The sequence below is a fragment of the Rhinopithecus roxellana genome, chromosome 6 (assembly GCF_007565055.1).
Source record: "Rhinopithecus roxellana isolate Shanxi Qingling chromosome 6, ASM756505v1, whole genome shotgun sequence".
NCBI lineage: Eukaryota > Metazoa > Chordata > Mammalia > Primates > Cercopithecidae > Rhinopithecus > Rhinopithecus roxellana.
Window position 1 is genome coordinate 141785419 of NC_044554.1, and position 1153433 is coordinate 142938851.

At 37.4% G+C, this 1153433-nt stretch overlaps 8 protein-coding genes, 3 long non-coding RNA genes and 5 pseudogenes across 19 annotated transcripts; 8 read left to right on the top strand and 8 right to left on the bottom strand.

Moving 5' to 3' along the window:
- Positions 1 to 156322: 156322 nt before the first annotated feature.
- On the bottom strand, positions 156323 to 170719 carry LOC115898211. Its single transcript, XR_004057891.1, has 3 exons — positions 170428 to 170719; positions 168321 to 168389; positions 156323 to 156717 (listed from the first exon to the last, which is right to left on the bottom strand). It is a non-coding gene; the product is annotated as an uncharacterized LOC115898211 (long non-coding RNA).
- A 5704-nt stretch (positions 170720 to 176423) lies between these two features.
- Positions 176424 to 524722, bottom strand: CRPPA (CDP-L-ribitol pyrophosphorylase A). Its single transcript, XM_030933230.1, has 10 exons — positions 524343 to 524722; positions 508865 to 509141; positions 485548 to 485697; positions 409592 to 409696; positions 402592 to 402637; positions 380401 to 380498; positions 356107 to 356199; positions 355578 to 355670; positions 314257 to 314388; positions 176424 to 177584 (listed from the first exon to the last, which is right to left on the bottom strand). Exons 1-10 carry the CDS (start codon positions 524597 to 524599, stop codon positions 177480 to 177482), a joined length of 1356 nt encoding a protein of 451 aa, XP_030789090.1. The 5' UTR covers positions 524600 to 524722; the 3' UTR covers positions 176424 to 177479.
- On the top strand, positions 328186 to 366738 carry LOC104657802. The gene is made up of 4 exons (XR_004058109.1): positions 328186 to 328274; positions 329603 to 329646; positions 362424 to 362508; positions 365006 to 366738. It is a non-coding gene; the product is annotated as an uncharacterized LOC104657802 (long non-coding RNA).
- LOC115898369 lies at positions 524091 to 633836 on the top strand. Of its 4 annotated transcripts, none has more exons than XR_004058106.1 (3): positions 524091 to 524252; positions 526260 to 526318; positions 633733 to 633836. It is a non-coding gene; the product is annotated as an uncharacterized LOC115898369 (long non-coding RNA). The 4 variants fall into 4 exon arrangements; XR_004058107.1 differs by lacking the exon at positions 633733 to 633836 and adding an exon at positions 535486 to 535912; XR_004058108.1 differs by lacking the exon at positions 633733 to 633836 and adding an exon at positions 535503 to 535912.
- LOC104657801 lies at positions 559734 to 560330 on the top strand (annotated as a pseudogene).
- On the bottom strand, positions 566894 to 571232 carry SOSTDC1 (sclerostin domain containing 1). The gene is made up of 2 exons (XM_010357673.2): positions 570847 to 571232; positions 566894 to 568323 (listed from the first exon to the last, which is right to left on the bottom strand). Exons 1-2 carry the CDS (start codon positions 571049 to 571051, stop codon positions 567908 to 567910), a joined length of 621 nt encoding a protein of 206 aa, XP_010355975.1. The 5' UTR covers positions 571052 to 571232; the 3' UTR covers positions 566894 to 567907.
- Positions 633837 to 653704: 19868 nt separating the features above from the next.
- On the top strand, positions 653705 to 704325 carry LRRC72 (leucine rich repeat containing 72). Its single transcript, XM_010357672.2, has 9 exons — positions 653705 to 653923; positions 659319 to 659392; positions 664609 to 664678; positions 684928 to 685009; positions 686456 to 686566; positions 694260 to 694349; positions 695338 to 695490; positions 702838 to 702865; positions 704084 to 704325. The coding sequence occupies exons 1-9, from the start codon at positions 653834 to 653836 to the stop codon at positions 704247 to 704249; spliced, it is 864 nt and encodes a 287-aa protein (XP_010355974.1). The 5' UTR covers positions 653705 to 653833; the 3' UTR covers positions 704250 to 704325.
- Positions 704326 to 706440: 2115 nt separating this feature from the next.
- LOC104657803 lies at positions 706441 to 721641 on the bottom strand (annotated as a pseudogene).
- A 1172-nt stretch (positions 721642 to 722813) lies between these two features.
- On the bottom strand, positions 722814 to 772733 carry ANKMY2 (ankyrin repeat and MYND domain containing 2). The gene is made up of 10 exons (XM_010357670.2): positions 772422 to 772733; positions 762968 to 763032; positions 753734 to 753872; positions 751348 to 751446; positions 742163 to 742323; positions 736941 to 737155; positions 736024 to 736159; positions 727740 to 727868; positions 725403 to 725532; positions 722814 to 723979 (listed from the first exon to the last, which is right to left on the bottom strand). The coding sequence occupies exons 1-10, from the start codon at positions 772486 to 772488 to the stop codon at positions 723795 to 723797; spliced, it is 1326 nt and encodes a 441-aa protein (XP_010355972.1). The 5' UTR covers positions 772489 to 772733; the 3' UTR covers positions 722814 to 723794.
- A 319-nt stretch (positions 772734 to 773052) lies between these two features.
- Positions 773053 to 833430, top strand: BZW2 (basic leucine zipper and W2 domains 2). Of its 3 annotated transcripts, none has more exons than XM_010357665.1 (12): positions 773053 to 773198; positions 792087 to 792151; positions 800526 to 800702; positions 808196 to 808299; positions 809596 to 809661; positions 812803 to 812938; positions 816698 to 816807; positions 821671 to 821841; positions 823760 to 823906; positions 824926 to 825064; positions 831347 to 831469; positions 832969 to 833430. In XM_010357665.1, the coding sequence occupies exons 2-12, from the start codon at positions 792094 to 792096 to the stop codon at positions 832995 to 832997; spliced, it is 1260 nt and encodes a 419-aa protein (XP_010355967.1). In that variant the 5' UTR covers positions 773053 to 773198; positions 792087 to 792093; the 3' UTR covers positions 832998 to 833430. The 3 variants fall into 3 exon arrangements, with proteins under 3 accessions (XP_010355967.1, XP_010355968.1, XP_010355970.1); XM_010357666.1 differs by having other exon boundaries at positions 773054 to 773214; XM_010357668.2 differs by lacking the exon at positions 773053 to 773198 and adding an exon at positions 788796 to 788912.
- Positions 833431 to 854461: 21031 nt separating this feature from the next.
- On the top strand, positions 854462 to 855744 carry LOC115898210 (annotated as a pseudogene). Its single transcript, XR_004057890.1, has one exon. The product of XR_004057890.1 is annotated as a glyceraldehyde-3-phosphate dehydrogenase pseudogene (transcript).
- A 32489-nt stretch (positions 855745 to 888233) lies between these two features.
- Positions 888234 to 920350, top strand: TSPAN13 (tetraspanin 13). The gene is made up of 6 exons (XM_010357664.2): positions 888234 to 888558; positions 911714 to 911881; positions 912857 to 912937; positions 913610 to 913723; positions 914839 to 914952; positions 919235 to 920350. The coding sequence occupies exons 1-6, from the start codon at positions 888496 to 888498 to the stop codon at positions 919307 to 919309; spliced, it is 615 nt and encodes a 204-aa protein (XP_010355966.1). The 5' UTR covers positions 888234 to 888495; the 3' UTR covers positions 919310 to 920350.
- Positions 920351 to 926427: 6077 nt separating this feature from the next.
- AGR2 (anterior gradient 2, protein disulphide isomerase family member) lies at positions 926428 to 938902 on the bottom strand. Of its 2 annotated transcripts, none has more exons than XM_010357661.1 (8): positions 938723 to 938902; positions 935456 to 935601; positions 935118 to 935181; positions 934945 to 934997; positions 933521 to 933594; positions 931411 to 931474; positions 928707 to 928790; positions 926428 to 926743 (listed from the first exon to the last, which is right to left on the bottom strand). In XM_010357661.1, exons 2-8 carry the CDS (start codon positions 935592 to 935594, stop codon positions 926694 to 926696), a joined length of 528 nt encoding a protein of 175 aa, XP_010355963.1. In that variant the 5' UTR covers positions 935595 to 935601; positions 938723 to 938902; the 3' UTR covers positions 926428 to 926693. The 2 variants fall into 2 exon arrangements, with proteins under 2 accessions (XP_010355963.1, XP_010355965.1); XM_010357663.2 differs by having other exon boundaries at positions 938741 to 938894.
- Positions 938903 to 994922: 56020 nt separating this feature from the next.
- AGR3 (anterior gradient 3, protein disulphide isomerase family member) lies at positions 994923 to 1016657 on the bottom strand. 2 transcript variants are annotated; one of them, XM_010357659.2, is made up of 8 exons: positions 1016618 to 1016657; positions 1013846 to 1013981; positions 1009434 to 1009497; positions 998150 to 998202; positions 997520 to 997596; positions 996904 to 996967; positions 996041 to 996124; positions 994923 to 995148 (listed from the first exon to the last, which is right to left on the bottom strand). In XM_010357659.2, exons 2-8 carry the CDS (start codon positions 1013952 to 1013954, stop codon positions 995099 to 995101), a joined length of 501 nt encoding a protein of 166 aa, XP_010355961.1. In that variant the 5' UTR covers positions 1013955 to 1013981; positions 1016618 to 1016657; the 3' UTR covers positions 994923 to 995098. The 2 variants fall into 2 exon arrangements, with proteins under 2 accessions (XP_010355961.1, XP_010355962.1); XM_010357660.2 differs by lacking the exon at positions 1016618 to 1016657 and adding an exon at positions 1015405 to 1015435 and having other exon boundaries at positions 994924 to 995148.
- LOC104657793 lies at positions 999873 to 1001913 on the bottom strand (annotated as a pseudogene).
- Positions 1016658 to 1023466: 6809 nt separating the features above from the next.
- Positions 1023467 to 1023737, top strand: LOC104657792 (annotated as a pseudogene).
- Positions 1023738 to 1153433: the final 129696 nt, after the last annotated feature.

The window sequence follows — 1153433 nt, forward strand, 5'->3', positions numbered from 1 at the left end:
ATTTCCCCTTTTAAACACACATTTTTTACTCAGGGCCACAGTTTGCCCTTACATACACCCAATGCATTTCAGATTTCTCTGTAATTTAAAGAAAAAGCATTGCTGAGGTGAGCCAAATTTATATATGAGCTCTTTGTGTAAGCTATTTCAGAGCTGCAAAGGCTATGTCCCCACGCTTATATACAGTTTGTTTCCTCAAAATGGCTTTCTGCCATCAACTGGAATACCTTTCTTACAGTACCCCAGATCCCAATATGAAAAGCATTGACTAATTTTTTTATTATTTTTTTTTAAAGAAAGAGTTCTTATGTATGTTTCTAAAACAGGAGGGCTGGTTTGCATTTTTGAGATCCTCAATCTGAACATAATAAAAAAGTTGATACATTGGGGGGAAAATAGTGACTTGTAATGCCAGTGGAAAGAATGGGCTAATTTTCTTGCTTTGGAAGCAAGGTAGGAGGGCATATATAATTTTTATTTTATGGTATGGAAACTGAAGACAAAAAGTATTATTACATGTCTCTATGAAGCAAAGCAAATGTAACAAAACATACATTTGGAATATTATTTATAAAAGAATTCACCTCTGTTATATGCATTTCTTCCTTATGCATACCATATATATAGTATATACTATATATATATAGTTTTATAAAACTTTGAAATCTTCACTATGATTACCAATTAGGTTATCATTTATAAATTCTGTTCAGTATTGATAATGTCTTTTCAAAGCGACAATTGTTCATCTACAAGCATTTTTGTTTTATTTACATTTCAGACTGACTTTAATATTTTTTTCATCACAGGTTTTCAATGTAGAACTATGTTTCTTAATTTCAACTGCTTCTTCTAATTGTATTTGATTTGAGAACGTTTGGGACTTGATTTTTGGAAGTGGGTTTCTTTGTGCATTGTTTTTACATTTTTCTAAAACAGCCAACAGTTTATAGATGTATTGGGAAGTCACCAGGTTTTACTGCGTTTCTTACTTTTATCCATACTTTCTATTAAAATACCAATTTAAAATAACTCAAAATGCTGTCTGTGGTTTTGGAGACATTAAACTTAAGTGCATCTTGTGAATCAAATACATGTCTCTGCAGAGACAATCAAAAAGAAAAAGCAATTGAAAACTCAAGTACAATGTTGTTATGTTTTATTATAAAGAGTATTTAAAAAGCCAGATATTGTGGTGCCAGATACATTACTTTAATGGTTAACTTCTTGGCATCTCGTCAAAAGGTAGAATTTGTATCTGGAAAAGCTTGATGAAAAAAAAAAATGTCATAGCTTTAATTTTACTGCCTCAGACTACACAAAATTGTCTGTTCAAGTTTTACCTGCATAACTCTGTGAACAGTCCTGTGTTCAGCACCATCCATGGAGGTTTGTGAAGGAAGTTATCCAGGAACACAAAAAACAGTCATTTTGGTCTTTCCTTAGATTGTTTGCATAAGTTCAAAATTAAAAATGACTTTTGACTACCTTAACATGAATTAAATTCAAACCTAGACTTAACTGACCTATTCTCCAAAGGAGAAGTCTGAAATTCCATGAATTCTCAGGATTTTTGCAGGCTTTGTATGAGTAAATCAAAAGACTCAGGAATTTCTTTTATAGTATACATTCCTTTAATCACATTTATTCTTCTCTATTGTAATTAAGATATTCATATCTGACTTCCCAGTAGGCAGAGGGACAATCAGAAGAACAGGGACAGTATCTTTGTATCTTTAGCATCAAAATCAATGCAACTTGTAAATGTGAAGAATTCAAATGTGAAGACTTATCTGTAAAACAGGTCAATGCCACATAGCAGTAGGGACGTGTCATAAGTGAAAACATTTATGTCTGGCATTCAATGGATGCCCCTTCTCTTTCTTTCCCTGAGTAGTTAGTGGTCTATTCTCTGTAAATTACTCAAATGTATTTTTCTTCCTGTGTAATTTGCCTTAGTTGATCCTTCATACAGCAATGTAAAAAAGATTTTACCCAAGGAATGAGGAGAAAGAGAAGAGGTAGCTACTAAATGTTGAGCATTTACTTTCTCTTTGAGATAAACAATAGTGCCTCACTTGGGTTGATGCTTCCAGTTGTTTCTAGTCCCATAGTTTTTCTTTGGAAGAGAGTGTAGTCAAATGACTAAATGCTTTGACCCTGGAAGCATGTTGAAAGTGTTCAAATGCCAGGGTTTTAAAGTCCTGTGCACTTGGGAAAATGATGAGTCCTCTCTAAGCTTTAATTTTCCCTGGAAAACTTGAATAAATGTTAACCTACATCATCAGGTAGTAGAGAGGATCAAATAAGATTGAAGCAAGTAAAATGTTTATCTTAGACTCTGGCACATGGTAAGATTTGTTAAATTATTCCCCAAGTGTTAAAGATGAGGCTGAAGGTAAGGAGCAGAGGGAAAATCATTGATTAAAGGCATCCTAACACCGTTTGCTAACTTTCTGGTAACAGGAAGATGTTGATAACATTTAATATGGGTCCATCCTTATCTTCCAACTTCTCTTTGCAAGCCAACTGTCTCAGTCACCAGCTCTGCTAAACTCAGAGCAAAGTGGGCATTCTGAGCTGCCAGAGAGGGTGGCAAGCTACAGAAGGGTAAATGTCTGTTAGTGCAATGGCTTCTTATGCTATTAAAACTGCAACGTAAGGATTGGGTGGATGAGCATGTGGCTTACAGTGTTCCAAGTGAGACCATATCTGTTACACCAGTTGCTCTTCATCACAATTAAGGATGGAGAAGGGTCGAGCACGGTGGCTCATGCCTGTAATGCCAGCACTTTGGGAGGCCAAGACGGGAGGATCACCTGAGTTGGGAGTTCAAGACCAGCCACGACCAACATGGAGAAACCCCGTCTCTACTAAAAATACAAAATAATAATAATAATAATAATAATAACAATAATAAGCCGGGCATGATGGCACATTCCTGTAATCCCAGCTACTCAGGAGGCTGAGGCAAGAGAATCACTTGAACCTGGGAGGCAGAAGTTGTGGTGAGCCAAGATCATGCCACTGCGCTCCAGCCTGGGCAACAGAGCAAGACTCAGTCAAAAAACAAAAAGAAAATAAAGATAAAAAAGCAAAAAAAATAAGGATGGAGAAAATTGAAATGTGGAAAATGTGAGCAGCTCACATGAATTCACAAAATGTTTAAGAAGAAGAAGTAAATCTTGCCCGTGTTTTCTATAAAAGGTAAATACAACAGCTGTTAATTCCTTGCTCATTATTTTAGAGGTATTGCCAAAGAAAGATAAGTAGCTGCATGTATACTTACTGAGTTGTTTTCTTCAAAAAAGAATGTGTAATTCAAAAGACTGATGTCGGTATAATATAAAAGTGACTGCTAATGTAAAAAAAAAAATTCACAATATTTTCTTGAGCGATTGGCATAACATATCACTTCCATGTGAGTGAAGTGAAGATTGAGAGGGAACGTATCAGTGTCATATCCCTGGTTCAAAGTGACAGGTCTATGCACAGGTTTATTCCGGCCTGTGTCTCTTGTTTTTGTGTCAATCTTTGTTCTCCACCTACATTTTAATTTTAAATATAGGGGTCATGATTTATCCTTCTGCTAAGAACAGTTATTACCAAATAAAGTATACTTGAACAGACAATGTTTAGTAAGCCATAACTATGTCTCGAGAAGAATTAGAAGCTTGGCAAATTGGTCCAAGTGGAAGCATGAATTCATGAATACTTAGTTGCAGTCAGGATTAGAGAATCTTACTGGTTCATAGGAAGCTAGAGGCAGAGTACAAAGGCTGATAACTTCAAAATCGAAGTCCTGAGGAGATGGTCAGGCAGTCCACCCTAGGATGTTGTCAACCCAAAGGGACTAGATCGTTGAGAGAGAGAGAGTCTAAAGCAGTGAGTGGTAAACAAATTAGTAAGAAAAAAACAATCAATCCCCTCAAAAAGTGGGCTAAGGACATGAATAGACAATTCTCAAAAGAAGATATACAAATGGCAAACAAACATATGGAAAAATGCTTAACATCACTAATGATCAGGGAAATGCAAATCAAAACTATAATGCAATACCACCTTACTCCTGGAAGGACAGCCATCATGAAAGAATCAAAACACAGTAGATGTTGGCATGAATGCAGCAATCAGGAAACATTTCTACACAGCTGGTGGGAATGTAAACTAGTACAGCCACTATGGAAAACAGTGTGGAGATTCCTTAAAGAAATAAAAGTAGAACTAAGATTCGATCCAGCAATCCCACTACTGGGTATCTACCCAGAGGGAGAAAGGTCATTATTCGAAAAAGATACTTGCACATGTATGTTTATAGCAATTCACAATTGCAAAATAGTGGAACCAACCCAAATGCCCATCAATCAATGAGTAGATAAAGAAACTCCAGTATATGTATATATACCACAGTATATATACATATATACATATATATGTACATATATTATATACATACATATACACATATAAAATATATACACATATATACACATATATTGAAAATATGTTTATATATTTTATATGTGTATATGTGTGTATATATAATATACATGTGTGTATATATGTGTGTATAAGTGTGTGTGTATGTATATATATGATGAAATACTACTCAGTCATAAAAAGGAACAAATTAACAGCATTAACAATGACCTGAATGAGATTATAGACTATTATTCTAAGTGAAGTAACTCAGGAATGGAAAACCAAACATCATATGTTCTCAATGATACGTGCAAGCTGAGCTATGAGGACGCAAAGGCATAAGAATGATACAGTGGACTTTGGGGACTTGGGGGGAAGAGTGGGAGGGGAGCCAGGGATAAAAGACAATAAATGTGGTGCAGTATATACTGCTAGGGTGATGGGTGCACCAGGTTCTCACAAATCTCCACTAAAGAAGGTACTCATATAACCAAATACCACCTTTACCCCAATAACTTATGGAAAAATAAAAAAAAAAAACATAAATAAATAAAGCAGTGAGTGGGAAAATAATCTGAAGTAAGTAGATGAACTAAAGAGAGTTAACTGTAGCAATCTTTTTTCCAGGGAAAGGGCAAGGCAGGGAGTGGTGGTGGTGGTTTTAACCCGGGACAAGCAGAGGAAAGCAGTCATTAAAGAGACCAAGTCTCTGTGGGTCACTATGGCTATTTATTGTGAAGACACATTCTCTTAACTTCTCAGTCGCCATCAAGCAGTCATGCTAAGTGATAAATGAGTCAATCGGGTAATATATTATAAATATTAATTTTTATTAATATGGAAAAAAGATCAAAAAGAATATGATTAATTAAAGAAGGATATGGTATGATCTATCAGAGACCGATTTGTGTGTGTGCATATATGTGCAATGTATACTTGAAAGAAGAATTGAGAGTTTACACACTGAATTATTGGCAGAATTTACTGATAGGTGCTGGTAATATGGTTGTTTACTCTTTCCTTTTTGGTGTGTAACTTTTCTACAATTTTTGTTTTGTAAATGTGTTTTACTTTTGTAATGAGAAAATATACATTTATACGTGAAGAATAACTCTATAAAGTAAATAGCTACTTGGTCATATTATAACCACCATAAGAATAGGTTATAATGGAGCAAAAATATGCATGAGAATCATATAGTCCTTCATTGGACAGTACACCAAGGCATACTACACTTTTCTGATTTCTTACACAGATATATCACTGATTGTCCAAAGTCCCTTAGAATATTTTACTTCTTGTCTGACCATCACATTTCTTAGCTTTGGCTAAGTTTCTTTGCCTTTTTCCCAGCCAATGTTTCTAAAACTAATACAGAATGAGAACATAATGACATTGGTTCTATAAAGAAATTGTTCTCCTGCCTGGTCAACATGGTGAAACCCTGTGTCTACTAAAATTACAAAATTTAGCCAGACATGGAAGTGGGTTCTTGTAATCCCAGCTACTTGGGAGGCTGAGGCAGGAGAATTGCTTGAACCCAAGAGGCGGAGGTTGAGGTTGAAGTGAGCCGAGATTGCGCCATTGCACTCTGGCCTGGGCGACAGAGCAAGACTCCGTCTCTAGAAAAAAAAAAAAAAATGTTCTTCACCTGCAGAGATGCTACAGAGGCATTGACAGTAACACATGCACTTAGAGTTATGTGTTTGCAAATGTAGATGATGGTGTTGAGTCACCCATACTCTGTCTCTTGATCCCCTTTTGATCAGCAGCAAACATTTGCAAGGCAGCTGGCTGGAATCATAGTTGCATGCTGCATGAGCATAACACTAGCTTTGGTCATATGTAGGAAACTAAAGGGATAAATATCATACCCTTGGCATTATTAACACTGTATTCTCCACAACTGCTAAACTGCAAGCCTTTGAACTGGGAGCAAATTCACTGTGACATCTTAGACTAACTTTAGATTCACTATTGTTGAGAAACACAAATCAGAATTTTTATAAGTATCATGTGCCTAGTGGGTGGGTGGACTAGAACAACAGTGGTTTAGAAGAAAGAGACCCGACTTCCAGACTTAAATAAATCATCCTTTAGATAAATAATTTTCATTGGCCTTAATTTTGGTATCTGCAAAACAAGGGATTTGAGTAGTTCATTGTTTCCAAACTTATTCAGTATTAATAAGTTCACAAAGTACCATCTTATGTGACATTTCCCTGTTTGCTGTACATTGCTATTTAACAGGAATGGAGCCTATGAACTATGATTTTAGCAAATACTCCAAGTAACTGATATGATAAGAAACATTGGATAACACTGGATGAAGTGTTGTTTGACCTCCCCACCCTTACCGTAAAAAGCCCGTGGTATGCGAGGTGGCCATCATCACATTATTGTTAACACATTCCTGTATGATTGGCTACGGTGAGAGATTTGCCTATTGCAACAACAACAAACAAATCTAAGAGATCATTTCCTTTAAGGACACATTGTTTTGCTTTTACAGTATAACTGGCCAAATAGAGATTCACTCATACATACTGTGCATTGAAACCAACGGAGCGAACATGAGTCCTTAGAATAAATGCCTGTTGACATCAAACATTCAGCTGTTAATCAGAGGGAAATCAGTTGTACTTTTCTACATTGTAGTCTTATCTGTAGTTACAGAATTCCTTTGCAACATTTACCTTGTAAGATGTAGAACATGGCGAAATGTTGTAGAAATCATGGAAATGTAGGCTTGAGATGATGCCAGCTTTGAAGATTATAAGTGTGGACCCTATTAGCACATCAACATGGCACATGTATACATATGTAACAAACCTGCACGTTGTGCACATGTACCCTAGAACATAAAGTATAATAAAGCAATGAATCAAACAGAATATAGTACACACACACAGAGACACACACTTGTGCTCATACTCAAACATTCACACACAGAAACATACTTATGCTCCCCAAAATAAGAACACATGCACCCCTTTTCCGAACACATGCTGTGCCAAACTTTCAACTCTGGATTGAGTTTTTCGTTGATTAAACACATGAAACTGAAACTATCCAAATAAACTCTTTTGGCAGTTATTGAAAGTCTTTTGAAGTAAACCAGAATGCCTCTACAGTCAATGTTTCCATACTGAATCAGTCCCTGTCACAGTGATATTATGTTTATTTTTATGCTGGAATGTAGATTTCTTCTTTCTTTGCACCAGCTCTGCAAAGATAAAAATAAGAGGTAATGAAGCAGAATGCTATGGGTTTGAGGACCTCTTCCCTGGAGAGTGTGTAGGCTCTAATTCTTTTTACAGTCTCTTTATAATAAGATTGGCCTGCTACTTCATAGCGGTAATTGTAGCCTTCTTCTATTCCTCAGAAAAAGAAACTATTTTCTTGCTTCTGTGAATCAGTAATCCGTCTTTTTTTTTTTTTTTTGAGACGGAATCTCGCTCTGTTCCCCAGGCTGGAGTACAGTGGCGCCATCTCAGCTCACTGCAAGCTCCGCCTCCCGGGTTCACGCCATTGTCCTGCCTCAGCCTCCGGAGTAGCCGGGACTACAGGCACCTGCCACCTCGCCCGACTAGTTTTTTGTATTTTTTTAGTAGAGACAGGGTTTCACCGGGTTAGCCAGGATGGTCTCAATCTCCTGACCTCGTGATCCGCCCATCTCGGCCTCCCAAAGTGCTGGGATTACAGGCTTGAGCCACCATGCCCGGCCCAGTAATCCGTCTTAATACTTAGTGATTCCTTCAGTCCTCTTATGTTTCCAAAGCCATGTGGTGTCTTGGAGCTTGTCATCTGTGACAGAAATTGACTGGGAGCAACCCATGTGGGAAATTCTAAAGGTACTTTTGAAGATTTCCCCAAATGCTTGCTTGTTTATTTCAGCACCCTTTACTGATCAGAAGAAAAAAAAAATTGATAAACCAAACTTAAAACTTGAGTACAAGTATGACAAAATTAAACATATCCAAAAGTGAACTCATTATTTTCTGCACTCCCCATAAAACTACTTCCTTCCTCTAAAAATCCCCGTTTTTGGAAAATGGCATTGAGCTAAGTGTTAAAGCCATAAACCAGAGTCACCCTTCTCTGCTAGACAAATCCAGTTATTCATCATACGCTGGCTATTCTAAATTCAAAATATCTCTTATTTCTCATCTGTCTGTTCACTCCCCACTCATGAGGCCTCAAAGTAGGATCTCATTGATTCTAGCCTGTTCATCTCCCCTCCATTAGTCTTTGCTTACCTAAAGTCCTGATTCCACTGCCAACAGCCCTATTTCTAAAGTAGAAATCTGATTTTGTCTTTAATAAATTCTTGAATAAGATGATAAACAAATGTTTTTTATGATTGTTAGCTCCTTTATAACCCAACCTCAGTCTGATATCTCAGACCCATTAGTTATTATTTCCTTTAGCCTTTATTGACTTTCTTTTAGCCGCACTGACTTTCTTACCTCCTTCCTAATCATGCTTCCTTGTTATTTGTCCATCTTTGCATGGACTATCTCCCAAAAGATGGAATTCCATTACCTCTTACACCACAACACTCCTACTCTAGTCTAAAAAACTCCATTCAACCTTTAATCTTCTCATGTCACCTTCCCTGTGATGCATCCTCCATTTCCTCACAGAGCACTGCATTCCTAGTCTATTAATAAAGTGCAAATCATATTATGGATGGTGCAGTGGGTTGAATGGTGGCTTCCCTAAAAGGTACATCACATCATAACTCCCTGAATCTCTGAATGTGACCTTATTTGGGAAAAGGCTCTTTGCAGATATAATTAAGAATCTGAGGATGAGATCATCCTGGATTATATGTGTGGGCTTTAAATCCATTACAAGTGAACCATTAAGAAACACAAAGAGCAGAGCCACACAGGGAAAATGGGAGACCATGTAAAGACGGAGGCAGAGATTGGATTGACCAAAACCCAAGAAACTCTGGAGCCACATGGAAGAGGAAAGGCAGGATTGCCCCATTAGAGCCTTTGGGAAGAATGAGCCCTGTAGACACCTTGACTTCAGACTGCTGGCCTCCAAACTGTGAAATGTTAACCTTCCATTACTTAAATCCATCAAGTTTGTGGGAAGTTGCTATAGCAGCCCTAGGAAACTAATGTAGGTAGCTATTTATACATTCACTCCTAACTATATCTTAAAATTCTGCAGGGCAGATGTCACAGATTGTTTTTGAATTGATAGACTTTATTTGTTGAGCAGTTTTAGCTTTATAGAAAAATTGAGCTCCAAGTACAGAGCATTCTCATATACCCCTTCCCATTTCCCTTATAATTAACAGTCTGCATTAGTGATGTACAGTTGTTACAGTTAATGAGCCAACAGTGATATGTTATTCTTGACTGAAGTTCATAGTTTACATTAAGGTTCACTCTTTGTATTGTATACTCTATGGGTCTAGGCAAATGTTAATGACATGGATCCATGAATACAGTATCATACTGAATAGTTTCACTGCCCTAAAAATCCTGTGTTCCACCTATTTATTCTTCCCTTCTCCCAAACCCTGGAAACTGCTGATCTTTTTTACTGTCTCCCCCACCTTTTCCAGAAAGCCACATAGTTGGAATCATACAGTATGTAGCACGTTCAGATTGACTTCTGTTACCTTATCAGCATTTAAGTTTTCTTCATGTCCCTTGTTCGTTTGATAGCTCATTTTTTAAAAATCACTGAATTATCTTCCATTTTATAAGAGGCCATAGATTTGTATTTCACCCTTGTAGCCTTACTACATCACTCAGAGTAATACACACATGGCCGGGCGCGGTGGCTCAAGCCTGTAATCCCAGCACTTTGGGAGGCCGAGACGGGCGGATCACGAGGTCAGGAGATCGAGACCATCCTGGCTAACACGGTGAAACCCCGTCTCTACTAAAAAAATACAAAAAACTAGCCGGGCGAGGTGGTGGGTGCCTGTAGTCCCAGCTACTCGGGAGGCTGAGGCAGGAGAATGGCGTGAACCCGGGAGGCGGAGCTTGCAGTGAGCTGAGATCTGGCCACTGCACTCCAGCCTGGGCGGCAGAGCGAGACTCCGTCTCAAAAAAAAAAAAAAAAAAAAAAAAAAAAAAAAAACTACACACATGTTCATTAAATTAATAGACACAGAAGTAGATACATATACATGGATGATTGAATAAACAGTGAATGAGTTTTAATGACTTATTGAATATAAAGTGAAAGCATGAAATCCTGTAAAATGACTAAAGTGACTGTATTTATTTATTTATTTTTTGCTGTCACTGAAAGCACCCAATGGATGTCACTCAGGAGTTCTAGGCTCATTCTGGGTTCTGGCTTGCATTGAACTGGTTTGTGTTAGATCCTAAGGCCAAAGGAATAAACTGAACTGAAAAAGTCAGTATACCTAAACGACTCCTGGCCACATAAGAAATAGCCTTAAACTGCTAGGAAATGTATAATTCATCTTCACAGATTGAGTGTACTTTCAGTTTCATTATTATTGAGTTTTGTTATTGATTTTAAAAACAGTTAAAAGGTAAAAAATACGTAATACTTATGAAGCTTCTTCAGGGCACAGTTTCAGGCTGAATAATATCATTTCTCTGTCCTATAGCTGAATGGCTGAGATCAGAGGTGTTTGCTTCAGTTACCCTTTTATCTCACCCTCTTTTTTGTTGAAAAGATTAACTTTCAGTAACATTTAATATTTATGAATGAAATCATACGAAATAGAGAATTCAAAATAATTTTGGAAGGTCTTATGGTAAAAGGAAAAAGATTGGTCCTGAGAAGATAATTGTTGAAGCTGAGTAACAGAGATAAGAGGGTTTGTTTTATTATATTCTCTACATTTGTATATGTTTGAATTTTTCCATAGTTAAGAAAACTCATTTTATAAAATAATGATGAAAAGAATGTCAACATATTTTGTTGTTATTGTTATTGTTATTGTCGTCATTGTTGAGACTGAGTCTCACTCAATCACTCAGGCTGGCGTGCAGTGGTCCAATCTCGGCTCACCGCAACCTCTGCCTCCCGAGTTCAAGCAATTCTCATGCCTCAGCCCCCCAAATAGCTGGAATTACAGGCGCCACACTACCTTGCCCGGCTAATTTTTGTATTTTTAGTAGAGACAAAGTTTCACCATGTTAGTGAGGCTGGTCCTGGCTGCAAGTGATCCACCCATCTTGGCCTCCCAAAGTGCTGGGTTTGCAGGTGTGAGCCACCACGCCCAGCCCACATATTTTTTAAATATGTTTTAAATATAAACTGAAAGTCGTTTTAATCTCATGTCAAATCAGAATTTTTGATACCCCTAAAAGACCTAATACCCTAAAAATCTGTGTGAATTAAGTAACTTCAGATCTTTACATTGCCTAAGTTGCTTCTCTCTCTCTCACTCTGCCTCCATATATATAATTATGTAATTATATTATACATATCTCTCTTCATATATTTATCTCCATATATAAAATATTACTATAAAAAGTTCATATATTACTATTAAAAAGTTAGTATAAAATATACACTGTAAGAAAGTTGCAAGAGAAAACATTTGAATAGTCTCTTAAAGCTGTCAGCATATAATATAATTTCGGGTGCATTTTTTCGTGGTGACTTCAGAGAAGATACAGGAAACATTGTCTGATATGCAACCTCATAGCAAATAATTTCGTTTATTCTCAAATTATCGGTACACCACAAATAGGAAGGATTCCCCTTCCCCCATTGTTGGCAATCCTTAAATAAACTGCAAATTCATGTCACCATCTGGCTGGCAATGGACACAGGCAGATTAATCATTTCCTTTTTGAATAATGAAAAAAGTTCCCTTCAAAATGCCCCCAGAATACTGGATAGGAAAGAAAAACATGGAAGTTTTATTTACAATTTCAAATGGTTTGCAACACATGAAACGCTGCAACAGAAACTTGCTTTGCTCAAGCTTTACATACTTTGCTTTACATCAAACTATGTAACTGGCATTACACAGCTTGATTTCTTATTAATAAACATATTTATTATGTCTATAAGAAATGTCATTTAATAAAAGAATGATATAAAAAATTGAACTTTCAGTTTTCAGAAAGCACAGATTGCTCAAACACAGCATCTTAGTTCCCCAGGAAGCTCCACTCAGTGCCTCCCAACACCTCTCACACTTCAGTCTCCTGCCTTTTCATTCTTCTCTTCCCCATTGTTTATAAGAAAAATTTTTAACACATTTATCATCGTTGGTAAAGTAAATCATTGAAACCTGAGTTGCCACTACCTTGCTGTTAAACATGGAAAAGAGCCGAAATCCCTCTGAAATAACCTGTATCACTTGATATTTTTTCCTGCCCGTAGCAATGTTGCTTTGGTTTTGTTGTTTTGAAGCTTTCTATTTTGCTACACACTTTGATGTTTGACTAATAGAAAAATATTTCCTTATTTTCTTAGTCATTATTATGCCAAGTGATTCATTTCTTCTCTTTTTTTTTTTTTTGTAGCCTCAGGCATTCTTAGTGTTGCCACTAAATTTATCCTGCAGATGTTAAAAAAGAATCCCCACTAGAATCCTAGTATGTAGACTTTTACAGTGTTATGAAACATGCCTATTTTTAAATATTTAATTAATATTTTAATGTGGTATAAATAACAGCATCTCTGAAGCCATTGCCATTCCCAGGAGTCAGGGCAGGCTACATAGAAGACTGTCCTGTTACAATAATGTTCTAATGATTTGGATTATAGTCCTTGCTTCCTTTTTCTGGTGCCATAATAATTTGACCCTTGACCCATACCAACTTCCTAGTCATCTATTCAGTTTTTATTTATTTATTCAATAAATATCTCTTGATCACTACTTTTTTGCCATACACTGAGTTAAACATTATTAACTATTAGTTTAATACATTGTTAATACATTCAAGTAGCTCACACATCCTGAGGCCTTTCTTTGTTCAAAAGGTGTTTATAGACAAGAAAAATGGGAGTAACGATGTCCTTCTGTGACATAAGCATAATTGAAAAAAAAGTAAAAGTATAAAAGAGAGAGTTTTGGAAAGAAGAGAAGGTTCTGAAACATTTTAGATTGGGAGAAAATATTTCGATTTGAACACCAGGCTTTCTAGCTTTTGACAAAATTCAAAACCCTTTTACATTAAAAACCCTCAACAAACTAGGTAGAGAAGGACTTTACTTCAACACAAAAAAGGTCATATATTAAAAAATATATATATATACACATACACACACACACATATCCCACAGCTGATATCATACTCAATGGTGAAAAACTGAAAGATTTTCCCATAAGTTGAGAAATGAGGCATGAATGCCCCATTCTCCACCACTTCTATTGGACAGAGTACTGGAAGTCCTCAAGATAACAATTAGGCAAAAAAGAAATAAAAGTCATCCAAATTGTAAAGGAAAAAGAAAAATTATCTCTGTTTGCAGATGACATGACCTTGTATGTTGAAAATGTCAAAGACTCCACCAAAAAAAAAAAAACTGTTAGAATTAAGAAATGCAGCAAAGTTGTTGATTCAAAATCAACATACAAATATCAGTTGCATTTCTGCACACTATCAAAGAATTGTTCAAAAAAGAGATTAGGAAAGCAATCCTATTTACAATATCTCAAAAAGAATACAAATTTAGGAACAAACTTAACAAAGGAAGTGAAAGTCCTTGTACACTTGAAACTAGAAAACATTGATGAAAGAAATTAAAACACAAATAAATGGAAAGATGGTCGGGTGCGGTGGCTCACACCTGTAATGCCAGCACTTTGGGAGGCCGAGGCAGGTAGATCACCTGAGGTCAGGAGTTTGAGACCAACCTGGCCAACATGGTCAAACCCCATCTCTATTAAAAAGAATACAAAAAAATTAGCTGCGTGTGGTGGTGGGTGCCTGTAATCCCAGCTACTTGGGAGGCTGAGACAGGAGAATCACTTGAACCTGGGAGTTGGAGGTTGCAGTGAGCGAAGATCACGCCATATCACTATAGCCTGGGCAACAGAGAAAGACTCTGTCTCAAAATAAATAAATAAATAAATACATAAATAAATAAAATAAAAATAAATGGAAAGACATCCCATGTTCATGAATTGGAAGAATAAATATTGTTAAAAGTGCTCATACCATCCAAAGCAATCTACACATTTAATGCAGTCTCCATCAAAATCCCATAGACATTTTTTACAGAAAAAGAAAAAACAATCCTAAAATCCATATGAAACCACAAAAGACTCCAAATAGCCAAAGCAATCTTGAGAAAGAACAAAGCTGGGGGCATCACATATCCTGATTTCAAAATATGTTACAAAGCAACTGTAATCAAAATAGTGCGGTAGGTATAAAGAAAAATATATAGACCAATGGAACAGAATAAAGAGTTTGAAAATAAACACACAATATGGCCAACTGATCTTCAACAAAGGTACCAAGAATACACAATGAGAAAAGGGTAGTTTCTTCAACAAATGTTGTTGGGAGTGGTGATGGAGCAAGATAGCAGAATAGAAATCTCCACTCATTATCCTTTCTGCAGGGACACCAATTTAACAACTCTCTACACCAAAAAAGCACCTTCATAAAAAACAAAAACCAGATGAACACTCTATCTAGTTTAATTTCATATCCCTGAAAGAGTCACTAAAAAGAGAGGAAAAGCAGTCTTGAATTGCCAACACCACCCCTCCTCTATCCCTTAGCAGTGGTGGCATGGTGTGGAAAGGGAATCTGAGTGCTTGAAAGAGGGAGAGTACAGCAATTGTGAGACTTGCATTGAACTCAGAGCTTCCCTGTTAATAGCAGAAAGCAAAATCAGAATGAACTCAGTTGATACCCGCCCGTGGAGGAAGCTTTTAAACCAGCCCTAGTAGGAGGGGAACTACCCATCCCAGCAGTTGGATCTTAAGTACCTGCAAGCCCCACCACCATGGGCTAAAGGGCACCGTGGCCCTAAATGAGCTTGAAGGGTAGTCTAGGCCACAGGACCACAACTCCTAGGCAAGTCCTAGTGCTGAACTGGACTCAGAGACAGGGAACTGGACAGGTGCACCACTTACTAAGACAAAAATGCTGGCACCACACTTCCCCTAGCCCCAGCCTGCAAAGCTCATGGCTCCAAAAGTGAACCCTTCATTCACACAAGGAGAGGAGACAGAAGAGTGAAAAGGACTTTGTCCTGCCTCTTGGGTACCATCTCTGCTACAGGAGGATATAACACCATAGTTGCAAGGTCTCCTTTCTAGGCCCTAGCTCCTAGATGACATTTCTAGACACACCTGGGGCAAGAAGGAAACCCACTGCCTTAAAGGGAAGGACCCAATCCTGGCAGGATTCATCACCTGCTACCTGATGGCCCTTGAGCCCTGAATAACAAGCAGCAATATCCAGGAAGTATGCTGTGAGCCCTTAGGTGAGGATCTGAGACTTTCTGGCTTCAGATGAGACTCAGCACATTCACATCTGTGATGGAGAGTGGGCAAGACTCATTTTGCTTGAGAAAAGCAGAGACAAAAGTAAAGGGAAATTTATCTTGCACCTTAGGTACCAGCTTGACCACAATGGGGTAGAACACAAAGTAGTCCCTTGGGATCCCCAGTTCTAGCCCTTGGCTCTTGGATGACATTTCTGTACTGGCCCTGGGTCATAAAGGAGACCAACGCTTTGAAGGGTAAGTCCAAGGCCAGATAGCAATTACCATAAACTGACTGAAAAGCCCATGAGCCTTAAGAGAACATCAGCAGTAGCCTCCCCGTGGGCCTGTGGTGCCAGTGGCCACAGAGTGAGGTTCCTCTGCCTTTGGAGAGGGGGAGGGAAAAGTGGGAAGGACTACATTTCATAGTTTGAATGCCAGCTCAGCCACAGTACAAGAGAACACCAGGTAGACTTCTAAGGTTTTTGACTCTAGACTCCTAGATAATACCTGTGGACCCACCCAGGGCCTGGAGGAACTCACTACTCTGAAGAAAAGGACACAGACTTAGCTGGATTTTCCACCTGATGATTATAGAACCCCAGGGCCTTAACTGAACATAGATAGTAGCCAGGGAGTGGTTAGAGCAGACCTTGGGAAAGACCCAACACTGTGCTGGTTTCAGGTCTGACCCAGCACAGTCATAGTGGTGGTGGCCACGTGGGGTGCTTGTGTCATTCCACTCCCATCTCCATGTGACTCAGAACAGAGAGACAGAGAATGAGAGAGAGAAAGAGAGAGAGAGAGAGAGAAGAGAGAGACCTGTGTAAGGGAAGAGAATAAGAGCTTCTGCATGGTGACCCAGAGAATTCTTCCAGATCTTATCTAAGATCAGCAAGGTGGTACCCCTGCAAGTCTGCAAGAACCAGAACCACAGCATTACTGGGCTTGTTGTACCCCAGTGCAGATACAGCTAGATCACAACACCCAAGTCCTTTCAGTTATCTGGAAAGCCTTCCCAAAAGGTCAGGTACACACAAGTCCAGACTGCAAAGACTACAAAAAATATCTAGCTCCTCAAGGCCCAGGCACAGACAAATATCCACAAGTATCAAGATAATCCAGGAAAACATGACCTCACCAAATGAACTAAATAAGGGACCAGGGACTGATCTTAGAGAAACAGAGATATGTGTCTTTCAGATAGTGAATTCAAAATAACTGTTTAGAGGAACCTCAAAGAAATTCAAGATAACACCAAGAAGGAATTCAAAATTCTTTTAGATAAACTTAATGAAGAGATTGAAGTAACTAAAATGCATCAAGCAGAAATTCTGGAGCAAAAAATGCAACTGATATACTGAAAAATGCATCAGTCTTAGTAGCAGAATGAATCAAGTAGAAGAAAGAATTAGTGAGCTTGAAGACAGGCTATTTGAAAATATGCAGAGGAGATAAAAGAAAAAAGAATAAAAAGCAATGAAGCACATCTACAGGATCTAAGAAATACTCTCCAAAGGACAAGTCTAAGAGTTATTGGCTTTGAAGAGGAGCTAGAGAGAAAGATGGAGGTAGAACTTTTTTTTTCAAAAGGATAATTACAGAGAACTTCCCAAAGCTAGAGAAAGATTTCAATATCCATGTATAAGAAGGTTATAAAATACCAAGCAGATTTAATCCAAAGAAGACGACATCAAGACATCTAATAATCAAACTCCCAAAGGTCAAGGATAAATAAATATTCCTAAAACCATCAAGAGAAAAGAAAAAATAACATACAATAGAGCTCCAATATGTCTGGCAGCAGACTTTTTCAGTGGTAATGTTATGGGTCAGGAGATAGTGACATGACATATTCAAGTGCTGAAGGCAAAAAAAAAAAAAAAAAAAAAAAAAAAAAAAAAAAAAAACTTTTACTGTAGAATAGTATTTCTGGCAAAAATATCTTTCATACATGAGGGAAAAATAAAGACTTTTCCAGACAAACAAAAGCTGGGAGATTTCATCAACACCAGACCTGTCCTACAAGAAATGTTATAGGGAGTACCTCAGCAGTAAAGAAAAGGACATTAATGAGCAATAAGAAATCATTTGAAGGTCCAAAATTCACTGGTAATAGTAAGTACACAGAAAAACACAGAATATTATATAATTGTAACTGTGGTTTGTAAACTACTTTTATCTTAAGTATTAAGGTTAAATGATGAACCCATTAAAAACAATAACTACAACAACTTTTCAATACATACGGATTACAATAAGATATAAATAGAAAAAAGTAAGAAGTTTAAAAGTTGAGGTAAAAAGTTAAGGCATAGAGTTTCTATTAGTGTCTGTGTTTATGCAAACACTGTTAAGTTGTTGTCAGTTTAAAATAATGGGTTATAAGATAGTATTTGCAAGCCTCATGGTAATCTCAAATCAAAAAACATACAATAGATTTATAACAAATAAAAAGGAAGAAGCTTACTCATATTTCCAGAGAAAATCACCTTAACTAAAAGAAGACAGGAAGGAAAGAAAGAAGGAAAAGACCACCAAACAACCAGAAAACATGTAACAATATCACAGGAGTAAGTCCTTACTTGTCAACAATAACACTAAATATAAATAGAATAAACTCTCCAACAAAAGACATAGAGTGACTGAATGAATAAAAAAATAAGACCCAAGGATCTGTTGTCTAAAATACACACATTAATCAATGTGATGCATCGTATCAACAGAAAGAAGAACAAAAACCTTCTGATCATTTCGGTTCATGATGAAAAAAGCATTTGATTAAATTCACCATCCTTTCAAAAGAAAAACCCTAAAAAGACTGGGTATAGAATGAAAATGACACAGTGAAAGTTATATACAACAGACCCACAGCTAGTATCATACTAAATGGAGAAAAACAGTTTTTTCTCTAAGATTGGAAACATGACAAGTATACCCATTTTCACCACTGTTATTCAACAAAGCACTGGAAGTCATAGCTAGAGCAATCAGACGACAAAGAAATAGGGCATCCAAATTGGAAAGGAAAAAGTAAAATTATTTTTTGAATATTATGTAAACTTATATTTGGAAAATCCTAAAGATTCCACACACACAAAAAATCCTAGTAGAACTGATAAACCATTTCAGTAAAGTTACAGAACACAAAATCAACATACAAAAATACAAAAACCAGGAGCTTTTTGTTTTGTTTTTTTGAGACGGAGTCTCCCTTTGTTGCCCAGACTGGAGTGCAGTGGCATTATCTCGGCTCACTGCAAGCTCCACCTCCCGGGTTCACGCCATTCTCCTGCCTCAGCCTCCCGAGTAGCTGGGACTACAGGTGCCCACCACCACACTCAGCTAATTATTATTATTATTATTATTTGTATTTTTAGTAGAGACGGGGTTTCAGCTTGTTAGCCAGAATGGTCACAATGGCCAGGAGCTGTTTTATATACCTACAGCAACAATCTCAAAAATAAATTAAGAAAGTAATCCCATTTACATTAGCTACAAATAAAAGACCTAGGAATGAACCAAAGCAGTGGAAGAGCTCTACAATAAAAACTATAAAACACTGATGCAAGAAATTGAAAAGAACATCAACAAATGGAAAGATATTCCATGTTCATGGATTGGAAGAATCTATATTGTTAAAATGTCAATAATACTCAAAGCATTCTATAGATTTAATGCAATCCCTATTAAAATACCAATTATATTCTTCATAGAAACAGAGAAAATTTCTAAAATTTACATGAAAATACAAAAGACTTGAATAGCCAACGTAGAAAGAAGAAAACTGGAGGAATCACATTACCTAACTTCAAACTATACTACAGAGCTAAAGTAACCAAAATATCATGAAACTGGCATAAAAACAGCCCGGACGCGGTGGCTCATGCCTGTAATCTCAGCACTTTGGGAGGCTGAGGCGGGCGGATCATCAGGTCAGGAGTTCAAGACCAGCCTGACCAACATGGTGAAACCCCGTCTCTACTAAACATGCAAAAAAAAAAAAAAAAGGTAGCCAGGCATGGTGGCACGTGCCCATAAACCCAGCTAATCGGGAGGCTGAGGCAGAATGACTTGAACCCAGGAGGCAGAAGTTGCAGTGAGCTGAGATTGGGCCACTGTACTCCATCCTGGGTGACAGAGCGAGACTCTGTCTCCAAAAAAAAAAAAAAAAAAAAAAAAAAAGACACATAGTTCAGTGGAACAGAATAGAGAACCGAGAAATAAATCCATACATCTACAGTGAACTTATGTTAGACAAAGGTGCCAAGAACATAAATTGGGGAAAGGACAGTCTTTTCAATAAATGGTTGTGGGAAAACTGTATATCCATATGCAGAAGAATGAAACTAGACCCCTATCTCTTCTATATATACAACGATCAAGGATATGGATTACCGGACTTAATAGATTAAAGACTGAATCCATTGTATTAAAGACTTAAGCGGATTAAAGACTTAAATCTAAGACATCAAACTATAAAACTTCTACAAGAAAATATTAGGAAAACTCTCCAGGACATTGGAGTGGGCAAAGACTTATTGAGCAATACCCACAGGCACTGGCAACCAAAGCAAAAATGGATAATTGAGATCACATCAAGTTCAAAGGTTCTGCATAGCAAAGGAAATAATCAAAAAAGTGAAGTGACAACCCACAGAATGGGAGAAAATATTTGCAAACTGCCCATCTGACAAGGAACGAATAATCAAAATATATAAGGAGCTCAAACAAATACATATGTCCATAAATAATCTACTATCAAGTCTCTGTAATCACTAACAGGGGTCACAGGTTGTATTCTGGTTGCTTTCTAAGTCCAAGTCATTCCCAGTTCTGTTCCCAGAAAAACATTTTTTTAAAATAGGAGTTCATGATGTTACTTTGACTTTTTTAACTTTTTAACTCAGGATTCTTCAAAGCTTCTCATTATGTTACATTAAAATTCAAAATCCCTAACAGGAACTGAAGGAACTACCTGATCTGACTCTTCCTATGTCTCCAAATATATCTTGAGCCCCTCTTTTCCTTGTTTGGTCCACTTCACAGTGGACATCTTTATGTTCATTTGAAGAACATATTCATTTTCTAAATTCAGAACCTTCACACATGGTCTTCCTTCTGCCTGAAATGCTATTCTCCAACTCTTTTCTTTTCTATTGCCTTTTTATCGTTTAATCTATATGTTTCATCCACAAAATAAAAAGACTTATCTTAAGTCCTCTCATAACACAGACTTCATCCTCTATCCTCATCCTTTTTAAGTTGTAATATAAACTGCTAGAAATATTGGCTATTGACTACCCACAGTTTTATCTTTCACTGGAAATGGTCATTTGCTAGAGCCTATACCATCTCTGAGATAGGGACAAAAATGCCTGGCACTATTCACAACAGCAAAGTCATGGAACCAAGTTAAGTGTCCATGAATGTTTGACTGGGCAAAGAAAACGTGGTACATACACACCATGAAATACTACGTAGCATGTGGTACATATACACCATGAAATACTACACAGCCATAAAAAGTATGAAATCATGTCCTTTGTAGCAGCATGGATGTAGCTGGAGGCCATTATCTTAAGTGGAAATGGATTTCATTATCTTAAGTGAAATGTTTCCTAACTCAGAAACAGAAAACCAAATAGTGCAGGTTCTTGGTTATGAGTGAGAGCTAAATAATGGGTACACAAGGTCATAAAGATGAAAATAAAAGACACCAGGGACTCCAAAGGAAGGAGGCGAGGGGTAAGGGAAAGGGTTGAAAAAGAAGGTTTCTTCTAGTGTTTCTATAGTTTCAGGTCTTACATTTAACTTGTTAATCCAGCTTGAGTTAATTTTTGTATATGGTAAGAGATAGGGGTCTCATGTCCTTTGCAGCTGAGCTTCTTAAAGAGTTGTTACGTTTACTATTTCTGCTTCTTTTCTTCCCAGTTCTCTCCTCAGTCAGCTTCAACCAGCTTTGTTGAATCCATTATTCTTCTAAAATTATCCACACCTAGATTGCCAATCTGATTGTTGATAAATTCAACAGAATATTTTCAAACATCAGATTGCAAAGCCTATCTTAAGGTTATATAACAGTTGTCCTGTCTCCTGAAATGACTTCTTTCTTGGCTAGCACACACCTGCTAGCTTTGTATTCCTCCCATCATTGTTCAAAATTGTTCTCAGCCAACTTTGTCAACAGTGCTCTGCAACTCCCAAAATTATTGGAGTTTTTCTGGAGTTCTTGGCTCTCTTTTTTCAAGGTGTTATAATAATCGGAAGGTAATACCATTCAGTTTTTTGATCTTATTTATTCCATCCGTAACTCTAATGCAAATCTCTATTTTCAGTGTCAGATCCTGCTCCACCCCTTACTCTACACAGTGCAACCCCACATTTCTAACCGTGAGTTCATTATCTTCCTCCCTCCTCTCTACTGTTCCATTCATCCACCAACACAAACCAGGAACTTGAGACGGATATTTATCTCATCTCTCCCGTCTCTAACTCACCACACAACTAGGAGATGAAACTTTCTAAAACTGTACCCAGTTATGTCAGCCCCTTGCTTAAATTAAATCCCCTCAATGATCTTTATTGTCCTCAAGATAAAGCCCCATTTTGTTTGCAAACCTCACTAAAACTTTCATGAACTAAACTTCTCTCTCATCAGAGATATTCTATTTTAGTTATTCTTCTCTGTCTTGTCTAGAAAGGCAGTATAATTCAGAAGAGTCTTGCTGCCTAAATTTGAGTCACATGGTTTGCTATCCATGTGATGTTTATTTGTATGGAGCTAGAGACTGAATTTGCCCAGGTCTCATTTTTCCCTTCATGTTAAAATAATAATAGTATTCATTTGGGTATGTATGAGACTTGACATCAGACCTGTAAAATCCTGTGATGGTGCCTGGCAAGTAGAAATCACCCAACAAATTGTAGCTGTATTCATTATTATTAACAGTAGTATTTCATTTTAGACATTAAGTTTCTCCAGAGCAGGTGCTATGCTAGGTATACAGTACATATTAACTAAATAATTGTTACTTGGATATAAAATAGTAGCACTCTACTTTATAAAGCAAACTTATTATACCACCTAATATTTCACTTCTTTAAACTCTGAAATAATTGTGCAAATTAAGCACACTTGAACGAATTGAAGTAAGTATACTTCTGGGAGGTTACAGTAGAAATAACATATTCTAATACATATAAAATAAGAAGAGACAGTAAGACTAACCCAGGAAACCCAATTACTTCACATATAGAGGCTTGATAAATATTTTCTGAAATATCTAAAAAACAAAACAAAAGTTTTCTGTTAATCTGTTGTGCCTATGCCATTGGAGAAAGTAAACTTTGTAAAAGAAAACTCAAAGGATGTATTTCAAGCTTTTTTATTCAAACCTTCTGGCAGAGACTGAAAACTCAGCCACTTTACTTATCAAAGACTGCAATCAATATAGCAAAGCTTAAGAAAGATAGGAATGAATAAGCTGCTCCACAGACTCTGAAGATTATTAGAGTTTGATAGAGTCAGAGCCAGCCACACCATATGGTTGCTGAAAAAATCACTCATTAAGGAGAGTCATAAAATTGCAGTACATTTCTAAAGACATAAACCCCCTACCTGTTAAGATTCAAAAATAACCAGGGACAGAGAATTTGCCAGGAAGGAAAGTAAAGCAGGATGAGAAATCTTCAAAAACACCATTCCAGGATTTGTACTATATACAACTGCATAGCAGACAGAGAAACATATGAATTGTCTTTAGACAATACTGCCTCAATGCTTACCCACTACTGACATATGCACATCCATTGGGCGTTTCACCAGTGTGTGTCCTGATTCAATTACTGCCATGAATTTTCTTCTCTTCCACGAACTTTTCAGAATGAAGCAAGCACTATTTTTTTTTAAATAAAACCACAACATTTAGATATAAAAGCATATATATTTCCAAATCAAAGTAAGTCCAACTCTGAGTCACTAGTGAGAAATTCTCTCTCTCGTATTGCAAAGCCCTAGGTCCCACGGATTTTATATAATTCAGAACAATTGAAAAGGACCTCCAGTTTTTTTTAATTTCATTTTCCATTATTCGTGGATCAAGTGGGAATGGTCTTCTGAGGGTAGGAGTCACCACTTGTCTCTCAGCAGGCTTGAGAGAGGAAATTTTGCCCAGACTGGCAGCCTCAGTGTGCTGGATCTAGCCTTTCTAGGATCACCCTGAAGTTATGACCGTCCAAAGTTCTTCTACTTCCTCAGAGATTTGCAAAGAAGCTGGAAGTGAGTCTTCCAAAATAGCATAAATCATGAATTGTAACTAATCAAAATGTGACTTTATTTTTGTTTCCCACAGACCTTTTAGGTTTATTCAATGGGTAATTTTTCTTCATTCTTGGATGAAAACTTAAGCCCTGTGATTCTCTACACATTCGTACTGGATTGGTTGCTGTAAGTCACAATCATTGTCTTATTTCAATAATTAGCATGTCCAGAACAAGATTTTAATTAGAACTTTGAATTTGTTTAAATATAAATCTCTCTTCTACTTTAGACCAGTTTTATTCTGGAGCCTGCAAAAGGCATCAGGGGAGTGGGAATCAGATATTTTAAGTCAGCTGTACTCACTGCTCTTGGTACATGATTAAACTTGACTCTTGTGAGGCACTTGTATAGGCTTTTCAGAGGTGCTCAGCTCTAGAAACTTCTATTCTGAAGTCCCATGGCCATCTGATGTTCTAAGCAGATACTCTGATTTTTCTTTCAGAATCTAGTGATAAATCCTAACTAGCCTGTCTTTGATGGGATCTTTGCAGGCCTCTATTCACCCTCTTTGGCATGATCTTAGATTACCTCAAGCCAACTCTCTATTCCACGTGACCCACCACTGACCTGCCAATCATACTCTCACATCCTTTGCTCTGACAAACTCTAGGAGTGCAGGATGTTTGCAATGATGCAATGCTCTGTGGGCTCTGTCACCAGGCAATTGGCTTGTGGGTCTTCTGCCCACTACTGCTGTCAATGTGACCCCAAACTGCAGAGACACACATGGCTTTCCCACTTATCGTGTGAAAGCCTTCCTTAGCAGGCTTAAGGAAGTGCCACAGACCCAGGTACATTGTGTGGAAGGTGCCAAATTGGTCATAGAGCTCACAATACCATTTTCCCAAAGACATTGTCCTCAGAAATCTGCTGTCTCCACATTTCAAACTTTTGTATATTCTTCATCTGCTAAGAGTTCTCAGATTGGTGAAGATGGAACTCAAGATATTTTATATAAATATATACTGCATGTAAAGATGTGCCTCATATCCACTCTGGCATCCCAGTCTCTCTTATGGTAGCATATTTGAAATGGAGTCAACATGAGTCTCCTAACACCCTGCCATAGCAGCATCACCTGCCAACACCATAGCATTTCCAGTTTGGGGCAGGGTCCCAGACTTTCCTATAATATTGCTACTTCTTTCTCTTTTGTTGATCTCCAGAAAAACACACAATTTCTCCTCAATTTAAATTGGCTTTTAAATCCTCCATTCTTGGACTGGAATGGGTAAATAAGATGCTCAGACCAATTTTATTTTTTCTTATGAATTGATCCTACTATATGAATAACAAAATGAAAGAACTGCAAGGGTGTCTCATGATCTACAGAGATCAGTTACTGCTGGAAAATTATATATATTTTATATATTGATATACATTATATGTAATTTCCCCAGAGTAAAAAAATAATATATAAATATGCACATGTATATATGTGGTTTTAAATTTTACCATCCAAATATTTAATGCATTTGTAAGCTCTGACAGCATTTGTGATGAATGATAAATCTCTAATTGCTACTGAAACACTCCTTAGACATGCCAAGTACATTCAAAAAAAACTTTCACTGAGGGTGAAAGTATCAAAATCAATAATCCTAACAAACAACTTGTTGGTGTTCCCAGAATATTCTGACAGATGAGAGAGAAGATTGTTCATCTCTAGATTTTTCCCTCTCTTTTTTCTTTTGATATCAAGTGAGCATATATGTCTTATTTGTGTGCAGAAGTAAAAATAATGCAATAAAGGATTACAAAAGAGGATCTTCATCACAACTGATGAGCCATTTTTTTAATTAACAGAAGAAAAAGATAAGGACCATACTGAAACAATTGTCTGAGGTCCCAGAGGTAAACATTAACACCTACATTTTAACAGGTGTTTGAAATTGAACCAAGTATTGGAATAGAGGAGGATATTAAAAAATGACTATATTGTCAATTATTTCACACTTCAGAAAAATACACATTTGAAATTTCGCAAGCATGAAAAAGGTCAAATGGAAAAGAACTCTGCTACAGATGAAGGTATTGCTTTGCTGTCTTACACATAAACTATTGAATAAGATTATAGTATTTACAAGGAAAGAAATATTTCAACTGTCTAATGACTAACAATGCCACGTATCTCCCTCCAAATAGGATGAACTTTGAACATTTTTCTAGGTCTATTCAAAATTATTTTCTCATTCCTCATTGTATTAAGTTGTGATAAGAATTTTTCTCTGTGTATATATGTGTATGTGTACACACACATATACACACCTACACACACGTACACATATATACACATACACTTATGGAGAGAGTTTATTCAGTTGACGAATCAAGAGTGGTAACATAGGAGAAAGAATGGTTCATTATAATTGTTGCAGGACATATGGTATTTTCTGGCCACAGGTAATATAAATAAGGAGGCGATAATGTCCCTATATTTACAATAATTAAAATGTGTGTGGGACATGCTTAGTGACATATTTTAAAGAGTATTTTAAGCACACGGAATAAACAATAACTCATTAAAGTTGTGGAACAAACTTTACACCAATTCTTACGTTTCAAATGACAGGAAGAACTAGGAAAGTTTTCTCTGGAGAACAAAGCATTTCGTTGAACAGGTACACTGAGAAACATGAGAACTATCTTCACATGTTTAAAACAGCTATGTGGAACAGGAGATAAATGTTTCTTTAGATGCCAGAGAGGAATGAGAAAAAGAGGAATGAGAAAAATATGATCTATATTTGGATCATAGATAGAATGGGATATCTCAGAAGGAAGCAAGTTCTCTATAATCTGAGGTGGTCAGATAGGTGATTTGAATCATGTCTAGGATGGAATTTGACTTGGCTCATTGATAAACAGTATTCATACTGTTTCATCAGCTAATATCACATTAAAGTCATATGGGACATATTCAAATGGGTTAAAGAGGTACAGTAGAGAGATGCCAGTTGATCCCTGCCGCAAGTAGGGCCCCAGATTGACTCCTACTTTTGGGCCTTGGGCAGAACAGAGCAAGTAATTCGGAGTCACAAAATACTTTTGTGTTTCAGCCCTTTCAAAATGGTCAGCTTCCTCTAACAAGCTCTAAATCTACTCTTTAAAATCCTCTATTTTGTTGTTCAATTAATTTATACCCTCCGTTTTTTGTTTTCAACCATAAAACTATTCTTTATGGATTTCATAACTTAAAAATTCATATGCTACATTGACAGCCCAAAAAAAGAAAAGCACTTTCCTTTTTCAACATCTGTACTATTGTGATTTATGACCTCTTTTTATTTGGTTCTCTGTCTTACATTTTTGAGTAGGTGGGGGAATAGGAATCCATTCTTTGAACAGAAACATATATAAATATCTGAACTGAAATACAATAACGGGTCTGTCGTGATCACACAGTAGAACCAGAAAGATAAATAATGTAGCTGCATAAAAATATCTTATTATGCTCATTATAAACACCTTTGATTTTACCTAAACACAGCCAAGTACACAGTATTCATACTACGCTAGTGTTTTCCAAAGAAACCATGAAACATATAAACTTGTATGTGTGTTTATTTTCAGGAATCTCTAATCATTCAATGGAGTTTAGTATTAGTTCATCTTTAAATTTAAACGATTATTCTGTACACATGGAGCTATAACATTTTTTTCCACATGGTGTCATATTTATTTCCACAAAGGAAAAGTGATGACAGAAACATTTTTTTAAAAAAGGGGGTTCCAAAAAATATGTATTAAAACAACAGTAGATTTCCCATTAAGCAAAGAATTCAGTACCTCATTTTTCAGCCAGTTGAAGGAGCGCCGAGAATGTACTGGCTTTGGAAAAGATACCTCTTTCCAGCCAAAACTCTTCAGAGAAGTTCAATAGGAATAATTTCCATTCAGGAATTCCATCTTTCATATGCCAGGTGTCAGGACTGTCAAACCTTTGGACTGTTTAGTCTTATCAAACCTAATAAAACAATCGTACATAACCACAAGGAAACCTTTTGTTGCTCTTTTCCTCACAGCATCACTTTTAAGTTCAACTAAATTTACAAAAAAACAGTTTTGCATTTTTGAACATCTTGTTCAGATTTCTAAGGAAGATTTTTCTTGAAAGCACATCAATATAATGAGTTATTAAAATATACACATAAAACAAGAATGATATTCAAGTGGTTATATACTAAATGTAAACCCTGAGACATGAAGTTTAAATGGTATTCTTTCTGGAGAAAAAAAAAATCTGTGGTTGAAATATTTTAGCCTTATCTTACACAGGGAGTCAGATAATGCTGGCTGGCTGCTGCTTTGTGCCAAACATTTGAAATTCAGTATAGAAAAGGGGCTTGTGAATTGTCTTCTTGACCCATGACTCAGTTTTGTGAGACGATGGTTTCCTATGCAGAGTTTCAAGTTGAAGATACCCTTGTTTTCTTTATTTCTCACAGTTTATAGTTCTACAAAAGGAATGCAGTGGGAAGAATTTCTCAAACTAAATATTTTAAGGGTCACCTACAATTGATATTGTTTAAATCAATTCCTTAACACCATTAAAATCTGTTTTAGTTTCTCCATCAATATATTAGTGATAAGAAAGCAATTCATTTTCATAGACCACTGTATTGCTCTAGCATAGGAAAAAGCATAATAGAGATTGCATTTTAAAAATCCTCCCTAGATTACATTTCTCCTGATTTAGAAGATAATAATATAAATTATTTCTTTACTGACCTATCCTGAAGTGTTTTTGAATGATCTCAGTGATTCCTAGATTTAAGAATTCCTAGCATTTAGGAAGGAGGTAAATATTTATTTTGCCCAAATGCCAGACTATGGGCTGGGTGTATATTGCCTCACCTAAGGGTCTCGAGTGTCCCCTGAGGTCCTCAATCAGTCCTGCCCTTAGTTAAGGGGAGGTCTAAGCCATGACTCATTTTCAAATCACTGGGTCCATGAGGCCCTTTCTGATCATAAATTGTAGTTCTAAATTCAGGGATTCAGTATTAGGTTTAAGAGCAAGTCCTCGAGCTCTACATTAGTTTTAGCAGGTGGGTTCATAGTTTATTCTGCCATGCCTGAGTCCTTCTCTCAATAACTGATGTAGTATTTCAGTTCCTCCCAGAATGTTTAGTCCTGTTTGCTTTAGCTACATTTCTACAGTGACTGGAGTCTAGTTCTATTACTTGCTACTGGTTCTGTATCTTTTATTGCTGACTTCCAGCATATCCAGTCATTAATCTATTCCAGCCTCCTATGATAAAAACCATCCCTTTTGAATTACAACTAATAACTAGTGGAACGGAAATATTTATAAACCTGTATATTCTCATAGCAATGCAATACTTTGTAACATAAGCTGTTATATTTACCATGTTAAAAAAAAAAGGAGAAAATCATTAATTTTAAAGATTACTGAAGTAATGTGGAAGTTGAATTTTTTATTTTGTCCCTGAGTGTGAAAAATCCTCAAAGCCAAAGAGCCACATTCATCATTGTATCCCTTGTCACCAAAATGGGACCTGGCCCAAAGGCCTCTGTCCCACCAGCAGGTCTAATTCTCAGGTTCTAATTCTTTCCAGTCTGATGCCAGAGCTTGATTCTGGCATCTGATAGCTTCATTTTAGAGCTTTCATGGCGTTGAATAAAATGTCAAAGATTTCAAGATAAGATTAGCAGCTGCAAAAGTTTCTGACAGAGCAGAGCAAACAGTTAATAAATTGAGGCAAAAGGGATAAGGAGAGAGTAGGCCTCCTTTTACATCTTAAAACATCAAATAAGGTGAATCAAGGTGACTTATTGCTTGTTCCACAGAGCCACACTTGACAAAGGAAAATTTTAGCTTAAAAAAAATCAATGTGTTAGGCTAAAAGTATGTAACCTGCATCTTCTTGTTCAAGATTATCCTAATTTACTTAAATTACAGATTGTTTTTTCCATATCAGTTTCCCTAGCAATTAATGTTCCCATGCATGGACATATCCAGGGTCAGGCATCAAAAATCTACAATTTTGTTTCCTGTAGTCAGTAAAGCATGGAAATGTGAACAACATAATACATATTACCTTGATTCTTCAATCACTATTAAAAGTAAAATTTGTACATTTATACATTTATAAAAATGCACAAATATACTCTATTTCATACATCTAGTCACATTATTAATAATCATGAGATACAATATGTAGTATTAATCGAATGTGAACATTAATCTCTGTTCTGTTAACCAATTAAAATTTAAACACAAAAATATGGCTTACCAATGAGAACAAATCATTTAAGTACTACAATAGATAATAATTTTTTGGACAAGGGAAACCTTTCATATTTTTCAATGACAGTATTTAGTCCATTTTAGTAACAAACAGTATATCCTCTCAGCCGTCTAACAAAGTGACCATATAGCAGGTACAACAGGAAATGCTTTTGGAAAATGCCAAGCATTCAGAAATTGACATCTACAAGGTCCATAAAAGAATGTCTAAAGGACAAGTTTTATATGGTTGTGTACAAAAATTCAGGTAGCCTATAGAACTTGATAGTATATTAGCCTTCTTAAAGAAATATTTGTGAATCCTAAAAACATACACACATACACACACAGAGAGAGAGAGAGAGAGAGAGAGAGAGAGAGAGAGAGAGAGAGAGAGAGAGAGAAAGGGAAGTTAAGAAAGACAAAAGTATTTTTTAAAAATGTACATTAGACTGGGCACGGTGGCTCATACCTGTAATTCCAGCACTTTGGGAGGCCAAGTTGGGCAGATCATGAGGTCAAGAGATCAAGACCATCTTGGCCAACATGGTGAAATCCCGTCTTTACTAAAAATACATAAATTAGCTGGACATGGTGGCATGCACCTGCAGTCCCAGCTACTCAGGAGGCTGAGGCAGGAAAATCGCTTGAACCTGGGAGGCGCAGAGGTTGCAGTGAGCCAAGATCGTACCACTGCACTCCAGTCTGGGAAACAACAGCAAAACTCCATCAAAAAAAAAAAAAAAAAAAAAAAAAAAAAAAAAAAAAAAGGAGAGAGGGAGGGAGAGGGAGGGAAGGGGAGAGAGTGGGGGAGGGAGGGAGGGAGAGAGGGAAGGGGAGAGAGTGGGGGGGAGGGGGAGGGAGGAAGGAAAGGAGGGAAGGGGAGAGAGTGGGGGAGAAAGGGAAGGGGAGGGAGGAAGGGAGAAAAAGAAAGAGAGAGAAAAATGTACATTAAAATGTACATTATTAATATGTTTTGAATGGGTTCATCCAGAACATAATGGGAAGACACCCATACATTTCCTAGAAACAATTGTTTTCTTAAAATCTCAGGCATTGCATACCCTCATCTCTTGCCTAAAATCATCACCTTTTAGTAAATGATTTTAGTTGATGTTTCCATGAAGATCAAAAAGTGCCTATGTGAGAATGTATATGCGAAGTTCCTTCTAAACTGCATACCATTAAAATGATTCCTGTTAAAATGATGTGTTTTTTTTTTGTTTTTGTTTTTAATTCACACCTCTACTTATCTATCTTGTTTTTTATATTATGGTTCTTCAAACTATGACTCAAATGTCCCCTGCTAGTTCTATTTCCTGAGACTTCCAAATATAAAACCCTCTCACTCATTAAATACAGTAGGGATCATAGTTTCTTGTCATGAGAAGATGTGCTATGAGATTCAATATAGTGCCACCAGAATAACTTATTTCTCAACCCTCATGATGGTCAGAGATCAAGATGGCATACAATAGTCACACATATTATAGTAAAACACAAAAGATAACTATCAATGTTTAAATGTATATGAAAATAACGGTTTTGCCTAAAATAGATTTGGATTAAAAAAAAAGTAATGGCTGATGTCTTTGAACATACACGAACAAACAGTTGTTAGTGGTGTAATGAGAATGATCGAGTCCTCTACCTTTTTTATCTAATGTTTATCCAGTCTATTTTATATGTGCAATTTTAAAATATCTTTATGCTTTAAAATATAATCTTAAAGAAAATCTTATAAATGCAATTCATGAAAACTTACAAAAGTAACGAGGAAATATTTTCACCAAGTTGGAAACTACATTTTATTAATAATTTAAAAAGGTAGCAGTTGGTAATTTTCTCAAAATTAATGTTGAAGTATTTTAGTGTTTGAAATTATTTTTCTCTTTTATTTCTGATTTCTCATGTCATCTATATAGACTATGGAATCATGTTAAATATTTTAAAACGTTTCAAAAACACATTGTACATATATTACATAAATATATGTGTAATATGCATATATATGTATATATGTGTATTCACACACACACACTTTGGAGAATATTTATCTATGTATTTGTTTTACCTTGAGTTTTGATTCAAAACCTATGTTTTTCAATAAGATTGTAAGTTTCATGAGCTTTAAATCTAATTCAATACTGTTCATTTTCAGCATGTATTATCATTCCTTAAGGATAATGCTCATTTTTTGTAGCTAGCTTTTTGTAGCTTCTATAAATTGTCATTCCAGATGGCACTCCATTGTTTCAAAGTTGATGCCACTCACCTTCTTTTAGGAAAAGATTGTATTTAATAGGAAGCCTGGGCAGTGTTTTTCTACAAAAAGAGAAGGTGTAGATTGAGGAATTATATTAGGTTTTGCAATTGAATTGTTCTATGAATTACTTCCTAAAAACTGATGTAAGCAAATAACTCTTCCAAGTCTCCAAGAACAGCTTTACCACAGGAAGTATCCCAACAATTTGCTGAAAATATTTGCATCTGTTCACCCAGAAAGTGAAAATCAAAAGGGATTATTATCTTTTTCTCCTTAAAGAAACCATCATAGGTTCCCCGTATCATCCAACACACACCCTAGCTATGGGTGTATGCTGTGTTGAGAAATGCTAATAATACACTCTTGAAAAGAAATGTATCTCTATATTTCCACTGCAGCATATATTTTTTAATGAATTAAACATAAAGGTCGCTGGCAGCAAGAAAATACTTTTATTATTATAGTCAACTCAGTGCCCAGGTTAGTCTGACACAGACTAGATGCTTGATAAATATTTACCAGATGAATGAATGAATACACATTGTTTATAATCTCAACTGCTGAATAGGCTAATATACTGCCGCCTCTCTCTGTATATTTTCTCATCTCCAGAGATTAAAGAGACCTAACAGATGTATCAATATCATTTTACCATTCCAAGTGATAAGGCTTAAGAATTGCTTACATTGTGTCTGGTAAAGACCAAATATGGAAACAAATGGTATATGAAAAATTGGCAGGAAAAAAGATCACACAAGACTGAGAGCCAGGCAAGGGATGTTTTCTTGTAGTCCAGATTATCCCTAGCTTGCTGTATGTTCCTAAGCAAATGACTTTATATTTCTGGGGATCTTGACACATCTGCTACATGAAGAAGATGCTCTAGCTGCCAAAGTCTCTCACAGATTCCATGTTCTCGAATGAAAACAACTAGCAATAGTGAAGAGTGGTTAGCTTGCTGAGCAATGAGGAACACCCATACATTGCTGGTGGAATTTTAGAAAATGCCACAACTGCTCTGGAAAACAGTTTGGCAGTTTCTTATAAAGTTCAATATGTATCTACCCATAAAATCCAGGAAGTCCACTCCTAGGTATCTACTCAGAAGAAATGAAACATTATATTTACACAAAAACCTATTCACAAGTATTTACATCAGCTTTGTTTATAATTCTTAACAATTAGAAACAACGCAGATGTCCTTCAACCAGTAAAGATGTAAACAAGCTGTGGCACATAGCTCAAATGCAGAATTAGCAATAAACAGAGCAAACTAATGGTTCAAATGACAACATGGATGACTCTTAAATACATTTTGCTGGGTGAAAGAACATGCTCTAGTTTGTGACTTTGTTTCTTTCAGGGATATGGATCAGGAAATCTAAAACAATTACATTTTTATATTAGGATTAAACAAATAAATAAATGTATTATACATAACAAAAGCCAGGTATCCTGCTATCAGAGAGAGAAGTTGTAAAAAGTGAGGGGGAAGATTAGAATGGCTCCTATGGTGCTGGATTCTAGTAAATGGGATCAATATTACCTTATTTTTAAGTATGCATATGTATACACACACACACATATATATGGACATGTAAACATAAACAAAAATAGCTATGAAAATTAGTGTAAGCATGAATTAGTATGCTACATATATTTCTTACTTTTATCCCTGAATGGGGCTAGAATCACTAAGACCCCTGTAACAAAATAGCACACCTAGCACTCACACATTGGTTTCTAAATACCACTCTCCAATAAATGGAACCAGGACTCCTGTGAGACATGATTGATTCCAGAATTGAGACAGGAAAGTTTAAAGTAAGCCTGAAGTAACTTCATAATGCCAGAAAATAAGAAACTGAGGTAAAGTGAGAAATAAAGAAAACAAAGGATGGAGGAATATTGAATAATCACAAGAGCCAAATTGAAAAATCTCCCAATGGCTAAAGCTGGAATAGCATGAACAAAAATAAGTAATTGGTATTTGAGATAAACTCCTAAAAATAAAAATTTGAGTTCATAATAACATAAATAAATGGAGTGATATGGTTTGGCTGTGTCTCCACCCAAATCTCATCTTGAATTACAACTCCCGTAAATCTCAGGTGTTGTGGGAAGGACACAGTGGGAGATAATGGAATCATGGGGGTTGTTTCCCCCATACTGTTCCCATGGTAGTGAATAAGTCTCATGAGGTCTGATGTTTTTTTATGAGGTTTCCCTTTTCACTTGGCTCTCATTCTGTCTTGTCTGCCGCCATGTCTGATGTGCCTTTCACCTTCCGCCATAACTGTGAGGTCTCCTCAGCTATGTGGAACTGTGAGTCCATTAAACCTCTTTTTCTTTATAAATTACGCAGTCTCAGGTATGTCTTTATCAGCAGCATGAAAATGGACTTATACAGTGGGGCATGGGTAATGGTTCTTCTTTGTATATATAAATATATCAATGGAAAATCAAAATTAGAATATCACAGTAAAAATTGCCACAGGCATGATCCAGAGATGGATGCTAAAATGAATGGGTAAAAGTTTAAGCTAAAACAAGGTATTTGCAACAAGGAAAACAGAAATTTAGAGTGGAAACTCTTCACAGACACTACTATAGTCAAATGATTAAGGTTAACATTACCTGTCATGCAAATGGTGTCATCTTCAGTACTCTGACGTGTTGCCCAGAGACAAGCACATTATCTGTGACATTCATCTCATAAATGCATAATCTCAATCTAATCATGAAAAAACACTAGAAAAGCTTAGGTTGAAAGTTTAAGTATATATAAATATGTGATGCTTCCACTGACCAGTTCTCTAATCCATCCTCTTCAAATGTCAAGGTCAAGACTGATGATTGTCACAGACTGAGGAAGAGCACAGAGCTTTGACAATTAAAAGCAATGTGGGATTTGAGATTAGATGTAAAATACAAAAAGGACATTAATGGAAGAATTGGGGAAATCTGAATAAATCTTGTGATTTGGTTAATACTACTGTATGAAGGGTAATTTATTTTGATAAATATTTTTTAGTTATATAATATATAAACATAAGGGCAAAATGGATTAAGGGTAGATTGAACTCTGTGCTATTTTTGGATTTTGTAACTGTAAAATTATTTCAATATTAAAGAGTTACATTCCTTGATCATTCAACCAGTAGGTATTCATTACATGATGCCAATTTGAGATCTTTTTTAAATTTAGGATAATCTCTAATTTCCTCCTGTATGTTTCCTATGATCATAGGGAAACATCAACATATCTAGGCACTCCTTAGTCTTAAGAAATTTCTTTATATATAGCACACATCACTTTAGCCTGAGACGACACTTTAAACTGAGGCATTTGGCCACATCTAACTGTAAGGAAGTCTGGAAATGGTATCAGCTACAATTCTAGTGCTGTAGAAGAAGGTAAGAAAGATTTTTGGTGGTTGGCTATCAGCCTGTGATGCAAGAATAAGGAACATTATAGGAGATTCTCAACCTAACATTTATTTACAATGTTGATGCACTTCATACCAAAAAAACACTCTTAAAGAAATATGAGTACTGTCATAAATATTACTTGTCATAGCTAACATTTTAGGTTTTATTTTACAAAGGAACTTTCTGTGAAATACTGCTTTTAAATCTATGAAGTAAATATAACAATCCCAATTTATATATGAAAAAATCAAAGCAGAGAGAAATTACATATCTAGTGACACAGCTGGGATAGAGCGATATTACATATCTAGTAACGTAGCTGGGATATAATTCTAGATTTTCTGACCCAACATGGACATTTTTCTGTATAAATTGTTTATAGATACTATCAGTTTAATTGTTAAGAATGTTTTAAAAATTGAAAAAAATCTCCCCCAATATTAAAATCACATTATCAGAAAACTGTCTATCTTTTGTCTTCAGAGAATTAGGAGTTTAAGAATGAGTCAAATTCTCCTTTTGAACTTGACTTATCCATATTTGTGAAGTTCATAACGACTGAATGTTTCATATGGGTCAAAGATCCACCAATTCCAGGCTCTGGGCATAAGCCAGACCTCGAAGTCTCCTATTATTCCAAGAGTACATTTCCAAATATTTTATTTTCTTAATTTGTCTCGTGCTCTGGTTTTGTCCCAGTCAGGTCTCGTTCAAGTCCAAGTTCAAACAAGAGCCTTTTAGTCTCACAGTCTCTCATCTCTGCCCCAATTTGTTTTGGCTGATCGCCTCCCTCTGTGGCCACACTATTTCTCTCACTCAAACAGTTGATCCCATATGTCAATGCTGTTTGCAAAGGAGCACTTGAAAGGGCAGGGTTATTCATAGGTAGCATTGCTGACGGACAGAAAGCCAGGAGAAACTCCTCAGTCTATAACATTCCCTTATCTACTAACTTACTGTGGAGTGATAAAATAAACCCCTATGTATCACAAGATTCAAAATCAGTATCTAGTCCTTCTTTCCTACTCATATAAAATTGGCATATCAACATTGCAACAAGACTGTCAAGAATGCTAGTCTGATTTGCATCAATGAGTGGGTAAATGTTCTGAATACAGAGCTGATATATATGTCCTTGCTCTGTGATAGTCAAAGTATACTGGAGGCTTTGAGCAAAAGTCATAGCCTCATTCTTTAAAAGACCTACAGAACTTATGCCTGTAGAACTGTATGAAGGGTAAAGGGACTCAAAGACATTCCACAGAAGAATAACAAGGGAATATATGAAGACTACAGAAGAGAAAACTGCAATTGAAAGAGTTTTCTCCAACTATCTTAAGAGCAGCCCTGAAGAAGTCTTTAGTGAGGCATCATTTGGACTAACTAAAAGGGAAAGCCAGACGTCCTAAATGGTAATTCTTAGGAATAACATATTAGCTCAACATAAAGAAAGATAAGTGTAAGTATAAGAAGTATCAAAAAAAAAAAAAAAGAATGGATATCTCAGCAGAGAGCTAGTTTCTCATCTCTTGGAAGGCTTCAGGCAGGAGATCAAAAGTAAAAGACTCTGAATATGTAGCTACATCGCAACTGACAAAGTTTATTTAACTATTTTAAAAGTCAATTTAGATTTATTACTGGATTTACTTTTTAGCTGTCCATAAATCTGTTAAGGTAGGTGAAATGGAACTAGTGCAAGTCAAAAAAGTTAGCAAAAGAAAAACAGTATCAAAAACGGAAGGCATGCAAATGAATTCCTCTCTAGATAAACATATATACACACATATAGATATAAATATATATATGACGTAAAAATTACCAATAATTTGAAGATAAATAAATAGGCTTCTTGTAAAGAATTAATGTTGCCAAGGTTCCCATTTATCTCCAAAGCTATGGTTCTGGATGCCATGTTGAGATGTTAACTTATTTTCTCCTCTCCCCTTCAAGGAGGTATTTAGCTCTATATTCAATCATTTCAAGAAAGACATGGCAGGACAAAAAAGAGGAATTGGTCACAAGTCTTTTAAGATCTTAGGAAAACCTGGAAGATTTTATGATGAAGCCAAGATTCTTTGGTTTCATGGGCATAAGCTTCTGAATGCAGAGGGAGAAGAATTATCTCTAGACTGGAAAAATATGCCTGCAGTATATAAAGAGGGACATATAGAAGGAGGCTATAGATTAGAGACAGGGAGAACTACATCTGGTTTTCTAGCAGTTCCTCTAGAGAGCTAACAAGATGGCAGACAAAAAATGGCTTGACTGTGTTGTGCAGCTCAGTACACAGGATTCCTGAGTCCTACGTTGGTCAGGGTTTTCCAGAGAAACTAAACTAATAGGGTCTCTCTCTCTCTCTTTCTCTCTCTCTCTCTCACTCTCTCTCTCTCTATATATATATGTATATATATACACACACACATATACATACACACACACACACACAATATGTATATGTGTGTGTATATATATACACACACACATACACAATATGTATATGTGTGTGTATATATATACACACACACATATATATAAATTTCTGTGTGTGTGTGTGTGTGTGTGTGTGTGTGTGTGTGTGTAATTATGGAGGCTAAGAAGTCCCATGATCTGCAAGAACCAGGGAAGCTGCTTGTTCAAATCAGTCTGAGTCTGATAGCCTGAGAACCAGAGAGCCAAAGGTATAACTCTCCAACTGAGGTTAAAAGCCTGAGAAACGGGGAGACTACTGGTATAAGTCTGGAAGTCTGAAGGCCTAAGACCTGCAGTTCTTATATACAAAAAAAAAAAAGAGAGAAGAATGATAAGAATGATGTCCCACCTTCAGAAGAAAGAGCGAATTTGCCTTTTTTCAGCCTTTTTGTTCTATCTGGACTTTCAGCCAATTGGATGTTGCCCTCTCACATTGGGTAAGGACAGATCTTCCTTACTCAGTTCACTGATTCAAATGCCAATCGTTTCCAGAAACACCCTAACAGACACACCCAGAAACAATGCTTTCCCCTCTATCTGGGTGTCCCTTAACTCAGTCAAGTTCATAACTAAAATTAGCAAGCCCTCTAGACCAAGCATGTCAGGGAAGCAGCAGGGAGCAACTGAACTTGAAGAGTCTAGAAGGGATCCTCAATGGACATCATGAAGGCAGATCACAGGAACCAATCACAATGGTCTACATCTTGAGTGACCAATGATCTTGGTAGCCCAGGACTTTCTAGGTGTTAGCACTGAGAGATGCATATCTAGGAAAATCCTTCAGTTCCATGCAAACCAACATTTATCATTTCCCCATCCCATTCTGTGTTTGCCACACTAGTCCAAGAAGGATGGATATTTCAAGAACTGAAGTTAAACCTTCTACCTTTTTCCTAAGTACTAGAGATTCGGGTCAGAATTTAAAAAAGAATGACTGAGAATAAAGTTTTATTTTCTGACACAACGGAGTTTGTGAATCAAGAGTAATGCCTACCATAACTGAATACCATAAAAAAGGAAAGAATGAAACTTTTTCAGAGGAAAATTGCTAGCCTCCAATTCTATACTGAGCCAAAATACTCTATAGAACCACCAAATAGCCCCATCATTGCAAAAGTTAGAAAACATCATAAATATGTATTTTAATGAAAGTACAAAATAAAAAAATACAAAGAAAAGGGCAAAGAGCAGAATGCATTACACAATTACTCAAGTAGGATTCGTCATACTGCTTGTGATAATAAATATTAAGGAGTTAAACTCCCTCTTAAGTAACAAAACTCTCCATTTGTATTTTAAAAAAAATAATTCATTCATATGCTGTAATAAGAGCAATGCCTAAAATCAAACATGGCTCTGGCCATCCAATATTCAGGCTCTCTCCTGAACTATAACATGAATAAATATGTTATTTTAAAAGACACAAAGTGAAAAATGGAAGAAAATGAAAGTAGAGACACATCAACAGAACCCTGAAGCCTGGAAAGCATATGAATAAGTGTCTTTATTCTGATTTACACTGCCAAATCTTCCAAAGGCTCAGAAATTGATGTCCAAAGAGACTGTAGTGGGGCTGGTGTTGAGAAAGGAGGTTGGTTGAGAGCTGCTTGAGGAGTGTTGTCTGCCTAGCTCTCTCCCACTCTGTACCCTTAGTGGTTCCTCCCTAACCTAGCATAATAGATGTCTAAAAAATTATTCTCTGGAAACTTGAAAGAGAGGGTCTCTGGAAAGAGGGACACCAGGAAAAGTTGAGAGCACATGTGCTGCAACAAAATAAACAAACAACAATAAAAGGAAAATCAAGAGAACATCTGCAAACTGAATGATGAGACTTTCTACTCAGTTATCCCTGCCTTGTACCAGAATGCTACAGCCAGGACTTAACTTCTAGGCAAGAGGCTAGAGGGATTTTTCCTAGGAAACACAACCAGCCCAAGAGGAGAGGACTTAAGAGACTCACATTGAGGAAGCCCCAACAAATGTCTCAGATAATCTTACTGTGCCTTACTGTGAATCCCAAGACCAATGAGTCCCATTCTCATGCACAGTTTAAAGTTAGATTTTCAGACCTTTCACTCTTAGACACACTAAAGGACCCAAAGCTACCAGGTGTTTTAGGAAAATCTCTCGGATAAAAGATAACAGGCCAAAGCACACAGAAAAAGAAGACCATCTGGAGGAAAGGAAAATAATTTAAAAAGAAGGAAAAAAATATCATTAATAACCTAAGAGAGATACTGAATCTATGATTAAAGTATATATGGAATATTTTTTAAAAAGAAATAACTATTTAGATAATTTTTTAAGCCTTGGAATTAATAACACCATGAAAGCCAAGAAAAAATGATATAAGTTTTGATAACAAAAAAGTTAATAAAAAGATGTAAAATAACTAGTAAGAGTAAGAAAAATAGAAATCTATGCAAGAGATTTAACATCTGAATAAATGGATTTAAGGAAAGAGAGAATTGAGACAAGATTAAACAATGATGTAATTTAAGAACATTTTCCAGAATTAAAGGACTTAGATTTCTAAATGTAAAAGACCTATCTAGTGCCCAAGACAATGGGGTAAAAAAGTTGTCCTCCAAGGTATATCACTATGAAATTTCCAAATAATAGAAAAAAGAAATTCTGTAAGCTTACAGAAAGGAGAGAATAGGAAGGCTCATAAAAAAAGCAACGGCAGCAAAAGCCAAAATTGACAGATGGGATCTAATTAAACTAAAGAGCTTCCGCACAGCAAAAGAAACTACCATCAGAGTGAACAGGCAACCTACAGAATGGGAGAAAATTTTTGCAATCTACTCATCTGACAAAGGGCTAATATCCAGAATCTACAAAGAACTCAAACAAATATACAAGAAAAAAAACAAACAACCCCATCAAAAAGTGGGGAAAGGATATGAACAGACATTTCTCAAAAGAAGACATTCATACAGCCAACAGACACATGAAAAAATGCTCATCATCACTCGCCATCAGAGAAATGCAAATCAAAACCACAATGAGATACCATCTCACACCAGTTAGAACGGCAATCATTAAAAAATCAGGAAACAACAGGTGTTGGAGAGGATGTGGAGAAATAGGAACACGTTTACACTGTTGGTGGGATTGTAAACTAGTTCAACCATTATGGAAAACAGTATGGCAATTCCTCAAGGATCTAGAACTAGATGTACCATATAACCCAGCCATCCCACTACTGGGTATATACCCAAAGGATTATAAATTATTCTACTACAAAGACACATGCACACGTGTGTTTATTGCAGCACTATTCACAATAGCAAAGACTTGGAATCAACCCAAATGTCCATCTGTGACAGACTGGATTAAGAAAATGTGGCACATATACACCATGGAATACTATGCAGCCATAAAAAAGGATGAGTTTGCGTCCTTTGTAGGGACATGGATGCAGCTGGAAACCATCATTCTTAGTAAACTATCACAAGAAGAGAAAACCAAACACCGCATGTTCTCACTCATAGGTGGGAACTGAACAATGAGATCACTTGGACTCAGGAAGGGGAACATCACACACTGGGGCCTATCATGGGGGGGGTGGGAGGGATTGCATTGGGGAGTTATACATGATATAAATGATGAATTGATGGGTGCTGACGAGTTGATGGGTGCAGCACGCCAACATGGCACAAGTATACATATGTAACAAACCTGCATGTTTAGCACACGTACCCTAGAACTTAAAGTATAATAAAAATAAATAAATAAACAAAAATAAGAATGTCTTCCTTCTACACAGCAACACAAATAACCAATATGAAATCATGCCTTCAAAATTCTAAAAAGAAATAATGATTAACCAAACAGAATTTTATTGCAGCCAAAATATCAACAAAGCGTTAAGATAAATTCAAGATATCTTCTGACAACCAATGTCTCAAAATATTCACATGTCATTTCAAAAAATATGTTGTAGAATATGACACACCGAAATCAATGAGAAAAATAGAAGATATGAGAATATAGAAAACATAAAAATCTAACAACGGAGAAAGGGAATCTCTATGAGGATGATGACAGGAAATTTCACGGTGACAGTTGAATTCTGAATGGACAAAATATCTAGTGAAGCTGGCCCAGATTCTTATTCATTATTGTGTTGATTTAACCACGTACTGAGAAAAGTTTTATTCTCTCCTTCATGCCATATAATATTTTTTCCTTGGTGGACTTGTAGGAGCTAGAGGTAAACCATAGTAATTTGAGAGGCAGAACATGCAAAGAAGCCCCAAACTCCCTTCCATGCCCCTATGGGATACCTGGTACCTGTCCCAGACCACAGCTCTGCCAGACAACTGGACAGCGGTGACCCTTGTGATCCTTGTGTTTTGACACCTACTCTAGGCCACATGCTCTGGCTTTCTCAGAAGACAACCTTGAAATCATGCTGTAAAATCTTGGTTCAACTCATCTTCTTCAGAAAACATTTGTCTAATAATACAACTATTGCCCTTTTCTTGAGCTTGTGGAGTGCTAATTATGAATATGTCATATTCATTTGGATTAACAGTGGTTGATATAATTTTTTAAAAATCCTTGAAAAAAATGAAATAAGAGGAAGGGCAAAAGCTTACCAAAATATGCCAAACCAATGATAACAACAAAAAATCTAAAAAAAAAAAAAATCAAATGAGGAATATTAATTACAGATAAAGTATATTTTAAGGCCATGAAAAGCAGAATCATTCTGTGTTGATAAAGTGTACAACCCACAATGAAAATATAATAGTCTTCAATATGCTACATGTGTTGTGATATGTTAATACATACTGATAACTCACATCAGAATTCATGAAACAAATGCTGTCTGGAAACTGATGTATATAAAACTATCATGGGAAACTTGAACTTGACAAAATACACAGAAAATATGACAAAAAAAATTAATATTAAGAACTATTTATGACAAACCCATAGGCAATATCATGCTGAATGGGCAAAAGCTGGAAGCATTCCCTTTGCAAAATGGCACAAAAAAGAATGCCTCTCTCACCACTCCTATTCAACATAGTATTGGAAGTTCCAGCTAGGACAATCAGACAAGAGAAAGAAATAAAGCATATTCAAATAGGAAAAGAGGAAGTCAAATTGTCTCTGTTTGAAGATGACATGATTCTATATTTAGAAAACCCCATCATCTTAGCCCAAAAACTTCTTAAGCTGATAAGCAATTTCAGCAAAGTCTCAAGATAAAAAAATCAATGTGCAAAAATCAAAAGCATTCCTATATACCAACAATAGACAAGCAGAGAGCCAAATCATGAGTGAACTCCCATTCACAATTACCACAAAGAGAATAAAACACTTAGGAATACAACTTAAAAGGGACGTGAAGGACAGCTTCAAAAAGAACTACAAACCACTGCTCAAGGAAATAAAAGAAGACACAAACAAATGAAAACACATACCATGCTCATGGATAGGAAGAATCAATATCGTGAAAATGGCCCTACTGCCCAAAGTAATTTATAGATTGAATGCTATTTTCAACAAGTTAACAGTGACTTTCTTTGCAGAATTAGAAAAAACTACTTTAAATTTCATATGGAATCAAAAAAGAGCCTGTATAGCCAAGACAATCCTAAGCAAAAAGAAGAAAGCTGGAGGTGTCATGCTACCTGACTTCAAACTATAATACAAGGCTACAGTAACCAAAACAGCATGGTACTGGTACCAAAACAGACATATAGACCAATGGAACAGAACAGAGTCCTCAGAAGCAACACCACACATCTACAGCCATCTGATCTTCAATAAACCTGACAAAAAGAAGCAATGGAGAAAGGATTCCTTATTTAATACATGGTGCTGGGAAAACTGGCTAGCTATATGCAGAAAACAGAAACTGAACCCCTTCTTTACACCTTATACAAATATTAACTCAAGATGGATTAAAGACTTAAATGTAAAACCCCAAACCATAAGAACCCTAGGCAAATACCTAGGCAATATCATTCAGGACATAGGCATGGGCAAAGACTTCATGACTAAAACACCAAAAGTATTTACAACAAGAGCCAAAATTTACAAATGAGATCTAATCAAACTAAAGCGCTTCTGCACAGAAAAAGAAACTATCATCAGAGTGAACAGGCAACCTACAGAATGGGAGAAAATTTTTGCAAGCTAGCCATCTGATAAACGTACAATATTCAGAATCTATAAGGAACTTAAACAAATTTACAAGAAAAAAAACAACCCCATCAAACACTGGACAAAGGAGGTAAACAAACACTTCTTAAAAGACATTTACACAGCCAACAAACATATGAAAAAGAAAAGTTCATTATCACTGGTCATTAGAGAAATGTAAATCAAAACCACAATGAAGTACCATCTCATGCCAATTAGAATGGTAAACATTAAAAAGTCAGGAGACAACAGATGCTGGAGAGGATGTGAAGAAATAGGAATGCTTTTACACTGTTGGTGGGAGTGTAATTAGTTCAACCATTACAGAAGATAGTGTGGCGATTCCTCAAGGATCTAGAACCCTAAATACCATTTGACCCAGCAATCCCATTACTGGGTATATACCCAAAGGACTATAAATCATTCGACTATAAAGACACATGCACATGTATGTTTACTGCAGCACTATTAACAATAGCAAAGACTTGGAGCCAACCCTAATGCCCATCAATAATAGACTGGATAAAGAAAATGTGGCACATATACACCATGGAATACTATGCAGCCATAAAAAATGAGTTCCTGTCCTTTGCAGGGACATGGACGAAGCTAGAAACCATCACTCCCAGCAAACTAACACAGGAACAGAAAACCAAACACCACATGTTCTCACTCATAAGTGGGAGTTGAACAATGAGAACATATGAACATCACTCACTGGAGCCTGTCAGGGAATGGGGGGCAAGGGGAAGGAGAGCATTAGGAGAAATACCGAATGCATGGGGGGCTTAAAACCTAGATGATGGGTTGATAGGTGCAGCAAACTACCATGGCACATGTATACCTATGTAACAAACCTACATGTTCTGCACATGTATCCCAGAACTTAAAGTAACATAAAAATAATGAATTTGTATGCTACATTTATCTAGATAAGATTCACATTTTAAGGAAAAGATATTACTAGAATTGAACCAATAGGAAGAAAAATCTCAATAATTACTTCCCCAAAAAGACGCTGGAGTCAAATGGTTATGATGGTAAATTTTCTCAATTTTCAAGGAAGAATATGAGAATATTTATATAGTCTCATTCTGAGGATTATGCTTCTACATATGCAAGTGAAGGCAGACTCAAAAAGCAGAATATAAATAGTACCTAAATGCTTTAAGTAAAAAAAAAATGAAATGTAAAAGGAAATGACAATCTTAGAAGAGGAGAAGAAAATTGTGAATATATATGACAGAAATTTAATATCCTTAATATGTAGGAGTTCTTAGAAGTAAATTAAAATTATAGAGGGCACAAAGGGCAAAAATATTGAGGTTTGCTCAGGTTTGTGTGATGGGCACACAGACTGGTTGCTCAGAAAGAATTACAAATGACCAAAAAGCTATGAAAAAATTATTTGATGACTATTATTTAGAGAAATGCAAATTACATCCACAATGACACCTAATTTTAATCTGTTTCATGAAGGTTAAATACAGTAATTATTATAATGTATTGCTATGAAAGGTGGGAAGTGGGAATTGCCAAAACCATCTAGGAAAGAAATATGAAATAATAAAGGAAGAGATATTAAAGCTGACATAATATTTTTGCCCAAAAAACCCAGTTCTAGAAAATGATCTTAGGAAAATAATTATACATGCACAAATTGATATATAAGAACAATATGGATGTTTTCATGATAAAGTGAAAATAAGGTGAGTTTCATTAAAAAGTGAGAAACATTCCATATGTGTATCAAAATTGAATGGTTTGCATATGAGGTGATTTATCTACTTAAGAAGTTGTTTTAACCATGAGAAATCATAGCAACAATTAAAAATTTTGGAAATTTCTGTAATGTTGTGTAAATTAAATAACTCAATAGAAAATTACATATGTGGTACAATATAAACATGTTTGAGCATGGATGCATGTGTCTTATGTGTTTACAATTATACACAAATGTGAAGAAGAAAAGGCTAACAATTCTACAAAAATTTAACTGTGCTTATTTCTGAGTGATGGAATTAAGAGTGAGATTGCTTTTCTATTTTTTCTATTCATGTTCTACTTAATACTTTTATTCAGAAATAGTAAACATTCCAAACAGCAAGCTGCAACCCTCTTCAATGGAATTGGAAAGTGACAAATATGAAATGAATGGTTCTCCAAGGCATTTGATTGCTATTAGAATAGGCTTAGTCTTCCTACTGGCAGAAAAATATCCAAAATAACCAATAAAACTTGTTCACACAACTGTGCTGACAATGATATTAATGCCTAGAACAACACAGCAGTTAACTAAGGGAAAACCATGCTGGGTTTGACTCAATGAGAACCAGAGGAGGGTAAAAGCAAATGGAAAAAGATGAAATTGACAGGAAAAGCAAATGGTAATTTCAAGCTCCCGGCCTGGGTGGGCAGTTTGGGTGGGAAACTAACCTCTCCAGAGTTTGGGTTCACTGACCACAAGCGAAATAAGGATTGGCAGAGCAGGCCAGATCGAGGCAAATAGCTATAAAAGTGTTCTGCCCTGTAAGTACCACCCTGAAATATAATTAACCACCAGAACAAAAGAAAACAGTGCCCAGGGTTTCTCCATTCAGGAAACAAATCTAAAGAGCAGGAACTGGAGCCATGTGCCAATACTTCCCCAAGATCAGAGGCCAAGAAAATAGCATAATATCTGAAAAATAAATTTGGTTAGATTCTCACAGGACTTTCTAACTCACCTCTTTGGAATTGTACTGTTTAGTTCTAAGGACCACTTATGAAAGAAGACTGGGTATTAATTTTATCCTAAAACCATAACAATTATGAAGTTATGTTTACATGGTATATTTACTTTGATAAACTATATGAGTTATTTCTGACATATTGGAAGAGCTAATCTACCTGGATTATGAAAATATTTATTCTACTTTAAATATAAACACACACACATACACATACTCATATACTTATAAGTATGTATATGTAGATTTAGTAGCTTCAATTCTTTTTTTTTTCCTTTAATCCATTTACACATTCAACCATTCAACAAATGTTCTCTAAATACAGGACATTTACTATGCCCTAGGCATTAAGAAGTATATAAAGTTATACAAGACACATGCATTCTTTTTAAAATCTAGTGAGAGGGAATAAAATATTAATACGTAAATATAAATAAAAGGCTCTTACTTTCAAGAATAGGCTAGGCTACACTATAGTAAATAACAAAAACAACCTGGTACATCAGTGGCTTCCCATAATAAAGGTTTATTTATCATTCCACAAAGTCTTAAGGAGGTAAATTGGTTCTCCAGAGCGATGTTTCATCACATGACGACCCAAGAACACAAGATGCTTCTAAAACATGGCCTCCAAAGTTGCTGTCAAAGGAGAAAACAGATGGACGAGGCACACTGGCTCTTAATTATCTCAGAGCAAAAATGATGCGTCATTTCATTTACTATTTGTCAGAACTCAGTAATACCAGCCTTTGGTTGGTTACTCTGTGAAACAGACTCAGCCAATGATGTACATCCAATTGGTTTATTTCACGAGTAATCCCAGGAGAAATCAATAATGAACGAGAAACACAACAAATGAAACCTAAGCAAGGAGGCAATTTCAGTCATTATCTATGGATATGCCATTGGATTTGGTGAAATGAACACAGATATAAAACTCAGGAGTTTCCACATCTTAAAGATGAGGCACCTGGAGGAAACATCTAAAGGTGAATATACCAATCATTAGCAACAAGCTGGCTGATGGGCACACAGACTGGTTACAGGGGATCTGAGGGTCTGAGCAGGGCAACAATAGTGTCTGCTCCAAGTTGTAACAAAAATTCAAGAGAAGCTGAAAAGTAAGAACTGTCCTCATGAAGAGGAAATTTTGTAGTAAACATGTGGTGTTGAGTCTGCCATGTTCAAGGCTATGTCATGTAAGTAGAGAAGAACACTGCAATAGCTTGGTTATAAGACTGAAGTTTGACAGCTCTGTTCATCCTTCCAGTGATTTGAAAGATGAACAGAACAATGAACAATATCAATAGTAATTCTTTATTGATCAAAGGATGAGTGTGTGTTTTATATATCAGATAAGCATTACACTATTATGTCTAATAAAAGAATATGGACTAAAATTCAGATTTCAACAGTAGTTTCAAAAAGCATAGGAAATCAATGTAAAGAGGGCTATTTTCTTCTTTTAGTAGAAAAGGCTTTTGATGTATTAGCCTTAGAGAAAAATGTTAGCCACTTATTTAAAATTATATATTTATTAATGTAAATGAAGGAAGCTATTTAGCACAATGCCTGCACCAAACAAGTTCTTAATAGATATTTATTTTGACATTACCTAAAACCAAAATAAGAAAGTGACTCCTTAGCAAGCACAAAATAATGTTCATGTATGACAATGTTAAGCTCTTAAGAATTTCTTTATAATAACAAAATTTGTTTTGAAAGAACCGTAAGAGATAAATGATCTGATTGTGATCCAGACATGTAAGAGAAACCTAAACTCGGCCTTCAAGGCCAAATCGACCACATTTCTAATTCAAGTGAAGAACACAAAGCATTTTTTAAAATTCAACATCATTACAGACGTAATAAGTGATCCTTTTCAAAGATTGTCCTACTATAACTTTGTAGAAATTTCTTAACAGATTTTCTTTCGATCTTGATTATGTTTTATTCCACGTCTTCCTCTTTTTTGTTAATTTGTTCCATTTTCATGTAATTATGCTACTCATATGGTGATTTTCACATTAATGCATACAGAACTACTATGCTATGTGATTATAACAAAGATGGTTCATGGCCCAATTTTTCCATTGCACTGTCACTAACCACAAACACAAGAATGGTATCAACCTTAAAATATACCATATCTGGGTTTAAACAATCATCTCAGTTACAGCATTATCATTATTGAAGGTAAAACCAAAATACTGCACTAATGCTATGCAGCCATAAGAAAAGATGAGTTCATGTCCTTTGCAGGGACATGGATGAAGCTGGAAACCATCATTCTCAGCAAACTAACACAGGAACAGAAAAGCAAACACCATGAGTTCTCATTCATAAGTGAGAGTTGAACAATGAGAACACATGGACACAGGGAGGGGAACATCACACACCAGGACCTGTCGGGGGTGTGGGGGTCTAGGGGAGGGATAGCATTAGGAGAAATACCTAATGTAGATGACGGGTTGATGGGTGTAGCAAACCTCCATGGCACGTGTATACCTATGTAACAAACCTTCACATTCTGCACACGTATCCCAGAACTTAAAGTATATTAAAAAAAAAAAAAAAATCTTGACTGCCAAAAAAAAAAATACAAAAACTGAACCAACACATTGAAAACATTTCATCCATAACACTATGTCCTGAAGATTGTTCCTCACTGATTCTAATGACTTGACCCATCCAAACAAAGAAAAATTCCCAAAAAGAGCAAGTACTTCTAAAGACAGATAGCAGTACTGTCCAAAGTCCTGCTAAAAAAAAAAAAAAAAATAAAAAATAAAAAATAAAAAAAAAAAAAAATCCTAAAACATTTTTCTTATGCAGTTATTCTTAGAGTAGCAAGAACACAGCTCTCAGTTGGCGTTAGCTGCCAAAATGCCAAAATAAAACCCAAAGAGTTGTAAAACTCCCACAAATTTAGTTCAACTGTTTAAAACATATTTTTGAACCCCCTACTATGTGCTGAGCCCTACTGGCTTTTGTAAGTACAAAAATGTGTAAGACATTTTCATGCTGATACTGGAGTACACACATTTAATCAAAATCTGATATCAAGTCTAGATAAATGATGGCTATCTAAAGAATATTCCCAAAGAGATCCATTAGCATTATGATTCAGTCAAAACTGGTGCTTAAATAATAATTAACAATCATTTGTTAAGCTCCCATAGCACTCTAGACTCTGAAATCAACCAAAATATATGAAACTTTCACTCGTTCCCATGGTGATGTTGGGAATAATGGCCCTATTGTTTGAAGGTCTCTCATCTCTAATAACTTATCTGCAAAAAAAAAAAAACACCATGTACATTGAGATGCTTTGTTTCATTACATTTAATAGAAAGTTTACACATGGAGACTGCCCGGTACTTTGTACATATGCTACACTATTTGTCCTTAAGTCTAGGGATTTCCTTTACTTGGCATGAATTATAGGAGAAGTGCCTAACACCCAGACTGAGTGAGTTATTCTAGCTTATGGTGGTGTTGGAGAGAAAAGTGCATAAACCAGAGGATGTCATTAGACCAGTGACAATGGAGGAGAAAATATCCAGTGCTGACAGCCCTGCTCACTTGCAAGCTGATGGGTGTCAACGTGCAGAGCAGTACAGACAGAATGGCTTAGGAAGGGGTTTGCCGCATCTGGCAAGAAAGGAAGTGTAACAGCAAAAAGAGAACGAAATATTGTATGTCTGTGTTTGCTCCACCTAGGAAAAGCAGACACAATGAATCTACAGTATGTATAGAGAAGGAACTAACCACATGTATTAATACCGTCTTTGTGCCTCAGCTGTAAAACAGATTCTGGGCTTGTAGTTAAAGTGGCTGCACAGATGGGGACTGTTCCCCTTTCTTTGCAATATTCCATATTCTAATTATGATTTGCACTGCTTCTGGCATGAAAGCAAGCCCACTGATGTGGCCCTAAGAGTAGGCATGATAAAAAGCCAGGCTCATGAACTCATGCGGCTGCTCTTTTCCACTTCCCTCCTCCTCCCTCCGCTAATTCACTATGAAAATTTTCTTTTTTTGGACAGCATTTGGAATTCTTCAGTCTGTCTCTGGTTCCTTTTCACTCCCTGAAAGAAAGAAGATTCAACCTTCTAAAGGAACTCAAGAATTACTGGCAGGAAAGGAAGCACAGACTGATTAATAATGTGGTACAAAACTCTGTAAGTATATAAAGTGCTAATAGCCGATTATGGTAAAATAACTTTTAAGAACTAACTAAATTATCTTGGAGTCTACATAAAATCCAAGTGCAAAATCTGTATTATAGGGCACAAGTCTCCCAGCTCATATGGTACTTCATTTTGGCTCTATATGTGAAGTTAGTTCATTGTAATCCTTACAGGAATAACACCAAAAGTTAATGAAAATCTCTAAATATGATGTTCTAAGTCATCTTATTTTATTTCTATTATTGCCAGTAGAGCCTTACAAATTTTCTGTCCCATAAAATTGATGTTTAACTAATGAACTTCACCTTAATATTCTGTCAAACTCTTATGGGAACAAATGTTCTTAATAATAATTTATCATGTAAGCTGTATAGTTGTAAATACAGGAAAGAATTCTACATAATTTGTACATATGTTTTAGCTCTTTAATATTCTAACACAACTACCAGGTATGCCCTTCTATTTCAGTGTCATCTTTTTAAACACTCAAAGGGAATTTTTCTTCTTTTTTGTCTGCTGCAGTCATTTTTTCCCTCAGAATCTCAATAATAGCTTTTGCCATTAGGTAATCAGAAGCATTGCTATACTTACTCATCAACTCACTCAGTTTTTCATTCAGCAAATATGTACTGAATGCCAACTATGCTCCAGGCATTATTCTAGGAAGTACAGCAGTTCATAAAACAGAATGGAGCAAAAACTCTACCCAATAGAGGTAGATAATAGGTAAAATAAACAAGTAAAGTGTATAATAAACTAGATATATATTAATAGGTGTCACGGAAAAAAATAAATGAATATGTAAACAAACAGAATGGAATATCAACTATTGTGACCAAGAAATGTTTCACTGAGAAGGACAGTTAAGTGCATCTGTAAAGACAGAAATACAGTTAGATGGATTTATGATAGAAAGTTGCTCTGTAAAGGAAACAAGTACAACAGTTTTGAAGATAGATTATGAGAGAAGTATGCAAGGAAGAGCAAGGTGGTGAATGTGGCCAAAATAGATTAACCAGTAGATGATGATCACAGAGCTCTGAACAGACCATATTATGAAGAACAATGTAAGCTCATTCCTGCTCTGTTAAGATGAGAAGACATTGGACAGTTTGTGTAGAAGAGTGACATGTATGAATTTACACTTTATAAATCTCTTATATTGATGATAAACTGTTGGGATAACAAAGTCAGAAATAAAGATACTAGTTAGAAGGTTGTTGCAATTACTTAGACAAAAATTGATAATGATCTGGAATGAACTAAGAGCCGTGAAGAGAGTAGAGATTGGTTGGATTATAGATGTATTTTAAAGGTATAGTGAGCAGCACTTGGTGACAGATTGGACACAGGTTATGAAAGGAGAAAGGTCACATATGATTCCCAGGATTTAGGTTTGAGAAAAGGAAAATGTGGAGTTCCCATTTATGGAAATGGGAAGACTCTTTGAGAGCAGGTTTGGAGAGAAAGATGGAGTGTAACTTTGGACTTACTAAATTTCAGATGCTTATTGAATATCTAAGAAAACAGGGCTGAAGTTGAGGAGAGAGACCTAAGCTGGACACATTCATTCAAATAATTTTTAAAATAATGAAAAAGATGAGGTTGTCAAAATAGTGAGAATAGGGAGAAAAGAGCAGAGTCTAAGGACTGAGCCTTGTGGTACTTTGGCAATTTGTGTTCTGAGAGGTTAAGAGAAATCCTCAAAGGAGACCCAGAAGTAGCAGTCAGTGAAATAGAAAAAAACTGGAGAGTATAGTATCCTGGAAGCCACATAAGGCAACTTCTAGGGAGGAGGGAGTGATCAACTGTATCAAAATCTGGTAAAAATTTAAGTAAGATGGTGAATAAATAAGAACCTACCATTGGATTTAGTGATATGGAGGTCGCTGGTACTTTTGATAAGAAAATTTTATTAGAGTAGTGGGTTCAAAAGCTTATTTGGAGAAGGTTTAAGAAAGAAGGTAGGAGAAGAATTGGGGAGTGAATTTAGACAATGTTTTGAAAGGTTTTTCTGTAAAAGGAAATGAGGAAAATCAATGGTAGCTGTGTGGGAGGATGAAGGCAGTAATATCCTCTTTTCAGAGGGGAGGAATAAGAGCATGTTTATAGGTTGACATAAACAATTCAGTAGAAAGTAGGGGGAAATGATACAGGAAGGAGAAGAATGTCTTGAAGCAGGAGAGAAAGCAAGCAGTCTCCTGGGAGTTGAGTGTGGCACCAGTGGGAGATAACTGCTGGCACAATTATAGAGATTGTCATTGGATGGGAACATCCTTAAGTCATCCACTGTCCAAGAAACACATGGAAGTATGTGGTTTGTTACGATGGCAGGAGCTTATGGAAACTCTCTTTTAAGTGTTTCTATTTTCTCTGGAAACAAGGTCATCAGCTAGGAGTTAGGGTTTAGGAGAAAGTGTTGGAAGTTAGAGGAGAGAATAAAAAGTATGACGTATTTTTCAGGGAGAGTGGGAGAATGAATGATGTGAAGAAATATGATTGTCAGGTGGCATTAAGGACCCACTTGAGATTAGATGTCATAAAGTTGAAAGAAGACAATCATTAGGGTTATGTTTTTCTACAACCATGTCTAGCAGTATAAAAGCAGATGTGGAGAAGGTAGAGAGATGGATTTAATCACAGGTTAGCCAGGGATGAAAATGTCAACACAGATACACCGTAAGGAGAGAAGATTATTATAATGATAGAACATGGAATGTAAGGTGAGTAAATAAAAGGAGCAAAAGTTGTGCTAATGGACAAGAAAAAAGTGGTATGAACAGTTGATTTCAGCCCCAGTGGGATATAGTGGGAGTGAACTGGAAAGACAAGTGGTGATCCTAGAGAGAAATGCCTGAAATTGACATCTTTAAAAGTTAACAATTGTTGGTAAAAACAAGAAACCATACTGTGTAGCCATAGTACCAACTGTCTTACATAGATGGAAGGTGATAATTTAAGAGGAAAGGATATCAAAGAACTGAGAAACTGATTGAAAATAGGTTTTGAAATCACAAAGAATTAAATCAGGAATAGTTTGGAGAAGAGCAACTTTTACCTAAAAACTAAACTGCTGAAGGAAAAAGAGAGAGTGACCCGGAGGTCAGTAAATGAGCGCAACAAGGATGGAAGGGTAATGTATAGTCTCCCAGCATGAGCTTTAAAGCTGCAAAGATGTGCAAGTGAAAGAGAACAGATTACCTAGAAGTGGCAATGAGCAACAAGTGCATCTGCCCCATCTCCAGGCGAGGTTTTAAAAATACTTTTAAAAAGCATTTTTCATTTTTACTTTTTAAAGTTCTTGGACAAGGCTGCCATATGATTCAACCTAATTTTTCAGACAATTAAATTGTACGATTGCTATTATTTACATCCTCTATTATATGGCTAGAAAAGTGTTGAAAGTCATGCACATAAAGTTTACATGATTCCAGATGAATTAATCAAATGTGAATGGACAGAAAACAAACTCACTTAAATATTCTTTTGGTTTTTAAGTTGGAACTCTCAAACAATAATAAAGGTAAATCCTCCTGGGACCGGGCGTGGTGGCTCACGCCTATAATCCTACCACTTTGGGAGGTCAAGGCAGGCAAATCACGAGGTCAGGAGATTGAGACCATCTTGGCTAAACAGTGAAACCCCATCTCTACTAAAAATACAAAAAATTAGTCAGGTGTGGTGGTGCAGGCCTGTAAACGCAGCTACTCGGGAGGCTGAGGCAGGAGAATCGCTTGAACCTGGGAGGCAGAGGTAGAAGTGAGCCGAGATTGTGATACCGCACTCCAGCCTGGGCAAAAGAGCGAGACTACATCTAAAAAAAAAGATAAATCCTCCTTTATGTGTTGCTTTGAAGCCTGGGAGTCGAGTGTGGCACCAGTGGGAGATGACTGCTGGCACAATTATAGACAAGCCAGCCTGCCATGTGGCACTAAACACCCATGCTGCAGCCATGATCTCAATCTTTCAGGCACTCTACCCAAAGTGATCTAGAAACTGGTGTTAGTCTACCATATTAATAAGAAATATTACATTTGTTTCTTTTCTGTAAGTTGTGTGGTATATAGTTAATTGTACAAACAGGGCCAGATAAAAAGTCAAGTGCTTAATTATAAAAGATTAAAGACCCAATTCAAAACTATTTTTTGAGGTTATTTTATCATCTGTTATTTTTGCATTTATTCTCTCAAACAACATGCTTCGAGTGCCTCATATATGCAAGGCACTTTGCTGGCCAGTGGAGTAGCGAATGGAACCTTAACTTGTGAGAGTTTACAATCTTCTTGCTCTTATGAAAAATAAGAGTTATTCACCGCCAAAAAGGCAAGATATATATGCACCCACAAAAATATATGGGGGTGAGAATAATTTTCATTTGAATATGTTCTCCTATGTATTTCCTTAAAACTCTTGTGAAAACTGAATATATGTAGGAGGTCTTACAAAACTTGGAATGAAGAATCAAATCAAAAATTCAGAGAAAACCAGCTTCTAGGTAAATCTCCTGTGACTCTGAAAGTCAGAAATAAATGTTTCTGTCACCCCTGATGTGGGGACTAGGTGATTAAAATCAACTTATATATCTTCTTTAAAAAAAAAAGTATGAATACTAAAAACATAGATAAGATTAAATAAAAGCAAGAGAGACCTGAGGGTTTAAAAAAAATGCATTTGGCCATGATTCCTCTTAGGAGCAGCTAAGACAAAATAGAGTAGTGTTGCAGAAAGAAATGAAAATCCCCAAGGCAACCTAGCAAAGGAAGAAGAGTTTCTCTTAAAGTACAAATGGGTCTTTGTTGAATTTTAACAAGCCCTCAATGCACAGATTCCTGGAGATGTCTGAAGTTCTTCATTTAATGTAAAAATACTTTACACTTTTCCTTAAACAAAAAACAAAACAAAAAAAAAAAACCACCCCACTGGCAAGGACCCAAAGCTTGCACATTTTTTGAGTCACCACAGGAAAAGAGAAAGATGAGAGAGGCCAAGCACTTCCACATTCACACTGGAGGAAGAATGTGCCCCACTTCCCCGAGTTCTAATCAGTGGCAGTTCTGGATCCTGATTAATGAGCCCTTCCATGCTCTTGGCCTTTCTACCCCCCAACTACTGCTCTATAGTTTCAATTTTCACTCCAAATCTGGAAATGCCTCCTCAGCGAAGAAAGCCCTGAGATGATGTGGAGGGAATAAACGGGAAACACAGATATTAGTGCTACCTGGCCAGCAGGAAATTTGAACTGTATCAACTGAGATGGCCCAAAGAGCTGTTGAAATGTAAGATGAAGTTCAGAATGGGACTACTACGTCAAGAATACGAATTTGAATTTCTTTTTGGAGGAGAGAGAAGGGGATCAAAGTTTGAATTAAAAGTTTATGAGTCAATGGGACACGCCATCACTTTTTTGTTGTGTCCTGCTCTGGACTGAGACTTCTCTGAGTCACAGCTGCAGGGAGCCTTTTTAGTACTTAACCTTCCAAAAAGGACTTTCTGCACCATTTGGGTGGCTGAGCTGGACTAGCTTATCAATGGGCTATGACTTATTTAAATATATAAATATGATATTGACAGACATATGTAATAATAATAAAACACCTGTATTTGCATATGATTTGCTGGGCACTGTTTGGGTTTTATAAATATTAACTCATTTAACCTCAACAGCATGGCTATATGGTATGAAAACTGAAACACAGGAAATGCAAGTAATTCATCCATGGTCCCATAGCTAGGAAATGGTAGTCCTGGGAATCGATGATGATTCCAGAGTTGGTGCTCACAAGTAATAAACCATCTGCTTCACTTTTCCAATAAAATCTCTGATATGAACACTAGTGATAATTTTCAAACATGTATAGATGCACAAGAGGAACTAATACTTTAGTAAAGTAGAAAAGGAAGGAGTATATAGGAAGGCAACAGAACAGTGGTTAAGAATTGAAATTGAATTTGAGTTCTGCCTTCTGCCTGTTTCCAAGCAGACTTGGACAAGTAGAAACTTCTTTAAGACTGTTTTCTCATCTGTAGTGTGGGAGTAATAACATTACTGTAAAGTTAAATGAGATGATACATATTAGGTAACATACAAGTAACATAATAACATTATAGTAAATTTTAGCAATTACTTTAATGTCTTTTATATACGTTGCCCCCAAGCAACCTATTAGTGAATTTACACCAATAAAATCTAAATTTTCCATTTATTTTACTCTCAAAATATATATTAAAAGATTATTTTCTGTAGACCACCAAGAATTTGAGGATGGCAGGGGTTTTCTTGGTTTTAAGGGATATGAACATTATTTTTAGTACATCCAAATTTTTGACAAGCTGACCATATGAATGAAGAAATAATTAAATTTAGAAGACACTGAGAAGTGGCTTAGACACATCAGAACAAATAATGCCTCCTTAAGGAGGAAACTAAGAGTTTACACCCCAATATATCCCTCACTCTTAGGTTTCTTCTAGACCTTCTAGTGTATAGTTAATGTGTCCCTGGAGCAGCAGTTACTTATAGTCAGCATTGTGGCTTATGGTGCAAAAAGCAGCTTTGTGACCAGATCACCCTAAGTCACTCTGATGTTTCAAGCTGCCAAAGACTTCGTGGTAAGAAGAATGGTAGAAGGCTTCTATAATTTAAGACCAGAGGGGTTTTTTTTTTCCACTGGAGTGATTCAGTGTGCCTGGTGTGTGCACATGTGTTCCAGTACAGATGGAGACTCAAATGACTATCAGACCCTTTGGTGTGAGTTCAAATTTCCTGAAGGTGTTGGAATGTCTGTAAAACATCAGATGCCCTTTTGCCTGCATTTAAAAAAATAAATATAATTTAATTATACACTGATTTGATGTTTTACTTTATTTTGGGTAAGACTTCACAGTGTCTTTGAAAAATTGTTCACAAAAAACGTTTCTGAGTTTCTGGCAGGTAGGTGACTTTCCTTAAGGAGTTATATCTGATCTGTCTATAACAAAAGACCAGTCTTTGTTTGTGTGTGTTCCCTCCCAAAAAATCTTAAATCTTTATTCTTGTTCCAATACTATTAGTCATATTTTACAGAATTATTGGTGAGCTGCTGTCATCACTCGTACAATGCATTTTTCCTACTTAAGCTTCAGAAATTTTTTTCAGGGAGCCTTAGGCAACGTTATCAATACAAGTGCTGGGCTTTTTTTTTTTCCCCCTAAGCTTTTTGGTAATTGCAAAGTAGGTTTCTCTGATTTCTTAATTTTACATAAATCACAGTTGTTATAGTGAGAGGAAAGAAGCCTTCTGATAATGTTGTGCTTTAAAGCAAGTGAATTCTGTAGTCAATGTCTCCCATCAGCTACTCATATATTTTAGGTAATATCTGAGAATCAAAATGCTAAGAAACTGTGTGAGAGGAGGAGACTGGAGATGGATATGACCTTAACTAGGTACCCGTATTTTCATTTTTAACCAGGAACTCAAAACACAAAAGTATTGATCGGTTAAACTACTATCAGCAATTAACCTTGTAAGTAGACTGAACTGTAGCTTCTTATATTACATGCTTTAAGGAGCACATAGCAATTCTATTTGCCCCAATTATTCTTCAGCATAGCAATTCTTGCTCTCTTTATCATGGCAGAAATTTTACCATCAGTCCCTCTGATTCCATACCAAAGATTAAATCAATGCCCTTAGAATGCCACTGTGACTATCTAATGCATGCTACTATAACTGTCAGCATAGGCTAGCTTATACTATTCTAACAAACAACCTTCAAGTCACAATAACAATACAACAAAGGTTGTTCTTTTTTCTGGTTCAGATTACATCGCTATTAGTGCAACAGAGGGCTTCTGTTGAGCACAGTCACCCAGGGACTTTCCTTATCATCACTCTAAAGGAAAAAAGGATTCCTCAGTCTTGCAGTCACAACTGGGTGTTCAGTCCTCCAGAGTGACACCTATCACTTCTTCCTACAACTCATTGGCCAGTCCTAATCACATCGTGCCCTACAACTGCAAATGGGCCATGAACTGCATATAATGTGTCTGAATTTGGGGAATATAAAAGCATTTGCCAAGAGCCCTCATGACTACCAACAGTTACATCAAAGAAGGACTTCTGATTTTGAAAATAGCATTTTCCTTTTTACCTGCAAATTGTAAAGTAAGTGCTGCGTGAACACAGGGAAAGTAGAACAAGCATCATTGAATTGAGAGGCTTCATGGGATGGAAGTCAGAAGGAGAGGACCCTGTTTATTTGGAAGCAAAAACAGGTGTTAGCAATGCAAAAATGAAAGAGGGAGACCAATTTACTATGCAACTTTGTTCATATCCATTTTGCTTAAAATTACATTGTTTTATTTAGAGTCCATTATTTTAATGCAGATATACTTTAAAATCACATAAAATAATCAAGATTGTTCATGAGAAGATTGTCACCAAAAATACTGCATACATTTACATTTGTGGGGTACTACAATGAAGAAAACCAGGTTAATTAACCTGAATTAAAAATAGTTGAAATTTGAAATGTACATACACTAAGGTTTATGTATACAAGTTTCTATGCATGTTTAGGTAAGTGTATTATAAGTATTCCTGGATTCACTAATATGGATAGTTACTTGCCAGATAATCAATTTTACTTTGAAGACTCTATGCCAGGAGCTACAATTCAGTTTGTCTATTTCATTCTGAGATGTCAATGACATTATAATTAATTGCACTTTTATTTGTAGTCAATCTCTCTAAGCGTTAAGTTACCCATGAATGCCAGATTACTCACTGGTTCTTAATTGTGTCTCAATAACTAATTCCTTCTTATTTCTGCATGGCATCATATTGTATGGATATACTGCAATTCCTCTGTTGATGGACATTTAGGTTGTTAACAGTTTGGGGCTACTATAAATAGAGATGCTTTGAACATATAGGTGCAAGTCTTTGTATGGACATGTTTTCATTTCTCTTGGATATATACCTAGAAGTGGAATGATTAGGTAATAGGAAAGTGTATTTTTCTTTTTACTTTTTAAGAAATTCCTGGCTGGGCGCGGTGGCTCAAGCCTGTAATCCCAGCACTTTGGGAGGCGGAGACGGGTGGATCACGAGGTCAGGAGATCAAGACCATCCTGGCTAACACGGTGAAACCCCGTCTCTACTAAAAAATACAAAAAAAAAAACTAGCCGGGGGAGGTGGCGGGCGCCTGTAGTCCCAGCTACTTGGGAGGCTGAGGCAGGAGAATGGTGTGAACCCAGGAGGCGGAGCTTGCAGTGAGCTGAGATCCGGCCACTGCACTCCAGCCTGGGCAACAGAGCGAGACTCCGTCTCAAAAAAAAAAAAAAAAAAGAAATTTCTAAGCTGTTTTCCAAAGTAATTCTACCATTTTAAATTCCTTTGAGCATCCTATGAGTTCCAGTTGCTCCATATTTTCACAAACATAATACAGTCTCTTTAATTTTAGCCATTCTAATAGGTGTGTAGTGGTATCACATTGTGGATTTAATTTTTTTTTTTTTTTTTTTTTTTGAGACGGAGTCTCGCTCTGTCGCCCAGGCTGGAGTGCAGTGGCCAGATCTCAGCTCACTACAAGCTCCGCCTCCCGGGTTTACGCCATTCTCCTGCCTCAGCCTCCCGAGTAGCTGGGACTATAGGCGCCCGCCACCTCGCCTGGCTAGTTTTTTGTATTTTTTTAGTAGAGACGGGGTTTCACCGTGTTAGCCAGGATGGTCTTGATTTCCTGACCTCGTGATCCGCCCGTCTTGGCCTCCCAAAGTGCTGGGATTACAGGCTTGAGCCACCGCGCCCGGCCCTGTGGATTTAATTTTAGCTTCTCTAATAATGAGCCTATTTTCATATGCTTATTCACCATTTGTAATCTTTCGCGAGGTGACTGTTCAAATACTTTGTTTACTCTTTGATTGATTTGTCTCTTTTGTAAGAGACTTGTAAGAACTCTATACACTATTGATAAAAATCTTTTGTCTAATAAATACACTGTGAAGTTTCCACTAGGTTATGACTTGCCTTTTCATATCCTAACTGTGGTTTTAGAAGTGTAAAGTACTTTTTTTAAAAAGGCAATTTAATCTCAGATTAGATATTAGTTTTCTTAATCAAGGAACTGTCCTCAAAGTTGCATCCTATTCCTTCTGACTGAGATATTGGGAATCATTAAAATGAGAACAGTTCAAACCTAGACATCCTCGTAACAGCCACCAACATACATTTCCTGAGTACCTAGATTCTATCAAGCAATGCGGTTGGTTATTCAGATAGGAAGTGACTAAGACAGAGGCATTCTGAAAATTATACTTTTATCTCTGCCAAACCCAGCACATTTCTGGTAATATTTTGTCAGTATTCTGACAACTTAAAAAGCAGTAAATTAAACACACACACACCACACACACATTTGCAAACATCTGCTTCTGGCTCTTTTGTAAACATCTAGCTCTTTTAAATACTGCAATACTGAGACAGAAAAGAAAAATCATGCAGGTGATCTCAATATGCAGGATCAAATCTCTTTCCATTCATCCCAGCTTTTAGGAATTGATTGAGCCAATGATATAGCATTACATAAAATAACTAATTAGAGGGTTTGTTTATTTTTTATTAGTGGGCACTTTACACATAGTTTTTAAATATTAAAGCAAATAGTGTATTAAAGTACACTGTGAGGAAAAAATGTGTGAATTTTTAAGGTAAGAAATAAAGTTTCTAGAAAATTTTATTGTTATAATGACTTCTGTCAGTTCTACTCTCATGGCCTAGGGTTCTTTACTCATTGGTGTGTGTCATTTGACTCAATAATAACTGAGTTTTAAGCCAGAGAGAGTTTGATGTTTAAGTCTTGAATGGAGGTAAAAAGTAACACATGCAAAGAGTAAGCTCTGGCTTCAATATAATCCAATTTTTCAAGTTAATGGGCTCATATTAAATAAAAAAATTCAAACTAAAATAAGGGATAAAGTAAAGCAAAGATATGGATGTAAAATGTGAAAAATATTGTAAGCACATAGTAAAATGTAGGGTAAACACAAGCATGTCAGTAATTTCAGTAAAATTCAATCCAATAATATTTAATGAATTAAATACCCTATTAAAGTCAAAGATTTTCAGACTGAATTTATCAACAGCAATAAATTTATGCTTATTACAAGAGAACATCTAAAAATAAAGCTAAGAAAATAGTTAAAAGTAACAAATAGGAAAATATAAATAGCTGAAACCAAACTAAAAAATAAAGCAGCTACTATAATGATGTCGATATCAAAGTTTTATAAAGTGGAGATATGAGTCTAGATAAAAAGGAAAATTTTATAGTGATAAAGGGTGTGATTGACCAGAAAAATTTGATACTTCTAAATGCTTAATTACATGGCTTTAATTTTATGATACAAAATTAACAGAAAAAGAAGGAAAATAGAAAAATAAATATGGAATATTTTATAAATTTTGACCACACCCTGGGCTAGAAAGCAAGGATTAAAAAATCACAAAAATCACAATGTGAAAATTCTAAAGAAAAGATGTACAAACAGAATCTAACAAAATATAACAGTAAAGTGTTCCAGTAAGGATGAGATCATTCCAGTAATGGCAGGTCTGTTCAGTGTGTTTAATTACCTTAATAGAATTTCAAAATTCAAGAGATTTTGTTTTTATGTACAGAAAAAGAATTAGCCAAACATCAACATGTATTACTTATAAACACTTTAATAAAACTGAATTTTAAAAATCTTCCTTCGGTAATAAAGTATATCTACAAAAATCCATGGCGGAATACAGAATTATAAAATATTAAAAGCTTTCCACCTGAATATCTTATTATCAATTCTGCTATTCAACATTCTACGGGATTCCCAACCCATTTTTTTTCTTTTTTGAGACAGAATCTTGCTCTGTCGCTCATGTCAGAGTGCAGTGGCACAATCTGAGCTCACTGCAACCTCCGCCTAGCTGGGACTACAGGTGAGCACCACCACGCCCAGCTAATTTTTGTATTTTTAGTAGAGATGTGGTTTCACCATATTGGCCAGGATGGTCTCGAACTCCTGACCTCATGATCCGCCTGCCTTGGCCTCCCAATGTGCTGGGATTACAGGCGTGAGCCACAGCGCCTGGCCCCAAGGCAGTATTTTTTAAGCGAGTTTATTTAATATGCATCATAAACTGCTGTCTTTCAGTGAATGGAAGAGTTTGACAGAGAAACATCTTTGTAAGCAAACATTGAAAATATGTTGTTAGAACATATTTCTTTCTAATGGTTTGTATTATGAGTTTACATATGCAGCTATAAAATGTAAGCATGCTTTTTTGTCTCTCTCTTTTTTCTAATATAGTTTTATTTGTGCAGGTTTTCCCTAGCCATTACAAAAAGACAAGAAAGGAAATAAAATATGTAAGGAATGGAAATAAATAAATAAAATGCTTATTCTTCATAGTCAGAAAACCCAAAATAAGCTACATATGAATTATTATAATTAATAAGTGGGTACAAGATGCTTGCTGGATACAAGATTGTATTAGTAAGGTTTCTTCAGAGTAAGAGAGTCAAGAGGGATTGATTTAAATAAAATGGCTCACACAGTTTTGGGGGCTGGCAAGTCTGAAATACGTAAGGTCGGCCAGTAGGCTGGAAATTCAGGTTAGAGTTGATATTGCATTTCTGAGTTTGAAATATACAGGGGAAGCCAACAGGCAGGGTTTCTATACTGCAATCTTTTTTTTTTCTTTTTTTGAGATGGAGTCTCACTCTGTCACCCAGGCTGGAGTGCAGTGGCCAGATCTCAGCTCACTGCAAGCTCCGCCTCGCGAGTTCACGCCATTCTCCTGCCTCAGCCTCCCAAGTGGCTGGGACTACAGGCGCCCACCACCTCACCCGGCTATTTTTTTTTTTTTTTTTGTATTTTTTAGTAGAGACGGGGTTTCACCGTGTTAGCCAGGATGGTCTCGATCTCCTGACCTTGTGATCCGCCCGTCTCGGCCTCCCAAAGTGCTGGGATTACATTTGTGATTGAATGCAGCTTACACTATGTAAGGTAATCTGCTTTACTCAACTGTTAATCACTTTTTAAAATACCTTCACAACATCATCTTGACTAGTGTTTGGCCAAACAACTGGGCACTATAGCTTAGCCAACTTGAAACATAAAATTAACCATCACAGTTCACTCCATGTCAACTTGAAACCCATAGGCATCTCCTTAAACAGTAATTAAATCTAAAGACAATCACAGAGTCATACTTCTGCCTAACATGAGACAATGTATCCTGTGTACAACCAAAAATACACTAACCTTTTTACCAGAAGAGGATGCAAATTCCTTGGGTGATAAACACTCATGTTCTTGATAGTCTGTAACTTAAATACAATGATGTAAAGTTAACAAAAATACTATGATGTGAAGTTAGTACATCTTAGGTTTCATGATAAGGAGTAGAGAGGAAAGAAATCAAAATATTATACACACACATAAATATATTCATGACAAAATAAGGAATAAACCCTCATAGCAATTACAGTTCTAATTTCTGCAACTAGTCACATGGTCATAGCTGATATTTATAACTACCTTTTCTCTTTGTTCTGTGACCTCTGAAAGCACCCCACTGGTCAGTTGGTGGTGTTGAGGTCAGTCAGCATCTCAGTTGGTGGAGTGACCCAAACCTTCATTCATTCCTTAAGGATCTGGGTCATTAGTAGTTTTGCCTAGGTTGAGTTGTAGTTTTCCAGTGGCTTTAACCAAAGCATGGTAGTACTAACAGATGCCCTACGGGATCTCCTGCACTCTTCCTTATCTCCATCATATAATAGGCACTCAATTTCTTCTGGGTAGTCAGGATTAATCACCCCAACCAGTATAGTAACTCCTTTCCTTCCCAATTGATTCAGAGACATGAGGATCCCAAAGTGGCCTGGATGGCAGTTTTAACTTCCTTTTCCATGGAATCGTGGATGTCTCTTGGTGAAAACATCCTTTTCTTTGGAACTATAACCTTTTTATCAGCATAGATAAGGTCATGAGAACAGGAAGTAAAAATGTTGCTAGTGAATCACTATGGTTAATAGCGAGTGGTGCCACTTCATTTCTATCCCTTGATTCTTTAAATCCATGAATCCTGGCTATGAGAGGAAGAGTACCATATGCTGAACACTCATATAGGACATATATAGCCTGCTGGAAAACTTTGTTTCAGCCCTGCAAAGTTTCACTACCTATCTGGCAATGTAATTGAATCTTCAAAAGGCCATTCCCCCATTCTGTCAAGCCTGTTTCTTTAGGGTGGTAGTGCATAAGGGTAGGTAGAACATAAGACGAGTTAATCTCAAGAGCATGGGCCCATTGCCATACTTCGTTTGCTGTTAAGTGAGTTCTTTTTTCAGAAGTAATATTGCCTGGAATACCCTGATGGTGAAAAAGGCATTCTATAAGTCCTTGATGATAGTTTGGGCAAAAGCATCTTGTGCAGGGAAGGCAAATCCCTATCTAGAGTGTCTATTTCAGTAAAAACCAAAGCATTGCCCCTTTAGTAATGGAAGTAGTCCAATCTACTCAATCTGCCACCAGGTAACTAGCTGGTCACCCCGGGGAAATGATGGCATGGCAGGTGCTCACTGTTGACCTCTGCTGATGACAGACTGGGCACTCAGCAGGGTCTGCAGGCAGATCAACTTTGATGAGTGGAAGTCCATGTTTCTGAGCCCATGCATGACCTCCATCCCTGCCACTATGGGCTACTATGTTCATGACCCACTGGACAATGACAGAAATCATAATCTTTTCAATAAATTTCATTCAGTCAGTTATATATTAATAATAAAAACAACAGGAAAACAAGAAAGGAAAGTAGTTTCTCTTTTTTACCATACTCAAAAATTAATTAAATTCCATGTAGATTTTCAGTCTAAACGTAAAAGATACAACATTACAGTTTTTAAGAATTATATAGGGAAATACTGTTACGACCTTAGTTTAGGAGCTTTCAAGAGAACACACACACACATCCCCCCCATTAATGTCAAGAGTAAAAGATTGAAAATGTGGACTGCATTAAAATTAAGAACTTTGTTCATCAAAATACTATTCAGAGAAGTAAAATAGCAAATAATTTAAGAACATATGCCACTCCTAAATGTGACAAAGAGCTACATCAAATATATAAAGAATACCTGCAATTCAATGAAAAAGACAGGCCACCACACCAAATAGGCAAATGGATAGAAAACAGGAACAAGATTTTTCACAATATTTTAGAAAACAAACTACTAGAAATATATCAAATGCCCATCACAGTAGAATGAATAAATAAAATGTAGTATATGAATATAATGGAATCCAACAGCAGCAAAACAAACTATGGCTACATAGAACAACATAGGTCAACTGCACAAAACAATATTAACTGCAACATCTTTATTCAGTTAGTAAACATATCAAAAATAGGCAAAATGATTATTTAATATTAACATAAGGATATTTTGGGGAAGGGGTGTGAAATGGACTTTTGGGAGAAAATATTTGCAGTTCGCATAGTTGACAAAGTATTGTTACTTAGAATATAGAGATAACTTCTAAAATTAAGTTTTTCACACACAAAAAATAATCCAATAGAAAATGAACAAAGAATATAAACAATACATTCTTTAAAAATGTAAATAACTAAAAATCATATGAAAATGTGCTTACTACATATCTAATTAGGTAGACATGTAGTAAATTTTTAAATGAAATACCATGTTATGCCTACCTCTTAGAATAGCAAAGTTTTTCATTTTTTTATACTATGTGTTGGCAAAGATGGGAGGAAATAAAACTTAGAAGGGTAATTTGATACTTTAAACATTTAGTAAAGTTGATGATGCATAAAACCCTTTGGACCAAGATTTCTATTCCTAACTTAGGGAAGAATACTGTAGGAAAATTCTTATCTATGTGCATAAAGAGGTGGAAACAACGTAAATGTCTTTCAGATAGGAGAAAGAATAGATAATGGTATGTTCTTACAACAGATTATTAAGAACTTTAAAGTACATGTATATTATTCACATAGTCATAGCTCATTCTTTAACTTGTACTTTACTCTTACTATTTTTTAGATTCTCTGATATTTATATATCAGAGAGATATAGAGAATTTTGTTCATCAAAATACTATTCAGAGAAGTAAAATGGCAAATAATTTAAGAACATATGCCACTCCTAAGTGTGACAAGAGCTACATAGAATATATAAAGAATACCTGCAATTCAATGAAAAAGGACACCAAATAGGCAAATGGGTAGAAAACAGGAACATTTTTCACAATATTTTAGAAAACAAACTACTACAATTATATCAAATGCACTACAAATATATAAAACAAATACTACAAATATAAAAAACAAACCACTACAAATATATATCTATACACACATATTTATCTATCTCAGGGTATCTTGAGTGTAGTAGTAAAACACAAAGAATGAACTATGCATTTATTGTACCATTTTATGTAACATATAAAAGCACACATCACAATATTAAATATTGTTTATAGACACATAAATAGTAAGATATTAAGCAACACTGAAAGGCTACACAAAAATGCAAGGAAAGTGTTATTTTTAGATAGGCAAGATAATCGAAATATAAAGGAGCCTTCGATTTTTAACTTTTTATTTAAAAAAAATAAAAATAAATCTGAAGCAAATATGGCAAAATACTATACTTGTCAAACAAAGCACCTGAGTCAAAGCTATGAACTGAATTGTGTCCCCCCCAAAAATTCATATGTTGAAGCCCTAACCCCCAATGTGATAGTAATTGGAGCTGGAACTTTGGAAGGTAATTATATTACCATGAAGTCCAGTAGCGTGGGGCTCTCACGACTCAAGGTTGCTGTCTCTCTAGCTGTCTCTCTACCATTAGAGGACAAGGGAGAAGGTGACTGTCTCCATCTGCAAACCAAGAAGGGAGCCCTCGCCAGAATCTGACCTGGCTGGCACCCTGATCTCAGACGTCCAGCATCTAGAACTCTGTTGTTGAAGGCACCTAGCCTATGATATTTTGTTATGGCAGCCCAAGCTGACTAAGGCATTCATCATTATATTATTCTTAATTCCTTATATTTGAAAAATCACTCACACTTTTCAAAAATGTATAACCATAAATACCTAGGTTATATTGGCCTAAGATTATACCAAGAAACAGAATATTATTACAATTAAAAGTAAACAAAGGTATTCTTCAAACAAATCGATGTGCTGTAAAATCTTTGTAAGCTAGAACTGCAAAAGTATCCTGAGAGCCGTGTGCAGTATCTGCTACACACCGGTGCTTAATGTTTGTTGCAAGTGAAGCATACACAAGTTAAACAAAAATTATAATGCTACCTGGGAAATAAACTCCACAAATCAAAGTTTTTCTGAAATCCCCAGTAAAGAAACAAAGCTACAAAATACTTGTTTTCAAACATTTAATGTCTAGAAACAAGCTTTTCAACTTTTAATATTAGTTTAAGTACCACAGACTTCTTAGTCTGATAAAGCCAGTTTCCTAATATCCTCTTTACACAACTTTCTAATTCTGGTCTCAAAAACTGTGATGAAGCCCTTTCCCTTACTCTCTTTACAATCTGCCTTCCCCAGTCATCCTTTTGTAGTCCAAATCTTGGATCCTTGCAGACTAAACTGGGACATATAATTCCTTCTTTTCCTCCTTTTGAGCTCATAGTCTGGAGTCAGTATTACTTTGGATCAGTCTTAAGAGGTGTACTTCAACTTTGTCAAAAAAAAAGTGATCATATTTTGTTTGTAATCCTTCATCACATAAGGCTCAGAAGATGTTTTAAATTGATATACTGATAAACTGTCATTGTAGGGAACTGCATCCAGATTATGGGCGTGGGTAGAAGTTCTAGAGATGGAGCTATCAGGAAAAATCTGAAATGTGTGGCTCCAAGAAAGAATTATATGTATGGTCCTCTCCATTTTTTTAACATCATATGTGTTTATACTTTCACTAACTTTTCAAGTGTTAATTCAAATTGGTCTCCTAAGTATTCCCTCCTGTTGGTAGGATTTGGCTGTATCGTCAAATGAGCAGCTGCCTCTAAGCATTTGCTAATGCTTCCTTCCTCAAAGGAAGACTAATACAAATTTGTGTTAATTTCCACCTGAGGCATGATGGCCTCTGTTGGTTTTTGGCAAGTTCAGATAATTGTTACGAAATATTTTTTTTCTTATTTCCACAATATAGGGCTGTAGCAACAATATTTTCACTGTAGTATTAACCTGTTTTATAGTAAATGTTGTTTATTTATGGTATTGTACATGTGGTATCTATTAAGTAACATCTCAAAGAATAAAAGCCACTTACTTGTTAAACGGAAAGCAAAATGTCAAAAACAATTTGGAGGAAAATCAAAGTAGATGGCAAATGCTGACAGTCATGAGGCTTACTGAAGTTATCAAAAATGCAGATTACTTAGCCATTAATGAAAAGAAATAATAATAGTTTTTCAAGCTTGACCAGGACCACTTATGGCAAGATTTCAACATCACTTCACACAACTTGACATATGCAAATTTTTCCAGTGCAGTTTCAATTATAATGCCATACAAATTTTATTAGTCACTTGGTAATACTGTAGATAATTGGAAAAGTCAGTGAATGATTTATAAAACAGAGATTGATTCCATGAGGCCTTCTTGACTTCAAGAAGAGAGAAAATTAACATTTTTTATATAAAGGAAAAATATCATATACTATTTTTGTTATTGAATTTATAGTTTATATTTCAATTGTCATTACAAAGGATTTGAGATGGCTAGCCTAAGCACAACGCAAAACACATTAATTAATTTTTAATGTAAATAATCAAGGCTCATTTAGAAGAGGAGAATCTCGAGTACTTTGGCCTTAGTATAAAAGTGATATTTTGTCAACTGTTTTTTGCTCAAAAAGAGAACTGCCATTGCCTGAAACCTCATGTGATATCAGATCTAATACCAAAATATTCAACTATTCTTTCCTAAGACTGTGCTACACAGAACCTGAGCAAGAAATGCCTGTGGGCAATTGTTCTGCATAATTTAACTACCGCGTTCATAGTGTGGGAGAATGATGGAGACTGACAGAACATCCAAAATGTTGGAACCACTGATCAGTAAATACTTGTGAGCTATGTCCCTACTTGGCCCTTGATGTAGCAGAGTATTGTAACACAAATTCCAAGACTGAAAGAAATTGGGAGATGCCTACTATATCTGACTATGGAGAGGTAGAAAAAATAACTAAAAAATAAAAATGCTACAATTTTGGATCATTAATTCAGCTTGCCAATTTTCATTGATAAATGATAATAAATCCTAATACAAAAAAATACTGCATTTTCTTTTTATTTAATCAAACTCATTTTAAATATGAGTTCCCAACCTATAAGCCTGATGGAAGATTCAACCTTATTCTTGGGGCTCCCCTGATACAGTGGTATGAAGCTGCAAGTGTTAAGAAAAGGGAATTCTCTTTGGTTGAATAGCTACAGTTGATACTGGCTGCTGAGGGAGGCCTGATATTTCATTGCTCTCAGAAACTCTGGTGCTGCTCCCTTTTAGGCATCTCTGAAAAAGCTGGGATTCTGGAGCCTTCTCCACGAATTTCCAGAGGCTTGTGTGACTTATGGATTTCTCTCCCTTGGGTCACAGAAAAAACCTCCAAATTTTCTGCTTCTCCAAAGCACACCTCTTTGTCCTGCCCTCGCCAGACTCTAACACAGTGCCTTCAGTGATTTTAGGAGGTGTCTACGTTATACAGCTTCTATTTTCTGCTGCAAAGTAACCCTAAGGAAAGAAATGACAAAGATTAACTACCAGCTTAGAATAAAAGGATAGGGAAATATGTAGGGAGCATAAAAGCTATTTAATGTGAAAATAAAATGCTGCCACAAGAGTGAATAAAGAATAGTGAAAAGTTTGTCACCGGACTTTAATTTTAATATAACCTGAGCCTAAATCCACAAGATACTTTGTCTTGTCCCATCAACGCAACCATTCTAAGAAATCTTCAAACACATGATATGATTTTTTCCCGTCACTTTTGTTCATTTTCCTTTGAACTCAAATTAGAATTGACTTCATTATTCACTAGATTTCCCTCTCCAACTTCCTTCCATCCAATCATTTCTCCTCTCTCATCTTCTGTGAATTGGCAATTGCACTGCCAAGGTAATTCCTCAGAAGTGGTACATCTTGTACTTACTGACTCTCAATGTTTCAGGAACATTTATTGATGTAAGCTGGGTTCTGTCATAGACGCATTCCTTCACAAGTCAACCAGTGATATTTTGCCCACTAGAAACTCAGTTACCAGGTCCTCTTGATTCTACTGTTGTCCACTAATTTCTTTGAAGTGGCATTTATGGTGTTTTGGTTGTCTCATAGCACTTTATCCAGAACCTTGTCTTGAAAAATCTGCCTGTCTACATGCAGATTTCCACACATTCCATCTGCACATCACGAGTCTCTCGACAATGCTGGTTTTGCTTGCTGTGGTGCTGCCCAAAAGTATTAACTCTCTCTGTTGTCAATAAGATTAAGTTCATGCAATTCAGCTTGGTAATTTCCAATCTTCTAGCATCTAAATCCAACATTGTTTTCCCATCTCTTTTAAAACAAAAAACAAAACCCCAATGAATCTAGCCAAACACTCAAGTTGCCCTCCATGCAACCTATAGATCTCCCCATCTCCCTATTTTTATGAAAATTATTTCTCTAGGATATAGATTCTCTTTCTAAATCTGGGGAAATCCCTAATATTCTCTAAGTTCAGGTCAGGGTCTGCCTTCTCCAAAATGTGCTTTACAACTTTCTTTCTAGAGGCAGTGGCTTCTCTTGTCTAAAAACTTCCAGCTTTGCTTTACTGTAACCATTCATTGTTTCTTTGAAATATATACTTGATTTAGACTTCTTGGTATTGTCTGACATTTTTAAATCATTCACATTATTAAGTTTTACCTCTGTGTCTATAGCCTCCCCAACTAGGCTATAGACTTTGAGTATGAGGCTATGATTCTCTATCTGCCCCCACTCAGAGCTTGGCACAGCCTGTGAAACTCTTTTCCTCCCATTAAGAGATCTGAAATGAATGAACAGCCACACATTATACCATAGTCTGGTGACTACAGCAGAGAGTTTAGAGATGAAAATGTCTCCAGTGTTAACATAACAGAAGTTGTACTCTTATGTCTAAATACAGCCATTGATTCTTTTATAATTTTCACATAATACTATTTTTAAATGTGTTCTATTAATATGTACCTAGGTGTTTTTATACATATACCTATTAAAGTGCCTATTATAAGTACAATGGCTAAGCGCACATCCTAATTTTTCAGAGTTAGAGAAAGGGATCCCACATTTCCCTGAAACAAAGTAGTAATTTAACTGGTAGAGGTAATGTCTGTCCTCCAAGAGAAGGGAAAAACAATCCCTCCAACAACTGAAATTAAATTTAATTTTTAAAAATAGTTCATATGCATGTAAATATATTTGAATTATCCATTTGTCAAAGCGTAAAACTCAAAAAACTCATTTCTTCTCTCCAGAATGGCACCATTGCACATTTCTACTCCAGAGCAATTCTGGTGGATGTATCTGGCAGCCAAACATGAAAGTGTGGGTGCTGTGGTGCTGGCAGCCAGCCCAGCATTTAACCCTGCTGTTTTAGAATGTCATAAAATAAGCACAATTTAATCTTTTCAAATCATTTGGTCAGTGGCTGTGATTTCCGCAGAAAATAACTTCAAAGAAGACAGGCACCTTTGTTGATGTGTGTTTAAGTGCCTTGAGTGCCAATGCATTTAAGAATAGGAAGCGAAAACCTCAAAGCCTGGAACACATTCCTGGGATTAGATACCAAGAGGATGTGTAGACTGGCCTATTAAATTTCTCTGGTGGTAAGGATGTGCTCCAGTTGATGTAATTAAGAGAGAGAGAGTCATCCAAAAAAAAAAAAATAGTAATCACAAGTGACTAGACACTGCTTATTGTAATGTATCTAAGCAGAGACGTTGATATAGGGCACAGAAATCAACATATAAAATACTAATGTTTACTTCTGACGTGGGCTGGGGGAAGCACTTTTCTTTATGACATGGGTCTGAAATGCATCTAGCATCATTTTTTTTTTTAAGTTGTGGGATACACATGCAGAATGTGCAGGTTTATTACACAGGTAGACATGTGCCATGATGGTTTGCTGAACCTATCAATCTGTCATCTGGGTTTTAAACCCCACATGCATTCAGTATTTCTCCTAATGCTCTCCCTCCCCTTGCCCCCCCACCCCCCAACAGGCCTTGGTATGTGAGTTTCCCTTCCCTGTGTCCATATGTTCTCATTGTTCAACTCCCACTTATGAGGGAGAACATGTGGTGTTTGGTTTACTGTTTTATTAGTTTGCTGAGAATCACAGCTTCCAGCTTCATCCATGTGCCTGCAAAGGACATAATATCATTCTTTTTATGGTTGCATAGTATTCCATGGTGTATATGTGCCACATTTTCTTTATCCAGTCTATCACTGATGGGCATTTGGGTTGGTCACAAGTCTTTGCCATTATAAATAGTGCTGCAATAAACATACATGTGCATGTGTCTTTATAGTAGAATGATTTATAATCCTTTGGGTATATACTCAGTAATGGAATTGCTAGGTCAAATGGTATTTCTGGTTCTAGATCCTTGAGAAATCACCAAACGGTCTTCCACAATGGTTGAACTAACTTACGCTTTCACCAACAGTGTATAAGCATTCCTATTTCTCAACAGCCTCGCCAGCATCTATTGTTTGCTGACTTTTTAATAATGACCATTCTGACTGACACAAGATTGTATCTGATTGTGGTTTTGATTTGCATTTCTCTAACACTCAGTGATGTTGAGTTTTTTTTTCATATGCCCATTTTTTGATTAGGTTTTGCTTTTTCTTGTAATTTTTAAGTTCCTTGTAGATTCTGGATGTTAAACTTTTGTCAGATGGGTAGATTGCAAAAATTTTTTCCCATTATGTAGGTTGCCTGTAAACTCTGATGATGATGATGTTTGTTTTCTGAGCAGAAGCTCTTTAGTTTAATTAAATCCCATTTGTCAGCACTGGCTTTTGTTGCCATTGCTTTTGGTGTTTTAGTATGAAGTCTTTGTCCATGCCTATGTCCTGATGGTATTGCCTAAGTTTTCTTCTAGGGTTTTTATGGTTTGGGGTTTTACATTTAAGTCTTTAATTCATCTTGAGTTAATTTTTGTATAAAGTGTAAGGAAGGGGTCCAGTTTCAGTTTTCTGCATATGGCTAGCCAGTTTTCCCAGCACCTTTAATTAAATAGAGAATCCTTTCTCCATTGCTTGTTTTTGTCAGGTTTGTCAAAGATCAGATGGTTGTAGATGTGTGGTGTGATTTCTGAGTTCTCTGTTCTGTTTCATTGGTCTATTTGTCTGTTTTGGTACCAGTACCATGCTGTTTTGGTTACTGTAGCCTTGTAGTACAGTTTGAAGTCAGGTAGCAAGGTATCTCCAACTTTGTTCTTTTTTCTTAGGATTGTCTTGGTTATACAGGCTCTCTTTTCATTCCATATGAAATTTTAAGTAGTTTTTTTCTAATTCTGCAGAGAAAGTCAATGGTAGCTTGATGGAGATAGCACTGAATCTATAAATTACTTTGGGCAGTATGGCCATTTTCATAATGTTGATTCTTCCTATTCATGAGCATGGAATGTTTTTTCATTTGTGTTTTCTTATTTCTTTGAGCAGTGGTTTGTAGTTCTTTTTGAAGAGGTCCTTCACATCCCTTGTAAGTTGTATTCCTAGGTATTTTATTCTCTTTGTAGCAATTGTGAATGGGAGTTCATTCATGATTGGGGTCTCTGCTTGTCTATTGTTGGTGTATAGGAATGCTTGTGATTTTTGCACATTGATTTTTGTAACATGAGACTTTGCTGAAGTTGCTTATCAGCTTAAGGAGTATTTGGGCTGAGACAATAGGGTTTTCTAAATATAGAATCATGTAATCTGCAAAAAGAGACAATTTGACTTTCTCTCTTCTTGTTTGAATATCCTTTATTTCTTTCTCTTGTCTGATTGCCCTGGCCACAACTTCCAATACTATGTTAAAATAGGAGTAGTGAGAGAGGGCATCCTTGTCTTGTGCTGGTTTTCAAAGGGAATGCTTCCAGCTTTTGCCCATTCAGTATGACATTGGCTATGACATTGTTGGTTTGTTATAAATAATTCTCATTATTTTCAGATATGCGCCATCAATGCCTAGTTTATTGAGAGTTTGTAGCATGAAGAGATGTTGAATTTTATCAAGACCTTTTCTTCATCTATTGAGATGATCCTGTGGTTTTTGCAATTGATTCTGTTTGTGTGATGGATTACGTTTATTGATTTGTATATGTCAAACCAGCCTTGCATCCCAGGGAAGAAGCCAACTTGACTGTGGTGGATAAGCTTTTTGACATGCTGCTGGATTCAGTTCACCAGTATTTTATTAAGGATTTTCGCATCAAGATGTCATCAGGGATATTGACCTGATGTTTTCTTTTTTTGTTGTGTCTCTTCCAGGTTTTGATATCAGGATGATGCTCATCTCATAAAATGAGTTAGGGAGGAGTCTTTCTTTTCCAATTGTTTAGAAAAATTTCAGAAGGTATGGTACCAGCACCTCTTTGTACCTCTGGTAGAATTCTGCTGTGAATCCGTCTGGTCCTGGGCTTTTTTTGGTTGGTAGGTTATTAATCACTGCCTCAATTTCAGAACTTGTTATTGGTCTATTCAGGGGTTCAAATTCTTCCTGGTTTAGTCTTGGGAGGGTGCATGTGTCCAGGAATTTATCCATTTCTTCTGGATTTTCTAGTTTATTTGCATAGAGGTGTTTACAGCATTCTCTGATGGTAGTTTGTATTTCTGTGGGATCAGTGGTGATATCTCCTTTATCATTTTTTATGGTGTCGATTTGATTCTTCTCTTTTTTCTTCTTTATTAGTCTAGCTAGCAGTCTATCTATTTTGTTACAATTTTTTCAATAACCAGCTCCTAGATTAATTGATTTTTTGAAGGGTTTGTTGTGTCTCTATCTCCTTCACTTCTGCTCTGCTCTCAGTTATTTCTTGTCTTCTGCTAGCTTTTGAATTTGTGCTTGCTTCTCTAGTTCTTTCAATTGTGATGTTAGGGAGTCGATTTTAGGTGTTCCTCGCTTTCTGATGTGGGCATTTAGTGCTATAAATTTCCCTATTAACACTGCTTTAGCTGTGTCCCAGAGATTCTGGTACATTGTCTCTTTGTTCTCATTGATTTCAAAGAAATTCTCAATTTCTGCTTTAATTGCATTATTCACTCAGGAGTTATGCAGGAGCAGGTTGCTCAATTTCCATGTAGTTGTATGGTTTTGAGTGAATTTCTTAATCTTGAGTTCTAATTTGATTGCACTGTGGTCTAAGAGACTGTTATGGTTTCCATACTTTTGTATTTGCTGAGGAGTATTTTATTTACAATTATGTGGTCAGTTTTAGAATAAGTGCCATGTGGCACTGAGAAGAATGTACATTCTGTTGATTTGGGGTGGAGAGTTCTATAGATGTCTATTAGGTCCACTTTATCCATAGCTGAGTTCAAGTACTGAATATCCTTGTTAATTTTCTATCTCATTGATCGGTCTAATATTGATAGTGGGGTGTTAAAGTCTCCCACTATTATTGTGTGGGAGTGTAAGTGTCTTTGTAGGTCTCTAAAAACTTGCTTTATAAATCTGGGTGCTCCTGTATTGAGTGCACCTATATTTAGGAAAGTTAGCTCTTCTTGTTGCATTGATCCCTTTACCATTGTGTAATGCCCTTCTTTGTCTTCTTTGATCTTTGCTGGTTTAAAGTCTTTTTTATCAGAGACTAGGATTGCAACCCACGCTATTTTTTGCTTTCCATTTGTTTGGTAAATATTCTTCAATCCCTTTATTTTGAATTTATGTATGTCTTTGCATGTGACATGGGTCTCCCGAATACAGCACACTGGTGGATCTTGACTTTTTATACAGTTTGCGAGTCTGTCTTTTAATTGGGACATATAGCCCATTTACATTTTAATATTGTTATGTATGGATTTGATCCTGTCATCATGATGCTAGTTGGCTATTCTGCACATTAGTTGATGCAGTTTCTTCATAATCTCATTGGTCTTTATATTTTGGTGTGTTCTGCAGTAGCAGTTTTTCCTTTCCATATTTAGTGCTTCCTTTAGGAGCTCTTGCAAGACAGGCCTCGTGGCAACAAAATCCCTCAGCATTTGCTTGTCTGGAAAGGATTTTACTCCTCCTTTGCTTATGAAGCTTAGTTTGGCTGCATTTGAAATTCTGGGTTGAAAATTCTTTAAGAATGTTGAATACTGGCCCCCACGTTCTTGTGGCTTATAGGGTTTCTGTGGAGTGATCTGCTGTTAGTCTGATTGGCTTCCCCTTGTAGGTGACTTGATTCTTCTGACAGTGCTTAACATTTTTTCCTTCATTTAAACCTTGGAGAATCTGAAGATTAGGTGTCTTCGGGTTGATCTTCTACTGGAGTATCTTAGTGTTCTCCGTATTTCCTGAATTTGAATGTTGGCCTGTCTTGCTAGGTTGGCGAAGTTCTCCTGGATAATATCCTGAAGTGTGTTTTCCAACTTGGTTCCATTCTCCCCGTCATTTTCACATACACCAATCAATCATAGGTTTGTTCTTTTCACATAGTCCCATATTTCTTGGAGGCTTTGTTTGTTCCTTTTCATTCTTTAATCTTGTCTGCATGCCTTTTTTCAGCAAGGTGGTTTTCAATCTGTGATATTCTTTCTTCCTCTTGATCTATTTGGCTACTGATACTTGTGTATGCTTCATGAAGTTCTTGTGCTGTGTTTTTCATCTCCATCAGGTCATTTATGTTACTCTCTAAACTGGTTATTCTAGTCAGCAGTTTCTGTAACTTTTTATCAAGGTTCTTAGCTTCCTTGCATTGGCATAGAACATACTTCTTTAGCCCAGAGGAGTTTGTTATTACCCACCTTCTGAAGCCTACTTCTGTTGATTTGTCAGCCTCATTCTCTGTACAGTTTTGTTCCCTTGCTGAAGAGGAGTTACAATCAAATGCTGGAGAATAGGCATTCTGGCTTTTGGAATTTTCAGCATTTTTGTGCTGGTTTTTCCTCATCTTCATGGATTTATCTACCTTTGATCTTTGAGGCTGATGACCTTTGGATGGGGTTTTTGTTGGGGGGGGGGTCTTTTTTGTTGATGATGTTGTTGCTTTTTGTTTGTTTTTCTTCTAACAGTCAGGTCCCTCTTCTGTAGATCTGCTGCAGTTCGTTGGAGGTCCACTCCAGACCCTGTTCACCTGGGTATCACCAGTGGAGGCTGCAGACCAGCAAAGATTGCTGCCTGCTCCTTCCTCTGTAAGCTTCATCTCAGAGGGGCACTGGCCTGATGCCAGCAGGAGCTCTCCTGTGTGAGGCAGTTCTCCCGTCTTGCTGGTGTTCCAGGTGCCACTGGTGTATGAAGAATGTCATCGGTATTTTAATAGGGATTGCATTGAATCTGTAGCTTTGGGTAGTATGGGCATTTTAACAATATTGATTCTTTCCATCAATAAACATGGAATAGCTTTCCATTTTATGTGTCCCCTTCAATTTCCTTCATCAGTGTTTTATCAATTTCATTGTAGAGATCTTTCACTTTTTTTATTAAATTTATTCTAGGTGCTTTATTTTATCTATAACTATAGTAAATGAGATTACTTTCTTGATTTCTTTTTCAGATCATTCACTGCTGGCATATAGAAATGCCAGTAATTTATGTATGACCATTTCAATTGATGGTGGAAAAGCATTCAATAAAATTTAGCACCTCTTCATAAAAACTCTCAAAAAAACTGGGCATACAAGGAACATACTCAACATGATAAAAGCCATATATATGACAGACCAACACCTAATATACTGGGTGAGAAAAAACTGAAAGACTTTTCCCTAAAATCTGGAAGAAGATGATGACTTTCACTACTGTAATTAACACAGTACTAGAATTGCTAGCCAGAGCACTTCAACAAGAGGAAGAAATAGAGCACCCAATGGGAATGAAAGAAGTCAAATTATCCTCATTTGCTGACTATATGGTCTTAGATCTAGAAAAACCTAAAGATTCCCCTTAAAATAAACTATTAGAATTGATAAATTCAGAAAAGTTGTATAGGATAAAAAATATATGTGCTTTTATATATCTAGTCACTTCATATTCATTATAGAAAATTTGTTCTATAAGTATTTTCAGTTTAGCAATAATTGCTGCAAATAAATGTTATTTAAATAAAGATTATTAGGTTATTAAATGTTACCCTTTCTAAGCCTTTTCTATTTGCATGGCAATAGAAAATTGTTTTCCAAGAACAAATCTATTGAAATTTTCTCTTGCAGGCAATAGAACTAATGCCTCTATATTTCTGTTTCAGGGGAGAAGCAGTCTTTTAGCTGAGCAACAATATATCCACCTAAATTTGGCTTTGTTTGCAGGATATGAGAATAAATTTGAATGGACCTTTGAAATAAAACCTAAGGAAAAATGAAGTGACAATTTAATAAAACAAAAGCCAAATTAATTATTCAGAAATAAGAAAAACAATGGAACACACAAAAAAAACTCTGGTTCTTTTGTGGGGGCATAATACAATGGATTAAATATTAACTAGAAATATCAAGAAAAATAAGAACATCTATTGAGAAGGAATAAAAATATTTATAAATAGAAGAAATATTTAAAATTCTAACAGAAAATTCAGTGTAACATAAAAATGATTTTGAAACCATGGATCAATTGATTATTTTATGAAACGTGTAACTTACCAAATTGATTAAAGATATAAAGAATTGAATAAGACAATATCTATGAAAGAAGTTAAAAAGTTTATTCAAGAACAAGGTCACATCAGGACAAATAGCTAATTCGTGCGGGGCTTCAAACCTAGATGGCGAGTAGACAGGTGCAGCAAACCACCCTGGCACATATGGAACTATGTAACAGATCTGCACGTTTTGCACATGTATCCCAGAACTTAAAGTTAAAAAAAAAAAAAAAAAAAAAGAACTAGCTTACAAGGAGCCTAAGTACAAATTGTAGAAACCCTTAGGAACAACAGCAAAAATCACCTGTCATGTGACTATCTCAAAGCATAAACAAAGCCTATATCATACAAAAAGGAAATTAAATTCCAGTATGACTTGGTTTATCCAAGCTAATAAAATAACATATACTAAAAAATATTACAATCTAATTTGTGATATATTAAAATGCATATAAAATCCAATAATATATTTAGATAACTTCAGAATTTCTTTCATAAAGAGTAAGGATATTTGGTATTGGGAAACTTATTAATAAGATTCACTACATTAATATATTAAATAATAAAAATGGCACATGCACCTTAATATAAATGGATAATCATCTGATAAGATTCAATACCCATCTAAATCAGAAATATGTCAGAGGTCTTTAACAAGTCAAAATAACTCTCCTATCACAAACCAATAAGAATATACTTTCAGGTAAAATTTTAATTTTAAAGAGTACTAAAGTTAGAATTAGCATAAGGGTATCAGTTATTACTATTATTTTATTTTTCCATAAGAAGTCAACAAATCAGTAAATGCATAAAAAACCAACAAAGAAAGGATGAAATAGAACCTTAATTATTTATAGATGGTATAATCATATCTATAGCAAAGTATAATTACTATACAGATTATTAAAATTTATAGTTCATTTCAATACGGTAGCCACTAGCAAAATATTCTTCTCTACCAACAGTAACTAAATATAAAATATTTATTTTTCTATAATTTTTCATCTATAAAATTGGTAACAATACAATATACTTATAAGTAAACTTTTTATAAAATAGCTAATACCCATATGAATATGATTATAAAAACTCTACTGAAGAACAATTCAGAGATCATGAATGGAGATACATATTGCATCTCAAATAGTAATATTACATTTTTTACAAGATTTCAAAACATCAGTTATTCCCAAGTTAATGTGAAAACTCAATGTATTCCTAATGAAAGCAGACATTTGTCTCTAGTCTTAAACATGAATAAAGCTAAGAAAATATTTGAAATAAAAGCAATGAGTGTGACAAATCTTATATAACATTAAATTTTACTACAAAGTTACAGTGATTGGAAACATTTGGTATGATACAGAAAGAAACATATCAATAGCATACAATAGAGAATCTAAAAATAGATGCAAGCACACGTGGGAAATTCATATACATGAAAGTTGACATTTCTAAGTAGTCTAGATCATTCATCAAATGACAGTGGGCCAACCAGCTTGCAATTGGAAAAAAATAAAACAAACTTGGAAAATAAATCTGAACACCTACTTGCACCAAAATAAATCTCAAATTGACTTCAAAGTGTTATGCATCTAAAAAACAACAAACATACTATAAAAAATCACTTGTAAATATCTTTAATCTTTGAGGTAAGGAAGCTTTTTTAAGCATATTACAAAAATCCAAAAACCACAAAGAAAAAAACAATTTTAAAATATAAATTATACAAGCAAAACAAAATTTTAAAGAATTTAAAATTTGAAAGAAAATTTGAAAGAAATTTGAAAATTTGAAAGAAAAAATATGATAGCCAAATGGTCAAAAATTACAATAGAGAAAAAATGTTACATGAGTCATAAAGTAAGCAAAGAACAACACACAAAAAAAATTAGCAAATTTCCTGAAGTGGCATTTTAGAGTCAAAAACTTTTGATGACCTAAAAACATTTATTTATTTCAACAATATAACAATATTATGAGTACAAACGATAAAATATTGGGGCACTGTGGCTGGAAAATGTTTTCAAATAATTAGAAAACTTGGCAGAATTCATCAAAACTTCAATTGTGCATATTTTGACCCCCTATTTCCAATTCTAAATATTCTTTGCAAATACACAGGTGGCAAAGATTTCTATATGTACTTCATATGTACCGATTTTATAATAGCTAGTGATCTTATACTGTTGGTAGAGAAGAATAAAATAGTTATAAAACCTAAAAGTAACCCAAACATTGTTCAATAAGGAAAGAACTAAATAAATTAACATATGTACTACATAATACACAGACATTAAAAGTAACATGAAGATATACATGATACATTTTCAAGTGAAGAAAACAATGTTGAAGAATAAAATACAGAATAAGATTGTATTCATGACTAATTAGTAGTATTTATATTAAGGAAACATGCTCAAACAGAAATGCTTGGAAATCCACAGCATGCATAGTGGAGAGGAGAGTGAGATCAGTGTATGAGTGTGGGGCATGGGGGAGCAAAGAGAAGGATGGTGAAAATGGCCTTGTAATCTTATTTTACATAGTTCTGGGTTGCTACAAGTTTTTTGTATGAATATGTACTATTTGCATTATTTTAAAAAGAAAAGAAGAAAAATGAGAGGGGTTGCTTTAATACCTATGTTTGTATAACAGTAAAAAAAAACAGGTATCCTCTGACAATTTTATGACAATGTAAGTTGTTACAATTTTTTGGAAAGCATTTGGTAGTATCCATGAATTGAGTAATGTTCATACACATTGAGCCAATCATGATATATTCAAAAATTACACAATAGCTATATATGCCCAAGTGAACAAAACTGTTTGAGAGAATGTTCATTAAATAATTGTTTCTAATATTCAAAATTTAGAAATAATCTAAATATTTGACCAGTAAAGAATTGGTTAAACAAATTATAGTAAGTTTATTTATTAAAAGGATACACAGCAATATTTAAAGTATTGAAGCATATTTCTGTGTATTAGCAGAAGTAGCCCATGAATTATTAAGGAAAAGTAAGAAATTGGAGGACCTGACTTAAAATTTCATAATTTCTGTACATTGATAATAGTAACATTATTTGCGTAAAAACGAGAACCATTGGTCTCTACCTTGTTAGTGTATAATAAAAAATCAGCAATAGTATATACTAATCTATTTATGTATATATAAACCTTTGTTATATTTCAAGGGTAACATTAAAGGGGTTCCCTGAATTTCTGCTGTCATATTGATGAATTCTAATGAGCATTTATTACTCTTAAAATCACAAAAATTAAACTGTATTACAAATGATAATTTAAAAACCCCTCTTTTTAGTTTGGATGTCTATACAAATACATCATTAACATGAATGGTAACTTGACTGGTGAAATTAAGCATTGTGTCTTTGCCATAAAGCAAATCAAAGTTAATCTAATATATGTGAATACCTATCAATATGATGTAATTTCTGTTCAATATCCACGAGCTTAAATAGTCTATTTACACATATTACAGCAATAACTCAGGTGACACTTATAAGTAGATACGCCTGAAATTATTTTCAGAGCAATTAGTTTATTTCTCTGTAGATCTGTGCAATATTACTGTAAACAATTTCATTGATGCCCAGATCCTAAAGTTGGTATTGTTTTCTCACTCAGTAACATAAAAACAGAATAACAAGGTTTTTTATCCTCACCTCCCTTGGCTATGGTTGAGAATTTTTCTTTTCACAGAACTTCAAATGTGAAAATTAATGAGCTACAATAGTGTCAACCAACCCATATTTCTCACCATATGCATTATTGGCACTCTCTTAAAAATTAATTGCTCAGATTTTCTTGGAAGAAACGTTCTGAATATCAAATCTTCTCTGCTAGTTATCTGAAATGTTTCCAAAGCAAAGAAATGGTACATATTTGAGGTGATGAATATCTTAATTATCCTGATTTGATTTTTACACACTGTATGCACATATCAAAATATCACATGTAACCCATAAATATGTACAGTTATGTACCAATTAAAAATGTTAAAAAAGAAACCTTGTTCTCATATGATTTTGACATTTAATCTGAAATTCTTGAGGATAATATTAAAAAAGAAAATTTTATATTTATCTCAAACTTTGGCCATAATGAAAATATCTAATCATTTTCACTTTGAGTTAAAGAAAAAAATAATATAAAATTTTTAGGTTGGTAAGGTACATTTTAAATATAAGAAATTAAAGTAAAACTATGAACTAAATCTAATATAATTGAGGTTGAGAAATACATCATTTAAATCAAAGTGTTAAATAGCTAATGTTAAATATTTAATTTATATTTAATTTAAAATCGGCTATAAATGCATATTTAACATGATCTCCTTGAATACATGTTTAGTGAAAAGACTACCTTAATAATATTTATTTTTTATTGTTTAATTTGGAGTTAGTTCTAGAGATTTTAGGTTTCCTAGACATATAGTAATTATGCACCTTAAAAACCCAATTAATTTTTATTTTACACAAAGTCACACAGGAAGACAAAAACTCTAAAAATTCAAAAATTCTAAAATCCAAGCTGATAATACAAATAACACCAGGAATCTGGGTGCAGTAGCTAATCCCAGCACTTTGGGAGGCCAAGGTTGTTGGACCACCTGAGATCAGGATTTCAGAACAACTTGACCAACATGGTAAAAATCCGTCTCTACTAAACACACAAAAATTAGCTGGGTGTGGTGGCGCATGCCTGTAATGCAGCTACGTGGGAGGCTGAGGCGGGGGAATCGCCTGAACCCGGGAGGTGGAAGTTGCAAGTGAGCCGAGACCGCGCCATTGCACTCCAGCCTGAGCAACAAGAGGGAAACTCTGTCTCAAAAAAAAAAAAAGTAGGTGGTAATGTATATTACACACATCACAGCAATAACTCAGGTGATGTTCATAAGGAGGGATGCCTGCCTCAAATTATTTTCCTGGGCAACAAGAGGAAAACTTTTGGAGGTTTTATGTTACAAAAGTCAAAAGTTGCAAAATAAGATATATGGATTACCATTCCTTTTGTACAAATTATTTAATCATATATATAATTTCACATATGCATGTATACAAACATATACACACGTACTGCATTTTATATATGTTTACATATATATAACGTGTATGTCTACATATATATAGCATGCACACATATACACATACATGCCTAATCATGCACCTCCTGGACTCTAGAATCAAATCGCCATCTCTCAAGTACAATCACACTCACTTAACAGTTTAAAGAGTAGGGTATGCCATCTTTAATAAGGCTGTTTTTAAATTTTGAATAATTTCCTCTAGATTTCCATGGCAAAATACATTTTTTAATATTTATATTTTTAAAATACTGAATGGCCTTATTAGCTGCAAGCTATAAATGCCACAAAACAGATTTGGAAATTGGAACACACCCAACATAAATGGTTACCAACAGCAAATGGGAAGGCATAAGAAACAGGGCAGTAAAGCCACCACACAATATGAGGAAAATCATTAAACGATCTGGAAAGGCATCAAGATGGCTGGCCTCTTTGTCGTTCCAGCACAAAGACTGAGCCTTATTTCTAAATATTTTCCCTGGTGGGGAATAATAACTTGAAAATAATCCCAGATGTATTCATTTGTGTAACTATTTGCTTCTTGCAGCATATAGGCATGGAAAAATTATTGAAGGTTTCAATTTTGGACTTGTATTTTTTAAATGTCAGGCTTTTGAAAAATAGCACCATTTTTCTTTAAAACCATTCATTTACCTGGAATGTTGGCCAGCAGGCCTATAATATGGACTTGGTTTTGTTAAGATTGAAAAAATGCCCAATGGCAAGAGAGGAATGGGCAATTTTAGTGGATAAAACTAAATTTGAACCCAAACTCAGCTGAGCAAATGTCCAAGCAGAGTATAAAACAGTGTTTTTACAATTCTCTAAGCTGGCCAAGGACTTCTAGATCCCGTTAAAGAAACATAAATTTAGAGAAAGAAAGTAATCTAGAAAGTTTTCTTTAAAGATACCGAAAAGAAAACAGCATATTTAAAATAAAGTTTAAGGCAGAAGTCAACTTTACACTCAGGTACTTTTTTTCTTAAAAGCATTCTCTCATTTGAGATGATTCTAGGTAGTGAGACAAGAGCTCCCAAAACTAAAATTCACTTTTATAAAACCATTTTTAACACAAATATAGATTAAATGGATTTATAGTTCTCTATCCATTGTTGACAAATTTATTTAAACTCAACTTTTTGGAGTCCTAAACATTTATGCAATCTTAAAATTAAAACAATTTCTCTTAAATATGTGTATAACATGGCCTCACTTCTGCAAATGGTCTGTTAAGTATCAGTTCTGTTTTCTACATTTGAGAATACATTATTTTCTTAAAGCAGGGTCTCTTGTAAGTGTGGGGTGTGTGTGTGTGTGTGTGTGTGTGTGTGTGTATGGAGAGAAAGATTATTATCAGCGTCTTTTTTCCTTCACTTATTTTTTTTTTTTAATTTTAAAGGATACCAGGAATTTAAACAATTGAGTGAAATTAGCAAAATTTCTAGTAAGCATTCCAGTGCTAAAATAAATGTTGTTGGTGGTTGTTTTATAATTACATTCTTATTTAGAATGTGAAGGTGTGTGTTTGAATCCACCATCCATTTTACAAATATTTAATGAGCAGTATGGTATGGCAGGCAGTCTAGCAACTAGGATTTTAACCATGGTAATGTAAACACGGTACATTGGTCCCCCAAAATGCTTCTTCAGAAACAGCTAGAATCATATTCCTGATTATCTTAGGAAGACAATCTGAAACAAGAGACAAATGGAAGAGTACTGTTTCACTTACAGATCTCTACATCTTTTATAAACATTACATCAATCCCCACATAATTTATGTAGATGATTTATCACCTGAGCATGTGAAACTGCCATCCTCTGCTTTAGAAGAAAAAGATCTCTTTGACTCAAGTGATCTCTTGCTTTGAGACATACTATTAGCCATATGACGATGACACCAGGAGGAATGGATTGGATTAATTTCAAACAAAAATAAGGAACTCAATCTAAACTATGTAAAACTCACCTCTTTCTGATTTATCGCTTTTTTCAGACCATAGAAGCTGCAAATAAAATTTATGAGGGAAGAACAATAAATTAGGATTGGATAAAGGCATAATTTTAGGCCTCAAGTTGCTTGTATGGTTAGATTTTAACACATAAAATTGGGAGCATAATACTAACAAGTTAATAAAATCAGCTGAGTGCTGACATGTAAAAACATTTCTTTAAACAATTGGTGGGTTCAATCAGTTAGCCTTGTTGACAACTTGAAATTTTAAAAACCTACATTACTTATATTCAATGAAATTAAAAATGTAGAAAAGTTCATAAATGCGTGCATCAGAAATTCATTGGTCTTGGAATATATTTGGTGGGGCGGGGCGGGGGGAGGGGGAAGTTACCTTTAAAGTTAAAACTGTAAAATTACCACATAATAAAAACCTGTGCTTTGAACACTAATTGCCCATGCATTAAGTAAGAAAAAGCTCTCTTCCTACTATTGTGAAGGTTTGATGGAAGAACTTTCTTTGGTTTTACTGAGCTATGTTTTATGTATTTTTAGTTCTACTGCTCTTTTTAGTTTATTCTCGATGTTAATTTTACTAATATGCAGTAGTATCAATAAAGCATTAGGTCTATGAAGATTCCTACAGCGTTTTAATTGAGAGTAAATTGCCTACAATAAAAGGGGCCTCCTACCAGCCTAGAAGGCTGGCCCACCCTAGTGGCTGGGCACAATTGCTTGTTTGAAGAGTTAAACCGAGGCACGATAGCCCACTTTGTCAGCTGCCTAGAGGGAAGTTGTCAAGTCTGGGACCCTGCTGCTTTATTCCTATAACTGTGTTTTAGAAACACCTCACAAGTGGAATTGTGGTTGCCTCATCCAGAAAATGTGGAAAGGATTAATGTGGCATGTAAAACAAATCACTCCTGAGCTCAGCTGAGAAAGTGGGTATTAAAAGCACTCCAGTCAAAAGAGCTTTAGTGAGAGGGTCACGGTGATATACAGTCAGCATATGTTGGGCTGGTAATGCTGCAGGGTGTTTGGAAATGGTAATGGTCCATGAGTGTAAAGTCTTTCAAGACCTCTTAAAGGCACATGTGTTTCTTGAGCGTGTTCTCCAAACAAGGACCTGTTATGGGTTAGATTCACTGAAGCTTTTAAACTTTATTGATTGGTTTGTGAGATTCCAGGTTCACTTACTGCTTAAAAAAAAAAAAAAAAAAACTGTTGATAAACACAGGCAAGAATCCCACTTTAATCTTAACCTTATGAATCAATAAACAATGTGGGATGTTGCCTCCTCATCGATTACAGTACACGCTATTTATTTTTATTATGAAAGTGTTTGCTAGTTTTCAGAGTTAATGGGCAATATATCCATGTTGTTCTTCTAAATCCAGGTGCTTTGTAGATTTATTCTGAGGCGGAAGAAAAGGGAGAGACCTGAAGATTTCTTGCTATTTGAAATATGAACCATAGCCTTAATAAAAACTTGTGGGTTTCAAGTTGAGAGAGAACAAATAAACCTAAGTGTAATTTCATAAACTGAAATGATTTTCCTTGGTATTTCCACTTTTGGAAAGAATTCATTCAGACCCCACATTATAATACAAATATATAATTGTAGCCAAAGATGCATGAACTTGTAAAGAAAAGAAATGTAATACAACAGTTTCGTACACACACACAAAAAAGAAACTCTGTTGTCTCTTCTCTTTTGTTTGGTTTACATTTGCACTTCTTTTATGAGACACTCATGCTTTTTCCTGCAAAGTTATACCTCGTCGATTCATTCATTTTTCTAAATAACCTATACCAAAGGATCACACAAAGTCTTTGAAAGATGAAAGCACAGGCAAAGGTTGCAATAAATAAGGAGTGCTGCATCTAAGTAGTTGTTAGCACATGTACACAAAACAAGGCTGGGTTTTTAGGTAGGACTTGGTAAAATATCGAGATAGGCTAGAAGTAGTACTAGTTACCTAACCTAAAAATCTCATCAGTAAAACTAAACAAATAAAAACATGATGTGCAACTGAAAAAAGTCAGGGTGCTTTTGGGTTTAGGTTCAGTGCTTCCAAGTTTCGTCCCAACTTACAACCATGACTGCAAATATTTTTTCACTAACTTCAAGCATGACATTATTTGTTACCTTTGCTTTACAGCAGGCCTAGTAAAAGTCAAGATCAATAATTTCTCAGGAACAGCTCCACTCTACACTGAAATTACAACCAGCCTGAGGGACATGGCAGATATAAAATTTCTTGCCATCACTGTAAAACTCATAAAGCATCACCATTGCCTTGTTTTTAAACTGAACTTCCTGTCTTAGTCTCATTCATGTCATTGCTCTTTGCTTCACACATTTGGCACAGAGAAAGAAGATGGTAAGTGCTCATGGTGTTGAATATGAAATGGGTATGTATAGCAAGGAGATAAAAATGTAACAATAAAATAACAAGATGGTAAGGACAAATGAAGCTGCCATTATCATATCTTCCAACTTAGCTTATATTTCCAGCTCCTCTTCCAGAACTCCTATGTCAAGAAAGTATTTCTGCATTATATGTAAATGGGTGCAACTTTTATGCTCTCTGTTAGAAGTCATCACTTTCAAACATAAAATGATTCAAAATTGTCTATTCTAGGTTTAAAATTTTTCAAATGATTTCCTGATTATGTTAAATATCCAGAAGGTAAAAGTACAATGTTTGTCTGCCCTGTATTATTGACAAAGGTATTTTGTTTTGGTCAGTAATACTGTAATGATGACGGGAAATGGATGATCCTGAAAACATTCTTGATTTTGTTAAGTATGTGTGAGTCTGTAACATTTTTGCCACTTTAAATTGAAAAGGATTCTGAGCCTGAATGATGGATTCTGCAGCATCTAACAGTAACCAGGTTTGGATTCTGGTAACAAGGAAATCACTGAAAGCTTGTTCCCTGTGCTCAGTGGTACCAACTTTGAATGCTTCCTCAAACACTAATTGGGGACCTGGATTATGTTGAATTTTGCAGGTTTCCACATCTTCCAGACAAACTGCACATGAGGGCAGACTAACCCACATCAAGATGTGCTGCACACCTGTACAACAGATGACCAATTTTACTGTGCAAAGAAAAACCTCCACAAAATAATATGATGTTACTTCACATGGTGTACATACAACTCAGACAGCTAAGGGGCTGAATCATGCCATTTAGCTGTAAGTTTTCATTGCTGAAGACATTTTATAGGGCTTAAATTTTATATAGTCCGGTATCAAGTAGTACCCCTAATTGCATGACTTCAAAGCAGACATACGAGCCCCACTTTCATATTATTTTAGTGGCAAGCAATCACTGCCCTTCCAATTGTTCCTATGAGATCTTATATTAATATTATTATTGGGAATTTTATTTAAGTTCAATTTTAGTGAAAACTGTGCCTCCTTCTTTGAATGAGATTTTGAACATTGAGATTAAATTGATAGAGAAAATCAAGTCTGAATAATTTTATAGCCAGGAGGTACATTGTGAATCCCATAAAGCATTGTTTCAGGAACCTGGTTAGTGTTCTGTACACCTGCTTAATGTTTTTTTCATCATCACAAATGTCAAAGTGCTCAGTAAGTCACCGGGGTTTGAATGACAGCCATGCGCTAAGCAAGCAGTTATGTTTTTTCACTACCAAATTGGACTATAAATGATGAAAAAGAGGTCAAAAAGGAAGTATGGAACCATACAAATTTGAAAGGGGAAACTGCTAATAGCCATAAACCCTGTGCAATCAAAGGCTTGGCAAGTCATTGCAAATTACCTGCTCTGTGAATTACTGATCGCACTGTGTTATGATATAGAACTTTCTAACTCCTTTCATCTGTAGTAACAGTGCGTCTAATAGCTCACAGATCAAAAGCAAAACTCTGCTAGTGGAATTCTGATACAAACATGCCAAGGTTGCATAGGCATAATGCATGTGAACAAAATGTTAATATACAACCAATGTTGCTTTTGATCAGCTGATTATTTAATATAGTGTATGTGTTTTACGATCCAACTTGCCAATAGAATCATTATAGGAAGCGAAGATTGGTAAGGCATGCACGACTAATTTAAAAGGAAGAGTGAAATATTGCATGATACTTTCATTAGGGATTAACGTAGGTTGGTATGCTTTAAGCAAGATCTTGGCAATCTTTCAGATGCAAGATGCCAAATTCCTAAATCCTTTACTTTTAACTCAAGACTAAGACATGTGGGAATCAGGAGTACTCAAAAATACCCATCCAAATATTTTTCCTATTAGGGAAAATATCTGTATCAATAAGTTTCTCTTTTAAATGTGACATGCCTATGAAGAGTGAGGTTTAATCAGATTGCTTTTGTCCTTCCCCTTTGCTGGAAAGTATGGGTACTGATTAAATGGATATTTTTATTCTAAGTGGAGAAGAAGAAAAACTATTGGGCCATGAGATATTTTATAGCAAAGATTTGGTTGAAGTGTTACCAAGCTAGATTTTCCCTAATACAAAAATAGCTCCAGTGCCTGGGAGGTAGACGAGAGGAAGAATTAGATGAGGTAAATAGTTGCCAAAGAGAGATTTTCAGTTATCTTGCTACTTTTACTTGATAACAACTCATATGCTTACAATGGAAAATCATTTTCTCATTGGTTTTTAGATCTATATTAGAACCATTATTCGTTTTTTTGTAAGAATTATTCATCAATTAGTGCTACTCATTGCTGTAATGCTGCAAATATAACAACGAAATAAGAGATAGCATTCCCGTTTTTATGGGAAAATGCACATAAATGCACACATTTATATAAATAAACACAGAATATTATAGTGCAATAAAGAACAGAAATAGGAGGCTGAGAGGGTTTTTGCATAGGGGTGCTATTGCGGGTAGGATGGTCAGGTGACATTTGAGCTGGCATATGGTCAATATGAAAAAGCTAGCCTTGTATAGATCAAGGTAGGTGGAAAAGATCTGACACAGATGATAAGAATAGCCAGTGCAAAGGTCCTAAGTCTGCATAGATCTAAGAGTGGTTGAGAAAGAGAAAGAAGCACAATGTGGCTGAACCACAGTAAGCAGGGACAAGAATAGAAGATGATCAGGACTGATGACATAAGACTGTGTATCACATTAAGGAGAAGAACAGCATGTTGTAACTGGCTATTCTGTGAAAAATAGGCAATACATCGAAAAGAACAGAAGCAAGAAGACAGGCTAGGTCAATATTGCAGTTGTCCTACATGATGTGGTTTGGACTAGAGTGATGGCAGAAATGAAAGTAATCTGTCTACATTCATCAAGCTCCCAAAGACATTTTGAAAGGCTCTCTTAGTCCTCCAGTCCTTGTTGATACAGTGGCCCAACCTTCTGGTTGAAGTGTTCCAGTAAATGAAACTCTAGCCTCAACTCTCCAATCAGAAAATTTGTTTCTCTTAACATTACACTCCTTAAATTGGTGAAGTATAGTTTTAAAAAACCTGTTTAATTGAGCTAAGTACAGAACTAGTTAAAAAAAAAAAAAAAAACATGAATTCTTCATGAGAAGTTTATTTTAAAGTTGTTTCAAATATTTTCTGCACCTGTGGGGTTATATATCCATTGTTGAATAAATTGCAGTTGATGAAACCTGAGCAGCTAAGATAAAGTTTTATCATCATCAGAAATAAAGGTTGGGGAAAATTACCTGGGCAATGGGTATGACACTGGGGAGAGTTTTAGAACTGTAAGTTCTCTTGTACATATTCTTGCTTACTATGATTTTCACAAACAGCATGCATTCCTGGACTCTGTATAAACTAAGCAAGTTTCTCTATATTAAAGTTCTTTCAAGCATTTGAAAAAGAGACTCTGGAGACTCTCTGCAATAAATACCGGACTGAAAAGAGAAGACATAAGCATGTGGCAGAAGAGCAGACAAGAGAAACGAGAGATAGGCAAAGGAGTGACTGTCTATCAAACGGAAATGCTAAAGTCTAGTATCCCAGCGTTCCTAGGGCCAGGGTTATGGGAGGAGCAGTTAATAGATAATACTAGATACTTATTCCTATATCTTACTTATAATTGCTTTTGGTACTTACTGGCTCCTTTGTTATTTTATAATTTCTCATGGGAGAAAGCAGTTTTAATTCATTAGTAAATGAAGTGAGATGAGCAATATTGGTCTGTCAGTTATCAGTAGCTGATACTATAGATGTAAGGCAAGTAATAAACATGCCTTGCTTCAGGGCTTCCCCATGCTTTTCTAGTCATAGCATACAGAGAAAATGACAATATCTGCATGGCTCACTAGAAACCAGAGGGATTTAAGAGTGTCTATAAAACTCCTTTTGGAAAAAAAAAAGCATAATATTCTCTTAACATTATATAGTTATAATAATACAAAGCATAAGGAAAAATATTTAATGTTAAATTTGTATCATACTTCCAAATGAATTATTTTCAAATTTCCAGTGAAACACTTGAGTTAAACTTTACACTAACTTTTCAGCTTGAAGAACTCATTCTTGTCTTTCATTGATAAATGTATTGTTGGCATTTCTATATGCAAAACATTTTTAATCCAATTGAGCTTTTTTATATAAAATATTTCAAACTAGGACTCAGAATGAGTATGCATTACTAAAGCAGTCAACATACAAGAATCTCACTATGGTTTGAAAGTGTCCTCAAAGTTCGTATGTTGGAAACTTAATCCCCAATGCAACAGTGTTAAGAGGTGGGAACTTTGAGAGTTGATTAGGTCGTAAGGGCAGAAGGATTAATGTCATTACTGAGGGGATGCATTAGTTATTTGAAGATTGTGTTTGTTATAAAAACAAACTCTTGCTCTCTTGCTCTCTCTCACCATGTGATGCCTTTCACCATGTTATGATGCAGCAAAAAGGCTCTCACCAGATTCGTCACCTCAACCTTGGACTTCCCAGCCTCCAGAATCATGAGCCAAATAAATTTATTTTCTTTATAAATTACCCAGCCCTGCTATTCTGTTACTGTAGCACAAAATGGACAAAGATGAAGCTTAAACATTATTAGAAGAATATACATATCAAAAATAGATATAAGTATCCATATATATGAAGACAGGGATTGAGGCTGCTAGTCACAGCTAGGTCTACTAAGAGTTCTTGCAAAAATATCCTCCCACTAAAGGCTGTGTGCCATGATTTTGGGTGTTGGAGACCTGATCTGCTTTTCTAGTACAACTAGCACAATCTGAACCTAAGTCCTGAATAGATGACCATGTGTAGAACACTTTCTTACCCAGGAAGAAAGACTATTCAGATTGTCTGATGGCTGCTGGCATTATTAGGCCTTCCCTCATATTTGGGTGCTTTCAGGCCATCCATACATGGATCATCTGAATATTGCTTATAACAAGAGGTTACTGAACCAGGATGTCAGCCACCCTAGGCCCTTCCTGGACTCCTGGGGACTGCAAATCTGCAACTCATTGCTGAGGTCACTTGTTGGAAAGTTCTGCTTTACAGGACACTGTGGAACCAGGGCATATGCCTTCTTCAGAATGCATAATTTATATGCACAAAACATTTGATCACAGGTTTATAAATCTAAGCTGTAATAAAATGTAAGAGCAGATTTCTACTTTAGCAACCAATTGCTCTTAAAGGAAGACTTGGAGAGTTAGACCAAAGGAGGTAAGTAGAGCATTCTGTTTCCTATGTGCACAGTATAAAGGAATGACTCCAAGCCCCGAATGTTGAGTGTGAGTTTTAAAGATTTGTCTAATACAAGAATAAAAATTGGGGCAGGAGAGGACTACCATTCTTACTAATTAGGTAAAAAGAGAAATTACTACACTGTATTCTAAGGCAATACTATCTGACAGCAGTATATTAGCCACATACATAATTTAAAATTAAAAAAAATTTTTAGTACCCACATTTTAAAAACTGAAAAAGGTGAAATAAATTTCATAATATACTTTATTTTTAACCCAATATATCTAAAATGTTAACATTTCAAAATATATTCAATGTTTTTTAAAATTATTAAAGAAATATTTTATATCCATTCTTTCATACAGAGTCTTCAGAAGCCAAATCATCTATAGCACATCTCAAATGAAACTAGCCATCCTTGGTTTTTTTTATTTCAATAGTTTCGGGGGTACAGGTTGCTTTTGTTATATGGATAAGTTGTTTAGTAGCGATTTCTAAGATTTTAGTGCACCTGTCACTCAAGCAGTGTATATACGACCCAATATGTAGCCTTTTATCCCTCACCCTCCTCCTAACCCTCCTCCACAGGTCCCCAAAGTCCATTATATCATCATGCCTTTGTATCTTCATAGCTTAGCTCCCACTTGTAAGTGAGAACATATAATATTTGATTTTCCATTTCTAAATTACTTTACTTAGAATAATGGCCCCCAGCTCCATCCAAGTTGCTGGAAAATATATTGTTTCTTTTTATGGCTGAGTAGTATTCTATGGTTATATATATATATATATATAACATTTTATTTATCCACTTGTTGGCCAATGGGCACTTACGTTGATTCCATATATTTGTGATTGTGAATTGTGCTGCTCCAAACATGTATGTGCATGTGTCTTTTTCAAATAATGACTTCTTTTCCTTTGGGTAGATACCAAGTAATGGGACTGCTGGATCAAATGATAGTTCTATTTTTCTTTTCTTTCTTTTCTTTTTTTTTTTTTTTCTTTCTAGAGAGAATCTCACTCTGTTGCCCAGGCTGGAGTGCAGGGGCACGATCTTGTCTCACTGCAACCTCTGCCTCCTGGGTTCAAGTGATTCTCCTGCCTTAACCTCCCGTGCAGCTGGGACTACAGCCTACTTTTATTTAAGGAATCGCCATGCTGTTTTCCCTAGAGACTGCACTCGTTTACATTACCACCAGCAACGTAAAAGCATTGCTTCTTCACCACATCCATGCCAACCTCTATCACATTTTTACTTTTTAATTATGGTCATTCTTACAGGAGTAAGGTGGTATCTCACTGTGGTTTTAATTTGCATTTCCCTGATGATTAGTGATGTTGAGCATTTTTTTCCACATTTGTTGGCTGTTTGTCTACCTTCTTTTGAGAAATATCTATTCATGTCCTTTGCCCACTTTTTGTTGGAACTCTGTTTTTTTATTGCTGACGGTTTGAATTCCTTGTAAATTCTAGATACTAGTTTTTTCTTGGTTGCCTAATTTGTCAATGTTTTCTCTCACTCTGTGGCATGTCTGTTTACCCTGCTGATTATTTCTTTTGCTGCGCAGAAGCTTTTTAGTTTGAGATTTTTTTGTTGTATTTTCTTTGGGGTCTTAGTCATGAATTCTTTCCCTAAGCCAATGTCCAGAAGAGTTTTTCCAATGTTATCATCCAGAATTTTTATGGTTTTGGGTCTTAAATTTAAGTCTTTGATCTATCTTGGCTTGATTTTTGTATCATAAAAATGAGAGATAGGGATGAAGTTTCATTCTTCTACATGTGGCTTGCCAGTTTGCCAGCACTATTTATTGAATAGGGTGTCCTTTTCCCAATTTATATTTTTGTATGCTTTGTTGAAAATCAGTTGGCTATAAGTATTTCACTTTATTTCTGTCTTCTCTATTCTGTCCCATTGGCCTACATGCCTATTTTTATACCAGGTACCATGCTGTTTTGGTAACTATAGCCTTGTAGCATAATTTGAAATCAGATAATATGATGCCTCCAGGATTTTTGTTTGTTTGTTTTTTTGTTTGCTTAGAATTGCTTTGGCTATTCGGGCTCTTTTTTTCATATGAATTTCAGGAATTTTTTTTTTTTTTTAGTTCTGTGAAGAATGATGATGGTATTTTTTATGGGAATTACATTGAAACTGTAGATTGCTTTGGGCAGTACGGTCATTTTCACAATATTGATTCTTCCCATCCATGACCATGGGATATGTTTCCATTTATTTGTGTCATCTATGATTTCTTTTAGCACCCTTCAATTTTCAGTAGCCACTTGTGGCTAGTGGCCACTGTATTGGATGGCACAGCTCTCAGGAATAACACAAGCAAAAGTCTACCTCAACTACTGACTTCCTGTTGAAGATAGTTCCCTGATACACTCATGGCTAGCAGGCCAGAGGGAGAGGGAAAAGAAGTGGAAGCGAGGAGAAAAGCTAAGTGACTGGTTCCCCTTAAGGAATGCTGCATTTTTTCTTCCTTAGGCTATATAGCTGGCTAATCTTTACAATATTTCACAGGCTGGCCTCTTTCTTGGTAATACAGAAATATTCCAAATTCTTTTTCCTACCTCATGAAAATGAAAAAACAAATTCAGGCAGCACAGTATCATTGCCTGCATTAGGTGATGGTAGAAAAGTTACATTGATGGAGAGGCAGGCACATAAATTAAAAAGGTAAAGGAAGAAAAATTATTTCTCAATTATGGTCAAAATACCCAAAGTGTTTTTCTTTGAAACAGGAATAGGTGGTATCTCCAGATAATCCATTTGCATGTTTAATAATAGTACTGCAACCATTTTATCATGGTGTACCTTATCCAGCATTGAATTTCAACTTCAAACCCTCTGATCTTCTGTACTTAAGTTTTGTTTGCCACATGTGCACATTGCTAAACTTCCTTTTCTGTATTCTGCATTTTATTTATATGTTTCTTTTTACATGGGGCCAATGCATACGCAGAGCATTAAAAAAAGTAATATATAAAAACCAAAAGTGTTTTTGTATTTATACATGTAGTGCACTATTTTTGAGTGACAATTTTTTTTAGTATTTTTCCACAATATGTATTTTCCTCTGAAAAAAAAAAAATTTGAAAATAATTGCCAAATGTGTCTTGGAACTTCCACTTTAAATTTAAAACAGATCTCAAATGTCTACTGGGATATATCTCTAGTATGACAAAGAATGTGCACCTGTGATTACCTAAACCAGCCAAAGAATGGCACCATTGCTTCACATAAATGTAGTCACAGATATTTTTTATTTGGTTATAGAATTGTATCATAAATCCCATGGCTCAGTGTAAAATTCTATCTGTCCTACAGGTCCACTTTTTGCCTTTAGATAACATTTTACAGCAAAGGCTTAATGTATTGCTTCTGTCACCCTTTGACCACTAAAGGAACTTAGTACAGCACAATGGGTGAATAATAAGGAGACAAAGGGAAATCTCTGCCCTTCTGGCTCAGTCCATGCATATGGTCATAATTTTCCAACTTTATGATAATAAGGGGAATGCATTTATCTTTCCTCTGCTCCTTCTCAAGTTGATCCTCTACTGTTAAGTTCAGCAGTTGGCCACTGATATTATAGAATTGTTAAATAATGTTCAGGGTAATGAATGAGAATGCCAGTTGAGTTTTACAAGGAAATAATGAATGAGGCAGAAAGAGTGGCAGATTTGAAGGACAGTTTCAGAGAAGCATTAACCAAATCAGATGGTTATCTTAAGATTTCCAAGAGTTAAAATAAAACTCAAAAATAGGCTGACAGATGCCAGACTAATTTGTCCTGTCATGCTCTGCTCCAGATAGGACAGCTCTACATTAGCCCTGGAGTAATTGCAATTAAAATCATATTTTTTTCATCAATTGTAGACCAATACCTGATAGCCCTTAACCTGCTTTATCTACAATCACTAGCACATTTGGATGGTTTTATAAGACTGAGTTTTTCAGGCAACTAATTAAATATCAGTGATTTCACCTGAATTCAATATTGCTCAGTTTTCAGTATCAGGCAAGAAAAAACAAGCAAATTTTTTAAATTGGGCAAAAATATTGAACAGTTTACAACTGTTTGATTAAAAGCTATTGAAATGGCCAATTTGCACATGAAAAATTATTCAGTGTCATTAATCATCAGAGAAATTAAAATTAAAACCAAAATGAGACACCACTAGGTATACTCCAGAAAATCTAAACTTTAAAAGACAGAAAATATCAAATGTTGGCAATCTTATGGAGTCATCAGAATGTTCATACACTGTTGGTGAGAATGTAAAATTATGCAAACCCTTTGGGTAAAGGTCTACCAGTTTCTTTATGAAACTAGGCAAATGCCTACCTCATGATCCATCAATTCTACTCTTAGATATTTACCTAAGAGAAGTGAAAACATGTGTAAATTAAAAAGCTTTGTGCAAAAATAACCATAGCAACTTTATTGGTAAAACCCTAAGCTGAAAACTAGCTGAAGTTTTCATCAGCAGAAGAATGGATAAACAAACTGTGATATGTTCATACAATGGAATATTACTCAGAAATAAAAAGGAACAAATCACGACAACTTGGCTATATCCCAAAAACATTATGCTAAGTAGAAGAAGTCTTACAACAAATGAGTTGGAGATTATCTGATTCCTTTGAATGACAATGAAGTCTAAAATGGGTAAAACTAACGTATGACCTAAAAACTGAAACTGAGTGTCTTGGTTTTGGTGAGCAGAGGCCCAAGAGGTGAGGATTAAGTTGTGAATTTGGAGTAGTAACATTCTGCACCTTGAAAGTAGTTTTAGTTATACAAGTATATATACACATATACTTTTATATAGGTATATATACTTACGTATTTATATACTTATGTTCTTATATACTTAAGTATGTACTTACATACTTTAATATACATATACATAAGTATATATGTACTTATATATGTATATGTATATATAAGTATACGTATGTTTATATGTTATATACGTATACTTATATATACATATATATAAGTACATATATACTTATACATATTCACCAAAAAACCATCATATGATACACAAGACTTGTGCATTTTGCCTTATATAAAATTTATCCAAACAAAAACGTTAATAAATATTAAACTCTAGTTGATGACATGCATACTAAGTGTTTAGGGGTAATGAGTACCGTTATCTGCAGTTAACTTGAATTGCATTGGAAACATAAGATCAATTGATTTAATGGTGTAATAAATCCCATGGCTCAATGTAGAATTTTTCTTTCTTTTTTTTTTTTTTTTTTTTTTTTTTTTTGAGATGGAGTCTCGCACTGTCACCCAGGCTGGAGTGCAGTGGCGCGATCTCGGCTCACTGCAAGCTCCGCCTCTCGGCTTCACGCCATTCTCCTACCTCAGCCTCCTGAGTAGCTGGGACTACAGGCGCCCGCCACCATGCCTGGCTAATTTTGTTTTGGTATTTTTAGTAGAGATGTGTTTTGACCGTGTTAGCTAGGATGGTCTCGATCTCCTGACCTCATGATCTACCCACCTCGGCCTCCCAAAGTGCTGGGATTACAGGCGTGAGCCACTGCGCCCGGCTGGCTCAGTGTAGAATTCTATCTGTCCTACAGGTCCACTTTATGAGAGACAGATTGATGAATGGATAAATGAAATGTAAAGCCACCAAAATTATAGATGCTGGGAGCTGAGTATATGAATGTTCACTTTGTAAGCCTTTCCAATTTTCTATGTGTTTGGAAATTGCCATGATAAAATAGTAGGAAACAGATCATGCAGATGAACTTTTTTAGGATTGCTCCTGAAAACTAAAAGTTGAAATGAAAACAGCAAGAGAAATATTGAATATGGCTGTCTAAATACAAGTCTTTCATGTTCTGCTTGCTATTCTGTTTAAATCAACATCGTGCAATTTAACAAAGGAATCTTGTATTTAACATACAAAGAAATGATTTTCTTACCTAAAAGGACACCATTCTCAAAATGAAGGGCATGGAAACCAATGTAGAAGTGTGTTGGCCAGGGAATGAACAAGCCTGGTGCATGGCTGCCTCCTCACAGACCTACATCGTGACAATGAGCAAATGGCACAAGCTCTTCCTCTATACATGCGGGGCAAAAGTCATGGTGTTTTAATCTTGAGGTCTTGAAGTCAGGAGCATCTAAGTTTGAATTGAGCTCACCCCCTCATTAGCTTTGTTTCCCTGTAAAAGTTATTGAAACTTTCTGAGTCTTGGTTTCATCATTTACCAAATGAGCAAATTATTGGCATGTACCCTTAAGAGTCCTTCTGAGGAATAACAAAGTAATGTGGGTATTAACAACTATTATCACACAAACGCACACACACCTACACACACACACACACACATACACATGCACACACACAAACTGAAGAAGAAAACAGAAAAGAAAATTAATTTGATGGGATTTAATGAAAAGTAAATTTGAGGCAGAGTTGTAATGATAAAATAAGGAGCTGGAAAGAAAAGTATCAAACTACAGAACTTCTAATAAACTGCAATTATTCTGTTGCATTTTTTCTCTTTTTTGCACTACTCGGGTTGCAGAAGTCCCTCCCCCGCCATACCCTGCCTCCTTACCCCCCGTAGAGGTAACAGCAATGATTACTCTTAAGCACAAGTTTGAATGAAAAGCCACATTATGGAATTTTTTTTCACTTTCCCTGTAAATCTTCTCTCAATCTTGTCATAAATAAATGGAGCTAGGATCAAGGAAACTGGGCTAAATCCCTCTCTTACTACTTGGACTTTTCCCAAATCATTCATCATGGATACAGGCAGATGGGAGCTTCTTTCTGGCATATATCTTCCCCTCCCCACAACCCCCTGAGACAGAGTCTTGCTCTGTCACCCAGGCTGGAGTGCAGTGGCGTGATCTCAGCTCACTGTAACCCCTGCCTCCTGAGTTCAAGCAATTCTCCTGCCTCAGCCTCCCGAGCAGCTGGCATTACAGGTGCATGCCACCATGCCCAGCTAATTTTTGTATTTTTCATAGAGATGGGGTTTCACCATGTTGGCCAGGCTGGTCTTGAACTCCTGACCTCATTATTCGTCTGCCTTGGCCTCCCAAAGTGCTAGGATTACAGGCATCAGCCACCGAGCCCGGCCTCTGGTATGTATCTTAGATCTGGCTGGGCTAAGGATAAGAGACAAAGGAGATTATGGTCAAATATTCAGGGTATTTTTTGCCAATCTACTGCTTTAAAAAAAAAAAAAAAAAACATGAAACAGCATACTTAAGTCAATAAATCCTCTCTTTGCTTAAATTAGCGGTAATGAAAATTGTTCAGGTAGCTCAGAAATCATTTCTAGAACTTTCAGCAGAACAGTGCTCTGACAAGTGAAGATGGGAATGTCTTTCTCTTACTTCTAAGGTCAATGACCTCTAAGAATTCCTAGTGGTTTTCACTGGACTAGAATTCACAGACTCTTTCAATTTGAGTGCTATCTATTTCAATTATGCCATTATTCCTGGGCAAGGAGGATGATCATGTGCAGGGGCACTGGACCAGGGTAGGAATAAAAATATCCTGATCCCAGGGAAATTATGGATGCTGTACATGTTATGGTCCCAGGGAAATATATGTATGGTAAGAGCCACAAAACCCACAAGAGATTGCTCTAACAATGGATCGTAACTCTGCCTGAAGTTCTGTGTTCTATTTTAAATCTTTGGAATAAAATTTCATGCCATACAGTTCTCAATGAGAGGAAAAGTTAAAGGGGAAAAAAAATGAAGAGTAAAGCTGAAGCAAAACAACTTTCACAATACAAGTGGCTGTTATTTTCCTTTAACTCAGAGAAACATTTTTAAAACTGTGCTTTCAATTTTTTTAAATGCTTTTTTTTTTTTTTTTTTTGCTTTATTTGGGGGGAATAAAATTATTTATGGTGCTTGGGAGTAGAAGACCACCATGCCTTATCTTTGTTGGGCTCCTATGCTTGAAAGATTTTGCCTAATTGTGGTTGGGCAAGAAAACTTCAAGTGAAAAGTGCATTTTATATTTTATCTAATTAAATATGATCAAAGGTGCCCTCCGAGCATTTGAATGAGCATTTTCCAAGTTATGTGGCACAGTCTGTATAAGAACATAGCCATTGGCTCGATGTCCTTGTTATTGATTCAATAGTTCCTTCTGCTATGGACGACCAAAATTTTCCATTCTTTGAAACCTCATGCTTTGCCACACAGATGAAACACACCTGTTTCTGATATACAACCACTTTCAATTCTTGTTAACTGTGAAAAATTCATGAAATGTAAAAAAAATCTGCATTTCCCATTCTGGAGTTAAATATAATTTGGAACTTCACATTGTCAATTAAAAGAAAAAAAATAGTGGACACCTACTCCATGCAAGGCAGCCTCTATGAAGTCCAAAAAAATCTGAAAATGTTTACTGAACAGCCCCTTTGGGTCAGGCCCTCTTGCAGGCTATAAAAGGTGAGCTATAAAAACAGAGGAACAAACAGGGAAGGAAGACAGAGTGCTAGAGGCAGGTTGACTTTTAAATAGGATGATCAGGAACATGCTATTTGGGAAAATACAATGATAGTAGGGAAATTCTAAGAAACATTGAAGGAAGTAAGGGCGTGAACAACGCAGGTCTTTTGGAGAAGACTGCCCCCCGCAGAGGGAGCCATGAAGGCCTTCAGGTGGGAAGTTCTGGACACTTTCGAAAATACAGAAGGCTAGTGATGCTGTATGTGAATGCCTGGCGTGGGAAGTGGTAACAGACAAGTTTGTGGAAGTAACAGGGCAAATTATACATGGCCCATAAGCCATTAGAAAAACTTTGTTTTTTTTTTTACTGTGGTGAAATGGGAGCTTTTGGAGAGGTTGACTAAGGGGAGACAGTAACTAATTTCTGTTTTATTAATAACATAATAATGCCAAAAACAATATGGTTGCTTTGTTGCTTATATACAGTAGAGTGTTAGTATACAAACAGAGAAACCACTTAACAAGCCATTGAGTACCCCAGGTAAGAGATTATTATGACTGCTGGAACCAGGTGATGAAATGGAGAAAAGTGGTCTGCTTCTGGGTATACTTTGAAGGTAGAACCAGCAGAACTCGTTGAAAGATTGGATGTACCATATGAGAGAAAAATGAATCAATGATGATTCTAATATACGGGTTGCCATTTACTAAAGATAAATAAAAAGGTACCTCCATTGACTATGGAAGTAAAATAAATTTTGTAGTAGGGGTGGGGGGGTTGGAATCAGGATTTCCATTTTTGACACATTTCAATTGAGGTGCCATGTAAAGATACAAGCAAAGATGATGTGGCATGCAGATAGACATAACCATCTGGAGTTCAGTGGTGAGGTTCAGGATAGAGATATATATTTGGTAGTCATCAGTATATAGATGGTATCTAAAGTCATAAAATTCATTGAGATCACTTAGGGAGGGAGTGGATATTGATCAAGTCCAAAAATCGAGCCTTACCACATGGTTAAGAGTCCAGATTAAGGAGCCAAAACCAAAGCAGGGGGGAAAAAAAGACAAAAAACAGAGGCAGAGGACTAGAGATGAGAGACCAAGAAGAAATTACCATGTGGGGGCCTAGGGGAGACAGACGGGGGGTAGAAGTTAGGAAAGTATCATGTCCTGGGAGCCAAGAGAAAATGGTGAAATAAAATGAGGACTATACTTTGTAGTTATGCAGAAACAAGTAAAGAAAATAAGATAATATAAAACAATATTTAAAATGTGGTACAGTAAGTGGTAAGTGCAATGAAAAACCCTTAGAAGAAGTGCTCCAGTTGTACAAGGAACTTCATGCCACTCACTTCAGGACAGGGCTGCTTGAAGTAGGTAGTATTTAAGCCCAATGTTGAGAGATGGATGGAAAAGTGAAAGGCAGAAGGAAAGGAAAGAAGGACAGTTAATTAAGAGGTAACATTTTATAAGAATAGAGCAGGGAAAACGCAAGATATATTCTGGGAACAGTGAGGAGATCAAGCTAGCCTGAGTATACAGGAGTTAGAGCCTAAGCCTACTTTCTGCACACCTCTAAGGCAGGAGTCCTGGGGCCAGAAGGTGTTACTCTTTGTTACAGAAGGTGTTAGACTTTGTTACTCTTGTAGTATTTTCTGAAACCAAATCTTTAGCAGCAATGGGTATAAGAATTAACACAATATTGAAATGCTTTTTTTCAATCCTTTTTCCCCTAATTTAACTCTTACTTACCAAAGATTGTATTTTCATCTGCAAGTGTAGCAAGAACTATACAGAACATCTATCTCTATCCATTAGCATCTATTGAGTTCTTGTTCTGTGTAAATTCTGTTAGGAAGAAAAAAGGACTTACATAAATATGCAAAAACATTCACTATGGTGCAAGTCCCTATTGTGTTCCTATTCTGGAGGTTGGGGAAGGAGGCAGAAACAGGGAAAATATTAATAAGATAAGGCTCACCCTTTGGACAGCTGTTCAAATTTATTAGTTAGGACAGTCTGCCTTAACAATTAGAAAATAGAAACTCCATGCTAAAGTTTGGAATTTGGCACAGCATAATCTGACCTATGCTCCAGCCCCATGGAGACAGGGAAAGCTGTCTTGCATATAAACGTACACACAAAATTCCTTAGGAATAACAGTTATCATCTCTGAAGTCTGATCAACTCATGGCATTGAAGAGAGGAAGGAGATAAAAAGAGAAGCAAGGAATCACAAGAGTTTGTGGGTTTTTTTCCTAGTAATAGGAAATATCTTAATAGATTCCATTCCTCAAAATACGAACATGGTAAATTTTCTTACAGATTTTTTAATGTGACTTAATTTTAGGGCCAATTTTATCGGTTATTTTCCCCATCGTTGAGTTTCCAATGGCATAGTGAAGTAAACTGAGTCACAAGACCTGTTTCCAGTCCAAACACAGACATCAATTTAACTTCTTTGTACTGCATGGCTCTCATATGCAAAATTAGGAAGATATAAGCATGGAACAGAGTGGAAAAGATTCAACATTTTAGAGTCATACAGACTTAGTCATTATATGACATTGGGCAAGCTACTGAATCCCTGTGAATTTCAGTTGTTGAACTGCAAATTAGAGAGAATAACAGCTCTCACACAGTGTTGCTATAAGGATTGAAAGAAAACATTTATGGAAAATTTCTGGCACATAGTAGACCCTCAATAAATGTTAATTTCCTTCCTTCTTTTAACTTGGGTATTTCAGTTCCAATATCACATCAAGCCTTTGGCTCCTTAATTTGGGTAAAAACCACTTAAGAAAGAAATTATCCAGTTTTACCACTATTGGCCGTTTTGTAACTTGTTTTTTTTCTTTTTAATTGGGATCAAGTCTGTTTTAGAGCATAAGACAACCTGTATCTTCTTTAGGGTAAAAATAAAAACTGGAAGAGTGTTTTTACCTTATGAGCAGTGACGAGAAAACTGATATTTCCCTTGAGTAAAAATTTAAGATTATTTGGGAGACAAAAAAAGGAAGGACAGGAGGAAGGAAGTTAGCTAAACAGTTAAAAGGTCTGTAAATTTAAAAGGAACAAAGTAGGAGAAGGTATTTGCTGTGTTGCCCTCCTGGTAAGATGGGTTAGGTATTGCGCATAGAATGACAGTCATCTTTCTCTCTCCCAAAATGTAAAAAATATATATATTTTTCTATGAGACCGAATGAGTTTATGGCAGGAACGTCAGTTCAATGAATGATTCTGTGCTCTTTGTAAGAGGAAATGTATACTTTACAACTTTGACCTTTCTATATTTTTCATATTTTGCCTGGCTATGTATTACAACCATTCCTTTCAGTTAGCAATTAAAACCTAATTTGCAGATGCCTTTATAAAACCCTCCCACAAATGAAAATTGTAAAGTCCTCTTGTTTGATCTCATATGATTGATATAACTCAGTGTCATACAATTCAGTATTTGAAACACATAAAATGCCCCAAATATGAAGAAAATGGAATAAAAAGTCACTGGCCATTGGCACCATTGTTTTAATTTGTCACACGGTATAAAACATAAATGAAGAAAACGGAAAGGAAGATGTAGTAGTAATTTACACCTGTCTAGAAAGTTTGGCACTGCATCCCCAAGTATAGGGAACCATTTACAGGGTAAAAAATGTAACCAGAGACGATGTAAGTATAGAAGATGAGATCATCTACCAACAGCAATCTTTCAAATTCATAGACACTTCTGGATTCATGAGCTGAGAATGAGCTGTGCAGAGGACTGTAAAATTCATTTGTAGTGTTTGAATTTGTTAACACACATTATCAAGCTGTCTTTGTTATGAGATAGAGCTCATATTGTAAGTGAAAAAATAATCAGTATAGAAAACACCTCTGTTAATCAAAATCATGACAGTGTTAAGCATCAGAAAGACAAAAAGGAGCTCTGAAGTGCTATTTGAAGTGGAAAAGTAAGTCAATTTAGCAGAAACTTACAATCATATTTTCCCCAAAATATTTACCTGCTGTTCTTTTTAAAGACTCATTTGAATGAATGAATTAATTTCAATTCATTTTAATGCATTTGTCTTCTATTGGGCATAATTACATTTTTCTTTTTTTTCTAAAGTTCAAGACAGAATTAAATTTATCAAGAATTTAATAAAGACAAAAGAAAAATAATTTATAGACTTGTGAAACTATCCATACCTCTCTTCTTCCTTTCCTCCTATAAAACCCAACATAGATATTATTTCAGCTTCCAGATCAGGAGAGGAAAGTGAAAAAATCTCTCTTAGTAGTTTTTCTAGAAACAGGCAACTTAAAGTCAAAATCTATGATTCAGATGATGAAAGGAGTAAGCTGTTTCAGAGTGAGACAGGGAAGAGTAACTGCTATAGATATTGCCTATTTGGAGCCTAGTATGTATTAGAAAACATTAAAATAATGTTAATAAGTAAAGTATTGCTTATACTTTAAGACCTGTATAGCCATTATTGGGTTAAAGAAAATATACAGGAAAAATGATAGACATTATTACATTAGGGGGAAGGTCAGAAAAACCTGAAAGGATACCTAAGGACCTCAGCTGTATAGACCAGGGTTTTCAAACTTTAAAATGCACACAAATCACCTAAGATCTCATTAAAATACACATTCCCAGTCAGTAGGTGTGGGATAGCACCCCAGATTCTATACTTCTAACTCCCCAAGCAATGCTGATGCTGCTGGCCTGCAAACCACATTTTAAGAAGCAAAGCCCCAGGTCATGACAAAGGAGACAAGATTTATCCTAGAAGTTGCATCTAGGGAAGTCTGAATAGCAAATGATCTTTCTCACCAATTATTTTCCTTTCAATAGAACTCACTCTAAAAAACATTTTAAAAAACTCTAAAAAACTCCTTCTGCCTCTCCCATTCTTTTCCTTTCAAAGCAACTCACTCTAAAACACATAAAAGTAGCTAACATTTTAAAACAATCACAGTATGACATTTTACTAAGGTGAACAAATTATTTAATCTAACTCTCAAACAGCCTGTGAAGTAAATACTTTTATTATCCCCACTTGACAGAAAGAGGAACTTCAGCTTAGAGAATTTAGTTAATGGTGTCAAGGCCACATATACAGGATTTAGAAGCAGAATTCTGAATCAGACAATCTGACCCCAGAACCTAAATGTCTTAGTCAATGTGACAACAATTATCAAGGCGTTCTTGAATGAGTTCTTTGCTTGGTTGCAAACAAAGAACTAGATACAAAAGGTACTATAAGGGATATAGTTATGTAAGAACTTTAGAGGACACCACTATCATTGCTAGCTTCTAAAATGGGAGTCCCCCAGGAATTAGAAATTGTAAATGCATGATGAATAAGAACCTCAATGCAGTAAACAATCAATTGCAAGAACCATAATGAATAAAAGATGTGGATAAAGCACTTGCTGGATTCACCTACTTAGACTAAAGAAAGCACATATAGACTCTAGATAAGGATATACTAGAGGCTCCGCAGACTTGAACATATGGGATAGCCCTTAAAGCTTCACATCAGAAAAAAAATAGCTCTTAAACTTTAGAATCCCTAAAGGACTTTTACTATTGAAGGGTACACTGTTAAATCTTTTATGCATTCTGTTATTTTTAAAAGGTGTAATCCCTCCTAAGGAGTGTTGGCCTTAGGGTCTTTGAACCAGTCTAGACCAGAATTAAGTAGGAGTCATCATGTTCATTATAAACCTGTTATAATTATGTTTGCTTATTTCACACTGTTTAATATACTCCCTCCTGTGAAACTATATCACAATGCCTTCAGCACCTGTTGCTTATTTCTGCCAGGCTGAAAATCTTCCTTTCTCTTTATTATTCATGTGTAAGGATAAGATGAACTTGCCAAGAGTTGTCATTCTTGAATGCACCTGCCAAGTGTCAGACTTTAATAGTTGAAATGCTTATAGCATATGCTGTGGTTGCTGCAGCTACCAGCTTCCAGTGTCCAGTATTTCTTGAGGGATTGAATATATTTATGGTGACAGATTAACCTCTTGATGTATACACATGTGAAGATATGCCCATGGGTATATACCATTTTGTTTACATAACACATCCCCAGATTTCCTTTGGCTAAAAATATATCTTACAGAAATTTACTACCTTACACCTTCAACTTTTTCAAATCAAGAATAAAGCTCTTGGACTATAATTATAGATTTGTTGGTAGTTGCTCACATTAATGATGGCATTAAACCATGTACTAAAAAATAAATAAAAATTAGGTTTATGGCTACAAGTTTGAACTTTACTTCCTGTTTTGGTAAGTTCTTTAGTTTTCATTTCTAAAGATGCCTAATACTTTTTCCACTCTTTTTAAAGGTCTTCCATCCGGATAGGAGTACTTCTAAGCTACATTATTCAGAAGTGAGCTCAGCTTAAACAAATAGACAGGGTGAAACTATTTAACTGCTGGGACCTGGCCAGTTGACCCTGGGAACACTAGTCCATTATGTAAAAGACAGTAGCCAACATCCTACAGTTAGGCTTTTCCTTAGACATAGATGAGGAACAGGACCTAACAAAGAGTTGTTCATTCTTGAATCCTATGTAAACTACCCACTATGGTAAAGATGGGAAGGGAAGCCATCTCTTTTCCATGATTTATTCAAGTTTATCCTGTCAATATTTTTTAGATCTTATCACTGAAGTGGAATGCAGAGAAAGAAGAGTAGAGAAGGCTTTGTAGATCCTGACATATGGCTGATGCTAAGAAAGACAAGAATGGAGATGCACTATTGCTTTACCACATTCCCAAGGACAGGTGAAGACCTCACAGTTTTGTTCAGTTCCTGGGCAGTCCACATGCTTCAGTATACCTTCCTTCCCTGCCCACATGAGTATGTGTCATTGGCAGCACGTGAACCTCCCTTTCTTCACAGATATAGAAAAAATGCACCTATCTTGTTCTTGGAACTCACAGTGAAATGGATCTTGGCAGCAGCCCTATTTCAAGAGCACCCTGCCTGAAGCAATCTCAGAACCAAGGACAGTTTTCCCTTCTGGAACAGAATAGCAAAATATTCCTAGGTCTTTCCCTCTGCTGCTCCCTTTTGTTCATGTGTACACACACCACTCAGAGCCCAAACTGCTTCATAATTAAAGACTGAATTACATATCTTAAGGCTTTTCCTATTAGGATACACATGACTTTAGTCTGTTAACGGCAAGCTTTTATGAATCTAATGCTCAAGAACCTAGGCTGGGTGTGGTGGCTCACGCCTGTAATCCCAACAGTTTGGGAAGTCCAGGCAGGCAGATCACTTGAGGTCAGGAGTTCAAGACCAGCCTGGCCAACATGGTGAAACTCTGTCTCTACTAAAAATACAAAAATTAGCCTGGTGTGGTGGCACACGCCTATAATCCCATGCACTCCAGCCTGGGTGACAGAGTGAGAGTCTTTCTCAAAAAAAAAAAAAAAAGAAAAAAAGAAAAAAAAGAAAAAAAAAGAAAAAGAAAGAAAGAAAAATAAGAACCTTCATAGTATAGCACCAGGATGAGATCAGGGACTTTTCTCAGAGGAAGACTCTCCAATGACATTGTTTTTCAGAAGTAACTTGGCTAAGCTCTACGTGGACAATTCATTGCAGTTCCTGGAACGAGAGCTCTTTCTGCAGAGCCACAGTCAAGCTGGATTTTCCTCATCCTTGGTTATTTGTGGTGCCTCAGTAACAAAACCTCCTTGGATAAGGATATGGTTCAGTCACAAGTAGGATTTTCTCAAAGCTCTTTGGCATACTTAATTTCTAACTGATGCCACTGATGACATAAAACAAGGACAGAGATAAACTTGAAACCACAAAGCATTTTCTGGTATATTAAGCTCATTTTACCCAGCGAAGAAACAGAGCATCTGCATGTAAGTCCTCTTTGTTCCCATGGGCTGCAAGTCTATTACCTAGCTGGTAGCATGATTGGATAATTACCTAGAAAAACAACACAAGAAGAGGGCTGCTGGCCTTCAGCGTACTCAGAAAAATACAAAGGAGACAGAGTTGGACCTCTTTCCATTAGGGCCCAGGCCACTAATCAGAGAATTCCAAAGAGAGTTCTGTGCACAGACACCACTAAAATTTAAAAGGAGATTAGAGACCTATTTCCATCCAGAATAATTTGAAAGGCCTGACATGTACCATTAGATTGTTTGATGAACATTTCCAGAAGAAGGAGATGTCTGTTTTGACTTTTGCAGTGTGAGTAACACATGTCGAAAAAGCAGGACAGGAGGCTTATTTTTCTTCAGATAGCAGAAAACTTTTCTACTTGTTAAGAAAGTATGGCAGCCTGCTTTTGTCTTTCTTTTTCCTTTGTAATTTGAAAGTCCTCCCAGATAAACCTTTGTGGTATACAACTTGGTTTTGACATCCTGGCTTTATGCCTCTGACTGTTTACAAGTCATGCAAGGAAGTCATCTATCTTGACCAATCTGACTCAGACATATTTTCCATGTTAATTACACATGTTTGGACTGACATTGTAGTGATACTATTTCATTTGTTTAAAACAACAGAAGGACTGGCTCTTTAACTCAACAAATGTAGGTAAAAATTCTTCCCAGGGTAAGTGTAACAAGTCTGGAAATTATAAAGTCACAGGCACTGGTGGCTGAAACCCCAGAGACTAAGAGGCTGATATTCTGCAAGGATCCCTTATTTAGATTAAAAGCATGTTGGAAAAGTACAATATCATTATCAAAAAAATTATAATTATAATAATATATGTATTAGGTACTCCAACAAGATTGGCATCCTAAAAATAATCACCAGTTTAAAAGGAAGCAGAGGCATTTTTCACTTTGACCCAATGGAAATGTTCACATTTTGGCTGCGTTTTTGAGCAGGACCTCAACATTTTTTTCCACTTACCAGAACACCAGTAGTTAACCCCGTAATGGCCAACTGCTAGTTATTATTCTACATTTGGTCCACAGCTGCATGGTTGTACTCACTTTATTGTCGTTTCAGCCCTCAACCCATTAGCTGCCTGGTGACCGCTTGCATGCAGAGGGGCCTTTGGTTAACTAAATCCCCATCAGGATCACAGCTGTTGTAAAATATGTGGTGACAAAAATATCCATGTGCAATGCATTGTAGATAAATCTGTAAGCCAATTTAAGCAAAACTTGAAAAGCAAATGAGGGGACTAGTTGGATTCCCTGGCTTCTGAACAGTACTAACTACATTTCCTTTATTTTTAGGAATACCCATCATGAAATTCCAGCGTTCCCTGTTTTATGCATTGGATGATGAGGGCTAAATTTCAAAGTTATAGGGACAATTCAGCAAAAATACTCTTTTCTAACTTCTTTCACTCAGCAATAAGAAGATGAATGTCATACTAGATAATTCAAACAAATTCCTCATTTTGGCACATCTCTAAAGTCAACATTAGTATTTATTCAACTGTATGTCTCAAACCCCAAATGCTTGTCTCAGTTTCTCCAGCCAAGAGGCTTAGCTCTGTGCTTCTATATGTACGAATGTATCACACCATAATTACTTAAAGGCGCCAAAGCTGCCACATCTGACGCACCTACCAGACCGCCCTAGAAGTCCTATAGGTAATTATGGTTGGAGTTAGAATGGCCACCCCATGTCTGGTTATGATATTGGGAGATTTTGCTTCTCACAATTTGAAAACATTTAAGAATGGGAAGCACACAAAGAATTAAATGACCTATACCAAAAAGGATGGAGAAATCCATTTTCTCTATTTTATCATTGAATGCCACTCTTTTATCACCTTTTCAAGACCCCAAATCAAGTGACAGAGGTGATCTGAAACTTTCTTAGCTCTTAACAAAATTTCAACCCACCAAGGGGAAGTTGTTTCTGGTTCTAATGTAAAATTTAGTTTTTATTTGCTGGTGCTTATTGATTGCAATCCCCACCCCAGATTCTGTTCTTTCCATTTAATCCTTAAGAATGATTCTTAAAAGTCAGTGACCTAGAGTTTTCTTTTTAATTAATTTAAACATGCATTAAGCACCTACTATGTGCCAGATACTAGAGATAAAATATTGAGTCACAGTCCCTGAATGCAAGGAACCTAAGGTTCAGAGGCATGTAATCTCCCAAGTGTAAAAGAATGAAGATTTTTTCCCCTTCCATTTGTCCTCCTTATATAGTACTAAAAATGATGCAAATGAGAGGGAAAAGTGCCATTAGCTCCTTGTAGCTGTTTACCCAACTTGGTAAGGTAAAAGACAATTGCTAAGGTATGTATATTTGCTATGCATTAATGACTTATTAACTCATATCTCAGTAATGTTCACTGAGGAGAAAAATATTAATTATCAGGTAAATATCTGGAGCATAACTAGTGTATTTTTATGTGTGTGGCATCTAAAAATAATACAAGACACAAGTTTTTTCTTCAAGGAATTTACAGTTAAGTTGGAGAAAACAAAATTTTAACAAATATTTTAAAGATAGAATAGATTGCATTGCACTTTTGTGTGTGCATGTGTAATAATTGATTTTAAAAATAAGAAATGTTTGTTTTATAGATAGGAGAGAACTGCCCAGCAAATCTTTGTTAGATTCTCATTATCTCACATTGTGTTGCTCTATCCCAATTAAGAAAGAGTAGGTATATGTCAAATAGGTGAAGGGTGGGGATCAATCAGAGGAAAGTGCGCCCAAGAGGAAGACAAGTTCTCAATCCAGTCCAAAGATTTAACTCGCAGCATGGCTTTCAGGCTTTAAACTGTCTTCAACTTGGAACAATGATTAAACTTCCACTGATTTCTCATCAGAAACAATATACTTTATTATATTATATAATATATAAGTATATTAAAATATACTTTAATATATAATATATAAATTTTTTAATACATAATTATAATATATAATTATATTAATAATTTTTATAATTTATAAAATATAAAATATAATTTATAAATTATATTTATAAACATATAATTTATAAATTATAATATATAATTATATAATACAGTATTAAATTATACTTTATTATATAATATATAAGTATATTAAAATATACTTTATTAAGTAAAAAAAGCTTTTATATTACTAAATTTCATAAGCTAGATATAAAAATAATGAAAAATATACATTTTATGTATCTCTTAAGCACTACTGTTTTATTATAATTATTTTAAAAGTGACTATATAACTTTATTAACCAGGAAGTATAATTAATTAAAAATTTTTGTTTTCAGTAATGCTGAATAATGGAAAGAAGCTGAATATGTTTCCTTCATTTTTAATCAAGTTCTGCCTTTCTAAGGTGTAACATATACAGTACTAACTGAATGTACTAACAGTTACATTCATCAAGACCACATAACTGGAAAGGAAATGACATACTCCAGAGAATGCCTTAAAGAAATTAGGAGGCCTATGTCATTAGTTGGTCTTTGTTTTCAATTTTGGATTATATCAAACTTACAAAAACTTATATTTATAATTCATTAAAGCAAAAGCAAAGTTTAGAAAGAGAACATTAATCAGTTCAATTTCAATAAGTACACAGATTACATAGGCCAATAAATCATACAAGCAGCTGTTTCATTTTTTAAAAGCATTGGTAAATAATCAGTTGGACTGAAATTAATTGCATCCGTTCTACACACCCCTACACTCAGCAGCGTGAAAGTATCTGCACACAAAAAATAAATATAAGATTGTCATAAATAACAATATAGTATCACAAAATTATTTAGCATGCATAACAAGTAATACATAATAGAATCATAGAATCATTGAGTTAATATGTCTACAGTCAAATAGAGTATTAAGAAATTAGAATGCAAATTTTCCCAAAGAACATAAACATTTTTCAATGTATGAAAATTTATATATATATATACATATATGGATTTTATTCCTTTTGTGGCATTTCCATAAACAATTGTTTTATTTACTCAATTATGTTTCTTAAACTCATCAATTTAATCCAATTATTTCTGATTATAACCCTTTGTGTGAAATAACAATATATAGGTTGTAGATAACATCTCATGGTACTCTATGAAATTGGGATAATGATTGTGAACAAACTTTGTTAATTCTGAAGAGTTCTATGAAGGTGAAGGGGGAAGTAGAGGAGGGCTGCCTCTGTGTAGTTCCTTCCCAAGCACACCTGCCATCTTGAGCACCAAGAATAAAACTGAATTGTGTTGCTCACAAGGAGCTCACAGCAGACAGCTTCAAGCTTTGAGCTGCCACAGAGGACAGGTGCCCTGAGGCCTCTACTTCATCACTTTGCATATCAGCCAGGAAAAAAAAAATTCCACACCCAGAAACTTCCTAAAGTATCTTTCCTCTCTCGAAGGTAGAAATCAGAGAAGGCTGAGACTGTACGTTATGGATTCAAAACTATCCCTGGAACTGATTATTCGTTTCCCTCTAGAGACCTAATCAGGACTAATCCTATCAGGACTCAAATTTCTGTTTATTTTGGTCAACCCTAATTTTAAATCTCCCAAACTATTTTTATCTCTAAAACTGCTGAGAGGCCACGTAGCCTGGACACAGATTCTAGAACCCAATTGCTACTATGACCCTGGATCAGTTGCTTAAATTTCCAGCATTTCAGGTTTTTTCTCTATAAAATGGGAAAATAGTATCATAAGGATGTTAGGAGGATTAAATTGTAACATTTGTTAATCATTTAGAACAATGGCTGACACAAAGTTTTTCCATGTAAATATTTGTTAACTAAATAAATAGAGTATATCCTCTAATGTGACTCAAGTCTGCCCTCGCTCTCAAATCTTTTTGTCCTAGGTCTATGAAATTCCAGAATATGTAAGGCCAGCTTCACGGGTATGTGATCTGTACAGTCACACACAGGATCTCACACTTAGAAGGGTCCACACTTGGTATAATGGTTGGAATTCTTCATCTTAAATATGATATCCTGCATTTTCATTTTTTACTGGGCCTCAGAGATTATGTAGCAGATCCTAAACAACATGTCATCAAGAGATATCCTTATAACTTCAAGCTCACTCTTCTCTGGATATTCTCATTAGCTTCTTAATTTGAGTCCTGATGACATTATTCTCCCTACAACAAACAGTATAAAATGGAGGATTTTTTTTTATACCCTATATATCATAGTATCAACAAGCCAGGAAGTTGAGATACTTTCTGCTTCCAATTTTCTTTATCAACCCCACCCATTTGAAGCTTGAACTACTAAACTACACATCGTACCTCCTTCCTACTCTCATATACTGACCCATTCATTCTCAAATTTGCTGGATTCATTTCCTTCTTCTTTATCTTCATCTCTTATTTCTTTGACATATTTTGAAATGGCTGCAGCAGGAGTTACCTAAAAAAAAAAAAAAAAAAAAAAAGACCCTGGGTTTGTTCTCCTGGTGAATAACAAATGACTCTCCAAGAGAAAGCTGGTTTTGATCAAATAGGAGTTTTATTACTTGGCACAAGTAAGGAGAACACTAGGTGTATTCTCCAAAGCAGTGTTCCCCGGACAGAAGGTGACAGGAGGGTTTTATGGGGTGATGGAGAGGGGAGAGGGTGCATCATCTCACGTAGAGGAGGAGTCCCAGTTGTGCAGACATAGTGAGTCATTATGCCAGCTCATAGGTTGCATGTTATGGTAAAGAAGATACAGCTCTTTCCAGGGTAATGAGGAAAATTCACTAGGGTTCATCTACAAATTGTTGGGGTCTGTCAGGAGCTGGTTCTAACCAACTAGGTGACTGCAATCCACACAGTTTAGGAAGAAACAGGCTACAGAGCAAGAGGCCTTAAAACAGGCTGATTACTCAAATTGATTAAATTCCTGTAATCCCCGAAGACTCTTCCAGTTGGCTGACACTAGCCGACTAAAATAACCCTGAAAAACTGTCTTTTGTGGGGGAAATTTGCATCTACAGAGAATCTCCATTAATCCAGGCCTTTCCTAAATCTAGAAGAGATTGAGAATCTGACACCTTTAAAGGTCTGAAAAGCAACATTTGCCATCTATTCTCTCTGAAGACTGTTACCTATGAGGATTCAACTACATAACAAGGAAACTTTGCTAGCCAGGCCTCTTCCTTTCTCCCTCCCATAACCTGTCTTGCCACTAAAACCTGGTCTACCACCATAACTTTTTTTTGGCCATGCTCTGAGCCCTCATTCTTTTTATAACCTCAAGACGGCATATAAGCTTCTGTATCTTATTGGCAGTTAAGTCTTCATTCTGAGGGCTCCCATGTACACATGTTAAATACATTTGTATGCCTTTAGTCTTACTAATATGCCTTTGCAAGCTGATTTTTCAGCGAACCTTCGGAGGGCCAAGAGGAAAGCTTTCCTGCATCATCATTCTTGATAACTTCAGAATTCATAGGGATGAACCATTCAAACCCTGCCTGTCAGACTTTCCTTCCTCACTGCCAATCACCTTTTCCTCCACCAATCCCCAGCCAGTGGTCAAACCCTTGACATTGCATCACCACTAACTCACCATACCTCAAAAGCTTAAAATCAACCCGTCTCCTCTGGCTGCCACTTGCTATTCTTTGTTTGCATTCTCAAATACTCATTTTGAAATAATTCTTCAAACTTAAATGAAACCTCTAAAGCATTGACTTTGCTTTTCATTATCTTCCTATGTGCTTGTTTCCTCTTCCCCCTTTACCTGGCTTTTAATCCATGTTTCACTAATTGAAGTAATTATCTTTTAATTATTTTAACTTGCTTGTCTTCCCTAGTATCCTCCCTTGGAAACCCAAACACTGATTAAAAATCATTCAAAAACTGTTTTTCATGCCAATGCCTGAGAAGCTGAGTATAAATGTAGAAAGTCACACACTAGGAAGAATAAAATCACATTAAATTTATGCTAAAACATCCATATACATACTTAACACTGCCTGACAAGCCTATTCTCCCCAGTAGAATTGAGACAGCCAGGTGGGAGGGGGTCTCTGGAGAAACTCCAAACAGCCTGTCCACTGGCGTGGAGCCTCAGGAAGTTCACTGTTTGCAGAGGGGAGGAGCCTGGCCCCTCCTCTTCCTGTGTGGAAACTGGGATTCCAATGGCCCGGCTGTAAGCACTCTAGGAGGGACTCTGGCCTAGCTGGAGTCCCTGTTTCCTCCTCCTTTTCCTTTTCACCCAATAACAGCCTGTATTGGCAGGGCACGGTGGCTCACACCTGTAATCCCAGCACTTTGGGAGTCTGAGGTGGGCTGATCACGAGATCAAGACATCAAGACCACCCTGGCTAACACGGTGAAATCCCATCTTCACTAAAAATAAAAAAATTAGCTGGCCATGGTGGCGCACACCTGCAGTCCCTCTGTTGGGAGGCTGAGGCAGGAGAATCGCTTGAACCTGGGAGGTGGAGATTGCAGTGAGCAGAGATTGTGCCACTGCACTCCAGCCTGGAGACAGAGTGAGACTACGTCTCCAAAAAAAAAAAAAACCCTGCCTTACTCACCAAATTGTCTGCGAGCCTGAATTTTTGTGGCCGTGGGACAACGAACCCTGCCTTTAACTGAACTAAGGAAAAGTCCTGCAACAGAATCACACACAATGAAACCCTTTTGTATTTTCTCTTCTCTTCAACTACTGCCCATCACTCTGCTCCCCTTTCAACGCAAAGATACTGTGATTTTTTCACACTCACTGATCTTTCTTCCTACTCTTCACTCTTCAACATACTACACTGTAGCTTCTTTCTTCATCACTCCTCAAAATCTTGTCTTCTTTAGGCAATTTGTGACCACCATCTTGTCAAATCTGCTGTTCGATTCTCCTCTTCCTTGACATTCCCTGGCATCCTATGGTTGGCATTCTCTCTTTCTTGAAACCATCTTTTCCTTTGGTTTCTGAAAAATCTGACACTTTCCTTTTTCCTACATCACTGGCTATAATTTCTAGGTTTCTCTTGCTTCTAAATAGTTCCCTGACTCAATCCTTTTGTGTGATCTTCTTGGTTGCTCTTATACATATCATTTATCTAGAGTATCCAACTGTCCTGGTTTGCCAAGGACTGAGAAGTTTCCCAGGACTTGGGACTTTCGTGCTAAAGCGGGAGTGTCCTGAGCAACCCAGGAAATTTGATCACCCTAGATCTACATGCTGCTAACTCCCAAGATTATGTTCCCAATCCAGACATCTCTGATGAGTTTTAGATCTGCTTGGATTTGTAATATTCATTTCAGACTTAAATTTTTTCAAGACAGAACTTAATTTTTGCCTTCAAACTCTTTTCTCCTTATGTTCTATCTCCACAGATGTCATCAGTAATTATGGCAAAATAAAATAAAGCAAAGAAAACTAGAAATCTTTTATGGCTCCTTGTTACTCTTCCCTTTTCCTCACCCCTCCCCAGCAGCTGCTACCTTGCCCAAGCCACCAGCAGCTCCTCCCTGGACCACAACAATAGCCTCCTAATACCTTCCTTAATTTAACTCCTGTACCTTTGTAATCCATTCTGCACAAGATAATCTAGGGTAACTCTGGCTTTAAACTAGAGTTCTTTTGGAAAACATATGTAAAAATTCACTTCTTTATAAAATATTTTGGTGGGTTTCTTTGCTCTATGAATAGCAACCAAGTATCTCTCCAGGACTTAACAACAGTGTTTCTCTACCTATCTGTAAAGAGATGAGTTTGTTTTACTTTTGTTTTTCTATTCCACTGTGGCTCTATTTGCACATGGTTAGGAGCAGTTAGCAATGAGATATACCATGCAAGTTTGAAACACCTGAACTGTTCTATGTCCTGAAATGAGTCCAGTGATCAAGTGCTGGAGTCTCAGCAATGTGAAAGGTTACAGTAAAGGTATTTAACTTTCACGACCAGAAGCGGTCCACAATTTTCCTCTGATCTTCATTTATACAACCCATTCTTTTGCCCCTGAACACAGAGGGCACTCTGGCTTCTTTGTCATTCAAAAGAGCTATCTGGTCCATGGACGCAGCTTAGAGTGTTTTTTGCCCAGCTCTCCACAATAAAGCTTGTTATCCTTCAGGTCTCAGCTCAAATACCTTCTTGAGAGGGGCAATCCCAAACCACCCTTTCTAAATTAGCTGAATTCAATTATTTTCTGACTCATCATACAGCTTATTCCCTTTATAACATATTCTAGGATATTAACGTCTATATTTGTCCAGCTTTATTGAGGTATAATTGATACATAAAAATTGTGTATTTAAGGTGTACAAAGTGATATTTTGATACACATACTTTTTGTACGTCATTTTTATGTTTTAACATAAAACTTTTATTATAATTATTTTCTTTTTAGAGATGGGGGTCTCCCTATGTTTTCTAAGCTGGTCTCTAACTCCTGAGCTCAAGCAATCCTCCTGCCTTGGCCTCCCAAAGTATTGGGATTACAAGTTTGAGCCACGATGCCCACCCTGTATACACTTCAACTTTTTTATGTCAAACAAATCTCTGTTTTTTGTGGGTATCTAGTTAAGAGGTTTCCCTCAACCCTTATATTGTTTATGTCACTTTGATGATTTTGTTCTAAGTGTTTTATATTTAAATTTGTAATCAATTGAGAACTATTGTATATAAGATATAATGTACTATATAATAAAAATATATTTTATATTTATGTATATACATTTATGTTCATATTGACATATACATAATTATACATAAATATAGCTAAATATTATATAGAGAGGGAATGAGACAGAGAGCATTCTATCCAATTGAATCTTTTGCAATGATTGAATAAGATTTAAAAAGTGTGCTCCTCAGTGACATGTAGCTTTTGAGCACTTTAAAATATGGCTAATGTCACTGAGGAGCACACTTTTTAAATCTTATTCAATTTTAATCAATTTACATTTAAATGTAAATAGTGCTTCTTGCTAGTGGCTACTATATTGGATAGCACAGACATAGCAAGAGTGGGTCCAGCTTTTTTTCTCTCTGGATAAATAGCCAATTGTCAGTCTTGAGTATTAAGTAAGTCATTCTTTTCCCACTGAATAGAAATATGAATGTTGCCATATATAAAGTTTTCATATACAGACATCTATTTTCCAGATTGTTTGTTTTTTCATGGATCATATGGCTAAAAACCATATTGATTTGATTATGGTTGACTTTATAGTCTGACAAATAATGTGTAAAGCAAGTTTCCCAGCTTCTCATTCTCCTATATCAAACTTTTCTTGGCTGTTCTCAGACATATATTTTTCCAAGTGAACTTTAATATCATTGTATCCAATTCTAAAATCAACACTTGAAGTTCTATTTGGAAGTGTCTTGAATTTATAGAACAATTTGTTTAAGAATTGGCATTTTTACTGTATTAATTCTTCTTATCCAAGATCACAGTATGCCTTTTCATAGTTCAGATGTTATATTATGTTCTTCAATAAGATTTCTCAGACATTTTTCCTTAGATCCTGTTTCCTTTTTTAAATTATCTATAAGGATATTATGCTGTTTATTGTAAACAGAATGTTTGTCAATTTTCATTGCCATTTGTTTACAGATAATATAGACAAAAACGGTTATCTGTACTTATTTATCATGTTTCTATTCTAACAAATTCACTTCTTCAAGGTTTTATTCATTGGTATTGATTTTAACAAGAAAGTTTAGACATACAGTGTTGTTATAAGAAAAAATCTAATTTTCCAATGTTTACACTGACTTTAATTTTCTTAGTTCACCATATCAAAGTAATGGTGGTAGTAGAAATTCTAACCTATTTTTCATATTAATTAAAATGAGAGTTCTGTAATTTAGAACCATAACTAGATTTGATTTGAGGTAAATTATTTTGTCGGATTCTGTAGTGTATTTTTATTCCTAGAGTTTTTATTTAAAATGCTTATTAAATATTATATAATCTTTTCAGGATTAGTTGATATCATATGGTTTTGATTTTTACAGATCGATACAAACAATTTTACTGATAATTTCTGACTATTTGGAAATCTCTCTTATTTTACAACTATTTTTGCATTTGTACTTATATGTGAAGTTAAGCTATACTTGTGGGTGTTTTCTAACTTTATAAGGCTTTATATTAAACTTTTTCTGAATAGTCTGTAATAGCTTAAGTAACATCAAAATTATCTAGTTTTTAAAGTTGATAGAACTCAGCTGTGAAAATCCATAGTCCTAGTTACTTTTGTTAGTGACAGATTTTTAAATTTCTCAATCACTTTTAAGATTTTTTTTTTTTCTTTCTTTGGGATCATTTTGGAAATGTACATTATATTAGAAAAACATTTTATCTAGGTTTTCAAATTTGTTGCCATAGAATCTTCTTTAATTGCATTTCTCTGAGAGGTGAAGCCAGCTGGACTTCCTGGGTCGAGTGGGGACTTGGAGAACTTTTCTGTCTAGCTAGAAGATTGTAAATGCACCAATAAGCACTCTGTTTCTAGCTAAAGGATTGTAAACGCACCAATCAGCACTCTGTAAAAATGCACCAATCAGCACTGTGTCTAGCTAAAGGATTGTAAACTCACCAATCAGCACTCTGTAAAATGGACCAATCAGCATTGTGTAAAATGGACCAATCAGCAGGATGTTGCTGGGTCCAAATAAGGGAATAAAAGCTGGCCACCCGAGCCAGCAGCAGCAACCCGCTGGGGTGCCCCCTTCCATGCTCTGGAAGCTTTGTTCTTTAGCTCTTCACAATAAATCTTGCTGCTGCTCACTCTTTGGGTCTGCACTACCTTTATGAGCTGTAATCCTCACCGCAATGGTCTACGGCTTCACTCCTGAAATCAGCAAGACCACAAACCCACCAGGAGGAACAAACAACTTTGGACACGCCACCTGTAAGAGCTGTAACACTCACTGCGAAGGTCTGCGGCTTCACTCCTGAAGTCAGCAAGACCATGAACCCACCAGAAGGAAGAAACTCCAGACACATCTGAACATCTGAAGGAACAAAGTCCGGACACACTATCTTCAAGAACTGTAACACTCACCGCAAGAGTCCGCAGCTTCATTCTTGAAGTCAGCGAGACCAAGAACCCACTGGAAGGAACCAATTCTGGGCACAATAACTCACATCTCATTCCCTCTCTTGTACGTTCTTTTAATCAGATTTATTTTTCATGCTTCTCAAATTGCATATCCCTTGAGATTACATTTCCCCTTTGGGGAGTCCTGAGACTGACAGGAGCTGAGATGATTCCATGCAGCCTTTACCTCATGCATGGCACTTATCCTGTATGTGGACTCAAGCAGTGTGCCCTTTGCTTTGAGAACCTCTGAAGACGAGAGCCAATCCCAGGCTCCCTCTCCCTGATTCATCTATCAGCTGCAGCTAGTCACTCAATTGTGACCCTTAGATTTAACAGATTGCATCCAGAAGCCAGTCTATTGTGTCTCCCCTAATCTGCCATGGATTCCCATCAAGCTCTCAGTGTTCTCTCTAAAACTCTTCCTTTAGATCTGAAGAGAAGAATAAAGCACATTCCCACCCTCTGCTTTTATATCTTGTACTCACAGCACAGCTATTTCCAAATAATTTCACTCTCTTTAAATTATAATAGCAGTTCAGTCTCAGAAAACTGAAATGACTCTATTAGTTTTAAGTAGAAAAAGGATCAATCTATTTAATTACTGCTTACCAAATTTTGGCAAGGTGGTATGATATAGTTTGGATTTATGTCCCTGCTCAAATCTCATGTTGACTTGTAATCCTCAGTGTTGGAGGAGGGGCCTGGTGGGAGGTGATTGGATCATGGCAGCAGATTTCCCTCTTGCTGTTCTCGTGATAGTGAGTGAGTTCTCAGGAGATCTGGTTTTTAAAAGCATGTAGCACCTCCCCCTTCACCCTCTTTCTCCCGCTCCAGCCATATAAGATCTGTCTGCTTCCACTTCATCCTCCACCATGATTGTAAGTTTCCTAGGCCTCCTAGCCATTTTCCTGTACAGCCTGTGGAACCATGAGCCAATTAAATCTCTTTTCTTTATAAATTACCCAGTCTCGGGTCGTTCTTCATAGCAATGTGAGAAAGAACTAATACATGGTGAAACAGCCACTGAGTTGGCCTGAGGATTGACTCCCAGACAACTGGAGAAATGACCTATCAGAAATTGGCCACTTGTGCTACAACAAGGAAACAACCAAAACTATATACCAGGTTCTACTGTAGTTCCTGAGGATGCAATAAAACAAACAAGTTTCTGTAGTAACAAAACTTTACTTTTAGGAGTAGAGTGGAGATGAGAGTCAGGGATAGAGAAAGGCAAATATGTAAAATATGTATTATGTTTGAGGCTGATGATTGCTATCAAGACACAAAGCAAAGGAGGTTTGCAATATCAAATAGATTAAAGGAGGGAAGGAAGCAAGATATGTTAATAGAGAGGGGAAGAAAGTCCCAGAAGGAGGAAGAATACCTAGCATGTTAAAGAGATAAGGAGACCAATGGGGTTAAAGCAGAGTGAGCAGAGTTAAGTCATAATAAAGTGTGGTCACAAGGTGATGAAAGTAGGGGGTCATAAAAACCAAGAACCCTTATTGGGGCTGCAAAGTAGGTTCACCAATTACCAATCCTAAAGGAAGACACCCACTCAGTGTAGGATGACGAAGATCATCACTACGGAATCACCAGGAATAGGAATCCAAACACCTCTGCCCACTGAATTTTGGGATACAGTTTTACTAAATGCCTGAGTCCAGTGGGACAGATCTCACTCACATGCAACAAGTTATGTGAAGCAGGTTTATTACTTACAGACAGGCAGTAAAGGGAAAGAAGTTTCAGATCCATTGTGAGCCAGTCACTCAAGCCTCAAGAAAGCTGCCTGGGATGGACAGAGTCTCTAGTGGACTTGCTTTGCTAGTATCATAGCTGAGGGACCTTAAAGACAGCCTGCCCAGGTTATATACCTCAGGGACTACATTAGTGGTCCCCAAACGTTTTGGCACCAGGGACCAGTTTCATGGAAGACAATTTTTCCATGAACCAGTGGGCTGTGAGGAAGGGATGGTTTCAGGATGAAACTGCAACTGTTCTACCTCAGAGCATCAGGCATTAGATTCTCATAAGGAATGCACAACCTAGACCCCTCACATGCTCAGTTCACAATAGGGTTCGTGCTTCTATGGAGTCTAATGCAGCAGCTGATCTGATAGGAGGCAGAACTCAGGTGGTCATGCTTGCTTGCCTGCTGCTCACCTCCTGCTGTGTGGTCTGGCTCTCAACAGGTCACGGATCAGTACCAGTCTGCCGCCCAGGGGTTGGAGACCTCTGGGCTACATGACCCACTGGGAAAAGCTTTGAAGGACATTTTGTTTCCAGGGGAGAAAGGAACAAAGCCCTGAGCAGCTCCTTCCTAACTCAAGCTATTACATTCCCTAGGAGGGACAGAAACAAGGCCCAAGCCATTTCAGGCAATTCCTTCCTATCTCAATATATTGTATTCCCATCACATTCTATGGTTATTCTGAAAGCTGTATGCAGGAAGTAGGGGGAGCACTGGGTCAGTGCAAGACCACTCAGAGAACTGTCCTGCAGGGACATGATATGCAGGATCACCAGCTGATCCTGAGGTGGGAGAATCTCCTAAGGCCAGCAATTCAAGACCAGCCTGAGCAACATAGCAAAACCTGTGGCTCAGACAAAAAATTAAATAGAGAGAAAATCTTCCATTGTCTCATTCGTTACCCTGGACTTCTACCATGGCATCCATACTGAGGACTGAAAACATGCATTTGCTCTTTCTTGTATTTAAAATAAAAAATTCACACCTGTAATCCCAGCACTTTGGGAGGCTGAGGCGAGTGGATCATGAGGTCATGAGATCGAGACCATCCTGGCTAACACGGTGAAACCCCATCTCTACTAAAAATACAAAAAATTAGGTGGGCGTGGTGGTGGGCACCCATAGTCCCAGCTACTAGGGAGGCTGAGGCAGGAGAATGGCATGAGCTTGGGAGGCGGAGCTTGCAGTGAGCTGAGATCACGCCACTGCACTCCAGCCTGGGCAACAGAGCAAGACTCCGTCTTACCAAAAAAAAAAAAAAAAAAAAAAAAAAAAAACAACTCTCAGAATGGTCCAGACCCACACTTTATCTGCTCAAAATTTTATTCCTTTTTGGGAGAGAGGGAAACAGAGGTTCCAAACCTCCATGGGACATCTTAAAGAGAGAAAAGGAAGAAATGTAAGCTAGCATTGATTTAGCACCTAGAATGTGTCATGCATCAGGCTAGGAACTTCCATCTTATCTAATCCTTGTAACTATTCCACAAGGTAGATCATATTAATTTCATGTATATATGAAGAACCCTGATTCAGAAAGAAGATAAGAAATTTATCAGGATCAGTGTCAATGCAAGTCTGTCTGAACCCAAGCCCCAAGATTTTGCCATTTAACTCTTTTTACCCTTGAAATATCATTACTTATCTCAACAAACTGACATATATAAGTATGAAGGAACATGCTTTAATTAGATTTTTTTAAATATTTTCTGCATGTACTATCTTTTTTTTTTTTTAAGACAGAGTCTTGCTCTGTTGCCCAGGCTAGAGGGCAGTGGCATGATCTCGGCTCACTGCAACCTCTGCCTCTCAGGTTCAAACAATTCTACTACCTCAATTCTCAGCCTCCCAAGTAGCTGGGATTACTGGCGCTCGCCACCACCCCCAGCTAATTTTGTTTTGTTTTGTTTTGTTTCAGTAGGGACAGGTTTTTGCCATGTTGGCCAGGCTGATCTCAAACTCCTGACCTCAGGTGATCCACCTGCCTCAGCCTCCCAAAGTGCTGAGATTACAGACATGAGCCACCATGCCCGGCCTGCATGAACTATCTTTTGGGATAATCTTCCACATGTCTCAGCCAGTTTCTCTGACGATAAATGGTAGAGTGGACCTTGGAACCCACTAGTGGCTATCTCCAAAGCATATGTTGTTTTCACTATAATATACCATTTTCTGTAGCGAAATACAAATGATTTTAGATTAAATTCCCCTTTATCTCTCTCTCTATATATATACACACTATATATATATATATATATACACACACTATATATATATAATTAAGGGTTGATATTATCAACTCAACTCAGTTCTCCTTTATCTATCTATATATTCATATCTATCATAGCTATCTAATTAAGGGTTGGTATTATTTAGCAAATTTATAGGACTTAATTTTTTTTTTTTTTTTTTTTTTTTGAGACGAAGTCTCACTCTGTCACCCAGGCTGGAGTGCAGTGGCGGGATCTCGGCTCACTGCAAGCTCCGCCTCCCAGGTTCACACCATTCTCCTGCCTCAGCCTCCCCAGTAGCTGGGATTACAGGCACCCACCACCACGCCCGGTTAATTTTTTGCATTTTTAGTAGTGACAGGGTTTCATCGTATTAGCCAGGATGGTCTCGATCTCCTGACCTCATGATGCGCCTGCCTCGGCCTCCCAAAGTGCTGGGATTACAGGCGTGAGCCACCACATCTGGCCCAGGACTTGAATTTATCAAAGAAAATTTCTCTCTCTTCATTGCCATAAAGCAATGCCTGGAAAGTTCTGATCCCTTGCCTTGAGGCAGCCCAGTTATTGTTCAATCTGACAACATGGTGCCTTGAGTTTGGGCCTTGGAAGATGCCAACAATGTTGGCAGCACAGAATTGCTGAGGTGTGTTTGGCATGAACTACTTAATCCTCCCAGAACTACTCTAGTCCTTCTACTTTATTATACTGATATGCTCAGGAGTAATCATCACTCAGTAGTTTGGACCTTGTCCAGGCCCAGATTCCTGGACTTCTCTGAAGCTCTTATAATGGCCCCATAACCAAACTCTATTAACTGCTGAAGACCACCCAAGAATAGCCTTTAAACAGGATGTGGCCATATCAAATTTCCCAGGGCTTCCCCAAGCTAAACTGGGTCACCTAGGACCACCCAGAGGCAGAAATGCAGATCAAGTGGAGTTTTGGTTTGGACTCAACTTCCAAAGAATGTGTGTTGTCTTCTCCAGCATTGAGAAACCAGGCTAGAAAGGCCAGAGCCTACTCACTCATGAAAACAGCTTGGATGGAATATATCATCCCACCACTTGGCTTCAGTAATATGTATAGCATCAGCTGTCCTCATCTAAGGATCACAGGCTGTGAATCCTAAACTGTGAACTTTCCAAGAATGCTGCAAAAGCCATCTTTCTCAGCTACCCTATCCAATAAATTGAGGGAAAAAATGAACTTTGTCTCCTCCAGTCATCTGATTCTTGAGAAGTTGAGAATATTTTACTCTGGATTTTACATACATTATTAACTGGCTGATCATATAGTACACTGCAATTTTTGGATGAAATTTGTTATATACATAAGAGATATCAACATTGTTTGTCATTCAGCTAATTTCTTTGCATGAGTTTTGAAAATAAACATCTATATCATAAGGATTATATCAGGATGAATCCTGTGAATTAACAGTGGTTGGGATTTCGTACTTTGCTTTTAAGTCTGATTGTGCAGGTGCTACAGTTCAACTTGCATGTAGTTGTATGTCTTTGTTTAATATAAGCAAAAGTAGAAAGTGATGAATGAGCATACTGAACCATTCTCTAGCTGAGAAATTTTGACCTTCTGAATGTGTATTACCATGGCCATATTCCAAGTTGTTCTATTAAATCCCTTGAGCAATTCCAAACTGATATTATTTAACAAAATTTTTTTCTTGTGTACAGATGTAAAGACATACTAGTATAGTTACACCGCAAGTCACCATATAATCTGACTTCAGCATAGACATGTCTCTGAAAAACCTAGGATGCTGCTTTTCCTTCAGCCATCCGTCAACTCAATGACAAAATGTAAGAAAATTCTATTATTTTCCACCTTCCACCAAAAAACAAGAATTAGAGGTTTCACCAGTTTATGAAATATTTAAAATTTCATCAAAGATAGATAAATTGATGCCCAACTGATAGTTTTGTGAGAAAAGAGAAAATCCTGGTAGATTTATCTATTTCTTGAATAGGAAGAGAGGTTAACCCAAGAGTCATTTGTCACCTACCATGTGGAATCAATTATGTCAGACTGAGCCATCAATTAAATTGGAAGGCATTGCACTTATGCTTTCTAGATTATAGAAAAAATCTTATACAAATGAGAAAGAGAAAGCAGCAAGATTGTACCTGGTTGATTCAAACCCCTGCTTTCCTGCAATTCTATTACCAAAGATTGTCTTTCATCACATCCAGGATTTTCACCTACAACTGCACCGCAATACCAGCATCCAGTTACACATCCACACTACTGCTTAGCAGACAGACAAAGAAATCTCTCCAGTTTAGTCATTTATGTGTCAGCAAGCAGGGAGCCCCACTTCCTTCATTGCCAGAAAACTTACTTCTGCAACACTGGAGTGATGGCTAGACATTTACAAGCCATTTTCTTTGGCTGACAATTTTGTTTTCAAGCCCTTCGTGAAGCATCTGCAACTACTGTTTTATTGAACTAATTTCAAATGCAGTTGTGTTTCCAGTAATCTATGACAGTTTTAAAAGTTTGAAGAGACCAGGACTTGGAGACAACAGTAGAGCAGATGTGTTTCATTGGGACTTGTTAGCATCTTGCTAAACTATGTTATAGACATTTTTCGGGAGGCAAACATCAGGTCAAGCAACAACAAATCCTCTCTAACCATACATAATTTCATGTCAAGAGATAAAATGGGAATGCACAAGCCACAAAAATTTTAGCTCATCATACAAGGATTACACATGTATATAAAATATAACATGAATGATTTTTTAAATCTTGAAAATATCACAACAGATTATTAATTGTAAAGAAAATACGTTTGTTAAAAACGGGCACCTATGATATGCCAGACACTGCTCTAGATCTGTGGAATTCATCAAAGTCTAAGGGGCTTGATTTCAAGGAGTTTCTGTCCAAAAAGAGTTGGGGGGCAGGAAGGGTGGCAGGGAGCAGACAGAAACAAAGAAAATAACAAGCAAATTATAAAGCTTATGGGAAGATGGTAAGTACAATGAAAAGATGAACAGATGGAGTAGGGAAAGGGAGGTTCCAAGTGCAGGGATTGGAGAAGGAGGGCAGGTCAGAGAATCTGAATTATCTATATATTCTTCGATAAGGTGACATTTGAACCAACACTTGAAGGAAGTGAGGGCATTAGCAAGTATTTTTAAATATACTTGCTATATTATACTTGCTGTATTTTAAATATACTTGTTATATTTCAGTTCTGTTTATCAGATCGGTGTGTAATTCTCAAAACCATAGAATTACACACCGATCTGATAAACAGAACTGAAGACTAATCATTAAAATTTTAGAGAGACCAATGGTAAAAATACACTTTCATCTCACTTGGATTGCTTCTCCCAAAGGCTTCTTTTCCATACCTCTTTCTTCGTTCTCATTTCTTGCTTTATTCTTCTATTTTTCCTGCCAAATTCATGTGATTTCTCTGTTTCTATATAAGCACTTTTAAAATTAAGTGAATAATGAGAAGTGTTTCCAGTATTACTATCTTCTCAGGAAACCAACATGCCCACTTACCTTATCCTTGCTATGAACACCTTTCTTTACTGAGGTGACCATAGGAATCAAAGTAAAGTCTATGTCTCATTTAATGATTTTAAGTGTGTTCCTGAAACCCTTGTCCTAAAATGAAAAGCCACAGATTGAAAAACCAAAACAAAAAAAGCACCTCCACTAATTTCAGAAGGAAATTAACATTCATATTATCCCAATCCAAAATTCCCAATTTTTATAGATTTGAACATACATGAATTGAAGAGCGAAAACAAGTTTGTATAAATAATAAATATGAGAAAGATCTAGTTCAAATATAAGATGTAATGTAATGAAGTTTCTTATGCTCACCAAGGAAGGCAGCGGTTGAATTGGGGTGGCAGTTGGTGCACATCATCAGGCAGGCATTTGATATCAAAGTTGGATATGCTGGATGTATTAATTTCTTTGGGCTGACAACAAATTATCACAAATTTGGTAGCTTTAAAAGGCAGAAATTTATTCTCTCATAGTTATGAAGGCTGAATCCAAAATCAGAGTTTCAGCAAACTGTCTGGAGGTGGTAAGGGAGAAGCTGTCCCATGCCTCTTAGCATTTAGTGATTGCTGGCAATCTTTGTAGTTCCTTGGCTTACAGACAGATCACTCAGCTTCTATCTCTGTCTTCACACAGCATTCTTACCTGTGTCTCCGTGGCCAGATTTTCCTTTCCTCATATGGACACCAGTCATTGGAGGATCCACCCTCCATTGTGACCCCATCATAACTTGATTACATCTGCCAATATTATTTTCAACTAGGGTCATATTGAGGTACCAGAGGTTAGGACTTGAACTTAACTTTTTATTGAACACAGTTCAGCCCACTGGATAAAAAATGTCTTTTTCTTGGACTACAAGAAATTAAAGGCTCAACCTGAGAGCAGTTCAAAACATAGAAAACACATGTGTAAAATAAACTGAAGATTCAGAAGATGCTTCCTCTTCATTCTTCCCACCTGGCATACCAACAAAACAAAAGTGACTTTTTAATCCAAACACGATGCTCACTTTTAATTTTTTCCATGTGATACTCTTTGACTAGATATTATTATGTGAAGTGGATAAATGGGTCTTTTCTAAAATATTATTAATTTAGTATATTGTCTTCAAGGTGTTTGGGGATTTAAAAAACTATTATTTCCACCCCAAAAAAATGTTACTTTGAGAAAAGTGAACTGCGTGGTAAAAGTGTTTAACTGAATAGTCATAACATGAAATAAATATACATCTTCAGATTCACAAACAATCCCGCTGTGATCCAGATAATTTCATAAGGACTGAAAGCAGTATTTTCAATGTATGCCATTAAATAGGCCCTTAAAAATTCTCAAATACCTCTATAGTCTAAAATTTCCTCCAATGAAAAGGAAATGATTGTTGCAATGTGGAGGCTTCAGGGTCAGGTAAGGGATCCTCCAGGTTCATTTTTTAACAAATGAATTTGCATACCAGGTATTATGAGATTGAATTATGTCCCCCTAAAAAAGGTATGTTTAAATCCTAACTCTCAGTATCTCAGAATGTGATCTCATTTGGAAATAGGGTCTTTGTAGATGTAGTCAAGATGAGGTCATTAGAGTGGGCCCTAATCCAATAGGACTGGTATCCTCATAAAAAGGGGAAATTCAAACAGAGACAGACACTATGTGGAGATAAAGGCAAAATGACATGTAGAGATGAAAGCTGAGATTGAAGTGATACATCCACAAGCCAAAGAACACAAAAGATTGCCAACAACCCACCAGAAGCTAGGAGAGAGCCATGGATCAGATTCCCTTTCATACCCCTCAGAAGAAACCAATCCTGCCATCACCTTGATCTCAGACCTCTAGTCTTCAGAGCTGTCAGACAGTAAGATTCTGTTGTTCCACTTGGTGAGACCTTGCTATGGCAGTCCTAGCAAACTGATACACCAGCCTTGGTTGTAAAAGTGACTTGACAGAAAAAGTTAAAGTTATTGTATGCCATAGACTTTAAAGGTTGGCCTTGATCAATGGAAACCTCAAATGTTGAATGTCAGAAGTCTGCCCTATGCTGTAGCTTTCCTAGACAATCTCATCCACACCTTTTCGAGTGTGTTCTCATTGCTGCTCCATTAACAATGAGAGATGAAACTTAGCTTCCCATTCCAAGGGTCATTGTGGATGAAGTTCTGTTTCTTCTCTTTCACTTTGGTTGCTTAACTCCAAACAGAAGTCTGAGATGGCACTGAAATGCTACATGTATGTGACAGTAACTCTTCACTCCCAGTACTATCTACATTCTTTATTTCTTCCTTTGTAAGAGAGAATAGGGGAAGACCATGTACGCAGCTATAAACGCATTTCTCAGCCTCACTTGCTCAAAGAATGGTCTATAAGATATACATATATATAATTTTATTTTTGAGACAGAGTCTTGCTCACTGCACGATCTCGGCTCACTGCAAGCACCGCCTCCTGGGTTCATGCCATTCTCCTGCCTCAGCCTCCCAAGTAGCTGGGACTACAGGCGCCTGCCACCACGCCTGGCTAATTTTTATTTGTATTTTTTGTAGAAACGGGGTTTCACCGTGTTAGCCAGGATGGTCTCGATTTCCTGACCTCATGATCTGCCTGCCTTGGCCTCCCAAAGTGCTGGGATTACAGACATGAGCCACAACGCCCGGCCTATAAGATATATCTTATAAACAAGATGTTGAGTGACACTTTTGGAAAAGTTTGTTCAGCTAACGGATCCCTCTTTACCCTTCTCATTTTTTTTCTTTTGCAAAACATGGTGGTAATATCTTGAGGTCCAACAGCCTTTCAAAGATCATGAGTAAAAGGCTAAGAGATCCATCCCTGAGTTCCTGACACTCTTATGCTATTCAACAGATACCAACAACTACCATCTCTATACTTTTTATTGATTGACAGAAATAATAGCAATATAAAAATAACATAATTGACACCATTAGCCAATTACAACTTTTCACATATAAAAACCTATCCATGCAGAAATCATCTAAGCTTGTCATACTTTACAACCCAGACTCATATATTAACATTCTTCATTTTTGTCTTTAAGAAACAGTTTTGTCATTGTTTGACCAAGAGAATGTTATTTCACAACTCAAATAGCATAATGCTAATCAAAATAAATATTATTCTTCTGAGGTTTATTCTCATTACATTAGGCAGCTACCTCAGAAATACAGAAAACAAAAAAAAAAACAAGATCTTTGACCTACTTAAAAATTTTTAATTCATCAGAGCAAGTGATCATCTTTCAATGGCCACAGAATGGGCAAAGTCTAATTGTTCGATATGGGTTTGAGAAAGTTTTAAATTTTGTGGGCTACTAAAACATAGGAAGGTGGTCAACATTTATTCACTATTCACTGAGACCTCTCCAAACAGCTTCACTAGCAGAGGAGTAGACAAGTAGGAATTTTAAAAAGGAAGACTTGAGGATTCTTGATTCTTTGGGTATATTAGCCACTCTTTTGAAACTCAAGGAAATGGCTAGGGCATAGTTCTAAGAAAAGGATAGGTGGTTGTCAATACAAAAATCACTTCAAAAGTTATACCACTGAACCTGAGGACCTATCAGTCTGGAGTTTTTGGTTTTGTTTCTACTTTTAAACCATAGCCTTATATATAAGAGAATAAATGAAAGCTACCCTTTGCTTTTAGTAATTCTTATTTCCTTTCTCCATGCAAAGAAAAAGGAAAGGAAATAGAAAAGGAGGCTATCATCTGATTTATTCTCAATGAGGCTACATCATTTCTTAAGATAAGGTATACATAATCTTTAACATCATAAAGTTAAAAGCATATTGTCAAAATGCCTCTTTAAAACAAAGAGTGAATTTTTAAGAGATTTTCCCTATGTTTTCTTAGTTAACAGAACTTATTAAAAACCTATACTTTTTTCAGCAATTTCTCCCTGCCAATTCCATTATTTCATTTCAGAAGCCTTAGTTCAATTCAATTGCTGAACTGTCAGGCATTATTTCTTTGAGGGAGTTACTTCCCATGTGAGAAAACAAGTTGCCATGATGAGCAAAAACCTGAGATGTTTCATGTGATTTGGTTTTCCATCTAAACCACTCCTTGGCTCAGAAAAATCATGTCATTCAAAGGCACAAGGAAAAATATTTTTGATTAATCACCATCCCAGAAAATTCAGCCAACAAACCATTTTAGGATAGATCTTCCTGAGGCTACATGTCTCTCACTGGCAATCTTAAACAACAACAGTTTAAGAAATATGCCATAGTTCTTGGCCATAGGAACAAAAGTCTTAGGTGTTTCTTGCATTCCAATCTTTTTATCTTCCCAGAGGCAGATTTTCGGGTTAGGACTTCTAAATCTGCTATCTTAAGGTAGAGTTCCACCTTGCAACCACCCTTCTGTTTTCCTTTTTATTTTCATATCTATTAACCTTTCAAATCTCATTTCTAGATGACAGCATTCTTCAGTTTTTTGACACTAATATGGATCTATAAGTGTAATATCTTAAATGTGTATGGCATCCTAGAGTATAATGAGATTTCATGTTTCTTATCTTGTTTTTGACGAGGTAGGTCAGGTAGGGAGCGTTACAAATATAAATTTGGAGACTGAGGATAAGTTCAGCTATTTATATAACTCAGGTTCATTTACAGTAAGGGAAGGAGCCAAGCCTGGAATCCAGGATTCAGCTTCCTAGTCCAGTTCTTCACCCACTCTCCTATACTTTCCTTCTATTGTAACTCGGGAAATGGGTACTTTTGCCCCATCAACTAAGAATGAAGTGACCCATAAAAAAGAGTTATCTCCCACTGAATGGAGACATTCAATAAATGTCTCCAAATTGAATTATTATTGGTGAAAGCTTAAGAAGGTACTAGGGTATAGAAAAATGTCCTTTTGAAATAAGCAAATTACATCACGTTACTGTCAACAATTAGGCCATTTACCAAAACTATAATATTCAATGTCATTCATTGCAAATTTAATACAAAGACATTTTTAAAAGCTGAACAACTGACAAATATTTCCAGAGGTATCCTGTGCCTGAATTGTGTGTTTACCTTAGGAAATGTTACAAAGCCAGGTACAGGATGTCATAACAAGCTCTGCTTGGATCAGAAGATCGTTGCTCCAAAATTTAGAGGACAATTGGCTTGTATTCTTTGTTGCCCTGTCTCATAAGCTATTTTTAAGGAAACTTACATTAGCACGGTATTGGAAAATAGTCCGTAAGGTTAGCAAAGGCTGAAAATTGGTGGCAAAAAAATTTGGTTTCTCTCTTCTGTTCTTCCATTTCCTACTCAATTTTAGCTCTATCTGTAGCTATGATAATCAACTTAGCACAACTACAAATTAAGGTTGAATAAGCACACTCACAGCCTAAATAAATAAAAACAAAATTGCAGGTGAGGGTGTAAGTAGATACGGCTTAAAAATCATGTATCCTTGTATTTTTCCTTCATTTTTTTTTCTATTTGTTTTTCTTGGACATCTTTGTGGGAGAGGAGTATTCTGAGTTTTTATACATTAGAGCAAAAAAGTTAAACCTTCTCTCAAACCAAGAAGTAATTTGCTCATTCAGTTATCCATTCAATAAATATGTATTTTGAGAGTTTGTTCCAAGAAAGACACTGTAATAAACAGTGGGATATGATATATGGTATGTACCTTCATGAAGCTTATAATCTCTTGAGAGACAAACAAAAATTAAAATTAAAGTCAAACATAATCAATGCTACAATATTGAGAATATAGGATTCTGTAAAAGAATTTAGAAAAAAACGTTTCCATGGGCATACTAAGATCAAGTACAATTCACTGAATATTTTGTTTAAATCAACTTGAACTTTCTCTCGTCAGAAAGCTTTTAAGAGTAAAAATAAGGGTGACAGTGCTCCAAGGATATCCTTGAGCCTGCTATAATGCATAGAAAAATTAAGACCATTCTTAAACTTGAATTCATTAAGTTTTTGGAGTACATTAATTGCAATGTGGTATATTGCAACACTATAATTGTGATTATTTTGAACATGGGTTTGGAGTAAAATGAAAGGATCTACTTTTTTATGCTAATAAAATTCTTTTAACAGTGGAACTCTGCCTTCCTTGGTTCATGTCTTAAATTGGATGCGCTTAAGGGTGTAACTCCATGAGGAAATAAAGCCAACTTCAGTCCATTAAAAAGGTGAAAAAAAAAAAGAAAAAAAGGCAGCTAATGTGTATCTGCATTAAAAGTGATGAGGAAATACATTATTCCATAATGTAGTCAGTGCTTTAGCATAGTAATACCACAAACATAACATTTTCATATTGTTTACCTAAATCACTGTTGAACTGTGAGTTGTAACCTGGTACTGATTCTAATAGTCAAAAAATAATAAGGAAATGGAGCAAAGTACAAATTTGTCTTCTATGTCCTACTAAATATACAAAGTATTTCTATGAGACATAACCAATAAACTCTTGACAAGACTCCATATTCATTGAACAATGCCAGCATAATAACTTTTGGTTGTGGTAGAATCCTCAAACCTCAACTACAAAAATCTCAGCTTTGTGTTGATAATTTGAAAATAGCACTCAAATAGAAGAGACATGAACATTTATTTCTGTTTATGGGTTTGTACTACTATCCACTGGTTTATAAAAACTTTCCAAAGGAACTTTATTCCAGTAATTAAGATAACCCACAACTGGGATAGATAATAATACATATCCAGAGATTAGCCAGTTTGATTTTCAAGGTCTTTCATAATTTGAAATGCCTTTTAATTTCAACAGTAAGAATCAAGTCTACTGAAATTTAGTTTTGAGTTATATCAGAGTTATTGTGGTATTAATTTAACAAAGGAATATCTTGTTGAAGACATTTTTTCCTTGTCTTTCTAACACAATCCATGTCCTCTTAACAGTGATGCAAGTTTAAATACAAAGATCCATGGAACTGACATGGATCAGTTTTCTGTGGAACTGACACAGCTCAGGCTCCCCCAGTCTTAGAATCTCAGAAAAAGTTTGCCAAACTCAGATTTACATCAATCCAAAAGAAATACCTTCTAATTTCTCCATCTAGTCTTATCTACTGAAGGTTACCAACCCTGGCAGCTGCTACACTAAACAGCCCCAGCTAAGTCCATTCTAGAGCAGACAGTGCCAAAGAAAAATTTTTTTGATGTTCACAATCCCCAAGAGAGTAGTTGTCAGCTGGCCAGGGAATGAGTCTGTGTGGGCCAAACCACAGAAATATTCTTATCTAATGTATATTTATTTTACTATTTGGCATATCATAAATTTGATCCAAATTTCCCTTTCTTTATGAAATGTTAATATATGTGTTCTGATCAGAGGCCGGAAATCTCTGCCATACCAGCTTTTAAAAGAATAGAAAAAAAAAAAAAAAAAAGGTTTTATATTATATCCAGATATTTTGACTTAACACATTTGTAAAATCTACATTTATATAACTAGCCTCAAATAATATTTAAAATATGCACAATATTCAAAAATAGAAGAATATTCTTATTTCTTTAGCACAACTCTAAGGAAAATATCCTAATTTTTTCTGTGAACATTTTTACTGGGCATACAGCATACAGTACATGCTCAAAAAGATTGAATTTATTGCAAGAGCAAATTAGACATATAACTGTATATAATATCTTATCATATTAACATGTTAATTGTGATTGTCTAAATTTTATATATCCAGTTCAGTATAAAATCTTTTTTCACTAATCTACTACCAGTCTTTCAAAATAAAAAATAAATATCAGATATTTATTTTTAACTTCCTGCTGTCTTCTATTTTGAAAATTAGCATTTTAAAGGAAGTAATTTAGAAGACTTTTCATAATTTATAACTTGAATTTGACTATATTTGTCTTCCTTTCCTATGGCAGTTCACATAAAATGACAGTAACAATAAAATTAAAGAATACACTCATTATCGTAGAAGAAACAGAAGAATGAGTAGCATACTAGAGAACTTAAGAACAATAACAACAACAAAAAATAGATGAGGAGAATTCTTTTTCTGGCAGCGTGGCAGCCTAACATAATCTGCCCTGAAAATAACTAAAATTGCTGGATACAACATACATAGCATCAGTTTAAATTTGTGAATGTGCTATAAAAAGGTAAGAGTTATTTGAAGGCAAAAAGTAAATGACAAGAACTAAGCAATAAAACTGTTTTCACCTTCAGGATATTTTCCAAACCTAGGTAACCTTGACTGCCTGTCAAGGATTCACAGGTCACAAGAAATATGAGATAAGCCCTATAACTAATCCAACCCTACCGATAATTTTTCTGCATAAACTGAAGAGGATGTGGTTAACATATTCTTGGTTGGAATACAGGTAAAACTCTGTTCCCTATAATCTCCTACTTCCCCATTCTCATCCCGCCCCTACCCACACCTCTGCTGCTAATGATAAAAAGAATAAATTGCTCATCTTGAAACTTAGTGCTGGTAGAGGGGGAAAAAAAGTAACTCTCCTAAGCATTTGTAAATACATGTGCGTTCTCGATGAGTTTTGCAAACCAATGCTATACTACCTGGAATGTCTGAAAATGTTAAGCCATAAATTTATTTTGAAGTGGTCCCAGATTAGTAGTAACTCTAGGCTCTGACAGAAAAAAACTTAATATCCTTGTTGGGGACACCAGTGCTAAACCAAGACCTTAAGGAAATAACAGACAAGTTTCCAAGAAATATGAACTCATCAACAAAATTACAAAACATGTAGGAAGTCAACCACCATGAAGGTGTACAAAAAAATAAACACAGTAGAGCCAGATTCTCTGTGTGTCAAATAACTCGTTAAAAATATATTTTTTCTAGCCAATATATTTATATTGGCCTGGATAAATCAAAATTCAAAGAAAGAATTGGATATGTGAGTACAGAGCAAAAAGCTCTAAAATAACTCAGATTGGAAAATAATCAAATTTAACTTTTTTGGAGTGGTGGCTCATGCCTGTAATCCCAGCACTTTGGGAGGCAGAGGCGGCGGATCACGAGGTCAGGAGATTGAGACCATCCTGGCTAACACAGTGAAACCTCGTTTCTACAAAACATCCAAAAAAAAAAAACACAAAAAAATTAGCCCAGCGTGGTGGCGGGCGCCTGTAGTCCAGCTACTCCAGAGGCTGAGGCAGGAGAATGGCGTGAACCCGGGAGGCAGAGCTTGCAGTGAGCCGAGATGGCGCCATTGCACTCCAGCCTGGGTGACAGAGCGAGACTCCATCTCAAAAAAAAAAAAAAAAAAAAAATTAAATTAACTTTTTTAGTAATAAAAAAATGAATAACTCAGTGGCTAACTTTTGCTTCTGGTCAAATTAAAATATCAGGAATCAGCTTTATCTTTCTGCCTTAAAGAAACAGAAAATTGACAAAATATGTGAAATTATAGTTTTCAGATATTATACACCAGAATTTTGATCCTACAGAGAAGGAGAAGTAATGCGGAGAGTTCTGATTGTCAACCCAGGCAGGGGAACCACGCAGAGCCCAGTGGTGTGAACGAGTTGAATACAGAGAGACTGAAATTTGGAGAGGTTAAAACAGCTAGCATTTGTTGTACGGCTACTAAAAGGAGGGAGCTGCATATAGAAAAGGCTCCAGAGAGCAAGTATTTGTTGGAATACTGATCTGCACATATGTGAGATAAAATTGCCTAAGATAGTAGAAATAAAAATCAGGAAACCTTTAGGCTAAACAATCTCTGGAGTTCACACAAAAATGAGAATAGTGCTTAATATAGTTCAAAAAAAAACTCCTAATACATGGGGTATAGAGAACAACTTTCAAAGATTTATATATAAAGGTTTTATATATATATATATATGTATTTTTTACATTATATAAAACCAAAAAGATTATGTTAATTGATAATTTCATCACTAATTGATGATGCAAAGTATCTGATAAATGTAACAATAATTCATGGCAAAAAAAAAAACAAACTCTCAACTAACTTAGAGGGAAACCTCATTGTCCTGATAAAAAGCATATATGTCTAACCTACATGCAAAAATCAATCAAAAATCATACTTAATTCAACCAAAATCATACTTAATGAAAGACTAATACCTACCCATTATAATTGAAAAAAAGACAAGGATATTCTCTCAAACAAATTTTATTTAACATTGTACTGGAAGCTCCAGCCAGTACAATAACACATAAATGTATATAGACATATATGCATTAAAAATGTATACACATTGAAAAGGAGAAAGTAAATCTGTCTGTATTTGCCCATCATCTGGGCATCTACATAGAAAATCCTATGGAATCTTCTCTCCCACCGCAAAAAAACAACTACCACAACTACTAAGTAAAATAGGAAGACTACACTACATAAGGTCGATATACACAAATCTATGGTGTTTCTATATGTGAATGACAAATAATTAGATTAAAAGTTTTTAAAATAATACCATTTACTATATGACCAATAAAGTGGAATACTTAGAGATAAATATTTAAAATTATGTTTAAGACCTCTACATTGAAAATTACAGAATGCATAAGAAATAAAGCACTAAATACATGAAAAGATACACTATTGCATGAGTCAGAAGACTCAGTCTTGTTAAAATGTCAGTTCTGTCAGTTTGATTTTTAAATTCAACTCAACTTGAATTTTGAAGGGCTTTTTAAAGTAAAAATTAATAAGCTGATTTTGAGATTTATATGCAAATAGAGTAATAAACCTTTGAAAATGAAGAACAAGTTTGAATGACTTATACTACATGATTTCTAGACTTGTTTTAATGCTACAATAACCAAGACAACACACTATTGGTATAAGATCAATGGAAGAGAAGAGTCTAGAAATGGACCCCTACACATGTGGTTAATTTTTAACAAATATACCAAGATAATGCAATACTAAAAGGTGAAGGATTTATATGTGCTGAAGAGAAACCAGAGAATCCAAGATAATGCAATAGGAAAAGGGTAGTATTAAAAGAAAAACTTTTGACAAATTAAATTTAACAGAATCTGAGAAAAAAAAAAAATGATTTGCAAACCAGGCAGCTCTCAGAACCAGAAGATGCTTAGAGAAACTGGGGCTGCTGCATGGTTGGATAATATTTCTGAGCAGAAAAAGGAAAGCGACATACAGAAAATGGAAGTGAGATACAGAAACTGCTGATTCGGTTACAGCTCAGCAGTTGCTTTATTTGAACAGTTTGAACAGTTGGTTGTCTGTGATTGGCTGAAGCACAGCTGCTGTGATTGACTGAGCCTCACCTATTTTTACAGACACATACTCCTAAGTTGGGTTTTCAATTTATTTATGTGCTAAGTTAGGTTGCAATTCATGAAAAGTGAACTATGCAAGTAAGAAGGCTTTCTCAGGTCAAATTTAGTTTAACAATAGTTGTATTAGTACATTTTCATGCTGCGATAAAGAACTGCCTGAGTAATTTATAAAGGGTCATTTGTAAAGGAAAAAGGTTTAATTAACTCATAGTTCAGCATGGCTAGGGAGGCCTCAGGAAACTTACAGTGATGGTGGAAGGTGAAGGGGAAGCAAGGCACCTTCTTCACAAGGTGGCAGAAGTGCTGTGCAAAGGGGAAACAGCCCCTTATAAAACCATTAGATGTTGTGAGCACTCACTCACTATCACAAGAACATCAAGGGGGGAAACTGCAGCCATGATTCAATTCCCTCCACCTGATCTCTCCCTTGACACATGGGGAATATGGGGATTACAATTCAAGATGAGATTTGGGGGGGAACACAAAGCTTAACCATATCAGTAGTCTCTCTAACAAAGTATGTTGAACAATTGAATATAAAAGGGAAAAATTCACCGCAACCCTTATCCTATGCCATATACAAAATTTATTTTGAAAAACATTATCAAAATAAAAGTTAAATATAAAACTTCTAAAGAAAATATAGGGAAAGACCTCCACAAGCTGTGGGCAGGGAAAGATTCCTTAGGGCAGAAAATGTAGAAACAGTAAAAGAAAAATTAATTGATAATTGAATTTTAAAATATTTATTTGTCACTAGACATTGTCAAAAAAAAAAAAAAGGCAAGCCATAGACTTGGAAAGAAATTTTTGTAAAACATATAATTAGTAAAATACTTGTATGCAGAATATATACAGAATATAGGCAACATGATAGAAAATAAGAAAAACTATCTGGACGTGTTACACACACACACACACACACACACAATGAGATATCACTATCACCCTCCAGAATAGCTAAAATTATAAAGATTGAACATACAAAAATATTAATGAGGATGTAAAGCAGCTGGGACTCTCATACATTTCTAATGGAAATGTGACATGGTACAACCACTTTGGAAAACATTCTGGTACTTTCTGATAAAGTTAAACAAATCACCCAGAAATCTCACTTCATATTTACCCAAGAAAAATGAAAACATACATCCCCACCAAAGATTCGTAAGCCAATGTTTATAGAAGCTTTACTTACAGGAGCCAAAAATGGGAAACAACCCAAATGTCCACTCTTCATTTAATGTGTAATAAATTATGTTTTATCTATATAGTGGAATGCTATATAGCAACAAGATGGAATGAACTACTAATATGAACAGCAATGTGGTTGAATCTCAAAAGCATTATAAGTGAAACAAGCAGGCATAGAAGGCTACATACCTCACGATACCATTTACATAAAATTTTAGAAAAGATAAAAGTGTAGTGACAGAAGAAGATCAGCGTTTTCCCCACGGTTGGATTGGAGAAAGGGTTGATGACAAAGCAGCATGAGAGAATGGAATTGTTGGAGATGGAAATTACCTATATCTTGATGCAGTGGTGATTATATGACTATACACATTTTCAAACTCATTAATTTATGCTTTTAATCTTGGTGACTATACTCCATGCACTTATACTTCAACAAAACCAGTATTTTTAAACCAGTGGCAAAAAAAAATCAGGTGAAAGCAAGTCAACCCCTTAATGTGATTGCATTTTGAGCCAATTTAAAGGAAAATAAATGAAGAAATCATTGAATACCAAGCATTGGAGAATATGTGGCTAAATGCAATATTTTGTGCATTACTAATGGAAGTATCTTCTGGTTGCAACACATTATAAAACATTTTTGTATTAACTTTTGAAATTGGATAACCATATACTCCATAGCCAATAATTTTACCATATGAGCATATTCAAGTTAACTCTTACATATATGAATCATAAAACATGTTTAACAATATTCATTTTAGCACTCTTTGTAATATAAAATAATGAAACTATTAAATGTATATCACCAGGATGACAAGTTATAGTATATTCTCTCAAGGGAGAATTATACTATAGTAAAAATCAGTTAATCAAAGCCACATGTGACAGCACTGAATGAATGTTAGAAACATAAGAAAAATAGTCTCAAAAGATTACAAACTGTGTGATACCCTTTTTATAAAACTCAAACAAAACTGATATTAGTTTTCTAATCCTTGGTTATTGTTGTGAGAATTCATTATAATAATAATATATTAATGTATGGATCAGTGATGGCAATGTCATAAACAAATAATTATAATTATTTTAATTCTGTATTCCTAGAAGTTATTTTAAAATAAACATATAAATATGCAACTAGAAAGAAAATGAATAAACAGATGAAAGAAAGAAAATAATAGAGCAAAAATATATATTTTGTCTCTCGACAGGAGATAGAAATGTAAATAGGAAATAGAAACTGGAAATGTTTCAGAAAAAAATTACAAAAACATAATGAACTAAAAAAATGAAGCATTGAGTTAGATAGCATTGAGAAAGAAAATCCATTTGAGACTGTTCTAAAATTCTTTTTTCTTACAAGTATCACATAGGTTATGACATTTGACCCTTTTAGAATTAAGTGAGAGAATATATTTCCAGCACAATTTTTGGTTTTGTATAATTTTTATAATAATCATAATTTTAAAAAATTTAAGATTATACTATTGAGTAATATAGGAGACAAAATTTAAAGCCTTCTGTGCTTAAGATTCTAGCACAGCATGTAAATCTTATCAATTTTGAAAATGCAAAAGTAAAGGTACAAATGAACAAAGTTAGGAGATGGAGGAAAGAGGGACAGAAGTGAGTAGCATGAATATTCTCATTTATAATTGGGAATTACAAGAAACCGGTATTTGAGGAAATTAGAAAGAATTGTCTAAGTGCTTTAACTCAATAAACCAATAAAATAAAGAAATAGTATTATAATTGTTGAAATTTGAAAACAGGGACATTTTGTCCCTGCTACTGTGGATAAACTATACCACCATTTGTCAGATTGGAAAATCCATAGTTAATATTTCATAAAACCAAAACATTGTTATAATGATATTAATAGGAGAGACCTCCTCTGTTAGGTAATCTTTCTATTTGAATGAATCACTTTTAATCTAAATAAATGAGTAAATAATGAATAAGTGATAAATAACACAACACCAAAATAAAATGACTTGTGCAGAACTTTTATCATTGAACTACTGTTAACTAGTAGATGACACAGCCTTATCTGACATCCTCCACGCAAGACTATTTTTACTGCTGTGTCCATGCACTAGCCCATATCATGATACCTATCTCCCTTTGCATGAAGAGAACCTAAATAAATTCTAGAGGTGAATTGCAGGAAGTTTTGTCAATAGCTTGTAAAATATTTTATCATCATCCTGATAAGTGAGCTGAATTGTCAGTGTCAGTCATGGGAGAGGAACAGAAAGAAGCAATCAAAGAGTTCCTGAAATCATTCAAGGTAACCTATAGCCAGAGCACAACTGGAATTTAGAGATCCCACAGGGTTGCACAGATGGTTGTTCAGCCCTCTGAACAGCACTGCCCCTTAATCCAAACACACCTAAACAGATGCAATGATGCTCTCGGTCTGAGGATCACTCAATTAACCTTACAGTGACATAGGACCAGCCAGCAGAGATGTGGCTCCTCTGATGAGTTGGTCCCATTCTGTCTCTAGTTACCCCTGCACAAAGTGTACTTGGTTTGCCTTTTTTTTTTCAAGCTTTAAAACTGAAGAAAATATTGGAGTCAAAATATTCTCTTTTTGCTTTCTTCTCATAGAAACAGGATTTACAAATTGCAAATTCGTCCCCTAGTGTGGTAGGTGGCTGATGCTCGCTCAGTTCATTGGGTTGTTTGCTGTTAGCTACCTATGCTATCAACACAGCTCCCTAGATGCTGTCAAAGAGAATGAAGGATCTTATCAAGGAGCCAAAGTGTATTCTCTTCATCTTGCAATTAAAAGAGGAAAGAAGGAGAGTTCCAATCTTTGTCTTCTTATTGCTAGTTTTATTTTTCCTTGTTTTTTTTTCTTATTTTGGCGGGGTTGGGGGCAGGGGGTAGCACAGGGGGACAGAGTTTCACTCTTGTTACCCAGGCTGGAGTGCAATGGCGCAATCTTGGCTCATTGCAACCTCTGCCTCCCAGGTTCAAGTGATTCTCCTGCCTCAGCCTCCCAAGTAGCTGGGATTACAGGCATGCACCACCATGACTGGCTAATCTTTTCTATTTAGTAGAGATGGGGTTTCACCAGGTTGGTCAGGCTGGTCTCAAACTCCTGATCTCAGGTGATCCACCCACCTCGGCCTCCCAAAGTGCTGGGATTACAGGTGTGAGCCACTGCATCTGGCCTTATTGCTAGTTTTAATTCATTCTTTCTTCTTCCTTTTCAAGAGATTACTCCCCAGCATACTGCAACCCAGGAACATAGAAACCACAAATCACATCTTCCTAAAATTATCCCATGTTGGTGGACAAGTGTTCAGTGTGATGGAGAATTGCATGAAACGAATAATTAATATCCCACTTTTGAGTTTCCTATATCTTGTTTGCTGACTCACCATGTATTCCTATGTCCTGTCCTATTTATTCTCTGCAGTTTTACTTCATCAGAACTGAATGAATCTTGTGTTTGTATCATTTACAAAGCTATGCAAAGAGAGACGAGGAAATAACTTCTCAGGCTAGGCTTCCCAAAAAGAAAGGATTAGTAAGGAATCACTGCCAATCTTATGATAAAATCTGTTTATAGCTTTGGAGTATTTAATATACAGTTAAACATTAACACAATATAATCACTGTAATGATCAAATAACTACAAACACACCAGTATGTTCTCTAACCTGACAGTTGCTGACTTAGGGCGGTGACTTGAGAATCATCTTTCAGCTCCCTAGGTTTGCTGAACTTTCCATTCTAATGCAAAGAGCAGATTTTCCAAAGTTCAGCTAAACCTAAATTATGAATAGTATCCCTTCGCATTCAGTGAGAAAAACTGTGTTATTGAAGAAGTATTTGCTCTAAATCTCTCTGGCATTTTGAAGCACCTACATGTATGAAGGAGAGAGGTGTGTCTGCACATGTGTGTATGTGATGTGTACTTATGCTGGCCGGCACAGTACTGTGGTATACATATGCTGGCCAGCATAGTACATATGGTGTGCTGTTTCTCCAACACACCACATGTCCCCTGAGCTCAGGCCTCTTTGTTTACTTTTCGCTGCCTGCAATGGTCTCCTGAAGGTGACTATATGGTTTGTTCCTTTCACAGCTTTATGCATTGCTCAACTGTCACCTTAGTGAGGTGTCACTGGACCACCAAATTTTAAATTACAACCCCACCATCCCAGCACTCCATACCCTTCTTCTGTCACATTTTTTCCATAGCACTCAATGTCTTCTACTGTATGACTTAGTTTTTATTTTATATATTTATATTAAATATAAATTTTTCTGTTCTCTAACACCAATACACCTGGTACATCTAGATGCATGAAAAAACATTTTTTGAATGAATTAATACATTTAAAGATTATGCAAATGGTGTCAGCTGTCTATCTAGACATGGCTATTAATGTGTCATCTTTCCACTATAAACATGCATTTTCTTTTACATTTTATGTTTTTTCTAATACCCAAATGCTGTGGGTTTTTTTTCCCTCAAGAGACTCCTCAGCTTCCTCCATTTCCAGTTGCTAACATCTCACTGGCTATCTAGTCTGTCCTCAACCAGTGTTTGACATTTCCTAGTTTACTGAGAACTACCTCAACAAAGAGGGGTTTTCCAAGACAAAGAAAAGGATCCCACAGAGAAAAAAGAATTGGCCCCACTACAAGGGTGAAGAGAACTTGCTGCAAGAGGTCACATAAGCAAATTGGAAGATACCAGAGATATAGGCTACATCCACTCAGGAGGAGAAGGAAACTGGACTGCCCACGGGATCCCCTGGTCTCCTTCTCCTTCCTCAGATGAGATGTCTCTGGCATAGGTTCCATCTACTCCTGTTCAAAGGCAATAATTCACTAGTGGAGCCATTTGGACACATGACTACTTTCCAATCACTTGAGAAGTTCTCCAGCAAATGAGTCCCATGAAGATGTCTACAGTGTAGGTATGATTTCAGAAGATGGATCTGTCTGAATGATTTCTTGTCTGGACTTGGCCAGGACTCTCTTCCATGTAGTCTAATTTTTTCAGTCTAGATTTTTATGAGTATCAAATAATAAGAGCATTTTAGATGTCTCTAGTAGCTGAGATCAAGTCTTAGACAAAAGACCTCTAAGACTGAAATATAAATAGAGAAGAGTTCAGGATGACATCATGCTGTATGCACACCAGAAGTGACCACAAATAACCTACAATAACCTTTAAAATTAGTTTTTTCCTGACTTCATAAAACAATATTTTATTTGGCAGGCATCTATTGGCAAGGTTTTTCAAAAGCTCTATTTGTTTTCTGTATCCAGGAAGACACAACCACTGTTTTCACATAGGTTTCCTCCTATGCTGTGGTTTTGCCATTTTCTGCTTCTTTATGAGAGGCTGCTGCAGAATATTTTTCTTTGGGACATTTATTAAGAGCAATAAGGATATGAATGAAAAACCATCCTTGTAACAATACAGGGTGGGTTTCTCCTTCCATATGTAATGCTTGCTGACCAAATCCAAAGTCAGAAGTGGAATATATCAACAGTTATATTATTGCTTTATTCTAAAGCAATTCTATAATACTATACAGCTGGATAAAAATACTCTATAATACATTAAATCAATCCATGTGCCCTTTGATGCATTAATTAAATCCAAAGTTAGAAAGATAATGTGACATCGTAACATACCTTTAGAAAAAGGTATAAAATCATACAAGCCAAATTGAGGTGTAACAGAGAGCAGGAAAACATAACTTCAAAGTTCTCTCATAGGTTAGCCAATTGCTCTAGCTTTTAAAACATGTTCCCATTTAAAGTAAAAGTGATATATTTTTTCTAAATGTGTTAACATACTCTAAAACTTGTTCTGAATCTAATTTCACATCAAAATCTTCTTCCACTATTTCCTAGAAGACAAAGTTGAGTATGTGTAAAATCTTTGAAAGTATAACAAAAACAAATACTTCCCAAATAAATAGCACTTCTAGAATAAGTCACTATATTACATTTTCTATTTCATGTTAATACTGTACTCTCACAGAGGCAAAAAGAGAAAGGTTCCAATAATTAACCTTGTGCTATTGACCTAACCAAAATTAACTGGCTATGCAACAATTTAGTTGTCCATATAAAAACAGGAAGAGAGATTTCCCCAAGTAACCCTTATTCACCATGAGAAAAACAGCTGGTGCTCTCTCCTTCCATGTAAGCCTGTGGGGCACGGATGAAAGGATGTATATTTCTGATATCCTCTCTTGTAAATGGGTGGTTTTTTCAGTGGAAGTGTGCCAACAGTCAGTTCCTGAGAGGCAGGGGCCCAAGAAAATCTGGTCAAAATATTTAGAATTATTTCAATATAACATGAAGTCTGTGAAAATGAACAAACTTTCCTTACCAGTGTTACATGAGTAATCACTGCAAAATAATAATGGAAACCTATACCTTTTCCGCCTAAGAAAGGAGGGAAAGATTAATAAAAAACATTGCCCTTCCAACAACAAAAATCAAAGTTTTAGTACCAGACTTTTTTGTGTCCCTGTTTTCCAGTAGTTCTGCTACATTTCCCACAGTACACTGCTGGGATTTTTTATTTTTTATTTTCGCTACGCATGCTCACACATCTGTTGCACATGTGTGATCAACCGACTAGATTTTCAAGTTAAATGGACAGAGTGGGCAGAGTATTCCTTTGAGAGTTAGGCTCTGCCTCTGGTGGATTGCCGCCAAATGCAATGGTGTAATAAAGAAAAGAAATCTGCTCATTTGAATTGCATTGAAATGAACTGTGTCGTCTCCTAAAATACCATATGGTAATGATCCCTGGAGGTATGGTGCATAACACCTAGGTCTGGCAGACACCACTGGAAGGCTGTAAACGTCCCTGTGTAGTTAGACTGTGAAAGGTAAGATAGTTGACAAGAAGCATGCAGGGTGAAACAAGAATCCTATCTGATGTCCCTCAATCAACTCGAAATGAAAGGAAATAGATTGAACAAAGAAATCCTAGCAAGTCGTCTTGGCGAAATCCTTCTTTCCCCATTAAAAAGCATTCTTGAATCTCACCTCCAGTAAAGTGAAACCTTATGGAAAGAAAGCTGTTTCACCTGAGCAGTAGCCAGAGTTTCGTTGCAGCAAATTATCTCAATAAGACTCAAGTGTATGTCTGTAAGGCAAAATACAGTCTTCATAGTCAAACCTCCACCAGAGCAGAGCGCAGATGGACCAAGTAACCGGAGACGCTAAGAGTCATGCCTCTACTTTGGCTAGCACTCTTGGTGAACCTGATCTTCCTGCAGGTAGTAGCAGCTAGTGACCTGCACGTCATTCTGTGAAGTCTCTCAAGGGAGACACACCACACATCCACACACCATACCACACACACACACACACACACACAGTTTTTAGTGAGGAGAAATAATTCAGGTGATATTGGAGAATTGGCAGTGAGATATTTGAAATGTCTGTATGCCAGACAAGAGAAAAGGATAAGTTACAGCTATAGAAGCTTACAGTATGCGCTTTACAACAAAAGCCCAATAATCATTAGTAGTTAGAAAATTTTCGTTTTTATCAATAGTACAATTTTGATCTTTTGTCTTCCTTGAAAAGGAGTAAATTCCCCACTAAGCCTAAAATCCTGATACATTATATAGAAATAACATGGGAAGTTACCTCAAGACAAGAGGTTATCCTTGCTTGTATTTTTTCATTTCTAATAATTTGATCATAATGGTGTATGTTAATGAGGTGCAAGAATTCCTAAAATTCTGGCTTCTTCTCAGCCTTCACTTTTCTTTCTCTAGAAGTGTACAGAAAATTCTATCCATATACCTAAATATCAATTTTAAATTTATTTGACTGTGGTTCTTAACTTTCCTGAAAATTAGTTTCATTTTTAATGTCAAATGTGACTTTGCATTTTGATTTCTACAATTCCTTTGTGACAATTTGGAGGAAACTTGCTTATCATTACTTATAAAAACAAAGATGCTGTGTAATAAAGTAGCAGTTAGTATACATTGGTAGTTTCATCTTGTATCAGTTAATAGTAACTCATTTAATCTTAACCATAACCAAAAAAGATAGGTGTTATTATCCTGGTATTTTACAGATGAAGAAACTGAGATTTATCAGGATTTTGTAATTTGTCCAAGGTCAAAAGTAAGCAATACACCGGAGATGCAACCCCACCTTGCTTTTCCAGAAGCAGCATTCTGAAATGTCTATCATACCATCGTGATAAAGGGTTTTGGGTTTCGTTTGGTCTGGTTCTTGAAATTCAGACTCGAGAACTGTCATTTTAAACACGTCTTCTTTATATTTTAAGACAATAAAAAGGGAAAATTCTATTTACCTCAACAATTTCATAGCACTTTTAAAAACCATTATGTAACTATTTTTCCTTTCTTCAGATCTGATTTCCCATGACTAAAGCATTAATCCATTGTCTCTGATTTCTGCCACTAATAATATTATCTAAAAAGCTTAACTTCTTCCTCAACCTTTTTTCCTCCCACAGAAAAAAGTTTTAAAATCTCACCACAGAAGTCATTATTCCCCTGCATTCTAAACCAATGAACTTTGCCAAAAGTAGAGATCTGTGAGTAAATAATATGTAAGTAAATATGTGAAAAATATATTTTAAATGAAGTAAATATGCTTTCAATCAGAGTCCTCCTATCTGTAAGGTCTCTTTCTTTTTATGAGTCATTTTTAGTTGAGGACCTCTGAATATTAAGATCACAAAAATGACTCTTGGAAATTACGTAGTAGGCAGCTGACATTTCCAGGGATATTCATATTTCAGAATAATTCTTATAATATCAACAGAGATGTTTCTTTTTTCATTAACTGTAATATCTTCAAATTTGGTGATACTGAAACACCAAATAAATTTCAGTCACTCTTTGTTGATAAAGAGAACATTGGATTCTGAAGCCATGCTGAAATTCATGTATTACAACGCTGCTTATTGTTTCAACAGAGGAGCTCTGAGTGCAAAATATGTGGGAAGAATACTTTTCTTCTTACAGATCAGAAAGCTGATGTATAGGGATTAAATTATATTTATGAAGTCAACAAAATATTAACAGAACTGTGATGAGCCAAATCTGCATTCCATGAAAAGTCTAAAATTAACTTGAGTTTCCAAATGACATGTAACTAGTATTTGAAAACATCTCATAAAATTAATGTATTCCTGTATCTATGCTTTTCACTTCAGCTCTAATTTGGACTGTCAACATTTTATCATATTCGCAGGGAATTCCTAGGAGTTTGTCAGTCGATCTCAGAGCATAAAGTCTGAAGAAGTCACATACATACACATATGCCTTTTTTAAATTTAAAGAATATATATCTCTAAAATGCACAATATCATCTGTACTAGGTCAACCTAACAGTACTGAGCTTGCTTTTCGATGAGGGAAAAAAAAAAAACTGCAGAAATGCAAATTCTCACTCAGCTTGGCACTAACAGGTATTTTCTGGCCATTTTAAGGATGCTACTAATTGACCTGGATGGAAGATATGAGTGTAGCTGTCTCTTTTTTCTTAATTATTCAAATCTTGATTCCAGTAGAGACTTGATTTGTTCTTTGGGCATCCATATGAACAATTCCTATACTGTGCTGAATTTTAGTAAAATTGTTAGATGTGTTTTAGTGAAAGTGAGTAGCCATCTCTGTCCATTCGCATTTCCAACATTTTAAGAAATAAGCTTCTCATCAGAGATGGTCTGATAATATTCTCAAAAATTCTTTTCAGATTTGAATTACAGTTAAGACACTAACATATGTAGCATCTCTCTCTCTGCTATGTGTGGGTGAGACAGAGTGAGCAAATAAGCCAAAAATAAGGATTTTGCAGACAAGCCTCAGATGAATGCCTCAGAGACTTTTTAGTCCAGTTGCATTCTCTCCGGTTAGCATACAATGTACCCTGTGTGCAAACACTCACAAGTAAACAGGAATCTGAGCTCAGCAACACTCCTGCTTACTTTCTCTTCCTCTCCCCTCCCCTCCACATGTCTTTTTATTTCCTAATCTGCCAAATCAAATGCTAAATCAGGAGCAATAGCCTACAATTAGCTTTTTCAATTAAAATGTAGAGTTCAAAGTTGACTCCAGAGTGAGTAATTGCTTTTGAAAACCACAACCAGCAGGCAGCTGCCAGATTATTACAACAGTTTATTTAACCTCAAAACATCTGATCAATTTTATTATTTGGGCAGAAGGCAGATATCCTGGAGAGCAGGATTTAAAATATACTATACATCCTAGTTGTCTGAGAGAAAATTAAAATTCTTCAACACCACAAATATCCTTTTGCCATCACCTTGCTGAGAAAACAAACTCAAACCACACTTTCTTCATTCGAAAGTCAAAGGAAAGGAAGAACATTGTGACATTCAGCTGGGGTGGGAGGGTGGGGAAGGGGCCAGGAACAGACAATTTACAAAATTACAAGGTTTAAAAACATTCAAACATCCGGCTCATGATGTTTGGGGTTTTTATTCATCCAGAAAGGAGAAGCAGAGAGGGCTGCCAACCTCACCAAAACAAAGAGTATCACGTTTCGAGAATCCTGATTTGGCTGCTTTCACACTGGTGACCTTATTATTCCGAAATCCACTCTATGGCTCTAGTAATGCCCTGGATTGAAACCGTGGTAATATATAAATTGACTGGAGGGCTCTCAGAGCTCCTCCCTCCACAGAGTGGCACCTTGAGGAATTTCTCCCCACCCCCCGCCTTTTTTTTTTTTTACCGTACTACCCACAGACTAACAGCCTTTCCTGCAGATCCCTTGGATTTAATTCCACAATGTCTCTGCAAGTCCATTAGAACATAGGACATTAAGCAGGTTGTATTATTTCAGCCCCTCCTCAATCTTCTTCAGAGGCAATATTGGATAAGAACATAGACACTAGCAATCTCTCTGAATTTTGATCCCAGTTCAACCATTTACTATTAAATAATAGGATGATCTTCAGCAAGTAAGTTTTCCATTGCTCATTTTCCTCATTCATAACCCCATACCTTTGTTGTGAAGACTGAACGATTATGTGTAAAGTGCTTACAACTGTGACAGGTACATAATAAGTGCTATGAAAGTTTTAGCTGTTGGTCTTTATCACTCACTCAGGATGCAGGCTTTAGTTCCCCCTGGCTCTAAGCCTTGCCTGTTGGACAGTTTTACCCAGTCTCAGGCCCAGCTCCCAGCTCTTGGAACATCTCTTTAGATAGTCTGGATGAGGGTTCAGACAGCTAGCTACCTGGGCTATCCTTGTGCCCTTACTTGGAGGTCACGTTGTAAGAAAGCTGTAATACAATCATGTACCTCTCACATTTCCAAAAGTTTAAACACCTTGAACAATGCCCCAGATGGATGCAGAACACAAGTAACTCTCAACCGTAATTGTCTCCAAAATACACCATCATTTGCTGCCACAAGAGTGTTGCTGGATACTACTTCCCATCTCTGCATTGGAGGAACATTTGCATTGCATCTTTTCTGCCCTATTCCAACAAATGTCAACTTGACAGAGAAAAAAATTCTCATCACAAGACAATTTAGAAAGTGTTCATTGCAAATGAACCATTTATTTCTAGAAAACAGTACTTCAGTGTCCCCGAAAACACAAGAACACCATCTTTGTGCTTTATTTTTTGTAAAAGATCTTTAATGCCTATTCCCCAATCCCCATTTGCTTTCCCATCTAGAACCATACTAACGTATTTGGTATCATTGAATTTCTATGAATTCTTATAGAATATGTAGCATTTTGTATTTTATTGTCAAGTGCACTGATTTATAACCTAATAATCAATGAAGTTTATTGAGTCACAGATTGTTATTGTCACTTTTAAGTTCTCAACAGTGTTCTTATAATATATGCGTGTTATTTTGTCTACCTGTCATTTGTTGCTTTTAATTACTCCAGAATACTCCAGAGTATGTGCCTACTGCATTTTTACCTAACCACTCAATGCTTGCCATATACAAAAATATTAACATCCAATAGTTAACCTCATATTCCATTAGCCTCATCTAAAGTCACAGCGATTCTGGTTAATTCAGCAAGGAAACTTTTTCCCTCCAATCTTTTATGTAAGAGTTTTCCACCTGAATTATCGAGACAAATAATTCTTTCACTTTCTAGTAAAGATGCACCTAGAGAAATCAGCATTTTTTTGTTTTGAAATCTGATTGTTGGCAACCAACATGTTTTCTTGATAAAAGTAAATATCTTTCAGAGACACTGAACAACATAAAACACAGACATCTTAAAAGCTTTGTGGAGGTAGTCAGGCCATGAATAAAATCCAAATAATAACAAGCCAGCTGTGTTTTCAGTATCTGTCGGATTTTATTTAGAAAAATGTAGAAAATGCACAAGATCCAAAGGTGTTTATTCAAGTTTCTCCACTGCAGCACTATTTGGTATAACGAAATACTGGAAACAATTTAAATATATATTAATAGAAGTCTGGAGTCTAAATAAAATATAGGATTTTATGCAACCATAAAAAATGAAGTACTTCTGTAAGTACTGACACAGAAACATCTTAAAAATACATTACTAGCAAAAAAGTCAAGCCACTGAAGAATATTTTTCATATGACCCAATTTTTGTTAAAAAAAATTAAGGAAATATGCATATATAATAACCTGTCTATATACGGGATTGCATGTGCTAGAAAATATCTGAAGAGATTTCAGACTTCACAGAGGAATAGCAAGGTCTAAGGGAAGGAGAAAAAAATATTTGTTTAACTTTTAATCGTTACCCTTCAGTACAATTGACATATTTTTATTTATCTACAACCAATATGTGCTAATTTCATACTGAACTTTTCTAAACATAAGAAAAATAAAATGTGATGGGTAAGCCTGGCTTTTGAGGTAGGTTGGAGGTATGGTTTTACTTACAAATGGGAGTAACGAAGGAGCCGACCTAGTCCTAGAGTCATTCAGGAGAGGAGAGGAGAGGAGAGGCAGCTGTTAAAAAAAAAAAAAAAAAAAAAAAAAAAAAAAAAAAAAAGGATGTGAAGAGCAGGTCAAGGAATCAGCCCTATCCCAAGTCGCTTATAAAACGGCAACGTACAATCAAAATAACTTCATCGTTTCCCTGTTGACACATCACTTGCAAAGGTGTGTGTGTGTGTTTTATTGCAATGGAAAAGAGAACAAAAATGTTTTCATTTAAAAAGAAGCCGGAATATTCAGTAACTGGAGGAGTTGTGGCCACTGATATTAACAATAGGTAACTAAAAAAAGAAATCAGTTAGAAATGGTTTTCAAATAGCTAAGATCATAAGAAATTAAGTCTTTTTCATTAAAAATAAATCTGAAATAACCATGCATGTGCTTTTTTCCTTGCCGAAAATTATGTAAATTCAAATTTAAAATGTACTTTAATATATAAGGAGCTAATAGCATCTCGATTTTTCATAAAGATTTTCCTTTTGAACTTTGAAAATGCTGTTTCATTGCTCAATGTTTCAAAATGAGTTATAGAAATTATTTTTAGTTTATTTCCAAATGATCAAACATAAAAAGTGCAATCCAAAAATCGAACTTGGAGTCTTATGTTAGAATTTGACCATATTTCAATTTATGGAAACCAGGAAAAACATATAAAATTTTTAATGAAAATACGAAAAAGTTAAAATACAGGCCACTCATTCTACCAGAAGTGCTTTTACTCTTAAGAAATACTAATTGTTATTTTTCCTAATGCAGGTAGCAGATTGTTGCTTTGAACTTGAGAATTAAACATTTGATTTTGCTACTGTGTAACCAAAACAGTTGCCCAGTAAAAAAAATTTATCTTAAATATCTGGGAACACTATAACAGAAAATGACAGACTAACAGGTAAATATATTGATCATATCCATGGCATATAAAAACAATAACAACAACCCCCCCCAAAATGTGATGATGTGTTCTCCTACTCCAAGATGTTTTACATTGTTAGATGCAAACAATCTATATTTCATTTTGAGACAATGATTTTAAATTCTGAACTTTTCACATATAAAAATATTAATGTTACATATTATATACTAATTTTTCTTGTTTTTCTTTGCTCATCAGAATATTTCATAAAATGTAAATAAGAAAAAAATATAATATAGAAGATATTCTAGATATTTGCACTCAATCTTGCTTTCCTGCCAGCTTTTACCAGAAGTAAGGCAGCAAGCAAAAGGAAATATTTATGATGTTATACTCCCTCTAGTGGGCACTTTTTAAACGGAAAGTTCAGCAACTTCCCTGCAGGCACCAGTGCATTTTGAGTTTCAGGATTCTCACCATCCTGAATGGGAAGGGTCTTTGCAGTTTGTCTTGTGTTGGAGCAATTCTAGAGTAAGTCAGCTTATGATTTACCTAAGTGTCGTTCCCTCAGGAAAGGTACTGTTTCTATATTATAACTATTGTTAGGAAATTACGTTTATAACAAATCCAAATTCCACTCTTTGTACCATGTAATTCGTGGGCCTCATGAAGAACTGGGAAGAGTATACTCTCTTTCCCATTCTGCCAATCCTCATGGTATATTTCTAAAATATCTCAGAATGAGAGAAAATACTAAAAATGTGAAAATCAGTAACAATAAGAAGCCATTTTAAACTAGATTGTTTCAGGCAGGGGTAACAAAATAAGAATGCATTAATAACCCATGAAATTAGAAACATCAAATGGTTATATTCTTTGCCATTATATATGCCATTGCCCATCACAACCAAAACTAAGGGTTGAATCCAATAGACAATAGTTTGAGCATAGAAAATATGCCCCAACAATGTTTAATTCAAATTTTAAAATGTTTTTCTCTTTGTATGAAACTATATAATTAATTTCTATTTCATGGAAGATCTAGAGCAACTTATTATTTTTGCTAGCCCACAGCAGAAGAGCCCCGTGTGAAGCCTAAAAGGTCTCAGAAGACTCACTGCCCAAAGGGTGAAGCAAAATTACATGTAAAAAATAGCAGGATTTAGTCAAAGTGACTCAAGGTATGTCTATCTTACCAGATGGTCGAATTCATCTTCCCAGTTTAAAAGGGTTCATACTACCAGGCATATTGGCTCATGCCTGTAATCCTAGCACTTTGGGAGGCCAAGATGGGCGGATCTTCTTGAGGCCAGGAGTTCAAGACCAGCCTGGCTAACACAGAGAAACCCCATCTCTACCAAAAATACAAAAATTAGCCAGGTGTGGTGGTGCACGCCTGTATTCCCAGCTACTTGGTGGAGGTACTTAGGCATGAGAACCGCTTGAACCCTGGAGGCTGAGGTTGCAGTGAGCCCAGATTGCACCACTGCACTCAGCCTGCACAATAGAGCAAGACTCTGTCTCAAAATAAATAAATAAATAAAAGGGTTCATACTGGAGGTTCCTCAAATAATTAAAAATAGAACTATCATATAATCTAGCAACCCCACTCTGGATATGTATCCAAAGGCAATAAAATCTCCACCTTGAAGTATCATATGTACTCCCATGTTCATTACAGTGTTATTTACAATAGCCAAGATATATAAATAACAGGTATCCATCAATGAATGAATGAAGACAATATGGTATGTGTACACAATGGAATATTATTCATCATTCAAAAAGAAGGAAATCCTGCCATTTGTGACAATGTGGATGGACCTGGAGGACATTATACTAAGTGAAAATAAGCCAGAAATGGAAAGAAAAATACTGCATGATCTTACTTATATATGGAATTTTTTTTTAAAAAGTTTAACTCATAAAAACAGAGTAGATGAGTGGTTACCAGTGGTCAGGCAGGGGTGGGGGACAAGGATACATTAGTCAAAAGTCACAAACTTGCCATTATGAGTATTTCTGGAGGCCTAATGTACACTGTACTGACTGTAGTTAATAATATTGTTACTAATATTACTTTTGCATCAACCTAATATATACTTAATATTTGCTAAGTGAGTAGATCTTAAGTCTTCTTTCCATATACACAAAAGGTAAATTTCTGAAGTGATACAGATGTTAATTAATTTGATTGCAGTAATCATTTCACAATGTATCTCACAACATCACATTGTACACTTTCAACATATACAACTTTTGTCATTTATACCTCAAAAAAGCTGAAAAATAGGATAAAGTCTTTTTCTTCCCTCAAATTCCTACTATTACATACCCTTTGAGCAGAAAAATCTTCCTGTCTCTGAGTTGGCACAGAACCTACAACTAAGTTGATACTTAAGCCATGCTTATTGTTGATGAAGATGAAGCCCCAGATTGAATGCTTGGGCTTGCCAACATTTATTAATTCCCATTTGCACCATATGACAATTATTGCCTTTTGGATTATCTGCTGCTGAAAGAAGTGTTTTTGTGGGAAGAGGGAGTCAGGAAAGGTATGGAGATCCATGTGATCGTGGACAAGCCTTGTGGTGTGTGACAGTGGGGAAATCTTAGCAGGCAGAACATTATCAACATAAGATGAGACAGTATTTGAGAAAGAGTGGTAGAGATACCAAAGATACAAACCTATCAAGGGCCAGGTCAGATCTACTATGCCACAGAAAAGAAAGCTTAACCTTTTTTGAAAGCATAGTGCTACCTATGCCAGAGAATTACAGGACTTTCTGGCAGTAATTCTATCTGCCCTAGGTCTCCTCAGAAGCATGACTTTGTAAAATCATTGCACAATTATTAAGGGGTGGAGTCGTGAGGCAGGGGAGAGGTATCAGGACAGTGACCACTACATGGCAGCAAATATACTTGTAGATGGGGTTGCTTAGGCAACTATTGAAGATTGTACAACTAAACAACAACGTAAGTGCACCAAGCAATCTAAGGCAACATTTCTCACAGTGTGGCCTTGGATCAAAACTTTAACATTGACCTGCAATTTTTATAAATACTTTTAGCCCAAAGGCTACTCAATCTGTATTCCTACGGGGGCCACCTGATAAGCAACATATTTAACAAACTTATCAGCTGATTTTCTGTATAGAGAAGTATTAATATATAAATTATAGTACCAAGAACATTTTCCATGTGGTGGGAGGGAATGGTGGTATAGGAAACTTCAGGCTTTAAAATATCAGCCATCATGAGGGAAATCATGTATAAATCTTTACAAATCTCTTAAAAATTGACATCTGAAGACTAATATTCCATTCCTCAATTTTATTTTCCTTCTGTGTGGAAAAAGAATTTTTCTTCTTTGAGCACTAGATTACATAAATCGGCTAACATTTAGAGGCCATATTGAAAAAATATTTATCTTTAAATTCTAGAACCATCTTGAGCTTAGGGAAATTACACTCTGAGAAGCCCAGGGCAAAACTGAGACCAGCTAAAGTGGCAGCAGCTTTAGATCCTTTTGGTTAAGTGAGAATATGTGCCAATAAATGGAAAAGATGGATGTATCCATGCATTACTTCATCCACCCATATATTGAGCAACTACTATGTTTAATGACATGAATACCAAGATAAATGGTGACATTAGCATTTGTTGTGCTTCCAAAAAAATAACATGGTGAAAAATTAAAAACGTAATGTGAGAACTTTCCATCCTAGATTTTACTGTCAGGTTGATATATTAAAACACATTAAGTATTCTAGTTAAGTGAAAAAAAAAAAATCCATAAGGACAACCATTAGAGGTTTAGAGATAGGTTTCAATTATTCATGGGTTAACAGAAAGAAAACAGCCAAAAACTAGTGGCTCACACTTGTAATCCCAGCGCTTTGGGAAGCCAAGGCAAGAGGATCACTTGAGGCCAGGAGTTAGAGACCAGCCTGGGACCATAGCATGACCCAGCCTCTACAAAAAGTTTAAAAATTATTCAAGCATGATAGCACGTGCCTGTAGCTAGGAGCTGCTCAGGTGGCTGAGGGGGCAGGATCACTTGTGCCTAGGAGTTCGTAGTTACAGTGAGCTATGATAGCACCTCTGCACTCCAGCCTAGGAGATAGAATAAAACTGTCTCAAAAATAAACCTTTTTTTTCTATAGAAAAGATGTATTTAAATGTTCATTTTAGAGTATCAGTTTATTGACCTGTTCAGCTGATGGTATTTAAATGCAGTCATAGTTAGTATCCCTGGACTTCTCTGTGCAAATCCAGCATATTCTCAGGAGTAGCCAACTGTGAGATCTATTTCCATGAATTTCTGCATCTGGGGGCTTGACTGTGAATATGTGTTACCTACATCATACCCCCTACACCACCACATACCTGACAGTCAGTATGCTTATCAGTGATACTACAGAGACTGCAAACCGGGTCTTACAGTGCCATAATCTCATGGAAACAATTTTTTTTTTTTTTTTTTTTTTTTTTGAGACGGAGTCTCGCTCTGTCGCCCAGGCTGGAGTGCAGTGGCCACATCTCAGCTCACTGCAAGTTCCGCCTCCCAGGTTTACGCCATTCTCCTGCCTCAGCCTCCCGAGTAGCTGGGACTACAGGCGCCTGTCACCTCGCCCGGCTAGTTTTCTTGTATTTTTTAGTAGAGACGGGGTTTCACCGTGTTAGCCAGGATGATCTCAATCTCCTGACCTAGTGATCCGCCCGTCTCGGCCTCCCAAAGTGCTGGGATTACAGGCTTGAGCCACTGTGCCCAGCCTCATGGAAACATTTTAAAGTATCATTCTCTTAGCAGGTTGCAAGGTGGTTCAGTAGTTTTCTGTCATTGAAAAGCAACAGAAAGTTCTTCCTAACAAATATCATGCACCTCAGAGAATAAACAGCAATAACGTGAACAACGTGATAAATAAAATGTACTCTCTATTCTTAAGGTCGTCATCTGCAAGGGCCTGAAAAGGTTACACAAACTTATGCTTTTATTTTCTAAATATTATATTCATAATAAAGCTGGAAGAGTATTGACTCAGACTTTTTTTTGGCTATAAAAGGAGCATTTCCAAATTGGAAAGATCATTCTGCAATATATCTACATATAAATATCTGATGTACATTTAAATCCAGTTCTATTTAGAAATTCTCAGTATCTTGACATCTAAACTCTCTCCCACTTCCCCACTACAGATCAATTAACTATGCTTCCTACTCAATCCCTTCAACCTACTTTATCCTCAGAAATCTACATACTATGAGTCTGAACCTGGATGTCTTTACATCTGTAACACCAGTGGCTATGGCCTTTCTATCTCACTAGAAAAACTATGAGCAAAATCACCTCTACTACTTTGAGAACATATCCATATGCCATTTTAAACACCTGCATAATCTACCCAGAGACTATGGCAATCTTCAGGAAAAAGAAAGTTTATCTTTTGAAACCTCTTCCCTATTATTAACTCTTACCACAGTTCTATTTGCCATGGCCTGCCCTCCTTGCCATGCTATAGAAGTACAGTTCTTTAACCATGACCTTCTTTCCCTGCTATACAGGGGTAGGGAGGGATTTGAAAAGTAATTCTCAAGGGAATAAGGAGCACAAGGAAGGGAATGGCAGGCAGTTTGCATGCTTAGTACTATAATTTAATATATTGAAAAAATATTCTCATAAGAACTTCAGAAAGCAAACTTCAAAACTTCTTTGTTGGTGTATTAGTTTTTTTTATTATTGCCCTAACAAATTACCACAAACCTGGTGGCTTAAAACAACACAAATTTAATTAAATATCTATCATACTATTTGAAGTATACCTACTGCACCACTAAGCCATTGTGAAAAACTATAGAGAAAGCAATTGAATACCATTTGGGTGGGTTTCGTTCATATTTTTGATGGTTGTTAACTCGTTTCATTTTCTCCTTGTGCTAAACTAAAAATTTCTCAGAGAGACATTACAAATAAAATTCAGTGGTCATAAATGTGAATGACTACAGAAATCAGGCAATACTGAGTGAAGAAGGCAGTGTGTGTTACCTCAAGTGGTAAAGGGGCCTGAGAAAAGTAAGTGTGCCTGTATTAGTCCATTCTCACACCGCGATAAGAACTGCCTGAGACTGGGTAATTTATAAAGGAAAGAGGTTTAATTGACTCACAGTCAGCATGGCTGGGAAGGTCCCAGGAAAGTTACAATCATGGCGGAGAACAAAGCTGGGCACCTTCTTCACAAGGCGGCAAGAAGGAGACGTGCTGAGTAAAGCAGGGAAGAACCCCTTATAAAACCGTCAGTCTCGTGAGAACTCACTATCATGAGAACAGACTGGGGGGAAACCACACCTGTGACTCAATTGCCTCCACCTGGTCTGTGATTCAATTACCTCCACCTGGTCTGTGATTCAATTACCTCCACCTGGTCTGTGATTCAATTACCTCCACCTGGTCTCTCCCTTGACATGTGGGGATTATGGGGATTACAATTCAAGATGAGATTTGGATGGGGACAAAAAACCTGACCATATCAGTGCCCCTTCTTAAAAGGCTAGCTACTCTTCAGGTTAAGGTCACTTGCCTTGAAGGAAAAAGATCCTTTGGCTGGGCGCAGTGGCTCACACCTGTAATCCCAGCACTTTGAGAGGCAAAGGTGGAAGGATTGCTGGATATCAGGAGTCTGAGACCAGCCTGGCAACATGGCAAAACCTCGTCTCTATAAAAAATACAAAAATTAGCCAGGTGTAATGACAGGCTCCTGTAGTCCTAGACACTTGGGAGCCCGAGATGGAAGGATCATTTGAGCTCCAGGAGGTTGAGGCTTCAGTGAGCTGAGTTCACACCACTGCACTCTAGCCTGGGTGACAGAGCAGACCGTGTTTCAATAAAAGAAAAAAGCCCTTCATTGCTAGATGGCTGCATTTTTAAAATGAAATGCCCCAATTTGCAAATGTAACCACCTATTTTGTATTTTTAATACAGATCTAACAACAGATCTGTGGGCTAAATCCAGCTGGAGGGCTTCTAATTCTTATAAAGCTAAATGTTACAAACTTCTGTCACTTAACATAATAATGCTCTTACATGAGAGAGAGAAAAGACATAGTCATGTATTAAGAGTTGGACTAACCAGCACTATTACTTGAGTTAATATTTTCAAGTATTTCTCCATTTTTTTATTTTATATTAGTCATAAACTACTATTACTATCAAAGCATAAGTCAAATTCTTTCAAAAACAATCTTGATATGAAACAGAGGAAAGATTTTATCACAATAAGATCATTCTGGTCACTGCTGGGAGCCTGAACATCAAGAAACATTAATAAGCAAATGCTGAATGCGTTGCTTTAAATGCCAATAAAGCACAAGAGTAAGCATAATTCACAACTTCTGTGACAGAACACCTGAAAACACACACACATATAACACATCAATGTATGCATATGTTTAGATATATACAGATTTTGTTTCCCTGCTGAATACATCTCAGTGGACATGCTGAAGTCCAAAGACAAAAACCCATTCTACCACCAGGTGGAGCTTAGTTTCCATTAAAGCAGGAGATATACAAAGAGGATTTCCAGTGCTTGTTTGAATTCTTTGTGTCCCTCAGGAAAGACCTGAAGAAAAAAGGTGAACTTCAAAGGAGAGTGTGTGTTTTAAAAGCCTGTCACAAGTGCCAGTTACCACAGACCTTTAAGTATTTTTCATCAGTACTCATTTGATCAGGTGCTAGGGGACCACTCATGAATGGCTTGACAACTGACTTCCTTCCTTTCTGTTCTTTTCCCTTTCTTTGTATGAGAATGTTAAATTCCTATACATTTAAGTGCCTGACTTTAAATAAAAATTACGGATTATCACAATAACAGAGCCTAAGAAGTAAAATTACCAAAACAAATCGCCTATATTATGTAAACATTGACTCTAATTCACACAGCAGAACATGTATTTGCCATTAGATGAAACGAAATACAGTACAGAAAGCATCTAGGTGCAGCGCCTGAAATAAGAGTCAGCTGGTAGCAAAAGTGTCTTCCACTATATTCTCAAAGAAGATAACCATAATGATTCAGTCCTACCAAATCAACATTTGCATATACATGAATGTCATTGTGTGTTCAAATATGGCAGGGCCTTGCAGAAGAGCCTGTTGTAAACCAAAATATGTTGCTTATTCTTAAATTGAGGAGAAATGATGCTACATTTAATTAGTATATCCCAAGTCAGCATTTAATTAGTATATCCCAAGTCAGTATATCCCATACAGTATGGATTTGTGAGTTTACAGCCTTTAAATATCAAAATAATGGAAAGGTCCGAGAAGGTATGCTAGTTGAGCAGCAACAGGAATAAATACTGTAGGAAGCATGGGAAATGAATAAACAGAGGGTAGGTGATGTGTTCCCAGTAAGAGCAAGGCCATCAAAGTGCAACAGCAAGAAGGGGATGCGTGGGTATATGGTCAGGAAGGCAACTGGTCTGATACCACTGAAGGTGCAGGACTAATGTTGGCCTAATAGGTAGGACTAGAATGCAAATAGAGAGGTGGACTACAATGATGAAATATACAGTAAAGGAAAAATGATGGATTTACTTGCTAGAGAAATAAGTAGAGAGTTACTGAAGGTCGTGGAATAGGAATGTAGAGTGAGAAGAACATTATTTGTGGAGCTTAGGAAGGGAAAATAATGGGGGAGGCTCATTTAGTACTGATTCTGCATTTCTAACTTCTTTTATACCTGTCGCCAACATTTATTCTTCTAGATTCAAAGAAAATAAAGAACATCTGTATGCCATCGATATGCCCTCTTAAGTTGTCTAGTGTTAAAATACTCTAAGTTCTATAATAAAATATGACATAAGTCTAAAGAAGAAACAAATGTGTGTAAAAAGATAACAGCAGGCCACATCAGACAGCAACAGCATATTCAAGGACATAAGGCAAAAAAGACAGTGCTGATCAGGAAATGGAGAGTGGTTTGCTGGGGTGTGAAACACGTAGGGCGTGAGTGGCTTGTGATGAGTGTGTAGATGGAAGTGATGGAAGGAGAAGTGAAGAAGCCAACTTAGATTTGAGGGATAGCTCAAAGAGAACTAGGTGGTTGGATAGGGAAGAAGGAAAATAGAAAAGGGTCCGAAACTCCAAAAGCAGGAGTGCAAGAGTGAGCACCAGTAACATCAACAAAGACAAGAATGTGGAGAACAAGTCAAGCTTGGGGGAGAAAACATAGTCTGTTTCTAACTGAAAAGATGCACAGATATAAACATGTTTTTCAGTAGACAAAGATACAGGATTGGAGGTCATGCAATAGTCATTGGGAGGCAGCATGGGTCTGGGAGGGAAGAGAAAACTGCACTGAAAAGAGAGGCATTCATAATCTGTACCTCTCATTTACTACTCAATATACAGAAGGCAGGACCACTTTGATTATTCATTTATTTTGTCCTGTTCTTTTTCCTCCCAATTCTACTGAAAAGCTTGTAGCCTGGTTTTACAGTTCTTTGCTTCAGAGATTTCAGAAGGAAGGTGATATGGTTTGGCTGTGTCCCCACCCAAATCTCATCTTGAATTGTAGCTCCCAGAATTCCCATGTGTCATGGGAGGGACCCAGTGGGAAGTAATTAAATCATGGGGGCAGGTCTTTCCCCTGCCACTCTCATGATTGTGAATAAGTCTCACAGATCTGATGGTTTTATAAAAGGGAAGTTCCAGAACAAGCTCTCTTACCTACCATGATGCTCCTCCTTAGCCTTCTACCATGATTGTGAGGCCCCCCCAGCCATGTGGAAGTGTCAGTCCATTACACCTCTTTTTTTCTTTTTCTTTTTTTTTTTTTTAAATAAATCCCTGTCTTGGGGATGTCTTTATTAGCATCGTGAGAACTGACTAATATAGAAGGAGAGAAGGAAGAGCCTAAATTTATAGGTGCTACTGGTTGTGGTGTAAAAGACAAAATCCATTAGATTATACAAATGATCCTTGGGTAAGCGAAATGAGGCAAGTTAATTTTAATGAAAGCTGGCATTAACCACATAGGTACAACTTAATGATTAGCCTGAAGGAGATTACATCTTAAAAGTGAACAGAGATACATAAAGAGAGCAATCTGGAATGTAGTCAGCAAAGCGAAGGTGTCCACTGGTGCTATGTGACTATCAAGAGGATATGTTGCCCTCTAGGAAAGTTTAGGGAAGGAATTTTGTAGGAGCCTAAACCACACCTTGAATACTAAGGCCATAAAGAGATAGAGTACTCTCTGCACATCAGATCCTGGAAAGTTCTCTCCTCTGAGCTTCTATGACTACGTAACAATACCATTTACTTCACTCTTAGCATATACCACTTTCCATTGTCATAAATTGTGTCTTTCTCACTTTTCCAGAAAACATATCAAGGAGAATAGGAATTCTGACTTATTTCTTCTTAGAATTTCCATGTAACCTAGAGGTCTTGATCATAAGAGATGCTCAATAAATAATTAGGAACCAGGATTTGGTCTGCTGCACAGTTCTCATCTTAATGACCAAGAGGCACACATCTGTTGCTAATGACACTGCCAACTGGCCTGAAGCCCATAGAAGCATGAGAATCAAAATTTAAAAAAACTGGAACACAATTGAATATGTAGACTCTAAATATATATTTTGTCACCAGATTATTTTCTTATTTTTTAGGATCACTTTTATATCCTAATTGATATGAAGCAGTGTAGGGAGAACACAAAAAATAGGGGCTTTGGGTACTGGCCATGCAACTTACTAGCGGTGTAATTTCAGGATCTTCACTTGGCTTCCATGAGGCTCAGGCTCTTCTGTAATATGTGGGTAACTGTAAGTTCTCAAGAAAGTTACATCAGATAATGAGAAAATTATTTGGTAAAAAGTAAGACACAACTTACTGGTAATTATCATTAAATAACTCATTTGTCTCCAAGATCCTTTTTTACCGTAATAAAGATCACAGAGGTTTTATAAAGAAAAAAGCAGAGTCTGTCTTTTACATACATTGCCCATGCTTGTGTTCCTTGGTGAAATCATATGAATTTATTCAAGTCACAAAATATTTCCCCCAGTTAAATATACTTTTGAAAAAAATCATTTTTTTTAGTTACAATGTTACAGTTGACTGTGGCTACTCCAGACTTAGGGAAATGTATCAATACCCACACTATTTTGTGTTTAACTTGTTGGACACATGAGCATTTTTCTTGAAGAGAATGGATGATATTGGTATCACCCATTCTAGGAGTATCTAATCTTCATATAACCAATAAGGCACATCCTTTGGATGGGGGTAGCTATTGCTTGCCCTCTGGTTTAGGAGTAGTTGGGGTCAAACATCCAGTGATCTGAAGTGCTTCTGATAGGCAGATGGAGACAGGCCTGATATGAGTGGCAAAGCCACCTTTGCTTCTGATTGTAGTACATGTTTCTGTTGTCCAGAAAGATTATTGAAGTTTCAGGGAAAGTCTAGCCTCTACCTCCTTCAATTGCATGCATCTGAGATCAAGCTGGAAGAGCATTCCAAACTGATACCTTCGATGCAAGGAAAGGATAGTTAAGACTGGAGGCAGCAGTGCCAGGCAGAGTGGCTTTCTCATGAGGATCATCAGCATCAGGGGTAACAGCATGGTGACAAGATGAAAAATTAAAGGTATAAGAAATCGAGGGGCTTATTCTAGAGCATGCATAAAATTGTAAGAATAACTTGAGTCAGGTTAATATCTAGCAGTAATAATGTGGGCTGATGTTACAATAATTTGGGTTAAAAAAATAAAAGTGTAATCTCATTTTTATGTCACAGGCTTTTTATGTTGTCAGGCTGCCAACATAAAAGATATGCCATTGCTTTAAAAATGTATTTAACCTGCATTGCCAATGCGCATTATTAATTGTGCATGTATCATTATTAGGTATAAACATGTATTTTTTATGTATACATATGCACCAGATATATTCATTTACTCTGTTTTCCTGCTTTGCCAAATCAGTGACACCCAGTCTCTAGAAGTTATTGTATATGCATGCAAACCACAAACTCACAATGAAATTGTTTTCCAACTCTTTCCAGAAAGTGTTCACAAAAAATACACTTTTCCTTCTCTACACTCACACAAAAATTAATGGACATGTCATACTGGTAAAATAAAACTTTTGTATTATCTTTCTTAAGAGGGAGTTTTACATTTAAGTTGTAGCCCTGGGTCAAAGGTAATAAAACGACCAGAGAACACCACATTACTTTGCATCTCTTCGAACACAGTTTTTAGTTCACAGGCTGAGACTGATAGTTTCAAGAAGAGAGTATATTAAAAAAGCTCTTGGAGGAAAATCTCCAGTCTTTCAAACTATACCTTACTGTATTCATTGATTTATGCAAATATATAGATTAATAATAAAAATAACTAATTTGCATATTTTAAATATGCAGTAGGGTTTGAGAATATAAATATATTCTAAGTTGAATAGTTGTTTGATATTAAGCAACAATTAAAAGTTAGGAAAATGAAAATAAAATTCTCTTTAGGCAACATATATAGGCTTGGGAAGGAGTGACATTATGCATAACGTCATGATTAACCCAAATCTTTTAATATTCTTAAGATTCCCAAACCAGAGCCAAGAATAGTTGGTCTATAGTTGCTTCTCCTGGCTATCTTATTATAACATACTGCATTTATCTTCATTTATCTTAAATTCCTGTATTATAGCAGAACTTATAGATATTCCCACTGGGATCCTCAAACTCTTAATTTGTTTACATATTTTGGCTTCTTTCCAGATTTATGTGAATAGTAACTGATCCAAGAAACAAACAGGCGGAAATGTCTTTGAATAACATTCTTTTGCCATTGGGTCATACATACCTCCATTCAGTAAAACAGGCAACTGGATTCCTGAACTGGGCAGTTCAATAATACATTTTTGAAATTCAGGTGGGATTAAAGAGAATGATCTTCTATTCAAACAAGAAAAGAAAAAAGAACTATGAACTTAACAAGGTCTTAAAAACACACACAGGATGGAAAAAAATTCTCCAAACTATTGAAGAAAATTAGTAACACAGATTTTATCATCTATTTCCTCATCCTCAAAGGGATGTTTTGTTATCCACTTAGACTGAAGAGCTTGCTTTCAACCAAATTAAGAGCTCAGATGTTAAGAATAGAAAAGGAAAAAAAAAAAATAGAAATAAAAACCTGACATACCAATAAACCAACCAATTTCAATAGCCCACTTTATAATGAGGTAGAACAAAGAACATAATGGATAGCGCCAAATGGCAAAGCTCCAGAAAACTCATTCAGTTAATCTTACTAGATGCTTTGCCAAACCTTATCCAAATAACACAATTATTACAGTCTGCAGACTAGTGGAAATTCTTACAAAATTGGCCTCTATCTAGAATCTCAAATCATGTCTCCAACTCGAGTCAAAACCATCTCTACGATTGTGTTATTGAAGCTTTTGCCTCTGGGCTTAACTGCAATTTTGTAAAATGGAAAATAAGTGAATGCATCCAGGTAAAATTCTGGATATAGATTTAAATCGAGTTTTTTAATCCTTAAGAACAGTCCTTCCTATATGTGATACAATTCCCTAAAAAATTATCCAGAGTAGATGGACTATTATTGGTCCAAAATTATCCTACATTAGAAATTCTGGAATTACAGTTTGACTTCCAGTGTGCCCAGCGATCACAAGTTCTTAATCTCTGCATCTGCCTTTTTGCAACTGTCATATCAAGAGGTTGATACAGACCTACCTCGTAGAGATCTTGCAAGGACTAATTAAGGTTAAATTGAAAGAAAAAAAATGCATTTGACAAGCCAGGCTTCATCAATGCAGCTAAACAGATTCAGATGTTTTAACAACTGTTCAGATTATTTGGTAGCATCCTAACTAGAGAATTAATTTGCATAATACATCTCAGCTGTGAAGACATTGTTACAAGCATCCAATGTTTCAGATAAGGGAAAAACCACCTGGCTCCACTCTGGCCTCTCATCAAACTAGGCACCATTCACCCCAAAATTTTCCTGTTGAGCAAACATTGGTGAACATATGTGATTAGGAGAATCCCAAGACAAAGAAAGACTTTATACTTTCTCATTCCTAGGCACTTCTCTGAACCTTTCTTTCTCTTGTAAGGATAAATAGAATTCAACTCTTTCATGTCTTGCTGTGTTGCTGAGGCACAAATGGCTACCTGCATCTCTTGTCCATCAAGAAAGTGCTTGCTTGTTTTCATCTTCCACTTTCAATATCCAAGTGTATCTCATCATTCATTGCCTGAGGAAATCCCAACAACTTTAGAGCTCAAAGAGATAACACTGATAATAATCTTATGTACATCAACAGTCTTCATTGGTTTCACCAGCACATACAGATCCAAGGATGTTCTAAAATATGTCTTTTGGGCATGGAGATGGGGAAAGGAAGAGTACTGAAACACTGAAAAGTAATGGGCTTTACCCATTTTATTTCTCTTGTTATTAAATTAAAAAAAGGTCTCATTTTTGAGAGTCATTTGTTTAAGGGATCTTAAAATAGTATGTTTTTAAATATTGCATAGCATACTGCTCACAAATACAGGTTCTGGGGCTCAATAACCAAATTTGAATCTCATTCCTCCCACTTGCTGCTTGGCTGACTCTGAATATCTGAATAAGTTATTCAAAATGTATGCGCCTTGGTTTCCACAACTTTTTTTTTTTTTTTTTTTTTTTTGAGACAGTCTTGCTCTGTTGCCCAGGTTGGAGTGCAGTTGTGCGATCTCGGCTCACTGCAACCTCTGCCTCCCAGGTTCAAGCAATTCTCCTGCCTCAGCCTCCTAAGTAGATGGGACTACAGGCGTGCACCACTATACCCAGCTAATTTTTGTATTTTTAGTAGAGACGGGGTTTCACCACATTGGTCAGGCTGGTCTCAAACTCCTGACTTCATGATCTGCCTGCCTCGGCCTCCCGAAGTGCTGGAGTTACAGGCGTGAGCCACTGTGTCCAGCCGGTTTTGACATCTTTTAAATGGTTATAGGTGTACTACCTAGCACATAAAGTAACTATGAAGAATACAGAAGTTACGCACAAGTAAAATACTAAGAACAGTTTTGGGAACATAGTGATCATTCAGCAAGTTTGCTATTTTTATTATTTATTATTTTAAATGCCCATATATTTAATTCAATATAATTTCATGTCTAAGAAAGTTTCACCTCTTTCGAAAACTTTTCACAAACACTCAGGTCTATCTTTCTCCTTTAAAAACTATTGAGTAGGAAATGAGTGATCCTCAGAACCTTCTAGTACTTTGGGATCATTGCTCTAACAACTCTCCTATAAGCATTCTGCTTTAGCAAAATGTGTGTCTCTAGGTATGTCCTAGATTTGTTAAGGCAAGTATACCTCACATTGCCAAAGATTTTCGTTTGTTACCAATTGGTGTGCACTAAAACTACTCAAAACTCAGTATTAGCAAAATCTATGAGCATTCATTTGGCTCACATATCTGCTGGCGGTCAACCTAACGGGACTAGGTGGCTCTGCTGATCTTAGCTAGGCCCTTCGTCTGTTTATGGGTTAGCTGGAGGTCAGCTGATGTGGGCTCTTGACTTCCTTCTGGAGGCAGCAGGCTAGGCTGGGTATGTTCTTCTCATGGTGGTAGTGGAAGCAGGAGAGAGAGTAGAAACACAAAAGGTCTCTGCAGGTCTAGTCTTAGTGGCACACTGACATTTCTGACCCACTGTACTGGCCAAGGCAGGTCATATGATGAATACCAAAGTCCTGAACAAATATTTCTCCAGAAGGCAATGGGAAGAAAAGATGATTTCTAAGCAATAATTCACCTGATTACAGAGATTAAGTCATCATCATACTTTTCTCCACTGTGCCCAAGTATAGGTTTTATATCATTAGCAGCCACTATAATTGCTAAAAACTAGGAGAAGAAGAGGAAATCTAATTAAGACTTCTGCTTTTATAATCATATATATATGTTTATACATGTATATTTAAATATATATTTAGAGAATATAGATCCGGACTTCAAATTCTATCTTTCTATAATATAAACCATCACAATGTTATATTTTGAGAATGTTACATTTAGTTATTCAATTGTGACTGAGTTTGAAAAAACATGTATAAACTAAAAAAAAAAGAAAATGCCATTAGATTTTAAATCAATTTATTTACGTATATTTTGTTTTGTAAAAACAACATATTTAGAATCTTTATAGTACTTTTTCAATGTCACCTTAAAAATATGCATATGCTTTTTACAATTGTGAAACTGAAATAAGAACATATGTAAATGCAACTATAATGCCAACCACCACCTACACAGCTACTTCTAGTCCACTGATTTTAAGCCATATTAACAAATCCTATATCAATTAAAATGCTCCATTATTCTATTTTCAAATTAAACTTCCTAAATAACTTCTATCTTTCTTCTTGCATATGGCTGACATTTTAATTAAGATGTTATGATTTATGCCTCTGTGAATTTGTAGTGTCAACATTAAAACAATGTGAAATGTATAGATTTTAAGACATTTTTCAATTTGATTTTTATAAGATGATCTCTGTATTTACATAAAGTTGATACTTATAAGTTAGTGAAGAAAAAATTTCTGTCAAATTAATGCAAAATGCTTAAAATAATAACCATAACAATGACTCTGATAGAATATAGGGAGCTGACGCTTACCTGTAAATGAGTATACTTGCAACAAGTCATCTCAAATTGAGCACTTCTATGAAAAAAAATAGGACCTCCACTAAAATGTCATTAATCAACCCACTGCTTACGCTGTAATGAACTCCTAACACGACTAACTTTAATTTGCATTTAACTAACTAGCATAAGTTTAGAAAGAAAATAATCATTTTTCAACACAACTTGTCACAAGTAGAAGCATTTTCAGAAACCTTGAAGCATAATCACTATTATTTTTTACGAGACTTTGGAAAATAAAGTGAGAGTCGACAGCTTTTACTAAAGTAAATTTACAGAAGCAGTGATAAAAATGTAACTGTAAAGTTGCCTCTGGATCTCTTTTTCTTTTTTTGAGACGGATTCTCCCTCTCTCCCTCAGGCTGGAGTGCAGTGGTGCAATTTCCGCTCACTGCAAGCTCCGCCTCCCGGGTTCACGCCATTCTCCTGCCTCCGACTCACTGGCGCCCGCCACCTCGCCGGTTAATTTTTTGTATTTTTAGTAAAGACAGGGTTTCACCGTGTTAGCCAGGATGGTCTCGATCTCCTGACCTTGTCATCCACCTGCCTCAGCCTCCCAAAGTGCTGGGATTACAGGCGTGAGCCACCATGCCCAGCCAGATCTCTTAAACAACAAAATAATTTCTCTTTTGGCCAATACTTCTCTTCATTCCCTTAACTTTAGCTATAATTTCTTTATGTTGGGAAGGCGACAGGAAAGCCGAAAGCTCCAGGACTTTCATCTAGTCCTTGGACATATGTGTCCCACCCTTCTTGTCCATTTCGCCAATGTTCATTTAGTGCCTCTGGCTTATATATAACATCTTTCAGGTATCTTTGCCAGGGGTCATCGTTAGACAGGAATATAAGCTTAACACTTATTATCAGTCTTCCTGAGTTTAAGTCCAACCTTTTGTTACTATTCAGTCACATGATTTCGGAAAGGTATCTAAGATCCCTGAGCTCTAATTTCCTCAAGAAAACAGTGAGGGACATACACACACACACAAAATATATAAATATAAATATATATATATAAATACATAAATATAAATATATATAAATATATAGACATATAAATATATAGAAATATATAAATATAAATATATAGAAATATATAAATATATAGAAATATATAAATATATAGAAATATATATATACATATATATATATTTCAATGTTGTGAATTGCTTTGTCTGCTACGAAGGACTAAATGCTACTTTTTTCAGGCACAATTTAATATTTTATTAACTAAATTATACTAAATGTTACCAGTTGCCCAGGGTACTGTTATAATAAGTGCTCTGGGATAAATTCTTGTCTGCTATAGGATTCCTTAAGCTGAATTCTATGTTAACTCAGCCAGCGCTCCAGAGATCAGGGTGATTTTGCTGTGCCACAGATATGCCCAGTTTCCTTCTTTCTTCTTAAAGGCACTTACCCTGTCTTTAAAGCCTCGATAACATTTCCCCTTCTTCCTTCATGAGCACTTTCAAAGTCTTAAACATTTTCACCTGATGACTTCAACAGGTGCATGTTGTGGACTTGGCAGTTGTGGTTTTCGCCACACACACGGCCAACACCTGAACAAGGGCACAGACATTCTAACCACAATCCACACGTTGCTTACCTATTTCCACCCTCAAAAACTTAAGTTAATGGGTTTTAAATTTCTTAATATTCTTAGAGAGAGAAAAAGTGGCAGGCCCAGGAATTTAGATACAAGCCTACATTCAAATAACACATTTCAATTAGGAGACTGTAAAATATAAACTCTCCTACTATATAGATACTTGAACACTAGAGGGAAAAATCACCCAACATGTTAAATAAAAATTCCACAAGGTAGATATTGTATAGTGTATTTTAACTGAAAATATTTCATGCAACTTTTATAGTTTCCATGTGCAGCCTAAGCCCTAATCTGTTTCAATAAATAAATGTATGTTGGCTGGGTATGGTGGCTCACACCTACAATCCCAGCATTTTGGGAGGCCGAGGCAGGCAGATCACTTGAGATCAGGAGTTCAAGACCAGCCTGGCCTACATGGCAAAAACCCTTCTCTACTAAAAACACAAGAAAAAAAAAATTAGCCAGGTGTGGTGGCAGGTTCCTGTAATCCCAGCTACTTGGGAGGCTGAGGGAAGAGAATTGCTTAAACCCAGGAGGCAGAGGTTGTAGTGAGCTGAGATTGTACCACCGCACTCCAATCTGAGTGACAGAGGGAGACTTCATCTCAAAAAAATAAAAAATGAAGTAAATAAAGTAAGTGTATGTACAGATTAAAAGGCATCTCTAATGAATTAAAGGACACCCATAATTATAAAATATAAGGGAAAATATTAATATTTAAGATGGATATACCAATGGAAAATAGAAATAAGAACTTGATTTTAAAAGGTAGCAGCATCTGAATCAAAATAACTAATTTAACTCTATGATGTACAATAGATTCTCTACCTGGAAGACAACTAACCAGGAACTGACCAAAATCACTTACAAAACTTTCCAGACACTTTTAAGTTCATTCAGAAAACTAGAGACCCTTTAAAATAATGTAAGTCATAATTATAGTTCACAAACCAAGAATAACATACAATTTAAAAACAAAAGAAGGAGATGACATCTCTTTTAGAGATCTTGAGCAATATGTGGCAAATGGGGAAACACTAGAAACAAACCGTTCCATTCCCTGGTATCCCCCTCACCGTTTTTTACTAAGGTGTAGAACTTTTTAACAGAAGACAAAAAGACAAAATATCACCTGGTGACAGGACAATTAGAGAAGTGAGAACAATTCTGAAGTTTATCCATTAGCTTCATAATAGTGTGAATTATTAATTAGCAGTTAGGATAATACCTGAAGTTTTCTAAATTCTCATTCCTTGAAAGAATAGCTCACCCATCATTATTTCTATTTGACCTTTCATGTCTCTGTGGAAAGATTCATTTGAAGGCTATTATTTTCCACTTATATACTATTTTTTTCTGGTTCAGGCAATTAATATTTGTCATACACAAAAGTATTCTTTATTTCATAGATATAAACGTTAATCTGCTTTATAATCTAAGCATCACATCCTACATAGAGAAGATATAAAAGACAACTGAAACATTCTACCACACACAGTAGCGGGGGCATAAAGCACAATAAAGATACTCAAGTAGATGTTCTAGAAAGGAGGTAATTTTCTGTATTCTTCATGCTATCAGAAGCTGACCAATGAGTCCAGAATTTCTTTCCTTGACTAATGAAGCAATAATGATAGCACCTTGCCTTAAACTCTCCTGTAGCTTCTGTTCATCCTGAAAAGAAAGGATAAAACAATAATATTTTAGGAAAAAAAATATGCCATGTGTGAAATTTGAAAAAAAGCCACTTTTCAAAATCTGCTGCTGTCCGGATTTGGCATTTTAGAAACTCAGACTCTAGCCACTGTCATGGACACAGTTCCCAAATAAAGAGGAAATACTTTCACACTTTTCATTATAGACCAAAAAATATTTGCTTAAGATACAAGGAAAAACACGACACGATTTCAAATGCTAACAGAAAGAAAAGATTATTTTCCCTTAATCCAATTTCTGACAACCTTTGGCTCTTCACTGAAGTGTGAATATTTCATCAATGATGCAATCCTTTTCTTCATCTGGTTTCTGAGTGTTCTCCAACTTTGTTATGAACTGTTTGTGAGTACTGGTATGGGGGGAAAACCCTGCTTGCTGTTTGTAAAGTAAGAATAGGGAAAATTCAAGAAATGAGTTATTTCACAAGTTGCTAAAAAGTGGTTTTGCCTTTGAAATCATATTGCCTGTAAGAATCCATTTATTCTAATTATTTATGATGAGGAGATTATAATGTGAAGGGAAAATAGAAACAGAGCTAATATCTTTCAGGTCTCTGTGTTGTGAATTGTGCTATCTTTTAAAACAGGATGTGGTAACCAGTCTCTGAACTCCAGAATCATCCTTAATGCCTTAACCCAATATCCAATATATCACTAGGATCTACTGTAGCTCCTTTCTATTGTTTCTTGCATCTATATACATTGGGATAAGGCATTAAGGATAAGGTTGCTCAAACTGCCACTGCCAGCATAGCACCTTCTGTCCTCAATAACTGGAATATTCACACAGATAGTCCCTCTAAAGTCTTGCCCTCTGATACTCCATTTCCCACAGGGAAGTCAAAATACTTATTTTAAAATATAGATCTGATCACATCAGTATCCTGACTAAAATCCTTTGAAGATCACTTTTAAACCTTAGGATAAAGTCTGATCTCTTTACCTGATAATAAAATGTCTCTTATCTTCTTGGCCTCTTCTTGATATTCCCCTAAAATTGCTCAATTCTCCAAGCCACATAGAACTGCTTAAGATTGTGCAAACAAGTTATTTTTCTGAGCTTGAATCTCTTTGGGCCAGCTAATTCCTTTGCCTGAAAAGGTTTCCCACACCCTTTCTAGCTTATCTGACCCTAATTACTCTTCACGGTTCAACCTAGGTATCAAGAGATTCTTGAAATCTACCCTGACTCCTATCCTCCAGTCCAGTTTGGGTGAAGTGACTATATGTTTCCACAGCTGTGAATTCCTCTAGCACACTAAATTTTAATAGTCTTTTTTTAGTTGACCATCTACTTTACCAGATGATGCGTTTTTTGATGTAAAGAATTTTTCATTTTATCTTTGAATATGGAACACTTTTCTCAATGCCTAACACATGGTAGCACTCCATAAATTATAACAAATTCAAAGCAAAAGAGGTTCTGACTATGATAGACTTATCACCCTTTTAGTTGAGCTCAGTTGTTAACACTGACTGCAATTGCTTACTTTGTTTTCTCCTATTTGCATATTTAGCCTAAAGCCTGGCAATAGTACAAAATAAATATATTATTGAAGGCTCACCACAACTACTACATGCTCCCACCACCCTGCGTCTGGGTTCCTCAGCTATGAGGATGATGGTAAGAGGCCATCTCTGCTTAAAGTGCTCTTTTCTATCAATTTCCCTGATTGTGTTCCAAGGGGTAGAGCTGGAGAAGATCTGCAAGATGCTGAATGTCAGCTGCTTTGCTTCTTGAAAGCGAGTTTTATATGACATTTTAAAATTGGATTCAAATGCCATTTTGGTTTCCAGAATATCACAATACCTAAACCACATCTAAACAAATCATAAAACTATGTATGTTTGGGCTTAAAATACAATTGATTTATATGAGAGTAGATTTCATCTGTGTCACATCATTCATAAACATATAAATATTCTAAAATGGGCAAATACAAGCCAACTATTGATTTGTCATTCTTAATGATCAATTAATTACAGTGCTGCAGGGTCTATAATACACATCTATTCCTAAGTCTCATTTATTAAATTGAGACATAACACAGATGATAATTAAGGTTCCTCTTTCAAAAATAAACAGAACAAGTCTGTCTCTATCGCCCTGTTGAAACTAGTTTATACTTGTTATAATGAAGGCAGCACAGTAACAAATGAAGAAATTAAGGAATCGCCCTGTTGAAACTAGTTTATACTTGTTATAATGAAGGCAGCACAGTAACAAATGAAGAAATTAAGGAGAAACTGTTTAAGATCCCAGGGCTAGAAAAATCGCATTTCTATATCTTACAATAAATCATCTATGTTCATTTTGATATCTCCATAATGTACATATTTTCAGTAAAGAATTTAAGATGTCCTTTTAAAGATTAATTTACTTCTTCAATTTTTTACAGGCTTCATTTTGAAAGATTAGAATTGAAGGACAAGAAACTATGTCATTCTACTGAACATTTGTTTTCCCTCTCTGCCTGAACTCATTTGATCATTCTACCCTTAAGAAACATGGAAATTTAAAAACTGATTAAGATGGTTAGACACACATGTATTCAGGAAACTCTAGTATGTGGAAAGATTAGATAGTCACATAATTCCTGGATTTCAAACTAATCTCAAAATTTCATATCTCTAGAACAGTATTAACACAGAAAAAAAAATGCAAACCCAATATATCTTATAAAAGCACTTCTTGCCTCCAGCAAATATACAAAAAAATGGCTTTAATCCTTGGGGACAGTGGGAAGCAGAGGTGCAATACAGGAGATCATTTTATTATTCACTTCCTCTCAAAAACCTGTACCTCCAGGCTAATCATGAGAAAGACATCAGAAAAGTTCCTATTGGAGGGACATTCTACAATATGTTATATTGTATTCTACAATATGTTATATTGTATTCTACAATATGTTATATTGTATTATGTTATATGATATTGATGTTGATACAATATCAACATCCTGACAAATGCTCCTCAAAACCGTACAGGTCATCAAAAAACAAGGAAAGTGTGAGAAACTGTCATAGCCAAGAGATACCTGAAGAGAACTAAAAGTAACATGGGGTACTGGAACAGAAAAACAAATTAGGTAGAACTATGGAAATCTGACTAAACTATGGACTTTGTTAATAACAATACATAAATGTTGGTACATAAATTGTAACAAACATATCATACTAATAATGGGAGAAGCTGGATGTGAGTGTATGGGAACTTTCTGCAGGATCCTATGAATTTTTCTGTATATCTATAAACTGAAGCATATTCCCTTCAAAAAGGTATTTTTTAATTGATGACCATTTACAAATGTTATGTGCTGGATTACAAAACCTGAGTTACAAAGGTAATTTATTTTTGCACATTGGCCCATTTGTATATTCCTTGAAAAATGTACAATATTCCTTTAATAAACTATGCAGTTGGGAAGTCAGATTGCTGCTATTTATATACAGCTTTGACAACTTAAGTGATCTTTGAGCAAACTGCTGAAGTTGTATAGCTCTCCACTTTTTCATCTAAAAATGGGATAACTTTTTTGTGGGAATTTAGATAAGACATGTAAAACACTGGTACCTAGTAAACATTCAATAACAATCGCAGTTAGAATTATTACCTTTATGAAGTAAACTAATTTCAGCTATGACAGAATAGTACATATCTCCCTCTCACCATATATAGCCATTAAGTCTGGAAAAGTTATGTGAGAATATTTTTTGCAGGTCTTGGACAGTAACATATGCATGTCTATAATCCTTGAAAGAAGAGCCTCCTAACATTCTCCCCAGCTGTCATGCTGAGAGCATTTATGCAATCTACACAGAAGAAAAACAGAACCCAAGGAGAGCACAGCAATCTCTCTGGGTAGAAAAGACATACATAACAATTTAAAGCTGTCAAAGTGGCTTGTATTTCTGCAGGCAGCGTCCCTGACAGGAAGGAATTGCTGAGAACGCCTAAAAATCTGCTAAAAATTCCTTCAGTCCTTGGCCAGCTCCTAACTGTGCATGCCCAGGGAAAAACTCAACGAGGCCTAGCAGAGAATAACTGCTGGAAAGTTGGAGAGCTGAGGAGAGATTTTTGAGGCCCCACTGTGCCAAGGAACAGGAGGTTACATTTGAGTCCAGCTAGAATGAAGAGGCCTTGGTGAACACCCATGGCTTTCACTGGGATGTCTGAAAAGCCATGACTACAGCCTGGGTATAAGGCAAGACTGAACCCAACCTGCCCTAAAAAAAGCGTCAACAACATCCACAGGATCAAATTGATTCAGCAATACAACCGCTTGCTAGAACAAATTTCATATTCCTTAGAGGACATTAAAATAATCTAGAGCTTTTATAACGTTTGTACTCAAAGCGTGGCATCAAATATCACTAGATAAGCAAAGACGTAGAAAGCAAAGATGCAGGAAAAAAAAAAAAAACCTATTATCAAGAGAAAAAATAATTTAAGCAGACCCAGAAATGAGATAAACATTGGAATCAGTATGCAAGGATTTCAAAATAGCCATGCCTAACACATTAAAAAATAGAACTAAAGATAAAAATGTTGATGAAAAATGGAAATTTTCAACAAAGAATCTATAATAAAGAGAATTTTATAGTTATAAAATCCTTGAAATTAAGAATTAATTAGACTGGTTTTATAATGAATAGGCAGTGCAGAACACAGTATAAGCGATCTTGAAGACAGTAAAAAAACATTTGGCCTGTAGCACAGAGAGAAGAAAATGACAAATTAGTATTATAGTCATTTTAATACTTCATGATCATATTACTATTCTATTTTCCTACTCCTACCTTATCTATTGGTAACCCCCTTAACATTAGGAAACCTGTTTGGAACATTTAGAAAACCACATGTGGGCTATCCTAGCAGCCAAGTCATTTGGGAATATTTGCTTTCATGAAACAAACAAGATAAAGGAAACATCAACCCCATTCCTAGAAAAGCAATGCGATGTAATAAACACAAATAAGTATAAAGTGAGAAGGTAGACAATATCACCATTGCTGGGCATAAAAAGATGAGGGAATTCAGAGCATGATAACATTAAATAATGCTGAGATGATTCGTAAAAGAAGTGTAATCAAAGGATGAGAGAAAGAGGTGGCAAAAACAGATGAGTCCAGAATGGACAAGAAATCTTTGGGAACAAAAGATATGACTTATTTTTTTGTGGCATATCAATGTGATAAGATAGGTCTTACAAAGGTGTTGCAAGAAAAGTAGGTACCCCAATCTCCAGATTAAAAAGTAAAGAAGGAAAACTACTGAAATTACATTCAGCAGCAGTTTATTTACTATCTATAACTAGCAAAAAAAAAAAAAAAAAAAAAAAAAGCTGGGACTGGTTTACTTTGATTCCAGCTCAACAGCCATAAAGAGCATAAGATACAAAACTGCATAACAATGTTTACATATCCACACATAAAAATAAAAAGCATGCACTTGTGCAACTTAAAAACAGAACTATTGAATCCTATATAATGTGTTGAAGTCTGAATTTTCTATGAAATCTAAATTATTGTCATAGCCGGTGTGCTTGTTTTATCATCTTGTTCACTTCATAACAGTGTCAATTTTTTTAAGAAAATTTTGTTGTCCAGGTTAGAGTGCAGTGGCACAATCACAGCTTACCACAGCCTCGAATTCCTGGGCTCAAGTGATCCTCCTGCCTCAGGCTCCTGAGTAGCTGGTACTACAGGCATGTGCCACCATGTCTAATATTTAATTTTTTGGAGACAAGGTCTCACTACATTGTCCAGGTTGATCTCAAACTCCTACTCTCAAGCAATCCTTCTGCCTCATCCTCCCAAAGTACCAGGCTTATAGGTGTGAGCTATTACATCCAGCTTCACTCTTTTTCTTGGTTACAACTATATTATAGCAAAAATAGAGATCAGCTAAAAAGGAGAAAAATAGTATACTCTTCAGTAGTCGGCTTTCTTAAAATACTGGGAGTGAAAATATAAACATGTTGACAGAAGTTATTTTTGGATGATGGCTTTATGACAATATTATTTCTTCTTTCTGCTTTGCTATATTTTCAAAACCTCCACAATGAACACATTTTATTCACAGAGGAAAAACAAATTACTTTAAAATTTAGTTTTAAGACTGTTAAATTCACGGAGCTAAATTTGATTTGTTGTCATAGAAAATCAATAGTACTGAACATTGTCCAAATTCCGGGAGAATGTTTCTCTCCATAAATCTTTTCAAAATCTAAACAAAGAAAATCTTTTTTGCTTGAAAATTCAAGGCTTCAGTAAAAGGCCCCTAAAGGAATCATATTAATAATTCACAAAGTCTTAGCTTTCTTCTTAGATATAAAGAAAACTATCTAAAATTCCAGCTAAAAGTAATAACAAAAAAAAATGTGTACTTAATTTTATCCAGCACGTAACAATTGTTCACACAGATCTTAAAGAGTTTCATAATAGCTGTATTTTAAGACTATTAGAAGACAAAAAAATAGCAATACAAAAATAGGTATTTTTAATTTTCTAAGTCATCAAACTGAATTATTTAGGATTAAAATTCACCATGAGTTTTACCTAGAAACTTATATTTAGCTACTTCTCTATCACCTATAATTTCAAGTTTAGGATGAAATACACCATGTTTGGGTGAAAGATGCACAAAAGAAGAGATCTAATTACCATTATCTTTTAAACATATAAGGTAATTCTAAATTTAGTCCATAGTAATGAAGTCTTGTCAATAAAATCCCACATGCCAATCTTGGTGTGTGTTTGTCTCTTTTTGTTGTTGAGTTGGTTCTTTTATGATGACTATATCCAGCATCTTTAGCAGAGTAGTGAAGTCTTGATGAAACTTTGAAGGGACCCCTAAGCCTTTGGCAAACTTGTGGGAAATCAGGAGATTTATTTTCACAGAAGATTGGCAATGACAGTGGCACCTCCCCTAACTCATAGCGGCTCTTCTTTTACATCCTTCTCCCCTTCCCACTTCAAAATTTGAGCAAGGAAAGCCTGCAGTGAAGTAAATTACTAATACATAGCATTTTGCAAGTGTATAAGTGGTCAGTTTTATATGATGCCCATGTCCTCACAAATCCTTACTTACTAACAGTCCCTTTCAATTTTCTCAAAGGATAATTTTGGGAGAAACTATTCCCAGAGTACTTAAAATTGACAAACCTTTTCTAAAAGTATATTTTAAAATATTAAATCCCGTAATTGAACTACACAAATATCAGCATTTGAATTTAAAAAGTGTAAACAAATTTATAGTAGGCTGTTTGAATCAAATTTATGTGGATTTGGTGGAATACCATCTCAAAGAATAGCAGGAAAAGCTATGACGTAATTGTCCTCTAAATCTTTATGGACAAGCTGAAAGGAAATCTCTTAGAGATATCTATCTTCTATACACATCGCTTCTAAAGAACACAATGCACTCTGCTAAAAGGAAAACTATAAAGTTAAAATGTATGCATATGTATTTAAGCTTTAGATGTCTCAAGAGATTACACAATGTTTCTTTAAGGGTAAACATTACCTTGTCTCAGCAAATTCCATACCTAAAAATTGAATTACAATTTCCATGAGTTGCAAAATCTCCTGAAAATCAGGTTGCTTATAGTTTGATATTAATACTCTTCTTCCATCCCTGTTTTGGTGAACTTATGCAAAAAGTATTATTTAAATGTCACAAAATTTCAAACACTAAACAAGTGTACTAGCTGTATTTACATCTAGTCATAAGTATACACATCTCTATCTCTGTACCATATATAACATACAAAAACCACAAGTGTTAGACTTACTAAACCTTCAAGAAGCTTGTTATAAGACTATTAATATCAAATCAAAATAATTTGAAGCTAAATTTTCTTTTTGTATACATGGTGCCAATATGGAAGAAAAAACGGTGATACACTGTCCCCTAGTGGAGATGAAAATAACTTTTCAGTGTATGTCAATTGCCAAAACTGCAGGAAAAAGCGATCACCTATTGATAGGGTGTGAGAAAAACAAAACAGCCTTCTCTGAATGAGAAACATTTTCCTCTTGCTCCTGTGAGTGAAAACAAATGTCTTTCAAAAACTTAGATAATACTAATGAAAATGCACTTGGGTTTACTGATTAACATAATCATCACAACATAATCATCACACAACAGTTTTAGTCTTTTTTATTTTCTGTGTCTAGAAACAGGGCCTTACAATACAGTAGGAATTCAATAACCATTTCGGAAAGAGATAATTAAGAAAAAAGGATCAGGAAGCCAGGTGCCATGGCTTAAGCCTTGTAGTTCCAGCTACTGAGGTGGTTGAGTGGGGAGGATCCCTTGAACCCAGGAGTTCAAGGCTGCAGTGAGCAATGATTGTGCTACTGTACTCCAGCTTAGGTGACAGAGCAAGACCCTATCTCTTTAAAAAGACAAGAGGGAGAGGAGAGAGAGGGAGAGGGACAGAAAAAAAGGAAAGAAAAAAAGGAAAAGAAAGGAAAAAATGAAGGGACAGGAAGGGGAGGGAAAGGAAGAATAGGGGAAGGGAGAGAGAAGGGAAGGGAAGGGAAAAAGGGATGGAAAAGGGCAAGAAAAACAGAAGGAGAAGGGAAGAGGGAAGGGAAGGGAAAAGGGAAGGAAAAAGGGAAAGAGAAGGGAGGGAAAGGTTGGTCAATAAAATTCAGTAAAACCCTGCAAGGCAGCACCGATAGTTTTCTGAGTAGGAACAGAGAGTTGGAAAGACCCAAACTTTACTGAGTAGGAACAGAGAGTTGGAAAGACCCAAACTACAAGTGCTCAGAGCCAGACGGCAATGAGGAAAAATGTAGACAGCCAAAAGGCATCAGACATCTGGCCTGAAGAACAAAGAGTTCATTACTGCATCCAATATTTCTAGATCTGGGACTTGTGACACTGTTACACTTTATTTTTTGAAATTAATCATAATGTAAATTCCACAACTTAATAAAGTTGAAAAAGCAGTGTCATATACAATGTCCCTTTTAATTAGCAAAAAATGTTTTGATCCTACACAACTCTCCCAGCAGTTACCAACACCTGCTAGTTTTCTACTGTCATGCTTCAACCACTGCAAGCTAGCTTAACACCATCCTATGCCTGGACTCCTCCAGGATGCTCTAACTGGCACTTCTGTTTTTGGCTACTGCTCCAACCTCCCTAAAATAGTTACCTTCACTCTATCAAACCCAAATTTTCAGCTACTCCTCTTAGCTTTCAAGGTCATCCACGATCAACCTAATAAACCCTTCAGAGAATTGCATTCTTCTGAACAGTAAAGAATGCAATTCTCATTCTTTACTGTTCAGAATCCGCTTCTGTTGCCATCCCAGTATAATCATTATTATTTCAGCCCCCAGAAAAATGGTTTCCCAGTAACTGTCTTGCTAATTCACATATTTTTTAAAGACCCAGCAATAATGACTACCTCTTAAGATGTCATCTATTTTTTATTGCATGTCAGTAATTTACATTATCATAGTTTTTCTCAAAATCCTAATGTTTTTATTTGGTTTGCAATCTACAGGACTTAATTTCTCAGCTAAATCGTAAGATACTAAAAGAGAACTCTTCCAAATTCTAAGCTCAAACATAGTACTATGTCCATAGTAGGCACTTGGTAAATATTTATTAGTTAGAATAATTGGCTAATTAACTTTATAAAGCAGTGACTTTTTAGCTGACCTTAAGATATCTTTGAAATATCAAACGTTTTAGGCTGAGACAATGGGGTTTTCTAAATATACAATCATGTAATCTGCAAACAGAGACAATTTGACTTTCTCTCTTCCTATTTGAATATGCTTTATTTCTTTCTCTTGCCTGATTGCCCTGGTCAGACTTCCAACACTGTTGAATAGGAGTGGTGAGAGAGGGTATCCTCATCTTGTGCCAGTTTTCAAGGGGAATGCTTCCAGCTTTTGCCCATTCAGTATGATATTGGCTGTGGGACTGTCATACATAGCTCTTATTATTTTGAGATATGTTCCATAAACACCTAATTTATTGAGTGTTTTTAGCATGAAACAGTGTTGAATATTATCGAAGGCTTTTTCAGAATCTATTGTGATATGTTCCATAAACATCTAATTTATTGAGTGTTTTTAGCAGGAAGGGGTGTTGAATATTATCAAAGGCCTTTTTGGCATCTATTGAGATAATCATGTCGTTTTTGTCATTGGTTCCATTTATGTGATGGATTAGGTTTATTGATTTGTATATATTGAAACAGCCTTGTATCCCAGGAATGAAGCCAGTTTGATCATGGTGGAAAAGCTTTTTCATGTGCTCCTAGAATCAGCTTGCCAGTATTTTATTGAGGATTTTTGCATCAATGTTCATCAGGGATACTGGCCTGAGACACAACTTTTTTTGTTGTGTCTCTGCCAGGTGCTGGTATCAGGATGATGCTGGCCTCATAAAATCAGTTAGGGAGGAATCCCTCTTTTTCTATTGTTTAGAAGAGTTTCAGATTAATGGCACCAGTTCCTCTTTGTACCTCTGGTAGAATTCGGCTGTGAATCTGTCTGGTCCCAGGGTTTTTTTGGTTGGTAGGCTAATAATCATTGCCTCAATTTCAGAACTTGCTATTCAGTGATTCAACTTCTTCCTGGGAGAGTGTATGTGTCCAGGAATTTTTCCATTTCTTCTAGATTTTCTAATTTGTGTAGGTGTGTTTATAGTATTCTCTGATGGTAGTTTATATTTCTGTGGGATCAGGGGTGATATCCCCTTTAACATTTTTATTGCATCTGTATGATTCTTCTCACTTTTCTTCTTTATTAGTCTGGCTAGTGGTCTATCTATTTTGTTAATCTTTTCAATAAAACAGCTCCTGGATTGAGCAAAGTCTCAGGAAACAAGACCAACATGCAAAAATTACTAGCATTCCTATACACCAATAATAGGCAAACAGAGAGCCAAATCATGAGTGAACTCCCATTCACAATTGCTACAAAGAGAATAAAATACCTAGGAATGCAACTCACAAGGGATGTGAAGGACCTCTTCAAGGAGAACTACAATCCACTACTCAAGGAAATAAGAGAGGACACAAACAAATGAAAAAACATTCCATGCTCATAGATAGGAAGAATCAATATCGTGAAAATGGCCCTACTGTCCAAAGTAATTTATAGATTCAATGCTATTCCCCTAAAGCTACCATTGAATATCCTCACAGAATTAGAAAAAAACTACCTTAAATTTCATATGGAACCAAAAAAGAGCCCATATAGCCAAAACAATCCTAAGCAAAAAGAACAAAGCTGGAGGCATCATGCTACCTGACTTCAAACTATACTACAAGGCTACAGCAACCAAAACAACATGGCACTGGTACCAAAACAGATATATAGACCAATGGAACAGAACAGAAACCTCAGAAATAACACCACACATCTACAGCCATCTGATCTTTGACTGACCTGACAAAAACAAGCAATGGGGAAAGGATTCCCTATTTAATAAATTCCCTATTTAATAAATGGTGTTAGGAAAACTGGCTATTCATATACAGAAAACTGAAACTGGATCCCTTCCTTACACCATATACAAAAATTAACTCAAGATGGATTAAAGACTTCAATGTAAGACCTTAAACCATAAAAATCCTAGAAGAAAACCGAGGCAATACCATTCAGGACACAGGCACGGGCAAAGTCTTCATGACTAAAACACCAAAAGCAATGGCAACAAAAGACAAAATTGACAAATGAGATCTAATTAAAGCACTTCTGCACAGCAACAGAAATGATCATCAAAATATACAGGCAACCTACAGAATGGAAGAAAATTTTTGCCATCTATCCATCTGACAAAGGGCTAATATCCAGAATCTACAAGGAACTTAAACAAATTTACAAGAAAAAAACAAACAAACACATCAAAAAGTGGACAAAGGATATGAACAGATACTTCTCAACAGAAGACATTTATGAGACCAACAAACACATGAAAAAAAAGCTCATCACTGGTCATTAGAGAAATGCAAATCAAAACTACAATGAGATGCCATCTCACGCCAGTTAGAAAGGCGACCACTAAAAAGTCAGGAAACAACAGATGCTGGAGAGGGTGTGGAGAAATATGAATGCTTTTACACTGTTGACAGGTGTGTAAATTAGTTCTGCCATTGTGGAAGACAGTGGCGATTCCTCAAGGATCTAGAACTAGAAATACCATTTGATCCAGCAATCCCATTACTGGGTATATACCCAAAGGATTATAAATCATTCTACCATAAAGACAGATGCACACATACATTTATTGCAGCACTGTTCACAATAGCAAAGACGTGCAACCAACTCAAATGCCCATCAATGATAGACTGGATAAAGAAAATGAGGCATATATACACCACGGAATACTATGTAGCCATAAAAAGAATGATATTATGTCCTTTGCAGGGATATGGATGAAGCCAGAAACCATCATTCTCAACAAACTAACACAGGAAGAGAAAACCAAATACTGCATGTTCTCACTCATAAGTGGGAGTTGAACAATGAGGACACATGGACACAGGAAGGGGAACATCTCACATCAGGGCCTGCCCAGGGGTGGGTGGCTAGGGGAGGGATAGCATTAGGAGAAATACCTAATGTAGATGATGGGTTGATGGGTGCAGCAAACCACCATGACACGTTTATACCTCTGTAACAAATCTGAACATTCTGCACATGTATCCCAGAACTTAAAGTATAATTTTAAGAAAAGAAATATCAAAGGTTTTAGATGAAGGCTACGTTGTCATGAAAATAACACCATAAAAATAAAAACCTTATATTTGTACTTGGGAACTGGAAATGGTGTCAAAATCTAGGAATTTGTACTCCAGGATTCTTCCTCCTATGAAAAAACATCCAGTCTAAGAAGTTAGTATAAGGGACACTGACAAATCTACACTAACACACCCAAGTCTGGGGGATAAGGGCAGACAATGAGGCAGGCATTCTCTTAAATGGGGTGGATGCATAAATAGAAAGCTATACACAATCTGTTGTTAGGCAACTGATACAATTTCCAGAACACATGTTAACTTATAGGAGGGATAGAAAGCTTAACTTCTCTAGTTAATGGTCCAGGTGTCAGTAGAATAATATTGATAATTTCTTATGAAGCAGAAAGACTGGTTAGATTTGTTCGCATAAAATTTAGTTTCAAAATTTTAAATTATAAACTTAACACCAAAGAAACAAAGAATAAAATGGACCAATTCAAACATATCTTCTTGGCAGAAACATGGGGCAAAGAAAAGGATCATTTAAAGGATATTTTTACTAGTGAAAAAGACCCCTGGTTAATAACTATTAGGCTTTTGAATATTGGTTAGTGGGTGGATAGTTAGTATCCAAAGTGTTAATCTCAAAATTTCACAGTTGTTTACCATTATATTAGAAATTTTTTCCTTCCAAGAAGGTGGCCATGAATTACAACCTGCAAAAATACTTCTGTTCTGAACAGAGTAGTGCCAATTTTTATCAGCCTTAGTTAGCAAAATCCTAGCCTGGCAAAGCTCCCCCCTAGAATGAAGAGCAGAAGCAATCCTTTCTCGAGGTCACAGAGGGTAGAATTATTGCCTATAGAGATTCTTCCCAATAGGGAGGTAGAAAAAAATCAGCATATAGATGAAGTAATTCTCCAGGTGGAAAGAACTTCTAAGAATCATTATAATTAAATGTCTCTCTGAAACGATGCTTTTGAGTAAAATTGGAAAACATGTTACATATTTTCTGATTTTCTGTCTCAGGAAGACTAAAGAAGATGTTTCAACTATAGAGGTGGGCACAAAGTAGGAATAATCTGTGTCAGAAGAGTTCATGTGAATATTTAATGTATTTTGAATTAAAAGTCTCATTAGAGGCTGGGCGCGGTTGCTCACACCTGTAATCCCAGCACTCTGGGAGGCTGAGGTGGGCAGATCACGAGGTCGGGAGATCAAGACCATCCTGGCCAACGTGACGAAATCCCGTCTCTACTAAAAACACAAAACAATTAGCCAGGCATGGTGGCATGCACCTGTAGTCCCAGCCACTCAGGGGGCTGAGGCAGAAGAATTGCTTGAACCCAGGAGGCAGAGGCTGCAGTGAGGCGAGATCACACCACTGCACTGCAGCCTGGGCAACACAGCGAGATTCCATCTAAAAAAAAAAAAAAAAGAAAAAAAGAAAAAAAAAATCTCATTAGAGGTAGTGTACAACTTACTTTATCACCAAAACTGTATGATATACATAGAAGACATACTTGAAATGTCTAGAACTCAGAAGAGAACAGTGAAAACAGTGACAGTAAAATCAAGGCATTAATTTAAAATCTAAGGGAATCCTGGAGATAAAACACAACAGATATTGTGGAAGTCATTACACAGGTGTAGAATGGGTGAGGTCAGCAAGATGGCAAAATGGGAAGTCTTCTCCTCCACTGCTCTCCAGAGAAAGTTCAACTAGCAACTATCCACAGACTAGAAGAATATCTTTTTTAAAACCCCAACACTTGGAAACAAGACTAAGACACCAATGTGGTCCATAGAAATGAATGAAATTACAATGAGAAAGGTAAAACGAATGGTCTCACTCTAACTATGACATCCCTCATTCTCCTTTAAGTTGGCACAATGCCAAATGAAAAGAATTTCCTTGGGCCCCCACAGTTTCTATGAGTTGAGGGCAGGGGTGTGAAATAGAGGCAGTCATACCCATCCCTACCATTCTGGGATTCTTCCTAGACAGCCCACTTTGGTTTTATTATTTCATAGAAAACAGTAGTGGAAATGTCATAGCTAGACCACTTGGGATCAGGTAGAAACAAAGAAAGGAGGCAGAGGTCCTAGTGATCAGATCACGGATCTTGGTGGTACCTCTGTGTTCCTACCAGTTGTGTTATCCAATTGCAGATACCAGTCAACGCCCACAAAGCTGAGCTGGTTGCCTTCAGAAACCTGATGGGATGTTCAACAAAACTTAAGTCCTAGACATCATAAGTTGTCCTGCCCAATCTCAGAGACCACCCCAAAGATCCTGTACAGGCAGAAAGGTGCCCACTTCCTTCCATTTCAGAGACATGAAGAGCCTAAATTGGCTTAACCCAGGAAGGCAAGCAGCAGCTCTATGAAGCTAAAAAGTCTACCCAATAACTTCATTCAGGAAAGAAGAATCCTACTTCTTTAGATTTTAGAGAAATGAATGGATGACACCAGTTTGACCAAGAAAGTCAAACAGTGGCTCCAGTAAGCCAATAAGCCCTCCTAACAACTTTGCACAGGCAGGAAGACTTCCACCTCTGCACATCTCAGAGAACTGTAGCCAGCTTGATCCAGGAAGTCAAGCAGTGGTTCCACTCAGCCTAAATCTCAGTTGTCCCACTCAATGGAACCTAAATCTCAGGGGTTCCAACCAGCCTAAAAGCCCACCCAATAACTTTCCCATTTCCACAAATTTGGAGAAGCATAAGACTAGACCTGCTTGAACACGGAGCAAACACTCAATTCTGCAAAAAGACCCATCCTGTGGCTCCACCTTGACAGGTAGTCAATTGTCAATCATGCATTTCTAAAGAATATAGCCTCTCTTCTGACCTGTCCTGAGCAGCAATTTTGCCTAAATTTGGAGTCCAGCCTGAAGCCCTGCCCAACTATAGATCCCAAAGAGTTGAATTGGCCATCCAGGGAATATATCTTGTGACTAGTCTGACCAGAAGCTACTACAGTATCCAGCCAGAAACTATGCCTAATAGCAGACCCCAGCCACTAGACAGCAGAGCCCAACCAGTAGCCCCACCTGACATTTGAGCAAAAGGCAGTGACTCAGTCAACTAGAGAACTCACAACAAGTTCTACCTGTCTGGGGTTGTTACCAGCTGTCCCTTCCAGTACCACAGGCTAGGCTAAATAGTGAAGATCTATCCCTGCCAAAGAACACCTGTTAGGCTAGAAGAGGGGGCTTCTGTCTCAAATATACAGACAACAATGCAAAGACATAATAATTACAAAGAATAAGGGAATCATGACACCTCTAAAAGAAAGTAATCAAGCTCCAATTTTCTACCTCAAATGAATGTACATTTATGAAATGACTGATGAAGAGAATCCAGAATAATACTCAAAAAAGTTCAGTGAACTATAAGAAAACACAGACAGGAAATTTCATGGAATTTGGAAAACAAAAAATAAGCTTGACAAAGCAATAAAAATAATTTTTAAAAATCAGATAAAAACCCTAGAAATAAAAAATACAATTACTGATCTGAAAAACTCAAAAGAATCCGTCAACAACAGATTCAATTAAGCAGAAGAATCAATTAGTTGGAAGACAGATATTTAAAATTATACAGTTAGTGAGGAAAAAACACAAAAGAAGAAAGAAGGCCTATAGGAATTAAGGGACAGCAGCAAAGGACTGAACATTCCATAATGGGGAACTGCAGAAGGAATAGAAAGCAGAAGGGCCAGAAAAGAAATATATTCAAAGAAATAATGGCTGAGAAATGTCTTTCTGGGGATGCATGCCAACAGCCAAGGACAGAAAGCACAGAGGTCTCTAATCAATGCAACCCAGAAAGAAGTTCATCAAGGCACATAATGAACTATCAAAATCAAAAAATAAATAAAATTCTGAGAGCAGCAAGACATAAGAAACATATCACATACAAAGGAATGACAATGTGACTATAAGGAGATTTCTCAGCAGAAACCTTGTATGCCAGGAAAAAGTGGGATGATATATTCAAAGTGTTAAATAAAAAAAAAGACAAACAACAAAGAATACTTTATTCAGCAAAGCTATCTTTCAGATATGAAGGAGAAACAAAAAGTTTCTCATAAAATAAAAGCAAAGGGAGTTCATCACTGGTATACTCACCTTATAGGAACTTATAAAGCAAGTTTTTAAACTGAAACAAAAAGCTGTTAATTAATAATATGAATAATAAAAAAGCAAAAAAAAATACATTGTGTAAGTAAAACAGTCATATTCAGAATACTCTAAAATTGTAATGATGGTAAGACCTAGTATGAGGGTTTTATACTAGTGTGAGAGTTTACAAAAACACTATTAATAAATATAGCTAAAATTGTTAGGGATACATATTATACAATATGAAAATTCTGACATCAAAAATATGAAATGTAGAGGACAGGGTAAGTACAAAGTAGAGTTAAATGCAATCAAAGTTAGTTTTTCACTTTGAAATAACTTGAAATAGACAGTTATAAGATGTTCTACATAAGCCTCATGGTAACCAAAAAGAAAAAATATTTAGTGGAAATACAAAACAAAAATAAAAAGATTCAAAGCATACTAGCACAGAAAACCATTAAATCACAAGAGAAGAAAAAAATACAGTATCTACAAAATAACAGAAAACAACAAAAATGGCAATAGTAAATCCTTACCTATCAATAATTACCAAGAATGTAAATGAATTGAATTATCTGAGACATAGAGTCACTAAATGTGTAATAAAACAAGTAGCCCCAATTATAGGCCTACTAGAGACTTACTTCACTTTTAATGACACACATAGACTGTAAATTAAGGGATGGAAGGGATATTTTATGCAAAGGGAAACCAAAAGATAGCAAGGGTAGCTATACTCATATCAGACAAAATAGACTTCACACCAAATACAGCATAAAGAGACAAAGGATATTCTGAATAATAAAAAGGTCCACAGAATATAACAATTATAAATATATACATACCCAACAACAGAGCACTTAAATATATAAAACAAATAGTAAAGGTCTGAAAGGAAATAAATATTAGAATATAATAATTGTAGGGGACAACAATATCCCACTTTCAACAATGAAAGGATCATCCAGACAGAAAATTAATAAGGATATGTTGTACTTGAACAATACTTTAGGCCATATGGACCTCACAGACTCACAGAACATCTGTCCAACAGCAATAGAATATTTATTCTTCTTAAGCAGATGAAATATTCTGCAGGACAGATCTCACATGTTAGAGCACAAAATAAACCTCAGCAAATTTATGATATTAAAATTATATTAAGTATCTTTTCTGTCACATAGTGTAATATATAATTAGATATCAATAACAGGAGAAATGGTGGAAAAAATATACATACATGAAAATTAAACAATATGCTACTAAAAGACCAATAAATCAATAAAGAAAAGGAAAATTTGTTAAATATTTTGTGACAAATAAAAATGGGAACACAACAGCAGGCCTTAGGAGAAAGTTTGTAATGATAAATGCCTACATCAAAAAAAGAAAAAACATTTCAAGGGAACCATCTAGTGTTACATCTCAAGGAACTAGAAAAAGAACAAACTCAGCCTTAAGTTAGCAGGAAAAAAGTGGTAATAATAAAGATAGAGCAAAAATAAATAAAAGAGATTAGAGGACAACACAAAACACAAATAAAACTAAGAGTTGGTTTTTGGGAAAGATAATTAACAAATATTTAGGCACAGTAAGAGAAAAGAGAAGACTCAAATAAAATATAAATGAAAAAGGACACATTACAACTGATAACACAAAAATACAAAGAGTAAGAGACTACCTCAAACAATTATAAGTAAATTAATTAGGTAACCCAGAATAAATGTATAAATTCCTAGATAAATACAAACTACCAAAATTGAACCATGAAGAAATGAAGAAATGGAAAATAGACAAGACCAATAACAAGTAAGGAGAGTGAATCAGAAATAAAAACTCTCCCACCAAAGAAAAGTCTAGGACCTGACGGTTTCGTGGCTGAATTCTACCAAATATTTAAAAAACTACAAGAAAATAAACTGTATTACAAGAACATGACACTACAAGAAAAGAAAATTACCAATATCTTTGGTAAAAGAAAAGACCAATATCTTTCAGAAACATAGATGCAAAAGTCATCAACAAAATACTAGCAAACCGAAAAACAAAAGGATAATCTACTATGACAGATGCAAGGATGATTCAACATATACAAATCAACAAGTGCTGTACATCATTACTAACAGAATGAAAGACAAAACCATATAATCTCATTCAGATGCAAAAGAAAAGCACTTGACAAAATTCAGCATCCTTTCATGTTAAAACTCTCACCTTAGGTGCAGAATAAACTTACTTCAATACAATAAAGGTCATATATGAGAAACATTATGCCACAGTTAACAGTATAGTTAATGCTGAAAAACTGAAAGCCTTTCTATAACTTCCAAAACAAGATAAAGATGCCCACACTTACCACTTCTATTTAATACAATATTGGAAGTCCCTCCCAGAGCAATCAGCAAAGAGAAAGAAATAAAAGACATCCAAATAGAAAAGAAGTGAAACTCTGACTGTTTGCAGATGACATGATCTCATGTATATAGAAAGCTGTTAATACTTGAAAAAAATACACAAATGCAATAAGGTTGCAAAATACAGAATCAATACACAAAACTCAGTAGCATTGCTATATACTAGCAACATACCTGTGAAAAGGAACTCAAGAGGACAATTACATTCATGATAGCAGTAAAAATATTTGGGAATAATTTTAATCAAGAAGGTAAAAACCTATATAGTGAAAACTGTAAAACACTGATAAAAAAAAATTGAAGACAACACAAATATATAGAAAGATATCTCATGTTCACATATTGGAAGAATAAGTATTGTTAAAATGCCCCTTCTACTCAAAGCAATCTATAAATTTAATGTGATTCCCATCAATATTCTAAAGTCATTTTTCATACAAATAAAAAATATTGTTAAATTCATATGGAACTGCAAAAAACCTTGAATAGCCAAGGCAGCCATGAGTGAAAAGAACAAAGCTGGTGGCATCACAATACCTGATTTCAAAGTATACTACAAAGCTATAGTAATCAAAACAGCATGGTACTGATGAGAGAGAGAGAGAGAGACATACACAAACATAGCCAAAGACCAACAAAACAGAGTAGATAGCTCAGAAATGAACACATGCATATACAGTCTATTGATTTTTGACAAAGGTGCCAAGAACACACAATGTGAAATGGATAGTTTTTTCAATAAATGGTGCTGGGAAACCTGGATATCCACATTCAGAAGAATGAAATTGGGCTCTAATCTCACACCATATATAAAAATCAACTTGAAATGGACTAAAGACTTAAACACAAGACCAAAAGCTATAAAACTACTAGAAGAAAGCTGAAGAAAAACTGCACAACATGGGCAATGATTTCTCAGATCTGACTACATAAGTACAGGGAACAAAAGCTAAAGTAGACAAGTGTGATTAGACCAAACCCAAAAGGAAACAACAGTAGGAAGAGACAATCTACAGATTGGGAGAAAATATGTGCATGCCATATACCCGATAAGAGGTTAATATTTAAAATATTTAAGTAGCTCAAACATTTCAAAGGCAAGAAAACAAAGCAAACAAAATAAAAAAAATTAAAAACGGCAAGGGACGTACATACACATTTCTCAAAAGAAAAAATACAAATGGCCAACAAGTGTATGAAAAAATGCTTAATATCAGTAATCACTAAAGAAATGCAAATTTAACCTACAATAAGGTGCCATCTCACGCCTGTCAGAATGGTCAGAATGGCTACTACTAAGAAGGTAAAAGATAAGAAATGTTGGCAGGATGTGGAGAAAAAAACTCTTGTGCACTGTTGGTAGGAATATCAATTAGTACACTGTGGGAAACTGTATGATTGTTTCTCAAAATCTAAAACTAGAAATACCATGTAATTCAGAAATCCCACTTCTGGATTTTTTTTTTTTTTTTTTTTTTTTTTTTTTTTTTTTTTTTGAGACGGAGTGTCGCTCTGTCGCCCAGGCTGGAGTGCAGTGGCCGGATCTTGGCTCACTGCAAGCTCCGCCTACGGGGTTTACGCCATTCTCCTGCCTCAGCCTCCCTAGTAATTGGGACTACAGGCGCCCGCCACCTCGCCCTGCTAGTTTTTGTATTTTTTAGTAGAGACGGGGTTTCACCGTGTTAGCCAGGATGGTCTCGATTTCCTGACCTCGTGATCCGCCCGTCTCGGCCTCCCAAAGTGCTGGGATTACAGGCTTGAGCCACCACGACCGGCCCACTTCTGGATATTTACCCAAAAGATTTAAAACCAGTTTTTCAAAGAGATGTCTAAACTCAGTCCCATGGTAATTGCAGCACTATTCACAATAGCTAAGTTATGGGATTAACATAAGTGTCCATCAACAGATTTATTGTTTAAGAAGATGCAGTATATATACAGAACAGAATACTATCAACTGTTAAAAAAGAAACTGTCATTTGCAACCACATGGATGGAAGTGGAGAACATTATGCTAAATGAAATAAGCCTGGCACAGAAAGACAAATACCACAGGTCCTCACTTACATATGGAATCTAAACAATTGAATTAGAAGCAGAGTAGAATTGTGGTTACAAAAGACGGGGTTGGAGGAATGGGGAAATAATGATCACAAGACATAGAAATCTCAGACAGGAGAAATATGTTTTCATTTTTATTTTTTAGTTCTATGGGAATGTGGTGAATATAGTTAATAATGGGAATATTGTACATTTCAAAACTGCTGAGTAAATTCCAAATGTTCTCACCATAAAAAATTAAGTACTTGAAGAGATTTATATGTTAACTAGATTGATTTAAATATTTCATATTGTATTCATAAGTTATAACATCACTTTGTACCCCCATAAATTTATATAATTAAAAATTGCCATGGCTGATGCCTGTAATCCCAGCACTTTGGGAGGCTGAGGTGGGAAGATTGCCTGAACTCAGGGGTTTGAGACCAGCCTGGTCAACATGGTGAAACCCTTTCTCTACTAAAAATACAAAAACTAGCCAGGCCTGGTGGCATGTGCCTGTAATCCCAGCTAATCAGGAGGCTGAGGCAGAAGAATTTCTTGAACCTGGAAGGCAGAGGTTGCAGTAAACTGAGATTGTGCCACTGCACTACATCCTGGGCAACAGAGTGAAACAGTGTCTCAAAAAAAAAAAAAAAAAAAAAAAAAAAAAAAAAGTCAATTTACTAAAACCTTTTTCAAGAAAGAAAACACCATTAGTTGAACTAAGATCAGGATCTGTAGATAGACAGCTGTCATTTGGTGCCTTACAAAATTAGTAAAAGAACAGTAAAAAAGAAGTCATATTTAGAAGATAGCTTCAAATTTAAAGAAAAAAAAAATCAATAACCTCCAGCAGACAATACAGATTGCTTTTAAAAGAGAAGAATGACTGATGTGTAACTTCTCTAGAATACTAAGTAACAAAAAACAATGGAATATAAGTAGTTACCTAAGACTCCTGGCTGTCAGAGAAACAAAAAAGGAGACATTGTACTATGTGCAAGGACTTTGAAAGTAGTGCAATTAATGAAAACTTTCTTGGGGGGAAAAACTGTTTACAAACTAGAAACTTAATTTGTCCAGTGATTAAATAAGTAAGGTTGTGGGAGAAGGAAGAAGAATGGGAACTCCTTTATTCATTCAATGACTATATTTCAGGAACTTACCTTATGCCAGACTCTAAGCTATATATAAAGATATGAATATATAGACTTTTTTCCCCTGATGGAATATGTAGTTAGGCAAGACAGACAAATACATAAATACAGAAATGCATTCATAAAATAAAAATCTATGAAAAACAGACCCATTAGCATCAAAATAAATTCAGCATTAAAATTTTCAGGCACAAAATATCTTTCAAACTATGTAAAATATTTAAATAAATACATATAAAATCATGAAAATAAGAAAGCAAGACAAGGCTCTCACAATGAGAACCTTGAAACATAAAATAACAAACAGAAATGAGACTTGAAACACAAAAAACAGATTTTTTGCAAATGAAAAGCATTGTTGAACATAAAGAAAAAAGAATCTCAAAAGCAATAGATTAGATGCAGTTGAAGAGAGAATTACTGAAACTGGAGAAATAATTAAGGAAATTACTCAGAATATATATTAAACAGACAATGAAATGGAAAATGTAGTAGGAAGTTAAAAGATTTGGCAGATACAATAATATACATTTAATCAGAATCCCATAAAGGGAGAATAAAAACAACAAGCAAAAAATAATAATTTATGGTTGTAAATTTTCCACCAATTATAGAACAAAAATTCATCAAGGAAACCTAATGAATTTCAAGGTGGATTTAAAAAAATCACAATAAGTAGATGAACTGTAAGGAAACTGAAATACTAAGTAGAGGCAATCTTAAAGCAACAAGAAGGAATACATCAAAATAGACCAACAATTAGCCTGGCAGTGTCTCTCCCAAAAATAATGGTAGCAAGAACATAGTGACAGTATTTTCAAAGTGCTAAAATCAAAATAAAAACTACCCCACCCCTCGACAAAGCTATCAAACTAGAATGTTTACAACTCTCCCCCCTCCACACACCATTATTTTTCAAGGTTAGAAATAAAATACTGCCTCCTTGAAATAAAATATGAAAGTGTATCCTTAAAATCCCTTCTTACACTAAAGTCTGCAACTCACATGGAAGGAAAATAATCTCTGAATCAAGGTCTAAAGAGCAGGAAGGCGTGAAAAATTTAAAAATGATTTTAAAATAAGTACATAAATCTAAACACAGCACTGTCCAGAAAATTACAAATAAGTAACATCTAAATATAAAGGATATTTAAAATAACAAAATCAAAATACTGGATAAGAACAGTAGCATAAAAGTTAGGAGGTAAATGATCAAACTTGAAATGCTCTAAGACAGATAAAAGTGTTGGCAGAGTAAAATACTGACTTCAGATTTTCAAATAAATATGCAAAGAAAAATTTTAAGAGACTGCTCAATGCATAAAAATAGGATGTGAAACTTCTAACAAGTAGAGAGAAATTGGAGTAAAAACAGTGGGGATCTCAGGTGGCTAAAGCCAATGGAGACTCTCAATACTTTCTCCAAAAATAGTACTGAACAAGATCGAAGTAGACACACACACACACACACACACACACACCCTTTGATATCATTGAAGACAAAAAAAATACCCAAACTTCAAAGTAACTGCAAGTTAAAGAAAATAAGAAAAAACCAGCAAATCTCAATGAGCAATTTCTCCTTCTCCTGTTCTGCCATAAATGTTTGTGTGGCAACTAAGGGCAAGCTGAAAAAATATGAAAAGAAAGGGAGCTACTGATGAGTATAAAGTTTATTTAAAAACTACCACCAAAAACAGTAATCCTGACTTAAATGTGAAAATACTAAAATGTGTGAAGGTATAACCAGCAAGACTTTAAAGAAGGGACTTATGCTTGATTTGGCAGACTTCTTCTGGAGAAAACACACACACACACACACACACACACACAACAAGAACAAGGGAGAAGAAATCTTTGGCAACAGAGTAATGAAGAGGAAAAGGAAAAAAATTAGGGTCCTGAAATACAAAAGACAACCAAACAACTGGAGAACACATAACTCCTTTCTCCACCATTAAATAAGATTAATTAACTAAAGAAGCCAGATACTGCTACAGTGACAGAAGAGGGCAGCACTGAATTAGGTATCTTGTAAACCCTAGTCAAATCCACAAGAAATTAATCAGAGAGAACTTAATAAATGTATAGTTATTACATAAAATTCAATTATCTCAATTAATGACTCCCCTGCTCTTCAAAAAACAATGAGGCAAAAGACTAAGGTAACACTCCAAACTGAATAGCCTTTGACTATCTGACTTTCAAAACTATGTTAATGTTTAGCACACTCCAAAAAAATAATTAGAATCAAGCAGGATGGAGTGAGAATACTCCAAAATCGATTAACAATATGAAATGAACCAAAATATACTGTAAATAAAGAACGAAACTGAAGAAAGTAGCCCTAACTAAATTTGGAAATTAGTATTTTGATTCAATATTCTAAGACAAAGAGCTATATATAAAACTATCATAGTAATTAGTATTATTGTTTTCTAAGAGATATGGGTTAGCAATTCTGAAAGTATACTATGTGTATGCTGTGTTGAGTAAGATACTGTTGGAGAGAGGGATTACATATCAGAAAAAGGAGAGCTAGAAAATTCTATGATGTTGGACTGAAAAATAGAGATATCAACAAATGGTTTCTTTTAGCTAGATTATAAATTACATATAAATACCCTCAGTTACAAATGTAAAAACAGGTATAGATGAGTATTTCTACGTAAAAAACAGATATATTCCTAGTCCTGTTCACTTTGAAAGGGCTTACAAACTGTGACATGCAAGTTGCAATGAGCACCCTTAGTGCTCAGGATCTTGGTTTCTAAATACCAATCTTTAAAAAAAGAAATGTAGGTTTCTTGCAGAAACTGCTCATTTCAAACCTGGATGAAGAATAAAATGAGTCTGAAATATCTTTTGGCGCCAGAATATAGGGACATCCTCAAAATCTGATGAGAACAGTGTTAAAGACAACATAAGGAAACATGAAGGAGCTCCCAATCACATGTGGGAAAACTGGAGCAACAAAATCCTAAGACTAAGGAACAGAATCCATAAAATAAGACTAAGACTAATGAGTTCATTCAGACAGATTAGATAGATAGAAAGGGGAAAAGAGCAGAAAGAGATAGATGGCACCAAAGGGAAAGATATTCTTTATTGGAAAATTCCAATTAATACATTTGGAAAGAATGATGGGAACAGAAAACCACTATGTGACAAGCAATACTATATAAAAGCTTCCAACAAGAATCATTGATGCATGCTAAAATTATCATGCGATGGTATGATTAAAAATTGGGATATTTACATGGTTTACAAATATTTTACCATAATTATTAATTATAAAGGTAGTAATATATTTTCAGTGGAGAAACCCAGCAGATGCCACTTTAACCAAATGATCTAGGTTAATATCAGCAGTGGTGAGACAGACATCATATGATTCCTGATATGATGCACTGAGAAGGATATAACACTAATTCAGTGGCATTCTTGCCTAAATGCATTTATTCATGAGAAAACAGCAGAGAAATCTAAATAAGAGACATTATACAAAACAAGTCAGTATTTGCCAAAAGTACAGAGTCATGAAAGACAAAGAAAGAATGAGTGGCCAGGTGCAGTGGCTCACATCTGTAATCCCAGCAATTTAGGAGGCCTAGGCAGGTGGATCACCAGAGGTTAGGAGTTTAAGACCAGCCTGACCAACATGGCAAAACCCCATCTCTACTAAAAGTACAAACATTAGCCAGGCCTGATGGCACTTGCCTGTAATCCCAGCAACTCAGGAAGCTGAGGCAGAAGAATTGCTTGAACCCAGGAGGTGGAGGTTGCAGTGAGCCAAGATTGCACCACTGCACTCCAGCCTGGGCAACAGAGTGAGACTCCATCAAAAAAAAAAAAAAAAAGGAAGGGAAAGGGAAAGCAAAAGGGAAAAGGAAAAGGAAAGGTCACTATTGCCCATACAGGTCAGTTCCAGAGTCCTCAGTCTTGCTCCTCCAAATATGCAACATTTCCCTTGTGTTATTGTAACTTACTTCCCCACCTTTGAGTTCTGGAGTGACTGTCTCCTAAATGTGCCAAGACATGAGTAAGCTTTAGAACATAACAGGTCAGTGTCAAGGTGGTAAGAAGCTTCTGTGTTCCAATGTAATTACATATCCCAAAATCATGCCAACTAACTCCCTTTCCTCAATAAATCTTCACCAGGTTTTTGAATTGGCTCTTAGAATGTATCCATTCATTAAGTACTTACAAGGTCTCGGTTCCATGCCAACCACTGTTCTGTATCAAATCCTCATGAACTGGTTGCCAAATCCAGCCAATTTTGGGCACACCAGCCAAGAAGAAGTTTCACTTCTGTCCCTCTGAGGCCCAGACTGTGGAAGGTCTTACCAAGATGGGGCCACCTTGTGTAGCCTTTTCTCATAGAGTAGAAAGCCAGCCAACCAAGAACACATCTCACTTGGCCTATGGGACATACTATGCCTGCACTGCTCCTACACGTGACTACTGGCATTGGGTTAGACTGATCTGAATCCTAGACAAGGAGCCAGAAAACATGCATCCAAGCCCTGATACTTACAAATTGTGCTCTTGAATAGTCACTTAGCATCTCTTCTTTGACTTCTTGTCTTTAAAAGAAAGTACAGAGGCACAAATACCAATCCCAGTGTGTAGCCTGCTTCCTGAGAAGCAGCACAAGTGAGATAATGTGTGAATCAATAAAATGCTGGACAAAGGAAAGAACTAGGGCTGCCTGGGATTCCTTTTCATTGATAGTTAAGATGAATTCATGACTGTTAGCTGTGATGTCTGCAGTGCCTGAGGATGACTGGAAACAAGGTTTCCCAAGGCATTGCTTTCTACCATGTCAGCTCTGAAGAAGTTGGCTAATGGAAAGTAAACCTGAAGTATAAATCCTAGCATCATGGAGCTCAAATGGATAAGCTTTTGTTTTTAAGACATTGATTATTTCTGATCTAAAGACCTCCTTGGTTTAGAGATACAAAGCCTGGGCAGTAGTTGTGTCCTCAGTGGCCCTTGCTCAGCTGAGGGAGGAGGGAACCTTTGAAAACAGATCAGAGATAAGAGAAGGTACAAGGAGGGCCATGGGCTCACCTGGGCCTGTGCCTTCATCCTCAGAGAACCTCTGCCCCATTCACTCACTTGTTTTCCCTGGTCTCCGAAGGAGTCTTTCTTGATGCCCCAGCCCCACAGCCAGCTCCATGCTCATTCCTGTCCCTAACTTCCAGTCTTGATTAAAACCCACATTTTCCAACCCTCGACTGTCCTAGATTCATCACTTAACTGCTTGATAAGACTCAAAACAATTTCTAATTACAGGGAAGGCTACTATGTGCACAGATGGTAAGACAAGGGCTGTGCCCTCTACATCATGTGGCTCCTTTGCCCAGCCCTGAGCAGGCACACAGTAGGATCATAGAAAGTGGGTGCTGAATTGAATCATACATCTCATTGGTAGACCATGTTCATTTTCAGTGTTTCCATTAAATCTAAAAATCTGAAAAAATATTTTAAAAAAAGAAAAACACCAAAATCCTTAAACAGCTAAGAAATAAAAAACAAAGACAGAAAGCAAAAAATAAGGTGAGATATACAAGTCCAAATAATTTTCCAATTTCAATAAATGTAAATAGACAAAACTTGAGGTGAAAACACAGAGATTGTCAAGATGGATTAAAAACTAAATGTAACCATATGACCTTTATAACAGTCACACCTAAAGCACAGGGACCCAAAAGTCTGAACGTAATTTAAAAAGATATGCCAGACCAGGTATGCACCAAAAGAAACTTTGGTTCACTATATTCACCATAAAACACAGACTTTAAAACAAAAAGCAGTATTATAGAGTGTCACTACAAAAGTTATAAAAAGTTTAATTCACCAGAGGCTGGTTTTGGATGTTAGGAGCAATGAAGTATGCTTTGGATAAATCTGAAATGCCAGGAAGACATCAAAGAGAAGGTATCAAGTAGACAGTTGTATATGTTGAGTCTGGAACACGGAAGAGTCACTTGCAAATCAAGGGTGTTTAAATCCTTAGAGGTGTGCAAGAATTCCTAGGGATCACACAGGAGTGTCTTAAGAATCTTCAGTATTTAGGAATCTAGTGGAAGTCAAGCTGGCCTAACGAGTCCAACAAGGAGGAGACATGTTTTACAGAAAGAAGCCAGGACACTGTTGTGTAATGGAACCTGAGATAAAAAGTCATAAAGAAGAAAATGGTACCTTGTTAACCATTAGTATTTACAGAGTATTACTAACAAAGCCTTTCTCCTTGATCAAACTGTAATCAGTCTCCTTTAAGCCCTTTAGGTTTTGACCTTGGTCAGGTCTGTATCATCCAGTTTTATCAGGAATCTTGCTAAATTAATTGAGCAAAAATTCTCCACCCTCAATATCTTATCTACCTCAATATCTGATCAAATTTCTCATCCCCCACCATCCTTCAGGTGCTATCTCATCACCCTGGTCTGCCTTCAATAAGAATCCCATCAAGTGAGTTTAACCAGAATCACCCATTACCCCTAATGTTTCTCTTAGTGATTATAAAACATTAAATCCAATCATTGTACTATATAGATGTCAGCACTTAAAGAAGGGCAAACAAATTTATGGTAGGCTATTAGAATCAAATTTATGAGGATTTTGTAATGTCTCAAAGAATGGTAGAAAAGGTTATAATGTCATTGTTCTCCAAATCTTTATTTCCACCCACTGGCTCCTCATCTTGTTCCTTGGCTATAAATCCTGACTTTTCCTTGCTGTATTCAAAGTTGAGGCCAATCCCTCTCCCCTACCACAAAACCTCATTGAAGTAAACCCTTGAATAAAGTCTTCTTTACTATCTTTAACAAGTATTAAAATAACATTCAACATTATAGAAAAAAAGAATTGGTTATAAAGAGATAGACAATTGTTCTTAATAGATTATGAAGCAAAGCAACATGACTAATAATTCTGCAAAGATAAGGATTTTAAAAATACATTATTTAAAGTGTATCATAGAACCTGGGAATGTAGAGAGACAATGATAGGGCTGAAAGTGGTAGTGAATTTCTCATTTTACATAATGACAAGCCAATATATATTAAATTATCACTGATCTTAATAAGAAAAAAATATACATAGAGAACAAAAACAATCAGCAATAGTTTAAAACAAGCTTATGTCTTACAAAATGACTAGGGATAGAAGGTAATAAAACTTGAATAACTTGTCCAAACTCACATAGGTAGTGACTGAAAACCCAGATTTCAAACCAGAATTGAAATCTAGAGAGTCCAACCACTTCATAGCTATGTTAGAAATATTATCTGAGGGGGCGGAGCAAGATGGCCAAATAGGAACAGCTCCAGTCTCCAACTCCCAGCGCGAGAGACACAGAAGACCGGTGATTTCTGCATTTTCAACTGAGGTACTGGGGTCATCTCACTGGGGAGTGCCGGACAATCAGTGCTGGTCAGCTGCTGCAGCCTGACCAGCGAGAGCTGAAGCAGGGCGAGGCATCACGTCACCTGGGAAGTGCAAGGGGGAAGGGAATCCCGTTTCCTAGCCAGGGGAACTGAGACACACAACACCTGGAAAATCGGGTAATTCCCACCCCAATACTGCGCTTTAAGCAAATGGGCACACCAGGAGAATATATCCCACACCTGGCCGGGAGGGTCCCACGCCCACAGAGCCTCCCTCATTGCTAACACAGCAGTCTGCAGCGATCTAACCGCAAGGCAGCAGCGAGGCTGGGGGAGGGGCGCCCACCATTGCTGAGGCTTAAGTAGGTAAACAAAGCCCCTGGGAAGCTCGAACTGGGTGGAGCTCACAGCAGCTCAAGGAAACCTGCCTGTCTCTGTAGACTCCACCTCTGGGGACAGGGCACAGCTAAAAAACAACAGGGGAAGCAGCAGAGGCCTGTGCAGACGCGACCGACTCTGTCTGACAGCTTTGAAGAGAGCAGTGGATCTCCCAACACGGAGGTTGAGATCTGAGAACGGACAGACTGCCTGCTCAAGTGGGTCCCTCACCCCTGAGTAGCCTAACTGGGAGACATCCCCCACTAGGGGCAGTCTGACACCCCACACCTCACAGGGTGGAGTACACCCCTGAGAGGAACCTTCCAAAGTAAGAATCAGACAGGTACACTCACTGTTTAGCAATATTCTATCTTCTGCAACCGCTTCTGCTGATACCCAGGCAAACAGGGTCTGGAGGGGACCTCAAGCAATCTCCAACAGACCTATAGCTGAGGGTCCTGACTGTCAGAAGGAAAACTATCAAACAGGAAGGACACCTATACCAAAACCCCATCAGCACATCACCATCATCAAAGACCAGAGACAGATAAAACCACAAAGATGGGGAAAAAGCAGGGTAGAAAAGCTGGAAATTCAAAAAATAAGAGCACATCTCCCCCTGCAAAGGAGTGCAGCCCATCGCCAGCAACGGATCAAAGCTGGTCACAGAATGACTTTGACGAGATGAGAGAAGAAGGCTTCAGTCCATCAAACTTCTCAGAGCTAAAGGAGGAATTACATACCCAGCACAAAGAAACTAACAATCTTGAAAAAAGAGTGGAAGAATTGACAGCTAGAATTAATGCAGAGAAGGTCATAAACGAAATGACAGAGATGAAAACCATGACACGAGAAATACGTGACAAATGCACAAGCTTCAGTAACCGACTCGATCAACTGGAAGAAAGAGTATCAGCGATTGAGGATCAAATGAATGAAATGAAGCGAGAAGAGAAACCAAAAGAAAAAAGAAGAAAAAGAAATGAACAAAGCCTGCAAGAAGTATGGGATTATGTAAAAAGACCAAATCTACGTCTGATTGGGGTGCCTGAAAGTGAGGGGGAAAATGGAACCAAGTTGGAAAACACTCTTCAGGATATCATCCAGGAGAACTTCCCCAACCTAGTAGGGCAGGCCAACATTCAAATTCAGGAAATACAGAGAACACCACAAAGATACTCCTCCAGAAGAGCAACTCCAAGACACATAATTGCCAGATTCACCAAAGTTGAAATGAAGGAAAAAATCTTAAGGGCAGCCAGAGAGAAAGGTCGGGTTACCCACAAAGGGAAGCCCATCAGACTAACAGCAGATCTCTCGGCAGAAACTCTACAAGCCAGAAGAGAGTGGGGACCAATATTCAACGTTCTTAAAGAAAAGAATTTTCAACCCAGAATTTCATATCCAGCCAAACTAAGTTTCATAAGTGAAGGAGAAATAAAATCCTTTACAGATAAGCAAATGCTTAGAGACTTTGTCACCACCAGGCCTGCCTTACAAGAGACCCTGAAGGAAGCCCTAAACATGGAAAGGAACAACCGGTACCAGCCATTGCAAAAACATGCCAAAATGTAAAGACCATCGAGGCTAGGAAGAAACTGCATCAACTAACAAGCAAAATAACCAGTAAATATCATAATGGCAGGATCAAGTTCACACATAACAATATTAACCTTAAATGTTAATGGACTAAATGCTCCAATTAAAAGACACAGACTGGCAAACTGGATCAAGAGGCAAGACCCATCAGTCTGCTGTATTCAGGAGACCCATCTCACATGCAGAGACATACATAGGCTCAAAATAAAGGGATGGAGGAAGATCTACCAAGCAAATGGAGAACAAAAAAAAGCAGGGGTTGCAATCCTAGTCTCTGATAAAACAGACTTTAAACCATCAAAGATCAAAGGAGACAAAGAAGGCCATTACATAATGGTAAAGGGATCAATTCAACAGGAAGAGCTAACTCTCCTAAATATATATGCACCCAATACAGAAGCACCCAGATTCATAAAGCAAGTCCTTAGAGACTTACAAAGAGACTTAGACTCCCATACAATAATAATGGGAGACTTCAACACTCCACTGTCAACATTAGACAGGTCAACGAGACAGAAAGTTAACAAGGATATCCAGGAATTGAACTCATCTCTGCACCAAGCGGACCTAATAGACATCTATAGAACTCTCCACCCCAAATCAACAGAATATACATTCTTCTCAGCACCACATCGCATTTATTCCAAAATTGACCACATAATTGGAAGTAAAGCACTCCTCAGCAAATGTAAAAGAACAGAAATTATAACAAACTGTCTCTCAGACCACAATGCAATCAAACTAGAACTCAGGACTAAGAAACTCAATCAAAACCACTCAACTACATGGAAACTGAACAACCTGCTCCTGAATGACTACTGGGTACATAACGAAATGAAAGCAGAAATAAAGATGTTCTTTGAAACCAATGAGAACAAAGATACAACATACCAGAATCTCTGGGACACATTTAAAGCAGTGTGTAGAGGGAAACTTATAGCACTAAATGCCCACAAGAGAAAGCAGGAAAGATCTAAAATGGACACTCTAACATCACAATTAAAAGAACTAGAGAGGCAAGAGCAAACACATTCAAAAGCTAGCAGAAGGCAAGAAATGACGAAGATCAGAGCAGAACTGAAGGAGATAGAGACACAAAAAACCCTCCGAAAAATCAATGAATCCAGGAGTTGGTTTTTTGAAAAGATCAACAAAATTGATAGACCGCTATCAAAACTAATAAAGAAGAAAAGAGAGAGGAATCAAATAGACGCAATAAAAAATGATAAAGGGGATATCAGCACCGACCCCACAGAAATACAAACTACCATCAGAGAATACTATAAACACCTCTATGCAAACAAACTAGAAAATCTAGAAGAAATGGATAATTTCCTGGACACTTACACTCTCCCAAGACTAAACCAGGAAGAAGTTGAATCCCTGAATAGACCAATAGCAGGCTCTGAAATTGAGGCTACAATCAATAGCCGACCCACCAAAAAAAGTCCAGGACCAGATGGATTCACAGCTGAATTCTACCAGAGGTACAAGGAGGAGCTGGTACCATTCCTTCTGAAACTATTCCAATCAATAGAAAAAGAGGGAATCCTCCCTAACTCATTTTATGAGGCCAACATCATCCTGATACCAAAGCCTGGCAGAGACACAACAAAAAAAGAGAATTTTAGACCAATATCCCTGATAAACATCGATGCAAAAATCCTCAAGAAAATACTGGCAAACCGGATTCAGCAGCACATCAAAAAGCTTATCCACCATGATCAAGTGGGCTTCATCCCTGGGATGCAAGGCTGGTTCAACATTCGCAAATCAATAAACCTAATCCAGCATATAAACAGAACCAAAGTCAAGAACCACATGATTACCTCAATAGATGCAGAAAAGGCTTTTGACAAAATTCAACAGCCCTTCATGCTAAAAACGCTCAATAAATTCGGTATTGATGGAACGTACCTCAAAATAATAAGAGCTATTTATGACAATCCCACAGCTAATATCATACTGAATGGGCAAAAACTGGAAAAAATTCCCTTTGAAAACTGGCACAAGACAGGGATGCCCTCTCTCACCACTCCTATTCAACATAGTGTTGGAAGTTCTGGCTAGGGCAATCAGGCAAGAGAAAGAAATCAAGGGTATCCAGTTAGGAAAAGAAGAAGTCAAATTGTCCCTGTTTGCAGATGACATGATTGTACATTTAGAAAACCCCATTGTCTCAGCCCAAAATCTCCTTAAGCTGATAAGCAACTTCAGCAAATTCTCAGGATACAAAATTAATGTGCAAAAATCACAAGCATTCTTATACACCAGTAACAGACAAGCAGAGAGCCAAATCATGAATGAACTTCCATTCACAATTGCTTCAAAGAGAATAAAATACCTAGGAATCCAACTTACAAGGGATGGAAAGGACCTCTTCAAGGAGAACTACAAACCACTGCTCAGTGAAATCAAAGAGGACACAAACAAATGGAAGAACATACCATGCTCATGGATAGGAAGAATCAATATCGTGAAAATGGCCATACTGCCCAAGGTTATTTATAGATTCAATGCCATCCCCATCAAGCTACCAATGAGTTTCTTCACAGAATTGGAAAAAACTGCTTTAAAGTTCATATGGAACCAAAAAAGAGCCCGCATTGCCAAGACAATCCTAAGTCAAAAGGACAAAGCTGGAGGCGTCACGCTACCTGACTTCAAACTATACTACAAGGCTACAGTAACCAAAACAGCATGGTACTGGTACCAAAACAGAGCTATAGACCAATGGAACAGAACAGAGTCCTCAGAAATAATACCACACATCTACAGCCATCTGATCTTTGACAAACCTGAGAGAAACAAGAAATGGGGAAAGGATTCCCTATTTAATAAATGGTGCTGGGAAAATTGGCTAGCCACAAGTAGACAGCTGAAACTGGATCCTTTCCTTACTCCTTATACGAAGATTAATTCAAGATGGATTAGAGACTTAAATGTTAGACCTAATACCATAAAAACCCTAGAAGAAAATCTAGGTAGTACCATTCAGGACATAGGCATGGGCAAGGACTTCATGTCTAAAACACCAAAAGCAACGGCAGCAAAAGCCAAAATTGACAAATGGGATCTAATTAAACTAAAGAGCTTCTGCACAGCAAAAGAAACTACCATCAGAGTGAACAGGCAACCTACAGAATGGGAGAAAATTTTTGCAATCTACTCATCTGACAAAGGGCTAATATCCAGAATCTACAAAGAACTCAAACAAATATACAAGAAAAAAACAAACAACCCCATCAAAAAGTGGGGAAAGGATATGAACAGACATTTCTCAAAAGAAGACATTCATACAGCCAACAGACACATGAAAAAATGCTCATCATCACTGGCCATCAGAGAAATGCAAATCAAAACCACAATGAGATACCATCTCACACCAGTTAGAATGGCAATCATTAAAAAATCAGGAAACAACAGGTGTTGGAGAGGATGTGGAGAAATAGGAACACTTTTACACTGTTGGTGGGATTGTAAACTAGTTCAACCATTATGGAAAACAGTATGGCAATTCCTCAAGGATCTAGAACTAGATGTACCATATGACCCAGCCATCTCACTACTGGGTATATACCCAAAGGATTATAAATTATTCTACTACAACGACACATGCACACGTATGTTTATTGCGGCACTATTCACAATAGCAAAGTCTTGGAATCAATCCAAATGTCCATCAGTGACAGACTGGATTAAGAAAATGTGGCACATATACACCATGGAATACTATGCAGCCATAAAAAAGGATGAGTTTGCGTCCTTTGTAGGGACATGGATGCAGCTGGAAACCATCATTCTTAGCAAACTATCACAAGAACAGAAAACCAAACACCGCATGTTCTCACTCATAGGTGGGAACTGAACAATGAGATCACTTGGACTGGGGAAGGGGAACATCACACACCGGGGCCTATCATGGGGAGGGGGGAGGGGGGAGGGATTGCATTGGGAGTTATACCTGATATAAATGATGACTTGATGGGTGCTGACGAGTTGATGGGTGCAGCACACCAACATGGCACAAGTATACATATGTAACAAACCTGCACATTATGCACATGTACCCTAGAACTTGAAGTATAATAAAAATAAATAAAAAAAAGAAATATTATCTGAGAAAACATGCTTTTAAATGACTATTTGAAGTTTAGATTCATTTGTTATTTTATGTAATTTTATATCAACTTTCAAAATAGAATCCCTGTCTTGAGATTTTAAATGATTTGGCAGCAGAAAATTGGCTGTGTGGTCTAATACACATTCACATCTCCACAGAATGTATAACTTGCCTTCAGGAATACCCCCTCCACCTCCCAAAAAAGAAAAAAAAATACCTAGTTAATTTATGTTTACAATGTGAATATAGACTAATGAGAGAATCAAATCTCTTGGGTCAATAATAATAAAAAACTTAACTTGAAAATTGGGACACTAATGATTCCCGAATTTGCAATATCCAGACAAAACACAGAAATAAGCATTTTTTTCAGTGAATATTGACGGAGGAATAAAAAAGACTTCTGTAAAACAGATGTAATGGACATAAAGCAAATATTTATTGAGTCAAAATGTCATTTTCTCTTATAGTTGATATTGTCACACATATGCATTACAAAGGTAGGCAGGAAGCCTTGTCAACTTCAGGAACTGTCATGCTATAAAATGATAAGCCATAGGGAAAAAAAAAAATACCAGAATCAAGTTGCTAAAGCAAAGGCAAAAATAAAAATTTAAACCAAAACATACATTGATTTGACTGTCATGGTTGGTTGGGTTTGGCATGATCCCTGGCAGGATCTGTTTTATACTGAGAAATGATGAACATTTGCTTTCTCTGCCGACATGTTTTCAGTGAGGTGTAGGACATAGGAAACACTAAGGAACATTTAATTATTGCTCCAGCATTATAATAAACTGAAAGAGATCTGGGGAAAATACAAAAAAGCAGCACATTACAAATCTCCTGTGGCACCCTGGAAACCCTACAAAGGAAATGTTAACATGTTTTCCATTCACTCAGCCTAGGGCATAATTCTCCCGTTTCCTGGATATACTAATTTCATAAAGAATAATTTAACTGTTATATAGAACACACACAATCAAAAGGAAAAGAAGAGCTAGGGCTACAAAATCTTTCTTCCTTTTCATTGTTTATTCATTCTGATTGGGATTGGAAGGCCTTTAAAAGACAAATGTCTGGCAGCTATAAATAATTAAAATACTGGCAAAGAACAATAATAATTACCAAGAAGAAAGAGTCCATCTTGATTATACACATTTCCAATGAAAAAAATGAGAGACACCACTGAATACTAAACTTCGAAAATAAAAGAACAATTGATCATCTTTATAGGAGCATGTTGTAAGACAATTAAAAGTCAACATGTTCAATAAGAAGTTTACTTATAATGACACACATCATTCTTATAAAAACATACTCCTCTTACAGAATAAAATATTTATTTCCATAACATGAAAAATGAAAGGAAAACTTGCACTGAGAACCCCATCCCACTCAGATTTGTTTTGTTTTACTGTCTTACTTGGAAATAAGTCATCATGGCAGGTACAAAAACGAAGCAAAAACATAAACTCATCTAGATTATCTATGAAAACTGTAGCTTACACTGATATTCTTGATGCTATTGTACTCCTTTTTAAAACAATGCTAAGAGTTTAGGAAGAAAGGGTGGGAGAGCTTTGTCTAATTGGTATGAGAGAAACTGGAGGGCCTGCTCTTCATGTTTTCAATAATCAATGCAGGAAGAATATACTGATTTACATTATTTTCAATATGAGGTGGCAACTTCTTTGTGCACCCCTTTATAGCATATTAACCTTTCTGCCATTCATGAGTTATATAGCATATAGAAGGAATCAAGTAGGTGTTTTCAGAAGGAGGCAAAACAGATTTGTTTCAAAAATAGTAAAAAGTGTCTTGGTTTTAGCAAGGCACATATTGAGGTATGAGGTTATGGGGCACTTAAGGCGATGCAAAGATCTTTTAATATCTTATAGTTTGGCTGCTTGTTAATCAGAAAAGTTACGAGAAATTATAAATATAACTGATATATGCTATAGTTTAATATACTTGAAATTTAAACACCCTAAGACATGACTTTAAGCTTATAAGTGCTTATTTTTCTTCCCTTCAAAACAAAATAGTTTTCATTTTCTTAGGTCTAATGTGTTGCTAATTTCTAGGGTGCATAAAACAGTAGGAAATCCGTTTAAATTGGAGAAGAAGAATATCAAATACAGATAAGCCATAAGAGACTCAAATTTAAAATAAGTCCAAAGGCAAACTATGTTAGACTCATGAGAATTTGTACGTCAGGAAACAAAATGCAAAAACTCCAGTGACTTAAGCTCTGTCCAGCAATACTCATTTTCACATTAATCACAAAAAGCCAAGGGTAGTTTCAAAAAAAGAGTTTTATAGCTCTTAGCAGGGGGCAACCCAACATGCTAGGCCACCCAGTAAATAGCATGTAATGGTGATGATAAACTCAAATATATGGATTGTATTCCAAATTGTATGGTACCTAAGAGGCATGGGAAGAAGTCACTGCAGCACATTAAACTCTGGAAATCCACAAGTCGAGGATTTAAAGGAGATTCTAAATTTGTGATTGTTTAACTGCTTTACTTACAATTTTTCACATTTTAGAAAAACACCTAAACAAACAAAAATATGGAAAGGTCTTCTCTAACACCAGTCATTTTACAAAATAAAACTTTATTTAAAAATGTGAATTAAATTTAACTTAAATAACAAACATTCATCCTATTTCTTAATTTCTACTCATCGCTTTTCAAAACCCATGTAGACATCCATACTGACATTTAAAATAAAATACCTTAGGTTGATTTCATATCTTGGCTATTGTGAATAGATCTTCAATAAACATGGAAGTGCAGATATCCCTATCACATACTCCTTTCCCTTCCTTTGGATAAATAATCAGTAGTTGGATTGCTGGATCATATGGGCTCAATTTTTTTTTTTTTTTTTAGGAACCTCCATACTGTTTTCCATAATGGCTGTACTAGTTTACATTGCCCCCAATGGTTTGTAAGAGTTCCATTTTCTCTGCATCCTTGTTATTGCCTTTTTGATAAATAGCCCTTCTAACTGGGATGAAATATCTCATTGTGGTTTAGATTTGCTAATGATTAACAATGTTGCACATTTTTTCCATGGAATTTTTTGGCCATTTGTATTATTTTGAGAAATGACTTTCAGATTAAATTGTACTATATATATGCAATGGAATACTATTTAGCCATAAAAAAGAATGAAATTCTGTCACTTGTGATAACATGGATGGTCCTGGAAAATACTAAGTAGAGTAAGTCAGGCAAAAATAAATTTGAAGATAATGTAAGAAAACTATTGTATATTTTCAAATAGCTATAAGAGAGAATTTTGAATATTCCAACACAAAAAAAAGATACATGTTTGAAATGCCGGATATGCTAATTACCTTGATTTAATTATAACACATTGTATACATGTATCAAAATGTCACATTGTACCCATAAATATGTACAATCAAATGTCAATTAAAATAATTTAAAAATAAAAAATATATATATAATCCCCTATTTTCATTAAAGACTGGAAAGAGGAAGATAAAAAGAAAGAATAGCTTTTTTGAAACCATATCATGCTACTTTAAAACTGTGAATTGGCTGGGTGTGGTGGCTCATGCCTGTAATCCCAGCACTTTGGGAGGCCAAGGTGGGCAGATCACCTGAGGTCAGGAGTTGGAGACCAGCCTGGTCAACATAGTGAAATCCCATCTCTGCTAAAAATACAAAAATTAGCCAGGCATGGTGGTAGGTGCCTGTAATCCCAGCTACCTGGGAGGCTGAGGCAGAAGAATTGCTGGAACCCAGGAGGCAGAGGCTGCAGTGAGCCAAGATCGCCCCACTGCACTCCAGCCCGGGTGACAGAGGGAGACTGTCAAAAAAAAAAAAAGAAAGAAAAAGAAAAAAAGAAAAAAACAACTGCAAAGAAACGCAAAGCAGAGTTTTTGCTCCTTTAAATATAATAACTTCTCAATTTCTCACCTGCCCCCAATTATAAACAGTACCAAGCATAGTCTGTCACTTACTATGGGGCCATTTATATAATGTACAATTTATCTAAAAATAGCTTCTCTAATACAACCCAATAGAATAGTTCAGAAGCTGATTAAAAATTAATTCAATGAGTCAACTAGAGAGTAAACACCATAAATTTGAAGACAATGTAAGAAAGCTAATAGCCAAGACATGGTATACTCTCAATTGACTAGATCATAAGTAAAGTTACAATAATGGACCCCCTTTGTAAATAAGCAAGTGTTACAAATCCTAAGTATATCTTTGAAAAAGAAATCATTATTTTTTAATCGTATGAAACAGGTTGTCTAACGGGTGATGAGTTCAAAGTTTACCAGAAGGCCAATATTTTATCATTGTAAGAATTCATTTCAAAAAATTTTCAAGAAGCTTGATCAAGATGGTAGCCTCAGGACACATGCCTTTGTCATTTTAAATCGCTACAAATATATATTGGTGGTAGCAGTGTTAGACGCACAGTAGAAGCACGCCTACACACACACACAGACACACACACACACACACAAATACATACATAATAATACTAGAAAAGAAAGGTGAATTCTATGATGTGACGAGGAATTGGAGAATTTCTGAGAAATAGAAAAAAATAAAATTAGACTGGAAACAAAAATCACAGACAAACACATGCACAAGGTAGGGCTCTATAAAAGCCAACACTGGGTTTATTTAAGCTTCGGGGATGGGGGCAGGAATCAAGAAGCAGAAAAAGATCCTGTGCCAGTCTTCGAAGTAAGCACCCCTAAAGCTATACTCTTAGCAGTCAATAGGCTCTTCCCCCATTCCCTACGTGCATTAAAGAACTGGCAATAAGTATGTTTATCTACTGTCTAATAAAATCATGTGGGCACTTCATCCAGAGAAATAACAGTGTCTTAGGTTTCCGGGAAATCCTACAAGGAAAAGGGATTTCTCTATAAAGGAAACAAACTATCAGGATGCAAGGCCCAAATGTCTCACATGTTGTTTGTTCTCTCACCCCAGAACCACTGAGTTCTACTTTGGCTAATTTCAAAGATTAACAATACTCAAATGTATATAGAAGGCCAATACCACGAAAGGAAGTCAGTGAATTTAACAAATATTCAAAGAAACTGTTGGTAGTTCAAAAAAATAAAGAATGTTCCTAATATAAGGTCCATATCCAAATGAGAATTAAAAATCTTCCATGTCTAAAATATCTAGAATTGTATTTGGAGATACTGAAAACCAAAAATATAATCACTGAAGAACTCAATAGAACATTACATAGCAGAATGAGTACAGGTGAAGATAAAATTAGTGAGCTGGACAACTGACTCTAGGAATTCTTCCAGAATACAGAGAAAAAGAAAGACAGAAATACAGATGACAGACACAAGAGTTCAAAAAATGACTGATAACTTACAAGATGTGCTTATGAATGAAAGAAATATTAGAGTTTTGTCATAGAAAAATGAGAAATAAAAGGCAAAGAAAATTGAACTAATGATTGATTCCCAAATTTGTACAAAGAAAAAATAGTATGCTACAAGACTCAGAAGTAAATGCCATTTATACAATGAAAATAATGTGAACAGTGAATATTGTGTTAACTAAAAGTTGTAATAATATGCAGACAATGTTCTCTCACTGCATTACATTGTCAGAAAGAAGTATGTATACTAGGGTTTCAAGTTTGGTTCACATATAAAAATCAATCAATGTGATTTTAATACATTATGAAATTAAAAACCAAACAATATAAACTTTGGACGCCAAAAAGCATTTTGCATTATTCAACAACCATCTCTATGAAAACAAACAAAAACTAAATAAAGGAAAAGAGGGATGAGAATCACTGTTTTATCAAGAATTTCTCTTAGAGAAAGAATAATGATGACTGGCATCACTATTAAATGTATCCTTGTACTTGAGTTCTAGGCTAATGTAACAAGAAAAGAAAAATAAATAAGAAGGTTAATATTAGAAAATAAGAATTAAATGTATCCTCCTTTTCAAACATAATAAGGTATAAAATAAATACTAATACAGTAAGTAGTTGGGTAAGAAAAAAAATCAACTCATAAAACAATGTGAGCTTTCTATGTAAAGAGAATAACCAATCATGAAATTTAATGTCCTAAAAATTTCTGTTCACAAAATTTGGTAGCTTTGAAAACACTGCAAATAACTAGTTATAAAATATAACAAAATCATAATCACAATAGCCAAAACAAAACCAAAACCCATAAAATATTATAATGAAGTATGGAAAGGTGTCGGGTAAAGCACATATATTGCCAAATTAAAACACATAAATCACCAATAAAAATTAGCAATTGCATCTCAAGACAAATAACCTGACTATAGTTTTGGAGATACAAAAATAATAAATCACAAAAAGCTACTCTAATGTTAAATCTTATTCAGCATTTTAATAGCTAATGTTATTAGCATTCTTACATTGAATTTTTGTTGACTGATAAAACAGTCAAATATTATGTTAATTTTGGTCCCAATTTACACTAAGGAAGTAATGAGTTCATGCAATTTTTGAGGCTGCCATATTCTTTGACTACAGCTACAATGGAATAAATTTTACTGTTCTCAAGTATTATGTGGGTCTTTCAGAAGTAACTACACTGTCTTCCACAGTGGTTGAACTAAGTTTTACTCCCGCCAACAGTGTAAAAGTGAACAACATACACTGGGCCCTGTTGGAGGTGGGAGGAGGGAGACAACCAGGAAGAATTGAATGTATACTGGGCTTAATACTTAGGTGATGGGATAGTCTGTACAGCAAACCACCATGGCACACATTTACCTATGTAACAAACCTGCACATGTACCCTCAACCTTAAAATAAAACTTAAAAATTAAAATTTAAAAAGTATTACTTGGGGAAAAAATAAAGATGTAATTTTATAATTTAAAAAAATTCATCCTCACCTACCCAAATAATACCAGTGATCAAAAGTTATATTTTATCTTCTTTGTTTCAAAGAAAGGATGCCTGTGGTTAGGGAAATCCAAAGAGTTTTTAAATGAAAAACCTGCTAATCTGGGTCAGAGATAATCTATGACTTTCAGGTAAGGAGAACATTCAGAGAACTTAGGGTTTCTAATAGAAGAAAGAGAAACCAGAAGATAAATAACAAAGCCAAAGAAATAACTTGACAAGAAAGCTGAACTTTGGCCAGAATATAAAACATGGGATTTAATAGCGATACGAGGTAGAAACGGGGTGGGTGACAGTAAAAGAATCATCCATACCTGCCGGGCGCGGTGGCTCAAGCCTGTAATCCCAGCACTTTGGGAGGCCGAGACGGGCGGATCACGAGGTCAGGAGATCGAGACCATCCTGGCTAACACGGTGAAACCCCGTCTCTACTAAAAAATACAAAAAACTAGCCGGGAGACGTGGCGGGCGCTTGTAGTCCCAGCTACTCGGGAGGCAGAGGCAGGAGAATGGCGTGAACCCAGGAGGCGGAGCACTCCAGCCTGGGGGCAGAGCCAGACTCTGTCTCAAAAAAAAAAAAAAAAAAAAAAGAATCATCCATACCATTTCCAAGTTGTTGGCTAGATGGAAAAATTTGTCCCTAGTAACACACCACCTCAGTAGAATTTTGTAATGGACAAAGTTAGAAAAAGCCAAATATGTTTCAATTATAAACAGATTATGATAATTATGGAAACAGAAAGCAAAGTTATTAAGACTAAGGTATAAGATGAGTAGAAAAAAGAAGAGTACAGTAACAGAAGCAAATGATCCCAATAACAGAAAATTATTTTTACTTCATGATTAAATGCATAATATATAAATTATTTCAGTCTTACAGTTCTGTTCCAAACAGGAAATGTTGGTATATATTGCTTCAAGTATTGTAACTAAATCATAAGAGTAAAAGCATATGAGCAAAAGATTAAAAATTTCAGTAATCCATCCAATTTTAATATTACCACACCCGCTATTTTCAGGGGAAAATGACATTGATTTCTCTTGCCACATCATACATCATGCTCTCCCTTTCTCTCATCTAACCTATTAGTTCATTTTCAGTCCTCTGATTTTAACATGTCCTCTGTCACAAGACCCTCATGTATGTTGCCTCCCCTCTAGAATGCTCTCTTCTACCTTCAGATCTCTGCTTGGATGCAAAAGTTGCTATTCATTCTATTCCCCTGCCTCAACAAAGCCTTTGAGCTCCTGCCTAGGTCAAATCCATCTGTCTTAGGCTCTCATTATCTCTCTCATTTTTAGCACATCTCTGTCCCAATTTTCTTGTGTTTGAATGGAAAATTTGCTATTCATTCCATTCCTCCTCCTCAAGAAAGTCTTTGATCTCTTGCGTTGGTCAAATCCATCCCTCTTAAGCTCTCATTGTGTCTCTCCTTTTTAGCACATCTTTGTCCTAATTTTGTGTGTTAGTTATTCTCTTCTTGCCTGAAGCTTAATGCCACAATACCAGATATTATGTTACATCATCTGTTTTTGCTCAGAATTCCATCCTGAATATGTGCCATGTTACTGAAACCTGAGGAGCTGCTCAGTACATATTTTATTGTCAAGGGGAGGGGAGCTAAGCAAGCTTTGTACAGATTCTGAATAAGTAAAAGTATAAGGAAGAGAACTTTGATTTCTGGAACTATTTGTTGCTGAGTTTCTGCAGCTGTTTCAGGATACAACTTTTTGTCTTTTCCTAAAATATTTACAATTCATCTCCCTTCCTCTCACCTGTTCCTTTCCTCATTGGTATCCAATAACAATGACCAGAAAAGACATTTCTATTTGTGGGTTCCAACCCTTCTGATATATAACCACTCCAACTCACAGGACCCATTCTTTCCTGGTTGGTGCCCTAGCTTCACAAGACTGAGGAAGCACACAAATAAGTAACTATTGAATTTTTAAAAACTTGTTCCCATTCTACCTTAGATAATCAAAGATTCCATCCATAGCATGCCTATCATATCCCTCAAGAAAACCCATTGTTCTGACCAAACTCTTGATAGATGTTATCTGTAAACAATAACACTATGATGTTAAAAATAGTACACATTTTTTTTTTTTTTTTTTTTTTTTTTTGAGACAGAGTCTTGCTCTGTCGCCCAGGCTGGAGTGCAATGGTGCGATCTCAGCTCACTGCAACCTCCACCTCCTGGGTTCAAGCTATTCTCCTGTCTCAGCCACCTGAGTAGCTGGGATTACAGGCACCTGCCACCACGCCTAGCTAACTTTTTGTATTTTTAGTAGAGACGGGGTTTCACCGTGGTCTCGATCTCCTGACCTCATGATCCGCCTGCCTCCGCCTCCCAAAGTGCTGGGACATAATTTGTTTCTTTAATGGTACAATATTGGATATTTTCCAGGCAGGAGGAAGTAAGCAAAAGTGAAAACAAAGGGTATCTCTAAATAAAGTTTCCAGAAAATCTTTAGTTATATCACAGAAGCCACGCCAAGCTACAAGGCTGGCTGGGAAATGCTATCCCAAATAAAAATTGAGTTTCTACAGTGAAGAAAAAAAGAACCCAGTAGACTGTGTCTTGAGTTTTATTTAATTCTTAAAACAGAATTAAACAATAAAAGGAAAAGTTCCATTCCTCTGTTCTATACTATCCATTCCTAAACTAAGGAACGGATTTCCAAAGGGCAAGAGCCAACTTTGTAACACTGACCTCACCCCTCCTTCTGCCAAATTGCAGTAATTGGAAGTCTTCTTGGAATGTTTTCTTTTCCTTTTGTATACTAAGTAGTACATTTATTTATGGGAAGTAATGAGTAATTAGTGTCTATATCCTATTTTTAAAATTAGGTCCAGATGAATATCACCTGGAAAGTATTCCCAGAAGTTTGGGCTTTAAAGATGACAAAGTTTCCTTCCATAAATTGAATATTTGTGTCCCCCACAATTCCTATGTTGAAGCTTCATGCTCAATGAGATGATTTTTGGAGGTAGGGCCTTTGGGAGGTGATTAGGTCATAAGGACAGAGACATCATTACTGGGACTTGTATCCTTGTACAAGTGACCCCAACAAGTTCCCACGCCCTTCCACCATGTGAGGACACAGTGAGAAGATGACCATGTATGAACCAGGAGGCAGGCACTCACGAGACACAGGTTCTGCCAGGACCACCTTTACCTTGAACTTTCCAGCCTCTACAACTGTGAAAAACAAATTTATGTTGTGTCTAAAACCACCAAGTCTATTGCATTGTTATAGCAGCCTAAACACACTAAGAAAATTGGCACCACAAAGTGGGGCTGCTGTAACAAAACCTAAAAAGTGGAAGAGACTTTGGAACTGGATACTGGATAGAGACTGAGTTTTGAGGTGCATACAAGAAAGAACATACATTGCCATGAACAGACCATTAGAGGCAATTTTAGAAGGAAAGGAAAACTATAGAGAAAGCTTTAATTTTTTTACAGAATAAGTGTTCCTGAATACAGTGTTGATAATAGTAAGGAAGGGAAAAGTCATTCTAATGAAGTCTGAGATAGAAATTAGAAACATGTTATTGGAAACTGGAGGAAAGGTGATTCCTGTTATAAAGTGATTGCCCCAGGTACAGCTCCAGTGGGCTGAAATGTGACCTGGGATGTGGTGGAAGCCCACTTTGGAGTACAAAGTCAGCACATTTTGGCAGCCATGTGCAGAGTACCTGGGTGTCAAGGCTTTCTCCACCTAGATTTTTCTTTTTTGAGACAGGGTCTCACTTTATCCCCTAGGTTGCAGTGCAGTGGCACAATCTTGGCTCACTGCAGCCTTGACCTCCTGGGTTCAAGTGATCCTCCTGCTTCAGTCCCTCAGGTAACTGGAACTACAGGCTGCACCACCATGCCCAGCAAATTTTTGTAGTTTTTGTAGAGACGGAGTCTTACCATATTACCCAGGCTGGTCTCGAGCTCCCGAGCTCCTGAGCTCAAGTGATCTGCCCAGTTTGGCCTCCCAAAAGCAGAGGTGTGAATGAGCCACTGCACCCATACACCACTTAAATTTAAAAGGACATCAGGCAGAGCTTCAGGCTTGGGATCCCACCCGTGGAGAGTTACAGTATAGGACCCAAGCCAGTAGGGCAAAGTCTAGGCAGTGAACCACTACAGGGGAAGGGGTACTGCAAATAGCTTCCATTAGGGCAACACCTAGCGGAGCTGTAGTGGGTGGGAATACCTACAGCCTTGGGGAACCACCTCCTGCCTGGCAAAGCTGTAGGGGTAAGACTGCCAGCTCCACGGGCCTAGAGAAAAGAGTATGGAACCAAAGAGCGATCTTGAGCCTTATGATCTAATGGCATTTGCCTTACGTTTTGGACTTACTTAGGACTGGTTACTCCTTTCTTCTTTTTCTATTATTCTCTTTCAGAGTGGCGATGTCCACCGTACGTCTGTAACATCACTGTATTTTGGAAACATATAACATGTTTGTTTCACAGGTTCCCAGCTAGAGAACAATTTGCCTCAGGAGACCTTGACTACGGTGATGAAGACAGGATCTAAACAAATGAGTCTTACACATATAATGAAGAAAGTATATATATAATTATCTCACTGAAAGAAAATAGAAAGGATTAAATATGACTCAGGACTTTGTAAAGGGAAAACAATACTCAAAAAAGTAATGTTAGAGAAGTATATGTTTTAATGAGGTGAGAAAGAAGTAGAAAGTGAAAAAGAGATTGAGTAAATTATTTCTTCATATGAAACTAAAGTCTATAATAGGTTTTATAATACCATTGACTCTTGAACCACATAAGCTTGAACTGCATGGGTTTACTTATATGCAAATTTTTTAAAAGGAAATTTACTGAAAAATTCTTTGGAGATTTGCAATAATTTGTAAAAATTGGAAAACACTGTAACCTAGAAACACCAAAAAAATAAAAAGTTAGGTATGTCATGAATGCACAAAATATATGTAGATGCTAGTCTGTTTTATCATTTACTACAATAAAATATGCCCAAATCTATTGTAAAAAGTTAATATTTGGCTGGGCGTGGTGGTTCAGGCCTGAAGTCCCAGCACTCTGAGAGACCTAGGTGGGAGGACTGCCTGAGCTCAGGAGTTTGAGACCAGTCTGGGAAACATAGCGAGACCATGTGTCTGCAAAAAATACAAAAGTTAGTCAAGCATAGTGGCTGGTGTCTGTAGTTCCAGCTGCTTGGGATACTGAGGCGGGGGGATCACTTGAGCCTGGGAGGTCAAAACACTTGAGGTCAGGAGTTCAAGACTAGCCTGGTCAACATGGTGAAATTCCATCTCTACTAAAAATAAAAAAAGTTAGTTGGGTATGGTGGTGCATTACTGTAGTCCCAGCTACTTGGGAGACTGAGGCATGAGAATTGCTTGATCCCAGGAGGTGGAGGTTGCAGTGAGCTAAGATCACACCACTGCATTCCAGCCTGGGTGACAGAGTAAGTGTCTGTCTCAAAAAAAAAATTAAAAAAAAAAAGTTAAAATTTATCAAACCTCAATACATACAACCATTTACAGACAGTAAGACAGTACACAGCACCACTTGCAGTCAAGAGAAACAAATTTATAGTATTAAGCTACAACTGCATAAAATTAAGTATAATACATACTATACTACTGTAATAATTTCATAGACACCTCCTGTTGCTATTTCAGTGGGCTCGAGTGTTGTAAGTATCTGCTAAAATGCTGTGTGATGTTAATCATCTCCACATGAGCAGTTCATCTCTCCAGTAAAATGTGTTATTATAGTAAAAAGTGATCTCCCATGGTTCTTAGGTATTTTTCATCACGTTTAGTGTAATACTGTAAACCTTGCGTAACACCAGGGGAGCTATACAAAATACCACTGATGATGCTGGAAGTGCTCTCAAAAAGTTAAGAAAAGTCATGGCATTACCAAACAAAAAAGCTGAAATGCTTGATATGTATCATAGATTTAGGTCTGCAGCTGAGGATGCCTTCCATTTCAGAGGATTCATCTTGTAAAGTAAGAGATGAGGTAAACTTACCATATCAACAAATACAGTATTGTACATGTCCTTATGATTTTCTTAACATCTTCTTAACATCCTTCTTATGATTTTGTTAACATATTTTCCCTAGCTTACTTAATTGTAAGAATACAGTATATAATATATACAGCATACAGCAGGGGTCTGCAACCCCCAGGCCACAGACCACTACCAGTCCATAGCCTGTTAGAATCTAATGATAAATGTAATACACTTGAATCACCCTGAAACCATCCTCCTACCGACCCCTGTCTGTAGAAAAATGGTCTTCCATGAAACTGGTCCGTGGTGCCAAAAAGATTGGTGATTGCTGGCATACAAGATATGTATTAATCAATTATGTTATCGGTAAGGCATCCAGTCAACAGTAGGTTAGTAGTCAAGTTTTGGGGGAGTCAAAAGTTTTATACACATTTGACTGCATGAGGGTCAATGCTCCTAATCCAATGTTGTTCAAGGGTATAATAATCAATAATCAAGAACACTTTCTGAAGTTTCAACAGATAAGTAAAAACAAAAATAAGATTAAATAACAGAAATGACCTAAAAATATGGGCAACCCTGATGTTTCTAAGACTTGCTTTTGTAAATTACAATCGAATCACAGCCAGATCATGTGCAAATTTATTAATTGTCAAAATATTAGAAATGCTCCTAAAAAGCACACACAACTAAATCTAATCATAAAGCAAAGGTAGTATGAAAAGATTTAAGTGAATACTATGTAAAATTTTTCTGAAAAATACAGAAAAATTTTATATTATGATCACTTATTCATATACCTGTTTTGTTGTCTGGATTTTTGTATTATGTTTCCTTTAAGTGGAACACACTATATTAAATTCATAAATAACTAACACTAGGAACCCTTGGCCAATATCTCAAAGCCATATTATTCCAGTATTCCTGGAGGAAGCAATGGGGAAGGATGAATGATTTTCTAACTTTTGAAGATCATGTTTACATCAATTGTTACATGCTCTTTGAATTGCTCACAACAGAAAAACTTTGCAAAGGTTTTTAAACAGGATTAATCTAAAATGCATAGCCAGAAGGTTTTAATAAATCTAAGCAAGTATAGTGTCAAGCAAAATGTTAACATATACCTTTGTGAAGACCTCTGCTTGACTGGTCCTTGAATGTTTTGTGGTTAGGTAAGATTTTATTATATAAACTCTATCTTGAGCCTTTATGCCTTATAATTATGTTAATTGGTTTTTTTGTGAAAGTTTCTTCAAATTATTTGGAATTCTGCTTCCTCAGCTGGCAGCAATTAGACCCAAAGACCACCAGAAATAATTCTTCAATCCCTTTTGGGATCTATGAACTTGTTATGAACATTTAAAGAAACATACAGAAACATTACATTCTGATAAAAAAACAACACCAGAGGGAAGGTTATTCTTTTCCCTTAGAAAGGAAAAACTCTGCTCATAAATGTTTCAAAAGCCAAAAATAAATAAATAAATAAATAAATAAATAAATAAATAAATAAATAAATAATTCTACCAAGGTATGCAACTTTATCTGAAATCAGAGCCACCTTCTACAGAAATCTGTACTTTGAAAGTAACAACTCACACAAATTATTGACTACTTCTTGCCCAGTCAGTACATTCATCTAACAGAGCAATTTCCATATGAGCAACCACAAATATTTGGGGCTTCAGTTGTTAATCTCCCATGAAAAACTATTTCCATAACTATTTTTAACTTGTATATGTTAGTGATTTTCTGTTTATCTCTGGAGCATGAAAATTCTTATAGTGCCCTTTATTATGTATTTATGTATCATTTTCCCTTACATGCCCTTGGCAGATGGAAGATTCACATCTTCCTCCCAGGAACAAAACTAGACAGGCATGTTGTTTTCTTTACAATTGGCATCTGTTCTGTCTCCCAAATTCTTGCATTATTGGGACTACTTCTTAACAGCTTTTCAATTTTCCCTTCTTAGATAAAAAGTACAATTATGTAATACTTGAAACCAACTAATGTGGAAGAGTAGATGAAATGCAAAATGAAGTTCATAATTCACTTTGACCACATAAAATTAAGTATTACATCTTTTACTACAAATTAGAAATTGATATTTTAAAAGTATAAAAATCCATTTGAGGTATTTAAATGTAGATCTGAACTAAGATTTCTTGCATGCTTTTTATCAAGTTTGTAAATTAACTCATTTAATACACTTAATAACCATGAGATAAGAACATTATTTCAGTTTTGCAAATGAGGAAAATAAACTTCACAAAGATTAAGTATCTCATCCAAGTTTAAAAACAAATAATGGTCCCGAGTATTAAAATCAGTTCCATCTGAATTCAGAAAACTATTCTTTTTGTGACAATGTTGTATCCGTTTTGAAGTTCAAGAAGGACCCAGTTACAAACTAGACTGACTTCAAATACGTAGATCCTGAAACAGAGTTACAATACAAATTGTTGCCAACAATTGCTAAATATCACACGTTCTTAAGGAACTCATAATTACTGTTGGGCACAAACATCTTTATTTCCAGCTGTCTCCATTATGTTAAATATGTGGATATAAGACCTTCACTAAGATGATTTCCTGAGAGAAAGAAGGTGTCCATTGTTTATTGGAGTGAGAGTAGTAGGAAGTTTATACACATATACACACATACACAAATATTTTGTACACATAGATCTCTTAAAAATAAGATATATATCTTTTAAAATTTATGTCTAGATTATGATATCTAAGAGACTTCATGAATGGGATTAATATGCTGCTTAAAGAAGCTCTAGAAAGCTGCCTCGCTCGTCTTCCATGTGAAGAAACACGCAGGAGGCACTGTCTATGAACCAGGAATCAGGTCCTCACCAAACACTGAATATGCCAGTGCCTGACCTTGAAATTCTCAGCTTCCGAAACTACAAGAAATAAATTTCTATTGTGTATAAGCTACCTAGTGTATAGCTTACAACAGCCCAGACTAAGACACCTCAGGAAAGAAGTAGAATAAATGGATGAAGGAAAACATTTTATCTTTATTTGATATATTGCTGTATTTTAAAAATTGTTCTCTAAAAAAAGGGCTCACGTGTTAACTTTTTAAAAAATGATAATAGCAACAAAGCTAGCTTTCAAAATTAAACATTCAAAGGAGGGCTGAATTTTAGAGAGAGCTATACAAAATATCCTTTTATTAGCATATGATTAAGAATACTATATAATATTTAAACTGATTTTCAATTATCTGATTCCAACAAGACATTTAACTTTTCTTTCAATTAGACTGATCCTATACTTCAGTTTTTATTAGAATATCCAATATTTTGATGGTTTTATTTTTTTGTAAGCATTTCCTACAGAAAACTGTCTTGGGAATAAACTTAATAAACAATTCTGCACCATACTTAAAGATAACTATAACCTTTGCTTTTTTATTACCACAATGTATGCAGTACACATACCATGATGAATTGTATAATAAATGCTTGTAATTATAATTTTATACAAAATATGAGCCCTGAGTGTTCATTAAACTAGTAATGCTTCATTAAAACCTAAGAATATATCCTATAGGAAAACATTTTACAGCATAAGCTTTATTCTTTTTTGAAGTGACAAGAAATAGATAACATAAATATTAAGACAACAATAAAACCAGCATGCTGTGAAAGTCAGCAAAGTTAAAAGATCATAAACTATGTCAACCATTTATATGTATATATATTTGACTTATTTCTCCATCTAAAACCTTTATAGCTAAAGATATTTATGTTAAAACAAGATAATCACTTCTAAAGAATGTACGCTGTCTAGTTACCACCTACAATAATAAACTTTTAGGTAGAACAATTGTTTTACAGCTGAAATATCTACAATACCTCAAGAAGAGAATTTGTGCAAGGATAGCACTGGCAAAGGTACTACATCTCACAGTAAAGGGGAAAAGCTAAAATTATCTTTTAGTATGGCCTATGAAATGTAGAAAATTTGAAATACCTTCAAAAACTGTATACCAAGAATATTTTAGAATCATTTAAAAGCTTTTACGTGAACATGAGAGGGTATCCAAATTATACTGCAAGTCTACATTTACCTATATTAACCTATGTTTCATGTTTTATCTACCATCAATTAGAAGTGAGCTTGTTGTAACTGCAATCCTACACAAGCTCCAAAGCATAAAAACAGGGGAAAAAAATGTAATTTGATGGCTTTGATATACTTTCTCATTATATAAAAATGTTTACATCTGGCCGGGCACGGTGGCTCAGGCCTGTAATCCCAGCAGTTAGGGAGGCCGAAGCGGGTAGATCACGAGGTCAGGAGATCGAGATTATTGTGGCTAACACAGTGAAACCCCGTCTCTATTAAAATTACAAAAAATTAGCCGGGTGTGGTGGCGGGCGCCTGTAGTCCCAGATACTCTGGAGGCTGAGGCAGGAGAATGGCATGAACCCAGGAGGCAGAGCTTGCAGTGAGCCAAGATCGCGCCACTGCACTCCAGCCTGGGCGACACAGCAAGACTCCATCTCAAAAAAAAAAAAAAAAGTCTACATATTACGAAATTAAAGAATAGTATAATTTTCTTTAAAAGTATCTTATACTTTGACCAATGGTAGAGAGTAAGAATGAGTTAAAATATCTATTAAATTTTGTAAAGGGCCCATTTACTCCACACACACTGTTTTTTGTTTTGAGATATAGTTTCGCTCCTGTCACCTAGGCGAGAGTACAATGGCATGATCTCGGCTCACTGCAACCTCTGCCTCCCAGGTTCAAGTGATTCTCCTGCCTCAGCCTCCCGAGTAGCTGGGATTACAGGTGCCCACCACCACATCCAGCTAATTTTTGTACTTTTAGTAGATACAGGTTTTCACTACGTTGGTCAGGCTAGTCTCAAACTCCTAAGTAATCCACCCTCCTCGGCCTCCCAAAGTGCTGGGATTACAGATGTAAGCCACCACACCTGGCCAATTTACCCCCTTTATGAGCTCACTTCAAATGAGAAAGCCATTAAAACTAATAATTGAGGAAGAGGCAACGTGGAGTATTTGGAGGAATCCAAGGGGTTGGAAACAGTAGTCTAGTCAAAGATCTGAGACTTAAGAACATTGTGACCTTGGGTAAATCATTAAGCTTTTTAATTTTTTTTCCTTTTGCAAAGCAGAGACAACAAAACTTGACCTGTACATCCCTGAACCTACCTGTTCATGCCAGAATTTGTCTAAGGTTTAAATGAAAAGTCTAAGAAAGTCCTAATCAAATATAACATTTTATGAAATTAATTCTCATACACACTTTGTGACTGATTCATTTGATATTACTGGGGGTAAAGGTAAATTTAAAACCTTATATAATGTGTTTTTCATATCTAAATAATATTAACACTAAAATATTAGGCTGGTACAAAAGTTACTGTAGTTTTTGCGATAAATTTTAATGTTAAAAACTGCAATTACTTTTGCACCAATCTAATAATTTAAAATAGAAATGCTGTCTAGAAACGAGAAGCTTCTGTCTTTCTCTTTCAACTTGATTATACTTGCCTTTGGATCCCTTTTGCCTGGAACATAGTAAACACAGGAAAAATCGATCAATAAAGGAAGAAAGGAAAAGAAACGTGTTCCTTGAATTACCCAGGCTCAACTCTGCCACCTGATTTAAGAATTAACACAATTTAAATATTCCCAACATAGATACTTAGTATAACGTTCTATTTTGATATTTAAAGATTAACCACCCAGAATTTCATTACTTTTCCAGAACAGATAATCTGCTACAAGATGCAGAAAAGTATCTTGTTTGACATACTCTGTCTGGTTAGCCATACTTCTCACAGACATAATTAAATTTAAGATTACTAGTATCTTGACACCATTAAGAGTTCTGTTAAAAAAAGTCAAGTAAAATTATTATTTTTGATTAAATATACTCAAAGGAATACTATACAAGATAGAGTAAAAATGAAAATGTAAGTACCATATTTATGTTATTATAAATACTATTGTTTTTTACTTTTTAATTAATTAATTATTCATTTAGAGACAGAGTCTCACTCTGTTGCCCAGGCTGGAGTGCAGTGGTGTGATCTCAGTTCACTACAATGTCTGCCTCTTGGGCTCCTGAGTAGCTGGGACTACAGGCGTGTACCACCATGCCAGGCAATGCCAGGCTAATTTTTTTGTTTTGTTTTGTATTTTAGTAGAGATGGGATTTCACCATGTTGCCCAGGCTGGTCTCAAACTCCTAAGCTCAGGCAATCCACTGGCCTTGGCATCCCAGAGTGCCAGGATTACAGGCATGAACCACCGTGTCCAGTCCTATACTACTGATTTTTAAGAAGTATAGCCGTATATGCTTTAGTCATACAAATTATTACACAGAACATAAGGATATAACACATGAAGGTGAATCAACAGAAGCCCCGGAGGCAATCTGTCAAGTACTTCTGCAGAGCAGTTTGCAAACTATGACCTTATATAATGTTTTTTATTTCAATCTTGTATAGGACGCCCTTTCTGACTCACAGGAGACTTTCATCAGGTTTGAAATTTTTGCAGACAGCAGTTTCAATGGGTATCAAAAATTCCCCAGCATCTCTTGTATATCTTTTCCAGTAGTCCAGAATGTTTATTTGTAAATTTCTGCCATTTCTTACCAATAGAATACCTTTTAACAGGTCATGAAATACTAAGAACTATTCATTCATTTATTGTTTATCGAACTGTTTTTTGAGCACCCAGTATGCCCCAAGCACTAAGGATAAGCATGGAACATTTCACATTAAAAAAGAACCAGTACACAACATTTGCTTGCGAATGCCTAAAACTGACTAATGGACCTGATATTAAGAACCTTGCCTAGAGTAAACATCCCCACTTGTCTAAGATCTTGTTTCCCTTGTCTTCTTTCTATGTCGATTGGCATCTTAGACCAGAGGTCAAGAAACTGTTGCCCTACGACTAAGTTTTTATAATTTAAGTGCCATTGGGACACAGCTGTCCATTCATTTATGATTTGTCTATGGCTGCTTTTTCACTGCAATTGCATTTGAGTACTCCAAAACCCTTGTATCTTCCTAAACCATTTTTAAGAAAAAGAAAACACCAATTTATAAATAAATTATTTTGAAACCTAGGTTTTAATATATGCATTCTGAAATATTTAATCAACACTCAGCATCTGATTTGTAAAAATTATCAAGAACCATTTTTTCCATCTATTCTTCTGTAATTTATGCAAATAAACTATAAAATAGATCCTAATTAACAGCTATTCAGAAATTTTTATTTAGTGTTCAACAAAACTAAAAAATCTGAAATATCAAACGCAAGATAATTTAAGTGAGCTAATATGAATATTAAAACATTTCATTTTAAAGGGCATATCAAAAAGGCATCATATTATTCTATCATTCACTATAATTCTTAATGCTTCTCAAGCTAGTAATCATCAGTGTGTTAGAAGGATTGTTTAATCACTGCATTTGAAACTGCATAAGAAAAACTCAAGCCAAGCATCTGTATAAGCGATTTTATGTAAGCCATCTTGATCTTCTACTCAGTATAATATATGCATGTACTCATCTACCAATGTCAAACATTCAACTTGCACATTATTCTTTTTCTGGCTTGAAGAAAACATAAATTTATTTTCAGAGGTTGGGTGTCAAGTGCTCGTGTGGTGCTCCTTGAGTCAGACTGTCCTCTATCCTATCACCCTGCCATCCTAGATCATTGTCCTCACACACACTGTCATAGATGGCCCACCCTCATGGCTGAATTTCAGCCTGTAAGAGAGACAAAATAGGGGAAGGGGAAGGAGAATAACCTTTCTCTTTAAGAAAATCACCAAGAAATTACACACATCATATGTACACGTGAACAGAATTTAAATCAAATGGCATAGCCAGCTCCACAAGTTCTGTTACCTAAGAGACACAAACGAGAATGGATATTAAGGGGCTTCTAAGAACTCTGCCACAGCTACAAACTGGCTTCTACATTTGAACTAAGGCAAAAGAATTTTCTTCTTTTTTTTATCTCCTATTTTAGGTTCAGGGGTACATGTGCAGGTTTGTTACATAGGTAAACTTGTGTCACAGAGGTTTGTTGTACATTATTTCATCGCCTAGGTACAAAGCCTAGTACTCAATAGTTATTTTTTTCTTCTCCCCTCTCTCCTCCCATCTAACTGGTATATTAATTTAAATAATGGACCACACTTAATGTGAAACAGTTTCCTCTTTCAAGAATGAAGTTCTACATTGTTGTATTAAAAGGATTGTGCAGGAAGAGAAAAACTCTATTTACAATTTGAGTTGCTTGGTAATTTGAATATAAATGCTGGTAAAACTTTTAGATGTTGAGTTATTCTTGGTCAAATAGATCTTCCAAAGTAGTTCCTACTTATTTAAGTAAAATCTGTGATAAGGGTTTTCCTGGGTTTGTATTTACACACTATCATTTTAAATTCATTTGGACGCTTTCATAGCCTACTTAAAATGCAACATCTAAACTGCAGTATAGATCTGTAATAATTCTTCCCATGAGAATAATATATAATTCAAAATTCTATCCTGTGTTAAATTCTAATGAGGTATTAAGCAATTTTGCATTTTTAGAACACTAATGCATTATAAAATAACTGGCACAAAGAGTAATGAATCTCAATGCTAATTCACCTATAACTTACTTTTTTCATGTCCAAATAAAGTTTGTGATAACAATTCACCAAGATGATTTAAAGATGAATAATAAATGCCTGAAATATATCAAGAACAAAATAATTATAGTAAAGACTTGTAACTAGGTAGGGTTGGCAGTTTTATACTGTATTCAAAGCTCACAGTTGACAATGTTGGAAAAAGAAAAATATCTTTTCTTGTATTTGGCTGAGTTATTGCAAACAAGGTACTGAGAACAGTTCCTGGCACAGAGTAGGCAGTACCCAAAGTCTGCATCACAATCATTACCACCATCACCATTATTATCACATCTTAGAAATAAAACAAAAACAGAAAACCTCATCTGCAGATAATTTTCCTCTCTAGGAGTGAAGCACTTGAGAGTACAAGAGATGAAACTGTATGTTTCTGGGTATTTACAAGGTGAACATTTCCACCATTCAGGAAAGGTTTATCACAAGACACTCAAGGAATAAAAAACTTCTTTGGCACAACAATGTCAATATTAAAGTCAGTGGAAATACAGGGCAAAGAAAGAGAGGCAGTGAAATCTATGAGGTAAGAGATGTATTTAAGCCAGGGGTAAGGAGGATAATAAGTATCCATAGAGACCAGTTTATGATCACCTGAAATGAGGTATCAACAAGGTCACTGCATGTACAACTGCTACTCATTCCTCAAAGGAATCCTAAAATGCTGGACACCTAATTCTGACTGAAGAAATGTTAATACAGTCTATTGCTCTCTGACAGGGGAATGATGGAGCTATTGGTTTCTGTAGTTATGTATAAAGTGCTAGCGTACCAAGTATCACTCTCTCTTAATGGTAGCACAACACATTAGCAATGGAAAGAGCAATGGAATAAGAAGATACGGTTACATGTTTAAACTGTAAAATGCAGGGGAATTTTTCAGAAAAGACAACTCTAGAGGGGTAACATCTGGAAAAGTATGGCAGTTTTCCTGCCAAGTGGTAACCAACACCTGAACTACATTGGTCACAATAAAAAACAACAACAAAATAAAAGAAAGGTGGGTAATGTCGAAAAAACGGAACTAGAATCCAGAACATTTGGAGGGGGATATTAATAAGATGGGGGAATAGGAGGTCCTCACACTGAATCCCTCTACAGAAGCAAATATCTGACAGCTATCCACAGACCAAAGTCCCTATGTGAAGCTTTGGAATTTAGGTAGAGGGCAGAAAATTCTAGTGGAGCCAACGACCCAGGAGGACTGCTTTAAGAAGACAGGCTTATACATTGATGACAAGCCCATAGACCTTGACATCAGCTTCAGAATAGAAACAATGTTGTTCCTGTGTGGAGCAGGCTCCAGTCCCACTCCTCCCCAGTCCTGCCAAGAGCCCCTTTCACCAAAAATCCAGGGATAAGCCATGCCCATTCATGCCCACAGTAACAGAGCCTGCCAACCTTAGGCCCAACTGAAGTTCCTGAAGCAGTACTGTGACCTGACTTCCAGCTCCATTCTATTTCAGCCGAAGGCAGTCCTACCTGTCTAGAGACATGCCCAAGGGAGCTGGGAGAAGTCATATGCAGGAGTTCAGTCAGGGTGGTGGGAAAAGTTGTAAGAAAAAGTTTCAGGGAAAGATGCAAGCCTTCTTGGAAGGCCAGAAGGTTTTGCAAAGCTTTGGGGAAGGATGAGCTGAAGGCCACTGTTCTTACCCTGGGGCTTAGGGTATAGGTACAATGGAATGTAGAGGAGTTTATCTAAATAGCTTGTTTACTCAAGTTGTCCTAAAACCGACCTTTGATCACTCACACACAGGACTTCTCCACTGTGCAGGGGGCAGGGAGGGGCGGGGGGAAGTGACGTGGTGGGGGGGTGGTCAACAACGTTTATTCCCTACAAATTGTGTTTGCTCCAAACCTTTGTCATTAAATCTGTACTAAATAAACACGAGTGGGGCAGGCTTATGGGGGCTGCACTCTTGGTTGCTGCATTCTCAGCAGCTGCACTCTCTCAGTGGCTGCTGGATTCTCCCGTCAGCAGTGTAGAGCTGAGTGGTGTGGTCCCCTAGCTGCACTGTCAGGTAAAATACCTGTGTCAGTGTACTTCTTTCATCTGTTGCTAGGCCAGACTCTGTGGGACAGACTTGGCAGTCATACCTATAGGCATTCCAGGTAACAGATGTACCAATCTCACATCCAACTTTAACCTCTGAAGCAGCACAAGACTCCAGGCTTATCTTGGCCAGGAGGCTGTTGTGCTCACCCAGTTATCCAGCAGGAGTCAAAACCACAAGTGTCCCAGGATTTGGCCTATCAACCTCAGACCTCACTGCTGTCCCTGAAGCAGCATAGTGACTTACGTTCCATCCCTGTGCTACCATAATCTGGAAGCAGTTCTACCTGTTTGGGGACATGCCCTGGCAGACACATGCTCAGAAACCTGAAGGAAGCTACACTAATATGTGCCCCTAGTAATAGGCCTGACAACTGTGGATATGAGTGAGGATCTTGGCACAACCATAGGACCCCACTCCATCTCACCCAAGTACAATTCCAGAAACAGTCCTACCAGGTTAAAGAAGGTCTGTACCCACTGAAAACAGTCTATAAAAAATGAAAGAGGAGTCTTCTGTTTCAAAAGCACAAACACCAATGCAAGGTTATACAAAACATGAAGAATGAGACAAATATGACACTATCAAAAGAAACTAATAAACCTTCAGTAACCAATGATAAGGAGATGAACAATCATGAATGGCTTGACAAAGAATTCAAAATCTTTAAAAAGCTCAATAAGCTACAAGAGAATGTGGATAAACAATTTAATAAAACCAGGAAAACAATATATGAGAAAAATTAGAAGTTTAACTTATAAATAAAAATGATCATTAAAAAAACACAGAAACCTTGTAGCTGAAGAATATAATCCCTGAAATAAACAAATAGAGATCTTTAACAGCAGACTCAAGCAGAAGAAATAATCAGTGAGCTCAAAGACAAGTCATTTGAAATTACTCACAGGAAAAAAAGAAAAGAAAAAGATGGAAAAAATCCAATTTAATTAATGAAACAGCATCAGATTAAGCAACGTATTCATTATGGGAGCACCAAAAGAAGCAGAGAATGAGAAATGGTAATAAGCTTTTTCAAAGAAATAATGACAGAAAACTCCCAATGTCTGGGAAGGGAATTGAACATCCAGCTCTTCAATGTACAAAGAACCTCAAGTAAGTGGAGTTAAAAGGTCTTTACCCAGTCACATTACCATCAAATTGTTAGAAGTCAAAGACAATGAGAGAATTTTGAAAGCAGCAAGAGAAAAGTGAGTTTTTAAATATAAACATCCAAATGACTATGACTGGATTTCTCAGCAGAAACCCTTCAAGCCAAGAGAAAATGGGCAAATGTAATCAAAGTACTGAGAAAACAAATTTTAAAACCCCAAACAAACAAACAACAACAAAAAAAAACGCTACCAACCAAAAATATTATGTCCAGCAAAGCTGTCATTCAGGAGTGAAGAGATGAAGACTTTTCTTTATCTCTTTATCTCTTTATTTGTCCTTTCCAGACAAATAAAAGCTAAGGAAGTTCATCACTACTAGACCTGCCTGACAAGAAATGCTAAAGGGAGTTCTCCAAGTTGAAACAAAAGACACTAGTTAGCAAGATAAAAACAAATGACAGTATAAAACTAACTGGTAAAGATAAGTATATAATCAAACTCAGAATACTAATATTGTAATGGTGGTAACACAAATCACTTTCAACTATAGTAGACAGTTAAAAACAAAAATATCAAAATTAACTATAGCTATAATTTGTTAATGGATGCAATATATAAAAGATATAAACTGTGACATCAATAAACTAAAATACATGAGAAGAGATGTAAAAGTGTAGAACTTTTGTATTAATCCAAAGCGAAATGTTATCTTAAAAGAGACTGTTATACCTCTAAGATATTTTATGTAAGCCTCATGGTAATCACAAAGATAAAATGTATAATAAGCACACAAAAGATAGAGAAAGGCAGGCAAGCAAACCACTATAAAAACTCATCAGACCACAAAGGAAAACAAGTTAGGGAGAGAGGAACATAGGAATTAAAAAGCAAGTCAAAAAACAATAGATGAATCACAGTAATAAGTTCCTACCAGTCTGTAACAACTTTAAATGTAAAGAGATTAAATTATCTAATCAAAAGACATAAGGGCTACATGGATTTAAAAAATAAGATCAAACTCTATGCTGCCTGCAAGAAAGTCATTTAGGAACTCATTTTCAGGGTGAAAGTGAAAAGATTTGCTAGTTTTAAAAATGGGAGTTCCTCTGCAGAAACTCTCTTGCCTGCCTGCTGCCATGTAAATTGTGTCTTTGTTCTTCCTTTGCCTTCCGCCATGATTGTGAGGTCTCCCCAGCCCTGCAGAGCTGTGAGTCCGTTAAACCTCTTTCCTTTATAAATTACTCAGTCTTGGGTATGTCTCTATTAGCAGCATGAGAATGGACTAATACACTCACCTTACCTTTCAAAGAGACAAAATCCCTGGCTTCAAGGAAAGCATTTCCCTGATGCAGGCCACATGTTTTACCTCTATCCCTTCTATACACTCCCAGGGATTAACCCCCAAAATCAAACCTCCCATCAGTAGCCTGATATAATTATGTGTGGTTATAATACCTTCAGTTTAACTTATCAATCACTAAACATTCTTTGTTGAATGTCTCTACCAAGCACAGTCTTCTTATAACTGATGTCATTTATGTACTTACTCATCCTTGTTCAATAAGTAAAATAACTTATTGAAGAAAATCAATAAGTTCAAGTAAATGAACTTCCTCCCTTTTAAGAAAAATCTGAAAAGGATGTTTTGCTACTTAGAGTAAGTTGTACTCTAAGCTCTTTGAGGAAATAAAACATTTCTGACATTTTCAGTGCCTATCACAAGGTCTTGGTGTATACTATGGATTCAAAAAATATTTATTCAAAGAATAAATAAAGGCAAATTAACAGGTATCCCAAGCATTCTACCATTGTTATTCTGACTTGCCTAACTTCCTATAAAATTTGACATTCATCCATATTTTACACATATTTTAGTACAAACTATGTGTCAGGCTTTTCATCCTGTTTATTAATACAATGATGATTTGATCCCACCTTCGTTCTTATAACTTGTGGTATTTCGGGTTTTTCAGCCTTAACGAATTTGATGTTGAAATTTATTCCATGAAGTATTTCTCAATCACCTCAAACTAAAATAATCAGTCTCTTTCAGCCCTCAATATTGTCTATCCCTAAACTGCCTCATACAGCTGTTATTTATATACATACCTTATTTCTCCCAATGCAAACTTATATAGCATGTTAAAAACCGTTTTACATATAAACAAACATGTATACACACTACACATATACATAAAATAATTTCAGCATAATTAGACATAACTTTTTCCTCTTAAAAGACAAACCTCCAATTTCTCAAAAAAATCAAAAATACAACTGTGATATCAACTAGCAATCACACTATTCTTTATCCAAAGGAAAGGAAATCAGTATTGTTAGATATCTGCACCCCCATGTTTAATGCAGCACTATTCACAACAGCTAACATGTAGAAATAACCTAAATGTCCATCAACAGATGAATGGATAAAAAATGTGGTATGTGTATACAATGGAATACTATTCAGCCTTTGAAAAACATTGAAATCAGGGCCAGGTGCGGTGGCTCATGCCTGTAATCCCAGCACTTTGAGAGGCCGAGGCAAGTGGATCATGAGGTCAGGAGATGGAGACCATCCTGGCTAACACGATGAAACCCTGTCTCTACTAAAAATACACAAATTAGCTGGGCATGGTGGCAGGTGCCTGTAGTCCCGGCTACTTGGGAGGCTGAGGCAGGAGAATGGCGTGAACCCAGGAGGAGGAGCTTGCAGTGAGCCAAGATCACGCCACCACACTCCAGCCTGGGTGACAGAGTGAGATTCCATCTCAAAAAAAAACCACTGAAATCCTGTCATTTGCAGAAGCATGGATGAACCTCAAGGATATTAAGTGAAATAAGTCAGGCACAAAAAAAGAAATACTACATGCTCTCACTCATAAGTGGGAGTTAAAAAAATGAACTCATATAAGTAGTGGAGAGTAGAACTTTGGTTATTAGAGGCTAAGAAAGGTAATGGCAAGGAGAAAACAGGGAAATGGTTAATGTATAGAAAATTACAACTAGATGGGAGAATGAGTTCTATAGTAGGGTAAATACAGCCAACAAGACAGAACAAATCTGTGATAATATTATGGAACGCATTATTATAATTTTTGCATATATTTATAAAGTTAGGTAGATTTTAAATGTTCCCAACACAAAGAATAGATAAAAGACTGAGCTGATGGATATGCTAATTACCCTGATTTTATCTTTACACATTCTATATGGGTACAAAAATATCACTCAATCTCATAAATATGTATATTATGTATCAACTAAAAATGAAGAAACTGTTTAAAACCTCAACAAAAACTTACAAAAATACGTTTTCTACTCTGAAATGTAATTTATATTTTCATTGAATTTATTTTGTCTTTATCAACAATAAAATATTCATGAATCCTAGTCAATAAACATATTTAGAGTATGATTACAAAGTAAAAGTAGGGTACTATGAATATACATATGGTTTGTTTCACCAAGTCACCATGAGCCAAGTTATTAGTGCTTTGGAAGGAACTGGGTTGACTCAGATTCTATGGATCCCAGGAATCTATATTTTAAAATACTTTTCAGAGGAGCTAGGAGTAACCAGTTTTGGCTCCTCTTGGTCAAGTTCACATGTAACAGATTTGAATAGTGAGGACATTGAAACATTTTTACTTTATCCTGCCACAGCATGGAAAGACAGACCAAGTTCCTGATAATGTTACAGAATGCACTATCTAGAAAAGCGTTCTAGAAGGAAAGGACAGGAAATATGCATATATCCTTTTCCTGCCATGACCATTAATTTCTCATTAGGGTCTGAGAAATTCTAACAATACACATTGGAAACAAGGAAATTAAGGCCATTATCTTGTACTATTTCTACAAAATTTAGCATTCAAGCATACTATCACTTATATTTAAAGAGATACTATATAGCATGCCTCTAAATTCTGAAGGTAACTAGCAAGTTGATACATAAAAATTACAGTTAAGTTCTGATTACATCTATATAATTGATAGAAACCATTGGCCAGAAGTGTTGGCTCACGCCTGTAATCCCAGCAATTTGGGAGTCTGAGGCAGGAAGATTGCCTGAGTTCAGGAGTTCCTGACCAGCCTGGGCAATACAGTGAAATCCCATCTCTACTAAAATACAAAAAATTAGCTGGGCATGGTGGCGGGGACCTGTAGTCCCAGCTACTCGGGAGGCTGAGGCAGGAGAATTGATTGAACTTGGGAGGCAGAGGTTGCAGTGAGCCGAGATCGTGCCACTGCACTCCAGCCTGAGTGACAGAGCGAGACTCATTAAAAAAAAAAAAAAAAAAAAGAAAAGAAACTATCATTTACCTCCTTATAGATTCAGCTTATTTTTTAACCTCATTGAGACATTGTGTGTACAATGAAACTGGTATTCTTCATTTTATATAGTCATAGTATTTTTGTAAAATCATTACTTAACCCTTTTATTCTTATAATTAAACAAAGATTTTAAATGAGCAAAATGCCTTTGTAATAATGTTAGATTTATTAAAAACTGTAACTGAATACTTAGTGGAATAGGGTTTATTAGTTTTATTTTTCCTCAATGTAAGAATAATCAGCAACTTTCTGACTTTCTAGTTTTTAAAACTTATTTTAACTATTAAAATATAAAGTCCCTTGTCTTATTAAGAAGGATAGATATCCTCAACATTAACCAAACAGCTATGCATTGGAGAATGTTAAAGGGATGCTGGGGATAAATCATCATTTTGAGGATGCTAAATGATAGGACTGAATTTGAAAGAAACCCATGACACTTTGAAAATATGAAGCATGGCTTTTTAATGATTGTTTTCATCTCACATCAAAAACATAATAGAAAATAGGAAACTATGCTATTTTGCTATTTTTAGAATTTAAAAACACTACCACCATACAAGAAAAAAATGAGTAAGAGTTAAGCCTGTAAGTCAGCAACATTTACTGAGCACCATCTGCTATAAGAAAATTTGAAAGGTGCCTTGTCTTAGTCCATTCTGTGCTGCTTAACAGAATACCAGAGACTGGGTAATTTACAAATAAAAAATTATTTCAGTTCTAGGGGCTGGGAAGTCCAATATCGAGGTGCCAGCAACTGGCAAGGGTCTTTTTACTGTGTCATCCTATGGCAGGAGGGCAAGTGACAGAGTGGGATACCAAACGAGTCCTTTTTATAAGAAACCCACTCTCGGGATAATAAACCCACTCTGGCAAATGGCATTAATCCATTCACAAGGGTAGGGCCTTCATGGATTAATCTCAAACTATAGCACGCCTGTTTTGCAGTCACTAATCAAAAAATCAAATTCTTTGTCAGAATTTTGTTAACAAACCAGTAGGATTCACTGGTAGACTGATAAAATGAGACAATGTAGATGAGGTGGGTACTATGTACCTCAATGACTAAATGAGTCAAAGATAATAAATCATTATTCATTAGTGTGCTGCCTCTTCTAAAGCAGGTAATATTTCAGTTAATAACAAACATAAGACAAAGGAGCTTCAAACTAGAAACCATCACCTGAAATCATCAATTTAGCAAAATCTATTGAATAGAAAAAGTACTTATTCAAAACTGGCCTCAGGCTCAAACTTGAGATAATCATATAAAAGAAATGTAGGTTGTGATGGTTTGCTTTTTCAAGCAATAGTAAACAAAGGCACTCTGCTCACAGAAGAGCAGAAATACTATCTTGCCTTGTTCCTTGCTACAGTCAGAAGATAACACTAGAGTTATTATGCCTATCTCAATGGTTATATATATATTCCTAATTCCAAAACATTCATTGTAGATGGGTAGAAAAACATTCTAAAATGTATTTTAAAAAAAAATTGATTATCTTCTTCCTAGACATTTTGAAGTGTATTTCTCCCATATGCTTTCTATTTACATATTTACATTCATGTACATACTTTACAAATTGAAAAAATACTGTACATATTGTCTGATATTCTAGTTTACCATATATTAGTTAGATTATGTTAAAGACTCCATTTTAAGAAAAGCATAAAACATTTTCAAAGTAATTTTCCTAGAAAAAATACTAGTAAATATTGTAGGAAATTACAATATACTATCATGTCTTGGGTTAAAACTATGTGCAAATTATACACAATAAAGTTATCCCTGACTGAAAACATTGTGAACAAATAAAAAAATTCACTCCAAAATTTCATGAAATATTCTTCAAACATTTGAGATTCTCAAGAAATTCAAAATGGCAAAGAATCTATGTTCCATTCCTCCATAAATAATTTTTAAATCATCACAAATAAAAAATGATTATATATAATCAATGTGAATGTGGTAATAGAAAAGAAGCTCTGCATTTTAAAAGTGTAAGAAAATATGATGGAAATGTGATACCATGTAATTCTAGTATTATATGTATAAGTAGGTAGGTATTTCATAATCAAGATACAACTGGGAATAAAATCAAAGTAACAAATACATGAGATGTTAATTTGATGTACATTAAATGTCTACCAAGTATTATAAAATATACTTTATATAAATTTAAAAGTTATATAAGATAAACTTGACTTTATTTTAATAGAAAAAAACAGTAATTTTCCATTTGAAGTATAATACACTCAAAAAAATGGTAACTACCTCCCAGTGAGGGTATAAAAATGTTACACTGGGACTTCTATTGGACGAATACTTCTTTTGCCTTACTGTGAATTAAAGGTGGCATTCCCATTGTTTAAAAGATTTTCTGCTAAGTATTTTATTATTTTCCATAAATATTGATAAAATGAATTAGTATTAGGACTGAAACGTTGTGAAACTGAAGTTAAAACAACAGAAAATACTTTACCACTGTTTTTCTTTTTACAGTTCCTCTAATAAAACAATTATACACTGATTCTGCCCCTAGTATTTCAACATGAAAGGCATGGTCTTGGTTTAAAGTTATGAATATGATTTTAAAATTATTTCCAAAGCCTTTAGGTGGTTCACAATGTAAAATAGGACTTTTTTTCTATAGCACCAATACAACAAACTCAAAGATCTTGTAATATATAAAGTTCTCAAAATATCTTCAGAAATGTAAATTTGTTCTATTTTTCTCTTACATGAGTTTTTAGTTTCTAATGTGTACTTCTTAGGGGGCTCAATGTATTTTCCAGAAAGAAAGTCAATGTTGTATGTTGTTCAGCATAAATTTTACTCTGCATATATTGTGATTAGCCTAATTGTGATATCCTTAATTATTAAAAAATGAATATTTGGGATTTTCTATATTCGGAATTCCAACTTTTAGGGCAAAAGAGCATGTTGGTCACAGCTTGTCCTTTATTTATGCTTAGTTTTACATAAAACTAACAATGCCAATTTTGGCTTATCAAATTGGGAAAAAATTAAAGATTATTACCCTATCAGAAAGATTCACTGCCAATTTCTTTTCACAATTTATGTATAAATTACCTATGAGGTATTTAAACTATTATGACATCAACATAAATCATGGGTCAACAAACCACAATCTGTGAGCCAAGCTTTCCCTGTGGCCTATTTTTATTCAGCTCATGAGCTAATAACAGTTTTCACATTTCTAAAACGTTTTTTAAAAAAGGAAATAAGAATATGTGACAGACTATCAGTAGCCCATAAACTCTAAATTATTTACAATATTACCTTTTAGAAAAAAGGCTTGCTTCCTTGGTATAAATAATTTATTAAATATTTTTAATTGAAAAGCTTGAGCTAACTTTCAGAATGTATTTACTGAACAAAGCAAAGCAAACTGCAGGTAAACACATAAACATAAATATTTACTAAGTCCTATTTCCTATACTTTTCTCACATGAAGTGACCTAATTTTTTTTCAATATGTCACATGAAGCAGGCACATATTACACAAAATGCTTCACATTAACTTAATATCTCAAATAATCTCGTGTCACTGGTATCATGAGGTCCATTTTACAAAGAAGGAATCTAAACTTCCGTGAGAGTAATTTTTCTTTAGAAAACTAAACTGTTCACTTTTTTTAATCATAAGTAGCATTATCTTTCTACATCTCCCCTTGAGATAAACTTTAGGAAAGGTAGAATCAAGTGTTGTATTTTAATTTTTTAATGACAATAATTTGTTTTGTGTTTTATGTAGCAGACCATTAGACATTTAACCACTCAATCCAAAACTACAATTATAGATTTTCATTAGAAACAACTGTATCAGGAAAGCCTTTCATTGAATAAATTGTTTGTAATGACTTGTGGCTCTCAGGTCATTTCATATGGTCAAGTAAACTACTAATAGGCAGCAGTATTAAGTAAATAACTTGATGTTAGCAGGGGTTGTGGCCTGCCTCCCACTCCTTGTAATGTGGTAAACAAAAACTCAGTTTTTCTTTCATGAAACTCAGATATAAACACATTTATTGAACACTGGGTAAATTTTCATTTTTTGTTATTTCTTCTTTAAAAAAAAAAAAAAGAGGATACATGTGCAGAGCATGCAGGTTTGTTATGGAGGTAGATGTGTGCCATGGTGGTTTGCTGCACCTATTGCCCTGTCCTCTAAGTTCCCTTCCTCACCTCCAACCCCCCAACAGACCCTGGTGTGTGTGTTCCCCTCTCTGTGTCCATGTGCTCTCATTGTTCAACTCCCGCTTATGAGGAACACCAGGTACATTTTAAGGACTTGATTTCCCTCATGAATTATATGTTAAATGTGAGGAAATGCTTATAGAGAAGAGTATATCATATGTACTCAGAGTAATAAAACTAAACTTCTGTTACACAATTGTAAGATAAAAAATGTGTGCCCAAGTATTAGTTATAAAACTAATCACTGTTAAACTAATGTCTACATTTGATCTTTTCTTGTTCTGGACTGTACAACAATACATGAGTCTTTCCAATAAGTTACCCTTGATTAATGCTTTCAAATACTATTAATTTTATTTTACAGGTGATTCCATCTTCAGAGTTTGACAAAAAATATAATCAATAGGCCGGGCGCGGTGGCTCAAGCCTGTAATCCCAGCACTTTGGGAGACCGAGACAGGCGGATCACTAGGTCAGGAGATCGAGACCATCCTGGCTAACACGGTGAAACCCCGTCTCTACTAAAAAATACAAAAAACTAGCCAGGCCAAGTGGCGGCACCTGTGGTCCCAGCTACTCGGGAGGCTGAGGCAGGAGAATGGTGTAAACCCGGGAGGCGGAGCTTGCAGTGAGCTGAGATCCGGCCACTGCACTCCAGCCTTGGTGACAGAGCCAGACTCCGTCTCAAAAAAGAAAATGTGGCACATATACACCATGGAATACTATGCAGCCATAAAAAAGGATGAGTTTGCGTCCTTTGTAGGGACATGGATGCAGCTGGAAACCATCATTCTTAGCAAACTATCACAAGAACAGAAAACCAAACACCGCATGTTCTCACTCATAGGTGGAAACTGAACAATGAGATCACTTGGACTCGGGAAGGGGAACATCACACACTGGGGCCTATCATGGGGAGGGGGGAGGGGGGAGGAGGGAGGGATTGCATTGGGGAGTTATACATGATATAAATGATGAATTGATGGGTGCTGACGAGTTGATGGATGCAGCACACCAACATGGCATAAGTATACATATGTAACAAACCTGCACGTTATGCACATGTACCCTAGAACTTAAAGTATAATAAAAAATTAAAAAATAAAAAAATAAAATATATATGTATAATAAATATTCAAGATGAGTCTTTTTTTTTTTTTTTTTTTTTTTTTTGACAGAGTCTCACTCTGCTGCCCAGGCTGGAGTGCAGTGGTGCAATCTCAGCTCACCACAACCTCCGTCCCCTGGATTCAACAATTCTCCACCTTCAGCCTCCTGAGTAGCTGGGAAATGCGCCACAACACCCGCCTTTTTTTTTTTTTTTTTTTTGTATTTTTAGTAGAGATGGGGTTTCACCATGTTGGTCAGGCTGGTCTTGAACTCCTGACCTTAAATGATCCGCCTGCCTTGGCCTCCCAAAGTGCTAGGATTACAGGGGTGAGCCGCCACCCCAGTCCTCAAGATTAGTCTTTATTACATTTGAATACATCTGTACTGCCACTTTGTGTGGTGTGTATTGTTCTATTTCTTTTTCCATAGCTGTGGGCCAGCTATCAGTGTCATAAATAGTCTACGAACAGAAATTGTCTTGCTTTAGAGGTGCAAAAATTTCTGCATATCATATTCCTCCCATATTCGGGGGGTATGACATCACTGAACAGGCTACACACTGGTTCAGACATTAACTCTGGCGGGTCTTATTTACAGTTAACTCATGGACAACATAAGTCTATGCAGGTCCACTTATCCAAGGATGTTTTTTCAATACAAGTTACACTGAGTGAACTTGCCTCTCTTGCCTCCCTTTCCACCTCTGCCACTCGACACAGAAAGACCAACTCTCCTCTTCTGCCTGCTCAGCATGAAGATGATGAGGATGAAGATCTTTATCATGATCTGCTTCCACTTGAGAAATACTACATATATTTTCTCTTCCTTGTGATTTTCTTAATAACATTTTCTTTAACTTACATTATTGTAAAAATACAGTATATGACACACATAACATACAAAATATCCATTAATGGACTGTTTGTGTTACCAATAAGGCTTCCATTGAACATTATGCTATTAGTAGTCAAGTTTTGGGGGAGTCCAAAGTTTTATGTGGAGTTTTAACTGTGCAGTGTGTCGGCACGTCAATTCCCACATTATTCAAGGGTCAACTGTACAAGCTGCTTACTAGGCATGAACAAAAGAAACACAATAATAGAGGGAAACTTTCAAATACAACAAACAAGGGTTCCTTAATCTCAGTTTGGGAAGCACTGCTATGCAGGATATGGCAGAGATATAAGGGGAAGTCAACAGGAGGGGGTAGCATAAACAAACATGATTAAGGCCAATATGGACACTGGATACATTTCATAAGGGCTACATCTTTTTTTTTTTTTTTTATATTAAGCCAACACAAATGCAGCTAAATCCTGTATAGACTTACTGAGTTATTCAAAAGCAATAAAAAAAAAAGCGATTTAATTATACTATCTATAATCTTAAAAAGAAGTGTGTTTGGGTAACTGGTCAAGGTTCAGACCTAAAAATAGCTCTAGGGGCAACACTCATTTTATTTCACTTGCTTTAGCTAATAACTATCACTGTTCTATCTTAGACAAGACTTTCCCAAGTTTTGGCCACACTTGTACTTTGCAGTCAATTTCTGTGTCTATACAGATATTGGCAGCTTTTTCAAAGGGCTGTGCCAAGGGGTTAACGTCCTTTCTGATGGTGTTCATGAGTAAAGGGAAGAAAATCGAAATAGGCTTCTAGTCTTAAGGGTCAGGTGGCAGAAATTTTGACCACACTCAGAATTTCCCTCTGGTGACATCTCTGTAACTTTGCTCCTATTCCTGGTTCTCCCACAGGGACCAGATGCTGGAACTTTACCAATGGCATCTTGGAAGATCAGAGAAAAACTAAAAGACAAGGCACAACTTATGAACAAATTTGTAAAATAATACGTCTATATCTAAGAAAATTCCATTCTATGTTATGCTGAATATTTTCACCTCCATCAAAATTCATGGCAAGAAATCCAGTCTTCATGTTAAAATGATCACAATAACGTTTCTTAAAAAATCTTTTTAGGAGTCCCATAACTCTAAGAATCTGCTGAACGCTGTCACTGTTGTTGTGGAAAAGTACTTGCATCAGTAGAGACTATTTTTCATAATATTTTAGGAGGCTCATAGATTAACTGAAATCAAGCCAACAACCCCAGGAAAATTTTGATTCAATAAAATAGCAAAATACAGCTATAAAGAGGTGACATCTTTTGCCTAACACAGCAAAGCATGTTAGCAGCAATTACATACAGGTTTTGTTTGGTTGTTGTTGTTGTTCTTGCTGTTTTACTCCAAATCTAATGGCCTGAAGAAAGTACTTAACTTAATTCCTTTGGTAACAAAGACTTCAAAGTAAATTGCAGGAAGTTTTTCAGAAGGAGAAGAAATATTTATTGTGTTTTTGAGGCATTGGGAAATCTTTCGGAACACAAATGTTGCACTTTTTTTTGCCCTAAAGAGCCGAGAAATGAAATTCATAAGCTTATTGCTATTCTGATTTGGAAAAACAAAAGTGAAGAAGATAAGCAACTGGAGTTAAAGAAAGTACCTGGAAGGACATCTGAGAGCTGGGAGAAGGTTCTCATGTGGAAACAATATGATTCTGCAACAAGTCCGTATTTATTAGGATAAAACCAAGTTATCCCAAACATTATTGCAATTATATTAATGAAATATTAAATTTCTAAACCAAAACACATGTTCCAGCTCCCTCTTCTAAAGCTGCTCCCTCTCTCCCAGTCCCCACTCTACTTGACATCACCACCACCTATGCAGACTGCAAGCTTGAAACCAGAGTAATTCCAGGTTCCTACCCTCCTTTGGCCTCACTCTCTAAGACCTGTCAATTCTACCACTATGTTTGAAATTCACCTTGTGCTTCCCTACTCATCATCCCAGCCAAGACTCAAGCTCAAGTCATCTCTCACCTTGCTTCCTTTTTGCTTGCATCTCTTTCTACTCCCATATTTGTCCAATTCATCCACCAAGCTGCTCTGAAAGGGATCTTTCTATAAAGCGAATCTGATCTCATTATCCTCAGGTTTGATCCCCCCCCACTTCAGTGTCTACCCTATTACCTACAACTTCACACCAAAAATTTTATTGGATTTCTAAAACATTTCTAAAATGTTATGTGAAAATCACTTTATGGTTTTACATGGCTTACAATAAAGCAGAATATTTCAGATCATTGTATTAGCAAATATTGTACCAAGTTATACAATGTAGTCTTTAAACTCATTTTATTGACTAATTGAAAGAGGATGCAAAAAATAAAATAAAGAAGGTTGGGTGTGGTGGCTTATGCCTGTAATCTCAGCACTTTGGGAGGCTGAGGCAGGAAAATCTCTTAAGTTGAGTAGTTCAAAACTAGCCTACGCAAGAAAGTGAGACCCAGTCTCTAAAAAAAAGGTTACACAGGAACTGAAGCAGGAGGATCACTTAAGCATAGGAGGTCAAGGCTACAGTCAGCCATGTTCATGCCGCTGTACTCCAGCTTGGGTGACAGAACAAAACCCTGTCTCAAAAAATAAAATAGAAAAAGGATGGATGCAATTTGTATTGTTTTTTGATTATTATTTAAGAAAAACAGATGTAAGACATAATGCATATTAAAACGTCAACCAAAATTTTATGTGATTATAAGGAAAAGCATACTATTGTACTATTGTTTCACTATTTTGAGTGACTACAATTGCATAAAAATTATTGTACCCTGAAATTTGAATTTCATATTTTGAGGTTAATAAATCAGCTAGTATTTTTTTAATAATGATATGCCTTATGTTTAAAAGCTATGAAAAAAGGGACTATTGTATAATTCCATTTGCAAGGACTTTTCCATAGCGACATACATCCCAGAAATACCTTCACCTACTCCAGGGGTTTTAAACAGCCAAATAGGTCGTGCTGACTTGCCAGCATAGCACCAAGGTCAAAATGCAGTTCCCCATGCCCTTGAACATACCATACTTGCTTCCTGTTGTGTCTTTCTGATTTCCCTTTTTGTAAATGTAGATATTTCTTTCCTTTTTTTTGTTTTGTTTTTGTTTTGTTTTTGAGACCGAGTCCTGCCCTGTCGCCTTGCTAGAGTAGAGTAGCGCGATCTTGGCTCACTGAATCCTCTACCTCAAGTTCAAGCAATTCCCCTGCCTCAGCCTCCTGAGTGGCTGGGATTACAGGCACATGCCACCACGCCTGGCTTTTTCTTTCTTTTTTTTTTGTATTTTAGTAGAGATGGGGTTTGACCATGTTGGCCAGGCTGATCTCTATCTCCTGACCTCGTGATCTGCCCACCTCGGCCTCCCAAAGTGCTGGGATTACAGGGGTGAGCCACTGCGCCTGGCCAAATGAAAATAATTCTATTCATTCTTTACATCCCAGAGTAGGAATCGCCTATTTTATGAGGCCTTCTCTAAAACATTTTTCCTTTGTACCACCCTTTTATTTTATATATTATACATTATTGTCATTACATACATTTCCCCTTCTGAATTCTGTTTCTAGGGAGTAGGAACCCCAATTCCAAACACAATATGGAGCAGCAAATACTTATGAATAAATTTCTAATGAAATTTCTAAATGGAATAAAGTGACTTTAGAAAAATAAGTCAAGATATTAGGAAATATTAATAGAACAGGGACAGATGGAAATTTTCTACCCACTGGCCTTTTACACAATTTTATACTAGCATTCTCTCCTTTAAGAGATGTTTTTTATATCTAAAAGATGTTACATGAACTTCATGTATTGTAATTGAATCTACAATCGCACAGAGTAAACTAGTATATTAATGTGACAACCCAAAATTTTACTTTTCAAAAATATCTTTTTTTTTTTTTTTTTTTTTTTTTTTTTTTTTTTTTTTGAGGCGAAGTCTCGCTCTGTCGCCGGGACTGGAGTGCAGTGGCCGGATCTCAGCTCACTGCAAGCTCCGCCTCCCGGGTTTGCGCCATTCTCCCGCCTCAGCCTCCCGAGTAGCTGGGACTACAGGCGCCCGCCACCTCGCCCGGCTAGTTTTTTTTTTTTTGTATTTTTAGTAGAGACGGGGTTTCACTGTGTTAGTCAGGATGGTCTCGATCTCCTGACCTCGTGATCCGCCCGTCTCGGCCTCCCAAAGTGCTGGGATTACAGGCTTGAGCCACCGCGCCCGGCCCAAAAATATCTTAATGGGTATAAAAATACTCTTAAAACAGTATAGCTTTCCTTATATCTCCATTAGTATCCATGCTGACATTTGTTAGCTATCAGCTAAAGACTTTTCTTCACCCTTCTCCGTAACAGTAAAGCGTGGTTGAGACATGACTGCTGGCTAGGAATTGTGTTTCCCAGTCCCCTTTGGCACAGTGTGGTCATGTAATTAATCCCTCATTGCTCATAGAATCCAAGCAAGAATTATGACTAACTTCTTTTTTTAATTTTTTTTTGTTTTTGTTTTTTAGCTATACTTATTTTGCAATCTATAAACTGAACTGATATCCACAAAATACGTAACAACTTCTATTTAACTTGTCTAAGAAGATATTCATGGCCACAGCTTCTGTTCTTTTCACCACCACTTAGAGTGGTTACAACCAATGACTTTGAAAGTTGTGCATTAAAAATTGGGAGAGTGGTCAGGTGCAGTGGCTCACAGCTGTAACCCAGCACTTTGGGAGGCCAAGGTGGGCGGATCACCTAAGGTCAGGAGTTCGGGACTAGCCTGGCCAAGATGGTGAAATCTTGTCTCTACTAAAAATACACATATTCGCCAGGTGTGGTGGCAGGCGCCTGTAATCCCAGCTACTTGGGAGGCCAAGGTATGAGAACTGCTTGAACCCAGGAGGTGGAGGTTGTAGTGAGCTGAGATCGTGCCACTGCACTCCAGCCTGGGCGAGAGAGCAAGACTGTCTCCAAAAAAAAAAAAAATTGAGAGAGCCACTGCTGCATGAAGAAGAACTCCTAATTGCCCTGGACAGTCTACCTTGACTGTCACCAAAGACAGAAATAAACATCTATCTTGTCTGAACCACTGCATGTTGTAATCTCCTTGTTAGAGGAGATTAGCTCTTTCCCCTAACTAGTACAGTATGAGGTGTGAGAAAAGTACAAAGCTTTGTATATTCCTAGAAATACTATATTTTTATCCTATTTCAATAGATCCTCAAGGCAGACCTTTTAAAACTAGCAAATATTAATTTTTATAATGACAAATATCTTCTGAACTAAAAAAAAAAAAAAAAAAAAAAAACCCTTTGGATACCAAACTTTATCAAACTGATCGTAAGAAGTTAGCATTCTGTTTTATGTTTATAAGTGATTTGCTGGCAAAGAAAAACCAACTTTTATGCAGAATAGATATGATAAAATTTCTTGTTATGAGGTCCTATAGAAAAGAATGTACAAATGCAAAGATACTAAAAAATAACCATCCAGTAAAACTCCACCAGGTTGGTGTTTTCTATAAATCACTGGGTTACATTAAGTTGTTTTGAAGTTGGAGTAACTTCTGAATCATTAAACATAACTAAAAAGAGTACCAGTTTCTTTTGTTATATGTGGGATATTTAATTACTGAAGAGATCCTAGTTCCTTTGAATATACGTAACAGTATAAATACAAGGTAGAATTATATTTGATATCTAGTTTCTGTTAGTTTTCAAGTTGACTTCATTTAGTATAAAAAGTTCTCGTTTGTCCGTATTACATATTTCATAATTCATAATAGAAATAAACATTGTAGTAAAGTTTATCTTCTCTGTTTATTATCAAACAGAGGAAAAACACATAAAAATAGGTCTATTAAGGGAAACCGATTTTTTTGTAGGAAGGTATTTAAAGGAGTTTTTGGTACTACAGATACACAGATGAAGAGGTAAATACTTTCTGAATATCTTTCCTAACATTTGAAGATCATTTTTATTCAAGGAAAAAAAGAGTTGACAGCTCTATAGCATCACTTTTGGCATTATTTTCAAGACTCTAATCAAGACTTGCTTAGTAAAACAGACTTTTGCCTCCTTGGGGCACTCATCAATGCCACCAGACCAAAGCTTCATCATCATTGGTCCTGGGTACTTACAGGGTTCCATTAGAATGCTAAACCATGGGATCCTATTTCTTAAATAAGTAATTCCTACTGAATGGGTCCAAGATTGATTGCCTCGGCTTGGCGCAGTGGCTCACAACTGTAATCTCAGCACTTTGGGAGGCTGAGGTAGGCAGTTCACCTGAGGTCAGAAGTTCGAGACCAGCCTGACCAACATGGAGAAACCCCATCCTTACTAAAAACACAAAATTAGCCGGGCGTGGTGGCACATACCAGTAATCCTAGCTACTCAGGAGGCTGAGGCAGGAGAATTGCTTAAACCAGGAGATAGAGGTTGTGGTGAGCTGAGATCCCACCATTGCACTTCAGCCTGGGCAATAAGAGAGAAACTCCATCTCAAAAAAAAAAAAAAAAAAAAAGATTGATTGCCTCCATGGCTATCAAATTTTACTCCAAAGTACCTAGTGGTATAACACTTCTTACCTGGAGACTGGGTTTATCTAGTTCTCCTTAAAATGTACATCTTTATTTCAAGACAGTGTTAGCCATCAGACAGAATTTTCAACTCCTTGTTACCAACAAAGTAGCTGCATAAGAACTTACTCTTTTCTCCTTGCATTCTGTTATAACCCAGCAGTCTGCCTCTTTCAGGCTCACCAGGGACTGTATCCTAACCTGGTAGCTATCCTTACACAAGCCCCTCTCTATCCCCACATCGCCACCTTCTCAGTGTCTCTTTACCATTAGCATGTTTTCCCATCTTAAAACAACACAGATCCACACCTGTCAGCTGCATGCCTTCCTCCCCTCCTCCACAAATATCATCATTGTTCTACAGTTTTCCAGCTCTTAGCCTATTACTTCCTGCCATTTGGTTTCTCCCTAACAGCTACACTGTAACAGTTCTGGTCAAAGGTTACCACTTTCCTACTTAGCTACAACTTTCTTACTTAAGCAAATGCTTTATCTTTTACTAACCTTACCTGGCACCTTTTGGAAATTAGAGAATCCTCTCTGCACCAGCCAACTTTAAGAACACCACTCACCTTATAAGATATGAACATTAGACAGAGAAGTCTATCTATATAGATTGTAACCTAATGGTGGCATGTGGCGTTATGAAATGTTGCAAACTGTTTTTTGTTTTTTGTTTGTTTTTTTTTTTTTTTGTTTTTTTGGTATTTGGTAATGTTAACCAATTCTTTTTTCTTGATCTCTTCTTTTCCTTTGTTTCTACAATATCATATTTGCCGATTTTCTTCCTATGTGTATGGCTACTTAGCATGTCCTCATTCCTCTACTTGTCCCTTAAATGCTGGATTCCTTAGGACTCTGTCCTCGGTTATTTTCTCCACTCTTCACAAGTTGGCCTAGGATACCCTCTCAAATCTTATGGCTTCACTTTCGTATACTCTGATAAGATCTACATTCATATCCTAATAATAACGATCATAGTATTTCTGTAGCTCTTATATTTTGCTAGACACTTTACAAGTTTAACATTTAATACAAAAAACCCTATGGAAAGTGCTGTTTTTGTTCCAGTTTCGAAGATGTGGAAAGTAAAGCCTGAAAAGTTTTAGGAAACTTGCCCACAGTCACAGTGCTAATTGGTCACAGAACGAAGATCTAAACCAGATAATTGGCCTCCAAGTTTCTTCCTGCATGCTTACAATATTACTACACAATTGCCTAGCTCCAAGTGCACACCATTAAGTCTTATCCACACTCTTCTCCGCAGGTAATCACTCAAATGAAGAGTCATTCCAGTGATAGGACATTCTCTTTAATTTGGGGGCTGAAAGTGCTATAGAAAACACTATTTTACTTTAGATATTTTTCTTCAAAATGATACAAAATACATTTGTCTACACTCTGCTTTTGCAGAGTCTACTAAACCTAGCTGGTGTTTTAGTGATTGAGAAACATATAATGCCTTTTGAGGTTATTAATAAAAAACTACTTTTTGATAACATTGCTAAATTTTATTTATAGAAAATACAGCAGAACACATTAAAAAACCAAGCATACAACAGATGATGAAAGTCATTTTTTTTAAAAAAGCTGACAATTATCACTAACATCACAAAATCTAAAAACTTTTACACACTCCTGTAATACTTTTTATTTTTATTATAAGTTCTGGGATACATGTGCAGAACATGCAAGTCTGTTACATAGGTATATATGTGCCACGGTGGTTTGCTGCACCCATCAACCCATCAGTTACATTAGGTATTTCTCCTAAAGCTATCCCTCCCCTTCACCCCAACCCCCCAACAGGCCCTGGTGGTGTGTGATGGTCCCCTCCCTGTGCCCATATGTTCTCATTGTTCAACTCCCACCTATGAGAACATGCAGTGTTTGGTTGTCTGTCCCTGTATTAGTTTGCTGAGAATGATGGTTTCCAGCTTCATTTATGTACCTGTAAAGGACATGAACTCATTCTTTCTTGTGGCTGCACAGTATTCCATGGTGTATATGCACCACATTTTCTTTATCCAGTCTATCATTGATGGGCATTTGGGTTGGATCCAAGTCTTTGCTATTGTGAAAGGTGCTGCAACAAACATACGTGTGCATGTGTCTTCATAGCAGAATAATTCATAATCCTTTGGATGTATAAATGGGGTTGCTTTGGATGTAGTAATGGGATTGCTGGGTCAAATGCTATTTCTAGTTTTAGATCCTTGAGGAATCGCCACACTGTTTTTCACAATGGTTGAACTAACTTACACTCCCATGAACAGTGTAAAAGCAGTCCTGTTTCTGCACATCCTCTCCAGCATCTATTGTTTCCTGACGTTTTAATGATCGCCATTCTCATTGTGGTTTTGATTTGCATTTCTCTAATGACCAGTGATGATGAGCTTTTCTTTTTTCATGTTTATTGGCCACATAAATGTCTTCTTTTGAAAAGTATCTGTTCATATCCTTTGCCCACTTTTTGATGTTTGTTTTTTTTCTTGTAAATTTAAGTTCTTTGTAGATTCTGGATATTAGCACTTTGTCAGATGGATAGATTGCAAAAATTTTCCCCCATTCTGTAGGTTGCCTGTTCACTCTGATGATAGTTTCTTTTGCTGTGCAGAAGCTCTTTCGTTTCATTAGATCCCATTTGTCAATATTGGCTTCTCTTGCCATTGCTTTTGGTGTTTTAGTCACGAAGTCTTTGCCCATGCCTATGTCCTGAATAGTATTACCTAGGTTTTCTTCTAGGGTTTTTCTGGCTTTAGGTATTAATGTTTAAATCTTTAATCCATCTTCAGTTAATTTTTGAATAAGGTATAAGGAAGGGTTCCAATTTCAGTTTTCTGCATACGGCTAGCCAGTTTTCCCAACACCATTTATTAAATAGGGAATCCTTTCACCATTGCTTGTTTTTATTAGGTTTGTCAAAGATCAGATGGTTATAGAGGTGTGGTGTTATTTCTGAGGCCTCTATTCTGTTCCATTGGTCTATATGTTTTGGTAGCAGTACCATACTGCTTTTGTTACTGTAGCCTTATAGTATAGATTGAAGTCAGGTATCATGATGCCTCCAGCTTTGTTCTTTTTGCTTAGGATTTTCTTGGCTACATGGGCTTGTTGGTTCAATATGAAATTTTAAGCAGTTTTGTCTAATTCTGTGAAGAAAGTCAACGGTAGCTTGATGGGAATAGCATTGAATCTATAAATTACTTTGGGCAATATGGCCATTTTCACGATACTGATTCTTCCTATCCATGAGCACAAAATGTTTTTCCACTTGTTTGTAACCTCTCTTATTTCTTTGAGCAGTGGTTTGTAGTTCTCCTTGAAGAGGTCCTTCACATCCCTTGTGAGTTGTATTCCTAGGTATTTTATTCTCTTTGTAGCAATTTTGAATGGGAGTTTGCTCATGATTTGGCTCTCTGTTTGTCTATTGTTGATGTACAGGAAAGCTTGTGATTTTTGCATATTGATTTTGTATCCTGAGACTTTGCTGAAGTTGCTTATCAGCTTGAGGAGATTTTGGGCTAAGCCAATGGGGTTTTCTCCATTTTCTCATATATGATATACATATACAAGCATGTCATCCACAAACAGAGACAATTTGACTTCCTCTCTTCCTATTTGAATACCCTTTATTTCTTTCTCTTGCCTGTTTGCCCTGGCCAGAACTTCCAATACTATGTTGAATAGGAGTGGTGAGAGAGGGCATCCTTGTCTTCTGCTGGTTTTCAAAAGGAATGCTTCCAGTTTTTGCCCATTCAGTATGAGATTGGGTATGGGTCTGTCATAAACAGCTCTTATTGTTTTATGTTCCACCAATATCTAGTTTATTGAGTGTTTCTAGCATGAAGAGGTGTTGAATTTTGTTGAAGGCCTTTTCTATTGAGAAGACATCTATTGAGAAGGCATCTATTGAGAAAATCATGTGGTTTTTGTCATTGGTTCTATTTATGTGATGGATTACATTTATTGATTTGCGTATATGGAACCAGCCTTGCATCCCAGGAATGAAGCCAACTTGATATGGTGGAAAAGTTTTTTAATGTGCTGCTTGCTGGATTCTATTTGCCAGTATTTTATTGAGGATTTTTGCATCAATGTTCATCAGGGATATTGGCCTGAAATTTTGTTTTTTTGTTGTGTCTCTGCCAGCTTTTGGTATCACGATGATGCTGGACTCACAAAATCAGAAGGGAGGAGTCCCGCTTTTTCTGTTGTTTGGAATATTTTCAGACAGAATGGTACCAGCTCCTATTTGTACCTCTGGGAGAAATTAGCTGTGAATCCGTCTGGTCCTGGACTTTTTTTGGTTGGTAGGCTATTAATTCCTGCCTCAATTTCAGAAATTGTTATTGGTCTATTCAAGGATTCAGCTTCTTCCTGGTTTAGTCTTGGGGGGGTGTATGTGTCCAGGAATGTATCCATTTCTCCTAGACTTTCTAGTTTATTTGCATAGAGATGTTTATAGTATTCTCTGATGGTAGTTTGTATTTCTGTAGGATGAGTGGTAAACTCCCCTTTATCATTTTTTATTGTGTCAATTTGATTCTTCTTTCTCTTGTTCTTTATTGGACTGGCTACTGGTCTATTTTCTTAGCCTTTTCCAAAAACCAGCTCCGGGATTCACCGATTTTTTGAAGGGTTTTTTTGTGTCTCTCCTTCAGCTCTGCTCTGATCTTAGTCATTTCTTTTCTTCTGCTAGCTTTTGCATTTGTTTGCTCTTGCTTCTCTAGTTTTTTAAATTGTGATGTTAGGGTGTCAATTTTAGATCTTTCCTACTTTCTCCTGTGGGCATTCAGTGCTATAAATTTCCCTCTAAACACTGCTTTAGCTGTGTCCCAGAGATTCCAGTATGTTGTATCTTTGCTCTCATTGGTTTCAAAGAACTTACTGATTTCTGCCTTAATTTTGTTGTCTACCCAGGAGTAATTCAGGAGCAGGTTGTTCAGTTTCCATGTAGTTGTGTAGTTTTGAGTGAGTTTCTTAATCCTGAGTTCTAATTTGATTGCACCATGGTCTGAGAGATTATTTGCTACAATTTCCATTCTTTTGCATTTGCTGAGGAGTGTTTTACTTCCAATTATGTGATCAATTGTAAAATATGTGCAATGTGGTGCTGAGCAGAATGTATATTCTGTTGATTTGGGGTGGAGAGTTTGGTAAATGTCTATCAGGTCTGCTTTGTCCAGAGCTGAGTTCAGTTCTTGAATATTCTTGTTAATTCTCTGTCTCATTGATCTGTCTAATATTGATAGTGGGGTGTTAAAGTCTCCCACTATTATTGTGTGGGAGTCTAAATCTCTTTGTAGCTCTCTAAAAACTTGCTTTATGAATCTGGGTGCTCCTATATTGGGTGCATATATATTTAGGATAGTTAGGTCTTCTTGTTGCATTGATCCCTTTACCATTAGGTAATGCCCTTCTTCTTTGTCTTTTTTTATTTTCTCTTTTTTTTGAGATGGAGTCTCACTCTGTTGCCCAGGCTGGAGTGCAGCGGTGCGATCTTGGCTCACTGCAAGCTCCACCTCCCGGGTTCATGCCATTCTCCTGCCTCAGCCTCCCAAGTGGCTGGGACTACAGGTGCCCGCCACCATGCCTGGCTAATTTTTTGTATTTTTTAGTAGAGACAGGGTTTCATGTGTTAGCCAGGATGGTCTCGATCTCCTGATCTCGTGATCTACCTGCCTTGGCCTACCAAAGTACTGGGATCATAGGTGTGAGTCACTGCGCCCAGCCCCTTCTTTGTCTTTTTTGATCTTTGTTGGTTTAAAGTCTATTTTATCAGAGACTAGGATAGCAACCCCCGCTTTTTTTTTTTTTTTTTTTTTTTTTCCTTTCCATTTGCTTGGTAAATATTCTCCATCCCTTTACTTTGAGCCTATGTGTGTCTTTGCACATGAGATAGGTCTCCTGAATACAGCACACTGATGGGTCTTGACTCTATCCAATTTGCCAGTCTGTGCCTTTTAATTCAGGCATTTTTCCCATTTACATTTAAGGTTAATATTGCTATGCATGAATTTGATCCTGTCATCATGATGCTAGCTGGTTGTTTTGCCCATTAGTTGATGCAGTTTCTTTATAGTGTCAATGGTCTTTACATTTTGGTTTGTTTGTACAGTGGCTGATATCAGTTTTTCCTTTCCATATTTCATGCTTCCTTCAGGAGCTCTTGTAAGGCAGGCCTGGTGGTGACAACATCCCTCAGCATTTGCTTGTCTGTAAAGGATTTTATTTCTCCTTCACTTATGAAGCTTAGTTTAGCTGCTTATGAAATTCTGGGTTGAAAAATCTTTTCTTTAGGAATTTTTTTTTTTTTTTTTTTTGAGGAGTCTCGCTCTGTCACCCAGGCTGGAGTGCAGTGGCATGATTTCGGCTCACTGCAAGCTCCATCTCCCAGGTTCATGCCATTCTCCTGCCTCAGCCTCCCGAGTAGCTGGGACTACAGGTGCCCGCCACCATGCCTGGCTAATTTTTTGTATTTTTTTTAGTAGAGATGGGGTCTCGATCTCCTGACCTCATGATCCACCCGCCTTGGACTCCCAAAGTGCTGGGATTACAGGCGTGAGCCACCGCGGCCGGCGTTCTTTAATAATGTTGAATGTTGACCCCCACACTCTTCTGGCTTGTAGAGTTTCTGCTGAGAGATATGCTGTTAGTCTGATGGGCTTCCCTTTGTGAGTAACCCGACCTTTCTCTCTGGCTTAACATTTTTTCCTTCATTTCAACCTTGGTGAATCTGAAAATTATGTGTCTTGGGGTTGCTCTTCTAGTAACTTCGAGTATCTTTTTGGTGTTCTCTGTATTTCCTGAATTTGAATGTTGGCCTGTCTTGTTAGGTTGGGGAAGTTCTCCTGGATAATATCCTGAAGTGTGTTTTCCAGCTTGGTTCCATTCTCCCTGTCACTTTCAGGTACACCAATCAAATGTAGGTTTGATGTTTTCACATAGCTCCATATTTCTTGGAGGCTTTGTTCCTTCCTTTTCATTCTTTTCTCTCTAATCTTGTCTTCACGCTTTATTTCATTAAGTTGATATTGAATCTCTGATAGCCTTTCTTCCACTTGATCCATTTGTCTAATGATACTTGTGTATACTTCATGAAGTTCTTGTGCTGTGCTTTTCAGCCCCATCAGGTCATTTATGTTCTTCTTTAAACTGGTTATTCTAGCTAGCAATTCCTCTAACCTTTTTTCAAGGTTCTAAACTTCTTTGAATTGAGTTAGAACATGCTCCTTTAGCTCAGAGGAGTTTGTTATTACCCACCTTCTGAAGCCTACTTCTGTCAATTCGTCAAATTCATTCTCCATCCAGTTTTGTTCCCTTGCTGATGAGGAGCTGTGATCCTTTGGAAAGGAAGAGGCATTCTGGTTTTTGGACTTTTCAGCCTTTTTGCACTGGTTTTTCCTCATCTTCATGGATATATGTACCTTTGGTCTTTGATGTTGGTGACCTTTGGAAGGGGTTTTTGCAGGGTCATCCTTTTTGTTGATGTTGATGCTATTATTTTCTGTTTGTTAGTTTTCCTTCTAACAGTCAGGCCTCTCTTCTACAGGTCTGCTGGAGCTTGCTGGGGGTCCACTACAGACACTGTTTGCCTAGTTATCACCAGCAGAGGCTGCAGAGCAGCAAAGAATGCTGCCTGCTCCTTCTCTGGAAGCTTCTTCCAAGAGGGGCACCTGCCAGATGCCAGCCAGAGCTCTCTTGTATGAGGTATATGTCAACCCCTGCTGGGAGGTGTCTCGCTGACAGGGGCATGGGTGTCAGGGACCCACTTAAGGAGGCAGTCTGTCTCTTAGCAGAACTCAAGCACTGTGCTGGGAGATCCGTTGCTATCTTCAGAGCCAGCAGGTAGGAACGTTTAAGTCTGCTGAAAGTGTGCCCACAGCCGCCACTTCCCCCTAAAAATAAGTCTATTTTCTTACACATTCTCTTCCATACCTAAATTTAATATTTATAATTTTTCTCTATGCATCTCTCCCAACCTCCTCCAAGAAAAAACAACCATTTTGGACATTTTAAATTAATATCACCTGTAAATATTTATGATTATATATGATAAAGGAGAAATACTAAGAGATGAAATGATCTGTTTAGATTATAAAACAAGCAAACTAGCAACAATACTAGAAGCTTAATATATTTACATTTGTCTCACAAACTAAACCCAGATACTTAAATTTTGGCATCTGGGAGAAAGCAGCCACATTTATAAAATATGTTCAGTTATCATCAGTTCCAGGAACTAGGTCAATACCATACACATGTTCTTGTCAATGGAAAATAATATAAGACCACATATGCTTCAGCAGCAATGTCTGTATGGAAACATCACACATGACGAGAAGTCAACAATTAACTAACTCTCATATATTCATTGTCAGATGGAACCCACATGCAAAAGCAAATTCAAAAACAGCCTTTTCCTTATAAAATACTTAGAACAAGGTTATAAAAATATCATAATTCCTTTCTTCCACATTGCTTTCTCTTTCCCCTCCCACCCAATCCCAGTTAGACTGTTATAAAAATTATCTGCACCTAAACATAAAAAGGTGGCATAGCTCATGTTGGTAGAACTGGTCAGATGGACTTCTACAAAGGTCATGGTTCAGTGAACTATAACACTTCATAACCCTTTTCAACCTGTAAAATCTTCAGGTTGAAAAGACCATGGAGTTCTAGCTACTTTTTCTTTGCTCTTCCTTCACTTGAATAGCTCCAAAAGCCTACATTAAATTTTCCTTATTTGAAAGAAAGGGCAGAATTCCTCTGATCACATTCTGTCTGAACATGAACATTTTATGGCTACCCCTTTTTTCCTTACCTCTTAAGTAACACCATTATTGGTACACAAAGTCAAACCTGTGGGCCTTTTTTTCATCAGACTTTGTTAATTACACCAGTTTAAGCTGTTTTCATTTGTACAGTCAGACTAAAGGTGATGTGGCTGATAAATATTTATTTCAATGGTTCTTTTTGACAGCATTAGGAGTAGATAGTTGCACGAAGATTCCTAACACTATTGCTACAGCGTAAACTTTTTTTTTTTTTTTTTGAGATAGAGTCTTGCTCTGTCACCCAGGCTGGAGTACACTGGCACAATCTCAACTCACTGCAAACTCTGCCTCCCAGGTTCCAGCGATTCTCCTGACTCAGTCTCCCAGGTAGCTGGGATTACAGGCTCGTACCACACACCCAGCTAATATTTGTATTTTTAGTAGAGACAAGGTTTCACCTTGTTGGCTGGGCTAGTCTCTAACTCCTGACCTCAGTTGATCCACCCACCTCAGTCTCTCAAAGAGCCAGGATTACAAGTGTGAGTCACCACACCTGGCCAGCCTAAACTATTTTCAACAGGCTATAAGGGAAGTACATTCTATAATTCTCATTTGTTATCAATTGGTTAAAAATACATTGTCCTACTCGAGAGTCTTCAGAGCCTCCTTACTAGTTACTGTGCCAAGTGTAAATTCTCCTGATGACTTTTCAGGACTCTTATATCATGATCTTGCCAGGTTTCCACTGCTCTCGATATGAGCCCAGCACTACTCTGTAAAAACATCCTACTTCTGCTTACCCCTTCACCCATGCCAATGCCCTTCTTCTTGCTTTCTTCCTACCTAACAATACCATCCTAAGTTTGAGTGCAACCTCTTCAAGAAAGCTTTCCCCTTCTTTTCTAGCCTGCTTTAATCACCAACTTCTCCAAATTTATAAGGTCATAACACAAAGTGGCACTCATTTATACACTATCTCCTACCTGTTTCGGTTGAGCTGATCAAATCTTGTCATCTAATTCATAAACTTTGCAAAGCTCAGGAAAAATCTCATACTTTCTTTGTATATTTTCTGTCAGAAGGTGCCCATATATAAGAAGGTGATCAGTATATTCAAATGTATTAAGAAATTAAAATTTTATCTGCCCCAAGTTTTCCGAGATGGACTATCCAGTCTGGAATAAAGGCATTGGGTCCAAATTGCCGGGTCCATTACTTATAAAAGTGTCTCCATTACCCTGGTCAGTGTAGTACAGTATAAAAGAAATGGGCTTGTGAATATTCCAACTTTCTGCTTATCAGCTGTCTTATTTAGGCACACAAGTCAATCTCTGAGCCACTAACACCTTGGAAAAAAAATCAAGGATAAGAATATTTACATTTCATGGACTTCTTTGATTTCTTTGAATGTATTATGCATACTCTGCCTCAGGGCTCTTCCCTCTGCCTAAATATTTCTTTCCCATCTATTTACCTAGTTAATTCCTATCAATCTATTCTTAGCAAAGCTTTCCTGACTCCTCTCTCATCCCACCCTATTTATCTAATAATCATCTTTCCTAGTAGAGACTGTAACATGCTAGCAAGAATGGATCACACTGTCTTATTCTGCATTGTATTATCTTGTGCTCTGTGTAAATATGCAAATATTTGTTACTGAGTATTTTTCCCTTCCCCTTTCTTCTTGTTATGTATGATTTACTTTTAGCCTAAATTCTATAAGTGACTTTTCTTATTCTTTGATGTGTTTCTTGGCAATTGATTATGGTCACCAATCACTATGTAATAACTTGATATATAAAATTTTTTTTTAAGTTACATAAGAAAAGTGACAAAATCAGCCAAAAAATACAAACGTGGATCAGTATTTCCTTTGTGTGAACTGGCTAAACAGATAATTCATGTTCACTGCCAAGTTAGTTGCTCACTTAGATACCAATAAATACTTCTTACAACTTGGTTTCCTATAAATGTGCTTTTTAAATAGCTAATGTAAAACTGTAAAATTAAGTGAATAGGGACATATAAGGAATATGACATATCTGGAATACTTTATATACAACCAGTATTAATGGTACTACATTGAAATAGATTTATATGATGGATAACATAAAACTATTAAATTTATAGTCCCTATTTTTGTACCTAGTATCCATGTTTTCAGTCTAATTAAGTCTGAATAAATTAGGACCTAAAATGACACAAGACACTGAGTGAAGTAAAACACACACACACACACACACACACACACACACACACACACACACCATTAACATACAATCGAAGAGAGAATGGACATTGATATTCTTATGGAAACAATACACTTATGGCCAAAACAAGAATTCTAACTCCATTCAACCAGAAATATTAGGATATCTACCTAGAATTCTAAAAAAGGGAAACTCAGAGATTGTACAAATAAATTATCTTGTTCAATGTTAGCCAGACTGACGGTTAGGTTAACAAATACACATGCTAAAAGAGAAAGAAATGTATACTACATGGCTTTATTTACACAACAGTTAATAAAAGGAAAGTTTCTCAACAAATGAGGTGATGATAACTACTCAAGCAATTACAATTAGATTTGGCTGAGGGTACCTGGAAAACCAATGGTCTCTGAACAGGTTCTCAAAATCACAACCCTACACTATTAAGGAATTGCAGTCAATGTCAAACTATATGGGAAACTGTGTTAGGAAAGGTTATGAATGTAAGGTTTTTAGGAAACTGAAATCCAATTGTCAGAAACAAGAACTTCCATTCTCCTTAGCTGGCAGAATTGAAACATCACACCTGTCTTACATGAATAAAAAAGATCACAGAAATTACATGTTATTTCCACTCCAATATGTAGCTTATATCTTCCTTAACTTATACAAGGTAAGATATAATTAAAATGGAGAAAAGTATGACAGGGGAAGTTTAAAAAGTACATGTACTACATTAATTAAATGGAAATTAAGAACAGGAAATAATGAGGTCAAAAAGTTATTCCATCTGAAGAAATAAAAATAGAAAGATAAAAAAGGCTCTAGCTATACATTTGTTTACCTTTACATTCTGTCTAATAAAGTCTCACAATTAAACATTGCTAATCATAATCTAAAACTGTGTGCCAGAAAGGTGAGTACCAAAATGGAATATTTCTCAAACTGGTAAAGTGGTTATCTTGCTTTATCGTTTTACAAAGTATTAAGTATTCATAGGAGAATGCTTTTAAACTAGAATGTAGGCAGCTTACGCATGAAATTGTAAGGCTTTAAATTCAAGAAAAAAAATATGCATTTAATGAGGCATTGTCCAACTAACTCACTGTGTGACTCTGTTGCCCAGGCATAACTGTACTTGAAATGAAGTTCTTTTTGTGCTATGCTGTATCACCATTTCACTAGTGCCTCTCTCATAGAATATATCAGGAAAGAAAGTCATACACTTCTTCTGGACAACTGGCTACAATGAAGTTATTTCCAACAACAGTTGTTTTGAGTACTTAGACAATGTAAAACAATTCTCCTTAGATCCAGAAAACAAGAAGCACTGTACTGAAGGGAAAGGAAGAGGAACACAAAATATTAAGCTATAAATAATTTAGATATTACTGGTAGTTATAATACACTGAGTTTAGGAAGCTCTACATTTTTCTGTGACCAGCAGCTAGCATTTCTAGTTAATCATTAGGTTAGTGCAAAAGGAATTGCGGTTTTAATACATATTAAAGTGAAATTTTAGGCCCTAAATAAAATAGATGATTACAAACAAAGAAAATATAGAAGTCTAAATCATAATCTAAAAGTAGGATCTGATTTTTTTTTTAATTTATAGAATTGACTGTCATAGCTCCTTAACAGGGTTATTTGCCAATTTTCTTCTGTTTCTTTTCCAAGGGCAGAAAGTAAACGATTAAATTATACATAATTAATCAGCAAATTTAGAAATGAGCTGCCAGAGGAGAAATATTAGAACTCAGTATCTTGTGAAAATTACTACATGATAGATTTTTGGCAGAAAGACATTATTTTTAAATCTCTTAGTAGAAGCACCTGTATAGCAAACATTTAAAATATTTCTCCAACCTTTTATGTAACTCAACATTGACTGCTCATCCCTTTATGATTAAAAAGCTAATTCGTATTAAAAGTTACACAACAAAATATAAACGTTACATATCTTTTTATACTACTTGTTTCTCTTTCTTACTTTTTACCTATCTGTTGTTCGATTTTGAATGTATCTTGTTGATTTTTAAACTCAAAGTTTTTCCAACTCACTAAATAGATCTAAAAGTTTTTTCCAGGAAAAGAATGCATTTTCTCTTAAAAATAAGTGCTTTCTCTCAGAGGTTCTGCACATTGACACTTCCAGTATACTACACATTTTAACAGGTACACTTGCTCACTGATATCCCTCTTCAACCAATCCTTTGGATAATTGTGGTATAAATGTTTTCCAGTGGTTTAGACACATAATAAAGGCTAACTATTCTACAAGTAGCTATATTTTTCCTCATTTTCTATTGATAATGTCATTTCAGTTCCCTACGGTTCACCTCTACTTACCAAAGCATGCTTTATTTGCTTCCTCCCTCAAACAAGCAATGTGACTGCTGTTCCACCTCCTACACATTCTTTACTTGGCAATTACAAGAAATTATTTCCCGATTACTTGCCCACCATAGGTAAGGTGGTAGAGACATTGTGGAATTTCCCCTCTGCAATCATACAAGAAGACTGTAAAAAGTAGAAACTAAGGAGCTTGATGCTCATTGTTCTGAAGCTGGGTCTGCATCTAGAAGGGAAAGTGCAGCTATCAGTCAGCTGCTGGGGTGGGCTCCATCCTCACAGCAGGAACAGTCAAAAGCAAAGTGGCATGAGGATTGGGTGGCAAAGGAAAAAATGGTAAAGAGCAGAGGAACGGTGTGTCCTACAATAGGGAGTCTAGAAGGAAATTTCTTGCTGTAGTTACAGTCCAATCAGCCAAGAATATGAGTGTTGAAGAGATAACATTTGGTTATATGTCATGTCTGTCAGGTGAAACAGAGGGTTGCCAATATTGGAGTATTGAATAAATGCATGCTGAAAATATACGTGAATGAAGACCTCTTAGTGGGTGTGTTTTTCATAAATTACTCATGTGTGATCATAAATATTCGAACTGTGAAACTCCTCTCTCTCCTATGTGATTCTTAAATAGTTCTAGAATAGGCGTGTAGGTAATGCACAAGATACTTAACATGGTAATTTCAATCCTAACTCATTTTAGGAACATTTGAATAGAACATGAGGGATCCTGGGGTGGGACAGATCTTTTAAGAAAAATCAATTTAAGTATCAAGAAGCCATCAACACACACAAAATATTATATGAATGCCTTTCTCCATAAGAAACTAAAACTGTCTTCTTAAATATTAAAATCCATGATACCCGTGAAGCATTCCATTAAACATACTTTGTTTTTAACTGGAGAAATCCACAGTTCTCTACAGTTTTATCACTATAATTTTAAATGTGTAGTCAATATTTAACATTTTAAACTAATTTAGACATGTATTCTTTCAAAATTAATTAGTGACCTGCTCCAGTGATTATCAAGGTAGTTGCACGTAAGCATTATCTGAGAATCTTGCTGATGCCTGGGTCCTAACCCAGACCAATTCAATAAAAAATTTAGGGGTAAAGCCCAGATTTCACAAAGTTCATCCAGGTGATTCTAATGCAGGCTAGGAATACATTCATTAGTCAAGTGCCATATCTACCTCTTCTGGGGAATATGCTAATTGGTATTCTGGAAAAAAGTATTCCATTGTTATATGTTTGAGACCTAAACCTAGAACAATCACTATACATAATAATATACCAATCATTCTTTTAGTGAGAGAGAATATGACAAGTATTTCTACTTTCACCCCTACATTTAAGGTAGTTGAGCAAGTCCTAGTCAATGCTATAAGAAAGGAAAATGAAATAACATATGGAACATGTGGAAGGATGAATAAGATTGTTACTCTTTGCAACCTACTACATGGGTCACTTAGAAAAACTAATAAACTGTTAAAACTAATCAGAGAGTGTAACAAGATGCCCAATAAAAGACCAATTTATAAGAATCAATGGTACTCCAATTTAGCAATAAATATTTACAGAATATGATAAAATGAGAGACCACTCACAAAAGTAAAAAGCTACGTAGGAATTAGTTAACAAAGTATTCACTGATCCCTATGGAGAAAAAGGTTACAAGCCTTTTAAAAAGCATAAGGAACAGAGAATAGATTGAGTTATTCCATGCCACCGAATAGAATATTAACAGCCATGATCTACAAGTTAAACTATGCCTGTATATTTAATACAATCTGAATAAAAATGTAACCCGTATTTGTTTAAAAACACTGATTAATAGATGGCATTGAAACAAGTAGCTCATTATATTGAGAAAAACTCAATTCTTACCTAAAATAACACAAAAATTGGACTCTTGATAGGTTAAAATTTCCAAATGTGGAAGGTAAATAAATGATAACATATACAATAATGTAGGAGAATACATTGCCTTTGTGATCTGTGAAGAAGGACTTCTTTAAACACTTCAAAAAAAATTACTACAAGAAGCCAGACCAAAAAGGCCACAAACTGTATGATTCCATTTACAAGACACATTGCAAACATGCTTTCAATGCAAACAGGTGGTGGCCCAATAGCATCATCCTGATGTAACTTAGAACTGGGTTTTAGAAAAACCTCAAGGATGGGGGAAAATGCAAGGTTCAGGAGTGGCAATCTTCACCTTATGAAGTCAGGGTCAACAAATCTTTTCTGTAAAGAGGCAGATAATATTTGTGGACCACATGGTGTGTCACAACTACTCAATTCTGCTGTTGTGGCATAAAAGCCACCCCATAGACAACACAAATGAGATTGGCTGTATTCTAATAAAATTAGTTAGAGAAATAAGCAAATGGAAGACTTGGCCCATGGGTGTAGTTTGCTGACCCTTGCAAAAAATCCACTTCCAAATAAAGAATAATGACAAATTAATAGTCACTGGTCTTTTAAGCATATTCATAATGAAAAAGCATTAAATGATGAAGACAGGGAAACTGAGTTACAGAATTAAAGGAAATACCCAGTTCTATTTTTTTTTTTTTTTTTGGCAGAAAGTACCGAATCAACCACAAAATACTTAGATGTCATAATTTCCATTTTTTAAAAGTAGCACATGGATATTTACATGGAATTCTGTAAAGACAAGTCAATGGATTCTGAATTATTTAGAAGAATTAAATATTTCAGTTAATATATTCCAAACAGGACTTCAAAGGAACCCTTACATTATTCAGCAGACAGCTCAATTTAAGATCAAAATAATCTATAATTTGCATCCTACTCTTTGTTAGAGAGAAAGAATTAAACAACTAACCTGGAAATATTTCCACACATTATTTTCAGTAACTAGAAGATATACCTCAGGTCTCCAACTGAGAAAAGAGTGATATTTTGTTTGGTTTTGAGCAACATCTGGAAATTCTTCATAGTTATACACTCATATGGCTCGGTGGAAATGTACTGTACTTTAGGCAGTCCATGGAAACCAATGAAAATGGTTCTTAGAGGCACAGTCTTAATATTAAAGTTAAATAAATTTACGCATATACATAAAGAGAAGTTTTAAAACTGGACAAATTTGAAAGCATGCTGCTTAGAAGACTTAAACTGATCAGCTTTAAACATGATATAAACCCAAATCACAGTACTCTCTAAAGTATTCTACCTTAAAATAAGCAAAATATTAATATTAACTACTATTAATATAGTAGATTAAAAGTCACAATCTCTCAATATACTGTTTGTTTCCGTTAAAGTGATTCCACTTTTAACTACAGTTTTATATACATTACTTGTTTTTAAAATAAATAATCTTTAAATGCATGCATTATTCTAGCTCACTCTTTATCTCTAATGAAAAAGTTAAAAATACCAGATGCAAAGATTCACACTCTTCTCCATCTTGTGATTCTGTGACTATAACCACTGAAGGACCAGAGAACTCTGAGAACAATTTGTTTCTGCACAGAATCTGCACACTTACCTTTGTTTGCTTTGTAAGCTCTCCTGTCTTTCCCCATTAGATTATCCTTTTAAGTATGTTTCTATGCTAGTCTACAAAGTGGCAATAATGAGAAAACAATGTTTTAATAATTACGCAAATTATGTATAAATTATATAAAGTTTTGAAATTTAACTTTACAAATGAAGCAGGGAAAAGGAAACATAAATTGTGCTTGAAAAAGATTATTATGGAATGCAGAGGACCAAAGATTTTGGTATTTCTATTGGATCTCTGAGCTTTTATCTGAAATTAAACTGTATATATGTCTCTCCTATTGATGACATTACTAAGAATTTCAGAAAATGGTGGAAATATTTAGAAGTCATGAATATCTAAATATAGCCTTAAAAGACACTGGTGCAAAGCTCCTCATTTATCGTGGGAATAGTAGGCCCCTAAGTTGCCAATCTTTTTCTCTTATGAAGAATTGTGGTTAGAAGAAGTTACAGACAATATACATCCTGAAGATATTAAGCTCTATATTCCATGTTCTTTGTAAACAACCTTAAGTCCAACTGCCCTTCAAAGCTACATTGTATTAAGAGAATATGATTCCAACCATCTTCTGCAGTAATAAAAATGCCATTAAAATAACAAAATATTTAAAGAGAGAAGACCAAATGTCAGTTTAATATCCTAGAGGAAATTGTTTTTCCTAAACACTATGAGTCATTCTACACTCAAAATTTGTTGAATGTTTTCTTATCAGTCCCAATGCCTCTGAACTCTGACACCAATCAAAGCAATTCCCCAAAGTAGCTATATAGATAGCAAACAAGGACATAAAGAGATATTCAATGTCATTAGTAATTGTAGTAATTTTAGGGAAATACAAATTGAAACCACATGAGGTACCATTACACACCTATGAGAATGACTAATATAAAAACAAGAATAGTAAGTGCTCTTGTAGGCATGAAGCAACTATCAATTATACATTTCTAGCATAATGCAAAATAGTAAAATTATTCTGAAAAAGTACAACAGTTTAGGAGCTTTTCTTAATAGATGGATTCTCACTATGTTTTTCACACTGTACTCTAACTCCTGGGGTCAAGTAGTCCTCTCACCTTAGCCACTGCAGTAGCTGGGAATATAGGCATGCACCACCATATCTGGCAAAAATGTTTTCCCAAAGTTAAATGTGCACTTTTCATATTATTCTTCACTGACTCTCCCAAGTGCTTACTCTAGAAAAATGGAAACATATGATCATATAAAATATTTAATAACTGAACATGAATGCTTATACAAGCATTATTTATAGTCACAAAATCTTGAAACAAAATATCCTCCTATGGGTTGAGTAAATCATTATATGGTACATCCATAAGAATACTATTCAGCACTAAGAAAAATCTATTGACATATGCAGCAACACAAATTAAGCTCAAATGCACATGCTAAGTGAAGGAAGTGAGACTCAACTCAGTAAGTTACATATGGTTTCATTGCATTTATATGACATTGTTGAAGAGCCAAAACTATAAGGACAGAAGAGACATCAATAGTTGGCAGGTTTTAGGGGTAGGGAGAAAGTATGACCAAAAAGAAACATGATGACAGAATTTTTGTAGTGAGGGAACTGTTTTGTACCCTGGTTGTGCTGGTGGTTACTCAATACATTTGTTGAAACTAATGGAATAGTACTCTAGATAGGTGGGTTATTACATGTAAGTTTTAAAACTCAAAAAAAAACTATTACATATAAAATAAATGAAAAGGAATGAAGTATATAATATGTCCTATTTGATATAAATTCATTAATTCAACTTTTGATAAAACGGTGCAACATACAGAATCGTAATTTTGTGAAACAGTTACAGTCAACGTTGTGGAGATCAGATAATCAGGTAGGATTAGAGATATTCACCTAGGGGGTCATCTCCATGTAGATGAAGACAATAAATGTAATAACTCAGAGTAGAAAAGAACGTACATATATGTTTCTACCAAACACCATACAAAATTAAAAAGTTTGAAGGAAAATAATAAAAATACCAAGAGGAATTATTTTTATTTTTACTATTTCTAAGACATCTTGTTATAGTACGAAGAGCAATTAATTGTGGGAAAAAAATTCTCTAGAAATAAAATATTCTAATTAACATTTTTCTTCACAGTTCCAGTTTTCTTTTTAAATAGAAGTACACATGAGCAAACAGCAACAACTACATATATTATCATTTTAGAAAACCAACTATCTTCTTACATAGGCCACCAAATGGATGGCTATTTTCCCTCTGGAATTTCTGTGAGCCTACTATAACCATTGTGGTTCTTCCAAGCTTGAGAATTCTTAAGCAAATTCTATTTTTATCTTTCTGTACACCCTCTGTACCAACTTTTTCCAGAAAATCAAGAGGAAGAAGATAGCTTCAATAAACAGCAAGGAGATTAATGAAGATTTCTCAGCTGTTGTCTACAAGAAGGAAAAGAAAAGGGAAAAATATCAAGTTTGACTAGAATTTAAGACTCTGGAATATTTTTAAAGGCAACTATGTGATCTTTTCCTGATTGATAGAGAGTTCTGGATGCTGAATTTACAGGGGGAGTGCTTACTTGTAAGACTTTGGTCCTAACTCAGTCAGATGTATTGCAGGACAGTGACAGATGGAAGTGACATACACAAAGGACCGTACAGCAATTACTGTGATTCATCTGCTGGCATCTGGAGATTGGTAAAAGTGGGTTATTAGTGATTCCAATACCAGATGAAGTACAGTTGTTAGGCAGAACTTCTGAAAATTTATGTCTGTAATGCTTCAGAATTTAAAATAAAGAATTAGTAAAAGATTAAGACGAAAGAAAACATTTATGCCCGCACAAATTTTTACATGAATTACTGAGAAATTGTGGGATAAACCACGTTGGTTCAGTTTCAAGAAAGAAATGTAGTATTTATACATTATAATCAAACTAAAATCATTTCTCTGTATCTCTCTTAGACTGCTTTTAAGTTTCCTCGCTAAATAGGATATTATCTATTCAGTTGAGGGCAGAGCATCAGTGACTTATTTTTATATCACTATGGCTACCTCAGGATCTTAAGAGTATGGATACACAAAAACATTAAATGAATATATAGAAGATACATAAATCTACCAAGTCAGACAATAATTAAATGTTAACAGTGTCAACATGAGCATTTTTAAGAGATAAATCTACTATACTAACAGCAAGTATTAAGTTATGTCTTTATTATGTTCCTATCCCTGTGTGAAAAACATGGAGTGCACTTCATCGCTTCAGTATCAAACCCCCATAAATTTGGTTGAGTCTCTATTTACTGACAAGAAATACGAAAACATGGAGAGATAAAGAAATAGAGCAAACAGTGTATGCCTTGGGAGTGTTTCAGGCACACCCAAGTCTTATCTCAATTTAGACATTATGTAATAAAACCAAATTCTAATTGCATGGTAAAGCAATCAGAAAAGTAATACAGAATAATGAGCTAAAATATTTTTACATAATTCAAACGTGTCAATATATTTTATAGTTTTCTTAACAAGTATCAAGTATTGTTTGCACTGTCCTGTTCTCTGAAACTCTAGCACTGAAATTTCTTTTTGTTCTATTCTTCACAGGCATCCTATGCTATGAAAAATTTAAAATGCTGCATTTTAAAAAAGTAGCTCAACTTTATAAATGATAGACAAAATAAAGCCTTTCTAAAGATGTCCATTCACAAACTCTAGAACCCGTGAAAGTGTTGTCATGCATAGCAAAAGAAGTTTTACAGGTATGATTAAGTTAAAAATCTTGAAATGAGAAGGTTATCCTGGATTATCTCTACCTGAGTGGGGTCAACATAATCACAAGATTCCTTAAAAAAGGGAAGTAGATGGCTAAGAGAGAGAGAGGTGTAACAACAGAGGCAGAGACTTGAGTCTTGCGCTTTGCAGATAGAGGAAAGGGTCACAAGCAAAGTAATGCAGGCAGCCTTGAGAATCCAGGAAAATAAGGTATGGAATCCTCCACTAGAGACCCCAGAAGGAATGCAACCTGGCTGACACCCTGGATTTTAGTACTTGTGACCTCCCAGAACTATAAAATAATAAATCTGTTGTTTGAAGTCACTAGGTTTGTGGCAATTAGTTACAGCAGCAACAGGAAACTGATACACTGTGGCATACATTTGTGCAGTAAAAAACACCCAAGGGTGTTTGCAGAAGTCTTTTCTTAGTTATAGTCAACCAATCATGATGTTCATTTATGTCAGCAGATGATTTTCCAAAGACTGGCCAGCAATAGCAGGAGCATCCATTACATTTTGTTACATTACATTCATTTTAACATGTATTGAATGAAGAAATCTATGTTTTCTGAGCATCAGCAATAACATCATAAGGTTGTAAGTCAAGAAAAGGTTTTTTCCTAATTTGCTAGGTTTGTTAGAACTCTATAAGTCATGGAGATAAATAAAATTTTATTTCAGTGGTATGCTATGATAGTTTTGTATATATTCTTGTACCACACAGACAAGAGGTCCTCAACCCAAATTGCATGTTAGAATTACCAGGATAATTCGAGAAACAAATTCTATTGCTCAATCCTACTCTGAGACATTCTGATTTAATTGGTTTGTGGTGGGACCCAGGCATCAGAATTTGTTAAAAGCCCTTTTGGTAATTCTAATATACAGCTAGGGCCAGGAACCAGAAATATAGATACAATTTAAAAAATATATAACACTATATTTTCTATAACTCTTAATTAGTAAGAAAACTTACTTGAGAGAGTCAAAATGTTAAGTTATAATATATAACAACATAAGCAACAAATACATGAGTGTATTTGCTACACTTTTTTAATAAGATGCTATCCTTCATAGATAATGTAATGGTAGTTTTATTGATGTAGGCATAAGTGGTTGCTAATTTCTCTAATGTCATTACATGCATTTGTGGCAAGCATTATGTTGTTCATTAATTCCAAAATCATACAATGGAATATATTCATCTAACAATATTTTCTACAATTTTATTCTGGAATTGACTGAAGTTTCACTGTGAAATGCCAATTCTCCAATTGTTATAGTCAGCTTTTTATCAAGAAAAACAGAAAGCCATAAATTCTATGGTAAATATTTAAGGAAAGAAGTCCTTCATAAAATATAAATATAGCTTATTGGAATTATGTCTACATGTGCTATCTAATGAAAGTCAAAATCAAAACATTCATAAAACTAATATTTCATTAAAAAAATCAAAGATGTATGTGACTAAGATGGCTAAACTTGTATCTCCAAGCTGCTATGGTGCCTTATTCTTGTGCTTTTATATAAAAAGGAAAATCTTTTATGATTGTGTGTTTCACAGAATGGCAGATAGATGCGATACACGTGACTAGAAAAGCTTCACTGTAATTTTAGGTACAATGTTTGTAGAAAAGCCATTATATAAAGATGTAGACTTTAAATTTATAATATTTTTTCCTCAGGTTTTGATCTTTCTACAGTCAAAATTTTTAAAATTCTAATTTTTATTTTTATTGAAAATTTTAAAAACCAACTATATGATTAAACCATTTTTATTTTATATGTGCCACTGAAATGTGATACAATGTAATTATTTTAAGAAAATGTATTTAGGACTTTTTCTTAGGAAAAAAAATTAAATGCTAATTATAAACCCTTGAAAACATACTTCCTTTCCAAATGAATTTAAAATACATCCATATCCATAATCAGTGTTCATTAAAATGTTCTAATAAGATTAGAATCTGTTTTATCATTCATTAGCTATCACCACAATCAAATTGAAGAGGTCAAAGAATATATTCATGATGTTAAACAGGTCAAATTATTTAATTTTATTATTCTTTATGTGACTCATTTATCAAATCTCTAGCTTCAAGGCATAAACAAAATACATACGTAGTATCAAGTACAGCAAAACAAAAACACAAACCTAATGACATGAAATTGATTATTTTCACTGCTATAATCCAAATCATCCTGTCAGAGTATATTTTTTTTCAAAATCACATTCTCTTTGAAAATAACAGAGCGCTTTTCTCTACTTAAAAAACAACATAGGCCAGGCGCTGTGGCTCACGCCTGTAATACCAGCACTTTGGGAGGCCAAGACGGGCGGGTCACGAGGTCAGGAGATCGAGACCATCCTGGCTAACACGGTGAAACCCCGTCTCTACTACTAGGGAGGCTGAGGCAGGATAATGGCGTGAACCCGGGAGGCAGAGCTTGCAGTAAGTGGAGATCGCGCCATTGCAATCCAGCCTGGGCGACAGAGCGAGACTCCGTCTCAAAACAAAAACAAAAACAGCATAAATTATTAAATTAATTCAAGGATATTTCACAACATATGTGTAATTATTTTTCTCTACATATATAACAGCCTCTAAGACACTTTTATGCTTTAAAATAGAAATATTTGGTGATATTATAAATACTGAAAATAAGGAAACAAAAAAGTACTATATTCTTCAACAATTATAAATTGTTTCTTTTTTATTATTATACTTTAAGTTCTAGGGTACATGTGCACAATGTGCAGGTTTGTTACATATGTATATATGTGCCATGTTGGTGTGCTGCACCCATTAACTCGTCATTTACATTAGGTATATCTCCTAATGTTATCTCACCCCCTCCCCCTCCGCCCAATAGGCCCCGGTGTGTGATGTTCCCGTTCCCGTGTCCAAGTGATCTCATTGTTCAATTCCCACCTATGAGTGAGAACATGTGGTGTTTGGTTTTCTGTTCTTGAAATAGTTTGCTGAGAATGATGGTTTCCAGCTGTATCCATGTCCCTACAAAGGACACGAACTTATTCTTTTTTATGGCTGCATAGTATGCCACGGTGTACATGTGCCACATTTTCTTAATCCAGTCTGTCACTGATGGACATTTGGGTTGATTTCAAGTTTTTGCTATTGTGAATAGTGCCGCAATAAACATACGTGTGCATGTGTATTTATAGCAGCATGATTTATGATCCTTTGGGTATTATAGATTAATTACATTGTTTATATGTGTGTATATATATATATATGAACTGTATATTAAACAGCTTAAAAACCGGTAACCTATTTACTGTTAAAACATTGTATTTAAGAAACAATTTTGGCAATGCGGGCTCTTTTCTGGTTTCATATGAACTTTAAAAAGAGCCCGCATTGCCAAAACTGTTTCTTAAATACAGTGTTTTAACAGTAAATAGGTTACAGATTTTTAAGTTGTTTAATATACAGTTCATATATATACATATAAGCAATGTAATTAATCTATAATGAGCAACAGAACCATCATAACTATATCATCAATATTTATTTCTAAATTTATAAACCTAATATATAATTGCTAGAAAGGTTGGTAAACATCAGTGAGCAATAAATAAAAACATATGTAATACATACTCCACATTTGCTTTATAAAATATCTCTTTGCATCTGGCTGAAATACACTATTTAACATCATTCTATAACTACCCAACTAATTGATGCTAGGCAGCATTAATAGGGATAAGAAAAATATTTTGTCCTAGAGAAACTATATCAACTATTATATAATTTTAATAGTAATAATTTTACTAATAATTTTAATTAGTAAAGTTTATGAAATATAAAAAGGTTTATCAGGAATTTGGAGAGGGCTGGGGGTGTTGGTAAATAAGCCACAGCAAAATTCCTTAACAGAAAATGAACGTTTAAAATCACAAAAATATAGATTGTCACCATAGTTTGTAAACATCATTTCAAGAGCATCCTATAATAACATCTTGGTCCATTGTTACAAAGGGGCTTTGTATCCAAAGTGTTAAAATAAGTGAAATATTTCATAAATTATCCAAAGCAAAACTCCAGTGTTAACCTCAACAAAATAAATTAAGAACCAGGAACCTAGATAGGTCTGTACAGAGCATCTACACAATCTTATTATAATAAGAGAAACTGGAGTCCAAAAAACCGTATTTGTTTTCTTCATAACCAAGTTCTCAGCCCTGGTTCCCCAATTCTCACTTTGAGGCGCTGCTCACCCACAGCAATTTTAATCAATCAGTTAGAATCCACCCAAAGTTTAATTGTGACTTGTGTCAAGTTTATCATCATCTTATCTTTCTTTATTTCTTTTACCTAACCTGTGCCCCTCCACTTTGAGTGTACCCTCATAGAATGTGCCAATGTCACTGAGTTGGGGAAGTAACAAAAATGCAGTTAAGCTACTTTCTGGAAAGGCCCAAGAAACATCTATCTGTAAAAATCTTTGTGTTTTGAGTAACAGAAAATATTAAATCACAAGGGCTGACTCAAGTCTAAAAATGACTACTTCTATTTCAAAGTTCAAGTTCTTAACAGTCAGAGCATCAGTTTCTCATCTCAAAGATCTGAGGTCTGTAACTAAAGACCCCAGGGAACTGTAACTAAATGATAAGGTAACTATCTCTTCACATTCACACATCAATCAGTGGTAGAGAAAAAACAGAATAGCAACAATGACAAAGAGAATGACAGCAAAGGAGTAAATGAAAAGCAATCCAAAGTCATCCCTGGTCCATAACACCCTCATAGTCGATGTTCCTAGCATAGGAAAGTAGAGGTTTCCAGGTTTGGGAAGATAACAAGTTCCTGGATAGCCCAAGTTTCTGCTTTCTGAAGAGCTGTCTCTTGTTCATTTTCCCCCATGACCATACTGAGAAAAGTATTGTGGAGAAAGCCATTTCTAGGAGCCATAGTTATCAGCTCATTTTGTCAGAGATGGTAAGCCTGAGAACTTGCCTGATGGATTGAACAGTCTCAGGCTGTTACCAGGACTAGCATTTCTTTGGATACAGATTTCTTATAAAAATTCAGGAAGCTTCTAGTGTGTCTGAATCTAGTCAAATATATGGTCTTATAACTATAACTAGTGAGTTGCTTTAGAGTCCTTCTAGGACTCTGGACACTCTAGTGTTTCACAGGCATAGGGCTCTAACCTTGTCTATTCTACCATCCTCAGTGTAATGGCCTGTGGCATAGGCAACTGAAAAGATGAACCCAAATCGACTTTATTACATGCAATTCTGCCCCTTTGATAGAACACAGAATGCTCAGAGGAGGGTGCATAAGAGAAGCCAATAAGGTTAGGTTTGGTCTTTTCCCAACCTTGGGAATTTCCTGAAATATACCCAACCTGATGACTGGTGCCAGCACTAATTTTAGTTTAAGGTACAAAATTAAACTGTTTTTCTTTATAAATTACCCAGTCTTTGGTAGTTTTTTTGTTTGTTTTTGAGACGAGTCTCCCTCTGTCATCCAGGCTGGACTGCAGTGGCATGAACTCGGCTCACTTCAACTTCTGCTCCTGGGTTCAAGCGATTCTCCTGCCTCAGGCTCCCAAGTAGCTGGGACTACAGGTGCACGCCACCAAGTCCAGCTAATTTTTTGTGTTTCTAGTAGAGATGGGGTTTCACCATGTTAGACAGGATGGTCTCAATCTCCTGACCTTGTGATCTGCCCATCTTGGCCTCCCAAAGTGCTGGGATTACAGGCATAAGTCACCACGCCCAGCCAGGTATTTCTTTATAGCAGTATGAAAATGAACTAATACACCAAACATAATCCATTTTTTTCAGTAAATTTTTATAAATGTGTTTCACAGAAACATACAATATTCTAATTAGCAAAGAAAATATAAAATACTCATATTGCTTCATCTCGTATTTCATTTTTATAGAACAAATCTGCTTTTCATATTTTATTGATATCCCACCTGTCTGACAAGTATCACATTTAGTAAATAAATTAAATGACTTTACTATGAACTAAATATTTAGCATGAATAGAAAGTCATATTATTCTTAATAAAAACTCAGAAGATACTGTTTGGGAAGTACATTTTTTGCTGCTTCTCAATGTCAGAGACATTCTACGGCAATATAATTCAAAGGCACATTCTATTTATTATTGAACATTTTGTTATAAAACAAATACAGTTTCCTTGAAAGGCACACAAAGACAAAGCCCCACAGTGCCTCATCATACTACCTATAGTCACTCTTGGTAATTTTACTTATGTTGTCTTTCGTTTCCTCCAAATGTTTAGGCAGATTGGGATTTTATAGTTTTGGTATAATTTTGATTGTTTATTTAACAAATATTTCCCATGTTTCTCATAATTGTCATTAGTGATTTTTAATAAATTCATACTCTACCATTGAGGGTATATATCAGTTTATTTAACCATTCCCATAGAGTCTTTTAAGTGATTTACAATGCTGTTTTGGACATTTTTGTGCATGTGGTTTTCTATACTTACGAAAACTTAAATGGGATAGACTGTCAAAAGTAAAGAAACTGGTTCTAGGTACCATAGACTATTTTCAGACAGACATATCTCTCCATGTGTATTAGTCCATTTTCTTATGAAAACTTAAATGGGATAGACTGTCAAAAGTAAACTAACTGGTTCTAGGTACCATAGACTATTTTCAGACAGACGTATCTCTCCATGTGTATTAGTCCATTTTCATTCTGTTGATAAACACATACCCAAGACTGGGAAATTTACAAAAGAAAGAGGTTTAATTGGACTTATAGTTCCACATGGCTAGGGAGGACTCACAATCATGGCAGAAAGTGAAAGGCATGTCTCACATGGCAGCAGACAAGATAAGAGAGCTTGTGCAGGGAAACTCCCATTTATAAAACCATTCAGATTTCAGATCTCATGAGACTTATTTACTACTTGAGAACAGTATGGGGGAAACCGCCCCCATGATTCAATTATCTCCCACCAGGACCCTCCCACAACACATGGGAATTACGGGAGCTACAATTCAAGATGAGATTTGGGTGGGGACACAGTCAAACCATATCACCATGGCTCATTTTACTAATCCACACCTTCATGTTTATAGTAGTGTTATTATAACAAGGCATAACAGTGGCGGTGGCAATAGGAATAGAAAGAAAACTCCAATATTTTTGTGTGTGGCTCCTGCCTTGCTTCTCCTCATCTGGATAAGCAAGTTTATACTTTGAATGACCATTTCTTTAGTTTTGTCTCAAGTCAATTGATGATTAAGAGAATAATAGTAATTGCAATACGAGAACCACTTGAAATACTTATTTTATATTCCACGAGGGGTTGAAAGTCAGGCAAAAATAAATTTTCTAGGTATCAAGTTCTAACAGATACACCACTATATAATTTAGCATCATGGTCAGGAGGCATTGATTGGAAAAGTGAACAAGGGAAAGAAGTGGCAGTCAAAATAATGACTTACCTATGATAGAAATGAATAAGGAGGCAACTATAAAATAATGTTTACCTAAGAATTCCATTTCTTAGATTTCTCTTTTGCTGAAATAAACACACATGACTGTACATATTCACACATCTTAATGTTCAGAGCAGCACCAATAGACCATAAAATAGCTTATAGCAGTTAAAATAAATGATACATTTAGATTAACTGGCATGGAAAGTCCTCCAGGACATACAAATCCATATGTATACATACATATATAGACAAATTTGATAATGCAAGTAAATTTATCTAGGTAGATATCTACTAAAATGTTAGCTGTTATTTTCTTTGGAGGATTTTATGGACTGAATGTATATGCTCCCCATATCCAGTTTAAATATTGAAACCCTAAACCCAATGTATTAGAGTTCAGCTAATCCTATGGTATTTGGAAATGGGTCTTCTGGAAGGTAATTACGTCAGAAGGGAGAAGTCCTCATGACCTTCCTATAAGGGAGAACAGTACCCTTGTAAGAGGCTAGAGAGCTAGCTAGCTCTTTTCTGCCACATGCGTGTACAAGAAGTCAGTCTTAGCAACCTGGAAGAAGGTGCTCACCAGAATCCAACCATGCTGTCACCCTATCTTGGACATCCACCCTCCACAACTGTGAAAGATAAATTTCGGCTGTTTATAAGCCACCTAATCTAAGGAAATTTGTTATAGCAGCCTAAAATGAGTAAGACACAGGGGGAACAGAATTGAAAGGAATTTACTGGTTGATACATTTATTTTTTATTTTTCAAGAAAAATAAATCTTACAAATGATAGGCTACTTAGTCAAATAAAAATAATAGACTATCAAAAAGAAGTCTTAGCCTCAGTATATGGCACTACACAATTTATATGTATTAAATCGTTTGAGTCCTGATTTTTTGTAAGCTCGAAAACAAAATTTGCTCCCAGGGTTCCCAAATATACACAGAGGATATAGCAGATATAACAGAGCAAAACCTAGAAAACTCAGAGAAGGAAAAATACCAAGGAGAGGATTTTGTCCCACCATCAATGGATTCAATGCATTCAACAATGTTCGTTAACCTACATGGAAAGTTTGCTGAAAGAATCAGACAAGATCTAAGATTAAGATTCACATTTTAGGCATACAATTTTAATCTTTGCTCAGGTGCAAAGATGAAAATTAATTATTCAAGTGAAAGTTCCTCTTTCAGATTCATAGTCTCCACTTTAATAATTTTATTTTTATTAAGTTTCATGTATGCTTCATGAAAAAGAAAATATTTTTAGTATCCATATTATTCAAAAACTGAAATAACAAAGATAAGGTTTTCTTTCCACAAGTATTACCCCCATGATACCTAAATCATTGCCTATCAAAATACTTAGGCCCATTAAGCATATGTACTATATTATTCCTGTCTGTTCTACTCATATGTATTTAATTAGTCATGGTACACTAAAAACATACACTCAGTTTCTTGACAGATTTCTAGGGGATTTTCCGTTCCTAAAACTTGAATATTTCTGAATTATGGACCAATATGTATATTTACAGTTTTCTGTTTAGACAAAAAGACATTTTATTAGCATTTCAATAATCCATGCTAGCACAAGCACAAGTATTGTAACAGAGAAAACAAAGGAACTGGGACATTTTTCTGAATCCCTTTTGATTCTAACTTCTGCTTGTAATATAATAAAATATTCTTGCTACTTCCTTTTTCTGTTAACCTTAAGAGATTCAAGGCAACTCAAAAGTTGCTCAACAAAGAGCATATATCGACAATGTGCACAGCACAATTATAAATGTCCTGAAGGAAATAAAAATGTAGTAAAACAAAAACATGGAAGGCTTCACATGAAGAAAAATGATTGTGACTTTGTAGATCCAAACTCAAATTTGGTAATTTTGAGGGAATATGGGATTGGTAAGAATTAAATAATTCCTTGAGAAAAAGGGAGTTGATGAGGAGGAGACATGGATTTGAGATGATGGGAAGGAAAATCTCCTTTACTGAAGCAGAAGTACAGAAGTAGGAATAATGTAATGAAGAGTCTAGAGATTTGTGTGGTTGAAACAGAGAATTACATTGACGATGAATAAAACATCCTTAAAGATTAGGAAGTGCTAATACCCAGGAAGAGTGTTTCAGGCTGCAAGGTAATCTATTTTGTGGTCCTAGATAAATGAAGAACTGAACCAATGCCAGGACAGTTTGTATGAATTTGGGTGAACTCTTTTTTTTTTGAGATGGAGTCTTGCTCTGTCACGCAGGCTGGAGTGCAGTGGCAGGATCTTGGTTCACTGCAAGCTCTGCCTCCCGGGTTCACTAATTTTTTTGTATTTTTAGTAGAGATAGGGTTTCACCGTGTTAGCCAGGATGGTCTCGATTGCCTGACCTCATGATCCGCCCACCTTGGCCTCCCAAAGGGTGAATTCTTTATTTCAATCCCTAAATAATTTTGTCCTATTCTATAGTCAGGACAATGAGAACAAATGTATGGTGTGAGCAAAGAGAGGAGGTGAGGGAGTACATTAAATAGATGACTATTAAATACATAGTTCAATGATAAAGATAGCAGTATAGTTTCAAACCATAATTACTGATTGAAACAGGTGCAAAACTATGTGGAGAGTATTTTTAGGCAATGCAACATATAGTATTATAGTTATTAAAGACTTATAAATCATACTGGCTTGGGATTCTATTCAATGTCTGCCTCTGCTAGCAGTGTGAGATTGGACATATTACAGAAACTCTCAGAACCTTGTTTTTCACCTATACAATAATAATTACCCAATAGGTCTACTGTAAGCATAATATCAGGTTAACCTAGAGAAGTCAGTTCATTGCAGGAATACAGTAGGCCCTCAGTAAATAATACTCATCAACAACCCAACTTTTCAAAAGCAGTATAATCCATATTAAATGTATTTACTTTTATGTGGCTTTCAAAAGAAACGTACATATACGATGATAATTTGAAGAGTAGCATGGGAACTCTGTCATCATTCCAATTCAAATGTATTTTATTAATATAAATAATTGACTAGTATACAGCAGGTCTCTAACTCCTTGAGAAGTTGCTTAACAAGTTCCAAAATGTAAACAGCCATATTTTCAGCTCTTCTAGTGAGAATAACTGAAAATAACAAAAATATAAATAAAAATAAAAGAAAAAAATAACTTAAATGCAGATTGGATGATCCACACTCACGCAAACATTTAGTATGTTGCCAACATCATTCGATGTCTCTCAAGACTCTGGTAGATATAAACACACATTTTTAAAAAACCTTTGAATGCAAATTTCAAAGTTTCCAATTTCCTCTCTCTTATTGTTACAGATCATCAGGACAAGAATAAATCTCAGCAAGAGTGTGACTCAGACTATCTCACAACCTTCATTAGCAACTGGTATATTAACAAGGGAAGTAGTCCCTTAAGCGTGAATAAAATCACTGCAACTCTAGAAATCTGAGACATCACAGAACTGGGTTGGGCACAGCAGAGCTATTTTGCTGTAGTCCAATCTCATTTGATATTCACAGAGGTAAAAACTACACAAGAAAAATTCAGAATGTACATTGATTTCTACCCAGATGGCAATATTATCTGCAAAGTTATGGCTGCATATTTACCATCTAACAAGTGAAAAGCATTAGCCAATAAGCATCTAGATGTTTCAGCAAGAGCTACCACATAGCCACATGTGTGTAAAACCTGAATCAGGAACAAAACCAAAAGCTAAGTCTTACCAAAGAATGAATATTCTTGATGTTGCCAAGTACCACACAGGTTACATTAAACACAACTGTTATAATTTCATATTGTTATTCTGCCTGACAGCAACATCAAAGATCAAAATAGAACATGATATAAGATAATTCATCGTGAATGTGTATTTAATTAGTATTAAGAAATGAATTAGAGACTAGCAGTAATCACAGAGGAATGGTTCTTCTGAGTGGGAAAGAATATTGTATAGAAATAGAATACAGACCACATGGAGAATCCCAAGTGAAAATATTCAAGGTAAATAGCAGGTTTGAGAAATCCTCTACAAATATGTCATGGTTTAGTCTTTTAAATCTGAATATGGTGACACCCCTCTTTCTTTTCCTCAATTCTCTTAACAAGTATATATCTCAGCTCTAAAAATATCCAACATTAGATAACAGTAGAGGAACCTTTACTGATAGTAAACATTTTGAAATCTCTCATACAATAACTCTTTGGTTCACCATAGTCTTATCAAGATCAAATTTAAAACTTCAAACACAAAAGACTACACTTTCAAACATGAGGCTACAATGGAAATTCATCCAGACTTACAAGTGTCAAGCCAGCCTGCAGACACATAAAACAGATACCTACTAGCATGTACATATACCTGCACAAGTGTCTGCCTTGTTCCTAAGGTTTCATTTGAAGTTGTCCAGGCAGAGCTAAACTAGAAAGCCATTTTCAATTGCTAACTTTTAATAGAAGACAGTTAACTTAAAAACATTGCTTTATTTAATGTTCAATGCACAAAAATTGGGACTTGAAGTTGTTTTAGGATAATAGGAACAAACGAATTAGGTATGGTAGATTAGGTCACCATGTTACAAAATGAAAATAATAACTATAATGAAACAACAAGCATTCCTCAGTAGATTTCTTCCATTTGGCTTCACTGCATACTGAAAATAAAAAGTAATCTTCCAAACAACACAGGTCTGATTATGCTATTCCTCCCGTTAAATTTTCAAAGATCTCCCTTGTCTTTAGAAAGAGCACATTTTAATCCAGTCAGTCACAGATGGACATTTGGGTTGATTCCAAGTCTTTGCTATTGTGAATAGTGCTGCAATAAACATACGTGTGCATGTGTCTTTATAGCAGCATGATTTATAATCCTTTGGGTATATACCCAGTAGTGGGATGGCTGGGTCCTATGGTACATCTAGTTCTAGATCCTTGAGGAATTGCCATACTGCTTTCCATAATGGTTGAACTAGTTTACAATCCCACCAACAGTGTAAAAGTGTTCCTATTTCTCCACATCCTCTCCAGCACCTGTTGTTTCCTGACTTTTTAATGATTGCCATTCTAACTGGTGTGAGATGGTATCTCATTGTGGTTTTGATTTGCATTTCTCTGATGGCGAGTGATGATGAGCATTTTTTCATGTGTCTGTTGGCTGTATGAATGTCTTCTTTTGAGAGATGTCTGTTCATATCCTTTGCCCACTTTTTGATGGGGTTGTTTTTTTCTTGTATATTTGTTTGAGTTCTTTGTAGATTCTGGATATTAGCCCTTTGTCAGATGAGTAGATTGCAAAAATGTTCTCCCATTCTCTAGGTTGCCTGTTCACTCTGATGGTAGTTTCTTTTGCTGTGCAGAAGCTCTTTAGTTTAATTAGATCCCATTTGTCAATTTTGGCTTTTGCTGCCATTGCTTTTGGTGTTTTAGACATGAAGTCCTTGCCCATGCCTATGTCCTGAATGGTACTACCTAGATTTTCTTCTAGGGTTTTTATGGTATTAGGTCTAACATTTAAGTCTCTAATCCATCTTGAATTAATTTTCGTATAAGGACTAAGGAAAGGATCCAGTTTCAGCTTTCTACTTATGGCTAGCCAATTTTCCCAGCACCATTTATTAAATAGGGAATCCTTTCCCCATTTCTTATTTCTCTCAGGTTTGTCAAAGATCAGATGGCTGTAGATGTGTGGTATTATTTCTGAGGACTCTGTTCTGTTCCATTGGTCTATATCTCTGTTTTGGTACCAGTACCATGCTGTTTTGGTTACTGTAGTCTTGTAGTATAGTTTGAAGTTAGGTAGCGTGACGCCTCCAGCTTAAAATGTGGCACATATACACCATGGAATACTATGCAGCCATAAAAAAGGATGAGTTTGCATCCTTTGTAAGGACATGGATGCAGCTGGAAACCATCATTCTTAGCAAACTATCACAAGAACAGAAAACCAAACACCGCATGTTCTCACCCATAGGTGGGAAATGAACAATGAGATCACTTGGACTCGGGAAGGGGAACATCACACACTGGGGCCTATCATGGGGAGGGGGGAGGGGGGAGGGATTGCATTGGGATTTATACCTGATATAAATGATGACTTGATGGGTGCTGACGAGTTGATGGGTGCAGCACACCAACATGGCACAAGTATACATATGTAACAAACCTACATGTTATGCACATGTACCCTAGAACTTAAAGTATAATAAAAAAAAAATTATTAAAAAAGAAAAAAAGAAAGAGCACATTTTACTGTGGCTTTTAGAACCAGTATTTTTTTTTTTAATAGGTTTTGAACAGGTGGTGTTTGGTTACATGAGTAAGTTCTTTAGTGGTGATTCCTGAGATTTTAGTGCACCCATCACCCAAGCAGTGTACATTGCATCCAATGTGTAGTCTTTTATCCCTCACTCCTCTCCCACCCTTTCCCCCAAGTCCCCGAAATCCATTGTATGATTCTTATGCCTTTGCTTCCTTGTAACTTTGCTCCCATTTATAAGTGAAAACATATGTTTAGTTTCCCACTCCTCAGTTATTTCACATAGAATAATGGTCTCCAGTTCCACCCAGGTTGCTGTGAATGCCATTATTTTGTTCCTTTTTATGGCTGAGCAGTATTCCATGGTATGTATGTATGTATGTGTGTGTGTGTGTGTATATATATATACACACACCACATTTTCTTTATCCACTCATTGAATGATAGGCATTTGGGCTGGTTTCATAATTGGAAAATTCGCAATTTTCCAATTGCTAATTGTGTTGCTATAAACATGCGTGTGCAAGTATTTTTTCATATAATGACTTATTTTGCTCTGGGTAGATACCCAGGAATGGGATTTCTGGATTAAATGGCAGATCGACTTTTAGAAGAACCAGTAATCTTACTTTCATAGTGTAAAGCAAAGGTTTGCCCAGTATGTTCCAGAATGAAGACCCTTTCAATGTCTGAAATGCTCACAGACTATACAACTACTGAATTCAGTACAAATACTGAATTTTCAGTATTTATCAGTTGAAAATGCATAATTATGAATTTAGAAATACTTTTAAATTATCTTCATCAGTTATAACACCCATATATTTGAAGATAATTATTTATTCCTTACAGAGAATTCTGAGAGTAAAATACATTTGCAGACTTTGATAATGGTGGTGTGGCTCATGGTGTAGGAACCACTCTTAAGGTGAAAGAGGAAGGAATTAAGAATTGCCTTGGCACTGTGGTAGCTCCAAAGGTCAGCACTATGCTTGCACACAGTGCACTCGATATTTATTTGCTAAAAGAATGAACTAGTGAATATAAGAGTACTAGTCTTAGTTATATAGGGCTTTGGGACTTTGCACTGGTTGCTTCCTTTAGTGAAATGTGCTACCCCAAGGTATCTCAAGGCGATTTCCCTCAGCTCCTTCAAGCATTTGGCTAAATGACATCTTCCCAGTGAGGCAAATCCAGATCTGGGATCCTCAATGGCTCCTCCCTTACCTTATTCCACTTTATTTTTCCCCCTAGAAGTTATCACGGTAATTCTCTTACCATATAATTTTCTTTTGTACTATTTTTACTCTGTCTCCCACTTACAGAATGCAAGATGTACAAGGGCAGAGATTGTATGATTTGTTCACTGTGCAGTCCAAGCTTCTAAAAGCCTGGCATAGTGAATTTTTTAACGATTTAATCTTTGACAAATCATTCCATCTTAGTGTTTCTGATCCTTCTCTATAAAAAAGGGATGAAGTCTCCCCTGCTCAGCTCAGAGTGGTTCAAAAAACAAGTGGATTTCTCATTAGTAAATGAAATCCAATGATAGTTCTTAAATTTATGTAATTATACTTGTAACTTTTCCAAATAGGATAGTGCGGGTGATAAAGTAAGAGAATAGAGGCATCCTCTCTCTGCTAGATGCTTACTGTTTGCGTGGACATGATAGTTTACCCATTCAGAATATATATATTCTATTGGTTCTGTGTCTCTGGAGAACCCTGAGTGATACATAAGGTTCTGAGGCAGCCTAAGTTGTAAAACACAATGTTAGTGACATGCCTGCTTAGAGATGCACAGATAACATGTACAATCCGATGTGATTTCTTAAGGAAGCTAGTTGCTACAGAGACTACAAATTGCACATTTCAAGTGTAAAGCTTAATGAGTTTTAACAAATACATAAAACTGTATATCCTCCATGTTCCTTAATATGTAGAACATTTCCATCCTCTCTCTTGCTCTTTTCCAGTATTCTGATTTCTATTACCTTAGTTTTGCCTGTTCCAGAACTTCAAAGAAAAGGAATAATACAATACAAATCTTTGATAAATGGTTTCCATTGCTGAACATGTTTGAGATTAGACTTTGTTGTTGTATGTCTGTAGATTTGTTTAACCTCCATATTTATATTTCTGATCATCTTGAGTTTACTTTTGCATTAGGTGATAGGTAGAGATTGAAGCTCAATACCCTCTAACAAATGTTTCCAATTCTATAATTTGCTGAAATGACTTTCCTTTTCCTATTGAATCACCTTGACACCTTTGTCAAAAATCAGTTGTCTATATATGTGTGGGTCTATTTCTAGACTATTTTAATTCCTCTACTTATTTTTCTCACACCAATTCTACACAGTCCTGAGTCTGTAGCCTTACAAGTCTTTAAATCAACTGGTATGAGTCATCTAACTTTGTCATTCTTTTAAAAATTACAGCTAACCTAGACTCTTTGCATTTCCATGCAAATTTGAAAATCAGCTTGTCATTTTCAAAAATAAATTCCTGTTGGCATTTTAATTAGGATTGCATTGAATTACAGCTCACTCAGTGGAGAATTGCCATACTGTCAATCCATGAATATGATATACATATCCATTTATTTAGGTGTTATTTAATTCCTCTCATCAGTATTTTGTACTTTTAAGCATAGAGATCTTGAACATTGCTCTATCTTATATTCCTCTTTTATATTTTATTATGCTACTATAAGTGATATTGTTTACCTTTAATTTCCAATATTTGTTTGTAGTATATAAATTTTTTATGTTGACCTTATATTTAAGAAAACTATTTCTCTAAAATTAGTTAACTATGGGACTTTTTCATAAAATTCTTACTAAACACTTGTGAAAGTAACATTTTACATAAATTACTTCTAAGGCAAATTTGCTTCAATAAACAAGTCTTCATTTACATTAGTGATACACTCATGCTCTCAGTCTCCTGTAGTTTAAAAAATATAAACATTAAGATAATAATTTCACCATATTTTCAGTTTCTGCTCATATAAGCTTGGGAAGAAATCAAATACTTAAGTATAAATACCATAAATATAAAAGGGATTAAATGTCAATTTTATATATATGTCTGTGTGTGTACCTATAGGTATGTATACACACACTCAGGCATATATATAAAAGTCTTTACAAATCAAAGAAATTGCACTGCTTTTGCTGAAGCGGGACAAAGATACCTCAAGGCACAACTCCTCTGTGTGCTTATCCCCTGGAGTGTAAACAGAGTCAATTCACTGGGTCTTGTTTCCTTTACTTAGGCAGGATTATTTCCCCAACTCTTAAGGAATTCAGAACTCTCCAGACCATTTCATCAGCAACCTCCTTCAACCAAATAGCTGTGAATCTCATCTTTTATATATTTTGGCTGATATCATGAAAACTGAAAACACCAATGGTAAAATTTTACCAGGATCAGACCATTTAATATTTAATGTAGAATTAAACAAACTTACCTAAGACAAAAAAATTTATTTCCAAAACCGATGAAAAACTAGAGTGACAGATGAGAAAAAGAGGCTTTTAAATCACATGAAGATTCCTCTGCTAGTCCTGGAGGAAGCCTAATCTAGGCCTTTTAGTCCATGTTGTGGGCAGAGGAGAATGTGAACTTAGATTTTAATTCACTAGACATAACACTATTGCCCTAGAACACTGAAAGATAAGGTAGCCTTATACAAGTAGATGGGACATGGTGCTGTCTTTGGCTCCCTTATGACCTGAAATCTCTACTTCCTCAGAGCTTTTACACGCACAGATACTTTTGTTACTACTTATGTTCCAAGTTTCATACTCCCTTACCTAATATCCATATGCCTTTGTCTCTTAACTGTCCCCTAAATTTGACTATAAAGCTTCTAACAAAGTAGGATGGCAAGAAACTACAATCTGTCAACACAAATTTTCTAAACATGTAATAGAAAAGAGAAAACCTACGGAAAGTATTTCCCTATACCCAGAACAATCTGAGTGCCAAAGAAAGCTAACTTTGGATTTATACCTTGTATTATGTTTTCTTTTGCTGTATTGCTTTAATGGTAAGATGTTTCTTGCACAAACCAATTGAATTGCAGCACATAAACTATACTCTCAATTAAGGGTCAAGACAGAAGGTAATGAAGACAAAGACCAAACTGAATGATAGAGTAGTAGGATCTATATTAATACTCTGGAAACTTGTGCGAACTTTGAAAATTATGCTCTAGTGAGTTTAAAACCTTGTTTTTGGTCTTTTGGTTTTTTTTTTTTTTTTTTTTTTTCTTCTCTTAACATGAAGAATGTGACATTTGGATGGATATTGTTGGGAGGTGTCTTCTTGGAATCACTAGCATAAGAGATTGGAGTAGAGACTTTTGCAGCGTGAAACAGTTCCCCAGATCATTCCAATAGGTTCCTGCAATACCACCATTATTGCCTCATCCCACCAAGAATCATAGTGGTAAACTTTTTAAGAAGCATGAAAAACTCTGTTTACAAGGTTCTTTATATAATCTACAATTCAGAGCCCAACCCAAATCAAAGTAAACCACACAATGATGCCTTGAAGCAAAAGTAATTAAGATGTGCAGATAATTAAGGTGGGCATTATCAGAAAAGCAGTGTTACAGCTTTCTAGTTCCCTCTGGAATTTATTCCACCGAGCCAATTCTGGCAGTGAAACAAAGCAAGTGTCAAAGAACTATTCCTCCTAAAACCAAGTATTTCCACTGAGATTTTGCTTTTTTAAAAAAGGGTTGATATTTAAGTTGACTCACTCTTAATACTTCACTGAAAGATTTGCCCATCTCTTCCTCACACCACTGTAGCTGATTGAGGTAGCCCAGGTAACAGTCTATCTGTATCTTGATGATACTGTAGCCAATATTAGATCTAACTGAGATAGGTATTTCCCAGAAGAGCTGGGAAGGGCCTCAGCTTAACCCATTTAGAAGTCCTGGGAATCGTCAGCTTCCCTCTGGCCAGAAGACAGAGTCTAAGAAAGTGCAGCAATACCTGAACTAATCAAGCAACTTTAATATCTTCCTCCCCATCTCTGGGGCCAGGCTGTGGCTGCTCCATTATAAAAAGCTTCTTTCCTTTCATATGTCTTCTTCTCAAGGAATCTCGTTAGAAGACTCTGATCTCCAAGTCCCCTCCCACACCTGCACATCCATTCTTGCCATCATGATTACAGACCATCTGCTCAGGTCCATTTCTTGCTCTGCACTCCTCCAGAAGAACTGATAATACTGTCGTGTTTTCCAAGCACAACCAGGCCAGATTCCTTTGTTCCTCTGCATCCAAAGCTGAGGAAAGGCCCTGCCAACCCCTATTCCCCACAGCATCCCATCCCCAAAAAGCCAAAGAGAGAAGATGGGACCATAAAATAATCTGGAGATTAATAGAAACAAGTTTGCTTCTTAGGATAAAGTGAAAGCTCACTAAATATTGACAGTGGAACATGGCTTTCATTTTATTTTGTACATACATATGTGTATATATGTAGTATATGTGTATATACAAACATATGTGTATAGAGATATAGAAAGGATATACTTTGTATTTGTTACTTTAAGAAGCTCTTCTGCTAAAGCCTCACTGAGCATTTGAGCATAGCAGTGTATCTGAGGTCTAAATCTAGTTCAGTCCCTTACTAGCTTATGCATGTGAAGTGACTTGAGTTTCTGGGCCTGGGTTCCTCACTAGCATATGACAGAGCTAGCAATTCCCACTTCATGTGGCTATCCTAAAGTTTCTATCAGAGTTTATATGAAAGTTCCTGGTGCACACCATGCTCTAAAAAATATGTCTTCTTTCCATACGTTATGAATGGCTAATTTTCATGAATACCCTTCATTTAGCAGCTTTACTAGGCTACTTACGTGAAAAAAATATATACAATCAGAAATAGTGAGGTTATATTCAGCTAGGATGACAGAAGACACACGGTAGATACTAACAAAAGTGCATTCAAGAGAAATGTAGTGTTTCTGAGTAATGTAGCTGGCAAATTCAGACAATGTCAGTGAACTTTTAGACTTTCTACAACACATTATAGTATCTAGAGAAAGACACTCAGGTTTGAGACTTCAGAATTACAGGACTCACTCATAGTCTAAAACAAAAGAGCCATCTTCCCTAATTAGGTGAGAAGGCCTATTTCTATCACATCAAACTTTCTGGTCCCATGAAAGCAATAATCACTCTCAGTTTCATTTTTCCCTAAATAACCAAGACAGTGAAGCCACCTAGATCACTCTTAGAGTTTTGCTGCTGTTTCCATACTAATGTGTTGTCATAACCTAATGATGTATATTATTTTTTACACACAAAATAAGCAAACCCTGTTGATTACTCAAATGCTGACGCTTATGTTTTAGTGAAACACAACAGGTACTTTGTTCATCTGACAACATGTTGGGAAAAACCCTTAAAAAAAAAAAAAAGCAATCTACCCAAACCCAGGTCAAACAGAATAAGGCAAACCTGATAAACATGGCACACCTACATTATGAATGCACCATTGTGAACCTGAAGAATGCTGGAGGGCAAGAAGGAAAACCAAGTTATGAAACCAAGCCACACACCTGGGAATCAGGGTGGAGAATGAGGACTACGTTGATAGGGACACAGTGGCTTTCCACTGTGTACAAGTATATGTGATTTAAGTTAAAAACCATGTGAATACACTTTCTCAAAAAATAAGCTTAAAAAGACATACATACTTGAAATCCTGAAGAATCAGCAAATTATTTTTTTTTCTTTTTTGAGTCAGGGTCTCCTCTGTTGTTCAGGCTAGAGTGTGGTGGTGTAATCAATCATGGCTTACAGCAGCCTCAGATTCCTGGGCTCAAGTGATCCTCTGGCCTCAGTCTCCAGGGTAGCTGGGATGTCAGGTATGTACCACCACACTTGCGCAGTGGTTTTTTTTGTTTGTTTGTTGTTTTTAAAGAAACAGTTTCACCATGTTGCCCTAGCTAATCTTAAACTCCTGGGCTCACGCAATCCCTCCTGCCTCTGCCTCTGAAAATGCTAGGCAAAAATTGGTAAATTCTTTCATCTGAATGTTATATAATATAAAGTAGTAAGAACTGTGAAACTTCCAACACATAATGACTCCATCCAAATCTCTGCACTAGAGGCAACCAAACTCCATCAGCAGAATAGGAACCTCTGTTTCCAGTCTCTCTAGGTAAACAGAATCTTAACTTCTTTGATTACCAGCTAACATACACAACTAGTCTAAACACATACACACTGACCAACCATTTGTAAATTTTTACTGGAGTGCTGTCCTCTCCCAGACTCCCAATACATTGAGAAGCATTGACCTGGACCCATGATGGCTAGTTGAGGGGTCTAACTGGACCAGTGGTTCTCAATTCTGGTTGTACATTACAATCACCTGGAGATTTTAAATTATCCTCTCCCCATCCCTTCATGCTCCCTTAAAAATGACCAGTCACTTCTGCACAAATCGGAAGGAAGCTTCACTCTTCACCCTATCAGTAGTTACTAAATAAAATCTGTTCTCATCACTTTAATCAATGTCTGTCTTTGTTTATCTTTAATAGTAGTTAATGCCTATCATATGTGTAAAGGATATGTCCAAAAACCTTAATTTAAAAAGAAATCTGTATCAAAGAACAAAATTTTCCCAATAAAATGGATAATAAAAGAACTAAAATATTTAACTGCCTTTCACACACCATTTAGAATGACTCTAAGCGCAAACTCTGTGGGATGAGCCCTCCTCAAAAAAATTAATCCCATAGTAATTTCTTATTATCATTAAAATAAAATTCTCCTGAATCTCATTTCTATGTAGAATTTGCATGTTTCCTGTGCATATGCTCAAACCATAAGTTCACTTAAAAAAATTCACTAAAGATTTTTCTCTCACTTGAAGTATCTTTGCACTGGCTAGATAATTCACTACAGTAAATTACTTAATGGTGTTTCTGGTTTCCAGATTTTGTGATTAACATGGATTCAAGAAAATCAGAAATTTACACTCTAATTTATTCCAAAACCATTGCCTTCAGATCTGTAAGATTTTTTTGTTTTGTTTTGCTTTTTTTTTTTTTTGAGATGGAGTTTTGCTGTTGTCAGATTTTTTTGTTTGTTTGTTTTGTTTTGCTTTTTTTTTTGAGATGGAGTTTTGCTGTTGTCACCCAGTCTGGAGTGCAATGGTGCGATCTCAGCTCCTGGTTTCCAGCAATTCTCCTGCCTCAGCCTCCTGAGTAGCTGGGATTAGAGACAGGCACCACCATGTCGAGTTAATTTTTGTGTTTTTAGTAGAGACGGGGTTTTGCCATGTTGGCCAGGCTGGTCTCAAACTCCTAAACTCAGGCGATCCACCACCTCAGCCTCCCAAAGGGCTGGGATTAAAGGCGTAAGCCACTGTGCCCAGCTAGATCTGTAGACTTCTAAAAGTGACTTTGTTTCTATAGGCATTACTGCTTTTCTCCAAAAATATAAACTTCCATCACCTCTCAGGAGTTCTTGTGCAAGAAGCAAAGTGGTTATGCTTACATACTAAGTGACTTAGTCTTCAACAAAGTGACTCAATTGGAAAACATTCTCTCACACCAGAAATTAGAAATGTTAAGACTACAAACCTCAAATCTATATAGTATTTCAAAAAGTTGTATTACACCAAGAGTAGTATTAATTTACAATAATAGTAACATCGACAATGATCATGTGGGAGTACCACATGCATAATCTAAATTAAACATTCTCTGCAAGGCATTCACATCCTACAAATTCAAAACGTTGGAATGAATTGACACATAAAAGTTCAATTAAAAATACATGTTGCTGCCTAATTTGATTTTTAGACATTATATAATTAATCAAGCTGCAACTATCTTATAATGTCTTAAGATTTTTTACAAGTCAATGGAAATCTGTTTACAAGAAATTTAAAGTCACAAAACTTCTCACAAGGTTTTTTATAAAGTGTAAACATTATGTACATTTAAATCCTTAGTATTTGTGAAAGAGTAATAAATTGGCATATCATCAATTCCCTTAAGCAACAATGCAAACCTAACAGACAATAAATTTTCACATGGTAATGCGGTGAGAAAACATGCAGAAACCTGAAACAAATATCTAATACATAGATATCAAAAATTGTTCTTGCTTAACAGTCTACCACATACACGGAATTCTTCCAATCCAAAAGGAGTCCTATTCTTGTTCATCTATGTTATTTTTTATATAAGCATTTTTCCTCAATATTTTTGAGCAATGTCTAATAATGAAGAAAATTACAACACACATGAATACATAAAAATATTAAATTTACTGCAAGGAAAATAAATTAAAATAATAGTCACATATCTCATAAGATGAAAGGAGAGATCAAGGGTACACACACACACCATTTAGTTTGATTCCATTTCATAAAATACAGCATTTGAAGTTTCAAAAATGTGTTGCGTTTATATTGAAATAAAAACATGGAAGTATTGCTCGCAACAAGAGACAGACAAATTCCCAGGCAGACAGGGTCGGGTCTCCAGTGAAACTCTACCTTCAAACCAAGTCTAAAGCCTGGAAAACCAAGCTACCACTTACAGATAGAATCCATGAACCAGAGTGAGAATCTCCATCGCTTCTTACTCTCTTTCAATTGGTTCTTTCTTAATGATGCCTTTTAGCCAATCGAATGGTGTCTTTTCCAAGGCCAACCATAAACCAAATGGCACACATTCCCCCATTCTAAGCCCATAAAAACCCTGGACTCAGCCTCACAGATGGCTACCCACTTTTGGATCCCCTCTTGCTGTTGAGAGCTTTTCTTTCACTCAACAAATTCTGCTCTCCCTTACTTTGTCTCCAGTGTCCCTGTATCTTATTCCTCTTGGTTGCGGGAAAAGAACCTGGAACTTGCTGAACTGTGGGAGTGAAAGAGTTGTAAGCTTCTACATGCGGAGCTGCAGGGCAGTGGGAATTAAAGGGCTGTAACACTCTTGCCTGCTGAACTACAGGAGTAAAAAAGCCACAACTATATGTTGCTTGCATATGTAAAACTGTTGAGTTCTTAAATAATTGTATTATTTGCAAATAATGACTGATTTGTTTCTTACTTCCCCATCTTTTATTCCTTTACTTCTCTTTCATCTGACTGTGCTAGTTATAGCATACAGTACCAGGTTGCATAGAAATGGTGATTATGGTCATTCTTTTCTTGCTCTTCAATTTAAATATAATGTTCCTAACACATTAAGTTTGATGTTCAATTTAGATTTTTGTTGTATAACTTTACCAAGACATTTTAATTTGCTAAGAGTTTATCAGGATTGGTGCTAAATTTAATCACATCTCCTCTCCAACTATAGAGATGATGTCACTAACTTTTAAATTGAATATATGATAAATTACTACAATTGAATTTTAATAAACTATCTCTGAATCCCTAGGATAAATCAGTTTATACTCATGTTTATGAATGATAATAGCCTGAAATTTGTAATTTATTAACTTTTACCTCTATAACTTGAACCTATAAATATATAAATAATTTAACCACTATTCTATTCATGCTTTACACACTTTCAGGAATATAATATCTATAGCATAAACAGAAACCATTAGAGTAGTACATTAAAAAAGTGCTACTACTCAAATCTATGATGCCCTTACACAGCTTCTAAGTGTTTGTTCATTTTGCATATTGGTCACTCAATAGTCACTGAGGGCCTACACTAGACCAGGCACCATTCCAGTTCTAGAAATAAAGTGTTAAACCAGACAAAAACATCCTGTCTTCTTTGGCTTCATATTCTAGATAAGGAAGTCAGACAATTAGCATGAATAAGTAAAGCATTTTGTGCCAGATCATGTTAAATTGTCATAGAGAAAAAGCACGAAGAATGACAGGGAATACTTGAGTGAAAGATGGGAAGGTCATTTCATGCTCAAAACAAACTGAAGCACATCTGGAAAGACACCAATATGATAAAGGAAGCCAAAGCTAAGCATTATGATGAAAACTGTATAAACAAACTATTTTTTGTGTGTGAAAAAGACAATTTTGGCAAGACTGACAGATATGGTAGAGTAGTATTTCTCAGCTCAATTCATCCTAATGGAACAAAAATAAGAAATTATGTCTATAATGTGACCTACCCTTTCCTTCCTTGCCTAGGGAAAGTACTGGAACAAAGATGAGACACATGGGTATTACTATTAGTTATTTTTATTAAAATAAATCCCAAATTTTAGAATTATTTTTAGTGTACGTAACTTACGTATATTTCACAAGTGGTTAAAAATCACTAGGTTGGCAATATTTTAAGGGTCTTATCTAGCTGTACTTTAAGGTCCCCTGAAAATCTGAATCTTTATAATTCCACAGCTAATTAATAAACAAATATTCAAATGTTATATAATTTGGACACAAATATTTAGTATCTTCATCTTACTCATTTGCTAAAGAGGAAAACTGCCAAAAATAATAAACATAATGGCCTATTGTTTGGGTGTATCCAGCATCTGTTCCCCATCCTGTGGGGAATGCACCTCACCCTTATTCTCATTCATGGAGTTTGGGTGGGGCTGACCTGGTTCCAGGTGTGGACAAGTTAACTAGGCCTGATTGACAGAACATTCACAGTGGTTGAATCTGGAAATGAGGATATATTTTACAACAGGCTTAATGAGAATTAAAACTATGGTTTCTAGTGAAAATATTGGGATAGAGGCATTCTCTTTCCACTGAGTTTACAAAACATAAAATATAAAATACAAAACATAAAATATATTATATAGTATATGCTTGATAGTACTTAGAAAACCTCCTGAGAATAAAGAATCAAATTATTGGGTATAGATAGGGATGAGAAAGAGACTGATGAGAGAGGAAACTGCCCTTTTACCATCTGGATTTGACAAAGCCTGAAGCCATTATCTTAGAATTTTTTCAGTTATATTTTTAAATCACTCTGTGTTGTGTTTCTGACATTTGCCGTTGAAAAGCACCAACTGATAAACCAATTAGTTCATCAATTAATTCAATTGGCTCAAAAATCACTCTTCCTTGATACTCCCCCAGTAAATTTAGCTGAAACTGACATGCATGGCTGCATTTTAAATCATCATAAAATTTTATTCAGGAAGCAAAATACTGGAATCCATATGGCAACAAATCTACATAAAGATTTGACATATGTATTAATTCATGTTACAAAAACAAAGATCACTATATTCAAAATTTTAAGGATATTGGTTAAAAATTTAGAAATGAAATTAAAATTTCAACTGTGGTGAGCATGTATTTCCTAGCTCATTAAAAATTATCAATCTAGTCACCTAAGTTATAATTTTGCAATTTACACACATTAGTCTACATTTTACTTTTTAAATTTTTAAATAAATTTGGCATGTTGGACAAAACATTTTTACACACTTCCATCTAAAATGTCATAAGCATCAGAAAACTGTATGACAATTGAATTGAGGAAAGGTTAATCTGAATCCAATTAATATCCAAATAATATAAACCAATTAAAATTCTGAGATTTTGCAGCAACATGAGTGGAACCAGAGGCCATTATTTTAAGTGAAACAACTCAAACAGACACTCAGATACTAAGTTTTCAGTTATTAGTGGGAGCTAAATAACGTGTACACATGAACAAAGAGGGGAATGACAGATATTGGAGACTTGGAAGTGGGGCAGGGGGTAAGGGGGAAATTGATGAGAAATTACATAATGGGTACAATGTACACTATTCAGATGGTAGATACACTAAAAGCCAAGACTTCACTACTACACAACATATGCATGTAACAAAATTGCACTTGTTCTCCCTTAAATGTATACAAAATTACAAAAAAAAAAAAAAAAAAAACTGAGAAGGCACAGAGTTAGCAATCATTTAGCCACCATACCTAAGTCCAATTTTGAAATTTTGAGTCAAACTACAGAATTTTGAGATAATTCATTCAAGTTTAGCACCAAGTAAAACTGAAAAGTCATAGAGAGATAGTCCCCTGTCTTCATAAGCTTTGTTAAAGCCAAGGCATCTATAACAGTAGAATCAAATGTAGCAATTTCTATGACTTTTCCTAAGATTTTTTAAAACTTGTAACTTGGTAACTTTTTGGATTTGTACTGATTATTTTTCTTTACTGTATACTTTACATCAGAGAATTCATAATTCAAAGACCTAGAAGAGATATCTCTCCACAATTCTCAGCACATATGCTCTTATTAAGCCCCAAATATAGACCAGCTGAAAAGATCCTTAATCTCAATGCAATATACACAGCACTTCGCAAGACAGAGGCTTGCAAACAACTGTCCCACAGGCAGCAGAAGGCAAAACAGCTATCCACCATCACACTTGTGTTCTTGAATTTACAACAAGGGCCACATTTGCTATTGCTCAGCTAACCTCACATGCCTGAGGAGATAATTAAATTCTAAATAACAAAAGGCATGCATTTTTTAACACCCAATTAACCTGATGTAACCCTGGTTTACATGACTTGAGAAAGTTACTGGTGAAGAAAATCCATGTTCTCATGATGTTGCTGGCAAAGCCTGGTGTTCTCGGTTTATTAGAAAAACTGAAATTATGATATAGAAGGTAAAACTGTAGAAAATACGAATGAGACTCTGAAATTATATTGGCTAGGTCACTTGTTAAAAATTACTCCCCCCTCCCCATCACCAGTTGTGTTCATATAGTTGCTTAAACTGGTAATTTTTAGGCTAAATACAATGCCTTCATTATTGAAATTGCTACCAAAGTTCAGAAAGATTTGCCATTGCATGTTTTAATGTTTGCTCTCTAATCAGCATGTTTTAGAAACCTTATGTAACCATTTTCATCTAAAAAGTCAGACTCAGGGATCATGCTTATTCATTTCTTCATGGGCTAGAACTGGGAAGTGAGTAACTAGATTTGAGCAACTTCTTATCTAGGGGCTTTGGCTTATTTCCTCTTATTACAGTGAGAAAATTACAAGCAGGTCTGTGCTAATGCTGGACTTTCTTAAACTATAAAAGTAAAAAAAAAAAAAAAAAAGACTACCCTCCCTGAAGAGCCAATATCCTTTAATATCATCAAAACATCTTAAAGAAGAAGCCAGAAATTTAATAAACGGATAAGAGAATAATGTGGTGAACATGGCGCAATTAAATTTAAATCCTAATAATATTTTAGAAAATATATTATTCCTACTTAAAAACAAACAGATCAAGTCAGAATTTAAGATACTTAACCAGTAGATAAGCAAGAAATGACCTGACTCTTCACTGAAAGGCAACTAGAAATGAATAGTATAATGCAGATAGGTATATTATAAAACCACAAATGCGTATTTTCATACATTAAAAAACTATATGTGGCTTAAGATTTAGTGATTGGTATATTTTCACAAAAGCATATCCCCACTGGAAGATCAAAATATTTTCTGTTACCTTATAGTAAGAATGGAGCATAAGGTTGGCTCAAACCAATGATGTAAATACATACCAGTAGGTAATATATAGTTTAGTGATCCGTATTTTAATACATTTTATATTGTGCTGATTTCAGCTTGCAAGCCTATGAACAAAATTAAACTTCCTTTCCTTGCGTCTTAACTTCAATACTTCTAATACAAAAGTATTTTTGGTAAACAAAAAAAAAAGTAGTATGTTTAATAGTGATCTTTTAGTTTCTTGTGTTTCTCAACCCCTCTTTTGAAAGATTTGTCTGTACATAAGATCTGTGGTCTAATTATTTCAATTGTGACTTAGAAACTTTTGAGCCATAAGTACAAATTCTGAACCTTTTTTTAAAAAAAGAAAATAGTAAAAATGAAAAGATTACAAAGTACAATTTTAGCTGGAAAAAGTGGCAAATTCTCTGTGGTACTCTTTTTGAACACTATTTCTTTATATTCCTCCTTACAAAGTGTTTTAGAATGATACAGTAATTACAAACATACATATAAACAATGACAAAAGCATAATAATCATGAATAGTGTCTGTGTAAAACATCTGTGTTTTTCCTGTCCATTAAAATCCAGAGTCTAAAAGGAATTACTGTAGATGTGTTTATTATTAAACCAACTCATTTCTAAACAGCATTAGTACATTGTCACTTTCCATTGAGTAAGAGGAAGTTTGAATCTTAATTAAAGTATACTTCCTTACCAGTTGTCAAAGGTGAATAATGAGATGGAAGAAAAACTAATAAATCTTGCTATTTTCTATAAACAAAACTAAATGCCAAACATTACACACCTTCCTGATTCTCCATGGAGAAAGTCCTTTTATATTTCCATTATGATCAAAATCAGAAACATTGATAGGATTCTCAGAGACTATAAACACATGCTCTAATTTTACAAACAAGTCTCTTTACTGAGTGGGAAAGAAAGTAAGGAATTTTGCATATGACCAAATTCTACCACTCTTCCACTCTCTTTCCTGGAAAATGGTTCTTGGACAGATAGCTCCTGATTCTGGAAATCACTTACCTTTGCTCTAAAATGATATACAGCGTCTATTAGGCAATATGCTGCAAATGTTTCAAAGCATTCATACTTATTGCCATTGACTTAGAATGTCAAATCTTTAAAATTAGGTTGACTTCACATTTCTCCTATCTAGTTTCATTTCCTACCCTTCTTGATGCTTTCAAATCCTCCAGCATGAACGTGATGCTCTTCACTTGACTCCATTAAACACTGCAATTTTACAGTTTCTTGTACAGCTGCTTATGCAGTTTGGATAATTAGTGTTGCATAAAGTGAAAACAAACAAAGATATCTCCCTCACTCACGTATTATTCAAGGAAATTCTACATAAAACTGCTGCAAGCAGGATACACACATTTTATTTCAATGCACTAAAATAATGCCATGTACCTTAGAAAACACTCAATTTTGCAAAGCCTAACTATTCAGTTTGTTCTTTTAGACTATTTGTCATGCCACTATTTTTTCTATATTTCGTTACTCAAAATATCAGAAACTGGACAAAGACTAAAATCAATTCCCATTTTAAATTTTTCATTGATACAAGTAATAGAGCTGGAGTTTTACTGAGTAAATAGTTACAGGAAATCAGACGAATCCCAATGAAGTATATCAATATTTTCTGTAAGTCCACAACACGTTTTCCCTGAAGACTACCAGTAGGATTTCACTTGTCAAATTGCCTTCTTTTTGTTTCTATTCCTCTTGACTTACTATACAACTATCTCCTGGAAATACCTTTCTAGAACTTCTGCAACACAACACCTTTTGCATTACATGCTTTTACTGTATGCATCTCAACTTTCTCAATTGTAATAACACCATTTTCTAGCAATTATTTTGTAACACCGACTTCACTAACCTGAATCAAAATAATATAGCCTACCTATGCACTGCCATTCATACAATGCTCTAATTAAAACATAAAACTCATAGTGTCAAAAATAATTCCTTTTATTATGCTATGAGTTGGGATAGTGAGGAAGTCTCACAAAAACAAGGGATAAGGGACAATTTTTAAAAAATAACTTATACCTCTATTTTTGCCAGTTTAATATTTGTCTTAAGTTCCAATCTCCTCTATTTATATTCTTAACACTACTTTCATTGATTTTGCAGTGTTCTATACTGAATCTCCTTTCAAATACATGAGTTGAAAAAACAATACATTAGGTAAAAAAATGCAGTCTGTAATTTCATAATTTCAAGATAATGCATTTAATTTTCTCACTTCATAATGATCTTCTAAATTGTGGTGACTCTATGGAGTCTACCTTTATGACACACAGAAGCTGCCCTGCACCAGGTGAGACAGCACGGCAGGCAAGGTAAACATTAGCCTTCCTCTTATACTATTGTGTGTCCCACCCTTATCAAAGAAGTCTATCTTTGGCTGATTCATCTTAGAAATGTGGTAGAACAAGATAGAGAATAAGTGTGTAACACCCATTCTTCATATGTACGCCCGTGTAATTTTGAAGGATATCATCTCCAGGTGTATGAATTCCTTGAGGACTGAAACCTTGTTGGAAGTTCGTACTACCCCTTGGTGGCCGGCACATTACATTGTACAGAATAGACATTGGGCACTCAGAAAATAAGCTGGATGTTTGGACTTAGAATGAATAGAAAGATTTGAGTCTTTCCGTGCCAACAGCACTCCCACAAACGTGAACATTCCTAAAACCCACCAGATTTTCTGTGAGAAGTGTAGCAAGCACCAACACCACAAAGTGACAGAAGACAAGAAGAGCAAGGATTCTCTGTCTGCCCAGGGAAAGTAGTGTTACAACAGATGGCAGGGTGGCTCTGGTAGGTAGACTAAGCCAGTTATCCAGGAAAAAGCTGAAACTACAAAGATGATTGTGCTAAGGCTTGAGTGCATTAAACCCAGTCCAACTGCAGATCTAAGAGAATGCTAGCTATCAAAAGATGCAAGCATTTTGAACTGGAAGAAGATAAGAAGAGAGAGGGCCAAGTGATAGTTCTAAGGATCATTTTTTTTTTTTTTTTTTTTTGAGACAAGTCTCGCTCTGTTGTCCAGCCTGGAGGGCAGTGGAACAATCTCGGCTCACTGCAGCCTCTGCTTCCCAGGGATTCAAGTGATTGTCCTGCTTCAGCCTCCCTAGTAGCTGGGATTATAGGTGCTCCCCACCACAATCGGCTAGTTTTTGTATTTCTAGTAGAGACGGGGTTTCACACTGTTGGCCAGGTTGGTCTCGAACTCCTGACCTCAGGTGATCTGAAAGCCTCAGCCTCCCAAAGTGCTGGGATTACAGGCATGAGCCACGGCGCCCAGCCCTAAGTGTCATCTTTTGTTTTATTACGAACAAAATAAAATCTTGAGTTTACATTCACACACAAAAAGAAAGATTTGAAAGCAAATCTAAAACGCAGAGTTTTAGGTTGTATCATCTGAAATACAACCACTACAGAACGAGATCCTTTAGGAATGTATATAAGAACAAGCTATTAAACAAAATATTCGCTTTGGTTTTTTAAAAAATTTAAGCTTGGTATCTAAAATAATACAGCCACTTTATAATTAAATAGAGAAAGACAAATGTTAGTAACTTGAGAATGACCACAAGGTTACTGAAGAACCAGAACGTAAAGCTATGGCTGAAGATGTCCATTTCAATATTACATCCACATTTTTTTCACTTATATGCAATTTCCCTCTCTTTAATAAAAATTAGAAAATGATACAATTGCACTAATGTGTTTGATATGTATCTGATCCAAATCAAGCTCTTTAAAAACAATTGTACAGATAACGTAAAAATAAGTTTTGCCTTTCTACTACCCTATGTCCTCTTCCAGCTGTTATCACTCTACATGCAATAAAAAAGTATATACATATACACATGCGTATGGATAGATACATGTATATAATTTGCAGTTTTTTTGTGTGTGTTTAAACATGTCTAGCCCTATTTACCCTATAAACTCCTTAATCTTCATGGGAGTGAGTAGCAAGAAATACTTAGCCTACAATATCAGCACTCCAGTATTACTGTGGTAGGCAGCATTTGATATGGTTCCCAATGATAACCCTCGTGTAGTTACCTCCCCTGAGTGTGGGTGGAGCATAGTGATTTGCCTCTGGCGAACCGAATACAGCAAAGGGGATGGGATGTCAGTTGCTGATGTTACAGAGGACTGTGACTTCCATCTTCTGGTTCTCTCTTGCTTTCTATGATGTTTCCAGACACTCTGTGCAAAGGCCCTTGTGGCAAAGAACAGAAGCAGGCCTGCAGTAAGGAGCTCATGAAATCGTGAACTGAGGCCTCAGTGCAATAGCACACGAGGAACTGAATTATGTCAACAGCCAGATGAGTGAGCTACTTGGGAAAATTTCCAGGAGAGCTTTGAGATGGTTGCATCCTTGATGGAGACCCAGAGCCTGAGGACCCACAGAAACCGTGAGATAATAAATATTGGGTTATGTAGTAACAGCTAACAAATGCACTGTTCAGAGGAATTTGCTCGTTAAAAATTTCCATGGCAGCACCCTCCTTAAGTTAGAGGATGCTTCTCTTCATTCTCATACAGAAAATAGTTTTTTGTATCCAGGGAAAAAAAAGAAAGAAAAGATCTGGGTACAAACACACTGTTAGATAGAAATAAAACCTACTGTTCAATACGTCAGTAGGGTGACAATAGTTAATAATCAAAATACATTTCAAAATATCTGGAAGAGCATAACTAAAATGTTCCTAGCATAAAGAAAAGATAAATATTCAAGGTGATGAATATCCTGATTACCCTGATTTTATTTTTACACATGATGTGAATGGATCAAATTACCAAATGTACTCTGAAAATACATGCATTATATATTGACAAAAAAATCTGTAGCAGAAGGTGTGTTTAATATTGCATTTCATTTACATATTTCTAAGTAAAACAAGCTTACCGCCATTCTCTAATGAGTCTGCCAAGTAAGCTAACCAAACTCTCTAAAAACAGTTTTTTTCAAAATTACAAATTTTTGAAAACATATTTTATGACCTTTGCATTTTCCCAAAGAATGACTAAGTCTAAACAGTAAAAGTCAAAACAATATTGAAAGCGAAAAATATTTAGTCTCAGAAACATTCCCACATCAAAAAAGCCTGATTACTTTGAAGAGGGTATTATGGGTTTCTGTAAACAGATTTGGTGTTGCATGTTTGGTACATCTGCCATATGATTCGGTGCCATGGAAAGTTTTTTGTGTTTAGTAAATAATTCCCAGTTAAATTCCAAGTAATTGTTCATTGCAGAAAGTTGAACTTCTAAATCTAACCTCACCCATAATTACCATAAAAAAAAATCAGTGTTCTGCTAACTGACAGCATACACCCATTTGTTCTCCAAAGGATCATGCATACTTAAAGATGATTTCTCTATCTAGTGGACACAGAGCAAATGCTGACCTTTGAGATAAAAAAATGGATGTCAGTGGTAGCCTATACATTCAGATCTTTAGGACCAAAGCTGTAATAGAGCAGTGAAAACTGTTCCTGTATCATTATCAGTTGGCTTAAGGTAATCACACGGAGTTTGACAATCAAGAATGTTTCTTGGATGTCCTTTACAGTAAACAGAAAACTTTCAAAGCCCAGACAATAGAGAAGAATAGTACTTACGTCATCGAGTAGAACAATATGGTTTATACTTTGTAACACAAGACCAGTACATACAGGTTTATATAATTTAATTTCATTACCAAAAATATTTATTTTATTGTTCCATATCCTGTTTTGGCGATTTTTTTATAATAATTCTCATAAATCTTTTACAATTTAAAAAAATAAATAAAAATGTACAGAACTGCTTTGGTAACTTTCTTATTTGTATGTCTCTCAGATCTGCAGTTGTAGGAACAAAAGAAAACATACAATTCAGGTTAAGGGAGAGAGTAAGAGAGTGCTTCTGCTTTATCCAGTGGCCTCTCCACGGCTTGGTTTTTGCAGGTCTGCCCATTAGTGCCATCCTTTCCAATGTCCCCATCCAATTAAAATACTGAGTAAGCTAACATTGCTTTCAAAAGTTCTATTTCCCAGTATAAGTTAGTGAAATGACAGTTTAGTGGGGAAGAAATAAGAGAAAACAGATAGGCTAAAATGATATACACTCCTCACCATGCTGCCACATTTAATATGCTCCTCAGCCTTCCTCTGATGGATCCTAACTCCCCAACTGTCTTCCACTGTACTTTGATCAAGACATCTGACAAAAGAACAGCTCCCTCTCTGAACTCTACTTAAATATATACACAGTAATGAATAATTTCTCCAGTAAAAGAAAGGAAATAATAGTGCAGGTGAAGTTTGTGGTTACATATGGAAAGGAAAGAAAAACCAGGCTCAGTTCCAGAATGTCTGTGTGTCAGAGTGAGATATGTATGTATAACACATCTCTGGACATAGCTAGCAACACCATCCTCTGTCTCCACTTTCTCATCCAACATAGGCTTTAATGTGGAAGTTCTGACATCTGCATTTTACAAATGAAGAACCTGGGGCCTATAAAACTTACATTGCTTGTCTGAGGTGATATAACTAGTTTTTCCAATGTGGAGGGCAACAGACACTAGTTCAGTGAAAGAAACAATCAGTTATAATAGCTTATGGGAAACTTTTTAACTTTGAACTTATGTGCTTCTATTGCTAAATCCCTAAGCATGTAAAATGCACAGGTTAAAGACAAAACTGCTTACAGTACTTTAGATATTTTATAGGCTTTAAAATTTTTACTTTCACAGAAGTTCACATGCAAAATTAAAAAAATATATAGTTGCAAATATTTGCATTAAAAAGTCATTATAGAGGTATTTTCAGATTTCAACAAAATTAAGACTACACACTCTAAGCTATTGGCTTAAGCTATTCATGCCAGAAATATTCTGTCTCTGTAAGTTCACTGCTAGATCAAATACAGATTTTTAGGTGATTAGTACAGGTTCCTCAAATATAACTTTGTATCATGGACCTTGACGATGACTTGCATAGCAAAGTTAGATTAATAATGACAAGTGAATAATATTTTACACATAGAATTATTTAAAATTATACTTAAAAGGGACTTAGTCTAATTTAATTCTGCTACCAAAAAATTTAATTTTATTGTTCCATATCCTGTTTTGGGGATTTTTATAATAATTCTCCACAATCTTTTACAAATTTTTGTTTAAAAAAACAAAAATTTGGCCAGGCACAGTAGCTCACACCTGTAATCTCGGCACTTTGGGAGGCCGAGGCGGGTGGATCACCTGAGGTCAGAAGTTCAAGACCAGCTGGGTCAACATGGTGAAACCCCCGACTCTACTAAATATACAAAAATTAGCTGGGCATGGTGGTGGGTGCCTGTAATCCCAGCTACTTGGGAAACTATGGCAGGAGAATCGCTTGAACCCAGGAGGTGGAGGTTGCAATGAGCCGAGATTGTGCCATTGCGCTCCAGCCTGGGCAATAAGAGCAAAACTTCGTCTCAAAAAAAAAAAAAAAAAAAAAAAAAAAAATTAACAGAACTGCTTTGGTAACTTTCTTATTTGTCCCTTAGTCTCTTTTAAGAATTAAACTATGAAAACTCATTGTAATTATCCACAGTCATGTCTATAGGATTATTTGAGAGACAGAGATAAGGCCTGGTTTCAATTCATTCAACAAATTGTGAAAGCAAGCTTTATGTTACACTTCTAATCTAGAGCAAGAATTTCAAATCATCCCAAATTATTTTACATGAGTTACTGAGCATTAGATAAAGTCAGAAAACTTTATACTATGTATAAATGGCCAAGTCAATAACATAATCCATAAGTCTATATTTAAGCTATCTACAAAGAGGTTGTTTTAAGTAATAAACTTTCTTTTTGAGTTAATGTTAAATCTGAATTTCAAGTAAATATCAAAGAGTTTTCAATTCAAGTATGTTCCATGTAACATTTGGGACATGCACTAAAAATTATTGTTTATGTGAAATTCAAATTTAACTAGGCATCATATATATAACCTGGCAACATTACTCTCTACTGGAAAGTCAACTACAGTGCAGTGCATACAGACTCTTTTTGCCTGAACAAATGAGAGTTCCAGGGATTATTTATACTCTCCAATTTCTGATTGAGATTTGCCTCAATAAACTCTATTTTCTAACTGCACTATGTGACAATAGTAGCGTTTGTCAATGACTCCTTTAGACAACAAGAGAAAAAGAACAGATTTTCCCCACTGTAATAGTCTGAGTACAACCAAAAAAGATTTTTTTTTCTTTTTCTTTTTTTCTCTTCTTTGAGACAGGGCCTCACTCTGTTTCCCAGGCTGGAGTGCAGGGGCGGGGATCTCTGCTCACTGCAACCTCCGCCTCCACCTCTCAGATTCAAGCAATTCTCCCACCTCAGCCTCCCAGGTAGCTGGGACTACAGGTGCCCACAACCATGTCTGGCTAACTTTTTAATTTTTTTGTAGAGACAGGGGTTTCACCATGTTGGCCAGGCTCGTCTTGAACTCCTGACCTCAAGTGATCCACCCAATTCAGCCTCCCAAAGTGTTAGGATTACAGGCATGAGCCACCACACCCAGCCCAAAAAGAATCTCTTAAAGAGAAAATATTACTGACCATGGATACAGATCTGAGTTCTGTTACTCTACCAGTTATCTGTCCTTGGGCAAATATATGTAACTCCTTGGGCCTTGGTTGTCCTGACATCAGTAGCCCCCTACAGCATTAACATTTTGCAATTCCATTATCCGACGTGAACTAAAATTTGCCTAGCTCTTGATAACTGAGGTCATGCTTGCATATTTTGGACACAGAGGAAACAACCACCTCTAAGTTAAAAGAAAACCAAGGGACTAGCTAAAAGATGGTCCTTATATTTAATTAAAATGCATAGTTTCAGAAGAAATGTTACCCACAGGTTAAAAATGCAGCTGAAATAATTTCATAAACAATAGCTGTTACTACCCATAAATAACTTTAAATATCTGTCATTCGCAGGACATTCAGTACCAAATTATTTTTGAGACCACTAAAAAAAGCAGTGGACTGTTTAACTTGCTAGACTCTTGTATGGTACCTCCAAGAAACTCTAAAGTAGTCACAAATTAAATGAAAGCTATCTGTGCACAAAGGACAAATCCACAGATTCTCCAAATTTTTTCCCCTAAATCTATTTCCTAATAGATTTTCCAAATTCCTTGTTTTAAATAGCATTTCTCTGCACAAAGAATCTGTAATGCTAGCTCATTGTACCTTCAGTGTACCTCGCATGCAGCTATTGAAGACAGTGACAATGAATGTATTTCTCTAGTTAAGTACCATGCCCTTGTATAATCTGAATGCTAGGCAGTGCTTTCAAATGATTAAATAACCTGTTTAGGGAGAGAAACAATTGACTACCAATATCTTTAACATAACATAAAAGTAAACAATCTTAAATTATACCAGTGGACAAGGATTATGGCTTTGTAGGGTTTCCAGATAAATATAAGAATTTTATTAGATTTGAAATTCAAATTTCATGTTTGGAACAAACTTACAAAAAGTATTATATATTTGAAATTCAATTTTAACTGGGCAAATCATGCTTCTATTTGATAAACTTGACAGTTCTATTTGAGATACCTAATATGAGATGCTTGCTCATTAGCATTTCCCCAATACTAGTGAGTTTTATTTGTTTCTATATTTTTCTAGAGGCAAGAGGTTCTACTATGATAGCACACACATAGATGAGTAACTTTCCAGCCATAATTTCACTTATCATTAATATCCTCTGCTTTTAACAAATCGGATACCTACCATTAAAACTAGTCTACAGAACAGACATTCAGAAGATAAACATTTTACCTACCTGTGGGTAAGATATGAGAAGGCCATATAACAAAATATTTCTTTCTTTTACTTTCTTTGAAAATTCTTTAATCTGCATTAGGTTTTCCATTTTCTGACTGGGAGGTACTAATTTAAAATCAAGAAAATGAACCTGCAAAATACAAAAGACAATCTTTAGAATATCATTCCCTTCAACTTTCTCTGGAGGGAAAAAACATTAAAGAAGCTCAAAACCCATATGATCACAATATTGCAATAATCTTTATTAACTTGTGCTAATTTCTAGTTGTGCTTCAAGACATACTTAAGATCAATGAATCCTCCTTCATGAATACAGACGTAGTAAACACTCACTGAGAACATGAGGTTGAAAAACCAAATGCTAATATTCTCTTTCGCTTAGAATCAAATGCATAAAGTATATGTGATTTCATCAAATCATCCAACTTAATTCATAATTTTTAAGTAAGCGAGATAGAAATACAGTATTACATATACTAAGAAATTAACAGTATAAATAAAATTCAAGAAGAGTGATTATCCATTTAAGTAAATTAAGTTTTTTAAAAGAATCTCTTTCAATGTAATCAATAATCGTCATCTCTAATATGTAATTATTTCTTAAACTAAGAGGGTTTTTATAGAGACTACTTTTAAGCAGTTACGTTTTTCTTGAAAATATTATAGTGATCATTTTTAAAACTTTTAAATTTTTTATTGATACATAATACTTCTACATATTTATAGGGTACTGTGATTATTTTGTTACATACATAGAATGTGTATTGATCAAGTCAGTATATCTAGGCTGACCATTGATATTGAATATTGAACATTTATAATTTCTATGTTTTAGGAACATTTTAAGTCCTCTTTTCTATTTTTAAATACACAATATATTAACTCTTGTCACTCTTGGCCAGGCATGGTGGCTCACTCCTGTAATCCCAGCAGTTTGAGAGGCTGAGGCAGGCAGATCACTTGAGCCTAGAAGTTTGAGACCAGCCTGGGCAACAAGGCGAAATGCTGTCTCTACAAAAAATACAAAAGTTAGCCAGGCATGGTGGCATATGCCTATAACTCACTACATACCCCCATGCCAGCTGGACTAAGGAACAACACTGCTGCTTAATGTTAAGTCTCAACATACTATTTAACTTTTTGAACTACAGAATTACCTTTGTTACTTAGATGCCGTCTACAAACTGACTTATTTCTATGTTATCCCATCAAACCAACTACTTAAATTACAGAAAAACTTCAAGACTTTAAGGAGACATAGGAGAAGTATTTACAGGGTCTTTTTCATGAATTAACTTAAACACAGATACAGAACTCAACCTTATGAAATGCATAATTAGGTTAACAAAATTCAAGCATGAAGAAGTAGGATGCATCTCAAAATTCTCTTTTACCAGATGCAAAGGCCTGATGATGACATGAAAACAGAAGACAATCTCCTGCAGATGTTCTTCCTAATACCATGAAACTTAAGCATATACTTTAAATAGTGCTACTAAGTTTGAACTTCGAAAATATATCAACTACTCATATGTTCTAGGAAAAAAATTCAGTTGCTACAAAATCACAATTTTAAAAAAACAGGGCAGTTTTATATAACCACAGCAGAGGGTTGCAAAATGATAACTCAAGAGAAATGTAAATGTTTTTGCCTTAATAAAATAAACTTACAGCCAGGACAGGCTTGCATCTATTGAAATACAGCCAAGCATTTCATATAGGTTGAGTTCTGCAGATTTGCTTATAGCTACACATCCGGTAGATATTTTTTGATGTCTTTTTGTACCGTTCACTAATTCACTACATAGAAATTACAGTAAAACAGTATTTCCCATGCAGCGTGACATTTCCAACAGTTCTTTCTCGCATATACATAAAAAAGATAAGGCTATCCTTCTGTCCTCCAAAAAAGAATATCTAATTTCATTTTAATGAAAGGTAGCACATTTACTCATATAAACTGGTAAACTGCTTAAACATTTAACATGTGGTTAGCCTCATGGCTTGGTGGGTGGGCGAGGTTTCTGGCTCTCAGTGTTTGGAAAAGCCTCCTCTGCATCTTGTGTGTCTTTACACTCAGCTCTACGCAAGCTTTATGTTTGTCTAGCAATCATTTAATATATTCCTGGTCCCAGATGAATTCCAGCTAACTTTTTGTATTTTAAAATGGGATTTTTTACTTCTGAGAACAGATAATATTAATTAAAGGACTATAGGAAAGTATCCAGCATGAGGTACTTTAAAACCCCACATTTCACACTTTCCTCTCATTGCAGAGTCTGTGTTCACAATAAAAGGCACGCGAAGGGAGTCAGGATTGGTGGTATGAGGGGAAACAGTCTCTGTTTAGTTCACTAAAAAGAAAGTCAATTTCTGAAGCTTAAGTATATACCTAAATATTGCATTGCTTAATGCCCAGCAAAGTGGAAAGAAGGATGGTCAAAATGAAAATTCTTGTTATGAGTTAGAAAGAATTGGCAGATAAGCTAGAGAGATTCTTTGAATCTACATAATAGCTGCAAAATTATCAACATGTGCATAAAAAAGTAAATTGCGTTAATGACACCCAGGATCTTCAAAACATCACTTTTCAAAAGAAATATAATGAATCTAAAAACTGATGAAACCAGCCAGTACTAAACAGGTCAAAGTAATATTTGATCTGAAGGATTAGAAAAGATTTTAGAAAAACTATCTTATCAACTATTTAAGAATTAGATTCTGTTAATTAATTTAGTATATTATGCTTAAAAATAAGCTTCTAATAGTGAACCACTTCATTGTAGAACAAAATTCAATCAGAGTCATCATCAAAGTCAACTCATAATTCTGATGAATAGAAACTAAATTATAAACTATCATGGAAACTCAAAGCAAATGTTTAGCAACTCATTGGTAAATCTTCACAAAATAAAATACCAGCAACACTAAATGGAGAAATAATGGCAGCTAACAAAAGGTAGTAAACAAAACACATTGCATTAAAACATTAACCATACAAAAGATTTAAATGTTTCTTTTGAGTCAAAGAATTAAAAAGTAAATGAGTTTCATAACATCAGTACAAATGCTACATGATTATACACTGTTTCAAATCCTTATTCAAAAGATCAAAGTAATGAAATCAGAAATTCACATTTTAAACAGTTAATAAGAAAACCTAACTTCAAAAGTATTTTAAGTCATAAAATAAATATTTTTTCAAATTATTTTACTTTACAAGGTGGTCTCTCTTATAAGAACATCACTTTAACACTTGTATTATGGAACAATTATCTCAACTTTACATACATCTACAATTACCTTAATTAACATCTGTAACAAATTTTAGAATCAAAAGAACAATCCCACTGATTAATATAAAGCATTGATTTGTTTAGCTATCTAAAAAACATAATTCTACGTTCATTTACTTTCTCCAAGAAAATTGTCAGAATATAAATCAGCAAAGAAGTTACAAAAAAAAAAAAAACAGGTATATGCTTCTTCAAAATTTATCTGAGTTTACAATGTCATGTTTTAGTGAATTGTCAAAATTTCATTTTACATCATAAAAACTATTACTGCTTAAGCATCAATCTGTAATTTATTATTAAGGTTCTCTGCAGGCCATGTAGGCATGCATTACTTGTCATTTAAAAAAAAAATACTAAACAGTTTTAGAGTTTACTTCACAAATAAAGAGGACTTTGGCATTTAGGCCAACTACTACAAGTCCATCATGCTACTTTTAATCTATAAGAATCGATTATATTGCATGTAATACAGTTTTTTAAAAAATAAATATATTTAATGTGTTCGAAAGGCAAAATAATCTTTTAAAAAACCTTTTTAGAAAAGTGAATTGTCAAAATTTCATTTTACATCATAAAAACTATTACTGCTTAAGCATCAATCTGTAATTTATTATTAAGGTTCTCTGCAGGCCATGTAGGCCTGCAGAGAACTTTTTAGAAAAGTTTTTTTAAGAAGATGAGGTATTCAGAATACACAGGAAAAAAAATATTCAAAGACATGACCAAGATGCCTGTAAGGCAGTTATACACTGTATCCAAGTCATATTATAACAGCCTCCACCAATTCACCCTGTGCCTTATCTTAGGTGTGGCCCAAATCATTAAAAGTCTTGGTAATGAGTAATTATTTAATAACTTCAGGAACAATGTTTTGGCAAAATAATCTTAGGTTTCTTTGAGCCCAGGAAATAGATAATCTAATAATCACAATCAATGTAGATATATAAGATTAACATCTTATACATATTTATTCTGAATTTGTCATTAAAAATGTGAAAATCTATGAAAAACTGTGCTAAGAAATGTAAAAAGAATGACCATAGACAAAAAGATAATAACAAGAAGTTACAGTTACAGCGCTTCCAATAAAAAACTGGAAGGTCACTGTTGTTTTACTTTGTTGGACTATTCTGGATTAAAATAAAATGCCAACTTAACATTTGATTTTGAATAGATTTTTTTTTTTCCATGAAGCTACACCATGTGATAAAGCAGACCCAAATCAACAGTTGGCAAAATAAAAGTCTACAACTGCACTGTACACTTGAGTAGCCGTTAGCCATATACTGCTACATTTAAATTCAAATGTATTAGTATTAAAAATAAAAACTCAGGTCATCAGTTTAGCTATATTTCAAGAGCTCATATCGTCAGATAGTGGCTACCACATATAAGAGAAATACAACTTTTTGTTAATTTTCACATAGGCAGATAAGATTTATAAGTTTACTCTATACAACATGATGTTCTGAAGTATTCATTAGTTGTAGAATGACTAAATCTATACAATGTACACATGTACGGCCTCATAGCTGAAAGTGTATATTCTTTGACATTTCCCTAACCCTCTACTATCTACTGCCATAATATCAACTCTTTTGGATTCCACATGAGCAACATCATTCAGTATTTGTCTTTCTGTGCCTAGCTTACTTCACTTGATATTGTGTCCTCCAAATTCATCCACATTATTGCAAATGCCAGGATTTCCTTCTTTTTCATGGCCGAAGAGTATTTAATTGTGTATATTTCACATTTTCTTTATCCATCCATTTGTGGATACTTAGGTTGATTCCATATCCTAGCTACAGTGAAAAATGCTGCAATGGACACAGGAGTACTGATATCTCTTTGAAATAATGATTTCATTTCCTTTGGATATGTAGCTAGTAGTGGGGTTGGTAGACGATATGGTAGTTCTATTTTTAATTTTTTTGGAGCCTCCATGCTGCTTTCTATCATGGCTGTGGTAATTTACATTCCCACAAGGGAATGTAAGGGGTCCCTTTTCTCCATATTCTTGTCAACACTTGTCTTTGTCCTTTTCATAACAGCCATTCTAATAGGCATGAGGTGATATCTCACTGTGGTTGTGATTTACACTTCCCTGATGATTAGCTATATTGAGTATTTTTTCATATACCTATTGGCCATCTATTTCCTTTTCAGACATGTCTATTCAGGTCTTCTACCATTTTGTTAATGTCTTGTTTTCTTGATATGGAGCCAAGTTTTTTTTACAGAATTCTGACATTAAGTCTTTATGAGATGTATAGTTCGCATATGAGAGGTATGAGTCCTCTCATTCTGTAAGTTGTCTCTTCATTTTTCCTCAGCTGTGCAGAAGCTTTTAAGTTAGATGTGACCCCAATTTGCCTATTTTTGCTTTTGTAGCCATTACTCTTGGGGTCATATCAAAAAGTCATAGCCTAGATCAATGTCATAAGTCTCTTCTCCTATGTATCTTCTAGTCGTTTCATAGATTCTAATCTTACATTTAATCCCTAATCTATTTTGAGTGGTTTTTGTATATGGTGTGAGACAAGGGCCTAATTCCATTCTTCTGCATGTGGGTATCCAGTTATCCCAACAACATTTATTGAAGAGACTGCCCATTCTCTATTGTATGTTCTAGAAAATTTTGTCTAAATCAGTTGACTATAAACATGGGATTTCTAGGCATTCCATAACATTCCATTTGTCCACGTGTGTTTTTATACCAGTACTATGTTGTTTTGGTTACTATATCTTTGTAGTATATTTTGAAGTCAGGTAATGTGATTCCCTACAGCTTAGAAAATTTTGTCTAAATCAGTTGACTATAAACATGGGATTTCTGGGCATTCTATAACATTCCATTTGTCCATGTGTGTTTTTATACCAGTACTATGTTGTTTTGGTTACTATATCTTTGTAGTATATTTTGAAGTCAGGTAATGTGATTCCCTACAGGTTTGTTCTTTTCCCTCAATATGGTTTTGGCTATTCAAGCTCTAGCAAAAGGTTTTCCAATTTTTTTAGTCTTTCAAAAAAACTCTTAGTTTTGTAGATCTACTCTACCATTTTCCTAGTATTTCATTCATTTCTGCTCTAATCTATATTGTTTCCTTCCTTCTCCTAACTTCAGGCTTAGTTTGTTGTTTTTTTTCTAGTTCCTTAAAGTGAAAAGTAGGTGAAAGGAAATGTTTCTTCATTTTTGATGTAGGTGTGTATTGTTATCAACTTCCCTGTTAGAACTGCTTTTACTGTTTCCCATAGATTTCCCATATGTTAGGCTTCCATTTGTTTGTCTCAAGGAATTTTTTAAGTATAACTTTAAATTCTTCATTGACCCACTGTCTAGTCAGGAGGATGTTTAATTTCCAAGTATTTGTGAATTCTCCAAAGTCCTCCAGTTCCTGATGTATAGTTTCATATTTTGTAGTCAGAAAATATTATTTGGTAGCTTAAGTTTTTTAACACTTGTTTCATAGCCTAACATGATTTACCCTGGAGAATGTTCCATGTGCAGTTGAAAAAAGTTACACTTTTCAGCCGTTCAACTCTTGGATTGAATATCCCGTGTATGTCTGTTATGTCTATTTGATCAAAAGCATAGTTTAAGTCCAATATTTCCTTATTGGTTTTCTGACTAACTTGCTCATTGCTGGTGGCAGGTGTTAAAGTACCCCACAATTATTGCATTGCAGTCTTTCTCTCCCTTCAGATCTATTAATATTTGCTTCATATTATATACGTAGGTATTCCAACACTGGTTGCATATATCACAACTGTCCTATCTTCTTACTTGATCCTTTTGACATTATATAATGACCTTAAAAAGGTCATTTTATATTTCAATTTATATTTTATATATTATATGTCAATTTATATTTCTTTACTAAAAGCATATTTTACCTCATGAATACAGCTATTCCTGCTTTTTTTGTTGTTTCAATTTGTATGGGATATCTTTTTCCATGCCTTCACTTTCAGTCTGTGTGTGTCCTTACAGGTGAAATTAGTCTCTTTTTGGCAGCATATTGTTGGATTTTTAAAACTCTATTAAGCTACTTTATGTCTTGTGATTGGAAAAATGTACTTACATTCAAGATAATTATTGATAGGTACAGACTTACAACTGCCATTTTTGTCCATTGTTTTCTAGTTGTTTTGCCAAGTTTTGTTCCTTTCTTCCTCTATCTTCCTTTATGGCCAAGTAATTTTTTTAGTGTTACATTTTTAATTTCTTGCTTTTTATTTTTTTGTGTATCTAATGTAAGTTTTTGCTTTGTGGTTACCATGATGCTTACAAAAACCACAATACATTGTTTTAAGGTGGTGAACACTTTGATTTTAACAACAAAAGCTCTACACATTTACTCCACTCACTCCATATTCAGTAATTTTCATGTCACAATTTTCATATTGCATGTCCTTAAATTCATTACTATTTTTAATAGGTTTGCATTTTCACCTTCACACTAGTGATAAAAATGATTTACACACAACCATTACAATATGAGTGTTGTGGATTTCACTGTATACTTTTACCATAGAGTTTTATATTTTCAAATGTTTTCATATCATTCACTAGTGTTGTACTTTTTTTGGCTTGAAGGATTCCTATTAGCATTTCTTGTATATCAGGTCTGGTGGTGATATACTGCCTCAGTTTTTGTTTGCCTAGGAAAGTATTCATCTTTTCTTCATCTCTGAAGGACACCTTTGCTGGGTACACTATTCTTGGTTGACAGTTTTTTTTTCCCCCTTTCAGCATTTTAAATATATCCTTTTGCTTTTCCCTCGCCTATAAGATTTCTGCCAAAAAGTCTGCTGCTAGCTATATTTTGAATTCCTTTATGTTATCTGCTTCCTTTCTCTTGCTGCTTTCAGGATCTTCCTAACATTTAATTTTTGATAGTATTATAATATGTCTTGGAGTCACCTTATTTGGTTTAAATTTGATTGGAGATCTTTGACATTTCTGTCCCTGGATATTTACATTGATCTCAAAAATTAAAAAAAAAAAAATTCTATTTAAGCTTTCTATCCCTTTACCTTTTCCTCCTTCATGAATGCCTGTGACTCAAAGATTGGCTCTTTGGATGCTGTACCATAAACCCTATAACCTTTCTTCATTTCTTTACTTCTTTTTTCTTCTATTTATTTCAAAATAACCTGTCTTCAAGTTCAGGTTATTTCTTGTGCTTGGCAAATTCTGCTGTTGATGAACTCTACTGCATTTTTCATTCCCTACATTGTATTTTCACCTCCAGGATTTGATTTTTTGAAAATTGTTTCATGCATCATCTAGTAGAAGCTAAAAAATATTATTTCAATCTCATTATATTTCACATTCTGGTCACTTAGTGTTTTCTTCATTTTGTTGAATTGTTTCTCTGTATTTTCTTCAAGTTTGCTGAGCTTCCTTAAAGTTTTGAATTCTTTGTCAGAAAGCTCACGTCTCCATTTCTTTAGGGTCAATCACTTGTACATTTTTTCCATATGGTCATGTAATGTTTTCCTGATTGTTCTTGACTCTTGTGATCATTTGTCAATGTCTGCACATTTAAAGATGTAGATACTTATTACAGTCTTCACAGATAGGGATTTGACTTTGCTTGGGATAGCTCTGTAGCAGGTGTGACACTGCCAGAAGCCTGAGGTTCACTACATCAGGTGTGGCACCAGATCTGGCCAGAAGCCAGGGGCCACCTGCTGCTGCTGAGTGCTGTTCAGAGGCCTGACACAAGCCTGGCAGTGGTATAAACTGGAGATTGAGTCTTCAAAAAAAGACTGAAGCATGGGGCTCTGGGGTCCCACCTGGTGCTACATCTGGTCTAGAGGCTCAGTCTGCAGTTACTAGCTTGAAATACAAAGCTATGGAAATTACCCTGGTGTTAAGTATTATTGTGGTGGGCCAAGTGTTGGGGTTCAAGGCAAAATCTTATATTCACTTCCTTCTTTTTCCTTAAGTGAACAATCTCTCTTCTCCATTCCATGCTGCCATAGTTGGGGAGGAGTAACACAGGTAACAAACTGTCCTTCCTACTCTCTTCAATGCATATTTTCTTACTACCATGCTACAACCAGGTACTGGAATCTCTCACTTGGTTTCTTTAGCTCTTTTGAAGGTATTCTGACATGTGGATAGTTGTTCAAATTGATATTTCTGGGGGTGGGGTGACAATCACTGGATAATCCTGCTTTGTCATCTTGTTCCACCCATCCACAACATGTTATCATGGTAAAAAGTGTTAATGGAAAGGGTTTGTCCAAACAAAAATGTGCTTATATATTATGATTGGTGGTCATATATCCCATTAAATATTTTTGATCATTAATTTACACATCCATACTGCACAGGAATTTTTATTCCTACCTAGTGTTACTACTTAAAATCTCACTGTGAAAAATTAGATCTGGAACAGGCAAAATTACACATAATCTAAGCTAAAACAGACTGAGCTTGTTCTTTACATAAAAATATTCCTGAAAATGTGAATGAGTATTAAATGTGTAAAAATTAAACACTCAAAATTTCAATGTACCCAGTTTCTGTTTCTAACTAAGGAGGAGTACTAGGGATGAAATTGTTTTTCTTCCTCAACCAACTTTAAAAAAGCAAACTATATGGAACAATGTTTTTAAAGGCATTATACATGTTACAATGAAGAAATAATCCCTAAGAGACACAAAACAAAGTGAGCTGTACATGTACCCCATCCTACTGCCTACAAGAGAGTTTCAGGACATGGTACATGGAGGAATCCAGATTTCATTTCTTTTAATTGAGAGATAAAGTTAAGAATCTGGGAAGACCAAAGCAGACAGAATAGAGTCACAGGTAGAGTACCAGAGAGGAGAGAGCTTCACAGTGAGAGAGCTCTATAAAACATCAGAATATCTTCCTCATAGAGACAGCAGAGGTGTATTGATCAGTGCGCCTATGTGAGAAAATTAGTCAAAGGACTAGAAGGAACAGTACTCCATGCACACACAGGGTTGGGAAGATTGGCAATAGCCATGAGCCATACTAGAAAACTTCATAATTAATATGGTTTAAATTTCCCTACCAAAACTCACATTAAAACTTAATTGCCACTGTAACAGTATTAAGAGGTAGGGCCTTTAAGAAGTGATAAGGTCATGAGGGCTCATGAAGGGACTAATGCCTTTATCATGGGAATGGATTAGTTACTGCAGAAATGTGTTCTCGACAAAAGAAATGAGTTCAGCCCACTTCTATCTGCCATGTGCACTTGTTCCCACCTTCTGCCCTTCCACTAGGGGATGATCTTCACCAACTGTCAGCAGCATACTCTTGGACTTGCCAGTTTCCAGAATCATGAGTCAAATAAATCATATTTATTTATAAATTACCCAGTTCATGTTATTCTGTTATAACACCAGAAAACAGAGTAAGACAATAATTTATAGGGCATTAGGTAGAGTATAAACAAGGGTATTCCCTCAGCTGTGGGAAATAACTATCTCTACACTAAATATACTAACTAGTCCTGCTGAAAGATCAAAAAAACAAGACCCAAATGGATCAAACTGGTTTTTAATTACTTGCATCTGGAACAAAGCTCATATTTATAAGAATATAAAAATATCCATCTCCTAAGATAAAATTCACAATGTCTAAGAGCTTAAATACCGAACATTTTAAAAAGCAGAAAATATGGCCAATTATGAGAAAAATCAACCAAAACCAACCCAATTGACACCAATATTAGAACTAAAAACATTAAAACAGTTATTAAAACTGTGTTCCATTTGTTCAAAAACTATAGGAAAGACTGAACATATTTAGCACAGATGTAAAATAGACCTAAATCTAACTTCAAGAGATGAAAACTATAGGACGTGATATTTTTAAAAACCCCCACCAGAAATAATTAACAGAAAATTTGATATTAAAGATTAGTGAACTTGAAGACACAGCCATAGAAATGGTTTTAAATGAAACAACAACAACAAAAAAAAAGACAAAAAGAGGAAATTAAACATACCACCAGTGAGATATGGATCATATTTAGTCAGCCTAATACACAGGTAACCAGAGTTTCCAATAAGTTGGGAAAACAACAGAAAAACATTTGAAAAGTTAATGCTGAAAACATTCCTAATTGAATGAAAATTTTAAAACCACATATCAACACATCTTAAGTATGCATGCAAAAAAGAAAAATCTTAGGCAAGGAAAGGAGGAAGACACTGTGACCATAATGAGGAGATACAAACTTCCTTTCAGTCTAACCCAGAACTGACAGGCATTAGAATCTTCAAAGACACTATAATGGTTGTTGTAATTAAATTACATATATTCAAAAGTTAGAGAATATATTAAAAAGGACCTAAATCAAACTTCTAGAGGTGAAAGCTCCAGTGCCTAATACAAAAAATACTGTTGTTTAAAATTCAATGCATATCTGCACACATAAGACAGTACAATGATATATACCATCTCAGCACATGGATGCTGAGCTCAATTAAATGGCCAGCCAGAGCAAAGGAACATCTATTTGGCACATGCTTTCATAATTATATAAGTTGTGCAACAATAAATGAATGAGTGAAATATCAATTCTGTTGACATATTATAATATTAGCGTTTAAGTTTGAAGGTAACTTTTGTTCTACTTTATATTTATGACAAGGGTAGAGGCTATGCACTTTCAGGCTGCCAGGTCCCTCTAATTGAAAATGATAAATTGCAAGAAAAAAATGCTTCTGTACCTGTTAATATTACCTGTATTTAATAGGACAATCAGTTTACGACATAATCCAAATAAAAGGAGACAGGAAAAAAAGAACAAATTATCATCCATAATTTTTTATTTCAAACTTTTGTTTTCAACCTAACATTTCTAAATGTTGCACGTATAAACTAAAACAGCAAATTAGTGTTCATAATGTATTTTTTGTTTTACTTAATATAGTAGTGATACATTTAAAATTTACTCTGGGATAAATAAAGGATAAAAAAAGTGAGAATATCACTCCCCAAATTTAATCTTTAAGAGGAAAATGAAGTCCCATTTTGAAATGAGAAATACTTTAAAGGTTAATACTACTGTTCAGGACACATACAGAAAATAATTTAAAATAAGAAATAAGCAGTCATTTATTGACACAATAAGATGCTTCATAAAAACTAAAAGCAGGCACTTGTAAGCTAGACAATTTTGAAATTAAAAACATGTTTTTCTAAAAGGCAAAATAAAAAAATTTAAAATTGAATTCTACTCAAAAGATCAAGATAGTAAAATGCATGAAGTTGAAATTTATATACTGTAAATGTCATAAAAAGGCAGAACTAGTATTATTATTCTCCTTAATAGAATGTAGCAATTACTTGAGTTGCAATTTTTATTATTTCCTCATATCAACCTCCTTCTTTTCTGCAAGTCACCACAAAGCACCTCGTTGTAGAAGACAGCACTGAAGCAGGGTAGGATAGCAGACAACATAACTTGGAACATTAAGGCACGTTCAAATGAACAAATATTTCTGAATGTCTACACATCCTGACTTGTCAAAGGAGAAGGGATATGAGCACAAGGGTATTAGGGAAGGATTCCAGGAGGAAATGTCACTCAAATTTTTAAGGAAAGTTTGGCAAGTAAACAATTAAAAAAAAAAAAGGCGTTTCAGGTAGAAAGAAAAACTCATGCAGGAAACACATCTAAATCAAGCCACAGGGTACATGTGGAAAACTATAAATAACTTAGTGATTTCCAGAGGGCAAACTACTCAATAAGGAAATGAGAAAGACAGAACAGTAGAATTAAGCAAGAGTCAGACCAGGCCAAGGCTTTATGATCTGAGTTTTGTCCATTAGGAGATGAGAAGCATCTGCAAGTTTTCAATAAGGAGAGTAACTTGGTAAATTTATACTAGCAAAATCTCTCACAGTGGCTATGGTAAGCTCAACTGGAAACAAAAGATAGAAGTTGAGATGAATAGTTCAGAGAAGGAAAAAGACTTTTAAACATTTAAACTGCCTGCATTTGAACATTTCTATCAAAACTTTGAGAAAGGATGAAATTTAGGGATAAAAACATAAGTCAGTGCATGAGTAATACTTTAAATCATGAGGCTTCATGACCCAGAGAGTGCATGTCTGTTAAATAAATGCCTAACACATATAGGATAAAGGTACTAATAACTGTGGCAAACTAGGTCATTTCAGATTGAAAATCTAAATCAAAAATCAGCAAACTATGGGTCAAGCCTATTTTGCAAATATAGTTTTACTAGAACACAGCCATACCCATTCTTTTGCATATGGTCCATGACTGCTTTGACATGAAAACAGCAGAGCTGATAGTTGTGAAAAAGACTGTGCAGACAGGCCACAAAGCCTAAAATATTTACCATCTGATTCTTTACTGGAAAAAAACTGCCAATTCTCAAAATAAAACAAGGTATCTTAGAGCCAGGTAAAGAAAGGGCTTGAGTTACCTCTTTAAAATGAAAGCATTCCACTAAATGATTTTCAAGATCCTTTTCTCTTGTAACAAAATAGGTTTCTACTATTCGAAAAGGACAAGCATTGGCATTACTCATGAAAATTATGTGATACAGTGAAATGATCACCAGGCTTAATTTTGAACTGGGGCTAATGCTATCTATGATAATCAACTCTCAGGGTTGCTCTGAAGACTAAAGCCCTGGGATCATTCATTTTAAAGGAAAAGAACAGTGACTCATTATTTCCAGCTTTTCAGTAAGTCTCTGTTATTACTAACATTAACCTAATTATACTAATAACATACATTAGCAGGCCACATTTGCTGGGAGGGTTCTGGAAATTATAAATGTTGTTTGAAGTTCCATTTCATACCAATGGGAAGAACAAGAAACACAAGGTCATAGGTGGAATTTTGATAGTTGAAACAACTCAGAACTCAGTCATTACTATAAACACGTTAACTAAGAAAGTTGAAATCTAGAGGCCTCTCACTATATTCTAGAAGTGGAAGTAATACTCAGTACTCAGAGGAGTCATGCTGGTGACTTTAACCAGTCCTACTGTTCCCAAATAAGTTTTTCAGTATTGATTCTGGGACTACCTTGACAACACTTGCTGTATTCCACCTTAGCAAGTACCAGTAGAATTAAGCTTAAGTATTGAGCATTTAACTAAAATTAAGTTCCATAATTCCATAAAACAAAATCTCTGGTGCCCAGAAAATTGAATCATATTATACTTTTCAAAATTATCACACATAAACTTATTGCTAACAGGATTCAAGCCAAAAAAGTCTGAATCTAGAAGTTTCTGGCACTGATTCCATTATCTTTCTATACTTTCCATACAAGAACAGTTCAGGCTTTCCAAAACCTGCAAAAGTAATCTATTTTTAGGTGGCTACAGATCTTAATCCTAAGGCAACAGCATATAAGCCTGGTAATATTCTTACCATCTTCCTGTCTGCCAATAATTCAACCAATAGAAAAGGTTTTTTTCTGTTTTTGTTTTTCAGAATATGAACTATTACAATAAAAAGGATATCACTAAAAAAATCATCTGCCATACAGACACTATAGAAGGCTTGGAAAAGACATTGTAATATAAAAGATATATTTTAAATTGTGTCTGTCCCTGGAACTCTATTAAAATTCAATATTAAGAAAGTCATAAAGGAGTCTAACTTGCCTTTCAAAGTAAGCTTTGAGAGCTTTTGTACACACAGACACACACACAAATGAACAGAAAACTTTTGAATATGAATAAAATCTTTTAAATTATACTTTGCCAAAAAATCTGAGATCTTCATATGCCTATTCAACCTTAAAAAACAAACCACAAAGTTCCCGCTCTAATCTTCCCTAGCTTACTATCATTCGCCAAGTTTTATAAGACATAAAATTAGAGGGTATACTTCTTTTCTCTCATTTATTTAAGCTTCAATTCTTAATGCTTTGATCTCTTAAATATATCTTGATTTCATTTTGTTCACTCCCACTAAAACTACCTGCCTTTGTTTCGCCTGCTGTAACACATACCATCGACCAGATGGCTTATTAATACCAGAAATTTTTTTCTCACAGTTCTGGAAGTTGGAAGTACAAGATCAGATTGCCAGCATCATCAGGTACTCATGAGGGCCGTCTTCCAGCTTGCAGACTGCCAACTTCTCATTGCGTCCTCAGGTAGTGAGAACAAACTCTGACTCTTCTTAAAATGGCATTAATCTCATTCATGAGGGCTCTACTCTCAAGATCTAATCACCTCCCAAAGCACCCACCTCCTAATACCATCATTATGGAGGTTAAGACTTCACCATATAAATTTTGAGGGAACACAAACATTCAATCCAATATAGTAACCTAGTCCTCACTACCACTATTATTTCTTGTACTATTATACTGCAGTAGCCTCCCAACTAAATTAGGAATTTCTCTGCTTATTTTAATCTACTTTCTGTCCTGCATCCAGGATGTGTAAGATGGAAATCTGATCACATCAATTACTACTAGGCAGTGCTGCTTTATAGACTTCAAACTTAGAAGGCCCAGCTCAAACTCAAACCAGTCAAGACCCCACACCCAACAACTTCACAATCTGCCATTCCTTCAGTTTCAGATGCACTCAGTGGCTCTTTCTAATTCCAACCACTCTATGTGTTTCTTTGTCCATATAGAAATGCCAGTCCTCTCACTCCTCACAGAGTTAGACCCTGCTCAGTCTTCCAAATATTGGCTTCCTCTCACATCCTTAAGATGACTTCTCCAGGCTGAATTACCTCTTTCTCAAGCACACCTGGCTAAAGTTCTCAAACCTTCCATGGTAGATAGAAGGGAAAGGGACCAGGGATTTTGTTAACTCCCAGTCACTAAAGCACTTCCCTGGCTAACTCTGGTTATTTTAAGTAAACTCTTATTATGAATCCTTATTTTAGAAAAACCAGACCAATACAATTATTTCCTTAATATATAAAAACCTGGAAAATTAGCTTATATAGATATTTCAGTAATCTAAAGTAAGATGCTTTAAAAAAAAAAAAAGATTATATTATTAAATAAGTTCCATGTAGGCCAAAATATCTATCACACAGACATTAAATCAATACTGTATGAGTCCATATTAAGTAATGTATTAGGTAAGGAAGAGAATAAGATCATTCCCTGCCAAGTGCTAACTGGATAGTATATACAAAATAAGTTTAAAATGAAATGGTAAGAAGAAACAGTGTGAGCATTACTCACTATGGAGTCATTCTCAGATGGAAGGGCTTGGATAGACATGAAAGGATAGATTCACTGATGAAAAAAATTTTGTAGCAGTTATTAAGCAGAGAGAAAAATAATGAAACACAAAAAGGGAAAATTTAGACTTAATCTGTAAACATTAGACATAAAAAAGAGGATAAGAAATGGACAAATACAAGAGAAAACATCAAAATAACCTATGAGTCTTGTGATAAGAATTAACACAGAAGGTCTCAAAAATGGCTTGAAATAGGAATATCATATCATCTGATTCATATTTAATATAACTGTTAAAACCTGAATTATTCTACTAAATCTACACATTAAAATCATGCATAAGAGCATATGAAAGCAAAAATACTTCACAGCATGTTCTAGTATAGAAAATAATTTTAGAAAAAGAAGCCATTTAGGGCCAGGCACAGTGGCTCATGCCTGTAATCTCAGCACTCTGGGAGGCCAAGGTGGGTGGATCACTTGAAGTCAGGAGTTCGACACCAGCCTGGTTAACAGGGTGAAACCCCGTCTCTACTAAAAATACAAAAACTTAGCCAGGCATGGTGGCAGGCACCTGTAATTCCAGCTACTCAGGAGGTAGAGGCAGGAGAATTGCTTGAACCGGGAGGCAGAGGTTGCAGTGAGCTGAGATCATGCCACTGTACTCCAGCCTGAGCCACAGAGCAAGACTCTGTCTCAAAAAAAAAAAAAAAAAAAAAAAAAAAAAAGATGCTATTTAGATGCCATCAAAGGCATCCTACTCTGTTTACAGATAAGGATTTTGAACTGAAATTCAAAAACATTAAGTAACTTGGACAGGTTAAGAGACACTTGTTATTTGAAGACCTAGTACTTGTGACTTAAATCTTAACTCTAGATTCAGTATCCTTACCATGCTCATTTTACAAGTTACATTTATACATGAAGTAATGCTCTTTTAAATATCATAACAAAGCCATATTAAAAGGCATATTTAAATTGTATTTATTACAAAATATAACCATTAACTTTAATGATATTGAAAATATAATAGTTGGTTCCATCTTTGTAAATAAATAGCATACAATAATTAAAGCTAAAGTCTCTTTCCATTATTTAAATAGAAGTCAGTAGCAAAAAAATAAAAAAATAAAATAAATAAAATAAGTTCGTGAGAGAAGTTGCCAGTCATCTTTTTAAAAAACTGAATGACCACATAAATTGTTTACATTTCTTACCTAGGGCTACAATCAATGTGAAATGCCTAACAAAGTCTAATTTCATTTATTTTGCCGCCTGTGCATTTCATCTTAAATGTTATAAACGGATTTACTAGAATAGCACTGGAAAATAAATTCACAATCTTGCCAATCTCAGTCATCTGACCAACTTGAGAAAACTACTTCCAATAGGGAAATAAGTAGTAATACCAAACTCTGTGCTTAATCAAGAAAAATTTGCTCATAAAACTTAGACAAAGTTCTCTGGAATTCATTTTATTCACATATTGCTTCAGAATACCATTCTAACTGAAAGTAACTTACCATTAAAAGAATGAATACTAGGGAGGTGTGCCCTGTGAGAATCATTTCTTTACACATCAGTTACATATCCATTACAATTAATCTCTGGGAGTATTCTATATCCCATAACACAAACTTTCCATTAACCATTTAATCATAAGCAAAGATCCCTAAAACTTATAACAACACCCTCAATTCTTTCTATTCAACATCTCCTACTAGAATGATTTCATCATTCCTCATCTTTGTGTAAGAAATGAATCCATTCATAACCGCAACTAGATAAAATACGCAAAGGTATTTTAACCAGTATTTATTTAGGTTTTCTTATTGATTTAGCTAGGAAATACCTGAGACGTACTACATTAGCAGAAAACAAATGAAAAAATTTATAGAATTTATACAAGTAATTGTATTTCTGCCACTGGAGCAGTGTACAACTATGAAAGAGAAAATTTTAACATCTCTTAAGTGCCAACATAAACATTCAGTATATAATAAAGCTATAGTTTTTCTGATAAAAACAAAAATGAAAGAATCCATAAGGCTACAGAAGCAATAAGGTTGAGACAGGAATGGAAGAGGGATTTGGACGGGCTTGCTCTTAAAGTCAATCATTGGTTATTACACACACACACACACATATATATATTCACACACACACTATTCATTTAAAAATGTAAACTATCAGGGACCTGAAACAGATTATAAAAAGTAAACCCAGTATGGATGCAGTGAGAATGAAAATAGCCAGCTCTTTTGTTTGATATGAACCTGTGCCTTGAAAACACATTTTCTTTGTCTAGTAATAACAGAATTAACAAAAGAACAAGCAATTAAATAAAAGATGACAAAGATATGTCTGGGATCTGGTATTAAATTTAACAGCATCATCGATTTTTATAACAAATTCAGTAAGGCTCAATACCCTCTATGAAGCTAAAGAAGCCATTAGCACATAGAAGGAATCACTGTTTTTTAAATTGTCATTTTTTATTAAGAAGGAATATTAAACACATATATGTATATATATTTTTACTTTTTCCATGCTATTACTTAGCACATTCATGAGAACACAAAAGTAACAAGTACATATGATACATAGTAATACACTAGATTGATTCTGCTCCTGGCTCTGCTACTGGTGAGCTTTGGAACATTCTGGAAACAATTTACATCTGTGACAGTTTCTCCAGATGTGAAAATAGAGTGCAAATGGATGGTGACTTTCTTTTCTTTTTTTAATTTGCTGACATGTCCAAATGCTAAATATTTTCAAGTATTTTAAAGATAATTTATTGTAATGTCAATAAACTACTTCCTAATAACTAGAACTCAATTCAATACTTTTGAAGGTTATGTTTCTCACAGTATTAAAATTCTCCTTGGTAAATTATGCTTTTAGCTAAAGTAAATTCATGAGATTTTTAACTCTCATAAAATACCAGTAAAATCATTGTATATACAAGCAGAGCAAAGCAAAGCTCTCATGTAATTATCTAGATAATTACAGTAAAACTTTTGCTATGGAAAATGCGATTAACTATCTTATCAAGCAAAATTTAAGAGTTTGCTTTATATTTTGAACTTAGATTTGTTGCCAATTTCTTCCCACTTTTAACAATTAAACACTTATTTGGTACCTATTATGTGAACTTGCTATGTTTCTTTAAAAAAAAGCTTTAAATAACAAAATATTGTCCACTATTTTACCTGATAGTATCAAAGGATATTTTGTGAAAACCTTGCCAGAACCAAATACATAAGGAGCTCTATTTTACTTTTTGGATGTGGGAAGGTATTTTTTGTGGTTTTACAATTGGTTTTACATAATACTGCTAAAAAACACATACAGTTAGTTTTTTCTCCTGAAATCTCCTTTCTCCATCACTGGGTAAAAAATAGCTCTCTGATCACTAATTCGTAAGCAAGGAACTCAGCCTACAGTTCAGATTCTTACTACCTAATAAATCTTCTTTAATGCAGGTAAATTTTTTTTTTTTTTTTTTTTTTTTTTTTTTTTTTTTTTTTTTTTTTTTTTTTTTTGTGAGACACTGCGATCTCAGTTCACTGCAACCTCTGCCTCCCGGATTCAAGCGATTCTCCTGCCTCTGCCTCCCTAGTAACTGGTTCTACAGGCACACGCCACCACACCCGGCTAATTTTTTGTATTTTTAGTAGAGACGGGGTTTTACCATGTTAGCTAAGATTATCTCAATCACCTGACATCGTGATTTGCCCACCTCGGCCTCCCAAAGTGCTGAGATTACAGGCTTGAGCCACTGTGCCCAGCAAAATCCAATCTATTTAAAGTGATTTTTACATGAGAAATTTTATGAATTTACCTTTTAGTATTGCAACACATTTACTTTTTTATTTTTTTTATTTTATTTTTTATTTTTTTGAGGCGGAGTCTCGCTCTGTCGCCCGGACTGGAGTGCAGTGGCCAGATCTCAGCTCACTGCAAGCTCCGCCTCCCGAGTTTACGCCATTCTCCTGCCTCAGCCTCCCGAGTAGCTGGGACTACAGGCGCCCGCCACTTCGCCCGGCTAGTTTTTGTATTTTTTAGTAGAGACGGGGTTTCACCGTGTTACTTCATTTTTCTAAGAATTTTTCATCATTACTTAATGAACAAAAACACATAAAAGTAGAAAACAGAGAACTGGGTATGTCCCATGTTCATACCATATCTTTTGTGACAGGTCACCACCCAAAAAACTTTTAGAAAATCGTTTTTGAAAGATGCAATCTGACAGAGGTGGTAGCAATACTACACACCCCCGTAAATGCAATGAACAGAAGGCTAACAATAACTTCAGTCAAATCAGGGCAAAAATTGAGCACCTCAATAACAGAGGGCAGACTAAGCACTTAAAGAAATCATATATGAAAAAACAGTTTCAAACATAATTCTGACACAATTTTATTTTTACAAAAGAAAGTGCTGGTTTATAGCATTAGATTTTTCTTGTTAAGACATAAGGGATCTAAACTTATAAAATTCCATTATGCTGACTAGTCTCTAATTAAAAAAATATATATTTTCACCTAAGTATGGATATTCTCTTAGTATAAGGTGTGCTTGTTATCAGGTAATTGTTTCTAAAAGCTCACAGTTAAAAGACTGCATAGAATCATAATGTCATGCTAACATACACAGATTCATTAAGAACAGAAGATTTATAATACGACCCACCCAACAACTTCAGTCCACTTGACGCTGAAATCTATTTTACTTCAAGTAAACAATATTACCAGTCTCTAAATAATATGGTTTGGCTCTGTGTCCCCACCCAAATCTCATCTCAAATTGTAAATTCCCACATGTCAAAGGCGGGACCTACAATCCTCATGTGTCAAGGGAGGGAGGTGATTAAATCATGGGGGTGGTTTCTCCCATGCTGTTCTCGTGATAGTGAGTTTTCATGAGATCTGATGGTTTTGTAAATGTTTGGGAGTTCCTCCTTCATTCTTCTCTCACTTGTCACCTTTTGAAGAAGGTGCCTGCTTCTCCTTCCACCATGATTGTAAGTTTCTTGAAGCCGCCCCAGCCATGCGGAACTGTGAGAATTAAACCTCCTTTGTTTACAGGTTGCCCTATCTAGGGTAGTATCTTTACAGCAGTGTGAAAACAGACTAATAGAGTAGATGATGGTAAAAATCTGTAGAATTCTGAGAATTCAATATAATTACAATAAAATAAAGTTACATCTAGCAAAACATAAGTATTGTATTAAGTTGGTCAAAGTATTGGCAGACGCGTTAAATCATGCTAAATACCATAGGAATGAGAACTTCCCAAAAGAAGACTACATAAAACATATAAAAATAAAGGAGAATGATGACCAAAGAGATGGCCCAAAAATATTTCTAACATCAAAGGATTAATCATGAACATTTTTAGAGATCTAGAAGTACCGTAAAATATTTTTGCAAAAATAACCACCTGAAGGCTGGGTGCAGTGGCCACATCTGTAATCCCAACACTTTGGGAGGCCAAGGTGGAAAGATTGCTTGAGCTCAGCAGTTCAAGACCAGCCTGGGCAGCACAGCAACACCTCATCTCTACCAAAAATTTAAAAAGCTAGCAAGGCATGGTGGTGTGCACCTGTACTTGCAGCTACTCAGGAGGATGAGGCAAGAGGATCACTTGAGCCTGGGAGATGGAGGCTTCATTGAGCTATGATCACACTATACTCCAGCCTAGGCAACAGAGTGAGATCGTGTGTCAGTCAATCAATCAATCAATAACCACTTGAAATGAAGCATATCATAACATACTATTATATAATGTCCACAAGATTATACAAAAAGTTTAATTTTGCAAACATAATCTAAAGGATTTTTAAGAAGATAAAACTATTTTAATAAGTATCCTCATTCTTTTAAAAAAAAGTCTCGAATTTTTTTTTCTGCCCTGCATGGTGAAAATGTGCTCTCTTCTGTAAGTGGATCTCAGAATAGTAGCCTCTTACTTGTGCCAGTTTACCTTAGCTAACAAAAATTTCTCACGTTAAATAATTTCTTGCCCATTTCACCTTTCATTAGAGACAAAAAGTTGATCTTCATGTAGTCAAGCCTCTGCAAAACTTAAATAAAATCCAATTATGCTAGATACCAATATACCAACAACCAAGCACCATTAACTATCCACTCACTGCTTAACTTCTTCCAGGAGAAATAATATAGATGAGGTTCAAAGTTACATGTCCCTTTAGAATATATATTGAATGACAGATACCAGGGAATTTCAAAGTATTTTTATATACTTGAGAATGTAAGAGACAATGGAGGTTTCATCAGTATTGTAGACTGAAAAAATTGCTACCACTTAAACCTAACCCAATGTTGTTTTTGCCAAATGCCCACCTACGTTGACATTCAGCTTCATTTTTCTTTAAATATCTGTTCTTGTAGAGTAAAAAGTGATGACATGGCAAATGACAACCTTAACTAGTCTCTCTATTGAAAAACCTCATAAATGCCTAATAGCCACAATTTTACTTGGCTTGTGACTCGTTCCTGCTAAGCCTTCCACTCTTCAGATGGACTGAAATTGGAACTTGACGACCCTTGCATAAGAAAAAGAACAATCACAAACCATTGTAAATCTCAGCCAAGATAAAATAGGCCTTTAAATATTTACAATACATTCATTCAATATCTATGGAATCACATAACTCAAAAATAAAAATGGACATATTTTTATATAACTTTGATATCACTTTGTAATATATTTTCTGATGAATAAAACCTACTTGTTTAGAGAGGCAAGTGATCATACTCCTTTTGAATATTCTTTTCAAATTTTAAAGTTGTTCAACAAAAGTCTTATATTAAAAAAAAAAAAAAAAAAAAAAAAAAAAAGATGGCTGAATGGGAACAGCTCCAGTCTCCAACTCCCAGCGCGAGCGACACAGAAGACCGGTGATTTCTGCATTTTCAACTGAGGTACTGGGGTCATCTCACTAGGGAGTGCCGGACAATCGGTGCTGGTCAGCTGCTGCAGCCTGACCAGCCAGAGCTGAAGCAGGGCGAGGCATCGCCTCACCTGAGAAGCGCAAGGGGGAAGGGAATCCTTTTTCCTAGCCAGGGGAACTGAGACACACAACACCTGGAAAATCGGGTAACTCCCACCCCAATACTGTGCTTTAAGCCAATTGGCACACCAGAAGAATATATCCCACACGTGGCCGGGAGGGTCCCACGCCCACGGAGCCTCCCTCATTGCTAACAGAGCAGTCTGCTGCGATCTATCCATCAATCCGCAAGGCAGCAGGGAGGCTGGGGGAGGGGCGCCCGCCATTGCTGAGGCTTAAGTAGGTAAACAAAGCCACTGGGAAGCTCGAACTGGGTGGAGCTCACAGCAGCTCAAGGAAACCTGCCTGTCTCTGTAGACTCCACCTCTGGGGACAGGGCACAACAGGGGAAGCAGCAGAGGCCTGTGCAGACGCGAACGACTCTGTCTGACAGCTTTGAAGAGAGCAGTGGATCTCCCAACACGGAGGTTGAGATCTAAGAACGGACAGACTGCCTGCTCAAGTGGGTCCCTCACCCCTGAGTAGCCTAACTGGGAGACATCCCCCACTAGGGGCAGTCTGACACCCCACACCTCACAGGGTGGAGTACACCCCTGAGAGGAAGCTTTCAAAGTAAGAATCAGACAGGTACACGTGCTATTCAGCAATATTCTATCTTCTGCAACCTCTGCTGCTGATACCCAGGCAAACAGGGTCTGGAGCGAACCTCAAGCATTCTCCAACAGACCTATAGCTGAGGGTCCTGACTGTCAGAAGGAAAACGATCAAACAGGAAGGACACCTATACGAAAACCCCATCAGTACGTCACCAGCATCAAAGACCAGAGACAGATAAAACCACAAAGATGCGGAAAAAGCAGGTCAGAAAAGCTGGAAATTCAAAAAATAAGAGCACATGTCCCCCTGCAAAGGAGCGCAGCCCATCGCCAGCAACGGATCGAAGCTGGTCACAGAATGACTTAGACGAGATGAGAGAAGAAGGCTTCAGTCCATCAAACTTCTCAGAGCTAAAGGAGGAATTACGTACCCAGTGCAAAGAAACTAAAAATCTTGAAAAAAGAGTGGAAGAATTGACAGCTAGACTAATTAATGCAGAGAAGGTCATAAATGAAACGACAGAGATGAAAACCATGACACGAGAAATACGTGACAAATGCACAAGCTTCAGTAACCGACTCGATCAACTGGAAGAAAGAGTTTCAGCGATTGATGATCAAATGAATGAAATGAAGCGAGAAGAGAAACCAAAAGAAAAAAGAAGAAAAAGAAATGAACAAAGCCTGCAAGAAGTATGGGATTATGTAAAAAGACCAAATCTACGTCTGATTGGGGTGCCTGAAAGTGAGGGGGAAAATGGATCCAAGTTGGAAAACACTCTTCAGGATATCATCCAGGAGAACTTCCCCAACCTAGTAGGGCAGGCCGACATTCAAATTCAGGAAATACAGAGAACACCCAAAGATACTCCTCCAGAAGAGCAACTCCAAGACACATAATTGCCAGATTCACCAAAGTTGAAATGAAGGAAAAAATCTTAAGGGCAGCCAGACAGAAAGGTCGGGTTACCCACAAAGGGAAGCCTATCAGACTAACAGCAGATCTCTCGGCAGAAACTCTACAAGCCAGAAGAGAGTGGGGGCCAATATTCAACGTTCTTAAAGAAAAGAATTTTCAACCCAGAATTTCATATCCAGCCAAACTAAGTTTCATCAGTGAAGGAGAAATAAAATCCTTTACAGATAAGCAAATGCTTAGAGATTTTGTCACCACCAGGCCTGCCTTACAAGAGACCCTGAAGGAAGCACTAAACATGGAAAGGAACAACCGGTACCAGCCATTGCAAAAACATGCCAAAATGTAAAGACCATCGAGGCTAGGAAGAAACTGCATCAACTAACGAGCAAAATAACCAGTTAATATCATAATGGCAGGATCAAGTTCACACATAACAATATTAACCTTAAATGTTAATGGACTAAATACTCCAATTAAAAGACACAGACTGGCAAACTGGATAAAGAGTCAAGACCCATCAGTCTGCTGTATTCAGGAGACCCATCTCACATGCAGAGACATACATAGGCTCAAAATAAAGGGATGGAGGAAGATCTACCAAGCAAATGGAGAACAAAAAAAAGCAGGGGTTGCAATCTTAGTCTCTGATAAAACAGACTTTAAACCATCAAAGATCAAAAGAGACAAAGAAGGCCATTACATAATGGTAAAGGGATCCATTCAACAGGAAGAGCTAACTATCCTAAATATATATGGACCCAATACAGGAGCACCCAGATTCATAAAGCAAGTCCTTAGAGACTTACAAAGGGACTTAGACTCCCATACAATAATAATGGGAGAATTCAACACTCCACTGTCAACATTAGACAGATCAACGAGACAGAAAGTTAACAAGGATATCCAGGAATTGAACTCATCTCTGCACCAAGCGGACCTAACAGACATCTATAGAACTCTCCACCCCAAATCAACAGAATATACATTCTTCTCAGCACCACATCGCACTTATTCCAAAATTGACCACATAATTGGAAGTAAAGCACTCCTCAGCAAATGTACAAGAACAGAAATTATAACAAACTGTCTCTCAGACCACAGTGCAATCAAACTAGAACTCAGGACTAAGAAACTCAATCAAAACCGCTTAACTACATGGAAACTGAACAACCTGCTCCTGAATGACTACTGGGTACATAACGAAATGAAAGGAGAAATAAAGATGTTCTTTGAAACCAATGAGAACAAAGATACAACATACCAGAATCTCTGGGACACATTTAAAGCAGTGTGTAGAGGGAAATTTATAGCACTAAATGCACACAAGAGAAAGCAGGAAAGATCTAAAATGGACACTCTAACATCACAATTAAAAGAACTAGAGAGGCAAGAGCAAACACATTCAAAAGCTAGCAGAAGGCAAGAAATAACTAAGATCAGAGCAGAACTGAAGGAGATAGAGACACAAAAACCCTCCAAAAAATCAATGAATCCAGGAGTTGGTTTTTTGAAAAGATCAACAAAATTGACAGACCACTAGCAAGACTAATAAAGAAGAAAAGAGAGAGGAATCAAATAGACGCAATAAAAAATGATAAAGGGGATATCACCACCGACCCCACAGAAATACAAACGACCATCAGAGAATACTATAAACGCCTCTACGCAAATCAACTAGAAAATCTAGAAGAAATGGATAATTTCCTGGACACTTACACTCTTCCAAGGCTAAACCAGGAAGAAGTTGAATCCCTGAAGAGACCAATAGCAGGCTCTGAAATTGAGGCAACAATTAGTAGCCTACCCACCAAAAAAAGTCCAGGACCAGATGGATTCACAGCTGAATTCTACCAGAGGTACAAGGAGGAGCTGGTACCATTCCTTCTGAAACTATCCCAATCAACTGAAAAAGAGGGAATCCTCCCTAACTCATTTTATGAGGCCAACATCATCCTGATACCAAAGCCTGGCAGAGACACAACAAAAAAAGAGAATTTTAGACCAATATCGCTGATGAACATCGATGCAAAAATTCTCAATAAAATACTGGCAAACGGGATTCAGCAGCACATCAAAAAGCTTATCCACCATGATCAAGTGGGCTTCATCCCTGGGATGCAAGGCCGGTTCAACATTTGCAAATCAATAAACGTAATCCAGCATATAAACAGAACCAAAGACAAGAACCACATGATTATCTCAATAGATGCAGAAAAGGCTTTTGAGAAAATTCAACAGCCCTTCATGCTAAAAACGCTCAATAAATTCGGTATTGATGGAACGTACCTCAAAATAATAAGAGCTATTTATGACAAACCCACAGCTAATATCATACTGAATGGGCAAAAACTGGAAAAATTCCCTTTGAAAACTGGCACAAGACAGGGATGCCCTCTCTCACCACTCCTATTCAACATAGTGTTGGAAGTTCTGGCTAGGGCAATCAGGCAAGACAAATAAATAAAGGGTATCCAGTTAGGAAAAGAAGAAGTCAAGTTGTCCCTGTTTGCAGATGACATGATTGTATATTTAGAAAACCCCATTGTCTCAGCCCAAAATCTCCTTAAGCTGATAAGCAACTTCAGCAAAGTCTCAGGATACAAAATTAATGTGCAAAAATCACAAGCATTCTTATACACCAGTAACAGACAAACAGAGAGCCAAATCAGGAATGAACTTCCATTCACAATTGCTTCAAAGAGAATAAAATACCTAGGAATCCAACTTACAAGGGATGTCAAGGACCTCTTCAAGGAGAACTACAAACCACTGCTCAGTGAAATCAAAGAGGACACAAACAAATGGAAGAACGTACCATGCTCATGGATAGGAAGAATCAATATTGTGAAAATGGCCATACTCCCCAAGGTTATTTATAGATTCAATGCCATCCCCATCAAGCTACCAATGAGTTTCTTCACAGAATTGGAAAAAACGGCTTTAAAGTTCATATGGAACCAAAAAAGAGCCCGCATTGCCAAGACAATCCTAAGTCAAAAGGACAAAGCTGGAGGCGTCATGCTACCTGACTTCAAACTATACTACAAGGCTACAGTAACCAAAACAGCATGGTACTGGTACCAAAACAGAGCTATAGACCAATGGAACAGAACAGAGTCCTCAGAAATAATACCACACATCTACAGCCATCTGATCTTTGACAAACCTGAGAGAAACAAGAAATGGGGAAAGGATTCCCTATTTAATAAATGGTGCTGGGAAAATTGGCTAGCCACAAGTAGACAGCTGAAACTGGATCCTTTCCTTACTCCTTATACGAACATTAATTCAAGACGGATTAGAGACTTAAATGTTAGACCTAATACCATAAAAACCCTAGAAGAAAATCTAGGTAGTACCATTCAGGACATAGGCATGGGCAAGGACTTCATGTCTAAAACACCAAAAGCAATGGCAGCAAAAGCCAAAATTGACAAATGGGATCTAATTAAACTAAAGAGCTTTTGCACAGCAAAAGAAACTACCATCAGAGTGAACAGGCAACCTACAGAATGGGAGAAAATTTTTGCAATCTACTCATCTGACAAAGGGCTAATATCCAGAATCTACAAAGAACTCAAACAAATATACGAGAAAAAAACAAACAACCCCATCAAAAAGTGGGCAAAGGATATGAACAGACATTTCTCAAAAGAAGACATTCATACAGCCAACAGACACATGAAAAAATGCTCATCATCACTCGCCATCAGAGAAATGCAAATCAAAACCACAATGAGATACCATCTCACACCAGTTAGAACGGCAATCATTAAAAAATCAGGAAACAACAGGTGTTGGAGAGGATGTGGAGAAATAGGAACACTTTTACACTGTTGGTGGGATTGTAAACTAGTTCAACCATTATGGAAAACAGTATGGCGATTCCTCAAGGATCTAGAACTAGATGTACCATACGACCCAGCCATCCCACTACTGGGTATATACCCAAAGGATTATAAATTATTCTACTACAAAGACACATGCACACGTATGTTTATTGCGGCACTATTCACAATAGCAAAGACTTGGAATCAACCCAAATGTCCATCTGTGACAGACTGGATTAAGAAAATGTGGCACATATACACCATGGAATACTATGCAGCCATAAAAAAGGATGAGTTTGCATCCTTTGTAGGGACATGGATGCAGCTGGAAACCATCATTCTTAGCAAACTATCACAAGAACAGAAAACCAAACACCGCATGTTCTCACTCATATGTGGGAACTGAACAATGAGGAAACTTGGACTCGGGAAGGGGAACATCACACATTGGGGCCTATCATGGGGAGGGGGGAGGGGGGAGGAATTGCATTGGGGAGTTATACATGATATAAATGATGACTTGATGGGTGCTGACGAGTTGATGGGTGCAGCACACCAACATGGCACAAGTATACATATGTAACAAACCTGCACGTTATGCACATGTACCCTAGAACTTAAATAAAAAAATAAATAAATAAATAAACAGCAGGCATATACAATAAAAAAAAAATTATAAAAAAAAAAAAAAAAAAAAAAAAAGGTTGTGGTAGGGCCTCTTTCTTTGTTTAATCTTCCAGAAAAGTTAATTGAGACAGAATGAAAGAGAACACTATAGCCTCTGAAGTGCCTACTCTGCAATTTTCCAATTACAAACATATGTATCCATGTTTGCATATGAATTTGCACATGCAACACTCTATGTATGTATGTGTATTAATAGTTTTTTCTCTTACTAATGAGCAAACTGTGATATATCTAGATTTAAGACTTTCATTTTACTTTATTTTATAATTGTCATATTTTCCATACATCTATTAATTTGGTGCACATTTGAAATGTTCTGCCAAATTTTCATTAATAGGAAAACTGAAATTGCTTTCTGGCCATTTTTGGTGAAGGAAAAAGGATGAAGCCTGATCAGTAATATTCACAGTCACTGACAGGACAACTCAAACATCCAGACACTATTCACTTGCCTCTCCATCCAAGAAGCCAGCATTACTTACTGTACCCTTTCTAGTGATTTGCTCCATCCTACAGTTACTAGATATAATCTAGTGGCATATTTTTCTATTAAGTTAATAATGCTCATAATATCACCACACTAAGTCTGCCTATGCAATGGGAAAGTAACAGGCCTGCCTCAAAAATATCGGGAGTTTCACTCCAGACTCCTGGAGCCAATAAAGCAAATATCATAATAAAATTAGTCACATGAAATTTTTTATTTCCCATGGCATGTAAAAGTCATATTTACATATTATCATCCATTAAGTGCACAATAGCATTATGACTAAAAAATAATGTATATATCTTAAATTAAAACTGTGTATTACTAAAAATCCTAATGACCGTCTGAGCCTTTAGTGAGTCCTAATCTTTTTGCTGGTGTAATGGCTGCTGACTGTTCACAGTGGTGGTTGCTGAAGGTTGGGTGGATGTGGCAATTTCTTAAAATAAGACAACAACATAGTTTGCCGCCTAGCGTGATCCTTCTTTTCGCAAAAAAATTTCTCTGTAGCATGGGATGCTGTTTGATAGCATTTGACCCACAGCAGAATTTCTTTCAAAGTTGGACTTAATCTTTTCAAACCCTGCCACTGTTTTATCAACTAAGTTTATATAATATTGTAAATCCTTTATTGTCATTTCAACAAAGTTCACAGTATCTTCACCAGAAGTAGATTCCATCTCAAGAAACCACTTTCTGTTTGCTAATCCATAAGAAGCAACTCCTCATCCGTCTAAGTTTTATGAAATTGCAGCAATTTAGTCATATGTTCAGACTCTACTTCTCTTCTCTTGCTATTGCCACCACATCAGCAGTTACTTCCCCCGTTGAAGTCACATCCCTCCAAGCCTTCCATGAGGGTTGGATTATGACCCCCCATGAATCATGAATGTTCCTAATGGCAACTAACAGGGTGAATCCTTTCCAGATGGTTTTCAATTTACTTTGCTCAGATCCATCAGAGGAATCTATCTAGGACAGTGATAGCCTTACACAAGGTATTTCTTCAAACATAAGACATGAAAATCTATATGACTCCTTGATTTATAAGCTGATGAATAAACGTTGTGTTAGCAGATATAAAGTAACATTAATTTTCTTATACTCCATCAAAGATCTTGGGTAACTACATTGTCAATAAGCAGTAATATTTTGAAAGGAATCTTTCTTTCTGAGCATTAAGTCTCAAAAGTGGGCTTAAAATATTCAGTAAACCATGACATAAACAGATGTGCTGTCATTCAGGTTTTGTTCTTCCATTTACAGAGCACAGACAGAGAGTAGATTTAGCATAATTCCTAAGGGTCCTAGGATTTTAGGAATGGTAAGTGAGCACTGCCTTCAACTGAAAGTCACTAGCTGCATTAGCTCCTAACAAGTGTCAGTTTATTATTTAAAGCCAGGCATTGACCTCTCCTCTCTGTCCATAAAAGCCCTAACTACCATGTTTTTCCATTAGAAGGCTATCTCATCTACACTGAAAAATCTGTCATTTAGCACTGCTATGTTCATCAATTACCTCAGCTAGATCTTCTGGATAACTCAGTGCGGCCTCAACATCAGCACGTGCTGCTTCACCTTGCACTTCTCTGTTAGGAAGACAATGCTTTCTTTTTAAACCACATGAATAAACTTCTACTAGCTTCACACTCTTCTTCTGTAACTTCTTCACTTTCTGCAGCCTTCACAGAATTGAAGGGAATTAGGGACTTACTCTAAATTAGGTTTGGTAGCTTTTGATTGGCCGGGCGCGGTGGCTCAAGCCTGTAATCCCAGCACTTTGGGAGGCCGAAACGGGCGGATCACGAGGTCAGGAGATCGAGACCATCCTGGCTAACACAGTGAAACCCCGTCTCTACTAAAAATACAAAAACTAGCCGGGCGAGGTGGCGGGCGCCTGTAGTCCCAGCTACTCGGGAGGCTGAGGCGGGAGAATGGCGCAAACCCGGGAGGCGGAGCTTGCAGTGAGCTGAGATCGGGCCACTGCACTCCAGTCCGGGCGACAGAGCGAGACTCCGCCTCAAAAAAAAAAAAAAAAAAAAAAAAAAAAAAAAAAAAAAAAAGAAAGTGACAGGCACAGGACTCTTTCTTTCATTGAACACATAGGGGTCATTGTAGGGTTATTAATTGGCCTGATTTCAATATTGTTTTATTTCAGGGAATAGGGAGTCTCAAAGAGAAGGATAGAGATGAGGAAACAGTCAAAAGAGCAATCAGAACACACACAGCATTTATCAGTTAAGCTGGCCATCTTATACAGATGTGATTTGCAGGGTTCCAACACAATAATAGTAATATCAGTGATCACTGATCATAGACTACCATAGCAGATATAATAAAGATGAAAAAGTTTAAAATATTGTGAGAATTACCAAAATGTGATAGAGACAGGAAGTGAGCATACACTGTGGGAAAAATGGTACCAATAGACTTGCCAGACACAGGGTTGCCACAAAACTTCGATTTGTAAAACATGTACCTTCAGAGCGCAATAAGCTGAAATATGCCTACGTTCAAGTATTACAAAGGGATAATGTTCTGATTTAGTAAACATTTTACAATATTTTAGCACATAGGCTTTTAATTCTATTTTCAAACTAGTTGTGAGAGACATGTACACAATAACTAAAGGATTATTTATCTTTTCTCTTAGCTTGGTACATGAACAACAGATAGCGAGACAATTCTGGCATTCACTGGGACACATGACATGGAACTCAATAGAAGTCAAGAGAAAACTAAATCAAATATTTACAGAGGCAATAGAAAGGCCTCAGATTGAGATACAATAGCAATGAACAGAAGAACTAACAGTTCAAAACTTAGGGCTAAGCACAGTGGCTCATGACCATAATCCCAGCACTTTGGAAGGCAGGAGCATTGCTTGAGGCCGGGAGTTCATGACTAGCCTGAGCAACAAAGTGAGACCCATCTCTACAAAAAATAGAGAAAAAAAAAATTAGCCAAATGTGGCAGCATACACCTGTAGCCTCAGCTACTCAACAGGCTGAGCTGGAGGCATCACTTGAGCACAAAAGGTTGAGTCTGCAGTGAGCCAATGGATTGCATGCCACTGCAATCCAGCATGGGCAAAAGAGTGAGGCTCTAACTCAAAATATAATTTTAAGAGACCTAGGGGCCTGTCTGTGTGCGTTTGGTGGAGGGGGACAAAGAGAGAAACATAGAAGGAAAACTCATAGGTGGCAGATTCCAAGTTGGGTGCCTGTATAGCCACAGCTATACTACCATTAAGAAAAGAAGTCAACTTACAGAGAATGTGCTTCTGTGACAGATCTGATAGGCTAAATTTGAGAGGGGAGAACTCCAATGGAAATATCTAATAAAATGTTGGGAAATAGTGAGACAACTCAAGATGGCTGAATAGGAACAGCTCCCATCTCCAGCCCCCGGCGAGATCCACGCAGAAGGCAGGCGATTTCTGCATTTCCAACTGAGGTACCTGGTTCATCTCCCTGGGACTGGTTAGACAGTGGGGGCAGCCCACGGAGGGCGATCCAAAGCAGGGTGGGGCGTTGCCTCACTCGGGAAGCACAAGGGGTCCAGAGATTTCCCTTTCCTAGCCAAGGGAAGCTATGACAGACTGTACTGGGAGGAATAGTACCTTCCTGCCCAGATACTGTGCTTTTCCCAAGGTCTTTGCAACTGGCAGACCCAGAGACTCCCTCCAATGACTGGCTCAGTAGGACCCACACCCACAGAGTCCAGCAGGTGAAGATCTATTGGCTTGAAATTCTCGCTGCCAGTGCAGCAATCTGAGATCAACTTGGAATGCTCCAGCTTGGTGTGGGGAAGGGCGTCCACCATTGCTGAGGCTTAAGCAGGCAGTTTTATGCTTACAGTATAAACAAAGCTACCGGGCAGTTCGAACTGGGTGGAACCCACCAGAGCTCAGCAAGGCCGACTGCCTCTCTAGATTCCACCTCTGTGGGCAGGGCATCTCTGAACAAAGGCAGCAGCCCTAGTCAGGGACTTATAAATAAAACCCCCATCTCCCTGGGACACAGCACCTGGGGGAAGGGGCAGCTGTGGGCACAGCTTCAGCAGACTTAAACGTCCCTGCCTGATGGCTCTGAAGAGAGCAGTGGTTCTCCCAGCACAGCATTCGAGCTCTGATAATGGACAGACTGCCTCCTCAAGTGGGTCCCTGACCCCTGTTTAGCCTGACTGGGAGATACCTCATACAGGAGAGCTCTGGCTGACATCTGATGGGTGCCCCTCTGGTACAAAGCTTCCAGAGGAAGGATCAAACAGCAATAGTTGCTGTCCTGCAGCCTCTGCTGATCATACCCAGGCAAACAGGGTCAGGAGTAGACTTCCAGCAAACTCCAACAGACCTGCAGCTGAGGGGCCTGTCAGAAGGAAAACTAACCAACAGAAAAGATAGCATCAACATTAACAAAAAGGATATCCACACAAAAATCCCATCCGGAGGTCACCAACATCAAGACCAGAGGTAGACAAAAACACAAAGATGGAGAGAAGCCAGCACAGAAAGGCTGAAAAGCCCAAAAACCAGAATGCCTCTTCTCCTCCAAAGGATCACAGCTCCTCGCCAGCAAGGGAACAAAACTGGACGCAGAATGAGTTTGACAAACTGACAGAAGTAGGCTTCAGAAGGTGAGTAATAACAAACTCCTCCAAGCTAAGGAAGTATGTTCTAACCCAACACAAGGATACTAAGAACCTTCAAAAAAGGTAGGACGGGACGGGCGCAGTGTCTCATGCCTGTAATCCCAGCACTTTGGGAGGCCAAGGCAGGAGGATCACGAGGTCAGGAGATCAAGCCCATCCTAGCTAACACAGTGAAACCCCGTCTCTACTAAATATACAAAAAAATTAGCTGGGTGTGGTGGCGGGTGCCTGTAGTCCCAGCGACTTGGGAGGCTGAGGCAGGAGAATGGCGAGAACCTGGGAGGCAGAGCTTGCAGTGAGCTGATATCACACCACTGCACTGTTATTGGTCTATTCAAGGATTCAACTTCTTCCTGGTTTAGTCTTGGGAGGGTGTATGTGTCCAGGAATTTATCCATTTCTTCTAGATTTTCTAATTTATTTGTGTAGAGGTGTTTATAGTATTCTCTGATGGTAGTTTGTATTTCTGTGGGGTCGGTGGTGATATCCCCTTTATCATCTTTTATTGCGTCTATTTGATTCTTCTCTCTTTCCTTATTAGTCTTGCTAGCGTTCTATCAATTTTGTTGACCTTTTCAAAAAACCAGGTCCTGGATTAATTGAGTTTTTGAAGAGTTTTTTGTATCACTATCTCCTTCAGTTCTGCTCTGATCTTAGTTATTTCTTGCCTTCTGCTAGCTTTTCAATGTGCTTGCTCTTGCTTCTCTAGTTCTTTTAATTGTGATGTTGGGGTGCCGATTTTAGATCTTTCCTGCTTTCTCTTGTGGGCATTTAGTACTATAAATTTCCCTCTACACACTGCTTTAAAAATGTACCAGAGATTCTGGCCTGTGGTATCTTTGTTCTCATTGGTTTCAAAGAACATCTTAATTTCTGCCTTCATTTCATTATTTACCCAGTAATTACTCAGAAGCAGGTTGAACAGTTTCCATGTAGTTGTGCAGTTCTGAATGAGTTTCTTAATCCTGAGTTCTAATTTGACTACACTGTGGAATGAGACACAGTTTGTTATGATTTCTGTTCTTTTACATTTGCTGAGGAGTGCTTTACTTGCAACTATGTGGTCAGTTTTAGAGTAAGTGTCATGTGGTGCTGAGAAGAATATATATTCTGTTGATTTGGGGTGGAGAGTTCTGTAGATGTCTATTAGTTCCGTTTGTTGCAGAGCTGTGTTTCAGTTAGGCGATACTATTCAGGACATAGGCATGGGCAAGGACTTCATGACTCAAACATCAAAAGCAATGGCAACAAAAGTCAAAATAGACAAATGGGATCTAATTAAACTAAAGAGCTTCTGCACAGCAAAAGAAACTACCAGTAGAGTGAACAGGCAACCTACTGAATGGTAGAAAATTTTTGCAATCTACTCATCTGACAAAGAGCTAATATCCGGAATCTACCAAGAACTTAAACAAATTTAAAAGAAAAAATCAAGCAACCCCATCGAAAAGTGGGCAAAGAATATGAACAGATACTTCTCAAAAGAAATTTATGCAGCCAACAGACACATGAAAAAATGCTCATCATTACTCACCATCAGAGAAATGCAAATCAAAACCACAAGGAGATACCATCTCACACGAGTTAGAATGGCAATCATTAGAAAGTCAGGAAACAACAGGTGTTGGAGAGGATGTGGAGAAATAGGAACACTTTTACACTGTTGGTGGGAGTGTAAACTAGTTCAACCATTGTGGAAGACAGTGTGGCGATTCCTCAAGGATCTAGAACTAGAAATACCATTTAACACAGCAAATCCATTACTGGGTATATACCCAAAGGTTTATAAATCATGCTACTATAAAGACACATGCACACATATGTTTATTGTGGCACTATTCACAATAGCAAAGACTTGGAACCAACCCAAATGTCCATCAATGATAGACTGGATTAAGAAAATGTGGCACATACACACCATGGAATACTATGCAGCCATAAAAAAGATGAGTTCTTGTCCTTTGTAGGGACATGGATGAAACTGGAAACCATTATTCTGAGCAAACTACTGCAAGGACAGAAAACCAAACACTGCATGTTCTCACTCATAGGAGGGAATTGAACAATGAGAACATTTAAACAAGGGTGGGGAACATCATACACTGGGGCCTGTAGTGCAGTGGGGGGAGGAGGAAGGGGGGAGGGGGGAGGGATAGCGTTAGGAGAAATACCTAATATAAACGATGAGTTAATGGGTGCAGCACACCAATATGGCACATGTATACATATGTAAAAACCCTGCATGTTGTGCACATGTACCCTAGAACTTAAAGTATGAGGAAGAGAGGAAGAGAGGGACGGAAAGAGGGAAGAAGAGAGGGAGGGAGGGAGGGGAAGAGGAAAGGAGGGAGAGAGGAAGAGAGGGAGGGAGGGAAGGAGGGAAGGAAAAAAAACTGGCACAAGACAAGGATGCCCCCTCTCATCACTCCTATTCAACATAGTATTGGAAGTTCTGGCTAGGGCAATCAGGCAAAAGAAAGAAAGAAAGGGTATTCAGTTAGGAAAAGAGGAAGTCAAAGTGTCCCTGTTTGCAGATGACATGATTGTATATTTAGAAAATCCCATCATCTCAGCCCAGAATCTCCTTCAGCTGATAAGCAACTTCAGCAAAGTCTCAGGATACAAAATCAATGTGCAAAAATCACAAAGCATTCCTATACACCAGTAACAGACAAATGGAGAGCCAAATCATGAGTTAACTCCCATTCGCAATTGCTACAAAGAGAATAACATACCTAGGAATCCAACTTACAAGGCATGTGAAAGACCTTTTCAAAAAGAACTACAAACCACTGCTCAAGGAAATAAAAGAGGACACAAACAATTGGAAGAACATTCCATGCTCATGCACAGGAAAAATCAATATTGTGAAAATGGTCATACTGCCCAAAGTAATTTATAGATTCAATGGTATCCCTATCAAGCTACCACTGACTTTCTTCACAGAATTGGAAAAAAACTACTTTAAAGTTCATATGGAACCAAAAACGAGCCTGCATTGCCAAGACAATCCTAAGCAAAAAGAACAAAGCTGGAGGCATCACACTACCTGACTTCAAACTATACTACAAGGCTACAGTAACCAAAACAGCATGGTACTGGTACCAAAACAGAGATCTATAGTCCAATGGAACAGAACAGAGGTCTCAGAAATACACCCGACATCTACAACCATCTCATCTTTGACAAATCTGACAAAAACAAGCAATGAGAAAAGGATTCCCTATTTAATAAATGGTGCTAGGAAAACTGGCTAACCACATGCAGAAAGCTAAAACTGGATCCCTTCCTTACACCTTATACAAAAATTAACTCAAGATGGATTAAAGACTTAAACCTAAAACCATAAAAACCCTAGAAGAAAACATAGGTAATACCATTCAGGACATAGGGATAGCCAAAGTCTTCATGATTAAAACACCAAAAGCAATGGCAACAAAAGCCAAAATTGACAAATGGGATCTAATTAAACGAAAGAGCTTCTGCACAGCAAAAAAAAAAAAAAAAAAAAAAAAAAAAAAAAAAAAAAAAAAAAAAAAAAAAAAAAAAACTATCATCAGAGTGAATAGGCCACCTACAGTATGGGAGAAAATGTTTGCAATTTATCCATCTGACAAAGGTCGAATATCCAGAATATACAAGGGATATAAACAAATTTACAAGAAAAAAACAACTTCATCAAAAAATGGGCAAAGGATATGAACAGACACTTCTCAAAAGAAGACATTTATGCAGCCAAGAAACACATGAAAAAATGCTCATCATCACTGGTCATTAGAGAAATGCAAATCAAAATCAAAATGAGATACCATCTCACACCAGTTAGAATGGCAATCATTAAAAAGTCAGGAAACAACAGATGCTGGAGAAGATGTGGAGAAATTGGAATGCTTTTATACTGCTGGTGCCATTGTGGAAGACAGTGTGGTGACTCCTCAAGAATCTAGAACCAGAAATACCATTAGACTCAGCAATCCCATTACTGGGTATATACCCAAAGGATTATAAATCATTCTACAATAAAGATACATGCACACATATGTTTATTGCAGCACTGTTCACAATAGCAAAGTCTTGGAATCAACCCAAATGCCCATCAATGATAGACTGGATAAAGAAAATGTGGCACATATACACCATGGAATACTATGCAGACATAAAAAAGGATGCGTTCATATCCCTTGCAGGGACATACATGAAAATGGAAACCATCATTCTCAGCAAACTAACACAAGAACAGAAAACCAAACACCACATGTTCTCCCTCATAAGTGGGAGTTGAGCAATGAGAACACATGGACATAGGGAGGGGAGCATCACACACTGGGGCCTGTCAGGGGGTGGGGGACTCGGGGAGGAATAGCATTAGAAGAAATACTGAATGTAAATGAGAGGTTGATGGATGTAGCAAACCAACATGGCACATGTATACCTATGTAATAAACTTGCACGTTGTGCACATGTACCTCAGAACTTAGAGTATAATTAAAAAAAAAAATGTTGGGAAATACTTGGCTGAAACTTAGGAATAAGATTAGAGCTGTGGAAGTTAATTTGGAGTCATCTCATCCAGAGACAAAATAAAGAAGACCAGACTATTAAATAGAACTAACCTCACATGCCTGCTCAGGGCCTAGCACTGTGATAGAAACTACATTTTGCATTCACTCACTTTCATCCTTAAAACAACTTAAGAAGTAGAGTTACTAGCCTTGTTTCTACATCGAGGAAACCAAATCTCAGAACAATTAAGTAACTAGACCAAGAAACAAGTGTTCTGAGTTCAAAGCCTCTGTTATTTGCACTATATTGGACAGTCTCATCAGCATATCTGGAAACATGGGAAAATGAAATTTCTAAGCAAGGAAATGTGGAGAGACGAATAAAAGGCCAAACATAGAGCTTTGAACTTACCTCTATCCTACAGAGCCTCAGAGGCTTCCAATATTGGATATATTCCATATTGTTCCTAAAAAGTTCAATGAAAGCTTCTGTGTTCTATGAAGATCAGTTACAGAAGCAGCTTGGGTTTCAAAATCAGATGCAACCATGAAAGTTATCTTTATGGTATATGACGAAATAAAGAGGCCACTGAATTAATTAAATCTCCCATAGTTGCTCATTTGTTACTACTTGCATTACTCAGTCAAGAATTATTTATATTGCAAATTATCTTTATTCTTTATTACTAATCTTACCTGACAAGAATTAAATTCCCACAGTATGGGATGGGCCTGAGCTTTAGGAACTGGGAATTTGCTAGGCACTTCTGAGAGTTTAACGTCTGGAACTCCTTCACACAGCAAAATACTACCAAGTATAGATTCCGCTCCTCAGTCAATTTAGAGGGCTTGGGCTCTGATTTTGTTCCTTCCTGACTTTACTGATAGTCCCCTCTGCTATATAGTTTAATGGGCTAATCAAATAAATTCTGAACTAAACGCATACTTTTAGATTTTCATGGAAAAATCTCTCCAAAATTTTCCTAGGCCATTCTTCTAGGAATTCTCTTTAATTTGTTGCTTATTCTACTTTTGCTTTCGGTGGAACAGACAAAATGAAACAACCCAAGAATCACTTTTCTGCCACTAGGTTTTTCCTCACATTAACATCTGGAATGCTTCCCTAATGGGATTCTGATTTTATATATATATATATATATATATTTAGAGATATATATTATAAATTATTATATATATTATATTAATATAGAATTTATTATATAAAAGTTATATATATATATAAATATATATATATATATATATTTATATATATATATAAATTTATCTATATATAATTATCTATATATATATATATATTTATATCTATTATATAAAATATTATAGTATATATATATAATAAATTTATATATTATATATTATATATATAAATATATATTATATTTAATATATATATAAATATATATATATATATATATTATATATATAATATATATATATAATATTTTTTTTTTTTTTTTTTTTTTTGCGACGGAGTCTCGTGCTGTCTCCCAGGCTGGAGTGCAGTAGCGCAATTTCGGCTCACTTCAAGCTCCACCTCCCGGGTTCACGACATTCTCCTGTCTCAGCCTCCCAAGTAGCTGGGACTACAGGCGCCCGCCACCATGCCTGGCTAATTTTTTGTATTTTTAGTAGAGACGGGGTTTCACCGTGTTAGCCAGGATGGTCTCGATCTCCTGACCTCGTGATCCGCCCACCTCGGCCTCCCAAAGTGCTGGGATTACAGACGTGAGCCACCGCGCCCAGCCTATTCTGATAATATTTTAAATACAGCTGTTTTACATTATCAAAACAACCAGTTGACTTAAGCTGAATACTTTGCCATTTTAGTGAAGAAAAAAAAATGAAATTGGTTGCTGGGTTGAAAAAGATTTCCAAACCTGTGAGTGCAACCAAATGATTGCAATAATAAAGGCATTCAGTCATAGAAGTCATAGCTAGACAGTAAGCAGAGGAATCCACAAAGAAGAGTTTCTTTTGAGTTTGGGTCAGTGCTCTCAATTGGATGAGTTTTTAAAAGTATGTACATTGAGTTACAAAGAAGGAAGCATAAGTGAGAAAAATCTGCGTTAATTTCACTTACTGAAACAACAACAACAGGATATAAAATGGAAAGACTACTCTCTTCAAGCATGCTCAGTAACTTCTGGGTTTCTTGAAAATCAGAAGTCATAACCTAAAAGACAAGAAAAATAAAAGGATACGAGAAGACTTTTTAAATGACTTAAAAGTTAATTCAAGAAATAAATGGAGACATTCTGCGTAACATTCAAAATATTTATCAAGCTTAATTTAGAAACAATTTTAAAAGATATCCATAAAGTTATACATGTCAAATTTTGATCTACTAATTGAGTCAAACCTGTCTCTTATTATCTACTTTGGACCAGGTACAAACAGAAAATTGAAAATATTGTCCAAAATACCACTCTTCTCACTATGGGAATTAGCTTGTTAAAAGTATTATTTCTCTTTCAAAGATAAGATCTCCAAAAACATGTAAAAGAACTCATCATAATCTCATATATAAATATTTAAGAATCAAATTAGTTCTCTTCCACATTACGTTTGCTCATATCCTTAAGTGCTTTCAATCATTTGAATTGACTTACATTCACGCAAACAAAATTGTAGCATTGATCTAAGATGATTTGCTGAAGATGTCTGCCAGCAAGACAGAGAGCCTCAGATGTGACTTTTACATGCTAGTAGGAAAAAATAGAAATGAATTCACAAATTAGACCAAACATAAACATCTGTATTACAAAGGAACACATAATTGCTAGAAGAGAGGCACAGAAAGTCAAGGACACTATATTTTTTTTTTAAAATTAATACATGCTGAAGTTCATCAGGCTCTCAAGAAAAAGTCATTTGAACTATGCTATGAATAATGCATATTTTAGCAAACAATGATATAGAAAATTGTTTCACATAGGAAAAAAATGTAGACATACACAGAATATATTCTGGAACAGGCTAGTAGTCTGATTTATCTTATACAAATAAATATTGAAGAGCACGTTGAAGGACTAAAAGAGAAAGGTTGCAGAGATGATTGCAGGCATCTGGAAGCACATCAAATAACACAGTTTTAATACAGGGAATAGACTTCACTAAACTGGAAATAACTAGAAATGGGGAAAGCAGTAAGAAATCATCACAACAATATAAGTGAGAGAGAAATAAGACTTAAACTATACAAACTATTCCTAAAACTGTTGGGGAACTTACTTCTACTGCTATAAGTAGTCCCAGATTAGATTAGATTTAGAAAAGAACACATATTATGCAAACTTTCCTAGTAAGATTTTTTTATTCCATATAGCTTAATATTCCATATAGCTTAATATATTCCATATAGCTTAATATTCCATATAGCTTAATATATTCCATATAGCTTAATATTCTAATTAAGCTTAATATTCTAATTAAGCTAATATTCTAATTAGCTTCTTTTAAGATTTTTCTATTATAACAATATGAACAAAAACTTAAGAATTACTAGACATGGGATCTGTGATATCTTTGTTATAATAATTCCACAGGAAATCACATTTCAGTGATTCTTACTGGTATTACATTTAGAATGCTTTACATTTCATAGTTCTAAAAATAATACAATGCTGTTCCTTAGTAAAACATCAAACTCTGTAACTCTATACATTATGTGTTTAGTAGCTTAATTTGCTATAATTTTGACAAAATACTGGAGAATGAGAAAAGAAAGTTTGCAAGGCCTTAGCTTTGCTCTAGAAATTAGTAGGCTATTAAATTTTTAAAATTTTAGTTCAGTTTAAAATTAGTATTGAGCTTAAAGCTCAAAGATTATTAAGAAAAAAGCCAAAAAGTCCATAGTCATCAACAATATATTAACACTACAATAAAAAAGAAACCAGTATCCATTCTGCAATAGTAAGTTTGATAAAGTGGTAACATCTAGATATTATAGGGAGACAGTTTTTCAAAAGTCTCTCACGTATTGAAACATTTTCAAAGGCATTAACAGCTAACTTGTTCCATACTTTCTTTGCAAGCATGTTTGTACAAATTGCAGAAATAGAGATATTTCTTCCTAGAACAGATTTATTTTCCAGTAAGATGGGGACATCTCTCTCCCTGGATTAGGCTTACTTGGCATTCCAGAGTTATCTCTTGAGTAGCAGATGGGCTGATTTGCCTGTATAAGGCCAGGGTTTCCTACTATCAAGGTTCTTTTTAAAGAACCCTACTGCCTAGCAACAACTAACCCTAATTGCATCTCTCCATGGAAATTGGAATTCAGAAAAAACCGAGTGCTACATTTTTGTTCTTGCTACTGCTATGGTTGTAATAAATGGTCTTTTCTCTGACCCTGTAGTCTCAGATCTTCCACCAGTATCTATGATACTGTGTCAGGTTGACTTATTTGCATACAAGTAAGATATAGTTTCACATCCTGCCAAGTTTCTGACTTCACAGATATGAAATAAGGCAACCATATCACCAGATCTTAACTTCAGCAAAGACACACAAGTGAATTCTGAATTCAGAAAGAAAAAAAAAAAAATCTTAAAGTTTCCTTCTGCATGCAGAGAATGAGAACATGAGGGAGATTCTGATTCAGTTTTTTTTTTTTTTTTTTTGAAGTATTAAAATAAATTTCTTCAGGACAGAGTTTGGGATCTTTGAGGACAGACACATTCATGTTTTTACCACTAGCAAATGCTTAATAATGTTAAAAACAAACAAAATTTTGCCACCAGTTTTTTAAAGAAAAATATCTTGTGTCAAGAAAATAGTATATGTTCTTAGAATGAACAATGTGGGAAAGTTCTTTAAAAATAAAAACTCATCAAAAAATACTACATAGAAATAATTACTCTGAAAGGTAAGTATCATTCCAACAATTCTCTATGAATAATATATGTAGTAACCAGGAAAGACAGATGAAGGACTAAAAGCATGAATGTTTTATTAAAATGGAATAATATGCATGTCATTTTACATTATGTAATTTTAGTGAATGCAAACCAAATGCAGTAAAACCGAAAGTATTGCTAAACTTCAGATAATCCATTTCCAGGAAGTTTAATTTCTAAAGGTTAAGAAGAGATGCTATGGGCAGGATAAAGACACTATACTCTTAATAACTCACTTCTTTTTGTAAGTCAGTATTCACTGACTTCCTTCTGTGAGAAAAGGAAAGAGCACATTTTAAGTTCTACCTATAGCCTAGGTCTGGTCAATCATGTTGTTTTAAATCTAAAATGTTTATTAGATTCTTATTCTATTTTGTGGCCATAATTACCATTAGACATTATCTACCTTCAAGGAAAGTGACTTAAAATTTCCCCCAATTTTAAATTTTTCATTTAATTCACATTATTAGGTGAATACGTACAAGTAGTGGCTTGTTTTGTAGCATTTTTTTTTTTTTTTACCAAAGCCGTAAGAGTTTTAGGTTCCTTGAGTTACCTTAATGAAATAATTTTTGCCCCTATTACAAGGTCTGGGAGATCCACGGGAAGGGTTTAGAAGACATCAGCCTGATTATCATCTGCACTTACTTTCTTGACTGTTACTTTTAAAAACATCTGCATTAAGTGGTGCCCCTCATGTTTGTTTGATTACTGTTAATTTTGCTTGTTTTCTATTGTTTTTAAAGCAATGGAGAAGGAAGATTTTTGTGAATAATCTTTATCATATTCACCTGGCTGTCACTATTATTTTTAAGTACTTTAAGGAATTATTTTATTTTTATATGTACATCTTTAGACAAAAGGAGAGTATTATTCCCTAACCATTAAGAGTATTTTAAGTATTCCTAGAAAAGCTTCATTTTTCTCATTAAGAACATGCAATTTTATATACATATTACATGTATATGTGTGTAATTCTCATTAGATTAAATCTAAAATAGTGACTTTGACATTAAGCCCTTCATAGTCTACTTATATTCTACCTATTCAAATCCTAGCCACCCATTCCACTCTTCAACACAAATATTCTTAAACTCTGAAGAAATTTTTCTCTATTATCACAAATACTGGGCTCATTTAAAACCTATGACAACTTCGGCCCATATTGACTTCAATATCTACTTGCTTCTTCAAAGCTGTTATGTATTTATTAAATTAACAGTTAATAAAGATGTACACTCTTAGAATATATAATGTAGGCCAAGTGCGGTGGCTCATGCCTGTCATCCCAGCACTTTGGGAGTCCAAGGTGGATGGTTCACCTGAGGTCAGGAGTTCAAGACCAGCCTGGCCAAGATGGTGAAACCCCATCTCTACTAAAAATACAAATATTAGCCGGGTGTGGTGGTGGACACCTGTAATCCCAGCTACTCGGGAGGCTGAGGCAGAGAATTGCTTGAACCTGGGAGGCAGAGGTTGCAGTGAGCTGGGTCACACCACTGCACTCCAGCCTGGGCAACAGGGTGAAACTCTATCTCAAAAAAAAAAAAAAAAAAAAAAGAATGTACAATATAGATATATGGAAAGCACAATGCCCAGTCACATAGTGTTATTGTAATTGTAATTAAAATATATTTGTTCAGTTATGATACATTTAAAACCGCACTTAAAGTCAGTCTTCAGCTAATTGCCCATAGACTAAGACAGAAATGCATACACAATATTTACATAAAAGTTATCAAATATTAGTATTTTTGTACTCTTGAAAAACCAAACTATATCTTTTTTCTTCTTGAAATTGAGACTCTTAATAATTGTTCCCAGTTCAGTGTAGTTCTTTTAGTCATACTGCTTTCCTCTCAACCAGAAAACAATCAACATTTTCCATGCTTCAGTAAAGAAACTTAGATTTTACCTAAATATAGCAAAGGTATCTGTGACACTTTTAATCAACAAAGACCGCATTAGACAACGCTATTAGGTTGTTTATAAAAAAAAAAAAAGTCCTATGGCATCATCATATGCTGTCATTCCTGATGTTTCCACACTCAAACACAACAAATGGAACAATCTGCTGGCTAGAACTTCTTCTGTAAATATTTTGGTTCAAAGGACATTTAAACAAAATTTAAAACAACCTTCCAATGTGTTCAGTAAATTAAAGTACAACAACAAAAAGTCAAACTTTCCTTACATCATAACAAATAAGAGTTTAGGAAAGATTTACCAAAAACTAAATGCAAACATCTGTGTATTCACAATATTAATACTATATAAAGCATGGATATTAGGAATAAAGATGGATTGTCAAAAACATTTTCATTTCAAAAAGCATTAAGGCCTAACTAAGGCTGAAAGGTTTTGGTTCAATTCCCATGAGTCAGAGGTTCAACCTCTATGTGTTTCTGAAAAGTCAATCATCTTTTTACAGAAAAAGTTGGCTGGGTCATCTCTGAGTCTGAATCTGCCAACTTCTAGCCTCTCTACCATTCAAACAATGGCACTAATATAGGTATAAACAAGTGACTTGTAGAGAGATGTATTTTATTTCCACTCTGTGAACATGATAACAATTAACATCCCTTTTTGTCTATCTAGCATTCAGCATTTACTATTTCTTAGAATAAGCTTTTAAGCTTTTTTGTATGTGTGTATGTGTGTAGTAAAGTGCATGGACTCTGGTACCAAGATCACTGGGTTTGAATCTATCTCCAGAACATTGTTGCTGTGTGACTTTGGGTAAGCTACATAAGCCCTGTGGCTCAGTTTACTCCTCAGTAAAATGAGTACATCATAGAATTGATATGAGGATTGGCTAAGTTAGTATGTGAAGGGTAAGGGTTAACTTTTCCAAGATGTCTTCTCTATAGCTTGTCCTCGTAGAAGGCTTTAAAGAAGTCAATCCTGGTAAAGTTGTGAGCTAATAAATAAATTGGGTTACCAGTCAGCTAGGTTGTAGAAGCTATAGCCTGCTAACTGTGAATCATAAGCTGGTGGATCATACCAGTGGCCCTCCACTTCATGACCTGCCACCATAGGACTTTAACCCTAGCTAGCTGGTCATACTAAAGCAGGTTTGATACTCTCCCAATCCCAGACACTGGGTAGACAGAATAGTACTATAACAAGGTTCTGAGACATTGCACTGCTATTGGATCCCAATCTCTTATCACACAAGAGAGTGGTGCTTCCCTCACTATGCAACTTAAAAGTCCCAGCACAAAGACTGGAGTCTAACATTCAGCCCGGAAGATCCACTTGCAGTGCTACATAATGCAGTGGACACTGCCTCTGTCTGAGTCCAAGGACTTTTCCCAAAAACTGCTGTTCTAGAAAGTCTAAAGTCTAACGTGTATGCTGTCAAGTCATTCATCTTTGAATATATGTAAAGACCCAATAACATTCATGTTTTGGGTCACCTAATGCACAGTGCTATATTAAATGCTTGCTGTTATAACTCTACTCACTTCTTAACTTCCACTTTTAGAGGACCCTTTAAATCATATCTCCATTATCCCTTTACATTTAATATATTGTATTTATTGAGGCTTTATAACTTTCCAGAATCTGTGCTAAATACTTTCAACAATTATCTTGTTAAAACTGCATAGTACACCTATGCACGGGCAGGTATTATCATCCTCATGTTGTAGATAAAGCAGCACAGGCACAAAAGTTTAATCTAAGATTACACAGCCAGTAAGGGGCTAGCACTCAGACTCAGACCTGTTGAAACTCCCAGGTCCACATACATAACCTCCAAAGCACACTGGACATCAGTGCTACTCTAGGTACTATTACCTTGTCACAGACATCACAAGACCCTTACCCAGAGAGGAGTAATTCTACATGTCCCAAAGTTAACTCCAGGGTGAAGGGGTGTGGGGGAGGAACATGTATTCTGGAGGAAGTCAGTTAAGTACTAACAATCTTAATTGCCAGTATACACATTCCCTTAACGGTGATGTTTCTGGGTCCTGGATAGGGTAGAAAGTACTTAAGAAGTGTCCTCCAATTTCAGTCTTCAGATTTGATGTCGAAGTAATATCAAGTGCTTCTGACCCACTACATTAAATATGTGCTGAGTAGTTAGTGGTAGAAGACATTATTATGGTAAGTCTTCCTTTGTGCATCCCTCTCTCACTGTTAAAACTCATGTTGGAAACCAACTATTCTTCTGATGCAACATTACGAGGACCATGGAATGGAAAATGACAAGCTTTAATGCTAACGAACCTTGAGCACCTAACACAAATAATTTAAAGCTCCTGTTTTTTTTTTTATTTTATTTTATTTTTTGAGACAGGGTTTTGCTCTGTCACCTATGCTGGAATGCAGTGGTGTCATCTTGGCTCACTGCAACCTCCGCCTCTTGGGTTCAAGTGATTCTCCTGCCTCAGCCTCCCAAGTAGCTGGGATTACAGGTGCCCCCCACCATGCCTGGCTAATTTTTGTATTTTTAGTAGAATCGGGCTTTCACCATGTTGGCCAGGCTGGTCTCCAATCTCTGACCTCAGGTGATCCACCTGCCTCAACCTCCCAAAGGGCTGGGATTACAGGCATAAGCCACCATACCTAGCCCCGTTTTATTATACATCCAAAGTTGTATAGTATCAACACAAAGTGTAAAGCTGCAAAATACCACCCTGCTCCTTTTTCTGTTGAGCTTTCATGACAGATTATACTTTAACTAAAAGACAATGTGTAGTAGATGGAAAATGACTGGCATTAACTCATAAATCATGTTTGGCAAGCATGTTCTGTCCTATTAGCGGAAATCACTAATGATACGTGAAAAAGATATAAACAGTAATATGATCCCTTTATATGTATTAGTAATGCAAAAAACATTTGCAAGCTGAGAATTGGCAAGTTAAAATGAACAAATCCTATCTGTCTTAATTAAAAATAAAACAAGGTCACAAAGAACAGAGTATCTTAGCCATTGACGGATTAATATAATTTCATTCATTTGACCAATATTTATTGATAGCTACAAGCCAGACACTAAATTGTATACTGAGACCATGTCAATGACTAGACAGGTTTCTGCCTTCCAGAAGTTTATAGCCTAATGGGAAAATGAAATAAATTTTAGATGTGTGTTTCTCGAATTTCAATGTCCATGGGAATTCCTGAGAATCCTGTTAGAAATGCAGATTTTAATTCTTTTAGATTTGGGGTAAAGAATAAACATTTCTAAGAAGCTTCCAGTTGATACTGATATAACTGTTGCCTGGATCACACTTTGAGCCAGAACAAGGTTCTATCATTTGAATCCACATTAATCTAAAAGCCCTCTCTCATTTTGAGTAGATATTTACTGAGGAGTATGTCCTCATCTAGCAAATGAAAGACAATTGCAACCTTACTGAACCAAAGCCATTGCCTTTATCTTTATTACATCTATTGGTATGGCAAACATAAATGACTAACATTAAACAATTCATTAATTCAACTTTTTTCCTTCAAATTCTTGCTAAGTTTAGAACATAATTTAATTTAAATGCATAAAGTTTTTATTTTTCCTAATAAAGACACTAAATGTAGTCTGCCTTCAGAATTGGTTGGTTCCACAGCTAAGGATTCGAGCATGGGTCAAAAACATTTGAAAAACAAAAATAAATAATAAAAATACAAATTTATAAAAATGCAGTGTAACTATATAGCATTTATATTGTATTAGAGACTGTATGTAATCTGAAGATGATTTAACGTATACAGGAAGATGTATATAGGTTATATGTAAATACTATTTCATTTTATGTAAGGGATTAGAGCACCCATAAATTGTGGCATTTGTAGAGCAGAAAGGTAGATCCTGGAACCCCCCTCTAAATCGAGGGACAACTGTATATAGAAGTACAATTGCAGCCTGTTTCCATATTAAAACCATGTGATGATAAAATGATAATCACTTAAATGACATGATTGACATTGTACTGCAAATGTGACAATTGTTCTCAAAATGTCTAGATAAGAAATATTAAAAAGGTTCTCAACAACCTCCATTTTCCACCTCGTTTTTACAAAATGATAGAAAGTAAAGAAAATTAAAATCAGCTATAATATGTATGAATAGCTTACCGAAGAGTTCTTTCACATGTAATCCCAAGAAAATCATGTCTTTCAAGTAATATTCAAACATCATCCCAATATTTGTTCAATCTGAAAACTGCCATCAACCTATGTAATAAGCAAACTATTTTTCATTAAGGTATATTCTTCTTGTATGAGAAGTAGACTTGCAATATTTATACATAAAATTTCCCTCTCATACAACTTTCCCATTATGACTTATTAGTAGCCTGTTGAATGTACATTGTTTAGCTTAGAGGTTCAAAATATTTTAAAAATACTAAGGATAAACTACATTTTGAACAAAAACTCTATCATTTGACTTGTTTCAGAACTATGTATATACCATAGAATTTTTTTTAACAGTACATTTCTAGACAATATAAAAAACAGATTCAAATACCAACATAGAATCTTACTGCAAATTCTACAGAATACATTTTAAAAATATTACTTATGGATTATCTTCTTCACTCCAGTAAGAAGGTCCCCTCTGCAGTGCTCATTTCTCCATCACTTTCTTTCCTGACAGAAGGCTGCTCACCACCAGTTTCATCACTGTTGCTAACTCCAGCTCATCTAATCTCTGCAACATCTGCTACCAACACCTTCTCTTCCCTCCTTTTGTGAACATAGTTATATCTTCTGGTTAGAAAATCAGTTCGACCTTCTTGGGTATGCTTTGTGTTTGAAACTCTTCTCAACTGGTCCCATGATTGATGGATGGCCAGAGGCTACCTCTTTATCTCCAGCAACATATTTGGCTGTTGGCCAGGTAGAGAGGTACTCCAGAAGCTTGCTAGTTCATTATGCTCTCATCTTTAACCACAACTATTTATCTGTCTCCTTCCATCTCCACAGCACTATGTGAGGGATCAGTGATAAGAGATGGTGAAAGAGATGTGCAAATGGATAAACAATAAGCAGGATATGCAGAATGACACAACTATTGATGAGTAATTTAGGAGATCTAATAACTAAAAAAAGATTGGGGACAACTTCATGGAAAGAGTAATCAACTAAGCCTTAAAACATAAAATTGACAAATAGAGAAGGCATGCAATCCAGTAGAATAGAGTGCAAGAGTTAGAAGACTAATCATTTCAAAACATGTTGAGCCACAATTGTGACAAAAAAGTTAAGTGTAGAGAGCAGATCTTAAATGACGGATCAAGCTGTATAGACTTTTTTTTACCCTCATATGCTGAATAGTCATTTAAGGTATATAATGCCAACGTAAGAGAGAAAGATAAAGATTTTTTTTTAACACAAGTTGTAGGTCTTGGAAAGAAGGTCTCTGGTAACAAGGTAATGAATAATTTACTGTGGTTATAAGCTCAAAGTGGTATATTTGATTCAGTTGTCCCAGAACCACCAAAACCTTGGAACCATTGTTTACCTAAAGCTACCAGAACAACAAAATAATATATTTTGTGGCATTATAAAGTAAAATTATACTACACTCAAACACTTGACATAAAATACATTTCCAAACTCAATTTTTAGGGATAACATAAGCATAAAAAGATGCTTTGCAGACATCATGTATCCTATAACTGGAGAAAAATAATTTAATGAAATGAAGTGAAATCACTGAGTTCTGAAACTACATCTCAATTTAAATAGCATAAGCAATTTAATATATAACATTCTTCAAAATCAATTGCTGATGGTTAACTATAATCTACATACAAAAACAACTCTGGCAACTTTTTATATCGATTTTCCTCTAAATATATTTACTTTCTGTGTAAAATCAAAAAAATTCCTGAATTAAAGGCTAAGACTTGACTTTATGAATACACGCCCAAAAATTGATGGTGGCTGGTTTCTGTTTTTATTTCATAAGCTTAGTATAATAGTTGTCCAGAACTTGTAAGCAATGACCTCATTTCTAAGCAGACAAGATGCAAAAGACCGTTTTTACAGATTAACCATCTGGTTCCTTTAGGAAGAGTAATATTTCAACAGGTTCCTGTATTTCAAGAATATAAACAATTAAAAAGATGAAGATATGTGAAATATACAAAGAAAAAAATAGAGAAAATAACATTTAAAGCAAATCATCCTAGCTCCGTCAATTAATATTTTAAAACCATGGCAATCAGTTATTAATATAAACTGTTAATTTTATTTAATACAACATGAATGTAATTCATACCACCTTCTGCAACTAGGTGGTCTATCATTTTGGAGTTTCTTTCCACCTCTGGAGAATTGCTCAGGAAATCTGGCTAACATACCAAATAAACCAAATGAATTTAATAAGATGGGTTTTGGCTAGTTTCTGTATTCTTGTATACATATGCATGCACCACATAAATGTGGCACCATGCAGAGTGAGAGGCGAAGAGAAAAAGAGTAGCTTTCCAGTGTTATTTCATTGTTATTGATTATACAGTATTCAGGTGCAAACAAATGAAAAGCCTGTATATTCAGACTAAATATAATATGTATCAAAATAAGCATAAAATAACTGTTTTGGATAGGTCTTAGTATACTGCTGTGGCTTAATGTGCTCTGTTTATCTTCTCTCCGCTTTTCTTTATTGCATGTGCTATTTTTGATGTTTTGTTTGACTAACATGTCATACAGTGAATTTACTGAGGACTGTAATAAAAGGCATAGATCCATACACTGGACACAACCTTGAGGGCATAAGAAAAAAAAAAAAAGTACCATAGAACAGCCTCAACAAAATCAAAGCATGCTTTACACATGATTTTCAGTTACACCCTGCTTGTCATTTGTGATTACTCAAAACAATAATTAAATTATGTGCTCCAGGAAACAGGAAGGAGTGGATAACCAAAATACATGAAAAGCCCCTACAGTCCCTGTTTGTTAAGAGCATAGATCAGCATTCTTTAGGAGTTCTATTCTTTTATTACAGGAGTGAATATTGGGTTGAACCCACTTATATGCATTTAAGGTAACATGATGTATGAAAACAAATACTGCAGAGGTTTCCTCTGTAGAACTGTACTTTTAAGAGGGAGCAGCCAGAATAATCTTCTTGTAAAGATAAACTGGATCATGTCATTTTCAAATAAAGTCTTCTCTCACTTCATTTTCCCCTTAAAACAATATATAAATGATAATAGTAGCAATGGTAACAGTAGAAGTGGTGAACTCAACATAATAAGCCTACAAGGCTGTCTCTGGGTCTGTCCCCAGCTCTTTTCTTGTCTCCTGCTACTCCCACTTCCACTCCATTTCCATCTCCAACCACAGACGCTTTCTTTCTGTGCCCCAATGAAGCTCTTTATGTGCCTTTCACATACTGTTACTTCTGGTTTGTTCTTTAAATCGATAATTATTATCCTTAAAGGCTTAAGTTAAACACCACGTCTGCCAAGAGATTTCACTTACTGCCTTCCACTCCCAATCTAAGTCACTTTCTCTGGCTCTCTTATATAAGCACAGTTAGGTTTTCCTTAGAATATTCATCACAATTTGACATTTTAATTTGCATTCATTTACTTTTTTATCCCCAACTGGACAATATGCTCCTTGAAAATAGGAAATCATACTTGTTCAGTTCAACTCCCCATATCTAGTGAGTATATCATGATAGGCATTTATTATTTGGTAAATAAACTAGAGAATGTAGGAATAATCACATCTTCCTACTTATAAATTCCTTACTACCTTCAGTTCAGTATATAGTATAAACTATTTCGGATATTTACTGAAAATTGGGAAGAAGTGAGAGAGGTCCCTTTACAACTGTCTACCACCCTGATCTATCTCTGGAGAGCTCTATCTCCAAAGCTGGTAAGGTCTGTGAAATACTTCAAACTGCTGAGGAAAATGGAAGAGGAAAATATCAAGACTGACAGCAAAGGCTTGTCCTTTAAGAATCAGTGAAAAGTGCCTGCCAATGGGGGAAGAAGGAGAAATGCCTCTCCCCAAGTTAGCTCTTTACTTAACTTTTTAACAACCTCTTCCAGGTATTTGGTGTTCATCATTAAAGTTAGATGTTTGGTTCACCTGTAAGGTATGTTGCAAAATTCTAGTACAGATAATTACAATAAACATATCCAATCTTTTCCCTTAATTTCAAAGGAAAATATTTTTTCTTTTCATGTTAACAAAACAATCCTCCCATTATGTGTTGAGAAGCTCCACACCCACACTGATCTGCCCTACAGATGCCAGGATTTCAATAGTGGTGACATCATCCTTTTTACACATTCCTTTCAAAGTGGGATGAAAGCTTTGAGAGGTGAAAATGTTAGAATACATTGCATTTTGTGTTTGTAAGTTATTAAGCTGAAAAATGTCATGAGATAAATTTACCTTCATAAAGGAAGAGAAAAAGTATATAAAACTAGATAAATCCTTTCCCAAGGGGATGTCTTTCAGACATTAGGTATTAGCCCTTTGTCAAACTTAAAAATCTCAGTCTTTTATCTCACCTTTCCTTAGAAGAATATTAATTAGTAGAGACCATTTTGAATCAACTAGGATCTATATTCACTAGTTACATGATCTTAGACAAATCAAACTGCAAGTTTCCATATTTCTATTTGTAAAACAAAAGGGGGAAATCATAGGATTATTTTAAAGAGAAAAGAACTGCATAGTACTGATACAGACAGGAGGCAGGGAAATACTGAGTAGAAGAAGGCAGTCCCCGGTGAGGGCCACACCCTTAAGCCTGGGTACTGTAGCCCAAAGTGAGAACATGCATTCCTGTTTTCCCACTCAAATGCTGCTTTTTGGACTGCCCTGCCTCCCATCCTGTACCCATAAAAAACCCCAGGCTCCACTAGCAGAGTGGTGTCAGAGGGGCAGCAGAGTGGAACAGAAGAGGCTAGAAGAGAAGCAGTAGCTGTCAAAAAGAAGCAGTTTGACTTCAGAGGGACAGCTTGAAGGTGAGATTTCAGAAGGGCAGCTTGACGGTAGGACCTCAGAGAAGAGTTCAGCAGGGGACAGCCAAACTCCAGAGGAAGACCACCTTTCCACTCCATCCCCTTTCCAGCACCCCATCCCACTGAAAGCCACTTCCACTCCTCAATAAAATCCTCCACATTCAACACCCTTCAATTAACTGATGTAGCCTGATTCCTCCCAGATGCCAAACAAGAACTCTGGTACCAAGAGGGCTGGTGCAAAAGGCTGTCATCCTGACCCTCCACTGAGCTGTTAAACACTTAAGCTGTTTGTAGAGAGCAAAGGTAAAAGAGCACAATGTAACACATGTCTTCTGGGGCTTCAGGGGTCATGGATATCCCACTAGATGCTGTCATGGAGCCACATGAAGTTCTATTCCTGCCAGCGTGCCCAGAAGCACTTGTCCTGGCCCCTGTACCTGCTCACCTGCATGCTCCCCCCGTCCCATGAGAGGTTAAGAGGTTAATGAGCCAATCCCTTAGCCAGTCCTACGAAGGGGTCAGGGAAACTACTCATTTCAGTACTACTCCTGACACTCCATAATCAGTGTTGTGATTGTTTCTTTTTCTTTCTTAAAAAATTTTAATTTAATTTAATTTTTTTTTTTTTTTTTTTTTTTTTATTATACTTTAAGTTCTAGGGTACATGTGCATAACATGCAGGTTTGTTACATATGTAAACTTATGCCATGTTGGTGTGCTGCACCCATCAACTCGTCAGCACCCATCAATTCATCATTTATATCATGTATAACTCCCCAATGCAATCCCTCCCTCCTCCCCCCTCCCCCCTCCCCATGATAGACCCCAGTGTGTGATGTTCCCCTTCCCGAGTCCAAGTGATCTCATTGTTCAGTTCCCACCTATGAGTGAGAACATGCGGTGTTTGGTTTTCTGTTCTTGTGATAGTTTGCTAAGAATGATGGTTTCCAGCTGCATCCATGTCCCTACAAAGGACGCAAACTCATCCTTTTTTATGGCTGCATAGTATTCCATGGTGTATATGTGCCACATTTTCTTAATCCAGTCTGTCACAGATGGACATTTGGGTTGATTCCAAGTCTTTGCTATTGTGAATAGTGCCGCAATAAACATACGTGTACATGTGTCTTTGTAGTAGACTAATTTATAATCCTTTGGGTATATACCCAGTAGTGGGATGGCTGGGTCATATGGTACATCTAGTTCTAGATCCTTGAGGAATTGCCATACTGTTTTCCATAATGGTTGAACTAGTTTACAATCCCACCAACAGTGTAAAAGTGTTCCTATTTCTCCACATCCTCTCCAACACCTGTTGTTTCCTGACTTCTTAATGATTGCCATTCTAACTGGTGTGAGATGGTATCTCATTGTGGTTTTGATTTGCATTTCTCTGATGGCCAGTGATGATGAGCATTTTTTCATGTGTCTGTTGGCTGTATGAATATCTTCTTTTGAGAAATGTCTGTTCATATCCTTTCCCCACTTTTTGATGGGGTTGTTTGTTTTTTTCTCATATATTTGTTTGAGTTCTTTGTAGATTCTGGATATTAGCCCTTTGTCAGATGAGTAGGTTGCAAAAATTTTCTCCCATTCTGTAGGTTGCCTGTTCACTCTGATGGTAGTTTCTTTTGCTGTGCAAAAGCTCTTTAGTTTAATTAGATCCCATTTGTCAATTTTGGCTTTTGCTGCCGTTGCTTTTGGTGTTTTAGACATGAAGTCCTTGCCCATGCCTATGTCCTGAATGGTACTACCTAGATTTTCTTCTAGGGTTTTTATGGTATTAGGTCTAACATTTAAGTCTCTAATCCGTCTTGAATTAATCTTCGTATAAGGGGTAAGGAAAGGATCCAGTTTCAGCTTTCTACTTATGGCTAGCCAATTTTCCCAGCACCATTTATTAAATAGGGAATCCTTTCCCCATTTCTTGTTTCTCTCAGGTTTGTCAAAGATCAGATGGCTGTAGATGTGCAGTATTATTTCTGAGGACTCTGTTCTGTTCCATTGGTCTATATCTCTGTTTTGGTACCAGTACCATGCTGTTTTGGTTACTGTAGCCTTGTAGTATAGTTTGAAGTCAGGTAGCGTGACGCCTCCAGCTTTGTCCTTTTGACTTAGGATTGTCTTGGCAATGCGGGCTCTTTTTTGGTTCCATATGAACTTTAAAGCAGTTTTTTCCAATTCTGTGAAGAAAGTCATTGGTAGCTTGATGGGGATGGCATTGAATCTATAAATAACCTTGGGCAGTATGGCCATTTTCACGATATTGATTCTTCCTATCCATGAGCATGGTATGTTCTTCCATTTGTTTGTGTCCTCTTTGATTTCACTGAGCAGTGGTTTGTAGTTCTCCTTGAAGAGGTCCTTTACATCCCTTGTAAGCTGGATTCCTAGGTATTTTATTCTCTTTGAAGCAATTGTGAATGGAAGTTCATTCCTGATTTGGCTCTCTGCTTGTCTGTTGCTGGTGTATAAGAATGCTTGTGATTTTTGCACATTAATTTTGTATCCTGAGACTTTGCTGAAGTTGCTTATCAGCTTAAGGAGATTTTGGGCTGAGACGATGGGGTTTTCTAAATATACAATCATGTCATCTGCAAACAGGGACAATTTGACTTCTTCTTTTCCTAACTGGATACCCTTGATTTCTTTCTCTTGCCTGATTGCCCTAGCCAGAACTTCCAACACTATGTTGAATAGGAGTGGTGAGAGAGGGCATCCCTGTCTTGTGCCACTTTTCAAAGGGAATTTTTCCAGTTTTTGCCCATTCAGTATGATATTAGCTGTGGGTTTGTCATAAATAGCTCTTATTATTTTGAGGTACGTTCCATCAATACCGAATTTATTGAGCGTTTTTAGCATGAAGGGCTGTTGAATTTTCTCAAAAGCCTTTTCTGCATCTATTGAGACAATCATGTGGTTCTTGTCTTTGGTTCTGTTTATATGCTGGATTACGTTTATTGATTTGCGAATGTTGAACCAGCCTTGCATCCCAGGGATGAAGCCCACTTGATCATGGTGGATAAGCTTTTTGATGTGCTGCTGAATCCGGTTTGCCAGTATTTTATTGAGGATTTTTGCATCAATGTTCATCAGGGATATTGGTCTAAAATTCTCTTTTTTTGTTGTGTCTCTGCCAGGCTTTGGTATCAGGATGATGTTGGCCTCATAAAATGAGTTAGGGAGGATTCCCTCTTTTTCTATTGATTGGAATAGTTTCAGAAGGAATGGTACCAGCTCCTCCTTGTACCTCTGGTAGAATTCAGCTGTGAATCCATCTGGTCCTGGACTTTTTTTGGTGGGTAGGCTATTAATTGTTGCCTCAATTTCACAGCCTGCTATTGGTCTATTCAGGGATTCAACTTCTTCCTGGTTTAGCCTTGGGAGAGTGTAAGTGTCCAGGAAATTATCCATTTCTTCTGGATTTTCTAGTTGATTTGCGTAGAGGCGTTTATAGTATTCTCTGATGGTAGTTTGTATTTCTGTGGGGTCAGTGGTGATATCCCCTTTATCATTTTTTATTGCATCTATTTGATTCCTCTCTCTTTTTTTCTTTATTAGCCTTGCTAGCGGTCTGTCAATTTTGTTGATCTTTTCAAAAAACCAACTCCTGGATTCATTGATTTTTTGGAGGGTTTTTTGTGTCTCTATCTCCTTCAGTTCTGCTCTGATCTTAGTTATTTCTTGCCTTCTGCTAGCTTTTGAATGTGATTGCTCTTGCCTCTCTAGTTCTTTTAATTGTGATGTTAGAGTGTCAATTTTATATCTTTCCTGCTTTCTCTTGTGGGCATTTAGTGCTATAAATTTCCCTCTACACACTGCTTTAAATGTGTCCCAGAGATTCTGGTATGTTGTATCTTTGTTCTCATTGGTTTCAAAGAACATCTTTATTTCCGCTTTCATTTCGTTATGTACCCAGTAGTCATTCAGGAGCAGGTTGTTCAGTTTCCATGTAGTTGAGCGGTTTTGATTGAGTTTCTTAGTCCTGAGTTCTAGTTTGATTGCACTGTGGTCTGAGAGACAGTTTGTTATAATTTCTGTTCTTTTACATTTGCTGAGGAGTACTTTACTTCCAATTATGTGGTCAATTTTGGAATAAGTGCGATGTGGTGCTGAGAAGAATGTATATTCTGTTGATTTGGGGTGGAGAGTTCTATAGATGTCTATTAGGTCCGCTTGGTGCAGAGATGAGTTCAATTCCTGGATATCCTTGTTAACTTTCTGTCTCGTTGATCTGTCTAATGTTGACAGCGGAGTGTTGAAGTCCCCCATTATTATTGTATGGGAGTCTAAGTCTCTTTGTAAGTCTCTAAGGACTTGCTTTATGAATCTGGGTGCTCCTGTATTGGGTGCATATATATTTAGGAGAGTTAGCTCTTCCTGTTGAATTGATCCCTTTACCATTATGTAATGGCCTTCTTTGTCTCTTTTGATCTTTGATGGTTTAAAGTCTGTTTTATCAGAGACTAAGATTGCAACCCCTGCTTTTTTTTGTTCTCCATTTGCTTGGTAGATCTTCCTCCATCCCTTTATTTTGAGCCTATGTATGTCTCTGCATGTGAGATGGGTCTCCTGAATACAGCAGACTGATGGGTCTTGACTCTTTATCCAGTTTGCCAGTCTGTGTCTTTTAATTGGAGCATTTAGTCCATTAACATTTAAGGTTAATATTGTTATGTGTGAACTTGATCCTGCCATTATGATATTAACTGGTTATTTTGCTCGTTAGTTGATGCAGTTTCTTCCTAGCCTCGATGGTCTTTACATTTTGCCAAGTTTTTGCGATGGCTGGTACCGGTTGTTCCTTTCCATGTTTAGGGCTTCCTTCAGTGTCTCTTGTAAGGCAGGCCTGGTGGTGACAAAATCTCTAAGCATTTGCTTATCTGTAAAGGATTTTATTTCTCCTTCACTTATGAAACTTAGTTTGGCTGGATATGAAATTCTGGGTTGAAAATTCTTTTCTTTAAGAACGTTGAATATTGGCCCCCACTCTCTTCTGGCTTGTAGAGTTTCTGCCGAGAGATCTGCTGTTAGTCTGATGGGCTTCCCTTTGTGGGTGACCCGACCTTTCTCTCTGGCTGCCCTTAAGATTTTTTCCTTCATTTCAACTTTGGTGAATCTGGCAATTATGTGTCTTGGAGTTGCTCTTCTGGAGGAGTATCTTTGTGGCGTTCTCTGTATTTCCTGAATTTGAATGTTGGCCTGCCCTAGTAGGTTGGGGAAGTTCTCCTGGATGATATCCTGAAGAGTGTTTTCCAACTTGGTTCCATTTTCCCCCTCACTTTCAGGCACCCCAATCAGACGTAGATTTGGTCTTTTTACGTAATCCCATACTTCTTGCAGGCTTTGCTCATTTCTTTTTCTTCTTTTTTCTTTTGGTTTCTCTTCTCGCTTCATTTCATTCATTTGATCTTCAATCGCTGATACTCTTTCTTCCAGTTGATCGAGTCGGTTACTGAAGCTTGTGCATTTGTCACGTATTTCTCGTGTCATGGTTTTCATCTCTGTCATTTCGTTTATGATCTTCTCTGCATTAATGAGTCTAGCTGTCAATTCTTCCACTCTTTTTTCAAGATTTTTAGTTTCTTTGCGCTGGGTACGTAATTCCTCCTTTAGCTCTGATAAGTTTGATGGACTGAAGCCTTCTTCTCTCCTCTCGTCCAAGTCATTCTCTGACCAGCTTTGATCCGTTGCTGGTGATGGGCTGCGCTCCTTTGCAGGGGGAGATGCGCTCTTATTTTTTGAATTTCCAGCTTTTCTGCCCTGCTTCTTCCCCATCTTTGTGGTTTTATCTGTCTCTGGTCTTTGATGGTGGTGACGAACTGATGGGGTTTTGGTATAGGTGTCCTTCCTGTTTGATAGTTTTCCTTCTGACAGTCAGAAGGGCTCTCTGTTGGTCTGTTGGAGATTGCCTGAGGTCCACTCCAGACCCTGTTTGCCTGGGTATCAGCAGCAGAGGTTGCCGAAGATAGAATATTGCTGAACAGCGAGTGTACCTGTCTGATTCTTCCTTTGGAAGTGTCCTCTCAGGGGTGTACTCCACCCTGTGAGGTGTGGGGTGTCAGACTGCCCCTAGTGGGGGATTTCTCCCAGCTAGGCTACTCAGGGGTCAGGGACACACCTGAGCAGGCAGTCTGTCCGTTCTCAGATCTCAACCTCCGCGTTGGGAGATCCGCGGCTCTCCCCAAAGCTGTCAGACAGAGTCGTTCGCGTCTGCACCGGCTCCCGCTACTTCCCCTGTTGGTCTTCAGCTGTGCGCTGTCCCCAGAGGTGGAGACTACAGAGACAGGCAGGCTTCCTTGAGCTGCTGTGAGCTCCACCCAGTTCGAGCTTCCCAGCGGCTTTGTTTACCTACTTAAGCCTCAGCAATGGCGGGCGCCCCTCCCCCAGCCTCCCTGCTGCCTTGCGGATAGATCGCGGCAGACTGCTGTGTTAGCAGTGAGGGAGGCTTCGTGGGCGTGGGACCCTCCCGGCCAGGTGTGGGATATATTCTCCTGGAATGCCTGTATGCTTACAGCGCAGTATTGGGGTGGGAGTTACCCGATTTTCCAGGTGTTGTGTGTCTCAGTTCCCCTGGCTAGGAAAACGGATCCCCTTCCCCCTTGCGCTTCCAGGTGAGGCGATGCCTCGCCCTGCTTCAGCTCTCGCTGGTCAGGCTGCAGCAGCTGACCAGCACCGATTGTCCGGCACTCCCTAGTGAGATGACCCCAGTACCTCAGTTGAAAATGCAGAAATCACCGGTCTTCTGTGTCGCTCGCGCTGGGAGTTGGAGACTGGAGTTGTTCCTATTCGGCCATCTTGCTCCGCCCCTAATTTAATTTTTTGAGACGGAGTCTCTCTCTGTCGCCCAGGCTGGAGTGCAGTGGTGTGATCTTAGCTCACTGCAAGCTCCTGGGTTCACGCCATTCTCCTGCCTCAGCCTCCCAAGTAGCTGGGACTACAGGCGCCCACCACCACGCCCGGCTAATTTTTTGTATTTTTAATAGAGACGGGGTTTCACCATGTTAAGCCAGGATGGTCTCGATCTCCTCCCTTCGTGATCTGCCCGCCTCGGCCTCCCAAAGTGCTGGGATTACAGGCGTGAGCCACCACACCCAGCCTGTTGTGGCTGTTTCTAAGAGAAAGCATTCTCTTAAGTTTGTGTGGTATAACAGGTTTTTAAACTTGTAATTCTTTTTAACCAAATTAGAAGAGAGGGAAGGCTTAGCAGGAATGATATCTCCTTTCAAGGTGAACCAAGATTCTCTGAGTAAAATAATAGGACATCCAACGTTCAGTTTTAGAAGTTCTACATTAGCTAGTCATTAAAAATAAATAAAAAGTCTAATTTATCTCCAAAAAGGAAGATATTACATAAGAAATTTCTGAGGAATGGTGATTTTCTTACTTTTGAATATATGAATACTTCTTAGTTTTATTATATGAAGGAAATCCCTAACTTCAAGTCAAACCTAATTTTTTAAAAATTCCAAATTTGCTATGTCTATCTATATTTATAGACGAATTCAATACTTGAAATTAAAAGAGAAATGTAAGTACTCTTTAAAAATTATAAATGGCCAGAAGAACACACAAAGAATAAAGGGGAAAACGATTCTGGAACCCTAGAAATATCATTTTAGTCTTTGAATCTCTGCAGACCCTTCATAAAAACAGAAAAGGCAAGGAGGATATCAAAACCAAAAACCTACAGACATTACCTACTATAAAACCAATATTTGGGAGGGTGAGGCATGAGAATCATTTGAACCTGGGAGGCGTAGGTTGTGGTGAGCTGAGATCATGCCACTGCACTCCAGCCTGGGCAACAGAGTGAAACAGTGTCTAAAAAAAATAATATTAGTGGGTAGGGATAAATTGGTAGCACATATAAAGACACACACAGTTTAAGAAACTGTAGGAAAAAATGGGAGTAAACCAAGAAAGACAGAAAACAGCAAAATCATCATCAGATACTTTCTGGATACCTTAGCAGGCCATTCCATTCTGGGAATAGCAACAAAAACTAGCTGAAAAATGTCATGAGATAAATTTACCTTTATAAGAGAAGAGAAAAAGTATATAAAACTAGATAAATCCTTCCCCAAGGGAGGATTTTTCCCTTTCCCAAGGGATAAATCCTTTGTAGATAGATAAATCCCTTTCCCAAGGGATAAATCCTTTGTAGGCTTTAATTCAAAGTTGAAAACAAAGAAGCCACATGAAGGTCCTCTGCTAAGGATATCTGGGGGTATGAATCCAAAGTACATTCAAACCAATAAACAGAAGCACCCTAGTATGTTAAAGCACCAACCTGAGAAGTCTAGATAGACCAAAAGACGTGCACTAGAAACAAAGGAAAGACAAAGTACAGGCAAAGCACGGCCACAGAGGTGTTATTTTGACTCATCCCTTCCTCCTAAAACTAGAGAAAGCTCTTTTACTTAAAAAGCAACAATAGGGCTAGGTGCAGCAGCCATGCCTGTATTTCTGCCCTTTGGGAGGCCAGCGTGAGAGGATCACTTGAGACCAGGAGTTTGGGACCAGCCTGGGCAATATATGGAGACTCCTCTCTCTACAAAAAGGAAGAAAAAAACTAGCTGGGCATTGCAGTGTGTGCCTGTGGTCCCAGCTACTCTGGAAGATGAGGTGGGAGGATCGCTTGAGCCCAGGAGGCCAAGGCCAAGGCTACAGTGAGCCATGATAGTAGCAGTGCACTCCACCCTGGGTGACAGAGCAAGACCCTGTCTCAAAAATATATATATTATTTGATACATTAATGACAGAAAGAAAGAAAAAGAAAAGACTAAAAAGCAAAATAATATCCCTACAGGAAACACATGCACATCAGAAACACCCAGTCATAAAGTAAATAAATACTGTAACCCAATATTTAATAAGCTAAAAGAAATTAAGAAAATGACAGAACTATAAAAGTCAGACTTGGAATAACTTAGAAACAAGGTGATGAGAAGAGAAAAAATTTAAAAAATATTTCAGAAATGAAGACTAAATTAGAAAAAAACACAAAAGGTAATGAATGAACAGAAATAAAAGATGGAAAGTAAGAAAATTAAGAAGAAATTAAGAGATTAGAAAAACTCAAGAGAAGGTAATAGCTGTAGATGGCCAAAGAATATGTAAGCTTCATGCAACAGGAATCTCTGAAGAAAACTGAAGTAACCAAACAGAAAATACTGAAGAAATAATGTCATACAAAAATATTTGAAACTACACAGAAGAATCTACTATGTACCTAGCAATATCAGCCAAAATGACCATAATTAAGAAACCTGTAGTAAAACAAATAGACTTTAAAGGAAAAGAATTATTTGAGCATCCAGGCAAACAGACGAAATCACTTATAAGGCAAAGAAAGTCAGATTTTCATCACACTTGACCAAAATACTTTATGACAAAAGAAAATAGATTGGCATATCGAAGATACTCAACAAAAAATTACTGAATCAAGACTGTTTTTAATCTAGCCAAAACCACCTTGAAGATTTTGAGCAAAAGAATAATTTTATTCACATGGAAGAACTTGGGAATACTGTGCCCATGAGCCCTCACTCATTGGAGGATTAGTTCCAGAAAGCCGAAATGATTTTTAAGATATCAACATAAGGATTTGTAGTGACTATTACATATATATTTACTTATATGACTAAGAATAATGGTTTGAGGGAGAAAGTATAGTAGGTAATGACAGTAATGTAAGAATATATACAGTAAGAAAGTTCACTGTCATTTTTCAGCTATAAACTTTAAGTTAAAGCGTACTAATTCAAATTAGATTCTTCAGAAAGGAGGAGGTAGAAGGCACTGGTTAATTTGTTAATTTTAACAACTCATGTATCTATATAGCACTAAAGTATGAGAACTAACAGTCTGTACTATCTAATACTGTCACACCACTCTGTCAACTTCTCATTGAAAGTTTAATTATAGTTCAAATTCATTGAAAACGTACTGCATGCCAGATGCTTCTCTAAGCACTTTAAATATATTCATTTTATTCAACTCACCCAGCAACTTTAGAAAGTAGATGTTATTAACATTTTCAATGTACAGATAAGGAAATTAGGAAACAGAGCTGACATCCAAAATACAAGCAGTCTGATATCAGACCTGTTCTCTTTTCAACTGCGCTATCATGGTAAAATTACACAGCTAATGGATGTGGTGGAGGCTGAGGCAGGAGAATCACTTGAACCCAGACGATGGAGGTTGCAGTGAGCTGAGATTGCACCACTGCACTCTAGCCTGGCGACAGAGTGAGACTCCATCTCAAAAAAAAAAAAAAAAAAAAAAAAAAAAAAAAAATTACAAAGCTAAAATGAACTTTTACCCTCTGCTTTTGATGAGAATTATGTACGTTGTTAAAAGGTCATCCCATGTTGAACATAAACTCTGATTAGAAGTTATATATTTTAATGAAAACAGGGTAATTAATTAAAATATACAAAAATAAGTTTGGCAAATAAAATGCTTGAAAGTTGTCATAAAAATAATTAATGGCAGTGCTTGGTGGTAAAATTTATAAAAAGTTCCTATAGACACCCTTACACTTATTGCATCTTCTATTTTCCTAGCCCTAATATTAGATATGAGTTTAACTAGGAAGTTGGTTGCTTCACATTCACTCGCTTTTCCAATATCATGATTATTTCATCTTTTGTCATCATGTCTCTTATTTTCCCCCTCCCTCTTCTTAATCTCTCTAATCTTCATAGAGTCTACAAACTTTACTAAGCATCTAGCATGTGCTGGCCACCATGCCTCTTAAGACAAGTCTCAGCCTTATGTTGGGGAGTGCAGGCATCAGACAGGGCTTCCTAAAGGACATCACACATGGAGACTGGAAGAAAATCCGCAAAAGGAATGAAAAGGGTGACAGAGTATGTTTCAGATCCTAACTGCTGGCAGACCAAAGGATCTCATCGAGGCAAAATAATAAGAACATTACGATTAAAGGATTTTTATGGTTTTTTTCAAGAAAGATATCTTTATGCTATAAAAGTTTTTGGCAATCAAAATTTATCAAACTCAGTCTTTGAATACTTACATTTAATTCACTTTTTAGCACTTCTTCAAGAAGATGACCTACATGTTTGTTATCTTCTTTTGAATCCATAACTACACAAATCTCTTGGGAAATTATCTCTGAAATGAAAAAAAAAAGAGTTTTAAGTTTCAAACAAAACATGTAACAAGGCCCTAGGATGCTGAAACATAAACTTACCTGATGTTCTTAGCTGTTGACTAAGAATAGGGAGGTTTTGATTTCAGGCCAAGTGGAGTAATCTGTGTACACAATGAGATGGCCCTGATTCAGTTTACTACCCAAGTCCATAAATCTGTCCATTAAACACTCTGTGGGTGAAGAACCAGCCATTGTGCAACTAACAGAAATAAGATATTTTAGGATGCATTCAGAAGGGAGTAACTAGAGGTGACAACCATTTGAAGTTCAGCAATTCAATCCTTCCATGTTTATAAGGAGTCTCCCAGAACCTAACAGATTTCTACTTCTCAAACAGATTCATTCTTTAGGCCATAGGTTATCTCCTGGGCACAGATTCATTGTGTCATCCAGTGCGCTGGTTAAGTACATTGTGTTCCTTGACATTCCTCTAGATTTTCAATTCAATACAATTAATTTCCTGTTTTGACTATTGGAAAAAGCAACTGAAAGAATTTTCTTCACATCTAAAAGACTTGAGATGGTCTGGTTTAAAATTTATAAACTATGTGACACAGTAATAGTCATGTCACCTCTGGAAAACCTGCATGCATTCTTCCAAAAGATATGAAGTCCTCTTCTACAGCAGGCAAATCAGAAGGCACCTTGATTCAAGGTAACTTGACCTCTTGTTATCATGATACCAAGTTCAACCATGAGCTGAAGTCTGAGTAGAATTTTTCTTAATCCACATCTTTCTGCCTTATAATTAACACCAATTCTTCAAAGTCTCAGGCATCCTATAGAGAAATTGCCTATATAGCTGCCAGTTAAAGAGCCATTACACAGCATTATATCATGGATTAAGAAAACAAAGTCTAATTTTAAGATAGGATTCCTGAATCAAAAGGATGTTTAGCTTTTGACCCAACTGCTTCCTACCTGAGCAACTCTGTAAAATATGATCCATATAAATCACTGATGTAGCAATGGCTAATATTTCTTTCAAGCAAAGCCAGGGAGAACAGGTTATTGAAAATAATATCACCAGTTAATAGCACTGCTATTACTACCTCCTACTTAACAAGAATATTATGTATTCCAGGAGCTATATGTTACATATGAATACGAATCCTCATGATGACCATACAAGATCAGTATCATTCTGAATCTATGTAACAGATTCAGGAAGCTTGAATTCAGAGAAGTAACTTGGCCAAGGCCACAGGGACATGAGTAGTTGAAAAAAGATTCAAATCCAAAAAAAAAAAAAAAATCTGCATTTCTGAGTTACATGATGCTAATAAAATTCAACATAATTAAAAACACAAATGAATGTTTTAGACAGTAAATGCTATAGAACATCATTGTGGAGAGAGAAACTGGAGACAAGATCAGATAACTCTAAAATACAATGAGCTAGGAGCTCACTCTTGAAAGGGGAATAGGTTTTGCTTAGGAGTGGGAAAACGGAGCTTTCAAACAATCAGAAATGATAAGAAAGAAACAAGATTTTAATGTGTATTGAGGTAGGTAGTCACATAAACATAGTGTGACCAACAACCAAGAGAATTACTTGAAAGCTATATTAGTTTGTTTTCACACTCCTGATAAAGATATCCCAGAGACTGGGCAATTTACAAAAGAAGAAGTTTATTGGACTTACAGTTCCATGTGGCTGGAGAGGCCTCACAGTCATGGCAGAAGGCAAAAGGCACATCTCACATCACAGCAGACAAGAGAAGAGAGCTTGTGCAGGGAAACTCCCCTTTTTAAAACCATCAGATCTCATGAGACTTATTCACTGTCATGAGAACAGCATGGGAAAGACCTGCCCCTAATGATTCAATTACCTCCCACAACACATGAGAATTCAAGATGAGATTTGGATGGGGACACAGCCAAACCATATCAAAAGCCATAAAATGATTTAGTAGTGAGTTCTAAAGTGGGATAGTTAGTGAGATCAAATCAAAGGGGTTCTTTGCTGTCTTGGACACTAGAGTGTCCTAGGTCTTTCATTTAGAAGTTAACTCATAAAAACAGTGGCTTTCGAAAACAGTTAACCCAAACTTATACATCATGAAATTACATGTTTAGAGAAATCTGGGCTTTGTAATGTCTTAGGCTAAAGCCCCAACAGTTCTATTTCTGAAAGCTCCTCATGAAAACATTAGGAAAAAAAAAATAATATACAAATACAAAGTAATCTGCAAATGCAACAATTAATGTGATGGTGCCACAAACATGTATATAAATTTGTAAAATACTGCATAACATTTAGATAATCTAATACAAAACAGCATATGTAGGTTTTCCTTGCCTTGTTTCATCATACATCCTTCTTTATAAAATTCTAAGCTCTACCCGGCAAGTGTACAATAATAAAACTGGTATATTACTACCAACTTACAAAAATGAAATATTTTTAAAAAATGAATTCAAAATCTATTTGCTGACCAGGCACAGCGGCTCACATCTGTAATCCCAGCAATTTGGGAGGCCAAGGTGGCAGATCACTTGAGGTCAGGAGCTCAAGACCAACCTGGGCAACATGGTGAAACCCCATCTCTACTAAAAACATAAAAATTAGCTGGGCATGGATGGTGCACTCCTGTAGTCCCAGCTACTCAGGAGGCTGAGGCAGGAGAATCACTTGAACTCGGGAGGCGGAGGTTGCAGTGAGCCAAGATCATACCGCTACACTCCAGCCTGAGCAACAGAGCAAGACTCTGTTTCAAAGGGAAAAAATCTATTTGGCATTTATCCTATGCCATGTTTCAGTTACCCTAAATAAAAAAACTGTTGTCCCCCATGTCCTGAAATCTTTAATTTGTTTCAATATTGCTTCATAGTTTCCAGTGCAGACCTCTTTCATCTTTTGTTAGATTTATTCTTGTTTGTTGATAACACTATAAATTGATTTTTAATTTCCTATTTGTTGTTATGTACAAAAATACATTTTGATACAGACCTTGTATAGTCAGTAACCTTGCTAAATTTACTTATAAACTGATGTTTTATAGATATTAAATTCTCAGTATATAGAAACATGCTGATGAATGATAAAGTTTTATTTCTTTCCAATCTATAATTTTATCTGATAATGAAAATTTTTAAATATTGGCTCTATGCTCGATGAAAAAAATTTAGCCTGCAATTCTACTTACTTATAAGGTCCTGTCATATTGTCACTAAACAATTACACTATCCTCACATAATGAGTTAAGTGTTTTTTCTACTCTCTAGAAGTGTGCAAGATTGGTGTCATGTCTTCTTTTGAATGGTTTTGTAGAATTCACTGGTAAAAGTCAACTGCTTCTTTGTGGGAGAGCTTTTTTAATAAAAATTCAGTATCTTAAATGGATGAATGACTATTCACATTCTCTATTTTCTGTCTCAGGATAGTAAGGTGTATTTCCCTAAGAATGTGTTCATTTCATCTAAATTCTCATTAACAGTAGTATAACGTTGTTCATAACGTCTTAATGTCTATAGAATTGTATTGATTCTTTTTCATTTCTGATACTGATTACTTGAGTTTTCAATATTTTTCATGATCACTCTTGCCAAGGTCTTAACAATTTTATTACTGTCATCCGAGGAAATCATGATTGATTCTGTCTTGTATGTTTGTTTTCTAGTTTATGAGTTCTTGTCATTTTCTTCAGTATTTTCTTCCTTCCACTATCTTTGAGTTTTGTTTGCTGCTTCTCTTTTTAAAAACGTTTAAGTTGCTGACTCTCTTCCTTTTTTCTACTACTTATATTTAAGGCTCTAAATTTTCCTCTAATAACAATTTTAGCTGTACCTCAAACATTGTGATATTTTCACTCAATTTAAATGACTTCACATTTAGTTTAAAATATTTCATCGCTTTTCACGTCTTTCATTTAGAATCACATTATTAGAAGCATCTAATTTCTATTGTGGTTTCACCTATGGATTACGTAGAATTTTATTGTTTTTATTAGAATGATATGTAACAAATTACTAGAAATTTGGTGGTTTAAACACCATCCCATTAAGTAGTTCACAATGCTACAGGTCAAGAGATGGAGGAGGAGGAGGAGAAGAAAGGGTGATATGGAAAAAGTGAGAGGGGAGTACATGCACAGAAATGATAAAGTAAATGAGGCAAAATGTAAACAACAAGGTAGGTAAAAGATAGGGAAGCTATTTGTGTTATTCCTGTATCTTTTAGGTTTGAAAGTTATTAAAATAAAAAAGCACCCTCTCCTGAAAACAAAAATTAAGAAAAAATATATGAAGCTATATTAATAGTAGGAGACTTTAAAGTTCAATTCTCTTAAGATAAGTGAGCAAAACATAAGGATGTAGATTCTAGACAAAGTAACATCATAAGAAATATGGTGGATTTGTTCTTGTATTGGTTTCTATATTGTCAGCTAATCTCAGCTATTTGCATTCCACAGGGTCTGCATCTGATAGGCCAATTTCTTACAGTGTCTATGGACCCAGTCAATATGTCCTTTACTACTACTGATAAATTCTCATTTTGTCTACATTCAAAGATTAAACCACATACAAAATCATCATCAATTTCTAAAGTGATGGTTATCAACTGGTTGCACATCAGAATCAACATCAATATCTTGTTTTCCTTTCATATTTTCAAATAGATATGCCTAGTGCACAAACAAGATACTAGCCTATATTTTTGTCCAAAAGTGATTCTGATATACAGCCAGATTAAAATCCTCTGCTTAGCTATTGCACTGATTTTTTCTGATGTGGGAATTATGAAAGGGTTTATCATATAGAACCTTTAAAAATATGGTTTCATATATGATACCACATTTATATTTTATATATGTATAGACAGGATCTACTGATCTACCATATATATATAAATGATATTATCTACAGAGATCTACCTATTCATACCTATATTGTATCATATATATGTTATGAAAGTTTTATATGAAAGTTATTTAATAATTTTCAAACTTAAAAGATACAAGAACATGAATAGCTTCCCCTTTATCTACCTAGATTCACTAATATATCACATATATATCATATATATATCATATATATAAATGATACTATCTATGTGTGTGTGTGTATATATATAGATATACTATATATGTGTGCATGTGTTTATATATAGTAGGATATATACATATTCTACTATAGCTTATTACCTAAAATGGAATAACTTTGGGGGTAATTTCCCAGTTTTTTTAAATCTTCTGTGTGGCAATTGGAAGATGGTGAGTTTAGTGAGACAGAGCTGTGTTCGTTGCCCATTGCACAGAGACTTTGATATTTCTGACATAAAACTATTTAAAAAACCCAAACCCACACAAACACTACTCTTATCTGCATGTCTCACTGGGTTTTACAATTAAGAAATCTCTAACCTTTATAAAGTTGATATTAAATAAGGTAACATATTTAATAACTACAGATATAGGAGACTTGATAGGCATTCAATAATATTTCTTAAATTGAGGGAAAGACAGTTTTTAAAATTTTGTACAATTTCAATTCTATATTGGAACAGATGCTGAAAGTAGCATATTGATACTTTGGCAGCACTTTGCATGTATGAAATGCAAAGAGACCAAAGAACGATTTCTATACAGAGTCAAATTTTCTTTTCTTTTCTTTTTTAAAAGAGTACTAGGAAGCACACATCTGTAAAAGGACAAATCAAGTGCAAGGAGATGGACTTGAAAAGTCTTTTCATTTATAGATGCCTTCAGTGTGTTAGGCATTGTCCACTCAAAATGGAGTAAGAAGTGACCTCTGCTATTAGTGAACTTTCCAACTATTACAATGATTTGAAGATTCATCCCTCAGTATAATAAAATATTGTCATTTAAAAAATAGACCTATGTAAGATGAAGGCAGGAGATATCCGTAAAAGACTACACTTTGAGATTTTAATAAGGATTAGATAATGTGTAAAATTATTTCTAGTGCCTGGTACAACACCTAATAGATGACAGAGTTATTGCTGTTATGGATACATACATTCAATAAGAACATAAATTGAAATAACTTTGTCCACTAAAAATATGATAAATTTCTGACTTCAAATTAATCTCTTCTTTATAGTCTTAATATTTCAGGGTTTGGTAAACAATCCATATCAACTGCATCCCACTGAGCCTTTGTTTCAAATTTCACCAAACATGCAATAATCATATGTGACAATGGAATATACATTTTGAGTAATACATCTATGTTTGCATCTCTGATTTGCTTTAAAACAGATGCCAACTCATTCTCATTGTTTATATCTTAGTTTGTCCACTAGGATCTAGGCTGAAGCATTTTATGCAATTGCTACTGATAATTTCAAAAGCATGCTGCACTGACAATCTTAATTGTGAATGGCAATTCACAATTAAGATTGACTGTACTTGTACCATGTATTTGGAAGTTCAGAATAGAAAAAAATATATGACTATAGGAGCAGCGCTCCAATGAGTTCACTGAACCTCCTCAATCCCAGAGTTATTCTACGATCCCCAAACTAAATAAGAGAAAAGGCACACAAAATATTTATAATTCATTTTTCATGAAGCACAAAATTCTTTCCAAAGATTAATACTGATAATTTTCTCAAAGAAAACAAAGTACATAACGACTACCTTGAGGTTAATGAAATCAAAACAAAAATAGAAGCCTTTAGAATTCTTAATCTTCTGTTATATTAATAAAGCACTTCCTAGAAAATTTCAGAGGTTGAAGTAAAAATATTGAGGGGAACCACAAAATCATTTTATATCCCAGAATTGTACAAACTTTAACACAAAAATCTAGTCTTTGTTCTCTCCCTGAAAATAGACTGGGAATAAATTATAAAATATTTACATTTAACATTAAATAATGCATGACCTGTCAACTTGACTGATACGAGCTCTGAGTTTTAGTTTTTACATTATCCTATTTTTTAAGTAGTTTCTAAAAAATTCCTAAAAGGCCAGCGGCAGATGGCAAAATATTGATGATATAACAAGTAAGGTCTCCCCAAAATAATTTCAACATATACTCTGATTTACACTGAATAACTCTTTTTTGGTCTATAGCATTTAAAGGTCACATAGCTTGGTGTGATTTAAGAGAGAAAATTCACGCCAGAATATGATAAAGTCTTTAGACTTATATTGAAAACTGTAAACATTAGTTAAGGAGCCCAAATTTTTCAGTTAATACCTCAGCCCATATCTGAGAACCTCTAAATGGCAAAGGTATGTATACAATTGCCAATTAAAATTATGTTGACTGGGCACGGTAGCTCATGACTGTAATTCCAGCATTTTGGGAAGCTGAGGCGGGTGGATCACCTGAGGTCAGGAGTTCAAGACCAGCCTGGCTAAGGTAAAACCCTGTTTCTACTAAAAATACAAAAAATTAGCTGGGCATGGTGGCCCATGCCTGTAATCCCATCTAGGGTGGCTAAGCAAGAGAATCGCTTGAACCTGGGAGGCACAGATTGCAGTGAGCCAAGATTGCACCACTACACTCCAGCTTAGGCAATAAGGGTGAAACTCCATCTCAAAAAAAAAATATATATATATATACATATATATATATACACACACACACAGACACACACATATATATATATGCCAAAAAGAAATAATGTACAACTTAATTTTCCTGGCTCTGATGGTTAATTTGTGTATCAAGTTGACTGGACCACAGGATGCCCAGATATTTGGTCAAATATTAAGTGTTTCTGAGAAGGTGTTTTGGAACGAGATTAATATTTATCTAGGTAGAATGAATAAAGCAGATGGCCCTTCACAGTATAGGTAAGCCTCATCCAATCAAATGAAAGCCTGAGACATCCACTCTTCAGATTTTGGACTTACCAGCCTCCATAAGCTGGTGAGCCAAATGTTTATCTGTATCCATATCTATATCTCCTCTTTGGTGTCTCTCCATAGAACTTACACTGGCATTCTAAGCATTCTTCACCAGATAACTCCTAATTCCCAGGTCCTCATCATAGGATTCATCAATCAACCAACACTTCCTACCAATTTCCCAAACATATCTAAAAAATAAAATACATGTTCCCCTGCCTGTAGTATGATCTAATTCTCCAACAAGGTCCACCTCGAGTACCATCTGTTTTAATAACTATAGCCTGTGTTTTAGATGTATTTTGGTTTGTGTGTAGGTTGGTTAGGAGAAGGAATGCACAGGTGACAATCACCAAGGAGACTTTCAAAACTACAAAAATTCCTATTTCTAATACATAGAAGTATCTCTCTCAAACATATATCAACATACACCCAGCATTCTCCTTCTACTCAGGTAGAAATCATTGCATTATTGAATCTGAGTATTCCTGAGGAAAGGCTTTTCAGTATAGGGTTTCAGAAAAAAAAAAAAAGAAATCTATATGTCATACGACCCTTATAAGTTTATTCAGAGCTGATACCCATGCATTACGTAGCAAGAGAGCCATGCCAGTTCCTTATAGCCAATAATCATTTCAATAGTCAGCAGATGCATTATGATTATTTAGTGCTCATGTCATACTATATATTTTTAATACTGCCTTTGCTTTTTATTGTGGTAGATACTTTTATATATTTTACCTAATGATTACAATAAAGCAGTATGAATTATTTTCCCCATTTTATAGATCAATAAAAGGTGTCTATAAAGCAAGAAAATTGCCCAAGTTCACAGGCATAAAATTGTCAACTTTAAGATTTCTAGCAGAAATCTATGTGAAGTTAGCATCCTGAAAGATTTCTTTCCTCTAACACTGTTTTGTGTTTTGATTTTACTTTGATTATAGTTTCTACATTACAGTACATTTTTTGTCTTTCTCTTCCACAAGACCACAAACTCCTGAACTCCAGCTTATGACTTCTCAGTATCATCCCAAGCTTTGGAACACAGTACCAACAAGAAGATATTCAAGACTTATTTTCCAGGCTCTGTGCTAGGATCATGACTAACACACACTGTTACGGGTTGAACTGTGTTTCTCCAAAAATTAGCACGTTGGATTCCTACCCACCAGTATACCTCAGAATGTGACTTTATTTGGAGATATGGTCTTTAGGGAGATGATTAAACTAAGATGAGGTCATTAGGGTGGGCCCTTATAGGAAAAAGAAATATTGGCTGGGCACGGTGGCATGTGGTGGCTCACACCTGTAATCCCAGCACTTTGGAAGGCCAAAGAAAGTGGATTGCTTGAGGTCAGAAGTTCAAGACCAGCCTGGTCAACATGATCAAACCCTGTCTCTACTAAATATATAGAAATTAGCTGAGCGTGAGGGTGTGCGCCATTAATTCCAGCTACTTGAGAGACTGAGGCATAAGAATCTCTTGAACCTGGAAAGCAGAGGTTGCAGTGAGCCAAGATCGTACCACTGTACTCCAGCCTGGGTGGAAAAAAAAAGAAAAGAAAAGAAATACGTACACAGATATCTACAGAGAGAAGACTATGTATAGACAAAGGATGAAGAAACCACCTGCAAGGCAAGGAGAGAGGCTGTAGAAGAAATGAAACCTACCAAAACCTTGATCTCAGACTTCTAGCACCCAAAGTTGTGAAAAAATAAATTTTGGTTGTTTAAGCCACCCAGTCTTGGTACTTTGTTACGGCAGCACACGCAAACTAACATACACATTTCCTTACATCAATTTGAATAAAAATTGATGTTAGAGACTGTTTAAAAATGAAGAGAGAGGTAGAGATTAAGAAATTATCAGTAGATTCTTATTTTAGAGAAATAAAAAATACAACCATTTTTCTTTCAAGCCAGTAACAACCATCAATAAGTCAAGCTAAAATATTTAAATATATATATTCTAAAAAAATAAAATAAAATAAGCCTTTAAAAATATCTTTAACATAGTGTAATTCCAACTTTATTAGGATGTAACATAACAAGCTGATGATGCACCCCAAGGAACTACAAAAACAAAAACCCAAAATTTGTAGAAGGAAAGAAATATCAGAACTAAACAAAATAAAGACTAAAAACACATTATAGGCTGGGCACAGTGGCTCACGCCTGTAATCCCAGCATTTTGGGAGGCCAAGGTGGGTGGATCACCTGAGGTCAGGAGGTTGAGGCCAGCTTGGCCAACATGGTGAGACCCCCATCTCTGCTAAAATTATAAAACTTAGCCAGGTGTGGTGGTACATGCCTATAATCCCAGCTACTCAGGAGGCTGAGATAGGAAAATTGCTTCAACCTGGGAGGCAGAGGTTACAGTGTGCTGATATTACACCACTGCACTCCAGTCTGGGCGACAGAGTGAGACTCTGCCTCAAAAAAAAAAAAAAAAAAAAATCCCCCAAAACAAAAAACAAAAACAAAAACAAAAATACAAAGATCAACAAAAGAAGTTTGGTTGTAAACCATCCAAAAATAATAATCACCTTCAATAAACCACTACACAAAAAAAGAACCACCAAATAAAATAAACAAAGAGACATTATAACTGATACTACAGAAATAAAGAGGATCATGAGAAATTATTATGAACAACAATATGCTGATAAATTGGAACACTTAGAGGAAGTTGATAAATTCCAGGACACATACAACCTACCAAGATTGAAAGAGGAGGAAATAGGAAAATTTAACAGACCAATAATTATTAACGAGATTGAATCCGTAATGAAAAGCCTCTCAAGAACAGAAAATGCAGGACCAGATAGATTCACTGCTGAGCTCCACCAAACATATCAAGAAGAACTGATACTAATCCTCCTCAAACTATTCTGAGAAATTGAAGAGGAGGAAATTCTTCCTACCTCATTCTTGGAGGCAAGCATCACCCTGATACCATAAACCAGACAAGAATACAACAGAAAAATAAAACTACAGGCCAATATCCCTGATAAGTCTTTTTTTTTTTTTTTTTTTTTTTTGAGACAGAGTCTCGCTCTGTCGCCCAGGCTGGAGTATAGTGGCACAATCTTGGCTCACTGCAACCTCCACCTCCTGGGTTCACGCCATTCTCCTGCCTCAGCCTCCCGAGTAGCTGGGACTACAGGCGCCCACCACCACGCCTGGCTAATTTTTGTAATTTTAGTAGAGACAGGGTTTCACCTTGTTAGCCAGAATGGTCTCGATCTCCTGACCTCGTGATCTGCCCGCCTCGGCCACCCAAAGTGCTGGGATTACAGGTGTGAGCCACCGTGCCCAGTCACACAAAACCGCTGAAGAAAATATTAGCAAACCAAATCTAGCAGCATATCAAAAGACAATGCACCACAGTCAATGGGATTTATCCCAGGGATGCAAGATGGTTCAACATACACAAATCCATAAATGTGATATATCACTATCAACAGAATAAAGGTCAAAAACCATATGATCCTCTTAATAGACATAGAAAAAGCATTTGATAAAATTCAGCATTCCTTTTTCACGAAACCTCTCAACAAATTAGGTAGAGAGACATACTTCAACACAATAAAAGCTATATGCGATAAACCCACAGCTAGCATTATACTGAATGGAGAAAAGCTGAAAGCCTTTCCTCTAAGAAACAGAAGACAAGAAGTGGATGCCCACTTTCTCTACTCCTATTCACCATAGTACTGAAAGTCCTAGCCAGAACAATCAGACAAGAGAAAGAAATAAAAGTCATCCAAATTGGCAAAGAAATTAAATTGTTGTTCTATCATAGATGACATGATCTTACATTTAGAAAAACCTATGACTCCAACAAAAAACTCTTAGAACTGATATTTAGTAAGGTTGCAAGAAACAAAATTGAACATACACAAATCAGTCGTATTTTCATATACAAATAACCAGCTGAAAAAGAAATCAGGAAAGCAATCCCTTTTACAATAGCTACAAAAAGTAAAATAAAATACCCAGGAGGCAAAGACCTCTGCAACAAAAACTACAAAACACTAATGAAAGAAATTGAAGAGGACATTAAAAAATGGAAAGACATCCATGCTCATGAATCAAAATAATATTGTTAAAATGACCATACTATATCCAAAGCAATCTACAGATTCAATGCAATCCCTATCAAAATACAAATGATATTCTTCAAAGAAATAGAAAAAAAACCAATCCTGAAATGTGTATGGAACCACAATAGATCCCAAATAGCCAAAGCAATCCTGAAAAAAAAGAACAAAGCTAGATGCATCATACTACCTGACTTCAAAATACACCAAAGCTACAGTAACCAAAACAATACAGCATTAGTTTAAAAACAGACACAGAAGACAATACAATGAAATAGAGAACCAAGAAATAAATCCACATATTTACAGTCAACTGATTTTCAACAAAGGTGCCAGGAATCACAAAATCAACCTAAGCATCTACTAATGGATATGCATGGGGAAAAGGACATATTTTTGACAAATGGTGCTGGGAAAACTGGACATCCACATGCAGAAGAAAGAAACTAGACTCCTATGTCTCATCATATACAAAAATAAACTCAAAATAGGTTAAAGACATAAATATAAGACGCAAAACTATAAAAATAACTGGAAGAAAGAAGAGGAAATGCTCAGGACATTGGTGTCAAAAAAAGATTTTATGGCTAAGATTCCAAAAGCACAAACAAGAACAAAAATAGAGAAATGGTACTTAGTAAAGGAAAAAGTTTCTGCACAGCAAAGAAAATCAACAGAGTAAGGAGACAAGCTATTGAATGGGAGAAGATATTTGCAAACTTTCATCCAACAAGGGACTAATATTTAACATATACAAGGAACTCAACAGCAAAAAACCAAGTATTCCCATTAATAAGTAGGCAAAGGACACGAATAGGCGTTTCTTAAAAGATGACACACGAATGGCCAACAGGTACATAAAAAAATTGTTCAACATCACTAATCCTCAGGAAAATGTAAATCAAAACCACATGAGTTATCAACTCAACCCAGTTACAGGGCTATTATCAAAAAGACAAAAAATAACAAATGCTGCAGAGGATGCAGAAGAAAGGGAACTCTTATACACCGCTGGTGGAAATTTAAATTAGTACAACGCCTCTAGGGAAAACAGTATGGAGATTTCTCAAAAAACTAAAAATATAACTACTATGCTACTCAGTATATCAAAGGAATATCTGTACCCCAATGTTTATTTCAGCACTCTTCATGATAGCCAATAAACAAAATCAACCTCAGCATCTACTAATGGATGAACAAAGAAAATGTGGCATACTACACACAATGGAATACTACTCAGTCATCAAAATGAGTGAAATTCTGTCATTTGCAGTAACATGGATAGAACTGGAAGTCATTATTTTGAGCTATATAGGCCAGGCCCAGAAAGACAAATATTGCGTGTTGTCACTCACATAATGAAAGATAAAGTTGATTTATTAAAGATAAAGAAGAGAATGATGACTACCAGAAGCTAGGAAGGGTAGCAGAGAAAGAAATAAAGGGAGGTAGGTGGGTACAAACATATAGTCGGATAGAAGAAATAAGTTTTAAGGCTCAATAGCACAATACGGTGACTATCAGTAGTTAACAATATATCGCATAATTTACAATAGCTAAAAGAGAAGATGTAAAATGTCCTCAAAATAAAAAAATAAATGTTTGAGATGACTGATATTCTCAATACCCTGATTTGATCATAATACATTGTATCAAAATATAAATGCACCCATAAATATGTATAAATACATACCAATTTTTAAAAATCAGATTTTCCTGAACTTTAATGCAATAGGCACATGCATTATTTTCTCCTTCCATTTGAGAATATAGATATACATACATTTACTTATTTCCATCTGGAAGTAGAAAATATTCAATTATGCACCTTATGGTAGATGAAGCGTGGTGGAAATGTACTTGTTACATGCCTCCCTAATCACACAACATAATTCTCATTGACAGCTGCTTATCTAACAGAACATTAGCCATCTTGTACTAAAATCAAAGTCATACTGTCCCTCATTTGCATAGTTACATTAATCAATTATGAGTTAACAATACTCTCCAACAGTACTCCAAATCTGATGGCTATGGATATAGAACTTAAAAGTTTTGGCTGCTTCACTGGTCCACAATGTACTAGAGAAGACAATATCCTCAAATACTAAAGACAATTAGCATTTATTGAAGCACATACAATATGAATCAAGAACTTCTCAGGAGGTCAATTGTCCTTTTGTGCAGGACTCTTCAATGCTACAGCTGTGTACTATTAGGTCCAAGTAGAGGAAGTAAGAGAAGACATGGAGGCTCTTCCAAACAAAATATGTTCCTTTTCCTCTACTTCTTTCAAGGAATTGATGGTAGCACAGAGGGAGAAAGAATTAGAATTCAAGCCATCTCCCCTGAAGGGTATGTTAAGAAATGCCGAGCTTGACATTCTGAATGTCAGAGTTTTGACTATATCCATCCATCTGCCAGACTCCTTTTAAATTTTCTCAAACTTCAATCTAGTTGTAAGTGCAACAGAATTTCTTCAGGGGTCAACTCCCTGATTTAATGTTATTTGCAATCTAAAATATAGCCACTTTTCGTTCAAATACATGATTTAACAAAATGTAGTTGTATATAATGTGGTTTCATAAATTGAACATTTATTTATTCTAGTATTATTCTAGTTAAAATCTCTCATAAGCAAAAGGATTTATAATGTATAAATCTCAAAGTTTATAAAAGAGGGCAAAACCTAATCAGTAACACATGTATCTTTTAAAACTTCTTCTTACTTTCCTTGAACATCATATCTCTTGGTATATAGAAAGTATATTGTCCTCTATAGACAGAAAATGGATGTAATCAGGGGTCTTTTCATTTAATTTTACAAAACAGTAATATGTAAAGTTTCTTATACACACAGCTTCTGCTTTACCATATGACAGACCCATGACACATTAAGAAGCAAGTAATATGCATATGCCTGTATCAATTAATCACTCTAGTAAGAATGTTGTTTGTATTTTACAGGAAACTCAGTAACAATGGAAGAAAGGCAAACAAACACTGAGGTAGATCCTCAAGCAGGTGGGCAAAATATCCAGAAATCTGTCTCCAATTTTCTCGGAAACATTCAACACCATGCAATTCTTCCATCGAGCTTCATGGTCCACTGTACTGACCTCTTGAGTCAAAGTTAGATGTGCCTCAAGAAATAAGAAACAAATATATCAAATCCAAAAGTAGCCATTTCCAAAAGATGTTTCAAGTTGTAATCCATTCAAAGTGAGAGCAGTGGTTTCCATTATCTTATTGCATTCCTTGAATCAAAAGCCAATCTTAGAGTCTATTTTCTGCCTCACATGAAATAATTTTAAAGTGATATTAAAGAGAATCACCACTATTGAGTCCTGATGTCTCTAAGTTTCATCAGTAAAGGATACTCAAGGTTTATCTGAACACTTTGCAATAGGAAGATATTAGAACAGGAAAAAGGAAGGCAGGCAGTAAAGAAAGGGAGAACAGCCAACAAGGCATTACTGCATTACAAATGGACAGAGACAACAAATAAAGACTTGTAAATAAACCATACATGCCCACACTGAAAGGTCAAAGTGATCTTCTGAAAAGCTAGCGTAGAAGCTAAATGAGCATGTTTCAACTGGAGGACCAATGGCACATAGGCAGATTTTTAAAAGACATTTAATATTATCAGATCTTAACCACATTTTTAAGTGAGTCACTGAATATAGGATGAAGTTTCCTAACTTAGAACTAAAAGTAAGGACCAGGCATGTGACATCTTGTCTCCTACACGTGTTTTTAAATGTAAGCAGTACAGTCAAGCATATGACTGATTTCTAACTAAATGATAGCTTTCTTCCCCTTCTTTCTTGTCTATTAAACGCCCTGCTCCTTAAAACTACTCCACGTGTGTCCACGTTTTTTCTAATTCAACTCAAAATGAAAAACCTGGTGTTCTCCACTCATCGGGGCTGTATCAATACCATATATATTTTTTTTCTTTTCAAAGTATATATTCTCTAAGTTACGTGAGAGAAAAGTTAGAAGGAAAAGCAAAGTTCCAAGGTTAGTGACTCATGAGGATATTTACCAAATGTACTATTTGCTTTGAGCATAAATATCATCATTTGGGTTTTTTTTTTTTTTTTTTTAACTATCTACATCAGAGTGAAGTGTCAGTGGCTGGCTTTTGTCTGTTATCAAGTCTTATTTAGCCAGTTGCTTAATACCTCAATGTGACCTTCAAAAGTGACAGATTTACTTGTGTTTGCTTAAATTACTATTTCGCTGACAACAAATTAAGGAAATGGTAAGACTAAAACAAGTGAACTCTACTTTTCCTAATCCTGACCCAAATATTGAACTTTCCAATTTATGTTTTTTTTTTTACAGTAAGATATCAAGGGGAACAAACTGCTCTTAAATCCTGTTGCAGACTTCCTGCTTTTACTAATTAAAGCTTGACGCAAATGTTCTTACAGATTCACAAAAAAATACAGTCACAGTATTCTTTGAGAGTGAAGAACAAAAAAAAATTATGTATAAAGAAGTTATGGTGTTATTGTGAAAATTTGGAAAACGAAGTGTCATACTCAAAGCCTGAAACATCAAATATTGGGGTTACTATATAAATAATCTTAGCTGTCACTCTGCATTGTCCAAAACACATGACTAATCACATAAATGGTGTTATCCCTGGGTATTTAACAAGAAAAAGCCTGATGAGAACATACCACAGATGCAGAATGTTGTCTGGTCACAGATGTGGAAAACCTGATTTAAAGTTCCTCATCTTTCCAACTTGATCCAAAGGATTCAAAAACAAACAATTTTACACTTCAATTGTCATGATTTTAAGTAAAAAAGTTAAAGGATTACTAAGAAATCAAGGGTCTAGTTTCTGCATATGCATAAAACACACTCCAACAGTCTTCCTAGTTCTCAGCAATTCTGAACCAAAGGTATTCTCATGTCATTTTATTCCTTGCAGTCAATGCCAACTAAAAGTATATTTAGCTACTTTCAATGCATAAACATAATTTAACTGCTCTTCTATCAGTATAGTTTTTCAAAAACAAACAAACAAAATATGGCATGAGGATAACTTGACAGTTGCTAAGTACTTATTGAAAGAAATCTATCAGTATCACTTATCTGAATAGGATGTAGGTTTCTGAACCAATAAGATGCTATATTTCAGAGAAATCAATTTCCTTAAAATACCTAACAAATGGAAAATATTACATAATGACTGGAAAAAAGATTAACTAAAGCCAGTTAAAACTGAAAGGGAGGAAATGGATTTCCAATTTTACCTAATTTCCCTCTTTTTTAATACACACCACCATATATGAAAAGAGGCACCATGAGGCAGTTTTGTAGCACAAGCTTACTTGGGTTTGTACAAACATAACCAAGAAAGAATAAAATAAAAATTTTAAAGTACTCTTTAGCCACAAAATTGAATATATTAAGTAGCTGAAGAATAGAGGTAGAAAATAAATGCAATATTTTATTTAGAAATTCCACAGGGGCTTTTCTTAGAAACTCTTAGACTATTGACCTTCATATGCCAGGATATGGTCAGCATACTAAATCAAGTGTGGGTTGGAACTGTTTGTATGGCTTACGTAAATCTATATAAAGTATGTTACCACTGGCATCTGTTACCACTTTAATCATTTGGGTTCATCTGAGCATGCAGAGCAGACTTGGGTGGGCTCAACCAGCTTGGGCGACAAAACTACAATACCTCTTTGTTAAGTGGATATTTACAAACTTATCAGTCAGTCCAGTGTCTTGTTGTACCAATTAATCATACTACTCCCTAGAAAATTGTTTTAAATTTCACTCACAGTAGAAGCCTGAATGAGTCAAACATTAAAGAACAACAACCAAATCCAACCCTCTACCTAAGAAAAGGGATTATTATGAATCCTTTGTTTTATATAGTTTTAATAAATTTGCAATTATATTTTAATAGACTCTGAAAGACAAATGAAACTACCACTTTCTATACATGTTTTTTCAAATAGTTTACCATAAATGGAAATCCATATAAACATATTGATGCTAACATAAATTAAGCTTTAAAATTATCCAAAAACATAAGATAAAAATCAAATTTGGAGACTATCTACCACAATTTGGAGATTTTAGTCAAAAGCCTGCCTTGAAGTTAGCAAACCTACACCAAATACCAATAAAAGAATATTCATTTTTCTCCCACCATCAAAATTCCCATACTAAACCAAAGATGTTGACTTGAACATAAAGTAAGATGGACCAAAACACACAGGCTACTTTGGTGACAAGTAAATTTTGGAGTACAAAATGTTCTTGCAAAACATGAGACGTGATATTTATCCTAGAAATGTTTTCTGGCACCTGAAAACAAACTAAGTAAACAATGAAATAGTTACTTTAATAGAATACAATTTGTTGACCAGCAATAATTGTTATTTGAGAGAAAAAAACAGCTCAGGAATGACACTAAAAAAAAAAAAAAAACCACGAAGCACTCATCACAGAACAAAAAAAATTCCATCCTGGAAAGGAAATCTGTTGTCTAGATAATGAACATCAACTACCAGAATTAACAACAACAGAAAAAAAAAAAAAAAAAATTAAACAGTACCCCAAATCATTTTAAAACAATTATTTTGATTTGGAATTTTATTATTTTTTCTGAGCATGTCTAGATATCTGTCATTACAACGTTATATGCTTTTCACACACCTGTGATGCCAGTAACAAACACTTTCTAGAAGACTGTACTATGTGCTCAGGAAAACACTGGGATAGAAAATTTTCTGTCTTACTTATAGGATCATTCTTAATCACACCAGCCGAAGGTACAGTTTTCCACTCAGAGGAATCACAGGTAGGCAAGCTGAACTTTATAAGCCACTGACGTACTCACCCAAGAGAGAGCTCTTGAATCCAGCATCTGCTTTAGCAGGCAGCCGGAGTAGCTATGTGAATCAGAGGTACAAAATGGACATGTCCTAGAGTAGAATCAAACTTAAGGACAATGGAGACCTGAGCTTAAATAATAGATCTTGCTCTTACTAACCATGTGACCCAGAGGAAAGTAACCTAGGTCAGTTTTCCCACCTGCAAAATGAGAGCAATAGTATATATCTTACATCATTATTGTAAAGAATAAGTGAGATAACATAAGGCACCTAGCATGAGTTCAATGTCCTCCAAGTCTTGGTTTTAAATCTTGACAAAGAATGATCAAAAATACTATACCATTTCTATGTTTAAAAGGAAAAAAAATGATATAGTGATAGATATTCTGGTTCCCTATAAGCATGTGTCAGGAGCAGGCAGAGTGGTAAGGCAGGAAAGAAGGGCCATAAATTCCCTTAGATTCTGGGGAAAAACTGCAGCTGCATCTGTTAGCCTATCATGCAATTCAACTCAACTAAATGTTAGGGGATGCAACATAAAAATTAGACATTCTTTCCACCTTCACTGAATCACAATCTAAAACAGGTTCATACAGTGTTGCAGGCAATGCTGAAATCTAAATTTTCTTAAAACCATAATAAACAATTGTTTTTATATAAATTTGCGGGCAAACTCAGTCCTGAACTTGAACTGGCTTAGAAGCTTTATAGCCTTTATTACTGCTTTGAGCATAAACATTTACGCATCTTAAGTTTCACCTTGTGGTGGAATCCAAAATCCCACCTTTGGGTTTCTACTGGAACTCTACCACTGGCTTTCCTGGGCCTCCAGCTTGCAGCTGGCAGATCGTGAGACTTAGCCTCCATCATCACATCAGCCAATCCCTCATAATAAATCTATGTATACATCTTATCTGTAGCTCTGTATATCCTACTGGGTCTGTTTCTCTAAATAACCCTGATTAATATATTAGGAAAATGCCTACAGGTAAATATACAGCTCTCATAGTATGCTATATGCTATATTATATTTTGGAATTTTGGAGTTTTCTCTTTCCTATGCCCAGAGAGGCATTTCCACTATCAGAGATAGTCTTGAGTACAAGTCATAAATGGAAGGGGTAATCTCAGGTGAGCAAACAAGTATTTGCAGCTGGGAGAGCATCGTAAGACTTAAAGCTCTTAATGCAATATAGATATTATTTAGAAATAAATAACCTATAAAAGACTGAGGAGCAGGCTAGAGGAAGATGTCTGGAATTTAATGTACAAACTAATCAACCAGAGCTCCTGTTAAAATGCAGATTCTGATTGAATGAGGTGGGGGCTGAGATTCTTGTTCTCAGGTAATCACAATGCTACTGGTCTAGGGCATTCACAGAGTAGAAAGGCCCCAGAGCAGTGATCCTAGAAGTGTACCAGAAGTATCAGAATCTCCTGGGAAGTTATTGGATACACAAACCCTAAAATATAAAGAAACTAAAATTTTGTTGACCTAAATGAGTTGTGTAAATACCTTCCCTAAGAATAAAAGTAGAACATGTTTTCAATACTTTAAAAATGAAAGTAGCAGACCAGAACCTATTACATAAATAAAACCCATTTCTGCAAACAATTTCCAAAGTCATAGCTCCTGCAGTAACACTTGCAGTATAGGTTTTTACATTTTAAGAAGCCTCTGATAATATGAGGCCAATTATTACAATTATATTTCTCAGTTGAACTACTAATTGTTAACAAAAAAAAATCATTTCTATTTTTCCTACGTAGTACATGCAAAGCTCTGTGAAGAAACCAAACTGAGTTTTATATTTCCTTGTATTGAGGACATGACAACCACCTCATGGTTCAGCTGACTTTTCCAGAGTAATGTTTACACACTGCTTGGTTGATATGTAAATATATGTCAACATTTTGATTTATAGCTATAAATGATCTGTTTACATACACACAGATTCATAAGTTATAGTACATTAATAGTTTAAAACAAAATATCCTTGAAGGACAAAGAACTTGAGGGCAAATCACAAATACATTATCATGATCAGAGAAAAGATTTTCATTTTCTGAATGTGAAATCCGTAGATGGTTACATAGGGTTTCCCAAAATTGTTTAATAAGTTGATGCACTCAGAATGCAGATTCAGTACATTTTTTAACTTCAAAAAAGTTTAAATTTAGAAGTTCACCTCTCAATGAAAATATGAGCATGTAGTTCTAGCCATAATCTGTTTTCAAAGAAACCAGTTACTAACACACTGTAAAGCATCGCATGTATTTCAGGATTGAGGTGAACATCTCTGATTTTGCTAGGAGTCCGTATTTTAAAATAGTGGTTCTCTATTAGTGGAAATGTTTTTTTTTTTTCCCCCTAGGGAACATTTGGCAATATCAGGAAACATCTTTGACTGTCAAAACCAGGGGAAGGGGAGTGAGGGATGGGTACTTCTGGCAGCTTGTGAGCAGAGGCCAGGCATGCTGCTAAACCACTTGTAATGCACAGAATAGTCCACACAGCTTAGAATTTTCCAGACTAAAATGCCAAGATAGTGCCAAGACTGAGAAAGCTGACTTAAATAACAGGCTACAAAAATACAGAAAGACTGTCCCTAGTGCATCTTAACTACATTCCTTGCACAGTGTTAAGCAAAATAACAAATACTTGTTGCTTATTAAATAAACTACCTCTATTTAGCTGGGATCTTTGAGTCAGAGATGAAAAAGAACTAAAAAAGAGTTATCACACCTAAGATATCTATAATTACAAAATTGCAGTCATTGTCAGAACCCAAAAGAAACTTTAAAAATCACCCTGTCCAGCCTAATTTCTCCATTTAGGAAAAATAATGTTTCTTACATGGAAGATGCTGTCTAATGTACTGATACGACATTGTTAACGGGAGAGGGCAGCCCTCCTCATAGTAAAAATGAAGTGAGATCTTTACAAAATTATTAAAATCAGGTTTTGCTATTTTCCTTCTAATAGTATCAATGTCCCATACTTCCCTCAAGTTAATAATTTCCTTTATAAAAATTAAAATCAATGTGGTATCATAATAACTGCTATTTCACTAGCATGAAACAACATAAAATGTAATTATTTTCAAAAAACATATCAGAGACTTCAGTGGCCTACAGGCTTTTCTGCTTTCGAGATTGCTGGGATTTAAACTGTCATGAGAAATTCCGAACTGGCTTACATTTTTGAAACACAGGAACTGACAGTCATAAGGCCAAACATACCCTTAATAATCGATTCAGCCGCATACAGATCTCGTTTGTAGGTCACCTAAAGGACAGATAAACTTCATTAGACTTAACAGAGCAGGAAGGAATGTGCAGGCAATAAAATAACGCCCCCAGGGAAATTCTTGATTTTTCAGAAGCTATAAACATGTAATACTGACATTTTCTCAATTAGAAAAGCATCAGCAAATTCAAATAAAATATATTCTATTTCTACAAATGGCTGATTTGTTTTTAAATCTTTGAATAAATTAAGATATTATGTGGCAGTGGTTACTGAAATCTTAATGTAACTCAAGTATTATACTTAAAGAAAATGTGGCATCATTTAAACAACAGTGTTAACATGACTGCATAAAAATTAGGCTTTATACTAGAAAAACAAAAGGTACGGCAGAAGTCTCCGTATAACAGAAAAAGTCACCAAGTTGCAAGTCACCAAGTCACCAATTAGCTGAAATAATTCTGAAAGGTCAATTTATGTCAAGAGGCACTTTCTTCTGAATTACATATATCTGTATGTACCTAGGTAAGATTCACCTTGTAAGATTTTTATTAAAATGTCAATAAAATAAAAAGAGCCTATAGGGTACCACTATGTGCCTAAGAACAATGATGATCTTTCCTTAAAAATATGCAGCCTCCTCCTAATTGTAATCTGTTCCTTGTAATGTGTGTGTCTGTCCTATGGCAGATACTTCACAGACCCCCATCCAGTGAGCTCAGGTACAGAACATGTAAGTGCACTGTGTTGCAGAATTCTATATCACAGAGCTGAAATACATAGTAAATAATGACACAGTATTAATAAGCTTTTATTAGGTCCTAGAAACTACACTCAAGTACCTAGGTATTTATGATGCAAGTGTTCTAAAAACCCATTTTGAGAAATTCCCACTATATTATTACCTCACCATGCCTAAACTCAGCTGAAATAGCACACAGAAGCAGAATCAAACAAAATAGAGAAAAACAGCTGAACTAGGTGAGTGCCAGGTGTCGGGATGGAATTTCACCTGTACAGGTGAAAGGTACAGAACCTTTCCTCTTCTTCAGGTGGCCCCTGAGGCTCTAGTGAGCACAGTCTGAAAGCCAGCAAATTAGAGGATTGAAGTTCTTTCTCATCACTACAGGACTGATTTTTTTAAGTAATTTTTCATTATAGAGTATTGTGCAAGGTCAAAGGAAGCCTACTGATTATGCTAACAGAACAAAAGGAACTTCAATACTCATTATCAGGCTGTTGGTTTTTTTAATTAAAATAAGGACAAACCATATTGTTGTAAAAGTTAGACGGAAAAAATGAATAACCCATCAATTGAGAATTACCACATTTTCCAGTCATACTGCTTTTGAAGTATGTTAGTTATGTAGGAAAAAAATAAGGCTAAAAGTACATCAAAAGTCACCAGTTTGGGTTGGCATGTGCTTGTTTAAGAGATACTATATACCATTTCACTTTTTTTTTTTTTTTTTTTTTTTTTGAGACGGAGTCTCGCTCTGTCACCCAGGCTGGAGTGCAGTGGCCGGATCTCAGCTCACTGCAAGCTCCGCCTCCCGGGTTCACGCCATTCTCCTGCCTCAGCCTCCCAGGTAGCTGGGACTACAGGCGCCGCCACCTCGCCCGGCTAGTTTTTTGTAGTTTTTAGTAGAGACGGGGTTTCACCATGTTAGCCAGGATGGTCTCAATCTCCTGACCTCGTGATCCGCCCGTCTCGGCCTCCCAAAGTGCTGGGATTACAGGCTTGAGCCACCGCGCCCGGCCTAGCATTTCACATTTTAATAGATTGGTTGAATTGCCTGAACAACTTTTTATCTGTGTTACCAAGTTAGCTGCTACTTTATTTCTGGATGGTAAGGTATAGTTTTGGTCCAGGATTTACCTGCCAGGATAAAGGAATAGCAGAGGAATCTATTTTGGATAGAAGTGCAGTAGCCCACTTCACTAAACAAAGTTTCTGTACAAATCTAGTAGTTAGCTAATCTGGAGGATAAACACTTCAATTTCATAGACACGGTAAGGTAATAATATGGTGGGAATTTCTCATTCCTATCACGTCTACATGTTGTTCTTTCTGTGTTGAGACATAAAATAGTTAAAAATCTTTCAGACACAGCCAGTTGGCCACTATCTTCAATAACTTAAGATGACACATAATGTTCTCCCATCTCTCCCTTCACAATAAATAGGCAAAACCTACATTTCAAAGATAACAGAATGTTTATTAGGTATAGATTTTTCAGAACTTATTTCCTTACCAATCATATACGTGTAGAAAATATTCTTTTCTGGACACCTGTATAAAATGCTGGATAACTATATTAAAATATCTGAAGAGAAACAATTTCACCATATTGTGTTTTTGAAGTTACAAAAACCAAATAGAGACTATTTTGTTTCTTTGGATTTTAAACAGATGCTGAAATACTTGGACCTAAAAAAAAAAAGTGTATTCCCCAACAAAAGGAATCCTCAAAAGTCGTTCATTCCAATAATACTGTGATTATACAAAAACTTCAGGAACTCCTAAAAAAACACATTCAGACAATGGAACACAGTGGTTAAATTTCTTCAGTAACTGGTTATCAACCTTGTATGGCTTAAAGACAGTTTTGACATTTAGAAACAAGACATCTGTTCAATTAAGCCTGTACAGTGTAGTAAGAGACCAAGCTAATTAAAAGTATATGGGGTCAAAAATATGGTACAACTCTAAATTAAAGGGACTCAAGTTGTTATGCAGACTAGATGAAATCTCATCAAAATAAGAGTGTTTACTTGGGCCTGTCAAAGCAAGATTACTCCAGGGAAGCATGACAGCTGATCCCTACTCCCAGAACCAGTTCTGTACTCCTTAGTGCTCATTACCCTGCGGGGGAGTGGGGTACTGTGGTCATTTTCTACCCTGCATGGTATTTGAAAGAATAAAATCTGATATTATCTCCAGATCCCAGAAGAGCTAGCACAGGAAGGTGACATCAAGCCAGAATGTTTACTTTTTACTTTTACCAAAACGTATTTATAAAATACAAAATACAGACCAGCTTGGCCAACACAGTGAGACCCCGTCTCTACTAAAAATACAAAAATCAGCCATGTATGGTGGCATGCACCTATAGTCCTAGCTATTCAGGAGGCTGAGGCAGAAGAATCACTTGAACCCAGGAGGCAGAGGTCGCAGTGAGCCGAAATCTTGCCACTGCACTCTAGCCTGGGCGACAGAGCAAGACTTCATCTCAAAAAACATAAATTAATTAAATTAAATAAAATACAAAATAATCCTCCTGGGACTTCTGGTGGCAACCGAAATTCTACTACTGAAATTCTAGTACCACATGCATTCCTCAGAAATTTCAAGTCACTCTTTAAACCAGTGCGAAGTGAACTCCCTGACTTTTGAGGGGAAAGGGAAGGTATATTGCTCCATGTTTCAGAATCCTCCTTTGCTTTGCGCTGTTCCATGGTAATAAAATGCCTCAACTATGTCCAAATGTGTATTTTACTGTCCGATTTTGAATCATGTTTCAAGTACATGGCCATGCCGTCTGAGTCCAGCATCTTTGGAGATAGTGTAGAATTAGGACACTAATTTCAAAGCATAAACTCCACTGTTGTGTAAAACAAATACTCTCGTCATACAAAATAAGATTACAAAATTAAAGTAAAAGCCTAATGACAAATCTTACAATGTTATCAAAGGGGGTTAAATAATTAGCTATCAAAATACCAAAAAGAGAAGTCAAAGATGAGATAAGAGGCAGAAAGAGAAAATAGGGACCCTGAAAAAAAACTGCAATATTTGCATTCTAGTATCACCTCACTTAACAGGAAAATAAAATATGATACTAAAAAACAAACCAAAAGCCCTCATAACGTCTATCTGTAAGACATTTTCCCCAATCCAGAGCATGACAGGCCTTTTAGGGTCCACGGCATTATTCCAATCTCATTCATAAGAGTAAAGTTCTCTACTTCCATTCCATGTCAAAAGTGATGCTATGATGCTGATTTCTAGGGGACCTCACCCTTTCGGCATGTGTTTCCCAGGCCTGCTACAGTGAATTACTACAAATTGGCAGGCTTCGAACAACAGAAATTTGGCTGGGCGCGGTGGCTCACGCCTGTAACCCCAGCACTTCAGGAGGCCGAGATGGGTGGATCACAAGGTCAGGAGATCAAGACCATCCTGGCCAACAAGGTGAAACCCCGTCTCTACTAAAAATACAAAAATTAGCTAGGCGTGGTGGTGCGCACCTGTAGTCCCAGCTACTCGGGAGGCTGAGGCAAGGGAATCGCTTGAACAAGAGAGTCGGAGGTTGCAGTGAGCCAAGATTGTGCCACTGCACTCCAGCCTGGTGACAGAGCAAGACTCAGTCTAAAAACAAACAAACAAACAAAAAACAAATATTTATATTCTCTCACGGTCTGGAGATTAGACATCTCAAATCAAGATACAAGTAGGAGCCTCTGAAGGCTTTTGGGAAGAATCCTTTCCAGCCTCTTCCTAGCTTCCAGTGATGGCTGGCAACCCCTGGCTTGCAGATGCATCACTCCATCATCACATGGCCTTCTCCCTATATCTGTGTCTCTTCTATTCTTGTACAGATATTAGTCATGGTGGCTTTAGGGCCTACACTACTCCAGCAGGACCTCATCTTAACTTGATTATATCTGCAAAGACACGATTTCAAAATAAGGTCACATTCACAGGTGCCACAGATTAGGACTTGAACATACCTTTTTAAGGGACAGTTGAACCCATAACAACATCCCTAAAAAGGGACTCACCAGTGGAACCAAGAGAAGCACTGTGTGGAAAGGCCAATCAGGTTAGCATGCACTAATATTTGTTGCACATAAAAGGGGAGCAGAGCATCAAGACATACCTGAGGACTAACACTCTTGCTGGAGAGAACAGAGAAATATGAACATCCCACCAAAAAGAAAACACTGAAGATGGAATGTAACATTCAGAGAGCAATGTGCTGCTTCCCTTTCATCCACAGATCTCAATAGTGCTTTACAAAGGTGATGAAGGCTCTGAACACGCACAAGAGGTAAATAATCATAGCCCCCAAAGATGTCAAAAGTGAGACAAGGGATTATTGACATGTCAGTAGCAATAAAACGCCTTAGAGTTTCCACATTTTTTCTTCGTCTTCAAATTAGGCCTGCCAGACAGCCAAAGGAGTTCCAAAGAAATGTGGGTCAGGATCTTTAATGAAGCATCTAATTGGTAATTGCCAAAAATCCTCATAATTAATATCACTGAGCCATATATAGAAAAGGATGAATAAAACGTTTGCCTGCTGGTTGTCATCAACCCAGCAGGCAGGCATTTTAGGTTGTCCTTAAATGAAGAGTAATACTACATGAATTTTCTCTACCGCATAAATTTTCTCTACCAGGCAATAATTCAAACATGTCAATATTTTGGAGTCTTAGAATTCAACATTTTAAATATTTAAGATTATCCTGAGACAATCTTAGCATGCAGTGAGGCTGATCACGCTGCTGTGCAAAATAACTGATCAACTTATAGGGCTGTTTCAAAAATCAGTAAGGAAATATGCTTATAGACTCCATTAGAATGAATCTTTACTAATCAGATTTTGATGCATGTTTCATAAAGATTTCCAAAGACTACAAGCAATATTTCAAAAGCAGCAGTATGTATTTCAAGATTATGAAATAATCTTATTTCCAAATGTACTTATTTCTTATTTCCAGACTCTTATTTCCAATGTCCTGTTCAATTCAACTAATGAAACAAAGAACACACTCTAAACCATCCCTGGCCTTGATAAGAAGCTGCAGTATGATAGTGCCATTATCTTGTTTGCAATAAGTACTCTATTCCCTCCAAAAGAGGTCAGGCCAAGCATGGTGACTAACACCTGTAATCCCAGTACTTTGGGAGGCCGAAGCGGGCAGATAGCCTGAGGTCAGGAGTTCAAGACTAGGCTGGCCACCATGGTGAAACCCCATCTCTACTAAAAATACAAAAATTAGCCAGGTGTGGTGGTAGGCACCTATAATCCCAGCTACTTGGGAGGCTGAGACAGGAGAATCACTTGAAATCGGGAGATGGAGGTTGCAATGAAGTGAGACAGCACCATTGCCCTCCAGTCTGGGCAAAAGAGTGAAACTCCGTTAAAAAAAAAAAAAAAAAAAAAAAAAAAAAAAGTAAGTTAGCCATTAAAGGAGCTGGGCCCTGCCACAGGAAACAGTCTAATTCCTCACAGTGGGACAGAGAGTGGATCCAGCCACTACCCCCACTAGGTCAGAACTGTTGCAGATGTCCTTTTAATCCAGTTAAGTTGGAGCAACCACCCAGGGCCTGAAAGGAAATGTTGATACTGCAGGCAAAGGTGTAGCTTTAATCCAACTGAGTGAAGAAAAAAAAAAAAGACTATTGATATGGTTTGGATCTGTGTCCCTGCCCAAATCTCATGTGGAATTGTAATCTCTAACAATGCAGGTAAGACCTGATGGGAGTGATTGGATCATGGGGGCAGATTTCCGCCTTGGAGCTGTTCTGCAAGTCAGTGAGGCCTCAAAGTGTCTTATTCCTCCTTTGCCTTCTGCCATGATTGGAAGCCTCCTGAGGCCTCCCCAGAAGCAGAAGCTGCTATGCTTCCTGTACTGCCTGCAGAACCATGAGCCAATTAAACCTCTTTCCTTTATAAATTACTCAATCTCAGGTATTTCTTTATATCAATGTGAGAACAGACTAATAAAACTATCTACAGAGAGGAAGAAAAAGAAAAAAGTGAATAAACCAATCACAGGTTAAAATGAGATGTGTCTGAGTAAATTATCTCCAAGTGAATTTTCTTGAAGCCAAGCAATAGAAGGGATACTACACATTGATGATTCAGTAAACCCGTGAGATTCCCTTAACTCCCACTCAATGCACTACTGGTTTTAAATGTACACCCACACAAACACATAAAAGCACAGAAAAGAACCCAAGCAAGGTATCATCCCTCTTACCTTCCAGAGGTCTGGCGATCCTTCTACGAGTTTGGCTTTAGTGCGACAGTATTTTAGGGCCAATTGCAAACACTCAGTTCCAAATTCCAAGTCATAGTCAGTACACTGGTGTAGAAACAACAACAACAAAAAAAAAATTAAGCTAAAACACGATTTTAAGTAAAACTAAGGCTTTTATTTCATAATCAATTGCAAACAAAGGAAGAGCCTAGAGGGCTCAAACTATTTAATCAGCTACTGATAAAGTTATAACATCCCCATTAGCTAAAAACAAAACAGTGAATAGGAATACTGCAATCATCACATGAAGCAAAACAAATAGTGAATAGGAATAGTGCCATCATATGAGTTTTGAGATTCCTCAGTAGTTCTAGGTGTAAAATAAATGTAATACTTGGTTTCCTGTGCTTATAAGTTACCTTTCCAAACATGTTTATAAAATGCCTGAAGGTATAGCTGAGGATTATCATAACTGTTGATAAATATATATCTACAAAATCTTAATCTCATATCTTGTATTTATATCAGGTCATTTGCAGGTCACAGTTCTCTTGTTTTAATTAAAATATCAATATCTTTTAATTATTTACATTTTGTTTATAAACATGGAACATTTAGTCTTTCATTGTGAGAAAAAGTGTAAAGATATAAATTCAGTAAAAATAAAACAATTTTTAGCATTTTAAGCAGAGCCATTAAAATAACCAAGTAATAATCCAATTCAGCTGAACAATACTCAGGGTACCTATCCTGTCTCCAAGTTCTATTTTAAGTACCAGATATATAAAGGTAAATGACACATGTATTAGGCCCTCAAGGAACTCAGGTCTAGAAGGGGAGGCTGGCATCTAACAAACAGTTTGTAACAGAACCTGATAGATGCAGCACTAGAAGAATGTCTAGAGGTAGACATTTTATCCATTCTCAGTGGATAAAATACTTAATTCTATGTGAGGGCATCAGGAAGGCCTATCAGAGGAAATGGCTTGATCTCCAACAGTAGAATAAAATTGAACGAGGGGGATTATGTTTAAATCAAAAGGTGCCATGCAAAGGTATGGAGGTTTGAGACATTTGGTAGACTAATTTTTTTTTTTTTTTTTGAGACAGAGTCTTGCTCTGTCACACAGACTGGATCCACCATGCCCAGCCAAGACTTATTTTAGAAAGCATATCCATGTAAGGATTGCAGGAAGACAACAAATATGAATATGGTATCAAGCACCCCTTGCCAAAGCTGTTTTATTACACTGAAGGTTACAAAATTCTAACTGTAGTGATTTGTAAAATTAGTGAACAAAATATAACCAGATATGCATAGTCTTAATTTGACCACGAGTCCCATTTTATACCTTCTCTTTTTATATACTACATAAAACAACATATATGTAGGTATCCTTAAAAGACTACTATGAACAGTAGTTACATTCAAATAAGTTGTGATGAGTGTTGGTAAACCTTTGTTTTGTACTTCCAACATCCGTACCACATGCAGTTGTTTGTGATTGAGATGTATGTACAATAAACGAAGTCCTCTTTAACATATGGTTAAATCTTAAAAATGACTAGCAATAACATTGACTCTTTCTGAGTCACTCCAGAGGGGCAAAATATCAAACACATCCCTGGATTGCCTTAAAAGTACTCACACGTGCCATATTGAGAGGAGTCCATAGAAACAGGTACTTCCTATCTCAGGTAGTGGTATGAAACATACTTGATGCTGTGTTCCCACCCACAGTGCCACCAGGCACTGTCCTAGCCAAGAGTGCAAAAGCCTGCAAATTGCATGAAGCCTTTAGGATTCCAGTCACCAGTGTCAAAGGGAAACATGGACAATTATAGGTTAAGTACATTTGAAATATATACAGAAAATGGAGGCTGGGCAATCTTAGACTAGTCTGAATTTGTTATTAAATAGGCTAATATTACAACTGAGATTTTCATATTTTTTGCAAGAAAATCTTTCTTAGCAGTCAGTTCAAAAAATCTATGCTTGGCTGGGCACGATGGCTCACGCCTGTAATCCCAGCACTTTGGGAGACCGAGGCAGGTGGATCACCTAAGGTCAGGAGTTCGAGACCAAGCTGGCCAACATGGTGAAACCCCGTCTCTACTAAAAATACAAAAATTAGCCGGGCGTGGTGGCAGATGCCGGTAATTCAAGTTACTCGGGAGGCTGAGGCAAGAGAATTGCCTGAATACAGTAGGCAGAGGTTGCACTGAGCAGAGATAGCAGCATTGCACTCCTAGGTGACAAGAGCAAAATTCCATCTCAAAAAAAAGAAAAAAGTATACTTAGTAAAAAATTAAAGTCTAAACATTTTAATCAGGAATATTGATGACTTTTTTTTGAGACAGGCTCTCACTTTGTCACCCAGGCTAGAGTGGAGTGGTATGAACACAGCTCACTGCAGCCTTTATCTCCTGGCCTCAAGCAAGCCTCCTACCTCAGCCTCCCAAGAAGCTGAGTACACAAGTTCATGTTACCATGCCTGGCTAATAATTTTTTATTTTTTCTAGATAGAAGATCTTATTATGTTACACAGGTTGGTCTCAAATTCCTGGGTTCAAACACTCCTCCTGCCTACGCCTCCCAAAGTGCTGGGATTACAGGAGTGAGCCACTGCACCCAGCCTGGGTTTCTACTTTTGTCTAGGATACAGAAAATTGCAAAAAGCAGTGCTCATATCTGAACAAAAGAAAATGCAAAAGTAAACTATAAAAGTATAATCTTTTCTTCAACCCTTCAGAGCTGAAGTCACAGGACAACCTAGGAGCCTTAAACCTAAGAAAGACATGTCTCCCCACCCTGAAGGGAGAGTAGATGCGATTACCAGCGCACCTAAGTCAGGGCACAAGAGGAAGAGACATTGGGTGCCATGCAGTCAGGTAAGAAGAAGAAAGCTAAAAACTTCAAAAGTTGGTAAAGATCAAACAGAAGCTACTGAAAGAATATAAAACCTCGGGGACCCACAGTCACAAAAGGAGTTCATAAACACATGCAGGCTCCTCTCTTGTGATCTCCTATTCGGTGCCCATAACTAATATTATTTGAAGGAGACTGTCATTAGATGTATATTCTAAACTCAAGTCAATTGCTAAATAAAATTTCAGTTTAAAAAAATCAATAGTGTTGATAAAATGAAATCATAAAACATAGTAAATTAATCCAAAGGCCAAAAGAAAAGTGAGAAAAAGAACAGGTGGAACAAATACAAAGCAACTAGCAAGATTATTTTAGACAAGAAAGTTAATGAATGAGAGAGGGTATTGCACAAAATGTTTTGACATTTATGATTCACCATGGGGAGGATTATAGTTATAATGATATCATTGATCACATGAGAAACACATATGCAAACATACAGACACTGAAAACCATCTGCCTCCCCAAACTTGTCCCCCCCCCCAAAATAGTGTCTAACAGCCTTCTGCCAAGGCAAAAGCCCTAAGCACACTTATCAGAGATCCCTCAAAAAGCAAGTCCAATCAAGTTATGTTACAGAGAAAGGCACAGTAAACACACCCCAAGTAGAAAACTCACCAAGTCTAACCAGTCCCCGGTTAAACATGAGCAGAAAACCCATATTAAACTGTCATCCAAGGAAAGACTGTAACATGAAAGACCAAAATGGCAAAAAAAAAAAAAAAAAAGCACTTGAGAATTTCAAAACTGTAATTTTTAAAAAACTATTAATAGATCTAGGAAGATAAAGAATTTGAAATCAAGTGACAGAGTAACATTTAAAAAGGCGGAAAAGGAAAGAATCGTATGACTTATCGACAAAGTCAAATATCTAAATAAAAATATCAAAATTTCAGGAAAAACAGAAAAAGACAGACAAAAACAACTAAATAATTCAAGATATTCCAAAGATCAAAAACATTGAATTTCCAGATTAAGAGAAATTATAGAGTATGGAAGCTAATGGGTGAGGTGAAAGTATGCCAAACCCACTTAACAAAAATTATCTTACAAACAAGCTGTAATCCAAATGAGTTGGGACTTCATAGAAACAATAAAACTTAGAACAAAGAAGCAAATTATTCACAATTCTTGGGGTAATGATTTTAAACACAGAATTCTACTCCCAGGAGAGCTATCAAGTTTGAGGGCAGAATATGAACTTTTTCTCACATTCAAAGTATCAAAGGAATTTTATTACCCATGCGTTGTTTTCTTTCCTACACTTTTTAAGACTTTAAATATTAGATTCATAGCAAAATGGAGCAAAAGGTAAAGGTTCCCATATGCCCTCAAGCCCCCACATACACACGACCTCTCCTACTATTGAAACCTTGTAAACACAGTGGTATGTGTATCAGCATCAATAAACCTACACTGACACATCATTATCATTCAAAGCCCATAATTTACATTATGACCCATACATGGTATTATACATTCTATGAGTTTTCACAAGTGTACAATGATATACATCCATCACTGTAGTTATCATAGAGTAGTTTCACTGTAGTGAAATTTCTGTGTACCATCTATACATACCTCCTGCCCCCAACCCCGTGCAACCACTCATCCTTTTAATGCCTCCATAGTTTGTCTTTTCCAGAAATACATAGGTACAATCATAGAATATTTAGCTGTTTGACATTGGATTCTTTCACACCAAAATATGCATTTAAATTCCCTTTTGGTGATTTTATAGCTAATTTCTTTTTAGGAGTGAATAATATTTCATCATCTTGATGTACCATACTTTGTTTGTCCCCTCACCTAAGCTATTTATGTTGGTTCCAGTTTTGGCAATTATGACTAAAGTTGCTATAAACATTCACGTGCAGGGTTTTAATGTGGACATAACTCATTTGGGTCTTATATGTTTTAAATATAAGAGTATGTTTTGTAAGATGCTGCCAAACTGTTTTTTAAAGTGACTGTCACTTCACATTTGCTTCTTAAGTTTTACATTTAGGTCTGATCCATTTTGAATTAATGGTTGCAGCATGTTGAAAGTGTGTCCCTAGATTTATTTTTGGCATGTGGTTGTCTAGTTGTTCCAACAACATTTGGTTGAAAAGGCAGCAAATCTTTGCTATATTGTATTGCCTTTGTTTTTCTGCCAAAGACTAATTGATTCCATTTATGTGATTCTATTTCTGGGGTCTTTATTTCATTCCATTGATCCATTTATCTATTCTTTAAGCCAACACCACACAGCCACAGTTTCTGCAACTTTATAGTAACTCTTCAAGTCAGGTAGCATCAGTTCTCCAACTTCGTTCTTTGCTTTCAATATTGTGTTAGCTATTTTAGGTCTATGTGCCTTTTCAGATAAACTTTAGAATAAGTTTATCAATACTGCAAAAATAACTTGCTGACATTTTGATTGGGATTGCATCAAATTTGTAGATCACAATGGGGAGAATTTATATCTTGACAACTTTGAGTCTTCCTATCCACAAACATGGGACACCTCTCCATTTAAGTAGTTCTTTGAAGTCTTTCAGAGTTTTGCAGTTTTCCTCAAAAAGGTTTTGTACATTTTGTTAGATTTATGCCCAAGTATCATTTTGGGAGTTGCTAATGTAAAGAGTAATCTATTTCTATTTTCAAACTGCACATGTTCATGCTGGTACAAACAAAAGCAATGGGCTTTTATTAGCCTCATAGCCTGCAACTTTGGGGCTTTTATTAGCCTCATAGCCTGCAACTTTGGGGCTTTTATTAGCCTCATAGCCTGCAACTTTTCTATTACTGTCCACTAATTCCATAACTTATGTCAATGTTTTCAGATTTTCCACACAGACAATCATGTCATCTGTGAAAAATGATTTCTTCCTTCCCAATCACAATACTTAGTTCATTTCCTTCTTTTATTAGCTAGAAATTCCAGGACAGTGTTGAAAAAGAGCACTGAGAAGGCATATCCTTGCCTTGTTCTTGATCTTACCAGGAAAGCTCTTGATTTTCTCACCATTAATAATGTTAGTTGCAGGTGTTCTGTGGGTATTTTTTTTAAATCAAGAAAGATCTCTATTTCTCATTTTCAGAAATGTATCATAAATGAGTGTTGTATTATGTCGAATGCTTTTTCTGTATCCATTAATATGATCATGTGATTTTTCTCTTTCTGCATGTTGATGTGAGGAAATACATTAGATTTTGAATTTTGAACCAGTCTTGTGTGTATCTGAGATAAATCCCAGTCAGTTGTGGGGTTTTGCTTTTGTACATTGTTGAATTCAGCTTGGTGATATTTTGATTAGGACCATGACATCTCTACATTGATGAGAAAGATTGACCATAGTTTCCTTGTAACATCTTTTTTGTATGGTTTATTGAATTAGGGTAATTCTGGTATCACAGAATGATTTAAGGAAGTATTCCCTTTGCTTCTATCTTCTGGAGAAACTGTAGAGAGTCGGTATAATTTCTTTCTTAAAAGTTTGGTAGAAATTACCAGTGAACCCGCCTAAGTCTAGTACTTTATATATTAGGTTGTTAATTATTGACTCAATGTATTTAACAGATGCTGCCTTAAGATTTCCTAACTCTTCCTATATGATTTTGGGCTATTGTGTCCTTCAATGAACTGGTCCATTTCACCTAAGTTACTAAGCTTTTAGGCACAGAGTTGTTCATTATACTGCTTTATTATCCTTTTAAAGTTCATGGGATCTGTAGTAATGTCCACATTTCCATTTCTGATGTTAATTTTTGTATTCTTTCTTAGTTTGGCTGATCTATTTTATCTTGTCAAAGAACCAGATTTTGGTCTGGTAGATATTTCTCTACTGACTTCCTATTATCAATTTCATCTATTTCTGCTCCAATTTTTATTGGCTTTCTTCTGCTTAATCTGCTCTTCTTCATTCTAGTTTCCTAAAATGGAAGCCTACATGATTGATTTTAGGTCTTTCTTTTTTAACATATGCATTCAATGCTATCATTTTTCCTTTAAGCACTGTCCTTGCTGCATTCCAAAATTTTGGTGCATTCCATTTTATTTAGTTCGAAATACAGTTCTGAGATTTCTTTTTTACATGTGTTATTTAAGAGTGTGTTGTTGCCGGGCGCGGTGGCTCAAGCCTGTAATCCCAGCACTTTGGGAGGCCGAGACGGGCGGATCACGAGGTCAGGAGATCGAGACCATCCTGGCTAACACGGTGAAACCCCGTCTCTACTAAAAATACAAAAAAACTAGCCGGGCGAGGTGGCGGCGCCTGTAGTCCCAGCTACTCGGGAGGCTGAGGCAGGAGAATGGCGTAAACCCGGGAGGCGGAGCTTGCAGTGAGCTGAGATCCGGCCACTGCACTCCAGCCCCGGCGACAGAGTGAGACTCTGCCTAAAAAAAAAAAAAAAAAAAAAAAGAGTGTGTTGTTTAGTCGCCGAGTATTTTTGGATTTTCCAGGTACCTTTGTTATTGATTTCTAGTTTAATTTCATTGAAGTCTGAGAATAGGGCTTGTGTTATTTCTGCTCTTTTAACTTTGTTAAGGTGTGTTTTATGGCCCAAAAAGTGGTCTATCTTGTTGAATGTTCCACATGAGCATGAGAATAATGTGTAATCTGCTGTCTGTGAATGAAGTAACTGGATGTCAATTTTACTCAGTTGATTGATAGTGTCATTGGGGTCAAGTATGTCTTTAACCAAGATCTGTCCATTTACCTTTCTCTTCTTGCAATTCTATTAGTTTTTGCCTCACATATAAGGATGGTCTGTTGTTAGATGAGTACACATTAAGCATTGTTTTATGTCCTTGGAAGAGTGACCCTTCTATCATTATGTAATGCCCCTTTAGTAAATGTCCTAGATTTTGCAATATACTTTTACAACTAATCTGTGACCACTTTCCAATAACGGTGTGCCACTTGGTGAATAGGGCAAGTGTCTTATAAAATAATCCTAATTACTTCCTCCCATCCCTTATGTCATTGTCATTCATTTCGTTGTGTAAGCACACAATCAGATACATTGTTGCTATTATTGTTTTGAACACACTTACCTGTTAGATTCAGGAAAATAAATTTTACCTTCACTGCCTCCTCAACTGAAGTTTTTCCTTTATGTAGATCCATGTTTCTGACCTACATAAATTTCTGAAGATTTTGAACATTTTTTACAAGGCAGGTCTACTGGCAAAAAAAATTCCATTTTTGTTTGTCTGTGAAAGTCCATTCCTTCTTTACTTTTGAAAAAATAATTTTGCAGGGAACAGAATTCTAGGGTGGTAGGTTTCCTCATGCAAACATTTTTTAAATATTTTATTTTCTTCTTGCCTGCATGGCTACTGAAGAGAAGTCAGATGTAATTCTATGGGTAAGGTGTTTATCTTTTCAGTATATTTTTCTTATTTTTTTGCTTTTATGTAGTTTGACTATAATATGCCTAAGTGTAGTTTATTTGGAATTTATACAGTTTGGTATTCCTGAAGGTTTCTGGATCTTTGGTTTGGTTTCTAACACCAATTTGGAGAAATTTCCAGTCATTGTTACTTCAAATATTGCTTCCATTCCTTTCTTCTTCTGATATGCTCATTATATGTGTGTTATGTGTTTTATAGTTGCCCATGATTCTTGGATATTCTGTTATTTTTTTTTCCATCTTTTTCTATTTGCTTTTCAGTTTTGCAAATTTCTGTGAAGATATACACTCAAGTTTAGATAGTCTTTCCTTATTCGTGTCTAGTCTACTGATAAGGCATCAAAGGCATTCTTCATTTTTATGATAGTGCTTCTGATCTCCAGCATTTCTTTTTGGTTCTTTCCATTTCCATCTCTCTGCTTTCACTGCCTACATCTGCTCTTGTTGCTATCTACTTTAACTATTAGAGCCCTTGGCATATTAATCATAGGTGTTTTAAAGTCCCAGTTGGGTAATTTCAATGTTGCCATATCTGGGTCTGGTTCTTATGCTCTCTATTTCTTACACTTCATAAATTTTCCTTGATAGCTGGACATGATTACTGGGTAAAAGAAACTGAGGTAAATCGGACCTGTGCTTTCACTTTCTCAGTTCTCCCCCTCTCCCCAGAAGATGACTAGAGTGGGATGGAGTTGAGTGGGAAAGGCTGGAATTAGGTAGGGGCAATAGTTTAGGCCCTTATAAAACAATTTTTGAGGGTGGGCCTCCTCATTAAGAACAGAATGCTCTAGCGTTTTTCACAATGGTTGTTTCCCTTCCTCCATAGGAAGCACAATAAGATTTTTCTCCAGTACCCATTTTAAGAACCTGGTCAAGCTCCTGGAAGTAAAACTCATAAGACTGTGGGGGCTCCCCTTTGACTGGGTCCTCCTGAAGCTAACTCACACTTCTCTATACTGAATCTCTAGCAATTCTTCAATTGTAATTTAGGTTTTCCTACCTTGTCACTATTTCCCAAGGAGATTTCTGCTCTGGTAAATTGTGATTCTCTGTAGTCACCCGTCTGTCTCTCCAGTTTCAGGGATAGCAATTTGCCCTGTGACCTCACCCCTCTGAAAGATATGAAAAGTTTATTTTTTGGTTGTTCAATATTTTACTTGTAAGATGGAATAACAACTCCTAAGTTCCCTACATGCCAGGCAAGAAACCAGAAGTGCCCCACGCACTCTTTTTCAGGAAACTATAGTATGATATGGTCCTCTATAAAACTGGGAGAGAAAAAAATGAGACAATGACATGGGATACAGATATCCTATACAGAAGAGCAACAAAGGGAATTGCTAGGACAGTGGTGAAGAAAAACCTCAAGATGATTGCTGTGCAGGTGGTAGAATGAGAAACCAGGTAGGAAAGGTTAAGAATGAACAAAAGCTCTCAGAAGAAATGGGTTATCTCTGGGAGACAGAAGAGGATAGGGTTGGCATGAAGACTTTATTTTTGTACCCTTTGTCATGTATATACTATTCTTTTATTAGTTCTTGCCCAAAAAAGTTATTGTCATGTTATGTAAAGTTGTATGTCCTGTGTAGTAAAACATGTTATATTCCTGAAAAACATGCTTATAAATAAGAGTTATGGTTTTGTTTCTGAACATATATATTTAATACTTCCAACAAATCAGTCTCATGTTCTGGTGATATTTAAGTTACAGATCATTTAAAATTTAAACAACTGGCCAGATGTGGTGTTTCATGCCTGTAATCCCAGCACTTTGAGAGGCTAAGGTGGGATCAGCACTTGAGGCCAGAAGTTCACGACTAGCCTGGGAAACAAAGTGACTCTCTACAAAAAAGGTAAAATATTAGTCATGTGTTGGGGTGTGTACCTATAGTCCAAGCTACTCAGAAGGCTGAGCCAGGAGAACTGCTTGAGCCCAGATGTCCGAGGCTGCAGTGAACCACAATCACACCTCTGCACTCCAACCTGGGCAATGCAGAGTGAGACACCATCTCTAATAGAAAAATATTAAGTTATTTAAAAATCTGAACACCCATTGTAAAAATAATACCTATGTATTATCGCTATATTATAAAATTTTAGATCTGGCTACCATCATGATAAACACAGAGTATTCGTTTTCTCACAAGCCAATCAGCTTAATTTTTTCTAATAGTAATTTAAAGGAATGTACAAACTGTACATTACAACTCATAACATGTCCTTAAATAGGATTTGCTTAATAAAAGTGTACATACATTCTCGTGAATATGAGGCACCATTACCAACTGATTAAGAGCATGGACACAGAAGTCAAATAGACTTGGGTTCCAACCATGGTGCTGCCATGTAACAAGTTGTCAGACTCTGGACAAGCTATTCAAACTGTCTCTCAGCTTCTTCCACATTGGGGAATGGAAGATAAAAGTTATTATAAAAAACAAACATAACAGCACATCTGATGTACCTGGCATAGTATCTAGTTTATGACAAGTTCTTCCTAAAGTCTAAATAATTACTGGTTATAGATGTAAATGGTTAACCCTAAAAATTGAGGTTTAAAAGTTCCCAGATGCTAATCAATAACACCTAACGGTTGTGTAGAGGCGTTCTACTTTCTCTGCAGGGAGATTGAGGGTTGCTCTGACAATACGCACCATCTTCTCCTTCTGCTTTTTCTTATACCTAATGTCCATTTAGAAAAAGGGCAGATTCACTCATGTTGTTAAAAATAGTGGGATTTCCTTCTTTTGTGGCTAAGTAACATTCCAGTGGGTGCACGTGTGATCACATTCTATCTATTCATCAACGGACACAGGGTTTTTTTCCATATCTTGACTACTGTGAACAATGCATCAGTGATGTTTCAATGAATATGGGAGTGAGGCGCTTATTTCATTTCCTTGGGACATATCTATAAGTGAAATTGCTAGATTATATGCTAGTTCTATTTTCTTTTTTTTTTTTTCTTTTTTTTTTTTTTTTTTTTTTTTTTTTTTTTTTTTTTTTTTTAATTATACTTTAAGTTCTAGGGTACATGTGCATAACGTGCAGGTTTGTTACATATGTATACTTATGCCATGTTGGTGTGCTGCACCCATCAACTCGTCAGCACCCATCAATTCATCATTTATATCATGTGTAACTCCCCAATGCAATCCCTCCCTCCTCCCCCCTCCCCATGATAGACCCCAGTGTGTGATGTTCCCCTTCCCGAGTCCAAGTGATCTCATTGTTCAGTTCCCACCTATGAGTGAGAACATGCGGTGTTTGGTTTTCTCTTCTTGTGATAGTTTGCTAAGAATGATGGTTTCCAGCTGCATCCATGTCCCTACAAAGGACGCAAACTCATCCTTTTTTATGGCTGCATAGTATTCCATGGTGTATATGTGCCACATTTTCTTAATCCAGTCTGTCACAGATGGACATTTGGGTTGATTCCAAGTCTTTGCTATTGTGAATAGTGCCGCAATAAACATACGTGTGCATGTGTCTTTGTAGTAGACTAATTTATAATCCTTTGGGTATATACCCAGTAGTGGGATGGCTGGGTCATATGGTACATCTAGTTCTAGATCCTTGAGGAATTGCCATACTGTTTTCCATAATGGTTGAACTAGTTTACAATCCCACCAACAGTGTAAAAGTGTTCCTATTTCTCCACATCCTCTCCAACACCTGTTGTTTCCTGACTTCTTAATGATTGCCATTCTAACTGGTGTGAGATGGTATCTCATTGTGGTTTTGATTTGCATTTCTCTGATGGCCAGTGATGATGAGCATTTTTTCATGTGTCTGTTGGCTGTATGAATATCTTCTTTTGAGAAATGTCTGTTCATATCCTTTCCCCACTTTTTGATGGGGTTGTTTGTTTTTTTCTCGTATATTTGTTTGAGTTCTTTGTAGATTCTGGATATTAGCCCTTTGTCAGATGAGTAGGTTGCAAAAATTTTCTCCCATTCTGTAGGTTGCCTGTTCACTCTGATGGTAGTTTCTTTTGCTGTGCAAAAGCTCTTTAGTTTAATTAGATCCCATTTGTCAATTTTGGCTTTTGCTGCCGTTGCTTTTGGTGTTTTAGACATGAAGTCCTTGCCCATGCCTATGTCCTGAATGGTACTACCTAGATTTTCTTCTAGGGTTTTGATGGTATTAGGTCTAACATTTAAGTCTCTAATCCATCTTGAATTAATCTTCGTATAAGGGGTAAGGAAAGGATCCAGTTTCAGCTTTCTACTTATGGCTAGCCAATTTTCCCAGCACCATTTATTAAATAGGGAATCCTTTCCCCATTTCTTGTTTCTCTCAGGTTTGTCAAAGATCAGATGGCTGTAGATGTGCGGTATTATTTCTGAGGACTCTGTTCTGTTCCATTGGTCTATATCTCTGTTTTGGTACCAGTACCATGCTGTTTTGGTTACTGTAGCCTTGTAGTATAGTTTGAAGTCAGGTAGCGTGACGCCTCCAGCTTTGTCCTTTTGACTTAGGATTGTCTTGGCAATGCGGGCTCTTTTTTGGTTCCATATGAACTTTAAAGCAGTTTTTTCCAATTCTGTGAAGAAAGTCATTGGTAGCTTGATGGGGATGGCATTGAATCTATAAATAACCTTGGGGAGTATGGCCATTTTCACGATATTGATTCTTCCTATCCATGAGCATGGTATGTTCTTCCATTTGTTTGTGTCCTCTTTGATTTCACTGAGCAGTGGTTTGTAGTTCTCCTTGAAGAGGTCCTTTACATCCCTTGTAAGCTGGATTCCTAGGTATTTTATTCTCTTTGAGGCAATTGTGAATGGAAGTTCATTCCTGATTTGGCTCTCTGCTTGTCTGTTGCTGGTGTATAAGAATGCTTGTGATTTTTGCACATTAATTTTGTATCCTGAGACTTTGCTGAAGTTGCTTATCAGCTTAAGGAGATTTTGGGCTGAGACGATGGGGTTTTCTAAATATACAATCATGTCATCTGCAAACAGGGACAATTTGACTTCTTCTTTTCCTAACTGGATACCCTTGATTTCTTTCTCTTGCCTGATTGCCCTAGCCAGAACTTCCAACACTATGTTGAATAGGAGTGGTGAGAGAGGGCATCCCTGTCTTGTGCCAGTTTTCAAAGGGAATTTTTCCAGTTTTTGCCCATTCAGTATGATATTAGCTGTGGGTTTGTCATAAATAGCTCTTATTATTTTGAGGTACGTTCCATCAATACCGAATTTATTGAGCGTTTTTAGCATGAAGGGCTGTTGAATTTTGTCAAAAGCCTTTTCTGCATCTATTGAGACAATCATGTGGTTCTTGTCTTTGGTTCTGTTTATATGCTGGATTACGTTTATTGATTTGCGAATGTTGAACCAGCCTTGCATCCCAGGGATGAAGCCCACTTGATCATGGTGGATAAGCTTTTTGATGTGCTGCTGAATCCGGTTTGCCAATATTTTATTGAGGATTTTTGCATCAATGTTCATCAGGGATATTGGTCTAAAATTCTCTTTTTTTGTTGTGTCTCTGCCAGGCTTTGGTATCAGGATGATGTTGGCCTCATAAAATGAGTTAGGGAGGATTCCCTCTTTTTCTATTGATTGGAATAGTTTCAGAAGGAATGGTACCAGCTCCTCCTTGTACCTCTGGTAGAATTCAGCTGTGAATCCATCTGGTCCTGGACTTTTTTTGGTGGGTAGGCTATTAATTGTTGCCTCAATTTCACAGCCTGCTATTGGTCTATTCAGGGATTCAACTTCTTCCTGGTTTAGCCTTGGGAGAGTGTAAGTGTCCAGGAAATTATCCATTTCTTCTAGATTTTCTAGTTGATTTGCGTAGAGGCGTTTATAGTATTCTCTGATGGTAGTTTGTATTTCTGTGGGGTCAGTGGTGATATCCCCTTTATCATTTTTTATTGCATCTATTTGATTCCTCTCTCTTTTTTTCTTTATTAGCCTTGCTAGCGGTCTGTCAATTTTGTTGATCTTTTCAAAAAACCAACTCCTGGATTCATTGATTTTTTGGAGGGTTTTTTGTGTCTCTATCTCCTTCAGTTCTGCTCTGATCTTAGTTATTTCTTGCCTTCTGCTAGCTTTTGAATGTGATTGCTCTTGCCTCTCTAGTTCTTTTAATTGTGATGTTAGAGTGTCAATTTTAGATCTTTCCTGCTTTCTCTTGTGGGCATTTAGTGCTATAAATTTCCCTCTACACACTGCTTTAAATGTGTCCCAGAGATTCTGGTATGTTGTATCTTTGTTCTCATTGGTTTCAAAGAACATCTTTATTTCCGCTTTCATTTCGTTATGTACCCAGTAGTCATTCAGGAGCAGGTTGTTCAGTTTCCATGTAGTTGAGCGGTTTTGATTGAGTTTCTTAGTCCTGAGTTCTAGTTTGATTGCACTGTGGTCTGAGAGACAGTTTGTTATAATTTCTGTTCTTTTACATTTGCTGAGGAGTACTTTACTTCCAATTATGTGGTCAATTTTGGAGTAAGTGCGATGTGGTGCTGAGAAGAATGTATATTCTGTTGATTTGGGGTGGAGAGTTCTATAGATGTCTATTAGGTCCGCTTGGTGCAGAGATGAGTTCAATTCCTGGATATCCTTGTTAACTTTCTGTCTCGTTGATCTGTCTAATGTTGACAGCGGAGTGTTGAAGTCTCCCATTATTATTGTATGGGAGTCTAAGTCTCTTTGTAAGTCTCTAAGGACTTGCTTTATGAATCTGGGTGCTCCTGTATTGGGTGCATATATATTTAGGAGAGTTAGCTCTTCCTGTTGAATTGATCCCTTTACCATTATGTAATGGCCTTCTTTGTCTCTTTTGATCTTTGATGGTTTAAAGTCTGTTTTATCAGAGACTAGGATTGCAACCCCTGCTTTTTTTTGTTCTCCATTTGCTTGGTAGATCTTCCTCCATCCCTTTATTTTGAGCCTATGTATGTCTCTGCATGTGAGATGGGTCTCCTGAATACAGCAGACTGATGGGTCTTGACTCTTTATCCAGTTTGCCAGTCTGTGTCTTTTAATTGGAGCATTTAGTCCATTAACATTTAAGGTTAATATTGTTATGTGTGAACTTGATCCTGCCATTATGATATTAACTGGTTATTTTGCTCGTTAGTTGATGCAGTTTCTTCCTAGCCTCGATGGTCTTTACATTTTGCCAAGTTTTTGCGATGGCTGGTACCGGTTGTTCCTTTCCATGTTTAGGGCTTCCTTCAGGGTCTCTTGTAAGGCAGGCCTGGTGGTGACAAAATCTCTAAGCATTTGCTTATCTGTAAAGGATTTTATTTCTCCTTCACTTATGAAACTTAGTTTGGCTGGATATGAAATTCTGGGTTGAAAATTCTTTTCTTTAAGAACGTTGAATATTGGCCCCCACTCTCTTCTGGCTTGTAGAGTTTCTGCCGAGAGATCTGCTGTTAGTCTGATGGGCTTCCCTTTGTGGGTGACCCGACCTTTCTCTCTGGCTGCCCTTAAGATTTTTTCCTTCATTTCAACTTTGGTGAATCTGGCAATTATGTGTCTTGGAGTTGCTCTTCTGGAGGAGTATCTTTGTGGCGTTCTCTGTATTTCCTGAATTTGAATGTTGGCCTGCCCTACTAGGTTGGGGAAGTTCTCCTGGATGATATCCTGAAGAGTGTTTTCCAACTTGGTTCCATTTTCCCCCTCACTTTCAGGCACCCCAATCAGACGTAGATTTGGTCTTTTTACGTAATCCCATACTTCTTGCAGGCTTTGCTCATTTCTTTTTCTTCTTTTTTCTTTTGGTTTCTCTTCTCGCTTCATTTCATTCATTTGATCTTCAATCGCTGATACTCTTTCTTCCAGTTGATCGAGTCGGTTACTGAAGCTTGTGCATTTGTCACGTATTTCTCGTGTCATGGTTTTCATCTCTGTCATTTCGTTTATGATCTTCTCTGCATTAATGAGTCTAGCTGTCAATTCTTCCACTCTTTTTTCAAGATTTTTAGTTTCTTTGCGCTGGGTACGTAATTCCTCCTTTAGCTCTGATAAGTTTGATGGACTGAAGCCTTCTTCTCTCCTCTCGTCCAAGTCATTCTCTGACCAGCTTTGATCCGTTGCTGGTGATGGGCTGCGCTCCTTTGCAGGGGGAGATGCGCTCTTATTTTTTGAATTTCCAGCTTTTCTGCCCTGCTTCTTCCCCATCTTTGTGGTTTTATCTGTCTCTGGTCTTTGATGGTGGTGACGAACTGATGGGGTTTTGGTATAGGTGTCCTTCCTGTTTGATAGTTTTCCTTCTGACAGTCAGAAGGACTCTCTGTTGGTCTGTTGGAGATTGCTTAAGGTCCACTCCAGACCCTGTTTGCCTGGGTATCAGCAGCAGAGGTTGCCGAAGATAGAATATTGCTGAACAGCGAGTGTACCTGTCTGATTCTTCCTTTGGAAGTGTCCTCTCAGGGGTGTACTCCACCCTGTGAGGTGTGGGGTGTCAGACTGCCCCTAGTGGGGGATTTCTCCCAGCTAGGCTACTCAGGGGTCAGGGACACACCTGAGCAGGCAGTCTGTCCGTTCTCAGATCTCAACCTCCGCGTTGGGAGATCCGCGGCTCTCCCCAAAGCTGTCAGACAGAGTCGTTCGCGTCTGCACCGGCTCCCGCTACTTCCCCTGTTGGTCTTCAGCTGTGCGCTGTCCCCAGAGGTGGAGACTACAGAGACAGGCAGGCTTCCTTGAGCTGCTGTGAGCTCCACCCAGTTCGAGCTTCCCAGCGGCTTTGTTTACCTACTTAAGCCTCAGCAATGGCGGGCGCCCCTCCCCCAGCCTCGCTGCTGCCTTGCGGATAGATCGCGGCAGACTGCTGTGTTAGCAGTGAGGGAGGCTCCGTGGGCGTGGGACCCTCCCGGCCAGGTGTGGGATATATTCTCCTGGAATGCCTGTATGCTTACAGCGCAGTATTGGGGTGGGAGTTACCCGATTTTCCAGGTGTTGTGTGTCTCAGTTCCCCTGGCTAGGAAAACGGATCCCCTTCCCCCTTGCGCTTCCAGGTGAGGCGATGCCTCGCCCTGCTTCAGCTCTCGCTGGTCAGGCTGCAGCAGCTGACCAGCACCGATTGTCCGGCACTCCCTAGTGAGATGACCCCAGTACCTCAGTTGAAAATGCAGAAATCACCGGTCTTCTGTGTCGCTCGCGCTGGGAGTTGGAGACTGGAGTTGTTCCTATTCGGCCATCTTGCTCCGCCCCGCTAGTTCTATTTTCAATTGTTTGAGGAACCTCCTCATCGCTTGCTTTAATGGCTATACCAATTTATATCCCCATCAACAGAGAATCAAAGTCCTCTTTTGTCCACACCCTCACCAACACTTGTTATTCCTCTAGTCTTTTTGATAATAATCATTCTAACAACTGTGATTTGACCCTTATCTTCACTTGACCAACTGGTTTCTGTAATCAACCTGGAAAATTGACTTTCCTTCTCTCATGGCTCCTCTGGAATTTTCATTGTCAACACAGTCTCTAACTGGAAGCTCCATCCATCATCTCTCTTCCTTACTCCTAACCGAGCCCTTTTACCTCACTGAGGTGTCCAACCCCATGAAACCTCCAATTGATTAGAAAACCTATTTTCTTAGACTACTCTTATCAACAAGGAGACTATGGTTAATGGCATGAATAATTTTATTAGTAGCACCCCAACTTCCTTGTCCATCCATTAGATCTTCTTTACAAACCCTAACCACAATAACTCGTAATCTGTTTTATTATCTTAACTTTTGGCTTATGCTTTTATCAGTCACACACGCACATGGTTTAAGACCCAAATATCTCTACAAAGTCAATTATGAAAAAAAAGTCCACCCCACTCCCTTCACTCCATTTTGTCCTCCCTGTAGACAATCATTGTTCATTTAACTATTCTAATACGTTTCTCCATATGTAACAGTCAATTTTTGCTGAGTAACAAATATGCACACACAAAAAGCTCAGTGGCATGCAGCAATAAACTTTCACTTCTCACTCACATAGTTGTGACATGGCTGAGGTAACTGTTCCAAGCTGCAGGGCTGTGACAGCTCTGCTCCTTGTGTTTACTCTGCAGTTCAGACCGGAGGGGCAGCAACCAACCACAGTATGCCTTCCTTAAGACAATAAAAGTAGCAAAACAGGGCAAGTTCAACAGCACAATCACAGTTTTGGCCCTCCACCTATATCAATCACATCTGGTAAAAATCTCATTTCGAAAGCAATTCAGGCAACCAAATCAAGGATAAGGAAAACAAACTTAATTCACCAGGAGGCCACTGCAAGGGCACAAAAGTAGAATACTATTGCTGAAGACTGAACAATTGAGACTATAATTTACCTTTCATTCCATATCTCTAAATTACATTCTTGTGATGATGTCTCTCGACTTTTCTGTCTTGGCTATGATCTACAGAAGAATTTTGTCCTTCTTCCAAACTTCACCTCAATATACACTAACACTTCTCATTCCCCCTCCTTTAAATATCATAATTTTGGTTAAATCAGTATTGAGTGTTTAAATCAGTGGCTATGTAAACACTACTCATAGCTGAGTCACATACTATTAAAATTCATTTCCTATACAACTCTGTTTACCTGGAATTATAGCTTATCTTTTGCTTTATGTGGTTTTATGTATGCTTATGACTCATTCAATGCCAAACACTTAGCTATTCATTGAAATCTACTCGCAAGATGTTCAGACACAAGGCACTGCACCAATTTTATATTCCTGAAAAGGTCACCCTTAATGTCCTCTGATCTTATCCAACAGACTTCTTGTCTTCTCTGCCAGTCATTCAGCCATCATCCTAAGAACTCCCTACATCATCATCTTGGAAAGAGTCTTCATCTCTCTCCCATCATGGATCCCCTAGCTTCTGTATCCCGTGCAATCTGCTTCCTTGATTGACTCATTTTGGGACTCTCATTTTGGAGGGTTGGAACAAATCCTCCAATATCCTTCTGCAGAGTGATTGGGTTAAGGTGTTTATGGGTACCTCTGAGGTGAATATTTTTAGGTCTTTCTTCCCGCACTGGACAGACTGCCCAAAGAAAATTCTTCCAGTCTCCATCCTGGAAAAAAAAGCCAAGCCACCAAGATAGCAGCTGGCTGAGTGGGAGAAGCAGCCACGGACTTTCCTATTTGGCAGTCAGTAAGCATACGGTTGTTAGTCACTGTTTCTGGCAACACACTCAGTCCTTCTACAGCGTCCTATGTTCTCCCGGTATAGACAGAGCACTTCATCACTACCTGCCTCTGCTAGGGTGGAAAGGAGATTTAGAGATCAGACTGCTTAAACAGCTTTCAGCCAACCCTCCTTATTTTGTCCCCCTTCATTCCGTTCCAGAGGTACCTGGTGCTGCTAGGTCCTGGACTGAGAATTCTACAGCAGACAGTTTTAATTCCTAGCTTCCCCCAACCATTTGCTTGTAATTTGGCCTTCTCCAAGCTGAATCTGTTAGTACTAATTCACTTGTTTTCCAGCTATTCTTCATGTGTCATTGTCATCTCTCCTATTCTTTGGAGAATTTGTAATTTTTAATTCCTTTCTGGTAGCTTTTTTAAATTATTATTATACGTTAAGTTCTAGGGTACATGTGCACAACGTGCAAGTTTGTTACATATGTATACATGTGCCATGTTGGTGTGCTGCACCCATTAACTCGTCATTTACATTAGGTACATCTCCTAATGCTATCCCTTCCCGCTACCCCCTCCCCACAATAGGACCCGGTGTGTGATGCTCCCCTTCCTGTGTCCAACTGATCGCATTGTTCAATTCCCATCTGTCAGTGAGAACATGCGGTATTTGGTTTTCTGTTTTGCGATAGTTTGCTGAGAATGATGGTTTCCAGCTTCATCCATATCCCTCCAAAGGACACAAACTCATCCTTTTTTATGGCTGCATAGTATTCCATGGTGTATATGTGCCACATTTTCTTGATCCAGTCTGTCACAGATGGACATTTGGGTTGATTCCAAGTCTTTGCTATTGTGAATAGTGCCACAATAAACACACGTGTGCTTGTGTCTTTATAGCCGCATGACTTAAAATCCTTTGGGTATGTCCCCAGTAATGGGATGGCTGGGTCAAATGATATCTCTAGTTCTAGATACTTGACAAATCGCCACACTGTTTTCCATAATGGTTGAACTAGTTTACAGTCCCACCAACAGTGTAAAAGTGTTCCTATTTCTCCACATCCTCTCCAGCACCTGTTGTTTCCTGATTTTTTAATGATTGCCATTCTAACTGGTGTGAGATGGTATCTCATTGTGGTTTTGATTTGCATTTCTCTGATGGCGAGTGATGATGAGCATTTTTTCATGTGTCTGTTGGCTGTATGAATGTCTTCTTTTGAGAAGTGTCTGTTCATATCCTTTGCCCACTTTTTGATGGGGTTGTTTGCTTTTTTCTTGTAAATTTGATTGACATCTTTATAGGTTCTGGATATTAGCCCTTTGTCAGATGAGTATATTGCAAAAACTTTCTCCCATTCTCTAGGTTGCCTGTTCACTCTGATGGTAGTTTCTTTTGCTGTGCAGAAGCTCCTTAGTTTAATTGGATCCCATTTGTCAGTTTTGGCTTTTGTTGCCATTGCTTTTGGTGTTTTAGACATGAAGTCCTTGCCCATGCCTATGTCCTGAATGGTATTACCTAGGTTTTCTTCTAGGGTTTTTATGGTTTTAGGTCTAACATTTAAGTCTCTAATCTATCTTGAATTAATTTTCGTATAAGAAGTAAGGAAAGGATCTAGTTTCAGCTTTCTACTTATGGCTAGCCAATTTTCCCAGCACCATTTATTAAATAGGAAATCCTTTCCCCATTTCTTGTTTCTCTCAGGTTTGTCAAAGATCAGATGGCTGTAAATGTGTGGTATTATTTCTGAGGGCTCTGTTCTGTTTCATTGGTCTACATCTCTGTTTTGGTACCAGTACCATGCTGTTTTGGTTACTGTAGCCTTGTAGTATAGTTTGAAGTCAGGTAGCGTGATGCCTCCAGCTTTGTTCTTTTGGCTTAGGATTGTCTTGGCAATGCAGGCTCTTTTTTGGTTCCATATGAACTTTAAAGCAGTTTTTTCCAATTCTGTGAAGAAAGTCATTGGTAGCTTAATCGGGATGGCATTGAATCTATAAATTACCTTGGGCAGTATGGCCATTTTCACGATATTGATTCTTCCTATCCATGAGCAGGTTATGTTCTTCCATTTGTTTGTGTCTTCTTTTACTTCATTGAGCAGTGGTTTGTAGTTCTCCTTGAAGAGGTCCTTGACATCCCTTGTTAGTTGGATTCCTAGGTATTTTATTCACGTTGAAGCTATTGTGAATGGGAGTTCATTCATGATTTGGCTCTCTGTTTGTCTGTTACTGGTGTATAAGAATGTTTGTGATTTTTGCACATTGATTTTGTATCCTGAGACTTTGCTGAAGTTGCTTATCAGCTTAAGGAGATTTTGGGCGGAGACAGTGGGGTTTTCTAAATATACAATCATGTCATCTGCAAACAGGGACAATTTGACTTCTTCTTTTCCTAACTGAATACCCTTTATTTCTTTCTCTTGCCTGATTGCCATAGCCAGAACTTCCAACATTATGTTAAATAGGAGTGGTGAGAGAGGGCATCCCTGTCTTGTGTCAGTTTTCAAGGGAATGCTTCCAGTTTTTGCACATTCAGTATGATATTGGCTGTGGGTTTGTCATAAATAGCTCTTATTATTTTGAGATACATTCCATCAATACCAAATTTATTGAGTTTTTAGCATGAAGGGCTGTTGAATGTTGTCAAAGTCCTTTTCTGCATCTATTGAGATAATCGTGGTTTTTGTCTTTGGTTCTGTTTATATGCTGGATTACGTTTATTGATTTGTGTATGTTGAACCAGCCTTGCATCCCAGGGATGAAGCCCACTTGATCATGGTATATAAGCTTTTTGATGTGCTGCTGGATTCGGTTTGCCAGTATTTTATTGAGGATTTTTGCATCAATATTCATCAGGGATATTGGTCTAAAATTCTCTTTTTTTGTTGTTGTATCTATGTCAGGCTTTGATATCAGGATGATGTTGGCCTCGTAAAATGAATTAGGGAGGATTCCCTCTTTTTCTCTTGATTGGAATAGTTTCAGAAGGAATGGTACCAACTCCTCCTTGTACCTCTGGTAGAATTCGGCTGTGAATCCGTCTGGTCCTGGACTTTTTTTGGTTGGTAGGCTATTAATTATTGCCTCAATTTCAGAGCCTGCTATTGGTCTATTCAGGGATTCAACTTCGTAGCTTTAATGAGGTTTGAGTCATGAGCAAAATTAGGTAACTGCTCAGTTTGCTATCTTTACCCAGGAACAGGAGACAAACAAGATAGCATGCATTCTAATTAGATAAATTTTCCAAATTGTCTTCTATAAAAGTGGTTTCAATTTATATTTCCATAAACAATGTATGAGAATATGGCAGGGTTATTAACATGAGGTAAATGTATATGACTCAGAGGAACTGGAAAACTTCTGAAAAAATATTGTATATATAATGTGATTATTTTTCTGAGAAGGGATTCTACAACTTTCAGAGGTTTTATAACAAAAAAAAGTTAGAAACCATTGTTTTATGGTAACCACATAATGGTCCATGGCTACAGATAATCTGATTACATATCCTCCCAGCCTTAACATCATTCACAGTATTATTTCTGCTAGGCAGCCCGGGAAGCTTGCCCAACCAAGAACAATATATACATTAGAGTAAAACTAAATCAAAGGCATGCATGCACAGGTTTCTCACTCTGCAGTTATAGCTCCATGCTCACAATGTTTCAAGTAGAAACAAAATAGATAATCTTACAATTAGGTAAACAATGAACACCTGCATTCGATTTATCACCTAAAACTCAAACTTAAGCATTTTGCATATATTTACATTGTTTGAATTATGCAACGTATTTTGGGATTTCATGAGAGACAGTTATCCAAGCAGCTTTGTTCTTATATCAGTCATTTTATGAGTAAATAAACAATTTCAGACTAAGTCCATATAAGGCTCATAATATAACTACAACCATTACTGTTCCAGAAACAGTATGAATGATCTGGCTAAGGATAAGATTTCTTCTTTGAGTAAAATTAGTTAAATGGGCCTAGAGAATTATATTCACGAGAAGTTTTCAAATGCCTATCAATGGGGAAAACAATAAGCTTATCAGATTATTCAAAATTTTCTAGCCCCACCTAACCAAAATCCATTACAAACTTAGAGGTAACACCACCCATATCTATCAAACACTGCCTAATTTTTTTCCAGAGTCCAAATAATTGGGGGAAATAAGTAACACAGGAAACAATTTTATCAGTAACTCTATAACTGCCTTTTTAGACATTTCTATTTACCTTCATATCAAACTATTAAAAACTAAGAATCTCCTAAAATGTTTTAGTCTATTATAACTTCTTTGATAAACTCATCAAGAGCTAGACAATAAAAGGAGAAATTAAAATACTTCCCTAACACACAAATTATTAACCTTATATGACAACACTGAGTAGATATATCACATGTGATGTATCTAACCCCAATGTAAATAACTTAGGAAAAAAAATTAAAACTATCACCATTCAACCCCAAAGGAAAGGTATGGTTTATATTCATACAAGGAGAACTGTTACAACGCTGTTGGCCATAATCTCACTAACAAGTTATAAGAATCTGAAATAAGTCCAAGAAATATAGAGAAGGGAGGGCCCAGTTCCAGAAATTGTTTTATTAGCAACAGGACTGGCGACATCATTACTCAAGTTGGATGATGCAGCAAAAAGAGTAAGTCTATTGGTGAGTTGGAGGAACCAATCAGATTTAAGTTACCCATAGGACAACCACTAAAAGTATTCATAGGCAGTTAAAAATATATGCCTAGCATGTATTGGAGAAACACGAAAAAGACTAACTGGAAAACTGAGGAACATCTATCCTTTTCCAAAGCAAATATTTATGGAAAATTTGCCAGGCAATATACTAAGTCCTGAGAAAGATGGTGAAGCTTAGGAAAAACCATACAAGCAAATGAAATAAAAGACACTGTATAAGAAAAAACAAAGCATTGCTGGCCAATGGAAGAAACTAAGAGACAAAAACATTCTGCTCTGGAGCTAGAAAGAGCCTAGTGCCCTGATGACACCTCAGTTTTGGACTTTTAGCCTCCAAAAAGCGTGATAATACATTCCTGATTTTAAGTCACTCAATTATGAAATCTTTTTACAATAGCCCTAGGAAACTAATATATTACCCCTTAAAAATGAACACAAAATACCAAAACCTAGTATATGAGATATTGGCTTTGGAAGTTTGCACCGGGGCAAAGAAACAAAAGTGGGAGGGAAACCCTTGTTATGTAGTGGCCCAACTTCGGAAGGGCCTGTGGTGACTTAGAAGATAATTTAATCAATTTACTAACTTGGGCAAGATAGCTTTCAGAAAGAAGGCTGAAAGTGTCAACTGGCATCTTTAAGGTGAATATGTTAAGGTACACACAAATGAGAAGGCCTAAGAACTGGCTAGTTCTTTAAACAAATTTAAAAGGAATTTGAGCCCAGAATATGACAGCCTAGAAAAACAGAACTCTAATCTCCCATCTCCCCCAAAAACAATTCTCAAAAGAAGAAAATCCTGAGGGTGTAGATGAAATCCAGGGCCCTGGAGGCCAATTCCAGGAAGCAGAGAACTGCGACTTAACTAAGGAATAATCACTATTCTCAGGGTAAGGAAACCTGACAACACTTGTTGAGCAGGATTTCACAATGTCTACAGACTAGTGATTGGTATTTACTTCCTCTTCTTATCCCAGGGAGGTAAGGGAGTATTTAATGAATGTGAGAGGGAGTAATTAACGTGATTATTCCATATAAGTTCCACGACTGTATATTGGGTATACAGTGAACAGTGTACCAGTCCGTTCCCATGCTGCTATGAAGAAATACCCGAGACTTGGTAATTTACAAAGAAAAGACATTTAATTGACTCACAGTTCCACATTGCTGGGGAGGCCTCAGGAAACTTACAATTATGGCAGAAGGCACCTCTTCACAGAGTGGCAGGAGAGAAAATGAGAGCAAGCTGGGGAAATGCCAGACGCTTATAAAACCATCATATCTCATGAGACTCACTCACTAACATGAGAACAGCATGGGGGAACTGGCCCTGTGATCTGATTACTTCCACCTGGTACCAACCTTGACACATGGAGATTACAGAGATTACAACTCAAGATGAACTTTTTGGGTGGGGACACAGCCAAACCATATGAAACAGAAAGCTTCGTTTTTAATTCACAAGTCTCCAGATAAAGAGGTGCTGAGCATGATGGTGGGACTAGATGAGAATTTAAGAGGTCCTGGGATATTATTCAGCATATTTAATGTCAAAAGATATGAGCTAACTCTAAACACTTGCCCATATCTATACCCTTTGCCATGTAACTTTACATTTCTCCCTACTAAGGGGTAAAATATATTTCCCCACTCCTTGATTTTAAGTTTGGTCATATGATTGGCCTTAGTCAATGGAATGAGGCAGAAGTGACAGTATACCAGTTGCAAATCTAGGCTCTAAGAGGCCTTGTATGTTTCTACTCTTGTACCTCTGCCATCTACATGAGAAGAACATGGTTGGATAATCTGCTGGTCAAAGAAGGATGAAAACAAACTATAGCAGAGCCATCCTGCCAAGTCTAATTCTGCTAATTCATCAAGTTCACTCCAAATCAGCAGAACCTCAGTTAATCCATAGAGGCATGAAAATAATTTGTCAGTAAGCTACTATCTTTTTGTGTATTTTATTACATACCTTTTGTGTAACAAGAGCAAACTGCTATAGTTGCTTAAGAAGTTGTTTGAGATTAGCCAGAAACGAGAAAATATAATGAACAATTCATAGTACATTAATGCAATCAACAAAAGTAAAAAGCTACAGATAAATACAATAGAAATGAATATCAAACATTGTGCAAAAAAAAAAAGCACATCACACAAATATATTACCAGTGTTATTCTATTCATAAATACATTCAAAACTAGGCAGGTTTGAAAACACCTACACGTGGTAAAACTGTAGAGGAAAGCAAGGAAATTAACAGAAAATTAAGGACAGCAAATAGGAAGGAAGGGAACACAATCAGTAACATGGATGCAAATAGGAGGAAGCAGAGAAGATGTCTATGCACTGGCAATGTTCTATCTTGTGAGCTGGATCATGACCACAACGTGAAACACCTCTTATTTGTCTTTAAATCAGTTGACCAAGCAGATAGGATACATATTTAAAAATGTGTTATCGCACACACACACACAAAAGCCTTCCTGAGGGGGAATGGACTAAGGCCTTCATGTCCCTCCTTCACTGGCAAAGAGCTAAGATGTGGTCCCCTATTCAAAATGAACTCCATATCACAGACAGCTGCAGATTGGTGAGCCACTATTTAAAGGTAATAGGTTGGGATTGTCTGATGACACTAGAAAACAAACTTCCTCAGCATCAAGAAGTTGAGATCATTTGTTTTCAACAGCTACAAAAAATGGGTAAACACATAGCTTAATGGACCAGTTTCCTGTTTCTCTAAACATTCTGTTAATTCTAACATAGGCCAGCTGAGAATGCTATTGGCAAACACCAACTCCTCTGATCCATCACACCTGACTTTGGGCTCTGGTCTTTGATGCAGTTAGACCTCGGCAACAAGACACTGCATTCAAATAACTACCTTGGCTCTTGCCACCTTGAAGGCACCTCTAGCACAGATGGAGGGAAATAAATTATGCATTACTATCAACAAGGCCTAGAACTACACTCTTTACATCACTAACTTCATTATCTGCTCATGACATAACAACATAACTATAAAAGGCACTGATAATAATGAGATGAAATCAGAATTATCTCAATAGTGACAGTACCCAAAACATGGAGTTTGCAATCTTTGACTAAATTTATCCACTTTTGCTCCCATACTTAGAACATCAAATGAGACAATGTACTTGTGATGTTTTACAGTTGACTATACTACAGATATTGAGTACTTGCCCTGTCCTCATCCTTTTTTAAGGAAATGTCTAGACCACAATTCCTGCTAAGGATGATGCAGCCTTATTTATTGTCATTACCTGCCTCCCACTCACCTCCACTTCTGCTAATTCATTTACTGATGTAGACCTATTCTGAAAGCAGCAAACTTTCTGCTTTTGTTGAATTCATAAACACATTTCAAACCAAGCACTGACCCATCAGATAATCAGTGACTTATAATCTGGATGAATTGGTTGACAACGATGAGTAAATCATGTTCCATCTGCAAGAAATTTGAACTACAACATGAAGAATTCACAAGTTGAGAAAGGAAGTCAAACCTTAAATGCTATGTACCCCTTCTTTGAGCTGGAGAAGGATGGAAACTAAAGCAGAAATTACAGGAAAACAAATCGTAGATTAGGTAGATTAAGCAGATGGGAAAATTAACAATACATTTATCACAAGGAAAGAAAAAGCGTAGAAATAACTCAGTTCTCAGCAACTTGCCAGTTGCCAATTATATTTTTCCAATAACATGTCTTTCTTGAAAATGGAGTCTCTTTTCCTTGCAAACACAAGAGCTAGTCAGGAAGATTCCATGGATATTGGACTGTTTCAGGAACATAAGAACTATCAGAGGCAATCATCTCAAAACACTCCTGAAAGAGTGATGACTAAACTTTGACAGCATCAGTGACAACCATTTGTAAATGTGCCAAAGTACCAAACAACCTTTTCCAAGGCAAAACAAGGAATTATTAGAATGAAATTTGTGAGTATACTATTTAGGTATTCCATTCACCGGACATTTGAAATCGCCATAATAGCTCATCTGTTTGAACAGTGATGGAATATTCTGATATGCACAATGGTCTTAAGACACCTTATGAAACTAAGGATTTGATTTTTAACATTGAAGTGCATCAATATGATGGAATCCAACTACCATACAACTAACATCAACAAGAATGATATTCATTCACTTTAGAATAGTATCTTGGTTACATGTAGTAAAATTGGCAACACAATAAAGGTAATCTATCCAAGAACTACTGTTAAAAACAACCATCATGCATAAAAATCATGGTCTAGTAATACTCTTTATAAAAAAATATTAGAATGTTTTAACATAAGAAAATATGCTTTAAGTAAGAAAATCTCAAAAAAAAAAAAAAAAAAAAAAAAAAGCTCAGTGATAGTACTAAGGCTGAAACATTGGGCTCCTGTCTACCTTCAACTCCAAGTCCTCTGAAAGCTGTATTCCCTCCCTAGGTAATAATTATTTCCTCAGTGTTGACATTTATTCCTTAGTATTTAATGTAAGCAAAAGCATAGTCTCTCCCAAAGGATTATCATGATATTAAACAGACATCTAACAGACACAAGCCTAGATCAAGCACAAAGACATGGGAAGAAATAAAACCCAGCTTGCTGATTAGCTTTCACTGTGATGATATCAAGGTTAGGAAACATATGTAGATATTGAAGGAGGAAATCCCTCTTAAAGTAGATGTCATGGAATAAGATAGATCATCTTTCCTACAAAGTCAATCAAAGAGTTCTGTTCCTCTAGAGAATCCTCCTGTGAGCAGAGGATTTAATAAGCATCAAGTTCATTGCGAGCTAAAATTATCTTAATTTTTAGGCACTGGGACCACAACAAAAACTGAAGCAACGTTCATGGAAAAAAAGTGATTAAGTAGATGTTAAAAGCTTTTTTAAAATTCTGTGTATATTATATTCTGAAGTCAAAGAGATTCAGTACCTACCTACTAGTTCTTGCCAAATCCTATAGCATTTGTTAAGTAGTTGTGTGATTCTCTTCTTTGCCAATAAGTATAATGCTTGTGAAAAAAAGATCTCAGGATGATTACACTAGAGACTAAATGTTCTCTCTTCATCATTCAAATGTATAGCAAAAAGGTATAACAAACCTCCTTTCTGATATAATTCCAAATTGGACCAATTTGGGAACAATTTTGTCAAGAGCCTAAATACTACCGAATCACAAAAATGCTGCTTTATATTTTCACTAGCCAGTACTCCTCTTCTGGCTGTCCTGATGCAATGTATAAGAAAAAAAAGGAGAAGATTGGGTCTTACCATCTTTCCATGTTAGAACAGTGAAAATTCATGTCTGGAGTAAGACATTCTAGCTCATTTTTGCCACAATTTAATTTTTTGTTCTATTTTTCCCCAGGAGAGTAAAAATATTTCATAGGATCTTTACCATCACCTACCTCAAACAAACAGCAGTTCTTTTGCTTTCCCTTTTCTCAAGAATGGAGATATCTTCAACTCACTCCAAGTAAAACTGATTATCTTCAAGTAGAACTCAACCTTAAAAAAAGCTAAGGAACATGGCTGGCCCTCACCCTTTGTTCAAGATGCGTCCTGTGCAGACAGGTAAAGAGTAACTCCAAGACGACAACTGTCAAGGAGATACACATGCTCTTCCCAGGGTAAGATAGTCCTACATTCATACATTCAATTTATTTAAAATGTTCAAATTAACTGTGGCTTTTATCTTAAAATTGATCCTTATTAAGAAAACCTATCAATATAGGTAGTGAAGGGGGAAGGAGCTCCTTGGTTTAGTAACAAAGGGGCAGCATGCAACACATACTCCTTCTGCTTACTTTGCATGATGGTGGAAATGCACATCTGATCTAGGTGTGTCCTCAACACCAACTTGCTACAAAAAGCTAGATAAAGGGGCAGCATGCAACACATACTCCTTCTGCTTGCTTTGCATGATGGTGGAAATGCACATCTGATCTAGGTGTGTCCTCAGCACCAACTTGCTACAAAAAGCTAGATCCCAGTCACCACCACATATTGTCTTTGCCCAAGGCTAAGACAAACCCTCCATAATTTTACTTTCTCATTTCTCCATGAAACACAGTTGATGTTTCCTGTTTTTGTTTCTCCTTTCATCATATCTAATGTTTTTAAAATCTACATATGTATTTCACTTTATACTAGGTGACATTAATGAACCACATGTCCATTTATTATGTAATCTTTAGGGAGATAACATCTTCTGATTTGTCCAGGATACTAAAGTCTTTTTTATTTTCATGGTTTCTCCTCCTGTAGTTTGTTGTTATATTTTTTTATTTTATTCAGTCTTCTGAGAAAGTAGAGAATCTTGCTTTCATGCCCAAATGATTTATATACCTGGATGTTTCATTATGCAAAAATGCTAATAACTAAGCACACAATCTAAATAGTTAACTACATTCAAAAACTACCAGTCTTGCTTTCAATTTTCTGTATGTGAAAAGCACTATATAAGCACTAAAATTATATTAAATCATAATATTGTTAGAAATAAATAAGTGGTTGCTTTCTTTAAAATAATCACAGATAAATAGCACTCTAGCTCCAGGTTTCTTGGGGATTTTGTTTTGTTTTGTTTTTCTGAGACAGAGTCTCACTCTGTCACCCAGGCAGGAGTGTAGTAGTGTGATCTCGGCTCACTGCAACCTCCGCCTCCCAGGTGCAAGCGATTCTCCTGCCTCAGCCTCCCAAGTAGCTGGGATTACAGGCACATGCCACCATGTTAGGTTAATTTTTATATTTTTAGTAGAGACGGGGTTTCACCATGTTGGCCAGGACGGTCTAGAACTCCTGACCTCAAGTGATCCACCCGCCTCAGCCTCCCAAAGTGCTGGGATTAAGCATGAGCCACCCCGCCCAGCCTCCATTTTCGTAATGGAATACTTACTACTGCATTTTGAGAGAAAATATATGGCAATTTGGGGTTATTTTTTAATATGATAGCCTGCCAACTATCAAATAACAACACACAGTTGGGCCACAGGAGGAAACATAGACCCTTTGAAAATTGCTTTCTTGACTGTACATAACACCTGGACTTTACATTATAGGGTTATATTGTTATAGTGTTACATTAAGACAAGTAACACTGTAACTCCACAATGGCAAAATTCATAAAATTAGAAATCTTACCAGAAACCTTATTATTCACAAATGTCCTTAAGGTACAGCTTTAAAATGAAATAAAACTTGGGAATTTTTCCATAGGCAATTTTAGTTACTGATTATATCCAAGAGGCAAGTCGGGCTTGTTCAAGACCCCACACTAAAATTAATTTGGTGGTAGCAATAGGAGCTGCTAAGATAATAAGTTTGTTCCTTTACAAATGACTTCATTGCTAGCATTTCTACCTGTGCCTGAGAAATGGAAGTTACAAATGAAAGGTTGCCCCTTGAAGAAACAGCACATTCAAGTTACATTCCAGAAATATCAAAATAGATTCTTACTAAAATTTCATGTAAAGCTCTGGGCAGGCCCTGGAAGTTACAAAATATATTCCCCTCTAGATTATCTGGTAATGTATTATCTGCAGGAAATTTTCATCTGAAACTGGCTTTCAGAATACAATCAGGCCTTTGTTATCCAAAGAGTGTGCATTCTCAGTAAATATTTGACTAAAAAACACAATTAGGGGACATATTTAAGTCAATCTGAAGGTTTTAAACTACATACATGAAAAACAGACTCCTTACAAGTATTGTATCAGACCTTGCCTAATCTTTGCCTCTCATCAGTAAATTGCAGTTATAATACAAACATGTAAACAATCCTCCACACACACATACACAAAAAGCTGAGGATTCCATGGTCAGAGTAGGCCTTAAATTATATATAAGAAATCTTTGATTAATAACAAAAGGTCCAAATAAAATGTAGTTCTCTTTTGGCTGCAATCACAAAAGACATAAAAAGGAAAAGTACAGAGGAACCATGATGTTGGTTACAACTGAAAAGAATACTACCTGAAGCCCTGTGTGATTTTCAGATCCAATTAGGCCACATAATATTGATTGTTTCAAACATTTTCAATAATCTTTCCTGAATTTATCTCAAACGATAAATCTAAGTAACTGAGAATCAGGAGCTGAAAATAACAGTATATCATTTCCTTCTAGCTTGCTTTTTTGTAAGTGATAAATTCTCTGGAACTAACTTTGAAGATCACAATGAAATCTATTCATTCATTACATAGCACACACGTTAACAACTACCATGTGTTAGAGACTGTGCAAAACAATTAGAACCAATTCATTGTATTCTTAAAGTTCTAAGACACATACAGAATTTACATTTTATAAACTTATGAACACTTCATTATTATCCAAACTGTATGACACAGCTTAGCAGAAATGAGTGGATTCCATTCTCCAGAGGAATATTTAAAACAAGATTGTCAATACATATGGTTTTTGTTTCTACACATAAAGAGATTGGAAGTCTCGCAACTTCATCCTAACATGTTGAACTGCTGAAATATGAACCACTCCCTTTTATATCCATAAGAGACGTGAGGTCATAGGTCAAGCTGCTGTCCCCAGAATCATAGACAAAAACAGGCGGATTCAGAGAATCACAACATACGGAAGCAGAAACCACTGGAGGAACAAGTGCCTGCATAGGGAAAGTTCAAATGTAATTGAGGAATTCCTAGAGACCCACTGTGGACAAGTCTAAAACTTAAAAACTCCAGGAAAACCCAGTCACAGAGGAGGGCTCCCACGCTTCTGTGAGTTTTACCTCCAGGAGCTTGATCAGATTCTCATACTACTAATATGGGAGAAAAATTTCCTCCTGCTTCCGAGCAGGGAGAAGGGAAAAAAAATTTTTTTAAATACTCCAGAGGCTGCTCTTCTTAGCAAGGTCTACCCTGAGGAGACTCTAGTGAGCCAGAGCCTAAACTGCCCAAGGTTTTATCAGAGCATAATGATCCTGTGGGAAAGAAAATACCCAACTCCAACCACCCAGTCCTCCATGAGAAGGTGAAGGGATATACCCACATACCCAACTCCAGCACACTCTAGCTATCCTGTCCCACTTAAGGTTGAAGGAAAAATTAAGAAACATGTGTTTTACAAGGTATAGGATCACTAATAGACTGTGATCTAATCATAGGACTATGGAATGCTTTCCCACCCCCACAACTTGTCACATTACTAAGGGTATATGTACCGCAGATCCTTCTACGCAATACATTATATCTGTCTGTTAATAAAAAATTACAAGGCATATTAAAAGGCCAAAAAACACAGAAACTAGCTTAAACAGAAGGAATAAGATCAGAACCACACAGCAAGAATGTAGGATTTAATATTAACAGAACATTTAGAACTATGAACATTTAGAACTACATACCAAGGATTCCAGTAGTTAGATAGTATGCAAGGAGATGGGCAATTTAAGTAGGTAGGTGGAAATCTTAAGAAGGAATTGAAAAGAAATGCTGGAGATCAAAAACACTAATAGAAATGAAGAATGCCTTTGATGGGCTCATTCGTAGACTGAAAATGGCTGAGGAAGAACCTCTGAGCTTGAGGATATCTTAATAGAAACTGCTGAAAGTGAAAAGTAAAGATAATGACGACTAAAAAAAACCAGAATAGAATAATTAAGAGCTATAAAAGGTGTAACATACAAGTATAATGGGAATACCTGAAAAAGAAAAAAATTAACAGAAGAAATATTTGAGACAACAATGACTGATAATTTCTCCAAATTAATGTAAGATAGTAAACCACAGATCCCAGAAGCTCAGTGAGCAACAAGCAAGGTAAGTGCCAAACAACTCTACCTCGCCATATTATACTCAAACTACAGAAAATCAAAAATAAAGAAAGCAATTTGGAAAGAAGCCAGAGGAATGAACACCTTACCTATAGAAGGGCAAAGATAATTACATCTGTCTTCTCACAAACCACGCAAGAAGGATTGTTGAGTAATATTTTTTTTGGTGGGAGGGGACAAATACCCACCAAGAATTCTATTCTCTGAAACTATACTTCAAAAGGAAAGGAGGAATAAACATCTTCTCAGACAAAAATTGTGGAAAATTGTTGCCAATAAACCTGCTTTGCTAGCAATGTTAAAAGGAGCTATTTAGAGGGAAATGATACAGGTGAGAGACTCAGATCTACATAAAGAAGAGCTTCAGAGAAAAAAAAGGTAAAAATTCAGTTGTATTATTCTTAATTGGTATAAGAAAGTTTGTTCAAAATAACAGCAAAATGTATTTCTTCTTAAATGTGTACATATACATGCTTATCTATGCTTATGTATAAGTGAAATTAATGACAGCAATGTTACGAGGGATGCAGGGAATGATAAAGACTATTTTGTTAAAAAGTACTCACATTACTATAGTGTTATCTGAAAACAGAATTAGTTGTAAATGTGTACTAGAAACTATGGCAAAAACGAAAAGAATGTAATGGGGAAAAAGCTATTACTGAGAGAGAAAGAAGAAAACACAAGTCACAAAATGTTCAATTAAACTGAAAAACAAGGCAGAAAAACACTGGAAAACAAAAATAGCAAGGACAACATATACAAAATAGTTTTAAAATGTAGTCAATATTAACCCAACTATATCAATAATCACATTAAATTTCAATGATCTAACTATATCAATTAAGAGAAAAATTGTCAGACCAAAGTACAAAACCTAACTCTTATCTACAAAAAACTCACTTTAAATATAAAGTCACATAGATGAAAGTAAATGAATGGAACAAAAAGAACACGCTAACACTAATCAAATGACAGTGGGAGTAGCTAATTTCACACATAGCCAAATTCAGCACGGTAAGAATTAACAGGGATAAAGATTATAAGATCATAAAGAGGTCAATACTCTTAAGAAGGCTAATAATCTTGAATGTGTCTGGACCTAACAAGAGAGGGTGAAAACAAGCTAAAACTGATAGATCTGCAAAAAGAACTAGATGAATACACTGTAATTGGAGACCTCAAAACCTTTCTATCAGAAATGGACATACTCAGTGCAAATACACACAAAACAAAAGCAATAAAGACATAGTTGACCTCAACAGCACCATTCAACAGAATAGAATTGATATCTATTGACTACTTCATCCAACAACATCAGGACACATGTGCTTCTCAGACTCACATGAAGCATTTACCAAGGAAAACCACTTCTGAGGCCATTAAAAACCTGTTAACACGTTTAAAAGAACAACTCAATAACAGAAAGATAGCTTAACATTCCTAAAACATGTGGACACTAAACACCTCTAAATAACGTGTAAAAGAAATGAATTTTTGAAATTCATGAAAATTAAAACAGAACTTAGCAAAGTTTCTGAATGCAGCAAAAGCAGTGCTTGGTAGGAAGTTTATAAAATTAAATGCATGTACTAGAAAAGAATAAATTATCTAAGCTTCCACCATGGGAAACCAAAAAGGGTCAATTAATTCAAATATAAGTAGAAGAAATCAATAAAATTAGAGCAAAAAAAAAATGGATGTAATGGACCTGTGACATCAGCAAGATGGCTGATTAGAATTTCTTTAGCTTCTCCCCCAGTTTCACAAACAGAAATCCACATAGCAATTATCTGCAGACAAAAAATTACCATCCTGAATATCCCGGAACTTGGGAAATGAGAAGCCACAATCAAACTGCTCTCTTTGACTATACTACCACTGCCCCAAGCCAGAATTCCCCGGGCACAATGGTTTCTATGACGTTTGGAAAAGTGAGTTGGAGGCAGACATCCACCTTCCTCACTATTCTAGTACTCTTCATGGGGCTCACTCCTGTCTCATCTAAAAAGAAACATTGGGAGTACCAGCGTGGCTAGACCACTTGAAGTCAGTTAGAAACAAAATAAAATCAGGGTGAGGGCCACCAACTCATGGATTTTGGTGGTTGCTCTACATTCGGGCTGACAGTGGCAGCACACCAGATAAACTAGCCAACTGAAGTGCAGTCCATGGGTCTTCCCATCTGGAATCCCTGGGCAGTTTCCCACATAGCCCAAGTGTCCTCATTCAGGTCAAGAAGCAACTACAGGTCAGCGATTACATGCACAGGGAGCACTTGGGCCCACCTAATCCTAGTAGTAGAGAAGTAATCAAACTAAGTCCTGGTGTTCTTGTTATATCTTCCAAGGTAGGAGGTACCAGCAGGTTAGGGAATACCCACAGAGGGAGCATCTGCTACCACCTAACCCTAGCTGCAGAGCTGTTACTCCAAACTTCAGTGCTCTGCTTAATCTTAACCTAGAAAGCAAGCCAAACTTCACACATATCTATGAAGCATAGTCTCTGGTCCTGCCCATCCTATGTGGCAATCTCACAAGACCTCACTCAGCCTTGAAGTCCTTCACACAACCATGCCTAACTACAGATTCTGAACAGTACTGCCCAGAAAAAGACGACAATATACACAACTCTGCCAAATCACAGATGATTGCAGAGCCCAACTGACAGCATCAACTGATGACAAAGTTGAGCCAGTGATTTTACCAGAGCACAGTCAGCACTACTACTCAACCTCAGAACACAGGAAGCAACCAAGCCCAATTAGAGAAGCTGACACCAAGCTCTGTCTCTCTGGTGTTATCATCAGTGGTCCCATCCAAATTCCTAGACTAAATACTAAAGGTCTGTTACAAAAGAACATCTGAAATAAATGGCTATCTCCTCAAACACAGGCATCAATGTAAAGGCATGAGAGTTATGAAAAATCAGGGAAATATCACACCATTAAAATACACTAATAAAGCTCCAGTAATGGACCCCAGAGAAATAGAGATGCATGAAATAACTCAAAAAGAACTCAGAATAATCCTCTTAAAGAAGTTCAAGCCAAGTGAAGTGGCTCACACATGTAACCCCAGCAATCTGGGAGGCTGAGGCAGGAGAACTGCTTGAGTGCAGGGGTTTAAGACCAGCCTGGCAACATAACGAGACCCATCTCTACAAAAAAAAAAAAATAGGGAAAAAGAAAAAAAAATGAGTCAGGCGTACTGGTATGCACTATGGTCCCAGCTACTCAGGAGGCTGAAGCAGGAGGATCACTTGACCCTGGGAGGTCGAGGCTGCAGTGAGCTGTATTTGTGCCACTGCATTCAAGCCTGAGTGACAAAGTGAGACTCCTTCCCCCATCCTCTGCAGACAGAGTTCAGGGAACTACAAGAAATACAGATAGAAAATTTACCAAAGTGTGGGAAACAATTCAGAACAAAATGAGAAGTTTGACCAAGAAATAGAAACAAACCAAATTCAAGATAAAGACTACAATAACTGAACTGAAAAATTTGTTAGAAAGCTTCAACAACAGACGTGATCAAGCAAAAGAACAGTGAACTCACAGAGAGGACATTTGAAATTGAGCAAAACAATAACAACAAAGAAAGAAAAGAATAAAGGCGGCCTAGGAGAATTATAGGACAGCACCAAGCAAACTAATCTTTGCATAATAGGAGTTCCTGAAAGAGGAAAGAAAAAGGCCTGGAAAGCATATTTAAAGAAACAATGGTTGAAAATTCCCAAATCTGGGGAAAGACAATAACCATATACAGGAAGCTCAGAGATTACCAATCAAACCCAAAGAGGGATTCACCAAGACACATCTTCATCAAATTATCAAAAACCAAAAGAAACAATATTCAAAGCAGTGTGCAGGTAATAAATGTTATTCAAAGAAGCCCCAAGATGGCTTTCAGCAGATTTCTTAACAGAAACCCCTCAGGCCAGGATAGAGTAGGATAATATATTCAAAGTGCTGAAGAAAAAATACTGTCAAACAAGAATACTTTGCATGTCAAAGTTGTCCTTCTGAACTGAAACATAATTAAAAATTTACCCACAAAAATAGAAGCTCAGAGAGTTTGTTGCTAAAAGACCTGTTTCACAGAAATTGATAAAGGAAGTTTAAGTTGGAAAAAGGCTACTAATAACAAAAATCATGAATTAAAAATCTCAATGGTGTAGATAATACATAATTGCCTTAGAATTCTCTAATATTGTAAGGGTGATACATAAATCTAATTAATCCCCTTTAAAAGAGTTAAAAGACAAAACTATTAAACACAACTGTAGCTGCAGTAAGTTGTTAAGAGATACAAATTATTTTTAAGTGTAAATTTTGACATCAAAATAATAGAAAGGGAGAGTGAACGCACAGAGTTTTTGTATGTGATTAAAGGCAATTGTCACTTTAAAGTAGGCCTAATATAAAAGTATTGTATGTAAGCCTCATAACTACAAAGTAAAACCTATATTATAGCAGTACAAAATATAAAAAGAAAGTATCAAAGCATACCACCACAAAAAAAACTCATGAAACCACAAAGGAAAAGAGCAAAAAAAAAGAAAGAAGGAACTTACAGAACAATCAGAAAACAAGTTACAAACTGGCAGTGGCAAATCCCTATCTGACAATAATTAGCTTGAATACAAATACAGTAAGTTCTCCAACTAAAAGGCAAAAGTGGTTGGAGTAAAAACTAAACAGGATCCAACCATATGCTGCCTAAATGAGATTCACTTTACTGTTAAGAACACAGACTGAAAATAAAAGGATGGCAAAAAGACATTCCACATGAATAAAAACCAAAAAAGAGGGGTAGTGGGGTAGCTCTACTTATAAAATAGATAAAGTCAAGACCTACAAAGAGACAAAGAAGGTCATTCTATATTAATATAGAGGTTAAAATAGCAAGACCACAAAAAAATTATATATATGCGTTCAACCTTGGAGCACCTAAACACATACAGCAATTATGTAAAAATCTGAATGAAGAGAGAGACTGCAATACTGTAGTAGTAGGAGAGCTCTATATCCCACTTTCAAATATGGACAGACCATTGAGAAAAAAAAAATTGGACTTTAATTATACTTTAGATCAAATGGACATAACAGACATGTACAGAACATTCAGTCCAACAGCAGAATACATTTCTCTCAAGTGCGCAAGAATAGATTCTCCAGCATAGATTATATGTTAGGCCACAAATCTTAAGAGGCTTGAAAACTTCTTAAGTATTTTTTCAGATCACAATACCATAAAACTAAAAGTCAGTAACAGTTGAAATCATGGCAAATCTAGATACATGTGGAAATTAAGAAACATGTTCTGAACCAACAGGTCACAGAAGAAAATTGAGAAAACAAAATCAAGAAATACCTTAAGACTAACGAAAATGGGAACACAACATACCATAACTTATAGGATGCAGCAAAGAGTCCTAAGTGGCAAATTTATAGCATTAAACATCTATATCAAGGTAGATCATAACCAACATTTTTTAAAAGTAAGGAACATTTCAGGCAGAAGTAACTGAAATAGAGTCTAGAAAAGCTACAGGAAAAAAAATTGACAACTTTTTTTTGCAAATTAGAAAATTCCTTACCTAGACTAGAAAAAACAAAGACTACTCAAATAAGATCAGAAATTAACAAGGGGACATTATAACTGATACCACCAAAATACAAAGGATCATAAAAGATTACTAAAAACAAGTATACTCCAACAAATCAGATAACCTAGGAGAAAAGCATACATTCCCAAACACAGACAACCTACTAAACTGAATTTAAATAAATCAATAACAATTAAGGACACTGCAATCAGTGCTAAGTTTCCCCAAAAAAGCCCAGAACCAGATATCTTCACTGTTGAACTTCACCATGCATTTACAGGAAAACTAATACTAATTCTTCTCAAACTCACTCCGCCCATCCAAATAGAGAGGATATTTTCAAACTCATTTTACAAAGCTAGGATTACCCTGATACCAAAACCAGACAAGGACACTACAAGAAAACAAAGTTATAGGCTAATATCCCTAATGAACATAGATGCAAAAATTATCAAAATATTAGCAAACCAATTGGGAATGATAATAAGAGTACCAAAGAAAAAAATATTACTAAACCAAATTCAAAACATATTTTTTAAAAAGCGTTCACAATGACCAAGTGAGATTTATCCCTGGGATGCAAGGATAGTTCAACATAGGCAAAACAATAAATGTAATATACTACATTAACAAAATGAAGGATAAAAGTCATATGCTCTTGATAGATGCAGAAAAAATATTTGACAAAATACACTTTCATGATAAATACTCAATGGTTTAAGTATATAGGGAATGTATCTCAACACAATAAAGGCTATATATTACAAGCCAATGGCTAACAATCATTCTCAATGGCAAAGAGTTGAAAGTGTTTCCTCTAAGATTAGGAATGAGACAAGAATATACACTCTCATTGCTTCTTTTCAACATAGATTAACCTGGCTAAGAAAAAATAACCTGGCTAAGAAAAAAAGAGGGTAAAAATTACTAATACCAAAATGGAAAAAAGGGCATACCTGCAGATTTCATTGACATTAAGATCATAAAGGAGTATTATAAACAACTCTAGGCCCACAAATTTGATAACCTATATCCTATATGAAGTGTACCATTTCCTGGAGAGGCATAATTTAAAATTCACAAGAATAGAAAATCTGAATAGATATAATGTCTATTAAGGAAATTAAATCAATTATCTTTCAAAGCAGAAAGCACCAGCCCCCAATGAGTTCACTCATGAATTCTAGCAAACTTTTAAGGAAGAAATTATACCAATTCTCTACAATCTTTTTCAGAATATCAAAGCAAAGAGAATACTTCCTAACTCATTCTATGAGGCCAGCTTTCCCCTAATTCCAAAAACAGAAAAAGACATTATAAGAAAAAAAAATAACTACAGACCAATAGCTCATGAAAATATATTCAAAAATCCTCAACAGAATAATAGCAAATAAAACCTACTGTATAAGAAGAACTATATAACATGACCAAGGAGGATCTATCTCAGGTGTTTAAGGTTCATTCAACATTCAAAAATCCATCAGTGTAACCCATAGTACCAATAGACTGAAGGAGGAAAAAAAAAATCACCTGATCATATCAAGAGATGGAGAAAACATATTTGATAAAAATCCAACACCCACTTATGATAACAAGTCAGCAAACTAGGAATAAAGGAAACTTTTTCAATTTTGTAAAGAACATCTGGAGGAAATCTACAGCTGTCATCATTCTTAATGGTGAGAACTCAAAGCAGTCCTGCTAAGACCAGGAACAGGGCGAGGATTTCCCCTTTCACCACTCCTTTCCAACATCATACTGGAATTCTTAGCTAATGAAATAAGATAGGAAAAAGAAATAAGTATTCTGATTGGAAAGAAATAAAACTCATTTGCACTCATTTTCACAGGTGACATCATTGGCTATACAGAAAATGTAAATGCATCAACAAAAAGAACTGGAGTAAGCTATTATGTCAAGGGACTGACAGTACCAGACTTCAACAGTTACTGTAAAGTTGCAAAAATAATGTAATCAAGATAGTGTGATATTGGTTAAAAAAAAAAAAAAAAAAGGTCAAAGGAAAGGAACAGAGAGCCCAGAAATAGACTCACATTAATACAGTCAACTTTGGCAAAGGAACAAAAACAATACAATAAAGCAAAGAAAATCTTTTCAGCAAATTGTGCTGAAAGACTGTACATCCAGACGCAAAAAAAAAAAAAAAAAAAAAAAGTCCAGAAAGACTTTACATCTTTCACCCAAATTAACTCAAAACTGATCACAGACCTAAATGTAAAATACAAAACTATAAAACTCATAGAAGGTAACAAAGGAGAAAAACCAAGATGACTTTAAGGATGGCTATAACTTTAGGTAAAACCCCAAAGGAACAATAGGTACACTGTACTAAATAAAGATTAAGTTTCTGCTCTGTAGAAGGCACCACAGAGAAAATGAAAAGACAAGCCACAGGCTGGGAGATCCTATGCACAAAAGATATGTAGTAAAATACTTATCACAAAAATACAAAGAACTCTGAAAACTCATCAATAAGAAAACAGCCCAAATAAAATAATGAGCCCAAGACCTTAAAAGACACCTCACCAAAGAGGAAGTACAAATGTTAAATAAGGATATAAAAATGATGCTCATAGGTCAATGGCCAAAATCCACAACATTAACTACCAAATGCTGGCAATAATGTGGAGGGGAAAAAAAAAAAAAAAAAAAAAACAACCTCTCATTGATGGCAAGAATCCAGAATAGTACATTCACTTTGGAAGACAGTTTTGCAGTTCCTTGGGAAACTTGATAAACTCTTATAATATGGTCCAGCAATCTTACTCCTTAATGTTTACCCAAGAGTTGAAAACTCAACAACCTGCACAGATATTTACAGCAGTTTTATTTATAATTTCTAAAGCTTGGAAGCAACTAAACATTCTTCAGTAGGTGAATGAATATAAAAACAGTGGTACATCCAGACAATGGAATATCATTTACTTCTAAAAAGAAACTATCGAGCCATGCAAAAACATGGAGAAACCTTAAATGCATATTACTGAGTGAAAGCATCCAATCTGAAAAGGTTATATACTGTGTGATTCCACCTATAACATTCTGTAAAGGCAAGCTATGGATAGAGTAAAATCATCAGAGGCTGTTAGATGTTGGGGGAGAGGGAAGGTAAATACAGCACAGAAAATTTTTAAGGCAGTGAAATATTCTATGTAATAGTATAATGGTAGATACATGTCATTATACATTAGTTCAAAGCCTTGAAACACAGAACACCAAGACTGAACCCTAAACTATAAACGCTAGGTGATAATGATAATGATGTATCAATGTAAGTTTAATTCCTAAAAAAAAAAAAAAAAAAAAAAAAAAAAACAACAAACAAAAAAAAAACAGGTACCATTCTGGCAGGGGATATTGATCATGGGAAAGGCTATGCACACCTAGAGGGAAAGGGACTATAAAGGATCTCTCTGTACCTCCTCCATCTTGCTGTAACATTGCTCTAAAACAAAGCCTTTAAAAAATAAACAATATTGACTTTTAATTGCCACTACTTCTTGCCTATCCATATTTTCCTTTCATATTTAATTGACATGAAAAATTAAAATAAGTGAATAAAATTACCTACAAGTCCTGTTCGTTGTGCAGAGCAGCCCTGTTTTCTCAGTATGTTACCAACTGCCATCCACAGAAAGTACTGTGTATACATATAAGGTGGGGAAATGCTAGCTTAAACAAGTTTCAAGTTTATTTTAGGGCCTTTAATTAATAACATATATCCTGAATCCTCAAATGTGGGATATTATGTCTACCACTTCTCAAATATATTTTACAATAAGATTTATCTCAACAATGAATATCTTAGAGAATAATGTTCCATGTAACAGAGTCTGGGAAGCGATGGTTTAGCCTTCCTTCCTAAGAGCAACTAGGAAAAGTAGCTTTTCCACTATTTCTGTAGAATCTGCTGTCTGACTTCCCTCCCTTTCCTTGTCTGTCTTCTATTTCTTTCTCTAGTTATTTCTTCCCTCCTTTCCTCTTTGCTCCCCACTGTGGAGTGTGTCACAATATTTCTTTCTGGCTACCTTTCTATTTATCGGTTTCTCACTCTGTGCTTATTGGTCTCTGTTGCACATACTGTATTTCTGTACCCCCTCCACACACGCAGGCACCCACACACCTTATAAAACTCTAATCATGGGTTTCGTGAGAACCATAACATCTAGGTATTAATAACCAACTCATACTTCACAAGTGACCCTCCGATTCTGTGTCCTAAAATTTTATTTTCAGTTCCATAAATGAAGGTGTATGCTTCAATTTATTTCAACATTAATGTTACTGTTTCCAGAAATCTTGTGAATAAGAGCTTAATCACCTAAGAAATAAAAAAAAAAAAAACCCACTAATTCTCTCTAATGTAAAAATAATACATTTAATTTGAGAAAATGACACAGGAGAAAATATGCTAAGTTAAGAGATCAGGTAAATCATTATTCTAATGGTAATTAAAAGGTCAAAATAGGCACAAACTTATATTTTAGGAAAAGACATTCCCAACTAAAGGAAAGAAACATTTAAAATATTTGTATTTAGTACTGAAATATAATTTTAAATAAGCAACAATGGATGTTGCATGTAAAAGTCAATAACAAAGCTTTGCGTATTTGGCTCTTATTTCATGTTGATAATCCTCACCTCAGGAATAAGTGAGACTTAAAAACATGCACAAGGCTGGGCACAGTGGATCACACCAGTAATCCCAGCATTTTGGGAGGCTGAGGTGGACAGATCACTTGAGCCCAAGAGTTCAAGAGCAGCCTGGGCAACAAGATGAACGCTGTCTCTAAAAAAAAAAAAACAAATACAAAATTAGCTGGATATGGTAGTACCTGCCTGTAGTCCCAGCTACTTAAGGGGCTGAGGTATGACAATTACTTGAGCCTGGGAGGTAGAAGTTGCAGTAAGCCAAGATGGTTCCACTCACTCCAGCCTGAATGACAAAGTGAAATCCTGTCTCAAAAAATAAATAAATATATATGTAAATAACACATGCACAAAGCCAAATATGTGAAAATCAAATAATAAATTACATTTTATGGGGACTGAATCAGCAGAAATGGCTTAGTGAGCAGTTCCAAAAATTCATTCATAAAAGTCATGAGAACTTTGGGAAAATGATCAAAATCATATTTTTTCAGAAATCTGAAATTAACCAAAAGCATGCAACATCTAGGGGATGTTTATTCAGGTATAAAACACTGAATCCTGGTAATAGTTGAAGTTGTAGGAGTTTAATTAACCTTACAACAAAACCACTTCCTCTCCACCTCCCAACTCTTCTGAATCTGAAGGGAGCCTTGAAAACTAACATTGTACAATCACAGTAAAACCAGAAGCCTAGTAGCCAATGAAGAAAGCAAAATAAGTTTGGATTTGCTCCATGTCCCAGTTCCCAGATAAGTGCCATATTCGACCTGTCTGGAAGTTCCCTGCAAAATCTATTTCCCAAGATATGTTTTACTTGACCTGACTCTGTTTCCCATTGCAGCATTTTCTTGGAGCAGTTGCAAAAACAGTCAGCGGTAATTGTTTAACATCACAGTTGCATTAGATGGTGATCACAGTTGAGGCGCACAACAAGCTTACCAAAACACTTAAAAGGAAACTCTGCGGAATGAGATGTTCATGGGAGACTTTGAAAAGCTCTAACCTATTCCTGGAAAATTCCTAGAAAATGCCACACACATGCATTGGGCTGTGCACATGCCCAGGAAAGACCTCAGAAAGCCATATGCTCTCCCCTCTGGATGACCACGTGTCTCTGCACATATACAAAGTGAGGACTAAAGAAGAGTTGTCAGTAGCCTCTCTGATATTTAAGGGTGTGATCCACACGCATAGAGCCCCTAGGCAAAATATGGGACAGTTATTAGTTCCAGTTATTAAAGGAAATCTGTCTAACCATGGCTGACCATCAAGCTAATCTAGAAGAGATTTCAGTAACCATATGTAACAAAGAAAACAGGCTTTATGGAATTAGTTCAGGAAAGTTGTTAAAGAGCAACAACAAAAAAATTAACACTAAAGCCTAGGGAGAGGAAATCTGATTTTTAGTTATCATGTTATGTTAATGAAAATGTTCAGTTTTTAACAAAAACCTAGGAGGTAGGTAAAGCAGCAGAAACATATTGCCAATATAGAGGATGGAAAAGCAGTCAAGAGAAACTGTCCAGCAGAAACCTAGAATTTTGACTTATTTAAAATAACTTGGGCCAGGTATGATGGCTCATACCTGTAATCCCAGGGCTTTGGGAGGCCAAGGCAGGTGGGATCACTTGAGGCCAGGAGTTCCAGACCAGCCTGGACAACATAGCAAGAACCTATCTCTACCAAAAAAAAAAAAAAAAAAAAAAAAAAAATTAGTTATGTATGGTGGCATGTGCCTAGTCCTGGCTACTTGAGTGGATCACTTGAGCCCATAAGTTCAAGGCTACAGTGAATTATGATCATGCCAACCTGAGCAACAGAATGAGACCTTGTCTATTAGAAAAAAGAATGAGCCTATTTATAGTCTTTTTCTAATATGTTCAGTCAACTTAAGGACTTAAAAGCATGAGAAAGTTGCCCTATCAACTAGAAGATGTTAATAAAAAGGTATAAATCATTTGAAAAAGAAGAGCAAGGTATAAGTTCTGGAGTCAAAGTACAATACAAATGACTAGTCCACTAGAGGGGCACAACAGCACACTTGAGCAGTCAAAAGAAAAAATTAGCACACTTGAAGATACGCTAACTGAGATTATACAAACAGAGGAATAGAAGGACCAAAAAACAACAACAACAACAATCTCGGAGAGCTGTGGATAATCATCAAGCATGCCAAAATATTCATAATGGGAGAACCACCCAGAAGGACAGGACACAGAAGGAGGCAGAAATCATTTTCGGTAGTAATAATTAAAAACTGCCCAATTTTGATGAAAAAGTATTAATCTACATACCCAAGAAGCTCAAACTATAAGCAGGATAAATACAATCAGGTCCACATATAAATGCATGAAAATCAAACTATCAAAAGCCAAAGGAATAAAAAAGGGAATCTTGAAAGTAGTAAGAGCTACTCGTCATGCACAACATTCACCAGTAAGATTAACAGCTTACTTCTCATCAGAAATCATGGCGGTCAGAAGGCAATGGGGGATGATGTTCAAAGAGCTAAAAGATAAAAGACTGTCAACCAAGTATTCTATTCCAGCAAAATAATCCTTCAAAATTGAAGTAGAAATTAAGACATTCCCAGGCAAGCAAAAGTTGATAGAATCTGTTGCTAGTCAACCTGTGCTACAAGAAATACCAAAGGGAGTGAGTACTAGAGGCTAAAATGAAAGGACATGAGACAGTAACCTGAATCTACATAAAGAGGACCAGCAAACGTAAGCACATAAACAAATAAGTAAATATAAATGATTATATAAATGTACTTTCGGTTGAGCCCTTTTATTGTCCTGATTTATATGACAACTATGAAGAGTAATAATACAAATATTAAAAGGTATACAGTATATAAATATGGAATTTATGTGACAATACAGCACACAGGAAAGAGAATCCAGTATTGCTGAATCTTACATTGTTTAACAAAAAAATGAATTTCTATGTTAAAAATTTTCAGCTAAAATATATGTAGATATACAGACATACTGGAGGCTATACTTGACCCTCAAGCTGTTAGTTTGGCAACTCTGTTATAATGTCACTCTCAATCCTTTAGAGTTTTTGAAGAGGTAGAATTATGTTTTTATACATGGAAATTGACTCTATAAAAGTATAGAAATCTGCAGCTACAACTAGAACATTTATTCAGGTTTTATCCTCCAGAGTCCAAACGATTTCCTTTAATTCTTTGCCTTATTAGGTTATAAAAACTTTTGTTTACCCATTGCTGAATTCACTTATAAAAACATTTCTCAAAGTCTCGTTGTATATGTAAGTGTTCTAAGGCATTATTTAGTAAATGCCTGTTATAAACTGATACACCAAAATGAGACACACTGGAAAAGATAATTTTATCTCAAATATAAAGCTGTTTTCATAATTTCTCCAAATGTTTCCTTCTTATAGGGACAAAATAATTACTGAGTGGCTATTCAGTGCCAGGCACCATTGCTCAGCCCTGAGAATGACACAGTGAACAAGATAAAGTCCCTGCCTTCATGGACTGCATATTTAAAAAGGATAAAGGTAACAGACAAGTAAAAACAAACTAGATAATTACAAATGGAAATAAGTACTATGAAGGAAGTAAAAGAATATTAAAAACGAAATAAGAGAAATAATAACAAAGGCTTCCTAAGAAGTTTCTATTTAAGCTGTGATCTAAAGGGTAGAAATTAAGCCACAGGATAAGGAAAAGAGCTGAGTCAGTTGAGAAAAAGATGCAGTCAGTCAGGCTTGTAATGTGTTAAAACCACAAGAATGTTACAGGTTCAGCACCCATTATGTTCATGCAAGAGAAAAAAAAAGAAAAATTGAGATAATTAGTAGAGGCAATAGCTAGTGTTTGTTGACTACTGCAGTAGGCTGAATTACTTCTCACAGTGTTTTTATTTCTCTGTGGTAGAATAATGTACTCATACCCTTGCCCTGTCTCATAGATGTGAGGTACACCAGCTTACTGTACTGATGTTTGGCTTTGTCACAAGGCTTGCTTTGTCCAAAGGAATGTGAATGGAAGTAGCAGTGTGCACATTCCATGCCTAGTCCTCATGAAAAACCACATCTGTCCAATTAATCTCTTGCACCTCCACCACTATAAAAACCTCACCAAGGTAGCTACCTCCCTTTCAGCATGGGCTCCTGAAGAAACAGTCCTGTGTACAACCCTCAGTAACAAGCCAAGCACAGGCAGATCCGCAGGTATAAGCAAAATCACCCAGTCAAGCCCACTCTAGGTCAACAAACACCAAGTCAATCCACAGACAAGTGATTAAGAATGATTGTTTTATGCCATCGAGTTTTGAGAATATTTGTCCATAATAACTAATAAATACTTCCAATATCAGGCATAATACTAGATGCTTTAAACGGGTTAGCTCGTCCAAACTTTCCACCAATCTCATGAGGGAGATATTACTTTCAGCCCTATTTATCAGACAAGGAAAGTAAGATTGACACATTAAATAACCTGCTAACAGTTATAATACAAGTAGGAAAACCAAAAAGCCCAACCAGTCTAGTTTCAAAATTCTATGACTCTATTACTGTGATATTCACCCTTTTCCTAAGTGGCTAAAGTCTTATTGCATTATCAAAACATTAGTATCAATAAGTATATCTTTGTCCTATTTCAAGTCTGCCACTTACAGAGTGAACAAACAATTAACCAAGGACTTCTGTTATCAGTTGTTCTGGCCTCAGTCAAGATCCACTTTACCTAGGTGCAAACTGAATAGAGTTCTACCATGTTTTGACGCCACTTTAAATAATGCCACTATTTTAAAGTTCAGAAAACATAGTGAAGAAGCAGTCAGGGATAGTAAAATTAGCAATATGCAGAACAGGAGGCTCCAGATTCCCCCTTCACCCATGGACACAGTGAATGGACATCTATTCACAGATGAATTCCCTTATATAAAGTCAGACATTAGTCAAGTCTCCTACCCAATAAGGCAACTGAGAAAACATCCACATTGAATGGGTAGAAAAAGCTGAGGCACACTCAAGCACAGATTCTGCCACAAGTGCTGTATCACAAAATTGAAAGAATCCCCAGCACCCAGCATCTCCCTGTGGAAAAGAGGGTTTGAACCACATATAGCACCCTAACCTAAGTTTCCTTATGGCTTGGCTCTTAATTCACCAATGCAGGAAGTGAAGAGGATTAAAGACTCTCCAGACCACAGGGGAAAAAAAAAATGGTGATTTTCTACAGGCACAAAAGCACTTCCGGGGGCCTCAGTCTCTGAGAGCAGTGCAGAGAAGGTACTATAAACAGCTCCCTGTTTCTCCCTGGAAGGAGCTTTATGACATATTCTTCCAGTGGCTACTTGGCACAGCCCAGCTTCCAACTAGCTTGTATCAATGAGAAAAAGGGTCAGCTAGATAATACCTTGCTGGCAGCCTGAGCAGCAGATCAGCACTTCCTAAGCCTTCTTCCTCAGCTCACTCCAGCTATTAATTCCAGGTCTATTAATTTATCCTGAAAAGAATTTGTCCATCCACTGAATGCTCAACTTTTACTGCTTCCACCTCAGAAACTACATCCTACACTTCTTAACTCTTCAAGAGGAGAGCACAATAAGCAAGTCTCTCTAGACTACAGAAAAAAGCAGCAATTTTATATGAGCAAACAAGCATGTCCAGGGGCTTAATCCCCTGAGAGTAGAGAAAGGGCTCAAAACCTGCTGCTCCCTATTTCACCCCGGAAGAGGTTTACGCACACATTCTGTGCCTAATTTTTCACAGCTGCCGCCCTGAGATAATGCATCCTATAAATCTCCTAGCTCTGGAAGCAGAAGGGACTAGGTATATGAGCATCTCCCCAAGAGCACCAAACCAAGAGGTAGTCTTAGACATGAAAATACAAGGGCTATGCCCTTTGAGAACAGTGCAGAAAAGAGCTCTCATTTTCTCTGGAAGGTGGTTGTTGTACACTCTTCCAGTGGTTAATTAGTGGTCTGGCTTCTAGTCAGCTTGCATCTGGGAGCTAACAAAGCAGACAAACAGTAACCTCGCAGAAACCTGAGCCAGGGCACTGCACGTTTCCTAAAACCTTTCCTCCGGTTCACCCCAGTGATTACTTCAGGTCTACCCACTCTTCTTAAGAGTTTATCCATGCACCAAGTGCCACACTTCTAGAGCTAGCTCCCACCGAAGGGAATGTCTCCTTAACAACCTACCTCTGGAAGTCAATGGGGCTTTGTGTTCCTGAACAGCCCTAGACCACAGAGGACAAAGAGGTGGACATACAACAGGACCACTTCCAGCAGCTATCTCCCTAGGATCAGAGGGTGCAGCTTAAATATAAGTACAATATTTGTAACATATCCTCTCCCTGGTTTGATGCAGAGAATGGGAGATAAATACACATGCTTAGCTTCATCATGAAACAGAAGAAAGTAGAACACCATCCAACACCTAAACCTTTTCAGCTACATCTAGAGGGTCTTGGCTTCTACCTTACAGGTATCAGAGTACCGCCAGGATGTGGCACATCCTAACCTCCTGGAGGTCCACAAAAAACACACAGCAGTCTGGATAAACATGAGATCGAGAGGTACCTTAAAATCCCTGGCCAGATGAATTAGAAATCCTCTCACTACATGAAATTAGTCTGACAAGACAGAAAGGCAGATGTTTTACCTAATATGCAGAAAACAGCGTCAAAGAAAATGAAAAAGCAGAAAGATACGTTACAAACAACAGAACAAGATAAATGTCTAGGAAATGACCTGAGTGAAGTGAAGATATGTGATTTACCTGACAGGGAATTTAAAACAATGGTGATAAAGATGCTCACCAATGTGAGAAAAGCAATACAAAAACTGATAATTTCAGTAATAAAAGACAAAGTACAAAAACAGGTCAAACAGAAATTAAAGCTGAAGAAAATAACTGAAAACATCAATAGATGGAATCAGCAGCAGACTAGATCGAGCAGAAGAAACTCAAAGTGAACTCAAAGATCACCAGAAATCACCCAACCTATGGAGCAAAAGGAAAAAGAGAATGAGAAAGAGTACAGATTACTTGTGAGATTTATGGGACACCATCAAGTGGAAGAACATATACATTATCCGCATGCCAGAAGAGAAAACAGAAGAAACAGAAAACTGATTCAAGAAAAATAATAACAAACTTCCCAAGGTTGGAAAAGGAGATAGAAATCCAGATCTAGGAAATCCAAAAGATACCAAATAAGATGAATCCAAAGAGACCATATCAAGAAATATCAGAATCAGATGGCCAAAAGTTAAAGACAGAATCTTGAAAGCAGCAAGGGAAAAGCAAGTTGTTAGAGACATGTGAGCCCCCATAAAATGATCAGTGGATTTTTTTCTGCAGAAACTTTTCAGGGCAGGAGGGAGTGAAAGGATATTTTCAAGAACTTGAAAAAAAAAGTCAACCAAGAATAGTATAACCAGGAATCCTATCTTTCAAAAATGAAGAGGTAATAAAGACATTCTCATACAAAAGCTGAGAGAGTTGATCACCAGTAGACCTACCTTATAAAAAATGCTAAAGGGAGTTCCTCAGCTTAGGGAAGATGATGCTAATTGGTAACATGAAACATATGAGTACATAAAACTCACTGGTAGAAGTACATTGTCAAATTCAAAACACGAATACGGTAATGGCAGTAAGTCAATTATATCTGTAGTGCAAATGTTAAAAAACAAAACTATTCAAATCACCTAAAGCTGGAATAATTTCTTAAGGACTACAAATTATTTAAAAATGTAAATTTTGACATCAAAAACATAAAAGGGAACTAAAAGTGTAGTTTGTGTATGCAATCGAAATTAAGTTATCAACTTAAAATAGCCTGTTATAAAATGCTTTATGTAAGCCTCAGGTAACAACAAAAGCCTATCATAGACACACAAATTATTTTTTTAAAGGTGATCCAAAGCATACTACTACAGAAAACCATCAAACCACAAGTGAAGCAAGCAAGAAAGGAACCAAGGACGTGTAAAACAACCAAAAACCAATTGACAAAATGTCACTAGTGAGTCCTACCTATCAGTAATTACTTTGAAGCTAAATGCACTGAATTATCTAATGACAAGGCACAGAGTGTGGCTTAACAGATAAAAGGTCCAACTATATGATCTCTGTGAGAGACTCATTTCATCTTAAAGAACACTCAGACTGAAAGTGAAGGGATGAAAAAATACAATCCATGCAAATGGCAACCAAAAGAGAACAAGAACAGCAGCAATATTTTCAGAAAACAGACATTAGACCAAAAACTGTAAAAAGAGACAAAGACAACCATTATATAGTGATAAAGGGGACAATTCATCAAAAAGAATGTCACAATTTTAAATATATAGGCACCCAATATCAGTGCACCTAAATGCCTAAATGTATAAAGCAAACACTAAGAGATATGAAAGAAAATGAACTGTAACACAGTAACAGATTTCAATACCAGAAATCTGGTATTTAATAAATGGTACTGGGAAAACTGGCTAGTCATAGGCAGAAAAACTGAAACTGGACCCCGTCCTTAAATCTTACACAAAAATTAACTCAAGATGGATTAAAGACTTAAGCGTAAAACCTAAAACCATAAAAAACTCTAGAAGAAAACCTAGGTAATACCATTCAGGACATAGGCATGTCAAAGACTTCATGACTAAAACACCAAAAGCAATGGCAACAAAAGCCAAAATTGACAAATGGGATCTAATTAAACTAAAGAGTTTCTTTTTCTTTTTTTCTTGAGATGGAATCTTGCTCTGTGGCCCAGGCTGGAGTGCAGTGGCCGGATCTCAGCTCACTGCAAGCTCCGCCTCCTGGGTTCACGCCATTCTCCTGCCTCAGCCTCAGGAGTAGCTGAGACTACAGGCACCCGCCACCTCGCCCAGCTAGTTTTTTTGTATTTTTTTAGTAGAGACAGGGTTTCACCGTGTTAGCCAGGATGGTCTCAATCTCCTGACCTCAAGATCCGTCTGTCTCGGCCTCCCAAAGTGCTGGGATTACAGGCTTGACCCACCGCACCCAGCCAAACTAAAGAGTTTCTGCACAGCAAAAGAAACTATCATCAGAGTGAACAGGCAACCTACAGAATGGGAGAAAATGTTTGCAATCTATCCATCTGTCAAAGGTCAAATATCCAGAATCTACAAGGAACTTAAGCAAATTTACATGAAAAAAAAACAACCACATCAAAAAGTAGGCAAAGGATATGAACAGACACTTCTCCAAAGACGACATTTATGTGGCCAAACATATGAAAAAAAGCTCATCACTGGTCATTAGAGAAATACAAATCAAAACCACAACAAGATACCATCTCATGCCAGTTAGAATGGTGATCATTAAAAAGTCAGGAAACAACAGATGCTGGAGAGAATGTGGAGAAATAGGAACACTTTTACACTGTTGGAGGAAGTGTAAATTAGTTCAACCATTGTGGAAGACAGTGTGGTAATTCCTCAAGAATCTAGAACCAGAAATACCATTTGACGCAACAATCCCATTATTGGATATATACTCAAAGGATTATAAATCATTCTACAATAAAGATACATGGACACATATGTTTACTGCAGCACTATTTAAAACAGCAGAGCCTTGGAACCAACCCAAATGCCCATCAATGATAGACTGGATAAAGAACATGTGGCACATATACACCACGGAATACTATGAAGCTGTAAAAAAGGATGAATTCATGTCCTTTGTGGGGATGTAGATAAAACTGGAAATCATCATTCTCAGCAAACTAACACAGGAATAGAAAAGCAAACATCACATGTTCTCATTCATAAGTGGGAGTTGAACAATGACAACACATGGACACAGGGAGGGGAACATCACACACCATGGCCTGTCGGGGGGCGGAGAGCAAGGTGAAGGAGAGCATTAGGGCAAATACCTAACACATACAGGGCTTAAAACCTAGATGGCAGGTTGATGGGTGCAGCAAACCATCATGGCATGTATATACCTATGTAACAAACCTGCACATTCTGAATATGATCCCAGAACTTAAAAATAAACAAAAAATTATTTAAAAAAATAAATGGGCAAAGGACCTGACTAGACATTTTTCAAGGACAAAGGGCCAGATATATATGAAAAGAAAAATGCTCAACATCTTTAAATACAGAAATGCAAATTCAAACCATAATGAGGTATCATCTCACAACTGTTACATTTCATCTTTGATAATAGCAAATCTAAGAAGCATTGGTGAAGATGTGGCAAAAAGGGAACCCTTGTACATTGCTGGTAATATTGTAAGTCAGTACAGCCACTTTGGAAAACAGTATGAAGGTTCCTCAAAAAATAGAATTATTATATGATCAAGCAATCCCACTTCTGGGTATAAATCCAAAGAAATTGAAATCAATAAATATGTCAGAGATGTCCGCACTCCCATATTCACCGCAGGATGTCACATTAGCCAAGATATGGAAACAACTTAAGCAACCAAAGGTCACAAGGATTTAAGTAAGGTCACACATACACACACACACACACACATACATACACACAATGGAGTACTATTTCAGCCTGCAAAAGGCAGGAAATTGTCATTAGCAAGAATATGGATAAACCTAGAAGATATTATGCTAAGTAAAATAAGCCAGGGACAGAGACAAATGCTGTATGATCTCACTTATACTTGTAATCTTAAACAGCTGGCCAGGCGTGGTGGCTCACACCTGTAATCCTAGCACTTTGGAGGTCCAAGCAGAGAGAATTGCTTGAGCCCAGGAGTTCAAGACCAGTCTGGACAATACAGAGAGACTCTGTTTAAACTAGAAAATAAAATTAGCCAGGCATGGTGGCACTGCCTGTGGTCCCAGTTACTCGGGAGGCTGAGGTGAGAAAATCACTTGAGCCAAGGAGTAGAGGGTGCAGCGAGCTATTACTGAGCCACCGTACTCCAGCCTGGGTGGCAGAGCAAAGCCCTGTCTCTAAACATTAAGTAAAGATAAAAACAGAAAAGTCAAATTCATGGAAGCAGAGAATAGAATGGTAGTTACCAGAGGCTGGAAGGGTGAGATGTTGGTCAAAGGGTATAAAGTTTGCTAGACAAGAGGAAGAACTTCTGGTGACCTATTGCATAGCATGATGACTATGGTTAATAATACATTGAATATTAACAAATAGTTTAAATTTTAATTTGTCAGCTTGGTGCAGTGGCTCACACCTGTAATCCCAGCACTTTGGGAGGCCAAGGCAGGTGGATCACCTGAAGTCAGGAGTTAGAGACCAGCCTGGCCAATATGGCAAAACCCTGTTTCTACTAAAAATGCAAAAATTAACCAGGCATGGTGAAGCGTGCCTGTAATCCCAGCTACTCAGGAGGCTGAGGCAGGAGAATCACTTGAACCCAGGAGGCAGAGGTTGCAGTGAGCCGAGATCACACCACTGCACTCCAGCCTGGGTGACAGAGTGAGACTCTGTCTCAAAAAAATTAATTTGTCCTCGCTACCAATAATTCAGGTGGTGAGTATATTCATTAGCCTGATTTCATCATTCCACAATGAATACACATATCAGAACACTACTTTGTACCACATACATATACAATTATCAAAAAAAAAAACCAAACTTATAAAAGGAATCAAGCAGCTATATCGTAAAAAAAATTGTTTTACTATTTATCATTTAAACCTGACAGAAAAAAAATTGAGTTCAGTTTTTAAAATGTCCTACTGAAAATAATATTGTCAGGTCACATTGTAAGTACACAATTTGATTGTGACAATATTCTCTTGGAAACAAATGATGACAAGAATGTTCCTTTTATCAAAAATAATTTAATTATTTTATCTGTATTAATAAAGCCATAATAAAAACTGAGGTTTATTTAAAATGCAACATTCAATATATAGCTCACTTTTATCACATTATTCTGCTTTGTATTAGCACCAGGACATGATATAACATGATTTGTAATATGGTTGAAAACAAAGGGCATTTATGCATTCCACAAACAGAATCAGGTATGCAGTAAGTAGACTAGCCTACTTCTAATAAAAGAAAAGTCTGACTTCCTAAAACTCTTAATTCCGTTTAATATTTTGTGGTAGGGAACACACAGACTGCACAAAATGATGTAACCTATCTTTATCAGCCTAATGAGGCTTTGGACATTAAAAAAAAAATTTTAACTTACAAAGAAACTTGCGATTATTTTAGAAGAGAAAAATAGAAGAGTTCATTTTAGCTCTTCTGAGCAATGGTGAATACAAATTTTTTCCTTGCAATTTTTATTATTATTATTACCCCAAAGACAACTGTGGCTAAGAAAAGGGTGTGTTTCCAAGAAAGGAATTTAGTGTCATTAAACACATATACTTAATGGGAGGTTTCCTGAACCTCCTCACTGAAATGCAGCCATCAGGAAATAATGGAGTTAGTCATCTTTTTTAATATATATTTCAAATACATTTATTCCCCTAAGGCATGTATATAAAAAACATTCAACATTAAAACTAAACAGCGAAGTTAAACCAGAAAGATGAAAATCACACAAATAAAGGTAGACAATATGCTATAAAAATGTACAGCCAAATATACTCCCAACTAACCAGCAAGAAAATATTCCTTAGCCTTTTCATATTAGGTTACCAAACCTAATCAAAAAGATATTTACATGAGTAATTGTATCTTTTATAGACAAGTATCAAAATGTATCAAAATAAAGCATGTCATTGTTGTAAGAATCAGCTTCAAGAAACATAACAGGTATTGTAATCAAACTAACTTATCTTGTTTTTGCCATTTAATATATATTAACCTCATGTACTACCTTGACTTCTTAACTAAAAAATGGGAATATCACTTACCAATCACTATGGCTTCTACTGAGTGGGTAGTCAATGAACTAGTTTCCCTTTCCCTTCACATAAATCAAGAATATCTCTTTAAAAGCAACTGTTTCTTCTCCATCATAATTTAAGACATCCTTACAGTGATTGACCCAGCCAATGTCTTCACCGCTACAACTCTTCATGTACTTTAACTACATCATTCCATCAGTACAGTCTGTTCTGGTTGTTCATATCTCATGCCTATTGTGCTCATGTAACCAAATGACCATTGTATGTCTTTTTAGTCTCTACTCAATGCTTTTTGGATAATCATTACTTTACCCAGCACTTTACTTGTTTCTCAGTCAAAGTCAGAGTTAGAAAGTGTTTTAGTCCAAACTCCTCAGTTACAGATGTGGAAGTAGTCCCAAAGAAATTAAAGTCTGGGACCATTATTGCTTAAGACCACTTAGCTAGAAACAAAAGGTAGCCATCTTGGACTTCCAACATCCTCATTTCTTCTGGCATCTACCACCACTGACTGGTAGAACACGCTTGAAGTAGAGAGGTTTGGATGTTGAGATAGCAGGGTGGCAGGGCAAGTTAACCCAGCAAAGGGGCCATCCACCAGAACAGTGGCTTGAGTAGGCATCTGCTGATGGTTCTCATTCATTATTACAGTATAAAGATCTGTGTTCACTGATTACCTTCTATCACTGCAAGCTCTTCACTACTCTAAGTAATTGTAAAAGATCAGATGATTTGATCAGTGATAGTGGTGACAATACCTTCTTACTGGTTTGACAACTTACATGCCATAGCTAAGCTAAGTAACAAAGGGTAAGTGGTACTGGAAAAAAAAATTTTACAGAGAAAAATTCTAGATTGCTTCCAAGTTTATCCCAAAATCATGAAAGAAAAAAATTAATGTTTATAAACTTATCTAAAACTGTCTACATATAAATACTTTATTAGGCACTGAACAAGTTAAGCCAAACAATAAAATTATTAACATGTAAGTTGTATTCATTTTTCTATTTCTACATACTTCCTTCTCAACAAGCCAGCAAGGAAGGTACTACCTTCTTTCTTGGGTAAAATACCACAACTCGGAAATATAGCACATCAACAACAATAAATAAACTCAAAGCTGTCTGATTCCACATTTCCTGCTCTTATGATGATTGTGGTGGATTAAAGATAGCCGCAAATGCTTTTGGAGGTGGGGGAGTATCTGGTTTTCCTCTTTTTTAAACACAGGCTGGCCTCTGACTGCTCTGCTCTATGTGGTACAACAGCAGTGATGCTGCTTGAGGTCTGGCTCAGGCCATAAGGAGACAGGCAGCTGCTTCTTTGTTCTCTTGGAACCCTGCATAAAGTTCCCCAATTCATTCTTCAACCTGCTGTTAATTGCAGCCAATAGACCCACTACATTTCACATTCAGGATATTTTTCAGTTCTGGGATTGCCATTTTTTACCCTTTCCACATCTGTCTTAAATTTCCTCATCTCTCATACATTATATCAATCTTTTCCTGTAGATTCATCGTAGTTGTTTTAAACTACTCTGCCATTTCCAACATCTGGGTCCTTTTCTACTGACCTATTTTCTTAGACGAGTCACAATATTTAATAAGTTCTAACTACACATTGAGCACTGTAAATGATGTTTTACATTTAGAGATTCTGTTAACTTTCTCTGAAGGATGCTGAGTGTGTCCTGGGAAGTGATCTTCACTCCTAAAATGTGGTTCTCTGGGATATCAATGAAAAGCCAAAGATGTTTATCAAACTCCCATTAATATAGCAGGATTTGAACTCCAAACTGTTTCTCCTCCACCTCAGCAGCTGCTGAAGTATCTGCTTTTCTCTTTCCACCTTCCCATGGGAAGGTGGATGCTTTCCCATGAGTCCCTTAGAATATCGCCCTCTGTGTACACAGTTCAGGAGTCAGCAAAGCCTTTAGGGGATATTTATTTATTTTTGAGACAGAGTCTCACTCTACCACCCAGCCTGGAGTGCAGTGGCACAATCTCTGCTCACTGCAACCGCCAACTCTCAGGTTTAGGAGATTCTCATGCCTCAGCCTCCCAAGTAGCTGGAATTACAGATGCATACCACCATGCTCGGCTAATTTTTGTAGTTTTAGTGGATACAGGATTTTACCATGTTGGCCAATCTGGTCTCGAACTCCTGACCTCAAGTGATCTGCCCTTCTTAGTCTCCCAAAGTGCTGGTATTACAGGCATGAGCCACCACCCCGGGTCAGCTTTAGGGGATTTTATAGACGTGTGCAGCCTCCCTCCTCTGTGGCTCCACTATTCGAGGATATCCCCCTCAATTTCCAGCTACCTTGGCAGCTGCAAGCTCCTACTTCACAGAACAAAAAGATAGTAGCTGTCTGCCTTGTCACTACAGGAACTGTGAAATGACCTCAGGAGAAAAGCTATTATTCAGCATTCAGTCAAGAGTCATAAACGCCACACTAATCTCAACAGGAAAGATTCCATATAAAGTGTTAACTACGGTAGTTTCATTGCTGAGAAGGAATAAGACAGGACTCAGAGATACCTGAAGTCTGAGGGGGAGTACCTGATGAAGGAGCATACCCTCTCCATGTCTGAGCTGCAGCCCACCGGATGGCAGGGAAGTTTCATGGCTTGAGGTGGGCCAGAGTTGGTGCGTGGACGGCAGGCCAAGTCTGTGTCAGAAACCGCAAATGCCTGGCAACCTAGGAGCCCCTGACTGCATGGCCAAGGAGTCTGAGGCTGAACACAGAATGACAGACTGGCCTGACAAGCTGGAAGTCTACTACTGGGGTACCAGCAAAATGAGGCTGGCAGGCACAGAGCCACAGGCCAGTACTAGCAAGCAGGAAAATCTCCACAAGGGTGTACACAGGCAGAAGCTGGCAGGCAGAGAACAGCAGGCCAGATTGGCAGAGAAAACCTGCTAGAAAGTAAACACCACCAAGCTCCACACACATGGCCATAGCAGCTATGGAGCCAGCAGGGATGGAAACATGCCAGAATCAGGAAAAGAAGCCCCCTCCTCCCACAGCGTCCCTTTGGCACCCTCCAGTGACGAAGCTTAAGACGTCTTAAGCAAAAGAGATGTCCAGCAGGCAGTGATGGGTGGATTTGGACCTGGGAAGCGATTAAGTGGTACAACATATAAAGGTAGCTCTTACCCAGTACAATTACCTTTCACGAGCTAAATCCCTTCTGATTTTTGCCTACTTTCACTCTTAACTGCCTTTATACAAATAGGTCAAACCTATCCTGCCACCCCCATTCACCCATCCATAAAATATATATCACAGTTTATAATTTGTATCCAGAGGGTTGGGCATGCTATTCTGTCATTACTAGGAATCAAAAATCTTGGGTAATGACTTGACACAGAATCTGATGAATACTGTAAGCAGAAAACTCCCACTATTTCATGTTTCAGAGTACCTACTTGAGGCAAATGTACAGGTATCTTGGCATTCAATAGTATAAATTCCACTGGTCCAAAATATTCTGAAAAAAACTGCTTTCTACTAATTCTAAAAAATTAAGAAATTGATTAATGTCAAAAGTATTCAAAATGACTCTTCTAAATTGTCCATATAATGCAAAAGTGCATCTTTAGCTCCCAGCTTGAAACATCAAGTTTTTTCAAGATATTAATGCCCACAAAGAATGTCAGTAAAATGACGACTTCGAAATAATGTAAAGAAAAAAATGGATTTTTATTTGTTAAATCCATAACGTCTAAGTTCTTGTTGAAGGGCATGTAATTTTGTAGGATATGAATCCCACAAAACTATTTCAGACTTGATTAATTTCTACAAAAGTAGTTCATGAGAATGCTTTAATATTAGCAGTTAATAATCTTTATGTTGTGTTTTTGGTTTGTGTTTTTTTGAGACAGAGTCTCGCTCTGTCACCCAAGGTGGAGTGCAGTGGTGCAATCAGAGCTCACTGTAACCTAGAACTCCTGGGCTCAAAGTGATCCTCCACCTCAGTCTCCCTCTTGAGTAGCTGGGAGTACCACCACACCCAGTTAATGCAAGTTTTTCATATTAAACTTCATTTCTCCCCCGAAATAATGGCATCGTTACTAGTACACAAGTAATTCACAGTGTGATCACAAGTACTGTCGTCATTGAATTGCTTGGTAGTCAACATTGTCATCATTGAAAGAATGTCAGAGCATTGCTTGGATACTGGTGTGCAAAGCCAGCAGTTTTAACTGTCAGTTATGTCTAATTCTTTAGTGTCCATCTGTGTCACTTCTCAACTTCCTTCTAACTTTTGTCCCCTCCTGACCATCCTCCAGAAGTGAGAACCTAATTTAAGATGCAGATTCTTGCAGGAAAAGATCAAGAGAAGATATATCTCTCAGTTAATTTTTATTTACTCAGGAGAAGGAGCCTCCCTTGCCAAAGTCTGTAACAAAAAACAGGATTTTAGAAGAAAAAACAAAAATCCTTTGAAAGTGCCAAGAGGACCTTTTACCTATTGCTTATGAGAGAGTAAGTGTTATATGCCTCTTCTCTAGTATTTTATTCTCCATTTTAACTTTCTTACCAGAAAGGCACAAACAGCAATTTTGTGCCTTTGAGATTTCCAGTAATCTCTCAGACTAAAGTCTTTTTACCCCAGAATCCTACTTTTCCAATACAATACCATGAACTCAGGACAAGCCATAGGAAGGAAGTAACAACTCTATTATTGTTGGTGTCCCCACTCTAGCCTCTGCTTCTATGTCCTCCATTTTATTTTTTGTCTTCTGTTGTTCTTGTAGATGTTTACAATTGGACTTCATCCACACTGCATTTTTAGAAACTGTCTAGCCTAAAGACAGATGTTCATATCTTGTTAAGACACGATTCCTACAGAACAAGTGTGAACTAGGATAAAAAGTATTTTTTAGAAAGTAGTATTGATACCTAAGGATTCTACAATAAGTTCAGTTTTCTATTCTGTAGCACATGAGGAAAATACATTGTTTTAAAAGCATGCGGTATTTTATACTATTAAAAAGTCATCAAGTCTCATAGTAACATTCATTAAACATCATTAGATTTGGGACACTACACTAGATAATAAGACAAAAGGAAGAAAGAAAATATGGTAAGAGTCAATTACATTAAGGAGTACTTTATCACTCTAAATAACCAAAGCAGTCTTGAAAAAGAACAAAGTTGGAGGTCTCATACTTCCTCATTTCAAATGTTACCATAAAATCACACTAATCACAACAGAGGAGGAGGAGGAGGAGGAGTAGAAGTAGTAGTAGTACTAGTAAAGAGAGACCTATAGACCAATAGAATACAGAAATAAACCCCCACATATATGTTCAAATCATTTTGACAAGGGCGCCAGGACCATTTAATGGACGAGAAACACTCTTCAACAAATGGTGCTGGGAAAACTGAATATCCATATACACATGAATGAATTTGAATTCTTACATCATGACATACATAAAAGTTAACTCAAATTGGACCAAAGACCTAAATATAAGTTAAAGCAAGAATTATAGAAACCTTAGAAGACAACATAGGGGCAAAATCTTCATGACTAACCTTGGCAGTGATTTCTTGGATACAACACCAAAAGCATAGGCAACGACAGAAAATAAATTGAACCATATCTAAATTTAAGAATTCTGTGCATCAAAAGATATATCAGTGAAAAAAAGCAATCTCTGGAATAGAAGAAAATATTTATAAATCATACCTGAAAAAGGTTAATACCTAGAATACATAAAGAACTCCTAAACTCAACAAAAAATAACCACCCAGGGAATTGAATAATGAGATCACTTGGACACAGGAAGGGGAACATCACACACCAGGTCCTATTGTGGGGAGGGGAGAGGGATAGCATTAGGAGATATACCTAATGTAAATGACGAGTTGATGGGTGCAGCACACCAACATGGCACATGTATACATATGTACCAAACCTGCACGTTGTGCACATGTACCCTAGAACTTAAGGTAAAATAAAAAATAAAAATAAAATAAAATAATAAAATAAAATAAAAAGAAAAAAAAAAAACCACCCAATTTTAAATGGGCAGAGGAATTGAACAGACATTTCTCCCAAGAAGATATATTAAAATGGCCAATTAGTAGATTAAAAGATGTTCAACATCACTAATCATTAGAGAAATGCAAATCAAAACTACAATCAGATACCATTTCATCCCCATTAGGACAATTAGTTTTTTTTTTGTTTTTTTTTTTTTTAAGTAACTGTTGACAAGGATGTATAGAAACTGATTGGAAACCCTTGTGAACTACTGATAGAAATAAAAATGGTACAGCCACTGGCCGGGCGCGGTGGCTCAAGCCTGTAATCCCAGCACTATGGGAGGCCGAGACGGGCAGATCACGAGGTCAGGAGATCGAGACCATCCTAGCTAACATGGTGAAACCCCGTCTCTACTAAAAAAAAAAAAAAAAAATGGTACAGCCACTATGGAAAAAGTATGGCAAATCCTCAAACAATTCAAAGTAGAATTATCATGCTTTCCAGTATTTCCACTTCTAGGACTACACTTAAAAGAATTGAAAGCTGAGACTCCAACAGATTTATATACCCATATGCATTAGCAGCATTATCCTCCATAGCCAAGAGGTGGAAGTAACCCAAGTGTCCATTAACAGAGGAGTGGATAAACAAAATGTGGTATGTATACACAATGGAATGTTACTCAGTCAGCCCGAAAATGGAAATTCTGACACATGTTCCAACATAGATGAACCTTAAAGACATAATGCTAAGTGAAATAAGCAGTCACATACAATGATTACATGAGGCACCTAGAACAGTCAAATTCAGAGTCAAAGTAAAATGGGGATTGCCAGGAGCTGGGAGAGAGGGGAAGAGGAGTTACCATTTAATAAGCACAAAGTTTCAGTTTTGAAAGATACATTCTGAAGATGATGGTTGCAGAAAAGTGTGAATGTACTTAATGTCACTGAACCATACACTTAATAATTTAAATCGTAAATTTAGTTATATATTTCATCACAAGTTTACAAAGTAACTTTTTAAAAGAGTGCATGTCTCAGTCTATTCAGACCACTGCAACAAACTACCACAGACTGGGTAGTTTATCAACAATAGAAACTTATTCTCACAGTATGGAGGCTGGAAAGTCCAAGATTACTGTGCCAGCAGATTTGGTGTCTGGGGAAAGCATCTTCTCACGGTGTCTTCGCATGGCAGAAAAGGTGGAGGGGCAAAAAGGAACATACACTGTGTCCTCACATGGCAGAAGAGGTAGAACCCTACCACATCAACAAAAAAAGATAAGACACCCAGAAGACAGTGGACAGCTCTGATGCCTGGGACATTAATCTCATTGAAGACAGAACCCTTGTGGCCTAATCACCTCTAAAAGAGCCCTACTCCTAATGTCATCACTTTGGAGTTTAAGTTCAACATGTGAATTTTAGAGGGACACATACACACCATAGCAGTGCGTCAGATAAGAAATTATCCACGCTTTGAAAATATGTATATTTAACTTTATAAAACAAAGGAGAGAATTATTTGCCTGGACACCTGAAGTATGAGAGAAAGTTATTAAATACAGGCTACAAGATAATGAAAGCACTGTATCTCAATTTGTCATGTTAGAGAAATTCTGGTTATATTAAGTATAAGAAATTAGCGGCTTAGAATACATTTACTAAAATCTAAGAAAGATTTAAAGAATGATCTATGTATTTAACTCAAGATATATTTATTTTACTCTTCCTTTTTTTGGCTTGATAATGCTTGTCAGAGGTTTGTCTCAGTTTTTCTGCTTTTGATCATCATTTCTCTTCCTCCAACACCAGCTTCATCTCCCCTTCCCCATCCCCTACAGATACGTCTTAAATAAAACAAAATACTACGCCTATAAACTTGAGAATATAAAAGAACAGAAGTTTTAGAAAAATATACAAAGCGTCAAAATCGGCAGGAAAAAAGAAAGCCTAGATATTCAATAACCATTATAGAAATTGAAATGTTAATTATTAACACCATCAAAAGGCTGCTTCTCTGCCCTGCCCCACCAACCCCTAAAGAAGCTCCAAGTTTAGAAAGTCTTACTGAGGAGCTCTATTAGAATTTCAATAATGAGGTATGACTATATCTTAAAAGTTTTTCCCAAAAAGAGCAAACAAAAAATGACCCAACTCATTTTATAAGATTGGCAGAGTCTTGCACTGAAAGTCAACGGCAGCAAACTATGAAAAGAAGAATTTCACTTAAACAGAGGGAAAATATCCCAAATAAAATATCAGGTAGCTAAATCCAATAGTCTGAAACATTGCAGCTAGCAGTATTCACCCCAGAATCACAAAGATAGCTTGAAATCAGTAAGTCTATAATGCTAATTCACATTAGACAAAAAGAAAAAAATAACATGAGAGCTACATGTAGGAAAAGGACGAGATTTCAAAAAGCACAATAGCTATTTGATTTCTTTTAGAGAAATAAGCCTTTTTAGAAAAGTGAAAATTAAAGGTAGATTAAATTTGATAAAAAGTCTTTATCAAAAAAAAAACCTGCATCAAGCATTATACTTAAAAAATGAAACAGTCTCTTTAGTGATGGAATCTAGAAAAACATACCCCACTACTGCAACACAATACTGGAGGTCCTGGCCAAAGCAACAAAGATAAATAAATAAGGACCAGTGGGGAAAAAAGGGCAAATTTGTCATTATTGCAGACAATACAATCATGGGAGTAGAAAACTTAGAATTCAAATAGAAACAACACCAGAGTTCAATAAATTTGCCTGCTATAAGTTCAATATACCTGACAGAAAAATGCTGTAAGAGCAAATGTCAGTTAGAAAATGTGATAGAAAATAACATATTAGAACAGATAAAAACTAACCTAAGAAATTACTAATATAAAGTAAAAAATCCTTCAAAGAATGTAAGAGATCTGAATGAACTGTACTATCTTCATAAATAAGAAAATGTAAAGACATCAACTTAATCCCTAGATCTTTTTCAGTTATAAAATTTACTGAGGGCAGGAAATAATTATTGGAACACAGCCTTTACACTTAATGTGCCTGAAAGCTAAAGTTGTGTCTTTTTACATTAAGGCATAAAATGTGAGCATCTGAGCCTCAGGTACTTATAACCCAAAGGTCATAATAATAGTGTCCATCCTAAAAGCACTGGCCACAAAAGACATATATCTTAAAAGATAATTTCAAATCCAAAATAAATTTGATCAATTGATGAATGAATTCTTAAAAGTCAAAACATCCTAGCATCCAAACCCAAAGTTTGCCCTGGAAGTTGGTATGTGTATGTTGCCTTTTGTTCAGATAGATAAGGAATGGAGGCATGTGAAGAACTCAATTTTATTTTCTATGAGTCCCGATTGGTAAGGAAATCCCACAGCAGTGCGTTGGATGCTTTTCTTTATTTGAAGTAATGTTTTCAGTGTGTAAAATGTTGTGTAGAAGCAGGAGACTTGCAGGTTGCTCAGTGAAACTGGCATGATGCAGATGTCACAGGTAATGTTCAATGATGAACTAATGCTCAACATTATCTGCCATATAATCAATGTGCAGTGTGGCCTAAGCACCACAAAACATCTGGATTTAAAGCATGAATTCTCTTGGGTTTCGAGATTATTTCTTGAAAATTTTGGTAAATTAAAATCTGCCCCTCAAGCAAATCAGGGAGTAATTTTTGTCATAGCTTGATTTTTATTAACCATCAGCCAGCACACATAACAAATGTTGAACAACAACCTGTTGTTGATGTGTCTCCCAGACTGTGAGAGACACATCAATCTATAATCTTAAAGAATTCCAATAAAATCTTCCAACTGGAGGGAACTTAAGATTTCAAATGTATAGAAAAGACATAAAGGTTGATACCAAGTGTATCAGTCATATCTTGTTCCCTGCCTCAGTTTCCCTTGGTCTCATCTGTCTCCTAGGACCCCTCTACCAGAGTGACTAATTGCATGTGGGACCTCATGGTCCTTTAACTGAGGACAGCAGCCAGAGTCTCTGGTTTCTACCCATAGCTTCCTCTGGAGACACAGAACCATGATACAGGTCATGGGATCTGGCTTGTCCCTGTGACTGAAGGAGCTAGGAGTTCACTGCCTCTGGGAGAAATGCTAACACAGGGGGAGATGCCAGATGAACTCTGAGTCTTAGAACAGTACATTGGAGGTAACAATACAACAGTTTTGGATAAGCCTGTCTGAATATGTTCCCATGTGATAAAATGACCAGTTGTGTTTGTGAAATAATGGCCAGATTTGTAATCATCATCTTACATCAGTATTTAAGCCTTACCTAAGGCTCTATTTGCTAGGGAACCTGTGCTAAAACAGATCATCTTGAAAGTAATTAACAGAAAATAAAACAATATAGTGGTATCACAGGAGACAGTGAATAATGAACCCAGAAATAAATCTACATATATATAAAAAGTTGGCAACATAATAGGAGCACAAATTAGTCAAAAAAAGGATGATTTTATAAATGATGTTGAAAAATCTCTCTTTATAAAGATGAAAAAGGCAGGTGCCCTGTATCACAGAATATTTTTAAATGACCTCCAAACAAACTTAAGGCCTAAGTGTGAAATGGAAAAATAGAGTAGAATACAACAATGATACGGACAAGAACTTAAACAAGACCTTCGACTCAAGATTTGGCAACAAAGTAATATGTGAATGTATTAAAGACAACACTGACAAACAGATTCAAATATATTTGTAACCTGTAAGACCAAGAAAAAAACAGTATCTAGGATATATACAAAACCCTACCACATCAACAAAAAAAGATAATACACCCAGAAGACAGTGGACAAAATACATTAAAGCATATTAAAATGTTAGTAAGTGCCTTACTCCACTTAGGCTGCTATAACACAACACCTCAGACTGCATAGTTTATAAAAAGAATTTACTGCACACAATTCGAGAAGCTGGGAAGTCCAAGATCAAGACTTCAGATCCGGTTTTTGATGAGGAGCCATTCCTGCTAGATAGCACCTTCTTGTTGCATCATCACATGGTAGAAAGGGCAAACAAGCTCCCTCAGGCCTCTTTTCTAAGGGTACTAATCCCATTCATAAAGGCAGAGCCCTCATGCTCTAATCACCTCTCAAAGGAGCCACTTCTCAATACCATCACCTTGGTGGTGAGGTTTCAACAGGAATTTTAGGGGAAACACAGACGTTCAGACCACAGCAATAAGTAACACAAACATGAACAAACATAAAAGCTGCATCCTCACTAGCAATGTAGTTCTAATTATAACACAAATCAATATACAACCATCAGATTGACAAAAGCTAGAAAACTAAAGGACATTAAAAGCTACAGAAGATGTGGCTGAAACTATAACCACTGCTAACCTTATATAACTATGCTCATTAGTCTTAAAGAAACTCACAGAAACTTACAGAACTGAACCACTTATAAACTACCATACATATGAACTGAACAACAGATAAAAGTAATTTATGCTTTTAGGCTAATTTATGCTTTTAGGCTAATGGTTGAGAATGAAATTTCTGGGGGTAACAAATATACTCAAAGAAGATCCCAGCCAAGTCACAGGATCATTTTTTTCTACAGCTCTTCATAATTTTTCCAAAATGGAACCAAAGAAAATGACATGACTATATAAACCTACCTAGTAGAATAATTGACAGAAGTAAAAAAAAAAAAAAAAAAAAAAAAAAAGGCAAGAGGGAGAAAAAAAAAAAAAAAAAAACATGGGAAATATGTCAAGTAGGAAGACACGTGACCTTGAAGAGTTAAATGCTTTCCAAATCCATCACCAAGATTGTCAATTTACTTTCTCTGATGAAATACCATAAATATATAGATCATGTTTTCATTAATAACTGAGATGTGCCACTTTGCTACTGTGGTTTGCAACTGACTTGTATAAGAAACGATGGTTTGCAAATACTTTCACTAAAGTAACAAGTCCGCTCTTTCTGACTCAAAGCTTCATCTTTAAATCCCTACTCATCTCTCTTTATAAATCATTTTTCTTCATATGTTCTTTCACTCACCCTCCTGAGAGCTTTCCATTCCTTGTCCCTTTCCTCAAATCTCCATTTTCAAAAGAAAAAAAAAAAAAAAAACTTATGCCCTCTTATCTCTTTCTACTGTACCCTTTGCTCCCTGTGCCCACGGTGCCCCTTATCCCAAAACCCAGTGTGACATGAGGTTTCCCCTGAGGTTCTTCCTTATCTGCAAATCCAATCCAGGCGCAACCAAACAGCTAGCAAAAACAGCCAGGGAGGAAGGCAGGAAAGGAGAAGAAATGGGGAACTACACTGTAAAAATGGAAATAAAAGTTCTGAGAGTTATAATGCTTTGTGGATACAAAGAAAAGACACTTCATAAAATTTCATCTTTTTGACTTATTCCTGTTAACTCAGTATTTAAAGGCCAAACTTGTTGACAGTACAAGTCTTATTTATTCTAATGCATGTGAGGTACAGGCAGGCTATGAATTATGAATTGGAATTCCTGTCATATTTAATTTTATAGCTATTATATTCAGCTCCCCACAGATAAGCAACAGAAATCTTTAAAAATGGGGGGAGGGGTTGTTTCAATTAAGTTAAACAGGCACTTAAAAATACAGCTTCTCAATCTCCATTATGAGATTAACACTTAAATATTACATATCTCCACAGTCAAGTCTAGGATATCAAAGCAAAAGGTACATAATTAACACCCCAGAGACTCATTCTGTCACTGGCTGAATCCTGCTGTATCTTTCATGAATTTTCATTCAAACCTAATTAACAAATTACCTTCTAAAATTCTCTATATACCAAAAACTTGTGTTAGAATCAAGGCCAGGTCTCTGAACAACAAAATTCAGAATACCATCTATGCGCACAACAACAATTTTCTCAGGAAATGGATTTTAAAAAGCTTCTTTGTATAATAATTTATTATTTTTCCTCAAACTGCACAGAAAAGAATTTCACATTTGAAGATTCAATAAGAATCCACTGGACCAATCCGTGGGCTTTTCTTCATGTTCCTGGAGATCGCATAGTTTCCACTATTGACTTTGTATTATTCTTTTGTTATTTTCTTTAGAAATATTTTCCTCTGGCAAATTCCTCATGTGGCATTAAAAATTCTCAAGGATGAAATAGTTTTCTCCAATCTTAATAAAAGAAAACTGGACAAATACCTAGTTACATGGAAAAGTCTGAGATTCTTTGAAAACAAACACATACGAATTTATGTATCTTAAGTAAAATACAATAGATTTTGACTTCTAAATTATCAATCCAGGCATTGGCACTAGCAGCATTTTGGTATTCACAAGTGCAATCAACCTTTCTGATTTTGTGTGTGCACTTACACTTACAAACAGGCATATATACATTTTATATAGTTGTTATTACAACTTTATGTATTAGTTTCTCAGTAACATTCTAACATGAACAATTTCATACTCAAATTCTGCAAAAATAATGTTTAGTGACCCTTTAAAGTTTCTATTAGTAAATGTCACAATTTTATTGATCTCTAGAAATAAAGACTCAGTAAAAATGACCACACTTATAAAAATGCTAAAAATCACCAACCTTACACACAGATCTTTGCCCATACTTCCAAAAATTTTTCAGATGAATTTCTTAAAGATTTTTTAAGGGGACTTCATTAATGTGTATGTACTTAATATATGCACATATATTATCCACACCAAATCTGTTTATATAACTGGCATTAGTGTTAACATATAAAATATGTGTCTACATATATGTATACACATGAAAGTCATCCAACAATATTTAAGAACCTAATCCATGCCATAAACTCTTCTAGGTGCAAGAGATGAGACTGAACAAGATAAAGTCCCTGTCCTCACAGAACTGAGGTTTTAATAGGAAAGATACACACCAAAAAAGATATATCAGGTAGTGATATCTAATAAGCAAACTAAAGCAGAACAAAGTATGATCTTTTTTTTGCCCCAAGGTGGCAGATAGCAGGCAGTGTTAGCGTGACTCGTCCACTTGGAAGGACAGAATAGGGAGTCGAGATTCACATTGGGATTTTCTTTCCCCAAGAACCACAATAGGAACTTAACAGGAAAAACCAAAAGAATCTACAGACCCTTTGAAAGAAGTGGCAGGCTGCAGCCTACTCTGTGAAGACAGGTGAAAAACTCTAAGTGTCCAGGATGTGAAAGGGGGAAAGCCTGCCTCCAATCTTACATCCCCATGGGAGAATGTGAAAATACAGACCACAGGAGAAGGCCTTAACCCTACTCAGAGCTGGACTGGATTTAGGGAGTGGTGTGAAATATAAAAGTAGAAGCAACAGCAGGAAGTCCCTTGCAGGCATTCCCAGTCTCCAGCACTAGCCAAGGGAAGCCATTCCTGACTATATTTCAGAGAAGCCCTGAGGGAAGTTAGCCAATGAACTCAGGGAGGGGTTGCAGGGTGAAAGAAGCTCCCAACAATTCTGTGATATAATCTCAAGTGGGGATAAACTCCCTTGAACAGAACCCAAGGGTAAGTTGGAAGTGTGCCATAGATAGGAGTGCAGGATCTGGGTGCCCAGCCTTGTGGGCAGATGGGGAGGGACATGGCCTGAAAGCCATGGTTACTATTTCTGCAGGGAATCTAATGGCCTGGGGCAGATTTGAGCTCTGTGTGCAGGCTGCCCAGATCTACATGTGGTGCTGTTAGCAGGGCACTATAGGAGTAACACAGGCCTTACCAATTATGTGGGAGCTGGGTAAGGCTTACTGCTTCCTACTCACTTTGTGAACTCTTCTGCACAACAGAGGCAGTTATACTCCTCCCTGAAGCATTACCACAGTGGCTGGAGAACCACCTGTTCCCTACAGTGGTCATGGCAGCCTCCACCCAAGGAGAGTCTGAGCTAAGAACCACCTAACCCAGCCCCTACCTGGTGGTATTTCTCCACCCACCTTGGTAGCTTAACACAAAGGACAAACTTTTGGGAACTTTACAGCCCAACTCATCTCCTGAGAAGCCAGAATATTTCCCCACGGCAACTTAGGGCAAGCTCAAATCCCACTGCTAATACCACAGCTGCTGCTCTCTTGCAAGTACCACCTCCTGGCTGATAGCCAAACAACACAGGCCATTACAGCACCTCAGCAGAATAACCTATCAGACTGACAGCAGATTTCTCAGCAGAAACCTTACATGCCAGAGGGATTGGGGTCCTATCTTTAGCCTCCTGAAACAAAATAATTGTCAGCCAAGAATTTTCTATTCAGCCAAACTAAGCTTCATAAATGAAGTAGAGATAAAATCTTTTTCAGACAAACAAATGCTGAGAAAATTTGCCAGTACCAAACCAGCACTACAAGAAATGCTAAATGAGTTCTAAATCTTGAAATAAAAGCATGATATATCAAAATGGAACCTCCTCCATATAAACCTCACAGGGTCTATAAAACAATAACACAATGAAAAAAAGTACCTAGGTAAGAGCTAACATGATGAATGGAACAGTACCTCACATCTCAGTAGTAACATTGAATGTAAATGGCCTAAATGCTCCATTAAAAGACACGGAATGGCAGAATGGATAAAACCAACCAAGTATCTGCTGTCTTCAAGAGCCTTACCTAACACATAAGGACTCTCACATAAACTTAAGGTAAAGAGGTGGAAAAACATATAGCATGCAAACCAAATGGAAAACAAAAGTGAGCAGGAGTAGTGATTCTGATACCAGAAAAAAGGGATACATGATAGATGCTGCTACTTTAAGATTACAAGATTATCAGGTAAGACTTCTTTGAGGAGGTGATGTTTGCTACAGATCTCAATAAAGAGTGGAAATAGGTCGAGTGTGGTGGCTCACGCCTGTACTCCCAACACTTTGGGAGGCCAAGGCAGGCGGATCACCTGAGGTCATGAGTTTGAGACCAGCCTGGCCAACATGGTGAAACCCCATCTCTATTAAAAATGCAAAAAATTAGCTGGGCATGTTGGCAGGCACCTGTAATCCCAGCTATCTGGGAGGCTGAGGCTGGAGAATCTCTTGAACCCAGAAGGCAGAGGTTGCAGTGAGCCAAGACTGTGCTATTGCAGTCTAGCCTGGGCAACAAGAGTGAAACTCCATCTCACACACACACACAAAAAAGAGTGGAAATAAGCAGTTTGAGATCTGGAAAGAGTGGCCTAGGCAGAGGAAGAATAAGTGTGTGGACCATTTTTAAAATATTTATATGCACAGCCTTTTATGATCATTCCTTTGAATGAATATACATACTTGGTATTAGTAATATACCAGGCAGATTGCTAAGAACAAGACAAGTACCATCCCTGCCTTCATAGGGCTCACAGCCTTGCAGAGGAGTTTGACATTTCACAAATGACCTCAAGCAATTATTCAATTATCAGTCTGATGCTGGGGAGAGAAGAAAAACAGGCACTAGAAGAACACAGAGTGGGTCAGCCCAACCTGGTATGGCCAGACAGGAAAGAATTCCTTGAATAAATGATAATTATAGGATAACTAAATAATAAGTAGCAAGGTGGGACGTAAACTTCCAGATAGTGGGAATCTTGTATTTGAAGAACTAAAGTGAGCATGGCTAGAGCATATATAAGGGGGCAAATGAGATAAGACAGAAGAAACAGGGAGAAGCAGCAATCCAGCCAGTCAGCATATAGAATGGCAGTTAGACACCTGTGACCTTCCAGTACCATTTGAAGAGGAGGAGTTATCTATAACCTAAAACTGCACACCTTTTATTTTACCACATTCTGCAGTGACCACGGATCAGCTTGCAATGGGTTTCTTCTGACTCAACTTCATATGACACCTTAGTTACAATTGCCAGATATCTGTTTGTGATGGTCAATATTAGGTATTAACTTGATTAAAGGATGCCTGGATAGCTGGTATTGTTTTTGGGTGTGTCTGTGAGGGTGTTACCAGAGGGGAGTGACATTTGAGTCAGTGGACTGGGAAAGGAAAAACCACCCTCAACGTGGGTGGGGCCATTCAATTGGTTGCCAGCACAGCAAGAACAAAGCAGGCAAAAGAAGGTGGGATAAGCTGGCCTGCTGAGTCTTCTGGCCATCATCTTTCTCCTGTGCTGGATACTTACTCCTGTTCCTTCTGCCCTTAGACATCAGACAACAGGATTTTCAGCCTTTGAAGGCTGCAATCTCAGCGTCTCTACTTTTGAAGCTTTTGGACTCTAATTGAACCATTACTAGCTTCTTTCTTCCCCGGCTTGCAGATGGCCTATTGTGGGACTTCACCTTGTAACTGTGTGAGCCAATTCTCCCTAATAAATTCTTTTTCATATATACATATATCCTATTAGTTCTGCTCCTCTGGAGAACCCTAATGCACTGCTCAGTTCCCAAATGATCAACACTATTACATATTTTCTGCATTCATTCCTCAAAAGGGACAAATTCCAAGTCCTCTCATCACATCTACCAGTCTATCTGCATCTGTCTTCACCTACTCTTTCCTTCTGTCCCTATGGATGAACTATCCATATTCCCAGCCAAGGTCAACTTCGATACCACTAACGCAGTATGTCCCATCCACTCTCACTTTACCACTGTCTTCTCACTGCAGAATCACCCTCATCGGCATAACAATGTGCTGTTTTATCATCCATCTGAAAAAAAAGTCAGTCTTTATCTATAACTATTCAGCTACCTCCTCCCATTTCTCTACTCAATATATATAAAAGTTCCTCCAAAAATCAGCCCTTCTATTCTTAGATCAATTCCAACAAGATTTTCATATCCACCACGCCTGTCAAACACCGGTAATCTCACATTGCAAATGTTTATGTACAGTTCTCAGTCCTCATTTTTTAGAAATCCTAGGCAACATTTAATAGAATAGACATCTGTGACCTTCCAGCACCATTTGAAGAGGAAGAGTTAGCTATAACCTAAAACTGCACACCTCCTTTTATTTTGCCACATTCTGCGATGACCATGGATCAGCTTGCATCCTCAGCACAATCAGAAAGTACTTTCTTCATTAAGTTTCTGGGATACTACCCTCTAATCCTTATGGCCACTCTTCTATACCCTTACCTAATTCTTCCTTACTTCCTATAGCAAGTTGACTAAAGCACTAGATTAGTTACTCAAACTTATCTCATTGGGAAGTTTCTGACAAGCTCAATATCTGATATTCAATAACTATTTACTCAAATGGGCAAACAAATGACAGTAAAATTATGTAAGTACAGCAATATTTCCAAAACATGAAAACCAGAAGCAATCCAGTAATATTAATGAAAATACTTGATTTTTAAGTTACTTACTTTTAACTAAAATTTTGATTAACAAAATGTCTAAGGAGCTGTATAGATAACTTACCATAGTACATCTGAGACTGCTGTTCTTAAAAAGACTGGCTTATAAGACAGGCCCTCAGCCAGCATCTGAGAATTAACTGATAAGGGCAAGTCACTGTGCCTGCCTAGACTGTAGGTATCAACAATATGATTTATGCTGAACACCAACTTTCCTTCTCGAAATCTGGAATTTTTGTATGTGCCAAGCAGAGGATATCCGCATGACCAATCCAACACCCTGGGCACTGTGTCTCCAACAGGCGAGCATAAATGTCACACACAATTTGCTGCATTTTCATTGCTGGAAAGAAAGTGTGCTTTGCATGATCCTTCAGGAGAGGGAGGGAAGAGAGTATCTAGAAGCCTGCAAATGGATTCCTCAAGATTCTGCCTGTGTCTCTCTCTTCTGACCAGCTGTATACCCTTAATAATTCATTGTTAATAAGTCTTAGCCTTGAGTATAACTATACACTCAGTACAACGAGTTCTGGAAATTTTCCAAATATGGAGGTTGTTTGGGGAACCCAACATAACAGCAGCTTATTCAAAAAGCCCGAATTCTTACCTGCTGATATGCTTCATAAATCACATCAAATAGAAAAGCTTGGGGCATTTCACTTGCTCTGTGTCTGGCACGTTCTAGCGAGTGGTCTAAGCAACCATCAGCAGATGGACTGATGACAGTAGATACAAGAGGTCGAATGGCTCCTGCTGCCTAAAGAACAAACAGGCAAAGAATATATTATTTCACCTACAAGCTATTTTAAAGTGAAGTTCTGAATTCAGTATCTCACTTTTGAGAGATCTTATTCATACCTTCAATAAGTTACCTTAAGAAAACATCTGAATAAGTGTGATTGGTTCACAAATGGTTATTTCAGGTAAAAAAAAAAAATCAATTTTATAGCATTACAGTTGCATACATTAAGGTGAAATTTTTCTTCATTATAGGTTCAAAATCCTTCTGATCACAGGCCATTGAGGTCAACACTAAAAACAAAGATGCTAAGATCCAACTGGGTATTCCCTGAAGATGAAGGAGGCAGAGAAAGACTATCATGAAATAATTGATATGGATTGCAAATTAATATTAATATACCCTCAGGAGATTTACATATTAGATACTTAAGGAAATAAACAAGTTCTTCAAGATCCCCTAGATGAGACTCAACAATCCAAACAATGTGGGTTGCTCTAATTTGTATCTTGCTTTAATTCATGAGGAAAAACAGTTCCTTTCAAACACAGTCTCCATGCAATGCTTCCTCAGGCAATACCCATTGACTTCAATTGCTATGATGAAAGCTGTCTTATTAATAGTTGCATCTGAACTTTAGAAGAGACATTTCATGTCTGACAGTTTTTCCCTTTATCTTTAATGGAGTCTCATTGTAATACAGTTTTGAAGGCCATTAGCAAAACAACTGCCTTAAGTGAAACTGCTTTAAAACACAGTTCAATGGTGGGCAGTTAACCAAACCTTATATGATCTCCAAAACATCCTTTCTTCCACACAATTGCTACATGGGGATTGCAGCATATGAAATTAGTGCACAAATAAAACAAGTGTCTTCTTGATGAGACCAACATCTGAATAAGATAGACAGTCCACACATTGGTTTGCAAAAGCCAAGGAATTGGCTGAAAATCAAAGTGAATGTATGAGCCAAATAGACAGTTTATAAAATGTGTCACCCCTTCCAGTGCCTCAAGTAGAAATTTGGAACCTAACCATAAAAGCAAAAATGAGGACACAGGGTGACAAAGAGGAAGCAGTATCCAAGTAGGTGAAGGGTAGGTCAACCGGTCAAGCTCAATACCTATCAGTAGAGCTAGAAGGTAAGACAGGAAGGAAATGCGTGTACACACAAACATGTATGCTGCTTTAAGAAAAAAGATTCCGCTGAAACTATGTATATTTTTGGAATTCTATACCAGGGCATGAAGTTAAAAAATGCTTAAGAGAACATGAGACATCCAAAATGCCAATGCAAGGGGCTCTGCAGACTCTCTCCTCATCGAAACTAGCAAAAAGTATTTTAAGAACCATTAAAAGCCTCTGAAAATTATCCCAAGGACATTCAGCAAATGAAGAAACATTTATTCGAGAAAATCTACTAAATTTTGGTAAGAACAGACTGTGGTATTCGAGCCATGACCCATTTCTTCTTCTATCCCCCAGCCAGCTCAGTGTAATGGATACTCAGAGTATGTATGGCTAAAAAGATAGGGCCTCCTCACCCCAAGTTCCTAGTATGAAGGGCAGACTGCCAGCATTTCCTATGCCCCTCAACACTATGACACAGAGGCTAAAATCTATGCAAGTGTGGCCCACGAGGTCAAGGCCCACCTCTTTCATATAGTTCCCACCCATGCCCCAGAATACTGAGGCCCTGATCAGTCTTCTTCCAGCTCACACATATGGCAATTTTCATATCGGGGAAATAAAAGACTAGAGTCTTCTACTGCCCCTGTGTAGGTCAGAGTAGGGATTTTACTCCCAAAAAATTAGTGCACTGTGCCCACCCACAGTTTCAAAGCAGTGATGTGGTGATTTTTCACAAGTAGAAGACAAAGGATGTGAGAGTAGAGAGCTATGAAGTGCTCCCAAAGGGAACTCACTTTATTTGGAAATTCAAACCTAAGTGTACTCTCAAAAGAGATCGTCATGGTAAGCAATTAAAAGAATGCTGGAGATACATGAGCGCAAAAAGCTAAACTGTCAGATAGCCAGTTTACCAGTGAAAGCCGGGGAAAACACAGCTAACAAAAGCTCTCCTGGGATTAGGAACAAACCTCAAATACTGGCCTCAAAAACTACCCCTGCAAAGGGGCTAGAATTTAACTGAGACTACAAGGGATATATGCTCAAGGCATTATCAAAAATAAAGGTGAGCATTAGCACACAATGAGTGAAGCTTAACAGCTAGGTGAGATATCAAAGGCAGACAATATAATAGAGATCAGGGAAGGAGACAGTCAAAGAGAGCCCCGCTGAAACCACTATCATTCCAGGATGACTATATAATACTCAAGTGTCCACCCTCTGAAAAAGCAACATCAGAAGCTTTTCCCTGTGAAAGTAAAAGACATCACTAAAATAGGCCAGCCAAGTCATAAACAAATAAGCAAACAAGTCATGCATCCAAATAGGAAAGTGATATCCTCCAAGGATGGGGTGGGAGGGGAAAGGCAGGCAAGAGGAACTGCCTATGAGAAGGCCCTGCCCATATATCAAACTTAGCAGATAAAGACCTCAAATCAGAATCAGCTACTATAAATATGTTCAAAGAACTAGAGGAAATTACACTTAAAAGTAGTAAGGCAAGGTATGACAATATCGCTAATGTTAAGCAGTTTACAAATATAGAAATTCTGGAATTGAAAAGTATAACTATAATGAATATTTATAAAGGAGCTCAGTGAGAAGCTTGAACTGGAGAGGAATCAATGAACTTACACTTAGATCGATAGAGGGAATACAATCCAAACAACAGAGAAAAAAGGATGAAGATAAATGAACAGAGCCTCAGAATAAAGGACAGCATTAAGTACACAACAATTTTGTATTGGGAGTACCAAAAGGAAAGACTAGAGAGAAGCAGGAAAAAAAAAATTCAAGGAAATGACTGGTAACCTCCCAAAATAAAGGAAAAATTAGTCTTCAAGAAGCTCAATGAACTCCAAAGCAGAAAAATCAGAAAAAAAAAATCTACATCTAGACACATCTAGTGAAAGTGCTGAAAACCAAAGTCAAGGAAAAAATCTTGAAAGTAGCTCAAGAAAAATGATAAGTAAGAGAACATCAATATTAACAAGTGACTTATCAGAAACAATAAAAGTTAGAAGGCAGTGGGGTAATAGTCACTAAAAGTAAAAATATCTCATATCCAGCAAAACCAGTATTTCACACATGAAAGCAAAATGAAAACACTTCCACAGAAACACAGAATTCTTTGCTAACAGATTCATCTTAGAAAAAAATAGCAACAAATGTTCAGCCTGAAGGAAATCAACCCGAGACAGCAATTCTAATTCACATTAAAAAACAAAGTGTACCAGTAAAGATAATGTAAGTATAAAAGACATTATATAAAAGTATAAAAGATTTTTCTTTATATACTGTTTTTAAAAGCAATTATGGAATGTGAGAGTTCCCTGATTCCCCTCACAGGACCTGAAACAGGCTCATCTGTTTGGCTGCCACACCCTCAAACCCCTTATGGGATGGGGAGCACCCAGATGGGCAGGTGCAATAGCCAAAGCAAGTGCTTTTGGGCTCCAGCCCCACAGTAGCATCTAGGGGTGGGTACCCATGACTCCCAAAGCCCCAGTGGGCATTCATGTTACAGTGCTCTTTTAGCTCTGTCGTCCACAGACAGCTTAAGTGTTAACCAGCTCAGTGCCCTCCTGGTATCCAGGTACTTGTCCAGCGTCCAGGAAGAATCAGATGAAGCATGAACTTGAAGGATGGTGAATGTGGGGGTTTTATTGAGTGGTGGAGGTGGCTCTCAGTAGTATGGATGGGAAGCTAAAAGGGGGATGGGGTGGGAAGATGATCTTCCCCTGCAGTTTGGCTATCCAGCAGTCAATCTTCTCTCCCACCATCCCCAGCTGAACTCCTCTCAACGTTCAGATGCTCTTTCTCTTCTCTCCTTCTCTGCTGCACCATTCTGCCATTCTGCTGCTCTTCTGTCTGTCTGCTCTTCTTCTCATGGAGCCTGGGGTTTGGGGCGTATGTGGGTACAGGATAGGGTGAGTGTGGCAGGGCAAAAGGCAACATTTGGGTGTGAAAACAGGAAAGTCTGTTCCCATTTAGGACCATGAGTTTCCAGGCTTGAGGATGGGGCCTTTGCCAGGGAACAGCCTCCTTCTACCCAGTATTTCCTTGCCTCCTAGCTGCATAAATTATATTAAACAATAGATACATAGTTAACTGATTAGTCTATAACATTGAACTGTATATTTGATGAAAACGGCAAAAAGGAAGTGGATAGGAATAAAGGTGTACTGGATTAAGGAAATGACACCAGATGGCAACTTGTACCCACAGTAACAAACTAATTAAAAATGACAGGCAAGGAAGTTAATACAACAATCTCTATAAATACATACTTGCAGCTGGGTACAGTGGCTCACACCTGTAATCCCAGCACTCTGGGAGGGAGAGGTGGGCAAATCACTTGAGGTAAGGAGTTTGAGATCAGTCTGGCCAACATAGGGAATCCCTGACTCTACCAAAAATACAAAAATTAGCAGGGTGTGGTGGTGAATGCCTGTAGTCCCAGCTACTTGGAAGGGTGAGGCAGGAGAATCACTTGAACCCAGGAAGCAGAGGTTACAGTGAGCTGAGATCATGCCACTGCACTCCAGCCTGGGCAATAGAGACTGTCTCAAAAATTTTGTTTTAATTTAAAATTTAAAAAAGTACATACACACACACATATATACACACACACACACTTGCTTACCTTTCATCTTCTATAGACAGCAAAATATAAACTAATAATTATTAGGCTGGTGCAAAAGTAATTGCAGCTTTTACCATTACTTTCAATGGCAAAAAATATAATGGATTGTTGGGTTTCTTACATAGATATAGTATGCATAATAACAGTATAAAAAAGGAAAATAGTAGAGCCATGTAATTTTTAAATATCTCACTGGAATTAAGGTAGTACATTCTGAAGCAAATAAATGTTTGCATGTATACTGTAAGCCCTAGAGCCACCACTAACTTAAAAAAATTAGAGAATATAAAGGAATTAAAGTATTACAGTAAAAATATTAACTTACTACAAAAGAAGGCAATAAGAGACATGAAAAAAGTAAGCTAGTAGACAAATCTAATTATATATTAAAACGAATGGATCAAAAGGCAACAATTGTCAAACTGTCTACAAGAGACAACTATGATTCAAAGACACAAATAGGTTGAATTTAAAAGATGTCCAAAATACAAGCAAAAGCGAACAAAGCTGAAGACATAAACAATCCAACAATAGTTACAAACATCAATATTCTACTTTCGATTGCGGCTGGAACTAGGCAGATCAACATGGAAACAAAAGACTTGAAAAATACTATAAACCAAATAAGCCTAACAGACATCTATTGAACATACCACCCAACAACAGCAGAATACCTATTTCAAGTGCACATGGAACATTCTCTAGAACAGACCATATGCTGCATCATAAAACAAGTTTTAAGAGGATCAAAATCATACCAAGTATAGTCTCTTAGAAAAGAATAAAATTAGACACAAAGTCGGAAACTTATTTATTCTTTTCTTTCTTTGGCGGTGGGGGAGGCAGGGTCTTGCTCTGTCCCCCGAGGCTGGAGTACAGTGGCACAATCACCGCTCACTACTGCTTCAGCTTCCTGGGCTCAAGCAACCTGCCAGTCTCAGCCTCCCATGTAGCGGGGATTACAGGCATGTGCCACTCCACCTAGCTAATATTTGATAGAGACAGGGTTTCACCATGTTGCTCAGGCTGGTCTCAAACTTCTGGGTTCAAGCAATCTGCCTGCCTTGGAGTACCCAAGTGCGGGCATGAGCAACCATGCCCAGTCAAAGTTGGGAATTTAAAGTATGTGGAAAATGAACAATACTAAAAAAAAAAAAAAAAATTAGTCAAAGAAACCACTAGCAAACTTGAAAATACTTTTCAATGAAAACACAAACAATATGAAAATTTGTGGGATACAGTTAAAGCAGCCCTTTGAGAAAAATGTGTAACTGTGAATGCCTATATAAAAATATTCTAGACAAGTGTAATTTTTCACCTTAAGACAATGGGGGGAAAAAGAAATAAAATTAAAACAGACAAAGAGTAAACAAAAGAAATAAATTAGAGAATAGAAAAAGAAAAAAAGCCAAATATGGTTCTTTTATAAAATAACAGTTGCGGCTGGGCACGGTGGCTCATACCTGTGATCCCAGCACTTTGGAAGGCCAAGGAATGTGGGTAACTTGAGGTCAGGAGTTTGAGACCAGCCTAGCCACCATGGTGAAATCCTATCTCTATTAAAAAATACAAAAAATTAGGCAGGCATGGTGGTGCATGGTTGTAATCCCAGTTACACAGGAGGGTGAGGCAGGGGAATCACTTGAACCCAAGAGGCAGCGGATGCAGTGAGCCGAGATGGCGCCACTGCACTCCAGCCTGGGCAACAGAGCAAGACTCCATATCAAACCAACAAAAACAGTTCACAACCTTTGAACGAAAAAAATGCAAATTAGTAAAATCGGAAAGTAGTGACATTTCTATCAACCTCAGAGAAATAAAAAGGAATACAAACCACAAACTATATTCCAACAAATTAGAAAAGTGATAAAATTAACAAATTCATAGAAAGACAATTAGCCAAAATTAACTTGATAATAGAAAGTCTGAATAGACCTATAAAAAGGAAATTGAATTAGTAATTTAGAAACTTTTCACAAAGAAAAGCCAAGATCCAGAAGGCTCCACTGGTTGTGCCAAAAATTTAAAGAACAGTTAATACTAATTTCTCAAACTTTTGCAAAAAAATAGAGAATGTTTCCCAACTCATTCTGTAAGACCAGTGTTATCCTAATACCAAAAACAAAGACAGCACAAGAAAAGAAAGCCAGTTAGGGATATTGGTTTGTAAACAATGCAAAAACAGATGCAAAAATTCTCAACAAGATACTTACAAACCCAATTCAGCAACATATAAAAAAGCATTATACACCATGACCAAGTGGGATTTATCCCAGGAATACCAGGTTGGTTCAACGTATCAAAAAAATATATAGTCAATGTAATACACCATGTTAATAGAATAAAGGACAAACACATGAACATGTCAACAGGTGCATAGAACTCATCTGACAAAATCCAGCACCCCTTTGTGAGAAAAGCACAAAAATTAGAAATAGAAGAGATCTTGTTCAACCTGAAAAAGAGTGTCTGTGAAAAATCTACAGTTAAGATCATGCTTACTGGTAAAATAGAGTGTTTTCCCTTTATGATCAAGAGTAAGCAAGGAAATCCACCATTGCCATTTCCAGTAAACATTGTAATGGGAGTCCTAGCTAGGATAATTAGGCAAGAAAATGTAAAAAGCTATCCAAAAGAAGTAAAGCTATCTCTATTTGCAGATAGCATGATCCTTATATACAAGACACCAAGGAAGTGTCTTCTAACTATTAGAAGAAGCAAGTTGTCAGCAAGGATACAGAGAACAAGCTTAGTATACAAAAAAAAAAAAATCAGTTTATTGCTAGCATATAGAAATACAACAACCCAAAAATGAAATTTTAAAAATTCACTCACAAAAGCATTGAGAAGACCACTTAAGAGTAAATTTAATGAAGATGTTCAGAAGTTACTACAAAAACTCCAAAAAAAAGTCCTGGCTTCTAATGGCCAATGTCTCTACTTAGCTACTTTCACCCATTCCCTCTCAAATACTTCTCCACATTTAGTATTCTTTCTGTCCTGCCTCCTCAATTTCCAGTCTTCCATTTAATTATGCTCATTAATATATAAGTATGCCATAACTTCTGCCATCATTAAATCAATTCTTTTAATATATATCTTCTTCCAGCTAATAACAATTTTCTTCACACAAGTATAAAGCCCAACTCTGAATTATCTGTATAAGAGCACTTCTCCAATTTCTGTCTTCCTGTGCTTTCTGGAATCTATTTCAATCAGGCCGTTATCACCACACCACCACAAGAATACATTTAACCAATGTCACCAATGACCCCCACGTTGCCAAATCCAATTCATAGTTCTTAGTCTTCTTGAGTGTTTGTTCACTTAGTTTTCAGAAATCATTCTCAACCACACCCTCTCATCTGCCCACACTAACTCCTAGGTCCTTACTTTCTCAGACTGTAAATGGTAAAATATTCCAGAGCTGCATCCTCACACCTCTGTCCTTAAATGGTAAAAAACTTACAGAAGGTTGCATTTTAATCGAGCTTGAGCAAACAAAACCAGCAAAACAAAAATGACTTGTGAATCGCACAGCCCTCCAAACTGGAGCAGTTTTGGAGAACTCCAGTAACATAATCTGACAGCATTTACAGGAAATGGAAGTGCTGTGTAAAGATGACTTCATAGGTTACAGCTTAATTGGTTACAGGTCCTCCTGTAATTAACTAATGCTCAACTATTATAGTTAAACTCTCTATTGGTTTGGTCTGTTAGGCTTAGTCCAGGAGCCTAGTGCAAGTCAATGGCCTCCTATAAATTTTATGTAATACTATCTACACTCATTCTATTAATGAACACATAAAGTCCCATGACTTTAAACACCATCTACATGAAAACCTCCAAACCTATAATCCAGCCCAGAATTCTTTTGAATTCTGGATGTGCACTTCCAAATGTCTGTTTAACATTTCCACTTAGTTCAAAATGCCTCAAATTGAACACCTCAAATTGAAATACCTCAACTGCAACAAATTGAACTCAAAGTTTTGGTTTTACCCACTCCACAGCCTCCAAACCTGCTCCTACAGACGGCCATCTATGCAAACATTAACCCTATTCTTCTAGTTATTCTTGCCCAAAATCTTGAATGCTGTCCTTGATTTCTCCCCCACTCTCATAATTCAGTCCATCAGTAATCCAGTCTCTGTCAGCTTCAAAGTATTCCAGATCTGCCACTTCTCACTGTCTCCACTATCCGTGTCTAAGCCACCCATCCTCCCTCTGAGATTACTCCAAGAGCCTCCCAATTGGTATCTCCTTCACTCTTGTCCTTCCACAGCCTATTCTTCACAAAGCAATAGAACAAACCTGTTCATGAGGAGTTATATCATGTCTCTCTTCTGTTCAAAATCTTCCAAGAGCTTTCCATCTCAAACAACTAGTCAAGTTCCTTCTATTTAATTCAACGTAAATAATGTTAAAAAATTCAGTTCCTCATTTCCACTAGGAGCATTTTAAGTACTCAATAGCCACATGTGACTAGTAGCTTAAGTACTAGACAGTGGAGTTAGACTATTTCCATCACTGCAGAATGTTTTACTGGACAGCAGTGCCCTAGAATGTTCACTTCATGGCTGTTGTCTCTCCAGCACCTAGAAAATTGCCTCATACATAGCATGCACTCAGTAAATAAGGGTTACGTTAGTGAATCAGTGTTGTAGGTCTTAGAGATACTAATCAGGCCACACAAAGAAGTCAAACTGTCACTTGGTAATACACATATGTCTTCACGATATTTTACACAGCAGCAGCATCTGAAGAAATTTCAAGATGAGGTCAAACCAAATTCCATTCCCTCACTAAGACACCTATCTTGCTTGATAGAAGCACCCTGTATTTGTAGTGTATGAACAATAATGCAAGTCTCATTCATGCCACTTAATAGCTGTGTTATTTGGAACAAGTTCATCTCTGCTTAATTAATATTCTTTTCTATGAAATGAAAAATTTTGACCAGGTATTTTACTTCAGGCCCCTCCAGCTGTAGTACTATAATATTTTATGAGGAAAGCCTCCACATGTCAAAACTTCCAATCCAACAATTCACACTAAGTTGTCTCAACAGTCATCATACCCTTACAGAGTAATAGTTATGTGGTGGCGGTTTCCCAAACCAAAATAGAAATGTCAGCCTGACAAAATGGCAGAATATTGTGAAATCATCCAGAAAAATCCACAATATATCATCACCCATGCAGAAAACATCCATCTCAGTAGAGCACATGGGCAAACAGTAGCCTTAGATTCTTCATGCTTTTGTCCTGCTTTCACACAGCTATCTAGTTCATATGATAGATTTACATTCTCTGAAAGAGCTCAACAACTATATTCTAAGCACTATGCTCCACATAATGAGGAATGTGCAAAATGCAATCCTTGCTCTGAAAGGGCTCAGTTTCAGTGAGAGGGAGAGGGTAGATGCATTCCTTCCAGAGACCAGTTATTAGACGCTAAAGTGCTACAAATACACTATGAACTCATTTCCCTCATTTCAGTCACTTGATGAACATAAGCCATTAATAAATTGCTTTTGATATTTTAACCTCAGTTCCTAGTACGAAACTTCCTAATAGTTTCTTAATACTATATTCACTCATTTTTACGACTTTTAAAGAATTATGTAGTTTAAATAAAAATTTGAACATCCTCTCATACACTCAGCCTCCTCCCCTACCCAAAAAACAGTGCAAAGCAGACAGGCTCACAATATTCTCTTTCCACCTGGATAATCCAAGTAAGAATCTCTTAATTACTCCATCTTTTCTCTAAAAAGTATTCTTGTACTTCTTTAAACATTTCTTGACCACTTTTTCTGTACTATGTATAAAGAAAGAATCTTGTTTTAAGGATTTCAACAAATAAGATAGAATTGCTCTTGTCAAGGATCTTAAAGTCTCATGAACATGATAGATTAGCAAGGCAACAACTATAAGATACAGTAATGCAAAATATTGGGAGTGGAGAGTCCTGAGTTCCAGAGCAAGGTGGGAGCCTCTAACTTCCTGAAGTGGTTCTCAAATACTTGCTGGATGGATAAGTGATTGAACAAACTATTTCTTAGGAAACATTAAAAATTACCTAATAGTTTAGAATGCATATATACATAGCAATATTAATATAAGAAAATTAAACAACAGACGTGGTTTAAGAAGTATACTTAAGAACAGTAGGGAAAGGGACTTGATCTAGCAGTATGAAAAGTTATTAGAGAGCTGTCTCAATAGTGACTAAGACAGGGTACAAAAACAGACCAACAGCATGGAAGAGAATCCCAACAGACCCATGCTTACATAGAAATTCAATATATGACAGAGGTGGCAGTGCAGGTCAGTGGAGAAGGGGATAATTATTCAACAAATGGTGCTAGGCAAAGAGTTACCTTTGTAGCAAAAGACAAAAGTGAAATCAACCCTTACTCAATCTGTAAACTCCAGAAAGAGATGGCAATGTAAAATTCAAAACTATAATACACTTTTTTTTAAATGGTGAATATCTTCATGACTTCAGTGTAAGAAAAAACTTCTTAAACCAGGCAAAAACAAAAACCATTAATGAAGACATTAGAGATTTTAAGTATATTAAGATAAAAAATGCTTATTTATAACAACACCTTGTGACTTTATTCCAGATGGAAGAAAATAGTTATAAAACACAGCATACACTGGCCAAGGTATTAGCATCCAGAATATGTAACTCCTAGAAATCAAAAGCTTAAAAATAAAAATAGGGTAAATTCTTACAAAGGCATTTCAATAATATTTAAAGCCCATAAATATAACAAGATGCCCAACCTATTAACAAAATGCTAAATTTAAACCACAAAGAGAAAGCATATTCCAGTAAATACATTGGAGGAAAGTCTAACTATATCAAGTAGTGGTGAGGACTAGGGCAACTTGAACTTGTTATACATTACTGATGAGTATAATTTAAGACAAGTTTGGAAAATAATTTGGCATCATCTAGTAAAACTGATAACCTACATATGTCAGAACTGTAGAGAAATCCCTGCACATGGGCACAAGATATATAATAATGTCCATACTAGTAATGTTTACATCAGTAAAAACTTGAGAAAACAAATGCCCACCATCTGTAAAATGAATTATGGCATATACAGTAGTGATTATGAACAAACTATAGCTGCGTAGACTTATATGAATACATTTCCCCAAATATACTGTGCAAAGTAACTATGCTGTCAAAATATATGCCAAGCATGTTTAAAAACCATATAAACATAGCCAAAACATTCCTTAGGAAAAGATGTTACACAACTAAAGAGAAAAGCAAAATAACGAGAAAAGCAAAGTTTGGGTAATGTTTATTCATTGGGGGGATTAGATAAGACTTGGGAGCAGATAGTTTCAATGTGAATGGTGATGATCTAATTATACCAGTAGTAGACACAGAGGTATCCAAAGTTCTTCAGTATTTTTTTTAAATTCAGAATATGTATTCATGAGTTCCCATCTTGATTACCAAACACTAGCTTCAAGAGCAGAAACCATCCATATTTCAGATAAAATTATGGCAGGATTAGTAAATTCCACAAATTACTAGGTTCCTGTCTGTGAAAGCCAGAATATCAGATGGGAAAGTAGTACAACAAGAAGAGAGATCAAAGCACAAGGTGACAAAAAGCTTCAGGCATCTTAAACTAAAGGCCCATGAAAAGAGATCATAAGTGAAAATAACTTCTTGGCTGACTCCATCACTTGCCTTGCCATCTGCTATAAACAGATACAGAAAATGCTAATGTTAAAAGGCGTATATTCCACAGCTGTCTTCATGTAAGAGACCTCTGTTCACAAACGAACATGCAGTGAATCCTCAATTTTGTGATGTTTTCTGAAATTCAAAGTATCAAAATTATGACAAGTATAAACAAGCTGGTTAGTGGCCTGCAAGGCACAGCTACCTGGGAAGCTTATTGTAGGAGGCATCATTCCCGAGTTATCAAGTACAAATGTCTCCTCAACTATTAGTATTAGGCCCTGAGTGGAAGCTTAACAGTTCAGCACCAACCTCAGTGATTACTTGTCTCTCAAGCTAATCTATCACCATATTTCCACGTCACTGCATGGAAATCATTGATACAAATCATAAAATGTAGAATAATAAACCCCACCTCTACTGTTTGCTTTATTGTATAATACTATGATGCATCCATACAGCAGGCACTAACATGCATTTCTCCTCAGGCAACTACATTCTAGCTAATTATAACAATGTACAAGAGAAATCCTCCAACCATGTAATTATGATTTTAGTTAGGCAAGTTGTCTTTATTGAAAGGTTTAATCGGTGTTTGCAGAATGGCATCTCCAAAGCTAATCGCTGGGAATTATAAGATTGAATATTTCATATTTTTAATCATAAAATACTTCCAATCTCCTTCTAACAAATTGAACTGATACAATTTGCCCAATATAGAAATAGAGGTATCTTAGAAAAATCTCTATTCATATTACTGTAGTACACCACTAAAAGTAGATATGCAGCAAAAAAGAATAGAGAGGACTTTGTTTTACATGCTACCTATAAATTCCTAAGATTTCAATAGTACCATTTACCCTAATTATAACATGATTGGGAATTTCAGGTTAAACCATAGATATACTCATCTGTCTTTGACCTACCTTTTCCCCAACTTCCTTTGAAGGTAATTCATAGAACAGAAACACAGAAGTGGGTAATTTGAAATCATTAAAGCAAAGCAAAGCTTTTTCACATAGTAGTTCTTTAGTATCAAAAATAGATCAAGTTTCACCTCATTCCCATAGCACTCCAGAGAGTAAGTCAGTCCTTGCTCCAGGCAATTTACCCTTCATCGAAATAAACCTGGATTTCTTCACGAATCAGAACTCACTGCTTTCTCACAAGTAAAACTTCTTTAGATCTAGGATTTAAACCAGTATCAAAGTTTCTCTAGGAGACAATGCTACAGTATCCAATAAGCCAGGAAAAAAACATTGTCTGATTCCCATGCAGAAACCAAGAAAAACCATTATCTTACCCCCACACATGAATAAACTCTGACCAGAAGTATATTGATCACAATAGACGGGTACAAGTGATTATTAGCCATGGTGAATCCTACTTAATATCACATTTCCAAATGCAGAGTTCAAAAATCTACCAACTGATCAGGGAAATAAAAATCAAAACCACAATGTGATAACACCTTACTCCTGCAAGAATGACCAAACCCAAAACCTCAAAAAAAAGATGTTGGTGTGGATGTGGTAAAAACAGAATGCTTCTACACTGTCAATGAGAAAGTTAAGTAGCACAACCACTACGGAAAACGGTGTAGTGAGGAGATTCCTTAAAAAACAAAGTCGAACTAACATTCGATCCAGCTATCCCACTACTGGGTATCCAGTCTGAGAAAAAGAAGTCATTATATGAAAACGATACTTGCACATACACATACGTAGCAGTACAACTTGCAACTGCAAAAATATGGAACCAGCCCAGATACCCACCAGTCAATGAGTGCATAGAGAAAACTGTGATGTATGTGTGATGGAATACATATGTATGACATACATGTGACAAAACATGGGACATACATGTGAAGGAAGACATGTGTAACATGCCTGTAACTGAAGACACGTGGCATGTGTGAGGGAATACATGCTATACATATGTGACAAACGTAACAGAAGACATGAGGTGAGACTAAAAGCATGTGTGATGTGACAAAAACATGACACATGTGAAAAAAAACATGTGACGTGTAACACAATGACATGTGACACGAAAGACATGTGACACTGGTGACAGTGAACTGGAACACGTGTGCAAAACGACTGCTATAAGAAATGTGCAACACGTGGGACACATGGAACAAAAAGCACGTGACATGGAAGACACGTGTGAAATAAGTAGACACGTAACTGACACGTCAGAGACATGTCTAACACATTACTGACACATAAATAACACATGACTGACATATTAGCAAAATGTGTTGGATGTGTGACACAACTGACACGTATGTGATACAAATATGTAACTGACATATGCATGAAATATGACCAACAGGAGACAAGGGAAACAAGTGTGACACATGACATGTAACTAACACGTGATAGACACGTGACATGACCAACACGTAACACATGTGACACGTGACATGACTGGCACATGTGACACTTGTGACATGAGACACGTGACGTGACTCGTGGCTGACATGTAACAGACATGACCAACACATGAACATGTGACATGAACACAATCAACAGGACTGACCATCAAAATGTGACTAACACGTGACCAATGTGACCGACAAGTGAGATACATGTGACAGGTGACGTGTCTGACAAGTGACATGTAACACATGACAGGTGTGTGAAAACTTACACGTACCTGACATGTTACTGTAAGACATAACACCAACAATGAAACAAGTGACTAACATAACTGACACGTGATACGTGATCAACACATGGCCAACACGTTTGAGACACGTGGCTGATGCAATTGACATGATTTGCACATGACTAACATCACTGATATGATCAGCACATAACTGGCACGTGCTTAACATGAGACCAATATGTAATACACAGACTATCAACATGTGATCACATTGATCACAAATGATCAACACATGACATGACCAAAGCTTGACTAAAGCATGTTTGACACATGACCAACGCAACTGGCAGGTAATTCACACATGACTGACACGTTTGACATGTGACTTACACGTGACTGAAACTACCACCTGACCAACACGTGACTGACATGTGACTGACACATGATCATGTAATCAACATGTGACACATGACCATGTGACCAGGGCATGATTGACACGTGACCAAATGATGCACTACTGATATGACATGATTGACATGACTGGCATGACACTGTAATACGTGAATGATGCAACTGACATATGATCCACACATGACCAACATGACACTTGAGTGATCAAGATGATCTACAAGTGATCATCACATGATCAAGTATGACACATGACTGACACATTGTTGACATCAACACGTGACAGGTGATTCACATGATTGACAATCAACACATGATCATGTTTGACACATGTCTGAGGCAAGACCAGTGCTTCATTGACACATGACTGACACGTGACTGACACGACTGGCAAGTGACCATCACACGTGATTGGCACGTGTCCAACATGACTCATGTGATCAACACATGATCACCCAATCACGTGATTGGCAGATGTGACCGTGATGCAATAGCATGATTGACATGTCACCAACACATGTGATTGAAACATGACAAACATGACCAACAGGTTGAAGTGACACTATTGACACAGCGGCATGTGATCAACACATGGGTGAAACGTGACTGACACTTAACCAATGACTGACATATGACCAACATGTGTGACATGTGACTGACATGACACGTGATTGACCTGACATGATTGACATCTGATATGTTTGACACACGACTGTCACAATTTGATTGAAATGCATCCAACACATGACTGACATGTGATTGAGTCATAACTGACATGTGATCAAGTGATCAGCACATGTGACACGTGAATGACCCATGGCAAGGACGTGATTGACATATAACCAACACATGACTGACACGTGATACGATTGACATGGGACCAACACGTTTGTGACAGGTAACAGGCAATTCACGATCGGCACATGACCAAAATGTGACTGACATGATCGTCATGTGATTGATATGTAACCAACACGTGACTGATGCCTGTCACGTGACATCACACGTGATTCACACGATTGACATGTTTGTGACATGAGACTGATATGATTGACAGGACTGGCATGTGTTCAACATGTTACTGACATGAGATCAACATAATTGATGTGATCAACATGTCACATGACCAAGTGACCAGAGCGTGATTGACACATGTACTGACATGACATGAGATTGACACGATTGACGTGACATTTGTGACACAACTGACGTGATTGAAATGATCGGCATGTAACCAATACATTTGCGACATGTAAGAAACGACTTACAAGATTGGCACATGCCCAACACGACATGGAATCAACACATGATCAACACGTGATCATGATAAATGGCCAATGAGTGACCAGAAATTGACATGTGACCAAGATGACACTTGACACATGACATGTAACGGACATGTTTGTCACAAGTGACTGACAAGCAATTGACACGATTGGCACATGACTGATAGGTGATCACGTGATCAACATGTGATGCATGACACCTGACATGTGACAAACATGTGACTGACATGATTGACATACATGATCACTGTGATCAACACTTGTATAACGGGAGTGTTGTGACCAACACGTGACATGAGTGACATGGCTGACGTGATTGACAATTGACACATGACTGACGTGTTTGACATGTGACTGACCCACGAATGACACAATTGGAATGCAACAAATACATGACATGCGATTGATGTTATCAGCATGTGTCCAACATGTGACTGATGTGACTGACACGATTGCACATGTCCAGGTGGCACACATGATCACGTGATCAACACGTGTGTGACACTTGACTGGAGCATAACTGACGTGACCCACATGATTGTCACGATTGCCACATGATTGATGTGACTGACATTTGTGACATGCCACTGACATGACTGGAACATGATACATCTCCAACACGTGACATGGGATTCACACACGTGACTGTCACATGAACACCTGTGTGACATGTGAATCGATATGACATGGAGCATGATTGACACCTGACCAACACGTGACCGACAACTGACAATTGGCATGTAACCAACATGTTTGTGTCACGTGACTGACCCGATTGACAAGATTGGCACGTGACAAACTGGTGACTGACACGTGATCAACTCGTGATCGTCACGTGATCAACACGTATGACACATGACCGATGCCTGACACGTGACCAACATGTATGACAACCAATACATGACTGACGTGATTGACACGACTGACATGTAGACACGATTGACACGGGACCGAAACGTTTGTGACATGTGATTGACACGATTGGCATGTGACCAACAGGATCACACTATCACATGATTGACACGTGACTGACACGTGAGAAAACCAACTCGTGACACATTAAGCATTTGTGACACGTGACCAACACGTGTGATGTGGCACATGTCCGATATGTGTGATGGAAGATGTGGACACGTGCTCAACACATTTCTGACCCATGCCTGACACATGCGTGACATTTATAAAAGTTATACATTTGTAATTGCAGTTTTAATTACAAAGGATACAACTGCCAAATGAAGACACACAGGGTGAGGTCTGTGGGAATCCTAAACCTTCTATGCCTTGTCGCCCTGTACACCACCCTCCCAGCACAGCCCTGTGTTCATTAACCAGGTACTCTCCTGGACCAGGGTCCAGAGTTTGAGGTTTCATGCTAGAGGCATGACTAATTCAATCACTGGCCACCTGGTTGAACTCAATCTTCAGCCCCCATCCTGTCCCCAGAGGCTGAACTAGTTCAAAGCCTCTAATCACATTTCATCTTTCTAGTGACCAGCCCACTTCCTAAATCATGTCTTCTCATTAGCATAAGCTCAGGTATAATCCAAGGAGCTCATAAACAACAGACTCTCCTGTTACTTCAAAAATCCCAAAGATTTAGAGTCTTCCTCCCAGGAACCTGGAATAAAGGGCAAATTCTTTATTATTCCACAGACTGAAATGCACATTTAACACGGGAATGAGGTAGTCACAGGTGATTTTGGAAAGAACAGTTAGAGGAAAAAGTAGCCAGACTGCTATGATTTATAACATAGATTAGGGGTACGGAAGGTGAGAAATATGTAAGAAGTTGATCACCAACAAGAGCATAAAATGACTAGAGGTGCTGGAGTACAAAGCTGAGGTAAGAAGGATGTACAAGTAACTTAGAAAATGCCTTCTCCCACCAGGAGCAATACTTAGGAGGTTGCTTTGCTGATGCAGTCTCATTTGAGTTATCCTATTGTTAGTGTTCTTAGAGTCAATGTAATATTTAACCTGTTGGTCCTTCTTAAAATTATTCTCACTTACCTTTGATTTCTCCACATTCCAATTTATTTTACTCTTTCCAACATTTCCCTTATAACAAAGTCTTCATTGCCACTTCTTTATCTGACTTAATTATGCAGAAATATACAAGTCATTCTGACTTAGAAAAGATTATGGACCTCTAATTTTGGTAATATGATAGACTGGGTATCTTGAAACACCTCTTTCATTAAAAAAAAAATGATAGTATAGGAGAAAATTTTACAAACAGCCTTTTAAGAGCATGTCTGGACTCAACCAATCACCTAAGAGTAAAACAACCTGATAGCTAGAAATCAGAGAAATAAGATGGCAAAGATGCTTTCAGTTAAAAAGAGGCTTTAGTTTTAACAGATGAGAAGAATGAGGACTGAGACCTTGAGGGTATGCTACTTGGTTAGAACTGTAATTTCCACACTAAGACCCATAAAAGGGAAAGTCCCTCATTTAGGTAGTTGGGGGCAAGGGAGGAGAGACAAGTGAAGGAAAACAGCAAGCAAAATTATCTTAGCTTGGGATCTCAAAGGGCAGGGACAGTTTTCCCTGAGAAGTTATAACAATAAAGCTTGGCTTCATGTGAGTTTAGAGTTTCATTTAACATTACCGCAGAATCTATAAAACTTCAAGCCAAGAATTAATGTAAAGTTGTTCCAAGTTAGTAAAGCCCTTGGGATCCCTGGCAGGAGGAATAAAAATCCATGCCTCAGAAACACACCCTTATCCCATGTTCACAGAACTCCTGATGATAAAGTCTTGCCAAACATGGGCTTACAATCCAAATTATAAAACAAAGGAGGAAACAAATTATGAACAAAAGTAAACAGAAATGAAGAGTTAGTGAATTAAGCTACCAAGAAGTATATTGGCTATAGTGTATAAAGTATTATGTTCAGAGCTTAAAAGGCAAAAGAAGATAAAAAACAGAAAGGAGATTAATCATACATTATAAGGGACAAAAAGGGACTCCAAATAATTTCAAAATGTTGGTTTTAAAAGTCCTTAAACAGGATATTAGACAGAGCTAAAAAAAAAAAAAAAATGAGAAATTGGAAACAAGTTACCTAGGATGCAGTATACAAAAACAGCAATATGAAAGAAAACTTAGGATACATGAAGACTGGATAAGAGTGTATCATACGTACAGTTTACATATAAGGTGAGAGGAAAAGAGTTGGCAGGACCAGAAATGAGACAGAATCAATATTCAAATTAGATAATTATTCAGATTTTTCTAGAGTAAAAATATGACTCAACTTTCATAAAGGACAATAGATCCAAAGCAAGGGAAAAAGTCTATATAGATACATCAGAGAGACTAAACACATAGGAAAAATAAATTATCTCAAAAGCATTCAGAGAGAAAAGGCAAATTACTTTCAAAGGAATACAATTAGGTTGGTTAGACTTCCCAAAAGCAGCATAAAAGCCAGGAGTCAGTGACATAACCTAATTTCAAAACAGTGAGGGGGGCGGGAAGAATTGTAGACTTAGAATTTTATACCCAGAAAAACTATCATCACTAATGTAAAACAGATATAACCCTGATGGAATTTTGCTCCCGATCTTATGGAAGCCATCTTGCCTCCCTGTAGGGCCTGACAATGTAATATAGGCAAAAAGTAAAACTGGGTCCTTGTGACACTTTTGAGCTCAATAACCTTAATTGCCAGTCTTAATCGTGGACATCTGAGTCTCTTGAGGCATTCTCTTTACCAGTTTAAGTTTTTTTAATTAAGCAAAATGGAACATAAGTTAAAACAGAGTTATTGTTAGCATACGTAACCCACCCCTCCCTGAAGATAATCACAGTGTAGCTTGTTCAGAAAATGTGTCTGAAAGGGACCTTTAGGTAGAACCTGAAAATTAATACCTGTGAAGAAAAATAATCAGTTAAGGAGTCTGTAGAAAACTAAGATAAGAAAAGGCAATGAGTTAAAAGGAGGCGTGGAAAACAGTCTGAACATTGTGTGACTGCGTTTATGTTGTTATGATTGTAAGTCAGTACAGTGTGAGAGAACTGGCAGGACATAGTGCCTGTAGTTAACTGAGAATACTGGGACACGATCCTAATTGTTTTAAGAATTTAAAATAAACCAAAGAGGTTACAGGATGTCTGCAATGGACAACTACATGACTAATAGCAGACTCTTCCAGATTAGCTGAATCTAGCCTTGGGCTCTTTTACAACTTTCAAAGTTGTAGATAACCAATAGCAATGCAAAACAATTCTTACCTATAAACATGCAAATAAATTATGTCTACTGGAGTTTCAATTGACTCTCCCATGAAAAAGTCAGTTTTCTATTTTAATTCACTTCAACATACCTTTTTACTTTGTGTAAGTGTTTTTCTGGATTCAACTTCAAACCAGTTGTAACATCTGTCTGGTTCTCTCATTAATAAACTTGAAAAAATTATTAAACATGGATGTATATAAAACTCATGATTTTACCCTTTATGTTTTAACACCAACAAAAACAAGGCAATATTTCTAAAAGAAACCGTATATCTGAGGTTTACTTAAACAAGTTGTAAAGTTTTGTTCTGAACCAGCTTCTTAATCTAACCAGAAAATTACAGATTTCATTGAAATATAATTTGTTTCATTTAAGATGCATTATGTGAGTAAACCTTACAAATTATATTCCAAGAAACAATCTAATAGGTACTCCCTCAAATCTGCAAAAAGTAACTGCTATGTATTTTAATATGTTCTATTAAATCACGTGTAAGACAATGATATCCTTAGCATATTAATTGGAACAAGATAAAAGGCTTCTTTTGTATTTTAAGACATACTACCAGAAGAATCACTTTATGGACAATATCTCAGAAAAACTTTCTGCTTATTACTCAACAACAACAACAAAAAAATCACAAATGTGTGCAATTATTATAGTGAGTTTAAGTGAATTTTCCAGAAGGTAACCCAGGCAAAAAAAAAAAAGTGTATAATATGCATTGGAATGAATGTTGGTCTACCAAATTGTATTGTCATCCCTAAGAACTTTTCCAAATGTGCAAAATTTACTCAAATTCTTAAGTTGAAAATCCTTTGCTTCTCTATGCCTTCTCACCATCCTTGCAACTGATTACCTTGCCTCTACCATAACTGAACTGTCTGGAGAAGAGGAAGGAGTCAAGGGGGAAGGCACAAGAGCCAGGGGGAAAGTTTTGTGGTCATTAATGGTTCCTGGACCACAAGTTTCACTACCTTAAATACCATTTATCCTTTTGTTTAAAGGCAAGTCAAAATATTTCATTTGGTCTATGAAATTCTTATACAGTTTTAAATTTAAAGTGAAATTCATGTTGCAGAAGGAAGAGATGAAGTTAGGGAAAATTTCCTATGGCAATTCAAATACACATGGGTTATTGAAGTTATAGACTGTGTTTCCTAAATAGGTTTTAAAGAGGAGAAAAAAAAACTTCTGGGCACCCAGATGGCTAGGAAGGCTTGCCTCCTGTTGGTCTATAATCTTAAAGGAAACTATTACAGAGATGTTATAATTCATCTTAAAATAATACCCTTTAAGCACTTAGTATTAATACCCTTTAAAGCACTTGGTATTCCAATAGTTAACATAATTTCCAATCCTAAAATAATCTTACAAGTATTAGTTTCTATATTTTCACAGGTCGGGAAAATGGACTCAGAAAGTTAAAAACACGACATCACTAGTAAATAAAAAGACAGATTTGGGCCTAGGTCTGTCCAACTTCATAGCCTATTTCTATTATACAATACCATGGCTTGGCAATAAATTTCACTAAGTCTCCAATTCAGACTGCAAACAAGTTTAGTATCTATTATCATATTTATGTAATTTTACTTGGTAATAGAAGGGAAAAAATAAACATGCTCCAAAGATTACAATAGGTCTTTTGCTATCCTGTGTTTATTTTGGTGAAACAAATGGAAACAACTGTCATCTCAAGATGATTCACTTTAAGAGCTATGAAAATCTTATATAGTATATATTAGAAAACAAACCACTTCTGAAACTTTAACACAAAATTGAGTACAATGGACCATATTATACATATCCTATACTTCTGAGAGATTTCTCAGGTATTTTTAATGTAACTGCCTTTTTTCATTAAAGTTTCATTCATATCTATAACTGTGATAACTTTAATACATTCTTCTCCAAATACCTCATATCACATTATGGTAGATAACTATAGCAAAAGATATGTTCCAGAACAGTCTCAATCTATAAAGTTCCTACAACCAATCACCATAACATCTTTAGGTCATCATGTACATTTTAAATAATTTGACATTTAAACAGAATTGAATCAAAATTCAGCAAATGAACCACACTACAGTGTTTGTCTCTTCTATCTAGTCTCAAGTAAAAAGACTTACCCCGTGTTCCTTAGCAGCTGTGACAACTTTAAGGAGGACATCTTCCTCAACAAATGGTCTCACAGCATCATGGATAATCACTACTTCTGGCTTAGAGAGTTTAGAGTTGAGCTGATCTTCTGCCAGTGCTTTTAGTCCACTGAAAATTGACCTGTGGCGGGTCACTCCAGCTTCAACCAGTGAGATGCGTTTATGCTGATACTTCTGAATAATACTTTTCATTACTTCCATGTTCTCTCCAGTTACTGCCACAACAATGTCCTTTATCCAATATACTCTAAAAGGAAAGTATGTGTATAATTCATAAGTCAATTCTTAGACAACTAAAGTAACAGAAAATTGAATCACTAGTATTGGTATATTTACATAGGGAGATTAAAAACTGCAAGTGAATAAATCAGTTTTATGTATTTTTATTAGGTCCAGTAAAGAGGTTGATGAAAAAGAATCAGTGAGCGTTTAACACTATAGCTCTAGACAGTGTTTCATATTGTGTAGAATATCGTATATGACACAGTATATGTATATAGTATATAGTACTACCAGATGTCATTTTTTAAATTTGAATAATTAGAATATCAGTTTGTATGAAAAATAGCCTATAGTAGGAATATGCTTTTAAATTTTTCCAAATACTTTTCCCTTCAATGAAACAATTCAAAGCACTTTTGAGATCCAAAAGTTGACTGTCTCTTTCAAGAATTCCACCGAGATGGCAGCCAACCACTTGAATACCAACAAAGCTGGAAAACTTGGCTAACACAAGCCTTGCTAAATATGTACCTTAAATAGGACCATCATAATTAATATTGTAGCAATAAGGTTTAAGTAAAGTGGAAAAGCTTACAATTCATGAAATATGATTGTTCTATTGAGTCATATATAAAACATAAAGCCATGTTTCTCTTCTAAAACATGCTCAAGACAGTCTCACTCTGTGCCCCATGCTGGAGTACAGTGGCACCATCTCAGTTCACTGCAACCTCCGCCTCCTGGGTTCAAACGATGCTCGTGCCCCAGCCTCCCAAGTAACTGGGATTACAGGCACCTGCCACCACGCCCAGCTAAAGTTTGTATTTTTTTTTCAGTAGAGACAGGGTTTCATAATGTTGCCCAGGCTAGCCTTGAACTCCTGACCTCAGATGACCCACCCACCTCGGCCTCCCAAAGTGTTGGGATTACAGGCGTGAGCCACTGGGCCCAGCCTGTAAAACATTTTCTTAAAGAAGGACCTACTGACATACTAGACTGCAAATGTCCACATTACTGAGTTGCTGCTGCATTCGAGTCTGGTAGACTTGTCTGGAACACCAGTGCAAATGGAGGCAAGTGTCACTGTAGACTCAACATACCACAGCCCAAAAGCCCAGACCAAGACAACGATCTCTGACCCATGATATCAATTCTGAATAAAGAATTAATTTTTAATTCTTAGCCTATGAGATCCTATACTTTTCATGCTAAAACAGTTGAGTCTTTAGAATCTTTTTAAAGACATGGAAGGGCCTGAATATTACTGCGGAAAGATGACCTTTACTAAGAAATGAAAGTGAACATTGGGCTGCTTCACTCAGTAATGTCTCCTACCTCTTGTTATTGAACAGACCCTTTCCACAACCCAAAACCCCATTCCGCCTGTAGCTAAAACAAGACTACCCTGATGAACAAAACCAAGAGCTACTTTAGAGGTGACATTGCCTTTTCATTTGAAGCCCATTTCTTTAATAAATTTTATTGAGCACCAATACATTATCAGCATCAGCTGGGCACGGTGGCTCATGCCTGTAAACCCAGCACTTTGGGAGGCTGAGGCAGGTGGATCACTTGAGATCAGGAGTTTGAGACCAGCCTGGCCAACATGATGAAACCCATCTCTACCAAAAAAACAAAAAATTACCGGGTGTGGTGGCACACAACTGTAATCCCAGCTACTCAAGAGGCTGAGACAGGAGAATCACTTGAACCCAGGAGGCAGAAGTTGAAATGAGCCAAGATCGTGCCACTGTACTCTAGCCTGGGCGACAGAGCAGGACTCTGTCTTCAAAAAAAAAAAAAAAAAAAAAAAAAAAAAAAAAAAAACTCATCAAGGATACAATAGAAATAAACCCTCAGAACTTACAGACACGAAACAAGAACACCAATCAACAATTGCAAGCCATGATCAACACAATGAAGAAGTCCACATTCAGGACAGCAAGTAGGCTGAGTAGCTAAACAGTTTGGAGGAGGCTTTGGGGGCATAATCTACAAGGAAAGGGAGTTTGCACTGAGACACAGGGATGGGTGGCAGGTAAGCAGGCAAAGGGGCTAGGAGAGAGGGAGAGAAGACTGGTCCAAGTAAAGGCCACAGCAAGGTCCTCATGGGCTGAGAGAAAGCGGAGCTGGAGTTCCTCGAACAAGGAAAAGGCCCCATGCAGAGCCTGGAGACGCAGGCAGGAGGTGGGCAGAAACCTAGGGGTTTTAAACTTTAATCCTAAAAAGAGGATAGACAGCCATAGAAAAGCCTTAAGCAGGTGAGTACACTCAGGCCAAAAACCAATACTCACTCATCACGTTCTAATAGGAGTTTTTGGTAAACAGAATAATGAACCCAGAAAGATGTGCACTTCCTTACTCATGAAACCTGTGACTATGTTACCTTAAATGGCAAACAGGACTTTGCAGAGGTGATAAAGGATTTTGAAATAGGGAGATGGTCCTGAATTATCTAGGTGGATCTAATGTAATCACAAGAGTCCTTATAAAGGAAAGGAGGTCACAGGAGAGTCACTGGAGAAGATGTGATGACAGAAGCAGATGTTAGACTGTTGCAGGGCCCCAAGCCAAAAAGCATGAGTGGCTTCTAGAATTTTATTTTTTGAAACAGAGTCTCTGTCACCCAGGCTGGAGTGCAGTGGCGCAATCTTGGCTCACTGCAACCTCTGACTCCCAGGTTCAAGGAATTCTCCTGCCTCAGCCTCCCAAGTAACTGGAATTACAGGCACCTGCCACCACACCTGGCTAAGTTTTGTATTTTCAGTAGAGATGAGGTTTCACCATACTGGCCAGGTTGGTCTCTAACTCCTGACCTCAGGTGATCCACCCACCTCAACCTCCCAAAGTGCTGGGATTATAGGAGTGAGCCCCATCCATGGCCAGCCTCTAGAATTTAGAGAAAGGCAAGGAAATGAATACTACCCCAAATCTTCCAGAAGGAATGCAGTTTTGCCAACACCTTGACACAGCACAGTGAAACTAAATTGAGACTTCTGACCTCCAAAATTTTAAGAGAATGTGGTTTTAAGCCATTCAGTTTGTGGTAATTTTTATAGCAGCAATAGGAATCACAAGAGTATAAAGTTTACTCTGACTGCAGGGAGGAGAAAGGATTCAGCAAAGAGAGAAAGGATGCAGAGAGACCAGTTAGGAGGTGGCTGCTGTAATCTGGGCAATGCAATGATGGTCACCTGGGTACCAGGTGGAGCTGGTATATGGCGTTTTAGAGATAATCTATTCTAGAGGTAATCATCTACATGAGTCAGGAAGAAAAAGTAGCAAAATAAGACAAATATCACATAATAATAGGCAATATAAATTAAGCACTATGTCTTAAACATTTTTTATATTTTAACTCTTGTAATCTTTACAATACCTCTACACAATCTCTCTTACAAGACACAAAAAGATCAGAATATACAAAGACGTTACTTTTTTCTATACTACCATCTTATTCTAAAAAAAATGAAGCAGTAAGAAATGTTTACCGTTTTTCAAAATACATCATTTCATTTTATTTCCTCTTCTAGAATTAGGCTCCATCATAGAGACAATGTCTGCTTTGTCCATTGCCTTACACCTAACTCCTAGTGGGTGCTCAGTACATTATTTGTTGAAAATGACTCTAGTCTGTCTCATCTACCGGGGGCAGTATAACATCTTACAACACAGCATAGTCTCAAGGATTATGAAAACAAAGGAGGCTCTCATTACCCCGACTAGCTACAAATATATCAATAAATCTAAGAATGAAAACAGCATTCCCTATGTACTGTGATTTTGTTGATTGTTTTGTTTCTAGGTATTTGACTCTCTGCTCTGATTTCTAGGTCCTAAGGCCCCTCTAGAGCTGAGATTACTTTCATGTTTCACACACCTTGGGAGGATTTTAATCACAATCAAAAATAATTCAATTCAGAACTCCAAAGACAATCTGTAGTAATCTGTACAAGCAATGGAAGTGATTCTGGAATAAAACTAAACGTGGGTTGTTCTTTGTTTTGTAGTCCATTTCCTGGGCCTTTCATTGCAAATTTAGCAATTGCAGAACTTACACTGCACTCACAGTTTCAAATTAAAGTTATTAGCAAGTGGTGAGCAACAGTTCTTCAATCCCTCTTAAACGTGGGATTTCCCAAGATTCTGGCTCCACTGCCACAGCTGTGACCCAGATGGTCATCTCTACCATAATTTACTGCACTAGCCCCTCAGTTGTTTCCTCTTACTCTTCTTATCCCAATACAATCCATTCTCACCACTTCTAGATGATCTTTCTCAAGCACAAATCTGAGGTCATCCCCTGCTGGCTCTTGGGCAAGACCCTTCAAGACCTGACCTCAGCCTACTTCATGCACATCACTTGGTCTCTTCCCTGCCCTCTTACTGTCACACCCAGTGCTCCCTGAAGAGAAGGCAATCTCTCACCCTCAGGTATTTGCATGCACTGCTTACCTCGCCTCTCAACACTGTCCCCATCCCTCTCTCTTCCCTAACTGCCCCACCTCCCTGCCGGCCCTGCCTGAGTCCTACTTACTCATCAGTTCTCAGGTCAGAGATGGCTCCCTCCAGGAAGCTTTCCCTGACAGCCATTCTGCATACAACATCCCCGCTTCTCAGTTTGCAGACTGCTTATACACATAGAGTCTTAAGGACTAGACTGCACTCTGTTTATAACTTTATCTTCCTCACTAGGCTGCCAACTCATAGAAAGCAAAAACTATGTCCCAGAACTTAGCACATACTCAACTTTCAGTAACATAGTAGAAATAACACCTAAAACATATGGAATGTTTTCTAGGTACCAGGCAATCAATGTGTAGACTATTTTGCCTGCAATATCTCAATATCCATATCAGCTCTATAAAGCACATTATCATCATCTCAGCTTTACACATGAGGACACAGGCAGTAACCTGCCCATAATCACACAGCTCAGAAACTAAGGGACCAAGCTGTGACCTCCAGTCTGACTTTGGAGCCTATAACTTTAGCCTCTGTAAATAATGCATCAACACTGTCTCTGAGAGGAAGGTGGAAAATCCAGGAGAGAAAAAATCATTTTGGATCATTGTGTCTACAGCACTTCATTTATATTAAGGTTGAAACACATAACATTCCTGCTTTTATAATCAAAAGCACTCAAGTTTATTAAAATTTCTTGTAACTCAAGCAGAAGTAGGCATTCTTTCTTGTGTTCATTTAGTCATTCAACAAACATCAATTAAGTATCAAACATTTGCCAGGCACTATACTAGATACTGGTGAATCAGTAATGAACAAAGACTGACAGAATTCCTAACTTCTCAACCACGTGTCAGTAAGTAAATAAAGAGGAGAATGCTTGAATAATTAGGCATAAAAACTGCTCTTAGACTTACAGAAAGCTACTAAAAGCATTTCATATATACTTCAGCTGTTTATTAGTGTGACATGTTCCCTTTTTAATATAGGAGTTATAAGCAGGTGTTCAACTAAATCAGTAGTATTTTTAAAGGAAAGATTACAACTTGTCCTCTAAACTATTGGCCTGTTACTTTTCATAGTATATTCTACCAGAAAAAAAAATGGTTAAACTTTTAAAGAAATCAGGTTGCTGCTTTTTAAAGAAAATTTGTATTGACTTAAAATGTTAAAATATGATGAAGAATTAAGAGGAAGATAGGATAATACTTGACATAAAGTAGTCATTCAAATATCTACTCAATGAATTAACTCCCAATTTTACTAGATTGCCTTAAAATAACTCAAATTCTCCATTTCATCAAAGAGAAAACAGCCAAAGTAGATGCAAATAATTACAAACAGACACTTATGGCCTTACACTATTTCAAACAATTGTATGAGACTCCAAACAGAAAATGGCATTTTAAACCAATATTTCTCAAACTGCCAATTTCGGGTCCCATTAGAGTGTCATAAAATCAGTTTATAGTAAGTTTTAGACCAACATTGTTGGGTAAACGAAATGGAAATAGAACAGAAAAATTAAAATGCATAGCACAGAGATAGGTTGTCTTCAAGAATTTTCTTTCAAATGTGTGTGAGTGTATAAGTACATAAGTGTTTGTCACTGAGCCATGAGGCAAAAATGTAATTCTTGTAACAGGTCACAAAAAAAGTTTGGAAAACACTGTTTTAGAACACTCTTCAGAGATAGCAGGCTTATAAAGCTATTTTGGTCAGCAACCAAGCATACACCTAGTACTTGCAAGTCTTTATAAGTACTGTTTGTATTTCTAAGGATTTATTCACATTCTTCTCTAGTTATAGAATTAAAAGTCTTTTACAGTATTAAAATTTAATAATGTAAAATCACGGGACTGAAAAAGACCTTAAGTACCTCACACAGTGCCTACCAATCAAATATTTGCTGAATAAAGAGATATAGTTTACCTCTTAACTGAGGACAAGTCCACACCAAACCCTCAGCAGCCTAATTCTGTGAAGTTCTCCTGAATATTTCCTTTATAGCACATTCCATAGGCAAATAGGAACTTAGCCTTAAGCTCTATTACACCTACAGACATTGAGGAAGAAACATAATAACTCAAAAGTTATTTTCTCTTGGAATAACAAATATTGCTTACAGGAATACTCAGCCCAGACAGTTTTAACAGATCAGTTGGGAACAGAACATTTTAACAAATGCTTTATGAAACAGATGGGAAAGATCAGTCCCTGTTAACACCTCTGAAAGCCCTCTCATCCAGTCTGCAGAGTTTGGCTGCAAGGGGACAGTGGCAGCTGCTGCTCATTTCCATGGCAGCCTTCACGGAAACTTGGCCTCTGGATTGTACTGTGGACATAATTCATAGATCTCTATTTCTCCATACCGACCCTGACGTTTTAGCAGCAAAATATTGAATTGGCATGATGGGGCTGGCTCTTGGATTACCTTTGCAATGTCAAGCCTTCCTACTATGGCCCATGAAGGCTGCCAGTGGTCAGGCCTCAGCCTACCTGCCTTAGTCTTATCACTTATTTTTAAGGTGTTCCATGGGGTCTTTTGGAAATGTGAAACTGACCTCTAATCATCTGATCTATACAAAATACAAGTCCCATGACTCAGACTTGACCATTTTATTAAGGAAGCCTTGAGACAAAATTTTAAGTCAAATTCATCTAACCACGCAACTAAAAGCATTCCTTTCTCATTCTGAACCTCTAATACAGTTAATCACTAAGAGCTATCAACACTAGCTCCTAAATATTTCTCCTGTCTTCTCTACTCCATTCCTGTTATCTCAGCCTAATTCAAGTGATCAACATTGTTCATCTGGACTAACATTTATATCTCTACTTGTATATCTTGTTCAACAGAATTTGCTGTGGTTTTCCAAAATCTAGGACAGAATACGCAAGAGTACACAAGAAAACAAATTGAATAAATGAAGAAAAGTTTTTTTGAAAAACTAAGCTAACATACTGAAACACACACTATGGAGTCTTAAACAATAATGAAACATAGACTTTCATTGATTTCCAACCCCAATCTCAACCTGAAGATTTAGTCTCCATAATATAAACACATACAGAGCTACAAAACTGATTTTTCTCTCCAAAATTTACCTGGAGTTGTCTGACTCAAGGAGACTAATTCACTCTAGCCAAACTGAAAAGATTCTGAAACATGAATCAGTGCCAATAGATTAACATACAATGATACACACAACTATCATAAGGTCTAGAATACTTTCTAATCAGTGGAACAGCACATTTTCCTATAGATTTATAGGGGAGGCCGAATCATAACAAACTTTGGAAGCATGAAACCATCTAAACGAAAAAGTTACCTTAAGCATTGTCCTCCATCTAAGAGTTCAAAAACCTCATGAACTATGATGAAAGCCCTGCCAGACCTTGTTCAAATCCACTGTCAGGAATTCCCACCCCCTACCCAACTCATCACCAAGTCTGAATAAGCATGGCCGAAGTTTGCCTTTCTTACTCCCTTTCGTTGTAGTTGTCATCTTAGTCTATTTTTCAGCTATTTCAGGTTGACCACTCCCAACCCCAACACACACACACATATACATACACACACACACACCATGACGCTTTCCTTATATATTTAAACCAGAAATTAGATTACTGGCAGGAATTTTTGCCTCCTACAACAGATCCAGGGAATACATTTTTTTAAACAGTAAAATCTAGATACATGAATTTATAAATTGTGAGTGAATGTTACGGTTTAATTATCAGAGAGTTTATGCCCCTGCCAACACCACCACTGTCATCTGATTTCTTGGAGCAATATATCCTTATAGAAACTCAGGTCACAAAGCAATAGTTACCTAAGGGATTAGTACCCCAATCTCAGTTTCTTGTTAGTAAAAGGTGAAAACTAAGATTCCCTTTAGTTTATAACCTGGGGCTCAATAATTATATTTCAGTTCAGTTAAAAAGCCAAAACAACTTTTGAAATCCTAGAAACATTTTTAATCAACTTCTGAAAGGGTCTAGTTCCCAGCATAAAGTAGAAATGAGTTGTTATGTGATCCTTCCTAGTAATATCCATATGCACAATTCTGGACTACCATTCTTTAAGATTGGAGTATATTAACCTATACACACATCCATATATACTTATATATGTCTATACATGTACATGATGCTTAATCATAATATACAAATATATCCACAAACAACAATCTTGATATATTAAATACTTAGCTGTAAATCTCTATTTTCTCAGAGCCTTTAGCCAACATGCCTCAGATACTGGTGGGTTCAGAGGTACTTTTTAATCTCATTTAATCTGATAAGTAGTTTTCCAAGCAGTTTCAATGGCACAAAGTAGAACTTGACTAAACTAAAAAACTTTTCTGATTTTGTCAAAAGGAAAATGGACAAGCAATCTGAATTTCCAGTCAATTCACAAAATAGATTTCTTTCAATGACTCCTCCAACTCCTTGATTTTAGAAGAATAACTACTTTAATACATGGCATGTCTGAAATGTTGAAGACTTCCTTGAGTCATCTACCTTAGGCACTAAGGATCTCATTGTATCAAAATGTAGTCTCTCTTAATTCCCCCATTGCCATAGAGCACCTAACTCAAGTCATTAGTTGTGCTAATTCTCAGCCAGAGAATAAGCCTCAGTATCTGTTAAAGATCTGGGAGTTTTACTCTTCCTTTTCAAGGATTCAATCAAGTGTCCCCTTTTCAGTGTTCTACCCCACCTTCAGAGATACCCTGTGCCTCTGATGCCTATACTTTTTCAAGGTCGTGTAACTTTAATCATCTTACCTCCTGAGAAGTTCCACCTGAACTGAAGTTCTACCTGAAGGCTTATGTTTTAGCTTTCCTGGGTTCATTAAATCTGATTAGGTTACCACCGTGCGGAATTTATTAGTACTTCTTATCTGCTGCACTTCCTCTCATTCATTCTCGCTTCTATAGGTATACATTTTTAGCTCCTTTAGGTGGGTCAAGGAAGTAGTGGAAACAAACGTATGTGTAAGTGGCAGTCTTTAACTAGAGGCAAGACTGGTCATGTTTCTTCACAATTCCCTATCCCAATTTAGGAATTTGGGGCCAAAGTTCAGAAGTTTCTCCCTTTTCTTTTGTAGTCCCCAATTAGATTTTGTTCAAAATTCCAAAAGACAAATCAACCCATAAGTTATTTTCAATGGCAGTTTGAATTTCTTAGGTGAGATATTAAAAAAGTACTCACAATTTCTCAACCCTCTATTAGTGAGATAGCAAAAGTTTGGGCAAAGAAAATCCTTACTTATGAGGGGCAAATAAAAAGAATTTTGAAGTCAAATTCAGGGCATCAATTTCAAACTATACTATAAGACTACAGTAACCGAAACAGCACAGTACTGGTTCACAATAGACACAGCCCAATGGAACAGAACAGAGAACTCAGAAACAAAGTTGACAAAAATAGGTAATTTTGGGGAAAAGGCCTCCCTATTCCATAAATGTTGGTAGGATAGCTGGCTAACCATATCCAGAGGAATAAAACTGGACCCCTATACCTCTCACCATACACAAAAATTAACTCGAGATAGATTAAAGATTTAAATGGAAGACCTCAAACTATAAGAATCCTAGAAAAAAACCTTGGAAACACCATTCTGGGGATCAGCCTTGGGAAAGAATTTCTAAGTCCTCAAAAGCAACTGCAACAAAAACAAAAATTGACAACTGAAAGCAAATTAAACTAAGCAGCTTCTGCACAGCAGCCAGGTGCGGTGACTCACACTTGTAATCCCAGCACTCTGGGAGGCCGAAGCAGGTGGGTCACCTGAGCTCAGGAGCTCAAGACCAGCCTGGCCAACATGCAAAACCCCATTTCTACAAAACATACAAAAAAAATTATCTGGGCATGGTGGCACATGACTGTAGGCCCAGTTACTTGAGGGCCTGAAGTGGGAGGACTGCTTGAGCCCAGGAGGTTGAGGCTGCAGTGAGCTGAAATCCTGCCACTGCACTCCAGCCTGGGTAGCACAGTGAGACCCTATCTCCAAAAAGCAAAAGAGCTTCTGCACAGCAAAAGAAACTATCCGAGTCAACAGGCCTTTGCTTGAGAGTGCAAAAACTAATATCCAGAATCTATAAGGAACTTTAAACAGTTGAACCAGCAAAAAACAAATACCCACATTAAAAATGCACAAATGAAACGAACACTTCTCAAAAGACAACATACAAGTATCCAACAAACAAAAAATTGTTCCACATCACTAGTCAGAAATGCAAATCAAAACCACAATGAGATACCATCTCACACCAGTCAGGATGACTATTAAGAAAAAGTCAAGGCCGGGCGTGGTGGCTCAAGCCTGTAATCCCAGCACTTTGGAAGGCCAAGGCGGGCGGATCACGAGGTCAGGAGATGGAGACCATCCTGGCTAACATGGTGAAACCCCGTCTCTACTAAAAAATACAAAAAACCAGCCGGGCGACGTGGCAGGCGCCTTTAGTCCCAGCTACTCAGGAGGCTGAGGCAGGAGAATGGCGTGAACCCGGGAGGTGGAGCTTGCAGTGAGCGGAGATCCGGCCACTGCACTCCAGCCTAGGCGACAGAGCGAGACTCCGTCTCAAAAAAAAAAAAAAAAAAAGAAAAGAAAAAGTCAAAAAAACAGATACTGGCAAGGATGCAGAGAAAAGGGGAACATGTATACAGTGTGACTGGGAAAGTCAATTAGTTCAGCCACTATGGAAAGAAGTTTGGAGATTTCACAAAGAACTGAGGACAGAACTACCATTCAACCCAGCAATCTCATTAGTGGGTATATATCCAAAAGAGAACAAATACTTCTACCAAAAAGATGCATGCACCATGGTCATCACAGTGCTATTCGCAATAGCAAACACAGGGAATCAACCTAGGTGCCCATCAATGGTGGATCGGATAAAGACAATATGGTATGTATACACTATGGAATACTATGTAGCCATAAAAAGAACAAAATCAAGTTCTTTGCAGCAACATGATTGCAGCTGGGGGTCATTATTCTAAGCAAATTAACAGAGGAACAGAAAACCAAATACCACAAGTTCTCACAAGATGGAGCTAAACAATGGGTACTCATGGACATAAAGATGTCAACATCACACACCAGGGCCTATGGTGGGGAGGGGGAAGGGGGGAGGGATGGCATTGGGAGTTATACCTGATGTAAATGACGAGTTGATGGGTGCTGACGAGTTGATGGGTGCAGCACACCAACATGGCACATGTATACATATGTAACAAACCTGCACGTTGTGCACATATACTCTAGAACTTAAAGTATGGAAAAAAAAAAAAGATGTCAACAACAAACACTGGGGGTTATTCGAGGGAGGAGGGAGGGGGCAAAGGTGAAAAACTATTCAGTACTACACTCATTACGTGAGTGACGGGATCAGCCACACCCTAAACTTCAGCATCACACAATATATCCAGGTAATAAATATACACACACACCCTCTGAATCTAAAATAGAAGTTACTAAAAAAAACAAATTTGGGGCATCACATACAGCTCTTGAAAAACAAGAAATGACATTCTCTCAGAATAACCTAGATGACTGACAGTAGTGACACCCATTATTTTTCTTATTTGGGACAATGAGAACTGTAGTTTCTCTTTAATAAGTAAAAAGCATGCATAATTTCTCAACAGAGCAAAAAAGTAGTCTTATAAGGCATTTTATACTTCCATGTCCTTTTCCTTATTTGAATTTGTATAAATTATCTTTTTTAATGAAGTGACTGAAGACTTTTGGCACCATACCCTAAGAAAACTATCAATGTTTTCTTATGTAGGGCTGATCTTTTACAGAAGGAGATAGGGGCTTTCACTTGGCAAATGGCCAAGCAGCACCCACACACTGCTATAAAGCAACCTTTCCAAGGACTTCCTAGGATATACCCAAAATATAATCATGTTCCATAAGTTCTTCAGACATAATAGTGATAAAAATGAGCCATGAAATATTTCAAAATGAAAATTTTGATGAGTTACTATTGCTATTAGGATTTTGTGACTGCTGTTATCAATTAAGTAAAAATGGAAGACAAGCGTTTTATTTTCCATAAACAAGGCCTTTCCAAACTTTCTTTTCCCTTAAAAGTGAGTATTAGTCTGTTTTCACACTGCTACAAAGAACTGCCCAAGATTGAGTTATTTATAAAGGAAAGAGGTTTAATTGACTCACAGTTCAGCATGGCTGGGGAGGCCTCAGGAAACTTACAAGCATGGTAGAAGGTGAAGGGAAAAAGAAGGTGTCTTATTCACAAGGCGGCAGGAAGGAGAATGAACACAGGAGGAACTACCAGATCTCATGAGAACTCAATGGGGGAAACCAGTCCCATGATTCAATTACCTCCACCTGATCTCTGCCTCATGATTCAATTACCTCCACCTGATCTCTGCCCCGTGATTCAATTACCTCCACCTGATCTCTGCCCCGTGATTCAATTACCTCCACCTGATCTCTTCCTTAACACGCAGGATTACAGGGATTAAAATTCAAGATGAGATTTTTGGGTGGGGACACAGCCAAACCATATCAGTGAGATTTTAAGTGTCCACCTATCTTAGGCTGCCTCAGAAGATGACAAAAAATTCAAGTTAATGCAAAAGTTTTCTCCATAGGAGAAAAGTTTAGTGTAAAAGTGACTATAATCCCCTATAGCTAATTACCAAGCAGATAAAGATCCTGCTGGCCAAGAACCATTGTGTCCCATAGAAATGCCTGCATATATGAGCTATGTTGTCACCATGTTCATGGCACTGGAATATTATAGGTAAGTGGTTCATGAAATGGTTTCAGGGACCCCTCCCCCTATTACCCAGAGAAATGGAATATTGCAACTGGAATCATTTCAAAATTTGAGTTTCAGATGTAATCTTTGGGAAGATTACATAAATCGGTGATTATGGCTCTTTACACTTCCATTTTTCAAACTCCAATATTCAGAAAGTAAAATAGTCATATGAGAACCTGAAACCGCCTTTCTGAAATTATAACTGAAGAAACTAGGACAGTGAAAGATCAGTCCTAACTGACTCCATCTTGCTTCTAACCATTAAGCTGCCCTTGTTCATACCTTGGTGTAGGCCGAACTAACCTTGGGAAGGAATTTAGTTTATGGTTTGACTCAAACAAAATTGATAATAGCCCTTTCCCGAAAAGACCCCCTTCTTGCCTGGGGACTAGTCTGCCTTCATTGGACTAACAAATTAGTTACAAGATTAGAAATTACAGTTTAGGGGTTAAGCAGCCTCTGGCTGCAAGAGTCTGAACCTCTCCAAATTGCTCCTGGGGATAACATCAGTATTGTAAAACCTAAGGTCAGTGCTTGAGATATTTTACAGACCCTTCTCTCTCCATGAATCAGCTGACACCACCCAGACCAGTAATGTGTCTCAACCAGTTCTGCCATCCCACCCAGGAACAGAAGACACCAAGAAAACCTCACTTGGACCCCCTATGCTTCCATCTCCAAGCTGACCAATTAGCACTCCCCACTTCCCGAGTCTCTAACCGCCAAATTATCTTTAAAAACTTCGATCCCGAAATGCTCGATTTGATAATAATTTTGAGTAATAATTTTTTGAGTAATAATTTGAGACTGATTTGAGTAATAATAAAACTCCAATCTCCCGCACAGCCAACTCTGCGTGAATTACTCTTTCTCACTGCAATTCCCCTGTCTTGATAAATCGGGTCTGTCTAGGCAGGGGCAAGGCGAACCCGTGGGGTGGTTACAAAACAACTTGAACCTTTTGGCTTTTGAAGCATATGTGAAGGTTTGCGTGGGGCTCCTTACTGGAGAACGTGCCACTTCCCTTGGACTAGAATCTCACTAGCTCGGTTTTCAAAACCTCCTGCAAAGGCTGTGTATGCTAAAGGATGACATCTATCTTGAAATGCAAACGGTTCGCATCAGTTCAAGGCTTCACAAACTACCATAGCTCCCTACTGGCTTCAGAAAAGTTCAAAACTATGTGGATATTTGTAATGCCGCTGCTTCCCACCCCTGCTCCCCCGCCCCAAGCTCCACCTCATTACTCAGGGCTAAAAACAAAGGAAGTTAATATTATACCCCTCCATTTCACTTCCTCAGCTCCTCACTACTGTTCCCCTAATCCTCCCTGTCCCATTCCCTCTGTCTCCTTCATTTCCTCAGCTAGTTAACTTCAGTGCCTTTTCTAAGATAAAGGGGGTATGACCTCATATTCAGGATTAAAGCCCTTATTGAAAGGTTATTAAATTCTGCTCCTCTCCCCTCCTGCAGCACCCAGTAATTAGAGCAGTCTGTCTCACAGAGGGTGCTTGGTAAATGAATGAAAAAAACCCACACACACCCTGGAAACAGGTGTACACGTACAACTCAATCTACGCATGCGCGGAGGCAGAGCCCCAGGACCGCGAGACTTTCCGCAGAGCTTCTCCTTAGGCCCCACAGCTAGAACTCCAAATTGCCTAGTCCCAAGCCATGCACTCTCTAATCCGGCGCCACACACCGGGCCTTCCCCACCACCTCATCTGCTTGAGAACGTAAAGGGTTCTGTGGGGCCGCTGCAGCTTTCGTGCCCATCTGTCTCCAGAGCTTCCCATCTCTGGAATGCGGGAGGGAACAGAGCTCTAGCCTGAATAACTGAGCCCGGCCCGGCAGTTCCCGAGGTGAAAGTGCCAGCGTTAGAGCAGCAGCAGGGCGGGGAGCGGGAGGCCGGGACCCCAAGGAACCGCGGGGCGAGCCCGGCTACGTATTACCTTTCCAGGGCCTGTAGGGTGTAGCTGATGAGCGGTCTCTCCAGGATGGGGCAGAATTGCTTCGGGGTGGGGACACCCATCCTCTCCCCGCACCCCCCGGCAGGCAACACGGCTGCCACGGCGAGCGAGTGGCCCCCGGGCTCGGTCCGGGCCGCGCTCTGCAGGGAGGCGGAAGCCGCGTGGTCTGCGCCGCGCTGACCACTCAAGCAAGGACCCGGCTCCGCGGGCCCGAAACTGCCAGGCGGCCCGGGCTCCATGGCTGCTGGCGGAGCGGCAAACCACGCTAGCGCCGGGCCGATGCGACCCTGCGCTGCTCCCACCCTCGGCCGGGGTCGCGGGGTGAAGGGCAGACCACGGAGAGGGACGCGGAGCGCGCAAGCAGAAGGCGCCCCCCTGAGCCGCCGGAGCCTCGCTGTTGCTGCCCCGCAGGGGACGATCCCGACAGCCGCGGCAGCGGCTGAGGCTACCGATCTGCCCTCGCTGCGCGGCTGCGGCCTCCGGGAGGGCTGACTTTTCCGCTCTGCGCTTCCCCCGGGCAGGCCCAGCTGTCGCCTCAAGTGGAAGTGTCAGCATGCCCTACATATCTAAAGATCGCAGATACTTAAGGGCCATGAGTATGCAGGAGAGGTCAGGCCTCTGTCCCATTCCTCCCTGCTTTAAAATGTTGGAAGAGATTGGAATTCAAATCACGGGATGGGACGTAGGGTGCGTATGCACCTCGATTATCTGAATTTCATTAAGCTGCGGAGGCTTCCTGGTTCCACCTGGGGTAAAGACAGATGGATTAGCAACTGTTATTGTGGCACATCAATAATTCAAACTGTGGTGGCTCTCAAACTTGTCTGCAAGTTGGAACCACCTGGGGACCGTGTCCTGACACTCTCAGAGATTGGGATTTAATTGGTCTAGTGTGCACCGGGCTTTGGAATGTTTTTAAAGATCCTCGGGTGATTCTGATGAGCAGGCACGTTTTGGAACCATAGGGCCAAAGCGATACTAATTGCTGAACAATTGATACACCTTATGTCATTTAGTCCCCAGGAGAACTCAACTTTTGTCATTTCCCTTTTTACAAAGGGGAAAAGAAGTTAAATGGTTAATTTATGTAAGATTGCACAACTAATGGCAGAGCACCCTTAAGGCCCTCCTATAGAAGTAGGCCAAAGTTGAAGAATTCCAGGCCTAAAGCATATCTTACCTTATTTAGTACTCTTGTTGCTGGTGAGGTTTACCATGAAAGTATAGTGAAGAATTTGGAGGAGAGTACTATTGTATTAGTCCCTGGAATGTAAACTCCATGAAAGCAGCAACATTTTTCTTTTGGCTTGGGTTGTGTGTGTGTTCCCAGCTCCTGGAATGTAACAGAAGCTTAATATTTATTGAATGAATTGCTGATTAAATAGATTAATGATCATTAAAGTGTATAATCATCAGTAATTCAGTCTTAATCCAGTGGTTTATGATTCCTAAGAAATAGTCTTTTTAAACACTGGAAATGTTATCAAGTTATAGTATTTATTACAATTTTTATTTTTACCCATTTTCTCAGTTGAGAGCATACAAAATGATGTTATTTGCTTTTTCTTTTTGTTTAGTCTTATTGAAGGCATTCTATCACTTTTGTTACTTTTATTATAATTAGCATTTAGGTCCTGTGCTAGTTGAGGTTTGTTAGACTAATAACTCTTAACTGAAAAGTGGTTGCCATAATATACTTCCTTGTAATTTTTATTGCTATTGTTCCTTTCTAACTTGATCTCGAGGTCTCTCTCTTAAGAGTGGCCATAAGCCAGAACAGTCACTCTTCAGGAGAGCTCTGGCCCAGAGAGGAAAGCTAGGTTCTGGTGTGCAGGTCAGATGCCAGAGGAGGCAGCACACAAAACACGTAAAATAACAGATGCATTTTATTACTTACAGATTCACCAGAGAATAAGCCTGATGGGAAGTCTGGAGATAACAGGACACCGAACCAGTAGGTAGGGAGCAAGAGAGAGGACTTGTGGGGCTATGTTAAGGTCCAAAAGGCTTTATCCCTTAGGCTTTCCAGAGGGGGTTGTGGATTGACTAAAGAAAACAACAGCAAAGGGGGAACTTGACTGTGGTGTCGACCATTGGGTTTTATCATGGTTAGCAGCTGCAGGATGTGTTGGGTTTTTGGTCATGGAATGAGGAAAAAATGTTCTGTATCACAGGGAGGGGAAGTTTTAAGTAAGCCACAGGTGACGTGATACAACTGGGTTTCAAACAGCTTATATCAGACCTAAAAATGAATGCCCAGGCAGCAACTATATTAAACAAGTTTGGCACATTACTTGACTTCATAGCACCACTACCACACCTGTATCAAGCATTTAAATGTTTGTTGACTAACTGGGTGGATGAATGAATGAGTCTATGAGAGCAGGAAGGCAAATCAAGTTAGTATTTCTATTAATATTGATCTTTAAACCTCCCTTTTAAATCTAAAGGTGTAGTTGTTATAAAGGTATTCTTCCTTTACTTAACCTTGAGCAAAGAAAAGTAGAGTAATAAAGCTCTTGTTATACTAATTGCTATAGAATAATTTTATATAATTAAACATTGACAAATTTTAACTAGAATCTTATTTAGTTTTGTTCTTAGAGCAGATATATCAATTTAGATCTTACATGAATCCTTAGATCCTTATATCTTACATACTATATATTAACAATGTCTAGCAGACTAACTTGTAGGGAAAAAAGGGCAGATTATAGTATTCATTCATATATACAGTATGAAGCAACATTTTTCTCTGTGTCCTTTTTATATAAATATAATTAGTTCCATGTTATGCATACTTTGGGGTAACAGATGTAGCTTCCTTGTTACTTAATACCAAGTTATAGCAGCCACATTATGAGAATATCCTCTCTGCATCAGGCATGTGAAAGTACATATCCTGAAAAGTGAAATCCTCTGGGATCCATTGGTAATAACCATTCTAAGATATCACTTGAAGAGTTTAGGAAACATAAACCCCAACTGAATCATGAAGCAGAGCATGCAGAGTTGGAAGTTCTTGGAGTCGTTTCTGTTTTGAGCTTCCAGGTAGGCAAAATAATGACTCTCCAAAGATGCCCATGTTCCTATCTCCAGAACATATGAATAAGTTACCTTACACTGCTAAAGAGACATTGCAGATGTGATTAAGTGAAAGATCTCAAGATGGAGGGGAGTAGCCTGTATTATCCAGGTGGGCCCTATGTAATCTCTGGCATCCTTAGAGAAGGAAGTATGAGGATGGAAGCAGCTATCAGAGTGCAGACAGGGATGGGAATGTAGGCAACTTCTAGAAGCTGGTAGAGGCAAAGAAACAAGTTTTCCTCTTAGAGCCTGCAGAAGAATATAGCCCTGCCACCCCATTTTCAGATTTCTGATATCCAGAGCTATAAGATAATATACTTGAGTTGTTTTAAGCTGCTGAATCTGTGGTAGTTTGTTATAGCAGCGAGAGGAAACTAATAACAGGCTTCACATTGAGGAAGATTCTCATTTGGACTATAATCTCCAAATGAAGTTATACGTAGTTAGAAATGCAGTAATATGATTGAAAAAATAAGGCACTGTTCATTCAACTTTATGTCCCATTACTGGACCCCCAGTATTGACTTTTAAAATAAATCCTTTGTCTTATGAATTTAAAAATGTATTATAAATGTTTAAAGTATAACTTTGTTAAATGTATACCACAATTTCATAAGCTGGCTTTGGCATGCCTTTAATTTTTTAAAGTAGTCTCTTTCTAAGAGTAGTTTTAGGTTCACAGCAAAATTGAGAGAAAGGTACAAAAATTTCCCATAACTCTCTGCCCCACCCATGCATAGCCTCCCATATTGTTAACATCTCCCACCAGAGTGGTACATTGGTTACAACTGATGAACCTACAGTGACACATCATTATAACCCACAGTCCCTAGTTTACATTAGAGTTCACACTTGGTGTTGTACATTCATTCTATAGGTTTGAGAAATTTACAATGATGTGTATCCACTATTACAGTATCATGCAGAGTTATTTCACTGCCCTAAAGTCATCTATCCTCTGCCTATTCATGCCTTCCTCTCCCCTAATCCCTGCCCAATCCCTAGCATCCACCTATCTTTTTTCTGCCTCCATGCTTTTGCCTTTCCCAGAACATCATATAGTTGGAACCATACAGTATTCTTTTCAGACTGGCTTCTTTCATTTAGTAATAGGCATTTAACTTTTCTCCATATCTTTTCATGGCTTGACAGCTTCTGTCTCTTTAGCACTGATTTATTTTATTTTACTTTTTTGCTGGATGTACCATGATGTATTTATTCATTCACCTACTGAAAGACATCTTGGTTGCTCCACGGTTTGGCAATTATAACTAAGCTGTAATAAACATCTCTGTGCAGGGTTTTTTTTAATTTTATTTTAAGTTCTGGGGTACATGTGCAGGATGTGCAGGTTTGTTACAAAGGTAAACATGTGCCATGGTGGTTTGCTGTACCTATCAACCCTTCACCTAGGTATTAAACCCAGCATGCATTAGCTGTTTTTCCTAATGCTCTCCCTTCCCACTCCCCACCTCCCTACAGGTCCCCGTGTGGTTCCGCTCCCGTGTTCTCATTATTCAGCTCCCACTTATAAGTAAGAACATGCAGTGTTTGGTTTTCTGTTCCTCTGTGCAGGTTTTTATGTGTACTAAAATTTTCAATTCCTTTGGATAAATACCAAGGAGAAAGATTGCTGAATTGTATGGGCAGAAGTATGGTTAGTTTTGTAAGAAACGGCCAAACTGTCCTGCAAAGTAGCTGTACCATTTTGCGTTCCCACCAACAATGAATCAGAGTTTCTGTTGCTTCACATCCTCACCAGCATTTGGTGTGTCAGTGTTCTGGCTGTTGGCCATTCTAACAGGTGTGCAGTGGTATCTCAGTGTTGATTTAATTTGTATTTATTTGATGACATATGATGTTGAGCATTGTTCATATGTGTATTTGCCATGTGTATCGTATTTGATGAGGTGTCAGAGTCTTTGACCCACTTTTTAGTTGGGTCATTTGTGTTTTTATTGTTCAACAGTTTTGAGAGTTCTTTGTTTATTTTGAAGAACAGTTTTTTCTCTGGTATTTCTTTGGCAAATATTTTCTCCCAGTCTGTGGCTTGTCTTTTTATTCTCAACAGTGTCTTTTGCAGAGCAGAAATGTTTAATGATAATGAAGTCCAGCTTATCAATTGTTTTTCACGGGTCATGTCTTTGGTGGTGCTTTTAAAAAAATCATCACCTAGATTTTCTCCTATGCTATCTCTTAGGAGTTTTATAGTTTTGTGGGTTTTTTAGGTCAGTGATTCATTTAGGTCTGTGAGTTTTGAGTTAATTTTGTAAAGGGTATAAGGTTTGTCTAGATTCTTTGTTGTTTTTCCACGTAGATATGCAGTTGTTGCAGCAACATTTGTTGAAAAGACTATCTTTGCTTCATTTTATTGCCTTTGCTTATTTGTCAAAGATCAGTTGACTATATTTATTTGAGTCTAATTCTGGTTTCTTTATAATGTTCCATTGATTCACTTGTACGTCCTTTCGTCAATACCACACTGTCCTGATTACTGTAGCTTTTTATATGTCTTGAGGTCGAGTAGTGTCTGTCTTCCAACTTTGTTCTTCTTCAGTATCGTGTTGGCTATTCTGGGTCTCTTGCCTCTCCATATAAACTTTAAAATCAATTTATCAATATCCACAAAATAACTTGCTGGTATTTTGATTGGGATTGCACTGAATTTATAGATGAATTTTGGAAGAACTGACATCTTGACAATATTGAGTCTTCCTACTCACAAACATGGAACATCTTTACTTAGTTCTTTTGTGATGTCTTTCATCAGTTTTGTACTTTTTCTCATATGGATCTTGTACATATTGTCTTAAATTTATACCTAAGGATTTCATTGGGGGGTTAATGTAAATAATATTGTGTTTTTAATTTCAAATTCCACTTGTTCATTACTGGTATATAGAAAATGATTGACTTTTTTGTATTAACCTTGGATCCTACACCACTACTATAATCACTTATTAGTTCCTAACATTGTCTTTACTTTTTAATATGCACAGAAGTGCACATTAAATGAAAGTGGCACTCATCTTTGTATCTGAAATACCTAAAACTTACTTTTTTGTTTGTTTGTCTTTACATGTTAGTATACCTCTCTGGAATACTTGTCTTGGAGATTTCTTTTATTAGAAAATTTTAGTTTCCAGTGAGTAAATTTTTTTTAGTATTAATGCAAATGTAATTAGCACTACCAGTCATACCCCTCCTCCCCAGCTACACTTATTGTTTCAGTTCCCTTTCTAGAGATTAGTTGGGGTGTTTCTCATCAGTGCTAATGAACAGCTTCATGGTTCATCCTTTAACTCCACTGAAATCAGAGCCAGAAGTAGTAAATTAACATTCTACCATGGGGCATCCCCATCATTTCTGGCAGCCTATGAATTCTAATTTCTGTTTTGCTATTGTGTATCTTATGTAAATGGTACAGTCTATTAACCTCTGACCTTTAACTCATTTTTATACATAAGAACGGTGACACTCAGAATTGAGGTCTCTCTGCAGATAATGCAGACTAAACAATACCACATGACAACATCATTATCTTTCATTTTCATAATATTTCTTGCAAAGTTATTGTCAATTGTCTCTACCATCCATTGTGCTTTTCCTGTATAACTAAAAAGGGAAGCAATGGTGAATATTTAGCCTTAGGATGGAATTAATAATACTAAAGTTTAACTTTTCATAAGAAGCACCTGGAATAATGGTTTCTATGTAGTATTTTTATATATTTTATACAATATAATTTACATAGTATGTATTATATAATAATCTTAGAAAATATATTCCTGGCATCTACTGACAGAAATTTCGATTAAATGCCTCCAGAGTAGGCCCAGGAATCTGATTTTTGCTACACCTCCACAGGTGATTCCAATGTAGTTGTGAGCCAGACTGAAATAAACAGTGAATTTAAAAGAATTATACCCCAACTCACTTTATGTTCAATACATTTAATTTCAGTACCCAAAGCAAAATGCATGTAATATATTAAAATACCATATAAAAAATGCGTAAGATAGCCGGGCGAGGTGGCAGGCGCCTGTAGTCCCAGCTACTCGGGAGGCTGAGGCAGGAGAATGGCATAAACCCGGGAGGCAGAGCTTGCAGTGAGCTGAGATCCGGCCACTGCACTCCAGCTTGGGCGACAGAGCGAGACTCCATCTCAAAAAAAAAAAAAAAAAATGCATAAGAAATTTATTTTAAAATTGTGTAAGTAATTCATTAAACTGTTTCATTTCCTTGTTAATTTGTAAGAAGGGAAACACAAGGGAAGAATATTTAAATACCAGAAAAGAATGCTGGAAGAGAAACAGAAAACCAGATCATCCCCTGGTATTTCTACAAACATGTCATTTTGTCTGTGTGTGTGTGCACTTAGAATTCATTTTGCCTTGTAAAAGCTGTCATTTAAAAACACAGCATCCTCTGAGAACCATGAAAGGCAGTATCCTTGACCACAGCTTAAATAGAATAGAAATTGTTGCCTGAAACTGCTCTGAGCACGGAACTAATGCATGCAATTCAACTGAGAATGCCCCATTACTCCAGAAACCAAAAGAGGGTAATGACCTCTTGCACAAGGGACAATGTGACAGAGATAATATCTTTGAAAGTTTTGTTTAGGAAACAAATCCCTAATCTGGAAATGGTGGTGGCCAGCCTTAATAATCTGTGGAAGGGAGGAACATATGGAATCATTAAAGAAAAGCAACAGCTACAAAAGGTAGATTTGTCATTTCTGCAAGAAGTATATTGACAACAGCTGTTTTATATGCACATAAAACAGCAACAGCTGTTTTATATAACCTTGACTCATTGCTAAAATAAGATTTAAAGAAGAAAAAAAATAGGCTTTAAGATGCAAATGGTCCAAAGGAATTCAAAGTCATATCTTTTATCTGAGCGATAAGAAAAAAAGAATGCAGACGTTGTGCATTGTGACCACAGCCACCGCCCCCATCAACTTGCCAAGCACAGAGTAAACACAGGAAGTGAGCTGTCCAATAGAGTCTGAGTTTCAGACATCATTGCCTTATAGTGTCTTACCCATGAGGGCACCACATCTTTATCTTAAGCAGATTGAAAGGGACTATGGTAGGGTAGAAGCACAAGGGGTAGCATGGAGAGGGGAGAGAGAGAAGACTGCGACAGTCTTTTCATATAATAATATAGTCTCTTCAGTGATGTCCAAAGGATATAAACAAGTTTTGATTTTTACAAAAAGAATGTTTCATTGCTCTCTAACATGGAATACTCACTGGGAAAGACCCTCTCTCCTTCCCCAAGAAAAAGAAGAAGAAAAAAAGAATATACAGAGTCTGGGAAGATGCTGTATAATCTACTTAGGAGAGCAATAAACTACACTGTTTTAGATAATAAGGACTTAGTGGTGACAAAAGGACAATATTTTATGTGGAAGTAACTTGCAGCAGATTGCTAAGAGGAATAAATGAGGTCACTGTGTTGTCTCTACTGTACGTGAATAGAAATAAGTTAAATAGAAATTAAGTACTCTCTTTTGTGACCATTGCTACCACTAATTGGCTTAAGACATAAATGAAAGAATAGATGAATAATTGAAAGAACGTTAAACTTACGATTGAATATAAACATAAATCAATAAAGAACAATTTATATGTACTCTTCAGAAAAATTAGAGTGCTTGAAACTATTCACGAAATAAAAAGTTTGTTGTGTTTTTAAGTTTGTACAGACTCTTCTCACCCCAACTTCTTACGTCTTTTCACCTCTCCTACCACTTATCCTTAAAAGAATTCAAGATCTTGACAAGTGATTAAAATGCAAACCAGAAACTTCCCCCTTTGTCAAATCTTCCTTAGTAATTATTCTCTCTTAACTTCATAAAAATATATGATTATTAACTGCTATAGTACAATAACAAAAATATACATGAAAGTAACCAACACTGGTCTTGGGGGCAAAGTTATCAAATTTCATTATGCTTTTCTTGGTTCTCCTGGCCTCTCGCCTTTCTATAGTCTTTTTATTTTTCCTCACTACCTCCTGAATTGGGTATGTCACTATCAGCTCTGCTGAACCAGAATTCATTTGTGTCTTCATCTATGAACTTAATCCTGCTAGTCCTGACCAGGACAGACAGCTTCACTTTGTGAATAGGCTGAATCTTGCATTTGTCTCATTGCCTAGAGACATGTCTTACTATTCATAGGGTGTACCCACCACTTGCGACCTTTTTCCCAAACTTAACTGCATTGACCCAGGTCTTATAACTGGCTCCTTCTTGAAATTTCACATCTCTTTTGCATGAAGTAAAACACAACCCCAGTTTGACTGACTAGGCTTGAGTCATCAGAGGGTTGACTTCTGATTAATTGGCTGAAGAACTGCTATGAAAGGATTAATCACATACAAAAAGGTTATCACCCCTTGACTGGCTTTAATTGTTATTCTTGTGACTTTTGATGCCTAGGTCTCCCTGGGATACTCTACAGCCTGGCCTTGGCTTACTTCCCATCTCCACCAGCCAGTGCTGCTAAGATCTGAGATTGCTCATGTTGTGACACTAAGGCCCTCCTGTCCCTACTTAATCTGGCTGTCAAGAAAAATCTAATCTTTTCATTTATCTTCAAGAATAAGTAGTTATAGTTGTTTGAGGCATCTCCACTTTAGTAAATCAGAACCATAATTGCTATGATTTGAATATGTTCCTTAAAGTTGATATGTTGAAGACTTAATTGCTATTGCAGTAGTATTAAGAGGTTAGGCCTTTAAAAGTTCATTAGATAATGAAGGCTTTGCCCTCATGAATAGATTAATGCCATCATCATGGGAGTGGGCTCCTGAAAAAATATGAAATTTGGCTCCCATTCCTTTCCTGTCTTATGTGCTAACTTCTGCCTTTTGCCCTTGGGCTGTGCAGTAACAATCAACCAGATGCTGTTACCATGTTCTTGGATTTCCCAGCCTCCAGAACTGTGAGCCACATAAACTTCTATTCTTTATAAATTACCAAGCCTGTACTATTCTATTCTAACAGCAGAAATGCACTAAGACAATAATCTAAAGGCTTGGTATTCTAACCCTGGAAATTTCCAAGGCCTGAGAATAATGGCAAGAAGTCAAGAAATATACCTTACACATGAGCCAGTGAAAGACTCATCTTAAAAATGATTCATTCTTTATATTTGAGGGGATGATCAAGGGTAAATATGCTCTGTAACTGATAAATCAGATTAAGTTGTGGAGAATAAAAACTATAACGTTTACAACTTTTTTCAATTGTCTATTACTGTATAAAAAACCATTCCAAAACTTAGGAGCTTAAAACAACACCATCTCATTGCTCACAGTTTTGTGGATCCAGATTTTAAGCAGCACTAAAGGAAACAGCTCATCTCTCTTTCACATGGGGTTGGCTAAGGTAGTTCAACTGAAGCAAAGGAGGATCCAAGATAGACTCCTTTGTAGGTTGGGGTCCTTGGTGTTGGATGTTGCCTGGGGCACCTCAGTTCTCTTCTACATGGTATTTTTCTCCAGCAGGGTAGCCTGATTTTCTTTATAGTGAATGGTTTCTTTAAAAAGCAAACAAACAGATTCTGCCAACCCCTCTTAAATGTCATGCCCCAAACTAGCACAGTGTCAAATCTGTCTCATTCTTTTGGTCAAAGGAAGTCACAAGCCCAGACAGAAATCAAGAAGAGAGAAAGTAGCTGCACACCATGATGAAAGGAATTTTTACAGAAAATGAAGGAATTATTAATGGCCATCTTTGCAGAGAATCTTCGACAGGCACTGAGATGGTTAATTTTATGTGTGAACTTTACTAAGCACAGGATGCTCAAATAGCTGGGTAAGCATTATTTCTGGGTGTGTCTGTGAGAGTGTTTCCAGAAGAGATTAGCATTTGAATTTATAAGCTGAGTAAAGCAGATATTCCTCCCCAATATCGTGGGCATCATCTAATGTGTGGAGGGCCTGAATAGAACAAAAAAGTGGAAGAATGAATTGCCTCTCTGTTTGACAGCTTAAGTTTTACATTAATCTTCTAACATAGGTCCTCCTGATTCTCAGGCCTTCAGACACAGACTGGAATCTACAGCATTGGTTCTCGGGCTATCCAACCTTCAGCCTACATGACCAGCTTTCCTGGGTCTCCAGTTTGCAATCAACCTACCCTGGAACTTTTCAGCCTCCATAATCGCCTGAGCCAATACTTTAGAATAAATATGTATCTTTTTCTTGGTGCTGTTTCTCCAGAGAACCCTAACTAGCATAGGCACCAAACACCCATTTTAATAATCCACTTGTCTTCAGATCACAGCAATATCTACTCAAGAGATACAGACGCCATTGATTTCTGGCCACAGGAGGGCAGAAGAGTCAATAGGTATTCTTTGGCCTTCCTCCCAGGAGAGGGAGGTGCCAAAGAAATTCAGAGTGATCTGTATGGCCCTATCTGATGTTTGGAATCATTTCTTTCTACAGGCTGTTTGCTTTTAAGATATCAATAGCTGTCAAAATCCCTCTTCTTTGCCATCATACAATCCCAAACTAGGGTTGAAATATTAGCAAAGAGAGTATATGTTTAAGAAATTGTTTCTGATACTGATGACCCTGTTGTTATATATCCCAAGTGATATACAAAGAACTGATTTTCAAGATGTGACAACATTTAGGTCTCACTTATAAGTGAAGCTCTCCTTGGGACCATACTGTATGGACTAACGCTTTATTATTAGAAGGAGAAATGGTAGCAGTGAGAATTTCTTCGTATTTGTAATTTTTTTAAATTTCAGCCGTGCATACTAAATGTAACTTTAATCAGAGTTAAAACCACTTCACATGATGATCTTAATTTGCAAGTCAACAAAACTACAAATATGAAGGAATATTTGCAATAACAGAGATTAAAAGCAATTAGTTTATTTGAAAGTTAATGAACAATTTTTTTTTTCTTTTTTGGAGATGGACTCTCACTCTGTTACCCAGGCTGGAGTGCAGTGGTGCAATCTCGGCTCACTGCAGCCTCCACTTCCCAGGTTCAAGCAATTCTCCTGCCTCCGCTTCCCGAGTAGCTGGGACTACAGGCATGCAGCACCATGTCTGGCTAATTTTTTGCATTTTTAGTAGAGATGGGGTTTCACTGTGTTAGCCAGGATGGGCTCAATCTCTTGACCTCATGATCCACCCACCTCAGCCTCCCAAAGTGCTGGGATTACAGGTGTGAGCCACCGCATCCAGCCCCAGTGAACAATTTAGAAGGTGACTTTTATTACCTCAAAGCTGAAAGTTACAACTCTGAGTATTATAATTTTTTGTGCCCATCTACTTTAAGAGAGAGAAATGTCTACAAAATGATATGAGCTTTTTTTCCTCTACCTACAGTTATATACTGAGCAAACCAGGAATTTCTGAACATTAAAACTACACTATGTTGGAAAGGGAGCCAAAAAGCTCAATATCTACTAGAGATGTACAAACTTTCTTTAACAGAAGCCACCTACTTATCAGTTTTTGATAAATAACCTACGGGCAGTAACAATAGGAGAAAAACAATGTATTTGGCCTAATGTTCTATCATGTGGACATGGGGTCCCACTTCAACGAACTTGTTTATCTGAGTTAGACCTCTCATTTGAAATCATGGGTGCCATATTTGAATTGTCAATTGCTTCTTTATATCTTGGGACTGGAACTGGATTAAGAGTCCTATATTTTAGGAGACTTCTCCCTACTTACACATCCTCTGAAGAGCATAAGTAAATGTGCTGGCCAGAAATAATGGAAGAAACCATCAACAAATGGGGGGAAATCAGATAGAGTCATGGTGTCACTTTGACTTTTGCCATTGCCTGCTATATTCCAGCTTCTGATTCCACTGCAAATGGAAGCAAAAAAGCTCATGTAGTAATAACAGCAACTAAGACAACAGTAGTTTTACACTGATAAGCTAGACATTTTGAAAGTAAAAGGCTGGCACATAAACTAAATTAGTAGTTCTCAGCCAGGCTACACATCAGAATCATCTTTGGGTTTTTACAGCTACAGATGCTAAATCAGAATCCAAGACAGGGAAGTGAAAGTGCTTATTCCAATGAAGATCTTTGTTGATACTAGATTATCTACAAAGGTGGAAAACCTGGTCTGATTTAACAATTTGTAATTGATGAAGGTGAACAGAGTGTGGTATAATAAACTGAGTACTGAATCAGGGAATAGGTCTAATTTTACTCTGTGAACAGAGTTATTGAATAATTTTAGCTTATTACGTGTATCACATGTCAGGCACAGTATTATGTGTGTATATCAATAATTCTTTCAGTTCTCAATGCTTTGTGATACAAAGGTTATTCTTGCTCCTTTTTTACAGATGTGAAACCTGAAATTAGTGATTTGCCAAAGGAAATGATGGCTATGACCCCAGGTCTGTCTAACCTGTACTTGTCTCCAAAGGATAGGACAGTGTTTCTGTTCTCTCCATAGTGAGATTCAGCCTCTTTAATGCCTCTTTTAGCAAAATATTACAATAAACTCTTCTCCAATGAACAGTGAGCAATGTCTCCTTGAGCAAACTTTCTTGGATGAAATGAGATGAGGCAACTGAAGAAGGCATTGAAAACTATAATATTCGTTAGAAATTAAGATTTCTTCTCATCTTGAATAATGGCTCTTACATCATCCTAAAGTTTAAAATACTTTTTTTTCTGAAAATACTTGTTTCTTCATTTTATTACCTTACTTCAACATTTTCCATTATTACAAAATGTTTATTTCAAACACTGTCTCAAAAATTTTCCGACATAAACCACCACAATTTTTCCTCAGTTGAAGTGTAATATGAATAAATTGAAATCAAGTTTTCTCTTCAGTGTAAAAATATTCCCCAAAATTGCATAGTAACTCAATTTTTAATCAGATTTGTTATTGAATTTTGGAAAAACTTTTTTAAAGTCTTCAATTAGTTTTTCAAAGAGCCTGAGTATAGCACAAAAACATCGTTACTCTTACAAAAACTGTATTTTTATCTCCCTAGTAATTTTCCCTGGCAGACTTGGGGGTCAAGGACCCTGTGTTGCAAACTTCCAGTAGTTACCATGTCCAGAAGATATACTGTAAATTATGCTTCTAGAAATTGGGTCATATAATGGTACAAATGGAAACTTTGATTTATTATTTTGTTGCTTCTTGTTAACTAATTTTAGAAGACTAAAGGTGGGGGTTTCCATGCTTTAGATCCTTCGAAGAAAGGATTAAAATTTGTTCTTGCTCTCTGGTAAAAACTACTCATTGAACTAACAGCTAAAAAATTGAATTTCAATATTATCATAAATTTGAAGTGCAAAATATTTCCTTGTGAAGTAGGAGTTTGGGCAAAGTACAAATAAGTAATTAAAATTGTGCTCAACTGAAGAGTTTGTTGTGGAGGGAAACGTGATCTCTTCTTCCTGAATGGAAATTAAATGTTTTTATAGAGTGGTGCCGTTATTGCGACAGTGCAAATTATATTCATAGCTAATAGAGAATTCAAGTAAAATGTTTCTAAGTTATAAAGGCCCACCCCTTTTAATTGAGTTTTGTGTGATTGCCACATGAGTGAAATAAAATGTAAGTGTTTCTCATCTTTTCTGGTGGAGCAGACATTCATTTATTCAAAATTTTCTCATTTTTATCATTGGCATTAAAGTTTTTTGATGGTCGGGTTGTCCAAAAAGCTGAAAAGTGTAACCCAGAAACAGACTGGTAGGAATGAGTCTGAAAACTTGCATCTCACTCGTGTTTAATAGAGACATTCATAATTGGAATCTGAAGATCAGATTTTTCTAGATTGCTGATTATCCACCCAAAGCTTCACAGATACCCAGAACTCATTGCAAGTATACCTACTCACATCGACTGTCCTTTTAATACTTGTTTAGAATTTATTGCTTATTATAACAGTGATCTCCAAAGAAAGATATGTATGCTTTCAAGTATAAGCAAGATAATCCATTAGGCTACAGGAAGTAAGGAGTAAAGCTTTTATTTATATGTGCTTTGCATTTCATCCCTTTTAAACTTTTAAATTTTTTGAGTTTTGTTATGTATTTACCATTAGTGTTAAATACATGTAGCACACACAGTAGCACATGTACACTACTTAAACTTTTTAAAATATATACTGCTAGTACGGGGTCAAAATTTTCAGTAATAGAGATGCATGTCCAACAAAGTTTATAGCTAATATCCTAAAGTTCTGTGCTCATTTTAGCTCTTAAGTAATGACTGAATCATCCTGAACTCGGACTATCTTTATGGTATTAGGTTACTGAGATCCCTTTGAGCTTTTGTTTCCTCATTAGATACATTATATAAGATGTAATGATGATTTATCATTCTTCTAAGAAGAGTTTTGTAAGAGATAAAGTGTTACTCGAATACATGTGGACACCTTGAGAGCAGAAAATAACTGAGTTTTGCATCCCCAGCACTTTCACAGTAGCTACCAAATAGATGTTTAATAAATATATGAATAGAGGAATGAATGAGGGTCTATCATTAACATTCTTATGGGAAAGAGCAGGATGTGGTTACAAACATAAATGATAATAAGTAGAACAAAGTAAGTCTTGTTTCATCCCTGGGCTATGATTTTTGAAAAACGTCATTCATTTTTGCCAAGCTCAGTTTCTTAAATTGAGCATCATAATATCATTTTAATGTCCTACCTACCCCACAGGGTTACTTTCAGAATAAAATGTATGTGAAAACCTGTCATGACCTCTAAAGAAAACTTAATGCTAACATTGGTTATTCTTATTGTTATATCATCTTCTCCTGCTGAATTGCACTTGATTAGAAGGGAGGGTCCCTCACTACCTTGAGTTTTTATTACATTCCCCTCAGTGTCTAATTGAGTTTTATATGGAATGAGATCTTAAAAAAAAAAAAAAAAAAAAAAAAAAAAAAAAAAAAAAAGCTTATTAAGGAATGGTGGGCTTCTGTTTTCAAAGCTGCCCTTCCTTTTCAGCAAAAGGTGGTAGTGTTTGAGGGGTTCCAACAAGTATCAACTTGTGTAGCCCCAAGCACTTTTTATCAATAAAAAGGCAAAGCATGAACTAGAGAGGATGCTTCATTTATACCTGTCTAGGCAATCAACCAACCTGCCACCCACAGAAGTGCTGGAAATTTGGCAGTTAATCAGCAAGACAATTTTTGTGCTTTATTCTTTACTGTTGATCCTTTGTTTGTTCCATAATGGTGCTCCTTAGTCATTTTGTCCTATAATAAAAGCTCTGTGGAACTTTGTCCATACTCTACAGCATCTTCAGTGACAGAAGAGTGCCTACCAAATGCTTAGTGAATGCAGGAATTAACCCATGAAAATTAAGGATGTGTGTACTCATTCAAAAACTTGAGAGATTTACTCAACCATTCTTTTAATTTAATTCAGTAAGAGTTTTCCCCAATTTCCTTCTTTTTCTGGAAAAAGAGTAAAAAAAACTAGAGTTTGTGTTGAATTATTTTCCAGTGTTTTCAGCTCCTTCCTTATTTAGATTACATTGCGCTTTCTCTCCTGTGGCTGTATGTATGCACATTTGTTTTAAATATATATAAGTAATAGACATCTTTTTGATTAAAGCTCAGTCCTATTTATGTTCCTATTTTTCTGAGGACTGTAATTTTTAGTTTGAGGAAAATAAAAAATAATTACTGTGTGTTTGGGCATAAATACATACACTCTCAAAGATGTGCCTTTCTTTGGACTAATTACGCTTTTTCTCCCAAATATATAACCCATGAAAGTGTTTTACAAACAAATGAGAGAGGTTATAGAATGAATTTAAAATTTAACTATTCAAGGTATCATTATATTTACTTTCAGAAATTGTGAATTTGAAGATTTGAAAATAATCACATTTCATGCACTATTTAAATTTGCTTTCCCTAAGATTCAAATTTTATATGAATTTTTTTCTCATTCTCCTAAATAGCACTTTTCTGAAGCAATTGAGGATTATTATCTCCACAAGCCTTATAGAGTAAGAATACTGAGATGCCAGAGTTATATCCAGTTCTCAACTGACCAAATAAGTTCCTTTTGCTTTTCTCACCCTGCCTGTCTCCAGGGGTTCAATTAATGAGGGGTCAGTTGTCCAAAAGGCAAGGAGTAAGACATGGGGAGAGACAAAGACCTAACTAAAGAAAACTAGGAAATTAGATCCCCAATAGTCAAGAGTTGATATAAAAAAGTTCTTTTCACAAAGAACTTCACATTATTGTCTCCTTGCCAGACTGGAGAGTTCAATTGTCAAGATCTGTTGAGTCGCATGCAGTTGATGTAACCTAACAGCTAGCAACATGTAGGGGTCTGATGACCAAGCCAAGACATTTGGAAGCACAGACTAAATAGAGGTGAATCTTTTTCTAATCAATCGGGATTATATTTTTTAGAGGTTTCTTAGTCTGTTGCACATTAACAGCATGTTTTAAACACATTTTGTGTTTTATAAAATTGTAATTATAGAAATGAATTTTTTTGGTCACGAATTAATTACAGGAAAAAGTAATGATGAAGGCTTAGCTATTGATTCATTACATCTCTTAAGACGTCCAGGATATTTCACAGGCAGATTGATGTAGTTCAACCTCTTTTTGGATGGGCAGCTAACTTGGGTTTACATAGAACTTAATTTAGAGTTCAATCTGTAAATATTCACTTACTACACCAATGCAGTGGGGATCTTTTTTTTTAAAGTGGCACATTCTACTGTCATTATTAAATATATGCATAATATTCCCCAGAGGCCTAAGAGTATAGTCACACACACACACACCAAAAAAACACTTTCAATGTTCTAAAAAAAAAAAAAAAAAAAAGATTCATGCAATATTTGAATCTCAGCTACCAAAACTTAATTAATAAAATAAATTGAATGAAGCCAAAGTACCAGATTTCCAGATGTTCTTAATGTCACTTATCTCCGTTATAAATCTTCAAATACCATTAGTACCTCCTTTGAGACAGAGCGTATGAAAAGGGAGAACAGATGCTAGCAGAGTCAGGTAGTGCAACCATAGGCATGGTAGACATGGTAGACAGAATAATTACACTTCTTAAAGCAAGTATATACAAGGAGCACTGCATAACTGTCCATTACTGGAAAATCACACTGATCAACTGACCAGTCTACAACATCCTCCACTATAGTTAGGGCACCTGCTTTTGGACAAATACTCTCAGTAAACAGAAGACAAATATCGGTCACCAAGGGTTCTACATATATTGACTTTGATTGCCAAACAAGGAATTATTTCCTAATTTGTATTTTCCCCATTGTAAATACTTGATTAATATTTGCTACACTCTCTTTGTTTCCTTCATTGCACTTATTGCCATTTATTTCTGTTCTTATTTACTTACTTGTCTCCTGTTCTAAGTAAGATTGTCGTTTTTCTTGGGGAGGGAGATACATTTTTATGGAATTATAATGTTCTTACGGGAAAGTGTACGTATCACTAGTGTAGAACTCAGTGAATTTTTACAAATTGAACACATCTCTATAAGTAGAGTCTACATTAAGAAATAGAAAACAAACAGCACCCCAGAAGTCTCCTGGTACTATCTCGTAAGTTGCTATATTCCAAAAATAAGCATTATCTGATTTTTAACAGCTAAGACTATTTTTATCTGTTCTTCGAATTAATATAAATGAAACCATACAGTATGTACTATTTTGTGTCTGACTTCTTTTGTTCAATGTAATGTTTATGAGACTCATATTATTGGGGTAGTCATAGATCATTCATTCTTATGCTCTATGATATTACTGTGTATAAATATACCCCCATTTACTTATCCATTCTATTGGGTTATTTCCAGTTAGAATTATTCCACATAATGCTATAAATATATGTTCATTAAAAGTATATGTTTTTGGTGAACTTAATAGTATACATCTCTGTGGTGTATATTAGCAGTGGAATTGTTGAGTCATAGAGTATGCGTATGTTCGCTTTCAGTAGTTATGCCAAACCGTTTTCCAAAGTGGTGAAACCAATTTCCACCTTGCCGTCAGTGTATGTGTGAAGGATTATATCTATTTTCTTCACAATTGTATCTTCTGTACTTGTCATAGTGCTTAGTACATGGTAGGCACTCAAGAATTCTTAGATGAATCAACTCAATTGATATGTCAACAGTGACTAAACGACTATTGCTGTTTCATTGATCTTTTTTCAAGCTTGTAAGAAACCAAAACAACTTTATAGTCCACTTTACAATTTTGCCAGAATCTTTCCCTAGATAAGTCCCTTGAGAAAAGACTTCCTCACTGAATGCTTTTTTCTACTCAAATGGCTGACTCTTAAAGGGATAAGCAGTATTCATTTGATAATATAATAGAACATAGATATATTAGCACAGTAAGGCATTTTAACCTCAAATCTCCTACCTCCTCATTATACAGCTGAGGATATAGAGGGCGAGGCACAGTGGCTCACACCTATAATCCTAGCACTTTGGGAGGCCGAGGTGGGTGGACCATTTGAGGTCAGGAGTTCAAGACCAGCCTGGCCAACATGGTGAAACGCTGTCTCTACTAAAAATACAAAAACTAGCTGGGCATGGTGGTGAGCACCTGTAGTCCCAGCTACCCAGGAGGCTGAGGCAGAAGAATTGCTTGAACCTCATGCTGTTCTCGTGATAGTGAGTGAGTTCTCACAAGATCTGATGGTTTAAAAGTGTGTAGCACTTACCCCCGGCTCACTCCCTCTCTCTCTCCTACTGCAATGTAAAGAAGGTACTTGCTTCCCCTTAGCCTTCTGCTATGATAGTAAGTTTCCTGAGGCCTCCCAGTCATGCTTCCTGTTAAGCCTAAGTCTCAGGTAGTTCTTTATAGCAGTGTGAGAACAGCAGATTTAACACCAGGCAGATTTAACCCACAGAAGGCTACCTCAAGGCCTCTAATGATCAAACTCCTAAAAGTCAAATATAAAGAAAGCAACAAGAGAGAAGAAACAACATACAATAGAGGTCCAATATATCTGACAGCAGACTTTTCAATGCTGTCTTGTAGCCCAATATTTTTAATTGGTGACAACTTAACACCGATTCCATATACAAACAAACATGGAAAAATAAAACTAATAAAAACTCTACACTTTAACGTCTTCCCTTTGCTTTTTCACTTTTTGTTATTTCTCTTTATGTCATATTATACTGTCTATGTCTTGTAAAACTATTTTAGTTTATTATTTTTGATTGGTTCATCATTTAGTCTTTCTACTGAAATTTAGTAGTTTACACACCACAGCTACAGTGTTATAATATTCCATATTTTTCTGTGTGCTGACTATTCCGTATTTTTCTGTGTTCTCACCATTAAATATTATGCTAGCTGGAGGTGTTCTGTAGATATTCTTAATCAAGTTGGGGAAGCTTACCTTTCCTCCTAGTTTACTGAGAGTTTTATCATAAATAAATGTTGCATTTTGTCAAATGCTCTTTCTGTGTCTATTGATATGATCATGTGGTTTTTTTAGCTTGTTGATGTGATGAGTCATATTAATTGATTTTCAAATGTTAGTGAGCCTTGGATACGTGTGATAAATCCCATTTGATTGTGTTATATAATTTTTTTATACATTGTTGAATTTAACTTGCTATTTTTTTGAGTTTTTTTGCATATATGTTCATGACAGTATTTGGTCTGTAGTTTTCTCATAATATGTTTGTCTGGTTTTGATATTATGGTCATGCTAGCCTCAGAGAATGAGTTGGGAACTATTTTCTCTGCTTCTATATTCTTGAAGAGATTGTACAGAACTGTTAAAATATCTTCTTTAAATAGCAGCTTTTGGTTGTGTAGATTTTCTCTATTGATTTCCTGTTTTCAATTTCATTGATTTCTGCCCTCACTTCTAATATTTCTTTTTTCCTGCTTACTTTGGATTTAATTTCCTCTTCATTTTCTAGTTTTCTAAGATAGAAAGTTAGATTATTCATTTTAGATAATTTGTCTTCCCTAAAATATGTATTCAGTGCTATAAATTTCCCTCTAAGCACTGCTTTCACTCCATCCCACATATTTTGATAAGTTATATTTTTATTTTTATTTAATTTGAAATATTTTTAAAGTTCTCTTGAGATTTCTTCTATGACTCATGTTAGAAGTATTTTGTTTAATCTCTAACATTTTGGGATTTTTCAGCTATCTTTCTGTTATTCATTTCTAATTTAACTGCATTGTGGTCTGAGAGCAGAATTTTATGGTTTCTATTTTTTAAAAAATGTGTTAATGTGTATTTTATGGCCCCGTATCTGGTCTATATTAGTGAATCTTTCATGTTAGCTTGAGAAAAATGTATAAGCTGTTGCAGTTGGATGAAGGAGTCCAATAAATTGATTAAGTTCATCTATGTCCTTACCGATTTTCTACCTGGTGGATTTTTTTCTGATAAAAGTATGTTAAAATATCCAATGATAATAGCATATCTCATTTAGATCTTGTTGCAGTTTATCAGTTTTGCCTCATATATTTTTCCCTCTGTATCTTCTTACTCATTAACTTATTTTTCTTTCAGATTGAAGAACTCTCTTCAGCATTTCTTGTAGGAGAGTTCAGGTATTGATGAAATATCTCAGGTTTTGTTTGTCTGAGAAAGTCTTCATTTCTCCTTAATGCTTAAAGGATGTTTTCACTGGATAGACTATTCTAGTTTCCTTTTTTTTTTCCTTCAGCACTTTAAATATGTCATGCCACTCTCTCCTGAAGGTGCAAAACTCACTGGTAATAGTCAGCACACAGAAAAATACGGAATATTATAACACTGTAGCTGTGGTGTGTAAACTACTAAACTTCAGTAGAAAGACTAAATGATGAACCAATCAAAAATAATAAACTAAAATAGCTTTACAAGACATAGACATTATAATAAGACATAAAGAGAAAAAACAAAAAGTGAAAAAGCAAAGGGAAGACGTTAAAGTGTAGAGTTTTTATTAGTTTTATTTTTCCATGTTTGTTTGTATATGGAATCAGTGTTAAGTTGTCACCAATTAAAAATATTGGGCTACAAGACAGCATTGAAAAGTGTGCTGTCAGACATACTGGACCTCTATTGTATGTTGTTTCTTCTCTGTTGTTGCTTGTAGGATCCTTTCTTTATATTTGACTTTTAGGAGTTTGATCCTAAACTCCTAAAAGTGAGGGCAGAAATCAATGAAATTGAAAACAGGAAATCGATAGAGAAAATCTACACAACCAAAAGCTGCTATTTAAAGAAGATATTTTAACAGTTCTGTACAATCTCTTCAAGAATATAGAAGCAGAGAAAATAGTTCCCAACTCATTCTATGAGGCTAGCATGACCATAATATCAAAACCAGACAAACATATTATGAGAAAACTACAGACCAAATACTATCATGAACATATATGCAAAAAAATCTCAAAAAATAGCACATTGTATAAAAAAATTATATAACACAACCAAATGGGACTTATCACATGTATCCAAGGCTCACTAACATTTGAAAATCAATTAATATGACTCATCACATCAACAAGCTAAAAAAAAGACATGATCATATCAATAGACACAGAAAAAGCATTTTACAAAATCCAACATTTATTTATGATAAAACTCTCAGTAAACTAGGAGGAGAGGTGAGCTTCCCCAACTTGATTAAGAATATCTACAGAACACCCCCAGCTAGCATAATATTTAATGGTGAGAAACTCAGCCTTCCCACCAAAACCAGGAACAAAACAAGGATGCCCCTTCTCACCACTTCTTTCAACATCATACTGAAAATACTAGCTAATGCAATAAGATAAGAAAAAGAAATAAAAAGTATACAGATTGGGGTGGAAGAAATAAAACTGTCTTTATTCACAGATAACATTGTCATCTATGTAGGAAAACTGAAAAAATGTAAAAAACACTTGCCTGAGGCCAGGTGCAGTGGCTAATGCCTGTAATCCCAACACTTTGGGAGGCTGAGGTGCATGGATCACCTGAGGTCAGGAGTTCCATGGCCAACATGGTGAAAACTTGTCTGGCCAACATGGTGAAAACTTGTCTCTACTAAAAATACAAAAAATTAGCCAGCCATGGTGGCAGGCACCTGTAATCCCAGCTACAATCCCAGCTGTAATCTGCAGTGGGAGGCTTAGGCAGGAGAATCACTTGAACCTGGGAGGTGGAGGCTGCAGTGAGCCAAGATAGCACCATTGCACTTCAGCCTGGGCAACAAGGGCAAAACCTGAAACTCCCTCTCATAAAAAAAGGAAAAATCCCAGCAAGTTATTTTGTGAATATTGGCAGACTCATTCTAAGGCTTATATGGAAAGGCAAAAGACCTAGAATAACCAACAAAATATTTGGTGAAAAAATGGACAAATAGATCAATGGAACAAAATAGAGATCCCAGAAATAGACCTACATAAATACAGTTGAGTAATCCTTAACAAAAGAAGAAAGGCAATAAAATGAAGCAAAGATAGTGTTTTCAAAAAATGATGCTGGAACAATTGGACATCCACGTGGACAAAAATGAATCTAGACACAAACCTTACACGCTTCATACAAATTAATTCAAAAATGAACCACAGACCTAAATACAAAATGAAAAAGTGTAAAACTGCTAGACAATAATAACATAGGAGAAAACCTAGGAGACACAGGGTATGGTAATGACTTTTCAGATGTGACATTAAGGGTACTATCCATAAAGAAATAACTGATAAACTAGAGTTTCTTAAAATTAAATACTTCTTCTGTTCTGTGAAAGACAATTTCAAGAGAATGAGAAGACAAGTTACAGATGAGGAGATAGTTTTTTAAAAAGAAATATCAAATAAAGGACTGTTATCCAAAATGTACAAAGAAGTCTTAAAACTCAACAGTAAAAACATAACAATGCTCCCTCCCACCCTGACTCTTTTTTTTAGATGAGATCTGGCTCTATTGCCCAGACTGGAGTGCAGTGGCACAATATCAGCTCACTGCCACCTCCACCTCATGGGCTCAGGCCATCCTCCCACCTCAGCCTCCCAAGTAGCTGGGACTACAGGCACACACCATCATGCCTGGCTAATTTTTGTATTTTTTGTAGAGACAAGGTTTTGCCATGTTGCCCAGGCTGGTCTCAAACTAATGAGCTCAAGCAATCCACCTGCCTTCATCTCACAAAATGCTGGGATTAGAGTCACAAGCCACTATGCCCAGCCAACAACTATTTTTAAAATGCGAAAATTCGATATCTGAATAGATACCTCACCAAAAAAGATATACAAATGCCAAATTAGCATATGAAAAAATATTTCACATCTTGTATCATTTGGGAACTGCAAATTAAAACAACACTGAGATACCACTACACATTATTAGAATGGCCAAAATCCAGAACACTGACAACAACAAATGCTGACAAGGATGTAGAACCACAGAGACTCTCATTCATTGCTGGTGGGATTGCAAAAATAGTACAACCACTTTGGAAAATAGTTTGGCAATTTCTTACAAAAGTAAACATACTTTTACCATAAAATCCATTAATCTCACTCCTTAGTATTTACCCAAATGAACTGAAAACTTTGTTAACACAAAGAGCTGCGCATAGATATTTATACTAGCTTTAATCATAATTACCAAAACTTGGAAGCAACCAAGGGGTCCTCAGTAGGCAAGTGAATAAATAAGCTGGCACAATAAAAGTACTTCAGTACTTAGTGCTGAAAAGAAATGAAGTACGAAGCTATGAAAATATGTACAGGAGACAAATGCATATTACTCAGTGAAAGAAGCCAATTAAAAAAATGCTACATGCTTTATGTTTCCAATTATATGCTGAAAAGGCAAAAACATGAATACAGTAAAAAGATCACTAGTTGCTAGGAGTTAGGTGGGACAGAGGGCTGAAGAGGCAGTGAACAGAGGATTTTTAGGTAAGTGAAACTATTCCATATGATACTAAAATTTTGGACACATGTCATTATATATTTGCTAAAAGGGATAGAATGTATAATACCGAGAGTGAACCCTAGCGTAGTGTGTCAATATAGGTTCAGTAGTTTCATTTATTTTAACAAACGTACCACTTTGGTGCAGGATGTTGATCCTGGGGGAGTTTTTTTGTTTTTGGGTGTTTTGTTTTGTTTTGTTTTGTATGTGTGTAGGGGAAAGAGAGTATAAGGGAATTATGTGTACTTTCCCCGTGATTTTGCTGTGAATCTAAAATTTCTCTTTAAAAAAAATAAAGTTCATTAATTTTTTTTTAAATGCAAACAAAAAAATAACCTAGGGCTAAGCAGGTTGTCTACATTCCTTAATGATAGAGCAATGCCATATTGGACCTCCAGTGAATGGCCTATTTGGTGCCTGCTCATGGTATCTAGCCAGCCTTACACTAAGCCAGTGGGCCTCACCTTGAAGTGTCATCGGAATCACTTGAAGGTGTTGTTAAAGCACATTGTTTTCAGAATTACTTTCTGATTCAGTGTGTCTGGAGAGGAACCACAGAATTTGAGTTTTAAACAAGTTCTTACTTGAGACTGAGGCTCCTGGTTTGGAAAGCACAGTTTGAGGACCACTGCCCTAAGTAATAGGGTATGCATTCTTTTCAGTCCAGGTCCCTTGTCTCTGGGCAATGTCCTTCCTCAGAAAAGATTTTAAGAACTCAGATTTCATATAAGCACATTGCAGGCTATCTCTATATCGTTTTCTGTGGTTTTAACCAAGTTTTTCTTCTTGCGGATTATGCCTCCCCCTTCAGTATTCTTTAGGATTCTTAGTCTTGATAAATAAAACCAAAGTCAAAATATAATGCAGTTGAAATAGAGTATGTTTCTCTTCCATTTCATTCTATTTCTATTTTCAATTGAAAAAGAAAAATTTAGAATATATTTCTATTTCAATTGGTATATTTTACCTTTGGATTTATTTATTTCAGTTGATGCTACACAGAATCAATTTAACCACAGCCAATATGACAGTCCCTGTCACATAACAGCTATGTCATATCACCTATTGTAATAAATAATATGCATGATTCTTCTCTACAAATAACACAGTTTAACCAAAATGAAGAAATGGAGGTGGAACAATGACTTTTATTAAGTATTTGTGGCTCAGACATGGGGTTAGGAATAGAATTTGAGAACAGTTTCTGCTTCTCTGATCTTATTGCTCACACATTTTATGTGCCATGTTCTGTCTCTCTAGAATTAAGCTAGATTTTGTGTAACAGTAAACTATTTACTCACCATAGGTCATTGCTAAGGGTCATTAAATCGCAGGTCCCATTTAGAGTGGAAAAAGACAATTTATTCAAGAAAAAACAAATTAAATTATTATATCAAAGCTAAAGTAAAGAGCTTGTCTAAGCTCTCTCAAGGTTCATCAAGTTAAAAGAATATGTCAATATTGATGCCTTTTTTGGCTGTGGCTTGCAAAATAATTTACGAGCATTATTGAAAGAAGCTTAGGATCAAGAAAAAAGGAGTAAAACAATCGTAATATAATTGCCTGACTCAACTAGCCCTAAAACCCTATTTTGACGTATGAGAACCATATCAAAGAGAAGATGAATCAATGAGACGTTCATAAAAACCTACTTTGTTTTATCCACATTGTTGAGATTTTTCTGTTTTATTAAACAATGATTCTTTGTGTAAAGGACAGTGTGTATGCACTGTAACTAGTTGTCTGTCTAAGTTTCAAAACCCTGCCTGGGATGCTGATTTCACCTCTCTAAATTACTGAATTACAGAATCAAGAAGTACAGTAGAGGATTGGGAATGCCACACTGGGTTGAGTTAATAATCTTGAAAAAAAGTTGGGAAAGCATGTTAAGAAAATAAGGGAAAATATCATCCACATGAAAAAGACTTTTCAGATATCCCCAACACATGCTGTATTCCCTCTTCTAGCAAACCTTACCAAAACCTAACCCTTCTATTGATTAATTCACAACTGCCTATTTAGCAGTCACCTGTTACACAGGGATCCCAGCCAACCAGGACTCGGGAGTTAACTGCATGGCCCAGCATCAACAGGAAGGTGGAGCTGCAGCCAGGCCTCCTTGCCATGGCTTGTGGAAGATTTCCCATGGTGGGAAGAATAAGACATGACACTTCTGGTCATCTTGCTATCTGAGGGTCTCAAAAGCAACAGCCCCAACTTCCTCACCTACTTGAGGATTCTGTGCTTTGGAAAAACAAGAATAAAATTCTTCCTTGTTAAGAGGGTATCAACCTATTATTAAAGAGCTGCAGAGATGATGCAAAACATGGTCTACCCCTCCAAGAAATTCCAATCTAATTAAAGAAAAAATTGTTGCACCTAAAGCCTAGTGCAGTTAAGAGCTCAATTATGTGGCTGAGGTTATGTAGGCAATAGATGATATGGGCATCCAGTAATAATAATAGTATTTCCATTTCCATTCCAATAGAGTTTGATTATTATTCTAAGGTGTATACTAATCAAAGCTGGTTTAATCTTTATATAACAATGGGTTTTCCTATGGAAAACAAACACAAAACAGGAAAGAAAAATCTAGATATGATTTCAAAATTATGAATTATACTTTATGTCTCATATAGAAAAGAAAAAAGAAACAAAGTTTTTTCATCTATAAACACAAAGCTTCTAATGTTCCCAGTGTGCCTTCTTCCTTTTCTAATATAAAAAAGACACTAGTGAAAGATTAATATTCATATTAAATGCAGCCATTAATTGAGGATATAAAGTTTCTAAAGACTATTAAGCAAATTTGCCAAGCATATAAAGAGTATACTGGTATAAAAATGGTTTATCACCTTTATACCAGGAAACTGTGCTGAAAGAATCTTTAGCAACAAAGCCTCTATTTACACTTCTTCCAAATATCCTCTTGTGACACTAAAAATAAAATATATTTCCACATATAGCAGGAAACATTTCCCTGGAATTTTGCCATCACCTTTTGGAATTATATTAAATATTTTGTTGTCATTCATATTGTCTTTTGGATTTTACTCCATAAAACCATCTTGGCCTGTAGAAGAAAAAAGTATGTCAAAGAAACTAGTAAATAAGGGAAGGATTAATCAGGTTGTGATTATAGGAAACTATAATTTGTACTGTTCAAGTGCTGATGGCACAGATCACTTAAGGAGAGTAGTAACAATGAATTGAGAAATGTGCCAGAAATGCTTAGAATTATAGTTCAGATAGACACTATAAAATCTTATGCATTTTCCAAAATTTTATGTGATTTATTATTTTCAAATAATATAGCCAAGTTTACTTGTTCATATTCTTCTTCCTTTATATTTGCTGCTATAACAAAATGCCATAAACTGGGTGACTTATAAACGATAAACATTTATTTCTCACAGTTCTGGAGGCTGGGAAGTCTAAGATAAAATCTGCACTAGCAGATTTGATGTCTGGTGAAGGCCTGTTCCCCACGGATGGAACCTCTAGTTGTCCTCACATGACTGAAGGGAATAGCTAGCTCTCTGGAGTCTGTTTTATAAGTTCAGTAATCCCATTCATGAGGTTAGAGCCCTCCTAACCTAATCACCTCCCATAGGCCCTATTTCCTACTACTATCACATCAGGGATTCAATTTTAATGTATGAATTTTGGGGGGACACAGACATTGGACACAGACCACATCAGTATCATTATTATTTTTTAAGCTTTAATAAATTATTGAAGTGTAGGGAGAAAATTTGTGTTCAATTTTGTCTCATTCAATATCTGTTTTTAAATGTGTATTTCATAATGTACATAAATTAATATGGTTATGTAACTATAAATAAATGAATAAAAGATACATGGAGAGAGGTACTCAAAATTCCTTTTTTCTTGGGAAGAGCTTGTTTAAAATAATTAGACACTGACCTTAGGGAGTAACAACCCATCAGTTAACATGAATAATAAAAGGAAAAAAACAGAATAAAGCAATAATATGAACATTTAGGATTGGATTAATATATTTTGTTGGCATTATAAAAAAACAGGAATGAAGCTGCATTTGTTTCTTTTGCAGAAGAGACAGACAAGAGGGTGAGCCCTGAAGTGATACACTGGTAGAGTAAGCAAGTACAGTAAAAGAATAAATGTATAAAAATGTTTCTTATATCAATTTTTGTGTTACACAAATACATGAAATAAATGGGAAATGACAGCATAGCCAAGAAAAGCAAGCTTAAGGTGATTCAAAAAAAGAATAAATGAAGGCATGGTTACAGTAAAAGAAAAACTCCCTCTTTGAAAACTAACACAAGGGCAAAGCTTTTTATCTTTATTTAAAATTAAAAAGATCAGTCCAGAATGTCCTCCAAAAGATACTTCAGGATTTCACCTCAAATCTTCCTCTCTTTTGAACTCTTCCTTCTTTCCTCTGCTTCTCACTATCCTGCTCTGAGCCTACTTTCTACAGCCAGGACTTGGAGAAGATAAACTCCCTATTCAAGTAGACATTTTCCCTCGCTCAAATAGCTAATCTCAACTTAAGACACATAATAATTATAGCAGTAAAAGCTAATGATATGAGCTCTTACAAATGTTAACTCTTCTAAGGTAGACATAATTATCCCTTTTATGGATGAGGAAATTCAGGCATATATTGCTCAAAGTAATCAACTATTAAGTGGCGAGGTCAGGATTCAAATCCAGGTATCTGACTTCAGTACCTATACTCTTCACAACTATGCACTACTATCTAGTAATATGCCAAATAAAATACAAGTAACGTTTCCATGAATTTCTCATTTAAACTTTTTGTGTGTGTTCCCATAACATTCCAGCATTCTAGAGCCTTTATTTGGATCAAGTAATATTACCTTAAATGGATTAAGCTTAACATATGGCCTTTCAAGTTAAGGGAGTGGAATAAGAGGAAAATGGAACTATTCCAGTTACAGAGTTGTTATTTCTATGCAATCAGATGTAGGTGAAGAAGAAATTGCAAAGTTGGCAGTGCTTTTTATCCTTTGTACATCTAAAGACTGCTCGGCAGTGTAACCACGAAGCAAAGCCTGGCACAGCTGTTCATTCTGTCTCATCATCTTTTATCTATGCAGTACTTTCCCCTTAGAGTGAGTCTTTGAAATGCTGAAAGCCGCGTGCTTCATTTCCCATCATTCTACACCTATGCCAAGTTTCAAGATTGGCTGTGAAGTGTATCTAAAGTGGCTTGGCACACTGCTGTCATCATTCCCTGGATCTGTCCCACTCTGAAACTGTGATATGATCATCAGTGTCCCACAGGAGGAGACCAGCTGCATGTGGAACCCTAGTGATGTCCTTCTACAACTTTGTGTGGTACACGGATCATGCTGATGACTGCTGGGGGCTACAAAGTGAATGGGTTACAGTTACATGTTTTGAAATCATGTAGGAGTCAAGCAGCTACCCTACCACTAAGTCATGAACCTTCCACCCTAAAGTTTTAGTTCTGGCTTTTTACTCTCACCATGGACTACAATGGTAGCCAAACTTCAAAGGTGCAAAATTCAAATGCTTTCTTTTTCTTTTCTAAGGATGAGGAAAAAGCCTAGCATAGTATTTATTTGTGTTCTAGATAATGCCTTTTGCTGATCATTAACATAGTTGATGAGTCATTGTTCTCAGTTAATTTTTCATGGATTTATAAAGTATATTGTTTCTATTCAATTAATATCTTGTTCCAAAGCTTAAGTGACCATTTTGAAATAAACCCTCAAATAGAAATTGTGCACTTAATCATTCACCAATCACTGCATATTCTAATGACATGGTTGTTATTAAAACATCTAACAACATTAATAACAAAAACAAGCAGCCGCCAGGTGTGGTGGCTCATACCTGTAGTCTCAGCTACTGGAGAGGCTAAAGCAGGAAGATCACTTGAGCCTAGGAGTTTGAGACCAGCTTGGATAACATAGCAAGACACTTATCCCTAAAACAGAAATAAAAACACCCTCTCCAAACAGCCAAACCCTATCCTGACTCCAGAATGTAAATACGTGAAAAATCCTCAGAGTATATAGGGATCTATGCTTAACATTCTCCTGTTTGTCATAGGCTACCTGACGATACTGTGCAAAAAAAAAAAAAAAAAAAAAAGTCCTCAGTTTTCATGTCTTTTTTGGCTTTAATTTAGGTTTATTTGTTTCTTGAAGTACATGATAACTGACCTCAGAGTAAGACATTCAAAGCTCTCAGAATTTCTCCCAAATTTCTCTCTTTCAGATCCTCATCTCAAGTATAAAGTAATGAATTGGGAAGACTGATGCTGAAAGGGTCCTTGGAGGGCATTTTAATATCTACCTTTTCAAATGAAAAACAAAATAAAACAAGAGATTCTATAATAATTCAATGCTAACTAAATGCATTACACTCTTTCTGATGTTGCAAAGAAAGGTAAGCCCAAGGCTGATCTGTAGGGGTTACATTCACCAGTTCCCAGCCAAGGGGGAGCTCTAGCAGGAGGTCAACTGGAAGAAGGAAGGAAAGTGACAAAGTTATTACTCCCCTGGACCCCTGGCTTTGTGGGTTCCTCTGACTGACTAAGACTGACCACAGCCCACTGCTTCTCTCCCTGTGTGCTCTCACCTTCCAGGTATCACCTCAACTCCTCTCTCATTTTTGTAGGGCTTGGGGTGGTGACAGCTTTGCTGTTGCTGGCCCTGGGCTTCTGTGCTCTGCCCTGTGCTTTCCCCATCCAGACTTTTATGATTAGTTTCCTTGTAGATAAGCCCTCCCTAACTTATTCTGAGTGTGCCTTCTGTTTCATTTTGGAATACTAACTAAAATAGAGATGTCAACTCAGATTTCAGGAAGCTTACATTTTAGCTGAATCTTCCAAGGCCCTTCAGGAGAGCAGACTTGAGATTAGCATGCTGCTCTCCTAACTTCTGAGAGATGATTTAAGTAGCCCCATGCAGCCCATAGGACAGCTTCAACTAACCCAGCCAATCGGAAAGTATGTACAGTTTGGCAGGTATAGGATATTTTTAAAATTTGTGACTAACATTTAAAAATTGGTAAAATTTATATAAAAGATTTGGATGTATGAGGGTATTTGGCTGTGTCTGGAAGTAGATTTGGAGCTGTTTATACAGCTTTTCTACAGTCTCCACCATTTTGCCTTGCCTTACTCCCAGCCTTTTGGTCTGAGTAGGTACCGAGTTTGCAAACCTTGTCTTAATGTTTTTTCTCTTCTAGAGATGTTTGTATGTGAGAGGAATCAAAAATTTCAAATAATAAAAATAATATTTTAATGGTAGAAATTAGGTATCTGTAGTTATGGAAGAGCTGCAAAGGGGTATTTTGTTTTGTTTCTTAGCCAGGAAAAGGGAGCAGCAGGTCTTTGGATAGCATTGAAATTACAGGATTTGAAGGCTCCTAGTCTGGGCAGCAGTCCTCACAGACTGTGGCTTTTCAGCACTCATTCCAGGGCTATTCTATCGTGTTGATTGTGCATCCTTAAAAGTCTTTTTTTCCTATTATCAACATTTCCCAGCTCTTCACTTCAGCTTAACATACAGCTGCTTGGTATCATGGTCATCTTCCCATTGAACATGCCTGTCATTACTACTGATAATGAAAGAGAGAGTAAAACACAACAGAAAAAGTCTTAACCTGGAATGTCCGGTAACTACCTGTTTTGGTTTAATAATATTACTGAATCATAAATGTCTTAACTCTAAAAGAAGACAATGATCAAAAAAGAGCCTTGTTTCAGCTCCAACATCTGCTGGAGGCATATTCTTGGATTTTTCCCCCCATTATATGGATTGAGGAATGGGGATATAATATATATTTACACAAATGCAATTCAAGTCTTTAAAAAAATTATGGCCCTCAAGCATATGTTAATAGCTGAGAACCAGCGTAACTTATAAAACAACAGCATGGCTTACATGATAGCATTGCAGTCATCCAATGTAATCCATAAAGTTTTCCATATTATTGGAGATTGCTTTCCTGAGACCTTACCATATGCAGCCAGGCAGATCATTCTATCATCACAGGTCCCCTTGCAGAGCGAATTGATTACAATACCATTATTCGGAAAGTGTATAATTAATTTAAAATATCCTTTTAAATAATGGATACAAGCAATATTTAGTGGCCCAGATGGACCAGTCTTTACATATTTTGATAGTTTAATTTTTCTAAAACTATTGCCTTTAAACTTATGCTATCTTTAGCAATGAAATGGCTTCACCTCATACATGGAAACTAACATGAAACAGGAATTTTTATCTTTAATATGAATATTTAGAAGAAGATGGACTGCAAAAAGCAACTTATGAGTACATGAATAGTTAATAATCAAAGGGAAAGATCTCTATAAAATTTCTAACAATTTGAAACAAGAAGATAGGTCCTTTTCAAGAAGTTAGTGCAAGATTTTGTCTACTTACAAATAAAGGTGCAGCTCTATTTGACAAGCTTTACAATCACAAAGGAAGATGTCTACCTACCAAGTACAATGTTCACTATCTGGATAATAGGTACCCTAGAAGCCCAATCCCCAGCAGTATGCAATATACACATACATGTAACAAACATGTACATGTACCCCATGAATCTAAAATTAAATTAAATTAATTTTAAAAATAAAGTTTTTTTCCACTATGCTCATTATTTTTTTCCTGTGGTTTATCTCAAATATTTGTGGGGATATTAGCAATACCTTCTGAAATATACTCTTCTTGTTTTAAGTCCAGATAGTACAATTTAGGTGATGGATCATAGCAATGACACATATAAATTTTGCTCAATAATGGGATTATATGTATTTGTCTTTACATTTTGCAACAGAACATTTGTTCCCTAATCGGATTGCCTTTTGTACACCAATGTGTTCTTAGAACCTAAAAGACACAGACTAGATTTTTAACAATTACCAAATAAAGAAGTAGATTAATGAATGAAGTTTAAATATTATAAAATATATGGACTAGAAGTATCACTATCTCACAAGTATCACTATGTAATATAATTTTTAAAATAAAAACTTTCAACAAAATATAACATCATTATTTTAAAATAAAACCCAATTCTCATTATATGTTCCAGCCACCTTTTGTTATTTTCTCTAGAAGGGAAGAGGTAATAGAGTAGTAACAGAGTTTTTTAACAGAGAAAAATCCTAATCTGTTTTGTACAGAGTTTCCTCACCTTCTCCCAGATCCTTAACATTTTTCTGGTGTTGGATCAAGTTTGGACTAAGAGTAGGAAATGCCTGATAACAAGCTACAGTCTTAGCCCTCCTGAAGCTGGGTCTCCACTTTCATTCTATACTGCCTGTCTTATTGGCTATGATAGCCCATGTCAACTTCCATAACAAGTTTGACTAAAATGTTATTGCAAAAGTTCACATTTGAGTGAGCGGGGGACAGAATCAAAAGTAGAGAGTAGCAAAAATCACATCTGCCTTTGTGTATGTCACTGTGACTGTAAATATGGCCATATTGTTTAAGACAATAGAATGTGAGTATTTCAGAGGGAAGATACTTTAGACATTATCTAGTTCAACTCTCTTAATTTACAAATGAAGTAAGTGAAGCTTTACGAAGCTGAATAAACAAGTGTAAATTCACCCAACAAATTAGTAGCCGCAGAGTCTGATCCAGATCCCAGATCTGTTTCCAAGTTCACATGTCTTGAAAGTCTCTTGTATAAAGTTACTACATTACAAAATTGCAGATGATTCCAACTGAAAACTTTATTATTTTTTAAATGTCAAACTCAGTCAAAGATTAAATGTAAACTGTTATTAGTATAAAAGGTAGACTAAGGCCGGGCTCAGTGGCTCACGCCTGTAATCCCAACACTTTGGGAGGCCTAGGAGGGCAGATCACCTGAGGTCAGGAGTTCGAGACCAGCTTGACCAACATGGAGAAACCCTGTCTCTACTAAAAATACAAAATTAGCCAGGCATGGTGGCGCATGCCTATAATCTCAGCTACTCTGGAGGCTGAGGCAGGAGAATCACTTGAACCCGGGAGGTGGAGGTTGCGGTGAGCCAAGATTGCGCCATTGCACTCCAGCCTGGGCAACAAGAGCGAATCTCCATCTCAAAAAAAAAAAAAAAGTAGGCATATTAATCAACCTTAGGAAAGATAGTGTCAATGAACAGGCAAAGTAGCAATCCTTCACTAGATTATTAAATGCATTTTGCAATTTTTTTGTCTTAGGTTTACAATAAATAAATTTGAAGCAAAAAAGTTTTATAAAGCCCTTTGAGCTTTAGAAAGTAAACCAAGAAAAGCAAAGAAATTATGTTATAACTTATAAAATGTATTTGAGAAACTAGCAAACAATACAGTCAGGATGGCTAAAGGTGACCCGAAGAAACCAAAGGGCAAGATATCTGCTTATGCCTTCTTTGTGCAGACATGCAGAGAAGAACATAAGAAGAAAAATCCAGAGGTCCCTGTCAATTTTGCAGAATTTTCCAAGAAGTGCTCTGAGAGGTGGAAGACGATGTCTGGGAAAGAGAAATCTAAATTTGATGAAATGGCAAAGGCAGATAAAATGTGCTATGATCGGGAAATGAAGGATTATGGACCAGCTAAGGGAGGCAAGAAGAAGAAGGATCCTAATGCTTCCAAAAGGCCACCGTCTGGATTCTTCCTGTTCTGTTCAGAATTCTGTCCCAAGATCAAATCTACAAACCCCGGCATCTCTATTGGAGACGTGGCAAAAAAGCTGGGTGAGATGTGGAATAATTTAAATGACAATGAAAAGCAGCCTTACATCACCAAGGCAGCAAAGCTGAAGGAGAAGTATGAGAAGGATGTTGCTGACTATAAGTAAAAAGGAAAGTTTGATGGTGCAAAGGGTCCTGCTAAAGTTGCCCAGAAAAAGGTGGAAGAGGAAGATGAAGAAGAGGAGGAGGAAGAAGAGGAGGAGGAGGAGGATGAATAAAGAAACTGTTTATCTGTCTCCTTGTGAATACTTAGAGTAGGGGAGCGCCGTAATTGACTCATCTCTTATTTGAGAAGTGTCTGTTGCCCTCATTAGGTTTAATTATAAAATTTGATCACGATCATATTGTAGTCTCTCAAAGTGCTCTAGAAATTGTCATTGGTTTATATGAAGTGGCCAAGGGTGTCTGGAGCACCCTGAAACTGTATCAAAGTTGTACGTATTTCCAAACATTTTTAAAATGGAAAGACACTCTTCGTGTTCTCCTCACTCTGTGCACTTTGCTGTTGGTGTGACAAGGCATTTAAAGATATTTCTGGCTTTTTTTTTTTTTTTTTTAATTTGTAAGGTGGTGTTAACTATGGTTATTGGCTAGAAATCCTGGGTTTTCAACTGTATATATCTATAGTTTGTAAAAAGAACAAAACAACTGAGACAAACTCTTGATGCTCCTTGCTCGGCGTTGAGGCTGTGGGGAAGATGCCTTTTGGAGAGGCTGTAGCTCAGGGTGTGCACTGTGAGGCTGGACCTGTTGACTTTGCAGGGGGCATCCATTTAGCTTCAGGTTGTCTTGTTTCTGTATATAGTGACATGGCATTCTGCTGCCATCTTAGCTGTGGACAGAGAGGTCAGCTGGCATGAGAAATTTTTTTTTAAGTGCGGTAGTTTTTAAACTGTTTGTTTTTAAACAAACTGTAGAACTCTTCGTTGTCAGCAAAGCAAAGAGCCACTGCATCAATGAAAGTTCAGGAACCTCCTGTACTTAAACATGATTTGCAACATTCTGTTATTTTTTTTGTGTGTGTGTGTTTAGAATGCTGAAATGTTTTTGAAGTTAAATAAACAGTATTTTTTTTAAAAAATTTATTTGAAAAGTGAGGGAGGAAGTAAAGCAAACAATTATACAGGAAGTTCAGGTCAGTAAAAGTGGTAAACTAACATAAAATATAGCGTTGATTAAAGGTTGTAAAGGATTGTTTAAAAGTGCTGGTTAGTGGATGGCTGGGTTCAGTGTTTTAGCCTGTCATTGAATGCCAAATTTGGGTTAACATCTCAATGAATAAAAGGAATTGAATGATCATTTTGTGACAAATTTGCCAATGTTGTAAGATAAAAAAATATTTTAATTTCTATGAATTTAAAGACAAATCTTTAAAAAGAAATTTATTTCTTCTGAAAATCATGATGCCTATATTTTTATAGTAACTTATGTTTAAACCATATCAAGCTCTTTTTTTGTCCGTTTGTTTTTTGTTTGTGGGGTTTTTTTTTTTTTTTTGACATTGATTTTAGGTTTGGAAGTACATGTGAAGATTTGTTACATAGATAAACATATGTCATAGGGGTTTGTTGTACAGATTATTTCATCACCCAGGTATTAAGCCAAGTAACCAATAGTTATCTTTTCTACTCCTCTCCCTTCTCCCACCCTCCCTACTCAAGCAGATCCCAGTGTCTGTTGTTTCTTTCTTTGTGTTCATAAGTTCTTATCATTTAACTCCTACATATAGGTGAGAACACGCAGTATTTGGGTTTCTGTTCCTGCATTAGTTTGCTAAGGATAATATCCTACAGCTCCATCCATGTTCCTGCAAAAGATATGATTTTGTTCTTTTTTATGGCTGCATAGTGTTCCATGGTATATATGTACCACATTTTCTTTATCCAATCTGTCATTGATGGGCATTTAGATTGATTCCATGTTTTTGCTATTGTGAATAGTGCTGCAATGGATGTTTGCATGCATGTTTCTTTATGGTAGAAAGATTTATATTCCTCTGGGTATATACCCAGTAATGGCATTGCTGGGTCTAGTGGTAGTTCAGCTTTTAGCTCTATGTGGAATCATCATAGTGCTTTCCACAATGGTTGAACTAATTTGCGCTCCCACTAACAGTGTATGAGTGTTCCTTTTTCTCCACAACCTCAAAAATAGCAATCTGTTATTTTTTAACTTTTTAATAATAGCCATTCTGATTGGTGTGAGATGTTATCTCATCGTGGTTTTCATTTGCATTTCTCTAATGATCAGTGATATTGAGCTTTTTTTCATATGCTTGTTGGCTGCATGGATATCTTCCTATGAGAAATGTCTATTCATTTATTTCAATGGGGCTATTTACTTTTCTCTTGTAAATTTGTTTATGTTCCTTATAGATGCTGGATATTAGACCTTTGTCGGATGAGTAGTTTGCAAATATTTTCTCCCATTCTATAGTTTGTCTGGTTACTCTGTTGAAAGTTTCTTTTGCTGTGCAGATACTGTTAAGTTTAATTAGATCTCACTTGTCAATTTTTGCTTTTTTGTGATTGCTTTTAGTGTGTTTGTCATGAAATATTTGCCCATTGCTGTGTCCAGGATGGTATTGTCAAGGTTGTCTTCCAGGGTTTTTATAGTTTTGGGTTTTACATTTAAGGCTTTAATCCATCTTAAGTTGATTTTTGTGTATGGTACGAGGAAGGGGCCCATTCTTCACTCTTCTGCATATGGCTAAACAGTTATCCCAGCACCGCTTACTGAACAGGGAGTCCTTTCCCCATTGCTTGTTTCTGTCAGCTTTATCAAAGATCAGATGGTCGTGGATGTGTGACCTTATTTCTGGGCTCTCTATTCTGTTCTATTGGTCTATGTGCCTGTTTTTGTACCTGTACCATGCTGTTTTGGTTACTGTAGCCTTGCAGTATAGTTTGAAGTCAGGTAACATGCATATCAAACTCTTGATCAGTTTTAATGACAATAAACTTTGGTTTAATATGTCTGTGCCACTGATAATGCCATTCAATTTAGACATCTGTCTCAGATGTAAGTACCTAATCCCATTCCTAAAGATGAAATCAGTAATACAAAGTGAGCCTTGGTTTGCAGTTACTTAAGTTAGAGGTAAATATTTTAAGTTTTTTCACAGGAAATCTCCCAAACTGTTTTGCTAGTTAACAAAAAATAAATCCTTCAGCAAGTGACCCAAATGCAGATGATAAACTCAGTTTAGTTTGCTCTGGAAATAATTATGCATTCAGTTTGGTATTAATTCATTTTAATCAATTCTTGAAACTGGAAACCAAAACATTTTGCCTTTGAGATTTCAAAATTCCTCAGTAGTTGTTACCCTATAGCTCTTCAAGACAATTTGCAAAATATGCAGGAAAATGCACCAAATGTGAAATTAGCTATTACATTAAGAATGATGCACCAGTGGAACTCAAAATGACACTGACAAACACAGTGTCTTTTGGGATATCTATTTCAGTGAGTCTCTTTGCGGATGCAACAGAGATTTCTGGTGACCAAATGTCTACCTAGTTCACAAATCTGGACTCATTTCCATTCAACATAGAGCTATATTTTAGTAGGTTCCAGTGAAACCAAGATGAGAGTCATCTCTATCTGCCTTTGAGGGAAGGAAACATTCTAACAAGAGAATGCTGCTTTCTCACACTGAGCATCCTAAGTCATCTCCCCACTGAACTACTTCTTAGCATCTTCAAGAATTCCTTCAAAACCTTGCCATGCATTTCATTTTTTATTAGTATGATATGCTCATATAAAACATATAAATGCTGAATCTAGGGCATGGAGTGAATTTTCATTTTAAGATTAAAAAGTACTTTTCAGAGTTAAATTAAATCTAAATCATGTTTTAATTCCAAATATAATGAATTATATTTTGATATCTAAAATTTCATGGTGACTGCAAATTGAGAAATTTGCAACATACTAAATTTAAGCTTTGAAAAGTTTTAATTTTATTCAGAAATTTGGAAGTTTTCTGATTTGGCTGCTGTTAAATATTATTCTCTCTACTCATGACTTCTTAATATAACTATTCCACTGAGCATCTATTAAAAATATCATGCTCAGTAAACAGATTATGTTACATAGTAAAAACCACATTAGCAATATAGTAGATATTCAATAGTGATTTATAGGATGGATGATACTGCAAGATCTCCTGGCAAAACCTTACTCATTTGATAATACAGCAGAAATGAATTAAGGCTCAGTGTCTTTTATTTAACACACACATTCTAATTTTGGTTGCTTTTCAAAAAATATATAGTAAAATAAACATGGCCAGCAGCGTGTTGCCAGTTATTGGTTGATTGTAACTAACACAAATTAATAAATATAAATGATCTGTAGTTAAAATATTAACTTTTTTGCATATGTATGTATATTTTTTTTGAGATGGGTCTCGCTCTGTTGCCCAGGCTGGAGTGCAGTGGTGATCTTGGCTCACTGCAACTTCCACCTCCCAGGTTCAAGTGACTCTCATGCCTCAGCCTCCCGAATAGCTGGGATTACAGGCATGTGCCACCATGCCCAACTAATTTTTGTATTTTTGTAGAGACGGGGTTTCACCATGTTGGTCAGGCTGGTCTCGAAATCCTGGCCTCAAGTGATCCGCCTGCCTCAGCCTTCCAAAGTGCTGGGATTACAGGTGTGCACCACAGTGCTCAGCCTGCAAATAGATATTTTTAAAGGTTATATGTCCATGTTTGGCTTAGGTCTAGCATACTATATATTAGCCATTTGTGTATATGCTATTAATTTTTCTTACATTCTTGTTATTGATATATATGTCAATGTACACTTATCTATAAATATAAATATATTTATGTCTATTCATTTGTCTATGTGTCTGTGAAACCATTTGAAGAAGTCTTTGACGTATAGTGGCCAAAGTAAATTTAATAAATTAATAATTCATTAAATTTAATATGCTTATTAAATTTAATTAAGAACACCTCTAAATTTCTATCATTTCATGGATAGATTTTATGAATGTAAACTAGAGGTAAGAATACGCTAAAATTCTCATAATATACCATTTTGAGATGATGGTTACTAAGGTGATAGTGAAATTATGCAGTTTATCAGATTGGAACACATGAGTTAACTGAAAGTAAAACACAAAATATAATTAGCAGTTGAGACACATATAATTTTTAGTATTTTAAAATAATAACTAGAAAGTTATTCTTTCTTTTGGCTTTTAATTTTTACTTCACTGAGACACTGATTTTATTCTAGGCCTTTCTTATCGACTGCTGACCTTTTCCTGTCATTTGATGTTAAAGATGATACAATGAATGCATCATCAATGTAACATGGCCTGAAACAGATCAGTAAATTGAATGTGATCATTAGAAATAAATCCAATTTTAAACTTAGCAGAGACTACAGAAGTCTTATTTATTACATTTCTTTTTTCTTAGTATATTTATGGTCCATTTGCTAATACACTATTAGGAATCAAATCACTGAAGATTTTAGCATTTTATCATCACTAAAACCTTTGTTTTAGTAAAACACAACAACATAGTCTTCTTGATTGTGAAAAGCTGTTGTCAGATCAAGTCATTTTTATGCCTCAGATCTTAAGGCACACTAATTCTTGAGACCATCTCTAAGGTCTTCCGTAAAAGGTGCTGTCTTGTTGAGAAGGAAAAAATGGCCAAAGTGTCTGTATCTGAAGTTTTCTGTGTTCTTAAATATCCCACATTGAGGATGGACAGGTAAATTAGACATATGAAATAAGACATATTTAATATTTCAACCTATATTTATTATGAATTTTTCATGTAGTAATATGATGATATAATATGAAATAATTTAAGATGCTTATTGAGACTGAAAGAGAAATCAGTAGTAGGCTATGATTTGTTTCTTTATTTGGTGGTATAACAGTCAGCATTATTATAAAATCTAGAGGTTTTTTTTAGATGCTTCTACTTCTCACAGGGAAGCAATAATATTAACGTTCTTGTTTAGCTTAGTATGCTATATGTAATTTACATGTGATTTTCAGACTTGTAATTACAAAAATAACAATCTACTACAAAAAAAGTGCTAAGGAGTCTTTCATGCTCAGCATCCCAAAAGGCAAAACCCAGGAAATATTACCAATACATCATGAGCCTCTTTGGTTTTCTTCATTTGGAGTGATGAAGTCAATCATTTGATTGAATTGACACAACAGTCCTTCAACTGTGTAATCTGCTTCAAGAAACTATGTTGCTTAATATAACAACATGCCAAAATTGAAAGCACTGAAAAATTAGCTTTTGCTTCCTTTTTTTTATTTCATGTTTTTGGTTTGTGGGCCATACAATAGTATTCAATGTTCTCCAACATAAGATATTGATTTCTTCACAATTCCTTCCTTTCTCAAATTTAGCTGTACATTGAGATCATCTGGAAAACTTTAATACCTACTGATATTTGAGCACTACCCCAAGAAATTCTGATGTAATGTGGACGAAAACCTGGGCACTGGGTCTCATAATATCTCCCCCAGGTGATGATAATGAGCAGCAGACTTGGCATCCACTGGTGTATGTAAATTTGATATTCTCATGACTACTCATTGCTGGATTGACACCCAACTTTTGCAACCTCCCATTTGCTGAAGAGATGGACTCCATGTCTCCCTCTCTCTCCTCTCTTAGAATAGATACTTCTGTCAAAGCTTGCATGTGACTTAGAAAACAACAAAGCAATTACCCTTACACATTTATTCTACAGTTTTTGCACCCTTTATACATGTTAGAGGCAATGACAATAACTTTTAGCAGTGTTTATTTTTGTTAAAAGAAACCAATTGAATTGAAGGTCAAAACACCTTCTGATTGCACAGATTAAACAAGAAAGTATTATGTATTTCAACTTTACAAAGCATCTTATTGATTTAAAAAGATCCATACTATTGATAAAGTTCACCATGAACATATATGTAATAAGGAGACTAAAATAATCATTTTACATATCTACAACATGTATTTTCATATTTCAAGATCAACCACAAATCATATAGGAAAATATTTAGGTCCATGAAAAAGTTCCAAAACATTAAAAAATTAACATTTTGAAAAAAAATCACATGTGAAAGCTCATTAAATAATAACATTGACAAATAAATAGTTAATCAGCTTTACTTATTAGCCACTGCCATGCATTTCTGGCATTCCATTCCAAGCGAGGGTCAGCATGCAGGGTATAATTTCATACTATGCAACTGTAAAGAGCTACAGGGCTTATTTTTGAAGTGAAATGTCACAAGGTCTTTCATTCTCTTTCAAAGGAAGATCACTCATGGCTGCTAAACTGTTCCCGTGAAGAGTACCAAAAAAGCACCTTTCTGAAATGTTACTGCGAAGATTCATGACAACAATTTTTTTTTAACCTTTCTGTTTTGAAGGGGTTTTGTTTAGGATATGGGATGGGCCAGTAGATGGAGGGTATCTGAGAAGCCCTTTTCTGTTTTAAAATATAATGATTCACTGATGTATATAGTATCAACAGTCTTTTAAGAACAATGAGGAATTAAAACTACAGGATACGTGGAATTTAAATGCAAATTGCATTCATGGATATACCTACATCTTGAAAAACTTGAAAAGGAAAAACTATTCCCAAAGAAGGTCCTGATACTTAAAAGACAGCTTGCTGGGTTTGATCAAAGCAGAAAGCATATACTTTCAAGTGAGAAAATAGCAATGGCAGGCTTGAGTTTTCCAAGCAATCAAATCTGTAAAGCAGATGGTTACTAGTAAGTCTAGTTATGGGAGTCTGAGTTCTAACTCATGCTGTGCTTGCTGGATTTGCTGGCTCTTTTCCGCTCTCTGTGATGCTGGACGGGCTTGGCAGGTGACATGCTCTCAAAGTTGTGACTGGACTCGTTGTGCTGCCGGGTGTACCTCTTGCACTTGCAGGCAGTGACTACTGTGATTTTGTAGGTGCGTGTGCTGCCATCTTGGCACTGCAGCTGGATTCTCTGTGTACGGGTTTTGTCATTGACACACCGCCACTCCTGGGAGCTCCTCCTGCTCCAGTACTTTGTTCCATAGCCTCCTCCAATCCAGTTAGGGAGCACTGGCAGGGGCAAGCACTCACCAGCACACACCAGCTCCTTCAGAGGGCTGATGCTGGTGCACTGGCCATCAGAGATGTATTTGGTGGAACGCAGTTCCCGGCAACCCACTTGAACCCGAGCTGCAGGAAACAAAAAAGAATGTGCATCAGAGACAAAAATGCAAATGAAGACCTTTGAAAAAGTGATCTGCAATGACAAAAATAATAGCCAAATGATAGAAAATTGCCAAATAGAAAGTGAGCACCTACTTTATTTTCACAATGAAAACAATCCGCCTGGATAGGATAGAGACACTTTCATGAAAATCAGGTTTACATGGCTATAACTTTTTTGGGAAAAAAAATGTAGGCCCGATTTTTTATATATATAACATTAGCTGATTGCTTATTACAGTGTTTGAAAATCCAATTTTCTTAGTCTCACTCTCCAATAAGGGGTTAGCAGCTCTTCCATTTACGTGTAAATATTCGTTATTCAATGAGTTAAAAGAGTATACTTTAATATTCTTTCTCAAGGGTCATAATGGTTAATGTTTGCAAGTGCTTTCAATTAGGCTTTTAAAAAATCTGTTGAAAAGAATGTGGTAGGGCCATTTAAATATTGTGTATAATGCATATGCTCTCAGTAATATTTTATTTCAATTTTAGACTTTCGCTGCAGAGACTCATACATGCATATGTGTATAACATCTGACATTTTGCGTATCAAACTTAATAACTATGTTTTAAACATAAATTCCCAAACTATCTTTTAAAAAATACAAACAGTAAGATGTCTGAAATGCAAAATGCCACTACAACTCAAGATTCGAAGAATATAAAAGCCCCTAAATCAGGAACGTATGGTTGCCATAACAACTTGGCTACATTTCCATGAATTTTATGGCAGAAAAATGCCTAACGTGTCTGATTTACAACTGCAAAAGGAACCACGGTGTTCATTTCCTGAATATTGGTCATGGCAAACTTTTTGTTTTAGTTATTTGGATTTGATAGGTATGTTCTCTAATTGGCTGTTTCTTGTTACATGCCTTATGAAATTAAAGCAAAAATTAATCTTTAAATATTTTAAGTTTTCCTTACCCTTGCTTTGTTATCTAAACTTGAGGAGAATTGCCTATAACAAGCTTGAAAAGAAATCAAGGCTTGCCAACCAGGAAGAAAAAAAAAGGATGTTTAAAAGTACAGGCTGCTGACATTTTACAAATAGAAATGATAAGGGACACTGAAGTGGTTCTACAGAGTACTGAAAGCTAAGTCAAAGTAGAACTGAATCAGGAGTTTCACTTCATCTCTGTATCCTAGTACTTCTGAGGTAAGAGATATAGCTTAAGGGGAACATGACATTTGTGTAAAAACTTATATATACATGCATGCATAGAAATCTAGAATTGTGGGATTAAAATGTAAAGCATAAATTGTTTGGTTGGACAGTGTGCTCAGCGTGCCTGATTCTGCCTCCAGCTCACCTTCCTGCAGCTGCCTCAGGAATGCACCTGGAAATAGCCAGAAATAATTTTGACTTGTCAAGCTTTTTGTTCCTGTGTATATACAGATTTGGCATTTTTGCAGTGACAGTTCATTGACAACGAATACCCACCACATTGCTCAGTAATCTAATAATAATCAGATATGTCCTGTGTACTTAAAAGCAACCATCTTCATGAAAGTTAAAACATCTTAGCTTTCTTAGACATTAACAGTCATATTTGCTTTGACTTTTCAAAGGTCAAAACTACTTTTCGTAGTTGAATGGAGTGAAGAAGGAGAGGCAAAAGATTTGTGTAAGATTTCCTGTTCACTGTTTCTCTTTCTCTCTCTCTCTTTGTCTCTCTTAAAAACCTGATTATTAGCATGTGGCCTCTTCTAAAGGAAAAGATGGAAACAAAAGTTAGGGGAAAATTGAATCCCCCTAACCAGTGGTCAATTAGTGTGTCGACTAAGCTGTTGTTTTAAATCTCTTAAGTTACAAAAATGTCCCCAGTCTGTCACAGAAATATACAATTATCTAAATTTTGCATGGGACAACAAGGAATTATTTTAGAAAAATATGATTCTCCAACATTTTTAGTTTATTCCTCTTTTATATTGAGCTTCATCAAAACTTTTGACTATCTCACTAGATATATTTTAGAAATCCAATGTAAACAAATTTTTTCTCCTGGAAGCTTCCTTTTTTCCCTTGTGATTCCCTATATGTATTTGTGGATGATAACTAATAATACATATTAGCTACCTTTATACACTTTACTAAAATTGCATACGCCCTGAAATAAATTGACAAAACAACCAGAACTTGAGCTATCTAAAACAATACTTTTTAAAACTCTCATTTTGCATGATTTTGACAGAACCATGGTTTAATTCCTGGAAATGTTTTGTTTGTGGATGTTTGATAAAACTTCTGTCTGTGCTTGCATTATTAAACCACTGTTTTAGTTAGGTTAACTTTAAAATCACTACATAGGGAAGAATGCCAGCCTATGCATGCAGCAGATTACTCCCAAATTATTTCACAAAATATATATGGTTCAGGTTAGTTAACAATAAAACAGTTCTACAGCAATGTGAGCTAATGCTACCAGGAAAGAAAAAAAAAAAAAAAAAAAAAAAAAAAAAACTGTACAAGTAAAACACACTTACTGTTCCGATCCAGTCCAGTGTTACTGAAATGCCTGCCTCCATTTCTGGCTTGATTCATCGTGCTGTTGCTGCTGGGGTGTGCTGGAACAGGTTTAACCACATGTGAATAAAGGATTTCTGTGGCATCATTTTTAAAAGCCAAACAGCTTTTCATTAGGATGCATGCAAGGGGAAGGAGATAGAAATGAATGGCAGGAGGAAGCATGGTGAGTAGAGGATTTGCTTGGCTGAAGAGCCGGTTAATTCCTTTGCCTCTGCTTCTGCACTGTATCTGTGAAATTCCTCCTCAAGCTTCCCTTTATATATCCACAGAGGTTTGGCGTTCATTCAGGTGTAAAGTTGTGTAGAGCTTCAGAGTGAAAACACAGAGAAGGGGTGGGATCCCTACATGACCCTGCAAAAGAATTTTACCAATGGAAAAGAAGACTGCAGAAAAGGAGGAGCTTGGTATACAAATTGCCTGAAATTTCAGAGTTGGACTTCATCACTTGTCTGTGAGCCGACGCAGGCAGGCACATTCTATATCAACGACAGGCTCTCCTCTGCCATTTCCTTTCCTGAGTCTAGTTAACATTCGGGTTTATTGTAAACGAAAATACATCGCTGTTCATTTGAAGAGACTGGCTTTCCCACAGTTGTTCTATACTTCCCTCAGATTTTAGAGTATTTGCATCAGGAAGGGAGTTCTTCCCAGGTAACAGGAGGAATTCATGTGAGTTTAAATATTGTAGGACTTGCATGAAGCACCTAGTTAGCGAAACATTGCTTTCTCTCAAGAAGCAAACCAATATTTTTTTTTCCTTAAAGCAAACCAATATTTTTTTTTTCCATAGAGCTAAAACCTGCCCCCTGGACACGCTTAAATAATGCAGCTTTGATCTGCATGAACCACTGTGCTACTAGGTAAATTATTGCCAGGGGTTCTGTGTGGAGAATAATGAGCATAGTTCTGTCTACATTAAAGTAAGTAATATTCATTTTCATCTTAAAAATGTGTCACAAGCATTAATATACATAGCGTTGTTTTACATAAAACAAAGCCATTTGTGACAGACTGTTTAGTGAATCCAAAATAATGTTTTCTAGATTTTTTCAGAACACAGATTCTACTCATATTTACTAAATATTTTGCTCATTACTTCCTTTGACTCTGCTGCCCAAGTAAGAAACCTATTTTTCTGAATTACTTTACCTGCACCCAGAACACATGTTCCATTAATTAAGTATAGGCCACTAATAATCCCTTTAAAACAGTCATAAAATTCTATTTCGTGATGGGACATCTCAATTGGAATAACTATTCTGAATCATCTTTTCAATTATAAATCCATTTTTGTCCTTTGTGTGGCTACCTAAGTCACCTAATTTTGTATCTCTTTTCTGTATAAGCTTTTGTCCATTGTAACTGCTATTCACTTATCTGTCTGTCTATCTATCTGTCTGCCTACCTGAATTTCTCCATAGCAGCACTACTGACATTTTGCAAGAAACAGTTCTTTATTATTGGGGAACTGTCCTGTGTGTTTATCATCTTCCCTGGCTTTTACCAACTAGACCCCAGTAGCACCCCCTAGTTGGTAACAAAAATATCTCCAAACATTGCCAGATGACCCCTATGGGGTAAAATCACCCCCAATTTAACCACTAATTATCTATTCATCTATCTCACTACAAAAGAAAGTAAAAATAAGAATAAAGGAAAAGTATTATAATACCAATAAATTGTTGTTCTTTTTTAGGACAGAAATGGTACTGTAGTTTTGTTTTAAAACAATCTCTGCTTCTCTATCAGAGGTATATACTGGAATATCCTTAGATGAAATGATTTTATATACTCTTTTACATTATATGGAATAAGCTAGAATAAGCTTCAAAAATAATATGAGGAGGTTAGAGGTGTGAGTGGCAAAAGATTAATTATAAGTTGATGGTTGTTAGAGCAGGATGGTAAAGTATTATATTCTGTTTATTCTTGTGTATGTTCCAAGTTGTACATAATAAAAAGTTTAAAAACCAGAGTCAGACAATCAATTTAATGGACATATACTCCCTACTAACAATATATCTCTATCCTACGACTGGATAAATAGTCATTTATTCTAACATCCTTCCTGGAAAATCATATGTCAGTTTATTTTGTGCAAATGGAGATTACAGGCATCCTTCTAAAACACTAACTATGAAGAATTTCTGTCCTACTTACCAAGGGACTTGATGTTAATTACACAAAGCATGTTAATATTAATCATTGACCTACAGACCCAATGCCTAAAGGAAATTAAAAGGTCAAAATAATCTAATCTGTTCCTCACTGCTTTTTCTTTTTTGTGTGTCAGGAGCAGGGGATATTTTAATTGGAATTTAATTATCAGGTTGGGCTAATGAGGTTGACCAAACTCGTGCACAGTTATTAAATCTGCACACCTAGTATTTTGTAGGCTCAACCTTAGGATATCACTTCAGGCAGAAGCAAAATTAGAAGAGAAGGCAATGTCATTGTGCATGTGGACAGGACAAACTCAGAGTTCTTGGGCCCAATTTACCTGACAGACCTCTAGAGAACTACTTTGAGGCTGGGTGCAGTGGCTTCGGCCTGTAATTGCGCACTCTAAGAAGCCAAGACAGGAGGATCGCTTGAGCACAGGAATTCGAGACCAGCCCAGACAACATAGTAAGACCTTGTCTCTGCAAAAATATAACAAAAACTAGCTGAGCATGATGATTCATGCCTGTAGTCCCAGCTACTCAGGAGGCTGAAGCAAGAGAAACACTTGAGCCTGGGGTGTTGAGGCTGCAGTGAGCTGTGATAGCACTGCAACATTCTAGCCTGGGCAAGAGTGAGACCCTGCCTCAAAATAAATCAATAAATAAAAAGAAATAAAACTACTTTGCTAAACTAGAAATAATCATAAATTTAATACTTAACAGTTATTCTGATCAGTTTAAAAGAGCTCCATTAAAAATAACCACAAACTATTGCTTCTCGGCCTTTTGGCTAAGATCAAGTGAAGGATAACCACAAACTATAATAACCCGAGAAGAATGGATATAGATATTTAATATTGAAAATGATTCTTTCTCATCTTCAGGCATTAGTATGTACCTGTTATTCCCTTTGCTTATAACACTCTTCCCTCACCCTCTTCCTTGACTAATCACCTACTTTTCCTTCCAGTCTCAGTTTAGACAGCACTAGCACTGAGAAAACTAGCCTTGTCCTCTCTTCCCTCTATCTGCTCGTCGCAATCCAGCATACATGTGTCAGAGCAGCTAGTTGCCTGATGACTTGGCAAGACTTATGAAAGAAGAACCATTTCTATCTTACGGGAATTGTGGAATAAGTGGTTAAATTAAGTATTTAAGAAATATAGAAAAAATATTCTTTCATTAAAAAGAGATTGGCTAATATTTGTGGTAGGCAGTCGCTAAGATGGCTCCTAATAATCCCCTTCTCATGATATTCACATCCTTGTAGCAATCCCCTTTTCTTCAGTGTGGAAAGAACTTAGTGATTAACTTCTAATTAGTATAACATACTAACATGATGAGATGTGACTTCTATGATTAGGTTTTCAAAAACTGTGACTTCTGTCCTTCTGGCTGGTCTCACTCTCTTGCTTGCTTTGGTGGAAGCCAGCTACCATAATGTGTACTTCCCCATAGGAAGGTCCATGTAACAAGGAACTGATGCCTGTGACCAACAAGGAACTGAATGAGGCCCTCAGCCAAACAGATGAGAATTCCATCAACAATGACATGGGTGAGCTTAGAAGCAAATTTTCTCACAGGCAGATGAGGCTGCAGCCCTGGTCTACAACCTGAATGCAAACTTTAGGAGAGACATCAAACCAGAGGCACCCACAAGAACTATGAGATAATAAATGTTTGTTGTTTTAACTAAGTTTTGGGATAATTTGTTACATAACAGATAATCAGTACAATGTTATCTGTAATTATGTCATTTTGTGAATAATGCTAGGGCCTTGAGAGCATCAGATGTGAAATCATTAGACACGGTGACTGTGCATCTTGCACTCTTTGGAAGAGTGTTTATTTATTTTATTTTATTTTATTTTTTATTATACTTTAAGTTCTAGGGTACATGTGCATAATGTGCAGGTTTGTTACATATGTATACTTGTGCCATGTTGGTGTGCTGCACCCATCAACTCGTCAGCACCCATCAACTCGTCAGTACCCATCAACTCGTCATTTACATCAGATATAACTCCCAATGCAATCCCTCCCCCCTCCCCCCTCCCTGTGATAGGCCCCGGTGTGTGATGTTCCCCTTCCTGAGTCCAGGTGATCTCATTGTTCAGTTCCCACCTATGAGTGAGAACATGTGGTGTTTGGTTTTCTCTTCTTGCGATAGTTTGCTGAGAATGATGGTTTCCAGCTGCATCCATGTCCCTACAAAGGACTAAAACTCATCCTTTTTTATAGCTGCATAGTATTCCATGGTGTATATGTGCCACATTTTCTTAATCCAGTCTGTCACAGATGGACATTTGGGTTGATTCCAAGTCTTTGCTATTGTGAATAGTGCCGCAATAAACATACGTGTGCGTGTGTCTTTATAGCAGCATGATTTGTAATCCTTTGGGTATATACCCAGTAATGGGATGGCTGGGTCATATGGTACTTCTAGTTCTAGATCCTTGAGGAATCGCCATACTGTTTTCCATAATGGTTGAACTAGTTTACAATCCCACCAACAGTGTAAAAGTGTTCCTATTTCTCCACATCCTCTCCAGCACCTGTTGTTGCCTGACTTTTTAATGATTGCCATTCTAACTGGTGTGAGATGGTATCTCATTGTGGTTTTGATTTGCATTTCTCTGATGGCGAGTGATGATGAGCATTTTTTCATGTGTCTGTTGGCTGTATGAATGTCTTCTTTTGAGAAATGTCTGTTCATATCCTTTGCCCACTTTTCGATGGGGTTGTTTGTTTTTTTCTTGTAAATTTGTTTGAGTTCTTTGTAGGTTCTGGATATTAGCCCTTTGTCAGATGAGTAGATTGCAAAAATTTTCTCCCATTCTGTAGGTTGCCTGTTTATTCTGCTGGTAGTTTCTTTTGCTGTGCAGACGCTCTTTAGGTTAATTAGATCCCATTTGTCAATTTTGGCTTTTGTTGCCATTGCTTTTGGTGTTTTAGACATGAAGTCCTTGCCCATGCCTATGTCCTGAATGGTATTACCTAGGTTTTCTTCTAGGGTTTTTATGGTATTAGGTCTAACATTTAAGTCTCTAATCCATCTTGAATTAATTTTCGTATAAGGAGTAAGGAAAGGATCCAGTTTCAGCTTTCTACTTATGGCTAGCCAATTTTCCCAGCACCATTTATTAAATAGGGAATCCTTTCCCCATTTCTTGTTTCTCTCAGGTTTGTCAAAGATCAGATGGCTGTATATGTATGGTATTATTTCTGAGGACTCTGTTCTGTTCCATTGGTCTACATCTCTGTTTTGGTACCAGTACCATGCTGTTTTGGTTACTGTAGCCTTGTAGTATAGTTTGAAGTCAGGTAGCGTGACGCCTCCAGCTTTGTTCTTTTGACTTAGGATTGTCTTGGAAATACGGGCTCTTTTTTGGTTCCATATGAACTTTAAAGCCATTTTTTCCAATTCTGTGAAGAAAGTCATTGGTAGCTTGATGGGGATGGCATTGAATCTATAAATGACCTTGGGCAGTATGGCCATTTTCACGATATTGATTCTTCCTATCCATGAGCATGGTATGTTCTTCCATTTGTTTGTGTCCTCTTTGATTTCACTGAGCAGTGGTTTGTAGTTCTCCTTGAAGAGGTCCTTGACATCCCTCGTAAGTTGGATTCCTAGGTATTTTATTCTCTTTGAAGCAATTGTGAATGGAAGTTCATTCATGATTTGGCTCTCTGCTTGTCTGTTACTGGTGTATAAGAATGCTTGTGATTTTTGCACATTAATTTTGTATCCTGAGACTTTGCTGAAGTTGCTTATCAGCTTAAGGAGATTTTGGGCTGAGACAATGGGGTTTTCTAAATATACAATCATGTCATCTGCAAACAGGGACAATTTGACTTCTTCTTTTCCTAACTGAATACCCTTTATTTCTTTGTCTTGCCTGATTGCCCTAGCCAGAACTTCCAACACTATGTTGAATAGGAGCGGTGAGAGAGGGCATCCCTGTCTTCTGCCAGTTTTCAAAAGGAATTTTTCCAGTTTTTGCCCATTCAGTATGATAGGGTCTGTGAGTTTGTCTTAAATAGCTCTTATTATTTTGAGATATGTTCCATCAATACCTAGTTTATTGAGAGTTTTTAGCATGAAGGGCTGTTGAATTTTGTCAAAGGCCTTTTCGGCATCCATTGAGATAATCATGTGGTTTTTGTCTTTGGTTCTGTTTATATGCTGGATTACGTTTATTGATTTGCATATGTTGAACCAGCCTTGCATCCCAGGGATGAAGCCAACTTGATCATGGTGGATAAGCTTTTTGATGTGCTGCTGGATCTGGTTTGCCAGTATTTTACTGAGGATTTTTGCATCAATGTTCATCAGGGATATTGGTCTAAAATTCTCTTTTTTTGTTGTGTCTCTGCCAGGCTTTGGTATCAAGATGATGTTGGCCTCATAAAATGAGTTAGGGAGGATTCCCTCTTTTTCTATTGATTGGAATAGTTTCAGCAGGAATGGTACCAGCTCCTCCTTGTACCTCTGGTAGAATTCAGCTGTGAATCCATCTGGTCCTGGACTTTTTTTGGTTGGTAGGCTATTAATTATTGCCTCAATTTCAGAGCCTGCTATTGGTCTATTCAGGGATTCAACTTCTTCCTGGTTTAGTCTTGGGAGAGTGTAAGTGTCCAGGAAATTATCCATTTCTTCTGGATTTTCTACTTTATTTGCATAGAGGTGTTTATAGTATTCTCTGATGGTAGTTTGTATTTCTGTGGGGTCGGTGGTGATATCCCCTTTATCATTTTTTATTGTGTCTATTTGATTCTTCTCTCTTTTCTTCTTTATTAGTCTTGCTAGCAGTCTGTCAATTTTGTTGATCTTTTCAAAAAACCAACTTCTGGATTCATTGATTTTTTGGAGGGTTTTTTGTGTCTCTATCTCCTTCAGTTCTGCTCCGATCTTAGTTATTTCTTGCCTCCTGCTAGCTTTTCAATGTGCTTGCTCTTGCTTCTCTAGTACTTTTAATTGTGATGTTGGGGTTTCGATTTTAGATCTTTCCTGCTTTCTCTTGTGTGCATTTACTAATATAAATTTCCCTCTACACACTGCTTTAAAAATGTACCAGAGATTCTGGCCCGTGGTATCTTTGTTCTCACTGGTTTCAAAGAACATCTGAATTTCTGCCTTCATTTCATTATTTACCCAGTAATTACTCAGAAGCAGGTTGAACAGTTTCCATGTAGTTGTGCAGTTCTGAATGAGTTTCTTAATCCTGAGTTCTAATTTGATTACACTGTGGAATGAGAGACAGTTTGTTATGATTTCTGTTTTTGTACATTTGCTGAGGAGTGCTTTACTTCCAATTATGTGGTCAATTTTGGAATAAGTGTGATGTGGTGCTGAGAAGAATGTATATTCTGTTGTTTTGGGGTGGAGAGTTCTGTAGATGTCTATTAGGTCTGCTTGCTGCAGAGATGAGTTCAATTCCTGGATATCCTTATTAACTTTCTGTGTCGTTGATCTGTCTAATGTTGACAGTGGGCTGTTGAAGTCTCCCATTATTATTGTATGGGAGTCTAAGTCCCTTTGTAAGTCTCTAAGGACTTGCTTTATGAATCTGGGTGCTCCTGTATTGGGTGCGTATATATTTAGGATAGTTAGCTCTTCCTGTTTAATTGATCCCTTTACCATTATGTAATGGCCTTCTTTGTCTCTTTTGATCTTTGATGGTTTAAAGTCTATTTTATCAGAGACTAGGATTGCAACTCCTGCTTTTTTTTGTTCTCCATTTGCTTGGTAGATCTTCCTCCATCCCTTTACTTTGAGCCTATGTATGTCTCTGCATGTGAGATGGGTCTCCTGAATACAGCAGACTGATGGGTCTTGACTCTTTATCCAATTTGCCAGTCTGTGTCTTTTAATTGGATCATTTAGTCCATTTACATTTAAGGTTAATATTGTTATGTGTGAACTTGAACCTGCCATTATGATATTTACTGGTTATTTTGCTCGTTAGTTGATGCAGTTTCTTCCTAGCCTCGATGGTCTTTACATTTTGGCATGTTTTTGCAATGGCTGGTACCAGTTGTTCCTTTCCATGTTTAGTGCTTCCTTCACGGTCTCTTGTAAGGCAGGCCTGGTGGTGACATAATCTCTAAGCATTTGCTTATCTGTAAAGGATTTTATTTCTCCTTCACTTATGAAACTTAGTTTGGCTGGATATGAAATTCTGGGTTTAAAATTCTTTTCTTTAAGAATGTTGAATATTGGCCCCCACTCTCTTCTGGCTTGTAGAGTTTCTGCCGAGAGATCTGCTGTTAGTCTGATGGGCTTCCCTTTGTGGCTAACCTGACCTTTCTCTCTGGCTGCCCTTAAGATTTTTTCCTTCATTTCAACTTTGGTGAATCTGGCAATTATGTGTCTTGGAGTTGCTCTTCTGGAGGAGTATCTTTGTGGCGTTCTCTGTATTTCCTGAATTTGAATGTTGGCCTGCCCTACTAGGTTGGGGAAGTTCTCCTGGATGATATCCTGAAGAGTGTTTTCCAACTGGGTTCCATTTTCTCCTTCACTTTCAGGCACCCCAATCAGACGTAGATTTTGTCTTTTTACATAATCCCATACTTCTTGCAGGCTTTGGTCATTTCTTTTTCTTCTTTTTTCTTTAGACTTGTCTTCTCGCTTCATTTCATTCATTTGATCCTCAACCGCTGATACTCTTTCTTCCAGTTGATCGAGTCGGTTACTGAAGCTTGTGCATTTGTCACGTATTTCTCATGTCATGGTTTTCATCTCTGTCAGTTCGTTTATGGCCTTCTCTGCATTAATTATTCTGGTTATCAATTCTTCCACTCTTTTGTCAAGATTTTTAGTTTCTTTGCGCTGGGTACGTAACTCCTCCTTTAGCTCTGAGAAGTTTCATGGTCTGAAGCCTTCTTCTCTCATCTCGTCAAAGTCATTCTCTGTCCAGCTTTGATCCGTTGCTGGCGATGAGCTGCATTCCTTTGGAGGGGGAGATGCTCTCTTATTCTTTGAATTTCCAGCTTTTCTGCCCTGCTTTTTCCCCATCTTTGTGGTTTTATCTGCCTCTGGTCATTGATGATGGTGACGTACTGATGGGGTTTTGGTGTGGGTGTCCTTCCTGTTTGTTAGTTTTCCTTCTAGCAGTCAGGACCCTCAGCTGTAGGTCTGTTGGACATTGCTTGAGGTCCACTCCAGACCCTGTTTGCCTGGGTATCAGCAGCAGAGGCTGCAGAAGATAGAATACTGCTGAACAGCGAGTGTAACTGTCTGATTCTTGCTTTGGAAGCTTCCTCTCAGGGGTGTACTCCACCCTGTGAGGTGTGGGGTGTCAGACTGCCCCTAGTGGAGGATGTCTCCCAGTTGGGCTACTCAGGGGTCAGGGACCCACTTGAGCAGGCAGTCTGTCCGTACTCAGATCTCAACCTCCGTGTTGGGAGATCCACTGCTCTCTTCAAAGCTGTCAGACAGAGTCGTTTGGGTCTGCAGAGGTTTCTGCTGCTTTTTTGTTGTTGTTGTTGTTGTTATTGTTGTTGTTGTTGTTTAGCTGTGCCCTGTCCCCACAGGTGGAGTCTACAGAGACTGGCAGGCCTCCTTGAGCTGCTGTGAGCTCCACCCAGTTCGATCTTCCCAGGGCTTTGTTTACCTACTTAAGCCTCAGCAATGGCGGGCGCCCCTCCCCCAGCCTCGCTGCTGCCTTGCAGTTAGATTGCAGACTGCTGTGCTAGCAATGAGGGAGGCTCCATGGGCGTGGGACCCTCCTGGCCAGGTGTGGGATATAATCTCCTGGTGTGCCCCTTTGCTTAAAGCGCAGTATTGGGGTGGGAGTTACCCGATTTTCCAGGTGTTGTGTGTCTCAGTTCCCCTGGCTAGGAAAAGGGATTCCCTTCCCCCTTGCACTTCCCAGGTGAGGCGATGCCTCGCCCTGCTTCAGCTCTCGCTGGTCAGGCTGCAGCAGCTGACCAGCACCAATTGTCCGGCACTCCCTAGTGAGATAAACCCAGTACCTCAGTTGAAAATGCAGAAATCACCTGTCTTCTGTGTTGCTCACGCTGGGAGCTGGAGACTGGAGCTGTTCCTATTCGGCCATCTTGCTCCGCCCCCTCTGGGAGAGTGTTAAGACTTATTTTCTGTTCTCACCTGTGCATCATTGCAAGAAAAATAAAATAAAAATAGGAAATTTTGTAAAAGATTTATTTTATAGTCCTCAGCTGAGCCATCACTGTGGTGGCATTATTAATAATCAAATAATGGTATTAGAATTACTACTAGCAGTTTGATTTGTAAAAGCCAGAAACTAATTTTGATTTTCTAAATAGTATCATTTATCATATGACTTGGAAATTGAATTTGAAAATCTGAATTTGGATCTGAAATTGAATCTTAGTTCTACCATTTACGATATGTATGAACTTGGATATACAGTTGACCCTTGAACAACACAGGTTTGAACTGTGAGGATCCACTTATACCTGGATTTTCTTCCACCTCTGCCACCCCTGAGACAGCAAGACCAACCCTTCCTTTTATTCCTCCTTCTCAGCCTACTCACTGTGAAGACAGTGGAGATGAAGACATATCTTATCATGATCCATTTCCACTTAATGAAGAATAAATGTATTTTCTCATTCTTACAATTTTCTTAATAACATTTTCTTTTCTCTAGCTTACTTTAAGAATAGAGTATATTATATATATATATATATAACTTACAAAATATGTGTTAATCAAATGTTTATGTTATTGGTAAGGCTTCCAGTTGACAGTACGCTATTAGTAGTTAAGTTTCGGGGGAGTGAGAAGTTATATGTGAATTCTCAACTGTCCAGAGGTCAGCTCCCTAACTTCTGTGTTGTTCAAGTCAGTTATACTTTCTGAAACTCTCTTAGTCAGTTTCTTCATCTACAAAACATGACCACGCTTACCTACCTCACAGAGGAACAAAAATATATGAAAATGTCTAACACAAAACCTGGCACAGAAGAAGTGTGGGAAAAATAGCCATTTAATATGAATCTAGGAGCACAGTTTTATATTATAGCCTTCAAATTATAAACATGAGTTTGGAAAGACTAGAGAAGTCGGAACAAAAATATGATTACCCTATTTAAGGTAAAGAACAAAAAGCTGTGAGAAGGGAGATTTGTTTATGCCAAAAGACTAAGAGATAATAGATAAATGTCATTAGTCTTAAAAAAATTAGTCTAATCAATTGTTTCTAATTTTTAACAGGGGATGCATCAGAATACAATAGCACCCTTTATCTCCAGGGCATGTGTTCCAACACCTCCAGTGAAAGCCTGAAACCAGTTCTGAACCTGACTGGCATCATTTGGAACACATTTCTGTTCATCTCTCCCATCCAGAAATTTAATGCCTTTTCCATCTTAACTAAGCATTTATCATGTACTGTGGCTCTCACTTGTGAGGTTTGAAGGGCCACAGCAAAACTAGCAGGAATTTTTTTTCTTCTTTCATGGATTGAAGGTTCTTTCTTACCATAGATCTTAGCAAACTCAGCATACAATTTTTTTTTCTTTCTCTATTAAGTCAAAAACTTTCACCTTTTCATTTACAGGAAACACTTTATGACTTCTCTTTCGCAAACCCGAATTGCCAGCATCACTACTCTTGCACTTTGGGGCCACTATGAAGTAAAATAAGAGTTAATTGAGCACACAGCACTTTGATGCACAACAGGTGATCTGATAACCTAGATGGTCACTAAGTGACTAATAGCACTACTCAGAACGGTGTAGAATTTCAAACATATCATTTGGTTATTTCTGGAATTCTCCCTTTAGTGAAACCAAGGAAAGCAAAATCACCAATAAAGGGCATTTCCATATGGATAAACAAAAAGCATTTACTGAATACAAGAATAAACTATTACTGCTCCTCTCTGGCTTAAAACTATTCTGAGAGTTCCCCTTAAGAGGATAGCACCTGTTAAATGGAAAAGTGATTAGGTATTATAAGTTTAGAAAAAATGCAAAAACTACCATAGAATCTTTATTTATAAAAATCCTTAAAACGAGAATGGACTAATCACTTTCATTCATTCCATATTAGTGTAATTGTGCCCAGTCTTTTTAAAGATGGTGTCATCCAGGCAAAGCCGAATGAGACATGAAGCCTACCCTCTCTTCCTGTTCCAGAAAGTTCCTGGTTAGAATTTTACTAAAGGAACTCCCCTTAACCTACTCTTCCTGTACAATTTTCTTTCTTTCTCCCTCATCACCTTCATTAGTTGTCTCTTAATTTGTATTTTGTTTGAATGCTTGCTGGTGTTATTTGTTGAATATAATGTTTCATTTATTATAAACCGCCTCACCATGAACAATATTACTTTAGAGAACCCAGCTTACAATGCCCTGTGTAACCTGATATAAAACCCAAGTGAAAAATCTCAAATCCAATAGATAGAGATCTAGATAGGGTTCCTCCAATCTCCACACTATTGACCTCTGGGCTGGAAAGTTCTGTTGTGGGGGATGTTTAGCAGCATCCCTGGGCTGTACTCGCTAGATGCCAACAGCACCTCCCCCACCCAGAAACTGCACAAGCAAGCGCTAGGGAGTAGGTGAGGACAGGAGGGAGAGGGCTTCCATCCGATTGCACAAACTAGTGCCAGTAGGAAGTTGTCCTTTTTACTTCAATTTATTACATTACACAGTAGGAATCAATGCCCTCACTCTGTGCGTTCAGTCCAACAGTCCCTGAACTAAATCTGACAAAGGCTGGCAGCATATTAAATATCCTGCCCCCAGTGGTGAATGCAGATTGGAATTAGTTTCGTTCCACCAGCCTAATAGTTGGTCTAAAACAATATTTCTCCTGAGAGCCTGTTAGATATTCTAATTCTGGGCCTGACCACAGACTTGAGTCAGAATCCCTTGGGCTGGAGCCCAGGAAACTGTATTTTAACAAGCTTTCCAAGTGGTTCTTAAGCATGCTAAAGTTTGCTTAATAAACTAAATAAACTTAATAAACTTAAAGCATGCTAAAGAAGTAAACTGTTATAGGATATACACATGCCCTCATAACTGTGGCCTAGACTCATGATCTCCATGAGGATTGCCTAGTCTATTTAACTAGGCCTGTGCTCCAAATACTTTCAGTTTGCAGAATCAAATGGAAGCCCTGCCCTGAAGCTCCGCCCTCAAAGCCCAAACCCTAACTGTTTGTTTCTGCTATATTTATTTCTCCCTGGGGACTGGATACTCTCAGTGTCCCTCAGTGCTGATTAATGCTTTGTTTCACAGAAACGGACACAGAGAACCATAAAAATTACTACCTACAGTAGTACTCTCACTCATTAGAAATTCTGGAAGCCACTTCTGATTTGTTCAGAGATCAGCGTTGACCCAGATTTAGGTAAAATACTTGGATCATTGTTATTTTGATTATTGTCCACCAGACTTAATGACATCCCACAGTCAGATTGGGCTCCTAGCCCTGGCCACATGCAGTGTTGCTTCACTCTTCCCTGAGGGGTCCCTTATTCAAGTACCAGCAGGCTTCATGGCAAGGCCTAAGTCAGTTATGATCTTACATCACCGGTAGAGACTTGGGCTTAGAGACTTTACAGTGTGAAGTTCCCTGGTGTGTCAGGATGTTGGAGAACCCAAGAATTTAGTAGGATTTGGCCCAAAAATACCACAGTCTTTCCTAGAAAAAAAAAAAGGCCTTGCAGAAATTTCCAATTTCAATTTTCATTTTTTTAAATAAAATAATTTGCTTCCAAGTTATATACAGGTGGAATCTGTGGTGTAGGGCAGGGGTCACCAACTCTTGGGCTACAGACCAGTATTGATCCATGGCCTGTTAGGAACTGCACCGCACAGCAGGAGGTGAGCAGCCGGGGAGTGAGCATGACCACCCGAGCACCTCCTCGTGTCACATCAGCTGCGCATTAGATTCTCATAAGACTCTAATGAATGCTTGATGATCTGAGGTAGAAGAGTTTCATCTTGAAACCATCCCCATCCCCGGCCCCATCCATGGAAAAATCATCTTCCAAAATAGGGCCATGGTGCCAAAAGGTTGGGGACTGCTGGCGTACGGGGTTTCACAACAACAGCGTAGCTGGAATGAAGGGGTCAGCATTGGGAAGGAAGGGAATTTGACTCCATTGATTGGAAAGTTAGGTTGGAACAGATTATTGACTACAATTTGCTTTGCATTTGAGAAGTTTGGACATTCTTTGTTAGACAATGGAGAGTTATTGAAGAATGTGTATGTGTATATGTGTGTGTTTATTTTTCTTCTCCCAAAGGGAATGCAGAGTGTAGCCTCCACCCAGGTCAGGTGATAGAAAATTTCCAATATCAGCTGAGCACAGTGGCTCACACCTGTAATCCCAGCACTTTGGGAGGCTGAGGCAGGCAGATCACCTGAGGTGAGGAGTTCGAGACCAGCCTGGCCAATGTGATGAAATCCTGTCTCTACTAAAATACAAAATTAGCCAGGCTTGGTGGTGCATGCCTGTAATCACAGCTACTCAAGAGCCTAAGGCAGGAGAATTGCTTGAATCCAGGAGGCGGAGGTTGCAGTGAGCCAAGATCACATCACTGCACTCCAGCCTGGGGAGACAGAACAAGACTCCATCTCGAAAAAAAAAAAAAGAAAAGAAAATTTCCAATATCCAGAAGTTCCTCTCCTGTCTCATTCTAGTAACTACTTCCTTTCTTCTCCCTAAAATAAACCACTCCCCTGATTTCTGACACCAGTTATTACTTTTGACTGTTTTAGAAATTGATGTAAAAAAGCTGACTTTTTTCACTGTTGTGTAGTATTGCACTGCATGAACACCCCACAATTTATTCATCCAGTCTACTAGATTGGATTGATGCCAATTGAGGCTATTAAGAATAATGCTCCTATAAATGCTCCTGTACCTTTCTTTTATGTATATGGTCATACATTTTTGTTTGATGTATATCTAATTGTGAAATGGATGCAATATAGGGTGTGTGTGTGTTCAACTTTAGGAGATAATGCCAAAGAGTTTTCCAAAGAAGTTTTAATAATTGAAATTTCCTCTAGCCTTGACAGATTTGAAACAGGGACAATATCAACACTATGTTTTGGGACACTGAATCCAGCTGCAAAGTATAAGATGGTTTAGGTGTGGTTATATTAGAACACAGGGAGGGGAAACATTATTGTGAGAGCCCAGGTGAAAAAGAATATAATCTTGAACTTGAAGGAGAGAGGAAAGGCTAGGACAGAGATTAGAGATACTGTGGAGTTTAGGTTGGTAGGTAATTGGACAGGGAGTCATAAGTGAAAATGATGTTTTAAACCTGAGTGAATGGGAGACTAGTGTCAGGAGAAAGGTATCTGGGACAATAATGAGTGTGGGCTGAGTTAAGATGAGGTTAGTTTGCTGATGGGAATCTAAGGGAAGGTGTCTAAGAGACAACTAGAAGCTGTATTAGTCTGTTTTCATGCTGCTGATAAAGATATACCCAAGACTGGGCAATTTACAAAAGAAAGAGGTTTAATTGGATTTACATGTGGCTGGGGAAGCCTCACAATCATGGTGGAAAGCAAGGAAGAGCAAGCCACCTCTTACTTGGATGGTAGCAGGCAAAGAGAGAGAGCTTGTGCAGGGGAATTCCTCTTTTTATAAACATCAGATCTCGTGAGACTTACTCACTATCACAAGAACAGCACAGGAAAGACTTGCCCCATAATTCAATTACCTCCCTCTGGGTCCCTCCTACAACATGTGGGAATTCAAGATGAGAAGTGGATGGGGCACAGTCAAACCATATCAAAACACAGCTCAAGAATTTGTCCAGGGTGGGGAGAGCATTAGGGAAAAGACCTAACGGATGCTGGGTTTAATACATAGGTGATGGGTTGGTAGGTGCAGCAGACCACCATGGCACACATTTACCTATGTAACAAACCTGCAAATCTTGCACAGGTACTCCAGAATGTAAAGAAAAGAATCTGTCAAGCTACTGAAGCAATTTCATGAGGATGTTTTTCTACAACATTATTATGATAGACCTTGGTTTAGAAACCTGTTATACTGGTTTAAGACTTTCCTTTATATATCTACAGTCACCTAATCATGCTCCTAGATTTTAAAATTTCACTCCCTATGTTCAGTAATTCTCAAATAGGATGAACTATTGTGTAGATGTATTCATACAGGCTTATAAAATGTATACCCTCTGTTTTACATGAAACCATAAATAATACACATTTCTCAGATCTCCTTTTATATTGCCCATTTACCTATTGGCTTAGTTCAAGTTTTCAACATTTGCCTGAACTGCCGTCCTAATTTCTTAGCTCATCTCTTGCTTTCCAGTCTCATCACCCTAAAATGAACTCTCTGCAATGAGATCCGGAATGATCTTTGAAAAATGCATACGTGAACATCTCATTCAAAAATTGTTTGTTGCCTTTACTTGCATAATAAACAAACATCTTCATGAGCCAGCTACTCTGATTTCTTGCCACTCCCTTATTTATATTTTGTGCTTCAGTAGTAGTTTCTCATACTCACGACTATTTAATGCTTTCATGCCTGTGCATATATTGTTCCTCCTGCCTAGAACACCATTCCTTCCTGTAAATGTTGTTGCCATAATTCAAAATTCTGCTCCTTGAAGTGTTTTTAAATGTATAGACTTAATCAAGCAATGAGAAAGAGAGACAAGGGCAACTGGAGCAAAAGGAAGCTTTTCTGAACATGTGGAGTATGGATCTATGAGAATTAGGTGCCGTAATTTAAAATAATGTGAGGACATTTCTTTTAGTCTCAATACAATTGTGTGATTCACTTTTCCAACCCTAACATACTGCAAAATATATTTATGATTAGTAAAATAATTTAAAATATAATAAAATGAAACATTAAGATAATGGGGAAAATGCAGATTTTTAACATAGAATATTTAATTTATGAGGCTTGAAAGAGAATACTGCTTTAAATTTTCAAATTTTCTGAACAAATATTCTTCTTCATGCTCCCACAGCAATAACAAGAAAATTAAAAAGATTACTTAACAATACTTAAACTTATTTAAAAATGTATTGAACACATGCAAAAATGATTATGTTATGAAAAAGACTTGTACAGATTTCTACCTTTTTTAAAACTGAGGTCATACAATTTTGGAAAATAACAGGTACATGTAAAAAATGTAAAATAGTTTACTTAGTAGAAGGATAAAATCCACCTCTTCTCATCCTTCTTCCAATGCCATTCTTCAGAGATAATCACATTTAAGAGTTTCTTGTGATGTTTTCCAACATTTTCTGCATTTATAAGCAGGTTTAGGTACACATACATTTATACCTAAATATACTTATAAATGTGCATATACTTATACATGCTTATAAATGTATGCATGCTTATAAGTGTACACATACATATATATTTTACATTTTTATAGAAACTGAATCATGCTATACATATAACTTCTCAAACTACATTTTGCACTTAATAATCTATATTGGATATTTTCCCATATCAGAATATACAGATTTATCCCATTCTTCTTAACCCCTTCATTGAAGGGATCGTATGGATGTACCATAGCCTACTTATCCAGTTCTCTGTTAACGAATATTTAGAATGTTTTCAGATTTTCTTCTTTATAAATGTGGTGGGATATTTTCAAAACCTAATAGTTTTGAACTATTAGGTTTTTATCGCCCTGTTTTCTCCATTCCTTTATCCAAGTAGGTGGGGAGAGAGAAAGAGCAGGAGTGGAAGAGTAGAGTGAGCATGGGCACTTCATGAAAGACCAGAAGCCAAGTCTACTTACTGACAGTGTCCAGACAGAAGACTAGGCTTCAGAAAGGCATGGTAAGCACATTCCTGATGATTCCAAGGACCCAGAAGGATATGTAATTCCAGAGCCTCTGGACCTGAAGGGATTGTGCAGACTGGGCATGGACACCTTGACTGTAACTAATGGGGAACAATTGCTCATGATCACTGTCTGTAGGGACCTCCCCAGTGCCTTGGTCCTACTGGACAAAACTTTGTAAAGTTCTTGGAGAGTGACTAGGAAAGGAGAAAGGGGAAAATAAGGGTCAGGGTTCTAAATTAAATTGATTTTAAAATATAAAGAAATGCAATTCAAGTGTTTGGTTTTTTGTTGATTTATTTTGCACATCTAAGCTTCTTGACTGGAATTCATACCATCTTCATAAACATTTGCAATTTTCAAGGTACCAAGATATTTAATATATCTTTATACTTAAAGTCAAACTTTAATTTTGGAGACATTTTATCCATAAGGGCCTAAATCTTTTACATTGATTAAAGAGAAAACGTGGGCCAGGTGCAGTGGTTCACATCTGTAATCCCAGCAGTTTGGGAGGCCAAGGTGGGGGTGGATCACTTGAGGTCAGGAGTTTGAGACTAGTCTGGCTAACATAGTGAAACCCCATCTCTACTAAAAATACAAAAATTAGCAAGGCATGGTGGCATGTGCCTATGAACCCAGCTGCTCAGTAGGCTAAGACACGAGAATCACTTGAACCTGTGAGGCTGAGACTGCAGTGAGCCAAGATCACACCACTGCACTCCAGCCTGGGCGACAGAGTGAGACTCCATCAAAAAAAGAAAGAAAAACAGAAAGAGAGAAAGAGAAAATGCCCATTTGAAATGGTGTTCTTTTATCTTGACACAGTTACCTGTGGAATTTTTGGGTATCTATTCTTTTATTTAAAAAAGAATTTCAACAGAAATAAACCATACCTTTACTAGACTCTCAAGTTGTTAGATTTTTTTTTTTTTTTTGAGACAGAGTCTTGTTCTCTTACCCATACTGGAGTGCAGTGGCATAGTCTTGGTTCACTGCAACCTCTGCCTCCTGGGTTCAAGCAATTCTCATGCCTCAGCCTCCTAGTAGCTGGGATTCCAGGCTTGCACTACCACACCCAGCTAATTTTTGTATTTTTAGTAGAGATGGGATTTCCCATGTTGGCCAGGCTGGTTTCGAACTCCTGACGTCAAGTGATCCTCCCACCTTGGCCTCTCAAAGTGTGGGGGAATTACAGGCGTGAGCCACCTCACCAGGCTTGTTAGTTTTATTATATCACTTTGATCACTTTGTTTTCACACTGACATCAAGCAATGTCTGAAACACATATGAAGAGACAAGATTTAATAATTTATTATGAAGAGAAAAAATGCTTTATGAAGAAGTAATGCCTCCATTAAGACTCTTACTTTTTTGTTTGTCCTTGCTTTTACTTTTAATTGATACTTTTACAATCTTTATTGATACTTTTACAATCTTTATTGAAGAATTTAACCTTGTTTAAAGTTGGCAAAAGATTAACTCAATTACAAATCTCATGGAAACAATTTAACCATTATTCTCTAATTTAGAGGCATTGATTAAAATTGTTTTCAACAAGGAAGGACAAAGAGGATCCTTAAAATGTCTTACAGCTTAGAACTTTATGATGTCAACTCACACTTCATATTGTCTTTTCGACCTTAATTCTCCAGCATGTTTATATAGCACTTGGGGGCTGTCGGTCCGCCAGTGCTGGGGAAGTCAGGCTTCTCTGACAAACAGCCAAAGAACTTGAAACAGACTGTAGAAAGTCCATTCCTGCCAGGACAATGCAAGCTGTTTAGTGACCATCTAACTGTTCTGCTAGTTTTTTTGCCATACTTGGTAGTCCCAGTAATCTGGCTAGCTTCAGAAGTTAAGCAAAACAAAATACAACTGCGCACAGCCACACCCGAGGGTGACTCTGTCTCCAAATACCGTACAAGTCCATGACTGAAGCACTTGAAAGGCTTGTATCCCTGCAGATGAAATCTTTGTAAGATTGAGTCTTTAAAGACAACCCTTACGCACATAAATATTGTCATTTACAGCACCGTTTCAGTGCTATTTTGCCTTTCCAATTATAAAGGTGGCTAACGCACATGATAATTACAGTTCCTTAAAATTTATTCACTCTTGAGCAGATCAGCTCAGAAATGTTGGCACAGTTTCAGGGTTCCTGCTTGCCAAACACCCTTTGATCCAGTGAAATCATCGTATGATTCAAAACAAGGCCTACAGCCTTTCAAGAATTTACATCTTAAATCCCCATCTTCGTCGCTAACCCCCCACAATGTTCGATCTAAAAACAGAGTTTTCCTTATCAGTGACAAAGAAATAAGGTTTTTCCCTGTGGGATTCATAATATGCTTTCTTTTTTTTCTCTTCATTTACTCATCATTTGAACTAACTTACATTGAGTGCTTCTTTTTTTTTTTTTTTTTTTTTTTTTTTTTTTTTTTTTTTTTTTTTTATTATACTTTAAGTTCTAGGGTACATGTGCATAACGTGCAGGTTTGTTACATATGTATACTTATGCCATGTTGGTGTGCTGCACCCATCAACTCGTCAGCACCCATCAATTCATCATTTATATCATGTATAACTCCCCAATGCAATCCCTCCCTCCTCCCCCCTCCCCCCTCCCCATGATAGACCCCAGTGTGTGATGTTCCCCTTCCCGAGTCCAAGTGATCTCATTGTTCAGTTCCCACCTATGAGTGAGAACATGCGGTGTTTGGTTTTCTCTTCTTGTGATAGTTTGCTAAGAATGATGGTTTCCAGCTGCATCCATGTCCCTACAAAGGACGCAAACTCATCCTTTTTTATGGCTGCATAGTATTCCATGGTGTATATGTGCCACATTTTCTTAATCCAGTCTGTCACAGATGGACATTTGGGTTGATTCCAAGTCTTTGCTATTGTGAATAGTGCCGCAATAAACATACGTGTACATGTGTCTTTGTAGTAGACTAATTTATAATCCTTTGGGTATATACCCAGTAGTGGGATGGCTGGGTCATATGGTACATCTAGTTCTAGATCCTTGAGGAATTGCCATACTGTTTTCCATAATGGTTGAACTAGTTTACAATCCCACCAACAGTGTAAAAGTGTTCCTATTTCTCCACATCCTCTCCAACACCTGTTGTTTCCTGACTTCTTAATGATTGCCATTCTAACTGGTGTGAGATGGTATCTCATTGTGGTTTTGATTTGCATTTCTCTGATGGCCAGTGATGATGAGCATTTTTTCATGTGTCTGTTGGCTGTATGAATATCTTCTTTTGAGAAATGTCTGTTCATATCCTTTCCCCACTTTTTGATGGGGTTGTTTGTTTTTTTCTCGTATATTTGTTTGAGTTCTTTGTAGATTCTGGATATTAGCCCTTTGTCAGATGAGTAGGTTGCAAAAATTTTCTCCCATTCTGTAGGTTGCCTGTTCACTCTGATGGTAGTTTCTTTTGCTGTGCAAAAGCTCTTTAGTTTAATTAGATCCCATTTGTCAATTATGGCTTTTGCTGCCGTTGCTTTTGGTGTTTTAGACATGAAGTCCTTGCCCATGCCTATGTCCTGAATGGTACTACCTAGATTTTCTTCTAGGGTTTTTATGGTATTAGGTCTAACATTTAAGTCTCTAATCCATCTTGAATTAATCTTCGTATAAGGGGTAAGGAAAGGATCCAGTTTCAGCTTTCTACTTATGGCTAGCCAATTTTCCCAGCACCATTTATTAAATAGGGAATCCTTTCCCCATTTCTTGTTTCTCTCAGGTTTGTCAAAGATCAGATGGCTGTAGATGTGCGGTATTATTTCTGAGGACTCTGTTCTGTTCCATTGGTCTATATCTCTGTTTTGGTACCAGTACCATGCTGTTTTGGTTACTGTAGCCTTGTAGTATAGTTTGAAGTCAGGTAGCGTGACGCCTCCAGCTTTGTCCTTTTGACTTAGGATTGTCTTGGCAATGCGGGCTCTTTTTTGGTTCCATATGAACTTTAAAGCAGTTTTTTCCAATTCCGTGAAGAAAGTCATTGGTAGCTTGATGGGGATGGCATTGAATCTATAAATAACCTTGGGGAGTATGGCCATTTTCACGATATTGATTCTTCCTATCCATGAGCATGGTATGTTCTTCCATTTGTTTGTGTCCTCTTTGATTTCACTGAGCAGTGGTTTGTAGTTCTCCTTGAAGAGGTCCTTTACATCCCTTGTAAGCTGGATTCCTAGGTATTTGATTCTCTTTGAAGCAATTGTGAATGGAAGTTCATTCCTGATTTGGCTCTCTGCTTGTCTGTTGCTGGTGTATAAGAATGCTTGTGATTTTTGCACATTAATTTTGTATCCTGAGACTTTGCTGAAGTTGCTTATCAGCTTAAGGAGATTTTGGGCTGAGACGATGGGGTTTTCTAAATATACAATCATGTCATCTGCAAACAGGGACAATTTGACTTCTTCTTTTCCTAACTGGATACCCTTGATTTCTTTCTCTTGCCTGATTGCCCTAGCCAGAACTTCCAACACTATGTTGAATAGGAGTGGTGAGAGAGGGCATCCCTGTCTTGTGCCAGTTTTCAAAGGGAATTTTTCCAGTTTTTGCCCATTCAGTATGATATTGGCTGTGGGTTTGTCATAAATAGCTCTTATTATTTTGAGGTACGTTCCATCAATACCGAATTTATTGAGCGTTTTTAGCATGAAGGGCTGTTGAATTTTGTCAAAAGCCTTTTCTGCATCTATTGAGACAATCATGTGGTTCTTGTCTTTGGTTCTGTTTATATGCTGGATTACGTTTATTGATTTGCGAATGTTGAACCAGCCTTGCATCCCAGGGATGAAGCCCACTTGATCATGGTGGATAAGCTTTTTGATGTGCTGCTGAATCCGGTTTGCCAGTATTTTATTGAGGATTTTTGCATCAATGTTCATCAGGGATATTGGTCTAAAATTCTCTTTTTTTGTTGTGTCTCTGCCAGGCTTTGGTATCAGGATGATGTTGGCCTCATAAAATGAGTTAGGGAGGATTCCCTCTTTTTCTATTGATTGGAATAGTTTCAGAAGGAATGGTACCAGCTCCTCCTTGTACCTCTGGTAGAATTCAGCTGTGAATCCATCTGGTCCTGGACTTTTTTTGGTGGGTAGGCTATTAATTGTTGCCTCAATTTCAGAGCCTGCTATTGGTCTATTCAGGGATTCAACTTCTTCCTGGTTTAGCCTTGGGAGAGTGTAAGTGTCCAGGAAATTATCCATTTCTTCTAGATTTTCTAGTTGATTTGCGTAGAGGCGTTTATAGTATTCTCTGATGGTAGTTTGTATTTCTGTGGGGTCAGTGGTGATATCCCCTTTATCATTTTTTATTGCATCTATTTGATTCCTCTCTCTTTTTTTCTTTATTAGCCTTGCTAGCGGTCTGTCAATTTTGTTGATCTTTTCAAAAAACCAACTCCTGGATTCATTGATTTTTTGGAGGGTTTTTTGTGTCTCTATCTCCTTGAGTTCTGCTCTGATCTTAGTTATTTCTTGCCTTCTGCTAGCTTTTGAATGTGATTGCTCTTGCCTCTCTAGTTCTTTTAATTGTGATGTTAGAGTGTCAATTTTAGATCTTTCCTGCTTTCTCTTGTGGGCATTTAGTGCTATAAATTTCCCTCTACACACTGCTTTAAATGTGTCCCAGAGATTCTGGTATGTTGTATCTTTGTTCTCATTGGTTTCAAAGAACATCTTTATTTCCGCTTTCATTTCGTTATGTACCCAGTAGTCATTCAGGAGCAGGTTGTTCAGTTTCCATGTAGTTGAGCGGTTTTGATTGAGTTTCTTAGTCCTGAGTTCTAGTTTGATTGCACTGTGGTCTGAGAGACAGTTTGTTATAATTTCTGTTCTTTTACATTTGCTGAGGAGTACTTTACTTCCAATTATGTGGTCAATTTTGGAATAAGTGCGATGTGGTGCTGAGAAGAATGTATATTCTGTTGATTTGGGGTGGAGAGTTCTATAGATGTCTATTAGGTCCGCTTGGTGCAGAGATGAGTTCAATTCCTGGATATCCTTGTTAACTTTCTGTCTCGTTGATCTGTCTAATGTTGACAGCGGAGTGTTGAAGTCCCCCATTATTATTGTATGGGAGTCTAAGTCTCTTTGTAAGTCTCTAAGGACTTGCTTTATGAATCTGGGTGCTCCTGTATTGGGTGCATATATATTTAGGAGAGTTAGCTCTTCCTGTTGAATTGATCCCTTTACCATTATGTAATGGCCTTCTTTGTCTCTTTTGATCTTTGATGGTTTAAAGTCTGTTTTATCAGAGACTAGGATTGCAACCCCTGCTTTTTTTTGTTCTCCATTTGCTTGGTAGATCTTCCTCCATCCCTTTATTTTGAGCCTATGTATGTCTCTGCATGTGAGATGGGTCTCCTGAATACAGCAGACTGATGGGTCTTGACTCTTTATCCAGTTTGCCAGTCTGTGTCTTTTAATTGGAGCATTTAGTCCATTAACATTTAAGGTTAATATTGTTATGTGTGAACTTGATCCTGCCATTATGATATTAACTGGTTATTTTGCTCGTTAGTTGATGCAGTTTCTTCCTAGCCTCGATGGTCTTTACATTTTGCCAAGTTTTTGCGATGGCTGGTACCGGTTGTTCCTTTCCATGTTTAGGGCTTCCTTCAGGGTCTCTTGTAAGGCAGGCCTGGTGGTGACAAAATCTCTAAGCATTTGCTTATCTGTAAAGGATTTTATTTCTCCTTCACTTATGAAACTTAGTTTGGCTGGATATGAAATTCTGGGTTTAAAATTCTTTTCTTTAAGAACGTTGAATATTGGCCCCCACTCTCTTCTGGCTTGTAGAGTTTCTGCCGAGAGATCTGCTGTTAGTCTGATGGGCTTCCCTTTGTGGGTGACCCGACCTTTCTCTCTGGCTGCCCTTAAGATTTTTTCCTTCATTTCAACTTTGGTGAATCTGGCAATTATGTGTCTTGGAGTTGCTCTTCTGGAGGAGTATCTTTGTGGCGTTCTCTGTATTTCCTGAATTTGAATGTTGGCCTGCCCTACTAGGTTGGGGAAGTTCTCCTGGATGATATCCTGAAGAGTGTTTTCCAACTTGGTTCCATTTTCCCCCTCACTTTCAGGCACCCCAATCAGACGTAGATTTGGTCTTTTTACGTAATCCCATACTTCTTGCAGGCTTTGCTCATTTCTTTTTCTTCTTTTTTCTTTTGGTTTCTCTTCTCGCTTCATTTCATTCATTTGATCTTCAATCGCTGATACTCTTTCTTCCAGTTGATCGAGTCGGTTACTGAAGCTTGTGCATTTGTCACGTATTTCTCGTGTCATGGTTTTCATCTCTGTCATTTCGTTTATGATCTTCTCTGCATTAATGAGTCTAGCTGTCAATTCTTCCACTCTTTTTTCAAGATTTTTAGTTTCTTTGCGCTGGGTACGTAATTCCTCCTTTAGCTCTGATAAGTTTGATGGACTGAAGTCTTCTTCTCTCCTCTCGTCCAAGTCATTCTCTGACCAGCTTTGATCCGTTGCTGGTGATGGGCTGCGCTCCTTTGCAGGGGGAGATGCGCTCTTATTTTTTGAATTTCCAGCTTTTCTGCCCTGCTTCTTCCCCATCTTTGTGGTTTTATCTGTCTCTGGTCTTTGATGGTGGTGACGAACTGATGGGGTTTTGGTATAGGTGTCCTTCCTGTTTGATAGTTTTCCTTCTGACAGTCAGAAGGACTCTCTGTTGGTCTGTTGGAGATTGCTTGAGGTCCACTCCAGACCCTGTTTGCCTGGGTATCAGCAGCAGAGGTTGCCGAAGATAGAATATTGCTGAACAGCGAGTGTACCTGTCTGATTCTTCCTTTGGAAGTGTCCTCTCAGGGGTGTACTCCACCCTGTGAGGTGTGGGGTGTCAGACTGCCCCTAGTGGGGGATTTCTCCCAGCTAGGCTACTCAGGGGTCAGGGACACACCTGAGCAGGCAGTCTGTCCGTTCTCAGATCTCAACCTCCGCGTTGGGAGATCCGCGGCTCTCCCCAAAGCTGTCAGACAGAGTCGTTCGCGTCTGCACCGGCTCCCGCTACTTCCCCTGTTGGTCTTCAGCTGTGCGCTGTCCCCAGAGGTGGAGACTACAGAGACAGGCAGGCTTCCTTGAGCTGCTGTGAGCTCCACCCAGTTCGAGCTTCCCTGCGGCTTTGTTTACCTACTTAAGCCTCAGCAATGGCGGGCGCCCCTCCCCCAGCCTCGCTGCTGCCTTGCGGATAGATCCCGGCAGACTGCTGTGTTAGCAGTGAGGGAGGCTTCGTGGGCGTGGGACCCTCCCGGCCAGGTGTGGGATATATTCTCCTGGAATGCCTGTATGCTTACAGCGCAGTATTGGGGTGGGAGTTACCCGATTTTCCAGTTGTTGTGTGTCTCAGTTCCCCTGGCTAGGAAAACGGATCCCCTTCCCCCTTGCGCTTCCAGGTGAGGCGATGCCTCGCCCTGCTTCAGCTCTCGCTGGTCAGGCTGCAGCAGCTGACCAGCACCGATTGTCCGGCACTCCCTAGTGAGATGACCCCAGTACCTCAGTTGAAAATGCAGAAATCACCGGTCTTCTGTGTCGCTCGCGCTGGGAGTTGGAGACTGGAGTTGTTCCTATTCGGCCATCTTGCTCCGCCCCCCGAGTGCTTCTTATGTACTAGAGACTGTGACCTGCCCTGCAGTTATGGAACTAAACTACCTCCCCTAAACTCCATAAGGCAGAGACAGTCAGTTAAGCAGACAATTGCTTTGTAGTGCTTTAAGTAAGAGCAGGGTCAAAGGTAAACAGAGGTAGGACCCAAAGCCTTTTGGTGAGGGCCAAAAAGATTCCAAGTAGAGGTGAATGCTGAGCACAGCATTGAGGATAATAGCAGCAGGCAGATGACAAAAGCAAGTAAGTTGGGTGTTCGAGAGACAGAAGAAATAGTAGGTGCACCCAGATCTGGCAGTGAGAGAAAACGTGACCATTTTTAGAGAAAATTAAAAATGCTTTGCTTGTCTTGAAAGACCTCCATGGAGTAGCTAGAAAGAGGAGGGATGGATAAGCACACCAAGATTTTAAGTCACCATGTTTTGCCCTCCAAAGAAATTTGAATTTTATTCTAAAGTCAATGTGGTCCCTTAGAAGAATTTTGAGCAAAGATGTGACTTGACCAGTTTGGGGTCTTAAATAGATAACTCTGAGGAACTGTAGAAGAAAGTTAAAGACAAAATATTTAGCATAGAATGACCACGTTTCAATTCACATTATGGAGCACTGAGAAGCTATCTGGCACTGAAAACAGTGCTGGACAAAAAGCTCAGAGGTTGTTCCATTACTTCTGTCGATCAGGACTATCATAAAGAAAAACTGAGGAGAAGGATAAAGGGAAGGAAAGAAAGAAAAATAGGGGGAATGGAGAGCCAGAGGGAGAAGAGAAAAAAGGAAAAAACAGTAGAGGTGATTAGAAGTAAAGCTTGTGTACATCATAGGTCTCCAATCAGAGATGAAAGAGGGCCAGGGAGGACATAAGATATTCACACGACATTCTATTTCTCCAAAAAATAAATCATTCTTTTATTCACCTTAATATCCCAACAATGTTGCAAGTTATTCATTCTCATCTAGCCTGTTCTCAAAATAATACAATGATATTTGAGAAATTTCTTCATACCTTCCATGATTATGATTGAATACCATATCAAATTGATTTGATCAAAAACCCCCTGATGGCTCTCTTTCTGTCACACGTGTCTTAAATCTACCAACAATTATTATCAGCTCTCGCCTCAAATTATGTACAGGGTCCAAACATTTCTCACCATCTTCATTACTACCTTGGTCCAAGACACCATCGTCTTTTACCTGGACAATTTCAAAACTTCCTGACTCTTACCTGCTTCCACCCTGTAGGCATCACTCCTTTGTTCATCATCCTCCAGTGGCTTTCCATCATCTTATCATAATCTACACACTGTGAGTGATCTTATCCCTTGCTACCTATTTGTCCCCATCTCCTCCTCCTGTCCCCTCTTCTCACTCTTATCCAGCTACGTTGGGCTTCCTTTTGTCTCAGATGTACAGTTATCCCAAGGGCTGGGCACAGTGACTCATGCCTAATTCCAGCACTTTGGGAGGCCAAGGTGGGCAGATCACTTGCAGTCAGGAGTTCGAGACCAGCCTGACCAACATGGTGAAACCCCGTCTCTACTAAAAATACAACAATTAGTCAGGTGTCATTGCAGGCACCTGTAATCCCAGCTGCTCAGGAGGCTGAGGCATGACAATCACTTGAACCCAGGAGGTGGAGGTTGCAGTGAGCCTAGATTGCACCATTGCACTCCAGCCTGGGCAACAGAGCAAGACCATCTCAAAAAACAAACAAACAAACAAACAAAAAATAGTTATTCCAGGGCTTCTGCGCTAGCAGCATCACTCTGCTCAAAACATCCCTCCCTTGGATAACTGTTGTCCAAATGTCACTATATCTGAACGGTTTTCATGAAGCCATCTTAAATTAAAATAGCACACCTCACCATTCACATTTTTCTTTGTTCCCTTTGTTTTTGTCTCTTCTCACCCCACACCCTCTACCAGATGTAAACTCCTGAAGGAGGGACTTTAGTTGGTTTAGTGTTGGTTCCCACATGACGAAGAATTTATCTGGGACAAAGTTGGTGCTCAATATTTTTTGACTAAATTGATAAGCAAATGGATGAATGGAATTGTCCCCTGAACAGCACTTCTTTTTTGCTTGATGTTCCTAAGTAACCATTTCCCTTCACTTTGCAAACAGAAATTCAAACATTGCCTGAATCCTAGAGGGTAAACATCTTTAGTATGGAAATGAAAACGGCAGTTATTCCGCAGTGGTTTTAGGCTAAAGGTTAGTAAACTGAACCAGAACTTAAAATGTTTTTAGGATTTCCAAATCATCTGGAAGGAGCCATAGTTCTATTCCCATGAAAATGGTAACTTTTCAAAGGAAATAACATTTTTGAGATGGGACAATTCAGAAATGCTTAAGGACAAAGTAAATTTAAAGATCATCCTTATATGCTAAGAGATAACAACTGCTATGTAGGTGCATCATTGATAATTTTGTTGACATGATATTGAATTGATAGTTTCATTAGGAAGAGTGTTTAAATAAAATCTTGGCAATATTTACTCTTTCTATCCATTATTTTTATTCATGTATTCCATATATATATATATATATATTTTTTTTTTTTTTTTTTTTTTTTGAGACAGAGTCTTGCTCTGTTGCCCAGGTTGGAGTGCAATGGTGTGATCTCAGCTCACTGCAATCTCCACCTCCTGGGTTCAAGTGAGTCCCCTGCCTCAGCCTCCCAAGTAGCTGGGATTACAGGCACCCGCCATGATGCCCAGCTAATTTTTGTGTTTTTGTAGAGACAGGGTTTCACCATGTTTGTCAGGCTGGTCTCGAACTCGTGATCTCAGGTGATCTGCCTGCCTCGACCTTCCGAAGTGCTAGGATTACAGGCGTGAGCCACCATACCCAGCCTATTCCATTTATTTTTGCCCTTGAATCAAATTTCATAGTTTTCTTTATATCTATACATCTTAAGTTTAATCATAGCTAGTTTATGTTGTAGCCTGCTGCTGAAATCAGATGTTCTTACATTACATATTCCAAATGTTTGTTGAACTGCTTTTGAATTCAATAATTGATTTTGTGCTGACCACAGTAATAATACTTTTTAATACTTTTTCAGTTTTCTCAATGTTTTGTGGTAATCCCATCATGTGTCAATAATAATAACTTTGTTCCTTCCTTTTCAATATTTATATTTTTGTTTCTCTCATATATTGTTATTTATCCCTTTGGTTAAAGTTTTCCACCAATGTTAAAACATAGCAGTAGTGATCGGTTATCTTACATTGTTCCTGACTTAACTTGGAATGATTCTAGTATTTCATTTAAACTTTGATGTCATAGTTGTGTTTCAAATAGACACCTTTTCATTATCTCTCTTCCTTTGATAATTTAAATTACACCTAAGCAAAGATCTTTGTGTATAAATATTTGTATTTCTTATTTTCTTTAAAATGGATGCAATGATGCTTGATACATGGTGCCAAACTGTTTTCAGTGCTTGCTGTACACATATACCTGCAGTGTGTAAGTCCCACTCTTATCAGCATTTAGCATTGCCAATGTGAAAACATCCCAGAATTTTAGTTGATAAAAATTTGGGGGCTTGGTGAGGTGGCTCAGACCTGTAATCTCAGCACTTTTGGAGGATGAGGAGGGAGGATTGCTTGAGCCTAGGACTTCAAAACCAGCCTGGGCGACATAGTGACACCATATTTCTACAAAATCATACCGAAATTAGCTGGACACAGCCTGTAGTCACAGCTAAACAGGGGGCTGACATGGGAGGATCAATTGAGCCTGGGAGGTTGAGGCTGCAGTGAGCCATGATCACTCCACTGCACTCCTGCCTGGGTAACACAGTGAGACATTGTCTCAATAAATAAATAAATGAATAAATAACTTTAATGCCATATGTTTAAATTTTCATTTGTTTTCTCATTATTGTATTTGGTTAGTTTTTCACTTACTGATTAGCTATTTGCATTTCCTCTGCCAATTCACTATTTTTTTAATTTCACAGTTTGATTTCTCTGTGAGTTCTATAAACTTAATAGAGAATTACTTCTTGATTATTGTATGTGCTCATTTTAGCACATTTGTGAATAATGCCAAACTGTTCTTCAGAAATATCAAAACAGACAGTCTTCAGCCACATGTGAAAGTGCTCATTTCTTTCAACCACCCCAACACTGAGAATAATATTTTTTAACTGACTTGCCAATTGAATAGGTGAAGAGTACATATGTTAAATATTTAATTTTCATCTCGGAGATTGTTAATGAATGGGATCGTTTTTCATGTTTATCATGAGTTTTTTTCTTTCTTTATTTGCCTCTTCATCTTTAAATCGTATTTACTTTATTCTTTCTGTGGATGTTTAGTGTTGGTTTTATCATAAATAGAAAATAATTTTTCAGTTGGATTTGCTGCTTAATTATGCTTATAAAATTTTTTGTTGGTTTGTTATATTGAGCATGCTGGTGCCCACCCCTAGTCCTCCAGTCCAGTGTCATCTCTTACTCCAGCCACTGCTGTAATGTTCAGCTTCCTTCTGGCTTTGCCTGGTTTCAGTTGGGTGCAGTCTGAGTGCATCTGCTTAAGCCCCCTGTCCCAAGCCTCCTGCTTTCTGCTCTGGGGTTTCTCTCACCCCACAGTAGGATATCTCCCAAAACTCACTTGTACTCATTGGTGCAACCTGAAAATATGGAGGAGTCAATATCCTTTGGTCTCTGCCATCATTGACTATTAAGGCCTGGGAACAATGGAGCTTCTTCTTTATTTCTTCAAGTGGACCTTCTGAGTCTTCTCAGAACATCCTTAGGGCTAGAGTAACCTGAGGCACAGAGGGTGGCCAACTGAACAATGCATCCTTTTGTTAACTTTTTCTGCTAGCCTATCTCCCTCCTTCCGTGACTCATTCCTGCTGTCTGGGATCATATTTCTAAATAAACTACTCACACATAAACCTTTGTCTTAGACTTTGCTTTGAGGCTTAGTTGTGTACGCTTTTTACATATAAGGTTTGTCTATGTCTCTGTGTGGGCATGGGTATGTATGATCACATATCTAAATCATGCATTTTATGGTTTCTGACTATAGTTTCATGGGTATAAGGCTTTCTCTGTCACCAGGGTCAGATAAATATGTATGTCCATTTTAATTCTTTTGGTATAGAGTACAAGGTCATGATCTGTTTTGTTATATTTCCCAAATGATTAAGCAAACTTTAAAATAAAGCCTACTGAACATCTAGCCTTTTCTCACTGATTTTTGTCAGTTAACATTTCAGTTTCAGGGAGAATTACAGATTTACAAGAGACTAATCTCCTTTTTCCTACTCTTCTTCACACGTATTATGATTATGATTTAATTAGCCAAATACATATAAATGTAAAGATCCACAGTAGAGGAGCAGATGCTTTTTCTTGGTTTACTAACTGGACTTAACAGAGACTGGTGACACTCCATATAGAGGCCTGTCACAGCAGAGTAAATAGCCAAACACTGGCATTGCCATAAATCTTAAATAGTTGGAGTTATATCCTAATTCCAGCATAACCAGCATCAACAATGTAATTGCTTCCAATTATGAGTATTTTTAGAGGACAGAAAATGATCTATTTTTTTTTTTTTAATTTAGAAAAAAATTAAGCCAACCTACTTACCAGCAAGGTGACAGTCACATGAGGATGAGGTATAGAAAACAGACAGTACACTAGTGTGCATGGTTGGTGTCACTGCCTTAATCTTCCCAACATCTCAATAAATGAATAAATAAACCTGTTGCCCCACAATCCTGAACTAAATATTTACGTGTACAGATGGCTGTTTCCGGCCTTCATATCTGTGTCACTGAACTTTCAACCCACTCCTGTGATGGTACTACCAGAGATTACTGAGGCTTTTAAAACATGTTTTAACACTGAACAGAACACATTAGAGAAATGGGAATCACAACCACAATGCGATGCCACCTCACACCAGTTAGAATGGCGATCATTAAAAAGTCAGGAAACAAGAGATGCTGGAGAGGATGTGGAGAAATAGGAATGCTTTTACACTGTTGGTGAGAGTGTAAATTAGTTCAATCATTTGGAAGACAGTGTGGTGATTCCTCAAAGATCTGGAACCAGAAATACCTTTTGAGCCAGCAATCCCATTACTGGGTATATACCCAAAGGATATTAAATCATTCTACAATAAAGACACATGCACATGTATGTTTATTGCTGCACTATTTACAACAGCAGAGATTTGGAACCAACCCAAATGCCCATCAATGATAGACTGGATAAAGAAAATGTGGCACATATACACCATGGAATACTATGCAGCCATAGAAAAGAATGAATTCATATCCTTTGCAGGGACATGGATGAAGCTGGAAACCATCATTCTCAGCCAACTAATACAAGAACAGAAAACCAAACGGCGCATATTCTCACTTATAAGTGGGAGTTGAACAATGAGAACACATGGACACAGTGAGGGGAACATCACCCACCAGGGCCTGTCAGGTGGTGGGGGGCAAGGGGAAGGAGAGCATTAGGACAAATAACTAGTGCATGCGGGGCTTAAAAACTAGATGATGGGGCTGGGCACAGTGGCTCATGCCTGTAATCCCAGGACTTTGTGAGGCCAAGGAAGGCAGATCACCTGAGGTCAAGAGTTCGAGACCAGCCGGGCCAACGTGGTGAAAACCTGTTTCTATGAAAAATACAAAATTAGCTGGGCGTGGGGGTGCGTGCCTGTAATCCCAGCTACTGGGGAGGATGAGGCAGGATAATTGCTTGAATGCGGGAGGCAGAGGTTGCAGTGAGCCAAGATTGTGCCACTGCACTCCAGACTGAGAGACAGGACGAGACTCTGCCTCAAACAAAACAAAACAAAACAAAACAAAACCTAGACGACAGGTTGATGGGTGCAGCAAACCACCATGGCACATGTATACCTATGTAACAAACCTGCATGTTCTGCCCATGTACCCAAGAACTTAAAATTAAAAAAAAAAAAAAAAAAAGGAAAAAGAAAAACAAACAAACAAACAAACAAAAACACTGGACAGAACAAATCCTTTCTCAGTATTTTCCTTTTTCAAAAATGTGTTGTCTCTTTTTGTTTACTGATCATTCTTGTTGAACTTTAAAATGACATTGTCAGGTTTACCCCAAAAGGTGGTAGACAAAGAGATGCACCCCCAGATGCCACATCAAGGAAGGACTTGTTGCCCAGCTGCTAGAAGCACATGGACAACTTCCAGCTGTTGACTCCTTCAAGGTCATGCACTTCTGATGTCACTTCCCTCAGGTAACTGGGCAACGTGGTAATAAAGAGAATCAGTCATTTCAGCAGACGTGGGATAACTCTGGTGGGAAACACCCGCTCGTGAGCTCCTTGCTGGTTTGGCCGAGGCTTTGTTGAGTCTGCATCTCATCTTCACTTCTCATTCCCCTCAATCCTATGACTTTCCCCTTCTTTTCTCAGATGTCAATCTCTAATCAATGTCTTATATCCTAAATTCCATCTCGACCTCTTTCTTTGAAGAATTCAAACTGTGACAAATTTAATTAAAATAGTGCCAAACCTATCTATTTAAAAATTTACTTTCTTTTAATAGTTAGTTTTTCCATTTAGAAATATAGTGTCTCTACAATGTACCAGAATCTCTGAGACACATTTAAAGCAGTGTGTAGAGGGAAATTTATAGTATTAAATGCCCACAAGAGAAAGCAGGAAAGATCTAACATCGACACCCCAGCACCACAATTAAAAGAACTAGAGAAGCAAGAGCAAACACACTCAAAAGTTAACAGAAGGCAAGAAATAACTAAGATCAGAGCAGAACTGAAGGAGATAGAGACACAAAAAACACTTAAAAAAATCAATGAATCCAGGAGCTGGTTTTTTGAAAAGATCAACAAAATTGATAGATCACAAGCAAGACTAACAAAGAAGAAAAGAGAGAAGAATCAAACTGTCACAATAAAAAATGATAAAGGGGATATTACCACGGATCCCACAGAAATACAAACTACCATCAGAGAATAGTATAAACACCTCTATGCAAATAAACTAGAAAATCTAGAAGAAATGGATAAATTCCTGGACACATACACCCTCCCAAGACTAAACCAGGAAAAAGCTCAATCTCTGAATAGACTAATAACAGGCTCTGACATTGAGGCAATAATTAAGAGGCTGCCAACCAAAAAAAGTCCAGGACCAAATGGATTCACGCTGAATTCTACCAGAGGTACAAAGAGGAGCTGGTACCATTCCTTCTGAAACTATTCCAATCAATAGAAAAAGATGGAATCCTCCCTAACTCATTTTACGAGGCCAACATCATCCTGATACCAAAGCCTGGCAGAGACACAACAACAACAACAAAAAAAAAAAAAAAAAAAAAAAAGAGAGAGAGAGAATTTTAGACCAGTCACCCTGATGAACATCAATGCAAAAATCCTCAGTAAAATACTGGCAAACCGAATCCAGCAGCACATCAAAAAGCTTATCCACCATGATCAAGTTGGCTTTATCCCCGGGATGCAAGGCTGGTTCAACATATGCTAATCAATAAATGTAATCCATCACATAAACAGAATCAACGACAAAAACCACATTATTATCTCAATAGATGCAGAAAAGGCCTTTAACAAAATTCAACAGCTCTTCATGCCAAAAACTCTCAATAAACTAGGTATTGATGGAATGTATCTCAAAATAATAAAAGCTATTTATGACAAACCCACAGCCCATATCATACTGAATGGGCAAAAACTGGAAACACTCCCTTTGAAAACCAGAACAAGACACGGATGCCCTCTCTCACCACTCCTATTCAACATAGTGTTGGCAGTTCTGGCTAGGGCAATCACGCAAGAGAAAGAAATAAAGGGTATTCAGTTAGGAAAAGAAGAAGTCAAATTGTCCCTGTTTGCAGATGACATGATTGTATATTTAGAAAACCCCATCGTCTCAGCCCAAAATCTCCTTCAGCTGAAAAACAACTTCAGCAAAGTCTCAGGATACAATATCAATGTGCAAAAATCACGAGCATTCCTATACACCATTAACAGACAAACAGAGAGCCAAATCATGAGTGAACTTTCATTCACAATTGCTACAAAGAGAATAAAATACCTAGGAATCCAACTTGCAGGGGATGTGAAGGAACTCTTAGAGGAGAACTATAAACCACTGCTCAAAGAAATAAAAGAGGACACAAACAAACGGAATAATATTCCATGCTCATGGATAGGAAGAATCAATATCGTGAAAATGGCCATACTGCCCAAAGTAATTTATAGATTCAATGCCATCCCCATCAAGCTACCAATGACTTTCTTCACAGAATTGGAAAAAACTACTTTAAAGTTCATATGGAACCAAAAAAGAGACCGCATTTCCAAGACAATCCTAAGCGAAAAGAACAAAGCTGGAGGCATCACGCTACCTGACTTCAAACTATACTACAAGGCTACAGTAACCAAAACAGCATGGTACTGGTACCAAAACAGATATATAGACCAATGAAACAGAACAGAGGCCTGAGAAATAACATCAGACATCTACAATCATCTGATCTTTGACAAACCTGACAAAAAAAAGAAATGTGGAAAGCATTCCCTATTTAACAAATGGTGCTGGGAAAACTGGCTAATCATATATAGAAAGCTGAAACTGGATCCTTTCCTACACCTTACACAAAAATTATTTCAACATGGATTAAAGACTTTAATGTTAGACCTAGAACCATAAAAACCCAGAAGAAAACCTAGGCAATACCATTCAGGACATAGACATGGACAAGGACTCATGACTAAAACATCAAAAGCAATGGAAACAAAAACCAAAATAGACAAACAGAATCTAATTAAACTAAAGAGCTTCCACATGGCAAAAGAAACTACCATCAGAGTGAACAGGCAACCTACAGAATGGGAGAAAAGTTTTGCAATCTATTCGTCTGACAAAGGGCTAATATCCAGAACCTACAAAGAACTCAAACAAATTTACAAGAAAAAAGCAAACATCCCCATCAAAAAGTGGGCAAAGGATATGAAGAGAGACTTCTCAAAAGAAGACATGCATACAGCCAACAGACACATGAAAAAATGCCCATCATCACTGATCATCAGAGAAATGCAAATCAATACCACAATGAGATACCATCTCACACCAGTTAGAATGACAGTCATTAAAAAGTCAGGAAACAAGAGATGCTGGAGAGGATGTGGAGAAATAGGAATGCTTTTACACTGTTGGTGAGAGTGTAAATTAGTTCAATCATTTGGAAGACAGTGTGGTGATTCCTCAAAGATCTGGAACCAGAAATACCTTTTGAGCCAGCAATCCCATTACTGGGTATATACCCAAAGGATATTAAATCATTCTACAATAAAGACACATGCACATGTATGTTTATTGCTGCACTATTTACAACAGCAGAGATTTGGAACCAACCCAAATGCCCATCAATGATAGACTGGATAAAGAAAATGTGGCACATATACACCATGGAATACTATGCAGCCATAAAAAGGATGAGTTCATGTCCTTTGCAGGGACATGGATGAAGCTGGAAACCATCATTCTCAGCAAACTATCACAAGGACAGAAAATCAAACACTGCATGTTCTCATAGGTGGTAACTGACAGTGAGATCACTTGGACACAGAGCGGGGAACATCACACACTTCTGGGCCTGTTGGGAGGTGGGGGGCTGGGTGAGGGATAGCATTAGGAGAAATATCTAATGCAAATGATGAGTTGATGGGTGCAGCAAACCAACAAGGCACATGTATACCCATGTATCAAACCTGTACATTACACACATGTACCCTAGAACTTAAAGTATAATTTAAAAAGGAAAAAAAAAAAAAAAGAAATACAATGTCTCTAAATTTATTCATCTTCTTACACATTTCTTAGCAAACCTTGCTTTATGTAAGTTTTACAGATTTGGTTGTTTATTTGTTTTTGAAACAGTCTTGCTCTGTCACCCAGGCTGTAGTGCAGTGGCATAATCTTGGCTCTCTGCATTCTCTGCCTCCCAGGCTCCCAGGTTCAAGTTATTCTGGTGCCTCAGCGTCCGGAGTAGCTGAGATTACAGGCGCCCGCCATCAGGTCTGGCTAATTTTTTTTTTTTTTTTTTTTTTGGTTAGAGATGAGGTTTCACCATGTTGACCAGGCTGGTCTAGAACTCCTAGCCTCAAGTGATCCGCCCACCTCGGTCTCCCAACGTGCTGGGATTGGCCGGGCGCGGTGGCTCACACCTGTAATCCCAGCACTTTGGGAGGCCGAGGTGGGCGGATCACAAGGTCAGGAGATCGAGACCATCCTGGCTAACACAGTGAAACCCCGTCTCTACTAAAACATACACACACAAAAACTTAGGCGCGCGTGATGGCGGGCGCCTGTAGTCCCAGCTACTCGGGAGGCTGAGGCAGGAGAATGGTGTGAACTCGGGAGGCAGAGCTTGCAGTGAGCCCAGATCGCGTCACTGCACTCCAGCCTGAGCGACAGAGCGAGACTCCGTCTCAAAAAAAAAAAAAAAAAAAAGTGCTGGAATTACAGACATGAGCCACCATGCCTGGCTGGTTTACAGATTTTTAAGAGTTTTCCTGGTTTTCTTATATTGGTTGTTATTGGTTTCTCCGTTATAAATAGAACTCTTTCATCATGTCATCTATGTGATCCATAATGTTATGTAATAAAACATATTTTAACAGTAACTTCAGCGAATACACTTACAAAACACACTTATTTAAAATATTGTTTACATTTTTAATCAAACTTTCTCTTTTTCTCTATTGTAACTTTTACCTGACATAATGAAATTACAAACCTCATATATGAAAGAGATTTCATTCCAGCTTTCTACATTCTGACAGCAATTTCAATAATAATAGCAACAATCTATTGAGTACCTCTAATGTACTAGGCAACAGCACATAAATGCTCTGGTGATATTATCTATAATCCTAGCAGCCATCCTGCAAGGTTGCGTTATAAACAACACTTTTCAAAGAATGTGTGCACCTTACCCATTATCAACAGCTAGCAGGTTATTGAACCAGGAGTCAAACCTACGGGAAAAAAATCTAAAGACACTTTTCACAGGCAACATAACCAAACTGAGCTTTCCCAAGTTCTCTTTCACTTTTGTCACATATATCACACACCCACACAGACACACACACACACACACACAGATCTCACGTGTAATTTCTGACTGCATATTCTTTGTACACCATTCAAACAAAAAGAAGCTTATGGACTCAAAAGTTAAATTCCACCTTCACCTTACTCCCTTCCAATACTTTTCCTTCTCCAGGGGCAGCAACTATGAATAATTTTTATAGAACCTGTAAAGAAAGTCAAATTAATTCTCTTTAAGCTCTATATTGTATCTCACAATGTATCTGTGCTATCATTTATTTAATTAGTACCCTAATGGATATTTGGATTGTATGTCGTTTTTAACAATAGTGAAACTTTGTAACTTTTCTTAACTAAAAAACCTACTTTCAGTATTTTAATTATAAAAATAATATATTGCTCACTGAGTTGGCGAAAATAAATACTGAACCAAATAAAAGAGGCTGTGAGTTTGCTTTCGCCAAATTTGTTTCTGTCTCTTTAAACGCACTTTGTATTTAGTAGGAAATTCTCAGAGTTTCTAGGCATGAGGAATTGCAGAGCATTCCCAATTATGTATCCTATTGGTTAAATCATTAGGAATGGAGAATATAGAGGTACAATATACTTGATCACACTGACATTTTGCTTGGTAGTCTTTTTTATAGCCCAAATTATTTAAATCCCAAAACAAAATATATTTATTGTAGAAAAATAGAAAAGGCAAATAAGTAAAATACTTTAAATCACTAAATAACTACTGTTAAAATTTTGGCTAGAGACCTTTTAAGAAATCTTATACATTATGTATAGATACACGAATCATTTACATATCGTAAGATCACGTAATTTGTATTAACTATTTTTTAACTTTCTTTACTCAATAATATGTCTTGAGATCTTTGTGCAAGTCATGATTAATTTAAGTGGAAAATGAAACCTTGTGTTCTCTTTTTCAAGAAAACTGGGATGCCACTTCTATAGGAGATAAAAGTACAAGCAGAGTGGAAAGTTTAAGCTAGTGGTTCTCATTCTTTTATTTTTTCCCATCTCTGTGTAAACACTTCAGCCTAGCCTTAAGCCTCCATATCCTTACTTGTATTAAAATTGGACTATACCATAATTGTACTTCATTTTAATGGACATCCAACTTTTATTTGCCACAAACTCCATCAAATCATGTTTCTTCTTATGTATGGTCTCTAGCATATATTTGCATACTCTTTAGCAATTTGTTGATTTGTCAAACATTTCAGTATCTTGCGACTGCTTTCTAAAAGCCTGTAAGGTTTCTTTAGTAGTAGTGATGACTTGAAACTTCTATGTCAGAAGTTGTTCCAAACTTAATCACTCCTCTAATTGTCTAATTTTAGTGCAAATTAAAGAGAGCCATAAATCATTTTTCTCAACTCAAAATTTCCACCTGTGGTTACACACAGCTTGCCTTGTACAGTTGTGCATGCAGTACACTGAACAAGTCTAGGGGTTATCATTTATACTGCAGAGATAGATAGACAGATACATACATATATATGCATACATACATACATCTCTCCAGTAGATAGCAAAGAAATGCCTCGTTGTAATAAAAGCAGGTTCTTATGACAATTTTCAAACAGATGATACGGGGCACATTTTTGTAATTTGCATGCTAACAGATTGAGGAGATCAGTTGTAGTGAGCAGATCTCACACTATCCGGGAAAGGATAGTTTAGCTTTATGATCAGAAGTCTGAGAAAGAAGTATATTCGCTATGTATCACACCCTTTTATTTTGATTGTACTCTGCCTCATTTTGTTGCAGTTGTTTGCAGTCTCCACCACATATGGGACTGCAGCAACCTCAGTGCTAAACATATAATATTCTCCTTCAGGGGGCTTGAGTGCCAGCCAGGTGGTCCTGAAGGCCAGAACTGGACTAGGCAAGGTCTTGATACCTCAGGAAATTGGGGTGCCAAAACCAAGCAGAGTTGAAGCAAATTATTTTGTAAGAAAGGTCTTTAACTATTATAACTCATACTAATACACATACAGACACACACACATATATATATACATGCATGCATGTATGTATATATATAAACAAAATATTTTCATCTTACATGAATTTATTTCACTGCAAAATTAACTAATCTTGACCACATTTTTGTCCCTAAAGACATTCTATCTTGGGAATTTAATGGTTTAGAATGAAGGTTTAGCTATATGCAATGCAAAACCAGAATCACAATGACTTGTTTAAGATTAATTTTTATTCTCCTGACTTAAATAACACAATCTGAATCGTAGACATTACTTGTGCTAACATATCATTGGACTTAAAATTTAGTTACGTTAAAAGAAAAAAAAAAATCTAGCCCCACAGCCACAGCTAGCTGTAAGAATGTCTGGAAAATGTAGTCTTTGATCTGGGCCACCATGAACCCAGCTGAATATTTTATTGCTAAGGACAAAGGGAAGAACGGGTGAACTCTGCCCCAGGCTATGCTCAATAACCTCATGATTCAGTCCAGAAAAAAACCCTAACAACCACTTTTCTAGTGGAAGCTTCTTGCTTTTTTCCTTAAAATAGTTGATCTAATCCTTTTATAACACTTCTTAAAATTGAATTGAAAACGCAAGTAGCTCAAAATGGGAAATCAAGTTTTGTGAAGTTTCTTTACCTGAATCTATTAGCTATCATGACTGGGCCAACGTATTCATTAGAATGGTCTAAGAGTCATTCATTCGAACAAATATTTATTGAGCAATAAATTGCTTACATGGATTCTGAAAAACGTATCAGAAAAAAGTAGCAAAGAAGACTCTCAGTATTCATTTATCTATACATAAAATTTCATCCAAATCATCTGAATCAATAAATATTAAGGAAGAAATAGAAGCCAATTTACCAATGTTATTTATATCATGAAAACAATTATGTATTTTTAACTTGTGTAATTTAAATTTTCTTATAAGATTCAGAATGTAAGGCCTTTACTTTTACAAACAAAAATAAAACAAAAAAGATAGATGAATATATGAACAATCTTATAGCCAGGAAATTTTTCACGTAAGTTATTTGGATAACATATCTGATAAAGTGAAACATGTTTTTCGTGAAAAATAAACCTGTCTTTAAAGACAGTGAACAACAAGAATAATACAAAGTTAAAATAGAAGAAATAAAGAGTTTGAAAATGAACTTCAGAAATTCATAACACACTGTTTATCATAGGGAGTTTATACATTCACCCCCGGTTATTTGAGGAAAGGCCTTTCTTGGTATTAGTTGGACTTATCAGTGTGCATTGAAGGTGAATATTGATGACAGATCACAAGAAAAGGTTCTCGGGAACTGAGTGACAAAGTATAGCTGTCTACAAAATTCACTTTATAGGCTTAAGCTTTTGTGAATTTTGCTGATAGGCATTTTAAAATTCTGGATCATGATAATACAACATGCTGTATCAGAGGACTTTTGTCCTGAGGCTCTTCATGCCTAACAGGACAACGACAAATTAATATACACTATATATTTCTTCCACTTAGTCTCATGAAGCCTGTACATATTTCTTTAAGCAGAATAAATACGTGCATTTTCTGACACTAGCATTTACTTTTTGGGAAAGAAATATGCAGACAGTAAATATATGTCTTTCTTGGTTAAAGATGAAATCTTCCAAGGCATACCCCAAGCAGACTGTGCTGAATGTGATAATTTGAACACTGAGTATATCCGCCCCCATTCCTTACTGCCCATTTGCATATAACATTTACTGACCCATGAGCACAGCATTCCAGTAAACCCACAATGTACGGGAGTTCAGTGAGGCTCAAAGCAAGTACAAAGTAAACGTGTAATGTCTGTTACTGAGTAAATAGGATGGCAGTGGGGGACGCTGACACTTTCCTTTTTAAACCAGAAGTTACTTCCAACAGACAAAACAATACCATGTCTGTCTAAGAAACACAAACAAGCATTTCATATCTTTTCTTCCTGTGTTACCAACCACTTACACTGAAAATGATGACACAGAAGGAAGTGGAAAGACTGGGCAAGTCTAGCTACTTTTCTTTTTAGTTCTTCCTTTCTCACCAGTATGCCAAAGGCAGAGTGGTGGCAGAATGAGCATATATCAAGATGTGAAATGAAAGTAGTTGGGTTAGTTTTGTACAGTGTTTAGACTCTGTAAGAACAAAATGCATATGCACATACAAGCTGTAATCTATGAATTGTGGTAATTTCAGTAATTCTGCGTATAATTAAATGTTTTTATATTTCTATTTAAAACTGACATATCATCTGTAAAAGTGATATAAAGATAAATGATAAAATTCATACTCAAATTTTTTAATTTAAAAATTCATTAATTTTAAATTTTTCTTAGAACAACATGAAATGGCAAGGAAAAAAAAAAACTCGTGAAAAGTTGAGAAAGGCTGCAGAAAAAAGGAAAGAGCTTTATATTATAGTACCTTCGATGGAAGTATTTTACTTGAACAAGTGAACTGATATTTTCATTTTGCACTGGGCCCCACAGTGTATGTAGTTCTTGTGTGAGCTCCACTGTCTCTGTCACTCCGCAGCCTCTACGATATGACTTAGGCATTGTCCTTTTTATGTCATTGCTAAGTCTGACTCTCTGTCCCTCCTACCCCCAGGATTTATGAGTCACCTGGTTCCTTTGACAAATTCCTTTTCTGCGTAATCTAGCTGGGGCGGGTTCTATTTTTTGCAGTTAAGCACACCGATCAATAATAAAAATAATAACTAAAATTTATAGATTATTACTGTATGCTAGTACATATTCCCATCATGGTGAAGTATACACTATTATCTATAATTTATAGACAAGAAAACCTAGGGTTAAAATCAAATAAATTGTCTGAGTTGACTAGCTAATGCATCCAGGGCCAGGATTCAAACCCTAGAAATCTAACTCCAATTCCGTGTGGAGTCGTGTTTATGTTAATATTTGTCCTCCTAAACATTGTTGATCCCTATGGCAAGAATTTTACTATGTTCTAAATAGGCACAGTGCCACCTAAACAAATAGCCATTATTACAATCCAAGACAGTAAATGTTTAAGTATTGTTGCTGAAAACATAATTCTTAGGGAAGATACAATAAACTGTCTTTTCTGAGAACCACTTTGGTGGTGACAGAGAATGTTCAATGGCTTTTACATTTTGGGGAGTTGTTATCCCTGGGTTTCGTTTTCCCGGATTGTAGCTTTCTGAATTTTACAAGATTTTGCCAGCACATGATAACGTTGATTAGAAAAGGCAGATAAAGTGAGAAAGTTAGATAGCTTGAAATAGGAATACTCACCTTTTTTTTTTCTATTTATCAGAGGTGCTAAAATATCTTTCCCAACAAGTCTTTTTCATGCTGCGTGTGCTATGGTTGCCCTATGGAAGTTCACACAGATATCCTGGCAGGATAAACATTTTGCAATTACAACTGATTCTTGAGAGTTCTTCACAAATAAATGAGATTTTTTTTTTTTGAGATTGATGGAATGTGGGAGCTTGAACAATACTTACCTGTACTAAGTATATCATTTTGCCATGAGTCCCTCACTCTGTGAAAATTAAATCATTCTGACTTAGGGACGCATGTCATTTCAGTTTTTAATGTTTTCAAATTTTGATGATAAAAGGTAACAGAGACACAGTACATTGTTAAAAGCATGCAATTTACTATTTTTTTTAAAATAAAACATGTTATGTGGGCTAAACTGTGCAAGTTAAAACATTACAAACCATAAAGGTGAGGATCATAGGACAAATATTTCTCTACCAGCTATGAGTAGGATGCTGCCTTTGTGATTTATTCTAAAATAACAAAACAGTCTGAAACAATGAAGTGTTTCTCTGTGCTTCATGAATATATATTAATTCAGTTCATGACAGAACAAGTCATTGGCTGCCTCTGCAAAACAGCCAAAAGGGAATGATTGATTATTTTATGCAGAACCTCACAGGGTCTAAAGGTACTTGAAATCTGTGGTTGACAAAATGCAAAATACTGCCAAAAATGAATGCAACTCTTGAATATTATCACGATATTTATATTGATGACCAGAAGTACTTGAGAATCAATAATCACAAGCTTCCCAAATCTACTACAGATATCCATATAAAAACTATGTTTTCATTACTTCCTTAAACAAAACTATTATTGCCTTTAAAGTATATACACACTAGAAAATAGATTTGATTAGCTTCAGTTGCTCACTTCATACTTGCTAGTGGTTTACTGTTTTCATGAGAAAATGTTTTTACCATAAGTTAATATGAGCAAGTAGCTTGTTTTGTTTACAGTCAAATAAGGAAAATGGCCCTTCCCAAAAAGTAAATTGACCAAAGTTTTTATTTACTTAGAATCTGAAATAATATCTTTGTGTAATTAGGTAACCATTTATTACTAAACTCATTTTTCAAATTTCCGGCAACTTAAAATTATTTTAGGGGAATGAGATTGCTGACACTTACTTCTGTCCACAAAATACATTGTCTTATTTTGGCCCCTAAACGTAGATCTCATGATATGAAATGAGATTTATTTAAAGGGCATTCACAGGAAGCAGGAATGGTGGACTGGGGAGGTTAAGAAGGCAAGAGGCCAGCACAGGCATGCACTATTGCAGTGGCTGCTGTAGGCAGCAGCAGAGAGGCTGCCAGAACCTCTGAGAAACAGCACACCCACACTGTCTACTTAAGGAACAACTACTGTCCTCCCTCAGTGCATGCAGGGTTCCCTGGGCACAATTACTCCCTCACACTGCTGGGCTGATGAGGCCCCTATGGTTTCAGAAAATGATCTGGCTAGCAGTGCCAGTAAAACACTAAACCGAATTCAATTCGGATTTTATTTTATTTTTATTTTTTGGAGACAGAGTCTCACTCTGTTGCCCAGGCTGGAGTGCAGTGGTGTGATCTCGGCTCACCGCAACCTCTGCCTCCCAGGTTCAAGTGATTCTCCTGCCTCAGCCTCCCGAGTAGCTGGGATTACAGGCATGCACCACCACTTGGCTAATTTTTGTATTTTTAATAGAGATGGGGTTTTGCCATATTGGCCAGGCTGGTCTAGAATTCCTGACCTCCGGTGATCCTCCCACCTCAGCCTCCCAAAGTGCTGGGATTACAGGCCTGAGCCATCGCACCCAGCCTAAATTAGGATTTTAGATAGCACTCCTGGCACCTGCTTGAGGCAGGGTGCTGTCAGCATGAGTTCGAGCTTGCCCAGACCTTGCTGCCCCTGTTGCAGCTAAAATCAGAGGTGGCCTGAAGGGAGGTGAAGCAGGGAAACAAAAGCATCTGCTGCCCATGGGTGTTTATTTTAAATAAAGAATAAATCTACCAACTTCACCAGTCACACCACCATACATATTCATCCTTATGCGTCTTCATTTTTCTAGTCAATACTTCTATTGTTAGTAACAGGTCTCCATTTAACCTCCTCAAAATAATCTTTTTATTTGATTCTGTGTAGTGCCAGCCTTGCTTAAGCAAGATTATATCACAGGTTGCTTACCTTTTGAATTCTCTCAAGTCCTCGTAGGTTTGCTTGTGCTATTTTCTTGTCACACTCTGATCACAGGTGCTTCATGCACTACCAGAATATGTTAGTCCAGGCCCTCTGAGAAGCAGGTTCCAAGAGAGGACTAGCTGTGCAAGAGATTTATTAAAGCAATGTATTAGTCCATTTTCATACTGCTATGAAGAAATACCCAAGACTGGGTAATTTATAAAGTAAAAGAAGTTTAATGGACTCACAATTCCACATGGCTGGGGAAATCTCACAATCATGGCAGAAGGTGAAATAGGAGCAAAGGCACATTTTACATGGTGGCAGGCAAGAAAGTATGTGCAGGGGAACTGCACTTTATAAAAACATCAGATCTCATGAGACTTACTCACTATCACAAGAACACCATGGGATAAACCCACCCCCATGATTCAATTACCTTCCACTGGGTTCTTCCCATGACATGTGGGGATCATGGAAGCTACAATTCAAGATGAGCTTCATGTGGAGACACAGCAAAACTATATCAGGCAAGATCTCCTCCTCTGAGGAGGAGTTGGGGAGTGACAGGGGAGTGGGGACTGGTCAAACCAGGATGCAGCCTAATCACAGGTAAATGAGAGAGGAAAGGAAAAGGGAGGGTAGAAGTGTCATTTTTGTTGTTATTGTTGTTGTATTTGAAATATTTAATTGACAAATAAAAATTATATATATTCAAAGTGTGCAACATGATGATTTGATATGTGTACATATTATATAATGATTGCTACTGTCAAATTAATTAATATTTCTATCACCACCTATAGTTACCATTTGTGTGTGTGTTTGTGTGTGTGTGTAGAGAACACTTAAAATCTATTATCTTATCAAATTTCAAGTAGACAATACAGTATTATTAGATATAGTCACTGTGCTGTACACTAGATTTCCAGAACTTATTCATCTGAGAGATGAGCAGGGCCATGGGGCAATCCACCTTCACAGGAGTCCAGCAGCCTGCAGGAACTATGCTGGGTAAGTGATCCTACCACTCCATCACTGGCCAGGAACCACGCATGGGAAGCATGGCTTCCATGCAGACAGGTATGGAGTTTGTAGCAACACAGCTGGGCTCCTCGCAGTCCCAGATCTGTGAGGCTCCCTTTCATGGCTGGCCACTAGAAAAGAACTTTCACCAGGAGAGATAGAAAAACACACCCGCTAAACATGTACTCATAATGGACTGAGAACCCTATTTAGAGATAATTTTGAAAATGCTTAAGGCACATATTCATGAAATTTAAGCAACTGTGATATCTGATTTGTAAAGATATTTTGGAGCAGGGAAATTTTACAACATTTTTTCAAATCACAGCTACTTAGACATCAGCTTATTTCAACAGCTCCTTTGTTTTCTTGCAGTGAACTGATGAAATATAGTAATAGTAGCTACTTCATAGGGCTACTATAAGAATCATATGAAGATGATGCAGGTAAAGCTCTTAACATAATGCTGCCAAATAGTAAAAGTTCAATTAATATTACCTATTGTTGAACTACCATTAAAAACTAATATTAATATTAAGCTATTGTTGAACTACCATTAAGTTTAATCAATATTAGCTATTGGTGAACTACCATTAAAAACTAATGTTACATGTATCCATATAAAAGGCATCTATTTTCCGTATGAATCCTGGCTCCACATTCCCCAGGAAAGATATATCTCCTTTCGCATTGCTTAAAAAAAAAATTAAAGGAACGGGTCACCAAGTTTGATCTTTTTACTTAAAGTGACAGATCTCTGTAGTTATGAATGTACAACTCTCAATCTACCGATTCTATTTTGTCATCTGCTGCTGCCAAATAATTCACCCCTAAAACTTAGTGGCTTAAAACAACAAGCACTCATTATGTCTCAAGTTTCTGCTGGTCAAGAACTCTGAAAGGGCTCTTGTGTGAAGTTCTCACTTAGAGTCACTCATGTAGTTGCAGTGAGATGTCAACTGGTCTTGCAGTCATCTGAAGGCTTGACTGCGTCAAGAAGATCCATTTCCAGGGTGGCTCACTCATTAGGCTGGCAAGTTTATTGGAGGCCTCAGATTCTCTGCACAGAGCTGTTTGAGTCTCTTTTCAGCATGACTGCCGGCTTCCTCCAGAGCAAGTGATTAAAGAGACACAGGTGAAAGTTGCAATGACTTACATGACCTAGGGTCAGAAAAAACACATCATCACTTCCACTGTATTCTGCTAGTCACACAGGGTTAGCACACAAGGCTATGAACACTGGGAGGCAAAGATCATTGGGGCCACCTTGCATTTAATGTATATATTAATATCTCCTACAGAATATATATACATATAGTATACAGAAGAAACTATGTTATGATAACAAGAGTGCTGACTGCACTGGAGAATACAGACAAGAACCATCTTTCAACAGAGCTCAACTAAGCCTTGGTTTTTCAGCCTTGTATACACAGGCAACTGCCACCTTGTGATCTGCCTTACTCTTTTAGGAAAGGTATAAAGCAAAGGCTAGAAATAGGCAGCTTTCAAGCAGAATTCAGCCCAAAGTCAGATTCAACTTGGCCTAATCAGTGCATTTAATGAGTAATGAATATGTAATCAAATGCCTTTAGAATAGTATTGGGTTCTTTACTTTGTCACCAGACTCTGCAGTCTTAAATTCTACAAGTTGTATATTATCTGCCTAAACCCTAAAGGCACTTGCAATCCCTGCCTTAAGGAAATGAGGGCCCTCAAGCCTGTAATCCCAGCACTTTGGGAGGCCGAGACGGGCGGATCACGAGGTCAGGAGATCGAGACCATCCCGGCTAACACGGTGAAACCCCGTCTCTACTAAAAAATACAAAAAAAATTAGCCGGGCGAGGTGGTGGGCGCCTGTAGTCCCAGCTACTCGGGAGGCTGAGGCAGGAGAATGGCGTGAACCCGGGAGGCGGAGCTTGCAGTGAGCTGAGATCCGGCCACAGCACTCCAGCCTGGGCGGCAGAGCGAGACTCCGTCTCATAAAAAAAAAAAAAAAAAAAAAAAGAAAGAAATGAGGGCCGGGCACAGTGGCTCACACCTATAATCCCAGCACTTTGGGAGGCTGAGGTGGGTGGATCATTTGAGGTCAGGAGTTTGAGACCAGCCTGGCCAACATGGTGAAACCCCATCTCTACTAAAAACACAAAAATTAGCCAGGCATGGTGGCAGGTGCCTGTAATCCCAGCTACTCAGGAGGCTGAGGCAGGAGAATCATTTGAACCTGGTAAGCAGAGATTGCAGTGAGCCGAGATTGTGCCACTGCACTCCAGCCTGGGCAATAGAGTGAGACTCAGACTCAAAAAAAAAAAAAAAAAAAAAAAAAAACCGAGATAAGAAATACAGAGAAAAGAGCGTGAGGGTGGGTAGGGTTGGGAAGCTAAGAAGGACTGAGAAAGAGCTCTTGAAGCAGCTCCCTCAGCTGTCCTCCTTCCCTTTGAGAATATTATGAGAACAAATAAAGGTCTTGGCAGTATCACTGAGGATTTAACATAGGCAATGACCGTATTCCTGAGAACGAAGTTTGTTAAATACTAAAGCAAGGCAATGGAAACTCCTTCTCAGGAGGTCTTTAGAAATAGGAAAGATTGTAATCTTTCTGGAAGAATTTAGGTGTGGTTTCTCTTGGGGGTAAATGGGTTGGTTTATATAACTTTGCAAGGTTTCCTATATTAATTTTTGACCCCCTTCTATGACTTTTTAAAAAGTTACCTCCCTTTCTTCCTTTCCCTCCACGCCCCAAAGGCCCTTTGGGTGCAGAGTACATCATGACTTTATCATGAAGCTCATTATTTCCCTCTTCTGGGAAATGGGAGACCACCCACGCTGGCAGTGATAGGCTGCCACCTGAAATCTGCATATTTGGCTTGCTGTAAATTGTCTGTCATTTCATTTTGTCATTTGTATAATTATTTTCAAAGTCTCATCATTAGTATTATTTTTTAAAGTCTTTATTATTTTGTATCTTTTTCCGAAAAGTGTTCCCCATGCAGAAGTATTCTAACTAACTTTTAGTATATCCAATAATATATGTATATTTTTAAAGCTCAGCACTTTCAGGGAAACAAAAAAAGTAGTCTGCAATTCATGCTTTATCCAAGCCTCATCATTTTCAATGTGTGTGTTCTCATGTGAAGAAATCCAATGCTTCCAACATATTCTTTCAATGTTATGTTTTCTTTTCTAAACAAACAATGTGATGATCAATTTCAATCTTATGCCCAGGCTTCTATACAAGTGTGTTTTCCATTAAAGTTCATCATAACTTTTCCCAATGTGTTTCTCAAACAAATCAAAATCCTTTTATCCCCACATAGCTAAATAGTCTTGATTTAATTTGAGAAAAATGTTACATATCAGAGGTCAACAGAAATTGTAGATGTCTGAGTGCCACTGTTAAAAATTTTATTACACTAATAAAAAGATACTATATATATCACTTTTTATATACAAAATCTAGAAATTCCTTAACTCCCTTTTTCCCTATGTGGTGCTATAACTTTCCGTGTGTTCCTATAAAGGAGTCTCACCTTTTAAAACCACATTCTTTCTTTCTTTAGTTTTTCCAATTATGTACTGTAAAAGTTCAAACTTAAAGCAAAGTTGAAAGAAATTTACAATGAGAACCCCTATGTATACTGTCTTTTACTATAATCTTACCAATATCTCTTTACCACATCCAGGCCCATTTTGGTTAGTCTGAAGCCATCACCCCTTACTCCCCATAGGCTAACACACAGGTTTACCTTGACAGTCTTCACTATGTTGCCTTATATCCCCACCAGACAAGAAAATTTAGACAGGCTCTATATGCTATGGTTTGAATTACAATGATAGCAGATTAAAAATAATAATGACTGCAATGTATTAAAACACATCAAACATGTAGGGATTTATGAATTTATAATAAAACTTTAACAAAACTTCACTGGTCATCTTGGAGGTTGGTTAAGTCCAAATTTACCACTCTGAAAATGAATCCATAAAGGGAAAAAATAAAGCATTTGTTCTTTTTTTCCTATACAAACTATATTTCTGCGTGGTTAAATCACAGACAAGAGAAAGTTATTCTTAGAAAATGATAGCTAATAAATGCAGCAGAATAAAAGAAGAGTCACAATTTTACAACCCCTAATAAAATAAAGGAACTAGACAAACGTCAAAGGCTGCTAAAACCTTTAAGTGAAAGAAAGGTTAATAGGAAAAGTTATAATGAGATAATCAGGCTGAAATCTCTTGAATGCACTGATTTTTTTTTTTTTTTTTTTTTTTTTTTTTTTTTTTTTTTTTTTTGACAGTCTTGCTCTGTTGCCCAGGCTGCAGTGCAGTGGCAAGATCTCAGCTTACTGCAACTGTCACCTCCCCAGTTCAAGAGATTCTTGTGCCTCAACCTCCCAAGTTGCTGAGCTTACAGGCATGGGCCACCACTCCTGACTAATTTTTGTTTGTATTATTAGCAGAGATGGGGTTTCACCACGTTGGCCAGGCTGGTCTCGAACTCCTTACCTCAAGTGATCCTCCTGTCTTGGTCTCCCAAAGTGCTGGGATTACAGGTGCGAGCCACCACACCCAAGCCCACAGATCAATCTTAATGTTAGGGACAGGAGGCAGGGAAATTCTGGGCAGAAGAGGTCCCCCACGAGGGCCCCACCTGCAAGCCCGAAAACCTGAAACCGTGGCCCAAAGTGAGAACTTACATCCCTGTTTTTCTGCTCGAATGTTGCCTTTTCCAAAACCACCCATGGCCCGCCCCACCCCCGACCCTGTGCTTATAAAAACCCCAGAACTTCGCAGTAGAGAGAGAAGCAGCAGCTGGATGTCAGAGACTACAGCTGGACGTTGGAGAGAAGCAGCTTGACTTTAAAGGGACTGCTTGATTGCATAACCTCGGAGAAGCATCTGGCCAGAGATAGCTGGATTTCAGGGGAAGATTGCCTTCTCTCCCTGTCCCCTTTTCAGCTCCCCTTCTCGCTGAGAACCACCTCTATTGGCAATAACATCCTCCACATTTCCCATCCTTCCTGTGACCTCATTTCTCCTGGACATTGGACAAGAACTTGGAAACCACGAGTGTGGATGCAAAAGGCTGTCACACTTGCCCTATGCCCTGGCTGGTGGAACGCAGCCACTTCACGCAAAAAGGCAGAGGGCCCACTGAGCTGTTAACACTTAAGCGGTCCGTGGATGGCTGAACTAAAAGAGCGCTGTACCACTCCCTCTGGGGCTTCAGGGGTCACGAGCACGAATGTGTTCTTGCCGGTGTTCAAAAGCATTCACCCCAGCTCCGGCAGCTGTTCACCTGCGTGCTCCCTCCGGCGAGGGGTGGAAAGCAGCGGGTCTCAGTGAGTGGAGTTTGCCCCTGCCAGCGCCGAAGTGGCCGGCCAGTTCCAGCGCCTGTGCACTCTGGTTCCCACCTCATTTGCTCGCACGTTCCCTCCCACGAGGACTTGAGAGCTGCGGGATTAGTAAATGAGGTACCCCCTTCACTAGTCCCTTCACGAAGGGGTCAGGGAAATATCCTGCTTCAATAGCACTAAAGGAGGACAGAAGACATTGTGGGTCTTCTGAATGATGCAGTACGCAAGGCTATCTGTAAAATATTCCTCTCTAAAACAATTGCGCTAGAAACCAAATCAAGCCTTCGAATAGGTCTAACTCCCAGTATACCAAGAATACAGACAAAAAGGACATAATAAGTAGTAATGAGGAATCAAGCAACCAAATGCAGAAGATAGGACATTATATACAGGACCAATGAGCTGATTTATTCAAAAACTAAAGGATATTAAAATGGGATAGGGTGGTAAGTGGAAGTACATTAAAAGAGACTTAAGAAACACATTAACCAAACCCTAATTATGGACCTTGTTTGCATCTTGACTGAAACAAACCAATTGTAAAAAGACATTACTGAAGCAACTGAAAAAACTTGAGCATGAAACAAATATTAAATGATATGAGGTAATTAATAAAAGTATTTAGTGTTTAGTTAACTTTATCTTTTAGAGTTATAAGCAAAATGATTTGACATTTGGGATTTGTCTTAAAATACTCTAGGAAAAAAATATGGAGATAACTAAAACGAGATTAGCCATATACTATTCTCTCTGCCCTTGCATATGTTAGATTTTTTGCATTAAAATAAGAAAGAATAGAAAAAATGTTATCAGGAGGGTGATAATAAAGAAGGCACGTGAGGAGAAAGAATAGAATAAGTAAAGTTTCCTTAAGCTTTAAAATATATGTTGTACTTACTTAAAAAAGTAAGTTGGGACATAGGAATATGTTGAAAAATTATGTTGGAGTCCTACTGTGTGTGTGCGTGTGTGTGTGTGTGTGTGTGTGTCAAGGGGTTCCTTCAATTGCATATTAAGGATTCAGTAATTTATTTTGTAATAAATGTGAACCTAGGAAGGAATTTTTCACTGAACAGTAGTATAATCAGCCCTGTTTTGAGAAAAATAAGTTATCCTAAAAGCTTTGCAGTTAACCAATATTGAGTCACTGGAGCATAACTTAACAAAAAGAAAATAGAAAGATTTGCTTGTTTGTTTATTTTTATACTATATAATAATATTATAATAATGAAAAAGTTTTCAAACTATTATTCACCTCCAGAGATTCTGAGATGTTCTGTACTTTCTCATCCCACTCAAACCCTAACATTAAGATGAGAATTTTCATTTAAGGGGGAATAGATAAAATGGCAGACTGAAGACAGAGAAGCAAGAGTCCCATAGCAGCAAAGGGTGAGAAGCAGAAGGAAATAAATGTAGAAGCTACCATCAACCTCCAATACCCAAAGCCTTGCCGTTTTCCCCACTGACTAGATATAGAAAATGAAGCATCAAGGTAATCAGGCCCAGACAGATTCTTGACAGAGTCTGTCATCAGCTAGAGCATACAGAATAAGGAGCTGGTCTATTAGATCTAAAGCTAGAAAATCAAGGAGAAGAAATAATGAAGTTCTCCATTGGGAATTGTAGACATCAAGTTCAGATAGCATTCAGCTACTATGTCGGCCTCCTTAGACAAGCAGGAGTTTTTCCCAAATATGGAGGGCCTCAGTGACTCATTTCTTGCGAATGTTAAACAAAGCTTCACTGGGTAGGTCACTGCAAGGAGTCCCAGAGAAATCTGGCCACAACTTCAAGCTTCGCAGGCAGTCTTATGGAGACAGCAGGGAAATGAGGTCACACAGTTTAGGGAAAGCCTTCTAACAGAGACAAAGTTTGGAAATTGAAGAATAGATACAAGTCGCAAGAAGAGGTGGTATTGATGAAGTGGAATCAAGGAGATGGCCTAGCATGAGAGCTGCCAGCTCGGCTGATCTGGTGGTGGGAGAGGCCAGGGAAGGCAGGGAACCTAGGAGATGCAGAAGGCAAGGAAAAAATGAGGGGAAAAAAGAGAAGGTGGGAGCAAAAAAAAGGGAGGTTAGGGGGAGAAAGCAAAGAAAGAAAGTACAAAATTGAGTGTTGAACCAGCCTATGGAGCATCTTTGTACATCTTTAATGTATAACACATATACACCTAACACCCAATGTACCTTGGGAAGAATAATATCAAGGTATAACATCAAGGTGAACTCAAGTTGCCTTCTCCCTAAGATGTGCCTTTTTAATGAGATATTAAACCGTTTGGATTTTTTTCTCAGAAGTGAACAATATTCTTTGCTAAGTATATAGTAATGTATCATTAACTATTATTCAAAAAAAGTAAATGTAGGAGCCATTTGTTAGATGTTTGTTTTTATTACTTGCTTAGGTATTGGTTTCTATATCAAAATATGTCATATGCCATTTCCCATCTCTCTGCTGCTTGGACCATCCAACAGTGTGAAGATGGCTCTGCCCCAATAAAGGAGCTGGGTCCTTCTAGCCTATTTGCTTCATTGTGTGTGGTACCATTTTTCCCTCTTGTCTCTGCTCTAGTTACCAACTCCAGACACTCCATTCCAGAGTCTTCACAATCTTTGTTTCTTTCTTCTTGGACTTTACAATATGAGTGCATTTACCTGGATTTGACTTTAAATATCTGCTAGCCTAGAAGTAGCTTTAATGCTGTGCCTAGCGCAGAAGAGAAAAAGAGAAGCTGACACAAATTATAGAGACCTGGTGGTCTTCAAGGGGGTCTAAGCCCAAGTATGATGCATGTCAACAATGAGATTTGTAGCAGGTTAGTCCTTGCTGGGAACACCTGGAAAATTTTGTCTCCTAGATTTCATTCTCCTTCTTGCCTGACTGCTGCTAGTTACTTTGGTTACCTGCCTTCGTCTGACCCATAACTCGCATCTAAGAGTCATTCTCAATCTCAACTGCCTCTCCTAAGAGTCAACTATGAGACTTTAACAAATACTGTTGCCAAGGTCCTGGCCTTAGCAATATCATTGCAGCTGGCTGTGGTGATGCCTGGGCTTTGGGATATTTTGAAGCTCCTCACTAATTTTATTGTGCAGCAGAGATTACAAAATGCTGCCGTAGAAACATCTCTCAGACCTCTGGTTGCCTAAGTTGTACTTCAATCCAACAGTCTCCACTCATGTAAATCAGGAAGAGGGAGTGGGCTATATGGTACCTAACGTGCCATTTACTAATAAAATAATAAAGCTAAAAATAATAGAGAAAGTCTATTACTATGCATTGAAACAATGTAGCATTACCTTAGCCTATTCAAATAAATTAACAAGCCATCTGGACTGAATGACCTATTTTGGATGCAAGGAAAATGTTTATGTTGCACTTGGTTTAATGTGGAAAAGGAGCATAGGAAGACTGAAATCAGAAATATGTGGTGTTCATGACAGAAAGTCAATGCCAGATCCAATTCTAGAGTATTATGATATACACGAAGAGAAGATGTCAAGCATTGGATGAGATGGAACAAGAACTATAGCAGTGAAATGAGGATCAATGATCAGGAATAGAAAATAGAAAAGGCAAGAAGAGACAAGTACTAGATAGCTCCAATTAATTCTAGTGCAAAGAACATTGCACAAAGCCACATCTGCCCACTTGTGCTGTGCAAGTATAATTTAGCACCTGGCTGTTCACAAGTCCTAAAGAAAGGTAGTTTATTTTGTTTTCTTTCAAGCACATTGTATCAGTCAGCATAGGCTGACTCCAATACCCAAGTCATGCCATTTTTCCCACTAACAATAGAAAATGAAGCAGCTGGGCCTGGTGTTTCACACCTGTAATCCTAGCACTTTGAGAGGCCGAGGCGGGAGGATCACCTGAGGTCAGGAGTTCGAGACCAGCCTGACCAACATGGTGAAACCCCATCTCTACTAAAAGTACAAAAATTAGCCGGGTGTGGTGGCAGGGACTTGTAATCTCAGCTACTCAGGGGCCTGAGGCAGGAGAAGCTTGAACCCAGGAGGCGGAGGTTGCAGTGAGCTGAGATTACGCCACTGCACTCCAGCCTGGGCAACAAGAGCGAGACTCCGTCTCAAAAAAAAAAAGAAAGAAAGAAAATGAAGCATATTGCAGTAACAAATAATGCCTTCCCCACAAAATTTCAGAGGAGCAAAACCACAAAATGTCATAGTCACAGACCACACCCATTGGGAGCAGGTAAGGTGGAAGGGGCCTCTTCAGTAGTCACTCAGGGGCCCAGCCTAATGAAGTAGCCACCATCTCCAATGCAGTCCAGCTTCATGACACAACAATAAAAATGACCTGGAGGGTCCTGCACTGGCATTTAAATGCTCTAGCTCAGAATTGCCCCAACTTACTTCTATTTACAACTCACTGGTGACAACTAGTCGCCTGGTCTCACTCAACCAGAAGGAGTCAAAGAAGTGCAACTTAACTATGTGCCAGAAAGTGGGAAGGACCAGAAATATGACAAGCAGCTCGAATGGTACCATGCTTCATTGAGAAAAAGTCAGCTTTTTGTTTTTCTTGCTTTTTATAGAAACATCTATGGATAAAGATATAGCAATGTTGTATAACTTTTTTTTACCCACTAAAATGTAATCTTCATGAGGTCAATACTTTTTAAAATTATATATGTCTATGACTTAACCTAGGAGAGTTCAAACAAATATTTTAGGATAAATAAACTTGTGAAAAGTAAGCACAGACAAAAAGAAAAGAGCAAGGCATAATGTTATCATTTGTCAGAATGATTTCTATTAATATTAATATTAAAAAGTATTAATAGACTACTTACTATTCATGATATTAAAAATCACCATGTAACAATGGAACAGAATAGCGAGCCCAGAAACAAATCCATACACCTACAGTGAACTCATTTTCAACAAAGGTGCCAAGAACATACACTGGGAAAGAAACAGTCTCTTTAATGAATGGTGCTTGCAAAACTTGAGATCCATATGCAGAAGAATGAAATTAGACCCCTATCTGTTCCTATATACAAAAATCAAATCAAAATGATTGAAGAATGAAATCTGAGACCTCAAACTATGAAACTACTACAGGAAAACACTGGAGAAACTCTCCAGGACACCAGCCTGCAAAGATTTCTTGAGCAATACCCCAGAAGCATAGACAACCAAACCAAAAGTAGACAAATGGGATCACATCAAGTTAAAATGCTCCTGCACAGTACATAGTACAATCACTATGGAGAACAATTTCCAGGTTCCTCAAAAAAACAAAAGTAGAGCTACCACATGACCCAGCAATCCCACTGCTAGATATATATCCAAAAGAAAGCAAATCAATATATTGAAGAAATATATGTACTCCCATGTTTGTTGCAGCACTGTTCAAATAGTCAAGATCTGGAAGCAACATAAGTGTCCATCAACAGATGAATAGATAAAGGAAATGTGGTACTTATACATAATAGAGTACTATTCAGCCATAAAAAAGAATGAGATTCAGGCAGTTGCAACAAAATGGATGGAACTGGAGGCCATTATGTTAAGTGAAAGAAGATAAACACAGAAAGACAAATATTACATTTTCTCACTTATTTGCAGGATCTAAAAATCAAAACAATTGAACCCATGGAGATAGAGAGTAGGAAGATGGTACTAGAGGCTGTGAAGGGTAGCTGGGGAGGAGGAGGGAGGGAGGGGCAGGGAAGGTTAATGGGTACCAAAAAATAGAACAAATGAATAAAACCTAGTATTTGATAGCACAACAGGGTGACTACAGTCAATAATAATTTAATTATACCTTTAAAAATAACTAAAAGACCAGATGCAGTGGCTCATGCCTATAATCCCAGCACTTTGGGAGGCCAAGGCAGTAGATTACCTGAGGTCAGGAGTTCAAGACCAGCCTGGCCAAAACAGTGAAACCCTGTCTCTACTGAAAATATAAAAAATTAGCTGGGTGTGGTGGCAGGTGCCTGTAATCCCAGCTACTTGGGAGGCTGAGGCAGGAGAATCACTTGAACCAGAAGGCAGAGGTTGCAGTGAGCCGAAATTGCACCATTCCAGTATAGCCCAGATAGAGCAAGACTCTGTCTAAAATAAATAAAATAAAAATAATAGAATAAAATAAATAAAAATAACTAAAAGGGTATAATTGGATTGTTTGTAATACAAAGGATAAATGCTTGAGGGGATGGATACCCCATCTTCCAGGATGTGATTATTACACATTGCATGCCTATACCAAAACATCTCATGTACCCTTTAAATATGTATACCTATTATGTACACATAAAAAATCAGATTTTAAAAAAACGCCAAGCAAGAAATTTTTATAGCTAAATGATTTACCAACTACATTCAAATGACGCTGTCACCGCTTCCTCAAATCACTGCAGGAGTCTTATCCTAATTCAGATTAAGTACGAGTTCTTTCATTTTAACCACAAGTAGCCAAGTCAGCCTTGAAATGTAAAAAGAAATCTGGGGGAGGTACAAAGAAGATGGACTTCCCTTATTAGATAGATTCTCAATAAACAGAGCAACGTTTTGTGCTCCTGTACCTGGATGGGAAGTCTTAATCATTTATGTCGATAGAAATCTTCCTTAAATCTACACATTGAATGCAGTCCTGGTCAAAATTCCAGTAGGACTATTTTCCTTATGAAAGTTTTTTTTAACTTAAATTTCATCAAAGTCCTAACTTCCATAGGTCACCAAATCTTACCCAAAAAGTCTTTGACATTTGCTAAATAGCCAGATTCAGTTAGATAAATGCTCAAGACCATTGAAACCTGGTGGTGATTTTGTGAAGAAATAAAACCAGATGGGGATAACCACCATGCCACCACGGGAGAGGATATGAAGCCCAGTGTTCTCTCCTACCCTGTGGTCACCCTCAGAGTGTAGTGATGGGAACTCTAAGCATGAGGTCCTTCCCCCTTCATCAGGCCCCAGGACCTCTCAACTACCTGCTGGACCTTGTGACCAATTAGAGAGATGTGCCCTTGGAGTTCAAGCTGAGTCTTGCCCCAATCTTGAGGCCAGAGTCTGAGCTGCACAAGGGCAGAATCTGGCCATTGTGTGGTTTGAATCCAGCAAGGAAGCCCAACGTTACTGACAGAATGACAAGTGACATCATATGGTGACTGGCATAAAAAAAAGAAGCAGCCATCACCACAGGAATAGTTCTAGTTTTGTGGCCTTGCCTAGGGGGTTCTGCATTCTGGATGTTGGTCGTCCCTTGTGGTCATAAAGAAAACATAGCTTCTTGAATTAAGTTGCATGCACAAGACTCAAAGGCAGAAGGCTGGCAGATTAGCCCTGGCCACTCATCCCGCCAAACCAAGAACTGAGCCTCATTCCTGCTGTCTCATTTCTACACCCCAGAAACAGCCACTTTCCAAGCTCATGATGGAATTTCCTTAAACTTCTCCTGAAGGGAATTAAACGGAAACCACGTCAGGATGTTCCAAGTAGACCATTCATGCCTGAGGGCTGGTCAATTCCCAAAAGAAGCTCCAAAAGGGACCCTTGAGCCTCTTGGACCCCTTAGAGGTTTTCCTTCTAGTGAGGACCCTCAATGGACTTGAGCTCTGTCTGGGATTTACCTGGGGTGGACAGGTAGGCACAGGGTGACTGTTAGATTCCACAGGATGAATTATTAATTTCTTTCTCGTCTATGGTTAGTTTCTCCTGGTTTTCTCCTGTTACAGATAATCCTGTAACAAGCTTTTTTGTTTCTTTTTTTTTTTTACCCAGGGTCAGCACACAGTATGGAGGATAAAAGCATGGAAGCCAGGCCAAATGAGAGGGGGTAAATGCCTGCCTCTCTTACTAGTTGTGTGACCCTCAACCAGTTTCTTAACTCTCTGTGCTTCAGTTTCCTCATCTGTAAAATAAGTCTAGGGTAAAAATCTTGCAGATAATACAGCGATATAAAAGGTCTATTGCCACTCTAAGTGGCCTTCTGGTGGCAAGAACAATGCAATTATTACAGGGACTTCTCAGAAGGATCATGACATTAAGTCTAAAATAGGCAACTATTCTGTTTCAACTTCATCTCTGGCAGAACAGAGCCAGATTCTTATTTTTTATGTTTTCCAAATGATAACTATCACTACAGTTATAAAAGTTAAAATGACAATTGTAACTTCAGATACTTCTGATGGAAGTTGGAAAGGGGCAATAGCTACACACATTTATTTATGAAAACCACACTTATTAGCTGTCTTAGGTACCATAGCAACAGTCTGCACGCACCATCACAGCTTTCTATTCTGACAACCCCATTATATTCTCTGTGAGTGGAAAAATCTCATAGGTTTTTGTTTTTGTTTTTTATTTGTTTGTTTGTTTGTTTGTTTTACTTTGTACATAGCTATTTGCCATATCAACTTGCTTCTTTAAATAGGTGCCTATAAAAATCACGCCTGAGCAAGGTTTTAACTCTTAATGAAACAGACTTGCTGTGTGAGTAGTCTGTCTCAGTGGCATGAAAAAGGGAACAGATGCTAGAGCCCAAGCTGAGTGAAGACAATGTCTGCACAGTGGATCTACATTGGGGATTCAGGGCCTCAGCATGTTGTAGGGAGCAACCCTGTGAGTGGAAGTGAGTAGGAGACCAGGCTCAGTGTCAGAGTTCAAGCCAAGTGAGAACATTCACATGGAAGCAGGGCAGCCCAGCGGGTGGTATAGGAGCTCCAGCAAGGTGAGGAGGGAGGTCCAGGTATACAAGTGTGGACTGTCAGACTCCACCTGAATGAGGAGAGCATCACCTTGGCAGAGGAGCCTGGCATGGTGTATCAGAGCCTGAGCAGGGTGAGGAAGGGGTATAGACCAAGAAGGGAGTGTCCTAGCTGTAATACCTGTCCATGTGAAGAGACCACCAAACAGGCTTGTGTGAGCAACATGGCTGTTTATTTCACCTGGGTGCAGGCGGGCTGAGTCCTGAAAGAGAGTCAGCGAAGGGAGATAAGTGTGGGGCCGTTTTATAGGATTTGGGTAGGTAAAGCAAAATTACAGTCAAAGGGGGGTTGTTCTCTGGTGGGCAGGAGTGGGAGTCACAAGGTGCTCAATGGGGGAGCTTTTTGAGCCAGGATGAGCCAGGCACAAGATAATGTCATTGCTTAAGGCAAGGACCGGCCATTTTCACTTCTTTTGTGGTGGAATGTCATCAGTTAAGGCAGGGCAGGGCATTTGCACTTCTTTTGTGATTCTTCAGTTACTTCAGGCCATCTGGGCATATACGTGCAAGTCACAGGGGATGCGATGGCTTGGCTTGGGCTCAGAGGCCTGACACTAGCAATGCAAGTTAAGCAGGCACAGGGAGAGACGGGTGTGGGCATTCATGCAGGGGCAGAATTGCTGTAAAAAGTTTGAGCCCAAGAAAGGTAGGGAGAGTATCCATGAGAAGGGTATACCCTCAGCCCTCCAAAGAGCTGCGACCACAAGCATGAGACACCATGCCTTAATTAATTAAAAAATACTTAAAGTATAGTGCTGTTATCTGATTTCAAACAACCCTTTAGAGTGGGGTGAACACACCTCAACGGCACTGTGATGGTCACTAAGCAGGGTCCGTGCTGGGTGTGGGAAGAGAGATAGCTAACCTTTGTGGGCTCACACTACTCCATGCTCTAGGTAGTTGGGATGAGCTGGATATTTGTGTCCCCTCAAATTGCATATGCTGAAATCCTAACTCCTAACACAATGGCATTAGGAAGTGAGGTCTCTGGAAGATAATTAGGTCATGAGGGTGGAGCCTTTATGAATGGGATTAGTGCTCTTACAAGAAGTGTGAAAGGAAAATATCTTGGGCCCCCAAAATTACTAAGGAAGACTCCAGCTGGGAACTGCTTAGGGCAAACCTGCCTCCCATTCTATTCAAAGTCACTCTTCTGCTCACTGAGATAGATGCTTATCCGATTTGCCTCCTTTGGAAAGGCTCATCAGAAACTCAAAAGAATGTAGGCATTTGTGTATCACCTCTCTGTGACCTGGAAGCTCCCTCTGGGCTTCGAGACTTCCTGCCTTTGCTGCAAGACCTTTCCAGACCAAACCAATGTACTTCTTACATATATCGATTGATGTCTCATGTCTCACTAAATGTATGAAACCAAGCTGTGCCCTGACTACCGTGGGCACATGCCATCAGGACTTCCCGAGGCTGTTTCACGGGCTCATCCTCAACGTTGGCAGAATAAACTTTCTAAATTAACTGAGACCTGTCTCAACTTTTCAGGGTTCTCAGAAGAAACATGAGAGCACTCTCTCTGTTCTCCACCATGTGAGGATCCAACAAGAAGGTGGCCATCTGCAACCCACAAGAGGGCTGTCACAAGAACCCAATCACATTGGTACCCTGATCTTGGACTTCCAGCCTCCAAAACTGTGGGAAATAAAATTTTATTGCTCATAATCCACCAGGTGTATGGTATTTGGTTTTAACAGCCCAAACTCTCCTAAGAAGAGGACCATGGAATGTAGGCCCTCTACTTTCTCTCAAGAGTGACGTGTCAGTATGTGAATCCTGGAACTGTTATGTCTGTGTCATGATGGGGAAAGGCAACCTGAAAAGAAAGCCAACTTAGAGGAGTGTGGGATTTAAAACTGTTTTTTTTTTTTTTTTTTGAGATGGAATCTCACTCTGTCGCCCAGGCTGGAGTGCAGTGGCACAATCTCGGCTCACTGCAAGCTCCGCCACCTCCCGGGTTCATGCCATTCTCCTGCCTCAGCCTCCCTAGAAGCTGGGACTACAGGCGCCCGCCACCACGCCCGGCTAATTTTTTTGTATTTTTAGTAGAAACGGGGTTTCACCGTGTTCGCCAGGATGGTCTTGATCTCCTGACCTCGTGATCTGCCCGCCTCGGCCTCCCAAAGTGCTGGGATTACAGGCGTGAGCCACCGCGCCCGGCCAGGGATTTAAAACTATTAATAGCAGAGATTTAGAGCTCTGGCCCTGATTGTATGGAACCTAAAACTGCTCTCCCTTTAAAATTCTTGCTAATGGAGGCAAGACACTCCTTTCTTTTTTTTTTTTTTGAGATGGAGCCTCACACTGTTGCCCAGGCTGGAGTGGAGTGGTGCAGCCTCGGCTCACTGCAAGCTCCACCTCCCAGGTTCACGCCAATCTCCTGCCTCAGCCTCCCAAGTAGCTGGCACTACAGGCGCCCGCCACCACGCCTGGCTAATTTTTTGTATTTTAGTAGAGACTGGGTTTCACCTTGTTAGCCAGGATGGTCTCGACCTCCTGACCTCATGATCTGCCCGCCTCGGCCTCCCAAAGTGCTGGGATTACAGGCGTGAGCCCAGCCAATGAAGTTTCTTAAATGTCCATAATTAATACAAAGCATAAATGTATTACTACCATAGCTATATAGTTTAGGTGTGATCCATATCTAAGTAACAAAATTAAGTTAATGAAAAGAATTTTGTTCAAATAAGAATAATATATGAAAAAATGAGGCAAGATTAAAAAAAAATAGCTGTAGGGTAAGAAGAATTTAAGCTGGGGAAGCTAGAATTTCTTAGCAAAGAAACTGTCAAGTTTACCAATCTAATAATGTTCTTGGTAAATTTTCTTGTCAAAGGACTTCCGACAGACAATTCTTGAACTTTTAGAGAAAACATAAAAATACCAAGAGATTATGTCAGAGAACAGCATAATTTGATAGCGGAAATAATTTTCATTGTGGACCACACCAAGACAAACAATTACGGAAATGCACATGTAATTCTTTGAGCCATTAATTTGTAAATGACAAAGATCGGAAATAAGGGATTTTCTTCCCCCAAGAGACATGCTAGTTACTAAAGCTATGATACAAATTATAACAAAAATCAACAAAAGGAAATTGAAGAGGAATGTATGTCATTACAGCAAAGACAGGATGCATGATATTTTTCACCACCTAATATTACAATAGGTAAATGGATTAGCTAACTATACAATCTGATTTAGAAAACACAGAAAGGATTATTTAAAATAACGCCATGTAAAGGTCTTAGTTGACTTCCTTTTGTCTAATGGTATCCACACTATACTGACAGTATGTTCAAAGTTTATGAGTAAAAGTAGGAATGCAGTAAAATATTTTTAGACCACCTACAGCTAGCATACATTAAATTACACAACGCATTCTTTTCAATAAATGGCCTTTTTATATCATTCCAGTTACTGATAGAAACTGAAAACAGGGTTATGACATTTAATTAATTCACAAAATGCAGCTGTTCTTCAAGTTTTTGGCAGCTGTCCAACAATTTTAATGAAAATTTTTAAAAAGAACAAGGAAAAAAAATTCCACCAGAAATAACTTCCATTTTTCGATTAGTCCTTAATACAACAGAAAAGGTCAAAAGATGCAAGCTCTGGGCAAGTATTACAACAAAAATTAGAATCAATATGGGTAGAATATAGACCCAAGAAATGACATGTAAATTTGAAAATGCAATCATATTGCAAGCTACTTCCACAAGATAATGTTACCACATGACTGACTTGGTGAGACTCTTGATTTAAAGTAGAACAATCTAATGCAAACCAGCTTAAACCCAAAGGGTAGTATATTGACCTGCATAACTAAACTACAGTAAACACAGATGTGGAGCTAACTAGAAAGAAGGACTCAAATACTATTAGAATTGATCTTCTCTTGCTCTCTGCATTAGTTTAGTTTTCTTCTACTGTCCATCTACTTTCTATGTTGGAAGATGCATGACTGATGGCAGCTTCTAGGCTCATGCACTAATGAAACTGGAAGACTCATGCTTAATGATAAGACAATGGAAACATTTTAGGGAAGGATTTTAACTGCCCTAGTTTGTATGGTTGACCAAGAGTTGTGACTCAAGTTTTATGGTCCACTTCAGTCCCCATCTTTAGACCAGAAACTGTGACTGGGAGGTGGGCCATGTAGTTCCTATTCTTATTGGCTCATTAACAAATCCTCTCATTATATGGATAAGATAGAAAAATGAATACTCAATACATATAGAAGAAATTTGAATTAGCATTAATTAGAGAAACAGTAGAAACAGTCTGTATGAAATCATCAGGTTGTAAAGCAACCGATAGATTGGAAGAAAGTATTTGCAAATCACATATCTGATAAGGGTCTACCACTGAGAATAGATAAAGCACATTTCCAACTCAACAACTAAAGGATAACTCAACTAAAAAATGGGTAATTGTCTTGAATAGACATTTCTTCAAGGGAGATTTGTAAATGGCCAACAAATGAAAAGATGCTCAATGCCATCAGTCCCTAGAGAAATGCAGATTGAAACTCCCATGAGTGTTGGTGAGGAACTGAGAAGTTAGAGCCTTCATACATTGCTGATGAGATTGTAAAATGTTGTCATCACTGTAGAAAAGAGTTTGGGGACTCCTCAAAAAGCTAAACATAAAATTAGCATACAACTCAACAGTTTCTTAGATATATACCCAAAAGAATGGAAAATAGGTACTTAAACGAAGACTTGTAAACAAATGTACTTAGCACTATTAATAATACGCGAAAGGGGCGGAGCAAGATGGCCGAATAGGAACAGCTCCAGTCTCCAACTCCCAGCGCAAGTGACACAGAAGACCGGTGATTTCTGCATTTTCAACTGAGGTACTGGGGTCATCTCACTGGGGAGTGCCAGACAATTTGTGCTGGTCAGCTGCTGCAGCCCGACCAGCGAGAGCTGAAGCAGGGCGAGGCATTGCCTCACCTGGGAAGCGCAAGGGGGAAGGGAATCCCTTTTCCTAGCCAGGGGAACTGAGACAAACAACACCTGGAAAATCGGGTAATTCCCACACCAATACTGCACTTTAAGCAAACGGGCACACCAGGAGATTAGACCCACACCTGGCCGGGAGGGTCCCATGGCCACGGAGCCTCCCTCATTGCTAGCACAGCAGTCTGTGATCCAACCGAAACGGCAGCAGCGAGGCTGGGGGAGGGGCGCCCGCCATTGCTGAGGCTTAAGTAGGTAAACAAAGCCGCTGGGAAGCTCGAACTGGGTAGAGCTCACAGCAGCTCAAGGAAACCTGCCTGTCTCTGTAGACTCCACCTCTGGGGACAGGGCACAGCTAAACAAAAAAAGGGGAAGCAGCAGAGGCCTGTGCAGACGCAAACGACTCTGTCTGACAGCTTTGAAGAGAGCAGTGGATCTTCCAACACGGAGGTTGAGATCTGACAACGGACAGACTGCCTGCTCAAGTGGGTCCCCCACCCCTGAGTAGCCTAACTGGGAGACATCCCCCACTAGGGGCAGTCTGACACACCACACCTCACAGGGTGGAGTACACCCCTGAGAGGAAGCTTCCAAAGTAAGAATCAGACAGGTACACTCGCTGTTCAGCAATATTCTATCTTCTGCAACCTCTGCTGCTGATACCCAGGCAAACAGGGTCTGGAGTGGACCTCAAGCAATGTCCAACAGACCTACAGCTGAGGGTCCTGACTATTAGAAGGAAAACTATCACACAGGAAGAACACCTATACCAAAACCCCATCAGTACGTCACCATCATCAAAGACCAGAGGGAGATAAAACCATGAAGATGGGGAAGAAACAGGGCAGAAAAGCTGGAAATTCAAGAAATAAGAGCGCATCTCCCCCTCCAAAGGAGCACAGCTCATCGCCAGCAACGGATCAAAGCTGGTCAGAGAATGACTTTGATGAAATGAGAGAAGAAGTCTTCAGTCCATCAAACTTCTCAGAGCTAATTACGTACCCAGCGCAAAGAAACTAAAAATCTTGAAAAAAGAGTGGAAGAATTGATAGCTAGAATAATTAATGCAGAGAAGGTCATAAATGAAATGGCAGAGATGAAAACCATGACACGAGAAATACGTGACAAATCCACAAGCTTCAGTAACCAACTCGATCAACTGGAAGAAAGAATATCAGCGATTGAGGATCAAATGATGAAATGAAGCGAGAAGAGAAACCAAAAGTAAAAAGAAGAAAAAGAAATGAACAAAGCCTGCAAGAAGTATGGGATTATGTAAAAAGACAAAATCTACGTCTGATTGGGGTGCCGGAAAGTGAGGGGGAAAATGGAACCAAGTTGGAAAACACTCTTCAGGATATCATCCAGGAGAACTTCCCCAACCTAGTAGGGCAGGCCAACATTCAAATTCAGGAAATACAGAGAACACCACAAAGATACTCCTCGAGAAGAGCAACTCCAAGACACATAATTGTCAGATTCACCAAAGATGAAATGAAGGAAAAAATCTTAAGGGCAACCAGAGAGAAAGGTCGGGTTACCCACAAAGGGAAGCCCATCAGACTAACAGCAGATCTCTCGGCAGAAACTCTACAAGCCAGAAGAGAGTGGGGGCCAATATTCAACGTTCTTAAAGAAAAGAATTTTCAACCCAGAATTTCATATCCAGCCAAACTAAGTTTCATAAGTGAAGGAGAAATAAAATCCTTTTCAGATAAGCAAATGCTTAGAGATTTTGTCACCACCAGGCCTGCCTTACAAGAGACCCTGAAGGAAGCACTAAACATGGAAAGGAACAACCGGTACCAGCCATTGCAAAAACATGCCAAAATGTAAAGACCATCGAGGCTAGGAAGAAACTACATCAACTAGCAAGCAAAATAACCAGTTAATATCATAATGGCAGGATCAAGTTCACACATAACAATATTAACCTTAAATGTTAATGGACTAAATGCTCCAATTAAAAGACACAGACTGGCAAACTGGATAAAGAGTCAAGACCCATCAGTCTGCTGTATTCAGGACACCCATCTCACATGCAGAGACATACATAGGCTCAAAATAAAGGGATGGAGGAAGATCTACCAAGCAAATGGAGAACAAAAAAAAGCAGGGGTTGCAATCCTAGTCTCTGATAAAACAGACTTTAAACCATCAAAGATCAAAAGAGACAAAGAAGGCCATTACATAATGGTAAAGGGATCAATTCAACAGGAAGAGCTAACTATCCTAAATATATATGCACCCAATACAGGAGCACCCAAATTCATAAAGCAAGTCCTTAGAGACTTACAAAGAGACTTAGACTCCCATACAATAATAATGGGAGACTTCAACACTCCACTGTCAACATTAGACAGATCAACGAGACAGAAAGTTAACAAGGATATCCAGGAATTGAAGTCATCTCTGCACCAAGCGGACCTAATAGACATCTATAGAACTCTCCACCCCAAATCAACAGAATATACATTCTTCTCAGCACCACATCGCACTTATTCCAAAATTGACCACATAATTGGAAGTAAAGCACTCCTCACCAAATGTAAAAGAACAGAAATTATAACAAACTGTCTCCCAGACCGCAGTGCAATCAAAATAGAACTCAGGATTAAGAAACTCAATGAAAACCGCTCAGCTACATGGAAACTGAACAACCTGCTCCTGAATGACTACTGGGTACATAACGAAATGAAGGCAGAAATAAAGATGTTCTTTGAAACCAATGAGAACAAAGATACAACATACCAGAATCTCTGGGACACATTTTAAGCACTGTGTAGAGGGAAATTTATAGCACTAAATGCCCACAAGAGAAAGCAGGAAAGATCTAAAATTGACACTCTAACATCACAATTAAAAGAACTGGAGAAGCAAGAGCAAACACATTCAAAAGCTAGCAGAAGGCAAGAAATAACTAAGATCAGAGCAGAACTGAAGGAGATAGAGACACAAAAAACCCTCCAAAAAATCAATGAATCCAGGAGTTGGTTTTTTGAAAAAATCAACAAAATTGACAGACCGCTAACAAGACTAATAAAAAAGAAAAGAGAGAAGAATCAAATAGATGCAATAAAAAATGATAAAGGGGATATCACCACGGACCCCACAGAAATACAAACTACCATCAGAGAATACTATAAACACCTCTATGCAAATCAACTAGAAAATCTAGAAGAAATGGATAATTTCCTAGACACTTACACTCTTCCAAGACTAAACCAGGAAGAAGTTGAATCCCTAAATAGACCAATAGCAGGCTCTGAAATTGAGGCAATAATTAATAGCCTACCAACCAAAAAAAGTCCAGGACCAGATGGATTCACAGCTGAATTCTACCAGAGGTACAAGGAGGAGCTGGTACCATTCCTTCTGAAACTATTCCAATCAACAGAAAAAGAGGGAATCCTCCCTAACTCATTTTATGAGGCCAACATCATCCTGATACCAAAGCCTGGCAGAGACACAACAAAAAAAGAAAATTTTAGACCAATATTCCTGATGAACATCAATACAAAAATCCTCAATAAAATACTGGCAAACCGGATTCAGCAGCACATCAAAAAGCTTATCCACCATGATCAAGTGGGCTTCATCCCTGGGATGCAAGGCTGGTTCAACATTCGCAAATAAATAAATGTAATCCAGCATATAAACAGAACCAAAGACAAGAACCACATGATTATCTCAATAGATGCAGAAAAGGCTTTTGACAAAATTCAACAGCCCTTCATGCTAAAAACGCTCAATAAATTCAGTATTGATGGAACGTACCTCAAAATAATAAGAGCTATTTATGACAAACCCACAGCCAATATCATACTGAATGGTCAAAAACTGGAAAAATTCCCTTTGGAAACTGGCACAAGACAGGGATGCTCTCTCTCACCGCTCCTGTTCAACATAGTGTTGGAAGTTCTGGCTAGGACAATCAGGCAAGAGAAAGAAATCAAGTGTATCCAGTTAGGAAAAGAAGAAGTCAAATTGTCCCTGTTTGCAGATGACATGATTGTATATTTAGAAAACCCCATTGTCTCAGCCCAAAATCTCCTTAAGCTGATAAGCAACTTCAGCAAAGTCTCAGTATACAAAATTAATGTGCAAAAATCACAAGCATTCTTATACACCAGTAACAGACAAACAGAGAGCCAAATCATGAATGAACTTCCACTCACAATTGCTTCAAAGAGAATAAAATAGCTAGGAATCCAACTTACAAGGGATGTCAAGGACCTCTTCAAGGAGAACTACAAACCACTGCTCAGTGAAATCAAAGAGGACACAAACAAATAGAAGAACATACCATGCTCATGGATAGGAAGAATCAATATCGTGAAAATGGCCATACTGCCCAAGGTTATTTATAGATTCAATGCCATCCCCATCAAGCTACCAATGACTTTCTTCACAGAATTGGAAAAAACGGCTTTAAAGTTCATATGGAACCAAAAAAGAGCCCTCATTGCCAAGACAATCCTAAGTCAAAAGAACAATGCTGGAGGCATCACGCTACCTGACTTCAAACTATACTACAAGGCTTACAGTAACCAAAACAGCATGGTACTGGTACCAAAACAGAGATATAGACCAATGGAACAGAACAGAGTCCTCAGAAATAATGCCACACATCTACAGCCATCTGATTGTTGACAAACCTTAGAGAAACAAGAAATGGGGAAAGGATTCCCTATTTAATAAATGGTGCTGGGAAAATTGGCTAGCCATAAGTAGAAAGCTGAAACTGGATCCTTTCCTTACTCCTTATACGAGAATTAATTCAAGATGGATTAGAGACTTAAATGTTAGACCTAATACCATAAAAACCCTAGAAGAAAACCTAGGTAGTACCATTCAGGACATAGGCATGGGCAAGGACTTCACGTCTAAAACACCAAAAGTAACGGCAGCAAAAGCCAAAATTGACAAATGGGATCTAATTAAACTAAAGAGCTTCTGCACAGCAAAAGAAACTCAGAGTGAACAGGCAACCTACAGAATGGGAGAAAATATTTGCAATCTACTCATCTGACAAAGGGCTAATATCCAGAATCGACAAAGAACTCAAACAAATTTACAAGAAAAAAACAACCCCATCAAAAAGTGGGCAAAGGATATGAACAGACATTTCTCAAAAGAAGACATTCATACAGCCAACAGACACATGAAAAAATGCTTATCATCACTCGCCATCAGAGAGATGCAAATCAAAACCACAATGAGATACCATCTCACACCAGTTAGAATGGCAATCATTAAAAAGTCAGGCAACAACAGGTGCTGGAGAGGATGTGGAGAAATAGGAACACTTTTACACTGTTGGTGGGATTGTAAACTAGTTCAACCATTATGGAAAACAGTATGGCGATTCCTCAAGGATCTAGAACTAGATGTACCATATGACCCAGCCATCCCACTACTGGGTATATACCCAAAGGATTATAAATCATGCTGCTATAAAGACACATGCACACGCATGTTTATTGCGGCACTATTCACAATAGCAAAGACTTGGAATCAACCCAAATGTCCATCAGTGACAGACTGGATTAAGAAAATGTGGCACATATACACCATGGAATATTATGCAGCCATAAAAAAGGATGAGTTTGCATCCTTTGTAGGGACATGGATGCAGCTGGAAACCATCATTCTTAGCAAACTATCACAAGAACAGAAAACCAAACACCACATGTTCTCACTCATAGGTGGGAACTGAACAATGAGATCACTTGGACTCGGGAAGGGGAACATCACACATTGGGGCCTATCATGGGGAGGGGGGAGGGGGAAGGGGTTGCATTGGGAGTTATACCTGATATAAATGATGAATTGATGGGTGCTGACGAGTTGATGGGTGCAGCACACCAACATGGCACAAATATACATATGTAACAAACCTGCACGTTATGCACATGTACCCTAGAACTTAAAGTATAATAAAAAAAAAAATAAAAATAAAAATATGCGAAAAGTAGAAACAACCCAAATGTTCACCAACTGATGAGCAGATTAACAAAATGTGATATACTCATACAACGGAATATTATTCAGTCACAAAAAGGAATGAAGTACCGATACGTGTGGCAATGTATGTGAACCTCAAAAATATTTTGTCAAACGAAAGAGGTATAAAAGCTCATATATTGTATAATCACACTAATATAAAATGCCCAGAATAAGTAAATTCATACAGACAGAAAGCAGAACCTGCTACTCTGGGAGAGGCAACAGAATAAAAGAGCAGAACAGGAAGAGGAAGTTGCAATTAGGCCATTTGAGGTCCTCTCTGTTTCACATGTCAAAGCAACACATGATATTAATTTTAGGCCTTATGCCACACAGCTTCCCTGCAAATAACAAACTGCTCCTTTCTCCTTAGTTCCAATTTGGAAAACCCGGGGCGTGGGGGATTGTTCTGCTTAGACCGGCAAAGTTTGCATGCCTACCCTTAATACCAGGAGTACAGCAAATTATATTTGTCAGCCTAACTGGGACACCGAATTGAGAATGAAACAGTGCCCCAAAAAACGACATTCTCTTTTCAAAAGATGAGGAGGATCAAAAGGCAGCATAATTCCTAACCACTCTTCTTTTTATTTCTCTCCTTCCTTTCCTTCGCACCTGCTTCTCTATATTAAACTTCCTTTCTCTTCCCTTCCCTTCTCTTCTCATCCTTTCTCTTATCTTCTCTCATTTCTTTCCTTCACTCTGTCTCTTCTCTACAACCCTCGTTTCTTTTCCTTTTTTCTTCTTCTCTCTTTCTCTTCCTTCTCTTCATTTTTGTTCTATTCTCTGTCTCTCACTCTCTTTCCTTATCCCTCTGCCCACTTTTAATATGCATTCCAACAAAAGCCACCCACAGTCATCACCTACACAAGTTGTAGGTGATCTAGTGGCCTTCAACTTCATTTCTACTTTTTCCTGAATTATTCAGATCACTAGATAAATGGTAAAAAATTGGATAGAGCCTGCATTCACTGCTAATCTATCTCGCCTATCCAAATTTATGGAAAATTGCCAAGTTCTTGGCAAGTGTGAAAACAGATTTTCTTTCTTTGTTATAACTACAAATGAATTCATGACACAAAAATTATTTTCTAAAACTTTAGAAGCCTTGGACTTGCTCTGCTAAAATCTCTCAATACCTTTGCATTTTTTATGAAAAAGATTTCTTTTGAACTGCTTTCCAACATGTACTGCCTCTAATTAACATGATTATTGAACTTTACTCTGCTATTTGCTTTGTGTGCGAAGGTGGTAATGAAAATATCATTAATAAGAACGTAGCAGCAGAATAAAGGCCACAAAGAGCACTCAGTTAATGTGATAAGGAAGATAGTTTGGAATTATGTATGAAGGCAATTGAAACACTTCAGGCTCTAAGGAAGTAAGAGTAACATCTTTAATAATCCATTTGATTGCCAGTCTTATCAAACAGACTAAATACAATTAAGGTAGGTTTAAAGCTGTGGGTACTCAGGCTATTTGCTTCCTAATGGTCATTCCTTAGAGACTGTCTTCTTCACATCCCCCAGTACCTGGCAGAGTGTGTGGTTTAGGGTAGGAACTCAGTCAATTTTACTGCCTGCCTAGCTAAATCAATAATAAATGAAGGGTGCCAGATTACCTAAAATAGTTTCTTCATATAGTTAGAACACTTCAAATCACTTGATGGTCCACATCTGGCCACACATGGTGACCCAGGCTTCCTGGAACTGGTTTGGGAGTCTCTTCCTGCCACTGTAGCTTGTAGATGAGAGCAACAAAGACTCTGCTACCAAGAATACTGAATGCCACTGCTAACAGAGATCACCTGCAAAACGATTCCAGGACAACAAGGAAAATGACTTCCAAGGTGATTCTTCTTTCTGAAATTCACCTTAAAAATTATGGGAGTATGGAGAAGAAAAGCCCAGTATATTCAAATGCTTAAGTTAAAAGGAATCAGAGAAACTCATATGTTAATCGATAGTGAAACCCATGTGTTTACAAATAATACCCCAATTTTTTTTTATTAGGAAAAACCACATTACCTTTACTTGGTTAAATGACAAAATAACCACGTAAATGAGTCAAATAATTCATTTATCAGAATAATCAAAATGAGTCAAAATAACTCAGAACAAATTAATAACACTCAGACAGGAAATGATAGACTGAACCCTAAGTGAGGAAAACTTCCCTGTGGACTCACATCAGTGATGGGGCGAACATTCATGACAAAGTTAGTAGTTCTTTCCAAGACTCTTTTTTTCTTTTTGGTGTACTCAATTCTAAACAACCCAGCCAATCCAGTCTATGTTCGAAACAGTCAGTGTCTCTCACAGAAGGGTGGGTGGACCCACTTCGAACCTACAGGAGCACAACCCGAGTCATCCTAATGTGAAACCTGGTGCTTCTGTTTCTACCTCACTCTGAATACCGACATAAACCTTTAGTAGATGGAAATCTTTCTTTTTTCTTTTTAAGAAAATTAACCTTTAGTAGTATAATCCCAAGACCGTGTTCTACTTATTTATTTGGAAAAATAGGAGCTGGGGACCACTGTTTATCCCATGCCAATCTATTCTATGAAAGCAAACAGGAAGAATCATTGTTGTGACTTTGAAAAATATAACCTTTAAAAATACTTATATTGGGAAGCTTTAAATATTACATTGGTTAGAAACATTGTTCAGGGAACTTTCTTTTTCTGCCTGTAGAGGTTCAACTTCTGGTGAGAGTATATGCTGATAGAAAATCTAGAAGTCATGGCTTTTAGGGAATTAAAGAAAAGTAGCAAAATATGATTGATATGCAAAGATGTTGAATAAGGGACCTGGAACAGGAATAAAAGGCAATGAGCTCCAGAAAATAAGCTACCCCCAACTCAAGATAACCTACTACTAAAAGTAGATCTACCATTCAACCTGGCAAATCCCACTACTGGGTATCTATGCAAAGAAAAAGGAGTCATATCAAAAAGACATCTGCACATGTATGTTTATTGCAGCACAGTTCATAATTGCAAAGATATGAAACCAGCCTAAGTGCCCATTGACCAATGAGTGGATAAAGAAAATGTGGTATATATACACCATGGAATACTACTCAGCCATAAAGAAAAAAGAATGAAATCATGTATTTCACAGCAACTTAGATGAAGCTGAAGGTCATTATTCTAAGTGAACTAACTCAGGAATGGAAAACCAAATAGCATATGTTCTCATTTATAAGTGGGGGCTAAGCTAAGGGTACACAAAGGCATACGGAGTGGTATCGTGAACTTTGGAGATTCAGAAGGGAGAGGGTGGGAGGGGGGTATGGGATAAGAAAAACTACATATTGAGTGCTATGCATACTACTTGGGTGACAGATGCACTGAAACCTCAGACTTCACCGCTGTACAATTCACCCATGTAACCCAAAACCACTTACACCCCAAAAACTATCAAAATTTAAAAAAAAAAAAAAAGATAATCCAGAAAGAAAGTAATAAAGTCCTGTGAAGAATCATTAAAGAGGGAATATCTGGAGATAGCCTGACTAGCTGTGTGACCTCAAGAAAAATTAATTTATTTCATGTAATGATTGTGCTTTACACTGCCCCCATGTTTTTTAAGTATGTAGCACATTTGCAAAGCTTTTCATAAACAGGTAAGAAAAATATGTTATCATTTTAACTTTTATTTTAGTGCAGGTTTGTTATATAGGTAAACCTGTGTCCTGGGGGTTTGTTGTACAGATTATTTCGTCACCCAGGTACAAAACCTAGTACCCAATAGTTATTTTTTTGTGTGCTGCTCTCCCTCCTCCCACTCTCCATCCTGAAGTAGGCCCCTGTGTCTGTTGTTCCCTTCTTTGTGTTCATGAGTTATCATTTAGCTCCCATTTATAAGTGAGAACGTGTGGTGTTTGGTTTTCTGTTCCTGTGTTAGTTTGCTAAGAATAATGGCTTCCAGCTCTATCCATGTTCTGACAAAAGACATGATCTCTTTCTTTTTTATGGCTGCATAGTATTCCATGGTATATATGTACCACATTTTCTTTATCCAGTCTATCACTGAATGGCATTTATGTTGATTCCATGTCTTTGCTATTGTGAATTGTGCTGCAATGAACATTCACATGCAGGTGTCTTTGTGGTAGAATGGTTTCTATTTCTCTGGTATATATCCAGTCATGGGATTGCTGGGTCAAATGGTAGTTCTGTTTTTAGCTGTTTGAGGAATCACCATACTGTCTTCCACAATGGTTGAACTAATTTACACTCCCATCAACAATGTGTAAGTGTTCCTTTTTCTCCACAACCTTTCCAGCATCTACTATTTTGAGAAAAATATGTATTGACTTGGTAATAGTATACATTCTGGCAAATTATTTTTTAAGTTAACATTCAACTTAGCTTATTTAACATTAAAAATATTTGCTAAATTATCTCTTATGGCAAAAAAAAAAAAAAAAAAACTATTTACTTTTACATTTGAATAGGAGGCTGCATGCAGATGACATTCCAAGAGTAAATCTGTCTTTCTAGATTTAAATAGTAACCCAGGAAGTGTTGGGTAAGAAATTTTGTCAAATTTTTACTACATAGACTGGCAAGGATAAGGATTATTTTGAGAAAAGCTGAGTTTGACCAGAGAGATGTCTTTTTTGGGTCTTACGTATATTTGTAATTTCAATTTACATAGCATATATGTATAATAAGTAATAATATACAACATAGACATTTACATAGCAAATTATCTCAAAACGTAGCTGCTGAAAACAACCAGTATTTATTATCCTCCTTTCTGAATGTCAGGACTTTGGGGGTTGCTCGGCTGGGTGCCTCCAGTCACTCCCCCATCAGGCTGCAATCCAGGGCAATACTGTGGTTATCTCAAGGTTCCCCTTCCAAGCTGCCTCACCTGACTGTTGACAAGCCTCAAGCCTTCTTTGGCTGTTGGCCAGAGACTTCAATACCTTACCATGTGGGTCTCCCTGTAGGTCAGTTTACAACATGGCAGCTGGTTTTCCTCACAATGGGCTAGAGAGCAAGAGAGAAGGTGCTCAAGATAGAAACCACAGTGGTTTTATCACCTAATCTCAGAAGTGATATCCTATCCTTTGTATTCTGTCCATTAGATGTGAACAGTATCCAGCCCACATGCAAGAAAAAGGGATCAGAAAGGAATGTGAAAATCAGGAGGCAGAGACTACTGAGGGCATTGTTGAGGTTGTGTGCATGTATGTATGTACGTGTATATGATCATGTATATGCGTACCACTCATACATATACTCATATTTAAATACACACAAATGCATGTGTGTGCACACACACATATATATTTATTTATGCATGTATCTATATATTTCCAGAGTATTTATGCTTCAAATGCCTGACTGTTGTATCATATGTGTGATAATATGTGGCATTCCTGCTAACATTCACAAGACTTCTCTGTCAGTTTAGGCAGAGAATAATTGTCAATTATTATCACCAAGTCTAAATTAAGCATCTTTTTCATACTCTACCCTGAAATGATGGGCATGTGCTCCCCTAGGGGCACAAGGGATAAGCAAATGGTGGCTGTTTATGAGGGCAGACAGAGCTTAGACATGGGGACCCATTATTCTTGGGAGGAAATGTGAAATCACACTGAAGCTGTACTGGTTTGGAATTGAAAATTATTATTATTATTATTATCATTTTAGTTAAGCTGAAGTTGTGTCTAGAAGCATCTAGCTTTTCCAGACAGTGTAGGAATGTTTACAAATCTGACACACTTTGTGTTCCTATACAGGTAGGTATTTGGAAGATTGTGTGCAAATTTTGAAAGAGATGAGGAGCATATGGAAGAAGTGGAAGTGGCTGCTTTCCTGAAAGAGCTTAAGAAAAACTGCACGTGAGCAGTGCTTCTTCAGAACCTTGATGGCGAAGTGTCACATGGGTTTGGAGTAAGACAGTGTTTCTCCTATCAGCTCAAAACCTACCACCACTCTAATAACCCAAAAACAAAAAAGTTGATACTTAGAACATCAGGTGATAGCATCCTGGGCATGGACCCTAGAGACTAGCAAAGGAAACTTGGGCTTAGAGAAATGAAGTTTATTTCAATAGTCTGAAGGGCAGCAGGCATTAGCCAGGAAGAGGAGGGCAAGAGAAGACAACTTTGTAGGATGCTGCAAGGTGACTTGAAGCTACCCATTGATGACCTCAAGAAATAAATGGCAAACACTTTATAGATCCAGCTTGCAGGGCTTTATTCATTGGCATTTGGATGTTAAAAGTTAAGCAATGAATATGAAAAGACCATTCACAGAAAAAAAAAATGCAAATGACCAATAAGCTTTTGGAAAGATCGTAAACTTCCCTAAATAAATATAAACCAAAACATTGAGATTAAAAATTTCTCCAGCAAAGTTCAACAAAATTGATATCCAATAGAGAAAGATACCCTATCCAGAAAGGGGCATTATCATATATGATCCAATCGTCTCATGAGGGAATTTCAGCTACTGGAATAGTAATCCAGGTATGCAGAGACATGTGTTACAACATTGTTTGTTGGAGCAAAAACCTGGACAACATATATGTTCATCAATAGAGTAATAAGTAAATGAACTGTAAGATACATTACAGTGGAACATAATGCCACAATTCAATTTTGTAATTCTATGTACACTTACTTGAAAAGATGGAGGTTGATGAGATGATAAAGAGAAAAATGAAGGATGAAGAACAAATTACAGGGTTTAATCTCATTTAAAATCCACCTATATACACAGAAGCAAAAATTAGCCTATCACAGTTTCACAGATGCTGGCAAAAGATGATACTCCTAGCTTAGAGACAAAGGATCGCTTATTACTCATGGTAACAGCATAGATAGAATATTAGTATTTCCACCAGTTCTCCTACCCACAATTTCCAGAGGGCAATGTGAAATGGGCCAGGCAATATAGGCACATAGAGTGGGTTGTGTTACAGAAGAGGAAATTTGAACTTAAGGAAGCCAGACCTTTTATACTGGGCAGTAAGTTGCCTGAGATTATCTTTATAATAAGTGAGGGAGACATTATCTTTATTACACTGCTTAGTAAAAACAAATAAACAAACACCTACTCTTTGCTCTGAAGGTAGACACTATATCTACCAAAGCTGTAGGTAGACATTGTATCTTAAAAGGCTATTTGCTATACAAATATCCTTGAAAATGTAGTCCTTACCAAAGGCAGTTAGCGCCTTTGCTTATGTGCAGTAACAGGAGAGACTCCTGGAGAATTTTCCCCCAATATTCCATTGTTATTTGCATTTTATGTAAACAAAAAAAAAGAATGGTAGCTATCAATTACAAGTGGATGTTATTTTACCTAAACTTATAACAATGAAAATTTTGATAACGTGGTCATTGACTATCATAAAAACATGTATTTTATAAATTTTGAATATTTATTATTTTTTTTTAGAGATGGGGTCTCACTCTGTTGCCCAAGCTGGAGTAAAGTGTGTGATCATAGCTCACCACAGCTTTGAACTCCTGGCCTCAAGTGATTCTCCTGCCTTGGCTTCCCAAAGTGCTGGGAGTATAGGCGTGAGCCACTGTGCCTGGCCAGATATATCTTTTTATACATGTGATATAAGAATATGTATATTGATTGTGGCCAGTATATTGTTTGTTCTATGCTCATTTCACCCAGTAGAAAATGAGTGATAATGATCATTTTACCTAATACATATTTTTCACTCACTTAGAAAAACAATATCTAGATTGATAACTGGAATTATTCAAGACAAAATTAGAAAGAAGTTTTAAAATTATGTAGCTTTAACGTTAGCCATCACATGCATATTTTTTTCTCACACATTTTTCACTGAAAACTTGTTCTTAAAAACCTATTCTATATCAATACAAGAATCTTTTACTCTGTAAACAATACACACTACCTATCTAGGAGAGTGAATTAAATAATAAAGTTTTTGAACTGAACTTCTAGCTTTTACTATTGAAGAAAATGAGGCCCAGAGACATTAAGTGATTTGAAGGTGGCCAACAAGTAGTTAATGTTAGAGCTGAGACTAAATCCCACATGCCCTGACTTGGAGCAGAGGGTTCTTTCTTCTTATCCAAATCCATATACATGATATGATGGAGCTTTCAAACTGGGGTATGCATACCCCTGCGGGCAATGGCAGCAAGCCAGGGAGGTAAAGCCACAGGATCAACACAGGGTGTCTTGCTTCAATGTAAATATTACACAAAGATTTGAGGAGAGTTAGGGGAACTGCTTTATTTTTATATTAAAACAAGATTGATTGTAAAGAAGAATGCATATTTTACATGAATTTTAAAAATTTCAGGCGGGATTCCTCAGGCTATAATCCCACCCCATGGAGGTAAAAGTTCTCTCTGTTCACTCTACTGGGAATAATTCTTTTGTAAAAATTTCATGTCACCAAAGTGAGAATGTCTGGGAAGGAGCTTTTATCCAAAAAGTGCCTTCAATAACCTCCATCCTTGACCTTTCATAATTAAATTTGCTTTATTTTAGCCTTCATGATCAGTTAATTTCTTCTTGAAGAAGGAACACATTAAGATCTTATAATAAGTGAGTCTTGAGTTCCTTTCCTAAGAATATGGATTTTTTAAAAATTACCTTTTTAATATGAGGTAAAACGCTGAAAAAATAAAGAATAAAAATTTTAAATGTGATTTTAGTGGAAATTAACTGGCGACTAGTTTACATCTGCAAGATGCTCCTTAAAACTATTTTGCATATGGTTATAAAGTCACATTTGTGTAATGTAGAAAACTGAACAAGTATTGTTCATTTCCTTTTCTTCTTGTAGCACATTCATGAATAATATCTGCAATGCTATAACACATATCAACAGCAAAAATGAGCCAATGAATTATTATATATGCCTCCTCAGTGGACCATTTCTCTCATTTGAGTTTTATTTCTAGGATAGAAACTACTTAAACAATAGTTCTTAGATGATTAATCCCTCCACAATAACTTGGAGAGCTTTTACCCCCACTTCAGCCCCAAATACATATTAGAACTACTGAAACAATGTGTACTTGATTTCCCCACTGAGACATTTTTTAATGTTTCATTTCAACACCAGCATTTTTTTTAATGCAAGTAGCTTGACCCATTTCAGAAAGCTACATTTGATTCCTAGATTTCAGGTTCAAATTGGGAGCCAAGAAACCAATTCATTTCATCCAGTCAACATTAATTAAGCGCAGTATGTTAGGCTCTGGCAGAACAGAGAGATGTCTTAAACAGGATCCTGCCTCCAAAGTTACCCAAGCTAGAGGGAACAAGGCTCATATAAATAAAATCACAAGATAATCTATGCTAGAGGTTCCAATACAGTTATAGGAGACAGCAATTTCAAAAAACAAAAACAAAAAACAAGGTTGAAAAGATTGGCCAAATAGTGGCTCAATTTATCCATTTTCTGTCAGAGAAAAGATTTCTCAGCTACTGAAACAATATGCACTTGTTCTTAGACAATAAAGTCAGTAGAGAGTTCCTTCCATTTTTCTGTGCACTTGGACTCTTCCGGAGCCTTAATACTACCACCCCCATCTTCATCCCAGGTCTGGGTCTATGGTGAGGCAATTAAGGCAGTGGCCTTGGATCTGGATGTAAGAAGCACCAAAAAAACAAAAATTCAGCATTCAAAGTAATTTTTTTTTTTTTTTTTTTTTTTGAGACAGAGTGTCCCTCTGTCACCCAGGCTGGAGTGCAATGGTCGGATCTTGTCTCACTGCAACCTCTGCCTCCCAGGTTCAAACTATTCTCCTGCTTCAGCCTCCCAAGTAGCTGGGATTACAGGCGCATGCCACCATGCCCGGTTAATTTTTGTATTTTTTTAAAATAGAGACAGGGTTTCTCCATACTGGCCAGGCTGGTCTGGAACTCCTGACCTCAGGCAATCCACCTGCTTCAGCCTCCCAAAACACCAGGATTACAGGCGTGAGCCACCGTGCCCGGCCTCAAAATAAATATCTTAATGCAATATTTAAAAAAAGAAAAATCAAAATGTATGCAAATAACATGCATAATGAACAAAATGTCAAACTTTTAAACAGAGACACGATCAGTAGTACTGGCTTTTTTCCTTTTGCGTCAAGATCCACAGTGACTCTGCAGGGCACCTCGTCACCCCCACCCTGTACATGAGGCCAGTGGTCCACACACACGTCTAATTTTCAGAAACCTAAATTTCCTGATATTCAAATCTCGAATCAAAGTGATGATTACTGGGTGACTGCTGATGATTACTCGAATCAAAGTGATGATTACTGATTTACTGCGCTCTGACCTCCTCCTGGTCCCGGACATAGCTGACCCCCTCTCTCCGGCATCTACCGCACGCATCACCACGAGCAGGGATAACACGCATGTGTCCGAGGTGCAAGCGTGGGTGTTGCAGAGTCACACGCGCAAACGTCACAGAAGTCAGCGTTTGGCTTCAAATATTTCCCAGTGTGGATTGGCTTTTAGTCAACGGGAATGCGGTAACTGTTGGTAACAGAACAATGAGCTGCGCGCCAAGCCAAGTCTCTCTTCGGTGCCACCCGCGGGCAAGGCCGGATTAATCACCGCTGCTGCCGGCCGCCCATGTGTCCTGATGTCCTGGGACCCGAACCCCGTTCCCCGTGCCTTGCCATGCTGGAGCCTACGGAGGGCGTCGGAAACTGCCCTACAGAGCAGTCGCCGGGTAAGCGGTACCTGCCTTCTCAAGCCATCAGCCCCTCTGGCACCCCTGTCTGAGAACTCCAGGCAGGTACTGACTTTGGAAGGGAATTTCAGTACCCTGAAGGTGGAGATAGGTCAGATTTCAAATTAATTGGTCAACATAAAGGGAGAACAAGGAGTCCAGCACAAAATTGGTATGTGAACAGCGTTGAGTGGTGAGGAAGCCCCCTCAGCAACTCTGCCTGGGCTAGAGGTCCCTAAGCTCCTGGGTGGGATTTGAGGACTTTCCGATCCACACTAATAAACTTACACTGACCTTTTACCACTTAGCATCTGCTGCGTCTATAATTATGGTGGTTTGTAGATTAAGTGAAACGGAGATTAAGTAAATTTTGCAGTCTTGATTCTCCAACAGGGGTGTGTGGGTGTGGGTGTGGGTGTGTATCCCTAATACATTGTTCCCAGCAAGTGCAAATCGACACCTTGAAGAGGAAACGTTATTTGATGAGCCCTACAAGTAGAATCCAGTGTAGTTAAAATAATGATTAAAAGAATATTTGGATATTTGGGTGGGGAAAAACAAAATCTCAGAATTGTGCCAGGTAAGACCTAGCAAGGCTTTCTGGAGTTCTCTGACTCATCTGCAAAGACGGGGGGCTGCTGTGATTAAAGGAGGCTGAGAGTTCTGTGTTGAATTGAAAACTCTTCACACTAAGTCTTAACTTGTGCCTGCGTGTTGCATGGAGGTACAAGAATTTATCATCAGAGAGGACATTTTCTTCTACAGGTTTTAATACTGACCTTATTCTTCTAGGATTTAATAATCCTACCATTTCAAACATTTTTTCCCTTTGATTCTAGATCTTCAGGCATTGGGTGGTGGAGGAAGCAGCTGCTGTTCTCTCCGTGCTAGAACTGTTCACATCCCAATTTTGTGATGGACTCTTTTTATTTTCCTTTTAGGCTAACCAATTAATTTGAAATCCAACTTTTCGCCCTCTTCAAGCTACTGAAATTCAGGCCCCTAAATTCAGTACCTTTTCTGAGTGACATCCTCCACCAGCCAAAACAATGCTGCAAATTGAAATTCTACCTTCTTCAAATGCCCCTCTGCCTCCCACTGTCCTTTTGTTTTTTTACCTCACTTGACAACGATCCTCCTCTGTCTCCTTTCCAACATGCTTCCCTCTCCTTTCTTTCCATGAAAGGAAAGACACTTCATCGTGATCTTCCTTGGATCCCACTCTCCTCTGGTTAACTGACTCATCAGATCAGCACAGTTGCCCCGATGAGATCTCTGATGAGTTCCACATTTACCCTTGCAGCTTTCAGGTGGGTGCCTTGACCAGTATTTCCACCATGGCCTCAATTTCAGCATTTCTCAGCTGCATCTGTCTTCCCTTCCAGTCACCTTTCTCATCAAGTCATCACATCATCATCATCGTCACCTATGACTTCCCTCGTGCTAATTCTCTGCCTCCTTTTACTTGCCAGTTCCCATTCATTCTCCCTGAACACGCCCCATGTCATATCTGTTCACTGCCCATTCACACTTGCCCCCGCCCTAGGGCAGGCTCCTTAGCTGGTGGACTTTGTTTCCCAGAGGTAGCCTTGCTTCCTGTCTGCAGTTGTCACTGTACCCCAGGCCCCCATACACATCACTGCTAGAGTCATCTTCCTGAAGCCTAGCTTTGTCACGTTTTTTCTAGTTCAAAAATCCAGTAATATCTTCCTATTGCCCCAGAAGTGAGCACAATGCTGAATCACCCAATAGTTCTGTGCCTTCAGGGTACCAACAAAGCAAGGGCACCAACAGAGAAGGAGGAAAAGTGTTTGTGACATAATTTGATATTGGATATTGTGTAAAAGCATTGACATTGTTATCCTTAATTAGACTTTCTTACATGAATTTTACCATACAGTTACTTAGAATATGTATTTCATATATATGTACACATACATGTGTTTATATATCATATAAAATTAAATGATGTTAAGTTAGAGTTCTCAAGGCCTGAAGAAGTTTTCTCTGGGCACTGATTAAGTACATAGTTCTGAGCCTAAATTTCAAAGTTGGCATAAATAATATGACCCCAACCCACCTTTCTTATTTCTCACAATTGCCTTCCACATGCCTTTTACTTCAGCCAAAGGCTGTACAGCCCTACATACCTTATACGTTCTTCTGCTTCTTCTGTTTTGTGTGCTTACTCTCCTCTTCCACCAACATCCGGTTTCTAATTTCACCTCACCTCTCAAGGCCCAGCCTGACTGTTAGTTGTACCCTGAAATCTTCCAACGTGCCCGGGCTAACAGTACAGGCATACTTCGTTTCTACTGTGCTTCACTATATTGTGCTTTGCAGATACTGCTTTTTTTTTTTTTAATGTTACTATCATATTTGCTTAAGGGACCACGAACTGTGCCCCTTTAAGATGGCAAACTTAACTGAATTCCTTTAGATGAGGGCGTATGGTACTAGTGAAGCTGTGTGTTAACTGGGAACTGGAATTGTTCCACCACGGATTCACTGAAATGTGAATTGGCACATTTTCATGTTTCTTGGTACTTTGATATTAATATTTTGTACCAGATTCATGTAAAATTATTGATTGGAAAGAAACAAGCTGTGACAAAAACTTGTGTAAATAAATATGATAGTGATTTACATATTATGCTAATACTTTCAATTTCCCTTTCACTTCATATTTTTTGGAATTTGATTTAAATTTTTAAATATTCATTCTATGACTACAATTTTCAAAATGTGCATTATTTTCTGATTATCAAATTAATATGTGCTTATTGTAAAATACTCACACATCACTAAAAATAAATATTGCCTAGAAAGTGAAAGTCCCTCATGATTTCAAGTGATGACTTTTGCTAGTAATTTGAAGTGTGTGCATTTTGTATTCATATAAATATGACTTTTAACAAAAATATTGTTACACATATTATACTGCCAATTACTTTTTATTTATAAATATATTTTAGATATCTTTAGATGTCTAGATATCTATTTGCATCAGTTAGAGTTCTCCAGAGAAACAAAACAATAGGATATATAGAGATATATAGAAAGAGACTTATTATGAGGAATTGGCTCACTTGATTATGGAGACTGAGAAGTCCCACAATCTGCTGTCTGCAATCTGGAGCCCAGGAGAGAGCCAGTAATGTAGTTTAGTCCAAGCCCAAAGACCTGAGAACTAGGAATACTGATGTCTGAAGGCAGAAGATGGATGTCCCAACTCCAGAAGAAAGCGTGAATTCACATTCCTCTGTTTTTCTGTTCTATTGGGGCCCTCACTGGATTGGATGATATCCACCCCCATTGGCGAGGGTGATCTTCTTTACTCAGTCCACTAATAGTAATGCTAATCTCTTCCAAAAACATCCTCAGAAACACACCCATAAATAATGTTTTACCAGCTATGTGGGCATCTCATAGTACAGTCAAATTTATATATAAAATTAACCATCAGACCACCTCTCTATATTTTGAAACTACTTCATAGTATTCCATTGTGATGTCACATGTCAATTTAACCTGCATTCCAATTAATGGGGACTATTTTACAACCACAGAAAATGTATGCTGAAATAAGCAGTGATAATCACATTTGTCTGGGTGTATGCACCTGTGTGTTTCTGAGTCCTGGAGGTAGAATGGCCGCATCAATTTAAAAGCACATTTATACTTTTAATAGATGGCTGCCAAGTTTTAATTCTTCTTTGACTGGGCTATACCACCGCAAACACTATGCAAAGATGTGACTGACGGTATGTAGTAGAGGCTGATAGTTGACATCTTTAAGTTGAAATACCCAGATGAGGGCTGGGTGTGGTGGCTCATGCCTGTAATTCGAGCACTTTGTGAGACTGAAGCAGGCAGATTGCCTGAACTCAGGAGTTCGAGACCAACCTGGCCAACATGGTGAAACCCCATCTCTACAAAAAATTAGCCAGGCGTGGCAGCATGCACCTGTAGTCCCAACTACTTGGGAGGCTGAGGCAGGAGAACTGCTTGAATCTGGGAGGCAGAGGTTGCAGTGAACCGAAATCACGCCTCTGCACTCCAGCCTGGACAACAGAGCAAGATTCTCTCAAAAAAAAAAAAAAAAAAAAAAAAAAAAAAAAAAAAAAAAACCAGGTGAGAATGTCTAAGCCTGATCCAATGGGTTTTTCCAAGCTCCAGGCTCGGCTTGTGTAACTGGATAACAAAGCACCCTGATGGCAATGCTTAAACCTGAGCCTATGAATGCTCCAAGTCCCTAGATTCAGCTTGCTTAACAAGGTGTCAAGGGAAGTTCGGGACTATACATTTGCAGCTGCTGTCCATCACTAGGATACCTACCTTCCTCATTCCTTTAAATACGTTCATTGCACTAAATATAACTCCTATTAAAGTCCTCTACCAAATAGCAAAACCACTATCAAAATTTCATATATCACCCAGAAAGATTTATAAGTCAGTTATAACCTCACCATTCATAACATATCCCGGCTAAAATTCAGTGATAGTTTTGACTCTGATAATTACAATGTTTGTCAGATTCCAGGACTACAATGATTATACTTTTCACTTTTATCATGTCTTGTTAGCTCTACTTTTTCATGGCAAATTACAGACAGACTTTACTTTTTCCATATTATTTTAGGTCATGTGGCCTATTAATGTTATTTTATAATTTAGCAAAGGATTTTTTTTAAAAAAAAGCAAAGCATTTAAACAGCTGTTGCTAAAGTTTTATTTTTAAAACAGAGCTATGGGAATAAAAGTTGCTTCTCTACCAAAAATTCGCATAGTATGAGTATGTTAGCAACTCATGAAAAATGAAGTCACTGTTGCTTGCCAAGCAAGGGAAAATGTATTTATTCATTTGTTCAGAGAAAAATGACATGTATTCATTCATTTCACATTTTTTGAGAACTTACTGGGTGCCAAGCATAATGTGATAGGCACAAAAAGAATGTCCTATAATAACATACATTTTATCCTACTCTTTCCACCTCCAACCCTATACTGGGCGAATCCTCTGTAGGAAACCTATCAAATACTAATTCTTCATGTTCAAAGAAACATTTAAGAATAGTTCTTTAAAGACCAAATTACCTTGCCTCATAGAGAATAAAAAACTTGCTTTTGGTGTATATGTACACATACATATTTTTTTCTCTCTGATTAAAAATTATTTAAACATCTGTGCCTAGGATTAAGGATAATGAAATTCAACCACAAAAATGAGTAAATAATATATAATTGTAGTGTTGGAATTTATCAGTTTAGGATGGTTATCTCCATATTCACCTTTCTTTTGATCTTCTTGTAGACATTATTGTTATTGACTGCAAATGCCTCAGCATTTTTGTTCATTGGAATGTAGTTTGACAGATTAATTATATGTTATCAGGCAGTTGAAGATCAACTAAAGATACGTGGCCACAAGAGGGATGCTGATGTCTTCGAGCTGTTCCTTTCTAAAAAGTAAGTGAACTTAACATAAAAAAATGAAAGAGTATCATGTTATCGTGATCATGTTAAAATGTTTCACAGATTCAAATGTTCTTTTCCATTTTTGTCCCTCAAGGACTGGGTAGGCAACCACACTCCAATTATTTTACCACTTCCTGGAGTCCACAGTTTTCTATTGGAGAGACAAAATACTGAAACTGGTTTAAAAAAAAAAAAAAGATTATGGAGACAAGCTGTTTGAATCCCAGCTCTTTCTCTTCCAGCTGGGTGATCTTGGGTATGTCGTACAACCTCCCTATTAGGATTGTCAGGTTTAACAAATAAGTATATAGGACATCCAGTTGAATTTGAATTTCATAGAAACAATAAATATAATTGTAGTTAATATAAGTATGTCCCACACAGTAGTTGGAAAATTCATTGTTTCCCTGAAATTCAAATGTAGCCCGATATCCTGTATTTTATCTGGCAATGCTATTCCCTGGGTATAATTATACTACCTCATTCTCAGGGTTGTTGTGAAGCTTAGGTGAGTTACTAAAAGTTAGTCAAAGTTACTGGCACACAGTAAACACTCAATGAGCATTAGTATGGTTAATATTATTACCATTACTGGGAATCCTTATACCACATACTATGATAATGACCCCCATTGTACTACAACCTCTACCTATCCCCATACAAATTTTACTGGTAAGTAGAAAAATCCCTCTCACATATCAACAGCCCTCTTTGATTCCACTCGAACTCCTCAAGGAGGCAAACAACAAATTGGGTTTTTCTATAGAGTAGAATGAGATAGAACACAGGTATGGGAGGAAAAGGGAGTTATAAATAAAATTAGACTCTGATACCACAGTTCTCACTGGCCAGTAAGTGACACTGAAGTTTGCATTTTAAGAACGGTGACCCTATTCCTACATTGTGTCCCCCTTTGTGCTTTTTAATGCCTCTGAATTCTGTGTATTATTTTTAAATAGGCTTCCAGTAAATAAAATGCTTTAGTTTATCAACAAATTTAATCACTTTTATTTCTAGCAATTTGGGGAAATCCTTTATTATTATACATATTTTATTATAAATAAATATTTATGTTTATCAGTACAGAGAAAAGTGTTTATCTTTGTAAGGGCTCTGAATCTCTTGGTAGTAAAGGAATACATTGATGACAAGTTTGAAATATTTAAAAATATATTTAGTATGGAACACGTATGGTGAAGCATTCTGACACATTTAAGGTCATGCTTTGAGCCACTCGATATAGGTCAGTTGGTTTTAAAATAACAATAAATACTTCATGTGGTCAAAAGATTGCATCTTTCATGATTTTAACAATTGTATACTATTGATCACTATAGTAAGTAGATAGTAAGAGTAACTTTAAAATACTAGAAAATTTGAGATATTGATCACCTGACAGTAGGTAATTAATGGTCTCCTTATGGGAAGGACAACACCTTTTACATTTTGAGGATACTAAGTTACCATTTCATCCAGCTGTGGACAACAACTATTTCCCAGTCCAGATGCCAATACACTGGTATACTGAGTTATTTATTTGCCTAAGTTTCTGTTGACTCTGGGAAATGAAAGCATCTTATTGACTTGTTCTTGAGTGATCATGGAGAACATACATTGTAACAGGATGTTGACAAGTATTGTCAGCATGAGTTATAGCCATCATTAGTAGAATTACCTCTCACTTATCCTTCGACTGGCCTCACCTTATAATGTAACAGCTTGTTACTGATTTCAGACAGGTTTATGTGCAGAATAAACCCTTCTGACATGAAATAGTTAGAGTACCCTTAAAAAGTGAATTTATATGATATTAGATATGGGCTTATAAAAATTTTTTTAAATTAAATTTTAAAAATGAAAAATGAATTTATTGTATTACCTAATCAATGAAAATTCAACATTGATATTACTGCTACAAAAAAATTAATGACAGTAACTTGACACAGTTAATACTTTAAAGTTTTAGTGTATTAAAACAACTTTCACACCACTGCACTCCAGCCTGGGAGACAGAGCAAGACTCAGTCTCAAAAAATAAAATAAAATGAAATAAAATAAAATAAAATAAAATAACTTTTATGGGAAATCCTCTGAGTGGGGCATGAGATACTCTAATGTAGCCATGTAATGATTTCTTTATTATTTATCGTAGGAACAGATGAAGTTAACATACTCTCACTATCACCCAATGCAATAGTTACGGTGCCCCAAGGTCCAAGTACTCTTTCCCTGAAATAAGCTACATATCTACAGTGAGAGGGGAGAATGTATTATTATTTGTACAAATTTCCTACTAAAAGTTGCTTTGAGGCCAGACGCGGTGGCTTACACCTGTAATCCCAACACTTTGAGAGGCTGAGACAGGTGGATCACATGAGCCCAGGAGTTTGAGACCAGCCTGGGCAACATGTAAAATCCTGTCTCTACAAAAAATTAGCTAGGCATGGTGGTGTACACCTGTGGTCCCAGCTACTCAGGAGGCTGAGGTAGGAGGATCTTATGAACCTAGGAGGTGGAAGTTGCGGTGAGCCGAGATGGAGCCACTGTACTCCAGCCTGGGCAACAGAACCAAACCCTTTCTAAAAAAGAAAAAAACAAAAGTTGTTTTGGAAGAGTCTGAAACATTTTGTTGTGCCAGGGAAGTGCTCAAAAACTAATGGTACATATCAAAGAGACACACGATTCTGCTTGAAATGTCTTTTATAAGGGAGAATTTGATCATTGTTTTAAGTGATAAAGGATTAAGAAAAAAAACTTGAAAATTCAGGGAAGATGGGGAGGAGAATGAATGAAATAGAAGAGGAGGGAACAGATGTTCATTACATAAGAATAGCAGCTAAAAATGTAAAAAGCATAAGAACATTAGGAAAATCATTTTATAATCCTAAATCTATTGGCTCAGATAAGGATCATCAACTGAAGCTAAAGCGATTGAGTAAAGAGTTGTCAGGGAGCAAGATATACACATGATCTCAGATATTCGCCTCATGTATGACTTTCCAATTATAAAATTTGTACTTTTATAGTGGCGAGAACTGGCAGATACCCTCTTAACCAAATGACTGAATTTAGCTTCATCAAGACTGGGGCAGACTGACATCATTTGGATCCTTATGTGATTCAGTAATTACCACCCACGTAATTGAGAAGTAGACATGATCTTCCTTGCATTTGATCATTAGGAAACAATCCAAAAATCAATAATGTAAGACATTCTACCAGACAGTTATCCTGGACTCCCCAAAAAGCTAATGTTTTATGGCTTGTTTGTTTGTTTGAGATAGAGTTTTGTTCTTGTCACCCAGGCTGGAGTGCCACGGCACGATCTCGGCTCACTGCAACCTCCGTCTCCTGGGTTCAAGTGGTTCTCCTGCCTCAGTCTCCCAAGTAACTGGGATTACAAGCATGTGCTACCACACCTGGCTAATTTTTGTAGTTTTAGTAGAGACGGGGTTGCACCATGTTGGCCAGACTGGTCTCAAACTCCTGACCTTAGGTGATCCATCCACCTCAGCCTCCCAAAGTGCTGGGATTACAGGTATGAGCCACCATGCCCAGCCCAAAAAGCTAATGTTAAGGGAGAAAAAGGAAAGAAGATGATTACCTTTAAAAAGACTCAACAATTACACCACCCCAAATGCAATGCATGACTGTTAACGGGATACAGGATTTAAAAAAAAAACAAAAGAAATGTAGGAACAACAGGGAAACTTTGAACATGAAAGGCATATTAGATTAAATTACTGAATTCCATTTCATCTTCTTAGGTGTGAGGATGGTATCTTGGTTATGCAGGACAATGCCCTGATATAGGAGATACACAAGATGAACTCCTTAAGCTGAGACACCTGCAATAAGCCTGCAACTTTATTTTCAAATGATTCACCAAGAAAATTATCAACCAATAAACAATAAATTAGATAGATAGGATAAGCGTGTGACAATATGTTAAAAATTCTGATGGGTATACAAGTGGTCATTGTACTATTCATTCATCTTTTCTCAGGTTTGACATTTTTCAATATAAAAAGTTAGTGAAAAAAGGTTTATTTTGTTTAGAAATGTTTGCATGCTTTCAAAAAATGTATGTTTTTATAAAAATTAGAAAAATATCATTCCTTCAGCATCCCAAGGTTAAAAATAATTGTGATAAAATTTTACCATAAATGAATTAATATCTGTAATAATAGTAAATATTGATATTTTTATGCTTTGAAAAGTATCTGGCACACAATACATGATCTATAAGAATTTGATAAATAAACAGATAATGATATGTGATCTATAAGCATTTGATAAATAAACAGATATGTATATGTATACATACTTGGGTTCCACAATTTCTGCCCTGAGAAATAAGAGATCCAACTACTCCAGGCCACATCAATCAAATGACCAACTATCTCAGACAGTGCCCTCTCCCAAACCCACATCAGCCCCTTTGATAAGTGAGCTGCCTTAGGAACAAGAACCAAGACCACTTGAATAGGTGGAATCTCATACCATTCAAGAAAAGTGGGTAATATTTTAATCCTATAATTAATAAATAAAGGGAGAATTAAGGAAAGCAGATGATTACCTTGAAAAAGACTCAAAGATTACATCACCCCAAATGCAATGCATGAATGTTAATGGGATACAGGATTTAAAAAAACCAAAAGAAATGTAGGAACAACAGGGAAACTTTGAACATGAATGGCATATTAGATTAAATTCATATTTCACACAGTGTCTGTCTCTTGGTGTCCTGCAGTTTCCATCAGAGTCCAGTCTGGCCAAATACTTCAAGGTTATTGCCCCACAGTAATAATCCACAGATGATATTGAAACAGGACCCAGCTACGTTTCCCACATTTACTTGAAAGTCCAGTATTAGCTTCACTTTTTTCCTTTGTCCTCTCCCCAGTAAAACTTGTTTTGAATTAAAGTTCCAATAAATTCAGTCATAAGGAGGTGTTAATTTTTGCTAATGTGGTAAAGTGCTCCCCTTCAAGTATTTGCTTTAACTAGCTGACAAAATCTTAATCCAAATGAATGAAGTTATAATGATGGAATTTATAAAATAAGCAGGTGAGTGTGCCAACAATTTTGAAACGACAAAGAGAGAGAGACCCTTCTAGTTACTACGAAGCCATACTAACTACATGCCCAGTCTTACCTACGTGTGAACTGATTGTTGCTAATGTTCACATTTTTTTTCTTTCCAGGGAACTGACAGAGGTCATTGATCTTTCTAGGTTTAAAAAATTAAAATACTTATGGCTTCATCATAACAAGGTAGTGTTGTATTTTATCTTTCAATTACTAAAATTAAACTACTATCTTAATTTTATGTTCCTAATAGAGCTAATCTTTAAAAGTATTAATATTTTTTGCTTAAAATTTAAATTCAGCTAAGAAACCAATATAAAACACATATATCTGGTACATATATGTCTGGTGTGTGTGTATATATATGTATGTGTGTATATATATTTATCTGGTATACATACACATATACACACACGAGATACATTGAATAAGGACAATCTGTGAGGTGCTATCAAATTGCAATTTTACTTTTGTCTCCCATGTCCTATCAAATCCACTTAGTGGAAGCTATTCCTACTTAGGCCCCTGAAAGAAAACCCAGGCAGCCCCATAACCTTTTTCATCTCTCTTAGGTAATACAAAATCTTACAGCCCATTGAGTCATAGTCATAGTCCCAGTTCATAAATGAGAATATAATAGCCAACTGTCAATCTTCAATCACAAATGAGATAAGCCCCCATCTATATCCAGCTATGGCTGACTGCAGATGGCCACCTACCTTCTTTATTAACTAGAAAGCCATGGTTGGCTGTTTTCCTTCCTTCTTATCTCCACTTTAGCCTTCTCCAGGTTTGGTATGGAATGGGGTGGTGTACTGGTAGGAAAAAGGCAAGGGAGAAGCAAAGTTCTCTGCTTTGTACCCTGTAGTACTAACAGATGTTCAAAGTTGATCGTTCCCTTTATGGCTTATTCAGAAGTTCCTCTGCTAGGCTTCTCCAACACTGACTCCTCTTCACTGGCCACTCCTGGCTCACCTCACCTTTATCCCAGGGCTACTTACAACTGAGGGTCTTTTGGCCTTGGCAAATCACCCTCATGTGCAGAATCCCTTATACAATGCCCCAGGACAGCATACCTAGTCCTCAGACTCACATATCTTTGTCCTGCAATCAGAAGCCAAGAGGGTTGGTACCTCCCAGTTGCTACCAGATGTGGTTTGGCTCTGTGTTTCCACCCAAATCTCATCTCAAATTGTAATCTCCACATGTTGAAGGAGGGATATGATTGGAGGTGATGGATCATGGGGATGGTTCCCTCCATGCTGTTCTCATGATAGTGAGTGAGTTCTCACAATAGCTGATGGTTTTTAAAGTGGCACTTCCTCCATTGCTCCCTTTCTCATCTGCTACCATGTAAGATGTGCCTTGCTTCCCCTTCACTTTCTGTCATGATTGTAAGTTTCCTGAGGCCTTCCCAGCCATGTGGAATGGTGAGTCAATTAAATATGTCTTCTATATAAATTACCCAGTCTCAGGTAGCTCTTTATAGCAGTGTGAAAATGGACAAATGCAGAGAATTAGCACTGGCAGAGTCGGGTACTGCTGTAAAGATAACCTGAATATGTGGAAACAACTTTGGAACTGAGTAGTAGGCAGACGTTGGTGGAGCAGTTTGGAAGGGCTCAGAAGAAGACAGGAAGACATGGGAAAGTTTGGAATTTCCTAAAGAGTTGTTGAATGGTTTTCACCACAATACTGATAGTGATATGGACAGTGACGTCCAGGCTGAGGTGATCTCAGATGGAGATGAGGAACTTATTGGAAACTGGAGTAAAGGTCACTCATGCTATGCTTTAGCAAAGAGACTGGTGGCATTGTGCCCCTGCCCTAGAGACCTGTGGAACTTTGAACTTGAGAGAAATGATTTAGAGTATCTGGCGGAAGACATTTCTAAGCAGCAAAGTGTTCAAGACTTAACCTGGCTGATTCTGAAAGCATTCAGTTATATGCATTCACAAAGAGATTATCTGAAACTGAAACTTTTATTGAAAAGGGAAGCAGAAAATAAAAGCTTAGAAAATTTGCAGCCTGACTGTTAGGTAAGAAAGAAAAACCCATTTTCTGGGGAGAAATTCAAGCCAGTCACAGAAATTTGTATAAGTAACAAGGAGTCAAACGTTAATAGCCAAGACAATGGGGAAAATGTCTCTGGGGCATGTCAGAGATCTTCAGGGCATCACAGGCCCAGGGCCCTGCCGCTCTGTGCAGCCCCAGGACTTGATGCCCTACTTCCCAGCCACTCCAGCTCCAGCTGCTAAAAGGTGCCAAGGTACAGATTGAGCCGTTGCTTCAGAGGGTGCAAGCCCCAAGTCTTGGCAACTTCCACATGGTGTTGGGCCTGCAGGTGCACAGAAGACAAGAGTTGAGCTTTGGAAACCACCTAGATTTCAGAGGATATATGGAAATGCCTGAATGTCTAGGCAGAAGTCTGCTGCAGGGGTGGAGATCTCACGGAGAACCTCCACTAGGGCAATGCAGAGGGGAAATGTGAGGTTGGAGCCCCCACACAAAGTCCCCACTGGGGCACTGCCTAGTGGAGTTGTGAGAAGACAGCCATTTTCCTCCAGACCCCAGAATGGTAGCTTCACCAACAGCTTGCACCATGTGCCTGGAAAAGCCACAGGCACTCAATGCCAGGTCATGAAAGCATCTCTGGGATTGTACCCTGAAAGACCACAGGGGCAGAGCTGCCCAAGGCCATAGGAGCACACCCTTTGCATGAGCATGCCCTGGGTATGAGACATGGAGTCAAAAGAGATATTGGAGTTTTAAGATTTAATGACTGACTGCCCCACCTGGTTTCAGAATTGCATGAGGCCTGTGGCCCCTTTGTTTTCAACAAATTCTCTCATTTGGAATGAGAACATTTACCCAATGCCTGTACCTCCATTGTATCTTGGAAATAGGTAAATTGCTTTTCATTTTACAGGTTCATAGGTGGAAGGGATTAGCCTTGTCTCAGATGAGACTTTGGACTTGGACTTTTGGGTGAATGCTGGAATGAGTTAAGACTTTGGGGGACTGTTGGGAAGGCATGATTATGTTTTGAAATGTGAGAAAGACATGAGATTTGGGAGGAGACAGAGGCAAAATGATATGGTTTTGCTCTGTGTCTCCACCTGAGTCTCATCTCAAATTGTAATCCCCATGTGTCAGGGGAGGGACCTGGTGGGAGGTGATTAGATCATGGGGGCAGTTTCCCTCATACTGTTCTCATGATAGTGAATGAATTCTCATGAGATCTGATGGTTTTTAAAGCGGCACTTCCTCCTTCATGCTCTTTCTCTCCTACCACCATGTAAGAGGTGCCTTGCTTTGCCTTATACCATGACTATAAGTTTCTTGAGGCCTTCCCAGCCATGTGGAACTGTGAGTCAATTAAACCTCTTTTCTTTATAAATGACCCAGTCTTGGGTAGTTCTTTATAGCAGTGTGAAAATGGACTAATACACTATCCAAGCTGATTTAACTTCCTCAGGAAGTGTCAGGCACCAGGCCATCATGCCTCCAAATGAGGGAGCATGTCTCAAGATCACCAAGTGTGGCTGTTGAAGCTTCTCTTAAAGGCCAGGGTTAAGGAGGCAGTGCTCTCCCACTCCTCCCTCACAGTGAGAGCCTGAGTGCTGGACTCAAAACTTTTTCCAAGCAAAAGAGCAAGACTGAACTAAAATTCAAACCCAGACAATCATTACAGTAAGCTGGTGACTAGGTTGTTTGCAACTTTCAAAAATTCATCTTCCGACAGCTTGTATTTGTTCATTATACAGTATATTGATAACCCAATCTTAGCATTTTGAATGTAGACTTTCAAACACTAGCTGACAAAAGAAATAATTTGAGTGTTTAGTAGTCATCTGCCTGTCAAGTAGTACGTCGAGATCTCAGCACTGATATAAACAGCCATGTTTATAAAAATATTTCAATATTTTATTTCATTCTTAGTCTTTTAAAACACCAACTAAGTGGAAAATGGAAAATGAAAGTGATTTGGTATTAACTATAAGCATAAATCTCATAAGCTTGAAATAATTTCTAGGAGAACAAACACAAATATCTTCAAGACCCAGGCAGCTAACAGCTGGAAAGTGCACACACTACTTTAGGGCATAAAAATTCAAAAACGTTTTTAAAAAACATACTGCTGGCCAGGCGTGGTGGCTAATGCCTGTAATCCCAGCACTTTAGGAGGATGAGGTGGGTGGATCACGAGGTCAGGAGTTCAAGACCAGCCTGGCCAACATAGTGAAACCCCGTCTCTACTAAAATACAAAAATTAGCTGGACATGGTGGCAGGCACCTCTAATCCCAGCTGCTTGCGAGGCTGAAGAAGAAAATTGCTTGAACTCGGGAGGCAGAGGTTGCAGTGAGCCGAGATTGTGCCACTGCCTTCCAGACTGGGTGACAGAGTGAGACTCCGTCTCAAACACACACACACACACACACACACACACACACACACACACACAGCCAAAACTTATCCTCAGTCACAATGTGCGACTTCCGTCAGAAAAAGATGAAAATCATCAGGCATGGCAAAAGTGACTAATCTTTGTTTTTAGTGTGTGTTCCTGTGGTGTTCAATGGTGTCCAGTTTGGAGGGAAAGAACATGTACAAATGTCTAGAAGGGAGAGGTATAACTAGGGATTTTATAATTTTTTTGGAATATTTCTGGGAATGGGTATCATCTGACTTCCAACTACTCATTGAATATTCACAAAATGGACTTGCAGATGCATCTGCGCTTAGAAAGGGATCGCATGCGCCATCAACTGTTTTACTTTCTTTTGTTTTTGAAGGGGTGGGGCAGGAAAGGAATACAACAAAAGGCTGAATTTTTTTCTTGTGCTGGATTGTTTATATGCAACCAACTATATTATTTCTGTGAACCCCAAGTATCTGAGACAGGTCTCAATCAATTTAGAAAGTTTATTTTGCCAAGGTTAAGGACACGTGCCCATGACAAAGCCTCAGGTGGTCCTGACAACATGGGCCCAAGGTGGTCCAGGCACAGCTTGGTTTTATGCATTTTAGGGAGAGTAGACATCAATCAATTTTCCACCTGTGACCTGAAGAGGGCTTCCAGGTCATGGGTAGATAAAAGACAAATGGCTGCATTCTTTTGAGTTCCTGATAAGCCTTTCCAAAGGAAGCAATCAGATATGCATCTATCTCAGTGAGCCGAGGAAGGACTTTGAGTTCTGTGTCCTTTGTCCCCAAAGAATTTCCTTGTGGACAAATTGTGAGAGAGCTATGTAGCTTTTTTTGAAATCTTAGTAGCTATCTTTTTTAGGAATAGAATGGGAGGGAGGTTTGACCTAAGTAATTCCTAGTTTGATTTTTCCCTTTGGTTTAGTGCTATTGGAATCCTGAGATTTATTTTCCTTTCACATTTCTAAAATCACTGTCACTTAATTTGTTCTTTATAAAAGAGACTTGTTTAGTCCATGTAGTACTGAAAGGATTTCATACCCAAAACAGCTTTTGAGTGGTGGTGGGATAAGTAAATGAGCTAATGTGAGTTTTCTTGTTGATCAATAATTGACTGGGTGCTAAGCTACCTAAGTATTCATATCCCATCAAAAATTAAAGTCTTATTCAGATCCCAAACTCTAACAGGCATATTAACTATTATAATATTTCATCAAAGTTCATACATAAAGTTTTAATTATGAGTTTTCTTTAAAATCTAGATTATACTAGATTGACCACTAAGAGGAAACTGTGCCACTGTGGAAATGATACAGAGATTTGTGAAAAACATTAACCCTGAGATATGAATATATTTAGAGTTATAACACATTGTTAAGAATGATCTGATTTCCTGACCAGCATTATTCTTACATTAGTGAATATTTTAGCTACCCTCTATTCAGGAAAAAATAAGGTAAAAGGAGTTAAACAAAGGGAATGCATTTTTTTGTTTATTCCCTTATTCAATCCACAATATTTATTGAAGTATATGAGGTCATTATTTGTTGTCCACTCATGTCCATTCGTTCCTTCTTCCTGTCCAACAGAATTTGGGTTTGAGTTTTGGTACATACTCCTCTTGCATTCTACTCAAGTAGGTGGCCCCACCCAGGTCCATGGGTGGATCCTGAACTAAGCCAACCAGAATAATCCCACTCTTCTGGTGAGTGACTAGTCAATGAACAGGCATCTAACTCAACAGTAATAGAGACAAGGGCACATTTGCTGAGAGGTTCCTGGGAGAGGCTTTCTTATTCCTAAAAGGGAGTACTTTTGAAGAGTACTTTTGCTTCTGGATGTTTTCTTACCTGGATATGAAGGCAGGAACTAACTATCCTGTGAACTTGATGAATCCAATACTTAGAGAAAGGCAGAGCCCGGAGATTCATGGAGATGCCAAGACTAAGGCTATCACAACTTCTGCGCTTGGTGATATGTGAGACAATTAATGAACTTTCTTTATTTGCCAATTTGATTTGGGCTTAAAAGTTACTTGGAACCCAAAGCATCCTACTTGGATGCAGCTTATTCTGTACTTGTATTAGGCTGCTACAGAATTTAACAATAAATGTGATGATCCCTGCTCTAGTGATAAAATTAGGAGGGGTAAAGGGAGTGGCTCTGCTCCTAGCAAATACACTGTATTTCCTAGCTGCCTGGAATGAGACAACACAGTTGTCTTTGAAGACAATGACTGTAATTTGGTAAATTTGAAGCCTATTATGCTGGAAGGGTGCGTATTTCTGCACATCATTATCTAGTGGGTGATAAAACTTGAGCTTCTGGTCCAAACGTGAACTAGCTGATGAAAATGCACAAGTTTATTTCTAAGGACCTCCAACGTCCTAACTTTCCTAGGTTTGCTTTGGCAACTCTACTTCTTTCATTATGCTCTGAGGGCTTGTTTAGCTTCATATTGCGTAGATATTCATTAGTGCTGCATCTCCTCCTTATTGAGATCACGTTTTCCTAACACCTGCTGACATAATTAGTGGGAGGCAGCTGCTCTTAGGTCTAAAGTCTCCTTTCCTCGTTTCATTCTCTAACAAGTCTGACCCAGAGAATTTCAGGTCCATGAATTCCTTCTTTCCAGTCTCTTATGAAAGGTTGAGTTTGGCTCAGAAAAATGACCTAAGTGATCTATATTTTACACAACAATTTATATGGCACATACATATAATCACCTTCTGTCTTTGCTCATCACTTCAAAAATTTTCTTTTATGGCTGTCCAATAATGACTATGCATTCATAATATTGATGCCACAATGTTAATAGCCTTCTATTTCTGGAAGTACAACAGTAGCTTGGTATATTTCATTTCGTCTCGATGAAGAACCTGTCTAATGCCTCACCAAACAACTATTCAAAATGGAATCTGGGTTTCTGCTGTGCAGCAAAAACCAATAGTTAACAAATTTTATAAATGAAGTTTACATAAAAAGACGCTTCTGGCAAAGTCATTGTCTACAAACATCATTATGTAAAGAATAATTGAAATATTTATAGTAACATCACTCACACTAACTGACTAGAGAATGGTCAGATTAGAATAAATGCTTTAATATTAGGGCAAATACCTAATGCATGCAGGACTTAAAACCTAGATGACAGGTTGATCTGTGCAGCAAACCACCATGGCACATGTATACCTATGTAACAAACCTGCACGTTCTGCACATGTGTCCCAGAACTTAAGAAAAAATAAAATAAAAATAAAGAGTAAATGTTTTAAGAAATGTCTTAGGCTCAATCTTCTATGCTGTTATGATTTCCAAGCTCCTAGACATGAAGCGCATATTGAGAATTCAGCAAATAGCACAAATGTATGTATTTTAGGAAGAAATATTGGTTTATAAAATTAGCAAATCATACTTTGAAAATTGAAATAATTATTTTTAATGTGCTGTTACAAATATTTGATAAAGAATTATTTGAATGGCCATACTTTTTCAGTAGATTTACAACGTGCTTTGTATCATGGAATTTCTGTTGGCCTCTTTAATCGGATTTATTTGTTTATTAAGTTTGGGTATATGTATTTGTTTATTCATTTATACATACAATACCTTGTTCCAAAAAACTATTTAGAGCAGTACAAACTCCACTCTGGGATGTAAGAGCTATTTAAAAAAAAAAAAAATGAATTAGCATACATTCCATATATTTTGGGCTCTTATGTGTTTCTGTTACCTTAGGGCAATATTAATTATATCCTTGGTGTCAACTTTGTTGAAAAAATTGTATTTTGCTCCATATTTAAAAACTTCTTTAAAAAGCAAATGAATATAAATAACCTAAATAACACTTCACTGCATGGTTGTGAAATTTGAAGATATGTACAATACATATCTAGTTATAGTTTTTAATGATTTAACAAAAAAAAACCCTACTTTTGGAAAGAACAGGTGCAAATATTTTAGTATGTCGGAAAAGAGAGGGGAAAACATGAGAATGAAAGTCTGGATTGGTTAAAAATAGTTACTTCTGAATATTTTTAAGGTATAGACTGTTTAAGTACTGTATATGTTTTAAACTAAGATAGAAATGAATGCATTGCTTTAATTTATTGGATAAGAACACCATAAAAATAAACTTAGAAATTTTAAAAGTATGTTGAAATGTTTCTTTTATTACTCCTATATAATTCAGGGTATATTATTAAAATGCTTCCCAACTAATGTTTCATGTTCTATGTAAATTTAGCGCATACTGGAATTTCAGTACTAAACATACAATAACATACTGTTTTAATTAACACATAAGTACAGAATTTTTCAGAATTTCATCATGTCGTTTAATCACTGGTGTATGTATGCGTCTTTGCCCCTAAGGTTTTTCAACCTTGCTACTATTGTAATAATTCTTTTTTTTTTTTTTTTTTTTTTTTTTTTTTTTTTTTTTTTTTTTTTTTGAGACGGAGTCTGGCTCTGTCGCCCAGGCTGGAATGCAGTGGAGCTATCTCGGCTCACTGCACGCTCCGCCTCCCCAGTTGACGGCATTCTCCTGCCTCAGCCTCCTGAGTAGCTGGGACTACAGGCACGCGCCAGTACGCCCAGCTAATATTTTTGTATTTTTAGTAGAGATGGGGTTTCACCGTGTTAGCCAGGATGGTCTTGATCCCCTGACCTCGTGATCCACCTGTCTCGGCCTCCTAAAATGCTGGGATTACAGGCGTGAGCCATCGCGCCCGGTATGACCTGGATAATTCTTGGTGGTGGAGTATGTCCTGTGCATTTTAGGGTGCTTAGCAGCATCCCTGGCCTCTACCCATTAATGCCAGGAGATGCTCCCCAGGAGTGGCAAGCAAAAATATTTCCAGATATTGTCAAATGCTCCCTCGGGGGCAAAATTCCCCCCCACCTCCACTGAGAATCATTCGATACAGCAGCAGAGTGATCTGTGGAAACCTAAGTGAAAACATGTTACTCCTCTGCTCAAAACCTCTGATGGTTTTCTGTTATATTCAGCCAACTTCTTACAGTAACCAACAAGGTCCTATACACATTGGGCCTCTGGTTCTCTCTCTGACCTTATTACCTGCCATCTCTCCCTGGCTCATTCTGGTTTAGCCACCCCAGGCACTACACTGTCTCGGGACCTGTGCACTGGCTTGTCCCCAGTGCTGTTCCTACAGATATTCCAGTGGCCCTCTCCCTCCCTGTCATCAACAGTCTGTTCAAACATTGCCTCCTCCATAAGGCCTACTCTGTCCAACCCCACTAAAATGTAACACCACCTCACTCTACCACTTCCAATTGATGGCGGCGGCAGGCCGTTTGGAGCAGCTGCTGACATTACACCAGCTGCACCAGGGAGGTGTGGACAGTGGCAGCAGAAGCAGCTGTGGGAGCAGCAGTGGTGCCCCCCATCCAATTGTACCGCCTCCACCCTCGCACAGCCAGGCAGGACCCGCTCCCAGGCCCAGAGCCTCCAGTGTGGCCTTAACCTCACTCCTTGCCATATCTTGGGAACCTGTGATTACCCAGCTGAAGACACAGCCAGGAAAACATGGAGGGGAGGTGGAAAGGTCCTGGAGCCCAACCCTGGGGGACCCCACCAGAGCCTGTCACCCTGGGAGCTGCCGCAATGGGGCCAGGCCAAGTCACCCACCGGTGGAGGAGCAGTGTGGTTGGGCATGGAGTGGGGGGCAGAGAGGGGTTCCAAAGCAGAGCTGGGACTTGGGTGGTGCCATATTCCACAGAGACGGCGGGAGCTCCCCAGCCACAACTGCAGCTGCCCAAGCCATGGCTGCAACCTGGGTACCCCTATGCTCTTGGGAGCTGGGAGTAGGCAGGAGCCCCATCCTCCCAGGCATAGCTGCAGCTGCCCAAACTGCCACTGTGGATCCAGGCATCTCCCTGCACCCAGGAAGGCCCCTCTTACACCTGCAGGCTCAGAAGTGCCTCCTCCTGCTGTCTGGTTTCTCCCTGCTGTCAGCACCCACTCCGATAACAGAGCAAAGTTGAGCCCTAGCCCGGGAGCTGTCACAACCTGGCTGGGGGTACACACACTCAAGCAATGCTGGTCTGCCAGCTCCCTGCCACCTCGGCCCCCTCCAGACTTTGGGCACCAAGAAGTGTGGGAGGGAGGCTAAAGAGGAGCTGAGGGCAGCTGGGCACTGACCTGCAGGTGCCCCTTGACATGAACCACCTGAGCTCCATGAACAGTGGCAGGAGGCACACAGGCTCCTGGGCAGAAGGTAGCAGGTCCCCAGTGAAGCCCCACCTTCAAGTTAGAGAGGGCCTAAAGGCTGAGGGCTGGGCTTTCAGTCCCATGGACCAGAGTGAAAACTTATGGTACGTTTTCCAAGCCTACCTGTGGCTGCCCATGAACCAATCAGCAAGCACTTCCTCCCCTCTAAGGCCCATAAAAGCCCTGAACTCAGTCAGACTTGAGGAGACAACAGGATGACCAGCTGCAGAGAGGAGCTATCTTCTCTGCTGAGAGCTGGACACTTGTTAGGGCACCCTTGCTATGGACAGGAGATGCCCTCTGCAGGTCTTCTGTAAGGTGGTCTATTGCTCAGTAAAGCTACCCTTTGTCTTGCATACCCTCCAGTTGTCTGTGTAACTCATTCTTCCTGGATGTAGGACAAGAACTTGAGACTCACTGAATGGCCGGGCTAAAAGAGCCATAACACAAACAGGGCTGAAAACACGCCCCTTGCCTGCCACATTGTGGGTGACAAGAAGGAGACAAGAGAGAAGGAGAGAAGAGAGAAGGAGAGAAGAGAGGAGAGAAGAGAGAAGGAGAGAAGAGTTGAGGCCTTTTGGGAAACCCAGACCTAGGAGCTCCCCAAACCAGGGCTGTGACACCCTCTTTAGGGTTCTGCAGTTCCTGGCATCTTCAAACTTCTGGATACCACGCCACATTCCCGTGTCAGTCGTGGAAGCTGCTTATGACACACCTGGTGCAACCACAGCCTCACAGGAAGCTGATGCCCATGCCAACCCCTGGAGCTGCCTGTCCTGCTACAGCCGACTGGACCCCACACTTGCTCACACGCCTCTCAGTGCTCTGTGCCTGGCTCACCCTTGACAGGCATGGGATCCAAGCTGGTAGCAGGAGCTGAGCACAGCCTTCCAGGCTGATTGGGCAGAAGCAGCCCAGCAGGCCAGAGCAAAACTCAGGCAAAGGCACCACTGGCCATAGAGGTTTCTGGCTGATGAAGCCAGATCCCACAACACAATCTCCAAGTTTCATTTTTTTCACATAGCACTTATCAACTTAGGTCATAATATATAATTTACTCATTGTATGTATTATTTATTTAATCTTTCCCTACTACAATAAAAGCGGAGATTTTTGTCTATTTTCTTCATGGCTCTTCCCCCAGAACTTAGCACGGAGTCTGGCACATAGTAGATGCTCAACAAATGTTTGCTGAGTGGAAGAATAAGTAAATTAAAAGTCTAATATTTTCTCATAAATACAACATTTTCATTTTGTCAGTGAATCCAAAATGGATTGTAATTAGTCACCATTTATAAATTTGAGGAGGGCAAGTTGATAATATTTTGTTTAGTATTTTACTTTTTGTTCATTTGAAAATGTCAGTTTCTGTTTATTGGACACCACGGCTAAGAATATTTCTTTGCATGAGTACTAGTTAAGGTAACAGAAGTTCACATGACAGAAGCATGCTTTGGCCGATTTAAGCAGAAAAATAATTTATCGAAAAGATATTGGATAGCTATTATGGAGCTTGAGAATCAAGTTCAGAAAGTTCTCAAAATCAAAGGGAGCCATGGTCAAAACCTTGTCACAGAACTACTTTCCACAAACACTGTTTGTGGAAAAACAATTAACAATAGAAGCAGTGGCTTGTACGGTTGGTGTCACCAGCACCAGCCACTGGACACATCCACTGTCACCACTGCCACCATTTCCACTACTATGGAAAGCAATATTTTTTCTCTCCATCTCTACCACCACCAGAATTAACTTTCAACTGTCTCCACTTCTTTGTATGACTCGTTCTTGATTAGAAGTTCAGAGTGGGTGCATCAAGATCGTGAATCCATGCCCTACCTGCCAGAAGTCTGGAAAAGCAAATATCTTGTATAATGGGGTGTAGTTTCTGATTGCCACCAAGACTTATTAGACAAGAAATCCTCAAATTGTGGGGAGGAGTTTTAGATGCTACACAGTCAAAAAGGTACAAGTGTATCACATCTTTTATTAATGTTTAGAAAGATAAAAGTAAAAGGAATAGTACTAATATCTGCACTAATGATTCCTGTTAGAGTACCAGGAAACGATAGTTGTTAAATTAACAGATGTTTTCAGGTGAGGTGGCTCATGCTTGTAATCCCAGTACTTTGGGAGGCCATGATTAGAGGGTTGCTTGAGGCCAGGAGTCTAAGACCAGTCTGGGAAACATAGTCAGACCACATCTCCATGAAAAGTTTTAAAATTAGCCATGCATGGTGGTGTGTGCCTGTAGTCCCAGCTACTTGGGAGGCTGAGGTGGGAGGATGCTTGAGTCCGGGAAAGTGAGGCTGCAGTGGCTGTGATCGCACCACTTCACTCCAACCTGGGCAACACAGTGAGACCCTATCTCAAAAAATAAAATAAAAAACGATGTGGAACTGAGAACTGGAGTATAGCAATGGTCCTATCACTAACCAGCTAATAATATACAACAAATCACATAATATCTCTAAAACGATGTTCTTCTTAGACAATATGGGGTATTTATTCTTTCAGACTGCTTCCAGGGTTGGCATGAAAAATAAATGAGATGACAAGTGTAAAGTACTAATCAAAGAAACTTGCACACAGTAGTCACAGAATAAACAGTAAGACCCAACCTCCTTACTACTTTTCTTCATGTTGTTCTTAACATAGCTATATAAACATATAATATTAGTTGAAAGAACTGGCTAATTCTCTAAGTTAGCAAGGGTTGTGCACATCTGCCCTCACTTGTCATTTCCCAGTTGCAACAATTTTCAATTATTTTAAGTGATCTTTTGTTACTTATCAGCTTTTCTCTAAGTCACTTGCTGGTATTGCTGCTACTTCTTGATTTTTCTTTTCTAGAAAATAGCTATTGAATTTTCACTAAGGAAATGAGCATTTAATTCTTTCTCTTTCCTGCCCTCACTTCTACCACACACATGCATACTTTCCATTCCCCATTCTCCTGATGCTGTTGTATTGTAATTTTGGTTAAATCAATATTCACTGGTATATTGTTATGACAAAATACGCTATTCAGAGCTAAGCCATGTATTCAGCTTCATGTTTTCCTTGATTATACTTCCTTCAATTCCCTGGAGTTTATATTTGTTTGACTTTTTTGTTAGCTTTTTGTTATGAACTGAATTGTGTCTCCCTCAAATTCGTATGTTCAAGCCCTAATTCCCAGTCCCTCAGAATGTGGCTGTATGTGGGAACAGGGCATTTAAAGAGGTGATTAAGCTAAAATGGGTCATTAGGGTGGGACCTAATCCAAAATGACTAAAATCTTTATAACAAAAGGAGACTAGGACAAAGAAAGCCAGAGACTAGACATATGCACATAGACAGAGATCACATGAAGACACCAGAACCAAGTGGCCACCTACGAGCCAATAATAATACACTTTTTGAAGCCATTCTTTATATTGATGACACTATTTGGGTTTAATGGACGTCCCTGTGATGTTTTGAAATATATATTTAGTCCCAGTCCTCATTTCCTGGCATACAACTCCCCAAATCCTTGGAATCTTCGAAGTGATAAGCATCTTTTCGTGTGACTGATGGTTGGCAGCTCCCAGGCAGCTTCAGGATGGGGGCTGGTCATCGAAAACACTAAGGCAAAATTAGAAGGTTGGGACTTCTGCTTCCCAGGAGCCCTACTTCCAGGAGGGGAGAGGGCCTGAAGGTTAAACTGATGACCAATGGCCAATGATTTAATCAATTATGCCTATGTAACAAAGCTTTCATACAAATCCTAAAAGACTGGGTTCAGAGAGTTTCCGGATAGCTGAACACATGGAAGTTCCTGGAGGGTAGTACCCCTGGGGAGGGCATGGAAGCTCTGCATCCCTTCCCCTCTGCATCTTCATCTGTATCCTTTGTCATATCCTTTATTAAAAAAAAAAAAAAAAAAAAGTAAATGAAAGTGTTTCACTGAGGTCTGTGTGCCACTCTAGCAAATTTCAAGTCCAGGGAGGGGGTAATGGGGACCCCAATTTACAGCCAGTTGGTCAGAAGCACAGGTAAAACAACCTGGGGCTTGCAATTGGCATCAGAAGTGGGGTGGGGGGGCAGTCTTGCGGGATTGAGCTCCGAACCTGTAAGATCTGATGCGATCTCCAGGTAGATGGTGCAGAAATTCAACTGGAAGACACACAGTTGGTGTCTGCTGCATAAAAGCCCCACACATTTGGTCAAAAAAGTCTTCTGTGTTGTGTGTGAGAGGAGAGGAGAAAACCTGTTTTTACAACTCAGTCCCCAAAACTGATTCATAATAATGAGTTGTTATGAAGCATAATTTGAGGAACGTTCAAAAGTTTTCTCAGATCGCACATATGTATTCAAGGATGTTAAAGTCAATAATTAGAGCATCATTGATTATAATCTTCTAGTTTAAAAGAAATACCCTGAGATGGCTAATGTATTAATCGGTGGGGAGAATATAATAGTTTACCTCTGGAACACGCAGAAATGGGACTCCAGAGCATGTGGAAAGAAAGGAAGTGTGCAGAAAAAGAGGACATCGGGATGGTCAGGGTTAAGAAGATGCCAGGAGGAGAAAAAGGAATGCTGAAAAGAAGAGTGGAAGAAGCCAAGAACAAGTGCAGTTACTTATGCATGATGTTGCTTAGTGCCAGTGTTGGATCTTCTTTTTAGTTTGGATTGATTGGTGACCATATAAATCTATCTAGGTTCTGCTGAAAAGTCCTATAAAAAATGTAAGAACCCCACCTAAGAGGTGGGGAAAAGATAGGACAGTGCCTGGAACTCAAAACTAGTTAAGAGATGGCAGCCTGGTTAGAGCAACTGTTGAGAAGAACCCAGAAAACTTGAGAGGTCAAGTTAGATCAGGTGGGTAGAACAAGGGAGGTCAAGGCTCAAACCAAGTCTGAGAATGAGCTGAGCTGGACAGTTCAACTTCCTGTCCTGAACATTAGTAAGGTGCAGTGGTTTCCAGCAGGGACTGTGGAGCCTGGGTCAAAGCCTACCCAGTTCCACCATGTACTAGCTGTATAATCTTGGGTAAATTACTTAACCTTTCTGGGCCTCAGTTTCATCATCTTAAAATAAGATAATAATATACTCCTTCCTAATGAGTTTGTAGTAAAGATTAGTAAGGCAACATTCCGTTTATTTTTACAATTTGAAAGTTTTCAGAGATTATTACATTTCTTCTTTTTTCCATTTCTGGTCAAAATTTTTGGATGCATTTTAGACACCTTTTGGGACTATTGTTGAAATACTAGGAATAAATTGATGCATCGAATATTTTCCAGTGCTCAATCTAATAAACTAATACACTTCAACATATTTTCAAATTAGTAACTTCTGGATGGTTTAGAAAGAAGTCTCCCCAAATTAAAGAACTCAGTTATGATGTAATACATGCCAATGTTTGGTTTGGGAGTCAGATAGACTTGGGTTTGAACGTTCACTCTGCTACTACTTACGATCTCTGGACCTTGAGAAAGTTGTTTAACTTCTCTGAGCCTTGATTTTCTCCTAGGTAAACTGGGGATATGGAGGTCAAATAAATAACATTGGGCTTTTGTTCGGATTATATTGTATAATGTCTGTGAAAACATCTAGCTTAATGCCCAGCTCATAATAAGCACTTAATACATGGATTTTCTTCTCTTGCATCGAAATCAGCAGTTGTCAACTGGGGGTGTTTTTGCCTCCCAGGGGACATTTCACAATGTCTAGAGACATTTCTGACTGGGATGTGTATGCTGCTAGCATCTACTGAGTAAGAAGCCAGGGATGCTAATGTACAACCCCAGGGCAGCAACTTTCCCATCAACTCCAACGAAGAATTATCTGGTCCAATATATGTGATTGCTGTAGAGATTAAGAAACCCTGAATTCTTCCTTAATTTTAAATTCATGGTGGTATACATTTGTGCCTAGTAGTACCCTAGTGATTATCTGTATGTATTTTTACATTAAATATAAAAGCTCCCAGTTCTATAAAATTAATACTAATGGTTAAATAATAGTCATCTATTGGGCACTTGCTATGCTCCAAGCCTAAGCTAAGACATATGATTTGTGAAATGCCACACTAAATATAAATCCTACAGCAATCCTGAGAATCAGTAATACAGATTTCTCTAAACGGATAATAATAATAACATGTTACGGCCAGGCGCGGTGGCTCACACCTGTAATCCTAGCATTTCGGGAGGCCGAAGCGGGCAGATTATCTGAGGTCAGGAGTTTGAGACCAGCCTGGTTAACATGGGGAAACTCCCATCTCTACTAAAAATAAAAAAGTAGCAGGGTGTGCTGGCGCACGCCTGTAATCCCAGCTACTCGGGAGGCTGAGGCAGGAAAATCGCTTGAACCCGGGAGGTGGAGGTTGCAGTAAGTAGAGATTGCACCATTGCACTCCAGCCTGGGTGACAGAGTGAGACTCCATCTCAAAATAAATGAATAAATAAATAACATTTTATTTTAATAATAACTGAGTGTCGGGACAATAGCCTGTCTTATAATGTTCCTGACCTTAACAACTTGCTATCTTGCAATGTATATTGAATTCTACCTTGAAATACTCCCTCAATTTCCTCCACTCCTTTCTTCTCCCGCCGCCATTACTCTACTTTGGGCCACTACAAATTCTTCTGAATTAGGGAAACACCCTCCTTATTCATCTCCTGCCATTGTACTTACTATCTCCTGTAAATCGGTCATTTTCTTTCTAAAATCTAATTGGGCAATGACATTCTTCTAAACAAGATCTTTTAATAGCTCCCCAAGGTCCTCATGATTTGGCTTTGACTCCACTCTATCTCCCTTCACTCCCCCTCACCTTCACAAACAACTCACTCCTATAATCCCAATAATCATGGTCCAAGGATGTTAATGCTCGTGGGAAAACTATGATTCTATAACCAAGGTCAAACTGTGGGGTTTATTAGTGTTCTTCTTGTTTTAATGAGCAATGCAAGAGAAATTAAAGTTTCAGCTAATTAGTAATGTTCTATTAATGTGTGGTTGGCAGGTAACTGGAGGAAGAGAGAGGAAAAAGTCATGATTTCTGCTGGCGTTCTTTTCCTACGTTGATGTCAAGTGTGGCTACTATTAAAGCAGGGAGTGGTGAGAGGAAGAACAGAAGGCAGCGAACTGCTGCCAGGAGGCCAGTGGGAAAAGTTAGAAAGTGATAAGGAGCCAACAGGGACACTCACCTTCTGGCTTTGAACAGTTTCTCCTACCCTGGGGAAACACGGCTTCTCTCATGATATAACAAAACCTTTGGTGAAATTACTAGTGGTCCTCCGGAAGGAGTGCTGGCATAATTTGGTGGAGATGAGTCTGCGAACAATCAGATGAACAGCACATGAAGTCCCTTTTATAGCTTCATAATTTGTGAATGTTGCCAATATAAAAACAAAGTAAAGAAAATTCATCAAAGAAGTTAGTTTTTAAACCTTAAATACAAATCTAAAAAGGCTTTTCTGAGATTTGAGAGGGGCATGAATAAAATGTCCAATAGGCCGGGTGCAGTGGCTCAAGCCTGTAATCCCAGCACTTTGGGAGGCCGAGAAGGGCGGATCACGAGGTCAGGAGATCGAGACCATTCTGGTTAACGCAGTGAAACCCCGTCTCTACTAAAAAATACAAAAAAACTAGCTGGGCGAGGTGGCGGGCGTCTGTGGTCCCAGCTACTCGGGAGGCTGAGGCAGGAGAATGGCGTAAACCCGGGAGGCGGAGCTTGCAGTGAGCTGAGATCCGGCCACTGCACCCCAGCCTGGGTGACAGAGCGAGACTCTGTCTCAAAAAAAAAAAAAAAAAAAAAAGTCCAATAAATCCTCACTAAGTCAGATGGGTTGGGATCCTCAATGAACAAAATATTTTTATTTAACTAATAATGATAGTTCCTGGACGGACATGGTGGCTCATGCTTGTAATCCCAGCATTTTGGGAGGCAGAGGTGGGTAGATCAGCTGAGGTCAGGAGTTCAAGACCACCTTGGCCAACATAGTGAAACCCCATCTCTACTAAAAATAAAAAATTAGCCAGGTGTGGCGGCATGTGCCTGTAGTCCCAGCTACTTGGGAGGCTGAGGTAGGAGAATCACTTGAACCTAGAACCCAGGAGAAGGAGGTTGCAGTGAGCTGAGATTGTGCCACTGCACTCCAGCCTGTGTGACAGAGTGAGACTCCGTCTCAAAAAAAAAAAAAAATTAATATTTCCTATGATAAGCTTTAGAAAACACACAAGAAAAAATTTACCATCAGGAACATGTATTTTTGTATACATAAAGTACTAAATACTTGATCAATAACTCTTTCATGAGAATCTTTTCCCTGCTAGATTCTGTGTTAAATGGTAAAGTTATCATTCTTACATTTAACTTACCTGCGGTTCTTAGAACATAACTGCTCCTTCTCTATGGCTCTACCATGTCTCATCTTCACAATGCAAATACATCTTTTAAATTTGATGGATGTTATGGAGTTAATATTTTTAAAAAAATAGGAGTTCTCCTTACGGGGTACCAGAATGACTCTGACATACAGTTTAGCATTGAATATCCCATATTATGTATACAGTACCTAATGGTTCATTTGAGGAATTTTGAGAGAGTACTTTTTACTATTTCCATTCATATGAAAATTTTGATTCTAACCTTAAAAGTAAATGTGACTTCTTCACTATATTGTTAGGAGAGTAGGGAGGTAGAAAGGATAAGGTGCTGAAGAAACATGGTTCCTTTCCTTAAGGAAAGCGCAAAACTCTAGTGTTCAAGTGATTAACCGTACAAGTCAAAGTAAGCATTTGGGATGGTCAAGAAAATGGAGGTTCGTGAGCATAGGAGCTGTGAGGAAAGGCTTTGTGAAAAAGGATGAACTCTGAATGATGAACAGGATTATACTGTGCCTTGCCCTCTAATTGCAGATGGTGGCTGGTTGAGCTATTAGTTCCAGGCCTGATCTGGCAGAGCTGCCTCCTGCGTGTATTCAGATTGCAGAGCCCATGGCTAAACTGAGATCTGTTTACTAGAGGGGCAGAGAACCAGAGAAGAGGAGATGGTTATAGACGAGGCCATAAAGAAAGAGTCCAGGATTAGACCATCACTCAGGAAATCTGACTCAAAGTGCTGAAGCAAGTAGAAGTTTAGAGAAAATAAAGTGGGTCAAAATAGGGCACAAAGACAGTAGTAAGGTACAAGGAGATCAACCCTTGGTTTCAACTGATTTCTGCAAGTGAAAACTTACTGCGGCTGTCCACTCACGCACGGTTTAGTATGCCTTGTTGGCCTAGGGCTAATCCTTAAAAATAATTTCAAGTGTACCAAGAAGAAAAGACATACAGACAAAGGGAAATCATGACTTCTACAGATGCAGAAATGGCCTCAGCATAAGGAGAGAGCCCTTGGCACATGATAATATTAGGTGGTAGATATGTGATGTCAGATCCAATGAGACTATACGGAGCAGAAGTAGAAGAAATATTGTTAGCGCAAAAGAGCTAGGCCAGGTTGCAGAGGTTTTGAAAGCCAGGCAAGCAAGTTTGGCTAAGATGTGGTAAGAGAGGTTTAAGTTAGCTAAAAATATTCTTTTCATCACATTCTCCTCAAAGCCAATCCAAATAATCCAAATGTAACTTACAGCCAGACCAAAAGGTCCCAAATAATAATAGCAAAAGTCAAACTTTTATTATCTTATTATAATTAAATATATTATTTTTGTATATAATGTTATCTATATTTATGTTATATATGCAGTTATTATAAAAAGTATATTGTTCTCTAACTCTCATTTTTAGCTCCATGGAATAACATTTCTAACTAGAAACTGTTGTCTGACAGAACTATATCTAAACAACAATGCAATATTTGAGATAGAAGGTATGTCTTAAATTTTCTGTTGATTTAATAGATTTTCAATTAAGTACTTTCAACTATGGTAATTGCTAATGACATGCAAAAATCTGTTTTAACATTTCTGTTGAAAATATATTAAGGAATCTATTTTTAAATGTTTTAATGTACATTTTATATTAAGAAATGTGCTATTAGATTACTTTTCTAATTTAATATTGTCATGTGTCTTACTCAAAATTTAAAATAATTTTTAACAAATATTTTAGACATAAACTAGACATGTGGAAGCAAATTTTAACAATAGTTGGGAGCATTGATAAATACAAAAACTTAATAGTCTTAATAAATTTTATTGGCAGTATGTTCTACCAGCCAAATTCCTGCTTTCACTCTGAGTTAATTTTATATGCAAAACACTCTCAAAACTGATAATTTCAAGCCATTCATAAAAGCACGTGGCATACCATGATCATGAAATACAGAGGTACAGTACAAAACACTTTTCTTTAATATCCTATATCATAGAATAAAAATGTCTTACATTTTAAGGCCCATCATGATTTCATGCACCACTAAGAAAGAACATCTTGCCAATGAAGCTATGACATGGCTATCAAAAGACACATCCCACTTTCATTTATGTTAAAAATGTAGGAAAATAAACAATTTAGAATCTATGAAAATAATATGAATATTTGGTTTCCAGTTATGTACAGAAAATACTTAGCTATGCAGTTTGGAGGAGATGAGTAATTTTTCCCTTGACTAGCATTATAAATCTAAGTAACATTGACAAGCAAAAAAAAAAAAAAAAAAAAAAAAAATCCAAAACCAAAACCAAACAAAAAGAAGAAAGAAAATAAGCCCTCCAAAATCAATCAAACAAACAAAACCATTGCTACATTTTAAAAAGTAAGACAATCTGGGCACGGGGGCTCATGCCTGTAATCCCAGCACTCTGGGAGGCCTAGGCGGGTGGATAACCTGAGGTCAGGAGATCGAGACCAGCCTGGCCAACATGGTGAAACCCTGTCTTTACTAAAAATACAAAAATGAGCTGGGCATGGTGGTGGACGCCTGTAATCTCAGCTACTTGGGAGGTTGAGGCAGGAGAATCCCTTGAACCCAGGATGCGGAGGTTGCAGTAACCTGAGATTGTGCCATTTCTCTCTAGCCTGGGCAACAAGAGTGAAACTCCATCTCAAAAACAAAAAGTAAAACAATAACAGTGGAAAGAAATTTACTCTGTATTCCCACATCACAATTAATGGTATGAATTATACCTTATTGTATTCTTAATAATAATTTATAATATATTATTAATAGTTATTCCTTCTTTATCCAGCTATCATGTTTTCCTTTTAGTTAGCATATTAATTAGTATTAAAAATGTTTATTTTTATTTACAATAAAAAAATTGAAAAAAATGTTTAAAATCTTGTAAAAATATTCTGTTTTTTTTTTTTTTAGGCCTGCATTATTTGCCTTCATTGAATATACTCCTGCTACACCACAATGAGTTAACCAACCTTGATGCAACAGTGAAGGAATTACAGGGAATGCTAAATCTGAAGATCCTAAGTAACAATTTGCAATTTTATATGGCCATAAATTAAAATAGTATTAACATAAGACATTTTTCCATTTATCAAGTTTAAAATTAGAGGAGCAATGTTTATAATTAAGATATTTAGGCCAGGCACTGTGACTCACGCCTGTAATCTCAGTGCTTTGGCAGGCCGAGGAGGGCAGACACTTGAGCCCAGGAGTTCAACACCAGCCTGAGCAACATGGTGAAACCCTGCCTCTAACAAAAATACGAAATTAGCCAGGCATGGTGGTGCATGCCTGTAATCCCAGCTACTCAAGAGGCTGAGGCAGGAGGACAACTTGAATCTGGGAGGTAGAGGTTGCAGTGAGCCAAGATTGTGCCACTGGACTCTAGCCTGGGCAACAGAGCAAGACCCTGTCTCAAAAAAAAAAAAAAAAAAAATTAGATATTCCTGAAAATAAGACTAGATCTTATTGTCTTTTAAGACATGCTTTTGAAAAAACAACAGATAGAAAAATTTTTGTGTGTGAAATGCTGTCTATCACATGTCTAATGAAAATGACAAAAGTAGCAAGAGAAGGCCGGGCGCGGTGGCTCAAGCCTGTAATCCCAGCACTTTGGGAGGCCGAGCCGGGCGGATCACGAGGTCAGGAGATCGAGACCATCCTGGCTAACACGGTGAAACCCCGTCTCTACTAAAAACTACAAAAAACTAGCCGGGCGAGGTGGCGGTGCCTGTAGTCCCAGCTACTCTGGAGGCTGAGGCAGGAGAATGGCGTAAACCCGGGAGGCGGAGCTTGCAGTGAGCTGAGATCCGGCCACAGCACTCAGCACTCCAGCCTGGGTGACAGAGCGAGACTCCGTCTCAAAAAAAAAAAAAAAAAAAAAAAAAAGTAGCAAGAGGATTTACATGTTTAAATTTATTTTGGGTTTTATCTCAAAAGTAACTTTTAACACATATTATATGATTCCATTTATATAAGTGTCCAAGTAGGGACATCTATAGGACAGCATCACTGAGAGGTAACTGTTTTTAAATAGATGAGCATTGCCAACGGCCAAGGAATTGGGGGTTGTGACAGCCAGAGAGTAAAGGGTGTGGGGTTATTTTGGGGGTGATAAAACGTACTAAAATTGACTGTGGTGATAAGTTGCATAACTTTGTGAATATACCATAAACACATGAATCATATGTTTAAACTGGTGAATAGTGTGGTACATGAAGTATATTAATAAAGCTGATACCAAAAAAAAAAAAAAAAAAAAAAAAAAAAAAAAACAGAAGACTTTGTAAGCTTTCAACTGGATGACCAGCAAACTTTATTCATATATATTGAATCACACCCAGTAAGGAACTAAACTATTGAAAAGAAGTGTGAGATGAGTCAAAAAAATAAATAATACACTACTCCTACTCTCAATAAGCTTATGGTCTTGAAGGGTAGATAAACATGTATACAACCACAATTCAAGATAAAGAATTCTGGGTGTACTAAGGTAAAAGACCTGCAGATCAGTGAGGAGGTTTTCAGACTTTAGAGTTTAGAGACCTCTTTATAATAATGTAATGCAATAGATATATTTTTAAATTCCTTTTCCATTCATTTCTCAGAATTGCCTGAGATTATTTTGAATAGTTGTAAACTAGTATTGATGGTGAAGGTTCTAATCAGATAATCAGATCAATGTAGAGAGAGTTACTATAGTTTCTATATGTTTTCAGTGTTGTCAGTTATATGTACTATACTGAGGGAAAATGATTCATTTGTTATAGTTAGATTATTTAAACCCAAGTATTAAAATCACAAAATTACACCAAGTTCATGGCAATTTTGTGCTCATTTGGGAGACATGAGAAGGCTGCCTGCTGTCAGGAGTTTTTTTTACAGCTTTTGGATCTTCTGTGAAAGAATTGGCCTGCATATTTGAGTTACCTGGCCCATATCTGCTGAAAAAATGCTGCTATAATTAAAAGACTAGTTATGCTAGACCTAGGACACTTACCTTTGTTTTTCTATAAAATGGGCTGACAGCTACCTCTCAGGGTTGCTTTAAACATTAGGATAACTCTGTAAACACTTTTTAAGAAAACATTTCTCACCATTAATGTTATTTTGAAGCAACAACAAAAATTGAAATTCTAAATAAGAAAAAAATTGTTTTATTGTGGATTATGTAAATCAGATAATGAAATAAGTTGCATCCACTCTCGAAATTCTGCTAATAGACTCAAGAAAACAACTGCTATTTTAAATAATAATCATACAGTAACATGTTTGAATGTCTTTCTTGTTGAAAAAAATGTTTTATTATAGTCTCATTTAAATCTTTACAGCATCCTATGATGTGACTAGAATTATTCCCTTTAATCATGGAAATGCAAAGCTCACAGATTTAACCAAACTCTTAAGGAATGTTGAAACACAAATTCATGCCTTGTTTTTCTTATCATTTATTTATTTATTCATTCATTCAATAAATATTTATAATTTATTCATTCATTCATTTAATAAATGTTTATCACACATTCACTACATGATACTATTCTAGATAATAGGACTCAAATTTGAACAAGAAAGACCCAGTCTATACCTATATAGGGCTTACAAATTTGTAACACTCAGCCTAAATATTTCTTAGAGTTGAAGGGGTTTGATGCAAAATGATTTGCTACTTTAAAAACTCTATAATTTGGGAAAACTTGTTATAAAACAACATGTGGAGAGTAGTAAACAAGCTTACTCCCATAGTAATAAACAGAGTTATGCCCATAGTAATAAACAAGGTTATGCCCTGAACAAAGGTGCCCAGCCCAGGACCGAATGGATCCTGAAATCTAGCCCATGCCCCACTTGTCAAGGGTGTATGTGAGCATAGAATTGTGCCAGGCATGAGGGGTGGGAGTTTTCTAGTTTTTAAATACCAGCCTGGTAGTATAATGTCCATATCATTACCAGTCACAATAGTTTATGACCACTATTTAAAATCATAGTGACACAATTCAAGTTATGTAACTGTAATTTTCCAGTTGAGAATCTTGTTTTGGGATCATTTGTTTGAAATGGAGAAAATGCTATGTCCAATTACAAAAAACAAAAAGCGTTTTCTAAAAATTCACATTTTGAACTCATGTCCCATTTTGGTTAAAGATGTTGCATGGAAAATAGTTTGTATTTATTAGACAACTAATGTTATTTGTGCAGTCATGTCTTCAGATTAAGTTTCTATGAGCCTCATTTGCAATCACAGATTAGCTTTAGCTCATTCACTAAAATGAGAAATCTATGTGTTTTCAAATGTGGTCATTTTTGTCTTTTTAAGTTGTAAATCCATGTGCAATTATAAAGTGTTGTTATTATTCCACTTAAATGACAAGTTCTTCAGAGGGTGAGAAAATAGCCTGAAGGGCAAAACACTAATCCATTCTCAGCATTGCACTTTCCATTGGCATTTATGAGGAGAATTGCCAAGGATTGCCTAGGAGACGCATGGCTGAGAGCTTCAGGGAGGCCTAAAACAGCTGCAGAGTGTGAGGTCCTGGGAACTGGAATTCCTGTCTTCCGGGCAGAGTCAGGAGACTCCACCTCTTCTCTCCAGGCAGTCTACCTTTCCACACCCTCTCTTTCCAACTCAGTTTTCCTCTTCTCTTCCCTTCCCTCCTCCAAATTCTTTCTAAATCAGAATCCACATGTGGCTGATGGCTTTCATTAACTCCTGCCCCCTTTCCAGCACTAAGGGAAAAAACCCACCACCAAAAGCCACAGCATCAAAATGCTTAAGCCAGTCTCCTGTTCTAAACCTTCAGTTTTCTCATTTCTTTCTAATTTTCTGTTTTATTAAGCTCCACTGTAGGAAAGTATGCTTAAGACTCCTGCATGCCATAATTGTTAAGACCTGCTTCCTACTGGAGCTTCCAGGAATCAGCATTGGGAACAGGGAGCTCCTCCTTTCGAGAGAGGGTCTCCAAGTTTCCACAGGTATTGCTTTTAAACATTGTCTGCCTTTGTCTTTAGCAGTGGCCCCAATCCACTGCCGATGGCAAAAAGCCAGGGGTGCAGAGGGATGCTGGGAGATGGGGTGGGACTAGGATCTCCACTGTCCCTTCCTTTGAGCCTCTTTTCCTATAATACCCTTCCAGGTGGGACCACCCCTCCCAAAAGACAAAACAATTCAGCAAAGAAAAAGAACCAACAGTGTTTTTCACTACTGTTTGTCCTGAAAAAGATAATGTTCTGATCCCTCCTCTCTCGATCCTCTGCTTTATCCTAGTTTGCCTTTTACAATCAGGGTGATTTCCATATTCAGTAAAAAGCACATGGTGTGTGGTGGCCACCAGATTTTTAGTTAAAACAAGATGATGATTAACAATGGAGATGCTGACCTTACTAAGTAAGCTTGACCCAGAGCCTCACAATCCTGGTATCTGATTATTGACAGCTGAACTTCCTTCCACAGGCTGCTCTCTATAGGCTTTTAACTTCTCCATGTCATTTTCTTTTTCCCATATATTAAAATTGGGATGTTGGTCTCTTATTCATTACATCAACTTTCTTCGAAGGCAGCCTTAAAAACATTGGGGTTCACTTAAATAATGATTTTAAATACCGCTTTAAAAGTTTACAAAAAAAAAAAAAACTGGAGCCAATTATTAGATATCTTTTTCCTCCTTCTGTCTTGATAATAAGTGGCTTCATACACGTGACTCATGTAAGTCAAGCTTGTGTGGTAAGGTAGTAGAGACATTTTGATATATCATTGGGTAAATGTAAATTGCTTAGACTCAGAATCCCAAATTAAGATAAGCAAGACAGTGCTGGCGCCGCTGAGGTGTACGCTGGAAGTAGCCTGGAGGGAAGGTGGATTAAATAGTATTAACCTATTGAAAGTGAAAGTGTACGCAATTTCTCTTCATAGTTTCTAAAAGAATGTGCCCATACCTCATAGAAGGCTTTCAGAACATTCAGACACAGGAAACCGATTTCACATCTTAGACATTTAATTTATGTTGATTTTAGTAGCATCCATCCAAAACTCATAAATCCAAAATGTGAAATGTTTCATAGTATAGAAGGAAAAAAGAGAGTTAAAAATAAGATTGCTTCCTTCTAAAATTTAAGAGCTAGGAAACAGTGAAGAATAATGATGAAATGCCTTTCAAGTTATTTAATTCAATTTTTTTAAGTTAATTTAAGCAGAGGCTGGGCTAACAGTTCAGATTTCTGATTTTGTGTCATTCAGTTTTGACTTTACGATGAGATGGTCAACCACAAGTCCATAGAGTTTTTAGTATCAGTATGTTGTTAATAAGTAATGTAACAGTAGTAAATCCAAGTTTTGTGTTTTATTTAGCTGAAGCTAGTTTTTGAATTTCCATATAGAAGTTACTTAACCAAGGATTAGCATAAAAAGCCAAGAAATGAAATGAAATGGATAGTAATGTCCTCAGAGGGAAAAGAAAAGACGAAGGGTGCACCTAGAGAAAATGTCATTGAAAGATGTTAGCACATTTTCCATTAACGTCATATGTAAAGGCAGACTCTACTTCCAGATGCTATAATGTGTAACAGGGTTATGAGGTGTCAGATGTGATTCCCCAAGACAGTAACCACAAAGCAGACTTCTGTGCTAAAGCATCTGTGACTTTTTCTTCCTTCTGAGTTCTCATGAAAAACAATTATGCTTTGCTTTTATATCCTTGAAGAGGGTCCTTTTCTTTACTTTCTCTGGCTCCAACTACAATTCATGATCCCTATGACTCCTTTAAAATCTGTCCTTATTAGTGGTTTGATATACATCTGTTCTATTCCCTGTCCTTCAGTTATAATTATTTGTTACCACTTTAAAATGCTTCTCTTTTAAGAATAAAATTCAGACCACTTTCTGTCACTGAAGAAATCTTGAAAAAAAAATTGTTTTGTCTTCCCATTTTCTCCATTACATATATATTTCCTTTCTTTTAAATTTCTCTGTGGCTCCTGGCTCTACATTTTCCTGCATGCCTTTCCTCATTCCTGTAACTTTTGTTTATTATGCACCAGGTGTCTTCCATTGCCTGCTTTATGTCCCTCTAAAGCTCGTGTTTCCCACAGGGAATAGCTATATATAACGCTTTTATTAGCCAGAAAAAGTTGTGTTTATACAACAAATATCAGAATGTTTTATTACTACAGAGAAAACTTCCAGATCATTGACCTTTTTTAAGTTTTTATCTAGTTTGTTATCTTTTAAGCATGCACCCACCCCAGTCTTCTTTATGTTACAAACTGCTCTTTATAAATATTAATCAGTTTTTTTCAGAAGTTCTAATGCTTACTATTTTCAGGCCTTTATCAAACCTCTTTGTATTTTATGAATAGTCTACAACAGTATTCTTAAATTTCACATGTACATTAAGTGAGCTTCATTTTGAGTGAAGTAGTTGTGCAGTAGCTGGAGCTCTTTCTCTTACTGCCATCTAGTGGTTCTCCTCATTAGTTGTATTTTCAGAAGTATTTCCTAGAAATTGCCTGTAGGTAGGCAGAATCCGAATAACTAAAGATGCCAGGCCAGGCACAGTGGCTAATGCCTGTATTTCCAGCATTTTGGGAGGCCAAGGCAGGCGGATCACGAGGTCAGGAGTTTGAGACCAGCCTTGCCAACATGGCAAAACCCCGTCTCTACTAAAAATACAAAAATTAGCTAGGTGTGGTGGCAGGCGCCTGTAATACCCGCTACTCAGGAGGCTGAGGCAGGAGAATCGCTTGAACTCGGGAGGCAGAGGTTGCAGTGAACCAAGATCATGCCATTGCACTCCAGCCTGGCAACAAGAGCAAGACTCTGTCATAAAAAAAAAAAAAAAAAAAAAAAAAAAAAAAAAAAAAAAACCCAACTGAAAATCATTAAAGTTTTATTTCACATTGTGCTGAAAAAAATGTTTATTATCATCTAGGATGAATAGGGAAAATATCATTTTTAAAAAAATAAAGCCCTCACAACTTCTAGTTGAAGATGTTTAAAAACACCTATGTGCTGATTCCCAAGGGATATGATGTCAGACGTGCCAGGGCTTCTTCTGCATCCACATGCCTCCTTTTTCCAACCACTGCATTAGGAAGTGCGGTTTATCGCAAATCCTGGCACCTGCACACCAGGATCTCAGAAGTGCACGTGCCTGACCAGAGATAGACAAAATGCAAGAGCCACATCTGCTCAGCTGTGGTCCTGCTGAGATCTGAAACTACTATTGACACATTCTGAACTATAAGCAATGGTGTGGAGGAAATAAATTCTATTAGAGCAAGATGTTGTGTCTCTGCCTATCTTCACGCATGCACGCTTGTGAACTTGGAGACCAAAAGAAGACTACCAAGTGATATTTTAATAAAAAGTAGCCTCAAAACTCCAATAGCACTGATATCTAGTTCTTCATTTACTAATTTATTTATGGACATGTTAAAAATTTCCCTCATTTGTGGCAGATTTGGGTCAATGATATGATCATAGCCTTTAGCACAGTTCCTAGTAGATAGCAAGCACTTGGTTAATATTTGTTGAATGAACGAATTTAACAGAAAAATTAACTGCTGCTCTAAGTAAAGGTTTAATGGGTCTGTTGCTGGATATGAAGAAGAGCTTTATAAGTTCTTATGTTTTATATGAATCTCTTAATTTTTCGTATTTTATAAGTGATACGTGAAACTGATTTTGAAATCTGACATTTTATTTTGGATTCTTCATTTGCAGGTCTATACCAAAATCCTTTGTGCCAATATAACCTGTATCGTTTATATATCATCTACCACCTTCCAGGAGTGGAGCTGCTTGACCGAAATCGTAAGGACCCTTCCTTCTTGCAAAGAAATATTTGAGAAGTAGTCTTATAGCTCAGTGGTTATAAATGAAGACTACCTTTGAAAATACGTTTTTGTAAAAAATATACCTTTGAATAATTGTCTTTGTAAACGAAAGTTTTTCAATTACTTATTTTTGAAAGATTTGCTCTCTAAAATGTGCCCTGATTTAGAAATTCACGTCTCTTTACTACTTTATTAGAAAGGCCCTCTAACTGAGCATGAGGAAAGTGGTCCTTCTGGTCCTGGTTTTGACATTAACATGTTGGATGCCAAATCGTTTACCTCCCAGCACCTTAGTTTCTTATCTCAAAAGTGAGGGAATTGGAATAAATCTCATAAGGCCTATTTAAGTTCTAAAAGTCATGCTTTTTAAAATTCTGTAAATATGTATATATTGAAACATACAATGAATGATGACTTCTTTATGAATACACCTTCAAGATAGTATGTCAGATTTCTATGTGCCACATGCACACACACACAATCAACCTCAGCATATTACGCTTAACATTTTTTGAGGCCTATTTTGCCCCCAAATGCTATATTATCTATCTACTTACCTTTCTGTCTCTACAGGTTTGAACATTCTTAATAATTTATTACTGAGTAACCACTTTCTATAGGATACATCAGAAACTTACAGTTATACTTCTCCTTTCTAATAGCCTTGAGGAAATGAAAGGATGTTTCATGTTAAAATTTTAATCATCCTTGGTGATGTGTTAAAGGGTGTTTGGGATGCATTAGACTGAAGGATTAAGCTCTGTCTTGTGACATGTGGGGTGTATATAGAGTGCTTGTAAGATTATGGAAATAACTGTGATAGCCCCTTTACAAAACAATTTTGACAGGATGTTCACATATAACATAGTTTAGATAAATACATTCTTGAAAGTATTCAGTTCTATTTTGAATCACTCTGCCTATTTATAATGTTATGCAATAACATTACTTTTTGCATTTATCAGAAGTTACAGAAAAAGAAAGAAGATCAATGATTACCATTTTTAACCATAAAAAGGCTCATATCGTTCAATCAATAGCATTCAGAGGAAAAGTAGACGCTTCATGGGATCCTAAATCACCATTTAAGCAAAAACCAGTCCAGAGAGTACCTTCAGGTATTTTGCAAAAAAAAAAAAAAAAAAAAAAAAAAAAAATTTAATGAAATTAAAACTTCTCAAACTTTTGGGTAATTTGATTGTAATAATAACAACTACAATTTACAATAAACTTAAGTATCTAAATAATGGAATAATTTCTAATATATTTGCTAACTTTATAATACTTTTAGTCCAGTTAAAGTAGGTATGCAATTTTCATCCTCACTCATACATGTGAAATCAAATGGGGTGCTGTGATAATAATGAGATAATACATTGAAGCCTCTATCCCAGTATCTAACACAGTATAAAGGGCTCAATAAATAAGCTATCGTTATTTTTATTACCACTGACATGGATGATTTTACCAATTAAGGCTATATAATTTTTGATAATATAGAAAAAATACGAAGCAGAAATAAAGATCATCCGCAATTCTGCCATCCAGAAATAAGCACTGGTAATATTTTGATTATACTCACAGAGTCATTATATGCAAGTATAACTTGAATATTTTCAGGATGTTTCCTTAGTAGGAATTTAATTTCATATTTGTAACAGAAATGGAAAAAAATAGGGGTTTAGTTTTTTCAGACAGCAAAGAATACAAAAATAGGGTATCTAGGGTTAGTGTAAAGTTCTATGATGTCATCAGTATTTAAGGATATATCTGTCTTTTGTTCTGCTACTCTTAGTGTGCTTTATGATTACAAGGTGGTTGGTATACCACCAAGCCTTACATCTCCATTCCAGGAAGGAAGAAAGGGTGGATGAGAAAAGGTGCAAAGGTAAAATCCTGTCTTTATGACACTTTGCCAATGAGACAACATACATTTTTTAAAAAACCAAATCAATTATTTAGAAATAAAGGGGAAATGAATTGAAAAATAGTTTGGAAGAAATTACCCAGAATGCTACATGGAGAAAGAAAGCGATAGAAGATATGAACTAGATGTTGAGAAAAGGAGAGACATTAGACAGAGAAGGTCCAATATAAGTTTAGTAATAGTTCCTGAAAAACAAATTATAGATAGAAATTGAGCAGAAGGTAATATTTAAAGTGATAATGGCTGGAAAATTTCCCAAACTGATATATAAATTCTTAGACTGACCAGACAATTACCAGAATTGGCAAAGAATTCGTAGATGCACCAGACAAAATGAATCCAAACACAAAAAAGACACATAACAACAAAAACAACAACAACAACAAAAGTCTTCACCAAAGGCAAAACCATCTTAAAGCAGTCGGAGAGAAAACCCAGATGACCTACAAAAGAATAACATAGAGATTCTCCACAAACTCCCCAGCTACAATCGTGGAAGTCAGAAAACAGTGATCAGAAGTTTTTAAATCAAAACCATAAAGAGATACCATCTCACACCAGTTAGAATGTAGATCATTAAAAAGTCAGGAAACAACAGATACTGGAGAGGATGTGGAGAAATAGGAAAGCTTTTACGCTGTTGGTGGGAGTGTAAATTAGTTCAACCATTGTGGAAGACAATGTGGCATTTCCTCGAGGATCTAGAACCAGAAATACCATTTGACCCAGCAATCCCATTACTGAGTATATACCCAAAGGATTAAAAATCATGCTACTATAAAGACACATGCACACGTATATTTATTGCAGCACTATCTACAATAGCAGAGACTTGGAACCAACCCAAATGCCCATCAATGATAGACTGGATAAAGAAAATGTGGCACATATACACCATGGAATACTAAGCAGCCATAAAAAAGGATGAGTTCATATCCTTTGCAGGGACATGGATGAAGCTGGAAACCATCATTCTGAGCAAACTAACACAAGAACAGAAAACCAAACACCGCATGTTCTCTCTCATAAGTGGGAGTTGAACAATGAGAACACATGGACACAGGGAGAGGAACATTACAAAATGGGCCTGCTGGGGGCTGGGGGTCCGGGGGAGGGATAGCATTAGGAGAAATATCTAATGTAACGGACAGGTTGATGGGTGCAGCAAACCACCATGGCACATGTATACCTATGTAACAAACCTGCATGTTCTGCACATGTTTCCCAAAACTGAAAGTATACTAAAATGTGTATATATATTTACAGTTGTATAGCTCACCAGGCATGGTGGCTCATGCTTGTAATCCCAGTACTTTGGGAGGCTGAGGCAGGTGGATCATTTGAGGTCAGGAGTTTGAGACCAACCTGGCCAACATGGTTAAACCCCATCTCTACTAAAAATACAAACTTAGCCAGACATGGTAGCGGGCACCTGTAATCCCAGCTACTTGGGAGGCTGAAGCAGGAGAATCGCTTGGACCCGGGAGCTGGAGGTTGCAGTGAGCTAAGATCGCATCACTGCACTTTAGCCTGGGTGACAGAGCAAGAGTCTGTCTCAGAAAAAGAAAGAAAAGGAGGGAGGGAGGGAGGGAGGGAGGGAAGGAGGGAGAAAGGAAGGAAGGAAGGAAGGAAGGAAGGAAGGAAGGAAGGAAGGAAGGAAGGAAGGAAGGAAGGAAGGAAGGAGAAAAAGAGAAATATTTATAGTCTATTCTCTCTGAAGCCTGCTACCTGGAAGCTTCATCTGGATGATAATGCCTTGGTCTCCACAACCCCTTTTCGTAACCCATTCATTTCTATTGATAATAACTCTTTCAACCAATTGCCAATCAGAAAATGTTTAACTCTACCTTCTGACCTGGAATAACAGCACTCACCCTGCTTTGAGATGTCTTGCCCATCCAGATTGAACCAATCTAAATCTTACATGTATTTGATTGATGTCTGTTATCGGAGTAGACCATGCTGTGGAAAGAAAGGAGCCTTTACATAGAAAATCTCCCCTCTTAAAAACAGTTAACGCACACAATAACAAACAATGCAAGGTCAGCCCCCACAATCTATTTTTCAGTGCTATAATTATTATTGGTGTGCTCGCCACCTTTAGGGCTCCACATTTCTTTTGTGTAACCAGACTGCTGAAAGAACTATAATCGTTTTTTAAATTCTCTTGGCTCCTTTTCATATTGAACCTCCAAAAACAAAATCAGGAGCAGAAAAGATAGGGAGAGTATTTTATTGCATTTGAAACTTTTTCTTCTTAATTAACAGATATGTTGACTAAAGCCTCTAATAATTGACAGGACAATTATTATAAATCTACTCATTTTCTGCAAAAGGTCACTATATCATAACAACTAAAAAGTATTTTTAGCCCAGAGTATAGCTTATTTTAGCATACCTTAATTAAGCAAACATTTATAATAAAACACACTGTAAATTTTTAAAATTTATCCATATTGTTTTGTAGCTTCTATATTTGTTTTGTTATAAATCTTACCTTATTGTGACTTTCTAAAAAATCATTAGAGTAATTCTAAGAGAAAAATGAATTATTTTATTGAAAAGAAATTACACTTAAAAATGTTTATGAGGCAATCATAAAGCCACATTTTGATTTTATTATCCTTAATCTAAAGGTGAGAAAGAAATCAATTATATTTCTAATATCTTAAGAAGCAAGATCAATTTTAAGTTTTCTTCAAATCCCATCTAACAGTCCTTATCAAATAAGTATAGTTAAAAGGGTTGTGCAAATTTTCATTACTGTCTCTGGGTTTTATTGCGAGATAGCCAGTATTCTCAGAACCAAAACACTTTGGGCTTCTACCTGGCATTAAGGAAACTGATTTGCAGATTTTTCACCAATTACCTATATCTAGATGTAGAAAGACATTAAGGGGAATTTAAAATAAAACACCAACAAGCTTTTAAAATGTCCATTAGTGGTCCAAAAGTGAAGCTGCCAGATTTCCACCATGTTTGCTCAACACAGAGCTCCAGGTGCTGAGCCCAAGCTGGGGTATAGTGTTGCAGAGCCTGGGCCTGGCAGCTGAGGCATGTACTACTCAGGAAAAGAGAAGGGTAAGGATAAAAAGGAAGACCAGGCAGACTATTTAACAAATAGCAATTCACCAAACAGTGCATCGGTACAGACAAGGCAGGACAGAATCCAGAGAAAACAGATAATTGCACATCCAGAAGAGTAAATGCCAACTCCTACCTATGCATGAAGGTTTGGGTAGGTTTTAGAGGTCAATGTGAGATCTAGAGATTGTTTGGCATAGGGCTGAGCAATTGAGGGAGTTGTGTAGACGCAGAAGAATTTGTGAAGGCAAAAATCAGCAGTCAACAGAGCTTCCATGTTGCATAACTTCAATGGACATTTTTTGCACAGAAAACATTTACTGAGGCACCCCCAGAATTGTGCCATGAAGTAGCCCTGGGCCAAAGAGACAAACTAGAACTACTATCTAAGGGAGATACCATATACAAAAATAGACTCCAGAGAGACTGAATATCTAAATGTAAATAAAATAAAAAAGTACTGGAAGAAAATACTTTCATAATCCCAAAGTGAAGGCCAATCAAAGCCTCACACAAAACCCAGAGGCCATCAAAGAGAAATGTTGACAGATTTAACTACATAAAAATGAAAAACAATTACACGTATCCCATAAATATGTACAAATAGCATGTATCCATAATAATTAAAAATAAAAAGCATCATATAGAAAGAAAATTAAAATGCAAGATTGGAGGAAGTCTTTATAACATATATAATAGGCAAAAGTTAACACCCATAATTTCTAAAGGACATCGCCAAGTCAATTTAAAAATCCCAGTAGAAAACAAAATAAATGACATTGACAAGACATGTGTACAAAGAAAGAAACGTAAATAATGATCAGCTTCACTAATGATCAAATAAATGGAAATCAAAACAATGAGATACCATTTTCATCCAACAAGTAGGCAGAAGTTTTAAAGGGTTGTTAAAGATGAGGGGGAAAGAGCACAATTCATGTTATTGATGGGAATGTAAACTCGTTCAACTCTCTTGGATGACCATATGGCAGTATCCACCAACATACGAAATGTGCAAACCATTTGACACAGCAACTAAATTTGATCTCTCCCTTACAGAAGTGCTTGCACATATGGACAAAGAAAAAATATATGCGTATAAGTCTGCATGTTGCAACATTTTTTATAATAGCAAAAGTAGTAGAAACAATTTAAATGGTCATTCATAGGAGAATGTTAAATAGACTATGGCACATTTGTATAATACAATCTATTCCATTATAGAATCAATCCATAATATATTTGGGGATATTAAAAACACCTTGACAAGGCGGGCAGATCACCTGAAGTTTGAGACCAGCCTGGCCAACATGGTGAGACCCCGTCTCTATTAAAAATACAAAAATTGGCCGGGCGCGGTGGCTCAAGCCTGTAATCCCAGCACTTTGGGAGGCCGAGACGGGCGGATCACGAGGTCAGGAGATCGAGACCATCCTGACTAACACAGTGAAACCCCGTCTCTACTAAAAATACAAAAAAAAAAACTAGCCGGGCGAGGTGGCGGGCGCCTGTAGTCCCAGCTACTCGGGAGGCTGAGGCGGGAGAATGGCGCAAACCCGGGAGGCGGAGCTTGCAGTGAGCTGAGATCCGGCCACTGCACTCCAGTCCGGGCGACAGAGCGAGACTTCGCCTCAAAAAAAAAAAAAAAAAAAAAAAAAAAAAAAAAAAAAAAAAAAAAAAAAAAAAAAAAAAAAAAAATACAAAAATTAGCTGGGCGTGGTAGTAGGCGCCTGTAATCCCAGCTACTCAGGAGGCTGAGGCAGGAGAATCACTTGAACCCAGGAGGCAGAGGTTGCAGTGAGGCAGAGGTTGCAGTGAGCCAAGATCGTGCCACTGCACTCCAGCCCGGGGAACAGAGAGACTCCGTCTCAAACGAAAACAAAAAACAAAAACCACACTCATTGAAAAAGTAGTGTACTATGAGTAATAACAAAATTAGAATTTTGTCAACAAACAAATCTCTATGTATAGGTACATGTATACATGTGAGTACATATGTGACATACAGGCTGGAAACATACACACAAAACTTTTAATAGTGATACTTAATAGTAGTAAGAGGAAGTGGAAAGGTTAAAGGGAAATTTCCCTTTTTGCTCACTATTTTCTTTATTGTTTATATTCATTATAAGTAAAGTATGTGCTTTTTGTAATTAAAAATGTAGAAGAGAACAGGGGCATCCTGTCATTTTTTGACAATATGGATGACACTGGAGAGCATTATACTGAATGAAATAAGACAGACACAGAAGAACAAACACTGCATGATCTCACTTATATATGGAATTAAAATAGTCAAACTCATAGAAGCAGAGAGTAAAATGGTGGTTGCCAGGTGCTGTGGGGAGAGGGGAGATGGGGAGATGTTAGTCAAAATGTACAAAGTTTAAATTATATTACACAAATGAATACATTCTGAAGATCTTATGTAATGTGACGATAGTTAGCTGTATTATATACTGGAAATTTGCTAAGAGGGTAGATCTTAAGTGTTCTCACCAATACACACAAAAAATGGCAATGGTCTGGCTGATTAATATGTTAATAAGATTGTGGTGATTATTCACAATGAATACCTGTATTAAAACATCAAGTTGTACATCTTAAATATATACAGTTTTTATTTGTCAATTATACCTCAATAAAGCTGGGAGGAAAATGTAGAAAAAGATAGCCTAGGATGATTCGAAATGCATGAGAGACTTTCATCAGCCACTTATGAAGGGAACAATGCTATGAATTCTAAGGCAGAGAGGCTGTGTGGTCGCTGCTGCTTGTGGAATGGCAAGAGCTGATATTGTGGGCTTTACTGGCACAACAGGTGCTGGTAAAATCCACCTCTGGACGGGCACTAGGCTTTCTGGTAGGAAATCAACAAAGCAGTGACAGTCTCTGGAAGACACCGTAAGAAATCCAGGTTTTGAGGACTAGTCCTGGAGCTTCAAAGCTAGGAAGATCTAGATTCTTGTGATCTAGTATTTGTTTATTCTGTTTCTTTACAGTTAATGCCAAGAATCCAAATAGTTGAAATGTTCCTAAATATTTCTCCTCATTTGGACTGTTAGTCCATTTATAGACGCATGTGCCTTTCAGAAGAAAAGGGATAGGTTTCAGTATCTTATATCAGCCTCAGTATATTAATTACAAACATTTCCACTTGGATTCCATTGGTACAGTATAAATTGACTAAGCTTTCCATTCTCAGGGTTTTGAAATTTATATTGTATTAAAAAATTTGCCTCAAAACCTAAGGCAAAACCCACTATATCTAAGAGAAAGCTTTGCTTTGGAGTTAGATAAAAAGGGATTTTTGACAGATTGAACTATTTGTGTAAAGGATAACTTGAAAACAGAAAGCTCTGTTTTATACTTTTCCTTTATAGCATTGTTCCATTGTTTTTAAATGCTGGATAAATATTTTAAAATACTAACTTTAAAATGTACTTTTTTTCAGATTTTGGATTTGCAAATAATATAGACAAGTAAGTAATTTTATCTATACATTTATTATCAGATTATATCATAATTGTATTGTCCCTTTACATCATCTCCATTTCCTAAAATAGATTTTAATGAGTTAAAAAATGACTCAGTCTTCAATAGATGAGAAAAATTGGTAGATCTTTCTGTGATGAATGAGTTCAAGCTCTGTATTCATATTTGATATATTTGGGCTTTTAATATTACTAACAAAATCCCAAATAAGTAAAAAGATAATTTGATACTTAGAAAAATAAACCTCGGCCGGGCACGGTGGCTCATGCCTGTAATCCCTGCACTTTGGGAGGATGAGATGGGCAGATCACCTCAGTTCAGGAGTTCGAGACCAGCCTGGCCAACATGGTGAAAACCCACCTCTACTAAAAATACAAAATATTGGCCGGGCCCGGTGACAGGCACCTATAATCCCAGCTACTCGGGAGACTGAGGCAGGAGAATCGCTTGAACCCAGGAGGCAGAAGTTGCAGTGAGCCTAGATCACGCCACTGCACTCCAGCCTGGGTGACAGAGTGAGACTCTGTTTCAAAAAATAAATAAATAAAAACTAAACCTTAACTATTAGCTATTCTGAAAGTAGGGCTTTACATTCCTTGTTTAACTATTATCTAAATATGTTCAGTCATAGCAGTTATCATGTAGACTTACATTTTATATTCATTGGAATTTACATTTCCAAGAGCAAGCACATCACTAAAAGTCCATAGAAGAGTTTTTAAATTCATGAATACTGATGAATTTAGAGTCATCATTCTTTTTTTATTTTTTCACTTAAGATTTTTTTTTGGATACAGTATGGAATATTATCTCCACATACATTTATAAAATATGGCATAATGTAGATAAAAACTTAGGAATACAGTGAACTTAAGATAATAATATGCATATATCTATATTTTAATAATCTCATTTAACATGGTTTTAAAACATGACTGCATGAGTATGTGAGACCTAAACTGTAATAGTTGATCCCCAAATATGTTCAGATACTTTATTTATAAAGTAAACAATTTATACAATAAAAATAATGTCACTTAGCCTGAAAGTCATTTGTCAGTGGAGCCTGCAAATTATTTGTTAGTGGTACTATACTACAAATAACACAGAAAAACATGGCATTAATGCATTTGAATGAAAATTTCATTTTGGTCAAATTTTCATTTTTGATTGCTTTTTTTCTGACATAATTGCTTTTTTTGCAGAACTGTGTTTGATGACCCAGAAGATGCTGTTTTTGTGAGGTCCATGAAGAGATCAGTGATGACTTTGACCTCTATGAACTGGAACACAGTTCCAACACGAGAGGAAAGATACCTTGAAGAGGAAGGCACAGAACCGGCTCAAATGCTCACAGTTACACTGAGATAAGCCCTGGTATTTCTAGAAATTGTGGTGGTTTTCAGTTGTATATTAAACTTCCCTGTGACTTAGCATATTACATACTACTATGATACTATTTGAGATATTTAAATGTAAACAGAAACACCAATAATGAAAAATAATTCTTATATTTTAGGTTTTTAAATGTAAAGTTGTTTAAGTATAAATGTATACAGAAATGTATAAAATTCATAAGTGTCCAACTCAATGAATTTTTAAAAGTTGAACATGTTTATGTAACTGGCATGCTAGATCAAGAAATAGAACACTATCAGGACTCTGAAAGCTTGCTTCTTCCTGTACCACTCACTACTCACCCTTCCAAAGTAATCACTGTCCTGATTTCTAGACAATAAATTAACCATGTCTGATTTCAAAAGGCATATAAATAGAATCATAGAAGATGAATATTTTGTGTCTGGCTTTTTTCACTTGATGTTTTAAGATTCATACATGTTGTTGCTAGAAGCAATGATTCTATCATTCTTACTGCTGTATGGTATTTCATTAAGACTATATAACACAACTAACTTATCTGGTGTACTATTTTTGACTCTCCTCTCTGGAGATATTTGCCAGTTCTGGCTAACGACCTGGGTTTGGTGTAGCGAGAAACTTGCTCCTTAGGGAAAAAAAAAAAATCCAAATGCTTTCAGTAGTTGCCTAGTACTGAGTGACAAAAGTGGACATTGAACATAACTCAAATTCATTACAGTTTTCCCTAAGGAGCTAGAAAAAAAGCTTACAAAGGGCAGAGTGACATCTCCCTCTATCTGGTGGTGCTTGGGAAACATAGACACACTGTAGAAGTGGACTGGAATCAAAACAGGCAAGAGATGAACGCCTAGAAGGAATAATGAATTGACATTGAGAATCTACAGCCTTCATTCACCTGTGGGCACTTACCATTCTGTGCACGGCCAGAGTCTAAAAATTCAGATATGGTCCCTGGAAGAAGGTTGCAGCTAGAATAAAGAAAACGCAAAGATTTGCCCGTTCATGTAGGTGAGTGGCTGGTATCATGACAAAAGTGGTTGTTTGTGGCTTCCAAGATTAGGTGATAGAAAGACTTGAAGCATTCTCTTGCTTGGGCTTGGGCCATAATCCAAAAGACAAAAGACATAGTTCCAAAAATGTAATTCTGGAAAAAATAATTTTAAAAAATTAAGACATTTGTTTACATTTTTTAAAACAGATTTGTTTGAGAAACATTATATCTACAGAACATTTTATAGGCTACTTAATACAATAAAATAGGCAATAATGACATATACATTTTTACAAGTATAAGCACTCAGTTATACTAATGACAGCTGCACAGGTATAAGAGTTATGAGTAGATAAACCGTATTCGTAAAGAAATAGGTCAAAAAGTAAAATGTATATCGCAAATGCAGACATACAGAAAGGACATCTCTTCACTTACTGAGGAAGTTTCAATGTTTTCATGCACACACACACAATGCTTAAACACAAAACAGTGTTGCAATAACATACTTTTGTGAAGTCAGATTTGTGAAAAATGTATAAAACAAATTGTAACTCTAAGTCTTGACATAATTCCTATATTGGAAATAGAGGTATAAATTAGCAAATTATAAAAAGTAATGCTCACAATTTAAAATCGTGAACAAAAAACTAAAAAGACAATTGTACATATGAAAAAGTATATTATGGGAATAGGTTATAAGCTATTGAGACGAAGTAGGCCATAAGAGTTGGCTGACTTTCACAATTATTTAAATATTTATTTATTTATTTATATTTTATGTAATAAAAAGTAAAAGTTCTTGTCCAGCCATCCTCATGGGGCATCCATCTGTCTCTCACACAGGTCACTCAAGTTAATGGGAAATAAAGAACAGGGGGCCTAAGTCAGAGGTTATAAATAACAGAAAATAAAAGATCTTCTGTGTCCAGCAGGGGAGTAGATGAGAGGATGGGAGGGCAATACTGGGTGGGGACAGGCAGGGACAGAGCAGGAACCCCCCACCCCTGCTGGACCCTGGCGCTGCCCTCTGTGAGGCCCTTCCCATTCAAGGTGCTTGGCAGTAATTCCCCAGTTCCCCTGGGGAAAGGGGGGATGGGGAACTGGGAGTGGTCCGAGCTGCTGGGAGAAGAGACATAGATCACTCTTCCCTCCACTCATGGAGATCTCAGGTCGGGGCCAGGAAAACCTTCAGTTCCCTGGTGGGGGTGGAAGGGGAGCTGCTGGGAGGGGTAAGATTGAACTCTGGTAAGTCAGGAGACAGTCGGGGTCAGTGAGAGCTTGGGGGTGTCTGATGTAGGGGTAGGGTGAGGGTGTGGAAGCCGAGAATGCAAGCACCCCACTCTGGGGCATTGCACTTTGGGGGTGACCTCCCATGACTCTGGGGTGGGTGCAGCAGCATCACCTGGGGTGGATGGGGAGCCCCAGGGTGAGGGGGCGGGGCTGCGGTGATTCCAGTTTGAACATGAGCCTGGGGAACATGGGCCATGTTGGTGAAGCCGTGGGGCAGATGCTGGTGGTGGATGGCATACACAGTGGCTGGCTGGGGGAAGCTGCTCTGAAGGGACTGGGCAGAAGGTCCTGGAGGCAGAGGGGGCAGCATGCCGGCCAGGGCCCCTGGGTGGTACAGATTCTACTGTTGGCTGCCCACTGCCCAGGTGTGGAGCCACTCCCGCCTGATGCTGGACAGGACTGGGGGCTGCAGGCTGGTTCCCAGTAGGCATGGTAGCCGGCTGCAGCTGGTGGGCATGAAGCTGTGTGGTATAGTGTGGTAGGCCTGATGAACAGTGACATAAAGGGCTTGAGGGGTGGGCTGCTCCACAGAAGGATACTGAGGGGTGGAGGATGACACAACGTCCTGGGGAATGTCTGCCCGACGTCAGCATGCGTGGGTTGCTTTGAAGCAAAGGGGCAGACACCGGCTGTGAGGGGTAGTGGGTCATGGGCTACATCATGGCAGGTGGGCCTGGGAACTGCTGAGTGTTGTAGGAGATGTAGGAAGAATAGGGCGTGGCAGCCACCAAAGGCAGGCCAGCAGCCACCAAGGTGGGGCTGAGGCTGGCTGGTATTGGTTCCAGAGCTATGGGCACAGGGAGCATTTTGCTCTCCAGTACTTGCCCTGCTGCCCAGACATTGAATTGGATACAGGATACGAATACATCTGAGATGCCTGCACAGCTGGTCTCATGTGGATCTGAGGTATGTAGGAGATGTCCTGGGGACTGTATAGCCCACTCTGGCCTGCTGTCAGTACTGGGATGGAGGGAGTTGAATGAGTCCGAGGCCCTGGAGAAGTTGGGGCACTGGTGGATTTATTCACAGACAGCAGAGACTTTGTGGGACTGAACTCCTTGGTATTGGGGTTCAATGTTGATTTCTTTACTTGTTCAGCAATAGGGCCCTCATCCTTGTCCTCTCCTTTGATGAGCCCAACCGGGGGTGGGGGGGGCTGCCGGTTTGGCTTGGGCAAGGTGGTGGGGGCTGTTCTGGCCCCTCAGTGCCTCCTGCTGGTGCCAGGGGTGGTTTGTCCTCCTTATCCCATACGGACTCTGTCTTGGAGGAGACGGGGGACCCCATGGGATCTGATGTCAACAAACCATCAACCTCCTTCTCCTTTCCTTTGGCCTCCTCCTTTAAGATCCAGGGAGGAAAAGGATCCAGGCTGTTCTCAGGGGAACTATTGGGCTGAAGCTTAAACTGGGCCCCAAACTTTCTGAGTTCTTTCAGTTGGAATAGTTTCTGTTCATTCTGAAGACCAGGGACTTTCCCAGCTATCTGAGCCAGCTACTGGAGCTCCAGGGTTCTCTCAGGTTCCTTGGTAGAGAGTTCTTTTACATCTGTGGGGGCCAGGGAGATCTTTGGAGAAACTGAGGAAATGGAGCCCATTCCAGGATCTGAGACTGATGAGGTCACAGGTATGGAGGCTGAAGACGTTGGCACTGCCAAGCCAATGGGAGGCTCAGGACAGGAAGCTGAGATTGGGGCGGGGCAGCAGACTTGGGAGAACTCAGGGGATACATCCGGCCCACTGCAGGAAGAGGAACAGAAGTTTCTCCAGAAGGCCTATTACTGGGCGAAGACAGGGTCTTGGCACCTCTCAGAGGCCTCTGTGCCTTTGCGGACATGCAGGAAGGGCCTCCATTGATACCACGGGCCTCAGAACCTGGGCCAGGGTTGCTATTGTCCAGATGGTGAGGGCCACAAGCTGGCAAAGAGCTAAGGCCAGGCCTACCGCACCGAGAGCTGCTGCATCAAACTCCTCCCTGGGGACCTTCCTGGACTCGTTGAGGCAGAGGGATGATATACTTTACCTTCCTGGATGCCAAGCTGGGGCTCTCCTGCCCCGAATCCTGCCATTGGGCCACCTGTGCTTCTCCACTCCAGTGGCCCATTGTCACTCTCCATAGCGATCCGCAGGCGGTACTGAGGGCTTGATTCAATCTCTCGTGCCAACTGCGCCGCACGCAGCTCTCGCTACTGAAACTCTTCCGAGTTGTCCTTTTCTAAGGGCACCGTATAAGAAAAAGACTGCTATCATAGGTGGTCTTCACACCGTAGTTCTCCTCATTGAACTTGAACATTTCGTTGGGGTCCCATCCATTGGACATATCGGACTCGAGGTCGTAGTTGTCGCTGTTGCTGTCACCTCCCTCCCAGCGCTGAAGCACCTTCTCTTTGTGTTCCCCATTCCCTTCTAGTTCATGGTGATGGCTGAATCGGTGAGTTTGTCTTTAGCAGCGTAGTTGAAGTCAGCATTTCAGAAGTGAACAAGCATGACATCACTTGGCTTAAACACCATGGTGTCTACAATGTCCTCCCGACAAGGGCCACCTGCTGGCTCAGATGCTTTCTGGTGTACAACATCCACTGCTAGTTCAAAATTTGAGCTCAGCCTCTTGAAGATACCCTCATAGGTGGTGCCATTTTTCATCTTTACATCACAAGTGGAGCCCACAACAGCTGTAAGGAAATGCAGCATTCTGGAATTGTTGTAGACGTCTTCAAACACAGGTGACTGTGGGGGTCCCTTTCCTGTGCTCTGTCCCCTGGCGCTGCCAGTGGCAGCGGCCCCCGGCCTCTCCTGGTGCTGCTGCTGCGGAGGTAGCTGCGTCTCCAAGATGCTTTCGGCTTCCCAGCGGAGCCTGCTTCTGGCAGCCGAAGGCCCCAGGCAGGGGGAGGAGGCCGCAGGAGGCCCGGGTGGAGCTGCAGAGGAGGCATGGCCTGCTGCATGGGGGCGGCTGCTGGGGCTTGGAGAGCTCTTATGGCGGCTGAGTCTTCAACATTATAGCAACGTCCGGAAGCAGAATTAAACAGAAGGGAGGGAGAGAGGTGGCCGGAGCCGGGGCCCGTGGGAGAGCGTGGGAAGCAACTGGGATTGGGCAGCCTGGCCAGCCACTGGCAGGCGGGGGGAGCCCTGAGGTGTCGGGGGTAGAGAGAGCCCCAATTCTTAATTATATTTTGAAAGTTGATGCAGGATTTTTTGTTCCTTAGTTCGGCTAAATCCAGGTTCTTGTCTCACAACCAGGAAAAATTAGGCATGCAGACATGTTGAAAGGTGAGGAGGCCAGAATTTATTAAGTGAAAGGAAAGCTTTGAACAAAAAGAGGGGTCATGCACGCATTCCACCTCACAAACTGAATGCCAGGCCACAACACGTGAGTTGAAAAGGTCAGGCTCCTCCCACGCGTTAGGCGTGAATTCCTGGTGGCTCCACCCCATTCTGCCAGTGCGTCTGGGCTTCCAGTCCCTTGTGGGCATGCCCAGGAAAGACCCTGTGCAGGTTCCCTTATCTGCACAAAAACATCTGGCATAAACACTTGTGGAGCAGAGATTCTCCAGGGGCTCTTTCTTATCTGCATAGGCATTTGTCTGCCTCCGGTATCTATCAGTATTGCATCTTGATGAACAGCTGCTTTTTTTTTTTCTTTTAGGCATGGCTTTCCTTGTAGAATATTTTCCATTCTTTTCTTCTTCTTCTTTTAATATTTTTATCTTTGTCTTTTTTTTTTAATCTTTTCCCTTTTACAAGAGATAATTATTTGACAACCAAATGCTGGATTTGAATGGGAAATTTCCAAGGATTATCCTTGTTAGGACAGATTTCTCCTACATAGAACAGCTATTAGCAGTAGCCAAAAAATAAAAATAATAAATAAATAAAATAAAATAGGCCAGGAGACCAGCCTGAACAACAACATGAGGAGGGTGAGCCCACTTCTTTAAAAAATAAAATCCGGGCAGGGTGGGTGGCCCAGGCTTCACACCCAGCCCAATTGGTGAAGCCATGTCGTTGTCTGGGGTAAATACCTGGGGTTGGTTGTCTCACCAAGGAAAAACCCAATAAGCACAAGAAGTGGGTTTAGGAGCAGAGGTTTAATAGGCAGAAGAAAGAGAAAGGAGACGAGCTCTCTCTCTCTTGCGAGAGAGGGGCTTCCAAATGGGACTTCAAGCCCATGGCAGAATGCACCGGATTTTACAGACAGGCTTGAGGAGGAGGTGTCTGATTTACATAGGGCCCACAGATTGGTTGGACCAGGTGTGACATTTACATAGTGCTTTGGGAAGCTGGCTAACCCACCCTAATCTTCTTCTTATGCAAATAGACTTTCCACTTGGCAGTGCCATATTGTCTGCTCCCTACTGCACAAGTGATTGGAAAGGAAAAGGGGAAATGAAGTCAGCATTTTGAACATTCCTAGTCCCAGGTGGCCTTTTCCTATTGGCACAGCTGCCTGCATTCACCCCTGCAAGCTTCTAGCTTGCTTGTCTATGTCTGCAGCTCGATTTTACAGGCTGCTCTTTATTAGAAAATAAAATAATTTGGGGATGCTTTTCATTAAAAGGAAAACCTTATCAAGGACTTCCTTACTCTCACTATCAGTCTAACTAATTTCTTCTTAACTCCTATATCATCAGGAGGCTGGGGAGGCTGGGGCAGGAGGTCTGAGGATGTAGTGAGCTAGGATCATTCCCACTGCACTGCAGTTTGGGTGAGAGTGAGACCCTGTCTCAAAAAACAAACACTGGTTTGTGTCATCTGAGATGCAAGAAGAAAGAAAGAGAGAGAGAGAGAATAAGAGAGAGAGAAAGAAAGACCAACCAATAAAAAAGTTAAAATTCTCCAGTGATGCAGCTATAAGAATGATTTTATGCTTTTTACAGCAACATGGATGGAGCTGGAGGCCATTATACTCAGTGAACCAACTCCAAAGCAGAAAAGCAAATATTGCACGTTCTCACTTATAAGTGGGAACGAAACAGTGGGTATGCATGGTCATAAAGATGGAAATAATAGACACTCGGGGACTCCGGAAGGGAGGAGGGTGGGAGGGGGACAAGGGATGAAAAATTCCCTGTGGGATACAATGTTCGCTATGTAGGTATTAGGTACACTAGCAGCCCACTCCCCACCACAATGCAGTATGCTCATTTAACAAACAAGCGCATGTATCTCCTGAATATTAAAAAAAAAAAAAAAAAAATCAGACAAATTGTTGTCTATAGGCAGCAAATGCAAATCAAGGCCCTTTCAAAAAAGGGAAGTAGAATAAGGAAAAAGGCTTATTGATCCTCTTGTGATTGATTGAGACCATACATCTAGATTGATCTGTATTCTAGGACTATAAGAAATCTTCAGTGCACAGAGTTAAATACAACAATGCTTTCTACAGCATTTAAAATCACCAGAGATTAGGAGCACTTCACTCAATGGGGCTTGTACCACTAGAAAAGAAAGGCAGGTTCGTGAGATGGATCTGTCTCAAAATCTTCGTTTTCAATTCTTCTATTATCATTATGCATCTGGACTGGAACATGGACTGGAAAGAATCAACACATCAAAAATATGACCAGGCCGGGCATGATGGCTCATGCCTGTAATCCCAGCAGTTTGGGAGACCAAGATGGGAGGATTGTTTGAGCCCAGGACTTGGAACCTGGGCAACAGAGTGAGATCCTGTCTCAAAAATAAATAAATAAATAAATAAATAAATAAATAAATAAATAAATAAATAACAATAACAATGAAATAACAATAATAACAATAAACAAGTGGGAGTGAACAAAGGTAAAAGGTAATTAAGATCACAATTAATTGTACTTAAAGGAAGTTTCTTTTTACTTGTCTCTGTCTGTCTCTCTGTCTCTGTCTCTCTCTCTCTGAGACAGGGTCTCTGTCACCCATGCTGGAGGGCAATGGCACAATCACAGCTCATTGCAGTCTCAACCTCCCCGGCTCAAGCGATCCCTCTAGTCCCAGCTACTTGGGAGACTGAGATAGGAGGATCACCTGAGCCCAGACAGGTCGAGGCTGCAGTGAACTAGGTAATGTATCTGCCCCCATTCATTTTCTACATGGTGCTGCTCTTTTTGAAATTCTTTTATGGTTTAATATACATTCACAGGAACATTCCCTTTTAAATTTTCCCATCTTCTGTACCATGCTTCTATGTTGTTTGGAGTGCTCAGAATCTGTTCTGTATGCACTTACAGACAGACCACTAATTTGGCAGAAATGATATTGGTGATGGAACAGGAAAACTGTTGTGTGTTTCCCTGTCCTACTGTGCACATAATTATTTTCAAACCAGTCAGTAATTTTACTGGCTTCTCCAAGCAAATGCAGAGAAAGCTATTAAAAGCTCCTAGAATTTCACAGTTGGAAAGAATGCCAATGCAGACAAATTTCTAAACTCAAGCTTTTGTCATTGCTATATTATGCGACCAATCCACTTATCTGATTTTTTTTTTTTTTTTTTTTTTTTTTTTGCTGAAAGCATTGGGCTGATTGGAAAACACACGCTTTATTGATAACACCTTGAAAGTCACTTTTAGAAGGCTTGATCATACCTAATTCCAAATCTGTCATTATGGTTTGAGGATTTAGTTGGAATCCTTTTTTTTTTTTTTTTTGCAAACTCCACCAAATCTTCAAATAAACATTTGTAAAGTGCTTCACTTTTTGCAGTCATTAACACATAAATGAATGGATACGCTCTGTAATTTTCAGATCCAATAGGGGCATGAATAGTACCTAGCGGATAAAAAAACAGTGAGGACAGTTTTGAATATGCCATTTGATGACTTACAGGTCACATTTGGCAGGCTTCCAAATTACCTGCCTGGGGGAAGTCTTGTGATTCATGTGAGTCCCTCAAATCTTATCATGAGTTCCTCAAACTGTTGATATACTGATTAATACATAACTTACTGACATTGACAAGGACACTGATTTGTTTCTGAATCATGAAGTTGTATTGATTGTCTTGCACCTAGAACATTTAAACCTGTATTGTAGCCAATGATGATAACCTCTGTATTGTACCCTCCAAAGAAAAAGGACAAGTCCAGTATGAGAAGTCCTTCTCCCTTCTCCTAAACTTCCTTATAAAAGCATTCCAACTTGTAACAGACTTTGGAACATGCCTAACTTTGTTGGTGTCTTCCCATGTCCATCCTCACATTCAGTTTCCAATAAATTTTTATCAAATTATTACTGCCTCAACAGCCTTAATTTCGGTCAACACATCCATGAGCCAAAGTGAAGCATCTGCTAGTTTTTCTATGTTATATTTTCAATAGAAAAAGTCTGTCTTCTTCAATAGTCAACTCCCTTACCAAGAATAGGTCACCATTTAATTTTTTGTAACGCTGGAGGAATCTCAAAACCAGCAAACATCTTTGGTTCAGAAGATCTCTGAACTTGAATTTTTTTTGTTCTCTGATGAAGGGCATATTTTTAAAAGGCAAGCATGGTGTTATGTGTGAAGGGGCAGGAGTAGTACACAACTGAATAATCTGGCAGGAGAGACTTCTTTTTCTTTTTCTTTTTTTGAGATGGAGTCTTGCTCTATTGTCCAGGCTGGAGTGTAGTGGCCCAATGTCAGCTCACTGGAACCTCTGCCTCCCAGGTTCAAGTGATTCTCCTGCCTCAGGCTTCCAAGAAGCTGGGATTATAGGCACGCAGCCCCACACCTGGCTACTTTTTGTATTTTTAGTAGAGACAGAGGCCTCAAACCCCTAACCTCAAGTGATCTGTCGACCTCGGCCTCCCAAAGTGCTGGGATTACAGGAGTGAGCCACCTCACCCGGCCTCTTATATTTTTTGCTTGCATTTTCATTTCTTTGATGACCTTTGAAAAACTAGAAACACGGAAGGCAGATCTTCCCTACCCAATCCACTAAGACTCAGATACTCATCTCTGGAAATACCCAGGCACACTGAAAATAATGTTTTACCAGATCTCCAGGTATTCCTTAATCCAGTTAAATTGACACTTATGGTTTAGTACACAAGTCTACCCCTTGTCAGCTTGGCATCCATATGCATCTCCTTAAACCATACTTTATTTCCAAATAACGACAATAACAAGGTAATAGTTCTGCCTAATATGCTGCACTATCTATCCTGTGTACAACTGTAAATGCACTAATTGTGATTTGAGGGGGGGTTCGATGTTAGGGATTTTTAACTTTAGGGATTTTGATCTTTAGAGGTAATAACGTTTGGGATTATGGCATTCGGGATTGTATCTTTGGGAATTATGGTTGGCACTGCTCTTACTGTCTCTCCTGGATCACTTATATTGGGGGAATCCAACTGCCATGTCATTATAACATTCAAGCAGTCGTCTGGAGTGGTCCATATTCTGAGGAACTGATGCCTCTTTCCAAAAGCCAGTACAGTGCAAGGCCTTCTGCCAATGTACACTGCAGACCCAGTTAAACTCGCAGATAACTACAGCCCTATCTGAAAGCTTCACTGGACCTTCAAGCCAAAGAAATCTGAAACCGGAACCACCCAGTTAAGCTGCTTCTGGATTTCTGGACTGCAGAAATCATATAAGATAATGCTTACTGTTGTTTCAAGCTGATACATTTAGGGATAATTTGTTCCACAGCAACAGATAACTAATACAATATCCCACTGTAATCCAGGGTCCTTCGGTGGAGTCTCCAGCTAGAACTGAGAGGAGAGTCACAGTGCAGTTTCAAGGGTTCTTGAACAAGGCCATACCATCTGCAGCAGAGAACTATTGTTTAAATAGCACGTCTAGGCATGCTGCTGCACAGATTCTACTACTAATCGAGAGTCCGACCCTTGACCAAGTAGCTGTTTGACCAAAGCTACTCATCATGAACTGAGTACTATCAGGTCCACCAAGCAGTAACATTGGGTGGCAATAAGCCATTTCATGATGGAAATAGTATATTTGGCATCAGGTTTAAAGTGGCCCATAGTTGCATAAGAAGTATTAATTTTTAATCAGATTGAAGTAAGTTAAGGATGGGCTAATGTAATCTCTTGGTTAACCACTAAAAGAATCATTTTCAAATGTGTAGCCTTGACATTATATTCGTAATCCCACAATGACTGAAAATAAAACATTTACTCCAATTTTAAAATGTCTAAAAAATTTTACTTAATCTGGTAAGAGGTAGAAATTATTTTTCTTTTTACAAAACTGTTGTCACCTGCATGAAAAAAAAGATGTGCTTTAGAACACACTCCTTAATACTGGATATGTTATTCAACAATAAAGGGCTAATGAGTGGCCCTTCTTTAGTGTGAATGGGAAACACTGTATGAAATACCATTTCAGGAGAAACACAAAATAGAAGACATGATCTTTAAGTTACCTAAACCTCTGCCAAAATGGAATACATCATTATTCAGAGGGTATTTTAAATTAAGTTCTTTGCTTTAAACAAGAGACTGGATGGGTGGCTCACGCCTGTAATCTCAGCACTTTGGGAGACTAAGGCAGGTGGATTGCTTGAGCCCCGGAGTTTGAGACCAGCCTGGGTAACATGGTGAAACCCTGTCTCTGCCAAAAAAAAAAAAAAAAAAAAAAAAAAAAAAATCTGGGAATGGTGGCATGCACCTGTAGTTCCAACTACTTGGGAGATTGAGGTGGAAGGATTGCTTCAGCCTGGGAAGCAGAAGTTGCAGTGAGCTGAGATTGTGCCATTGCACTCCAGCCTGGGAAGCAGAAGTTGCAGTGAGCTGAGATTGTGCCATTGCACTCCAGCCTGGGTGACAAAGCTAAACCTTTTCTCACAAAAGAAAAAAAAAAAAAAAAAAAAAAAAAACAGAGAAAGAGAGGAAAGAAAAAACAAAAAAACAGTAACAACAACACAACAAGATGACCATTCAAACTGTCTCAAGTGGAAGCATATTTATTTTAGGATCCAGTGGAATTTCTCATGACTGGGAAACAAACAATAATGATATGTAGATCTATAGAGGGTTTGGCTAAAAGCTGGGGCTTTGGAATCCAACAAGTCTAGCTTAGCTGTTCCACTTACTAGATGTTACTTGGAAAAGTTAGTTGACCTGTCAAGGTTTTGATATCCTTTTATTTAAAACAATAATAGTAGTTACCTCATAGAGTCTCAGAGATTAAGTTAGATAATGTATGTTAACTGCTAGGTAGAGTGTCTTTCTTAAAGTAAGTGCTCCGTATATGTTAGCTATTAGTATTATTCTTATCCCAAGGGCAGTTGTGCTCCTTATGGACTATACTTGGTGTTATGGACTGAATGTTTGTGTCCTCCCCAAATTCCTATGTTGAAATCTAATCCCCATTGTGGTGGTATGTGGAGATGGAGCCTTTGGGAGGTAAGTAGGTCATCAAGGTGGAGCCCTCATGAATGGGATTAGTCCCCTAATAGAAGAGGCCAGAGAACCAGCTCACCCTACTTTTTCCACTTAAGTAACACAGTACTCTGTAGACCAGGAAGAGGATGCTCACCAAGAACTCAATCCTGTTGGAAACCTGATCTCAGACTTCCAGCCTCCAAAACTGTGAGTAATAAGTATTTGTAGTTTTAACCACCCAGTCTATGGTAATCTGTGACAGCAGCTTGAATTGCCTAAGACAAATGATCTATTAGTAGGCTTCTCCAGAGAAACAGAACCAGTAGAATACACGCATATATAGAACTAGACATTCATTTTAAGGAATTGGCTTATGCCATTGGGGGGGAGTGGCAAGTTCAAAGTTTGTAAGGAAGCCAGAGCTTCAGGTGTGAGTTGATGCTACAATCTTGAGTTGGAAATACACAGGACAGGCTGGCAGACTGGCAGGCCTTTGTTGGGACTTTTTTTGGTCTGTAGCTGTTGGTGTTTCCATGTTTCCAGCTTCTTCAGCTCCAAGTCTGGGCTACACGAGGCAGGAAGAAAACCCAGAGAACTCAGCAGGTGTTGCTACGCGGAACCCTGGGTCCAGGATCCCAAGCCAGTCTACCTCCTCTCCAACTTTCACAGTCTTCTTATTGCTTGGGGTTTTTAGCTTTCCTTAGTGGGAAGAATAGTGAAAAGTATGTCTACTCCACCTTCCCAGGAGCAGAAGTATTCAGATTATGTTTTAAATGTAGCTGAATTTGTTTCCTTTTGTGGTTTCTGGATTTAGTATATTTATGAAGGCCTCCTTCATGCTAAAGTCATAAATAATTCTCTCATGGTTTCTCCTGGGATTTTTTTTTTTTTCACATTAAAATCTTAACCATTTGGAATCATCAGATAAAGTGGTTTTGTGTGAGTACTTGAATTAGCTAGCTACATTGCTCTGAAACGGTCCATTACACAGCTACCCGATTTATTTTATGCAAAGTATGATCACCATTTACCTTTGGCTATCTATAAAACTAAGACTTTAAAGGATATATACAACCAGCATTACCAACAAGGCTAGAGCTACCTTTGGGGGTAAAATCTGCTCATCTACTGAAATAATCATGAGAAGAAGAAAATTTCTTTTTACTAAATTAAGATATTGTCTTTGTTCATAGAAATGATGCATTGAACCATCCTGGCTAACACGGTGAAACCCCGTCTCTACTAAAAAATACAAAAAACTAGCCGGGCGAGGTGGCGGGCGCCTGTAGTCCCAGCTACTCAGGAGGCTGAGGCAGGAGAATGGTGTAAACCCGGGAGGCGGAGCTTGCAGTGAGCTGAGATCCGGCCACTGCACCCCAGCCTGGGCGACAGAGAAAGACTCCGTCTCAAAAAAAAAAAAAAAAAAAAAAAAAAAAGAAATGATGCATTGATATTATCAAAGTTTACATAAACATGCCCTATTCCAATTTTAAATAAATACAAGTTTTTTTCTTCAAAATAAACATCAGTAAATAGATGCAAAAACATTTTGTGTCAGTTTTCTTTCCAACAAAAATAACTTCAATCTGTCCACCAAAAGAGTCGAATTCTGTAAAATATTCAAAGAGATTTATTCTAAGCCAAATATGAGTGAACATGGCCCATGACACAGCCCTCAGGAGGTCCTGAGACCACATGCCCAAGGTGGTTGGGGCACAGCTTGGTTTTATATATTTTAGAGAGGCATGAGACATCAATCAAATACATTTAAGAAATACATGGGCTTGGTTCAGAAAGGTGGGACAACTCAAAGCGGGGGACTTCTAGGTTATAGGTAAACTTAAACATTTTCTGGTTGACAATTGGTTGAGTTTGTCTAAAGACCTGGGATCCACAGAAGGGAATGTTCAGGTTAAAGATAAAGGATTGTGGAGACCAAGTTTTATTGTGCTGTGAAGAGGAATCTCTCAGATAGCAGACTTCAGAGAGAGAGAGTAGGTTGTAAAATGTTTCTTATCAGACCTAAAGGGGTGCCTGGTTCTTAGCTGATTATCTCCTGGATCTGCAAAAAAAAGGAAGGAAAACAAAGGGGGAAGGGGATTCTCTATAGAATGTGGATCCTTTCCACCAAACACTTTGCAGGGCAATTTCAAGGCATGGCAAGGAAATATACTTTGCAGTGAAATATTTTTTCCTTGTCTCATAATGTTATGCCACAGTCAGATTGAAAAGCAAGTCACAATATACAGGGTCAAATAACACTCATCTGATAAGAATCCATGGTTTGGAGGGCATGACCCCCCAGACCCCATGGGTAGGAATATGGACAAGATAAATAATCAGAGGTTAGTTCTTAAATCTAATTTGAAATTTGAACTGCCATTGTTAATTTTCTAAGAGAATATAATCATAAAATTCAAGTTCTATGCTTTCAATTTTCTTTTACCTATATTTGTATGTATTTAACTTTTGAAATTTGCTTTTGTTTTCTAGTTGCCACAAGATGTTATTAATAAGGATTCTTTGGTTCTAAGTGACAGAAATCCAAATGGGAATGTATTTGCTTATGTAAGCGGACCTTGTAAACCCAAGTGCGGACTCTGTCAGAGCCCACTAGATTAGACAACTCAAATAGCGTTTCCTCTCTCTATCCCTATCTCACTGATGTCCATTTAATAATTGCATTTTCAGGTGCCTTCACATGTCAGGGGTCATAGCCTCAGTTCTGAAGCCAAATCCTTGTACTTTACAACTCTCTAAAGGAGAAACAAAAAAATAATAAAAGCCTCCCTTCTTCAACTTCAGGAATGAAAAAAATCTCTGGGAATTGCTCTGATTGTCCTCATTGTGACCAAGGAGGCCAATCACTACTGGCAACAACCATAAAACCACCTAAATCGGAACAGTCAGTTTCCACTCAACAAGGGCACTAATTTGCTTCAGAAGTGGGGGAGACAGGATCCCGAGAAGATGAAAACACTGTAAGAATATTCACTATAAGAATATCTGACCGGGTGCGGTGGCTCATACCTGTAATCCCAGCACTTTGGGAAGCCGAGGTGGGCAGACTGCCTGAGGTCAGGAGTTTGAGACCAGCCTGGCCAACATGGGGAAACCCCTTCTCTACTAAAAAAATACATAAATTATCCCATCATGATGGCAGGTGTCTATAGTCCCAGCTACTCAGGAGGCTGAAGCAGGAGAATCTCTTGAACCCAGGAGACAGAGGTTGCAGTGAGTTGAGATTGCACCACTGCACTCCAGCCTGGGGGATAGTGAGACTCTGTCTAAAAAAATAAAAATAAAAAAGAAAGAGAGACAGAGAATTTCTATGATGTTTTATATACAATAACATTAAAACTCAAGTAAACTCATATATATGAAAGATGACCAAAAACAGTGATTTTTTGTTTTCAGGACTTTGTGAATATCCATTACACCCTGTAAAATAACAGCTTGTCTTCAACCCTGTATGATCTTCTGGCTGCAGGGATACTACAGTGAGGTTAAAATGTTAAGAATGTATAATGTACTAGTTAAAACTGCAGACCTCGCCAAGTACCAGCTCTACAATTTTGGATAAATTAGGCAACCTCTTTAAAGTTCCTCATCTGTGCTACTGGATAAAGTCCAATTCACAGGGTCATTGTGAATATTAAACAAAATTATTTCAGGGATAGAGTAACTTTCACTGTCAGCTATTATTATCTACTGAATTAAAAAGCAGAATCCGATTTCTTAAACCAACTGGTCAATTCAATATTGTATTACATCAGCTCTAGATACAAGAAGTATTGGAATAGTAAGAGTATTCAAAATCCTTTAGGTCCTATTTTTGTTTGAGAAGAGTATTTTGATAGCATATTGAAAACAATTCAACATGGGAAAAAAATAATCAAGATGGCCATGTGTTCTGTTGGTATAATGGCAAATGCTATTTTAAAACAACAAAAACAAACAAACAAAATTTTAGATAATTTATGATAATCAGAACCAACCCCATTTTCTGACCACCCCTTTCCTAACGTACATCTAAGGAAATTTTTGATATTGAAATGGCTTATGCTTGAATTTCTCTTTGTTCAATGTTAAAGTTCCTGTGTATCCCAGCTCCATCTGTTAGTTCTGATTCATTTAGTAATTCATGGCAATAAAGGAGAAAAGTAGTCTCTGTTGCCTCTGCTCATTTGCCTAATTCTGCTACCAGGGCAGCCCAGGAGATAAAGCTGAAGAAGCTCATTAAACAGTTTTTTTTTTTTTTTCTAGTCTCTTTAAGTAAGTCTGCTTAAAAGGACTCCATGTGGTCCAGGAGTTTCAGGATCCTTCGCCAATTACTACAGGAAGATAAGGGCTGAGTGAAACTCAGCAAACCAGAAGCAGAGACTCCTTGCTACCTTTAGATCATTAGCATATCATTATAATGCTAAGCTTCTCACCCAGAGGAGAATCGCTACCTTTGCTGAACGTGGGGTGTATGGAGACACGTTTATGATCTATGCTTGTGCATCTGGAGTTCCTCTCTGAATATGCTTACCTATCTTCCACCCAACATCTAACTCCTTAAAGTTTCCCAGCTTCCCACAGCTTGGGAGGTAGGTGTCTTTAGAGCAAGACCTCTCTCCTTTTCCATTCCTGGCCAGGAGGAATAAAACCTGCCTGCCTTTCCGCCCCCCCACCCCCAATTGTATGTTCCTTTTTTGCAGCTAATGCAGAGCAGGGAAATAACTCAGTTTACTGGGTGACAATTTCTTCTGCTTTTCCACAACCCTCATGGTATGCAAAGACAGGGCCATGCCCTCTTGCCAGAGTCCTCCACAGTGTGTGACAGAGTGGGGTGAAGAAAAGGAGAATTGATGGTAACACAAACATTACAAAAAATCACTAAAATCCTGGGAACTCAGGTAAAAAGCATGCCAGTGGGAGAGGAATGACTGGGAGGGCTCCTTTACTACCTAAAGATAAATGTTCATCAGTGTGTGTATAGATGAAGTACTTGGATGAATGATTTTATTTTTTTCCAAGGGAGACTTGTCATGATTAACAAATTCAGTCTAAATTCACCTGCTGAATTCCTAACCAGTTAACTCTCAACATTGAATTTACTCAAAGTCATCCTAGAGCCAGCATGGTATAGGGTCTGTGTGGTATAGGGTATATGTTAGGGCTAGGAAAAAAATAGAGTGTAAGGAAGATAAAAATCCACAAGATAGGCTGGGCACAGTGGCTCACGCCTGTATTCCCAGCATTTTGGGAAGCCAAGGCAGGTGGATCACCTGAGGTCAGGAGTTTGAGACTAGCCTGGCCAACATGGTAAAACCCCGTTTCTATTAAAAACACAAAAATGGCCGGGCGTGGTGGCTCACGCCTGTAATCCCAGCACTTTGGGAGGCTGAGGCGGGCGGATCACGAGGTCAGGAAATCGAGACCATCCCAGCTTACATGGTGAAACCCCGTCTCTACTAAAAACACAAAAAATTAGCTGGCGTGAACCTGGGAGGTGGAGCTTGCAGTGAGCCGAGATTGCGCCACTGCACTCCAGCCTAGGCAACAGAGTGAGACTCTGTCTCAAAAAAAAAAAAAGAAAAAAAGTACAAAAGTTAGCTGCATGTGGTGGTGGGCACCTGTAATCCCAGCTACTTAGGAGGCTGAGGCAGAAGAGTCACTTGAACCTAAGAAGAGGAGGTCTCAGTGAGCTGAGATAGTGCCATTTCACTCCTGTGTGGGGGACAAGAGCCAAACTCTGTCTCAAAACAAAAACAAACAAACAAACAAAATCCACAAGACAGAATTTGATCAGCAAAGTGAGGTGAGAATTCTAGTCATTTTGTTCTGCCATTGTACATATTAAAATAATTGTTACTTTGCTGTTCTCCAATATTTGTCAAGTTCCCTATTATTTTTTAAGTTCTCTAATATTTCTCTAATATTTGCCACTCCCCAACAATAAATTATAAAACAAGATGAGTTGTTTATATTTGTAGGCACAATTTATTTTAAAATTCACACAAGAAACTTAGAAACGCAGCACTATCTTCAGACATCACATTCTAGCTCTGTTTAAATACTACATATGCTAACAACTGACACCAGGACATTCTCTAATAGAGTTACAAATCAGTTTCTGGAAAGGAAGTGCTCCATGAAAAGCTTATAGCAAGATAACTCAGGCTTTCAGGTGGAGTATGGCACGTGAATTAGCCTTACAATAATTGTGTACATAGTATGTTTAGCCATTATTGATTCAAAAGTTTCAGGAAGTACCTTTTTTGCACATGCTGAGAGAACAGTCAATACGCCTTTGTTCCTGCTGAGGGATCTGCCATTCTGGAGGTACAAATACCGCAGATAGAGTATCACCGCAGGACTATGTCAAGTTCAGAGTGTTTAGGATCATTTCTGTATAAAACTACAATTAGCTGAACTATGGCAAAGGTCCTTGAACATGAAGCTTTTCTTCATTTCATTGCATCTTAAGTAGAACGCCACTACAGTAAATGCTGTTTATATGTATTTTATTCACATATAAGTTATGATTTTTCTAACTACCCATCTCTGTAGCTATAAATTTTTTCTTTCCTGAATATCTCTCTTCCACACCTGTTCTGCTTGTCCCTTTGTTCCCTAAAGTCTGTATTTTTTCTTTAAGGAGATCTATTTTCCTTTGAAACAACTGCTGGAAAGCCAGCCTCAGAAAGGGAATAGGAATGTTTTTCCTGTATTTTGAAACAAAAATTTTCCATAGGATTATCTGTTCAATTATAGAACAGAAATCAATAGGAAATTAGGGCATGGTCAACAGGGGTTTCCTTGAAAACCTCTATTCTATGAAATGTGGAATCCTGCCATGGTGCCATGCAGGTATAACGAGGCGAGGACAATGCATTCCCATGAGTTTTCCAGCTTCTTGCAGGGGGAGGACCATCCACACTGGCACTTGCTCTGGCTTTTACTCCTCCAACACCTGTGGCCCTGCAGGAGCATCTTGTAAGCCTTCCAACTCAGCTTCACTTTCAAGAGATTCTTTCTTTCCTTCCCTGGAATCTTCAGGATTGGAATCTTTTTGGGAGATACCCACTTCAGCCTCTGGTTGCTCTTCATTAACACAGTTAGAATTGACATCAAGTTTGCCATCTGATTAAAAAAAGAAGAAGTTATTTTGTTCCTACCATGTGTCAGACACTCTTCTCAATGCTTTACATGTATTATTTAATCTTCATATCAACTACATGAGGTATATTATTATCTCTACTGTCATCACTAACGTTATTTTACAAATGAGAAAACTGAGAAGAGCGAGGTTTGGTAACTTGCTACAAGTTTCCTAGCTAGTGAAACAGCAGAACCAGCATTTGAACTTGGGCCTCTGGTTCCAAAGCCATCTCTAAATCAGGATTGTTGCTTGGGACTTGACAAAGCCTGTATTTGAATACAGCTTTTCTGTGAATTTGTTTGATGTCCTTGGAGAGCTAATTGCCTGCATGCAGTTGTTTCCCTTGTCTATAATACGTAGGTAATAAAGGCTAGCTTCCACTGGTGAAGAATAAAGGTGTCTGTAATATTTAGAGCAGTGTTTGGCGCATGAATGATGCTTAACAAATGGGAGTGCCCATTCTACTGACAATCTTCTCCCTCAGTGGTGTGTTAGTAATGAACATTTGTTACTTTCTGTCCTTAGCACATAGAATAAAAAAGTCTGGTCAAGAAAACAAGAGAAGGCATGGCAGTCAGAAAGCCTGACTATTAAGGATAAATGCTTTAATTGTGTACAAATCATTTAACTCCACTGAGAGTATTTCTCAACCCAGTAGTAAAGGGGATATGGTTCCTTGAGAGGTGGAGGCAGAAATGCCTGGTATCAGAGTAACCGAGGCATCTTTTTCAAACTACATGCACTCCCCCAGAACATACAATATACTCTCTGGAATGAGGCATGAGGGTGGGGGCGGTTCTCCTCTCCAATCTGATAATCACTGCTGAAGCAACTCACTATTTCTGATGAAAATGGGTCACAAAACCTCAAGAGGATGGAGAAAAAAAAAAATACAAAATTCACTGCTCTGACACTTGTAGAAATTTGATCTGTATATTAGATCTGCAATTTAATGATTTATAAATGTACTCTGTAATTTCACCTATAGTTCTGAAATTTAATTAAGGAATTTAAAGGTTTCCACCCTTAAAATCTTCTGGTAGCCATTTGTGGAAATTTAATTAATTCTCTTATTCAAAGATTTTAAAATCCTTCATGAGCAGAATATAAGTTAATACCCATTAAGAATCCCATTGTTCCAGGGCAGTCACCTAAGCTAAAATGCAGAATATGAAATAAACTACATCCCTCAGAATTTAACGTCTCTGTTTTCCAGTGATGTCTAGGCTGACTATATCCCAAGAACTTAAAAAAGGGACACATTTAAATTTAAATGTGATTCTTTCATTGATCACTCCTGAGCTCCTATGGCTTCCAGAGAAGACTCAGTTCCAGTGTGTTAAGATCACCTATTATCTCTCTCTCCACTAAGAAGCAGGGTGAACTCGGTTTTTATATACGTACGGTTTTCCTCTTGTCTCTTTTCTTTGGCAGCCTCCAATTGTTGCTTTTCGTAAATGTCCTTCAGATTCTTACAGATTTTCTTATGAGTAAACCAGTGTGTTTTCTGGCAGGTTTGATCACAATATATCACCTGAAAGCAATTGTTGGTTTATTTTCATTTCCAGAGCTCCGGTTGTAAGATTTCCCAACTATGACTAAGCTATAAAAATGTCATTTTCCATACTTTATTTTAAAACCATAATATGTGGTTGATATAGTTTGGATGTTGTCCCCTCTAAATCTCATATTGAATTGTGATCCCAAATGTTGGAGGTGGGGCCTAGTGGGAGGTGATAGGATCATGGGGGCGGTTTTCTCATGAACGGTTTAGCACCCTTCCCTTGGTGCTGTCCTCACAATAGTGAGTGAGTTCTCACAAGATCTGGTTGTTCAAAAGCATGTGGCAACTCCCCCACCTCCTCTTGCTCTAGCTCCTGCCATGTGACATGCCTGCACCCCCTTCACCTTCCACCACAATTGAAGGCTTCCTGAGACTTCATCAGAAGCTGAGCAGATGCCCGTGCCATGCTTCCTGTACACCTTCAGAACCATGAGCCCATTAAACCTCTTTATAAATGTAATTTCTTTAGAAATATTAAAAAACCCAGTCTCAAGTATTTATAGCAATGTAAGAACAGCCTAACACAGTATCTGTGTATTCATTTAGATTTATAGTTTGTAGCTTTACTTTAAAACAATAATGAATATGTAACAAACAGTCTACCAAAGACTTTAGCAAATAGCTTATTATGAACCCGCCATGTGCCAGAATTGGTACAGCACAATGACAAGGAAGATAGAGTTGTTGTCCCAAAGGTAGCCAGGGTCAAGAAAAAGAAAGATACGGAAGAAGGGAGAGAGGCAGGCACCTAAATACATAATTTTTAAACACAGTACAGGATGTAAGAGTGATGGAGGCATAGAGGAAGCAGCAACTCACTCTAGCTGTGGTGAGTCAACGTAGACAGAAAAATAGGAAAGAAGAATTCCGACTGGAGAAAATATCTAGTACAAAAATGCAGGAACAGGGAAGTGAATGATATGTTCAAAAACAGCAAGAAGTTTTTGTAAATGGCCTTATATTTTTGCAAGTGGGGGTGGAAAGCAGATGGGAATGAACGTTATTAAACACTTATTACACGACAAGCACTGTGCTAGGCCCTTATACATATATTGTATTATTGACCCCAATTCTTCATTCATCCTTGCATTCATACACTTTCTCATATGATTTCAAAGTTCTCTGCACTGAAGGGGAGGAGACTTGACTTCATATTGGGCCATGTGATTTATTTTGGCCAACAGCATGACACAACATGGCAATTTCAAGGCTAGTCCTTCAGAGGCCTTCTGTGTTTTTACCTGCCCACGTGTACCTTTGCTATTGCCAAGACAACATGCTCAGCCTAGCCTGCTAATACAAGAAGGATGACAGTCACATGGAGCACAACTGCCCCAGCTGAGAACAGCCAACCATAACTGTGAGAGAAAGACTAAATGATTATTGTTTTAAGCACTGAGTTTCAGTGTGTTTTTATAAGCAGTAATAGTTAACCAATATGAATAGTTTGATTTAATTCTGGAATTTCATTTAATTCAGGAAACTGAGGTTCACAGAAGTAAGTCATTAAACAAGATGAAGCTGAAGAAGTAGGTTACGGTAGATTATAATGGGTTTCATACAACATGCTGAAGAATTTCAACTTTAAAGTCAACAGGCAGTTGATGCCACCTATGGGATTAAGTGAATGCACAGACACATGCATGTGTTCAGTATCTGGATGTGAGAACACAATCAGATAAGCCTTTTACAAAGTTAATTCTGGCAGAAGGGGGCAGTACAGTCCATAGGGATTAAAGACTGGCAACAGTCAGAAATTGTAGTTTTACAAGGATATGTTGATGAAGACAGTCATTAAAGTCAACATCAGAAGAGTAAAGAATGTATATTTATGAACTGTCCTATTCTAGGTTTCATATCTGCACCAGCCTTGGTCTCCTTGCACCACAGATAATCTTTCTCTTATTTTCTCATATTCATTCATTCATATCCTTTCTTTCCATGAGGTGACCAACAAAGAGGCAAAGGAAGACTGGCAGTGTAGCAGAAGACACAGTAAGTAACTATACTGATACTATTCTCTTCCAAAACTACTTTTTAAGTATTAAATAAAATATTTTCACTGCTACAATTTATTAGAAAACTAATGTCCACACTTACGGAATATTAAAACTCAATCATCAGCTTGGCTGCATCTAAACCAGAGGTCAATGAACTAAAAAGAACTCCATTCTTACCATTTTGCAAACTGAACATCTTTTACTTGCTCCCTTTTCTCCACAGGTAGTGCAAAATTCCACATCCACAAAACCCACCTGGCCAGTGATGGCTTGGGTAAGGACGGAGAATGCAGTGGGATCAGAACCCTAGAATGGGCATGAAGAGGAGAAAAAGCAAACTCTGAAATCACCATGGAAACACTACAGAGGTATCAGCCCATGGACACTGTTGTCCTACAATATTGACACAAAAAGGAAGAAATCATTAAGGCTATAGATTACATAGGCTTTAAGACAAAATGACAAAAATCTTTTAGAATATACCATTTTCTGTACAAAACATATGAAAAGTCAGTCATAGGTCCAGATAATTAAAGAGAAAAATACACCCTTAATCTAGAATAAAAGTATTTTTCCAGTGAGGATAATTCAGTAAGCCCATAGCGATTCAGATTTAGGACAATGACTCCAGAGTGGAATTTTTTTTTCTGAGAACTGACATCCAGAAAATGTTCATATTCCTTGAAATAATTATAGGGCACATCAAAAATGTTTATCTTAATTCCAAAAAGTTTAGTATAAGTATTTTAAAGGCAATATATTTAAACTCATTTACTTTATGTTGGCTTGCATTATTTGAATTATTTATTCAAATAAATTATCACCATTATAATTGTATATTCCAAATTTGTTAAGAAACACACATGCAATTGAATCAAACTATTAAGAAAAACCAGATGTGTGAAACTTATTACTGGTGGGCAATGGAAAATTAAAAAAGGTTGTTAAAAAATATTTATAATTTTTTTTTTTTTTGAGATGGAGTCTCACTCTGTCACCTGGGCTGGAGGTGCAGTGGCTGGATTTCGACTCACTGCAACCTCCGTCTCCCAGGTTCAAGTGATTCTCCTGCCTCAGCCTTCTGAGCAGCTGGGATTGCAGGTGCCCGCCACTACGCCCAGATAATTTTTTGTATTTTCAGTAGAGACGGGATTTCACCATGTTGGCCAGGCTGGTCTCGAACTCCTGACCCCATGATTCGCCCACCTTGGCCTCCCAAAGTGCTGGGATTACAGGCGTGAGCCACTGCGCCTGGCCTATATATTTTTTTTACAAAGAAAATTATAAGGGGCTGGGAGCAGTGGCTCACGCTGGTAATCCCAGTATTTTGGGAGGCCAAGGCAGGCAGATCATTTGAGGTTAGGAGTTTGAGAGCAGCCTGACCAACTTGGTGAAGCCCTGACTCTACTGAAAATACAAAAATTAGCCAGGTATGGTGGCACGCCTGTAGTCCCAGCTACTTGGGATTCTGAGGCAGAAGGATCACCTGAGCCCGGGAGGCAGAGGTTGCAGTGAGCCAAGATCATGCCACTGCACTCCAGCCTTGGTGACAGTGCAAGATCTTTTATTTAAAAAAAAAAAAAAAATTATAAGGGTAAGTATTTATCTATCTGAGACGATGCTACTAAAACTTATTTAGCAAAAAATATTTACACAGTATCTATTTTTCTTACCTATTCCTAACAGTTCTTTGTTCTGAGCTTTTCAAATTTCTTCATTTATTCCAAACCAGAATTTTGACACTTTATAATTTTCATTTTGAGTATTTGCTTTTTCTTCCTAAGAATATTTGTTTTATATTATCTTACCAATTGTACATAACAGAGATTTAAAAATATCACCCAGGAACAATGTCCTTCACTGTTCTGTATACTCAAGATAGTCAAATAAAATATTCAAAGATTCAAGAAGCATTTTAAAAGTAGCACTCATTTTGGAACTGCCATGTTCTTCTTGAATACAAATAATAATGACTGGGTTTGCTTTCACATGAAAGTGCTATGAATTCTCTTTTGGAATAAAGATAGTATAATGAGGAAAAATTAGGTGAAATCAAGTTTCAGATATTAGATACTTCAGTTAATAATTCCATCAGGAATGAATGTCTATTTTAGTTGTTCTCAAATGCTGGACTGCATCAGAGAACCTGTTAAAAATGCAGATCCCTCCCACTGCCCCATACCTTGTAACTTAGAATTTCTAAGGATGTGGTCTAGGTACCTGCATTACCACCAATATTCCCAGGTAATTCTAAGACATACTAAAAGTTTGATAATTATTGGTTCTTAATATTACACTGAATGTTTACAAATCTGTATAATTCTTTTCCCTCAAAAGTAGAGTACTGAATCGTGGAGCAGTCTGCTCCACAAATCAACAGAATATGATATATTCAACAGACATTACGACAATTATATTTTCATGTTCAAATTTCTTCACAAAACTGCCTGAGACATGTTCAAAATCTCCCATGAAATGGGACAGTTATGGGAGTCATACCACATACTGACATTCTCACAGATGTAACTCAAGAGAAAACCGAAGAATATTTTGCTAGGAGTACACCTGTTATGTGAACTATGGCTGACAAAGAAAAGTAACAGTGGTACAGATGAGTAACCATGTAGCATCTTTCTGGGTACTGGTGTTGTGACAATAAATCCCTTGTTATACAAAATCTTGTCATCTATTTTGTTAGATAAGAATCAGCTTGGGTGTCAGAGCTCCTCCCATAGAAAGATACTCAGCCTAAAAACAAACAGGATGCTTTATTCAATGTATGCTATAAAATCACAGACGTTTTAACTTCCAGAAGTTAAAATACATAGTGTCAATAGATAAACCAAAATTATCTTTAACGGTATGATCTGCTATGATGCTGGAGCAATCTTTCTAAGCTTAGCCATGCCTCACACTTCCTGCTGAGCCTTGAGACAGGCAGAAGCCAGAGTTCCACAGTAGGCAGAGCGAACCAAAAGCTGAGCAGAGGGCCCAGGCATTAGCACTGTCAGAAAACAACACAGTGAAGCTCACAGCAGCCAGCCCTGGGAACCATGGTATGCCGGGAAAAGGTGGGCATCACTTCAGAGGCTTAGAACTTGCAGAATATGAAAACTCATTAGGCAGTAAACAATAGCTGTGATATGCACAATCACAAGCATTTGGGATCAAGTTTTCCAGACAGTAGAACATAAAATTTCTAAGAACAAAAATTTTTAAAGAAAGTCTTTCCAAAATGCATTAAATACTATCTTAACTTTATTATAAACCTTTTCTTGATGACTCAGATCACTAGGATAAACATTAATCATTATACTCTAGGCCAGGTACGGTGGTTCACGCCTGTAATCCCAGCACTTTGGGAGGCCAAGGCGGGCAGATCACCTGAAGTTAGGAGTTCAAGACCAGCCTGGCCAACATGGTGAAACCCCGTCTTTACTAAAAATGCAAAAAAATTAGTCGGGCATGGTGGTGTGTGCCTGTAGTCCCAGCTACTCAGAAGGCTGAGACATGAGAATCGCTTGAACCTGGAAGGCTGAGGTTGTAATGAGCCGAGATCATGCTACTGCACTCCAGCCTGGGTAACAAGCAAGACTCCCCCTCAATAAATAAATAAATAAAAATAATAATTATACTGTATAAACTCTAATTACATTATTCTATTACATGGAGCTAAGATAACTTGTTGACCATGATATTGACCTGCTTTTTTTTTTTTTTTTTTTTAAAGAACTCTGGCTTGCTGTTTTAGTTTTCCTGTTTTTTCCCATGAAGGTAAAAGGTAGCAACCATTTGTGAGTGCTGGAAATCCCACATAACAGGTACTGCTAGTTGCTTCTGTGATATCAATTCTCACAGCTTCCTCACTAATAGAAGCGTAATTTTGTTCAAAGCAGCAGTTTAGAAAAGTCAAAAATACTCATTTCCCCAGACTCCTGTGTAGCTAAGGAAAGTCATGTGACACAGGCAGAGGCTTCTGGGAGAGCTTCTGTTTTCCAGATACGGACCCCTTTGCTCTTCCTGCCTGCCTGGGATAGGAATATGAGCTGGAGGAGGAACATCAAATGCCTCGTAACCATGAGATCATAAGTATGCATATAAGAACCTGCATAGCTAAGGAATATTGGAAGGGAAAGATGAGAGAGTGTTTGGATCCCCAAACTATTTTTAAGTCACTATACCAGACCTAGTCTGCTACCTTTGGGCATCTATGTATATATGAATACATAAACCCTTATCTATTTAATTCATGGTTGGTTGGGCTTTGATATGTGCTGCTAAGACACATTTGTAATTGACAAATCATTTGCTAACTTTATTCTTCCAAAAGCATAAACACTAAATAGCCAACTATGTTAAAAAAAAATATGAGTAAAGAAACCCTTGAAAGTAGGGGGAACACACATGAATGAACTTTATGAGATAGTCTTGCCTGCTCAGGTCTTTCTTGTTTATTTTATGGTTCAGACTAGGTGAATTATTAATGTACGAAGGAGCATCTGGAGCCCACTTTGAGCCCTGATGCTCTACACTGAGGATGACCTAACAACCCGGAGAGAAAGCATAGAGAAGGGAACCAGATTTGCCAGAGGGAGGGAGGAAGCCATGGATGGGACTGGTCTTAGGATCAATTTCTTGCCTGATAGACAAAAGCTGATCAGGTTTTTGGTTGAAACGTATAAAAGCATGAATGGGTATAGATAGGGTGAACAAAGATGTATTCAAAATAGAAAAAGTGGCTGGGCGCAGTGGCTCATGCCTGTAATCCCAGCACTTTGGGAAGCCGAGGTGGGTAGATCACCTGAGTCAGGAGTTTGAGACCAACCTGGTCAATGCGGTGAAATCCCATCTCTACTAAAAATACAAAAATTAGCTGGGCGTGGTGGCGCGCACCTATAGTCCCAGCCACTCAGGAGGCTGAGGTAGCAGAATCACTTGAACCTGGGAGGTGGAGGTTGCAGTGAGCTGAGAGTGTGCCACTGCACTCCAGCCTGGGTGACAGAAAGAGACTCTGTCTCAAAATAGAAAAGGCCAAATAAATTAAAATACATGACAAATGAATAGCAAGTAATTTAAATAACAGATAAAGTTAACAAAACGCACTTATATAGTGGGTAAGTATAAATAGGTTTTAAGTATGGACATTTTCTAATCAGAGGCATTAAGGTGGATTATAGGAAGCTGGAGCATACTTTGAGATTGTTATCAGGAACCACAATGAGCCTTCCCATGGCTTATCCCACTACATCCCCACTGCCTGGACACTATCACCCTAGGCAATCAATTCATACTTGCATCTAGTTTATGACTTCATGCTGGTAATTCATATAGCTACAAGTGTAAGTGTGTACCTATATTACACAGTGGATGTATATAAAATGTAAGTTCCTACCCTAACTATCTACATTTCAACATAGGGACGTCCTGTTTATTAAACTATGAACCATAACAAGGTAAGAAGAAGATCGTGAGATGGGAAATAAATAAACAGGAACAGGTTTGGCAGGCAAACCTATCTCCACCTTTGTTCCTAAAAATATTCTGAAATAGTTTCTTTTGCTGTGCAGAAGCTCTTTAGTTTAATGAGATCCCATTTGTCAATTTTGGCTTTTGTTGCCGTTGCTTTTGGTGTTTTAGACATGAAGTCCTTGCCCATGCCTATGTCCTGAATGGTACTACCTAGGTTTTCTTCTAGGGTTTTCATGGTATTAGGTCTAACATTTAAGTCTCTAATCCATCTTGAATTAATTTTCACATAAGGAGTAAGGAATGGATCCAGTTTCAGCTTTCTACTTATGGCTAGCCAATTTTCCCAGCACCATTTATTAAATAGGGAATCCTTTCCCCTTTTCTTGTTTCTCTCAGGTTTGTCAAAGATCAGATGGCTGTAGTTGTGTGGTATTATTTATGAGGACTCTGTTCTGTTCCATTGGTCTATATCTCTGTTTTGGTACCAGTACCATGCTGTTTTGGTGACTGTAGCCTTGTAGTATAGTTTGAAGTCAGGTAGCGTGATGCCTCCAGCTTTGTTCTTTTGACTTAGGATTGTCTTGGCAATGTGGGCTCTTTTTTGGCTCCATATGAACTTTAAAGCCGTTTTTTCCAATTCTGTGAAGAAACTCATTGGTAGCTTGATGGGGATGGCATTGAATCTATAAATAACCTTGGGCAGTATGGCCATTTTCACGATATTGATTCTTCCTATCCATGAGCATGGTATGTTCTTCCATTTGTTTGTGTCCTCTTTGATTTCACTGAGCAGTGGTTTGTAGTTCTCCTTGAAGAGGTCCTTTACATCCCTTGTAAGTTGGATTCCTAGGTATTTTATTCTCTTTGAAGCAATTGTGAATGGAAGTTCATTCATGATTTGGCTCTCTGCTTGTCTGTTACTGGTGTATAAGAATGCTTGTGATTTTTGCACATTAATTTTGTATCCTGAGACTTTGCTGAAGTTGCTTATCAGCTTAAGGAGATTTTGGGCTGAGACAATGGGGTTTTCTAAATATACAATCATGTCATCTGCAAACAGGGACAATTTGACTTCTTCTTTTCCTAACTGAATACCCTTTATTTCTTTCTCTTGCCTGATTGCCCTAGCCAGAACTTCCAACACTATGTTGAATAGGAGTGGTGAGAGAGGGCATCCCTGTCTTGTGCCAGTTTCCAAAGGGAATTTTTCCAGTTTTTGCCCATTCAGTATGATATTGGCTGTGGGTTTGTCATAAATAGCTCTTATTATTTTGAGGTACGTTCCATCAATACCGAATTTATTGAGCGTTTTTAGCATGAAGGGCTGTTGAATTTTGTCAAAAGCCTTTTCTGCATCTATTGAGATAATCATGTGGTTCTTGTCTTTGGTTCTGTTTATATGCTGGATTACGTTTATTGATTTGCGAATGTTGAACCAGCCTTGCATCCCAGGGATGAAGCCCACTTGATCATGGTGGATAAGCTTTTTGATGTGCTGCTGAATCCGGTTTGCAGTATTTTATTGAGGATTTTTGCATCAATGTTCATCAGGGATATTGGTCTAAAATTCTCTTTTTTTGTTGTGTCTCTGCCAGGCTTTGGTATCAGGATGATGTTGGCCTCATAAAATGAGTTAGGGAGGATTCCCTCTTTTTCTATTGATTGGAATAGTTTCAGAAGGAATGGTACCAGCTCCTCCTTGTACCTCTGGTAGAATTCAGCTGTGAATCCATCTGGTCCTGGACTTTTTTTGGTTGGTAGGCTATTAATTATTGCCTCAATTTCAGAGCCTGCTATTGGTCTATTTAGGGATTCAACTTCTTCCTGGTTTAGTCTTGGAAGAGTGTAAGTGTCCAGGAAATTATCCATTTCTTCTAGATTTTCTAGTTGAACAGGCAACCTACAGAATGGGAGAAAATTTTTGCAATCTACCCATCTGACAAAGGGCTGATATCCAGAACCTACAAGGAACTCAAACAAATTTACAAGAAAAAAACAAACAACCCCATCAAAAAGTGGGCAAAGGATATGAACAGACATTTCTCAAAAGAAGACATTCATACAGCCAACAGACACATGAAAAAATGCTCATCATCACTTGCAATCAGAGAAATGCAAATCAAAACCACAATGAGATACCATCTCACACCAGTTAGAATGGCAATCATTAAAAAGTCAGGAAACAACAGGTGCTGGAGAGGATGTGGAGAAATAGGAACACTTTTACACTGTTAGTGGGATTGTACACTAGTTCAACCATTATGGAAAACAGTATGGCGATTCCTCAAGTATCTAGAACTAGATGTACCATATGACCCAGCCATCCCACTACTGGGTATATACCCAAAGGATTATAAATCATGCTGCTATAAAAACACATGCACACGTATGTTTATTGCGGCACTATTCACAATAGCAAAGACTTGGAATCAACCCAAATGTCCATCAGTGACAGACTGGATTAAGAAAATATGGCACATATACACCATGGAATTCTATGCAGCCATAAAAAAGGATGAGTTTGCATCCTTTGTAGGGACATGGATGCAGCTGGAAACCATCATTCTTAGCAAACTATCACAAGAAGAGAAAACCAAACACCGCATGTTCTCACTCATAGGTGGGAACTGAACAATGAGATCACTTGGACTTGGGAAGGCGAACATCACACACCGGGGCCTATCATGGGGAGGGGGGAGGGGGGAGGGGTTGCACTGGGAGTTATACCTGATATAAATGACGAATTGATGGGTGCTGATGAGTTGATGGGTGCAGCACACCAACATGGCACAAGTATACATATGTAACAAACCTGCACGTTATGCACATGTACCCTAGAACTTAAAGTATAATAAAAAAAAATTAAATTACAAATATAAAAAAAAATTCTGAAATAATAAAAATAAATACTAAAGAGAACTTGCCTTTAACAATACAATATGTGGTAATTAGGTCTTACTGATAGAGTCAACTTAGGTAAGAGGAGCCTTACAATTTCAACAGGAGCAATGCTTCGAACCAGCTGCTGGAGGAGTGTAGCTTCACAGTAAGGAAATTTTCTGATACTTTCTCTAATGATCTTTTCTTGATACACTGGAAAGCCATCAGAAGCTCGGCCTTTTAACAAGCTGAAAGATATTTTTTAAAGAGTAATTGGAGTTGAATCACTAAGCACTCTCTCGTAGCTGAACCCACCAGTTTTTAGTAGTATCTTCTGTTACTTAGGATTTCCTTTGTCTCTTCAAATCATGATGACGGGCTCACTTCAAATTGCTGTTCAACCTATATATCACGCTAGGCCTTATAAGGTTTTTGGGCCCATTAAATGAATATGCAAAGGTGACTATCACCATAAAACACGCTAAACACTGTTATCAGATTAGCTAGTTACTTATTACCATGTCAGTTATTTGTACTAAGAATAAAAACTCTCATAGGTCGACACCCTTCAGACTTAGTTCCCTTTTTTAGGTAAGTATGCAAGAGAATTTGATCTCTGGTGGTCACAGAACTAGCATAACACACAGTTCTCCAAGGTACAGTAACAGAGACACCCTGGATGCCATTATAAATTCAGAGCTGCAACCTAAGGCATGAAATATTCTCAAATTTGGACTTGGGCCACTTTCTCGCTGTGTGATCTTACACATGCTATTTAACCTCTCCAAACCTCAGATTCCTCATCTGTAAATCGCTGGTAACAACAAAAACATCACAGTAGAGAATACAGAACTGAATAATCACTCAATGTAAGTATAACATTATTCTCTGTTTGTCAAAGACTAAATGTGATTCCAACAACAGCAATTGCTGCCAAAATGTTTAATTTTGAAACCCATAATAATCAGGCTTCATATAAAAAAAAATTCAGTTGAGTGTATTTTATAAATGACATAGTAAAAAGAGTACCTTTTGATCAAGGTGTCCAGTTTATTCTCTCCATCTTTCAAGAAGTTAATGCATTTCTGAAAGATACAGCTTATGTAATGCATTTTCATAGCCAATACTTCATTCATGTCTCTTTGCTTCATACATTTCTCACAAATCAAATCCATCACTCTGTAGCATTTATTCAGGGCTGCTTCTTCTGTCAGCAGAGGATTCTCATTTACAAGCATCACAATCTAGAGGAAATCCCAGTGTACTCAGGTATTAAAGGAGAGACTTTTCCATGTACAAATTAGGTAGTCCATTTAGTTGATTTCAAAAGATTGCCAAAGAAAGCCTTCCTTAGGATCATGAAGTTATTATACTATTTGTTAGAATGCAGATTACCCGGACCAAACATACAGAACAATATAGAAAGACCGTAAAATAGTGGAATCTCTTAAACTCTGTATATCAAAGTTATAATGTGATCTGCCATCTACCTATGCCAGAGTGCCAGTATGCCACTCAAGAGTACATGATTTTACAGTCTCTGTTAAGTGCGCTTTGACTAAAGATAAACATGGCAAATGTGAACATTTTACATAAAGAATCAAATCATTGAGCAATAACCACTTTTAGTTAACATTCCTCAGCTCTAGAATTTCATGGCTAGGAGAGCTACAATTCTCATTAATTCTTATTAAGCATAAGAAAATGAGATTTTTTCAGAATGAAGTCTAAAAATGAAATATGCTTTACTTTCCAATTAACTACATTTCTCTGCGGAAATTTTCCTGAAGATGCTTCCGATCATCTACAGTCATGAGAATAGGTCAAAGAGGAAGCCATAAATGACTTTAAGGGGGAAATATTAGAATGATCAAACCTTACACATTATGAGTACCACATTTCCTATGTATGTACAGATTAAGTGTAATTTAGTGTAATAAGGAGTATTTTTGTATTAGCGTTGTTGTAGGGTAGATTATTTAAAGTGGGTCTGCATAGGACTGCTGTAAACATCCATGGTGGTATAACAGTAATGTAAACATGAATGTGAGTGTGGCAGGAAGCAGCCAAATGCCTAGGCAGATGGGGTGGGTCCTTGATGAAGCACCATTTCCAAGCCAAAGACAGTTTAAAGCCTGAAAGGCAAGCTACAAATTAAATCCTCAAACTGGATTGAGAACTTGTCTTCCTGTGTTCAATTTCTTCTGACTGATCCTTACCCTTCACCTATTTTACATACACCTACCCTTTCCTAACTGGTTTTCTACACTGTCGTGCCCACCATTGAGTGGTGTCTTCGCTTTAACCTTTTTCACATACTCACAAACCAATCAGCATGCACTCCCCGTTCTGAGTCCATAAAAGGACCTGGACCCAGGCACACAGGGGACTTTCCCACCTTCGGGTAGGGGAACCACCTCCCTGCGTCCCCTCTTTGCTGAGAGCTTTCCTTTCACTTAATAAATTCTACTCTACTCACTCTCCAGTGTCCACATGTCTAATTCTTCCTGGTTGTAAGACAAGAATTCGGATCTAGCTGAACTAAGGAGCACAAAGACCACAATAAATGTAACAGGGTCACAACTGTATGCACAGAGCAGAGAGCCAGTCAGTACTTGCTAACCTACCTGTTACAGCTAAATTAATATCCCAGGGACTGTACATGTTAGGGAACAACAGGCAGATTTTCCTGAATTAGTTTCTTTTCTTTAGGCATTAAAAAAGATCATCTATTAGTAAAGCCCATAGCTAGCCCTCTAATTAGAAATTTAACACAGATTAAATGTCCTTGTAAAATTAAATGATTTTCACTCTTTGACATTATTAGATTTATATACAATCTAGTGTTTTACAAAAATCCAGCACTTAATAATAAGTTATTAGACTTAATGAAGCAAGTATAGTCAGAATCCTTATTGGTAAATTTCTTGATAACTCTCTTTACCAAAACATACTTTGACAATTTATGGTAGAGAAGAAAAGACTCAGTAATCATCTGTTTATACTTCTGCTAACTGTAATCATTTAAAGTTGTTTGATCAGTATTTTTATATGTGGCATTTATAATCAACTATAGAAGCTTAAACTTACAAGTGAAATTCTTTCAAAAAATTTCAAACAGAACCCAGATTAATAATTTTTTGTTTGGAGACATTAGACCTTATCTATTTCTTAACACACAGCACAAATATACACCAAGAAAAATGACAAATAACCACATCATTAACATGAGCTTAATGAAACAATTACGTAGCTACACACAAAAGAATAATATTTGTACTTGTTTCCTTCCTTAATCTCTGCAGCATTATGAAGTAATATATTACAAAGGAAATCCTTTTTATTAATTAATGAGGAGCATTTAATAAATATATTTCTATTGGCATTAAAAACTAGATAAATTTTTACCATTCAAAGGATTGCTACCTGAGAATATGTTTATGTAGTAGCATTTTGAATTCTTTTTAGTTTTTAAATCCGATTTTTAAAAACTGCTAAATCTACAATACCAGGCTTGAAAATCACAGTACTCAAAGACAGGATTGCTGTGTGCACATCTGCCTCCTGTCCACTCATAGACCCTGCTCTGCTGACATTTTTTCCTGTGATTTGGTTTTTCTCCTAGATAACCGTCATATTCTGGGCATCAGTATAATCCTCCAAGTCCCTTTTGAAAACAAATGCATCCTTATTGCTATGGCAGCCACTTATCCTAGACACAAATATAGCTATGTTAGGTGCACTGTAATGAAATGTGAGGTGTGTACTGGGGAGAATTTCTGAGCTTGTTTTAAAAGCTGTTTGACATTATACAGTGGTTATTACTTTTTAAATAATACTCCATAGGAAAGGCCATGCTAGCTTAGAAAGGGGTAGAGCAATAAAAATAGGCCATAACAACAAAAGCAACTGGGTGCCTTTTAGATCCAAAGGATGGATAAAAGAAAAGCTTTCGAGTGAATAGATTGTTTAAACTTACAAAAAGCAAGGTCTGGGCTGGAGGAAGGTATACAATAGGATAGTCCCCTTTATACTCTAAAAAATATTATGTAGTCTATTTCAGACTATACATCTTTACAAATTATTGTCTGCATAAATATGCCCTCAATCTAATTTACTTAAAATACACACCTTCAAAGATAACTGAAGGTAGAGTATTAATAATTATTAGGACACTTAACCCTGAAAGACTGGGTTCCAAGTAAACATAAAAAAATATTCCAGAAGCCTGGCCAACATGGAGAAACCCCATCTCTACCCAAAATACAAAAATTAGCCAGGCATGATGGCAGGCGCCTGTAATCCCAGTCACCCAGGAGGTTGAGGCAGGAGAACTGCTTTAACCCAGAAGGTGGAGGCTGCAGTGAGCCGAGATCTGCACCACTGTACTCCAGTCTGGGCGATAGAGCAAGACCTATCTCAAAAAAAAAAAAAAAAAATCCACAAACCCTTACTGCAATCTGAAGGGGAGGGGTAGAAACTTAGATATGAAAGACAGTGAATCAGAAAAATACAGGGAACTTCTCCAAATCAATATAAGCCAGAATATCCCATATTGCTCAGGCAGTGGAGGAACAAGGTTCTTATAGAACCACACACATTCTCTACATTGAGAAATACCGTACCCTGACAGAAACCTGTCTCCCCATCCCAGCCAGCCCATGCCTGAGAGAGCGCCATGGAGAGGAGCCAATGCTTCTCTAGGGAGTTCTCTTTTCCCTAGGTGTGCTGGGAGGGAGAGGACCACTAACAAAGTAGAAAATACATATATTTTAAAGGTTAAATTCTAAGCCCTCTGTAATCTCCACTAAAAACATGAGTATGCAAATCACAGCTGAATTTGCCCACTTAGTATCACAAGTGTTGCCTCTGGCAGTTCTTCCAGAATACTAAGAAAAACTCTGAGTTTTCTAAAATAAAAACAGCAGATTTCACTTTTCTGTCTGATGGGAAAGGTATCTACTAGTTTGTCATCTCTCTTAAGGGCCTAGAAAATTAATTTGGGTGGAGGAACACACAATGAGTAAATTTGGTTTGTTTCTCAACCTTCAAATACTCAAGAAAGATGCACAGGGATGCATCAACAAAGCAATAAGATTATACACATTTTGGATCTTATATCTTTGAATGAGGGTCACTCTTCAACAGAGTTACTTATAAGAACTGTTCACTCATTTTCATGATGCTCAGCAGACTCCACAGATTCTTCTTTTGTAATAAACTTCTGGGAAAATCTATTTGCTACACGATAGTAACGTCTTATGTTAAGGAAGAACCTTAGCTTTTGACCCAACTTACTATCTTGCTCACTTAAACAGCTCTGAACTACTATCAAATCTTTACCCTGTGAGTAAAAGCATGTGACAGATACTGAAATTGAAATAGGACCTCATCACTGTAGCACACATGTAGCTGTGTAGTTTTCCGTGATGATTATTGAGGAAATTATACTTGTTTAGCTGGATTTTTTTTTTAAATTATGCTGTAAAAACAGTAAAAGCCCGTCTTTTTAAAATCTAGAAGACAATAGCGCTGAAATATTTCAGAATAGCTCTTGAAGTTTCCCAGTTAAGCCATTTGAACTTATGTGTTGGTCTACGAAATTTGACAATCTGTTTGATTTGATGAATTACTGGAAAAACTATGCTATTTAAAGGCATCAAATAGCCACTTACCTTAAAAACGTGCCCATGATTACATTTCAGAATCTTTCTTAAAAAGGCAATTATTGTAATAGATGCTGTTAGTGCCCCACCTACATCCTTTTTACCAGGCCTGCATACCAGGCCTCAGAGGCTCTCAGGGTCAGCTACTATGGTCTTTTCTCCAGAAGACTGCCCTCACTGAAAGGGAGCCACCTCACTTAGTACTATCTGGGAGGCTGTCCTTTCCCTCTGGAGACAGGCCCCATCCAACAACAGACTGATGAATACAAAAGCTGGACTCCCTTGCTTCTCTGGAGCCACTCACACTCCAGAGCTCCCGGTAGGATGAGGTGGAAGCTAGGCTTCAGCGAACCCATCTCTTTGCATGGCTTTTCCTGATGCTTTAGTCTGTTTCTCTCTCGCTCACTCACTTCTAGGTTTCAATGGAGAGTGCTCCTTCAATAAATCAACAGGCCAAAAGAGCCCACTGCAAGCTCTACATCTACAAAACCCAACCCAAGACAATTATGATCCTGTATAATAAAAGCAGTTTAAACTCTGAAGCAATATTTACATAAAAAGCAAATATAGTAGACACCACACTACCTTGACAGGATGAAGATTCGTTGTGGTGATGATTTTGTGCAGTGGGCCTGCCAATTTTGGTGGCAGTTTTGGCTCCTTATCCAGTCCCTGGGGCTTAGTGTAATAATCCAGTCTCTCTCGAGGAAAGAAATTGTTGATTATGGTCACACAATCATGTTGACCTTTTCATAGAAAAATAGAAAAGTTGTAGTTTTAGTATTAAAAATAACACATCTGGATTTTAAAATTAATTATGTTGCCATTTTTGTGATGTAAACATGCACCAATATCTTTATTTTTCAGGAAAGGAGAGTAGAGGAGGAGGAGAGGTAAAATATTTTAGAGAACATTTATAAACATTCCTTGTAAAGTTGATAAACAATCTTTGAAAGACACAGAATCCAAAATACATGTGAAGATTATGTGGATTACAAAAGAAAGCACTGTTCAACTTGTAAGAGACCCTAGGTATTTCAAAACAGTTGCTTATAAGTTAAATGTCTCCTCTTCTCAGCCTACACAAATGATGCTCATGTTTCCCTAATCACATCCGGTTGTATTTACACAAAATTTAAATTTACTCCATATAAAGTATTGTTCTTATTATAATGATAGTATTAAACTGAAACCCTCTCCCCCTTACCCCCTACCCCCCAAATTTGAGAAAAGCTTGCCCTCTTTGTGAAATGTAGAGAAAAGGCTTTTGCTTCCATAAGCTTGGAATCCATATCGTGGCTTTGCATAGAATTCCAAGCCACTTCTCTAAGGCATCTCTAGTTAAAAATGGTTCTATGAAAGCAAACTCTTCCTTGGGGAAGCTGCTGGCCTGCAAGTGTGCTCCTGTGGCCTCCCCTCCCTAGCTCCCTCTCCACTACCTCTCTGTAGCAAAGCAGTGGCCACTCTGGGCAAGCAGGCAGAACCCACAGGGCACACAGGAGGGCGCAGGTTCTGCCTGGATCTCCGGAGGAGAGACTTCTTCCTCCGTTCTGACCGATGAGGGCCGGGGGACCAGCGGAGGCGCGCCTGGGCAGAGCGTGCGGACGCCATGGTCCCCGCTCCTGGAGAGTGGTCCCCCCGGGGCAGTCTGCGTGGCCCCTGCCTGCTTGTGCTTGGTCCTGGGAACGTCTGCTTGATCCTGCTGACAACAGGTGACCTGCGTGGGGGCAGCACTGTGGGCCGGCTGGACCCTGGTGCTTGAGGCTGGCAGAGGGCTCTGCTTGTCCCTGAAAGTTCCTGGAAGAACCCGGGAGTGGCGGGCTTCATCCTTGTGCCTCAGCTGGTTTGCTGACCAAACCAGCTTAATGTCTCAATTAAATGGTTGAACACTTTTGATGAGATATTTTAGAACTTTTTTTTTTTTTAATGGGAACAGCTATCTTTTTATTGAAGCTGGATATAAGATTTTGTTTTAAGGAAGTATATGCAGTTTGTCTTCATCTTCTTTGGTTTCTTCATACACAGATGTAAATTTCCCCACAGTTACCTGGGTTGATTTTGATGCGGTGTTCATAACCCATTTGCATTAGATTTGCTTGGTTGAATGTCATTTTTCTCTCTTCTTAAAGATTCTGGAAGGAGGGGTTATCATTTTCTAAACTAATTAATTAATGTCTTAATTGAGACATTAAACTTTCTTCTTCCACTGATCCAGGACCCTATCAGCTTTACCTGACTGCCTGGGAGGTACAGAACAAAGTGCCTATGGGGATCCAGCAATTCTGAAGATTATGCAGTGCCTCCAACAGAGGGCTTCTTGGGTTGGAAGTGTGTGGATAACATTTACCCTAACAATAACCACCACAACTACAGCTAATAAGAGCATTTAAGTTAAGCAGATTCAATTATAATATATAAATAGACTTTCAAGAACCGCAGAGAGATTTAAATTTTAAAAATTAACAGGCAAACTGAAAGAGGTGATCCTGGTTACTACTGAGAACTAAATTAGTAACACAGAGGATCAAGGCCAGTCATGGTGGCTCATGCCTATAATCCCAGCACTTTGGGAGGCTGAGGCAAGAGGACTGCTTAAGCCCGGGAGGTGCAGACTAGCCTGGGTAACGTAGCACAACCCCATCTCTACAAATAATTTAAAAAGTTAGCTGGGTACAGTTGTACGTGCCTGTTGTCCCAGCTACTTGGGAGACTAAGGCAGGAGGATTGCTTGGGGCCAGGAGTCGGAGACTGCAGTGAGGGTGTTTTTTTGTTTTTTGTTGTTGTTGTTGTTTTTTTTTTTTTGGTGAGACAGAGTCTGGCTCTGTTGCCCAGGCTAGAGTGCAGTGGTGTGATCTTGGCTCATGGCTCACTGCAACCTCTGCCTCCTAGGTTCAAGCAATTCTCCTGCCTCAGCTTCCCAAGTAGCTAAGACTACAGGCGTGTACCACCATACCCGGTTAATCTATTTTGTATTTTCAGATGGGGTTTCACCATGTTGGCCAGGCTAGTCTCAAACTCCTGACCTCAGGTGATCTGCCTGCCTTAGCCTCCCAAAGTGCTGGGATTATAGGCGTGAGCCACCATGCCCAGTCAAAGCTGCAGTGAGTTTTGATCACACCACTGCATTCAACCCTGGGTAAGAGACATTCTGTCTCAACAAAATAAACAAACAAAAAAGATCAAGTGGATGAAATATATCAAAACAGAAAAATTTAGGTATAGAAATCATTATGCAAGAGATGAAAGAGCTAAAGAACAAATCCAGGAAATCTAATAGTGAAAATTAACAGAAATCTCAAGGGAAAAAAAGGAATAGATGGAGAATTAAACAAATGATAAAAGAAAACCTCCCTGATTTGAAAAGAGAATTTAATAGTGATCACAATACCATTTTTGGTACTCCATGCTTTTATTAAGTACCAGAAAACCCAATTTCTTTCTTTTTGGGAGTATTGGGAGAGGTGGGTATTTCTTTTATTTCTTTCCCCAGTATATACATCTTGAGAAGTCAAACAGTAGCAATCTATATTAAAAATGTGAAATGAGCCAAGGTGCTCTGTTTAGAAAATGAACACCTCTCCCAGAATCTTCCAGAGAGAAAAATGACATTCAACCAAGCAAATCTAATGCAAGTGGATTATGAACACAGCATTAAAATCAATCCAAGTAACTGTGAGGAAATTGACAACTGTATGTGAAGAAACCAGAGAAGATGAAGACAAACTGCATATACTTCCTTAAAACAAAATATACATCCAGCTTCAATAAAAAGATAGGTATTCCCACACACACACACAAAGTTCTAAAGTAGCTCATCAAAAGTACTGAACCAGACATAGGAAGACCTGAAGATAAAGTAGTGAGAGAAAAATATGGAATTAGCTTATAACTATATCTTCTTGTCAGTCCTCCACCTAGTACAGTCAGGGATTTCTTAATTATACCTTTTTTTTTTTTTGAGATGGAGTTTTGCTCTTGTTGCCCAGGCTACAGTGCAATGGTGCGATTTCGGCTCAGGGCAACCTCTGCCTCCTAGGCTCAAGCAATTCTCCTGCCTCAGACTCCGGAGTAGCTGGGATTCCAAGCATGAGCCACCACACCCAGCTAATTTTGTATTTTTTAGTAGAGGCGGGGTTTCTCCATGTTGATCAGGCTGGTCTCTAACTCCTGACCTCAGGTGATCCGCCCGCCTTGGCCTCCCAAAGCGCTGGGATTACAGGTGTGAGCCACTGTGCCCAGCCTAATTATACCTTTTTAAAGAGAAAAAATAATATTACTTTACCTTTTTTCCCAGATTAAGCTTTTTCATTTTAGGTAGTGCTTATTTTGATATTTTCATTAATCTGCTAATAACATATTTGAATAATATGTTTAAAGTTTATCTTTGTAAATACTTAGTTTAGGTTTAAATTTTTGTAATTGAAATTCTTAAATATTTTACTGGTTTTAAATTTATAAATTCTGAATATACATAAATAAAATAATACTATTAATATAGAAAATAAATGCTGTGGGTGGAAAAGCCAGTACATCATTTTGCTGCCATATTACAATCACTAGATTTGAGTCCTCTAGACTTACAGGGCTCAGAGTGTGATTCATAGGAACACACACATACAACAAGACATATCCTATTCAACTTTTTTATTTCCAAGGATAAGCTGAAAATCAAATGCTCTTCCAGAATGAGAAATGTAAAGTTTACAATGGAAAGTAAGTTGAATTCTCATTTGCAAAACCAGAACTTAGAAAACTGTAGAATAACTTCTATATATCTCAGAGAAAAGAACTGTGATATGAGTCAGAAAGCTAGGGAAAATATGACTCACATTTCAGAAAGAAAGGTATTAATAGTTTTGTCATGATGGGTTTCAAAGAATATACAACCTACGTAACCCATTTGAAAAGGTCTATAACCAAAACCTAAATGAGAACAGAGATCTAAAGACAAAAATGGAGACAAAGGGGAGGAGAGAGAGGACAGTAAGAGAGGGAGTTCGTATGAGTGGGTGAAGATAGATGACAGGCAAATCATACAGCTGGTGGTGTGGATTACTGAAAGAGAAGCAACACCCTGTCAATGACACTCTCACTACAGCTGGTACTAAAAATACTAGACTCTCTCAGCAAAGTCCACAGCTACAGACAGGTATGATTGGCACAGGTTTTGAGGAAGTTATCAGAGGAGGCAGAAAGGAAAGACCTGTGGCCTGACAAGGCAAAAACAGAGAATGTGGAGAAATAAATGAAGTATAAGGATTTCATCTTATAAGGTTGCTAAATGGGTAAATACGGGGCCTTGGGGATGGGGGATGTGGTACTGTACAGTTTTGACCAGCCAATCACTTTAAGGAAATACATGTGCGCACGCGCGCGTGCACCCCCCCCCCCCCACACACGCGTGCACAATGTCAAGTAAAATAAAGAGTAAAAACGAGGTCAAAGAGGAGGAATGCAACCACATATATCAGTAATTACATTAAATATACATAAGCTAAATACCTGTTAGGAGAGGGAAACTATCATTTTGGATTATAAAACAGAACCCACCTATACATTTGTAAGTTATACTACTTATCGCTTCTCGGCCTTTTGGCTAAGATCAAGTGTAAGTTATACTACTTAAATGAAATGATAAAGATTGAAAATAACAGATGAGCAAACAGCTTATTGACAAAAAAAGGAATTAGGAATAGCTGTAATATCAGTAAAAGTAGAACTAAAAGAATTCAACAAGAAAAAGAGTGACATTAGACAATGATAAAACCAATAGCAATATCAAATTAAAAGTGAAAAGCTAAAAATATTTTCACTAAAAACAGAAAAAGACATGTCAATTATCACTATTATTTCTTCTAACTTTGAAGCCCAAAGCAAATTCAAATAGAAAACAAGATAAAATTTGATAGCTAGAAAACCCATTAAACTGTAATAAAAATAAAAAAAAAATACAGAAATCAATAACTTTTCTCTTTATTATCCATAACCAGCTGGAAGTGATTGAGTGTGGAGGTGGTAGTGCAAATTCTTACCATATGGACAGTAACCCTACAAATTACTAAGAAATACATTTTGAAAGAAAGGATTGATATGAAGGAACCTATTAAATATTATTGAAAGACCAAAAGTCAGTTCCCTCCCCTAAAAGAAATGTAAAGGCATACTGTGTAATTGGATGGAAAGTCCTAGCATCATACAAATGTTAATTCTCTGCAAATAATTATATAATCATTTAGTAAAAGATAATTTAACTTACCACAAAGGTGGTATTTCAATTCAGTAGGATAATGTTAGCTCGTGTAATAAATGGTACCATCACAATTAGCTATATATCTGGGGAGAAATGAACTCTAAACAAATAAAATCTAGAGGTACCAAAAAAATCATAAAAAATAACTGAAGGATATTTAGGAGAATACTTATATAACTCCTGGTCAAGAGGCCCACTTTTAGCAAAACAAGAAACACAGAAGGTATAAAAGAAAAAATATGACTACTTAAAAGTAAATTTCCTGATGGGCACAGTGGTTCATGCCTGTAATCCTAGGACTTTGGGAAGGACCTAAGGTAAGCCGTTCCAGACCAGCCTGGCCAACATGGTGAAACCCCAGCTCTATGAAAAATACAAAAATTACCTGGGCGTGGTGGCACATACCTATAGTCCCAGCTACATGGGAGGCTGAGGCAGGAGAATCGCTTGAACCCAGGAGGTGGAGGTTGCAGTGAGCCGAGATTACACCACTGCACTCCAGCCTGGGTGACAGAGTGAGACTCCGTCTCAAAAAAAATAAATAAAATAAATAAATAAATAAATAAATTTCCTATGGCAAAGGTCTCCATAAAGTTAAAAAAGAAGAAGAAGGAAGAAGGAAGAAGAAGAGGAGGAAGAGGAGGAGGAAGAGGAAAAGGAATAAAAAGGAGGAGGAGGAGGAGGACTGGCATAAAATATTTGAAACACATTTGTTAGATAATGGATTTGTATGCATAAAGCTCCCCAAAGCAATAACAAAGGGCATCCCCCCACAAAAAAATGAAAAAAAAGTATAAGTGGGCAATCCACAAAAGTGAAAATACAAACTACCAACAACAGAAGTGCTTAATTTCATGAATAATGAGGGGAAAGTAAGTTCACAATGTATAGTCTTTTTAACTATCAGATTGGAAAAAATGAAAGAATGATAATACCCATCTCTGGTGAGGACATTACTGTGAATTACTATGCCCTTTTGGAAAGGAATCTAGACTTACATTAAAATTAAAACTCTAGGCCGGGCATGGTGGCTGTAATCCCAGCACTTTGGGAGGCCAAGGTAGGCAGATCACGAGGTCAGGAGTTCGAGACCAGCCTGACTACATGGTGAAACCTTGTCTCTACTAAAAATACAAAAAAAAATTAGCTGGGTGTGGTGTGGTGGCGCATGCCTGTAATCCCAGCTAGTTGGGAGGCTGAGGCAGGAGAATCACTTGAACCTGGGAGGCGGAGGTTGCAGTGAGCCGAGGTTGCGCCACCGCACTCCAGCATGGGCGACAGGGCGAGACTCTGTCTCAAAAATAAATAAATAAATAAATAAATAAAAAACAAAACCTCTATATCCTCTGTCTCAGCAATTTTACTTCAAGGAAATACTTTAGAGATATTAAAGTTCTAACACGTAAAAAATATTCAAATACTAACTTGTAAAAAATAGAAAATCAAGGATGATTATTACCTTATTTGTAGAAAAGGGGTTAAAAACCTGTAAAATTGGTCAATAAGGGAGAGCTAACTGAACTTTGGAACATCTATATCATGGAATATCACGTAGCTGTTGAAGGAAATGAATTATGCCTACTGAGATGGGAGGAACGTCCATGATATATTACTAAGTGAAGAAAACAAGTTACAAGGAATATCTGCTGTGTGATGGATGGCATTTTTAAAAAAATGACAAAAATCTTATGTATGTATGTACACATGTATACATACTGATCCACTTGAATGAAACAAAAAAGGAGAGAATGAGCTTTTTGAAAGGCTAATTATTTGGAAAATACAGTAACAACTGGAAGCGTGCAATGTAATTTTTTGTCTGTGAAATTAAATAGATCAAAATGGAATGAAAACATTACTCTTATGTTAGGATAGAATTGCAAACAATTTTTACCATAGTAAAAATTTTGTTAGTATCGTAGTGTTAAGAAAAAGAAACGAGCATTGTATTAATGCCTGAAAGGAGAGACTCCTCCATTTCCAGACCTGTGATCTTGGGATAATTATTTTACCTCTATCTGAGCAATATTTTGTTACATTGTGGATATAAAGAAAACTTGTACAGTTAAATAGAACTTCAGAGATCACCTAATTCCCCTGCTTCTTTGTATACAGATCAGAAAACTGAGGTCTATGGAGGTAAAGGAATTTGCCCATGATCCTATAACTAATCATCAGCACACATGAACTAAAGTTCAAGTCTCCAGATGCCTACTTTAGTGTTCTTTCCCCCTGCAGTGACACCCTCAAAATTAGCTTAGAACTGAGATGGGGGCAACTTGTGGCCTGTACGTATGGGAGTGAAAATATTTCTCTGAAGCTTACACAAGGCCACACCTTTCTCAAGTTCTTCTGAAATTAAAATAAGGATATTTCTTCTAACAGAAAAAGCTGTCATAAGGCAACTGAGTGCCTGGCTTAATCAATGGCAGCTTCTATTAGTAGTTTCAAGAAAATGTTATAATAAAATTTAACATAATATTCAGTTACCATCCTCCATACCTAATTTCCACTGTATCTGAACTTGACTTCTCTCAAAACCCCCTTGAATGGGATAGATCCTCCTCTTCTAGGTATTTTTATGGAGCTCTGAAGTTCTACCTTGGAGTTTATATTTTTGTACCATTTGTCATTGCTATTACCCTTTAAGTGCCATGAAAGTATGAACAGCCTGTCTTATCACTATAACCAAGACACCTACAGTGATGCTTGCTTTATAGGTTGTGAACATTATTTGTTTAATGAATTATTAGTCCCTATAAGGCCACTTACCGCATTCCCAATAAATCCGACGTTGCTATCTTTGCTTTTCTCTCAGTGGAGTCTCTTCACCACCAATTCAATGGCGTCACAATACCAAAGAACAAGAATTCACTCCCACTCTTTCCTTACATTATGTCAAGTAATAGGATTAACACGCCAAAAATTATTGGGCACACCAAATAAATGTCTGTGGTTGATGAGAATGATAATGAAGTAGTTGTATATTATTATCAAGTACTCTTTCCTAAGAGTTACGTCATTGTTGTAATAATTATTAACAACACTAACTAATACCATTTATTTAGTGCTACATGGAAAGCTCAAGTCTATCACCTCTTTTAATCTTCACAATAACCCTGTAACATTTTACCATGAGGAAAGTGAAGGTCAGAATTATTAAGTACTTTGCTATCACGTGGCACAGCCAAAATTTAACTTGGGATTACTGACTTCACTCTTCATATTCTTAAACAGTACGGTTAGCTACTTTCATTAGAGACATAAATATACACGTTACAAGCATTTGTGAGCAATTAAAATGGCCCTACTACTCTTTGTATTCCAAAAAGTGGAAATTCGAAATAGCCTTTTGTTTTCTCCAGAGTCACTAGGTATTTCATTAAGTTACAATGGACTGTAAATACTTATGTTTTTTAAAGCAACATGATAATATTTCCACCAAGAGAAGCAAAGTGGTTTTTTTTCCACAAGGGAAATTTTGGGCATAATCTAATGTAAAACTGCAGCAAAATCTCACCGACAAAGGCTGCCATCTGAGCTGCTGTTCTTCCCACAGAGTTGACAACATCTGTCTCAGCACCAGCTTCCAACATTACCCATGTGATGTCTTTATTACCTAGAGTTTTAAAGGGAACATATTTGTTAATGTTAAGGAGGACACAATTTAAACATCCCTTTTCTAAACTCTTTATACCTTTTTTCCCCCAGTTTGTTTTAGGTTTCGGTCATATGGATATTTTCATTCTTTTAAAACATGAATCATAACTATAGTAAAGAATAAAATGCTATAGAACCTACTTAGAAATTAACCTTATTTTCTGGAAAACAAATCAAGCAATGCAAAAGCAGTATGGAATTGAATATCGCTTTTTTAAACAAAATGAAATATGTTTTCCTAGAGGTAACACTTAGAATAAAATCAAAATACACATACAAAAACATTTTTAAAAAAGAGATAAAATGAATAGGGTTCCCCTTTAATATCAGCTAACCCATCCCGTTCCTCACACTTACAGGCTCTGGAATAACTATTAACCACTGGGGTATCTATCTTTCTACACCTTTTTTCTATCTAAACATACACATGCTATTCTATTCACATTCTTCTACTAAAGTAGTCATTATGGGTATTTTGCTATTATGAACTATACTCAGTGAAAAGTATTTTCCATTCATTTTCACAAGTTTGAATTATGATTTGCTTAGGAACAGCTCCTGGGAAATATTGCCAGATCAAAGGTTATGCATATTTTGAATGCATTTTGCCAGGCTGCCATCCAGCAAGGTTGGACTGACATGCACTCCCCAAAATAGTGTAAAGAAGTTCCTGAGCATTATAGCTCTTTCTTAACATTTGCCAGTATAATAAGCTAAAAAATAAAATTTATTGTTCTAATTTGCATTTATTTGATTACTGTGCAAAATGTTTTATATTTTGATCAGCCAGTTGTATTTCTTTTGTTTTCCATCCAATTTTCTTTTCTTTTTTTTTTTTTTGAGGCTGAGTCTCGCTCTGTTGCCCAGGCTGGAGTGCAGTGGTGCTGTCTCAGCTCACTGCAAGCTGCGCCTCCCGGGTTCAGGCCATTCTCCTGCCTCAGCCTCTGGAGTAGCTGGGACTACAGGCGCCTGCCATGACGCCCAGCTAATTTTTTGTGTTTTTAGTCGAGACGGGGTTTCACCGTGTTAGCCAGGAAGGTCTCGATCTCCTGACCTCGTGATCCGCCCGTCTCGGCTTCCCAAAGTGCTGGGATCACAGGCGTGAGCCACCACGCCCAGCCAAGTTTTCCATCCAATTTTCTACTGCAGTATTTTTCTTTTTATAATTGATTTATAAGAACTCTTTTTTTTTTTTTTTTTTTTTTTTTTTGAGACAGAGTCTCACTCTGTCACCCAGGCTGGAGTGCCAGGGCATGATCTCGGCTCACTGCAACCTCTGCTTCCCAGGCTCAAAAATCCTCCTCCTCAGCCTCCTGAGTAGCTGGGACCACAGACATGCACCACCGTGCCTGACTAATATTTGTATTTTTGGTAGAGACAAGGTCTCACCATGTTGCCTAGGATGTTCTCGAACTCCTGGGCTCAAGCAATTGGCCTGCCTTGGCCTCCCAAAGTGCTGGGATTACAGGTGTGTGCCACTGTGCCCAGCTAAAAGAACTTCTTATATTTAACAATATAATCCTTTAAGGTATACAATAAATATTTTTAGTTTTTCATTTGTATTTTAACTCTATGGTATATCCTACAAATGAAAATGTTAATTTTTATCAATATTGTCCTTTTTGGATTCTGTGGTTTATACAGTGCTTAGAAATGCTTCTGGGTTCCAGGATTACGAAAACATAGATTATTATCTTCAAAGTACAAGGATATTATATTACTTCTGTATTTTTCAAAGAGCTACACCAATTACAGATAACCCCACTTAATTTTAGACAGTATTTCTAAATTGTCCTTATTCAGCAAATAATAAACAATACAAATCCGAGTAAGTTTCTAAATGGATCATCATATTTAGTACATAAGTGCCAGTGAGGCAAACAGATAGCTCTATCACAGCGACTGTTCAAAAGAACAAAGAAGTTTTCATATCACTTGAAAATATAAAAATATAGAATATCAAAGGCGGTAACTTGAAAGAAAAACAGATCCAGTTCCTCAATTCCATCAAAATGTTGTCCACATAAAGAATCAATTGATTTAAATAACAAAAGAAACAGATCACCAAATTAATTATATAATTTATTTCCTGCATTATAGCTTTTCAAAAACCAATCGCCATCATTCCTTTCCATAAAACTTGATCATAAAATTACTAAAATCAAAATGCATTTAATCTTTTAGTATATATGTACTTGTAACAAGTTTGTACAGGTAACTAATATTTATAAATACTAAAACTTCACCAGAAAGTGCAGCAAACATGAGGGCTGTGTATCCATGTTCATGCTGATGGCAATTTACATCGGCTCCATGTCGCAGTAGTAACTTGCACATATCAAGTTTTCCTTTATATGCTGCATGCATTAGAGGAGTCATTCCATTCTTTAATAGAAAGAGGGAAAAAGTTTTAATTTTACTGTTTTTTCTGTACCTATGAACAATTTCTGCAATTAGAAATATAAAACGAATATGAATTAATTAAAATGATCTTTATAATATGTATTTGTATATTTACTTCCACATTTGGATCTTCCATAAACTTCTGAGGAAGAGATGGTTTTATTACTGGAGATGTTTTTACAGATTAGTAAACAGACTCACAGTGGACTTGCTCAACCTCACATGACTAGTAAATAGTGGTGGCAGGGACTGAAACCCAAATTTTCCAAACATACTTACTTTCTCAGAAAGCAAACGAAAAAACAGATACAAACACATTTTTTTAAAAGAAGGAAAATCTCAAACAATGCCTCTCAAGAGGAAAGTTGAATAAAGTATGGCATATGCATAACATGGGATATTTAAATGAATGACTTCATCTGTATGTACAGAATGGAACATTTTTCACAAATTATTGTCAATGAGAAAAGGTGCAGGAAATGCATATTACAGTGGTATCATTTTTTAAAACCATGATTCCCTAAATCACACATATATTTTGATCATACATATGATTTGATTATATGTGATTGTATAAATATGGAGAAATGGTTGGTAGTATTTAAGCTACATTGTTTGGTCAAATCACACATATATTTTGATCATACAAATGATTTGACTATATGTGATTGTATATATATATGGAGAAATGGTTGGTAGTATTTATGCTAGGCTACACTGTTTGGTCTCCATATGCTTTGCGCATATTCAACGAAACATCCAACCTTTTATGTACTAGCTACTATTATTATTTGGTAGATTCATAGATGAGCTGTTACTGTGAGTGAATTTTCTCAGTAATGTATGCGAAACGCTGTAAGTACCAAAACATCAATGTTGTTTTGGGTGAAAAGCTCTGTAAAACATATAATCCGTTACCTTAGTGAAGCTTAGAATGCTAACATAATGTGAATTATTCTTGATGCTTCCAAATTATTATTATGAACATAAGCCATCATCTTGTTAATGCAGTACACACTATGTTCAGAGGGTTGTGGAGACGAGAATGATAGAGAGGCTGGGACCTTTCATTGCAAAAGAGAAAACTCCGTGGAAGCAAGGGACATTGCTTGAGAGTAAGAATGGAAAAATGATAAGCAGATGATAACTTTGAAGACTCCTTTAGCTAGGAGTCTCTATAGAGATGGGATATTAGCATGCTGGGAGTGGGTGGATGGGTATGGGTAAATCTCATTGTACAGAGGCAGCCAATGGAGTGGTTTAAGGGAGTGGGAATGGACTGCATGGCCTTTAGCTTTTCAATAAGGCAAAACCATATCGCGAGCATGACTTGGGTGATATCTCCTAAAAGATGATAGAATTTGTCCATAAGAAGCTAGTGTGTAGCCTGAGGGGTGGTAGGGGAAGGACACAGGACCATTAGAAAGGCCACCACAAAGAAGCAAACAGCTGTTTCTTTTGCAGATTTTAGGACCAGACTTCACCATGGAGTTAGTTTTTTTCTGTTTATCCAGAACAGGTGGGCAGTCAATCACCCAGCAATCCAATCCTACAACAAGAGGTTATCTAGCTCTGAGCATGAATAATCCCCAGACTACAGAACTGACCTATAGCTTAAAAAAACAAAACAAAACAAAACACAAAGCTTTCAACAGAATGTGATGATCTGCTTAAGACCAAAAGAGATATGCAAAGCTTTTGAATTTCACATCACCAACTGTCTTTATTTTCTTGTGTTTGTGTTTTCACTGTCATCTGTGTTAATTCTGCCCATTTACCTGTCTCCTACTACTCCCTTTCCTCTCATTAAAAAAAAAAAAATTCCTGTCTCTTTTCTCTTTCTCACTTGTTGTTTTTTGTTCACCAGCTGTCACCTTAGCTGGAAGTGGTTTTTAGAGCAACCCAATGAGAGAAGTTTCTTTCCAGAAAGGTAAATATCGGCTGGGCAAGGTGGCTCACACCTGTAATCCCAGCACTTTGGGAGGCAAAGGTGGTCAGATCACTTGAGGTCAGGAGTTCAAGACTAGCCTGGCCAACATGGTGAAACCCTGTATCTACTAAAAAATACAAAAATTAGCCAGGTGTGGTGGTGGGCACCTGTAGTCCCAACTACTCAGGAAGCTGGAGAAGGAGGATCACTTGAACCGGGGAGGTAGAGGTTGCAGTGAGCCAAGATGGCACCATTGCACTCCAGCCTGGGCAACAAAGCGAGACTCTGTCTCAAAAAAAAAAAAAAAAGAAAAAGAAAAGGTAAATATCCCAATCATATCATCTGCTGTGCAATCTCTGAACCTGCTCTTTTTGTCGTGTTTATAATGCAGTATATGATTTTCCCATATCAAATTTCAGTGCTGTGGTAGATGGTCCTGGGTATTAAAAAAAAAAAAAAAACTACTGATAAATAACAAATTTACACTTATTTTTCAAAGAAGTGGCTATCACATATACTTTCCTATCTTAGTTCACTTTTGTGTTATAAGAATTTAGAACAGTGTGAAGGAAGATTATAAATTTTGACTGCAATGATTACTATTCATTATCTCGGTTCTAGTACCACGTTGTTTATAAAAACTTTTCCACGGGCAAAGAGAAAATAAGTAATATTAATAAATTTTGATGCTCCATAGAGATATAAACCCACCATGCTATAAATTTTCTATTTATTCTAGTGTTTTTATAGTATTTCAGTGTAAATATCCAGAAAAGGAAATAATTTGAAACAATACTGCTTATCTACTAGAAGTAGAAGAGAATATTCCCATGTTCAAAATACATGATGCAAGTTAATTTAAAATGTTATATTACAGTTGTAAAGATGAAATAACTTAGCATCAGACAGAATATTAAAATAAATGTCCACCTCAAACTAGAAAGGTAGTGATAAGATTTCATAAAATGTTATCATACTGTAATTCATCAATTCTAAGATACACCTCACTTTTATATTTAAAATCTCCAGAATTTTCACTTTACTAAAGTCTCACAAATTACCATCAGTTTCCACTCCCCTCATTTAAAAAATATCTAGATAAATTTTTAATCTATGGCATCTCTGATTCAATGATATGCAAGAGTAAAAATCCTCACGCCCTTGTCATTTCCCAAAGATAACCTTGCAGGTAGTCTGCTTAACTGAACTGCATGAGAAACAAGCTTCTACAATTCATTAGATACAATCACCTTAAATATAAAGTTCCTCTCCCATAATTCTTAAGTCAGAGAATTAATCAACATTAGGCTATTACACTGGAATTCTGTCATTAAATGCAGCATCCATTCAGCAAATATTTAATGAGTGTTTAATATATGTCAGGCACTGATCTATACATTGGAGGTAGCAATAAGCAAACTTCATGCCTCCCATAGTCTAAGTCCCTGGGACTTACAGTACAGGTGACTAGATGGATAGTGATACAAGTGCTAGAAGAAAATAATATTAAGTAAAGGGGAGCAGTGCCAGAGGGAAAGAGAAGACTATTATTTTAAAGAGGACATTCAAGGAATGTCCCTCTGAAAAGGTGGCACTTGAACAAAGCCCTGAAAGAAGTTAGGGAGGCTAGGAATGCAAATAACTACAGGAAGAATGCTCCAGGGAAAGGGAATGAAAGTGCAAAAACTTCTGTGCTGTGTTCAAGGATGATCACAGAGGCCAAGTCTGTCTGCAGCCCACTCAATCTTCAGGAACACGTAGGAAGTTTCTTGTCTTGATTTTGGTACTTCTATTTGAATATTAAGTATGATGCTAAAGTTTGTGGAAGGTTTCTGCAAACCTTCTATCGGGTTACAGAAGAGTCATTCTATCCTAATTTGTTAGTTTATACCATCAAAGGTTATTATATCTTATAATATACATTTTAGCATGTGTTGAGATGATCCTATTTGCTTCTGTTTTATTCTGTAATATAGTGAATTACACTGAAAGGTTTTCTAAAACTGAACCATCCTAACATTCTTGGAAAAACCTTACTTGGCTATGATGTCTTATAATCCTTTTAATAGATGGCTGCATCAACCCGCTAACATTTTTAGAATTTTTGCCTCTGTATTTATAAAGTGACCTGGGTCCATAGTTTTGTGGAATTTCTTACTATTTGGCATCAGCATTATGCTAGCTTTATCAAATAAATGAGTATCTTCCCATCTTTTTCTAAACTAATGGTAGAATTAGTGTAAAATGAGAATTAACAGGTCCTTAGAGTTTGGTAAACCTTACTCTGGTTTGCAGCTTTTGAAGGTGGTAGGAGATTTAAAAATATTTATACAAATTTTCCTCAATTATTGATTATTCCAGTTTTTCTACCTTTTGTTTTTTTTTTTTTTTTTTAGGCAGTCTCACTCTGTCACTCAGGCTGGAGTGCAATGGTGCGATCTCAGCACAACTGCAACCTCCGCCTCCGGGGTTCAAGCGATTCTCCTGCCTCAGCCTCCCAAGTAGCTAGGAGTACAGGCGCCTGCCACCACACCTGGCCAATTTTTGTATTTTTAGTAGAGAAGGGGTTTCACCATGTTGGCCAGGCTGGTCTCCAACTCCTGACCTCAGGTGATCCACCCGCCTCGGCCTCCCAAAGTGCTGGGATTACAGGCGTGAGCCACTGAGCCCAGCCCAGTTTTTCTACTTCTGTATGAGATGAATGTATCGATTTTAATTTTCTACGAAGATCATATGGGTTTCCACATGTGTTGGCTTAATAAAAAGTTATGACAATCTTCTTTATAATTGCAGTTATATTTTTCTTTCTCCCTCCCTCCCTCCTTCCCTTTCTCATTTCCTTCCACCCATCTTTCCTTCCTTCCTCTCTCCCTCCCTTTCTCCTTTCCTTCCTTCCTCCTTACTGTTTATACATATTGTTTTCTTTCTTGTACTTCCCAAGCTATATCTATATTTCGGTTTTAAGTTGATAATTTTTACTATTTTTTCTTTCCTGTTTTATTGAGATACAATTCATACAGAATACAATTTACTCAATTAATTTGTACAAATAAATGGGTTTCATATACTCACAGAGTTGTGCAGCCATCACCACAATCAATTTTTGAATATTTTCATAATCCCTGAAAGAAACTCCATACCCATTAGCAGTCATTTCCCACTTCACCCCACTCCCTTACTCAGCCCTAGTCATCCACTAATTTACTTTCTGTCCCTATGAATTTGCCTATTTTTGGTATTTTGTATAAATGGAATCCTAAAATATGCAGTCTTTTGTGACTGACTTCTTTCACTTAGCATTAATGTTTTCAAGGTTCACACACATTGTAGCAAATACCAACATTTCTTTCATCTTTGTAACTGAATAATACCCATTATTCAGTAGTAGGATTATACTACATTTTGTTGATGTATTCATCAGTTGAACATTTGGGTTGTATCTACTTTTGGCTATTATGAATAATGCTGTTATAAACATGCATTTGCATAAGCAAAATTTTGTGTGGATATATGTTTTCATTTATCTTAAGTATATATGTGGGATTTCTGGGTCATATGGTAACTCCATGTTTAATCATGTGAGGAACTTAGAGACTATTTTCCAAAGTGGCTACACAATTTTACATTCCCACCAGCAATGTATGAGGGCTCCAATTTCTTTACATCCTCACTAATACCTGCTATACCACTTTTTGATTATAGCTATCCTGGTGGATATGAAGTGGTATTTCACTGTGCTTTTTATTTGCATTTCCCTGGTGGTTAATGATGTTGCGCCTCTTTTCATTATGTATTGATCATTTATATATCTTCTTTGGAGCAATATCTATCTAGATCTTTGGCTCATTTTTTAATTGAGTTATATATTGTTTTATTATTGAGTTGTAGAAGTTCTTAATATTTTCTACTTACAAGTCCCTTATCAGATACAATTTGTAAAATTTTTCTCCCATTTTATAGATTGTCTTTTCGCTTTCTCGGTGATATGCTTTGAAACACAATAGTTTTTAATTTAGATTATTTCCAGTTTATCTACTTTTACATTGTTGCTTATGTTTATTTGCTTTACAATTTTTTAATTTCTGTTTTATTTTTTCTAAATCATTTCTATTTTTTTAGTATACTTACTTTTTAAATAATTTCATGAATTGAAAGCTCAGAACACCACAAAGATTACAAGTGCAATGACAAACACTACAAAATTTCTTTTTAGTATCACTTTGGCCAGCAAAGAAAGCTTTTGATAAATGTTGTACTTTCAGTTGTAAATAGTCGGCAATTTTTATTGCTTTATCTTCATTAACCTAAGAATTATTTAGAGTCAAACAAACAAATTCCAAGATATGTGCTTCATTATCTGGATTATATTTTTGTTTCTTTGCAAATGTATTATACTACATTTAGCAAAGCTGTCTGAAATAAGCTACAACTTCCTTTATAAAATAGTATAATACATGGATGAATTTTTATCAATGTTACATGTAAAGAAGAAAATATACAATTTTTTTCTGCTAATATACAGTCCATGTACTGTTAATTGGGTTATCCAAATTTTCTACATCCTACGTTATTTTTTTTCTATTTAATCTGTTAGTTTCTAAAAGGTGCTGTTGCGGTCTTACAGATTTCTTCTTGGAGCACCACCATGTTTTTCTTTATGAACCTCAATGCTTACAGCTGATAAGTTTATAAGAAAAGACTTAAGGCTATTCTTGGTGGATTATTAATTTAACATATAAGACAGAATGTCCATATAATTATTTTTTGCTTTAAACTTTATTTTGTCTGATATTAATTTTGCTACCCATGTGTGGGTAAAGAGTTAACAAAACCCCTTTCCCTTCCGCATGAGAAATGGAAGTCCAATGAACTTCTTAGCACTAGACTATGCTACATAATATAGTCGTCCCTAGCCACATATGGCTATTAAAATTTAACTTCTAATTAATTAACATTAAACAAAATTAGAAACTGGTACTTCTAGCCAAGATTAGTAACAAAAGCGTCTTCCTAGAGTAACAGAAAAACAGATGAAATAACAATTTGCAAGACACTGTCAGTTAGGCAATAAAACATGTGATCCCTAAGAAAGGGAGAGCAACTGAATTGGCTCCTACAATTGCCTAGCTTATCACCTTAAGAGGGTTTCTAGGTTACAGTATATGGAGAGGTCAGCCAGACTGAGCCTGGCAGACTGCATTGAGGCAGTGGAGTTGAGCATCCAGGGTCACCAAGTTGACTTAAATTCCCAGGAAGAGTAAAAGAGAGGAGAGAAGGGAGCTGCACAGAAAGAGAATTCTAAAGATCTGCAGAGGGTTTCTTCAGAGTGTTTGGCTGGAGTACTGATCAACACACGCATATGTGGACACTACCCAAGCCTGGGCAAAGAACTAGCTGACAGCATTACAAGGAACAGCATCCAGAGCTCACACAGGGCCAGGAAGATTGCCTGTTTGACCAGCCAGGGTGGAAAACCTCAAGCATCTGAGAACATTGCAGAGAGGACAAGGAAGTGCCTTAGTTCAACACCAGGAAAAAAATCCTTCACTGAGCATTTTGCTAGTTCCACCTAACAAACATTAAAAACTAGAACTGAAATAATCAAACTGCTTCCAAGTAACTTAACTGTGTTCACAAAAAAAAGCTCAGAAGTATTTATCAAAATATAGAATCATACAGCACCCAATACGGTAAAATTTACAATGTCTAGCACCCAATAAAAAACAATCAAACATGGAAAGAATAAAAACATACAACCCATAAAGAGGAGATAAATCATTCAAAAGAAATAAAAACATATGTCCATCCCAACATTTGTATATAAATGTTCATAGAATCTTTATGGTAATAGTCCCCAAACGGGAAACATCCCAAAACTCTATCAGCCGTTGAATGGATAAAAAGATTATGGTATACACATACAATAAAAAAAATTACTCAGCAAGAAAAAGGAGTAAGATATGCTACAGCACAGGTGAATCTCTATGCTAAATAAAAGATGCTAGATTAAAAAAAAGAGTACCTATTGTGTGATTTCATTCATACGAAATTCTTGGAAATGCAAACTTATATATTGTGACTAAAAGCAAATTAATGCTTTCTGCAGGAGTGGGTGGGGAAGGGCAGGAAGGAGAGATCACAAAGGGGTATGAGGAAACCTTTGAGGTGATGGATATCTTCATTATCTTGATTATAGTGATGGTTTTACAGGTATATACATATGTCAAAGCTTGACAAATTTTACACCTTAAATATGTATAGCTTATTGTATATTAATTATACCTCCATAAAGCTGCTAATAACTGAAAGAAATGAAGGAATCTAAATATCCAGTTCCTCAGTCAAACTTTCCTTATTTGAAGTGTTTAATGGTCACACATGGTCAATGGCTACTGTAATGCTCAGATGTTACCATCATTTCCAAAACTTATTTTAGAAGCAACTATCCTAGGAAATTGAGTTTAGGTTCACTTAACTTTCCCTAGAAGTGAAGTTGCTGGATCAAATAATATACTCAGTTAAAATGGATACATATTCCAAAAGTTTCTACAGAATAGTACATCAATTTACACTTAACCATTAGCATTTAAAAGTCCATTTTTCCCCATGCTTGACAAGAAATAATATGATTTTGACTTTATTTGCACTTATTTGATTACTAATAAGACTAAACTATTTTTACATGCTTATTTGTCTTTTTTGACCTATTTGCTTACATTTAGTTTAGGAATTGTTAGGATAATATGAGCAAAAATGCTAGAAAAAAAAACTTGTATTAACAAATTTGAAGGCTGGGCGCAGTGGCTCATGCCTGTAATCCCAGCACTTTGGGAGGCCAAGGCAGGAGGATCATGAGGTCAGGGTTCAAGCCCAGCCAGATCAACATAGTGAAACCCCATCTCTACTAAAAATACAAAAATTAGCCGGGAGTGCTGGTGGGTGCCTGTAATCCCAGCTACTCAGGTGGCTGAGGCAGGAGAATCACTTGAAACCGGAAGGCGGAGGTTGCAGTGAGCCGAGATTGTGCCACTGCACTCCAGACTGGGCAAAAGAGCAAAAGTCCATCTCAAAAAAAAAAAAAAAAAAAAAAAATTGATATATTATCTCTTAGGAAGTAAAATCCTTTATTAAACTTCTAAAATCTTACCTCGTCCAAACAGTTGACACGAACATTCTTGCTGGATAATAATGTTCCAGCTTCTTGGACAGTACCTTGAAAAAAAAAATGAAAAGTAAGGTTATTTATCACTAGAATAAGAGAAAAATCTAACATCAAGGAAATAAACTTTAAGGAGTTATCTGTAAAAGTAAGTCTAGCCAGTGTAGGTTGCTAAGAAATGAAACATCCAATCACATACTATTTATTTTACAAATTAATTGTCCAGTAGAATAGATTTACAGAAACTAAAAACAGCTTCATCTTGTTTTTATTTTCACTGACCTTAAAGTATATATATTCCATTGGCCACATTTTCCTTTTGGCAGTAATACAATAACCACAAAGCATAAGACTTAATACTGAAAAAAATCTTAAAGGGCATCTAATCCAAATCACCATCTGAAGCTTAAATTCCAGTTAATGTAATACTTGGAATTCAAAATGCAGTCAGTATTTACATAATTTGTCAGCACCACATCTGGTGAATTGATGGCATATTTATAATAGAATGCTTGGTTTGGAAATACTTAGGTGAAACATATCTTTAATGCCTAGTACTATATAAAAGTGCTCTGTGATCAGTACTCACCACCCTGAAAGTCAACTAATGTAAACCTGAAGGTCACTCCTCTGCAAATTTGGAAAGAAGCTATAATTGGGTCACAGTTGTCAGGTTTTTCCAGTCTTCTACAAGGCATAATGACAGAAGCATACTTGCAGGAGAGAATGTTGCTATTATCATTAGCACAAGTCAGCCACACATTTTGCCAAGAAATTTCTGATTTACTGGGAAGAGAACAATGAAATTGAATGTGCTGAGGGAGAAAGGCTAAGGTAAGCCTCTCCCATAAAAGAATATAAAAGTATAGGTAAATCTCCCAACCAGGTTGTTTCCTCTCTTTAAATTTAGACTTGTAGTGTGAGAATGTGCTAAACTCTGCTAGCCTTCTAGAGTTAAAGATGAATGCAAAGATGAGTATGCTTCTTTCTCTCTGACCCACTTCTTAAGCAAGTCACCTGAGTTCCCCTCACCAACAGAGGAGAAACAGAAATGTCTCCTAGATAGACAGAGAAATAGCTCTGTTGGGAAAATGTCAAGTGAATGATCTACATGTCCCTGGAGTATGATGGCAGCTATTTATATATATATATATAAATAGTGCATTTTTCTGACCCTGTATTCCATCTGAAAGCAGTTAGTATCACTGGCTGAATGGCTATGAGAGGGCCAAGCTCTTGTGTGTGTGAGCATGCAAGCCAGTTCTGCATGAAACCTTATTCATACCTGTGGCTTCTCATCAGAGACTTTCTCAAAAATCTTTATAGAAGAATAAAAGCAGAGCAAAAAACCCTGCACCCCACTTTCTCTTGAGGAGGATGCTTCATCCAAATCCCATTCTCCATGGAGAACCAAAGTTATTTTCTATCTTTTTCTATCTGCCCAGGATATGTTTTTGCAAGAAAAGGAGAATACTATAGGGATTATGAGCATGTCAAAGCCTACTACATGTGAAGAGTAGAATGGGGATTAAGACCATAAACATTTGGTTCTCATTAGAGAACAGGCTGATAATTCTCTAAGATGTTTGCCCAACAGCCAACAATCTAAGTTAATATACTCTGTAAGGGAACAATATATTTTAAAGATGATGTATATATAATGGAAAACAAACTGTTCTCTCCTGCTAAACTTTCACTCAATAGTCTCAATCCTTCACTTCTGACACCAGATATATGGGGGTTTCCCCCATATACACAAAGCAATTCTCCACTGGACACCAATGGGTATCCTATAATTTAACTCATTTCTAACACTGTTTACCTGAAGTTAGAGTCACATCTAATAGGTCAAGGGCTCAGGCCACAAGACTGTCCCCATTTCAGATGCCAATCATAAGCCCCTGTACTTCTGACTGGCTATAAGTCAGGGTTCCCATGATCCCCTCCTCATGTTCCATAATTTGCTAGGACAGCTCACAGAACTCAGGGAAACACTACTTACATTTACCCATCAATTACAAATAATATTACAAAGGACAAAGATGAACAGCCAGATGGAAGAGGGACAAAGAGCAAGGTATGTGGCACGGGGCACAGAGATTCCACGCTCTTTCCAGGCACCCATTCTTCCAAGAACTTCCATGAGTTCAGCAATCTGGAAGCTCTCAGCAACTGGTAGTTCAATAATATTTATGCAAGCTTGATCACATAGGCGTGACCTATTATTAAGTCAGTCTTCAGCTCCTCTCCCTTTCCTGAAGATGCGGGGAGGGGTGGAGTTGAAAATTTCAACCTTCTAATCATGGCTTGAACTTTCTCATGACCAGCCCCCATCCTGAAGCTATCCAACAGTCACCTCATTAGAACAAAAGACATTTCTAATGCCCAGGAAATTCCAAGGGATTAGAAACTCTGTGTCAGGTAGCAGGGTCAAAGACCAAATATTAGAACAATAGATGCACCCAGCACCCCTATTGCTCAGGAGATTATATGGGTTTTAGGAGCTCTGTGTTAGGAGCCAGGGGCAGAGACCAAATAGATATTTCTTATTATATCACACACGTACACACATCCACAATCACACACGCACCACTCAACAGGTTAAGGTTAGCCTTTTGAAATGCAGGGACTGGAATGAGAAAAATAATCTGAAACAGATTGGGCTTCTAGAGAATAAAAATAGATTTGGAACATGGATGAGCAAAACACTCCAAGAGGAAAGACTGTGTTGATTTCCAGTTTGGTGTTCACAATGTAATGACATTGGTCGGAAATTATAGAAGGTCCAGAATAGCATAGAAATGTGAAACACATGGCTCACACAGAAGGATTTTTACTTTATGTCATTCCTACTGTCCATAGTAGACTTAAATAATATTTTACAAGTAAGTGTAAAAGATTAATTGCTTTATTCTGGGAAATAAATGTGTTAAATCTGATTTAACAAACTACTGGGGGTGGAAGATAGAGTACCATAAGAAGGGATGTGCAAGGAGCCAACATTTACCTTCATTGGAAATAAGAAACAACAGACCTAAACTAATGAAAGTAATAATTAGTGATTTATTTCCCTTTAGAGAATTTCTCCAACTGCTCAAACCAAAGAAGAAAATACAGCATAACCTGCCTCATTAGGGTGGAATTGACCACTTTATCTGGATGAACAAGCATTTTAGGAGAGAAGAGATTATGTACATAATATTTTCCCAGCAAGGACAACATAGTGAGACCCCATCTCTACAAAAAATTTTCTAAAAAATTAGCCAGGTGTGGTGGCATGCACCTGTAGTCCCAGCTACTTAGGAGGCTGAGGTGGGAGGATTGCTTGAGCCCAGGAGGTCAAGGCTGCAGTGAGCTATGATCATGCCACTGTAATCCAGCCTAGGCAACAAAGTGAGACCCTGTCTCAAAAAAGAATGATATTCTTAGTGTTACTGCTCTCTCTTCTACTACATTATAGCTTTTTCAGGAATACTATAAAATGGAACAAGACCTGCAAAACTTGGCCAGGCGTGGTGGCTCATGCCTGTAATCCCAGCAGTTAGGGAGCCAAGGCAGGTGGATCGATCACCTGAGGTCAGGAGTTTGAGAACAGCCTGGCAAACATGGTGAAACCCCATCTCTACTAAAAAAAAAAAAAAAATACAAAAATTAGCCGGGCGTAGTGGCACGTGCTTGTAGTCCCAGCTACTAAGGAGGGTGAGACAGGAGAATTGCTTGAACTCAGGAGGCGGAGGTTGCAGTAAGTCAAGATCACGCCACTGCACTCCAGCCTGGGTGACAAGACTGAGACTCTGTTTCAAAAAAATAAGTAAATAAATAAATAAAAAGACCTGTAAAACCGTTTCCTTACCTACGAAATAAGGATAATAATATCCATCCCACAGTTATCTGAGGGATAACTGTGGAGCACATATAAGCCTTTATTAGATCTTTTTATTTTGTATTCAGAGCAGCACAATATAATTCATTGTGACATTTCTAATATCTAGACTGGGAACACGGGTCTCTACCAAAGACAAGCAGATGTAGCCAAAACAAACAGAACAGGAGAAACAAACATTCTGTTTTCGGCAATTCATCACACAGCCATGAGATTCAAACATGTATAGATTTCAATCATTATTCACTATTATTATTTTAATTTTTTATAGATACAGGGCCTTACTCCATCGCCCAAGCTGGAGTGCAGTGGCATGATCACAGCTCACTGCAGCCTTGAATTCCTGGGTTCAAGCAATCCTCCTGCCTCAACCACTTGAGTAGCTAGGACTACAGGTGCACGACACCACACCCAGCTAATTTTTACATTTTTTATAACAGTGGGTCTCACTATGTTGAGACCCAGACTGGTCGCAAACTTCCTGGGTCCAAGTGATCCTCCTGCCTCTGCCTCCCAAAGTGCAGAGGGGTCACTCTACAGGCATGAGCCACTGTGCCCAGCTGGACAGCAATCATTATTTATTGGAATCCATGAAAACGGATATTTTAAGGAATATATAATCGAGTTAAGGATTTAGAAATCTATTTGGCTTTGTTAGTTGTTAGAGTGTTTACATATAAGTAAAATCATGTAAAAACGTTTAAAGTGACTTAATTTTAAAACAAGAACATATGGATATAGATTTTGATATAATCATAGATATAAAGGTATAAATATATTTTAAAAGTGAAACTCCATCTCTACTAAAAATACAAAAATTAGCCGGGCGTGGTGGCACACACCTGTAATCCCAGCTACTCAGTAGGCTGAGGCAGGAGAATTGCTTGAACCTGGGAGGTGGAGGTTGCAGTGAGCCGAGAGTGCACCATTGTACTCCAGCCTGGGCGACAGAGTGAGACTCCGTGTCACATACATACATACACACACACACACACACACACACACAAAGTGGAAATCTGGAAGTATAACATGCATTTTGAAATCGTGAATTTGTGTGATGTTTCTAAAAGGTCTCCTACTCATATCTATTTTTAGACTTTGTAACAAAATGATCTCAAATTAGTATTACGGAGCACTGTATAAAATTGAGAGTAGCTAAAAGAGCTGTTGTTGTGAAAATGAACATAATGAAGATAATGAAGCCCATATAGGCTGCATAACCTGTCCAGTCATCCAACTAATGGTAACCATATATTTTAAGTTAATTTTTTCTCTGAAAGCTGTATTATAATTGGTTATAAGCAGACTTGAATGTTTCTCAACCATAACGACACCAGAAGCATTATTAATGACACAGGACCTTAGAACAGGATCTTATTTCAATAGTCCCAAATTGGAAACAACAATTGGGCATCAATGTGAATGGATGCACAAATAGTAGTATATCCTTTCAGTGGAAATGAAAGAAGAAAATCATCTACGCACTACGCACTATTGGTATACACAATAAATATGAACCCCCAAATCATACTGTTGAATGAAAGAAGCCAGCCCCCCCTCAAAAAAAGGATACTTATTGTATGATTTCACTAATATAAAATTGTAGAATAGAGAAATCTAATCAACAGAGGCAGAGATCTGTTAGTGGTTGCCTGCAGATAGGGGTGAAGGTAGTGACAGATCACAAAGAGGCATAAGGCCTTTTTAGGGGGTGATGAAGATGTTCATTGTGTTGATCTTAGTGATGGTTTCACAGATGTATATTTAAATCAAAACTGATAAAAAAAAAAGTGTGTACTTGTAATATGTGCCATTTATTGTATCTCAATAAAGTTGGTAAGAAAAAGCCTTATTATCCAAACCTGTTTCATAGCTCCTTTACACAGATAAGAAAAAAAAAAAAAAAAATAGGAAGTATAATACTTTCTTGTTAGCAACAGTGAGCCCAGGAATTTCAGGTACTAAATAAGAGAAGTAATAGGAAAATTATCTAGCTCATAGCCTTAAAAAAGGTTTAATTTATTTCATAATAGTGCTTGCTCGGAGATTAATGAAAAAGGTATGAAAGCTTAGAAGAATGGGTCACTCTACAAGTAATATAAGCCAGTTAAACAGAGTTCAGTGATTTCAATTTTCTCTTACATATTGTTCAATGAATGCTGTCATTAACTATGATTTAAATGGATATGTTGGAAACAGATTTTCATTTTCATCTGGAACCTCTTGGCATTCTAATAAATAAAAAGCCCCACTTACAGTCTGGTAATTTCTGGAGAGCAGTGGCTGGCAGATGGAAATCACTTAAATGTTTGCCGAGTTTATTTCAGATTGGCCAAGATGCCAGGCCAGACTTTGCTGAAAATTTATTGTTAGTTCAAAGTACTAGAACTTACTGTCTAGTCTAGAGTTTTTCAAAGTTGAAAAATCTATGAAAGAAAAAAAAAAAAAAACTCCTCACTTCACCCACTTTAAAAAAAAATTGCCTCTCTTCGGCACAAATATAAACTTTGCTTATGACCTTTCTTCAACTATAAAACAAAAATTTAAATTTAATGCACACAGAACTACAAAATCAGTAACATTTAAAACTGAGTTAACTTGACAGATGCTGTTTTGCTAAAACTAAATGGCCTCTCAAAGTGAATATTGTATGGACTGCTATGGCACTGGTTTCATGTTTTGTTTAGTTTGTTTTTAAGTACAGCCTATTTATTACCTATGGGCCCTGTGATACCTCTTCTCCGCCACTTACCTGTTTGACACTGTTTCCTAACTTCCCAGTCCCTCAGTTTCCTTTCCTATAAAGTGAAGATTACCATATTTATCACAAACACAAGCAGTGTTTTAAATGCTTTAACTATACTAACTACTTTCATCCCTGTAACAACATTGTGAGGTGGCTATTATTATTATTATTCCTATTTTTCACACAGAGTACTTGAGGCTCAGGAAAAGTCACTTGCCCAAAGGCCACATCACCAGTAAATAAGTTAGAATTTCAAACCAGACCTGCATGGCTAACCACTATCCCATGCCATCTCTCATACTGTCATAGCTCAAAATTAATTCCTAGCTCATCAAAATTAAATGCATTAACATATGTAAAGTACTTAAAATTATGTGTGGCTTGCAGTAACAGTCAATAAGCGCTGGCTGTGATTGTTTTTCTCATATGTCCCATTACTTTTCTTTATGAGTGCAAGTGATGTCCCCCAGACCTGCATTTGGCAAGAATGTATCACATACTAGGTCCACATCAGTTCTTTTCTCACTGGCATGGTCCAATTAAAGTGATGAAAGCATCAGTGCACTCATGCAACTTGATGCACCATGTGAGCCCAGAAATATCACGGCACTAACCAAAATAAATGCACATTAATTTAGTTTTATATAATCTTTGAAATAAATACTGGTGGACACCTGAGAATATATCCAAGGAATCCCTTCTCCCCTCTCAAAGACTCAATTTATAAAACTGCTCATTATTTTTCACTTTTAAGAGATCACATGATGGGCCAGGCCCAGTGGTTCATGCCTGTAATCCCAGCACTTACGGAGGCCGAGGCAGGAGGATCACTGGAGCCCAGGAGTTCGAGACCAGCCTGGGCAACACAGGGAGAACCGCCTCCCGCCGACCCCCATCCCTACAAAAAAAAATCTTTTTAAATTAGCCATCATGGTGGCTCACACCTATAGTCCCAGCCACTAGGGAGGTGGAGGCTGCAGAGAGCTGCAACTCCAGCCTGGGTGAAGAGTGAGATCCTGTCTCAAACAAACGAGAGAGACAGAGGGAGAGTGAGTGAGAGAGAGAGAGAGAGGACATGTACTAGCTCTGTACTGCTTAAAAGAATTTCTGTAATCCCAGCACTTTGGGAGGCCGAGACGGGAGGATCACAAGGTCAGGAGATCGAGACCATCCTGGCTAACACTGTGAAACCCCGTCTCTACTAAAAAATACAAAAAGCTAGCCATGTGAGTTGGCGGGCGCCTGTAGTCCCAGCTACTCGGGAGGCTGAGGCAGGAGAATGGCGTCAACCCGGGAGGCGGAGCTTGCAGTGAGCTGAGATCCGGCCACTGCACCCCAGCCTGGGCGACAGAGCAAGACTCCATCTCAAAAAAAAAAAAAAAGAATTTTTGTCCCTGGTGGATTGTGAATTGATCCTTTGTCTCCTTTGTGCCCAACACAGTACCTGGCAAACAGCGAGAACTTACATGTTTGCTTAATTGAATCCCAGAGCCATCAAAGGCAGGGAGAAATTACCCAGAGACAGGAAGAACTGAAAGACTGAAATGCCAAATAGGTTAGCAAGAACCATGCAGTACAACAATATAAACTCGAACCCAAATCCCCAAATTCAGGCAAAGAACACATCATTGATACACATAGCCGTGACTGACTTAGAATAGTTGAGATCAGATCGAGTGGGCTCAGCTCATCAGCACCTGTTGAGTTCAAACCTGAATTTTTTCTCCTTCGCATGTAGAATTTCCTTGTCGCTATGAAGAGTAAATCTGCCTTATTCTCTAGGATCCCACATTTCGGCCTGGCTACTAAGTAAATAAAACTGGAAACTGGGAAGCCTTATGCTGCAATGACTAGCACCTCTGCCATTCGAGGACAAACATAGCCATCCTATTACTGAGTTTAAAATCACCACATTAATTGCCCGGAGTCCCACGCATCCCCATTCCCGCACCATGAGGGTGCAGGAGAACTATGCAGTCACGCTGATGTCACCTGCCAGGTAACGGGACTCGGCAGGGAACTCCTCTGGGACGTTCACTGGGGACTCCGGGGAAATATGGCTTCTGGCTCGTCTTCGGGGCTCCCCGCTGGGACTTAGCACAGCGGAAGTGGGGCACGCATTGGGAAAGTGGACAAGAAAGCGCGAAGGAGCGCGATTAGAAGGTCGCATCTGTGCAACCTGGGCCGAGGGGTGGGTGTGGAGGCCTCGCCAATTTCCTTGTCTCTCTAGGGTTCCTGAGGCTGTCGGAGCTTCTGGAAGCCAGTGAGGCCCTGGATGCGGAAGTCTCAATGCAGCAAATTACAGACCTAGTTCTGTGCCCTTATGAAGCACCCCTCTCCCTAAGGGTGCCCTCCACTCCCAAGCGGGGACGGGAATCGGCAAAGGATCCAGATCATTCGGCCTGCGGAAGTCTAAAGGGCCATTTAGACACCAGCCTAAGAGCCTGAAACTACCAGGACCGAACGCGGTCAAAATCCCTGGGGAGCAGTAAAGAATTCACACACTGGGGCCCACACCTCCGGACGCTCGCATTAATCTAAGGCGGGGCGTGGAAATCCTTACGTTACCAAAAGCGGATTTAGAGGCCGAGCCTCTGAAACTACCTCTCCTGTCCCAGCACTGCTTCTACCTCCCCACCTCTCCGCCTCTGCAACCCGTCCCAGACCAAAGGGAGAAACGCTCTTTCCCGGTTCCAGGCTGCCAACCTTGCAGAACCGCAGCCAAAGGTCATGCAGGCCAGGGGCGCCCCCCCGGATCTGCCACGCCCCCCGACCAGGCTGGCCGCGTCGGCGTCGCAGCCCACCACCCGTACCTTTCCCGATGACTTCCAGCAGCTCCTTCTCCTCCTGGGTCAGCTCGCCTTTCTTTATGTGAACCATTGCTCCCGCCAGCTTGAAGGTTATTCTGTTTCTTAGGAAGTATTAAAAAAGAAAAGATGCGTCTGTATTGGGAACGCCAGCCGCAATGAGGCAACTTTAGACCAAGACACTGAGGTAGCCAACCGCGGAAACGCTGCGCTTCTCTCCTCCCTCCCGCGGGCTGGCGGACAGCGGGCGAGCTCGGGCGAGCCAGGCTGGAGGTCTCTGCAGGCCCAGCGGCAGTCACCGCCCGCCGCCTGTCATTGGCCCTGCCGAGGAGGAGGAGCCGCAGGAGGTGGCAGCGAGAGATCGCCATTGGAGAAACCTGGAAGGGAAAAACCAAATGCAGAAAGCTGGAGGGGGGAATTAAATTCCTCCTATACGTTTTGCACCCCTATCCTCTCCGGTTCAAATATTTCGCCACAAGCAATATTGAAAATGCTACAGCTGGCAGTTCTGTGCTCAGCGACAGCTTTCTGGGACGTGCAGAGGTTCCCGGGTGTCGCCGTACCCTCACTATACCCCCGGGAGTGGCGCGGTCTGGGCAGGGGCGGTCTGGGAGGCGGGGGTGGTACGGGAGGCGGGGCTGCTCCGGGTTCCGTGTGTCTATGTCAATGTGTCTGTCCTTCACTCCTCCATTGTCTGCCGCCGCTGCTGCCGCTGCCTCCGCTGCTGCTGCACGAATCGCCGCACCCCCCCGCCTTGCGCGTCGTCGCTACCTCCTCGGACAGGTGAGAAGCAGCCCAGGTGAGACAAGGGGTGCCGGGAGGGTTGCGAGAGCAGCGACTGCCGCCCCGCCGGGGCTTCCATCGGGCCGGAGCTGGCGGGGAGGAAGCATGTGCCTCCTGGGGCGGCTTCCTGCCTCGCGGTGGAGAAGCCCCCGCTTCACCTCGTCATCACCGCGCTTACGGGGTGTCAGTGACCTGGGATGAAGACCTCCGACTCGCAACGTTTGGCCGCCCCGGGAGACCCTGGGACCGCAGGCTGGCGGGTGGGGGCCAGCCACGCGGTGGGAAGTGGCGGGTGCACATGGTCTCGTGCGTGGCACCGCCAGACGCGGCTCCCGGGGAGGCTGGGGCCGGGGCTCTGGGCTAGGGGTCGGGAGGAGAGCGCCCCATTACTAGCAAGTCAGTGAGGACAGACTCGGGAGAAGGTAGTTTTTACGTTGGTAATCCTCGCCCTCCCCACTACTTGTCATCTCTTTGGCCTCTGTGGAAGCTGTAGAAGAAAACCGGACCTGATCGCCTAATGTTGCTTGTTAAGGATGTTTAGAAACAATTTACACTTGCACTAATACTTCGTTTATGAGAGACAGCCTGGGGGAGGGAAGGGCTTCTTTGCTCTGCTAGAGTTCTTGGTTCTCTTTGTAACTCAGATCTTGAGATTTATGGAAATAGGGAGTGGAGGGTGGGGAGGTTGGAGAGGGCGGAGATTAAATTGGTGTTGCTGCCTATATATAGCCTTAGATTAGCCTCTTAATCCAATCTTCATTCAACTGTAATATGTAGCCTGGAGCTTCAACCATAGGTAGATGGGAGTAAATACAAGTGTGTACTTAGAAATAAGATTTGCTTCCTAAAATGTGGGAATCAGTGATTTCTCCAGAGTACACATTTATGTTTACATCATCAATGAAAGTTTCTTTGAAAATTAATGTTTATGTTTTACTGTTGTTTCCCTACAGAGTAGTATTGATGTTTCTCTCAATATGTGTGTCAAAGAGACATGTATGTGTCAAAGAGAAATATTTGAATAATTATGTAGGTGGTTTTTGTTAAGCATCCCCAGGACCACTGTTTCTTCTCGTAGTGCCATACAAAAAGCGAAATCCATTTTCCTCTGGCCTTAGGCGTTTATTTTGCGTGAAGCTTTCACTAACACATCTGAAATCTCCTGGAATATGTTTATCATTATTTCCTGCCTTTAGCAAAAATCTTTCCTAAACTCCAGCTGTTTTCGCCCCCTAAAGCTTCAGCTTCAAAGGCTGGGACAGATCTGAGCCAGAACATCTTACATGAAAATGGTTTGAAATTATTCATCTCAGTGTATAACAAAGATACTTTTGTTGGATGATGCTTTAATAATGATGTGGCTGTTCAGGCAAGTAGTAAGGCTTCTGAGAGTGACCGGTCTTTTGTAATGCTGTTAGTTCCAGAGTTACAATTGATTTATAATATAGTATCATGTGGAAGAAACCCACAAACCTAGAAAAACGCTTGAGTAGTAACCTCCTGGAACATGTGATTTAGCATCTTACCAGCAGATGCATACATAGAATTGGGTACTTCATTGCTAGTATTTCCATCTCTTGTGCCAAATCTGGGCCATGGTTACTTGAAGGTCACACCTGTTTGACTCACTGGGGTCGTCAGTTCCTCGAGGATAGCAACTAACTATTTTCTTGATGCCTTATGACACTTGTTTGGTATTTAGTGCTCTCTGAATACATGACCAGTGAATTTAGAGACAATAACATTGAAAGAGAATCTAACATCTACCTAGAAATGCAGATAAATCATGTTCAGTTTACATTTCTAGAAACAGATTCATAATGGGTACTGTTCATTAGATGGATTGATCACCTTAGTAGTTGTATGGTATAAATATTTAATGTAGGAATAAGATGAGATAATGAGCATATTAAAATAGATTCACATCAAAGAAGTTTTATTGATAATAAGATGGCTACTTCATATTGAGTATTTAGTCTGTGCTAGATATTCTACCAGATGCTTTGTATAGAATTATTCTATTGTTATGACAACTCAGGAATTGGCCAATATTATCCCCACTTCTGCAAATAAGAGGACAGAAACTAAGGGAAATAGTTTGTCCACAACCCCATAGTAAGAAGTGTCAGAGTCAGAATTGGAATAATGATTTCTGAAATGTTTGAAATGTTGTATGTGTCCTCTCGTGTATATCTTTTTCTACTACTACCACTCTAGACCTATTGCAGTGCATCTTAAGTAGCCTGCTTCTCTCTCACCTGTCTTCATCTAGCTAATTCAGGGAACTACCAGTTCAATAAACGTTGAGCACCCATCATTCTGTGAATGGCTCTCCTCTGGCCACAGAATAGAGGGCTGGGTCTGGCCTGGAAGGTTCCAATCCATCCATGGTCTCAGCAGGCATTTCCAGTCATCTGGGCCGTCCCACACACTGGGCTCTAAGGTCACCACTCTGCTGGTTCCCCAACCTGCCGGTAATTTCCACCCCTTTGTTCCTGCTTTTCTCCTTCTCTGAATGACTTCCCTTCCCTTTTCACTGAATCTCCTCTCCAGATCTGATGAACTATTCAACTTTCCAGACACAATTTAAACAAAAACTCTTTTCTTCAGCTTTTGTGTTCCTTTCTCTCTCTCTATCCAGTAAGGGCAGTATACGTGCTAGTAAATACATTTATTCATGTCTCTTGGCAAGGGTTATAAGTAAAATCTTTGTACGTGGAGGATATTGATATGCAACATGGCTACTGGTATCACTGCTGGCAGCCTTTAATTCTCTCTTCTTATGGATTCTAGCGAACCCTCTTTTACCGCCCCCCCCCCAAATTGACATCATTGCTTCTTCATCTGAATCTCCATGAAAACACCTAAAGCAAGCACTTTCTCATCACATTCTGTTATACTTATTATTATTAATCTGTTTGGTCCCTTCTCATTCTAGAGTATATATTAACTAGGTCAAATTTATCTTTGTTTCTAAAGGTTTAACCCAGTGTCTTGCACCTAGTGTATGCTCAGTACAAGCTGAGTTGAATTCAGTTTGATCTCTAAGTTATTTTAGGTGGATTTGTTTTCCTACTTGACTAATCCTTCCTGGCAATGTGAGGTGAGGTGGCACTAAGCACGCACAATCATAACCAGAGGCAGAAAGTCTTTAAATGTTTTGGATCTCAAGCTTCTTGACATTCTGATGAATGCTGTCAACCAAGAAAAATTGTTCCTATGCACACGTTACAAATTTGGCATGCCATTCTTAGATTTCCCCATTAAAGACCCTGATTTCCAGCTCTCTACATTAAGAGAATGCTGCCTTTTAATTGCATTTTTGAGTATTACATCTTTCAGGGTATTGTTTTTCTTGACATTTGACTTTTTTTCCTTAGACTTAGGTATCTTTATTAAGAAATTTTAATTTTTTTAAAGTTTGAAGTAGATTATGGTTATATTTTTAAAAGATTACTTATCTTTTAGAGATAGGAACAGATTTATTGCAGAACTGGATGAGAAGACAGCTGAGATTTGCTTTAATATAATTCTGTGACAGAAAGGAAGAGAGACTGAATGAGAATATAAATGAGATAAAATTGACTATGTTAACAGTTGAAGATGGGTGATGAGTACATTCACTTGATTATACTGTTCTCTCTACTTTTGGATATATTTGAGATTTTCCATAATGAAGTTTTTAAAAAGAAAATTTGGAAGTATTACAGCCTCTAAGAAATCCTTTTTTTTTTTTTAACACAACATAAGAAAGCAATATGAATACAAATGTTCTTTTTTCTATACTTAGAGTTTCGCTTATGTGATTATTCGTTTAAGTGTTAAAACAGTTACACCTAAATCTGCAAAGAACTGTCTTGTGAACAATGCATTTCCATAAACATTTCACATCACATTTTAACTTCTCCAACAAATGAAAGGTTGGTGGCATTACTCAGTGCTTGTAGAACAAATTGATGAATATCTTACTGGTAGTTAATCCTCATCTTTTTTGAAAATTGACAAGTAATTTTCAGAAAATTTTGAAGAAGGGGTACAGATGTATTTAGTTTAACTGAGAAAATCAAGAGGTGAATGAAGTGGAGATATTGATGTTCTTCTGTGTGTCATAATCCAACTCAGAAGGCATTCAAAAAAAAAAGAGTGCTAAAACTGTTTTGAGCAATGTCAGCACTGTTAGGATAAGTATATTAGTCTAGGAAAATCAGGAGCAGGCCCAGGATAGGGTGTGACTGGTAGGTTCTTACTCAATGTTTGCTTAGCTGAATACTTACTCTGACACCTACTTTATAATTTGTGCAATTTTTTAAACTTACTTTTTGATGTTTAAATTTTTTTATTGTGTTTTAGATATATTAAATGTCCTTTATAGCATGTCATCCTAGACTTTGGGATTTTAAAAGAATATTTAATTAATATGAAATCCACCAATATTAGCAGGTCATAAACAAGAATACTTTTCATTCTTAACTTACTCATGTCTGTGTATGGAGGCCATAGCGCTCTTTAGCAAGTATCTTTTGGACAGTTAGGTGCCAAGTAGAATGATTTGCCCTGTTGTAAATTTGGCATGTATTAAGTGAAGAGTGCCAAAAATGTTCAGATAGTCATATTTGTAAACTATTTTGAAAATAAAGATTTGGATATTCATTGAATGAACCATTCTTTGTTAAATGCCAAAAAGATGTTTTCATTATTCTGTCTTGATTTTTAGCAATAGGTGTTTCCATTGATGTTTTTAAAGTTTATGTCAAAAATGAAAGGAAAAAAGTATAATGACAATAAGAAAGAATAAAGCACTGTATTAATATTTAAGATAGTATAATCCTTTAGCTATCTTTAATCCTTTTAGTTCTGAAAATATTAATATTTTAGTAGGAAAACAATAACTTAAGATGTAGAGTTATTTTTTGTGTCAGATGTAGAATTATATCTTCTTTTCACATCTGAACTTATTTTTATGCTAGATGAGAACTTTAAAAAATATAACAGGTGTACTGTTATTTTTGAGGACTTCTAAATAAGTCTCAAGAAAAGCCCTGGGGCAGAGATGAATAATAAGGGATAACAGCACTGTAGAGAATATATTATAAGCTACTATTGGATGATATTCTACTGTCATCCTTTTTATAATCCACACAGAAGACTTTAATGCTTTTCAAACTAACCTGGATTTATGGTCATTTCTAAGAAGAAAAAAAATGTTACATGTTTTTGTCAGTGTACAAGGTAATTGAATGGCACTATTATAAACAGGAAAGAGAACCCCTAGTTGATGGTGCAGAGGAAACTGCTGGCTGGAGGAAAAGGATGCAGTGTTAGTATTTGGGAGTGTGAAGATTGTGTTTTTGTTAGAGTTGAGCTTCTGCAGGAAACAATTTAAAAACTGTATCCTATAGTGCTAGAAATTATGGTGCCATAAATTTTCTAATATTTGTGTGTCCCTAAGAGGCAGTATTGTTAAATTCTCGCTCTAAAGATAAATACCTTTTTCCCCCCTTAATAGAACTCTTTGGTATTTTGGAAGTAACATATGCTAATTCAATTTATCCAAGTGCTGAACCCAACTTTAATATTTATGCTCTACTCCATCTAATTCCAAACTATAAAATTTATGAGGCAAATAATGAAAAAGCTGCCTTCGAGAATCATATGAATAATTCTCTAAGACATTGCAGCAGCTTTAGTTGGCTCCCTGGAAAATGCACTGAGTGGAGACAGTGGATCAGGTTCTGGCCCCAGCTCTTCCATGTACATAAGCTCCAGATGGGCAGGGATCTTTCTGCTTTGATCTCTACTGTCTTACTAATGCTAAAATGGAATTCCTGACCTCAGCCAAGTGGTTTGACATCTCAGTGCCTTATCTGAGGGTTAGCTTAGGGACTGGGCTTAAATCCATGGTTTTCAAAGTATTCCATTCCGCATGAATGCCACTTGTAAGTTAAAAAGTAAAAAACAAAAACAAAAAAAAATGCACTTAATTATTAAAACGTTAATAAACACAACTGCAACTCAAATGCATCATTTGTTGTCTTTAAACATACTGTGGAGACCATCCGTGCTTGCTAACTTGTTCTACCCGATGTGCAATACTTGGAACAAAGCTCCACCTGCTAGAAAGTGACCTCCATGAAACTCGCCTGATTTAGTGCTTGCTGCATCCCTGTTGACTAGTACCAGACTTACCGTATTTGGTAAACAAATAAATGAATGATTCTCTGTAGGTTTAAACCTTTTTTTTTTTTTTTTTTTTTTTTTTGAGATGGAGTCTTGCTCTTGTTGCCCAAACTGGAATGCAATGGCGCGATCTCAGCTGACTGCAACCTCTGCCTCCTGGGTTCAAGTGATTCTCCTGTCTCAGCCTACCGAGTAGCTGGGATTACAGGTGCCTGCCACCACGCCCGGCTAATTTTTGTATTTTTTAGTAGAGACGGGGTTTCACCGTGTTGGCCAGGCTGGTCTTGAACACCTGACCTCAGGTGATTCACCCGCCTCGGCTTCCCAAAGTGCTGGGATTACAGGCGTGAGCCACCATACCTCGCTTAAACCTTTTTAAAATGTATGATTGAGAAAACTTGTAGCCCTGTCCTAGTTCTTTTTTATTTCCTTTAATTTGACTTTGTATGGTCCACTTCTATCAAGTTGTGTCAGGGAATCCAGTCCGATATCATCAGTGTACCCTAGACTAGGCTTCGCATTTCTACCCAGTTCATGCTCTCATTGTGTAATAAGCATGCATATGGAAAGTAACTGTGTGTGTGTGTGTGTGTGTGTGTGTGTGTGTGTGTGTGTGTGTGTAGCCCTTCAAATAAAGCTTCACCTGCTAGACAGGCTTGGGCAGGTCCCCTTCTGAGAGGATGGGAGTTCCTTGGTTGAGAGAACTAGTAAGTGAGCAAATATTTGGACTCATGCCCACCCCCACCTTTGAGCTTCCTGAAGGTCCATTATTATGGTTTTTAAGCAATTGCTCCAAAACAGAATTCTCTCACTGGTTACCAGTCTAGGCCTTTCTTTTCTTTTTATTTATTTATTTTTTCTGAAGATTTTATTTTCCCCTTTTCCTTGATTAAAAATCCTCTGAAGAGAGGCAAACACTTAAACACCCTTTTACTGTAGTAACTTTTCTTCTGACTTCCCATTGAACTAGTAGTCACCAACACTCCTGTCAGTTTTATGTCTTTCATAAACTAACTTGCTCTCTGGCATTGCCACTCCACTCCTTGCTGATTTTCATCTCCTGGTTCTCCTCGCCTCAGTTAGCAAGGCTAGTGTTGTGTGTGCTGTCCATAGCTCCTTTCCTCTAGGTGGAAAGTAAATCTCATATAAAATCATCTTTCTCCTCTACTACGTAAAGCTCAACATATAGTTAGGCATCTTCCAATGAAAAAGCACTTTTCTGGAGGAAGGAACATTGGAGATGAGGAGACTCATTAATATTACTTTTGTCTTCAGTGGAGGTGAAAATCTCAAATGCATAGGCATTTTCTAAAAGGTTACATAGGATGATGTTAAAGGGTTTAAATTATTATCTCCATGGAGTGGAGCTGGGATATAAGGTCAGGAGTGAAAGATTGGGTAGAGCACTACCCTTCTGTACTGTGTTGGGGTTTTTTGTTTGTTTGTTTGATTGATTTTGTTTGTTTTTGCCATCAGTGTATTATTACTTTATAGTTTTAAAAGACTCGTTAAAATAATATAGAGACTGGCCAAGCATGGTGGCTCATGCCTGTAATCCCATCACTTTGGGTGGCCGAGGTGGGCAGATCACTTGAGGCCAGGAGTTCCAGACCAGCCTGGCCAACATGACGAAACCCCATCTCTACTAAAAAAAAATACAAAAATTAATTACTTGGGAGACTGAGGCACGAGAATCCAAGGGAGGCGGAGTTTGCAGTGAGATTGTGCCGCTGCACTCCAGCCTGGGCGACAGAGTAAGACTCTGTCTCAAAAAGTATTAATAATAATATAGAGACCATCTTGCTTTTTTCTAAGCTTAAAATTATAATGTTATTAACAAATTTCAAGGACATTTCCCTCTCTGTTAGAGTTTCGGCTTTTCCTAAAGTGATGCAGTGGAACGCATGACTTTTAAAATAAAGATTCTAGAGGATATCACTGAATCAACTTATATAACTCCAAGTCCAAATGCAAATCATTTTTTAAATTGTACTTTAGCATAATATAAGAAAAGATGGTAGAACTGAATTTTAATTTTTTTCTCCATGTAACCCTCCCCACCAAAAAAAAAAAAAAAAAACCCGGAGGATATGTATTTATTTATGAGACGGAGTCTTGGCTCTGTCATCCAGGCTGTGGTACAGTGGCACGATCTTGGCTCACTGCAACCTCTGCCTCCAGGATTCAAGTGATTCTCGTGCCTCAGCCTCCCAAGTAGCTGGGATTACAGGGGTGAACCACCATGCCTGGCTAATTTTTTTTTTTTTTTCAGTAGATACATGGTTTCACCATGTTGCCCAGGCTTGTCTCAAACTCCTGACCTCAGGTGATCCACCAGTCTCAGCCTCCCAAAGTGCTGGGATTGCAGGCATGAGCCACTGTGCCCAACCTATATATACTATGTTTAAATGTGAACAGTGGTCGTTACTGAAAGTTAGGCTGATAGATTTTTTTATAATTTTTCCTTAAATATTCTATAATATACATGATAAGCTAACCTTATAATCAGTCATTTTTAAAGGTTACCTCTCACTTTCAATTAAAGATGCTGTTATTTATCAGCTTAATCACCTACTTTTTTGCTTCTTTTCAGTGTTTTGTTATAAAAACCTGGTTAGACACACCAGATAGCTTCAAAGTGGCCGCCTACTTTTTTCAATGGATTAGACTCTGAATGATCTCTGGCAATTTTCTAAAATTAAATCTTCTGTCAAACAAGGAAATTTCTCATCATTAAGGATAATCAAAAGAATGCTCTATAGACTCTAGAGGAAATTCTAAAACAGGTTCATAAATCTATTAATTAAAAGGGGTTTTGATTAATGGAAGCATTATTAGTTTGTAGTTTTTCTTTCTTTATTGAAGGAAGGAATTACTTTGATGGGTAAATGCTGGAAAATGTTTTTTTAAATTACTTTAAGATACTATATAACATTTTGTGTTTATGTGTATTGCTTTGATAAATGTATTTAAAATACTCTAGGAAAAATAATTTTTTGAATAGTTTCTTAGAGTTTTGTTTTTAACTGACATGTAGTAATTGTTTATATATGGGGTACAGTGTGGTGTTTCCATACACATATACATTGTGTAATAATTAAATCAGGGTGATTAGCATATTCATTACATCGAGCACATCATTTCTTTGTGGTAAGAACAATCAAAATACTTTCTTCTAGCTCTTTTGTAGCATATGATACATTATTGTTAACTATAATAACTCTATTGTGCAATGGAACACTAGAGCTTTTTCTTCCTAACTGTAACTCTGTACCTGTTCACCAATCTTTCCCCATCCCCACCTCACTCCTATTCTCCTCTGTCTCCAGGAAACTACTATTCTACTCTACTTCTGTGATACCAACTTTAGATTCTACATGAGTGAGATCATATGATATTTGTCCCCCAAAGTGCTGGGATTATAGATCTGAGCCACCACGCCCAGCCCTAAAATACATATGGCTTCTTGTGTTTGCCATTGCTCCAGGGTTCTATGTATACATAATCAATTTTATTTCTTAATCATTTGAGAGTAGGTTGCATACACTTTCTGCCTTTATCCCTTATTTCTTCAGTATTTATTCTGTAAAAGTAAGATACTTTTCTTACAGAACCACAGTGCAAAAAAAAATTCAGTAAATTTTAACATAGATACCATTATTTTATCTCTATATTCCAACTTCTTAGGTTGTCGCAATAGTGTCATATATTTGTATGTATATATATATGTGTGTGTGTATATATATATGAACGACTATATATATACATAAATATTTTTTCCCAGTACATCATTCAGTCCAGGAATGTGTATTGCATTCAGCAATGCCCCCTTAACTCTCCTGGAACAGTTCTTAAGCCTTTGTTTTGGAAAGATGTTGCCATTTATGAAGAATACAGACCAGTTGTTTTGGAGAATGTTCCTAGATATACATCTATTTCCTCATGATTAGCTCTTCAGGTCATGTGTTTTTGTCTAGAGTGCCACGTGAGCAATATGTCCTTCTGAGTGTAAAACATCTGAAGTTGTAGTGATTGTATGTTGTTCTTTGGTTAAGGTGTTGTCTTGTTTCTCCAATGTGTAGTTATATATTTTTTAAAAATTTTATGTGAAGATGCTTGAAGGCTATGTAAGTATCCCGTTGATCATCAAGCACTCCCCAGCACACATACACACACACACACACACACACACACACACCTCCACCCACCTACCCACCCATATAGGTTTAGCATACATTGATTACTCTTGCATGAATCAATTTTTTATTTAATTGTTGCAAAATGGTGATTTTCTAATTCAATGTTTCATTCTCTGTTTATTAGTTGACATTCTACTGAAAGAAAATCTTTCACCTCCTTCCCTTTCCTTGTGTACTGAAAAATTTGTTTTCTTTAAAATGAACCAAAAAGTTATGAGCATGGACCTGTGGGTTTGTATTTTATTGAATGTGTTATTAGCTATTGTCCTTAGTTATTTGGGTCCTCAAATTGCCCCGGGCTAGGCCAGTGGAATTGTCCTCAAGACGGCTCTTGTTTTGTTTTAGCTTGATTTTTTTTAAGGCACTTGTGAATTTTCGACACAAGACATCCCAGGATCATAGTGAATCTCTCCTGCTCCAACCTTGGAATCAGCCATTTATCCAAGGTACCTTGGTTTCTCTCAGTAGGGAGTGATATTTAGATCCTGTGGCACATATCTTTTTATGCAAAAATGTTATTACTGCTTGGGACTCCTTGAGAATTGGTTTGAACGTCAAAAGAGTTTAAAACCTTTTCACTTAAGTATATACATTTTTCTAATTATAAAAAGGATATGTATTTATATTACAGAAAATACAGACAAGCATAGGTAAGAAGAATAAAAGGTGCCTTGAACCCACTACTCATGTTGACCACCACTGGATGTGAGTGTTTTACATAGCCAAGATCACATCATGTATATAGAATATTGCATTTTGCTGTATCTACATAGCATGTCATTGTTTTCTCAAAGTCATAGAAATTAGTCAATTTCATTTTTAAGTCACACATTGTATATTAAAATTTCTCTTTTCCTTCTTGATTTTGTTTCCATTGATGCAATACCCTAAAGTAGAAAAAGTTGGCTGGTATTGAGCTTCTTTCTCTGCTCTCTTTAAAGCCCGTATTCTTGCCTATCCTCTGCCCTCCCACTGAATTGCATAAGATGTAAAATTACCAATTTCAGAAATAAATTGTTAGTATCAGAGACTGGGAAACATGTATTTTGTACATTCTAACTGTACTTTTGGTTTGAGATATGACTATCTATTCCGTGATAAACTTTTTTTTTCTAAAATGTTACACAAGCGTTTGGCAAATACCAGTGAGTAGTTCAATGAAATACATGCTTAGTTGCCACGGGTATGTTTAGACCTGGGTGCAGAATTTTCAGCCCTTGAGAGCAGGGACCACCTCTGGCTTTGCTCACCATTGTTTTCTCTCTACAGTAGGGTTTCTCAACCTCAACACTTCATTGAAATTTCAGACCTAAGGGTCTTAACTTATCGAGAGCAGAGGTTTTAGGGCATTTTGTTAAAGTACCCTGACACATTATATTTGAGGGATGGGTTTTCTAAAAGCCAAAGTATGCTACGATGTGGGTAGTGTAGATGTGTTTGTGTCTTTCTGAGTGTTGAAAGACATAAGAATGACATCAGCAAAATTAGACCATCTGGAAGATTGAATGAGCTGGCCAGCTGTTGGGGGAAGGGCAGGGCCTGGGAGATAACTCATCTGGGGAAAGTGCAAGGGCCCAGAGGAAGGAATGCACATGCCTTAAGGGGCCTCTTAGAAAAGTAGAATTGCATTAATTAGAGACCAGGAAGTGACTCCTAGAGCGAAAGGATTTTAGGAATTAATTTATACTTCTTAAAAGTTTTTGAAAAAAGCTTCATTGAGATAAAGTAAGTGACATTGTGTAGTTGCCTTAAATTGTTTCTACATGGATATTTAAAATGTAATTTTTGTAATATTTTTATTTTTATTTAAAAGGAAATTTTAAAAACAAGCATTTACAACTTAGGTCTACTAATTAGTTTAAGGTGTACAGTAGTTTTGGAAGTATAATAAAATGAAAACTTTATCATGGTGCCTTTATGTTTTATTAAAGGAGACTTACATTAACATGTTTAACTTGAAGTGCTCTCTCACAGAATACAAGTTATTTGGGCTTTAATAACTCTTCATAAGATAGATAGTTGGTGCAAGTAAAGAGTCCACCATGAAAGTTCGTCACTGGAAAATATATACATTTTTGAGGAGACTATACTTTTTTAAATTTTTTTTTTTAAGAGACCAAGCTTCACCATGTTGCCTGGGCTGATCTCCAACTCTTGAGCTCAAGCAGTCCTCCTGCCTCAGCCTCCCAATTGCTGGAATTCCTCGCCTGACCCTCTTTAATGCTTTTTTTAAAAGTTATTTTTGTTCTTTTATATTATTCAGGATAAGAATGAAAGGAATAGGGATATGAATTTTTTTTTTTTTTTTTTTTTTTTTTTTTTCCTGAGACGGAGTCTTGCTTTGTTGCCCAGGCTGGAGTGCAGTGGTGCGATCTCGGCTCACTAAAACCTCCACCTCCTGGGTTCAAGTGATTCTCCTGCCTCAGCCTCCCAAGTAGTGCACCACCATGTCCGGCTAATTTTTGTATTTTTAGTAGAGACAGGGTTTCACTATGTTGGACAGGTTGGTCTCGATCTCCTGACCTCATGATCTACCCTCCTTGGCTTCCCAAAGTGCTGGGATTACAGGCATGAGCCACTGCTCCTGGCCGACAGCAATATTTTTATATTAGAAAAAAGAGCATTTGACTTTATTTTTTCCTTAGAGCTGGACTATCAGCTATTTTTGAATTTTAATTTTTTAAAATTATTATAAATACTACAACTTTCATAGTATTTGTTGGTAATTAAGCTTTTTGTACTGGCTGAGTGATTTTGAGTAGGCAGAGCCTGTTACAAAATCATGATAAAGATATTAAACAAGCTAATGTTATTTCAGGCAACAAATTGTTAGTGTTATTATAGGCATATAGTTAGTTTATTACTTAGAGTATCAATAATTTAAACTTTTAAAACCAACTTAATATTTTTTGTTTCTTTAGAGAGAATGATAATACAATGTTATCAACCCAAAAGATTCCTGGATTCCTTTATTTTCTGTAAAGGATTTTATATTGCTTGTTCTTTTAATTTTAGCATTAATGGAAAGGAAAATGGTGTATAGATATGGGTAATTTTTAAAGTTTATTTTAATAGTAGATAATTTTACTCATTTAAAATATAGAATAAAAGGTAATTCTTGAAACTTGTTATTAATACAAAGTACTTCATGAGAACACTGCAGTGAAATGTCTCAGTTTTACTGAGTTTTGTGTGTTGTTATTATATCTTTATGAAACATTTTATACTTTGGGAATGATATTGTTGCTCTATAATTTTTAGACTCCAAAGTCTTTTTTTTCCATCTTGGGCAACATGGGGAAACCCCTTCTCTACCAAACTATATAAAAAATTAGCTGGGCCTGCTGGCGTGCCTGTAGTCCCAGCTACTTGGGAGGATCTCTTGAGCCCAGGTGGTTAGGGCTGCAGTAAGCAGAGATCACACCCCTGCCTTTTAGCCTGGGTGACAGAGCGAGACTCCATATTAAAAAAAAAAAAAAAAAAAAAAAAAAAAAGTCCTTTTTCCCTCAAGTCTTAAACAATATTGACTGCACACAGCATATTACTTTGAAATGCGGTAATTTTTCTTTTTTCCTCGCTATGGCCACCTGGCTTTGAAATATGTGCAGAATACTCTTAGAGCTACTTTATTTGAAAAATATTAATTAAAAATTTCTATTCTTTAGATTTATTTTTACCTTTGTATCAAATTTAAGTGTTTTGGGACATAAGAATTGCATGACCCAACATAAGTAACCATTAGCCACACTGTTTAAATTTAGTTAATGGAAATAAAATAAAATTAAACATTTATTTCTCTAGTCACTAGCCACGTTTCAAGGGATCAGTAGTGGCTACCGTATTAGATAGTGCTGATACAGAACATTTCCATCATCACAGACACTTCTATTGGATACACTGCTCTAGAATAGGAGTTCACAAAGGGCCTCCTGGGGGTCCAGTCTAGTCCACGACTTGTGTTAATATGAAGTTTTATTGGAATACGGCCATGACCATTTGTTTGCACATTGTCCATGGCTGCTTTCACACTGTAACAGCAGAATTGAGTGGTTGGAACAGAAACCTTATATCCCACAGAGAGAGTAAAATATTTTCCTTTTATTTCTTTACAAAAAATGTTGTGTTCCCTGCTTTAGAGTATATATGCTCATAAAGTTAAAGTTGTTTGAATAACATATGCATAGCACATGTTAGTAATATAGCATGTTACATAAGGCAGGTTATCATAGTTCAAAGATGAGTCAGACGAGAACAGTCAAAAATAGAATCTAAGACCAAAGTGCTGGATAATTAGACAGGAGCAGTCATTCCCTTGTAGGGACAACTAGAAGGTAAGTCTTCTGGTAGATCAGTTCCTTTCCAAAATGGAGAGAAGTAAAGAAGAGTCCCAGGTAAGACTGATCAGTTTACATCGAAGGTGCTAATCTACTGAAGGTGGGGTGGGCAACTGGAAGGATTAGTGCACAGTTGCCATGAGATGCACCTGTGCCAGTGTGGCTCATTGTCACACCTGGGCCCAGAGTTAAGGGACCGAATTTGAAAAAGATGCTAGGACAGTTAGAAGATTAACAGAGTGAGGTAGGTAACAGAAATAGATGTAATAGGTTAGACCTAAAAACCTCTCAATTTACACTTAAAATAGGAATTTTTGCAAAAGTGTTTAATTCATTAATATAGTATAAAGTTTCTAAATATTTGATTGATTGGATCATTTTAGTATTCTTATAACCTTCTTTTACTCTTTATATGGAGTATCCAAGAAATGTAGTCTCTTAGATGACATGTGAAATACTTAAGTCCATTTTGTTTACCATTTTACATACAATTTTAATATTATTTTAAACCATGGAACTGTTCCATTTTGGTGGAATATGTGCGTATTTTGTGTGTGGCTTATAGTTTTTAAAACAGAAGCCAAATTGTCTTGATGCATAGGTTGTGGCCCACAGGGATTTCTCTCTGAGGATACTGTTAAACTTTTATTTTTTTAAACTTATATATTTTTAGTTATTAGATTTGAAACTACATTGTAGGGCAGTGTACTAACAGCCTTTGACATTGGCCTAATAGAACTGTCATTGTTACTGTTTCTTTGTTATTTTCCTAGGTTGAAGCTAACAATTTCTTATTCAAAGTGTCCTTGCTTCTCTTAGGCCAGGGATTTTATAAGGGCTCAGTGAGTACCTTATAAAGGCTGACCCTTACTGGAGCAGATTATAGTGTAGCATGAAGAGCTAAATTTAGAGGGAAGCGGGGCCTCTGCTCCAAATAGTAACAGCTAAAGGATAGACACTCTTGGAGAGCAGAATATCTTCATTGAGTCTGTCACCACCAGTGGGTGAGTTTTTGTTTGTTTGTTCTAATTTTGGGTGTTATATCAAAGTCTTTGCGTACATTTTTATGTTTGCGTGTTATTATGTGTTTGTGCACATGGAATATATCGAGGGTATGAAAAGTAAGCCCACATAGGTGGGTTATAAAGAAACAAACTTTTATGCTTAGAAAGGAAGCAAGTATAAAAGCTAAAGATTTTGAAAATGGAGTAATTCTTTCATATGCTGTGTTTGATGGTACTTCTCCATTAACAGAAATAATAGAAACAAGGTGCAAAGAGTTAATTAGGGAATTCCATGAGTTTGTATTCTAAACCCCAAAACAAAACTTTTAGGAGGGACTCACACTTTAGAATTTTTGAAATTACAAATTAAAAACCATTTTTAGCCTGAACAGTGATGTGTGCCTGTAATCCCAGTTACTCAAGAGGCTGAGATGAGAGAATTGCTTGAGTCCAGGAGTTTGAAGTCACCTTAGTCAACATAGTAACACCCTCATCTCTAAGGAAGTAGAGAGAGAGAAAAAAAGGAAGGAAGGAGAGAGAAAGAAAAAGGAAGGATGGAAAGAAAGAAGAAAAACATCTTTGGCAGAGAAATCTGCTGGAGAGATTTCTGTCTAGTTGAGCTACATTCTTTTTGCGTCTTGGTACAAGACCCAACACCCAAATTCTTTGACACATATATTTCTTTGCTAGCACAAATACGTTTTATATAATATTTGTGTTTGGAAGATATGGAGACAATAATATGTATATATCATCACTTTTGCAACAATAAAATATTGGCTGATCCAGAGTGAATCTGTTTATAATGCCAGCAGGAAAGTTTCTGAATGAAACTTTTGCAGTGAATATAAATGATGCATTAGAAGCTCTGTTTTCAACATCCATCAAATGAAATGGGAATTCATTGATTAAGTTTATAGAATTTGTAATGATTTCAATATGTTGCTGTTGCCCCATACACATAAGCAATCACTTTATTCTTGCACTGGTCTGTGTTTCTACTGTTTGAACTATTACACTGTGTTGCAAATGTTTGAATTTTATCCCTCCCAGTGAGTTTCTCAAGGGCATGGATTCTGGCTTAATAACCTTTGTATCTTGAAGCATGATGTATTAAGTTCATTTTATTTTATAGGGTTGATAAAAATTATTTCTCAAACCATGTAATTACTTTTTGTGTTTTTATGTGACTTTTAATTAGTTTCCCTTCTAAAATAATGATTAACTTGAAGTTTTCAATAATAAACAGATTTTTTATTATGTGAAGCTGCAAGTTTCTCTTTTATGCAGTAAGAAGGAAAATTTGGTACATAAATAATTTTTTCATGTTCTTAAGGATTTAAACAAAAACTTTCAGGAGTAATTAAATTACTTGAATAATGTAAATTTTTTATTGTTTGATGGCATAAGTAATTGAAATCTAGACATTTTCAAATGAATGCTAAAATCTTTGGAAGGTAATTAAATAATTTGCTTGAATAATGCATGTTATATTGAATGGCCTTCATAATTGAAGCAATCTAGACATATTTTCAGTTTATAATATTTATGTCAACAAGCATATTCTCAATTTTTAAGAAGTCTTGTGGAGCAGACCTTACATTTTTTCAAAGATAGTATTACATTTTTTAAATTGTGTATTAAATCCAGTAAAATAGTATGAAGTACTCAAATCCCTGTCCATTAAGGTAAACCAAAAAATAAAAAATTTATTAACAGTTTCTTTATCCTTCTTAAATTGTTGTTGCATAGAAAACCATATATTCTATACACCCTTCTTGTAACCAAGTACTTTACATTCTTTTATTCAGCTTGCTTTTTTCCACTATCCTTATCCCTTGAGCATCTTCCATATCAGTCCAGCAACTTATTTGAAAAGTATTTATTATATGTTTATACTTTGCTCAATGTAAAAGGTGCAGAATGGAGGAGCTAAAGGAGCTCTACAGAATAAAAACCTACAAGGTTCCTGTCCTAGTGGAGGTTACACTCATGGAGGGTATAGACCCTAGACAAAGAGATAATAATAAAATGGCAGGCACTGCTAAAGAAAAATAAAGCTAGGTAAGGAGAGCTAGTGACAATGGGCCACTTTGGTGGAGATGGTCAGAGAAGACCTCCCTTTTCAGGGATGCATTTGAATGATTGCCAGGAGATAGCCATGTGGACAGCTGGGGAAGATCTTTCCTGAAAGAGAGGCAGGAACAGAGCCTCAGAAGCCAGACCTTATCTGGCCTATTGGAAGAACAACAAAGAGATCAATGTGACTGGAACTCAATAGCGATGAGACAAGATGTGTATTGAATATACATATATAGTCAGAAAAGTAGCCAGGATCAGAAATGTAGTACAGTTAGATCTAATTCATGCTTTCACAAGCTTCATGCTGTTCCACTTGGTGGCTACATTATAGCTTATTTGAGGACATTTCATGTTCCATTTTTATGTATACAACAATGCTGCAACTGAAAACAATGGTGCAACTAAATCCTTTTACATATACAAGTATATTTGCATTCTTGTGTGAACATAACTATAGGATAAATTCCTGATAAGGTATTGCTGGACCAAGGTTATGCCCCTGTAAATATTTATAGACACTCACTGAAATTTTCCTCAAAGTATTTCATGGAGTTTAACCTTTACATCAAAGTTGGTGTCTGTGGTTGTTTTTCCTATGTCCTTTGCCAACACTGAGTATTGGTAAACTTTAAAATTTTGACTAGTCCAAGTTAAAATTAGATCTCATTTTTTAAAGTGTATTTATGCCGGGCGCCGTGGCTCACGCCTGTATTCCCAGCAGTCCGGGAGGCCGAGGCAGGTGGATCACGAGGTCAGGAGTTCAAGACCTGGCCACCATGGTGAAACCCCGTCTCTACTAAAAGTACAAAAATTAGCCAGGTGTGGTGGCTCATGCTTGTAGTCCCAGCTACTCAGGAGGCTGAGGCAGGAGAATCATTTGAACCCAGGACGCGGAGGTTGCAGTGAGCTGAGATCACACCACTGCTGCATTCCCACCTGGGCGACAGCGAGACTCCGTCTCAATTTTAAAAATAAAAGGCATATTCAGTAATGAGAGAGGTTAAACATATGTTCAACCAAATTTATTGCCCATATTTTTTTCATATCGACTGCTTATTTGAAATACATAATCTTTATTTTCTTTGTTTTCAGAAATTTTATGAATAAGCATCAGAAGCCAGTGCTAACAGGCCAGCGGTTCAAAACTCGGAAAAGGGGTAGGTTGTGTGTGTGTGTGTTTAAAGTTGTAACCAAAATGTAAGATTGGAGAAGAAGCTGAATGATCCCTGTTTCCCCCAACCTCACTGATTCTACTCATTTGAGCTCTGAGTGTAGAATCTGACGTGCTTTAGTGAAACCATAGAACTTCCAGTTACTTGTTGGACAAGTTATTTAATTTGCCTACGCTACTTGTTTTCATCTACAGAATGGGATAGATATCTCTGTTCAGGTTGTCTTACTTTCATGTGAGGTTATGAAGGCAATTGATGAATTTCACTGGTTTTGACGTTAGCATTGTATTTGGTTTTTGCCTTCTTTGTCATTTTATGAAAACGTTGATGGCAAAGATGATAAAATGAAAAGTAAATTAGGAAGTGAGATATTGAAGAGTTTCTTAATTTTTCAGAAATGAGGAAGTCAAAATAAATCTACTCCCCTAAATTCCCCTTAAAAACCATATTTTCAAATGTCTTTCATTGTGGTAAGGGTAATTATAGACCCATGTTGATGATGACTGGTGAAATTTCTATTTGTGTGAGTGACTTTTTTCTGTTATAACGTTCATCTTAGCATTCTTTTTCTGTAAATAATATTTTATACATTTTTTTAGAGACAGGGTCTTGACTGTCACCCCGGTTGGAGTGCAGTGGTGTGATGATAGCTCACTGCAGCCTCAAACACCTGGGCTCAAGTGGTCCTTACACCTCAGCCTCCCAAGTAGCTGGGACTATAGGTGCACACCACCACACCTGGCTAATTAAAAAAAAAAAAAATTTGTAGAGACACGGTCTTGAACTCCTGGCCTCAAGCAGTCCTCCTCCCTTGGCCTCCCAAAGTGCTGAGATTGTGGATGTGAGCCACTGCACCTGGCCTATATAAAGACATTTATGTGTGTGTGTATGTATGTATTTATTTATTTAGAGACAGAGTCTCACTCTGTCATCAGGCTGGAGTGCAGTGGCACCATCTCAGCTCACTGCAACCTCCGCCTCCTGGGTTCAAGCAATTCTTCTGCCTCAGCCTCCCAAGTAGCTGGGGTTACAGGTGCCCGCCATCATGCACAGCTAATTTTTGTATTTTTATTATATTTATTTTATTTTGTATTTTATTTTATTTTTTTGAGATAGGGTCTTGCTCTTACACCCAGGCTGGAATATAGTGGTGGCATCACAGCTACTACAGACTTGACCTTCTGGGCTCAAGTGCTCCTCCCACCTCAGCCACCCAAGAAACCACTTTTTTGTGGAGACAAGGTCTTGCTATGTTGTTGAAGCTGGTCTCAAGCAGTGTTCCTGTCTCAGCTTCCCAGTGTGATGGGATTATAGGCATGAGCCACCACACCAAGCCAAGAATATTTTAAATATGATTTCATATTTAGTCAGTTTTGCATAATTATATAGAGGTCCTCTTGGATATAAGAATAGCTGAACTGGGGCCAGGCTCGGTGGCTCACACCTGTAATCCCATGCTTTGGGAGGCTGAGGCAGGCGGATCACCTGAGTTTGGGAGTTTGAGACCAGCCTGACCAACATGGTGAAACCCAGTCTCTACTAAAAGTACAAAATTAGCCGGGCATGGTGGCACATGCCTGTAATCCCAGCTACTCTGGAGGCTGAGGCAGGAGAATCGCTTGAACCCGGGAGGCAGAAGTTGCAGTGAGCCGACATCGCGCCATTGAACTCCAGCCTGGGCAACAAGCAAAACTCCATCTCAAAAAAAAAAAAAAAATGCTGAACTGAAACTCAATAGGGAAACTTTTTCAAAGAGGAAACATGATATGAGTGATTAAGTTAAATAAAGTTGAAGGGAATTACTGAAAAATATTTAAGGTAGTATGTATAAAGATAAAAGATGTTGGAGCAGAATCCCATGTAATGATCTTGGAGGACTAAATTATTTCATTGATAACTGACTTTATATGCCTTTGGCAGTCACTGCTAAGCAGCCTGTGTTGTCTTGCAATGCTATGTCCATTTAAGTAACAAGTCCAGTCATGTAGACAGAAAAGAAATTGCAATATAATAGATCACTTGGATCAGAAGAGTTTGTAAGAGTCACTAGGAAGCAGTAAGACTGAATTTAACTGTGTGCTGTCTGCTGGGAAGCTTCATGTTCAAAGTAAAATATAAAAATAAAAATAAAAAAATTAAGTAACCAAAAAATACTTTGTACAGTTTTTCTGTTTTGCACTCTCCCTTTTCTATTTTTTTCATTTCTGGCCTATCCCCATAAGAAGAGTAAGTAGAAGTATAACCTGAGCCACTTCTCTATTTAGTCCTCATCTTAGTCTTTCAAATTGTGCCCCACTGCATTGCCCCTTGCCATCTGGAAGCGGATATCAAACACAAAGTGCTAACCAGAATTCATTGTCTCATTGTTTAAAGCAGTCTTGGAAAAAAGGATATGGATGATTTTAAAAGGATTTATCAGTAATAAACAATATGGTTCAGAAACCTGTGATAATAGCTAATATATGCCCAGCTATGAGGCACAGAAACATTTGCTATTGCCTGCCCCTGGGGGATCGTGTTAATCTCAGAGCTGGATCTCCAGCTCAAGCATCTTTATTAGTGTGACGCTAATCCACTGGAACTGAGCTCAAGAGAGGGCCTCAGAATGTGTTGCACAACAGCAGACGTGAGTCAGCGAGTAAACTGGCCCTTACAGTTTGTCTTCAGTTTAGAACCGGAAAGTTTCCTCTCCTTCAGAACCGGTTTGCCTCTGAATCGCTTGGTGGTCAAGATTGTGCTGTTGGAGTACTCAGGGAGAGCCACTGAGAAATATATATTATTTGCCAGTTGATCTGGATTTATATAACTCATATCTCTTGGGGATTTAAGCAACACTTGAGCCATTTTGTGCCACACTCCTGATGGGGGAATAAAAATGGAGTCAACCTCATTTTCTGCTCCTCTTGGCAGTGAAATGCCTCCTGATGATTTCTCATCCTTAACTTTGCTATTATGAAGGAGCTGACATCAAATAAGTGGTTAGCAATTTTGTAGAGCTGGGGAAAATTACTACTGAGGATATTTCAAGGTCCTTGTGATAGGCTGTTTTCTGAAGATATGTCTTCACTTTGAAACATTTCCTAGCAAAGTGAACGCTCCTGCATGCCAAGTTAGTATGACAATGTATTTCTTATTGCATTGACATTACTGCTTAGCGTTAAAATACAAACGTCATGGCAGGACACATTATGTAATAGAACTCTAATCAGATTCTCTTTTCCTTTATGAAATACATCTCGCTTATGATATATTCTCCAAAGTAATTATGTTTTTTACTGTAGCTTGTGGAAATCTGAAAGGATGAAAATTTCTCCCATGAGCAATTGGATTATGCTTTGCTAAATGAAACATTTAATAATTGAACTGGTCTTTCTGCACATTTGTAGAAAAATTGGATTACAATTAGTGAAAACAAGAGAGAGAAAAAAAGGTCAAACTGCAGGCATTCAGCATGACCATGTGCTCAGGTTTCTCCCTGAGACTTTAGCTCTCTAATAATGTTTTTTGTTGTTGTTGCTGGAGACAGTCTCACTCTGTCATCTAGGCTGGATTTCAGTGGCACAATCTCAGCTCACTGCAGCCTCTGCCTCCCAGATTCAAGCGATTCTTGTGCCTCAGCCTCCCAAGTAGCTGGGATTACAGGCGTGCACCACCACAGCCAGCTAATTTTTGTAATTTTTAGTAGACATGAAGTTTCATCATGTTGCTCAGGCTCGTCTCAGAACTACTGGCCTCAAGTGATCCATCTACCTTGGCCTCCCAAAGTGCTGGAATTACAGGCTGGGCACGGTGAGCCACCGTGCCCAGCCATATAATAATTGGTTTTAAATCACTTTTAGCTTTATAATAAGTGGTGTTAATAACTACATGAGTAAACCTTTAAATCTTGAAATATATGTGCAAATATGAGTATATATATACATAAAATTAGAAAATACATTTGATTTTACAGGAAAAAAGAAAATATGTGATTTTAAAATTCATTGCTACGTCTCAGTGATATTCAGAAAGGGATGTAGGTTCTGCTGTTATATTACTTCACTAATGTGTTTTTAACCAGTTACTGTAGTTCCCGCAATAAGCAAGCTAGATAACGTATAGGCATATTTGAGTGTCAGAATTAGGCCCATTTCTTCTCTGTGTCAGTACAAGGGCTATTATGACTAACTCTTGAGTATCACAATTATGATTCACCAGCACAGTTTAAATTGGAGACCCCTAATTATATCCTTCTCGCTCTTAAGGGAGACTTGAACTGCCAAATGGAAATCCAAGGAAGCAATGGCATATTTTCATTCGAATTTTGTTAGTATTTCTGCTAGACTGTTCTCTAATAAAATACAAACTGGATTTACTGTACTTTCAGATGAAAAAGACTCTTTAGGTCCAATGTTGTCTTGTTTCTCAAGTTTCCATTCGTGTTCTTTCCGTTTTCTTATATGGCAGTTTTCTAGTCCTTTTGATGGGCAGTTTGTTTTAGCAGCTGGGAGCTTTTTTCAGCCTGCAAAACAATTATTAGTCCTATCGGTCCATCATAAGTTTTTAAGATTCCCAAGCTGTAAGTAATCATTTTGACCTACCACCCTTATTGCTCACTGTTGAAATATCCTTGGCTGTAGTATGCTATCTTCCTTTTTCTCTTTGCTGGTAATTCTTTTGGAATGGGAGAATGAAGATCTTTTTACAAACAAGTTTTCAAGTTGTGTCTTAAATTGAAAACAAAGTCCTCTGCTTGGATTCTTGGCATAGTCTGGGTTTTTCCTCATTTATCCGTTTACATTTCCCAGTACCTCCATTTGTGATTTTCAAATCATCAAAATCTGTTCTACCACCTGAATCAACATCCAACCATGTTGTAGGGCCTTTGTGGGAATGACCTTATTTGATTTTGGAAACTGGTCACAAGACTTAATATAACAGCATGTAGTTGTTTTACTTCTACCATTCTCATATTATAGGAAAGAAAATATCTTTCTTCAACAGGGAAGAATTGCCTGTTGGCTAGACCCTGAGTGGGAGGTGAAGTTTTCTGTGCTTGTCAGTGGGTTCCTTTTGTGTAGAAACACAGTTATCCCCTCCTCCTGTTCCACCTAATGTATTCCTCTAGAATTCCTATCCGTTTTCCTCCCCCTCTACACAACAAGACCCTAATTATATTTTTTCTGCAGTCACCATTTGCATGTTCTTGACTGCATAATGTTTTGCTTACAGCATCAAAAGGACTTTTTATCTCTTGTTCATGATGAATATTGTCCCAGTTAATTTATGTGTGTCTTTATGGTATCTCACGCTGCGTGACTCTGACTGGTACTGGGAATGCCATTCTTCTCTGGTTCTCATGCTGATGTGACTAGCGTTAACCACTTACAACCCAGCCCTTCTGTTAGACCACTTACAAGCAGTACAAACTAAGCAGTTGCAGTATGGTTTTAAAATGTAGCTTTTAATTGTGTCAAAGTTATGCATGCACATAGTATGGCTAGTTCTTGATTTTTCTGTTGGAGATATTAAATATACCTTTTCTACGATGGAAAATGATGATTCAGCTCTCTTTCATTGCTCACTTCTCCCCACCCCCATACTTCCTGTCCTTCTCTATTCTTTCATTGTATCATAGTTTTAGCCACACCAATGTTTAGGGTTTATATTTTTGTGACTTTGTACATGCTATTCACAGCTGAACTGACATGACTACATTTTTAAAAAATAACATTATTTTGTTATCTCTTGATTTAACAAATGTAATTATCTCTTGAGTGGGGTGGGGCTTAGTTTTCTGTGGCTTAAAATTAGACAACCCTAACCTTTCCCTTTGTTGTATAAATCTCTTAATACAAAACACTTAAGGAAAAGCTTTAAATGTCCTTTCACCATTAACCACAAGAGTACTATTACCTGTCTTGTTTTTCCCCTCTTGCCTGGGGTCTCAGGACTTACTCTTCAGTTATTGTCTATTTTTGAGGCCTTGGGTGTCTCAGTATATGTATGTTCATATTGCTCTTACCCTTGATTAGTAGTTTGGCTGGGCCAGGCACAGTGGCTCATGCCTGTAACCCCAATACTTTGGGAGACCAAGGCTGGTGGATCCTTTTAGGCCAAGAGTTTGAGACCAGCCTGTGCAACATGGCAAGATCCTGTCTGTACTGAAGATACAAATCTAGTATCTGTAGTCCCAGTTACTTGGGAAACTGAAGCAGGAAAATCACATGAACCCAGGAGGTGGAGGTTACGGTGAGCCAAGATTGCGCCACTGCCCTCCAGCCTGGGTGACAGAGTGAGACCCTGTCTCAAAAAAAAAAAAAGTTTTTCTTTTGGCTGAACACTGACAAGAACTCTAGGCTGGAAATACTTTTCCCTAAGAATTCTGAGGAAATGTCTTCTGTGTTTCGTATTTCTGTCGAGCAATTGAGTTGCTTGATACTTTTTACATACCACTTGTTTTTTTGTTTTTTTTTTTTTGCCCCTGAAACTTCAGATAATTGCTTTGTTCCCAGTATTCTGAAATCTCACAGTCATCATTGTACCTTGTGTGAATCCACTTTCAATCTTTGTGCGGGGTTCCCAGATAACCATGTACGTGGAAACAATCTTTCATTTCTATGAGGTTTATTGAGATTTTTCAAAAAATTTCCTTTCCTTTGTTTTCTCATTCTGTCTGTTAGATTTTTTTTTTTTTTTTTTTTTTTTTTTTTTTAATGTTTGACAGGTCTGCCCTTTTTCTATTCTTTTTCTACTATTTTCTAGGTCTTTGACCTTTTTTCTAGTTTCTGAAAGATAATCTTAGCTTTCTCTTAATGCTGCCATTGAGTTGTTTACTTTTTCTATCATATTTTTTATTTCTAAGAACTCTTTATTTATGAAATATTTTTGTAATATTCTCTTCCCTCCCTCCCACTTCTGTTGCAGATCTTTCACCTCTAGAGATATCTATGTTGCGATTTTTTCTTTTGAAGTTTTGGGTTCATCCTTTGCTCCTCTCTCCTCACATCCAGAGTTATTCTCCATGGGTGTGGGAAAAAAAGGTGATGTCCTTTGAGTTGCACTACAGACACTTTACCTTTAATCCACTCATTTTATTTCCACCAAATCTGACATGTAGTTTGTGATCTTCACTTCTTATCAACAGTGTATGATCCCTGCTTTGTTCAAGACCTGGCTCCAAGTCGACTTTCCACAAAGTTTTGCTAGAGTCTAGACCAAAACTCCTTCCAAACCCAAACTTCCAGTCACCACACCAAACTACTTCTCTAGGTTCATGTGTCCATTTCACTGTGACAGCTCATTTATGCTTTTCATGTGTGCCTTTGCGATTGCTTTGTATTTGTCTTATCCACTTTGCTAAGGAAAAAAAGCTATATCATATCTGTATCCCTGTCAGTCCTCTGAAGCCCCACAAAATCAAAACAATTTTTATAATGATACCAATATATTATTCACATCTTTCACATAATTCTCTCATAATTTTACAGAGGAGTTTTCTAGCGTTTAAAGATGTATGATCATGATTTGCAAGAGTATAAAACAATACTATCCTCACTAATTTTTTTGTTAAATAAATACATAAGATGTTTTGTTTTAATTTCTTAAAATAAGTATCCATAGATTGAACCTCCATAAACAAAAACTCCCTTTGGAATGCTTGGGAATTAGGATTCCAAAGAGTTTTTTGGATTAGGATCCAAAACTTTGGAATTAGGGTTCCAAAGTTTGGGACCCTAATTCCAAATGTACATTTTAAGTGTCAAGAGGTCATGAGACCAAAAAGTTTAGCACATGTGTCCTGAAGCTGTAGATATACATATATGTCTCATTGCATCTTTTAAATATTTAAATACTCTGCAATAAATTCTTTTTTATTTATTTTTATTTTTTTCAGACGACGTTTCACTCTTGTCCCCCAGGCTGGGGTGCAATGGCATGATCTCTGCTCACCTCAACCTCCACCTCCTGGGTTCACGTGATTACCTCAGCCTCCCAAGTAACTGGGATTACAGGCACCCACCACCATGCCCAGCTAGTTTTTTATATTTTTAATAGAGATGGGATTTCATTGTTTTGGCAAGGCTGGTCTCGAATTCCTGACCTCAGGTGATCCACCCGCCTTTGCCTCCCAAAGTGCTGGGATTACAGGCGTGAACTAGCGCACTCGGCCTGCAGTAACTTATTTTAAAAGAGACATCCCTTCTTATTCCCCTCCGCCATCTTTATTTGTTTATATTTGTATATTCTCCTGCATTCTTAGGCGATGCTCTGTGGATATTTTTTCCTATCTTAGATAAAATAGAATTTAAGTTTTGATTGTTATACTCTCAGTATTTATTTATTTATTTGACTGTTATTTTGAATTGTTTTATTTTAGATGAAAAAGAGAAATTCGAACCCACAGTCTTCAGGGATACACTTGTCCAGGGGCTTAATGAGGCTGGTGATGACCTTGAAGCTGTAGCCAAATTTCTGGACTCTACAGGCTCAAGATTAGATTATCGTCGCTATGCAGACACACTCTTCGATATCCTGGTGGCTGGCAGTATGCTTGGTAAACCATGCATTATTGCTTCTTGTAGTATATTTATATATTTTTAATTCTATTGAAGTATTTCCTTATAAGGTAGAGTCTTTATAAGTTTATGTTTATTAGAGTTGATAGAAATACAATGATTTATGATTTGGAATGGTATTAATGCGGATGTGAAGTGATTATTGGTTAATAGAGGCATAGGACGGAGGACTTTACTTAATGTTACAATGAAGTTGGCTGCTTTGCTTTTCCTGAAAGCCACCTTTCTCATGTGTCCATAATCTTTCAGTGTTTTTGGAGGAGCCATAAAAGGGGTAATTTCTGCAAAAGACTGTAACTTGGTATATAAATTTCCAAGGTTTAATTAATGCCATTTCATCCATAAATAAAACTTATAAGAAATAGTTTAAACCTAGTTTTTGAAAAATCATTTAAATTGTAAGTATAAGTAGAAAAATTAAAGATAGAAGATTAGAAATTGTTAAAGATAGGTAAAAACAAAATAAAAGCTATACCTTTTAGAACAGAAGCATCAGGAAAGAAGGCTTCAGAATACTATTTAAGTTTATTAAGTAGATGATTCTAATATTTATTAAGTATAATAACCACCCATTTTTCCTCTCATAGTCATTCTTAGATCTGAGTTCTTATAGTTAGTTCCTGTGGTAGCTGTAAATCACTAGAAATGGTCGAATTTCCTAGGCCAGGAATTTTTAGTTTGCAAATGTGTGCAAGTGTTTCAGTTGTTAAAAAGACTTGAGGGGGGAGGGCAGGTATGTGTCTACTCTGCTATGCAAAGAACATGCAACATCATGAAAGATTGCCTTGCCCAAAGTGCCATCATTGTCTTTCCTTGAGAAAACACTGCTTAAACCAGCCTACCTTGGCTTTGAAAAAGAATGTGCATACATTCTTCCGTCTTGAGGTGGAACTGCCCATAAATTCCTTTTTCTCTGAGCTCTTATTTCAAGCAATCTGTTTGGTACATGGCCCAATTGACTACTAGGCCTTCTGTCATTCTGCATTGCTAGTTTTCACCACATAATGAATTAGTTTTGTTGTTCTTATTGTTATGAAGAGCTTACATTATGACTGTAGATAATTCAAGTATAACAGCTATCTATATTGAACTCAAATCCTATTACCCGAAAATAATAATTGTTAACATTTTGGTTATTTCCCTTCTAGAAATCTCTTTAGCAGCCGGGCGTGGTGGCTCACGCCTGTAATACCAACACTTTGGGAGGCTGAGGCAGGTGGATCACCTGAGGTCAGGAGTTCGAGACCAGCTTGGCCAACATGGTGAAACCCTGTCTCTATAAAAAAAATTACCAAAATTAACAGAACGTGATGGCGGCTGCCTGTAACAATCCCAGCTACTAGAGAGGCTGAGGCAGGAGAATCACTTGAACCCTGGAGGCAGAGGTTGCAGTGAGCTGAGATCGAGCCACTGCACTCCAACTTGGGTGACAGAGGGAGACCCTGTCTCAAAAAAAAAAAAAAAGCAACTATCTTTACCTCATAAACTTTTGAGAATGGGTGATATTATGCAAATACGATATTATGCATGCTGATTTGTATTTATTCAGCAATATGTTGCTGCCTTGCACACCCATGAGTGTTATACTGGATGATTCTAAAAAGAATTAAAGCCAAACGGATGTTAAAGAATATTTAGAGGCCGGGGGTGGTGGCTCACGCCTGTAATTCCAGCACTTTGGGAGGCCGAGGTGGGCAGATCACTTGAGGTCTGGAGTTCGAGACTAGCCTGACCAATGTGGAGAAACCCCGTCTCTACTAAAAATACAAAATTAGCTGGACATAGTGGTGGGTGCCTATAATCCCAGCTACTCAGGAGGCTGAGGCAGGAGAATTCCTTGAACCTGGGAGTCGGAGGTTGCAATGAGCCTAGATCGTGCCATTGCATTTCAGCCTAGGCGACAAGAGTGAAACTCTCAGGGGGAAAAAAAAAGAATATTAGGCTGTTTGCAGTTGTTGCTATTATAAACAACAGTTATGAATGTCTGTATGCACCTATCTTTGTGCTTTTACCTGATTACATCTTTATCTACTTAGCAAGGGATTAATGGATTAAATAAAAGATGGAGACATTTTTATCTATCTCCATTTACCTAGCTGAGAGAGAAAAAGTCTTCAAAAGGAACATTATGTTAATATTTTATCAAAAATTATGAGTTCCTATTTACATACATCTTTAACAATGTTAGCTACCTAATTTCATCAGTTTTCTAGATCTCTGTAAATTAGGTAAGTGATAAGTATTTTCATTTTAAAACTTTGATAGTGGAGTTGAATATTTCCTAACATATTATTGACTTCTAGTATTTCATTAATTATGATATATTTTTATCAGAGTGATTTTCAGCGAGTTTTGGTTCTTGTCAAAGTCACGTGATTGTAGTAGTCACTTATATGGACCCTTTTCAGACTGAGTGACCTCCAGGCAGCACTGTTGGCCCTTTTGTCATTCTTGAACTCTTTTATTTTCTTCCCTTACATAAGACCACTTAGACCTCCTCCTACCTCTCTGGATGCCACTTCTTACATTACTCCTGGGTTCCGTGATTAACCACCTCTCCATATAAAATTATCTGTGTACTTTGTATTGAGTTTTCTTAAAATTTCATGTACCATGATCAGCAGATTTATATCTGCAGCCCAGATTTCTTTTTTTGTTTTTTGTTTGTTTGTTTGTTTGTTTTTGCAGTTACAAGATTTAATAGAGTGAAAACAGAGCTCCCATACAGAGAGGGGACCCAAAGAGGGTAGCTGTTGCTGGCTCGAATGCCTGGGTTTATATCCCGATCATTGTCCCTCCTGCTGTGCTCTCAGGCGATAGATGATTGGCTGTTTCTCAGGCAATAGATGATTGGCTATTTCCTTACCTCCTGTTTTTGCCTAATTAGCATTTTACTGAGCTCTCTACTACCTGATTGGTCGGGTGTGAGCTAAATTGCAAGCCCCATGTTTAAAGGTGGATGCGGTCACCTTCCCAGCTAGGCTTAGGGATTCTTAGTCGGCCTAGGAAATCCAGCTAGTCCTGTCTCTCAGTCCCCACTCTCAACAGGAAAACCCAAGTGCTATTGGGGAGGTTGGCCGACGACCGCTCTAACTACTTCCTGCAGAACTGGGGTATAGTAGATGTTGTGCAGTTGAGATTTCCTTGGGAGGGGTGCCTTTGATGTCATTAACATCGGAACATGAGCTAGCAGGCCAGTCCAGGGGTTTGTGGTAGATCTTAGTCATGGACTGCATCTGGGACTCCATTTGTATTTAAGAACCATTTGTAGTTTTACAGCTTCGATTCTGGAAGAGACAGAATTAACAAGGAGGTTAAAGATACAGGGATTGAAATGTATGGCCCGCAGTGCAGAGAATTATTTCTTTGGTACACTTCACAGGCCCTGACTATCTGCTTGATAGTTTTGAAAAGGCCTGGTCCAGTAAATAATAATTTGGCCATCTGATGGGTGCTATCAATGCCTAAGTGAAAGGTTTGGTGAAGGGTTTTAAGCAATTTCCATTGGTTAGTGCAGCCCAGATTTCACTTCTTCACTCCATGTCTATACATTCAAGAAGAACATAGGGCCAAATGTTTGGTATGACTTGCTTAGCATAAGCTGTACAACATCAGATGTCTGCTGAATCCGGACACGTAATGTAAGGATTGAAGCCAGCTAGGTGCATTCTTCTTATATAAATACTTTGTTTAATTATTATGTAGAAATTTTCTAGACACTCACAATTTATCTTCTTCCATTGTTCTTTTTTTTTTTTTTTTGATGTTGTCCAGGCTGGAGAGTTGGCTCACTGCAACTTCTGCCTCCTGGGATCAGGCAATTCTCTTGAGTAGCAGGGATTACAGGCATGTGCCTGCACGTCCAGCTAATTTTGTATTTTTAGTAGAGACGGGGTTTCCACCATGTTGACTAGGCTGGTCTCAAACTCCTGATCTCAGGTGATCTGTCCCAAAGTGCTGGGATTACAAGCATGGGCCACCACGCCCAGTCCCATTGTTCTTAAAGCAGCAGCTATCTTGGTCTTTCAATATTACCTTGTGTATAGTAAATACAATAAATAATATATTAAGTTTACTTCTACCTTGAGAAAAACAGCAGGCACTCCAAAAACATTAGAAATGGCAAACAATACTTGGTCCTAATATCAGCAAAAATTTTAATGCAAGCTGTAGCAATATTATTAATATGTAATAAGTGTTTTATTTCATTAAACAATGTAACTTTAAAAACATACCTCTCAAAAGTCTGTAGTTTCACTATCAAACTTTTCAGTTTTGTAATTTCTATCAAAAGCAATAGCAATAATTAGCCTAGAGTTTTTTTAGAAGATTATTATCTAAGTTTGTTCCATATCAGGGGAACCAGCCCCCAATATTTCAACGTAGGTTCTTTTCTATTTTCCCTAAGTGTTGGCTGGTCTGAGAAATAAAGAGAAAGAGTACAAAAGAAAGAAATTTTATCTAAGTTTGTTCCATATCAGGGGAACCAGCCCCCAATATTTCAACGTAGGTTCTTTTCTATTTTCCCTAAGTGTTGGCTGGTCTGAGAAATAAAGAGAAAGAGTACAAAAGAAAGAAATTTTACAGCTGAGTCTCTGGGAGTGACATCACATGTTGGCCTGAGCCGCAAAACCAGCAAGTTTTTATTAGCGATTTTCAAAGGGGAGGGAGTATACAAATAGGGTGTGGGTCACAGAGATCACATGCTTCAAAGGCAATAAAATATCACAAGGCAAATGGGGACAGAGCAAGATCACAAGGCCAGGGCAAACTTAGAATTACTGATGAAGGGCCGGGCGCGGTGGCTCAAGCCTGTAATCCCAGCACTTTGGGAGGCCGAGACGGGCGGATCACGAGGTCAGGAGATCGAGACCATCCTGGCTAACATGGTGAAACCCCGTCTCTACTAAAAAAAAAACTACAAAAAACTAGCCGGGCGAGGTGGCGGCGCCTGTAGTCCCAGCTACTCGGGAGGCTGAGACAGGAGAATGGCGTGAACCCGGGAGGCGGAGCTTGCAGTGAGCTGAGATCCGGCCACTGCACTCAGCCCGGGCGACAGAGTGAGACTCCGTCTCAAAAAATAAAATAAAATAAAATAAAATAAAGAAAGAAAGAAAGAAAGAATTACTGATGAAGGCCCATGTCCTGCTGGGCACACATTGTCACTGATAAACATCTTAACAGGAAACAGAGTTCGAGAGCAGACAACCAGTCTGACTAGAATTTCTTCAGGCTGGAGTTTCCCAATCCTAACAAGCCTGGTGGCACTGCAGGAGAACAGGGCTTATTTCATGAACCCTTATCTACAACTGCGTAAGACGGACACTCCCAGAGCGGCCATTTTAGAGACCTTCCCCTGGGAATGCATTCATTTTCCCAGGGTTATTCCTTGCTGAGAAAAGAATTCAGTGATATTTCTCCTATTCGCTTTCTGAAAGAAGAGAAATATGACTCTGTTCTGCCCAGCCCCGCAGGCAGTCTGACTTTATGGTTATCTCTCTTGTTTCCTGAAAATCACTGTTGTCCTGTTCTTTTCAAGGTGCCCAGATTTCATATTGTTCAAACACACATGCTTCGCAAACAATTTGTGCAGATAACGCAATCATCACAGGGTCCTGAGGCGATATACATCCTCAGCTTATGAAGATGATAGGATTAAGAGATTAAAATAAAGACAGGCATAGGAAATTATAAGAGTATTGATTGGGGAAGTGATAAATTTCCATGAAATCTTCACAATTTATGTTCAGAGACTGCAGTAAAGACAGGCGTAAGAAATTATAAAAGTATTAATTTAGGGAACTAACAAATGTCCATGAAATGTTCACAATTTATGTTCTTCTGCCGTGGCTTTAGCCGGTCCCTCCATTCGGGTTCCCTGTCTTCCCGCAACAGTTCCAGGTGGTTATATTCATTTAAAAGGACTAATTAAATCTCATGCATAAATTAATTGAGTGAAAATAGACTCCTGAAGGGGCTGACTTCTCCAAAAACTAATTTACTTACTAAACTGTATGCTGAAGTCTGAAGCCCATAGAGGGGATGATAAGCTAAGGAAAGTATAACTCAATTGAATTCTCATTTGCCTATGTCTGCTAAAAAAGGTGACTATGGGTGGCCCTTTTAATCCAGAGATCTGAAATCACAAGTTAAATCAAGGTGATTATACACTAATACACAAACAAATAAAGGGAGTGGCTAATGAGTAGAGAGTGTTTGTCTTTTCAGCTTTGACCATTGTTGTATCCTTGGTGCCTAGCACAGTAGCTGGTGTAAGTATATATGCTACAAACATTTGTTGTGTATATGAAAGATATTAAGCTAACTGCTCAAACCTTCTACCTTAATTACAACAAAGTAAAATTAGAAAACAAAAATTCCTAATGTTCTCATTCTGCTCTTCTAATCAACTAATGCTTCTAATGGCTACCACTGAAACTTACAGGAGGACCCTTTGAATATGGAAAGTTAGTTGAAGAAAAAGGCATCTAATCTATTGAGTCCATGGGAAAAAAAATGAGAGAGAATAAAATAATTTATTCTAGCTAACATAGCTGTTGGGTGATTAAATTCAAATAGCGAGCATCAGAGTCCATGCTATTCAACCAGTCATGGATAAGTGGGTTAGTGAAGGAGGAAGCAATTGTAATAGCTACTCAAGTAGAAAGCAAAAAGATCTATGAGTCAGGTCTGGTCAGTTCTGTAATTGGTGATACTTAGGTAGAGTATCCACAAAATACTTGCGAAATGTTAGCAAGCCTGAAGAAACAACTATGTCCTGGAGGGGGAAGTATCTGGCGTTGCATTGAGAATAATGAATTTAAATTTACTGAATAAAGGTTGTTCTTTGCTTCCATGATTAAGAATATACTTTGGAAAGAACCAGACTTATAGCGATAGGATGTGGTGAAGGTGAGGATGTGGAACTAAAATGAAGTACACTATGGTGGGAGCATGAAATGAAACAACTAATTTATATTATATTGGAAACATGAAGTATACAAGGCCAAGTACAGTGGCTTAAGCCTGTAATCCCAGCACTTAGGGAGGGTGAGGCGGGCGGATCACAAGGTCAGGAGTTCGAAACTAGCCTGACCAACATGGTGAAATCCCGTCTCTACTAATACTATAAAAATTAGTTGGGCATGGTGGTGCATGCCTGTAATCCCAGCTACTCAGGAGGCTGAGGCAGGAGAATCGCTTGAACCCGGGAGGTGGAGGTTGCAGTGAGCCAAGATTGTGCCACTGCACTCCAGCCTGGATGACAGAGCAAGACTCCGTCTCAAAGAAAAGGAAAAAATATACAGCAACACGTGTACATCTATATGTGTCATTCTTTGACATTTTATGTGACTCTTAGATTTTACATCTACTTGCATTATTTTCTTTCATTTGCCAGAATCGATCTGTTCTGCAAATGCTGTTCTCAATTTCAGTATTATCCTAACTATAATTACCTTTCTCTTTTCAGCCCCTGGAGGAACACGCATAGATGATGGTGACAAGACCAAGATGACCAACCACTGTGTGTTTTCAGCAAATGAAGATCATGAAACCATCCGAAACTATGCTCAGGTAGAGCCTATTGAGAGATTGCCCTTGAGTCAGAAAGGAAGCATTTGAAGAGGATTGAGGAAAACTCTATAGAAGCTCTACAGCCCAGCCACTTTTTAAATAGGAATCTTAGAAAAAGCCTTTAAACATGAAAATAATGGGCACCAAAACTACAAAAATAGGCCTAGCAGCGTGGCTTGAACATATAATCCCAGCACTTTGGCCATGGCGAGTGGATCACTTGAGGTCAGGAGTTTGTGACCAGCCTGGCCAACGTGGTGAAACCCCATCTCTACTAAAAAATACAAAAATTAGCTGGATGTGGTGATGGGTGCCTGTAATCCCAGCTACTTGGGAGGCTGAGGCAGGAGAATCACTTGAACCCGGAAGACAGAGGTTACAGTGAGCCGAGATCGTGCCACTGCTCAACCTGGGTGACAGAGTGAGACTCCATCTCAAAACAAAACAAAAAGAACTACAAGAATATAATACTTTTTCTTTTCTTTTTTTTTTTTTTTTTGTTAACCTCTCATGGGAATTTATTCTTGGATCAGGAGAATTCGTTTTTCTTGTATACATGTCAAAGAATATGTGAGTATTAGTGTAAATTGAAAATAAAATTTGGGATTTTAATGTAATTTATTTCTTTTGCTTATTGTGTGTGAATTCCCTGCCTGGGTCATTCTTTCCCCATAAAGGGCAATTATTATTTTTACTCTTGGACTCCATCTTGATTACATTAGGAAACGAATACACCAAGAGTTGTAAGTAGGAGTATAGCCTGTGTGTAGGAGAAAAAGGAACTAGATTAAGAAATCATTTCCACAGTTATTACAATAACCAATATTTACAAAATCCCCATTTAAATAAAAACATCATTCCATTTAAGACTGTCTAGATCCTAATAACAGTTGCAAACTGTGCTTCACAGTTCTAACATGACCGTAGGGGCCAGTCATCCTTTATTGCCAGTAAATTGTAACATTTTTTCCTCATCTGCTAGAAACATATTTGTTGTTTACCTAGAATAGAATCTGTCCTGCACTTTGCTCTCCTCCCCATCACATCATTATCTAAGTGGTTATATCTTTATAATGAATGAATTTGTTTCATCTTACATGTACATTTTGATCATATTTGTTCCCCTAGGTCATGGTAGCATCTTTGAAATGCTTATAGTTTTTATATTACGTGTGAGCCTGTGTAACTATACACTTTTTTTATTGTAGATCTATGGTGTCATTACGGTAAGTTTCTATACCTCCTTCTGTGTCTTTTTGGTTGACCTAATATTTAATGGTTCTGTTTTATGTTTAGGTCTTCAATAAACTCATCAGGAGATATAAGTATTTGGAGAAGGCATTTGAAGATGAAATGAAAAAGGTAAAAATTCAAATATAATGCCTATCTGATTTATAGTAATGAAATGGAGGTGGATACAAATTTTATAAGTGGCCGGATGCGATGGCTCACATCTGTAATCCCAGCACTTTAGGAGGCCGAGATGGGTGGATCACAAGGTCAGGAGTTCAAGACCAGCCTGACCAAGATGCTGAAATCCCGTCTCTACTAAAAACACAAAAATTATGCAGGCGTGGTGGCCTATAATCCCAGCTAATCGGGAGGGTGAGGCAGGAGAATCACTTGAACCCCGGGCGGCAGAGGCTTCAGTGAACCAAGATTGCTCCACTGCACTCCAGCCTGGGCGACAGAGCGAGACTCCATCTCAGAAAAAATAATAATAAAATAAAAGTTTACATGTACAATGATATTCCAAAAGTGCCATATACGTGGTAACATGTAGTGAGTTTTTAATAAATGTTTGGTAAATAAATGAGTATGAAAGATCATTATCTAAAAGCTATAGGAAGAAATATGTGATTATTCTGGACTTTTTCCATTAATATTTAATGTAAGACAGTGTGCTTTATTCAGTAAGAATAGTTTTACGGGGTATAATCTCTGACCGTGCAGAGGTTAAAATGAAAACTAGAATCAAGAGAAAGTGATTTAAGTAGTTAAAGCCTATGAAAGAACATAGCACAGCAGCTAATGTTCAGCAAAATTCTTTAATTCTATGCAGTTTAGCAAAGGAAATGGAAGCACCTCTTTGGAGATGGAGTGTATGGGTGTAAATCTCAGTAGTCTTTCTCATCAGTGAGATAGCTGTAGTAAGAAGATATACCTTATGGTTGTTGTGGGAATATATGAAATAACATATAAGGAGCTCAGTGTAGTAATTGGTCTCTAGTCAAATCAACAGTAGCATCTCCTTAAAGATGTCTTCTTTAGAGTAATTGCATGTTCCCTCTTCCAGTTTGTAACTCCTCTGTTTATATATAGCACCACTACCTTTACCTGTTTCAGATTTGTTCGTTACTTTGTCATTGTTTCCAGTTTTAGATATCTATCTAAAGTAAAACACCAAGTAACCATAACATATACTTACTTCTTCCCTACTTACTCTCCCCACTCCTCCCCACACTAACCGCCCTCCACCCCACCCAGTTTAAAGTGGTTCCATGTATAATATTGAAGAGCAATTTGACAATAGTCATTAAAAGAAATGTTTCTTATATAACCCATGCCCCAGCCTTCATGGATTTATAAGAATCCATTAGCATGGATATTATAAAGCTGTATGTATAAAGGTGTCACCACAGTATTGAAAAATAGCCTAAATGTTCGTTGGTGGGAGATGAAGACTGGTTAATTAATTTACAATCTATACAGTGGAAAACTATGCAGTCTTTTATACATGTAGGCATAACTACATGTATTAATAAGGGAAAATTCCCATGACAAATTAAATGGAAATGCGAGGTGCAAAGCAACCATTTGGTAGTAGTTTGACCTGGGGCAGGCAAATTACTTAATATCTTTGTACCTTAGTATTCTTTTCTGTAATCGGAGATGGAGCCTGTTGTAGTTATTAATACACATAAAGTGATCAGAAGAGTTGTCTGGCCCACTCAACAAGTTTTAGCTATCATTAGCATGTAATACAGTGAAAAACAATATGTGTGTATACATGTAATTATGTTTTAATGTTGATTAATATAATTGAGCAATGTGGTTATTTTTATGATGACCTAATTTTTATGCCATTTCTATGTGATTAAGTATATTTTAAATGAATATGGTCATATGCGTGAACTTGAAGAAGTGGTGTTAAAATTTTATTTTAGAGGCTATTTTTTATTATTCTCATTTAAATGTTATTTTTATAATGGAGAAAAAGGACAAATTGACAAACTGTCTATACTTATGTTAGTTCTTTCATTCTTCCCCATTCTTGATGCTCCTTGGAGCTTAAGCCTTTGAAACCCTCATTCCCTCACTCCCTGGCACTTACTTAGATGTTAACTTCTTTTTAATTTGTTGAGAATTTAATAGGTATAAATTGAGAGGCGAATGGACTGGTTTGGTTCCAGTTCTGCCACTTGCACATAATGTAAATAATCTATAATGTAATAATCCTTAAATTATTGGGGAATAGTAAGTTAATATTTTCTTACCCCCTACGCAGCTAGTGGAATAATCATGTCATCAGGATGGAGACACTTAAGTCTCTATCAATGCCAGTGAATTTTACATTGGCACAAAATAATGGAAAATCAGCAAGGCTCCTGTAGTGATAGTGGCCCCTGAGGAATTTCCATGGCAAGCCTAATAACTGGTGAAATGGAGAAAGTACCAGTAAAATGTAGTCAAAGCACAAAGCAGAGGAGGAGAGTTAGGAGAGAGAAGGACATCCCACAGGGCTAACTACTATAGGAAAATATAATATAAGAAGTGGGTTTTTGTTTTGTTTGCTTTGAGCTTACATTGAAATTTTTCTAGGGTTGCTACTTTTTCAGTTCCCTGCCTCTGGGGCAAGAGAATCTAAAAGTGTACCCAAAAAACATCAAGAACCTAGAAAACCCCTTTCTGCCTCAACAGTCTTCTTTTGAAGACTGTTGTATTCTGTGAGCTCAGAAAAGTATATATTAAATGTCAAAAGCTTAACTTCGACTCTTTCCTGGTTTTTTGTTTTTTGTGGGGCTTTTTATTTGTTTCTGTTTTTGCCGTAAAAATTCTATTCAGAGAAAATGGGCATATGTAGCAGAGGAAGAGGTGGTCACCCAAAGAAGTGGAAAAACTTGAAAAACAATACATTTCAGAAAACATGTCCATCGTGTATACTTAACCCTTTTGCATGCACATAGTCAAACATAAATCCATCTGTTTACATATCATCCAAATATCTCTTTTCCTTTCCGTGAATGTTATCTACAGCTGTGAGTAAATGAACTGAGAAGAAAGGAACCTGCCTGCCTGCTCAAGTCACTTTCCACAGCATCCAATTATCATGAAATGAATTACTATGCTTTGCATATGACCTTCTGTGTGTGTGCCACGTAGCCATGGATGTTCACACTGTTTATCTTCCCACTTCAGTCCTTTGCTTCATAGACATGGTTCCTTTTTTTTCTTTTCTTTTTCTTTTTTTTTTTTTTTTTTTTTTTTTTTTTTGACCCACAGCTTCTCCTCTTCCTTAAAGCCTTTTCCGAAACAGAGCAGACAAAGTTGGCGATGCTGTCAGGGATTCTGCTGGGCAACGGCACCCTGCCCGCCACCATCCTCACCAGTCTCTTCACCGACAGCTTAGTCAAAGAAGGTAATGAGGCTCCTGTTTTCTCACCTGTCAGACAACAAAAGAAAAATAAACCCACAGATAGTTATAAAAATGCCAGTTGCTCCTTTTGGTGTCCTCTACTACTCATTCTTCACATAAGAGAATATCTGTGTATGTGTGTATATTGCCTTTCAAATAATAAAAGGAGTGGACATGATAATTGTAGGAAATTTGAAGGAAAAAAATATGCACACCTGTACAAAGACATATTAAGAAAGACTAGTAGCAAATTAAAACCTCATGGAAGACTTGATGCCTAGGTTAAATACCCTGAAATCGATCTGGTAACCTTTTTGCCCTTCGATACAAAATGGCAGCCTTTAACTCTCACCCCTATTGTAAGAACAAAAACTGTTCCCCTCTCAAGGTCTAGAGAAATTGATGCTCAGATACTCATTTTGATTGCACTTTGTGAGATATTCATTATCTCAATTTTAGAAAACAGTTTTAAGTCTGCTGCAATAGAAGGAGTCTTGTTTTAATTTTAAGGCATTAAGAGTTGGATAGGCATGCATACCATGATTTGGTTATAGAATAAAACAAAAGTGGGCTGTTTACTTGTAGGAGGATAATGATAGTCAAATTACAATGCAACACAAAACAGTTATTTTTCCTTAAAAATAAATTAAAAGAGCTTTTGTGCGAACATCTGTTTCTTCTGAGAACTTAAAAAGTTTTCCTCCTACGTATATGAAGTCCTAGCCTCATTCATGCCTGTAGTGAAAGGGGTTATAGTTTTCTTGTAGCTAAGAAAAGAATAGTAAATTGAGAGTCAATTGGTCTTATTCAAAGACTCTAGTTTTTAGCTTAAAATCACTCAGATTTATGACAGTTCAGACTCTGTAGTTGTTGAATGTTATTAGTATTATGACATTTTAAAGTATTTCACTGAAGAAAATTCACAGTACAACACACATCTTATTTTTGCTATTAGCCATTTTGCACACAGAAAATCAACATAGTATATAAAGGTTAACCATTAATTATTTTAAATCATCCTAGCCGACATAACAGAAAATAATTGCCTTTCTAGTTATTTTAAAAACCTAAGTGATGTCTGTAACTTCCTTTGTAATATATCCAAAAATTACATTATTAGATGGATAGATATGTGATAAAGCAAATACGGCAAAATATTAGTTATAGAAACTAGATGGTGGGCATGTGAGTGGTCATTGTTCAGTTTGTTCAACTTTTCTGTATGTCTGGAAATTATTATCGTAAAATGTTTGGGGGGTGGTGAGGAGAAAAATAACTTTGCTATGGAAGTAGTATAGTTATATGTTATATGGCTTTTCCTTAAAACTCTACCATCTTTTACAAACTAGAGGTTTAAACTCATGCTTCCTAATTGGCAAAGCATTGAGAAGATGGCTGGGTATGGTAACTCATGCCTGAAACCCTAACACTTTGGGAAGCTGAGGTAAGAAAGTTGCTTGAGGCCAGGAGTTTGAGACCAGTCTGGGAAACATAGCAAGACTCTCTACTCTTAAAAAAAAAAAAAAAAAATTAAAACCTAGCCAGGTGTGTTGGCACACCGTGCAATCCCAGCTGCTCAGGAGACTAAGGCAAGAGGATTACTTGAGCCCAGGAGTTTGAGGCTACGGTGAGCTATGATCACATCATCTTACTACAGCCTGGACAACAGAGAAAGACTATCTAAGATAAAAAAAAAAAAAGAAATAACAAAAATGGTTAAGAAATTAATCATTTTCCCCAACTCATCCAATACATGAGCAAGGGAGATGGGATTATCCTACTCAGTAGAGGAGTGACTATAAAGAAAGTTAAATCTCAATTTTAAGCTCCTAGTTTCAAGCATAGTTTTTCTTTACTTACAATACAGATTACAGCCTAGTATTAATTTATATTAAATTTTATATTGGTTGTATGAGCTAATGATAATGCTAACAATTCATCTTAACAAGTTGTTTAACATGAACTTTCAGTTAAGATGTAATGCATGTTTTGTTGTCATGGTCATTTTTTTTTTAATTAGTTTCTCTGCTTATTCAAGGGAAGAAAATCAGGTTTAGTTGGTGTCTATATGAATGATAGACAAATTAAATGCTTTGACTTTCCAGTTACTGAAAGACCTGGGTCAAATTGGTATATAAGGACATGTATTTCTTATGTAACAATAAATGGAAAATTAGGACAGACCTCAGGCTGAACAGCAATATCATTCAGGACTTAAGTATTTTTCTCCTGTTATCATTCATAGCATTAACTTCATCCCAAGGATGCTGCCCCCTCTTGTTATAAGATGTCTGCTGATAACAGTTATGGCATAGTCTTCCTGGTTCCGGTTCAGTGAAAGAACACTTCTCCTGAACACAGGATAATTTATCTTTCCTTCAGCTGATTGGCTGACACAGACTGCATGACCAGTACAGGTCCAGTAGCAATTGCCAGGGGGGTGCCTTGGGCAGATGAGCTTAAGCGAGGTCACTGAATTAATCATCAGAAAGAGGTGATACCAGAACTTAGGCTAATAAATAGTCACTTGGACTGGATAAAATGGGACCTCTTTTAGGAAAGAGGTAAAGAGAATAGAGGCTGCTTAGTTAGGCCACATTATCATTAGCTCATAACAATAGTAGAACCTTTAGTTTAGAAAAATCAGTTAAATGTTTCAACTACATCTTAACTCTTCATTAAATAACCACAACATAAATTTAGAAATTTGAAGTGTTCATAGAACTGTCTTCTTGTTATCTGATTATTTCTATTTGGAAATAAGTGGTAATGTAAATGTGGACATGTGATTGAATGGTTTCCTGATTTAACATAACTAGCTTAATAACGATTGTTTTTTTAAATCCAGAAAAGTTTAACTTGAAACAGCCTTGATATTTTTATAGCTTAACTCAAGAATATTTTCAAATGCTCTTTATAGCTGGGTGCAATGCCTCATTCCTGTAATCCCAGCAATTTGGGAGGCCAGCGCAGGTGGATCACCTGAGGTCAAGGGTTCAGGACTACCCTGCCCAACATGGCAAAACCCTGTCTCTATTAAAAATACAGTAACTAGCTGGGTTTGGTGGTGCATGCCTGTAATCCCAGCTACTTGGGAGGCTGAGGCAGGAGAATCACTTGACGCCAGGAGGTGAAGATTGCAGTGAGCTGATGTCGTGCCACTGCGCTCCAGCCTGGGCAACAGAGTGAGACTCCATCCCCCAAAAAATAAAAATAGAAATAAATAAATAAATAAAACGCTTTTTATAAAAAGTAAAACTAAGGTAAATGATGTATGTTCATCTATTCATAGCAGTACTTATATCTATCACTATCAGTGTTCTTGTACTGGCATCCTTTATTAGCAAATTACTTGATAAAGGTGACATTACAGTTTTGTGTCTCCTAATTTTCTTGTGCCTCAAGATCACTGTTATAAACATGAAATACATATGAACCAGAGGGTGAAATAAAGGCAATAACACCGAAGATACTGGGTGTTAAATATGGTTTTGACCAAGGTAAAATAACTTACAGTTAGACCAGGTTGGATTCAAAGAGTCCAAATTTGAAAAACATTTTAATTTATTTTCCTTTTCCTGAAAATGTTCTATTTTGTGTAATGAGAAGAGGAGAATTTGCCTAGAGGTCTATTGCCTTTTCCTTTGTACCAAATTTAGTCTTTTAGTTATTTACCCATTTCAGGACACCTGGGTGCTTTGCACACCATCACAATTGGTTTTGCTCATAAAAGGAATGAAATTCTCTTTTGTTTTTGAACAGGCATTGCGGCCTCATTTGCTGTCAAGCTTTTCAAAGCATGGATGGCAGAAAAAGATGCCAACTCTGTTACCTCGTCTTTGAGAAAAGCCAACTTAGACAAGAGGCTGCTTGTAAGTGTTTTCTGGTTAAAGGGTTGTATGTACGATGCCTTTCTTGGAGCTTAAGCAATGCCTGCAATGTAGTATATGAGTAATATCCCTGGATCTATGTTGACTTGGAGCACTGTTCCTTTTATTTCTGTGTAATTGTCAGTAGAAACTGATTTCATTTTAATCTTTATTTTGTCACCAAATGGCACAATAAAATTAAAGAATTGTGAGGAATATAGACTTCCAAATTTGTAAGTTTGTTGACGTAGTATTAACATTTATCAGAATTAAGGCTTTCTTTTATAGCCATAACTTTTTTTTTTTTGAGACAGAGTCTGGCTCTATCACCCAGGCTGGAGTGCAGTGGCACAATCTCGCTCACTGCAACCTCTGCCTCCTGGGTTCAAATGATTCTCCTGCCTCAGTCTCCTGAGTAGGTGGGATTACAGGTGCTCTCCACCACACCCAGCGAATTTGGGGATTTTTTTAGTAGAGACAGGGTTTCACCATGTTGGCCAGGTTAGTCTCAAACTCCTGACCTCAAGTGATCCGCCCACCTCAGCCTCCCAAAGTGCTGGGATTACAGGCATGAGCCACCGCACCCAGCCTATAGTCATAACCTTCTAGACATTTTAAGGTTTTAATATGATAAAAATTTCATCAATCTCACTTAATCAAATACTTGTGATCTCTATCTTGAGTAGCAGTCAGACTGTGCTCATCTCAAATGTGTGTTAAATAGTTTGCTAAAAAAATAAAAGTTTAAATAAGATTTCCTTGCTGTTGCAGAAAGTAAACAAGTTAATTGTGTCACAGTTGCTTGATTATATTTTTATTTCTCCATCTTTGTGTTTTTCTAAGAAAATCCAGAAAAATGTTTTGTTCTTATAATTTCTTTTTTTTTTGCCACGCAATATCTCATTTTATTATTATTTTCTATGTGCTCCCTACAATTTCTTTCTTCTTGATGCAGCAGCTGTGAAATGCCAAGATTTCTCCAGGTGGAATTGCTTTTAGAGTTCTAGGATAAAGTGTAAAAATAAGACACATCCCTGCCATCTTCTTTTCACCTGGCCTTTTCTCTGTTGTTCTCTTCCAGTGTGTTTCAGTGTGCAAGGGTCCAATCCCATGAGATAATTCTAAGACTATCTCTCTTCCTCAAGGACACATGAAAGTAATTTTAAATGTAAATACTTGCAATTTAAATCACTTAAGAATACTTTGTTTCTTGAAGTTTACCTTAAATAGATTTGTGTGTTTCAAGTTTTTACATTATGGTAAAAGTCTAGGTTCTAGCTCATAATAATTGTCATTCCTCATATGTTTACTGAATGCCTACCCTGTGCTGGGCACGGTACGACAAGCTGCAGAGCCAGTAGAGAACAGGATAGAAAAGTTGCCTGCCCTTGTGAAACCTACTTTCTAGTGGACTTAGGGCAAATCCCTATAAACAGAAGCAAAAGTCACGGAAGCTAAGTGAATAGGTTGCTGAGGAAGGTGGAGGTTCATACAAAGGGAACATATTTCTTGTCCATGAGGCTGTGGGTTGTCTATAGGTTAGCTCTATCTTGGCTAAGCCTGACTTAGTTCCACATGCTTTTTCATTCGGACACAGGCTGAGGGAGCAGCTCCCATCTGGCCCATTCTGTCTTCACGGCAGAGTACCAGAACACAGAGACTGAACTGAACCTCTCAGGTATCTTAAAAACTCACCTATGGATGCTGCCATGCCTGGCAATAGACTGGGAAAATCCAGTCCACTAATAGGCTGCTTCTCCACCTCTGCAGATAGACATAGCAAGGAGGGGGTTCTCTTAATACTCTTGAAGTAGAGGAGGTGGATGATTGGGAAAAAAGATACAAGCTATCCGGTTATTTCTTAAAGCAGTAATTTTCTTAAAGATATTCACAACTATAGCCCAGTTAGCTTAATTAGGTGGCTTCATTTACAAAATTCATTTTCTTTTTGGAAACACATGCCATCTAGCTGTTTTTACTAGGTTTGTTTGTGTTTGTGTGTATACATGGAACATAGGTGGCGGTTTCTGCGAGAAACACATAAACTGGGTGAGAACAGGGTAGTTACCTATGCACTATGCCTGCTGATATTTGTTGAATCAATAAGAGAATGAGGAACTAGTGAGTCAGTTCCACTCTTTAGGAGGAAATTTTATTTCATGAACATATACAACAAAATTCTCTTTAACTCTGAACTACTACATTTTAGGAAAATTAGTGTATTACCAAACTTTAGCTATCACCCACTATTATAATACAGAAGAAAGAACAATTTATAGCAACTCAGAGAGGAGAGGGAATGGGAAAAAACAACCCTTATTATTCACAAAGCAAGTGGTGATTAAGAAATTAAAGATATTGCTCTCTTCCTTTATTTATTCAATAAGTATGTATTGATTATATTATATGCTGGAAACTTCCAAGAGCTGGGGAGATTGAAAGGAACCAAACGAACAGACCCTTTCCTTCATGAAGCTTATATTCTATTTCAGGAGAGTGGGCCATAAACTAAAACCCATAAAACATGTATTATAATAAAGGTAAAAATTAAGTAGGGGCCCAGTGTGGTGGCTCACACCTGTAATCCCAGCACCTTAGGAGGCAGAGGCAGGTGGATCACTTGAAATCAGGAATTCAAGACCAGCCTGACCAACATGGTGAAACCTTATCTCTACTGAAAATACAAAAAATTAGTTGGGCGTGATGGTGCACACCTGTAATCCCAGTTCCTCCGGAGGCTGAGGCAGGAGAATTGCTTGAACCCGGGAGGTGGAGGTTGCAGTGAGCTAAGATCACGCCACTTCACTCCAGCCTGGATGACAGAGCAAGACTCCATCTCAAAACAAAATTAAGTAGGAAAGAGTTAAAGAGCTTCCAAATGTGGGCTGTGATTTTCAGTGGTGGAAAGCTCTCTGTGATAAGATGACATTTGTGTAAAGACTTGAGGGAGGTGTGGAGCGAACTGTTCAAGTATCTCCACATAGAGCATTCCAGGCAAAGGGAATGGGGAATGGGAAGGCCCACGCTGGGGACAGCAAGGGGAGAGCAGGTAAGAGCGAAAGTTTGGATAAGCTCAGAGAAATAGCAAGGCCCGTATCATCTAGGGCTTTGGCTTGTATTCCAAATGAGATAGAAAGCTTTCGGAAATTCTCTGCAGAATGGTGTGTAATGTGATTTTGAGTCTCAACAGGATCACTCTTGCTGTCACTTTGGGAATAGACTCAGGAGCGAGAGCAAAAGCAGGGAGACCTTAATCTAGGGATGAGATGATAGAGATTTGTACCACGGTAGGGTTTCTCTAAAAAATACAAACCATGTTCCAAGTCAAAAAATGACACGGTATGATTTAGACTGGCTTCCCCTCAACTTAATCTGAATAATAATTTTCAATGTATTCTATACTATTCATAAGAATTTGGAATGTAGTTCATAAGTGATATGTATGAGTGATATGAACATAACTTTAAATCAAACTTTGCAGTCACACTCTTCCTAAACAGAATATTGAGTGCTAACACAGAGTAATGGAATAAGTATTGACTTTGGGGCACACAGCTCTGTTCTTAAATATTTTTGGCGGCATAAATTGGGTCAAGCTGCTTAACCTTGTTGAAACTTAGTTTATTGTCTAGAAAAAATGTCTGCTTTACACAGTTGCTATGAGGAAAGTGCCAGTACATTTTGATTCATAGAAGAAACTCAATAAAAATACATTAGTTCCCTGCCCTGGAGATTTGGAAGATGTGGAGTGGTAGAGGAAATATCAGTGATGCAGTTTCAGTGTGGTATAAAATGTTTGCTTTATTATGAATGCATGTTTGATAGCTGCTCCCACCAGCTCTCTTCTGACATTTTGAAACATATGACTCAACAGGGGAAATTAATAGGATGATAGAACATTGAAATCTGAATCCTGACATAGGAGCCCTCCAGCTGTGTTCCTATAGGTGGTGGCAAACCCATTACAGATCTACTGAGGCTTTTCCTGGAACCACATAGCCATTGGCCATATGTTTGCAAATCTAACCAATACAAAAGCCTGGATATATTTTTTAGACCCTGCAGCAGTCTGAAAAATGTGAGAGCTTTGAAAATCATCTTAATTTCATAGATGGGTGTTGAACTCACCCAGGATTAGATCATGACTAAGTGTTACTGAGATTCTGCCAAACTGTGTAGGGTAAAATGGAAATGAGGTGAAAATATGAGAGCAGCTATGGTATATTGCTCTTTTTGAAAATTTCCATCAGAATTATGTAATAAACTAGAATTGGTATGGTAGGTGTCTTAGACCTTTTTTATTACTTACAACAGAACACCTGAAACTGGGTTATTTATACAGACAAGGAACTTATTTCTTACAGTTATGGAGTCCCATATCAAGGGGTTGCATCTGGTGAGAGCCTTCTTGCTGGTGGGGACTCTGCAGTGTCCCACGAAGGCTCAGAGTATCACATGGCGAGGGGGCTGAGTGTACTAGCTCAGGTCTCCCCTCCTCTTTTAAAGCCACCAGGTCCACTCCCAACACAACCTATTAATCCATGAATGGATTAATCCATTCATGAGGACAGAGCCCTTATAATCCAGTAACTCTTTAAAAGCCTCACCTCTCAATACTGCCACAGTAGGGTCCAAGTTTATCTCAATTGCTTACCTTTTTTTCTTTTTCTTTGTGAAACTGCCTAATTTCAGAAGATGTTTAGCTCAGTCGCTCAACAAATAGACCAGCGATTTGTTGTTTTGTAAAACAGTCTTATTCTTTTCTTCCAAATATAAGATATTCTAAGTGAAATGAAGATTTTGTCCTTTATGCTTGCCGAAATTTGAATGGCTTTGTGTATAACAGTCTCCCTTTTTCTCTTTCAGGAACTCTTTCCAGTTAACAGACAGAGTGTGGATCATTTTGCTAAATACTTCACTGACGCAGGTCTTAAGGAGCTTTCTGACTTCCTCCGAGTCCAGCAGTCCCTGGGCACCAGGAAGGAACTGCAGAAGGAGCTCCAGGAGCGTCTTTCTCAGGAATGCCCGATCAAGGAGGTGGGAGAACACGGGCAGACATCACTGCAATATACATGAATGAGAGGAATTACATGGGCTGTGTAGCAAAGGCTTTCCTAAAAAAGCCTGCCCTATGCTTATTGCTGTAAATTTATCCACTTATTCCTACCACTTAAATTAACTCAGCTTCAAAGTATAGATTTAGAATCCTCCATTTTTGTTAACACTCTAGGATGGTCCAGAAATTAATAGTGATTTCCACACAAATGACATTTTACCAGGCTGCTATGATTTTCAAAATATTTCATCTGTCAAATAGATTTGACTATCCACTATCAGTATAGCCCATTATATAGTAGTTTTTAAATTTTGTTGCAGATTATCTAACCTGATTAAGCATTTGTCTAGTGTTTGGAATTAACACTGGATTTTTTGTTCATCACTCTGTATGAATATGTAGGCTTTTTATTTGAAAAAAGCTTGAATTCCTATCATGGGAAAAGACTAGTTGGATGTGTAACTTGTTTAATCCCACTCACACTTGAAATAGCTGTGTTTCCCTATAATGTAAAAGCTATCTTTTTTATAATGTGCATATACATAGTTCGTATATACATGCTATAGTTCACAAAGCTATGACTATATCTTTTTATTTTTAATGTATCTGGAGAAAACTTTCTATTTGAAGTTTTAAATCTTTCACACAACAATCTAAAAATTAATATAAAGCGTCCTTTCTTTTTTTCCACCTGCTCCAAAATGCCTGACCTGCACCTCCTTCCATGCTCCAAGCCCTGCATGGCACCTCACATGGTTGAAGGCTGGAGAATGTAGGACTGATACTATCCAGCAGGTGGAGGTGTTGGAATGACAAATATTCTTAAGTCTGATGATATTAAGGATAGCAGTATGTTTAGTCAGATTTCTCCAAGCAAGAATTTGTACATGATTTTCCATGGGGAAAAGAAGGAAACATAAAAAGCCTTGTGATGCTTGTAGATGCCAGGATGTCACACTTTCATGTGGCTTCCTCCAGCCAGCACAGGGACTGGGACTGCCCAGCTCCTTCGGCTTTCAAAGGCTACTCAGGTCACTGCTGGCATTTCTGCACGCCAGGCCAGAAGTAAAGAAAGCAATGTGTTTCTACTAAACAAGAAAAGGGAGGAGAAAAAGGTTTTACTACTACTCACAAACTAGTATGCTGGAGATATAATGATGACTTTTAATCACTTCTGAGGCCCAAACCTCTATTTATTATTTTATTTTAAAAGGAAAAAGCCTTTCAAATAAATTTGATATAAAATACATTGTTAGCCAAGCCTATATTCCATACTGTCAGGGTTGAGTATAAATTTGCATATTTATACATAATTCAAAGGGGAAAATAAGTTACTGAATACTGCTGAATTGATGTATATGAAATCTAAAACTTGCCTTTGCACTTTACAATTTATTTACAAATTAACTTTTCGCTGAGATGGGGCATAACTATCATCAAAAGTAATGATTGAAGAATAAATTGTGGAGAATGGACCTGTACAAACCCAAGATGGTATTCATCAAGAGGTTTTAAAGTTTAGGGATGGAGATAAAAAGTTCACAACTCTATTGCCTTCTTTAAATCTCCAAAAAGTCAAACTGGCCCAAGTATCCCTCCTCTACTAGACTCAAAGGGGTTTCTCTATGAGGAAACAAAAATCCTCTCTTACTCCACATTATCCAGCAGCTCCTGACCAGAGCTAAGCCTATTAATTTTGGTACTAAAAATAAGTCTGCTTGAGAACAAATCATTGTATTTTTTCTCCCTCTTCCAGTCTGAGAATGCAGACAAGGAAAGGAGAAGCCAAGCAGATTGTTTCTTAGCTGCCCCAGAACGTTGACTCACTGGGCAGCTAGCGAGGAGGAGGGAGCTCTCCATCTGCCTGTTACTTTCTGACCCCATTTCCATGAAATGTAGGTGGTGCTTTATGTCAAAGAAGAAATGAAGAGGAATGATCTTCCAGAAACAGCAGTGATTGGTCTTCTGTGGACCTGTATAATGAACGCCGTTGAGTGGAACAAGAAGGAAGAACTTGTTGCAGAGCAGGCTCTGAAGCACCTGAAGGTAACAGCCCTTAGCAAGGAACTGACCCAGCCAATGGCAAACTGCAGCTTTTTTTTTTTTTTTTTTTTTTTTTTTTTTATTGAGACAGTCTCATTCTGTTGCCTCGGCTAGAGTGCAGTGGCACAATCTGGGCTCACTGCAACTTTGAACTCCTGGACTCAAGTCATCCTCCCTCCTCAGCCTCCCAGCTAGCTGGGACTACAGGTGCTTGCCACCACATCTGGCTAATTTCTTCATTTTTTGGTAGAGATGTTGTTTTGCTGTGTTGCCCAGGCTGGTCCTGAAATCCTGCATTCAAGCTATCCTCCTGCCTCGGCCTCGCTAAGTGTTGGGATTGCAGGCATGAGCCACCGCCCCTGGCCCAAATTTGTCTTAATTGAGAGTATGACAAATGGGTTCCAACTACAATTACCCCAGACTCAGACTAAACATATACTTTCTAATTTTTTTCAAGTTTGCACCCACCGTTCATGAGAACATAGCAGTGAATAAACTGTCCATGTTACTTTGATCAGGGAAGGCCCTTTAGAAGAGATAAGTATTGAATTGAGTAAGTCTCAGAAAAACAATGGCTGTGCATCAGTGTCAGAAAGTCAAGGATATTTCTAAATGAATGCTTTTTATCCCAGCAGCTCATCAAGATTCTTTCTCTGTACCCACTAAGAGTCCAAATATGAGAATCTGCCTATATTAAAGATAATTGCTATGCCTGCTATGTCTAAGAGATATTGTGAAAATGCAGTCATATCCTCTACAATATCCACTGTATTACTGGACTGTGGCTCTGCCATTGAGAAAGTGTGAATCTTCTTCCCAGTTCCCTCACAGGTCTGCCATACTGCTTTGTTCCTACTGTTCTGTTCCCCTCACCCTGTTGGACACAATATGATGATAACAAGGTATTAATCCTAAAGTCAGTCTTTTCTAAGCAACCCTCCAGGTTATTTTTATGGTTCCAGCAGTGTCAGCTGTGTACCTCCCACGCAAGTGATGGCTTTTACTCTCCACTTCTGTTCTAGCAATATGCTCCCCTGCTGGCCGTGTTCAGCTCCCAAGGCCAGTCAGAGCTGATCCTCCTCCAGAAGGTTCAGGAATACTGCTACGACAACATCCATTTCATGAAAGCCTTTCAGAAGATTGTGGTTCTCTTTTATAAAGGTATCCATCCATGTGCCACTGCTGTGCTTCTGTGTTTTGCTGAAGCTCTTTGAGGGGCAGAGCAGGGAATGAGGCAGAGGTCGTCGTGGGGCTCTGCTTAGAGATGGACAGCAAGATGCTAATTTGTGGAAGTTTTATTGAGGCAACCATACCACGTAGAGAGAGGAGGCATACACGCCACATATGCGTTGGCTTGGAAACCCTGCTTAGGCCCCTGAGCACTTCTCATTGGTAGATGAACTGGTCATTGTTTCTTGGGGATGGTGGAAAATAAATGTAATTATATAAAATTGAGCCTGTTTTTGAATTGTAAGGATTAGCTCTAATAACAATGATTATCAAAACGCTATATATATTATGTTCAGACCCTTTTAGGTACCATAAATCTGACTTTAAAATTACTGAAGTAATTAGCCTTTTTGCTTTGTATTTTAGTTACTTGGCCCAGCCATTCTTCTATTTTCCAAGGGAATGGCTATTTTTAGGTTTTCACATTTACTGTCTTTTCATTGTATTTATAAGGATTAGGTTGCCATGACAACTGGCACTAAAAAATGAATGCTAAAGGTTTTAACTGATCCCAATCTGTATACCTACAGCATACAAAAATGTCCTAGGCTATTTTTTGGGCCTAAATTTATATAGTTTTGTGAGGGAGAAAAAGGAACACTTAAGAAATGATACATTTTGAACATTATAACATGTTTACATTATTATATTGATAAATAACATGATATCAGAAAAGTTAATACCAGCCAAATGTTTATTTTCTCTTTAATGTGTTCCTAAATTTGTCTATTTTGAATTATATCTTGGGAATTTGGAAAATAAAAGTTTTACATAAATAATAGCTCTTTTAAAAATGCTTAATAGCATTTCACAATGAATTTTAATTGGCCACATAGATTCTTCAAATGAATGAATCTTGTCCACAAGTGTTTGGGTGATATTTTACTTTTTCAGAGCACAAAGTATTCAGCAACAATTATAATAGTCAGTAGGAAAATACAATGGCCATCCATTGCCACTTGGGGTTCAGTAATTGGTGTTTTCTCCAACCAAATCTGAGTTGGGTCTTCTTGGATTTAGTCATAAGATAGCAGTGCCCTAAAACTAGGCCCCACCCAATGATACCCAAAGTGATCCACCCATCAGAACCAAACCTGCAAGCCGTGTTACCAACTCATAGATGGTACCCAGCAGCCAAGAATGAGAAGTGGGGCCCAACCTTCCGTGGCCACAGCTGGCTCCATTTGTAAAACTGGCAGAGAGACTTATGGAACAGGTTTCACTGTTTTGAGGGTGGTAAATTTTTTCCACTACAGAAAACCAAACTGTTCATAAACTAGTTACCTGAACATAGTTTGCTTTCTTGTCATTTAAAAGATAACTCAACCAGTGTTTCTCACCAAATTTTTTTTTTTTAACTGAGACATCATTGTTTGAGTCTCATCTTCAGGAGCACTCTATCTTATTATTGCAATGAAATCACAAAGAATCAGCAAACCCCTTGTTATGGGAAATGGCATCTAGGTGGCATATGAACTATTAAAATCCTACAGATTTCTCATTTTAACCACTAATGCCAACCTCCTTTTCCTTTAGACTTCTTATAACAACTACTGACAGGTAGTAAAACTGGCTACTTTGAGATTTTTCTCATTCATCAGCCCCAGATGCTAAGGGTCAGTATGACCTGAAATTATAAAACAACTCAAGAAGTAAGCACTGGGAAGTAAAAAGAAGAGGCATGAACTCTTAGCCTCATTGATTAACTAGGTAATCAGCGTTTAAATAACCTAAAATTCGTTAGGTCTGTGGCAAGTATGACCTGGCCCCAGGGAACACAGAAAGGGTGAGTGTCAACATCAATTTTAATTCTGCCTTAGTTATTTTTGGAAATGAAATTGGGAAACTTTTAAAAGTGGAAACCTAAAATACATCACTGAACTAACATTTTAAATACCATTTTCTAGGTAATTTTGTAATTTTCCACAAAATGATATATATAGTCTGTTTTACTAAGTGAAATAATTCCATGTTTTCTCTTGAGAACATGGAATCCCTGAGGAATGATTGTTCCATACCATTTTAAAAGCATTACTGTGTTAACTATGTTTACCATCTTGTCTCTGTTTTGCCAGATTTTTACTTTCACCTTATTTTGCCCACCAAACACTTGTGCACCAGGAGACATGTATTTGATTTGTTTCTGTAAAGATCTGATGCTCTCATTCTGTGTTTTATATGCCTAGAAAGACTTAATAAACAGTGAGTGTTAAAGCACTCCTTTCCCAATATGCCTAAGAATTACCCAGAGAGCTTGTTATAAAACACAGCTCCCCCAGAGATTCTGATTCAGTAGGGCCTGGATTGGGCCTGAGAATTTTCATTTTAGCAAGTTTCCAAAGTGATGCTCTGACTGTTGTACCAGGACCACTGGTGTAAAGTATATAGAATTCAAGAAGCAACAGATGCTATGAACTCCAGTAACATGTTCAAGATTATACTTACCTTTGATTTCATGTACATATCCACATCTTACAAATACGGAATAGTGTCTTCTCTGCTGCTTTTACCAAGTTTCTGTGGATTCCTTTAGTTTGTCATAAGGAACATAGTTTTTGAAATGTGGTTTTTAAAATGTAATGGAAACCGTTGCTCCTTTTTAATTTTCATTTTTCTCTCTCTGTTACACACACAGCACACACAAACACATACATGGACATACACACACACAGCTTCCCTTTCCCAACATGTCCAGAACTTGAGGATAACAGAAACTTGGGCATATGATTAGCCATGGCAAATCTAATTACTTAATTGAATATCATTATTGAAAGATATATAAATCTTTTATATAAATAACAGTGGAATAAAAGCAAATAAACTAAATAATACTAGTCAGCAAAGAAAAAAGTGGTGATAGATCATTTTGCAAAGATTCTCTTTCTGTATTATAATCTAGATTTGTATATTTCAGGCAGTAAGAAAGAGTAAATCCATTGCTAACTTTCAAGCGTCACATTATTGACTTTTAAAAATAATTTTCTCTTTTTTCCCTAAAGATAAGTCCCATAGACTCAGCATGGTCTAAAATGTATAAAACTACCTTGTCAAGTACTGTTATTATCTCTGTCATGGGTTTTCTTGTTTGCAGAAGTTTTTTAGGTTAAATTCTATCCTGCATGCAAATTTTTCTAAAAGGAGTTTTTTATTCTAGTTCTAAAAAAGGGTGAGTGCCCTTCTCAGCATATATTCCCAGCATTCTTAGGGTAAATTATTTTTGACTTGTGTCCCTATGTGACATTCCTAATAAAAAAATTCTGAATTTCAAGAGTTTCAAGTGACATAGTTTTAGACTAACTTTCTAAATAACATGCTCTAAAATTTAGCAGTTCTCAAGCCACTTTTACAATATTGTCTCTTTGATCTTCATGAATACATTAGAACTCTACAAATTGAGAAATGTTTATTTTTTTCTCATCAAGTTAACAAATTTATTCCTTATACATGTGTTGAACGGATACTATGGGGCAGGTGTTTCATTAAATGCTGGAAATGAGATGAACAAAATATAGTGCCTGACTTCCTGAATTTCAGGATGTAGAAGAAAACAAAGAATTATAGTCACCATGTCAATTGCTGAAATAAGCCTCACACAGAGGGTGTCGGAAGGGATAGGACCACAGAGGAAGGGCACCTAACTTGTTAAAGCTAATTTGGAGGGGGAGAAGTGAAGGCTCTCGAGGTGCATGCATCTCACCAAACATTGTGAAGAAGTTGGATAGATAGAAGGGGAAACATATATTCCAGTCTCTGTGTGCCATCATACAATGTCTTCCTTTCTTACTGTCTTTTACTGTTATTCTATATTTCTAAGAGGCATTTATGGAATATCCCACCAAACATGACTTCTCAGTTTTAATTAACTCTTTTCCCCACTTTATCCTTAGTGAGGGAAAAAATTGTCTGATTCTTTATCCCTCAAGGAGTTCCTTCCTTTTCAGACCTTTCCTTTCACTAAATAGAAGTTGAATTTCTTCTTGCACTCTTTGATGTTAATGCTTTGCCTCTGTGGTGTTCCAGGTAGATACTTCAGTAGCTTTTAGTTAATAATTTTCCAGTGCTAGAAGTTTGATCTTTCAGCAAGTAGTTATTACTAAACTGGGTTCTTCTAAGAACTCAACATTGCACCATTAATGTGTAGACTCCTCTTATTTTAAATTCTCCTTCCTATTCTTACTTAACATTAAATATTCTCAATTAATGGCAATTTAAGAATATCAAGGCACAAGATTTGCAGTAAACAATGCATTTGATAGGTTTTGCCTATCATTTAGTGTGCTTTTCACAAGCACTGACATCAACAAGCATTTCAGTAGTTGCATGGTTTCTTTCAGCCTCTGTGGGGCAATAAAACATAGGAATGAGCTCTCAAGCTTCCAAAGGAAAGCTCAGACAAATAGTATCACTAAACTGCACTCTACATCAGCTTTCCAACCTGTACTTTGTATCATCCTCAGTTCATTAAGGTGTGGAGAAAAAAATCAATTCTCCTTTCCATGTTTGTCACAGTTTAAAATTATACTGTTTGTTTAGAACATTAATAATGATAGTTCAGTAGTGCATGAATATAATTTATAAACTCAAAAATATACATACGTTGGGTGTATATGCCCAAAATTATCCTACAGACAGGAAGACATGATCCAGTTTGATAATTACTGATCTAATCACAAGCATCTTAAAGACAAATTACAAATTATATAAAAGGGACTTTTAAAATCTCTGTTAATGTTCTTTAAAAGTCTCTGCAAGGCAGTCTTGCATAATAACAGGTCACTTCCTTGGGACACAACTGCCTGCTCCTCAACTGTATGACAGTTAGGCTCTGATGGCTAGTAGAAATTTCTTTTATCTCAGTGGAGAGCTGGAAACAAAAAGCTAAAATTATTAGAAGCTAAGAGTAATTCTATAGGACCCCTGAGTGTAGCTCTTGCATCCAGTCTCTATAAGTAAATTCAGACTTCTTGCTTCCTTTGCAAAATGTAGTGTTTTTAGTGATAATAATAAACAAGTTTAAAAAAAAAAAAACTTTATTTTCATAAACAAATCATGTTCATTTTAGTCAGGTCAGTCTCTTCAATTTAATCCAAGAACATTTTCCAAGAGCCAATAATTCTTTAAAAATAAAAAAGCCAATGTTTTTGTTATGAAAATATCAGTGATATTTTAAATGAAAACACTATTAAATTGTTTCTGTCATTTTCATAAGTTGAAATTACATTTTAACTGAAAATATATCATTCGAGTAATTTATTAACATTTTATGGCTTTATCAGTATTTGTACTGAATTGAGCACATCTCAGGGACAATAATAAATGCTTTGTACCTGTTTTCTATCTCGTTTCCCACTACAGATTCCCACACAACAACCCATTAGGACATTAGAACATTGGGAGAATATGTACACTTATTTTTATATTCTCATTCTTAACATTAAATACTCTCAATTAATGATATCTTGAGAATATCAAGGCACATTTGTGGAATTTAGAGTTTTAGACAAAAGATAGTTAACATTTTTTTGTTGTTGTCAGAAACCTGTAGGAAACTAGCTAATGTGTCTGTTTTCTCTTAATGTAGTAGAGGAAAAATATTACTCTTGTAATTTGATATACTGTGGGAAAATAAGTCGTGATTTAGTGATGGAGAAAGTGTAGAACTTCAGTTTATGTATGTATTACTCCCACAACCCAGAAGTTCCTTTTTATATCTAATTGCTAACATCATTATTGCATACTATCTACATTTTTTTCCTTTGCTATTTTTCTCCTAAAAAAGAAAATCCCAATCCCCTTAAAAGACACTGGTGATTTGAGGTTGCTCTTTAATCAAGATATGGTTGAACTTGGCAGGACACAGAATGTTCTAAAATGCTGGAATTGCTGATTCATTTGCCAAATTACAAAATAATTCTATTTCCTACCAGCAAATTAGCACTGTGAGAGATTTCCAAGTCCTAGTAGTGAGCTATAGGCTTGCATTATATCATGCCTAAGAAGATGTGTATCATCATCATCACTACTTAAGCCTTTAGTAAGCTATCAAAATAGGGCACTGTGCTACGTGAAAATCAACTTGGTTCCTCTCTTCTGATAAGTAACAGAATGCTTTATATTAAAAACGATTGCTTTCTATTAAACTGTAAGACATGAAGTTGTGAAACATGACATTTGTATGACATTTGTATTGAAATCTTTGATTTCAAATTGCAGCTGATGTTCTGAGCGAAGAAGCAATACTGAAATGGTATAAGGAAGCACATGTTGCTAAAGGCAAAAGTGTTTTTCTTGACCAGATGAAGAAATTTGTTGAGTGGTTACAAAATGCAGAAGAAGGTATGATTCTGTTTAAAAACTTTGATAACCTTTAAACACTGTCTCATCATATGTCAAAATATTTACCACAGATTTTACTTGCTTTCCTAAAACTAAAATTCTTAAGTTATCTTTTGTATCAAACATTTTGCCGACATCTTAGCTTTCCTTTCTGAAATCACGGCGGTAAAAATCTCTACATGTAAAAACAAAGAACGAAATGAAATGCTTAAATTATCCACTCTGATGGAGGACAGTAAGGAAGAAATGATCAGTAGATGTGAAAGGAGAAAAATACATTTAACTTAATCACACATTATGGAATTCTATAGATTTTTATGACACCTTTACCAATTAACTGGCAATTTTAAATAACGGAAATGTAAGATGGAAGGATAATAATGGATAAGAGTGAATTCAGGCCAGGTGTGGTGGCTCACACCTGTAATCCCAGCGCTTTGGGAAGCCGAGGAGGGCGGATCACCTGAGGTCAGGAGTTCGAGAGCAACCTGGCCAACATAGTGAAACCCTGTCTCTATTAAAAATACAAAAAAAATTAGCCAGGTATGGTGGCACACGCCTGTAGTCCCAGCTACTCGGGAGGCTGAGGCAGGAGAATCGCTTGAACCAGGAGGCGAAGGTTGCGGTGAGCCAAGATCGCGCCACTGCACTCCAGCCTGGATGACAGAGCAAGACTCCATCTCAATAAATAAATAAATAAATAGAGTGAATTCAATTAAGAATAAAAAGTTTAGGCATGACCAGTGACTCACGCCTATAATCCCAGCACTTTGGGAGGCCGAGGCAGGCGGATCACGAGGTCAGGAGAGCGAGACCATCTTGGCTAACACAATGAAACCCCGTCTCTACTAAAAATATAAAAAATTAGCCAGGCGAGGTGGCAGGCACCTGTAGTCCCAGCTACTCGGGAGGCTGAGGCCGGAGAATGGCGTGAACCTGGGAGGCAGAGTTTGCAGTGCCTGTAATTTTTTGAGACTCTGTCTCAAAAAAAAAAAAAACAAAGAATAAAAAGTTTATCTTAGGTGATCCAAAGAAGAAAAGTTATATTGTTTAATTTTATATATATTCAAATTTTTATATAATTTACATAATTATATGTATATATATTTGTATATAATTTATATGTATAAATTTTTATATAATTTTTATATAATTTATGTGTATAAATTTGTTTTTATATAATTTATATGTAATTTATATACATATAATTTTATATAATTTATATGTATAAATTTAATATATATATAATGTATTCATTTATAAGTATTCGTATATATATGCATGTTGCATTTTTAGACAGGCAAAATTTACCTGAAAGCAGAAAAGAGCAAGAGTTTGCCATCTGCCCTCATGTGACTGTTTTACCTGATAATGGGTGCCTAGGGTAAAAGTATGCTGGCGCAATGGCAGGGTTCTGGGTTGGTGACTGTAGTAACTTATGACCTTTATTAGAGGAATCTGGGGGGAAATACCTAACTTCTTTCTTTCTTCTCTCCTAGAATCTGAATCGGAGGGTGAGGAAAATTAAATGGCTCAACAAGCACAATACCTAGGTTACCACACACCACTTTTTGATTGGGAATGCTGAACCATTTGAGAAGAGAAACTTGGCTTCTGTTTTCGCAAAGGAAAAAATATAGGATAGGCTTCTCTTGTGCAGAGGGAGAAATGGTTTTGTTTTGTTTTGTTTTTAAATGGAGCCCTGAGGCATCACCTATTATACTTGGGACTCTACCTCTCACTCACTGTATGCTAACTTAAAGCCATTCAACAAGGAGTCAAGTAGGAATCTGAAATTAAATACTCAACAGACTCCTCTTTTTTTAGCTGTATTTTTCAGGTACTGTGTGGTGCCCGCCCCACTGGTGTCTATTACAGGCCACTTTGGTAGTTGTGTATTTGCTCATGTATGTGATTTGACAAACCAGTTTTTTAAAATAAATGGCTTTTTAAAAATCTGGGCTTATATTGTCAGAGCTTTTATTTCTTTCCTGTACATGACTTCTTACACAGATGGTATTTCGGTGTTTTTTCTCTTCCCATCCACAATATTGAATGGTTATATTTCTTGTCATCTATTAAAAACTATTCTGTTCATGCCTGTAATCCCAGCACTTTGGGAGGCCAAGGCGGGCGGATCACTAGGAGGTCAGGAGATTGAGACCATCCTGGCTAACACGGTGAAACCCTGTCTCTACTAAAAATACAAAAATTAGCTGGGCGTGGTGGCGGGCGCCTGTAATCCCAGCTACTCGGGAGGCTGAGGTAGGAGAATGGTGTGAACCTGGAAGGCGGAGCTTGCAGTGAGCCGAGATCACGCCACTGCACTCCAGCCTGGGCGACAGAGCGAGACTCCGTCTCAAAAAAAAAAAAAAAAAACTATGCTGTTTCTCTCATCTCATGAGTAATACATTTCAGTTATCCTCATGGCAAAGGAGAAATTAACCCCAAAATACATGCACATTGGTCTTATTAATAATACCATGGTTATATTATTAATAATTAAGCATATAAATATATGTTCCACATTGCTCATGTTTTCCTCAGCACTATTTTCTCCCCACTTAGAGGAGAGCTAAAGATTTATGTATATAGGTTTAGGTCTTTGTTTATATTTATTTATGACTAAGTTATTTTATCCTTTAAGTTATTCTTCTCTCAATAGTATTAATAACAGTACAAAACATCTGAACATTTGGGAAAACTTTATACAGAATTTTTTTTTTTAAACTATTGAAAAGCTTAAGGTACTGCCCTGGTGCTAGCATGATGGTAATCTCTTAAGAAGGAAACATTTTATCTAAGACTAGAAGCAAAAGGATGATACATTAGTAAACTTGTACTCATTCAGATAAGCAAAAGGAAAATTGTCATTGTATCATCATCATCCTGTATCTAAAGAGGGTTTTCCGATTTCCTGTTTGTCTTCAGGAAAGAAAAATATTTTCCCTATGACTTGACCACTATTTATAACCATAAAATTATAGATCATTTTCTCTTTTTTTGAGAGGGGCTGGCGCCCTCTGTGGTCCAGGCTGAAATGCAGTGGCATGATCACAGCTCACGGCAGCCTCAACCTCCCAGGCTCAAGCAATCCTACTTCAGCCTACCAAGTAGCTGAGACTACAGGCACGTGCCAACACACCCAACTAATTTTTAAGTTTTTTGTAGTAATGAGGTTTCACCATGTTGCCCAGGCTGATCTTGAACTCCCGAGCTCAAGCAACCTGCCCACTTCAGCCTCCCAAAGTGCTAGGATTACAGGTGTGAGCCACTGTATTGGACCAGTCTTCCCATCTTTTAAATATTAAACATTTGATAAATGTCTTTCTGCATAGTTAGAGCACTGTCAAGTTCTCTGTCCCAGCTATAGACAAAGTAGTATCTGTTTAAATAGATATGTTTTTATTTTGTTTTGTTTTTTTGAGACGGAGTCTCGCTCTGTTGCCCAGGCTGGAATGCAGTGGTGTGATACCGGTTCACTGCAACCTCCACCTCCTGGGTTCAAGTGATTATCCTGCCTCAGCCTCCCTTTGAAAAATCATCTATATGTGAGAATGCTATTTTCATTGCACAAGAAATAATGACAGGACAACTGTGGTCAAGAAGAAATTCATAGAATAAAGAGCTTATGTCACCTTGGAGTGCTTAGCGTAGCCCTGGAGGTAACATACGTATTCTTTCCTAAAATTGACCTACTAGATAATGTCCCTTTTTCATATCCTGATTTTCCTTCATGGTTGCCTTCCTCCTATTTTATAAAAGAAAATACTAATGCATCCATTCCAATATGGTACACTGCCCCAAGGATGACAGGCAGATGGCACTAAACAAAGGGACAGTTGTAGAATGTGTGGCTCTTTTAGGCTAGTCCCTTGAGAGAAAAGCTGGAAACTGATGGGAGAGGTGGCTGATTTCTAACAGGCCATCAATTCGTGGCAAGTCTCCATTCTCTGTCTACTCTTCCATCTATCTTTTTTTTCTTTTAGAGACAGAGTCTTGCTCTGTCACCCAGGCTGTAGTGCAGTGGCACTACCTTGACTCACTGCAACCTCTGCCTGGGCTCAAGCAATTTTCCTGCCTCAGCCTCCGGAGTAGCTGGGATACAGGCGGGAGCCACCACACCCAGCTAATTTTTGTGTTTTTAGTAGAGGCAGGGGTTTCGCCATGTTGGCCAGACTGGTCTCGAACTCCTGACCTCAGGTGATCCACCCACCTCGGCCTCTGAAAGTGCTGGGATTACAGGCGCGAGCCACTGTTCTTGGCCCCCTTCCATATATCTAAAAATTATAATTTTGAAGATAAATAGTAATTACACCATGTATGTCTATTAATGTGCTTATTTGAATGGAAAAAATGCAAAATTTTAACTGAAAAATAAACTTGGCCAACTAATTTGACACATCCTGACTGCCAGTTAGGGTACATGGCTAGAATATTCTATAAATTGAAAAAGTTAAATATCATATCTAATATATTGACAAAATTTAAAGATGAAATATTGAAAACATGGTACAAATGTTATGTCAGCTTTTATGTGTTTTTACATATGTCGATGTGTAAGAGAGTTATTCCTCCACTTTAGCAGAATATGAGTAAAAAATGTGAGCCAGCAACTTTGTTGGCTCCAGCATTTCCAAGGTAACCAAAAAGCATAGTCATCCAAGGGCTTAGAATGAAACCAACATGGAACTAGAAGTCTATGGAATATTACTTAACATTTTCCAGCACAGAGTATTTTTCCCAAACAAAACTTGAGATAGCGATTGTAAGGTCAGCACGCATCGGGAAGGGAGAGGAATGCTCAAACAGCAGGGACTCAATAATGAATCCTCAAACCAAAAGCCTATCTTTCTCTGAAAGACAATTTCCTGTTTTTTGTTTGTTTTTATGTAAAACCAGTTTCTATTTTAAAAGTAGTTAGTTATCCATTGCTGTGGAACAAATTACCCTAACATTTGGCCATTTGGCAGCTTTAAACAATAAAAATATGTGATGCTACAGCTTCTGTGAGTCTGGAATCTGGAATCTGGGACTGGCTTGGCTGTGTGGCTTCAGCTCAGCCTCATGAGGTTGCCGTCACGCCATGGGCTGGAGTCGCTGTCTTCCCAGGACTGTAGAATCTGCTTTCAGGGTGACTCATAAGGTTGTTGGTGGACCTCAGGTCTTGCTGACTTTTAGCCAGAACCTCAACTCAACTGCCTGAGTGACCTCATGACATAATCGCTGGCTTCCTCCAGATTGAGCGATCTGAGGGACAAGGAGCCCAAGAAGGAAGTCATCTTTAATAACCTAATATTGGAAGTGACATAACATCACTTCTGCTATATTCTATTGGTCGCGTAGACCAAGCCTGTATAATGTATCAGAGAACTGAATAAGAGTGTGAATACCAGGACATCAGAATAATTTAAGGCCAACCTGGAGACTGGTTACCACAGTAGTTAGTACATACACAAAAATAATTTCTGGATAAATTAAAAATGTTCACCTTGCGAGGCATGGTGGCTCACACCTGTAATCCCAACACTTTTAGGCGGCTGAGGCTGGAGGATCCCTTGATCCCTTGAGCCCAAGACCAGCCTGGGCAACACAGTGAGACCTCATATCTACAAAAGTTAAACAAACAAACCTGGGCATGGTGACACCACCTGTGGTTCCAGCTACTCTCGAGCCTGGAGCAGGAGGATTTGCTTGAGACCTGGAGGTTGAGGCTGCAATGAGGTGTGATCATGCTATGCACTCCAGCTTGGGTGACAGAGTGAGACCCTGACTTAAAAAAAAAAAAAATTTTTAAATTAAAATAAAAGCAAAAAAAAAAAAAAAAAAAAAAAACTCTGAATATAGAAAGTTTAAAATGTGTCTATACTGAAAGGCATATGAATGATAAACCCCAAATACATTATGAGATCAGTAGAGCTTCAACAGATGGATAAAAATAACAAAAGAGTTAATACAATATAAACAGCTTCTATAATAAGAAAAAATAAAGAATTTAACTGAAAATATACAGAGTATGATGAGTCAATTCAAATGGATAATTAAAATGAAAAGATGCTCAACCTTACTGTTAATTGGAGATGTACAACTTAAAATAATAAAATCAGAAAAAATTTACTAAAATCAATAACATTGGTTGTATGAAAAGTGAGTTCTTTTCACATATGGCCTTTACAGTTACAATCTGGCAATAAATATCAAGATTTTTAAAATGCATGTCCATTGATCCACCATTCCATTTCTAGAAATCATTCCACAGTTGTACCCAAAGACCTATGTGCACTGATCACTGTATTAGTGATAGGCTGGTAGATGTAAAATGTGTATAAGAAAAAAACCACCTGGCTGGGCATGGTGGCTCACGCCTGTAATCCCAGCACTTTGGGAGGCCGAGGCAGGTGGATCACCTGAGGTCAGGAGTTTGAGACCAGCCTGGTGAGCCAAGATTGTACCATTGCACCCCAGCCTGGGCAACAAGAGAGAAACTGCCTCAAGAAAGAACTGAAGGAAGGAAGGAAGGAAGGAAGGAAGGAAGGAAGGAAGGAAGGAAGGAAGGAAGGAAGGAAGGAGGAAGGGGAAGGAAGGAGGGTGGAGGGAGGGAGGGAGGGAAGGAAGAAGAAAGGAAGGAAGGAAGGAAGGAAGGAAGGAAGGAAGGAAGGAAGGAAGGAAGGAAGGAAGGAAGGAAGGAAGGAAGGAAAGAAGGAAGGAAGGAAGGAAGGAAAGAAGGAAGGAAGGAAATGACTACCTTAAAAATTATCATGACCTGATGTAAATGAGGAGTTGATGGGTGCTGATGAGTTGATGGGTGCAGCACACCAACATGGCACAAGTATACATATGTAACAAACCTGCACGTTATGCACATGTACCCTAGAACTTAAAGTATAATAATAAAAAAAGAATTATCATGAATCTGTATCATGGAACATTTTTTTTTTTCCTGTGGAACAAATTATCCTAACATTTAGCAGCTTTAAATAATGAACATTTTTAAAACATTTTTTCTGTCATAGTTTCTGTGGGTCAGGAATCTGGAAGCAGCTTAGCAGGGTGGTCACATATATGCATTTCTATCAATCTATGACTCAACAATTTTAGAATACTGCTTGACATTTTCTAGCACAAAGTATTTTTCCCAAACAAAACTTGAGATAGTGATTTTAAGTTAAGGTAAACTAAAACAGATGTTAATAATATATTATTCAAGGAAAAATGCAAGTTTTAAAGAATTTTTTTTCATGAAAAAAGTTATGTGTATGTATACCTTACCCTTATAAATACATACAAGAGAAAAGAAATATTATCTAATAATTGTTATAAATGTTATTTTTGCATGTATCTTGGACAGTGATGGGATGAAGAAAGGGAAAGAATAATTTTTCTTTTTATTCTTCATACCTATTTAGATTTCCTTAGAAAGAGTATCTGATACATTCATAATTTTAAAATTAATGTGTTTATTTTGGAAAACATCAAAAAGCTTTAGGAAAAAAATAGACATTACACAGTATTCAATCAGAAAAATGAGAACTTCTAATGTTCTTATATTTTTACAAATACAGTTTTGCTTAATTCTTTAAAAAATTAAGTCCATTCTATATTATTTTTATATCCTGCTCCTTAATCATACTCTGTATTTTTACCATATCAATAACTATTCTTCAAAAACATGTGTTCTTCATCCAGAAGGGTCACAATTTATTTAATGATTCCAGAATTCTGTATAAGGTATCTTTAACTTTTTGCTTTTAAAAATTACCATTTAAAATACACCTTAATGTACATTTCTGTTCATGTGTGGTTATTTAGAAAAAACAAGGAATTTGGGTCAAAGGGTTTGAACATTTTAACACAATATGATCTCACTTTCTGGATTTGCATTTATACATTTAAATACATTTTACTCCCATTTTGGGCATAGTTCAAGGCAATATCATTTCAGTAAGAAATTAAAAATTATGTGTTAGTGTCTAAAATAGAACACTACACTTTGAAACTTCTGGAATTCAGCTGTTTCCAATTTGCAAACTTTTGTTGGGGTAGAGGGAAATAAAAATCTTTCATTTTCAAACCAAGAAACCAACAGTCGTGAAACGTATCATGTCTTGCATAGTCATAGAATTGTTTGGCTTGAGACAATGTGTGTCCCATTACTAATTCTAAAACACCTCCCAGATCACGCTCATTCAGTGTTTCTGACCTCATCTTCTCTGAACTAATGGAAATCATTTCCTTTCTGCTCTCTGTACTTTTGAGGAATCATAGACTTCGAAGTCCCTCCTGGTATATGCTACACCTGGTATATACCCTGGTATACCTTTTCTTGTGAAATAATGGGTGTAAAATGCTTCTTCCACATAAAACACCTTTTTAGAACTAATCTTTGCATGATTGAAACCTTTACATCTTGTTTTTATGTGTGTTTTAACTATTTTATTGACATACAGCATCTAGAAAAGTGCATCTAAGTCTTTGGCTTGAATGGAAATAGCACACCTGCGTAATCAGCGATCCAGTGAAGAAATGGAACATTAGACTCCTTCTGCCTCTCCCAACCTCAGCCTCCACCTGAGAAATCATGATCCTGGATTCTTTTTGCCTATGTTTGAAATGGATGCATTTAATATTATTTTGTTAATGTCTTCTTTTACTCAACTTTGTTTTACCTTTTTTGTTATTCTTTAGTTGTTTTCTGGTGTGTGATTAAGTAGACACAGTTGACCTACCAACAATAATGCCCAGCTCTTTCAGCAGAAACCTGTGAAATGAGAACATTATTTTTTAACGAGCCTGAATGTTGCACTATGTTCTTGGCAGAGAATAATTTCTAGGTACATACCTGTTTTTCGGAGATCATCTTTGGAGCACATGCTTTTCCTCATTACAAAAAAAAAAAAAATCATCCGTGTCTTCTCTGGAAGAATAGTCACATCTTTATGGACAAGATAGATTTTTTTAAATGAAATCATAAACTACTGTGGCTTCAGTCCTTTGGACTTCTTTCCACATTTGACTTTTGCGGCTGTGTAAGTGGAAAGGTAGAGATAGGAACTTGGAATTGATTGGCTTGAGCATGTAGACACCATTCTGCCATTTAATTTGCTATTAAACTAATTAGCTAGCCACTTAACTCTTGTTATTTACTTTGCTTAATTGTAAAAATAAGAGCTTGGACAAGATTCATCCTTAAACCAATAGTGTGAGCCACCCAAAGTAATCTGCAAAACTCTGTTTTCATCAGATTGTCAGTGGTCTGTGACCTAAGGAAAGTAAAATATGACTGGACTACCTTGCTGATCCTCAAACTTCAGCATGCATCAGGATCACCCAAGGGTTTGTTATGGTTGATTGCACCCCTGCCAGCGTGTGTCTGACTCTGTAGGTCTGGGTGGAAGGATTTGCATGTCTAACAAGTTCCCAGATGACACTATTCTGTGTCAGAACCACATTTGGAGGCGGGGCCAAATGGTTACTAAGCTACATTTCTGTGCTTTCTGAAGTCCATTATGTCTTCAGTTAAGGAGACAGACTGTATTTTGTTCAACTCTGTATCTTCAATTGCCTTGTAGTGTAGCACATAGCTTGGCAGGTAGTTGGTGTCCTGTAAAGTTTGAATGTCTAAATGAGCGAATGTGTATTAAGAATTCCTTTTTAGGCCAGGCGTGGTGGCTCACGCCTGTAATCCCAGCACTTTGGGAGGCTGAGGCAGGCGGATCACAAGGTCAGGAGATCGAGACCATCCTGGCTGACATGGTGAAACCCCGTGTCTACTAAAAATACAAAAAATTAGCCGGGCGTGGTGGTGGGCACCTGTGGTCCCAGCTACTCGGGAGGCTGAGGCAGGAGGATGGCGTGAACCCAGGAGGCGGAGCTTGCAGTGAGCCGAGATCGCCCCACTGCACTCCAGCCTGTGAGACAGAGTGAGACTCCATCTCAAAAAAAAAAAAAAAAAAAAAAAAAATAGAAATCCTTTTCAAAGAGTTTATCATAAATTCATCCTAAATTTGTCGTATACCTTCTTTAAAAATTTCGGCATTGGAGCCACAGCCTGGCTGTTACTTCACGAGAATTTGGATTAATGCACTAAATAAAAACGCATCATTATTGATTATGTCATTCTCTGGAACAGAGCCAATACAATGTGGGCCCATAATGTATTTATAAAATACTCCTGACACTTTCTTTTATTATTTGTTTTCAAATGGAGCAAAAAGAACTTTACTGTGAGGATTGTCTAACCAGGTTCTGTAACAATGCCACTTACTCTTTTTTAAAAGTTGTTCAAATTTTTATATATTTAGGGAGTACAAGTACAGATTTCTTAGGTGCATAGATTGTACAGTGGTGAAGTCTGGGCTTTTAGTGTACTCACCGCCCAAATAGTGTACATTGTACCCGACAGGCAATTTCTCACCCCTCAGTCCCACCCCTGCCTTTTGTAGTCTCCAGTGTCTATTCTTCCACTCTATGTCCATGTGTGCCCATTGTTTAGCTCCCACTTGTGAAAGTCAATACATGTGATATTTGACTTTCTGTTTCTGAGGGTTTTTTTCTTTCCAAAAAATCCTAAATTTTTTTTTTTTTTTTTTTTTTTTTTTACTTTTTAAGTATTTTCAAGTATTTTTATTTTGTATTTTTTTGTTGTTGTTGTTGTTTTTGTTGTTGTTGTTGTTTTTAATACTTTTATTTTAAGTTCAAGGGTACATGTGCAGGTTTGTTACATAGGTAAACCTGTGCCATGGGAGTTTGTTGTTCAGATTTTTTTTTTTTTTTTTTTTTTTTTTTTTATTATACTTTAAGTTCTAGGGTACATGTGCATAACGTGCAGGTTTGTTACATATGTATACTTATGCCATGTTGGTGTGCTGCACCCATCAACTCGTCAGCACCCATCAATTCATCATTTATATCATGTATAACTCCCCAATGCAATCCCTCCCTCCTCCCCCCTCCCCCCTCCCCATGATAGGCCCCAGTGCGTGATGTTCCCCTTCCCGAGTCCAGGTGATCTCATTGTTCAGTTCCCACCTATGAGTGAGAACATGAGGTGTTTGGTTTTCTCTTCTTGTGATAGTTTGCTAAGAATGATGGTTTCCAGCTGCATCCATGTCCCTACAAAGGACGCAAACTCATCCTTTTTTATGGCTGCATAGTATTCCATGGTGTATATGTGCCACATTTTCTTAATCCAGTCTGTCACAGATGGACATTTGGGTTGATTCCAAGTCTTTGCTATTGTGAATAGTGCCGCAATAAACATACGTGTACATGTGTCTTTGTAGTAGAATAATTTATAATCCTTTGGGTATATACCCAGTAGTGGGATAGCTGGGTCATATGGTACATCTAGTTCTAGATCCTTGAGGAATTGCCATACTGTTTTCCATAATGGTTGAACTAGTTTACAATCCCACCAACAGTGTAAAAGTGTTCCTATTTCTCCACATCCTCTCCAACACCTGTTGTTTCCTGACTTCTTAATGATTGCCATTCTAACTGGTGTGAGATGGTATCTCATTGTGGTTTCGATTTGCATTTCTCTGATGGCGAGTGATGATGAGCATTTTTTCATGTGTCTGTTGGCTGTATGAATATCTTCTTTTGAGAAATGTCTGTTCATATCCTTTGCCCACTTTTTGATGGGGTTGTTTGTTTTTTTCTTGTATATTTGTTTGAGTTCTTTGTAGATTCTGGATATTAGCCCTTTGTCAGATGAGTAGGTTGCAAAAATTTTCTCCCATTCTGTAGGTTGCCTGTTCACTCTGATGGTAGTTTCTTTTGCTGTGCAAAAGCTCTTTAGTTTAATTAGATCCCATTTGTCAATTTTTGCTTTTGCTGCCGTTGCTTTTGGTGTTTTAGACATGAAGTCCTTGCCCATGCCTATGTCCTGAATGGTACTACCTAGATTTTCTTCTAGGGTTTTTATGGTATTAGGTCTAACATTTAAGTCTCTGATCCATCTTGAATTAATCTTCGTATAAGGGGTAAGGAAAGGATCCAGTTTCAGCTTTCTACTTATGGCTAGCCAATTTTCCCAGCACCATTTATTAAATAGGGAATCCTTTCCCCATTTCTGGTTTCTCTCAGGTTTGTCAAAGATCAGATGGCTGTAGATGTGCGGTATTAGTTCTGAGGACTCTGTTCTGTTCCATTGGTCTATATCTCTGTTTTGGTACCAGTACCATGCTGTTTTGGTTACTGTAGCCTTGTAGTATAGTTTGAAGTCAGGTAGCGTGATGCCTCCAGCTTTGTCCTTTTGACTTAGGATTGTCTTGGCAATGCGGGCTCTTTTTTGGTTCCATATGAACTTTAAAGCAGTTTTTTCCAATTCTGTGAAGAAACTCATTGGTAGCTTGATGGGGATGGCATTGAATCTATAAATAACCTTGGGGAGTATGGCCATTTTCACGATATTGATTCTTCCTATCCATGAGCATGGTATGTTCTTCCATTTGTTTGTGTCCTCTTTTATTTCACTGAGCAGTGGTTTGTAGTTCTCCTTGAAGAGGTCCTTTACATCCCTCGTAAGCTGGATTCCTAGGTATTTTATTCTCTTTGAAGCAATTGTGAATGGAAGTTCACTCCTGATTTGGCTCTCTGCTTGTCTGTTACTGGTGTATAAGAATGCTTGTGATTTTTGCACATTAATTTTGTATCCTGAGACTTTGCTGAAGTTGCTTATCAGCTTAAGGAGATTTTGGGCTAAGACGATGGGGTTTTCTAAATATACAATCATGTCATCTGCAAACAGGGACAATTTGACTTCTTCTTTTCCTAACTGGATACCCTTGATTTCTTTCTCTTGCCTGATTGCCCTAGCCAGAACTTCCAACACTATGTTGAATAGGAGTGGTGAGAGAGGGCATCCCTGTCTTGTGCCAGTTTTCAAAGGGAATTTTTCCAGTTTTTGCCCATTCAGTATGATATTAGCTGTGGGTTTGTCATAAATAGCTCTTATTATTTTGAGGTACGTTCCATCAATACCGAATTTATTGAGCGTTTTTAGCATGAAGGGCTGTTGAATTTTGTCAAAAGCCTTTTCTGCATCTATTGAGACAATCATGTGGTTCTTGTCTTTGGTTCTGTTTATATGCTGGATTACGTTTATTGATTTGCGAATGTTGAACCAGCCTTGCATCCCAGGGATGAAGCCCACTTGATCATGGTGGATAAGCTTTTTGATGTGCTGCTGAATCTGGTTTGCCAGTATTTTATTGAGAATTTTTGCATCAATGTTCATCAGGGATATTGGTCTAAAATTCTCTTTTTTTGTTGTGTCTCTGCCAGGCTTTGGTATCAGGATGATGTTGGCCTCATAAAATGAGTTCGGGAGGATTCCCTCTTTTTCTATTGATTGGAATAGTTTCAGAAGGAATGGTACCAGCTCCTCCTTGTACCTCTGGTAGAATTCAACTGTGAATCCATCTGGTCCTGGACTTTTTTTGGTGGGTAGGCTATTAATTGTTGCCTCAATTTCAGAGCCTGCTATTGGTCTATTCAGGGATTCAACTTCTTCCTGGTTTAGCCTTGGAAGAGTGTAAGTGTCCAGGAAATTATCCATTTCTTCTAGATTTTCTAGTTGATTTGCGTAGAGGCGTTTATAGTATTCTCTGATGGTAGTTTGTATTTCTGTGGGGTCAGTGGTGATATCCCCTTTATCATTTTTTATTGCATCTATTTGATTCCTCTCTCTTTTCTTCTTTATTAGCCTTGCTAGCGGTCTGTCAATTTTGTTGATCTTTTCAAAAAACCAACTCCTGGATTCATTGATTTTTTGGAGGGTTTTTTGTGTCTCTATCTCCTTCAGTTCGGCTCTGATCTTAGTTATTTCTTGCCTTCTGCTAGCTTTTGAATGTGATTGCTCTTGCCTCTCTAGTTCTTTTAATTGTGATGTTAGAGTGTCAATTTTAGATCTTTCCTGCTTTCTCTTGTGGGCATTTAGTGCTATAAATTTCCCTCTACACACTGCTTTAAATGTGTCCCAGAGATTCTGGTATGTTGTATCTTTGTTCTCATTGGTTTCAAAGAACATCTTTATTTCCACTTTCATTTCGTTATGTACCCAGTAGTCATTCAGGAGCAGGTTGTTCAGTTTCCATGTAGTTGAGCGGTTTTGATTGAATTTCTTAGTCCTGAGTTCTAGTTTGATTGCACTGTGGTCTGAGAGACAGTTTATTATAATTTCTGTTCTTGTACATTTGCTGAGGAGTGCTTTACTTCCAATTATGTGGTCAATTTTGGAATAAGTGCAATGTGGTGCTGAGAAGAATGTATATTCTGTTGATTTGGGGTGGAGAGTTCTATAGATGTCTATTAGGTCCGCTTGGTGCAGAGATGAGTTCAATTCCTGGATATCCTTGTTAACTTTCTGTCTCGTTGATCTGTCTAATGTTGACAGCGGAGTGTTGAAGTCTCCCATTATTATTGTATGGGAGTCTAAGTCTCTTTGTAAGTCTCTAAGGACTTGCTTTATGAATCTGGGTGCTCCTGTATTGGGTGCATATATATTTAGGAGAGTTAGCTCTTCCTGTTGAATTGATCCCTTTACCATTATGTAATGGCCTTCTTTGTCTCTTTTGATCTTTGATGGTTTAAAGTCTGTTTTATCAGAGACAAGGATTGCAACCCCTGCTTTTTTTTGTTCTCCATTTGCTTGGTAGATCTTCCTCCATCCCTTTATTTTGAGCCTATGTATGTCTCTGCATGTGAGATGGGTCTCCTGAATACAGCAGACTGATGGGTCTTGACTCTTTATCCAGTTTGCCAGTCTGTGTCTTTTAATTGGAGCATTTAGTCCATTAACATTTAAGGTTAATATTGTTATGTGTGAACTTGATCCTGCCATTATGATATTAACTGGTTATTTTGCTCGTTAGTTGATGCAGTTTCTTCCTAGCCTCGATGGTCTTTACATTTTGGCATGTTTTTGCGATGGCTGGTACCGGTTGTTCCTTTCCATGGTTAGGGCTTCCTTCAGGGTCTCTTGTAAGGCAGGCCTGGTGGTGACAAAATCTCTAAGCATTTGCTTATCTGTAAAGGATTTTATTTCTCCTTCACTGATGAAACTTAGTTTGGCTGGATATGAAATTCTGGGTTTAAAATTCTTTTCTTTAAGAACGTTGAATATTGGCCCCCACTCTCTTCTGGCTTGTAGAGTTTCTGCCGAGAGATCTGCTGTTATTCTGATGGGCTTCCCTTTGTGGGTAACCCAACCTTTCTCTCTGGCTGCCCTTAAGATTTTTTCCTTCATTTCAACTTTGGTGAATCTGGCAATTATGTGTCTTGGAGTTGCTCTTCTGGAGGAGTATCTTTGTGGCGTTCTCTGTATTTCCTGAATTTGAATGTTGGCCTGCCCTACTAGGTTGGGGAAGTTCTCCTGGATGATATCCTGAAGAGTGTTTTCCAACTTGGTTCCATTTTCCCCCTCACTTTCAGGCACCCCAATCAGACGTAGATTTGGTCTTTTTACGTAATCCCATACTTCTTGCAGGCTTTGCTCATTTCTTTTTCTTCTTTTTTCTTTTGGTTTCTCTTCTCGCTTCTTTTCATTCATTTGATCTTCAATCGCTGATACTCTTTCTTCCAGTTGATCGAGTCGGTTACTGAAGCTTGTGCATTTGTCACGTATTTCTCGTGTCATGGTTTTCATCTCTGTCATTTCGTTTATGATCTTCTCTGCATTAATTAGTCTAGCTGTCAATTCTTCCACTCTTTTTTCAAGATTTTTAGTTTCTTTGCGCTGGGTACGTAATTCCTCCTTTAGCTCTGATAAGTTTGATGGACTGAAGCCTTCTTCTCTCCTCTCGTCCAAGTCATTCTCTGACCAGCTTTGATCCGTTGCTGGCGATGGGCTGCGCTCCTTTGCAGGGGGAGATGCGCTCTTATTTTTTGAATTTCCAGCTTTTCTGCCCTGCTTCTTCCCCATCTTTGTGGTTTTATCTGTCTCTGGTCTTTGATGGTGGTGACGTACTGATGGGGTTTTGGTATAGGTGTCCTTCCTGTTTGATAGTTTTCCTTCTGACAGTCAGAAGGACTGTCTGTTGGTCTGTTGGAGATTGCTTGAGGTCCACTCCAGACCCTGTTTGCCTGGGTATCAGCAGCAGAGGTTGCCGAAGATAGAATATTGCTGAACAGCGAGTGTACCTGTCTGATTCTTCCTTTGGAAGTTTCCTCTCAGGGGTGTACTCCACCCTGTGAGGTGTGGGGTGTCAGACTGCCCCTAGTGGGGGATTTCTCCCAGCTAGGCTACTCAGGGGTCAGGGACACACCTGAGCAGGCAGTCTGTCCGTTCTCAGATCTCAACCTCCGCGTTGGGAGATCCACGGCTCTCCCCAAAGCTGTCAGACAGAGTCGTTCGCGTCTGCACCGGCTCCCGCTACTTCCCCTGTTGGTCTTCCGCTGTGAGCTGTCCCCAGAGGTGGAGACTACAGAGACAGGCAGGCTTCCTTGAGCTGCTGTGAGCTCCACCCAGTTCGAGCGTCCCAGCGGCTTTGTTTACCTACTTAAGCCTCAGCAATGGCGGGCGCCCCTCCCCCAGCCTCGCTGCTGCCTTGTGGATAGATCGCGGCAGACTGCTGTGTTAGCAGTGAGGGAGGCTTCGTGGGCGTGGGACCCTCCCGGCCAGGTGTGGGATATGTTCTCCTGGTGTGCCTGTATGCTTACAGCGCAGTATTGGGATGGGAGTTACCTGATTTTCCAGGTGTTGTGTGTCTCAGTTCCCCTGGCTAGGAAAAGGGATCCCCTTCCCCCTTGCGCTTCCAGGTGAGGCGATGCCTCGCCCTGCTTCAGCTCTCGCTGGTCAGGCTGCAGCAGCTGACCAGCACCGATTGTCCGGCACTCCCTAGTGAGATGATCCCAGTACCTCAGTTCAAAATGCAGAAATCACAGGTCTTCTGTGTCGCTCGCGCTGGGAGTTGGAGACTGGAGCTGTTCCTATTCCTTTATTTTGTATTTTTAAAAATACTTTTCAGCCAGGCGCAGTGGCTCACGCCTGTAATCCCAGCACTTTGGGAAGCTGAGGCGGGTGGATCCCCTGTGGTCAGGAGTTCAAGACCAGCCTGGCCAACATGGTGAAACCCCATCTCTACTAAAAATAGAAAAATTAGCCAGGTGTGGTGGCTCACACGTGTAGTCCCAGCTACTTGGGAGGCTGAGGCAGGAGAATAGCCTGAACCCGGAAGGCAGAGGTTGCAGTGAGCCGAGATTGAGCCATTGTACTCCAGCCTGAGTGACAGAGCCAGACTCTGTCTCAAAATAAAATAAAATAAAATAAAATAGAATAAAATAAAATAAAACACTTTGAAAGTATTTTAAGAGGTACAGGAGGGTGGGAAATATCTCAATTCAAATAGTCTTGACTTTTTTAAAATAATTTTTTAGTCCCCAGGGAAGAAGCAGTACTTGATGTTTTACAACCAACTAAATCCTTTGAGGAATCTTAGACCTTTTTGTAACATTATCTTTTCTTTTTAGCAGGAAATCCTCATGGTTTTCTGAGTGTAGTCTCCAGACTGGCAGCACTGATATTCCCTGGGGGCTAGCTGGACATGAAGACTGTCAGGATCCCCCCAAGACATGCAAAATCAGAAACTCTGGAGGTGGACTGAGCAATGTATTTTGACAAGCCCTCCTGGTGATTCGGACGCAAGCTTAGGCTTAAGAATACTGACCTACCCCAAACTTCAGGTGTCAAAACATCTTGGAACACATTCCCAAGGAGACATAAAGGCAAGCAGACAAGAACTGAGGCAGTACCAGGCTTTGGCACAGGATAAGGGATTAGTGAGATGGTAGCTTTCATTTTTCCTGAAAGCTGATTAAAGTCTGGCAAATATCTCTCGGGGCAAGATGTCCTGGCATCCTTCAGTGGGTTTTACCTGATGTAAGAGGATAGAAGACGTCAGTGCCCTATAGCTATATGACAGCCAATCTGAACTCATTCCCAAGTGTGTGGGAACACTACGAAAAGTAATAGTCCTAAAACTGGTCTTGATTTTTTTTTATCTTAGTGAGCAATAAAGTGAAAATGTATTTAGCTTTTTTTCTTTTTTCCAGTGTGCTCACAATTACAACTAAACAACAATTTTTGTTGTAGTACCAAACAACAACTTCTAAATACAAGAAAATCTGAGAGATGACTATTTACAACATATCTAAAACTTTCAGAGAATAGAGAGTAACACAGGTGCTACAGAGTAGGGAAAGATGAATTTTCTGTGTATATGCGTCTAGCAGTCTAGATAGGAGGGTACCAGGCTAACTAGCTTGCAACAAAGGATTTTAAAATTCTGATGCTGAGGATAAAATAACATATGAAATATTTGATTATTTATCTTGCTTTGGACCAACCTTAAAGTTTTTTCATGGATTTTAGAAAAACTGTTCACTTTGCCAATATGACCTCTAGTGTTTTGTTCAAATCACAACCTGTTTCACATCACAGCTTGTACCTGCTAAATGACTTTGAAATATTTTGAGCAATGACAATGGCCAATGAATTATCTACAAGTGCATTGTTTAATTTCCATATATTTGAGGTTTAAAATACATGGTTGTAATTACTTTCTAGTTTAATTTCATTGTGGTAGGAGAACATAACTGGTAAGATTCCAAAGCTTTTAAATTTATTGAGACTTGTTTTATAGCCCAGCATATGGTCTATCTTGGTGAATATGCCATTTGCACTTGAAAACAATGTGTAATCTACAGTTGTTGGGTGGAGTGTTCTACAAATATTGATGAAGTCTTGGTAGTTGATAGTGTTGTTCAGAAGTTCTGCATGTTTAATGTTTTTGTTTTGTTTTTGTTTGCCTGGTAATTGTATCAGTTGCTGAGAAAGGGGTATTAAAATCTCAGACTATGACTGTAAACTGTACATTTCTCTGTTTAATTTGGCCAGTTTTGCTTTATATATCTGGAAGCTCTGTTATTAGATGCATACAGATTTATGATTGTTATGTCTTTCTCATGAGTTGGCCAATGAAATGTCCCGCTTTACCTAGTAATAATCTTGGTTTTGTCCCCCTTTTAATCCACAGATATCTGATTTTTATAAAACAACTTTAACAGTCTTCAGTTTAACTTTCTTTTTTTTTTTTTTTTTGAAATGGAGTCTCGCTCTGTCACCCAGGCTGGAGTCCAGTGCCATGAACTCAGCTCACTGCAATCTCTGCTTCTCAGGTTCAAGCAATTCTCCTGCCTCAGCCTCCCGAGTAGCTGGGATTACAGGTGTGCACTACTGCACTGGGCCAAGTCTTGCTTTAAAAAAAAAAAATTATTATGACAATTTCAGCCTTCTAAATGGTATGTTTGGCTCATTATTAATATGGCTGTTTAAGTCTATAATTTTAGTTTTCTCCTGCTTGTTCCTTCTGGTTGTATTCCTCTGCTCCTCTTTTCCTGCCTTCTTTTTGGATAATTGAATATTTTTTAGAATTCCATTTTAATTTATCTATTGCTTTTTAGCTGTACCTCTTTATGCTATCTTTGTAGTGGTTGTCCTAGGGATTTCACTGTACAATCTTCAATTTTCAGTCTAGTGAGAGTTAATATTGTAACCTGTTGCATAAAATATACCGTGTAATTGTACAGGTCTATTTACCCTCTCCTCAATCATTTGTATAATAGTTGTCATATATATTACATCTGTAAACATTCTGGACTCCAAAATACAATGTTATAAATTTTTGTTTTAAACAGTTCTATTCATTTTTAATTAAGAAAAATGTGTTTTTCACTGGGCGGGGGGAGGGACTGGATCAGGAAGAATAGCTAATGGTTGCTGGGCTTAATACCTAGGTGATGGGTTGGTCTGTGCAGCAAACCACCATGGCACACGTTTACCGATGTGACAACCCTGCACATCCTACACATGGACCCTGAAACTGAGACAAACTAAAAACAAATTTAAAAACAAAATAGAAAAAGCAAAATATGTTTTATATTTACCCATTTATTTACTATATCTAGTGTTCCTCTTTCTAAAGATCTGAGTTTCCATCTGGTATCATTTCTTTTATATATATATATACATATAATGATTGTACAAATTAATTGCAAAACAAAAACAAAACCCTACTTTTAGAATTTCTAGTAGTGTAAATCTGCTGAAAAATGATCTTGTTTCCTTTTGTATGAAAATGTCTTTATTTTGCTTTAATTTTTAAAGTATATTTTTATTGGATAGAGTGTTCATCTGGGTTTGCAGTTTTTATCTTTCAGCATTTTAAAGATCTTGTTACACTGTCTTATGGCTCCATTTTTTTCCTGATGAGAAGTCAGTGAGCTTTCAAATCATTGTTCTAGACCTGCCCCCAGGCTAAAAGCTATCTCTCTATACTATGTATGTATGTACATATGTATGTATGTATGTGTATCTATCTATCTATCTATCTATCTATCTATCTATCTATCTATCAATCATCTATCTATCTGTATCTATCTATCTATGTACCTACCTACTGATTAGGTCCTGTAGGATAAAAATCTTGATTAAAACTTAGCAACCGGGAATTTATGTTGATGTGGAAAAGGAAAACTTCCTTTAGGAAGTTAATCACAAAATTAATATCACAAAATTAATATCACACAGTGAATGAGCATCAGTATCATACAATCTGAGCAGGGGATCCGAGGCACGGCAGCTGTCAGGGCTCTGATGTTTTGTGGGCTTGTAGCACCTTCAAAACATATTACACCGTTTTATGCTCTAGTTGATTGGAAAAACACAAAATTACAAATCTTGCCATATTCCCTGATAGTTTTTGAATCACCTCCATTGGCAACTTGTTCAAAGCACTTAAGAGATAATGACAGTAAACCATTTTAGAAATAGATTATGGGTTTCATTACTTTCCAGAGCTTACTCAATGTCTCAATTATTTACTGTAATGTAATATCAATATACAAGGATACTAAAATCTATATTAGTATTCTACCAGAGAAACAGAACCAGTAGAATGTAGGATATATATATATATATATATACACACACACACACACACCCACTCACACATACACACAGATATACAGATGCACATACAGGTATTCTTTATATGAGAGAGAGAGATTTATTGCTCAGAATTGGTTTATGTGTTGTAGGGGTGACTAGGCAAGTCTAAAGTCCACAGAAAAGGCAGGCTAGAAATCTTTAGCAAGAGCTAAGATTGCAGTTCACGAGTGGAGTTTCTTCCTGTGAAGACCCAGGAAACCAGAAAAACCTAATTTTTGCTCTTAAAACCTTTCAACTGATTGGATAAGTCCTACCCAGATTATGAGGATAATCTCCCTTACTTAAAGTCATCTTATTGTAGATCTTAACCACATCTACAAAACACCTTAACCAAGTTGACACACAAAGCAAACCATCACATATTTACATATTTAAGAACATTAAGTACTAAATAGGACTAATCATGGAATAACCAAAAAAAAAAAAAAACTGTGAGTTATAGACCTGCTGGAAATGGAGAATGTGTAGCCTAGTAGGAAGTAAAATAAGATTTGTTTGTTATGGCAAAAGTCCCAATATTGTTGAAATCCTCCCCTGATAAATTACTCTACTTCTCCCCCTCCACTCTCACTCCCTATGAGGGTCCCAAGAGAACCATACACACAAGAATCAAGAGTAAATAGAAATGATAGTATCACAATGTCCTATATATTACAATATCTTTTACAGGGTGTGGGTAAAATTAAGAGAACACTAATACACTCTGAGCCTACTCCTTCCCTTTACCTCCCCACATCTGTCTATATCTTGGTTGTAGCATATTTAGAGGTATCTTTAGACAGAAGGAGATTATCAGGGCTCCCAGAGAGACCCTGATTCTATTTACCTGACAAGCCACATGGAAAAAGAAGAAGAGATATTACTAGCCAGAGGGCAGGCCCTGCTATCTGTACTTACAGCATGAGGCAGGAAGAGGTTCAATATCGAGATGTTCACTTTCTGACACGTACAATGTTTCTACTCATGAGCAACTATTTCCTCATCCATGGCTTTAAATACAATGGTGAGATCAGCAGCTTCTCTTCCCTGGAAGTAAGGATGAGGCATAAGTAAAATGTGGACAGACACAGGGCTTAGCATAGACAGAGGAAGTTTTACGATCCCCTCCTCCTCTTCGACTTTTAGTAAAAATTTAAACAAACAATATCCTTAGAAATCAGGGCAGATTACTAAAATACTTTCTTGGTTTTTAAAAATTCTTAATTAATTAATTAATTTCTTATGAAAATTTCAAATTCCTAACAATCTCATAAAATACTACTAAAATATTTCTTTTAGTGCATAAATTTGGCAAAAGAAATGGATTTTTCACATTTCTCTACATTAGAATCAAATGTATATTCACAGGTTGTTTTCATTTAAGGTTAAATTCTAGTGCTTAGTAAAAGGAGAATGAGAAGAGGTAGGTAGAAAAACTCAGCAATGACAAGATTTCCATTTTTCTCTTTTTAAATTCCATATATTCTTTTCCCCTTCTCACTACTGTACTTGACTAGTCTTTTAAAAAAATAATAATTTTTTTTTTTTTTTGAGACAGAGCCACTAGCATCCAGGTAGTGAGGGCTTGCCAAAAGTAGCTCATGGAAGTTACTTATAGCCAACAGCCCGCCTCCCACGTGAAATGTATGTGCCATTTTGAATATCAGAGTCTCTCTCTTTTTTTTCTTTTTTTTGAGATGTGGTGTCTCTCTGTTGCCCAGGCTGGAGTGCAATGGTGTGATCTCGGCTCATTGCAACCTCCACCTCCTGGGTTCAAGGGATTCTCCTGCCTCAGCCTCCTGAGTAGCTGGAATTACAGACGTGCACCACCATGCCTGGCTAATTTTTGTATTTTTAGAGAGGTGGCTTTGCCATGTTGGCCAGGCTGGTCTCGAATTCCTGACCTCAAGTGATCCACCCACCTCAGCCTCCCAAAGTGTTGGCATTACAGGTGTGAGCCACTGTGCCCCGCCTCACTTGAGTAGTTTTAAAAAAATAAAATAGGCTCTCTGCTCCTCCTGTTCGAGAGTCAGCCGCATCTTCTTTTGCATCGCCAGCGCATCCCTGAGACACCATGGGGAAGGTGAAGGTCGGAGTCAACGGATTTGGTCGTATTGGGCGCCTGGTCACCAGGGCTGCTTTTAACTCTGGTAAAGTGGATATTGTTGCCATCAATGACCCCTTCATTGATCTCAACTACATGGTTTACATGTTCCAGTACGATTCCACCCACGGCAAGTTCCATGGCACCGTGAAGGCTGAGAACGGGAAGCTTGTCATCAATGGAAGCCCCATCACCATCTTCCAGGAGCGAGATCCCTCCAAAATCAAGTGGGGCGATGCTGGCGCTGAGTACGTCGTGGAGTCCACTGGCGTCTTCACCACCACGGAGAAGGCTGGGGCTCATTTGCAAGGGGGAGCCAAAAGAGTCATCATCTCCGCCCCCTCTGCGGACGCCCCCATGTTCGTCATGGGTGTGAACCATGAGAAGTACGACAACAGCCTCAAGATCGTCAGCAACGCCTCCTGCACCACCAACTGCTTAGCACCCCTGGCCAAGGTCATCCATGACAACTTTGGTATCGTGGAAGGACTCATGACCACAGTCCATGCCATCACTGCCACCCAGAAGACTGTGGATGGCCCCTCCGGGAAACTGTGGCGTGATGGCCGCGGTGCTCTCCAGAACATCATCCCCGCCTCTACTGGCGCTGCCAAGGCTGTGGGCAAGGTCATCCCTGAGCTGAACGGGAAGCTCACTGGCATGGCCTTCCGTGTCCCCACTGCCAACGTGTCAGTGGTGGACCTGACCTGCCGTCTGGAAAAACCTGCCAAATATGATGACATCAAGAAGGTGGTGAAGCAGGCGTCGGAGGGCCCCCTCAAGGGCATCCTGGGCTACACTGAGCACCAGGTGGTCTCCTCCGACTTCAACAGCGACACCCACTCTTCCACCTTCGACACTGGGGCTGGCATTGCCCTCAACGACCACTTCGTCAAGCTCATTTCCTGGTATGACAACGAATTTGGCTACAGCAACAGGGTGGTGGACCTCATGGCCCACATGGCCTCCAAGGAGTAAGACCCCTGGACCACCAGCCCCAGCGAGAGCACAAGAGGAAGAGAGAGGCCCTCACTGCTGGGGAGTCCCTGCCACACTCAGTCCCCCGCCACACTGAATCTCCCCTCAGTTTCCATGTAGACCCCTTGAAGAGGGGAGGGGCCTAGGGAGCCCCACTTTGTCGTGTACCATCAATAAAATCCCCTGTGCTCAGCCAAAAAAAAATAAATAAATAAAATAAAATAAAATAAAATAAAATAAAATAAGTTCCACATATTGATGCATACAGATCTTAATTATGGCCAAAGCAAAGAGACTTGGAGACTAGGAATAGCATATTTTAATGCATATGAACACTGATCCTTATTACGTTGTGTGTGTGTGTGTGTGTGTGTGTGTGTGTGTGTGTATCTATACGAGTATCTTTAGTTATCATCCTTTTAAAAAATTAGTAACCATTGATCTAGTAATTCTGTAGTTTACTTTCAGTTTAGATTAGCTTCTTTTTTAGTTCATTTCATCAGGGGTGAGAGTAGATGAATAGCAACAAAGAAAAAAAACTCATTTTCTCTGACATATATCTCTCTAAAGACATATTCTTACTTCATGGAAAAATTAATGTCTTTCTATATTTATTAACAACAATAAAATTAATAGTTTATATTTATTGGGTGACTTCTATATTTCTAGCAATGATGTTCAACATGGTGTATGCCTTATTTTATTTGATCTTCACAAATTTTTTGAGGTCAGTGTGATTGATTATATTTTCACATATTACAAAGATAGAAAAGTTAAGGAACACACCCAAGTTCATATAGATAATAAAAATGGATTCAATGCAATCTTATTTCAGAAACCATGTTCTTAACCATTATGTGGTTATTCCATTTGATATGGTTTAACTCTGTGTCCCCACTTAAATCTCTCCTTGAATTGTAATAATTTCCACGTGTCAAGGATGGGACCAGGTGGGAGGTGATTAGATCACAGGGGCGGTTTCCCCCATGCTGTTCTTATGATAATGAGTGAGTCTCATCTGGCATTTCCCCTGCTTGCGCTCACTCCATCCTGCCACCCTCTGAAGAAGTTGCCTGCTTTTCCTTTGCCTTCTGCCACGATTGTAAGTTTCCTGAGGCCTCCTCAGCAATGCTGAACTGTGAGTCAATTAAGCCTCTTCCCTTTATAAATTACCCAGTTGTGGGTATTTTTTCATAGCATTATGAGAACAGACTTATACATCATTACATGGGGATAACAAGATTATATTTTTTAAGTGCTGAAAATATTATGAATTCACGTTTTCTTCAGATCAAAATTATATTTCCCTAAACCATCCAGAAAAATCTCTAAAATAGATATTACAACCTTTTTATTCTTACAATAGCTTGTGGGGAACCATGTTTGTTTATGTTCAGAGTCTGAATTAGCATAATTTTGGAGACAAGTGCATCGTGTGGGGAGTCAAAAGATCATAGCTTCTCTGTTGTTCATTCTTATCTCCTCTTGTCTTGAGTTCCTTCTCTTGCAATGTCAGAGGTTAGACATGATGACCTCTAGTATTTCTCTGAGTCTTTCTAAGAACTATTCCACACTTCCATAAATAAGACCTGAGACTTGGAGATGATCCAGAACTGCCTTCTGACCTCTTTGAATCAACACTCTCAGGATACCCTAAAAAACGATTATAAGAGTAAGATTAGACCAGACATGGTGGCTCATGCCTGTAATCCCAGCACTTTGGGAGGCCAAGGAGGGAGGATTGCTTGAACTCAGGAGTGTGAGACCAGCCTGGGCAACATAGTGAGACCTGTCTCTACAAAAAATAAAAAATTAGCCGGACGTGGTGGTGTTTGCCTATAGTTCTAGCTACTTGGGAGGCTGAGGCAGGAAGATCACTTGAGCCCAGGAGTTTGAGGTTACAATGAACTGTGATTGTGCTACTGCACTCCAGCCTGGGTAACAGAAAGAGACCCTCTCAAAAACAAACAAACAAAAAACAAAAACAAAAACAAAACCAGAGAGATTGAAAGATTTTCTAATTCCACAAATCACAATTTTTTAACAATTGATGAAATTCATAAAAGCCACTGATATTCCCCCCTTCTGTTAAAAAAAAAGTTATTTCTATATACAATGACCAACAAAGTTGGAAGCAAACAAATTAACTCCTCAGAATCTATTATGATTTGTGCATTATGTTAGATATGGGGAAAATATTCTAATTCTTAAAATCATTCTGAAAGTAAAGAGTGATTCTAACAGTGAAAGATTTGTAACTGAAGCAATACAGTAGATGCCTTTGAAAATTGGACTGCAAAATATGCTAAAAATGTGTGCACTCAGGAAAATTACATAGGACACATGAAAGAATATGCCACTTCTACAAAAAACAAATAGCACCCAGCTAGTGAGGGCTTCCCAGAAGTAACTCATGGAAGTTAGTTATAGCCAACAGCCTGCCTCCCACATGAAATGTATGTGCCATTTTGAATATCAGTCTCTTAACTGAATCTCATTTTTGTCCTGAGGGCTGTTTTTCCTTCTGACATGTTCTCACAATGGAAAAATGAAGAAGAAAGGGGAAAATGCGGTGTGAAGAGTAAGAGAGTTACAAAAAGGAATTGTGTGTCAATCGGTGCTGACATAACGAAGTGCCTGCTCCAATGGCCCCTTTCTCCTGTTCACAACTCAGCAGTTAGCCTAAGAACACTGCATAATACTGTTTGAGGGGAAAAAGATTTTAAAAAGCAAAAGCCCATGTTCTAAGAAATACGATAACTCAAATTATATTTTTGTTTTTAAAAACTCAGGTAATAGGTCCGGTGCAGTGGTTCACCTGTAATCTCACACTTTGGGAGGCTGAGGCAAGCTGATCACTTGAGCCCAGGAATTCAAGATCAGCCTGGGCAACACAGTGAGACCCTGTCTGTACAAAAAATCAAAAAAAAAATAAAAAATAATAACCAGGACCTGGTGTGGTGTCTCACGCCTGTAGTCCCAGCACTTTGGGAGGCCCAGGTGGGCAGATCACTTGAGGTCAGGAGTTTGAGACCAGCCTGGCCAATATGGTGAAACCCCATCTCTACCAAAAATATAAAAAATTAGCCGGGTGTGGTGGCTTGTACTTGTAATCTCAGCTGTTCTGGAGGCTGAGGCAGGAGACTGCAGTGAGCCGAGATCGTGCCACTGCACTCCAGCCTGGGCAACAGAGTGGGACTCCATCTCAAAAAAATAAATAAATAAATAACCGGGCATGGTGGCATATACCTGTAGTCCCAGATACTTGGGAGACAGGGTGGAAAGATCGCTGAAGCCTGGGAGTTCAATGCTGCAGTAAGCTGTGATTGTACCACTGCACTCCAGCCTGGACAACAAAGCAAGACCCTGTCTCAAAACAAAACAACAACAACAGCAAAACTCAGGTAATAAATTTGAATTGTCCAATAATCAATTAAGGATTATGGTCTAGTAGTGTTTCTTTTGGATGCATTCTTCTTTTCTTCCCCTAAACACTGAAAACAAAATTTAAAAAATGAAAAACAGTGTTGAAGATCTCAGTTTTGCAACGTGACTGGCATGGTTAGAGGTGGTGCTAGTTCCCAGGATTGCAATACCCAGAATTAACTAAATTTAACTTTGTGCCTCGCCTTTTTTAAAATGTGAACTCCCACAGCCCATCTTTCAGCAGGATTGTAGCAGAAAGTGCTGGAGGACACACACAGCAGAACAACCCTCCGTTTACTGCCTTAGAACATAAATGAGGCCGGGACGAGAGAGCAAGCACTGAATTTGGCCTAGAGAATGAAGGGGGAAGGAATAATATTTTTATTCTACGTGGAGGCAGAAGTAAGCAGCAGACAATCTGGGCTCTGAATCAAATAGGTGAGAGGATAGTCAGAGGAAATTTCCAAGATCAATATTTAATTAAGGAAAATAAAAGTATTGCAGTGGAGAAACATTTTTCATATCAATTTGGTCTGATGGTTCTAGACTTATCTCAAATAATAAAGGTTCAGGGTGAGTTATTTCTACTCAAATTTGCAGGAAACCCAAATTAGATTCAGCAGGGATGAGCAGTTAACATTTCCTGATAAGAGCCACTAACTGAGTCTAAGTACTGGCGTTTCCTTCAATCGTCCTCTAAATTGTCTGTCTTAAGATTAATTTGTTAGTGATTTTGTTATAGTGAATAAGCCTTCTAATCTATATCTTAGCCACATGTAGGAGAATCCTAGCTTTTTTTTTTTTTTTCTTTTGAGATGGAGTCTCACTCTGTCGCCCAGGTTGGAGTGCAGTGACACGATCTCAGCTCACCATAGCCTCCGCCTCCTGGGTTCAAGTGATTCTCCCGCCTTAGCCTCCCAAATAGCTGGGATTACAGGCACCCACCACCACACTCGGCTACTTCTTGTATTTTCAGTAGAGATGGGGTTTCACCATGCTGACCAGGCTGACCTCAAACTCCTGACCTCAAGTGATCTGCCCACCTGGGTCTCCCAAAGTGTTGGGAGTACAGGCGTGAGCCACCCTGCACAGCTTCTAGCTATTTATTATAAGACAGCTTAGGCAACACAATTCACCTGAGACTTCAACTACCTTTCATGTTGGTCAGCAAATGGAGGCAGTGACTTGAACAGCATTAATCTCACAAACACAAACCTAAAAGCGACACCACAGACTAAATGTGCAAATCCCACAACAGAGATGACTGATAGCTTATTACATACAGATCATTGCATTTGTTTCCTAATGACATTGAAACAAATTACCACAAATGTAGTGGCTTAAAACCACACAAATGTATTATTTTACAATAGGCAGAGCTGCTGTATTCCTTCTGGATGCTCTAGGGAGGAATTCAGGTCCTTTTCTAGCTTCTACAGGCTGCCCACATTGCTTGGCCAGTGGCTCCTTCCTCCAGCCTCAAAGCCAGCAGCATAGCTTCTACCTCTCTGGTTACAGGGCCTACTCCCCTTCTTAGAGGACCCTTGTGATTCTATGGGACCCACCTGGAGAATCCAGGATCCTCTCCCCATCTCAAAATCCTTTCTTGATCACATCTGTAAATTATACTTTGCCATGTAAAGTAACATATTCACAAGTTCCAGAGATTAGGAAAAGGACATCTTTGGGAGCCATTATTCAACCTACAACAACTGTCAAAATGTGAATCAGAATATAAAGCAGTTTTATTACAATGCTCATTCACAGCGAATAAGGTAAAACAAATTATAATCCCCAGATACTTTAATTAAGCCTTGATTAAATTAAGGGGAAAGAAAAGGTACTAGACAAAGATTTCTAAAAGCAACCCTGTAAGGAAAAATGAAAAGGTGTTGAAATAATAGAATGAGAATGCAAGGTACTAGGTTAGTCATTACTATGTGTTTAGAGAGGTAAGGAAGAAAGAGAATGAATGAAGATATTTAGACTTTATTTGCTATAAAAAATAAGTTAAATCTACATTTAGTCTGTCCCTTATCATCCTAAAACAGAATATCTTAGTCCGTTTACTAAAAAGGGAAGGGAAATCTTCCTTAATATGTCAATTTTGGGGTTTTTTTTACATTTATATTATTTTTATTAGTTATGCTGTAAGGACTATTGACCTTAGAACGCTTTCATCTTATGAAAAACAATGTTTGTGAAAATATTCATTTTAGAGAATTGCTTATTCACTTAAAGTTGCGAACAATGTTTGCTTAGGAGGTTGAATTTACTCACCAGCCTGGTGATCATTATTGACTATGATTTCATTGATACTGTTGTAACCAATTCAGCCAGTTAAAAAAATAGAAGTTCAGTCATATAAGTTAAGAAGGCTATTTACTTATAGCCTTCTTACTTGTAAAACTTTATTTACAAATCAATACTAGTTGATTTTTTAAATTGTCATTTTTAAAACACAACAAAAAAATCTTCCCATTCTCTGTAGCACAATATGTTTGTGTCTTCTGATCCTTCTGACTCTTCTCAGTAGACTGCATTTGTGCCTTGCATGTGGATGTCCGATTCTCCCAGCATTTCTTTTTTTTATAGGTTTGAAATTTTCATAATTATAATTGAAAAAATTTAAACTGTGCTTATGACCGTTCAAAAATATACATTTGAAAAGAAACAAAAATATACATTTGAAATTATATTTTAAGAATCTAATGGCACTTCACTTCTTTCATTGCCACATGTGATATTGAAATTTCTGTGATTATGCAAATGGTTTCAAATCCATACAAACTTTGTAAATGTTAAATATGTCAAAGCAATATGGAAGTTTTTATTTGCAACATGGATTTTAGAGCAATGACACTTCTGCAAACCTAAAGCCCACTAATAGTGCACACCATCTGTTATAAATAGAGAGAAGTCCCAAAGCATAGGATCTTTCAAAAGTCCTGCTGCAGTTTTAAGTTCTAGTAATTTCAGAAGAATAAATCCTTCAAAATTTAAAAAGTGAAATGTAATGATTTAAATATATTACAATCAGGACATTTTGAGAAAGTTTCAATAATACTTTTTTATCATAGTAAGAAATATGTAACATAAACTTTACCATCTTAACCATTTCTAAATGTATAGTTCAGTAGTGTTAAATATATTAACATTGGTGTGCAACCAATCTCCAGAAGTTTTTCATCTTACAAAACTGAAACTCTATATCCATTGCAGTGGACTGATATTTGTGTCTCCCCAGAATTTATAGGTAAAAATCCCCCAGTGTGAAGTATTAGGGGGCAGGGTCTTTGGAAGAGAATTTGGGAGGTGATAAGGGTGAAGCCCTCATGAATGAGATTAGGCCTTATAAAAGAGAACCCCAGAGAGCTCTCTAGCCCTCTTCCCCCTTATGAGGTTACAAAGAAAGTCAACAACCTGCAACTTACAAGATAGCCCTCACTAGAACCTGAGCGTGTTGGCATCCTGATGTTAGACTTTCAGCCTCTCTGTGAAATACATTTCTGTTGCTTATACACCACCCAGTCTATGATATTTTGTTGTAGCAGTTCAAACGAAGACACCATTAAATAATAACTCCCCATTTACCTCTCCCCTCAGCCCCTGGCAACCACCATTCTACTTTCTAAATATTTGACTACCGTAGTTACTTCATATACGTGGAATCATACAGTATTTGTCTTTGTGACTGGCTTATTTCACTTTGCATAATGTCCTCAAGGTTCATTCATGTTGTTGCATGAGTCAGAATTTTTTTCCTTCTGAAAGCTGAGTCATATGCCCTTGTGTGTATATGCCACATTTGTTGATGCACTTATCTGTTGATGGACACTTGAGTTTCTTCCACCCCTTGGCTATTGTGAATAATCCTGCTATGAACACGGATGTACAAATAACTCTTTGAGATCTATTTTCAATTCTCTCAGATATATGTGTAGAAGTGGAATTGCTGGATCATATGATAGTTCTATTATTAGTTTTTTGAGAACCACTGTGTTTTCTATAGCAGTAGCCCTATTTTACATTCCCACCAATGGTGCAAAGAGTTCCACTTTCTCCATAACAGTGCCAGCACTTGTTCTTTTCTTTCCTTTCCTTTTTTCGATAGTAGCCATCCAAATGGGTGTGCGGCGATATCTCATTGTGGTTTTTCTTTGCATTTGTCTAATGATTATTTCATAGACTTAGCCAAATAATACATTTTTAATTTAATCTTTAGTGGTGTCAGTGTCTGCCATCTTTAGAGGGATTAAAATGTTTTAAAAATTAATTTTTCAAGTATCTCAAAACTAAGTACAGATAAATTTAAATAGTCTTCTTCATTTTGTAAGTTTGTAAGCTCATTTTGTATGTTCACAGCATCTGTAGTACTGAAGATACTAAAGCTTAAAACGGAACTAAGACTTTTGGGACACCATGTATGTAAAATCGGAGATTCAGGTTTGCCGGCTGGAGCCATACCTGGCCTGAGTCCCCACTGAGCCACTGGGTTTCAAGCACTGCCTCAAAATAGTCACACCTGGAACTACTAGACTTGCTTTTGGACACATGGAATGTAACTCCTACAATTCATCCCTGAGCTCCTTGCCCGTGAGCAGTGTCAGCCTCTGAAGCTGTCTTGCAGTACATGTCCCGAAGGCAGAACACCTCTTGGACACCATCAAGGTATCAAAGAGGAGGGGTGGGTGCCCGTGTTGCTAATTTTGCTCATTGTTTTAGAGGTGCATGGATATCCCCTTAAACTCCTCTCCCTTCAGGCATACTCAAGGCAGGCAGCTGCCCATGTCTGGAGTTCACCACAATGGGGACATCAACACCCTCAGAGCCTGCTTAGTCACCACGGAGCTGCAGAGGTCTAGTTGCATTAGATACCTGAGTCTTCTTTCTTTGGCTGTGATTATTAATTAGCTCTTAAAAATCTGTATGGCTGAGCGTGGTGGCTCACACCTGTAATCCCAGCACTTTGGGAGGCCAAGGCAGGCAGATCATGAGGTCAGGAGTTTGAGACCAGCCTGGCCAGCATGGTGAAACCCCATCTCTTATAAAAATACAGAGAAACTAATTAGCCGGGCCCTGTGGCGCGTGCCTGTAATCCCAGTTTCTTGGGAGGCTGAGGCAGGAGAATTGCTTGAACACGGGAGGCAGAGGTTGCAGTGAGCCGAGATCACACCATTATACTCTAGCTCTGGGTGACAGAGCAAGACTCCGTCTGAGGGGCGGGTAGGATCTGTTTGTATTATCAGCCTAATTGTTCTCTTTTGAGCTAGCAAAATTTTTACAGCTTCAAATTTCTCAGAACTTTTAAAGAGTATTCAGAATACTTCCAGCATCTCCTTGGCTTTTGATCTCAGCAGAGACTGCATTAGCTGGCAGTGTTCTCTGAAGGCTAATGAATACAAACCCAAAGAAGTAAAGTCATAACAAGACTTTGAATTTACCCTGAGTTCCTTTATGCCAATGGGCACAAATCTGTAAAATGTCACTTGCTAGTTCTTTTAAATCACTTGAATACCCTGAGTGGTACATAAATGAGTACTGGCTTTTAATTAAGGCTCTGTAGTGAAAGCTGCTTTATGCAAAATTAAATGCTTTTTAATAGCTAATTTAGAGACCACTTTTTAACACTGGAAGTACCATACCAGGAAACTTAGCACATTGCTAATTTGATCTGGCAGTGTTCCTAGATTACGTGTAGGATTCAGTTCCGTTTTATAAATAAATGTTCCTTATACACAGCTCCGAATTTTATTTCAGTATTACCAATGCTTCTCACAGAAGAAAGATATCAAGTGGAAAAACTTAGATCACATAATATTTCATAATTGTATGAAAATTAATATAGCCTGTGAACACTTGAGAGCTTAAAAAAACCAGGTTTCATATCCTTATCTAAGCTGTATAGCTATCAAAAGTAACTAGGTGTTATGGGTTCAATTGCATCACCTTCCAAATTTATATGTTGGTGTTGTAATCCCCAATACCTTAGAATGTGAACTTATTTGAAACTAGAAACATTGTAGATGTAATTAGTTAAGATGTGGGCATAATGGGCCAGGTGCGGTGGCTCACACTCATAATCCTAGCACTTTGGGAAGCAGAGGCAGGCAGATGGCTTAAGTCTAGGTGTTCGAGACCAGTCTGGGCAACATGGCGAACCCCATCTCTACAAAAAAATTAAAAAGTTGCCTGGCATGGTGGCATGCACCTGTAGTCCCAGCTACTCAGGAGGCTGAGGTGGGAGGATCCCCTGAGTATCTGAGCCCGGGAGGTGGAGGCTGCAGTGAGTCAAGATCACACCACTACACTCCAGCCTCAGAGTGACAGAGCAAGACCCTGTCTCAAAAAAAAAAAAAAAAAAAAAAAAAAAAAAGATGAGGTTATAATGGAATAGGATGGTCGCCTAATCTGACTTGTGTCCTTATAAAGAGGGACAATTTGGGCACAGGCATGCACAGAGGGAGAACAACATGTGCTGATGGAGGCAGAGATAGGGATGATTCAGCAGAAACCAAGGAACACCTAAGGTTGCCAGCAAACCACCAGAAACTGAGAGAGCAGCATGGAACAGATTCTCCCATGCAGCCCTCAGTAGGAACCCACCCTGCGGCCACATTGATTCCAGACTCGCAGCCTCCGTAACTGTGATATGATAAATTCTATTTATCCCAGCAGCCCTAGCAAAATGTTATTCACTGAATGTTTGTGTCCCCCACAAAATGTAAATGTCGAAGTCTAACTCCCAATGTGATAGTGTCTGGAGATGGGGCTTTGGGAGGTGATTAAGTTTAGATAAGGTCACGAAGATGGGGCCCTGTAGTGAATGCTTATATTTATGCTGCTTCAGCATCTATTTTGAAATATTTTGGGCTTTCCCATACTAAAAGCTTGGCTCAGTCACCCTTGACAGTTTCCAGTTGTATACTTCCTCCCAGTGTCTCTGTGTGGCTGATCCAGACATCTGCCTTATACAACTGCTCCCTGCTGACCACTTGCCTATGGGACTGCTAGAAGCAGCCTAGGTGACTGGCCTGCTGCCCCCAGACCCATGGACTGTGCAGACATGCCACAGTGACCACCTGTCAGTCACTGTGAGACCTCCTGAGAGTCCTGCTTGCTTGCTGTAAACCCACCAATTAAAACTCCCCATGGGAAACCTGTTGGGATAAATGCCCTGGACCCAATAAGGGCACTGGCTCATAGGTCCCTCTGTCTCTCCTTGCCTGTCCTCCCTGACATCCATGTAGGTGGCCTACAGGCATGCGAGGGAATCTGCCTTCCAGAGTCTGTGGGTAGTAAAAACTCTTAAATCTTCATACTGTGGTTGTGTTACTGAAGTCGTGCCCGAAATCCAGCCCCTGATGGCAAGGCCATTGTGAAGGGGCACATGCAGGTGGATCCGCTGCTGGTGATTTTTCCCCTAGACCTCTAGTGGCTGCTGGGGACAGTAGCTACTATCTAGTGTGGCAAAATGGAAGAGAAATTCCAAAAGTTTCATTTCCAACAGGCCTTCATTATGGGACAAGTCTCTCTCTCTCTCTCTATATATATATATGATACCAGAGAGATTGTTCTCTCTCTGCCATGTGAGGATATAGCAAGAAGCTGCCCTTGCAAGCTGGGGACGCGGCCCTCACCAAGAACCCAACTATGCTGGGTCCCTGATCCTGGACTTCCCAGCCTCCAGAACTATGAGAAATGAACATTGGTTGCTTAAGTCACCCAGTCTATGATTTTTTTTTTTTTATAGCAGCTGAAGTGAAGATACGAAGATGCCAATTAATATACTATACACTACGAATCCCATAAGGAAGTCCAGATTGAGCATGAAGCACAACAGCTCTGCTAGTATTCTTTTTTCTTTCTTTTCTTTTCCTTTCATTTAGTTTCTTTTCTTTTTTCTTTCTTTCTTTCTTGAACTGCTGGGTTCAAGTGATACTTCTGCCTTGGCCTCTCAAAGTGCTGGGATTACAACTCTGTAAACTCGAGCTATTAATCTGACTTTGCAGCTGATGAACCATTTTAGAAAGCTGAGTAACTCATATAAATCTTTACATAATAAGTCATGGAAACCTGACTTCCAGGCATGGGTACTTAAGTATATGTTCTATTACCTTAAAGAAAATGCATAACTTTTTTTTTTTTTTTTTTTTTTTTTTTTTGAGACGGAATCTCACACTGTTGCCCAGACTGGAGTGCAGTGGGGCAACCGGAGTCTTGACCTCCCCGGGCTCAGATGACACTCTCACCTCAACCTCTGGAGTAGCTGGATGGACTACAGGCACATGCCACTACGCTGGCTACTTTTTGTGTTTTTTATAGAGATGTAGTTTCACCATGTTGCCCATGCTGGTCTCAAACCACTGGGCTCAAGCGATCTGCCCATGTTGGCCTCCCAATGTGCCTGGATTACAGGCGTGAGCCACTGCACCCGGCCCATAACTTTTAAAGTACAAATTCTAATAAGTTTGTTTTGCAAGCCTATTATTGTATGAATAAAAAACTTAAAAATGGGCCAGTCATGGTGGCTCATGCTTGTAATCCCAGGACTTGGGGAGGCCCACGTGGGAGGATCTCTAGAGCCCAACAATTCAAGACCAGCCTGGGCAACATGGTGAAACCTCTACAAAAAAAAATTTTTTTTAATTAACTGCATGTGGTGGCATATGCACCTTCAGTCCCAGGTACTCAGGGGGCTGAGGTAGTAGGATCACTTGAACGTGGGAGGTTAAGGGTGCAGTGAGCCATGGCTGTGCCACTGCACTCCAGCCTGGGTAACAAAGTGATACTCTGTCTCAAAAACAAACACAAAACTTAAAAATGAAAATTATCCTTGAAATTTACCATATCTAATCTGTGATCTCATGGAGCTTATATTCTCTTGGGGAAGATGAACACATAAATGCAGAGGCAACTTTTCCACTGCAATTGTTGGGAATGCTTTGAAGAAAAAATGCAGAGTTAGAGAATTAACTTCAGAACTAAAGGGTAAAAGAAATGTAATCAGGCCTCACTGACAAGAAAGCGGTGTGGGGACCTAGTGTTTAGGGTGGGAGAGGAAGAAGAAGGGTTGAGAGTGGACAATTCTGGTGGAATGAACAATGAGACTGCAGGAAGATGCTTTAAGAGACGAGAGATTTGAGGAGGCTCCAGAACAAAGAAAGGAAAGGAGGTCAGTGGAGAGACGGAAGCAGGGGAAGTGAGGGCAGTGGACAAGTGGGCTGGGCCTAATCAGTCAAGTTACACAATTTGGATTTTATCCCAGAATTTAAAAAGCTCCTGAAAGCTCTTCAGCAAGATTGTATCATAAATTTTGTGCTAAGAGAATAAGAGGGGAAGAAGAGAAGCTGGTCAGAGGCCATGCCAGGAACCCAGGTACAATATGAAGGGTGATTGGGCACCGTGAAGGCAGTGGAGATTTTGTGATACATTTCTTGAAAGTAAAGCAACAGGACTTGATGACTAAATGTGAGCATGGAGTTAGGTACAGGGACACTCAGGAGGCTTCAGTGAGCTGAGATCGCGCCACTGCACTATAGCCTGGGCGACAGAGCGAGACTTCGTCCCAGAAGAAAAAAAGAAAAGAAAAGAAAAAAAGCTAGGATTCTCCTACATGTGGCTAAGATATAGATCAGAAGGCTTATTCACTATAACAAAATCACTAACCAATTAATCTTAAGACAGACAATTTAGAGGACAATTCAAGGAAACACCAATCAATACCTAAGTTCAATTAGTGACTCTTATCAGGAAATGTTAACTGCTTATTTCTGCTAAATCTAATTTGGGTTTCCTGTAAATTTGAGTAGAATTAACTTAACCTGAACCTTTATTATTTGAGATAAGTTGCAGTGAGCCAAGTTTGTGCCACTGCACTCCAGCCTGGGTGACACTGCAAGACAAGACTATCTCAAAACAAAACTAAACAAAACAAAAAACAGCAGTACCCATTCCCTACTAGCTCCTTGTTCTCCAAATTATTCATAAAAACCCTGAACCCTAAACCTTTGGGGAGACTGATTTGAATGATGACTCCAATTCTTCTGCATTGGCCGGCCTTATGTCTAGTAAACTCTTTCTCTGCTGAAATTCTCAGTGAACTGATTTTGTCTGTGCAGTGAGCAGGAAGAACTCACCACGCAAATAAAACCCTATCATGTCATCTTTCCATGTCAGTTCAACCAAAAGAATAATTTCCCTTTTGGTGAACTGCTGCAGCCAGGCCTTTCAGAAGCCACCTCTAAAAATTTAAGTATAAATAATTTGAGGAAAGTCTGTAATCAGTGAGTTAGAATTTCAAGGATCAAAGATAACAGGTCTCTTAAAGTCCCTGTCATCTCTATAGAGCTGTCACCAGGCTAATAGCTCAGACACTCTTAGTCTCTCTCTTTCCTGTCTTTTTCATTCTCTCTGTTTGTAGCTTTGTGTTCTGTCTCTCTCTTTCTCTCTTTTCCCCCATCTCCAGTTTCAGGAATATGATATTTGTTTATTTTCCTTTGGTGATCACCCTGTGATGGTCTGTTTCTATTTTCTGTGCCCATCCTGCTGTACTGCCTCCTGTCCCTCCCATTAAACAAATAAACAAATATTTATTGAGCTTCTACTTTGTATTAGGCTCTGTGCTAAATTCTGGATATTTAACTAAAAATAAATAAGATTCTTACCCTCATTTGTAAACATGGTGCTTGCATTTCCCCTTTCCTTCAGTCTGTCTGCTTTCTCTTTCTCTTTTTCTTTTTACTCTTCCAACTTCATTAACTGGGTATAATGTGAAATTAAATTTTTGTATTTTACTTTATTTTATTATATTCTATTTTTGAGACGGAGTCTCACTCTGTCACCCAGTCTGGAGTACTGTGGCATGATCTCGGCTCACTGCAGACTCCACCTCCCAGGTTCAAGCAATTCTCCTGCCTCAGCCTCCCGAGTAGCTGGGATTACAGATGCCTGCCACCACACCCAGCTACTTTTTATATTTTTAATAGAGATGGGGTTTCATCATGTTGGCCAGGCTGGTCTAAAACTCCTGACCTCAGGTGATTCACCTTTCTTGGCCTGCCAAAGTGTTGGGATTACAGGCATGAGCCACTGTGCCTGGCCCCAAATTAAAGTTTTTGAAATACCATTTATCTATGTTGAATCTAATATTCTACCTCCCACTCCATGTTTTAATGCATTTTTCCTTCAAAAATCAAAGTAAAATGATAAATAAAGCTAATTAAGCAGGATTTGAGGTCTTGCCCAGGATTCAAGAACATTGATAATTCTTAGCAAAATGTATTAAGATTATTTACATCTGGCCGGGCGCGGTGGCTCACACCTGTAATCCCAGTACTTTGGGGGGCCGAGGCGGTCGGATCACAAGGTCAGGAGATTGAGACCATCCTGGCTAACACGGTGAAACCCCGTCTCTACTAAAGATGGAAAAATTGGCTGGTGCCTGTAGTCCCAGCTACTCGGTCGGCTGAGGCAGGAGAATGGCGTGAACCCGGGAGGTGGAGCTTGCAGTGAGCCGAGATCATGCCACTGCACTCCAGCCTGGGTGACAGAGCCAGACTCTGTCTCAAAAAAAAAAAAAAAAAAAAAAAAAAGATTATTTACATCAAGTGAACTAAAGATTATACTTAATTTCATGTCATTTTAGGTCAAATTTTGCTACCAAAACAATCTCAGCACTAGATACAAAAATTTGTATAGTTTTCAGAGCTTTTTAGTTTAGAATAAGCATAAAGGATTTTTCATCTGTCAAGTGCATGGCTAGTACATAACATAAACTAAAAATAAAATTCTAAGGCCCCCAACTGACTGAACAGACCATTTATTGGCCAAAAGGACCCAGAACTACCTTGAAAACTTGAGTTCTTGGCGATGATGGGACAGGGTAAGACGCACATCTTATACCCCTTCCCTTGCAACCTATGATTAGATTTCCTTCCATAAGGGCTAAACAGAAACCACCCCTTTCAAAAGATTCTACCACAGATACCAACGAATCACCTGATACTGTCGCTCATGTTTTGCCTGATAAGAGAGCACGAACAATCGAGTTGCTTTGGCCAGTCTATGCAGAATACACAATAAGGATTTTCAAGTCCTCTGCTTTATCTTTTGATACTCGGATCATGCTAACGCCACCATTTTTTTGTACATTGACCCAAGGAGGGGCATGAAGCTCAATTGCACAGGTGCATGTTTCTCCTTTCATAACTATTCATGACGCCTCTTACGGCTTATTGAATATGTATATCTGGGCAGCCTGCTCAGCATAAATTCCTGTTCCCCTTGCCCCTCCCTCGAAATATCTGGTTTTGATTTCTGGTGGGAGGTTATGCTTCCCAGCTTGTCAGAACGGCCAACCTGCAGCCTGCAACCTGCAGGCTGCAGCCCTTTATGAAAAATAAAGCTCTCCTTTCCAAATATGTGCATGAACCTCATCATTCTTCAGTTGGCAATAGTAAGCAATCTTAGAAATATTTGTTGGGTGAGATTTCACCTATTTAATTGTCTTGTATACCTAGAGCCAAAATATGTGCGTAATGAAAGGACCAATACAAATGAAAAATAAGAGGCTTATTTCTCCCTGTTGAAAAGGGAAGCATTTGTTTCTCTCTTATTTTGAGCATTTGCTTTTAAAAACCTTGTAATTGTAGGTACTCTCTTCTTCTTTTGAAATGTATATAAATCCTTTCGAAGACTAGATTGAGGTTTCCAGCTTGATGACCTAGGAATGCCTTTTTCAAGGAACTGGGGGCTATCACTTCGAAATGTAAACATCGAGGGAGATAGCACCCTACATACTGGTTTCAGTGGAGATTATTTAGGTGGGCACCTTGCTTCAAGTTGCACGACTACCTCTTGTCATAAAGATAGGAGAAGTTTGTTTTTCCTGTGTGATTTTTTTTTTTTTTTTTTTTTTTTTTTTTTTTTGAGACTGAATCTCACTCTGATGCCCAGGCTGTGATCTCGGCTCAATGCAACCCCCACGTCCCGGGTTCAAGTGATTCTCTTGCCTCAGTCTCTTGAGTGGGTGGGATTACAGGTATGTACCACCACACCCGGCTAATTTTTGTACTTTTAGGAGAGTCAGGGTTTCACCATGTTGGCCAAGCTGGTCTCAGACTCCTGACATCAAGTGATCTGCCTGCCTTGGCCTCCCAGGGCACTGGGATTACAGGCATGAGCCACCATGCCTGGCCTGCCCCTCTGTGATGCTTTTTTTTTTTTTTTTTTTTTCAAAGAGGGATTCAAACATCTTGCAATCTGAGACACCAAAACAGATTCCCCTTTATCAACTAAGAGGAACTCTACAGTTGAGGAAACAAAATCACCTATAGGAGTTGAGGGTTCAGGGCTCGGCTGGCAAGGCAGATTTCTAAATCCTTATGGCTCTAAACTTCCTAACAATAGGAGCTACTGGACCTCTCCTAACTGTGATTTATAACCCAAACCACTACACTCTGACTGGACAAAGGATAGACATCTTTTCTGATGAGCTATTGCAGACTTTAAGCTATTTCAGCCAGTTTATGGAGCCTGCACACACACACAAACTGTCTCTGTGTTCATCTTTTGAGATAAAGAGCCAAATTTCACTTCATTTTAATGGTAAAACTTCACCACAAGGTGAACATGGAACGTACATGACATGTATTTACTCACTGTGCATGCACTCAGCTCCTCTCCTAAATGTGTGTAGCTTTCTCCCCCAACCTGTTGAATATGTATGACTCTATTGTGTGATACAGGCCCTGTGAGGCATAAAATCCAACCTGTCCTTCTCCTTTTCCAAGAGAGAACACCTTTGGCACATGCCAGAGAATGTCTCTTCCGAGTCTGCAAACCAGTATTGCCCAAAAAGCTCTCCTTTCTGCCATTTAACCATCCTGGTAGTCTTTTGGATGACATTCTGGATAAAGTGAATTAACTAATATAGATAGTGTGATATGGTAAAATACATATTTGGTTTTCTTCCTTGTTTCCTGGCATACAACTCTTAAAATTCTTAGATACTCCGAAGTGATGTCTTTTTGTGTGCTAGTGAGTTGACTGATGGCCCCTAGGTAGCTTCAGGATGGGGGTTGGTCGCTGGAAATATTAAGGGCAGAACTAGAGGACTGGGACTTTCAGCAACATCCCCCACCTAAATTCTGGGGAGGAGAGAGGGGCTGAAGGTTAAGTTGATCACCAATGGCCAATGGTTTAATCAATCATGCCTATGTCATGAAGCTTCCACGAACACACAAAAGGACAGGGTTTGGAAAGCTTCCTGCAGCTGAACAAGTGGAGGCTTGCTTACAAGAGGGTGAACAAGAACTCAAGCATGTGCAGGAAGACACGGCACTCCAAGTCCACGGGGACAGAAGCTCCTGCACTCAGGACACTTCCAGACTTCACCCCATGTGTCTCTTCATCTGGCTATTCACTTATATCCTTTAAAATATCTTTTGTAATAAACTGGTAAATGCAAGTAAGTTTCCCTGAGTTCTGTGAGCCACTCTAGCAAATTAATTGAACCCAAAGAGGGGGTCATAAGAACCCCAACTTGAAGCTGGTCAATCAGAAGTTCTGGAAGCCTGGACTTGCAACTAGTGGGAAGGAGGGGATAATCTTGGGGACTGAGCCCTCAACCTATGGGATCTGAGGCTATCTCCAGGTAGATAGTATCAGAATTGAATTAGAGGACATAGGGGACACCGTGCTGGTGTCTGCTGCTTGGTGTAGTGTGGAATCCCCTGCCCCATTTTTTCACAGATGTATTTTGTGTTGATTATTGTATGAGACCAGAGAAAAAACACAGATGGTCACCCCAATTGCTAGGTAAAGTAGGATAAACTATGGTGTGACAAATGGTGTTGGCAGTCCTCTTATTTGAAAACTACTTGGCTAGGCATGGTGGCTCATCACCATAATCCCAGCACTTTGGGAGGCCAAGGCTGGAGGGTCACTTGACTGCAGGAGTTCGAGACCAGCCTGGACAACATAGCGAGACCTCATCTCTACAAAAGCTAAACAAAATTAGCCAGACATAGTGGCACAGACCTATAGTCCCAGCTACTCTGGAGGCTGAGGTGGGAGGCTCTCTTGAGCCCTGGAGGTTGAGGTTGCTATGAGCCGAGATCATGCCATGGCACTCAAGTCTGGGTGACAGAGTGAGACCCTGTCTCAAAACAAAAGTAAATTATTGCTTATCTTGAAAGCATGTATGTAGTGGATGATATCTAGTTGACGATATAAGAGGGTGAGATTACTTTTTGTTTTTGCAATCTCTTAGAAGATTGCCTATAATGTACAGCACATTCTGGTTTAATGTTTATTCAGTAATAAAAGTGTTTGCTTTCTTTCTTTATTATCATTGTGATTATTTCTGGTTTGGGAGAACATTTTTTTACTAAGTTGATTTTTCCCAGTAATTTATACCATGATATAGTAGCCATAGTTTAAAGATAATGTTCAGCTAATTTTAATTCCTTCCTAGTATAATTAGTGGTGCTCACCAATCATTCCATCCATTTGATTCATTCTGGCCAAAGGACTGTGAGCCAAGTTGCATGAATCACTTTTGAGTGGAGGTTTTGACGAGCATGTGTGTGTTCTCCAGGCTCTCTCCCTCTGGTGTGATAAGATAGAAGCTGCTCAGATTGCTGGGTCACTGTACGAAGGAATGCTGCTCTGACTCAATTTTGCACGTGGGAGGAATAAACTTTCTATTACAGCATAGTCTACTGTAACTGACTAATACAGAGCCTAACCCAGACCTAGGAGTTACAAAGGCCAAGAGTAAAAAGAATATCAGAGAATTAAAAATAGTTTAGTGTCACTGGATTAAAGAGTGCTTGAAGGTCAGTAAGAAGAATTAGGTTGAAAGATAGATAAGGTCCAGGTTTTGAAAAACTTTGTAAACTATGTTAAGGAATCTTTAAGATGGCAAAGAGCCGTTGAGGATTTTAAGCTAGAGTGACAATCAGGTCAAATTTATTTTTTAGAATGATTTCTTTTGTTGAAGGGTAGAGAATAGATGGAAGCAACTAAAGTCTGAGATAAGAAGACGACTTATAGACGCTATCGTAGCATGTCAGAAGAAAGTGATCCTGAAATAGGCAGGAACTGAGGGTATAGAACAGGAAGGATTTAAAAGATTATAAATAGGTCTCTTCCAAGGCCTTGGGAGGGATTCTGGGAATGTGTTCACACGGTCGTACGCTTTTGTAAAATTTGCAAACTTAAGACATTTAAATTTCAAACTGTTAAGGCTGTTGACTCTACTACAACTTCATCTCTGCCAGGTGGCTTTATACAGGCCATCAACATATTGGGATTTAGTTAGGGGTAAGTTGAGTTAGGGATATATTTAGTTTGGACTTAGTACAATGTAGTTATATAGCCTGCAGTCACTTCCATATATAGTTAATTTGTTGTTGGTCCCAGGTATGAAGGTACTTCTACTGTGTCAGTTCATGTGGTAAAACACAATGGTGCCATGCCAGAGATCATAAAGAAATTTGTTAGGGTGTAGTAACTAGTCTCAAAGATGGCCCCCAATGTTTCCTGGTATTAAAGTTGTTGTGTAGTCTTCTCCTCTTGAATCTTGGCTGGCCATATTACTTTATTTTGACCCAAAAACTGTGGTAGAAGGATTGGGTGACTTCTGAGACTAAGTCCTAAAAAAGTCTTGGAGCTTCTGCCTGGATCTCTTGAAACATACAGGGGAAGCAAGACATCATATAGGAAGTTCAACTACCCTGAGATTGTCACACTATGAGGAAGGTTAAGCCAATTATGTAGAGAAGGCCAGTATACTCCAGCTATTTCAGCCATCCCAGCTGAGGCTCCAGAGAAGTGGTAAGGAGGCCATCTTCTATGTCCAGCCCATTAGAGCCTTCAGAGGACTCTACCCCCTGCTTCCAACTAACTGGAGCAGAATGAGGAACCTCAAGTGAGAAACACTGAACTGAGTCCAGGCAATCCACAAAATTGTGAAAGATGATAATAAATTGTAGTTTTAAGATTCTGTGTTTTGAGAGTAGTTTGCTAGGTAGCAGTAGGTAACTACAACTGAATCACTGGCCACAAAATCTTTGCTACAACTCCTACCAAGAGGTTGAGTCTATTTCCTCTCTCCTTGGACCTGTGCTGGCCTGTGACTGCTTTGCCCAAAAGAGTACGGCAGAAGTGACCCAATGCCAGTGCTGAGGCCTGTCTTTAAGAGTACTGGCAGCTTCTACTTTGTCTCAGCACAGTGAGCCACTGTGTAAGAAGTCCAACAACTGTGCTGGAGAAACCACATGGAGAGGTCCTGAGGCTGTATGGAGAGGGAGAAGATACCAGTTGAACCCCAGCATGTGAGGCTGGACCCTCCAGACCAGCCTGAGTGTCACCTGAATACCACAGAGTGACCCTGTTGACACCATAGGGGCAGAATTGGCCCTCCAAGCCCTGCTCAAATTCCTTACCTACAAAATCGCGACGTATAATAATATGGTTAGCATTTTAAGCTGCTAAATTTGGGAGTAATGTATTATATAGTAATAAATAAATGAGACAAAGAATTTCTGCAAAGTTATATAGTATGACTAATAATGAATTGTGACTACAAGTTGTAAAGAAAACAGTTAACGTAAATTATTGATAATAAATAGCTTTAATTAACCATGCTAGAGGAAAGACTTAATTATTTTTCTATTCTCTCTGGAAAATATTACAAAACTATTGTCATACGAAGAAGATACGAAAAAGTAAGCAGCCAAAAAGGTATTAAATGCTGGATGTGGTGGCTTATGCCTGTAATCCCAGCACTTTGGGAGGCTGAGGAAGGTGGATCGCTTAAGCCCAGGAGTTTGAGACCAACCTGGGCAACGTGGTGAGCAGCCTGGGCAAAATTTTTGAAAAAAAATCAAAAAATTACCTGGCATTGTGCAACATACCTGTAGTTCCACTACTCAAGAGGCTGAGCTAGGAGGGTCACTTGAGTCCAGGAGGTTGAGGTTGCAGTGAGCCGTGACCATGATCTTGTCACTGCAGCCTGGGAGACAGAGTGAGACCCTGTCTCAGAAAGAAAAAAAAAGAAAAAAAACAGGTAGGAAAAAATGTATTATAGAGCTATTTGCATATTATAAGGCAGTTAATTAGTACAAACTATATAATATTTTTCAGGACTTTGTGAAGGAAGCTTGTGGTATATATAATTATGTCATTTGTTTTGAATATTTATAATTTGCTGTTTTTTTAATGTAAATATTCACATTTGTACCAAATTTTGTACTTTGTACTTTGTATTCTTTTCCTGAAAGAGCTTTAGCAAATTTTCAGAACACTGCAATCGAAGTCAAGATTCTACAAACTTCCACAGGGAAGGAAAAAAATAATAATAAAACCAAACCCAAGTCACCGCATACAAAGAATCAACATGGCTTTGGACCTTTCTACACCACTGGAAGACAAAATTTAACAGCCAAAAGCCCTCAAACTTTTAGCAGGAAATAATTTCCAACACTGTAGAGTTTAATACACTGTGAAACCCTTGATCAAAAGAGAGAGAATAAAAATATTTTCTGACGGGTGTATAGGGCTTTAAACATTTCAACCATTCACCTTATTTCAGGAAAGTACTAAACAATGTGTTCCAGTGTATTTGCACTTGTGTAAACAGGATATGACTTAACTCTGACACACTTTTATTTCCAAAACCTCTGTGTCTTTACCATAGGTTGTATCTAGTAGACTTTGTCAGAAATATCACGAACACACAATTGGTACATTTTGACAGTAACAGCCAATATGCAAAGTCATCTGAAGTGAAATGAGAAAAGTCATCTCACCATCTGCATTCTTTAATAAACAGCTACTGTTCTAAAGAAAAATGTGTGTAAGAAATTAAGTTTGAAAAAGTACACAGATGGTTTTACTATTTTTTTCTATGATAATATTATATAATCTAAAACTCAGATTACTGGCACATTAGGCTATAAGTATTTATCTTACCTTCTCTGGTCTCTTTTATAGCTTAATCATAAAGTAATCATCTGGGTACATTATCAACATGCAGGGATTCAGATCCTGTGGTCCTTTCCAATTACTATTTTCCCACCCCTGGACCCCTGAAATGCGTGACTCTCCTGACTTTTATGATTATCTGGCCCTCACTTTTATTTATAATTTCACTCTTTAACATTCATCCCTAAACACTGTAAGTTTATATGTTTCTGTTCTATAAAGAGAATCATACAATATGTATTTTTGTACTTCTGGTGTCTTTTACTCAACTCTGTCTTTGTAAGACACATTCATATTGTTGCTGTAGCTGTATTTGTTTGTTTGTTTGTTTCTAGTATTGGATAGGTTTCTGTTATGTGAATGTACCATGATTTAGTTATCCATTTCTAGTATTAATGAATATTTGAGTTGTTTCCAGTTTGGAGGATTGCCAGTACACCAGGAGCTGCATTAGACTGATCAATCTCCCTTTTAGGACTCAGAAATTCTTCATAGATAAGAGACAGAAAGATGTTTTTATAACATTTAAGAACATGTAATCACTCTTATAAACGCCAAGGTTACTTTCATTTTCTTAAACACAATGACAGCTTATTTAAATAAACTCAGCTGGTCACTTGAATTGCACTTTCCCCTGTTCGTTCTTACCTATTACTCTCTGATTTATGTGTATTAATTGAGGCAGTATTGATGCAGGATTTTTCTTGGCCACTTTGTCAGCCAGGGACCTCCACAACTTTTGATGGCCCTCTCCCCTCTGTTTTTTTTTTTTTTTTTTTTTGAGATGGAGTCTTGCTCTGTTGCCCAGGCTGTAGTGCAGTGGCGCTTTCTCAGCTCACTGCAACCTCCGCCTCTTGGGTTCACGCCATTCTCCTGCCTCAGCCTCACGAGTAGCTGGGACTACAGGCGCCCGCCACCATGCGTGGCTAATTTTTTGTATTTTTGGTAGAGACAGGGTTTCACCGTGTTAGCCAGGCTGGTCTCAATCTCCTGACCTCGTGATCCACCAACCTTGGCCTTCCAAAGTGCTGGGATTACAAGCTTGAGCCACCGGGCCCAGCCCCACCCCTCTCCCCTCACCTGGGCCTTGCTCAGGCCCAGGCCTGCCACTGGAGGCACTCCACCCACTTGGCCCACCTGTGCTATAGCTTGTACCCATGTTCGGTGGCTCCTGAGCGCTTGTCACACGTCCGAGAAGAATGAGGATACACTGACAATTGAAGGGTGAAGATGGGCAGAAAATAATTTTATTGAGCAATGAAACAGCTCCCAGTGGAGAGGGGAAGTAGTGGGGGAGGTGGTCCAACCCCCACAGTCGGGTGATTTATCTCCCAGTGTGGCTGAGGCCAGGACTTCTACGGCCTCAGAATAGGGGAGTGTGTACTGATTGGTTTGTGAGTATGTAGAGAAAGCCTAAAGCAAAGGCACTACTCAAAGGTGGGCACAGCAGGGGAGAAAACAAATTCAGAAAGGGTAGGCATACGTAAAATAGGTGAAGGGTGGAGATCAATCAGAGGAAAGCATGCCAAATAGGAAGACAGGTTCTCAATCTGGTCTGTGGATTTACCCCGGACTTTTAGCTAGGCTTAAACTGTCTTTGGCTTGAAGGTTGGGTTTCACCGGGGACCCTCCCCTACCTTCTTAGGCATTTGCCTGCCTCCTATCACCATCAGCATTATTAGCTTTCAGAGACAAACAACGTGCATCTATTGAAGTGGCCCTTGGACACAACACATTGGCCCACAATATTCAAAATGGAAACAGATTCAAGCCTCAGAATCCAAAAGTGAGTAAAAGACCAGTGGAAAGTGAGGATGCAGAGAATAAAGAGGCAAAGAGTAGATGGATTATTCAGTCATTAAAGCTGATTATCCCCCTCACAGAAGGCAGGTTGTCAGTGGCCAGGCTGGATTTGTCTGGTTTTTGAGCTGGATTTGCTCTTTAGGCTCTGGAATTATATGTAATACTGTAGTAGCTAAATATACCACTAAAAATACTCACTTCTAGAAATTTAGAATTGAGATGTTAGTGCTAATATAATCTAACCAGATGGTCAAATAGATATGTATGTTTTACTCTTGATCATATGAAGGAAAGAGAAAAAAAGAATTTACATCCAACATCTGCCTGGTAAAAGCCAGAAAAAAACTTCACATTTAATTTGTGTTTGGAAGAAAAACATTTTCTGAAATTGAATTCTGGTTTGAAGTCCTCTGGTATGAACAGGGATACATCCTGCACAGCAAAAGGGAGACTTAATATTATTGTAGGAGCAATGAATGTGTTGCATTTAATTGCTAATGTTTGGCAATACATTAAAAAGAGTAGGATAACACAGAGACAATACAGCAAGGGATAGACTTAGAAGGAGAGAGACTTCTGTTGTTGATCAGCTTCTTTGTCTCATTGTCAGCCAAGAAGCTCCCTGCCCATGCTTCGTTCAATCTGAAAGATTGCAAATCATTACAAAGGAACGTTTTCAGTTCTTTTCTTTGTTTGCTTAGGAAGCAGAAGAATCAGAGGAAAAATGGAAAAAAAAAGTAATTAAAAAATCTCTTTGTCATAAGAAATAATTTAACCAAATCAATCCACTGAAAATCATTGACAGATGTTTTTAAAATTGTCACTTAATTTATTTAATAATAATATTTTATTGGCTAAGGAAATATTACACTGAAGTTTAGCGACAGCAATGTGGACTACAATCGAAGCAATTTAAAATTAACTGTACCACTGATATTTTATGTGACTATAACTTATCTATGATAAACAATCAGATAAGCAATTATAAATTTATCTAATTTCATGTTTATATTTCAGAGAAGTCAGGAAAGTATTTTGGTAGGGTAGGTAACAGTGCTGTATAACAGTTTAGGAGTAATTTTGCTTAGGACTTATTGAGGACGATCAGATCCTAGTGTTCAATTATTATTATTTTTTCCTCCTATGGTCTTGTCTGAAAAGGATTGAATAATATTTGGGATTTTTGTGTGTGTGTGTGTGTGTGTTTGTTTTTTAGAGAAAGGGTCTCACTATGTTGCCCAGGCTGGGTTCAAACTTCTGGGCTCAAATGATCCTCCCACGTCAGCCCTCTGATTAACCAGGACTACAGGCATGTAGCACTGCAACTGACTGTCATGTTGAATTCTTTAAAAATAAATGTTGACCTTACGTTTGAATAATAAGAATTTCACAAATTCAAGTTAATGTCAAGCTAAACCTTAACCGTGAAGAGTTTTACAATAAGAATTGTTAAAATTTGGCCAGGTGTGGTGGCTCATGCCTATAATCCCGGCACTTTGGGAGGCGGAGATGGGCCGATCAACTGAGGTCAGGAGATCGAGACCAGCCTGGCCAAAGTGGTGATACCCGTCTCTACTAAAAATACAAAAATTAGGTGGGCGTGGTGGCATGTGCCTGTAATCCCAACTAGGCAGGAGGATCCCTTAAACCTGGGAGGCAGAAGTTGCAGTGAGCCGAGATTGCACCACTGCACTCCAGCCTGAGCGACAGGGCAAGACCCTGTCTCAAAAAAAAAAAAAAAAAAAAAAAAGAAAGAAAAGAGAAGAAAAGAAAAGAGTTGTTAAAATCTGAAATTGATTACCCAGTGAAGTGAGAGAATTTCTTCCCCGATAAAATGATGAAGACTCCAAAACTGAAAGATGGCTTGAAGTGTGACTAGAGAAATCTTTGTAGAATTCAGGGAAAAAATGTAATCAGAATTATTTTTCAAGAAAATATACTTCTAAGATCTATTATGGGGAGGATAAATGAAGCCAGTCCCATGTTATGCTCTGAAATCCATCACAGCATTTGTGCTGATATATCCAGCCTGTGACAGTGTGGCAGGGACACTAAGACAGGGTCATTCCAGGAGAGCATGTGGGATTTCTCTGACATCTGGCTTGGACTCCCAGTTGGCCTTGCCAAATCTCCTTAAAACTGCACTGCAGTCATAGACCCTTTCTTCCTCTCTCTCTCTCCCCTTCCTTTCTTCTCTTCCCTTCTTCTCTCTCTCCTTCATAGAAGTCAAACCTGCATTGTGGTCTTTTAGCTCTCCCAGCCTCCAAGAGCTCCCTTCCTATTTTCCCTCATGGACATTTCTCCTAATTAATTGCTTGCACATCTAACCCAGTTTTGGCATCTGCTTCTCAGAAGATCTGGACCAATGCACAAGAATTCTCTCATTGTCCTGACTCAAAAACATGTATATATATGTATATATATTTTTAAAAATGTATATATATATTTTATTATTTTTATATTATTTATTTTTTTTTTTTTTGAGAAGAGTTTTGCTCTTGTTACCCAGGCTGGAGTGCAATGGCACTGCCTTGGCTCACGGCAACCTCCACCTCCTGGGTTCAAGTGATTCTCCTGCCTCAGCCTCCTGAGTAGCTGGGATCACAGGTGCCCACCACCACACCCTGCTAATTTTTTGTGTTCTTAGTAGAGACAGGTTTTCAGCATGTTGGCCGGGCTGGTGTGGAACTCCTGACCTCAGGCGATCCACCCACCTTGGATCCCTTCCAAAGCGCTGGGATTAAAGGTATAAATTACCATGCCCAACCTCAAAAACATATTAAATGAGAAGGAAGAGGAAGAAGCAGGAGGAAGAGAAGGAGGAGGGGAGGAAGCGGAGAAGATGGGGGAAAGGAGGAAGAGGGCGAAAAGAGGAGGAAGAGGAGGAGGAAGGAAGTATACCAATCTCCTAAATTGTTAGAAGGTCATCTCATATTAAAGATTTATTCAGAGACTAAGAAAGTATATGTAAAATGGATGTTTGTCTTTGTTATTCCTAGTTGGAAATTGTTAAAAATAGTTTGCTTATGTAGTATACGTTATAATTTTATGCTGCCATGGCCTACATTTTGAAGTTGGACTCATATCAGAAGCAGGTCTCAGTTTCCAGTTCTACACCTTCCCAGTTTCTCAATGTGGCCAATCCAGACATCCGCCTTATACAACTTCTTCCTGGTGACCACCTCCCAGTGGGATGGCTATTAATAGATGCAGCCTGCCTGACTGGCCCGCTGAGCCTCACACCCTGCATGGACTGTGCAGACATGCCACAGTGACCGCCTGTCAGTCACTGTGCGACCTCCTGGAAGTCGTGCCTGCTTGTTATGAACTCACTAATTAAAACTCCTCATGGGAAACCCCTGGAACCAATAAGGGCATTTGCCCACAGGCCCCCATCTCTCTCCCTGCTCAGACTCCCGGATATCTCTGTGTGTGGCCTCCAGGCATGCCAGGTACCCAGTAAGTAATAAAACCTTTATTTCCATCTTGTATCTCTTCTAATCATTGGAGGGGTACTCTGCATCTTAAAGATCTTAAAACAGTTTAGAAGACCCAGTTTTTAAGAAATAAATTTCAATTATCCATTCTATTGATTTTGTGGATAAAGACAACTTTATTGTACAAAAATAAAACCTTGGCCAGGCCTGGCATCTCACGCCTGTAATCCCAGTACTTTGGTAGGCCAAGGTGGGTGGATCATCTGGGGTCAGGAGTTCCAGACCAGCCTGGCCAACATGGTGAAACCCCATCTCTACTAAAAATACAAAAAATTAGCGGGGCTTGGTGGCATGCATCTGTACTCTCAGCTACTTGGAAGGCTGAGGCAGGAGAATTGCTTGATCTCGGGAGGTGGAGGTTGCAGTGAGCCAAGATAATGCCATTGCAATCCAACCTGGGCAACAAGAGTGAAACTCCATCTCAAAATAAAATAAAATAAAAGCTCTACTTCCACTCAGAAATATACATAATCTCATAGCTTAGTCTCCAGTATAACTGTAATATAACTGTAGTCCAGTGTCCCGTTCTTTTTTTTCACTTAAAAAAAAGCAGTTTTTCATCAAAGGAGCAATATGGAGGCATAATATGAAATAAGGACATTGCCTATGGCGGATTTTATTTTCTAAAGACACCACAGTATGTCTCATCACATATGCTCTTCCAAAATGTGGCCTTGCACCCTTGAAGGAAAATAGAGCCTGAAGTAAATAATATTTACCCCCAGAAAATGGCACATCCCTTATTCTGTCAGGCTGCTGGTGTGGGTGCCTAAGTCCATCTAAACTAGTTAAGCTGGATTAGGGTTTGCTATAGGTTTAATAGATTCAGTTCATTATTGGCTTCAAATATTCTTGAAGGCGTGATCAAGACTTTCCTTTTGCAGAAAGGAGGTCTGCATAGAGATTTCTTTGTGCTTTGCAGCCTAGCCACCAGCAATCTGAGCCTTGGGAGATCTCTGTGCTTTACAACCTGTTACCTTTTTGTTTGCTGGGGAATAGTCTTTGCTCTCCACTCACATCCTTGGCTTTCTGTATCTTGTGAGCTCTCTTGCTATTCTGTGGTTCTGTTCCAGCCATTGGAGGGCTCTTTCAGTGTACCATAGAGAGAATTTTCTTTTCTGCTGCTATGTTAGCCCTGGAGTTAAAGAGCCAGATTGCTTTATTGGATTTTTTTCTCATTTTTCCTCACTTAACCCCAGCTTTTAGCCACTATCTTGCATGTGGGGAAGGCCTACGCACCTTGAAATAGCTGGAGATGAAGAATATCTATTAGCACTTGACATGGTTTGGCTGTGTCCTCACCCAAATCTCAGCTTGAATTCTATCTTCCAGAATTGCCAGATGTTGTGGGAGGGACCCAGGGGAGGTAACTGAATCATGGGGGCTGGTCTTTCCCATGCTATTCTCGTGATAGTGAATAAGTCTCATGAGATCTGATGAGTTTATCAGGGATTTCTGCTTTTACTTCTTCCTCATTTTTCTCTTGCCACCACTATGTAAGAAGTGCCTTTCACCTCCCGCCATGATTCTGAGGCCTCCCCAGCCATGTGGAACTATAAGTCCAATTAAACCTCTTTTTCTTCCCAGTTTTGGGTACATCTTTCTCAGCAGCATGAAAACGAACTAATGCAGCACTCTTGCCTGACCACAGCCTTTGTAGCTTATATTTCCTGTTTTAAAAGAAGGCCTATGGGTTACAGCTGGCAAGCAGTTGCAGAGTCATTCTGTAGCTGGGGCTCTGGATTATAAACTGTCACATAGTCCAGGTAGGGGCATTAGAAGATACTTAAATAGTCATGTAGTTTCTCCTTATCCCCCTCAAAGTTAGTGTCTCCCTTCCATAGCCAGTCTATAAGAGATGAAAGTGACTATGGGTGTTTTTTTCCCCTCTAATAAAGTCTCATCACTTCTTGGATTTTAGTTCCTTTAGATGCCATTAGCCCTCAGCTCTTTGATAGTTTTTTGTTGTAAGTATGATTTTGTAGCTTATCTAGCTCGTTCCTACTTACCTTGAGACGGGGTCTTGGTCTGCACCCCGGCCAGAGAACTGCGGCGCCATCACAGCTCACTGCAGCCTTGATCTCCTGGGTTCAAGCAATCCTTCCCCCTCAGGCTCCTGAGTAGCTGGGATAGCTGGGACTACAGGTCTGCACTACCAAACCCAGCTAATTTTTTCAATTTTTCGTAGAGATGGGGTCTCACTATATTGTCCAGGCTGCTTGTTCTTATTAGGGTGGGAGCAAATAATCTTTTGAAAATTTCTATATCCAAATCACGAGAAATCGCAACATATCCATTTGTTTTCGTTTCCTACTTTCAGTAGTTGTTTTGTTTCCTCTATCAAAAGCCGTATCTCCTATCAGACAACTCTCCTATAATTATAGCTCTTGCCTGGCTTCTGTAACTGTTCCCTTAAATCACCTCCTTAGTCTTAGGGGTAATTAGAACTTCCTGCTCTTACCATCTCTGAGCTGCCTCATCATCCTTCGTTGGTTTCCTTTTTTTTTTTTTTGAGACAGAATTCCACTCTGCTACCCAGGCTGGAGAGCAGTGGCACGATTTCGGCTCACTGCAACCTCCACCTCCTGGGTTCAAGTGATTCTCCTGCCTCAGCCTCCCAAGTAGCTGGGATTACAGGCACCTGCTACCATGCCCAGCTAATTTTTGTATTTTTAGTAGAGACGGGGGGGGGGGGGGTTTCACCATGTTGGTCAGTCTGGTCTCGAACTCCTGAGCTCACGTGATTCACTACCCTCGGCCTCCCAAAGTGCTGGGATTACAGGTGTGAACCACTGCACCCGGCCAGTTTCCTTTAACTTCATCCACACTTTTGAAAATAGTCCCTTTATGAAATTCTTCTCAATTATGCTATTTGAATGAGTCATCTCCTTTTTGCTGGGACCCTGACTGATAGGTGGTACTTCTCTGGGAAAAGAAAGTGATTCAGCCTATAGGGAGATAGTGAAGAGTATTATGCAGAAGCCAAAGACAGAGTTGCAATAGTTGGTTTAGTAATGGTTGAAGTGGTATTTATATTGGTGACACCTAGAAATAGGAAGAGAATGAACAGATTTCACTGCCAATGCCTCATCTTTCGTAATCCTCTGGCTATTAAAAAGGAAAGTTGAGCATCATCAAAGCATTGCTTGTGTTTGAGGATCATTTTCCAGGTTAGTTTTTGGAATATTTCTAGCTGTATATAAAAAGTTAATGTGGAATACAAAACCTAACAAATCAATGAGGTCTTGTTGGTATGGTGGGGTCAGGGGAGGGAAGGAGAGGCTGCAAGAGAGAGCAGAGAATTCTAAGAAGACAAATTATTTTATTTCATTATTTTTTTTTTTGAGACAGAGTCTCGCTCTGTCGCCCAGGCTGGAGTGCAGTGGCGCAATTTCGGCTCACTGCAAGCTCCGCTTCCCGGGTTCACGCCATTCTCCTGCCTCAGCCTCCCCATTGGGACTACAGGCACCCACCACCACACCTGGCGAATTTTTTGTATTTTTAGTAGAGATGGGGTTTCACCGTGTTAGCCAGGATGGTGTCCATCTCCTGGCCTCGTGATCCACCCACCTCGGCCTCCCAAAGTGCTAGGATTACAGGCGTGAGCCACAGCGCCCGGCCGACAAATTATTTTAATCAGCTGCAATGTTTAATACAAATTTAGCATTTGCAATTACATAATTTACTCCATATGAACCTTTAGGTTAGATACAGTATTGTAAACTTGCAAATCTCTTTATAAAAGCTTTTTCTTTGGTAGAAGCTGATATAAAATAACTAAACCTTTATTGCCTTAGCTTAGTGCCTGGAACACAGTAGGCCTTTACAAAATGTTAGATCTACGAATACCAGCTGACATTTATTGAGGCCTTACCCTGTGCCAGGCACTATGCAAAAAGTGCTTGACATACTTTTAAAATCCCAATTTATAGGTGAAGAATTAAGGATACAAGATGCATTTCTATAGCAGAGAAGCAGTAAACTGATAATGAATTAATTGAGGTGAAGTCTGAGTTATTTGAAGATTTTCACAGTTATTTTTGTGAAAAAGTAAGTTTACCGAAGTTCACGACCAGAACACAAAATAATCTCTCTTGATTTTCTTTTAAAATTTTTTTTAAAAACCTTTTGTTGACACATAGTAGGTGTATATATTTACGGGGTACATGAGATGTTTTGATACAGGCATGCAATGTGAAATAAGCACATCACGGAGAACGGGGTATCCATCCTCTCAAACATTTATCCTTTGAGTTACAAACAATCCAGTTACATTCTTTAAGTTATTTAAAAATACACAATTAAGTTCTTATTAACGATTATCTCCTTATTGTGCTGTCAAATAGTGGGTCTTATTCATTGTTTCTATTTTTTTGTACCCATTAACCATCTCCACCTTCTCCCTCTCTTGATTTTCCTTTGCATGCATGTATTCATAAAGTTTATTAGTATTCTGCAAATCTTTATAGGATACGTCTGACCTGTCACAGGTCACAATTATAGGGCACATATCTTATTTTCTGAGAGAAGCAGGGATTTTATTCTTTTTTAAAAAAATTGTTTCACTTTTTTTCTCCCTTTCATTTCCCTCTACTTCGTTCTCTTTTAAATCTTTCACATGTTTTCATTCATTACTTGCTTCCTGCCTTCCTTCCTTGAACAAGACCAGGTGCTTAGTTTTGAAATCTCATTCAAAATGGTGCCACGTCATCTGCCAGGACCAAGAATCCAGAGGTGCTGTCATATTTCTCCTTGCCAGCGTGGATCTCCTCCGAGCCCCGCCCTCCCTCCTCACCTGCTCCTGGGGAAACCACACCGAGGCCGCCAACACCAGTTCTGGCCTGGGGCTCCCTCCTACACTGCTTTGGCCCCTTCCCCCTCTCCCGGGGACCGCTCCGCCCCTCCCGGATCCCGGCCGGCGGAGCGCATTTATTTGCATATTTCTACCTTTGTTCCCTGCCAGCGGCCAATCAGCGCGCGGGGCGAGACGAAGGGGCTGGGCGGGGCTAGGGCTCCGGCTCCGATTCAGCTGCGGCGGCCGCAGGTTCCAGAGCTGGTCGGAACCGCCGCGCGCAACCCACGTATTGCAGCCCCAGGCCCCAGCCCCGGTCGCCCACCCACGTCTGCGCTGCTGCCCCTCCTGGGCCAGGCCCCAAAGGCAAGGACAAAGCGGCTGTCCGGGAACCTCTGCGGGAGTCGAATTTACGTGCAGCTGCCGGCAACCACAGTTTCCAAGATGGTTTGCGGGGGCTTCGCATGTTCCAAGAACTGTCTGTGCGCCCTCAACCTGCTTTACACCGTGAGTATCCCCAGTTCGTTCCTGCCCGCTTGGGGGTTTTGCACCTGCTTGGGCGCTCTTTGGCTTCCCTGTCTGGCCAGCGACTCACTCGTTGCATCCCGCGCCCCCTTCCCGGCTTCCCACGCTCTGCGCGTCCCCGGCCTCACCATCCGTCCCCACCATTCGTCCCCGCCGGGGACCGGGCGCCGGCGCTTGTCGCAGTCTCTTCCTTTCGTTCATTGTGAAGCCGCCGTCTTTCAGGCTTGCTGGCCGCGTCTCTGCCACATTGCTCCCCCCCGCCCCCTCACCCACCGCCTTGTTTTTCAAACATTTAACCGGACCTCCCCGCTTTCCCACCCCAACCCTTCTGCCGCTCGCTTCTGGCATCCAAACGCATCTGGGCCAGGCGTGGAGGCGCGAGAGCGGTCCGGGCTTGCGGACAGTTTTGCAGAATGGCGTGGCCTGAAACTGACGAGGCGGCATATGGCTGGTGTGCCTCTGGGTTAGCTCTGGATTTTAACTGAGGCCACTGAGTAGGTTCACAGGATGCCCTCCGCTTCCGAAGTTTGTTTCGTGCTCGCAGTAAAGGGATGTCTTTTTGTTGTTGTCAGTTTTGCTCGTACATGGTGCTTTTTCTGCGTGTCTTGTCCATGATCTATAATATCCTAACTCCATTTTAAACCAAGTCCTCCAGGAAATAAGCGAGCCCCCACCCAAGTCGTTTCTTTCCCTGCTAACCAGCTTGGGCCTCTTAGTTTTAACGCTGCAGGCTATCTTTGTGATTTTTTGAGGCGCAATTCTGGGTGAACAGAAGGATGGGCAGGACAGATCAACGTTTATTGAATGCCTATCACGTCCCAGGTTTTACGTACACAATGTTCGTTCATCATGCTGCCAACCTTCAGAGGGAATGGGGCATTGTCTACATTTTATACATAAGGTAAACGACCAAAAAGGTTTTAATAAGTTTATATAGCTGGTAGTTGACGAGTCAGGAGTGGAACCTAGGCTGTGGAATCCAGATCTTTCCACAGGCTGCCTCTACCAGGCGGAAGAAACTTCCTCTTCTGTCATCATCCCTCCATTGTAGTCTTGCTCCCTTCTATAAATATACCTGGCGCTTTGCAGCACCCACCCTGAAAACGAACCCAGCACCCGTGCATTAGCAGAGAGCTAGGCCATCTGTGCAAGCTTAGATTACATCCTTGGAATAGAGAGGCTGCCTTGTGGTAACCAACAGGAGAAGGAGGTTGGGTCATTTTACCATTACTCTTCCTTTGTATGTGAACATGATTGCAAGCTTTGAAGGCAAGACAGAAACAGGCATTGAGTACGCTTTTATGGCTAGTTAGTAAGAATATAGTCAACATGGCCATTAATAGTAGACTTGGGGGAAAAAATTTTAGAACACCTGGTGATACAGTTAGTTCCTTGGAGACACATGTCAAGTTTCAGATCAAAATTCATCTGTATCAACCTGAGGCATGCTTATCACCGTGGCTGTTTATTAAGTAAATGCTGACCAGTTCTCTAGTTTTTTTGTTTGTTTGTTTTTGTTTATTTTTTTAAATCAATGTGAATGGCCTGCTTAGAACTTTAAATTCCTTATTTTGTGCCCTGAGTTCTGTTTTTTTTTTCTGCCAATGATTTAGTCGTCTGTTTGCCAGACACTTAATCTTGTAGTGTCTGCTTACACAAAGTGGAATGTCTACTTTGCATACTTACTTGACTGAAGGGTCTATATAAATTAATGTGTAATATTTTTTAGAAAGGCAAGTTATTTAAAAATGAAGTTCCACTGCTTTCTAGACTTACCATTTTTAGTTGTATTTAGAGTATATCAGGAAAGTGAGGCAAAAGAAAGGTGATTCTAAAGGGACATATTAAGACTATTTAATATCTATTCTAAATCATTGACCTTCAAAGTGTGTATTCTATTGGTTTTAATAGCTGCGCAGTAAAACTTAATGAATTGGAAATTCACAGGACAATAAAAATGGCTAGCCCTTTTAAATCATAGACTTTTTAGACAAAGGGACATTTCTTGAAATGAATTAGTGACTACTTGGTTCTTTTACATTGTAAATAGGCTTAAATAAATGTAGCAGTTTAAAGTGGAGGCAAGTGACAGGTAAGGTGGATCAAGTCTTAGATAGATGCTGAAAATGTGCTATGGCCATTATTTAGCTTCTATTTCTCCCCTGATCTCTTTCTCAACATTTTAAGATGAAAAAAATGTGAGACAGTTGGGGATGGTTTGAGCCTGAAGATTTGGGAGACATTTCTTTATAAGTCATGAATAGAAACACTCTTTGTAGGTTCTAATCCCACCCTGGTCACTGTCTCTAAAATGTGCTCAACACTATAGGATTACATTTGAGGTCATTTCTAAAAGTGTTGATTAAACCAGGATTGCATATGGGAACAGCAGGTGCAAAAACCATGGCTGCCTGAAGCATCATCACTGCTGTGTTGAAGCATTTTCTCGAGGAACTTTGGACTCTATCAGCTGAAGTGTCCGCATGCTCTGGTAGCTTGCTAATGAGCCTGAGATTTGTGCCACGTTCATGGTCAGCTCAGAAAGCATGTCACTAAAAACAAGTTGCAAGTCCCAAACAAGGAAATGTGATCACTAGGCAGAATGTTTTTTTTTTTTTTTTTTTTTTTTTTTTTTTTTTTTTTTAAGATGGGGTCTGCTCTGTTGCCCAGGCTGGAGTACAGTGGCATGATCTTGGCTCACTGCAACCTCTGCCTTCTGGGTTCAAGCGATTCTCCTGCCTCAGCCTCCTGAGTAACTGGGATTATAGGCGTGCACCACCATGCCTAGCTAATTTTTTGATTATTAGTAGAGACAGGCTTTCACAATGTTGACCAGGCTGGTGTTGAACTCCTGACCTCAGGTGATCCACCTGCCTTGGCCTCCCAAAGTGCTGGGATTACAGGCATGAGCCAGAGCGCCTGGCTGGCAGAATGTTAGCAATTGATTTTTGTTGTTGTTCATGGCTTGATTATTTTAGTTAATAGGATCGCCAGTACTGGGCAAGCTTAAATTAGTGTAGTATGTGTTAACAATTTGTAAATATAGAAGAAAAGGGGGAAGCTACATTCCCGAATTCACCTTCACGGCATTCTAAGAGAATGACTTCCTCAGAACTTCCTGCATTTAAAGAAACTTTCAGTTTCTTCATTCAACAAATGCTTGAGTGCCTACTGTGTGCCAGGCTCTATTCTCAGTTTGGAAATACAGCAGCAAACCAAACAGGGCTTAAAAATCAATATGCTTTTATGAAGCCTCGTTTTTATTTACTCCCTTTTCTACACGTTTTCAGGAGTTGTATTCAGTCAATAAACATTTGCCTACTGTGTGCACTCTTTTGAGAACTGTGGGGAATAAATACCTATAAAGGCAAATGCACTCTGAAGACAGGATCTAGATGAGAGATATGGAGTGGGAAAATTAAATGGCGTATAAGGAATATACTGACTTTAGGCACCATACAATTTAGGAATGTGGGAGATATTTGTGGGTTAGAGAAGTAGGGGGAATAAAGGAGGTGTGATTGAATCAAGGAAATGTAGAAATAGTGTGTGGGTCTTTTTGATACCATTTAGGATATACATAAAAATGAAAACTATTTGGGAAAATGACTTAATTTTAATAGTTTATAGGAATATTTTAGGCCGAAAAGAGTTTGACAAATAGTGAAAAAACTTTTGAAAATTATGCTTAGCAATTTGTGGGAAATTTTAGAAAATATGAAATAAATTTTGTATGAAAATATGTAATATTTTGAAGCTTTGTAATATGTCTCCTTGTGCTTCTTAACCAGAGAAGAAGGCTCTATTGAAAACACCCAACCAGAAAAAAGGTAGCTGACTTTGTTAAATAGAGCCCAACTGAAAAATATGACCAAGCGTCTATTTACTGGGACTTTTTAAGAGTTGCCCTGCCGGTTTTAAATTCAGGAGGGAAATTTCAGAAGTTTCTGTTTTGTTTCTCCTGTGTGTGTTCGTTCATTCTTCTAAAGTCTGTCCATGTTTGTTTCTTTCTCTTTATCATGATGCTTTTTCCTTATACTTTTGGTTGTTTTGAGAAAAATTCTCATGCAGCATAAAAATTATACCGAATTACATTATTTTGAAAACACATTAATTTATATTTTTATCATCTCTGAAATTGGGATGCATTTTATTGTTTTTATTTTTATTTTTGAGATGGAGTTTCGCTCTTGTTGCCCAGGCTGGAGTACAGTGGTGCAATCTCAGCTCACTGCAACCTCCGCCTCCTGGATTCCAGCGATTCTCCTGCCTCAGCCTCCTGAGTAGCTGGGATTACAGGTGCCCGCCACCATGTCCAGCTTATTTTTTCTATTTTTAGTGGAGACAGAGTTTCGCCATGTTGGCCAGGCTGGTCTCGAACTCCTGACCTCAGGTGATCCCCCCCGCCTCGGCCTCCCAAAGTGCTGGGATTATAGGCATGAGTCACTGCTGCCAGCTTGGGATGCATTTTATGGTAGATAAAGTGTGCCGTGTCTATTAGATAAAAAATTATGACCATACAATTTATGGGAAGAAAATTCTGTTTTTTTTTTTTTAATCTGTTAGATAAAAAAATATGTGCATACAAATTATGGGAAGAAAGATCACTGGATTTATGAAGAAAACTGAAACTTTTCCAACTCTATTACTAGACAAACAGCTTACTTTGAATTTCAGTTTCTTCATGTATAAATTGGTGATGATATTTTTCAGTCTTCCCTCATGAAGCTGTGTACGGATAAAATCAGGTAGTATACAAATGCTTTAGATGTGTAATAGAAATAAAATTAAGTTGTTACAGCTTCAGGTGGAAAAAGTTGAATTTTGCTGAATTTATAGACTTGGCTGTTTCTTTCCAGCTATTCTTCACAGGTAAAACTTGCGTAAAGAAAACGCATACAAAACAATGTTTTGTTTCTTTTAGCCTGTAGTGATCAAGATTAAATGCAGAAGCACAGCTAAATATTTTAAAGCATGAAAGTTAGCATTAGGTTAAAAAGTAGTAATATTAAGTAGGAATTACTTTTATTTATCCACTGTAGAATTGGATATTTCTTGTAATATCCTCTTTTTTTCCCATTCTTGGCCAACCTTTCAAACATGTCTGTGGATTTCCTCTACCCTTTCTCTTGAATAAATAAACTTCCTGTAACATTGTATTATAATTGTAACTGGTTGGGGTTATTTGGGAGTCTAATGTAAGTATAAGATGTGCCCAAGTTATTTTCTTTCTGTTCTTTATTGTAATCATGAATATTAATTGAGCATCAATAGCAGTGAACGAAACCCCAATGGCTTGCCTTCATGGAGTTTACGTTTATGGGGGCAGACAGATGATAAATAAGTAAGTAAATTATATATCATATTAGAAGGGAAATAAGTGCTATGGAGAAAAATAAAGCAGAGTAAAAGGAACGATGGGTGGGGCAGTGGAGTGGATGTGGGAGGATGGGTACACAGCTTCACATGTGGTGGTCATGCTTGGCCTGTGTAGAAAGAAAACAGTGTAAGAAAGGTGTTAAACTGTTCTTGCATTGCTATAAAGAAATACCTGAGACTGGATAAAGAAAAGAACTTTAATTGGCTCATGGTTCTGCAGGAAACGTAGTGCTGGCATCTACTTCTGGTGAGGGCCCCAGGAAGCTTACAATCATGGCGGAAGGGGAACGGAAGCCTCTGTGTCACATGGGGAGAGGGAGGGGGAGGTGCCAAACACTTTTCAAACACTTTTAAACAACCAGATCTCACGTGAACTCAGAGGGAGAGTTCACTTATCACTGAGGGGATGGTGCCAAACCATTCATGGGGAATCCACCCCTACGAATCACCTCCCACCAGGCCCTACCTCCAACATTGGGGATTACATTTCAACATGAGATTTAGAGGAGAAAAATATCCAAACTGTATCAAAAGGCTTAAAGGAGATGAAGAACAGTTATCTGGGAAAAGTGTTTCAGGTAGAGGAAATGGTCTTTGAAAAGATCCTGATGGAAGAATATTTCTGCTTCTTTTTTTTTTCTTTTCTTTCTTTTTTTTTGAGATAGGGTATTGCTCTGTTACGCAGTGGCATGATCTCAGGTCACTGCCGGAGAGCTGTCTCCTGGGCTCAAGTGATCCTCCCACATCAGCCTACCGAGTATCTGGGACTACAGGCATGTGCTACCATGGCTGGCTAATTTTAAAAACTTATTTTGTAGAGACAGGGTCTGTGTTGTCCGGGCTAGCGTTGAACACCTGGCCTCAAGCAATCCTCCCACCTTGACCTCCCAGAGTGCTTGGATTACAGGTGTGAGCAACTGTGTGCCTGGCCAGGAGGAGTATTGCTGGTTTATGCAAGGGACAGATGAGTCAAATATGAGTGTGACAGAGCAAGCAGGCAGTGCAGTGTAGGAAATGAGGTCAGAGAAGTAATGGGTGGACCCAGGAGAGCACTATAGGGACATGAGCTTTTATACCAAGTGAAATAGGGAGCCAATGGTATGTTTAGGCTTGAGGGCTGATATAGTCTGATTTTTATATAAAAGGCTATATGACTCTTGAGTTAAGAATAGATTATAGATGGCACAGGTGGGAGCATTGAGGCTAGTTACAAGGCTATTGCTATAATTTGCGCATGAGATGATGGAGGCTTGGATTAGTATGGTGGCAACAAAATTAAAAGAAATAGATTCTGAGACTGTTTTGGAGGTAGGGCGACCTGATTTACTGAAAGAGACAAGTCACAGATTACTTATGATTTGTGGCTCAAGGAACTGGCAGGATAGATTTGCCATTAACTAGGATGGAGAAGATGGTAGGTGGAGCAGGCTTTGGGATGAATTAGAGGATTCAGTATTAGATGCAATGCCAAAGAAACCCAAGTGGAAATGTCAGGTAGCACTTATAGTAACCACACTGTCATTCAGAGGAGAGGACTTTCTGGAGATTTAAGTTCAGGGAGCCATTTAAAGAGTTGGGACTGGATGAAATCAACAAGTTAGTGAGAGTAGATAGAGAAGGGCAGTGGTCCATGGATTGAAGCAGTGCCGTTCATACATCAAGAGATGCAGGAGATGAGGAACATTCAGCAAGGGAGCCTGAAAAGGACTGGCCAGTCAGGTAGGAGGAAAATTGCAGAGAGGTTGGTGTCTCAGAAGTCAAGTGCAAACCCTTTCAAGGAGATGGGGACCAAGAGTTGGTTCCTGAATTTGTCAGTGAAGAAGTCATTGAAAAGAGCAATTACCGTTTTATTTTTCTTATAATCCTCTGAACAATAAAGGCCATGTCCCAGTCATTCTGGCTTTCCTGCATGCCCGCCACAGCCCTGGCATGTGGTTGGCATTTAATTAATTGAATGCAGGAATCAGTACAGGGTTCTTCTACCCATACTTCATTTCTTGACTCCCAGAAATGCTCCAAAGAAGGAAGTGATAGGGTGGGGTTGGAACTTTGTTGGCAGCTGTGGAAGTCACCTCAACTAGTTACCCTTGGAAAGTGACAAGTGGAGGTCCCTTACTTTCAGTTAGCTTTATATAATTTCCATATACTTTGTATTTTTTGTTTAGTAAGTATAAAAGCAATGGCATCATAGAGAACCATAATGAAGAAAAATATTTGCAAGAGCACTTCAGGCTTTCTGTGTTATTTGAAGAATGTTCATAAAGCAATCAAAGAACTGAGGTTTTGGCTTCAACACTCAGTGTCTGGCTATTTAGGAAAATCTAGATTATTTATAGAGTTTTCACATTTCCATCCAGATGTTTGGCATCGTAGAAACACGTGCTTGATCTTTTCTGAATTGCTCTTTAGTTTTCCACATTAAGCAGAAGTTCAGAAGAGAGTTCAGTATTCACACGTAATTCCTCATTGTGAGTATTGAGGCATATTGAGGAAGATAGTCTGGGGCTTTGTTTTCTTTTTTTAGGGGCAAGGTCTCACTCTGTCACCAAGGCTGGTGTGCAGTGTGTGATGATAGCTTACTGCAGCCTTGAACCCCTGGCTCAAGCAATCCTCTCACCTTCTCTCCTTCTGAGTAGCTAGAACTACAGGCATACTCTACCCTACTCAGCTAATTAAAAAATTTTTTTTTGTAGAGACAGGTCTTGCTCTGTTGCCCAGGCTGGTCTTGAACTCCTGACCTCAAGCAATCCTCTTGCATTGGCTTCCCAAAGTACTGAGATTACAGATGTGAGCCATTGAACCTGGCTACCTTTGTTTTCTTTACATGTCTATGGATGCCATATTACGTTTTGTTGGTAGAGTCCTTCTGTATCTTACTGCTGTTTTAAATTTGCTTGCCTTCCACTACCGTCATAACTTCTCTCTTGCTTTAGTGCTAACAAAACATTTTTGAATAATTTACAACATCTAATCTGGCTTTTTCAAATGTTTTAAATTCTTTCATCCTCAAAGCAATTCACTTACCTCGGAAGAATTTTGATACTCAAAAAAAAGGTAGTTGTTTTCACAATATTAAAATCTGCCTTTTCATCTTGTTTTTGAAATGTGGTGGATATTTGATGAAAGATTGAAGGTTACGTAGACAGAGAATAATATGGAACATCATTAGACTGACTTTCTTCCCCTCCAAATATTTTATAGATTGGAGAATTAGCATTTCCTTGTCCTGAAAGGGTAATGAGCAATATCATATGCTCTTTCATTCAACAGCATGTTTTGAGCACCTCTTCTGCTTCACAGTCTTAGCCAGGTGCTAGGAATATAAGATAACTTGGGCCTTGATTGTCTGGCGCTTAAAGTGTAGAAGGCCCATCAGAAGAATTCCAAGGATGGCTGGGAGGAGGAATGGTGGCTAGTGAATAACCTCGGGCGATAATCCAGGCCCTTCACATCTTGGGATTTGTCAGCCTTGGAGTATGGACTTCATCTTGAGATCAGAAACAAAGGACAGCCAGTGTAGAAGTGACCTGATCTGATTGGCTTTAAAACAAAGACCACAATGTTAGGAATAGAGTTTAGCCCAAAGTAATAGAAACCCAGCTATCACTGCTTAAAATGGTAAGATTTATTATTTTCATGGAAAAAGAAGTCAAGACCCAGGTAACCCAGGGCATGTGCACAATTCAAGCATATTGTCACGGGCCCAGTCTCCGTCAGCTTTCCTGCCCAACTGTACTTGGCATGCCACCAAATTACATACAAAGCTCTAGGTACCATGAATTGTTCCATGCCAGGCAGAAGATGGTCTAAAATGGCTTTCCTTGTAAAGCTTTGTCTTTTGGGGGAAACAGATCTATTGAAATATTGACACATTAAGGTGAATATACTTAAAGTGTAGCATTTGGTAAGTTTTGGCATATGTATACACCTGTGAACCCATGACCACATTCAAGACCCCTGAAAATCTCCTCATCCTTCTTTGAAATCCCTTTTTCCCACCCCTAAACCCCCCTCCTAAGTCTGCAGGCAACCACGGACCTGCTCAGTGGTAAAACTTACATTGGTGTTAAATTTAGGAACACCAAGGAGGGTATTTGTAGAAAAAAGATGGGACATTCCTCTGGCTCATTGATTCCATTCTTCTTTTGATGGCAGAGTAAGAAGCTTTCGGGATGTCTTTTCAGCTAAAAGGGAGTGCTCATGGTTTTAAAAACTTATTGACAAGGTGAGAATTTAGATTTGGGGTTGGTAAGGAAGGTGGTCTCAATGGTGAAGGTAAATAGGGTCAGTGCAAATTTTCAGGTATTAAAAAATTGTGATAAACACAAGGTGAAGCTTGTATTAATCAGGATACTTCATGGGTTATAGATGTTCTTGAAACAATCATATTGGCTCATATAACTGGGACATCCAATAGTTGGGTCATAAGGTTTTGCGGGATCAAGGGACTCAGAAGTCGCTCGCCCCTTTCATCTGCTTTTCAGCGTAGCTTGCCTCTGCTTGGTTTCTTTTGGGGGCTAGATCTTTCCCTGTACATGATGGCCACTGGCAGAATCAATGTTGTCCTTATAGCTTGCTAGGTCAGACGAACCTGTTGTTTTTTCCTTTCAATATTCCTTTACCGATCTTACAGGACATACCTATTGACCCTGTTGGCTTATGGATCCATCCCTTGGATCAATCACTGTTGATAGAAGGATGGGCAACCATGATTGGTAGGCCAGAATTTTGTGTGTCTGCTGCTGCTGATGGTCAGAGGGGCCAGTCATTAAGGGTCATACTGGAAATATATGTGTTAGGTTGCAAAAACAACACATGTCTAAGACAGAGGTCATTCTTCTTCTGGGCAGCAGCTTTCCCAGTTCTTCTATTCTTAATTCCAGCGTATCCTAGCAATTTCTTCATCATCTGCAAGGCTTAGTATAGTGGTTTAATATTTCAACACCTGCATATACTGGATTATAAAGAACATTATGCATATATCTTTCTTTGTTCTTTATTTTTATTTTTATTTATTTATTTTTTTGAGGCAGAGTCTCATTCTGTTGCCAGGCTGGAATACAGTGGCGCGATCTCAGCTCACTGCAATCTCTGCCTGCCAAGTTCAAGTGATTTTCCTGTCTCAGCCTCCTGAGTAGCTGGGATTACCGGCATGCGCCACCAAGCCCGGCTAATTTTTTTTTTCTTTTTTTTTTTTTTTTTTTTTTTTTTTTTTTTTTTTTTTTTTTGAGATGGAGTCTTGCTCTGCCGCCCAGGCTAGAGTGCAGTGGCTGGATCTCAGCTCACTGCAAGCTCCGCCTCCCGGGTTCACGCCATTCTCCTGTCTCAGCCTCCCGAGTAGCTGGGACTACAGGCGCCCGCCTCGTCGCCCGGCTAGTTTTTTTTTGTATTTTTTTTAAGTAGAGACGGGGTTTCACCGTATTAGCCAGGATGGTCTCGATCTCCTGACCTCATGATCCGCCCGTCTCGGCCTCCCAAAGTGCTGGGATTACAGGCTTGAGCCACCGCGCCCGGCCTTTTTTTTCTTTTTGTATTTTTAGTAGAGACAGGGTTTCACCATGCTGGCCAGGCTGGTTTCGAACTACTGACCTTGTGATCTGCCCGCCTCGGCCTCCCAAAGTGCTGGGATTAAAGGTGTGAGTCACCGCGACTGGTTCTCTTTGTTCTTTAATAGCATTATTGTATATATCAATCCGAAAGATACATAAACACTTGTTGCTTAATGTTAAAACAATGCTGTTTGCTAGAGTGATCTCAAATATATTAAGTTTCTTAATTCCAAGTAGAATTTCTTGTTCTTCTATTCTAGGCAACACACAGTGTGCTCTTCTGCTTGTATGTGAATGTACGTGTATGTGACAACATTTCTGAATCAGATAAAAGTAAAAAAGCACAAAAAGAATAAGCTTAACATTTTGTAGTTAACTAATGGAAAGGTCATATGAGTGGAGGGCATTACTGGTGCTTAACACATCACTGTGTGACCAAATCTCATAGGAAGTAAATTAAAGAAATGCTATTCAAATACCTGTTGATATGCCTATAAAGCAGGAACTACAATTTCTTATGCATTATAATAGTGTCTTTAATATCACATCTCAGTGTAAAAAATTTCTTAAATATATTCCTAGGCACTATGATGCAGTTCTATAGGGAGAAAAAAAGTCACATTACTCCTCACCTATAAAATGAAAGGAACAGATTAGGATCTCTAGCCAGGTACTTCAGTGCCGTGGTGTCCTCTCTCTCTCTCTTTTTTGTTTTTGTTTTGAAACAAGGTCTTGCTGTGTTGCTCAGGCTGGTCTCCAAACTCCTGAGCCTCCCAAAGTGCTAGGATTATAGATGTGAACCACTACGCCCCACCTGTGCTGTGGTGTTCTGTGTTTGTGCTGTGAGCACTGGCTAAAAATTTCTTTCTTTCTTTCTGAGACAAGGTCTTGTTCTGTTGCCCAGGCTGGAGTGCAGTGGCATGAACACAGCTCCCTGCAACCTTGACCTCCTAGGCTGAAGCTATCCTGAGTCAGTCTCCCAAGTAGCTGGGACCACAGCTGGTTGCCACTGCACCTGGCTAATTTTTTTATTCTTTTGGTAGAGACGAGGTCTCGCCATGTTTCCTAGGTTGGTTTCAAACTACCTGGGTTCAAGCAATCCTCCTTCCCTGGCATCCCAAAGTGCTAGGGTTACAGGCATGAGCCACTGTGCCTGGCCTGGCATTTCTTCCTCAAGTAAACCCCAAGACTCTATTCACATGTACACTTGTAGTTTTGCCATTGCCACTTTCTCTTGGGGTTTACTTGAGGAAGAAATGCTAGTTTTAGACACACTTTTTATGACCAGTGTTATGATCTTGCTTTGGTGTACCTTTTCCATTACAGCTCCTTTAGTTCTCTTTTTAAAACTCTTTTAATATGATTCGTCTTTGTCTTAAAGAGAAAACGGGAAAGGTTGGTGCTTCCTTGCTTATATAAACATTACTAGCAATGAATTAACAGATGCTGCATAATTCCTTTTTTATTAGCATTCTATCTCCCAAAGGGAAGGAAACGGTTTGTCATAGGTGTACATTTACTTTCTATTACAGTTGATTTCATAAGGAAACTGTTATAATAGAACAAAAGATTCTTTGGAGTCCCTTTGTCTAGCAAGTTCTAGTGACAAACTTAGGCTTTTTAATTATGCAGTTAGAGTTAACTATTTGAATCAACAATTTTTAGATCACTGGTTTGGAAGACCTCATATAGTCTTATTCTCTTCACAGTTACAAACCAACCATAACAAATAATTATCACTACTGAGAAATAAATTGTTTTATTATTATCTTTAAAAGTCTCCTTTTTAGTAAAGTTAAAGATACACTGATAATCAGATCTTATTAGAGGCATATTATAAATCTTTAGGTGTTATAATTTTAAAAGTTAACTTGGGTATTTGGGGGATTTTTAAAATAATGTGTTAGAAACACCAGTCATACACAAGAAGACACATTGTTTTTGACTTTCTAAATGAACAAATCCAACATACTTTTGGTTGTTTATTAGAAAATTGGTTAGCACAAACAAGTTTATGATGTACAGTTTCACTGTTGCTGTAATAAGTGCAAAATTTGTTTTGGATTAGACAGTTGAATCTATGTTTTCTTTTACCTTTGGGAATGGCCCTTACAAATGAGAATGTGTATTTGCATGTGCATGTGTATGCGTATGTGCACCTAGGAGTTGGGCATGAAAATGGGGTAGGGCAGTGTCTTGGTTCACATTTGAGACCATCTGAGTGTGATGAACCTAGAGCATTGCCTTCTGTTATAAACATGTGGAGAATCAGCAACTTACTGTCTGTTGCCTTCAGTTGTATACCACCTTCATTCCCAAACCTCCTCTTTCCTAAATAGGAACAAATTATAGAAGGGAATGTGGACTGCACTTGAATATACATAGATGGGAATTGATGTGAAATATTTGAGAGAGAAGTGAGAATGTCTAGATTTAAGTAGCTGGGTTTGGGAGATCGTGGGAGCTAAGGCTGGATGAGGAAAAGTTGGACTAATTTACAGAGGAAAGCAAAGCAGAAGAATTTAGAATTGGTGACTTAGTAAGAAGGGGGTTGTTACATTTTTCAAGGCTAGTTTTAATTAGGAAATTTCATATGTGCAGGAAATAATGCGGTAGACCCCTCTGAACTCACTGGCTTTATAAATTTCACGTATGCCAGTGTTTTTTTTTTTTTTTCTCTCTCTCTTTTGAGATGAGGGTTCTCTATGTTGCCCAGGCTGGAGTGCAGTGGCTATTCCCAGGTGCAGTCACAACGCACTACAGCCCAGCATTCCTGGGCTCAAGCGATCTGCCTCAGCCACTGAACCCAGCTAGTCTCTCTTTTAAGAAGTTAAATGTTACTCTATAACTAAAGGCCTACTCTCCAGTCCCTTTCCCATTTTCCCCTCTCAAAGGGTAGTCACTGTCCTGAAATCAAGATCTGTCATTTCCATGAATATGCATGACAGTGTCATATATTACATACATTAATCATCTACAAATAACATACAGTATTGTTTTTTGTGTTTGAAAATTTATATAAATGATATGTTTTATCTGTATTTATGCAACTTGTTGGATTTTCTTTACATTTTTGAAATTTGTCAATTTAATAGAAATAGATAAAAGTCATTTGTATTCTATTGTGTGATCACACTAGAGTCTATGAATTCCCTAGTCATGATGTTTGCAAATGTTTTTAATTTTTTACTGTAACAAACAAGGCTGTGGCAGAATCCTGGTATATGTCTAGTTGGGGACATAGGTGTTCTCCTGGGGATTAACCTAGAAACAGAATTGCTGGGGTAGTAAAGGATACATATTTTTAATTTTCCTAGGTATTGTTAATTTGTTACATGAAGTGGCTACAACAATTCATATTTCTACTTATACACGAGTTCTAGATTCTTTACATTCTTGGTGTCATCAGGCTTAGTTTTTGCCAGTCTAGTGCATGTGAGATGGTATTTCTTTGTTTTAATTTTTGTTTCCCTGATTTTTGATGCGATTTAACATTTTTCATGTGTTGGTTGACCTTTCAAATTCTTCTTCAGTGAATTGCCTCTTACTGCCTTTGACCACTTTTCAGTTTGCTTTTTGTCTTAAGTTCATTTGTAGGCATTTTATTTTTATTTTTATTTTTATTTTTGAGATGGAGTTTCGCTCTTGTTGCCCAAGCTGGAGTGCAGTGGTGCCATCTTGGCCCACTGCAACCTCCTCCTCCTGGGTTCAAGCGATTCTCCAGCCTCAGCCTCCCAAGTACTTAGGATTACAGGCGGGTGCCTCCACACCCAGCTAATTTTTTGTATTTTTAGTAGAAATGGGGTTTCACCATGTTAGCCAGGCTGGTCTTGAACTCCTGACCTCAGGTGATCTACCTGCCTTGGCCTTTCAAAGTGCTGGGATTACAGGCGTGAGCCACCGTGCCTGGCCTTGTAGGCATTTTTAAATATTCATGTGTGCTGGAAATATATTCTGCTAGTCCTAGGCTTCTCCCACATTTGTCTTGTAGTTTTCACTGTACAGTACAGAAGTTTAAATTTGTAACAGGTAGGATGGTATGGTACGCAAAAACACAGATCTACAGCCAGGTAGCCTGGGTTCACATCCCAGCTCTATCCCTTCCTTGCTGTCTGACCGTGAGCAAGTTAGTTAAGATCTCACTTGTGCATAGCTTTTCCTATCTGAAAAATGGAAGCAGTAGTACCTACGTCTTAGGAGTTTTGTGAAGATTAAATTAGTTAATAAATGTAAAATCATTATAATACTTTCTTAAACAGAGTAAATGCCATGTCAGTGTTATATGTGCGTTTTTTGAAACTTGTTTCAAAGACATTTTTCCTTACTTACAAAGTCATTAAAATTTTTTCTATACTTCTAAGTTGTGCTTTTAAGCCCAGAGTTTATGGTTTGAGGTAGGGATAAATAATATCAGTTTTCAAAATGAGAAGGTGATTGTCACAAAGCTACTTATTAAAGCCCACTCTTTCTCTACTGACTTAGAATTTTGCCTGTCTCAGAGACTACGCTGCTGGCTTATTTAGATCTGTATCAGTTACCTGCTTTAATGACTGAACCATTAAAATGAGGTATTTGTCATATCTCTTATTTTATTTTATTTTTTTGAGACAAGCCTTGCTCTGTCACCCAGGGTGGAGTGCAGTGGCGTGAGTGCAAGCTCTGCCCCCCAGGTTCAAGCTATTTCTGGCTAATTTTTGTATTTTTAGTAGAGACAGGGTTTCACTATGTTGGCCAGGCTGGTCTTGAACTCCTGACCTCAAGGGATCTGCCCGCTTTGGCCTCCCAAAGTGCTAGGATTACAAGCATGAGCCACCATGCCCGGTCATTATAAGTTCTGATATTTTTAGATGGTTTTTAACTTACTTAGTTTTTACATTTTATGTAATTAATTTTACTTAAAAAAATAAAAAAGGAAATACATCCAAAATTTGTAGAGTCAGGCTCAAGTTTTACAGATATGGGTGAAAACAACAACAAGGGTGGCATTCGGGGCAGTTAGATTGAATCACTGACAGGGTTGATTTGCTACCTAGGAGCATTTCTTCTTCATGGTTCTGGTGACAGTGCAGCTGGGCTGAGAAAACGTGCAGCAGACACAAGCTTTTGTCCTTAATCTTTATCTCTGTTTATTTTAGGTCTTTTTTCATGTGCTTCAAATACATTTCACAATTTTCTTCATGAAGATCTTGGACTACTTTTGTTGGATTTCTTCATATATACCTTATATTTTGAGGTCATATTAAAAATTATACACTAAAAAGTACATGAAAAAATTTTTTTGGTGCATCGGCATGTTGTTGATTTTTGTGTATTGATTCTGTTTCTAGCAACTTTGCTGGTTCTTACCAATTTTAATTTTTTTTTATTTTTTGGATTTCCTTTGTAGATACTCCTAATAATTTGTGAGTAATGAAAGCTGTGTTTCTCTCCTCCCATTGTTCTTCTGTATTTACACTTAGTTGTCTAAAACCCCACTACAGTGCTGAATAGATGTGGTGAAAGCCCACACCCTGTCTTATTCCTGAATTTTGGAGAAAATGTTTACGATTTATTTTTAATTTTCTGTTGGCTAGAGTAATCTTTCCTGTCTTTTGTCACTAAGTTTGATTTTTGCTTTGGGTTTTTGATAGATATTTATCAGTTTAAAAATTTGGAAGGATTTATTATTAATCTTTCTCTTAAATAATTTTGCCAAGGGCTGTTACTTTTTTCTCCTTTAATGAAGCTTTATGTATTCTTTCTATTGTAAGTTTCTCTTCTTTCTCCTACCATTGGATTTGTTTTATGTGGCTCTTTTTTAAGTTTGCCTTTGTAAAAATATCATTTTTTAATAGTTTTTATTCCCCCTTTAACTTTTTATTTTATTTTTTCTTTTTAATTTTTTTTTAAATTTTTTATTATTATTATTTTTGAAATGGAGTCTCACTGTGTCACCCAGGCTGGAGTGCAGTGGCACGATCTCTGCTCACTGCAACCTCTGCCTCTCGGCTTCAAGCGATTCTCCTGCTTCAGCCTCCCAAGTAGCTGGGATTACCGGCGCCCACCATCACACCTGGCTGTTTTTTAAAAATATTTTGGTACAGACAGAGTTTCACCATGTTGACCAGACTGGTCTTGAACAACTGACCTCAAGTGATCTGCCTGCTTTGGCCTCCCAAAGTATTGGGATTACAGGCGTGAGCCACCACGCCCAGCCCCTTTGATCTTTTTAGTCAGTTTAAAATGTTTTGTTTTTAGTCTCCTTCAGTTAGTTCTGTCATCTCAAGTTCCTGGGAGCTTTTATCCTTCTTTTGTTATATTTGTCATATCTCTCTCATGGTAAATTCTTTTCTTAGTCATTTTGTGATTTATTGATTGGCACAATGTTTTTATTTTTTTCTTTGGAAATCCTGTAAGGGCTGGGATTTGGAAGGGTCCATCCTGAGCAAATTTTGGATATGCTTTTATGAGCTTTTCTCCACCAGGTGCCATCAGCTTTTATTTGAAATGTTTGTCTTGAGGATTCCTGCATGCCTGAGGCAGTGCACTCTTAGACTGCAAGCATGGGCATGATAGGCTCTTGTTTGATAGGCTCGTGTTTCTCTTTCTTGCAGACTTTTTGAAGAGACTGACAAGTCTTTGCTATCTTTCTGGATAGATTGTTGTGGTTTTTCTCTAACCCCTGACACTAAAAAGACAGCTTTTTGGAGATCCCAGTTATGCAAGAGTCTCAGTTACACTTCCTAGCTCTGCTACGAAACCTAAATCCATTCCCATTAGGGACTGTTCTGACGCAGGAACTCCTTCCCCACCTGCTCATGGGACCCCAGAGCACCAGCTGTATGCTTGCAGTTCTAGCTTTCAGTTCTCCTTTCATTTCTGACCTGTAGGAATTTCCCATAGTTTTTCTGTGCTCAGTTACATATTTAAATAAAATGTTACAATCTTTTCAGTGTTTTAAAATATTTGTAGCTGAAAAGATTCTATGGTAGCTCAGTTGTCCATGTTCCAATAACCCTCTGTGGTGGGCTAACACACTCCAAAAAGTCATTCATATCCTAATCCTTGAAACCTACAAACACGTTACTTTACGTAGCTAAAAGGGCTTTGAAGATGTGATTAAATGAAGAATCTTGAGATGGGGAGATTGTTCTGGATTATCTGGGTGAGCTTTATGGAATCACACAGGTCCTTAGAAGAGGGAGGAAGGAGGGTCAGAGTCAAAAAAGGATGTGTATATTTGAGGGGTTTGAACATGGTATGCTGCTTTCTTTGAAGACAGAGGAAGGGGTTATATGCCAAGGAATGCGGAAAACCCCCAGAAACCAGACGAAGCAAGGAAACAGATTCTCCCTCTGCAGTTTTCAGGAGCACAACCTGACCAACATGGCCTCCAGAACTGTAAGGCACTACATTTGTGTTGTTTTAAGCCACTATACTTGTGTTAATTTGGAAAAGCAGCGATAGGAAACCCTCTTTGATGGTTTTAGAGGACTGCCTGGTAGTGGTAATTAGGGTAGATGGAAAATTATATCGAAGACACAGCAGAATCAACTTGGTGAGGAATGCCCTTGACAGAGGGTTATATAGAAGGAAGCAGCCTCTTTTTTTCAAACCCTGTCTGCAGGAAAAGAAAAAACAGAACAGAGGTACTTGTGAATATTCTAGATAACATTCTCAATAATAGCATAATGCCTAATCTGAGAATTAAACTAGTGCTCTCTTCCCTCTTTTTGGTTGTAGAGATCTTTTTTTTGTTTACATTTACATTAATAGATTCTCATTATTAATGAGCCTATTAGTTGGCAACTGAGTGAGCATTGAAGAGTTTCCTCATTTTGCCGAAACGATGAGGCAAATAGTGTATTTGCTTTCCTAGGAGGATGCTGATGAGGGCACCAGAACACTTTACCCCAGCTACATGGTAAGGATTCCACTGATGGTAAGATTCCAGGCAGGTTCTATAAGAGTGAGAGGTTCCTGATTTGTCAAACTCCAAACAGGTGAATTGTTCTGTATTTCTTTTCTAGGACTGCTGTAGCAAATTACCACAAACATGGTGACTCAAAACAACAGAAATTTATCCTCTCTGGACCTGGAGACCAGGAGTCCAAAATCAAGGTGTCCACAGAGTCAGGCTCTCTCAGGGACCTCAAGGAGAATCTGTTCTTCCGTCGTTCATTTTCTGGTGGCTGCTGGCATTCCTTGTGGCTGCATTAGTCTCTGCCTCTTTTTTTTGTTTTGAGATGGAGTCTCGCTCTATCGCCCAGGCTGGAGTGCAGTGGCCGGATCTCAGCTCACTGCAAGCTCCACGTCCCGGGTTTACGCCATTCTCCTGCCTCAGCCTCCCGAGTTGCTGGGACTACAGGCGCCCGCCACCTCGCCCGGCTAGTTTTTTGTATTTTTTAGTAAAGACGGGGTTTCACCGTGTTAGCCAGGATGGTCTCGATCTCCTGACCTCATGATCCGCCCGTCTTGGCCTCCCAAAGTGCTGGGATTACAGGCTTGAGCCACCGCGCCCGGCCTCTGCCTCTTTTTTTTATGTAACTTTCTACATTGTGTGTCTCTCTTTCTAATTTCCCTGTGCTTCTCTCTTAAGGATACCTGTTATGACATTTAGGGCCCACCTCATAAAAGGATACAACATTTAGGACCCACCTCATAATCTAGGATAAGCACCTCCTTTAAAGATCTTTAATTTAGTTCCATCTTTTACCATATATGATAATATTTATTCTTGGCCAGGCATGGTGGCTCATGCCTATAATCCCAGCACTTTGGGAGGCTGAGGCAGGTGGATCACCTGAGGTCAGGTGTTCGAGACCAGCCTGGCCAACATGGTAAAACCCCGTCTCTACTAAAAATGCAAAAATTAGCTGGGCCTGGTGGCATATGCCTGTAATCTCAACTACTGGGGAAGCTGAGGTGGGAGAATCACTTGAATCCGGGAGGCGGAGGTGGCCCTGAGCCAAAATTGCACCATTGCGAAAGAGCAAAACTCTGTCTCCAAAAAATTAAAATAAAATAAAATAAAATAAAATAAAATAAAATAAAATTTATTCTTTTACTATTTAAGGTTATATTCACAGAGGGGTCAGCTGGCCTATTCTATTTTTCTGGATTTTTTTTTTTGTGTGTGGGAGATTATTGTTCTGTACTCTGACTCACCTTATAAATAATCTCTGGTGTAGCAATTATTTGTCCTATTGTAATTTTTCGTTTTCTTCTATACTGACTTCTAGAGCAAGGGTCCAAAGACTGTAGGTCACAGCCAGATCCATCTCATTGACTATTTTTATACAGCCTGCTAGCTTAGAATGGTTTCACATTTTTGAATGTTAAAAAAAAGGAGGAATGATATTTTGTGATACATTAAAATTATATGAATTCAAATTTTGCTATGTATAAATAAAGTGTTATTGGAACACAGCCCTGCCTGCTCATTTGTTCACATATTGTCTGTCACTGCTGTTGTGTACAGTGGCAGAGTTGAATAGTTGTGGCAGAGACCATGTAATCTGCAAAGCCTGATAATAAATATCTGGCCCTTTGCAGAGAAAGTTTGCCAAGCCCTGTTCTAATAGGGATGTCTTGTCTCTGGTGTTTAATACATAGTCAGCATCAAGTACTTGTTGATGAATAATTAACTTTTAATTTAACATTTAAGCATGTATAACGTTTAATATTCTCATATTTAAGAATTTCAGTAATATGGTAAGGTTGTAGTATAATTCCCAAAAGGATTTAAAAAATCTTTTAAAGATCTTAAAGAACTATGGGGTTAGAAGAATTTTATTAATAATACCAGGTTGTTTATGCTTCTTATCTTTTTGGCTCTAAGACTTAAAGGATACAATGTAGTTCTCCCTGTGAATTTAACTGAATTAGGATATGCATCACACCCAGGACTTGGATGTTGGCAAATGTGATGGTTAATTTTATATGTGAACTTGGCTAGGCTATGGTGTCCAGTTGTTTGGTCAAGCACTAGACTAGATGTTGCTGCGAAAGTATTTTGTAGATGTGACTAACATTTACAGTCAGTTGACTTTAAATCATATTACCTTCCATCATGTGGGTGGGCCTTATCCCATCAGTTGAAGAGCTTAAGAACAGAGATTAAGATTTTCTGAGGAAGAAGGAATTCTGCTTGAGTTTCCAGCCTGCTGGCCAGCCCTACAAATTTCTGACTTGCCAGTCACGACAATCATGTGAGCCAGTTCTTTAAAATTTCTCTGTCTCTGTCTGTTTCACTGTTGGTTTTTCACTCAGTAGACAGATAGATATAGATATAGATATATTTCCTATTGGTTCTGTTTCTCTGGAAACAGAAATACAGCAAGCTGCTCTGATGTCTTGCACATGTGGACCGTCTTCAGTGTTTGGTACCATGATGCAGCAAGGATGCTAAGCATAGCCCTCCTGCCGCGCATCATCCAGCTCTCCTTTCTTCCTTCACACCTCCTTCAGGCTTCTGTCTTGTACAGCTCCCGAAAGGAAATGTGTTAAATTTGAATGCCACAGAGTTAGAAATAAGCTTACTTGTGAAGGGGCAGAGGACTTTTTCTCAGTCCAAGACTGTTTGAAGTTGTGAGAAGACTGTCAGTGTGTATGATAAAATGAAACAGAGGCAAATGGGCCTGCTGATAAGGAGCAGTTGGGAAAATGAGAAGGACTAGGTGAATTTCTGAGTGGCAAAATTTGTGAAAACTTTTGCCTCTCCTTGTCCCTCTGAAAAGAAAAGCTTGCTGAGTGTACCAACTGCAGTGGAGCCCACCAAGTCCATATAACTCTCTAATTTGATTCTATTATGCTGTAGATGGTTCCTTTTATTTTCATTTTTGTCTCTTTGGCAAAAAAATACAAAATAAATTTTCTGTAAGAGTACAAATAGACACTCATGTAGCAGTTTTGCTTGTATCTCTACATATGTAAGAAGGTTTACTATACCAGTAGATGTTAAATTTGCCTGATAAACTATTATATTACATATGAAAATTTATACATTTGAGCAGAAAAAGATCCATTTGAGTAAGTGGTAATTTATGTTTATATTTCTAAGCAAAGTTTATCAGGCCTTTAAATGGTGCTAGAAAGTAGATATTTTGTGTTTTGATTCTTCCTAATTGAGTATTATGCTGTCAGATTGCTCCAGAAAATGGTTGATCCACGATTGAAGTGAATATACTATTTCCTTCCTGTTCCACAACCTGTCCCCCATTCCTCCCCTAATATCTATGTAAGCTTCATCTTCTATAAGTGAATTATCATCTTTATGTGGCATACTATTTTTAAGTGGGATTTTAAAGAAGTAATGTCATTTTGAGTTTTACAGGTCATAACCACTAGGCATGTGCTCTTCAGCCAGTGTTGTTTTATAAATATATGGGTAAAACAATTGGAATATCAAATAATTTCTTTTTGCTCAGAATACTGGTTCACTTTAAATAGCTAAAGTCTCTTACATTCTTTTTATTCTGCTAAGAGTTTTAATGATCTGTCTATATATGATTTTTAATAAAATAGATGATGACATTTAAAGCAATTAATTTCAGCAGCAATTCTATGAGCAGTTTTTGAGTATTCCCCAGGGACCTGGTCTTGTGATAGATTCTGGGACTATATAGCCAGGTGAAAAGATGTGGGTCCTTGCTCTCAAGTTGCTGCCAGTCTTCTGGAGAGTCAAGCTTGGAAACACAGTGTGTGATGAAGGGAACGAGAGAACCATGTTCCAGGAACAGAGATCGACCAGACAATGGAGGGATTTATTTAGTCTATTGGGGACTAGGAGGGCTTCACAGAGAAAATTACAGTGCATTTGGGCTTTGAAGGAAAGATAGGGGATGTCCATTTGAAGAGATCAATATGTTGGACTGAGACTGGCATCTAGAAGTTTTTGCATGTATGATTTCTTCAAAATCTTAAGTAGCATGCATTTAGGCTCTACAAACAGATGACTTCTGAGGCTTTGTGAGAATTTTGGGTGTTAGTATACTAGTCTTTTTTTTTTCTTTTGCAAGAATAAAGCACGACTGGGGATTAATGTAAGTTGTTAAGAAAATACTGCCTACTGAGATCTTGTGTGTGTTCTTGTATTGAGTTTTAGGTGCTTATTTGTAAGAGACTAAGTAGGTGCCTGAAGGATGTTGTTGATATTTAATTAACTGGCGTTTTCCCCATTCTCTGTCTTCTCCCTTGTCCTGTACCCCTGTCCCCGGGTGTTTTTGCAGTTGGTTAGTCTGCTGCTAATTGGAATCGCTGCGTGGGGCATTGGCTTTGGGCTGATTTCCAGCCTCCGAGTGGTCGGCGTGGTCATTGCAGTGGGCATCTTCTTGTTCCTGATTGCTTTAGTGGGACTGATTGGAGCTGTAAAACATCATCAGGTGTTGCTATTTTTTGTATCCTTTTTAAAAATCAAGATTTTTACCCTTGATGACTATTTTGATGGTTACAACTAATTTAATATTATCACTAGGAAATTTATTGCCAGAAAGCAACTCCAAGCAAGCCTTATGCATATTTGTTCAAGAACTGTTTGAAACATTTCTTAGGGTAATGTTATTGTATGTTTTCATATTCTCACGCTGCCCTTGTGACATCCTGAAGAATATATTCTGCAAGTTCAGTGTAGTCCTATTTATCATGTATTGTAAATTCAGAGTTAAATTGAATTGATTTGGTGACTTCTAGGCCCTTTTTTACACATTCATGTTTGGTTGAGATTTTCAGTGTTTTTTAGACTTAATATTAAAAAGCTTACATGTGGCCGGGCGCGGTGGCTCAAGCCTGTAATCCCAGCACTTTGGGAGGCCGAGACGGGCGGATCACGAGGTCAGGAGATCGAGACCATCCTGGCTAACACGGTGAAACCTCGTCTCTACCAAAAAAATACAAAAAACTAGCCAGGCGAGGTGGCGGGCGCCTGTAGTCCCAGTAACTCGGGAGGCTGAGGCAGGAGAATGGTCTAAACCCGGGAGGTGGAGCTTGCAGTGAGCTGAGATCCGGCCACTGCACTCCAGCCCGGGCGACAGAGCGAGACTCCGTCTCAAAAAAAAAAAAAAAGCTTACATGTATTTATCTATACTTCTTTCTGTTTTGTATATGTAAGAATTTTTATTTTATTCTGAATGAAATTCTAATCTATTTTTAGTTATGTAATTATCATGACTAGTATTTTTCTATATAAATTTGATGCAACTGTGTATTACCAAAATAATAATATGTGTATCCTTTTTGAACTTTCTTTAAGTGCCGTCTGTTCTGTATTCTGGGTTAATTGCTTCTCGTGCAATCTAAAGTTGTTGGTACCTCTGTACCTCTGTTTTATGCCATTTTAAGAATATTTAGAAGTATCCTTAACTTCTAACTCTCAGTATATGATTATTCTCTTACTTGTATTTATTGTTCAGTTTTCTGTATCTTGTGCTTGTTTAGCCCTGAACCAGGAGCAACAGGTAAGCTAAGACTTTTTTCTTCTACTTTATTATACAACATAGCATGAGTATGAAAAAAAGGAGAGCAATGATTAGAATATAAAATAATTTCATCTTGCGCAGAATGCCACCTTCACTCTGGATAGCAAAACTCTCTTGTTGCCTTTGCATTAGTGCAGCAGGTTGGAGCCGGACACCATCAGGTGTTACTGTTTTCTGTATCTTTTAAATCGGATTTTGCTCTCACTGGGTAAAAAGTGCTATGGCTATAAGATGTTCCCCCAATCTTTTCCCACCATTATGCAATGAAATATTTGCTCCAGAATGTTTGCGGCTCCGTTCTAGCAATGACTGTTTTCAAGCTCTAATTTGTAGACAAATTCAGGTTTCTGTCATGGAGCAACAGAACTTTTGCCTTGTTAACACTCTGAGAATTATGCCTTTGAATCAAGTGCTTCTTTTAAATTGCATGTAAATTCTTTTAAATGCATGTAAAAAATTAGGAGTTTTTCATCCTTGGGATAGAAAGAGTGCCTTAATTTTTGCTGCAAACTAAGGAATAAGCCTTTGAAAAGTTTTACTGATTTTTAAAATAAAAATTATTTTAGGTACACAGTACTAAAAGTTACAGGCTCCAGCTTTATACATTTTCTGCAGGGATGACACATTTTATATATTAAATACATTTGCTAGGGTCAGCTTCTGGAAGTTGGTTGGAACAGTACGGCAAGCGCTCGAAATGACATCCAGAGAAATCTAAACTGCTGTGGGTTCCGAAGTTTTAACCCAAATGACACCTGTCTGGCTGTAAGTACATTGTATATTATATGTTTTTGGAAATGTATTACATACAGATAAATAATGATTAACATGGAAGAAATGGACTTTCTGATGCTGAGTTGTATTTCAGAATTATTTTATATATATATATTTACATTATATTTCCATGTCCTCTGTTACATCATTTGCCTGTTCTCAAATACCCACTCCAGAGAGTGCTGAGAATTTCAAGGCCCTGTTGGACACAGATGCTAATGGTTTATTGTCCCTAATTTCTTCCCATCCTTCTCTTCATAGAACAAGTTATTAAAGAAATAACATTAGGTCAGTTCATGTGTTCATATTTTGGGGAAACTCCTGTTATCACCTCCCTGAGCCCTAAGCTGAATATTTCCTCAATGAGGCTTCTTTTGTGAGATTATCTCCTTGTATGGGGTCTGTGTTATGTTTCTTTTGCTGCATAACACATTATTACACAGCAATAGAAACACACTGGCTTTACAGTTTAGTGGCTTTAATATCCATTTAGTGGCTTTAAATACCCATTTATTATCTCACAGTTTCCCTGAGTCAGGCTTGGCTGGGTCCTCTGCTCACCTGGCTGAAATCAAGGTGTCCCATCTGAGGCTGCAGCCTCATCTGAAGCTTGAGGTCCTCTCCCCACGCTTAGTGGTTATTGGAAGAATTCAGTCCTTGTGGCTGTGGGAGCACCCCTGTTTTTTTTTTGCTGCCTGTTGGCTGGAGGTCTCTCTCTGCAACTAGAAGCTGCTCTTAGGGACTATGTTACTCTTTCACAATGTGGCAGCATCAAAGTCACCATGAGAATCTCCCCATTCTGTTAAGATGGAGTCTTATGTAATGCATAATGGAGTCTTATCTAATGTAACGTAACACGGAAGTGACTGTCCTATCATATTCACAAGTTCCACCCATACTCAAGAGCAGTGATTGTACAGGGTTTGTACACCGTTGGGGTGGGAGTGCAGGAGTCTTGGGGGCCATCTTAGAGATTTGCACACTAAAAAACTAAGGCCTCAAATTGGATATAATATTCTTAGACATTAATTTTGTGTGTATGCAGTTTTTATGTGCTTTTTATGAATGTATTTTGAGGTAAAAGTTTTTTACTTTAATTGGTGCAGAGCTGTTTTAAAAGTGGCCACCCGTGTTCGCCGTGTGCTCCAATCATAGGAGAATATGCTGGAGAGGTTTTGAGATTTGTTGGTGGCATTGGCCTGTTTTTCAGTTTTACAGAGGTATGTGCAAATAATATTTTTCCTCATTTGTCACAGAGGTTTCTGTTTTGTATGGCAAAGAGCCTTGATTCTTGTAATGTTATCAGTGAGCATTTTCATTGAGAACTAGCACTGTAAAAAGAGGAACCTTGGTTTAGAATTAGAAGATCTTACAAGTCTATTAATAGCGCCAACTTTAGGACCGGGTGAAATGCTTGATCCGTCTCCTCTTGTGTAAAATTTAATGAACTAATGAGTGAGATTAGACTGAATTATATCTAGGATCTCTTCTATTTCTAGAGTTATATGATGAATTATAATTTTAAATTTAATTTGGAAAAGGTAGGAGATTCACATTCTTTAATATGTATGTTAATATCTATAATACACAGACATACTTACATAAAAAGATATGCTTTGAAAAATTACCTTCCTACACCATTTTTCATTCCCCTGTTCCTAGCCTTCTAAAACCTATGCATAATGTCTATATGTGTATAATGTACTGTGTATAATATGCAATTAATATATAGTACATTATATATATATATATGTGTATCATATATTTTATTCAAGTTTAGTTTCTTTTTTTCCTCATCAGGAATGAAATATGCACATTTGGCTGTCATTAACAGCATAGGAAAAAAGAAGACCAAGATTAGTATTCATTTTTAATTTTTATTTATTTATTTTATTTATTTGTTTTGAGACAGAGTCTTGCTCTGTCGCTTAGGCTGGAGTGTAGTGGTACGATCTCGGCTTACTGGAAGCTCCACCTCTTGGGTTCAAGTGATTCTCCCACCTCAGCCTCCTGAGTAGCTGGGGTTACAGGCATGCACCACTACACCCAGCTAATTTTTGTATTTTTAGTAGAGACGGGGATTTACCAGGCTGGTCTGGAACCCCTGGCCTCAAGTGATCTGCCGACTTCAACCTTGTGCCCGGCCCAGTATTCATTTTTTTAAAGTTCCCTCTGACTTCCATTTTTAGTCTGACTATTTTTTCATTTCACTTTTTCTCAGAAAAGAGCTATCTGACTTGTGAGTTGGTTGTGACATTAATTCTAGAAAAATGATACACAGCTTGAAAAGAATTCTGTGCCTTTCCCTTTTTTTGTTTAAAAACCATAGATTTTTGTTATGAAAACTAAAAAACACAGATAGAGAAAAACTGGAGTGAGTAATGTCTCTCCACACACCAGCTAGAGTCAGCAGTTATCAGAATTTTGCCACGTGGCTTCTTTTTTATATCTGGAATTTATTTTGAGAATTTAGTTCTTTTGAGCAGCCCAGTTTTCTTGTCATCAGATCACACTGCCTTCAGTTATGCTATTTTTTAAAATAGGAGTTCTTTAAAAATAGAACTCATGAGTCTTAGATTTCTAAAGTGTTCTTTCATGGAATCCTGCTTTATATCTTACATACTATCTCCTTTGGAAACCTGGCTAGAGATTTTTATAACTTCTGCAACCTGATATTTTTTGGTTAGTGATAGTGGTAGGCTCTCTCACTTTTCAAGTTTATATTTTGCTCAGTATTTCACAGAATCAAAGATTCTCAGAATTTGAAGGGATGCAGTTACTTAGCTGATGACTTCTCAGCTAAGGTGAAATAGAAAGATTTGATTTGAACTATTTATTATACCTTTAAACAAACCTAAACCATGAGAGAAACATTGATTTAGAATCTGAAAAAAGGTATGATGATTAATATATGTTCTTTGTAGTAACTTGAGAAAATACAAAAAATTATGAAGATGAAAAATTAGATGTAGCTACTAAAATTACCTAGTCAGAAATAATCACTTATATTTTGGCATATTTCTTTCTGCCTGTTCTATATTTAATAAAATGAGTACCAACTTATTGCCTGTTCTACATATACTTTATTTTTCTACGTATATGTTTTCATGTTATGAGCAATATATTTTGGTGACCTACTGCACACTGGGCGTAGGTTCTAGAGACCGCATAGTTGATGATGATGTTTAATCAAAGTTACCTTTGAAAAGTGCCCTCTTAGTTATGAGCACTTTTGTAAGCTTGAAGTTCAATAATTATCCAGTTTTGATCTTCTTGCATTTTGGATGTGGCCTCCCCTGCCATCCCTCTCTGAACAATGGGGCAAGGAAGGAGAGAGATTTTCCTCTTCTGTCACTTATAGCCGAGTTGGAGGAATACAATTCTGGTAAAATGTGGCTTTAGATTATGAGTATTTAGTATGTTTGATTGCTTTGCTTCCCCTAAGGACTGTGATTTACACTCTCAGCGTATATCCAGGGGTGATAGTCAAAATATTAACATCCTCAAAAATTCTGACCAGAAGCTCCCTGTGCCAAAATTTTCCAAGGTGGGGAGCTTTGGCAAATGATGGTTGGGCAGGTTGACGTGGGGGCGGGGGGTCTCAAAGAAGTAGTTGTTTAACAACAGATATGTAAGTATTTCCGTGTTGTAAATCTGGTGTGGTTGAGAACAGCCAGTGACATGTCAGATTGCCGAATAAAACCACAAAAGTGGGGTAGTTTATGGGCTCCAGGTTTGAACATGGGCTCTACCACTGAGGACCTGTGTGATTATTCTGTTTAACCTCTTGTTGCCTCAGTTTCCTCACTGGTAAAATGACAATATTGTATCTATTTTATGAAAGCTGTTGGGAGGATTATATGAGTTTGTAGTTTGTAGAATGGTACCTTTCACAAAGAACTCTTTGTTATGTTTGTTAAATCAATTTCTTTTCCCCCGTTAGATGGATTCCAAAAGAGATGACTTTCCACATCTTCAAATCAGGCTTACCTTTCCTTGATTCAACCTGCAGACCTCAGTCCACCAGCCCATACATGTTGTAGCTATAAACACTGCCAGTTGTGAACCTTACAGTAATTTGTGGATTCTTTTTTTTTTTTTTTTTTTTTTTTGAGACGGAGTCTCACTCTGTCGCCCAGGCTGGAGTGCAGTGGCCGGATCTCAGCTCACTGCAAGCTCCGCCTCCCGGGTTTACGCCATTCTCCTGCCTCAGCCTCCCAAGTAGCTGGGACTACAGGCACCCGCCAACTCGCCCGGCTAGTTTTTTGTATTTTTTAGTAGAGACGGGGTTTCGCCGTGTTAGCCAGGATGGTCTCGATCTCCTGACCTCGCGATCCACCCGTCTCGGCCTCCCAAAGTGCTGGGATTACAGGCTTGAGCCACCGCGCCCGGCCTAATTTGTGGATTCTTATTGTGGTCAATGGAGAGAATCTGGGACTTAGCTAATTCTCTAGAAGTAGTTTAAAAGGGCTAATGGTGGCTACAAAGTCACATAAACAAAATTTAGGTTAAAAGTTGGCACACGTGTAAAGTGGAAGATACAGTTTAAAATTCATTTTATTCTATTAAAATTTTGTATCTTTTTTAGTCTAAAAAGTTAGAATTTTAATTTATTTAAAATAAACCAACTTTGAAATAGAAACAGCACACGTTTCTTAGTTTAAAAAACTGTACTGGCTAACAATTTAGTGAACTTGGTGTGGGAAATGGCACAGTAACAGCTCAATCGCTTCCTACCAAGAGAGGTAGGAATTATAACATTTTAAATTTCTGTGTTGGAAAATTTATTCATTTTAAGATTTTGGCTGTTGCTTACATTTTACTGAATCTAGTTTATTCCTGAATTATCCAAATATATGCTATTTTAGCTATTTAGACTACTGAGACTTTAGTTTTCCATATTTCTGCTGTAACAAGTTACCTTGCACTTAGTTGCCTAAAACAACACAAATGTATTGTCTTACAGTTCTGGAGATCAAAAGTTTAAAATAAAGGCACCTTCTGGAGGCCCGGATCACCAGCCCATCTTTTACATCTTCAAAGCCAGCAGAGTTGCAGCTTCTCTGTTTCCCTTTACTTCTGCTATCACGGTGCCTTCTCTCCATGTTTCTGACTCTGTCCTTCCTGCCTCCCTCATTCATATAAGGCCCTCTGTGATTATGTCATTGAGCCCACCTGGGTAATAATCTGTTTATCTTGAGCCGCTTAACCACACCCATGAAGTCCCTGTTAATCTGTAAGGTACCATATTTGCAGGTTATAGGGGCTAGGACATGGACATCCCTCGGGGCCAGTCATTCAGTTTACCACAGTGTTCGTTTTAATTTTTTCTTAGAGTGCCTCATGTGGTTTTACTTCTTTTCAAAAAGAAAAAAAATCCCTCCCTGTTGAACAAAAGATGCAAAGTAATTCACATGTTCCAGAGTTATTTTATTGATAAACTGAATAAATATAAATAAATGTTACTTTCTTTTTCTTCAATTTTTTTTTCCCCCATTCCAGATCCTGGGTGTTTGGCTGACCTACAGATACAGGAACCAGAAAGATCCCCGTGCGAATCCTAGTGCATTCCTTTGATGAGAAAACAAGGAAGATTTTCTTTTGTATTATGATCTTGTTCACTTTCTGTAATTTTCTGTTAAGCTCGATTTGCCAGTTTAAGGAAGGAAACACCATCTGGAAAATTACATTATTGATAGTGGAATTATATATTTTTACTCTATGTTTCTCTAAATGTTGTTTTCTTTTTCCGTTGCTGAAAAATATTTGAAACTTGTGGTCTCTGAAGCTCAGTGGCACCTGGAATTTACTGTATTCAGTGTTGGGCGCTGTCCACTGTGGCCTTTCTTAGCATTTTTACCTGCAGAAAAACTTTGTATGGCACCACTGTGTTGGTCATGTGGTAAATCTAAATGTACATCTCACTGGTATAATTATATGGAGCACTGTGCTGTGTAGATAGTTCCTGCTGGAAAAAGAGTTGAAGTTTATTAAAATCAGAAAGTATGAGATTCTATTATGTTAAGGGAAATCCAAATTCCCATTTTTTTTTTTGTCTTTTTGGGAAAGATGTGTGGTGGTAAAATGTGTTAGTATAAAAACGATAATTTACTTGTAGTAGTCTTTTATGATGACACCAATGTATTCTAGAAATAGTTATGTCTTAGGAAATTGTGATTTAGTTTTTGACTTTTATAGGTAAGTGCAAAGGAGAAGTGGTTTCATGAAATGTTCTGATGTATAACATTTACCTTCAGTCTCCGTCAGGATGGAATGAGTTTTGAGTAATCAGGTAGTATGTCTACATAATCTTGATATTGTTTTATAATAATTTGAAGTCTAAAAGACTGCATTTTTAAACAAGATACTATTAATGCATTGGCCCACGTAGCAAAAAGATATTTGATTATCTTAAAAATTGTTAAATACCTTTTTCATGAAATTTCTCAGCATTGTAACAGCAACTTGTCAAACCTAAGCATATTTGAATGTGATCTCCCATAATTTGAAATTGAAATCGTATTGTGTGGCTCTGTATATTCTGTTAAAAAATTAAAGGACAGAAACCTTTCTTTGTGTATGTATGTTTAAATTAAAAGAAAGTAATGGAAGAATTGATCGATGAACTAAGTGAGGTGGAATTCTTTTCTTTCTCCTTTAGGTTCTCTCTGTTGGACTTAGAGCTGGGTACTGCTATTTTAGTGTATAATCAAGCTGTGGAAATACATTTCCAGCATTAATGTCTATTGGTAGTCATCCTCAAATCCTTTCTTGAAATGTTTCAGTGGCTAATGTTATCTCCATAGTGAGAAAGAGTTTTTCTAAAAAGAGAAACCATTAATATTTATTTGGGAAAAATATGTAAGTTCTTTCCCATTACTAAAAATTACTAATTTCTTGTTTTACATTCTAGTTAGCATGTGGTATTTTATTGTCTTACTGGGTTTTTAGACCGAGAGAGGGTAAATGGTTGATCTATAGAATTTTAGAGCATTTTGTAGGTTTGTCACTTCTATGACTTTGCAACACTAGCTAATCTTCCAAGGAAACAGAATTGTGCCGTTTTCATAATGTCATATGAGCTCTGGGGTAGCCCTGACAGTGTCCCCACTTATACCATAAGATGAGATTATAAGTGACGCATGAAGGGAGATTTTATTATTATTTCGTGTTATTATACTTTAAGTTCTGGGATACATATGCAGAATGTACAGGTTTGTTACACAGGTATACATGTGCCATGGGGGTTTGCTGCACCTATCAACCTGCCATCTAGGTGGGAGATTTTAAAATTCTGTCTTCCTTTGAGGCATTTGGCATTTTCCATGTTTGTTTTGTTACATTTTGAAATTCTTATAAGGCTCTGGAATCTCCTAATGTGATACTTTCCTTGGTACAAATGATTATATGTGGAAAGCGCTATTCCATAGAGAATCAGCCCTTACCTTGGTTTGTGCTCTAATTGCAGTGCCCTTATTTGGGTCAACCCAGTATGCTTTATGCATCATCTGAAGTTAAATGATGCATCCTGGAAATTCTAACAAAGGAAGGTCTCTCTTCTGTTCAAATATAGATTGACTGATGTCAACCCGCCTCAAGTGTGTTACTTAAAAAGCAAGGTGCAAAGAGAACAGTTGTCAGGGTGAGAAGTCTAAACACATTTTTGAAAGTAGCCTGGTGCTGACAAAATGCATTTAATCATGCTCAAGACTTCATGAAATTGAGTTCATTAAATTAGGATTTTAAATCATTATGGCTAAGCAAAACATGTGTATCTAAATATTAAATAAAACAAAATGTAAAGATATCTAAGATGTTAAGATTTTAGTAAAATAAGTTAATGAAAAAGAAAGTCAGGGTCTGGGAAGTATGAATATTTAGGACTACTAAACTATAGGATTATAAGAGTGGGTATTGACAGCCACTCAAGAAATACACATTTTCAAGCACCAAGGTTGTCCCTATCAAATGAGTCTGGGCTTTCTGTTTTCTCAGGCAGATCTGAAGGTGATAGATTACCTAACACCTTCTGTGATGCTTCCTGTGATCTTTGTGTCTGGGTGCATATTTAGTGGAAAAAACCTCTGAATAAGTCCGTCCTGAATTCCAGATGGCCCTGCTATGATCCTGCAAAGGTCATCCTGATCCCAGGATTAGAGAGGACCACTGCCCACGTGCACAGAAATGCTGCCACAAACACGTAGTGTCAGAGGAGGACGAGTTTCAGATCAGGGTCTCTCCTTGAATTACAACAAAGGGCTGTAAGGCAAACCAAGACCCTAGATGTCCTTTCTTCCCAAACCTAGCATTTCTTTAAAAAGGAACTGTACTACTTAAAAAAAAAAAAAAAAAAAAAAAAAAAAAAAAAAAAAAAAAAAAAACCTCTTATTCTCTATTTGCACATTCCATTTAGAGGAATATTTTTTGGAACCTTTGCCGAGTCAGCCTTGATGTTAAGGGTTAAATTTTATATAGAGAATATAATACTGATGCAAAGGAAAAAAGAGTTCAGCTATAATTTCTAAAATCTGAGCTCATTGTAGCTTAAATTCATCTCAGATAGTCTGTTATCTAAGCAACAATGTGTTTGGTATGAAAACCAGTTTTGCATGTTCAGCCTAAGTTACTTGCTGCTGAATGGAACCTTTCAGAGAAGGAAAGGAAACCAGAAGTGTGGCTTTTAGTTCTTAGTTTCCTTGAGCCAAAACCTCCTCCTACAGTTTTTCTAAATATTTGTTTAACTCTGTTAAAGTTTATTCATTATTTTGCAAATACACTAAATACGTGAAGCTGTTTCAATTTTTAGCTGGTACTAAAAAAGTTAGAACTAAATTTTTCCATAGTATTTCATAGGAGAAAAACACTTTCAGTCATTGTGATTGTACAGACATGATCATTCACATGTGAATTGTTTTTTATTAGAGATGACAATAAAGTTAAAACCCAGCTTTTCCGGGGACCTGGATAAGTGGGGGATTGATATAAAGTTTTGCTCTATATTTGGTGCGTTTGGGGCTAACAGATAATTTTTAGACCAGGCTTTCTATGCCAAATGAAATTATAATATGTGTTAGTGAATGTGTTTTAAATAAGTTTAAGGGAGCAACCCACCCTTTCCCCAATACCTCCACTTCACAAGAAGAGGAGAGGGAGAGAAGGGAATGGGGCTTGTCACATTTATGTTTTTCTTAAAAATGTCATAACTGAGCGATTGTAGTCATTGGAATATCTCTTGAAAATATGAGAAAGGGGAAAATCAAACTCCTCTGCCATGTGCCAGGCCACTTCTCATCCCTCTCCTTAGGAAAACCAGCTTTTGGAATTCATTTTCAAATGAGGATTTGAGGCCTGTGAGTTAAAATATATGTCAAAGAATGGACTTTGACATCTCTTGGAGGGAGAAACCACTTTGCTTACTTTTAGGATCTTGCTTTTCATAGGTCCTGGAGTCCTAACTTGACAGGTAGTAGCCTTTTTAATAGGTTAAGCTGACTTGAATTGGACTTTGAAGTCAAGGTCCTTGAACTGAAGGAAGTTCTATTCTTGCCTTAGAGCTTTAATGATTTTCTCCTGACTGGTATTCTTATCAGTGATTGCTAGAGGGTTCTCAGTAGACTACTTAGGATTACTGAATTAAAGAAAGGAAGAAAACGGAGTTAGACAGTCACAGAAGATCATTTGAAGAAGATTGTTGCTCTGAAATCGGCAAAAATGGTTTAATTAGGCATGTTGACCGTCTGTGTAAATGACTTTTACAGATGATTTATGTTAGCTACATTTTTTTTTAACATTTAATTCCTGTTTTTTTCTCCCTAAGCTGTTGGATCTCAGATAAAACTGAAATTTTTGTTATTGTGGTAAATACATATAGCATAAAAGCTATCATTTTAACCATTTGTAAGCTTGTAGTTCAGTGGCAGTAAGTATGTTCATATTGTTATGCAACCATCGCCACCACACATTTCCATAACTTTTTATCTTCTGTAACCATTAAGCAATAACTCCTCATTCCCCTCTTCCCCTGGCGACCTCCACTCCACTTTCTATATGAAAACTATTCTGAGTACCCCATATAGGTGAAATTGTATAGTAGCTGTCCTTTTGTAACTGGCTTATTTACTGAACATAATGTCCTCAAGGTTCATACACGTTGTTACAGGCTGGTCTTGAACTCCTGGGCTCAATCAGTTCTCCCACCTCCGCCTCCCAAAATGCTGGGATTACAGGCATGAACCACCACGCCCAGCCATGAATTTTCTTCTTTAAGATTGGATAATATTTCGTTGTATGTATATGTCACATTTTGTTTATCCATTCATCCATTGGTGGACACTTGAGTTGCTTCCACTTTTTAGCTATTGTGAATAATGCTATGAGTGTGGGTGTATAAATATCTGTTCCCTGCTTTTAGTTCATAAGCATATACCCAAGAGTGGAATTACTGGGTTGGATGGTAGTTCTATGTTTAATTTTTTGAGGGACCACCATATTGTTTTCCACAAAACAAAAATGGCTGCACCATTTTATATTCCCACTATGTTATTAACATTTTTATTTGGCTGTTTGAAATAGCACTCTGCAGTCTTCTAGTACTCTTCTACTTCTCTGTAGTCTGAGAAATAGTCAAGATATACTTTCACTTGAAATTTATTTAAATGCAAATGAAAGATTGTGAGATGACATAAGAGGGATTTGGTAGAAAGAACAGGCATTGCTAATATTTCAATGAGTTTAGAACAACCATTTCCATGTTCGTATCTTCTATTTTTTAATTTTTTTAAAATTTTTTTTTTGGAGACAGAGTCTCTCTTTGTCACCCAGGGTAGACTGCAGTGGTATGATCTCAGCTCACTGCAACTTCTGCCTCTCTTGGTTTCTCATGCCTCAGCCTCCCAAGTAGCTGGGATTACAGGCATTGGGCACCGTGCTCAGCTAATTTTTCTGTATTTCAAGTAGAGTCGGGGTTTCTCCATGTTGGCCAGGCTTGTTTCACACTTCTGGGCTCAAGCGATACGCCTGCCTCAGCCTCCCAAAGTGCTGGGATTACATGTGTGAGCCACCACGACTGACCTCAATTCTGTTTTTAACTGTGTGTGTACACATTTCCTGTAGTTGCAATTATAGCATAGAAGGTCTTAAATTCTTTTTTACTTAGGCCTTTTCTGTTTCACCGTTATGTTTATTATTTTTGTAGATGACAACATAATGCATTTCGTCTTAATATACCATGTAGCCATTATGTTTTCCGGAGGTTGCTTTTCTTTGGTGTATTTAAATAATGTTACCATTGGCCTCTTGACAGAACTGTTTCTGTTGGATGATTTCCTTAGGATAAATTCTCAGTAGTAGAGGAGACTGATGGAACAAAGTCGATTAATGACTCATGCTTTGTGTTTCTCCAATGCTTTTAAAAGGGGGACTTATTTTCCTTACAGCTGTAACATTTGATTTCCTAAATATTTATTTATATTTTAAAAGTATTTGTATGTGTTAAGATGTTTTGCCATTCAATACATTTTAAGAAGTTAATCTTACTTCACATCAGCCCAATGAAAAAAATATTTTGCTATACTATAGGAGAAACTTGAATCACTTAGAAGTTGTCATTTAAAATATTTGTTTATGGAAGGGAAACCTCTTTTTCCTCTTGTTATCCCTCAGAGAGCTTTTTAAATGGAATGTGTTACCTTTTTCAGCACGTGTAAGTTATCTACTTGTGAGAAGGGAGCTGATTAACCTGTGATATTTTTGCTGAAGATTTGTATGTCATTAAATCAGTAGTATATGCTCAGCACCTACTAATGACAGTAGTCACTATGAGAGATAGAAAAGATTGAAAATATATCCCTGGAAAAATTAATAATGCCAAAAGATCTGTTCAAAAAAGGATCTATCCAAAAAAGTTAATCAAGACAAGCGACAGATACTGCCAAGCGTTATATAGAGCCCCGTAGTCCAGGGGCCAAAGAAATCAGTAGGGGCTGGGCAGTAGAGGAATTCCATATATTAATGAATGTGAGATTAAGTATATAGTGAAGAAATTAACACACAATTCTAATTTCTGTTAGGCAGAATGCTCCCCTACCCCGATGCCACCGCCTTTCACGTTTCCTAAACCCTAGTGACCTCTGATCTCCATCTGCCTCATCAACACGTCACCACCCTTTGCTCTTCGTCCAGTTAGTCACATGTTGGCTGAATTTATTTCACTCCGGTACTTTAGGACCTTGACACGCAAATTGATTACAAGGCCAATTCCCAGCATTTCTTTAGGGTGTGTTCAGGGGTGCAGATGTTCTTTGGATGACCTTTCTACTAAATTCGACTTCTGAAGGAGAAAGCTACCCTGAGGGAGGCTTCCCCTGAGAGCATTAAGTGAGGCAAAATCTGACTAAAATTTAATTACTAAATGAAAATGTGTACATTAGAGTTCCTGGCCAGAGTTGACTCTAGGTAGTGACATGATTTTCTTGGGATGTTTTTCTAAATATTCTTTTATGCTAAAGCACATGGCTTGATACTTCTGTTGATTAAGCTCAGGTCTACTTGTAGTCATCTACTGAGAACCTGTGGTGTGGTGCAATAACTTGGTCTTTGGTCTTCATCATTTGAAGTAGTTTTGGTTTTATCCCTTCCTTGAGCATTTTGTGTGTGTTTAATCCTATTTGGTAAACGAACCACTGTGAAAGACCAAGTTGGAAAAAACAGAACACCCCCCAAAAGGATTTATTTTTTTAAGAAAATCATGGCTCACTATAGTAGTATACAATATTGCTTTCACACATGTACACTTGAAACCAGATTTCTAAAACTTGTTTTTCTTAAAAAATAGTTGTTGTAACATTAAACCATAACCTAATCAGTGTGTTCACTATGCTTCCACACTTGCCGGTCTTCTCACACTTCTTCTGGTTTCAAGTCTCAAGGCCTGACATAGACAGAAGGGCTTGTAGATTTTTCTTTACAATTCGGTCTTCAGCAACTTGAGAGCTTTCTTCATGTTGTCAAGCACTAATGGAGGATAAAAGCAGGAGAGTCAAGACACCGTCATACATTATATCGATATAATAACCCCAAACTTGGATGCTTAATTCATTATTTAATGGGGTGCTTTTTTTTGTGAGACAAGGTCTCACTCCTGCTCAGGCTGGCGTGCAGTGGCGCAATCTCCACTCAGTGCAACCTCTGCCTCCTGGGTTCAACTGATTCTTTAGCCTTAGCCTCCTGAGTAGCTGGGATTAGAGGTGTGCTTCACCATGCCCAGCTAATTTTTGTATTTTTTGGACAGACGGGGTTTTGGCCAGGCTGGTCTCGAACTCCTGAGCTCAAGTGATCCACACACCTTGACCTCCCAAAGTGCTGGGATTACAGGCGTGAGCCACTGTGCCCAGCCTGATAGGATGCTTTTTAATCATGAGGTGAATAATTGGTAATCTTATTGTAATTTAAAAACGTTATATGAAATGGCTTTTGTGACAATCTAGTTTTCTACTGTATTCATTCCTTCCCAGATCCTTCATCTCCAATCCTCACTTCCAAAATATTCCTTTAATAAGCTCTATCAGCAGAAAATAATTTTGGCTCATTTAGAAGTAAATTTAAATCACGTTTAAAAGCAATGTCTATTAGTAGGTGTGTGCATCTACTGTAAGTTGTTTTAGAAGTAGGGGAAATATAAATAATAGCAAATCAAGTGCTTTCTGCACATGAATTATTTAATCCTCATACAAACATGATTAGAACATTACGTATACATAATGAAACAGGCAGAGAGAGGCTGAGTAGCTTGCTCAAGGTCACACAGCTAACAAATAATGGAGCTACTGTTCTAGAGCCCTAACTCTGGGTCACTGTTTCTTCAACAGCAATTCATCAAAATGAGGTATGTGATCTACTAAAAATAAGATGTCCACGCGACAGGCACTGAACAGCTGCTTATTCACTCTTCCTACAAATATTTATTAAGTGCCTGTTCTACAAGGCATTGTGATATTACCTGTGTAGGACACCTGCCTTTAAAGAGCTTAGTCTTATTAAAATGTACGGTATTATCTCAAGAATGGCTGACACTACTTGGAATGTGCTTCCCCTGGTCCAACACACACTGGAAACGTTGCTAATGGACCACGATGATGATCTCTCCTGCTTCCTAGACATGGCCTCATTTCTCTTCACAAAATGACGTTCTACGTCAGCACTGGCTAATAGAAATTTCTGTGATGATGGAAATGTTCAGTGTCTGGGCATTGAGCACTTGGAATGTGGCTAGTGTGGAGAAATGAATTTCTAACTTTAACTTAAATAGCAACATGTGGTGAATGGTTAACATATGGACAGTGCAGTTCTAGGCAGCCACTACTAATTGATCAGAGTTGGTTCCTAGGATAAAACCCACTTTTCTTCCCAGAGGACTAATCAGATGTCACAGCTAGCTACAGCCTTGCATTGAGGTACCTCATCTGTCTTAAGTCAGTCTCTCTCTCTCTCTTCCATTCATGGCAACCACAGGGAAGGTGATTTTCTTGGCAATCATTTGGATCATCTTTCCTACTGATCTTTACATTGAACCTGAATTTAATTTTAAGCTGGACCGCACATTCTTTCACTTTTGTTATTTAAAAAGTTAAGACATGCAGATTATTACAATTATTACACTCAGTTCTGTGATAGGAGTGTGTGCTAGTGTACCTAACAGAAAACCTGAAAATCAGGTAATGTGGTCATAGAATTCTCCTAGAGAAAAAGATACCTAATCTAAATAATTCGTCTTCAATTGAGATTAAAAACAAACAAACCTGAGATGGAAAGAGAGTGTGATTTGCCTGAGGATGCAAGGCTAGTTAGGGTCAAACTGAGTCTGAGGCATCCCTAAGCCTAGCTCTCTCTCACCTCACCATGCAGCCCCTAGTCCCATCACTACAGCAATAAAAGTGTTCAACTCTTGGGCAACATCCAAATTGAAGGTAACACTTACACAGAGCTGTATCTGCAGGTTCGTAAGCATAGAGACGATTTGAATATCTTCCAGTGATATCAGCTCTAACTGTCAGAGATGGGTCTGCAAAGATAAACGAAGCAAAAGGGAATGGAATGGTTTGTTTTCAAAAAAACCTCTATTTAATGCCACGGGGAGCTGCAGTTCACGTATTCATGTCCCGTGAAGGAATGAAGTGTGTCTGCACTCACAGGAGCTCTGATCCATCCACTCTACTACCCAGCCCCTGGCAGTTAGCAGCAAATGCAGGGCTGGAAACATCAACAGCTGTGCAGTGCTATTTGTGGAAAATGTTATGAACCCTTCTGTTCTATCTGTGGCAACCTGAAAACAGATTAATATATATTTAGGGGTGACATGGTGTTTAGTTTTTTGGTGAAAACATTAACATTCTGTGCTGCAAAATTATTTTAAATTCTTGAAATGATTATGTTGTAGTTTACATGTTTCTAGATCATTGGAAACCCACATCCAATGCTAGTTTTCAAAAGTTTTTTTTTTTAATTAATAGAGGAATACAAGTCCTTAACAGCAAAGTTCAAATAAACATATAGTACCTTCACTATATTTTACTTTATTGTTAATTAACTGCATTTTTAAAAGTAGAGATTGGTCTTCTCTTATGTGTACATATATCCCTCTACATTTAAATCCATTTTGCCATGTTTTATATTTAACTTGAAGTGATCTAATTAATGAGAAAAAGGGGTATTTTAAAATTAAGATGCATCCGAAAGGGAAGCGTGAGGATACAGAGAGAACTGGAAACCTTGCCTTGAGAGACGTAATCGAAAGAACCTAGGACACGTGCCCTGAAAACGAGACAAGGAGGACATGTGAGAACCATCTGCATGTTTGCAAAGTCTGTCGCTGGTACTGGAGTGGGCAATCTGTCATTTCAGAATGTTGGACTAAGGCCAGACACATAAATTACAAGAAACAGATGTACATTTATTCACCAGATTTGAGACCGACCATACTTCTGTTTGGTGCAGAGGATACAAAGACACGGTCTAATCTTTGTAAGAAATTAACCTAAGAAGGGCCTTTTAAATACCCAACTAGCAGCTCACAACCCTGGCTGCACATTGGAATCATCTGGAGAACTGTAAACACTACGGATGCCTGCGTCCCACCCCCAGAGATTCTGACTTAATTGGTTTGAGGTGTGGCCTGGACAACTTGATCTTTAAAATCCTCCAGGTGATTCAAACATGTAGTCAGCGTGGCTGCTGCGGAGCTAGAAGAGCAAGCTGCCTTGGAGCTGGTTCTTAGGACTGAAGGAATTGAATGTGGGTTAAAATGCCCTTCCACAGGGATGCTGTAAAAAGAATTCCTATACAAGGTATGACTGGACAATCTATAAATTCCCTTTCACTGTTAGGATGCCAAATGTTCTAAATTCTAACAAAACTAAACCTATAAAATTAGTGCTTTAGTTCAGCCTTCCTTTTTTCTCTCGTTTTTCTTTGCCCCGCTTTATACATTCAGTGTAAACTTGAATGAACTACACAGGTGAATCATATGATTAGCTTGCGTTCTTGTAAGTGATAGATTTCATTATGGATTGTCCTTAAATCAGTATGACTTTGAACAAAGCCAAACTCAGTACAATCATCGAATAATTCAGCACATATTGATGGAGAGCCTACTGCAGGGTCATGTTGGGAATAGCATGGTGAGCAGAAATAGGTACAGTCCCTGCCATAGGGGCTTATAGTCCATGGTGGGATTTATTACATAACCACCCCCAAAATGCAAAATTATACCTGAGGAAAGTATGACTAAAAAGAGAGACATGGTGCCACAAGAGCATGTAGTAGGGATTTGACCGGGTCAATGAATGATGATGACTGGGGAGTTAATGATGTGAAATTGGGGGACAGAGAAGGAAGTGGGAAAAGCACATGAAAAAAGTACCAGTGGCAGGAAGGAGCATGTGGCTCCTTTCATTTCTTTTTCCCACTTCATATTCCTTTTTTTTTTTTTTTTTTTTGAGATGAAGTCTCGCTCTGTCGCGCAGGCTGGATTGCAGTGGTGCTATCTCGGCTCACTGCAACCTCCACCTCCCAGGTTCAAGCAATTCTCGTGCCTCAGCCTCCCAGGTAGCTGGAATTACAGGCTCCTGCAACCACGCCTGGCTAATTTTTTTGTATTTTTAGTAGAGATGGGGTTTCACCATGTTGGCCAGGCTGGTTTCAAACTCCTGACCTCAAGTGATGTGCTGGCCTCAGCCTCCCAAAGTGCTAGGATTACAGGCGTGAGCCACCCAGCCTTATTCCTAACTTTCTTAAAAATAATAATAAAAAATGTCAGATAGAAAAATCTAATACACAAAGTGAAAGTTTGCTGGGTTAAAAAATAAATATTTGCAGGCCTCTTGTATTCAGGAAATGTATCAATATGTTTAAATTGCGAATAGGGTGCTTATCAGATGTATCATAGCAGAAGATGAAAAGTTACAATTAGCACGTGAGAAAAGAAAGTGTTGTGTGGAAATAGGTAAAAGCTCACATTTTCTAAAGAAAATATGTTGTGGAACTTAAAGGAATGTCATACTCCTTGCTAGAGCTTAGTGATGACATGGGCCATGGCAAAGTGGCAAGGGACAGTGGGGAGGAGAGAAGGAAGATGGTAGCACTAGTATGAGCTTCCGAGTTATCTCATTGTCACTTCTACTTACCAACAAACATAATCCTGGGGACATACTGGCCATCAGGAGAAAGGTGTTTGTCAGTTGTTTCATACTAAGATAAAAAGAAAAACGTCTTTTAGTTTACTTTTCCTTTTCAGTCGTTCTCAAACTTGTTAATACAAGAATCCGTCCATTTCTGGCCAGGCATCTTACAATATCATAAGGTACCTCTCTTCCACAAAGAGTTTATTGTATAGATGAGGAGACAAGTTGCAAGCATGAAATAATAAATAAGATAGAGCAGAACATGAGATAAAGTGCTGAATGGATGTGATACAGAGCAAAAAAATTAAGGGAGAATTTGGAAGGAGTTATTGTGTTTGGGGAAGACATCTTGGATGAAATAAGAGTTTATTAAGGAAAAAAGCAGATGTAATTTCTAGAGAAATTACAGAAACAAATAACAGGATTTTCTTGAGTATTCATTTATCCATTTACCAATTTTTATTTAGAACTGTATTTAGCAAGGCACAGTGCTGATCTTTAATGAATGCACACTCTATTGAGAGATACAGGTAGGAAAATGAATATTGAGGACTCAGTGGGTGAAATGTTATGGTGTAGGATGTGCAGATTTGGTGGTTGCCTTGAGGAAGACATTTTGCCCAGAATGCAGATTCCACCCCGACTAGGACTTTCTGAAGTGGATAAGGAGGAATCTTTAAAAATGAACAGGAGTCAGTTATGTGGAAAAGAAAGACACTTCATGCAGGAGGAAGAGTATGGAGAGGACAGGCAGAGCATTTTCTTCTATGGCCAAGTGCTGGGGAAGGACTGAGTTAGGGGAATGCATGAGGGCAGTGGCGAGAAAAGGTGCCTAGAGCTGCTTCAGGGGCCAGCTTAGGAATGACTTTTCACACCTGCCATGGTGTTTTCCTTTGTTCAGAAATAGTTAAGAACCACTGGAGGGATGTTAGAAGAGACACTGTGACCCCAGTTTGGTCTGTAAAGCAACTACTCTGACAGCCGTGTGGGATTAGACAGGGTTTATCTTGTAGACTGGGAGCCATTTAGCAGTATTACAGTAAGCTAGGGAAAGTGAAAGAGGCTTACTAAAATAGTGGTCCTGAGTTTATAGAGAAGTGACTAATAGCAGGAATACTTGGAATTTAGAAGCACAGGGCTTACTGAATGCTGTAGGTGAGTAGGAGAGTCCAATCTAGCACAGTACCACTATCAATAAAATAGGGAATAGAGAAAGAAGAGCTATTGGAAAAGCGCAAACCAAGATGATTAATGTGCAGTGAGGAACATTCTGAGTTTAAGGTGATAATAAGATATCTGGAATATGGTTGGATAGACACGTTGGAAGTTGTTTCATGTTTGGGTAAGATGTAGGAATTATTAGTGTGTCAGAATTGATTAAAGGCAGTTGTAAATGAAGCTGTTCACTGAATACAACATATGGAAAGAGAAAAGGATCAAGTAGAGATTCATCATGTCACTCACATTAAGGAGTAGGAAGAGGAACCCATGGAAGAGAGGCAAGGAAGAACTACTGGTGTGAAGCGCTCTTTCAGGAAGCCAACCTGTGAAGAGGAAGGGCAGCGGGGCTCAAAAGGACATATGACTAGGTAGAGTCATTTTTTGTTGGCTTGCTTTTAGAGGGAAAATGAAATGTTTGTATACAGTAAAAAGAACTTGCCGAGACAGAAAGCTTGAGCACCATGAGGGGTGGTGATGGTGAAGTAAGGTGGGAATGCATAAAGCTAAAGCACGAGAGGCATGATTAGAGTTGGAAAGCCAGAGAGCCGTCTCTTCCTGAGAGGTGACCAGGATCAAGAATGGGTGTAGAGAAGCCAGGACTATAGAGGGATGGGCACAGCAAGTAACAAAAACCTTCTAGCAACAGAAAAATTCTGACTACAGGATAGAAGTTTCAGACAAACTGAGATGATTAATTACTAAATAAAAACAGACATGCCAAATGGATTGTTAACAAAATGAAATATCTTTTTTTCTCTCTAATCTATGAGATGGGATATTTGGAAGCAATCCCAGTTAATGCGGTATGACTAAGATGTACAGGAAAAATGAATCATCTATTTCAAGTAATGAGCCATAGAGAAATGTTAGTAATGATGAAAAGGAAACTTACAACCAGATTGAGGAGGACAAACTCCTCTGCCAATTTCTGGATTTCTTTATTTTCAGCAAACACTTTCTTTAAAGCTATAATACAAAGAAAAATCATTAAGCATCCATCTTAGCATTGGTTAAAAGCTTTGTTCTATTTTAATTTAAATTGCATTTTATTTATTTATTGAATTGCATTTTAAATACAATATTCTACTTTGGCCTTTTAGCAAATGATTAGTGAAGTAATATCTATGGCATTGACTACCTCTGCTTTTTATTCACTCATTCATCCATTCATTCATCCATTTATTTTTTCTCCAGCTCATATTTATTGAATGGCTGCCATGTGTTAAGCACTGTGTTATGCACTAGGGATAGTGCAGTTAAAAAAAAAAGAAAGAAAGAAAAAAAAAAAGCATTTTTTTTTCATAGAGCTCAAATACTTGTGTGGGAGACAAACCATAAACAAAGAAATAAGTAGATGATAATTTCAGGTAGAGATACGTGTACTTTGAAGAAAAATAAAGCAAAGGGTTTAAAAACTGTGAGCGGTCCAGGCAGATCTTCCTGAGGGGCTAACATTGAAGTGAGGGAGTGATCCATTTTGGGCTAGGCCACTGGGCAGGGGGAACTGCAAAGCAATAGCTGTGAGGTGGGAATGAGCTCAGATTTGGGAGGAACAGCATGAAGGCCAGGCTGGACAGAGTGAAGAAAGCAAGAGGAGAGTGGTAGGAGGGGAGAGATAGCCATTGGTCTGATCCTGTCAGGCTTATAGCTTGTGGTCAGGAATCCGGATTTAATTCTGTGATAAGAAGCCACTTGAGCACGTGAGTGATAGGATCTGATTTACGTCTACCAGCCTCACTCTGGCTTCTATGTGGACTTGGCTGTAGGGTGGCCAGTTAGGTGACTGTTATGGTAGTCTAGACAAGATCTGATCTTGGCTTGGACCAGGGCAGTAGCATGGAGGCCATAGGAAGTGGTTGGATTTGGGCTCAGTGCAAAATGCAAGTGTAGAGCCCCTTGTTGAAGAATTACTAAGGCTTTTAAGACAATGACAGCAGAGTTTAAACCAAGTGTGGGAACCTTCTAAGCTCGGGGCCCTGTGAGAGGGCACAGGCTTCATGCCTGTGGATCTGGGGCTGGTTTAAGGATATATTTTGAAGATAAAGCCAGTATTTGCTGGTATATTGAATGTGGACTGTAAGAGAAATCAAGAAGTTGAAGATGAATCCTAAAGCTAGTTTTTCAAAATGTGTACCAATGGTTATCACAAAACGTGGAGATATTTGAAGTCACTTTTAAATATGTTTTTACTATAGGAAATATTCTTTTTTTTTTTTTAATGCAACTGTGTTCTAAAGATACAAACATGAGTGATCTGAACCCTGGCCCTAAGGCTAAAAGCCTGTAAAGGAAATCATATTTAGGAGAACGAATTACCTTGACTGTGTGGGCATTCATCCAAGTGATGAATAATCATCAAGGGTTTGTTGCTTTAAAAGACAAAGAGAGATTAGACAAATTTTATTGAGTAAGATTTCACATATATCTAGATGTCACTAGGTGGTGCTCTTGAGAGCTTTGAGGGACCTCTGAGTAACCCTGATCTTTACCTTGTCTTGGATTTGTATAAAGCTTCTTCATATGTCTGAGTCCAGATGAGTTGGTCACCCCAACCTAGAATGAAATGAATCGGTATATTTGAAGCTTTTCTAAATTCAGACCCAAAGCTGTTGCAAAGCAATGGTAAAGACTGGGATAATAGACCTGATACTAAAGAAGAAGAAAAACCCCTGGAGAAAGTAGAAATAATTATAGACAATGATATATCTAGAAGGAACACAGCCCAAAATAACTTGGCACCAGGTTAGCACCAGGTTTAAGCACCAAGAGAGAGGAAATCTTTTCCAATTAAGTAGCAGTTGGAAGCCAACAAGAAGCTGACTCCTACCTCTGGAGAGGGTCTGGGGCAGTTTGGGTCGAGAGTCCTTTGTGTCCTTTTTAGCTCCAGGTTTGACTGTGGTATCTCTGGCCAGAGTGTAGGAGAGGGCCACAAGGAGCAAGAATGCTGACACTGAAATTTTCTCCATGGCAACTCTAGTATGGAAAACCAACCAAAATCAGTAAACAAAAATGAACTAGCAGTCTTCAGGGTCTGCAAGTTGCCCCACAACGGTGGAATATACCAGAAACTGAGGCTCTGCTGAGACAGGACATATGAGATTGGAGTAAACAGCTCTGTTCCATGGGATTTTCCTAAGAATACAGGTGGTCTTTGACTTACAATCGAGTAATGTTCCAATAAACCCACTGTTAGCTGAAAATATTGTAAGTCAAAATGCATTCAGAGTAGTCTCCCTTTCCCAGGGTTTTACTTTCTGAGGTTTCAGCTGTCCACGGTCAACTGCATCCAAAATAGGTGAGCACAGTGCAATAAGATATTTTGAGAGAGAGAGCAAATTCACCTAACTTTTGTTATAAGATACTGTTGTAATTGTTCTGTTTTATTATTAGCTCTTGTTAATCTCTTATTGTGCTTAATTTATAATTTCAACTTTATCATAGATATGTATGTATAGGAAAAAACATAGCATATGTAGTGTTTGGTACTAATCTGCGGTTTCAGGCATCCCCTGAGGGTTATGGACCATAACCCCCACAGATAATTGGGGAATTACTGTAATACACCTAACCTAATGATCACCACAGCTGAACCTACCTTATATGTGCTCAGAACACTCACATTAGCTTGCGGTTGGGAAAAGACATCCAACACAAAGCCCATTTTATAGTAAAGTGTTGAATATCTCAAGGAATTTTTATGAATACTGTATTGGAAGTAAAAACCAGAGTGGTTATATGGATACTCGAAATACAGTTTCTACTGAATGTGTATTGCTTTTGCACCATCATAAAAAAAAATTAAGTCAAACTACTGTAAGTTGGGACTGTCTGTATATAGTATGGATAGCTGTCTATTGATCTACATAGATACAGACAAAAAGATAAAGATCTCTATAGCTATAGAGTTATCTATATAGATATACATCTATATAGAAATAATATAGTTATATTTTAAGAATATAGATGTACGTACTCTAGTAGCTAAGGAAATTTACATTTACTTTTTTTGGAGACAAGGTCTCACTGTGTTGCCCAGGCTGGAGTGCAGTGGCACAATCTTGGCTCACTGCAACCTCCACCTTCTGGGTTCAAGTGATCCTCCCTCCTCAGCCTCCCAAGGAGCTAGGACTATAGGCAGGTGCCCCCATACTTGGCTATGTTTTTGTATTTTTTAGTAGAGATGGCGTTTTGTCATGTTGCCCAGGCTGGTCTCAAATTCCTGACTTCAAGTGATCCTCCTGCCTTGGCCTCCCAAAGTGCTGGGATTACAGGAGTGAGCCACCACACCTAGCCGATATCTTAGTTAAATTACTTTTTCTTTCTGGTATTCCACAGTTGATTCCCAGGAAAAACTAAAGCCTATGAACAGGAAAATAAATGACAAGATAACTTTAGTGAGTGAGGAGGAGGGGGAGGGAGCAAAGTGAGTTCCTCTAGCAAGTCACTAAGGTTGTCCACGGGGCTGTAACATGGAAGGCTGGAGATTTGGGATTCTGATAAAACCAAACACTGAAAGTGCTAAAAAGGAAATATGAAACCACAGCACCTAACTCTAGTATTGGTGAATGGTTCTGAATGAAGTCAAATAAACTCTGCAAGGAATGACTATTGTTAAGTGGGAAGTTTTTCATCATCTAATATCTTGAGTGGAAACCTTTGCTAAGCATTACCTGATTTTTTTTTAATGGTGTTGCTAAGTTACCAGATCGAAATGTCATTTTGTATTTAACTGACCAATTATTAACTAATTCATAGTACATAAGCACAAAATGTCTTACTCAGAAAAGATGTAAGCAAAAATCAGGGGTATACTTTGTTCATCTTCTATACCCATAAAGATGTGGAAATGCCAATAACTTTTGTCTTCTAGAGTTCTGCAAAAACAACCTAAGTGTACACTGTAAGTCAACAATGCTCAGCCTTCTTTGTATAAAGACTTCTCTTTAATGTTAAAAAAAATCAAGAACTTTTACATGAGAATAATTATACTTTTAGAATACTGGTTGGTTCAGAAACATAATGGCAAATAACTTCTTTGAATCTACCAACAAATATTTGATTTTGTCTTTTATTTATAACAGCATCTATGTGTATTCTAAAAAATAGTAAATTGATGGTAAAGCATTTTTATTTACTTAGCCCATTTACAATTCTTGTTTTACAAGTAGCTATTAGGACCTTGCAATATCTCCAAAGATTACAGGTTGGAACTATTGATATATTGCTTGTGTTTTACGGCAGGATGACTCAAGGAAGGCTAATATAACTCCTGCTGTACAAACATCCTGCTCTGAGGTGACTTTCTGTGATTCACTCCACTGGGTTTTTGTAATATGAATAGATTCTGCTCTGCAAATTTCCTGCATAAACCACCTCAAAACACAATTCCAACTATGGAAAATATTGATAATTTGGAGACACACAGACACACACACATATAGGAACACACACACACACACACTATGTGAAGCCAGCACTTTTTACTCGTCACCATATCCCTGTCTTCTCATCTTTAGCAAAGAGTGCACTTGCAAGACATTTTAGTGTCCGTGTTTGTAAATGCTTCAGGAAAGCAACCAGCCCTCTCCTTTAACAGCCTATCCCATGAATTTAAAGATTGCAGAGGCAACAAGAATGTCTTTGCACCAAAAAGAGAAAGAAAACTGTTTTCTGATTTGCAATAATATATTCCAAGCGGACAATCCGGGCTGAGGTGTCATAGTGGAGATGCCTACAGGGCTTTGCTTTTAGCCTGTGGGAAAGAAAGCTTTAGATGGTGACAGACGAAAATCCCTGGACCCTGTCCCAGGCTTGAAAAATCCTAGGATTCACCTACTCTTGGAAATTTTGTTTCCCAAAGGAGAAAGCCTTTCTCTGAACTAACTCAGGAACGTCACACTGTGCCAGCTCTAGCCAAAGAAAGGCCCCAGTAAGCCTTTGGTGGAAATTCCATATTTCCCTTCCACATTCTACTTCATTGCCCTTGGAAACTTGCAGTTCTCTGTTGCTTGATTGCCTACAACTTTATATAGCAATCAGAGGCCAAAATTCACTCCAGCAAGTGCCCATCTAAAGCTGCTGTCAGGAGCCTTACCTGGATTTCCTCACCCACCTGTCTTGTGTGAGCCGGCGGCTAGGATGCGGTCCAAGCTTCTGAGTGTGCCAGCACAGCTGAGTCTCTATTTATGCACCAGGGCACACCTCAGTCCCACCCACTAGTGTTGCATTTACTTGTTGCTAACTCAGAAACGAACCTTCTTTTTCCCAAATGATTATCTTCCCTGGGTTAAAGAGTTCCTTGTTTTTAAAAATAACATTGCAAAAGTAGGCTTTTCAGTATACATGCTTTTAACTATTTGTGAAGTGTATTGTTAAGAGGTTTTGAAACGATGGGCAGAGTGCCAAATCCAGGTAGACTTTGAATGAAGACATTTGATTTGCCTGAAGGCTGATTTGTCTTTATGTGATTGGACGGAGTTTGTAGTTTGTAGATTTTTTTTTTTCTGCCCCGTGGGCAGATTGCCTTTATTTACTTGAAAACACTCAAGAGATGATTCACAATTCTGATCCTCACAGTCACATAACCTGCCATACTCCATTATGATAAAAAATTATTTTCTACAATACTTCCCCACTCCTGTCAAAAAAATGCACCCTAACTTCTGCAGGTATGAAAAAAATACAAATCAAGTAACCCATGTAATATTTCAAAACTGAGGAAGTATTGGAAAAAAAACAGCCTAATACTGTGAGCTTGTAATAACTACCTTGCCATTGAATATATGCAGCAACTTCCTTCCACAGAGTTCAAAGGTATTTCACAGATAATTTCTTACTTAAAGGCAAACTTTCCTGCTATGCAAGCAGGAAGCCATTTACTCCATTTTTTTAGACCTAAAAAGTAAGATCTGCAACTAATTTTTTTTCCACTCAAGATTATTTAATTACTCCCTGAAGATTTTAAAACTGGAATTTAAATTTTCTGTCAGAAAATGTTAATCCTGTATTTTGTTCATGAAGTTGCGTGCAGTCTTTAAAATCTCAGAATGGAGAAAATTTTAACAGCAGAAAGTTAATGAATGGGATGCAAGCCCTATATAAATGACTTTTTAAAATGAGTTAAGGTCATAATATTTCAAAAACATTTGCAAGTATGTATATTTTTCCAATAAATCCTTGAATTCTGTGGGCAAAATTTTGATTCTCCAAATACTGAATTTCCTTTCAATTCTAAATGAATTTACAGAAATAATTTCTTCAGGAGTTTGAAAACGATGATTTGAGCAAAATTCTTAAAACTAGCAGGCCCTTACATAGACCCTTGGAATGTTCAGTTCCATTCCCTCATTTTACAGATGAATAAATGAATAGCAAAAAATTCACAACTTTTTGAAGGTCTCACAACTAGTTTAGGGCAGAGTTGGGACCAAACTCCATCAGTCCCTTATCCCCTGAAAGTAACAAGTAGATGGGATTTGGAGTCACGAGATTCCCATCTGAGTCCTGCATCCTGGTGCGTGCTCATAGGAGGATCTGAGATCTCATTTAACATCCCCAAAACTTCAGCTTCTCCATCTATAATATGAGGATAATATTAATGTATGGAACCGTTTTGAATATTAAATGACTTAAGGAATATTAAATGTTTTGAATATTAGATGACTTAAGGAATATTAGATGTTTTGAATATTAAATGACTTAAGGAATATTAAATGTTTTGAATATTAAATGACTTAGGGAATATGAAATGTTTTGAATATTAAATGACTTCAGGAATATTAGATGTTTTGAATGTTAAATGACTTCAGGGATATTAAATGTTTTGAATATTAAATGACCAGGAGTATTAAATGTTTTGAATATTAAATGACTTCAGGAATATTAAATGTTTTGAATATTAAATGACTTTTCCCTGTGCTGCCACATGGTTTTTCCCTCTGTACCTGTCTGTGTCATTTTTTCTTTTTTCTTTTTTTTTTTTTTTTTTTTTTTTTTTTTGAGACGGAGTCTTGCTCTGCCACCCAGGCTGGAGTGCAGTGGCCGGATCTCAGCTCACTGCAAGCTCCGCCTCCCGGGTTTAGGCCATTCTCCCGCCTCAGCCTCCCGAGTAGCTGGGACTACAGGCGCCCGCCACCTCGCCCGGCTAGTTTTTTGTATTTTTTAGTAGAGACGGGGTTTCACCGTGTTAGCCAGGATGGTCTCGATCTCCTGACCTCATGATCCGCCCGTCTCGGCCTCCCAAAGTGCTGGGATTACAAGCTTGAGCCACCGCGCCCGGCTTATTTTTTCTTTTTCTTATAAGGACACCAGTCATATTGTATTTGTGTCCAGCTAATTACCTACTTTGACTTAATTACCTCCTTATAGACCCTATTCTGAAGTTCTGGGGATTAAGACTTCGACATACGAGTTTTTGGGGGAACACAATCCAGCCCATAACATTTGATAAAAATAGCTAATGCATGCTGGCTTAATACCTAGGTGTTGGGTTGATCTGTGCAACAAACCACTGTGGCACACATTTACCGATGTAACAAACCTGCACATCCTACACATGTACTCTGGAACTTAAAGTCTCTGATTTGTTATAATTAATTATAGTGATATAATTATTCTATATTCCTGTGCCTAATCTCATGTCAGGAAAAACCCAGAGTTTGTCATAGTGGCTGAGGGATGGTAAGGAGGAGGTAATTATTAGAACATATCCTACACATGCTATTGTGGCTGTGGAATCTTTAGCATATCTGTCTTGGTGTGAGGTAACTAGGGTTCTGTAGATGGTACATATAGTATGCTTTGAGACAAGCAAAGGAGGGATTTTTCTTTTATGCTATTAAACTTCATCACTTTTAACAGTGATGCCATGTGATCAGTCCTTCACGTTTGCCTGATATTGTAAAAATATGTTGCTATCAGGTAGATATTTTGGATAATACCTGAGTAGGACTTCCTGAAGTAGGATTTGATAATTTGATATACAGGTCTAATGTTTAGTAAGTAAAACTAAGCTTGGTATCAGGGACCCTGACAATGGTTGTAATTAAGTGGATATTATACCTTTGTGTTTTAAAATTTATGTCATTATAAGTTTAGAGGCATTTGTTCAAGCATATTTTATTTTATTTTTTAATTCAACTTTAATTTAGGGGGTACATGTGCAGGTTTGTTACATGGGTATATTGCGTGATGCTAAGGTTTGGGGTATGTGATCCTGTCACCCAGGTAGTGAGCATATCACCCAATAGGTGGTTTTTCAGCCCTTTCTTCCTTCTTTCCCTCTACCCTTTTGGGGTCCTCAGTGTCTATTGTTCCCATCTTTGTGCCCATGTGTACCTAATGTTTAACTACTACTAAGGGAGAACATGTGGTATTTGGTTTTCCATTTCTGCATCAATTTGATTAGGATAATGACCTCCAGCTGCATCCATATTCAAGCATATTTTAAAGTGGATTATATCCTATTTTTGAGTTAAATCAGAAGACTTATAACTGGCAATTATTGTGTGTCTAGTATGCCTGAGTAGTTGACTCTTGTGTCTCATTTATTCACTCATTCATTTATTTTCTTCACCAGGTATCATCAGTTCTGTTTATGTAGCAAATATTGTGCCAGGCATTAAAAATATAAAAATGAAAAACTGATGGTCAGTTATTGAAGTAGCCAGACAATCATACATAGATAATTGCAACTTGGAGTGATGGGCAATGCTATGGGGAAAACACATAGCAGTTTACAACACTGTTTCTGCTCTAAGGTTACTTATGATCTGATTGAAGAATTAAGATGGAACAACACTAAAAATCAGCCATTCACATGAGAATGGCATGCAACAAGAAACAAGTAAGTGGGATAGACATCAGGTGTGATTATTTTTTCAGAGACAGTAGAGATTGTGACCTACTAGAGTGCTCAACTTGATGGCAGAAAGCAAGATTTCCAAATAGAGGCAGTGATATAGAATTTGCAAAATATATTTGTGGGATATTTAAGGACCAGCCTAGCTGAAGTGAGAGCCATCTGGGTAGCTCATAGACAATAGGGTTGGAGAGATGCTTTGGGGCTGTTAGCCTGGGCCTTTAATGCCATTCTGAGTTTAGACTTTACCCTCAAGAGGAAGAATGTGAGGGTTAAGAGGGCAAGTTGTAGATTCAGATTGGTTCAAGTTTGAATCAAGTTTCCTGACTATTACATACTTTACTAATCCTGGCAACTTACTTAACTTCTCTGTGCTTCAGTCATATCACTTGTAGGTCTTCCTACCCCCACTTTTTTACTATATAGGATCTGTGAAAGATTACGTAAGATTATATATATATATACACACACATAGTGCTTAGAATGGTACATAGCACATAATAAGCACTCAAAAATATAAGTTATTAATACAGGATGTATTACTTCTCTGTATTATGATCATTTAGGTCTCAGTCTATGACAGCAGAATCTTTGTTTGATTACCCTTTGATTATAGCCTATCATAAGGTTTAAACTTTTAACACATATTTATTGGAAAAATTAATTTGTCATTATAACAATCTCACCAGACTTCATTATTTTCTTATAAAAAAGTAAAAAGGCCCAGGTGAGCGGACATAATTAGCCCAAAGCCGCAAAGCTGAAGAGCAGAGAGGAGACCTAAAATTTTCCGTAATTGCTGGTAATTAATCCAGTATTTCTTTCAGTCCATCAGGCTGCCTTCTGATGTCAGGAAATAAAGAGATAAGCCTGTAGGTGCATATAATTCCACATTACTGAATTATTATGAGCCTTATGCAGAGGGAAGTGCAAATGACTTCTTGTACTCAAAGGGTTTGCCTCAAAGAAGACTTGTCAAAAACATACCTAACTGCTGACCAAGTTGCTGAATAAATTCTCCCTAAACTCTAGCTTAGAGAAATAGACACATAAAAATACATGTTTTGACAGAGGAAAACTTGGTTACCATTTGAATTTATTTTAATTACTGAATTGGGCTTTTGTGCACAGAAATAATGGTTTATAGTTTCTGGAGTTTTAATTGCTATTCCGTAATGAAATTTTTAACAATAGTTCAAACTGTACTTATATATCTGATTCTCCTAAGCTTTCTAAATGCCCAACAGAGCAGATGTGCAAACATAATTACCAAAACCTTTCTAAGCATTTTAGCAACTCTTATAAATATTATACATAAAAATTACTGAATAATAATCAAGTTCTAATAGTTATTTTAATCTTGCTTCACAAATAATTATTTTGTACTTTTAAAATTAAAATCCCAATTATAAGCACAAGACTCATATTTGCATTGTTAAAATATAAACTTCTTTTATATATTACAAACACTGAAATGACAAACACATAAAGTTTATTGCAATATTTTCAAAACTTAAAAGTCTTAGTACTATAGAGTATTGAGGGTTAGGTTTGAATAAGCTTATCAGCTTTATTCTTTGTATTCTTTCCTGAGACTAGTGATGGAGGAGCAGATTTACTGCTTGGGTGGACGAGGGTTCCTGGGTCTAAAGTTTGGGACCATGATATTGGTCAAAGGTTGAGAACCAGTCATTGATATGTTAAACTTAATGTTGTGCAATTAGATGTGTTTCTTGCAGGAAAGTATACAGCAAAAGGCCCAGCATACAACCTTGGTAATAATTGTCCATTTAGGAGTGAGGAAAAGAAATACTTGCAAAGCACGAAAAGTAGAAAGTATGTGGACAGGCAGGGCAGTGCCATAACCCTGGATCCACGTCAAGTAGGAACTACAAATCTCAAGGCAACAACTGGTGCCAAATGCAGCGAGACTTCTAACTAGATGCTAGGAGAATACACTGATTGATTGTATAAAAATCAGTGGCCTTAAATGAAAATTCATGAAGTGTGCTTGGGTTGAAATAATGAAAAGCTAAGTGCTCTGGTGCAGTAGTGTATTACCATTTGGGGTTATGAATGAGGTGATTATACTTCTCAATTTGCCCAGGGGAGCCTCAGTTTAAGCCGGTTGCTGGGTATAATAAATGAGAACGTCTTCTTTCATTCTCAAAAGCATCATGATTTGGACAATAAGTTACATGATCTAGATGATGAAATCTATTGAATTTATCTGCAGATGAGATACACGTATATATGCATATGCATAATTTTACAATTACTTCAGAGGGTTCACTTATATATTGAATCCAATCCTAGGATCTCTTTGAGGGATTTATAAGCCCTCAAACATTTGCTCTTGTGTTGAAGTTTCTATGCTTAGCCTGCAGGTAAAAACCTGCAGGTTAAAAACTTTTGCTCTTGTGTTCAAGTTTCAATGCTTAGCCATTCTCAAGGAGCCCACGGTTCACAGCTTGAGATCTGGCATGTAACTCTCCACACATGTTTTACAGCATAATCTAATATTTCTTCCTGGTGAGCAGAAATTTTATACCCTGTACTAAGCTGGAAGGCATACTAGTCTCACAGTCATTCAAATATCTTGTTTTCCCTGAATAAAGTCCCACAGCCTGAAATCCTTTTAGATCATGGTGGAGGTGTGCTTTGTAGAGAAGGAGGAATGAAAAGTAATTTAAAATGTAATAACACCCAAAGTTATTAGTGATTTCCCCATGAACTCTAATCTTTTAGAAGATGGGTATTTATAAAGCAGACATTAAGATCTTTCTTTTAGAATTTACAGTGAATAATCTCAGTGAATACTTAGAATTTTCCATCGAAATGATAAGCTGCTAATGAGGTTCAATAGGCTACAAACAGAGTGCATTAAAAACAAATTGGATTCAGCGACTACTTTCACCATACATGAAAGGGAGATTTTGTACAGATTAAGGCGACGTGTCCTTAGCAGTTCGAGTCTGACCCTAGAGTCAACATTGTTAGATGACAAATACACTCCTTCGGGTGGAGCACTGAATAAACAGAGATGCTGTCAGAAGATGTCATTCTTCCTTAAGCATGGAAGACTTTAAAAAAAAAAAAAAAGTCTAATTCTACCTTGTAAAACAGCTTTACATTGACTAAGTTCCATGAAATTTCTTCTGATTCTTTTGTTTTTAACCTTATTTCTTCAAAAAGCTATTATATAGTTATTATCCAGTGTAAACAGTTATCTTGTCATGACTAGATCTAGAGTTTTCTATCTGATTATCTAGTCATCAGTATACTGAAAAGGCAGGTGTTTCATAAGGAACATTAGTAAATAAAAACCAACATACTATGGAAATAATAAGTATTACATATCAATATTAACTTGGTAAATATAACACGTGGTATACTATATCGTGTAATATAATATTTCAGTTTATGAAGTTTTCTCTAACAGGCAAAACCCCCCAAATTTTAATATTTTAAATCCACAACAGAATACACACTTTATTATTAAATAGACTCAAAAGAAAATATCATTGTGCTTATATTTTTCTTATCTTTCAAATAGTAATAAGTAACTTAATTGAATATATTTCTAGGAAGGCCAAACGATTTTTTCTGTTATCTACGATTCCAAATTTTTCTCTAGTGAGTGGGCTTGTGCTTGTCTTTTAGACCAATTGATTTTCTTGTATTATTTCTCCAAATGAAAGAATTGGTTTCAAAGGTCAGAGTTTGGGTAACCTTGGGCTTTCAAAAAAACCTGCCATATTGTTACTTAAAGATGCAGACTCACTTATTGCTTTCACAAATTGTTTTGGGATGCTTTACCCTGCTTTTTATGTTTTATCCTTCATGTTAAATACCAATGAGAGAATAACACGTACTATGTTCTCAATATTCTTCTATTTGCAAGTGTTTTCCATATGATTCATTCTGTAATAACTTTTTTTTCTCATAGTCATCAGCAATAGGTCAGCCCAGAAAGCAAACAGAGAAGAAACTCGTCACATTTACTTTCTTCCTGATTTCTTTAAGTCCTCGTCATCATTTCAAGACTAAGCTTTGCTATATTCACTGCATTCCATTTTTGTTTTTCTAATCTGTGATATTAGGGAAAGATCACACTTGTTCATTATTTATGGGCCTTTAGACTCTGTATAATGGGGGAAAATTGGTTTCAATTCAGTGAATATTTATGATGTAACTTTATACGTATCTCTTAATTACAGTCAAACTAGTTTTCTATTATTCCCAGTTTATGTTGGCTTGCCGAATGAACGGATCTCTTAGTCCAAGCAATTCAACCAACTAATTAGTATAAATGGTAAATTATTTGATGAACTTGGCGAATTTTCTGAGGCTGTCAATATGATTTGAGAGATATCCGAATGTATCCAAGGCATGAAATGTAGATATTCTATAAGGAGATTTCCATATGAAATGATTAAGATCACTTTGTTTAAAAAAACCAGAATTAGCACTAAGACAGTTTTTTGTTTTTTAAGCACCAAACTATTGATAGGAAAGTAACTTAAAAAAATTTCAAATGAATATATGGACATTTTGTTTGTGACTTAAAAATTGATCTCATTAGATTCATTTTTACTGGCGTGGCTCAGGCTGATTTTATACTGCTCTTAAATGAAAATCTTTTTTCTCGGGGTACTTTCAAATTACTTTTATGTGACATGTCCAAAGTGTATCATTTACAGTTCAGATTAGTTTGGAAAACTGAGATTAAGGACTTCCTGAAGACAGAGAAAGGAAATAAAGCAGAAAAACTGTGAAAATTGTGATAAAAATTTCTGAAAGCACACCTTTGTATATGTCTTAAATTGTTATTAATATCTATAGCTATGATTTCTGACATTTTATTATGGTACTCATTTATTAACCATGATACTCTCAAAATGTAATTGGTCACTTACATTCTATATTTTCATTATTATTTGCAGTGGATTGGTTGCCATAGTTACTTCACTTTCAGCACTATTTGTCAACTTTTTAACATAAGGTTTTTCTGCATAATTTTGCCTATTAGGTCATTTAGATAATTTAGTGTTACTGGATGGTGGAAAAGTTGATTAAAGGACAAGAAATGATTGCTTTGAGATTACTAAGATATGAATTTGGAAGACATTTTTCTATAAAATGACTTTTATGTGTAGAAATGAAATTTATATTTTTGTAGGTTATGAGTGTTACTTTTACAACTATTTTGAACAGTATACACTACTCAATTTTGGCAAAACTGCCTTCCTTTGTTGACTAACTACATGTTCTGGGCCAGAGTAAACCAGAGACCATGTATAAAGTAATATAATATTTATTCTGGCATATGTGATCCAAGAGAAATTAAACTTTAAAAACTAATCTCCAAAGCACATTCTACCAGAAACAATAGTACATCCTGTGGTATCTTGTCACCTGTAAACACCACAGATTTCAGGGGAGCTAAAGATTGAGACTAGCACACAATTTTTTTTTACATGACAGTTTTTACATGGAAATTTTGCACACATTTATTCTGAGGTTCGGAGTTTGTGGCCATTTTCACTTTTGTAAGGCACTCTGGAGGAACATTTCAGGTTAGGCAATAACCCAACACAAATGTATTAAGCTCAGAAGAAGGAAGTTACCAATGCAAAAGTAGTGCCCAGGGGGCCAGTTTACGGTAGTAGCTAATTGCCAGAATTCTAGGGTGCTGGATACACACACAGAGTTTTATATTTTATTTCCAACCACAGTTCAGCATTAAAGATATGACCACAGAAATGCATTGTTTTGTCTGTCTTACCTAAAGTTGGAGAAAGAAGTAGTTCCAGAGTCATAAATGGGCTCAGTGCTTATTGCAAAAGGAGAATAAATAAGGTAGTGCTTCCTCCACCTCACAAGACCTGGAAGACCCCTCGGTTCTCTACATACTCTTGGCATCTGTCCCAGCAGCTAAACTGGCTATCCTCAAAGCTTCCTTTGCAAGGATGCCTGTGTTTTCAGTAGGCAAAGGGCTATGTTATGACCAAAAAAATTTTAAAAAAAAAGTGTTGGGAGGCTGAGGCCGGCGGATCACAAGGTCAGGAGTTTGAGAACAGCCTGGCCAATATGGTGAAATCCCATCTCTACTAAAAATACAAAAATTAGCCGGGTGTGGTGGGCGCCTATAGTCCCAGCTACTCGGGAGGCTGAGGCAGAAGAATCACTTGAACCTGGGAGGCTCTTGTCCTTCCAGAGGTTGCAGTGAGCCAAGATCATGTCACTGCACTCCAGTCTGGGCAACAGAGGGAGACTCCATCTCAAAAAAAAAAAAAAAAAAAAAAATTGGAGAGAAGTATTGTGCCATCTCATTGCTAGAACTGGGGCAGAGTGCTATCTTTTTGACATCTGGGGAAGGTTTCCCCTTTATAGAATGCAAATGAAATTACTTCAAGTCCTCTCATACAGTATCCGAATGATATTCCATTTTCACCACCCCAAGGTGTTGACCTGATACACTCTCAACATGTTTTGGTGGTTTTATTTTTCATTTATAGACATTTTATTGGGTTCTTTCTCAGTGTACCTGTTTATTTTTATACCCTTCTACCTTTATTGTTTCTTTTCTTTTAAACTTTTCTTTACTAAGTGTAAACATATTTAAAGTGGAAGTACTAGAGAAACCTATTTGTTTTGCTCGTTGACTCTCCCTTGAGGGGATGTTTTTCTTGGAATGGTCCATTTTTTTTTTTTTTTTTTTTTTTTTTTTTTTTTTTTTTTTTTTTTTTTGTGAGGTCCTCTTCCTTGTGGATTATTTTTCTGTTGGAGTCTGGTGTGCTGGGTTGTAGACAGGTTTCCATGGAGCGTTTTCGAGTTTGCGTCTGGCAGGTGCCTGAATGGTATCTCTGGTCCACAGCCATTTTTATGTTAATTAGTTTCCTTAGAAGATTTCAGCACAATGAGGACAGCATACACTTCATTTCCAAACCCACACTTAGGACAGACTTAGAATTTTGCTTTTTCACAAGAGCATGTTTTGGTTTATTTTGAATTTCTCTACCAGGTCTCTGAAAAAGACAAGTTTCTCTTCTGGGTTTCTTGGTCATTAGGTGATATTTTCTAGCTCTTTTTCCCCAGGGTCCCTAGTTTCAGCAGAGCTCACAGCTTTAGCTCCCTTCCTTGTACCCAAATCACTTTTTCTGAACCCACTTGACATTTCCGAATGTTCTCTGCAACTGTCAGTTGGAGGGGGGTAGGGATAAAAGAAATCCTGTCTCCTGGAATATCTAGGTCTGAATTGATTTGTGTTAATGTGAGCTCTCATGATTTTTTTTTTTTTTTTTTTTTTTTCACTGAGTATCTGCTCCCTGGACAAGAGGATCCAGGGGGACAGCTTAGAGAGTGTTGTCTAAGGCATGATTATTGCTATGGTAACACAGGAGTGGCTTTATTTAAAGTTTTGGTGGAGCCAGCACCAGGCTTTATTCATATTGATTGGTGAGAGGGAGATTGAAGAAGGGAAGTAGGTGAGGTGGGCAGTCAGGGGCCAGCCTGGGCCAAGTCAGATGGTGACTATAAAAGTGGTGAGCAGCAGATGGGTGCCCAGAGAGAGGCCTGGTTTAGGGTGGGTGAAATCGCAATAGCACCTCATACTTCTTGTAGAAGTGGAAGAAGGCCTCTATTTCCTGCTTTTATGTATTTGTCCTTGGAATGAGAAATGATAACATTCAGGATATGTGTGCCCTAGTGTAAACATCTAAGAAAGTAATCTCATGGGATAGAGGGTAAGTCGGCAGATTTCCCAGGATGTGCCATCTTTATTCTAAGAAAACTCAGTGTTTTTAATATATCTAATATACTATCCAGGGGTGTATCTGTGTATGCAGTGTATGCAGACACAGTATCTGTGCCTGCATATTTGTGTGCATGTGTATGTGTGTGTATATATATGTGTTGTGTATGTATATGTACATATATGTATGTGTCTGTGTGCATATAACCAGGTAGTATCTTTGGTGTTGATGACTGATTAGTAATGGTGAAGGAAACTTCATCCAACCAAAAGGTAATTGTGACATGTCCAGTATTTCCAGGCACTTTTTTAGGCACAGAAGATTCAGCAGCAAATAAAATAGCAAGATTCTTGGCCTCCCGGAATTTACATTCTTGCACAGAGAGGCACACAATAAACAAAATAAGTTAGTGAAACACCTAGTGTATTAGATAGAACTAACAAGGATGGAGAAAAATAAAGCAAATAAGGAGGACACGGAGCGTTGGTAGAGGTGTTTGCAATTTTAAATGGAGGAAAGGGTGACAGCCAGGCAGAGGAGAAAGCAATGGCAAAAGCCTGCGCTGGGGGTGGAGGAGGCCATTTGGTTGGAATCACATGAGCTGGGGCAGGCGGAGTAGAAGATGCAGGCAGAGAGATGCTAATTTTATTGTGCGGCAGACAGCCTGAAGGGCAATCTCTGTGGAACTGTGAACACTGGGCGAAAACTCTAGTATCTGCGTAAACTGATTCTTTGGATTAAAGGGTGATGCAGGATTATGGGTGGGTGTCGGAGAGGACACATTTTGTTCCCAGGGTCAGCCTCAGGAAAGGCAGAGTCCGTGAAGCGTTTCTCTGAGGCCCGTCTTACCTACTTCAGCAGGCTCAGCTTGTCCTGACTCCCAGCACCATTCCTTCAGCATCCTGTGCTCAGCTGTGATGCTTCCAAAGTCACTGACAAACTCGTCCCTGAACAGCCAGGACCTGGCTGACACTGATTTAAGGTTCACTTAAATCACTGATTCACTTTGCCTCTTTAAGATGCTTGAAGATGAACATTCTTTAAGACTCAAAGATAATTTAATTTGATTCCTTGCACACAGAAAGTTACTTTTGTACTTAACTGTGTGTGTGGCATTGTACTAGGTACCTCAGGGAGATACAAAGAGGAGTGAGACATGATACCTGCTCCCAGGGGACTTGATGCATAAGACAGGGATGGGAAGGAAAGAGACTTTCACAACCAACCATGAAGTTCTGCTAATGATAGCACTTCAGAAACGGTTAACAACCAGCGTAGAAGATATTTTTTGGGACGGAGAACTTGTAATTTTTAAAACATAAGGATGCCAGCAACTGCAAAAGCTGGTCTTGTGTTTCCCTGTGATCTCAGCCCCCTGTTTTAGCCTGGACAACCTGCAGCACTGTTGGGTGGTGTGAGGCAGTGGGAAGAGCCTGGGCTGGTGGGACTGTTCCCAGGGTTGGATCCTGCCTGCTAGCTGAGGGACCTTAGGAAGTTTCTTGATCTCTCTGTAGCTCAGTTTTCTCATGGGCAAATGAGGAAGAAAATAGTAGCTACTGCACAGGGTGTTTCAGAAGAACAAGCGAGTTAACATCTGTCATGTACTAAGAATAGTGCTTGGAACAAAATAAGGCCTCTGCAAATGTTATATATTATCCCAAGCAGCAAACCCACTTCTTCCTCTTTTCTAGCCACCAATTCTCGCTAGTTACTTTATCTTTATTAATAATTGATGCTTGCATAAACAAATAACACAAACTTTTCTTCCATTAGGAGCAATCTGGAAACTTTCAAGAGATAAATATATGGAGAGATCCTATAAACCCTGCGGGGAAAAAGTTCTTAAATTTCAGAATTGTTCAGTGTTACAGGAGTTTCTGGATAGGTGAGCTTCTAGAATTCAACATTAACGAATGTTACTTAGCAGTATTTCAACATAATTTTCTTTATAGCAAGTGTTTTAGTAAGTAGAAAAATAATTAAAAGCATGAATATATGTATATATAAATTACAAGTAACTTCTGTGCTTTCCAGTTATTTGTAAATTAAAACTTAGAAATTTTTATCTCACCTGCATCTGTACAGAATTTTTAAAGGGTGTTTCGAAGGTCTTAGAATCTGTAATTCATGACATACAAGGAAGCTAAAAATGTTTGATTTGTTCAGAAGCTATTGTAGGTTTGTCTAGTCACATTTCACATCTGTAATCTGAGAATTTGCTAAGCTACTTGCTTATGAATAAGCTGACTCACAGCACACCCAATTCATGCTTGAGTTTGTAAAAAAAACAAAGTCTTTTGTAGTGGCATAGCTGCTACCAAGTAGAACTTGACTCACAGTTTTTCTAAAGGAACATATGATTGAGGGAGGACAAAATATGAAAAGTAGTTGGCAAAAAATTGGGGAAATATATGATCTATGAGAAGTGAGAGAGAGAGTGCGCGCACGCGCGTGTGTGTGTTCAAAGCATAGTATTTGAACATCAAGGATGCCTTAAGGTATTTTTACAGAATCTCTGAAGGATCCTGTGGAGGAAGAGAAAAACTAGGCAGTCCCAAATCTCATTTAGAACAACTCTCACTTTTTGTTTTACACAGTGGACTTCTGAGTGAAAACTTCTTTTGAACAAATTTTTTTAGAAGCAAAACATTTGAAAGTCCCTGTTACAGACCAAACTCTTCATTGCTAACCTATTTTGCCCATCCTGAAAGGGCCAGTACCTTGCATGATGCTTCGCACAAGAGGAATTCAACAAACATGCATTCAGTGAATAAAGAGAATAGAAAAATGCACCCCATCCATTTGGTTGCTGCATAGAATATATTTACGGGAAAAGTAGGAACCAAGATTTCCAAGGCTGCTGCAGCTGAAGCATGGAAAGACATGGATTGCCGCACTAGGGGTTTTACACTTGATTTGGTCAGTAGTGGGAAGTACTTGTTAAATTAAATAAGCAGGGGCAGGCACGGTGGCTCACACCTGTAATCCTGTACTTTGGGAGGCCGAGGCGGGCGGATCACAAGGTCAGGAGATCAAGACCATCCTGGCTAACACGGTGAAACCCTGTCTCTACTAAAAATACAAAAAATGAGCTGGGCGTGGTGGCGGGCGCCTGTATACCCAGCTACTTGGGAGGCTGAGGCAGGAGAATGGTGTGAACCCGGGAGGCGGAGCTTGCAGTGAGCCAAGAAAGCGCCACTGCACTCCAGCCTGGGCAACAGAGCAAGACTCCGTCTCAATAAATAAATAAATAAATAAATAAATAAAATTAAGTAAGCAGAAAGAAATTAGCCTGAGGCTGTCTTCATACTTCGAGTTTCTACATAACAAACTGCAACCTTAGTATGTAAACAAACCAAAACCTAATTTAGGAGTATGTTTTTTGTAACAAATAGCTAGGTTTTAGCCAGTCACAGGTGGCCAACTCATCATACCATGCCCAAATAAGGTAAGTGCCTCATCACACTGTACCCCAATAAGGCAGACACCTAGCTGTAGCCAATCAGGTAATTTCTCTACTTTCCTTTCATGCTCAGCCTATAGAAACTTGCTGCTCCCTATGGTGAGCAGAGCTCTCTGAACCTCTTCTGGTCCTGAGTATTACCCAATTCCTAAATTGTTCTTCACTCAAACTCTATTAAATTTAATTTGCCTAAAGTTTTTAACATACCTTTTTTTAATTTTTAAAGTTTTCAAATTTTTAGATAAAAATGTGTTGAGATGTAATTCCCATACAATTTACCCATTCCAAGTGAATAATAAGATGTTTTTATTATACTCACATGTACATGCAAGCAACATCACAGTAAATTTTAGAATATTGTTATCACTTCAGAAAGAAACCTTGTTTCTTTTAGCTGTTCTCTCCTATTTCCCTATCCCCTTCCTCCAGACCTAAGCAACCAGTAGCCTACTTTGTCTCTAGATTTTCCTGTACTGGACATTTCATATAAATAAATAGTCATATGTAGACTTAGAACAATATCTTTAAGGTTCATTTACTTAGCATAGCATCTTCAAGGTTCTTCATGTTGTAGCATAACTCAGTACTTCATTCCTTTTTATGACTATTATAATAATTAAAAAAATTTAGATGCTGACTTTAAAAAAATTCAACTTTTATTTTATAAACAGGGGATACATGTATGGATTTGTTATATGGGAATATTGTGTGATGCTGAGGTTGGGGATACAGACCCTGGCACTCAGGTAGTATGCACAGTACCAATAGGTAGGTTTTCAACCCATGCCCTCCTCCTCCCTCCCTCCCCATTCTTGTAGTCCACAGCATCTATTATTCCCATCTTTATGTCAGTGTGTGCTCAATATTTAAAGGATATTTAAGTGAGAGCGTGTGGTATTTAGTTTTCTGTTCCTGAGTTAATTAGCTTAGGATGATGGCCTCCAACTGCATCCATATTGCTGCAAAGGACATGATTTTATTCTTTTTTAATGGCTGTGTAGTATTCCATGGTGTGTATGTACTACATTTTCTTTATCCATTCTACCATTGATGGGCACTTGGGTCGATTCCATGGCTTTGCTATTATGAATAGCGCAGCAATGAACATACAAGTGAATGTTCCTTTTTGGCAGAAGGATTTATTCTCCTTTGAGTATATACCCAGTAATGAGATTGCTGTGTGGAATGGTAGCCCTGTTTTAAGTTTTCTGAGAAATCTCAAGACTGCTTTGCACAGTGGTTGGACTAATTTGCGTTTCCACTAGCAGTATATAAGAGTTCCCATTTCTTTGCAGCCTCGCCAGCATATGTTGTTTCTTGACTTTTTAATAAGAGCCATTCTGATTGGCATGAGATGTATCTATTTGTGGTTTTTGATTTGCATTTCTCTGATGATTAATGATGCTAAGCATTTTTTCATGTTTGTTGACCACTTACATATCTTCTTTTGAGAAGTGTCTATTCACTTCTTTGCCTATTTTTTAATGAGATTATTATTTTTTTTGCTTGCCAATTTGCTTAAGTTCCCTGTAAATTCTGGATATCAGGCCTTTGTTGGATGCATAGTTGGTGAATATCTTTTTTCATTCCGTAGATTGTCTCTTTACTCTGTTGATAGATTCTTTTGCTGTGCAGAAGCTCTTTAGTGTAATTAGGTCCTACTTATCTATTTTTGTTTTTGATGCAATTGCATTTGGGTATGTAGCCAAAAATTCTTTGATCAGTCATTAGCTAAGAGAAAAAAAAATTCTTTGCCAAGGTTAATGTCAAAAAGAATATTTCCCAGGTTGTCGTCTAAGATTTTTGTAGTTTAAAGTGTTACCTTTACATTTTTGTTTGATTTTGAGATAATTTTTATATATGGCGAAAGGTAGGGGTCCAGCTTGTCTTTCGTGTATGGCTAACCAACATACTAATGCTTCTCAAGGAGGCTCATATGATTCAGGTTTGGCTTTTAATTAAAAGTAATTTATGTTGTTTTGAATAGGGAGAAAAAGTGGTATAGAAGACTATTTGGAATTTTAGATGATACTTTAGACTAAACTGGGTCATGCCAGTGGGAATAAATGTGAGGAACAGAGGAGGTAGAAGAGATTGAATTGGCAATTGATTTGGTGTAAAAATGGGAGATATATTTTACTTCGAGATTTTTTCTTTCTTCTTTCTTTCCCTCCCTCCCTCTTTTCTTTCTTTCTCCTTTCCTTTCCTTTTCCCTCCCCTCCCCTTCCCTTTTCTTTCCTTCTTTCTTTCCCTCCTCCCCACTCCCTCCTCCTCCCGTGCTGCAGCCTCCTTCTCCTCCTTCTCCCCCTCCCCCTCCCCTCCCCCTTCCCCTTCACCTCCTCCTTCCCCTTCCCCTTCCTCCTTCTCCCCCTTCCCCTCCCCTCCCCCTTCCCCTTCCCCTTCCTCCTTCTCCTTCCTCCTTCTCCCCCTTCCCCTTCCTCCTCCTCTCCTCTGCTTCTTCTGCTTCTTCTGCTGCTTCTGCTGCTGCTTCTTCATCTTTACAGTAGAGGAAAAAAAAAAACTTCAAGATTTTTAACCTAAAAGATTTCTAGTGATGAGGTGAAAGAATAAATGTGGGATCGACTTATTGTATCTGAAGGGCAGTGGATGATGGAGGACGAAAACAGGCCATGAGAAATGGAAAGAAGCAGACTTTTGATTTAATGTTTGGAGCAAATAGTTTATTTTTAACTTCCCTAGTATTTATTCTCTGCCGCTGAAAACTCAGACTCAGGAGTGAGGCCCCATGAGATACCTGGATTTTGGTAAATGAATTTCTGTGTTATTTCATTTAGGTCCCTTTGCCTAAGTTTCACCTGCTGTGGTCCTTCTGAAATAGGGCCTCATCCTTATTCTTCCAGAACCTTTCTAAAAGTAGCATTCAGTAACTGGAACTCTGCTATCTGCTCTCAGAATTCCCTTATGCTGTCTGTTGGGATATCTAAATGTTGCCTGCTTTTGGGTATTTCCATGCTCTGTTTTACTTGTTGGGGCTCCCTGGCGCTCCAAGTTGAATCTCTCCTCTGGAATTGTTTGTCTGCAATTGACTGCCACTTCTAGGTAATGTTTTCTGCTTGGTTGATTGAATTTTCTACAAAAATTAGCATCAGAGTCTGAACATTCAATGCTGCCTGGCTCTCGGAGGTCTCTTTCCAGGGTCCTTGCTCCCTCACTTTATGCCCGCACGCTGAATTGGATTGGATCATTCCTCAAAGGCACTAAGTGCTTTCCTGCCTCAGCTCTTTGTATAACTTATTGCTCTGTTCTAAAGGGTCATTCTACTTTCTTCTTAGAACAACTGGCTATTTTGGTTTTGTTTTGTTTTGGTACAGGGTCTCGTTTTGTCACCCAGTCTGAAGTGCAGTGGCGTGGAGTGCAGTGGTGTGACCTTGGCTCACTGCAACCTCCGCACCCTGAGCTCAAGTGATCCTCCTACCTCAGCCTCCTGAGTAACTGGGACTACAGGTGCGTGTCACCAAGCCTGGCTATGTTTTTGTATTTTTAGTAGAGATGGAATCTCGCCATGTTGCCTAGGCTGCAACTGGCTATTTTTGCCACCATTTCAGAAAAGCCTCCGTAGCCATTGTGTCTAAGAAAGTAGGCTTCCCTTGCCATCATCTATCCTTTTCCCCATTTCCTTCCTTCATGGGTATTTCACAGATACTTTAATATCTGCAAGTATTTTTTTCATCTGTTCACCTGTGTCTTCATTGTTTCACCCACTATATTGTACACTCTATATCACTGTTGCACTTCCAGCGCTAAGCATAATATGTGTTCCAAAAGTATTTGCTGATGGAATACATGTGCCCTTTTATATGATGTGAAAGTTGGTAATTGGGAGCAAAAGCCAGTTTTTAGGGCTTTGGGATGTGATTGGGTTGAGAATAATTTGTGGAAAACTAAATACCAATAACTCAAGAAATGGGTGGCAAGAGAAGATAATAGTTTGAGAGAGTAGCAGGGTGGATAAAGGTTTATTTTAGAGTAGATGCCATCTGAGCTTGTTAGAGATAACAAGGAAAGGATTTCCAAGGACTGCAAGAATTGAAGAGACACAATGATTGAAGAAATACAATGATCCATGGTGAAGCAGTGGAAAAACTTAGGAGGAAAGGTTTTCCTTGACAATCAGAAGGTAGAATATCTCTTCTTCAGCAGCAGATAAAAATTTGGAGGACAGCAGGAGGGAAGCTGATGGGGTTCGGTATGGTTGTTTTTCATCACCCATGTAGGTGGGGGGTAGTTTTGTCTACTTAAACAAGGTTGGGTATTATAGAAGGAAAATACTTGAAACAGTAGCTGAGATCGGAGAGCCTGACTTCAGACAGCCAGGGTTTATGACCTTTCTTCAGAAAAATCAATTGCTTTTCAATTAGAGAAGTTATACGGTAGAGATTGTGGAGTTACCATTCACTTAGGGACTTTTCCATTTGTTTTCTTTTGTTATTTTGCAGTTTCATATTAGTGTGAGATAAACTGACAGCATTTTGTGGGTCATTTAGCAGATATTTAGGATAAGGGGAAAATGACATTAGAGAGAGAAAGGAGAGTTCCTGTTATATTAAATAATATAGTAACTTTTTTTATTGCTTGACATGGGGTGCATATTCTATTTGAGACTTTTTTTTTTCCTGCTAGAATTAAATCTTCTTTGCAAGGTTAGTTATACTTAGGGGATAATTTTTTTTAAAGCTAAAAGTGTTATTCAACTTGATGACTTCTCACTTGACTAAAAGAGTGAGAATAACATTGGTTGCTAAATTTGATAAATTGTGTATGCATTGGGGCCTCAGCCTCTCCATTTTTAAAAAGTGTATAATAGTAATGAACTACATTGGGTTGCTAGGAAGAAAATAAACAATGATATTGTAAAGGGCTGGCTAAATATTAAATGCTATACAAATACCTTTGGTGCTGCTATCCAGGAAGGACTCATGATCTTTTAGATAAAGTTTATTAAATTCCGAGGGAAGAACATGAATGAACAACAAAGTAGGCATTGCTATTGGCAATCAGTCCCCTGATATATTACTGATAAGCAAGACTGGTTTTCAGTTATACTTTCCTGTTGAGGAACTGCAAACACTTTAGTACATGATTTTACAAATAGTCTTAGTCTCATGAAGCAGGGGGCCATCTTTACAAAGAAAGGAAGCTTGATCAGAGAATATGAGCCTTGATAAGGATCAGCAAGATGGCAGATGAAAGGGGAAATTTACATTAACATCTGGTTCTGTAGGTAATGAGTCACATTCTCTACGATTCCAGCAGGCTTGCACCAAGAACAATTCCTGGTACCTAGTAGGTGTTCAATAAATGTTCATTGCTTCAGTGAATATTATTTTAAAAATGTCCCATTGTTTAATCGCCAGTCCGCTAATCAGTGTGAAATACATTCTGCTTTCCTCTGCAACAATAGATTTGTTCATGACTAAGGGTTTCATATGGGTTTTAGGATTAGGATTGTAATTTTGAGGTTATATCCCATCCCCCAAATAAAATGAGAAGTGATCTAAGTGGAGTGACAGTCAGTCTCTTTCCTGAGTGTTACATGTTACTGTTTGCAGCGTACTTTTATATTCATTTTCTCTGCCAACCCTACTAGGGTAGAAAACGTGAAGTCTCTACCCTAGTAGGGTAGTCTCTATTTAACTTTGCTTAACCAAGCATGAAGGGTAGGTAATAGTTCCATTTTTCTGAAGAGTAAACTGAAATTTCAAGAGATTATTTTCCTGCCTAACATGTTACCGTTAGTACTTTGCAGAAACAGGGCTAGAAATGAGATCTCCTAGTTCATAACCCCATGTTTTTTTCTGTCCTAAAACAAGAAACAAAACAAAACAAATAAATACATAAATAAAACTTCAGGATAAGTCCTTTAATAAAACTATAAATTACAGTAGCAAGAATCTGTGTTAAATAAGAATAAAATGCCTAGGAGTCTATTATTATTTTTATCGAATATTGTATTAGCTAGAGTAATAGAAATAGCAAACACTATTGCTAGATACTCTCATAAGTGCTTAATTTAGTGCTCATAACAATTCTTTGATGTAAGTACAGCAAATATTGCTATCAAATCTATTTTATCATTGAGTTTGAGTAGCAAAATTGGAAAATGATAATATCATACTTTCCAAATCAATTTGGTTCCTCATTTTAAGACAGCAAGTAGTAGGAGTTTAAATAGCAAGATATTTATTCCAATCCATTTAGTTCCTATATTTAGACAATGAGGATACTTACATTATTATATTTGCTTTATATAAGAGGAAACTGAGGCCAATGGAAGTGAAGTAACTTGCCAAAGGCCACACAGGGCTTCAATCCAGGCAGTCTAGCTCCGGAATAAGTTCTTATTTACTAGACTATTCTATCCTTTACCAGGTCCCCCAGTAATGTACCAGAAAGTTCAGGGCCTTAAGTTTTGAGGAGAAGGAAAAAAATAGTAAAAACAAGGGATTATTACAATATAGTCAGGAAATGAGAAGGGAGAATAGCTCTAATGATGTGGGTAGGTGAATTTGGACCAGATGACATTCACTTACCTATGGTTTTACTTCAAAACCTGGGAATCAACAGATGCATTTTCTCTAAAATATCTGCTGCTCAGAAACTCTATGTATTATAATGTTATTAGAAAAGTGATTAACCCAGCTGGGATCAGTATTAGCTACTTTACCTTCCTTCTAGGTGTTCGTCTGAAATTCCAGCTCTGGAGTACATGCTGAACAGGTTCTGCTTCATTCAGCAAGTTATACCAGAGAAAACAATTTATTAGTACTGTTTCCTAAGTGATACTTGCTGGGCAATATTTCTAAGAGATGTTCCCTAGAAAAATGGTTCTCTGGTCAAACAAGCTTGGAAATCACTGTATTATATAGTGAGGATCTCATGGAGGATTGCACATTGGCATATTAAAGGTTTTATGAAGTTTTGCAGGAAATAAGTCATTTAACTTTGGTTAACCAAGCATTATTCAGCCTATTTAATAAAACATTTTTTAAGGAGCTTCATTGTTGTAATTATCTATTAACATTCATGGAACAAACTTCAAGAAATCTTGAATTAATGTAAAAAAAGTCTCATTAAAATAGATATTTTACAGACTCAGACCACAGCTTAGTTGACATGATAATGTACAGTCTATTCAGAGAAAAATACAGTACTTGACAATCTTTAATGTCAATAATGCTCCCATGTGCACAGTTTCTTTTATGTACATTATATCATTTGACTCTTAAAACCACTACTTGAGAAAGTGGGGTAGATATTATTAAAGTTAATGTAAGAAAAAATGAGGCTGAAAAGGGTAGCATCACCAGCTACTCAGACGCTCAGAGATATGGTGGTTGATGACAAGACACTGCTTCACAAATGTACCAAACCACCTTATCTCTTGTGATCTTGCTTGGTTGGGGGGACTTGTGTTTAGAGTTGTATTTTTCATAATGGTTGCTGATTTATGTTGATCTGGCAACATCCTCTTTGGTGATTCCCATTAACGGTCATTGGAAAACACCTTACATAACATCTGGCTGCAGTGGAAAGAGAAGTTTACGGTCATAGAAAGAAAGATACAAAAACAAATAATCTATGAGTAAAGATTAGTATGAATTTGTGTTCCAGAGAATTGAAATAACTAAAAAATACAGTATAAAAAATGATAAAGATTGGTTATTATGGAGTTGTGTTCACTTTCACAAAAATTACTGGACATTGAGTAATAGCCCACAAATGAATAAGAATTATAATTACAATGTTCTTCAAGCAAGTAGGTGTAGAGGTTTGTCTCTAAAATTTTTTTCAATAGAATTACAGAATTTTACATTTGAGAATGGTTTGAGAGGTCAGTTAATCCAGATCCTTTATTTTACAAATAAGGAAATAGGCCAAGATGAGTTAAGGGCTCTAACAAACACTTACTGCTTTAGTGCAAAACTAGACAAGATCCCAATCATCTCACTCTTCAAGAAAAGGCTTCTTGGAAATTTGGGAGCAAGATGGCCAAATAGAAACCGCCAGTGATTGTCCTCCCCACAGGAATACCAAACTGAACAACTATCCACACAAAAAAGCACTTTCATAACAACTGAAAATAAGATTAGTGATCACAGTGCTTGGTTTTTACATCATATCAAGAAGCACTGAAAGGGGTAGAAGACAGCCTTGAATCACTGACATCACCCTTCCCCATTCCCTGACAACAGCCATGTGGCACAGAGAATCTGTGTGCTTGTTGGGGGAGGGAGAATACAGTGATTATGGGACTTTGCGTTGGAACTCAGTGCTACCCTGTCACAGTGAAAAGCGACACAGGACAGAACTCGCTTGGCACCCACAGAAGGAGCATTTAGACCTGCCTGAGCCAGAGACAAATCATCCATCCTTGCGGTTAGAACCTGAGTTCTAGCAAGCCCTGCCGTCATGGAGTACATTGCTCTGGGGTCTTGAATAAACTTGAAAGGCAGTCTAGGCCATAAGGACTACAATTCCTGTGGAGGTGTGGACTTGGGTACATGTGACCTAGTGAGACACCAGCTAGGGTGGCCAAGGGAGTGCTTGCACCACCCTTCCCCCAGCTCCAGGCACTGCAGCTCATAGCTCCAGGAGAGACTCCTTCCTTCTGTTTTAGAAGAGGAGAGGGGAGAGGAAAGAGGACTTTGTCTTGCAACTTGGATATCTGTTCAGCCACAGTAGATAGGGCACCATAGTCCTGAGGCCCCCATTCCAGGCTCTAGCTCCTGGACGACATTTCTAAATACTCTGTGGGCCAGAAGGGAACCCACTGCTTTGAAAAGAAGGACCCAGTCCTGGGAGGATTCATCATCTGCTGACTAAAGAGCCCTTGGACCCTGTATATTCAGCAGTGATGGCCAGGAAATACTTGCTGTGGCCTTGGGTGAGACTCAGAGCCATGCTGGCCCCAGGTGTGACCCAGTATATTCCCAGCTGTGGTGGCTATGCGGAGGAACTCCTTCTACTCGAGAAAAGAAGAGGGAAGAATAAAGGGGACTTTGTCTTGCAGCATGAGTATCAGCCCAGCCACAGTGGGGTAGAGCAACAGGAGGACTCCTGGAGTCCCCAGTTTCAGGTCTTGGCTCTTAGACAGCATTTCTGGACCTGCCCTGGGCAAGAGAGTAGCCCACTGCCTGAACGGACAGATTCAGGACTGGCAGCATTCACCATAAGCTGACTGAAGAGCCCTTGGGCCTTGAGTGAACACTGGCAGTAGCCAGGCAGTACTCACGGTGGGCCTGGGGCACTGGGGACCATAGGAAGAGATTCTTCCACTTGAGGAAAGGGGAGGGAAGAGTGAGAAGAACTTTTTCTTGAGACTTGGGTGCCAGCTCAGTTGCAGTAGAATAGAGCACTAGATAGATCCCTAAGGTTGTCTACTGCAGGCCCTGGCTTCTGGATGGCATCTCTGGACCTGCCCAGAGCCAAGAGGAACTTTCTGCCCTGAAGGGAAGGACACAAGTCTGGCTGTATTTGCAACCTACTGATTATAGAGCCCTTGGGCCTTGGGTGAACATAGGTGATAGCCAGGTAGTGTTCACTCTGGGCCCAGTGCTGTACTGGCTTCAGGTCTGACCCAAAAAAGTTATAGTGGTTGTGACCACAGGGGTGCTCTTTCAATACTCCTCCAGCTCCAGGTAGCTCATCACAGAGAGAGACTCCATTTTCTTGTGGGAAGTTAAGGAATGAGAGCAAGAGTCTGTGCCTGGTAATCCAGGGAATTCTTCTGGATCTTAGCCAAGACAACCAGTGTGGTACCTCTGAGTCTGCAAGAGCAACAGTGTTACTGGACTTGGGGTTTCCCCCAAAGTAGATATGGCTGTAGTGAAGAAAGACAAGATCACAACACCCAAGTCCCTTTGAATACCTAGAAAGCCTTCCTAAGAAGGATGGATACAAACAAACCCAGACTATGAAGACTATGATAAATACCTAACTCTTCAATGTCCAGATGTAGACAAACATCCACCTGCATCAGGACCATCCAGGAAAACATGACCTCACCAAACAAATAAGACACCCAGTGACGTAACCCAGAGATACAGAATTATATGACCTTTTAGATAGAGAATTCAAAATAGCAGTTTTGAGGAAGCTCAACAAAATCCAAGATAACATGGAGAAGAAAGTCAGAATTCCATCAGATAAATTTAACAAAAAGATTGAAATAGTATAAAGAATCAAACAAATTCTGGAGCTGAAAAATGCAATTGAGATAATGAATAATGCATCAGTCTCTTAATAGCAGAATCTATCAAGTAGCAGAAAGAATTAGTGAGCTCAAAAACAGGCGATTTGAAAATACGCCATCAGAGGAGACAAGAGAAAAAAGGAAAAACAATGAAGCATGCCTACAAAATGTAGAAAATAGCTCAGAAGAGCAAATGGAAGAGTTACTGGCCTTAAGGAGGAGGCAGAGAGAGAGAGAGAGAGAGAGAGAGAGAGAGAGAGAGAGAGAGAGAGAGAGAGAGAGAGAGAGAGATCAGAGTAGAAAGTTTATTCAAAGGGATAACAACAACTTTCCCAACCTAGAGAAAGATATCAATATCCAAGTACAAGAAGGTTATAGAACACTGTGCAGATTTAAACCAAGTAAGACTACCTCAGGATTAACAATAAAACATCCAAAAGCCAAGGATAAAAAAGGATCCTAAAACCAGCAAGACAAAGGAAACAAATACCGTACAAAGGAGCTTCAATAAGTCTGGCAACAGACTTCTCAGTACAAATTTTATAGATCAGGAGAGAGTTGCATGATGTATTTAGAGTGCTGAAGGAAAAAAAAAATGTATCCTAGAATGGTGTATCCAGTGAAAATGTCTTTCAAATATAAAGGAGAGATGCTTCCTCAGACAAACAAAAGCTGAGGGATTTCATCAACACTAGACTTGTCTTATAAGAAATGCTAAAAGGAGTTCTTCAGTCGGAAAGAAAAGAATGTTAATGAGCAGTAAGAAGTCATCTGAAGTTATAAAACTCACTGGTGCTAGTAAGTACACAGAAAAACAGAATATTTGTGTCAAAAAACAACATAGAGTGTAAACTATTCATATGTTGAGTAGAAAGACTACAAGATGAACCTATAAAAATAATAACTACAATAACTCTTCAAGACATAGTATAAAAAGATATAAGTAGAAACAACAAAAAGTTTAAAAGAAAAAGGATGAAGTTAAATAATAGAGTTTTTATTGGTTTTCTTTTTGCTTGTTAGTTTTTAAAAGGAAATTAGTGTTAAGTTGTTATCAGTTTAAAATAATGATTTATAAGATATTATTTGCAAGCCTTATGGTAACCTCAAATCAAAAAAACTACAACAGATACAAAACAAATAAAAAGGAATTAAAAAAATACCACCAGAGGAAATCACCTTAACTAAAAGTTAGATGCAAAAAAAAAAAAAAAAAAAAAAAAAAGGGAAAAAGGAAAAGAAGATAAAAAAAAAAAAACAGAAAACAAACAAGATGACAGGAGTTAGTCCTTACTTACCAATAATAACATTCTAAATGGACTAAACTCTCCAATCAAAAGACATAGAGTGGCTGAAAGGATAAAGACAAAAAACTCCAACAATCTGTTGCCTACAAGAAACACACTTCACCTACGAAGATACACATAGACTGAAAATAAAGGGATGGAAAAAGATATCTATGCAAATGGAAACCAAAAAGAGCAGAGTAGCTATACTTATATTAGGCAAAATAGATTTTGAGACAAAATCTATAAAAAGAGACAAAGAAGGTCATTATGTAATGATAAAGGGGTCAATTTAGCAAGAGGATATAACAACAGTAAATATATATGCACCCAACACCGGAGCACCCAGACATGTAAAGCAAATATTATTAGAGCTAAAGAGAGAGATCACTCTCAATACAATAATAGCTGGAGACTCAATATTCCACTTTCAGCACTGGAAAGATCATCCAGAGAAAATCAACAAGGAAACATCAGACTTAATCTTTACTATAGAACAATGTATCTAATTGATATTTCTAGAACATTTCATCCAATGGCTACAGAATACACATTCTTCTCAGCACATGGATTATTGTCAAAGATAGACTGTGTGTTAGTCATATCAAAACAAGGCTTAAAAAATTCAAAAGAATTGATATTATATCAAGCATCTTCTCTGACCACAATGGAATAAAACTGGAAATTGACAAGAGGAACTTTGGAAATGATACAAACACATGGAAATAAAGTAATATGCTCTTGAATGACCAGTGGGTCAATGAAGACATTAAGAAGGAAATTAAAAAATTTCTTGACACAAATGTAAATGGAAACATATCAGAACCTATGGGATAGCAGTGAAAAAGATACAGTGAAAAGTGAAAGCAGTAGTAAAAGGAAAGTTTATAGCAATAAGTGTCTATTTCAAAAAAGTAGAAAAACTTCAGATAAGCAACCTAACAATGCATCTTCAAGAATTAGAAAAGCAAGAGCAAACCAAACTCAAAATTAGTAGAAGAAATAATAAAGATGAGAGCAGAAGTAAATGAAAATGAAATGAAAAAAACTCAAAACATTAATGAAACAAAAAGTTGGGGTTTTTGAAAAGATAAAATTGACAAACCTTTTGCCCAACTAAGGAAAACAGGGAAAGCCCAGATGAACCAGAGATGAAAAAGGAAACATTACAATTGACATCACAGAAATTCAAAGGATCATTAGAGGCTACTATGAGCAACTATATGCCAATGAATTGGAAAACCTAGAAGAAATGGTTAAATTCCTAGACACGTATAACCTCCCAAGATTGAACCATTAAGAAATTAAAAGCTGAACAGACCAATAACAAGTAATGAGAGCAAAGTCATAATATAAAGTCTCCCAGTAAGGGAAAGCCCAAGATCCAATGGCTTCACTGCTGAATTTTATCAAACATTTACAGAGAAATTAACCAATTAACCAATCTTAATTCTGAAAAACAGAGGAAGAAATAATTCCAAACTCATTTTTCTGAGGCCAATATTACCCTGATAACCAAACAAAGACACGTCAACAAAAGAAACGGACAGGCCAATATCTCTGATCAACATTGATACAAAAATCCTCAACAAAATATAAGCATACTGAATTCAACAACACATTAAAAAGATCATTCATCATGATCCAGTGGGCTTTATTCCAGGGATTTGAGAATAGTTCAACATATACAAATCAATCAATGTGTGATACATTATATCAACAGCATGAAGGACAAAAACCATATAATAATTTCAAATGATGTCGAAAAAGCATTTTATACGATCCAACATTCCTTAGTGATAAAAACCTTAAAAAAAACTTGGCATAGAAGATACATACCTCAACACAATAAAAGTCATATTCGACAGACCCACAGCTAGTATCATACTGAAAGGGGAAAACCTGAAAGCCCTTCCTCTAAGCTCTGGAACATGACAAGGATGCTCACTGATATGTTAGCAGTGTTATTCAACATAGTACTGGAAGCCCTAGCTAGAGCAATCAGACAGGATAAAGAAAGGGAATCCAAAAAGGAAAGGGAGAAGTCAGGTTATCTTTGTTTGCAGCTATTATCTTATATTTGAAAAAACCTAAAGACTCCACCATTCACCAATGAAGAACATTTTTGGTAAATTTGCAGGATACTAAAATCAACATGCAAAAATTAGTATTATTTATCTCTCTCTCTTTTTTTTTTGAGACAGGATCTCACTCTGTTGCCCAGGCTGGAGTTCAATGGCATGATCTTGGCTCACTGCAACCTCCGCCTCCCAGGCTCAAGTGATCCTCCCACCTCAGCCTCCCAGGTAGCTGGGACTACCAATGTGCACCACTGTGCCTGGCTGATTTTGTGTGTGTGTGTGTGTGTGTGTGTGTGTGTGTGTGTGTTTTGTAGAGACAGGGTATCATCATGCTGCCCAGGGTGGTCTCGAACTCCTGAGTCGAGCAATCCACCTGCCTCAGCCTCCCAAAGTGCTGGGATTACAGACGTGAGCCACTTATGGTAACCTTAAGTCAAAAAAACTACAACAAATACAAAACAAATAAAAAACAAGGAATTAAAAAAAAAAAAAAAAAAAAAAAGAACCACCAGAGAAAATCACCTTAACTAAAAGTAAGACGCAAAAAAAGGGGAAAGGGAAAAGAAGATAAAAAAATAACCAGAAAACAAACAAAATGACAGGAGTTAGTCCTTATTTACCAATAATAAAATTGTAAATGGACTAAACTCTCCAATCAAAAGACACAGAGTGACTGAAAGGATAAAGAAAAAAAAATCTGCGCCTAACCCAGCAGCATTTCTACATACTAATAGTGAACACTCTGAAAAAAATCAGAAAATTAATTCCATTGACAATAACGACAAATAAAATGCATAGGAGTAAATTTAGCCAAAGAAGTGAAAGATCTTGGCCGGGCGCGGTGGCTCAAGCCTGTAATCCCAGCACTTTGGGAGGCCGAGACGGGCGGATCACAAGGTCTGGAGATTGAGACCATCCTGGCTAACACGGTGAAACCCCGTCTCTACTAAAAAATACAAAAAACTAGCCGGGCGAGGTGGCGGGCGTCTGTAGTCCCAGCTACTCGGGAGGCTGAGGCGGGAGAATGGCGTGAACCCGGGAGGCGGAGCTTGCAGTGAGCTGAGATCCGGCCACTGCACTCCAGCCTGGGCGACAGAGTGAGACTCCGTCTCAAAAAAAAAAAAAAAAAAAAAAAAGAAGTGAAAGATCTCTATAATAAAAATTATAAAACATTGATGTAAGAAATTGAAGAAGATATAAAGGAAATGGAAAGATACTCCATGTTCATTCACTGAAAGAATCAGTACTGTTAAAATGTTCATACTACCCAGAGCAATCTATAGATTCAATGCGATCTCTATCAAAATACCAATGATTTTTTCACAGAAATAGAACAAACAATCATAAAATGTATATGGAACCACAAAAGACCAGAAGAGCCGAAGCTATCCTGAGCAAAGAGAACAAAACTGGAGGAACCGCATTACCTGACAAACCTGCACGTTGTGCACATGTACTCTAGAACTTAAAGTATATTTAAAAAAATAATAGAATAAAGTCCTTAAAAGTTAAAAAAAAAAAAAAAAAACGGGCAAAAGATCTGGATAGACATTTCTCAAAAAAAGACTTACAAATGGCAAACAGGTATATGAAAAGGTGCTCAACATCATTGATCATCAGAGAAATGCAAAACAAAACTACAATGAGATATCATCTCACCCCAGTTAAAATGGCCTTTTTCCCCGACAAAAGACAGGCAATAACAAATGCTGGCAGGGATGTGGAGAAAAGGGAACCCTCGTACACTGTTGGTGGAAAGGTAAATTAGCACAACCACTATAGAGAACAGTTTGGAGGTTCCTCAAATAACTAAAAATAGAACTGCCATATGATCTACCAATCCCATTGCTAGGTATATAACTATATGCACCTACTATGCACGTACCCCATAAATATGTGTGCCTGTTATATACCCATAAAAATAAAAAAGCATGCTGCATGTTATAGTGAAAGACAGTAGGAGAATTCCCAGGGTCAGATACGATAGCTTTTGACATGCAAATATGTCTCCAGAACCTGAGTAAAAACCTAGCCACTGTACCAGAATCTGACTGTAAGACTTGTTCTTTCAATTGTCCTCTTACATCTAGGAACATTTAATTACCTGCTGTCCTGAAATTTGCAGAATTCCCATACCTGATTATCTCTTGCCTTGAGTAGCTTGACTCAACCTCAGTGTAATTTAACATCTTGTTCTCCTAATTCATCGTGGCTGAAAATATTTTTCTCTTATTCTGTCTTCATTGAGTTTTCATAGATTCATTCCGCTCTCATGGTTTAAATACTTTGGGTTGTCTGTTGGCCTTGTGAATCTAATTCCTGTTAGCAATGTTTCTCTCTCTTCAACTCAATTTCTTCTGGCATTTCCTCCTAGTGAGAACACTGAAGTAATAAATTCTCTCAATAAAATTCTCTATACAGTCACAGTCTGAGTAAGTGGAGCCAGACTACTTACTTAGGTAAGCCAGGTATAAAGCACACCTTCTGCCCCAGACACTTGTAAACGAGATAATATCTGCCTTGCAGGGCTTGTTTTAAGAATTAGTAACTTTTACAAGATGTCTGGTATGTAACAGGTACCCAATAAATGGAAGATACCGGTATTATTGTTAACATTAGGTGCAGGGGTATCTCTTTGAAAAGCATTCACATTAATGTACCAAAATGAAATATTTATATAATAAAAGCTATCCTGTGTGTGTACGGGGAAGCTAGGAGAGGGGTACAATTCAGTGAAGTCTAATTGCCTTATCTCTTGTGATCTTGCTTGACCCAGGGTTATATTAATTCTTTGGCAAAACAGGCCCCTTGTTCCTCAGACAATCAGCCATAAGTATTATTTTCCTTAATGTACCTTCTGATTATTATTGAGTGTGAGACTGTAATGGCTATTAGTGGGGGATGCATTGAGTATTGACTCATGTTAAAAATCAGTATTCAGAATAGAGGGAGGTTGAAGCTGAGGTATGACTTACATTGGGGAAAGCATGGCTAAGCCATTAGCAATTTCTACCTAAACGTAAGAAGAATGAGACCTTTTTCCTGTCTTCCTAAAGGTTATGTGAACAGTTTTTAGAATTCCATTTTGACTTATCTATAGCATTTCTGAGTGTATCTCTTTGTTTAGATTTTCTAGTGGTTGCTCTAGATACTACATTCTCTCTATCTATAATCTTAATGGTTTACTGTCACTGACACTTTGCCAGTTTGAGTGAAGGGTAGAAACTTTACCTCCCTTTAAGTCTCTTTACCTTCTCCTTTTAAAGATAGAGTTGTCTTAAATATTTCCTGTATATATCTTGAGTATCATAAATATGATACTATAATTTTTGTTTTAGCCATCAAACATAATTTGGAAAATTCAAAAGAAGGCAAAAATATTGTACTTCCCTATATGCTTACTCTCTGTTGCTTTTTATTCCTGATGTTCCAAAATTCAATTTTTAGCATTTGCATTCTGTTTTAAGAATTTTCTTTAGCCATTCTTTTTGGGTGTAGATGCTGACAATAGATTCTCTTAAATTTCATTAACTGGAGGAATGCTTGACTCTCCAGTCGCAGGATGCTAGGTTCACAGTTTTTTCTTAAAACATTACAAAAATGTTGTCCCTGCTCCTGTCCTCCAGGGTTTCTGATGAGAAATCTGCTGTCTTTTCAATTACTTTTCCCTATATGTCATACATTGTTTTTCTCCCTGCTTTTTAAGTCTTTGTCTTTAGTTTTCAGAAATTGTATTATCATATCTTAAATTTATGTAGGTTTCTCTATCTGGATTCTGTGGATTTCTGTCTTTTGTCAAACTGGGGATCTGTCAGTCAAATTATTTTTTTCAAATACTTTTTCAGTCCCAACATCTCTTTCTGTTCCTTCAAAGATGCCAATGACATGAATGTTAAAACTTTTGTTATAATCCCACAATCTCCTGAGGCTGTGTTCATTTTATTTTTTCATCATATTCTCTATTGTTTAGATTTAGTGATTTTTTTCTTCTACTTCAATTTTGCCAATTCTTTCCTCTGTTTTCTTCATTTCTCTATTGAGTTATTATTTTTTTTTAAATTTCGGTTGTACTTTTCCACTTCAAAATTTCCATTTGGTTTTTCTTTTTATTCATTCTTCTTCTAGTTCTTTGCTGAGACTTTCTAATTGTTAAATTTGCCTTAAGCATGTCTGTAATTGCTCACTGAGGCACCTTTATGATGGCTGCTTTAAAATCCTTGCCAGGTAATTCCAACATCTGTGTCATCTCCATGTTGACATTGGTTGGTTGGCTTTTCTCATTTAAGTTGAGATTTTCATGGTTCCTTGGTATGATGAATGTTTTTTGTTTTTGAATGTATTCTGGACATTAACTCTGAGAGTGGTGAAAGTCCTTGCTTCTCAGTTGGTCTTGACACCATCACCTGTGAGAGGTGGTGCCTCCTTATCCCCACTGGTGGTGGATATCCTGGCTTTCCACTTGGCCTTTGCTGACAAAAGTGGTAGTAAAGCCATAACTTTTCCAACAGTGTTTGGTTGGAGTAGAGTGGTTATTGTCCAAAAGTTTTTTGTCTTTCTGGGCTGTGTCTGTCTTGTTTCTTTGGTTAGAAAGAGCACGCCTTTATTGGAGCTTATTTTGTCTATGCCCGTTGGAACTTTCAGGTTACCAGCTTCATCTGTCTCGATTTTAGAATGTTTGAGGAAAAAAAAAAAAAAAAAAAACCCCAGGGAACTCACCACTGTGTTATTCCTCCAGTCCCAGGGTCTCTGGTTTGCCTTCTTCTCTGTCTCTGAGAATCTTCTTATGTCTGTTTTATTTATAATTCCCATGATTTTTAGCTGTACTTAGTGAGAAGAATAGAACTAAGTATATCCATTTTGTCTAAAACTCTAAAAGTTTTTCTCTGAGATTTTTATCCTTGTAAAGACTGAAACAACTCAGTTTAAGACTAAAGTTTAGAATTAGGGAGAAATAACACAAATAATTTTAATAACATTACTCCAAGCTATTGAATGCCAACTATATGCCAGAAATGTACAATTATTTATTTCTAATCCTTACAATAATATTATAAAGCAGTTATTACAATTCCAATTGTATAGATGAGGTAAATAAGTTCATAAAGATTAGTCATTTGTCCATGATTTCTCAATGACTACAAATTGAAACCAGGAACCAAACCCCTATCTGATTCTAAAGACTGAGCTTTTATTCATAAGTTAAAATATAAAGATGAGCCTACCCAGCAGGTTCACCTAGCCCACTGCCTAGACAGAGCCAATTTATCAAGACAGGGAATTGCAATAGAGAGTTTAATTCACACAGAGCTGGCTGGATGGGAGATCAGAATTTTATTGTTGCTCAAACCATTCTCCCCCAAAACTCAGGGATTGGGGTTTTTAAGGAAAATTTGGTGGATAGGGGGGGTCAGAACATGGGGAGTGCTGATTGGTCAGGTCAGAGATGAAGTCACAGGGAGTCAAAACTGTCCTCTTGTACTGAATCTGTTCCTGGGTGAGAATCACAAGATCAGATGAGCCAGTTTATCCATGTGAGTGTTGTGGCTGATTCACCCAGAGCAAGGTCTGCAAAATATCTCAAGCACTGAAGTTAGATTTTACAACAGTGATGTCATCCTGAGGAGAAATTTGGGAGGTTTAGAATCTTTCAGTCTCCAGCCACATGACTCCTAAACCATAATTTCTTATCTTGTAGCTAATTTGTTAGTTCTGCAAAGGCAGTCTAGTCCCCAGGCAGGAAGGGGGTTTATTTCAGGAAAGGGCTGTTATCATCTTTGTTTCAAAGTCAAATTATAAACTAAGTTCTTCCCAAAGTTAGTTTGGCCTATGCCCAGAAGTGAATAAGGACAGCTTGGAGATTAGAAGCAAGATGGAATTGGTTAGGTCAGATCTCTTTCAGTATCATAATTTTCTCAGTTATAAGTTTTGCAAAGGCAGTTTCAGGGAGAACGGAGGTTGGGCCTGCAGATGAAAAGGAGAGTGGGTATCTCCAAGTTTCAAGCTATTATCATGATGATATGACAATACAAATATTCTAAGGTACTCTCATATACAGATAGTGTGTGCTGGACTGTCAGAAAATATTCCTGTTAGTGGTGATTAAAATATTTCCTCTTTTTATACTTGGGTTGTTGTGGTGAAGAGTTCAAAATACATGAAGATTAGGAGGGAATTCAACTCAATTTATTCAACTCATGATTCTTTGCAGCTCATAATGGTAACATTGGATAAATATTTATTGAATGAATAATTACTATTTATCAAACACTTGTTAGGTTCTAAGCTTGGTGTTTTGCTATATTATCCCTCTTCCTTAAAACAATCTATCAAGTGGGAATTATTATTATTAATACAATTATAAATTATTTATATAAAGCAATGGAGGTTTTGAAACAAATTAGGTGATTTATCTAACATAGGTTAAAAATGGCTGAAATGGAATTTGAATCTAGCCCCTTTCTAACACCTGGGTTCTTGGACACAACATACCCTACCAACAAGTGCTGAGAGAAACTAGAGGAAGGCTGACTGCAGAGATGAGACAGGCCCAACAGACAGCAGAAACATTCCTGTAAATGCTGCTATACTGAAGCCAGGAATCAGATTATGTTGTTAATTGACACCTATTGGTTAGAGCCACCTAGGTAGATACTTCAAATTCTCCCTTTTAGAATGGTTGGTACTTTGTCTTTGTGCTAAGATCCAGTGACATTTGCCCCTAATTTACCTTGCTCTGTTAGTTATGTCTGGAAAGCTCCACAATCACTGCATAACTCTTAAGGAGAGGATACCATTATTTATATTATTATTTTTCTCTGGTTCCTTTTGTTCTTTTAATCTAATCTAATCCTTTGTTATTGATGAGTCTGAGTATCTAGGTACAGCAGAGGGAAAAAAATGTTAACTTTGGGTTGAACACTTTTAATGCTGCAACTCCATAAATAGTGAAGTGCCACTTTGAAACAGTGTCTTTTGTGTTGCTCTGATGTCATACTGTGAATTATCATTATTTTGGACTTTATGATAATATATATCCGGCTAGCTGACGTTAAACTTTGATTAATGTTTAGAATCAAATGCCTTCGGAAAAGTGAGTCTATGCCAAAAAATGGTGTAAATAAGATTTCAAGTAGGAACATTTACTTGTTTAAGCCAATAAACTAATTAAAAACTTGAGTAGTCATAAAACCAAATAGCATTAGGTTGAAATCACTCTGTTTATACAGTTTATCTTATATATTAAAAACAGACCATTTTTATCCATTCACTAAAGTGAAGTCTTTAATAGAAATTGGATAAGCTAGATCCAGTTACTGTCTAAACTTGAAGGTAAACTACACTTATTTTTAGCTAGTTCATTTTGTATTACTTCCTGCAGTACAAATGAGCTATTCACTGAGAATCTGGGGAAAATTCCAGATCTGTTAGCCAATTCAGCAGTCTGCACAGTGGTTGACTGATGGTGTTGTTTGGTGTCTGTGAGATTTTGAGGGCTCTGAAAGTATCAAACAGAACAACACACACACAAAAGTAGGGAATGGATTGGAAGACCTGAGAATGTTTCTAACCCAAAGGACTTTCTATATCCTTTAGTATCTAAAAAATTCTTGGCCTTCTATAAAGCTGTCCCCAGCAGCAGATGAGGGTGGCGTTCTGCTAACTGGTTACCTTCCTCTGGGGTCCTACTTGTAGTTCCAGATCAGAGATGGGAAAACTAGTTCAGATGACCTCCTACTCAACAATGGATTTGAATTTAGAACCTTAGGTGCAAATGAATAATTATGTTTATTCCAAAAGAGAGTGTTTTTCCTAGTTTTGAAGATAAGTTGAAGATTATAAAGGATGGCCCTTTGAGTAGTCATCATTTACTACTGGGTGAATGTTTATCAGTGTTAGGGTCTGAAATTATTACTTCCTTTTTCAGGTATTAATCTGAGGCAGCCAGTGTATTTAAATAAAGTAGGTAGCTCTTGATTGGCCTCTGGTGATTTTGTTTAAGTTCATCCATCCTGGGTCAGATGACCTAGAGGTAACTGCAGAAACAGATCTCCTGGTAATCATTGCTAGCTGCAGAAATATTTTAACTGCTAGTTTTCTTTAAATTATGATTTACTCCATGGTAAAATGGTAAAGACTGCACTCTTAATTCCAAATTTTGAATCTAAAGGTTAAGAAAAAAATCAGGGTCTCAGATATAGAAGCTTTTGGAATAGGGAAGGATTTAAACCAAAGGTAACTAGCTTCAGGTAATACAGAAAGACAGTTAAAAAAAAAAAAAAAACCCCAAAACAAGAACGGCTCCCACCACCCACCACTGTTTTATTTCTTGGCTCACTCTATTCACTTGTTCACATTTAAAATTATTCTCAAATGTGTTCAATTAATAATTTGGTTCTAAAACTAGTTGGGGTGATTTTGGCGTTTTGTTATAAGACAGTGGTGATATGTAAACTCTTACTGGGTAAAGCTTCAGAAAAGAGTGTTTCTTTTTTCTTCTTTTAAATAGTCAGAACTAGCTTATTTGTGGAAAGAATGTAGTTTAGTATTCTTAACTTGCTTTTGGATTTTCTGCTTGTGCGTCTGTACATTAAAAGTTGGTCATGCTTCTCAATTTAAGAAGGAAAAGTGTTTTCCTAACTTCAACAAGATCTTAGGTAAACAGTCAACTTCATAAGAGAGCTTTATGCACTACTTAGATGGAAGTTTCAGCATCAGATTATCTTTTATAAAGTTTTATAATTTGTTTTGTGCTGTGACACATTTTTTAAATACTCAGGATTCCTTCTGGCTTACATATCAAACTACAACAAAAATCCCTTTATTTGACTATACTGAAAATCTTTTGAAATAACAAAATCTTACTAGCTCAATAAAATACTCTATTATCTGAGAGAAAGTGGAAAGGGCATGTTAATCTAGATAATAAGAAAAATGTAGGCTGGACCTGATGGCTCACCCCTGTAACCCCAAGCACTTTATGAGGCTGAAGTGGGCAGATTGCTTGATCATAAGAGTTTGGGACTAGCTGGGGCAACACGGTGAAACCTCGTCTCTACCAAACAACCACAAGAACAACAAAACAAAAAAACAAAAATTAACAGGATGTGATGGCGCGGGCCTAGTCCCTGCTACTTGGGAGGCTGAGGTGGGAGGATCTCTTGAGGTCCGGAGGGGGTGGTTGCAGCAATCCGTGATCCTGCCACCGCATTCCAGCCTGGGAGATAGAGTGAGACCCCATCTCAAAAAAAGAAAAGAAAAGAAAGATACAAATCTAAAGATGTCCCTGAGGGAGGTTCAGGTCACTACCTAAGGAGAAGTCAAAGAAGAATAAAGAAAAATGAAAAAGTCTGCTATGTTAAAAGTTCTGAAACATTTTCCTGTAAATGTCTGTTTTTTTAATGGCAATATTAAGCTTCAGAAACACTGGTTCAACATTTATATTTATTCTTCCAGCCAATCGATGCAGACAACTTCAGATGTGTATATCTATTACTTTTTTGTCTTTATTGATTTCTGGAACTATCTCTCAATATTTATTTCTTTTTGTTCAAAATTTGTGTTTTGTCACGTTAAGAAATCTTCCTGAAGATATCTGCTATCCACCCATTTCAAATTAATTACTTTTTTTCTCCTGGTTCATAATCTTCACAAAAATACTCAAAGTTAACCTGGCCCTATTTCAGTCTCTGACCAGAAGTGTCTGGGTTATTTTTAACTTAAGTGTCCTCTGGAAGATAATTTTATAAACAAACCAAAAGTAGTCTTTGATAATAGAATGTGCGTGAATTTGGGATGCAGGTAGAATTAGTTAAATTATTTAGACTGAACTTTAGCTTTCTTATCTATAAATTGGAGAGAAATATACTAATTTCATAAAGTTACAAAGATTAGGTATTTAAAAAGTGCACATTCCACTCTTTGCACATGAGTGCACAATAAAGGACCACTATTTTTAAATCATAAGAATTTTATAATTTCGTCCTGAAAATGAACAGAATGCTTACAAATAGAGTTGTTTTTGTTCATTTTCTAGGCACATGCTGGCTTGACTGAATTTTTCTCCTTACCTAGTTTATGATAAGTCCTGATTATCTATATATCTGAAGAAACCTTTATTTTGTTTGTTACCTTTGCATTGCTTAATTTGAGAAGTGGCTTTGCAAAATTTGTGATAGTCCATTCTCTTTCAAAGTATAGAAGCCTACTGTGCTTTCAATAGTTTTGAATGAATTGTTGTGTTTAGGCAATGGTTATTTGACCCTTCAAAATTAAGTGCATCCTCGAGTTGTTTTGTCATATGGCTGTGCCATTAGAAGTAGTCATCGTTCAGGTTGTCTTAAAAGTTTGTCTCTCACTATCTCTCTTACTCTCAGTCAGATTGTGTTTTCTCAATAGCTTACAACAGTATCTTTCATTCCACATGCTCTTCTTTTAATGTGACTTTGACACTTCTTCCATTTGAAATGTGGGTTTCTTGTTTATAAATCTGGTGGTACTATTTGACACTATGTGACTTCCAACATGAGGTCATAAAAGCATTAAGACTTCTGCCTGGCTCTCTTGGGATGTCTGCTCTTGGAACCCAGCTGCCACACTGTGAGAACCCAAACTAGTCCACACTGGGAGACCACGTGGAGAATACACAGGTATGTTTTCTGGCTGACAGAGTAGCTGAGGTCCCTGCTGATAGCCAACATCAACTGCCGGACATGTTAGTGAAGACTGCTTAAGATGATTCTAATCCTCAGCTGTTGAGTCACACTCTCCTCTCCTCACCTTCAAATCTTCCCAGCTGAGGTCTCTGACATCAGGAACTGTGCTCTGTGTGAAATACTGACTCACAAAGTCAGTGAACATTAAACGATGGCTCTTTTAAGATACAGAACTGTGTTTAGAGATAGTTTGTTACTTAGCTATAGCATCTGGAACACTTTGTTTTCCTTTTCTCTGTTCCTCCTTCCACGGGCATGTCAGTGGAACTTAATTCTGCATTACTGAGATGCATATTTTGAATAGATGTGCAGTGATAAAAATGGCTCACCTTTTCTCAGAGCATACTATGTGCTAGGCACCATGCATTGTAAACACTGTGTGTATATATATATGTGTGTGTATATGTGTGTGTGTGTATATATATATATATTTAAATCTTCCAATAATACTACAAGAGAACTACTATTACCTGTATTATTATCCCTACCTACAAACAAACAAACTGGGTCATGAAGATTGTATAACTTGTCAATGTCAAATATCTACTAAGCTTTGGCTCCAAAACCCTCACTTGAACATTGTAATGTATAGAGGTAAGTGAAAGTAATATTAAAATTCCAGGCAGGAGAGTTCAGTTTACTTTTTAGGTGTATAGATTGAAAATGTTAAATTCCAAATATACTAAAAACTTTTTATTTATTTATTTATTTTTGAGACAGGGTCTCACTCTGTTACCCAGGCTGGAGTGCAGTGGCACAATCTCAGCTCATTGCAACCTCCACCCCTGGGCTCAAGTGATCCTTCCACCTCAGCCTCCCAAGTAGTTGGGACTACAGGTATGTGCCACCATGCCCAGCTGTTTTTTAAAAAACATTTTGTAGACACGAGGTTTTACCCTGTTGCCCTGCCTGGCCTCCAACACCTTGGTTCAAGTGATCTACCCCTGATGGCCTCCCAAAGTATTAGGGTTACAGTTGTATACCTTTTTTTAGTAGCTTAACAGTTTAGTAACTTAATCCACAGTTTCTGGGACCCAGGAAACTGTGAATTAGTAAATCTAAGCTTAGAAATCAAGATTAGCTTTAAATTCTGTCTTTTACAATTATATTTCTTCTATCCTCAGATGCTCATTTTTTCAACATTTTGCCAACTTTGAAATGAGAATGACTTCTACAATTGGTCATGTTTTGTCATCGAATTGGCAGTATTTTAAGTCATTTTTAGTGTTAAATATAACATAATGATCCTTCTTACAATAGATGCTGTCTTATTTTGGTAATATGCATATATTTTACGTTTTTAACCTATCAGATACTGCAATCTGACATACACTATTGTTGCAACAATGGCATACATAGATAAGGACAGGACAAATAATTCAAGAACCCTCCTAAGTGGTTGCTGCAATGTTAAACTGAATAGTGAAAGAGTGTCAGAGATCTAGCAGGCTCTAAAATAAGGCCAATGTTAGCATCCATTGTTACCTTGAAAGTCTATGTATGAAAACCCATTTCCCTCTGGTAATTGTCTTCATATACAGACAATTGGTGATCAATATTTAACAAAGTCACTGCTAGAATTAGGTTTCATAGGGATACAGCCCAAACACAGCCCAATTTACTTGGGGAACTGCTGGTGTTGCCAATTAGTCTACTCTTCTGTACATAAAAGCAGCTCCTGCATCAAAGTTCTCTGGTACCTCATTTTGTTCTGACATTTTTCTTGTAATATTTTTTCCTAAATTGATTATCTTATATTTAGCTTTTGCCAAAATATCAGAGTACTTGTAAGCTTTTATATCAACTTACAGTTTTTTTCATCATTGGTAGTGGTGAAAGTGCTAAACATTGCTGATTCTTGTTTTCATCCACTGTATCCAATTTTCAGAGTTCAGTCATGTTCCTACGGGTTTAACTTAGTGATTTTCATGTGTTTAGTGATTTTCATGTGCCGTAGTGGGCCAGTCCAAGGTCCTGATAGTCATTAAAAGAATGATCACATTATAATAAGAGTTGGGATTCTTTTAGATAGTACTTATAAAAGGAAGACATTGTAGTGACCAACCAGGTGGTAAATGGCTGATCTACTGGGGCCATTGTAGCCATAATCCCTGACTCAATAGCTCCACATCTTTTTGTTTACATTCTTTCTTTTTTTCAGGCTCTTGCTCTTACAACTGACTTTCTGGTCTGCTGAGGAAGAAAGGTTTCAAGAGATTGGTTCCTTCTATACTCCTCTGAGAATTTCCTTTTGTTTCAAAGGGAAAAATAGCGAGTAACTTTTTAGATTAAATTAAGCATCTATTTCAGTTCATACCATATAAATTGTAGTAATTAAAGGTAGAATGACTTTTTAAGTAATTATATTGCATGTGATGCAATCCCAAAGAGATGTAGTGCTTTCTAAGACTACACATTTAGATGGTTGGTGTGTACAACTGCCAGGGTTTACTAAAGCCAAAGAGGCAGTGTTCTGAGTTTAGATTAGAGAACAAAAGGAACCAATCATTTGAAGAACTGCCTGGGAAAAAGCATTTCAGGCAGGAGCAGCAAGTGCAAATAATCTGAGGTAGGAAAGAGATTCTCAGCATGATAGAACAAAGTAAGCAGCCAGTGTCCCTGACATCACAAGAAAGCAAGAGAGAGACTGATATTCAACTGATGGAGAGAAGAGCAGGGAAACAGAAATGGATCATAAGCACTTGACCTGCTAGGAATCATTGATATTGTTAGTTGCCTCCTTAACTTCCATTTTCCTCTTTTTGATGTTCCCTACTTTTCGAGTATTACCTTCCTTTATGCATTGATCATGTACTTCAAGAGGAAGCTGACTCCTCTCCATCTCCATGATTGGGTCCTGGTTGGCTTGGGCCTATCAGCATATTTCAACTCTGTGGTCATGACATTGTTTCCAGGGTGAGCCTGTGACTCAAGAGAGCCAATAAGGGAAAGCCACAGGACCCTTGCTCCTTCCTTTTGGACATGAAAACAACCTGTTTTCCTGATTGCATTTTGTAGACATCTTATGAGCTGTCGTTGGGAGAAATTCAACATTGTTGATAGCAGAAGAAAGCAGAAAATGGGACTTTGATGACAATTTTGAGCTCTGGATTTTTAAAATGTAAGTTAATAAATGTCCTTAATTGTTTAAGCCAACTTGATTTGGATTTTCTTGTTTTGGCCTGTAGAGTCACATTCCATTGAAAAGTAATTAAGTGGTTTTATGCCAGGGAATGGCATTGCCCTTGTGCCATTTGTAAAAAGTTTATTCTAGTTTAAATAATAAAGGTATCTATTGACTCACAAAGGGAAAAACCAGAGCATGGAGAAAGGGTAAGATGAAATTGTAGTAATGTATGCAAGGGAGTAGTGATGAAACCTAGGCTAGTGACATTGCAAATAGAGAAAAATACATATGGAGAAAAATGTATTTTGGCACTAGCATCAACAGGACTTGTTAAAGGGTTGCTTTTAGGAAACAAGGAATAGAAATAATCATAGATGACCTCCCCAAAACTGTAGGAAGGTTTTGGTTTAAAAAATTAAGATGATGCCGTTTACTGAAATAGGAGTAGCTGGTTTGGGGATGGGTGGAAAACAAGGATTTCAGTCCACGATAAGTTAAAGTGTAAAATAAATGTTTTTCTTTGATTAGGATATATCAATTATATATAGTTTTATATATGAGTGTGTGACTCAGTGGAGAAATCAAGGCTAGAGATATGGTTTGCGAGGCATCAACATGTAATTGGGTTTTAAATAAATGAAATGAAATGAAGTAATCTATGGAGAGATTGTAGATAAAGAGTTAAGGAGAGCCTAGGATAGAGCTCATGCACTTCAAAGTTTGGAGGTTGACTAGAAGAGCTTGGGAGGAAATTAGGGAAAATTGGCCGGAAAGGCAGATGGGAAATGGAGGATGGAGAGTTACAGTAACAAAAAGAGGAATTGTTTCAAGAGAGGTAATAACACTGTGGAATCCTGATGAGAGTTTGAGCAGGGAGTGAAAGATATGTAAATAATCAAAGAATAATTTAATCATGTTTTATATTTAAGACAGGTATGTTCTAATATCTATGCCTTGAAGATAATATTTCATGAATGATGAATCATAATTAAGCAGAATGTCACTTATATAAGTGGCATTCTTTCTTTTATTCGGGCTGTTGCTCTTACAACTGACTTTCTGGTCTGCCGAGGAAGAAAGGTTTCAAGAGATTGGTTCCTTCTACACTCCTCTGAGAATTTCCTTTTGTTTCAAAAGGAAAAATAACAGGTAACTTTTTAGTTTAAATGAAGCATCTGTTTCATTTCATAATGTATAAATTGTAATAATTAAAGGTAGAATGACTTTTTAAGTCCATATATTTCAAAGAAAAATAAATAAATAAATAAGCAGAATATTTTACCAAAGTAATGATTCTAATTCAGATAGCTCTCAGGCACAATATGGCTCTATCCAATAAAAAGAATTGAAAATATTCCCATATTTACTTGCAGTTCTCAAAGAACATTAATGGAGATCTATGCCATAGTTCATAGCCTCGTTTCTCTTAAGTGCCTTTCCTTATCTCCTTTAATTCTCTCAAATTTGTAGAAGAGAGGGGGAGAGGGGAAGAATGAATGTGTGTGTATACGTATGTGTGTCTGTTTGTCCCTAATATTTTCCCCACATCTCTTGCAGATACCTATCTCTTTTGTTTCTCTTTTATTCCACCTTCCCCCATGTCTTACCACACTGCCATCTCCCCATGTTTGCTGAGATTTTTGGTCTTAGTACCAGCCATTGGAGACTATTCTTGGAGGATTAAAAGACCCAGTTATTGCATTTGTCTGGACCTTCCTCCTGGAGGGAAATGCAAATTCCTTGGAAAATGTGTATTCTTCTTTCACTCTGATTGATATTTCCTTGCAGAGAAACTCAGATGAATCAAATTATCTTTCTTCTTAAATCTAATTTTCTAGCCATGTTGGATGAGAGAATTTAGGGTTCAAATGCCTTCTCTTTTTGGGGGAATATTCATTTTAAATACATTTTCCTACTCATTAATTTCAAAAGTCAAAATGCCAAATTTTAGAGGACTTAAAACATTCACTGAATTTGTGAAATAGTGTTTTCATTCCAGTGACTCAATCTTGCTTTTCTTTTGTTGCTGCTTTGGAGGAGGTTAATGTGCTTCCCATAATGTCATCACCTTGTTGAAATCCATCTATCCCATAGCTCGGCAGTGGGGCAGCCCTTTCAAGTTCTGCAGGGAAACCAGATCAAATAAAAATATCTAGCTCTTCAACAAGTATATGAAAAACAAAAAGAAAAAGCCTATTAAGAAGAGACAGAGCAGATACCTTTGCCCTAAAGGTGTAATGTGAAACTAATATTCTGTTAAATCTGTTGAGCATTACTCAGATTTCTTCATGAGTACATTCACACCTGGGGAAAAAAAATGACCACTATCATACTATGGAAAGAAATAACAGAAATTGCTAGAGAAAGAAAAGTAGATAAGCTCCATTTTCTGGTTCCAGTTGGAAATTTAACTTGAATCTTTTTATCAGAGCTAAAATATGCTTAAGCTGTACATTTCTAAGAGTTCTCTCAATGGGAGAAACATAGCAATTCCTGATTATAACTCACTATGCTTGTGCCTTCCAAACATTTTCTTTCATCTTTCAGGGCAGGTTTTAAGCAGAAGAAAAAGGAAAGATAGGAGTTGTGGCTCATTCACTCACTTCCTATTATAGTTTAAATGCTGAGGTGTCCTAAAATTTCTGATAGTCTTTGGAAGCTAAGCTGAAGAATTTTTTTTTTATTTATTCTGGTCCAGTACAAATATTTGTCCATTGAGCAATATACGGCACATTAGAATCATAAACCCACCATCTGCTTAAAATGAGCCAACACCCACCTGTAAGGAGACGGTTACAGGCTGGTATCCTGTTCCTCTAGTGCTTAAGCGAAGGCCACTGACGCTGTGGGGCCCTGCTTTGTTTGAGCTGCCCTGTGCTAAGATTGCCTGATAAAATTCCAAAAGGGTGTGTACGTTTGCTGCAACCCACAAAGATTACTTTCAGGTTCCCTTGGAGAAATCTTTTCACAGTAATGGGGGCCAAAATGCTATCAGCTTTGGATATGTGGGTGCATTTGTGGATTCTCCACTCTGATATTCTAGTGCAAGGAATGAAACGAATAAATAGATCATTTGGCATTCTGTGATTATGTTAGCAGGCATGACTGCTGTCACATTAACTGAGCAAGCAAGGAATCTTCATTACCTTATTCCTAGCAAGTACCGAGAGCAGGGTAGAAAAAAAGACACTCTGCTCATAGTATTTTATCTTTTATTTTTTATTGATTTGTTTAATTTATTTTTTGAGGTGGATCCTCACTCTGTCACCCAGGCTGGAGTGCGGCGGCGTGATCTCGGCTCACTGCAAGCTCCACTCCCCTGGTCTCAAGCCATCCTCACACTAATTTACCTTTTAAATGACCATAAGTCCCCATTTTAAACTGACAGACATTCGACTGATACTATACCTTAGAATTCTCCATGAAATATTTGTTCTTGCGACTCAACGGGAAGCTTATAGAATCTGGAAAATGAATTTGTAGTGGAGGCTTGTTCCTTGAAGTAGCTACTATTGCTTTTAAAAGAAGCCCTCCTGGCTGGGCGTGGTGGCTCATGCCTGTAATCCTAGCACTTTGGGAGGCAGAGGCAGGAGGATGACTTGAGCCCAGGAGTTTGAGACCAGCCTGGGCAACATAGTGAGACCCTGTCTCTACAAAAATATAAAAAATTGTCTAGGCACGGTGCCATGCACCTGTGGTCCCAGCTACTAGGGAGGCTGAGGTGGGAAGGTGGCTTGAGCCTGAGAGGTCGAGGCTGCAGTGAACTGTGATTGTGCCACTGCACTACTGGGTGACAGTGAGACCTTGTCTCTTAAAAAAAAAAATGCTCTTTAGAGGACAAAAGTTTCAGATTCACCATAACACATCAAGTGTTCCCCTAAAGGGCTTGCCTCTGAGATTATTCTTTAGGAAAACCCTAATACAAAATGAAGGCCAAAAATCCACTAGTTACTGTATTTTAGATTTTGAAAGTTGGTTGTCTATGACTCCTGGGTGATTTAGACAAATTTAGACATGTTATTTGCCAAATATAGGTAAGAAAGCAAATCAAGCAAAACCTGTTCGTTTGAGGTACAGTGCTTTACTCTGCAATTTTTTATTATGCAGGTTTGCTACATGGGTGCATTGCATGATGTAGAGGTTTGGGCTTTTAATGATCCCATCATGCAAGTAGCAAACATAGTACCTCATAGATAGTTTTTCAATCCTTGCCTCTCTTACCTTTTGGAGTCCTCAGCATCTATTGTTCCTATCTTTAAGTCCATGTGTACCCAATAATTAGCTCCCACTTATAAGTGAGAACATGCAGTATTTGGTTTTCTGTTTCTGTATTAATTTGCTTAGGATTACAGACTCTATTGCATCTATGTTGCTACAAAGGACATGATTTCTTCTTTTTTATGGTTGTGTAGTATTCTATGGTGTGTATGTACCACATTTTCTTTACTCAATCCACTGTTAATAAGCACCTGAATTGATTCCATGTCTTTGCTATTGCGCATAGTGCTGTGATGAACACATGAGTGCAGACGTCTTTTTGGAAGAAGAATTTATTTTCCTACGGGTATATACCCAGTAATAGGATCTGCTGGGTCACAAAGTAATTCTGTTTTTAGTTCTTTAAGAAATCTCCAAACTGCTTTCCACAGTGGCTGAACTAATTTACATTTCCACCAACAGTGTATAGACAGTTTCTTTTTTCTAAAGTTTCAGTCACATCTGTTATTTTTTGACTTTTTAAAAATAGCCATTCTGACTGGTGTGAGATGGTATCTCATTGTGGTTATGATTTGCATCTCTCTAGTGATTCATGGTATTGAATATTTTTTCATATTTTTGCTGGCCGCTTGTATGTCTTCTTTTGAGAAGTGTTTGTTCTGTTCATATCCTTTGCTCACTTTGTAATAGAGTTTTTTTTTTTTTTTTTTTTGGTGTGATGGTTAATTCTGCAAAAAGGTATTTTATTTCACAGGCGGCATGGACTTCATACAGTATCAGTGCCTTGAAAACCAAAGAATTTTAAAAGTTAGCAGTAGCTTCTAGTTTTTGCAGAAAAATACACATTTATTTATTTGAGACAGAGTCTTGCTCTGCAGCCTAGGCTGGAATGCAGTGACGCGATCTCGGCTCACAGTAAACTCCGCCTCCCAGGTTCAAGCATTTCTCCTTCCTCAGCCTCCTGAGCAGCTGGGACTACAGGTCACTGTAGGCCCTGAGTCTGGGCTGGCCACATACTCCACAGGCCCAGAGCTGGTCTGCAAATATTTTCTCCCATTCTGTAGGTTGTTTTCAACTGTGTTGATAGTTTCTTTTGTTTTGCAGAGATCTTTAAGTCCCATTTTTAATTTTATTGTATTTGCTTTGGGCATCTTTATCATAAATTCTTGCTATTTTTTTTTTTTTTGATACCAGAGTTCTGTGATTAGTATTAGTAAGATTCTTAAGTGTTCCATACAGGCAATAAAATCAGAAGAGTATGACCTCAATATGGTACAAGATCCAGGTTTTGGTAGATAGAATAGGTGATTTTAGAGTGGATTAGTCTGTTTTCACACTGCTATAAAGAACTACCTGAGACTGGGTAATTTATGAAGAAAAGAAGTTTAATTGACTCACAGTTCCACGGCTTATCAGGAAGCATGACTGGGAGGCCTCAGGAAACTGACAGTCCTGCCATAAGGCAAAGGGGAAGCAGGCACCTTTTTTTCACGTGGTGGCAGAGTGAGCGAAAGGGGAAGTGGCACATACTTTTAAACCATCAGATCTGGTGAGAGCTCACTATCTGGAGAACAGCATGGGGGAAATCTGAGCCCCCATAATCCAATAACCTCCCACCAGGCTCCTCCTTCAACACGTGGGGATTACAATTCCACATGAGATTTGGGTGGGACACAGAGCCAAACTATATCATAAAGGTACTTGAAAGCCTCACTTACTCTCTTTCGTCTCTTAATATTGGGACCTGGAACTTCAAAAGCTTTGATTTCCTCAGCTTTCCACTGATAAATATGGAAATCCAGGTGGGAATACTGTCAATTGCAAATACCTTACAGAAGATATTTGCTACTTTAATCATGAATGATTTCTAAGGGGAATCTAGACAAAGGGCAGGTAAGATTTTAAAAGAGATTGGGGTGGGGGTGGCAGGGAGGGGGCAGGAGGCTTGAGGAAAAGCAAAAGAGACTGAGGAGAGCAAAAGATCCCAAAGTAAGAGTTTACTTAGAGCAAGTGTGGAGGGGATGGGGTTGAGAGGTGAGTGATGTTAACAGGGCAATGAATGACTAGAGAAGAGGTCCGAAAGAAAGTTAAGAATGGCCGGGCGTGGTGGCTCAAGCCTGTAATCCCAGCACTTTGGGAGGCCGAGAAGGGCGGATCACGAGGTCAGGAGATCCAAACCTTCCTGGCTAACACGGTGAAACCCCGTCTCTACTGAAAAAAAAAAAAAAAAAAAAATACAAAAAACTAGCCGGGCGAGGTGGCGGGCGCTTGTAGTCCCAGCTACTAGGGAGGCTGAGGCAGGAGAATGGCCTAAACCCGGGAGGCGGAGCTTGCAGTGAGCTGAGATCCAGCAACTGCACTCCAACCTGGGCGATAGAGCGAGACTCCATCTCAAAAAAAAAAAAAAAAAAAAAAAAAGAAAGTTAAGAATGCTGCCAAAGATCACTTGTCTTCTTAAAAATTCTTTTATGGATAACATTTCATAACATTATAGAGTAAGAACACTGGGGCATTTAGATCAGGGATTTTAAAATGAGGGTGCTTGTGTACATGATATTAAAACAATACTACCTTGTCCCTCCCCTCCTGGCCCCCAAGCCTCTCATCTTGAACATCACAGTTACACTGATCCACCAAAAACTGATAGAACCTTGCCCTTCAGTTTGTCGGGGGGCATAGTGGAAACTCGGGGCTGGGGAAAGAAGAATTGCCTATGATTTTGCTATAAAACAATTAAAATAGATGTTAACTGCCTTTCTTGAATAAAAGATATACTCTAAGGATTTTCAGTCACTGTGAGAGACAGGACTAGCTGGATTTCCTAGGCTGACTAAGAATTCCTAAGCCTAGTTGGGGAAGGTGACCACACCCATCTAAACACGGGGCTTGTAACTCAGCTCACACCTGACCAATCAGGTAGTAAAAGAGAGCTCACTAAAATACCAATTAGGTTAAAAGCGGGAGGTAAAGAAATAAATCATCTATCGCCTGAGAGCACAGGGAGAGGGACAATGATAGGGATATAAACCTAGGCCTTTGAGCAGGGATCGGCAACCCCCTTTGGGTCCCCTCCCATTGTTTGGGAGCTCTGTTTTCACTCTATTAAATCTTGCAACTGCACACTCTTCTGGTCCGTGTTTGTTCCGGCTCAAGCTGAGCTTTCACTCACAGTCCACCACTGCTGAACGCCGCAGTCACAGACCCGCCATTGACTTTCACCCCTCCAGATCTGGCAGGCTGTCCGCTGGGCTTCTGATCCAGCAAGGCGCTCATTGCCACTCCCGATCCAGCTAGAGGCTCACCATTGTTCCTGCGTGGCTAAGCGCCCGGGTTCGTCCTAATCAAGCTTAACACTGGTCACTGGGTTCCACAGTTCTCTTCCGTGACCCAAGGCTTCTAATAGAGCTATAACACTCACTGCATGGCCCAAGCTTCTATTCCTTGGAATCCGTGAGGCCAAGAACCCCAGATCAAAGAACAAAAGGCTTGCTGCCGTCTTTGGAGTGGCCGCCCCATCTTGGGAGCTCTAAGAATAAAGACGAGCTGGTAACTTGCACAATGTCAATTTTGATTGTCTTCTGTTTTTCACAATATGTAAAATAAAGCAGAATAGTATAAACTCAGGAACCAAACTTGCTGAGTTTGAGCCCTGGCTCCACTCATTAGCTGTGCAACCTTTTCACTACGCTATTGAAAATCTTCAGTCCATAGCTAACTCCTTAGTAAAATGAGTATAACAATATTTCACATTGATAGTAAGGTATTAATCAGATAATCCATGCAAATACCTCAGCACAGTGACTGGAACATAGAAAGGGTTCAATATATGTTGGTTTTAATAATAACAAAATTACCAAATATAGTAATTAGCTCTTTTTTTTGAGATGGAGTTTTGCTCTGTTGCACAGGCTGGAGTGCAGTATTGTGATCTCAGCTCACTGCAAGCTCTGTCTCTCTGGTTCAAACGATTCTCACACCTCAGCCTCCCGAGTAGCTAGGTCTACAGGTGTATGCCATCACGCCTGGCTCATTTTTTTTTGTAGTTTTAGTAGAGATGGGGTTTTGCCATGTTGGCCAGGCTAGTCTCAAACTCCGGACCTTAAGTGAGCCACCCACCTCAGCTTCCCAAGTGTTGGGATTACAGGCGTGGGCCACCGTGGCCAATGGTAATGAGCTCTTTCTCTGAGAATGACTGTTTCTTTTGAAGTAAAACTACAGCATTGACTTTAGGTATTTCATAGACTTGATTAACTTAAACAATGACATAAAACTCTTTGAGTACCGAAATAATACTTAATAGGGTAGAAGTTTGTTTGGAGGATGGAACAAAAACCTGAAAACTTATTGTGAGAAATGATTCGTCCATTCTAGCATAGCTCCTTTTGAAGTTTGTGATAGGAAGTTTTGGTGTTTCCCCACCCATCATGGAAATCATGTAAATTGGAGAGGCGAGGAAAGTGCATCTGTATTGGTTTGCTAGAGCTATCATAAAAAGTACCACACATTGAGTGGCTTAAACAATCAATTTATTGTCTCACAGATCTGGAGGGTAGAGATCTGAGATCAAGGTGTTGGCAGGGTTAGTTCCTTCCCAGGGCCGTGAGGGAGAATCTTTTCCGTGCCTGTCATCCAGTATGTTTGCTGACAACCTTGAGCATTCTCTTGGCTTCTGCTGCATGATCACACTCTCTGCTTCGTGTTCACATGGCATTCTTTCTGTATGCATGTCTCTGTATCCAAATTTCTTCTTTATATAAGGAACCCAGTCATACTGGGTTGGGGGCCCAATCTACTCCAGTATTACCTCATCTAATAACATTTTCCTTTAAAAAATTTAATTGACACATAATAATCATACATGTCTATGGGGTACATAATGTTATGACACATATAAGGTATAATGATCAGATCAGGGTGATTCAATATCGGTCATCTCAAACGTTTATCATTCCTTGTATTGGGAACATTCAATATCTCCAGCTATTTGAAACTGTATATTTTGTTTACTATAGTCATCCTACAGTACTATAGGACATAAAAACTTATTCCCATTTTTAACAACATTATTTCCAAATAGGAAATACCTCCATTCTGAGGTACTGGAGGATAGGACTTCAACCTATAATTTTTTGTGTGTGGAAGGGACACAATTCAACCTGTTACAGTATCCTATCCTGGAAAGTAACTGTGATATACTTCCGGAAGTTGCAGTAATCACTGCTTAGCAAAAATCTAATTGCATTCCGGTTAATTCATTCCAGAAAAGATGTTCAGAAACTGAATCACTGCTAACACCAGGGGAGCCAAGTGTTTAATGACCTCCTATTGTGGGTGCTCCCCACAAAATTCTGTTGCCCTCCTAACACTCACAAGACTTATTTTGTGAGATTGTGTGTGGGCGTGGGTGTGTGAAAGAGAAGGGGGATGGAGACAGGGACTTTCTGCTCCCAAGGACTTTCCATTTAGTGAAAAAGATGGATGTTGCACAAAAAGCAAATTTTAAAAGAAGAAAAAAAAAATACTTATCTTTCTTTACTCAGTAAGGAGGTTCATGAATATACATATTGTATATAATTGCATTTTAAGAAGTACTACTTGTAAACTCAAGTAATCTTTATGTGTGTGAAATCAATGGGTTAAGAAAGTACGCTTCCCTGAGGCTTGGCCTACTCTTATTAACTCTAATCTAAAAGTCTGAAAGATGCTACCTAGAAAACTTTGTATACTTATGTATTTTAAGATTATACCAATGAACAATACTTTCTTCAGCCCCTATAATATACCTGATTTTCTATTTTATCATGTTGTTTTCCATGATGTTGAAATACATTCTCCTCTCATTCAGGATTCATGAGTACTGCATCCTGTGTAAAGCCTGACAGTTCTACTAGAAGGTTGAGCTGTTTCTCTACTGATTTCACATTATTTTATTAGCTTATTTAGTAAGGAGTTATTTCCCACCAGTGATATATCTTACCACTAGACTGTGAATTTCTTTTAACCAGTCTATCTTTGGATCCACAATATCAAAGTTAGTATCTGACAGAGTGAAAATTAATCATTGAATAATTGGGAAAGATTAAATGCTAGGAAATAATTTAGGTTTTATTTTGATCTCAGAAATTAAGAGCTTGATCTGAATAGAAATGTTGCTATTTTAGGAAAACAAATGGGAAGGAGGACAAGGAAGAGGTGAAGGATCTAGTGCAGTAATTCTAAACTAGTATTGACAATATTAGCAAATAAAAATACCAGTCACCCAGTTTAATTTAAAATATCACATAAACAACAAACACATTTTAGTATGTCTCAAATATTAAACAGGACATGCTTATATTTTGAAAATGTTGTTTATCCCCTATTTAAATTTAACTGGATGACCTGTACTTTATGTGGCAATGCTGGACCTTATCTAATTAATCCTTTTTGAATGTATAACTTTTTTGACTGTTGTCTCTTTGAAATGCAAATGAAAACTCTGAAAGCCTGCATTAAAATGCTTTGCACATAGAATTATGCATACTATTTCAGGTAGTTGATGTTGGTAACTTTTTTAAATGTTGGATGTGTTAGGAAAGGAATAATTTCTTGGAGGTTATAAGGATAAAAACAAATGGAAGTAAAATTATACACATACACACACACACACACATACCCCTATATGTACATACACAGACACACGTTCAGTAAACATAGTCTTACATTTCCAAAGTAGAGGTAACCTAAGAAGGAATGGAATCCAAACAATTAATTTTATAAAATAGGGTAGAAATATCAACTACAATATAGAAAGGTTTTTTTTTTTTTTCTAAAAAACAAGTTGGGGTCTCACTATGTTGCCCAAGCCGGAGTACAGTGGCTATTCATAGACTTGATCATAGCTCATTGCAACCTCAAACCCTTGGGCTAAAGTAATCCTCCTGCCTCAACTTCACAAGTAGCACAAGCCACTGTACCCAGCGAGGATTATAGAGTTTGTTAAAGTGAGTAGAGAAGGAAAACTAAATGGGTTACAAGATTACAATGACTGAAACTGATTATCGAATATTTATATGTAAAATACCTACATATTAAATGTTGGCATGCATATAATTACATGCATAATAAAAGTATATACATAACAAAATAACAATCTATGCATATTAAAATATAAAGGTGGCCGGGCGCGGTGGCTCACGCCTGTAATCCCAGCACTTTGGGAGGCTGAGGCGGGCGGATCACAAGGTCAGGAGATCGAGACCATCCTGGCGAACACGGTGAAACCCCGTCTCTACTAAAAATACAAAAAAATTAGCTGGGCGTGGTGGCAGGCACCTGTAGTCCCAGCTTCTAGAGAGGCTGAGGCAGGAGAATGGCGTGAACTCAGGAGGCGACGGAGCTTGCAGTGAGCGGAGATCGCACCACTGCACTCCAACCTGGGCGACAAAGCAAGACTCTGTCTCAAAAAAAAAAAAAAAAGAAAAAGAATAAAATATAAAGGTGTATACATTTTTATTACAAAGAACAATTTATCACTTAGTAACATTTTTATGCTACTTGAAGAAAGATAAGTGAATATTCAATTTTATTTATTCTTTAAAAAACTGAATTGTCAACTGATCTCTTTTATAGTTCACTGCAAATAACTGCTAACATTTGGTTCCTCTGAACTATTTATGCAACCATGGAATCAGCTATATTTCTTTAGTCTTCATATGTTAAACTATTAAATCAGAGAATGCCAGTGCATTCTGATCTCTTAGCATCCATTAAGATAAAATCTCTAGACTGTTATCTAAAAAACCAAAATAGGCTGTAATATAAAAATTAAAATAGGATATTTAATATTCTTTTATAAATAAATAGGATAATAGGTATCTAGTACTGATAATCATATAACCTATTTATATTCAAATAGATCAATTTACTACAAACCTGCTTAAAATGAACAGAATAGTGATCAAATAACACCCAAAGGAAATCTTTTTTTTCTCAGACTCATCAAATGTTGAAATTACAGGTATCTATAACATAATATCATAGACATTGCATATCTATCTCATATAAAAGTGTAGTTCTATATCACAAAGCAATTCAAATTTTGCTAAATGCAATAAAATCCTATAAGTTAGGAAAATTTTTGCCCATCTAAAACATTTTCTTTCTTATTTTCTTTTTTATTTTTGAGATGGAGTTTTACTCTTGTTGCCCAAGTTGGAGTGCAATGGAACGATCTTGGCTCACTAAAACCTCCACTTCCCAGGTTCAAGCGATTCTCCTGCCTCAGCCTCCTGAGTAGTTGGGATTACAGGCGCTCACCATCATGCCAGGCTAATTTTTGTATTTTTAGTAGAGATGGGTTTCACCATGTTGACCAGGCTGGTCTCGAACTCCTGATCTCGGGTGATCCTCCCATCTCAGCCTCCCAAAGTGCTGGGATTACAGGTATAAGCCACCATGCCCAGCCTCTAAAATATTTTCTACCTTCTGATAATTACTCCCAGCTGATTTTGGGATTTCTATTAGCAGATTTTTTTTCTTCTTGTTGTTATTTAAATAAATAGAAGACATGGTATTAACTCTCTGGAAGCTTCCTGTGGAGAACTGAGTTGATGATTGGATATTTGATCATTTCAGAATAAATATAATCCTTCCCTACTAGTTAATTGGAGAATTCTTCAATTTTCCTGAAGTAGTTACACTTTTCTTAAAATTATTAGAAGTTTTAAAGTATCTACCCACTAATTAAGAAAAACATGTAGCTGGATGCAGTGGCTCAGGCCTGTAACCCCAACACTTTGGGAGGCTGAAGCAGGTGGATCACCTGAGGTCAGGAGTTTCAGACCAGCCTGGCCAACATGGTGAAACCCTGTCTCTATTAAAAATACAAAAATTAGCCAGATGTGGTGGTACACACCTGTAATCCCAGCTACTTGGGAGGTTGAGGCAGGAGAATTGCTTGAACGGGTGGCGGCGGGGGCACAGACGTTGCAGTGAGCCAAGACTGCACCATTCCACTCGAGCCTGGGCAACAGAGCAAAACTTTGTCTCAAATAAATAAATAAATGTAGTTGAATTTTAAAAATATAATTAGGTTTTAAATGTCTGTCTTAGTGTAAAGTAAGATAAGAAGTAAGTGGTTAATGCTGAAATATGTAGCTAAAAGTTAAAATCACAAGTGGGCAGAGATTTATCTACTTTTTTTGGTAACATGGAGATCATTTATGACCTGGGTTGGCAGGTATGGTACAGTGGAGGAGACAGAATTAAAATTAGATTAGTTGGTGGTTGGACCAGGAACAGTGGCTCAGGCCTATAATCTCAGCACTCTGGCAGGCTTGAGTGCTGAGATTGGAGGATTGCTTGAGCCCAGTTCGAAACCAGCCTTGGCAACATAGTGAGACTGCATCTCTACAAAAAAAAAAAAAAAAAAAAAAATTAGAAAATTAAAAATAAAATTAGATTAGTTGATGGAGTGAAGGAGTGGTGAAGAAATAGAGACAAACCGTATAGGTACCTCTTATTTAGGTCCTCCTGTCTCCACTATAACTCCTGGCAGGCTTTCTTTGCTACTGATGACGCAGAAATAAAACTATATTGTCAGTCTCAGATTTAAAAAACATTCATTTTAATAACACTATTGCAAACACATTAAAAAACTAAACAGTAATATTACAAAATCTATATACTTGCACATTTAATATTTGTCAATGTGCCAGAGGTTTTCTTCATTCAATTTGACTTCTTCGAAGTGAAGGCATTTTTCCATCATCCCTTATAACTCTGATTGAATAAGTCTTAATGCTTTCTTCATGTTTTCTATCACTGAAATAAGAGTTAATATATATTATGCTATTAACAAATGAAAGTACAAATGCTATGGTCTATTAACTCTAGAACCTGAAATTGACCCAATAGCTTTGAAAACTTGAGAATTCATCTGTGACATTAAGGAATATGCTAAAAGTATACATGTAAATTTAGGGATTAGACCATTGAGAACTGGTTGGTCAACTTTATGTTGAATAATTTCATTAGAGGAGTTTTGAGGAATACCTCTTTTATTTTTTAATGGATCATTTTGTATTAGTATTGCTAGATCTTACAGGCACAGTTGTCTTACTAAATGTGGTTGACAATGAATGTTGTAAAAAATAGATTTGGCCAGGCATGGTAGGTCATGCTTGTAATCCCAGCATTTTGGGAGGCTGAGGTGGCAGGATCACTTGAGGCCAGGAGTTTGAGAACAGCCTGGGAAACATACCAAGACCCTGTCTCTACGAAAAAAAGAAAAAAAGAGAGAGAGGATTAAAGTCCTAAGTAAGACTGTACCTCCTTGCTTATAGGCATTAAAGAAAGATGAAATGATTTTACTATCATTTGAGGAAATCACATGAGATCTTTGATACTAGGAGAATGGACTGTCTCAAGTTTCTGTCATTTTAATGGGTACTATATTCTTTTTAGTGATCTCAGAATTTAGTAATCATAAAAGCCCTTAGGCATCCCTGTTAAAATAGATTCTGAGCTACCCCCAAAATTCTGATTTTGGTGGGAGCCAGAAGTTGGCATTTTAAACACCACCACTAGCCTCAGTGATTCTGGTGTGTAGATAGCACCGTTTGTGGAGAAGCACTGATGTAGGGCATCATTGTCCCTTAACTAACAGTCAGGGGTCAGCTATGACCACTGTTTCAGATTGTTTGTGAATACTTACATAGGGGTAAATCCTGAGGCTCATATGTGTACAATCTGTTAGAATATCTTCCAACTATATCAGCTCTGACTGTTAAAGAAGGGTCTGTCAAGAAAAAAACCGAGTCACTAAAGTATAATTTAGCATGTTCTTTTTTTCCACTCTTGTAAAAATTTTATTATTATTATTTTATATTTGGGGGTTATGTGTGCAAGTTTGCTACATAGATATATTGTGTGATGCTGAAGTTTGGGCTTCAAATGAACCCAACACCCAAATACTGAACATAGTACCCAACAGTTAGTTTTTCACCCTTTGGCCCCCTCCCTCCTTCCCTTGTTTTGGAGTTCCTATTGTCTATTGTTCCCCTCTTTATGTCCATGTGTAACCAGTGTTTAGCTCCTATTTATACGTGTGAACATGCACTCTTTGGTTTTCTGTTTCTGTGTTAATTTGCTTAGGATAATGGCCTCTGGCTACATCCATAAAACGTTGTTAAAATCATTTTTGTTTCTTAATCTAAAACAAATGTCAAGCAAATTTATAAGCAAAATTAGTTTTCATACATGTCAGTTCATGATGAATTAACCTGAATTCTCCTTTTAGTGTGTCATAGATCTAAGTCAATCTAGTCTGGGGCACTATATTGAAAGTACATTGGGATATAGATTTAATAGCATACGTGTTTTGAAAAAATATTTAAAATTTTCAAATTGCAGAGATAGTGGATTTTGGTTGTAGAACTGACAAGAGCTGATATTGATTGGATTAGAAATGACTTCTCTTTAAAAAGAATAGTGCTTGAACCAGCATTTGAAAATAAAAGCAAGAATGCTGACTTCTACTAATTTTGTAGATCTGATGAAATGAGATCACATACATACCTACAAACATGATTCTAGGCACATATTGCCCATCAGGTGATAAATTTTTATCAGTGGTTTCATGCTAGCAGAAGAAAAAAAAAAACAATGTTATTGGATTCGTTTGTTTTTGATAGTTTCAAGATGATTTTGTGTGAAGTAGACTGTCAGTAAATTCTATTTTGGCCTTTTATAATTCCACATAACTTCCTCTATTAACCAACATTTAGCTCTTTGTGCTTTAAAAATAGAAAAAAAGGCCGGGTGTGGTGTCTCATGCCTGTAATCCCAGCATTTTGGGAGACTGAGGCGGGTGGATCACTTGAGGTCAGGAGTTTGAGACCAGCCTAACCAACAAGGTGAAACCCCATCTTTCCTAAAAATATAAAAATCAGCTGGGCATGGTGGCAGGTGCCTGTAGTCTCAGCTACTCGGGAGGCTGAGACAGGAGAAATAACTTGAACCAGGGAGGCTGAAGTTGCTGTGAACCCAGATCGCGCCACTGCACTCCAGCCTGGGCGACAGAACGAGACTCCATCTAAAAAAAAAAAAAAAAAAAGAAAAAAGAAAAAAAAAAAGGGGATTCAAATTTTCCATGAAATTATAATATTAAGAAAACATCATAAAGTTTATGTACCATAAGGTTTAGCATGATGAACTTATTCTGAGCCATTTCTTGTATTTCTTCATTTTGGGCAAATACTTGTTTTAGTGCTGTAGGGGAAAACAAAATTGTCAGTTAGTTTTAAGGATCAAGAGAACTTTAATGTAGCATGGCAAAATAAAGCTAATATTTAGCATTTGTTTGCATATATAACTGAGGTGTAAATATTAATAGTTCATTGGCCTATTGCCACTTTGTCCCTCATTGGAAAGCAATGAGAGACAGTCTGTTCAAGGAGACATCAAAGGATAATCACAGTGAAGACACTAGTTTTATAATTTTATGTAACTCATTGACTCATTGGTTAAGACAACAACTTTTTTCTTTCAGTGTTTCTCCACCCTCTCAGCTCACCCCTTTCTTTTCATGGGAAGAAGAGGAATATCTAATTTCCAAGGGGATATAATAGAAATGTTCAGTAGATTGGTAACAATCATTGTGGTCTTTAAGCACTTCAGTAAAATGATGGTACTCTGGCAGTTGTCCAATTTTTGTTTAATGAGATTTGCTGAGTGCCTTCTTAGCTATTATTACCAGGTCACTTTTCCTATTTTATATTGGAAATATTATGTATTATAATAAGAGCTCAGGGGCTAAAATTACCTTGGCAGTATTGACAATCTTCCAGGTGATGAATAACCATTAATGGCTTCTTACTAAACAAAGAAAGTATGGAATTAAGTCAAATGATTAACATTGAGTCAAAACATACAGTGGAGTTAGATTTGAAGTTTTATTAGTTTCAATAAGACTTACAGTAGTAACTCAGATTTACAAATCATAGCACTGTAGTCAACAGCAGTGTTACTCTATTTGTGGCCCCAGAACTGACAGTATCAGTATCACTAGGTAGCTTATTAGGAACTTAAATTCAAAGGCTCCATTCCAAAATTAGCAAAGGCTCCATTCCAAAATTAGCTGGTCGTGGTGGCATGAGCCTGTAGTCCCAGCTGCTCTGGAGACTGAGACATGAGAATCACTTGAACCCAGGAGGTGAGGTTGCAATGAGCCAAGATGGCACCACCGCACTCCAGCCTAGGTGACAGAGCGAGACTCTGTCTCACACAAACAAACAAAAAACCAAAGGCTTCATCCCAGACCCACTCAAATCAGAATCTTTGGGGTGAGGGGTGGTGTCAGGCATCTGTAGTTTAACAAGGTTATTAGGTAATTCTTATGTACTCTATAGTGCGGTTAGAGAAAATCAATTGCGTATCCAGAGATAAAGAGATATTATGAACAATGTATTCATTTCCAATGAACACTTAGTATAAGATTTCAGGAAAGTTAAAGATTTTTAAATTTAGTTTTTAAAAAAGGTTTTATAAAAAAGCTATTAATATTTGACTATTTTCATATCCTTTCATTCTTGCACATTGTAGAATGTACAGACAACGTAAGTGGGAGTTTCCTAGTTAATACATTTTTGGGGGGTCATTTTGATTTTAACCATAAAAAAGTGAAAAAGATAAAAATTCTTCCTCCTACTGCTGGCTTCTCTAACTATGCTGTATTACTTTTCTTTATATTTTCTCCCAGAGGTTTTCAGGTCATATAACTGAAAATCTATATGAATATGTATATATATTGCATATACCCAGATGCATGTTCATATTTATGTGCATGTATTTCATTTTAAAAAACAAAAATACTAGCACACAAGTATCTATATTTTGCTTTTAAAATATAACATATCTTAGATATGCCACTGTTCTTTTATATTATATTCTATTATATGAATATATTTTATCTTATTAGTCCCCCCAAAGATGGATATTTAAATTGTTTCCAATCTCTTGTATTTAGATTGTTCCTAAACATTTACATTTGTACATTTATTTGGTAAACATGCTTTTTTTTTTAAGGCACACAGTTTCCTTACACTCATAATTGCATACTAAACTCTTGTATAGTTCATATTTACAACCTGCCATAACGTTTTTGCATTCTGAATTAGTCCTTCACATTTTGATATTTGGCATAATGTTCAAACACACTTTTTACACACTGACCTCTCCTTAAACCACTCACAGATTTAATAAATCCTACAGAAAAACATTCAGAGATTATTTGAAGGCTTGATCTTCAACCACTCACAGATTTAATAGATCCTACAGAAAAACATTCAGAGATTATTTGAAGGCTTGATCTTCTATTTACTTCAAGATGACAGAATAGTTAGTTTCTCGTGATGAAATACTACGAGAACGCAGAATTAACAAACTGTTGTGTAATTCATCAGAGAAGCATATTAACTCTGCTGAAGTACCACTGAATGAAACAAAAATGAATCTGTGAAGTAGCAATCGGATTGGCAGGCTGGTTTCTATGTCCCATCACTCTCATCGTCTTCTATGATTATGTTTTCTTCCATGTCTCCTTAGGCTGAAAAGGGCTGAGGCTGGCTGGCAGGCAGTTCACTGGCACTATTCTGACTCAGAGGAAGAGACCAGGTTTCTGGCTCTGTGTCCTGAGCGGGTTCACCCAGAGATTCCTCTGCAGAATGCCCTCCATTAAGCTGGGCTTCATCTCCACTGTCAGGGTCGATCGTTCCATGTTCCTTGTCAGTCAGGACTTCCATTTTCAATCTTCCAAAGTGTTGCTTCAGAGGGAGCCTTCCAATATCTTGGATAAAAGAAATCTGAGCTTGATTTCTCATCGGAATGGTTAGTAGAGCAAGGTATGACAGTAGCTGAGTTTGGAGGCATGAAGCTGGTGCGCAGAAGTCAGGAAAAAGTGCTTTTGCTGCCAGGCAATTTTCCCGATACTTTTTATTTATTAGAAACCACTGGGTTGTGTGCAAGGGTCAAAAACTTGATCCTCCTCCTTGGCAATGAGCATATCCTCGGGCTTTGTTGGAATGTATCACACCTCTCGTAGCTATAGCTGTCCTATATTTCCTGAGTAAAGAGTGTGTATTCCGGTCACCACTGAGGATATCTGCAAAACTTAGAAATTCACTGGCTCTCACAATATCATCAGTTTCCATGAAGAAATCTATGTAGTTTTGGTGAAGATATAAATTAAATAAGTCTCCTGGCATGTGTGACATTTCTACTACCTCCTCAGGTTCAACAAGTATGTATCCCGTTCATATTCTGATAAATGAGAGGGCAACCGAGATGAGTCTAATTCTGTTAAAGATGCTCTTTTATGGTATAGGATTTTCCTCAAAGATCAGAATAGAAACAGAGAAACATCTTTGCCACCAATAGCTTGGACCTCTTGATGTTCAAAAACCCTGTCAGGTTTTTTTCTTCGTTTTGATTTTGACAGCACAGCACTCGATTTTAAAGACATTCTTTTTTTCCTTGGCCATACGTTGTTTTCCCCTTTTGAAGAACAAATCTGGAGGCTGTTTATTGCACTTCTCATATCACCAGAACATCCTTGACAGAGCAACTCTAGAGAAGTTTTGTCAGCAACAGTAATTTTTCCTCCACTCTTGTTAGCTTCTATACTCACTATTCGATTAAGAAATTTCGTCATAATTGTTGGTGCCACAGGGTTGAAACTAATATTTGAGATAGAACACTCTTCCTGAATTTCTTTGGGAAACAAGAAACTTTGATTATTATCACCACTGAGACTGTCAGAGATTATAAATGTAAGAGGACATCGATCAATCTTCACATACTTCCTTAGAACTTCATGTAAAGTATGAGAATCCCGATAAAACTGGTTAGGTAAATCTTCAACCAGAATTATGTTCTTATCAGCTCTCAGATGGATCGGTAAGCATGTGTAACTTGTTATACTTTGTTGCTCTTTGTAGAAACTTTGAAAACTGCTATCTGAGACTGATAGGGAAACATACAGAAGCTTGATTCAGTATGAAACATTTCCTTGAAATCATCTTTTTGGAAGTCTGGTAAAACTGGATTAATCCACTTATACTTGAATACCATGCTTATTTGATAGTATTTTTTTGGTAGTTGTTGTTCCACATCCAGGAGGACCTGTTATTAATAAAATAGATCCATCCTGTTTTGGTTGCCTTTCTAAGACTTGAGCTTTTTACCAGGTTTCAACTTCTTCAATTTTCTTTTTATGCACAGTAAGTTCATGCTAAGTTTCTGGTTTATATTTATCTACCCATGATTCATTTTCTGACAGATAGTCTTTTGAATTTTCTAAACCATAAATCTGTTCTAAGGAAAATAGACTTCCTATTTTTCTAGCTGGAAATAATCCTACTTTCTGATGTAGAAGGCTCATTTTTTCTTTATGACTTCGGTTATTCACACCTAATGATGTGGCAGTAATAGTAGAGATGACTCTACACTCTAGAAAATCATTGAAAGATGGGTCATCCAGTCTGTTACCTTTGTGGGAGATACCTTTGGTCTAAGAAAAGTTTTTGACATTATAAGCTGTAATAGTTCCCATCCATAGTATAGGACCTGTAGTACATTAAACTAAATTCACCTCCTTTAAAAAGCTGGTAACTGTTCCTGAAGATGCCAGATTCCTGAAGGGAGAGACCATGCTGTTTTTTTAAAATTGATTTTGCACATAGATGGGTATGTTTGCGAATACATTTCCAGAAGTAGAATTTCTGGGTCAAAGAGTGTGTGCATTTATAATTCTGATATATACTCTCCATAGAAGCTGTACCAGTTCATATTCTCTCTGGTAGTGTGAGCAGTAGTTGTTTTCGCTATTCTCACTAAAGCTGGTTATTAGTTTAAATTGTTTTTAATCCAACAGGTGAAAAGAGGGAAATGAATGTGGTTTGTCTTTCTTATAAAAAATAGTCAATCTTGTATATTTGAGTTACTTATTTTTCTATTCTGTGAACTTTCATATTCTTTTCTCATTTTTTTCTGTTGACTTGTTAACTTTTTTCTTATTAATATGGAGTATATTGTATATTAGAGAAAGTCACCCTTTTAATATGTGCTGCAGTTTTCCATTTAAAAAATATTTTTCCTTTGTTTACTGTAAGGTTTTGGTTATGCAGAAAATTCCGTGTAATTGAAAATATTAGTCATTTCTTTCAGACTTTTTCTTTTCTCTTCTCCTTTTCTTTGGTTATGCTCAAGCCTAGCAGACAGGACTAGCACGAGGCCAGGGAAGCATCTAGAAGACTAAAATTAGAGGCTTTATTTTTGTATCCCAGGTATCATTCTTGCCTCACTATAATCTTGGCTCTCCCCTATTCCAAGCATTTAAAGAAATAAAATTTTGCAGTAGTATCTTCTAGCACCTTAATGATTTAATTTTCATGATTATATCTTTCTAATTTATTTCTGCATAAATGTGAGATATGGATACAAATTTATTTGTTTTTCCCAGATGGCTATCAACTTCTCTCTGACACTAATTATTATGTAACCTGTCTCCCCTCTTCCTGATTTAAAATACCACTTCCTGTATTAAAAATTTCCTGTAGTATCTATTTATCTATGGAGTTTGTCAATGATCAATAATCGATTTACTTATTTATTTGACAAGTAAAAGTTGTGTACATTTATGGTGTATGGCATGCTGTTTTGATATATGTATATTGTGCAGTGGTTAAATCAAGCTATTTAACATATGCATCACCTCATATACTTATTTTTTGTGGTGAGAATATTTAAAATTTACTCTCAGCAACTTTCAAGTATAAAATATATTGTTTTTAACTATTATTCCCACAATATGCAACAGATCTCTAAAACTTATTTCACTTGACTGAATAATGTGTCCTTTGAGCAAGAACTCCCTATCCTCACCCCCAGATTCTAGTAACCACCATTTTCCTTTGTTTCTATGAGTTTGACTTTTTTAGATTACACATGTGAGATTATGTGACATTTGTGTTCCTGTATCTGGCTTGTTTCACTCACCATAACGTCCTCCAGGTTCTTCTGTGTTGTTGCAAATGTCAGTGAACATGGGAGTGCAGATATCTCTTAGACATACCGATTTTATCTTTTTGATATATGCCCAGCAGGGAATTACTGGATCATATGGTAGTTCTATTTTTAATTTTTTGAGTAATCTCCATACATTATGCTTTCCATAATGGCTGTACTAATTTACATTCCCACCAACAGTGTAAAAGGGTTCTCTTTTCTCCACATTCTTGCCAACACTTGCTATTATTCATCTTTTGGATAATAGCCTTTCTAAAAGGAGTGAGGTGGTATTTCATTGTGGAGTTAATTTGCATTTCCCTGATGATTAGTGATGTTAAGTATTGTTTTCATCTACCTGTTGGCCCTTTGTTTGTCTCCTTTTTTTTGAGATGGAGGTTTTGCTCTTGTTGCCCAGGCTGGAGTGCAACGGTGCGATCTCGGCTCACCACAACCTCTGCCTCCTAGGTTCATTGATTTTCCTGCCTCAGCCTCCCGAGTAGCTGGGATTACAGGCATGCACCACCATGCCTGGCTAATTTTGAATATTTAGTAGAGATGGGGTTTCTCCATGTTGATTAGGCTGGTCACGGACTCTCGACCCCAAGTGATCTGCCCGCCTTGGCCTCCCAAAGTGCTGGGATTAGAGGTGTGAGCCACAGCGCCCAGCCTGTATGTCTTCTTTTAAGAAATGTCTATTTAGGTCTTTTGTCCATTTTTAAAACACAAATTCCATTTTTGTTTTGTTATTGAGTTGAGTTCCTTACATATTTGCCTCTTTTCAGATGTAGGGCTTTCACATATTGTCTTCTATTCTGTTGGTTATTTCTTCACTCTGTTATTGTCTCCTTTGCTGTACAGAAGCTTTTTAGTTTGATGTAATCTCACTTGTCTATTTTTGCTTTTGTTTCCCATGTTTTTGAGGTCATATAAAAAAAAAATCATTGCCCAGACTAATGTCTGGGTATATAGAATGATTTTTAAATACTGCTTTAATTTTAAGTGAATTGTGAGCATCAAAGGAGACAGGCTCTTTGGATACCTATTCAGAATTTCCTTCTTTCCAATGGCTAAATAGTATTTTGTTGTGTACATATACCATATTTTATCAATTCATGTGTTGATGGTCAGAAAAGATACTTGATATAATTTCAGTCTTCTCACATTTGTTAGACTTGTTTTGCGGTCTATCATGTGATCTGTTCTAAAAAATAGTCCCTATGCTATTGAGAATGTATCTTCTCTTGCTGTTTGATTAAATGCTCTGTATATGTTTGTTAGGTCAATTTGGCCTAAAGTGTAGTTCAAGTCCAGTGTTTCCTTATTGACTTTTTGGATGATCTGTTCATTGTTGAAAGTGGGGTATTGAAGTCCCTTACTATTGTTGTGTTGTAATCTATCCCTCTTTTCAGATCTATTAATATCTGATATATGTATTTAGGTACTGTGATGTTAGATGAATATATATTTATAATTGTTATACCTTCTTGGTAAATTAATCTCTTTGTTATTATATAATGACCTTCTTTGTTTCTGTTTACATTTTTTGACTTAAAGTCTGTTTTGTCTGATGTAAGTGTAGCTACTTTTTTTTTGGTTTGTTTTGTTTCCATTTGTATAGGATATATTTTTTGATCCTTTCAACTGCAGTTAATAAGCATCCTTCAAGGTGAAGTGAGGCCCAGCATGGTGGCTCATGCCTGTAATCCCAGCACTTTGGGAGGCCAAGGTGGGAGGATTGCTTGAGCTTAAGAGTTTGAGACTAGTCTGGGCAACATGGTGTAACCCTGTCTCTACCAAAAGTACAAAAATTGGCCCGTGTGGTGGCACACATTTGAAGTCCCAGCTACTTGAGAGGCTGAGGCAGGAGGATCACTTGAGCCTATAGCTGGGTCTTGTGAGGGTTTTTTTTTTTTTTTTTTTTTTTCCCAGGGGGCAGGGAGAATCGGTTTTTTAATCTATTGAGTCACTCTATGTCTTTGGACTGGAGGTCCAAATCCATTTACATTCAAAGTTTTATTTCTATACTTTTATTATGTTTTGTTTATTTACAAGTAACACACTGTTTATTATTGCTTTGTAAAGTGTTTAATAATGATTAAGGCCTAATCCTTATTGCTGTCTTTTCAGAATGTTCCTAACTATCCTAACTACTCATGTCTATTTTTTAATTTCAATTTTAGAATTATCTTTTAAAAAAATCTTATCGCAATTTATTGTGATCATCTTAAAAAGTTTTTAAGTATAGAGAGAATTGGCATTTTTATGATGTTAAGTCTTGCAATCCAAGAATATAATATGCACTGACATTGGTTTGGAAATTTCTTTTTTCTTTTCAGTGTATTTAGGTTCATACGGATTTTGCACATCTTCTGTCAAGTTTATTCTGGAGTATTTCCTTCTTTGTCATTGTAAATGAGGTATTCTGCAAGTTTTTTTGGATGTGTTTTTCTATATATAAATACAGTCAGTTTTTAAATATCAGTGTATTCCCATCGAATTCAACAGAATTTTTGTTATTCTGAACATTTAAATTTTTAAAGTTTTTCAGGTATATAAATTATCATTTGCAAATAAAGATACTTTTAACTTTTCCTTTCTACATTCTCTACTGTTTCCTCCTATACTTGCATTAGTTAGTACCTCCAGAAAAATGTTAGTAATTGTTGTGATTGTACATGTACTTGTCTTATCTGCACTTTAATGGGACACTTCTATCTGTTTTCCCAGTAAGCGTAATGTGTTTATTTTTGTTGTTGTTGTTGCTACTGTTGGGATGCTATTTCTTTGTTAGGGTTAATTTAAAGAAATTAATATTATCAAATGCAAAGTCTTAAAAATTCAAATATAGATGTTTTATTCTATTAATGCATTTTCAGAATTTATGGAGATGAGAGATACTTGTATGGATTGTCTCCTTATAAATATTAAATTATTTTAATTAGTACATTTCTTAATCCTAAACCACCCTGGCATTATCAGACCAAACCTTAATTTATCAGGGTGTATTTTTCAGATGTTCTGCTGGTGCTCCTTACTAATATGTTGTTTGTTTGTTACACTGATATTTGGAAGTGAGATTCTTCTGTAGACTTCTTTCTTTTCTAATACTTGTCCAATATTGAAACAATAGTTAATTTGAAATCTTTCTTCATCTTTAAAGAGTATTGCAATAGAATGTTCTTTAGATATTTCATTAATTTAATAATATGTTTCTCAGCTTTATTCCCAAAGACTCAGTAGGCCTTTAAGAATAAAAACAGTATCATACTTGGTCATTGAACCTAAAACAGTGTCTGGCACATAGCAGTGGGCATTCAAGGAATACTTGACTGATTAATTATAAATCTGGATTTTTAAAAAAGCTACTCAAATTGCTCTGATATTCAAACAGGCAGGGCTTAGAACTGCTGCCCTATACCTGTTTTCTATTTAAGCCTGTGTAATGCCTAATAAGTAATACTACTTTGTTTATACAACATATTCAAAAGCTTGATTGAGTAATACATTCATTAATACACAGGTATTTAGAGCTTTCGTTTATAAAATGCATTCTAACAGCAACTATTAGTCCCACTGGCATACAATAGCAGAGCAAATACTTGTGGCATCCTTTTGAAAACTAAAATGCCTTCTTTTGATTCTTCTATGAGGTATCTATATGAACTGCTAAAATTAACGGAGAATGGAGGATGCAAAATCAACATGCAAAATCAGTAGCATTTCTATACAACAATAACAAACTAGCTGAAAAAAAGAAATAAGAAAGCAGTGCTATTTACAATAACCACAGAAAGGCCGGGCGTGGTGGCTAATGCCTGCAATCCCAGCACTTTGGGAGGTTGAGGTGGGCGGATCACCTGAGATTAAGAGTTCAAGACTGGCCTGGCCAACATGGTGAAACTCTGTCTCTACTACTAATAAAAAATTAGCTGGACATGGTGGCATGTGCCTGTAATCCCAGCTACTCAGGAGGTTGAGGCAGGAGAATCACTGGAACCTGGGAGGTGGAGGTTGCAGCAAGCTGAGATCGCATCACTATACTCCAGCCTGGGCGACAGAGTGAGACTCCATCTCAAAAAAACAACAAACAAACAAAAACCACACACACATACACGCACTCACACACACACATACACATACCCCTAGGACTATATTAACCAAGGAGGTGAACGATCCCTACAAGAAAAACTATAAAACATTGATGAAAGAAATTGAAGAGAACACCAAAAATGGAAAGACATCCCATGCCATGGATTGAAAGAATGAATTTTGCTAAAATGACCATACTATCGGAAGACATCTACAGATTCAATGCAATCTCTATCAAAATTCCAATGACATTTTTCACAGAAACAAAGAAAAAATCTTAAAATTTGTATAGAACCACAAAAGACTCCAAATAGTTCAAAGCAATACAGAGTGAAAAGAACAAACTGCAGGCATCATACTACTTGACTTCAAAATATACTGCAAAGCTATGGTAAACAAAACAGCATGGTATTGGCATAAAAACAGACACCTAGACCAATGGAATAGAATAGAAAACCCAGAAATAAATCCACATATTTAAAGTCAGCTGATTTTTGACAAAGGTGCCAAGAATATGCATTGGGGAAAGGACACCCTCTTCAATAAATAGTTCTGGAAAATGTGAATATTCATATGTAGAAGAATGAAACTAGACTCCTATCTCTCACCATATGCAAAAATCAATTCAAAATGAACTAAAGACTTGAATGTAAGACCCCAAACTATAAAACTCCTAGAAGAAAATATAAGGGAAGCCCTTCAGGACATTGTTCCCAGCAAAAAAAATGTATGGGTAACACTTCAAAAGCAAATGCAACAAAAACAAAAATAGACAAATGGTACTATATCACCTGAGAAGCGTCTGAACAGCAAAGGAAACAAAAGAATAAGGGGATAACCTGTAGAATGGGAGAAATTATTTGCAAACTATTCGTTTGACAAGGGCCTTATATCTAGAATACACAGGGAACTCAAATAACTCAGCAACAAAAATTCCCAAATGATTTGATTTTAAAATGGGCAAAAGATCTGAAGAGACGTTTCTCAAAAGAAGACACACAAATGGCCAAGGATGTGAAGAAACTCTCAACATCTCTAATCATCAGGGAAAGGCAGATCAAACCACAATGAGATATTATCCCACCACAGTTAGAATTGATATTATCAAGAAGACAAAAAATAACAAATTCTGGTGAGGATGCAGAGAAGAGGGAATTCTTATACACTGTTGGTAGGAATGTAAATTAGTACAGCCATTACGCAAAACATATAGAGGATTCTCAAAAAACTAAAAATATAACTACCATATGGTCCAGCTTTCCTACTACTGAGTATTTATTTTAAAAATCAGTATATTAAAGAGATATCTGCATCTCCATATTTATTGAATCACTATTCACAATAGCAAAGATTTATAGAATCAACCTAAATGTACATCAATGAATGAATGGATAAAGAAAAAGTGTTACATATTCACAGTGGACTATTACCTAGCCATAAAAAATAATGAAATGCTCTCATTCACAGCAGCATGAATGAGCCTGGAGGATGTGTTAAGTGAAATAAGTCAGACTTAAAAAGATAAATACCATGAATTCTGACTCATATAGGGTAGCTTAAGAAAAAGTTATACTAATAGAAGTAGAGAGTAGAGCTCTGGTTATTAGAAGCTGGGAAGGGTTCAGAGCTGGAAAAATAAGGAGAGGTTGATTAATAGATGCAAAAATACAGCTAGATAGTAGGAATAGGTTCAAGTAGTCTACAGCACTATAGGGTACATGCAGTTAACGATAGTTTATTGTATATTTTTAAAAAGCTAATAGAGAGGATTTTGAGTGTTCCCACCAGAAAGAAAAGAAATGTTTGAGGTGATACATATGCTAATTACACTGATTTGATCACTACACATTGTGTACATGTATCAGCATATCACTCTATATTCCATAAATATGTACAATTATTATGAGTCTACTACAAATAAAAGGAAAAAAATGAGCTGAGAGTCATATTACCTTTTGTGAGCATAAAAGAGACCTTCTTCATAAGTTTGTACCCAAGTGATGTCATCTCCCCATCCTGAAATAGAAGAGAGAAATCAGTGCAGTAACCCAGAACTAGAGACGAGCTCTGAAATGGGTATCTAATAATCAGATATCTACCTACAGATATTTAACTAAGCCTTCAAGCTGTTGGCTGATATATGATGCAGAGGACCCACAATTTTCACTAGATATGGAGGTGGTTTCCCTTTATATTGTAGTACTGAGGTTTTGCTACTGTATTTCAAACCTTGAGGCCCATGGCCTTCAAGCCAGTAAGTGCTTAATAAATGTTGTTATGATTAGAGCTGATTGAAAGGACATCTTTGGATAATGTAAAAGCTCTGGCTTTAGGAATGTTTGGAAAGTAACAGTTCATCTTTGCACACTTTGTAAGATTATTAGGAATCCTTTGGGCTGTACTCTACAATGCCCTCCTATTTTGGGTCCCAAGAGATGCTGACCTCTTCTAAGTCAGTATACATTGTGAAATAAGGGAATTCTGAATTTTGCTTTGAATTCTGACATGGAAAAAATTCTTGTGTGGGAATTTCACGGCTGAGAGACATGATTAAACACATGTGTTTTGGAAGCACCCAAAAGAATGGAGAGAAAAAACAGAAAGCAATAAATATAGAGAGAACCCATTCGCCTTAAAGAAATGGTATGAGTATTTGGGAATGTGTATTGGCAATTAAAGAATAAGATCATCAAGGAGAAGAATGCCCAGAACCTCCAAAAACATTACTGAGTATTTTCAGGAAGTGTCTCAGTCTATCAATGAGAGAGACTGAATTAATGTGAAAATTAGCAATATTTGGAAGTCAGTTTGGGCCCAGATTTTCATGTACATTTCAAATGTTGTCAGACCACAGTTTCTGGCTTTAATGTCATGGTAAATATGATAATAATTTGATAAATATGATTCCATGATTTTTGCTTATTTGTTTTTCATGTTTGTTTTCTGGTGACAGCTTTATTGAAATAAAATTAATACACCAATACAACTCACCTATTGAAAATGAATACTTTTGGCCAGCCGTGGTGGCTCATGCCTGTAATCCCAGCACTTTGCGAGGCCGAGGCGGGTGGATCGTTTGAGGTCAGGAGTTCAAGACCAGCCTAGCCAACATGGTTAAACCCCGTCTCTACTAAAAATACAAAAATTAGCTGGGTGTGGTAGCATGCACCTGTAGACCCAGCTACTCGGGAGGCTGAGGTAGGAGAATCCCTTGAACCTGGGAGGCGGATGTTGCAGTGAGCCAAGATTGCACCACTGCACTCCAGCCTGGGTAACAGAGCAAGACTCCATCCCCCCCCCCCCCCCAAAAAAAAAGAAAGAAAAAAAATGTATACTTTTTTCAGTATATATACAAAGTTGTGCAACCATCATCACAATCAATTTTAGAACATTTTCATCTCCTCAGAAAAAAAACTCTATACCATTTAGCTATCACCTGCTCCCCATTTTCTTCAACTGCCACAGCCCTAAGAAACCCCTAATCTACTTTCTGTCTCTATAGATTTGCTTATGCTGGACTTTTCATATAAATGGAATCATACAATATGTAGGCTTTTGTGACTAGATTTTTTCACTCAGCATAACCTTTTTAAGGTTCATCCATATAGTGACATGTATTATTATTTAATTCATTTTTTATGGTCAAATATTATTCCATTGTATGGATATACCACATTTTATTTATTTGTTCATCAGTTAATGGATAGTTGGGTTGTTTCCAGTTTTTCCCTTTTATGAATAATGCCACTATGAACATACATAGACAAGTTTTTGAGTGGTATATGTTTTCATTTATCTTGGGTATACACCTAGGAGCGGAACTGCTGAACAAATGGTAACACTATATTTAGCTTTTTGAGGAGCTGTCAGGTTATTTTCTAAAGTGGCTACATCATTTTATATTCTCATCAGCAATGTTTTTGGTTTTTTTTTTTTTTGCCTGATTTAAAATCTTAACATTGAAAAACATCTCTTATTAGTTTAATGCCACATCTTAACAGGAACTCTTGCTCTCTGTAATAATCCTGAAAGATCCTTTTTCCAACTTTGGTTGAACACATGCGATATCTATACACCACATTTTCCATTAAGTAAAAGTTATTCTAAAACAGCAAGTGAGACTAGGCCTCTGCTTAATTTTCCCTCTTCTGATGCAAATATCATTCAATGCTGGAGCATTAGCAGTGGGGAAAATTTCTGTTCTCTGCTCCTGCTCAATTTGGTTCCACAAACAGTAAAGGAACATCTGCTGCATAACTTACTCCACAAAGCAGTGGGAATACAAACATAGAGCAATATAATCCCTATTCTCAAAAAATTCTCCAAAGCCCTGTAGGAAAGCTATATTGCATTATAATAATTTTTTATATACTCTGTTATAATCACAATAGGTCAAAGCTGGTACAGTTTAAATGCACCTCATGGCTTCTGCTCATTACTCTAATTCTATCCCTATCTCTGTCTCTGGCTATGTTTTCTTGTCTTTTGAGATTTTATTCATTTATCTAACATATATTTATTAAGTATTTACTATCTGCCAAGCACTGGACTAGGTACTCAGCAATTCTGATTCAAAGGAAGTTGGGATTTTCTTGGATCACTGTATGCATATGTGTTTTTTTCTCCCTGAATCTTCTACTACCTTTATCTAATTAATCTTCCTTTTCTTCTTACTTCCTTCTCTACTTAACTGGTGCTGCCCTGTGCTCTAAGGGGCTCCATATGCTACTCTGTGTACTGTATCCAAGCTCCTCCCACTCACCCCTACCTTTAATCTTCATTCATTCTGAGCCTCATTCTCTCCGTTGTTCACCATGTAGCAATAGATGGTAAAAGACTTTGCCAAATATAAACCAGTTCTCAATAATGGTGTTCTCAGCTAATATCAGTAATCTTCTGTGTTAAATTAGTTTCTTATCAATTGAAATAACAGAACCTTTAAGTTGTTTAAAATAGAGCATACAAATGTAATATATTTTTCAAAACATTCAACAAGAGTTTTAAATAAATATTTAGAAGTGAGCACACAGAATGTTGATGATTTGTGGTACAGTTATCACAGTGCTGCTTAATGCAGACCTGGAAAATCTTTAAGTTTAGTCTTTGGCACTTTAAGGCTACTGAGCTCATTGTTTTGCAACAATTACGCTTATATAGAGACATAGAGTTATGTTTAGGAAAATATTTCAACTTTTTCATTCATTTCTTTTGCAAAAATATATTGACTTTCTGTGTATATAGTTTGTGTGCTTGTTAAGCTGAAGTAGAGTTAATTAGCTTAGGTAAACATTGATGAGCACTTGGCTGGCACTCAGTACATCTGTTAAGAAATGAATGTACTTGGGAAGCAAGTCAATCTTTTAGAATTTGAAATTATATAATATATATCTATAACTATAGCATATATTTATATATAATTTGTTATATATTATAACATAAATGTATACTATTGTATATAATATATATAATTTATATGTTATGATTATAATATATATGATATATATATGTATCAGAGATAGGAACAGAATTATTTGTTCCCACATGGTTATTCAAAACTAGCAGTATTACTACAAGGCACTTGACCACTATTTGCAGTGGTAATGTGAATGGAGCAAACAAATGGTCAAGTACTTGGTGGTAATACTGATAATTTTGAATAGCTATGTGGGGACAAATAATTCTGTTCCTACTTCTGTTACTTAAAGATATAGAAACCAACGTTGAGAATTTTTTCTTTTATAAAACGTTTCTTTACAGATGAATATGTATTTGTTGCTTAGGCCAAAGTAAAACAGTAAATACAAAAAGAAATGTTTTCTAAACATGTAGCCAATGGCAATCCTTGATTATGTCTAAAACCACTGTCTTCCAGAGTCAATATAGCAAAGACTTGGGTACCCCAAATTCTCAGGGTTTGGGGTACAGTATAATTTTCTGGGAAGGCTTATATAAAATCATTCCAAATTATTATTATTTTTTTTTTTGGAGGACTGGGAAATAGAGGACTGGGAATTGGAGCAAATTTTGAGGAACCTTAAATTGCTATTAGGACACCAATATGACATAGCAATCCATCATTATTTTCTAGGACTCTGGTTACCAAAGTTATAGAGAGCAAGTCAATTCTCCATTATTTCAGCAAAAGATAATGCAAATTTATGTTATTGTTTGCTAGTTGATTTGATTCACTGCCTAAAATAAACTGATTCCTTCTGTTTTTAAAAATCCACTTTGAAGTCACACACAACAAAAATCATTCAGTTAGTTGAATTTGTTTTATAATTAGACCATGAGTGAAGACACCAGATATTTTAAAAAGCAATCCAAATGACTGAGTTTAGAAAATAAAATGAGATTACAGCACCTCTTGAGAGTGTTTGAGGAGGCCTTTTTTCCTTTTTTATTGCAATGGCAAGGTTGGAAGAAACTGCGACGAGTAAGAGGCAGAGAACCATAGCTGAGTGTAGCATCATGTCTTCTAGAGAATCTCTCAGAAGAAGCTAGATGACAGAAAGGAATTCTCAGAATCTAGTGAGTTACTTCAAGCTATTATTAGAAGATATTTGCTAAGAGTTGGACCAATACCGTGATGACAGACTGTTCTGCTTTTTTGGTTTGACATGGTATAACCAACCACATAGAATTTTCATTCACATTTTATTTTTAAAATGCTTAATCAACTCAATACATGCTCAGCTGGTGAAAAGTCACGTTCTGTGCATCCTGGGCATAGTGCTGTATAATTAAAAGAGAGCTGGATGAGGGCACACAAAGCCTGCTTCTGAATCGCCCTGTAGTGTTCACACCACCAAGATGAAACTCAAATAAGATTATGTTTTTTAATGTCTTGTAAACTATAAAGTGGCTTTTAGCATGCAGAAATATTCTTTGCCTTTTGATTCTTCTGTATCTAGTAGGTCAAAACATTCTGACTCTATACCAAGATAAGATTATACATGAACAAATATTGCTTAAAATAGAAATCAGAGGAAAAATAGAATATGGAGGATTCTTGTCCTTCAGTTCCTTTATAGTTTCTTACCTTTCTCATCCTTCCAACAATTACTCAGAATTTTGCCCTTCAGTTTATAATACAGCTCTTTATAAAAATAAAATACTGTCATATTACTATAAATTAGACATATGTATAGAGAAGCGTAGATGTGCCATGATTACATTCTCATTCAAACCAATTCTTAACTCAATGTGAGTCTTTTATACTTTGCACATTAAGATGAAAACTAAAGTCCAAAGTTGGGCCTGATCTGAATCTGGTCATAAATCACTTGATAAATATATTACAGGAAGTCTGTAATACTTGTGAGATGTTTAGTTACAGCATTAGCATATAAAACTCATTTGAAAATGGTTGGCACATGCAGTTTTGAAACTTTACCTCAAAATATAAAATAAATATACAGATATCCTTCACATTTATTTAAAGTTTCTTTAAGATGTCTTTCCTATTGACTTACATTATTTAGTATTGAATTCATCACCAAAATAGTAAAATTTCCTTAGCCAAGTGAGTCTCCTGCCTTGGTCTCCCGAGTAGCTGGGATTACAGGTGTGTACCACCACACCTGGATAATTTTTCTATTTTTAATAGAGAGGGGGTTTCACTGTGTTGGCAGGCTGGTCTCAAACTCCTGACCTCAAATAATCCACTTGCTTCAGCTTCCCCAAGTGCTGGGATTACAACGGTGAGCCACAGCTCCCGGCCTCCTTTCGTCTCTCCTCCTTTCCCCTCCTCTCCCCTCCTTTCCCCTCCTTTCCCCTCCTTTCCCCTCCCATCCTCTTCTGTCCTTTCTTTCCAGGCATATAAAACCCTGTTAAATAACGATCATGGTGTCTGATAAGGATTTCAGTTTAAGTTTCCATAACTTATTAAACCATAAAACATTTCAGAATATCATCTTGTACCTTAAGGCCTCGGTCATCTTGTACTTTAAAGACTGAAACAAAGGAAGGGTGGATTTTAGTAGAGGACAGGGACATTTGACTCTGGAACATGAAACCCAACCCAGCAAAGGCAGCCTTAGTTAGACAGGTTGGGAGGTGCAGTGGAGAAACTGAAGCAACCGTCTAGTACAGGATCTTAACCTGAATCCAGCAGGCTTCTCGAAGGCCTGTGGATGAGCTACAAAAGGCTCAAAACCCCTGGAAATTGCATGCAAAATTTTATCTGCCTGTTCCTTTTCCATGGGAATAGGGTCCAAAACGTCATTAAAATTCTTCCAGGGATCTTGGATATAAAGAAGAGTTAAGAAAAGTCAATCTGGAGGACCCTTTAGAAAGATTTTTCTATGTTAGGTACAGAGACAAGCAGGTGGAATCTGCATTTTAAAAAAGAAAAAGCATAACTTCATCATTTTTTCTATTTTAAAGCTGCCAAGCTTAGGGTTAGGTGGGAACATTTTTTTCTTTAAAATTTCAAATATGTATTATTGTCAAATACTTTCTAATTAAAAAATAAAAATCTTGGTTTTCTGGTTTTACATTGATAAATTATAAAATAGATATTAAATATATTCTGTGACAAAGCAGTACAACTTGTACATTGTAGATTTTGAATAAATAATGCTTTCCTTGGTAAAATACAGTGTAAATTGCTGAGGGTCCTTTAGAATCAGTTGCAAGGTTAAGCTACTTGGGGGAACACAGATAAATATGGCATGGTTACAGGCCTATAGCAGCTTAAAATGCATTTGGGAGGCATATAACCATATGTCAGAAATTAGGTTGTATAAACATTGGTCAATTAGCATTTTCTGACATTAGTATTTTATTTTTCAAAAGTAATTTAACATAAGTAACTGATATTATAAGCGCCTATATTTTAAAATAAAACAAGACTTAAAAGACTATAAAGAAGAGCTATTATTACTTGTAGAATAATTTTTAAAGAGTCGTTTTTGTGGTTGACGTCAATTTATTCTAATACCATTAATATAAATGGAGATAAAACTATGAAACCAGCAAAGGAAATCCAGTTCGGTAAAAGAAGAAAATTAAAAATTCATTTCACTTTCCCAGCCTTTACTGAAAGCTTCACTTTTAAATAGCAAAAGGTAATTATTTAAATATTGCAAAGCTTGACCACTGATTAAGTAATCTGGAAACTTTGCTTGCTTACCTGACTTGGCCAGTGCTCTTGTTGGAAATGTACTCTGGATGTTTCTGGTTAAAAATGGGTGTGGATTTATAGACACACACACACACCTGACCTACAACCTCACCTGCATAGAAACAAGAGCATAGTTACCGGAAAACAAACTTTAAAAAGTAGGCTGGTCTGAAAGACTCTGTACTTCTTTCCAGTTCTCATGCTTCTCACACTAAAAAAGCTCTTTTCTTTTTCTCTAAATTCAGATTGAATGTCCTCATAAAATGAGGTTAAATACCATCTTTGTGGTTCTTTCTCTTTTACTTTTTATTTCCCAAGGTAATTTAATGTTTGGCTGAAGTTCAGCACACACACAAAAAAAAAGGAAGAAGGAAACCGGAATGAATTTAAGAACTGTGTGCATGCCATTGTTCTTGATGAGAGTGCTGTGAGGCTTGCAGATTAGAAATAAAGCAAATAGAAATTCCTAAGGGTTACTCTGTTTACAGGAATATAATTAACAGCTAAAGAGATTGAGTCCTTTTTTTTTTTTTTGAGAGAGAGAAGGAAATAATTCTGTTTTAAAATTGAACATTTTCATAATTTGATTATTCTTTACAATTTTTCTATAAAACCTTTACTGTGCACAAAAATAGAAAACAGCAATTAGATAAGTTTAAATTTATCTAATAGATACTATTTAATTAATTGGCAGTAGTTATTTAATTACTGTTAAAATAATGTAGGGCAGGATGTCATCAAATTTGTTTTTTTGCACAGCCCAGGAAATAGGAACGATTTTGACATTTTTAAATGGTTGGGGAAAAAAAACAAAAGAATCATATTTTGTGATATGTGAAAGTTATATGAAATTCACTTTCAGTGTCCATAAATAGAGATTTGGCGGATGGCATGCAGCCATGTGCATTTACTTATTAGTGTTTGTGGCTACTTTTGTACTGCAACAGCAAAGTCCGGTACAGTCCAGGACAGTGGATACCAAAATCTGTGCACACTAAGTCCCATATCTGGCCCTGCGTAACCCACAGATATGAAAAGTTGGTCCTCCATATATGCAGGTTTGGCATCCTGTGAACACAGTATTTTTGATCCACTTTTGGTTGTGGATGCAGAGCTTATATGAAGGACTGTATTTATTTAAAAAAAAATTCTCCTCTATGTGAACCCACACCATTCAAACCTATGTTGTTTAAGGGTCAGCTGTGCTTGTGACAGGGACTGTATGATCTGCAAAACTGAAAATATTTACTATCTTTAGTAAATGTTTACAGAAAATGTTTATTGAAGCGTAATCCAGGGTATTGTTTATAAATTCCTTTCCTTTCCCTTCCTCCCTCCCTCCCTCCCTCCCTCCCTCCCATCCTTCCTTCCTTCCTTCCTTCCTTCCTTCCTTCCTTCCTTCCTTCCTTCCTTCCTTCCTTCCTTCCTTCCTTCCTTCCTTCCTTCCTTCCTTCTTCCTTCCTTCCTCCTTTCCTTCCTTCCTCCCTCCCATCCTCCCTTCCTCCCTCCACCCCTCCATCCCTCCATCCCTCCATCCCTCACTTCTCTCACTCTTTTTTTTTTTGTTTCTTTTTTTTGTGGGGGAGGGTCTAATTGCTCTGAATATATTAACAAATGTACTGTGCAGGAATGGGAGTGATGGTCGTCTTGCTCCTGGTGTTAAAGGGGATGTGCTTCTAGTATTTTAACTTCAGACGTAGTGCTGCTTTTGGCTGAGTTGACCATGTTAAGAAGGTAACCATTATTCTTAAATTACCTCTCTTAAAAGCAGGAATGTTGGATTTTGTTCTATAAAGATGGGTATATGGATTTTCTCATTTGATATAGAAAATTTTACTGTTTTCCTAATTAAACTTTCCATGGTCCTGAAAGAAACCTCATGTAGCTAAGTTGTGTATTCTTTAACTGTACTGCTGATTTGTATACTTGTCTAACTATGCTTTCTTCCTTACACAGGTTCTCAAAGGGAACCTTCCCTGGAACATGCTATTCAAATGGAATCCTTCTTGCTGAAGGTTAAGAAACTTGACCTATAATTTTAATTTTAAATCCAGCCAGCCTTTGCAAAGCAAAGAAATGACTGGGCAATACTCCTTAAATTTCTCTGTTAGTGAAAAGTTGGGGAAAGCTTTCAACTTCTTGCTGACTGAGAGTGATTATGGGAAAATCTCAAAATATTCTGCATCCCTGTTAAACTTCTCACATAGTATTCATTTAAATAAATATAAGATAAGAGTGAAAAAGAGGAAGTCGAGTACCTGTGGGGTAGTGAAAGTAGATCCTGTAATGTCTGAGCGGATCAGTGTCTTTAGGTCTCTCCCACTAGGGTGATAATGCAATGTGTCCTCTAACCCAGGACAATTTTGAAAGTAAAAGGAGGCAATAAAGTCATTGGAATTATGGCATCTTAAAATAATATTTTGAAATGTATATTTGTTAGCCAAAATTGGTTTTATTGTGTAATAGATCACAAATAGTTCTATGAAAGATTATTCTTAGAAGTAAAATTATTAAAGTATATTCATGTGCATGATGGCAAATTATACAAATTATTCTTTGTATATATTTATGTTAATCATTTTCTTAACTGTACCTATCTGATACCAGGTGGGTGGTATTTTTTCTGGCATTAACTGTCTTTATTTTTTCAATGTGACCTCATATTTATTTTTTCCTAAAATTGCCTGCAATAATCTTCAAAGTCAATCTTACGGTTAATGGATTTGGAACTGTCAACAGCTTCAATTTACTCTTCCTGTAGGTCATATTACATCCTATTTTTAATTAAGAAAATAATCTTTCTATAGCTGATGGTTTACCTGGTATTTGAGAAAGTCCAGTTCACCGGAGGACAGTTTTAATTCTAATTTTAATCTTATTGAAATATTATCTCAAATATTGTCTTTTAGCCTCTGCTTAGAGTATCTTCTTCAACAGAAAATTTTACAAGACGAAACAAGTAAAATAAATCATCTTGCCTTATAATTATTTTAAATGTTTCATTAAATTTCCAAGCTACAAAATTGTAGGGCCTCTCTATTTCATTCTATTCAGGAAGAGAATATAAGTGTATCTAACTATATACTCTTTTAATAATAAATCGAGCTATTTTTCTCTTGGAGTTGATTCTTTTGAGGGCATTGTTCTATATTTTTATAAGTTTAATTGTTCACACAAGTCATTAGTTAAATAAAAGATTAGGATTACCTATTCACTTTGTGTGTGTGTGTGTCCATCTGTTTGTATTTCAGTTTATCAGTCTCTTACTAAGAAAATGTATATATATTTAAAAAAGCTGACAGTGGAAAGTAGGTATTCCTCTTTCCCAGTCTATGGGTCTTCTTGAGGCAATAATGATTACTTTCTGAGCCTTCTTCCAGAAATACTTTCTCTCTGTTAAAGCATGTCTCTATCTGTTTATCATCTCTCAATAATCTATCTATTTATTTCTTTATCTACCTATTTATATTTGTATATTAACACAAATGGTGCCATTCTATTAATACTTCTGAACCTCTTTTTATGTAAGAATATTGAAAATTGTACCATATTAGGACAGGTATTTGGAAACTATTCAGTAAATGAAAGAGAATAATGTCTTGCAGAGAGCATTGATGTATCACTATTTTCTAAATCCTGTACAGGCAAATAGTTATTTTTTAAAATATTGGGTTTGGAGAAAAAAGACTCTTTGGATTAAAGGAATAGATAGCTCCAGAATTTGTTATTGAGCAGTATAATTTTATACCAAATATTTAAATGCATAGTGTTTTTATAAGCCTCTCATAATCAATGTCTGTAACCTACAGGTTCTTGCTCTGTCAAAATTAGTTACACTTCCCGTTGCAGAACAATAATGCTTTATTTCCATTAAGCATAAAGTCTCTGAACTTGGAGGGTAGTACATCTAAACACTTGATAAACCTGTGGTATTTTTATAATATAAATGTAAATGAGATTTATTCCTTGGTATTTGCCCTGTGAGCTAAATAAGATTAAGTAGAATTGTGCATGTAGCTTTTGGATTAGAGATTCAAGTCCTTCAATCAGGCTCTAACCTGTAGCTTGTGGTGATAAACTTTGTACTTTTTCCCATAAAAATGCTCTTATATCTTAAACAGGCATAGCATTTTTTCCTCCCATGATGGAGATCAGGGACCTAGCCTGGCCAGTTTCCTCAGCCCAATTCAGGGAGGGCCTGTTTTGGAAGACATGAATAAAATTAAAACGAATTGTGCATAGCTGGGAGGCAGCCATAGTAAATCTGAAGTGAGATCCCCAAATAGTTCTCAAGTAGATGAAGAATAGATACAGATAATGGGAAGAAGAAAGCAGAGCCAGAGAGTAACAGAAGGAGGGAAAGGAGGGAGTACCCACTGGATTTGAGGAGGAAAGAGTGGTAGGGCTCTTGAGTGATGTGTGGGGCATTTGACTCCATTCGCAGACTGGAGAATATGGATATGGTCGTACCATGAGATTAGAGGATAAAGAACCTTTTTAAGATGGCAAATAAGGTGTTATAATGTGATCCACATTTTAAAAGTTATGTTTTAACATAAAAGAATAAATATATTCATAAGCTGCAGACATAAAAGCACCAAGACATAGAATAATGTATCTTTCTAGGGAAACTATGAGTCTTTCCATAGGGAATCATTTTATTTTGATAGCTTCAAAAATTCTAATAGAAGATTATCTCCTGAAAGAGAATATAGCTCCTCTAGTTGATCTTATTCTTAAGGGCTAAATATTGTATATACAAATCCACAATGAAAATTAGTTTTCAAAGATGAATTTTAAAAGTCAACTAAATTGTATATTCTTATAAGTACAAATTGATATTTTCTGTGCTTGATGATTAAACCATACATTAACAGTCCGCAGTCCTGCTAAAACTCTTCATTCATTTCCCTCTTGATTTGATTAATTAATTAATTAATTTATTTATTGAGACACAGTCTCACTCTGTTTCTCAACTTGGAGTGCAGTGGCATGATCACAGTCCACTGCAGCCTCTACCTTCTGGGCTCAAGTGATCCTCCCACCACAGCCTCCAGAATAGCTGGGACTACAAGCATGTGCCACCCATACCCAGCTAATTTTTGTGTTTTTTGTAGAGATAGGGTCTCACTAAGTTGCCCAGTCTCCAAAAGTGCTGAGATTACAGGTGTGAGCCACTACATCCGACCCCTCTTAGTTGATTAATACAGAATTTTAAGTTCATATTTTTTGCCATTGCTATATATTGTTTTTATAGAATTACCATACAAAATATTGTTGGTTGTTTACTTAAGACTATTTTTCTTTCATATAGCTCTCTTTTCTGAAACATACTGAGTTGGTTCAGCTTTTCCTTTTCTACTGTGCTGTTTTATATTTAAGATGGGCCCCATAGCCAGACTTAGGGGCTAGATTGATTAGTGTATTTAAGTGGTTCTTAACCAGGGGACATTTGGCAATGTCTGGAGACATTTTTGATTGTTGCGATTGGGGAGGGTGCTATAGGTATCTAGTGGGTAGAGAGCAAGGAGGATTTTAAACAATGTACAGAATAGCTCCCTCCAACAAAGAATTATCCATCCCAAAATGTCATTAGTGATGAGGCTGAACTCCTGGTCTATTTTTACCCAATCATGGTGATCCCCTTTCTAAATCACTGTTGGTTTAGGCATAAATATGTGATATAATTCTTGCTGATGAAATAGGGGAAATCTAAGGAAAGTTTCTTCTCATTAATAAAAATCAATAAATGTAAAGAAAATGGCTCCCTTTTCCACTGATATGGTCATATCTGGATGCAGTGTATTGAACTCCGACAGCCACCGTAGTTTCATGAGGATGATTAGGAAAAAACATGTTGATGTACCTTAAAGAACCTGAGTGAAAGACGGAGAGAATCTGTGTGTGTGTACGTGTGTGTGTGCACCTCTGTGTGTGTCTAAATATCAGAATCACCATTTTAATCAGCCTCCAGCCTGAAACTGTCATATCTTAGGGCTTTTTCTAAGAAAAAAATTTTCTTCTTATTGTTTAAGCCAGCTGAGTTTTTGTTACTTTTAGCTATCAGGCAGCATCCTAATTGATAACATTATTTAGCATTTGCTTATTTCATAATTACATATTTAACTTTTTTGACATTTAGTTTCATTTTTGATTGATATTTCTTTTATGCTGTATCTTTATCATTGTTTATTTTGCTTTACTAATAGGCTGGGTAAAATTTTTTTGTGTGTATAATTTTAGAAGAAGCGTACACTGGTGATATTAATTGATCTTTGTAAGTCTAAAATGCCTTTTTGTTCATCTCCTGGGGATGGGAGCTTGCGTGAATGTTGGATTATTCATAGTTCAGTACATTTTAGATACAGCTGTTGAGGGTTCTGCCTATTTAGTGTGCACCATCTTCTACTTGGTATGGAAGAAAGGTTTGAGGACCATCTGTCGTTATTGTGTGACCTATTTTTTTTTTCCTTGTCCAGAAGCTTGTAGAATTATTTGCTTGTTCTTAAAATTAAAAATGTTAATCAAGGCCAGGCGTGGTGGCTCACGCCTGTAATCCCAGCACTTTGGGAGGCTGAGGCGGGCAAATCACCTGAGGTCAGGAGTTCGAGACTAACCTGGCCAACATGGCAAAACCCAGTCTCTATTAAAAATACAAAAATTAGCTGGGCATGGTGGTGCGCACCTGTAATCCCAACTACTCAGGAGGCTGAGGCAGGAGAATCTCTAGAACCTGGGAGACGGCTGTTGCAGTGAGCCAAGATGGCACAACTGCACTCCAAATGGGCAACAGAGAGAGACTCTGTCTCAAAGAAAAAAAAAATGTTAATTAAGATCAAGGCCATTTCCATCACAGGCATGGCGGCTAACACTAGTACCAGCTCCTTACAGCTGCTACTGCTAGAGCTTATAGACAAATCTAAGAATCAAAAATTCTCATTGTGATGAAGATTGATAAGGAAATTGTTGATACTCTTCTAGGATTTGATAACTTTGTCAATACAGTACTACAAGATATCACTGATTTTGAAATCCCACCAGAAGAAAGAGTACTAAATTAGATCAGATTTCACTAAATAGAAATAATATAATAATGTTGGTTCATGGAGGAGGAGGACCTGAGGTATGAATGTGTTTCCTTGACTTATGCTGGATTCTGTTTTGTCTTGTAATGAAAAGAAAATAGATTTTTTTTTTTTTTTTTGCCTTTTAGTGTTTAGATCTTATAAAACTAAGTTTCCTATTAAGGGAAATGTTTTGAAGGCATATACCCATTTTTGTAAGTTAATCATGATTATCTTGGAAAAAAAAGAAAAAAGTTTCTTTGAAGATTAAAATAGAGGTGTTTTGGTTAAAAAATTTCATCAAGATATTATAAAATATAAATTGCTACTTCTTAATTTTGCCTAAGACTCAATAAATGTGTTTAATTATAAACACCCAAGGCTGTGTTCAGTTTCTAGAAGTGTTTCTTCTTATCATCTAGCTGGTTATTGAGTTTCATTATGATCAACTCTTTATTTCTGGAAAACTTGCTTTCCAGATTTGAGATGTTCCTCGACTTACGGTGGAGTTACATCTTGATAAGCACATTATAAGTTGAAAATATTGCAAGTTGAAAATGCATTTAATATACCTAAACTACTGAATATTATAGCTTAGCCTAGCCTACCTTAAGTGTGTTCAGAACACTTATATTAGTCTTCAACTGGGTAAAATCATCTGGCAACACACTGCACTGTAGAGTATTGGTTTACCCTCCAGATTGCATGGCTGACTGGAAGCTGGGACTCACTGCCTCTGCCCAGCACAAGAGAGTCTGCTACTATGTATCACTAGCCTGGGAAAATATCAAAATTCAACATTTAAAGTATGATTTCCACTAAAGGCATATCGCTTTTGCACCATTATGAAGTAGAAAACTTGTAAGTCAAACCATGGTAAGTCAGGGACCATCTGTATTGGAAATCTGACATTATTATCTATATGTCCTTTATAATTTGCATCTCTCTAGCCTGCCTCCACAGAGGCCTAAATTTCTCATTGGTTTTTTTTAACCGATTTGATCCTTGCAGTAGTCAGTTTATTCTTTATTTTTCCCATTACAGTAAAAAGGTTAGCAATCACACTTTTCATTTTGAAACCTCTTTTCTAGCTTCAATTGTTTTGTTTATGACTATAGATCTTGTTTTTATATCTGTGTGATAAGATGTTTCTGTAAGGGGTGTAGCCAGCTATTAAACCTCTAGAGTGACCTCATTTCCTAAGCCTGCACCTTTGCCAGGTTTACACTGTGGGTGCCTTTGTAGCTCCCCACTGTATGAAGACTCCAGGTTTTATTGCACCTCCTGGAAATGCCAGCAGAATGAACAATTTCTCCCACAAATCATCGCATGACTTAGCTTTATTTTCAGGCCCCACTGCAAACCTGTTGGAGGCAGATAGTGTTCCTTCACTTACGCCCTGCAGGCTGTCTTTTATACATATTAGATTATGGACATGTCAGTCCTCACACTCTGATCTTGTCTGTGCTGTCTTAGAGAGATTTCTTGAATTTTCAGTTTGACTAAGTACATCTTTCTGTCATTTTCAAGAGGGTATAATTGTTTCCTTACTATGTTCAAAAAAGAAGAATGTGGGCTGAGTTTGGCATCTTGTACAGAATGCTACCATTTACTCCACTTTAAATTGAACCTAAGATAGGTTGAGTGACTTGTCCAAACTCACAGTAAGTAGCAGAGCCTGGTCTTAAACGTAGATCATTTGAATCCAAATTTTGTGTTCTTTCCACTAGGAAGGCAGTATGCATAGTAGTTAAGAGTGGGAGTCCTACAGAAGGAGAGTAGACAGGTTCTAACATCTGGAGGAGTGGGCCCATAGGGGACCACGACAAGGAATTGATTCTCCAGCCAAGCATGAACATGAAAAGAGAATTTTCTTTTTACATTTTACCTTACAGTGTGACCACTGATTTCAATCCCACCTTTTGTGATGCTTTCTCTAACAATGTTGTCATTGCCTTAACAATTGTCATGACTTGTTAGTTATGTGAGGAGAAGTGATCATGGGGCCATTTGCCCTGAGCATCCAGCCTCCAGTGGTCCTTCTATTCTGGGGCTAGGATGTCTGGGTTCCAATCCTGCTCAGTAGCCACCATGACCACAGACAAATTACTAATGCAAATAGAAATGATGATAATGTTTATCGTACAGAAGTGTTGTAATGATGAAATGTGAGAGAACATGAAAAGTGACAGCAGTCAGTACCTTCCCAAACATGTGGGCCTACCTTAGAGTAGGCTCTTTGGTCTCTTCGGTAGTTAATGAAGATAAAACAGTAAATACAAAGGTCAAGTTGCTCTCTTTTTTGGAAAAGAAAAGAAATGAGTATTTAAAAAATGATAGCTGATGAGTTCCCAATAAATATTAGCTTCTCTTATTTATTATATAACTATTATTCAAGTGAGCCCACTAAGCCCAGAAACTAGTGAGAAAACTCTTTTAGCAATAAGATGGGCTGATGTACTAGGTATTTTCCCAAAACATGATTTTTTAGAGGGTAGACTTCTCTCAAGATGGGTAGGAGCCAGTTTTGAAAATTCATGATTCAAGTACTAATTCCATTTCAATTTTAAACAAGTTTAATTCAGTTTTGTTCATATTTTTCTTGGCCCAATAAATTATCCTAGTGAGCTGTTTGTCTGCGGAGGAGGTGGGTTTGCAACCTGAAGAGTCAATTTGGAAGTTCAACAGGAGCTGAGCTGAGCTACTCTCTGACTCTGACATTAGATGTCACTGCAATCAAAGGAAAGTAGAGCGGGCAACCTAGCAGTGAAGTGAAACTTCAATGTGGTGGAGGAAAGAGAAGTGTTTAAACTGTGGTGCAAAGTTCCTGGATAAGAACTTCTGACATGATTTGCGTATCCACCTTGCCATGGGGAAAAAGGAGCATTTTAATATATGTATGGCAACTGCATTCATTTTCCTAAGACATTGACTAGGAAAAACTCCTAACCACTTTGCATATCTTGGTATTTCTTCCCCTAATAGATAACAGAACTGATAGAGGCCCCCAAGGATTTTCAGTGCAGAATATTCCTAACAGGTTCTAAATGATAATTTTACGGACCAGATCACCAAGTCTAGTTCTTCTGAGCTTAATGCTTAAGGCTTAAGTTGTCTTTCAAATATTCTTCAATTATATACTTTATCAGGTGTTTTTAAAGTTTCTTTGCTTAAAGATGTGAAGAACCCCAGGTTACTAGTATTTGTGTGTTAAGAGTAGAATTACCAGATACATTCACATTTGTTTACTTAAGCAAAATATCTACAAACAGTTGGAGGGCAGGGGACCAAACTAATGTTTCCATTTATTGCTAGGCAACTGGGTGAACTGAAAAGTCCATCCTCCCAAGGGATATTATATTAAATATATATTTTTATGTATGTGAACTGGCACACACTATTGGAATACATTCAGACTATCTCACAATTGATGTGGTATAGGTACCAATGAATTAAATCTAGTCATGGCTAGGGCTTTCGGTGGAAAATAAGGGCACTCCATATGGGTGTAGGGAGGATCCGATGGGGAACAACCGCTGTAGTACCTATTTATCAACTCTTGAGGGAAGTACTTTGACATATTAATAACTGGGATGACTGTACCAGTATTTATTGGTTGAATATCAGCCTGCGTGTGTATAACTTGGCTTATCAAGAGCCCACAAGATCTCTGGTTTAGGTTCCAAGTACAAGTATCAAAGTTCATTCTCATTACCCTCTTGATAATGGTCTGAGCTGCTCATTTTTACATTGCTTTAGTGGTGGGAAGGTCCCACATGGAGAGAAATGTTATGAAATATGCAGAGAGAAGCTTGGTCTTTACATGTCTACGTCTTTTTTCAAGCTATGATGAAGGCTTTGATTCTGATGGGCATCAAGAGGCGGATACAGCTCTGAAGATTCAGAAAGGCAGATTCGTGTCTAACATAACTACATTACTTTGGTGATCCCAGGAAGTAGACTGATGCTGGGGATAGGAGTGGGGGGTTCTCAGTACTGGTGACAAAGTTTATTTTAAAGTATCTTGATTTTTTTCCTTTGCTCTTCGTGAGAATTAATGCAATATATGTAAACTGTTTCATGTAGATAGGTTGAAGAAGAGAGACTGGATAGCAAGGGCCTGAGAGCAAGCAGTTTTCATGTTCAAGGTGTTTTTGCATAATGTGCAGTGCTTAGTTTACTGAGTCCATAGTAATTACCTAATTGTTATTTGACACTTGATTGATATTTTTGTTTCCTGTTGATTATTCTCATTGAGAAGAAATGGAAGTATTCAGAAGCTGTTCTTCTGAATACTTGTATTATTTTCTTGGTGATTCCGAACCAAACTTACAGCTAAATTATCTGGGTTATATTAATCTTTGCATGCATTAAAACTGCTAAGTTTTTATAATGGAAGGAAAGAGGACTACTGCTTATATATGTCTCAATGTGTCTGTGCCACGCTGTTTTAATTATGCCAAGTGTTCACTGACAAAAGGATGAATGGAACATACAATTTAAAAATATGAACATGTTATTAATATTTGGCGCTATAACTTTAACAATCACTGATTACTGTCATGTTTAGGGACCTTGTCTCACCAATACCAGACACATATTGATGTCACAATGAACTGTATTTTTCTACTGTTATGTGAAATTACTTTCTTTTAATTCCACCATTTCTCATTGTTTGGCCACTTTTACTTAGGGGTTTTCTATTTCATTGTTACATGTATTTTTGTTGTTGTTGTTTCAGTGTCTTAAAAATTCCAATTCTTAAGGTTGAGTCCATCGTACATCTTTGGATTTCACAGTATATAGTTAGGCTATAGTCTTGTCAAGATGAGAAATTACCATGATGCCATGATAGCTTCTAACTATGCTACTGTTTCAGAAGTCAGGATCCAAGGTCTCATAGACCAAATTAAGACCTCAAACTACATGGTTTACTGAGTCAAAACACAGTGAGAAGCAAGTGGCAAAGAGTAACATAACTTGGATGGGATGCAATTGAGAAGGAGGGACTACAATACTTAAATCCAGAGCTGCATTATATCCATATATCCTGCCCCTTTCCACTTCATTAGTATTCCCTGCTAATGGTAGGCTTATGATGACTGAGTTGCACGTGGGAAAGGAGGCTCAGCAGAAAGAAAGTGCTCAAAGTCACGTTGGTATATCTGAGAGACTACAGGGCAAAATGGCCAGTAGCTATTTTTAAATAGCAATGACTTTTGTCTGTATGGGGCAGAAAACATGAGGAGCCAGAATGAGTGTCAACAATGGGTGACTGACTTAACTATGATGTTAATGAAGGCGGCACGATTTGAATCTAGAAAACAATATATATATACACACACACACTTATATGTATATACTTTTACATCTTTAATGATATTTAATTTGAATAAAGTGCATCCATTTAAAATTATATTTCTAAGACTTTTGAAGAAATTACACACTCATGTAACTTCTAGCACAATCAAGATATAGAATATTTTCATCAGTTCCCAAAATTTCCTTGGGCCACTTTGCAGTCAATGGCCCACCCTAAACCCTAGACAACCACTACTCTTCTTTCTGTCTGTATAAATTAATTTTGTCTTTTCTAAATAAAATTATATAGAATGTGGTCTTTTGTGTTTAGCTTCTTAGGCTAACAACATTTTTGAGATTCATCCATGTTATTTCATGTATCGGTAGTTCATTCATTGTTATTGCTGAGTGTTATTCCACTATATAAACAGATCTCAATTTGTTTAGCCACTCACCTATTTTTTTTCTGATTTTTTTTCTTTTCTATTTTTTTAAACTTTTATTTTAAGTTCCGGGTTACATGTGGAGGTTTGTTACACAGGTAAACTTGTGTCATGGGGGTTTCTTGTACTGATTATTTTATCACCCAGGTATTACGCCTAGTGTGTCTTAGTTATTATTCCCTCTCCTCTCCCTTCTCCTATTCTCCACTCTCCAATAGGCCCCAGTGTGTGTTGTTCCCCTCTGTGTATCCATGTGTTCTCATCATTTTGTTCCCTTAGAAGTGAAAACATGTGGTATTTGGTTTTCTGTTCCTGTGTTAGTTTGCTAAAGATAAAGGCCTCCAGCTCCATCTGTGGCCCTGCAAAGGACATAGTCTCATTCTTTTTAGTGGCTGCATAGTGTTTTATGGTGTATATGTGCCACATTTTCTTTATCCAGTCTATTATTGATGGGCATTTAGGTTGATTCCATGTCTTTGCTATTGTGAATAGTGCTGCAATGAACATACATGTGTGTGTGTCTTTATAATAGAATGATTTATATTCCTTTGGGTATATACCCAGTAATGGTATTGCTGAGTCAAATGGTATTTCTATCTTTAGGTCTTGAGGAATTGCCACACTGTCTTCCACAATGGTTGAATTAATTTATACTCACACCAACAGTGTTTAACCATTCCCTTTTCTCCACAAACTCCCCAGCATCTGTTACTTTTTGACTTTTTCATAATAGACATTCTGACTGGCGTGAGATGGTATCTCATTGTGATTTTGATTTGCATTTCTCTGATAATTAGTGTCACTGAGTTTTTTTTTTTTTTCCCCAAAGGATTGTTGGCTGTATGTATGTCTTCTTTTGAAATGTGTCTGTTCATGTTCTTTGCTCACTTTTTAGTTTTAGTTATTTTTTTTTTCCTTGTAAACTTGTTTAAGTTCTTTATAGATGCTGGATACTAGACCTTTGTTAGATGGATAAACTGCAAAAAATTTCTCCCATTCTCTAAGTTGCCTGTTCACTCTGATGATAGTTTATTTTCCTGTGCAGAAGCTCTTTAGTTTAATTAGATCTCATTTGTCAATTTTGGCTTTTGTCACAATTGCTTCTGGCATTTTCATCATGAAACATTTGCCCATGGTTGTCCTGAGTGGTACTGCCTAGATTTTCTTCTAGGATTTTTATAGTTTTAGGTTTTATATTTAAGTCTTTAATCCATCTTCAGTTAATTTTTGTGTATGGTGTAAGGAAGGGGTCAAATTTCAATTTTTTGCATATGGCTAGCCAGTTCTCTCGCACCATTTATTAAATAGGGAATCCTTTCCCCATTGCTTGTTTTTATCAGGTTTGTAGAAGATCAGATGGTTGTAGATGTGTGGTCTCATTTCTGATTTCTCTATTCTGTTCCATTGGTCTATGTGTCTGTTCTTATACCAGTACCAGTGTTTTGGGTACTGTAGCATTATAGTATAGTTTGAAGTTGGATAGCATGATGTCTCCAGCTTTGTTCTTCTTGCTTAGGATTGACTTAGCTATTTGGGCTCTTTTTTGGTTCCATATGAATTTTAAAATAGTATTTTCTAATTGTGTGAAGAATGTCAGTGGCAATTTAATGGGCATAGCATTAAATCTATAAGTTACTTTGGGTAATATGGCCATTTTAATGCTATTGATTGTTCCTTTCCATGAGCATGGAATGTTTTCCCATTTGTTTGTGTCCTCTGATTTCTTTGAGCAGTGGTTTGTAGTTCTCCTTGAAGAGGTCCTTCACTTTCCTTGTTAGCTGTATTCCTAGGTATTTTGTTATTTTTGTAGCAATTGTGCATGGGAGTTCATTCATGATTTTCCTCTCTGCTTGCCTGTTGTTGGTGTATAGAAATGCTAGTAATTTTTGCACATAGATTTTATATCCTGAGACTTCACTTAAATTACTTATCAGCTTAAGAAACTTTTGGGGTTTTCTAGATACAGGATCATGTCATCTGCAAACAAAGGTAATTTGACTTCCTTACTTCCTATTTGAACACACTTTATCTTTTCTCTTTATCTTTTCTCTTCCCTGGCCAGAACTTTCAATACTCTGTTGAATAGGAGTGATGAGAGAGGGCATCCTTGTCTTATGTTGATTTTCCAAGGGAATGCTTCCAGCTATTGTCCATTCAGTGTGATATTGACTATGAGCTTGTCAATAATGGATCTTATTTTGAGGTATGTTCCTTCAATACCTAGTTTATTGAGAGTTTTAAACATAAAGGGATCCTTAATTTTATTGAAGGCCTTTTCTGCATTTATTGAAATAATCATATGGTTTTTGTCTTTAGCCCTATTTATGTGATGAATCACATTTATTGATTTGTAGATGTGGAACTAACCTTGCGTTCCAGGGATGAGGTCAACTTGATCATGGTGTATAAGCTTTTTGATATGCTGTGGATTCAGTTTGCCAGTATTTTATTGATAATTTTTGCATCAATGTTCATCAAGATTATTGACCTGAAGTTTTCTTTTTTTGTTGTACCTCTGCCAGGTTTTGGCATCGGAATGATTCTGGCCTCATAGAATGATTTAGTGGGGAGTCCCTCCTTTTCGATTTTTTGGAATAATTTCAGTAGAAAAGGTACCAGCTCTTCTTTGTACCTCTGGTAGAATTCCACTGTGAATTTGTCTGGTCCTGGGCTTTTTTTTTTGGTTAGTAGGCTATTTACTACTGCCTCAATTTCGGAACATGTCATTGGTCTATTCAGGAATTCAATTTCTTCCTGGTTCAGTCTTCAGAGAGTGTGAGTGTCTAGGAATTTATCCATTTCTTCTAGATTTTCTAGTTTATGTGCAGAGAGGTGTTTATAGTATTCTCTGATGGTTGTTTGTATTTCTGTGGGGTCAGTGGTGAGATTCCCCTTATTTCTGATTGTGCTTATTTGATTCTTTTATCTTTTCTCCTTTATTAGTCTGGCTAGTGGTCTATCTATTTTATTATTATTATTATTATTATTTTCAAAAAACCAGCTCCTGGATTCACTGATTTTTCAAAGGGATTTTTTTGTGTTTCTATCTCCTTCAGTTTGGCTCTGATCTTGGTTACTTCTTGTCTTCTGCTAGCTTTAGTGTTTGTTTGGTCTTGATTCTCTAGTTCTTTCAGTTGAAATGTTAGATTGTTAACTTGAGATCTTTCTAGCTTTTTGATGTGGACATTTAGTGCTATAAATTTTCCTCTTAACACTGATTTAGCTGCTTTCCAGAGATTCTGGTACATTGTCTCTTTATTCTCATTTGTTTCAAAGAACTTCTTGATGTCTGCCTTAATTTTATTATTTAACCAAGAGTCATTCAGGTATAGGTTGTTCAATTTCCATGTAGACGTGTGATTTTGAGTGGATTTCTTAATCTTGAGTTCTAATTTGATCATGCTATGGTCTGAGAGACTATTTGTTATTATTTCAGTTCTTTTGCATTTGCTGAGGCTTGTTTTACTTTGGCTTATGTCATCAATTTTAGAGTAAATGCCATGCAGTAATGAGAATAACGCATATTCTGTTGTTTTTGGGTGGAGGGTTCTGTAGATACCTATCAGGTCCACCTGATCCTTAGCTGAATTTAGGTCCTTTGTTAATTTTGTCTTGGTGATCTGTCTAATACTGTCAGTGGGGTGTTAAAGTCTCCTACTATTACTATGTGGAAGTCTAGGTCTCTTTGTAGGTCTCCAAGAACTTACTTTATGAATCTGGGCACTCCTGTATTGGGTTCATGTATATTTAGGATAGTTCCCTCTTGTTAAATTGAACACTTTACCACTATGTAATGCCCTTCTTTGTCTTTTTTTAATCTTTGTTGGTTTAAAGTCTGTTTCTTCAGACTCCTGCTTTTTTCTGTTTTCCATTTGTTTTGTAAATTTTCCTCCATTCGTTTATTTTGAGCCTGTGTGTGTCTTTGCACATGCGATAGGTCTCTTGAAGACAGCATACTGATGAGTCTTGGCTCTTTATCCAGCTTGCTATTCTGTGTCTTTTAGTTGGGGGCATTTAGCTCATTTATATTTAAGGTTAGTATTGTTAAGTGTGACTTTGATCCTGCCATTATGATGCTAGCTGGTTATTATGCAGACTTGTTTGTGATTGCTTCATAGTGTCACTGGTCTCTATATTTCAGTGTGTTTTTGTAGTGGCTGGTAACAGTTTTTCCTTTCCATATTTAGTGCTTCCTTCAGAAGCTCCTGCAAGGCAGGCCTGATGGTAATGAATTCCCTCAGCATTTGCTTGTCTGAAAAGGATCTTATTTATCTTTTGCTTATGAAGTTTAGTTTGGCCGGATTAAAATTCTGAGTTGGAAACTATTTTCTTTAAGAATGTTGAATATTGGCTCCCTAATTCCTCTGGCTTACAGGGTTTCCACTGAGAGGTCCCCCATTAGTCTGATGGGTTTCCCTTTGTATGTGACCTGGTCTTTCTCTGTGACTGCCCTTAATGTTTTATCTTCTATTTCAATTTGGAGAATCTGATAATTATTTGTCTTGGGGTTGATCTTCTCATGAAGTATCTTTCTAGGGTTTCCTGCATTTCCTGAATTTGAATGTTGGCCTGTCATGCTAGGTTGGGGAAATTCTCCTGAATGATATCCTGAGGTATGTGTTCCAACTCGGTTCCATTTTCCTTGTCTGTTTCAGGTATCCTAATCTGTCATAGGTTTGGTCTCTTTACATAACCCATAATTCTCAGAGGTTTTCATTCTTTTTTCTCTATTCTTATCTGCCTGTATTATTTCAGAAAGATAGTCTTCAAGCTCTGAGGTTCTTTCCTCCACTTGGTCTATTCTGCTATTGATAGTTGTGATTGCATTGTGAAGTTCTTGTGTTTTTCAGCTCCATCAGCTCAGTTATGTTCCTCTCTAAACTGGCTTTTCTGACTATAAGGTCCTGTATTGTTTTATCATGATTCTTAGCTTCTTGCATTGGGTTACAACATGCTCCTTTAGCTTAGCAAAGTTTGTTATTACTCACCTTCTGAAGCCTCTTTCTGTCAATACAATCTTCTCAGCCTCAGCCCAGTTCTGTGCCCTTGGTGGAGAAGTGTTGTGGTCATTTGGAGGATAAGAGGCATTCTGGCTCTTTGAGTTTTCAGCCTTTTTTTTCATTGATTATTTCTCATCTTTACGGGCTTATCTACCTTCAGTTTTTGAAATTGCTGACCTTTGAATGGGGTTTTTGTGTTTTTTGTTGTTGGTGGTGGTGGTGTTTTCTGTTTGATGGATTTTCCATCTTGGCAGGGATCTGGGAGTCAGAGTATGTAAAACTCCTAGGTCTCTGCATGCCTGAGTGGCTGCTCTGCCAAGACTCCATACAGCTGTGTGTATTGGACCCAAGGCCCTGGTGGTCTGGGCTCAGAAGGGGATCTCCTGATTCACAGATTGCAAAGATCCATAGGGGAAGTGTGGCTTCCTGGGCAGGGTTGCACAATCACTTACCACCTCCACTGGCTAGGGGTGGGGGTTCTCTTGATTCCGTGCCACTCCTGGGTAGGCCACTGCCTTTCCCTGCTTCTCCTTGTTCTCCATGGGTCCAGCTGCTTGCCTGTTTATGAAAGAATCTGGATACCAGTTGAAGGTACTGAATTCACTCATCCCTTTTCTTTCCTCTCTGTCAGTGCCGTGGACCCTAGCTTTCTAATCAGTCATCTTGCCTCCACCTATTTTGTTGTCCAAACTTGCCTCCATTTCTTTATTTTAAATATGTGGTAGAATTCACCATAAAGACAATTGGACCTAGAGTTTTATTTGTGGAAAGTTTAAAATAAAAAAACTTTTTATTTTGAAATAATTATATATTCACAAGGGATTGCAAAGATAGTCCAGAGAGGTTCTGTGTAACCTTCAGCAGTTTTCCTTATTGATTATATCTTACCTAACTACAATACAATAGCAATGCCGGGAAACTGGTATTGCCACAAAATGTGTATATAGTTCTGTGCAGTTTTTATGCTATTAATATACAGAGCTATTCCATCATCACAGAAATCTCCCTCATACTATCCTTTTATAGTCACCCCATCCTCTTCCCTCCTTCAACTCTGAGCCATGACAATGACTAATCTCCATTTATGGCCTTTAACCTTCCTCTTCTTATAATATAATTATCTTAAAAATTTACTCTATATAAATTAAGAACTACTTCAGCATTCTAATGTTTGCTTCAACCTTGAAACATGATTTAGAAAACTCAAGAAGTTAAGTCTGTTGTATTCACTTATATTCTTACTCATTCTGTTGTTCTTCCTTCCTGATGTTCTCAGATTCTCTTTTATTATTTCCATTATATTTCAAGAACTTCCTTTAGTCATTCTTTAAGGCAGATCTGCTGGCAACAATTTCTCTTCATCTGATTTTGATTTCCTGTCTAATTTTTAAAGGGTATTTTCACTGGATGGAATTTTGTATTGATAACTTTTTTCTTACTGCTCTTGAAAAATGTTGTCCACTGTAGTCTCTGATGATAAATCTGCTGTCATTTGAATTGTTGTCACAAATTAATTGACAATATATTTTTTCCCTTTAGGTAATGTATAATTTTTCTCTCTAGATTTTTTTTCTTTGTATTTAGTTATTTAGAATTTTTTTATTATGATATGTCTCTAGGAGGAGTTCTCTGGGTTTTCTTCTGTTTGAGGTTCACTCAGAATCTTGAATCTGTGAATTTCTGTCATTTACATTTTTGGAAATTTATTAACTGTTATTTATTTTAATATTTTTCCAGCCTCACCTTCTTTCTCTTCCAAAATTCCAATGACATGGATGTTAGATCTTTTGTTATGGTCTCACAGGTCCCTGAAGCTCTGTTTATTTTGCCAGTCGATTTTCTTTTTGTTGTTTGGAGTGGGTCATTTCTTTTGTTCTATCTTCTAGTTCACTGATTCTTTCTTCTGTTTTCTCCATTCTGCTGTTGAACCTATCTAGCTAGTTTTAATTTTTGTGATTGTATTTTTCAGCTCTAAAATTTCCTTTTGATTTTTTAATAGCTTCTATTTGTCTATTGAGACTTTTTCTATCGTTTGTCTTTTTTAAAAAATTAGTTTTTATCATGTTTGTAATTGCTCATTACAGGATTTTTATTATCACTGTTTACAAATCCTTGTCAGATAATTTTAGTATTTCTGTCATCTGTTGTCTATTTTCATGCAGGTTGATATTTTTCTAGTTCTTAGTATGATGCATGATTATTCACTGAAACCTGGACATTTTTGGTGTTATGTTATGAAACTATCTTAATAAATTTTCTGTTTTAGCTGTCCTCCTCTGACTCCACTCTTGTAGGGGTAGGGAATTAGGAAATAATGCCCATTTATTTTTAGGGGAAGATGAAATTCCAGTTTCCCCAAATGACCTCAGTTGGTACCGAAGGCGGGAGTACTGACTCCCCACTATGCCTTGCTAATACCACTCTGCCTGAGAAGAATAGGAGGACTTTGCCACTTTTCCCCATGCAGCCTCCACTGGGGCCACAGGGGAGATGACCTCATTAACACTCAATGACGGTGAATGTCCCGACTTTCTACTGGGTTTCTGACACTAACCTGGAGGTGAATGAAAAGAGTATTTTCTTATGACCTAGTGGGTGTGGAAGTCTAGACTCCCTGTGTGGTCCTCACAGACACTGTGACAGTAGACCTCACTGTGACCTCATGAATATAAAAATCCAGGTTTCTCCTTGGCCTTCTTTGACATCACTCTGACAGGTAAGTTGAAGTGATTCCTTTCAGCCTGGCAGTGATAGGAGTCTAGATTCTTTATTTGACCTGTGTTAGTGAGCGTGAATTTGCAGGGGTTTTTCTTCCATAGTATTTTGGTGGAGTAGAGTAGATATTGTCTAAAAATGTTCTGTATTTCTAGGTTGTCCCTTTCCTGCTCTTTGGTTACATGAACTGGCTTTTGATGAAACTTCTTGTTGATCAGCTCCTGCTGGTGTTTTTGGCTTGCTGCCTTGTTTGATACTAAGTTTGGGATATAAGAGGATAAAAAAAATTCCCAAAACTCAGGAACGTAATCTTTTTCAAGATCAGAGGTCTCTAACTTATCTGCTTTCTTCTCTCCATCTTTCAGAGTCATCTTATGCTAGTTTTATATATAAATGTCCTGACTGTTTAGTTGTACTTAGTGGGAATAGTAGGAAAAAGTACTTCTTCTACTCCATATGTGCAGAAGTGGAATGAAAAACTTTTGATTATGGAATTCAGTTTTGTTAAATTGATAATTCTACACAGATTTTCTCTTTCTTCTTGGGTCAGTTATTGTAATTTGAATATTTTAAGGAATTTGACCATGTCATGTATATATTCAAATTTGTTGGAATATAGCTTTTTATAAAGTTATTTTCTTAGCTTAAAATCTCTCCCTTTTTCTCTAATATTGGCAATTTGTTTCTCTCTTTTTTTCTAAATAAGTCTACGTTATAGTTTATAAATTTTATTAATCTTTTTATTGACCAGCTTTGGTTTCATTGATTTTTCTCTATTTTCAGTTATATATTTTACTGGTTTACACTTTATTATTTCCTTATTTCTGATTCATTTCTAGTTAATTTGCTCTTCATTTTCTGACTTCTTAAGGTAGGAGTTTAGGCCACTGATTACACATCTTCTTTTCCAATAAAAACATTTAATTCTCAGATTTCCCTTTACACACTATTTTAGCTGCATTCCCCCAAATTTTGACCTTTTAAAAGAATTTTCATTCAGTTCAAAAGGTTTTCTAAATTTCTCATCTTTTTTTCCTTTTTCACACATTGGTTGGTAAAACGTATTAATTTCTAAATTTTGAGAATTTTTTAGATATATTTCTCTTATTGATTTTTAATTTCATTTTGATGTGTTGAATTATTTCTGATAAAAAACTATGATAATACTTAGATTTATTCTTTTTTGGGTGTGTTATATAAAAATATATAAACATATAGATATATATCACAGATATGTAACAAAAAGATATATGTTCTGTCATTCTTGGGTAAGGTGGTCTATAAATATTAATTAGATTAGGGTGGTTGATAGTGTTCATATTTTCTATGTCCTTATTCATATTTTGCCTACTTGATCTATCAGCGGTTGGAATAGATGTGTTGAATTATATTTCTAAGTGTTTAAACCCCATAATACATTGAATTATTTTTGCTTTATACTGTCAATTACTATTTAGAGAAATTAAAACAGATTTAAAAAATGTTTTCCTACATACTATTTTAAGCTTTATTCACTCCTTTGAGTAGAACCAAGTTTTCATTGTGATCATTTTCCTTTTGCCAGAAGAATGCCCTTAACTACTTGCTTGAGTGCATGTTTGCGGCTGATAAATTCTTTTCACTCCTACTTGTCAAAAATGTCTTTATTTTGCCTTTTGTTTTTTAAAGACTGTTTCTTTAAAAATGGATGTAGAGTTCTAGATAGACATTCTTTTCTTTCAGCTGTGGGGTATCATTACATTGTTTTTTTGTGTTAAATTGTTTCTGACACAAAATGTATGACAATACTTAGAGATATTCTTTTTTAAAATATTGAATCCTTTAGTTCTGTCTGGTTTTTAGAATTTTTTTCTTTATCACTATTTTTCAGAAATTTGACTTGCTGTGATTGACTTTGAGTTCTTCCTGCTTGGGATAAATTGAGTTTCTTGTATATATGAATTCAAAATTTTACCAAATTTGGAAAAATTTTCAGCCATTATATCTTAAACTTTTTTTTTCACTTTCTTTCCTGTCTCTCTTCTATCACTTTGTGAATATGTTAATATATTATATACAGTGTGCTATTCTCTGTACTCCAGGATGCATAGTTTCTGTTGTTGTATGTTATCGTTGATCATTTTTCCTGAAGTGTCTGATGTGCTGTTAATCATAACCCATGAAATTCTTATTTCAGATATTGTATTTTTTATCTCCAACAGTTTCCTTTGATTATTTTTATGTTTTCTATTTCCCTCTTTACTAGATTTATGTTTTTCTTTATATTCTTAAAAATATCCTATTTATATTTATAAAAGCTTGTTTAGAATTATTCTTTGTATATTCTTTCATCACTGTCTTTCTTGGATCTGTTTATATTGGTTGGATTTTTTCCTGTATAGTGGTTAAATTTTCTGCTTCCTTACATGTTTGGTAATTTTTGATTGGATGACAAATATTTAAATTTTTATGTTTTTGAGTGATTTTTCAACAAGTTTATTTAAAGTGTGTAGAATCTTTTCATGACAGTCTTGATTATTACAGGCCATGTTTTTAAGCTTTTTGAAGGTGGTCCTGGTGTAGCTTTTATTCTAGGGCACTTTAGTCTCACTATTAAGGTGTGACCCAAGGGCTTTCTTGTGAATGTTCATATGTTCAATAAGGTCTCTTCACTCTGGCTGGTGGAAACTCAAACAATTCCCAGCCCTGTGTGAACTCGGTGAATTGTTTAGTTTACAGATTCTTGATATTTGTTATTTCCCAGCAGTAGTTCTTCTCTGGCCTCCTGGAATGTCACTTTATGTGTTTGTAAATTGGCATTCAGCCAAAGACTTAAGGAAAACCTTATGCATATCTCTGTAGTTCTTTCAGTATATAACCCTTTCTATACCTGACCCATCCTCTGGTCCACAATTTCTAACCCTCGTGGTCTCCCTGAACTTGAATCTTTTTCCCCTCAGCTCTGTTAATATTATCCTTCCTTGTGCTATGGTCCAGAAATTACCAGGTCCAGGCAAAAAGCTGGGGTGATTGTAGAACTCACTTCATTGTTTATCCTCTCAGGAATTACCTCCTGTATTGCCTATTGTGTAATTCATGAAAAACAGTTGTTTCAGTATTTGTCTACTTGCCTTATTGTCCAATCTTGTAACAGTTACTCCTTTGTGAAAAGCACTGAAGGTTTGTGCCTTATGCATAGTTAATGTTTACCTCCTTCTCTTCCTCCTTATTCCTAAATAATGCACTTGGGTTTTTTTCCCCTCATCCTTTTAAATCTATGTAAAAATATCATATGTGCTACTTGCTTATTTCATTTATTCTATGCTAATATGTTTCACAGGTTACTTACTTACTTGCCATCTATACTGGACAGATTTTACACGTATTTCCCACCACATTTTTTTTGTTCTCTATAGTAATTCTTTATATGTTTGAGCTTTAAAATGTTCAAGTACTTATTAAGAATTGTGCTGACAGCTAGTTTATAATGGATTTCTCCATAAATGTACACATGTGGTTATTTTCTTAGATATAAGGAAAGAATATCTTTAAAATTTTTTAGACAAAAAGGTCCCTGGTACATGATGAGACTCGTTCATTTTTCATTTTTGGTCAAGCATTATTGGCATGATCGCTTTCTACAGTGGTTCTTCTGGTCAAAGTTACTTTGTGATATTGTTCTGGGTCTTTTTTTTGTGTGTATAAATGATTTTCTCAAGCTGATTAAAATTTTGGGAAAAAATACTATCCTAGGCATTTTATTATGTATTTACTAAATCTCTTTGTCCTGGCTGGATGCAATTGTGAGAATAAAACTAAGTTTGAGTTACCCTTTTGCTGTTATACTCTACCTTCCTTTATAGTGTTCTGCTGACCTCCCTGAATTCTGATCCCTTTCTTTGAGATGTTTAAAACTCTCTTTGCTTATTTTATTCCTTGCAAAGTAAAATTCCGACTTGGATTAAGGGTGAAGTTTTCACTGGGCTGAAGGAGTGAAATGTATTGGTGAAGCTCAAGGAGGTTAAAAGCTTCTGTTTCCTCATGGTATGTTCAGTTTGGCTCTTCCTCTCAAGGGGTTTACATGAAGCAGACATGATAAAATGGCCCAAGATGCTTTTTTCTTGGCAGAGGCTTATCAAGGAAGATTGTGGTAGCTGGCTTAGCTTTGTTTTCTCTTATTGAACTTTTCCTTGAGTTTATATTTCTTTGATTCTTCTTGATGGAGTGGAAAAATGCAAAGGGCCAAGATATGGGTGCAAATTTAAAGGCCAAAGACACCATTAGTTACAAGTGGCCAACAAGTATATGAAAAAATGCTCCACATCACTAATGATCAGGGAAATGCAAATCAAAACCACAATGTGATACCACCTTACTCCTGGAAGAATGGCCATAATCAAAAAATCAAAAACCAGTAGATGTTGGCGTGCATGTGGTGATCACGGAACACTTCTATGTGGCTGGTGAGAATGTAAACTAGTACAGCCACTATGGAAAACAGTGTGGAGAGTCCTTAAAGAACTAGAAGTAGAACTGCCATTTGATCCGGCAGTCCCACTATTGATTGGGTATCTACCCAGAGGAAAATAAGTCATTATATGAAAAAGATACTTGCATGTGCATGTTTATAGCAGCATGATTCGCAATTGCAAAATTGTGGAACTAACCCAAATGCCCATCAGTCAATAAGTGAATAAAGAAACTGTGGTATGTATATATAATAGAATACTACTCAGCCATAAAAAGGAACGAATTTATGGTATTCACAGCAACCTGGATGAAATTGGAGACTGTTATTCTGAGTGAAGTAACTCAGAAATGGAAACTAAACATCATTTGTTCTCACTGATATGTAGGAGCTAAGCTATGAGGATGCAAAGGCATAAGAATGATGGACTTTGGGGACGTGGGGGGAAGGGTGGGAGGGGGGCAAGGGATAAAAGACTACAAATAGGGTGCAGTGTATACTGCTCGGGTGATGGGTGCATGACAATCTCACAAATCACCAGTAAAGAACTTACTTATGTAACCGAATGGGAAAATAAAAAAATAAAAAGGTAGAAAAACAGGTGAATTAAAAAAAAATAATTTGGTAATAAATATCAAGGAACTCAAAAAAATAAAAAAGACTTAGAAAAGTCTTCACCAAAGCAGTTCAGTGCCTCACCAGAGCTGGCTGTTTTACATAAGATTTTGACTTCAATGCCTTACAGTACTGAAAACATACACTGTCTTGAGTGTCCACTTTCTGAATCTTCATAAGCTAGTGCTGGTGGTGGCAGGTTGGCTGAAGCTTTAGCATTCCTTAACTTTGTTTATCTTAACTTTTTTTTACCATGAAGTCTTGGGTAAATTTTAGCATAGTTTGACAGATTGTAGTTAGAATATTCAAGATCCACATATTTAAGAAATAAAGCTCCTCATAAAGTTTAAAACTGACATCAGAAGCGGCCTCTGCTGTTAACACTACAACTTGCAAGTATCGTAAGTGCTAGGGGTAGTTAGTAAAATCTGGACTGATGAAACAGTGATTCTGAAACTTTAGGTCAAAGTTCCATGTGGAAAAACAAGTTTGACAATAGATAATATCTCTTGCTAGTAGAAAACTGGTACTAGCTAATTATTTGGGGGGACAAAAAGTCTCATCTCAAAACAGGTAGCACTTCAATATGTAACACTTTGGATTTTGGATTGATGGTGCCATGAATGGTGGATTGTACAGAAATTGATCACCTGGATTATTGTCTTTCAGTTTCAGCTTCAATTTTCCTTATGTGACTACAATTGATATCCACTAGTCAACATCTACAACCAAAGAGGCAATCAAGCGAGGAATAAATTCCTAATTTCTCTCATTTTTCAACAGGCTATTAATTTAACTCTGATTTATTTCTTAGACATTCTCTAATTTCTGTAGTTTTGTGTATGATTATATCCAAAGAGAGGAAAAAAATGACCAAGTGCTGCCGATTTGAGTGATTGATATGATATACCCAAGGCTTTTATTTTTGTTCAGGGATCTTCAGTGGATGGTCATGAAGTCTTGCTCTCAGTTGTCATTTCAGGAATTTAGAACAGAGGTCAGCCACTGCTGGAAACAAATGGAATTAGAGATTAGTGGTGTCACCAATGCAAATTTTTTTAAAAAAATTTGTGTGTGCATAGTAGGTGCATATACTTATGGGGTACATGAGATATTTTGATACAGGCATACAATGTGTAATAATCATCTGGGCAAATGGGGTATCCATCATCTCAAGCATTTATCCTTTCTTTATTGTTGCAAAGCATCCAATTATCCTTTTATTTTTTAAATGTACAATAAATTTTTGTTGACTGTAATCGCTCTGTTATGCTGCAAATTCTGACTTTAAGAGAAAAATAGTTTATTTCAGATGCCAATTTCTCACCTGGCAATAAAATTGCTCCTCAGATAAGGTGAATGCAAGAACAGAATGGTATCATTTACCTCTTTTTAAGAAAACATCAACTATTTATTTATGTATTTGTTTTTTTAATTTTTGTGGGTACTTTATAGGTGTATATATTTATGGGTTACATGAGATGTTTTGACACAGGTATGTGACATGAAATCAGCACATCATGAATAATGGAGTATCCATCCCCTCAAACATTTAGCCATTGGGTTACAAACAATCTAATTACACTCTTTAAGTTATTTAAAAATGTACAGTTATTATTGACTATACTTACCCTGTTGTGCTATCAAGTAGTAGGTCTTATTCATCTGTCAAACTATGCTAAATTTACCCATGTCTTCATGGTAGAAAAAGTTAAGATAAGCAGCTCTCTATGTCCATGAGTTCAATTGTTGTGATTTTTAGATTCCATATATAAATGATAACATACAATATTTGTCTTTCACAATTGGTTGCTCATAGTAACCACCAAGGATCCTTTGAACTTCCTCAATATCAGTTGTAATGTCTCCTTTTCCATTTCTGATTTTACCTATTTAGATCTCTCTTTTTTTCTTATTTAGTCTGACTAAATGTTTGTCAATTTTGTTTAACTTTTCAGAAAACCAACTTTTTGTTTCATTGCTCTTCTGTGTTTTTTTCAATTTCATTTACTTCTGCTCTGATCTTTATTATTACTTTTGTTCTACCAGTTTTGGGTTTGGGTTTGCTCTTGCTTTTCTAGTTCTTTAAGGTGCACTGTTAGGTTGTTTATTTGAAGCTTTGCCTCTTTTCTTGATGTAGGCACTTCCTGCTATGAACCTCCCTCTTAGTACTATTTTTTGCTGTATCCCACAGGTTTTGGTATGTTTGGTTTCCATTGTCATTTGTTTCAATAATTTTTTCAATTTATTTCTTAATTTCTTAACTGACCCACTGGTCATTCAGGAGCATGTTGTTTAATTTCCATGTATTTGTATAGTTTCTAAATTCTTCTTGTTACTAATTTCTAGTTTGATCCCATTGTGGTCAGAGAGTGTACTTGATAGTATTTCAATTTTTCAAATGTTGTAAGACCTATTTTGTGACCTAACATGTGGTCTATCCTTGAGAATGATCCGTGTGTTGAGAAAAAGAATGTACTCTGCAGCTCTTGGATGAAATGTTCTATAAATAGCTGAGACCCATTTAGTCTGTAGTACAGATTAAGGCTGATGTTTCTGTGTTGATTTTTTGTCTGGAAGTTCTGTTCAAAGCTGAAAGTGTGGTGTTGAAATCTCTAGCTATTATTGTATTGAGGCCTATCTCTCTCTTTAGCTGTATTTATATTTCCTTTATATATCTGTGTGCTCCAGTGGTGGGTGCATATGTATTTAAAATTGTTATATCCTCTTGCTGAATTGACCCATTTATCATTATATAGTGACCCCTTCTTCTTATGGTTTTTGTTTTGAAATCTGTTTTCTCTGATATAAATATAGCAACTCCTGCTCTTTTTTGCTTTCCTCTGGCATGAAGTATCTTTTTCTATCCCTTTATTTTCAATCTATATGTGTCTTTATAGGTAAAGTGTGTTCCTTGCAGGCAACAGAGCAATGGGTCTTGTTTTTTCATCCAGTCAGTCAGTCTATGTCTTTTGATTGCAGAGTTTAGTCCATTTGCATTCAATGTTATCATTGATAAGTAAGGACTTACTACTGTTATTTTGTTATTTGTTTTCTTGTTGTTTTGTGGTCTCCTCTTCCTTCTTTCTTGTCATCCTCTAGTGAAAATGATTTTCTTTGGTGACATGATTTAGTTTCTGGTTTTTTATGTTTTGTATATCCAATGTATGTTTTTTGGTTTCAGGTTACTATGAGGTTTGCAAATAATAACCCATTATTTTAACCTGATAACAGCTTAATAGTGCTTGCATAAACAAACAAGCAACAGAAAAACTATAAAAACTCACGTTAACTATGTCCCCTAACTTTTTTTTTTTTTTTTAACATTTTGTTGTTTCTATTCGTATCTTATTGTACTGTGTCTTGAAAAGTTGCTGTAGTTATTATTTTTGATTGGTTTATTGTTCAGTCTTTCTACTTAGGAGTGTTAGAGCAGTTTTCACAACACAGTTATAATGTTATAATATTCTGTGTTTTTCTGTGCACTTATTATTACCAGTAAATTTTGTACTTTCAGGTTATTATTGCCAATTAATTTCCATTTCTTACTGATTGAAGTACTACCTTTAGCATTTCTTTTAGGACAGGTTTGGTATTGGTGAAATCCCTTAGCTTTTGTTACTCTGGGAAATTATTTTTCCTTTATGTTTGAAGGATATTTTTGCTGGATAACTATTCTAGGGTAAACATTTTTTTTCCTTCAACTCTTTAAATATGTCATGCTAGTAAGTAAGGTTTCCATTGAAAAATCTGCTGCCAGATGTTTTGGAGCGCTGTTGTATGTTATTTGTTTCTTTTCTCTTGCTGCTTTTAGGATTCCTTATTTATCCTTGGCCTTTGGGAGTTTGATTATTAAATGCATTGAGGTAGTCTTCCTTGGGTTAAATCTGCTTGGTGTTCTATAACCTTGTACTTGGATATTGATATCTTTTTCTAGGTTTGGGAAGTTCCCTGTTCTTATTCCTTTAAATAAACTTTCTACCCCTGTCTTTTTCTCTACCTTCTCTTTAAGGCCAATAACTCTTAGATTTGCTCTTTTGAGAGTATTTTCTAAATCCTATAGGCATATTTTATATTTTTTTATTCATTTTTCTCTTGTCTCCTCTGACTGGGTATTTTCAAATAGTTTGTCTTCAAGGTCATTAATTCTTTCTTCTGCTTGATCCATTCTGCTATTAAGGGACTCTGATGGCTTCTTCAGTAAGTCAATGGCATTTTTCAGCTCCAGAATTTCTGCTTGTTTTTAATTGTTTCAATTTCTTTGTTAAGTTTATCTGATAGAATTCTGAATATCTTCTCTGTGTTATCTTGAATTTCTTTGAATTTCCTCAACACAGTTACTTTGGATTCTCTGTGTGAAAGTTCACATATCTCTGTTTCTCCAAGGTTAGTTCCTGGTATCTTATTTAGTTCACTTGGTGAGGTCATGTTTTCCTGAATAGTGTTGATGCCAGTAGATGTTCTTCAGTGTCTGGGCGTTGAAGAATTAGACATTTATTTTAGTCTTCATTGTCTGGGCTTATTTGTAGCCATCCTTCCTGAGAAGGCTTTCCAGATATTTGAAAGAACCCAGTAACACTGTGCTTGTTGCAGACTTGTAGTGGTGCCACCTCAATGGTCTTAGACAAGAATTAGGATAATTCTCTGGATTACCAGGCAGGAATTCTCGTTCTCTTCCCTTACTTTCTCCTGAACGTACAGAGTTTCTCTCTCTATTCTGAGCCTTCTAAAGCTAGGGGCGGAGTGACACAAGCACCACTGTGGCCACCACCACTGTGACTGTGCTGGGTCAGACCTGAAGCCAGCACAGTGCTGGGTCTTACCCAAGGCCTGCTCTAACCACTCCCTGTCTACTGTCCAGGTTTGTTGAAGGCCCTGGGGCTCTACAATTAGCAGGTGGCAAAGTCAGCCAGTCCTGTGTCCTTCCCTCCAGGGCGGCGAGGTCCCTTAGGTCCTGGGTGGTTCCAGAAGTGCTGGGAGTCAGGAACTAGAGTCAAAAACCTTACAAGTCTACCTGGTGGTTTATTGTATTGTGGGTGAGCTGGAACTTAAACCACAAGACGGGGTCCTTCCCACTCTTCCCTTCCCTTTCCAAAGGCAGAGGAGTCTCAGCCCATAGCACCACCACCCTAGGCCATGAGGAGTACTGCCAGACTACCACCACTGTTCCCTTAAGGTCCAAGGACTCTTAAGTCAGCTTGTGGTGAATGCTGCAAGGCTTCAGACTCACCCTTCAGGCCAGTGGGCTCCCCTCTGGCCCGGGGCAGGTTCAAAAATGCCATCCAAGAGTCAAGTCCTAGAATTGGGGACCCCAAGATCTCACTTGATGCTCTGCCCCCTTGTGGTGGTATTGATACCTAAAGTGGGAGACAAAATTGCCCTGTCATCACCACAGCTGGCAATGTGCTGAATCTCACATGAAGCCAGCAAGTCCCAGAGGCTCATCCATGGCAGTTGACATACTATCTGGGTATCGCTGTTGGTTATTCAGGGCCCAAGGGCTCTTCAGTTAGCAGGTGATGAATGCTGGCAGCACTAAGTCCTTTCCTTCAAGACAGCGGGTTCCCTTCTGTCCTAGGGTATGAGACCCCTGGAAAGGGGGCCTCATGACTCTGACTGGTATCCTATCCTGTTGTGGCTGAGTTGGTATCTAAGATGCAAGATAAAGTCATCTCCAGTCTTCCTTCTCCTTTCCTCAAGTGGAAGGAAGGGATCTCTTTTGGAGCTGCAAGCTGTGCAGTCTAGGATTGCGGGGAGGGCGACGATGCCAGCACTTCCTTGGCTTACCCAGCTGGTGTCTCAGTATGTCACATGCTCCCACAGTCTATAGTCTCTGGACCTAGTTCAGCCTAGGACTCTCCTGAGAGTTGCAGTCCTTATGGCCTAGACTGCCTTTCAAGTTTACTTAGACACTGAGCACACCTTGGTCCTCAGCGGTAAGGTTTGCAAGCACTCAAGTCTGGACCCCTGGGGTGAGCAATTCCCCTCTGGTTAGGACTGGTTTAAATGCTCCCTCTGTGTTTGGTCTGTTTTTCTTTCTGCTCTGACAGGACAGCACTGAGCTCAGTGCCTCACAATTGCTGTGTTCTCTTCCCCCAGTGCCCAGAGATGCTCTCCGCACCACACTGCTGCTGCTGCTACTGAGGGAGAGGAAGGGGTCGCGTCTGAGATTCAGGATTGTTTTATCTGCCTCTTCAGTGCCTGTTTCAGTGATATGAAATTAAAACCAGGCACTGTGAGTGCTCACCTGATTTTTGGTTCTTAGGACGCTTTTCCCTGTTTTGATAGTTGTATTCAGCCATCTTGCTCTGCTTCCCCCTCTTTTATTTATGTTTTAAAAGATTTATTTATTTTAAAAAAATTTAAAATAATTTTTATGGATACAGAAGAGTTGTATGTATTTATGGGGGGTACATGTGTTATTTTGATACAAGCATACAATGTGTAATGATCAATCAGAGTAATTGGGATATCCATCAGCTCAAACATTTATCATTTTGTTGTTTTAGGAACATGCCAGTTTCACTCTTCTAGTTATTTTGAAATATACAATGTTATTATTAGCTACCCTACTATGCTACAGAACACAAGGTCTTATTCATTCTCTTTAACTGTATTTCTGTACCTATTAACCAGCCCCTCTTTATCCTCCGCCTCCCCAGTTCCCTTCCCAGATTCTGGTAACCATCATTCTACCCTCTGCTTCTATGAGATGAGCTCTTTTAGCTGTCTCATATGAATGAGAACATATGATATTTGTTTGCCTTTCTATGCCTGGCTTATTTTGCTTAATACAGTGTCCTTCAGTTCCATCCATGTTTCTACAAATAACAGGATTTTATTCATCGCTTGATAGTAGGTTTCTCCAAGTCCAAGCTCCTTTAAGTTTATAGATTAAAGACTGTGGAAAACTAAGGTTTCTTGTAAAAATGACAACAAGAAAAAATATAGTATTTCTTTTAATCTTCAATTTCTTCTTCCTAATATTTTAGGATGACAGATTCCCTGCCATTGTGTATATGTGGTTCAATACCCTGCATCTAGATCTGTGATGGTAAATATGCTACGTGAATGCAATCACTCTTCTGTTTCATAACCGCGCAAATGTTACTCCCTGATCACAGCCTCTGTTGGTGTCAGACGTCAGGGAGGAGCCCTCTGGCTCTGAGCACTGTGTGGATCATCAAGAGACCTGGTGTGCTTAGGCTTGCTTGGCTACTTTGAAGTGTTCATTGGGTTGGAGCTATTTATGTTAGCATTTTAAGCATTCTATGATCACCAGAAGATATTTTTGAGGTACAACAATTCTCAAAGTCCCTATTTTAAGATTCTGATTGTTAGGGGGTTAAATTATTGAGGAAGAAGATCTGTGAAAAGTATTATAAAGTATTTAACCTATGTAGACTTTGGTGAATATTATTTGACCTGAAATTAAGATGCTCCCTCTATTATTCCCAAGATGCTAGTGTGTGTCATGAAGGAAATAAAAATCATAAGGACCTGCACACCACAGTGGTTTCAGTCTTCAATATGTTACTTCAACAATTTCCAGGAAGCCATAACTACTTACTGTGGGAAATTATAGAACTGGTTAAAGCATTGTCACAAAATGTGTGATGTAACATACACCCTACCCTGCAGGCACAAAATGGTCCAGAACCTGTTCCGCAACACTAGAACCTTAGTATCTTCATGAATACAAAGTGTTTAGATGAGCTGTCAGTGCTGATTGTGAAGCCAGGAGAGATGCTTACCCCAGGGTTTATTGAAAGTGATGTGGAATGCATAGTTGTTTATTGTGGTCTAGATGTGGAATGTGCTGGCAGATGCAAAGGTTTTCTACTATTTGCATGAGGACAGTGAGACACAGAACTTTCACAACAAGTCAGGCAAAGCAAATTTATTATTCACTGATAGACAGCAAAAACATAGTCTAGGATCCATGGTGAGCTGGTCCCCCAGGGCTCAGGAAAGCTCTCCAGTGTGAATAGTCTTGTCTGTGCATGTCCCATATTGTACTGCAGTCAAGGGACCCCCAAAGCACATCATCTTGTATTTTGCACCTTGGGTATCACTTGCTCCCTGGGCTCAAGTGTTGCAGAATATCTTCTTCTAGAGGTTCATAGCTCTGGCTATTCTAGCCTGTTTCTTTTTTTCTTATGGTAATGCACTCTGAACAAATTCTACAGTTCTGAGAACTACAAGTTGCAGAGGGGAGAGCTGAGTCGAAAAAGGCCACCTGAGGACCTGCCCTCCTACAGCAGGGACATTTGTATCCAAAGATTGCTCCCTATAGGGGAGCAGCAACTTGGGAGAAAAGACCTAATACTTAAGGGCCAAGGAAGGAGTTGCAAGTGATCACCCAGCATGGAGAAGCATCTGCCCGAGCCAAGGGAAGTTTACGAGAGAAATCCCCAGTGTGCATCTCTGTGAAGAACACACAGTGGTATTTCTACAAGAGTGAGTCATCCTTACTTCTGCCAGACCCAGAGAGTTGCAAGCTGTCTTTGGTACCATTTCAGGTAAGATATTTCTTATCCAGTTTCAATGCTTTGCTCTTTCTCATTCTGTACCCCACCCTTCACTCCATTCAGGAGGAAGAAGAAACCAGCTAGGAAACAGGGAAGGAGATAGGAGGGAGAAAAGTACAAGTGGGAGAAATACAAAATAATCCATCTGTGCCTCTTTCTCCTATTGTAGGTTTAGCCTGAAGCCAGCCTGAGCCAAGAAAAGGGAGAAGGTTTTGCTGTTTAATCAAAGTAGGAGTTTTGATTTATATTTTGTACTGAAAGTTTTATTTTTTGAAATTAGTCTGTTGGCCACTTCCAATGTATGTAGGACTGTGTTACCTAAGAACGAGCAGAAAAAGCATGGGACATGCTCTTTATCCGGGGGCCAAGAAAGATTACTCCCACTGGATATATTTTAAAAGGCATCAGGAGGCAAAAAATAAAGCTGTGTTTTGCATACAACATGAGTTATGCTTAGTCAACACACCAGAAATAGTATCAAAGGGAAGAACACTGATGGGCCGTGGTGCTAGGAGTTGGGCAGAGGGCAGCGCAGTGTGAAGAATGAATAAATTGGAAGCGATGCTTTTGTATGTTGGGGCCTCTTGGGGTTGCTTTTGTCCTAATGTTCCCTCCCATGTGACTTGTGGGATCTGCCATGCTTAGGAGCTTAGGAAGGCCTCTCTGCCCCAGGGATGCCTGAGAGAGCTAGCTCTAAGCTTGGGTCTGTCCTGATTTGTTGTTGAAAAGGTGAAATGACAAGGGCTAATGTTCAGATGTGGCTTCCAGTAGAGGGACTCTGGTTTTTGTATTATGCCGGAGAAACAACATGGTCTAGTCCAGTCCATGAGGGTTGATCCTAAGTGCCCGGGAATAACATCTTATTGAATTTATTAAAGCCACCGTCATGTGCTTGAAGTGTTCCTTCTTCTCCTGAGGATGATGGCATCAAATGACTGAATGAGAAAATGGAGCAATGGGTTCTGACCAGTCCTCAGTTTATCTTTACTTGTGAGATGGCTAACTATATATATATATATATACATATTTTTTTTTTTACAGAGAAGAAAAAACTCTCATATAGTGTTCAATTTGTTAAAAACAGATAATCTTTATAGATCCTTACGTAGGATATGCCTGTCAGAAAGATTTAGAATACTTATCCTGTGCTCTACTTCCTTTTTCTTCAACTTTTGCATTATTATCAAACTGTTTACTCAGAATAGTGTCATAACAGAAAATGACTATCTGATCGTGGAAAGGTCAAATTTCAAGTATGCAAATAACCTATTTCTTTCTCTCTTCTTTGCTGCTGGAGTTTAGCTTCCTTTTGTTTCACACAGTAAATGGAGTTGGTGTGATTTCTGTGTTTCAGGGTGCCTTTCATTCTGAATGTTGTGCAGTCTTTGTCCTACACAGTTTGACTCAGTGGAGTATCACCTTTCACTCTTAACTTTTCCCAAACAGAAATAAGGTCAAACTTGTTTTAAGCTTTGACTGAATTCTGAATACAACTGGCGCTTAGGAGTTAAATGAACTTAGCTGTCTAAATGGTTTGAATGAGGGCCACCTGTATGATCAGTGGTTTCAGGTTATCCGCCTCAATATTCATCTAGTAAACCTGTCTTTGAATGTCTTTCCAAAATGCTGGGAATCCTAGGGCACTATGGCACTATGTGTGATGTGGGATGACATGGTTGAGGATGTGGGCCTTGGAGGGAGTCAGTTCTCACTGGATCCTGGTTCTACTCCTTGCAGAGATGTGTGAGTTGGGCAGAGAACATAATTTACCTGTTTTCTCCTTTTTAAAATGAAAATAATAGCCTTTAAATTTATCAAGATAAAGGAGAAAGCTGATGTGAGGGTGCAGTAAAGTGCCTACCAATAGAAAATACCCTATCCATGTTAGTTAATAATAACGAATGTTTTAAAACATTAATAAATAATGTTTTAAAAGCTGTTTCCATGAGTTAATTGAATTAAATTTCTTAGGATTTCAGAACCTTAAACATACCCAACTAATGCCAAGAATAGTAAAATGTATTTCAAGCATGAAATGCATTCAAAAAGTGAATTATTCCATATTTCCTATATAATAAAGGGCTTGAAGAAAATGGCCAGGCAGCTTTTAAATTTCAGAGTTATGTTGGCAGCGCCACCTGCTGTTAAAAATAAAAACACTTCTGGAATATTTTGAGAAGCAAGAAATACAATTATGAGTTCTTTTCTACTTTTTTAAGCAAAGGTGGACCAATCTGTCATTTTTTGTAATTGAGAAATTTAACTGTATTGAAGAGCTAGGTGGCAAATACCTATAACATTCTTTTGAAGTATCAGTCACTGTCTTTAAAGAAATGATTCCCTAATTGTATCATCATTAACTTCTTAATCCACTTAGTGACTAACTCTTATTATCAAAGGATTAGTTTCTTTATTTTAAGTTATCTTGATCTCACATTAAAACGTTGAAATAAAAGACCCACATCACTCTAAATTTTGCATGGTTTTTATTGCTTAGCCCAGGATCAGTTTAATCAGGACATGACATTGGTTGGCTTTTTACTCCATATTACAAAAGAATCTGTAAGTTTTAGGCCCACATGAAAGAACTTTTGGGTGTGACACTGAGAGATCACAGACAGGTGTCTGTGTGTTATAAACCCTAGATTGTACCCTTGTTAACAAAGGGATAACTCAAGCCCTGAAGCCACTTGGGGCAAGAGCAGCATTTCGGATATCTAACCATAAGTTGAAATGGTTAAATAATAAATTGTCTATCAGTCATGTGGCAAATAGAGGAAGATCTCACATGAAATGCATTTCCCATCATCTTTTTTATTGTGGTAAAATTCACATAGTATAAAAGTCACCATTTTAACCATTAAAAAATGTACAATTCAGTAGCATTTAGTACATCAACATGTTGTACAACCATCACCACTCTCTAGTTCCAAAACATTTTCATTACCCCAAAAAGAAACCCTGCACCCGTTAAGCATTTACTCCTCATTTCCCTCTCAACCCCTGGCAGCCACGAATCTGCGTTGTGTCTTGATGAATTTGCCTATTATGGATATTCCATATAAATCAGATCATGAATTATGTAGCCTTTTGTAACTTCTTTCACAAAGAATAATACTTTCTAGGTTCATTACTGTTGTAGCATGTATTAGTTCTTCCTTTTTATGGGTAAATAATATTCCATTGTGTGTATATACTAAAATTTGTTCCTTCATCCATCTACAGATGCTTTAGTTATCTCCATCTTTTGGCTATTGTAAGTAGTGTCACTGTAAACTTTCGTGTACAAGTTTTTGTTTGAATACCTGTTATTTAATTTTTGTGGGTGTATATGCAGGAGTGAAATTCCTGGGTCACGTGGTAATTCTATGTTTAACTTACTGAGAAACCACCAAACTGTTTTCTGTGGTGGCTGCACTATTTTGCATTCCCAGCAGCAGTGTATGAGAGTTTCAGTGTTGTTGCATTTTCCTCAAAGCTCTTTTGAGGATAACCATCCTCGTGGGTATAAAGTGGTCTCTCCATGTAGCTTTGATTTGCGTTTTCACAGTGACTTTGAGCATCTTTGGTTGAGCTTCTTGGCCATTTGTAGATCTTCTTTGGAGAAATGTCTATTCAAGTTCTTTGCCCCCGATGATTTTTAAAAATTGCATTATAAGGATAAGACTAGAGAGGAGAGAATCGTGGTTAGGCTCTTGAAAGTTGTAAAAAACAGGCTGGGCATGGTGGCTCATGCCTGTAATCCGAGCATGTTGGGAGGCTGAGGTGGGAGGATCACTTGAGGCCAGGAGTTTGAGACCAGCCTGGCCAACATGGTGAAACCCCAACTCTATTAAAAGTGTGAAAAATTAGCTGGGCATGGTGGTGCGTGCCTGTAGTCCCAGCTGCTTTGACAATGAGGCAGGAGAATCGCTTGAACCCAGGAGGCGGAGGTTGCAGTGAGCTGAGATCATGCCACTCCACTCCAGCCTGAGTGACAGAACACAACTTCTGTCTCAAAAATAAAATAAGATAGAGTTGTACAAAACAAAACCTACTCTGGTCATCTGAGGTGGGGAGTGGTTATTATAAGGCTGCATGGGGAAATATGGAAGTACAACCAATCTTAGCAGTAATGCAGTGCTGTCTCATGAAGAAATGGAATGCACTTTACTATTGTTCAAATGTTCAGCAGTCATTTGAGGGCCCCTGTGCAGGGTTATGGTAGGCACTGGAGCCTTGGAGAAGTGTGGCGGCCTGCTCTCCAGAAATTGGTGTTCCTTACTCCAGACTCCATCCTATTGGCCCCTTAGCTTTTTTCTCCATTTTCCCTTCCTGTCTTTTTTGCATTTCCTGTTGTTTTCCTTATAGTTTTATTGCCTTGTCAATGTCTTGCACTCAAAAGTCTCTGGGAGAGAATCTGATTCTTTTAGTTAGTCACTGTCCTTCCTGAAGTGTCTTCCAAGGCAGACTTTGTTCCAGGCTTCCTCATAGCCATAGGCCTGTGTGTGTAGCTATAGGGGGCCCAATCAGATGTAGCCAGGCCGATGGACAGCTTATTCATGAGGAACGGACTGACCACTGTGCTCAAACAGCAGTGGAAAGCAAGGCAGATGTTGAAGGTGTTTCATGGGCTGTCTACAGTGATATTTCAAACTTAAATACATTTACAAGAAAGTTGCTGCTGCAACAAGTGTTTGCCACATACTTAGTGGCTACAAACAATACAGATTTCTTGCCTCAAAGTTCTGGAGGTAAGAAGCTTGAAATGAGTCTTATAGGGTTAAAATCAGGGTTGGTGGGGGGCATCTGATTCCTTCTGGAGGCTCCAGGGCAGCCTCTGTTTCTGGCTCTTCCAGCTTCTAGAGGCTGCCGTGTTCCCCAGATTGTGCTTTCATCACCCCAGTCTCTGCCTCCATCGTCACATTGCCTTCCCCTCTGCCTGACCTTCCTGTATTCCTTTTATAAACACCCTTGTGACTACAGCGCTCCACCTGGGTAATCCAGGACAATCTCCCTATCACCAGATCCTTAACTTATCCACATCAGCAGAGTCCTTATTGCCATGTAAGGCCACATCCAGTTCTCAGGATTAGGATGTGGACATCTTTGGGGGAGTTATTATTTGGTCTACCATAGGGTCATAGTAAAAAGCAAACAAACAAGCAAACAAACAAAAAACTAAATAGCTTAGGCCACGGGATTTAAGTCTTTAAAGCACTGAGTAGAACAATTCACAGAAGTGAATGTAATTGAAAGTTTCTGCTGTTTCTTTTAGCATTTTATTTATCAGACTGTGGTTTGCAAACAGTGTTGTTGCCTTAACGTTAGCATTTTGGAAATGAGCCATGAAAGGTCGAACACAGAATAAGTATTGCTTGGCAAAATTAATGAAGTGGATTACTCACAGGAATTAAGCAGTTCTAAAAGCAATTAGGCCACTCCAGGGGTTCTTTACAGCTTGTGGATTCATTAATATTTAACAAATCATGCTGCAGGAGGCACAGTGGATTCCTCCAGAGCAGCATACAAGTAGAAGGCCCTCTCTTTTTGAAAGAGCTATGCAGTATTTAGTCTTAGAAGTTACCTTCCATAGAGCGTTCATTTCTTAGGCAATTCATTTCCCACATGATTTTCTGTTTTCACCAGATAGGGCCAAGTCCCCAGGCTATGAAGAGATGGGGTCAAATTGTACAGTGGCCCAAGGTGTTAGACTGGTTAGACCTTTTCTAGAGCCAAGCTGTCTTGGAGAAATGGGGTGGGGTGTTACCTCTACAAGGGAGACTAAAACACATCCTTTTTTTTTTTTTTCTGTTTGTTTGAAATATTTGCCTAGGGAGTAGGCAGGAAATGTCTTTTACATGAAACACTAGTGTTTCTCTAGTGAAGCATTAATTTTTATTTCTGCTTATACGTCACCCCATCCCCACTCCCAGGAAGTACAGGACTTCTAACCCAATGTATTTTTTAAAAAAATTATTATTATTTTTTTTTAATTTTTAAACACACACACACATGCACACACACACACACACACACACACTTTCTTTTGTGATGGGTCACATTTATTCTCATCACACCTTCACCTACCTAGCCCCAAACCTGTGCATGTAGAACTTTACTTTCCTTTGGGAGGTGGAGGCAGGTGGATCACCTGAGGTCAGGAGTTTGAGATCAGCTTGGCCAACATGGTGAAACCCTATCTCTACTAAAAATACAAAAATTAATTGGGCATGTTGGTACGTGCCTGTATTCCCAGCTACTCGGGAGGCTGAGGCAGGGAATTGCTTGAACCAGGGAAGTGGAGGTTGCAGTGAGCCGAGATCACACCACTGCAATCAAGCCTGGGCAACAGAGGGAGACTCGGTCAACAAAAAAAAAAAAAAAAAAAGAACTTTCCTTTCTACCTTCTCTAATAGGAGAAGTGGTTGGGGACTTGGTCAGGTTCCTAATCCCTGTCATGAAACAAATGAGGCTGGCCTCAGCCTGCTAACAGTTTGAGCATGCCTGATTTTAAAATCAGCATTTTAAAATCCTTGCTTTGGCTATAATCTATTTCTCCCTAAGCAATACAAATTACACTTTGAGAAACTCTCAGCCCATCCCTCATTCCAGCCCAAAGCTGTCCTATCTATATTTTCATTGTATACAGTTTGGTAGTAGGGGTCTGTCTCACATCTAAGTTCAAATTTCCATTTCTGGTGAAGAAGTCTTTCAGTTTCTATCTTTGCCACTATCTTTTTTGAGATCTCAAATATATTCAGTCAGAGTATAAGTTCAAGGCACTGATTTTCTTCACTCTTTCAGTCTCTGTATGATAAACATGGTTTTCAACACCCAGCCAGAGAGTGAGCTTGAACTCCACTTCATCTTCCCACCCCCTACAATTGAGAAGAGGTCATGGCAGTGCCATGATAGTTGCCAACATTTTGTACTGAAAATAGGCCTAGAGGAGCGTCTCCAGTGACCAGCATCCTGGCCATTTAACATAAGTTTCACCGTTACTGTGCTTTGGGATCTAGTCTTCAGCTCTGAAATGTCAGAAATTTGGTGTTATTCTTAAAGCTGGGCTTGAGGAGACTGATTCACAAACAAAACTCATGAAAGACAAATAGGTAAAACCAGAATACTAGTTTATTACTTTACCAAGGAAAACAAATTACTTTCCAGTAAGGCAGGTTAAAGGAATTACCTTTAAAATCAGACCATGGTGCCTCTGAGTATAACAACTTCTCTAGGTATTGGTTTAGTCAAATGGGAATGAGTATAATGCCTACATTGTGGGGTTGTGTGAAGAATGATTGACAGAATGTAAGCAAGTGGTTTGTTTGGCATAAAGGAAGTCACTGTTATGATCATTTATATCATTTTACAATATGATATAGAGAGTAATTGATTAACTCCCAGGTAGCAGAATCGAGCTGGAACTGGGTTTTCTGACATGTGTTTCTACAAGAGCTTTGTGATCATGGATCTCAGCAGTTTGCTTCACACTGAAGGTTCTTTCCATATCCAGGGCTGCCCGAGATTACCCATCACACTTTGCCTTCTATGAAAGTGCAAATCTCACCTTCAAAACCGACCATTCAGCAGTTGTGGAGAAGTAGTTCTGGAATTTTTATCTCTCTTAAATCATTTTGCTACTAGATATAAAATCTTATGATAAATTGCCATTTTATAGGCCAACATATTTTTTCTTAGTTCAATATTTGTGACTAAAACGATGTGTGGTAATTGTCTAAGTTCACAGATACAGTTTTAGAAATCCCCACCTTTCCCTTCTTTATTGCTTTCCAACTAATCTTACAGACATTTTTTCTTTAAAGTCTGACTTTTTTTTTTTTTTTTTAAGATGGAGTCTTACTCTGTCACCCAAGCTGGAGTGCAGTGATGTGCACTGCAACCTCTGCCTCCTGGGTTCAGGTGATTCTCCTGCCTCAGCCTCCCGAATAGCTGGAAATACAGTCACACGCCACCATGCCTGGCTAATTTTTTGTATTTATTTATTTATTTTTTTTGAGATGGAATTTCGCTCTTGTTGCCCAGGCTGGAGTGCAATGGCATGATCTCGGTTCACTGCAACCTCTGCCTCCCAGGTTCAGGCGATTATCCTACCTCAGCCTCCCAAGTAACTGGGATTACAGGCCCCTGCCACCACACCTGGTTAATTTTTTGTATTTTTAGTAGAGACGGTGTTTCACCCTGTTGGCCAGGCTGGCCTTGAACTCCTGGCCTCAGGTGATCTGCCTGCCTTGGCCTCCCAAAGTGCTGGCATTACAGGCATGAGCCACCGTGCCCAGCCTAAGGTCTGACTTTAAAGTCTGACTTCAGCTTTGAGTCTTGCAGTAGATGACTTAGGATCTTGAAGGTGGCAGTAGAGAATAGTAGGAAGAAAGCAAGTGAGGATCCAGGAGATATGGTTCTACTCCTAGCTGCAGCTCTTCTGGATCTTGGGCACATTGCTTTCTCTCTGTATTGCCAATTTTTTTACTTGTTAATTAGGAAAGATGTTTGCTTTACCCATATGGGAGAAATAAATGAAACACCACAGTGTGTTGAAAACTGTAAAGTCAATGCAAATGATTGCAGAATGAGGTAACCCTCGCCTGGTTCTAGCCCTCAGCCTCTCAGCCACTACCAATCTTTACTCTTTCTGAGAGCAGAATCACAGTCGCTGACTTTAAAGGGATGATGTGCATTCCACATTACAGCATTTTTGTAAGATTCAAGTGAAGGGGACAAAAGGACCTGAAAGCATTTTGTAAACTGCAAAATACCATATGAATGCAAAGGTGGCATCACTACTTCCTTGCTCTGTGTCCTCAGGCAAATTGGGTACCTGTCGGGTCCCCAGTTCTTTACCTGAGGGCTTATGCAACTTTTAATCAGTGTCAATTTAGAAATCTGTTTAAACTGACTACGTATATGTATTTTTCTTTTGTAAAAAAAAATTTAAGGCTTGTCAAGTGTATTTTTAAAAATAATAGTAATACTTCTGACTCTTAAATACTTTGCAAGTGCATATGACAGGCTTCTGCTCTAATGGCATTTGTTACTAATTGTTTCATGAAATCGTAATCCTTTGTTTATTCCTTACAGAAATGATTTCCAGACATTCTTTGACCCTAAAGTAAGTTAAAATTCCTAAAATATTAAAAAAATCTTGACCACTTATAATTTGCTTTTTGTTTGTCACAATGGGAGCGAACCATGACTTGGATGGACAGGGCTGGGGATGGAGGCTCTGGAAGATGTTCTTTGAAGTATCACTTTCAGCTCACTTTTCTCACCAAAGGCCACCCAGCAGCCCTCTCCTCTTCCCCACAGCGCACATTTTGCATTTGTAACCAGGAAGGGAATGATGATGTGGTAGCATTGTCCTTTGAGTCTCATCTTCTCGAGGGTAGAGGCCACATTTTCTAGTGTTCTACGTAACCTAGTTTTTGTATAGTTAAAAAACATCAGGCAAGTTGTCAATGTGAAAAATCTTTCAGCCTCGTGTTTGTACACATACGAGATGAGAAATGTTTTAATGTGAAACTAAGGATAGTGGCAATTCATCTCCTTCCTGTTCCTAGGTTACAGCTGCTCAGTAAAGTTGGGCTGCATCTCAGGAACAGAGAGCAATTTATTTCTACAGCTGTGTGAAATGGGGCCAGCTTGCATCCATGGAGGCAGAGATGCCCTCAAGTTTTTGGCTTATTTTTAGTTCCCATATATCAATGTACACACTTGTGATAATATAGTATAGTGCATCCAACACTTTTTAGGCCCCACATTTGGGATTTCAGATGGCAGCAGCAATACTTATTTTTTGGATAAATTTTGTGGAAGTCTAGCAAATGGATTCTCTGAGTCATTGAAAGGTATGCTTAAAAACTGGTTCTCTGTATAAACAGCTGGTCAAGGTTTTGGATTAGAACCTTGCAATCAAGTCACATCGTGGGAGGCTTGTAGGAGCTGTACAGGCCACTTGGTGGTGCTCATGACAGGGTAGCTCTCTTCCAAAGAATATGAATCTTCACAGCTGTGACATTTTAGTTGTGCTTTACTGAACAGAAAGCGGTTCCGTTTCAAATTTGATCCTAAATGCGAAACCACAGTGTGCCATAAAACATTGAACATTCCTGTGAAAACAGACAGAGGTGGAGTTTGTTTGCACAGATCCAGAAAAGTCTTCTGTCAAAAGCCTCTTCTCACAGAGAATTGTACATCTAATGTGTGACTACAAGGCATTTGAATATGTCAAGTCCAAGCAAACCATAACTAGCATTCTAATGACCTTCTATTGTTAGATAAATGATAACATTATAGAATAAAGTTCACAAGGGAAAAGGAACATATTCTCTTCCTCACTCAGTAAATTTATGACAGCAAGGATCCAGAAATCCTAAGGGAAACAGGCCGAATACACCTTTTGTGTGAGGTCTATTTAACAAAATGAAATGAGCAGAGCAGGGAAGTTTTTTAAAACTGCTTTATTTATAAGTAAACATTGGACACCAAGATTTATATATTATGTATGACCTATACATACCTTGAGGGCTGTTTACTGTACCTTGTCTGTCTTTTTAAAAATTATTATTATACTTTAAGGTCTAGGGTACATGTGCACAATGTGCAGGTTTGTTACATATGTATACATGTGCCATGTTGGTGTGCTGCACCTGTTAAGTCATCATTTACATTAGGTATATCTCTTAACACTATCCCTCCCCTCTCCCCCAACCCCACAACAGGCCCCGGTGTGTGATGTTCCCCACCCTGTGTCCAAGTGTTCTCATTATTCAATTACCACCTATGAGTGAGAACATGCGGTGTTTGGTTTTATGTCCTTGTGATAATTTGCTGAGAATGATGGTTTCCGGCTTCATCTATGTCCCTACAAAAGACATGAACTCATCCTTTTTTATGGCTGCACAGTATTTGGATTGGTTCCAAGTCGTTCTTATTGTGAATAGTGCCGCAATAAACATACATGTGCATGTGTCTTTACAGCAGCATGATTTATAATCCTTTGGGTATATACCCAGTCATGGGATGACTGGGTCGAATGGTATTTCTAGTTCTAAATCCTTGAGGAATTGCCACACTGTCTTCCACAATGGTTGAACTAGTTTACAGTCCCACCAATAGTATAAAAGTGTTCCTATTTCTCCACATCCTCTCCAGCACCTGTTGTTTCCTGACTTTTTAATGATCACCATTCTAACTGGCATGAGATGGTATCTCATTGTAGGTTTGATTTGCATTTCTCTGTTGATCAGTGATAATAAGCATTTTTTCCTGTGTCTGTTGGCTGCATAAATGTCTTCTTTTGAGAAGTGTCTGTTCATATCCTTTGCCCACTTTTTGATGGGGTTGTTTGATTTTTTTCTTGTAAATTTCTTTAAGTTCTTTGAGATTCTGGATATTAGCCCTTTGTCAGATGGGCAGATTGTAAACGTTTTCTCCCATTCTGTAGGTTGCCTATTCACTCTGATGGTAGTTTCTTTTGCTGTTCAGAAGCTCTTTAGTTTAATTAGATTCCATTTGTCTATTTTGGCTTTTGTTGCCCTTGCTTTTGGTGTTTTAGTCATGAAGTCCTCGCCCATGCCTATGTCCTGAATGGTATTGCCTAGGTTTTCTTCTAGGGTTTTTATGGTTTTAGTTCTAAAATTTAAGTCTTTAATCCATCTTGAATTAATTTTTGTATAAGATGTAAGGAAGGGATCTAGTTTCAGCTTTCTACATATGGCTAGTCAGTTTTCCCAGCACCATTTATTGAATAGGGAATTCTTTCCCCATGTCTTGTTTTTGTCTGGTTTGTCAAAGATCAGATGGTAGTAGATGTATGGTAATACTTCTGAGGGCTCTGTTCTGTTCCATTGGTCTACCAGATCTCTGTTTTGGTACCAGTACCATGCTGTTTTGGTTACTGTAGCCTTGTAGTAGACTCTGAAGTCAGGTAGCATGATGCCTCCAAGCTTTGTTCTTTTGGCTTAGGATTGTCTTGGCAATGTGGGCTCTTTTTTGGTTCCATATGAACTGTAAAGTAGATTTTTCCCATTCTGTGAAGAAAGTCATTGGTAGCTTGATGGGGATGGCATTGAATCTATAAATTACCTTGGGCAGTATGGCCATTTTCACGATATTGATTATTCCTATCCATGAGCATGGAATGTTCTTCCATTTGTTTGTGTTCCCTTTTATTTAGTTGAGCAGTGGTTTGTAGTTCTCCTTGAAGAGGTCCTTCACATCCCTTGTGAGTTGTATTCCAGGGATTTTATTCTCTTTGAAGCAGTTGTGAATGGGAGTTCACTCATGATTTGGCTCTCTGTTTGTCTCTTAATGGTGTATAAGAATGCTTGTGATTTTTGCACATTGATTATGTATCCTGAGAGTTTGCTGAAGTTGCTTATCAGCTTGAGGAGATTTTGGGCTGAGACAATGGGGTTTTCTAAATATACAATCATGTCATCTGCAAACAGGGACAATTTGACTTCTTCTTTTCCTAACTGAATACCCTTTATTTCTTTCTCTTGCCTGATTGCCCTGGGCAGAACTTCCAACACTATGTTGAATAGGAGTGGTGAGAGAGGGCATCCTTGTCCTGTGACGGTTTTCAAAGGGAGTGTTTACAGTTTTTGCCCATTCAGTATGACATGGGCTGTGGGTTTGTCATGAATAGCTCTTGGTATTTTGAGATACATTCCATCAATACCTAGTTTATTGAGAGTTTTTAGCATGAAGGGCTGTTGAATTTTGTCAAAGGCCTTTTCTGCATCTATTGAGATAATAATGTGGTTTTTGTCATTGGTTCTGTTTATGTGATGGATTACATTTATTGATTAGTGTATGTTGAACCAGCCTTGCATCCCAGGGATGAAGCCAACTTGATCATGGTGGATAAGCTTTTTGACTTGCTGCTGGATTCTGTTTGCCAGTATTTTACTGAGGATTTTTGCACTGATGTTCATCAGGGAGACTGGTCTAAAATTCTCTCTCTCTCTCTCTCTTTTTTTTTTTTTTTTTTTTGTTGTTGTTGTGTCTCTGCCAGACTTTGGTATTAGGATAATGTTGGCCTCGTAAAATGAGTGAGGGAGGATTCCATCTTTTTCTATTGATTGGAATAGTTTCAGAAGGAATGGTACCAGCTCCTCTTTGTACCTCTGGTAGAATTCAGCGTGAATCCGTCTGGTCCTGGACTTTTTTTGGTTGGCAGGCTATTAATTATTGCCTCAATGTCAGAGCCTGTTATTGGTCTATTCAGAGATTCAGCTTTTTCCTGGTTTAGTCTTGGGAGGGTGTATGTGTCCAGGAATTTATCCATTTCTTTTAGATTTTCTAGTTTATTTGCATAGAGGTGTTTATAGTATTCTCTGATGGTAGTTTGTATTTCTGTGGGATCCGTGGTAATATCCCCTTTATCATTTTTTATTGTGACAATTTGATTCTTCTCTCTTTTCTTCTTTATTAGTCTTGCTTGTGATCTATCAATTTTGTCGATCTTTTCAAAAAACCAGCTCCTGGATTCATTGATTTTTTTAAGTTTTTTTTTGTGTCTCTATCTCCTTCAGTTCTGCTCTGATCTTAGTTACTTCTTGTCTTCTGCTAGCTTTGGAATGTGTTTGCTCTTGCTTCTCTAGTTCTTTTAATTGTGATGTTAGGGTGTCAATTTTAAATCTTTCCTGCTTTCTCTTGTGGGCATTTAGTGCTATAAATTTCCCTCTACACACTGCTTTAAATGTGTCCCGGAGATTCTGGTATGTTGTGTCTTTGTTCTCATTGGTTTCGAAGAACATCTTTATTTCTGTCTTCATTACGTTATGTACCCAGTAGCCATTCAGGAGCAGGTTGTTCAGTTTCCATGTAGTTGAGCGGTTTTGAGTGAGTTTCTTAATCCTGAGTTCTAGTTTGATTGCACTGTGGTCTGAGAGACAGTTGGTTATAATTTCTGTTCTTTTACATTTGCTTAAGAGTGCTTTACTTCCAACTATGTGGTCAATTTTGAAATATGTGCATTGTGGTGCTGAGAAGAATGTATATTCTGTTTATCTGGAGTGGAGAGTTCTGTAGATGTCTATGAGGTCCGCTTGGTGCAGAGTTGAGTTCAATTCCTGGATATCCTTGTTAACTTTCTGTCTCGTTGATCTGTCTAATGTTGACAGTGGGGTGTTAAAGTCTCCCATTATGATTGTGTGGGAGTCTAAGTCTCTTTGTAAGTCTCTAGGGGTTTGCTTTATGAATCTGTGTGCTCCTGTATTGGGTGCATATATATTTAGGATAGTTAGCTCTTCTTGTTGAATTGATCCCTTTGCCATTATGTAATGGCCTTCTTTGTCTCTTTTGATCTTTGTTGGTTTAAAATCTGTTTTATCAGAGACTAGGATTGCAACCCCTGCCTTTTTCTGTTTTCCATTTGCTTGGTAGATCTTCCTCCATCCCTTTATTTTGAGCCTATGTGTGTCTCTGCACGTGAGATGGGTCTTCTTAATACAACACACTGATGGGTCTTGACTCTTTATCCAATTTGCCAGTCTGTGTCTTTTAATTGGAGCATTTAGCCCATTTATATTTAAGGTTAATATTGTTATGTGTGAATTTGATCCTATCATTATGATGTTAGCTTGTTATTTTTCCAGTTAGTTGATGCACTTTCTTCCTAGCATCGATAGTCTTTACAATTTGGCATGTTTTTGCAGTAGCTGGTACCTGTTTTTCCTTTCCATGTTTAGTGCTTCCTTCTGGAGCTCTTGTAAGGCAGGCTTGGGGGTGACAAAATCTCTCAGCATTTGTTTGTCTGTAAAGGATTTTATTTCTTCTTCACTTATGAAGCTTAGTTTGGCTGAATATGAAATTCTGGGTTGAAAATTCTTTCTTTTAAGAATGTTGAATATTGGCCCCCACTCTTTTCTGGCTTGTAGACTTTCTGCTGAGAGATCTGTTGTTAGTCTGATGGGCTTCCCTTTGTGGGTAACCAGACCTTTCTCTCTGGCTGCCCTTAACATTTTTTCCTTCATTTCAACTTTGGTGAATCTGACAGTTATGTGTCTTGGAGCTGCTCTTCTTGAGGAGTATCTTTGTGGTGTTCTCTGTACTTCCTAAATTTGAACGTTGGCCTGCGTTTGTAGGTTGGGGACATTCTCCTGGATAATATCCTGCAGAGAGTTTTCCAGCTTGGTTCCATTCTCCTTTTCACTTTCAGGTGCACCAATCAGATGTAGATTTGGTCTTTTCACATAGTCCCATATTTCTTGGAGGCTTTGTTAATTTCTTTTTACTCTTTTTTTCTCTAAACTTGTCTTTTCACTTCATTTCATTCATTTGATCTTCAATCACTGATACCCTTTCTTCCACTTGATCAAACCAGCTACTGAAGCTTGTGCATGTGTCACGTAGTTCTCGTGCCATGGTTTTCAGCTCCATCAGGTCGTTTAAAGTCTTCTCTGCAGTGTTTATTCTAGTTAGCCATTTGTCTAATCTTTTTTCAAGGTTTTTAGCTTCTTTGTGAAGGGTTCGAACATCCTCCTTTAGCTTGGAGAAGTTTGTTATTACCAATCGTCTGAAGCCTTCTTCTCTCAACTTGTCAAAGTCATACTCCATCCAGCACTGTTCCATTGCTGGTGAGGAGCTGCATTCCTTTGGAGAAGAGGCATTCTGATTTTTAGAACTTTCAGCTTTTCTGCTCTAGTTTCTCCCCATCTTTGTGGTTTTATCTACCTTTGGTCTTTGATGATGGTGACATACATATGAGTTTTGGTGTGGATGTCCTTTCTGTTTGTGAGTTTTCCTTCTAACAGTCAGGACCCTCAGCTGCAGGTCTGTTGGAGTTTGCTGGAGGTCCACTCTAGACCCTGTTTGCCTGAGTATCACCAGTGGCGGCTGCAGAATAGCAAATATTGCAGAATAGCAAATGTTGCTGCCTGATCCTTCCTCTGGAAGCTTCATCTCAGAGAGGCACCTGGCTATATGAGGTGTCAGTCGGCCCCTACTGGGAGGTGCCTCCCAGTTAGGCTACTTGGGGGTCAGGGACCCACTTGAGGAGGCAGTCTGTCCGTTCTCAGATCTCAAACTCCATGCTGGGAGAACTACTACTCTCTTCAAAGCTGTTGGACAGGGATGTTTAAGTCTGCAGAAGTTTCCACTGCCTTTTGTTCAGCTATGCTCTGCCCCCAGAGGTGGAGTCTACAAAGGCAGGCAGGCCTCCTTGAGCTTCTCTGGGCTCCACCCAGTTCGAGCTTCCCAGCTGCTTTGTTTACCTACTCAAGCCTCAGCAATGGCAGATGCCCCACCCTCAGCCTCAATGCCACCTTGCAGTTAGATCTCAGACTGCTGTGCCAACAGTGAGGGTGGGACCCTCCGAGTCTCTGTGTGCGTGGCACCCTCCGAGCCAGGAGTGGGATATAATCTCCTGGTGTGCTGTTTGCTAAGACCATTGGAAAAGTGCAGTATTAGGGTGGGAGTGTCCTGATTTTCCATGTACCATCTGTCATGGCTTCCCTTGGCTAGGAAAGGGAATTCCCTGACCCCTTGTGCTTCCCAGGTGAGGCGATGCCCTGCCCTGCCCTGCTCCACTGTCCAACAAGCCCCAGTGAGATGAACCCAGTACCTCAGTTGGAAATGTATAAATCATCCATTTTCTGCATCACTCATGCTGGGAACTGTAGACTGGAGCTGTTCCTATTCGGCCATCTTGGAACTTCCCCTGTACCTTGTCTATCTTTATGTTGTTAGTTAAATAAAACAGTGAGCCATAAAAATGCCCCAATAACACATTTTCTATCAACTGCACAGGAAAATCTAATTCCTTTACCACATAGAAGCAAAAGTGATATTCTTTAAAAGGAAAACCAGATAATATCCTTAAAAAAATGGCTTCCCAATGGTTTATGATAAAATCCAAACCCTATTAGGCTGACATAACACTCTTGCTTTTTTCTCTGCCCTCATCTCTCAGGATGCTTCTCTCCATTCTCTGGGCTCCAGGGTCCTGATTTCCTTACGCTCCTGCAACCTGCCTGGCTTCTTCTGACTGCAGGACATAGACATGCACTCCTCTCTCTTACCTGGTTTGCCTTGCCCAGATCTGTCTCTGAACCATCCTTTTTATCCTTCAGTTTTCAGGTGAAATGTGGTCTTCTCATAGAAGTCTTTCCTGTTGACCTTATCTTAAGTGGTTCCCTCATTATTTCTGGACCTTTCCTTGTTTTATTCATAGTATTTATCCAGTCATTAAAGTTTGTTATTTGTTGTTGCTTACTTATTTTTAAAAGGAATTTTATCTGCTTACATTCAAATTATGACTCTAAATATTATGAATTAGGGACCCTGAACAATAATGTGGCTTCTCTAAAACTCAGTTTTCTCATCTAGAAAGTGAGATTACTGTTTACCTGATAGGGTTGTCATAAAGAATTAACACATGAAAACAAGCAAAGTGTGTAGAACCTGTCCTGGTACATAACAAAATATCAATACCTATTAACTATTATTAGTGCTATTTTAATCAACACTGCCTCTGGGTGGTAGAACATTCCTCCCTTGCTAATTGCACTTTCCTCTCTTTTCCTTCCTTTAGGGGGAGTTTCACTGACCATGCTTCATAAACTCAGGCCAGACCCCCTAGTATTCCATTCCCTGTCCCATTGCCCTGCTTAATCTATCTCCACAGCATTTAAAAAATTTGTATATATTTATCTGTTTTTATTGATATTGTCTCCTTCCCACTATAATTTAAGCTTCATGAAAGACCCTGTATTTCAAGGGTCCAGTAGAGGCAGATATTATGCACTCAATGAATATCTGTTGCATGAGTAAATAATTGAGAAATCATTATCATCATCACCATCATCATCTAAAAAGTAAGCAGGGATTGTACCTGCCTAGCTTATGTGTATGTTCCTGATAGAAATCATAGTTCTCGGCAAAAAGTCCTCTGTTGATATTTGTCAAAGGAATGAATTTTTTTTTTTTTTTTTTTTTTTTTTTTTTTTTTTTTTTTTTGAGATGAGAGTCTTGCCCTGTCGCCCAGGCTGGAGTGCAGTGGTGTGATCCCAGCATCTCAGCTCACTGCAACCCCTGCCTTCTGGGTTCAAGCTATTCTCCTGACTCAGCCTCCCAAGTAGCTGGGACTACAGGTGCCTGCCACCACGCCCAGCTAATTTTTGTATTTTTGGTAGAGGTGGGGTTTCACCATATTGGCCAGGCTAGTCTTGAACTCCTGACCTCAAATGATCCACCCACCTCAGCCTCCCAAAGTGCTGGGATTACAGGTGTGAGCCACTGCACCTGGCCTAGGAATGAATTTTTGAAATGTGAAAAAATTGTGTTTTCAGACTGTGCCAAAATCATAGGCACAGGAAATCTTAGCAATCAACACATTAGTGATTATTACTTTGTATTGATGATAATTATGATATTCTGTGGTTAAATCAATTTTATAAAGGACCACATCAATTTTTGAAATCCCGTTACTTAAATTTTATTTTGTTGCTTATCTTTTCAGTCCAATTCGTATACATATAAAGGCATTCCCTTTCTTTCCTACATACTTCGAATGAGAGAGGACACCATGCATATGGTACTTATACCATGATCCAGTCAGATTGTGTTTACCAAGGACTTGGTGCAATGCCCATACCTCCATCTTTATTTTTTTTCCCATTAGTTTTTCAAATCTCTCACATTGATTTGATGTAAGTAATAAGTTCAGTCACTAGACATCTGTTGAACATCAAGCATTTTCCTTTTCATTTCCTTTTCAAGATATCTTGGCAAGTAAAATCTACTTTTCTCCATCAACATTTTAAGGGATACCACTAGCATCAAACAGATACCATTTCCATTTACGCTGCAAAGGCTGATGGAAGAATAAGAAGACACATTCTTTGCCCCCTAAAATCTTCAGATCTATTGGTGAGCGGTCAGATACCCACACAAAGAGAGTTAAACATGTTAAGTGGAACACTGAAGGAGCTGAAAAGTCGAAAGAGGAAGTAGGTGCTGAATAGTTCAGAAAAGGAAGCAGTTCACCAGTTCTATTGACCACAGTTTGCCATTCTTGAACAGGGTTGCCAATGTCTAGTATTTGTAGTTTGTTGTCTGACTCTACAAGTTTCAGAACTTCTTTTTAAATGATGTATGGGCATACCTTGGAGATACTGAAGCTTCAGGTCCAGACCAGTGCAATAAGGAAATATAAAAAGTCAGTCACAAGAATGTTTTGGCTTCCCAGTGCATATTGTATACACTATACTGTAGTATACTATGACTTCCTCTACTGAAGTCTTGAAACCCCTCGAAGGTCATCCATGAAAGTTGGAATCAACTTCTTTCAAACTCTTGTTATTGCTGATATTTTGACCTTCTCCCATGAATCATGAATGTTCTTAAAGGTGTGAAAAGAAAAGAAAATCTTGGGACGCCATACTCACTCTGCCAAAAGGAAAAGTTAAGCTTAGAAACTGAGTCACCAAAAAAACTGCCTTTCCTTTTGTTCCTGAACCTGCAAGATAGAAGATCACATATCTTCTCAGGTGGTCTTCCTCACCCTGACAAGGTAAATTAACAGCTTATCTTCGCAGGCATGGAACAAAGACATATTTGACAGTTTGGCTTCCTTTACTGTTCATTTTTATCTTGCGTAAAATGCAACTTACTGATTGCATGAGACTTACTGATTGCATGAGACAAAGGTTTAATCAACTGCTACTCTCCCTCCTCCTTTCACTTGTAACACTGGATTCAGTAAACACTTATCAAAGCCTCACAAGAATATGACCTCTTACCTCACTTTATACCCTCCTTTTTTTTTCTTTCCTCCTTCCCCTCCTGCCTGCTCTTTCCCCTTTAAATATTGAAACCCTCAAAATCCTCTTTATAAAAAGCGTGAAGCACGGATCCTATTGTGATTTGCGTCTTCTCCCAGGTATGTCCTCAACCTTAGCAAAATAAACTTCTAAATTAATTGAGACCTATCTCAGACACTTTGTTTTACAAAGTCATCTAGTATGCTGAATCCTTTCCAGAAGACGTTCAATTTACTTTGCCCAGATCCTCAGAGAACTCACTATCTACTGAGCTACAGGCTTACAAAATGTGTTTCTTTAAAAAAACTTGAAAATCAAAATGATTTTCTCATGTATGGACTACAAATTGGATGTTGTGTTTGCAGGCATGAAAACAACAGTAACCTCCTCGTGTATCTCCATTAGAGCTCCTGGATAATCAGGTGCATTGTTAATAAGCAGTAATATTTTAAAAAGAATCTTCTTTTTCTGAGTGGCAGCTCTCAACAGTGGATTTAAAATATTGAGTAAACCATGTTGTAAACAGATGTGCTGTCATCCAGGCTTTATTTTTCCATTTGCAGGGCACAGGCAGAGTAGATTCAGTATAATTCCCAAGGACTCCTGGATTTTCAGCAGCACAAATGAGCATTGACTTCAAGTTATCAGCTGTTTTCACTCCTAATAAGAGAGTTGGCCTGTCCTTTGAAGTTCTGAAGCCAGGCATTGACTTCTCTCTAGCTATGAAAGTCCTGGATGACATCTTTTTTTTCCCAATATATGGCTATTTCATCTGCAATGAAAAACTGTTGTTTACTGTAGCCACCTTCATCAATTAACCTAGCTAGATATACATAACTTGCTGCAGCTTCTCCATCAGCACTTGCTGTTTCAAATGGCTTCTCTCCTTAAAATCTCTTGAACCAACATCTGCTAGCTTCAAAGTTTTCTTCTGCGGCTGCCTCATCTCCCTTCACCTTCGTGGAATTGAAGAGTGTTGGGGCCTTGCTCTGGATTAGGCTTTGGCTTAAGAGAATATTGTGGTTGGTTTGATCTTCTATCCACACCACTCAAACTTTCTACATATCAGCAATAAGTCTGTTTCACTTTCTTATCTATCATTTGTAGATTCACTGAAGTAGCACTTTTAATGTCTTTGAAGAACTTTTCCTTTGCATTCACAACCTGGCTAACTGGTTGATGCAAAAGGCCTACCTTTCGGCCTATCCTGGTTTTTGATATGCCTTCCTCACTAAGCTTAATCATTTGTAACTTTTGGTTTAAAGTGAGAAATGTGGGACTCTTCCCACATTTGAACACTCAGAGGCCATTGTAGGGTTATTAATTGGCCTAATTTCAATATTGTTGTGGCTTGGGAAATAGGGAGGCCCAAAGAGGGGAGAAAGACAGGGAAATGGCTGTTCAGTAGAACAGTCAAACCCAAGCAACATTTATTAAGTTTGCTGTCTTATATGGGTGTAGTTTGTGGTGTCTAAAATAATAATAATAGTAATATGAAATATCATTGATCACAGGTTACCATCAAAGTTAATACTAACAATAACAATAATAATAATAATAATAATAATAATAATAAAAGTTTGAAATATTCTGAGAATTACCAACATGTAACACAGAGACACAAAATGAACACATGCTGTTGGAAAAATGGCATTGATATGCTTGTTCAGTGTAGAGTTGCCACAGATCTTCAACTTGTAAGAAAACACAGTAGCTGCAGAGCACAATAAAACCAAGTGCAATAAAACAAGTTATGCCTGTAGTATTACTTTCTTAGCTTGCTCTTTAAATACTTTGGAGAATTAATGCTTTTACTATCATTGTTGCTTATGGCGTTTTGATTTTTCAGGCTAGTCAAGATCTTTCTCCTGAACTCTATCCTCTCTTCCGAATATTCTTTCCCAGCCTTGTGCTCCTATTTGATGCTCACTGTCAGACATAGCTGACAATGGCATAGAAACCTCTTTCTGGTGATTTTCTACCCTTTACCTTCTCTTTTACTTTCATTCCAAGCCCACTGTTGTAGCCCTAAAGATGCGTTTGCTTCTTTTTTTCCTCATTTGAATATTTTATTCTGAATCCCATCCTTTATTTTTTCCTAAAAACCTGATCTAACTGATGTAACTTATTTTACTCTTACTAGAAAGAAACATTGTAAGGAAACAATTCAACCATTTTCCCACTAAACCCTGTAACTACTAAGAAAGACAAAATCGATTCCTCATGGAAGTCGATGCATAAAGGAGAATAAAAGTTTTTGGTGTTTATTTTTATTCTTCTAAAAAAAACACTTGGATTCTTATAGGAAACTCAGTTTTAGTAATCTTTGCTTTCTGATTATGACATTTTCCAGATCCTTGATATTTACCTTACACAAGATTTAGATTTTTTTTTTAAAAGAACTAGTCAGTAATATGACAGAAGCAAACATTTTTTACATAAAATTAAAATATTTTCAAAATTTAACTTTATTATGTATATATACTTAAGATTTAAATACTAGTATTAACATTTTTAGGCATAGGTTGAGATAGCAAATGAATTAGTCTTCTTCTTTAGTTGAGTTTACTTTTCAGCATGAGAAATGATCAGCATTTCTGGATTTATAAGTTGGTTATGATTCTAAATGCTTGAAACAATGTGAAGAATATAATTTACTTTTTATTTAAATAAGTACCATCAGTGCAGAGTGCTTTGAGTGGTTTAGGCATGTTTGCTTTTCAAGAGAGCTTTGCATTTCTCCTGGTATTCTTTGCATCTGCTTCACTCTTACTAGTGAGAGGATATGAATAAACATCTTTTTTTCCCCCATGTCTCCCAGGCTGGAGTGTAGTAGTGTAATCATGGCTCATTGCAGCCTTAATCTCCTGTGCTCAAGTGATCTTCCTACCTCAGCCTCCCAAGTGGCTGGGTCCACAAGTGCATGCCACCACACCCAGCTAATTAATGTTTTTTGTTTGTTTGTTTTTTTTTTTTTTTTTTTTTTTTTGGTAGAGACAGGGCTTCTCTATATTGCCCAGGCTGGTTTTGAACTCCTAGGCTCAAGCAATCCTCCTGCCTCGCCCTCCCAAAGTGCTGGGATTACAAGTGTGAGCCAATGCACACAGCCTGAGTGAACACCTTGAAGACAAGTGTGCTACCATTGCTACTAGTTTGTGCAGGCTGTCCACTGGGGACAGTGATCTAGAGTGATGGCAGCCATCAGCAAAGGATCTGCTGTGGGTTAATTTTTGCCCTATTACTTTTTGTTTGTTTCTGCCAAATTATATTATCTTCGAAACAGGAACTAAAAATAAAGAATTCATTTCTTCTTGACCTGTCTCAGAAGGAATGTGGCTTGTATTTCTCAAGGAGCCCAGGGTGGGTTGGTTTCTCTTAAAGACAAAATATAAAAAAGAACAAAGGGACATGGGTCATACCTTGGAAGGTCAACAAAAATGACTAAAATGCTCACTGGATTAGAGCTTTGTAAAGTCATACTAATTGATTTCTTAAAATTAACTACAACTTAAGATGGTGAGACCAAAGGAGAAATGCCTCCTCTGTACTAAGAGCCACAGGGCCTTTGATGTCCTTCTTTCCTTCTTGCTGTTCTCGTGTTGATTTCTGTTGTGTCTCAACTTCGAGTACCATTGTGATGAGATTGAACTCAATGTGCCAACTGTGCACTCAAAGCCTCAAGTGGTTTTGCTTTGCTGCTGACAACAATAAAATGAAACAACAACAACAAAAATGCCTAAAATACTTTACATTAGGCCTCTTCTAGGTTGTCGTCTGAGCCAGAAAACATTGTCAAAACAGTGGACATTTTCATGGTGCCATTTCCCCTTGGAAAACCAAAGGGGCACACAGCAGCCATTTCAGATGTTGTGAGATGGGGCATGAAGATGACTGCACTTTTCAGCATCTGTGCTGTGAAATATCTCCTCCGAGGCTGGCGGCCTATTTCCTCTGTCTCTCTGTTGTGGGTTTGGGGGCAGGCACAGCCACTTCCTCTGCTCTACTACCTCTTCCCGCACCCTTTTTATTCCTTCTGAGCTGCTTCCCTTTTTGATATCCAGCTTCCTCTTTCTCCTGGTGCCCCTACCTAAGGGTAATTCCTCTCTTCCCCCATCCATAATGTGTGTGGCTAAATACAGACAGCATACTCACACTTTGTTAAAATTTGAAACTATTATTTTTGTTTTATCAGAATCCATCCCCATTATGGAGTCTGCTGCTTTTAAGTTATTTATAAAGCTGTTGTTGAAATACTAAAAGGTCCAGTCACATTTGATTCTACTTTAAAATAACCTACCACTTTTGTTGATCCCTTTTTCGAGTGTGAAGGTAAGAAGATGGGCTGTACATTTGGCTGGGAAGGTGCTGCTGCATGTTGTTTATGCATGTTTACACTTCAATAGTCATGAAGGTCTTCATCAAAACAAACTTCTTTTCTGCTTTTTAAGGAAGAAAATCAACATTTTCTTATAAACAAAAATGCAAATATACACTATCCTGTGGAGTATTTCCTTACCTTTATGTGTGATGAATTAATTCTTTTTATGGATGTACACTTGCAGTCCTGAACCACCCATGCCCCTTCTAGAAAACACTAGATGCTAACCCATCCGGCAGGGAGGAATGGATTTTGCCCCTTTTGTGTGTGTGTGTGTGTGTGTGTGTGTGTGTGTGTGTGTTCATCCTACAGTAAGGTTATTAAAAAAAAAATGGCTCCCTAATTAAGGTTTATTCTTAACAAAACTTGGACCCAACCCTTCAACCCATGGGCTACTTCAAGATTACACTCCCATAGTGGTAACTCTGCTCAAGGGGCCTAAGGCACTCCATCTGCCAGGGTGTGCATCTGCCACACCGCTACCTCTGCATTTGACAAGGAAATGGAGTAGGGTCTTCCTCCCAGTGTCCTCTCCTTCAGCACATGGGTAGCTCAAGGCACTTATTTTGCATCTCTGACAGCACTTACTTATGCACAGACTCAAGAACCAATTGTCACCAAGGGGAAACACGTTAAAATGCAGATGCCTGGGAGGTCTATTTTTAATTGCTTGGGTTCCAAGTAAGCTCAGATGACTCGCTATTACCAAGCACCCCCGAGGGTTTGACTCACAGACCACACTTTGTGAAACCTTAGCTTTGTAAAAAAAAAAAAATTTTTTTTAATTAAAAACTCCGTCAGATTTCCCAGGGACTAAAGAGTAAGCAAAGCAATAATGACATGTATTTATAATGAAAATATAATACGGAGACTTCCTGTGTATATAAAAGATTATAAAAATCAAGTAATGAATTTGTATGCTAAGTTACAACAATTCCAAACAATACCATGTAAATAATGCACATACTCACAACATGATAAAAATTAGGAGCAGTTCCAGGCTGGCTCTGATTTTTGTAACTTCCTCATAGAGTTCAGCCTTGTAAGGGCTGTGGTGATGTAAATGTTAACTGTGCCAAGGTTCTGCCTCTCCCAGGTGACAAGGTCATGCCAGCAGGTAAGGACATATTTAGGCTACACTTTACCTATGTTTAGTCTCCTGAGAGGCAGGGAGCAGGAAGAAAATGCTCTATTTAGAGAAACATAGACAAGATATGAATTACTCATCTGTAGACAATGAAACAATCAAGTTAAAGAATACACAGCAATTGAATAACTCTTAAGTGTACAGAATGTGTTCAACAAGCATTTATTGAGTATTTAAAATGATTGAACATTTCAGTGTATTTTATTCCTTTGGGGTGCTACTTTCCCTTTTCCTGTTTTTTATTTTTTGTTAAAATTTTTTATTTTATTTATTTATTTTTTTTGAGACAAGGGTCTCACTCTGTTGCCCAGGCTACAGTGCAGTGGCACAATCATAGCTCACTGTAGCCTCAAACTCTTGAGCTCAAGGGATCCTCCTGCCTCAGCCTCCCAAGTAGCTAAGACTATAGGTGTTTTCCACCACTCCTGGCAAATTCTTTTCTTTTTAATGTGGAGATGGGGTCTTGCTATGTTGCCTAGGCTGGTCCTTTTTCCTGTTTTCTTTTCCTTATTATTATTATTTTTTCAAACTGAGGATGTCTGATATTGCCTCCAATTCTCTTGGTGTGGTTTTATCTCTAACTCAACCCCCTTCTAGGAGCCCTCACTGGGTAGATCTCCATTTTGTCCACAAATGTCAGCTTCCTGTATTCCCTGACCCTCTCCCTCTCCTGTCATTGTATTCAGAGCATAGAGAAAAACTATGAGGTCCCTCTTCTAAAATGTAAGACTCCCAGTGTGGGTCCTCTGGCCCTAAATTAAACCCGTCTCCATTCTGGCATTGGGCCTTCCTCACCCAAAGATTTCCTATCTGAAGACCCAACCAAAGCCAGCCAGTTCCAAGTCATGCTCAGGTGCGTAGATTTATACAGAGAGAAAAGTAGTAGAGGTAAAATATAAATGCATATATTTGTATACCCAAGAGAAGGAGTTCAACACCTACTGAGTAGGGAAAACCTACCAGCTACTTGGCAACACAATCCAAGACGTCATTGTAAATTTAGAAAACATCCAAAATATATGAAGAACAACAATAGCATAAAAGAGAAAAACCAATAAAAGAACACATTCCAATAGAAATAGAGATGATTCAGTAAACAAAAGGTAATGTCATACAAAAAAGGAATCTATAAAGTGTTAGAGGACAAGAACAAACTTGTAGACATTAAATATGCCTTTACTGAAGTAAAATATTCTGTAGAAGAGTTTGTAGATAACACTGATGAAATTTCTTAGAAAATAAAGAAATGATAGAAGTAAAGGTAAATAGAAAGAAAAGATAAAACAGAGACAAGTCAGTGTTAGAGTTACAACGTGGAGGGTCCAGAAATGGAAAACAAAGAAAAATGGGGGGTGAAAATAAAAAAAAGAAAAAGAGAGAGAGGAAGGCAAATTTCCCACGGCCAAAGAGAGAACTGAGGCTTCAGAGTAAAAAAGCTACTGACAACCAGAGCAAAGGAAGAGAAGATACACTTGGATTCACATTTGTAAAATGTCCTGTACTAAGGATAAAGAGGTCTTATACACTTCTAGAGAGTCAGGGAAAATGCTTTCTACGTGTTAGGAAGAATCACAACAGCATGGGAATCCTGAACACCAGAAAACAACAGATCAATGCATAAAGGCTCTGAGGAAAAGTGGATTGAAACTAGAATTGTATACTCAGCAAAACTATTAATCAAATGAGAAGGCAAACTAAAATGTGTCAGAAACACAGGGACTTACAAAGTGTAATTTTCATGTACCTATGTTTGGAAGAATTTTCTTGAAAATATGTGCTAAGGAAACAAAAGAAAGAAAGCAAAAAAGAAAGCAAGATGAATTTAAGGAGTTTAATGAACAGTGGCACTAATCCAGGAGTTTGGTTTGTGTTAATTTCAGGATAGCAGTTGTATTCGCAGATCTGAAAAACAATAGTTCCAAAGAGTAGGTCATATCATTTTAAAGAAGAAATTTTAAAAGGATATAGTTAAGATGCTGGATGGTTAATGATACAGTGACAAAAAGCATAGGTTAGTTTCCATCAACAAGAAAATAAAAAGTTCAACTCCATGAAAAACAAAGCTGTGGGTCAAGTATGGAGGAATCATAAAGGGGGCATGATGCTAAGCAAGGGACATTGGGTAAGCAAATGTTTTCTTTTGTATGGTAATGCCATTGGATCTACAAAGAGGGAATGTATTCCTAACACGTTACTTGGCTCTTCTGTGAATGAAATATTTATAAACACGTGCCAGTCAGGTTTCAGTGTGGAAAAAACACTGAATAGTCTTTTAAGGAGAATGGATTTTATGGCAGGGGATGAGGTGCTTACGTAATCATTGAAAGCACTGAAGGGTGAAGATTACGGCACTGCCAGTAGGATTTTTGGTCCCACTTTTACAATTTGGACTTAGAGGTTTGGCAGCTTCAACTGTCTCCTAGGGGAGAAAGCTGCAGGAAATCCTCACAGAAGTCACAAGGCACTTGGCTGGCCCCAGGGCAGGAACTGGCAGGGGACGTGAAATCTAGCTGGCTGCTGCAAACACTTATGTTTCTGCAGTCTAGGTGTGCCCTCTGCTATCTCTGCCTGGGAAAGAATGGCTTCTCTCCTGCTCTGGCTTCTAACATTTGTCTAAGTGCATCTCACTGGATGACTCTTAAATTGATTCTAAAACTCTCTAGCTACAATATTATAATCTATACTTAAGGGACTGCAATATCTTTATTTTATGAGAAAAATACACTGAGCTATCAAGGTAGAAAATAATTTTGCTAAATACAGAGGGATTTGCAAAACTGCAGATCTTAGGGTAGGATGTGAACTTACATGTAACATGGCCAAGGAAAATATAGTAATAGGAGCACCATTTTGGATGGTTCCAAGAAGTGATTCCAGAAGTGGAATCACAATCCAGAAGTGAATTAGGGAATTGGGTACAACTGATTGGTGAACATCTGGTTACTGGCAAAAACTGCCATAGAAATGGCTGAAGGAAAGCGCCCTTATGCTTTGATGAGGAAATGTGGTTTGAGGCATCCCACCCCTACAAGAGTAGGCAGAATTTAAAACAGATTAAGGATATATGTGGAGTACCAATAAACAAAATCCTCTATTAAAGATAATAGTAAATTTGTTTTCAATTTTTAGAATGGACCTATAGGCAAAATATGGAAGATCTAAAAAGTAGCCTTAGTACAAAGCATAAGTATTAACATTGTTTACAGTAAATGCAATAACAAAATATTTAAATATGCTATTAACATATATGAGTGTAATTAACTAAAACACAACCAAAAATGATAATTCTATTTCTTAGAGCAGAGTGAATAGATAACACCTTGAATACTTAAGAAATTATGCTGTAGGCATATTCTTTTGAGTAGAAGAGGTAACCAATATGAAAAATAAAAACAGAAACAGAAGTAGGAAGTGGTGGTAGTGGGTGGGTAGAGGTTGGGCTCAGTATTATTGCTTTTCATTTTAAGATCCTTTTATAGATATGCTTGATTTTTTTTAATCGTACACACATATTGTTTTAATAAAAAATTTAAAACGCTCTTCTTTTTTTATCACAATCTTCAAGTAAGGATATTGCTCATAGCAAAAAAAAAATTCAAGAAAATTTACCTCTTTAATGATATTCATACTCTGAAGGATTATCAGAACTACTTCATTCTATTTGAATCAAAGTTACTAAGATTTTGTTTTTCATTAGTGTTGGAAATGATTCTCACTAGTTGCTGTATCAAATTTTGCATCACGCTATGGGGCCCTCACTTGTGGCAGGAGAGTCACTGTCAGTGATGTGCTGTTGCTGAGCTCTGCCTCTCCTGCTGTTGGTTTTCAGGAAGACGTGCATGAACAGGACTTGTAACTCTATTTCAAGCAAAGCAGATAGGACCAAGATCCCAATGTGCCCAATTATATCAGATACCAACTGAAGGCTTCTGGGGAAGGAAGTTTCATAGGGAATCACTCGTTGAAATATGTGTGCCTGAATTGTCTAATAGTGAGCACATATTAATTCACAAAAAGAGTTAAATAATAATGCAGAGAAAAGTAACAAAAGGAATACATGTGCCCAAATCTATGCTAATGTGATGTACTTAATTTTGTTTTCCATTTAAATAAGACAGCTTAGGTTGATTTTCGCCTTCTCTATTCCAAGCAAGTAAAGCTACTGGGATCCATGAAACTAAGCTAAATGGAAAAGACTCTCTTTCTCAAAGTGCACAACAAAGAAGAATTCCAAGTCCAAATTAGTTTAGGAAATGCTGGTTAAACATCTAAATAGGCTTCTTTACTGCAGGTTTTCTCAGGAGGGGTACTGTGAATATCTAAGACTGATAACATTTAGGTAGAGAAGTTGGTGTTTCAGAAAATAATTGAAACAAGGAAAATTATGTTTTAGTAAAAATGGGTTTAGTCATATTGTGCGGGAAGGATTCAAGATGCAAGAAAAAGTAAAGGTAATAAACTCAGTGATAAGGCCATTGTAGCGATCCCTGGTGATATAGTTTGGATATGCATCCCCGTCCAAGTCTCATGTTGAATTGTAATCCCCAGTATTGGAGGTGGGACATGGTGGGAGGAGATTGGATCATGGGAGTGAATTTCTCGTGAATGGTTTAGCACCACCCCCCTGGTGCTGTCCTTATGATAGTTTGTGACTTCTCATGAGATCTGGCTGTTTAAAAGTGTGTGGCACCTCACTCGCTCGTGCTCTCTCTCTTGCTCTTGCATTTGTCCTGTGATGTACCTGCTCACTCACCCACCAATCACCTCATGCTGTGCAGCTGGTTCCTAACAGGCTGTAGACCAGTACCACTAACATGGGGTTAGGGACCCCAGCTTTTTGGCATACTTTGATCAACTTTGATGATTTTTTGTTTTTAATTGCTATACAAAATCTTAATCTGTTGGTTATTACCTATATAAATGATTGCTAAACAACTACTTGATATGTAGAAAACAAACCATGCTACTAGATAAAGACCTTATATACTTACTTCATTTATCTGTAAGAATTAAATACTACATAATTAATATTATAATATTGGGAAGTAGTCTAATCTCTTGATCTATCCATCTGTTTATTTTATGTCTTTTTTAGTATACTGACAATTTAAGGTAGATTCTAGATTGACTCAATGCATGTGATCCAGTTAACTGAATGCAATTTTGGTATCAATTCTCCAAGCAAAAATTTCTTGATTTGTAAAAATAAAAAGTAGCTATTTGTAGCAACACTAGTTATTCTAAAGCTGCTTTCCTTGATCACTGATTTCAGGAACAGAAATGTAAGAACTGTAACAATCTAGCTAGAATTTAGGCAAATGCATCTGTAGCGCTAATAAGAGATGAAAGTTGTTATCTTTTAGACAAGAAAAAGCTGATGTTATCTAGTCTAGACAGGACTTCCTTTTAGTTAATTGGAAGCTTTGTGGCAGGAACTTGGGCAAGCCATAGGAAAGAAAGAATAGGAACACACAAAGGAAATATGAAGATAAGAAACCCTTTCACAATATAATAGCTTTGTTCTCTTCTCAGTTGCACTTTTTTTTTTTTTTTTTTTTTTTAATCTGACAAATTCCCCATAGAGTGCAGAGCTTTCTTTACCATTTGAAGTACAACTTTAAAGAAAAGGTATAGCCTGATAGGCTAATATTTACTGGATTATTTCAGTAGATGAGGCTGCAGTGGTGGTTTGGTATTGTGTGGACATTAGACGATGGAAACTTGCTTATAACAGATGCTCTCTTATCAGAGACACACACAAGTTATTAGTGGAGACTTTTAGTCCCAGAATGTCCTAGTGCATGTTTAAGTGTTTATTGAAATACACATGACTCTTCATTGACTTTCCCCTGAGATTATTATGGGGAAAAAGGCATGGTATGCCTGAATCTCATTTAAATTAATTGTTTCAAGTTTTAATTTAAAAAAGACATTTTCCAAGAGTGCTAAAATTATTGATATGAAGTGTTTTCCACTTTCTTTAATGATTTTTTTAACTTTTAAAATTTTTTCATTTCACAAGAAATCCATGATATTTTGTTGGCTATTGTATAAAATACAGAAAAATCAAAACAAGTAAAAAGAAAAGGTAAAATCTGAACTGTAGCTATTATCGTTACTCTGCTATCCAGGTGGAAAAAGAAACATTGTAATCTTTTGGCTTTTAATGCCGACATTTTATTTCTAAGTAAACACACACAAACATACATGGCAGGATACTTGGTCATTATTATCTTTTTTATTCTCTGCCACATGAATCAGGAAATAAAAGTGAAGAACTACCTCTTGTGCAACCCACGATGGTAGCCACATGTTGTACTCCAAGATTCTTATTTATGACTTATGTGTTGACTGGCCAGAAGCAAACGTTGCCAGGTACTTAGAAGATAATCTCCACTTACGCTTTTCTTTTTGGAAAAACCTAGTGTGAGAAAGACAAAAGCATACAGTCTTTTGGAAGAAAAATATTTCTTGCAGTTTTTTCTGATTCTTGGTATTTTATTTCTTTCTTCTTCTTCCTTTTTTTTTTTTTTTTTGTTGTGGGTAAATAATGGGTCATAGGGCAGATCATGAAGGATAATTGTCCCAGAGATTGCCAAGATCTGTGACCTTGGGAAATCAATGAAGAATCTGCAGGTGATACAGGAGTTAAGAAGAAATTATTTAGGCAGATAGTGAGGGTAAGAAAGTCCTTGGTAAGGGTTTTCCTTTTAATGAAAAGCAGCCCCCAAATCATTTTCTTTTCTAACAAAGACCAGCCTGTAAAATCGAGCTGCAGACATAGACAAGCAAGGTGGAAGCTTGCACTGGTGAATGCCAGCAGCTGTGCCAATAGGAAATGGCTACGTGGGGGCTAGGCATGTCCAACATAGTGGCTCCATCTTCTCTTTTCCTTGTCAACCATGTGCACAGTAAGGAGCAGGCAACATGGCATGGGTCAGGTAGAGACCCATTTGCAGAAGAAGATTATGGTGGCATGGGCAGCTTCTTTGCGCCCTATGTAAACATCACACCTGGTCCAACCAATCTTTGAGCCCTGTGTAAATCAGACACCACCTCCTCAATCCTGTCTATAAAACCCTGTGCACTCCACCGCAGGCTGGAAGTCCCACTCAGGTGCCCCTTTTTCTCTCTTGCAGGAGAGAGAACTGTTCTCCTTTCTCTTTCTTTTGCGTATTAAACCTCTGCTCTTAACCTCCCCCTATGTATGTCTGTGTCCTTGATCTCCTTGGCTTGAGGCAATGAACTGCGGATATTTAACCCAGACAGTGACACCACTTCATATGTGACGGATTGGCAAGGAAGCTGTGGCACTATGCAAATTCTAGTGAGTGTCCATGAAAACAGGCAGTGAGAATGTCAGTGGTGTCAAGTGTGGACTGGGGTAGGGGCCTCTCTCCGAGTGTTCTAAGTTGTGTTAAACACTTGTGATTTTTCCAAAACACTCCATGGAAGTTTCCCTCTTTACATATGACAGAATTTCTGTTTTTTTTTTTTTTTATTGAAATATATATATATATATATATATATATATATATATATATAATTTTTTAAAATTATACTTTAAGTTCTAGGGTACATGTGCACAATGTGCAGGTTTGTTACATATACATACATGTGCCAAGTTGGTGTGCTGCACCCGTTAACTCGTTGTTTACATTAGGTATATCTCCTAATGCTATCCCTCCCACCTCCCCCCAAACCAATGACAGGCTCCGGTGTGTGGTGTTCCCTGCCTTGTGTCTTTGTGTCCTCGTTGTTCAATTCCTACCTATGAGTGAGAACATGCGGTGTTTGGTTTTCTGTCCTTGCGATAGTTTGCTCAGAATGATGGTTTCCAGCTTCATCCATGTCCCTACAAAGGACATGAACTCATCCTTTTTTATGACTGCATAGTATTCCATGGTGTATATGTGCCACATTTTTTTTTTTTTTTTACTTTATATTCTCTTTTTTATCATTATACTTTAAGTTCTAGGGTACATGTGCACAGTGTGCAGGTTTGTTACATATGTATACTTGTGCCATGTTGGTGTGCTGCACCCATCAACCAACTCATCAGCACCCATCAACTCGTCATTTACATCAGGTATAACTCCCAATGCCATCCCTCCCCCCGCCCACCTCCCCACAATAGGCCCTGGTGTGTGATATGCCACATTTTCTTAATCCAGTCTATCATTGATGGACATTTGGGTTGGTTCCAAGTCGCATATGACAGAATTTCTTGACAGCCAAGTAGATGTGTGTTTTTTTGTTTGTTTGTTTTGTTTCTGTTTTTGGCAGATTTATCTGATTTAGATAAAGATGAACAACATGGCCTTAATGTCCCCTCAGCTGGACTAAACTTTAGACAGGTTTCTTCCTGACTATGGGCCCCTGACCTTTTTCTTAGAGAATTTACATTAGAAAACTTGCAAATTCTAAATTTCTGCCTTTCTGAGATGTAAATCTACAATTGGGAATGTCCTTCTTACAGATCTAGGAACCATTCCTTTGAAATGTAATGATTTAGAAGGATAAGCCCCTCTTTCCCAGTCTATGGGAAGGTAAAGTTTAACTTTGTTAAGCACGATTAGCAAACACAGGTGACTTGATCACATTGACCAGCTCTCCTACCCCCAAACTTACTCTAGCTCACCGTAGGACTAAAAACTCTCTGGAGCTGAGCTTTGTAAACCAAAAAGTGACCTAGGCAGGTCTGAGTCAATTAGAGGTTTATTTTGCCAAGGTTGAGAACCAGCTGGGGAAAAACACAAATCACAGGAGCATCTGTGATCTGTGCTTTTTCCAAAAAGGGTTTTGAGAACTTCAATATTAAAGGGGAAAGAGCAGGCAGGAGGGGAAGGAAGAATGAAAACAGAAGTGGGAGTAGGCAGTGAGGTATGTGGCTACATTCTTGTGAGGCTTTGATTTGCTTCAGTAAATCTATATCTTGCAGGAGGAAAAAGAGAGTAGAGGAAAAAGTCAGATTCTCTCTCAGACAGGAAATCTCCGTTTTACATAAAATAAAGTGAACATGTGAAAAGAGGGAGTAGAGGAAATGAGGCTATGACACAGGGAGTTGCACATGGGGTTGTGAAATTACAGCAATCTGTTTGGGAACAAACGGAAGATAGTTTGGTGACTCAGTTCCCAAGCTTAACCTTCCCTGTGGCATAGTGAGTTCGAGGTCCTAGATTCTACTTTTCTTTCACAGTTTAACCTCTCTTCCCTATTGAAGTCTTGACCCTTAATGCAATAAACTTGAATAAAGTCTTCCTTACCATTTTCAATAAGCATCTGGTACAGTTTTCCTCTTTAACAACAAAAAGTGGCATTACTTGCAGCAGAGTATTATGAAATATAGTCTCTTTTTCTCTGTCTCTCTTTTTCTTTTTTTCCCCATTGCTCCCTCTGGATAATTAGCTGAGATACTCATTCTGATCTTGTTTTCCTGTTTTAAGAGATGTGAAAGATTATTCCAGTCCTTAAATCTGGAGCAACAGCCAGGCCTCTGTTCCAGACTTCCTTTGCCTGAGGTGAAATTAACTATTTTCAGTGTTTCTGAAACCTTCCTGATAAGGCTCCCCACCAACGCTTTTGTTTACAGATTCTGGGAAACTTTGAGAGAGAAGGCAAAAATAGCCTGGGATGGTGAATGGGAGGAGTCTGTTGCTGAGTGAAAGGGTCTGATTGGCCAGGTACTTGATAAGGATCTGGGTTTTAGGTGTGGAAACCACAGAGAGAAGTTCCACGCTCAGGTTTGGCAGAAAAGGAATGAAGCTATGGACTTCTGGGTGGAGGGTTTTTTTGGATAGGCCCTTTTTCTATTTTTCTTTCTCCTATTTTATTTTCTCATTTCCTTACATAGAAAAATAAGTTATATAAAAAAATCTCATTCCTCCAAGAATATAGGATACAATTTTTTTAAAGACATCCTGTGTTGTAACTAGCTTACTAGTGAAGACAAACTAATAATCAAAGATATGAAAGTTAAACTGTGAGGTAACTTACTACATGTATCAGAATGGCAATAACTAATATTTGTGAGAATATGCTTAAATCATAATATACTTGTGAATGTATAGCCAAAAAATGGACAATGTTGGATTTCAGGCAAGTTGCTTAGGTACTCTAAGTCCCTAAGTCTCCATTTCTTTATCCATAAAATGGGGAAAAAATGTGTATACTCCCATAGTGGTTTTGATTAATGATTATTAAATGAGATCCAGATAAGGCACTAAAACAGTACCTGTTGCATAAAAATATCAACCAATAGTAGTAGCTCTAATAATGTTACTTTATTTTAATCTTTAAAGTTATTAGATTTAAGAAGAGTCTCCGTAGAAATGTATGTGTTTATCTAAGTGAACTTGGCAAGTCCCAACCTCTCCTAGACTCGATTTTCTTATTTATAAAAGCACTAAATATATTTGCTTGTCTCACATGGTAGTTGCTGCTCTTGTGAAAAAATAATCAAGTGTAATCATATATGCAAGAAGCAATTTTGCAAGGGAGCATGTTATTATTGTTATTGCCATTCTTTACTATTTAACTGCTTATTAAGACTTCCGTTAAAAAGAGGTAAAGGGCAATAAAATAGACAAAGTTCCAGAAAAATTAGTTGGAAAGAAGTAAATTCATAAATGCGTTTTAATAGATCTAGTCAGATATAAAGAAGACTAGAAATGGAAACTTTTGGTAATATAAAAAAATGAAAGAAATAAATACCTTTGAAAAGACAAAAATTACGCAGTGAATTTTAAATAATCTCATCAAAATATAAAAAAGCATTATAGAAGATAAGTCATCTTGTACACCTTCCAAATATGAATACCTTTTATTCATGCACAGTGATTTTAAAATTTGTTATTTGGAATCATCTGGTAGATCACAACTGTAATAAATATATCATCAACTAGTATTTGAGCTTGTCCGTCATCATGGAGGGTACATGCCAGGCATTGTAAGAAATGAGTAATAGTTGTATTTTCAAAGACTCTTGTCAGTTTTAGAGTGAATTTGATTGGCCTGACATAGGTTTAGAATAGACATAATAGTAGATTGGAGTCATTGATGATCAGACATTTTAATTTTATAATGATAGTAAATTGTTAGGTTAGGTTTTCTTTTTAGTGACAAATGACATTTTGACTTTGCTTTCTTATGTGTATTATGATATTCATGAGAAATCACTACCCTACCAATATGGTTTGGCTGTGTCCCCACCCAAATCTCATCTTGAGTTATAGCTCCCACAATTTCCATGTGTCATGTGAGGAACCTGGTGGGAGGTGATTTTATTATGGGAGTGGGTCTTTCCTGCACTGTTCTTGTAATAGTGAATGAGAATCACTGGATCTGATGGTTTTGAAAATGGTAGTTTCCCTGCACAAGCTCTCTTTTTGCCTGCTGCCATTCATGTAAGACGTAACTTACTCCCCCTTGCCTTCCACCATGATTGTGAGGTCTTCCAGCCATGAGAAACCATGAGTCCAAATAAACCTTTTTCTTTTGTGAATTGCCCAGTCTTAGGTATGTCTGTATCAGCAGCATGAAAATTGAATAATACAGTAAATTGGTACCAGTAGAGTAGGGCATTGCCGAAAAGATACTTGAAAATGTGGAAGCAACCTTGGAACTGGGTAACAGGCAGAGGTTTGAACAGTTTGGAGGGCTCAGAAGAAGACAGGAAAATGTGAGAAAGCTTGGAACTTCCTGGAGACTTGTCAAATGGCTTTGACAAAAGTGCTGCTAGTAATATGAACAATAGAGTTTAGGCTGAGGTGGTCTCAGACGGAGATGAGGAACTTATTGGGAACCAAAGAAAAGGTGACTCTTGTTATGTTTTAGCAAAGAGACTGGTGGGATTTTGCCCCTGCCTTAGAGATTTGTGGAACTTTAAACTTGAAAGAGATGATTTAAGGTATCTGGTGGAAGAAATTTCTAAGCAGCAAAGCATTCAAGAGGTGACTTGGGTGCTGTGAAAGGCATTTGGTTTTATAAGGTAAGCAGAGCATAAATGCTCTGACAATATGATTAAAAAGAAAATCCCATTTTCTCAGGAAAAATTCAAGCTAGCTGCAGGAATTTGCATAAGTAATGAGGAGTCAAATGTTAATCCTCAGGACAATAGGGAAAATGTCTCCAGGGCATGTCACAAGTCTTCATGGCAGCTCCTCCCATCACAGGCCCAGAGGCCTAGGAGGAAAAAATGGTTTAATGGGCCAGGCCCAGGGTGCCCATGCTGTGTGCAGTCTAGAGACTTGGTGCCCTGCGTCCCAGCTGTGCCAGCTGTGACTAAAAGGGGCCAAGGTACAGCTCAGACTGTGGTTTCAGAGGGTGCAAGCCCCAAGCCTTGGCAGCTTCCATGTGGTGTTGAGCCTGTGGGTGCACTGAAGTCAAGAATTGAGGTTTGAGAACTTCTGCCTGGATTTCAGAAGATGTGTGGAAAAACCTGGATGTCCAGGCAGAATTTTGCTGCAGTGATGGTACTCTCATAGAGAACCTCTGCTAGAGCAGTGTGGAAAGGAAATGTGGGGTCAGAGCCCCCACACAGAGTCCTTACTGGGGCACTGCCTAGTGGAGCTATGAGAAGAGGACCCCTGTCCTCCAGACCGTAGAATGATAGATCCACTGACAGTTGGCATCGTGTGCCTGGAAATGCCACAGACACTCAGCACCAACCTGTGAAAGCAGCTGGGAGGGAGCCTGCACCCTGCAGAGCCACAGGGGAAGAGTTGCCCAAGACCATGGGAGCCCACCTCTTGCATCAATAAGTGTGACCTGGATGTGAGATATGGAGTCAAAGGAGATCATTTTGGAGCTTTAAGATTTGACTGCCTCATTGAATTTCAGACTTGCATGGGGCCTGTAGCTCCTTTGTTTTTGCCAATTTCTCCCATTTGGAATGGTTGTATTTACCCAATGCCTATACCCCATTGCATCTAGAAAGTAACTAACTTGCTTTTAATTTTATAGGCTCATAGGCAGAAGAGACTTGTCTCAGATGAGTCATTGTACTGTGGACTTTTGAGTTAATGCTGAAATGAGTTAAGGCTTTGGGGGACTGTTGGGTAGGCATGATTGGTTTTGAATGTGAGGACATGAGATTTGGGAGGGGCCAGGGGTAGAATGATATGGTTTGGCTCTGTCCCCACCAAAATCTCATCTTGAATTATAACTCCTGCAATTCCTAGGTGTCATGAGAGGAACCTGGTGGGAGGTGATTGAATTATGGGAGCGGGTCTTTCCTGTGCCGTTCTCATGATAGTGAATGAGTCTCACAAGATCTCATGGTTTTAAAAATGGAGTTTTCCTGCACAAACTCTCTTTTTGCCTGCTGCCATCCATGTAAGACATGACTTTTTCCTCTTTGCCTTCTGCCATGATTGTGAGGGCTCTCCAGCCACATGGAACTGTGAGTCCAGTTAAGCCTCTTTCTTTTGTAAATTGCCCAGTCTCAGGAATGTCTTTATCAGCAGCATGAAAATGGACTAATACACCTACTTTATATAAAAGATAGTTTAATTTTATAAATGCATTGTTTTAAAATAGTCTATAAAGATAAAAAGTATATATATAGCTTCACAAAAGCTAGTCATCTTTTCTAAATCTGAGTCTTTATTGGTGTATCTAACCTGGATCTAGTTAATAAATCAATTTTTTTCAGTCTTCCTGTTTATATAGTTTTAGTTCCTTAGCTAAATTAGGTAAAGTGAAATCCCTAGCATTCTAAACATATTAACTTGTATATAAACAGGAAGATTCAAAGGAGGTTAGCTGGACCAAGAGCTAGATCTACTCATGAATTATAGTCATATGTTGTAAAGAGAAACATCATTAGCTTTGGTGCATTTGCCAGAAAAAAAATCTCTATTTTTTTTTTTTTTTTTTTTTTTGCTTTTTTCTCTTGTGACTATGCAAGAAGATTATAACTGAAAATCTGTCATTGGAAAACATCCTTTTTAAAAATAGGTGTGGAATAGTATTGAATGTGTACTTCCAGACCATGTAAGAAGTCAAGGAGATAAAATTGCACTTTCATTCTGCTAAAGCAAACAGCTGTTTCCAAGATTTCCTGCAGGAGCAGCAAGAAGACTATGAAAAATTCACAAGATTGTTTAGCTGGGGAAGGGTGAACATATTCTGCAAGGTTTTGAAACATGCAACTTTAAATCTAAAGCAATAAGAAATACCAAATTGTATACCCACAGCTATTGTTAACTGCTTATTTGTTCATATATATAACAGCAACGAGGATGTTACTGACTTAAGGTGGTTTGGTCATTGTGAATGATTATTACAAATTTAATTTCAGTCATATAAAAGACAGTTTTCCTAGGTATTATTTACTTTAGCAAAATGTTCTGGTACACAATGTTAACATTATTGGATAAAATCAGAGCTACTGACTGTGACTCTGTAACAAATATTTTCTTAATACGGAGATCAATGGGTAAACTTGACATTGTACCTGTGACGTTGGAAGCCAGTGCATATTATTTTAAGCCCCTCATGTGGCGATGTATGTGTTTCTTAAGAAGTTATGGAAGGTATTTAGAATACTCTTCTTTTATCTAGGGGAGCCTTTCTGATGTGTTCCCTAAGCAGGCTTATTGTACTGTTTGTTTCATTAAATTGCATGCATGTGTGGGGAAAGGATGATGGTTCCAGTTGAATTGTCTAGCTCACTGTAACCTATATTAAATTTAGGTTATGGAATTTCTCTTTATCTCCTGATTTCTCCATCTACTCTTGTCTCATGAATATCCACTTCTAACTAAGTAAACATAACTTCAGAAGATTTTCATTAGCAGGAGTAGGAACAGTTTCTGTAAAGGCAGCAGCCAAAAGACTAAATAGGTTGCCAATCACCCTCATTCTCTCCATTTCAAAGTACCAATGGCATGTAAAATTATGTGCATTAAGCTTAAAACAGATATGAATTCCTCATCCTTGTGTATTTCAACAGGAATGTGAATTTTCTGTTCAAAGTTTTTGGGTACACTAGGCATAAGATTTAATTGTCTAGCCTGGCCAACACTTATGGCAAAATCCACGCCATCCACTTCATTCTGTTTTTCAGACAGATGTATATCTTCCTGATGGCATGATTTTATAGCCACCCCCCATCCCCGCCAAAAAAAACTCCATCCAAAATTTGGAACTGTTCTCAGGTGTGGTACTTTGTCAGTAATCCTTATCAATGTTGAAAATGTTACCCTTGACATGTGGAGGATTTAACTATGTAAAGACTGCAAAATACCAAGTTTTTGCTCAGTTGGTCTGATGTTGTCTTTGAGACAGTGTTGCATAGCAAAACTTTCATTGCCCTTGATACTTGGCTCTTGAACTTTAATATGAAACTAACAGTTGAGCTCACAATAAGAAGCTGTGTTTGAAAAGGCATCTTCATGAATTAATTAAAAATATATGCCTTCATTTTATACATTTATGGCAATACACTAAGTCTATGCAGTAAATATACTGAGATAGCTATGAACTTTTCAGATGTGGTCATGGGTTATTGAACATTGAGACTGATTCATTCTTGCACATTGAGAAAATAATGGTCGTGTGTGTGTGTGTGTGTCTGTGTGAAAATGAAAAGTACATAAAACCAAAATGTAGTTACGATTCTGAATCAGGTCAGAAATAGTGATAGCCTTAAGAGTTTTCTTTTTAATTTCCTGTAAAAAGGATAAAAATGCACAAAGGAAACAATTGTAAGACATGAGAGATTCCAACAGAGGATAAGTGTCTTGCTCAATGCTTTGTGTGTTCCTGGGAATCAAAACTCTCCTCATCTGGACTTTCTTTCATTTCTAAATCAGGGAGAGAAGCAGAGTAATAGAGACCTGGGCCAGGGACAGAATGGATTCTTTAGGGGCATTATGGGATAACGGCACTGGGCACAGGCATTTTAAGTAAAAATGGAAGTGGCTAAAAGTGTGTTTATACATGCCTTGTTTATTAGATTCTGTCTTCTTGGAGTGACGGCGTCTCACTGATGATTAACTCTTACTTCAGATTCACTTTCTATTTTTCTCCCGTGTAGCTGGACAGAACTCAGGGGCTTCTTTCCTGCATACCCCTCTAGCTCCCAGAGACAGCCCAGCCAGCTTACAGAAAACTCAACAGAAAGCACACCTGCATGGAATAGTTTACACTATTGTTCAAAGCCTGAGGGAAAAATGCCTTCTTTCTCAGCATACTTTTTCTGGGTTCTTCTCTCTTTCAGAGTGCTACAGCCTAGGGGCCAAGGTTAGGGTCTGAGCTGAGGGAAATGGGGTCAAGAGAACTGTTCATCCTCTGTCAGGGAGAGGGGTGATGGACTCAGGCTTGTCTTTAGCCTAAAGGAGAACTTCACTTTTTAAATATAACAAACTTGCTATGAATAGGAGCTGCGTATGTATTTGGGTCCAAGCCTTTACTTTAAATTTTGGGTGTCCTTCTTTTCCTCTTTGTTTATGAGTGTGTACATGAACACACATACACACATACACGATTAGAATACATAAGAGACTCGTTGTGTTGGATCAGGCTATGAAAGGCAGCCAGTAGTGGCTCTCTCTCTCCTTCTTGGACATAATATTAATATCACATAACTTTCTCTCATAGTATTTATCATTTTCTCTCTTGTTTTACCCTTGCACATATTCAAGAGTTATCTTCTTCATTAGGTGGAAAGCTATTTGGAGGCTGAATCTATGATTTACCTTTAATTCTCAATAGTGCCTTCACATAATAGCCACTCAAACATGTATTGATTGATTAACTAATACTCCCATAGCAACATTTAGACAAGCACTAAGGAAATATTTATGAGAAACTGACAAGTGGTTCTTTGATTGGGCAACTTTTGATTAGATATCTATAGAGACAGAGATTAGAGTTGATGTCCTAGTAACTACCTGCATTTTTCAAAAAACATTTTACATTGAAAATTAGCCACACACAAAAGTGAGTAAAAGAGTATAGTGAGCCTGATCTACTCATCACTCAGCTTCAACAATTATCTACACATAAACAATCTTATTTTATCTATACTCAATCTCCATAAATGCAGATTAGTTTGAAGCAAATCCAAAACATCATTTCATTTTAGCTGTAAATATTTCAGCGTTCTCAATGCATCTTAAATGCTATGCTGCATATCTCTGTTGGGTCACTATGCAATCTTCTGAAATGATTACATATAATGTGTGCTTGAGTGTTAATTGGGTGAGTGTTATAAAGTTGCCTTAGGAACATTTAGAAACCTACTGTGAACCCCTTGGTGAGGCAATTAAGATTGTGATGACTTAGCTCTACAAGAAGACATGAAAGAAAAGCTAAGAATCCAAAAAATTGTTGTTTTTTCTTTGTCCTGTTTGCTCCTTGTCACACTGATTTGAGTGCCAGCATCCCAAAGTGGAATCAATTTTCCAGACCAAGCTCAAGTTTAGCAATATATTATGATGGTAAACATACCAGATGACACCTATTCTTGGGTCTGCCATAGGCACCACTTTCAACATCTGGAATGGTTAAAGAACAACCCCCAGAAACCACAGTGAAAAGCCAAGTAGAGACAGGATCACAAATCCATGTGTCCTTATGTATAGCAATCTGTCAACCAGCCAGCATAGCAGGGCTCTCTGTTACTCAGCTCAGCTGGACCATGACTTTTGTTTTTTTATTCTTCAGATGGAGTCTCACTCTGTCACTCAGGCTAGAGTGCAGTGGGGTGATCTCGGCCCACTGCAACTTCCACCTCCTGGGTTCAAACGATTCTCCTGCCTCAGCCACCCAAATAGCTGGGATTACAGGCATGCACCACTATGCCTATTTAATTTTTGTATATATATATATATATATATATATATATATTTTTTTTTTTTTTTTAGTAGAGACAGGGTGTCACCATGTTGGCCAGGCTGATCTTGAACTCCTGAACTCAAATGACCCACCTATCTCGGCCTCCCAAAGTGCTGAGATTATAGGCGTGAGCCACCCTACCCAGCAAGATTATGACATTTTCTAAGCAACTCCTGACTAGTCAGTTAAAAATCTCTTTAAAGGCATATTTGCATCGCCACAACATTTAGCAGAGTGCTTTTACAGGTGCACAGTAGGTACTTAGTATCTATTTACTGAATTCAATAGTGAGTGTGAGCAAAAGTAGAATAGCACTTAGATATCAGGGCAGCAATAGCTACCTTAAGGAGTATCATGAAATATTGCTAAACTGTTTATTTATAAAAAAAAAAACTAACAGAAGCAGAAATCTATTTTTGACACATTAGCAAACAGCAAAAATGGATGACTGTGTTTTACTATTACATAGTCAAAAATATGTATGTACTCTGAATCGTTTTACATAAGACAGGTGCATTTGAGATGTGTAATGGGTACACAGTGGCAGGAGCATGCCTGGCTCATAAGCAGTCTGTGGAAATCACATTAATGAATTCCTTCCAGCAGAGGCACTGATATAAATAGATTCAACTCCCACTGGGGAATTGATTTTTGGCAGCAAGTATCCATCCAAGGGTCACATTACCATTCACAATATTGTGCTGACAGGGAATGGGGAGTTTGATAAAGATTTGTGATACGGAAAAGTTCTCTGTGATCCTGTTGTCCCAAAGTAGCTATGTAAATGATCATCATAAAGATTTTCGAAGGCTTCAAAATTAATGGAATTATTTAGGCATTGTTAAGAATGTAGGCAGACAGTGTTAAGATACTTGATAAATACACATAAATCCTGTCCATCAATCATTTTTCTTTCATGTGGGCTAAAAGGGATGTTAAATAACCATATTATTAATAGCTAAAGAAACACTTATTATTGCAAAGTAGAGCTTCAGTTATAGGCCAACTTGGAGTATATGACTTAGACTAGAGGTTTAAGTTGAACTTCCTCCCCCATCCACCCTCTTCCCATCCCCTTCTAGAACTTGGGACTAGTATATTTTCCTGTGCCTATACACAGAGAAGGATGGACAGTCCTACATGGGCTGTATGAAATCTGTGAGTGAGAAAGGGTCAGGTCTCTGAGAGGATGTTCCAACTTCTCTCACTAATCCTGCTGTAAGGAGCAGAAGAGCAGTTTTAGAGGGGGAGGACTCACAGGTCCATGTCTCGTAAGGGACAAGGACTTTACCCTAGAGTAACCATGACCAATAAATACCTCTGTTTCTAACCAATATGATTAGCAACTCTTTCTATTTTGTGGAGGAGAGTTGCCAGGGAAGTGGACAGAGACAAGAAGGGTGAATATATGAATGTAGCTTCCTCTTTATTATTTATTAGTAGTTCATAGTTATGTCACATTAAAGCATTGGCTGCAAGAAATATTAGTATTTATCCATGTTCCCTAACTTATTGGTACAAATAAAATCACAGAACAGCCATACTTAAATTTTATTGGTTAACTGCTTATACCTGTTAATACAAAACCTCCATTCCCCTGATCATTGTCTCTAAGTATTTTTGTAAGCAGCTAAATCATGTGTGTGGCACTCCTTCAGCATCTATCCGTCTATATTGTCACTCAACAAGGGGCTACATCAGCTTTTCCTGCTTCCTTGTCAGACATGATTCCCTCTTAATGTCTGTTTGTGTTCTAAAGGTGTCAGCATTTCCTGGTACTTTGCAGCGCAGTGAGGAAGAAAGGCTATTTTCTCTTAGATTCACACTGTACTAGCGGCCCAAGTCAATGCTGCTTGGCCACACATCGTTCATCAAATGAGTGTCTCCATAAAACTCTCTTAAACTAGGACCCAAACATGTGTCCAGGCTCATTGAGGTATTGGTTGAAGTAACAGCCATCGTTTAGTGTCAAGGTAAAGAATCACTTTACCTCTTTTGACACTAAGGTTTTCTAACTTGATAAAGGTTGTCACCTGCTGCTGCTTTTCCTTTTGGAGAGAACTTTCTAAAGTGGATTCCATTTGCCTTCTGAAAACAGGTTTCTGTTGGGTCACATCTACTTGAAGCTCAGCAGTGTCCAAAGCTTCAGCTTGTTCCTTCCTTGAGTATTCTCAGGCCCACTAAAAATGGCCTTATTATGGCCTCTCCTGCCTAATGTGCCCAGATTCTCAATCCAAAATTAGACTCAGTTGACATCACTGTAGGTGACTACTCCTCTGTTTCAGACCTGTCACTCAAACATCCAACACACCTGACTTTGACCCATAGATTTCTCAGGGTTCCACTTGCACATCCAATTCAGCCCATGTGGCTTGTTTCTGTCTGCCTGTCTCTTGTGTTTTTCTTTTTAACGTTTATTTTAGGTTTGAGGGTTTGTTGACAAAGCCCCATGCCACATGTTTACCTATGTAACAAAATAATTGTGGTTTTTGCATTGTTAAAGTTTGCCATGTGATATTGGAATACATTCTTAAACGAAGTTGTGTTATATTAATATATCATTTTAATGCACATTTCTCACTTTTTTTTTGCTAATTGTTTGCTACTTGCTGTTTATGTTTATTTTAGACTATGGAAATGATGTTAGACAAAAAGCAAAATCAAGCAATTTTCTTATTTGAGTTCAAAATGGGTAATAAAGCAACGGAGACTACTTGCAACATCGACAATGTGTTTGGCCCACGAACTGCTGACAAATGTACAGTCCAGTGGTGGTTCAAGAAGTTTTGCAAAGGAGACAAGAGCTTTGACAATAAGGAGTATTGTGACCAACCATTGGAAACTGACCATGACCAATTGAGAGCAATCATCGAAGCTGATCCTTTTATGACTATAGGAGAAGTTGCTGGAGAACTCAGTGTCAACCATTCTATGGTCATTTGGCATTTGAAGCAAATTGGAAAGAGGAAAAATCTTGATAAGTGGGTGCCTCATGAACTGAGCAAAGAAAAAAGTCATCATTTTGAAGTGTCATCTCTTATTCTATGCAAAAACAAACCATTTCTGGGATTGGATTGTGATGTGCAACAAAAAGAGGATTTTATACAGTGATCAGTGATAACCAGCTCAGTGGTCGGACCTAGAAGAAGTTCCAAAGCGCTTCTCAAAGCCAAACTTGCATCCAAAAAAAAAAAAAAAAAATTCCCGGTCATTGTTTGGTGGTCTGCTGCCAGTCTGATCTGCTACAGCTTTCTGAATCCTGATGAAACCATTATATCTGAGAATTATGCTCAGCAAATCAATGAGCAATGCCTGCAGCTCAATTCTTCTCCATGACAATGCCAGACCACATGTCGCACAACCAACGTTTCAAAAGTTGAATGAATTGGGTTACGAAGTTTTGCCTCATCTGCCATATTCACCTGCCCTCTTGCCAACCAACTACCACTTCCTCAAGCATCTCGACAACTTTTTGCAGGGAAAGTGCTTCCACAACCAGCAAGGTGAAGAAAATGCTTTCCAAGAGTTCATCGAGTCCTGAAGCACAGATTTTTACACTATAGGAATAAACAAACTTATTTCTCATTAGTAAAAATGTGTTGATTATAAGGGTTGCTATTTTGATTAATAAAGATATGTTTGAGCCAAGTTAAAATGATGTAAAATTCACGGTCTGAAACCACAATTACTTTTGCACCAATCTCATATTTCATCGTCCACGTATTAAGCCCAGTACCCAATAGTTATCTTTCTACTCCTCTGCCTCCCTCTTCCCTCCCCGCTTAAGTAGGCCTCAGTGTCTGTTGTTTCCTTCTTTGTGTTCATAAGGTCTTATTATTTAGTTCCCACTTATAAGTGAGAACATATGGTATTTGGTTTACTGTTCCTATGTTAGTTTGCTAAGGATGATAGCCTCTAGCTCCATTCATGCTCCCGCAAAAGACATGATTTTTTTTTTTTTTTTTGAGATGGAGTCTTCCTCTGTCGCCCAGGCTGGAGTACAGTGGCATGATCTCAGCTCACTGCAACCTCCCCCTCCCAGGTTCAAGCGATTCTCCTGCCTCGGCCTCCCGAGAAACTGGGATTACAGGCGTCTGCCACCATGCCTGGCTAATTTTTGTATTTTTAGTAGAGATGGGGTTTCACCGTGTTAGTCAGGCTGGTCTTGAACTCCTGATCTCAGATGATCTGCCCGCCTCGACCTCCCAAAGTGCTGGGATTACAGGCGTGAACCACCGTGTCCGGCCTACATGATCTCTTTCTCTTTTATGGCTGCATAGTATTCCATGGTATATATGTACCACATTTTCTTTATCCAATCTGTCATTGATGGACATTTAGGTTGATTTCATGTCTTTGCTATTGTAAATAGTACTTCAATAAACGTATGTGTGCATGTGTCGTTATAGTAGAATGATTTATAATCCTCTGGATAAATACCCAGTAATGGGATTGCTGGGTCAAATAGTAGTTCTGCTTTTAGCTTTTTGAGGAATCACCATACTGCTTTCCACAATGTTTGAACTAATGTATGCTCCCACCAACAGTGTATAAGTGTTCCTTTTCTACACAACTTCACCAACTTTCCACAATGTTTGAACTAATTTACACTCCCACCAACAGTGTATAAGTGTTCCTTTTCTACTCAACTTCTCCAGCATCTGCTATTTTTTTTGACTTTTTAAATTGCCGTTTTGACTGGTGTGAGATGGTATCTCATTGTGGTTTTGATTTTCATTTCTTTAATGATTAGTGATAAAGCTTTTTTTTCATATGCTTGCTGGCCACATGTATGTCTTCTTTCAAGAAGTGTCTGTTCATATCCTTTGCCACTTTTTAATAGAGATTTTTTTTTCTTGCAAAGTTGTTTACGTTCCTTATAGACGTTGGATACTAGACCTCTGTCAGATGGATAAGTTGCAAATATTTTCTCCCACTCTGTAGTTGTCTGTTTACTCTGTTGATACTTTTTCTTTTGCTATGCAGAAGCTCTTAAGTTGAATTAGATGCTACTTGTCAATGTTTGCTTTTGTTGCAATTGCTTTTGCTGTCTTTGTCATGAAACCTTTGCCCATTCCTATATCCAGGGTGATATTACCTAGGCTGCATTCCAGGGTTTTGGGTTTTACATTTAAGTCTTTAATCCACCTTGAGTTTATTTTTGTTTATGGTGTAAGGAAGGGTCCAGCTTCAGTCTTCTGCATATGGCTAGCCAGTTATCGTAGCTCTATGTATTGAATAGGGAATCTTTTCCCCCTGCTTGCTTTCATCAACTTTGTTGAAGGTCAGATGGTCATAGATGTGTGGCCTCATTTCTGGGCTTCTATTCTGTTCCATTGGCCTATGTGTCTGTTTTTGTACTACTACCATGTTGTTTCAGTTACTGTAGCCTTGTGGTATGATTTGAAGTTGGGTAACCTGATGTCTCCAGCTTTGTTCTTTTTGCTTAGGATTGCCTTGGCTATTTGGGCTCTTTTTTGGTTCCATATGAATTTTATATACTTCCAGCTTTTGACCATTCAGTTTAATGGCCTTGGGTTTGTTATAAATGGCTCTTATTATTTTGTTCTTAAAACTTAAAATTTATCTTAAACTAGGTATGTTCCTTCAACACCTGGTTTATTGACAGTTTTTAAGATGAAGGGATGTTAAATTTTATCTAAGGCCTTTTCTGTGTCTATTTTGATAAACATGTGGCTTTTGTCTTTAGTTACATGATGAATCACACTAATTGATTTGCATATGTCAAACCAGCTTTGCATCCTGGGAATGAAGCCTACTTGACTATGGTGGATTAACTTTTTCATATGCTGCTGGATTCGGTTTGTGAGTACTTTGTTGAGAATTTTTGCATTGATGTTCATCAAGGATATTGACCTGAAGTTTTCCTTTTTTTTTTTTTTTTTCATTTTTTCTCTGCCAGGTTTTGGTATCAAGATGATGCTGGCCTCATAGAATGAGTTGGAGAGGAGTGCCTCCTCCTCAACTTTTTGGAATAGTTTCTATAGGAATGGTACCAGCTCTTCTTTGTACATCTGGTAGAATTCAGTTGTGAATCATCTCTTATAAAATTATGAGATAATTATAACATTAGAATCTCTTTTTGGAAATGTCTGAAATATTAACAAGTTTTGAAACTCATCAACTAATGCACTCTAAAATGTATTTGAAGTAATTATAATTTTTTCACCAGATGCTTATTATATACATAAAATGATTATATAAAATAAAATTTTTCTATTTATTTTAGTGTTTGTCAACTTAATAATATATACTTATTTATATATTAAGCTTACATTTTTGTATTTATATATTATTTACTTATTTATCACATATATTTATTTAGTGTTTGTTTAGGGATTGTAAAATTGGCATCTGTTTATAGATGATGAACTCAATAATCTTTAGCTCCTTTTGTGGCCTGAGGACTCTGTTTATTTTCTTAGAACCTTGTCCCTAGCTTCTTCCTATTCTTATTTCCAAGCTAAAATGATGGGATTAAATTGGCCAGAAACTCTTAACTCATTTGGAAAATTTTGATAACGGGAAGCTTTTAAGTTGTAAAAATGTACACTTTCATATAAGAGTAAAAGTATTTGAAGTTTTTCAGATTGAATATTGATCATGTAATTGAGAATACTTGCCGTAACATTTTTTATAAAATTGCATGCTTTTTATTTTAATAGTAAGAATCTAGATTTTGGCCACGTGTTCTCTTTGTCATGGGGATTTAGAGCATTCTAAATCTATCTGAATTTAAGGAATATAATCCTGAAAGGAGCAAAAAGAGTTAGAAAAATAGATTCTTAAAAATCCACAACTGTAATGCAGAAAAAGTATTTTGAAGAAGTGCTATTACATGGGAGAAAAAGTGTTATAGGCAGTGCTTTGAAGAAGTGAAATGTAAGCAGTTGTTTCTGCCTTTTTATAAACATTTGTCTCACACTGGAGATGTAACTCAGGCAGGAGTGTGCAGCGCCACTTAAGAAACAGATGGCTATCCTAATAGCTATCCTGAGAATGGGCTGGATTTAGGAAACATGAAAGCTGCAGAGAGGGGCCTGGCAGAGCTCTATTTTGAGTCTACAATGTAAACGCTAAACTATGTAGTGAATCACAGGCTTCTGGATGGCCAATAAAGGCAGTTGAAATCATAGACTTGGAATTAGTAAGATCTAGTGGATGGAAGAGAGAAGAGCTAGGGTCTATTTTTTACCCCCCTCTGGAACAATAAGTACTTAAGGGGATAGCTGTTTTATTATTCCTTTCTGGAACAAGGAAGTTATAATGTGCAGATTCCTAAGTTTGTCCATCTGAAACATTTGGATTAAATGCTTCCTATAGTATAAAGACATTGTAGAAGTGTAGAGTAACGTGAACATGAGAAAATGCCAGAATTGTAGAGCTGGAAGACATTGGAGATTCTAGTCCAAATGCCTTCACCCAATGGAGGCCTAAAATATCAAGGCCATTCTGCAAGTGGTAGAGTTGGGTCTAATGCTCAAGTTATTTTCTCTGTGACATCTTACTAAACAGAGGAAATGATGACCAGAAAATATCACCTATATTACTATATATCAATGTAGACAAAAGGGCGTTATAACTTTGTGGCCAGTTTCCTGAAGTTAATGAAAGAAATTATTTCCTTCAGTGAACTTATATTATAGGCTGTAAAAAAAAAAGTCAGGAGAATATGAAGGCTATATGTTTGCCTCTGAACATCATATCATCAATGATATCTGGAAGCATATCAGAGTGAAGAGGCTAAGGGTATAAGCTTTGGAACTAGATCGATCTACTTGAGTTCAAGGCCTGCTTCTAGCTTGGTTCAAGAACTTTCTAATTTGACTGGTTTTGGCAATTTAACCATTTTTGCTGAATGAAATGGGTAATAATAAAGACACTTATCTCATTTGTTAATCATTAGATGCGTAAATATATGTAAAGCGTCTGGCACAGAGTAGCTAGCACCTTATGAGTTCAAAAATACTAGTTATTATGGTCTTAATTTAAAAAACAAATCCCATAAAGAAGACAAAACAAGACAAAATAAAGCAAGCAAACAAAGAAATAAATAAGAGCAATTCAAGTGTGGTATGATATATGCTATGGTAGAGAATTACGGAATCGTAGAGTAGAGGCATTCTAATACAGGCCTGGAGCAAGGGATTCAAAACTCGAATCATAATCTACATGTATTTTAATTGATTCATCTTCTAATGTTTAACTCATCAAACCCACTCCTATGGTCTCAAATTTTTATCTCTTCCGGTATTTCTTATCTCAGTGGTTGTTTACGTCAGAAACATAAAACTCATGCTAGACATATTGCATTTCTTACCTCCTGACTTAAAACCTTTCAGCAGGGCTAATAGTGTTTGGGCAGGGGCTAAACTCTTTATCCTAGTAATCACAGCCTGTCAATTACCATAGTCTCAATTTTCATTATTCTCCATACATTTTGTCTTAAGTTCATTCATTCAAATCTTTTGCAGTTTCGATTCATGGCATTCTTTCAGCAGGCTATGTTTTGAAGGCTGGACTTTCTAAAGTATAATTTTTGGTCTTCCCGATTCTTCTCTCACTCTCTCCTATCTACTCTTTTGTGATTTTTCCTCCTCATCAGAGAAATCTTGCAGAGAAAGAAATGAATGTTTTGGGGAGTGGTATTAGAAGGAAACCAGGCTACCCTTCAAAAAAATCATCCCTCCCTATTGGAAGATTTGTTGACAAAGAGGAAATAAAGACTAGTTTGTGTCCTGTAATTACATTGCTGATTGCATCATGAATTCATACAGGAAAGTATATTTTACTTTTTGGAAGGAAGGAGATGGTGCAAATGAATTAGAGGGTTAGATGCAGAGTGAAAGATTTGTCAAGTGGCAAAAGGCCACTAGGAGTTGAGTATTTAGCAGAAATCTTGTGTCAACAGCTCTCTAAGACAAGCAACCAAAGAAAATTCCTGTGTAAGATAGATACAAAATAACATTGGATAAAATAAAATAAAAATGTTGGTGTTCCAACTTATTTCCCCACCTTCAATCGTTGAATATATTTAAGAAATATAACATCTATTTTTTTCCACATATATAAAACTGATTATCAAATGGTTTATTGATTATGATACTTATGAGTAGTTTCATCAGTTTTCAAAATGTTAATATTAAAAAAAGCTTGAGCTGTAATCTGGAGAATCTAAAATATGTGATGATGATCCATTCCTGTGAAGATATCATATTGTGTAACCATAATATCTATGCTGTGACATCTTCTATACCATCCCCATATCTGCATAAAAGGAAGCCCAGCTGTATAACATTTTGAAAGAACTAGTCAAATCAGGCTGAGTGGGGTGGCTCACGCCTGTAACCTCAGCACTTTGGTGAAGCCAAGGCAGGCAGATCATGAGGTCAGGAAATCAATACCATCCTGGCCAACATGGTGAAACCCCTCTCTACAAAAAATACAGAAATTATCTGGTCGTGGTGATGCATGCTTACATTCCCAGCTACTTGGGAGGCTGAGGCAGGAGAATCACTTGAACTGGGAGGTGGAGGTTGCAGTGAGCTGAGATGGTGCCACTGCACACTCCAGCCTGGGCAACAGAGCGAGACTCCATCTCAAAAAAAAAAAAAAGTCAAATCAAAGCCAAAATGACACCACTTGCTTTACATGTTATAGATGAGAAAACCAAAATGGTTGACTGAAATCTGCTTTTCCAAATGGTGGAGGTAGCGGCTTTAGAGTCATTACATCTTTGCCCTGGGTTATGGCACCATCTGCACTGTTTCTGGTCACCTCCCACACAGGATGTGGCTCCTGCTAGAGGTTCCCAAGGTTTACGCCTTAACTCACCATCTATTGCCACTTATTCACTGTGGTCCTCTTGGGTCCTGAGCTCTTCCTCCTTTTCTTTAGACTTATCCCGTGAATGTGGAAACTGCCGTGCCTCTTCTAAAACTGAACCTCAGTCTCTTCCTTGAATGAGAATCTGCATTTGCTCTCTGAGAGTCTGTCATTGCATCCAGGCTAGGCCTGAGCCCCATAACTATGTTGGGGTGCCAGTATATCCTTGCTGTTAGAATTCCCGATTGCTGTTGTTGTGTTTTTTTTTTTTTTTTTAATTTTTTATTGAGACGGAGTCTTGTTCAGTTGCCCAGGCTGGAGTGCAGTGGAGCAATCTCGGCTCACTGCAACCTCCATCTGCCAGGTTCAAGCCATTCTCCTGCCTCAGCCTCCTGAGCAGCTGTGACTACAGGCACGGGCCATCACCCCTGCTAATTTTTGTATTTTTAGTAGAGATGAGGTTTCACCATATTGACCAGGATGGTCTCAATCTCTTGACCTCGTGATCCACCTGCCTCAGCCTCCCAAAGTGCTGGGATTATAGGCCTGAGCCACCGTGCCCAGCCTCTGATTGTTTCATACTTTGTGTAAGCCACTCACTGACCTTTCTCATTTAAGCTTCTCCTGTACTCTTACAGCATATCTTGTACACTGGCACCAAAACCCTACACACACACACACAAACACACACACACACACACACACTCTGTCTTTTTAAAAAATATTCTTTTGTAAACTTTTTCTTCAAACTGTTCCTTCTGTCTGGAAAACTTCTGCCCATAAATAATTTCTACTGATTAATAGATCAAAGGCTATCTCTCTGTGAATCCTTCCTGGATTCCCTCAGTTGAATGTGGATATGCTATGTTCCCACTGAGAGGTGAAGCCAACTGGACTTACTAGGTTGAGTGGGGACTTAGAGAACTTTTCTGTCTAGCTAGAGGATTGTAAATGCACCAATCAGCGCTCTGTGTCTAGCTAAAGGATTGTAAATGCAACAATCAGCACTCTGTAAAAACGCACCAATCAGCACTCTGTGTCTAGCTAAAGGATTGTAAATGCATCAATCAGTAGTCTGCAAAAGAGACCAATCAGCGCTCTGTAAAATGGACCAATTAGCAGCATGTGGCCAGGGCCAAATAAGGGAATAAAAGCTGGCCACCAGAGCGAGCAGGGCAACCGGCTTGGGTCCCCTTCCACCTTGTAGAGGGTTTGTTGTTTCATGCTTCACAATAAATCTTGTTGCTGCTCACTCTTTGGGTCTGCACTACCTTTATGAGCTGTGACACTCACGTGAGGGTCTGCGGCTTCATTCATGAAGTCAGGGAGACCATGAACCCACCCAGAGGAACAAACAACTCTGGATGTGCCACCTTTAAGAACTGTAACACTCACCGCGAAGGTCCGCGGCCTCATTCTTGAAGTCAGTCAGACCAAGAACCCATCGGAAGGAATAAATTCTGGACACACCACCACCCATCCATGAGTCTCATCTCCCATCACACAGTGTATGGATCTCTATTATCATGTTTCTGAAAGGCTGCTTTGTAATATTTTCCTGATTGTATTATGACTGTGGGTGTTTGACTCCCTAACCAAGATATGATTCTGAAGGGCTGAGAGTATGCCATTTATTTTTATGTCCCCATAGAACCTAACATGGTGCTTTGAAGGCCACTGTCATTCAGAAAATATCCATGGAATTTAATACAAGCAGGGAACAAAATATGGCTAATTAATCCAATTGGATGATTGATGTTAACAGACATTACTTGCTGAACAATGAGTACTCAGAGAGGTGTGGGTGACTATTTTACAACCATATTTTAGAACATTGGTTTCAGATTTTTTTTTTTTTTTTTTTTTTTTGAGATGGAGTCTCTCTCTGTCACCCAGGTTGGAGTGCAGTGGTGCGATCTCGGCTCACTGCAAGCTCTGCCTCCTCGGTTCATGCCATTCTCCTGCCTCAGCCTCCCAAGTAGCTGGGACTACAGGCACCCACCACCACGCCTGGCTAATTTTTTTTGGTATTTTTTAGTAGAGATGGGGTTTCACCATGTTAGCCAGGATGGTCTCGATCTCCTGACCTTGTGATCCGCCCGCCTTGGCCTCCCAAAGTGCTGGGATTACAGGCGCCAGCCACGGCGCCCGACCGGTTTCAGATGTTTTGAGGTGAATAGATGGCTAGAAACGTTACGGCTTATAATTCAGGCACGTAGTTTAAAAATTTAATATCACTTCCTCTCTTTTTGTCTTAGTATTAAAGATTTCAAATTCTAACAAAATAGCCTTCTCATCAGTTTTCAAACATTCTTGGGCTGACAGAAACTTGTGTTTTTTATTCTTTAAAATTTAACATTCATAAGATATTATTTGAGTATAACTTTACATCTTAGAACACTTTAAAACTATGAAACTGGAAATCATTTCCCAAGGGAAAAGTGAAATGGTATTCTTTGTGACTGCTTCAAAATCTAGGGCCCAATGAGTTAGTAGATTCTAAACTTGGCAAGCCAATGTCTACTATTCCTAGTGGGAAATATTTTGCTTTTAACTTCCTTTGGAAAATCTCCCAAGCTCAATGGGAAATAAACATACTCCAAGAATCAAGGCTCCTTTTAGAAATTCAATTTAAAAAAAGTTTTTTTTTCAGGGATTCTGGCTCTGGTTCTTTTTTAATTTTTTTCCCCTTGTAATCAACATTTCATCCTTTTCTTGTCTGCTGCCAAAACCAGACTTTTCCTGGGCTCCTAGAAATCTGAAACATTTTGGCAGGCTAAAGAGGAAAATGGGTGGGAGAAACTCTCAAAGAGGGTAAATGAGTAATGATGTTTCCACTTCCCAATATTCTTGGCCAGATTGTTTTTCTATGTGGGGGAAGAAAACCTCTGGAATCACTTCAAGTACTCCATGGAGATTCATGGAGCTGGATTTGTAGGGCTGGACTCACTAAATCAACAAATATTTAGCATGTTCTGGGAGCATTAGTGCATATCAAACTTTTAAAAACTCAGTCCATACTCCTAAAAAGCTGAGATTGAGTGGCAGAGATGAAATGCTTGCCATGTTTAATGGCAATATAACAAACGAAAGCACCTCTGAAAAGCACATGGTCAGTTGCCGGATGCATGGTAAAACCAGTAAAAGAAGAACTTGGAGAATAAGGGGATATTTGTAGACTTCATGGTAGTATGAGGATGATCTGAATTTCCAGAGTCCTTGGAGAGGAAATTGAAGTGTTAGAATGTATCACAGAAGATGGATATTTTGCTGGGTTTTGGAGGATTATTAGTAATAACTATTTTTTTCTGCCCACAATGTGTCCAACACTGAGTTACTTGCTTTGCATGTATTCTCTTTAGTTCTAACACTATGCAATGTGGGTCTTACAGGATTTTATTAATGTCTCTCTTTCGTTGGCCTGGAAGTTCCATGAGGACAGAGATGGATTTATCTGCCTTTGGTCCCCTTGTATCCTTAAGCCTAGTGCAATCTTTGGCAGATGGGAAGTACCTAATAATTATTTGTGGAGTACAGATGAGGGTCTGAGACTGAGGGTCTGAGGTTAAATAACTTGCACAAGGTCACAGTGCCAATAAATGACAAAGCTGGCATTTGCATCTCAGTCTATGTGGCTGCAAATCCTAAGGCCTCTTGTGATATAATGCTCTGAAGTGATGGATAAGATTTAAATATCTGGAGAAAAATGAGATGGGCAAGTCTGGTTGGAAAATAAGCACAAAGCAGATTATGGAGATAACAAAGGCTGATTTAGCTATGGGAGATGTAGGAAAACTAGAAAAACAAGTTGGAGTCAGAATATGTAAAACTGTATATAATGCTCAAAACTTTTCATTTTTCTTTCAGTTAATGGAAAATAATAAAAAGTTTTTGTTTTAATTAGAGAAACATATGATAAAAATAACATTTTAAGCAAATTTATGCAGCAGCTGTGCAAAGGAGGCTTTGGAAGGAGGAGCAGCCGAAGTCTGAGGCCAGTGAGGAGACTGTTGCAGTACTCTTCGCAGAAACTCATAGTTACATGGTCAAGGATAACTGGGGCTCTCTTATAGGGAAATGGGTCCTTCATCAGATTAGTGCAAATGGAAATAATGGGAGTAGGCAAGAGATAACTTAAAGAAAAAATCCCCAGGTGTTCATGACAAGGTATGGACAATTAAAAAAATAGAAAATTTAAGGACAACTGGTTTGTTGTGAGCCTGTATAATCGGGCAAATAGCACTGTTGAGAAGGCAGAAAGAAATCAAGCAGAATTCAGTTTTAAACCTGTTCTAGTGGGATCATGAATGGCATGTCTAATAAGAATAAATTTAAATGTTCAGGACTGGTACTAAAATTAGATGTCAGAAATAGGATAGAGTTACAGAGCCAACGCATAGAGGGAATTACTTCAACCATAGCAGTGGATGAGGAGAAGCAAGGAGTGATGTTAAAGAGAAGCTCCGTTTAACAAAAGTTGAATTGCTTCTTTTGGTAAAGTTTGTATTTAAATGTAGCATAGTATGATGTTCAAATTTTAAGCAAAAAAAATTTTAGAAAGTGACACACTCACGTAACATAGAAAATTATGATATAGAATACTACCACCATCTTGGGAGTTTTTCTCCTAATCCTCTTCCTGCAAAGATAGTCATTATTCTGATCTCTGTCACTAGAGATTATTTGAAACCTTGTATACTTGAAGTTGTCTAGCATCTACCCCTTCATGTCTGTCTTATTTGCTCAGTTTTATGACTGTGAGATGTTATCTTTTCTAATTTGACCCATGGGCTATTCAGAATGTGTTGCTTAATTTTTAACAAATTTAGAAATTTTCTAATTTGCTTTCTGTTATTGATTTTAGCTTAATCCCACAGAAACCAGAAAACATTCTTGGTATTATTTCAATCCTTTGAAATTTGTTACGACTTGCTTTATGGCCTAGGAAATTTTCTATTTTGGTAAATGTTCCAATGCCTTGGAAAAGAATATGGACTCTGGAATGTTGAATACAGTGTTCTATAAACATCAATTAGGTCAAGTTTGTTCATCATAGTGTTCAGACCTTCCACAATGCTTCTTTAATGCCGTTTTTGTTCTTTCAGTTAGTGAGAGAAGTATGTTACATTTTCCCACTATCATCATGAATTTGTTTAGTTCTGTTAGTTCTGTCTCTTTTTTTTTTTTTTTTTTTTTTTTTTTTTTTTATTGATTTGGAAGCTTGTCAGGTGCAGATGTATTTAGGCTTGTTATATCTTTCTATTAAAATGAGATTTTTCTACTACAAAATATATCTACTGATCTTTAGTATCATTTCTTAAAGTTTGCTTTTTCTAATATCATTATGGCTCTGCAATTTCCTTTTCATTGGCGTTTTGTGATAAAGCATTTTTCTTTCCTTTTATTGTATTCTGTATCCTTATACATAAAGATATCTATTAAATTTTAAATTGTAGTCGTAGTTGGGGAAGCTAACATTTAAGGAGGAGGAGCAGGCAAACATAGGAAAGAGGCAGAAGAAAGAGAAAGAGAACAGTAGGAGAAGAATAGGCTAGAAAGGAATTCATGAAACTACAAAATAATAATTTCAAGGAGGATGGATGATTAAGCCTGCACTACTATTTTAGCAGAGACACATGTCAAGTGCGGTAGAGATACTAGGTCAAATAGACATAAAGGAAAGCCCATTAGGTAGTAGTAATGCATTCATTCATTATTTTTTGAGTAATCTTATAGTAGATAACAGGAAGCAGGTTTAAAAAGATAGTGACAAGAAAATAGAAGCAGTAGATTGAGACATTATTTATGAAATTTAGCAGTAGAAAGAGTAATACTGTGCTTATATTTTCTGTAGAAAGCACTCTACCACTTTAGGCCTAATAAGGTTGCATCCTTTGGCCTTTCTAATAAGTTATTCAAGCATTCACCTGCCTTTTTAGTGGGTCCTTTGGTTCTTCCTTCCAAGTCAACATCCTCCTCTTCAATTTTACAGGACTCCCACGGGCTAACACAATCCATGCAGGGTGTCAGTCTACCCTGAGCTGTATGAACAGTCAAGTGCCACTGCTGTCTCTGACCCACAAGGTCAGGGGTGGAAGCTGCATCCTGCACAGTGTGACTTCTAGGGAAGGCTCCCTACAGGGGTGGTACTTGGCTGGTTCATCCCTGATTCCACTTGTTTCCCCCTTCCCCCCAAAGATAAATTAGTTTTCTGTTTTGCTTCAGAACACAGAGTATATGGTTAAATAAATTATGACTCAGCCATCCAGAGGAATTGTTTGCATCTGCAAAGAAAAAGAAATAGAATGAGCAAGCTGACTACTGACCTAGAAAGACCTGCAAGACATACTGGTACTGAAAAAAGGGAAGGTGCAGAACAATGGATATAGAATGCCGCGCTTTCCCTGGATAAGGGGATTACTTGCGGGCATTTCTAAAGGAGGTTGCCCTGGGTGATCTCGCACATCTGTTCCTCCCCTTCTGAGGGGCATTCCCGAAGTGATTCTAGGGTATGCATACATCGCTGGTTAGAAGAAGTCACCAGACTTCAGTCATCTCAACTTGGTGTTCCGATACCTCTTTTCATAGAGAAGAGAGAAATAGAAATTGTGTCCTGTGATTTATCCTTTTGCTAGGTGGCTATAATCAGCAAATAGATTTTAAATCTATGTCAGCTTGTGCCTACTTGAGTGCAGATGAAATTTATGGAACACATATAAAATGCTCTAAGGATAATTGGATAGGTTGTTGGAAAAAGTGAGGGGAGTTAGTTTTGAAGAAGAGGACAGACAACTCTTTATCCAAAACAGAAAGCAAAGAAGACTCACTCAGACCAAATGCAGCAGGTCCTACGTCATTTCATTCAACTTGTCTCCTTATAACCTGGATGAGAAAAACAAAATTAATTCCCATCTGGGGCCTCTATCTGTATGGAATCGACACATTCTCCACATGTCTGTATGGGTTTCCTGTCATATCCCAAAGCTGGGCACGTTGGGTGAACTGTTGAGTCTAAATGGTCACCGTCTGAGTGAGTGTGGAATGCAATGGCATCATGTTTAGGCCTAGTCTGAGTGAGTCTGCAATGCAGTGGCATCATGTTTAGGCCTGGTTAGGCAGGAGAGAGCTGGGAGAGGCTCCAGCCACCCTCCATCCTGAACTGGAATAAGTAGGTTGAAAAATGAATGGATGAAAACAAATTACTGTAAAATACCAATTTGTAAAGTGGAAAATAATCATACAAATGCATGACAATAAACAACAAGGCAGGAAATCCCTCAGCGAGTCCACAACATTTATGATTCTTTTTGAACTTTGTGGTAGGTGGTAGGTGTTCCTGACAATTTTTACTGTGCAATTTTTTGTTCCTTGATTTAACCCACCTGCACTATGACCACAGTCACTCACTGACTCACCAAAAATTGGGTAAATAATTATTTTACTTGTTTTTATTCATCTTTCTTAAATGTAGCTTTCATTTATTTCCATGTTTAATATTATAAGTGTTTTGGTTCTTACTTAGAAGTGCCATAATATTTTTGTGACCAGAACTATGCCCTAGGATCTTGCTGTCTTTTATATCAATATGTCTATAGTAAAATTGGTTTTGTTGTACATCGTTTTATTTAAAAGTTGACATTCCCAAAAAGAACTCACTGTATTTAAAGTACATGAGGATGAATGGAAAATTCAGAGTTGATTATCTTAATTTTAGTGCTTTTCTTTCTTTCTTTTTTTTTTTTTTCAAGAGAGGGTCTTTCTCTGTCTGAAATTCTAAACACAGCTCACCGCAGCCTCAATCTCCTGGGCTCAAGTGATCCTCCCACCTAGGCCTCCTGAATAGCTGGGACTACATGAATGTGCCACCATGCCCAGTTAATTTTTCTTAAGTTTTTTTCTTTGTAGATATTGAGTCTCCCTATATTGCCCAGGCTGGTCTTGAACTCCTGGGCTCAAGTGATCCTCCTACCTCAGTCTCCCAAAGTGATGGAATTACGAGTGCAAGACACTGCTCCCAGCCTTGATTTTCTTAATAAAAGATTACTAGTAAAGCATTTAATTGTGATTTCTCTCTTGACACTAGCATAAAGAATAAATGTTGTGCCTAAGTCTATATAGTAACTAAATATTACAAACAAACATTAGAACATGTCCACGAATTTATTTTTGTTTTTATTACATAAAAATTTTAGAAAAATAAAAGAACAGAGTGATTAACCTTCGCTGATTCATCACTCAGTTTCAACAATTATAAGCATGAAGATGTGTCGTTCACCTATACACATTTTTGCAGATTATTTTGCAGCTAATCCCAGGCATCATATTATTTTATCCTTAAGTAATTTCAAATGGGATAAAGGAAAGAAACTATACTAAGGAATACATTCAACTTTATAGCCGCAAATTAAAAAATTTGAATTTAACAGATGATTTCTATCAGAATACAAATTATCAAAAATTGATCCAAGAAAATATAATACTCAAAGCAATTTCCATAGAAGATACAGGAATATCATTAAAAATTTCATCAAGACCAGATGGTCTTACTACTAAATTTTATCTGCAAAGTTAAAAAATGTTTAAAATATACATTGTTTTGTGTTACTTAAAAATCTCCCAGGACATAGAAAAAGAAGAAAATTTCCCTAATTAATTTAATTAAGATATTTATGACAAAATGAGAAATAATTGATATAAGCACAGGAAAGAAATTTTCTTTGTGCTGATGATACAAAGTCAAGATATTCTGTTTAAAAATTTTAAAGTTAATACAAAAATTTAATAAGTTGCATAGCACAATATAAATAAAAAATCAAGACTTTCTCTACTAGCTATACACACCTAGAGGTGGAATACAAAAAATTCTATTAAAATATAGATGAGCCGGGTGCAGTGGCTCACGCCTATAATCCCAGTACTTTGGGAGCCCGAGGCGGGCAGATCACCTGAGGTCAGGAGTTCGAGACGAGCCTGACCAACATGAAGAAGTCCCATCTCTACTAAAAATACAAAATTAGCTGGGTATGGTGGCACATGCCTGTAAGTCCCAGCTACTCAGGAGGCTGAGGCAGGAGAATTGCCTGAACCTGGGAGGCGAAGGTTGCAATGAGCCAAGATTGTGCCATTGCACTCCAGCCTGGACAACAAAAGTGAAACTCTAGCTCAAAAAAAAAAAAGAGGAAAAAATATATAGATGAATACTATATAATAGATTTAACAAGAGAAGCACAGGATATATATGAAGAAACTATCACATCTTATTGACTTATGAAGAATATAAAAAAAAGATCCAAACAAATGAAAAGACACCCTGTTCTCGAATGGAAAGACTTAACATAAACAACAACAAATTTACAATTAGAAAAAATACAATTCAATAGGAAAGAGGCAAACAATATGAAAAATTTAATAGATGAGTAAACTCAATCAATGCAGGAAATGGGTACTCATGAATGACTGGTAGATATATGAATTGTTATAGCATTTGGGACAATGTATTTAGTGGAACCTCTTAAATTTAGACATACACATACCTTTCATCTCAGCAATTTCACACCTGTGAATTTAGCCCACAGAAATAAAAAAAATTAATAAAAAGACCAGCATATATGATATAGGAATGAGATATTTGTAGTGAGACTGCTTGAAATGGAAAAAAGAAAGAAAGAAAGAAAGAAAGAAAGAAAGAAAGAAAGAAAGAAAGAAAGAAAGAAAGAAAGAAAGAAAGAAAGAAAGAAAGAAAGAAAAGTGTGTTAATCTGTTCTCTCACTGCTAATAAAGACATGCCCAAGACTGGGTGATTTATAAAGTAAAGAGGTTTAATAGACTCAAAGTTCCACATGGCTGGGGAGGCCTCACAATCATGGCGGCAGGCGAATGAGGAGCAAAGTCACATCTTACATGGCAGCAGTCAAGAGAGCTTGTGCAGAGGAACTCCCATTTTTAAAACCATCAGATCTCATGCAATTTATTCACTAACCCAAAAATAGTATGGGAGAAACCAGCCCTGTGATTCAATTACCTCCCACTGTGTCCCTCCCATGATGTGAGAATTATGGAAGCTACAATTCAAGATGAGATTTGGGTGGGGACAGAGCCAAACTGTATCAAAAAGCTAATGCCCAGGAATAGAAGAATGTGTCAATGCATGAGTATAAAGTGTATATAATATACCATTTGGTAAAATCAGTAATGTATGTATATTTAATTGCATATAATAACATTATCACAAAGAAAAATAAGAAAGAACAATAGATTATTAAAATGGGATGACTAGTTGGAAAGAAAATTATTATATTCTTATTGGGGGAAAGGCAAGGGAGGAACTATAAAAAATTTTAAGAGACTGCACTAAAATCTACACCAGTATGTGTAATGGACTATTTATGCATTTTTCTAAAAACAAATTTTATGCACACACATATGCATGTACATGCACATACACACACAATTTTTCAAAATTAAAAACACAAGACAAGTTTTCTAAGTACCTTGGAGTTTACTATTCAGGTTATAATATAAAGTAGAAATTGAACATACTGAATAAACCTGCTTAGTTTCACCTTACAAATTACCTTCTTATTTGATCATCAAAAATTCTCATTAATAATTATTTTTGAGAACATATTTTCTGAGTAGGCTATTGGTCAGAAATTTGGTTTATCCTGCACATTTTCTTCCTTGGAGGAGTTTTCATATAGAGAATGCATACAAGCCACGAACCATAAGATGCCATAATATTACTTAGAGCTAGGACGAGAAGTCATCCAATGATGAACTTTTTGGTTAAAGAAAATGTAGCTTAGACTAGAGGTTAAAGTGAGGTATTCTTCCTCCTATACTGAAAATCTAAATCTCAGAATGAAAATGCTGAGGGGTGCTTGTTGGAGGAGTGGGTTATGATCATGTAGGTAGAGTAGACTCTGGGATCCAGTTGCCCAACCAGCTTTTATGGAATAAGTCTACAGGCCAGTGTCACATCTACTCTCTGAGAATGGATATGGGGTGAATGGCATCCTCCTCCCAGCTTTGGGGAAAGCATAGTTCACATTTGCTAACTGCTTGAAAGAAGAAGCATTTGAGGAAGAGGTCACACCTCACCTAAGGGTAAGCAGAGAAAGAGGAAGTGCTTGTGCTAATTCTTGCTTTTGAGCTGCTGCAAGTCTCCAACAGTGAAACATAGCCCATGAACATCAAGTTCAGGATAATCAGATTAGTTATTCTTTTCTTCTGGAGGAGCAAAAAGGGCATCAGAGAGAGGAGCCAGAGACATTCCATCTCACACTCCTCGAAGAGAGAATCAAGGGAAGATACGCCTCTCTCTGCAGGCTGCCTGCAACTTGAAAAATTGTCCCTGACACTGTCAATGATATTTCATAAGAATGATAAGATCTCATTTCATAAGCATGATAACCATTAGGTGATAGTCTTCAAGCAATTTTTGAAATGTCCACAGATAAAAAGAAAAAAACATTTTCCACCTTGTTTTTGGTCATCTATTTACCTTAAATGTTTGATTTCAGTTATGCCAAAAAATGTGCAAGAAATGAGAACTCTTCAGGAATACTGCCAACAGTGTTAACTTGAAAGTCACATTTGATTATTTTGTAGACATAAGATTCTCTTTACATTGATGCAGGAGTTACAGACAAAAGAATTGCTATTATTATTGTTTAAATTGTGTAATTAGAAAAGATGGTTATATTGTGCTAATAGTTTGCGTTAACAACTTGGAACCAATTTTAAAATGACTGGGATTGTTGTTTGCTTGGAAATAGCATTCCAACAGCTTGAGGGATTGAGTCTTGAAATTCTCAAAGGTTACAAAACTGTGCAGTAACACATATGAGGGTACATATTGGTAAATATGCACATTTATATCTGAACACTTTCAAGTTTGCTTTAATACTATTTTTTCTCTTTGTGTTAATGCAAATATGCATCTAAATATTTACCTAGTACTTACTATGCTTCTAGAATAATTCTCAGCTCTGGAGATTGACAAGTTAATGTCCCTATAGTTGATACATCTAAGGAATAAGTGCATGGCTTCATATAATTCACTTGTCCTGATTGTGGAAGAAAAAAGTAAGACTCATGTCTCAACAAGTGTCCGGTACTTTTATGGCATCCAAGTCACAGATCTGGGAGTTTTCGTGTGTTTCTCCTGACACTTTACCCTCCCTAGCTTGAACTACCCTGCAGTAGGCCACATACCTGTTTTTTTATCCCCAGTTTTGTCTTCCTTGCTATCTCCACTGCCCCTTCATTTGACATGTCACTTCCCACATTATAATTCCTCAATGAGTTAATATCCAGCCACACTCCAAGAGACATTCGTAACTCCAGAATCCGAGTTATAAATACTGTCTCTCGATAAAAATCAGAGTCTTATGTTCCCCTAGTTCCTAAATCCTATCCAGTCTAATTGGTTGTATCTTCTTACACATCTCTTCCTCTTTCCCCGCTCCTACTTTAGTTGACTTGTTTCAGGCTCTCAACACTTTCTACTTGGATTATGATTAACAATCTCTTGCTTCCAGCCTTCCCCATTCCATGCCATTTAACCAATAGCTGATAGCGTGGCCTTATGAAACACAAATTTGATCAAGTTGCTGCCTTAAAGGAAAGGCAGCAGCAACCATCAGCACCCGTTGGCGGTTCTCAGCAGCTTTCAGGATGAGGTCCACTTTTCCTTGCATGGCACCCTTAGGACTTGATCTGCCCTTAGCACTTGATCTGGCCCTTGCCTAACTCTCTGGTCTCGTCTTTTGCTGCTCTGCTTCTCCATCAGCCACAGTCAATTTCACTGTATTACCTGTGAGTTTCACAAGACCTTTTCCCTGCTTTCTTGGACTCCTGCAGTTTTGCTCTCTGGTTAGAATTCCCATCCTCTTTTTCTCCTCACAGTTATTTTGCTGGTTAACTCCTAGTTTTTTTTAAAAACTTGTCTCATTTTTCCCCAGAAACCTTTTCCATTTTTATGAGAAGACCACAGCTTATTTATCATATGTACATCTTCAAGGTGCAGCAAGTTGCCCAGCACAGGCAGACCCGCCTAAAGGTAGTAATCTTCCTGACCTGAGACTCTTCAACAGACTCTTCATAGGATTCTGATGAAGAGCTGGTTTGGTTTTCTTCATATTATTATTTTTTGAGACTAAAAATAAAAAGTCGTTGAAGACTGAAGAGTGAGATCAAATCGTTCCCTAAATATTGGAATATGTTATCAATTAATTTGTTTGGAGTTATAGATTATTTAATTCCACTATAGTACTTTGATTGCAAAGTAACCAGAGATGTTGAACCAGTAGGTGATATTGAATTTCTTAAAAAACAGCATCTGTATTATTTTTACAGACTTTTGTCATAATCACCAGTGCCATCATGATGATAATTTTTTCATCTATAGGTAGAGTTAGTCTGAGAATAGGCTTATTTCTGTTTTAAATGATAGCTTCATTTTTGCTAAAAATGCTTTTTGATTAACTAATTTTTAAGACTTTGCTACATGGTTTGTCAGGCCCTGGGTTTCTGGATGCATTCTATAATTAATGTAAACTTGGAGAATTTTGTTTTGTTTTGTTTTTAATGATCCAAATTTAAGTTGCTTTTAGTCACAGAATTTCTGTAAATACAAGCTTATGTCAGAAGAGGACTTTATTTACTTCGTGATTCAACTCAGCATGTTTATTTAATATGCAATGATTCAGCTTACTGGCTCCTTTAGAAACTTGGAGTGTGTTCTCCTGATGGCTGAATAAGTTGATGGCTTTAATCTGAACTGTAAAGGCTCAGAGGGCATTTTTTCCTTGCAAATTTGCCTTTGGACTTTCTCTTTCTTTTCTGGTAGGAAAGTACTATTGTTTGACCATAGGGACAATCTCATGTAGTTTAGATTCCCCATACTTGCAGAATTAGAGTTTTTTTCTTCATTACAGGATGGTTTTTGGTGCTTTCAAATGGAAAAAGCAGAGTCATTCCAGGCACTGCAGAAATCTGTGCTGTTGATTTTTGTTTCCTTCCTGGACGTTCCAAAGGAAATACAAAAGAAGATACTGATATTAAACTGTTAGATCACAAACAACCAATGTACAATTAAATGAACCTAGATTATTTTTTCCAAAACCCAAACAAAAGGAAGATGAGCAGTACATAGTTCTTCTTTAGGCAAGACTGACTTGCACAGTCTGTACCCTGAATCACTACGCTTCCCACCTCAATTAGTCTGCATTTGCTCATTTTCCCACTCTAACATTTCTTAGTAGTAACCAGCTTCTCTCTATCTTCTCTTTGCTTTATATGGTCACTTTTCCTTTTGTGATCATCCCCCATATATCTCTTTTCTCAATTGGCACTCACTGCTGTCATTTATCCTCTCAAATCACCTGAACTCCTAGGTGTTGGGTGAACCTGTCCCTTAGGCTACGGTAGCTTGCAGAGAGTTGACTATCAGCCTCAAGGTTCACCATGCTGCTGGAGTTCCTTCCATTGCCTCCATCTTCCAGGCAGCTGGAAGTGGAAGGAGCAAGACATCTCACCACCAAGCCAGCTTTCTGTAAGTACCCTGCTTACCCTCTCTTACCAGAATTTCATCAAATGGCCACAGCTTTCTAATGATCATTTGTAAGGATAGCTATAAGAGAGGCTGTAAAATGCAATCTTTGTCCAGGGGCACTGCAACCCCAGTGAAAATGGATTTCTATTACTTAGAAGATGAGAATAGCTATTGGGTAGCAATGAGCCATCTCTGCTAAAACTCAGAGAAAACAAGCTAATTAGGAGTTCAAGAGTTCTTTTTTATGTCCTTCAAAAACACATTTGTCTTGAGAAATAAGTCTAGGTTTTTAACCACTTTTTTGTTTCAAACATGAGTAGTAAGTTCATTTTATTGACTGTGAAAGTATATTGACATTCTTTCTATTTTGAAAGTTCGGCATCTTAGTGTGCTTTTGTTTTTTGTAACTGTTTCTGTGTATCTTTACTGGAGTCTTTAGCTTCCCCCTCTCTTTACTCCTCTTTTGAGATTCAGACTTACTCAACCAGAACAGCATTTTTGCTGGTTCTCCAACCATGTTGAGTTACATTCACTTCCAGATTCTTAAGTCATAGAATTATGAACCTTTTTATTTTTGACAAATGTCTTCTGTGAATGTTCGCGAGGACGTATCAGACCAGGAAGCATTTTTCTTTTCCTGCCAGTTTCTCGCCCCATTTTCCTTCAGTGTGATTTGCTGGGAGCTTCCATCCCTTTCTCCTAGGGCTGAGCACGGGACCCTGGTCTGGTTAGTGTGTTCTCCTTTCCTGTTCAGTGGTTGCTTCAGGGACAAACAAGTGACTCAACCAACGTCTTTTGCTGAAACTCCTGCAACAGGGACTGTCTCTTTTTCTGAGATTGTTAAGGGGCCATCTCTAACTCCTCAAAGAGAGAGAAAAAGAACTTATGTTAGAATGAGACCAACGCAGAGGAAAACAAAGCTGATAGATGAATTAAGCAACTTTTCTGGGGACATCTTTGTAGAACTTGAATCTAACCTGCCTAATGCTGTATCACTCCTTGATTTTTGTGTTACATATGCCAATAAAGATCCCTTTCCCCCTTTAAGCCAGTTTCAGTAAATTTATGCAAATTGCACCTGAATGAGTCTTCTCAGTTCAGTTTGGTAGCTTCTGGGCTCCTATTCATTCCACTAGCCAACTCCTTTTCCTTATTGAAGTGTACCAGCTTTATGAGATACACATGACCCTACAGGTGCTAGATAAATTACATGAAATGGTATCAAATAATTCTATCATAAAACCTGCTGATGTCTGTTTAATGGTGCTACTGAGAAATAATCAGGTTCTATATTGACATGAAAGAAAGGAATTCGTTTCAACTGGAACGCAATGTCATCAGTTTCTCTGCTGTCACTCCTTAGCACACAAAGACTGCAGAGACAACTGACCAGACATATAATTGAGTACCAGAGAGAGGGAAAAGCAGAATGAGGCACAAATAAATGCATTTCAGAGAATGCAGGTATGTTCCCAGTTGTTCTTTGAACATTATTAATGCTATCAAAACATGTTTTCAAAATGTTTTGAAGAAAATTAAAATCTCTTTCAAAATCAGGGAATCATGCCTGTGTTCCATGAAACTTGACCTTTGAGCAATGATGGAAAGCAACAAGGAGTTTGTCAATATTAATAAGGATCTTGATATAGTTAACCTATAGTTAATTATTTGATCTAAAAAAACAAGGAACGTGGAGAAAGGGAAGCAAAACTAACATTTGTTGAGGTCAATTATGCACTAGTATGGTCTAGCTTTCTTTCATGCAGAATTTGATATTAAAGAAAGAAAGCAGAGGCATTTTCAAAGCCTTCAGTGTCTAAGGAACATGAATATGTAAGGAAAATGGTAATATAGTACCTGATACATAGGAAATATTCAATAAATTATAGCAACTATGGTTGTTGTTGATGATGATGATGACATGCAAATGCCTGGATAAGGTAAACCTTCCTGGAGCACTGAGGTTGGGGTTCTTAGTACCTGAACAAGGAGGCCAGGTACACATTGGCTCTTGTATTCTAATTGAGGGGAATAAAATATCTGCACCATTGTCTTCTAAGGGTAAATACTAAAATTAATATTCTGAAGTTTATAGTACAGTGAATCAGAATCCTTAACCATAGAGCAAAAGTCATTTGTATTTTTCACAAGCTCCCTAGGAGGTTCTTGATGTCCATTAAAATCTGAGAATCTTGGTCTGGGGGAAGGGGATTGACACTATGGGAAGGAGAGGATGTCACTCTATTTCATTGTCCCTTACTTTGCCTCTTTTTTTTAGAGTATAATTTTTATTTTAGATTCAAGGGAGTACATGTGCAAGTTTTTACATGGATATATTGTGTGATGCTGAGGTTTGGGCTTCTAATAATCTCATTGCCCAAGTAGTGAATATAGTACCCAATAGGTAGCTTTTCAACCCTTGTTCCTCTCACTACCTCCCTACTTTTAAAATCTCCAGTGTCTGTGGTTCTTATCTTTGTGTCCATGAGTACCCAATATTCAGCTCCCACTCGTTAAGTGCAAATATGTAGTATTTGTTTTCTGTTTCTGTATTAGTTTACTTAGGATAATAGTCTCCTGCTACATCAATGTTGCTGTGAAGGACATGATTTCATTCTTTTTTATGGCTTTGCAGTATTCCATGGTATATATGCACCACATTTTCTTTATCCAATTGACCACTGCTGAGTACCTGGGTTGATTCCATATCTTTGCTATTGTGATAGTGTTGCAATAAACATATGAGTGTAAGTGTCTTTTTGGTAGAATGATTTATATTCCTTTGGATATATACCCAGTGATGAGATTGCTGCGTTACATGGCAATTCTGTTTTTAGTTCGCTGAGAAATCTCCAAAATGCTTTCCACAATGGCTGAGCTGATTTGCATTCTCAACAGTGTATTGTGTTTCCTTTTCGCCCCAACCTTACCAACATGTCATTTTCTGACGTTTTAATAATAGCCATTCGGACTGGTGTGAGATGGTAATCTCATTGTGGTTTTGATTTGCATCTGTCTGACAATTGGTGATTTTTGAGCACCTTAACTTTGAAAATCTTCTAAATTAATTTAACATCACCAGAAAATAATTTCAGAACAGTTTCAATCCAATATTACTGTTAAGTGTGACAAACATTTCTTTTCAATGAAAGCACAATCTCAATTTACTAAGCAACCATAACTATGTGGCAAACACACTATATTTTTAATGTGTGCCATATCCTGGGGGTTAAAGATTATATGTCTCAATTTAACTCATTTATTTACTTTCTTTTCCTTTTCTTTTTCCTTCCCTTTCCGCCTCTCTTCTTTTTCCATTCCCTCGCAGTCACTCCTTTTTTTTTTTTGAACCTTCCTTCCCGTTTTCCTCATGGTGCAGTGTTTCAGTGTGACCAGCAGAGGGCACTATGCTGCAGCAAGTCTGGGCATCAACTATCTAAAAGATAAATTGCTGATTGAATTCAAAGAAGACAGATTAAAACAAGCTCGTAAATGTTGTTAAATACATGAATACCTACTGAATTTTAATTATGGTGATTACATGGACCTACCATGATCACGTAGTTCATAAAACAAACTTTGCCTTAATAGCTGCACTTAAGATGCACTCTTTCCTTTATGAGAATTTAATTCTCTGAATTCGATACGTTTTTAAAATAAGACAAACTCAAACCAGTGGCCAATGGATCTGCAGCCCCTCCTGAGGTCCTTGTTTTATGGGTCTGTTCTACTGTGTAATTGTTTAGTTTAACTTGATAAACATGTCAGTTTTCCCAGGATAATTAGGTGGATAAACAAAATGTTCAAAAAGAAATGGAGCCAATTAGACTTTTTTCAAAGACATACACACAAAAAAGCCTTTACAAATGAATGAACTTTTCCTTAGAGGTTTGATCTTAAATTAGAGTTCCTGGAATTTACAACGGACCAAGGAGGCAGTTTTCCTAAATATAACGAAATCTTAATTATCTGGGGAGGACAGCAAATAAAACATACAAACTCTCACATGCTTTGAAATCATACTTGGGTTGGAAATGCACAGAGGCACCAGTTCAGTAAGAGCATAATTTTATCCCCACCTGCTCTTTTAAACACGTTGGGCAACCGGAAGAGAATGCTGTGTGACTTTGGGTAATTTTCTTGGAGCTAACTCAAAGTAGACAGATACCCAACTTATTTTTAATACTATTAAATAGGTGGCGGTACCTGTTGTGGACAGTTGTGTATTGTGCAGATGGAGACTTCGATAATTGTTTTGTCCTAGAATTAACAGTCCATTAGTATATTGGGTACTCTTTCTGTAGAACTTAATGGTGTTTTAAGAATCATATCACTTTATTTCTTCTTTTTAGTCATTGAAAATAGACTCTTATTTGGAGTGTAACATATGATCTGACTTCTCTATCCAGATCTTGTCTCGTGTTTTCTGCTACTTCTCTATAAGCATAGTTTGGTCCTCAGGTGATGGTTTATTTTGCTATGATTCAAGACTTGGTTCTATTAGTACAGAATCCAGACATATATTTGTTTCTCTTTGAAAAATTTCATAATGTAACCCAGTGAATAAAATATTTACTAATATTGTTTTCGTTATCACTTCTTACCACAATTTTTACATTTTTCCTAATTATTATTCTTTTTTAATTTTGGAAAGCCACTCAAAATATCTTCAGAATTAACAAAATAAGTTTCTAAATTTAAGGATTCCCACTACTACCCCCTGATTATATAGTAATATTATATAGATGCTGCCACTTCTTCACACTTTATGCTTGTGTACTTCCTCTAAATTTCTGTATTTTTATGAGCTTCATTTGGGGTGGTAATAAAATATGATCCAGAACAAAAGCCCTTTTATTCCATAATTATAGCCTCTGTTTTTCTACATAGTTCTCTCAGGATTTCTTCACCTTGCTCCTAGGCTTGTCTGAATTTCTAACTGCTTTTTCTACTGGTTGTCTCAAAGTCTCAGTATAGTACTAAAGTGCTTTCTGTTTGTTGCTATATCCATTACCACTGACAACCTCAGAAATCTTTGTCTCTTGGGTGCCATAGCAATAGGCTTGACACAGCTACCCAGTGTCTTGTGAAATTAATTCGTCACACAGTTAGAAGAGTAAACTGTTGTTTGACATGTAGGAATTAATAAGTGGGTGGTGTACAAAGCCTTTTGTTTTTATTTATGGAGGGGACTTCAAAAGGGAAAAACTAGAAACATAGTCTAGGCTATGTATAAAAGGGAAAAACTAGGAACGTAGTCCAGGCTATGTACAGAAAAGATTGCTTGATAGTTGTTATGGGCTAATGCCTGAGAGTCCTCGTGTTTGAGACTGGTGTGTGCCGAGTGTAATGATGTAATCTGAAGACAGGGTGGCCGCTTCTCTCAAAATGGTTTTATCCTAGTTTTACCTTTCTAGAGACCCATATCTACACTCAATATTGCAGTCCTTGAACCAGCAATCTAGGGACACATTTTCCAAAGAGTCCTTAAATGGTTTGATGGCTTTACAAGGATTTTTTAAAATTTTACTTTTTTTTTTTTGCTTGTCTTTAAAAAATGAAACAGTCATATTTTGAATAGAAATTTGAAAATAACAAGGTATCAATAAATAAATAAAAATCATCCTAAATAAAAAACAAGGAAAACCCAATACCCATTCAAGTTTGAAGATGTAAAAAAAAAAAAAAAAAAAAAAACATTCAAATATCATTATCATAAATCCCACCATCATTAACATTAGGTAAAAATTGTTCTATCTATATCTGTATCCATATCAATGCCTATAGATGTCTATATATAGAGAGAGAAATGTCTAGTGTGTGTGTGTGTGTATATATATATATATATATATATATGGATAGTTGGGTAGGCAGATGGGCAGAGACATTGTTATAAAAATGTGATCATACTATAGTGCTATTTTAAAATAAGGAGTTTACATTTAATTTCACTACAATTTAACAGAAGAAAGAAATGAAGGGAAACTGAAGAAAATGCTACACTTCAGATAAAGTTTCTTTACTGTAAAAGGTACTATGCTATAAAGAATCTCAGATTTTTAAAAATACATTTAAAAAACCTACCTATGGGCCAGGCGGCATGGCTCACGCCTGTAATCCCAGCACTATGGGAGGCTAAAGCAGGTGGATCATGAGGTCAAGAGATTGAGACCAGCCTGGCCAACATGGTGAAACCCTATCTCTACTAAAAATACAAAAATTAGCTGGGCGTGGTGGTGCAAGCCACCTGTAGTCCCAGCTACTTGGGAGGCTGAGGCAGGAGAATCACTTGAACCCTGGAGGCAGAGGTTGCAGTGAGCCTAGATCACACCACTGCACTCCAGCCTGGTGACAGTGAGACTCCATCTCAAAAAACAAAACAAAACAAAACAAACAATAAAACCACAATAAACAAAACAAAACTACCCGTGAAAGAAACTCAAATCAATTGGAAATTTCTTCTAAACTCTGGGCTTGATGAATCGATCTCAACTTTTCCTCTTATCTAAATTCTTGGAATGAATTCTTAACTAGATATGCATTAATATGAGCCTCTCCTTTTGCAAGAAAAAGTGCTAGTTGCATCACCTAGGAAAAAGGAGACAGACCTTTCCAGCATTATGAACAAGTACCCGGGTGTGAGTAACATTTCAGAGCCCATATCAGATAAGGGTAAACAGACTGTAATTCATTCTTTCCTCCCTCCATTGTCTTTCAAAGTAGTAGACACTCAATAAGGACTGAAATGGACTGAAGCCAGAGAGAGGTGATCTCTGGATTTTTCCTCCTATATTCCTTGTATTTGGCCTTTATCTGGCCTGTGGCTGAATTCAGGAATGACACAAGAAGTTGTGGTTTTCCTCATTGGATAGTGGTCATAGAGCCATACCGGTGACTTCTCCTAAGCTAAGTATAACTATGAGTTAAAGATCAACAAAGAAGAATATGGTTTCATCCAAAGACTTGTTGTCATCTGCGTAAACCCTCAGTGAGGGGGGCTAAGCAATTACCAGTAGTGAGAGGGCAGGGAAGAGAAGCACCTGGCTCCAATATTATCCAGGCAGCCCCTGAAATCTTGCAGCCAACCACTTCCCAAGCAATCTCTCAAAATAGAATCTACCAACAGAAAAGTCATCAGTTACCCTCTGGCCGTAGCAATTGGGTTCAGAAATCAAAGAATACCAGTCATGTTGCTACAGGATCTTGTACCCTTCCATGCTTGCTGGAGGAGGCAAGTGTGAACAATTTAGTATTTATGTCATCAGAGTTTTTCTGAGGAATATGTAATTTTTTATCAAACAGGTGGGAAATCCTAAGTGAAATCACTTTTTGTTTGTTGTTTTCCAAATAAGACTGTGAAATCCTCCAATTAAAATAAAAATCTCTGTTTGGCAAAGGGTTTATGAGACCAACCTCAGAAACCAAGCTTCCAATTCTGATGGCAACATTACTAAGCTTATTAAATTCATGATTTCATTAATAGTGAATTAAGATGTAAGCAAATGTCATGGGTGGAAAGACAGCGTGGTCTCTGTTATTTTATATATATATATATCCTTAATTACATTGTGTGGATAATTGCATAAGAACCATGCAGCAATGTCACTGAACAATGGGCACATTGTCCTTTCAAAACGAGGAAGTAAACAGTTTCCAATGTTGCCATCACAAGTTGAACTTATGGGGACATTAGGTCCTATGACTTTATCCAGAGAGTTGGATTCATCTCCTGCTAAATGGAAAAAACCTCAAAGTAGAAGAGAAGGTAGAAACTGAGTGATTTGCTTTCTTCCACATCTGTGATGTTCTCACTGTATCCTCCGTTGCACGTGTGTAGGAGGAATCAGAGCTGAAATTGGGACAAAGTCAAAATCTCTATTCAATCTTTAAGCACTTAACGAGTATTTATTGAGGAACCAGATGCTTCTCCAAGATAGTTCTCCCCAAGGATGAGAAATAAATGATCTCAACTGGTAGATTTTAAATTTTGTTAGGTGGCATTAGAACAGCCCTTGGCCTAGAGCTATATTGTCCCCCTCTTGAGGTGATATCCTTCTGAATGCTCAATTTGATGTCCTGTGACTTAATGAAGTTTCTCCACTTTGGCTGGTGGGAACCCAGCCTATTCCTGTCCCTGTGTGATCTTTGAATATTGATGCTGGAGGGACTTCTTTTGCTAGACTTGCAGAGTTTTTCCTCAGTTGTGTGCTGATCAGAATTCAGCTGAAGGCTCAAAAGGGACCCTCTGCACACCCTTGTGTGTGGCTTTCTTTTGGGAATCTGCCTATGAACGCTAGCTGTCTTGGCCTCCCAGCTCTGTTTCCTCAGCTCTGGGACTCTACCAGGCTCCTGGGTTTCTATTCCCCGAACTGTGACCTGGAAACTTTCTCCAAGTAGAAAGCTATGGCAACAACAGGGGTTTCAGTTCTTTTTTTGTTTCCCGTCTTTTCCTGTCCTATGTTGCCTGATGTCCAACGTCTGGAAATCACAGTTTCATATGTTATGTCCATATTTTTAGTTGTTTCTTGGGAGGGGATAAACCTAGTCCCTCTTACTCTGTCTTGTCTGGAAATAACCATGTCAGTTTTAAATTAGAAAACATTCTTTATTGCTGTCTCCATTAAAAATTGCCTGTGACTCCCAACAAATGTTATCTTTTACACTGGTGAGTTGGTTTACTATCTTTGGCTTTAGGGTAAGACGTTGTCAAGAGAGAGTGTCAAATGTCAGAGAGAGTTGGCAAGACTCCTTAATGGTACTACAGATGTCTCTGCAAAATTAATTAGTTACAGGTTGATCACTATGATAAATAGCTCCGGTATTGAGTTTCACTTCTCATTAAATAAAATAAAATTTAATTTTGCAGATAAAACATATAGACTTCATTTTATAAGGTCTCTTCCCTCTCTCTTCTCTCTTTTAGAATAGCCACATCTCTAGAGCACACAATGATCACATATTCCCAGAGGTTACTTTTAGGATATGTAATCATTAGCAGATCTGTGAGTGTAAATGCAGGCCACTTTATTCTAGGCTTGTGTTTTGTTTATCCAGTTTATTTTTATTTTTATGTTTCACCTTATCCAGTTTAATAACAAGTCCTGGATCATATACTACATATCTAGAAGAAATTAGAGTAGTATCTTTACAGATAGATGCTGAGACAATAAAATTGAATAGACTTTATGCTTTCTTTAACTTTCCTGTTTGATTCCATTGAAAGCTCTTTTAAGATGAGTTAAACTTAAAACTTATTGGTGGCAAGTGAATATGTTGTGTGTGTCCGTGTGTGTGTACAATGTGTTGAAAATGAAAACACGACTGGCACAGATGATATGAGTGGGAACACTGCAAATTTGGTGATGTCCTAAGAATTTTAGAAGAAAAAGACTTCTCACAAACAAAGCACTCAACTATACAAAGTAAGGATGTGTGTTAGTTTCTAGAAAAGTTATAAGAAAATAGGAGATATGTCATATTATTGCTACATCTTTCACATAAAGATACTTTCAATGATCTTTTTTTAAAGTTTATTTTTTATTGTATAGATTTAAGGCGTACAACATTAAGCCTTTTAAACAAAGCTTAAACAGGCTGTCATTTTGGGAAACAGAAAATACAAATATGAAGAAACGGTAGGTTAAAAAATATACTTTGGGATGATGTTAGGAGTCAGGGGACCAGATACAATGGCTCAATATCTTAAAAAGTCACTTACCTTGTGGCAATCCTGCTATAATCTCCCTAGAAATTTGGCAAAGTGTCTCTTCATAAGCATTTGTTTTTAATTTAATAGGTCTCCAAATTACTTAGGAGAATCAGATCATATTTTGGTTAACCTTGATGTTAACTATGATAAAGCCATTTGGTACTTATTTTATATCTAAAAGATGGAATTTTTTTTTAACTACCTCTCCTCTTTACAAGTCAGTACATTATTTCTTTTTTCTTACAGTTAATCTGAAATTTATTCTGTTTTATAAACCTATGCCAAGTAACCCCACTAATAGCAATGTGTTAATTTTTTTTCTAATTATTGCAGTATTTATAGCTAATGTTATCCAGTTACATATATTGGACTGGATACTACCTTGCTTATGTATGATACTTAAGTTTTGTCAAGTCATTTACAAGGTTCTTGACACAGAGTCCCTATGGTTTTCTTCTATATATTTTTCTTCTTTCTGTTAGCCCACTGCTAAGTTGAGAGTAGATGCTTGATAATTTGTTGTCTTGAAATCAATTCTAATAATTTAAAAGTAGATATAAACCCCTTCCCTCTCTATTATTACCACCTTAATCCCTTCAACAGTTCAGAAAAATAAGACAGGAAATAATTGCTTGTGAAGGGCCACACAAGAAGTTAGGTATAAAACTACAGTTGGACCTCAGACTTTCAAACCCATAATTCTAAACTCAGAACAAAAGGCCACACAGCCTTCATCTGTATAATTAGATTAAGAAAGCACTCAGAAAAGCAAAGCTGCTCTTGTGCTGAAGGAAAGTTTGTGACTGTGTGTTCTTTGCAGAAAGTAAAGACTATGGATCTCATTAAAATGTCTCCATCCTCAGGATGCTGAAGATACTATCAGTATAAACATTATTGAAGGGGAACATACATTCTGGGTCTGGGAGACAAATCCCGTCTGGTCTACCTTGGATGGAAGGCTCCCCTACTCTGTAGTGGTTGGTTGTTTTGTTGTGTGTGGACAGCTGAGAGTCATTTCCTCATCTTCATTCCAAGCGAAGCTGAACACTCCCTTTTCATTTTTGAAAAGTAATCTGTGTGAGAAGGCAGCCAGCATGTTTACCCACTGGGCTTGGAGCCAGCCTTCTTCCCCTGGTTCTTCCTCTCTCTGTTTCTCAATCTCCCCTGCTCTAAGATGGCCAGATATGAAAAGTTGCCAATCGGGATGCCAGAACATCAAAGAGATCTCTTATGAGAGCACACAAAGTCCCATTTGTTCAGCACTTGAACGGAGATGCCAGCAGCTTCCAGGCAGAGAGAATCGAAGGTTTGTCTTCGCTTGACTTCTCTCTCGCGCCATCTAGCTGATGGAGAATCCTTTCATTTCTTCCCGTGGCTGGACCAAAGTGAGAATGACTGTGAATAGAAGTGCCTTTTCAGCCTTCACTTGTCTCCATTTTTAAAAGGACAAATAAGGCCATCTCTGCTTCTGAAATTAATTGTTAGGATTTCTTTAAAAAATTCTTTTTGTTATTAATAACCCTGACATATTGGATTCTAGATTTAAGGGGTGAACATGGTATTGGTACCTGGTAATATGGAGTGGTCTGATTTTTATGTGTCTTAAAAGTATTTTATCAGTGTCCCTCCCAACCATAAATTCTCCCTTGGATGTTTCACATGAAGCATACAATTCTCGTTATAATCCTTGAGATTCTACTCTTACTGCTCCTTCTGTGGCAAAACTTACTTTCAGAACTGAATAGTGCTGGGAGTATAGTGTTAAGTGGTTGGCAGTTATTTGATACTGGGTGAATGTGTCTTAGATTTGTTTCAAATTACAGATTTTGAGGACAGATATGGTGGGGTTAGAAAATGTAAGGATATTTGTAGGTAAGAAGGAAATCCATCTAAAAACAGAAAAAGTACTAGATTGGAAGACTTCTAATCAGGGCCAGGATTAAGTGAGCGTGTGTGTGTGTGTGTGTGTGTGTGTGTATGTGTGTGTGTCGATATTAGTGGTAAAAGCACTTAACCTGAGATCTACCCTCTTAATTTTTAAGTGTATGATACAATATTGTTAACCATAGGCACAGTGTTGTACGGCACATCTCTAGAAAGTTTTCATCTTGCATAACTGAAACTTTGTATCTGTTGAACAACAACTCTTCTTTCCCCTAATCCTCAGCCCCTGACAGCCACCATTCTACTCTCTGCTTCTATGAGTTTGGTTATTTCAGATGCCTCATATAAATGGAATCATGCAGTGTTTGTCCTTCTGTGGCTGCTTTATTTCACCCGGCATAATGTCCTAGGGCATAGTATTTAAGGAGGCGTTTGTTCTCAGCCTCATGCGAGTGCAGGCTGCGCATCTGAGTTTGAGTGCCTGGTTACATTTTGCACCTTGAGAGACACTTTTGCCTCATCCTAGCATCAAGACCTGCTTCTGAGACAAAGAGCCACTTTCCACAACTTTCACCAAAACTATTTCTGCTTCCACAGAAGCAACTATGGGTGGGGCAATGTATGCTGGATGAGTGTGAGAAGAAATTTCATAAGTTATGTGAATTTAGGTGACCTGACTACTTCCCCGAGCATAATTTTCACCCTGGAAACAGAGCTAATATTTATTATCTATTTTATCCATTGGGAACTGGGATGGGTCTGAGAGTTTGCCCTAATAATTGGTGCTAAGCTAAGAAATTAGCCTCTCACAGTTCTATGGATGCTGAAGGAAGACATGCAACTCCTGGGTCAGAAACACGAGACTGTGTTACTCATAGCAGCCACAGTTGCTAGGTAGTAGCATTTGTAGTGTTCCCTTGAATTCTAGGTCCCACAGGGTGACATGAAGAGGGTCAAATACAAGCAATGAATTGTATTACATGAGATGAACCCAAAATTTAGGAACCAAAGTATTTTATAATTGGCAAATCAGAAAGCCCAGCCTTGCACTGCAGAGGGATATTATTTTTCATAGACTGGACAGTAAGCATGCTTATTCTTTGCTCTGGGGGGATTCCTAGCATATTTGCCCCCAGAATTAATTCTTTCTTTCCTTCCTTCCTTCCTTCCTTCCTTCCTTCCTTCCTTCCTTCCTTCCTTCCTTCCTTCCTTCCTTCCTTCCTTCCCTCCTTCCCTCTTTCTTTCGAGTTTCACTCTTGTAGCCCAGGAAGGAGTGCAGTGGCATGATTTCGGCTCACTGCAACCTCCGCCTCCCAGGTTCAAGCAATTCTCATGCCTGATCCTCCCAGGTAGCTGGGATTATAGGCTCCAACCACCATGCCTGACTAATGTTTTTGTATTTTTTAGTAGAGATGGGGTTTCACTATGTTGACCAGGCTGGTCTTGAACTCTTGACCTCAGGTGATCCACCTGCCTCATTATTCCGAAGTGCTGGGATTACAGGCATGATCTACTGCGCTTGGCCGAATTTTATTTTATGTGAGAGAAAAACAAACCCTATGTTGTTTAGACTCTGTTATGTTGAGATGTTTTATTTATACACAAACTGAATCCTAACAAATACAGAATTTGGCATCTGGAGGTGGGGTGCAATAACAGAACTCAACAGCATGTGCCCCGGCCTAGTTGTGAGGAGGCATTTAGGTAGTGGGTGCTCAGATAGCAAAGGCTGGACAACGAATAACTCTTAATATGGCACAGGAAAATATCTGGTCACATGGTCACTTTTTATCCTGTGGAAGTCAAACCACATATGAATTAGAGTGAAAGCAAAAGGGAAGGAAATGGTAGGAAAACATCAGAATGTTGGTGGGTGTTGTGTACCTTTTGCCATTTTTAGCAAAGTCCTGTAGGAGTGAGAGAGGAGCTCGGACTACAGTATGCCAGACAGGAAACACATTGGTTTCTACAGAGGCTCTCTCTGAGAGTATCCTGTGGCATAAATTGCCTATGTGTCCTGTGATTTGAGGTGCTGAAATTTTGAAAAAGTCTTCTTTTTCCGTAGCTCAAATCAGAGCACTTGTAGGTGATGGAAGCTGCGTAGCCCTCCTTGGTAGGAGATAACACAGTGCCTGCAAGAGCTATAGCAAGCAAGCAAGCAAGCAAGCAAGCAAGCAAGCAAGCAAGCAGGCAAGCAAGCGCTCTCTGCAGACAATGGGAGCTAGACTGAAAGTATTAGCTTAGGGTTCTTATTTTCCCATCCAAGCCTGTTTTATCAAATAGTGTCTTAGTGGCTCCCACTCATTTGAGAGAGAGGGCAATAGATAATGAAGAGAAGATAGCAAATAAAAATGAGAGTTGCCGGGCTGAAAAACTTAGTACACACAAGATCTTGGTTACTTGTATGTGGAACTAACTGGAAACAAATAGAAGCCTACTAAGATTTGAAGAATGACATTGGCAAAGAGACCCCAAACTTGGTCTACAGTGCCCTGGGACAATTAAACCTTTTGAGTGGGCTTTGGGTCTCAGTTGGAAGGGAGCTGTGAAAACTGTGCAGGTCCCCAGTAGGTCATTCACTCCAGAACCTAATTCACTATGTCCATAGCTGATAGTGGACATAGAGAAGTCCTCCAGGAGAAAAGACCAAAGGGTCACAGAGAATGGCTAAGAGTGCTTTCCCAGAAGGCAGAAGCAGAGTCTACAAGAAGGGTAAACCAAGGAACCAACCTCACTGCTGGGGCTGGGCATCTTTCAACTCTATTGAATTATAAAATCCAGATGGATTTTATCATTGCTTCAGCCAGTGAGTGTGCTGTGTTGGTCATTCTTCCCATTTCCATCTGGGAGGCTTTATTGCTGTTGTGCTGTTCCTTTCCTGCCAGAGTGTAGCAAGTGTGCCTCAGGCAGGATTTTCTTGGTATTCAGATCACCAGATTATGGCGGTCAATATTTTGACCTGACGGAGAGAACTGTACATCACGCTGAGATCCTGGACTTTGAGCTAAATGCAGTAACTGGGTACGATTTTGGTTCATGTCTGCTGGAGAGGAAGCGTGTTCTTTTGGTAGAAGAGGAATGCACATGGAAGGATTTGAATAACCAAAAGCGCAGAGTATCACAAAGACCGCTAATTACCTCAAGAAATCCATTGTTCTTCTCCTTCTCCATCATAAAACTGCAAATTCACTTTAAGGGCCTATTGACTCAGCTAAATGGTTATATTTCCCAGCATCTCTCGCATCCTTGTGCAGCTATGTCTCAAAGTCTGGCAAATAAGCAGTAAGAGGCAGTATTGTATTATACTTTTAAAAGGAAGGATTCAGATTCTTCATTTTTTTTTCTCATCAGTCCTGCTTACTGGAATTGGGTGTAATGGGCTGAACACTCTAGATGCTATTTTGGATGGTGGAGATGAGGCTCCTCACTGTAGGGATATTGGAATGAAAAACTGTACAAGGTAAAACACTGATGAATTTGTGGATCCGCTAAGTCTGCATTGGGCTGCCAGCCTTCATACTTTCTTTATATGACAGAATAATGCCTTTTGTGTTTAAGCCTTTGTTAAGTTGGCTTTTCTTTCATATGCTGCTGAAAATAATTTTGACAATGTAAAACTCTATGCAAATATGGGGATATTCTTAACATTATGAGTCAAGAAATTTGTCAGAAAGAGTGGATGCATCAGTCTTTCTAACAGAAACAAAGTAAAAATTATTCATTAAAAGTAGCCTTGACAATGGGTTTAAAGAGCAGTTTTATTGTAGTGTGAATGCCTCCATACCCTGGACCATTCCTACGATTCTAAAATCTGAAGTCCATAAGGGCATAGTACCTTGTCATACTCACTGGGACCTATGAGGTATTAACAATTGCTACATCAGAGATCTTGCTGAAGGGATAGCAGTAGGCTCAATTATTTGTACCATATGATGCCACCTATTGCAACACAACTAATTAGACCAAAGGTGGGAAATTAACCAGTGCAGTCAATGCATAGACTGGTTAGTGGCCTATGATTGACATGTTCCGGTATGAAAAGAGGATCTAGGTCAATCAGCATCTCTATATCAGCAGTTTGAAGTAGAACATCAAGATAGATATCAGTTAGCAGTGGAAGCTAAAGCTAAAGTCAGCAGAAATGGTCAGAGTCAGACTATGATGACCATATGTAAGACAAAAGTAGAGGATGATAGAAACTATAAATGAACAGAAGCTTAGGTGAGTAAATGACATGAGGTAGAAAATGAGGATGCTGCTGAAAGTAGTACGAGAAGAAAGGATGAACACACAAAAAGTAGAGATGGAGAGGGAAACTAAGTCTTGCCATTGACAGAGATATTTGAATTTTGTTGCTGAGGTTCCTGCAGCTGTTGAGCAACCATTTTTGTTTCTATATGGCAAGGTAGGACTGAGTTATTGGGTTTTCTTTTTTCTTTATCTTTTGCACATCTCCCCTCTAATACATACTTATAATAACACATTACCCATTGCTGAAAACATAATATTTTTCTATCACCAGGAACGAACCTACCTAATTTTAAATTACTTGAATCCTATTTAACTTGTAAAAAGGACTGAATTGAGGCAATTTATCATATTAAACCCAATGTCATGCAACACACTTAAAATAAGGTTAAGTGGAATAGAAAGATAGTTATAGCAAGAAACTAAAAGGAGATACAATTTTTTTTATAATTTCAACTTTTATTTTAGATTCAGGATGTATATGTGCAGGTTTGTTACATAGGCATACTGCATGATGCTAAGGTTTGGGGTATGATGGATCCCATCACCCAGGTAGTGAGCATAGTACCCAAGAGTTTTTCAACCCATGCTCCCCCACTGCCCTCCTCTAGTAGTTTCCAGTGTCTGTTGTTGCCATCTTTATGTCTATGGGTACCCAGTGGTTGGTTCCCACTTATAAGTGCGAACATACAGTATTTGATTTTCTGTTCCTGCATTAATTCACTTAGGATAATGGCCTCCAACTACGTTCATGTGGCTGTGAAGGATGTGATTTTACTCTCTGTTATGGCTGCTTAGTATTCCATGGCATATATGTACCACTTTTTTTTTTTAATCCAATCCACCATTGATGGGCACCTGGATTGATTCCATATCTTTGCTATTGTGAATAGCTCTGTGATGAACATGAGTGTCTTTTTGGTAGAACAACTTATTTTCTTTTGGATATTGCATGAGTCCATTCTCATGCTGCTAATAAAGGCATACCCAAGACTGGGTAATTTATAAAGGAAAGAGGTTTAATTGACTCACAGTTCAGCGTGGCTGGGGAGGCCTTAGGACACAGTCATGGCAGAAAGGGAAGCAAACACGTCCTTCTTTACATGATGGCAGGAAGGAGAAGTATGAGAACCTAGCGAAGAGGGAAGCCCTGTATAAAACCATCAGATTGCATGAGAACTTACTATCTTGAGAATAGCATAGGGGAAACTGCCCCCATGATTCAATTACCTCCCACTTGGTCCCTCCCATGACACTTGGGGATTATGGAAACTGCAATTCAAGATGAGATTTTGGTGGGGGCAAAAAAGCCAAACCATATCAGATATATACCCAGTAATGGGAATGCAAGGTCAATGGCAGTTCTCTTTTAAGTTCTTTGAGAAATCCCTAAACTGCTTTCCATGGTGGCTGAACTAATTTTCATTCCCACAGACAGTGTGTAAGTGTTCCCTTTTTCCCCCTGCAGCCTTGCCAGCATTTGTTATTTTCTGACTTTTTAGTAATAGCCATAGTGTAGATGGTATCTCACTCTGATTTTCATTTGCATTTTCCTGATAATTAGTGATGTGGAGCATTTATTCACATGTTTGCTGGCTGCTTGTATGTCTTCTTTTGAGAAGTGTCTGTTCATGTCTTCTGCCCACTTTTTAATAGGTTTGTTTTTTGTTGGTTGAATTAAGTTCCTTATAGATTCTGTATATTAGACCTTTGTGAGAGTTTGTAAATATTTTCTCCCGTTGTGTAGGTTGTCTATTATTTTACTGAGTTCCTTTTGCTGTGCAGAAGCTCTTTAGTTTTTCATTAGGTCTCACTTACCAGTTTTTGTTTTTGTTGCCATTGCTTTTGAGAACTTAGTCATATATCCTTTCCTAAAGTTGATGTCCAGAATGGTGTTTCCTAGGTTTTCTTCCAGGATTCTTAGAGTTTGAAGTCTTACATTTAAATCTTCAATCCATCTTGAGTTAATTTTTGTACATGGTGAAAGGCAGGGGTCCAGTTTTAGTCTTCAGCATATGGCTAGCCAGTTATCCCAGCACCATTTATGGAATAGTTCTTTCTCATTGCTTATTTTTGTTGACTTTGTTGAATTTCAGGTGCCTGTAGTTGTACATCTTTATTTCTGGGTTCTTTCTTCTGTTGCTTTGGCCTATGTGTCTGTTTTTGTACCAGTACCATGCTGTTTTGGTTACTGTGGCCTGATAGTATAGTGGAAGTTGGATAATGTGATGCCTCCAGCTTTGTTCTTTTTGCTTAGGATGGCTTAGGCTATTTGGGCTCTTTTTTGGTTCTATGCGAATTTTAAAATAGTTTTTTCTAATTCCATGAAAAATGATGTCGATAGTTTGATAGAGTAGCATTGAATCTGTAGATTGCTTTGGGTGGTATGCCATTTTAATGATATTGAGTCTTCCAATCCAGGAGTATAGCATGTTTTTCCATTTGTTTATGTCATCTATTATTTCTTTCAGTAATGCTTTTGCAGTTCTCTTCGTAGAGATCTTTTACCTCCTTTGTTAGGTGTATTCCTAGGTAGTTTCATTTTTTGTGTGTGGCATTGTAAATGGGATTGCATTCTTGTTTTGGCTCTCAACTTGAACATTATTGGTGTGTAGAAATTCTACTGATTTTTGTACATCTTGAAATATTACTGAAGTTGTTTATTCGGTCCAGGAGCTCTTTGGGTTGGTCTTTAGGGTTTTCTAGGTATAAAATCATATTTTCTGTGAAGGGAGGTAGTTTGGCTTCTTCTTTTCCTATGTAGAGGCCTTTTATTTGTTTCTCTTGCCTGATTACTCTGGCTAGAACTGTCAGTATTGTGTTGAATAGGAATAGTGAGAGTGGGCATCCATGTCTTGTCCCAGTTCTCAAGAGGAATTCTTGAAGCTTTTTTCTGTTCAGTATGATATTGGCTGTGGGTTTGTCATAGATGGGTCTTATCATTATTTTGAGGCGTGTTCCTTTGATGCTTAGTTTGTTGAAGGGAGATAAAAACCCTAGTCATGAAAATAATAGTCCTTATTGAGCAGTTTCAGACTGGTGGTAAGCATTTTATGTGCATTATTTAATTATTATTGTCATTATGATTATCACATTTAGAGCAGTCTTATCATGTAGCTGTCTTTCTTACCCCCACTTCACAGATAAAAACATTGATGTTAAAAGGGTTAAATACTTGCCATGTCTATCAAATGGCAGATCTGGAGATTTGTGCTTCTTTGACCTGGAATCTACATTCTTAAGCACTATGTGTTAGTGACTGTATTTGCCTTGAAGCTTTCCAGTCACACTCCCCACTGATAAGTAGCTCCAAGCTGTGGCAAAGTATAAACAGTTAGCATCTGCAGGGATGCTGTTGATGAAGCTGGCAGCCCATGAGCCCTGTCACTTGGGACTTCAGGAAATGTCTTGGGTCTGCACTTGAGATGCCAATTGTTAGGAAATTTTGCAAGAGACAAATGGTCCCTTCAAAGAAATAGTTAGAAAATTCTCATTCCACACTCCCTTGACACCTAGGAACTTAAGGTGGAATTGAAACCATTGTGAACTTGAGAGGCTAGTTCTAGTTACCAACATGAACTCTGGGGCCCAGGCTATGCCACTTACTATGACCATGACTTTAGGCAAGTTGCTTAAGCTGTCTGCCCCTGTTTCCTCATCTATAAAATCCTTCAAATAGGATTTCATTATATTTTATAAGACCTATAAGTTTTAAATAATTTAATACAAGTAAAGCCCTTGAAAGAGTACATGGCAGATAGAAGAGCCCGATAAATGAGGGTTGTTATAATTACAGTTCTTTTCTTTTTCATTATATCCAGTTGACAGGTCTAGTGGACAGAAGACCACATCGAGTGCTGATAGAGCTATAATATGGGTTCTGGGAGTGTCAGGCTTCATTTTTACTCCTTCAGACCTGAATGATTGAATCTATTGATAAAGCTAGACCTATCTTACCCTAGCTCAAGTTCTTTGCCGCAATCTTAATAACAACAGCTCAACTAACATCTCCTAAATGTTTAATAGAAGATGCTATATGATTATGTGGAGATGTTATATAAGAGGAGATCTTATATAAATGCCAAGCACTTTAGTAAACACTTTGTATAAATCATAACCTTTACAACAACCTGACAAGGTAGGTGCTATGGATATGCCCACTTCACAGGTAAGAAAAATTCAGAACTGTTTTAAAGTTATAGCATTGAAAAAAAGAGGTATTTACTCAATTAAACTGATTAAACTGTGTCTTGAGTTTCTGTGAAACCACCCAAGGAAGTTGTACTCTTTTTCTTTTCTTTCATTTCTCCTTTCCCTTTCTCTCCTCTCCTTTCTCTTTTCCTCTTTCCCTTCTCACCCCCTCCTCTCTGTTTCCCTCCCCTTTCCTTTCTTTTCCATTCTATTCCATTCCATTCCATTCCTTTCCATTCCATTCCATTCCACTCCATTCCACTCCATTCATCAGCTGAGAAGGGAACTGACAGTACAGATTGGTGTCGCAAGCATATCACAGAATGAAGAGCTGAATGAAAGTATATGCATTGGCACACAAAACCCAATTAGCTTGGAAACATTGGTGTTTACTGAAAGTATGATAGGTTAACACATTTCCTTCCTCCTTATACTGTTTGCCTCACTTGGGCCTTCATCATACCACTCAACCACGAAAGTCAACTCAGCTAAGTAGGAAGATTCCTAGAAGTGAATGTGACCAAACCAGGCAATGCACCCTGTATTTCCTCTTATTCACATCTTGCTAAAGATGAAGTAAACCTGGTCCCCATGCTTCCAGCACACCTCTTTTTTCACTGAAGATCATTATTGCTTCATTCCATAGATGTTATATAAGTAGAAATTTATAAAATGTAATTTTTTGTTACATGACTAAGCTTTTGTACACTCTCAAAATGAACACTTTTTTGACTTGTTTGTGATGTGTTTTTCTTAAACTTTTTACTATAAAATTGTTGAAACACAAATATTTGAAAAATTACTGAAATAGTTACCTGCATCTACCTAGGTTTCACACAACTACATACATACATGTATATTCACTTTTTTTTTGCTTTTCCATGTGAAGATAAGTAGACATTGTGAAATTTACACCAAACTATGTCAACATAGATCTCACCAAAGTGATCATAATTTATTACAAAAACATTGTACCCTAACACACCTATAAAAATCTCGTGTCAGGTTCAATTCAAATTTTCACAATTATCACCAAAATGCTTTTTACTATTTTGCTAAAAAGAAACAACAACAACAATGTCCAATCTAGGTTTACGCATTGCAATTAACTATGTATTTTTAGGTTCTTTTAATTTACAAAAAATTTCCTATAAAATATTTTAAAGTTGTCTACAACCAACTTAACTTTTTTGACGTATAGTTCTGTGACTTTTTTTTTTTTTTTTTTTTTTGAGACGGAGTCTGGCTCTGTCGCCCAGGCTGGAGTGCGGTGGCCAGATCTCAGCTCACTGCAAGCTCCACCTCCCAGGTTTACGCCATTCTCCTGCCTCAGCCTCCCGAGTAGCTGGGACTACAGGCGCCCGCCTCCTCGCCGGGCTAGTTTTTTGTATTCTTTAGTAGAGACGGGGTTTCACCGTATTAGCCAGGATGGTCTCCATCTCCTGACCTTGTGATCCACCTGTCTGGGCCTCCCAAAGTGCTGGGATTACAGGCTTGAGCCACCGCGCCCGGCCAAGTTCTGTGACTTTTAACACATGATGATTCATATAATCATCGCTACAGTCAGGACACAGTTTTATCACCTCAAAACATTTTTTCAAAAGTCCATTTTGCAGTCAATCCTTCCTTTTGCCCATAAACTCTGTCACCTGTTGATTCTGATAACACTATTATCTGGAGGTGACTGTGTCCTACTGTTTGGTTTTTACAGAACATCTCATAAATGGAATCATATAATATGTAATCTTTTGAAATTGATTTATTTCACTTACATAATGCATTTGCACTTTATTCATGTTTTTGTATGTATCAATGGTTTATTGCTTTTTTATATTCCATTATATAGATAGACTTCAATTTTAAATTATTTATTTTAATTAACATGATAATTGTACATATTTATGGGGTACATAGTGATGTTTTGATACATACAATGGATAGTGATGAGATCAGGGTAGTTAGCATAGCTTTTATCTCAAACATTTATCATTTCTCTGTGTTGGGAACGTTCAATATCCTTTCTTCTAGCTATTTGAAAATATATAGTATTGCTAACTATACTCATCCTACAGTGCTCTAAAACGCTAGAACTTGTTCCTCCTATTTAGCTGAAAATGTGTGTCCTTTCCCAAATCTCTTCCTGTCCCCGTTCTCCCTACACTTTCCAGCCTCTAATAACTTCTGTTAAGCTTTTTATTTCTATGAGATAAACTTTTTTTAGTTTCCACATACGAGTGAGAACATGTGGTGTTTAACTTTCTGTTCCTGGCTTATTTCACTTAACATAGAGTCCTAAAGTTCCATCCATGTTGCCATGAATGACAGGATTTTATTCTTTTTTGTGGCCCAATAGTATTCCATCTACAATTTTTAAAGATTCTTGTACTCATTGAAAAACATTTGGGTTGTTTCCAGTTTCTAGTGATTATGAATAATTCTCCTATAAACATTTATACATAAGTCTTTGTGTGAACATAACTTTTCATTTCTTCAGGGTAAATACCTAGATGTTGCTTGTTAGGTCATGTGGTAAATGTATGTTTAATTTTTCAAGCAACTTTCAAACAATTTGCCAAACAATTTTGCCTTTCCACCAGCAATATATGAGAGTTCCAGTTACTCAGTACTTGGCTTCAATTTGCACTTCCTTCGTAACTAATAATGTTGAATATCTTTTCATGTTTTTACTTGCTGTCTGTGTGTCTTCTTGGTGAAGTGTCTGTTCAGGTCTTTTGGCTATATTTTAATTGGTTTGTTTCAAATTGTCAAGTTTTGAGAGTTCTTGTTCTTATATATTCTAGATAAAAGTTCTTTTTCAGATATGTGACTTGTAAATATTTTCTGTCTGTTGTTTGTCTTTTTATTCTCCTACCAGGATATTTCACAGAGCTAAAGTTTTAATGTTTATGAAGTCCATTTTATCAATTATTTATTTTTTTTGATTGTGCTTTTATTGGTGTCTAAAAACACTTGGGCTAACCCAAAATTAAAAAGATTTTTCCCTGCTGGACACAGTGGCTCAAGTCTGTAATCCCAATACTTTGGGAGGCCAAGACAGGAGGATTGCTTGAGGCCAGGAGTTCGAGACCAGCCTAGGCAAGACAGTGAAACCCCATCTCCACTAAAAATACAAAAATCAGTCAGGCATGGTGGCACAGGCCTGTGGTCCCAGCTATTCAGAAGGCTGAGGTGGGAGGATTGCTTGAGCTTGGGAGGAGGAAGTTGCAGTGAGCCTGGGCAGCAGAGCAAGACCCTATCTCAAAAAAAAAATTTTATTTCGCTTTTTTCATTCTTATTTAATCTCTTGATAGTTTTAAATGGCATCATTTGACTTTCTCTTTTAACTATACAACAACTTATTATATTCTACTTTACTCTATATTTTATATAAATATACTCATATATATTTATATTTTTTCTATATATTTTATAGACACATTATTTCTACTTTGCCAGAACATATGATTTTACATGCTATTTTTTTTTACCTATACTCTCAATTTTGTTTTATTCATAGATTTCTAGTTAAACATATTAAAAGTTCACTACCAGTATGTTTTCTTTTTACTACTATTAATATTATTTCTTGGTTGGATGAAGATCGTCCTCTAGAAGACTTCTTGTCAAAGGTTTATAGGTTCATTATTTCCTAAGTTTCTGTACTTTTAAGACTATTTTATTATAGTCTTGGTATTTCAATTTCAGCTTAGATACAAAATCTCTGGGTTTTTCTTTCTTTACGTTTCTTGAAAATGTCACTGTATGGTTTTAAGTTGCTCTTGAGAATTATGGTTGACTTGTCTTACTCTTATACCTAATTTGTTCTTTTTTGTCTGGAGGGCCTGCTTGTGGATTTTTGTTCTTTCTATTTTAAAAATTCTGATATTTTCTAGGCTATTTCTCAAGTTTGATCATCCTCAGTAAAATTTTCCAGGTATAGAGGAAGCCCTTTCAATGTATAGATTTAGATTTTCTTGGATTCTTGGTTTAAATATTAGCTCTGTTTCATTGTCTTGTTTTTCTTCTTCAGGGATTCCAAGTGTACCTATATTGAATATTTGTCTACCTTAGATTCCAACCTCCTTCTCTCTGACTTTTAAAAGTTCTTTATTTTCATTTTCTTGGCTTCTTTCTTGCATTTATTCATTAGTAATGTGTCACTTAAATCTGTTTTCCTTTGGATACCTTATAATTTATTCTTCATTTTAGGGATGCTTTATCTGTGTAATTTCTTTCCTGAGATCTATCAACTCATTGCATTTCTTTATTTGTATATTTTTGTGCTTACTTTTTGCATTTTTTATTAGAAATTATATACGTATATCTAAATGTTTATTTGAAGATATCTGATTAAGACTTGAGGTTATATTATAGTTTCTTCTGCTTTGTCGTTGTTTATGATGGAAATATTTTATGATATGTAATATCTTTTTTTTTTTTTTTTTTACAATAGCTTTGTATAAGGTTAATTTGTTTTGCTTCTATTCTTACGCATTTTGTTGATTGGCTTTTTAGGTCGAGCATTTTCTCTTCAGTGAGTGTAATAAAGTTAAATATCATTAACAGATGATTTTGTTGGTAATGAGTGGTGGTAGATGGGAAATAAGAAGGGTCTACATGTACTGTGATAGTTTTTATTTCTGCATGCTCCTTAATTTTTCCTACTTGCTTCCTGCTTTCACTTCATTGCCAGTCTATGACTGGTATTTCCTCTTCTCTATTTTTTCCCTTTCCCCCAGAATCAATGCTTCAATGTTGCCAATTTCCAACTCACTCAGTTTTAAACCCCTTCCCCGTAGCTGTTGCTGTGAATTTTCCAGTTCCAGACCTGTGTTCACTATTTTGGCATTTAACGTTGGACTTGTGATTTTGTCTTGCTTTATTTAAAAGTCTCCTGATATTTTTTTCTTTTGCACCAAGTGTTTAAAGCTTTCTACCCTACCTTTCCCAATCAGTGAAGATCTGCTGGAATTGTTTTTGTCTTTATATGAAGGGAAATTGAAGTTTATAGTACTCTTGATCTCTTAGTAATGCTGAAAATATGGGTCAAGTGTCATTTGATTTGAGCTCCTTTTTCTTTTCTTGCCTCTTCCTCCCCTTCTCCTCCTCATTCTTGGAAATTGTGTGGAGAGATTTAGATTCAGGCAGCCACTCCTATGGCCAATTGGAATGCCTACTTTCACATTTAATTTACACTTTGTCTGGATTATTAGTTGGTTGTTGGAAACCATTTTTCTTTTATCGTTTTTGACATCTACAGCTGATATTGAAAACTTAAAAGTCATTCTCATTCTTGGTCTTTTCATGTGACATATTTTTTTCTCTGAAAACTTTTAGTATTTCCCCTTTTCCCAAAGTGGTTGCATTTTCCAGGTGGATATCCTGCTGTGAGTTCCTTTTTCACTGGAGCATCTTGATCTGAAAACATGCATCCTTCAATTCTGGAATAATTTTTAGAATTCTTTCATTGATAATTTCATCTGTTTATTTGTATACCCTCCTCACTGAATCATTTTTCACCTGTTGGACATCATAAATAAGTTCTTTAGGTTGGTTTTTCTCTTCTTTGGCCTCCTTTTCTTCTCTCTCTCTTTCTCTCTACCTCTCTTTCTCTCCATTCTCTCACTTCATTCCTCTCTCCTTCCACTTTCTAATGTTTTCTTTAATTTTAAGTTTTCTATTTTTACCATCACATTTTAAATTTTAAGAGATAATTTGGATTTTCCCTTCTATTGCTGTTTTAAAATAAAATTTTGTTCTTGTTTGTAGATATATCTTCCTTCATTTTTCTGAGTAATAATGAATTTTGTAAAATTTTTACTCTCTACGTTGTCATAATGACCTCCATTTGGGGTTGGGTTGCTTTCCTTTTTGTTTTTCATGTTAGAGTTTTGCCTAAAGTGTAGTCATCTTTGGTTTGGCTGTTTATGTTGACAAGTGTATCATTAAGGAGCTGATTGCAAGCCGGAGGCAATTTCTTGAGACTTGTTGAATGTAGGCTTCTCTGTAGGAGGGTATAATTTGGTTATTTTTGTTGAGGAAATACCTGATAATATAATCATTAAGGTTCTTTGGGGGGATAGTTGGATTCCTGAGAGAAAAATTTTCCAATGCCCCACTGTACAGCCAAAAAATGAATAATTGAAACTGACTTTGTCCAATCTATGGCCTGTGGGCCACTTGTGGCCCAGGATGGCTTTGAATGCAGCCCAACACAAATTTGTAAATTTTCTTAAAACATGAGATTTTGTTGTGATGTTTTTAGCTTATCAGCTATCATTAGTGTTAGTTTTTTTTTTTTTTTTAATGGAGTCTCGCTCTGTCGCCAGGCTAGAGTACAGTGGCACAATCTCAGATCATTGCAACCTCTGCCTCCCGGGTTCAAGTGATTCTCTTGCCTCAGCCTCCTGAGTAGCTGGGACTACAGGCACACGCCACCATGCCCAGCTAATTTTTGCATTTTTTGTAGAGACGGGGTTTCACCATGTTGGCCAGGATAGCCTCTACCTCTTGACCTCATGATCTGCCTGCCTCGGTCTCCCAAAGTGCTGGGATTACAGGGGTGAGCCATCGCACCCGGCCAGTGTTAGTGTATTTTATGTGTGGTCCAAGACGTTCATCTTCTTCCAATGTGGCCCAGGGAAGCCAAAAGATTGGACACACCTGATCTAAAAAAATACACTCACAACATTGATGAATTTCACAAATATAATATTGATTTAAAGACATAAGATAGAACGGAACTCACAGGATGTGGTTCCATTTTTATGAAGTTCAAAATGGTGTCAATGTGTCGGTTGTGACTGCATTCATAAGTGGTAAAATTATTTAAAATTTTTCATTTAGGGTTTCCTGAAAGCAGAACATGAGTCAAAGGCTTATGGCAAATTGTTTATAAAAGAAGGGATCTTAGGAAGCGGGGAGAGTGAGAAAAAAAAAAAAAAAAAAAAGGCAGACCAATGTAAGTGTGTATTTTCCAGGCCACTGATAAAGACAACAGGTCGTATTACACCAGGATCTCTGAGGACTGGACAGATGCCTTCCAGAATTAGGTCTGATGAACAGGAGGTTGGAGAATGTATCCATTAGCTCCCATTCACCATTGTGAGAGGGTTGTACTCTGGGATGATAACTCCCCTTCCTACATGTGGTGGTCTTGGAAATTTCTTGGAACAGATAAGCTGAGATTGCAAGCCAAGCACTTCAGGTGCAGCATTGTCAGCATTAACTGAGCTTACAGGTAACTGTCCAACAGAGCTGTGATTGCAATTAGAAGCGGACTGAGGAATTGTGATACACAGCCCAAAAATGTCTGCCATAAAAGGCAAGATTATGACTAATAGCAGACTCAGCATTGCTGGTTATCCTTAGCAAGGAGGGAAAAATTGTAATGGAAAAGGTATAAACTATGGGCATGGAGGTGTTTTGGAGTGCTGTTGTAATACCTCTTGATTTTGAATTAAGCAAATATTGCTTTGTAACTTTTTAATTGGATTTAAAAATTGGGTTATTATGACGTAACCCATAATAATAAAAGAGGGAACTAGATTAATGGTAATGGCCCTGAAGTCCAGGTATTTAGCCTCACTTCTATATTCAAATTATGTATTGCGTGGGTGGGGCATTCACGATTTTATTCAATGAGACATTTAAAAAGTAATACAAGAAGATAAACTCACAGTTCTGTTGAGTACTGAGAAAAAGAAAGATAACATGGAATACACTTAAGAGACTATATAGTTTTGGTGTTTTTTAATAATGGTCTGAATTAGTGCAGTGGCAGTGTGAATGCAAAGGAAATACTGATATAAAAGCTCTTAAGATCAGTTTGACTTGATGAAGAAATCAGTAGATATATTTGTGAAACTTAAAACTATCCTTTTTCTCAACTACAGAGAATTGATTATGCTGTTTTCTATGTGTGCCACAATATTCCCTACCTTAGACATACTTTGATTGTGGCTTTTATCTCACTGAGTTTGAGAGGAGAAATTATGAGTTTCTTAAATATATCAGTTGCATAATAATGTTCATTGAATTAATGACTGAATTAGTGCAATGGCTTAAATGAGACAAACCCAAGCTGGGTATTAACTTCATCAATGAGACCCTTTGCTAGTGCTAATACTGAGCTGTAGAGGGAATAGGGAAATAGACAGAATGGTGAGTAACAGAGATGAGATTTGTTTTCTAAGTTGCCTCTTCTGCAAAATAGCAAAGGTGTGCTTTTCCTTTACTCATTGGATCAGGCAGCTGTAAAGATAAGACCAATCTTCTTAGTTGGTATTTTGGCTTTTACATGGTTGGATAAGAAGAACAGACTCATTAACTTTTATTTTCTGCCATGAAAGTGGGCTTGCATGTGAATTTGTCTTCTCTTACTTCCTACTTAATCCAACCCTTCCTATAGGGGGAGCTAAGGGATTTCAGTAAATTAGATGTAATAAGTCCACTGTTGGCTGAATACAGCATCACTACTTTTATATTAAAAATATCATAACACTATCAATAAATGTTTGTTGAACAGATGTAAATGACTGGGATTTTTTTGTCACCTACCATGAATGATTTAGTATATCGAGAAATACCCACAGGGTAGGATCAGTGATAATGGATATTAGGACCCTTGAGAGGCAGGCACCCTATGTCAGTCAGATAAGCTGCTAGTCCTGGGAGCACAGTTTCTGAGAAGTTACCCAAGATCAATGTCTCGAAACTAAAAAAAGGGAAAAAATACTTCTCAAAATCTATGCCAAGGAAAATTATTTCATAATCCGTATTTTGCTATTGTCATAGTGAATGCGGTAAGCAAATAGCAATACAGACAGCACGTGCTTTGTTCTAGCATTGCCAAAATTAGATCAGACTCTGGGATAAGATCACTAGCAACAGACATTAATTTTTCACACGGTATCTCTTTGGTTGCTTAAAATGGTACATAAAACTGTTTTACTCTCATCAGCATGGTCTACCTCTTCTTCCTTTTCCCTGCCTCACTCTCTTAATGACTCCTTGGCAATTTGAAGACAATAGGATAGTCAGCAGCAATTATTAATAGTAAACAAGATCACAGGGACTACCTGTCTGTGATAACACTTCCATCTTAACTTTCAGGAACTTCTGCTTTTTTTCTGTTTTTAAGTATCATGAACGTCTGATTCCAAAAAAGCTCCTGCTTATGGCCCATAAACCTCCGCCATAAAGTCAGAAAGAAATGCTATGCTCACTTCACAATAGGCAAAAACTACAGTTTTAACAAGCTAGCTGTTCACCTCTCCCCATCATACTTACATGATGCTTTTACCTTCTTTATTTGTGTACTCCCTAAGAATGTCATATCTGGGCTTTAAATACCTTAAATGACTCAAACTGTTGTGAAAACATTTAAAACTATTTGAAAACAGCAGGTTAGTTAGAAAAAGGAAATGGAATGTAAGAATAAAAAAGGGAGGGGATACAACTAGGAAAAATATACTTGTCACACCAGTCTTGTTTATACTAAAGACTCAACAGTGTTTTAATAGATGAAGCATAAAGAAACTAAAATTGCATGTATTAAATACACTTTATTAAAGTGAATAAACTATTCTGTGAAGAGCAATTGCTAAATTTTTGGATAATTTCATTCTTCATCATAGAAGTGATATTAAAAACTTTAGTGATATAATTTTATAAATTTAATTGCTTATGATTTATCTCATTTTATGTTGAACTTTTTTCATAGAATTTTCTTCTGCTTTCTTTAAAATTTCTTCTTGACCAAAAGAATCATACATAAAATTGGGATTGGAGAGAAATGAATTGCAACTTTCATTGTGGTTTGCCTTTACAAGCAATAAAAGCCACTGTTTTTTCCTCCTTTAAATAAGGAAAATGAATTTGGCTTGATGGGAAAGATTTGTGGGTTGGGGAGGGTAAAGGAGAGGGAAGAAGGAACAATTTTTATTTTGTTTTTGGGGATGGAAACAAGGCAGATGCATTAGTATCATCAGTGATACGGTTTCCTCTGCTTTGCTTGCTGACATAGTGACTTCCTGTGATTGCCTTAAGGGCTGTGGAATGGAGCTGCTGGTGCCCTCCCTGACCTTCTGCTCTACCCACATGCCCAGGAAGGGCAAGGTGACTGACATTTCTCCTCTATAGAAACTTGCTGTCTGTACCCCCGATTTCTTCTTCTCTGCCCTTTAGTCCCTCGCTTCAAGGGAATGGCAAAAGATTGCTTTGAAGGTTAACTAGGATTTCACTTTGTGTACAAGAATGGAAAGGTGAAGCATATATAGAATGGGAGAACAAGATGTTTGCATACAAAAGCCACTGGTAAATCAGGATTGGTAGAATGGAGTCTGCAAAGAGAATAAAGAATGGATTGCAATTATCAACTGAGATCATGGAAAACATTTTTTAAAGTATAACTTTTTAGGAAGTATTAATGTCAATCTCTCAGGAAAAATTTTTATATGTAATATATGTGTAATTACTTCATATAGTGTGAAAGCTTTATACAAATGTCATTAATGTGAGATATTATGGTATGAGCAAGATTATATGAGATCATGGAGATATGGTAGAATATTTAAATGTTTCTCTTGATCTGCATAATTCACACTGTTTATAAACTAAGAAGTAAGATTAATTTACCATTTTAAATCCCTGTTTAGATTTCTATGTTGTCGTATATTTTAGTATCTATAAAAATATAGCAATCCTGGTTATTGTCCATTAGTCAACCATAGTGCATGTTAAAAGTCTGGAGTTATTTTTTGTTGCCTACCCATCTTCTCCAGCTGATCTTTCTCTTAAAACTAAAATATTCTATAGCTACTTCTTCTTCTCTATATATTTTTAGCAATCATCCTATTTCATGCATTGTCACATCACTTCAACTTTTTTTGTTTTTTGAGACAGAGTCTCAGTCTGTCATCCAGGCTGGAGTGCAGTGACATGATTTTGGCTGGAGTGCAGTGGCATGATTTCGGCTCACTACAACCTCCACCTCCTGGGTTCAAGCAATTCTCCTGGCTCAGTCTCCCAAGTAGCTGGGACTACAGGCGCCTGCCACCATGTCTGGCTATTTTTTTTTTTTTTTTTTTTTTAGTAGAGACAGGGTTTCACTATGGTGTCCAGGCTGGTCTTGAACTCCTGGCCTCATGATGTACCTCTCTCTTCCTCCCAAAGAGCTAGAATTACAGGCATGAGCCACTGCCCCCGGCCCACACCTAAACTACTACAATGGTTCTTCAGTTTCTCTGTCTTCAGCATTTTGTACTCAAATCTGTATTTCTGAAAACGACTCAAAATTCTCAACACCCTTTCCATCATTCAAACTAAGTACATACAGACTTGCTTTATAGCTGAAGCACTAGGGCAGGAAATAGGAGGTACAACTTTTTAAAAGAATAAAGTAACATTATCTTTAAATGAAGATAATATGCTTGTACACTGAAAAATCAACTGAAGAATTATTAGCATTGGTAGAAATTTGTTAAAGTGGCCAGATACTAATTAAATTTGTCAAAACCCATGATTTCCTTGCCCTTCTGGCCCAAGGACAGATCTGCTTGTGCTTATGCACTCAGTGAAAATGGTTTCATTGCCTTCTGAATCTCACCAAATTCCTCATGAGACCCAGGCCAAGAGGTTGGGCAGACACCTTGACATATGTGATCACTATTCTTTTTCTTCTTTTAGCTAAGCATGTTTTCCTCAAATATAACCTGGTCTGCAGAGGTGCATCTCTGGCTTCAACATTACCATTGATAACTTCATCCCCAATTTTACTTTCTTGGAGCTGAAATGTCAAGCATCACCATTTGTGTGGAGGGGCTTTGCAGAGCTAAAAAACCCACTGGAGTTGTTTCACAGAACAACAAGAAAACCATCCCCCAACAATTATTGAAGAGTATTTCATTTGTGTAATAAGAGAGCAGAAAAAATATTCCAATTGAGGATTCTCTGGACACCCACAGTCTCTTGGCCCTGAAGAAACAGTTGACCTTTCTCTGGGATGGGGCATAACAAAAGACAAAAATTAAGTTCTGAGAATCAGAACTAAAAGTCAGAAATCCTCAAGTGGTTGACATCTTTGTGTCTCAGCTTTCTGACCTGTATCCTAAACATGATGTATATGAGACTCTTCATTTGCTGTCTACGAATGTGTAAATGTTATAATGTAAGAATGAAAGAGGGAGAGTTGTGAACTCCCTTGATTTTGCCTCTTGTTTGTTCTTTGAAGCCCAAGTGCCCACAGATACTCAAACGTACTTTCTTAGGATGCTTTGAAGATATGTGAGGAATCTCAGCATCATACTGTGCAGGATGAGGTTTTATTCCTTCTTCCCTCTTACTGGCTTTCTGGAGATAAGTGTTTTACCCACTCCTATCCTGAGACCTTGTCTCCTAATAATTAAAAAGAAAAAGAGTCTGGTAAAATGGAGAAGCTCTGAAGTGACTGTGCATCATAACTCACTGGAATTATGCTAGTGATAAGGTGGCCAGACTTATCAAGACATGAATTGTTGGCATTATTGCTGTGTCTTTCTGAGGCCAGATCAGCAAAGGTTGTTTCCTTCGATGCTTTTCTCCAACTTAAGAACTAAAGGACATCAAGTGTTAAGGGGAAAGTGGGTGGATGACTCATTATGAGCTTGAGCCAGTGGCTGAAAGAGGTTAGATTGTAGAGGAAGGTGGCAGATGATGGGAGAGCAGGCAGGAAGGTTTTTCCGCAGTTCATCTGAGGTGGGGACTGATAGGCATTACTGAGAGCAGAACAATATGTTTATGCTGGTGCTCTTGTTATGTTAGAACAAGTTCTTCCTTTTGGTAACAGTTACACTTTTCTAGTTTTCCACTAATAAGGGTCTAATTAAGAGGATTTATTTGCAATTTGGGCTACTGGTCCTGATTACTTCCCTTTGCCTCCCTCCACTGATGCCCTTTACATCAGCAAAATGGGTGCCCTTTATTTCTGTATGCCTGGCAGGGAGGAGGAGGTAGTTTCTCTGTCCTGGGTCAGTGGATTCTTCCATACTCAGCTATCTCACAAGGAGAGATGTGCATCCTGGGGAAGCATTGTCCATGTATGCAACACCCTTGGTGTGAAAAATCTTGAAGGAGCACAATCAATTCTGAGGCTGCCCCCAAGACCTGACTAGAGTGAGGACAAAGTAATCTGGTTGCCTTAAACCTATTCAGGTTCAATGACTAAAGGAGATGGAAAGAGTTTAAAGGAGAGGCGATTAATAATAGTTATTTCAAATGCTTTCTTACAGCTGTCTTTTTCTTTTTCTTCTTTTTTTTTTTTTTTTTTTTTTTTTTTGAGACAGTGTCTCACTCTGTTGCCTCAGCTCACTGCAACCTCTGCCCCACAGGCTCAAGTGATCCTTCTGCCTCAGCCTCTTGAGTATCTGGGACCACAGGTGTGTGCCACCATGCTGGGCTAATTTTTGTATTTTTTGCAGAGATGGGGTTTCTCCATGTTGCCCAGGCTGGTCTCAAACTCCTGGACTCAAGTGATCTACTTCCCTTGGCCTCCAAAAGTATTGGGATTCAGTTGTCTTTTAAGAAAGGAAAATTTACTCTTCAAAAACACATAGAAAAATGTCAAGCTTTTTTGACACTTGAGCAGATACCCTATGGAAAGAATACTATCTTGTTTTCTCACTACAATTTCTAAGAAAGTGGTAGGAAAACTCCAGTGTTTTTTCAGACAGCCTCCAGAATGAGTTCTCAAGTGGTAGGTGAATAGTGAGAGAATCATAAGAGAATTCAAGTGTGAAGAATTACAGCATTATAATTCACATATCACATGTTGAATTTGTAGCTATTATTCTTTGAAATGATATAGGTTATTTGTTACCATGTTTTTCAACACCTTCTTTTAAAAAGTTATCAACCTTTCACACATAGATAGCTATATCAAGTACACCCTGCACAGTATAGCAAATAAAAGTTGCTAATTCTTCAGACAGCTAATTGGCAAACAATACTACATTATCATTTCGAGCAATCAGGTATAGATTTGACTAAAGTTATAGTTCAAGATGAATTTGGGAAACTGAGTAAATTGCCAGATCAATCAATTTTCTTGGGGTAAAACTTCTACAAATATCATTTTTGCTAACTCTGCAAAATACAAGAACTGAATTAAGATATTGTGAATAGCTCTCACTTTATTGGGCCACATTTATGTATGAAGGAAAGATTTTTCACTTGAATAAGATTTCTAATCTGGGCAAAATCTTAGTGTAAGTGTTTCTAACATAAAATTTCATCTTTTATAAACTTGCCACTTGTCAAAATGTTTGATAGGGTTAAACAAAGGGCAGAGAACATACTGATAATAAAAGAAGTAAATACAATTAAATAAATTTTAACAAGTTAAAATTAAACAGAAAAATTAATCGAATCTGATGACAATATGATGCCAACTTTTCTCAAATTACCAATACATTTATGTAATTCATAGATATAAGGTTTTCTTTTCAGTGTTGTAGTTGGGATATTGCAGTAAATATAAGATCTAGTGGTGGTTGAGGGAAATAGAGGCAGTAGCTATATATATAGATACACACAAACACACACACACACACACACACACACACACACACACACACACACACACACACACACACAGAGTTAGAAGTATTCCTTGTTGAAAAACCCATTGTATTTTACTGCACTGTTAAGGGAAATGGTCCAAACTTAGTGTGGTCTTGGCCTAGATTTGTAAGATAGTTAATATTGAGATATGTTCATATTTTAGTTTTGATGAATCAATTTAAAACAACTTAAAGATGACAGTATTGTCCTGGTTCTTCTGAGAATTGTATCCTCTCTGTTTGTGAATCTGTTACTTAAAAAAAAAGAAAGCAATGCATTTAAAAATCAGTACTAATAAGTGGCAGTGGAGTCATGCTGTCTGGCAAAAATAAAAAAGGGCAGCATTTTTGGAAACGGACTTTTTGTGGTTTGGGCTGTCTTTTAAGACTCACCGGAAGTTAATTAAAATGAGCTGGGTTTTTTTTTTTTCTTTTTAAGTTTATTTTATCATCTTTGAGTTTACTCACTTAGTGGCAGATGCCAGAAAATTCCTCAATCCATGTTACTAATTGAAAAACAACTCTCAATCTGGGAGGAG

Coding starts and splice junctions, on each gene's coding strand:
- LRRC72 (XM_010357672.2), top strand. CDS start 653,834: ATGTCCTGGGACCCGAACCCCGTTCCCCGTGCCTTGCCATGCTGGAGC. Junction 659,393..664,608: donor GAGCTGTTCCTTTCTAAAAA/GTAAGTGAACTT, acceptor TTTTCTTTCCAG/GGAACTGACAGAGGTCATTG. Junction 695,491..702,837: donor AGTCCAGAGAGTACCTTCAG/GTATTTTGCAAA, acceptor ACTTTTTTTCAG/ATTTTGGATTTGCAAATAAT.
- BZW2 (XM_010357665.1), top strand. CDS start 792,094: ATGAATAAGCATCAGAAGCCAGTGCTAACAGGCCAGCGGTTCAAAACT. Junction 808,300..809,595: donor CCATCCGAAACTATGCTCAG/GTAGAGCCTATT, acceptor TTTTATGTTTAG/GTCTTCAATAAACTCATCAG. Junction 809,662..812,802: donor TTGAAGATGAAATGAAAAAG/GTAAAAATTCAA, acceptor TTTGACCCACAG/CTTCTCCTCTTCCTTAAAGC.
- AGR2 (XM_010357661.1), bottom strand. CDS start 935,594: ATGGAGAAAATTTCAGTGTCAGCATTCTTGCTCCTTGTGGCCCTCTCC. Junction 934,998..935,117: donor TTATACAAATCCAAGACAAG/GTAAAGATCAGG, acceptor TGTCTTTTAAAG/CAACAAACCCTTGATGATTA. Junction 931,475..933,520: donor TTGTCCTCCTCAATCTGGTT/GTAAGTTTCCTT, acceptor TTTTTATCTTAG/TATGAAACAACTGACAAACA.
- SOSTDC1 (XM_010357673.2), bottom strand. CDS start 571,051: ATGCTTCCTCCTGCCATTCATTTCTATCTCCTTCCCCTTGCATGCATC. Junction 568,324..570,846: donor CACTGGACTGGATCGGAACA/GTAAGTGTGTTT, acceptor TGTTTCCTGCAG/CTCGGGTTCAAGTGGGTTGC.
- ANKMY2 (XM_010357670.2), bottom strand. CDS start 772,488: ATGGTTCACATAAAGAAAGGCGAGCTGACCCAGGAGGAGAAGGAGCTG. Junction 763,033..772,421: donor GCTGGAAGTCATCGGGAAAG/GTACGGGTGGTG, acceptor TTTTTTTTCAAG/GTACTGTCCAAGAAGCTGGA. Junction 751,447..753,733: donor CATGTTTGCTGCACTTTCTG/GTGAAGTTTTAG, acceptor TTAAAACTCTAG/GTAATAAAGACATCACATGG.
- AGR3 (XM_010357659.2), bottom strand. CDS start 1,013,954: ATGATGCTACACTCAGCTATGGTTCTCTGCCTCTTACTCGTCGCAGTT. Junction 996,125..996,903: donor GCCTAGAATCATGTTTGTAG/GTATGTATGTGA, acceptor TTTTCTTGACAG/ACCCTTCTTTAACAGTCAGA. Junction 995,149..996,040: donor GCCTCAGGATTTACCCCTAT/GTAAGTATTCAC, acceptor CTCTTATTTCAG/TGATAGAAAACATGAAGAAA.
- TSPAN13 (XM_010357664.2), top strand. CDS start 888,496: ATGGTTTGCGGGGGCTTCGCATGTTCCAAGAACTGTCTGTGCGCCCTC. Junction 888,559..911,713: donor CCCTCAACCTGCTTTACACC/GTGAGTATCCCC, acceptor GTGTTTTTGCAG/TTGGTTAGTCTGCTGCTAAT. Junction 911,882..912,856: donor ATCAGGTGTTGCTATTTTTT/GTATCCTTTTTA, acceptor TCTAACTCTCAG/TATATGATTATTCTCTTACT.
- CRPPA (XM_030933230.1), bottom strand. CDS start 524,599: ATGGAGCCCGGGCCGCCTGGCAGTTTCGGGCCCGCGGAGCCGGGTCCT. Junction 485,698..508,864: donor CAGCTGCTAAGGAACACGGG/GTAAGTCTTTTT, acceptor TTTGTTCTTTAG/GCAGCAGGAGCCATTCGACC. Junction 314,389..355,577: donor ATCCTGTTGTTGTTGTTTCA/GTAAGTGAAATT, acceptor TGTATTTTGCAG/GTTCATTTTCTTGATTTTAA.